Source organism: Rhinolophus hipposideros (assembly GCF_964194185.1).
Source record: "Rhinolophus hipposideros genome assembly, chromosome: 25".
Lineage (NCBI taxonomy): Eukaryota > Metazoa > Chordata > Mammalia > Chiroptera > Rhinolophidae > Rhinolophus > Rhinolophus hipposideros.
This window is the reverse complement of record NC_138071.1, coordinates 16,504,056-17,557,817: the sequence shown is the minus strand read 5'-3', so window position 1 is coordinate 17,557,817 and position 1,053,762 is coordinate 16,504,056. Positions and strand designations below refer to the sequence as shown.

Genomic DNA, 1,053,762 nt, shown 5'->3' with positions numbered 1-1,053,762 from the left:
CACTGGAAGGGACCCTGGCAGGCTGTCCCATTTACCCTTTATCTCCCTCTGAGTATTCTTATGTTTGTTTGTGGTTTAACTCCTGCGTCGTTGACAAAGGAGTTTCCTTGGCACCAGCAATTCTTTCGCCTCATTATGAGGGGCCTGGAAGAGAGGACTCATGCAAGGGTTTGCCTGAGAAGGGCTTTTTAAAAAATGGGATAGCCATATTTCTGCTGAACACCTTCTCTGACAGAACTCTAACTGGACAGCCATGGCCCCCTTAGATTACCACAACTTTAGTGGCATCCATTCTGCCTCACCAAACAGATGCTGGCTGCCCTTGAGGAAAAGCTCGTCTCTTAGAATAATTATCACTACCCTGTGTTATTGACGCTAAGATGTTATAAATTGAAATGTACACCATCATTTTATATTCCACCAAGAAAGAAAAACAATGCTGCCAATTCAACTATGGCATGCCATCAATTTTTAAATGTGCCCTGATTTTAAAGATATTAAAATGTGACTCTTAGAATTGATAAAATACTTTCTTTTTCCCCTTAAAATTTCCACCACTTATTAATTTTCTTCCAAGACCCACCATTGGGGGTTGGAGATTTGAGGCTGGAGACCTGCCAGCTACTGTTCAACCTGATTCATAACAGACCCCCACCCACGCCACCCCCCACTCCCAGGTCTGTGAACCAACATCTCCATCAGTTCCTCCATGACTGAACCTAGCAGCTGAAATAACAAAGAGGTGAGTAAATTTCCTAAGGTCAGCCTCCTGGCAAGTGGCTGAAGCAGGATTTGAACTCAGAAATTCTGACAGCAGTCTCACACAGTTAATCATTATTTTCTAATGTTTCCCTAAATATATTTAGACAGAACCTCTTAAAAAACAATTTTAAGAGTTGGATAAAGATTATGATCTTATATAATCTACATTGAAGGATATTTCAAGAAATGACTGTATCAAACTCAAGACTGTATTTATTGCCTGTAGGGTACTGGTCCACACCTTCATACAGCGCCCCCTTTAGGAGAACTGGGAAAGAAATGTCCCCAAAAGTCTCGATCAAGAAAAGCTGTGCTCCTCCTGGGCCACTATTTGACTTTATCTTAAAGTCACCATGAATCTTGAAACTGTGGAACTGATCATGTTTCCTTCTTTACTGTGACTACTGGGAAGCTTAATTTTGTGACTCACGTCTAAAAATTAGGGCTTGCACTTCATAGATTAAACATGGTCTTTGTTTTTCCCTTTGCCCCAATATCCTTACTTTTTCATGTTTTATCTGATTGAATTGAATGCACCACTGTAAGTGTCCTCGAACCTTTTGGAATGGAGTGGTATTTTATATATATTATATGCAGAGAGTGCCGAAGAAATGTATACACATTTTAAGAAAGGAAAAAAAACTGTATTAAAATTGTAGTACTCAACATATACCGATAACAAAAGATGAATACAAATCATGTGTATACATTTTTTTGGCACCCTGGTATATACCTTTATGAACTTCTGAAACTTTAGTGCTTTCTAGAAATTTAAATGCAGATGTCCCAACTTCCCATTCAATGAATTATGAAAGGCACTCCCCCCGCTTTACAAATCCAAAGAAAACAACAAAAATAACTGGCACTAGAAATAAAATCTAAAGTGAAGTCCAGATGCTAAATCTTGGTATATCCACTGAGCACAGTATCCTGGGGAAAAGAGAAAGAAAATATATCCTGAAAATAGCAGTATATATGTTAAAAAATATTAAAAAGTTCAGTCACCTCTCACCTTTTATCTCTCTTGCCAGGATAGAGAAATCAAACCGATTCCTCCATTATTGTTGAGCTATTTTCTGAAGGGCTCCCATTCCCTCACTTTCCCTCCAGGCTTTTAGATTCCCAATTTGACAAGAGAAAGTAATCATATAAAACAATTGGTAGTAAACATTGAAACTACTGAGAAATAACAGAGCTACTGAATGTAGAGCCAAAACAGCCCCTGAAGATTTATTTGGAAAAAGGGGGTGGGGATGAGATTCTATGAACTGATTCTATAATTCCTAATTAAATTTATAATTTTGGGAACGGGAAAGTTAGGGAGAAATAAAAACATTTAAAATTTCATGATATACATCAGAATAGGGAAAAAATATACCTTCCAAGTCACTATAAATGAAAAGAGCAACATATACAGCAAAACACATAAACCAGTAAGTGAAACGGCTGTGTTTTACGGACTCAAACTCACCACAAAATATAAGACAAAATGACAGAAATAGGACTGAACTCATCAGTATGAAAGAGAAATAAAAATAGTTTTGCTCCACAACTGAAATAGAAGGCAGAGATTTGGATTGAATTCAAGAATATCCAACTATGTTTCTTACAACAGTGAGACCAAAATCAAATTACACAGAACGAATAAGATAAAAAGGATAGAATAAAATATATCAGGCAAACAAAAATAAGCAGAGGTGGCACTGATATTATCACATGAAAGTTCAAAGCAAAAAGGAATCCATGAAACAAAAAGGACCTTTTTATACTGAAACAAAGCAAAATCCACAATTATAATAGTCCTGAGCAGATTAATATAACATCAACATTTATACAGCAGAAAAACCATTTGCTATGTAAAAAGAAAGACACAGAAACACAACCATAGTGAGATACTAAAATACCAATCTCATCTATGACAGAACAAGTTGACAAAAATAAGAGGATATATCTAGGTATATCCTAGTTTAGGAAAATTGAATTAGTAGATGTATCAAATTTTTCTACCATAGACTTTCAATTCCACTGATGAGTTGTTTTTTTTTTAAATTGAACATCTGCCAAGGCATAAAGAACATTAATAAAGCTTATGAAGTATAATTATATAAACCATATTTTCATTTCTTCATTATAATCCATCAAACCTAGAATTTATAAGAAAAAACTCTGAAAACAACTGTCGGGCCAATAAAACGCCCCAACTATGATGATAAACCCCTTAGATTTGCACTGTCCCATATGGTAGCCCCAAGCCACATGTGCTTATTTACTCTAACTAAATTAAAATGGAAAACTCGGTTCCTCAATCACACTAGCCACATTTGAAGCACTCAATAGCCACGTGGAGCTGGTGACCGCTAAGTGGGACAATGCAGATATTTCTATGGATTTCCATCATCTATTGGGCAGAGCTGCTTTTAGGAAATAGAATTTATGATCATACATGGAGACCAAATAGTTAATGTTTAATACACACGGCTCTCACAAAAATAGAGAACACTGACATCCTAGGACAAAAATATAACAAAGACATGAACCCCCAATTCATAAGAAGGAAATACTAACAGAAATCAGCAGGTGAAAAATGTTCAACCTAATCGACAGAAAATATTTTTCCACTATCAAATCAGTGATAACGTATTATAACATGCTTTACGCTAATGAGAGTGTGGTGAGATGGTCACTTATAAACCACTGAAGGCAAATAATAAAAACTTGAGAAAATCATTCTGGATCTCTCCCACTTACCTGTCTAGCAGTGGTTCCCAAGTCTGGCTCCACATGGATTCACTCGGGAAACTTTAAAACAATACAATGCCTGAGCCCCCGGCACCACAGATCCTTACTTAATTGACTGGGCATGGAGCCCGGACTTTGGCATTGTCAAGCGTATGGGGATTCCAACATTCAGACCAGGTGGAGAACCACTATATAACTTCAGGGTCTGGGGTACAATAGAAATCCCATCTGAGTGTGGGACTGGCAGAGCAAGGGCATTGGTTCCCATATAGAGCTCTGCCTGGCAGTCTGTTCACCAGGTTTCCAGTATAACGCTTGGTGGGGACTCATCAAGGAAAGAAAACTGCAGGGACGAAGGCAGAGAGGGGCTCAGACACACCCTGGGCCCCAGAATGGCATAAGGGAGCAGCTGGTTTATCATATGCTTTCATTGAAAAGAACCAGTTACATAAAAAGGAGGGCCGACCTACCTGGAGTGGTCAGAATGACGGGGATACAGCAGCAGTTACCGGCATGGGCCCTGGAGAGCGGGCAAGATCCAAGACTTTCTCATTAATGCAGGAACCAGATGGCTCCTCCTGATGTCGTGGAACCCTGTAACCCCCCCTGGAAGTTGGATGCAATTCCAGGTAAAAAGCAAGAGAGGAGAAACGGAACTGATTGAGATTGCACTGAATTGACTGACAATAAGATTAAGTTTCTTCTACTTTGAGCTTACAATTAAGAGTTTGTGGTCGGAGGTATTCTTTCTCACTACACATGCATTATCTAGCTTAATCATCACATGAATCCTTACAGGTACTCTGGTCAGAATCCCAACTTGATGGATGAGAGTGCTTTGATTCAGAAAGGAATTTACATTTCTAACGCTTTTTCAGATAGAAAGTAATTTACATTTTTGACACCTTTTGCTTTATATACTTTGATGTTACATGACTCAGTTCATAAGGGTTTAAACTCATAGATACAGACAACAGATTGGTAGTTACCAGAGGGGAAGTGTAGGGGGGGTAGGCGAAATGGGTAAAGAGGGTTAAATGTATGGTGACGGATGGAAACTAGACTTTTGGTGGTGAGCACCTATAGTGTATACAGATAACAAATGATAATGTTGTACACCTGAAAATTATATAATGTTATTAACCAATGTTACTACAATTTAAAAAACAATAAAAATAAAATAATTGCCAAATTAGAAAAAATCTATTAGGGTTTGTGACTACTCTTAGTAGTAATGGGATGAACCTGGCTTTATGTAAAAGGGTATTTTACATATCATTCAGTGATTTTTGTCTTGACCTCTTACTTTGCTTCTAATATTGCTACTTTGTTTTTTTATTTGTGTGATGCTACACTTGAGCTTTCTATAAGCATTTCTGTTATGTATCACTACTTTTTCTACAGTCAGCAGATAATACAGGGAGGGAGAGAGGAAGAGAAAGAGGGCTGGAGAGGAAGGAACAGAAACCCAATCACTATGGGAGGTTTTTTTAACATGTCAGTACAAGTTGAAAAAAAAAAACTAAAAAGTAAATAAATGGCTTGACTGATACAATTAATAGAAGTAATACATACCTCAAATTTCTGTAACCCTACAAAGAAAACACCTTCTTTTCTATACTTATTCATGGTAATACTCATTGTAAACCAGGAATTAAATGAAGCTATTTTTTCCATAGTTTATCTGCTAAAAATCTACAGCAAACTTCACACTTAATAGGAAAGTACAAGAAATATTCTTTTTAAAATGAGAAGAGAATAAGGATCCCCACTATTATTGCTTCTATTCAACATTGTATTGGAGGTTCTTTCCAGGGCAGGTTTTGAAAACAACAACAACAAAAATGAAATAAAATAAAAAAAAGAATAATAATAGGAATGGAAAGAAAGTAAAACATTGTCATTTTTGATGATACTATCTGGATGGAAATCCTGAAATAAGCTACTATACATGGTAGATATAGAAATGAATTACATTTTATATGCCAATCCCAGAAAATATAATCTTAAAGAATATTCCATTTACAATAAGCAAAACAAAAGTCACCTAAACATAAATCTCACTAACGATTCACTAAAGATTCAGATGTCCTTTATAGAGAAAATTGTACCACTTTATTAAAGGAATTAAAGAAAATCATTACAAATGGAGCATGTTTATAGATAAGGGAGACCCGTGTCAAAAAGAAGACACACCTCCACAAATTTATGAATTAAATTTTAATTCTAATCAACTACAAGAGATTTGTAAAGTTTGATAAATAAATTCTAAAATTATTTGAAAAAGCAAAATGTGAGAATAGCTAAGATAATTTTAAAGAATATCAAAGTGCATACTTGTCTTACCACATTCGATGTCTGCAGGGTCTGTAGTTTCATCCATAACTTCATTTTTAACATTGGTAATTGTGTCATGTTTTTTTGTTTTGTTTTGTTGTTTTTTTCTTTTTTTTTGGTCAGTTTACCAAAGAGAAGTTGTCAATTTTATTGATCTTTTCAAAGAACTACCTTTCTGTCTTATTGATTTTTTCTCTATTATTTTTCTGTTTTTATTTTTATTGATTTTTGCTCTCATCTTTATTAATTCCTTCTGCTTGTTTTGGGTTTACTTTGTTCTTTTTCTAGGTTCTTGAGTGAGGAGGTTAAGAGCCTTCTCTTCTAATCTATGCATGTAGTACTATAAGTTTCGCTTTCAGCACCGTTTTTGCTGCATCCCACAAATTTTGATATGGTATATTTTCATTTTTGTTCAGTTTGAAATATTTTTTAATTCCCTTGAGACTTATTATAAGTGGATTGTAAATAAAACAGTAACATAGCCCAGAAGCAGAGCCAAGCATTTATGGAAACAATATATAAGAGAAATGGCCTTACAGGTTAGAAAAGGGATGAGACAACTAGGAAAACATTTTACTCCTACCTCACACCATACACAAAAGTCCATTCCAGATATTGTATAGACCTAAATTAGAAAAGCATAACTATTTTTAAAGAAAGCATTGAGAAGAATATCTAGGACACTATATGAATGATTCATAGGACATAAAAAGTACAAACCATAAAGGAAAAGACTGACAATTTGGCCATATTAAAAGCTTTTATTCATTAAAAGATAACATTTTAAAAGGTGAAAATATAAGACACAATCTTGGAAAAGACATCTGCAATACTCATAGTTAACAAAGAATTGATAACTAGAATATACAAATGAATTCTGCAAATTGATTAAAAAAATCTAATTTAAAACGAGGTAAAACATAAATAGGCAAGCCATAAGTGGCCAATAATCTTATAAAAAAATCATTCAACTTTACTAGTAATTAGAGAAATTCAAATTAAACACTACAATGAATTTACATCAATAGTCATTGGATTAGCAATAAAAAAATTGCCAATTCCACTTGTTGGTGAAGATGCGGAAAAATGTTGGTGAGGGCATATTAGAGTAAGCAATGTAGCAATATCGGCACAGTTAAGATTTGTATACCTATAACAGCAATTCAACTCCTACACAAGAATGTTTTTAGCTGTATCCTTCGCAGTAGCAAAAGAAAAAAAAAAGAAACAAATTTAGCATTCATTAACAGGAAAGTGGATAAATTATGGTATAGTATTATAGTAGCACATTATATAGCAGGGATAAATCTAAAACAAAAATAGCACAATCTACATGGATTAATCCCACAATGTAATGTTAAGAAAAAGTTAATTGCTGAATATGTACAGTACAGATCGTCCCCGACTTACCACAGTTTGACTTACAATTTTTCAAACTTACAATGGTGTGAAATTGATATGTATCCCGCAGAAACTATCCAGGCTACGCTATGATGTTCAGTAGGACAGGAGTATTAAAAAATGCATTTTCAACTTACGATGTTTGCAACTTAAAATGGGTTTATCAGGAGGCAACCCCATCCTAGGTTGAGGAGATCTGTATAATCTGAAGTTGAAAATCATGGTGAACGAAAGTATGTATTGTTTAGGGACAGAGCCATAGGCATCCAAGTCTTTATCAAGCTGAGGAAGGTATCCTCTATTCCTAAATTTTTATCATAAATGGATGTTGGACTTCGTCAAATGCTTTTTCTGCATCGATTGATATGATCGATTTTTCTTGTTTGGCATGTTATTATGGTGGATAACATCGGCTGATTTAAACTACTGAACCAACCTTGCATGCTTGGGTTAAACCCCACTTGGCCACGGTGTATAATTCTTCTTATATATTGCTGAATTTTATTTGCTTATATTTTGTTAAGAATGTTTGCTTTTATACTCATGAGTAATAGTACTCTGCAGTTTTCTTTCTTTGGAAAGAAAGTCTGATTTTGGTATCAGGATAATACTGGCCTCATAAAATAATTTGGGAATTATTCCTTCTGCTATTTTCTGGAAGAGACTGCACAGAACTGGTGTGAATTCTTCTGTAAACATTTGATAGAACTCTCCAGTGAAAGCATCTGGGCCTGGAGATTTGATCTTCAGAATTCAATTATGAATTCTTTAATTCAACTTAATTCTTTAATTTCTTTAATATATTGATAGGGTTGTTCAAGTTACCTATCTCATATTGGGTGAGTTGTGGTAGTGTGTGTTTTTGAGGAATTGGTCCATTTCATCTAAGTTGTCAAATTTATGTATGTAGAATTGTTAGTAGTAGTCTTTGATTATCCTTTCGATGTCTGCAGAGTCTGTAGTTTCATCCATTACTTCATTTCTAACATTGGTAATTGTGTTTTTTCTTTTTGTTTTTATCAGTTTACCAAAGAGAAGTTGTCAATTTTATTGATCTTTCCAAAGAACTACCTTTCTGTTTTATTGATTTTTCTGTTTTCATTTTTATTGGATTTTTTCTCTCATTTTTATTAATTCCTTCTGCTTGTTTTGGGTTTATTTTGCTCTTTTTCTAGGTTCTTGAGTGAGGAGGTTAAGTTCCTTCTCTTCTAATGTATGCATTTAGTGCTATAAGTTTCGCTTTCAGTACCGTTTTAGCTGCATCCCACAAATTTTGATATGGTATATTTTCATTTTTGTTCAGTTTGATATATTTTTTAATTCCCTTGAGAGTTCTTCGTAGGCCCACGAATTATTCAGGACTGTGTTGTTTAGTTTCCAGATGTTTTGGGACTTTCCTGTTATCTTTCTGTTATTTAGTTTGATTACATTTTGGTCAGGGAACATACTTTGTATGATTTCAATTCTTTTAAATTTGTTAAGGTTTCTTTCATGACCCAGGACATGGTCTGCCTTGGTAAATGTCCCATGAGCACTTGAGAAAAATGTTTATTGGGCGGTTACTGGATAGAATGCTCTATAAAAGTCAATTAAATCCTATTGGTCGAGGACGTTGTTGAATTCTTCCAAATCCTTGCTGACACTTTGACAGGATGGGAAAGGGGGAAATGATACCTTATTAATGCTAGGTGAGTATGGAAGTTGAGTCCCCACTAGACTTCCACTGAGACCGCGCTGCCCCCCTACAGGGCCTCCACTGGTTACCTCCACAAGGAGATGGGTCAGTGATGAGAATCCTGGATCTCCACAAGACCTTCTCTGATACCTCCCTGGTGGGAAGAGGAAGAGGGGCCTCATTACTACTAGGTGGGCAATGGACGTCCAGGTCTCTACGTGGCCTCAATGCCACACTGAGAACCTTCATCACCATTCATACTGAGTGGTGATGAAAGTCCGGCTCTCCAAAAGAATTTCTCTGACGTTATTCCAGCAAGGAGAGAAGGGGAACATTATTCCAGCCACTAAACAGTGGAAGATTTGCTGACAGGGTTAGGGATAAGGATGAGGCCACAGTTTTATTCATGGTACTTGGCTACAGTCCGTCAGTTACTGTCTGCAAATTCTCTGGCTTGCTTGGCTGCTCCTTTCCTAGTCCTTTAGCTAGAGAGAGCGGGCTTTTTGTTGACGCTTTTGTGGTCTATACCGTTAGCGTTTTGGGGTTGTAGCTTCTTCAGCACCCAGTTCAGGATATTGGAGGCAACCAAGAAACCCAGGAAACTCACCACTGTGCCATCACTCAGGTTCTAAGGTCCCCAGTTGGTCTGCCTTCTTCCTTTTACCTCTCAGTCTTTTTGTGCTTGCTTGATAGATACTTTCTAGGATTTCAGCTGTCCTTAGTGGGAAAAATAGGGAAAAGTGCATCTCCTCCACGTTGCCTGAAATTGTAACTATTATTTTTATATCTTCTAGTGTGTCTAAAATTTTTAAAAATAACTTTTTATAAGATGAGATGATGCTAGTGAAAGTGAAACTTTTTTAAGAGTCTGAGGGCACAGTGACCACTCTCTGCCTCCCCACTTTTCCAGAGAGGATTGCCTCCCTCTTCCTGTTCAGCCTTGTCCCCCTCCCACGAGAAAAGACAAACTTTAACGAACTCCTGTTGAGACTAGGGCTAGGTGGAAGAGAGAGGCCAACAGCACATCATATTCAAAACTGAGTTAGGAGAAAAGGAGTTATTAAACGGGGGGTGGGGGTGTTTGATATTTTTAAAAGGGAAGTTGTTAGAGGGTTTTTATATTTAAAATATTTAATAGTTAGTACAGTAGTGTGTGAAGGCTTCTGTTCCATGAGTCATCTTGCATAGAGGATTCGGAGAAGAGACCATTAACCAATCCATATGGATGTGTTTCCATGTTTTATCAAGCTGGATAGTCTTACTAGCACATGCCAGTTGACGATCAGCCTTACCTGTAACTATTCAATATTTTTCTTCTGCAAACAGCATGTGGTAAAACCAGAAAGATAATAAAAGTTGTTTAAAATATTTCTAACGACAAGCAGTACATAATCAGAGTCAGGAAGGGGTGAAATAAAAAATATCTGCTACTCTTTATCCTTCATATTGCTAAAGCTCGTCAAGAACCATGAAAAATTACATTAATTAATTCCCTTTGAGAGATGCAGTTTATACTATGTGGGTCACAGTCAAATGGAACTCTACAATCTTTTCAAAAGCAGAAGGATAAAATATTTCAATTCCCTAGAGTATACACTAATGCTATATAAATGGACACACTGAAATTTCAAGAGCACGATTCCAGTTGGATATATCCAAAAATCACTAGGCACTTAGCAATGCAGAGATCCAGGCAGATTTTTGTCATCTGATATTTCAGAGCAGGAAGCAGCTGGAAAAATCATTAACAGCTATGGGAAAAACTGAAATTACATGTCTAAAAGCTAAGAATAACCTACATAAAAAAGACACTATTCAGAGAATCACAAAAGAAATTGATTGAGAGAATTAAGGCATATAGAACTTTTTTTTTTTTTTTTTTTTTTTTTTTTTTGCAGGTAGTTGATTGTGTGAGAAACAGCCTGAATCCTTGGCCAGGTCAGACAGAGGCACTGCGCATGATCAGAGCGAGTTTAAGATCAAATCTCAAACACTGTTATACTTGCGGCCCTGAGGGATTGGAGGAAGCGTGGGTTTGACGTTGGAGCCTGGGCTACTGACAAATGACATCTGGTGTCTTCTGTATTGGGGAGACCCTTTTGCAAATAGATGTGACGTTTTACGTGGTGCTACAAAACATTAAGAAAAAAAGATTCAGTACATATAGTTAGCCCCTTGCTACACTAAACTAAGACAATAAACATTGCATGATGTAAGCACCAGAATAATAGTTAGAATTCATTCATAATAAACTTTAAGGAATCAATGATATCCAAACAAAACAAATAGGGGATGAGGTTCAGAATACGTTATATGACTGGTTGGACAAACCTTGGTTTGTATAGACCTATCCAATGACCAGAATGTTGTTACAGCAAGAAGTTCCCATGCTGCTCTTCTATAGTTGTTCATACTTTCTGTAAAAATACCCGTATCTTTCACAATCATACATAAGTACACTTATTGTATACACACGCGTGCATGTGCGTACCCTGAAGAGTCCTTCCTAGAGAAAAGTCATCTAATGCCCTCTAAGGTTGCTCTATTCACTCAGGATGAGGACACCCAGGATGGAGACACTCATGGAGCTAGGTTCCTCAGAGGACTATTTTAAGCAAGAGGAGTTTGGCTAGAGACTGAAGGTAGAAGCATGTCATAGAGGAGGTCATAGAGGAAACTGAATTCTCACTGGGGAGAAAGCAGTGTAGTAGGGATTGGGAAAGTGAAGCAGAGGATTCTAACGGGAATGACAAAAATGGAGTGACCTACATTATAAGTTCAGAAAGAATCCATCTATTGGGCAAACTAAAGCAATCCAAAATGTTAAAGGCAAAAATGGATGCTTTTGGTATATTCAGAAAAAATGGCACACTCCTTGAGAAGATACCATGTACACAGAGGACCAAAAAAGAAAAAAAGAAAGAAAAAGCAAAAAGAAAATAAAAAGCTCCTCCTTGTTTAATTCTTTTTTTTTCACCACTGATATTTTTTTAAACTGGAAAGGGTAACAAAAGCATCTTAAGAGAATAAGGACCCTAATGAAGAAAGAAGAGAGAAGAAGGCTGGGCCTCTTTTCTCAATCAGTTCAAGTTTCCAGACCCCGGTAAGTTACGTTCCAAGGTGCCTCACTAACAGAAATACTTTTAGAAAGTCTGGTCTTTGGGAATTTACTGACAGGGAGAAAAATACTGGAGACAAATGATATTGCCACCTAAAAAATCGCAATAAAGAATTACAAACCTGTACACCCGACTTTAAACCTTAGCAAATTCAAGTTTATTAAAGAAAAGTTTTGTGTATTTAGAAAATACTGTAGTGAGGATTAAGTGTTGGGAAGGATTTGTGAAGAAAGATTATTTCAAATTAATTTACTTTCCCTTTTACTTAGGCAGGGGTCAACAAACTGTAGCCCATAGGCCAAATCTGGTCTGCAGCCTGTTTTAGTAAATTAAGTTTAATGAACCCAGCCCATGCCTATTTATTTGTATATTGTCTATGACTGCTCTCACCCTATCATGGTGAGGTTTGAGTAGTTGCAAGAGTCCATGTGACTAATAAAGCCAAATATGATTTACTGTCTGATCCTTTACAGACAGCTAGCTGATCTCTGAGTTAGAAAATACCACTGGTATGATGTATTCTTGATTTCCATAAGGCACTTATTAAAGTTTGTCATATAAACACACAGAGAGACATGAGTGGGAAATCACATACCAGGTAGATTTTTCCCTGGAATTGAGTCTCCAGAGACTTGCCACAGGACGTTACTCTTGGCCAGATTCTGGGTCCTAGCGTTGACAGTGACCATGACAAAAATGTAAGTGACATACTTGCTAGTTTTATAGAGATCTATAAAGTTGTAAATATGGAAGATGAATCAAGACCCAAAATGATCTAATCAAGCTAGAATGCAGGGTTGAAACCAAAATGATAAAAAGATGAAAATACAAATTACATTTATGTAAAAATAAAAATCAAGCATTCATATATTGTGTGACAGAAACCGGGTTTTGCAGTTCATGTGAAAAAGATATGAGAGTTTAACTGACCCAGAGGCAGCAGTGTGATGTGACTGATCAGAAAAGCACAGAAGGACGTCAGCAAGGTGGCAGACTAGAAAGATCCAGGCCCTTGTTCCCCTCCAGACACATTAAACACACAACTAGAGACTAGCCAAAATAACTTTATAGGAGCTCTGAAAATCAGTCAAAGACCTACAGCAAGCAAGTGAATGCCCAATCAAAAGAAAGCCACATTAAAAACAATAGAAAATATCAACTTGTTTTTACTCATTTTTGCCTCACCTGCCACCCCTGGGGCAGCTTAGAGGAAAGGAGGCCTGGTCTCCAGTTCCCTCCTGTGAACCAGAGTGTAGAGCAATGCTCTCACCTGTCTGGGGGCTGCCTGATTGGTTTCTCTGTGATCTGAGTCCAGATGGCCAAAAGTGGCACAGCTGGGATCTCAAGACTAGGGGAAGCCTCAGGGGAGCAGTGGGCAGGGCTCATGAAAACCACAAGGGGGCGCCAGACTCACAGCCGCCTCTTAGGGAAATGAGGACATTTTTATAAAGCACCTGTGTATACTGAGAAATTGGAAAAAAGCACACACACACAGGCCCTGGGAAAGTGCATGCCCAGAAAAGGACTGACAAGACCCTAAGCCTTCATGCTGGGCTGATCTTAGGCTCAGCACCTGCTCTGCTAAGTAGTCAAGGTCTTCCCCGGCACGGAGCCAGTCTGCAGACTTGGAGAAGGGGCTGCTTTTTCAAATGCCCAACTTTCAACAAAACATCACAAGGCATATAAAGAAACAAAAACGTGGCCCATTCAAAGGAACAACATAAGTCTCCAGAATCCATCCGTGCAGGAACTCTCAGTCTTCTGCTATGTGTATAAAGATGTACACTGATCATATCTAGTAAGAATCTATGTAGCACTTTATTTCTTACTTACACCATACTCATCTCATCTAGTCCTATATTATTATGTTACATTATAATATACAGGTGTTACAGTAATAGATAGAAGGAAATAGAATATTACTATATTACTATAAGGCAGATGTTATTATTCCCAAATCAGACATTAACTGATTTGCCCAACACTGGGCAGCCAGACAATAGTAGGAATGAAACCAGAACCCAGATCTTCTGATTTCCAATCCAGTGTTCCTTCCACTGTACCGCCAAACAGGTAACAAGCCCGACTTGCTCTGGCCAGACTATGTTCGGAAAGCAGTTTTGACTTAGTACCCCACTTAAGGAAGGACACAGGCAGAGGAGAGAAAATGAGATGGGAAAGGTCTGGGTACATATGATGGGCCATGGTGACATGTTTGGTCCGGGACCCCTGGGTTCCCTCAGGCCCTAGAGTGGCACGTCATAGTCTTTAAGGGGTTCCTGGAATACTTCCCACTCCTGTAAGATGACATAAAGTGTCCACATGAGAATTTGGGATTATCCCCTGGACCTTTGGTCTTGGGACTCTAATCTTTATTGCTTGTGTTCTCCCTCGTGAGTAAAATCCTTGAAAATACCTTATCTCAGCCAGCTATTCTGAATATACCTATAGCTGAAGAGGGAGTCCACCTTTGAATGGGTTAGAAGATGGGCTTACTTTAGAAACCTCTTCCTTCTGGAGTTGCCATCCACTTGTCCCTGGCAACCTAACAAGTCTATATTCTCTTTCTGGTTCCCCTGATCACGTGAGGAAGCAGGGGAGCCTCACATCCTTTTTTGGGCGCAGGCAGAACATCCTGCCCCCCTCAGGCTACAAATGGCGGCTCCCTCCTGGCCTCTGTGTCCTAGAGAATTCCCCCCAATTCAGTCATTCCTCTATCAATTACTCACAGAGCCCAACCTTCCATCCCAGCGTTGGGCAACTTTCTCCTTTGCCCACGTTCACCTCTACTCCTCCAGTCTCTTCCCACTGGTCATGGTCTGTACTCACGGTCATTTATGAACATTGCCACTGAGCCCAGAGACAAAAATGCAATGACCATTCTTTCTGTGCCTGAAGATATGCATTCACATGTATGCTGGGCAGCAGGGCGCAAAAAGGGGGCACATTAGGGGGACTGTGGCCGATCCTTCAAACCTAACGCCATCAGGATACTGCCAGACTCCCTGAGCAAGACTGGCCAGCGATCTGAAACCGTCCATGCTTCTTTTCCATATAGGTCATGTGGTCACGGAGGCAGAGCAACAGAGTCCACTCTAAGTAGCTAAGTGATCCTGGGCACATTCCTGACCTTTCTGACCTTTGTTTCTCATCTATAACAATGGGAGACAAATAGCCCACCCTTCCTACGGGGAGAGATTCTGACTTAAAACACTCACTTAGTTTAAAAAATCAGTAACAGAAAAACAATGGGCCATACATATAATTATAACATTACTATTTATAAGAGAACCATATGTAAAATGACTCATACCTGTTAGGACCCGATCCTCCCTACTGTCACTTATTTCTGATCCTTGGGATGAATACATACTGTACTCTTGAGGTTTAAAAGGCAATTCATTTGGCCATGGACAAGGCTGAAACAGTGCAGAATATTTCATGGGAACGTGGGAATCCAGGCTGTGGAAAATGCAAAAATGAATAATATCTGTGAGATGCAGAATTACTAATGGCCATACAACCTATGCCTGTGACTTCAGTGGGTTATGTGAACACGTCTCTGTTGAGCTGAAGTTCTCAATGGTATTTGTAGCAAAACCTATAGAGCCACTGACATATTAAGTACCGTACATATTACCATAAACTTCTCATCCATTACACAAAACACCTGAATATTTACTAAGAGCAAGACATCGTGATAAGTAGGTGCTGGAGTGTAGAACAGGATGAGAAAGGCACAGGTTCTCATTTCTCGGACTCGAGAATCAAGTGCGATTTAGTAGGTTGGTGCAAAAGTAATTGCAGTTTTTGCAATTACTAACCTTTTAAACCACAATTACTTTTGCACCAACCTAATACCATGTTTCCCTGAAAATAAGACCTAGCCTGACAATCAGCTCTAATGTGTCTTTTGGAGCAAAAATTAATATAACACCCAGTCTTATTGTACTATAATATAAGACCGGGTATAATGTAATGTAATATAATATAATATAATATAATATAATATAATATAATATAATATAATATAATATAATATAATATAATATAATATAATATAATATAACATAATACTGGATCTTACATTTTTTGCTCCAAAAGATGCATTAGAGCTGATTGTCTGGGTAGGTCTTATTTTCGGGGAAACATGGTATATACAGCCGTTCCTGCTATTATTTCAAAGAGAAAGAAAATGAAAGCATGTTAGCGGGCCTGATCTGGACCACACATTGGGAATGTGACTTCATCCCCCTTTTAGGATAATATTGGGGTGTGGTCGGGGTGCCTGAAGTTCCAGGGTCTGGGCCAGTATACCCCCTTCTATCAGGTTGCTCTCCTCTGGGATTCACGTGCTTCCCCCTGGTAGCTCATCCTGAGAGCACTGTCAGTAGCTGAGCTTTGGTCACAGCAAGACTGCACATCATTTCCTGTATTCATGAATTAGCTCCTCTCCCCTATTTTGTGAACTGTTTACATCTTTTCCTCATTTACCTTCTGAGGATCTTCATGTTTTCCACATCGATTTGTGTGAACGCTTTATAGATTGAATGTCAACTCTTTTGCTGTATTTTAAATAGCTTACTGTGTCTCTTTTAATTTTGTTTTGGACCTAGAGGAACTTCAAATATTTGTGTCATCAAAATATGTTCATCTTCCATGATTTTTCTCATTTCTCCAAAAACATTTCATTAACACTTTAATCAACCTACAATATAAACGTAGTTAAAACTAAGTCATATTAGACAGGAGCTTAAAATAAAAAGCAACCCCATTTTACTTTCCTGAGAGCCAACCATTTTTAATTATGTCTGTTTTAGATGGGCTGACAATAATCTTCTTATTTCTAAATAATATGCTACTGATGTTTATTGATTTATCAGCTTTAAACATATCTTTGATAGACATGGATTTCTGCTATGACTGGGAAGGATTTAGCGCACTTAATAACACTTCCCATACTTTTCCTCCCCCCAAATAGCTTTATCACTATTTTCAGTTTCTCCATCTGTCAGATCTATATGTCCATGTATCATAGTTAAACATCTCCATTTCTTGTTCCATCAACAACAGATGATACATATTGACTTTCCACCTCTACCTCCTGAACGGTGTCGGTGTCGTTAGAGCTCGACTTTTCACTGTCAGTTTTAATTATATTAAGTTTTGGCCTCAGAGTTATGTCTTTTCATGATTTAGCCAAAGATTGATTAAAAATGCTGAGAATTAATAGATAATTGTTTACTGCAGAGCCTGGGAGTTGGTTGTGATTTTTCTTTCTTCTCTATAGTTCCATGCAATGATTTCTATCTCAGCCAAAAAAAAAAAAAAAAAAAAAAAAAAGGAAAATAAATTTCTAGGGTCAAGTTAACTTGACCTTTACCTTGTTCCCATTCCACATGTAACTTAAGTTCCTATCGGGCATTAGCAAAGGCTGATGGAAACTGAGTCTATTCAAGACGAAGCCTGTCACTTACATGAGGGTGTCTGTGTCTACCAGGGTGCCATTGAGACGGAAGCTAAGATGAAAAGGGCAGAGGTAAGTCTTAATGAGGTATTATCAGGAGTCCTGGGCTGTCTCACTGGAAATACAGTCCAATTAGCTATCTGGGCCTGTCCGTGGCCCAGGAGGAAATGTAGTGGGTGGTACACGCAGGCTGAGGGTGACATGTCCAGTGTGGGCCCTAGTGCAGTGTCAGTGTTCTCTTTGAATGGCAAACAGAGGCTGCATTCGGGTGGCAGTTCATGGCTGGAATCCAGACCGGGCTCTGCAAAGCTCCCATACAGCTGAGCGTGGACACCTGCCTCCCACTGGACCTGAGCTTCCTATCAACTCTAGCAAGGGCTAGATGGCATTGACAGTCCCAGCCAGAGGGAGTCCAGGAGGGGCAATCTCCCTGCACTCGGTGTTCTGCTGAGAAGTTTTGACTATTGTTATCAGCTGACGGACAAGTCGATTTGCTTGCTTGACGGAGGAGATCCCTCTTCCTTACCACCTTGGACTGAGTTCTTGGGTCTGTCTTTTTTTCCTAGATAACAGATTTTGGAAGCTCTCACAGAATGCTACCGCTTTCAGGTAGAATGCCCATGCTCCTAGAAGACCTTGTTTCCCAATCTCTTCCTCCACCACAGAGGGTTACTGAGCTCACCCAGAAAGCACTTCCTAGAGAAGTATAAACTGAGACCAAGGCTGCCAACATCTGGATTTTCCAGTGACTGAACAACTCTTCCCTCTACCCCCTGCAATGGAAAAGTGCCCTCATTAACCCAAGCTTGGAATCTTCTCTCTAAAAATAGAACTAGATTGAGTCTTTCCCCCTAAATACAGTCTTAGATGTATTTAAGTTTTATGGGCTAGATTTCTTATTCCAAACTCTAGATGCATAAAGATATTGTTCTTCCTTCTTTAAGTGAAAAACAGTAATCCAGTAGATTTTCATGGCCAAATCTCTAGTGATATAAATATAGTATGTTGAAGGGAACACAGAAAGAAAATGGCAAGAAACATTTCACTGGGTTTTTGTTAATAGGTATTGTATTAGTTTGCTAGGTTTGCCATAACAAAGTACCAGGAACTGAGTGGTTGCAACTTATTGTCTCACAGCTCTGGAGTCTCAGAATCTGAGATCAGTGTGTCGGCAGGGTTGGTTCCTTCTGAGGGCTGAGAGAGAGACTCTGTTCCAGGCCTTTCCCCAGGCTTCTGGGGGTTTGCTGGCAATATTTGGTGTTCCTGGCCTTCTGGATCACCCCAAACTCTCTCCCTGTGTGTGTGTCTGTATGCAAATATCCCCTTTTTATGTGGACACCAATCTAATTAAATTTGGGGTTCACTCTACTCCAGCATGACCTCCTCTTAAGTAATTACACCTCCAATGATCCTATTTCCAAATAAGGTCACATTCTTAGGGGATTAAGATTCCAATGTTGGAGGGATAGAATTCAACTCGTTAACACATATGTTTTGGTCTCGTATTTGGTCTCTGAATCTCCAACTTAGCTTCCAGAGCCATGAGAAATAATTGCCTGTTAGTGATGCCACTCAGTCTACAGTAATTTGTTAAAGGAGCCTGAACTAAGACAGTCTCCTTCTCACTGTATTCCCATCAAGCGACCTTACTGTACTACAAAGTCAGAGCTTGAAGAAATCCTCAGAGATCCACAGTTCTGACACTGTCACAGAAAGCTAATGAGCTCACCATGATGCTAGAGTCTATACTATCCAGTGAACTGTTCAGACTTGGATGGACCATCTAGAAGGGACACTTATTTTTTATCATCAAATTGCTGAAGGAAACCCAAGGTGTTTCAACAATAAAACTCAGAAATGAAGGAAAGCATTAGTCATTTTTTAAATCGTCACTCTCATTAGGACACATCAGCCTCATCAAATAGCCCTTTGCTCTGGCAGACTTTTAAAATAACTTCTTCAAGTTACACTAATACTTCAAAAATCATAAAGTGCTTACTGCTGAAAATATGGGGAAGAACAAAGAACGTTAAAATTGGCCATAATCCCATCACAAGAAGATAATAACTGATAAAATTTTGGTATATTTCTTTTTAGTGTTTTGTTTTTCTGTACATACACATGAATATTTTTAGACTTATATTATGCTGGACATACATTTGTATCTGACTTTTAACACATTTGATCATAGGCCCTGATTTGAATTTAACTCTATAATTTATCTAAAAAAACTGTAACATATAAAGTGATTTGAGAAACTTCACTGTATCTAAAAAAAAATTTTCCCCATTTTTTGAATATTTCATCAAATTTCCATGGATTTTTTAAATAGTCTTTCAAAATATAAAAATCAGAAATATACAGAGGGTGCCAAAATGCATACACATTTTAGGAAAGGAAAAAACTGTATTAAACTTGTAATACTTAATATATACCTATAACAAAAGATGAATACAAGTCATATGTATAGATTTTTTTGGCACCCCCGGTATATAGCCTGTGTGAACAATTTAGAAGTTGCAGAAAACGATAAAGAAAAGTAACCGATAATTCTAGAGGAATATCCACTGTTAATTATTTAGTGTACTTCCTTCCATCACATGTCTGTCTATTAGGTTGCCATGCATTCAGACACTCCAGAGAGACGACCAAACTCACAGACCCCTTCTGAAGACTTCTTTACTTGCTTCTCTGTCACTGCTCTGGCCACAGATGATTAGATAAAGGACAGGTGCTTGACACAGAGGCAACCAATCTATAGCCCAGCCTCTTACCTATGCAGAGATCTCCGCTTAAGAATGGCACCCTATTAGTAGATGGCAATTGACTCAACCAGCCAGATATTCGCTTGGGAAGTGTGGATTCAAGGCCTGCAGAGAGATGGCCAACTGTGGTAGGCACAGCTGAAGTAGAAACAGACGTAGGAGAATGCCCGCAAAAGCCAAGCAATGACATTAATAGCGGAGGGTCTACTGTGGCCTCTATGGAGTCCTCAACTTATATATATTCAGCTTCTGAACCACACTTCAACAGCTTAAGCACTGGGACCCAGAAATGGCCTTTTATATATTGGACATCAGCTGGTACACACTTCGAAATATAGCATCGTACTAATCGGTTTGCAAATGAAAGACACCAACAATGGCTAATGTAAGTGTTAAAAAGGGAGTTATTGAAAAGCTATTGGTTGGTTAGTTTATAGACTTAATGGAAAACTAGAGAAGCGGGCTTAGACTCTGGACAGGAACCAAGGGAAGCTAGGCAGCAAGAAGACAGCTGAGTCGTGATACAGGAGAGACTGGTAGACATCATTGCTTTCACTGCACAGTGGATTTCTGATTGTTTCACCACTGGTGACTTGAATGATTGCTAACTGCCCCTCAAAATTCAGAGTCCCAGAGAAAAGCTTCAGAATCCCAGAGAGAAGCTTCCAATTGTATGAACCTAGGTTATATGCCTGCGCTCTTCCTAAAGAGCCAGCCTTTACTCCCTTCAAATTCAATGGTGGGAGATGGGGTTCTGCTTCCCAGTTTTAGGATTTGTCTGGAGCCCAAGGATGAGGGCTATGATCTTGACTAACCAGCAGAAAGCAACCAATTCTATCCAAGAAAACTCAACTCACCTCTTTTCAGAATATCTTCCAAAGGGAGTTTTAAAAGAATCTTCACAAAGCTCCAAACTTTTCTGTAGTTCTAAAGCTGTGAAACAATGTACCCCATTGATGATTGGTACTGGTACTGAACCCCTGAAATTAGAAATAACAACAACAACAACAAAAAATCCAAAGAATTTTGAAATAATACCAAGCACACACACATGTAATACCTAAATATTGAACATTACATTCCACATAAATGCTAATACCAATAAAATCTATTTGGAATAATGTACCCACTCATAAACATTCAACTCAGAGCTTGTCTAAGACACTGGCATTATTACATTCTAATTCATAGATTAAGCAAATCTGTATTGTTGTAAGTATTCCTTATCCATTAAACCATTAATATAGAGACATTTATTCCTACTGATTAGTATGTATTCTATTGTAAACTCTACTCCATTTGTTATGTCAGTTCCAGCAATATATTAACTGCTATAAAAATTGAGATAGATATTTTCCATTTTTTAATAATCGGACGCTTTGAACTAATACCAGAATAAAATATTTCTAAAAATTCTAATGTCATACTTCCAACTGAACTTAAGTATGAAATAGTCTTTTTCATCTATACTAGCCTGTTTTCCCAGAGTGACTTGAAAGAATCATTAACTATTTTTAGCAAATGAATAAATCCTAATGCTATTCACCCCAGACTTGCTAAATAGAGTTGCTATGTGCTAAGTAGCCCAGTTGCATATAAATGCATGCAAATTAAAATCATCTATCTGTCCTATAGGACCCAGTTGGAACCCATGTTTAAAACTGCTTAGGTTCTCTGTTTATGGTGTTCTAATAGGCTTTGCTGGTCAGAGGTCACTAAGCCCCAGCTTTAGCTGCTTTGGGGGACACTGCCTATCTCCTGGCCAAGAACCTTCCAGATCCTCCAGGAGAACTTTGTATGTACCACACAGCCTGTCTTTGGCATCCAAAGATAGCCTACCAATGTGGAGACAATTAGCCACACCTTCATTCACATATGGTAGACAAATAGACAAAACATTATTTATATAGGTGAAAGGTTTGCAACAGATAGCTTAAAATTACAGACAATAGAAAAGAACTGTAATTCAAAGCACTTTTAAATGGCTTTTTTATTCTGAATCACTAGGCCCATTTTAGCACAGAGGTCCGTTTATGTTGATGATTTAGGATTCATTTGCTATATTTGGATACTGGAAAATCAATCTAAAGATACTCAGCTATAAATAAATGTGATAAATCGCTACCTTTGAAACAGGAGTGCGTGATGAAGAGGTGTCTTTCCCATTAGGGCCTGGCGGGCTGTGTTATACTGTCTCTCCAAGGAATTTATTTCCTAGGCAAGAAGTAGCACCAGAAAATTATACTGATGTTAAAAAGACGTCAGATGATTAAAAGAGCTATAATCATTCTCTTCTTACTTGAGACTGCCAAATATGTGGAAAGAAAAAGGAAGAATATATAGGCCAAAAAAAACAACTGCTATTTGTTCAGTGGAAACTTTATAAGTAAAATCAAAATACTTTTATGAAGACTGCAATTTAATACATAAATTTTATATGACATCTAAATAATAATGTGGCAATTTTTTATTAACCATTCATGCGTATATATATATTTTTTATCTTTCTAATGAGAGTATCTCTCAAGGGTCCAAATGATTATCGTGTTTTCAGTCTTCCCAGATCTTCCCAGCACACATAACCAACCGATTGAATATATCCAACAGTGTTTACATATGATACTGAAATAGGTCAGACTAGGAGGTCTTTCTTTCTCTGGTATTTCACCAATATCACTCTCACCGTCATGATATCCTTCGTGAGCATTTGATGGAGATACAAAGATTTAAAGACACAGTGTCTGCATTCAAAAGGTTGATAATCTGGTGGTAAAAGGTGATTTAAGAAGAAGGAGAAAAAAGATAGCACATGCTGTTTTATAAATAGTATAACATGTGTTTACACACATTACCTGATGGACTGGGTCCTGTGTAGCAACTGCCCTTGTCCTGGATTTCGTCACTGTGAGCCAACCTAATATCTAAAATTCTTACTTTACAGAAAACATAAACTGGCAAGGGCTTTTTTTTTTATTTATTTTACATAAAAGACTAGTCATTGATAAAGGGGTTTATAATAACATTTACATAAACAGCAAATTATTTACAATACACTAACCTTTGCTTGCAGTAACTTTATCTGAACTAAACCTGACTGTTCTGATTTGAAAGTCATTACCAGGCTCCTCTATAGGTTGATATTCACTTAAAATCACACAGGAAATGACAAACAAGGATGCCAAAGAAAAGGTCCATGCCATAGCTGTGGTGGTTAGCCCACAACTCCAGGCTAGCGTCGTTTCAAGAGTTGGCATGTCCTTTGGGAGACTTTTTTAAGAATCGAGTTTTAAGGATTAAGTTGATGTGATTCTAAAAACATTTTTGCAGTGCAAAAACTCATCTGCAGGAATGGCTCTGCTCTGCAGTGATGGCAGGATTGGCACAGTGAGCTCTCTGGGAAACAACTCGTACCCTGGAGACCAGAAGTCCCTTTGGTCATTCCTTGTCCCCTGCGCATGCACACACACGGTAGCACAAAGCAGCTAAGGGGTAATATATAAACAGTGAATGATGTTTACTATTCTTTATACATCTGCACTAGAATTTGCAGTCAGTTGTGGCTAGCTTGAGAAATTCTAGGTCAAGCTTTTGAAATTGTTCCTTAGAAACCACAACACACGAGAGCTAACACATGCACTCATTGCACACAGGCTCTCAGGCAGATATTTAATTGCTGAGACCATTTTACTGGTTCCCTGACCATTAGGCTTTGTGGTCTGGGTAAGTAGGATGAGGAAACGTATCTGCTGGGTGGGACAAAAAAGGAAGAAAGGTACAAACTCTTTAAATTTCACCATTTAAAAACCATACACTTAAATAACTCCATATATACGTGTACATTGTATCATATTACTATAAAATTACTATATATTGCCCAAATTGGCTGTCCTATTCTCATGTTAATTTGTTATTTTTTCTCGAATCAGTCTATACTTGTATATATGTTGACTGTTGTGATTTCGCATTATACTGTCCTTATGTTTTTTCTTACACCGATGGTTGGTTTCAATTAAGTCATGACTGGGAAGATAAGAGAGATAGTGGAAGCATAGTTTTTAGATCTTCCAGAATTCTCGCATAAAAATAGATATAGCAACTACATAGTAAAATAGAAGACATATCAAAACTTATAAGAAAACTAGGTGACCAGGTATCCCCTCAAGCCCCCCAACACAGGTGATAATAGCCACAAAAGTGCCATGGTATCAGTTTTTAAGCAAGAGGAAGTGAAGGAAAAACAGGGTGACTAAAAGACCCGAGAACAGGAAAACCTCAAAACAGTTCTAAAGCATTCACTGGAAAGCGAAGCAGGGCAATATGAGAACCACAGCTGAAATATGTGAGGGGCTGCCCCTACTCTAATAGTGGGTAGGAATTAGGGGTCCATAGTAAGTTCTGAAGGAGCTGGATCTACTGGGAATTCTTGAAACTGATCCAGTGGGGGTCCCTTCTAAGGCAGGGTCTCTCACTGAAGAAAAGCTGATGGGAGTACAATAAAAATTAATTAGGACAGAGTCAATAGAGACAAAGGAAAGAGAAAATGTAGTCCAAAGTGGGGGAGGGAAAAGAGTCAGGGAATCTCAAAAAGGAAGCTATTTTATATTTTAACACAATTTGAAGGAACCATGCTGCTTTCTATAAGCTTGAGAAAAATAATTTCACATAAAAATGAGAAATTTTCTGGTCAAACTCCATGCAAAGTTATCATGAGAAAAAAGAAAACAAGGAGGAGAATAACACCTCTATATACAATGAAAGCTTGCTCATAGAACAGATAGTCTATAGTCTACTACTTAAAAATAAACTAAGACATTAAGATAATGACCCAAAACATTAAGGAACAAATAAATTACAATTTTACAAACTCAGAAATGAGATGATGGAACTCTGCAAAGACTTAGTAATATAAGGGATAAAAATCACTTTAGAAACAAAAACCAAACTGGAAGGAATACAAGAGTGAATAAATGAAACAAACAATGCCTTAAGATAAACAGAAAGTGAATGGAGGAAACATGTAAAACAAAAAGAAGAAAGAGGTTAGAAAGATTCAAGAGAGAGCATTTTCTCAACCCGTTGATATTTTGCTTCCCAACAATCGTAGTCAGTTTGGTTCAAATAAACTCTTATAAGCTTTAAAAAACAAAACAAAATGAAACAAACAAAAAAGATTCAAGAGAAAATAACAAATATTCAAGGTAGCCCAAGAAAATCCAAAGTACACATCCTTGACAAAGTATACCAAAATAAGGAAATAGGATAGATAATAAAAACTACAGTTGAACTATAGAGTATAACAGTAAAACAGACTATTAAAAACAGATAAGAATTCAGGAAATATTGTTCCCATAGCCCTTTCTGTATCTATTAGAGAATAAGCTTAGATAACAGAACAACTAGAGAGCTATACCTAATAATGAGTATTTAGTATCTACAGATTTTAAAATAAGACAAAGAAAGAGTTAAAAGGAAGGGTATATAATGACTATATGCTCTGACAGTGTAGCTATAATACAACCATAAATAATGATGGAGAACATTTGCCCTCAGTTTTTTAAAAAACTGTTTTCAGTTTTTATACAGGGTGCTGGTAATATTAGTATTGGTATTCAGAGACTTTTCTGTGTGTAATGTGATAAAACAAACAAGAAATTTAACGAGATATTGTAATTCTATCATCGCCTATGACTTTCAGAATCAGGATTCTCAGTGTGGAGGGAAAAATATGTAATAGAGAAGAAGCTGAGTAAAAATCCCGAAGTCTTGTATCTGAATTGGAAATATTAACTTGAACTCATGAAACATTTCGTCTATCCACAGAAAAGGCATAGAAACAATGATCTATCCTGGCAACGTGTTCTTGTGCTACTATTTCCCACTTAAAGAAAGAAGGCTTCTTGGAGAAAAGACTGATTCCAGGTCTGGAAGGAAATGAACCAAAGAGCATAGACTCTCGTCATACCAGATAGCAAGATGGCTATCAGAGGCTACATGGCTCATGTTAAGAGGACATGGGAGCTACCTGAAGAGGCTCTCACTGGTGAAAGGTAGGATGTTTCAATAAGGATAAAAAATGCAATGGGTGAATACCCTTCAATATGATGTGCACAAGATCATAAATGATATTTTAAAATTAATTGGTCACCTTCAGAGAATAATAGGAAACCAATGTATTATCTTGAAGAAAAAAAAAAGCATTCAGACTGCTAATCTTATAGGAATTATACCACTTGGTAACCAGGTGGTAGAGGAGAGAAGCATCTCTTCATAGTATTATTTCAGCTAATAAATATGGTGCTGAACATCATGCACTGAAAAACGCACCCGAGTAGAAGAAAGTACTTTTCGTTTGGAGTCAAAATAGACACTGCTAAGCTGTGAAATCTTGGACAAGCTCCCTGTGCTGACTGCCTCCTAGTATTGAAAGGAAATAATAGGCAGTCGACGTAGGTGTCCAATATTTTATCACCACAGATCCACTTTCTCACTGCCTTTCACACATTTGGGTACTTTATAAAATCGTACTGGCCTTATCTGCTACACCCATACATTTGCTAAATAGGCTTGGAATGAATTGGTCATTCAGCAATTTTTTTCTAAAGAATTGGCATTCAGTAACTTGGCCTGCTTCAGTAACTTGGTCCCCTAAGAAGGTCAGAGGAGCTTGTTGAAGAAACAGATACAATTGAAATTCACACAATCAAGCTTCTTCTAGAAAGCAAAGAATCTTCGCTAAGCCATTAGAACCTTCCTGTGTGCTTTCCAGGGCGCCAGCCATGCAAAAGGGGGTTGGGTTGAAGCTGAAGCAATAGTAACACCTGACAAGTAAAACACAACAACTTAGATTTCTGTAACCAATAGTATATGTGAGTGTCATATAAATAAAAACTCCTCATTGGATAGTGTTTGTTACATACTTTTTTGACAGTAAAAAAAAAAAAGAGCTGTACACTATTTTTTAACTCAAATCTAAAAAGAAAATTGTGTGTAAGAAGTGAGGCTGATTAAAATTATATTTACAGTTCTCCAAGAGTCTTTTAGAGATGTTCAAATTAATGTGCTTTGGGAGTCATTCAGAAAAGTAAATACCTTTTAAGCTATGAAAACAGAAGAAATAAAGCAACAAAGGACTGTATAAGCAAGGGATGAGGAAATAAGTAAAATGAATATTCTATTAAATTATTTAAACCCATATTAATTATGGTCATATTCATAGAAACCATTGCATATTGATAAACTATTGGAGTAACAAGCAAAGAAAAGTGATGTTGCAGGTTTTCTTCAGACTTGAAGAGCAAAAAATAATATTCTTGGACATTTCGTCCTAACAAAGGCAAGTCAGCTGGGTCCTAGAGTAAATCCCTGCTGACTTTAGATACGAGAAACAAAGACTAGCTCTCAGTATACGAGGAGTCAGTAATCCTGAGGGTCTCCAGGCTCCATCAGGCCATTTTCCACTTAAAGGAGGAAGGCAGTAGAAGAGGGGCTACAGATACGCTAACCTTATCCTGCCCATGAGAGGAAACCAGAGGGTGTCACCACCAGACCACACATTCCCTAAGGGCAGTGTCTAGAACAGGGGCTGTAAACAAATACCTGCTGCTCTATACTGAAAAACAAATCCAGATTCCACATACATGGTAGGAATTCAACACATTCAGGATGGGTAGAGACAGATGACTAAGTGAGAGGAAAGGGAGGGGTAGCGGAGGGAATGGAAGAAGGGAAGGGACTATACTATCGCTGTTATATAAAAATCTAACTTATTTTTGAATATTGACATTGTATTTAATAACCCTGCCAAATGCACTTGTTTCCTAAATTTATACCAATCATTCCTTTTTTTTATTGAGATATACTTGACATATAACATTGTGTGTAAGTTTAAGGTGTACAGCTGAGGGCCTGAGCCCTTTCTCCCTTCCCTGCCAGCCATCATCACCATAACAACAACTAACATTTCTTTTATGGTCAATCATTTTATAAAGATGTTCCATATGCATTTGATACAATAACCCTGTAAGGTAGATATTATTAGCTCCATTTCACATCTCAGAGCAGATACGTGATTTTTACAAGATCACCCAGTAGGTGGCAAGACTGTCACATGAACTCACTGTTGGTGCATTTTTCTCTCAGGTCACGGAGTCCTGTACACAGAAGCAAGCTAGACTAGAAATACACACAGACCCAAACACACACGTAAATATACACTTACCCAACTAGTTATGACATGTGCACATGTGACGACCAAGGAATAGAAATGGTTTCCTTAACACACACACAAATCCAACCTCATTATTTTGTAACGACACCTTGACATACACATACTTGCAAACTACGCACACAGAAAGAGTGGGAGGCTAGAATGGACGAATTGGACGGCAAGACCTCATGGACACGGTGAGTTCCGAGGTGGGTGTGAGTGGAGAGGAAGTACGCAGTCTTCAGCATAAGCGGGAAGGGTGCCTCAGAGAAACAGAAGCAAGAAAGCACTGACGATGGGAAATCCTACTGTGTCTGACTGTCAAATGGCTCTCTGGATAGTTTCCAAAGGTAAATATGAACACATTCAATCTACAGAGAAGATACCAAAAACAACATAAAGATTTCCACTTTTTTTTTTTTTTTGGACAATTTAAGATACAGGTTTTTGACAGAGAATGTAATTTCTTCAATCCAATAAAAAGTTCCAAAAACACATGGTAACTTACATTGGGAAAGTAAAATGAAGAAAATATCTTCTCCTAACAGGTGTAATGAGGTGTACATGACATAATTTACCTGAAACCCCTTTCCAGATTATAGATGCTGTATAAAGGTTATTTGTGTTCTCTCACATAACATTGGAATATAAAGCTTCTGTTGTGGTGATCTTACAAGGGCAGGTTGCTCCTTTTGCAGTATTATAACAGCTATGCAAAAAGTAAATAACCCATGAAATATCCTAAAATTTGATACTTAAAATTTCAAAGTAACATTGAATTCATAATCTTTAAAAGAACATGAGGCGCTAAAAATAACTTAGGCAAATTCACCCCATAAATACGACAGCGGCAATTTCGTATTACATTCGCATTCACTTCTGAAGAGTGAATCTGTTGGCTTTTCTATGACACTATTCTGTATGACACTATTCTGTTCCACTCTCTCTCCACCAGCACCAACAGCACAAGGGACCGGAACCTTAAGGCTGCAAGGGGTTAGGACATTACTGCCTTCACCGGTCGGTCACTGCCAACCGCCTCACACGGGACAGAACAAGTGTGCTCATCTCTAGGACGCCCTGGATTATGGGACTGAATGATTTCTCAGGGAGGTGGACCGTAGGAAAAGAGGGGCCCTCGGCGTGTAAAAGTTCAGGAGACTCTTTTTGACAACAGGTGGCCTGTAATACCGGCTCCCCTCACCGCCCACTTACCAGCACCAAGGTGTCCCTTTCTATTCTCACATTGCCTTTTTATCACATTCTTCCCTCTCCAATTTCTCCATACTGTTCAATAATTTTACATTGGAATGTTACAGATGAATTCTTGTTAAGAACATAGGGTGCAGCTTTTTTTTTCTTTTCATTTCTGTTCCTCTGCTCCCACTCCTGGGTACCTGAGTGCCCTTGACCGGAGAAAAACTGTCTTTAATCAGGTCCGGAAGTTTTCTAACAGGTAATACCTAACAGGTAATATTGTGCTGGAGCACAACCTCACTGGGGCATGAGTTGGTGCCGCTGGTCAGGGCACAGACTTATCATTAAGGAATAAAGGTGGCCAAGGAGTTGGGTTCTGGAGTTTACATTCTGGGTATGCCACGCCCTAGAGGAGATTAAAGAGCAGTTTATATCTGAAAGTCTACGCTCCATGAAGCATAAAGCCATACCATCCAAGGACAGGACAAAAAGTACAGAGAGAAAGCAGCAGACTGACCTGGAAAGATCTGGGTATCCCAGGACTAGAGGGACAGACATTGATGGGTTCCTAACGCGGAGGGGGCCCCCCAGGGTATGGCAAGATCTCAGAGGGTCAGTGCTAAGCAAAGGTACCAGTAGTATGGAGGGGATATGGAGAATAACAGAGCCACTGGTCAGAATGAAACTCAGGGTGGTCTGGAGACACTCCCCCTATTTTCCAGGATGGTGTCAATTTCAGGATTCTTGGGCTTAATTAAAAGAATGGGCACCATCCCCCTCCTACGGGCTGATAGTTGATTTTCCACAGATCCTGGTGGATGGGAAAGACTGCAGAATTCATTTATTTTGGTTAAATAAATATGCACGCAAGTCTCATGGTGCAAATTCATACTATTTACAGATATTTAGAGTCCACCCACTGCTCCTTCTAAGAAGCCATATCTGTGCCAAGCGGCCCTGCCTTTGGTTTTGCCACAGATAACTGGACAAGCAGTCTAACATGACCTGTGTGGTATGGCTTGAAAAGTCCAGCTGAGCCAATGAGATTCTCTTGACTCCTGCAATAGGAATTAAAGAGATGTTGCTGGGAATTGTGGGTACAGAGCCCCGAGGTCATGGAGAGTTGGGGCTGGCGTGCATGAGAATGAGTTCAAATTATGTGGGAGGGGAGCTCAGGGAGGGGAAGAGGCCCGCCAGGAGAGAGAGAAGACAACAAAATACATAAGAAAGAGAAGCAGGGATGAAAGGAGCCTGACACCTCTGGGAGGCAGAGAAAGCACCTAAATTTCTAATCCTGGGGCCAGTTTCTGAGCAGTCTGTACTTCATGACCATTCATGATACACTGTGAATCTACTCAGTGTACTTTTCATAATGGAACTACCTCTCACGTAGGCTGACTTGAATGGGTATCTGTTTCTTACACCTCGAACACCTCACTCTTATCAGAGTAGAATGTATGTGCCCGTATATACTGCTGCCCAAGACTGCGTCTAAAGTACCCAGTCGAATTCTTTTGACCCACTGCCTATGGTTCCGACTTTAGAAGATGATGTGATGATTTGCTTAGAACAGGCTGGCGTTAAGGAAACACATCCAAGGAGAAAGTTCTAGTGCTTCTGCGACAATTGCAATCGTTCAGATCTCTTCATAGTCCCAGATCATCACGTAAAAACTACTACAAATGGAAAAGGAGCATGACTTGATTTGAATGCAGTGCCAAGTCTGTATTCAATACTCCTGCACATACTGATGTCTGAGTTCTCAGAGAACTGAGTTTGGACTAAGCTATATGACCGGTTGAAATACTGTCATGTTATAAAACACAAATTCTTTGAATGGACACACTTTGATGACTCAGCATAAGAACACTAAAAATTATACCCCAACAACAAAGCCTGTTTTTCCTGGAAATACATATTTTACAGCATTAATTCCATTGTGCTTTGCTATCTTGATAAACGGAAGAGTTGAGTTTCAGAGTTTTGACGAGGAGCCCGGGGAAAAGGTACTCCAAAAATATCTAAACTGAATATTCTGTTTTTACAACCCATTTCTATTCTCGGAGGTGTTCAAAGAGGTGAAAAAACATGCATTTAGATGACAACAGTCAGAGAACAGTTTTGGTGAAACTTATTAGACTGAAAATATCAAACCACCTTTTCGTCTGATACTATGTAACCCTCAGCTATGCCTTCACCCCATCTATTCCTCCTTACCACTGGTGTTTTCTTAGCTGAAAGTTTGCCCCATAATTTCATAAAGTAGTTTCTGTCTGTAGAATCCAGAAAATCACACGAACTCAAAATACTAAGCTTCTTAGATGACTTTTCAAAATTCAGCTCAGATGCCTTAATATCTGGTAGGGAAAAAAAACAAAAAAACAAAACACCAACATTTAAAATAAAAGGCATAAAACAGGAGAAAGGAACTTTATGAAGTAAGAGAAATGTTTTATATATGGATTTGTCCAAACACAACAAACTGCATATTTAAAGTCTGTGCATTTCAATTTGAAAGATAACTAAAAGTATGTCTTAGAATAAGATAATTATTTTTGATAATAATAAAGCCAGCCCACAGCACCTGGTAGACAAATCCTGGGAGTATACTTAGGGCTCAATCAATATAGGCTTATAAATGGAATTAAAGGAAGTAAAACTTGGTAAAAACAATGGCTTCCCGATACACGTACTTAACTGAGAAGTGACTCTTATAATTATTTACCATTTGACAAAATTCTCCTATAAGGCTAAAAAGAAAATAAAACATGCAATGCTAAGAAGAAACTTTAAAAAAGAATGAAATGGATAATGAGGTCACTGTTTAACAGACTTTATTAATAGATTATGTCTAATGTTTCCTTTAAAACATTAGAATGTCTAGAAACCTAAGGAATGTAATTCCTATTGCTTCTCATCTATAGAGGGCCCAGGTATAAATACCTTTGGATATATAAGAGCATTAAACCTTTCTGTAGTATTGCTTTAAAAATGCTAAAATAAATAATTTCCACATGTATCACCAGCCAATATGGCTGACTGAGCAGATATGGGGAGATATCCTCACCCAAAGAAAAAATAAATACTGGATAATGTATAACAGAAGTTTTTTGGTTTTTTGTTTTTGTTTGTTTTTGTTTTTTAAAATACATAGCAATGTTGAAACCAAGAAAAGAAACACTTCGAGGTGTTGGAAGTGAAGATTATAAGTCAGAAGAGTGGGAATTGATGCCAAAGGTCAGAGTGTATCAGGGCCTGAGGTATCTGGACTGAGAGAGGAGATCAGTCCCTGAGTGCTAATGTACAAGGCCTGGGCTCTTTGATACGGTGAGAAGTTGGAAAGGGAGTGTCTGGAAGTGTCAGCCCCAGACCTAAGGACTTTGCCTGGTCACAGAGTCTCACCCAGACTGACTGTGGAAATACCTGTGGAAAATCAGGCCTCCAAACCTGTGCTGTGTGCTGGTATTGAATCTGAACTTGAACGCCCACCAAACTGGGTGGCAAACCTGAGCTTAAAAAAAACAAGCCGAAAGCTGTTGCAGATAGAGTAAAAGTATTTAACTCTGGTAGGGAAGTCTAAAGCTCCACAAACCCAGCACCTGTCTTGAGAAAGGGGGAGAGACTCAGAAGGCGCAACAAATGGGCAGATACACACCCAAGGAATTCCAGGTGATAGAGCAATCTGAAAAGGAATAGTAAAGTGACTATATTTATCACAATCACAGTGAAAAGAGGAGACATAGAAACATTCTTTATTAAATCTTCATGATGAAAGATTTTTCATGATGAAAGAATTCTTCATGATGAAAGAATTTCTTCATGATGAAAGATTGAAAGCCATTCAGCCCATATTGGTTGAGCACCTACTATGTGCCAGTGCTTTGGATGTTGGGGATATAGCAATAAATAAAAAGTCCTTAGCCTATGGGAATTACACCCTAATGTTGGAGACAGACAAATAACACATCAGATAGTGTCAGGTAGTGATAAGTGCATTGAAGGACCAGGAAGTCAGATAAGCATACAGAGTGGGGGGGTGGCATGATGGTCAAAGGAAGTCCTCTCTAAGGTGGTGACAACTCGTCAGTGATCTAAAGTCATGAAGAAGAAAGGTATTCAAATATCTGGGAGAAAAGCTTATCAGGCAGTGAGAGTGGTTTTGTGTAAGGACCCAGAGCATGCTTAACACAACTGAATTAAAGAATTCATCATGGCTGAAGTAAGGAGAAAAATTAGATGGAGGGGCCAGATCCCGTGCTCAATTTTTTTGTTTTCCAAATACTTGTCCTCTTAATGGGAGTCTAAGAACAGAATATTGTGAAAAAGACCAGATGAGTTTGAAAAAAGTTAAGATAAAATTTAAAGACATAGAAACTATATTCATTTAATTAATTTCCATAAAATGATCATATATATATGACCACATATATATGTGATAATATGACATTGATATGTCACATATATGATAACATTTGACATATACATTACATATATGACATATATCATATATAGATATATATATATATATAAAACAGGGTTGCTTTTACTAGCTTTTTGAGATATAAGCCATTTGTGCCAGATGTAAACAAGCCAAGTTCAATCTAATGAGACAATGCAGCTATAATTCCAATAATTTTTTTTTTCCTTTTAATAACAGTCTGGATGTGGCTTCTCCTGTACGTCCTTAGTTATAGGACTTCTGTTCAGCCAGACTTTAGGCGATTCTCAATGATAGTTGTTCCGTAGTTTAGTTGAAATTTTGATGTGGTCATGACAGGAGGAGGCCAGCACAGCATTTACTTACTCCACCATCTCCACCAGAACTCAACAGTTTAATATCTTAATGGTTTCTCAGCAACAAAACATTGTGAGTAAAGATCACATATTTAGATTACTATTAAACTATATTGTAATGCCACCACTTGGACTCCTATAATAAACAGTTTCATACAGTTCTTAATATAGTTTCTAATGTCTCACTACATCAATGGACAAGAAAGTCTTCTTCTCAATTAAAATAAAAACATAATTACCAATGTTATAATATCCTGCAACAAGTTTCTTAATGTCATCTTATTCAAAGTATCCAAATTAAAGTCAACCTTAAAGCAACATTAAATATATATATAGTATCTATATATAAATATATATATATATATATATATATAAATTACAGTCCATGAAAAGTACCAACTTCTTCAGTATATAGGCCAGTTGGATTTATTTAAACACCTACAATAAAGCATAAATGAATTTAATGATGCATGGCAGATTTTAAAGTTATTCTACGGATTAGTATCATTACCAAATAAAGGAAAATATAAATGAAATACCCGGAACAACCGGTACTGCATCTCAAATTAAATCTAAATAGCTTAGACCTTTTATTTAGACTTACATCACTTTGCAGTCAAGTGAATTAAAATAATATTTGTATAAAACATTTTAAAAGAAAAACACAGAATCCAATCTAAATAATTGATTTAACTGGGAATTTTCTTACTCTTCTGTAAAATCTATAAGAAGAGCATTGAAGACTAAACTGGAATAAAAATCTAAAGCTAAAAAAAAAACAACAAAAAAATAACACCAAAAAAACAAATGCAGTAGAAGCCATGTACCTAGGCATAAAACATTAGTGTGTATATTTAATATCACATCATCTCATCATACAGACTAAACAGGGCCTTTTACTGCATACAAGGAGGAAATAAAAGATGTTGATTATCTCATTTATGGGCACACAGCCATGTCAATAACTAGGAATACAATTAGAATCTGGGGGTCAGATTGTGAATATGGTTGACTCTTGAAAAACATGGGTTTGAACTGCGTGGGTCCACTTATGCATAGATTTTTTTCAATAAATACAGAAAGTGTATTTTCCTTATGATTTTTAAAAACGTTTTTATATTAGTTTCAGGTGTAGAAAACAACATAATGATTAGACATTTATGTACCTCACAAAGTGATAACCCCCCCACCAATCGCACATAGTTATTACAATACCATTGACTATATTCCCTATGTTGTACTTTACATTATGTGACTGTATATATTTAATTGTAGTTGACATTCAATATTATTCTACATCAGCTTCAGTCACGGGGATGTGGAATACGGTATGGAGAATAGAATCAACAATGTTGTATAGATCATGTGGGGTGGCAGATGGGCACTGGGCTCATCGGGGGGTCACTTCATGGATTGTGGAGATTCCTTATGATTTTCTTAACATTCAATTCTCTAGCTTACCGTACTGTAAGAGTACAGTATATAATACATGTAACATACAAAATACATGTTAGTTGACTGTTTATGTGACCAGTAAAGTTTCTAGTCAACAGTAAGTTATTAGCAAAGTTTGTGGGGCATCAAAAGTTATACATAGATTTTCGATTGTGTGGGAGGCTGGTGTCCCTAATTTCCATGTTGTTCAAGGGTCAACTGTATTTTGAAAAGTAAAAATCCTCATTTTAATAACCAATTTTTCTATATTAATGAATATATATACATATATACATACGTATGTATATATATATATATATATATATATATATATATATATATATATAAACAATTAAGTCACTCTCCTGTCCAAAAATGAGACTGAAGACCTTTAAATATAAATTTTTTAACATTTAAATAAAACCTTGCCAAAAAGATGAATCAACACTAGTTTGTTTCTCTTTGAAAACACTTGGAAATGTATGGCTTGGAAATAGGCTTTAATTTCAAGACAAAAGTCCACAGGAGGCAGATGATTTCAATATTGTTCATTTTCTACCCACTCAAATGGGGTTTAAAAAAACGTGTTTATTTAGGTAATAGTGAGGTGATAATAATATTAGGTAATACAAAACCTGTGTACAATTTTTTTACTAACAAGAGTAATTTATACCTATCATGATTAAATATATACACATATATAGAATGTAAATACCTATAAAATCTCTGCAAAAGTCTCAAAACTGAAATATGTAACCATAAAAAGGCCCCAAACAAATTAGGCACAATAATCTACTATACAATTAAAAATATTGATTTATTTTTAATAGAAGAATTACATAATTTGTAGTGGAAAATTAAGGAAAAAGCTCAATTCATTAGGAAGTGTTATCACAAAACTGAAGGTGCCAAAAGAACCTATTTTTTCAGGACAGAATTAAATCTTAAAAGTCTTGTCTATCTGTGCTTAAAAGAAAGGAGTAATAGCAACTAGAAAAATAATCATTTCATATAATGTCCATAATTTTCCACAGCAAAATAAGCTTTTACAGTAGAAAGCTACCATATAAGTTCAAGGAAATATGGTAATAATGTTGATGTTATATATGGTAAAAATGAATATATGTAAGAAACTATTCTAACAGTAAAGTGCTATGGTCTTGAGTGTTAAATCAGAGGAATAATCAGCTATTTAAACAGAGAACAGAGTGTATATCAGGACAAAGGAAAACGTGAATATGTGTTCTTACACAGAAAGAATGAGGTACAAAAACGTTTCTTTCCATTGAACATCAAACTTTGGAATGTCTTCAACAGAGTTGAACTAACAGGTTCAGTATTTGGACACTGTATCCAGAATGTGCTAATTAAAATATATAACAATAGTTCTCTGATTTTCCATTCCTTAAAATGGATGAGTTTTTCATAAAGCGTGAATGAACACTTTGAAGGAGATACCAGATAGGACAACTAAATTTCAAGAGCTGAAACTTGATACATAAGGTGAGGATTTGTATAGAATTTGGGAAAGGGAAAGGAGAAGAAAAGGGTAGCCATGACTGGAAGGAAGAAACAGGATAGAAACCTTCAGAGAGCTCAGATACACGCTACAAGTTTCCTCTCCCTTGAGTAATATGTTTGATAACTAGAGTTGTGATGTGATTTCTACCCAACCCTATTCCCCCACCTTTGGTAAGTATGGTGTTTGCTTGCTAAGGGCTCATTTTTCAAGAACAATTTTTTCAAAGATGTTGTTTCATTGGTCAATTCTTCTAGTGAAGACATTTTTTTTTTTTTTGTCTTTCTTTGCTTTGCTTTTCTATCTTTGTCCTTATAAACTGAGGGTCTTTAGATCTGGTAGCTTGTAGAAGCCAGTCTTTGTCTTCACCCACCACGAAAAGAAAACAATATGCCCACCATCTGGTAGTTTATTCTTGAGTAAGATAGACTGACAGCATTTACCATTTATCCAGTCTGAACACAGAATATAAACGCCTTTGACTGTATCAATAATGAAATAATAGTAGTAAAAATAACAGATAACATTTATTGTGGATGTCCTATGTGCCAGGTGCTATTATAAGTCTTTTCTGTGTATCACACATAAATTTCAATGCTGCCTATGAACACCAGAAAGAATCTCTTGATCTTGTAATATTTTACTGACTTATAATTCCTTTCGAGTATTACTCTAATTCTGTTTAAGCCTTTTACTTCAATCAAGGTTGGCAATATTTTTTAAAGGAATTTTAGAGAAGCGCATCTCATTTGCCAAATATTTCCACCTAGTTTGAACAGTGTTGTCTTATTCCAATTAATGATAAAATTCTATATAAATATATCTTTTTGCTGTTTACATGTTAATACTAACAAACACTCATGTAAGCACGTACAATGGGTCAGACATTGTCCTGGGTGTTTTTCAATATATTAACTTATTTAATCCTCATAATAATCTTGAGATAGCTAATACTATCTCTATTTTGTACATGAGAACTTTGTAACTTGCCCAAGGTCATGCAGCTAGATTGTACTGGAACTGGAATTTCCATGAATTATTTTAAATTTTAGTGTTATTTGAAATCATGAACTTCAAAAGTTATAATCTTTAAAAAAAATCTTCAGCTTTCCTACTCATGGTTATACTCTATTACCTCTAAGATTAAAGAGTTGGTCTTTTAACATCATTTATCTATCATCAACACAAAGAAATAGGCTCTTCTTATCCTCTTCTCAGAATGCCTGGTCAATAAAGAAAAGTGATTTTTAGAGTTACGTCTTTCAAATTAAACTTTTATAGACATACTGTCCCAGACACTATATAAATAGTGCAATTATCTGAAGTGGAATTTGGAGGATCTTTGATAGTAACAGGATGATTTCAGGGTTGTCACGGAGCAAAAGGAAAGGGAGTCAGCTAAGTACTTAGCGGTGAAAACACTATTTATTGATCAAGATTTGTTTTAAAGGAGTTTTTTGCCTTAGATTTACATAAGAACATATTACTACGCATATGGATTTTGGATGTATCTTATTTGGAGCCCTCACACTGACAAAGTGGGTAATTGGCACTACGCTGGACTCTTGCTATTGGCCCAGGAAAGAATTCGGCATAAATCACTTCCACGCATCCCACCTCCCTTGAAGCTAATCAGAGCAGGGAAGAGTCTGGTCAACAAGCCTCTAAGAACAGCACCTCACAGCAAAGCTCAGGGCAGGGTTTTTCACACTGCAGGTTGCAAACTACATTGTGAAGTCCATTTAGTAAGTCACAACCAGCACTTGTAAAAATGCACATCGAGCAGAACAGGAAGTAATCCCTGTATCACCATAAGGGTGTTTTATGATACTTCTGTTTCCTACGTGTGCTTGTGTGTGGGTCCCTATATTGTAAAATGTGTTCCTAGTTATAGATCTTGAACCAGGAAGTTTGAAAAGCCACTGACCTAATGAGTACTAACTGTGTATATTTTTTCTAGTACTGAGCCCTATATTTAATAAAACAGACGGCTGAATTCTTCCTAACCAGCAAGTAGAGTCAGTTTTAGTATTAATAAATGGATGAGAGGTCATGTAAGGAAACTTACATTTCATCCAGTCCCACTAATCACCCAACACGCAGAGACTTTTTGTAAGTTTCCGTCACATGGCATCTAAGTTCCGGAGAAAATCTGTTTGCCCCTCTGTACATGACTTCTAACTCTTAGGAAGTTCTTCAGTATGCCAAATTGAAACAGAACATAAGGTTGCTGCTTTCACACACCAGCTTTTCATGTGTGTGAATTTTATTCTATATAACTTTTCCTGAATAAACACGGGTTTATCGTGGAAGATTTACATAATACTAAAAAACATAAATGAGAAAATAAAAATTACCCCAAATCTAACGACTGGAACTACCAACTAGAACCATAGTGACTATATATACCTCCTTAACTTGCCTTTTCCTTAATATGTTATAAATATCTTCCCCTTCTCCATATTCTTCTATAGCATGAATCTAATGGCAACACAGCATTCTAACATATGGCTGTACCACAATTTTTTTCCATCAGTTATTTTTAGAATCCCATGAGATGGCCTGATTGTTTTCAGATTTTTATTATAAAGATATTAACGGGACATTCTTGTACATAAATTAGTTCCTATGATAATTCTTGGATTAGAACCACTAGGTTAAAGATACGAAAATGTTTAAGGTTTTGACAGATGCTGTAAAACTGTCCCCAGAAAAGCTGTGCCAATTTACTTTTCAGTGATGACACGGCAAGTGCACTTCTACTTAGCCTCACCGAGAACAGGTATTAATTTGTTTTCCATCTTTGCCAGTTTGGTACCCAAAAAGAGTCCATTCTGTTCTAACTCACAGTGAGGTTAATTATTTTTTTGTCATATTTATTGGCCATTTTTATTTCCTCTTTTGTGAATTACCGAATCATGTCCTTTGTCCAATGATCTTTTGAAGCTTAAAAATAATTGATTTAGCACTTTAAATATTTAAAGAAGGCTCTCATGCTCAGGGGATCTATTATCTCTGCTGATTTGAACACAGACTTCCTTTAAAATTTAAAGCTGAAGATTATATTAGCTAATAGGGTGACTAAAGTCCCCATAAAGATCACTTTGCTGAGAAACACAGCAAATGGAAGTGACGAGAACTTTGTCAATGTAGACAGGAAATGGCGACTTTTAAATATTTATATTCTAACAATTAAAAAGCATAAATTTCCCTTACACCAGGAAAATTGGTAATAGCAGTGAAAACCTCTCACCAGAGAGGAGTTGGTGATCCTTTCTACTCCTTTCCCTGGGCCACAAACAAAATGTCCAGTTGCACTGAATATGAGAAACTTATACCACCAAAGAAAAGCATAAACAGAACAAAAGAAATCTTGCATTATCATTGAACCCAGGAAAGGAAGTTAGAGCTTTCTCCAAATCAAATGAAGAGAAATTTGGCTTCTCACTTCCCATTAGTACCCTAGTGAAAACGCAACCCCAAATGCCTTAAGGAGCCTCAGACACAGTTGCCCAAAAAGGAAACCAAGTAAATTTCTAAAGTTCTACACCTAAGTGAGGTACTGGTGCCTCTAAAATGCCCTATACACAGCTCATAAGAAATAGGTCATTATCCTTATTCCTCTCTTGCACAGTCTATCCCCCCTCTCCCCCTCCCCCCCTCCCCCACCATATCAAGTCCAAATCGCTCTCAAATCTGTCCATTCCTGCCACATGCCTTATTTCAGGCCCTTGTCGTCTTGTCTGGACTATTGCAGTAGCTTGCCAGCCATTCTTCTTGCCTCCTGTATTGCCCTCCTTAAATTTATCCTCTACACTATCTCTAAACAGGTGCCTCTAGGATACAAATTTAACCACTCCTTATCTCCCCATTGTTAGAAGATCAAGTTTCCAAGTTCATTAGCTTAGCACAGAAGGCCCATTGCCTTTACATACACCTAGAGCTCCTGACGTGGGTCCTTCGAGTACGCTATGCTTGTCCTTGGGCATATGCCGTTCCCTCTTCTAAGAAAACTTCCCCTCTCTCCCATCAATCTGCTAATAGATTCTGCAACCTGGAAGACTGAGCAGAAGGATGACCCCTTGGATGTGTTTCCTGATCCAATTTTCTCACCCTAGGCTGAATTCAGTGTCCGTTTTTGGTACCCTTGTGGCATTCTGGACAAGTGAATGAATAATTTTCTTGCCTATTTGACACTATACTTAGCCTCCTGTGCTGCAGGGCCTCCAGGTGCCCAAATGGCATGGGGTTGTGTCTTATCCAGCTCCCCAGCTAAAGAGCGAGCTCCTCCAAGTGTCCTCATCATCTCACTACATGTAGCAACTCTCACACGTCTGGCACATGGGAGGAACTCAATCAACGCTTGTTGAATGAACTAACTTCATAAATGTATAAGTTACATTTCAGAATTCACCTTATTCCTTTCATCTTGGACAAACCAGGTAAATCAGAGGGTAATTTCCAGTATCCCATAGGCTTTTCATTTGACAAGAGGATCCTGCATCCTGGATTTTGAAAATATCAATTTCCTCTACTGCCCTTGAATTAACATTTGACATACATTCAATTTTGTGGACACATACCTTTTGTGCAAGACACATTTATACAGGCATTTAGCCATCAGTTATATTTTTTAAACACAGAATGCCAAACATAACATGCATGCCACTGTATACGTCGTATAATAAGCATTCAATAAATTTCTTGTAACTTTTTAAGAGTTGAATCTTGGATTGGTGGTTCTGCTCACAATTATTCTCTTCTCCGGGAATGCAGACTCCACACATTCTAGAACTTGGCCCAGGACATGTGTCTAAATGTGACCCTGTGCCAGCCAGAGTAGACTGGCTTAAGAAGGAGCACGGACTCAAGCTGGGTCAGACTTTCCTTGAACTTTTTTTTTAATCTTACAATTAAGGAACATTTGAGTTAATCCCTTTCTAGTAGTGGGAGCTGCCAGATATTAAATGAGATGTAAAACTTGAGAGCTGTTAGTGACCAAGTTCCCGGCCATGTGCAGAAACTGATATATAGTCATTTGTAGAGGATGAAACCAACACGCAGAAAGAGACAGAGATGAGAAATTGATGGGCATCCAGGAGATGGTAATAGTCCAGGAGATGACAAGCATCCAGGAGATAACAAAAATACTGGAGATGACAAGAGTACAGGTTATGTTCAATAATGGGTCCCATCTCACCACACCTCTGCCTTCGCCATAGTTTGGTCCTATAAGACATTCTACACCCTTATAGAGATTCGCATAAGCCGGCTCATGGTGGACTCCTGCCACTGGCCAGCAAAAGAATCCTGATGGGACAAATAAATAAATGAAAACTAATTCACTTGAATTTTCTCCCCACTGATTTGTTTAACTGATTCAACCAGATGGTTTTGCATAATGAAGCCGTAAGCTAATTTCCATGAGGTTCCTATTCAGAGAGAAGGAAGGTATTCATTTTGAAATACGTTTCAAACAAAAGTAAGTTTCAAGTGATATCGGCCAACGCCTATCTGAAGTGCTGGATCACAGAGTCCTGCGTGAAAAGAACTTGTCCTCTTCCCTTCAGAAATTCCCACCAATCAATTGCGGATTTGGAATCTCTGTGGGAGAGACCAAGACCCAGAAATTACAAAGGCTTCCTTTCTCGGAGTTCTTGTTTCTGGACCCCTTACTAATGCGAGAGGCATGAGAGAGTTCTCTAATGTAGAAGCCGATTTTTCTAATGAACTCAAAAACCATAATGGCAATACGGCAGTGCTTCAGCCAGAGTTGGAACTCACATTGGAGTTTGTATGCGTCAGGACACTAAGGCTCCTCGCTGACGCCAACCCTCGTGACGGCTGTCTGTCGGCAGTGGGGCAGTACTGGCTGCTGTGCCCCTCTACAGGGGCTGCTGTCCCAGGCTGAATGGCAAGAGGCAGAAGTGCAAAGGCTGGCTGCCTTCTCAGAACGCAAAGGCAGGCCCTCCCCTGTGCTGACTTGGGGTTGCAGACGTAAGTGGGTGTGGTGTGTGGACTCACAGTGCCCCGACCCCCGCTTTCCATTCTGTGACAGCACTTCTTCAGAGGCATTGATGCCGTACCTGCCGGTCCTGGGATGGCTTAAACCTTGGTGCTCTGACTGCCTCTTGCTCTCAGCTTTCCTTTCCAGCTACCCTGCTCCTCAGCAGACACCTGATTTTGGGGTGCTGCCGGGCTTTTGTCCTGTGGGGCTGCCCCATGTTTCCGGGGGTGTTTCTCTTTGCTTTGCTGCCTGGACACATTGTCCCCTTGGACAGGGCTCTCTCTGATCTCACTGGTCTCTTTGGCAGGCAGCTGGGTTGGGGCCACCTCATCCTGCTCTGGGAGATCCGAAGCCGTCTGTCTCTTCTGAGACCTTCCCCTTTTAGGAACTCCTTCCTCTCTCCTTGGACGCTCCCTGGGAGCAGAAATCCCCGAGCTGAACTCTGCAGAGGCCTTTTCGTTCTGGAGAGGTCTCCTGCGTGAAACTTGACCTTCTGGAGTTGGCTGGTCACAGCTGAGGGTAGTTTTATTTTCTTGAAATAATCCCCCAGAATTCTCTCTCTTCAATGAGGGTCCATTTTGGGATACTGCTACCTTTTGGACTGGGTCATCTGGGGGGAGCTTGGCATGGGCCTCTTTTCTGGAATAATGTACTCTTCCCCTTTCCTCTTCCTGTATGTGGGAATCTCTAGGCAATGGTTCACTGTGGGCTGGCTCGGGAATTTCTGGGGGATGGACTTTGCTTCTCTGGTTCCTCTGAGGGCTCCGAGGAGGGCTGGGGAGAGCGTGGATGGACACCTTTGGGTGAGTTGGCCTACTCTGGGATTCTGGCTGCAGGGCGGGCTGGTGGCCTCCAGGTGGCACCTTCATCAGGTGAGCCGGTCCTTTAGCTGTCTCTCTCTGGATAGGAAGTTTTTTTTTCCTAGCTCCCATCTGCTGCACTGGCTCTTGGTTTTGGGGTGAGGCCTGCATACCTGGAATCTTCTTGCCGGACGAGCGGCCTACTTTGGGCGCTCGCCTCTCCTTCGCAGGCTTTGAATCATGACTAGCCCCCGTGTTTTGAGGCAGCTGCTGTTCCCCGAAGGGAGTGGGAATGTGAGGGAGCCTAACCCCCTGAACCTCGTCTTCCTGGGGCGGATTGGGGGTGGGCTGTGCTGCGTGCTCCTGGACAGGGGGACTGAGAAGAGGGAGCTTCACGTCCCGGGCTTTCTCTTCCTGGACTTGCTGAGGACTGTGGCCTGCATGGGGGCTCAGACGTTCTGACGGTTTGGAATGCGGAGGGCTGATGAGAGGCAGGGTTTGATCTGAGGCTGTTCCTGAAGGCTCTTCCCTGCTGACTGAGGGGACTCTGGGTGTGGGCCTCCGACTCTGCAGGGGAGCGAGCACCCGAGGCTGGGGCAGCCTTGTGGGAGCCAGCTGGCTTCTGGAAAGCAAAGTCACTGGGTCTTCCCCGTCCTGGGTCTGTTCGGTATTTCTTGGGTCCTGGGGATATGACACTCCTGGGAAAGGAGTGTGGACCCGGACAACTTCTGCTTTTGGGGCTCCCTCCTCTACAGGTTGTTGAGAATCTCCCTGAGATGGCCCAAGCATCTTGACCCCATCCGGTTGGGAAGGCTGTCTTGGGGGATCATGATGGGAATGGTGGAGGGGCAGACTGGCTGACTCAGTTTCCTCGTCCTGGGTTCTCTGGGGGCTGAGGGAGACTGGGCCAGGCCCCTGTGGACGTTCAGATGGGGGAGGACCAGTGGAGGGTACCTTGGCCTCACCCGATTCTTCATCCTGATCTGTCTGAGGGCAGGGGGCTGGAGGTGGGTCAGCGTGAGGAGGTCCCCGGGAAGAGGTGGTGGTAGACAGCCCTACTTCACCCGTTTTTACCTCGGATGTCTGAGCCTCATTTTCAGGGAGATTTGTGGTTACTATTTTCAAAGAAAGATCTGATTGTTGAACGTCCCCATCCTTCTGGTTTGGGGATAAGTCTTGGGCCTGCTGGGGAAGACCAAGTGCCGATGGGCTGGGCTGCGGAGGAGGCTCGGCACTGACGTGAGCCCGGGGAGAAAGCTCTTTTTGATGGGTTGCTCCCTCCCGAGTCAGCTCCTGGTTTGGGGAGGGAGCTACGTTCTGCTTTTCAGGGACCTTTGCCTGAACCTGCATTCCAGAGAGATGCTCTGCTGTCTGGCCATCTGCTTGCAGTTTTGCCAGGCGCCTTGGGGAAGGAACCAGGTGTGCTGGTATCCCCGAGGGAGTCTTCTTGTTAGAGAGAGCTCCTGCTTTGACATAAAAAGAAGTTAGCTAAAAGTATCTTAACGAAGACAACTATGTAACTTTAGAAAGGAGTAACAAAAAATATCTTTCCCTTTTTTGAGGTGTGCAGGGCCTTGAGAAGAATAAAATTACACATAGAGAAGAATGTAACTGTCCCTTCTCTTTGGGGATACTAAGTGCCTAGAATTCTCTAGAATAAAATATCAGAACAGCAGAAACATCTAGAACAGGCAAATTCAGAGAGACAGAAAATAGATGAGAGGTTATCAGGGGCAGGGGAGGAATTATTGCTTAATGCGTACAGAGTATATGTTTGGGGTGATGAAAAATTTTGGAAATTGGTAGTGGTTTATGCTTAGGCAACATTTTGAGTGTAATTAATGCCACTAAGTTGTACACGTATAATGGTTAAAATGGCAAATTTTGTTATTTTTTTCCACAATAAAGAAGTAATTAAAAAAAAAAACGCAGAAAAATGTAAAGACAGTAAAACCCAATGCTGAAGGTTCTTTACATTTTTAAGTCTTCCTGATTTCCTATCATCAGACATACAAGGATTTCCCCTCCCCTCCCCACTTTCACAATTTAACAATTCACGTGAGTTGGCAAATGATACCGTGCTCTTTATTAGAGATAAAGGTACCACTTTATGGACTATTAAATTGATCAATTTTCAAGTTTGACTCATTATCATCACCAATCATTTCCCTCTATCATTAGTCAGAATTCTGAATAACGATTTGCAAATATAATTTTATTTTATGATCTCTACGGCAAGAACTCAGGATAGAAGTTGGATCAGCTTTTTAAAAGCTTTAAGGGAAGCACCGACTATTCCAGAAATAGGTTGTAGAGAGACAAATGGGAGGTGAAGACATCCCTTATACTGAGTTGTAAACATATTGAGTTTTCCCTTATTTTATAGAAACTATAATGTTTATTCAGGCTTTTTTTTTTAGTCTTCATGTTTTAGAAATGACTATTACCTGCATTGCTATAGGGGAAAAAATAAGACAATTCTGTACCTTAATTGATCCACATTTTTAATTAATGACATATCCAAAGATCTCTAGGGTTTACAATCACTCTGCACCTAAAGTTACTATTTTATAAAGGCATTAAATGAGAATTCAGTTCATCTCTCCCCTACGGAAGGGTTATATTTCTGGGTCCAGGCTCGGGGACCTGCTATACTCGGACTCGTAACCTTGGCCTTGCCTTTACCACTTTGTGCCACTCTCATCATTAAAGCTTAGAAATTAAAATTGCGTGCTCAGTTACAAATTAGCAATACAAAACTACTGAAGAAAAAGCCATCTGTTATTACTTCAAATATTTGGGAATAATTTTCAATTTGCATTGATATAGGATCCCTGCTCTTAAGAAAACAGTGCCATTGGTTACTAGATTTCCGCTTGTTCTGAATCCTAACACACAGATGGTCTAATCCAGTTGGGAAAACCTCAGCTCATAATATTATATATAGTTGATTTTTTTTTAAAGAAATAGGAATTAAAGTGATTTCTCTAAAGTAATGATGATTGGTGACACTGAGAATACAAAATTAAGGCTTCCTATATCCAATTCAGTTTTCTAATTGCTCAGACAAAATGGTCTTTCACAGAACCTTAAATATGTTTTATTTTAATTTCTTACCTTTGACAGCTCAATTATATATATATATATATATATATATATATATATATATGTATGCATGTGTGTGTATATACACACACACACATTATATATATATATATATAGATAGATATAGATATATATAGATATATATATATATGAAATAGTCCACTGTACTGAAATGATTGATTGTTGTTTCTGGGATCCCACTTATGCTAAGTAATATAAGTATTTATACAAATATACCTAACCTACAGAAATTGAAATCAGAGTGACCCAGCTCAGAGCTGAGGCAAAGAAGTGAGAGCCAGTAAGACATGTGGTGATCCCATTGGGAGTCATGACATTCATTCTGAGGTGATTATTGAGGGGGGCCTAAATGGGGGGAGGAGGCTCTCCTACAGCGAACCTGTAAACACCTGGCCCACAGTGCTTGGCCCCTACTTCACAGCTCTGAAGCTCAGAGAAGTCACCTGCTTTAGTCTCGGGCCACTAGAGACACTGTAAAAGCTTATTAATAAGGACTTTGTTAATTAGAACTTTTTAATACTCACTTGAAAAATGTCTAGCCTCTGCTAAGTCACTTCATATGCAAGTTTGCCCTTAAACCCTCAACAGAAAAGAAAGTAACTCCCATCCCAGATTAACTGTATAAATAAGACAAAGTGTTTGGCTTCTTAGGAAAAACATTATTTTCTAAAATACTAACACTGTCAGAAAAACAGGGGCTGTTGAGGCCAGTGATTTGATGTATTAAATATAAACCCTCCCACCTACTTTTTTATTAAAGCTGGAATTCTATTAGTCAATAACTGGATGGCCCTGTTTCAGTTATTAAATGATCTGAGATTTTACAAGTTCTATAATTCATACTCTTCATTAAGCCAGACAGGCCTAACCTAATAAGTCCAAATAAATGAAGTTTTATTATACCTTTTAAAATGGGAGTCCATTTTCCTATGCACACATTACCTGCTCTATTAATTTCCCAAATGGCACGTGGACCCAACAGTCAGTGTTCCTGATGGCTGTAGAATAAGGAAAGATGGAGAGATGGAGCCCCGCTGGCTGTGAAGGCAGAACCCTGCTCCAGTGCCACCATTCAGAGGCATCCCCAGAGCTCCTGATTCAGAAACATGCTTTTCTCAGCTACTTAGAACTGGTCAGGCTCAGGGGACAGCTGCGTGTTTATCCAAACCCACAAGTGGCTGATTTAAAAGCCAGAACACCAATTTATTAATTTATAGTGGGAGATGGGCCTGGCTCAGGGACCAGGGCAGGGTGTTCTAACGTAAGAGACAGCCCCCACAGGGATGGGTCCACCCGAGGGACCAAATTAAAGATTAGAAGGTTGCTGGGTTAGCAAAGACGTAAAGCAAAGGGAGCCAGAGTTCCTCAAGAGAAACTTCCATCAAGCTATGGACACCTCATTAGGTAAACTGTGCTACTTGGCAGACACAGCTTCCTCAAGAACGAATGCCTGACGTGGAGAATCAGAGCGGAGCCAGTAAACATACCAACAGGCTCCTAATCTAATGTCCCTGAATTGTAGACGGAGCACAGACCTTTACTCCTCCATTAGTGCCTATTTTCAGACAGGGTGCACTTTTCTTCAGGTACTTTCCAGGCAGTAGGCTGTAGCCTGGCCACTGGTCTCCTATGAGACAGACGTAGAAGGAAAACCTTAGTCATTATCTGTGGGTTATTCCCAGTTTCACACACCCTCCTTCCAGAATTCCAGGGGGCACCTGACCTGGGAAAAGTGAGTGAAATTGCAAAACAGCACAACTAGTGTGAACTCTGGGGAAATCGCAACCCGGCCTGCTTCAGTCTGCTCAGGACGCAACCTGGCAAGCAAAATCCACCTGGTCGGAGTCACGGAGGCTGTAAACTCCATGCGCACACAACGCGGTGGGACATCTGCACAGCAGCAAGAATCCCGAGTTACACTATCACATGTGACATGTGAATGCGGTTCAGCCCATTGAGAGATCTGTTTTTATTTTTATGGTGGTAAAATACATGCCACATAAGATTTACCATCTGAACCATTTTTAAAATGTATGGTTCAGTGGCATTAATTAAGTACATTCAGATTATGGTGCAACCGTCACCACGATTCAGCCATCTACAGAACTCTTTTTATCTTGTAAAAGTGAAACTCTGCCCCCATTAAACAATGACTCCCACATTCCACTCTCCCCCCAGCCCGTTCTACTTTCCGTCTCTATGACGCTGAGTACTCTAGATAACTCATATATATGAATCATACAGTGTTTGTGGTTTTGTAATTGGTTTATGTCACTTAGTATAATGTCCTCAAGTTTTATCCATGTTGTAGCATGAGTCAGAATGTTTCTAAGGTTGAATAATATCCCATTGTATGAATATACCACTTTCGTTTATTCATTCATCTTTCAATGGACACTTGGGTTTCTTCCACCCTTTGGCTTTTGTCAATAATGCTGCTATGAACATAGGTATACAAACATCTGCTCAATCCCCTGCTTTCAATTCTTTGGGGTACCCAGAAGTGGGGTTGCTGGATCAGATGGTAATTCTACTTTTAATTTCTGAGGAGCCACCATATTGTTTTCCAGAACAGCTACACCATTTTACATTCCCAATTTCTCTACATCCTTGCCAACACTTGTCATTTTCTTTTGTTTTGTTTTGGGGTCTTTTTAATAATAGCCATCCTGATGGATGTGAGGTGCATTTGGGGGAGTCTTTTAAATACACTTCAAATTACTCATGTACCGAAATTCTAAGTTACGGCTTTAGGATCCTAGACTTCAAGGAGCCCTCATATATCCTACATCCTTGCTGCTCATGACCCATGAGGCAGGTGGGGGGGCATTACTCCATTTAGCAGGATAGTACACTGAAGCTCTGAACAGCTAAGCAGCTTGCCCAAAGGAGCAGTGGGGCCAGGAGCAGGCCCCTTGCTCTGACCAGCGCTGTTCTGCTATACTCTGCAGTGCAAGCTCTTGAGGACTGGGGTAGTGCAAGGAAAAGGGGGAAGAAATCTCTGGGACTGAAATGATGCCCAATAGAAACCCACCCAGCAGAACACCATCTCAAGGGACCCTCAGGGAGCCAAGCTTCTAGAAGGCTGAGCTCTGACCCATGAGGCTGACCATGCCTGACCTACTGCCAGTCTCCGAGGCACTGCCCGGCATGTCCATCTGAAGGGCAATCCTCTGAGTTCCATCATGGTCCCGAGACAAGCAAAGGTGCAGACAGCTCCAGAGGGCTGACTCAGTGCAGCTCACCTGTGGGGACGATTGCCCCAGAGGAAGGATGGGGAGTAAAGAGTTAGAACCAGCTTTAGCCTGGCTGGTGAGGATCCAAATGACAGCTCACAGATTTGTTTTCCTTTCTGCACACCCACAAAAATTCTGGCACGAAAGGGCTGGGACAGTACCTGCAGGTGGAGTCAAACTCTGCACTGTTTCCTTGGATAATCCCAGGTATTCTCTAACGAGCTGACTCAGCTGCTGGTAGGCAGCATCCAGGTTGTCTGAGGAAAATGACAGAGTGTGCTTTCAAGTAACAGAGTCACATCCAAATCCCGTCAGTTTGCAACTGTTGGTGGCAGTGATTTTTTAAACTATACCTCGTTTTATGGATATTGTGGTAGGCAGAGCTCTAAGATAAGCCCAGCACATGGACAGGACCTGGGGCCAGCCCAGGGGACAGAGGGCCACCCCTGGCAGAGAGCCAACAAGAAAGCAGGGTCCTCCATCTTATGAGCACAATCAACTGCATTCTGCCAACAAAAACAATATACTTGGAAGACGATTTTCCCCAAGTGACTTCACACTTCGAAAAGTAAACTTTGCTGACAGTTACTAACCTGCATTGATTACTGCGTCAAAATATCCTGGAAATGTTTGATTAATGTCAACATAAAGGTCCACTGTGGAGACAGCAAATTCAATCTCTGCACGACTGAATAATCCTTTTCTCCGCAAGTATCCCTCGTATTTTTTCTTGTTCATGGGTACTACCAGGATGTATCGAGGCTCAAAATAGGAATTTTTCAAACTCCTTACACCCTTTCAAGAAAAGATTAACACATGAGAAATGGATACATGATTGAGAAATCATTTTGGAGCTGTCTGACAACATAAGGTATAACAAGTAGTATTACGTTGAAGAATTTATCTGTATAATTAGCTATTATTTTCCTATAAATATCTCAAGGTTGGATTACTTCTCCCTGTTCATCACATACTAAATTATCATTTAGCCTTGGATAAATCATTTAGTATTGAAATATAATAATTCATTCTACTCGGTATTGTCTAATCATTCTAATGAACATGACTGTCTAAAAAAGAAAATTACTAGATACAAATAGGTACACGCGCAGCAGTACTGCACCTTTATTACAGAAAAGTAATTTTGATTTCTTCATCTCCAAGGGATCCTGTAGCATCAGGAGAGGGAGGTCTTACCAGAGAGAAAAGACTCCTCTGTCACCACTTTGTCATTTCCTTGGGACACTTCCTGTTCCTAAATCAGCCTCCTGGTTGGCTGGTTCCCATTACACCTCACAGCCTCCACCCAGAGCAGCAGGTCAAAATCATGACAGCCCGACACCGACACCAGGAGTTCACAGCGGGAGGGAAGCAGTGGCAGGGCAGGAGGGTTGGGTCATGCCTGCAGCTACTCTAGACTCCGTGCGAAACCAAGCTCTCCAAGCACCAGTTTCCTCGTGGGCGAAAACGAGTTATTCCAAATGGTGGACTTGACAGTTCCTTTCAGGGCAATCCTATCATCAACAGTTTAACTCAATGTTCACAACCTTTGTTTTAAAAGTTCCGGGGAAGCAATAGAGGCTCTTTTTAAAACCAATTTCTAAGAGTCAAGACCAAGAGCAGTTTGGAAAAATGCTTTCGCTGGGGACAATCGGGGAATAAAGCCTGATTTATAGACTCAACCTCTTGGAAACGAGTAAGAGGAAGCTCTCAGGGAGGAACAAAGGGAAACAGGGGCCAGCACTGAGGAAGTAGCTGAGTTGGAAACAGGAGGACACAAGGAGAGTTTGTGCACTCGAAGATGCAGAATTTCTGTTTCTTCTTGTCCAAGGAAGACATTTTTGGGAAAAGACCTTTTTTTTTTGCTTCTTTTCCTTAAAGGTGCAAAACCAATCAAATGCAGGAAGATAAGAATTGCAGGATTTCTAGTCAGCAAAGGTAAAGAGCTGGAAGAAACGTGACCAGTTTCACTGACATCAAGGAATATTGACACCACACAAGCCAAAAAGGAATCCCAGTTTTCTGCTGTCAATCACTGAGGAAAAAGTCTTAAGAAAGATTTATTTAGTCCATAGTAAAGGAATACAAGATGGGCCCAGATTTGGTTTTCTTAAGTTTGGGCTAATGAGATCCTTTTTATTATCATTTGTTTTCTGACTACAAAAATATTATACTGTTCAGTGAAGGTAACTTGAAAAAATTAATCAAGTGTCTTTGAAGTTTTGCTTATTTAATAAAGCCTTATATTTTTAAAAAACAAATGAGTGGGACATTCGTGCATTCATTTTGAATCTTCATTTTGGAGAAACTTTTGTATAATCTAATACAGAAGAACACTGGGACTGGGTGATATCAGGACACAGGAAAATCTCCTGAAATCTGCAAGTCTAATTTGCTAAAAGAATGAAAATATTGCAACCAGTGAACAACTGGAGTCAAATGACACCATAGCCCGGACATCGCTCATGAAGAATGAAGGAACAAGGTCAACTGCATGGAGCTGCCATCATCCTGAGGGGCAGAGAACCAGTTCTACAACCTGTAAGAATCAGGCTTTATCTAATTTATCACTTCATATAAACAGAGACCGCGCTTTGCAAAGAAAAAGGATAATATCGTGAGGAATTAGCTTAGCAGATAAATCTTGAATGGTAGTTTTACTCATAATAAATTGTGGTTCCTTGTATTATAATCTAATTCGTGTCATTTAATTTTTCATGTATCTTGCCTCCCACATACTAATTATACATTTAAAATCTCACACTTTTGTATGCATTTCCCTTGCGCCTGGCAGTGTGCTACTGCCCCACCCCAAATACACACACACACACACACACACACACACACACACACACACGTTAAAAATAAGTCGATTGAAAAACACTTACTTCTATTTCCATATGAACACAGCTTGCTAAACCATCTCTTGCGATGCCTTCTATGGTGTCCCTATTTAATCCATAACTGTGATTACCATAATTAAATGTTAGAATGAATTTCCCCTGAAATTTGAGAAGTACAAAGATTTTCATATAATTGCTGCCATAATGAAATTTAATATAAAGAAAATTATTCGATGCTTTACTTTCATATGATTCCATAAAATGTACCAATGGAGGCAATTATGTAAGAACAACAATGGGGCTATGAACATAAAATCAAACTATGATAGAGAAATTGATTCGGCATTCTCAGCTGGCAAAAAAATTCTGCTGATCAAATGTTAGAAGCGAGTGAAGGCACTGAAGCTGTGGTAGAACAGATCATTTTGCTTACTTACTCGCTTCCTGCCCAGCCTGCACCTTAAACCATCATTATTGAGAAAGCAAAATGAATAGTTCGCCCTTTGCCTCAGCCATTTTGGCTTGGCCAGCACGCCAGGTAGGCCCGGAAAGCTTCCATTCTCCAAAGCCTTGTACTCCCTGATAAGCCTGAAGGCCATGAATTACAGGCACATCTAAAGCCTTTGCATTCTGAGATAAGCCATGAAAAACAGAGTCATCCTGTTTTTCCTTATAAACATAGCCTTTTATGGACACTGCCTGCAGAACTATGGGACCCATCGTGATTTGAAGCATAAACACTGCCGTCTGTCTGTGTTCTGGAAGCCCAGTTCTTCCCAAGCTGGACGCCCTTGCAATATGGACGTAAGTAAAAACACGATTCTCAAAATTGTCTGACTTTTTCTTTGACAGTATTATATTGATGAAACCACTAGGTCTAATTTAAATTGGACGGCTGAGAACAGTGGAAAGAATAAGAATGTGGACAACCTTGGCAACTCTTGACTCTTCACATGAATGATTTTGAAATAAATAATGAAGTGAAACTTCTACGGCTGAATCCTATCAAATGGCAACATCCTCAATAAGAACAGTACAAAAGGAGTCCTTTGTGTTACCCTGCCCTCCCTGAACCCTGAGGTCCTGGAGATCTGTGGGGGTGGGGATGAGCCATCAGTCAGGGGGGCAGTGTTGGAAGGCCATTCCATCTCCCAGGGTGGAATGGGTCTCTGGGGTGGGCGGAGGGGGACTGCTGCACATGATGAAGAAAATTCATACTCCACCTCCCTCATAATCAAAAGAAGTTTATATCATGCATTCTAAAAGTTAAAAAGTCAATAATAAGTATCCTTAATATTTCACTCAAAGTCATACACTCTTTGTTCTGTGGAACAAATATTGTAACTCCTTTTCTATTAATAGATAGATAGGTAGATAGGTACCTGAATCTTCTGTCAGGTGTGTATTTTGTCGTGTTTCCTGTGACTCACCCTCTTTTCAAAATGTACACTTGAATCCTTTTTCAGATACATACTATGAGTTTGTTTACTTGTGTGTACAAGCACCTCTCTCTTGGGATCCCAAATACATTTTCTGGAAGGAGGTAGAGTTGGGAGGACTCTTGCACGGTATTCACGTGCATAAAACAGGCCGTGTTAAACCGTTTCTTTGAAGAATTTAGATTAAGTGATTTTCCAGCTTCTGGCCGGTAATACTCCCTTTGTTTTTCCCTGCCTATGGATTTCTTAACAAACAACAATAATTGTATTTCAGAAGCCTCCAGATCTGGGGTCTTATTTCCACAAGCAAGAAAAAGTTCTGTAGGTGACTATGTATGTCCTTCAAAAGGGCTTGTTTGTCTGTGGGCACATTGGGGGGTGATCTGCGTGTTAGGGAGGGGTGCATAACTGGGTCTTGGGTGAACCTGTCCGAGTGGGTAGGTGTGACTGCCCACAGTACCTCTGTGGGGATGGGGTACGCCAGGGTTGTCTGTCAGGGGGTGGGGGCTGTGCATGGAGGGGGAGCAGGACGTCTGGGATGTGTTCTGTGTACAGAAGGCCAAGGGTATGGGCGTGAATGGCAAACCTGAAAACGTGTCACAAGTCTATACTCTCCAGGTTTGTCTCTCTTCATAAAAGAGTCTTGAGCCCACTTTAAAGAAAAGAGAAAGAGATCAGAAGCAAAATTCAAGTGGAAGGAAATGGCATCATCCTGAAGTACTATATGTTAGCAGTACTTCTCAAACACAGGAGGATTTTAGTAGCGGGAATAAAGCTGCAAGACTAAACGTAGTATAGAAGTACAGTCTGTCTGTGATGAGGAATTGAAGCAGACTTGCTTGGTTACAGATATGATAAGGTATGGAACATCAGAGGAGCATATGGGTACTGACAACAGATGCGCCAAACCGAGAAAAAAATGCCTCAGACTCTATTAAGAGAAATGAACTTGAATTTTGGGAACTAGCTGTCTTTCAACCCAAAGAATCCTTAGATAATGCTTCTTACTATAACCAGACAACTCCTCACATTCAGAAGGATGAAGTTCCAGAATACTCTTCATACATTAAACGGAACTATCCAAAAATAACCTTAGGAGAGAAACTTATAAAGAATTTCCAAGATGTGCTTTTGACAAGGTTAGAGGGGAAATGGCCTAGGGATTATAAGACTTTCTCACTGGGGCGTCTCTGTAAATGTAAGAAAACATGCACATTGTGTAAAGTTGGTCATTGAAACTTAAACATGTAGAAACTGTGGAGCCTATGCTTAAATGTTCCATGGTTCTGGGCACTGAGGTTCGTGATTTGGCAGTGGGGAGCAGAGACAGGAGGAAAGAAGGAGAAGGGGAGAGAAGGAGGGGCCATGTAACTAACTATAAACACATCACTAATTGGGTGATCTTTCCAAAGCAGAATAATAGACTAATCCTTAACCCGATCCTTTGGTAGGCGCTTCAGGGGGCAAACAGTGGTGTAGAATTCATTTGGTGATAGAAAAAATGACAATACAGACCACATTAAGGCCCAGGGTGAAGAGAAAAGAAAAAGCTTACAGATTCATTGGTAGTGATGAAGATATGAGATGTGCTTTCAGTTAAACTGAAGGCATGGGTGGCTATGTATTGACATTATTACCATATACTTTTGATCGATGAAACCACCTGGGGTTGTGAGGGTCCCTTTGCAGGTGAAGGCTAAGAGGGAACTAATAAATTCTCTTTAAGAAAATGAACTCCGAGACCAGGGTGCCGTGAATTACTACCGATTAGATGATCAGGGTTTTGGGAAAAATATCTTACGTTGAGCAAGACTGCCCAGGGCTCCTATGAAACAGACTAATGCAGGAGAGCTACCCTCACTTTGTAAAGGCCCAGACCTCAGAGAAATTCGGAATATTCTCCAGTCTAATAGCAAGGGCTTCCAGCTGCATCAGGGAACTGCCTGGACTCCAAGTCTCAGAACTTGTCAAATGGGGATGCTACAGTGGACGGTCAGGGCTGAATATGTAAGTTCAGGACAGGCCAGCTGAATGGGACACACTACGATGAAATGGCTACAGTGGACGGTCAGGGCTATATACGTGAGTCCAGGACAGGCCAGCCGAATGGGACGCATTACAATGAAAAGGCTACAGTGGACGGTCAGGGCTATATACGTGAGTCCAGGACAGGCCAGCCGAATGGGACGCATTACGATGAAAAGGCTACAGTGGACGGTCAGGGCTATATACGTGAGTCCAGGACAGGCCAGCCGAATGGGACGCATTACGATGAAATGGCTACAGTGGACGGTCAGGGCTGTATATGTAAGTCCAGGCCAGGCCAGCTGAACGGGACGCACTACGATGAAATGGTAACTATTAGAAAGCACCACTGATATAGCAAACAGAATGAGCGGCCTCCGGACAGAGCATACCAATCCCTAGAATGTTCATTTTGCAAGGTTCGTGCATCACATTCGTTCCGTGAGAACTGTCTGTCTTGAGTAAAATCTGATTAATACAGCAGCACCTGATAAATGCAGAGCACAAGAATTTTTCACAGTGCTTTTACTTCTACTTTCCTGAAACGTCTACTCATTCCGTCTTATTGAACATTTACAATATTTTCTCCAAGATCAGAAAATAAAGCAGCACGTGAACAGCGATGTATTAAGAGGAGTAAGGAAAAAACAACCTGGTGAGAACACATCTCTCATAACAGACCAAATGTAATTGTTTGCTTTTTTCTTTTTTATCACTATTTCCTAACATTTCTACCAGGGAACATGTACGAGTATTTTGTGTGCAGTAAAAATAAAGGAGAACATGCTTACCATGTTTACCATTTCATTAAACACTTCTTGGGAGATAAAATGATAATCAACTCGATCCCCTTCTCCAAAGTAAGGGGGTCTCGTGGTGTGACAGGCCCTGAAAACATAGAATAGATAACCAGGTCTATATCTAGTAATTTGCAATTCAAAATGGAAATGAGTTCAGTATAAAGTATACTTTAAAAAACTGAAATTGATCCATGAGCCATAAAGTAACATACTTGTGAGACCCGTGAGGCCCCTGTGGTTTTGAGGGGAGACTATATTCAGCCCTTATACTCTAGAGGGATGATAAAATGTTCAGATGATCAACACCAAACTCTTACTCATTGTTATTTATGGTCTTCTGAACCACCTCCTCGGCCATCACATAATCCTTTAGGAAGTATAACAATATTTATTACTCATGTATTTTCCACCCAAGTATGTTCGTGTTCTCTCTGACCTGTGGGCATTTCCTGCATGCTCCTCTCCTCATCCCTCCACCTGGCTAGCCCACGTGTCCCTCAGGACTCAGTTTACGTGTCACCCCCTCCCCGCCAACAACAACAAAAAGCCTTTCTTGACCCCCTATTGCTGGATTCTGCACCTTTTCTTTATATGTCCATCAGCTCAGTGCCTGCTGCCAGTTGCAACCCTGTTCCCCATTCCGGACCCCATCTCTGTGAGCTCTTTCCACTGAGCCAGGGGTCTGGTCATAAAGGGTCTCTAAGCAGGACAGTGTCATTGATGCAGCTAATGCAGCTGACACTCTTTCTAATACACAACACTGTCCTGCTTAGAGACACTTTAGGACCAGACCCCTGCCATCTCCTGAGGGCAGACGTGAGCTCTTTCCGCTGAGCTGTCAGCACCTAGCAGCACTGGGCACGTACCTCCTCCAGGAATCCATGGGTCCAGTGCTGCGTGGGATTCTGAGCTCCACCAGAAAGGCCTTCTGAGCACTGCCCAAAATGACCTCTCTACTCCACACTCCCAATTACTCTCCATCACCAGAACTACCTTCTTGCCTCTATGTATCTGGTTTTCTCCTGTCTTCCCCAGCAGGACCTCTGAATTACAAGGGGAGTACTTTATCGTGTCCATCTTGTTTGCATTGCATTCCAAGTGCATAGTAGGCACTTGCTAAATATTTGTAACGTGAATGAAGACATGAAACATGTGAAGTGGTCAACAGCTGCGATGAGCTCCGTTTCACAGGTGACTATAAAAATGACTTGTCCAAGGCCACAGAGCAGGCCAGTGTTGGTCCCAGAGCTAAACCACGGGGGTCCCGGCTAGCCTGGGACTCTTCACTACACAGCATTCTTAGTCTTCAATGCGAAGGTCTGGGGAGCACACTCATTCTGTGTTTTAAAATAGGAGATGGGAATGGGTACACACTTGACATGCTATTTCATTTATTCCTGAAAAATACACGAGGTAGACGTTATTGTTTTCATTTGCTAGATGATGAACCTGAGGCATAGCAATTAAGTAATGCGACAAAGTGGCAAGGCCATCATGACCCACAGAGGGTAGAGTCGCAACCTCAAAAGTCCCTCCATTGCAAAGACAAATAAAGTTTTCATCATTCATACCACTGTTCAGCTTCCACGATGACCAAGAATTAACTATACTAGTACATTCTGAGGTCTCAATGTCACATTTGAATTGCGTGCTCAGGAAAGAGAGGACACTCTAGAAGACTGTCAAATCGTCATGACATATGTGTTGCTGTTTGAACACACTGGTATTGCTTCCCACACTTTGGCAGGGACCCTCTGCCTACTGGGGTCCTCGGTAGTCATGAATGATCGATCAATGACTCGGCCGTGGACCCTCAGTGTGGCTTTTACTTTGTTGCATTTCCCAACAAAGACACTGAGCGGCAGGAATTGTTTCAGAATTTCTACAGGGAAGACAGAGCAAAGAAGCAATTTGAAGCTTCTAGGCGGAGAGACAAAGAGATGGCTTCACTGATGTGGAGAATGCTGATGACAGAACCTGCTTCCACTGTGGAGTGCTGTCTATGAAGAAGGACCTCAGATGACCTGAGGTTTTTTGAATCTGTCATCCAGTTTTTACATATGCAGAAACACCTGCTGTGAAGTATGCCGCCCCAAGACGAACATCTTAAAAAGGAAATACTTCATAGTGAAGGCAGTGTTTCACTAAATTTACTTAGGAAAAAATACTGCCAAATTTTAGACAAAGAAGTGTGCTTTGGCTACCACCTTCCACAGCCTTCCTCTCCCCTGGAAATGTAATTTCAGCTATAATTTAAATTTCCATGAGTTTATCATAAATCATGGTAAATTAGTTAAATCATGGCTTGTAGTGGGAATCCTACTCCCCATTAGTTTCACCTAACAGACAAAGGAACTGAGTTGGAGATTAACCCCAAGCAACATTGGTCCTAAAAGTCTCAGGGTGAGTTAGGTATTCTAAAGGTGAATTCATTGGCCAGCCGTCAGAAAGGATCCTAACAGGCCAAGCCCACAGAGAGGAGGAGAGGATCAGGAGGGAAAGGAATCCAGAAGGCCAGGCCAAATGATGGACTGTCCAAATATCCAAGGAAATGCAATAGGAAGAAAAAGATAATCTAAGCAGAGCTAGCAGGTGGATGGGGAAGTAGCCATTTTTTCAGTGTGATTCGGAAGCATGCAGATTTAGAATCTCAATTCTACACCAGATTGCCTCAGGAAATAATAAACTTCCTGTTACTGAAAATATTTAGGCAGAGCCTTGGCTGCGAGTGCCTCTAAATTCAAGCAGATTCTAGCACACCATATTGTTAGTAAGCAAACTCTTTCAAGGGTATCCACGAAAGTCCAGGTATTCCCAGGGTATTTGGGAGGCAGATTAAAATGGCCCTCAAGTTCAACGCAAATTATATGTCAATAAACTGCTGGGCACAATTTAAGAAATCATCAACCTAGAAGATTCTAGCACATACTGCGTCTGAGTACCAAATTCCAGGAAGCCACTACTCTGCCTACTTTCCAGTAACTACACACCACTTCCTAAGTCACACCATCTCGTTCCATAACTGGTCTCCTCTTCCCAGCCTTCCTCCCCAAGCCCTCTCCCAAACTGCCCACAGGGTGGTGCACTTTCTAAAACACAGCTGACACTCTAATACACGACACTGCCCTGCTTAGAGACCCTTTATGACCAGAACCCTGGCTATCTTTTCAGTCTCGTCTTCTGCCTTCTCCATTCATGCGTCAAGCTTAGCTTTACTACAGAGTGTACTTTCAGTTAATCACAGTGCCTGTTCTTTCGGTCTGAAATGCACTACCCCAAGTCCCACTCGAGCCCCACCTCCCACTCCTCTTTTACTTCTGTCACAGAGAAGCCTGACTTCCCTCATCCATCAAACTGGTATCTTGTTAGGCAGCATGCAACCTGTCTAAATCCCATACCAGACTGTAAGCTGCCAGGGGGCCAGGACCCATGACTTTTTGCTTTACAGTTTTATCGCTGGCACGTGGCACGTGGATGGCACTCAATAAATACTGACTGAATGACTCCGTGAACCATTCTACTAGTCTGTTGCATTTGTATAAGCAACATATAGGTAGCTGCAGCTCACATCGTCTTATTTAGTTGAAGAGCTGTGGTCTTTTATTTTGCTGTATTACAGTGTTAAAAGAAAAATATATTTAGTAGCCAACATTGTGAAAACTGTTCTGAAAATAGGGAGTGCTATAAAACAGAGATCTAAGGAAGGAGAATCAAGTTTTCTTTCATGACTATTCAGATCATTAAACGGCCTTAAATCTGGACGATGAATACGTATGTGGTATTGTTTTGTGTTTCCCTCACTACTCTAGCACTCTTCCAGGAAGCCACGGATTTATGTCGTTAATATAAAGGTTGGACATAAGAGAGACTTTGAGGGCAGTTAATCCCTATTTCCAGGCCACTAATAATCCAGGTAAAGAAAGACCATCCAACCTACTTGAAAAACCAAGAACAAATAATAAAATCAAACCTAAGACAAGAGCGCAATCACTCAGCCACACCAATATTTGTTATATTACTGAGTTTTGAATATTTATATATCTGGATACGCCACTCAGCATGTGAAAATTTCATTGACTGTCTTGGTCTTGGGTCAGTGTGATTTCAAAAGGAAGACAAAATACCAGGAGAAATGGAAATAAACATGAGGGAAAGAAAAAGATTCAAGCAAATGACAGAGAAAGTGCCTTCGTAAATGTTTCTGTCCCACGATGAGATTGTACTCATCCCCTTTTCCTTTTCATTTAATTAAAAAAAATCAATAAAATTTATGTTGGAGAGAGAATACAATTAAAAGAAAATCTAAACAAGAGCCGTGACCTGCCACCGAGGATGTGCTTGGGTTTTCTTATTCATTTTAATGAGAAAGTTATGGCATATAATAGCAGTAAAAAAATAGCCTTATTTTACTTTCTCAATGGATGAAATTAAGAGCTATCTAATACCCTTTTTTACCCAAGGACATGGTCTTTGATTCATTACTTGATGGAATTCTTCGAGTGATTTACCATTGAACAAGCCCTGATCTCTGCATCACTGCAGATGCTAGTAGACGGTTGGCTGTTGCTCTGAACCTGTGAGGTAGACAGGTATGTGAGTGTTATTTGGTAGTGGGCAGCTCGGAGTGATTTTCAACTTGCCACTAATTCCATCAGTAACAGTAACAGTAGAGAAGCATGAAGAAGACGTCGGGATTTTTGTTCCGCCATCTTGTGCCTCCACACAAATTGCCCATGACACCCCTATTTAAGCTCTGATTTCCCCACTAGATCACAAATTTCATTAAGGCAAAGACCTTGCCAATCTGTTCCCACTGCATCTTCAGGGCCCAACACATAGGAGGCACTCAAAAAAATATTTATTGAAGAATGGAAGGACAAATGAATGAATCCTTCCATCTATCTCTCCAGATGTCCATCAGTGAAGTTTGGGGAAAATCACCTATGCTTTTCATCACAGTAATTTCCCAATTAGGATTGCAGACAATGCTATTAATTCATTCATCTACTCACTCGCTCAGTCATTCACTTAATAAATATTTATCACGCATGTAGAAAGTGCCTGACCATCTGCTCAGCACTGAGAACTGAATGGTGAGCAAAGCTGACATTGTCCCTACCTCCACTTTGGTTTGCTACAAGGTTCCAGGTTTACATATTAGCACAACCGTCAGGATACACCCTTTTGCCCGAGTTTGACCTTCCATTCCCTGTGTTCCACTTATCTTTCAAAACAGGTTCAGTACCACTAGATGAGCATAATGGCATTCTATACGTTTTTATTCGAATATTAAGTTTTAATTTATTTTTGTTACTCCAGGGTGCTTAAAATATATTAATGAATAAATTACTCTGTAGTATTTGTATCCTAGGGTTGTTCAAATGAGGGATGTAATTTTAGATATCTAAATAAATGGACCTGCTTAAAAGAGTATTTACATTGTTTGAACACATGTCGCTTAAGGGAAGAAACTTTCCTGTATTAGCATCAGAAAATCATTTGCATTTATTTTCCTTGCTGTTCTATACATTTTTGCAATCACGTCCCCAGCTCAGTGACAAACTCCACTAATCTAAAAGTAATTTCATTGCCATACAGAAAAAAGTCAAAGAGAAAACCAGTTTAAAAGACCACAGTGATCATTCTGAATCCGCTGCTCAGAAACGTCTTCAAAAACCTGTAAATCCGGCTGAAGGTTTCTTATGGATGGCTCTAGTGTTTTGGGTATTTTAACTGAGTCATTAGGGGATCACGCAGCACGATATTTGCTCCAGAAAACGGAGTGTATTGAATGCTAACCTGCGGGGAAGGAAAGGAAAGACTGTTGCTGCCCCTTCTCTCTCCCTCCCCCTGATATATGCCTCCAAAGAGGAAGACCAGTGTGGAGACAAAAAGGCGGAAGTGCTGTCGGCATGAGTTCCAGGAGAGGCTGTGTGACCAGTGCATGGATTTGCCCATCACCCATCACAGCACTGGCCTTCTTACTGTCACATCACGTGATTAATTAAAAACACATGTATCTCCGAACCTTGAAGAGTGACGTTGGCTGTCACTGAATTAAAGTTAAACATTTGGAGGATTAAAGCGAAAAAAAATGTGGTGTCTATCGCAGCGCAATAAATGGTAAAGAAGCTGACAAGCCTTCTAGGCACATTTTTGAATTTGCTTAAAATTAATAGCTGAAATCAGTCATATCCAACCATCTACAGTCTTACCAGCCAATAAACAGACTTACCCGTATCTGAAGTAAGTGCTAAACTGCCTGCAGAGGCGGTGGGCGAGTTCCCGTTTACCACAAGCTTGAGGACCAGCTAACACCAACATGGGATAAGGGGCATCCAGACTAGGAAGAGTGCTGCAACAGAGGGCAGAGTCAGTGAGAGGCCTGTTTTCATCATGTACGCAGCGTGCTAACCGCATCCAGCATGGAGAGTGTCTGTGCCACTGACACAATTAATCCAGTAGTCCAGCTTTTGCTCCAAAAGATGCATTAGAGCTGATGGTCCAGCTAGGTGTTGTTTTCGGGGAAACACGGTATGTAGACAGTGTACACAAGGCAGGTCTTACTTTCCAGAAGCAGGGGGATTACCACACGACACCAAAAATAATATTCAAAGCACAGATAACATGTAAACTTCAAATATATGGAAATTTAATGTTTTCAAACAGAACCGTATGGTAAGATATAATGAACTCTTGGTTGCTAAAGTACTCCCTCAAGAACTTCAGAATGAAAGAAGTAAGGCTGCCCTCTGAGAGTTTAACGTTAACATGCATGCCTGTTGAATTACAACACCGATATGCAAAGCAAACAGCAGGAAGTAAAATTTACCTGAGTGATTACTATGTGCCAGGCACGGCTCTAGGAGTCTTACACGCGTTGTCTCATTTAGTTATCCCAGGAAACTAATGGAGATGTTGCTATCATTATCCCCATTTAACACACGAAGACTGAAGTACAGAGAGGCTAATTCACTTGCTCAAAGTAACAGCTACTAAATAAGAGCTAATACAGAAAGCTAGGCGTAGCTTTCAGGCCTGAAAGGCTGGACTAAAGAATGAGCTTATTATTAAAATCTCCTGCCACATGTTGAGCAGGAGTGTTGGATTCCACTCATGACACAGATTATAGAATACAATATAATATTTAAAAAGAATACGTGGCTGAGGTGTGGTGCGATAGAGAATCGGGGTGGTGGCAGCATAATTTTTCAGTCTCTCTGAATACCCACAGGAAAACAGAAAAACATAAGAGCAAAGGCCCATGGAAAGCATGTGTAACGAACCAGATGAAAGGGGACTCCACAAAACCACAAGATCTTCGGAGTGCTGGAATTTGTGCAGTAGGAACCGACGGGGTAGCATATGATAGACCTGAGAACAAAGGAATCCCCCAAACAGCCAGTGGTGTCCACTGGAAAGCAGGCAGGCTGAAACTGTACACCTACGAAAACTTGCACGTGAACGGTCACAGCGGCTGTCACTGTAATAGCCAAAAACTGGAATCAGCCCACATGAATGATTAAACTAATTGGGGTGCATTCAAACGAACGACTACTACTCAGCAATATAAAGCAATGAACTAGTGACGCACCCAACAATTTGGATGGATCTCCAGGGAATAAGGCTAACAAACAAACAAACAAAAAAGTGCCAATCCCAAAGGTTATATACTATTCAATTCCATGTATATAATCTTCTTGAAATTAAAAAACTATACAGATAGGGAGCAGATTATTGGTTGTCAGAGGTTAGGGAAGATGAGAAGGAGGGAGCTGACTGTGGCTATAACAAGGAGGCGCAGGGAGCCTTGTGATAAAACTCTTCTGTGTCTTGACTGTGGTGCTGCGTATATGAATCTACACACGTGACAGAACCACATAGAATTAAACGCACACATGAGTACGTGCGAAACTGGTGAGGTCTGATAAGGTTCGAGGATTGCATCAATGCCACTTTCCTGCCTTTGATACTCTGCTATCACTGTACAAGATACTACCATTAGGAGGGGAACTGGGAAAGAGATACAGAATTTCTCTGTATTATTTCTCACAAATGCATGTGAATCTAAAATTATCTCAAAATAATTTCTTAATGAATAAAGAGAAGAAAAATTTGAGAGAAAGTGACAAACATTGAAGACAGGCAAAGGAGATCTTCTTCAGGAAGAAGACAACCAAAGAAAAGACTGTAATTTAAGAAAACTTTCCTGAAATAAAAAAAAATGAAACTACACATTGTGAAAGAGCACACAACAGGCCTGAGAATATTAGCCCAGAATGACTAATATTAAGACACAGTCTAGTAAAATTACTAGACTTTAAAGAAAATGAAAAGAAAAACGTTCAGCTAGAAGAAGAGAATGCATGATTTGCAAGTGTAAGGGAAAGAAAATCAAATGGCCATCAGATTTTTTGACAAGAATGTTTTGCACCAAAAGAAAATGGAGTAACTTCTTTAATACACTCAAGGAAAAAATTATGAGCCATGGACTTTATATTTTATAGCAAAAATGACTGTCAAAAGAAAGGGCAGAGAATATTATCAACAGGCAAGTGTTCAGGGGATACTGATCCAACAGAACTTGCTAAAGAATCTACTAGAGAACAAGCCTCACACAACAACAGTGACTCAAGAGACATCAATATAAGGTCTGGAAGTGAGCAATAAATATGCAGGTATCCATAGAACCAAGGTTAAGTGACAGCTAAGGAGAACATGTGGTATGTGATGGATATATGCTCTGACAATACAAATATAGTGCACTATTTTTAAAATGGGGTGATTGACACTTATATGAAATATGTACAATGGGAAAATTCATAGAGACAGAAAGTAGATTAGAAGTTACCAGGGAGTGGAAGTAGCAGGGAATGGGGAGGTAACGTAGAGTTTCTGTATGGTGTTACGAGAAAGTTTTGGAAGTAGATGGTGGTGATGGTTGCACGACATTGTAAATATAATTAATGCCACTGAACTGCACACTTTAACATGGTTAGAATGGCAAATTTTATGTTATATATATTTTATTACAATAAGAAAATGGGAGTGGTAATGGGAAGAGCATACGCAAAATATGCTTTTGATGTTTTCAGTAAACATATTGATTGTGATATTAATTTTGGCATGCTTATACTGTTGTGTGATGTGGGATTTTTTTAAAAAAGAGTCATTATGGGATATCTTAATTCAATCCTCTGTGTCCTTGATGTGGGAGAAAAGGAGATATGATGTCAGAGAGAGAAGGTTACGTAAAAGCTCAACTGTAGTCTTGAAATTGAATTGTAGGTATAAATATAAATTTAGGAGGTATTTTAGATTGATACAGATAGAAATGTCTAGATATGGATTAGATAGATACAAACAGATTGGCTAGATACAGGTAGATAGGTACAAATATTAATAGATAGGATAGAAGAAAGGAAGGGAGGGAGGGAGAAATGTAGGGAGGGAGGGAGGAAATAAATACATTCCTACTTCTGTCCACTAAAAGGTCTAGAAATAATGGCCAACCCAATAGCAATGATTATCTCCAACACCCACACTGTGATTGGGAAACACCACTTCTCACTAAAACAAAGGGTTTCTTGGAGAAATGGGTGATTTCAGAATTGAGACAGGATTTGTACAAGACGAGCCTGGGGAGCCTTGTCATACTGGAGAGCAAGAAGCTATCAGTGATCACCAGACCAGAGTCAAGTTTCTGCTGTGTCATTTTAATATTGTATCCTCACCCCGATCGTGGCAGGAGAGGGGACCATCATTCCCCCAAAACTGCACATCAAAGTCCCAAGGTTAAGTGTCAGGGTTCCTCTTTTGGGTGTCTGAGAGCGGTGCACTGACCCAGAGTGGGAAGGGCAACGACAGGCCTTGCTCCTGCCGTGGGGAGTCTCTCCCAGTGGGAACCGCTCTATCTGGGGGCATTCGGGCTGCTTGGCCATTGGCTTGTATCTACTCAAAAGCCAGGAATGACCACAAGATACTGTGTTTATCAGACACTGCTGTAAATTTCTTTGATATATATTTTTATATAAATGTACCCTAAAGCACGAAACAACAGGCAAGCTTCATAAACTAGAAAAGAAATACAGTGAGGACATAAATGCCCTTTTTTTAAAAACCAAATATGCTTTTCCAGATGTATGCAAATAAATGATAAATCATTTCACCTAGAGGGCTGCCATAAATATATAAAACTGCCAATGTCTACATTATGATATCACACATAAAAAACTCATGTCCTAGATGGAAAGTAAACCGTTGTACTCTCTGTGGGAAACCGACCATGTGAAACACAGAAGCGAACATGAAGAGGAGAAGCCATTTATAACCAGGACCTCTTACACGTCTTTTTCAAATGCCTTTGGGTATGCATAGAATTGCTGCATTATACTTATAGTAGAAATGGCCATCTGTTGCGACAGATTGTTTAAAACGAGAAGGAGAAGCCGTGGTAAATCTGTCTTTGAACTTAGAGGTGAGAGACTCTTCATGTGTTCAACCAAACTGAGCGACTCCTCCCTGCAGAGCTGATGGCAACTCAATGCAATTACTAGACAGACTCCTTCAGGTCTCCCTCGGGCTGGCTGGGCTTCCTTTGAGGGACTCTCTAATAATCTGCATTGATGGGAGGTGCTCCGGCAGGGGTAGCGAGCGTTCACTCACAGCGAAGGAAACATTTGCAACTGTCTGTGGTTCTGTCCTACCATACATTGATTGGCAACCTTTTTTTTCAGTATCATTTCACTGTCCAATGGCAAGGGCTAGCCACCACCCAGAGAGCCCCTATTCAAGCCTGTGATGATGAGACGCTGCAACTGGGACAACCCAGCCTAGCAAATAAAGACCTGGTCCCCTTCCCTCAGAGGAGGTGAGAAAGGAATGGGTCACAAAACAGTAGGGCTAGGGGAAATGAGGAGGTGGTCCTGTGCCTACCCCCTACATTCTACCCAGCCCATCCCTGGAGAATACCTGTCAAAGATTCTCTGTGGTTGCATGAGGCCGTTGACGACATGGGTCATGTGATCTTGGGCTGCGACCACTTCCGGGGGAGGGTTGTATCTATTCACTGCGGCAACCTTTTCCAGAATTAGAAATGCAAGAAGGAAAGAGATTTCACTTCTAAAAAGATGACAAGGCTTAGATTTTCTTTAACGAAACACTCTAGACATGCAACCAGGTAGAGAAAATCATTTAAAGCATGCTCATGAACCTTTGGTGTTCTGCCTTCCTGCCTGTCCTAAAAACTACGTGATGATAATTATTTTAAAATTGAGTGGGAGTCCATTGGTCCCCTCCTTCTTTATGCTTCCTGGTTTGGGAGGGAAAAAGCAAAACAAAACAAACAAAAAAAACCCCACAAAACCTCTAAAGTCCATGATTACTTCTAATACAGTAAACACTGCAACTTTTAGTATAAGAAGGATCCCACGTAGGTGACACGGCAGCAGTTTCTTCTCTCGTCATCTCACCAAGAACTATTCTGATTACCTCAAATTTTATCCAAACCTCCTCCTCTTTTAACATTACTTTCTCTGTTCAAAGATACAGGCCTTTTCTTTGTAACACACATTATTCTACTTACCTGTCTTTGTCATCTCTCTAAGTACATTAGCCTGGTCTACTACACCTTTACTTAATACACAGTTTTAAATTTTATTCCCTTCGCCAAACATTGAAGGAAGAGAGAAATCTATTAAGTGTCTTTGAGTGTGAGAATAATAACAGACTGGCATCTGTAACTATTTTTAACTAAGATTTCAGAAATACATTTATGAAACAGAATATGCCTCTCTGCATATTTAGACCTGATTCCATTTCAAATTTGCGGCCAGTGTAACAAATCCCTCATTCGTGGAGACGTCAGCTGTCACCAGTCACCAAAGCAAGACAAAGCAGCTAGCTGGCAAAGGTATGGTGGAGGGGAGGCAGGTGCTGCTAGCATTCGGGGTCTGGCTACTCTGGAACTGCGTGTCCAGATGAATCATTACCTTAAAGGACAGAATTACGGATCGAGAAGATCGGTGTACTGATACATTTGAGTAGTACCCTGTGCGTATATGGTAGAATGACATTATAGTGCATTTCATTGTTAAATGAATTTTTCGAGTGTCACAGGAAGAACCACATCCCCTCCAAATATGACAGTTATCTAAATGAGCAGTCTGCTGCAAGGCTGCTGCTGTTTCCCTCTGCCCCTCTTCTCACTGTACCCAGCAGGGCTTCCGCTAAGTTTGTGCTGATGCTCAGCTCTGCAGGGGGTTAACCAGATCCTGGGACAAGGAAACCCTCCCTAAATAATTAACTCACATATTGTAAATTAATGATGTGGATCACTTATTGAGTATATTGGCCCTGCAGCGGGCAGCGTAAGATTTTCAGCTTATTAACTCGTAAACATGTGATGTGATATGATTACATACCTTTTCTTCCACTTTAATCTTCTTCTGATCTAATTCTGTTAATTGCAGTAGCATAAAAATGACGAACAACCAATATTCAGATTTTTCCTATTTAAAATATCAAGAGGATTATTCAATTGCCTTCCTTTCCCCAAATTAATAGGCATGGGCATCCGGCTGCCATGGCATAGGTCTGTCACCTACCACCTAACCGGTCACTCACACCTCCACCCCTCCCCCACTCCCGACAGGTTTCTAGGTTTTCATGTTTACCATCCCCATTATATTAATAACTCAAATGCATACTGTGACTTGTAACTGATCAACTTCTTCAAATGTGGGATCTTGCTAATCTCCCTTTGAGATAAGTAGGACAGGTAAGATGATTTTCCTGTCTAAACAGAAAAACAGCGAAGCCTCAGTGAGGTAAAGTATTTCATCTAATGTTGTATGGCCAGTGACTCCAACCCTACCTTCTGATTCCCTAGTTTCATTACTGCAATCAGTGACACGTGATATATATTTTTACTTTATTATTACTCATCATGACTTTGTATTCTTTTTTTATTAATTTGGATCATTTATTACACATTTGTTTTACTATAACAAAACGGTATTCATTCATGGAATGAATTCCTTGTTACTCCCTACCATGTGCCATGTTAGGATTATCTATCTGCCTTTTAAAAACATAATGAAAGTTTTTTTTTTTTTGTACTAGAAGTTACATCTCTTTGAAAGGAAAGGTATCAGTGGATGATACTTTTTTTTATAGATGAGCATATACATGAAATGTACCTTATTTTGTACTTCGATGTGTAAATGGGAGGGGGATTTTGTGTATATAAATGAGCTAACATGTGAAGGGGTTTGTGCTGGTCACTAATGCACATGCACAAACACTCTTCCTGCATCTGAAACTAGGGGGTGATGGCCACTGTAAGCCCTGCTGCTTTCTTTCCCAGAGATGCTTTTAAGTTGTGTGCCACCATCTCCATACTGAAGATTGGTTTTAGGTGTGAATCTTATTTTTCACTTTTTATTTTATTATTATTTTGCCTGCTGGAATCATTTATCAAGATACACACAAAAAGAAAGGTACTTGGAGATACAAATTCAAGAGACTATAGAAAGGTAAGTGAAGAGTATAGGTAGAAAAGTGGAATGGAAGAAAAGTAGGTAGAAAAGATAAATGGACAAAGAAGGAGGGACAGTGGCCAGGAGAAAGGATCTATCAATGGAAATGAAGAGAGGGCCTGAAAAAGTCATGGTCTTTGAATCCCAGAGGTGAAGAGTCCATGGGAAATAATTATTTTTTTCTATAATCAATTTACAACACCACTGATTTCACAGCTATCCCCAGACAACTTACTTTAGGTATCTAATCTTGGATTTCTTTCCCCTGTTATAAAACAGGAACTGAACTCTGGCCACATCCCCAGCATGGTACCTTCTCTAAGGTAAAAAAGGACACTGCTCCCCAAGCTCAGTAACTGGGATCTTTATTACCCCCTGGATGAGTCACAAATGAGCACATAGAAGATTTCAGCCTTTATGTTCATCAACAATGGTGCATAGGGTGCTACCTCGCTTAACCCTTCTACTTGTTTCCTAAGACATAGAGAATGAAGATAAGCACACTGTATTCACGATCCCGATTTCCTTATCAAAAGTACTTCTTGAAGAAGAGTTCCAAGAAAGCCTTCATCCCTCTCCCTCATATAAATGGTGTTTTACCTGAACTGGAGTTCTCCGCTGATATAAATGATCTCTTACCTGAATTGGATTTCTTAGAAGATTGAGAACTCGAAGGAGATGTAGATTTTCAAGGTAATCTATTTCACCCAGCTCAGAAATCTGTTTAATCAAAGAAACAAAATACTATCAATAAACTGCACAAAGATAATAGAAAGCATGATATTTGAGGAGCTACTTTGGATCCTTTAAATTCAACTTATTTTAAATTTGCTCTGTTGAATATCCAGCTTCTTCATGTGAATTCCACAAAGCTACACAGAACCAGGGGATCATTGCATGTCCCGTTACAAATGTGAACACATACAGGCATGTTTCTTTTTTTCCTTTCTGGCTAGAGATCAGGGAGGTGTTCCTCTGCCATATTTACTTTAAGGCAGATATAAAATGGAATGTCGAATCAGTACAACAAACGCGTGCAGTTGCTATTGGTTCTCCACACCCTCTCCCAACCCTTCCAGCCCTCCAGTTCTCCAATCTCTCTCCCTCGCACTGCTTGCTGGCCTGGTTATTTGTGATTGATGAAACCTAGTTACTGAACGGACACCTGTAGCTCTATCATTTTTTCAATAAGATCATTATTTCAAGGAAAGACAAAAAACAGGAAATTGTATGACATTTCTTGACGTGGGTGTTACATGGGTGTTCACCTTAAAAACGTTGCCAAAGTTTACATTTATGTTTTATACTCTCTTTGTGTAGGTTATGTTTCACAACTTTTGAAAGTAAGGGGGGGGAGAAAGGTCCCTTAATTTGACTAAGGATAGAGCTTAGGTCGCTACGTGCCTGAATTTTCCACTAAACCAAAGACAAACACTTTTATTTACATTTCCTATAATTGGCATAATTATAATTTTATTTCAAACACAGATATTGAACTTTTGCAAACAACTGATAATCACTTTTCATTTCTATTTCTCGCGAAGTCATTTCTGCAGGCACTGTAAAAGCGCTCCAGCAGCCGTCACTGATAATTCCTGACTTATCAAATCACAAAATTCAGCAAAAATGCAAACTATTCCCAAAACTCAATCAGGGCAAGAACATATGCGCCACATTTAAAGGATGCCATTTTCAAAGCTATAATATTAAAGGCAAATTTTGAGATACAATATACAACCTGCACACATTAATCTGGTTATAATAACGTTGTGCTATTAGGCACAGCTTTTTCCATAAGCTGACTAGGCTGCCCATTGGACTGCCATTTTGATCATCTACAAGATAAAAGGATCAATTTTTTTATATTGCATTATTCAGGAAAGTGGGAAAGTGAACTTGGTCCACACTGCTCAGTCAGACCTTTCAGACAACAGGTTGGTTTCCCTCTAGCATATAGTTCTTGGGCTTGAACCTAACGCCAACATTAGGAGATGTTTTCCTGCCGTCAACATGTCTCACCAACAAGTCTTGGCCACGCACACGCACAGACTGTGCTGATGAGAGTGGAAATTTTTTCTAAAGGGCAATCCTATGTCTCAAGTGTGCATAAGCTATGAACTCGCTATCCCACTTCAAGAAGCTTATATTGAAGAGATCATCAGACAGACAAGAATTAGATATGAGCATACTCAGTTTCATGTTTTTAGTAAAAGCTAAAAAATACCCTAAATTCCTAAAAACTCCATCATTATGTGATAAAATGAGTCATGGTACAGTCCCATAATAGGAACACTGTGCACCCAATTTAGAAGATGGTGACATCTATGGTGAATGACAGGGAAAGATCTAGAAACATTGCAAACATGAACTGAATGACCATGAAATCCATAACATTATATTACCACTAATTTGTCAGCTGGGATCACACATCTTTCGAGAGTCAACTGAGATGGATCCAGCTTTCTCCCAGTCCTTGCAAAGGTAGGAAGAGGCTGGTAAGGGGCAGCGGGCAACCAGTGTGGAGTAGCCTGGCTTCCAGTTCCCACCACATCTGCTGAATTAGCAATGTTCGACCGGTAGGTGTGTTCTCCCTCTCCTATACACCTCGCCTCACAGCAGACCCACCCTCATGTCTTCTCTCCTCAAATGCCAAGACCCAAGGCTGTATGTGCCACAGGAGATTATAGAAGGTGTTGGGATAGAGCACCTCAAATGACCTAGAATGAAATAGTGCCAGAAAGGTTATATTCTTAAAGGAACTTCAGCCTTCTGCTGCGAAGAATGTCACACCAGCACAGCTGACCCCAGATTCCAGTCTGCTCCTCTTCTAGAACCTACTCTGCTTCTGCTGGCCACTCCCCACCCTCCGGAAGGTGTCAACTTCAACTTCGTAGAGAGAGCAGTTAAGTTGACTTCTTTTTTGCCATTTTCTTCTAGGCCATGTTCTGCAAGCCTCACCATCCAGACCTAATGGGGCCTGTGGAAGCTTTTCCTTCAGGTAAATAGACAGATTTGTGAAATAATGACACTGAGGCTCAGAAAAGTAAAACAGCATGGTCTAAGTAACTCCCAGACAAACATCTTACTTCTAGAAGAAACGAATGAGGTTACAATACAGTTAACATTTTGGGGATAAGTTTTAAGTGTTAGAAACATCAAACCTAACAAGGACTGTAGCGTATAAAGTGACAAATGGCCCCCAAATCCCCAGCTGATGACAAACATTTGCAAAGGAACTTAAAAAAGAGATGTTCAAATGATCACGTGAAAATACAGTGATGTTTCAACTGCTAACACCAAATAAATGATACTGATGAAAGTGCTACCAATAAAACAACATTCTTGACATTAAATTAATCATTTGAAAAGCAACAGCTATGTTATGTTTCTTTTACAAGATAAATTTTCCATCCCTGATACACTGCATTCTCAGTGGTACTGGAGAAATCTCTGAGGAAATCTTTGGATGGCTCAAAAAATATTTCAAAGTACTGTTGTTTGCTCCCCAACCTGCCCTGTGGGGAGCCAGGGAATTATGTTATTGTTACAAACCTAATTGTTGCCAAAGATCCCCCCTGGGGACACGTGGCCATTTTTTTTAATGGGGTCTCTTTAATATTTGAAAATTATAAACTCCTTTCTTTACTTAATGATATCCCTTTGTTCCTTAAACTTATTCAAATGTAATTTAAAAAGTGTTTTGAAATGGAAGAGAACAACATAGTAGGCGTGAAGTCTTTCTAGACCAGCAAGCGCTATCCAGTGTGGTCATTAACAGCCACGCGTGGCTACTTAGCACTTGGAATGTGGGTAAGGTGAATAGAAATGCACTGTCAGTGTTAAAATACACACCAGGTGTCAGAACCTTAGTACGAAGCAACAGAATATAAAATATCTCATTGATATTTTTTTAAATGTAGATTATACATTGAAATGGTAATATTTTGGATGTACTGGGCTACATAAAATATATCATTAAAGTTAATTTCACCAGTTTCTTTTTACTTTATTGCGGCTACTAGAACATTTATAATTGCCTATGTGGCTCACATTTATAGTTCGCAGTGTATTTTTCTCAGAAAGCTCTCTTCTAGAACGTTACATCATACACTTTTCTGAAGGGGAGGGCCACTGGCATCTCATCTACTGTATTATCCTGCGGGGGTTATGACCATTGACTCTGGAGGCAAATGACTCTGTATTTGAAGCCTGGCTCTGCTATTTGCTTGATAAAGAACTTTGGGCAAGTTGCTTAACATCTTTATGCCCCAGTTTCTCCATCTGTAAAACAGTGATGACAATAGGGTTATAATGAGGATTAGCTGAGATATATGTAAAGTGAGATGTAGTACCATGCCTTGTGCATAAGTATTGAATGAATATCACAATTATTTTATGACTGTAACTGTTAGTGTTACCATTACTGCTTTTCCTGAATCCTGAGTTAGGATTTAATGAGTGTTTTCCACCTTTCCAACACTCCTTTATACATATGAGAATCATGTTAATGGCAATTTCATGAAAAGGACACGAAAACCACATGAAAGAGAGATTATGCTGACTTGGTAAGACAGACAGCGCAGTGAACAAAAGTTGTCCATTAGAATTAGCTTTAGAAGTTGGCAAAACAACTGAACATACAAATCAAATGAAAATGAGGACGAACAGTTTGTCTGTGATTAAATACCCACTTCTTCCCAGACCTCAAGACGGCCTTTCCTTGAATTTGAGAAACCTAACAGATGATGGAAGTTCACTGGAGAGTCATCAGACTCAACTGATAAGCACCATCACAGCTGAACAGAGAAATGTCCCCCAGCATCACATTTCACCTAATTAGGATCAATATCTCCTTTAGAGTCAGCCAAACATTTGATTTTCAAGAAGAAATACGCATTCAACTTCCATATGAAATCTTTTCCAAAAATGTGATAACGTACTCAATATGAAAAAAAAAAATCACAATACAGATCTTATTGCATAAGAAGTCACCTATAGGTACTGACTTAATATGCCGTGATTAGGAGTACAAATGCTTTATTAAAAATAAAGGGTAATTGGGGGTGGTAGATGAGGATAAAGGGGGTCAAACAAATACATGGTGTGAGAAGGAGAACTGGCTTTGGGTGGTGAGCACACAACGTAATATATAGATGATGTGTTACAGAACTGTACACTTGAAGCCTATATAATATTACTAACAATGTCACCTCAATAAATTTAATAAGAAAGGGTAGTTAAGAATGAAAGCCAATTTATATAATTTGTGAAGGAATATATGCACATTAAGCCACATATGGAAATTTGAGTAAATCCAATCCCCAACTCATAGTGATTGGTAACATACACTGTTGTTCCCACGGGGATGTAAGAATTCACTTCTGTGCCTCTTCTCTGCAAGTGGTAGGCATGGGCACGACCAGCCCAAGGTTATTCTCAGGTCTACAATTTCCCTGCACTGACATTTCAAGTATTCCTAATGCTATCTGTCTTCACAAAATTTCATAGAAATATATTTACTTCAGAAAGTCACGTGCCCTTGGTTGCAGTTCAAACTTTTAAAACAGTGTATTTAGAAATCATCAAATTTTTGAAAACTAAGAATTGTAAGTATTTAAAAAAAATAGTCCTTCTTCAACTATTGCTGGAGGAGTATGAGATTTCTAAGCTGGCATTTAATGTGATAGCCCTGGAGAAACCAATAATGGGTCCTAATATGTCCTCTTAATGTAGACATTGAAACCAAGACATATAAAGTATGACATTACCTTATTGTTCTCTAGGTTGATCTCTTCCAAGAAGTCATGATTCTCTAAGCCTTGGAAGCTACTGATCTGATTATGGGACAGATCCACCATCTGCAGAGCTTTGAGGTCAGCCAAACCTGTGATCCTCTCAATCTGGTTATGGCTCTAAAATTGATAACATACACTCAATGTCTCTAGTAGGAAAAAGTAATAACAAGTGTTCATTCTGGACACTGCCCCAAATCTCTTAAAATCAGTAAGCCATTCATGTCTGTCCGGCCCCCATGTCCATCATTTGCCTCCCTAAACACATATACAAACACCCCAGAAAGAAATCCCCATTTTTCAGCTGGAAGACTCAGACTATTTTCACTAATGTTAAAGCAAGATAAACATTCAAATCAGTAGGATAGACAAAAGTTAGGTAGTATAAGCTTTTCATATTCCATAATCTGAAGCCTAAGGACAGCATAACTCCATGTTTATCTTTTGAAATAAAATTTAATGCACTTCTTTCATCAGCATCAAAATGAACCATGTGCATATTGTAATTTCCCACATACACTTTGTTTTCAGAAACATTCTAACTATAATCGCTTTGTATCATGAGGGCTATGGTTGTCTGATACCCACCCCCAATTATTCATGCTCTCGTGCAGTTCCCTCCTCATGCATCGAGCTGGACCTCTAAGTTGCCTTAACACAAAGCATATGGCAGAAGTGTGCCAGTTCTAAGTCTAAGAATTAAGAAGATCTGACAGCTTCTCCTTTTGTGTCTTGGAACCCTGAGCTGCAATATAAGAACTCTAGTTACGCTACTGGAGAGAATTCAGGGGAGGTCACATGGGGAAGAAGAGACCACATGGAAAGACTCCCTAAGACTAAATAGAGAGGAAAAACCCAGCCATTCCAGCATCCCAGCTGAGCCCAGCCCCCACCAATCTGCCAGTTCTAGCCAATAAAATTTCTCCATGCCACTACATTTGGGATGGCTTGTTACCCAACAATAGGGAACCAAATGAAGTTCTTTAATAATTGGCACATAAGCATCTTCTCAGACAATAAGCATAAAACAAAGAAAGTTTCAAGACTCAAATGTCCTCTTTCCCAACCCCTACGTACCCATAACAACAAATTATGGTGATAACAATAATTTGCATTCTCTTGTACATTTTCCAACCTATTTATAGTCCCATGGGTTCCTTAACCTTGAGGTATAAGAATATACCACAGCAAATTGAACTTGTCGTTTAAGTTGTGAATCATAATAAAGAAAATTTTGAGGTTTCATTTAATGCTATGTTATGCCCATCTTTAATCTTTTAAAATTTATAATAAGCACTTGAGCACTAAAAGATTAAATGGTAGTAGTCTCTTCCATCTGAAATATATTTCCTGGTACATTGCATGGCAAGAACTCATTTTCATCCTATTTTTCATACGATTTTACTTCAATAATGAGCAAGACTTGCATTCATTTGTATAATTTACGGCTGTTTAAAAGATATTAATAGAATGTTGGTAATCTATAAAGCTGGGTGATAGTACATGGGGGCTCATTAAAACACTTTCTTTATGTTTGAGAAATTCCATAAGGAGAAGGAAAAAATAGTCACAACCCCATTTACCTAAGTTAAGTTAAATTTCATACTATTCAGAGTGCAGAAAAGTTCTAAAAAGTGTAATAGAAAAGAAAAAAATGACACTGAACTTAACATAATATCCATATTAATTTAACTTATTGAAGTAAGACCTCAATACCCTATTTAAAATGTGCCCACACATCAAATTTATATACAATATACTTCTTCCCAAAGAACTTTGAAGTTGTAGTTGTGAAAGACAGCCTGTAATAATTCTTTCCAGTGTCTCTGATGGCTTTCAAGGTGGTAGGTGCATTAGAGTAGACTGAGGCATAGGAAAGTTAAATGAGATGCCCTATGCTCATAAAAAAAAAAAAGCAGAATGGAGAAATATTCAGAATCACAGACTCTGAGTTGAAAGTCATCTAGTTCAACCCTTTATCCAGTTCTGAGAAACTGACATATCGCCCCTCAAAGCAGGCATCAGTTCCTCCATGAACAGTGTTCTTGCTTGTTTTGTCATCACTGGTAGGGGAGTCATGGTACGGGAGTCATGACAGACTCCCTTTAGAGAGAAGACACTTTCTTAAATAAAGGAAATGAGAAATAGTCTTCAGCTCCCAATTTGGGAGGGCAAAAATGACAAATTGTTCTTATCAAGACAAAATAAATTCTAAAATTTGAAATGCATTGTCCTTACTTGCCAAGGAAGGTGGTTGCCACAATAGTCCATAAGTGAATGACATTTTCCCCTTAATCATAAAAGTTGACAGCAGACAATTAACTATTAGTGTGCACAGTGAATTGTTTTTTTCCCCTCTAAATTGTAAAATGAATTATTTTCAAGACTAAAGCAATTGGTTTTCTGATTCCACAAATTAAAACAAGAAAACCATTAAAAACTATTAAAACAAATGTGTATCACTTTATTATATTTTATTAACATGGAAAAGAAAACCTTTCTAGTCTCAAAAATTTTAAGGACAATGAATGATGGCACATTCTATATTTTGTAGTTCAGCTCACGTGGTGGGGGGAGGGATCAAGAACCTAACATATTTGTAAACAAAAAATACGTCTTTTATGCTTTTTCTAAAAGCTACTTGAGACATGAATCTGTCAACATGGATGATTTATTCAGTTATTGAAACAAACTCTTGGGGTGACAGTGCTGTATTGTTTTTCTTAATAATGAATTCAATTCTCCTTCCCTTAAGCATAGCCCCACACCCCTTTCCACAGGCCGTGCTCCCCTTAAAATTAATAGCGATGGTGATCGAGAAAAACTATGTAAAGGACAAGATTCTAACAAGTTACAAATGGAATTGCCACATAAGCCTCCAAATTATCATTTTAAAATGTGGTTTTATCATTTTCAAATGTGCACTCCAACTTATAAAATTCATTTTCATTTATGCTTTGCTAACATGGCTTTAGTGGGCAGAAAGCAGGAAACCTCAGGGAAATTATGAAACCTTTCCATGCCTCATTTCCACCCCAGTCATGGAAAACAGTCCTTTACCCCCACTGAAGTCACTGTAAGAAATGAAGGATCTTAAAAAAAAAAAAAAAAAAAAAAAAAAAGCACTTCCAGCTCCAAGCTGCGAGGGAAAAAATTAACACATAGTGAACCTTCAGCTATCTGTGGTTAAATAAGGCAGGAATAGCATATTGTATGTGTTAAAATTCTGCAGACAACCCAAGATGTCACTTCAAACAACAGTGCAGTGCTCTCCTCTGGGACAGTTCACACAGGTAAATAATCAGCTACCAGCCTCCTGGCTTGAAATGCTCCCTGTCCAGATCTAAAAAGAACAGCAAAGCCGTGCAACGTTAAGAAGTAGGAGGACAGGAAGAGGAAAGAAGCCTGGGTAATCCACAAACTACATTATCAGCCCTCAAATTGAGGAGCGATGCTGTTATTTCAAAACTACTATGTATTTGGGACTGTTATGATCCTGCTTTTTTGGTAAATTATCTGCATTTCCCTTGAATCACAGTCACACAGCATGTCATACAGTTTAAGAAGAGTGCTCTCCATGGGAAATAATAAACAAGTTTAAACTCTCTGATGGAAACTGTTCCTTTATTCTCAGCACTAATTCTGGTTTGCTAGAATCGGAGACGAGCATATATTAATATGAAAGGACTGCCAAAATGCAGTGCCCAGAGAACATATTATGGTTCATTTGAAAGCAAAGGTGTTAATATCAATAAATAGAATGCTAAATATGTGTAAATGTTATTTCACCAATAAGACGTTATAAAATCTATTTTTAAATAATTGTTAAAGGCCTACCTTTCCAATTGTAAAAAGTCAATTTAAAAAAAATGAATTTGGATAACAAATGAGAACTCTCTCTCTCTCTCTCTCTCTCTTTCACACACACAATATGGAAAGGAACAAACAAAACTGAAGACAATAACATTTCGTTAAGGAATTATCTCTCTATAAAACAGAAGATTCCTAATTATAATTCATACATTTACTAAAATACTAACTAGCACTTCTAAAGAAGAATATTTTTTGTTAGACTTACCAGACAGAGAATTTTGATTGGTAATGTGCCTAAGCTGTGAATCGTTGTGATCTTGTTTTTAGCCAAACTAAGGTGAGTTAGATTGCCGCACAGCTCTAATCCACAGATTTCTTGTATCTCGTTGCCTATATATCATGACTACGTTTAAGGAAAATGCTGTTAGAAACCATTTTGAAGAAAAAAAAATCAGTGTGAAATAGAATAATAGCATAAATAGAGCAGTATTACATGCCCACTAAATCTTGAAACGGTTTTTCATATCGAGGTTAATTTTAGCATCGCTTAAAATTGATTGTTTTAAAGGCATGGTTTTGGAGTGTGGTCAGTTGCATTTGCATTTAGGTGTGACTCATTTAACTGGCAAGAAAAGAAATTTCGGAGAGGATCATAGCTGTCTCCTTGGCAGTGTCCTTTCTCTTGGTTCCTTAAAAGTCTCCATAAGAAACTCACATGCTTCCCACAGGCAGGACCTCTGAATCCAGGGTCACCTTGGAGAGGTAACATGCAGTGAGCTTTACAATCCTCCAATCTGGGGCAACAGCCTGGGAAATGGCATCTGTAGCAAACGGGTGGTCAAGAAAATCCAATACCCTGATAATAGAGAGAAACAGCCCTTTCTTTCTATCTATATTGGCTTCTCTTCTCACTTGAAAAGAAATGAGGCCTAAACTCGCCCTTCATTTCCTCATCCGTTTATTAAGTTTCTATTCATTGCTAAAATTTTAACTTCTTGCTCTTGTGTTCCATCCTTGTATTCACCTAGACCTGCAATCTCAAAGTCACCCATTCTACTCACCTTTTTCTGTCCTCATTCTCTTTGGAAGATTTTCAGGGTCTGATATCATTTCCCACCAAGACTCCGTTTTCCCTTCCAAGTAGCCTAAGACATCATGGTTTTCTCAGCTACTTACAATCTTCAGGAAGTCCAACCAATCAGTCACCAAGACCTGGCATATTTGTTTTAAAACATCTCTTTAATTATTCCCTTCCTTTTCATTTACTCTTCTACCAACTTAGTTCAGCTTCAGCAACCATGGAGACCTTTAACTTCCAGTCCTCAAGTCACTTTCCACACTGCAGTCAGGTTAATATTTCCAAAATATTAATTGGATATCATGCTTCAGTTGAAAAAAAATCTCCTCAGATGAATTCCAAATCCCTCACTCTGGCATTCAAGGCCCTTGACTTGAAGGAAAACCTATTTATTCAATTTCATCCCCATTATAATCCAGTGGGAATTCTCTAATTCTGCCTATCTTCTCGGAACTATCTTCTCAATAGTTCCGGAATGTACCAAGAACTTTCTCACTTGGCAGTGTATCTTTTTTTATACCGCTTTCCTTACTCCTTTCTAATCCCTGCACATTCTTCACAATTTCAAATTCCACTTTCTTTTCTTTTCTTCTGTAACATTCACATTAAAGCAACATCTAAAGTACTTCTTTTTCACAGATAACCTCATTTTCTTATTTCTTTTTCATCACATAAGTACAAATGATAGATTCGAAGAGCATACAACATATATAGTAGACAAAGTATTACTATCTAGAAGACATAAAGTATGACATAAACTAATAGAAAAAAAAAAGACAACCCAATAGAAAATGCAGGAGGAATATGTCCAGTATATTCCCAGGAAATGTCCAGAAGAGCAAATCGAAGTGGCTAATAACCACATGAAAAGACACTCTGCTTCACCTGTAGTCAGAGAATACAGATCAAGACAAGATTCCATTCTTTCCCCACCAGTTTAGCAAACACTGAGAGGTTCTAAAGAACAGATACTTTCACGCTATTGGATAAGTAAATTCATTATGATATAGCCATTTCGGAGGCATTTTGGCAGTATTTATTATAACTGCAAATATATCACAGCAATTCCACTTGTTGGTATCCATTCTAGACAAACCATTTCTTCCTCAAGGCCATTTCTGGTCAATTTTATACCTGCCAGCTTTCTCCGTCCATGAATCATAGAATCAACAATTAAAAAAAAAAAGTAATTAAGGAATCATAAGCATCACCAAAACATATATTTTGCCTCATAATTATTTGTAGTTATTCTAACTGTACTACTTGCTAGTTATGTGACTTCTCTCTGCTCAGATATTTCATTTGTAAAATGAAGATAACACCAGGTAGCCATGAAGACCAAAAGTAAGATCATGAATTTAGAAAATGGGGTAGGAATGCGTTGCATGAGCCATACAGCACTTAACAGTTATAAGGCAGTTATAAGTCATTATCATTAGGACATTACAGGCACATGAGGCCGAGGAATCTCATCCTCTACCACTTGGCCAACAGCACAAAATGGAAAATTGAAGACCAGGAATGATTCTGAAAAGATCTCGGCCACAGAAAGAGGTAAGTAAGGAAACTAGATGCAATGATGAGAAAATATTGCCCAATGAACCAGAAATTTTCAGGTCTTTTTCATTGGTTTGAGATTCAGTGGTTGGGCAGAAGCATAGCTCCGCTGTGGTCCATACACATTTTCAAATCTACTTTCATAAAGCTGCCTGCAAGAATAGCTCTACAAATAGATATTTGTGCTCACAAACATGATACTCCTTTCTGCTTCCACTTTCTTTGGGCTATTTCATCATTCTGTAACTACACCAAAGACCAGATGTTTGCAGGTACCGATGATAACAAAGGATGTGATATGCAGGACATAGGAAATTAAACTCTCACACAGCCCTAGATGAAATAAAATATCCTCTGAGTAGGCAATCTTTGGCAAGAAAAACTTCACATGGCCATCTGTCTCAGTTTAGCAGAGGGAGCAATAGTCTGTAAGTCCTTTTTCAGGAGCACTAGTGTCCTGGTAACTCGGCTCCATATGAAATGAAGATACACTGAATTATGACAGAGTTTAACGAATGCTATGGGTAGCTGAGCCAGGAAGCATTCCCATGGGAAGCAGGCAAGGATCAGAAGACTGGAAAATAGGAGTCCTGAAACTATGGAGACATAATGGAATGAAAAGGAAAGCTTGCTTACTGTGTGCACAGTAATTTTCTAAGACATCAGAGGTGAACCACAGTTTCCTGGTACACCCCGTTAACTAGTACGGCAAGTCCTGTTCTACGGAATTAGTATCGCGAGGGCCAAAAGGAGGAGGGATACAGGTGTGTCACTGCAATCGCAGCCATGGCTTCTGCAGCGTCCATTGTTGTCACTCACACCATCCGGGCTAAGGGCGAGGAACTGAACGATAGATCAAATAGATCTATTAGATCAAATCGATCAAATAGATCAGGTTGTTGAGTAAAGAGTACTTTTTATAGTGGCACAGCTTTCTGCCCCTAATGAGTCCCACAGTCACGTCCTACGTGGGTCACTATGCAGGACTGGTCCCTACAAAGCCCTGAGTTTGCAGCTGGTGTTCAGGAACACCTTTATCTCCCCAATCTCCCGTTTTCTTATTTTAAGAACCTTCACAAAATGTTACCTGCGCTTCCTCCTAACATTATTCTTTCATGTTCTTTCTCAGGTCTTGGTACTTTTGGATAAGAAGAAGTATAATCTGATAAGTCACTAAACTATTACAATGAATTAGTTTACTGGGTTAATCCTCTTAGGTGTATTTTAATTTTAAAAGGCCACTATCAGGAGAAAGAGACTCAAAGAACACCAAATTATCATACTGCATTCCAGCTCTAAAGCTTTTTATTCTGTGAATAAATCTTTCACAGTGGAATTTTAGATCCTATGGAAACTGAGTGAAAGAACCCAGTGGCACATAAGCATAACTTTACAGCTAGGGAAAAGCCCAACAATATATTTTTTACATTTTGGTGATGCTGTCAGCAGTTCACAGCGTTTGACATGAATTATTCACTAGTTCAGTATTCGCTCTAATTCATTTGTCTCCGATCATAAAATATGGTTCGGGTGTGTAGAAAACAGTTACTGAGAAATAGGTAGGAAATCCATCACAATTCTCTTCCTGGAGAGAACCGCAATGATGGCTTTAATCAAAACCAATCTTGAAAGATCTATATCGCCTTTCCAGTGAAAAATGTTCTTCACTATAGGAGTGAAAGTCTGAGAAATGAAGCACACATACACTTTAAATGGCGATGTGATAAAAGTAGTAATTACTCAATGAATTGCAACATGGGAAAAACAATGGGATTCAGAGGACTAGTCTCAGTTCAATCATTTACCAAACAATCTTGGACAAGTCACTGAATGTTGCTCGGTCTCTGGCTCTTCCATAAAATAACAGCAGTAGGATATCTCTAAAGTCCTGCCGGGATTAAAAAAATCTATGAATCACTGTTTTTAATTCCATGATTCGATAATCATAAAATAAATTCCAATGAACAACCTGTCAGTATTTACAGATAAGAATGTATCCTTTCTCAAGATTGAATAAATTTACTTACCCTCAGCTAAATTTATCATCTTGCAATTTAGGATGATTATCAATTAATCATCAGTTATCCACATATGGAAGAACAAAAGAGCATGGTAAAATAAACTATAAAGTGGGTATAGTTAATTCATTCATTCTGGGGTATTAATATAATCTACTACTCACGATGTCAGTACTACTAGCTTGATTAACTAATTTGTTTTTATTTAATTGTTCTGTTTTGTTTTTTTATATTGATAATTACCTTTTATTTCACTTCATTTTAAAGAAAAGTGCACTTTTTTTTCTCAAGTAGAAAAATCACATATACCCACTAAGGAAAGCTTGAACAAATATAAAGAATATAAAAAAGATAACTGTCAAATTTCTGAAGCATTCAAAAAAGGAATCTTCATGCACTGTTGGGGGGAATGTAGATTGGTGCAGCTGCTATGGAAGGCAGTGTGGAGGTTCCTCAAAAAATTAAGAATAGAATTACCATATGACCCAGAAATCCCTCTCCTGGGTACATACCCCAAAAATCTGAAAACATTTATCCGTAAAGATATATGTGCTCTGATGTTCATTGCAGCTTTATTTACGGTGGCCAAGACATGGAAACAACCACTGTCTTTCTATAGATGAATGGATAAAGAAGATGTAGTATATATACACAATGGAATACTTCTCTGCAATAAGAAAAGATGAAATCGTGCCATTTGCGATAACATGGATGGATCTTGAGATTATTATGCTAAGCGAAATCAGTCAGACAGAAGAATTAGAGAACCATATAATTTCACTCATATGTGGGATATAAAACTGAAAGCAACAAAGGAACAAGACAAACAAATAAACAAAAACTCATAGACACAAACAGTTTAGTGGTTACCAGAGGGTAAAGGGGGAACGCAGGCGGTAGAAGAGGGTAAAAGGGGATCAAATACATGATGATGGAAGGAGAACACACAATGTGATATATAGATGACGTATTACAGAATTGTACACCTGAAACCTATATGACTTTACTAACCATTGTCACTCCAATAAATTTAAGAGAAAAAAGGCCAAGTGGAGTGTATCAAATAAGGAAAGCATGGCTTGCAAGGTATAAGAGAGAGGACTGATTAGCTAGAGCTGACGATCTCAAAGTGCGGTCCCAGCAGCATCAGTATTACCTGGGAACTTGTGAAAAATGCCTGGCATCACCCCAGACCTACTCATTCAGAACCTCTGAGGATGGGGGCCAGCAATAGGTGTTTTAACAATTCCTCCAGGGGATTCTGACAGCGCTGAAGTTTGAAGTTTGGTAAATCATTGCTTACAAAGAAATTAATTTCTAATTTTCACACTTTTGAATTTTTTAATGGACACAGATACATCATTTGACCATACATGACCTGCTTTTTATCTACTTTTAAAAATATAATGACGACTCTTGAAACCACCAGCAGCAATCACTTCTATCTGTCTCTGCACACCTCTGCTGTGATATCCTGGTGTCACCTCTCGGAGGTAACCACTATGCAGAATCGTCTCTTTGCTCTTCTCTTTCCACACTGGTTTTATATCTAAATTATATTAAGTGTATTAAGATCTCTCCTTATTGCTGCATGGAAATATATTTCACTCATTTTCACTACTGTGTGATTTGCTGTTGTGTGAGTATACCATAATTTATGCTTTATCGGTGAGAACCCTGTTTCTCTGAAAATAAGACCTAGCTGGACAATCAGCTCTAATGCGTCTTTTGGAGCAAAAATTAATATAAGACCAGGTCTTATTTTACTATAATATAAGACCAGGTCTTATACAATATAATATAATATAACATAACATAACTTAATATAACATAATATAATACCAGGTCTTATTTTACTGTAATATAAGACCAAGTCTTATATAACATAATATAATATAATAATAATATAATATACCGGGTCTTATATTAATTTTTGCTTCAAAAGACGCATTAGAGCTGATGGTCTGGCTAGGTCTTTTTTGGGGGAAACATGGCATTTGGGCTGTTCCCATGTTTTGCTATTACAGACAATGCTACCATGAGTGTTCTTAATTCTTACACAAGCCTCCAGGTATACATATGCTAAACTTTCCATAATAAAAATGAAAATGCTAGGTGATAGGGAATTTGCATGTTCAACTTTCCAAGATTGGATAAAACTATTTGTTAAAGTGGTTGAACGAATTACATATCCATAAGCAAGATAAAAAGAGTTCCCCTTGATTTACACGTTCTTCAATTCTTGGTATTTTGAGATTTCTTAAATTTTGTACACTACTTGCTCACGTTCACGTACAAGTTCTAAAGGGTGTGACACTATGTTCTAAGCTTACCATCACATGCAAATAAAGGTTTGTCTTTTTGTTTTTAAAACGTGTGTCTTCAAGAAAACATACCTTCCATACTCCCCACATCTCAGCCTTATTACAAATGGAGTGTGTGCCAGCTGCTGCCTCCTGGAATGAGGTCCCAGGGGCTGTCAACCCTTTCTCCACTGCCCTGCAAATCCTCAGGTGGAAAGGAAGATACTTACCAAGAAAGAGAAGGCCCTGCTCCCTTACCACCCTGAGAACTTCCGTCTCTGGTGTAAAGAAGAGACTCAAGCTCATTAAACTCACAGGTCCCCAATTAACCCCTTAGGCTCTAGAAGCGGGAGCATGCCTGCTTTAGAGTAGGTGCTCTGCTTGCCTGGGAGCCTGAGTCATCCAATGGATCTATTCCTGAATTTGGATGCAAATGAAGCTTGTTTGTTTGTGTTTGTTTGTTTGTTTTTAATGAAAGCCTATTTTAAATACACTAGAGAACCTTGCTATTTAAAGAGGGCTTAGTATGAATTCTTTTGTAAAATAAGTAATCACTAATTGTCCTCATGGCCACATCTGATTTTCAAATCCTGAGTTTATATAAAAACAGGGTATAAGTTTATTTGAAGAAAGTAGTTTAAAACAGAACTTATTTCATTCTAAAAAGAATTAAAAATAAGGCTATATTTATCAGAATTACTGTCTTCCTTGGCTTTTCAGGTGTAAGATGCTCTTGGTAAACTTTAACTTACAGTCTTATTCCTTGGTAAACACAATATCTTTCCTCGTTTTATGAATATCAATTCTTAATCATTTAAATGAGTCACACATCTCCGGCAAATAGCTTATCTGGTACTATTTCATGTCATCTGGTACACATTTACTAATGGGTCTACTAACCAAGTTTTCCCCTTTACTCAAAGGATACTGTCCAAAATTAGTTTAGTGAGAGCCTTGTATGACGACAAATCACACATTTGAGAAATTTGGTTGCAGGAAAAATCCACCTTCTGGTGAGAAAAAAGAGAACGATATGTCATTCTTTATTTTTCATTCATCATAACCACAATAATTAAATGCACAAGAAGAATGTGTTTCTGGTGTAGAGTTAGAATTCATTATTGAAAACTCACTAAGTCTAAAATATTTACCCATATTTAATCACTTTCTGAGATACTGCCTGTCCACTTTGAGAGACCCTGTGAAGAAGACCCCCTTCCTTGTGGTCAGAGAAGACGAGCCCATAACCTAAACACTCAGTCCCTGCAGCTACCTTCTCCATTTCAGCAGTCGTTTTAAACTTTCTTGATCTTCCTTCAGGATTTACCTCAATTTCACCATTATTTACCACCATTTCTTCCAGATTCTCTACTGTCTGGTAAACTGTATTCTCTTAGTTTATATGCATATCTTGTTTCTCTTTTCTATTTCTGTCTCAATAGATTCTCTGATGTCACGCCCTAAATGCCAGAAAAGTCTTTCTTACTTATCCCTCAGGCCACATCTCTTCAACTTAACACCCTTTCTCAAAATGGACAATTTTGGGAAAGCATTTTCAGCAGCATCTGTTGTTCCTAGTCAAAAACATGAAGCTAAAGAAATTCACCATTAAATAACTTCATTTAATTATCTACCTACTGGCAAAGGACAAACAAAAATAATGTTTAAAAAGAGCAATGAAAATCTCAACTTTTTGAAACACTGCATTGATAATTTGCTGGTTATTTTCTGCAAAACTATCAAGCAATTATATAAAAAGCACTATTCTTATCTTCTTGTACCTTTTAAAGTAGTGATTCCACCCCTCAAAAGTACTAACCTTATTTTATCAATGCATTAAATACTAAATACTTAAAATACTAAAAACTTTAAATACTGAATTCTAAAAAAAAAAACACCACAAAAAATGGAAACAACTGAAGTGCCAAGGGTAGAAAACTGCTTAGATTGATTATAATATAGCAATGACACTATGTACAACGTCAGTAAAATACAAGTGTGTGAACCACATGAAGAAATAGAAATGTGCAAACACAGCTAAGGAAAAAAGAAATCAGAACACAAAACTTAATGCATCTAGAAACTGCAACTATGTAAAATGCATATCATGACTGAAATAAGAAGTCAGTATGGCATGATATAAATGGAGTTTCGTGTTCAGTTTTTTCTTCTATATAATAATGATAGCCTAGAAATAAACTTATAATTATCTGAGCTTACTTATAATTGGCACTTTTTCATCATCACCTTTCATTCACGTGCCATAGAAAGTGCCATTTGGATACCTATCCAACTATACCAGTCAGGACTATGTGCCAATACTATGTCCCCCATTCACCTATTATATTTGTTGATAGACCTTAAAAGGGTTGTGACATTGCTCTGACTCCCCCTGGGAGTTGCACTGGATCCCAGAGTTCGTAGGAAGAACCCATCAAATCAAACAAACCTTCTTCACCTACTAGGAGCAAAAGCATTCTAGGAAATACAAAGAGAGTGGAATTACAAGCTCCAGCTCTTTAGGGAAAATATGTTCTCTCTGGTTTGTGGCACAAGGCTCATAGGTAATAAATAAAAAGGAAGCAGAGCTTCCCAAGAGGGTGAGATACTATACATAAGCCTGATTTCCTGGGAAGATATGGGCTTTTGGTCTCAGACATCAGGTTCAATCCCAGCTGTGTTACCTCCCAGTAAAGATGAGCCACTTAACCTTCCTGTACTTCAGTGTCCTCATCTGTAAAATGGGACCGTTCCAGCTGCCTCACAGCTTTGCTGGGAGGATTACATAAGATAATGCACTGGAAATACCAGGTGGCCTCAATCATTCCCTTCCGAGGTTCCCACAGAGTTCTCCTAGTCCCTCACGGGGGCGGTCTGGCACCAGGTACACCCTTCTCTAAAGTTACTGGCATATTTGCTCTTAATTATCAGACCCTACAGATGGAGTGTCTGCCATAACGTTGGATAGATGTCATGATAGGTTTGTGCAAACTCCAGTATGCACAGCACTAAGAGGGAACCCTAACGTAAACTATGGACTTTGGGTGACAATGACGTCAGTGTGGGTTCATCCGTCGTTAACAAATGGACCTCTCTGGTGGGGATGCTGATCCTGCAGAAGCTGTGCGTGTGCGGGGGCAGGAGAAATATGGGAAACCTTTATGCCTGCCTCTCAACTGTGCTGTGAACCTAAAACTGCTCTTAAAAAAAGGTGGGGTACCTGATATGTTCCTGTTCATTTGTGGCATCCTTTTGAGAGAGCGTGAAGTAAGGGTGTGAAGGGAAGAAATTCCAAGGAAGTTTTTCCCAGGGAAGAGGTCACGCTGTTGCCGTGACTGGTTTCCCTGGAGCTTAGGGCAAAGCAGAATTCGAAAGCAGAGGAGGGAGAATGGAAACAGCTCTGCAAATACAATTCCTGATAAGCTGGAGACCATGCGTCCCTACATCGAGCACACACAGGCACCTTGTACAGCTAACCTGGACAAAAACAATGGCACCCTGGCAACAACTATAATTTCAAAGGGGGGAAAAATACCCACTACTGATAAAAATGGAGAGATGTGAAACAACAGAAGAAAAATTAAGAAGGGGTGCCTCATTGGCAGTATGAGGGATGTCAGATTCTTGACTCTTTGTGCAAACACCGGCAGAATACGTTGGGTCTAAGTTAATTTGGTTTATAAATAAAACAACACCAGCTAACAAAAGGCAATAGCTGATGTCCATTCCTACAAGTACTTTTTAGAATAAATATGTGAGTCCAAGAGAAGAACACTCTGTAGCACTGTTTCCCAAAACTGTCAGCACATTACAGCCACCCTGAGGTTCTTCAAAAAATGCCAAAGCCTGTCATTATCTTGGACCACGAGGGTCTCTGGCAGTGGGCTCTAGGCCTCAGTGGTTTTTAAAATTCCACAGGTGACTGCAGGGTGCAGAAAAGTTTGGGAACCACTACTGCATGACGTCTCTGCTTCAGTGTGGTCCATAGTCCCACAGCCATAGTATCCCCAGGAAGGTTGTTCAAAACCACAGTCCCAGGCCCCAGCCCAGACTGACAGGGTCAGGATGTCATTTCCACAAGAACCCCGGGTGATTTCTGGGCACATTAAAGCATAAGACACGGTGCTGGACAGCTGCTCCACCAACCACAGTGCAAAGTTTTATTCTGCTGAAACGCAAAACGTGGGTGCAGAGAGGCAAGAATGAAGATCTGAGGTCTTGGCTTTCTAACGAAGTAAAGGGTGTGTCATTAAGGCGGGCAAAGTTGGAGCCCCCAGGAAATTTTTACAGATTTTCCCGGGTATAAAATTGTCCTGCTATAATAACAACATACAAATAATAACTAGCATTTAAATGAGGGAGAGAGAACAGATGGAAGTTAGTTCTCAGGTTTGAACACTAGGTTTTAGTAGCTTCCTAAAAAAAGATTATCCGCTAACAGACCATCTCCATTTTCGAAAATGAGACACTTACCACTAGTGAAACCTCCATCTTTATTCTCTCTGAATTTTCTATTTTAGTGCTGTTTTACCTATTGATGTACTTAGCAAACCAGTTAACAGATGTAATTGGCATATCAATCTACCTTGAGATTTTGGGGTGGCTTGAAATGGAAGAATGTAGTCAGTTTATTTTGAGAAGCATTAAGTTCTAGAAGATAAGGCATAGAGCTCACGCAAGACAAATCTGGGGGGGAAAAATAAATACAGAATAAAGTCAGCCAATAAAATAAAAATTAAAGTCATTAAAAACAGCATATGTTACATCGGAACATTTTTTAATTATGCCGGAGGCAAGCACATCTTAATTATACCAGAGGAGTGAAAGGAATAGTGTGTGAAATGCACACACACACACACACACACACACACAGTGTGGCAAAGTCTCCACGAGCCAATAGTTGAACCTTCTCCCCCAGGCCTCCCCAGCTCTCCTCTTTCCAGGAAGGCCAACAGGTCACAGAGGCCTCCTTGCTTTCCCAGCTCACTCTCCCACAAGCTGCTAACAGTCAAATGCTTCCAAACCTGCCAGCCCTGGAGGAAAGGACAAGAAACTAAAGCTTTAGATAATCCTCTCGATAATTAGCCCTTAAATAACTGAATTAGGTCTTTTCAAAAGGACTGAAAATGCCACAATTAGAGAAGTTTCTCTGCTATAAATTTAATTTTCTTTTAGTTGGACTCAATCCTAAGTCTCATTAACTATTAATATTTGAAGCGATTTAAATTACTGCTCTTATTTTACTTTGACTCCGGATTGGTTCAAATGTATGTCTGAGTTTTACATTTTATCCCAAGCAAATATTCTGGCTCTTGCATACAAAGTAAAGAACTACAGTGCTAATATTCACCCCTAATGAAATTACATGTAAAACATAAAAAATGGCGAACTGTTATCTTGTCTCTCCACGTTACTTTACAGCAGAAGCACTTCAGGATGGGAGGATGAGGAAGAAAAAGGCTCAGGAAGAATTGCATGACAAGGACGCACTACCCAGTCATTTGTGGCTCCACCTGAAAATGGTAATAATAACATCTCCCTCTCTTCTCACTCTAGATCCTAGAACCAGCGGTTACTGGTTCTGAAGCCAGAAGATCTCCACCAATTTCTACTTCATTTCCCTGGTCTAAACCACAACCTTCTTTAGCCTGTCTTTTTTAATGAAATTGTTCTCGGAGGGACAATACATGGAAACATCCACCCTTTGGTGGGAGTTCATAAGCCCATCAAGGAAGGCTGCCTGTGAGGGAAAACCCAAGGAGACACGGTCACTGCTTTACAAGTGTCGCCTGTTTGTCCATTCTGAGCTCAGCTCCGAGCCTGTCAGCAGTGCTCTCAACTCTATTAAATACCACTGGCCCCTCTCCCCACCTCCCAAGAACTGATCTTTCTGTGGGCAGGTAAGGGCTATCCCACGGGGTTCTGTCTTGAAACAGAAGCAGCAGTTACCACTTACACGGAGATAAAGAGATGGCAAGTACATTTCATACGTCGTAGATGGCCAGTGCCCTTGAATCACTGACAGAAAAAAGTCCACGGTCTGGGCGGCCGGCCTTCTAACGCTGGCAGACCCGTTCATTCCCTATTTGGTGTAGTGACCGCCATGTCCACCAGATGGCAGGAGCACCTCACGCCTACATCCCTGGTTTTCAGAGTGTGGTCCAAGCCTCATAGCATCAGCTTCGCCCAGGAACTAACTAGAAATGCAAATTCTCAATTCCCACCCCAGATCTGCGAAACAGAAACTCTGAGGGTTGGGGCACAGCCATCTCCTCCCCCCCCACACACACATCCAGGCAATTCTGATACAAAGTGAGATCTGGCCTACATCTGGTCATCAAAAAAGTTTTCACAAACAGAAATATATACTGTACCTTACACACAGTAGGTTCTCAAACACTTGATGAGTTCATAAAATGGGCCATAAAAGATTAAAGAAGACTGATCTGAAGAGGAAAGCTTCATTCGCAACTGTGGACCCAACAAGCGATCAGGATATGAAGCCACATCTGTTTCCTCTTCTAGCATAGCATAATTGAAGCGTCTCACTGCTCTGCAGTTCCTTATCCAGTAAATGAAACCATCCTTGGAGGGGTGGGGTGTGGGGAGAGCTCCTGCCAGTAACACTAAAAACGTCTTTCCAATGATATGATATCTGGGATTTGCTTTAAAATAATCCTGAGGAAGGGAACACGGAGGTGTAGATGAGGCAAGTGAGACCGTGGGCTGATAACTGTTGAACCTGAATGTTCATTACAATAGTCTATTTGTGCACATGTTTGTAATTTTTCATAATAGTTTTATAAAACTAAGAAAAAATATTCTTTCAAAATAATAGCATTTTAAGAATATGCTAGACTATTTCATAGCCACTGAAATGAAAGTAGATTTTAATTACTGCAGTCTTATGGGGGGGAGTTAAAATGAGACAGAGAGGACCATATCAGCAACATTTAATTGTCATAAAAAAGACAGGCTAAAGAAAAGATTATCAGTGAAGAGAGCGGGGTAGAAATAAGGATTTGCTTCCTTCCCTAGAAGTCTAAAGAAGAGAAATTGTGCACTTTAACTTCAAATAAGATCAGAAAATTAGAAACAAGGATCAAGCTTTGATGAAAATGTGACTAATTTCATGTAATGTGAGCTAGATGTCACAACACATAGAGTATACAGAATTATAAATGGCAAAGTTAGAGTTTAAAGACTCAACTATGTAAGGCGGCAGCAAAAGGAGAGGAAAAAATGAATCTGTGAATCCTTGGTTCTCAAATAAGAAGAGAAGTAGCTAGGCAGGATTAAAATGTTGATACAAATGCAAAATAAAGAAAAGAGGCCATTAAAGGAAAATAAATGAAAACGAATTCATCTACACTCATAAACTAATAGAGGGAAAGAAAAGGGAGTCATCAAATATTCAGGAAGTATGAAAGAAGTAATGATCCATCTCTTAACAGGACAAAAGCAACCATTCCATGTGACACTTTTCAATAGCATCAAGTGCCTTTGGGCCATAGCATAATACTGCATGTTTGCTGAGTTTGACTTTTGCTTTAGTCATCAGTTATCGGTGCCTTTTTTCCATTGGAAAGCGGAGGATCGATATGTAAATTGATTCACAATAGCACGCATGTCAAGTTTTGTAGTATTCAACTATATTCCAGTAATACTGCAAAGCTAAAATTTTGAAATGATTCAGTGATCCATCAATTTACAAGAATGACAATTACATACCTTCAATTTTATTTACCGAGAGATCCAGCTTCTGTAGGTGAACATATCCACAGAGAATGCTAACATCAATTAGATCACAACCCTGAGAAGACAAAAGGTACAAGACTTTAATGTTGCTTTAACAGGTTAGTACTTGGCCTTCTCGCAACATCCGGAGATAACAGTTGATAGAAGAAACCCAGAATTTCCTGATTCAAAAGTAGAGTAGAAATGAGAGGACAAAATCTGAAGATTACTACTAGTAGGATCTCAAAACAGACTATATGTCCCATTAAAAAATGCATTCCTTTGAAAAAATAATAATAGCTTAGGAAATTAGTGGTGTTAGCAAGAACAATGCACGTGAAAAGGCAAATTAAAGCATTGTCACAAAGACCTTCAGCACAGTTTTACATTTAAAACAAACAAACAAAAAAAAGCCCCCAAGTAATAGTAATAAAGCCAAAGCCTTTACCTAGTAGATGAAAAGAAAAAGCTAATGCCTGGAATTTAAATGAAATGTTAAAGAGAGTTCACACCCAATCGGGAGAGCATTAATGACACCAGCACCTACATTTTCCCAAGGTTCATTTTCAAATCACTCCCACAATAATCTCATCTGATCAAACAAAGGTGTGAGATCCCCAGGGCTGATTATTCCCAATTTAGAGATGAGAAATATGAGGGACAGAGAGGTATGAACATTGCCTAAAATAACACAGCAAGTTTGTGTTAGAGAAGCAGAACCAAGTATCTTGAATTCTTCTCCAAGATTCTTCCTATGAAATCTTGTTTCTAGTGAACCTCAAGGAGGGTTGGATGGTTTATTCTTGTATATGGCCTAAGAAGGTGGTCCAGTTTCATCTTTTTGCATGTATCTATCCACTTTTCCCAGAATAGACTGTCTTTACCCCACCATAAATTCTTGCCTCCTTTGTCATAGATTAAATGACCAGATAGGCATGGATTTATTTCTGGGCTCTCTATTCTGTTCCATTGATCTATTCGTCTGTTTTTATGCCAGGACCACGCTGCTTTGATTACTATAGCCTTGTAGTTACACTATTTGATATCAGGTAGCATGATATCAGAATTGCCATGGCTATTTGGGGTCTTTTATGGTTCCATATAAATTTTAGCATTGTTTGTTCTAGTTCTGTGAAAAAAGCCAGTAGTATTTTGATAGGAATTGCACTGAATCTATAGATTGCTTTGGGTAGTATGGACATTTTAACTATGTTAATTCTTCCTATTCATGAGCATGGTATATGTTTCCATTGATTTGTTCTTTAATTTCTCTCTTCAAAATGGATTAAAGACTTAAATGTCAGACCTGAAACCATAAAACTCCTAGAAGAAAATATAGCAAGTAAATTCTCAGGTATTACCCTTAGTGATATTTTTACTGATATATCTCCTTGGGCAAGGGAAACAAAAGAAAAAATAAATAAATGGGACTACCTCACACTAAAAAGTTTTTGCACAGCAAAGGAAACCATCAACAAAATGAAAAGACATCCTACAAAATGGGAGAAGGTATTTGCCAATGAATGATACATTGATAAGGAGTTAATATGCAAAATTTATAAAAACTCATGCAACTCAAAACTAAAAACACAAACAATCCAATTTAAAAATGGGCAGAGGACCTAAATAGACATTTCTCCAAAGAGGACATACAGGTGGCCAATAGACATATGAGAAAATGCTCAATGTCACTAATCAGCAGAGAAATAGAAATAAAAATCACATGAGATATCATCTCACACCTGTCATATTAGCCATCATCAATAAATCAACAAACAACAAATGTTGCCAAGGATGTGGACAAAAGGGAAACCTCATGCACTGTTGTGGGATTACAAATTGGTGCAGCCACTATGGAAAACAGTATGGAGTTTCCTCAAAAAAATTAAAAGTAGAACTACCTTATGACCCAGGAATTCCACTTCTGGGTATTTATCCAAAAAAATCCAAAACACTGATTCGAAAAGATATATGCACCCCTAAGTTTACTGCAGTGCTATTTATAATAGCTAAGATATGGTAACAACTGGTATGTCCATCAATAGATGATTGGATAAAGAAATTGGGGTACATATATACAATGAAGTATCACTCTGCCATAAAAAAAAATGAAATTTTACCATTTGCAACAACATGGATGAACCTAGAGGGTATTACGCTAAGTGAAATATAGTTAAGTCAGGCTGAGAAAGACAAATACCGTACGGTCTCACTTATATGTGGAATCTAAAGAACAGAATAAATAAAGGAAGCAGAAATAGACTCATAGATACAGAGAACAAACTGATGGTTGCTAGATGGGAGGAGTGTTGGGGGGTGGGGGAAAGGTGAAGAGATTAGGAAGTACAGATTGAGATTGGTAGTCATAAAATACAGGGATGTGAAATACAGTATGGAAAATATAGTCAACAATATTGTAAAAATTATGTATGCTGTCAGATGGGTACTAGACTTATGGGGAAATCACTTCATAAATTATATAAATGCCTAACCACTAAGCTGTATACCTGAAACTAATATAAAATAACATTGAATGTCAACTATAATTTGAAAAATACACAGTCACAGAATATAAAGTACAGTATAGGGAATATAATCAATGGTATTGTAATAGCTGTGTATGGTGTCAGATGGGTAGTAGACTTATTGGGACTTTGTGAGGTATATAAATGTCTAATCACTATGTTGTTTTGTACACCTGAAGCTAATAATAAAAAATTTATTAATTAAAAAAATAAAAGAGAGGTTGGAACAAAGACTCCTATCAATGGTTTATGTTGTGATGTCAGAATGAGAAAAAGCCAACCAATGAAATGTTATTATAAGCAAGTTCTCAAATATAATAATGATAATAGTGTTTAATGAAGGCCATTGGCACAGTAATAAATACTGAACACCTACTATGTACAAGGCATTGTGCTGGGCATGATGAGAAATACAATAATGAAATAGAGCCATATTGTGCCCTTAAGAAACTTCTGACTTTGGCAGGAGAGAAGATACATACACAAGTAAAAAGAGAAACTAAATAAATAACGTGTAACACAATTAAGATATAACGGGGGGAAAAATCACTAAACCAGGCAACTCTAAGAAAGTGTATCCAGTAAGACAGGTTATGAAGGCGAAGTAATTTAACGTGTAATATCTCAAATGTAAGGAGGTCAGTGGCAAAATAAGTTAACCTTCAGACCATCTAGCTGAAATAAGATTTTAAAAATTGCTTTTTTTTTTTTTTTTTTTTTTGTAGATCAATTTAAGGCATAGCATTACGTACATAAGTAGACTCGATTGAAAGGGTCTTGTGTTGGGATGTGTTGACGGCTGGAATTATCTACCATTCCAACGCCTAATGTAGTGCAATTCACACAGGGTGCTCCCTGTATGTTACTGCCTGACAGGCTGAGTCATCTGTAAAATGTTATAAAGTGAAAATAGTAAAAGATTAGAGCTTTAATATGCTGTCCTCAAAGCACATGCCATAGAACCAGCATGGGAGAAAAGACCTTAACATTTCTTAGATCGTTTACTCGTTCAAATCCAAGACAGAACAGCCTTGCTGTCAATTTTATACACTTGAGTCAAATTATGGTGCTATAGCAAAATTTTTGTGTGCTTTTTTTTCACCTATATATCTGTATTTACGCTGTGGATCTCCAAGGACTATTAAATGCTTTACAATATAAGGAAGCAAAAAGAGTTAAAATTGTTTTTCTAGGACTATAGAGAAACAAAATAGGAAAAAGAAGCTGAGTATTCTGCTCTTACAAGCCTCTCTTATGATAAAATTGGAGCCAAGATTCTGTGCGACACTATGAATAATAATACTTTTTTCCCCATTAATAATAGGTATCTTTTGGAAGGTGAGAGATAGCTCAAAGCTACTTATTTCTTGACAGACTTGCTGGGGGTTGAAGGGAGTCGATATCAAAATCTTTTGTTCTCTTGGATTCAGATATAAATTATTGTCCTGGCAGTGATCAGAGAGAAAATTCTTAAAGAGTTTTTGATTGGATTTACAGAATCAAATTCAACCTTCTGGAAAGAAAGCATTGATTACTATAATATAGATGACTTAAGATGAAAGAAATAGATTGTGAAGGAAATGAAAACAATGAAATTTGAGGAGCTGATTAATGGATTGGCCAGGGCTCTTTGATATCTAACATTTACATAAATTACTCTTATCACGAGTGTCCATCAAATGCAAAACTCTGAGATTTGGGGCCACAAGAGCTATTAATATGAGTACCAGAGAAAACACTAGATATGGTCCTACCCACGGTGACTGGCGTACTCACCGATAAAGTCAGACTGAGGTAGACGTGCTTGGTCCCAGACCCCGAACGCCCCAATTGGTAGAGTGCTTCCGCCACGACCTCCTCTCTCAGGACGCCATCAAATTCCTCCTGCAAAAAATATCAGAAAAGTGGACCAAGAGAGGACTTTCATTACAAAACAAACATCCATCGTGTCATATCCAGCACTTACTTAGTATATTACATATCCAGGAGTTGAGCCCTCCACAATTAACTAGCCCCAAAGAAAATTCTGTGTTGAAAATTCTGTGTTTAATCATAATATGTATGATTAAAGAAAAATATCTATCAAATCAAAGTTTCTATTGCTACCAAATTTTCAGGTGGTCACTTGTATTAAGTATTCACAGTGGAATGCACACAAGGACATAGCAGTAGGCACGTCAGCATTAGTGATGATAGTTAACACTGATGGAGTGTGTTTCCTTTCCAGGCACATGCTACGAGCTCTCAATGGATCAACTCATTTCATCCTCCTGACGACCGTCAGTAGGTGATCTAAGCTCCATTTTACAGATGAAGAAACTAAGGCTTACAGAGATTAACTTGCCTGAAACCACACAGCGAGTATGTGACAGAGCCAGAATACAAATCCGAATCTTTCTAACCCCAGAGCAATTCCAATGCTTGACTGCTTGCCCACACCCCAAAGGTGGCTACACTAAATGGAGGCGATTACTTCTGCAATCTGGTATTCTTGCTGGAGAAAACAGGTCCTCAGTTTGCTTCCTATTGGTTAATTTTGCTGGATTTATATGCCTTCTAACATTTAAAAAGGTAATAACTGTTCCCCTAAGGAGGCAGGCCCTTGGTCTATAGACAATGAGGGACCAGTAGTGGCCCAACATGCTCTTTCTCCAATCATGACAGACAGAAGAGATAGCAGGTGGGTCAGTACTATGTTCATGCTGCTTTTAACTCCGTAACCACCAACACATTTGCAGTTCCATCAGCATGAGGACACAAAATACAGTAACCATCTCAATTACACCAGCATGACTAGTCAGTATTAGCATGTGGACGATGACAGGAAATCCCTTTGCCAGATCTTCTCTGTTAATTCAGGAGCTAATAATGCTGCCCAGGTTGCTGGGAGGTAGGCTTGTGCTGGTGTAGAGACTGTCTTTCTCCCCGGATTTCTACTGGCCCAGGGGAGCAAACACCGCTCACGTGGCGAGGCATTGGGGCTGGGCAGGCTTGGTGTGAACCCCAGGTCTGCCATTTTGGAAATACGACTTTGGGCAGATAAAGTTTTCTCTGAGCCTCACAGTCTTTGTCTATAAATAAGAAATGTTATTCCCTTTTCCTAATGTTTGAGGAGAATGGAAAAAAATAGTGTATATAAAGCTCTTAGCCCAGTGGCTAGAATACAGCAAGTGTTCTCAATAAATGACAGTTGTTACTACTAATTAAAGAAGTCAGAAATTCCACATCTTAATCTTTCATTCATCCACACCAATCAACCTGTCCACAAAATGGGGGAAAGATATTTATTTTTCTAAATAAAGTTCCAATTTCTTATATGAGACCTGGGAAGGAATAGAGCTGGGTTTCCCTCCAAAACCTCCCACTTAAACCTCTGAAGTTAAGCTGAGTCACCCCCTCCATTTCTTGGACATGGGAAGATACTGCCCCCCCTATAGTAGGTGGATGTCTGTTTTTCACCGTCGTCATTGATATGCAGACCAGCCACACTGTCCGCATTTGCCAAGGTCCCCAACACAAGACTCTCCATGCGACCTCCTCACACCTGCTTTGAGGTTCCTGCCATTTGTCAGCAGCTGCCTTTCCCTCCGGGTCTTTGGTTATTTTCGGACCTTTTCAGCCCTGTCTTTATCTTGGGTGAGTTCAGAATCTCCAAGGACGGTCAGTCAACACCCTTACTACTTCAAGCACATGTGCATACACATGTTTCTTTACCTTCTCCACCCTGGACGCCTTAAAATTGATCTCTACGCAGCCTCTGCCACTCACTCCCATGGCCTGGACATGGTCATCAGGCTAAACTGCTGCACCCTAGAAACCTCAGACCCGGGTATTCCATTCCTCTCTGATCCCGCAACGGCCTACGTCCCAACCTTTCCAACACCTACTGAACTTGTTCTCTGACCACAACAGAATCCCCAGTCTGCTCATCCTTCTCTTTTGCAGAGTCTGTCTGTCCCCTCCTGTTTCTACTTCTTTCCCTGCTGGGTAGCCCATGAGCAATTTCAATGTCTCTCTACCCTCAAGCCTCTGACTGCTTGTCCCCTGATTGCAGCCACCACAGACATACCCAAACCTGAATCAAATTCACAGTCAACTACTGTGCTGAGGCAGGGACAGTGCCATGTTCATCGTTCATACGGGATGAAAATCTTTATAGCACGTTAAGCACATGCCAGACAAGACCATAAGCAAGTTCACGAGTGTGAGACATACTACGATAGAGGTGAGTAGGATGCTTTGACTAGAAGTAGGGAACCCCTTTTCCATCAGTTCTAGTGGGGTGCAGGAGGTTATTTAGCAAAGGGGAAGAAAGGTGAGAAAAGAGGGCCAGAAGGGTATTGCAGGCAAAAGAGGAAACGTGCACAAAATCTCAAAGGCAAACTTGAGCATGGTCCATTGGGGGAACTACAGAGTTCAAAACAGCTGGAGCATAAAGTGGGAAGGGAGGAAATTCAGCGTCTGGTTCATGGTAGGCGTTCAAACATGGGTTGAATGAATGAAAGAACCTATTCCTCCCCACAACTGCTGAGCGGGGTGGAAAAGGCCCCCGACACATGCACCCTGGTAGCACTCTAAAGTCGACTTTTAGCTGGGCTTCACCGCTATTAGTCTCTGGCTCCTCGTCAGCTGCCTTTCGCCTCCCACTGAGGCTGGTCAGATGCTCGTGGCTGTCCTCAAGCTGTCCACGGCCTCCACGCCTTCGTCCTCTCTCTCAGCAGATGCCTTTCTCTTCTACTTTTGAGGCAAAGTAGAAACAATCAGACATGAATCCCCTCGACACTGCACACCGAGCCTAACGCTTCTCGCCTGGGTCTCAGAGGTAGCCTTCTTCTCCACACTCAGGTCTCACTCCTTCTGCTTCTTCAGGGACCTTGTTCAGGAGCCATCAGTTCTGCTCCCCTTTGCCTGGGATTTCAACCAGTCACTGTCCACTGTCATTCCCCAACTTGTCGCTTCTCCAGCTCTATAGGTAGGTCCTAAAAGGGCTCTCCTCGGCCCTGCCTGTTCCTTCACCATAACTGTTGTCTCCTTTAATAACCAAGCTCTTCTGGAGTTGCTTCCTGATCCTCTGGTTCCCCTTCCTCACCTCCCATTCACTCTTCAACTCACTGCCTTTGCCACATCACAAAACCACAAGGGCCAACGTCTCCAAAGACCCTCAGGCAAAGCTACTGAGCACTTTTAGGCCTCTTCCCACTTACCATATTGGCAGCAAAACCATTCCCATGTTCTCAAGACTCTTTCTTGCCCTGGCTTCCCTGTCATACAGCTGTCTCCTACTTCATACATTTCTTCTCCTACTTCTCTGACCAGTGCTTTCCAGTTTCCTTCCCCGAGTCCTCCTCATCTGCCCGCCACTTAAATGCCTGGACCCCAGGGTTCAATTTTTGGCCCTCCTCTTCTCTTCTCTGTTTTCTTCCTGGCTGATTGCACAGACTCCAATGCTGATGATTCCCAGGTCTCCTACTCTGAGCCCCTTCCCCTAATTTCCAGAGTCACATGATTCATATAGCCAGCTCCTTAATACACAGCTGCCCCTATCCATTTCCTCTTGTAGTTAGTGGCCTAATATCCCACCCTCCCCAGAAGACCACTCTGTACACCTACCAGTTTTCCCAGACTTCTAATATTCAATTAATAACTGTCCCATGTCAGATATTTTAAATGTTTTCATCTTTAGCCTCCTTTCCATTTCCACTTCCGCTGCCTTAATCGGCTCTTGTCTCTCCCCCTAGATACTGCTAGGGTCTCGCTCATCTCTCTGCCTCTAATTTAATCCCTACTCGGCCACCAGAGCAGTTCCCCACTGTTTAGAAACCCAAGCCCACAGTCCACACAACAGCACAGAGCCCTCCCCTACCTGGCCCTGCTTTTCTGCTCTCACCTATAACTGGAAAAGCTGCCTTCTGTCTGCCCACGTACCACCTCTCCACCTAGACAAGTCTACTTCCCAGAATATCTTCCACGATCCCTGCAATCCAGCTGTCATCTGTACACGGATGGCTGTGTATATATATACTTCACATGCTGAATAGCTATGATTTACTCACATTGAGACCAGGGACCATGTATGTCCTCAATCCCGTTCTCATCATCTTCTAGCATTACTATTGCTATCATGCATTACAGCTACAATTTTTTGAGAGCCGAGTGTGTATCAGATACTATATTAAGAATATTCACATTGTTTCTCATTACATGTGATAGCTGTAACTGTCGAATGTGTAGGCATTATTATTCACATTCAGTTACTGGCAAAGAGCGGTTTTCATGCATCAGACACATATAATGAGCCCAGACACTTCTTTTGCCCTGTATACAGAGGGTGCCAAAAAATGTATACACATTTAAGGAAAGAAAAAAACTATATTAAAATTGTAATACTCCATATATACCAATAACAAAAGATGAACACAAGTCATGTATATACCCCTTCTTTTGGCACCCCCAGTAGTTAGAGTGCTTCCTACATAGCAATTACTCAATGAATGTTCAACAAAGGCTAAAATAATTAAATCATTTAATGGGCTGTAGTTAGCAGATAAAACCATGTAAGTTATTATTTGTATTAGTAACAATATAAATAATTTATTATGCTAAGTATTTTATATATACGATCTTATTTAATTCTCAGAACTCTCCTATGAGATAGGTATTATTATAATTCCCATAGTACAGATGAGACAGAGAGGTGAAGTAACTCGCTCAAAATCTCACAACAAAAGGTTTTCCACGAGGCCAAGGCAGTACAGAACAACTGGTCTGTACTACCTCCCTTAAGTTCATCGGGGCTGCTGAGATCTGAGGCCAATTGTATCATAGCCACTCTGTAATCATTGTGACCATACCATGGCATTATAAATCTTAACTAGGCTAAGACATGGAGAGTAAATCACTGAACAGAAAAGCCCAATGTTTCCTTTGAAACTTTGCAGTTTATTCAGTAGATTGAAACTTATGAGATACTATAAAAAGCTAACATAGAATGTGAGAACACAAAATAAATATTACTATTCAGAATGAAAAAGAACTAATAAATTTTTTCCACATATATCCTAGAAGCCAAAAAGGAATAATAACCAGTTCAAGTCAACACCCCCATGGTTTGTTCCTGGCGTACGCAAGACAGATTAACTATGGCACTAATGAACCCCATAACCGATGAGCATGCATTAATTACAATAATAAAGTGAACTGGTGATTCATTTGTGAATTCCTCTGGGGTAGAAGCTGGTGGAAACCATATAAACATCTTGAACTTGTAAAAACAATGCTACAGGTTTGCAGTCGTCACTGTTAAGGGTGGCAAAGTAAATCAACAAAAGATGAACAAATAAGTCATAATATCCTAAGGTCGACTTTAAGCAAAACTAGTGTGTACCTAGCCCATGTAGAAGGAGGTAAAAGAGGAAAGATGAAACGGGGGTGGGGTGTGGGAGGTGGTGGACAAAATGGGCCCAATGTTGAAAGTGAACAAAAGGACATTACAAAACAAGGGAACCCAAGTGGGGGGAAAGTGTTAAGTGGTTAATGGTAGACTCAGAGTAACAGAAGACATTGCAAGTTAGGGAGGAGAGAATAAGAAGAAATAAGACTACTGGGAATAAGGAAAACATGTGTGACAGAGAATGGGCAAAACAAAGAGAAATGTATTTGGCCTCAAGGAAGAAAGGTGACCAGGAAAAGGAGATGAAAAGAGGGGAAGCCAGAATATCACAGATCTGGGATATTAGAAACATTCTGTTTCTCTGCATCACATCCACTTCTGAAAAGAATCTGAAGCAATCTGTACTATGAAGGAAGGGGAAAGGGGAGAGAAAAACCTAATCTAAAGAAAAACGACTGAAATTAAGAAAAATATTGATTTGAGTTTCCTGGCAGCCAAAGCGGAAAACCCAACAGGTTATTGAAAGGAATCAAATCAATTTATGTTTTTGGAAGAAAACAAGTAATATACTAGAAGCCAAGAGAAGGGAGTGATGTGATGAGAAGTGGAAAGGGACAAGAAGAGAGGTAATTGGCTAAGAAAGGAACAGGATGACACTAAGTGTAAGAAAGAAGTGGAATTGGGTGGTGGTTAGAAGAGGTCCTGTAGAACAGAGGGGATCTGTATTAATATGAAAGGCAAAGCCACCACCCCGGGCAATATAAACGGGATGTCGGGAACATGTTCCACATCCTAAAATACTCCACAGTGTGTGTGTGTGTGTGTGTGTGTGTGTGTGTGTGTGTGTGTGTGTGTTGCTTGTATAATGCATCATATGCCCCCGACAGAAGTACTATATTAAACTTTTAAGTCACTTAATGTTTGAGGAAGCAGTTATCAGATGATTTCGAACAAGTAATTTTTTTTTCCCTAGAGGAAGAAGGATGAAGGGACTGGAGGTGGGGGAGAGTGTTGGAGTACTTCACAATCCCGGGGAAAAGGAGCAGAGGATGCCAGACAAAGAAGAACTCGACCTATTCACACTATTGTCAAGGTTCAGTTCTGACAAAGCCGTAACGCCCAGACAAGTGGATATTTTTTCGTAACAACGCTGTGTAACTTGACCAAGAAACCAAATGTGCTAATGAAAAATAAAGACGACGTGGAAACATTTCAACAAGGGGTGAGGAAGCTAGGTAACAGAAATGGGGAAAAAGGAGGGAGGGCCTGGGAGTGGCCGGGAAGAGGCCCTCCTGGAGGCAGAAGCCCAAGGAATGAATGGGCCGGCTAACCCGCGGCTGGTGTGGGGTGTGCGGGGAGCTGCAGCTGAAGTTGCAGAGGAGCCGGGCCCCAAGACTGCAGAAAGGGGTGAGGGGTGGGGGAGGGAAGGCACACCTCCAAATTCTGCATCTCTGACTCTGAGGACTCCTCGGATTCCGCTTCTTCCTCGCCCTTGCTGTCGTCGTCTGCGTCTGCCTCCTGGTATCTGTGAATGAGCTGCTGGAGCAGGTAGGAGGAGGCTCTGAGGTGAGGACCTTTGGGTCTCTGCCCCATGGGAAAAGAAGACCTGCGCTCTTTTTCTAAGCGCGACATCAACGACTGGGCTCCAATTCGTGAACTGCCCTAGCTTCCCCGGAGAGAGTAAAGCCTCGGCCGCTGGGAATTGCTCCCGGAGGTCGCCATCTTGTTTACCTTGGTTGCCTAGGAGATTGAACCCCTGGGAGAAGGTGCCGCAAGGGATTCTGGGGCCTGTAGTCTCCGCCCCTCCGCCCGTCCTCCCTTTTAGTCAGCGCCTCGGCAGGCAGGCGACTTTCCCTTTTTGTCTGCCTCTTCTGTCCTTTTTATTTCTCCTTCGTCTATTCAATTTCCGGATTTCTTTTTCTTTTGTCTTTCTTGTTTTCATCTTTTTTCTTTGCCTCTATTTTCTTTGTGTCCAACTGTCTGTTTTCTCCCGCACTTGAGGCCTTCTTAGAGATTTTTCATCCCATCCTAAGGTCGCCGTCTGCCCCCCACGTCCTGTTTCATTCAGGAAGGCTCTTTTCCCCCCCGCCCCCGAGTCGTACTTTGGAAGTGTTCGCTGTTTCTCTAGTGCTCTCTGTTGAAAAGCTAATCACGCTGAAATTTTACTCTAGGCAGAGTGCGGTGTTAGGAGAGGAGTGTGTGCATAAATAAAAGCCATGGCCCCTGACCTTATGGCTTAATTGTAGATAAAGAGAAACTACCACACAACGACTGAGAGCCGATTTGCAATGAATTTACATTCCCCCCCCCCCATGATAAGCCATGTCCTTGGGGAGAAAAACTGGCAGTGGTGGAACAATCCAAACAAAGAGGAAAAAATGACTGTCAAATTAACACTGAAAAGCTTCTGAAAAGCTATTAGCATCCCATAAATAATTGTATTCGTCAAGTGACCTGCGTTGGCAATTATTTTTATCTTTTTGCATAGGTTCTCTTTGCAGTTTCATGAAATACTCTTATAAAATTACAAAGCACGATTTTAGGCTAAGGGTGATTTGATGTGGCCCAAATCCCATAGCCTTATGCTCCACTAAGTAGACAGACACGCCATAGAAAAGCAGAATGAACATTATAGTAACTTATTGCCATAGTGATGACAGCAGAGATCCTTGCAGGGAAGTCACCCTCATCCTCCTGCGTTACAGGGCCTTTTCTCCATGCTTCAGTGATAGCAGTTACAAATACAAAATGATCCTGTCAATAGTTGTCAGGGGAGAAGGAGAAAAACTCCTGTGGACACCGTCCATTCTTTCTAAGTGCTTTAGGGACCATTAAAACTGACATAAAGCTTTCAGAATTACCTTTCTTATCTTACTAGACATAAATGTAAAGGCCACAGTGAAAGGATCTGTCTCCCAGACTCATCTTGCTACTTGCTTATGTCTTTTTCCAGTGGGTAGACATTCCTCCAAGGGCTATTTCCCCACCTTCATCCCCATAGGACCTGGCTCCAGCTAACTGACATAGGGAAGAATGGGGCAGAAAATATAAAAATGGAAACCTAGTATGTTTTTTGTTTTTATTTTTTTTCTTCCAAATAACTTAATCAGCATTTCTAGCAAAGCAAGTTTTGCCAATGTCAAAACTTGGAAAAGTGTCTTAAGACAGTCGGTTAGGATCTGTAAAAGGATAATTTTCAAAAAGTTAAATACATGATTCTCATACAAAAACTAGAATGAAACACATGTGATTTAATTCTGCCCCTCAGTTAATTAGGGAACCAGTAAGATGGTAACAGGGTACTCACAGTCCACAAAGAAAGACATTCTGACATCAATTTACTAAGTTAATGAACTTATTGCTCTTCAGGACATTAAACTATACAGTTTCTGGGGTTATATATTTCTAAGTGTTTTGTCTCTTTTCATTGTCACATCTATTCTTTGTCTATCCCCGTTTGACAGAGGAGGTCACTGAGACCCAGAGAAGTTAAATAACTGGCCCAAAGTCAAGTGATGGTGCTAAAATCCAAACCCAGCATGACCAACTCCACAGTCTGCCTTCAACTACTGCTTTTGCAGGTGGAAAATGTGAGTCAAGAAAAACATACACAAGTATTCTCAGAAGACATATATAAATGTATAAATACATATTTAAATACGCATAGAAAAATACATATAGTTAAGCTTCTTAAGTATCAATAAAAGAATTCAGAGAATGACCCTTCATACAGATTCACAGCATATCAGAACTAGAAAGATTTTAAGAGCCCATCTTATCCCAACTCTTTCTTTTACAGAAAAAGAAACTGCTGGCCCTCCAGGGACAATGACCACCCTTCACTCCCTGACTTGTTAGTAGCTGAGCAGGAATCAGCGTCTAGATCTCTCATTGTTCACTCTTCACTCTTGTTAGCTCACCAAAATGCTTCCTAGGTTGAAATTCTATCAATAGAATCCATACTTTGGGATTCTGGGCATCAAACTCAAAGGTAGGTCACTATAAAAGTTATTTTACCAGATAGAGAAGACAGAATTAGGCAAAGGGAGAGGAGATGATGGGAGGGCATATTTTGTCTAAACTCTTTCCATTTAGCACAAAACAGTAATAATCATTTCTATTTATTCATGGCTGTGAACTAGAACTGTGCTCAGTGCTGTATGCATATCTCAGTGAATTCTTTTAACTGCTCTCTGAAATAGGAACTGATGTCCCCATTTTACAAAAAAGAAGAACGACGCACAGAAATGCTAAGCAAGTTGCCATGTCCAAACCAAAATTTGGGTCCAAACCAAAACTCCAACTCAGGTTTCCCTGGATCCAAAGCCCTTAATCTTAACCATTAATACTCTACTTTCTCCAGGAGTATGAATTAGTTTCTCAGAAAATAATTGTGAGGTTGTGAGGCAGGAAGAGCCTGGCTCTAGTGAGATACTTAAAATGAGAGAGAGAGAGAGAGAGAGAGAGAGAGAGAGAGAGAGAGAGAGAGAGAGAGAGAGAGAGAGAAAGAGAAAGAGAGAGAGAACACACATGCACGCTGGGGCCCAGGCAGCAACACCCGCCGGTTTCTGGAGCCAGGGAAGTGGATAGTGGGGTGGGCAAAGGCAGTGGGTCTTCTGTGACAGCTCTGCATTCTTACCCACTTGGGTGACAGGAAGGAGAAAGTGGAAGAGTGTCACCACAGATGTCCTAACTCAGCAATCAGACAAGCAGAGTTCCCTCTTACTCAGTCTTTTGTTCTATTCAGATCTTCAGTTGATTGGATGAGGCCCACCCTTGTTAGGGAGGATGATTGGTTTTAATCAGAGTACTGATTCAAACGTTCATCTCATCCAGTAACATTCATAAATGCACCCAGAATAATGTTTGACCAGTGTCGGGGCATCCCAGGGTCCAGCCAAGTAGACACAAAATAATTAACCATCACAGAAGGTGACACTAATGGGTGGTTTCTAAGCAAGGGGCAGAAAGAAAGTCCTTTGGAATCTGTGAAAAGGAAAAAGAACAAATCTATCTTTTACCGCCTTTGTACCAGCCATCCCCTACAGCCCAGTGGGCCTCCTGGGTGCTCTGCTTGAACCTCATTCTCCATTTCATGCCCGACTGTCTGGGGAGCACTCTTGTCTTCCGTAATGTCTGTGGTGATACAAACCACTAAGAGTATTAAAAGGTCTTTAATGCACATAGAAAAAGTAATAATAAAAACAACAACAATAATAATAATAGAGCCACACACAGGAAAAACTGCAAGTAGACAAGATTTGGAATTCTTTTCCCTTCAAATGAAACAATATATAATTCAGAAGTGGGAAGAGGATGGTAAAGAGAGAAATCGGACCTTGAGTCATGTCACAGGGCCTTTTTGTGAGTCCTGGGCCACTGGGAACACATCTGGATAACAAAATTCTGTAACTGTCAGAAGAACAGGATAGAATCCTGACCTTTGGTCTCTTACTGCCCTTAGGTACCCAGGTGGGCAAATCTGTTTGAATTATTTATCTGCTTTGTAAAGAGTTTTGAAGATACAAACAGCTCTGAATATGCATAGTATTTTCATTATAAATAAAGAGAGGCTTAGGGCATTTTTCAAAGTTCATTAATTATTGAGGTCCCCTCAAGCAGCTCTCACTCTGTCATGTTTTGATTTTTGTTCCTGACCAAATCAAGTGACTCAAGAGTCCATCTTGATTATGAATTCATTCAGAAAGCAACTTATAGCTTTTATAAAATTATTTTGAATAAAAAATCAGGTTGGAGAAATTTGACTTTAACTGCTTAGGTACTGAATTGCCCTTCATACTACAGCTTTCTAAAACAATTGTGGCAAAATATGTATAACATAAAATTTACCACCGTAGCCATTTTTAAGTGTACAGTTTGGTGGCATGAAGTACATTCACACTGTTGTGCAACCATCACCACCCCAGAATTCTTTTCATTGTGCAAAACTGAAACTCTGTACCCATCAAACAATAACTCTGCATTCACCTCCCACCCCAGTCCCCAGCACCCGCCATTCTATCTTCTGCCTCTATGAGCGAGAGCAGTCTAGATACCCCATGGAAGTAGAATCAATCAGTATTTGTTTTTTTGTGACTGGTTTGTGTCACATAGCATAATGGCCGAATGGTTTATCCATGGTGTAGCATGTGTCAGAAAACTTCCTTCCTTTTTAAGGCTGTATGTATAGACGACATTTTGCTTATCCATATATCTTCAGTGGACACTTGGGTTGCTACCGTCTTTTGTCTACTTTGAAGAATGCTGCTGTGAACATGGGTGTACAGAGACTCTGCTTTCGATTCTTCTGAGTGTATACCTAGAAGGGGATTTGCTGGATCCTGTGATAATTCTATTTTTAATGTTTTACAGAACTGTCATACTGTTTTCCATAGCAGCTGCGTCATTTTACATTCCCACCAACAGTGCACAAGGGTTCCAATTATTCCACATCACCACCAATACTTTTTATTTTCTGAGCTCTTTTTGACAGTAGTCATTCTAGTGGGTGTGAGGTTATAGCTCTGGTTTTGGTTTGCATTTTTCTAATGATTAGTGGTGTTGAACATTTTTCATGTGCCTATTGGCCATTTGTGTATGTTCTTTGGAGAAATGTCTATTCCACTCCTTTGCCCATTTCTATCGGGTCACTTGCTTGTGTGTGTGTGTGTGTGTGTGTGTGTGTGTGTGGTTGTTGAGTTGTGAGAGTTCTTTATATATTCTGGATATTAATTTTGATCAGAAATATGATTTGCAAATATTTTCTCCCATAACCATGGGTTGTGTTTTCACTCTGCTGATTGCATGCTTTGATGCACAGAAATATTTCATTTTGATGTAGCCCAATTTATCTGTACTTCTGTTTCCTGTGCTTTTGGGGTCATACCTGAGAAATCAGTGCCAAATCCAATGGCATGTGGCGATTCTCCTGTTTTCTCCTAAGAGTTTTATAGTTTTAGCTCTATGTGTAGGTCTTCGATCCATTTTGAGTTAATTTTTATATCTGATTTAAGGCAAAGACCCAACTTCATTCTTTTGCAGGTGGACATCCAGTTTTCCCAGCATCACTTGTTGAAAAGACACCACTATTTTCTCCAAAGTTTAAAATTCTCAGAAGAAACTAAGACTGTCTCTTTAGGCAGAGAGCGTTAACAAGATGAGACTAATTACAGGCAGATACTCTGAGTACTTCACCAGTATTAACTCAATAATCTGTAAGGTATAGGCACTGGCGGTCTCCATGTCTCCCCTGCGCCATCTGTTCCCTTCCAGTCTCTGTATCCCTGAAGGCGCTGACCCTGCAGACAGTATCACCTGGCTCCCCTGCCTTCTGTCTTTGGATTGCTTTTGGCCAATGGGAGGCAGGAGATAGGAGGGTAGGCAAAGGAATGGTCAGGGTTTCCCTTGCACCTCCTCCATCCCTGTGTCTATGGTTCCTATCTGGCGCCCCCTAACATAGCTTCGGTCCTCATCAGGCTCTGGAACACTGCTTGCTTCCCTTGAGCCTTCAGTTCCTGCTGTGGCCCTGAGTATCTCAGCATCGTGTGCTGGTTTCCTTAACTCTGCGCATCCCTCTGGAAAGAGCCCCTTTATGAAATCCTGCTGGGTCCCTGACTGATAAGAATGGTAAGTGAACATGAAGACACCATTTAAAAGAAGCCAGTACAACTGATTTTCACCCTGATACTTACATTCTATTCGTAAGTTGAAGGTTGGGTGAGAGAGGCCCAGGAGTTGGCGCTCCTTTCTCTCTCTCTCCTCTCTCTCTCCTCTCTCTCTCCTCTCTCTCTCTCTCTCTCTCTCTCTCTCCTCTCTCTCTCTCTCTCTCTCTCTCTGTCTCTCTCTCTCTGAGTGGGGAACGGGTGGGGTAGTATAGGGGAAGGGAAGGGAAACTCTGAAGTTACTTTTTTTAAAGGGTTAGCTTCGAGAGGGAAATCAATGTAAAAGATTGCCATGGGGATATGAAAGACCGTTTGGGGAATATAATCAATAATGTAAAGATTTTGTAGGGTGTCAGATGGGCACATGTCTTATTAGGGAGACCACTTCATGGACGGTGTAGATGTTTGACCACTGCAATGTACACCTGACGCTGAAGCTGCATAATATTGTATGTCAACTACAATTTAATATATAAAGTCACGGGATATGGAGTACAGCATAGGGAATAGAGTCAATGGAATTGTAATGGGTATATACCATGTCAGAGGGGTAATAGATTGGGGGAGGAGGGTTATCACTGTGTGAGGGGTGAAATGTCTAACTATTGCATTGTACTGTACACTTGAAACTAAATAAAATAAAATAAACAGTGTAAAAGATCAATGTTCCTTGTCAAATACTGAAGATGGCTATTCTAAGCAGACCAGTAGTAGGATTTTTCACCACTAGCAGCTTAAAGCTGCCAGACGGGTTTCTCTAGTCTCCCCAAACCTAGTCAAGAAGTGAAGCATTATTTATATACCACTCAGCCATTGAAATATGTTTATAATTTGGGCATTAGAAGTAAGCCCAGGGCTGGAGTACATTAAGCAATAATTCATATCAGAAGTGAATGAGAGAGATAGCACAAATCTAGGATCACACAAGAATTCTATTTCTTTCAGTCTTGCTCGTTTAGTCATCTCTCAAAGGAAATGTATCTCCTCTTGGCTCATTTCAATGCATTTGAACCTAATAGATGGGCAAACACCATCCACACCCATATCTGTCTGGGTGTTATTGAATGTGATTGTGTCTGGAAGGTACTTCTACCATCTAGCTGGACTTAAACCATTCTGTAAACTACACCGAGAATTTTGTACCCTCGGGGCAAAAACTTGGCACAGGTGTAGTCAGAATTACAGCACTTCCTACACCTGCCAGCCACCCACATTGCTGATTCAATCTGCAAGACGATGCTTCTATACTCACAAATGTCCCCGACTACCTCCCAATAGCAGCTCTCAGAATCGCAGGCTTACACCTCAGAAGGAAATAATCAATGCACGACTTGTGGGATATTTTGTAAACCCACCCTATTCCTAGGATGACAGTTGTCACAATTTACAAGATGTTACCTTGGCTAATTCCTAGTCCTTTGCCATCTCAAATATTACCCTTTAAGTTAAAATTTAAAAGAAATAAATGTATATGGATCATAGTTAAAACCATGCCCAATTAACTCATACGTATTCAAACAATGAGTAGGAGGCTGGGAGAGAGGATTTCCAAATTCGATTTATATCTCCCCATCCAACCATTTCCCAAAGTAGTTGCCAAGTCTTCTTAGATAAATCCTAAACAATATTTTATATTTTCATTATGCTTATTTTTAAAAATGAAAGTAAAAAGACAAAGTATTTTTTGCCCTGACAATAAACCTGTACAGGCAGAGAATTAGATGTCAGAATCTTTAGAAGCAGCCACATTATTTAACTGATGAATTAGTAGGAATATGTGGAAGAGAAGGTAGGATTTTAAAGTAAAAACAGAATAACAATTAGGTTTTATTGTCATTAAAATTCCACTTTCAGCTGCTAGTAATTTTCTTTTGACTACAAAAAACATTAGTTTTTCTGAGTAAAGAGGAAAAAGATCTACATTGTTTTACAACAGCACCCACTGAAGAGGCTGTCACTGTAGTAAGAGGTTGTCATTTGAATCGCGTAGACAGTGTGAAAATGAATAAAGGAAAACCTCATTCAAAATGGACTCTGGAAGCCACAAAGGAAGAGTTCTCATGCACATGTCATTCATTACAGCTTACTTTACACACTCCAGAGGAAGAAGCTTCCTTTACACACGCTGGCAGGAAGAAGGAAGATTTTCTCCTTGCCCAGCAACAACCCAGCCAATAAGAAGCCACCAAAACCTTGAACTCTCATTCTCTTCCAATCAACTTTTGTTCAAAACTGCCCCTCCAAACTCCTCCCTTTCTCTATAAAAGCACACTTCTCTCCTTTGTTTTCTGGACTTGCCTATGGTCCGCCATAGTGTGCATGTCTCAAATTGTGATTCCTCTATTATTGCCAAATAAACTCAATGTTCCTGGCCAAATTACTTACCTTTTTGTTTTAAAGGTTGACAATAGGAAGAGAGGAACAGGAGAGGGGAAGATTGGTAAAGAAAGAATGCCCTGGGGTGCATGTGAGAATCTTGAAAGCATGAGCAAACTCACATAGGAAACAGTAACACTGTTTCCAATGGTAGGAAAAATGATGAGGGCGTGTAAGAGGTAATAGCAGAAGCCAGCATCTAGACCCCTGTCTTCATACCGGGCACAGAGCACTGGACACCAAGGTGTTCATTATCGAGTAAACGATCAGGTGCTTTGAATGGGAAGGTTGGGGGTGTCATGCAAGGCCAAAGACAAGTCCACTTAACTCCAAATAATAGTATTGGTTTTAAGCCTTTAGCAAATTTCCATCAAGATCTGGTTAGTATATGGAATTTATTTGAGGAGAACTTGGGTTTGCAGCATGGCTATGCCTTACCACCTTTCCCTTCCCTCCCCCAAACAAATACTCACCTACTATGAATGTCACCCAAACTATCCACCCACCTAATTCCTGATTAGAGTAATAAATATGGAACCTGAATACATTTCATTGTTAAGCAGGTCCTTCCATGAATTGAGAGCAAAAGAGCATATGCATTTAAAATATGTGACAAACTATAGAATATGAGCTATGGGCTATCAAAGTCACAATTCTGGGTTCAACCACTCAAAAACTGAACTATCTAAGGTGAGGAAAAAACCACTGCAAGAGTGATGTGTGTAAATTGAAAATAGGCACAAGGCCACCACTGCTAAACCTCAAGACGTCTTAGAAAAGTAGATATTAATTGAAGTGAGTCTGGTAAACACACAACTCTTGGAGAAAAGCAGCAGATTGAAGAAAGCTGATTCCATAAATTCTAGAAGCTTCTGAGAATGGTGACTCTACTAGAATGGAGGAACAAGAAGTCCATCTCAAGGAGCAACAGTTAAAAACAGAGCTGCCAAGAAAGGAATGACTCAGCAAGAAGATGGCAGCCCCTTTAAAATGAAATGTGGGTCAGAGCCTCAGCCCTCCCTAGCTTTCCTAATGGCTCCTCTGATGGTAGTTCCGTCAACATCATTGTCTATCCCTTAAAAAGGAAAACGAACATTCCATGATCTCATCACAGCACTAAAAGGGGTCACATTTTAGTTAGCAAATGGCAGTCTCTCTTTGTAATTTACATACTAAACAAGAGCTTCTAGATTCCAGGAATGTCTTAAGGGGGACAAGAGAAATAAGAAAAGGTGCCTATGCCAACCCACGGTTTTAGTCGGAGAAACTCAGCTCCAGACAGATGACTCATAAAGATGGGTGGGTTTTGCAATACAGTGCAAGAGATGCTAACGCTGGCGTTATGGACCAAGTGCTGAGGGAAAGCACAAGTCACCCTGGCCAACACATCCCTTTTAGATCCCAGCATTTCTCACTATCATAAGCTAGTGAACAAGCAGAGTCTCAAGTCCTGGGGAGGAGAGAACGGGCATGCCGATGTTTTCCTTTTCCTTGGGGTGCCCTAATTTGCCAGACTGGCTCTAGGTGCCTCTTTCTTCAGTATTTATGAAAAAGACCTCATTCTACCAGTTTCCTCAGTGAACTCTGGGGAACTGTAAATTATTTCACGTTGTTTCCCCTGAAAACAAATCTAGGATGCCACTCCCCTAACAAATTAATAGGCAGTTGGCCCACCCCATACTGCCACCATTTCTAACACAGAGGGAACAAAAGGATTTCCTAATAAGGGTCCCTGGTATATGCCAGGCACTATGCTGGGTTCTTCATGTACATTCTGTTTCTTCCTATTCAGAATAGTAGGAATTATTACCTACCATATGCAGACCAGATAACAGAGTTTAGGTTAGGTGACTTGCCTAAGAGAACATGAACTAGTAGGTGTTGCAGTAAAAAATGTAAAGCCAGGTCTTCTGGTCCCAAAGCCCATGCTCTTTCTAGCACATTCTGTACATCCTACAAAAATCTGAAATAAACTCAAGTACCACTGAAATCTCTTGGAGGAAAAAAGCTGACATTACTTTAGTGTAACAAGTAGAATTAACAACTGGATCACGGGATACCTAGGCTGGTATTTGCCAACCTAACATCTATTATCCCCAATCTCCACTCCGCCTCTCTTTCCTAACAAAACCTCATTCCCCGCCCCGCCTCCACACTAGAAACCCTCCCTTGGAGCAGCCACAGGTGCTGCTGTTTCCTGGAGGTTGGCTCCCATCTGGCTGCAGCCCCAGATTGATTCCACCCAATCCTGTCCCTTGCTGGTGATTGGGTTGGGATGGTCACAAAGAACTAGTCTGGCCAATGCATACCATTGATATGTCAATGCATACCATTGACATATCACTACTGAAGGAGCTTCTGACAATGTTTTCCTAGTTCTTTAAACAAAGGTTCAGAGGCAGAGGTGATTTCTTCTGCGTGAATTGGGGACTCTTCCATATAGGGCTCTTGGAACTGTGTCAGCCTATATCACCAGCTTTCATAGTGGGATGGGGTCAGTGAAAGGGAGCCTGGGATTCCAAACACGGCTGCCTTCTGCCCAGGCCAAGGACCATCTTGGGTCTTTTATTATTTCCCTTGATGATGGGAACTCTTTTGGGTGTTTCCAATGGTTAACCAGTTACTTAAGTCATTTTTCTTTTTTCTTTTTTGCCTTTTGGTAGAATCCGGGGTAGTTAATCACTTCATATTCATTTCTCTCTTGTAATTTAGAGAGTTTTCTCTGTGAAATGCAAAGCAATTTCACAGAAGCCATAGGAAACTTCTCTCCCCAGGATACTTTAGATCCTTTATAAGATCAAACAGGTATCTGTCAAGAAAGAGCACTCATCCCAGTCCAGAGCACTTTAATGTGATAATGTGGTGATGCCCGGTCTCTGATTTCTTCAAGGGTCTGCAGACTGCACCCCCATCGCCTGCCGCACCTCTTCTCCCAGTTTGGTTCTCTCTCCACATCTTCCTCCCTCTTCGCTCTCTCAAATTCAAATGAATTTCTCAACATTCTCTGTGTTCTTTATACTCTTACCCCTTTTACTTTATAACTTTATGCTCAGAGGGCACCCCAGATGTTTATCCTTAAGTCTGACAAATGCTCACGGAGTGCCTGCTATGGGCAAAGCACTGTGATAAGCACAGTGCAGGACGGAAACCTGAGTGACGTCCCTGCCCTCAGTGAGCTTATATTCCAATAAAAGAAATACGTCAGGGTAAAGTGAGGGAAGCAGAAAGTACAAATCAGCACCCCATTTGACCAGCTGAGGCAGGAAGAGAAGGTGGGGCTGAGGGCATGAGGGTGGGGGGCGGGGGTGGCGGGGAACCAGGCATTGGAGGATGAGTCTGCTCCTCCTCCTCGTGCCCCTGGCCCAGGCTGCAGATCAGCTGTGGGACTGACTGCAGACAGAAGAGGCTTCCACAGCCTCTTTTCCACCTCACCCTTTCCTTGACCTCTCTTCTTACCCAGCCTGTTGACCCTTTTTGTGCATTTCTACCTTCTCTCTCAAATAAGGAGCTCTTTTCAACTACTTTTTAAAAAGTATTATTATTATTATTATCATCATTATTGCCATTACCTTCAGTTGCCTTTTTCTCCCATAAGCTGGCTCATTCCCAGGGTCTTCGAAGACGGGGTGTGAGGCAGAGATAGCTCCAAGACGTCAAGTCCCTCCCCTCAGCCTGTGGGGTTTAATAGGAGAGAAGAGGTGAGTGGGAGAGAAGGGGCTGAGACTTGCAGGGGGTGGGCAGCTGGCTTCGCCTCCTTCCCTGCCCGGCTTCCGTGGGTGCTGAGCGCACCTGCGTAGTGCTATGTGGGGTGGGGCAAGGAGAGGGAGATGGGGTCCCTCCAGTGACACATGTGCCTCGATCAGAACGGAGAATCCCATGGCCTGCATCCACGTGACTCATCCACTGCCAAAGATAAGGCAACCCACCAAGTCCCACTGCGTGGAGGGAGGGCCTATGTCCTTATGTCCCTCAGAGCTAAAAGGACCATGAATGTGGAAACTCGAACCTCTTACTGGCAATGCTTCACTAGCTGTTCCTGGTAACACATACGTGGGCAAGGTATTTAGCCTCTTTTATCTTCAGTTTTCTCATCTGAAAATTGTGGGTAATAAACAATTTGCCCAGGCTCGATGATGTAAGAATTAAATGAAATAATGTAAATGTGGCACTTAGTATGGTGTGTAGCACATAGAAAGCACTTCATAAATATTAGTTCTTATTCATCCCACCCCCCAAATCTTTCCGTAAACATTTACTTGAATTCTAGTTTGGTCTAAGCACAAATAATATTTGTAAACTGAGTCCCGTACCAACCCTTAAAATGGAGGAAATACTAGGTAATTTTGAAGAGCTTTCTAGTAAGTTAATTGGCCAATATTTCTGAAGTAAAGAAAGATCATCTATTTGGAAACTGAGGAAGGAACCCTTACCTAGAAAACTGAAAACTGATGTGGGCAAAAAGCTTGGCAAGGACTGAAACCCTGGTTGCCAAGAGGTAGATCTGTGTTTTTTGATAAGATGGCCACATGTGGTTACTGAGCTCTCGAAATGGGGCTAGTGTGAACTGAGATGTGCTGTAAGTATAAACACACCACTGGATTTTGAAGACTTCATACAAAAAAAAAATCCCCCAAAATACTTGAAACACTATTAGTATTAATTATATGTTGAAATGGTAATATTTTCGACATACTGGGTTAAATAAGATAGTTCATTAAGATATTAAATTTTATTAAGATGAATTCCACCTGTTTCTTTTTACCTTCTTTAACGTGGCCACTAGAAATTATTTAATTACTTGGGGCCAATATTATATTTTTATTGGACAATGATGACGTGGTGAGTAGTTTATGTGACAGGCCATCATGTGAAATATTCTCCACTTTTATTTGGCTTAATAAGTTTTGGTGAGGAGATCATATGAGATATTTTCCACTATCACTTGCCTTAATTAATACTTAAGCATAAAGGAGTTAACTATGGTCGGGTATGAGTTAAGCATAGTCTTTTACTTCCCTTCAATGCTGAACTTAACCAAGACTTTTCTTACCCTGCTTTATACAAAGTTCTTTCTCTCATCCTGGGGTTAAATGCATCCAAGGTCTTTTTCCCAGATGCTGCTTCTTTTGTCTCTTTCTCCGGATGCATCAATTAAGAACCCTTTGATGACTGGCGCTTCCTCTGTCAGAGAGCTCCATGCTCTCCAACTAATTAACTCAGCAAAGAAAGCCAAGCTGTTATCACGTGGGATTTGCTTTCTTACTCCCTTGGTGCCTTCACTTCCGGTTTCCTGCTATCACCAGAAGAACAAGGTGGGGAGATCACTGTGGATCTCAGGTTTGACTTCAGTCTTTTATTTTTCCAGCTGTGAAAGACACCTCAACAAATATTATAGCTATTTCATTACTTCATCCTTCCACAGAGAGGAATGCATTTTCAAGGTTCAACCAGTTTTTGCCACTGACCAACCTTTCCTTTGTAAATAGTATTAAACAAACAAACAACCCCAAAACAACAACCCACATTTGAATAGATTAGAACAACTTTTAAATAGATTAACATACTGTTTTTCTTTCCCCATTTCATTTCCTATACATGTCATTTATCAACTGGCTTCAAAATTTCAATTCTCTTGTCTAGGTGAATGATGCCACGTTTTCTTTTAAGTTTGTATTTGCTTCTAAGTTCAACTGCCTGCCAGACGCCTCTACTTGGGAACCCCATAGACACCCCAAAGTCAATGTTTGCAAAGGAACTCCTCAACTCCCCCCACACGGTCCTCCCTTCCTCACAAAATCTGTTAATGTGGCACTGCTGTCCTTGCAGTCACCAGGCTCAAAATGTTGACAACGCTATGTTCAATTCCTCTCTCCCTTCCTCTCCTCTCACAAACATTTGCCAGGCCAGCATATAACTTCCTCACTTGTCTTCTTCCCCTCGTCTCCATTCTGCTGCCATGTAACTATTTCGACCCTTCTTTGCTGCTTTTCAGATGATTGCTGCAGCCAGCTTCTTCCCTAGGCTGCTTCTTGTCTCCTATGTGTCTAAGTAGGTGTGTCCAAGGGCATGTTCCTGTCGAGGCTCTGCTCAAACCACTTCCCAGAAGGTCGGTTCCCCCAAACTGCAGACTGTCAGACACCTCAAATCACTTTCTGCTAAAGTAGATATAAATACATATAAATGCCAAAAACCAACTGAGAAGCAAACTCTGCCAGATAAAAGATTTCCCAGCATTCAAAGCGCTCTACTGCCTGGCCCCAGTCTACCTTCCCACGGCTCCTCGTCAGACTCTTGGTTCCAGTAGAACTGAACTGTTGAGTGCTCCCAATACGCAAGCACATTCTTCTTCTTTTTTTATTTAAAGAGGACACAGCTCACAGTGGTCCATGTGGGGATCGAACCGGCAACCTTGGTGTTATCAGCACCATGCTCTAACCAACTGCAAGCACATTCTTAATTCAATAAGCTGTGTTCTTCCCTTCACCTGAGGCTCTCTTTTCCCACATCTCAACATACAGTCCTACACATTGATATTAGTTTGCTAAGTCAGCCATTACTGGGGTGGTTAACACAACAGAAATTTATTGTCTCAGTTCTGGGGGCTGGTCTGAAATCAAGATGTCGGCAGGGCCATCTTCCCTCGGAAGGTGATAGGGAAGGATGTGTTCCGGGCCCTTCTCCTGGCTTCTAGTTAAATCCCTTGGCTTATGGCAGCAAAGTCCCTGTCTTCAAATGGCATTGTCCTGTGAATGTGCCTCCAAATTTCCCCTTTATATAAGGATACGACTCACATTGGATTAGGGCTCTCCTTACCCCAGTAGGACCTCATCTTAACTATGTACATCTATAATGACCCTATTTCCAAATAAAGTAGCATTCTGCAGTACTGGGGGTTAGGACTCGACATATGATTTTGACGGGACACAATTCAACCCATAACAACATCCTTACAGCCATGCTCAACTGTCACCTCCTTCTGGAAACACCCCTGGCCCACGCTCCATCTCCCTATGCCCAGCCTGATCTAATCTCTATCCGTCCTTGACCGTCTCTGGCGAAGTAACCCCTAAGTAACTTTTCTGTGCTTTGTGACATAAGCACTGACTTTGCCCCTGGTCAGGTATTTGAGTTGGCTCCAGGCTATTTTTTGAAAGGAATATTGACCTTGATACAGGATCTCTAACCCCCATGCCCATCTCTCATCTCCCTCAGAAGATGAAGGAGGAGAAGCACAAATGCTTTGAAGAGGGCTCTCCTTGGCCCTACAAATCTGTCCCTGCCATGAGCGTGCTGGAGTTCTGAAGACAGTTCTGAGGACTCCTTCACCTCCAACTGCTAGAGGCTGTACTTCCAGTTGCTACCACTGAAGAAGTGAGATTGCTCCCAGCCATCCCCACCACACCAGCAGCTCTCCCACCCAGAGCAGTAAATCTGCAATTTATGATGCAGATCTTGATTTCTTTCCACAGCCTGCTCAGCCACACTTTTGCGGTTTTGATCAGGAGATAGCGCCCTGTGTGCAGGAATTGGGTTGGGTCACACCATTTAATAAAGCTATCATGACTAATGCGAGCACTACATACAAAAGGGGACAGGAGCCCCACAGCTGGACTCTTTGCAGCATGAAATCTGGCAGCTTTCACTTGGGTAGGGACCTTGTTGATGTCACGGGGTGAGGGATTAAGTCATAATTATGTAGATCTAAATTTCCTTCCAGCAAACCCACTGGCGGTTCTTCATTACCATCGCAGCAGGCTTTAATTCCAGCCCAACACTCATCACCCTTCAGCTGTCCGACACCCAGCCTGCAGAATATGTTTGGAATTAAAACTCTGGTTGAAAAGAACGTCAGGCGCCGTTTCTCTCCTTTTGTGTCAGACTTGATTTTGTTTCCTAAGTGTGAGTCCCCCTCTCATGGCAATGCTCGGGTGTGTGTTGACGGGTGCCACAGATTTGACCGCACTGCCCAAAGTTCACTAACTGAGAATCTGCAGTTAGTTGGGACCTTGGATATCACTGCAACCCCATGTCAGCTTTCTTCTAGAAACTTTTAGGACCAAAGTGGCCAACCAACAGGACCATAGACTTTGTCTAGGCCCAAATCATACTCAGAATCAGAGCTAACACATCTTTGCGTCTTTTCCAGGCATGCTGAAATAACCAGGAGGAGAGGCTCGGGGATTACAGGGATCAGCTATGGATGTTTCCATTCCATGTCAGTTGCGGAGGCTGATCTCTGGTCAATGTGCAGAGTGCCTCAGGAGTGGCTAGGTGACTCTTTTGGGGTTGCCAGAAGCTTGTCTCAGCAAGGACTGTCCATGAGTCAAAACCACCTCCTCGGTCTTCCACTAGGGTGAACCAAGGAGATTGCCTCCCAATGTAAGAGAGATAAAATAGCCTTGTTTTAGGAGACTGCAAGGCAGCCCCTGTAAGCAACAGATGGAGAGATCTGCTTTTTCTCCATTAAGGAGGGAGCTAGGCTTTCTTATGCTCACCTTAAGGGATCAGCTACCCATACACTTTTTCCCCTTCTCTGTAACGGGGAATATTCTTCATCCTCCCTGATATCAGGTAATGTTTAGGCCCTGATAAAAATCAGAGGGGGGGGTGACAGAGTTGGGAGGAACAATCTGGGCCAGTAGATCTCCAACCAGAATTACCTGTGGGCTTAAAAAATAAGGAACATATTGCCTGGTCCCAACGAGGCTTGCTAAGTCAGCATCCCCAGGGGGTGGGAGTGAAACTTTCTTTTTCTTTTAGCTTCTATCAGGCTTAATTTTAATTGTAGCAAGTGTCCTAATTCTTCTATGTGGTTTCTGGTCCCTGCTTTTTATTCTTAATCTTAGCTTGTTTATGTATATGTGTCATAATTCCAGACTACTTCCAATTCTTTCTGGAAAACAGAAGGTAATGGGAATGGTGGGTGTCAAATTATAAGTAAAATTAAAAACAGAACTCATTCACCAAAACCACCTACCCCCTAGAGAAGAAAACCACATTCATCATCTGTGATAAATGGCCATCTATCTTTGCTTGAACTCTTTCAAGTGACAATTAATTCACTACTTTAAAATGTTACCTATTCCATTGTGGGCTGTCAGTGAGATAAAAAGTTCTTCCTTATATCGAAACAAAATTAGCTTCCTGGTGACACTTCTCTACTGATCTTAATTCTTTCCTTTGATAATTTAAGAGCATTTTTCCTCCCAGCATGTACTAGTTACTACTGCTGCGTAACATATTATCCCAAAACTCAGCTACTAAAACAGCCTGTCCTTTCAGATGGAGTTTCTGAGGGTCAGGAATCCAAGAGCAAATGACTTAGATGGTTCTAGTTCAGGGTCACTCATGAGCTTATTAGTAAGATGTCAGGTATTGTTGGTATAGTCACCTGAAGGCTTTGATTGGACCTGGAAGGTTTGCTTCCAAGATGACCCAATCACAGGGCTGTTGTCAGACAGCCTGAGCTCCTTGTGGGTGGCACTCCCCAGAGGGATGTTTGTCCTCATGACATGGCAGCTGACTTCCCCCTGAGCAAATGATCCAGGAGAGCAAGGAGAAGTCTCAATGTTTTCAGGACCTGGTATGGTCACACAATATCACTTCTGCCATATTCTCCTCAGTAGAATTGAGGTGCTAACGACAGCCCAACTCGAGATGAGGGGAATTAAGCTCTGCCTCTTAAAAAAATAATAATTTCTATCTCTTCATGGATATTCTCTATTTGGTGAGATATTATTCTTCCCTTTAATTCTCTAGACATGGTTTCCCTTAGTTCTTTGAACATATGTGTAATAGCTGATTGAAAGGCTTTATATAGTATAAAGTCCGACATCTGGGCTTCCTCAGGGACAATTTCCAGCGACTGCTGCTTCTTTTCCCGTATGTGGGCCATATTTCCCTGTCTCTTCGTGTGTCTCATAATTTCTTTGTTGAAAATTGGACATTTTTCCTTAAAGATTTTTTTTGTTCATATTTTTAAAGTGTACAATTCAATGGATATTCAGAACTATCCCCACTAGGGAATTCCAGTCCCTCCCATCACCTCAAAAAGAAACTCCACACCCATGAGGTGAAAACTAGACATTGAAAATAATACAATGTGGCAACTCTGAAAATCAGATAACCTCCTCCGGAGAGTTAGTTGTTGTTGCTGTTTAGTAATTTTCTTGGACAAATTCTGCAAAATATGTATTCTCTGTCACATGTGGCCCCTGGAAAATGTAGATGGAGGCACCTACATTTAAGAAACCTACCAGAGTGCCTCCTGATACAAAGATAACCCAAGGGCAGCCTAGCTGTCAGCCTGTGATAAGAAAGTTGAGCTTCTTGGGACCTCTCTGTTCAGCTTTCCCAGTGAGGTCACCCAGTGTGCCTAGTAGCTTTTCACCTTGCCTGGATGGTGCCCTACCAATCATTCGCTCTACCAATATTTGCGCTTTTGGTGTAGTCCATGGTACCCTGAGAGAGATTTCATGCTGTCTGTAACACTAACAAGAGACAGGTCTCCCTGCCATTAGAGACATGAGGAAGTATCCATGGTTTCCATGGGAGTATTTTGGAATTATAACTTAAGTCCATACGTTTGACTTGAAAGTAGCTGCCTTCAGAATGGCCAGTTATATCTGGTGCTCAATGTGATAAGTAATCAGTAGCAACTCCATACCTTTGGCCGAGCCATGTTTCCAACAGTGAGGGGCTGAAATTGGGCTGATCACATCTCTTTCACAGTAGGCAGTCTTCCTAGTTGAGCCAAGTTAGCAGTTCGCTGGAGCCAGACAGCCTTGGTGTGGGTCATACACAGGTCTTAGAGTGATAGTACAGGGATCTTTTTTGTTTGCTATAATAAGCTTGATTGTCTATGGTGAAAGAGGCGGAGAGAATTTCACTTAGCAATACACATACAGTGAGGAATTGGCCTATACAGTGGAGGAATGGAAGAATAACTGGACTGTACATGTTGGGTCTTACCGTTTTGGCAATCCTAAATGAGGGAGCGTGGCAGATTAAAGATGGCTATACATTCTTTGATATTCCTCCTCCTATTGAGAGGTGGATCTATTACTGGGCTATTACTTTTTGACCTTTAGAGTATGGCCAATGTGATGCTATGCTAGTTTTAGGGCTAGCCTTTAAAAGGACTGGCAGCTCCTGCCTTGGTTTCTTGATGCCCTGAGACCACAATTCATATAAGAATTGTGTCTATCATGTAAGAAGTGCAACTTCCTGTTGGAGAGACTATGTGGAGAGGCCGAGATGACATGGGGAGGGAAAGAGGACCAGCCGAGCCCAGCCTTAAAGCCATTCCTGCCAAGGTGTCAGGCATGTGAGTGAAGCCATCTTGGATACTCCAGACTAGCCCAGCTGCAAACTCAGTACCACCGACTGACCCTGGTTGATGCCACATGGCACAGACTTGCCCAGCTAATCTCTGCCCAAATTCCGGATCCACAGAACCATGATATAATAAAACAATTGTTTTAAGCTACTAGGTTGGGTTAGGTTGTTACACAGAGATATCTAACTGGAACAGGGAGTCAGTGCCCTTCTGTGAGTGTGTGCCTTAGACATGGGCAAGGGACCAGAGTTAAACCCTGACGTTTCTGCATCTGGATGTGGCTCTCATTGACCCTCTTAGGGTGCCAGGATTAAGGGGGACTGCCCTGTGTGTCACTGGATGGGGCTCCTAGGTATCTGCTCGATGCGTAAGGCGGCTATACTGAAGTAAGGTTCTCTTGGTGTAGAGCAGATTTTGTGCTTGTGACCAGCAAATAAATATCTAGAAGAGAAATTGCTGAGTCATGGATAGGTACATTTCTAAGCTTTTTGATGCATACTGCCAAATTGCATTCCGGAAAGGTCCTGCCAATTTCTAGCTCTTCCCACAGTCTATGAGAGTGCTTGCTCCCTGCCCCTCAGTATCACTGGCTATTATCGCTGTGGTAGTAACTGTGATCTTATGAGAAATGTCACCATTTGCATGACCTCAGTTCATTCATCTTTGTATCCATCATGGCTGGCACAGTGTCTGGAACAAAGTAGGTATACCACAAATAGTTTTTTGAATGCATAAAGACTTCAAAGGCTACAAAATCTATTCCTTCAGCCAAAGGCCTCTCTTGTCTCTCTTCTCTTGTCTTCGATGTCCCACAAATGTGTTGTCCCCTCAATCTTGCTTCTCCCCCTCATGCACTATGTTCCCTATCTCACTGACTGACATACCACCTGCTCAGTTAACCTAGCTACAAATCTGGGAACCTTCGTTTGCTCCTTTATGGGTTCCTCTTATTCATCCCCTCTCATCCAAACAATGATGGCATTTTGCCAATTCTATTCATTCTTTACCTGATCATTCATTCTAAACATATTTCTTTAGCATTTACCATGTGACAGAAATCATCGTAGGTACAGTCTTCATGCTTTTAAATATCTCCTGAATCTATCCCCTTCTCTCCATCTGTACCACCATTGTCCTAATTCATACCATGATCTTTTTCCTGGGTTATTACTAGTCTCTCTGCCATCCAGCTTCCAATTCACCTGCCATCTGCTCCCCAAGGTGATACTTCTAACATCAAAACCTGATCCTTTTCTCTTGCTTAAAAGCCTTAGTGGTTACCCCAAATTCCCCAAGGTAAAGATCATACTAAAAATTCATTAACACTTTACATAAGCCCGCAAAGGGGGTGAGGCCTTTGGGAGGTGCTTAGGTCATAAGGGTACAGCCCTAATGAATGGGATTAGTGCTCTTTTATAGGAGACCCATAGAGTTCCCTAACCCTCCTACCATGTGAGGACACAGTGAGAAGGTACCACATATGAAGCAGAAAGTGGGTCCTGACTAGACACCAAATCTGCCAGGACCTTGATCTTGGACTTCCCAGGCTCTGGAACTGTGAGAAATAAATTCCTGTTGCTTATCAGCTACCCAGTCTCTGGTATTTGGTTACAGCAGGCAGAATGGACCAAGACAATCAATTCTCAATGGAGGGATACAATGTGGGGCGCATTACACAGATACTCTTACTTCCTTCTGAACTCCTGAGTAGGGTCTGGGACCACGTGTAACTATGTCAGGGTGTGCTAAGGCAGCATAGCATATAACTAACTGCATTTGGACAACATGGACACGAAACTTCAAAAAAAATGGTAACAGTTAATAAAACTGCAAAACAAGAATTTCTGTAACTCCTGTGAAAATACTTAATCATGTTTGCTGTGTCGCAGATGAGTGAATTACAGCTCTTTAGGTGTCAAAAGGCCTAATACCTGTGCTTCATTAGTCTCTTAAAACTGGCTGAGTAAACAGCATTTCAGTGTTATGTTTCCTCATTTGAAAACTGCAGCTTTGGATCTCCTTCAAAACCATGACCATTTACTTCCACTGGGACATCAGAGAAATACAAGGAGCTCTGAGCTGTTGAAGAAGAGGGTAGCCAACCAGAAAACAGATTTTTCTCCCAGTCTTTTTCATGTTTTGGTGAATGGGCCTGGGGTTCCGAGGATGAAAACTCAAATCTGGGGACTGGTATTTACTGGCACTGTGATGGAAAGTTTCTAAAGAAAAAGGAGCTGGACCAGTGAGATGGCTAGACCTCAGTGAGAATTCAGGATTTGAAAGCTTTAATAACAGTTAATTATAATAGAGTTAATTTTTCCTCTTTCTGATTTGGACGCATATATTAATAGAAGCTTTCCTATAAAGAGTTAGATACACTGAACTAAGACCTATGTATCCAGCTCATTACTACTACAGGAGTGACAGGAAGGAGGCAGAGAAAGCAAAGACTGGGGGGCTCCAGGATCACATTCCCATTGCCTCTGTCTCTAGGACCAATGTGCTGACTGAGCACTTGATACTGGCAAAGCACCATCTTTTCTCCCTTAAGCCTCTAAATGCAATTTGGCTCCTGTTCTCATCACTCTGCTCAAATTGTTCTCTTTGATACAATAACTTCACGCTTCTTTAAAACTCCCTGGCCTTATCAGCTCTCCGCATCACGCTGAGCGTCTTTGTTGTATTAGTCAGGCTAGGCAAGGTTCTGCTGCAGTAACAAACAATCCCCAAATTTCAATGGCTTAAAACAACAAGGATTCATTTCATGCTTACATCACACATCCACTGCAGGTCAGCGGGGGCTCTGCTCTGCATCTTCCACCCTCTGGGACACAAGCACACTGAGCGGTCGCTGTCTGGAACGCTGCTGGATGTTGTGGCAGAGGAGGCAGTGAGCTCTGGAGCATTGCACACAGGTAATTACACACTTTGGCTGGAAAGTGACCCACTGCTTCTCATAACTCGTTGGCCATCTAATCACAAGGTCCCACCAAACACAAAGGAGCTAGAAAGCAATCCTACTATATTCATGGAAGGTGGAGAGCAGGAACTATTGAGAATCTGATTAAAACCTCAGACCTTTTCTTTCATAGAAGACACTAACAAACCATCCCTCCAAATGCCGCGTGCATGTAATTCCAGGGGATGCAAAGATTTATGTATCCACTGACCCACAGGAAGGTTTACAAATAACTAAAGAACACCCAGTATGCAGGGTTTCCTCCCTGACTTGTTTTCCCTCTTGACTAGTTGTCATGATTGGACTCTGCTGATCCTCCTCACGCTTCTGAGTTTTCTTTTTTTGCTTGATTTTCTTTGCTTACTTTTTTAAACAGTAGGGTTTGTCTCAATGCACCCCTTCATCTCAAATCCTCCCATCACTGCCCTAGCTCTCCATTGTCTTCCAGACCATAGTCTAGTTCACCTCCTCCATTAAGTTGAATCTGGCTAACCAGTCTACTGTCTTCTTTCTTTTTCTGAATTCCTCGAGTATTTAGTCTGAGCTGCATATGAGCTTCCAGCGCTATGATGGCTCGCAACCCTCCAGAGTTGCTTCATGTGCTGCCCTGTTCTTTCCATGAGACGGTCACGTGTCTGAAGGCTGGGTCTCGCGTTCCACTGCTCTACTGCAGCGTAACCGTATGGCATGAGTCTGAGCTCCCAGAGGCAGGCTCCCTGGGATTGGCTGTCAAGAGACCTGGGTGCTGATCCTGCCTCAGTCCCTAACTGTCCCCACTGCCTTCTCATGGACCTCTTCCCTTGACGCCTTGGAAAAGTGAGATGGTTGGGACTAAAGCTCTGTCTAGCTCTTATGAATCTCCAACAGGTACTCACCTGTTGTGGATGACATTAACTGATGCCATCCCTCTATCCCAAAGAATAATAAAAGGAATATTCGCTTTCTCTCCCCACTACAGGAAGATTACCTGAGATTGCTCCGGAAGCCTCGGCTCTTTTCACTCCCAGCGGTCGGCTTAACAAACTTTCTGTTTCAGGGCAGAAAATGAAGAGGGAAGGGAGGAGACTGAAGAGAGTCACTTGGGAATCTCCCTCCCAGCAGGCTATTATTGTAAAAGGTCTTGACCTTAGGAAGAGACCTGAGCTCTCCCAGGGACCTGGGTCTACCAGTTGCATAAAGAAAAAGAGACTTTGGCTTTGGAAGAAAGGGGAGAACTGTCCAATCTGGAATGTTGGCTCCCCAAAGTTGAGAAGAAACAGATTGTAGATTCCGTGCTGCCTTCTGGGGGGCATAACCTTGGGTGGCGGTGACTTTGGGGGATACCTGTGGAGGCTGGGCACTGTCCCTGGAGGCCCCCTGTGTGAAGCCTGGTGACATCAGCGACGATGTCTGGATCTGGAGCTGCAGTTGAGGACAGCGGGTGTCTTGAGCAGGGGTGACAAAATGATCAGGACACAGTGATGATGAACTTGTCTTCACCCCATTTTCCTGACCTGCTTCATCAGCGGAATGTTTACCCAACTCAAGGGAAGGGAACCCCCGCCCCTCCAGGAAACCACGAAAAATGACTGAAGTTGGACTTTTGCTGACAATGTAAGTAGGAGATCAGAACTAGATTTAAGAAAAAAAAAAGTGGCAGTTTTCTTACCTGAGTATCATAGAGTCATCTGTGAACTTACTGGAATTCCATAATCTGACATTCCGCAGCAGAGGTGGGAAGTGTAGCAGCAAACTCAAACCCAGGCAGAAAGCCACTGTGTCTGCAAAGATCTGGTCCTTAAAGGACACTGAAGCCTTCAGAGTTTAAGGAGATGTGCGTAGTCCACTGGCGGGCAGAGATGCAAACTCACGAACAGCTACAAAGGCAGCAAGCAGGCTTGAGGAACCAGAATTATATTATTATTATTTATTGTGTATATGCGACATTTATCATGTGCCAGGCTCGGTAGGAGCTATTATTATTGTTACCCCATTTTACAGATGAGGAAACTGAGGGATAGGGCATTTAATAATGTGCACGACAGCAAACCACTTGGAAAAGGCTGAGGTGACATTTTGAGCCAAGGAACAACAGATTCTATAACCAGATTGGGGGTGTGAGGTTATCAGTGAATGTCACTTGAAGCTCAAATATAGACAAGTGAAGTCCCCCCTCCCTTTTGCCACAGAGAAGCAGAGGGTTTGGCTCAGAATAAAGAACAGAGGGGTTCTGAGCATGAACTCTGGCATTAGCACCTGTCTGGGGTCAAGTCCTTAATCAAAGCTTTAGTTTTCTCCATAAAGTAGGGATGATAAGATCTCCTAGGATTATAGTGAGGATTAAATGGAATAATGTAGTAAAGCATCGGACATATATTACCGTGTTTCCCCGAAAATAAGATCTAGCTGGACCATCAGCTCTAATGCATCTTTTGGAGCAAAAATTAACATAAGACCCGGTATATATTATATTATATTAGACCCGGTAGTATATTATGTTATGTTATGTTATGTTATATTAATCATATTATATACCTGGTCTTATAGTATATTAAAACAAGATCGGGTCTTATATTAATTTTTGCTCCAAAAGACGTGTTAGAGCTGATGGTCTGGCTAGGTCTTATTTTCGGGGAAACACAGTAAATGCTCAATGAATGGGATCTAAAATAACACAACAGCAATCATAAAATAAAAACAGAAAACAGGTACTAATGTTTTCCTGATCTCTCACAGTAAGTAAATCCTTGAGAAAGAAAACTCGGCCTGGTAGGATGAGGAGATTGCCAATTTTTCTCCTCCTAGATTATCTTTTGCAAAGTCAGCAGGAATCTGAGGCCACATTTCTAAATGTGGAACCTATGGAACCTATAATGGAACCTATACTTACTTGACAGCACCCAGCCTCCTTATTTTTCTTTTCAGTGGTATGAATACACATAAGCTGTGTAAACAATTACAAAATACATGTGCAGCTTTTACGGGTCATTGCATTCTCGGTTTCCAGGGACTTCTGCTCCAGGTATGTGAAGGTCCTAGCAATATTTCTGATTACAGACATCAGTCTTTGGCCCAGGTATGTTAAAGCAACTTCTCAAATCATGCACATTTCATCACATTCACACCTAGCTCTGTTAGCAGAAACTCTTGTCTGGTGTTTGCAGCTTAGTTCCCTTTTAAAGAAATTTCCAGCTCAATTCCCGTGGCTTCTGCATCTCATTACATTCCTGATAATTAGCTATATCTCATTACATCCCAGGCCAGTTGGAACAGGATTAGTTGTTTTCAGGTGTAAACCTGTGGCGTGCCTCTTGCTACACCTCTGCAAAATCCCAGGCAGGCTTTCTGTCTCAGCCAAATTAGAACAACTGCTTCCAGCTGTGTATACTTCATGACAACTTCCATTTCAGGAAAAGACCCCGCTGCATTTCACATCTGGTCACACACTTATTAATTATGCACTTCTAACAACTGAGCGTAATTAGGACAGAGCCAGGACCCTGGCCGAGCCCAGTCATTCTTTAGTTTTCTTGTTCTCGGTACCTCATTACACTCCCTCCAAATTATATTCAATTTATTTTACATCACTGCCACATTAAGACAACTGCTCTCGGGTATGTGTATTTCCACACACACTTTGCTTCTCAAGCAAAACCTTGTAGACCAGGATCTCCTTTGGTCCATATCCTGCTAGAAGGACAGAGAGTTTGCTGGTCTTCTCATGCTTGGCCCCAGTGGCGTGGATATACCTTGGGTTTATCTGAATCCTCTCACCCTCTGTTCTTTACCATGGAATTGTTGTTCCCTAGTCTTGGGGAGGCAGTCAGAACTGTGCCTCAGAGAAAGAATCCATGAAGGCAATGGCCTTGGTCCATTCAGAGCCTGAAAGGAGGGAATCCATTTTCTCCATCAACCAATGAGAAGAGGTGCACTTCCAGACTCTGTGCTAGCCAGGGAAGGAAAAGTGAATAGTGACATACAGTCTGGAGCTTCCAAAAGGGCAACGCTTGGAAGAGAGCAGCAGAGGGTTGGGCTGAAGATTTATTTCAGTCCTCAATCGTATGAGATTTCTTCCTAAATGAAAGGATAGCTTTGGCAGATTGAGGGGAAAATATGGTCTCTTGGGAAGACATTATCAAAGTGGAAGTTGTATGACTCTTCATCAGAGTGAAAGTATAAGCTCCCTGTTACAAGGGACTGTCTCGTTTGCTTGCTATTGCATGAATCCCGTATCACCTGAGCTGTGACAGGCAATTATATCTTTTTGACTGACTGAATGAACGCATTAGCGTTCATGGATATAACTTGACAGTAAGAATTATCAGGGTTGGTTGCCAATTCAAGTTGGCTGTATTTAAGTTTTTCTTCCTAAACTATTTGAGACGTAAATTAATGACTGTCAGGCAGAGAAAACACTCAGGCTAAAATGAGGTCCTGGAGAGGGGTTGGGGTCCCTGGGAATGAGGTGTCTCAACAGAGGGCAGTAATTCCAGGCGGAGGGTCCCCTCAGATTCTGTATAGCTGGCTGTCTCAGGACTTGGGCTGTGGGAGCTCAGACTGGTTCCCATATTCAGTCACATTAAAGACTCAGGAGTGTCATTGTTGTCTAGCATCAGCCCCATACTTCCCAGCACTGGGCACATATCAGGCCTTCAGGGAACATTTGCTGAATAAAGAACACAAGGAAAACAATACACAACATCGAAGCTTCTCAAACATTTTTTTAATTTTCTGCTTTTCTCACCAAGATCACAGTTAGGTTGTACAAACGGGTGTAACACTCTGGGCCCGTAGGGCGTGAGGAATGACTGTGTGCGGTCCAAGTCCTTCTTGTTCTCCTTTCCACACGGTTTCAAGGCGGCGTGTTGTTTTCTTCTTTGACATATCAACCATGAGTAGCAAGAGCAACTGGAGACCTGGGGACAGTGGTGAGGCCCAGTGTTCCAGGAGCAGTGAGCGCTCACACCACCCAAGGGCACTTCAGAAGCGCAGCCGGCGGGTGTGAGAGGCGGCATATCACAGCTGTCCCATCTTCCTTGCATTCAGCTGAGCAGACCTGGGCTACTTTCTAAGGTGAGAAAGACCCAGGGGCTTGTAAGGAGGGTAAACGAGCATCTAAGAATCATTCACACCCGGACAATGTTTCAAGTGAGATGAAACGTTCTCTAACCATTATTTTCTCTTGGAAAGGAGAGAGGTAAAATCAAAAAGGGGATTGGATCACCTTGTATGCTCCCATTTTTGTCATTAATTTGATGGCTCTTGGTTTTGATTATGGCAGAAATAAAAACAAAAAGGCAATATACCCATTTATAACCTGTGTATGAGCTACTGCATACAAAACTCTCCCGGGGATTAACATAAAAGAACTTTTTCCCCCTAGTCCTCAAGAGGTCCTGTCTTGGTTAGGGAAATTTGTTGAAAACTCCAGCCATCTGAGAAGGCTTTGTTTTGATCTTGGCAATAGAGACAGAGAGCAGTGCACATACACTTATTTCATTGAATTGTTCAATGACAAGGTTGAGAGAGAAAAAAACAATCCTACATTTTATGGAGGAGAACCCTATGCAGGGACTTTAGGAAGGGACTGAAATTTAGGTAGCAGTCCGCATTCCAGAGCCTGTTGGGCATTAGTAATTTGTGCATTCATTTTTTTCAGAGTCCAGTTTAACACATCCTCCCCCCGTCCCACCCTAGTCCCTGTGAAATACATGTTAAATCAAAATATTCAGTACTGCAACGTCCCTTTATATGAGAGTTTATATGGGAAGCCAAAACTATAGAGAAAAAAGATCCTTACTCCTTCTCTCCACTAAAGCATCAGAGTGGAGAAAACGAAGTCAGCTCGGAACATACCAAATACCATAGCGAAGAAAGCAGTAAGTATGACTAAGGAAACCAAAGTGCCCATGCCCCACCCCCGAGCCCATGCGCTGCACCCCATTAAACCGTAGTTATTTTCTTATCCTTGGTGGCTTGCTTGATGGCAGCCTGCTCGCAGATGATTTCCTTCAGTCGCTGCAGCCTCATGTTCTGGGTGGTCTGGTCTCCCACCCCCGTCTGACTTCGGTGCAGCAAAGTGAGGGCGTGGATGTACTCCAGCTCCGTGTACTTCACGCCCTGGTCCACCACCAGATTCAGGAGCTCATCGGCCGTGTTGTATAGCATCTCGTAATACTGCCTGAGGGAGTAAGACAGAGCACGCTCACCATCTCCACTGCCAGTGGTGTACGTGGGGTTTGAGTGGTAATGAATACGCCGCTTATACAGCACTGCGCTTACTTATTCCATAAACATTTATTGATCACTAGGCATTGTTTTGGGCCCTACGGATAGAATGGAGAACAAGACAGTCCCGACTGCCGCCCTCTTGGAGCTCGCTGGAGCGCTCCTCAGGAGAGTAACTCGACACAAAGACCCAGGGAGACCTCACATCTTTCAGAGGCTCAGTGCACTCCAGACTTTCTCCTAGTTCTGCATTTACCTCAGGAGAGCCAAAGAAAGAGAAGTAGGGGTATGGAACCAAGAGAAAGGAAAACAATCATCTGGCTGGCACTGCCCACAGTTTTTGTCTCATTCAATCCCTCATTCATTCACTCCTTCACTGGAGGCTCTGTGAAATACATGGTGTTCTACTCCGTTAGGAGGTAGTTCTTAGGGTTATTGGAAGAATTAATTAATCCATACAGAGCACTTAGAACGGTGCCCAACACAATTATATGTGTTCCATAAGCATTAACTATTATTAGTAGCAATATAATATTAATAGTAAAGTACTAATAGCCATAGCAGTATATAATGATGAGCAAGACGTAGCCTCTTTCCTCAAATAGTTGAGAGGCAAGTAGGAAAGGTAATGAAAAGCAGCAAGATAATGACTGCATTTCTGTTGACAAGTTAATTCCCGTGTCGTGTCATTTACCCTCACTGCACCTAGCAGATAAGGAAACTGAAAGGATAGAGGAGTTGGAAGACTTGCCCAGTGTCACAATGACAGTGAGTGACTGTGCCAGGACAGGAACCCAGGTTTCTGACTCTAAGTGTAATACTCCTTTTTCACAGACACAGTCAAGAAGAAGGTTCCAAGTGCCCTGAGTGAGGGATAAATGCTATGAATTTATAGCGGAGGAAGAAGAAATCACGCCACGCTGAGGGGAGGCTGAAGGATGAAGGAAGACTTCACATGGAGTAGGATATAGTCAGGCAGGGCTTCCAGGAAGGAAATTCTAGAATAGGGGAAAAGAGAAGGGCACGAGCAATGGCAGGGAAGTAGTCCGGTTAGTCGGGGAGTGTAGCTAAATAGCGGGAGTGGTGGGAAAGGCAGTTAAAGCCAGAAGGTGGAGAGCTTGACACCAGGCCGGTTAAGTCTCTAAAGAACTTTAGCCTAGTTCAGTCGAGGTTCCCCCGCCCGCCGAGGTTCTGTTGAGAGCAGCGGCACCATTCCAAGTTGTGCTTCTGGAAGATTAACGTGACAGTGGTATGTAGAATGGCCTGGGAGGGCACCAGTTGTAATTCTAGCAAAAGTCATCTGGCTTCAAGGCCATTGGCCTGGATGGTGGAGAGAAGAGCAGGGTCTGTAAGGGAAACGTGCACCAGCGTGACTTTTCAATGCAGAGAGAAGGTGAGGTGGGAGCCACTTGTCAGTCTTAAACCCAATATTATGCCACTACTCTCCCTCACGGAGTCTACTAGATGGACTCTGAGGCCATGACTTGCACGGTGACTACAAATTACCCAGGAGGTAAAGTTCAGCGCAGGGTCTGAGCCAGCAATGCTATCACAGCTGGACAGCCAAAGGACAGAGGAACCTTCCAGAAGACAGAGAAGCCTCCCAGAGAAGGACAGGGGAACCTTCCAGAAAAGGACAGAGGAATCTTCCATAGAAGGACAGAGAAGCCTCCCAGAGATGGACAGAGGAACCTTCCAGAGGACAGAAGAAACTTCCACAGAAGGTCAGAGGAACCTTCCAGAAAAGGACAGAGGAACCTCCCAGAGAAGGACAGAGGAAACTTCCCAAGTTTACTTCTTTCTCTGTTCCTGACAGGAAAGGCAGCTTCACCAGGATTGAGGGGCCTGAACAAGGCAGGGGCCCCGAGGCATCTCTGGGGGTGAAAGGATTTTGCAGAGGATCATTTGTTCAGAAATCTTGTACTGTTGGGCTGTGTTGGGCTCAGGGCATTGGATTTGTTTCTTGTTCATAAGCATCTTGAAAAAAAGAACATCCTAGGGGAGAAGCAAGCCATCCCTGTGGCAAGGAATACATTCTGGGAGCGTCACAGTCAGGCACTTTTTTGAAGCTTCATATTTAGCATAAAATCCATGTGAACTACTACTACTCCGTAACACACCTGTTGCAATTTAAAAAGAACATACTATTTTGTTTTTAAAGCCTCATTCTGTAGGAAGAGGCATCATATTTATCCTGCGGCTTCCTGTGTCCTCCATTTGAGAAATGAGGCCCTACTCATCGAATTGTGTTTCCCTGAGATGCACAGGAGAGCAATTGAGCTGTCCATGTACAGAACTAGCTAAGCATACATTAAAAAATATTGCTCAAGAAGCACACACTTCAAAACTAGATTGACCAACTGGAATGAGGGAGAATTTGGGGTCCACATTTCTGCCACAGCAAGAACGCACCTGGTAGCTGCAGTTCTAGACTGGTGGTTCTCAAACTGTTGAGTGCCTGGGCAGCTAATGAAAAAATGCAGATTCCTGAGGCCCAAGTCCCAGACTCTGTCATTCCCAAAGGATCTGAACCAGCTAGGACTCTGCATCCTCAGCCTGTTGTGTGGGAATAGTTTCGAAACCATTCCCATCTCCTTGAACCAAGGACATAAAAGCATTAGGGAAGGAGATAGAAGCCATAAGCGGGTTGTGATGCTTTTCAATGAGATGAAACCAAAAGAATTGGGTTTCTTGGTATTATGATGCTTATATTCTCATCATTTATCTTAAGAACTAACACGGAACCCATCAGACCACATGAAATTGGATTTCTCTGGAAAAACCTGATGAACTGTTTCCAGAGGTAAATTGCTGGTTTTCTATAGAGACCACTGTTCCATGCTGGGAGCAAACAACAAAACAAAGCTGCCTGGATTTCTAGTCCTGGAACCTCCGGTGTGATAAGTGATAAAGAGCATGACACTTAAGTCCTATTGTTTCAATATCCTCTGTGCAATGAAGACCTTTATAAATCCCAGAATGCCACTCTCAAGTGGACTGAGAGATGAAAAGAGTCTTTAAGCGCCTTGGATAAACAGTGCCCCAGAATTGCAAGGCTGAGTTATTAAACAAAATAGACAGGTAACTGATGGTGCATTTTCTATAGTTAGGGAAAAAAAATTCCCCATAACCATGATGATATATTAGATCATAAAGAAACATAAATATTTAAAGACAGAATGAAATTCATTCATCTTTCAGAATAGTACCCAGTTGCAAAGACTGTACTAAAATCAGCACATCAACGGTTAGACTTGGAGATGGAGAAAGGGTGCTACAAGGTGCCTTAAGGAGAAAATAGGAAAATGCCATGAACTACACACTTAGGTTGAGCTTCCATGATAAACACTGACATGCTGAAATAAAATCATGTAACCTAAGTGGGATAAGCAATTTATCAGCACTTATGGAGGCCCCAGGAAAATGAAAGCTTGATTTTTATCATCAAGCATTAAAATAGCAGCCATGCTTTCCAGGGTACCCCATTATACAGTAGACAGCACTTGACTTAGCTGCCTGGATGGGATCGGTTAACACACAGTTGATTTAGACCTTTTCTAGCTCATGACTTGTGGAGCAAGTCTCTTCATAGCCCATAATTAATAGCCCATAAGGGCCAATTGCCAGACATGGACCAAACATCCTGTTCTGGAAATCAGGGTTCCATATCACCCTGGTGGGTGGAACATTCTGTGAGAGGTGGCGCTCCACTCATTGTTTCTCTCACCCTTTGTTGTCTTTGGGCACACATAAATATTAATAATAATATCTAACTTTTAGGTACATGAACATAATCAGCACTTTGAGGTAGGTACTGCAGTCATCCACGATTTACAGATGAGCAAACTGAGCTTTAGAGAGTCTGAGCGATATGTCTAAGGCCTCAAAATGAAGGTCTTGGAACTCTGGACTCACTCCAAAGCCACCAGAAAACAGAAATATCTGAAAATGTAAAAAGCCATAGTACTAATTTCAAACGATAGTTATACAGCTAATTCACTTTTAGTCACAATTTAGGAAATAGTAGTTTAATAAAATCACATACTGACTCAACTCTCTGTCTTCTACTGTAGTGAAACAAGCCAGTATTGTGGTAATTCAAAATTCACTTATACGCTTTGCCGTTATATTCGAGTACCAGTGGATTTGATCTGGGAATTCAGTGCTCTAAACCAAAAATAAAGAAGGCATGTTGTAAACTCAGCATTCAGGAGTTACAGGAAAGCTGTTTGGCTTTTTCAGTCATTTTGTCACCTCTCTTTATTTCTCCTGGTTTTGTCCCTCTATGGTGGTAATGGACAAGGTGACCGTTCTTTCCAAAAGTTGGCTGTCCTTTTGATTCATTACTTCCTTGAGGAAGGGAGATCATTAAGTAATTTCATTGTAAATACTTTTTCATTTAGTCCTTCCTGAGATAAGGATATAATAGTATTACTATCAATAAGAGAATTAGGCTCTGAAGCTGACTTCTTAAATGTAAGTTTCAAAGGAAGAAAAGTTTACCTGAATATAGCTTAGTATTGATTGTTGCTCCCCAAATTCCTATTAGCCAACAGTTGTAGCATTTTGAACTTAAATAAAAACCCAATAGGAGGTAGTTCACTAACTTGTCAGGAAAATATTCAAATCCTGTTTTCTTGTTCACTCAATGGTACATATGATAATAAGCAGGGAAATGGAAAGAGAAAAGAAACTGAATAATCTATAAACTAGATAATCATCCCATAAATAATTGAGAGGTAGTTACAGTGGAAAGACTTAGAGAAGTAAATAAATACTCAAGAGATCAACTAAATTCAGACTCTGGTTAAGTCTTTGATTCCCCACTTAACCAGCTGTGTGACCTTGGGCAAGTGCTGGCAGCTCTTGGGACCCCTGCTTCCCAGATGAAAAACGAAGAGGTTACAGCAGATGCTGTGTAAGCACTGGCATTTTTGGATTTTTAAAATCTTTAGAGAATGTTCTGCTTGGTCCTTTAATTAAAATCATGGGTTTCCACATCAGAAGCAGCTGATGCTGGTTTCCCCCAAGCCATTACTGTAAGATGTACTAGTGAGTGATCTGAAAACATCACTCAGTGTAAGCTGAACAAGTGTAAACTTAGCTCGGCCATACTTTCCAGACCGAAAATGAAATGGATGGTAATCTTGTGTGTCAGAAGAATAAATTAGTTTATTAAAAAATATAAATAATCGCTCTGATTTATCTTCCCCTTCAAAGAGCTTATAGACACAATTGAAAATTTCTATTTTGAAATAATTGAAGTTACTACCATTCCAGGAATGAGAAAACTAAGGTAGAGAAAAACTAAATAATTTTTAGAGAGTTAGGGGCAGAATTAAATTTCTATTCTATATTGGGATCGTTTTTTAACACTCTTGACAACAGATTGCGCAGGATTTTGTTCCGGGCAGGACACTCCAGGACAGAAGCAGAGTCTTTAGGAAAGACAGTGAAGAAATTCCCTCAGCTGGTGGCAGCAGAAAATCACTCAAGAGGTAAAGAGAGCCAGGGCGTGCTTGGGTTTCTTTGATTGGTCCTGTACCCCCATCTTCTTTATATACCGTGACACACACTCTCACTACTGCCCTTCCACAAGGGCACTGTGCTTAAATGGCAGTTACCTATTGTATGGGTTCTGATCATCCCCAGGCTTCAGCAGTCCTGGGGGATGTCTCTCCTGGGGAGAGGTTAACTGTTAAAGTCATTTGTGTCCATCTTGCTCAGGAACGTAGCCTGATATTTGGATGGCAGCAGCTAGAGCCTTGCTTTATTCCTCTTTTAAAAAAAATACAACCACTGAAAACCAAAAAATTCCTCCGAGACCCATGTCTTCTGAGATGATGACCCTCTCCCAAGCTCAGTTACTGAAAAGGGAAGACAATTTCTTTTTGTTCCCTGAGCGAGAAACTTTGCTCCCCACCTTGGGAACGCATTCGAAATTTATAAAGATCTACGCTTGAAATTTCCTCCTTGACAACGTAAGGATTCATATATCACTCTCTGCTCCATCAGATAATTTTTTAAATTTAAGTGTTCTACAACACGGCTGGAGGAAGATCTGCATTTTAAATTCCGTACAATTAAAGCTGTGTCTCTTTGGTCTGGCGCTGCCTTTGGTCAAACCCCAATTGCATGAATAATTATTCAGTCCATTAAGAAGTCTGCTCAAGTCCGTCTCCCATCTTGAAGGTTTTAATAAATATTGATCAGGCACATTTCTGTTTGCACTTTGTCAAAGCAATTCTGATGGATTCATCTTCTGATGTTATCAAATAATGAAATATGAAAGAGTGAATAGAATTACCCTCTTGTTCTGTGATTTTTTATTTAGGTCCTTCATTTTACTTTCAGAATTGTGTTTGTCTCATACTCCTGTAAATGTTCTTTTGATTATAAAAAGGTAAGACCAGGTTAAGGAGGACTGTGCTGTACTGAATATCACTTTAGAGAGTATTTTCTATTAAAAAAAAACTATCTAATAGCATGGGTTGATAAAAGGACATAGTATTATGTACTCTGGTAGCCCCAAAGCTCCATTTTGTTCACCAATTAGCACAAGGCCCTTTTGTTGGGGATTATCTATTATACTATATATTTCTTAGATTAGCAATCTGGGAAACTGCTGAGATATGCTGAATAAAAATAATTCAGAAGCCCTGTGGCTTTTCCACTTTTAAGTAATAAAATGGAATGATCAACTTTTCAATAAATAATGCAAAGGGTTTCTTCAAAGGATAACCTAGTATTATTATTACTAATGCTTAGGAAGTTCTATTAATAACATTTGCAATGAAAACATAACATAGAAAGCTAGAGTCCTTGCTGCAAGAAGCTTCTTTTAGCGACACTTAATAAAACCCACAAAACCAGTCCAGGCCCAGATCAAAGGTATCTAAGGCACGAGGCAAACGTTTTAATTTAAATAAGACAAATCTGGGGCTTGTCAGCCACCTGCTTGCCCATCCTGCTCCTCTCCCTCAGTACATGGGAAGGGAGAAAAGAGCTGGAGGGCCCTGGACAAGGTACAGAAACTAAGGTTTCGGTCCCAAGTGACGACCAGAGTTAGTGATGGGGTGGAGAAGTGAAGGGTAACAGGGGTTGGGTTTCTGTATTTACAACAAGGGGATTCATCTCTACCCTGTGTAGAGAAGTGTCTGGGGAGCAAGGACAGTGTGGATAGATAGGCATGGACTGCATGGCTTTCATGGGAGAACACGCCCATTTGAGCATTATGCCAACGAGGCCAAGGTAATGGATTGATTCTGGTAGGTGCCAGTTAGTTCTCTTTTTCAGTCATTGACTCTGCCCATAGCTAGCTAGTTGCCAAGTGTGTTAAGCCAAGGATTGAGTGAGGTTGAATGGATAGTTCATTGCAAGCCATTGTCACTGCTTGGGATACTTAAGCGGCAAAGACTGCCATTCAGCCATCAGTTCACTGAGTTTGTCAAACCTTGACTCCTGACGGTTTGATGCTGGTTAGGAACCCTAGTGTACATTTCTATATTGTTACAGGGGATTGCTCTACTTTGCTGAGACAGAAGACCATATCCTTTAGGGCTAATGGGCAAGAAAGGAAAATAGTTTTGGCAGAGAAACCAAAAAATCAGCAGATAATTTGAAAAGTGTGAGCATATTCAAACCAGTAGGTCCCAATGGCAAACACTCAGTATATTTACTGAACCCTTACGGTTACTTATGAAAGAGAAAACACCTAAATAAAGCAAAGCTATGAAATGAGCCCCTGAGATTCAAGGACATGTGACTCAGGATGTCACTTAGAAAAACAATAGACTACATCATCAGAAGCTAATGGAAATATGTACAATATCCAGCAGGGTTTAATTAAAGACCTAAATACCCTGACAAACGTGATGGATAGCTTTGGGTAGCAGTGTGAATTTGGTGGATGAAAAGCCACTGTGGCTGATATTTATTTGGATGTCAGTGAACCATTTTATAGAGTGCCTCTAAAAAATTATTACTAGCAAAAGAGAATGTATCCTGAATGGCCACCCCTGAGAGGGTACAGGCTGAAAAACAAACAAAGGGTAATGAGAAAGGCAAATCAACAGATTCAGAAGAGAACGTATCTGACAAATGCTAAGGACACTGGCTTATCACTGATCTCGCTTAATACCTTAATTAACGGGAAGAACACACAGAGTGGTGGAAAGGACAAATGTTACCAAATGGGCAAGGGCCGTGAACGGCAACAAAGACAGAGAAAAACTGTAAAGCACTCCAGAGAATTTAGAATTATGAGCAGCAAATGACAAAATGAGATTCGTCTTGGGAAAACCCAAGTAAGTGAATGTGTCTGGAAGAAACTCAAACCTCCTCTATTCAACAGCTGGAAGAAAGCTTAGAACAGCACTGGTGAAAAAACAGTCCACTGGGGGGGAGGGTATGGAATCAGAGCATTTTCTTCCTGTAGAAAAAAGTACCAGTTACAGGACAAGGAGGTGATGCTAATCCCTGTCTTTGTTGTACTTCATAGTTCCTGGATTGCTTTATACTATAAGCCAATTGAAAGAAAATCCGAAAGAAAACATCAAATAGGATTAAAGGGACAGTAGGTTGGCAGAAAACAGATTAAAAGAGATTCAGTCCAGTTTTTTCTCAAATGTCAGCTTATCAATAAGTGAGGTTTTCCCTGGCCACCTTATCTAAAATGATACCCACTCAATCCTCATCAAGCTTTGTCCTTTTTCTGAGCTTTACTTTTTTTACCACTCACCTCCATCTAACAATATATGTATTTCCAAAAAATACTTTTAATATACATATTTGAAAAATATATGTATATATAAAGTTAGGGACATAGCATAATGCAGTGGTTAAGATCATGGGCTCAGGAGCCAGGGCCTGGGATCGAATCCCAGTTCTGTATCTTACTATTTGTTTGATCTTGGGCAATTTATTAATCTCTCTGTGCCTTTTTTTTTTTTTTTCACTTGAGAAAAGGATAGTACTATGGGGTTGTTACAAGGATCACATGATGAAGGACAGTGTCTGGGGCAGAGGAAGTGTTGCAGAAGTATATCGATTACAGAAAGAAATGTCTGCCCCTGCCCCTTCCTAGAATACAGGCTCAATGAATGCAGGTCCGTATCATTCCTTGTTACCCCTTGGCCTGAGAACAGGGCATCTAGTGGTGTTGAATAAATCAAAAGGCATGAATCAAAGTGAGAATCAAAAGGCATGAACCTAAGTGACAGAGCACAATGTAAAAAGCAGTCTGATTCTTTGACACTGGAAGGGGCAAAACTATGAATACAATAGTTGCTCCCCATCTACAAAGGCAAAGGGTATTCCGAGGTAACTTGGGGAGGCAGACCCTCTGTGTCTGCGATAACCAGTTGCAAATGGAAAAGGGGAGGGCAGGGAGGGAAGAGGTCTGGTTTCAACTCATGATCTGCAATCCTCAACTTTTCTTTCTTTCTCTGATGGAACTAGACGTGAATCCTCAGAAATTCTGGGCCTATCTGCACTTCAGTTTCTTCATGTACACAATGCGGTAAATAATATTACATCACAAGCTAAGTCTGAGGATTAAATCACATGATAAGGTAGTACACTCGCTAGGTAAAAATGGTCATATACACATATGTGGCGGTTAACTTTCATTGCACTCTGTACTGGCTAGGTATACACGTATTATCTTTTACTTTATCACAACTGTATGAGGTATCGTATCCTCCACATTGAAATGGCTTTTTTATTATTCCTCCCCTCTCCACTCAGAAGAGGGGTTTCTTTTCTTTCTTTCTCTAGCATTAACCCTATGCCTTTGATCCCAGGCCTCCCAATGCATTTAGGGCCCTGTTGAGGTTTTGTTTTGTTTTGTTTTTAACTCTTGTATCGAGTACCTTCCCTTTCCACTGGTTCTTTCATGTCTGCCTTCAAACTGCCTTCAAACATCCTTATATTTCTCATATTTTGAAAACAAAACAAAGCCAAACAACAAACCCCAAACCCTTTGCGATCCTGAGTCCACTCCCTTCTTCACCATTTCTCTTCTCCTTTCATTGTTAAAGTTCTCGGAAAAAAAAAAAATCATTTGTATTCACTGTCTGTCCCTCTAAAGCCTCCATTTTGTCTGAAACTATATTCAAAAAGGTCACGAGTGACATGCTAGTGGACAAACACAATGGCCTTTGATTAGTACTCTTGCCCTGAAGTTTTCCATCCTAAACTCAACTCTCTTTGAGTCAGTTATTGAGCTTTTCCCAGCAACCTCGGTATTTTTGATTTTCTTATTGGCTCCTATCCTCTCTGCCTACCACAGGCATTCCTGCCAGTCACGCATTGGCTCTTTGCTCTTCTCGCTTTGCTTCCCAAAGTCTTATCTGTACATGACATGCCTTTCTCTCTCTCTCTCTCTCTCTCTCTCTCAATCTGGTCTCTCAATAGATCAAAGCCTCATTTTCACTGATTTGCAGACATTTCTGCCAGGTGCCCTTACCAGGTAACCTCCCTGACTTCCAAATTTTGCTTAAGAGAACTATTGTTTGCAAAACCTCAAAATGTCAGTATCACATGTGAGTCTTTGCTCTTTATTTCTTTTACCTGATAATTACCAGGTCTATCACGGAAACATCTTTTATACTCATTTCTTCTCTCCAATCTCATTATCACAGATCTTAGTCCCCTCTCACTGGGTTATTACAATAATCTCCTACTGTAGTTTCTCATGGTCACAAACTCCTCCCAGATGAACCTCCAGTTCCAACTGGATCAGATCACTATTCTGTGTAAAAGAGCAACAACCACTTGTGTGTCCACTCGTGCTAGTAGCACTAGATTCACACTCTTAACAGTGATACCCAAGGCCTTTTAATGACCTGGACTCTAGTCCACATTTTCTCTCACTTTCCCCCTGCTTTGGCCTTCTATTTAAGCCAAAACTTAGCTCCCCAATCATGTCCCTTGAACATACTTAGTACTTTTTGTCTCGGGTTTGTGTAGCCAAAGCCTAACTGACGTTGAAGACCGCTGAAATCCCTTATCCTCTATGAAGCTATCTGAGCAATCTCCTCCTTCTCTTTTACTTACTGCATGGGACACCCCATGTGTCATTTAAAGTAGTGTTTGTTTCTTAAGAAAAAATAATTAAGGTTCTTTTTGACCTGGTAATACCATAAAAAAAGTTATTAGGGTATTTACTTATTACCTCTGTGAACCTGGGAAAGTTACTTAACCCTTGTGGGCCTGTTTTCTGACCCATAAAATAAGGACATTGCTAGTACCTACTCCTAGGGCTGTTAGGAGGATTAAATGAGTTAATATGTGCAAAGTGCTTAGAACAGTGCCTGGCACATAATACATAAGTGTTTGCTAAATAAGCAAACAAAACAAGAGAATAAACGAAAGCAAAAGGTACAAAAAGTAAACACCGCAAATTCTCTCTCCCACTTTTGTCTCCTACCATGTTTCCCCAAAAATAAGATCTAGCTGGACCATCAGCTCTAATGTGTCTTTTGGAGCAAAAATTAATATAACACCTGGTCTTATTTTAATGTAAGACCGGGTATAATATAATATAATATAATATGGGGTATAATATAATATAATATAATAAATACCAGGTATAATATAATATAATATAATACAATATAATATAATATAACATAATATAATACTGGGTATAATATAATATAATGTAATATAACATAATGTAATACTGGGTCTTATATTAATTTTTGCTCCAAAAGACGCATTAGAGCTGATGGTCTGGCTAGGTCTTATTTTCGGGGAAACACGGTAACCTCCCACCCTGTTTCCTTTCCTGGAGACAATCACTGTTACTAGTTTCCAGGGTATCCTTCCAAATACATTTTAGACATATACAAGCACAGCTGTTGGCGTGTGTGTGCACACACACAACACTTAAAGAGAAATGATGCTTACATGCTCTTCTGTGTCTTGCTTTCTCCACTTAACAATATATCTTTGAGATGGTTTCATTTCAGCACATATCGACCTGCCTTGTTCTTAATGGCTGCAGAGAATTCACTGGTATGGATGTACCACGATATATATTTATCAACTTCTCCCAAAACGCAGCCTTCTTGACAACAAAGACTATGGCTTATAACTCTGTAGCTTCCTCAGTGCTTACACAATACCTTTGAAAACTCTTTTTTTTTGTTTTGTTTTGTTTATTTGTTCAACAGATATTTAAGCATCAATTATATACCAGGTAGTATATATATGTGTATATATATATATAGATAGATAGATAGATAGATAGATAGATAGATACTGAGAGTAAATACTGAGAGTAAAACGTAGATACTGAGATACTGAGATACTACTGAGATAGATACTGAGAGTAGATACTGAGAGTAAAACGTAGTCTTTGCTCTCTGGAGATGCAGAGTCTGGTGTGACAGTAGCCATGTAATTATACTAATGTGACAGTGGCTAAATAAAGGTGCAAAGGAGACTGTAGGATCACCAGTAGGAAGGTTTTCTGGAGGAGACAGTAAGGATGAGGGAAACACGAGAGAAAGAAAGTACTGGACAAAGAAAGGAAATGGAATGTGTGAACTGGATGGGAAGTAGGAAGAATACAGTATTGGGGGGGGGTGGTTACAAAGCATTTACTTCTTTCTCACTGGAGTGCAAGGGTATGTGGAGGGGGGACAAGAAGTTAGCAAGATAAACTGGGGCCAGAACACAATGGACCCTGTCTGTCATGCTAAACATGGCAGACTTTCACAGGTAGGTGGAAGAAAGGATGGATGGTGAGACTGACTTAGAGTGATTCATTCTTATTTCACCTAGGTTATCTGACAAAACAATTACCATCTCTTTAGTACCAGGATTTAATGAAGAGACATAGTCTCAGAACAACAGGTGCATGCTTTCTTTTATGAGGAAGTCACAAACTCACAACTTGGTCATTAGTTTTCTAATTTGCCACGGATGAGGCCAGTCTAGCTTCAGGTTACCTCCTGGCATTTGGAAACTAAGGCTGTAAGATGAAAATGAAGACAGAGGATCTTAGAGAGAAGTCAGACATGATGACAAGTGTGTTTTAGAGGCAGGGTGGAGGATGGACAGTCTGAGAAGCAAGTGCACTTTCAGGCTGTCGGATGATCCGGCCTACGCTTGGTTTGCTCGATTCTCCTCTGTCAGGACGTATCGGTCTTTAGGTTTCCTCACGCCTCATGTTCCCAAGCTTGTAGTTGTACACAAGCAACCTCAAGGACAGAGAAGGGTGCCAACATTTCAGCAGGAAAACACGCCCAGGCTCAAACCTCTAGGACCTTCCATTCAGGTCAACACTGGCAACATTTGTTACCACACACACTGCTGGACTGTGATGGGGGAGAGAGGAAAGAGGAGGCAGGTGGTAAGAACAGAAAGCAGAGCAAGGCGGGGGCAGGGGGGACGACTTTTATAATACTATTCCCGGTGTCCTACGCGGTAGGCTTGATAACCTCAGTTTGGCAGATACATAGAGGGTCTGCGAAGAAGGTCACGAGGCTTCATGTGACTGACACTAGATTAAACCCCTGTCCTTGGATTCTCTACGACAGCAATCATGAGCTTCTGGGATCACTGTAACTCGGAGTACCACTTACCTAGTGAGAACTTACACCAGATGCTCAATGTTAGAAATGGGAGTTAAGTCTGGGGAGGGTGTCTGCAAGAAAATGAGATGTCATAGGATAAAATCAACCACAGGAAAATGGAGTCTGCGAGTCAGCAGAAAAGCATCAGGCATTGAGGGCCAGAATAGCATTTTGTTTTTAAAACTGACCCTTCCCATAAGGCTGAGACTGCTCAATAATGCTGCTTTCCTAAGTCTATAAGCAAAGAAAAGGGCCTTTGATGGGGAAAATATATATAGCATTTGCATTCTTGTTTTTAGGAGGAAAAAAAGTATCAGATTTGAAAGACCTCCAGAAAGGGCAACGTTGTGTGAAGAAGGTCTTTGAGCGCTTAATGCTTCTATTTAAATGCTAATGCTAACCTATAGCGCTGGACCACACAAAAATGAAAGTTTTTCAAAGGCCATAGAGTAAATTTAAAAGGAAACTTTAATTTCTGGAAGAAAAGGTATTTTGTTTTTGAAGAGAAGCAAACACATGGCATTTCAAGAGAGGAATACCCTTCTGAGGGTAAAAAACCAGCTGGCCACACAGCAGACATGTGTGAAGGCAGAGAGAGACTTGACAGCACTGAGTGGGCCGGGGCTGTCTCTGTCACCAATGGGAGTTTGCCCTCAAAAGACTCCTCTGTGGAGTTCAACGCTTGCCACAAGCGGTACCTGCTGGAGGGGGATGCTTTCCCCTTCCCTGAACTGTCTCCTGGACCGGCCTGTGCTTTGGAAGCACAGCTGTTGGGAAGGAGAGCTGAAGACCAAGGCCAGGAGGAGGCACGAGGCCTGGGGGTCCTTGGCCCAGAACAGGCGAGGAAGACAGAATGGGGGCGAGAGCCTCCTGAGAGGTTCAGGGCCCCTGGATTTCCCACGGGAACCAACGGCGATGAATGCAGTGGCTGAGGCCCCAAGCCCTGGGGAAAGGTCTGTTTGGAATCAGAATGAAGGCGGGGAGGCTGGGAGACCACGTGTTTCATATGGGTGCCAGGGAAACCAACCTAGAAAAATAAAATTAAACAAACTCAGGAAATATCTGTGGTGGAGTGGTGACTGGGAAGGGGGCATGAGGAGGCTTCTGGGGTCATTCTGATGTTTTATTATGTGGGTGATGGCTACATAGGGGTATTCACTGCGTAAAAAGCAATCAAGCTGCACAGTGAAGATTTGCACAGTTTACTGTATGTAGGCTGAATTTCTATAAAAACATATTACTTTCCTCCTCCTCATCCTCTCCCTCCACCAAAACAAAAGAAAGAAGGAAAGCAGGCAACAGGCCAGGTGACGGGGTGGGTAGCTGGGTATATATATTTAACTCAGTCTCATACCCTAACATAAAGACCAATGCTAATTTTACGAACCTTGAAAACCTCATGCTAACTAAAAGAAGCTCAACACAAAAGACCACATATTGTATGGTTCCGTGTATATGACATATCCAGAAATCCACAGAAACAGAACGTAGATTAGTGAGTGGGGATAGGACATGGGGGTACTGGGGAGGGGCTGCTAAAGGATATACAATTTTTTTTTTTGGGGGGGGAGGGATGATGAAATGTCCTAAAATGAACTCGTGATGCTGGCCTCACCACTCTCACTACACAATTAAAAAACCCAATGAATTGCACACTTTCAAGGGTTAATGTTTATCGTATATAAATTATACCTCAATTATAAAAAATGCTAATTTTATGCACTAGAACCCTGACTTCTTAACTGTACAGAAGACGTTGGTCCACAGCCAATACTCTTTGAAGACTCATCCGCTAATCAGGACATTTGCTACATGTAGTTCAACGTTCTCCTGTGCTATTTGTGGAAAACATTCTGTAAGCTAAAAGATACGGAAACATTTTCACCAGTTCACATTTTCACTAAGAGTCCTTGAAAAGTACTAAAGCCATATTGCAGGTCTCCATACTTTTGTAGGTTCTGTGGCCCATTTTTTGTATTAAATGCCTCTGAACCCCCTCCAATCTCAAGAAAAATTTAGGACAATAATAAATAACCCCATTAGAAAGATCGGTTAGAATTGGGAACAATTCTGTGTGTATGATTACAGAGTAATAGAAATATAATTAAGCCAAAGATTCACTAATTAATGTTTTTATTAAGGGGAACAATGCGTGTTTATTTAACACTTCCTATGCACCGGTGCTTTACACGTGTACCTGATTTCATCCTCACAACCAAGCTCACAAAGGCTAAATATCTAAGGGCGACTGGCTGGTTCACAAGAGCCAGACTGAGTTCTGCCTACATAATAATACACTACCCTGTCCTATCTCCCCAGATCATTCCGGGAAAACTCTGAGTTGAGCCATGAGAAAACAGTTTACACCCAGAATCAAGCTTGGGAAGAAAAAATGTTTACTCATAATCAACAGACCCACTGAGATCGTATTTGTGACAGCTCTGCACAAACTGTAAAGTGCTGTACACATATCTGGCAAGAATACATGAATATTATTTTAGCTTGGGTAACGGATGGGGGAAAAAACTTGGAAGCTGTGGTGCAGACGACTGCTCCAAGTGTGACCCTTGTGCGAACTTCAAGTGCAAGATGAGACTTTTCGCAATGATCTGTTCTTTTACACAGCTGACCTTCAGCTCTGTGTTCATGGTAATGAACGACTCTTCAGGGTAGACTTGAGGCTGACTAGAGAGGAAAGAAGGCCTGTGATCTCAGTGGGTACAGATTTTCAAGAAATGTATTTGTCTTTAACAGGAAAAGTCAAAAGTTAGTCAAAAGGCAGCAAAAAATGGCCTGGAAACCTGAACCAGGATTTCCACAAATACTGCTGAGAAAGTGGAAGGAAAGTGCCTTTCCCTCACACTTGCTACTTTCAGAATTAGTCTCAAAATTTGCAGTGCTTTCAAACATCCCATGAACCTGCTTTACATATGGTTCAGTGGGGCTCCCTCAGCCAGCAGGATGTGGCCCATTAGTTGGGGAAATGCTGCTCTCATGACCTGAGTCTCGGTGGAGAAAACAAAATGAGAGGAAGGTGGCAGAGGGAATTAGCTGAGGTTACCTAACGAGTCAGAAGTAGAGTTCTGATTAAGTCCGCTCTGCCTGGGCCCCCGCTTGCTGATGTAACCACTAGACCATGCTCCATCTGTGACTAGGTCAGTGCTACGAACCAAGGTTACGCTTCAAATGAGCCCTACTCTGTTGGAGCTGTAGACACAACGCAGGGGAGTGCGGACCAAGAAAGAAGCAAGCCAGCCTTCAGTCTGTCCTTCCTACAGTGACACTGTTCTGGCCACTTCCCTGCCCTCTTTCTCTACTCTTTCTTCTCAACACTTAGTCAAAAGTCACAGGATATCAGGGACCTGACCTGCTGCCCACAGTCATCTGAACCAGAACACTCCTCAATAGACCTGTGATAGTCCAAAAGCAAAGAACGCCAATGTCGAAAGTCACTTAGGAGCCAGGACTGGAGGTTCCTGAAGGTCCCACACCAGGTAGCTGGCGGTGGGTGTCCCACCCACTCCCGGCTTCCACTTCTGAGAACCTGCGTTACTGTATGTTCAAAGAGAAACATTTCAAGTGCGGTGGTGAAAGAAACATTGGATTGTGACCCAAATGTTCTTCAAATGTTTTTTCAGGCTGGGGCGTGCAAATGTTTACAAACCATGTGGGCAGGAAAACTGCAGTGTGATGTGTTTCAGAAATAGTTGCTTGAGGGGGGAAAAGAAAATCCCAGCACCACCACGTGCAGTCAGGATGTCATTAAGAAAATGTCTGTGTTCTTTTCTAGTCCATGTGGCAGTGTAGACACCATGTGACATCTCAGATGCACCTGTCCCATTCTTTGTTCTGCCACTAGCTGACTGGCGATCATGGTCATACCACTCAATCCCCCTGAACCTCAGTTTCCATATCTGGAAAAATAAAGGGGTTAGACTAGAAGTGAAAACCATCTCCACCCAGGAGGGAGATGCAGTGGGGGGAGGGGCAGCATTGTTAACATCATTTCCATTTTCCAGGAAAAGAAATACAGGTTGAGAGATCGGGCCTCAGGTCGCACAGCTAATCAACCGTAGAGCTTTAATCCGGTTCTCCTAAGCCCAAAGTCTGTAACTTGTCGATCACACCACACAGGGTCTCGACATTTTTCTGGCCCCCTGGCTTCCCGGGTGCCTCTGGGCTACCCAGTCAGAGAGGGCCCACGTTCATTAGTGGTCCCTTCACTTTCATTTGTTTCTACCAGGCATTATGTCACTCATTCTGCACTGAAAAAAAAAAGTGCTTTTGAGAGGAGCATTGAGCACCCTGGGAATGTGCGGGGTGCAGCTTTATTTGAGTGCATATCCAACCAAAAATAACAGTGGCCTCGTTGTAATAAAAAGCTTTGCTGGGCTTTGTAATGAAGACACAAGGCACTCAGTTGAAATCACAGTCTTTCACGCTAATCTGCTTTCTACTCTATATGGGAGACGCAGATACAAGGGAATTCAAAGTGGCATTTACAAAATGATTTTCTCGAAGGAGGCATACCCCTGGTGGGAGCCTTGGTTTCCCCCAGGACTGCCTCTTGGGTCAGGGTTTCCCACTTTTCTCTTGTCTTACTGTATTTACGGCGGGCACACTGATATACAATGTGTATTCAACACATGACAACTGACAGACTTTCCAATAAAACCATCCCATATTATATGATCTCAATCAGGGTATAAAAATCCTGTCCCATCCACCTCTACACCCACACATACGTGCACACTAGACTGCAAGACAGCAAGCTCAGTGGGAGGAGAGGGAAATGAGGATTTTAAAGCCTTTAAATAAAAATTATATCTGTTGTTGGGCTGCACAAAGATACAGAGTAATTAAAAAGCTCTTCAAAGAATGGAATAAGTCCATTAAATCCAGTTAAATAATTTTTCAGAGACACTGCAAGAAACACTTCTCACTGTTTCATTCTCTCACAATGAACTGAAGGAAGAATATCTCATTTTCCAAATGAAACTTTATGGAGTTTTCAATAAGCCCCCTCAGCACTTATCTAAATCTTTAATTAGTTCTATAATATACTGATGATATCAAGCCTAATTAAATTTATATAGATAAGATGCAATGAAATTCTAACCAAGTGAGCTGGAAAGCATATATTAAATAGTAAATTTAATGGTTCAAGCTGATAACTACAAATTTATATCAAAAAATTAAATTCAATTTACATGTTGTATTCAAATTGATTTTGAGTGTGCAAATTATTGGAAAAATCTCTTGAATAGATCAGTAAAATTGTTAATCCTGCCTGTTTAAATATCAGTTATTAATGTCTGCATTTGCAAATAAGCCACACACATTTGCATTTTTACTGCATATAGTAAAAAATTATGTAAACCTGATGCTGTTTTATTAAGAATGTAAAGTGATTTTTCTTTTGGCTTCATGCAAAAATTAAGGAGGCAAAGAAATGCCTAAAAAAGAGAGTCAGCAATTCAATATATATAGCAAGGTAAAGGTTATATATATACTGCTGACTAAAGTAGTTTACGTTCTTCTTTGGGAACAGCGATTATGATGATAAAATTCTGCCTTGTTTACAATCAACTGGAAAGGAACTGGACACAAACATCTGAGGTGACACTCGCAGGGGATGTGGACGTATACAAATTTGGGGGTGTTCACATCAGTTTGGGAACAGAAGAGAAACACATTGTTAGGCTTATCCGAAGGTAAAGGTACACACCAGGTGATCACATTTCACAGCTCAGCTGAAGAATATGTTTGGGAAGCTATATTAAAAATGTTAAAAAAAATGTTAATTGAGCTCCAGTGACCTCAGAATTAGTTGCGTATTTGTCAAGATCTGTGCAGTGATTACTCTGGACCAGCCATTATCTGCTTTCCCCCAAACGTACCTTTATTACTCTGGGATTCCATTGGTTGGTAATCTGTCTTTGAAATAATCAAACATTTATCAAATATTTATTATATTGTCATGTGCTTACATTATGGGAGATGCAAATAATATGCCGATGACTTCAGAGAACAGAAAAATGAGGGTGAACTGGCGTAGTCAATCATTCCAGAAAAGGGGTGAGGGTGTGATGCATTTTAAAGAGTGAGAAGTTTAATAAGTAAGAAGGAAAGCATGGAGGGTGAACTGTCTGTCACGTGGAAGGAACTCCGAGACCAGTGGGAATAAATAACGAGAGAAGTTAGCTAGTTAAGAAAGGACAGTTATTGGAATTTCTATTCAGGCTTGAAAAGTTTGGAATGGATAGAGTGCTTACAAAAAAGCCACTCTAAGAATTGAGCAAGTAATTCATTTAAACAAAGCAGTATCACAAGGGATGACTGAGGAGAAGAGACAGAAATAAATAAATGTCAGCTAAAGGACTGCTGCTTTATTCCAGACGTGAGATGGAAGTGATGGTGGGAACAGAAAAACAGGAAACAAATCGAGAGTCAACAAGTCTTTGTGTACCACTGGGTACAAGAGGTTGACGGGAGAGATGGATGACACACAGAGGGTGGCAGAAATTTTTGTAATGTAAAATCGAAGGTTAAAGGATGGGGAGTGCATTTGGTGGTTCAGATTTGGCAGGTCTTGAGTCTGTTTTTACAGAGAACCCAAACCAAACTAAATGAATCTATCATTCATATCTGAAAATGTGGGGGTAAGAATTGCTAGGGCCAGATAAGAATGATCAAAGGGAAATCAGGAGCCAAGGATTATTCCGATTTCCCTCCTGAATGGAGATTGTTGTCAAGTTTAGAATGTTGTCAAGGGAACTTGTGGTATGGAAGAAGAAGATGGGCTCTGTTCGAATGTACCCTCCTCAATAAAGTGAAAGCTTGTGCACTCTGAGACTCTATCCCCATGGTGGTTCATTCTGTTGGGGCAGCTAAGCAAAACGATATGAATAGGTGGGGAGTGGTGGTGAATTCTGAATGGACTGCGGTGGAGCGCAATGAAGAGGGAAATAACACTGTCAGGCCTGGCAAGACTTTATCGTTTCAGCATTAGTGTTATGGCCTGGTCCGATCTCCTTTTGTTCAGAATGTCCCAAGAGAGCAAATACAGACAGCCAAAAAGAAGGGATTTCGAAATCTCATAGCACCTTTTGAAAATCTGATAAATTCATCGACTGTCTTTCCAGAAACAATTAACATCCCCATAAACACAGATTTTGCATATAATTTTCAGGAGTTTATGTGTCTCCCTTCCCTCAACCCCTACCCCAGCCCTCAGAAGTTCTGGGTTGTCTCATGACTGGCCTCAGTGATGATTGGGGGACCTTTTCTTGTCACTGGGCAGTGAACTAAAGTGTGTGCTGGTATTTTAGTTTAGAAGCAACAAAACTTATTTTGAACCCTCGGCCACTTAGTGAAGGACAGCGGGGCATGCCTTGCATTGTGGCATAATGACAATGAGGGGTGACCAAGAGCAAATCGCAAAGCAGGCCGAAGGGAAAGCAGAGTGGGAAGATTCTTCGAGACTGTCATGCAGGCTGCTCCCTGGACGGATAAGGAAGCCAGACCAGAGACAAGAAGGGGCTTTCCCTTATTTAGTGGCTGAACTTGAACGAAAACACACATCTCTTCATCTCAAATGCATCCTTCTCTCTTCCCAGTGGCACTGACTCTATTTTCTTTGTAGAAAAGTGCTTTCTGGATAGTGTCTGCCTTCCCCATGGAGAAAAAAAAAATCACTGGGCAAATTACTTCACAAACTACTGAACCTGGGATATCTTCAAGGAAAAATAAGGTTTGCTGGCTTACAATACCACGTGCAAGTGTGTGTGTCTGCGTGCCTGGCTTAAAAAAACAAACAGCTTCCAGCCCAGGGATCTTACAAGAGCCCCTCAGTAATGATGGTATATGCTGACAGTAATATATGCAGGCTAGGTGTGCCTGCTCCACTTGGGACAGGGCCACACTAGTATCTGGACAGGCGAGGGCCTGGGGGCCATGGGGAACAGCGAAGACACATAAGGTAAGAAATACGGAAAGAAGTAAAACAGAGATGAGAAGGCAGAGATAGGGAGAGATGAAAAATCAGAAGGAAGTAACAGAATAAAATTAACGTCTTGCAAGTGATTTCTCAAAAAAGATGAATTTACCCACATAATTCAGCTCAGCACTCTGAGACAATTTAAAAGGCAGGTAACCACCAGTTTTTTCTCTGTACCTCTCAGTCTATTTCTGTTTAGTTTGCTTATCTATTCTGTCCTTTAGATTCCACATATAAGTGAGATCGTATGGTATTGCTACATGGGTGGGGGGTAGGGATGGGGGAGAAGGTGAAGGGATTAGAAAGTGCAAATTAGTCGTCATAATAGAGTCACAGGGTCATGAAATACAGTATGGGGAACATAAACAATAATGTTGTAAAGATATGTATGTAGGCTGCCGGATGGGCACTGGACTTATCAGGGGGATCACTTCACAGACTGTGTAGATGCCTGACCAATACGCTATACATCTGAAGCTGAAAGAGAATAATATTGAATGTCAACTATAATTAAATATATATATATACACACACACACACACACACATACATGTATATAGTGACAGCTATATATGATGTTTGAGGGGTAGTAGATTGGGGGGTTATCACTTTGTGAGGGGTATAAATGTCTATTACATTGCTTTGTACACCTGAAACTAATGAAAAAATAAAAACAAAAACATAAAATAAAAGACAGGTAAGACCCACGAAAGATGCCAATAACTTCTGCATAACAGACTCCATGCAAGGGTTCCGGAAGAGTATCAGTGTAAATATAGCTTCCTAGAGCATCGACACCACTTGGGGAAAATATTTTTATTCTGCAATGTGTAACGTACCCTGGAATTAATAAAAGCTTGAATCTTTTTCTGTGTTCAGTGGATCTCCACGGGAGAGCCAGTCTCAGGCTGCTACACCTTGGGCTGCATGTTAAAATCCGAAACCTGACGTGTCCAAGTTCAGCAATGCCAATCAACCTTGTGCAGATACCTCTCAGGTGACCGGCTTCAGACAGATATGCTAATTCTTATACAATCAATACTGCAACTCTGTAGCCTCATGCTTTTCCGACCTGCCTCAGAAAATGGGGTGCGGGGGAGTTCCTGTCCCACTGTGCAGTCCATATTGCACTGGGTTTTGTTCCCATCCTGACCTTTTAAAGGTAGACGGTGACCAAGTTACCTGTTTTAGTTCCTTGTTATTCGTAGAGCTAGGCATTTTCAGAAGAACTCCCTAGATTCGGAATCAGATGGCAAGTAATAAGATGCTGAGGATTACTATTTTAGAATTGGAATCCTGGAAATTAAAAATGTGCTTTCTCAAGAACCTCTGGGCTATAATTGGGGAATAAGAACTTGTAAAAAGTCACAGGAAGTCTTCAGTTTGTTTTGTTGTGGCATTCTGTTCTACAAGCTGTTTGAACCTAGAGCAACTGCTCTAAGGACATTTAGAGAAGGAACAAGAAAGATGATGAGGGTAAAAGGATCAAATATATGGTGATGGAAGGAGAACTGACTCTGGGTGGTGAACACACAATGTGATACTAGATGATGTAATACAGAATTGTACTCCTGAAACCTATGTAACTTTACTAACCATTGTACCCCCAATAAATTTAATTTTAAAAAAAGAAAGATGATGCCTCCACTCAGAACCCAGAAAGCCCCCTGAGAAGGGGTGGGAATAATTCACTTCTAAATCGTGTTCATGGCAGTGTATATAAAGCCACAGATGGTAAAGCTACAGGAATACTGCTCTGTCTCCTTGCGTTGGTATAGGATGTGGAGAGCAGAAAGTCAAATACCGGGCCCTCATCTAATTGATGCATGTTGTAACTAATTGAGATGATACGTTTGAACTTTTTTGAGCCTCTCTACCAGGGAAAATGTCAGAGAAATTCAATTATTACTGAATTATAATTCTATAATGTGTTTTATCCATCATCTCATGCTTTTTGATTATCTGAGCCTGATTTCTTTTTTATAAAAACATTCAAAGGGATTCAGTGAAGAAATACAGCGACTTGGGTCTCCTTCTGTGAGGAAACCATTCTACTGAAAGCCCTGTCAATGGCGGCTCCCTAGGATCCAACTCAGCGCAACGTGGGGAGCAGCTAGCGGTCTTTGATTGAAAAAACTTGGTCAAAAGCACTGATATCTTCTCCCTTTGGTCTTTATCCTTGCTGCTTTTCATCTTCCCTCCTATGACTATATTCATGTTTCAAATTAGAATTGAATTCCTCAGTCTTGCCCCCTAATTTGACTCACTTTTCAGTAATGTCAAGCAACTATCAAACACACAAAAACCGGGAAACCAAGTGCCAGCTACCGTCTTGTACATTACAATAGGAAAAAAAAGAATGAACAATTGCGGACATCCTTATATTAGTACTAGGTACTTCTACTTGCAGTGTTATTCAATCCTTAAAACCACCTTAACATGTCAACAAATCATCTGTATTTTAGAATTAAGATAACTAATTGGGATTCAAAACCTGGTTTGCATTTTTTATTTCCATTTTATCAAGTTGCAAAACAAGAAAGTTTTGAGAAGAGACAGAATCCTTCTCTTTCTACAGAAGCTATATATGATGAGAAATCATCATATAGAAATCATATAGAAATCATAGAAATCATACAGAAATCATATAGAAATCATATAGAAATATATCGATTATCTAAAGAGAGGAAGGGTCTTTTAGGATCTATGAATAATATAAAGCTGTTTAATCCAAGCAAAAATTCACTTAGCAGTTCTGAGGACCCAGATTTGATACAGAAACTAGAGAAAAAGGAACCTATATTTCTCGATCTCAAGGGAGAATTACCGAATAAGGAAAACTAGATAGTCATTATGGTGTTGTTTTCTGAATTCTGTCTATAATTGAACTGAGCAGAGGGATAACACAGACAACAACCTTTCTGATAGGTCTATTGGTATGAACACTTATCAATTCAGAGAGAAAACACATTAACAGTTGCTCTGCCTAAGCCTTAAATTCATGCTGAGATACAAGTTGCCCTTTCCAGGGACTTTCTTCCACGTCAAGCCAGCTGATGAGTGGCTAAAATAACGCAGCTTTCCATTTCTGTTGCCCTAGTGACTGGTTTAGAGGGGAGTGTGTAATACAATCTGGGCCAACAAGACATAAGAAGAAGCCTGCAGAGGGACTGCTAGAAAATATTTCCTTGCTGACAAAAATAAAGGAAGGCACATGGTCTTCCACTGGATGTTTCAGAGATGCTCGGAAGTGCAGGTCCAGCCTGGGACCCCAGAGGGCACTGTGAAGGATGGAGCCAACACACCTTGAGGGAGAAAGAGCAGCGAGCTAGCAAGAACCTGGGTTCTAAATGACATCTGTGGGCCACTGAATTCATCAGCCTTCAAGACACCCTACCTTGGGCCTTCACATTAATGTCAGATAAAACATTTTTTCAAAAATTAAATGCAGTCAAAAGTGTCCTAATAGATAAACCTCCTGATGTGAAAGGTAAAGATATGGTTCAGCTGTAACACAGCTCTCCTCTTCCTAGTATTATAGTGTGAAAATGCTTTTCTTTGTAATTTAAATAAACTCCCTAAACCACCATTTATACTTCCCTTAATCTCCTGCCTGCCTTGCTTTTCAAGATAAAGCTATTAATGACCCTTTTTAAAACCTTTCTTCCTTCCTCTACTGTCTATGCACCAACTTCTGCTCGGCCACCATCATCCACTTTCTCTCAGCTACACTTTTACTTTTGCCTGTATTGTCCTGCAAACACAGCAGAGTCTTTTATGCTTTGTCTGCATGATGATTCATAAAAAAACAAAGGCATTTACGTCATCGTATGTACTAAGAACTGTCTAGTGCTAGGGCCGGTGTTGTCTAACGATTACATTTCCTTCTCGGTCAATCAGTCATCTCTGGTGCGCTTCTCCAAAAGGATGCTTGTGGAAGTTTGCTTTGGATTTGGACCATGCATTTCTTGTACAGATTTTTGTTTTCCTGAAAATATCTGTTTGACTTTCCTTTTTCTGGCATTATTTTTAACTTCATCATACAATTTTTCTTTTTAAAGCCTTAATAATATCTATATAGACAATAAACCAATAAAGACAGTGCTACTTAAAGATACAACAATGACACCAACATCTGAAACTAGTAATAATGGATGTTGGGCTCTATTATTAATTTCTATTTAGCATTTTTTACTAGAAATATTTTAGGATCTTGGTTCCTTTGCAGTGTGAGATGCCTATAAACTCATTTTACTCTGTTATAAATCATTTTTTTTTGTCTTTTCTCTCCCAGAGACCTTTCCCCAAGTGTGCTATATTCTTTCTCTCCAACTTGGACTGGTTCTTCTCTAAGCCTGCTTTACAGGTGCCCTCTCACTGATTTTCTGACTGGGATCAATGTTTTTTTAGAACTATCTTTTCTATTTTTTTTGTTGTTTGTTTTATTTACTTGCTTTGCCCGAATACATCCTGTTAGTTCCCCAGAAAAAAAAAAGTAAACTTGGTGAATCCTTATACATCTGAAAATGTCCTTATCTTGCCCTCACAATTGGCTGACACACTCTCTGGATATAAAATTCTAGGTTGTAATCATTCTTCCTCAGAGCTGAGAAGACACTGCTTCATTATTTCCTAGCACTTAGTGCTATTAATCACAAGCCTGACGCCAGCTGACTTTCTTTCCACCTCTCTCTACAGCTTTCAGTATCTTTACTTTTGGCACTCTGAAAATTCCTGGGGCTGTGTTTAGGGAAGGCTATTTTTCCACTCACTCCAGTGGGCACCCAACAGACTTTTTGACTATGAAGAGATGTACCCTTTCTCAGTTTTAGAAAAAGTGTTTCTACTAATTCTTCAGTTCTTTCCCTTCTTCTTCATATTCTGATCTCTTTTCCGGGGACTCCAATCAGCTGGATGCTAGGCCTCTAGGTATAGGTAAGACCATGTTTCTAAAAAGGGAACATGGTGAAAGGGAATTCTGCCTGGGAGTGTTATGAGGGTGGTACAGAGATGCTAACGGTAGGTTTCCCAGTAGGGTGAGCAGGTGGGGTACCAACTGTCAGGCTGGGAACCTCCTCCCCCAGTGCCACTATGAGGAGGGTGTTATCTGTGGCTCCAATGTCTAGACCAGAAGCTTTGACGTTCTTTGAGTATTTCCTAAGATGGCTCTTTCAGGACTACATTCTGGATGCCAACATTTTGAAGGGGAGAATAAAATAGTGCTACGTGATACATTTTTACATCTTTGAAATTGTCATTAGTCCCTGTTTTCCATTTCTGTTGACACTCCCAGGTTTTTTCTTTTCTTTTCTTTTGAACTGTTGATTATGAGCCTGGAACTTTTCCCAGACACCCACTACACACTCCAGACTGGTTTTCCGTCCACTGGTTTACCCACTAACTGTATCCCAACTTCTTTCTATTTTCCAGAAATACGTTGCCATCTTTTGTTCATTGGGAAATCCCCTGCTACCCTTTTCTCAGTTATGGATTTAATCCTTTTTGTTTTTCTGGGAAAGTGCAGGAGCGGATTCTGCCATTTTGAACCCTACGTATTATTTAAACCTTACAAGCTTTGTTAAAAACACGGAAGATGATGAGGAACACTTTAAGGCAACTTTTAGTGCCTGGCATTGAAATCAGTGTATGGTCCAGCAGAGCACAGCCCTGCTGATTTTGTGTATCTGAGCAGGCACACAGTGAGAAAGAAGCTGCCAAAGCCGTCTTCTGTGCTTAGACAGAATCGTTTCCAAATTGCTTTCATCTTCAGAAACAATGAAAGACGAGAGATGCCAGGCTCTCAAGTGCTGACTCTTAAAAGTGCAGGATTCCTGGCACCCAGTCTCACTAGGAGGGAGAGCTGCTGCCATAGGTCGCAAGGTAACCATCGAACTCCCTTCACCAGCGAATCCGCCCAGCTCAGGGCTGGGCTGGGCTCAGCTGGTGTCACCTGGGGGTGTGAAGGCGTCAGATGGCTCTGAGCCTGGGGTGGTGAACAGTTCTGCACCGTGATGGGGTATGGAGAGGTGCCAATCAGTCCCACTGGCAGCAGGAAGACCGTGGCAGGGGTAACAGCTTGCGAGTGACGGTGATGACAGCAATAGTGAGAACAGGCTGGCAGCTGCCACAGACACCAGACGAGCAGCCACTGGACAGTGACAGCAGCTATAACCGATGGAGAAAGTGGTGACAGGCTTAGGGTAACACAAATGTAACATTATATCGAAAATTGCTTTCAATGTACAGAATATTGGTTTCTAGGTAATGTGGTTATAAGAAAATAATTTAATGTGTTTAAAGACGCTTATGACAAGGGGCTTCTTTCTAACACTAAGGTCAGAGGACCTTTATAAAGAGCCTTTGTCATCATCTCTGTCTCCCTGATTCTGAATTTCAGCTTCCAAGGGGTTATTATTTCTAAAAATGTTAGTACTTCTTGAAGGGCTATACTCTGTCATCAGGTGGCAATAAAGAGTCATAATTTATTACCCCAGATGATTTGGGCTACTAGGGTGATCAGACAGTTAGTGTTTTAGATCACGACTTTGTAACTAAACTCACTGTCTGCTTATTAACACAATCCGAATTGAGAGATTCAGTAACAAATGAAAACTTAGAAAACAAAACTTAATTGTAAATTAAAAAAAGAAGAATTCCCTTATATTTCTTTAACTCAGTGGATCCATAATGGAGTCTTAGATTCATTTGCACAAAAGTGTCTTTCCCTTCATTTGGTGCATCTATTTTTAACTTTGGAATTGCTATTTCTTCAGTAGCTTACTGCAGCATACCTCCTTTTCTAGAATAAGAAAGTCTTCCTCCAGCTGGGATGGAAGTATCAGATTTTGAACTGGTAATACCTGTCTCTACCCTTGCAACTGTAATTTATTCTTTCTCTAGCTGGAAATTCTTTAGTCCAGTTAGCTCCATAATCAACTCTTAACAATAATTTAAAAAACCACCAGGACTACTGAAAGCATTTCTGTACTTCCAGAGGCAGTATTACAAACTGTGTGCCTGGTTTTCCTGAGCCACAGAAAGTTTTCCCTTTTGGAGAGAAAGTGAAAGAGTAAAGAAGAGAAAGACAGAAAAAGCGAAGGAAGGTGGAGGGAGAGATGGGAGAGAGAGAGAGACTTCCTGCCATACTTTACTACTGCTTTCCATTTTTGTTCTTACCAGGTTTTGTTTAAAAAAAAAAAAAAAGCTGCTGTATTGAGATGTAATTCACATGTGTGCATCTATCACTGCCACCAATTTTAGAACATTCCATCGCCTCACAAAGAAATCCCGTACCTTCAGCTATCACTCTTCTGGCTCCCGTTCCCCACCCAGCCCTAGGTAACCACTCATCTGTCTCTACAGATCTCCTTTTTCTGGACTTTCACATGAATGAAATCCTATAGGACAAGCTCTTTAGTGCCTGGCTTTTTTCACTTAGTGTTGTTTTCAGGGTTCATTCCTATTGTCGCATGCATTAGCACCTCGCTCTTCTATGACCAAATAATAATCCCCTGTATGGACATACCACATTTGCTCACCCATTCATCCAGGGGTGAACAGATGGGCTGTGTCACCTTCTGGCTATTACGATAATGCGACAATAAACATCGGTGTACAAATTTCTGTGTGAACATGTGTTTTCCTTTCTCTTGGGTATGTACCAAGGAGTGAATCTTACGAGGTTTCAGCATCCTTTCTTACCTTAGTCCTCTCCTTCTTCATTCTTATTCCCCTGCATTGCTCACATTGCTGAGCCAACTCTGCTCCTCTGTGTGTAAGCAGGAACTACATCTTCATCTTTGAAGCTCCAGGAGTGGTTAAGTCTCACATATGTTCAATAACTACTTGGTGTATCAATTATAGGAATGAATGACCCCTTGCCAATTTGTCATAACCACCTCCAGCAACTGACTTCTTTAGGAAGTCAGGGAGATGGGAGAGACAGAGAGAGACATCCTGCCAGATGCCTTCATATTGAAATAGTTTAGATTCTATGCTTTGGGGCTCGCACTTGGCTCTGTTCATTAAGGAAATCAAGTGGGAAGAAGCTCTCGATGGTAGATGGTTCCAAAGTTGTGTAAAAACCTGAGAACAGGCTGCTTCAAAAGGACCACCACGGTGCAAAAGTGAGACAGAGACTTAATGGACAATAAACAAGGGAGACATCAAGCAACATAATTTGGATAATGAGAATATGTCATCCCTCAACATAAGAAAGATGACCCATTGGATGGGCATGGCTTAGTGTAGACAAGGTCTGCTTCCTTCATGAAAAGAAGAGAACACCACCAGGGTGGGCAGGCCATTCTCAAGAGCTCTGCTTCCCCCAACTCCCTCCTAACTGCTCAGAAAGACCACGGTGGGATCTAAGGGTCCTCTCACGTCTATTCGCTAGATGTGCCTGTGTAGCTGAGGAAGTTCTTTCAAGGCAGATGGCAGGTGTATCAGTTAGACTAGATGCTTCTCAGAGAGAAAGCAAGAATTTCAAGGTTTTGTGTGAGTGACCCCAAGAGTAAGCCTCGGCTCTCCTCCAAACTGGTCAGAGATATATGGATTCTCCCTGTCTACCTGGCACTTGAAGGATACTTCTCTACGTTATTATCGTGAACTCTGAGGCTCAGAAGAAGAACCCATATACCCTGTGGAGAAATCTTCACTGGAGGCAGAAGTACCAGAGTTAGTTAGCACTTAGCAAGGCAGTGAGGACACTCAACTTCCAAGCCAATTGCAGTGTTCCTCCTCGTACAAGAGTCCAGCCACCCTCCACCTTGCGGCTGACCTAAGAACTCCAGGTTCCTCTACGAATTGCCTTTCTGCTCCATAGTAGCAGGAGACATCTCCCTCTACAACATCTCCCTCTCACCTAATCACAGTTCTTACATCTTGTTTTGACTTAAGAGGTTAGCAGAATTTAGACAGTAATTAATTGTGCTATCATTTCTGCTTTAATTTACTTAAGGAAAAAAACCCCAAATCCATGTGGGCAGAGTAGATATTTATAGCTAAGAGAGAACGTGGCAATGTCAATATCAAAAGCTAATAAAACTCATAATCTTTCTGTATTGACTTAGTAACAGGGACATGGGTGAGCAGAAGTCATATTTATTAGCACACAGTAATTTCTGTTTATAAAGAAGTATGCACCAGCTCTATTATTCTAGTTTTAGAGAAGGCAAACATTATGGGGAGTGAGGCTAACATGACCCCCCTTTAGGGTCGTATCAGTGACTGAGAGGAGGGAGGGTCAAACCACATAGTGATGCCTCTTCTCTCCAGGTGCCTGTCGCTGCCCAGGGTGTCACTGTTTCTGATGAGAATGTGACCCCTCAGAGCTTCTGACATCAGCCTGCAGAGAGAGCCCTGGACCAGGAGTTAGGAAACCCGGGTTCTAGCTTATCTGCATCATTCCTGGCCAGTGGCTCCACTTTCTGAGCCAGTTTCCTGCCTGGTAAAGGAAGGGGGCCAAATGACACCATCTCAAAGTCCTATCGAATGAAGACTGTTTTGGTTTCTGGGAAGACGATACGATCCAAGTAATCTGAGAGCCAATCAGGACTCTTCTTGCCAAAGTCTCAACTCCTTTTCTGCCCTCTACTGCTTTCTCCTTTCACCATTCTCATACTTGCCATATTCAGTCCTCTTTCACTCTTTCAGAGGGATAGAGAGCGGGATGGAGAGAAAGAGGAAGGGAGGGAGAGACAGAAGGAGCTGCGTCCCTTTTCTTTCCTCCTCAGCATGGGAAAGAGGAGCTAAATTAATTCCCATTCTGGAAACCTTTAGCTTCACAGGAGGACTAGAAATACGGAAATGCAGATTACTATTATTTCTGGTAATTTCAACAACTACTATTAATCAAAGTGACAGAGGACAACAAATGAATATATATTTTAAAAAGGCGTTTCTTTCGATAGCAAACACCTTGGAAATTCTATTTTTGTCTGAGCCCATTAAACACATAAAACACCCACTTGTCATACTCAGGGTTAAAAAAAAAATCTTCCTTGGAACTAACTAAATCTGAAAGCATACAGTACAACACACTAAAGTAACAAAGCTCTAGATTTTCTTAAAGGTAACGTTTAAGGAGAACGGCAACCAAACATTATACTTTGTAAACTTCTCTCTTTTTGATAGCTTTTGGTTCTTAAGACGGCCACGTTTCCTCTGTCTATAATACCCTCCTTCCTTCTAATTCTCAACTCTTTCAAAGTACAGCTCAAAAACTGTTTCTTCTACGACATTTTTCTCTGTTTCAATCCACTCTGACTAATGCCCCAACAGCACCTCTATCTAATTCTTTCCATAAAAATGCCTTTCCATAAAATAATTTTTAAATTGTCTCTCTCCAGGCTGTGGTTTATTATGTGGCACGTAATAAATTCAGCACTTTATTGTCTGTGCTACTCACTTATTACTTACATTTTATTAATTCAGCAAACTGCTACTGGGTGTAGTAGTTACCTCTTGGTTTTGTTTATCCAGCATCCATGCCACTTCTTTTGGTAACAGAACCCTTCCTTTTCTCTGGAACATGTTCTGTGAGGTTCAGTTTGGACAGATCAACCCGTCACAATGGGCGTGAACGCGTGACGCGGAAGCTCCAATCAGAATGCTCCCTTCTTCTTGGTCCTAGCAATTGGCTCAGAGATGGGCGGGGCCCATCAGAGACCCTCCACATGACTTGCTATCTCGATTTCAGAAAACACAAGGTCTCTCTTCCCCTAAGATTTCCAGCTACGGGTATAAGTTCGGGGCTATTATTTTACCACATGGAGAGATAGGCTATGTAATAATAAGACCAAGTAAGTACAAACAGAAACAAGAGTTTGACAGAGAGAAAAGACTGCTGATAGGGTTTGAATTCTTAGGCAAAACCAAGTCTAAAACCAATCACCTCTTGACTATCCCAGTGTCATAATTCAATAAACTCGTTTTTTTTTTTTTTTTTTTTTGACTTAAGCTGGTTTGGATTTGGTCTCTGCTCCTTGCAACTGAAAGAAACCTGACAAACACATTCCATATCCACTGTACCAGACACTGAGCATCTAATCTAGGGCCGGAAGTTTAAACACAGTAGTGGCTAGATTCCAAAGATAACCCCTAATGAACCACGCCTTCGATTATTCACGCCTTTGGGCAGTACCCTCGTGCACTCTCGATCTGAGCTAGGCCAGAGACTTGCTTTAACTGACATTAAAGCTTTAATTTGCTTTAATGTGGCCAAAGTGAAATTATGCCAATCCTGGGTCTGGGCCTTAAAAAGGTCTGGCATCTTCTACTTTCATGCTTTTGGGAGCCCTAAGTCAACATGGAAGATTACCCTGATGGAGAAACCACATGGAAAAGCTATGTGGAAGGGGGACCCTCTGAGACTACACGGAAAGAAAGAAAGAGGGACTCAGTCTTCCAACTATCCCCACCAGACATATGAGGCAAACCATCTTGGATGTTCCAACCTCAGCTGCCATCAGGTTACAGCCGCGCAAGAGACCCCAAGTCAGTCGAGCAGAAGAACCAGATAGCTGAGCCCCAGTCAATCTGCTAAATCAAGGGAACTAATATAATGGCTGTTGTTCTTGGTACTAAATTTTAGGATGATTTATTATGTAGCAATAGATAATGGTAACAAATGTACACATCCAATAATTAAGTCTTCCCAGCTATGGGGAGCCAAGCTTCAGGGCATGCAAGTAGCCAATTCTGCTTTCTCTTTAAAAAAATTAAAACTCTTGATAGATAATTAGGTATTCTATGTAATTGACCAAGATACAGAGATAAGATGCAATTTTACATCACAACTTTAATAGTAGTGAGTAATAATGCAAGACCCCAAGCTTTGCTGAGGATTGACAGACTGAAAAGCTAAAATTCACTAGAGTTTACTATGCATGTACCAGTCAAGGTTCTAAGTTGCGGAGAAGAAATTATTGAAAGGATGCTGGGTAACTCCTAGAGGAGCCAGGAAAGACTGGAGAACCCAACTTGGAAAATGAGCTGGAATAAATAAAGCTAGGCAGCAGTTGGGAAAGTGGCCAAAATCACTCCAGAATCACTCTTCAAAGAGAGGTCCCTGAGACACCACAGACGCCACCTCTTGTTCTGCTGCCAGCAGAACTGGCTGTTGACTGTGCCATGGCCACAGCCACTGCTGCTTCCCTCGGTAACCGGAAGTTGCTGCTGCTGCTGCCACTTCATGTGGTTCTCCATCACCCCTGTACTCAGAGTCCCCAGGGTCCTCCACAGGGTTTGAGGTAGGTGCATCTGACTGGCTCAGCCGAGGTTGGGTCCACACAGCATGCGAGCCTGGACTTTGTGCTTTTATAAGGGAAGGTGGGCTCTGCCTCCCTCCAGGATCATATTATGGGGAATTTTCTAAACAGCAGAGATTTAGAAGCTAGGTAGTCAAAAAATGACAAATGTCAATCATATATCACTGCTTTTATCTTTCTTTTAAAATGACTGGGTTTTCTACTGATAGGACAAAAAGACAGCTTTTTGCTGTGCCCTCTTCTGAATATTTTAAATTCATGTCGAAAAAAATGTAATAGCTTCTGAGAAGCCATTTAAGACAATATCATCAGTCCCTACTGATACTTTGGGAACTGAGGTTTGCACTTGGCTGTGGCCTCATGCTCCCTGAGCTGTCTGGTCCAACCATCCTCCCTCATGTAGACATCCTTGAATACTGAAGCCATGCCACGTCTCTCGGAGGCCTTACGTCCCTTCCTGCCTCTGTTGGGCTCAACGATGACCGTGACCATTCCTAGACAGGCCTTAGGTGCTGTGCTGAAATCCTTTCTTATAATGTTTTTGGTCTCTTGTTTATCCCTGCAGGCCTACAAAACAACATCTTTCAATTTCTCCCAGGGAAGATAAAAAAATTGTTAACCCTCCCTTAAGCACTTTCAACAACAAATACCCCGCCATCACCGTTTAATAGAGTCTATAAAATCATGGAGGCTGTGGTATATCTTCTTGAAATACTAATGCATTACATTGTCATGAACTGTATAGCGCAGTAGCGAAAATGCAGACAGACCTGGCTCTGAATCATGGTTCTGTCACTTACTAGTTGTGCAGACCTTGGGTCACTTAATCTTTCAGAGACTCAATTTTCCCATTTGTAAAATGAAAATGCTAATACCTAAGCACGCTAGGTTATTACAAGGATTAAATAAGATAACATGTATAAATCATGGAAGTAGAGTGCATTACACCAAGTAGGCCCGCAACACATAGTAGTTATTAGTAATAATATTACAATAATGAAATAATATATTTATTTTAGGTACTTGTTACTACCTTGTCTTACTTCTGTGTGAAAAACAAAATGCCATGATGGAATTATAGAGAGATAAAACCTTCATAATGTGGCATGAAAAGAAAATGAGGGGTTACAGTTAATCAGATATTCTGGCTTATACTGAGATAGCATATTGAGTCATCAATGTTTAAAAGACAGAATATAATAAAACATACGTAATGCTAACAGTATACTAAATGCAGTGGTATTCTTTGATGACGGACAGAATCCTCTAGTCTCAGGGCCAAGCATCATGAACCCCAATTATCAGTTGCAGTGAGAAAGTACAGAAGTCCCAGTTAGTGTGATTTCCCGTACGGAAGAATTACCAAAAGCAATTTTCAGTGTTCTTCTATTTGGTTCTAAATATAAACAACAATTCATAGAAAGGGATGAATATTGGAAAAGAAAGAAAACAAACATTGTGCTAAGAGAGGGCGAGCTTGATCTAGGGGGTTAAGCAAACCTTTGAAGTTAGGATTTAATCATGGCTCACTGATCAGGATTGGACAAGAAAGATTAGACAGAAGAATTTACTATTAATGCTCATTATTTGAGTTCAAAAGAAATGGGAGCAGGTACAGTTCCTATTTTTGGGGGTGATCCACCCAGCCTTAGTGCCAACAGCAGGGTACCTGTGTGTGATGGCATGCCACGCTGGCCGGTGTACAGTTCTCACTTCTGTCTGCCTGGGTGAGGATCCCTTGTCAGTTGCCAAAAGGAAATTTCTCTCTCATTCTATTGGTGAGCTACCACAGAGGTCGGTATTACCCAAGCAGACCTGCACAGGTCCTACTGGAAGAAAGGAATGCCAGGAAAGTAGCTGGCTGTAGGTTTTACCGGGGGGAAGAAATGGCGTGTGTGTGCGTGTGTGTGCGCTGGAGTGTGTGTTTTAATTTAAAAAAGGGAAAAGAGCTATGAGAGGCTCTTTGGCTTCAGGGCTTATGATTTAAATGTGTGCTATTGGTGAGAAGGGGCCTCAAAATGCCTAAGAGCACTTTCTTTCCTTCTGCACAACAAATGGTAAATATTTAAGGCTCATTAGAGGCGCTGGCAAATAGCTGGTAGCCAATAGCTACAAAATTTAACTAAGGCAATCAGCTCCCTGGCAGACATATGCTTCCCTTGTTCAAATGTTAGTTATGTGTCATTATCATTTCAATACTTTCATCCCTGGAGAACTAGGAAATCAAGAATTGGAAAAAAAAAACAACACAATTTCGGAAAACTGAAAAACACAAATTCTCCCATGCTATATAATTAAAGTTAACAAAAGAAACAGACCCACTGCCACATATGTAGCAGGGAGAGAAGCTGAAACTTCAAATGACTGATTTATCACAGCAAGTAATTACTTTCTGTTTTTCACAAACATTTGAAACCTATTATTACTTTCACAGCGGCACACACGTCAACGGAAGACTGTCACCTAAAAGAGAAATGGGGAACTGGGCTGTAATTAATTTCTGGTCGAATATATCACGAAGCCTTTAATGTTGTCAATAAAATGCTCTAGCAATGGACAATCCCCAACCTCTCCCTCCCTCCTCTGTTCCCAATACCCCCAAATGTTTGATCAGCGTCTTTGTGGAACTAGATGCCTAAAGGAGAATGAGAAACGGTTTGAATGCCGGCTGCAGAGTTGGGGCCATTGATCCACCCCTTCCCCTGACCCGGATATCACGAAAGAAAAGTCACTTGAGAGCTGGCCTCTCCTACCCGCCCCCCCCCCCACGCACTTGTTTTCTTCATCATCTGACTCCATCTCCAACTGAGTAAAACAGGAGGTGTGTAATTCTTGGGAGGAATTCAAACATGCAGATGCCAGGCAATGGAAATCATTACAGCAGCAACCAAAGCCCGTATCGTTAAAGGTTAGAACACAAAGACTAAGAGTGCCTCGAGGAAAAAGTGATCTGAATAAAACCTTTCCATCAATTGGAAAACCACAGCACAGCAATGGAGATGAAGAGCTATAGTAGATGTGACATTTATATTTTTGAGTACTACACGTTTATTTGTTGAATTCGTGTTCAGAGCCTTAAAAGACCTTTACAGGTCATGTAAAAGCAGTAGCCAGCTTTGATCTCTGTCTGTCTGTCTTACTTCCAGCACCTTTGGTGAGAAATGCTACAGCCACGATCTTAACTCTGAAAAGAAACAGGCCTACATTCCTTCCTTCCTCATTCATCCATAGACACACATGCATTTGTTCAGTCAAAAAATACTCAAGTACCCATTATGTACTGCGTATCTCAGAAATCTTGACAGTATCTTTATGGAATTGGATAAACATTAACCTCTTCCTTTTGAAAAGCTCTCCTGTGATAGTCTCTTTTGAAAACTAGGAGTCAAGGCTTTAGACCTCTGAACCCCATCTCTGGCTCTACATCGTGGAACTCTGGGCAGGTCATGTCTGCAGAAGACCCCAGAGCTGATCTTTCAGTCGAACCTTTACTTTGCAGATGAGTAAACCTCAGCCAAGAGAGCTGAAATGACTTACTCAAGTTTATGCAATAACGGGTTGAATTTGTTCATTGGCCACCCACTACATAAATGAAATACCATTTAGTTCACCCCAACATTTCCAAGAACACAACTTGACTCTGCCTCAAAATAGTAATGGTGACTGCCTTGAGGGGTAGTTTTAATGATGATTCAATTTAATCCAGGGAAGTGCTTTCAGGTTATTTTTAGTTTTACAGTAGCAGGAGAAAAAAAGAGAGAGGGGGACTGAAGGAGAGTAAGAGTCTGAGAGAAAAATGGCCTGGATGCTGTGTGGATCTCAGAGAACAGGAGGCTGCCTGCAACCTTCTAAATCAGAATTTTTAGAGATGGAGTCAAAGAATTCCACACAAAACAAATTCCCTAGGAAATTCTCAGGGCCTTTCGCTTTTGAGAACCACCTGATTCATCTGTTTGGTGTTTTAAGAGTACAGGGGGTATGTACCTGGGATTAAGGACGGAGTTCTCCAGTGATGGGAACCACGGGCTGGTTCTCATGTATGGAATGGCTTCAGAGAGTGGAGCTGGGCAGCAAATGCTATTGTTCAAGGACAGATGCTTGGAGGGTGGATAGAAAACCTACAAGCAGCATGGAGAACCCAATGGCTGAGCCAATCCAGCCCCGACACATTTGAGAAGAAGCGATCTGCAGAGCCCACTATAGGGAAACTGCTAATTAAAGTCAATTAAAACTGCCAGAGACCAGAGTTCGATGGAAATCAAGCAGGTAAGACACAAACCAGAAAAAAAATAAAGGAAAAAAAAATGTTTGAGAGCTCAAAGAACCTCGTCGAAAAAGGAAATCACATTTGAATTAAACAAAGCAAAACAGAGACCTGATATTTACGGAATGTCAGGCCTGACGGAGAACATATATAGACTTTGGATTGGACTGAGTCATATTGGAATTCTGACTCTTATTATTGTATAAACTGGGACTTCAGCTGGGGGTTGACCATTGAGCTCACTGTGGTTGTCTGGCCTTCCTTCAGCACTCTGGTCTTACTCTATTTAGACCAGTAAAGGCTGGTAAGCAAAGCAGGAGGTAGAAATGGAGAGAAGGGCTTTCTGCACCAAGAAAAGGGGTGAAGGAGAAGCTGGGGAGAAAGTCTGGCCTTGACATGCTTTGTAAAGCGTTGTGGCTATGCTTTTTATACCTATAAACAATTGCGTCTGCTTCCTACCTTTAAGCGTCAAATTGAAACCTTATATTCTTATTTAGAAAACAAGAAAGGTCAGCTTCCAGCCTCAGGTTTTTCAGTAAGAATTCTAATAGAGTCAGTAAATGATCATTCTAGGGCTTTAGTTACAGAACAAGCTTAACGACTTTTTAGTACAATACAATCCTTTCCTGGCAGAAAATGGCCTCACTGGGTGAATTGATTTAATTTCCTGCCTAGGATGAATATAGAGGTAGTACAGAGTATATAAGTAGTACAATTTGATGAGAGATTTTGGACAAGTCACTTCTGATTTCCGTTCCTTGGGATCTTTACTGGAAATAATAACACCTGTCATCTATGCTGATCTCTGAATCATTCCAATGGCAGTGTATTTGCTACAAAGGAAAGACTGCCATTGTCTGCCAGTAATTCCTAAATTATACATTGACATTATGTATGTACAAGGTATGGTAACATTGATTGAGCACCATCAAAAGAAATCTTACTTAATCAAAACCTCACACATGAGATGTGCTTATGAGAAAGCAAACATCGCTACTAACGTGTATTTTTTGGAGAGTATTATAATTACTTACTGTTTTTGGAGTGCTTTATGGGGGATCTACAGATCAGTAGGCATATTTTTGAGTACCTGCCTACTGTAAGATCCCTAATTAAACAATTAGTTAGAGATCAATTAGTTGTTATTAGAATGCAGGGAACCTACAATAAGCGCAATAAACACAGAAAAAGATCAGTAGAAAGTGGGGAAAAACAGTATGTTCAAAAAAAAAAAAAAAGGAAGTGGGATGTTCAGAAACAAGGTAACAAAGTCAAATGAAGGTTTAATTAGGGAGATATAATGTTTAAATCTACTTATCTGAAGATCTTCAAATTTTTTTCCTAAGAGATCAAGCCATACAAACTTTTGTTTCATTATTACATTTTTTTAAACAGACACTTCCTTTTACCAGGCAGCAAAAGCTATTTAACCCATCATATTTCTCAATTTACTCTGGCCCCTAGGAAAACCAGGGATAACTGCATCACCATTCAGTTCAAGAGCTATAATAAAATTTGGGATGGGGTGGGGTGGGACATCTTCACTAAAAGAATTCGGGTAGCAGACTAATCTCTCCTATAAAATTAATCACATATCCACATGGTTAATCATCTTGATTCAAAAATCTGGACCATTCCAGGAAAAGGCTAGAAAAGGGATAGGTTATCCCAGGATTGAAAAGACAGATTAAGACCAATAGCAGAATAAACCTGGGGAAAAAAAACAAATGGAAGATGATGTGAACACAGTGTGGATATTTTCCCTGACACAACATTGGTCCTCTAGCAAGGCAGTCTAAGAAAATTTTATCTGCTAGGTAAGGGCATTTCATACTTTCAGCCCAGTCACCTCTGAAGGGCAGCACCCATTCTTAGGGGCAGCACACATTCTTGAGATTTAGACCACAGACATTCATTGGTCTGGATGTCCGTGGGTGTGACCAGTAGATGGCAGCGTGTCATTGCTAATCCGTATCTATCAACTATAGCAGGGTCACTGCTAATAGGAAAACCTATAACCTCTTCTGCAGAAAACCAAAGTAATGACCCTGGACCAAGTCTGCAGGAAATAACAGCTCCCTTGGAAGGAAGTCAACAATCTCAGCCATGCCAGAGATCACTCCTGGCCTTAAAGTGCAAGGTCAACGACAAAGGAGGGTCCGAGTGATTATTTAGTTTCTAGGCTGGTTTGGTCATCTCTGTTACCTTGATGAGGGCACTTCAACAGTTTACTTCAAAGAAGAGTTGGAAAAGTTAAAATGTAAAGATGTTTTAATTTACTAGGAAGGAAGACGCCATATCAGTTTATGGGGAAAGTGCCATTTCAGTGCCGGAAGTGCTTTCATGTGCTGTCCTCTTCCGGCTCTTGTACTATGGCAGTTCCTTTCGCATCCTCTTGAGGGGTTCCTCTTCCTTCTCATGCCCTTGACACTGGTGTTCCCCAGGGGACTGCTCTCCAGCTACAGTGTGTATTTTCTCTAAGGGTTCTGAACAACAACTCTATGCTGATGATTTCCGGATTCTGTTTGTTCAGCCCAGGCCTCTCCCTCCAAGCTTCTGTCTCACGTCTCCAGCTGTGTATTAGACTTCTCCACCTGGAAACCTCACGGGCTTCTTACACTCATCATGTCCACTGATGATCTTACCTCCATCAAACCTCCTCCCCCTCCACCTGCAGGCTTATTTCATTTGATGGTATTGGGACCCAGCTGGATATCCACGTCAGGAAGTAGCCGGCCCTCCTTGACTTCTTTTTCTTTACCTTCACTGTTCAATCACTCATTTCAGCTCCTTCATACTTCTCAACTCTGTCTCCTGCATCCCTACCGGCACTGCCCTAGTTCAGGCCCTATGCACCGCCTGCTTAACAATCACTTTCCAATTGGTCTGTAAGGCCTCCAGCTTTATTGCCCTCAAATCCATTTCTACATGGCTGCTGAAGTAGTCTACTTAGAACACAAACCTGACCATTGCACTCTTCTATTTAAAAGCCTTGAGTCACTGACAGGATAAAGTCCAAAGACTTTATCCCCCATGAGTATTTATTGAATGTCTACTATATGCCAGGTACTGTCTAGACCCTGAGGCTATAGAAGTGAATAGACTCTCTGCCTTAGAAAGCTCACATTCTACTTCCCGTAGATAAGAAATTGACAAACTGTTTTCGAAAGCACCTGCACCATTTTATATGAGGGTTCCAGTTTCTCCATATCCTCTCTAACATTTGCCATTTTGATTATAGCTATCCTAGTGGGTACAATGTGGTATCTCACTGTGGTTTTGATTTGCATTTCCCTAATAGTGAATGATGGTCAGCATCTTTTCACATGTGTATTGGCCGTCTATATGTCTTCTTTGGAGAAATGTCTATTCAGATCCAATACCTATTTATTTTTATTAGTTTCAGGTGTACGAAACAATGTACTAGACATTTACACCCCTCGCAAAGTGGTAACTCTCCTCCCCCAATCTACTGCCCCTCTAATATCATATATAGCTGTTACAATTCCACTGAGTCTATTTTTTAATTAATAGATTTTCCCGCAATAGTTGTACGTTTATAGAAAAACTGAGAAGATAGTACAAAGATTTCCCACAAAACTTACACTCAGTTTCTCTATTATTAACATCTTACATTAGTATGGTAAATCTACCAAAACTAATGAACTGATATTAACTGCAGTCCATAGATTATTCACAGTCCTCACTTTTCACCTAGTGTCCTTTTCTCTTCCAGGATCCCATCCAATTACCCCATTACATGTGGTTGTCATGTCTTCTTAGGCTCCTCTTGGCTATGACAGTTTCTCAGACTTTCTTTGCTTTTGATAACCTTGCCAGTTTTCAGGACTACTGGTCAGTATTGCGTAGGCTCTTCCTCTGTCTGATGTTTTTGTTGTGATTAAATGGGGGTTATGGGCTTTGGGGAAAAAGGTAGCAGAGGTACTGTCATTTTCATCCCCTCATGCCAAGGGTACATCTATCAACATGAGCTATATATGTTGATGTTGACCTTGATCACCTGGCTGAAGTACTCTGTCAGATTTCCTACTATCAAGTTACTTTCCCCACATTCCATATGTATTATCTGGAAGGAAGTCACTATGTGCAACTTATACTTAAGAAGTGGAGAGTTAGGATCCTTCTCCTTTAGGGTAGAGTAGTTACATAAATCATCCAGAATTCTTCTGCACCGGAGATTTGTTCCTTCTTTCTTACTTATTAATATAATCAATCAATTATTTCTATCAGTATGGCGTCCTCAATGTTTATTTTATACTTTGGGTTATAATCCAATGCTACTTTATTTATTTATTTTTGCTCAAATTGTCCAACTTTGCCATTGGGAGTTCTATTAATGGATTCCTGTGGCCTGACACATCCCTGGCAATGTGTTATGTGTGTCTGTGTTTAGCACTTCCTGACTTTCCGGTACAGGATGTCCCAGGCTCATCTTGTGTGTTTCCTGCCCCCAGTCCTAGAATTATCCATTTCTCCCAGGAGCTCTGGTTGCTTTTGTTGGAGAATAGTATTGGAAACCAAGATCTGGGCACTAAGTGTGCTTGTTGCTACTGGGGTGCCTTTACCTATTCTTTAATTGGGTTATTTGCCTTGTATTGTTGAGTTGTAAGAGTTCTTTATATATTCTGGATACAAGTCCCTTTATGAGATATATGACACGCAATTTTTTTTTTCCATTCTATTGGTTGTCTTTTCACTTTCTGATTCAACCTCTTATTGAGTTAAACAAATACAGTATATTGTACTTCTCCATATAAACCTGTGTTCAGAGGAAGCATTTCAGGCAAGATTTTTATCTCCTTTGGTCCCCAGGTTCCAGGTGGTTCCTTCTCTACCAGTGTGGCCTTTCTATGTATATTGCCTGATGTATGGATAATATACATAGGAAACAGGGCTTCACTGGTTAAGTGAAAAGACAACCAATAGAATGGAAAAAAAATACATATATAGAACAGCTCCAGAGCTAATCCAGAGTTGCTGGAAGGGGGCTGGGAAAGGGAGGGGTGGGTCACTTAAGAGCAGAGACTGTCCATTATCAAAAATGAAAACACCCAGTTAATATCTTTGTAGAGGGATCACAGCTCTGCTTTATGATGAGAAACACACGATGAGTACCTAAGCTGGGAAGCCTTCTTAGTGACCATCCAATGAGAAAAAAGAAGCCGCCAATTTGATCTTTTATATATCATACTAGAAACACTTTAATTGTTTTCCCTACCAGTTTGTTGAGGAGTGAGAAGCCTATTCTCAAATACATTTAAAGCTTGTTCCTACACTAGGTAAATTGTGTAAGGAAGGTAAAGAAATGAAAACCAAAGTACTTCAGGCCTTTTGTGAGGCCCTCGAGTAGCCGATTGTCTGTCTTGAGCTAATTTAACCTATCAACAGCATTTGACACAGAAGAAGACATCCTCCTGTTAAAATATTTTCTTCACTTTATTTCTGAGACACAACTTCTGGTTATCTTCCTCCTCTACTGATTGCTTTTTTTGAGGTTCCTTGGCTGGTTCTTCTTCAGTATTCCAACATCTGAACAGCGGAGAACCCAGGCTCAATTCTTGGACAGCTTCTCTTTTTTCTCTACTTGTGATCTTGTTGAGCTGTCACCTCTTTGTCTCATAGCCTTAAATCCCATCTATATGCTGATGATTCCCCAGCTCCTGTTTCCAGCCCAGACCTCTTCCCTGGATTTGTACATCCAGCTTTCTCTTCTTTATCTCTATTCACATGTCTAACATGCATCTTAAGCTTAATATTTTCAAGCCCAAACTCTTGACAGCCCCTTCCTATTGGCCCCTTTGCCCCTCCTGCCCCCTAACTCAACCAGCCTTTCAAATGGTCTGGCTCATTTTCCTTTCAATAAATGAAAACCCTACCCTGTGAATTGCTCAGAACAAAAAACTCAAGAGTCAACTGGTTCACTTCCAATCCCTTAGGAAATACTGTCAGCAGAACGTTAAAAATAAATCATAATCTGAGCACTTCCTTCCCATCCACTCCATTGCTACCATCTTGGTTTCAATCACCACTGTCTTTCACCTGGATTATTGCAATCGTTTTCTAACAGCTCCAGCTGCTTTTTCCCTTGCCTGGAACCTCCTCTCCCCAATTGTCTATTTTGACCATAGCAGCCCAAGTGATTCTTTCACAATGGAAGGCAGATTACGGCACTCTTCTGTTCCAAACCCTAATAGCTTCCTAACTCACTCAAAATCAAAGCCAACTTCATTACTATGGTCTTCAAAATCTTAGCTGCTCAGATAAAGCTGTGACTTCATCTCTTACTCTTCCCCTTGTTCATTCACTTCAGCCATCCTGGTCTTTCTGCTGTTCTTCAAATGCCAAGCATACTCCCTCTGGTTTTTTACTCTTAGATTCCTTATATTTCCTATCCTGATATGCTCTTCCCCTAGATTTCCACATGGCTTGTTACTACTCTTCCTTTAGGTGTGTCCTCAAATGTTACCATCTTGTTAGGGAATTATATGAACACTTTAAAATTGCAGATTACCTTCATTATATCCGCACACTTAATTCTCCTTCCTATGCCTATTTTTTTTAACCATAGCATATACCATCATCTGACATATGCCCCACAATAACGCAAATTCCATTACGGCAGGGTCTTCAGAGAATGCACACTCAATTAATATTTGTTGAATGAATGCATGCATGCATGCATAAATGAATGAATAAAAGGGTGAGAAAGCTTTCTCATTTGTTTGAACTTCTCCCCTTACCACTTCCTGTAACCTAACTTTCATTTTATGATCTTTGTCAGATTTAAGAATGAGACATACCTGTCTAGAAAAAACCAAAAGAAGAAAATCAAGGAGAGATGAAGCCCTGGATGAGGAAAGCCAAAAATAGAGGTGACAGGAGAGAGAAAGGAGAAAAGAGAGACAACTCTAATGGGACAGATACAAAATGGAAAATGGGGGTAGAGGGCAGAATTAGGAAGAAAACTTTGGGATATTCTTTCTGAGTAATGGCTTCACTTAAGCTATAAAGATTGCTAGGTCCACCTTGGGGAGCACAGTACCCTTCCAGACTTCTCCTGTTATATGCTGCCTGGACTCTGCCTCAGTGACTCAGTTCTGGAGAAGCCCATGAATCTCAGGGTAAGATACTCTCTGATGAAAGGAACTAAAAACTACATTCATAAAGCTCTTCCACTTTCTAGTCAATCTGCAGTGATTTTCCAGGACAAAGTATCTTTTTGAGTTTGAAAATTAACAGTGGAGTCAAAAGGGTCAAAACCACAGCAGAGATCATTACCATAGGAGATAAGGTCTTTCTAATTTTGGTGATCATACAGGTAGGCTTGATTCTTTGCTCATCTAAGAGTTGTCCTCTGATTAGAGATTAGAGTACCAGGTGTATATAAAAGGAGACAGACAACAATACCACGAGTAGAAGAATCAACATAAACGGAATTGTTCCAGAGCCCTCATTTCTTGATTACAGAAAGGGTGTTCTATTTTTCAGTGGCCAGGAAGACTATGGAAGTGAAAAACTTACAAGAGTCTTGCAACTTGTTGTTAAATAAATTTTCTGACACATGGCAACTAGTGATTAATTACTGTGGTAGAAGATAACATTTCTATAGAGATTTGCTGGAAATACAGATGCTGTCCATGCTTGGTTAGACATTGCGTAAGGAATGTTGGGGCACACAGCTCCAGTCTATTATTTCTGGCTATTTTGGTATTGCTGTTATATTTATTTTACATTGCTTCAAAAGAACTTAGGCTAGAATTGATGGAGCCCATTTTGCAAAACCTGTCCCTACCAAGAACAAGAACAGAAAAAAAATAAGGCTATAACGTGTGTATGTACATATGTATGAGAGCAAAAGAAAATGACAGAGAAAGAAACTATGAAGAGTAGAGATATATTATTCCTTTTTTGTACCACTTCCCGCTCTACAAAGAAAGAAGTGCAAGGGAGATCCTCGGTCTCTTATAAGCCTAGAAGAAAACTGACCCATGTCAGCTGATTAAAACTTGCAGGGCATTAGAGATAAACTAAACTCTGTCATTATCCAAGCCCTTCACCAACACCAAAAGATGTGCTGACTGGATACCAGTCATTCACCCAATACCCACGCTGAGCACTTACTCTGGTCCCGGCACTGAGTCAGACAGCAAGAGTCTCAGAGCTTACAGGATCGTAAGGAGATGTCTTCTGAACCAGGAGCAGAAGAACCGAATCATTCAATTCTACATGCTGATGCTGGCTCGTTTCCTTTTGTAATCCATTGAGAGTAAAGAGTAATAGTAGCACTACCTGTCCCAAGTGGTCACATTTCAGCTGACACACAAATCCAACTGTGAAAGGCATGACTTAGTTGCCATTCAATTATTTCTTGAAGAAACGCTTCATCGGCGCATGGCCCACCGATGCCAACCTCAATACTGCCCAGTCAGCATTTCATTAGTCAAATGCCAGTTGTTGTTTTTTTTAGTATGTGTTCGAGCTCTATACTGCTGCCAAAAACTGAGTTAATTTACTTACTTCAGCTGAATAAAAAACATCATTTAAAAAACGATGATTGAATTTAGGAAATTATATTCCTCGGAGAATTAGGAATGCTTCTCTGTATCCCTCAGGCCTCCATGTTCTTAAGCTCCCCTTGTCAATGTTACCATGAGACTAATTGAATAATGAGATCATTCCCCCTAAGAGAGGCCAAATAAGTGCAACATTCAGTCACACCTGGTTTCTCTAATCTGAGCAAGAGGCTTTCCACCGAATTTAGCCTAAATTAGGGAATTTAAGGAATGAACACACACACATTTTCACACACACACACACACACACACACACACAGAAAAAAATAAGACAGGGAATGTGGACAGAGAAGCAGAAGCACAGGGCAGCAATGGAACAAATGGAGTGACAGATTGGAGAAGAAAGGTTAAACATGAAGATATATGGTTATATGATTCCAAAACAAAGATCCTAGCATATACGTCTTCATAATTGTCAAAATAGTGTACTATTTCATCATTCCCTTAAACATATCAAGAATTGTTTCAAATGTTCTTGAATTTCTCAAGGAATCAAAATAGCAAGCAAAAAGACACAGGAATGCTAAATACTAGGCAGGAACAATTTGGATCGTTAGAAACAACTGACTTCCTAGGCATAAAGGAGTTTGGGGAAAAAACTAGGAGAAACTGTACCAAATATCACAGTCTCTAGATTAAAAGTTTATGAGTAATGTTTATATTCTTCTTTGTATTTTATATTACATATTTTATGCAATAAGCACATATTATTTCTATAATCAGAAAAAAAAGTTACTCAAGTTTAATAGTAAAAAGAACTTAGGCTAGACAATAGGAAAAATTACCTGTCTAGGGGATGTTAAACGTCCAATAGATTTTACAGAATTACCTTCTCTATGACTGAAGAACATCTATTTGTTTCATTTGTTTTCTTTTTAAAATTGAGATATACTTGACATATAATATTAGTTTTAGCGGTAGAACATAATTATTCGGTGTATGTACATATTGCAAAATTATCACCACAATAAATTTCATTAACATCCATCACCTCTGTCTTTTTTTTTTTTTTCAAACTAACTTTAAGAACCAAGAAACCATTTTTAAAAATGACTTTCAAGGCAACGCGATCTTGGATTTGGTCCAAGGAACTGAGCCCAATTTTCCCTCTTACCGAGCAAAGTCCAGGTCTGCCTCCCGCGACATGGTGATGTTGGTCAAATTCTGCTGAAGAACAAAAATGTTCCTACACATCTTCTTGATGCCAGACTCACTGATGCGCCTGAAGTACTGGGCACCATTAATGAGGATGCAGGAGATCAAATGTCCTAGGCCTGAGGGATCAATGGGCAAAAAGAGAAGGCAGATTAGTGCCATCCTGCAGAAACTGACTCATGGGATTGCTCTCTTCTAATCCTCCACTAGTTTAAACGACCAAAGAATACATATGTCTGATGGTTACACCAGCTGATGTCTCAATGATTTCAGAGTATGGATACACTGCCGTAGTACTTACAAATGGGGAGATTTGGGGCTGACAGCAAGACCTGGCATACCCACAGAGCCAGCACTGCCATCGATACCTAAAGTCACTGTGTCAGGGCTTAGAGAATATGCCAGGTTGTTATAAACTATTAAAGTGCATAGGGACTCTTGTTTTTCTGTACAGATATTTTGAGAGCAAAGAAGAACACATGTAAATACAATGATCTATTTGGCCTCCTCTTGCTCCCACAAAACAGACAGGGGTACACTTTTAGTTCAAAAGTTGACTGGGGGAAACCTATGTAAAATAAATCAGTAAGAAATTGGGCTACTAGCACTGACACTAACACAACTCAACATTGAAGCATGTATCTAAACATTAATTGGAGAGAATATAATCAGAAAAAAAATGTGAAAGAAAAGTTAACTGTTGATTTCCCATGAGACACCTATGGACATTTCTGGGGTTTCATAAGTGGTTTGTTCTCACATCCAAAGGACTATCTTAAGATCTATGAAATTCGGCAAAGAGCAGGTCAGTACATCAACAAAGTACGAGGTCCCATTCAGGATATTCTATGTAATTAAGGAGAGGAACGGTGGCTCAGAACCACCTGAGGCTCATGTAGGTTATTGCTTTTAAAAGCCAGATTTTAATTCTAAAGACCAGGAATTAAGTAAGCATCTCTTCCTTCTTTTTCTCTTATCCTTGCAAAGTTGGACTCTAGCAGAGTTTCTCCCTGAACTCTAAAGCTGGTCTGACTAGTCATAAGCACTCTACCATTTTTATTTTCCTCTTCTAAAGCCATGAAGCCCCTCTATGGTGGGACTTTATGGCTCAAATCAAAGCTCAGGGCACCTCTTCAGGTTCAAGAACTCGCTCTGTCATTGAATGAGTTTTCCTTTGATGAGGATGAAGGTAGAAAAGAGGGAGGAAGATGCATTCTCTCTTGTGTCTACGACACTCACCCACTGTTGCTTCAAGACCACAATTGCACTTCTACGTGTTACTATTTGCAAGTGAAACAGAAAGATTTTTACTCAAAGAAAAAGAAACACACACATGGGCTTTACGTTTAATGTCAGATAATTTATTTATGAGAAAAATCACTGTTGGTCAAGTTTTGGTTAATACTCCTGAGTCCCTAAATTCTGGTTCTGCTATTTGCAGTCAGACCTGAGTGCAGGTAATGGGTGTGTATGTGTGCCTTGTTTACAGGGAATAGTAAATAATAATAAATATATCAAATAAATAAATTTATAAAATAAACATGTATAGTAAATTATAATCCTAGCTAATAATAAAACCAATGAAAGTTGGTCTGCTTTATGTTATCACTATACACCAGCCATTCTGAACTATATCTGTGAGGAAGTACTGCTTTCGGCCACACCAAGAAGCTTGAAACTCTGTCACTTCCGACCTCCTGCCTTGGGAAACTCCATATTATACCTTTTTGAGTTTAGAAAATTAGATCACAGAGAAATCACTAGATTTTAAAACAGGAAGGCTCAAACGTATGATTTCCTATTTAAAAACCTATTCTGTGCCAGAGAATTACACCTGTATTTCAAGATGTTGCCTCTCAACAGGAGTACATGTTAAGAAATGTTTGGGCGAAATGAGAGGAAAACCCTGGGAATGGGAACTGCGAATGTTGAGACATAGCACTTGGAGGAGCCACAGTGGAGAGCAAGGAGGAAACTGTGTGTAGTTTAAAGGCAGAATGGCTGCTCAGAGGGGCCCTGCAGCTTCAAGCTACAGAGTGTTACTGCTGCCCCCAGATTCCCAGTGCTGTGACGCTGACGCACCCCTCACCTTTTAACCACTTACACATTTTAGCTCAAGTCTTTTGGGGATATTTCCCTTCAGAACTCATCTCCATCTTTATAACATAATTTACTGAAAAAAAATAAAAATAGGAATTTTATTTGGTCCGACTTTCGTGGAACGTAATTGTTTCATAAAGTAGTCAATGGCCTTGCAGCGGCACTTTCTTTCCTACCTTCAGGTTGCCACAATCCTTTCGACAATGTCCCTTCTTAATTGTTTTAAATAACACTGGCTGAATTCTTTGAGACACCCTGCATACTTTCAGCGCCCAGGTCTACATACAAACAAACCAAAACAAGAAAAGAGGGACTATGACTGGAAATCCTAAAAGGGGTCCGTCCTATGGAAGGAATTCAGCAGGAAAAACTATTAGGCTTGCATTGCATTTTTCAATGTTGAAGGCAAATGCCTTAGATGGCACTGTCTTTCACATCCTCCTTGCCTGCCTTCTCTGAAAGCATTTATGGATGCCGCCTTCCTAATTATCACTGCTAATCTGAGGTTTCCGTTGTTTTCAGACAATAACGCATTCTCGGAGAGAAAACGCCCCCTTGCAGTGATAATTTTAGCCCATGAGGGATCTTTTCGGGTTCTTTCCTCATTGTGTGTTTCTTTTTCTTTTATGAGCTCCTCTTGAGTCAATCCGTGGCCCTCCACACATTTGCCCAACTCCCATGAGTGGTATGTCAGGGAGGCTGCCAGGCTGCCATCTGCCTTATCTTGGATTAAATCTCCTTATCAACCAGGAGCAGATGGCAGCCATATTATGGTCTACCTAGCTGTACACAGGGAGACTAGGTATTGCAGCTTTAATCAGAAAAGAAAGAAAAACCCAACCACCTTTTTCTACAAGTTTTGGACTTCAGTAATAGGGAAAGATCAGGAGAACCTTCACCCTTCCTTCCTCCCAAACTGCCAGGGACGGGCAGGGTCTGACCTTCAAATATGTACTGGAACTTGTGCTGCTGAAGGCTGGCACCCATGGCCTCTTCAATGGCGCTGATGTCTTTGTTGAGCTTGACCACCAGAGGGTCGTAATCCATACTTTCCACATTAGCGACAATGGCGTAGTTCCCTTCCTTTGCAAGAGGGATGAGATAGTGGAAGCAGTGAACCCTGAAAAAGAAAGATGGGGAGAGCAGTTCGTAACACATCTTTATGCTAAAAATAATGATCTTCTGATGACAGAGCATCCAAATACTTAAAGCTGTAGTGGCCCTCTAAGCATTTATGTGCCTCTCCCCCTTTTCACCAGCATGTCATCCAAAGAACAACTGAGGGCTCTTGAACAGTGATCCGTGCTTTTTTAATTCATATGTTGTGGGTAAGAAACACATGAGCTCTAAAATTCTTTTCAGTGACAGGACAGTATGCACACACTGTGAAAGCATTATATTTTTCAACAGATAACTGTTGTAGCGAAAACAAGAGGCAGCGGTCACAGATCCTAAAAGTGTAAGCTTTGTAATGAGCCTACTTGGGTTTCAATTCCCAGTTCCAACGTTTACTAGCTGTGTGATTTCAGGCGAAGTATTTTCTCTCTTTGCCTCAGTTTCTATATCTGTGTAGTGGGAATGATGACAAGCCCTGAGGAGCTGCCATATTTCAAGTGTCCCGCATAGGACCTGGCACAGGGGAGCCCACAACAAGCGCTGGCTGTCATCACTACTGACAGAGTTATCCCTGTTCAGCTATTATTTAAGTCAAACACTCAACATCCATGAATTTGGTAAAAATTGTGCCCTGGGAATGTGAGACACAGTTTGTACTCCTGAAGACTTCACAGCCTAGTGGGGCCGACCGAGGAAAAGTGACCAGAAGAGGGCAGTGTCCCACTGAGAAGCACAGGTATTGGGGTGTCAGGAAAGGTTTCTGACAGGACACGATAGCCGAGTCACCAGGACGTATCTGAGTGAGCTCGAGGAAGGAGAGAACTCCTTCGTTATAAGGGCCTGAGTCAGTTCGATTATGCGCAATTCTTTGGTTCTTTTTCGTAGATATTGGTAACTGTCCAAGAAGTCTGAGGTGGGTATGGACTGGCTACTTCATAACTTTTGTATTAAGTTGAAATAAAAAGCAAGTTACAGTCCAAATAATTCACACACATATGTATTTATTAAAAACACAAAACAAAAACACCATGCCTGATTCAAGCAGGCCATTCTATGAATGCAGTGGAATCCTAACTCTCTAGTGTGTTGGATGCTGTGTCTCTTGCCATCGCAGATTCCCTGGAGGTAGACATGACGACAATTCAGTCAGGATTCTGTTACCCTTAGAGTTGGCATCAGGTAACAGGAAATATTCCTACACACATGGCTACAAAAGCCTTGGGCATTATCCCTAATGATGCAAGTACAGTATTGACTAGCATCTGTTATCTATCTATCTATCTATCTATCTATCTATCTATCTATCTATCTATCTATCTATCTATCTAAAGTCAGGTTTACTGAGAAATCATTTACAAACAGTAAAATCTACCCTATTTAGTGTGCAGTTCTCTGAGTTCTGACACATGCATACAGCTGTGTAAGCACCCCTATAATCAAGTGATACAACAGTATCATCACCCCTAGAATTCCCCTGTGCCCCTTGGAAGTCAGCCTCTATTCATACCGCAAGGCTCTTGCAACCACTATTTTCTGTCCACAGATCTATTTTCTGTCCCTATAGTTTCGTCTCTTCCAGAATGCCACATCAGTGGAACCATATAGCTTGTCGCCTGTGGAGTTTGGCTTCTTTCACTCTGCCTAAAGCATCTGCGAGTTCTCCATGCTATTTATTGTTCATAAATGTGCCACATCCTCACTGTTCACCAGTGGACCTCTGGCTCATTTCTAGTTTGGGCTGATTATGAATAAAGCTGCTTCATGTACAAGTTTTTGTGTAAATGTAAGTTTTCATTTCTCTTGAGTAAATACCCTAGAAATCGATTGGTGGGTCAGATGGGAAGTGTACGTTTAACTTTATAAGAAACTGCCAAGTTCTTTTCCAAAGTAGGTATGGCATTTTGCTTTCCTAGCAGCAACGTTCTAGAGTTCCAGTTGCTTCATATCCTCACCTGGATCTAGTTTTGTCAATTTTTTTAAAAAATTTAAGTTTTATTGAGGTATAATTGACATAAAATTGTAAGATATTTAAGTGTTCATTGTAGTGATTTGATATATTTACACATTGTGAAACAATCCCCCATCTAGTTAACACATCCATCACCTCACATACTTATCCTTTTTTTAGTGAGAACATTTAAATTCTATTCTTTTAACAAATTTCAATTATACAATAGAGTGCTACCAACTATAGTCACCATATTTTACATTAGATCCTCAGAATTTATTATTCAGCTTACAGCTGAAAGTGTGTACCCTTTTACCAACCTCTTCCTATTTCTTCTGTTCTATTCTCCCAGGTACCACTTATTTTTCTGTTGCTATGAGTTTGACTTTTTTTTTTTTTTTAATATTCTACATATCAGTGATAGTGTGACTATTTGTCTTTCTTTGTCTGGCTTATTTCATTTAGCATAATGCCGTCAAGTGTTTGCCAGTTTTTGTGTAAAAAAAAAAAAGTTTAGTCATTCTAATAGCTGTATAATGGTATCTCATTGTGGTTTTTATTTGCACTGTCATAATGACTACTGATATTGGGCATATTTTCATGTGCTTATTTGTCATCCGTATATCTTTGTGTTCACATCATTTGCCTATTTTTTTTATTATGTTATTTGCTTTCTTAATAAGTTTTGAGAGCTCTTTATGTATTCTGGATATAAGTCCTTTATTAGATGCGCATTTTGCAAATATTTTCTCCCAGGCTTTCACTTGTCTTTTCATCTTAGCAGTGTCTTTCAAAGAATGGTTTTAAATTTTGATGAAGATCAATTTATCATTTATTTCTTTTATGGATGGTGCTTGGGTGTTAGATTTAAGAAATTGTTGCCTAACCAAAGTCACAAGGATTTTTTTCGTATGTTTTCTTCTAGAAGTTTTAAAGTTTTAGGTTTTACATTTAGATCTATAATTCATTATGAGCTAAGTTTTTTTTTTTTTTAGGATATGCTATTTCGTTATACTCTGTTCATGCAAGGGAATCTGAATGTCTTGACTACCAGGTCATTTTCATGATGAGTAATCATCTTAACAGCTGCTCATAAACTAATGACTAATTACACCAATAAAAACTCATTCTGCCATTCATGTGCTAACTGGCAAAAATAGATAGTTTTGATCAAGGTACCAGTAACTAACTGCACCAGTCGCAGAGCTCTCTGGGATGTGACCTTTCTGAGATAATAAAAGTCAACCAACCCTGGTGCAGGATTCGTGACATTGATTGGTATTGAGGTTGAAATTTACACCAAGTAGCTCTTGGTTAAAAATAAAATCAAGCCACCGATGCTTAAGTATTTTTATGGTTAATTATAAACATTATAAGTCCAGACAATGGGAAGGCCATGTACGAAGGCATGAGGGTGGAAATGGAGGACGGTTTTAAGGACGAGGAGTTGCTCATTTCAGAACACACAGATCAGATGACAGAGGCGCGGGGTGAGGGGGATGTGGGGGGACGGGCAGGCGCCAGGTTGGAACAGTCTCGGAGGCCCTTCCAGGGCTCTGGACTTCATTTGAGAAGTCTTAGGAAGCTTTAGGAGGATTTTAGGAGGTGAAATGATATCATCCACTATGAGCTCTGGCAAAATCACTGTGGCACAGTATGAAGGGTGAACGATGATGGAGAATGGAAGCAACTGGAAGTAGAGAGACTCCTTAGGAAATTATTAGGAATTGGAGGTGAGAGCTTATGAGATCCTGAAGTGAGTGGCAAAGAGAGATAAACACTGTTTTAAGGTACTGTCTTCCTCTCCCAAAACAATTAGAGACGAAACAGAAATTACAATAGTCACTGCCAAAAGTTCCATTCCAAAACAGTGTTATTTTTCCTTTCCGTTTGAATTCTAGAATGTTGTTGCTGGCCTTCACATGACTTTGGCATTAAGGTTTCCTGGGAATATTGCTGATCACACAGCAGGATGGGTGATTTTGGGAAAGTGCACACTTAGGACCCCAACAGAGACAGGCAGCTTGCTGTTGAATCCACCTGGAGCCTCCTGATGGTGAGAGAACCAGCGGATGAAGGTGACCTTCTTGGCTTCCTGGGCTCAAATGGCAACTTCATCCTCTCCTTCCAAAGCTCAAGTAGGGAAAAATACTCAACAGTATTTTAGGGCCTCATCCTGTCTTTCCTTCATTGGCGTGTCATTTGCCTTAAGCTTCAAACAGTGGAAAGGCCCTGCTTGGTGGTTATATGGAACCTACAGGGACACAGGTATCAGATGCTCTTTGGATGGGACCTTCAACACAGAACTACTGGATATGAGAACACCTTTTGATTGGAACTGTAACACTGTTAAAGAAAAACAGGAGCTATATATATAAAACAGGAGCAAATATATAAAAATATTTGGGGGAATAAGACAAAATTGGGCATTTGAAGTTGTTCTGGACTTCTTGCTAGGTAGGCCTCCCCATTAATGTGTCTCCCATGAATTGTTGTTTTTTTGTCTGTTCTATCTGTACTCTCTTATTACAGTGGCTTCTTGGGTAAAAGTGCCAGCGACAGAGCTTAGCCAGCCACTTCTGCATTGTACCAGCTCCTGGAAGACAGGGTCTAAGATCTACTTCTTTCACAGCAGATGGGAAAAAAACAAACGTTCGCTGATTGTGCTGACAGAGCTGAAGTTGGCCACACAGGACCTTGTACCTCTTACATACACACAGGGAACTACCAAGTGGAAACAAAATCTCTATACCAATTCCTTTTCTTTAATGAGCAACAGGTTTTGTTTGGGGAAACAGTGCTTTCTTTGGGTTTTGTTGCAAACCAGCTAATTCTCAAGAGTCACTGATGTTTTTTTTTGAGTACCCACTATGCGGTAGGACTGTTCCAGGTTCTGGGACCATCACGGTGAACAAGACACACCTGATTCCTGCCTTCTGCGTGCTAACCGTCTCTTCCACACTCGCCCACCGTGGGCACCGAGTACACAGAGCTGTCTCCTGTTTCAGCATTACTATACTACAGTATAATGATCTGCTTGACACGTCTCTTATTCATTTTGTGTCATCAACTATACAAAAAAAAAAGCTTATTACTGTGACAAGGAATGAATAAAGTGTGTGAACATTCACTACCTGAGCCATAAGTGGAGTGGTCTGCCTACTTTTGTATACCATACCTTAAAAGGAACAAAGACAAAAGGGAGCACATTCATAAGAAAGCAACCTGAACGTTGAAATCAAGTTATATGAGGAGGTGAGGACAATTAATTTAGAAAAAAAAAATAAACATGTTTCGTGTACTCAGCAAAAGTCAAGGAAAGATAAACCTGCATCTCTGAAACTCAGATTGTTTTGTTACTCATTCTTAAAATGATCTTTCTCTGTTCTTAAACTAATGTTGAAGGAGACAGAGCCATGGATGTTAACAGCACTGAATGGTTTCTTGTAAAGTTAATAAATAATGACTAAAACTTGTTCCGCATTCTCGAACAGTGCTGCCAAGGTGTACAAAACTTAAAAGGGCAGGATGGGGGTTAAGGATTTAAAAGATTTTACTCTAATGTGTTGAAAATATCTGACTTGGAATTGACTACACTGCAAGCAGATAATTCTGAACGGAGAACACATCATGTGCCCGCACAATCAACAGCAGGAATTCCAGGAGCTGTGACAGTAATTCATTTGATGTCCCCTTGTTTTTCTGTGCAACCCAGGTAACAGAGGCATCAGTATGTTACTAGGTGCTTTTTCTTCTTTTATGTCTATTGCATTTATCTATTCATAGAAAACAGCTGATTTATTTTACTGTCAGCGTGTAAATAGGAAACAAATTTTAAAATTATTGTGAAATAAATAAAAAAATACAGAGGAAAAGCCTTATTTCTGGACAGCTGAATGTAAGAAATGAGATCAGAAAAACATGTTGAATAAAATAGATTCCAAATCTGCAAGCTACTTCTCTTGCTCCACTCACAAGGTGCGCATGAGCAAGAAGTAACTCATTGGGCAAGATAATGAAGAATGACAAAAGCAAGTGGCATAAAAAGGAAGTGACATTAACAATGCATTATCAGTTAGGCTTGGTCTGGGTACACCTGTAAGATACCCAAGTTCTAACTGGAGTCCAAACATATGAACTGAAATCCTAATTACATTTAAAAACTCTAAATCTAGTAAAGACTCCAAAAGAAAATAGTCTATCAACTTTAATAATGTTTCATGGTCTTACAAAATGTTTTACTATACACATTCTCATCCTGAAGTTTCAAAAGTCTGTATCCAACTGTCTATTTGACATGGCTACCTAGAGTCTAATAAGCATTTCTACCTGAATATCTCCTAAACGGAATTCTTGATTTCCACCCCTTTCCCAGTCTCCTCCCTTGGTCTTTTCTCACCTCAGTTAATGGCTCTGGCACCCACATTGTTGCTCTAGTCCCAAAGTTGGAGGTTTTTCTTGAGTCCTGTCTCTCGCTGCTTCCAGCCCCTGCACCCATTCTGATTTATCAATGAATTTTATCAGTTCTACCTTCAGAATATGTCTCAAGTCCAACATTTCTCAAACTCCCATCTCTGTCACTTGGGTGCTCATAATTGGTTACAACTGGTCGCCCTACTTCCATTCATATTTCTCCCTGCAATTACTTTTCCATTTATAGCCAATGTGATCTTTTAAAAAGGTGAATGAATGATGGATGTATGAATATTGCTTCCCCGCTTAAAAGGCCTATTGCTTCTTCATGCACTTGAAGTAACATCCGAACACGTCACGTGGTCTTCAAGACCCTATAAAGTGTCAGGCTCCACGAGCCCACATTGTCTGGGCTGCAGCCTGCTTCTTCACCTATCCTTCCACTTCTTCCACCTCCCCATGTCACCGGGCTACCACCACATTGGACTCCTCTCTGTGTCTCGAAACTGTCAACCCTGACTTTATCTCACACATCATGAGTCTTGAAATTATTTTCCCCTCGGTCTTATCGCCTTGTCACATTTTCTCTGACCACTTTATCTAAAACACAAAAAGAAAACAAACTAATAAAAAAATCCCCCTTTCTAGTCAATTCCAGCCCCTGTCTGAGAGCAGCAGCCCCATGTCGCTATCGAACTCTTGAATCGTGACTAGTTCAAACCTAAATGTGTTGTAAGGGTAAAATATGCAGATATCAAAAGCTTAGTACAAAAAAATACAAAATAATGCAGCACATCTCATTAATAATTTTATGTTAATTACGTGTTGAAATAATATTTCGGATAGACTGGGTTAAAGAAAATGTTATTATAATTTATGTATTGCCTTCTATTTTTTTCAAATGTGACTGTGAGAACATCTAAATTATCTATGTGGTTCATCTGTAGCTTACTTTGTGTTTCTATTGGATACCACTGCTTGATTCCATTATGCTGTTTTATTGTTTTAGTTGTACTTATCTGAAATTATCTTTTTTGTTTATTCATTGGCTCTTCCCCCCTCTTAGAATGTAGTTTCATGAGAGCAGGGATGCTGAGTGTTATTTTCATTGCTATATCCCAATTTTGAGAACATTGCTTGGTACAAAGAGGGCACTCAATAAGTATTTACTGAATGAATGAATGAATGAATGAATGAATGAATGAACAATTGAAGACTTCCTAGTCTTTTCTGCCCATCATTTCCAAATGTGTAAGAATAGATGTTACCAAAGCTAATCAGAATATTCTACACTGTAGGGGAAGCAAGAAGAGTTCAAGAGTATAGCACTTTCAAGACTAGTTTCTTGAATAATTTTAACTTAATCATTTCAACTAGGTTTTAAATTCTTTAAGGAAGGGATCATGTTCCTGAATCTGTATCCTACTTTCTTGATTAGCACAGTATCTTAGTAAAAATATCAATGACAAAGTTACTATAATTGCAACGCTACTGTACTTACTATGTGGCAGGCATTGTACTCATTATTTATTATTTCACTTATAAAATCTCTATAAGTTAGGAACTACTGTTTCTATTTTTAAGATGAGGAAACGGAGGGGTAGTCAAGTTAATTTACTGTCATAAGATCAACCAACTGGCTGGTCTAGATATTCAAATCCAGGTCATTCTGCTACCACAGGCTTTGCAAACTCTGGATCACCTTATTCACAATATAACCTGTGCTCAAAATATTTAAGAGTGGCTGAATAACACTAGAAATAATGTTCAGTGTAAGAAAAAAAGGACACCAATAATAAGAACCCCGCATTATGGGGCTACTCCCCAGAAATGCCCGTATTCAGTGATGCACGACTCACGGTGTATTTCAGTCACTTTGCTGTGTCATACCTGACTTCCAGATGCAGGACCAGCAAGCAGCGGTCAGCCATATCCTGGAAAGATTTGGCAAGTTCGCTCAACGTCTGCATGATCTGCTCTGACACTGGGGGGAGATCCATGTTCACATGGCTCTCTTGAGCAGGAGACGACACTGAAAAAAGGGATGAAGACAAAACACCAATCACTTATGTCACTCGATGCCCACAGATTTTCTTAAATGACATGTTATTTTGTTGCTCATCATGTTGTTTTGACCAATTTGGCTAATGCTAGGGTTGGCAGCATTAGACGTCCTGGACATGATAGCCTATTTCTGTACTTGATTAAACATAGAGGCCCAGCTGATTGTCTTGAATCAATTCACAGAATGATGGAAACAGAATTTCAGAGTTGGAAGTGACCCGAACAGTCATCTGGTCCCACCATGTGGTCTATGCTTGTGTAATTTGCACATCTTTAAGTGGCTGTTCAGTTTCTGGCTGCATATCCACACAAACGTTTGTGAAAGGAAACTCAGTACCTCTGGAGGCAGCCGATTCCATCTCGGAAAGATCTGACCATCCTCCATGAAGCTGTCTTTGTCGTCATGAACTTCTAATCACTGGCCCTGATACTAGTCACTTTGCTGTCCTTCTCATGGGTGTCAGCACTTCAGGTATTAAAGATAACTCTTTGGTCTTACCTTGAAGTCTTCCCTTTTCCAGGCTAAATGTCCCCAGTTTTTCAACTATTCTTCAAATAATCGGACTGAATCATTTTATAATTCTCATAATTCCCCCACAAAGACATTCTAATTATTCTATATCTCCCTTGAAATAGGGGATGCAGAACCAAACATAAATACTGCAGAGTGGTGTGACCTGTCTAGGGAGAATGATCAACTCCTTTTCCAGAGGCCCTACTGCTTGCATAGAAGCCTCAAGTATTCCAGTGGACTGGTTGTGTGCTGTTTTCTACTTTAACTCATATCCAGCTTACAGTCAACTAAAGCCCTTAAAAGGGCCTCTGGCAAATGTGACAAAGCTACCTTCTATAACTCTCCCCAGTAATTGACAAAAGATTTAACAGCATGTGGACACACTGTTTTCAGGAAAATACGGAACAGCAAAAATGTAAACTACATTTGTTGACGCGTACAATTCTGTTGTATATCCAGTTCCCCACAATTTCTCAAGGCTCATGCACAATAATTTGGCAATTTCATCCCAAAAGTTCTTTTAGTTCTCTAGAGTCTCAAAGCCTGGCCTTGAGTCCTGTCTCCCTACTTATTGTGTGACCAAGAGCTAATTACTTAAATTCTGTCTGCCTCAGTTTCTTTTTCTGGAAAATGGAGACCTTAGTACCAACAGCATGGGATTGTTGAGAGCTTTGGATGGGTTAATGTAGATAAAACACCAACAGCACATAAAACTTACTCCATAGTAACACAAATGATAAACACAAGTGATTATTATTCATTAGCATGTGAATTATCCAGGTTAAGAATCTTAAGCTTCATTACAGCAACAACATACTTGAAAGATAACTCCATCCATCTTGAAGTTCAATTTCCATTCATTGTTTTTTTTTGCTTTTCCATCTGGAAATTCTTCTCCCTACCATCCTCTCCCTATCAGAGGCGAGAAGAGCTCCCTGGACTTAAGGCTCATGTGCTATGGTGAGGCACTGCCGACTACATGTCAGGACAGGGGGCCGACCTCTGGTTGCAGCAACATCCAGTTATGCGCTTTCCGGGCTGCATCTATTCCTAGACTCTGGCCAAGTGCAGAGAAGGACCCAGAGAGACAATCGAGACATGCAGATTAATCCTCCCTGGAACCAGACTTTAATAATTAAAATGTCACAGCAAATGTAAAAGTAAGTTTTGTTTGAGGAAACATGTAAGGAGGAAGGGAGTGTCGATTTACAATACTGCTGGCCTTGGTATCATCCAAGATGTTCACTAACTGATCAGCAGGAGGCGGCACATGTGACACTCCACCCCTCTCTGATGTTAACATGATTCCTTAACAGTGCTGTTAGGTGCGGGCCCGGCCTTCATAATGTTTTCATTCGGCAGGCTGGATGACAGCAACTCTAAGGAACACTGTTCAGATATGTCAAAGCATTTGAAGGCTTCTGAGCCCCTGGACCCCTCTGTGGCATGGAGAGCTGTCTATGTATCAGTGAAAAGAGGCAGAAATCATACCCTGAAGAAATCAGACTTGTGGTCTGAGGTTCAAAGCATGACAGTCATCCCCCCTTATCTGTGGGGGATACGTGCCAAGGCCCCCAGGGGATGTCTGAAACCATGGATAGTACTGAGTCCTGTATATACTGTTTTTCCGTGTGCATATATACCTTTCCACTTAAAGGAAGCACTTTATGGCTTGTCTTTGCCATTTGGAACTGCCAGCATCTTGCACTACTCTTGCACTTTGGGGCCATTGTTAAGTAATATAAGGGTGACTTGAACATACAGCGACAGTGGACCTGATTACTGAGATGACGGCTAAGTGATTATATTGGAGAGTAGCATATGCAGTGTGGATACGATGGTATGACGCGATGGTTCACAGCCTGGGCAGGACAGAACAGGGCGGTGTGAGATTTCATCACGTGACTCAAAATCGTGCTTACTTTAGGACTTATGAATTGTTTACTTCTGGAATTTTCTATTGACTATTTTCGGACTGTAGTTGACCGCATGAGTAACTGAAACCGTGACAAGCAAAACCACAGGTAAGGAGAGGACTACGGTACTCATCTCCCACACTCTCGCAAGGGCGTTCTGGACAAATTCCACCAAGACAGTAAAAAAATAAACCTGCCCTTCTTAATAGAAGTACATAATTTCGCCGTGTGTAGCAACTGACCACTGCCAAACTGTGCAATTATGGAAACGTATCCAAGTAGAAGTACGTTAATGGCAAGATAAGCAGCCAAGACAAAACTTGCAATGAGAGAGGGGACAGCACTTTAGAAAAGCAGCATGCTGTATACTTCACTTGACTGTGATCGAGAGCAAAAACATCACATTTTAGTAAAGCAACATGAAAAATGATGGTCAGCATTCTACCGAAAAGCTGGCTTGTGAATTCTTGAGGGCTCACTGAAATTTACAAAGTTTTTTCTTAACAAGAAGGAATTCACAAAGAAATGCTGAGCATGGCAAACAGACAACAGAAAATGATTAACTAGCTCTTTAATGTCAAATGGAAACCTACAAAGAAAGCAGCGCTGACAGAATCTGCTGTTGGATTCCTGATCATTTTATTAGCCTATGCACTTTGAGTTGTTTTTCTAATACTGGGTATGGGTCACATCAGATCATTCATAATATCCCTGTTCCTCTTATGACCATTGCATAAAAGCAGACATCTCTGAAACTCCTAGCTAACTATTTGTGGCAAGATAACCATGGCTTTTTGTACTAAATTGATTGGTCTGTATGAGGAAGCTGAACCTCGGTCTCTGGGGCAGACACTGCTTATTAGATGAACCAACAGATATTTCCAATTCTGCTGTGCTCACTCCACTATGGACTTTGGAAAGCTACAGGTCTGCATTCTCGACCTTGCTTTCATAGTTAGTGGTGGCTATGTGTCACTGTGTGGCCAACGACTCTCTAACTAGATTCTTCTTTGGCAACTTGATCTAATCCTGGGCTAATTCTGCAACTCTTTGGACAGCGACACAAAAGTATGGATTGTTGCCACTAAAATTTCCTGGATTTTAATCTCAAAAAAGCCTTCTGTATCACTTCCGTATCAACCCTTCACTAGTGCTTGGCCAGCACCTTCCCCTTTCTCAGCAACTTTCCCAGATTCATGCTGCTCTCCCAGGCCCCTCGTCCTTCCTACTCTCTGCTACTGCTCTCTTGAGGACCTCAGATTCTTATTTAAGATTTCAGAAGAATTGTTAACACTTGTTTTCTCCATAGTCGTGCATCCTATGAACTCTTCCATGTGCCATACTCTGATTTCTGCCTCCAGTTCTTTATTAAATAATTATTGTAATAATCATTGGTGATAGCCGAATTGCCAAATCCACTGGGTACACTTCAGTCCTAATCTCAGGAAGTCTCTCTGCTCCATTCAATATGACTGGCCATTTCCTACTTGAAATTGTATTTTCTTTTCGTTTACATGGCACCATACTCCTCTGGGTGTCCTCTCACCTCTCTGACATTGTTTTCACAGCTTCTTTCACTGAATCCTTTCCTCTTCCTTTAGCCCACCCATAAATGCTGGTGTTCCCAAGGAATTTCTTCCCTCTTGGTCACCCTTACTTGTCATTCTATATGTCCTCTCTGAGTGAGCTCATGTATTTTCATGCCTTGTGCTATTACCTAGGAATTGATGACTCCTAGATAAAACTTCATTTCATCAACTGTTTGTCAGGTATGTTACCTGTGCATTCCAAAGCGTCTCTAACGCAATGTGTTCAAAACTAAACTCATTATCTCTCGCTAGCATCTGCTCTTTGTCCCAAATTCCCTTTCTGTCAGTGGTCTATAACTGTAAGAATCTCAGCTGCCAATATGACACTCATCTTTGAGTCTCTTCTCTCTCGTTCTCCTCGGCAAAAACTAATTTCTGCCAACTTTATTTCCTCAATGTTTTCTTAATATATGTTGTCTTTTCTATACCTACTGTCACTTTCTTGGTTTAGCCCTCATCTCTTCCCTGGATGACTGCAGCAGTCACCTGACAGATGTCTTTGCCTCAGGCTTGCTCCCTACCTTCATTCAATCCTCCATATTTAGCTAATTAAACCTGAGTTAGAGAATCAGAGTTATTTATCTAAGACACAAATTTGACTATGTTAATTTCTTGTAAAAATCACATCCATGTATCCCACCACTTATATGATGAAGTCCAAGTTCCTTAGCAAACCTTTCTATGATTTTTGGTTTCTGGTCAATACTTCAGTTTTTCTCAATCTTTTACCACTTTCTCCTTCTTCTCCAACTTTTCCCTTCCTGAAGACTGGCCCTTTGACCCATCACACTTTTAAAGCAGATTCCCTAAACATATCATGCTGTTTCAGGATTCTATTACAACTTTGATGGCTCTTCTTACTTTTTCTAAACTGTTCATGCTTTCTGGCTCAGAAAATCGTTCCTGTTCTCCAGGCAGGGCCATTGGCTCTTCTGGGCATTTCCCCTCACCCCACAGAACTCTAGTAGAGTAGTTCTCATATTCCATTGACATTATCTGTTTATCAATAGGTCTCCCTACCAGATCATTACTCCCTCGGGGAAGGATTTTGTATGAAATCCTTATATAAAATAATCAATGCTTTTTTTAATTAAACAGAACAAATGATTTGATTGACCAACATAACATGATGAATATAATTCACATAATAACAGGCTGACAGAGATCAGGAAAGAGAGGGAACAACCTGCGACTTACAACTAGAACTTTCTCCTTAGTTTCTGGAGTATATTCTAGGGACAGAGAGGGGGATAGGTGAATAGGCAAGTAGTTCATTATAGCTGGTTTCCTGGGTTTTCCAGGAATCTCACAGAAGTACAGTTTAAAGCAATTCTGATCAATCCCTACAGCCCAATCACCTTCTCTATAAACTGTGTTGCCTTTAGCAGTCACTTTAATTTCATGAGGCCATCTTGCTGTTCCCGAGACTTCGGATGTCTCTTTTCTATTTACCTAAAATCCCTAAAATCCCTGGCATAGCACATGCCCAGCGTCTCTCTAGGAAGCCAGGACACTAAGTGTCATGGAGTAGCAATCAGCGGAGGATATCAGGATGTCTCAAGTGGTTCCGTGTCCTAATATTAACCGGGCTGAAATCTGTTCAGGTCTCAAAATTAGTCAAAATTGGACTCATTCAGACTCAGAAGAGCATCTGTTTTCAAGGATGCAGCTGCCACACTTTCCACAGCAGCTCCCTGTGACTTTAATTGACACAGGCGAGGATGTCCCTTGTGCATCTGCGATATTATGGAAAATTGTTACAGTATGAGCCTAGACGCGTATCAGTTGTCGTGAAAGTGGTCAATTGAAAAGGGTTTTCACTTTGGTTATGACTGCAGGAACAGAAAGGTTCACTCTGTGAACGCAAACTTTTTAGAAAGTGGAAAAAGACAATGAGCAATGATCCCATGAGATTTTCTCACTGGAAAGCATTTTAGAAGATCGCATTTTGGTACAATTGTCATTTCCGATTCCTCTTCCTATGTGTGCAGGGAAGTGACAGACAACGCCATCTCTGCTTGAACCTGGGATAAAACTAATGTCCACTCTTCAGGTTTCCTATTTAGAAAAGTAGGGGTAATAGCCCCTTCTTAACTCCTAGAGCAATGTAGTATTAGGTTTTGTAAATAATTTTGAGATCCTCTGATGTTGTTACCTGCCTGACATTTGAAAAAATAAAGATAGGTATGCTGAGCAGGCCTGTGACATTAAGAACTCACGGGGCTTACAGAGGTAATGGGGCCTGTGACAGTAGATCCTCTGTCTCACCTCTTTCCTCTCCTAAATGCCTGTGGGGTATGTTATTATCAAGCCTAATACTGGGGTAGGATTTAAAAGTGTCTACAACACCACAGTTGCAAGTTAGAACTTAATGCCAGCTAGCTCTAGCCTCGGCCTTCATACTTCTCTTATCCACTATCTGTACCTTTTACTCATGCCCTTGAATTCTCTGCAAACCTGTAAGTTAACAATCCCCTACTTCAGTAGGCATTCTGTAAGTATTTGTTAAATAAATGGTTTACCTATGAAACCTACTGACTTCTGGAACGGACAGGTGATCTTCACATGCTTAAGTATCTACTGTCTTATTAGCATCTAATTTGAATTTTCTTAGGATGCAGATATCCTTTCTTCCTGATCTAAATCATTACTCCAAGCCTGAATTTCATGGTGACTCTTTTTTTTTCTTTCTTTTTTTTTTTTTCTTAACTAAAAGCCTTTATTGCAAACAAAGGCAGAGAGCACAGTTAAAAGTGAAAAGCCAAGTCATGGAAAATGAATATTTTAAAATTCCTTTGGAATTACAAGGCACAGCCCCATGACTAATAGCACAAAAATGATGGCCCATCTTTACAATTTTGCCCGAGTAAACAAACACTATTTGCATTACATTTTGGATAAAGTAGCAACAAGGAACACCATTAGACAGAGCTTGGGCTCTTCTGATGCATGGTGACTCTTTTTGATCACTCCTTTTCTTTTCCAAGACACATTTTAACACCAGCTATTCTTCACCAACAGTCCTAGCTTTCGCCACTATTGTCAAGGCATTTATTTAGTGACGTTTCCTACACTCCAAACAACCTAGAACCTAGTTTTTAAGTTCTTTGGCTATGCTTCTTCATAAGGATGGGCCTTATCTAAGAAACGTGTTTTGCCAAGTCCTCTTTATTTTGCTTCCTATTTCAGAAGCAATGGTTCTTCTGTACCCAATAATAACTTTCTTTTCAGTTCAGATTTCCCTAGAAATTTTGGGTCTGAACTAGCAAAGCCAGTTCATTTTGAAAGCCAAGATGCTGACTCAGATTGTTCTTTGACCTATAGAATTATGATCGCAAAGAATGAGGACATATTGTGCATTATTCAGATTAGATCCTATACACGCACAGATGTGTATAACCAGCTCTGGAAAAACAGCCTACTCCATGAGACATAATACCCAGCCAATGGATCCTAGTATATCTAATAGTCGTATGCAAGAATGTCAAGCCTTTCACTGCTGCCTCTGGAAGCAGCTCTCTTTTGTCCACTCTTACAGGGGAAGAAGGGCAGATGGAAGACATTTTTTAAAAACTGGAGAGAGGAAAGCGGAAAAAATTCATTACCAGGAAGGAAACAAGAAATAAAGATGGGGGAACTAGAAGATAAGGTGAAAGTGTCTTCTATTTGCTTTTCTAGGGTCCATTCACCGAACTGATAAAATATTTATGGTAAAAAAAAAAAAATGCTTCCAGTGGGTACAGGAGGCAAAGACTTACTTTCTCTTCTGTGGTAGTATTTGTAATTTAAATGGTCATGTTTTATATCTTTCCCCCTTATTAATCATAAATTTATGGACCATATAACTTCTTAGCGTTCTTTGGAACATTTCCCTTTCATCCCTCTCTTTTTCTCCTCCAAAATGTCTTTTATTTCCCTGACTATAGATAGTAACTACTGGGGGAAGAAAATATATGCTTGTCCAACTCACTGCCCAGCCTAATGACGTGGGTGGTCAATAACTTTGGTTTGAGAATGTATTACTATGAGGCCCCAAAAGACCAAAGATCAAACTTTTACGAAGAACTTAACTTAAAGAATGCTGCTTAAGAGTAATTTGCATCTCTATGAAACCATACTCTCCTGCTGCTTCCCAGAGAAATACATTCTTTCACTTTTTATTTCCTCCAGAGCACATTTCTTAACAACGCTGCACCTCGTTTTCCTAATTTATACAATGGAGAGAGTTGTGAGGCCCAAATGGGGGGCATGGCCCCTCACAAGGTGCCCCCCTGAGATCCTTAGTAACACCCTGCCTCGTCTATGGCTGTGGCACATTTCATCTGGCACTGTATTTGCCTGAGGCATCCATGGTAGATTGGGGCGAGCCTCAGAAACAAAAGCAATACGTCATTTTTCCTGGCGTCTCTCAGAGCTTATGGCTCTTCCTCACACAGCAATAATGCCTGTTGAGTTTAATCTTGGAGGACAAATCAAAACATTTTATATCCTTTTTTTTCATTGCCTCATCACAATGCCTTTACCCTAACGTCTTCCAAACAGTTCATTAGCCTGCACGTTATTCTATTTCAGGGTCAGAAACTGAAGCTCCTGTGCATGTTTGAAACCGAAGAACAATTCCAGATATTGGTCTATCTAGTGGAAGCAAAGGAGAGTCACACCAGGCTCATCGTAAAGAGCAAAACCAGAATAAGCAGCAAGGTAACAAAGGACAGCTGTTTCCTTAGGCTACCACAGGGGAAGAGGCCAGTCCCGACGGAGCCAGGGGCGTGCACTGCACACGGCACAGCTCCACACAGGGCAAATCCCACCAGTTGTTCGGCAAACAGAACCAGACGCTAACAGGCCTGGGGAAGCCCGACGTTCTCCTACACCTTCAGCTGTGGGCTCCTAATCTGTATACTGCAAACCAGCACAGACGTATGGATTGAACGCCTTGTCAGTGATAGTACAGACCTCGGCCACTTTTATACCTGGGGAACATTAATATTGATTTCTCTTTTATTCCAAATGATCCTCCCTGAGGCTTGGTAAAAACCTAATCGTCTGCTAAAATGGCGTGTCATGTGGCCAAATCAGCTCCTGCTGGAGATGAAAGAGAAATGGGCGGAAGGGAAAGCTAATGAACAGCTCCTGCCGGTCTGTTTGAAGACACTTCAGTGGAGGTATACGGAGGGTGACAAAACAATGCGTCCACATTTTAAGAAAGGAGAAAACGGTATTAAAATTGTAATCCTCAATATATACTGATAACAAAAGATGAATACAAGTCATGTGTAGACATTGTTTTGGCTCCCCCGGTATTAGATTTTCCACGGACTTTGTCTACCTTTTTTTATTTCTGTGAAATCCCACATCAAAGAGCATCTGAAAGTGTTAACAAATACTTAACCAGATATTTTTAGGCAAATAAAGGACACAGATTTAAGTTTTAACAGAATTTCAGAGGCAAAAATATTCCATGGCAAAGAGGTAACATTTATCATCCATGTGTTCGAACAGCTTCCTTCCAGCTCTCACATTTGTACATCTTCCAAAGAGCCACAGGGGATGGCTTATTCACTGTATAAATGAAAGACATTAGGTCCATGGACAAATGTTGGAAAGGAACCAAACAGAACTGCAGCGCATTTTCCAGTACAACACAGCAAATAAGTGCCACAAATACAGACAGAACGAAAGGAGTTAAATTGAAAGTCCTAGATGGGACTCTTCAATTTAACTTTTACTCTTCAATTTAACTTTTCCCAGTTGCCTTTTTCCCTGAGTTTCCTGTTCAGGCAGCTGCATCCTTCATAAATTTGGACCCAAGTTGAGAAATAATCATTACCTCCTTGACTGAGAGCCGGTACAACCTCGCTTTTATCTTTGTGTCCCCAGTATACTGCACAGTTTCTAGAACTAGCAGCTATCAAGCACAGTGAATAAGAAAGCGCCCTTTGGCAACACAGAGACCTGAGCTCAAATTCTGACTTTCTCATACACCATTTGGGTGAATGTATCTGTAACAGACTCCTCACCTATAAAAGGAGGGTCATCAGACCTAACTCTCAGGACTGTCATGATTGAAGAGAAAATATACTACAATTAAGGTGTGACAATTAAGTTCGCGAACTTATTGCAGTGATGCTGCTAAACTTTTTTAATATCAGAGGGGTTATTCATTATGAATTTGTACCAACTGGACAGACAGTTAACCAAATTTACTATTTGGAAATACTGAAGAAGCTGTGTAGAAAAGTTAGACAACCTTTAAAAAAAATAAAAAAATAAATTAAAAAAAAGACAACCTGAACTTTTTGCCAACAATTCATGGCTCTTGCATCATGACAGTGCGCCATGAGGTATGTAACAATTTTTTTTGGATGAATTCATGAACTTAATTGTCATAACTCGTATAAACACTTAGAATAATGTTTGAAACACATGTGCTTAACATACGGCAATTACTGTTAACTACTACTATTATTGTTTATTCCATAAAGATATGAATAAACAACAAAAACCAAGTATCCTTCCCCTCCATCTATAACTTTCAGGAGGCTTTGGAACAATTAGATTAACTCTATACATTTCATGGCAAAACCCTGCTGAGCTACTGTGACTGCAGAGCGAAACTGGAAGAATCGCAGGAGCTCTGGTCCTTCTGATCCTATTGCTCTGTGGAAAACACACAGACCCCTGACTTACCTGGAAGACAGTGGTGACCCTGCCACCTAGCACACAATCACTGAGCCTTGCTATGGAGTTGGTAACGGCTTCCTTGAGGTGTGCAGGAAGTAAGAAGTATAGAAAGAATTAACTTGCTAACACACAGTGCAAGAGCAGCAGGTATAAATCTTGCTAAGAGAATTTCCAGTCAGTGAGAACAAGTGAGTCCACTTGCGCAGTATGTAGTAAAGATAATAGTTAAGCTGTACCTGCCTTTTAATCTCTCTCGTGCAGGCTAAATTGATGAATTGGTGCTATACATATGTTGACTAATGCCTTGGGAAGGTTAATAACACACAGCCATATTTCTGTCTTTATACATTAGTAACACATGGATACTGTTCACACGTCCATCCCAGTCTTGCTATACAATCCCTAGAACAATTAACAGTCCATATAGATGTTTCCTGAATCAACTTTCCTAAAAATCAAAAGATGAATAATCTGTTTTTATGCCAGTGAAGGGTATAATTATTTAATCAGTTGTGCTTTAAAGTCTAAATAATTTTCTTTCCCTAAGTAAAAAATTAGTATTCTCATTAATTATGAACCTGATTTTCCTACCTACAACATTTCTTTTGGATTGACTTTTGATGGTTAGGCTCAGAAAGTGGTTAAATTATGAATCAACCACTTACTAACTGAATTGCCTTGGGCAAGTTGTTAAACCTGTGAATCACAGAAATAATAGTTTTAACCTCAGAAAATCTTTGTGAAGATTCAATGAGATAAAACACACAAAGCATTTAGAACAATGCTGGACCAGAGTAAGTGCTCAGTAAATCTGAGTTCTTGTTGGACCTTTTGGTGAGAACCTTGAAAGATTGAAACTCCTAGACTCATCTTATGTCATCAAAATGCCCTGTAAAAAACTGCAGCACTTAGTTATACACAGGGCTAGTGGACAGAAAGGAAATCATATATTGATTTATATTAAGACATTTACACTGTGGAAACTTATGACATTTTGACATTAAAATAAGGAATCGCAAAAGTTTCAGAACACCACAGAATTCTGGAAATACTCAAACCAGTGAAGACAACAGAAGGAGATTAAGGGTGGCAGATTTAAATTTTATCCTTTCATCCACAAAAGGGGGAGAATGACTTTCTCCAGAGTTGCCAGTTCCATAAGAGACGTTGCGTTTCGGGCCGGCATGAGGAGGTGGTAGTTTGGTGGAAAACTACCACCAAGCAAAGACACTCAGAAGCAATTGGGGAGAGAGAAAGTAGTCCTCACCTTACCATGTTTCCCCGAAAATAAAACCTAACAGGAAAATAAGCCCTAGCATGATTTTTCAGGATGACACTCCCTGAAGATAAGCCCTCATGCATCTTTTGGAACAAAAATTAATATGAGACCTGGTCTTATTTTTGGGGAAACACGGTATTTTGAAGGAGGAAGGACCGAGATCTCTCTTTTCAAGGAAAGGATGACTGCAGAGCTTGATTCTTTAGCAAAGTGAATTTAGGATAGTCAACAAAGCTTTGAAATTGTTTTTAGAGGTCAGGTCTGCCTTACTCAAATAGGGCCTGAAAAGTCATATTTATATTTATATTTTGGATCAGCACTTATTTCATGGTCACAGTTTATTTCCCCCTGTCAAAAGCACTATAAGGAGAGAAGAAGAAATACACATGGGTGTGTGTCCATTTGGTATCGGGAGTAAGGATTATGAATTACACAGCCATGAAATTTTGACCTGAAATGATAGAAATTGTTATTTTCACTTGGAGAGATGGAAATTGTACTATAAATTATTTCAATATGCTCATAAAGACACTGACAAGTCAGGTCTTCTATTAAAGCTAAAACAGCTGAATTGGGCTTATTTTGAAAAGATTTTTTAATTTTTTTTTTTTTTATTTACAACCACAGGAGACTTGTTATTTCATTTGCTTTCTTGGGAACATGTTCCCCGCCATATTACCCTAGATTAAGTTTACTATAGAGTGTGAGATGGGAAAATACCGTCCGTCCTCCTCTGCTGTCAACTCAGCATCATCCCCAGCCCCATTTCCTGCAAGCCAGCAGCTAATTTCCTTGCTCCTTGCTTCCTCCCGACTGTGTTCTAAGCCCTTTTAGCAATATTTTAAAACATCTAATTCCCTGTATTAAATTTCCTGAGTGAGCCTTGGCGAGTTAATATAACCTTCTTCTCATGAGATATTTCTGAGCTGGGGCAACTCGGATTTCAGAGAACGTGGGAGGAAGGGATGGGATCCAGGGTCCCTGAGGATGTGCCCCCCTGACACTTTACCTGCAGGCTCACCTTACATTGCATGTGACTCCTATGCACTCATCCGTGATTACAGGCCTCTCCTTTCATACTTAGATTCTTTTGTGTGAGCTCATCCGAGAGTTCTCTGGATGCCGTAGCGTGTGGGGGTTCAAAGTGCCGGCCGTGGAGGCAGACTGAGCAAGCTCCAGTTCTGGCTCCACCGCTTAATATCTTAATGTGTCCCTGGGGAAGTTACTTTGCCTCTCTGTGCCTCAGTTTCTAGTAGGTAAAAATGGAAATAATTTCGGCATCTATGTCATGGGTTATTGTGAGGATTAAATGAGTGAGTGAGTGGGTGTGTATGTATGTGTGTGGGGGTGTGTGTGTGTGAAGAATATACCCTGACACAGAGCGTTTGATATTACTTTTTGTTGAAATTACTTAGTATTTTGTGGTTCAGATTTTATATCTTAAATTTTCCCCACTTCTCTCCATGAACTATATTCCCTTTGATGAGTTCTAACCAGGGGATCACACCTAGGTTTTCTCCAAATGTCTGAAAATTTAACTTTATGAAACCTAATCATCCAACTATGCCTGGTGTTTACTTTCTTTGCTGTGTCAACTCCAGAACATTCTCCCAAAACGACTATAATTTTTTTACTTCCCCAGTGACTTCTTTCCTTTGATTAGAATTAAGCACTACAGGATATTGGGTCTCCATATTTTTCCCTCTTGAGAAAAGAAATCATCCAAAAGACAAGTCAAGAACTTACTTCTCATCTTATTTTAGCTGAATGAGATTTCCGGAAACGTCAAGCCAATTGAAACGTCTCATCACTATTATCACGATGTCAGTATCACCATTATATTAACAAAGCTCCATCCACAGCCTGTATCTCGCTAAGTGGTCTCTAGTATATACTTTTACATCAATCTCATTTGCTTCTTCCTTTTATGTGTGCTTTAGTCTAACTATGAATGTTGTTTCTAATCGCTCCTCAGAGAAGTGAGTTTCCACACAGCATCTCTCATGTTTCACCCATTAGCAAGGATGGTTGCTAAACAGTTGTGCTTTCCTCCATATGAGATAGAAAACTCAAAATAAGCGCATAGCAATCTCTACAGGGTTTTAATTACCTTGGGTGCAACAAGTGGTCCATTTTGTACTTTGCCATTATTTTAGGTGTATAAAACAAAGATGCTGATAAGTAATTGCAAAGCAGGTAGTAAAGTCAATTCTCAGTGAAACCAAGAAGGGAAGGGAAGAGGCGGGGAGGGGAGGAGAAAAAAAGGCAATGAACTGAAGAAAATATGCCTTGAACTTAATGAAACAATTCTGATATTTCAAGTTTGTTGAAATACGACTGCACTTGTTTATTTAAACATTTTTAAAAAAAAATATTTTTCACTATAGTTGACATAAAATATTATATTAGTTTCAGGTGTACAATATAGTGAGGAGACATTTATATACCTTACAAAATGATCCCCCTGATAAGTTTAGTACCCATCTGGCAACCATACGTAGTTAATACAATATTATTGACTATATTCCCTCTGCTTTACTTTACTTGTTTTTCAGTAGGTAAAGAAACAACTTAATGATAAGGAAGAGAAGTAATAGACTTTCTAATCCAGAAAGTGAAAGCATATCAAAGAATAACCAAAACAGAGTATTAAAAGGAAATAAACACAGCATTTCTCATGAAAGATTGGTAAAATCTGTCATATGAGACAGTGGAAATCATAAAGAGACTAGACAGACTAATTGTCGACAGTGAGCAGTACTGAAGAATTAAAACAGAATACGGGAAGGAAAAAGAGAAGCAGAGTACAATTTCTTTGTAGTTTAATGAAAAATAATGTGTCTCCACGATCAATATCCCAGCTCTGTCACTGGCTAAGCACAGTTCGTACTTTTAGGCTTAAGTTTTTCCATCTGTAAAATGGGAATACAGATGCTAGCTTTCTAATTAGCTCAGAAAGCAGCTGTGGGGATGAGCCGATGGAGGGCTGTGGTGCAAGTTACAAATGTGCAGTGCTAGCGAGTTTCTGCTGGGGTACAACAGGAAGTCAGAGGGAAGGGGAAGAAAACAGAGCATGGACAGGATGACTTCACAGCTTCCTTGGTACCCTGGACTGCTCATTTCAATGAAGAGAGGAGGGATGCTCAAGGAAGCTCAGAAAGCAATACAAACTGACTGCAGGTGAGCTGTGATAAGCAGGCCTGAGTAAGAGTCCCACCAGGCTGGTAACCACTAATGATAAAGGGAGTGCAGCCTGCCACTGTGATGAAGGACCAGCTAAAGACTATTAGTGTTTCATTTGGTGAATGAATGTCCTTCATGGCGTGTACACGAACCAATAATGAACTGTCTCCTTGCAACAGCCTGGGTACTCCTCTGGGCCTCTGCAAGAAGGCGTACGCTACATGGCAATGAGCACTTTCCAGGAGGCAGCAACTCCTGTAAAAGAAGTTTGTTTTCAACTAGTTTCTGCAAACATCCTGCCTTACCAAAATTTGCCTCTTTCTTTTTTCCTTGCTCCCACCCACCCCCACACTCTATCTTATACAAATTAAAGGAAAAAGAGGCAAAACCATCCTTCATAACGTTTTATAGATAGCTAGATATATCTGGTTTAGATGAGAGCCCAGATATCAACGGGGAATATTTTAAAAAAAGAATAAAACAACTCTGAGACCCTATTAGTCTTCTGTGACAATAAAGAGAAATCAATCTCCTACTAGTCACGTCTTGCCCATTAAGCCGAATGATTAGGTTTTCTCTATTTGCCAAGGTCCTCTAAACCTTATCTACCCCAGCGGAATGAGAAAGTCAGGCCTGGGCCTCTAAAGCACATAATCGTATTTCATTTCTCTGGGGTTTATCACCGCTATAGCTCACAGAAGACTGTACAGTGAGGGCTGAGTTTCTCTTTTCAGCCCTTTACCCAGCCTCTCTGTGGCTTCTAGAAGACATTTCTTCAGGAAGACAGGTCTGGGGGAGGCCGTTTGGAAACGAGTTTGTTGGTGGTGGTGGTTTGCTCCGTGGTTGACACTCCTGAACCAGAGAAGTGTACACTGATAAAACAAAACCGAGGGTAAAAGGCTGAGAGAAAAATACAGTTGTTTCTTCAACTTAGCTGGCTTTCTTTGATAATATAAAAAGTTAGTATCCAGGAGACTGTATTGTACTCTGACATAAAGAACTGGATGAGAAGCAAGGAGTTCAATGGCTGGGTCTCTTGCTGATATTTCTAAGAGAGTTTTGGATTTATTTTCTTCCCCGAAGATTTATATACTGCCTATTTTCCTAAGAACTTGAAGTTCTTGCTCATATATTACCTCATATTAGCCTTGCAGATTTTAATTAAAAAGATTTCACAGGGGCATACATACATAATAAAAACAATCTCAGAAAATATGACAAGTCTCCGCTTCTAAATGTTAACATTCTCAACATTCATCCCTTCAAGACCAACTACTCTTTTCTTCTTTTCTCCATAACCTTCAGTATTTCCTAAGCAACTGTGTTAAAAATAAACCTCAAACCTCTGCATTAATTTAGCCATTTATCTGAACTCATCTCTTATGTAGATAATGGCCCCTCTAGGCCATGAGGCCCCAAATGACCACGTATCTTTTGTTCACCATTAAACTCCATGTCCAACTCAGTCTTGGGCACAGAACAGGCTGAATGACTGAAGAAACAGAATGAATGAAGGGACAACATCCGTTCTTGCTCAGTGCCAATTTCACTCTCCTATTCCCCATCATGGGAGTTCTCATATCTCATTTTTTAAACACTTTAATATCACGGATTCTTCTCTAACAATTTAAGTATAAAATCAGTCTTTTCCCCAAATCCTTGATACTGCAGTTACCCCCCCAGTTTGGTGTCACTTTCCTTTCATTCTTTGCCTCACTTGTCAGACATAGTCCTGCACTCTGGAATTTCTTTTGGCCCTGGACTGTCTCTCATCTAAAGACACATCCCCAAGAGGTCAAAATTCCTGCGTTCTACCACGAAACACATTTTGTAGTTTATTGTATCACAATAGTACCGAAGTGAGGCTGATGGTTTTCGTTTTTGCTCAATTAGCATTTATTAAACACTTAGAGCATACTCTAAAATGTGCTCTAAAAAGGCATTCACAGAATTGGTTTCTGTTTTTGTTTTTTTTTAAATTCTGAGCCTTTCAAAGTTCTGAGCCCTTTAAATACGGGAGCCCCATGACAACCTTTCTGATATCTGGTGTAGGGGAGTAAGATGAAGCATGACTGCAGGGACAGGTTCTGGGGGTGGGGGGGTGCGGGGGCAGGGTGGGGAGGGGTACCTGGCAAAGCAGAGGGACCATGGGAAGTAGCCACAGGGTGCAGGACTCCCGCCCCTGGGCCCCTCTTTTTATAACGCCTGCCTTCTTGGTATCTCAAAGCCATCCCTATACGTACCGCATGTGAAAACATATTGGAATCCTCTCCAGATCATAATACATCTGTTCTAAGAGGCTGAATGAGAGATGCCAGGGGAACATTAACTCAGAATTTCCTAACTTGAGTGCAATTAAATTCTCAGCCACAGTGCAGAATTAATGTCGCCCTTTGCATTTTAAATACATATTTTAATTAAATGACACCCATCTGTAGAATATGAGACTGCATTTTTATTGAGGATTTCAAATGATATAATCTGTTCCTATGAAGCGTAAATGGCTTGGTTCATGTTTCCAGAAACCTCAGAAGAATTATATGGATCTGCCATAAGCACGTGTGGGGACAGTCAATTTTGCTTAAATTTAAATCTGTTTAACTTGCATGATAAGTGTTGTTTGTGTGGTAAGATTTAGATTTATATAAAAGTGACAGGAAATAAGAGCACAGCTCTTTAAATGTCTTATATCGTTTCTCTGGAGAGTATATGAGAGGCAATGGCAAGGTCAAGGGTGACCGGTCTCTGCTGTGTCTGGAGCTACGCAGTCTTGGGGATAACCTTTTAAGTCATTTAAACCAATGAGCTGCTTCACCTAAGGGAAAAGGTATGAGCCTCACTGCTAAAATACAGGCGGGACAGCCAGTGGGATTTGCACGATTACTTCTGCAGAAAAGATGTTGGGTAGGTGTCAAGTTTCTCAGGAACCGGAACTACGCTGACAGACGTAGAAGAGCAAATACATCCTCTTCTCTTTACAGCTGTTATTGAGTATCTTTGCTCAATGCAGTTTTTTGACCTGTATTTCCACATGAAGTGTGTCCTTCAAGAGGAAAAAGTCCTAGAGGAGAAAGGAGGTAACGTGGAAGCTGGCCGTGGTCGAGGCACCGCCTAGATGTGTGACCTCGGGAGAGTCAGACGTGTGGCCCTCAGTTTTGTTGCCCAGGAACTGGGAGAGCTAGCTAGCAGCGTGGGGCTGAGATTACGAGTGTGGGCACACGAGTCTGGCTGCACAGATTTAAGTCGTGCCTCCACCACTCTCTTTCACCTTTCTCTGCCTCAACTTCATCCTCTAAGCAATCCTCTAACCGCCACCTCCGTCAAAGGCTACAGTAAGGACGACTCAAGATAACACACTGGAGATGGTAGACCAGAGTGGAGTCAGACCTGCGCCGCGTTAAAAATGCCAGCTATTATGTAGGACAGTTGAAAGGGTCAGGTCTGAGAGTCACAGTGTCCCAGTCTCCAGTGCTGGCTTTGTCAGTGACCACCTGCATGATTTTAGAGAAGTCATCTAATCTTCTGAACTTTATTTTTACCATCTGAAAATGGGGACAATAATGATTTCTGCATTCAATTCCTATTGCTCCTGTGACAAATTGTTAACAAATTACTACAAATGTCGGAGTTCAGAAAAACACAACTGCATTATCTTGTAATTCTACAGATTAGAAATGTAACATAGGTATCATTAGGCTAAAACTGAGGTGTCAGAGGATCTTGGGGTGAACCTGTCTCCTTCCCTTTCCCACTTCTAGAGGCTATCCGTGTTCCTTGGCTTGTGGCCCCTTCCTCCATCTTTAAAGCCACAATGGAGGATTGAGTCTTCCTCACACTCCATCACGGGACCACTCATCTGTCTCCCTCTTCTACTTTGTAATTACATTGGGCCCACCTAAATTACCCAGGCTAATTTCTCTACCTTCAAGTGAGCTGACTGGCAACCTTAATTCACTGCAACTTTAATTCCCCTTTGCTGGACATAGTCACAAATTCCGGGGATTAGGAGGTGGACATCTTTTTTTTTTTTTTTTTTGGTCAACATCTTTAGGAGGCTATATTCTGCCTACCACACTTATCCTCACAGCATTATGACAATCAGAATTAATGTTCTAAAACTCCCAGTATAGTGTCTTTTGCATAATAAATTCTCAATAAATGACAGTGCTCATTACTGGAGCTGACTAGTGGCTAAGGTCCTGTTAATCTTGGAAGTTCTGTGATCTTATAATCATATAGCTAAATGTTTTGCTAACAGCTTTATGTTTGGATTATAAAGTAGATTCCAAGTTCTTATTATATTATCTATACCGATTTCTCTACTAAGAGTGAGAATATTGTAACAGAATAACACATGTCTCTCTGGTTAATCTATTGGTAGCAATTGGAAGCAAGTTAAATCTTTTAGCATGATTATTATACCCCTCTGAGTATGATTTGCCTCAAAAACTGTCTAATAGCTTGTGGAACTATCTTTACAATAGTGAATGGTGAATTTGAAAAGATATCCTATGTTCACTGCAGCATTATTCACAATAGCCAAGACATGTAAGCAACCTAAGTGTCCATCAATAGACAAATGGATAAAGAAGACGTGGTACATATATATAATGGAACATTATTCAACCATAAAAAGAATGAAATCTTGCCATTTGTGACAACATGGATGGACTTAGAGGGTATTACATTAATTGAAAAAAGTCATACAGAGAAGAACACCTTATAGTCACTTATATGTGGAGTCTGAAAAACAAAAAAACAAACTAAACAAAACAGAAATAGACTCATAGATGCAGAGAACAAACTGATGCTTGCCAGAGAGAGGGGGTCAGGAGGATGGGTAAAAATGGTGAATGGGAATATGAAGTACAAACTTCCAGGTATAAAATAAATAAGCCACAGGGATGTAATGTACAGCACAGGGAATACAGTCAATAGTATCAAACTGTGTACGGTGATAAATTAGTAATGATTACTAATTTAACATGGTGTTCACTTTGTGAGGTATATAAATGTTGAATAACTATGTTTTACTCCTGAAACCCATAATACTGTATGTCAAATATAATAAAAAAATTAGCAAATTGTTTAGAATATTACTTATAGGGACATTATATCCCCAAATACTAAACATACTTGAATTATTTTACCAGTTGTTCTCATGCATATTTATTTATGCCTGAATATACACATAATATAAGGGCTTAACATTTTTCATTATACCTAAAAAAAATGAAGTCAAATTGTCAGGGTTCTGTTGTTTCCCATGTAAGTATTGCTGATGAACAGAACCCAGTTCCAATCTAGGTTGTTAGGCATCTTATTGGTTTTAGCTATCTAATGGTCCTTATGACACCAGAAAACATCTTAGTCAATAGACTGTGGCCATGAGCAAGGCAGAATATACCGGGCATGCCAAAAAATGTACATATTTTAAGAAATGTTATCTATGTATTACTTTTCAAAGTTGAATCGAATTACGGTAGCAATGTGTAGTATGACTTTCGCTCAAAAGATGGTGTCAATCAAACGAATGCTAGAGTCATTCATTGTATTACAATTTTAATACAGTTTTTTCCTTTCTTAAAGTGTGTATATATTTTTGTGGCACCCTCTGTAGAAGAAGCCACCTGGGATCTTACTAGACACTAGATAGTAGAGCTTTCATGATCTCACCCAAACTCAAGCAAATAAGTTATTCTCGTAAAATTTGGGTTTGGTGGTCAGTACTAGGAATGAGGGCAGATAATTAGTTTCTCATCATAAATTTTTTCAGGAGAAATGGTGAAGCTTCCAGATTCCAACTGACATTTGGAAGGTCCATTTTTCTCTCATTTCTGGATCTCAGGAAGACTGACCGGAACTTTGTGGACAACAGGCTCTTCCTTGATTGGGTCTAACTAATACTTTCATAAAATAGTACAGATTATTCATTAGAATTGATTAAAAATTCAAAAGTGAGAACCCAATGAGAACTTTTGCTACTGTAATTACTTTTGGTTCACTTTTTACTTTAATCAAAGCTAGATGTACACACAGATTAAAGAATTTAGTTTTTATAAGCTTTTTCACTGGGCAACCACTTTCAACTCTTTTAGTGGATTTCCTTGGTTCTTATCCCTGTATAGTTAAAGAACTTGCCTGATTGGCTACTACTAGACTTTTCAGTTTTAGGTGTTTATTTGCTGTCTTCCCTCCCACTATGAAAGATGAGGATTTAACTCCCCGTGCATACACACACTCTTCCCATTACTTTCTCACTACCGATGTCTTGTAACTTTGGTTAGATCAATATTTCATGTTTATATTATTAACACTAGATAAATGCTACTGACATCTAAAGCCATATAGTATTCCTTATTTTTCCTCTGCACACAGGTTTGTTTTTTTTCTGGTGCTAATAACAGCCTTGCTATTTGTTTGCTTATTATTGTTATTTTTTTAATGTACTTAGGGATCATTCAACTGCAAATACTTGGCCTGATTGAACAATCCCCTGTCAATACCATCTTCCTGAATAAATCTCTCCTGAAAACTTCTGAATCCTCCTCTGAGTCTTTACTTCCTGTGTCTGCTGCAGAGCTGCCATCTTGACATCTGTGTTAGACCCTCCATTTCTTATATATCATGTCTTCCTACTTTTATGTAAACTTCTTCAGTTTGGTAGGTCTGAGGAAGGCTGCATGGAATGTAAGCTTTTTAGAGATCCTGTATGTCTGAAAACATTTTTTATTCTCCCCGCACACTGGATGGACAGTGTGGTTATATAATTCTAGGTTGGAAATATTTTTTCTTAGAATCTAAAAGGTATTTTTCTATTGTCTTCTAGAGGCGAGCGTCACTTTTGAGGAGTCATTGCCTTTCTGCTTCTCAAGTCTTTCTACAAACCCTTATTTATTTATTTGGACAGTTGTAGGATTTTCTGTTTATTCTGAGGGTTCTGCAATTGTGTGATGACTGCTTTGTTGGGAATCTAGGTCTAGTTTCATCCCACTATGCTGGACACTCTGGTTCCATTTTAACTTGAAAATTCATGTTATTTTTGGTTTTGGAAGTTTTCTTTTTCTTTCATGATTCTCTTCCCTTTATTTCTCTCTTCTTTCTCTTTGTGGCTCTTTTAATCAGTTGTTAGACATAGTGGACTGCTCCATAGGGTCCTTTTAATTTTCCCCCCATTTCCTATTTGTCTTTATTTTCTTTCTCTCTTTTCTTTTTAATTTTTTCAACTCTATCTTCTAAGCTTTCTTCTGATATTTTTATTTTCACAACTTATTTTTATTTGCAAGAGTTCTTTTTTGTTCGTAGAATGTTCCTTTTATAAGTATACTGTTCTTGCTTCATGGATGCAGTATCTTCTCTTACATCTTCTTCTAGGGATATTAACTACAGTTCTTTTGCTTGTTTGTTTTTTTAAGTGCTTTTGGAATAATTCTTGTTTCCTCTAAGTAACTCTTTCTGTTTCGTTTGGTCTCTATGTTTCATATTATATGGTCCCCTAAAATGTCCACCATCCTTGGCTGTCTGATTATATGTAAGTGGGGCTGACTGAAATTTCTGTGTCTGTAGAGATGGATTTCATGAACTGTGGTCATGATTGTAAATGATCTGGCTGGTCTGTTTCACTGGGGAACCACAGATGTCCATGTCTGGAGTTTTTTTGTTTTTTTCTCTTGGGCCGATCAGATTCCTCAGAGAAGACTTTCCAGTCTCTTGTCTGAAGTTACATATCTGGCTGCCAGCCAATCAGCAAAAGGAAGCAGGTCTCAACAGTCATCAATGTGAACTATGAATTGACTATCCTAAGTTCAGATGGTAGCCCCACACTCAACTATGACTTATGTCCTGCAGTCCAAGGGATCTTTATTTTACCATTTTTAGAGAACAAACCTCCAATGCTCTGCTGTGACTTTGATAGGAACAATACCACAGCTATGTGAAGCAGGGGAGAAAATCTGATAGTAAATGTCTCACAAACAGACTTTCAACAAGTCTTCCAGTTTTTTAACCCCATTTTCATTCCTCTTTCAGAGGTAGTTATGCCAATTTTTAAAAAAAGTAAGTTGGATAACTTTTTGGTGTTCTCACTACTGGTTCAGAAATTAGCTTTCTTGGATTTTTTTCTCCTGTTTTCTTTGTTCCTTATACCCTTAAAAATCCTTTTTGTTTTGTTTCATGGGGTTAAGGAAGACAGCATAGATAAATGTGTATGTTTATCCATCATGTTTTTTTGTTTACAACTATTTAAGGTTCATACTAAGGGACAAATTGTTTATCCTTGTCAACATTATGGCTACTTACCACATGGTTGGACCTAGATTGCATTGTACTCAAAATGGCATTCTTCCACTTCCCCCAATCTACACACCCACCAATTTACTAAATATCCCTCCAAATTCTATGCCAAATTGCATGCCTGGGTGTCTCAGAGCCATATTCAATGTAAACAGGAGGCAGGCTTCAGGCATCATAATTGATCACTGTTACCTCAGTGATTTGGGAAGAAATTTGCCAGGAACAACATAAAAGATGGAGGTGGCAGCTTTTATTAGTCTTTGACTCTGTGTACACGAACAATTCAGAGCTGAGTCTATGAATTGAGTTCAATACTAATCTGCAGTTACTGGCATAAAATTAAGAAGGGGCTCTAGTCAAAAGATGGAAAGCCTAGAACTATGCCTGTTTAGGGCCCATCTGAACTGTCTGGAGACCATTGCTCTATGGTAAAAAAATAGGGGTTCTAAATCAACAATTTGTTAGTCGATTAGAGTGAATCTGAAATTGCTTTTTGAGAAGGATTTTGAGCCTACTCATAGCCTCTCCTTTAGCCCAACTGCAGCTTTCCTAACTGACTCTCAAAAATGTTTACCGGATCTGAGCCACAGTGTTACCCAAGCGAGAGAAGTTGTTCTTATTTCTACTATAGCATTGGTTGTAGTCCATATCACATGATTTCAGGTGTGATCTCATGGAAAGTAAATGTTAGAGATCAAAACTAGTGGAGCTACTGGGACCTATAGGGGGTGTAGATGGGGAGGAAAGTCTTATTCTGAGACGGCAGCACAGTGACCTGTGTTAGAGTCATTCAAATAGAAATATCTATTTCCCCCACTTAACTAGTATCTTAATGGAGGTCAAGGTTGGTTAGTTTGTCCATTTATTTGACAATTGATACAATCCACATTATTTGAGCCCCTTCTATGCACCATATTAGTTGGTGATATAAAGAAGAAAAAGTCCATACTTTCAAGGTGCTTACAGTCTAGTTGGAAAGGCAGATACAGAAACAGATGAATGACATAATACAGTATGTCAACTGCTACAGATAGCTCTTGGGTATTATGAGAGCTCAGATAAAGGTTACTGAATTCAGTGTGAGGTTCCAAAAACATTCTTGAAGTGGGGATGCTTAAGCTGAATTTTAAAAGATGAACGGGATTAACCAGGTAAAGGGGAATGGGAAAAGGTAGGAGAAAGGGCATTAGACTCAGAGGGGGCAGCCTGAATAAAGGAAAGAGGTGAGAACTGGCATGGCACTGCAGGAGAACCAAGGTCAGTTCAATGCCCATAAAACCAGAGATCTAGATTGTGAAGAACTTTCTGTGTCATGTTAGGGATTTTGGACACTGCCTAGCGGATGATGAGAATCCACTGGAGCAACTTATCTGATCATATCTGCATTTAGGTGGATCCCTTTGGAGCAGTTGTATCCTAGTAGAATAAAGAGAATGGAAGCTGGCCAGTCAGCAGGAGCTACTGAGATAATTCAGGTGAGAAACAATGACGGTATAAATTAGGGCAGTGACAGGAGGGATAAAGGAGATATGATAGAGAAATATGTAGAGAGTAAAATTAGCAGATTCTCATAGCCATGATCAGAAATAGGCATTATTATGATTTACCTAATTTATGGAAAATGAAGACTCAAAGAGATTAAAAAGCCTGTCCCCTATCCCATAACCAAAAACAACAAAGTTTCTGTGGGAGAAATGCTTTCAGAACTTCTAGAAGTCAATTTTAAAAGAAGTTCTGGAACATAACACATTCATTACCTTTTAAGTAAATACTGGAGCCCAAACAGGTAATGAAGGAAAAATTATTTAAGGAAAAGAAAAACAAGTCAAAGTAGAAGGGCAAAAAAACATTTTCAGTAAATAAAATCCACATTTAGCTAGCAATAAAATAGGCATATAATTAAATATATTGCTTTGAATAAGGAAGTTAATGGCCAGAATACTGTGGAAATCCAAAGGCATTCGTACTGTTTAATCCTAGAAGAGTCTTAAGGGAGATAAATGGATGATTTAGGAGGAACTTGCTTATGCTGTGTAAGATCACTGCTACTATCAGTTCTTGAAATGAGAGAGAAAAAGAGGGAATGGTAGTACCTGCAGAAATAAGAAAAAGGGTTGGCTCATTTGTAGACAAAGATTTACCAGTCAATTCAGCAAACAGACGAAGGGCAACAGATTTCAGGCCCTCACTGGAAGCACTCTGCTAGTTTCATTCAATTTGATGAAACGTTTCCTGAGTACCTGCTCGGCCTTAACTGGTTTTATTATTGACACTGAGTTATATTGGCCTTGTTAACGTCTGTACCAATATACAGTACTCCCTGGGCCCCGTGCAACACCCCCAAGTTGGTTGTGATTTCTACCTGGTGCTCTGAATCTGAGCTAATGTGGAGAATGACGAGGGTGGGAGTCTTAGTGCTGGCTTCTGGCAGTGTGGCTGGGTTGTTAAGTGATTCACGTGACTAATTCAGTGTACAAAATACAAAATTAAGCGAACTGCAGTATGGGTAACTGACCACTAATGAATTCAAGCTGACTATCTATTTTCACTATTCTTGTTGCCCAGCCCTTCCAAGTATATTGCTCGGATGCATTTCTCAGCTGCTTAGATGTTTCAGATGGTTCTATTAAAGTTAATAGGAGCTCCATGGTAGTGACGCCTTTTTGTTGTTTCATGATGCGTGCGAAACCTGAAGATGCAATCCTTAGTAAAGGTCTGGCATACACAGGAAATCATAGAATAATCCATTATCTAAATAGTAGACATAAAAAATACCATATCTCCACATAAGTATCTTAACTTCTTAATCTAAAGACTAGAATAGTTTGAAATCCTTAGATGCTTACACAGTAAATCCTGCTTTAGACTAAGTCGCACTTGGCCAACAGGATTTTATTGAAGACTAAAGATTTAGTTCATAAAAATTAAGTATTTGAAAGTTATAGTAGATGTTTTGAATTAATGCATATTTAATTCTTTTGAAATTCCACTATATATGGTGTTAATGAAGTGTCAGTATTCTGTTTATCTTCCCAGGGCTGTTCAGAGCCACTCAGACATTTAACAGCCTATATTTATTCTGCTTTAAAAAATAAAATTATTTATAAGTCATCTCACTGAAAAACAAATCCATATGAACAATTAACTCAATGAGACATGTTATAAGTTAATTCCGAATGGAGAAAAGGAAAGCTTTGACTTTAGGGAAATATACTTGCATTAAAAAACTTAATTCATTTTAAGTCATGAATACAAAGACCCTCTTGAGCATGCCATTGAAGAATACTAAAAAGGGGCATCATTTTAGTTGTGCATTTTAGTCCTTAAATATAGTCCTCATACAGACAAAAAAAAACAAAACAAATGTATTATCAATAGGAAAATACAATGTTTTTATAAGGAAACACACAGAAAACAGGTTCTCTGTTCAGTCCTAACTAATTACAAATAATAAATACATGATATATCTTTCCTGGCATTATGTCCTCACACTTCAACAAGTATGCTGGAATAAATACGGCCACAATTCTTTGCAGTTCTTCTCATCAGGAGGTAATGTCTTTCCTCCACCTCTTAATTCTAGACTGGCCCTATGGCTTGCACTGACTAATAATATGGCTGAAGTAATGCTGGGTGCGTTCCAGAGCCACAGTCTTAGGGACGCCAATATCTGCTTTTGCATTTGGAACTGCTCTGATATTTCTGCATATTAAAGCAGCCCAGGATGAAAGATCCTGGAAAGAGAGAGGCCCAGCTTCCCCAGATGACACAGCCCCCAGCTGAGCTACCCAGCTGAATACAGCTGCCTGAGTGCCTCTGCTAAGGCTCGGACTGCCCACCTCACCCACTGAATGGTCACAAGTATTTGGGGTGGTGTTTTACACAGTAACAGAGAAATGAGGTAGGAAGTATCTGGATACTCCAGCACCTTCTATGGCCATGGCATGCTTCACTCTGCAATGATTAAGATAGATAGAAGAGCTTCCACGAAGGAAGAATAATTTCAAAATGCTTTGATCTGCCAAAGTTAATATAACTTAAATGAGATAAATGTCTTTTGCTATTTTGTAGAAAATGGGAGAGGACGACTGATAGTTATGACTGCTTAAGGATGGATGAGATGAAGGATCCATCTATTGCTATAGTAAAAGTTCCAGAAGCACTCACCATTATGATTACTCAGGCTTACACAAGTAGTTAGGACCTCTCCTGTGTCTCAAATAGGGGGAAATCTACAATAAACACGGATATTTCAAGGATGCTTTTTCAATGCACTTCTGTATTTTCCCCCCTTAGGCTCGGGGATGATTCCCTTCGTTTTCTCCCTATCCTCACTCTAGGAGAACTGTTGTTAGTTTCTGATTTTCTACCAGAAAATCCTATCTGATTTGAATCACTTATGTTCTTTACCAGTCAGGTTACGTATATGAAAAACATCTGGAGGTTGATAAACTCCTAATTATGCCATATTTTCATATAAACTTCACAGTGCTTATCTAAACAAAGAAAGAAAAAGAAAAGAAGAAGAAAAAGAAAGAAAAACACAAGAACACAAAAAGCAATGGCAGTGCTGTCCCTTAACAAGTCCACCTGGAGACAATGCTGTCTAGGGCAGGCATCTCCATAGTCCTTTGATTAAATATCTTAACAGTAAAAATTGTGAGCCCATATCATCAGTATATGCACATTTAGTTATTGATAAATTATACACATCTATTATGGTACTAATATATTATACACATTTAAAAATATAACTAAAAAAATTAATAAAGAATGAGAAGACAGAACAAATAATGTTCTTAAATGTCCTCCTAAACATGATGGTTTCAAACTGATGTTAGTTAATATATCAAAGCACATATACACTTAGGGTAAAGTTCACCTTGATGGCAGTGGATATAAATCCATATTCCAAATAATACTCTTGACAAGTTCTTTTGCCAATTTCCAGTCATAGCTGATTAGATTGTTATATTTGATTAGGTAACATCATAATATGACTGATGAAGAGCTCTACCAGGAACAAGAAAAATACCAGCTCTGCCATTTTCTCATGGCTTGTTTTTGCTTATATCCTCAATCTGTAGTTTTCCTTTTAAGCCATTTATCCATTTTTGAAGGTCAGTTTAGTTAAAAAAAAAAAAAACACAAAAAACCAAACAACTGAAAATGTAATCCATAAATCCACTTCACCAGGCATATACTATGTTCCAGAATGTTGACAATAAAAGAATGGCAGAGGGTGCCAAAGTTCTTTCTTCTTTGTTGTGGAATCCTTGGGGATTCCCTCAGGAGACCTCCCATATAGTACTTGACAAATAGACCAAATGAGGGCTCCCATGCCATCTCTTATATTAAACATCAGTAAAACTTACATTGTTCCTGATGGGTTTAATGTTTAAAAGTGTAGTAAATAAGTGGTCTTCTTTTTTCTTCCCATGCCCCAATGTATTGTTTTTCATACTTTCTGGGAGGCATTAAAGCTCATATTGAAAATAACTGATCTACAGAACAGAACAGTAATCTTGAATCTTAACTATAAATATTAAATACCCTAGGAATGTAAGGAAGACAATACCCAGGGCTTTAAAGAATTTTAAGCCCACAGCTAACATTATACTCAATGATGAAAGGTTGAAAGCTTTCCCTTCAATATCAGAACAAGACCAGTGTGCCGCCTCTCACCCTCCAGTTCTATGTAGTGCTACGGGAAGTCCTAGCCAGAGCGAGCAGGCAAGAAGCAGAAATAAAAGGCACTGAAACTGAAAAGAAGTAAAATTGTGTCTGTTTACAGATGACATGATCTTGTTTATAGAAAACCCTAAAGACTCCACAAAAAAACTGTTAAAACTAATAATTCTGTCAAGTTTCTGGATACAAAATAAACATACAAAAATCAGTTGCATTTCTATACATGAACAAAGAATTATCTGAAAAAGAAAGAAAGAAAACAATCCCATTTACAAAAGCATCAAAGACAATGAAATATTGAGGAATACATTTAACTAAGGAAGGGAAATATCTATAAACTGAAAACTGTAAGACACTGATGAAAGAAACTGAAGAGGACACATAAATGGAAAGATATCCCATTTATGGATCAGAAGAAGATTATTAAAATGACTATACTACCCCAAACCATCTATAGATTCAATGCAATCCCTCTCAAAGTTCTAATGGCTTTTTTCACAGAAATAGAAAAACAATGCTAAAGTTGGTATGAAACTACAATAGACCCTAATAGCCAAAACAATCTTGAGAAAGAACAAAGCTGGAGGCGCCACACTTCCTGATTTCAGATGGTATTGTGGAGCTAGAGTAATCAACACAGCATGGCACCAGCATAAATATAAACCAACGGAACTGAATGGAGAGCCCAGAAATAAACCTATGCACATATGGTCAGAAAATTGACAAAGGAGCCAAGGATACTCTCTGGGGAAAAGACAGTCTCTTCAATAAATGGTGTCAGGAAAACTGGATGTTCATATGCAAAAGAAAGAAACTTGACCCCTACCTTACACCACTGACAAAAATTAACTCACAATGGATTAAAGACTTAAACATAAGACCTGAAACCATAAAACTCCTAGAAGAAAACATAAGAAAAAAACTCGTGGACATTGGTCATAGCACTGATTTTTTTGGATATGACACCAAAAGCATAAACAACAAAAGAGAAAATAAATGAGTGGGACTGCATCAGACTGAAAGGTTTCTGCACGGCAACAGAAACAATCAAAATGAAAAGGCGACCTACAAAATGGGAGAACATATTTGAGAGCCATTTATCCGATGAGGGATTAATAATCCAAAATATATAAGGAAGATATACAATTCAAAGCCAAAAAATAGTCCCAACTAAAAAGGCAAAAAGCCTGAATAGCTATTTTTCCAAAGAAGACATACAAATGGCCAAAAAGTGCATGAACGGTGCTCAACATCACTAATCATCAGGTAAACACTAATAAAAACCACTATGTGATATCATCTTACATCTGTCAGAATAGTTAATATCCAAAGTATGTGAAATAATAAAGCTGGTAAGGATATGGAGAAAAGGGAATCCTTGTACAGTGTTGATGGGAATGCAAATTGGTGCAGCCGCTATGACACACAGTATGGAGGTTTCTCAAAATATTAACAATAGAGCTACCATATGACCCAGAATCCCACTCCTGGATATTTATCTGATGGAAATGAAATCACTATCTTAAAGAGATATTTGCACCCCCATGTTCACTGCAGCATTGTTTACAATAGCCAATATATAGAAACAACCTAAGTGTCCATCTATGGAGGAATAAAGAAAATGTGATGACACACACACACACACACACACACACACACACACACACACACACGGGAATATTATTCAGCCATAAAAAAGAAGGAAGTCCGGCCCTTTGTGATGACATGGATGAACCCTGAGGGCGTTATGCTTTGTGAAATAAGTCAGTAAAAAGAAAGAAAACTATTGTATGACCTCACTTCTATGTAGAATTTTAAAAAGCCAAACTCAGAAACAGGGAACAGTGGCTGCCAGGGACTAGGGGACAGGGCAGGTCTGACATGTGTTGGTCAAGGGGACAAACTTCTACTAACAAGAAGAATAAGTTCTCAGGACCTCATGTACAGCCTGTGACTACAGTTAACAAGATCGTATTGTATACTTGATATCATCATATTGGGTATCTCCAAATTACACAATGTTATATGTCAATTATATCTCCACAAAGCTGGATTTTATTTTCTATTTCACGAGGTGGTAAGGAATAATGATTTATTTGAAGGTAGCAGAGTGTGATGGTCACAAGCACGAGCATTGATGACACTCAGATATGGGTTTACACACTAACTCCACCACTTACAACCAGAAAATGAGCCTCCTAGGTCATGAAGATGAGATGAAATCAGGTAAAGAGCTCGGTGTATAATATTATCGCTATATCTGAGACTAACGCTGAACGTCTCATTAGAAGCCATCATCTATATAAACAATTAGGGACTTCAGAGGTATCAAGTAGAAAAGCATCTGAAGTACAACCGGCTTCAGAACACCAATTTTCATAATTCTACTTCTGGGTACACAGATCCCAAAGAACTCAAAGCAGGGACTCAGACAGATATTTGTGCACTCATGTTCATAGCAGCGTTCTTCACAATAGCCAAAAAGTAGAAATGTCCATTGACAACTGAACGGATAAAGAAAACGTAATATATATCCTTACTATTCAGCCTTAAAAAGAAAGGAAATTGTGACACATGCTACAACGTGGATGAGCTTTGAAGACATCATGCTAAATGAAATAAGCCAGGCACAAAAGGTTTGACTGTGTGATTCCACTTTAGGAGGTACACAGAGTAGTGAAATTCACAGAGACAGAAAGGAGAGTGGTGGTTGCCAGGGGCTGTGGGAAGAGAGTAGTGAGAAGTTAGTGTTTCATCAGTATGGAGTTTCAGTTTGGGAAGATGAAAAAGTTTTGTAGGTGGATTGGTGGTGATGGTGGCACAACAGTGTGAATGTACTTAATGCCACTGAATTGTACGCTCCAACATGGTTAAAGTGGTAAAAACAGAAAAAAGGGAAAGAAAGGAATATTAATTTCCATTCCTAGACAACACTAATAAGTCCTAGCAGAACTCGAACCTCCAGAACTCCCTTGGGTGTTTTATTACCCCAGGGGCAGTAGAGAAGGGTTACCCCTAAGCACAGCACTTGTTATCCCCGTGCAGTAGCCCAGCTGAAGCCTGAGTAAGTCTTAACCAGAGGTACAGACAGAATCCTTTGATGTTAAAAGGCCCGAGCTCCAGAGTGACTTTCTCTTGTCTGTCATTTTTGTTCTATGTTTTACTAAAACCACAATGCAGCAGTTTCTTCATTTGCACATTCCCCTGATACAGTGAAGCACACATTTGAAAAAGTCATTTCATGAGAGCTGGAGGTTTCACTCACTGTGGCCCCACATAAATACAACCTTACCCTTTGCCTAAGTTCAAAGGCCACGTGGATTTGGGAAGGCTGTTAAACATAAGTCTAATTTTAAATGCAATACGCCAAAGCTCCCTCGACAGCGAGACTAAACTATGAAATAGAATGGCTCAGCTATCAACTGGAGGCAGACCTGGGCGTTTTGCATTGAGTACTGCTATGGGCAAATACTGGCAGTAAAAAGAAGAGTCAGGAACAAAATATTCTCAGGATGGCTAAGAATGAGGTAAGGAGCTTTAAAAAGGAGAGGCAAACCAAGGAAAAAACTACCCCTTATCGAGGAATCACTGTTTGCCATACGCTGTGTCAGCTGTTGTGTATATATTGTGTATACAGATACAAATTGACTCGATCTTCCAAGCATCTAATGGGGGATTTATAACGCCGACAACAGCATCTTGGATGTTAAGAGTCTTGTCCAGGGCCAGCCCATGCACACCTACCGATGATGCCAACACAGAAATAAGGAACGGGTGTAACATCAGATGTCAGTCTTGCCTCCACAGTCCATGGGCAGGGTTGGGTCAGGGAGGGAACGTCTGGGACAGTGTGGAAGCAAAGCGCCTCTCCATGTTCGTTTGAGGGGACTGGAAGTGGGGGGAGGGGTTTCTGGCTGCTGGTGGCCCTGTGGTGGCCATCTGTCTGTCAGTGACCTGTGCTCTGCTTCCTGGAGTGAGGCAGATATAGCAGCATATGCAAAACTCTGTTGTGGGGGCGTTTCTCTAGCACACTTCCAAGATTTCTGTGAAAGCCCAAAAACTGTTGGCTTGAGCAAAACCGTTAATTGGGCTTGTGGTACCTTTCAACAAACAATACAACGGTGGCGTTTTCGTCCCACTCCCTCTTTTAGAAGCAGACAGAAGTTCAGAACATCTCTCTCTGGGTAAAGTTTGAGCCAATACTTTTCTTCATAAAGCCAATCCTAAAGGATGGCTTTGAGTGTATTGAATAAACACACTGAATGCTATTTCTGATGGTATTTCTGTTTTGATGCTTATAACAACCCATAAATCTTAAAATTAATATTTTGGTGAGAATTTCTCTCTACACAATTTGTTTCACTATCTAGATATCACTATTTAAAAACTGTACCATAAAAGGTCAAAATCTTGTTATCACAGTTCTTGACATATTCCCCTAAAAATTGTGCAAGAGACTCTTGGAGAAAATGGACAGATCCTCATTAGGCCTAAGGAGAGAGTTCCCAATGAAAAAAGTGGACATGTGGCCATTTTATTCTGATCCTTTGTTCAGGCTGCCTCCCTTAAATCTCGAGAAACTTCTCATTATAAAGAGAAAGGGACTCGGTCTTAATCAGAAAATTGTGCGATACTATACGAGTGCCCAAGATAAAACCTGGAATAAAAGATAACACCTAAAAAGTATGTGTCCTAGATCAGGTCCAAAGCTTGGATAAAGTACATGCATCTTGGAAAAATAATTCATTTGGAAGCACAGGTAGCTGAGTGTTTTTTTTTAAGACTTACAATAGCTGAAAATTCTCAATAACGAGTTATCTTCAGGAAGAGATGTTGTTTGGACTGGCGTTTCTCCCCCAGGTGTCAGATTAATGACTTTATCACTTTCTTTTCAGGAAGTTTCTCATATAAAGACAGTCTCTATACACAGAGATCCAGTTACATAGCTTATCATTACCTTTACTAAGCTTCTACAATATAATAATTCTGATAATACATTCTCTTGTCTTCCAACCACATCAGGCATCATAATACCTCATCTTTGCCATATACTGTGTGTTTTAGGAGAATGAGATTTCAAAGAGACTTCCAATAGACATATATTGGAAAATAAAAAGAACCAAAAAGAAGAGAGGAAATTCCCGACTGCATTTAAAATGCAACGGTCCTCCACTGCACGACCCAAAGCTAGTTAATACAGACATTTCCACTAACTTTAATCTTTAAGTGGTTATTGTTGGGAAAAAAAAAAAAGAAATCAAGTTTGCGTTTCTCAAAAGACAAGAGGGAAGAAAATGACTTGTCATATCTGACTGGGTTGGAAATATAAAATCCAATTCTGAAGAAGCAGAGATAAGGAAAGTGCTATGGAAGAGCCATCAGCTTAGCAAACACTAAATAATGAACCATGCAGAGACTGTCCAGCATGATAAAATACTCTATTAGAGCGACTGTTTTTAAATGAGTGATAATTGTGGCACATCTACAGTGAAATGTTATTGAATTTTTATCTGTAGCAGGAAGCTTTTGACAGACTTACAGAAAAGTCACCTACAAATCGTACCTTCTTTAGATGAATTTGACCAAAGGAGGTTTGCAGCATGTAATGTCTTTCTGACATTACAGGGTTTGCGCTTCCTGGATGAATCTGATCAGATAGCCTTGGCTTCTAAGAAAGACACTTAGGGTTTTCAGGAGTCTTAGAAAAAAGTCCTCATTCTTCTTCCTTTCATGATAATTGGATTAAGTTGTGAGTTAAGAACTCCAGTCCAATCTACCCGGCATGCAACAACCAGCGCTCAAAGATGTCAGTCTACAGGGTTAGCTGCTACGAATGAGCCACACCGTTCCTTGGAGACCTACATCAGATGTGTACCCGCACATCATGTAACAAAGGATAGTTTATTGTACAATTTATAATACGGTCTGCACATTACGGTATTCAATGTAGGATAATAAGGTAAAAGAGGACCTTTCCCTAAATACATGAGTAGTAAATGTGGTCCCCAACTAGATTCTTGGGAGGAGAGGGCACAGCTGTTCCACCTCAGTTTCTAAAAGTGGGTAAAATATCAAGATCCTGCCTCACCCCTTTAAAGTGCACTCAATGCCAGTCATCATAGGGACCTAGCATCTCGTTCACCTTGGGCAGCATTTTGGGAGACAGCTGAGGCACAGCATCCTCTCTGGGGGAGGGGCAGAGGCCCCCTGGTTTGGTGACCTGAGGCACACTAGACACGGGCGATTATGTTGTCTTGCCTGACACGATGGTCTGCATTCTGAGAACGGTCAGGTTTAGTCTAGATTTTGTCACTGCCTCATTTTAACCTTGGGCAAACGGCCAAACTTCTGTGTTTCACGATCATGCTTCATAAAATGGAGAGAATAAAAGGTTGGCTTGTCATCGACGCCTTAAGGCAGAAATAGGGGATTATGAATGAATGATTATGAAGGTCCTTGAAAGTACGAGACGCACTCTAAGTGCTGAGTGTCATTACCATCACCACGGCCTCCTGTGGGACTGTTACACGCACACACATTCATTCACACACGCTGCCCCTTTGTTACACTTTCCCGGGACTGGCAGTCTAGAAAGGGTCTTTATGCAGCATTGATTAATAAGAAAGCTGTCTCAGAAAGCATAACATTGAGTTAACATTGTGAACATTTTTCTAAACTCAATCCCACAGAGTGATAGAGATTTCTTCCATTCAATCTCAGCCAATCCTCTATCCTCTTTCTGTCTTCCCTGTCAAGGATTGGTCTCTCCTACCCACTGAATTTTGTGCCACACCTACACTTTTGTGCCACACTAGTTTCAAGGGTGAAGAAATTAAAAGACATTCTTTTTCTACCAAGGAGTTCATTAAGTCATAGTTTCACTTTGGTTAGTGGGCTTATCTAAAGTTTCAAAGCACCCAACTATCCGAGGGCTTTTCTAGATAAGAGCTTAGATTTAATGGCACATTTAGCGCCTTGAGGTACAATCTTTCACTGCTTTGCACTGTAAGAAGCTTTTCCACTTGGCAGCCACATCAGTTCCCTCAGATTTCTTGTTCAAGTCCTGCTGTCCTAGTAGCCATTCCTCCTCAGGGCTGCTCGGGGTATCAAGTCAGGTAACTCAGCCTGTCCACCATCTCCTCAATCTGGCTCTGCAACGTCAACATGCCGTTCTAGAGCCTTCTTTTGCATTCTAACTACTTCTGCCTCTGCCTTCTCCCAGGGAATGCCATTTCTATTTCTTCCTGTTCCCATTCTGTGGTTTTGTTTGAAGATGTAATCATTCAGCTGAAAGCTCCCAGCCACCACACTTAACCATCCATGATATTACCATATTTTAATAAAATATTTCCCGTACGGATACAAATGTTGGCACTTTCAAAGACAAAGCCACAGAATTCTTTATGGGCAGATACTTGAAACTCGATAATTACACTGAAATGCCCACAGCACTAGCCTCGTGTAGCTTCACAATTGATGAACACGTCCTTGCTGAGGGAGGTGAGGTACTGCTTCCTACTAGTACTCACCACAGGACAATGCATGCTCCAGATGAGCAGTTGACCAACAAAAAGGGAACTAGGTTTGGTTCTGGTGTGCTTTGCAATAATAGCTGGGCTCTCATTTCACAGTTTTGAAGAACAAAGGTTTCCTTTTGAGACTCAACCGTGGTTTCTCAGATGGGCAATTTGTAGACAGAGGTGACTTTCAGATGCTGATCCATTCTTAGGCACATGCCCGCGACCTCAGCTACATTTGGGAACTCTGGTAGAGTGACGGCCATGATTTACCAGAAATGGCTCAGGAGTACAGATGTTAACAGAGTTTTAATAGCAACTATGAGACTTGATATAAAAGAGTAGCTTGAAAGGATGGGAGGAGGGGAAAACCCAGCATGAGGGGAGGAGCGCAATGAGTGAGAGCTCCAGGGATAGAGTCATAGTGGTGAACCCAAGAACCCCATTCTGAGTACCTACTGTGTGTCACACACTGCTAAGGACGCCATGTTCATTATCTCATGCAATAGTTACAGCGACCCGACAAGCATGCATCATTATTTCTACTTAACAGTTAAGAAAAACTATTTGGCTCAGAAAGGCTAAATAATTTCCCTACGGCGATACAATAACTGGACCGATTTGTCCCCACGTGTGCCTGACTTCAAAATCAAATGGAAATATATTTGGACATTATTTTAAAAAGGGCTAAAGGCTCATATAAAAGTAGAAGTAGTATCAATTAGATGAGATCGAAACAAATTCAGAGTTGGACAATGGGTGAGAAAAATAATAAAGAAGATATAATACCAGTGGCAATTTAATGTTCTCGGTAAACAGCATAATCATGAAATTCACCAACGACAGTGACTCTGGAAGTTATCACCAACAGAAGAAGAAGAATGATAAGAGTGAAGCCACAGAATGAGACTCAGCTTAAAAAAAAAAAAAATCACAAATCATACCCCCCCCCCCCAAAAAAAAATGATTGTGTCATGGAAAGCCTAGCCTCGGAAAGATGATTAGAGAAACTAAATAAGTTAGGCTAAGCAAATGTCTGGGGAGGAGCTGTCTGATAACAGTCTACAAATATTTGAAACTTGTAAATACCGAAGCAAGAGAGGAATTACCATGCGTGGAGTTTTAATTAAAAATAATCAGATGAAATTATGACAGGGAAAACTCTCGCTTAATGGACTGACAAAAGCAAAGCTGACATAGGACAATGTCTCATGAGGTCTTGGCTAGAGATATTTTTATTCTCATTTGTGAGAATAAAATGATAAATTAAAGAACAAATTTACAGGGGTGGGGGCTCTAAATCAGTCGTTCTCAACCTTGGCTATTCGTTGAAATTGCCTGAGGAAGTGTTAACAAGCATGGCAAGTGGGGACCTTCCCCAGACAGTGTGACCACAAGCTCATCAGGTGATTCTAAAATAAGCCAAGACTGAGAACCAACCCTTCAGAAGAGTGGTTCTCAACCACTGATTTGATTGGTTTGGGGATATCCAGGCCGCACCTTGGAACAATTACAGGAACATCTCTGAGAGTGAGGCCCAGCATCAGTATTTTTCTTTTTCAGCATGAGTAATATTTTTAAAGCTCCCCACCTGGTTATAGCTCAAGTGCAGCAAAGTTGAGAACTGCTACTCTAAAAGGACATTTTTCAGGAAGCAAGTTTCACTTGCAGGCTTTGAGTCAACATTGCACATTAGAGCCTAATGTAAGTGGGTTAAAATAAGACTATAACTAGTGAAGAAAATTTGTGTGACTCTTAATCGCAGCATGGCTTTGTCTGAAATAAAATGGTTGTGTACATTTATTAAGGACTGTTTAGCACGTGTGACAACTGAGAAGTAGTGGCCCAGGGTAGAATAAACAGTTCCTCCCACACAGAGCCTTACAGACCCATAAGATTGTAATCAATATCAGCTACATAATTGTTGAAGGTGGACGACTACTTTTTTTTTTTAGCAGCTATTCAACTTGTTCAAACATTGGGTGTATTACAGATATATTTGTCATGTGAACAAAAAAAATAGGCACTAAAAAGATAAACAGACAAAAGCAATTTGTGGCAGGAAAGTGGAAAGTCGATCTAGAATTCAGAAGAACTGTCTAGAGAGGACTAGGACAATTGGAGGCAGAAAAGTCCATCCCAGGGCATCATCAGTGATAAATCACAGTGATAGGAGTTATTCTTGATATAATGTGATGAGAACAGCACTTTATCTTTGTGGTTTTCCTTCCTCAAACTCGTAAGTCCAGTCTAGTCATGCAAGAGATCAGACAACCCCATGTTGAAGGGCATTCTGCAAACTATCTGACCAGTATTCTTCCTCACCGTCAAGGTCGTCAAAACAAGGAAAGTCTAGGGAGCTGTCGCAGTCTAGACGACACTAAAGGGACGATAATGACTAAATGTATTATGGTGTCCTAGATGTGATCCTGGAACAGAAAAAAGACATTACATAAAAGCTCAGGAAATCTGAATAGTGAATAATAATGTATCAATATTGGTTCATTAGTTGTAGAGAATGTAAGAGGTTAACAATAGGGAGATACACGGGAGTTCTGTACTATCTTTGTGACTTTAAATCTATCCTAAAATAGAAATTTTATTTAATAAAATCAATCCCAGGAGCCCTATCACAACAGACACCCCAGCATTCCTCAGTGAATTGACACGTGGAATTCTATTAGGAGCTAGAATTGTTGAAAAGTGTGAGGGCCGTGCAGTGACTGGCGAAAGGTCAGGACAGCAGCCAAGTCTGAAAGAAGCAAAATGGCAGCTGCGGTCATTTTATGTCAGTTGACTGGATCTTCAGGCCAGAAGTCTTTCACACCCAGAGATGGCCAGGAGGGGCCAGGAGAGTGTGCTCAACCAAGTATTTTAAGAGAAGATATTTAACATTTAATTCCTGAAGAACAGGACAGAGGAAAGAAGTTTAGATGGAAGCCAAGGGACTTCAATAACAAATAGATAGTACGTTTGCTTAAAGAGCAGAATATATAATCAAGAAAATGTTAGAATCTCTAATCCTGGAGACTTTCTACAGAATCCAAGACAGACAGGACGGCCCCCTGAGGAAGCCTTGCAGGCGAAAATGAGCCCGGGAGGCCCTTTTCTGTTCTCTGTAGTCTGTTTTTAAAAGCAACACATCCTTAAAACAACTGGATAAAATACAAAAGAAAATCATTAGTGTTCCAGTTGCATACACTCTAACAATTTTTATGTAGGTCACCTTTTGCTGAGAACTTTCTTTATCATCACAGTTCATCTCAGAGTCTTTATTTAGGATTCTCACAAACAGAAGACAGTACTACAAAGGACAGAAGTTACTCTGTGCCTTTACTAGAAGGGTGCCACTGCGATCGATGGGGGAAAACACGCATAAACCTAGATCCGGAAGGCCCAAGCCTAAATAGGATCCTGCTGAACCTCATTTCACTGAAAGTGTGTTTGTTAAAACATCTTGAACAGAAAGAAATTCTAGAATTGAGAGTGGGAGACAGAGACTGAGTGATGGCTGAGGAGAAAGAGTCAGAAAACAAGGCATATACAAAGGAAATCAGAGGAACCCATGAGAGAAGGTCAAGTTGGGTCAACCCAAGTCCTCTCTGGGACAGTTTCGGAACCTCTTGGGGAAAATGCTCTTTTTGTATAGGACCAAATATTGCTGAGGCCAAGGGTGTTGGCCTAGGATGTTGCCATATTGAAAGCACTCCCCTCTGACGGAAAACAATGAAGAGGAAATACCCAGAGACAGGGAGAGGGAAGGAAGGAGAAAGAGAGTGTGAGCAGATGTGTACCCATAGCTGCGACACGAGGCTGTCTTGTGAACCTCTGGAGCCAGCCACACCTGAAGTTTTCCGATTTACCAGTTTTATGAATCAATGCATTCCCTTTCCTGCAACTGGCCGTGACTTTCAATGGAAAAAATCTTAAGTAAAGTAAGATTTGAAGGAAGATTGAGCAGGGGGACTACCAGAAGAAATGGAGTGGGAACTGTGGACTGGGGTAGGATGGCAGTCAGGATCTACATGACGTGAGGAGACTCTTAAGTGGAAAGAGGGCAGAGTGATAGTTAGGCAAATACTAAAAGAGATGGGAAAGTTGTCGTTGAAGAAAATGATCAACTGGACAAATGGCCAACCCTACTCTATCACTGAAATGTACACTTCAGTGTGGCATCCGAAGTTTTAGGTGGGTGACAATCTTGCTATAATATGTGAAGAGATGTTCTGCTACGAAAATAATTTTCTGTCTGCCAAATTCCTCTACTCCATTACATGAACAGATTCTGAACGATAACAGTTAACAGGATGTGGAACAAGCAATAAACCTCGTATCATCTTTTCTTGATGACTTCCCATCCTCAGAATCCACTGAGTGCTTGACGAAAGGCTGGTATTTTCTTCGTGCTCCCTGGTCTCGAGACTTGGAAACAGTTTTGTGGAGGTAATCATCTGATTCACTTTTCAAAGGAATAACAAAGAGCTGTCCCCGTTCCCTTTCTAGAGTTACACTGACATGGAGAATCAAAGTAACCCATTATCACAGAATTCCCCGCCATGTTCAAATTATAAACATCAATGGGCATCTCTCCTGGGAATGCAAAGAACAGATGAGCGAGGCCTGTTGTAAGCAGAACAAACCACGTCCGCTTGATGCTTTGTTTTAGCAAAGACAACATGAGTAGTGATTCCAGTTCACTTGGGTTTTGCCCTGATCATCAAAATGCTGACAGTAACTTAAATCACTCACTGGGTGGAATAATCATTGTGAGAGGAACTGAGAGGGTCCAACTTACAAAATGGAACTGAGCACACGAGACAAAGTATTAACGGGCGCGGCAGCAGAGATCTTTGTCAGAGTAACAGGGATGATTACAGACATGAATTAGACGGCAACTGTGCTGTGGCGTCTTGGTGACATGAACACAACAGCTAAATTGTGCAATTACAAAGCTGAGCATAACTCAGAGAGCATCTCTCTCTTTTTGGAAACAGTGGATGCCAGGTTAGCCTGTGTGAATCCCTCAGCGGCTTGCTTTACAGGCTGTGGGCTCTCCGGCCTGTGGAACCCTTTTAGAATAAACAGAAAAGAAATCTGGAATGCTCTGCCACCGGAAATAAGTGCTGCATTATTAAATAGTAGATGCTGATGGCCTGCCAAAGGGAAAGGACACTTTCCAATCATCACTAATAAACCTACTCGGACAGCCCTACGCTTGTGAGAGTCACAGGATGTCAGAAAAGAGGCATCTGGTCCCTTTTCAGAGCTGTTTGTTTTGCAATTAGCTAAGGGGAAATTAGCTCTGACCCTTTTGGGGTTTTTTTTTGGAAAGTGGGGTGGCACTGGGAAATAAAATGGATAATTTAGACGACAGCTTGTGACAGATGGCCCGATCGAACGGGATTATAAAGTCGAGGAACTTTCAAGGATGCCTACTTATGGGACAGTCTGCTCAGATCCAACACGGGGCCCAAACCCTCCTTAACGGGTGGGTACATTTTCTATTCTTACAGATTCAGAGAATGAGAATAAATATGTGTAATTTTATCATCAGATAAAAAGTAGTATTTTTAAATAATAAAAAGTATAAACACAAAATAAATAGTATTTGAAGCTTTCTAAAGCACGGTGTATGATCTCCCTCAAATGCCCCCATCCCCTTTCCATCCCTTCCCCCCACCCCCTCCATTGGCTCTCAGGACAGCTCCACATGCAGCATGAGATCCTAAGTGGTGAACATTCAAGGACTGATTCTGCCTGTGGGGGCTGAATGTCAGAGAGTCACTTACCTCTGTGAATGTCACCATATCTCTTCCATCTCTGCCCTAGAAACCATGGTGAATCAAGTAATTATAACTTTTCAAAGGACAGCGATAGTAACTTACTCTGAAGTTCACGTTCCAAGTAACGGAAACGTTTTCCTTCCAAAAATCTTCGAAAAGTGAAATTCTAACATTAAGGCCAGAGCTGATTTTGTTTCTTTGATGTTCTTGCTGTTATTTTGCTTTATTCTGGCCTGCTTGTGCATATTCTCTCCATTTGTGCATTCCTATCTGCCATCTCCTTTATCCCTTCTTCACATCATTTTTTTGCTTTGCCTCTATTATAACCGTCTAACACATACTCCTGAACTAATGCCTTCAGAAAGTATTTATAGTTATTGAATAAAGTTTACGTGCCCTTCAAGTTTTCAAGTTTTTCCCCTCTGAGTCATTGGTCCTTCACTATTTTTATTTCATATCCTAATACTTGATTTTCTTGAAATCTAGAATTAAGCTATCTCTCAGCAATCTCTTTTTCAGAATTGTTTTTCTCATATTCTCTATTTTCTAGCACCTTAATCACTTCTATTATTCTCTTTTTAAACACTTGTTCATTAACTTCATATCCGTTAAAATGAAAACATCAGCCCTGTGCTCGACTAAGAGCTCTAAGACAGCTTCTACCCTGGAGAAGTTGTGAGTGGGACACGAGATACTGCTTTCTGTTCCTGAGACACAGCGGCTCAGTCTTACGTGACTTTCTGTTTCTAAGGTTTACTATCAAGCTATGTGAACACGGACCATTTCTGGCCTCCCAGGCTCCACACAGGGAAGCCAAGGTCACTTCCTTCTGCAGAATCACAAAGCTAGGGAGGGGGAGCACAGGGGGAACTCTGGCACAGGTCTTCCGACAACCTGAACACGTCCCCACACGGTGACAGGCACAAGGACACTCCCGTTTCAAGAGGAAGTACTCGGTCTAGCTCCTCAGCTGTCCCCACAATAGCTCCCCGACCAGATACTTACTCTGGGCTGTAGAAAGGTTGGAGAAGGCTGACTTTGTTCGACCTGCTAACCATTCCAGGCTTTCATGCATGTTGGCCAAGGCTTTGAGGTCACTGACGTCACGCAGGACGTCTTGCGCGGGGATTAATTTATCACCCAGGTTTCCAATAAGAACTTCGGACTCCTTGCCGAAGGCTGCCCTGAAAAACAAATCGGAAACGCACTTGATATACAGCATGGAAAAGGTAGGGATGGGCAATAGGGTGGGCAATAGTCCTAGACAGACCTTTTCGGACCTGTCTAGGACAGTGGTTATAATCTAGGACATACAGTGGTCCATATAATCTAGGACATATAGATTATAACAGTAGTTATAATCTATAGTCTAGGACAGTGGTTATAATCACTGTAACACAGCATGTTATTTCTGCTCGTTGGATTTTAGGAGAAAACTACCATACACCTGCTTAAAATTACTCCAGTAGGAGGAGAGTTCATGGAAGAAGAAGGAAGTGACCTTGACGCCTGTACCTTCAACAGCAACCAGAAGAGGCCTGACCCATACATTGATGGTCCCTAGGGATAGCTCTGATGCCTGCTCTCTTAGGGGCTTTTCCTCTGCCTCTTCTCCTGCTATGGAAGCAGAGGAACAGCTTAGGGTATTAGATACATACTCTGCTTGAAGGTTGTTGTTAAATGAAACAACCAAATTAATGTGGCATTTGGAAAATGTTTTAAAATGTTCAAAAGCAAAGAGGGCTGGGCATCTTTAAGAAAGCAGACGATAGTTGAGATGGATGACAGGCCTCATTCACTCATTCACTTATTCTAAAAAGGATCTGCGGCAAACAAACAATAAAGCATCAAGGCATTCATTATTTGGAAAGAGAAACCAGTAAAAATCAATGCTGGGATCCTTTTACTGACTGGAAAGAAACACAGTCAGGTGGATTTCACACAGAGCCTGGTGTCTTCATAACGTTTTGGAGGGTTGACAAATCATGTTATGCAGGGTTACAGGAGGATAGAGTCAAAAGGGACCCTAGAGACCACATGGTACAGTCACTGCACAGATGAAAAAATGAAGGCTCAGAAGGTTAATTGTTTTGCCAACAGGACACATGAGTGGCAGAGCTGGGATTCAGGTTGTCTAATCCCCACAGCTCTCTTCCTTTCAAAAAGAGCGAGGGCTGAAATGATAAAAGATGACGGAGGATCTTAGGGAGAAAAGGCCTGTCTTTTCAGGAAAGCTGCACAGCGGTGGGTAAGCAGAGCTGATGCCGGTGGAGGTTGGAACGGGCACCTGGAGAGTTTTTTTTAAGTCCCAAGGCTTTTACAAGTCAAAACACCTCCAGTGAGCAGAAGCAAGGGCTTTATTTAAGTAGAACAAACTGGATTAAGTTTCAAGCAAGCAGTGATTAATAATAGTTGACACAGAGTCACAATGATACTTAATTGACACCAGGCACTTAGTGCCCAGCAGACACTCAGGGTTGAAAGAAACAACTGCTGTGAATCAAATGCTTATTAAAAATGTTTATGCTACCAAGGAATGACTCGTGTTCAACAGGTTACATTTTTAAGGAAAAGTCCTAATCAGCTGAGTGGGTTGGGTAGGTCCTGGCCACAGAGGCAACGCCGTGCAGTGGGTGGGACACAGGACCCTTGGGTGTGCACACGAACCTTCCCTGGGGATCTAATAAAAGGTGCCGGGGTGGTACCTGAAGTCTGCCTTTCAAACTAGTGTCAGGCTGCTTGTCAGGGAAGCATGCTTCCTCTGAGTGGTAAGGCTTAGATGAGAGCACAGGCTTCAGTCAGGTGACCCTGGGTCCAAATCCTGAACCTGCCACTTACTTGCCGTGTGATGTTGCTTACCATCCCTGAGCATTATGACTTAGGGAATAATGGTAATCGCCCCTGACCTCACCTAAGTAATGCAAGAACTAGATGAGATGGCTTTTAAAATCTTTACTGGGAAAATGTCAGTCATCACAAAAGAAGAGAGAAGAGTATAATAAATCCCCTTGTAGCCATTACTCCGGGCCAATTATTAGCAACTCATGGTGAGTCTCACTTTCATTTACCCTTACCCACATCCCACCACCCACCTTAAGAGCATAACACAGTGCATGGAACTTGGTGAAAGCTAGTAAATTGCAGCTATTATTATTCTTAGGTCTGCTGAGATGCTTGCTTAAGTGTCAACCCGAGGTATGCTATGATGAATGAGTGGAAATGGAAAAGAGTGATCAGAAGTAAATAAATCAGATCTCAAGGGCTAGGATTACAGATGGAACCTTGTGACATCACACAATGCCACTGTGTTTCAGAGTCCAGACTTCTCTCAAAATCTTCCAGAGGTAAATTCTTGTGGCAGAAACCATTAGTTGCCTATCCAGCATCCGTGATCACATGCCTTCTTAGTAAAAGGACACTGATATTGTGGGGGTCACCAGACACCCAACCTAAAAACAAATAAAACAGTCTCCCGGCCCCTCTTGCAGATGTGGTCGTCAATGAGATACCAACTGAAATCAGCAGATGGGCTTCCCAGGAAGCTCTTCCAAGCAGTATTATTTGGCAAGGGCCACTTTTGCCCTCCCCCTTACTGGCACACAGCCATGGTGAGTGAAACTGCAGTAGTGCTTTGTCAAACATCAGGTGACCTTGAGTATGGAAATAATGCTGAGAATGATGGAGCCCAAGACAGGAGGGCATGGGTGCAGTGGTGACATCATGCAGCTGACAATACACTTCTGGCTTTCATGTTATAGGAGAGAAGACAAAACCTTGTTTGCTTAAACCACTGATATTCCAAGCTTCTGCTACCAGCAGCTAAATGTAATTTCGAACTGACACAATTACCTAATTAGCATAAGTGATGTCATCCTCAGAAAACCTCTGAATTTAGATATCCCTAAAATCGAGTTACTGAGAAATAGAAGGCAATGTCTCCTCCATGATTTCAGCCCAGCAGACGGTTATAATATCTTCCCCTTGGTTGTCATTCAGTCAAGTTGTAAATATTTAGTTTTCTTAATCTGTCCTTACATACCAACTCTCGCAGACCCCTTAATCACCTTTGATAGATAGAACACAAAAAGTGCCTGTGAGCAACGTGGTTAAAAAGCAACAGGGGAGGCAACCAGCTTTGAAAAACAGGCTTGGAGCCATTTTTGTGCACGTAGGTGTGACCCTGGGTGGAATGTGACAATGGAGACAAATGTATTTCTGTAGATGGTTAATCTGCTTGTGCTGGGATCAGGGGGCCCAGGGCATATCTGTGGTGCGCCTCTAGCAGGAGATGGTACCGCATTTCCCTTTGGCTCACCGAGATTTACTTAACCTCCGAAGGGAGAGCAATAGACTGAGAAAAATACAAACTGCCTCATGTTGAATGCATAGTAGACATCTCATTTGACAGGAATCCATAATCATCCCCTAACAACCTGGAGAGAACACAGAAACCATGACATCAAGAATAAGTGATTGACAGCTAGAACCCTTTCACACACATAAAAGCATTCCTTCGAGGATTTGTGTGTATCAAAGAGCTTGGTGGATGGTTTTTATGTGCTCCAATAACACTGAGGGGATGGCTTTAGCTGCTTGACTGCAGATTTTTTTCTAAACCCTCTAATTTATTAAATAAATTATGGTATATAGATACTGTGGAAAAGCATGCAGTCATCAGAAATTGTATAGTAGAAAATACTTGATGTCATAGAAAAATGTTGGGTATAGTTTATTTTTAGCCGTGATATACAGTTGAGTAAAATAAGCTGTTAAAAAATGGTATGAACTGCATAATATTAAAAAAGAAAATAATTATGTATTTATACGAACTACAAAAATACTGGATATTTACAAGGTCAGACAATTAAGTTTGCGAACTCATCCTAGAAAAAGTGCTGCACACCTCATTGCTGAATATCAGAACTGTCACCTTCCAAGTACTCCCCTTGGGAAGCTACGCACTGACGCCAGCACCTAGTCCACCCTTCACAGCAATTTTGGAACTCTTTTTCTGGAGTGGCCATCAGAGCTGTTGTCTCATCACCCTTGATGTCCTAAATGTCATCAAAATGTCTTCCTTTCAATATTTCCTTTATCTTTGGGTAAAGAAAGAAGTCATTGGGGGCCAGATCAGATGAGTAGGAAGGGTGTTCCAATACAGTTATTTGTTTACTGGCTAAAAACTCCCTCACAGACAGTGCTGTGTGAGCTGGTGCATGGTCGTGATGCAAGAGCCATGAATTGTTGGCGAAAAGTTCAGGTTGTGTAACTTTTTCACGCAGCCTTTTCAGCACTTCCAAATAGTAAACTTGGTTAACTGTCCAGTTGGTACAGATTCATAATGAATAATCCCTCTGATATCAAAAAAGGTTAGCAACATCCTTGTAACAAATTCTCAAAATTATTGTCAGACCTTGTATATATCAAAATGTTAACTGTGTGACTGGACCATGCTTTGTGCCTCATATTTTCTACATTTTCTCCAAAGAACACGTTTACCTTTTCATTAAAAACAACAATTGGAAACCCTACCACAGATAAGAAAACCTTTGAAATGGACGCATCGAGAATCTCAGCATACAAAATGGGAAGATGTGGGCTCTGCAGTCACTAAAACTAAACTGGGAGGTGATGAGTGGTCTGTCTGAGGCTGATTTGGATGGTGGCTCCGGGCTGGCTCCAGATGCGGTCAGTGTCCACTGAAGGCCCCTCCCCCCCGCCAGAATGACCACCACCAGCATCTGGGCCAGCCCTGCCTCCTCTTTCTCCATCTGAATTTCACTTACTCTTCACCTTATCATCAGCAGGCCAACATGCTCACAGAGAAGCCTATGAAACTGAAGGATGTTAAACCCGTCGCGCTTAACTTCACCACACAACTATAAGCTTTAAAGAGCTTGATCGGACGAGACTGCATTGAAGACAATTTCGCCAAGAGTGTAAACTCTGTTTAACTTCATTTTACTGCACAATCGTAATCTTTACAGAGGTCTGTCTGACAAGAATTCATTGAAGATTCAGAATTTTGCCAAAGATGCCTAAAATTGTCTCCATTTAGTCTTTAATTCTGTTATCCACTGAAATTATAGGAAGGAAAAACAAAATCTGCACTTTCAGCAGGCTGAATGTGCTTAGGAGGGGAACATCACGGAGTTTGCCAGGGTTTGATTTGCACGTCTGTGCTGTATTTGATCACACAGCGTACACACACAGACTGACCATGCTCTCTCTCTGCCTGCCCCATCCCCCACATCACCCCACTGCTTCCTAGAGCTGAACCGGACGGAGAGGTGACGGTCCCAGGAGCCTAGGACACACTGCAACAGGGCCAGTCCCCTACCATCCAGAACAGAACAGGAAAAGGGCAAGAACAATACAGGTCGTCCCAGGGGGCGTGAGGTGCTATTTCCCCTACTACTTCCAATGAGCAGCTGGGCGTGATTAGCTGGCCCATTTGGTGCAGGGGACTCAGGGTGAGTGATCACATGCGACTAGAGGAGGAAGACTGAGAAGACCTTCGACCTGAGATGAGTCCCGTGACTGAGGAGCCTGACTTGCCCTTTCTGGGGAGAGGGCAGAATGCCTTTAGGTGATGCACTGTTACCTTATGTTAAACAGAAGTACGGAGTCTTAAAATGCAGGTGTGAATACAGAATAATGAAAGGCCTAGGCCTATTTGCCCTAAAACCTACTCCACACCTTCCCCTTCTCTGGTCTGTGTTTGGGAGATGGCGGGCTGACGTGTAAGCTGTTTTCCAGGCTCCTGACTGAGGCCATGGTTGGGTACTGACGGGCAAAAGGGAGAGGGCACGCTGGGGCTTCCCTACACCCCCCCTGCAGTGATGTCTCCAGCACCAGCAAGGCATGCATGTCCTAGGCTCTAGCTCCCACCACGCCCCAACTCCCCGTGGGCACCTCTGTGCCCCAGGAAATGCCTCCTCCCTTTGGCAGTCGAGGTCGAACGTGGGAGGCAGTGGCTCCCTGCTCTTGCTAATCTATGGGTGATCTTTATGTCCCATTTGACACACATCCTCATTACCCTGTGTCACCAATTCCCTACATTAAATCCCCTCGGAGGCAAACACTGGGAGTGGTTTTTGTTTCCATGTTAGACCCTGACTTACACGAGACCTACCGTCATGAGGACGTCTGAGCATATTCAGTGCTCCTGGGACTTGAGTCAACGTTTTGGCATGGGGATTAATTAGTTCTGCTGTACAGGTAGCCAGACTGAGACATGGCAAGGTGACCTGTAAAGATCACCTAGCCATCATCTGTCAGAGCCTAAACTGATGAAGGTTATTTTAAAAAGGTCGGGTCCTCTTACCTAGATTCCTAGTAATACCAACTCATCCTTATGCGATGTGACAGTGACACTTCCCCTTTATCACTTCCGCCTTTTACAACTGCTCAATCTCCAGCACTTTCCAATCCTAATTTGTTTATGCCAAAAATAACGGGGGCAGTACCATTCTTTTTAATCAGGTCTTCAAAAGCTGTTTCTCTAAAATGATCTTGGCTAAACCCTCATAAAGAGGAAGTAATAAAATAGGCCAGTTATCTTGATTACCATTGTATTTTTGTCTTCCTAGAAACTGCCAAAGCTCATCACCAAATCTATCTCTCATGGTTTTCATGCATGTGCATTTCATCACTCTATCACGTGTAGTTACCTTTTATGTTTAGTAAGTAATTGCTTCTCTTTAGAAACTGGTCTCTGCCTTCAATAACCACGATCGGGCGTTTCTCATTGGCTTTCTTTGCCCACTGTTCTTTGCCCATTCAAAACCGTGCAATGCTCTTGACTGGCTAGATGACACTGAGCATTCCACCTTCTGTGCCGAGGCGGGGAGCGCCCTCAGGGTATTCTCTGCAGTCAAGGTGAGTATGTAAAACATCAGCAACTTCTCTTCTCCCGGGATCGGCTTGAGACTTAAAAACATATTCGTTGTTTTCCCTGGTCCCAGGGAAATTGGGGTTTCTGGGTTCCTACCCACTCAGAGATGACAGCCAGAGAAATTAATTAAGGGGTGTGTGTGGTGGGGGTGGCCACCAGCTCTTTCCCTCGTGCTTTTAATTGAGGTGGCTCTCTAGGACAGGCACAAAACACCAGACTGGTGAATTTATGGTGTTCCGGCACTGAGAGGGATCTTGGTAGTTAGTCTAAACCAGTAGAACTCATGATGGCTATACATTAAAAGCTCAGCTAGGAATGCTTAAACAAAACGCCTGATGCCAAACTCCACCCTCAGAAATTCTGATTTAATTGGTCATGGGTGGGGCTCAGGCATGGACATTTAAAAAAAAGTAACAGTTTGAGATATATAATTCACCCTATAAATATGTGCATTTCAATGGCTTTTAGTATAGTCACAGTTGTGCAATTATACCACAATTATTTCAGAACTTTTTCATCACCTCAAAAAGAAGACTGTGCTCTTATCCCCAATCTCCACCCCGCAGCCTGGGAAACCATCAATTCATTTTCTGTCTCTGTATTTTCCCTGTTCTAGACATTCATACATGATTCCTATTCACATAAATGGGAATCATACAATATGTTGTCTTCTCTGACTGGCCTCAAGGTTTATCCATGTTCAAAAATGTAGCAGTGTTTCACTTCTTTTATTAATAAGTAATATTCCATTGTATGGAGAGACCACATTTTATTTATCTATTCACCCATTGATGGGCATTTGGGTTGTTTCCAAATTTTGGCTATTAGGAATAATGTTGCTGTGAACATTCACATATGAATTTTTATGTGGATATATGATTTCATTTTTCATAGTTATATATACCTATGAGAGGAATTGCTGGGTCATATGGTCACTCTACCTTTAACACTTTGAGAAAATGCCAGATTGTTTTCCAAAATGGCTGCACGATTTTACGTGTTCACCAGTAGTGCTGAGGGTTCCCATTTCTCCACATCCTTGCTAACACTTGTGATTGATTACCTGTCTTCTTTTTCTTTTTCATCATAAGCATTCTAGTGGATGTGAAGTAATATCTCATTTTGGATTCAATTTGCATGTCTTTGATGGCTAATGATATTGAGCATCTTTTCATGTGCTTATTGAGCATTTGTATGTCTTCTTTAGAGACATATATCAATTCTGTTCTTTGTTCATTTTCTAACCAGGCCATTTGTCATTTTATTCTTGAGTCATCAATTCTTTAGGAGATTTTTACTAGGAACCCACCATCACCCAGGCCCTTTTCTAGCTCCTGTAGTGGGTTCATAGCCCATGAGAATGATTTCATAATCTGCTAGTCTGCCATGACCAGAGTTTGAAAAATACTGTGTTAGCGTATTCCTGGCTCTGTGAATGTATTCTTTGATTGGTTCTCCCAAAGATGGCAACCATTTATCAGGCATTTTATAGAGCACTTGAAGTACACAGAGGAAGATGTGCTCATTTGCACGCTATAGTAAAGTTGGGCTCAGATTCAGGTCTGCTCTTAGTTGACTAATCGTGATTACAAGGCACACTGCCTCTCATGAGCTGCAGTACTGTTTCCTTTTGCCTGGGAATTCAAATAGCTCCCCTGCCCCCAAAACATATAAAATTGCTTTCTCTCATAGAATCGGATTTTCCTGAACACCCGACTGTTCAGTAGAGATAATGGCGGGGGGGACATCACAGACCTGTCCAATCTCAGAGGAGAGCCCCTTCCTAACAGCAGGCATGTTCCAACTTTTTAAGACCAGAATGCTTGACTGATGGGCAACTGCCTAGCAATAAAGTAAATCAAAAGCTTTCTATGGGAAAACAATACTTATAGCTCCTTGATATGTTTACAATCTACAAACGATTCAAGTGTTTATGTGGGGCAGAGAGAAGGAAGACACAAAACTCTTAAATTCAACAGGAGAGAATTCTGAAAGTTCAAGAGAAGGATGCGTGACTGAGTGAACAGGAGGGATGGCTGGTGAGAAAGGTGGATTGAGTGGACATCACCTCCTCTGAGGACAGACGCGCTGCTTCAGCTGGGTCACAAATCGTCCCCTAGCAGGTGGTCCGCTGGACCCATGGGCTGGGTTTACCAACGATCAGAAGACTTTCCACTAGTGGCCTGATCCTCTGACCATTTAGTTAGCTGCCTGCCATGCCAGTCTTCATTTGAAATTAATTTTTAAATGTAGGGATGAAGGGGATAGTTATGTTTCAAGTTTGTTCCTTTGTCACAGGATGTGTCACCTATACATGGCTCAGAAAAATATGCAGAGAGAGCTTTTACTAAGAGAAAGGAACCACGGGAGACACAAGAACACTCTTTCCTAAAAGGAAAAAAAAATCACAATGCCCATCGCTGCCAGTTATTCCATTACTTTAGTCATGTTCTTAAGTCATGCAGGCTCCAGCAGGTGAGACGTTAGCAATGGCTACAACAAATTGTTACAAGCGTGGACCCGAGTAAATGGAATTGCTTCACACAATCACAGGTTAGCAAGGCTGGAATTCCTTGCTGTTTCTGAGCCTTCCTGGCAAACGAAAGCAGCTACTTGCCCCCAACTCTCCCATCCTGAACGTGTAATAGAAAGGAAACATGTAGGTAGGCTAATGAAAGTATTTGCAACCAAGCCTGATCATCTTCCAACACTTGAATTGTTGAGAAGTGGCAGCACAAAGATTGACTCTCCACCAAGTGTCTACATTAATGTGAGGGAGCTAAGGGTACTACAGAGTCCTGCATCGTCCCGTCGAAACACTTTTGATTCATTTACCACCCGTCTTCCATTCATAAGGCTTTCTTCCCAATTACACCTAAAGCAGTGACTAACTGAAAGCCATTAATGAGACGGGGATGTAAAGGGGGGAGGGGAGGGAAAGAGAAGGAAGAGGAGAAGGTTTTTACAGAAGAATGTCGGCAAATACATGTTTCAGGCAAAGTTCATCAAAGATGCTAAAACTACTGATTGAAAGGTTGGTAGAAAATAGGAAAATCACACGGTCTCAAGTTATCAGCCCCCAGGGAACTAGTTCATCACACAAGGAAATAAATGCACCTGACCATGGGGAGCTCTGGCTGGGATGACCTCAACCAAACGGCAAGCGTGGCAGTGCCAGCAAGGGCACAGGCAGACTTATGTGACGGGATGCAGCGGGACACACGGAACATCATCTATGCGTGTTCTGACAGAAACGTTCAATCTGGATATAATCACCAAGAAACAGGTAAATTCAGGTGTCGGCTGGGTAACGGGCTTAGCCTCTATCAACGGATTCCATGTCACGAAAAAGAGAGGGAGTGGACGAGACTGGTGTAGATTAGTGAAACTAATCAGAACCAGAGGAACTCAGAACTGCATGTCATGTGACAAGAAATTCTTCAAATTTTCTCTATAATTAGAGTTTTAGGTTTGCTATTTTTCTTCCCCTGCAGCACAACTTTTGTTCTTCTGTCTGTATTACTAGCAGTACATTCTATACATTAAACAGGTAGCTTTTTTCTCTCTAATTTCCAATCGCTAACATAAAACGACAGCTCAGATTTTAGGCAAACAGTTAAGTATTTGCACTTTGCTTTAGACTGAAATGAACCCCCCCACAAATTCATATATTGAGGCCCTAAATCACAAAAGCGATCTTTGGGAGGTAGTTAAGCCATGAAAGGGAGGCCTCATTGTGGGATTTGTACCCTTATAAGAAGAGAGACCTCCCTCTCTCTCTCTCACACTCCCTCTCCCCCTTTCTCCCTCTCTCCATCTCTCTGTCTGTGACATACCAGGACACTGCAAGAAAACAGGCCTTCGCAAGCCAGGAAAACAGCCCTTATCGGGAACTGAATTGGCCGGTGCCTTGATCTGGGACTTCCCATCCTTTAGGATTGAAAAATAAATTTCTTCTTTAAGCCCCCCAGTCTGTGGTATTGTGTTACGGCAGCCTGCGCTATTACACACCCTATATTCTAAGATGACTTCTGCGCTACCCTTCTTATTTAATCCATTACTTGTATATCAAGTAGTACATGACTACAGACATACATACATTCACTCAACAAGCATTTACTGAACAACTATTGTGTGACTCACTCTGCGCCTGGCACTCAACACCAAAATGCTAGACCAATGATCCCAGCTAAACGCTCTCATCATTAACCCTACACCTTGGATATCAGTGTTGAATACTGACTTGATCTAGGAACTTGCTTTCATAAGCCTTTACAGGCACCCTCTGCTTATATGACAATGTTTTTCTAAAAAATAACAATCAGCAAAGAGTTGACTACATTTTCTTATAAAAACAGCTTTAAAATTGAAGGTTGTGATTCTGAGACATCAAATAAATGATGAGAAAAAAAAATGCCGTAAATGTAAACATACTAAAACTAGAATGCTTAGGAGTAGCTAAAAAATACTTATACCCAAAATTCCAGAAAACGGACAGAGTGCACTAGGAGTACTGATCATACACAGGTTGCAACCTAAAGTGTAAATACACAACATAAAAACCCTTTACTAGACATTAAATATGACCTAATATGCCAGTTAGAACAAACAGACACACACTCACTAAAAAAAACAGCCTATAAATTCTAAAATCAAAAGTTATCACTTACAGATAAAGGACAGAGCTGCAGAGGAGGGAGGGGATCCCACTAAAGACACACAGAGAATTAAGGACCAGGTGGAGAAGGAATGCAAGCCTCAGTCTCAGGGTTTTCTCCACACTCTGTACCCCTTTTTGGTACCAAGTAGGGGAGTGCACTGATGGATGGGTGAGTAAAGGCTGTGAAAGAGCCCATGAAAATCGATACGAGGTAACAACAAGCAAAGAGCTCACTGAAACAGCACATTATTTTCAGGCTGATAGCATCTGCTCAAAGTTCCCATAGACACTCCACTTGGGCTAACATTGCACTGAAATGCTGTTAAGCTTATAACATGAACATGTCTTTCTTTAGCCTAGCCACTCAAATAAGCTTGGCACTTAATTTTCTTTTTAGGATATTTTCAAGCAACAGTGGAGACAAACAATAAGGTACAAGGCTTTTTTTCTGTAGGTGCTGGGACTCCCAGAAGGATGCAGTTTTCCTGCCAGGAGCCACTACAAATTATGCCTTTATTCAAATAATAATAGTTTTCCATAAAGCACATTTCTTAAGCTTCAGAACAGATGGTCCATACACAGGATTAAAATAACCAATAATTACTTATCATAAATTGAACATATACTTTGGTTTTTCAACAACCGAGATTGATTACAGATTTAAAAGTCAAAATTTATCCAGCACTGAACTTCCTTGTCTGAGTATTCCAGTTGATTGACCGTTCTGGTTATTTCTCAAATTGTCCTACAATGTCCTTTTGAAGAAACTAGTCAAAGAGCAGAGGCACTAAACAACTGATTTCATGCAAAGGCAATAATCCCAAATTTAGCATCTAAATATCACATCTTCGAGGACGCTCTCTTGGAGCAGAGAGGGAGAAGTAACTGAGGCATGGGTGGGAGTGTGGGGATCTTAGGAGGAGGACAAAAAAGATGGGAACCCCAGGGGTAACATGAGATACTACAGAGAAGAGTAAATACTTTGAATAAACTTGGCAGAAAAGTGAAAATAGTTTAAGCTTTTATTTTTTCAGGAATAAAACCATAGGATGTGTGGACATTGTTTTTTAAGCAAATATAAATTTAAAACCTAAGTAATATTACTCATGGTTAAATCACCTATAATGATGAGCAGTGACCCCCCCCCCCCGGTCCCATCCTCCCCATCCTTAGTCCTGTGACCCAAAAGAAGCACCTGTAACTTTAAAAACAAAGCTATTTCTAATTCTTCCAGTGGTTATAGCCACCTTGCTTTATAATCTGTGGAAATGGCTGCTTGTTGACATATTAATTTTAGACATTTTCTTCCGACCTCTTGGTCAATAGATGGGTGAAAATTAATTAGATTACCATGTCCTCTCCCGTCACCCCCAAATATCCCCCTTGCTCATTCCTAATGTAGTTACATAATGTTTCGTTTTTATATTAATCTCTCTCTCTAAGGTTTACACATCTTTACCTCTAGCAAGAGCTAAAATGCTTATTTGTTTTACTTTCCCCACAAGGGGAGCTCCTAACCAAGGAGGGAAGCAGGGTGAGGTGTCCAGGGGAGAGGGTTTCAGGGAAGAGTTGATGCTGGAGCTGAATGTTGAAAAGCTGAACCGGGCAGGTACAGGAGGAGGTGGGCATGGGACGAGCAGAGGGCATTCCAGGAAGAGGAATGGGCAAGGCGAAGACATTGAGGTAGGGAGGAAAGGGCAGGATGGACGGGGAACCTGGAAAAGTTCAATAGGGAAAGAAAGTCAGGTGAGACGGCAAGGGAACTGAAGCCTGCCTCAAGAGAGCAGCCATCCATAGAGGCGGCTGGGTAAGTAGGACGGCTGCACACTCCTTCCAGCAGTGGTTTGGGGCTTCCGCTTGTCACCCCGTCTCAGGAACACCCCTTCCTGCCCCTGCCCAGGCTAGATGGCAGATGTCCTTTTCTCCACAATGGCACAGATGTCACCATCAGCCTCACTTTCTGAAGGGCTGAGTGGGACTAAATTAGAGGGATTATATTTTTTCTTTTATTAAGATTCCAAATAAGAGAAAGAGGAATGGTATTAAACGTACCTTGAAGTGGAAAAAAAAAAAAATTGCATGACCTGAAGTCAAACAAAAATAAAATGTAGAAAACACTCTAGAGTGACTTTTATATGATACTAACAGATAATTACAATCCTCAACTAATTGTCTAAATAGACCAGCATTTATGTAACGTATAGGAGAGATGTTAAGGTTTTTTGTTTTTTTTTTCACTTCCTGCCAATCATGCTACTAAGAGTCATATTATTTTGATATAATAACAAAGTGCCTAATTCAATCTTCTTGAACATTAATTGATATGTTTGTAGCTGAGTCTCCAGTTAATTACCTGTCTTTTCTGTTTAATTTTGAGATTTAAGTCTGCTTCTCATCCAATCTTGCCTGGCATTGCCCTACTTCTATCCATGACCTTCATCTTGTTTAACTGAGGGAAAAAGAACATTTTAGCAAAGTATTTTCTACCCTTTCTACTTATTTAATACATTCATGTTTTCTGATTCATCTTTCCATTTCTAATTGTATTTTAAAGTCATATTAAGCATGCACAGAGAGTGACATAAATGTCTCCATTCTAATAAACATTTTGTTCAAGCTAAAGTCTTTTTTTCCGGCACTCGATCTTTTACTTGTTCCTTCAAATTTATCTAACGGTCCTTCAACAGTTATGATTATCTGGAACCTTTTAATAGCTGTTGCTTAGGTTGTTTTGAGAAGCCTTTAAATTTCCAGGTGGAATTTTTCTGAAAATGTGTGCTCTATTTTATTCATACTGTGTTTATATCCAAATACATTCCTAGGTCTACTGGGGTTCTGCGTCTCTTAATTGTCTAATCTCCAGTTATATGAAGAAACTGAAGGGGTGTAACCAAAGGGAAAAACAAAATGAAACTGACTAGTTAATGGCAGTGCTGAGAATTAGAACTCAGGCCTGAGCATCCAAAAGAACATGTTACTATGCACGTGACACGTAAGGAGCCGCTGAAGGCATTTCCTTCCAATTAGGGGATTTGGCTCACAATTCCTTACATTTGTCCTTTTCATTTGAAGAGTGGGTGATGCTTTCTCTTTTTCAATTCAGTTGCATTCATTCAACACTTATGGATCTGTGATGCACAAACGATTACGGTTCAAAAGAAAGAAGGTAAAAGTGCAAACCTGCTTTGTGCTTTTATTTAGGTTTTTTTTTTTTTTTCCATCAAGCATTTAATATAGATAGAATTCAGGCCAAACAAAATCTTAGGAATCACTTTGCTTTTTGAAAACAATATTTTGCTGTTCTTTAATCATACTGAGTTGATAATTTCATAACACAACAAAACACAGTCTTAATACACATATGCCTCATTTGATTCTCGAAATAAAAGATTATCTTCTACGTAACTCAAAAACTAAACATAGCTGAAAATGTCCTGTAGTCTCTCTTCCCTATTCAGGACTGTATCACACTCTATCTGAAACCTGCATAATTTATTTTATATCATTTTCATATTGTCATTCCTTTTGTGTTATCTCCTTTGCCTATTCAATAATGATGATTTTCTGTTTTCTTTTCTCCGATTAGACAAACAAAAACTCAAGAGTAAAGATAAGACAATCAGTTTTAAAGCCCCTACATTCCTGGGTTCAATATACTGTCCCCTCCTCGCCCCAATAGCTGGATACTTTGTTATGAACCTGGAATTGAAAACGGAGGGAGATAACTCGCAACAATGTAATACATGAACTGCAATACAATGGATGCCAATGAAAACACACTAAATCTAGAGTAAAAGCACCTATATGATAAGTGTTTGTGACATTAGTATAGTGGTAGGTGGTAGCCTGCTGAGCACACCTAGCTACATCACATCGTGGCTCTGTGTACTGAGGGAACTTAATTTTTCTGCACCTCAGTTTCCTTATCTGTTCAATGGGAAGAACAGTACCTGAAAACGCCTAACGTTGCTGAACAGTGCCAAGCACTGTTGACTGATTGTTGTAACTGTTGCGATAGATGGCACAATCTTTCCAGGATCGTAATTCTTTATCCTTCATCTTTCTGCCTGTTAGAGTTCAAGACTAATTTGTAGGTTTCATACAGTCTTTCACTTGTATCACCTGAAAACTTAGGTTCTGGTCCTGCCAATCACACTATCCTCTTAAGGCTCTAGAAAAATGATTCTTATTCTTTGATATTCTGGAGTCCTGAGTGAAATGGGCTAATAGATTTTTTTTAAGGACAGTCTTTCTAATACACACGGCCTCCCCAACTCCTAGACAACCCCTCCCCATCCTCTTTACTTCTCCCGACTCCTTATCCCTTCTGTTAATTACATCTCTAGAAAGTAGGGCTGCTTTTATCAGTCTCAAAAGAATAAATATATACATATATATGACAGGTGCAAAGACAATGGGCTAGAAAGCCTGCTTTCAGCTTCTTTGGGAACAAAAGGATATTTGCTATTTTTCTTTTCTTCTATTAAAGCCCTGGCTTGACCTATTTCTTTTCCCCTCTATCCAAAGTTAAGCCTGGAAATAATACATTTTATTTTTTAGTTAAAAAACAAGGCTAGGAAAAGGCCTCATTTAGTAATGAAGGGAATATAACCTTTATTCAGTGTAAAGGGCACTGGAGTCTATATTCACCCAGGTGCCAAAGAGCCCTCTAAGCTCTAAAAACTAATTATAGGAGGAGAGTGACTTTTCAGTTTTTGGGGCTCGCACATGCTCAGTGGTCCTCTAATGTGCTAAATCAAGGCTCTCTGTCAACTCTACCACATTGGAATATCAATGAAGAGTACTCTCTCCTACTTTGCTTTCAACCTCTAATCAGGACAGAGAATAGGACAGATTAAGAGGAAAGAATCAATCACATGCAAAACAAAGTAGTCCTATAAGATTTTTTTTCCTTCTGTGAAAACAAATGTAATTTGTTTTCAAACCATGTCTAAACGCACAAACATGGACAAATCTCTCAGGCATAATGTTTGGCAAAATAAACCAGACAATATGATTAAATTTATATCCAAAATATACAAAGAACACTTAAAACGCGAAAATAAGAAAACACACAACCCAATTAAAAAATGGGCAAAAGATCTGAACAGATAGCTCCCCTGACAAATATTTATATATAGATGTCAGATAAGCACATGAAAAGATGCTCAACATCCTATGTCACTAGGGAAATACAAATCAAAACAATGAGGGAGCACCACACACCTATTAGAACGTCCCAAATCCACAACACAGACACCACCAAACGCTGAGGAAGATGTGGAGCCACAGGCACTCTCAGTCACTGTTGGTGGGAATGCAAAATGGTGCAGCCACTTTGGAAGACAGTTTGACGGTTACAAAGCTAAACATACTCTTACCATATGATCTAGCAATTGCCTTCCTTGGTGTTTACCCCCAATGAATTAAAAACGCACATCCATAGAAAAATCTGCACACTCAAGTTTACAGCAGCTTTATTTAGAATCGGCCAAACGTGGAAGCCACCAAGATGTCCTTCAGCAGGTGAATGGACAAATTATGGTGCATCTGTACAATGGAATACTACTATTCAGAAATTAAAAATAAAAAAGATAGAAAGAGCTATCGAGCCACAAAAAGACTGGAGGAACCTTTGTGCATATAGCCAAGCAAAAGAAGCCAGTCTGCAAAGGCTGTATGATTCCAGCTACATGACGTTCTAGAAAAGACAAAGCTATGGATGGAGACAGTCAAAACAAAACAAAACAAAACAAAATCAGTGATTGCCGGGGGTTCAGGGAGAGGAAGGCAGGGATGAATAAGAAAATCACAGAGGATTTTTAGCGTAGTGAAACTATTATTTTGAATGATACTATAATGGTGGATACATTCATTATACATTTGTCAAAATCGGTAGAACGTACCATGAAAAGAATGAACCCTGATATAAAACATAGACTTTAGTTAATAATAATGTATCAGGGTTAGCTTGTCAATTGTAACAAATGTACTACACTAATACAACATGTCAAAAATAGAGGAAATTGGGGGGTAGTGAGGGGATATATGGGAACTCTGTGCTCTTCAACTTGTTTTATAAACCTAAAACTGCTTTCCCCTAAAATAAAGTCTATTCATAATAAAAAAAACTATATGTATATAGTTTTCTTATATAAAATAACCAGTTGACAAGTTTCTCTTTGATAATGTGAGTAATGAAAAACATAAATAGGAAGGCTTTAGGTTAAATTATAGGTGAATTTTTGAGTATCATGATTTGAGAAAGTTTTAAATGGCACTATAGCAAATTTTCATAATAAAATTTTGGTAAAATATGGCACTACAGTATGCATATAATTAGCTTTGTGAGCAGTAAAGACCTATTTATCCACAGTTGTAATCTAGAAAGAGATGAGCCCACAGTTCTATGATAACTTAAAAGTAAGATGTTGGCTAATACTTCTTTTCTGGTCTTTGCTTCTTTAAAGAACTTTTATTTTATTTTCACCATTTATTCACTTATTAGGCAAAAAACAATAAAAATAAACTTAATTTTAATGTGCCAAAGTATTACCTTCATCATTTTTTTTCTACTTTACAAAGCTCTCAAACGACAGAGGTGAAATGTTTCACTGTGGCAAGCCAGCCATGTGAAAATGAGTAGCTTTGTCAAATTAGGCTACATTTTCATCATTAGGTAAATTATGCAAATTGTACACTGGTAAATGTTGAAGGATAAAGTTGAAAAAGAGACTTTACTTTTGTCAAGAAAAGCAGAAAGCATTCAGAAATAATACCACGTATATGAACACACATGAGAAGTACATATGTATTTCCAGAAAGTTCAACTAACGGTTCTGTGAACTGAACAACACCCTAAAAAAAACTGTAACATACTCTGTATGGGTAGCAACTTTTCTTATCATCATATTTCCAAGGCATGGTACATAATGGGGTCAATACAGATTTGCTGAATGAATGAATGAATGAATGAATGAACTATAGTTGATTCATTGTAACACAAAATTAATTATATACTTATATTTGAAGGGAGAACAACCTACAAATTAAAATATATTTTGACTCAATTTAGCAGTGCTCCAAATTTGATTCCTATTAATCCCTTCCTTCTAAAGTTTTTAGCACAGGCATATTTGCATGGGAAATGAGGTGCCGTAGGATGAAAACAAGACTTTACTAAGTTCAGTTCATTGCTGCATGATATCTAGAACTGGACAAAATTTCACACGAGAAAGCATTAGCTAACCAGGTGTTCTTCCCGCCCATGTTTAGCACAACTTAGAAAATAGGCCTTTTACCTTACAAAATCTTCTTCATCTTCTCTCTTTGGCCTCAGCTGTTTCGGTTGAGCCATATTAGTCCAATTTGGTAGAGATTTCAAGAGTCTGCTGATATCATCATCTTTTGCCCAAGATGCACTGATGACAAGTTTTTCTTCCGACTGCACGATGCCCCTAAACACAACCAACAGAGAAGAGAGACACTTGAGCACACTGCTAGATAGCCAGCTAGCTTTTTTCACCTTTACTACATAGAAAAGATACCGCACCCTCTCTCTCTTACTAACATACTCCGTTATCTGAGTTCTGGGCAGTGACACCCATTCATTCTAGATTTCATTCTTAGTTTCTTCATTGTTGGGTAATCGTGAAAGCTAATAATACGAATTCATCTCCCTTTATCATAGTTAATCCCATAGGGTAAGTAAAAGTGGATGGTAGGTTTGGGCGGGGGAGTCTTTCAAGAAAAATGTTGAACAGATAAGGTGGGGCCACCATATACTAACTAAATGCTATTAAATGACAACATAAATGGTACCTGAAGGGTGACAGAAGTGTCACAAAGGATTGTTCTCTGACTTCTTGGTTTAACTACCAATTAGTGCTACTTGAGGGTATCTTCTGAACTGCGGGCACCCCTCTTTTCAAAGCAAATCTACCGTCACAGAGACACCTTCTGACCCTGATGTCAGGCAGACAAGTCTTTGATTATCGCTCTCTCCAGTGGGCTTTGACGAGGGACCTGGAGCTGACAGGCTTCGAATCCTTTAACAGGCCCGGGGGTAGCTATTAACACTGCTCTTACCAGGATGCACCTGGAAATTCATTTTAGATGTTCAATTTCAACTTAATTAAAGAGCTTCTCTCTCCATTCACCATTTCTGTCCCCATAGCTAATGTGAGTGGTCTAAAAGTCTTCATCAGCAGTTCCAGGTGACAGAAGTGACAGTTATTTATGAAGGGAGTGCTAATGAGCTGGCTACTCCTCTGAAGGCGAGAACGCGGCCCCAGGAGGCTCTCCCCTCCTCCTCAGCCAGGGGTTTATTTGGGAATCAGGGTTAGATGGGGGGACATGATGCACTTCTAAATATACAATATATGTCCATGGTGTATATGCATGTCTGGGGGATAAAATCTCCTTTACCCAACAGACAATTCAATGTTTGTATGTAGACAAAAGCAGTTGAAGCTGAAAACCCTGACTCACAATAACAAGACTCAAGGTAACATAGTTCTCTGAAAAATAAGCGAGAATCACAAGAGGACCACAGCTGATTTCCAGAATTCTTCGAACTCACTGCGAGCAAAAGTTTTCTAAGAGTAACTATGGCCAGCAATACAAAAATCAGACTACAGAACTCTCTTCCCTAACCTCTCAAATTACACTGCTACCTTCAATCCCCCCCTTTCCTTGTTATTTTCTTGCATCTTTTAGGACATATGTATGGATGGATCCCACAATCTCACGTTCACACTTTTGTACGTGGGATGATGGATGCAATCTTATAGAATGGTTCCACCTCAAATTTATGATAGGCCATTCCAGATGGACCCTTCATGCTCTCTGGCATTCTTTTTATGTCTCTGAGCAACTTCCTCTTGCATTTCCCTCCATGGTTATTTTTTAGACCTTTGCCCTTTATCTCCTCATTACTTATCACCCACAATTTTTCTATCTGTCAGAGAAAGGAGGGGACCTAATTCCATACTCTCAAATATTCCACTTGCGATCCCCCACAGAAGTATGTTCAAACCTGTTTCATCCTCATTCACTTCCAGTAACCCTTGTACTTAGGCTTCCTCATCCCCAATTATCCCTTTTCCTGTATACCTAGCACAGTCGTCCTCCCTTATCACTCACTGGTTTCACTTCCCATGGTTTCAGTCACCTGCAATCAACCACAGTCCAACAATATTATATAGAAAAATTCCATAAATAAACAATTCATAAGTTTTACACCACGAGCCTTTTGGAGTAGTAGGTTGAAATCTAGTGCCTTCTGGTTCCGTCCCACCTGGGACAAAAATCGCCCCTTTGTTCAGCGTGTCGTCCATTCTGTATACACACCCTGCCCATTAGTCACTTAGTAGCTGTCTTGATTACGTATCAGATCGACTATCGTGGTATCTCAGTATCTGTGTTCAAGTAACTCTTATTTTACTTAATAATGGCCCCAACGCATGAGAGTAGTGATGCCAGTAATTAGAATATGCCAAAGAGCAGCCGTAAAGTGCTTCCTTTAAGTGAAAAGGTTAAAGTTCCAGACTTAGTAAGAATGAAAAAAAAAATTGTATGCTGAGGTTGCTAAGGTCTGCGATAAGAATGAAACTTCTATTTGTGAAACTGTGCAGAAGGTAAAAGGAATTCGGGCCAGTTTTGCTGTTGCACCTCGAACTGCAAAAGTTCTGGCCACAGTGCGTGATGAGAGCTTAGTTAGGATGGAAAAGGCATTAAATGTGTGGTTGGAAGGCAGGAACACAACCGAGTTCTGACTGACGCAGCAGCAGCGTGCTGCTCCAGAAAACACCGAGCCTGTTCGAGGGCTTGAGCACAGGGTGCCCTGAAACAAGTGACACCAGCCGTTTACTGCAAGTCAGGGACAGTTACACAGATTCAGGAATCAGTTTGGACTGAAAACTAGAAAAATTACTGGAGGGTATTGTTATCATTGTTCTATTTTACTATTAGTTACTGTTGTTAATCTCTTACTGTACCTCATTTGTAAATTAAACTTTATCACAGGTACGTATGTATAGGGAAAAAACACAGCATACATAGGGTTCGGTCCTATCTGTGGTTTCAGGCATCACTGGGGGATCTTAAAACTCATTCCCCGTGGCTAGCGGGGAATACTGTATCTCTCAATATATTCCCCAAATCCCTGTTAATGTTTCAAAAGATGAATGGATGGATCTCTTCCTTGATCCAGCATTCCTCTTCAGTAAAGCTTCTCTCTCCTTCACAGACTGTCATCCAATGAGTGGCCTTCACTCTCTGACTTCACTTTTTCATTCATGAACTGTCCACTCAGGATCTAGTTGATGATTTAACCCATCTAATGCTTTTTGAAAAATTTTCAATTAATATATTTTTCATTTCCAGATTTTCTATTCTGCTCTTTTACAAATCCACTGCAAAAAGTTCTGTTCTTGTATGATGGATTCTGCTCCTTCATCTCTTTGAATATTTAAAAGCAGCACTTTTCAAGGGGCTTTATGTGGCTTTATATTTCGTGGTAGTTCTTTGGAGGCTAAATGTCCTACTTGGTGCATTTTCCTTCTTTTCTCATGATGGTGAGTTTTCTCATCTGGTCCGCTCTTTTGTTCTGCAAGCTCTACCCCAGTGGGACTTGTGTCTTGCGCGAATCACACGTTTGCCCTGAGTTTTGGAGATATTACTCTTAGGTAGTTTGCATTATTTGTCTCTTCTGGATCCTATACGCTTCACTAGTTCCAAATAAGTGGGGGTTTTTTTGCTTAAAAGTGTCTCTCCCAACACGAATAGTGCAATTTGAGGTCCTCACACATGTCACATGAGTGGGATTTTGATTTCTTTCAGGGGCCACTTTTTTGACTCCGAGTGGGGTAGCTCAATTCCCAAGCCCAACTTTTCCTGGTTCCATTCATGAATGGAATAGACCCTTACATAACTTCTGCACAGATACAACTCCTCTCAGGTGTTGAAATGTCAGCCCTTATTTAGGTCTTGACCTTTTCTATGGTCTGAATGTTTGGGTCCAACCCTCTCACCCCCCCAAAAAAATTCCCATGTTGGAATCCTAACATCAACAAGAGAGTGTTAGGTGATTAGGTCATGAGAGTGGAACCCTCATAAGTGGAATCAGGGCTCTTATAAAAGAGACCCCACAGAGTTCCTTAGCTCCTTCCATCACGTGAGGCTACACTGTGAAGTCCATGACCTGGAAGAGGGTCTTCACCCAACCCTTTTGGCACCATGACCTTGGACTTCCAGCCTCTAGAGCTGTGAGAAATACTTTTCTGTCGTTTATAAGCCACCCAGTCTGCAGTATTTTGCTACAGCAGCTCAAACAGGCGAAGATGACGACCTCTACATGTGCTCCTGACACCTTGGGGGTGCCACTCAACTTCAACATTAGCTTGTTGCTCTGGCTTTTAGATTCTGTTTCATTTGAGACATCTGGGGAATTCTTTCTTCTTTTGAATTTGGCTGCATATTTAAAATACTTTTTAAGTTACATATTGTTATCATTCCCTCTCCCACTAAACATCTAGTATTCCTTATTCTGGTCAACAGTCCAACCATCCATCCTGCTAATCAGGTGAGAACTCAGCGACATCGTACTGGCCCCCAGTCACCACATCCTGCCATCTCATTTCCTCAATATCTATAAATCTGCCATTTCCTGTCCAGGTTCACAGACATGAACCTATATTTAGAGCCTCATCATTTCTCACTTAGTTTTGGCAGTAACCCTGTAACTCAGTGTCATGCCTGGAGCTTCAAGACCATTAGTCCAACTCATCACTCTAGTCAGAAGAGTCATGTTTCTAAAATTATACAAATATAATCACATATTCTCTTCTGTAGACCTCGTCACCGATTCCTACTTCTAAGACCAAGTCAAACTTAGCAAGGCATGAACATCTACCTTTTCAGCTTCAACTCCAGCAATGCTTTTCTTCCTTTGTCTTGCCTCACTACTGCCAGGCAAAGCCCTGCCTGTGGCGGCTGAACACCTTATCCATTAGGAGTAGTCAAAAGGGTTTTGGATGAGATATACTGTGTCCTGCTTCTGTGTGTTATCTTTGTCTAGAGAGCCTTTTTGTTTGTTTGTTTTCATCTTCCTTGTTTGCCTCTGCTGATCAAGCATTAACTTGGCTTTTCCCTTAGGACAGTTGAGTCCTCCCTTTTGTGCCTCATCACCCTTATACCAGAAGTTTTCAACCTTGACCGCACATTGGGATAATTTGGGAGCTTTTTAAAAATGAAATGCCCAGGCCACACCCAAGACCAAGTAAATCAGAATCTCAGGGGATGAGACCCAGGCATCAGAATGTTCACAAGTTTCCCAGACAATTCGAATGTGAACCCAAGGGGGAGAACCACTTCCTTACACGTAACCTCTATTCTCAGTGGTCCCCTTTACTTCTTTACGAGTTCTCCAGGGACAGAGTTTATTTTCTCATTAGTTTTCATGCCTGTCGTGCTTAGCACAATTCCTGGTGATGGGTAAGTGTGTAAGAACTGAACTGGAGATAAAAAATAAGCCCTCTTCAGTTTCAGGAGTCTAGATAACTCCTTAAACTAAAACCAATTTAGTGCTTTTCTTTTACTTCTTCTCTGTACTAAATAACGTAGGTGAGCTATCAAGCCATTTGGCATTTTGACCAAGTTACAGATCATTTGCCAGGCTCTCACCATACCTCTCTGAATGCAATACAAACCAGAAAAATGAATATAGGTGTGTTCCCTTCTGAAATAAAATCCAACATAGAAAGTCATGACTCACAAAACTAATGAGCCAAGGGATGATTACTGATAACCCTCCCCCTTCTATTCCACTTGTTCCTAGGTGGCCTATTACTGGAAAGTCTCCCTGAAGTCTCAGTTTCTCTGTAAAGAATTTGTTGACTGTGTCAGCCTACAGTAATCTCACCCTTTATACTTATTACCCACAACTTCACAATTCAAACTTTATCCCATACGATGGGTTGGGCAAACTATGGCCTACCGATCAAATCTGCCTCATCAGCTGACTTTATGTCCTGTAAGCTATGAACAGTGTTGAAATTTTCAAATGTTTTTTTTTGGTAATCAAAATAATAATAGTATTTTGTGATATGTGGAAATTACATAAAATTTAAATTTTTGTGTCTATATCTAGAAAGAACTTGGCTGGGTGGTTCAATTCATATTATATCCACACTACAGGTCAAATTCTGATCCTGAGAGTTAGAAGCCCAAACACAACTCAGTTCTCCAGCATCTAAATCTTTGGGTCCATCCGTAGTGGCCCACATCTGCCCTGGGGTTAAGTAAACAGTTTGAGTCTGTAGGTGTGATATGGTATTGCACATTTTGGGGGCCTAGAATTTTTCATTTTAGCTCTGGGTGCAAAGAAAAAAAAAATCACTTAGTGGGATATTATGTTAAAGGTACTCAAACTATTTAACGTATTTTTTGGAAGACTGGTTTACTTCAATAATTCAGTACATTACTGTCTTCGCTAATATTCATAGATCCTGTCTTATTAAAAAATGTAAATCAAATGAACTAACATGCTACCTATATACTTCCCTCCACAATGAATTTTAATTCATATTGGAATGAATATCAATTCCAAATGTAATTCCAAGTATTCTAATTGGAAATATTGGCATTGATTAGGAATATACCATTAGTACAAAGGGAATTTTGCATTCAAGTGCCAAAGTTTCCATCCTGACCAATTGCATTTATTAGTTTATACTTTTGTCACAAACTGTACTGTGTGGACTACAAAAATCCCGGGACATATCCAAATAGCCTCTAAAAAGGCAAGCTAAACCTCCAACAATTATTCCACAAGAGCAGTAGGGTTAATTACAACTACCAGAACCAGAATCTATTAATTAATTCACAGCTCAATGGGCCACAGACAGAACCATCTGTGTAACTATTTGTACCCGTTCCCAGGAGGAAGAGGGAAATAGGTAAACCTCTTGGAACAGGTCACTCAACTGCCATGAGAAGGGCCCACCCTCTAGTCACAGCTGAGTAAATTTCATTCGGAAAACATCTGCTGGTGTTGACTAGCTCTGATGTGCATTGCTTCTTCTCTGGAACAGTTGGGAAGTGCAAGCGCGCCTGGTCCCAGGACACAGCTGGAGGGCTGCGTCTTTCATTAGGTAAACAACCAGGGGCAGGTGGGGCTAATTGGATTCAACTGTTTGGTGACAGTCGGGGTACCGTGTTTATTTTCCCAGACCCAATCTTTCCGACACTTCAAAAACTAGGAGCCAAGATAGACAAACGAACCCTGGACAAGGCTGGTCCGGATGAAGCTGCTGTAGTCGATTTTCAACTGTGAATGGCTGGACGGTGGCAGGCCAAGCTGCAGTGTCACGTCCAGCAACGCAGTGATTATGACAATGGGAGATACAACAAACAAACAAACAAACAAACAAATACTATATTGCTGATTAAAACAAAACAAAATAAACACAAATTCAACACAAAAGATCCCTTAAGATAAGATGGAGCAGAAAAAATAGGAAAAGAGCAGAGGAACATCTGATCACTCTGGAGCTGATTCACAGGCAAACCGGAAGTCGTGCTTGCACGGAGCTTGCGGAGGTTTCCTGGGCATGTGCCCTCAGCTCTTTTGAGGTTCAAAGTTAGTTTGCTGGCAAAGGCATCATGGCAAGCTCAGCTAGGCTCTCCTTCCCGCAGGACCCTGGCCTCTGGCTACACGAGAAACCTGAAGGGCTTCATGAGCTATCACAGCCCGGGGTCTAGTCCCTGCTCTGAGCACAGTAGGGCTACTATTTCCTCAAACGCCACTTTGATCATGGAGGAAGCCATCCTTCTCATCAACACCTGTGCTCATGTTCTTTAGTATGGAAAGTTTTTCAAAACTCTCCTTTTCTGCACATTCTCATCCAACCACATGGCCCACGTTAGTCATTTTGATTTCTCCACCTTCTCTCCAGCCACCATGGTGGACAGGCTAGCGCATGGCTTGCTCATCCTGTTCAGGAAATTCCTCATTCATTCACAGACATACTGAGCGCCAGTAAGCTGTCCGCCCTGTGCCAGACCCAGGTCCTGCCATCAGCAATTGTACGTTTATCCCTATGTCACTCTTTATGCTCTGGCATGAGTTCTCGGTCCTCCAGGAGAAGCGGTGAAAGGTGGGCCCTGAGTGTGGACTTCTCTCACTGAAACATGCTTGGGTCTTAGATCAATCGAGCCTCTCAGACTAGACGATGTTTTCTTTGTATTCTCTTCCACACCCACCCCAGTGCACAAAAGTTGGCAAAATATATGGCTTAGTGAACTGATGCTAACAGAAACTTTGAAGAACTGTGACTTCCAATTTTGAAATGACTGTTTAGGGACACAAGCTGCTGGTTGTATCTCAGGGCAAAGGGAGAGAAGCACTCAGTTTGGAAGTAGCAGACTGGCGGACTGACTGCCTCCTTGCTGATGGGGTACAGTAGAGATTGCACAGCCAAGTTCACCTTCCAGCCCCAAGGGCTGCGACTAATTAAGGAAAAGAGTTCGAGTCCTCATTCCTCTTTTAGGAAACCTCTCTTTATCCGAAGCACGTAACACGCCATCATTACGCAACACAGTCTTTCTCTCCAGAGTGAGGTGCTCGCAGAAAGGTGAGATGTTTGTGACCTTTCCTCAGATCTCCAAACTCCCAGGGTATGCTCAGGTTCTCATGGTAACCACGGCAAACGCACCAACTCTCAGCAGAGGGCATTGTGAACTTATGGATTTGCTCGTTTCTGTAAAAGCTATCCGCTGCCAAAGAATCAGATTGCCATGTTTCCCTGCTCTCTCCCTTCTTCCCCAGTGTTATATCATTTTGGATCATTTGAATTGTATATGGCTTTCTATTTAAGTCAGTCATTTGCTGGCAGCAAAACTAGAACATTTCCTGTTTTTCCTCTCACTGTAATCAGGATTTGGCTGTCCAAATTAGGACTGCCCTAATTACTCCGCAGCAGGTGCCAGTCTGGGGGAGGGCAATAAATGGGAAGGGAGGAAGTGAGGACATTCTGCATCTTCAGACTCCCATGATGAGAAAACACTTTCTCCCTTGGCCTGAAAAACCAGATTAAATAACAGGCACTGGGGAGGGGGGCACCATGGGGTTCTAAATGGTGTGTGTGTGTGTGCGCGTGCTTACGTGTGTGTGTGTGTGTGTGTGTGTGTGTGTGTGAGAGAGAGAGAGAGAGAGAGAGAGAGAGAGAGAGAGAGAGAGAGAGAGAATACATTGTTGTACAACAACCGTATAAATGATTTTCTATTTATTTCCCCTCCAAGCTTCACAGAATTACCTTTGATACCAGCCCTGGTATCATTCATCCTAGGCCTTTAATTCCCCAACTGTGGTAGAGTCACTCCAGATACCACCCTGTATATGGAATGTTCTGGTAGTAGGTACCATTCCAGAGAATTTGGCCAAGAGGGATACCACATGGTATGCTGGTCTCTTGCAGGAAGGAATCAAGATACTCTTGATGACCACGACATACCAAGACCCAAAAGCAATGGCTGCTCCCAGAAGAACTAGTATACCAGAGATACAGTTGCACTGTCGGGGCAAAATGGTGGAATATAAACGACATGGAAACACTCAGTTCCTATAAAGACAGACCACAGTGAACAAAACTATCCGTGTTCCTACCGGTAGCCAGTCACTCTGCTGGGCATCGCATCCCACCCCCACTCAGTAGCCAAAACATTATTTCGGCAATTCACGCTTTCTCTCCTATGTCAATACTTTTCCCTTTCTTCTAGACAACTTTCTTCAAACACAAACACACACTTACTTCTCCTATTTAAAATAACACATAAAACAACAACAACAAACCTGTCACGTGGCCTCAGTTCTCCATCTGCTACCCCCGTTCTCTGTCCCCCTTTGCAGGGACACTTACTATAAAATTTCCGCCTACATTTACAAGTTCCCTACTCCCAGTTTCTTAAGGCCACACCATTCCGGGTTTCAATCCGACTAATTCACAGAAACGACTCTTGTGATGGTCACCAATGACCGTCGCATTGTTCAATTCATCACCCCATCAATGGTCAGTTCTAATGCCCACCGAGTAGCCGCCTTTGGACCAGCTGATCACTCCCCTCTACTCTCCACCCCGTTACTTGGGTCCCAGGACACCACCTTCTCTAAATTTTCCTCCTGTTTCACTGACTGTTGCTTCTCGGTGCCCTGTGCTGGTTTCTCCTCATCTTGCGAACTTCTTCAAGTCCACGGTTCTCTCCTCTGTCATAGTCATACTCACTCGCGTGGAGGTGTCATCTAGTCCGTGGTTTTAAATACCGTTTGTACGTATCATTTCTCTGTTGGTGGCTGCAGACTATGCACCCAGGCCACTCCGCTTTGGGTGCACAGGTCCGACTGCTTACTCTGTATCTCCACACGGATGTCTAATACACATCCAGAATTAAATCCTGACCTACTTGCCCCCAAACCTGCAACGTCCTCCATCTCCATAGCTGACAATTCCATCTTTCCACCAGTCACATAAAAAATTCCCAAGAGTCACGTTTGACACCTTTCTTTCTCTCACACTCCATATCCAATCCGGCAGTGAACTCTGTTGGCCAGCCCTTTCAGAATTCACCCAGTTCTCACCACCTCACTAGCTGCTACCAGCTAGTATGAGCTGTCTTTACTTCTTACCTGCATGACCCCAATAGGCCACCCTTGTCCTCTGACAGTCTTCTCAATTCTTCTATTTTAAAATGTAAGTGAGGCCATGCTGCTCCTAGGCACGAGCCCTGTAACGGCTCCCCATTTCACTCAGAGTAGACTGAACACCCCACAGGGGCCGACCAGGCCCTCCGTGGGTTTGCCTGCTGGCCCTTTCTGGACATCCTGCTAACACTTCCTTGCTCACTGGACTCTAACCCTGTTGGCTGCTGTTCGTAAGAAGTGTCATGCAGAGTCCCAGTGGCCTTTGCCCTCTGCCAGGGTACTCTTTCCAGACCTCCTACTCCCAAAACGCTTTTGAGACTTTTCTCAAATCTCAATTTGACAGGGCCTACTGGGGCACCCTGTTTAAATTTCAACCTCTATCTCCCATATGCCAGAGGCTATTCATCCTACTCTATTTTTTCCCCATAGTACTTACCTTCTAAAATTCCTTATAGTCATGTTTATGTATTATATTTATTGTCTATCTCCTCTCTTCAGTCTCCAACAGAATGTAAACTCTTTGACAGCAGTATTTTGTCTGTTTAGTTCATTGCTATGTCTATAAACTCTTGGATAAGCACTCAATAAACATTTGTTGAGTGAATGAAATCCTAGAAACCAAGTAAATGAATTGTTTTAAGGATAAAGTAATTAACTGTGTCAACGGTTACTGAGATTAAAGAATATTCTGACAGGTTTAATAAATTTAGGCACAGAAATTACTTGGGGCACAGAAATAATTCAAAGCATATAATCACAAAATCACTGCTGATAATCCTAGAGATATCCTGGCAGACGGGCAAAAATGCCTGAGAGCAACCCTGATATTCATAAAAGAAAAGAAGGTAAATTACAGAAATTGGGTGGGTTTGGAATTGGATTTATAAATAAAATTCTAGAACATATTAGTAAAGGTGATTTGTGAACAATTAAGAAATGGTTCTCACAGGTAGCCAGGAAGATCTCACAATGAAGTCACATGACCTCGTCCCTTTCCTCAGTGCGTAATTCACTGACTTGAATGAAGAAATGGTAAGTTTAGCTCAAGGTCAAGAGACTTTGTTCCCAAGTGTAATTTGTAAGCTGTCCAAGATATGAATTCTTAACAAAAGTTTTGGCAGAGCAGGGAGCAGTGGGTCCTAAAAGTGAAGGGAGAGGAGGATTCTTGAACAAGTATCTAGTATTGTCCATCACTGGCTTGTACATGTCCATCTTGGGGAAACATGAGGGAGGGTTTAGCTGCATTAAAAGGATTGGGACTGGGGGGACACCCGCAAGAAATCTAACAGTTTCTTATAGGGCAGATGAAATAATATAGAGGGTACTGTCATGAATGGTGGTAAAAGTAACCTTTGTCACTGTAGTCGCTGTCATGACCAAAATAGCAGCTAATCATTTTGGGGGGAGCTTACTAGTTTGCCAAAAACAGTTCAGAAAGATTGGCATTTTCAAAGCAACTCTATAACAAAAGAAACTATTATTATCCCTTTTTTGTAGATGGAAAAAATTAAAGCACAGAGAGGCTGACTAACCGTTCAAGGTCCTATAAGTAAAAGGTGGAAACATTGGTATTCAGTTTAGGCTTCAGGGCCTGCTCTTGGGTTCACAGAAAAGCACATGAACTGAAGTATTGAGTAAAACATGGATATCAATCTCAGAGGAAGTCTTGAGACAGATGTCCCCCAAATTCTCAATTTAGCCCGGTCCTGTCGAACAGTTTTAAAAATGACATACATAAGGAAATGAAAAGATTGCTTATAAAATCAAGAAGGATGTGGAATTTGGAGGAATAGCTAAGATTTTTGATGACAGAATGAGAATTCCAAAATATCCTAAGAGACGAAAATGATGACCTAAAAGTAACATTCAATTTAATGGGTAAATATTACATCTTGAATTTGAGGTAAAAAAAAGTCTCTACAAATACAGCACAACAATGAGCGGGTTAATTTCAACGATTATTTCTCCTCACAATGGTTCCTTAGTCCCTAGATCCAACCAGGGGCCGTGTCCTATGAATTCCCCTCCTTAATGTCCCTTGATCTGTCCCTACCTGCCATTTCCCCTGCCTCTCCTCTAACTCAGGTACTCACTGCCTCTCTCTTCTACCTCCACACTTTGGCCTGTCCAATCCATCTGACACAGAGCTCAGAAAATCTCCGTAGCTCACGGTTCTGCACCTGGTACATACTCACCGCCAGTGGCTCCCCACTACCTCATTTAGGCCACTTCCTGGAGCTTGGCATTCATCGTCCTCCACCATTTTGGTTCAGCCTTGCTTTCTAAAACATTCACCATCTGCTCTTCCTTTTCCAACTGTTCCCCACCTCCTTGACATCATTTTGATTCCTTCCTTCAGCTCCATGAGCCTCGATTCTGTCTAAATCCTCCCTCATTCTTCACAAGGCCTACGTCACATCCTTCATCAAGCTCTTCTTGTCCTCCTTAGGTCACTTCTTTCCCCTGGAGCAGCTTACCATATTTTCTGCCATAAATTAATGCTGTGGATATACACATGTCCTATTTCTTTGTCCCCTATTTCCCTTTCTATCCTCCACCAAGAGTGCAAGCTCATGAAAGCATATAATCTGTGACTGATTGGCTTCTGTATCCCCACACACTCACAGTGTGGGGCTCTGGTAAATGTTCAATCAATGGGCGACATACGTAATAGGAGGTGCTGTGTCCTAAACTGGGTCCTGCACGAGGGAGGTGATGGTTTTGCTGAAGTACCAAGAGCAGACCTGGGACCCAGCTGGAATACTTTTTAGAACAGGCAGTGCCAGGCTAATGGGCAACAGAGGAAGAAGACTGGCATGGTTTATAGACCCAAGACACATCGGAAACTAGCACTGTCCTGTCTAGGGGAAAAGAAGACTCAATGGACCATGACAGCTATCTTCACATATTTGAAGGGTTTTAATGTATAAAGATTAAACTAATTTGGAATCACTCCAGAAAAAAGCACTGTGTCCAATGGGTAGGGGAATATCATTCCAAAACAAGAAACTGTTCAACAATGACCAGTCTGCTTTGTGGAGGTAGCGAGTTTCCCCTCACTTGACATGTTGAGAGGTAGGATCATAAATGAGGAGGAAAAGACTTCAAGCTATTCCTATGATTTCAAGCTACATGAAATTTCTGTGGCCCAGAAATTCCAGTCTTCGACAGCTACCCGTGAGCAGTGGCTTTTAAAATTTTTATCTGTGTATCCCTTAAAGGAATTTTGAAAAATGATATTCTCCTTCCCATATTTAAAAATTGATATTTAATATTTTTCAGCATGAGCTTAAATGGTAGCAAAAAGATGTATTTTTTGGCATATTATAAATAGTGACACTTTATAATCATTATTTCAAGTGTACCCAATGGAATCTCAGTACTATTATACCTTCAAAATATATATAAATAAGCTCTTCTTTGACAGTTGGATATTTTTCATTTTTCTCTTTGAATTATTATTTTTATTTTAGTTCCTCACTGAATTTTATCCAATACATGCTTGAAAGTATTTTATTGACTGTTCCTTTATAGTTTTCCGCCAAAAAATTGTTTGTACAAATTAAAGTCTAAAATATCTAAGATTTCCTGTTACCTTGATTATAACATAATTATTGATGATATGCATGATTTAAGCCTAAATATAATTTTTTTATGAATCATTTTTGAACAAAAAAAAGTAAAATATTATTGGGAGAGCATCTCTCAGTGAGGTGGTTGGGTTTCTTTCCTTTAATTGGCTGATATAACTGTGGATAAACATTACTTAGTCTGGAATGAAGGAGGCTAAGCATTCATCTAAGTCAATGCCAGCTTCATCTTTCCTAACCTCTACTTCCTGCGTCACTTATAATAACTCCGTATCATCCACTATACAATATCTAAATTTTCAAGTCTTATTTTTGAAGACCTTTTGTTATGTGGTCTTATTTTTCCTATCAAATGTTACCTACTACTACCTTCTGCTAGGAACTCTGTTCCATTCAAGCTTTCTCCTCATTTTCTCCATCTGAATATCAGACAAGTATGTTTATACTTTCTCCCCATCCCTGTGATGCCTTATTTATTCTTGGTACCTCCCTCAATCTCATTCGTCTTTCTAAGGTGCAACACGTATCTGTCTGTGAAATCTTTCTGGACTGCAATCACTGTTTCTCTCTCACATGTTATTTCCTCTGCTCTTATATTCTGTATTGTACAAGTAGTACCTGATTATGAAATCTCTACTTAATTACATGCCACATAAAATTTAGTATTTTATTATACATTCTTTTCTCTCCTAATTGTTTCAGGTCTTGTCAACCAGACCATAATTTGTTCCTATTATTAGCTTTTTATGAGAAGTGCTATGATCTTTTCCATAAGCTCAAAGAGATTTTTGAACCCACAGAAAAGAAATCAGAGGGAAAACTAAAGGTTTTCAAGTTCAGAACAATGGTTTTTCTTTTCCACTGATCCTGGAAACAGTATGTCTTTTTATAACAGCAGGAAGGCTATAGATCAAACATCAGGAGGAACACATTTATAAGAAGTAAAAATAAATCATATTATAGATTATTAACAGTTACGAAGAGTTTGAAATTGCTTTCCTTTAAAGATCTTTTAGAATCACATGATGGACTAAACAAGATCTGCAATTTCCTCAAGGAAGATAGATCTTATGATTCTAGGCTTTCATGAAAATCAAGGCTGACACTTCGTCTAATCCACCCAACGGCCATCCTACATGGCACTGTCCCATCGTCCCTTTCATTCCCTCAGTGGTTATGACTATAGAAGCACCTAGGAAACTATTTCTGTGGCACATGTTCTCATCCAGTCCTTTGACGAAGTCAAGGGTGCTCCTCTATAGTGGTGGAAAGTTGGGTTATGGAGGCAATATCACCAATCAGAACAATCGTCAGGTGCGAAAGTCACTTTGCTTAGCTCCCAACAGAAGCTCTACCTGTAGGCCGCCGTGCAGGTGTCCTTATACTCCTGGAGCTTCACACACACCATGTTGAGGAACTGATCTGAGTACGCGCTCAGGTCATGCATCAGATTCAGGAGGTCCTGCACTGTCTTCTCCACAATGATGGTGCTCTGGGAAGGGACACAGAGAGAGGACACAGAAACTCATGAGTTCTTTTCACTCATGTAACGTGCAGGACAAGGATGGACAACTGAAAGGAGGCAATCATTTAAGACATTTGAGCTTTCCTGGGAGGATGTAACATTTGAAAAGACTGATTAAAACTGACAACAAAGTAAGTATCTTATATAGTGCTGGCCTCCCAAAGACCTGAGAAAATGTTTGCTGTGGAAGGACAGAGGACAGGGATTTTCAAATTGATTCATGGAATTCTTAGCATCCACAAGATATCGCTGTGGCTTTTCAGAAGGAGAATACACATTCAATTGGGGCCTGCTGAATCATAACCTCCAGGGCTCTATTTTGAGGCAAGGGACTTATCACAGGCAGCACCAAGAAGAAAGCCTCCCAAGATTTGTTTTAAAAGTTTCAAAACCATCCATCTATTAAGAATATCAACTAACATTTGCATTGCGCCTTATAGCTTATAGAATGTTTTCACATACACAGCATATGTTTTCTCACTTGAGACTCACAGAATAACCAAGAACATTTATTGGGCTCTTATAAGTGCAAAGAATAGTGCTAGGCAGTCTACATGCATTATCTTATTTAATCCTCTCAACCCTCCTCGCCCCAAGACGAATCCCGCAATCACCCCCAGTTTAAAGATGAAACAGGCTTAGAAAAAGGAAGTGAACAAAGCCAGGGCTCCAGGCTTTGCTCTTTTAATTCCACCATTCTGCCTCTAGGCTAAACCTGAGTTCTGTCTGAAGCCCAATTTCTTTTTCATGAGATCACAGTACCATGTTTCCCCCAAAATAAGACCTAGCTGGACCATCAGCTCTAATGCGTCTTTTGGAGCGAAAATTAATATAATACCCAGTTTTATTTTACTGTAATATAAGACCGGGTCTTTAATATAATGTAATAAATATAATATAATATAATATAATATAATATAATATAATATAATAAATATAATATAATACATAATATGTAATAGCGGGTCTTATGTTAATTTTTGCTCCAAAAGACACATTAGAGCTGATGGTCTGGTTAGACCTTATTTTCGGGGAAACCCGGTATTTCCTATTGCTGTTGCCACTGTAGAAGCAATGCCCAAACAGACTCAGACATACTTTAGAAATGAATTAGAGCATCTCCAAGGGAAAAAAAATAGGCCCATCTTACAACGAGAGGGCAAGAGTACGTACCATGCAGCAAATTGGTGTTGTATCTGAAAAGAGGCATATTCAGGGAACGCTTAATCTTTAAGAAAAGACTGAGTTGTTTAAACCATTCGTTCATGCCTCTTTCAAAAGGGGCAGAAATACCCTGGAGTAAATATTAATCACATGCTCAGCAGCTTGGAATCCAATGGTCAATAAATGGTTTGGTGAGTACGTATTTATTTACATAGAATTACCTAAGCTATGGTAGACTTAGCCATAAAAGCAAATATTGAAAAAATAATTTTTTCCAGTCTGACAGTGACCCATGAAAGAATCAGAGGCATTTTATTATGTTTAAATGAGGACTACGGGATACAGGGTTTTGGTTCATTTGTTTTCTCCTGAAAAAAAAAAAAGGACAAAAATGTACAGCTTTTCTCAATACAATGGAGGATCAGCTTGAGTTAGAGTTTACTTGTGTATGGTCATTCAAGATTATTTGCTTGTAAAGGTTTCTTATCATCTTTCTCTCTCTTTGGTTCTCCCTATTGCCCCAAAATAAAATAATCAGAAGGTAAAAAAGGAAGGAAGAGTTATATTCTGTGAGGCAAACCAAATTACAGTCTCTACAGAATCCCCACAAGTTCAGCTTCCTTTTCTGTATTGATTTTAAGATTAAAACACTGCAGCTTCACCTTGACCCATAATCCCTTTTCTCTGTAGTTGTGTTTGAGTGACAGGAATTGATTCTGCTTAGCTACATGTCCCCATGCTGCTAAGAAGAATCGAAAATCCTCATTCTGATTTGGAACACAGGATATCCTACAACATGCGGATAGCAATTAATAAAGGAGAGAGGAGTTCAGCTATTCTAAGAAAGCCAGCTTAAAATCTAAAACGCTGCAAGGAAGATGGGCATGGGGAGATTGCTCAAACTGAGAGACGGGCCGGTTCTATTCCCAACTGTGCTATTGATAATCAACTCTGGGGCAGGTCTGCGTAACTTCTTCCTTCCTAATGACTCAATTTAGTTTTCTAATAACCAAGGATCATTTGATGGCTCCTCTAATCTACTGGCCCTTATCACTCAGATATCCAATCGGTGCACGGGTGCTTTCAAACTTAGGAAATAAAGGACTGTGAAAGTGTTCTAGGTTATCCCAGGGGTGTGCCTGGTCTTCCTAATTAGATTATCGACCTCTCCAAAGCAAGGCTCGCTCTCTTCCTTTTGTCCATCTCCCGTCCTTCTCCTTTCCCACTTGTTTATAGTTTCTCAGGATCTTCAGGATAATAGTACTAATAAAAGACACAGTACTAATACCATTCATACACACACATAAACCTCTCTGAGTGTCATATACACGGACGTGAGGGATGCTGAGACCAGACATCTTTGCACTTTGGGTGGGTTCGGTTTGGTGTGTTTATCCACAGTGCTTTCCGCTGACTAGAACTATGCTGATGGCTCTGGGAGAGGAAGGGGAGACTGTACACACAGAGTAATACTCCCTGGAGAGAAAGGTTTGGGGGTAAACAGAAAGTACCTGCGGGGAACAATTAGAAGGCAGGTTTAATTTGAATGGTTGTGCTCAACAAAAGAGCCTATTGTACTGCTATATGATTACCTACAATTTTCCAGCTATTTGGTTGGTTTACCTTGTCATGGTAGCACTCTGGCTAACCAATAACTACATTCTCTTTAAGGAAAATGACCCTGCAGTTTGCCACATGATGGGTATTTTTACAGAGGAAAAAAGTTCCCATTTTTCAGGAATTTATAACAATTTCCAAATCAGTGGCTCTGACAGAAAAATACTGAAAATATCCAATTTCTAACAAAGTCAATTCTGTTTTTATTTATATGATGTCTCTGGCATCACAAATGACTCATTGATTCATTATTAATTTTGAGATTTGCCGATGTTGACTATAATGACGTCTAATAAGTAAAACCCTGATTTGATTCATTATAATTTCTATTAAACATATCACAAATGATTGATATTTGTTCAGAAACAATGCAATTCTCATTTCTTGCAGCTTATTACCAGGTAATAAAGTCTGGGCATGACATGAAAAATGAGAAAAGGAAAAAGAAAATCCCAGAATAGAAGAGCTGATGCAATTAAAAAACCATTGCTATGAAAAATAAACAACTAAAGTTTCTTACAGGGATATACCAGCAATCTAAAATACAAAGAGAGTGCATGAGGACCAGCTCTTAGGTTCTGCACTTTTAAAAAGTTTAATGAACGAATGAATGAATGAATGAAGATGATTGGACCTTTGAGGCCTTGTCCATTGTTTGCCAAAATGGGGCTCTGCAGCATGATACTGATAATATTATAGAAAATTGGCTCTAAGCTCAAATAATTTGACAAATGCTGAGTTCAAGAAAACTGAAGATGTTTCTTCACTGGAAGACTTTGGAAACTTTTAATATGCTAATATCATTGGGAATCTTAAAGAGAAGAACGTGGTACTCAATCTTCCCCTAACAATTTAAGCAAAGAAAACATTTTTCATAGCATATCTTTTCACATTTACTGGAACAGTGTTTCCAGCACATGGTTTGGGAACAACTCCCCCCAGTTCTCTGGTCATACTGATGAGGACACTAGGTCCAAAGGACATACTTGGGGACACATGAGGAGCCCTGATAGAAATAGTGTGTGAATCCAGGTCTCTTTCTTCTCAGCCCATGCTTTCCCATGTCCAGCCTTTGAAGCTCTGGCTCCTCCTACCTCTCCAGCCCTCTCTCTCTCCAGCTGCACTGAGCATGCCCCCCACCCCCTGCTGCGATCACACTAAATTACTAATCATTCCTTGATTGCACCAAGCTATACTTCCCACCTCTGTGCCTTCCAGATTCCCAACTTCTGTACCTGGGATGCCTAGCTCTTGTCTCTCATCCTTGAAGAGTCACCTCAAGGATTATCTGCTTCGATATAAATGCCCCCCTTCTGTGCTATCAGAACACCCTGCCATAATTTTAGCTCAAGTCCCAAAAGGGGTTTGGCGACCTCTGTTCACTTGACCGTTTCTTCCATGAGACTGTAAATTCCTTCAGATCGGTGGCCATACCTTTATATCTCTACTACTAAACTAGTAAGGTATCTGGCATATTGCAGGTACTCAATAAATGTTTATTAGATGAATTAATGCAAATACAAAGCACAGTCAGAACAGTGTGAAAACACAGATTTAGAGTATAATGTTAATGTCAAATAGTGGGTTAAAAGCCTGACTTGATAAGGTGGAACAAGACGACAGCTTCTCCATTATTATATTACTGTATCTTAATTTCCAGTTCTAAAGACTGATTTTTTTATTTTACAAAAACATTCCTACTTTCATCTGATTCTATTTTCTATAATGGCAACCTATCTATCTCTCTCTATGTATATGTATATCTATGTCTATATCTACGTGCTAAATTTAAAGTTTTAAGACAAATAAATAAATTCACAATTCAGGAGTGGAAAAAAAAGCCAAAAAATCTTCAGTTTGGACCATGCAGACTCTGTATTGGTGCTGTTTTAGCCCTTGGAGCAGGGAGCAGGGATTATTCAGAGACGCTGCAAAGAACCTGGGGTTCTGAGAAACTGCTTCAGGAAGAATTTCAAACAGAAAATAAATCATTCATTGCTTTAGACACCGCCACCCCCGGGACCCCACCACCACACACACACCAGCAACTGTGAAGGAAGGGGGCTAAATGAATGTTTGATGATGACAATAACGTTTCTGTTTATGAGGACAGACTCAACCACAATTCAGTAAAACTTGCCACACCACATTGTCCTCACAATTACTGCCAGCTCCAAGTTGTCGCTGCCTGTAAACAATAACCGCAGGCTACGGTGGAGATCACCTTTGTAGTGCAGACAGATGTCCTATCATAATGTTGTATACCTGGGAATCATGTAACGGTATACTCGTAGACCAATTGTACCTCCATTAGGAAAAAAGTGGTAACAGCAACAATGACCGTAATGACAGAAGCCAGAAGGAAATCTGCTTCCTGTTTTTTAATCTATATTTTGATTTCGGTGATGTTGAGCATTTCTGAATGTGGTTGCTTTTTTAATGAGCCAGCTGGTGAGAGGCTGTGCGTCCAGGCATCGGTGCCTGAGGAGCTGGCACGTGTGTCCTCCATGTCACCCTCCACCTCACAAGCAGAGTGCCCTTTTAAAAAGGTGTATCTCCCACAGACACGAGGGCATGTGTCCATCAAAAGACATGAACACACTATGCAGAACAATTTTATTTGTAATAGCCCCCAAAATAAAGTAAAAGCGATCCTCGTGTCCAACAACAGTTGCCTGGGCTAATAAATTGCGGTGCAGTCACACAATGGAATACTGCACAGTAATGAAAAAGGACAGGTGACCTGCAACGCATGACAACATGAATGAATCTCAGACCATATGCTGAGTGAAAGCAGTCGGACAGAGAGCAGCACTGCTGTATGGTTATTGTTGTAGTTTAAGAAAAAAAAAAAGGAGAAAAGCAATCTCTATGATAGAAGTCCTGACTGGGGAGGGAGACCCTTCCCGGTGCCGGAAATACCTTGCTTGGCAGCTGTTGCGTGAGTGAAAAATATGTAAAAATTCTCTGCACTTAAGATTTGTGTGCATCACTGCACGTAAGTCTATACATCGAAAGACAAAAATTAATGTTATATCTGATTGTGTCTCTCAGCAACGTACAGCGCTTTGATGCACGAGGCCCTCATACCATGGCTTCTGTGGACTCTCCAGCCCCATCGGCCACCATTTTCCTTTGCCTCTCTGGTCTGGCACGTGGGACTTCCTCAGTATTCCTTCCCATGGCAGGACCTTTACTTGCCTGAGAAGTTCTGTCCCTTGTCTTCCTTTGCTAGAGTATTATCTTTCAGGTCTCAGCAAAAACTCCTTTCTGTCGGAAGACTCTTCCTAAAACCCATTAGGTCCTCTTGCTAGAAACACCTAGAACATCCCCCCCCCACCCCTTTGGTTCTCTTTCTCTGGAGAACCAGAAACATATATCTTTGCTAGGGGCGGTGGAGACGCTGATTGGGAGTGACATGCAATTGGTGGTTGGTTACATGTGTGCATGTTAAATCTCAATTTTGAACAACTTATGTCCAACCACTATACACACAAACAGGCAACCCTTCAGAAACCGGGCTGAGAATACCCCCTGTAAGTGTGTAAGTACTCGATTACAGTGGTTTTCACTGCTCGTGTATTTTCACACCATGAAGACGTGGCAGTATTGTCGGCGATACTACTACAGACCGCCAGAAGTGTTCAGAAGGATCAGAAGTTGTTTGGGAAAAGTGATGGGAACCTAAGTAGTTGATCAAATAGATACATACTTATTAGGTCAGTATTTCCTCTGTGACAAACATCAGGCTAACTGTAGAAGAGGAAAATCCAGCTGGGACAAGATCCCTGCCCTCCAGCAATCTGCGATACTAGTAGCTGACAAACAAATTCACAAATAAGGACAATAAAGTGTCGCAGGTGCTATCCTGGGCACCTGTATACTGTACAGCAGAGGCACCGAGGAGGACAGGTAGGGGGTGGGGGTTAGTGAGAAAGAGGAAGAGAAAGAGGAAGTTATAATTTAACTGAGCTTTGAAAGATAAATAGTGACTTATAGATTGAAAAGATGGAAAAAAAGGACTTCAGGTAGATGAAGCAGCATGAACATTACATAGTGTGGGTGGGATTCAGGGAATTGCAAGTGGTTCTTCAAGGCTGGGGTGAAGAAAGGGAGCATGTGAGTGTGTGTGTGTGTGTGTGTGTGTGTGTGTGTGTGTGTCTGTGTTGAGTATCCCTCTTTTCTCCTTCTCCAACAAGAAAATACAACAATTGAATCCAATCTGACGTCACTAATCACTAGATGTTCCACTTCAAGTATAGGAAGGTAATTTTAAAAGGTTCCACTGTTCAGAAAAGACAAACATACAAGCAACAGGGACATACATACCGAGGCTATCTTTGGCACCCTAAAGAGGTAGGAAGACTATATGAATAGATTTAAACAAAGAAAAAATAAGGTGAAAATTCGGGGCAATCAGAGAAACTATATCCCTGTAGAATGCATGTGTGTGATTATAAAATTTGTCAATTAAAAACTTGGGAAAGGTATGTGAAGTACATTACTACTAATATTTTTTTAAAGTTATGGTTGAATAAAATCTATACCTACCATATCTTATAAGCACAGCTGGTTGTTTATGAAGTTTATTTAGGGGCTTGTGATTTCGTATTCAAAACAAAACATAATAGCAGGAAAAGGGAAAGAAGCATACAACAGTTGTACATAATTAGGCTACGAGATCCCAGGGGGCATCTCTGTTTCCCTAGCTAATATTAGGTAATAAAAGAAGTGTTTGTTGACTTATATATTTCCTATCAATTCCCCTTGATATGTAAGGAAACCCAGAGAGTGAAACTAGATCAATGAAGAGGTAGCGCTAGCACTTGTAAGAAATACACTCAACTTCATCCCACTCCAATACACACACACACACACAAACACACACACACACAAACACATACACACACACATTTTATATATAGTGTTAGGTGGTAGGGGGATATAGAAGTGTAATAACAACATTAGCGGCTACAGCACTTCTTTTGGTCCAATGCTCTGGATATCAAACATGTCTCTTTTCCCAATAATATTGATATTATTGGGATAATATCATTTAGAACAAGAACCAAGTGATATTCCAAGAGAAGGTGCAAGCAAGTGCAGAAGACAGTGCAGGGGAAAAGAAAGAAAGGTAGGGGGTCTGAACTGGGTGCTGGAGGATGGGTGAGGTGTGGACGCACAGAGAGGAGAGGCCAAGTATTTTAGGCAAGAGTAACGGTTGGGGGTCAGGGGTGAGCTGGTATCCTGCAGCAAACAGGAGACCAGTGTGACTGGAGGAGGGGATTCCAGTGGAGGAAGGGAAAGGGAAAGGGGTGACTGGATGGGGGGACCTCGCTAGTGGACTGTCGGAAGGACAGCTGAGGGCCTCCATCTGCAGATGGAGAGAAGCGGGGCAGTGTATTAGGAAGTGGAGCTCGGAATCCTAACTCCAGAGCTGAAAGTGACCCTTGCTATCCACAGTCTAATTCTCCAGTTTTTAAAGAAAGGAAAACAACTAAAGTAAACATTAAGGACTTGTCAAAGACACATAGCTAAGCTTACGATACTCCAAAATCGAGATCCAGCTCCCTTGGGCCAAAGCTGATGATTAGAGCATCAAACAGAATAAATTACTGTAGGTGATTATATCTATTGAAAAATATGAAAAAAAATCAATGCAGACAGCAAGTCAGAAAACAACTCATTTGTCACTGTTTGAGGTGACTATTAAAATAAATTCTTCTTTGAATTTTGATAAAGAGAATTATGCATTTATTTACTCTGTCTTTCAAGTAGAATCTCTATTTCCAGATTACCAAATAGTGAGAGTTCTACTTTCAGGAAGAGCGCCAGCTGAGAAATACAGGGGAAGCAACAGAATTAGAAAGTCACTTTGCAGCCCCTAATAGAACAAGTGATTCAGGTAAAGATTATCGATTGGTACTAAAACAACTAGATGAAATGTGACAAGAAAATGAGCATTTTGGTAGCAGCAAAGTTATACCAGACAGATTACTTTCTGGTTACACGAGGGAAACTGTAACAGAGGGATCAGGTGGTCACGACTCTCGTCCAGGGGTCAGTTTTAGCATCACTAACGTTAGAAGGTATCTTGTACAGGTCTGCAGATGTCACGGAATATGACATATAACATCCTCTACGGTATATTCTTACTGAAAGCATTTACCCACAGCAAGGCACATTATAATCCAATTACTGAAAACCAGTGATAGAAAAATCTTAGAAACCAGCAAGAAACAAAGAGATGATGTTTGAAAGGGAGAATGGACGCAGGCCTTTTGAGTCTCATTTCGATGTTCTCTTTACTGCCCTGGGCTGCACCCCCTCCTGAGGAAAATGGTGTTCGATGAAGGTGGACCCGGGCTGACATATAGGGGTGGATTAGAGCTGTGAGAGTTCACAGCAAGGAGGATGACGGAGGCCCCAACAGTTGCCAGGGTGGCTTGGGCAGTGGTGACAGGAGGAAAAGAGGTGACACAGAAAAAAAGAGCAAAGGGCAAATTAAAAAAAAAAGGAAGAAAGCAAAGTTATGATAAAAGCTAAGGAAGAAGAGTTTCGAGGAAAAGGGCTACGTCGGGGCATCCAACTTTTCAGAAACAAACCACACACCCACAGAATCCTCCAACGAGGGAAGAAGAACTCCAATGGAGGACTTACTTCAGGTAATAACATCCCCAGGAATTTTATTTCCCAGTTGTATGTTTCAAAATATTTTCTTTCTGTTCAAAGAGCCCAATTTTATTCCATGCTCTATAATCCAGTTCTCCACATATTAAAAAAAAAAAAAATCCTTTACTCTTGTCAATGTAATTTTTTTTTAAAGGTAATTTTCTCAAAGAACAAATAAAGGAAGTAGCATAAGAGTTAAAAGGCATGAAAAAGAACAAATGTATTACAGATGAGCTTATAAAACACCGATAGGTATTTGAAGATAACCCAATCCTAGTTGGCTTGATCGGTGAAGGTAAAATACTCAGGTACCCTTGTTTCCTTTCTCTTATATTGGATATACCTGTAAATATAAATACAATTTATAATACAAATTTGAATGTTAAAATAAGTGACCTACCGATCTGTCAATCTCTCCAATATTGACTGAGCACATACTACGTGCCAGGCACGACCACTATGCTACACTCTGGGAATAGCTGTTACGAGAATGAAGTGTGCCATATAGCATAGGTCTAAGTGCTTTATATGCATTAGCTCACTTAACTCCATATAAATTTTATTTTAACCACCTATAAGGCGGGAAACATTATCCCTATTTTACAGTTGTGGAAGTGAAGTAGTAAGAGACCAGAGAGTTGTCCAAGGTCACAGAACGGTAAAGATTTAGTTCCAGCCAGGATTTGAACTCCACAACCTGCATCTTTTGTTGCTTCTAGCAAACACACAGAAACAGTAAGTGATGAGTTAGTCTTCTGAGGCATTCCACGGTGCCAGGTGTAGCACGTCAAGGTGACAGAGAATTGATTACGGAGGAAGGTGACTGTGACCTTCAGATGGCAGATTCAGTGGTGCGGTTGGTGAGACCAGAAGCAGGTTTATAAGAAGCTGTGAAGGGAGTGGTGAGGGCAGAGAGACACTCACTGGAGACATTTGTCAATGAAAGGAAGGTGTGAAGTAACTCAGCAAGCAGAAAAGATATACTCAGGAGAGGAAATGAAGATTGGACCTTCCTGCTGCTCACTAGACTGTTCTTATGACCAGCCTTCGGGAGACACAGGCCACTCCAGTGCCAGCAGCCAAGAGTCTCATCAGTGACAGTTTTCTACCAGCAAGTACTCTTCTAGCTTCACAATTTCCTGATACCCTGGCCTCTTCATGTACCCACAAGTGACACCTGAGACAAAACAATTGGTCATAAGGACACAAGATGGCCATACAGACTCGGGCTAAGGGTTCAAACTTTCCTAAACGACTTTTTCTGAAATGACGTTTTCACATACTTTTCCATGCCCTGCTAACAATAGCAGCATGGCATTTTCTAACACCTTTTTTCTGAGCACTCCGAGTACTTCACAAATACCTCAATCAATATTCCAACAGACTGTGAGAAAGTGGAAGTCATTATCATCCCTATATTTTAGCAAGTCTAACACTTAGCGTGGTTTCAAGGAACAAGAACAACGCGTAGAAGAAGGTTTCCAAAGAACTCCAAGCTGCCACCAAAGATGGTCTTAGGTGCCAGCATCTCCTTCAATTTCTCAAATTCTCAATCCACTCTGACTAGGTTCTTTCACGTTGCCAAGCATCTGTATTCACAGAAACCCTTCTCTTGAAGTAGCAGCGTTACTCAAGCGTTTTATGTGATTACTGTGTCCTTTCAAAGATTACACGTCCTCAGTCACTCAGTGTAATGTCAACAAACAAACAAATCCGGAAATTCACAGAGCAGAACCTTTACACTTCTTCCTTTTTGCCAGCAGAGGAAGGCGTCTTCAACAGGAGGTCCCAGTGGCCCACGCTGGGGCACGATTCATTAGGGAAGAGCTACAATATATAAATCAACATGTCAGAGGAGGAAGTTGGGCCGGACCCAGTGGGAGATGCGTACCACACACACATTTGTTCCACTCTGTGCAGGCTCGCCTGTCTTTGGGGGCTCACACCACATAATAATCAATTATGCTGACAAGTTTCCCTGCAAATTGTTTCAGCCTCAGTTACTCAGGCACCTCAGAGGTGAGATCTGGGGCTCTCGAAGGAAGAGAATGAGCAGGGAGCTTGGCTTCCTGGAAAACAGAACATCTGGATCTGTTTGGGGGCGAGAGAGTGCGAGCAAGCGTGTGCACACAGGAGAAATGGTTCAAGGGCAGAGATACAACTCAGCTATGCCTCACACTGGGAGAGACGATACGATCTGAAAACCAATGAATTTTAAAAAGCAGATCTTGTTCTTGACAAAACTGGTTGTTGTAAACCTAGCATTCCGGCTCATTCTAGGAACAAAGGTAACTACTTCATATGACCTTTGCATGCTGAGAAAAAACAGTAAGCGCCCCTGGGCAAAAATCAAGTGACGAGTGAATAGGAGACCTGGCTCCAAACATGTTTTTAACACTGACTGCCTGTGGGATATGGAACGAATTACTCTCCCTTTCTTCACCCAGAAGGGGTGTGGTACTCTTCGCGAACCATGGTGACATCTCAAGCCCACCAGAGAGTCAACTGGGGCTTTAAGGCCTTGTCCCAAGTTGGGGAGATGAGCCATTCATTTACCTTTCCTAGACTTTTAGTTATAAAAGCACATTATTTGTGAAGAGAGAGGCCTCTATGAGATTTGAAATTACCATCCTGCCATCTGATGAACTAAAGTCAGTGGCATCCTGCCCAAGTTTGTGTGAAAGGAAGTCACAGAACCACCCACATAGTGCCCAGGAAAGCAGTGCTTCTCCTGAGTTCAATAAGAGCTAGTGGTTAAAAATCAGCACATTGAAGCTTCCATATATTTCTTTCTAAGACAATCTCTTTGCACAGGAAACACCCACACTGCTAGGAAGGATACAGCTGACACGTCACAATAATTTCCAGACTTCAGGATTTTACCACCGAGCAAAAAGATAAATGGACCAACATACACCTAACTTTTTATTTTGCCAAGTTATGACGCTTAAAATAAAGCAAAAACAGATCACCTACAATACCACTAACTTTACACAAGTATCATAAAGGTATGAATATGTTAACACCAATAAAATAGGAGGAGAATGAGAAAAAAAAGGACAGTCCTTCCAAGAAAGTAAACTGGAAAGTGCCCACATAAGTGTGTGTGCGTGTGCACACGTATGTACACATACCCTACTACAGTGACCTTACTTCACCCATTTTCTGTGGACCCCATGTTGGGCTGGCCTTTGGGGACAACTGCTCCAGGACAGAGGACATGTTTTGCAGGTCACTATGCCTAATGAGAAACATATGCCAACGAACAATGTTCAACCATTGTGACTGTTTTCAATTTCGGGGTGGGGTGGGGAGGTTTTTGCTTTGAAATGAGATATTGTCATTCCACCAAACAAGGGCTTCTTATTTATCCTGGAGTCTCTTACCAGACTAAGGATGAGAGCAGAGACAGGCTTTTATGTTTTAAAAAGTAGGAGAAATTAGGTACACAAAGATTCAGCTGTCATGATTTTATCCTAGGTGGTAAGTATAAATTTTTTTAAAAATACAAAATGAATACAAAACTCAAAAGCATGCAATGGAATAGTAAAATTGTTCCACAGCCTCAAACTGTGGATGACTTAGGAGGCATTTTAGGAACATGCAGATATGATTTGCAAAGAAAACTCTAATGATTCATAAAATTACCACAGTTCCCATGTAACGGAAAACAATAGAGCCCACCGCCAAATGCAGACAGAGCATTCAAATCATTTTAATGTTTTCTCATTCTTTTCTTTTAAACTCTCTGCTCCTTTTATCACTAAGATTTTTTTTTAAATGAAAAGTAGAATGTCCCTGCTGTCCATTTTCTTCTTTTATTGTTTCCCTTTTGTTCTAAAAATGAGGGTGAAATTAAGTGCTTAGATCACTAGAGATTTCCAGATGGTCAGACAAATGAGTACTGTGGCTCCTGGGTTTGCTTCTTTTCATAGATATGGACATACAGTTCTCACTCGGTCTCCAAGGCTCTTGTTCAACACAAAGTTGATTGAGCCTAAGGACCTCCAGGATGTGTCAATCACATTTCTGTCTAGGATGAGAATCAAAATTGGTTTAATTGCTTAAGTCAAAATGGAAATTTTCTATGCATTTATAAAGTATCCCTTTGCTTTTCTGGTATATATTTTTGAAATAAAATTAAAAAGTTTATATCATATGCATTTTAATCTTTGCAGGTTATTCTGAAATATAATTATCTTTCTTATTATTTATTTGTCACTCTTCCTTATGGCCATCCTCCCTCGGATTTAGTTCATTAACCCTTCCCTAGTTCCATAGAGCTTCTGTTCCGGTGTTAAAATGCCACGCCATTCTTTCTCTTCTTTTATTTTCATGTGTTCCTTTTGCTATTCTCCTTTCTGTCTTAAACTTTCTGCCTCATAATAAGCCTGTAGGTAAGGACTGGATAACAGCGAGAACATTTATTTTATTAAATAAATATCCACATTTTGCATACTATATACATCAGGCATTATGCTAGGTGCGTTAAAATTATTAATTCACTCAATTCCCATAATGACCCCATGAAGTAGACACTAATATTATCTCCACTTGGCAGACGATAAAACCGAGGCAGAAAAAGCTAAGTAACACCCCAAGGTAACACAATTAGTGAAGTGGAACCAGAGGCAAAGCTTGTCAGTTTGGCACCAGAACCCTTTGTTCTTAAAAAGAATAAGGTGGAGGAGGAAGGAGAAGGGAAAAGGAGGCAGAATATATAGAGAGAAAGACGGAAATTAGTGAGTGATTCACTGGGGATGAGAAGGGTGGAGGGAAGGGCAGATTAGAGGTAGCCCTGGATCCACTGTAAAAATCTGAGCTTGGTGGTCATTGGGATGGTGGCAGAAAGAAACGTAAGGCAGGCATGACCATGTTAGAGGAAGAGTCGCCATCTTGAAGATAAATGGTAGTTGATGGGGCTCAAGTGCATTCGTGCCTGGAACGTGGGCAGAAGGAGAAGAGAACAGCATGACTGGAATGTGCTGGTGAATGCTTGACAGCTGGCTCTCCGGGGAGATGAGGGAGGCCCGATTTCTAATGTTTGCTGTGTCCGCTTGGGAATTCTCCCACCATGGCTGATTTCAAGCTACTAACGAGATGTCCCTGAACTTGCAATTGGGATGAGAGGCCCAGTAACGCACCTGGTAATATAGTATTTCTGCCATCGGCTATAATGATGCAAATAACCAAGAGCACAGATAACAGTAAAATTTTGTAAAATAATCAAGAAGTGATGTGTTTGAGTATTTATTACCTTTGTTTTTAATATTATTATTATAAAACTTACTTTTTAACAATCGCTGTGTTTAATAACCAGCTCACAGAATTGCTGAAAATGTAACCACCAGCTGCCGGGAGCCTGTAGGAGCCAGCTCCTGCTCACCATTGAGCCTGACTACCCAAACACATCTATTCTCAAGTAAGTGGGTGGATGCTGCTCTGGAGACTTGACCTTCGCAATGTCCCAAATTTGCCACAAGCAGGCAGTAAATGCAGGAAGAGGGATACAAACTCATATGACAGAGCTTCTGAAGAAGAGAATCCCCACTCCAATCTGATGAATGGAGGAAGAGGGCAAGTGTGTAAAGGCGCGTTTCACCAGGCAAGTTCAGAGCAGCACTGAGTCTGCTCTCTCACATGCCATAGGCCACGAGAGACACTAAATGAACACCATGCAGCTTGCCACCCATCCTCGCGCTCCCTAGGCAAGGTCTCGCATCTCCATTCTGTGCTCTGTGTAGACTCTTTCCGCATGGGCAAACACAGAGATCAAGAAGGAGTAGAGGTGACCCTATGTAATGACAAGCTTTTAGGTGAGCAACAATGATAAACTGTGAACAAAACACAAAATTTAGGACCGCAACAAACACTAGCTGTACATACATCTAGATGTGGCACTGAGGAAATCTACATGGAAAGCTCTGCGACAGAGAGAAGAAAAAATCAAATGTCACAGGGAACTAGCGATCTCTGGAGAAAGCCAGTCTGTTTTACTCCCCAGGGTTTCCCCCAGAGTAAGCGAATCTCTGTTCAGACTGTACACAGCCCATAGAGAGTCCAGTCCAATCATATGTAGTCAGTATTATTTTCGCTAAGTGAATTTCCCTTATATCTGTTCCATGCGGTAACTGTCTTTGAAATTCTTCTCACTTGAATACAAAGGGACGCTTTGTATGTTTGTGAATGAGAACTGTTTTTTTTGTGGCAAACTCTGCCTTTTGTTTTGTTGCTCAAGATTACAGTAATATTTGAAAATGCATAAATTCACAAAGGAATGCACGTTTAAAATTTTTGACTTCCAGCTCTTCACATAACCTGACTGGGTATAGGACAATACAGAATTTCATGGGGGAGGCATTTTTCAAATGCTTGTGGAATTGAAAGATTAGTGCAAGATCCATCTGATTACTCCAAGCTGCAAATGATGGGCTATTTGCTAATTGACACCTGAACATATAATTACAACTGGCAACCCTACATAGCAGAGCACCCGAGGTCAAAACATTAGCCAGCTTCCAGATCCCAAGTGGCCAGCTGTGGATTGGATTGGAAGTTAGTTAACAGAGTTCTCACTTCCGTAACTGCAGAGAGGAAGCAGAGCGGGGAGCCTCAGGTTGCCTGGAGAAAACCAGTGCTGAGACGGAGGCCTTTTCCGTTTTACTGAATACTAAGTCCTGCCTTCCCCAGTCCCCGCTTTACTCACGCAATAAGAATTTCTTGCCATACAATTCTGCTTTAGAGCAGGGATTTGAGTCCACCTCCCTATTGCAGATGATGTGGTGTGGCTTGGATACAGAAAAATAGGGTAACGATGTCTAACGAAGAACCTTCACTAACTTCTTTTCCCAGAACAACATTTAGAGAATATTCTTGGGCATCGACTCCGAGGAAAACACTGTGCTAAGGAGATGTGAACATGGGGGTGAAAAGGGGTGATGACAACTGACCGTTATTAAATACCTCCTGTGTGTAGGGATTATGCTAAGCAGGGCCGCGTGCTTCATCTCATCCTGCTGAAATCCCTCGTTCTACAGAGAAGATAGGGCACTTCAGGAAGGTTGATCTCCTTGTCCAAGATAAGACAGTAAGTGGTGAGGCTGAGAGCTGCCCTCAGACTGGCCCTATTCCAAACGCCATGCCCCTTCCGTTAGACCACACGGCAACTTAAATCCCGAATTCTCAGGCAGTGCCTTGGCATGAAGGAGACTACATTCTAGTTTTTGTCTTCTTGAAAACGATATAAAACTTAGCCAGCCATACGAGGTATGTATGAGTACTTTTCCTCAAGGCCTGAGATGCTCTGGAAGGTTTTACAGACAAGTTAGAACCTGAGTCAGGCCTTCAGGGAAGGGAGATAGAAAAGCTAGACCTTAACCGAATAGAGGGGTAGGAAAGAAGGGTGGGTGGGTGTTCCATATTTCTCCAGTTGCCTGGGGAGAGGCAGGGTAAGGCCTTACCAGTAAAGGTGTAGGGAGCAGGGATGAGAAAGATGTACCGAGGGGAGGATTTACTACCAGGTAAAGAAAGAAGATTGAACATACACATCTATTCTCTCTCCCTCCCCAAACCTCACTGAAAGGATAGAAAAGAGATGATTTTTTTCCCCAAGACATAAACCTACAAAGATAAGGAAAATGGAAGAAGCAAGACAAAAGCAACAAAATTTTGGAAGCTGGAAAGCAGATCAGAGTGGTAATTGCTTCTAAGAGACTCAAGAAAGTGGAATCCTATGTCTGTTGTAGGGAAAGCCCGGAAGCAACCAGGTGTCTACTGTGGCTTCCTGACAGCCCTGGGTACTCATGGATGTGGGGAGATAGGGATCAGTAGCAAGTCTGTTTTAGAAGGAGTCAGATCCTTTCCCTACTGGGTAACTCTCTCTCCTCCACTTTGGTAAAAATCTGAAGGTTTGCTCCCGAAAAGAGTAAAGTACAGGGTCTCTGAACTAGGAGACAGGAAGAATAATTAAGGATGGGAGAGGAAAAAAAGGGGGAATTAAGTGAATTTATACATAGTGGAAGCCCCAGCCATCTTCCATCTTCTTCCCATGGGTTTCAGGGATGCTGACGGTGAGACTGTCACTCTACAAACAGCAGATAAGTGAATCTTCCTCTGTGGAGAATGGTCCTAGAAGGGTGACCTCAAGATACTAACGGAGGTTTCCCAAACAAATGGCTCACATCTTCATGGTTGGGCCCCAGCCCAAGCCAGGCAGTGAGATCAAAAAATAAATAAAATGTAAAGAGCTCTTGCCCTGAATATTTCAAAAACAGAAAGGATCTCTTGGAACCAAACTCCATATAGAATTATTACTAAAGACAGTTTAAAGTGTTTTAATTTACTTATAAAATAATATTCTTTTTTTTTTTTTTTTTACTTTCTGTGTTCTTGGCAATTATTTGATTACCAAATTGATGAAATAACCTCAAATTCATACTGGTTTAAATGAGGAGGCCATTGGCACACATGACCTACAGATCCCTGGGATCCACGGAGTCAGACAGCACACAGTGCAGTGCACGAGTAATAACCTTCCTTTAATTAAGTTAATCAATACACATTTGCTCAGGGTTCTACTGAAAGGACCTGGTCTCTTTTAGTATGCACACCCACCTCTGAGGCTTCGAAAAATTAAGTCTCTGGCAGGTTTAAGTAAGTGATTCGAGTTTTCCATGGTTACCCTACAGGTCAAACCGTGTATCACATTTAAGCGAATGTGGCAGGATAATCTTTTGAGAGGCTAATTTCTGTTCTCACTGACACAGGAAACTTGGGGGTGGGGGTGGACAAGAGATTTTTCTCTTTCTCTGATCCCACTTGTAAAAGAGTAACCAGGTCTTTGATTCCCCACGAAAGGATTAACAGCTTCTCTTTCCTTCTGGGAACTCCCCCAAAGAACATCTACCACCCAGGTCTCTGGGAGAGAAACCTGGGCTGCCTCAGTGCGAAGGCCAGGAGGTGCTGCATGCTTTGGAAGTACTGATGACAGTGACAGAACCAGGATTTAGCAGTCTGGCTTAGAGCCCACGGGTTTGATGGCTCACAGTGGAGCCCTGGAGTCTGGGAATGCCTGGACGAGGAGCTGCTGTTTCCGTAAGTGGCAGGACCTACTGCTACGCAGTGCCCTGGCAGGTAGCAGGATCACTGATGGGGGCGTGTGCAGATGTCTGGGAGCCCAGCAGTATGCCAGAGTCTCGAGGGACCCAGGACAAGGTGCAGTGGTTGAGTTTGGTTGGCACAGGTGGCAGGGCACAGCAGAGCCACACGTTTTCAAATCAATTAAATGGAATTGCAAATGAGCTGCTCAGCAAAGACTAGGGTGGACAGAATCCATCTCATAGACAGAGCCTGCACATTTCTCTCTTCATTAGAGAAAATCATACAACTCTAACACTCTGAAACTCAAAGCTTCTGAGCACACATAGGCTCTCAGATCCAGAGATGAATCAAAGTGAGTTCTACTTTGGAACAAGGAAAGAAGATAAATAACTTGGAATTTCTTGTCAGAGCTGAGATTTAGTGGAAGAAGGGAGTAGCAATGCCTCAGATTAACCAATCCCCATTGCCCAGCCCACGTGACCTCCTGACCAGTTATGGTACAGCTGTCTCACCCACAAGGCTTCTCCAGCTGGCATCACCTCTTGCCGACTTCCTGTATTTCCCACGGCTGCACCGCACTGCACTGCACACCCTTGTTTCATCTGGGCCTTGGGACTCTTCTTCCCTTACCTGAAATGCCCACCTTCCTTTCTCTGCTAGGTACACTCCTACTCAATGTGTAAGAACAAAAGTCGGCCTTCTCTGCGAAGCCTTTCCTGACTTCTTCCAAATTAGTCATCCATTCCTTTGTGCTCTCACAGTGCTTTGAACAAACCATTGCTGCAGAATTACCTTTTTGCTTATCTCGCTCTATTCCTTAGCCCCTGCCCCCAACCACTGCATGGAAAACAGACCTTGAGACACACGAGGCCCTGTATAGGCTGAGGGGACAGTCAGCATCCAGGCACCCACTAAACCAAATACCCGAGGGAAGCAGTGGGTAGTGGGGAGAAGCAGGAGGTAGAAAGGCTGGGACTCACCCCCAACTCGGCCAGCGTCTTGCTCTGTGACCTTAAGAAGGTTGTTGGAAAGATTACACGAGATCACATTTGTGAAAAGTATGCTGCTCAATAGTCCCCTCTTCATGAACTTTAGATAAATGAAGGTAATTTTCCTGAGAAAATTACCTCCTAAATTTTGAGAAATGAATCTAATCTTTATTAAGAAAATATGCAGAGCAAAATAGATGTTTCCAAGTTCACAATGATTGGTCACTAATCAAGTACTGTAATAACTAAGACACAAGTATTTCTACTAGAAAGATGAATAACAATAAACATGAAAATCCAGAGACGGGAAGATCACGTGGCCTAATTGTATGTTCAGAGTATTACCATAATTTAAAAGAACTCTTTGCAAACACTGAATTTATATGTCATTTATGAGTAAATTACATAAGCGGACTCTACAAGGTTTTCATCACAAACATACTGCACTTATGTTTCATCTGTTTGTTTCGATGCACTGTGAATGATTTTCTTAATCTTTAGTTCTACTGATATAAGGTCTCCATTGTTCTTTCAAAGGAAATAAAAACAAGAAATTCAGAAAAAAAAGAAACATCTTATAAATCATCTTAAATCTGATTGGGCAAATGAAATTAGTCAAACGAACTTTGTCCCGTGAAATTTATCTAGGAAACATTTACAAGCCTTATATCTTTCGAGTTATATGCATAATAATCCTTCACTATTCACTTTCACTTTTCAGACAAGAATTTCTCAAGTAAAATCTCAATGCCTAATATTGTTTCAAAATAATATTTAAGAAAACAAAATTCCACTACAACCTTACACTTTATATAATTTCTTACACTCTCATCTCTGATGATTTTTCTAAAATATATTAATCTTTTCTAGCCTTTTCGAGTAGAAGCCATACAGCTTAATGTAACCCCATAATAACTCACTACAAATCAATGACTTGTCATTATTATATCCTTTCTGCTTGGCAATAGAGCCCCAGCCTTATGGGCTTTCATGGCCAGTAGGGCAGTCTGAACCCCACGTAAATGGCTCCCGACCAGCATGTTGTCCTGTGAATTTACAGCACTTGTTACAGAGCCTAGCAGTCATTAAATCTCAAAGCCTTGAAAATAAAAATAACAGCAGACTATTGGTGTTGTCAGTTTCTGTTATGCCTAATTTGCTGCGTCTTAAAATCATGTGAACCAGAAAATCAGACAAACTTTTCTAGAATACATAGGCTTTGATTAAGGGCCAGGAGGTTTCTGTGGATCACCACGTGACTCAGAAGATGCTTTCCATTTTCTTATACTAATCAACTTCAGGTTTTTAATTTCTGAATCAATCAAGCACTCAGACAAAATCAAATGCAAGAGCATCACAATCCTCTCCAACAACAATAAGCCAGGTGTACAAAAAGTAATATGAATACTTAGTTGAGTAAGACAGTATTCACGCTATAGGTAGATTTTGTTTTTCATATCCTCGTGTTAAAAATATAAGGTTCTTGCAAGCAAAGCCTGGTCCTACTCATTTTTGTATATCCCAGAGCACCTAGTGTTGTGCCCTATACCTAGTTAGCAATCAATTACTATTTATATCTTGAAATGACCATAGGAGTAAAAGAGGCTTTGGTATTTCATCAAATGCACCAACTGCTTCCAGTGAGGATGAGAGCTACACATGTAGGTCCACCGCTCTTATCAGGACACAGAATGGGGAAGGGGGACCAGAACAACAATATGTCTAAACTGAGAAACCAGAGAAGGAAGCCAGGGGCTGTCCACCCAGGGCTGAGAAGATGAGGGCTCAGAGAGGACCACTGTCTCCATGGTCCCCAGGCCACTGAGTGTGATCATAGCTTAGGGGACTAGCTGCCCATTCCTTGTGTTTCTATTTTCAGGGCTCCTGCTCTGAGGAATCTGATCATCTGGCCTCAATCCTACAATTCCACTTCTTACCATGTAAGACCACTAGATCCAAACATTCCACATCCAGTGGACTCAACTGACTTACAAAATCCAAAATGTTAGTGACAGGGCACTGATCTCTTGTTCTGGAATTATCTACACTCACCAAACCCCTCTGCTTTACTTAATTTTAGTGCGAATGACTTGAAGGCCAGAAGACGGGCTTTCACAATGTATTGCTTACCATAATGCTACGGGTGGGTATATGGGACGTTATTAAATACTAATATTTGCAGTAAAAGTTTGGGAGCCCATGGAATTACCTAACAGCTCCTGTCAACTTTTGTAAATTAACAAGACTCCCTAAAGCTTTCCTGACCCTGAAGGGCAGTGGAGTAGAGTGGGAAGACATGAAACCAGAATTAGATCTGGATGTTAAATCCTGACCTGTCACTTACTTACTAGATGTGCTGCATTAACTAAGTGATAAGTGTCCTTCTCTGTAGAATGGAAGGAAGACACTGCTTCACACGGTTGTACACAGAGCTATGATAGCAGTCCTTGGACATTTCCAACCTTTCCTTCTTTCTGCTTCAATATCTTGATAGGCAAGGTACCTCCCCCGAAACTAGTGTTTCTCAAAGTGTGGTCCAGGAAGCACCTTCCTGAGAACCACCTTGAGCCACTTGATACAACTCTGGATTCCCAAGCCCCACTTCAGACCCACAGAATCAGAATAGGTGGGGTGGTACCCAGAAATTCCCATCGTTACACAAAATCCACAGGCAATTCTGGAGCGCCCCAATTTGAGAACCCCTGCTTCTGGTCCTCCTGTTGCTTTTCCTCATTTCCGGAAAACCAAGTGCCGACCCTGTCTGAGCACTGGTCTACTCCAAAGGAATCTTCCTTGCACATGCCCCAGTTCCTTCCTTGGCTTGAGAATAGACTAGGACAATTACTTTCAGTGGAGGAGAAGTCGGGGCTATTAGTGAAGGAGCTAGTCATATTTAGGGTTATTTAGGGATGGGTGGAAGGGCATTCCCAGTAGAGAAAAGTGAAGGAATAAGAACATAAAATCAAGAATTCTCTCAGCATGTAAAGGGAACAGGGAGCAGTTAACTTGGGTTGGCATGCCTGAATTCTTTCTAGTTATATACAGAGAAAGAAATATATACATACTGACATCATGTGTGCTATGCCTATAACGCATTTAGGTAAATCATGACATTATATATGTACGTGGATGCTCTTTTAAAAGTTTAAAGTGTTTTGCATAGGGTATCATTATTTCAAGACCTGAAGAATTTAAACTCCACATCTGAAACCTGGGTATAAGAAGGAAAAAGAGAAACAAAACAACATCTATTAAGCACTTATGTGTGTTGACTCTGTACTAGATACTTTGCTATTTGATCTTCAATTTGCCAACGTTTCTCTGAAATATAATTTTCCTTAGTATGAAACCCAAACGGGTAGACATTAAGATATTTGCCCCAAGTCACACAGCAGCTGTATGGAGGGAAAGATCTGCTTTTGATTTGTTCTGCATGGTTCTTTCCTCCCTCTCACAAATGGCCGAACACATCCCTGGAGTCACATCCCTGGAGTCAGAATTAATGTTTTTTGTCGCAAGTGGCACTTTGTAAACATGAGGAATTGCTGGCTCTTTCACTTTCTTCCTCAGAACTTTCAGTTTGATGATCTCTCATGCTCCGTTAGCCTGACTGGAATATGTAGAAACGCTGTAGAAAATGAGGCAGAGAAAGGGAAGGCAAGCTGCCTCACATTACCCGTCTGTGTAATCAGATGTTCGCCGGGCGTAGCATAGTCTGAGGCATTTTCTGGGCTCACACAGCTCACAGCTTAGAATTGGGCTCCTCTCAAGGACATTGAGGCATGGGCCTACAGGCTTGGGAGTTTTTCGAAGGGGAAAACATATCGATCGAGTGCCATAGGGTGCTGCTGGCCTGCAGAGTTCTACCTACAAATCCAGAACTGTACAGGAGGAACCATGTGAAGTTGCCAATATCTGACGTTGTTTGACCCACAGAGGTGGCCATTTCAGAATCTAATAGAAACATTCCGTATGTGGTCTAGGGGATTTTCTAGTCGGCTTCTGCCTCTGTTTTCTAAATTTTAGTACAACTATCTGTTACAAAATTTCCTGCATTTTAAAAAGCTTCAGCATACAAACCTATGGCCACAGTGACTAGTACACACTTAAAAGTGCTCAGAGCAATTTTCAACCAGCATCTTATGTTATCTTCACCATCCTGTACACTGATGGCACACAAAAAATTCCCTTCTTTTTCAACTCTTCAAACTCGGAGATGAACCTCTTGTGCGAGGCCATTTGTTCTGATTAATGATGGCGAGAAAGTGCCTCTCTAGTTCTAGTCTTCAATGTGATTTCCTTCCAGTGCTAATGACTCTAAGTCACTACCCTGTGAATAAACCCATTTGGGGCTCCTAACGCCAGCTGTAAGTAGGAAATTAAAGTAAATGGAAAGCCAGGAGCTGCAGCAGCTCCAGCGTGGGTACCGGGTTCCAAGAGACACTCATCCATTAACAAAACAGCAGCACTTTCAAACCCAGCGGGAACCAGTGGCTCCCCGCTGAGAAACAGAAATTAACTTTGTGAGGAGATAATTCCTCTTTAGACGGTTGTCATATTCAGAAAAGCTCTCTGGGTGAGGTGGTGGGGAGAGAGGAAGGGACTCTCCTGACAACACAGCCACACATGAAACAAAAGCTTATCGGGGAACCAGGTGGCACTGAAGATGGACGCTCTGCCTTGCTCCCTCTGGGACATGTGCTTGAAATGCACCAGGAGCTGTGGTACCATTTACGTCTAATGGCTGTTGGATAAACTAAGACCGCACAAACAGTGGCTATCGATGTAACTCAACTGAACAAAGACAAGTGGAATCACTGCTTTGAAAAACACACTAGTGCCACTCGGTGGGGTTTTGCAAGGTTTTAGGGTAGAAGAGACAAGTACCCGAGGGTGCCAAAGATGACAATACAGAGACCTGCTGGCGTTCAAGGCTGTCACAAAATAAGCCCTCGGAGTTTGCCGTGCACCCGGGGATTGGACCGCGAGCCTCCACAGATGCAACTTGTCCTGCACAACAGACGAAGCATAAGAGGCGCCTTTGACTGGGACACTCTTTTGACTAACCTGAAAATAATTTCGTATTACAGGGTTTGGAAACTGCCGTGAGGTAAAAGTATAGGAAAACTCTGCTGTTGGTGAACTGAACGAAATACCAGCCCATTTTGGAACCAACATTTCCTGAGGACCTGCACAGTGCTAAGCCCCATCCTTCAAGGCGTTTCTACGACTCCGAAAGGCACTCAGAAATAAAATTATGCCCGTTTAGTCTCCGGGGACTAGGAGAGAATCATCCTGGTAGATCAAGCGGAGGTATTATTTTTGAAAAGTGTTGTATTTCTCCATTGTGTTTCTGGCTGTAGATTAGAACCTAACTAGCAAGGAGATGATTCAAGAGACGCTGAGAAGCTTGGAGATGCAGAATGGAAGCAGCTTTGTGGGGTTCATACAGGCTACAGGAACTGGCCATGGCCCCACCCATTCCAACTTGTGCTTATTTGTCTAAGTGCAAGTGACACCTCTGAGGTACCACAGTATAAAACGTATAGTGGGTGATCAAAACCATGCATTTACTCATTCAACACTTTTTCTAAGCACCTACTGCAGGTTCAAGCACCTCCTGCAGCTCCACTGCGAGACAGAATACAGTCCCTCTATGTCCTCAAGGAATTCAGAGACTTGTGGGTGACAGAGATGGGAACAAGCAATAACAAAAGAGGTGATGTCACACTGCAGCGCCAGGATAAGGCATGGGCAACGCAAGTGCCCCAGATGCTTAACTCCTCTGTTTTCTCTCAATTCTAAGTCGCTCCAGCATCGCACATATATTTTCTTATTTACTATCGCACAAGTAACTTAAATCTGCAGAGAACTTACATTCACAATGTACTCTCATATGCATAACTTATTTAATCGCCATACTGATGCTGTAAGGGTCATACTAGTATTATTTCCACTAAGGAGGTGAGGAAACTAAGGAAGGTAGGTTCCCTGTGAAAGGCCACACAGCTGGTGAGTAGAAGGTCTGGGATCCAACGGTCATGTTTTTAAAACTATGCGTATATACGCTCCAGTTTCTTAAAAGCAATATTCATGGAGGGTTTCACTTTACAGAGTGCTTTTACATGTTCCAGATCATTTAATCTTCCAGAATATGCTCTAAGGTACATAACTCACACTATAGGTAAGGGAGTTGAGGTTCAGAGATGTTAAGAAACAGGACCTTTTTATGCAGCTAGTAAGTGGTAAATCCAAAGGCTTACAACCACGTGCCAGACTCTAAATGGAGGTTTTCCCCGCTCACCTACATATGTAATAATTGTTCACCATCATTCTTGAGTGTGAAGGGAAATGGAGGAGCTAACTTAAAGCCTACTTTTCAATGACTAGTGGTTTCAACCCTCTCCCTCAAGAAAAAGGTACACGCTATGCTTTTCAGAATTGTTCATCCTTCTGTATTATGTTCAGAGTACTATTACATCACCACTTGGGCACTTAGCACAGAGAACACAACTTTGGAGATTGGAAGGTTCCAGGCTAAACTATGGATGCCAGGGCCCTAGACTCAAAGTCACGTATCTCCAAGTGCAGCTGTGCTGGTATCTGAGAATCAAGAAAGAGTCAATCCTGCCTGCCCAATAAGTGGAAGATATATGGACAAGGGCGCTCTTATATCTTATTTTAGTATCTTATTAGAAGAAATCTTCAGGGTATCAGATGTAGTGTAGAGAAGCAACTGAAATCTGCAGGTGAAATGAAGTGGGTTTTCTGGTTTAGGTTACTAGACTATTCCAGGAAGGTTGGTGGTGTGGGACAGGGTGCGAGAGGAGACTATAAAGTAGCAGAGGCACCCTACTAAGTGCCTGGGGTCGGTTGTGCATGAGAAACAACTGTCCACTCCCCTTTGCTGATAAAGATAGGTAGCTGAAGTGGCAGTGCCTTAGAAATAGCAAGAGGAGCCGTTTACACCAGCATCATCAGCTAGGAGGCAGCACTGTGTTACCTGCTTCCTGCAAATGAGACCGACATGGAAACATTAAGAGACAGTAAGTAGGGATAACACTGCACAAGTCTCTGGTTGAGGGTCTAGATTGCGAGGCTCCTTTCTTCTTTAATTAATGGCAACCGGCAGGTTCTTTTTAAAAATTATTTTAAAATTGGTTTCTTGGGAGTAAAGGAAAGATAGTGAGACGGGTACACCCCAAAAGAAGAAATGGCTAAGAGGCGCTACTTGAAGGTGGGGAGGCAAGTAAGACGGCTCCGGAAAGTGCCTCCGGATCCCGCTCGCAATTTTGCTGATGGCTGCGCTTGTGTTTTAAAAATAAAATATCTGCTGAGTGAATTAAAGGAATGAATTGTATTCCCGAGGCTCCCATTACCTTTCCCGTTGCCAGGTTTTATCAGCAACGATCAGTAAGACTATCAGATCTGATGTAAACTTCTTCCCCCTTGCACTCTTTTTAGCTTCAGAACATATCAAGCACAGGATTAATTTTTTTTTCTTTTGAATAGTTGAACCCAGGAGAAGAGTGTGCAAGAAAAACACCTGGTAACCTGGAGACTAATAAAACAGGGCACGCATGCGTGAGGGGATGCTGTGCTCAGTCTCGGAACGCACTTCCCTCCACCAGTCTGTCCCCACCGGGGACACAGAGGTCCCCGGTGCCCTGGGTCTATTGCAGCTCTACACCAACTCCTCCTGAGAAACAGGAAGCTGGATGGCCAGTGTCTGGAGAAGTGAGTGTAAAATGACACTGCTGATCTGTCATCGTGAGGCCTCTCCCTGCAGTCAAATGGGATGGACCCTTTTGCATACCCCCTGCCAGAGCAGCACTGCCTGTCATGAGGCAGCTGTTTCCTCTGTGCACCCAGCACACTTCTTGAGGGTTAAACTCTCGGCCTCCATAAGGCAAATGTAAACACCAGGAATGGGTGTGTATCCACCAGGCACCAGGAAACGCTGGAATCTGTTCATGAGCAACGTTGTGCTCACAAACACGTCAGGGAAAGAATGCACCCGGAGGCTGAGCTCTTTCTGAGGTGGAGGGGCAAAGCCTGGGGTTGGAAAGAGGGTGTAACTCGTACATGCAGCTTGGCTGACGCGAACCAAGAGAGCCTCCTGAGATTTAACTTGGCCAGAAGAAGTGGGAAATGTCTCTAGAACATTATCTCGGTGTCCTCAGAGATGAATCCAAACATGAGCACAAGATTGGGGTATAGGGAACACTTGCTGAACTGGACCAAAGTGAAACAGGATGTCTCAGGGGGTGGCAAGACTTGTGAATTGGGCCTCAGGGGTGCCTAAACCGATGCCAAATAACTCAGATGTTAGGGCAAAGAAAGATATGCTTTCCCCGTAAAATACTCGTAGAGGTGAAGATTATCAAAACAATAGGCGAGATCTTGACAACAACAATATTAAGAAGAAAAAAGCCATGGCAGCAGAACCCAGCTAGCTATATGAAGCAGGTGTTCTGGCCGATGACAAAGCGCGCAGTTATCTTAGGCGTCAAACTAAAGGATAACATTGTTCCCAAGAAGCCTCAGACTACCATGATTGCCCAACATAAAGCCAAGTTGTACTTTAAACAGGCATTTTTCTACCTTAGGCTAGAATTGTTTACTGGATTCTGAACGTGGGGAGAAAAAAGGCAGCAAATTGACTAAATCTACCTTCCAGTAACTTGACCCATCTGACCTCCCAAGCCTTTCAGGAGCATTTCAGAGCAAAGATACCTGATTGTCTTTTAATTTATTTGTTTATGGTTTGTATTTTGAACAAATCATTGGTCCCTAGGTCATTGTGAGAGGGCTCAATGATATACACTTGTTTTGTGACAATTCACGTCAGGCAAGGCTTTTAAGTGACAGCAGATGTTGCTATTCCTTTCTCCTAGAAAGAATGCTTTTTATTAAAGAAGCGCCTTCAGAGTTTTGTTTGCTCCCTAATCTCTATCCCAAAGACTAGAGTCAGGAAAATGTTATGCTTATTTTTTTTTTTAATGGGAGAAAATGCATTTTAGAAAGAACTGATTAAATTTCAATCATCTCTTGGGTTATGAGCATTTAGAAAAGGAAATGTTACCTACATTAACATTTATGTACATTTAGATAAATGTTATCTAAGTCAATTCGATATCTAAAATGTTGCCTAATGTTATCTAAACACATTCAAGTGTTATGTTAATTTTCTTTCCTTTACTTACAGGATTAGTAGACTAAGTGATTTTTATGTCTTCAATTATCTTGAGGGCGATCCTTATGTTAAAAATATGGGGTGGATGACCGTTCATAAAATCAAGAATCATGAAAAAGCTATACTGAGAAAAGGTTGCTTAATGGATTTTTTTCCGCCTAGAGGGATATCCATAATAGACTCCAGTCCTTGGAAATGACCCGAACAACAATTTCATTGATAACTGTGAATAAAGGCATACAAGGTTTATTTATTAAATTTAAGAAAAACAGAAAGATACTGAAAATACTGCGATTGCTACACACGACAAAGTCAGGATACGGCATTATCCTGACAAGCAGGACAGCAAAATTATAGAACTCAAGGACAACAGATGTTTTTCACTTAGATTGCAAATTACTGGCTTTATCAGGAGCATAAGGGGGGAATAAAAGGTGGGGGGAAACTGGAGATTTTAATTTGTCAAAACTCAGTAGAAATAAGAAACTTGATCAGATTTTTAGAAAAATAACAGCAACAACCAAAATCTCCAGGCTGGATTAACAGCAGTACAAGGTACTACCAAGTGTAGGACATCATCTCCTCAGTGGAGATCAGATGAACCAGAATTACCCTTCATAAGTTCACGTTACTCTCCCCTTCTCTTACTATACTCCCCAAGGCGGCTTTCCTTTCTACTGACAATTCTACCCACAGAGGCTGACTCCTAGGTTCCTTTGTATCTTTCAAGAGTAGCTCAACAAACAGCCCAACCTGGCTCATGTGAGGACTTTCTGAAAATCTCTCAAACGTTCATAGCCCCAAACAAGCTGCCTCTGGCCTCCACATGCCCTGTATCTCTTGCTAAGCAGCCCCAAGCCTGGCACTCATGGCAGTCGGTTCGCAGCTTAGCCTTTCCCAGGCACCTCGGAGCCCAGTGCGGGTGGTGGCCATCTGCTGATCACTTTACAGCACATACCAAGTGACCCTGGGCAGGACACTGGCAGTGGATGACCTTGGCCTGCAACAGAGCCCCTCCCAAAAGGCCTCAGAACCAACACACATGGAGGCCAGCTTCAGACCATACCAGAGCACCACCCAACCACCACCACAAATGACACACGCACAAAGAAGATGGGACAGGCAGCAGAGCCCTGCTAAAGTGAATCCTGCTCCATGGGGTCAGCCCCTGCACAACAGCTCCTCCACTGTGGTCACGGCCAGTCCTCACAACCAATCAGCCTGAGGGTCAGTCCCTCCCACTGGTGTGCTGACAGTAACAAAGGCTCAACTACAATAAGAGGACACACAACCTACAACAAGGGACACACCTGGAGCACCTGGCTCAGGTGACCGGGGAGACTGTGCCACTGGGCCCCACAGGACACCTACTATATAAGGACACTCTACTAAGACCAAGAAACATAGCAGCTCTACTTAATACAGAGAAACAAACACAGGCAGGCAGCCAAAATGAGGAGAAAAAGAAACATGTCCCAAATGAAAAAACAGAGCAAAGTTCCAGAAAAAGAACCAGACAAAATGGAGACAGGCAATCTACCAGATGCAGAGTTCAAAACAGTGGTTGTAAGGATGCTCAATGATCTCCGTCAGAACTTCAACAAAGAGATAGGACTCATAAAAATTGAGAGAGAAGACATAAAAAAGAGCCAGTCAGAAATAAAGAATGCAATAACTGAAAGAATGAAATATTGCTGTCTACAACAACATAGATGGATCTAGAGTGTATTGTGCTGAGTCAAGTGTCAGACAGAGATGGACAAATGCCATACGATTTCACTTATATGTGGAATCTAAAGAACAAAATTAATGAACAAACAAAACAGAAACAAACTCATAGATAGAGAACATTTTGATCGTTGCCAGATGGGCATGGGGGTAGGGAGAGTGGGTGAAACATGGGAAGGGATTAAGAAGTATAAATTGGTAGCTGCAAAACAGTCATGAAAATATACAGTACAGCATAAGGAAGATGGTCAATAATATTGTAATAACCACATATGTTGTCAGATGTTTACTAGCCTTATGGGGAGATTGCTTCATAAGATACGTAAATGTCTAATCACTATGTTATACACCTGAAATTAATATAATATTGTATGTCAACTGTAATTGAAAAATAAAAAACATATTTAAAAAAGTCTCATGGGCTGAAAAAAAAATATTACAGAACCACAAAATGCTCTGAAAAGACAAAAAACCCCCCCCCCCCAAAAAAACAGTTCAAATGTCACCTCCTTCACTACTGAACTAAAACAAGCCACTTATTTCCTAAATACTTTCTATCCTAATAGATATCACTGCCTTATTGACTTTATAACATTTTTGCCTGTGTGACACCATCTTATTAATTCTTATTTCCTGGCTCATTTGTTTCTTCCGCTAGACAGTAAGCTCCATGAAACCTATGACCTTGTCTGTACTATTATCTGCTATAATGTAACATTCTAGACACATGCCAGTGTCTGGAATAGTGCCCAAAACACAACAGTGGCTCCGGAAGTATTTGTTGAATGAAAAGTGAAACATTTCTGCTCGGCAGACCATAGCAGACTGTGTTTAATTCTAGGTATCTCATTTTGAGAGGGACATTGGACATTATCCAGATGAGAGTACTCAGAATGGTGAGAATTCTAGAAACTTCCTCATATGAGGAAGAGTGGAATAAGCCAGGGATCTTCAATTTAAAGAAGAGAAGTCAACAAGGAAACATGGTAGTTATCTTGCAGAAAAGGAAGCAAACTTCTTTTGCCAATATTCTATTTGGCAAAACAAGACGTAATGGATAATTTACAGAGACACAAATTTTTGGTTCAATTATAAGGAAGAATTTTGCTTTTAAAAAAGAAAAGGAGGCCAGCAATGGAGTAGACTGCCCTCTGGCGTGGTAACTTTCCTGCGAAGGTTGGTATTCAGCAGAGGCTTGATGGCTGTCTGGCAGGGCTAATGTAAATGGATTTTGAGGCAGGGATGGGGGTAGGGAGATCACCTAGATAACCTTGAAAGCCTCTCAATTCTAAACATTATATGATTCTGTAAGCCTGTTCAGACATGAGGGTGACATTTGCCAAAGAGTATCCCTTGGAACGTGAGGTCCCTGTGATACTCCTGTGAAAAGAAGTTCACTGGGAAATAGAATATACTGTATTCCCTCCAGTAGTGTGGTGCTGTAAAAATACCTGTTTGATGTTACACTAATGTTTTCCCATTTTTACCCTGGAACCAGTTCTCACGCAGTTCCCACCAGCATCTCGCAGAACTGGATCCCGTGGAACACGTTTTGGGAAATTTGAGCCTGCACTATGGGAAGAGTATTCTTTTTTCCGTAGGATACCTTAAAGGGCAAAGATATTAGAATTTCTAATTCTGCACAGTACCAAAGCTTTAGGCTGAAAACATAAAAGTTATGGAGCAGCCAGAGAAAATTTCAAAATTTTCTGCAATTTCATAAAGACAAATAATCTACATATCATAGCATTTGGCAGTGTTTTTGTTGGTTTAGAAGAATACAAACAGATCAAAGAAATTGACATTCTATTGAAAAACAGTTCCTAAGCATGTTTATATTATGAGTTGCTTCTTTGAACATTATGCCCATGAATAACTCACATACCCTTAGTTACAAGATACTGAAAACATTAATATTTCACATGCTGAAGTGCTTGTAGATAAACATACATAGCAAGTATATTGTCAAAGCTGACCAAACGCAAGAAAATAAAATGTGGTTTTTCTTTGGCGGCGGGGGTGGGGGTGGAGGGTGGGGGTGGGGAGGGTGGCGGCGGGTGGTGGTGGTGGTGGGGGCTCCTTATCTTTTGTTTCATGTGTATCAATTTGGAGAGAATGCAAAAGATTAGAATGATTCATTCAGTAAACAATTAGTTGAGTACCTACTATGTGCTGGTATTAGAGCTGCATTGCACCTTGCTTTCAGGATGCTCATCTCTCATTAGGGAAAGAGGCAGACAATGAAGCCATTATAATACATTGTGATTAAGAACAGCGATGTGCCTGAGATGGCTCCTGTTGGCTCATAAGAGTGAACTGTTAGGTCTTTAGGACTTTGGTGAAACAGTTGTTAAATACATTATTAAACAGACACAGTGTTACTACCATGTTTCCCCCAAAATAAGACCTAGCCGGACAATCAGCTCTAATGCATCTTTTGGAACAAAAATTAATGTAAGACCCGGTCTTATTTTACAATAATATAAGACCGGGTCTTACATAATATAAAATAAGACCAGGCCTTACATTAATTTTTGCTCCAAAAGAAGCATTAGAGCTAATTGTCCAGCTAGGTCGTATTTTCGGGGAAACAGGGTATTACCCATACTCCTGAGGTTATTTATATCTATTGTATCCATACAGTGAAAATTCTATACAATGGTTTGCTACTGCACAGCTCTTCTCAGCTCCACATTCAGCTCCATGTTGGTCAAGTTACATGGGCTATGGTCGGAGTAGTCACGCCATGGAAACTGGCAAACACTACAAATCAGGGCTTGATTTATTGATCTTCTTTTCACCTCACAACTTTTTTTCCCCCAGAAGCTGGTTGCTAAACATTCAATGTTAGATCATTGGATAAAAAGTACTTTCAGGTCTCTAAGCTTCCAGTTAAAATACATGAGACCTCCATCACGAGGTAAAAGCTACCACACGAGAGTTCTATATTCTGGTGTTCTTGCCTTCTAAAAGTCTCTCCTATACCGAAACACATATTTACGTTTGCCTAAACATATTTTTACTCCACGAACACGCATTAAACATTTATCATGTGCAAGACATTTGGGGGTCAAGAATATGCCATGTATGCCTTTAAGGACAGTGACCAGACGAATTAGAAAGCTTGTGTTATACAAAATATACCATTCCATGTGAGATCCACTTATCTTCCACTGCTGGCCCTTATGAAACGTGTTTATAAGCTAGCTTCATTGGTGTTAAAAATATGGGAATTGCAAAAGTTTCATGTCCCTTGAGTATATAAAATCCTTCTTGGCAAGGTTAAAATTTTCACATGAGAACCCTTAGATGGGAGGGAGACCATCCCTAATACTGATCACCCCATTGACTGCCAGGGTTGGTATAAAAGATATCACAGACCATGTGGGCGTCATCTCCCTTCTCCTATACCATCTTCCTGAAGCTGTCCTAAGGTAAAAGGGGCCATTTCTGATTTTGTGATGTGTTACTAGGGTTTCAAGTTACAATCACGCATATGGCCATTTCCTGGTACAGACTCACTCCAAGTGTGGGGCTCTCTGAGGACCTCTAGGGGTTCTCCCCCGAGTCCCATAAGTTCTAGGACACTCTGATATGCATATCGTTGTGGGAAATCAGAAATGAATCCTAATCCTTTACTCCTCTTGAAAAACTGCCCTTGCTGCTGCTAATAACACTTATAAGGAAAAAAAGCTACATTTACATCGTACTTCACAGTGAGTCCATCTTATTCATCAATATTATCCCATTTACATTCCTAAAGGAGGCACGACAAATGCTATTAGTACAAATTTTATTCGTAAATAAATATACAAATGATGAGACCCACTTAAGACCACATGGTGATAACATGGGTTTTAAACCTCAGGTGAAATCCTAGCTCAAAATCCAGCAATCCTGCCATTATGCCAGGTGTCAGTGGTTGATACAGTGGTCTGTGGGCCAAGTCTTACCTGCCACCTATTTTTGTAAATAAAGTTTAATTAGAACATAGCCAGGTGTATCCACTTATGTACCATCTAGGGCTACTACCAAGGCAGCGCTGAATAGGTGCCAAAGAGACTGTGTGACCTGCAAAGCCCACAGTACTTGCCATCTGGCCCTCTACTGAAAGTTTGCTGACCCCTGCTCTATACCATATGGCCTCAGTTGAGTGGTCCTAAGTTTTCCGTACAAACAGCATGGATTCTTTCAGATCAACACGTAGTGGATTAATCTATGGGTAGAGGTTACTTGGAAGGGACCCTGGGCCCAGAGTGCCACTGTGGGATACATGTCACCTACACGTCAACCCAAACTCATCTAAAGGTGGGTAAAAGGCTGTGCTTACAAGGTACCTGACTGACCTTGGGGTGGCCTCTGATTTCTGTTATTGGCGTTCTGAAGTTTACAAGAAACTGAAGACGTGGAACTGAACACAAAGAACCAAAGACTTCAAAGATGAAACAGAAGTGTACGGTAATGAGGCAAGCAGCTGAGAGGGTTAGAAATGGGTTTTATGAAACCCAAGGCTCAGCTTGCTTCCCGTGTTGTCTTCTTTCAAATCTTTCACTGTATCCCCTATGTCTTTGCTTGACTGAAGACCAACTACGTAGATATAAAATAAGTGTGATGTTTTGCTAATACTTGCTACAAATTAAATTTTTCCCATGTGTGGATGTGTATGTACTGGGGGAGTAGGAGTAGACGGCAGTTATCACAGAATTCATTGCAAAGTCTGTTGGTTTACTGTGGTAAACAAATGCCTGCCTTTCACATTCTTTTAAATCCTGTAAGACTGACAAGTTTAGCTGGTCAACCAGGGACACTTCCTTGCCCCTGAAAAACGAGAGTGCCACATCAGTACTCTGACACCACTGCAGCAAACGCCAGACCAGTGTGACGTGTCTTCATGATGTGATTATAAAATGAGCCTTTAGTCTGTTAACATAAGCAAACCTTCCTTTAACTCCTTGCTTGGTACCATGAAGCTTGGAGCTTTGTTTCAACCGAGCTCCAAACTGGTATCAAGGGAGATGTGATTTGCTGGCTTACAGGGAGATGACAGGTTCGGTGTGCTGGCTGGGACAGGTGGCAGGAGTTACATGTTAAAGCACTGACTCATGGGAAGGCTTCTATCAGGGAGAAAGCCCACCAAAGCCCCGTGAAAGGGAGTTTGACGTAGAGAACAAGTTACTGGAGAGTTTGGAAGAGTCGAACCCCCAGATATCTTCAGTCAGCACAACGGACAGCAGCTCTGATCCTAACCCAGCTAACGGGCTCCGCTCCTCGGCCCACATTGGGTCCTCAATTCATTCTGACTGATGGGCATCTTCCCTGGGGGCCATCTGTCATAACAGTAGCCGGAGTAGGCCTCCATATCGTCTTTCTATATAGGTCACAGTGTATTCGCTCTTTTATATAAAATCACATAAGCAATAAAAACCAAACTTCTCATGATATAGAGGCTACCTACATATACATACAAGTTTCCATTTTAATTTTCAGTTTGGATTTTGAGGCTTGAGTTAATAAAAGACCCTTTTAAATTAAAAAAAAAATCCACATGAGGTAGAACAAAATCTATTACGATCAAAATAGAAAATCCAGTGTGGTTTTAATGTAAACACACATACTTTCAGGGGATAGTTGGAAAAAGGCACACTATGTCTTCCTTTTTAGTGGGGAATGGGCTTCTCAAGGGGATTTTAAGTTTGGTTATAAACACAGTGGAATCTGAGGAAAAGCATAAAGCAATGCTATTATACCTACAAGAAGCACAGCTGAGAAATATGGCCAAGGCCATAAAGGAAAAAAGTCAGCAGAAAGGAATGCACATGTAAAACTAGTAAGAATGGAATGCGTGGTACAGTGAAGATTGAGTGAAATTACATTGGTTACATAAAAATGAAAAAGGGAGTCTATATAGTTTGAAGTGACTGTTGGAATTCATGAGGGTATGGAGATGGGCAACTGCACTTTTCTTGGTAGGATTATGGTGGAGGTGGTGGTAATTTGTACTTATCTGAAGAAGTAGGTATGAACAATGACCTTTATGTAGAATAAGCATAGGCCTAAAAGGAGAGACAGTAAGCTACAGCAGAAAAGGCTTTGTCCATTAGGGACACTAATCTTTATCTCAAAAAAATGCCACCATTTCAGTCAACAAATTAAAATACCTGGGATCATAATAGACCTTGGCTTTCCATCCCCAACTGAATCACTGGCCATGTGATTCTTCTATTGCCTAATCCCCTTCAAACCTATTCTTCCGTTTCCTACAGCCTTATTTCAGGTGTTTACCTTCTTTGTAAAGTCTATTTTATTGTGAAATAAAACATATGTATTGCACAATAACATATATATGAGAAGTTTGTAATATGGATTTATATCTTAATAAATAATGGTAAAACAAGTATTCAATGGAACCATAAACCTGGTAAAGAAACAAAACTTTCCTGTATCCCAACTGCTTTGAGCCCCAATCAAAATCGACTCCCTTCCCAAATGAGGTAACCTTTATAATAATCTCCCTCTCTCTCTCTCTCTCCCTGTTTTATGCTATTCTTCATGATTCTGTCACTTAGCTATGGGCCCCTAAACCATATAGTTTAATTTTGCCTGTTATGACTGAAATCCCATTTTACACATTCTTTTGTGTATTGCTTCTTTCCTTCAACATTATATAATTCATCCAGACTATGTAACATTCATTTTCATTGTTGTATAGAATTCCATTATAGGGATGTGTGACACTGTATCTATTTCTCTTAATGTGCTCTGCTACTTCATGCCTCTATATCTTTATTATTGCTTTTTCTTCTACTTGGAACCTTTTCCCACCTTTCTAGATTTAGCTAAAGCATCACCTCCTTTATCAAATCTGTTCTGAATGACCTTTCACTCTCCTGAGCTCCCAACGTGCCATGTACAAGTATACACCATGGCAGGCATAATACTGATTTGTTAGTGTATCTGCTGCTCTTCACTAAACAACAAACTTGAGAGCAGGACTCAGGTCTTCTTTCTCTCTGTAAGTCCATGTGTTATATTGTGCAGCGACAAGACTATCCTCATGATACATTTTGGATAAATATATGCAAGGAAAGTTAGACAGCTTTCAAATATAACACTGAAAAGTAAGAAATAAAGTAAATGTGGTTTACATCAACAGATGGAAAAGGTGAACCTAACATACTGGCCTAAGGTCTACAGATTTAGGTTTCAACCTTCCCAGAAAGCACTTGTCACTCCAGGATTTGGGTACTAGCATAAGTCTTCCTCGGCTGATATTCTAAAGCTCAGAAATACTCTGACATGATTACCAGCTTTGGTCTTCATTCTTTGCTGACCATCAACTGTTATGCCTATCTCTCTGCTACCAGTAGACAAACGGGCAAATGCTAAACAGGCCTGCCAAGGAAAACACCGTGAAAATGAATTTATTAAGAGCGCACATTTTGCACCAGAGCACAATCTTCAAAGCAATATGCTGCACCGTCATTATCTCATTACAGTAATTTCAACACTTGCTCCTGTTAACTTATTAAAAAAACATTTTAAATCATTTTCTTCATTGCAGGCACAACAAACTATCTCATTACCCAAATATGGATTGGTGCCAAATGATATGGCAAGGGATATGATAAAAGAAATGCACACAGGCAGGAAAGAGTCAGAGTTTGGAAATAGGCAGACACATAACAATATATAACTGCAAACCACGGCTTGCCAAACAAACTGCTTTTTCAAAATGTTGTCACCATCACACCACAATCGCACTGAAACATTATGCCGCTCACCTTATTCTAAAGCCCTCTAGATGGAAAAGATACCTTATTGCTTGGTTTACACTTTTTCTTGTGTACTGCCTTGCAGAGTATGAATTAACCTCTAGCCATTTTATCTATGTGCCTCACAGTATAAAGCAATCCCATGTAAACATCTGGATGAAAATTTTCAAGTTTAAAAAAGATATATATCATTGCAAAGACACTGTCTAAAGCAGGAGTTGACAAATGAAGGCCCAGGAGCCAAATCCAGCTGCTGCATTTTAGGTTTCAGTAAAGTTTTAATGGCACACAGTCATGCTCGTTCATTTGCACATTGTCGGTAGTTGCTTTTATTTCACAATGGCACAATTGTTCAAGCAGTGACCATTTGGCTCCCCCAGCCACATGGCAATATTTACTCTCTGGCCCTTTACAGGAAAGAGCTTGCTGATCCCTGGTCTACAGCCTTTTTGCTTAGGGATGGCTCACAACAAAGCAGCAGAGGGATTATCTGGGTGCTTGTACAAAAATGCAATCTCAGGACGCAACCAGACTGGCTGAATTGGAATGAGCCTTAAAAAAGAACCCCGGGTGACTAACATGAATGTTGAAAATTTGGAAGCACTGGTCTAAAGAACACTGTTCTAAAGATAAATGAAATTACCCAAACAGAGGTGGGCTTATTGCTGGACTCACAATATTTTATTACTAGACGACTGAGGACAGGGCTCCTTGCAAAGATTTTCATAAAGAGGAAAAAGAACGTAGACGGAAAATTATGGAAAGCATTAATAATGTACGTGAAGGGGAGAGGTGTTTATTTGTTTGCTTGCTTTTTTTTTTTTTTTTTTTTTTTTGCATCAATGTATTATACCCCTAGAGAAAATGGGACATGTGCAAACCACTTTACCCCAGAGGGCTAGGATTTTTTTCATGAAAGAACCATTACTGCTGAAAGCAGGTCTAGGCCCCATATCACTCTCCCCAGTGCAAAAACAACAAGTAAATAAAAAACAAATTTGCCAATTTCAACCAAGTCCATTTGGTTGTCATACTTATTTCCTTTTTAAATACTACATTTTCCCTGTGTAACAGAAAAATTGGTTTTCCAATAAGGCAAATGGGTTATGATTTGCTCCCTGAAAAGAAACGTATTATAAAATCCACTCTAAACCTCTATTTTATCACGTGTTATTTGTGTTCCATTTGTAACAGGGATATGCTGTCATTTGGGGTTTACTTTATCCCACACTAGAAGGGTCTGGCAGAGATGAAGGCCATTTCCTCTTAAAGTTACAAAGCCTGATCTATCATTGTGTTTACATTAAATATCTTTACGTTTTCTAAGTTTTTGAGCTGGAAAGCTTCCCTGTATCTAAACTAGACACCTCCAAAGAGAGAAGAAAGATATATACAGCAGAAGAACCAACGGACAGCAAAATCCACTCATGAAAAACACATGTTACAACCAGACTCCTCACTGGAAAAGAGCTTCAGGAGCCAGCAAAAAAGATGTCAGGCAGTAATTTGACAGGAAAAGTTATTGCTGCTTTGATAACAACTTTCAGTTGCTCAGAGATTGTTACCTTCTGCTCCCAAACACTGCGTGCTTTGGACATGCCGGACTTAGCAAGTAGAAAATATATTGAAGAAAAAGGAATCCTTTGTTTAAGAGCATTCAGACGGGACCATCTTTGATTTCGGAGGCGACAAACTGACTTCTGTCATGGAAAATGTATACCTTTTACCACCCCTCACTCTTCCAATTAAATCTGACAAAGAAGGACGGTAGCTGCGACTTTATGGTATCCTTTCGAAGCATCATGGAATATTACAGCTGGAAGAACATTCTGAAAAGGCCCCATATCCTTTGTTTAGAGATGAGAAATCGAGGCCCAGAGAAGTCAAGTACACTGCCCACCGTCACATCACAAGTTGACAGCAGATCACCACAATGTACATTCCCGTGGCACCGTTTTCTCATTTAAGTCTTTGCACTTAACGCTTAACCCAGTGCCTGGTATACAGCAGACAGTCAGACATTGTTCGGCTGAAGGCAGATCCCTGAATTCTGTCCCAAGCTTTTTCCACTGAACCATGCTTGTTCATGTTTAACAATGCATTAATCTCTCTTTTATCTTCCCAAAGAATCAGAAGTCACATTTCAAATGATGCTTTCATACAGGTGTAATTAAGTCTCCAAAAGGTGTTACGGTGAAGAAATTAGAGGCTAGGGCATAACAGACGCTTTACAACCTGCAGGTGCCAAGAGCAGGCAGCCCAGCCCTCTCCACCCCCCTTCCCCACAGTATAACGGCAATTATATTCCAGGGCGAATAATATAATTATCTAAATGAAACCAGGAAGGGGAAAAAAAAGAGACGACAGCATAAAAGGATTAGCTGCTCACTGCCTTGTGGTTGGGGGAGGCAGGAGGATGGATCCCGGCTGACAATTTCATAAAGTTGCCATCAATTATTGAAATCATTGTGACTTTTCAGACAGCATTCTGGACAGCAAAGGGAAAAGACACTCTACATTTTTGAAAACCATAAATTAGAAGAGAGATGCTTGTTATTTGCTTTTGGAGTGAAACGTGCTCTGCCTTTAGAGAAAGATGCAAAAAGAAAAGCAAAGTCGGCCTCAGAGGAGGTGGTTTAAAATGCCACTTTTCTGGAAGTTCAGCGGAACAAAATAGCTTTCTCACAGTACAAGTATTGGTACTATGAGGTTGGTGCAAAAGTCATTGTGGTTTTTGCAATATTTTTAACCTTTTAAACCGCAATTACTTTTGCACCAACCTCATATTAACATCCAATGTAAATAGATTGCTCAGGACATGAAAAAGTGGCAGATTTTAAATAATACTGCAGGTCAAACAGAAGGAGAACTGGGTCAGTAGGAGACAGGTCTGGATTCTACTCGTGGAGCTGCCACTTACTAGGTATGTCACCTTCTGCAAGGCACTCAACTTGCTGAGCTTGACACCAGTGATGGGCCTGGAGTAAAAGTGTAGCTCTAAAATTCTACTGAAGTCTAGTCTTCCTATGACAGCGAATGGCAACACTGGCTGGGGAAAATTCACACTGCAGGTTTAACTATACACAGTCAGTCTTTTATTCAATTGTTATGACTTACAAATATTTGTACCCTGTATATGAATCTGGCTACAATACTCCTTGTCTGCTATATTCTTGTCCTGTATGTAACCCAGCCTTTGCCTACAGGTCCAGGACCTGAAAGAAGGAAGGAAGGTGAGTTTTACAAAGCCTAGAAATGTTGCCATTATTCGAAGTGTTTGCATTCGTTAAGCTAGGTCTAAAGCAATCTATTATGTCTAGCCAGGTGCTAGGTCTGCAATTGGATTAGTATCATGAGATCAGTCTTGTTGGGAGTTTCATGAGCTTATTAACTTGTTTTCCCCTAGATACGGCTATTAATAGCTGAGAAAGAGTAAAATTAGCTTTTAATTCAGTCACTTATGATTATTTCCATAAAACTACTCCACGAAAAAGCAGACGTTATAAATATATAACTAATTACATAAATATTTAACTAATGTATTTGAGACAAATATAGGAATGTTAGCAAGATTTTTTAAAAATATAACTACCTAGGGACTAATTAAAAACATTCCCCAACTAAATTATAACATTATAGATTAGAACTTAAATCTGACTCTTTTTTGGCTTTTGTTTTTCACTTAAAGAGAAATCTTTAATTTGCTCTTATTTCTGTTCTGTACATCAAAAAGTTTCTCATCACTTGCAGCTTACAAATTTCTTGTCATGGCGGGTGTTGGAGAAAGTTCTTTCTGCACTTACAGTTTGGCCCCTCTGCCTAATTAATGCTCCTTTCACCCTATTAATTCCTCTACAAATGAAGAGGATTTGCTAATCGAATCAAACCTCTATTATATTTTGCTAATATGCAGGTCACTATACATTCAAGAAGGATGTATGTGCCAGTTCTTGTGCATTTCAGCTCCCAGGCAGTAAACACACTTACTTTTCATCTTTCTCTCTCTCTCTATTCTACCTTCCTCACCATCAACTGGTGTAGAAGTGAGACTCCAATTGGCTCAGCTGACCTGGCCAGCTAACATTCAAAGGTGTGGAAGGAAACAAGAGGCCTCTTAACGCCGGCCCCCTGGCACCTCTTCCAGGACGCTTATCACAAAAACCCTTCTTGAAAGGCACAAGTTTAGCCTTGACAAGGCAGGATTTCATTTCCCATGTGGCTACTTCCTTTAGGTTTAGCTCCTTGGGGAATTCCTAGGGGAGGAACCCCAAATCCCTAGGGTTCAATACATTTACTTGTTGTTAGCTCTGAATGACTTGGTAAAAGAATTATATTTGCTTTTATGTCTCATTAATTCCAGGTTTCCCGATAGCTATAAGTCACTCTGCCTTTTTTCCCCTGTCTCATGAGGTATAACTATTTTGCACCCTTACAAAGATTTCCTCCCCATTATTTGAGCTGGAAGAAGAAAAATCATTAAGTTCTAAAAGAGTCTGCTGCCAGTGAATTCCTATAAACATCTTTTCTCAGGCAGAAGATTTTTATGCCACCTGACTCATGGTTTTCACTGTAGCTGGAGCAGCATGTCTTCAGCATGTTGGTTTTATTTTTTTAGGGGGTGGAAGGTAGATTTAGAAGGACAGAGTTTGTGTTTCCCCCCCGCCTGGAAAAGATGCTAAGTATTTTTTAAAAGATAGAACCTAAGAGTAAGTTTTAAAATGGAACCTAAGAGTGAGAGTAAATGAAAATATTTTTACTTTTGCCTTTTGCTTAGATTCAACAGTTTACTCATTGTGCTCATATTTTTATTAAATCACTCACCACTGTGGTGTACTTGGTTATTTATAAGTCTGTCCTTACCACCGCTACAACCCCATTTACCCCCATGACTTCCATACACAGCTAAAAACACATTCCAACTGATCTGAAAACTTATGACCATACAGACACATATACATGGGTATTTACAGCAGCTTTATTCACAATCATCCTAAATGGAAGCAATCAAGATGTCCTTTAATATGTGAGTAGATAAGCAAACTGGTAATTCTATGCCACATACTACATACCACATCCACAATCCATACCACAGAACAGTCTCCAATAATGAAAAGAAAAGGGCTGTCAAACCATGGAAAGCCCCGAGTGAATCTTATTCATACTGCTCATTGAAAGAAGCCAGAATGAAAAGCTAAATACTGTATGATTCCAAATATAAAAGGCAAAACTATGGAGATGGAAAACAACATCAGTGATTGACACGTGTGGGGAGAGGGGAGAAGGATTGAATTCACAAAGTACAGGGAATTTGGGGGGTGGTAAAAACCATTTTGTATGTTAATATAATGGTAGATACATCACATTATGCATTTGCTGAAACCCACAGAACATCAAAGCACAAGGAATGAACCTTAATGTATGCAAACTTAACAAAATCATTTAGGAGGTTAAGGGATTCCAGGATGGTGTGCAGAATATGAAAAAACTACCAAACTCTATTAAAAATGTATAAAAACAACCTTCTTGAAAAGAGGAGGAGAAAAAAGTGCTGACCCAAGTAATTTTGGGAATTAACAGTCTGTAAAACTGGAAGGAAAAGAAACTGGACATAAGGACTGTGCACTAGTTGAGACAGTTGTTTCCCACAAGGGTATGAGTTAATCATTCTGATGCTGCTATTCATGGATGCAGGAATTGAATAGGTAAATAAATGAATGGTGGGTGGTGGGATCCAGATTTCTCACTGTTAACAAGAGCGAGGTTACAGATAAGCAAGAAGGAGAGGCTAGAACGGTCTACAGAGTAATGCATTAGAGTAGGAGACATCAGTACGAACTCATTTTTAGCTTAATAAGCAGATACAAGTAGCTACATATATAAATATGTATAGATATGAATATAGACAAGGGTTAGCACACACGTTTCCTCTCTCTGTCAGAGGAGGGGACCTACAAGTAGTGACGCCCAAGTAGCAACAAGCACATGTCTCCAGATCTTGGCTGCCAATCCTATTCTCCAGTAACAGAAACTGGGGCTCCTTGGAAAAATGGCTGATTCTAGGACTGGAGCAGAACATACACAGATGGGGTTTGGAGCATCTTGCAGTGCCAGAAAATAAATGTTGAAAATCACAAAGATGGGGACACAGGCGAGAGATGTGCCAAATGAAAATAGGTCCTAATGGCCAAAGCTGGAATAATTTGAGCAACAAAATAGAGCCGTATTGGATTGTAACTCACTGTGTACAATAAAAATCCTTAAGTCCATGCTGACATAAACAAATGACTGAATAGATATAGAATATAGGGGAGAAGAGACACATCTCTAACGCAGAAGGATTCCAAGTACTTTATGCACATTCTCTGTCATCAGGGAAGCAGGAAGCAACTCCCAGCTCCTTGAGTGTAGGGGAGGTGCATAGTGACTTCCTTCCAAAGAGTAAACTATGGAAAGAGGGAATAAGATAACTTTCTAGTGGAGAAACCTGATAAACACCGCCCCAGCCAGGGGGTCACAGTTGACATTGACAGTGAGTGATAAGTCATGTGACAGCATGTACACTTGATGCGACGTGATGAGAAGGGCACTTTATTTCTGCTGCCTTCTTCCCCCAAATGCATACTCCCAGTCGAGTCATGAGACAAATCCATATAGTAGGACATTCTACAACATATCTAACCCACTGTCATGGTCATTAAAAAAAAGAGGGTGACCAGTTAGCTCTGTTGGTTAGAGCATGGTGCTGGTAACACCAAGAATGCACCAGACTAATCTAAGATGTTAAAAATGGGGAAAACTGGAGTTGGGGGGTATGGGCAGTCTCTGTACTATCTCTGCAACTTTTCTGTAAATCTAAAACTTTTCTGAAGAGAAAAAAAAATTAAAGGAAAGCCCAATATTTAGTGCTACTTTCTCTGGCAAATGATATAGGGTCACTCTTATAGACCCTATCCCTAGCTGTAAGCCAGAGGCTACCCTTGAGCATAATTGTTAGCAATTTCCATTTCATTCATTCATCAAATGAGTGCCTACTATGTGTCAGAGATTTCTTTTGGCTCTAAAGCAAACTCTGAAGGTATGGAAGAAAAGGGGATATTTCTTGGTAGAGAAGTAAGAAATTAACTGACAGTCCAGTCCTCTCTCTGCTCAGGCAGACTGCTCATTCTGGCAAACCCCTGGAAGCCCCGGGCGAACACAGCAAGCAAGGTCACCAGGGCACTTCTGCAAGAACCTGATAGGAAGCCTTGACCTTGGAATGACCAAGGGGGAGAATAAATTAAGAAACGCTTTGTGGAATAAAAAGGAAGAAGCAATTAAGCTCCTGTGGTTGAAATAGGGCAAAGAGTCGTATGTGAGGAGAGGTATAGAATGGCTCTCATTTAAGCACAGTTATCTGAATTTGACTTTGTAGCTATTTGCAAGTGAATACTCTGAGTATTCTGGACTCCAAAGATATGACCATCCATCATGGGAATAGCTGTAACTATGGAGGGAAAAAAAGCAGATAAAAACGAGGAAGAAAAAGAAAGGGAAACTAGAAGCCTAGATGGATTTTCTTTTTCCCTCCTCAAAAGATTCTATTTCCAATATGTACAATCCAAAGAGGACATAATAACATAGATAACCTGGTAATGAGCTAGCTGTGTATTGCATTTTCCCCAAAGTAGGACTTTAATGGACAGGGCTCCTGTGTATCTGAAACAGCAATAAATGAGAAATGTACAGCTTAATCTTTAAACAAATATGACCCTGCTGTAGCCACATGTCTGCTCTTGTGGACAGAGGGGACGAAGAGCCCCATCCAGTCACAGCCTGCGAAGGCTCAGAGAGGAAAAGCTGATGAAGATTTATGAGCACAATACTTACACCAGAAAGTAAGCTTGTCTGGTTTGTTTGAACCATTATGGCAATCGATCAAAAAGACTGGCTTCAAATGCTGAGCTGAGCAAAATGTTGTAACTCCCCAAACCTCAGGCAGCCATGAGGTCACCACACGAAGCTTGGGTCTGGAGGGAAACATTCATAGGAAAGAAACTGTTCCCTTCAGAGCTGGATGCCTGGATCCCTGTCTCAGACGGCCTTTCGGACCCCAGGCTCTCTGCCCTGCGATCTTGTCTGCAAATTGCCAGAGTCCACTATGTCGTATTAGAGCACCCATTGGAGTGCACCCCTTCATGATTCTGTACCTCTCCCACTTCAGTAGCAGACTGCTCTGCTCCAAGTTTAAGAGCTCCAGGAGAGTTCTGTACCCCATTAGCCGTATGCCTCGCTCTCTGTTCATTCCTTCACTCATCTGGGCGAATCTCACTGTGATGTTCGCTCACACTGAGCCCCTTGTTGGGGGTCATCTCTCCTCTTCTTTCTCCGCGTCTACACATCCTACAATGCCCTCCACACATCCTACAATCCTCTTGTCTAAAGCCTCCTGAATCCTCTAGCCCTTGGTGGTTCTCTCCGCAACTCTCCCATGGAGCATCTCATGCAGGGTGTGATTACAGACTGTCCTCTGCTGTCCTCAGAGTCGTAGGTGTAAGGAATTCTGATTTCCTTACTAAACCGGAAGCGCTTGAGAAATAGGAGCCATGCTTTAAAGTTCTTCTGTATCTCCACAGGTCCTGGTCTAGGGATAGCACAAGGCAGGGGTCCAGTAATTATCACTGAGTTTTATTAGAATTTCAACAGTGGAAATTACTCAAGTGGGTCCTGCCACTTTCGTGACAGTAGATGTACCAGCTGTACCAGCCCATCTTAGAGTGCGTGTGCTGAGATCAAGTACACACACATTTTTGAGCAGGACGGGACCCTTGAAAAGCGTGAAGAAAAACAGCTGCTTTATTTGAACAGTTAACCTTAAGGGGCCATTTAACTTTTGAGCTGAGAGAGTCTTGTTTCTCTGTCTTCATTTTCTCACTAGAACATCTCTAAGCCAAAGCTGCAACATCCAGACAGGGCAAACATTACTTGTGATAAGAACCTCAAAAATTCCCCCAGAACAGCAGTTCTCCGTCAACACTCATCTGGCTCCAACCAGTAATCTTGCCAGATCAGCAATTCTGCTGCTTCCAAGAATGATAGCTATCATTTGCTTGGGCTGTCGAGCCAGCCTTTTCTCTCTTCTTGGTATCTTTTGATGGGACCCACTTCCTCTTCTCTAGCATTTAAGGAAAAGAAATAAATCTGAAGATGCCTTTGTTAGCAAGTAAAGTCAAATATATTTCAGGCGAAGGCAACTCTCTAGAGATCCGAGAAAGAGTGTTAGTGTAGCCAGCCAATGCCGGCAGATCTGTCATAAGGTATTACCTTCTCTCCTGCTCATCCAACAAGGAGTGGACCCAGGCAAGATCAATCAACATCTCAAAATACTTACCCCAAATCAGCTCTGTTTCATACAAAAGTCTAGGAGATAACTAAAGTCATTAGTGGGCCTACCTTTACTTAGATAGAAAGTAAATTCTGTTTAAAGCCCAGGGCTTACCCCTATATTGATGTCATCCTGAAAGAGCCTGGTGATCAGACAAGTTTCCTAGTACCGAGCAAAGCTGGTAAACAAGTGTCACCAACTGTAATGACTTCCTCATTCAGCACTCCCTCGTGACTCCCCTATCCATGGGGATAAAGCCTTCCAGCTTACACTTTTTACACTGACCTCATAACCCAGATATAATAAATGAATTCTGGAGAAGTTGCATCTAAATTAAAATCTGTTTCAAACACATCCTGAGAGACGATGGGCTGTGGGAGAAAACATTTGGAAAAAGAACTGACTTCAAAAAACATAAACTTTCAGATCATTAATGGTTCTCATACAAGGTATAAGTCTGGTGGCAGATGATTTTCTACAAACAAAAGAAAAAAAAAGTCTTCATTTCCAGGCCCTCCAGACTTTCCCCGAAAGCCTAGCAGACTAGACTGCTTAGAAGTTACTTAAAAAAAAAAAAAAAAAAAAAATATATATATATATATATATATATATATATATATAATTTGCTTTGCAGAAAGCTACTTACAGAAGTCTAGTTAACTGGCAAGTTCTCTAAGAAAACCAGACAATTAGACAAGATCCTATTTCTTTTTCATCCAGAAATAAGACTATAAAGATATGTGTCAAAATTCAAGTTGATCATATTATGTGCCTATCCTGCCTGTATACAAAAATCTTCTCTCACTGGCTCCCTTCACAGCCTTTTTCACCAACAAGAGGACAAGTTCCCTTGTAGTATTACAGTATCAATAAAGGCACGAGCTGGCCAATTCCCTGTTCCATGACATTATTTAAAGGAAACATCTGAATGGATATTTTTAGAAATTAGATGCTCTTTTAACACAGCAACTAACTTTCCCACTTCATTCTCTTCATGTTCAGATTTTCTAAGAAAGACGTTAAAAACCTGTGAATAACACCATGGTAAAGTGGGTAGAAAATGATTAGGAATTCAATTCTGGGATGGTGGAAGAAGAATCAAAATTACCAAATTTGTTTATGTTATGAAACAGATACAGCAAAGTATGGACTGTAGAATCTGGATGGTGAGTGGGTGTTCACGCCATTTTTTTCAGCCCTTTTGGATGTTTAAAATAGTTTCATAATAAATGCTGAAAAAAAGATATTGCCAGGTATTTACACTGGTTATCTAACCATGTATGAAAAAAAAATGCTACTGGTAAAAATGAGTGAAGCTTTTCATTTAACAGGAAACACAGTTCCTTTCTGTAGGTGTTTTCTTAGCACCACCCCCTTTAATGCGAATGGGTTTCCTGAAAGGCAGGATCATTGGGTGTGTGGACCAACAATAGTTAACAGTTCTGCAACATCTCAATATGTAGAGCTGTTCATAAATCCCTCCTGAGTACAGGATCCCACTGGGCTTTTCACCTTAGTCCGTGAGGTTTTCACCTTAGTCTGTGAGGTAGCCGAACAAGAATCATTCTCATTTTATGGACACGGACAGTGAAGCTGAGGGAAGATGAGGGGCTTGGGCTTTCTCCAAGGTCACTGAGCTGACAAGGAGACCAGATCCCCATTTTATACTCCTTTCCTACCATGCCGTGATGAAATTTACCTGAGTTCCTTTCCTGAATGGCTGTGAAGAATCAACAAAAACTACAAACATTAAAATGTATTAAACCAGTGACAGAATTGATAATACAAAAAAAAAAAAACCCACCACAATTTGATAAGACAATTGGAAGACAAGAGATGAATGTTATAAAGTTCCTAAAGTCGCTATCAGTCAAGAAAAATTGAACGGGCTGAGGCATCTCACAAGCGAACAAGAGAGTGCTGACACCCTCAGTGATGACAGAAACAATCACAGACAAGAATGAAAGCACCTTCCATTTCATCTTCCAGGATAAAGCCTGACGTGGCCACTAGTGATTAGTTATCTGAGGTGCCTACATGTCAGGAAGAGGCCAGACAATAATATTGCTAATGAATAAAATAAAACACTAAGAGTAAGATTCAAAGAGAATCAAAAGTACAGACTGTGGTAAGTTAGTATTTCTTTCGGTCTAGATAGACGCAGAAGAATCAGATTAGACTACCCAAGGCGTCTTGGTTCTCAGACTTCTTTTAGCACAGTGAGACCACCAGCACTGCTTCTCAGAGGTTATAGAGGGGGGAGAAGTCAATTTTCAACTTAATGGTTTTCACGATGATTTCCAGCAGACCTTAAAGGGGACTAATCTAGTTACGTTAATAAAAGCTGAATCTATTCTGTACTACAGGCTGGTACAGCAGTAACTGGCTGTGATGCAAACACCACTCAAATGCAACCTTCTTCACATTAACATAACTTAATGTGATGAAAACAATATGCTATCGCTGCTGGCCTCCCTTCCTCGGGAAACCAACGAGAGGTCACCGGCAGTAGCCTGGCTTAGCAGGAGAGATAACAGGTTTGGGCATCAGTGTAACGATCTCTAGCAAATCACCACACTGTAAGTAGCGTGTCTACCAACCTGCCATACGGCGTAACTACAGCTCCAGCAATCCCTCAGCTTAGCAAAAACTCACTTGGAACCTGGCTGACACCCAGAATTTAGACCACCCTGGACCGAGTGCCAGAACAGCAATACACTGCGTCCCGCCAGAGGGTCTTCAAGGAAAACAAAGCAAACTGAATACACTGCATTCTGTATAACTAGCTTCTAATTATGAGCTGTGGTAGGTTGAACTACAGCCCCTAAATTTTACACAGAACCTCAGAATAAGACCTTATCTAGAAATAGGGTCTTTGCAGATGTAATTAAGGCAAGGATTGTGATGAGATCATCCTGGATTAGGGTGGGCTCTAAATCCCACGAAGTGCCCCTAGAAGAGCCAGAAAAGGACAAATGCAGACCCGTGGGAGAGGGCCCCGTTAAGAAGGAGGCAGAGACCAGAATTATGCTGTCAGAAGCCAAGAAGTGCCAAGACCACCAAAAGGTGGAAGGAGCGAGGGAGGGTCATCTAGAGCGTTCAGAGAGAATGTGGCTCCTGGACTCTAAACTAGGAGAAAAAATCTCTGCTGCTTTAAGCCATCAAGTTTGTGGTAATTGATTATGGCAGCCCCAGGAAATGAACACATGAGTTTTCATGGTCATAAACACTAGGAAAAAGGCAAAGGAGGTGAAACAATATCCTCTCTTGTTGTCACACCAGGGGAGCGGGAGGCAGGAAATAGAAGTTACCAGACAGGTGCTAAAGTACAAAGAACAGGAGTTGATAAAGAGCAAGTTAGTGAGGAGAGGAGTTGCAGGCTGAAATCTAGACAGAGATGGTGGACGAACACACTCAGGCAGTATCAGAAACCTGTCCAGGTGAAGAGTTAAGGAGCAGGCAGGTAATACGTATCAGAGGGATCAATGCTGAAATCGACACGTATGTGACACGGGGAAGGAAGGAGATCCACTTCACAACCATTATTTCATCTAATCATTAGAACGGATTCCTGTGTTCCTGTGATACATATTTTATCATTTTTGTTTTAAGGAGGAGGAAATAGGTTCAGAGAGGTTAGCCATTTGGTCCTGGACACAAAGTTTTCCATTGAAATGGTGGGATTTAAATCCATTGGTATCTGCTTCTAAGGCTTAGGTACCAAACTGGGTTCAAAGCATCAAGAGAGCCCCGTTATAAATCTGACTGAATTAAGGAATGTCTGAACTAATTTTTATGTACTTCCTCTCAGGGCAACGACTGGTTCTGTGGTGTAGAAAGGTCCAGATCAGTGGCACTAAGTCGGGCTGCGTGCTGGGATCACCGGGCATCTTATAAAACGTGGAAGCCCAGTACCCACTCTTGACCAAATGAGCTGAATCTCTGGGATGGGACTGAGCAGTGGTGTTTGCAGAAAGCTCCTGGGTGACCCTAATGGGTGTCATTGAGAACCACTGCTCTCACCCTGCAGGTACCAGTGGGAAGTGCCACCAGCTCAGGAAGAGAGGAGAGGGCAGTGTTTTCGGGCTGACTCTGGAAACACTTAACTTCTCAGAGGTATTCTCACAAATACTGGGGCAGTGAGGACAATGAAAATCTGCTTTAAATGTTTTGAGGTCGCCTAAAATGTTTACTTGCACATCTTATGTGTTTCCCTCCAGTGATGTGGGAATTGCAGTCTAAGCTTTAGGAAAGCCGCCTCTGTCTCACGCGGCCCTACGTGGGCAGAAAATGTAGGCTTGTCCTGTGTTTGCAGAGAACTTTGCAAAATTCAGCAATGTGCTAGACTGGGACACAGCTTCTGCTGCCACTGCAAATACTGTTTTTACAGTTTCTGGGCCTGGGTGAAACAAAGCTGAATAGGTTTTCCTTTTTCTTTAAGTGACTACGGTTCACCACGATCCTAAGAAACCACAGCATGAGACCCCATTTCCTAACCTCCAGCTGGCCAGGGTGGTGCTGCGTAAGGCAATGCTGTTAGAATGCTAGCCTGTGTCAAAATCACCTGGAGGGCGGGTTAGAACAGAGATCTCTGGGCTCTCCCTCAAAGTGGAATAAGGTTCAGGCACTTGCCTCTCTCACAGGTTCGGGAAGTGCTGATGCCGACAGCCCATGGGCCATACTTGATCTTCGGCTGGGACAAGCAGTGCTTCTCAAACTCTAACGTGCATACAACCCACCTGGAGATCTGATGTCCTCCTCCACAGACCACTCTGTAAGGAGCAAGGTACAGCGTATTCCATCAGGGGGTAGGAAGAATAACTTTACTTGTACCTTTGTTCACACAGTTAGGTGCCCATTCAGCAGTTGGACGTAAAAGAAAAATCTTAAGCATTAGCCCTCGTCCTTTCTTTGGATGGAGAGACTAAAGCAGAAATAAATGAGTCCCCCACATCAATCATAAGTAGGGAACCGAGTGGATGTTTCCTTGCATCCAAGGAGCAAACAATCTGTAGACTTCTGCACACATATAAGGCCCGAGAGGGTATCCACTTCCAGTGACTGTTTCTACATCCCATATCTAACGCCAGGAGATGTGACTCAGGAAATGTGAGTCAGATCTCTTAAGAGGTTTGATTTTGAATCAGCACGCATTGCTTTGCAACATGTGGAAGCCATTTTGCAAAAAATAAAAAAAGTGGAACCTCAGATGGTAAGACCATGAGCTCTATTCAATCTTGCTTTCATGCTGATAAGCGTTACAGGCATAACAACTGTGGCATTTTCATTGCAGCTTTGTCAAGAATTTTATCCCCAAGACTACGAAGCTTATACCACGAGGGGAGAACACGCACACACATCCTTGTCCTAAGGAAGCCATCATTCATTCATTCATTTTCATTCACTCATGCATTCGTCCATTTATTAAACATTGTGTACCTCTTCTATGTAGCAGGCACTGTTCTAGGAGCTGGGGAATTAGGAAAGAGCCACTTGCAACAAATAACCGAACTATTCCATCTGCTGGAAAGTACTTTGACGTTGAGGCAAGAGATGGTTGGTTTTATGCTTTTACTTCTCTGGGAGGCGATATAAGAAATAAGGGACCTAGAGCAGAGTGTCCCTAACTATGGTGAGAGACCAGGTTCCCCCCTTACCCTGCCTCATCTGTTGTAGATTGATACTTCCATAAAATACAATGGAAATTATGTACTAGAAAAATTAAAAACCACAAAGATATATAAATCCTTTTTTTTAAAACTCGATTCAACAATGTCGCCCAGCTATAAAAAGTGGGAGGCATCTAAATGCTTATTTTCAAATTCTGTACATCTCTAGCAGATGGTAACAAACATCTTGCAGACAAGCTAACTCCTCAGGCGACGCTTTGAGTTGAACTCATTCAGAGCATGGCCTCCAGGGTCAGATGCCTGGGTCTGAAGCACAGTTCTGATACTTGCTCGCTATGTGACCACAGGCAAGTTATTTCATTTCATTGTTTCTCAGTTTCCTCCCCATCATAAGAACACCACCCCCACAAAGCTGTTGCCAGTACATGTAACCTACAAGTCAAACATAAAATGCTCCATTCTGTGTCTGGCTCACAGTGATGCTATTAAATGTGAGCTGCTGTAATTACCACTGTCTCCTCTTAGGAACGCTAGCCTTACTGTGATTATTAGTTCCGTGACTAGTAGTGCTATGCTGCGGTATCATTTTGGGCGACTTGACAGTTGTTTTACCTATAAATGGCGCTTGTAATCGCTTCCTTTCTATTTACCTCTTTCCAAGTGAAATGACCAATGCGAAAGCACACCATCGCCCATGGAATTAGCCCCGTACGACCGACTGTCTGTACCGCCCAAATGCCGTTACAGAGGTCAGGACAAGGTGTCCCGGGTTCTCTGCATCTGCACATCAGAAACAAATGACAGCAGCACTGACACAGGTGTCCTTCCGTTCTCCCTGGAGAGCCCAGTTGGGCTGATGTTACATGACAGTGGGTGCTGCCTCAGGGGACAGGCACGACCCTTTCTTCTACTCTGTGACCACAAAGCAGCCTGGCAGAGGGAGTGACTTTTAAAGGACATTTTTATACGTCATGTAACTCAACACCTAACCCACCTGCATCTTTCATACAAACAGTTGTTTTGGAAACTCAGCTAAAATTTGTGATGATTATTTCTTACTTTTTCTTCAGAGTGGTCACCTCCCATTAGCCAGGGATAAAACTATCAAGGTGACAAAGAAACACATTTAAGACACACTGAAGCTTGAGCGTGGGAAATTATATTAGAGAATTATTTATAATTCCTACAAAGCAAGAGAAATGCTCAAGATGGAAAAGGAAACTAACCATCATTTCATTTGCTTTTTAGATCTCATAACTCTGAGAATAGTAAACAAGTTTATTGATATGGTCTAATTCATTTGCATTCTCATAAAATGAAAATTTTATGAAGAAAGAGAGGGCAACATGATAACCAAACAAGAAAGCAGGTGTTTGGGCTCTGAAAACAAATTTGGAGATTGACAACTTGAATGGCCTTTGTTTCAAGATTTACTTCCTTACATAGAATTATCATGCCTTGACTAGGTCAAAGAGAGAACAGGTCAAGTTGGAGTTCTTATCTAGCTTCAGAATGGAGTAACTGATTTAAATAACAGGAGAAAAAAAAAACTCACAAAAAACTAAAAAACTAAACAAAAAACCAAACAAAAGAATGTAACCTGTACAAATAGCTGGTGACAAAGCTGGGAGTGATTTGACAGGCACATGGGTAGACTGCCCAGAGACCATCAGCCGACAGTGTGTGGCCCTGCCATGGCCCAAGTCAACTGGTTATGAGTTTTAACGTGTCTTTGCGACTCAAGCTGAAAATCACCATGTTTAACAAGCCAGCATCTTTAGTCCACAGACTCATTCTGTAGAACACTGTTGTCTGTTTTCTTTTAAACTCAGTACACTAAGCATATTAAAGTTGCTCTGTGCAGCATATAACACGACCCCTCAGGGACATAAATACAGAAAGGTTTTCTGATGGAGAGGAAGTTAATGAGATGGTCAGACAAAAGAAAAGGGGAAACAAGTTTTGTCATTCTCTATTTCTCACTTTCCCACTCTGTCTGCAGTATCTAGGACTCTCAAAACATATTCACCTCGCCCATCCATCCATCTACCCATGCATGTACGCATCCATTCAATAAATTATGTATTGAGCACTTTCCTGAGGCCTGGTATTGTACCACGCTTTTGGAACTCACATTCTAGTGGGAACATACAGAAAATAAACAAGGTGGAGAATAAATTAACTAATAATTACAGTTGTTGTGTCAAGAAGGAAAAAAAAAATCAAAGTGTTAAAATAGTGACTACCTGGGGAGATCTATTCGGGATCTTGATAAAAGAGAATTCCATTTCGATGATTCAAATGAAGGAACATTCATGAAGAGATGACCCACAGAGGTGTGGTTGGCACCCAAAGAAGCAACAAAGATGCCGAGGCACCAGAAACTCGTAACAGAAGAAAGCTGTGATCAGGTTCAAGGAGAAGAAACGGTGGTGTCCAAGTCCAGTGAGAGCTGGAGCTATGGAGGAAGTATTGTCACTGGGCGTCACCCAGGGCCAGAAGCATGATCCAAAGTGGAAAGGAAGGAGGCAGAAAACAACCTGAGCTCTTTCTCCTCTTACCCTCCAATCTGCTGTTAGTGCTTCCTATTGGTAGAACCTGGTCATGAGTCACCTGGCAAGTGAACTCTGGTGACACAGTCCAGGGCTGGGCTTCAGTGTTGAGAATGCATTGGGGGATGGGGAGGAAATGGAGAATAACCAGGGAAGGGAGCCTACTTAGGTAGGATTGTCAGGAAAAGTTCCCCTGTAGAGGTGATATTTGAACTGAGACTCAGAGAGGAGTAGGTCAGAGCCATGCAAAGAGCCAGTGGAAGAGCAATCGAGCAGAGGGACGAGTGAGCACATGCCTTTGTCATTGTCCCTTGTCTGTCTCCTATACTCACCCAATACAGATCCCTCACCAGGAATCTAACACAGACTCAGCCAACCCAAATGAATCCATTCCTTGGTGTGACGCTATAACACACGTCCTGGAGAAGTGAATGCCTCTCTTCTATTTTCTCAATATCACAGAAGAATTTGCTAAAGAATGTGCCTAACTAGGACACTTTCCTATGAAGGGTCCAGCATTTCCATTAATTCCAACGTATAAAGAAGAAAAATTCAAGAAAAACATATATAAGGGCAGAGAAGGGCAGGCAACTGAAGCCAACTATAACTCCCTGCCATTTATACAACTTTTCTTTGGAGGTCTCAAGCCTTCTACATTTTGAGATATCTCCAACTTACGCAATTTATGTATAAAATGAAGAAGTCCTTTGTCTCTTAAATGAAGAAACACTATAAAGATTCAATTACAATGTAATAATAGTTAATGAATACCCATACATTTACACTCATGACTAGTTTCTTTTATATTTACCTTGGAGTCACTGGATACAATGGATATACAATATTGGAGTCACTGGATACAATGGATATACAATAAATACCCCGAGCCTATCCATCCACATATCTTCTGAGATGTGTTGTCCAGAAACCATTTCTTTATATAGTCCAAGTAAACTGTTCAATGTTAACAAGATCATACTTTCATTAAATGATCTGATCTTTAAAAGCGAGTTTGCTGGTAGGTTCAAGTTCACTGTCAGTTAGTTAAGTTCTTAACTGTAAGTCTGCTCTGCAATGAGTACAGAGGGTTTCCTGTTGGTGACTGGGGTTCGGCAGAGTACCTCCCTCCCTGTAAGTCCTTCACCCTCCAGGATACATTCACCAATGGACAAAGAATGTCTCTCAAGGACAAATGCCAGGCATATCATGAGGCGTTGCTGGCTCCTTAATGAGAATCACTACCTCCCACATCCCAAGCTAATGACTTTGTTCTTAGAGATCTTAAGGAATTTCCATTATCTCTACATTAGTCCTACATTTCCCTAGTGCCAGTTTATTTCTTCATGTTTTGTCCCTGAAGATATGGAAACGGATGGTAATTCTTTAGTTTTCACCGGTGACTCTTGCCAAGGCAATGAAAACTGTTGGTAAAAACAATAAGTTCAAAGTATATTGGTACCTACCTGCAGGAGGGGCCGCTGCACGCCCAGCACCCTCATGGTGTCTGCGTTAGCAAGGATCTTCAAGGGGTCAGACGTCTTGGTGACGCCTTCAATCTCCTTGTTGATCTCAGCCAGGACTTGGCTGAGAAAGATGTCTTTGATGTACTCCGTGAGAAACTCTCGAAGAGGACACTGTTCGGTTGGGCCAAGTCCCAAGGCATGCTCGATTTCCTGAATAAATCTGGAAGACAGAGTAAAATGGTTGTTAAATGTATCAGAGAAACAGTTACAGAAATATGACAAAGCACACATGGGTATCACTAGGCTTTGGCTACTTCCATGGAGAGATGTGAGGAAATTCCCAGAATTCTTAACAAGAACTCTGTATTATCACTCTATAATATTCATCTATCTATATGTACTGTTGATCTATGTATACTATTCATCTACCTATATTTCTATGTATAGAGATACAGATATTTAAATATAAGCTGTTTTACTAATTGAATAGAAATAGGATGAAATACAAAACATGACTTCTAAACTAGAGGGGAAAAGGGGAAAATGTTTTTATTAATTAAAGAAGGAAATAAGAATAAAAGAAGCAGCACATGATAAACAGAAAACAAATTATGATGCAAATTTAAAATTACAAGCCCAAATACTACATAATTTTCATTGCGAACTTTATATATGCACATAGAAATACGAGAGAGAGAGAGAGAGAGAGAGAGAGAGAGAGAGAGAGAGAGAAAGAGAGAGAGAGAGAAAGAGAGACAGAGAAAGAGAGAGAAGATAAAGAAAATACTTTTAATTCATGACGATAGGTGAGTTGGGACGTTACGAAAGGGAACAGGCTGGGAGGTGGGTGGGAGCAGAGGAGAACTTCACCTTGATTTGTAATGATCTATTTCCTTTTAAAAACACTTAAAGCATATAGGGCGGAAAGTTAATCACTGTCAAAGCTGAGATGACTGTGCAGATGTTGTTTATATTACTCTTTGTACTTTTCTACACTGGCAGTTGCTGCTTTGTATGGCTCTGATAGGCACAAATTTAAGTTACTACAGTTTTGTTTATAACACCGATCCTCCAAAACCAAGGTTTAAATGCCAGTTGCCACAGGCATTAACTGTGAGTAGTGGCATAAAGTACAAACTTTGAGGCTAGCTCTTCAGATCAGAAATCTCTACGTGACTCAATCGCTGTTCGTCATGATCAGTGATCATGTCACTACTTTCCAAGTGTGTGGGTGACTGGTTACTGTACATCTGTTACTCAGTTCACGTACAGACGGCAGAGCATGTAGTTGTGCTGTCCCTTGGTCAGTGATAAACCCATGTGATATTTTACAAAGGATAATTAAAAGAGGGAATTGACCAAAAAAAGATAAAAGTACAGAAAACAAACAAACAAATAATAGTGTGTGTGAAATTTGAATTGAATGTCAGTAAATTTATAGAAATCTCGCTGACCATGGGATTGTGGACACAGACCCCATTTGAGAGGCAGGCGCAGCCAGAGTGAAGGTGAACTTGTTGACCTAAATAAGTAAGGAAAGTGGTTGTGAGAAAAGGGATGAAGGTGGTCCAGAGTAAGTGATACTGGCAGCGAAAAGTTTCACATTATAGAATTCTTGGAGATATTTCATGACAATGAAAAGCAAAGGATAAAATGCTGACAGTTGATCCAAACTTATTACAGAAGGAGGTCTGACATTTCAGCAAGGCGTAGAGAAGATGCTCATTGTGGATTGTCAATAGCAAAAAGAAGGTGGCAAGCATTGTTTACTCTTGATAAGATTTTAGCAATGAAATAAAACACTATTTCTCAATGCTTGTAATGCCACCGTGGACTCAATACATTATTAGTTTTCTTATTTTTCCATGTCTGTACACATTTATAACAGAGAGTTTTTAATGTTTCGATAAAAATTCTTAAAGTCATGGAACAGTTGTGGTTTTCCCCATTGATGAAGACTGCTGTGCAGGTAATTTTTACAGCTCCACAACGCTATGCAAAGCAAGGGCTGTATTATACTTAAATTTTTTCTCAATAAAAATCTAGAAGGAAAATGAAATCAAATGAAATAAAGCAAAAAAAAATGACTAATTGAGAAGACATTACAGATGACAGGGAAATAACTGAAGGAATTAGTAGAAAAATGATCAAAGGATACAAAACATTTACAGTGAAAGAAATACAATGGTCGTTAAACATAAGAAAATAGTCTTAACTTCACTGATAATGAGGAAAAAAAGTAAACTATACGGAAATGCTATTTTTTACATCAATGCATTGGTCAAATTCCAATTGTCTGAAAACACACTCTGTTGGCACAAGTATGGGGAGCGGGCATTCTCCTTTGTTGTTGATGGGAGTGGAAAATGGCACAACCCTTTACAAAGGGCAAGTTGGCACTATCATTCAAACTCACAAATGCATTTCCCTTTGACCCAGAAATCCTACTTCCTGGAAATTTTTTTGACAGTCATTTCTAAACATGATTACATAGATCAGTGCAGCATTATTTTAATGGCAAAAGACTGGAAACCACTGAAAACAAAAACAAAAACAAAACGCATCGGGGTTAGGGATTAAAGAAATCATGGTGCAGCGATTCCCAACCCCTGCCCCCAGCAAACATGGAAGCTTTTGATGCACTAACGTGGAACGATCTCCAGGATATACTGCTAAGTGAGAAAAAAAGCAAGGTGCAAACCAATATGTGTATAGCAGTATTTACTACACCGACTTTTGTGTAAGAATTATATATCTTCATTTGTTTATTTTATTATAAAGGCATCCTGGAAGGACTCACCAAACATTAATAAAAGCAGGGATGGAGGCGAGGTCTGGAAGAGGAGTGAGAGTGAGACTTTTCAGTTATAACTTTTTCGAATCATTTGATTTTTAAAAACCATGAATGTCGCAGCAACTCAAATAAAATTAAATTATAAAATACAAAAATTACCTACACATATCAAAGACTGTACTTCATAAACTGCTTTCTCACTAGAGCACATTTAAAGTTTGGTATATAAATGTCCCTTAAGTTTCGCTGTTTAGCCTAATAAAGAGTTTCCTTTACTTAATTAATAAATAAATCATGGTTAATCTTGCATATGACCAGTTAAACACTCCATTAACCTCTGGTGTGTGTGTGTGTGCGTGTGTGTGTAGGGAAAGAGGGAGTACATACAGAATTATTATAATGAAAAAGTAACCCAATGAATGCAGGAAAAAAAGTGGAACTCGAGAAGCCATGAGAAACAGCGTTGAGGCTTCATAACAGAGGTTATCAATATGGCGAGGGAAATAAAAGCATGACCCAAAACAAAATATAGTAAATCTTTACGAGAGTGAGTGGAAGGAGGCAGGGAAAAACAAAGAAGTACAAGTAGAGAGTTAACCATGGCCACAATTTGAAGATCCCCAAATCCCACATCCTGCCATGTTGACCCCTTCTGATCTCATTGAGAACCCAGGGAAGTCCCTCACCTAGGTGCATCTCGGTCTTCTTGGCTGGCCTCTGAAAGAACACCACTGTTATGAATCTGCTAATGAGTAAAGACAGCAGAGATCTTCCATCATTTTTTTTAATATTATAGGGATCAATCATCAGAATCCCTATTTATTCTTTTCACTGAGATTTAGAGAGTCTTCTGAGCACAAGGACTTCTTACATTTCCAAAAATCTTTAACACTTATTAGAACAAAATTTTTAGTAGTTAATCTGCTCCTAAACAGTGACAGAAGGCTCTGAATTACCCCCACTTCTTTTTTTCCTAGTCTCGCATCTGCCTTTCCTGTCTCTAGAAAAGGAACCAGCCCTGAGCAGCACTGATGGAGGAGTTCCCATCACACACAGCTGAATGATTTCTCCAAACACAAATCATTTATCCCCTAAAGCACACACGGCAGTTTAAAATGACACACCCAGGTTGATGCTGTCATCCCTAACTCGAGGGGGCCCATTTACCCTGTTTCCCAATCTGCTTCAGAGCTGTGGGAGCCCTCGCTGTGCAGAAAGCATGAGACACTTGAGAGAGAATGAAAGAGGAAAATTAGGGCCATCTCAGTTGCCCCCTTTGTAACTTCCAGTCAAAAATGGGAAGCAATTACATTCAGTGGACAAGTCACTTTTTCTTGGGTGGGAAGGAGACAGTATAAACACTTTCCTAGGCATCCAGGAGCAAACCAGACCCCTCGTCATGGCAAGAGAAATAATTTCCAGAAGGTTGAGTGGCCAAGAGCAGCGCTGAGAGGAGGGTTTCCTGAGTGAGAACCTTGAATGTACAGTCTTGGGCAGGTTGGGTAGCCTCTTGTAACCTCATGTTTGCAATCTGTAAAATGCACATGATGATGCATAGGATTGTTCTGATGAGTAAATGAGGAAAGAAAAATGAAGCACTCAGTCCAGAGGTTGATCCATAGTAACTGCTAAGTCAATGGTCGCTGCAGCTATTTGTATAACCAAAAAGCCCCACATGGCCAGCGGCCAAGGGTGAATTGCTCAATGCTATACCCTCAGTATCTAATATTATTTTGTGTCTAGCACATAGTAGGCTCTCAGGAAATATCTGGTGAGGAAAGTGTTGAATAAAATATTTAACAGATCCTTTATCTTCAACCCATAGTTACTGAATCTAGAGCATGTCCTCTCTGACACACACACACACACACACACACACACACACACACACACACACAATGCTCTTTTCCCAAGAATTCAGATTAGAGGTCCAAATAAAAAATAAAATAAAAAACTTAAAGAACGAAAGAAAACGTGGCCCCTATCGTCACTACGGTTGCCTCTTTACAGAAAGAGAATTACCCAGTCCTTGCTCACCTTCCCACATTGTTTTTTACTTTGCACATATGGTTGTTCACACTACTTTACATTCTGCTCCTTTGCAGAGTATGACAGACTCATTCCATCATGCTATAATGAACACAACATTACTAAACCAAATATCAATTAGCAAGTATTAATTCTGCCTCCTGGTTTTATTATAGGTAATCCTACGGTGAACATCTTCATTTTGTTTCTGCTGAAGTACTTCCACAAGTTATTGGGCATAGCGCCTCGTCATTTTCCAGGGGTGTGTCTGTTTTGCATCCCCCCAAATTCCCACAGTATATTAAGCGATCTGGTGAATGGGAGACAGGAGAGGTTCAAGGCTTAAAGGGAAATCATCAAAAAGCCCAGGTTTTCCAAAATGCTCCCCATCAGTCTCTGGAAGAAAGCTAGCACTGAATTTTTCACACTCATAAGAATCTCATTAGGAAGGAAAACACTCCACTTCAAAGTTAAGACGAACACAGATGGAACCCTGTCAGAAGGGTATTATCTCATGAAGTTCTTTCACACCCGGGATTTCTGATCCTTGTAAATGATGAGAAGGCAGACAGAGCCCAGGTCCATCTGTGTGTACAGGAAGAGAATGAGAATCAAAGGAAAGGAGCTACATAACACTAGATGTAGGCGGAGGATCTAATTACAGGCTTTTGAGGAATCTTACTCACCCAGCCTCCTAAACCTAAGGCTGTGAAGAAGGCTGCACCAAAAAAGAAGTAAGTAGGCAAGAGATTTTCATTGCATTTGAATGTCTAAAGCATGGGTCTTATTTCTAAAATTCAATATTGTTATTTGTAAATATTTAACCAAAGATTTTCTTTTCAGAATATCATCGACTAGGGAGCCTCCTAAAATACGGACATATTTTTAAAGTTACTCTACATTTAGTATGTGTCCTGTGGAATGCAAACGTGGGTGTACCCTACCTAAATTTCACTCAGCATTTTCAAAATTTTTATCTTTTTTATTTCTATGCAGAGAAATTGTGAACTAATTAAAATTTCACTCAAGCTTTCCAAGCCCTGGCTTAACCCAGCCTCCTCATTGCAAATTCCATTTCACTGTAAAGCTCCACTTCTTCCATCTTATCTCAGCCAAGAATTATGGCTGCTACCAGCTGGAAATATCCTTGAACACAGAGGGCCTTTAGTGTATTTTAGAAGTTGCAATGATATTTAGTCATTTGAAGAAAAATAGTTGCTCACAGTAAATATGTATTCCTTACATTCATACCTTCATGGTGTTTTTCAGTTCTATGGCCAGTATTATCAGTAATGGAACAAAACGATACCATGTGCCTCCTGATATGATAGAGGAAAACACAGCATCACTTCTCTGATATTCTTGCCAGAAAGGCAGAACTTAAACCCAACCATGGGAAAACGTCATCTTCCCATACCTCCCAAATACAAAACCAAAGGTGCAAATTTTCTGAAAATTCAAATTCAGAACTCTGGCTTTTGGAGCACAAAGAATGCATTCATGCTTGTCTCATGAATGGTTTGGCAGTGTTTATTGCTAATTACATTTTTACTGCATACATTTGTATATAATCAGTAGCATACAACAAACAATATTTTAGTTCTTTACACTGTGATGTTTCCTGACTTCGCTGTATATTATTTTGGTAGTTTATGCTGAATAATGTACACCAAATATTTATCGGAAAGGCTTAGGGGCTTTTCTCCTGATGCCATGTATTGGATTCAGTAGGAATGTGTATTTGTCCCTCTGACATTCTGCGTTCTGCAGGTTTTCTCAGCATTGCATTTCCAGTAATCTTCTAACCTAGTCTTGACTCTCTGCAGAGACGAACCATGCTTGCCCCCACTGAGAAGCTCTGGATCTCATCTACTGCATAATAGCTTTAAAGGCACACTTAAAAATCTGAATCATCTCCTGTCCCTCCTTTTAGTCCAAGGCTTCTATTTGAAAAGTTGCATGATATTCTAAGCCTGCAGAAGCTCTGTGTAAGTAGTCAAGCCTATTCAAAGGTAAGTCCCCACGGCACCCTCCTCACTGTGCAGTACTCTACTGTCACATTTAATACAAGTACTCAGTAATGTCCTACGACATGGATATTTATAAACGTATACATTAAAAACTCAATTGGCAATATACAGTGATACATTATTCGTGAGAGAGACGTGAACGCATTCTTTGTGCTCCAAAAGCCAGAATTCTGAATTTTATGAAATGTGCACCTTCGATTTTGTGTTTTGGTTTTATGGGAAAAGAATGCAAACAGCAGCAGTAACAAACCCCATAGCATGAATGACACGTGCATTACAAAGAGAAAATGAAATGACACTTGCCCTCAACATAAGTAAATCAAAATCATCGTTGGCCACAGAAAGAGAATGAAATACTGAGCGCCAAGTGCAGAACTTTCCCGGAATATACAGGCCCATGTAAAAAGATGCCAAGCAGCGCTAATACCAGAGTTCTGCGTGCAGATGACACTTTCTGCACCTCTCTCTAAGGAACATAGGAAACTTTCCTGAGAGTATACTCAAAGTCCCTACCATGCTTGATTTATATGAAAAAAACGTCAATCTACAATCCATAATGAAATCCATTCCCAGACATGAGCCCATCCTTGCACAAAGAACTGTGCCCAGTTAGCTGTACTCAGGTAAATGGGCCTTTGGAATCAAACCCAAGTGAAGCCACGCCAAAGTCCAGAGACAACTCAGTGTGCAGAGAGAGAAGACGCCCAGCAAGCATGGCTCCTATAAGACATGCTTCTTCCTTAGTTACTCTCAGAAACGACATTTAAGGCACAGAGCAAACTGAAAACAACTTGGGCAAAGAAGGAAAGGAGCCTCGGAGGAATTGATTGGAGATACGTTCGACTTGCTTGGATCAGAGACATAGTCAACGGACTCGAAAAACATCACCTAGAAATGATTTACAGGAGACGCATTCAGAAACAGCAGCAACAGGCATATGTAAGACCATAAATCAGTGGAACAGGAAAACCGAAGACAAATCCATTAAGGTGGATGCCCTTTGGAGCACATTTGCCTCTTAATTCCTGGGCACATCCGGAAAAGGCCCCCCCAACAGTCCGAAACTTTTCAGGCTGAGGGCGACTCCTCTTGTACACATTTTTCTGGGTAAAAATTCAAAAGAAACTCCTCATTGCAGAGCCTGATCACGTCCTCAGTCTAGGAGACAATTTGCTGAGCTAATGAAATAAAAAGGGATTTGGGTGCTCTTATTTGTAATGAGCGAAATTCACACCTAGGACCAGAGAAGGAAAAAGACCTGTGGAAGTTGTTAAGAAAAGGGAGAAAAGAATATGATCTACAAAATTTGAACTCTGCAGGCTTGTAAACAAATTTAACTGTAAAATGTCTCACCATGAGTATATTGCCAAGTGATTTTTGATGACATTTGAGTGTTCCCTCCAGACTGAAAAGCACTTTAGGTAAAAAAAGTAAGCCTGTTTAAAATGACAGCTGTTTAAATTTTTTTAACCATATAACTTGGAAATTGAAGTAATTCAAGCTCTAACCCTTAATACAAGCAATCTCTTTTTTTTTTAAACCAAAAACGCATGTAAAGAAATAGATAAGGGTTATTGATATAAAGCTCAGAGACAAAATGATAATCCTGCTTTTTGGAATTTTGTTTTTATCTTTTCCATTTATCTTATTTATAATATTAGGTTGGTGCAAAAGTAATTGCAGTTTAAAAGGTTGAAAATAATTGCAAAATCCACAATTACTTTTGCACCAACTGAACATTGTAAAATAACCTGTCCTTTATATTTCTTTTTAATAAAAGATAAGGCTATTTGAAAAATTTTCAAGAAAAATTGTGACTTATTACAAAATGTTTATTATATCGCCTGAAACTTATGTGTAATGTATTAAATATACTTCATTTTAAGTGTCCCACATCTGTTTGGCCTTTAGATATTTTCATGCAAGACCCAGAGGAATCTGGCAAATCTTCCACCTGTTGCTATGTCAGTAGAAACTGCACTAATAATTGCTTACATTTATTGGGCTCCTACCATGTCCTGATGGAAAAGCTTTACAAAGATTATTTTATGCAATTCTCACAATAACCCAGTGATGTCTGTGCTATTGTTATCTGCATTTTACATATCATGAAACTGAGTAAGTAAGAAAGTAACAGTGACATTAACAGCTGACAGTTACATTGTGTTTAAAATACGCCAGCACTATTTTAAGGCTGCTTTGCTTCCCTTACTCCTCCCAACACTATGAAGTAAAGTCCTTCTACAGTTGTCATCTGGAAGAAGAAATAATGAAGGCACACAAAGGTGAAGTACTCCCCCAAGGTCATATAGCTACTAAGTGATGGGGCCAAATTTGAACTTGGGTGGTTTGGCTCCAGAGGCCACGCTGGGCTGAAGCATCACTCCACAATGTTTATTCTAACGCCGCTGCCTCCCGGATGTTTGCTCTTCGCGTTAGGACTCTTGAGGGAGGCTGAAAGCAGAGCACAGTCAACAGAGGTCCACGTGGGAAGCCCTAGAGTGTGTGCTGACATCATGGAGCCTTGTGTGGATGGACAGGACCATGACACTGCTAACAAAAAAATGTGAATATAGCAAAAATCAAATTATTTCTCTTGAAATATAATCAATCTTATCTCTAGCTCTGACTTCTTTCCCCAAGCTTCTGACCTGCATTTCTAACCACCTGTTAGAAACTTTCAACTGGATGTCCTCTTGATCATTCAAACTATGTCTAAAACGGGACACATTATGGCTGTCCTCCAGTGTAATTTTAATTCACCCCTTCCCTGTCTCTATTTCTGGACCATCCTCATTTCAGTTACCCAGGCTGACCCTGGATCATCTTTTAATGTCTTTCTCTTATTTTCAGCTTTGCCACTTATGCAAGACTTCCAGACTTAGAGGCATTCTTTTTATGTTATCTTTTATGTTCACGCATCTATTCACTGTTCATTCTTTCATTGAGTTGAGAGTATTTATGGGAAGTCTACCGTACGCCATGTGCTGTGCTGGGGCCAAAACATCCACAGTGAAAGAATCGTGGCTCAGGGACGATCATTCCCACAGCACATGACATGAACGGTGCCCCTCCATCAGCTCCTTGCGGGAGCCTGGGCAGACCTCCCTGTGCGTCCATCCAGCACCACCACTCAGGCTTTTATTAAATGAGATGGTGTAGATGAATGAACAGAACTTAATGTAAGGTAATTTCTTTCCCAGGTCTCCCTAAACAATCTCCTGTTTTTTTTCCATCTTTGATCCCTTCTTCAGTTTATCTAACGCACAGCTATTATATTAATCTCATTAAGACATAGAATATATAACTACGTAGTTTCATGAATGCATCCGGGTTTCATCTTCTCGCCTCCGGGTCTTTATACATGCTGGTCCATTTGCCGAGAACATTCTCCCCATTGTTTACTGTAGACAGTGTTTGATAACTAGTAAGTATCAAGAAATAAGTCCAACATATTGTTACTCTACTCATTAGGAAATTTTGCTTTCTGTGTACTCCCTACATTAAAAAATAAACAAACAAACAAAACTCTATGCCTTTTCTCATATCTCTGTGGTCTACTTTTAGTCCATGTAGGCATTTTCTAAATCGTGGTATGTAAGTTCAAGTAAAGGCTTGAAAAACTGTCATTTTCACTATAACCCTCCTTCAAGGGCCTATTCAAAGCTCACTCACTCATCGTTTTCCCTGATCTCTTTAAACTACTTTATTAACTTGAACTACTTTACTTCATTACACAGCATTAGTCATTTCTCTCACTCTGTGTTTACTCTCTCCTATTAGAATTAAGCTCCTTCAGAGCAGCAGTTGCGTTTTGTGTATTTGTGAATCATACTTGAAGCACTTAACACGGTATCCAACACAATGGACACAGTTAACAGATACTTGACCAAACCATAATATTGTGTTTCTATCACAAACTATTTGGGCTTGTTTTAAAAGGCTAGTGTTTTGTAAAAGTGTTGTAAATGCACAGATTATTTTGAAGCTATGTTTTAGAGAATCAATATGGCAGGCTAAACAAGGTGAATAAAGAATAGAGATAGAGAAAGAACAAAGAGAAGGTTGTGCAGTGAAATGAGGCACGCAATAAAATGTATTAACATGAGGCATTTTTTAGGCGAACGATTAGCAAATCGAAACTTGGTCATTTTCCTGGTAATGTGGAATTTAGTGAATCTGGCCTACGCTGAATACTGCAATGACACGCCAGAGACTGGAAGCATTTCGTGTGTCAAAAACACAAGTGACAGTCTGCTGGGATAAAATTATAGTATGTGTTTGTTGGAAGAGACTGGCTGGCCACTTGATTCTCGTCTTCACTGTTCCTCAACAGAATGCATTTTACTATATTTAATAAGTGAATGCTTTGAAAAACTCAGTTCTGAATGATCTCTGATGAGCCTATTTGGCAGCTAACGTTGTTCCTGAACTTAGATTATGTCTCTTATCCCACTCTTATGTTTATTATCATATAATTAACTGCCAGCCTGAATGCAAAGTGTTGTAAGAAAAAGTGGCTGGAAAATAGTGAGCGATCCCCTAGGCAACAGACATTTCCTGTCCCCTAAACTTTTCTGCGAGTCACAGACATTTCCTGTCCCCTAAACTTTTCTACTTGTATCTCCTTTGTTCACATACTTGATTATTTCAATTAAGCCATGATAATCTTCTTGTATCACCGTTGTTTCTTTTCTCAGCTCCCACAGCCACACATTCCCAGACCAATATGTATAATTATCTTGCAACAATATTCGCAAAGTTATATTCCACAATGGCTCAAAGTTCTCCTCAAATATACCTCCTACAGAGCTGTTTCCTATTTGGAAGCAATTATCGGATTTCTAGAGTCTCACTTTTGGCCAATTTATTGTCATATTATACTCTCAGGGTTTCAACATGACAAAATGGGTTGGAGTAACAGCAACTTCATATTGAAAGTGAATGAAGCTAAACATTTTTAAGCCATCTCATCTGGCATTCTACTATTACTGTCTTTCTTTTCAGAGGCCTCGGAATCATTTCTGTCTTATAGATTCATTAAAAAGGTCCACTTACTATATAGGAATTAAAGACTTCATCATTCCTACCATTCTATGTTATTCATGTTTTCACTTCTTCTGTCAGGCTAAATAAATGTTTAAAAATTCTGCTAAGAGACTCACAGACAGAGAGAACAAAATGATGGTTGCCAGAGGGGAAGAGGGTGGGGAGGGCAAAAAAGAGAGAAGGGAATAAGAGGTACAAACATCCAGTTATAAAATAAATAAGTCATGGGATGTAATGCACAGCATAGTGGAAATAGTCAATAGTATTTTAATAACCTTGTGCACTGAAAAAATATTATGCTAACAAATCTGAAGCACAGAAAAGTATATAATTACATATGTATATGGAATAATACGGGGGAAAAAGCCTCCTGTGTAGCCAATGATTTGTAGGTGGATATCAATCAATCATATAGGCATTAAAGTGATGGGATATACAACATTTCCAAAGAAAAACTAGACCCTATAAAAGAATTTCAATTACAATACGATCAGTTCCTGCAGAACTGACATTCCACTGGATTATGTTGAAGACAAATACCTAAAACACACAGAAGACAACGCAGCGGCCCACCAGTTAGGGTCTGCAATCAGTGAGTTATACACTTGGGCTGATTCTTATTACGAATTGCAGCTGAATATGCAGGAGACATAAAAACTCTGTAGAAGTAGTTAGAACATGGAAAAAAACCTCAATGTAAGCTCTGGTTTCATCTAAGAAATGTCTCCTGTTTTCTTTCTTTTGAAAAGTTTTTCAATTACAGTTGACATTCAATATTATAATAGTTTCAGGTGTACAGTATAGTGGTTAGACATTTACATAACTTAGGAAGTGATCCCCCATTAGTCTAGGACCCACCTGACACCATACATAGTTATTACGATATTACTGATGATATTCCCTATGCTGCACTTTACATCCTCATGTCTGTTTTGTAACTGCCGATTTTACTTCTTAATCCCTTTGAAATGCCTCCTGTTTTCAAAGCAATGAGAAAAAAATGTATGGAATATATGCCTTATCATAGCACAAATATGAAAGTACATTTTAATGGAAAAAAATATTTCAGGAAACTACTTTGTGTCATGTGAAACTTGTAAAAAATTTCTAGCCCATCATAGTGGCAGACGGTTCCCTCTGATAATTTATTTTCAACACGATAGCAGACATAAAATTGTCCATTTTTATCAGGTCGACAATGCAAAATTATGGCCAGAGGTATGGCAGCCGCAGGCACAAGAGTCAGTTTTGCATGTAGTATTTATGTATTCAGATTGCTACTCTGTGCATTCATGTTTAGTAATACCTTTACATGCTTTTACATTATTTCCCACGTGCATATCTTGTTTTGGCAGCTATAGATTAGGTTGGTGCAAAAGTAGTTGCGGTTTTCGCATAATTTTTAACCTGTGAAACTGCAATTACTTTTGCACCAACCTAATAATAAACTCCTTTTGGACAGGAGGTATTCGCTGTATTTCCTCTCTTTTTCAACATAGTCATGTATACAAGATCCCACCAATAATCTGCAACATGACAGTAAACTTCCCAAACACCTAACCAAATAATTCAACTAACCGTTACTGACCAGGGAGCCCTAGCTGCTAGAAATGCCAAGTGCAGTAACTCAAGTGGATGAAGGATAATCTCTCCTATGTGTCACTCATGCTCACACTTATAAAGGACTCGCACACACGTGAACCTCACTCTGCTTTGAGGGCTGTTCTTCCAGCGATAGTCATTTGCATCTTTACCAAGGAAGAAGCTGAAGTTCCGCTAAGGTAAGGGATTTGCTGAAGGTCACACTGCTGTCAGGTTTTAAGATGGTATCTGGGTCTGGCTCCAAATCAGTCCACCCGTCTTTCTTCTACACCATGTACTGAAAATAAAGGCCAAGCCCATAAGCATGGGAATTCAGAAGAAAGTAAAATCGATGGTCACGGATTCAGTAATTCTAGCAAGTTTTCCAATGAGTTCATTTCCAAAGATGGAAAGGTATGCTTTCCACAGCTAAGTTTTAGATTTTTGATAGTTTTAAAAACACTGGCAAAGTCAAACCCATCCAACTTTGTTGGGAAAATGAGTGGGCAAGATGCACGTGTAAGAACAAGTGATATAAACAACAGGAAACTACTGTTGATGTGTTTCTGTCTATGGGACATGATCCCCAAACATGCTATGGCGTGACACCATGCCGTACACAGGTCTGGGAGCCGTGAGAAACCTGGGATTTCGTGAAATTCAAACACAGTGTTAGGCCAAGCACAAAATCTGCATCTTTTGCCTCTCAGTTCAGTGTTCTATTCGTCAATGACAAAAGTCAAAGAGTAATTAGACTATGTGGGTTTCTCTTTAACCTGATTCGCCATTTCTCCTAACAGCACGATTACCCTGCTAATGAGATTAAATTTGGTTTAACTGGAGGATGATTTCACAGCAGAGCCCTCTGGGACGCCCGTTCCCATGGGATCCATGCTTCTGGAGATGTACCCACCTAACATTCATTTGGTTTAATGAAAGCTAGACATACCGTGTTTCCCCGAAAATGAGACCTAGCTGGACAATCAGCTCTAATGCGTCTTTTGTAGCAAAAATCAATATAAGACCCAGTCTTCTTTTATTATAAGACCGGGTATAATATAATAAATATAATGTAATGTAATATAATATAATATAATATAATATAATATAATATAATATAATATAATATAATATAATATAATATAACAATATAATACCAGGTCTTACATTAATTTTTGCTCCAAAAGACACATTAGAGCAGATTGTCTGGCTAGGTCTTACAAACACGGTTAGAACTGGGCCTGCACAGTTGCAAAAAACACAAGGGCTTTTGTTTACATTGACAAGGAGCCCCATTTAGTCAATCTGAATCTTCCTAATACCCAATGAAATATTTATTAATGAGCATCAGCATAACAAGTCTGAAAGTGTTATTTGCATTAATTTAAATCATAAATAATTGAAGGCAGATTTCATTGCATAAGTCACGTTTTTTTTCAGAAAAAAATCCTCAATGGCATGCTGAATAAAGAGAGACCGTTAGGGAAGAGAAATGTATTAGTATTTGAGGGCGGTAGGTGTTTTGCATACCCTTGAACTACATGGATTGTTTCTCAATAATATATAATTCATTACCCTGTTATATTCATCTCAATAGCGGTACAAGAATGACACACTGATAATTTTTTCTTATTTCTGTTGGTCAGGATTATAGGGACTGTAGCTGTGCTATTCATCAGGTTGGAACAAAAATTAGTTCTCAGCAGATCTGGGTATCCACTTATTCACTCAGTGAGCAAACGTTAGGTGTGCTTACTGTACGGCAGAAACCACTAGAAGAATGAAAAATGGGACAAAACAGAACTACTCTTAAAGACAGCTCAAGCTAAAGGGATGTTGAATCTGAAGCACAACGCACACCCTGTTAGTGGTCATGAAATAAATTTAAAGGGTTGCAATCAGCACATAGAGAGATGGTGGTGGAGCAGTGGGGGGTGGGTGGGACTAAATAGGATAGAACATATCAGAGCGCACTGCATATATTAATGATAAATATTGGTTTGTCTTATTTATGTGCATTTATTTATTAGTTGTTTGTTTATTTCCGGTTGTTTAAACACATACATGTAAGAGTATACCGAATCTTGTCTTGGTGTAAAATATAATGTTTACTGTGAAAAAATGGTATGAAAGCAACTGATCCAGAGGGAAGAGAACTTGAGAATTACACCCTAGAAAGGCTAACAGGCTAAAGGTATGGACCACATTGCAGTTTGTTTGCATATGTATTCCCTACATGATTCTAGGTTCTCTGAGGGTAAGATACTGACTGGTTGGCTTTATCACTGCATACCCTTCAGTGCCTAGCATAGGGCGCTGCCAGAAGTTCAGTGCAAACTTCCTACATGAAGCTGTAAGTTAAGCTGACTCTGAAAATGGCCAAGATGTAAACCAGCCAATTTAGGGCTGTGTTTAGCTGAGCATATGTAAAGAAAATATATATTCATTTGCTGTTGGCCAGTGTTAATGATCATTTTATGCTTGTATCTCTCTACCCATGACAATTAAGAGCTAATTTTATTTGTGCAAGCTCTAATTAATTCATAATTTTGAGTCTCTACCTTTAGAAAGTATTCATAAATTACAAACAGTATTGCTGCTAAGACAAATTTTTGACTCTTATTAGTTGGGTATGCTCTGGTACAGGGGGACGCAAGTAGGCCTATTGATTATTCATAAAGAGCAAATATAACATACTCAACCCAGAAGAGAACATAAGCATGAAGGGATGCTAGTAAATTACGTCTCACTCACAGCAAATAAGAGGAAAATCATTTCCAAATGCAGTTCATGTCTCTCATCTCATTGCTCCCCTTGGAAATTAGCACGGTGATAAGTAGCATTGCTAAGAAAGCAATAACGAGTGGGAAAAGAGCCACCTTCATGCTCTCTGATCTCCCTGGCTCCACACACCACAGCTTCATCGCCGGCCCGCACTGTGTGAACGTATCCGGTGGGTGTCTGCCATGCAGGCTGCGGCTCTGCTAGGTGTCAGGTAACATTATATTTTTCATCTTGAAAAAAGATGTGTTTGATCAACCTTTGACCTCAAGGCTGAGTCATTCCATTCTCCATGGTTATTTATGTAGTTGTAACACCGGAAAGGAACAAAAGGATGAGACGATCTTAAAATTTTTCTGTCTTGCTCTTTGACTCAAGAAGTTATGCATATGTGACACTTTGTAGTATTGTTACTAGAGTATAGAAGATACCTGCCTGTTAGGTCGCCACCCTGGGAACCTAATTAGATGTTTACACTGTCACCTAAACCTTGAAAGAAAGCAATGACCAGGGAATGTCCAAGAAATGTTTCCATGAATAAACTTCTCTTTGACTATAGTTCCTAAGACTGTTTGAACTTTTGAAACAAGAGTAAGAAAACCATATCATCAGAAGCCAGAAAATTCAGTGCACTGATATTACTTAATAATATGACTATTACTTAACACTTTTATGAGGAAAATAAAAGGGACGTTATTACAACAAAACAGCAAAACTTTTGTTCTTGGAGTTGTGAACCTTTCCCTTAAAGCATCATAAAGAGAACCAAAGTGATTATTCTAGGTCTTGATAGAGAGAAAGAAGACTCCTTTCCTCTTTGGTCAACTAGTTCTCTAGGAGAGGGTGTTATTATAATAATGCAGGAGGAATCAGAATAATTGGAAACTGGATCACTGAAAGAAATACTTATTTTCAAATGGACAAGCTATACATACACTTACCTATCTAATATAAATATGATTTTAAGAGAATTCAGAAGGGATGGAAACTAAATAATAATGACGTTTCAAATCTGACTTCAGAATTTTGGAGTCACTTTCATATTCATCACCTAATCTAATGCCACCATTTTACAGTGGTACGTTGGCACTGTTATCTGGGGAAGTAATGTGTTTCACTGTCAGTTTAAATTTAGAGAAGGAAGAAAGAATATAGGATGGATGGATGGATAATAAAGTATATTTCAAAAAGCTATAGCTACCTGATTCACCAATTTCTTGATATTTAACCTGCTCCTATGAATGTGCATTATTACCTTTAAATTGCTTTAATGAGATCAAGTAAGGTGAAAAGACAAGAAAATCACCTGCACACCAATCCAATCACTACTCATATGACTGGTCTGTAGTTCTGGCCTATATCCTGTTCTCCCAGATTATTACAACTGTCTCTGCACAGGTCTCTCCCACTCCCTCACTATCTACCCAGTGTTTCACCACCAGATTAATGTACGTGAAAGATTGCGTGCACAGTGATATTCCATTTTTCAAGAACCTTCAATGGCTTCTACTTCCATCACATGAATCCAACATTCCATCTCTGGTTTTCATGGCCCTCCTATGACCTTGCCCCATTCCTTTCTCACATCTCTGCGGGATGCTTATTTACTTATTATTTCACAAGAATCCAAAACCATTCCTGCCCTGGACCTTTCATTCTCGTATGTTTTTCTACTCATTCAGAACACGCCTCATTTCGGTGAAGTTTCAGAACATCAGCATTTAATATAGATGAAGTCAGTGATACATGGGCTGAGAGAGGGCAACGCAAATATGGCATGTGGCCTGCCATTCTACTTGATGAGACTATGTCCCGGGTGAGCAGGACAGGAGACACCAATCCAGGGCCCTTGATCAGACTGAGCTACTGGCTACCTCTGGGGGTGTCAGCACCTCGCTCTTCTGAGTGTGACTATGTAATCTAGTATTTTTTAAATTACTTTTATTGGGGTGACATTGGCTAGTAAAAGGATAGAGGTTTCAAATGCACAATTCTGTATTACATCATCTATAAATCCCATTGTGTGTTCACCACCCAGAGTCAATTCTCCTTCCATCACCATATATTTGACCCACTTCTCCCTCCTTCTACCACTCCCCTCCCCCTTTACCCTCTGGTAACCAGCCATTAAACTGTTGGCTGTGTCTGAGTTTTTGTTTCTTTGTAATCCAGTATTTTACAATATGTATTTTTAATGCACTATAATGCCTGTTATTCACAAGGTGAATAGTTCTTTTGGAGCTTAACCACAGAGGGGAGAAGCTGGAGAAACATGTAGCTGCACTGTGTTTCCCACGCTGAGAGACAGCAGTTCATCTCTGACCTGCTAAGTGATTTCCGTAGGTAATCACGATGCTATCCAATTTTCACCTCAGGTGGAGAAGTAGATTCTCACATCCATATAGGACGGGAGCGGTTTGACATAGCCTATCTAAATTCCGCCTGTCTTTTAAAAGCTCAGCTTCAGGCCTATTGTCTCTCCCTCTCTTCCCCAGCTTTCCTAGTCCAAGGAATGTGATTCTATGTTTATACCTCACCTTTCACTGTCCTCTTTCTTTCTCAGGTAATCATCTCTTCCCAACTCTATTTTCATTTCTCTGAGGAGAGACGGTGCTTTTATTTTTCGGCATGTCCCATGGTTGCTAACGCAATGTGCCACTCCTATTAAGAAGCCGTGGTGTGATCTCCTGGACGGCGTGGTGTGCAGAAGAGAGCACAGGGTTTGGGGTCCGACAGGGCTGGTTGGAATCTCAGCTCCCGGATGTTTAATTACAGGACACCCCCCTCACCCTGCAGCCTCTGATCTACACCTGGGTGAATAATACCTCCCTTGGGGGGTTACTGTAAGGTTGGCAGTGATGTATGTCACCCAGTGTATGTAAGCAAAGTGCCCCAAATAAAGGGACACTCACTATATGGCAGGGACTATGTCTGACAATTACTTCACTGGTTCATTGATTTGTAAATGTGATAGAGTATTTGTGTCATAAAAGTTCTGTCACCACTAAGTCTCTTTAAGTAGGAATTTTTTTGAAACTTTTAATGGCTCTGTAATCACGGAGATCTCTAGAGCCCTCTTGGAACTTACTAACAATATCTTATGTCTATATATTGTTTAGGGTTTATAACATCCTTTTATACATATTATCAATCTTTCCTAACTCGCAAACAAGAAATGATGGGGATCTTTATCAGGCAAAGGAAGCTGGCAGCACCTGGCATCTTGGTGGTAACATTGACAAAATGCTTACAATGGACTCTGGGCCTCTGGAAGTGCTTGTCCTTCTGCCTGGGAGGCTCTTCCTCCAGGTGGACCCAGCTCACTTCCGCCAGGTGTCTGCATAGGCAGAACCCTCTGAAGATGTTCAAGGAAGGCGTGCCATCTACAAGAGCTCCCCCATCACTCTCTATCCCATGTAACTGCCTCTTTTTCTTTGTAGAATTGATCATAATCTGATACACCACATACATTTGCGTGCTTATGTTGCATGGGCCTCACTGGAATGGACGCCCCACAGGGGCAGAGACTTAGGTTGGGTCATGGCTGTCTACTTAGAAAAGTACGTCACACACTGCAGGCGCTCTAGAGATCCTTTTGAATAGCTGTTAACTTGTAGGCTCCTGTCTAGTTCTTTCCATGAACATCAAGGCCTAGAAACTCCAGGAGGTTAGGATTCTCACTGAACCAATTACGGAATGAATGGAAGCCACATCTTTACTACTTCTCCCCCATTAGATCCATCTCTGCTAGTTGTCTGCAGAAGCAAAAGGCTCCAGAGCCCAGTTCTGCTTCCCAACTCTCATGTTTAGCCCATCCCACGTGTCCTCTGTCCTCCAGTGGCGCCAGACAGGAAAGCTGGCATCTGTGAAAGAGAAAAGGTGCTTAGGTCACACGGCTCGAGACCTCGTCACCTTTCTTTAATGCCTCTTTAACACTACTGGTTGATGATCACCTCTAAAAAGAAAAGAATACAAGTCTAATGACATTACTTGGGCAGAACAGCTTACATTTTTCTTTTGAATTATCACCAGTAGCACATTCTTGCATGTTCAAATCCTGCAGCTCTCAATCTGGCCCCCTGTAAAAAGTAACATATGCTCACAATAAATCTTTAAAATGGCTCTATTAATAGAGTGGCTGTGGTGACAGTTTTATAAATGGGCCCCATCTTTATGCAAACTGTGTTTTATTAGATTGCATTATAATGATTTGTAATAAGAATACAGCGATGAATTCTGAGAGAAGGAACTCCGAATGTCCCTAAGCCAGTGAGGGATTTCAAAGCCCATGAATTCTGTGCGGCAGCCGCTGCATTCGGGAACAACAGACATCATCAGATTAGTTTGGCTACAGTTGTATGCTTCTCTGCCTGCTTTTTCCAATCAGATAATAACAATCTAATAACTGGCTTTGTGTCTGTCAATCCAATTATGTCCTATTTGGGATGTGCTGACACTCCATTACATCGGCAGACAGATGGCAGGGTCTTGCATTACCCTCCGACTGAATAATTAGCTTCCTGGGCACATAACTAGGGAAGGAGCCCATTCTGACAGAATGCAGTCAGGTGTCTTCCAAGTAAAACCAAAGACACGGATCACTACAAATAATCGTGTTAGCTTAATGTTATGTCGATGCCATGCCTACAACACGCAAAGCCATCTAGTTTATCCTTCGAGTCAACTTAGGAGCCCCTCTGGGCAACATTGATCAGGAGGGCGGCCCTCTGGCCATATTTCCACGAGAGCCCTTCCACCCCTTAAATCTTATTGGTCTCCATTCCGGAAAATAAAATACAGCCTCTGTCTGGGCTCCAAATGATGTTGTCACCCTGGGAAAGCAAAACTGTTCTTTCACCTGACCTGATCTCATTAAGAAATTAAAGGAGTACGACACTCACTCAAATAAGTTGCCTATGGAGAAAGTGAAATAGAATCTAACCTAAAATTTTTAGGCGACAGGACTAGGTGCCTATGATAAATTAAAATGCAATCATAAGAATTTTAATGAAGTCATCCTATAATTATAAATCTTCATAGGATGCTTATAACACAATTAAGAAAAAGGAATTTAAAAGGAAGCACCACCATATGTCTTCCATATTCCCAACTCTATTTACCATAATGATCAGCGTTTAACAGGTGTTCCATAAATTCTCTGTAAATCAACTTACGGGTGTTTTAAAGAAGTTTTTAATAGTCACGATGATAATTTTTTAGAAGGAAAAACTGCAATACAGTCGGTGAAATTAATGCCTCCAAATATAATAGGAGTTTACTACTAAGAACCTACGTGGTTAACCTACTAAGACCCTTTTCCGCTCCTTTGCCCTCCCGTAGCTTTGTCACAAATGTCTCACCGTCATGGTCAAACTCTAATTAGATTTTTGGCATTTCACACTTTCAGTGGGTTAGAGCAGGAGTAAAACAAGCAAATTAATATGGAGACAACATGATGTCATGGAAAGAATATAGCCTGGGAATGGAAAGATCCAGATACCAGCCTGGCTGCCCTGTTTGTAGCTGTGTAACCCGGGGCCTCAGTTTACTCATTAGCTGCACTTTACAGAGCCTTTGAGTACAGTTCTCACACTCCATGATTCAATATGGGGTGCTGGCCTGCTTTGGCCTTTTTTCAGCATTCCTCATTGCGAAGAGCAATCCCCTCCCGGCCCCAAAAGGGACCTATAATATCACTGCTATCTCACTATGAATATTCATTTCCAAAGGCACAAAGACTAATAAGCTACAGCTGCAGAGAACAGAGGGTCAACATACTAAAACAGCACTAAAAGCGGGGACACATTAGTGTATTGAACCACTACAGCGGACGACGTTATAGCACTTTAATGAGGACTGTACTTTTTTCATGGTTGTGGTTAAAAGGAGAAGCAGGCCCATTAACCATTCTTCTCCTTTTCCTAAGTGTCTTCATTCCTTATTTATTGAGGGAAATAGTTATAGTCAACAGTAGTTCTACGAGAGCTTGCTCGTGTAATATCTGATTTTTTTTTTTTTTTAAGTTCTTTGAGTACACGGTCTCTTCAATCAAACACGTAAGAGATCACTCGCAATGAGTAGCTGCCTTGAAAGCCAGAGATTAGCCTGGGAGACGTTGCCTCAGTGCAGCCTGAGTCCTGCTGCCTAGGAAGAGAAGGCCATCGGTGGCAGTCGCTTGTGACACATGCAGGCTGTTATCAACGGTCTGGACAGCTTCCAAGGAAACTAATAAAATGATGGAAGGAACGCTTGGGCTGGGAGAATCGAAACCTGGAAGAGGTGAAGGTAGTGCCTGTCGAGTGCTGGGACAACGGATGGGACAGCCCCGTCACGAAAGTGCAAACTCGGGGAAAAGGTGATTTCCTTTAGAAATTTTACAAACACTGAAAAATGAAGTGAGGATTCCAAAGCAGAAGTGGTAGGTCCTACCCCCAGGCTGGGAGGAGGCCAGGGAGTGTGGATGCCATTAGTACAGGTGACAAGGGGCGAGGCTGCCAGTGGCTTTCTGAAGCAATTCACCATTTCAAACGGGAGAGAGACACTTAGTCTCCGACTCACCTGGACAGCACAGGTGAAATACCGCCCTAATTACTGAGGGCACCTGAATGTATCCCTGACGAGCTATTTTTCCAACTAGGAGTCAAGAATACTAGAAACCCGCTGAAGGATTCAAAGCTGGTTATAGAGACTAGAAGCAGAAGCAGAAGTAAAAAACAAAACCATTCAGGGGCAAAATCCTGGGCGATATGTATGAGGAGGAAATGGCTTCCCAAGCTCAAGGTTCCTCAAATCTAACTCTTCAATCCATTTCAAGAAAGCCTAAGGAAGAAAAGACCTACGAAATACGAGGGGGACACTTTCATTGTCATTAGGAAGATACCGTAAAGCCAATAGCCCTTTAGGAATTGTTTATTTGGGACTCAGTTCAAAACTGATGTGAGGTACCTCATCAATACAGCCACAATCCACAGAGCACGACCGCCTGTTAGTCTCCTCAAAACACCAGAACTAACGTCATCAATGAAGATCATAAAATGAGGTGAGCAGGCTCCTGCCTCAAGCTCCTCTGAGGATTTTGAGGCTCTACTTTTATTAAACATTGTCATTTGCCAATCAAACACACTGCGCTTGCTTTCCTAGTAACTGAGACATTTTCCCAGGTAAAAAAGAAAAAGGGTGGGGTGGGGTAGGGTGAAGTGGGAGAGATTGCCTCCAAAAAGGCATGTGAATGTCCATCTTCACCTTTCTTTCCTGCACCAGTCCCTCCAGTGCTCCAAAAGCAGAGAGCACTCTGGGAAGACAGCTCTCCATTTGGCTGTCTAGACCAACGAGCCTCCCAATCCATTCAGACCACCTCAGGTTGACTTCTCCTTTGGATGCCTCCTCTTGAAGAACTATAAGTGCATATTATTTTCATATACCTATTTCAGAGCATCAAAATTGTCTCACTTTCTACAGTTCCATTTTCGGATAAAAATGCATGTTCTACAATAACTCCACTTATGTCTTCATCATAGCATAATAATTTAGATTTTTGTTCCTGTGAACAATTTTATTCTACAGCAGGTTTTTTTATTTTTCTTCATTTTCTATATTCTCAAAAAAAAAAAAAAAAGAGAAAATGCCTTAGTTGTAAATAAAATAATCACTTTTTTATGGACCATGTGAAAAGCACCTTTTGGGGCGTTTTAAAGGACGAAACAGTAAGGCTGTTTAATTCTGATCTGAGTAGAAGCAAATGTGAAAGCCCTCAAGAGGACATCAGAAACCATGGAAGGGACAACAAATGGCAGCAGATTCCTAAACCAGGTTCTTCACCTGGGGTCTGTGAGTCGCCTGATGCGGTGTGTAAGACTTCACGGGCCTAAGCATACAAGGATCTCTTTAGGCTCCACAGCTGTCCTCAGATTCTCAAAGGGAGCTATATAATCACCCCAAATTCCCTAAGCCACAAAATTCCTCTGAAAAGAGTCTCATCTGCATGTGGAAAAATAAAAGGTTCAATTCAGTTTCCACTTATCATACATAAGAATAAAAGGAAGCAACAAGAGAGGTAGTTTTATTTAGAGCCACCCATGTTTGATTTCTAAATCTCAGACAACAGTCTGATTTCATAAAGATGAAACATATAAAGAAACCTGGTCTGGTTTAGACAACAGTTTGTGAAGGGAAGGCTGTGGACCAATAGTTCTAGCTTCTAATTCTGACCCTGTCGCCACCCTGCCGCTCAGCTTGGGGCCAGCTAATTAACTTCCCTGGAACCTGGGGCAGAACTCTTGGCGGCAGTTTACATATCCAGAACTTACTTTACTAATTCACTCTCACTGAGAGTTTGTTTTGAAATATTTGTAACTAACTCAATTCTATTTATTAAACAATAAATTATTTCTCCTTCCTAAAAGCAATCCAAGTTTATGTAACTGCCAAAAGAACTTGTCATCAGCTCTTCTACCCATTTGTCCAACCATCCAACCAACACATCTTCAGTTCCCAGCACGCATGAGGTCCCATTCGGGGAGCTAAGGACACGTGACTGAGTTAGGCAGGTCCAGGCCCTGCTTCTTTGGAGCCTACAGGAAGTGCCATACCTGGAGTTGATGTAACTCCAGCCAAAAGATAAATAAAACTTTTCGTAATTTTGCAGCCATATCATGAGCACATCCATATTCACGAATATAGTGAAAATAACTTGTGAAGCTTATCACCAGCTTCCCAGACGTCGTGGAGCTGGGACTCCTGGACAGTTACTGGTTGACTGAGATCAGCTGTCAGACTCCTGCTGGTTCGAAAACATTACCATCTCAGCATTCTAAGTGGAGAAGAGAGGATCTCCAGCTCGATATGGGTCCTTGATATCCAGCCCTTATAAAACTCATACTTCAGTGATGAAAATATTCCCACATCTCCACAATCTACAGAAATGTCTTCTTTTACGGAAGCCTAATTATGTCTACAACTAAAGTAGATATTTATACTGATAATTCAACTGATGTACAGCATCCTCCATGCTTCAGAGAGTTGAGTTTAAATGGCTTTTTTGATTACTAATTATTTTCTAAGTGGGTTTAATGCTTGTGAAGGCTACTGGGACCACATGCCTGAGAGTGAATGTGGTTTATTTGACAGGCAGGTTCCCAGAACCCCAGTCACATGCAGCATGAACACCTACCTGCAAATCTGAGTCTGGAAAGGCCTGTTTTGTGACGCTGAGGAATATCTCAGTCACGATATCGTCCCTTCAGTTACTGGCTACTTGTAAATGTCAAGCAGGAGGATAACCCAGCTTTAGCGATAGGGAATGAATGATATGAAGAATTTGCCTCATGGTTTATTTCAAATGGAATGCATGTGGCCACTCCCAAAAGAAAAATTGCACGAATAGGGCTGACCTGTGACCTCGTAATAAAGGCAAATCACTTCCACATCGTTTCTACCAGTTGTGTAAGTTCTATCGCGCCGGTGTGGTTTCAGGTGTTACTGTAATCACCCCCATCATTGCAGGAAATTGAGTCATGTTTTCCCATCATTTGTTTCGGCCCACTCAGAGCTTAGCAACATGTAAGAGCCCCCAATGGGATGGGCAGAGACTCATTAGTGGCTTATAGCTTTAGGACTACGAAGCAACGTCAGGGAAAGACATCTCTCAGACTTTTCCAGTGAAAATCAATTCATCAAATTCTGTTCCTGTCTGTAAACTACTGCATGCTCTATGGCTCCTGAAAAAGCTGTCTCTCCTCCAGGGTGGGGTAGCTCAGCAGCCTCTGATTCATCGACCATATTGCAGACCGTAAAGTGGGCTGGCTTCTGCTTCTGCTGGGAAGAGCAGGTTGTGTTAGTTACGTGCTCATTATTTACCAGGCTGGAGGCAGCGTCTGATTCCCTCAGGAGCCTCCGAACACTAATAGGGTCAGGTTTGTTCCATAAGAATACATATTTCTCCTAATTATGTGGTCAATGGGCTGAAGATTTCACCATCCAGAAAAAGTGGCAAGGCCCTGACACTTTAAACTCAGTGATCGATACGTTGACTATATCTAAGAAGAAGCATTAGAAACTAAATCAGTACGCTATGGTTGTGATGGTTAAAATGCACAATTGACATGTAAAATCTTTTGCTACTGTCAACAGTGTACTTATTCCCAGAAAATGCACTGGAAAAGAGAAAGTGTTTTCCCAGCACCGTCCACAATCGACACCAAAATAACATTTTTCCTTTGAAATGGATAGACTTTGACTGATCAGTAAACCTACGATTATTATAATAGAAACACAGTCTTATAACCAGACTGAGTAACTGAGGTATGGGGTTTTATTAATTTGACCAAAGATATACCTAGATCAACACTGGGCTTAGAACCCAGGACTTTCAAATCCTCCTCTGGTCTTTTTTCCAATACATTGCATTGTTTTGTTTTATCAGCAAATAGTAATCCTATATTCTCAGTGTGGCAGAAAATAAAATTATATTAGGAAGCTTGCTAGAAATAAACAAATTAAGAGAGGCAAAAGGAAAATATGTGCCATTTTGTGGGGGTGGGGAGAAATGGCATAGAGTTGAGTAAAGGTCAGCAAAATACAAAATGGCACTAAGTGGAAAGCTTCTGCGTAGCCTTGGGACCGAGGCATACGCTTTTCTCAGCCCAGGGTTCCAGAACTTTTCAGATAAAGAATTTCTTTTTTTCTTTTCTTTTCCCTTCTTTCCTTCCTTTCTTCTTCCTCCTTCCCTCCCTTCTTACATACTAGCTTGATTAAGATATAATTCACATAGCACACATCTCACCCATTTAAAGTTTATCATTCAATGGCTTTTTAGTATATTCAACCGAGTTGTGTGGCCATAGCTATACTTACCTTTAGAACATGTTCATAACCCCATAAAGAAGCCCCACAACCACCAGCAGTGACTCTCCATTACTCGCCAACGCCACCCCACCCCCAGCCCGGGGCCACCACTAGTGCTCTGGAATCGTGCGATAGGTCGTTCCTTGTGGTTGGCTGCTGTCACTTAGCAGAACATTTGCAAGGTTCACCCATGTTATAACATGTATCTGTACTTCATCCCTTTTTAGTGCAGAACAGTATTCCATTGCATGGATTTACCACATTTTATTTATTCATTCATCGGGGGATGGATGAACTGTCCTGTGATTTGTGATGTGTTAAAAAGTCTCCTCTGGGCTCTTCATTAGCTTACAGTCCACCGCTATCACTATTTTTATTTTCCACTCATAATCACTAACGGAGTAGTGTTTGTTATCTCAGGGAACAAAAGTAATCCAAGCATGAACTGAAAGTCAGATTAAAGATAACTGAAAGGCCATGGGTTGGTATGAATAATAATCAAATTAGCTGTAAGCCATTAACAAAATACCAAAGAAAGCCACATGCATTTAGGACCGAGGTGGTGTTACCAGGGAAGTGCTGATGGGTAGGTAGATACAATGGCACCACCATAGAAAGGTGACAAAACAGACGGTGCATTTCACAGTGTCTTCTTTGTGGTTCTGAGTAATTATTTCACTAGAAAAAGGCACTGCCACTGCTTAGGCTTCTCACTGCCAGCAACCAGGTCTTACACATCTTTGAACCTCCCCCAAAGCCTAGAATAGCATCTGGTCAATCTAGAGTTAACAAATATTTATTCAATGATCACGTATGCCAGCTTCAGGGTCCCCTGTGAAAACTCCAGAACCTGCCCAACCACTGGGATCTCACAGCAAACTTTCTACGAGACAAGCTCCTTTGGGCCACTAGTGGGTATGAGCACATTGGATTCTTAGACCTGGACTTAAAATGAATACACATCGAAACCCAACTGCTAATCAGTGCCCAGGTATTTGCTGACCATCTACAACGTGGCAGGCACTGCCCTCGACACTGGGGTCCCAACAGACAAGCTGCTGGCTAATGCAGCTTCCACTCTTGTTACGGGAGACAGAGGTGAAGCAGACATGTATCAAGTAGTGACAGATGCCATGAAGTAAAAATAGAGGAGACTGGGGAGTGGGGACTGAAGATGCCAGTTAGACATCTACATGCAGAGGCCAGGTGGGCAGTTGGAGATACAAGCCTCGTTGAGAGGAGAGGTTGGCAGTGCACAGAAAACACCAGTGCGTAGTTGGTATGCAGAGTCATGAGACTAGCAAGTACATCTGACAGAAAAGAGGACAGGTCCAAACACTGAGCCTGAGATGCCCTAATTTGGAGATAGAGAAGACAAAAGGAGTCAGCAAAGGAGCAACAGCAGTGAGGGCAGGGGAGAACCAATGTCGTGCAGGAGACCCTGCTCGCTGCGCCATTTGTCGTGCGGGGCGGCCTGCGGGGTCTCAGCTCCCGCTCCCCACATAAGAACGCAGGACATGGTGAGGCCAAACAGGAACACCCACGGAGCCATAAGTAGGGGAGTCATATCACTATATTCTCACCGGCGGCATCCGCCTCTCTGCAATCCGCTCTTGCTAGCTCCCAATTTTCTCTGCTAGCGTAACCACAGCAGTTATATTAGTGGCCAATGGCTTACGGGTTACAGCTGACGGCCAACTAGCCACAGCTGCTGGCCATCTGATCACAGTTGATGGCCATTTACTACCCGAGCCAGCACCTTTCCATGTGAGGCCGAGAGCCTGGAAACTGCTTTTTGGGGCTTTGTCCCCACAACCAATCAAGAGCCGAATAATTGCCGTGTTTTGAATACACCCGGGTGCCAAAAAAACGTATACACATGACTTGTCTTCACCTTTTGTTATCGGTATGTATTGAGTATTACAATTTTAATATAGTTTTTTCCTTTTTTAAAATGTGTAGACATTTTTGGCTCCCTCTGTATATGAACTTTATTCCCTTCCCTCTCGGAAATTCTCTAAAATATGGTCTATTCTAGAGACTATATTATAATGGTTAAGAACATGAGCATTAGGAAGCAGTACATAGGTCATGCAGCTACTACCTGTGTGACCCTGAACAAGTTATTTAACCTCTATGCGCCTGTCACTTTATGTACAATAAAATCACCTATATGTTGAGGGATTAAATGGCACAGCCCATAAAAAGTGTTCATTATTCCACCTGACAGAAAGTGCTCGATAAATGTTACTTATCATTATTGTTATTCACGAATCCTACCTCTTTTATGTCTAAAGCACTTTCCATCTATATTGCAATCATTTGGGATTTATTTATAACCTTGAAACATAACGATAACAACTTCTGTGTTTATGGCTTATGTTGTCAACTAAAGTGTAAGCTATTTGAATTCAGAAACTGGTTCAACTTCCTTATATTCTCCACGATTCTAGCACAATACTGTGAGCACAGCAGAAACTGCATATATATACATATGGGGAATAATTTTATTATCATATATTTTTGACAGGGCAAAAATAATTATGGGTCTGTGGAGTTTTCTTCTCTCTGCCGGGATGCTTAAAAAGGAAAATTTCATATACAACAAACTCTATGTTCCTTGCAGATAAATAAACCCTAAGTCTTCTATTAATAATAGTCAGGGTGATGAAGTCATCACTGCGTTCTTATCAGGCCTTTTGTTGGATGGGGGAAGAAGTGGCCAACAATTGAACAAAGGTGAGCACAGTGTAAACTGACACAGAGTGCAGACCTTTTATGTGGCCTTAAGCCTGAACGAGTGCTTTCTAGACTTACTCTTTCAAACTTCTCAGGTACTGCATATGCTTTGAAAGCTTTCATTACATTTCTGGAGCGGGTACTGGTCTAGAAAACTCCGTGACGCCTGATTCTTGATGGCCTAAAATGAAGGCTCTGGAACCTTCTCTAACAACATGGATGTTTTTGGGGTGATCTACCCAGTCCCCTGCTCAGAGAAGAATTCATAACCCCCAGAAGGATCGAATCTTTGAAGCTATTTTTTGGCTGCATGGCCCTGTTCTTGCACTAACTGATTTATATAGTGTCATGAGCTATCTGGCCAAAGTGGGAGACTTGGGTCACGGAACGGAGTCACCACAGAGGGGAGACTCAGACTCCTCTTGCTGAGGTCCCCAGAGCTGCCCTGGTTTCTGTCCTCCCATAGCTTGCATTCTTGAGACACTACCGTCCTTCTAAAAAACTTCCTTTTATTGAAATTGGTTCCTTTTACTTACAATTTAAAAACAAAACCAAAAACGCTCCCTGATCTATTTGGTATATTGGAAAAGAGGCTGAGATCTGAGGTAAAAAGACGTTTTCAGTGTTTCTAAAGTAAAATCAAGCATAGAGAACACATGCGCATTCCCTTTCTCCATCTCTTCCTCTGACCTCTTGGTTTGGTGACTGGAAAAATGGCATTCTTAAGGGCTGAAAATGGAAGGCACCATGTAGTTTCAAGAAATTAAATACATGCTTAGGAAAGAAGAAAGGAATATGGGGGTGGTTTTTGTCCACGTCATCCGTTTCGCCCTGTCTTACGACTCAATCCCTATATTTCTCAGTGAACCAAAGATAAAAATTCTAAATTATGACACAATGTGAAAAACCAGACACATATGGGAAGTAAACAAATCTACTGAGAAACTTTCTCAACTCTGTGGAAGTGCCGAAGAAAATAGTTACTGAAAAGGCTAAGACCTGATCAAGCGCTTGTATTACTATATTTAAAAGGGAGCAAGCATCACAACTGATCACTTGAAAAACAAAATTTTTTTTTGCACAGGTATGTGCTGGTTTTACTCATAACACTTCTGACACCCAGTATGTGGATTTTTTCCATACCTATAAACACTTCACCAATTGGATGTCCAACAATTCAATTTTGACACTAGCTGGAGTTAGTGTCAGACCCCACAAGTTAAGGACTCAGTCCCACAAAACGGTCCCCACTTCAAACACTAACGAAAAGCCCCAGGCCTCCGATACTTCTGACTGACCAGCTATAAATCAACTTCCCACAATGTCCTGCTCAGGTTTGATAATTTCCTAGAACAGCTCACAGAACTCAGAGAAATGTTAGCTTACTATTATATTACCAGTTTATTATAAAGGATGTTATTAAGGAACAAATAAACAGCCAGATGAAGAGATACAGGGTCCCAGGCACAGGAGACTTTGTCCCACTGGAGTTGGGGTGGACCACCCTCCTGACAGAATCCTGTTGTTTAGGGGGTTTTTATGGGAAGTTCATTATGTAGCCACGATTTATTCAATGATTGGACTTGGATGACTAACTTGATCTCCAGCCTTTCTCCCAGGAAGCTGGGGAAGGGGTGGCTGAAAGTTCCAAGGACCAGGCCTTGGTCGTTCTGGTGACCAGCCCCCAGCCTGAAGCCATCCATGGGATCCAGTCACCAGTCACCTCATGAGCAAAGAAAAGACACTGGATCACTCCCAAGATTCCAAGGCTTTTAGGAGCTGTGTGTCCAGCACAAAGACCAAATCAGTATTTCTTGTTGTACCACAAAGAATACTTTAATTCTAAAAATTATGTACTTAGCCAAATTCACATGGAATACATAGTTTTAAGGTATCATTCCAATAGTGATGGCACTCTGGGGTTGATCAACAGAGGTTGCTTTTCTAGATCCCCTTTGCTATGAGGCAGTAATACGGGAGATGGCTAACAGGGGTTGGGGGTATGATGACTGGTGATTGGTCATATGGGAACTCAACTTGTGGTCTTCGCCTCACTCAAACTGTCCTCCACTTAACTAGATATGCTAATCTGGGGCTATGTATCTGCTGATCGCTGCCTAGAGTAGCACAGCTGTTCAGAGTAGAAACCAGCAGCCAAGCAGTTAACTGATTTGGCAAAGAAAAACATTTTTGAAAAATGGCTTCTGTTTTTAAAAGTTAGCGTGAATGCAGCTGCGGTTCTTGAACAGCTTGTTCTGAACCACACGGCCTTCCAGCCTCCCAATCCTCCCAACTATGTTCCATGCTCAACTGGCTTTCAACAGCTGTCCCGAAGCAACTCTTGAGCATACTAAGCCTGGGATTCTTTAACACCAAGTAATACTTTTCTCTCTTTAATGGGTAATTGAGCCTTCCGACTTTCACAGCAGATGCGTTAAAGACTTAGTGATGTCATTTAATTACAGACTCTGAAGAAATCTGCAAGCATCATTATAACTGGCCTATGCTGTCAGCTCCCCCCTGGAGCCCCAGCAGAGCCATGTACAAGGACAGACTTCAGACAGGAAGAAAGAGGAGAAATATGACCAGGTCAAGGGCTGTGCCCCATCACCAGAATACTGATGTCCAAGATTCTCCATGTATCACCTAGTTCAATGGAGATAAAACTCAGAAAGGCAAAGAAGGTCCAAATTAGAAGGCAAGTGATCAGGTCACTACAGCTACTGAATAGTTATTAAGGTATATTTTCTCAGAGTGATCAAAAATGTCAAAGGTACATTTTTTTATTTTTATTTTTTTTAGTCCTCTTAATGGTCTCTTGAAGTCTTAACCATTCGAGTTCAATAACTAGTAGGCATCATTACAAGCACTTACCCTTGACCTTTTCTCTGGTAAGAAATGATGAAAATGAAGGGGAAAAAAATTGAGCTTTCTTTGCTTAGTGTTAATCAAATGAGAAATTGCTTTAAGAAAAAAAATGAAATGGCATAATTAAAAATTTTATTGATTTGAATTAACTTAATGATACTATCATTGAAAATGAAAGAATAGTTAAAAATGGATGTTTTAAACTACTAATTACTATTCTTTAAGAACATTAGTGACAAGAAAAAAAAAATCCTGAGATGTCTTAAATTAAATTACAGCAGGCCAGAGGGTGAGAGGAAGAGGCAACGGAAATTAATCAGTTAGCAGTCCTGGGCCAAAACCACAAGAAACTGCCCATATTCCTAAACGTATATTGAAATTTCGAACCAACTTCCAGGCAGCTATTTTAACAATTATCCAGAAAGAAGAGCCAACTGTCAGATGGCACCGCACTCTGCTTACACGTGAACTCTCCAAATAGTTGCCCACAACTAATCCAGAAGCAAGAAGTACTTGTTCGTTCCGGATTATTTAGCTATCCCAGAACTTTCTCAGCTTTACCTTTTCACGCTCCCTCTCCCTTATCTGTAGCCAATGTAAAGTCTTTCGAAAAAACATACATCTTTCTTCCCCAAACTCATCGTATAAGAAAGCCTCATCTACCCCAAGATGGTGGACGAGTCTTCCCCAGCTATCCTCGCTGCTGGTGGTTTACACTGCAGGTCCCAGCACCTGGGCCTTTCTCTGGCTAGAAAGGGTTTATTCAGGGCTCGATAAACCCTTTCTTTCAGAACAACTTTTGGTCTCCAAGGTCTTTTATTGTTTGTTTGTTTATTGTAAGGAGAGGGGTGTGAAGAATGTATCACATTTATAAATTAGCCAAAGAAAGCATATATCAGAACAAATCCAAAATAAATATGTATTTCATCTACTGCATAAAACCTTCTCGTGGCACTCGCCGCCATCAAGTAAGAGTCTGGAAAATGAAATTGCATAAGAGAGTTCAGAAAAGTTTGAAAGCATCACAACTCCAAGTGTGTATTATCTCCTGTTACTAGGAGCATGTATCACTGGTATATCGTAAGCAAAGGAAGAAAGAACTAAACTATCTTTGTTAGTTTCAAAAAAAAATTCCGAACCTTCCTCCCTTATAAATAATTTAGAATTTTTAAAACTACCTATAAGCAATAATCCCATACACCAATTCTCCACACAGTTCACTGAATGTGCACTTTATTACACTACTTAAATGCAAGAGTTCAAGAGCACAAATGGATGAGTAATTGACATGGTGAATGAGATGAACATTCTGGCTTTCTGCCACCAGGAATCATGTAATATTCATTGCTTGTAAAAGCAGTTGTGTCCTAGGGTAACTGCAGGGAGGACGGTGGCCAGGGTCATGGCTGCAGATCATGATGTCAGACATAGCAGTGCTTCATCCATCAGCATTCAAATCCACGGGTATGTGACTCTGACCCACCCTTCCCACAACCAACCACAGACGATCTTTGGTTTCTGGATATCTCCAACTAGAGCTGGTCTGGGAAAAGAGCTTGGCAGCCTATGCAGCCATGAGACTTGAGGATGCTATGAAAATGTGGTTGCTCTAGGTTCCCTACTATTGGGAAGGGTCTAAAACGGTAAAGTTTTCCAGCGATACAATGGCTCACAGCGACAGTAGAGGATATGACTTACAGAAAATTCCTAAAACATCATTATTGAATGCTATGAACTGTATAAATTGCTACATACATTTTATTACTAATCTTCATTATAATCTGATGAGATGAACATCCCATTGACATGTGGGTCTTTCCAGTCTGTCACCCTTCTTTCCAATAGCTGAGCAAGTGACCAGGGCAGAGTCCACCAGTGGGTGGCCCTGCAGCCAGAGGGCAGGTCTGTGGAGACTTCTCCTGTCTTTCTGTGTATGCCACACAAGACCCTCAGGCTTTGACATCAGGTTCCTCTCCTCACATGCACAGAACAATTGTAGTAGATACCTGGGTCCCGGGAACATTTAATCTAAGGACAATAATTCCTGGCATTCATTTAACCAGATTTTACCTACAAAAGAATGTGTCTCAAGGGACCCATTAAAGTGTGATTTGCCCCGGGCTCCACTTCTACCATGGGTCATGCTGCGAAGAAGCCTCCCATGTTGGGATCATTTTTCTGCCCTGATTTGAAACTTATTCGTGGACTGCTTTCAGGCTGCCTGAGCTGTCTCATCTGTTCAAGTAGATTATTGCAAAAGAGACTCCTTGCCTAGTGAGATCTGCATGATGCAGGGAGCATCAGATAATTTCTAATTGAATTTTGCATCACTTTGATTAATGTCAATGCCCTCCAGGCCCCAAGAACGGGTGCACTTGTGCGATTTGAAATAATTCAACAATTTTATAGAACCAAGGAGGGATATTGCTTATGTGCAAGCCTAGAGGCTCCGCTATCTAACTGGTTTGGGTCCTAGAATGATTGCATGCCCTCAGAGGTTACATTTATTTTAGTAAACCAAGATATGTATAAATATAACATTTCCTAATGTAGCATTTTGACAAATAAGTAGCAATTTCTGGATTGATGACTTCCTCTGAGCTAAGGAGGCTGACATGTTCTCCACAAAAGCTGAAAAGATGTTATGAACACAGACAGTTCTGCAACCCTCGTCAACCTTTTGATACTGACCCAGCTTGGTTGTATTCATTCCCCAAAGACAATTAAGCTGAGTCATACGGGCTAGGTTACAAGGGAGATATATATGTATATAATAAAATCTCCATGGGAATCAACCAAGGGAATGATTAAAATTAGGAGAGGTTGATTCTGACACAACAAAAGCTTTTTGTGTTTAAATGGCATGTCTGGAAGGACACAGCATTTGTGTTTTGTTGCTGGTGAAACTAATGATGAGTTAGACAACTGGCCCAAAAGCATAGGAGCTGTGGGTAAGTCAAGAACACAACTGGGAGTGGAGGTTCTGAGCCCCTACCTCTCAGTGACTCCAGTGAGGTAATGCTGAGTCCCACGTGGGAGACTCACAGGTGAGGAAGGCCCCACGCAAGACCAATTCTTGGGAGATGTGTCAAGCTGTCCCACGAGCTTCAGGTGTGGGAGCAGGTGGGCTTCGTTGTCTGGAAAAACCCCAGACACTGACAGAATCAACAGACTTGGAAAGGGGCTCTGCATTCATTGACATTCCAATTCTTGCATTTGGCAGAAAAAGAAACAAACCGATAAGGACGAAGTGATACGCTGAAGGAAACCACTAGTGTCTGGCAGAGCCAGGTTCCAAACGCAGGTCTACGAACCCATAGCCCCTTGTTCTCTTCACATCACCAGTGAGGACAAACCCTCTTCAGACTTCAGAACCTAAACCAGCCTGCAAAAGTTTTCAGCTTCCAACAGTATTCTTCACAGACTATTCTGAAATCTGCATTTAGAGAGTTTTTTTGTTTCTGCTTCTTGATACTTATTTCCCTTACACAGAAAGACACACTCTCTAAGAGATATGCTTTTCTTTTAGAAGCAAAGTGATGGAGGAACACAGGCGGCGTGTTCCCCTCTCTCAGTGTGAACTGCTGCAGCGGCCAGGGTCTCTGCAGTGTTCCCGGGGAGTCATAACAGTTCACACGCCCAGTTCTGTGGCGTCATCATACATGGAGTCACCGCAAAGCAAGGCATGTTCTAATCTGAGCAATCTTCAGAGGATCGAGTCACCACTTAGCATTTCAGGAGGCAAAATTTAACAATTCTTAGTTTTAAAAATACCTCCGTGCCAAGAGGGGTCATGACAGCCATGGAGGGGTCTCCCCTGGATCTCCCTTCCAGAGAAGGTGTGGGGAGCAGAGCGGATGGGCAGCCCAGAGGCCTGCGCCCCGGTCCCCTGTGTGCACGCCGGGCCACACTTTCCCGAGCTGCTCCCAGCCCCGACTGAGGGCAGCAGGCACACCTGACCTGTACCTTGCAGCCCCAGGTGAGATTTCCTGTGACGTGACGTGGCTCCACCCACAACAAAAAGACACTGTTATTGGGAATTATTAACAAGAACGCTGGCCGGCACCTGGGAAATCTGGGCGGGTGGCTAGATCCAAGCAAGTGGGCTGGCGCTATCCATATAAACGGGTAGTTAAAAAAAAAAAAACGCATAGGAAGAAACCTGTTGAACACGGGCTCTTCAAAGCAGTTTTTGAGCTCCCAAATCCAAACCATCTCTAAGGCTGCGACGATCAATAATGCTTCCCTTTTCCATATTTACAAAAACAAAACAAAAACCTCTGACACGGTTACCACTGCCAACTAAAACGCTAAAAGTGTGGCTTCTTTAGATTCTTAAAAGGCAGTTTTAAGAACAGGGAGAAGAAAGTATTTCGAAAATGAAGGATGTTTTGGGAAAGCATGTTGGCCATTACTGGTAAGGCATTTAGGGTACTGCTTGATGACCCAAAATAAAACCGTAGCTAGTTGTGAAAAACCGTTAGTGACCATTCATTTTATGATAATATTGCTTGTCAAATAAAACCCATACCTCTAGCAGCCAGCTCATGCCCTTCCAACCTGCCAGGACTCACTGCCCTGCCCCACAGGAAACCAGCAGGCTGAGTCCCCCCCCTAGACATCACTGACGGACCGGTCCAAAACTACCCCCAGGCCCAAAACTACCCCCAGGCCCAGTGAGTTCTGAGAAGTTTCAAGGAACAGTTTCTGAGACAGTTCTTCCTTCTTTTGTTTTCCCTTACTCTTTGCATTTTTACAGTATCATAAATCCACATTTCTTACCTACCTAGCACTACAGCAAACATAAGAGTTAGTAGTTTTGTAATGCCATTTAAACCCACTCCCCCAAACCTCATCTTTCTCGACAAGGACATTAAATGCATAGTATTTAAACCCCTCACTTAGAGAATGAAGGGCACAAGTAGACCGCATTTGACAGTATCTATAGGCAAAACCTCATGGCCTTCCAAAACAAAATGACCTTTCTAATGCAACTTTGCAACGGAAATGTACGCTCCTAAGGTACTCACTGGTACATGAATTAGACTCACAGAGATGAATCAATAGAATTTGTCTGATTGCTTCCTCACTCCTCCATTAAAGCAAATCTTCTAAGGCAGCAGGAGAGATCATAAGGATGTTTGAGGATTGCTTATATGAAGATACAGACGAGGCCAGACCCCATCATACTTATTATGGAATACAGCCTGACCATGAAATCTTAATTAACACTGTAATAATTTACTTAATATTCTCTGGCGCAGCCCATGTAAGGCTAAATCAGAAGGGAAACACTGTTAGCATTTTAGGAGAACTCAATTAAGAGAGAAAAACCGACATGGCAGAGGCCATATTACAGACTAATAAAGGATTAAATAAACCAATTATTGCTTGGGTATTTCTTTCTTTTTTTTTTTTTGCTTGGGTATTTCTGCTGTGTGATAGAGTGAAGGGGAAAACAGCTCTGAAACTTTGGTCAGACTACAATAACTTTCTGAACGAGTAACGGTGGGCAGACAGTGCAGGTAAATGGTCCACAACCTTCTGACTCTATCCACACCCTAGAAATAGTGAAGAAGTCTTAAATGAAATAAGATCACAGCTCGAGTCCTGTTTAAAGTTAGTAAGGGAATCATGAAAAACATAGTTTTCTTTTTTTTTTTTTATTAATTACCCCCTAAGATTAGAATCAAGACATAGAGTAGGATGAATGGCAACTTGGGTTAAAACTCTTACTCTATGTGTTTTTGGGTTTTTTTACCCAACTTTTTTTTTATTATTTATTGGGGTGACAATTGTTAATGAAATTACATAATTTCAGGTGTACAATTCTGTCTTACATCATCTATAAATCCCATTGTGTGTTCACCACCCAGCGTCAGTTCTCCTTCCATCACCATATATTTATTTATTTGATCCCCCTTACCCTCATCTCCCTCCCCCCACCCCTACTCTATGTGTTTTGAACCTTTCCTTTGTCTTCATCGCAGCAGTCCTAGGAAGGATATCTGCAACACTCATCAATCAAGTATGGTTTTATTACATAAGCCTTTCAGGGCTCCCCCTTTTAAAAATAGGAGATGATAAAGTAAAGAGTGAGTATTCCTAGACATCTAGGCTGCACAGAATATCACCCAGGTAAGGTGTGGTACCAAGACAATCTTCATAATGACTTGTGAGAGTAGAAGATGCTGTGTCTGATATGTGTGAGCTGCATGCCAGACTGTTGTGAGAAATTCACATATGCCAACAACGTTAATCCTTACAACAATCCTATAGGGTAGATACTATTGCTATCATCCCATACACAAGATGAGGAAATTGAGGAACAGAGAGGTTTGGTAACTTCCTCAGGGTCACACAGCTAATAAATGATGGCCTGGATCTGAACTTAGACAGGAGAGTGTTTCAAAGCCTGCATTCTCAGTCGTATACCACTTTCATCTATACTACTCGTTTGCTTCCTACCACAACTCCAAGTCAGGCTATCTCTGATTCCATCAATAATCCTAATACTGCCTTGTTCTTTAGAATGACATTCACTAGGAATGTGAGAACACTTTTCAGCTTTCGAGTAGCAACTTCTTACATGAACCTCTGCAGGAAGTATTTTTACTATACCTTGTGGTCCAAAAGGAAACCCTCAGAGTGTCTGAATCAGACCTAGATATATATATATATATATATAATATATATAATCAGACCTAAATATATAATTCGGTAATAAGGTTCCCCGGTAATTTCTTCTGAAGCTGTATCTATGAAAGCAAAGTTAACTCACAGAAAAAGAAATACATGTATATTCTCAGCAGAGCAAGCAAAGGCCTAGAAGAGAGGACAAAGTATAGTTTTTAATCTCAGTAGAAATTCTGATAAATACTATGTTCAAAGACTTCTCCTTAATAGGGAACAAGAATCATTAAAGAGCCTGGCGAAATCATTTTAAATTTATAATCTTAGCACACTAAAGGTAAAAAAATCAATAACAAAAGAAAATTATGAAATCATGTCTGAAAATATAAGTAATTTTCTTAACCCGCAATTGGTCCTATGTTTAGAACAAAATTAAAGCTCATGTTCTTTATTTGTTTTCCCCTTTAGTTACTTCCCAGAAGGCTAAAGGAGCCTTCTTGTTACAGGACACTTTTGTTTCATATTTTTAATATGGCAGTGAACTACACAAAACTATTCTTAAAAGCAATTAGGATGACATAAGTAAAAGAGGGAATACATTTGTGGCCCGTAATTTTCAATAAAGAAGTACAGAAAATCGTACTTTGTTAAGAACACTCACTTGAAGACCCAAAGCAATAGGTTTCTGAGCTTAATGCAAGTTATTTGGCATCTGAATAGGTCTCCTCTGAGCCAGATGTTAGCTCTTGAAAATCTGATAACTCTTAAAAAATAATATGTTGATGATTTAAGAGGACACAAATCAAATATGAATTGAATTTTTCATAAATTACACATGATTTTAAAAATGACAGAGAAGAGTGAGTGAGTCTTGTCCACATTTAAAATGGAACCCAATTTATCATTCACATTCTGTAGTCCTTCATTCACAAAGAGGCCAATTAGCCTTCTTTGCTTGTCCCTTTTTCCACACGAAGGAACTGGGCCTGGGGCAACATGTGCCAAACGTCTGGAATCGGAGACGGAGACTCGGTGCTCAAGTACCTCCTGAAGGATGACTGAATAAATAAACACAGAAGTGAAACTAATGTAAAAACCATGCCACTGCAGTCAGCTTTGGAAAGGGAGAGGAAGGAGAGGAGCCAGTGAGGAGGATGGCTCCATTTGTCGCTTTATTGAGAAACCACAGAAAGACACTGCTATTTGTATTTCTAGCACCAAAGGGTAGAATCAGAAAACAGACTGTGACAATTAATAAAGAGACCATGAAAACAAACAAACAAGCCTCAATATCCTCAAGCAGCTAACCTATTCCTTAAAATCATGCTTGCAACTTGAAGTTCTCACTTCCGTTAGCTTCCTAGCCCAACTAGGATTAGCTCTCCGCCTTACTTTGCCTTCTTTCTTTCAGAGTGCTTTTCATCCATAGCATACCCATTAATGTCCAAAGAACCTTAAGTCCACTCAGGCTGTAAGCAAAATGAAGACAGATGCAGTTCTTTCAGAGAACTGATGATGTGTCTTTCTTCTAGAACTGAGCCTAATTCTATACTTCCTGGGAATCCTTTTCTTAAGTTTCAAGCATGCCAAATTTCAGTTCTTCTCTGTAGACACTAGAACCTCCCAGGTGGTCTATAGCCATGACTTACCTACACCAGTCCTGCTATCTCCTATGTATTTATGGACTGAGGACACGCAACAGAAGAATGAGCAAGCTTGTGGGATTCTATGATAGCTGCCTCGTGGGAGACATGGACCAGGAAAACGACCTCATAGGTTTCCTTGGATATTTCGATGCCTTCCCTGTTTTACAGTCCTCTCTCGTTCGCACTAAATCCATGGAAAAAAACCTACAGGGAGAAAACATCCCAGATAACCCTAGTGTACCTATACATATATTCTGCCAGATGTACCTGCTACATGTTTGGCAGGTAAAATTAATTTGTCTTCTTGTCTAATTTTATTAAGGATGATAAACTAAAAGACAAGAGTACAAAGTCAGTACTACGTTGTATGCCCAGCTTAAGAAAGCCGCGGGTTTGCAGATCACCGTGTGGGACTGTCAAATTGACTGCTTTATTAAATGGTCTAACAAGTGGCTTGAAGTCGTTTTTCCATGATGCAGGCTAAGAATGACCAACGTACACTCTTCTAGTTCCTATAAAAGCCTAACATATGTAGGCCGCACATTTCATCCATGTTGATCTCCATCCCTTTTCTCCAAAGGACAGGGCTGTTCCAGATTAAAGAAGAGAAGAAACCCTGGCATGTGGCACTACACAGTCAAGAGTTTAGGAGGGAAATGGAATTCCTCACTTCAGAGAAAGAGAAAAAAATGTAAAATATCCACCTTTTTAAAAACATGCCACAATTGTGACTCCATAAAGGGATAAATCATGTTGAAACCCATAAACTTGGAGCCCAGGATGAAGATAGTGCTACATCTTACTGCCATAGACTTGAATTACTGCTGCAGGTAATAACAGACTTACAATCAGATTAACCATATTTTCATCATTATTCAACTAATAACGGGGTGGTTGAGTGGAGGATTAGAATCTTCAGGGGAAAATACTCATAAACTTTGAATTGACATTGTAAGTTATCCATAGCCTCAGTGATTCCTGAAATTGGTCCAGGGAAGAGCTTCATACAGCCCATTTAATGGACCTAAAAACATCTAAGTCACTAAACCCAACAGAAACAGGAACTCAGAACTAGAGTCAATACGTTAAGGACCATATACAATCATTTGCACAAATAGAGTAAGAAGTTAGGCTTGAACTAAGTAGAGTTTTAAAATTGCTTTCTTTTCTAAAAACTCGAGTTAAATGACTTCAAATTTCATGCTTAATATCCACGGCCAATATGCTGCTGATTATCAGCAATAGCTTGAGTTAAACAGAAATGCCATAAGAATAATAGTAATAAGAGTAACTGGAGCTAACATTTATTAAATATTTACTATGTACTGGGCTCTAAGCTAACTTTATATATATATATACCAGGGGTGCCAAAAAATGCATACAAGCAGACACTTTGGTCAATGTTGCTCAAGCAGTAGTTAGCCTTAATCAGAAGTGTCTGGATGCTGATATCAGGTAACCACTTTGAGCACCTCTTGTAATTGCAGAAGTCAAATGTGACTTGTAGTCATGTTTTGTTATTGGCATATATTGAGCATTACAATTTTAATACAGTTTCCCTTTCTTAAAACGTGTATACATTTTTTTCGCACCCTCTGTATATATTATACACACACATATATATATGTATAATTTCATTATCTTTGATTGCCTTCTTTTTTCAACATCTTTATTCAATGCCATTGTACTTCCTGCTGGAACATCTTTAAACCTTTACAAACACTGAGAGTCCACAGCTGGTAAGGAGGCTGCATTCATTTAGAAAGCAAGTGAACCATTATAGCAACACAGACGTATGGAACTGGTTAATCATACGCTTTCCGCTCATGCCTGAGAATAATTTCGAGATATCAGTCTGGCTCTTCAGGGACGATGATGGACTGCATTCCTGTAGCCTGCCCAGCTCTGCCCAAGCTGGTTAGCTCACTGGGCAGACAGTCACCCAACAGTGTCAAAACTAGGGCTTCATTTGCTTTCTGATACCAGTATATTTTGCATGGACGATAATCATTCAATATCACACCCATCACCTTAATCCCAGCTACGTGCTTTGGAAACACGTGTCTTTGATCATGAAGGAACCAGATGTGAGAGGGGCTTCATATAAACATGGCCCTATTAGGATGCAGGGTGTGAGGAGATTGAAAACCACCAACCCAACAAAAGAAAACAAATCTCAAATGTGTTTTCTACTGGTAGTGCACAGCAGACCTGTCTGCACAGAAACCAGCTATCTGCCATATCGTCCATTCAGGTCAGAAGGGCTGTGGGCGGAGTGGGCCACGGTGGGTTGGACCAGGGAGAGGGGTTAGGGGGTAGCGAGTCAGTAGCTCTGTGTATGTATGACCAAATAAAGGCAAGGGACGGAGAGCTAGTACCTTCAAAGATTTGTATTGTCAGCTTACTGCTGACATTTCAACCTCCAAAATGTACAAATTAATTAGAATCCATAAGAAAGTACCCAGAGATTTCAGCAGCTGTAGAAAGTAGCACATCTTTGGGTATGATCTGCCTTAGTAAGCAGCATCTCCCAGGCAGTCATCCAGGGAGCTCAAAAAGCAAAAACAAATAAAACAAACCCGAGAAAAATACACAGATTATCAGGCTCTGCTCCAAATCTATCGTCTTAGGTGTCCTCTCAAGGGGTGGGGATTGACAGGAGGGTAGCAATGGGGCCGGGAGCAAGACTCTGTCATTTGAAGAAACTCTCTAGGGAATTCTTACTCTGTCATGATTGGAAACCACCACTGTGGAGACATCAGTTATGATCACTTGGGTTGAAAAAGACGGAATATCTGCACGTGACTTGAGAGGCCATATCTCTAAAACAGGAAACAAGACACTTAGTGCGTAACCTGTAAAAGAGTGTGGATTTCAACCAGGGAGGTGCTGAGAGCCTTCTTATGCCCCGTAGCGGGTCTTTAAGAGGCCTAGACATCCACTGGGGAAAGAGAATATGGGATCAAAGCAGCCAGAAGGCAACAAACTACAGGTAACTGTGGAGCAGCTTCCCCACTTTCCCCGCTTAGGCTCACTGCAACCCTATGAGGCAGGAGTTACTCCCATGCCCACTTTACAGACGCGGACACTTGAGGTCTGAAAAGTCTAGTGATTTGAGCAAAGTCACCCAGATAACAAGGCGGGAAGTCATGGTCTAAAAAGTAAGGAGAACAGCCTAGAGTCAGGGGAACGGAGTTTCAGCTCACGCTTGCCATGAAATTATTTTAGCACTTGGAGCCTCCAATGTCCTTGTTCGTGAGTAAGGAGATTGGATTAGGTCATTTCTCCGGTCCCTTAAAATTTTAACAATCTATGATTTACGCTGTCACAAGCAGGTTTTCTGCCCCATGGCTTAGTTTCTTTTGTGCTATACTTTATGGCCACCTTCTGATGGTGTTCAGCAAAGGGGAAGCATTAAAAATCTAGGTTAGGTACTACTTCGGGAGTCATCCAAATTTAAGGTTTATATATAGATGAGAATAAATCATTTTAAATAATGCACTGTAAGTTCTGCTTTAGTAAAGATGGAAGGGGGAGCGTGCCCAGTGGCGTGAATTCAACAGTGCGAAAGATTCTTCGTGTTCTAACACATACCCTGCAATGGTAAGTGGCATCTTCCATGAGACCAGGTGTTAAGAGACTTCTGTGTGAGATGTTCTGAAATATTACCACGGCTGCAGTAACAGCTCTGTCTGCAAAATGCATGCCCGGCGTAGCCTGGGACACCAAGCACATACTGAGTAGGAAACGTAAATGTGCAGAATGGCTGTATAATTGTTGAACTCGTGCCTCATATATTCATAGTTAATTTTGGCAACCGATTTCAGTTACGGGAAGAGGGAAGGTGGGGAGGGGGTGACTTCTCCTGTCCTTCAACTTCCCAGAAATGTATTAGAAATGACAGTCTATGATTGCTGCAGACAGTATCTAATTAACTGTCATTATAAAACACATGTCAGAGCCTGGGGCCTATGAGGGATCTGATGTCTAATTTCTCTCCAGAATAATAAGAGTCTCTGTGAAACAAGCTGGTGAATGAATTTTGTTGTCTTATTAATCAACTGATTTCAATCTGCCCCCCTATTTCCCTCTCGTACCTTATTCTTTCCTGCTGCAATCCCCTCCCCAAACTACTTTGGAACTCATATTTTAGACAAGTGATGGATTTAAAACAACTTCCTGTCATCTTCTGCCTAGGCAATCTTAATAAAGAGCTACTGCAGAAATATGATATGGAAATGGAAGCTGTTTGTAAAAACTATTAACTCAATAATGAAACAATTATTCCTAAACAACCATGAAAATTACTTACAAGCCTTATTTTCTCTTATTTTGCCATACCACAGATTGTGATTCTATTTTCATTCCTATTAATTAGAACAAAGAATTTAATCCTTCTCTCCCTCTATTATGCAAAAACAAGCATGGTTATTAGGGAGCTATCTAGTTTCCAATTAATTTTTTTAAGGAATGAGTTGCAGAGACAGAATCATTACCGATGTTTTCTAATGGGGAGGTTAGGATACGAGAAGGCCTGAATCAACACAGAAAGTAAGTAATTTTCCTCAGTCCATTTTTCCGTTCACAAGATTACTCATCAGCTTCCCCAAATGGATCCTGGACAATCTGTAACTAAGCAAGGAACATTAGCAAATGAGGCTGAATGATGCAGAAAAAAAGGCACTCGACAGAAATTGTGTAAGCTCCTGCATATAATACATCCAATAGTAACTCCCACTCACCCCCTTCAGCCCTGTTACAACCCACATCCACAATCATGGAGGATTCTTCTGGAAGGGGAGGACACATCCTGTACCCACTTAATCTGTGGCACAGAGAATGACCAAAGCAGTGTTTCCAAACTGTGCATCATAACCAGGATGGAATGGATTGATATGCATTGCAACAGGACAAAAAGAGAACAGAAAATATCAGCGTGTATTGTATGTAGTAATATATGGAGAACATGCCTATGTCCTGTGGTGATAGCCAAATATTTTGACAAGCCTTGGACTAAGGCAAAGAAGTTGGTCATCAAATATTCATTAAATACATAGATGAGCCCAAAGCGTATTAAACTGGCAAAATGCTTGTTGGCTCCTTAACTGAACGTCTGACTACTCATTAGACATGTCTGCCCTCATCTTTCTTCCACACGGAGTCATCGGATAGTGCGGGAACGATCCTGGTGCCAAAGATCCAAAGAGAATCTGATGACTTCTGGTACAGTCAGTTCCAACTTTCGCTGAAGAATTAGCTGAGACCTAGGAAGTGGGGGTAACTGTTGAAAAAGCTCCAGTATGTGAATTATGGAAATATAAAATATTTTATCTAGCTGAGCAGAGCAGAGAATTCTGTTCTATTTTTAAAATGCTATGATCTTGACTACATAGTAAGAAGCAGTCATTGAACTGTGACATATACAAGAGCCAATAAAATCTAGTAACCTACTTATATATCACACAGTCCTGTACATCTGCCCATGAAATTACTGATTAGTAATTACCACATAAGAAACCGGAATCTGAGTTTTCCTGCGTTAGCAGGAAACCCCCTGTCCACAGTCTTACGTGGCCCAGGCCTTAGCGGGTGCAGCCGGCCCAGAGCTTTGCCAAGGCCAAGGCCGATGGACTTTGTGAATCGTGTTGCTAGTACTTCCTGAGTGATAATCATGTATCAGGCATAATGTACGGTGGAGAGAAAGGGACAGTTAGCTCTCAGGAAAGGCTAATCAGAGGAAAGCTGATATGTAAGCTGGACATTGGGTGGAGGAGGAGAGGACATGAAACGGGAGTTTTCGGAGTGAGGGACACATGGAGGGAGAGCAGGGCAAAGCCAAAGAAGGTGGGGAAGGGTTGGAGGCCAGGTAACAAAGTAATTGGTGAGGTGTTGTAGAAAGATGGCTCTGGGGAGAAAGATTAGAGGCAAGAAGTTTATTTAGAAGTCATTGACTATGAACCTCTTGATTCAGGGTTTATCTCCTCAAAATTACACAATCTACCTCCGTCAGCACTTAATTAATACACTCATGTTACTTCCTGTGCAGACTTTCCCACCAAAGTACCTTACCAAACACCACATTTTAAAAAGTTAAACAAACAAACAAAACACCTCAAGATTTCCCCTCACTTACTTTTATACTACGACAAATTGGATTGGAGAATATTTACTTCTAACATTCACTCTCCCTCTGTGTAACCAAAACACTGTATAAGATATCCATACTAAGACACCTACTTCCCAGGTGAAAGGAAATTTAAATTTGGTGCATGGGTGATATTTCTCATTCCTGATGATCTACTGAAATGTTATCTCCCCCAGGCAGCGTACCCTAATTTCTTGACCAGATGTTTTTCTATTCCTCTCTGAACTACCACAGCGTCTGATTTTAAACTTCTTAATGCCCATGTTGCAGCCTCTCTGACATCTCCTTAGCGTCTGACACTGTCGCCCAAAACCCCTCCGCACACAGAAAGGAGACATGATGCTATTCTTGCTTTCACTGCCTTCTCTTCTCCACTAACTGCTCCTCTTTCATCTCTTTAGCTTCATTTCTTCCATCTATCCTTAAAAACTGGTCACCTACAGTTCATTTTACTTTGTACGCTCACCCTTCTAATTTATGATAGTAGCTTCAAATCATCATACACCCCAATGACTGGTATGATTTTCGGCTTTATAGCAAAAACATACTTGCTGAATGAAGATCTTATTAAATCTGCATGGCTCCAGCTTGCTTTTACTGTTTACAAACAAAACTATTACTAACCTAACAAGCATTATCATAAAAGACCAAATAAGTAATGGTTTACATTAAGGATTATCACATGGAAAGTCTTCTTCAGAAGATCACAGAAGAATTAAAAAAAATGCGGGAGAGGCAGTTGTGTAAGACCACGGACTCTGGAATCAAGACAGGCCTGTGTGTGTACCCCAACCCCAGTTAGCTGTAGGAAGATGGACGACTTGGTAGACTCCTTAAAGCCTTGGAGTTTCTTCACCGATACACTGGGTATCATATTGTAATATAAAAGCATCCACTTGGTAAGTCCATGGTAAAGAGAAACAGGATAACACATGCTACATGCTTCACATGAGTTAAGTGATTCAGAAAGAGTTAGCTAGTATGATTATAAAATAATTATAAGAACATTTATGACATTTTTACTCAAATAGCTCCATGAGTGATCAAGAGGACACATAGAAAGCTATGCATGCAGATTTCACCAGGCTTATTAAAGCACCGATCTACTCTTTCCCATCATAAAATCTGGTCACTTTCTTGACATCTCATCTTGGCACAGGTGGACATATTTAAAATACAGTAGATGAGGTCAGTAAAACAAAGGCACTTGCTATAACTGCTATGGAAAAAGAGTCTATTCTGGAGAAAAAAAAAGGTGGCAGATATAATCGAAGTGTGAGGCTCCCCGTGGTGACTGCTAATAGTCCTTCAAACCTGGAAGCTAATTCTGTACAAAAATCAGCTCCTTTTGGATATTAAACATTCATGGTAAAGGGAATAAGGGAAATGCTCAAAACTGTCTCAGGTTTGCTTTGTTATCTAGGAAACAAGATTGATGTATTGCATATAGAGATTTTTTTTTCTTCATTAGCAAATAACCAAAATTTTCTCTCTTTTTTTCTTAAATAAATGTTTTAACTACTTTCCTTAGTTGTTAATAAAAAGAATGAAAAGAAATCATTTCCCTTCTATGTGCTACATAGCTCAAGGCACAATGTGTGCAGACAGACTTTAAAATTGGAATAAAAACCAGACACAACCCCAGGACAGAAAGATTTGATGGATCAAAACCATGTCTGTTCAGCCTCTGAGAAAAATGGTGCATTAATTGGGAATGAAACTTTCCATTTTAGTAGCCTAACTACTATGTAGGCGGTTGGCAAGTGGAGCACCATCAAATACCAAAAAATTGACTTTCTTGATAACAAAGGCCAAATTTTCATTGTTGAAAACCAAATAAACTGATTTTAACAGAACTATGCACCAGGTTTTAGTTATCTCCTTTATATGCATTCTCACATTTACTTCTCACAGTGTTTTGTGGCCAACACTAAATGGAGCTGTGCAAAGTGCTGTTCAGAAAGGTGAACTAACTGGCCTACACATGACCATACCGCCTGACATGTGGCCAGCCCTGGTTTCTGGCACATCAGATGTCAAAGCCAAGTGCTTTCCATGGTGACAGAAATCACATCGGGTGCCCCTCCCCCACCATAGCTTCATCTGCCTAATTCCTAACTTATTTGGAAAGATTCCATTTAACTGTGATGGCCTCTGATACCACATCCTTTTCTATGTTCCCATAACTTGCTCTTTATACTTTTTCCATAGCCCTTATTTCAATATTTTGAAATTATCCATTTACTGATCTGTCTTCTTCAACAGACTATGGTTCTTTGAGACGAGGGGCGTGCCTTTTTCCTCCTGTAGACTGTTCAGTGCCTGGTATATGGTAGTCAATCAAAAACCGTTTGTTGCACTGAACTGAGTATCTGTCCTAAATGTAGCATCAAATTTTAGGGAATTCATTAGAGTGTTATCATGTGGTTAATAGACATCACTTTCCTGTGAGCCAAATATAAATTTCAGATGATAGCTAGGAATTCCTCTCAAAAAACACTCCAGTATTTCCAGTTTGCCAAGTAAGGTTCACTTTCTAACCCTGGTGATAGTTAAAACTAGATGCTTTATATACGTTATGTCATTTGACTTTCTCTCTAGCTCTATAACGCAGATACCACTGATAGCCCCATTTTATAAGTAAAGACTCTGATGCTCAGAAAATTGGCAGTCTACCGAAGAGGTGGGTTTTAAACCCCGTCTGGAGCCAAAATTGAAGCTCTTGAGAGAAAAAAGAAAGTTTCTTGATGTAAAATAGGGAGAGTAAACAGGAAAAATAAACTGCAAAACCTGTTAAGTTGTATTTTAGAAACAGAATTTACTTTTAAACTGAATGAAGGCAAGAACACATAAGAAGAATCAAGCCTCTGAATAGATACAAGCACTCAGGCAAATGAATGGGGCAGTTACATAAATAAGAATTCCCAGCTCATCAAAAGATAAGTGGGGAATTTTTTTTTTTTTTTTTTTTTTTTTTAAATATGTAGTGTCTGACAAAGAGTGGGAGGAAGGGGAAATCTATAGTGGTAGGAGAATTCTGAAACCAAAAGGGGATGAAAAAGAATGAAATGGAAAAGACCCAACTCCACTGGGAATCTTATTTGAACTCTAACAAAAGATTTGCAAGCTTGGGAAAGCCTATACATATACTAAGAATCGTGAATGATCATAACGAAGTGAACTGGATGATCTGACATTAAACAAAGGCTTCAGAGAATATATTACAAAGTGAACTGACTTGTTGGGTCTTTGACAATCATTGAAGTACTAATCCTTTCCCTTTCTCTTCTGGCGTAGGGACCGGATAAGGAGGTGTGGAAGGGCAGGGAAGATTTTCCTTAAAGGGTAAAAATGTATCCTTCAGGAGATAAATCATGTGTAGCATCAGTGGGTGGTTTGGTAATGCTGACCAACCATTCTACTCTAAAACTTGATGATTCCCAATTATAATTTGACATTGAATTTCAGCCAGTCCAAATTCCATTGAGGTAGATCAATATTTTTCAACTACCATCCTAATGACATGTCACTACTATTATTTTAGGAAGCATATTAAATTGGAATTTAATTTAAATAGAAAGTGAGTTGCTTTCCTTTAAAGAATTACACTGTTTCCTGTGTTAAGCAAATAATAATTAACACAAGTACATACAGTTATAATTAGCAGGGAATTTAATTAAACAAATATGCCAACCTAACCAGATGCATGACAAAGTAATTGTAATATGCCTTGCCAATGTATTCTTTCCCACTTCAGAGTTTTTACATGGTAATTATAAAGCTATCTCTATCTTTTTTTTAATAAGAAAGGAAGTTCTAAATATGAGCCTCCTAAAATCCAAATTCCTGAAGGGGAGCATTGGAGAATGCAACCATTTATTCGTTCAGCACTCCTGGTAAAAGTTCAACTGATTTTGATGCTTTAGCTCCATCTGAACTTTACCAGTTACAACCTCACAAAATTGAAGTGATTTTACATAATCTCCAAGAGTAGGAACTCTATCCTTCAAAAAGAAAGCAAGTCGCCCAGAAATCATGTGCCACTTTGAGTTTCCCTCTCCAGATTCGCAAAAGTGGTCAATTTTAAGCGACTCCTAGCTCGGTTGCTAATGGCAAAATAACTTATCAAGTTATTCAGTAGACTGGAAATTACTAACTTTCTCATTATTTTAAATATTACTCAAAAGTACGTTAAACAGAATCTCTGATACACAAAGTTTCTTTCCTAACAGTCTCACAGGAAATCCCTCTTCTGGGACTGGGAAAATCTTGAACTGAAAGCTTCAAATCAAACAAATTCTAGTGGTGTGTCTGCTTCAGTAAGACATCCTATTCCTGAGACAAATCCTCTCAGCCCACAGCACGCTAGAGCTCTCCTAAGTTCCCAACTTAGAGATGCCCTAATGGGCTATCCACGAGGCTTCTTGCACTGGAAGAGACAACAGGGCTTCCTATTTTCACTGGACTAATGAACTTGTTAGAGCACATCTCCTCTTTTTCAATGGCAGAAGCATCAGAGGAATTATTATTTTACACTTTTCACCTTTTAGAGTCGTTTTTGGAAAAGTATGGCAATCCCTAAGAACACTTCCTTGACTTCTGCTCAATGTTTGAAAACTACATCAAACTTGAGGGCTGCAGAAAGATGAAAAGCGATAGTGAGGAGGTAAAATAAAATGAATGAACATTAGTAAGGTACATCAGCTTTGTGCCTGGCACCTGGCTAACTCATTTACCCATAATTCCTAATTTAATCTTCACAGGTAATTTGTAAGGGAATCAGTATTGCCTTTAACAAAAAACGTGGGCAAAAGACAAGGTTAAGAAATTCTACTGATCCACAGAGTTACATTTCCTTGTGGATTATTTTTTTATTTTTTTTACAAAAATAAAAAGAAGACTAAGAAACTTTCATGTACTTTGGAGAGGTCCCATAGTTGCTAAATCCTGGGACGGTGAGGGCCACTAAAAGCAGAAATGTCCAGTAGAAATCTGTCAAACTGCTTTCAGAGAACTGTTTTCTCCATAGTTCTTTCCCCATGTTTCCATACTTCATAAAAAGATTATGATTTCCCTCTGTTAAAAATGTTTGGTGTTATAATTTCTTTTACTGAATACTCACAAAACTTTACTTTCTGGAAAAGAAACATGAAAGGTAGGCAGTCCTGTATGCAAGTAACAATAGCTGCTAATACTTACTAAGCACTCTTCCAAAATGTGTGTATTAACTCATTTTATCCTCCCAACAACCCCACGAACAACCTCATTTTACAGATGAGCAAATTGGGGCACCAAGCGGTTAAGTAGTCTGTCCAACGTCACACCTTTCGTAAGCTAATGGAACCAGGAGTTCAACCCATTTTTTAAAATCATTTCTAAACTGTGCCCTTCGCCAAGTAATTCACTCAATAGGCCAAACAACATAACTGACCGTTCTTTTCTATGCCAGGTATTGTGCTGAGTGAATGAGAATACAGGAAGGAAAGGCGAGGTATTGAGTCCTCAGGACAGACACGTATTACGACAGTGAACAGACTGTTTTCCAAATTTGCATTTGTTAGAGCCTGGTGACTCACAAAGAAATAAGCATTTTGTATTTGGTGCTCAGTCCTGTTTTAAATAAATGTAGCCACCATTCATAAGAGTTTCTGTGTGGTCCCCAGATTGGCAGCACCAACACCACCTGGAAATGTGTCAGCAATGCAGATGTCTATGGTTCTATGTGGACAGGACGACTAACCTTTGTCTTAGGACACATCTTGAATTTATAAATTGGTGCCCAACAAACAAGACATGATAAAAGCAATACATGTTAATTGCATAACAAAATGAAAATTGCAAAGAATAACCAGTGTCAATGTTTTGGTCTAATTTCTCCTTGTCTTTTTTCTACATTTATGAATAGCATTTTACATAATTAAGATCACACTGTATATACTGTTCTGATTACTACTGTATTCTTATATTCTAGACACTTCTCAGTGTCATTAAAAACACTTGGTAAATATAATTTTAATTACGACATGGATGTGGCATGATGAATGTACCACTTCCCTATTGCTAGATATTTAGTTTGCTGCCAATTTTCTGCTGTTATAAACAAGCTGAGATGAACATAGCTATACAAAAATATTTACGCACATATCAGTGGACTACCTTGGTATAAATATCTGTAAGTAAAAAGCTCTAAGTTTAAATAGCTCCATACTTAGTGGTCACATTAATCAGTAATCCCACTGGCAGAGTATAAGAAGTATGAGAATAACTGTTGGCTTAACACTGGACAAAGGTAAGGAAATTATTTCTTATTTTCACATTCAGTTTTTGGTTTCTAGTAATGTTGAACTTTTTACATATTCACCAGTCTTTTATGACATTTTTGGAACATATATATAATCTCATTTGTTGACTTATTATTTAGATTAAGCCATGTGAACTTGATGCCTTTTAGGTAAAATATAGTTGAAAATCAGCAATTTCATATTTTAAACCTACCATGTTTCCCCGAAAATAAGACCTAGCCAGACAATCTTCTCTAATATGTTTTTTGGAGCAAAAATTAATATAAGATCCAGTATTATATTATATTGTATTATGTTATATTATACCTGGTCTTATAGTAAAATAAGACTGGGTCTTATATTAATTTTTTGCTCCAAAAGACGCATTAAAGCTGATTGTCTAGCTAGGTCTTATTTTCGGGGAAACATGGTAGTAGCTTAACTTTCAGGGTTTGAAGCTGTATCACTTACACAGTGATAGAAATTTTCAGTTTATTTGGGACACAGGACATATGTACATAAAAGAAGAAAAAAGTTCTTGTCACTAGTTTTAGTATCATCTTGGGTCCCATTCACAGCTCTGCCTCCTCCTACAACCAAGTATCCAATGGGTTTATAAGATTTATAACCCCATCTTAACATTTTCCCTTAGTAGACTGTCAGTTTCTAGAGTAAGGAAGAAGTAGGGAGGGAGGTTATAAAATCACTGGAAACCTACCCCCTTTGAATCTCAGAATCTGGTGTCTTTGGAGACAAGGCTCCACTTCTCACAACTCACCACGTAGAATTACCCCACCCCTGTGCTTTCTTTCTCTTGCCCCAAAGATGGAGACACAGAAACGTCTGGTCAGGAGAGAGCGGAACTCCAGGAGGCAGTAAGGAGCATTCATGAATCTGTTTGTGCGCCTTTTTCTCACTTCTGGGCAAGCCACTTCAGTGATATTTCGGGGGAAGATGGAGAAGGAACACTTTACCAGGAAAAGCCAACCTAAATTGTTCACTTGGTCAATCGCTTAAGTATAGAGAAAAATCACTGGACCCCAGTGATTTGTGTTTGCTTTCTAATTAGTATTGTTAGTAAGTTGTACAGGGAGGTGGTTAGAATCCAGAGAATTCACTTCTCCGCTATTATCTCAATCAACAAAGTTGATTTCACGTTGAAAAGTAAATCAAATACCAGGAAAGCAAAATGGTGGCGGATGGGAGAAGGGCAGTGAAATTCTCTTTTTATCTTTTAGGCAATCTGGGGTCTAGCTCTTGCTCTGTCACCTAAACAAGCTATGGGACCTTCACTGAGTCAATAAACAATCTATGTGGCAGTTCACTCTCGTAAACAGAGATAGATTAGAAGGGCTCTAAAGTCTCTTCCCAGCTCTAATTTCTATGATGACGTTGATAATTGGACAATACTACAGGCAGCCTCTTTTCCTTACAACTCTGACAATAGTACATTTTATCAAGGGAGACTCAGCAAGTGGTTCAAAGAAGGCTCTTAAGCTCACTTACACTCTCACATATGCTAGAAAATACAAAGCTTTTTATGTGTTTCATGAATCTGTTTCAGAAGCTTTAGAAGAAATAGTGTTATCCAAGCTAATTAAATGATTTCATCTGTGTAGCTCTATGCAATTGTTGGGATTTTTCCAAAAATGCTCCTTAGGGCATCTTCTGCTTACATTGTTTTGTTCAAAATTACAGAGGTAAACATCAACAGCAAATGCTAATCCTCCTTTAAGACTTCTTAATTAGGGAAGGCTGAAGCCCCAGTAGCTTTCCTGTTAATACTACATTTTTAATTTATCAGTTTGTCTGCTCCCACTGATTGGCTGATACATGCTATTTTTGGTGCAGGACTGTAAATTTGCAGTCTTGTTTTTGAAACCAAAGTGTGATGCTGGGTATCATAGGTCAAATAATGATAGTAGAAAATCCAAGAGATGATACATATCTGTGTATTCTGTTAAAATTTTATTGCATCCACTATTGCTCGCACTAAGGAAACCATTTCCTAAGCCTTGGAGATATTGTTGTTATATAGAACTTTCTGTTGTGTAGAAAAAATGACTTCGACACTGGATTCTGAGATTCAAAGAGGATAGGTTTCCAATGATTGTATAGCCCTCTCCCGGCTCTTCCCTTTTACTCTAAGAACTGACATTCTATTAGGGGAAATAGTAAGATGATGTATTTCTTTCCGTTTCCCATCCCATCACTGACAGTATTTTGAAAAAGTTGCTGTGTCAATTAAGAGTATTACATATGTTTGAATGTAGTCACTGTATTAAAATACTACATTAAAATGCTACTCTCTACACACACACACACACACACACACACACACACACACACACACACAAGACTAAATGGACAATAACGCAGCCTATGAATGTCTTTGTTTCCAAATTTGCTCAATATCATCTGCTGTGTCTCTGACGAGCCTCACAACACAGAACTGGGCATCACAACAGCACAAGTGAAAACACAGGTCACCTCCTGGTGATTTTCCTGTAGGGGATCTGACTTGTCCTTCCATTTTCATCTTTGGTAAGACTGGTGCTGAGCTGGACAGGCAATGATTAATTCTCACCTGCACCCTGCTTCTTCTCAGTTTTTCATTTTTCTATTATCACTTGAGTCTTCCTTTCTCATTGTAGAGGCCGCCTCTAGACCAAACTGGAAAGCAGGCAAACTCTACCACTACTCTCCCACACCAGATTTCTCTGACTGTTCTGCTTCCTAAATTCTGACCTCCCACACCCTTGACATTTGAGGACTGACGTCTCATCCTCCATCGGAATTCCAGTTCAGCATGACCCTTCCCTCGGCTTGCTGTCATGGTGAAAAGGGGTTGATAACTGTGTGATTCTAGGTTCTAAGCATCTGATGACAACTTAATGTGTAGTATTATATACCATGATGACAATGAGAGATGAGTAGCTCAGAAGTCACACTACCAGGGTTGGATCCTGGCTCTGCCACTTACTAGTCATGTAACCATGAAAAAAATATGTCATCCTGGTAAGCCTGTATTTCTTCTGTACAATGAGAAAGCTCATAGGACTGCTGTGTTTAAGTGAGATAATACACATAAAGCCACTAGAGACCTGTACCTGGGACATAGTAAATACCCAGTGAAGCTCAGATATTGTTTATTACATCATTAATAAGTTATCATCATCGTTTCATGTATTTGTCTATCCCAGAACCATTTGAATATTAAAACTGCTCAGAGAAGTAGTATCTTAATCCAATATTCCATGATAAAACGAAGTCTGTGGTCATATGAATATGGGAAGTGCTGTTATAAACAAAACAAAACAGATTCTTTTCTTACTGAGACTTCTTAGAATCTTGATTATCCCAAGGAGCCATGAAATGCCAAGAATGGGATTGGTTGTGGTATTTTCCAGTCTCATTCTTACCAGCTTATGGAGCTCTCTTCCCGCCTAGAACATCTTGACCATCTTGCAAGTTTACAGAATTCTACAGAACATAATTTGGGGGAAAGCGCCGTGACCCAGAAGATTTTAATGGCATCATTTCAGGCACTGACATAAGCTGGAGGGAGGGGATTTGGGGTCTGGGGAGCAACCCCAGAATCCCACAAAATTTCATCATGCTTAAACTGCCTAGCCTATCGTTATGCTGCTAGCCCTTTTCCTATTCTCCCCACCACCAGTAGTGCCTTAATTTTTTAACCGATCATTCCGTAATCACTTGAAACTGCCAAAGCATTTTTAACTCTTCATTTTCCCTTACGAACAACATGACCTTTATAATCTAAAGATCGAAAAGGAGCAATGTTTCCCCAAAGAAAACTACTATATCTCTTACTTCAAAGACTAATAAAGAATCCTTTGGGTATGCAGGCAAGAAAAATTAATGCTACTTTATACACAAACACTTTTCAGTATGTAACTATAACATTATATACCATTAGAATTGTAGACCATGTTTCTGGTCTACTTATTAAAAATTTATACACACATATATAAAACAGAGGTGAGAAAGAAAGAGCCTGTGTTCATTCCATATGCGCTCCCGTCCTCTGTAACATATTTCACTGCAGAAACTCTAGCCTACGTGTGCCTCTTCGTTTGCCCATCTGCCTCTCCTAGACGGTGGGACTTGCTCCTCGGAGACAGAATCCTGGCCTTTCATCTTCACATCCTTAGTGCCTGGCATGGTACCTGGGACATCACAGGCATTCAATAAATACCCATTGCAATCCACCAATAAATTATGTATTGATTTCATTATTTTATACTAGCTTCATGACTTTCTGCCTGGGTCACAGTCAAAAGTGGCACCATTAAAGATGGTTCCTAAGTAGCCCAGCAATTCAGAATTTCCCCGACTGAACAGAAGATCAAAGCAGGCATGAAAGTGATCCTTCTTAACCTCTCTGGATAAGAACGCCGGCTCTGGAGCCAGACAACTTGCGACACCGCTTACTTGCTGTGTCAGGCAGGTTATTTAAATTTTTAAAGACTCAGTCTTCTCATTTGCTTCAAAATGGGAAGAATAGTGCTGTAGTAATCAGGGTTCCCCAGAGAAACAGAACCAACAGAATGAACGTGTGTGTATATATTCTACAGGGATGTTACATTTCAAATCTGAAGGCTGTCAGCGGCAGAATTCATTCTTGATTGGGAGGAGTCTGTCTTTTTGTTCTTTTCAGATTGTCAATTGATTGGAAGAGGTCCACTCACCTCATGGAGGGCAATTCGCTTTATTCAAAGTCCGCCAGTTTAAACATTCATCTTATCCACAAACCCCTTCACAGAAACATCCAGAATAATGTTGGACCACGTAGCTGGGCACCGTGGCCCCGCCAAGGTGACACATACAATGAACCATCACAAGTCCCTGTCTCAGTGGATTGCTGGGAGGATTCAATGAGTGAAGAATAATGAAAGCACAAGAACAGTGTCACACAGATAGTACTGAGGACTTAGGAAGCGGCGCTCGAAAGCAAACTGCCTTGGGGTCACTGCACAGACAAATATTTAGCCAGAATCTAGATTCATGAATAAAGATCCTTGTCTTTATCCAAATCTGCGACACTCCAAGCACGTTAAGATAGAAAGCTTTTTCACAAATTAGGAAAGACATCCCGTTATGGGATTCGTGTTCTTTTTTAATCACAATGTAATCCACGCTGGGAATCCATGACATACAAGCCTCTCTAAGAAGAATCCACCAAGTAGTTTTGACTCTTTCCAAAAATCTCTCAGGAAAAGAGCTGTCTGATGATAATCTGCTCTCCCCTCTCAACGTGGGCATTTCCAAAGCTGAAGTATCCTCATGATACTCCTTTAAACATCTAAATCACAAAGTCAACATAGTCTATGTCTTTATAAATCTATGGAGAAACTATGGACTATTCTTCCTTGTTAAGAGCAAGGCCATGCGGAGAAAAAGAAAGATCAATTCAGTTTCTTTGAGCAGCTTCAGACCTGGATCTTTGAAACAATACTTATTAGCGCTTTGAAATTCTAAGAAAGAGAGAAAGAGTCCATCTTAATAATTAGTTATTATTAATCAATGTTTTATCATATTTGTTAGCATTAAATTGAAAGTAAAATCAAGTCAGATTTTAAAATATTATTATATATATATTTCATAGTACATTACAGTACTTCATATAATCACTCAGTACTGTACAATTATGATGGCTAAACATTTTACCATGGCAAAGAGTTATAGTAGCTTTTAGTAGTAGTATCTTCACTTAGCCTCCCCTCCCTTCCTCTGACCAGTCCTTAAGTGGAGAGATTCCCTAAAGTGTCACCCAGTTCTCTTCTTACTTAAACATTCATCTTATCATCACATTCCACTTATCCACTCCTTCACAGAAATATGCAGAATAATGTTGGGCACAGTGGCCCCGCCAAGGTGACACATACAATGAACCATCACAAGTCCCTGTCTCAGCGGATTATGGGGAGGATTCAATGAGTGAAGAACAATAAATAACTCCCTAGTCCATTTCAACTACTGTCACGACTTCAACTATCACCAAAATACCACAAACTCCATTACAATTACCTCCTACTGCTACCCTTTTGAGGTGCCAAGAGGTATTCCTAACTAACTAATGCACTCCTGGATATTTCTTTAGGACCAAATGTCACAAGTTCAGACCCAAACTTAACATCTTTCCCCTGAAAACTGCTCCTGCTCTCACTGTCTCTATTTCAGAAGAAGGTACTGCCATTTACCCAGCTGCCCAAGGGGTCGGGGTTGTCATCCTGGCCTCTTCCCTCCAATAACCTAAGGCCTGTCGATTCTGCTGACGAGACCCCTTCACCCTAACCTTACTGAAACAATCTTACTTCAAGATCCCATCATGTCTCAACCAAACTATTATCAGAAACTGTTCTCACTGCCTCTGGTTTTCTCCTGGTTCAGAATATTCTCCACACCCCTGACACGTTACTACGGGCATGGAAGACGTGCGGATTACATGAGTTAGTATCTACAGCATGTAGGTTCAGTCCGGCACATTGTAAGACTTGTATCATCCCCTCCTCCCTTTCTTCCACCTTTTGCTTTAAGTTCGAGTCATCCTTTGGCTTAAACTCCTTCACTGCCCCCCATTCATAAAGTCCGAAGTCGCGAGTCCTGCACATGACAGGCCCTCGGGCTCTGGCCCTGGCATGGGCATCACGTGTGTACACACACACCAGTACTCTAGGTTCAAGGAGTAACGTGTCGTTCTGCAAACGTGTGAGAACCTTTCCGATGGTATGCTATTTGCATGCTAAATTCTCAGGCTAGGAGGTGCTCCATTCCTCGTTCACCTGGAGAAATCCTTGTCATCCTTCAAGAAGTGTGCAGTCTGGAAGTCAGCCCTCACCCAAACCGAGTGGCACCCTGATGGTCTCGGACTTCCAGCCTCCAAAACTGGGAGAGACAAACTTCTGTTGTTTATAATCCACCCCATCTGGTACTCTGTCACAGCAGCCTGAATGGACTAAGGTGATGGAATAATGGTCATAGAGCCTTTCTGCCACCCCAGGAAGGGGCATTTAATCCCTTCAGTGTGTCTCTGTCACACTGATGACGCTTTGCTTTATCTACTAGATATTTACATATCTCATAGCCAGAGAATTTATTTGCTGTTCATATGTAATCTATACTCATCCCTGCATGTGTGTTAATATATTGCTTTACTTAAAAACATCTTAGCAAGTATCTACCGTGTGCCATCTTCTTAGGTGTGCCAGGGTGCAACAGTGCACGAGTTCCAGTCGCCTTCCAATTCCTATCAGTGAGATCGCTGTAAAGTAGGCGATTTTAAAGAGAAGTAGGTATAATGAAGACCACAGAAGTGGTCTGAAGAGAGAACAGTTATGTCAGCTTCTTGGTGCTCAGATTCGTAACAGATGACAGTTTCTTGTATATATAAATTTAAGCTGGAAAGATTCAGAACACACAGATAAAGCACATTCTAAACAGATCAAATTCTTTGATCTTTGAAAGAGATGGTCAACACAGTGGAGAAAAACATCAAGAGCAATCAGTGGGATAGGGATAATAAAATGGTGACCGAGGAGTGACCAAGTCACAGAGAAAGGACGCAGGATTCTCCCTAGCAGGGTATCACTGGCAAAACATGGGGCCAGATACAGGCCAGTTATGCTGGATAGTGTTTGTCAGAGCCAAGTGAGAGTTCAACAGTGGAGAGGAATTGGAAAACTGAGACTCTGATGAAAGACTTGCCCAAGTTGCTAAGGGCAGCAATGCATGGCCTATTATCATTCATCTTTCATGAAAACATCCATTAAATTAACACTTATTTGCTGAGCAAAGTCACTCATGACTTCTCTACGTCTCCTTCCCCCCTCCAAATACTTTGATGGCTTCTGTTATAGACTAAATATTTGTGTGCCCCTAAAATTCATGTTAAAACTAATCCCCAATATAATGGTATTTGGAAGTGGGGCCTTTGGGAGGTGCTTAGGTCCTGAGGGTGGAGCCCTCATGAATGGAATCAGTGCCCATATGAAAGAGTCCCCAGAAAGCCCCCTCACCCCTTCCACCAGGTGAGGACACAGGAGAAGACAGCCATCTATGAACAGGAAGTGAGCTCTCACTGGATAGGGCTTTGACCTATCTGCCAAGGCTTTGACCTTGGACTTCCCAGCCTCCAGAACTGTGAGCAATTTTGCTTGTTAAAACCACTCAGTCAGGGCAGCCAGATGGCTCAGTTGGTTAGAGCGCGAGCTCTCGGCAGCAAGGTTGCCAGTTCGATTTTCACTTGAGATGGTGGGCTGCGCGCCCTGCAACTAAAGATTGAAAATGGCGACTGGAGTTGGAGCTGAGCTGCGCCCTCCACAACTAGATTGAAGGACAATGACTTGGAGCTGATGGGCCCTGGAGAGACACACTGTTCTCCAATGTTCCCCAATAAAACAAAGAACAAAAACCACTCAGTCTATGGGAGTTTGTCATAGAGGCCCAAAGGGACTTAGACAGCTTTTGACCACGTCTCTCTGTAACATTCGTATGGCATTCAGTACTCACTCTTTTTGCTTCTAAACAGTGGCCACCCTTGTAACTACCTGTTTCATGTCCACACTCCCCACTAGACTGTAGGGATCAGAAGAGCGGAGACCACGACCCCCTTCACATGCTAATGCCGGCTCAGTGCTCAACAGAGGAACTATTCATCAGCTATTCTGAACCAGCGAATGACAGAAGGCACAAGCCAAAGAATAAACAAATGAAAAAAAATAAACATCCCAGAAAGATGGCTGTCATTAGCCCCATTCTATGATGAAAATATCGCCAGTGTGTAAAGTGAGTTGGCCTGACCAAACTCCGAGACAAAGCCAGCTGTGAAGCCAGCCCTGTTCAGACTCACCACCCATGCTCTGTCCTTGATCACTCAGTTTCCCTTAGATGGCAGTGCGGTAAGAGAAAGGAACTGGAAACAAAGTTTGTAAGCACTGGAGAGACATAAATGAGTCCCTAGGAAAAGGAAGACTTACTGAAGAAGAGACTTCAGATGCTGGTCTTAAAATAAATTAGAAAATCCAAGAGAGATAATAAAGTAGCCATTCCAAGTAAAAGGAGTGAAATGGAAGAGGGCAGTTTCAAGGGTGCTTGAAATGAGTGAAACATTGAATATTAGCTGCAAATATTTCACAGTTATGTCTTAAGACAACATGTAAGACGCAGTATGACAAGAAGAGCTACACATGAAGCTGGTTTTCATGAAAATGAAGAACTAACAAACATGCAAACCAAGAAGCTGTTCTATATGGAGTTACTTGCTCACTTACATCACCCACCTAACTTCTGCTTCCCTGCTGTAATTCAGTCTATGAAAACCAATTAGACTTGAATGAAATGGAAACCAAGCAGTTTCTTGGAAGATGTAACACCCTCTCTTACTTGCTCAATATTCAAATTTGGGTGGAGGCAGAGCAGCAAGGAAATTTCAAACTATTTTGGGCTGTGTGTTTTCTCAGGTCTTTTCCTGGCAAGTCCTTCCCACCCAGATATTTGACTAATTGGAACTCTAGATTTCAAGCCGAAGTCTTGGGCTGTAATTTGGTACATCTGCTTAGAAATGTGACTAGAATCTCGAATTATTTAATTGTAACATTTGGGAATGGTGAACACTCGTGCAATTACAACTAACGGCCAGAAAAAATGCTAATAAACATCACTTTGCTGGGAAAGGAGAAAGATACGATCCAACTTTGTGTAAGCAATAAACGATGCCTTTGTGACTGTGAATTACACTGGCCTTCCATGTATTTTGATGGTTTTCGATATAATAAGAAACTTGAAGGAGTCAGTAAACCAGTGAAACAGGGAAAGGTACTTTCTAGGTGATGGTTTTCCTCAATACTAACACACATGAGTAGGTGGGAAATAATATCTCTCCTATAGCTCAACTTTTGCATTTCAGGAACACTTGCATTCTCCAAAAATTGGTTTTCTGACATTTTCCCATCGAAAAAGTTCAAAACGACTGCTACTCATCTCTCATGTCCCACAGGATCCTATTATAAAACCAGACAGCCCACAGAATGAAGATCCATAGACAGTTCTGCTTTATGCGTATCTTCATTCCAGAGGAAAGCAGTGATCTACCCACGGGGCTCTGAGTCTCCTCCGTCCAGGAAAGAGCGTAGGAAACCAAAAATAGCCTGAGCCTTCCTGAGAAACAGGAGTTCACTGGACACACTGGAAAAAGTGCTTGAGGCCAATGAACTCACACATACTGGGGTCTAAATGTGCTTGAAATAAAAACACATGTCAGACAACCATCGATGACAATAGTCACCATGACAGCCATACAGAATCCAGACTCTTGGGGGACGAAGACAATGGGAGGTAGATGTAGTAGAGAGAAGCCCATGTAACCTGAGTTCCCCAGAAATTCTAATATACAAGTCCCCTCCCTCTGTTGATAACGAGGAAATCACAACATTAGGCCTGTTGCTTTCCTTCACGTCAGATAAATTTCCAGCAATCTCTTTTGGTCTTGGGGGCTTATCTGTTTAGTAGTTCATGGCAGCAAAATCTACCAGCAAGGAAAGGCCAACCAACCCTTAGGAAGGCCAACAAGGAAGGCCGAAGATATGTTACATGAGTGGCTAGGGTTCTTTTTTTGCCCAAACTCAAAGTACTGTGAAAGTAGAAGTAATTTAGTGTGAACAAGGAATTGATCACTGATTTGATGGGAAAATACTAGTTCACACTGCAGCCTGCTCTCAGCGCTTGAACTACAGAATTTCAGACATATTATTATACCTTTGAAGTCTGACCAGATTAGAATGAGTTATGACATAGATTGAACCAAACTCAAAGCAATGACGTCACATTGTTAGTGGTCTTCAGTCTGATTATACATACAGGTTTTTAACATAGGCCACCACCCATCAAGACACAGAGACACGGATAAAATTGTAAAGTAGGCCATCCAGGGGGATCTCTCTCTTTTCTATGACCCTTTTGGACACCATTGAAAAGTCTATCAGCTAGAGCAGGAAATCCTAAAAAACGCTTTCTTTCTAACATGGAACTGGCAATTCTCCTAACTAAAAAAGAAAAGCTTTTAGCATGTTTAAAACAAAGTGGTGGATTTTCCCTGATTGATTAACGGCAGTACTATACCTTTAGGAAGGCCGAGATAATGTTTTTAACACAGCTTTCCCCATTATCATAACAGAACATTTCTATTAACATAATCGGAAAAGTAAGAAGTAAACATATCCATTCAATAAATATTTATCGTAGGGATACTCGCTGCCAGGTACTAGACACACGACATATAACAGGGAAAAATACCAAGACTCCTGTCTCACAAAACTTCCATTCTGGAGGGAGAGATAAATAGTCTTCTAAAAAAAATATTCTCAGGCTCATCGCCTAATCCAAAGTATTAATTCTGGTGGTAGAAAGGTAAGGCCACGTAGAAAGATGTTAGTTTGATAACTGAAGAAGAATTTGGGGGCAATACAGGCTTTGCAATGGTTCAGCTCATACGATACCACCAGTTCCTCAATCTGCAAATAGGATTGGCCCAGCACAAAGGAAAGGTTTAATGGGCATACCCAGAGGGAGAAAAAAAATCTACTGGTCTTCTTTTTCAGTGTGAGAACAGGGAGACAAAGTTAACGAGCCTTTCTAACTCCCTGAGAGACTAAATTTTCAATCAGGATGTACATGCTGTAATTATCTGGTGATGGCTGATAGGCAAGAAAATAATTAATGTTCTCCTTGGTTGCCGGGTTTTCTTGCTGAATCATACAGATTTTAGACACTGCCTCAGAATAGGAACAGTTAGGTTGAATAGGGGAGAGGGAGGAGCAACGGATAGGCTAAATTGGGTTGCATGCTCAGTCTGATTGTAGGAGGCTCAAATCCCCTTATTTCTGAGCAGGGTAATTCAACACATAAAGGGTCCAGAAAGGTACAGCATCCTTTTACTAACATACATTTCCATGGGTGTGCGTATCAAAACTGTTTCACAAATTATGTCATTCGACCTTCACAGCCTGCCAAGTTCTGTGAATATTTCTGTTGTGATTTTAAGTACATGAAGTTACTACGAATCCTCTTTCAGTTCTTATTACAACATGGCAAATTTCTTTCATGTAAGAAAAATAAAATAGTAACAGCAATATCGACAACCACCACCAGCGTCGTAAGAGCAACGTGGCACTGACCGGTTCTTTTTTCCTACTAAGAACACATCTGCCGTTATTCTGGACTATGTGGCTTTCCATTGTAATTGCTTCCCGGTGTGCTGACTGTGAGGAATTCCAATACCATATAAAAATTTAAAAATAATAGCTCTTAATATACAACAATAATAGTATTTCAGAACAACGAGTAATTAGCAATTTGGAGTTAACCTGATTTCAGGGCTCAGAGAAGTGAAGTCTCAGAACTTCACAGCAACAAAATGCTACCGGAAGATTCACTACACACCCAATTTATGCCACTTCTACCACAGACTGAGAGATGTAGACGCTTTTCCAAGTGCTGCTGGAAACAACATACCGTGTTTCCCTGAAAATAAGACCTAGCCGGACAATCAGCTCTAATGCGTCTTTTGGAGCAAAAATTAATATAAGGCCCAGTATCCTATCCTGTCCTGTCCTGTCCTGTCTGTCCTGTCCTATCCTATCCTATCCTATATCATATCATATCATATCATATCACAGACCCGGTCTTATAGTAAATTAAGACCAGGTCTTACATTAATTTTTGCTCCAAAAGACGCAGTAGAGCTGATTGTGCAGCTAGATCTTATTTTGGGGGAAACACAGTATCTTTTGTTTTAACATACCTGAGTCCTAACATTCCCCAGGTGTAGCTGTAATTCTGAAACTCTGACTCTGTCCTAAGCTTTTCTTCTTCTCTCTTTATCGCCTTTGTCTTGGCTTTCTCCAAAGTGCTTCAGTGAGACCCTCTTTAGAAAAGAGAAAACTCTGTCCTGACTTACGAGAGTCAGGGAAGAATTTATTGCTGTCAGTCTGGCAGTTGAATGAGGAATCATGGGAAAGATGGGGTCCATCTCTGTGACTTTGAAATGTTTTAGCGACAGATGAAAAGATTTCTGCATTCTGTCTGAATTCTCTCTGTTCGAACCCATGTGTATCATTACAATCCTATTTTGCTGAAGTTTCCTCTTCAAAAACGAGCACTGAACTATAAAGCTGCTAGAGAGTCTTATGAATCTCAACACTGAATGCCAAGGCCAAATGCTACTGGAAAGCGAAATCTCTGGCACAGAATCAAGTGTCTCCCCTCATTGGCACATCTGCACGGAGCTCAGTCTTAGCCAGAGACCTGCCATGGCTCAGTGGGTCACAAATATACTAGGCAGAGACTCAAGCACTGGGAAAATGAACACTGAGTAAACCGCTGAAGGAATCTGTGACTTCATTAGCCAGGGTACAATTTTTTTGAAATTAAATAGTAGAATAGTTCTTCATCTATAAGAGGACTGTAAGGTAATATACTTAGCCAGCAAAATAACTGAAGCTCTCCACCTAACTTGGAACTGGCAATTATCCTGACTAAAGAAGAAAAGCTTTCAGTATGTTTTAAAAAAAATTAGTGGAAAATTAATCAGCCTAGGATTTTCCCAGATTGATCAAAAAAAAAAAAAACCCACCAAAAATTAAAAATTAAAATAAATAAAGACTGTAAGGTCAAATGACCACTTCAAAAAAAAAATCAAGTACACATAATGTGAGAAATATTTTCTCACTATTTGCTGTCTTACCATGAACCCTAGAGACTTTAGGAAGGCTGAGATAATGTTTTTAAAACAGCTTCCCCGCCCCTCCCCAATCATAATAGTTAGAAAATGTCTTTAACATAATCGGAAAACACAGAAAAGTAAAAAGTAAACGTTCATTTGACAGATATTTATTGTAGAGATACTCTCTGCCAGGCACTTGGAACTGTACACATGATAAAAAACGGGGAAAAAATACCAACGTAAGTCCTTTCTCATAAAACTTCCATTCTAGAGGGAGAGACAATCAAAATCCAAGTAAACAGATCAATAAAACAATTATGTATTGTGATAAGTACCTCAAATGTATTTAAAAAAATAGATGAGCATTAACAGGAGGCAATGTTTCAAAAACAAACCACAATGAATACTTTGGTCTATTTTATTCCAGTCCTTTTAAAAATGCTTTAAGTGCTTGTTTTTATAGCTGTAATCATGTCATTTTATATCCTGTTTCTTTCATTTAAAGTTCTCTCATGAACATTTTCTACATCATTATACACGCCTTATGAACATAAGCTTAATAATAGTTATTATTAAATATGCTAACACTTATAGAGCATTGTGTACAAGGCACTTTCTTTATGTTAGCTCATTTAATCTCCATAACAAGCCTGCAAGACAGGTACTTCCATAATCCTCATTTTCTAGAATAAAAAAAAATTAGGACGTTTAAATAACTTATTGAAGACTGTATAGTTGATTTAAAGCACAGCTAAGTTTCAAACCAGGCATTTGGACTCGGGTCTAATGTCATATCACATAACTAAATAATACTGCTTTAATGGTTCCATAATATTGCATCACTCTTATTTGGAACTTGGTGCACAAACTTTTTATAGGATACAAATGCAAACAACAAAGACAAAACATATGGAGTGACAATGGAAGCAACAAATACGGGGGTGGGGTGGGGGAGCAGAGAAGTAGGAAAAAAGATTCCCTCGAAATGTCTAAATAAAAAAGGTTGAGAGAGAAGAGGAAAAATGAGCTTCCAAAAATTTATCCCCTTGGCAAATTTCTTAACACATCTACTCCAGATGATTATGTACCTAGAATCACTTTTTTTTTTTTAAAGTACAGGAACAAATAACTAGTATGTACTATTTTCACCATGAAAGCATCAACTAGAACCTTTCAGATTTTTGGGATCATGGGCAATAGACAGCCAAGGATTCAGCCATCAGTTGTGTCCAGGTTTAGCTGCATTTGCAATTCCTTGGCCTCGGCTAATCTAACGGGTGCACAGACTCTTCGGAGGGATTTGATACAAAATGATAGCCCCAAGTCATCACATAGCAGGGAGTCACATGGGCAAGCCAACCAGGGAGGGATAACATAAGACCACTTGTAATATTAAGAATAATTAACAATCATTCTCGGCAAAGGTTTAGTTCTATCTGCGCCTTTGTGTCTTACTTGTTGGTACCTTGGGGTGTATACGTTTTATTCAGTACTCTCCCATTCTCACACCCTGGCATCACTGTCAGCAATTAGATTTGCGTTCGTTCAGTTTTAAAGACCATGATTCACTCGTTTCATCTTCCCCTAGAGGGTCTTTTTAAATTAAGCCTCAAGTAGGAATTATAATGTTATAAAAGAGTTAAGATCTTGTGCTTTGAAATCAAACTGTCCTAGATTGAAATCTTAGCTCTATCACTCACTTCTGATTTACAAACTTTGGTTACGGAAGGGGTGGGGGGTCTTGGGGGGTGACAGAAAATTTACTACATTATTCCTTGTACCTCAGGAATCTTCTCTAATGCTTTGTACATAGCAGGCGCTCAATAAATATCTTCATATAATAATTCCCCCATATCTAAAATTTCTCTGTATATTTAACAAGATCTAATTCTATTCTATTTTTTTTCTTCTAGGAAACATGTACCTGGCAGATGTTCAACAGCTATGTATCGGCAATGAATGAAACGATGTTGGTACATAATTTGGTTGTAAAGTTTACAAAGTGCCTTGAGCTGACAGCAATAGTGCAAATGAAGACTGTAAATGGTTATAAAACATGAAATACCTCTCTCACTAACCTATCTTTTCTCCTTAGATTTATGTTTCCCAAACTAGGGATTCCTCTGTTTTTGTTTTTGTTTTTTTGTGTGTTTTTTTCATTCCCCTAACAGGCAGACACACCAACCTAATATGCAGCAATCAAAAACTGGGTGGTTTGCATTTATTTAGGACTTCCAGCATCAGAGCACAAAAACGTCAAAGCTGAAAGTAGCTCAACTCCAAAGCTCAGGCTCATTCACCTAATGTGGAGAGTTTGTTCATTAAATCCCAGTAAATGGACAGTGATCCCTGCCAGTTACGGGCACAAAGAACAAGGGCCACAGTATGGTCCACATCAGCGGCAAGGAGGGTTTGCTGCTTCATGGCCTTGTAAAGGACAGCATCTAATTCCCAAAAAGATCCTGTTTCTGAGAGAAATTCATCCACTGTCTTCCTCTGGAGCTTTGATACATGCCATGTCACAGTGCCCTTGAGTGGAAAAAGCGATGACATGAAACAGGTACCAACAATGGCACAGCTGCTAACGGGTACATTGAAATCAACATCCATTCTTCCCACACCATGATGCAAAGCCCCTTTTACTGCTCTAAAACAAATACAGTTTAATTTTATTTCCTGCTAGGCTTTGTATAATTTTGACATGTCCTCAGTCAAACACGACCCAGTCCTCCAATCAGGCCCCATTTTTCTGGAGATGGGAAAACAAGAGGAAGTCAAAGCAATTATGGAAAACTCATAAGCAGCAGCTTTAGCCTAATTACCTTGACTTTCCTTTTTAATTTTTCGATAGAGTGTCGCTTGTTAATATACAAGTATTGACTGAGCTAGTAGAGCCTGGTGCTAGTAGGATAAGAACAGATGCCGGTGGGAAGCAGACTCAATACTCGGCTCTTCCTTTTTGGAAGCACACAAGTACATCACAGACTTTGGTTTGAGACCCTCTTAGCATCTATCACCAGCAGCCCCTACACAGCAAGAAGCTTTGTGAAATGCCTTTGCTGCAGGCTGTGCCTCTGCCAGCAGGGGGAGCTGGGAAGAAGCAAAACCACCCTTTTCTCTGTTTCTCTTTTGATGTTAAAACCATGTTGCTCCTAAAACAGCACATAATCTATTAGAACTCTCTCCATAGGGATGAGCAACCCAGGAATGAAGTAAACATCTTTCTGAGCTGCATGTGTTGTCTTTTAAATGCTGTGTATGTGCAGTTTCAACTTGGAAATAACTGAGCAATATTGGGTGAGCAGCCCTGAATATTAATGTATCACTGACGAACGCTTTTAATAGTTCCCGAGTCCTTTGTCAGGGAGAAATCTGAAGTTTCCTTGCTCAACATGACACTAATTTTAAAAATAATGATTTCTAAAGCACTTTAAACTTTTCAATTTCTCATGTACCTAAATTTTCTAAACATTACTATATTGCAGGTTGAGTCTTAAATTGCTATCAAGGTGGACCACACTATAAGCAAAGAAAATTCAGTAACATTGTGTGAAAATCAGTTTTCCAGGAGCCAAGAAAATCCTGATAAACCAGGCTGTCATGCTGCATTCTGTTTTATCTTTTAAATCAACTCTAAGATAAAATAAATAAAGCAGGAGCAGTTAGCAATGCTAAGAGTAATCAGAAATATCTAAAAGGGGGAGTGTTCTCAAAGAATAAATCCTGGTCACAAGTTCTACTACATATTCCAGAAAGAAAGAAGCAATCTTAAGGACTGGCAATAGTCATAAAAAACCAAGTTAGGGGTGCAAAACCCAAGAAACATGGGAGTGAGAGGAGAAAGAAGCCGATGGATACAAGGGGAGCAACAAATGATGAAATCAGACGAAGGGAGAGGGTTCAAGACTGGTAGAGGGCAGAAATGGTGCACTGATCAGTAGAAGCCGTGGTACAAGTTGCAGAAATAGTTTAGTCCCTAAAAAGTGTGTTATAAGGGCAACAACGGTATATCAACTACAAAATGACAAGTCTACAGACTTTGGGGGGCAGTTAGTGAAACGGCAAAAGGGTTTCGATTACAATAACTTCATCAGTCCCCGAAGGCTAGTCACAGACAGAAATATACCATCAGTCCAGTTCATCAAATGGCGAGTAACTCACTAGAAGGCACCAGAACAGTCACAGCACATCTGTACAATGGTACTTAACATCAGATAAGATCCCAGGTATCCGGCCATCATGCATGTTCCAAACGTGCTTTAGTACAATATTGGTTCAGATACCTTATATAATACTTAAGACTCAGAACTGAAAGCTGAAAAACATCCTTAGGCTTTTTCATTAATGGACTCCGAAGAGTAGTACTGCAATTTGCATATGGCTGGATTAGACCACACAAGACAACGTGTCAGCTGTTCAGGAAATACGTTCCGAGTGTCTGCTATATTCCGGACGGTGGAATACATGGACAAAGGCAGGTGTGACTTGGTCTTTCTCTCTGCAGAGGCCACTGTCTAGCGGAGAGAAACATTCAAATAATTATGATACAAGATGAGAACAATAATTAAGATAGGAACAAGATGTCAAGCCAGCCAAAGAAAGAAAGGACGAAGCATCATTAAAAAAACAACAAAGAAGGTTATATTTAAGGTAGTTTTTTAAAAACATATTTGGAATGGCCGTCGGGACAGCAGCAGGACTGGAGCAGGGAGCAAAGAGAGGCCCTGGTGCCCTCAGGCCAACCAAGGCCTCAGGTGGGGACGGACAGACCAGTGCTGACAAGGGTAGACTTATGTTTAGAAAGACAGGGTAGGAGGAGAGATAGAGACACCTGCTGGGAGGCTAGTATGGGAGACAAAGGGAAAGGTACACCCCAAAAAAGGAAAAAGTAGCGTCCTTGTCCAGAAGTTGTCGTATGGCTCTTATTCACACCCTAGACATGGCAGCACGGAAAGACCGCTGGATTCGTTGTCATGTGACTTGGAATGATGTCCTTGCGCCACCATTTACTATGTATGCGACTGTTTCAGCCAGGATTATTTCAGCTGTAAGTCATAGAAAATTGACTGAAAGTGGTACACAGTGGAAGTCTCACTGCAAGAAACAGAAACCATCTAGTTAATGTAACAGAAGAGGATTTAATGTGACAAATTTGGTGCTTACAGTATCATGGGAGTTGCTGCTGGAGCTGGGTCAAAGCTGAGCGTCCAGGAATTATTCTAAAAGAACACGTAAGAACGGACGCACCAGAGGCACCCCTGCATCTGCGGCTGTGAGGGAAGGGAGGGCTTAGGGGGCTGCCGTGCGCCTAGTGAGTGCCCTTTAACACTGTTGAGAAACGCTGACATCTCCATACTTGCTCCAGAAAACAGCCACGCCACACAATGGAGTCTTCATCTGTTTCCCCTTCCAAATGTCACAGGAATGCATCTCACAGGAGGAACCTAATTCATCCCCTAAATTCTGCTGCATGGGAGACTAGTCACAAAGGCACGCTAGGAGGAGCCTGAATGTTTTCTGAGTGTAAACCACCAGATTCACAATAACGATTAAATAATAACGGTAGTTATTAGCATTCGTGACAAGAATTCCAAAGGCTGGGCAGTTTCAGGATTAGTTAATTTGGTGGCTGTACAGTACTCATAAAGGACTCGGGGTCTTTCCATTATTTTCTTTTCTCGTCAGAGCCTTGTCCCGTTTGGGTTGCGAAGTAGCTGTCACAGTTCTAGGTAACACATGTACGTTTGACCCTGCTGACAGAAACCAATGGGCCTATTTCTTTGTGGTATATTTTAATCAGAGAAAATCTTTCCCCAAATCTCCCCATAGACTTCCTCTCAGATTTGCTGCTCAGAACTGTATACTTTCTCCGTGGCCCCAACCGTCATTGGCAAAAGAAACAGCATTAGCATGACTGGCCTAGACAAATCATGATGCACCACCCTGAATGGCAGGAAAAGGGACCTTTCCCTGAGCACATGCCTTGTGAGAGCCCTAGACCAGAGCAAAATTAGCCTTTGGCAGCTGGGAAGAAGGGGGGCGGGCTATGTCCCCAGGTTAAGCAAGTTGCTTATCTCCCACTCTCAGGGTCTTACTTTGCTCAATTCTAACACGGGGACGCTACTACCTGCCTATCATCTAACAGAGCATCACTCCTACCTATGATCTTAGGTCACTTATGCCTATGATCTAACAGGGCCATCATTCTGGGAAGATTCACATACATAAAACCTCTGCAGACAATGTGAGGTATCCTCAGTATTACTATATGGGGAGGAAGGGTAACAAAGGAGACTTTTATTCTCAGAAACACCACCCTCTCTCAATAGTGCTAATTGAAAGGGCAAATCATTGCCTTGAGGAAAAGCAATTTGCTGAGATGTGTGTTTCTGAAGCGTTTTATATTGTCATTACAGAGAAGAGGGCTAGATTCCATCAAGAAAGACAAACAATAAACCATAAAACTGCCCAACAGTGTTGGCGTGTTTCCAGAGAACGTTTTGGACGTTTTTAAGAGACTCTCTCGAGGAGTGTCGCTAAAACTCATGAAGCAACTGTTTATGAAGCAGGTTAACCACTTTCCCGGCAGGTAGCAATGGGTCCAGAGCCTGAAGTTTAAAGGGCAGGGCTTATTGCTAATGCACGTGTCACTATCCATGCAGGATCTTACATGTAAAGTGTGTGGATAGCTGAAGATTTCATAGTCCTCGAGTTTTCAAAGGGTGATACGCTTACCTGTTGTATACAACGTACAAGCTAATAGATATCGATTCCTTCTGTTAAGTTCAGACTTCTTTTGTACACTCGGTGGAATTTCATTTCATATACAGTTGACTCTGAATAACATGGGATGAATTTTTTAAATATGTATAGTACTGTAGGTATATTTTCTTTTTCTTATGATTTAATAACATTTTCTTTTCTCTAGTTTCCTTTATTGTTAAGAATACAGTATATAATATACACAGCATACAAAACATGTGTTATTTACTATTTACGCTATTGATAAGGCTTCCAGTCAACAGTAGGGTATTAGTAAAGTTTTTATGGAGTCAAGTTATATGTGAATTTTCAACTGTGTGGGGTGTCAGCACCCTGTAACCCTCACATTGTTCAAGGATCAACTGTAGTTATATGAGGGTAACAAGGATAACTGATTATTAATAGGATCATTAATATACTATCTTTCTGCTTACCAAAGTTAATTCACTTAGTCAACTTATATTACAATATGTTATTATAGAATTGATCTCATGAATTAATGATGAAACTTTTCAGAGGAATTTCCTCTAATATTCTCATTCATTTACTCTGTATTTGACTCCGTTAGAATCTTATACCCTCAAATACAATAAGCCATTCTATAGGAATCTCAGCTCCAGAGTATCATTAGTAATTCAATATACTGGCGATGCTTGGAAATTTGTCATCCAGGTATTATGAGAAGGTTGGAAAAATCTGTGATGTGTAGAATATTACCCTTGTAACAAGATGAGGAAGTCATACAGAAGGCTAATTTGCTGTAATGGTAGCTTTCTAATGTGTTGACTTGGCCAGGCTAAGCTATGTTTGCCTGAATTCCCTTCCGTCTGTTTCTGGTCAGGGTGGGCTACGAGAACACTCTTGCTTGATATTTGAAGGGTGGAAGCAGAAGCTGCTGTGTTTTAGAGAGTCAGGAGGTTGGGGTCTTAACCTTGCTGGTACAACTCCTTGGCGTGGGGCAGCTGTCAGGCCTGCAAATGCTCCATCTTCCCCTCCTACAGCTTCTTCGACTTCTGTGCCAGATATGTTGTTAGCTCAGTGATGAGCCAGCCAACTTCTGTAGGACGCTCATCATCAGGGTTGGAGAGAGCAAGAACTAACAGGAATTCCAGCCCATTCTGGTGGGTTCTAGCTCGCCCTTAATCTCCCCGACTTTCCATCCTTCTCTCCTGCTTCCTGACTGTCTGCCCTGCAGACTTCAAATTATAGCATGAGATAGAAAGAAACTGTTTAACTAGAGCCCACAACTGTATAGAGTCAAGTCGCTGTGACAATTGTTTTTTCTTGTACTGGTATGTGTGTGTTTATACTAGACACATACCTATACGTGCTTCCGCTTTTCTGATTGAATGCCAGTATTTAATGCCATCATTTACTTGCTAGAATGTAATTCCGTGGCATACTGTCCATAAAGATCTTTGGTTTGAAGAGAAGCGACAAAAGGTAGGGTTTTTTTTATTTTTAAGTTCCTACAACCCAGTAATTCACAGATGTAATCCACAGACTCTCAAGAAAAGGAGAGTTAAGACTCAAAGAAGCAAGAAACATTACTACATATTTAAGAGAGATTTCCTCTTGAAAAGGTTCAAAGCTAAGTTTAAGCATTAAAAGCTAAACCACAATTTTGGAAACCTAAATTGTATTCCCAAATTTTGCTTTCAAAACCTCTTATTCTCCAATCATTCTAGAAAACTTTGGCCTTGCTATATATGAAATTTTGATTTTTTAAAACACATGAATTAGAGAAAATGATAAAATGAAAATAGCATAATGTTAAACATATAGATCTCTTTATAAGGGCTAATAGCAGATCCATTGTACAAAAGGGTTAATAACAGGAGTTTTTAAAAGAATGATAATTATTATTATAGCTAGTATTCATATATATGGTTCAGCAATGAAATTTCACTGAAAGTACAAGCCTGTTTTACAAGTTTTAGATATAATATTTCATCTTAACAACCACTTTATAGGGAAAATTCAATGATTATTCCCCTGGTACTGACGAGGAAACTAAGGCAGGAGAGAGAAAAAACTTTCCTAGGATTACCTAATAGGAAAATGGCAGAACAAGACTTTTTGGCAACTCCTGAATTCATACTCGCAGCCTGACTTTACATGCCATGCTACAATTTTTAAAATGTCTATATGTTCAGAAATAGAAATACTTCTTGTAGTACTCAATTATTCATATGGTACCTCTTTCTTATCTCAGAGCCTTTACTTACATTCCTAAATCAAACCATCTTGGTATAACCAGTTTTCTCTGATCAGAATTTAAGCTTCCTGAGGCCAGGTCCAAACTTCTTCACGATACTTCAAGATGCTTCAGAGTAACATAGTCATGGTTTTTATGACTCAGTAGCTTGTGATATCTAAGTGCTAACTGATATGAGCCTCTTGATGGCAAACACCGATCTACTTCCTAGCATCTTCTCAAATGTTCATGTACTCTACATACAGCAGATACTCAATAAAGCCCTATTAATTCTAATAGTCTATTGGCTTTTTAATCTGGCAACATAAAGCTGAACACAGATACAAAAACAGCATCTTTTCCACTGAAAAAAATCTACAAAAATGATACACAGGCCCATTCACCAAATCGCTTCACTCATCAGTAAAGCGGGCCTCTCCTGAAAACTAAAGGTCATTTCGGAACAAATCCAAGAAAGCATTATAAACAATGGGCAGAAGATGTATAAAACTCGTTACTGTTATTCAAAGAAGCAACACAGGTTCAAACTTATAAAGATTACAAAAGGGTTTTGATAACTTAAAAGAACACATTCAGCATGAAAAAGTCAAGGTAGGTTGATGTCATGAGGTTCAATATCGTCCTTTCACAAACTGTCTTTTGTTGCCCTGTTGAAAAAGCATAGCCCTATATATTCTACGGTGGGTATTCTTAAAAAGCAGTAGAGGTTAGGAGTATGAGGTCCCAGACCACCACATGTAATTTGCATTTATATTACACTTTATAGTTTAGATCGCGCTTTGGGATTTCAGGTTTTGTTTCAGTCTCCATTTGGGCCAGTTAGTTTCACTCTCTTCCACAGCTACAAACTGTCAAAACAAACCATCTATTTTATAAATGTGTTCTACATATAAAAAGGAAAACTAGTCTAGAGAATATTTATCTCGGTTATTGGGAAAGAATTCAAACGGAATGGAAGTAACAACATAACTTGGAGTTGCAAGGGAACTTATGGGCATGCTGGCTCATGGTACCCAAGCTCCTTTCTGCAGCATTCCTGGAGCTGTCAGTGATATGTATTTTGCCATCTACAATGCGCTCCCATGTAGAATGTGCGCCCATGTGTAATGCTCACCCTTGTTTTGGGACCAAATTTTCAGGGGAAAAAAATCTTTTGTTTTAACTTTTTTAATTCAAATTTTTATTTGTTTATATTTAGGTACTTGTTTTTTGTACTATAAAGGAATTCTAGCATTTATTTTTTTTAACATATTATGGTACGAGAGATTTTATGTAACAAATAATTATAAAACACAAGGACAGATACAAGGTACAAGGAATTTTATGTACCGGTAAGAAATGTACGATATTTATACATCATAGAAGGCTAAGAACTCTTCGTCGTTGCAAGTTCATTGTTAAGTTCAACAAAACTGATGATTGTACTCTAGGGTGTTATTTTGCATATGATATCGTTATTGATTTCTAGTTATACTTTTAACTCATAAGCATGAATAAAAGAAGTAAAACCATTTATATAGATACGGAATCAGTACTACCTGTGTGTAATGTGCGTCCTTGTTTTTCCCTTACAAATTTGGGGGAAAAAGTATACATTATGCACGGCAAAATATGGTATTTCCTTCAAATTTGAACAAGCATATAGTTGAAATGATTTCTAATAGTTACTACTTTAAAAAAAATATTAAGTCATAGTCTATGAAAGCAATGTTCTCAAAACACCAAAAATGCATGTCCAAAATTATCTGTGCAAACCAGGTCGCGATGACTGGAAGAGCTCAGCATTTGCAGACAAGCAGTGTCTGCTAGTTCATTTCTAGGTAGCTCAAATAGCCAGAAGTTAGCAGTTTGTCATTCCATTATCCACACCTTCAAGTAGAAAGCTCATTCCACTAAAAGAATTCTTCTTGCCCTATAAAATGTTGCACTAAGCTCCATACTGTTCCCCAGCAACGTCACCACGGAGGTAATGATGCTGTACATTTCATTTTTCCAGCCTTCCTGCATCTGCCAGCATTACAAATGAGTCATTAACAGTCTCGGGTAGATTGACATGGTTGTTGGCTACTGCTGAGAAATCTCATTTCTTTCAAGACAGCGGGAGGACAATTTGGGTTTAATAACTGTGGGACAGAGAAAGCTTGCAAAGCTAAAAGCAGCTGAAAGTATACTGGGCCAACTTTCTAGGAGATTTAGTTTGTCACTGAATGCAAAGGTTGAGTGGCATATTTCATCAAAAGGTCCGGGCTGGGAAGACCGACCCCAGCCTACAGAGGACATGGCAGTTGTCGCTAACAAAAAAGTGAAAAACCTCATCTTTAGCTTGTATGATGTGAAGGGAAGAGGGATTTCCTAGACAAAGTCCCAGGATGTCCCAGGGCAACACAACCAGCCACAAGCCAACTTCTCATGTACATAATCTGGTTAAATGATATCCGAGCAACACTGACTTTGAAAGTCGAATAACACGAAACGAATCCACGCAGTCTAGAATTTTATAACAAAACTCTTTCTTCCTAAGAGATTCAGAAAAAAATGAATACGTTTCCTAAAGCAGAACATTTGTATAAGAAAAGGAATGCTTGAAAAAAAGTTTAGAGTTGAGGGAACAGCAAACAGTTCAGCTTAGGTGAAGCACAGAGTCCTGCGGAAGAGTAATGGGGAAGGATTGAAAATGTTGGCAGGGACCTATTGCCAAGTACCTAAAATTTCCTAATAATTGTTTGTATTCCATTATAGTTACTTAGGAGCCATAGAAGGGTTTAAAGGCTAGTGAAAAGATGGGAGCTGTGCCTGAGAATGAACATAACAGCATCTGTAGGACACAGCACAGACCAGCTAGGGGGCTATTGTAATTGCTCATACGCATCTAGAACGAGATTAACGACTATGGAAATATTAAAAGAATAGCAAACTAGGAAGCGATTCCTAGGATGGAATCTACAGGATTTAGATAATAACTGGTAGTGGCAAAAATAAGACAAAATTGAAGACAAATATGTGTACGGCATGGGCTCTTAAAAACAACAACAGAAGCTGAAAACAAAACAAAACAAAAAAATTCCAACAATTTCAACAAGATGATAAGCTCTTTTTGGGGGTATGAGTGCCAACGCTGTATGTAAGTAAAGATGTCTAGAAGGCAGTTTATAATGAGGGTTCTGGGTTTTGGGGGAGAGAGTAGGGTGATATTACCTAAACCTAATGGTAAAGTAAAGAAATCAGACCACTGATCTAGATTATAAAGAAGACCTACCTAGATTAATAATTCGGACAGAAGTAATATTTTACGAATAGGAAGGAGAAAGGAAGCAAAAGAGGACAGAGAAAATGAGCAGTCAGAGAGGAGGGAGACAAATACAGTGCATGTTTCAACTGTGGATATTTACGAACGTGTGGAAGAGGTTTTTACCTATTTTGAAAGAAATAATAAGACAAGGAGGATAAATGCTAGAGAGAATACCTGTTGAACTTAACAATTAGGGGGTTATTACAGTGATTATTAGGACCAATGTTTCTCAACCCTGGCAGCACATCAGAATCTTCTGGAAGATTTAAAAAATTATCAATAAAGAGGCTTATCACTAACCAATTAAATCAGAATTTGTCAGGTTGATACTCAGGCATTTGCAGTTTTTAAAAGCCACCCAGTTGATTCAAATGCAGCCAGGGTTGAAAACCATTATTCTACACAGAATGATGAAGAATATTTAAAAAAAATAAACCAAACAAAAGAACATTACGGTCAGTGGGTGGTAAAGAAAAGGAGTCCAGTTTGCTCTTTGGATAAATGTGCTTTAGAAAAGAGAGCAGTGTTTTGAGAAGATCTCATGCAAGAGAAGGTTTTTGTAGCATAAGGAGAGAATGTGCATATTTGTAGGATTTTTGTTGGATTGGGGTGGGTAGTGGATAATGGAGTACGATTCTGGAAAATTTGGCAGAGGATACACTTAAAAGCATAAAGAGGGAGGTTACCTTGATATGATAGAAAGATATTCTTTCCTCAGAAAAGGAATAAATGAAGAGAAGCAACAGGAAGAAAAAGAAAATTTTGAAGGGACATGCTAAGAGAACCCACTTTAGGTGGTCTCAATAGGTAAATTAACAGGGGACGGTTTGGGGTCTCAAGAAGTGGAAAAGGACTATGACATCTCAAAAGGTAAAGAACCTAAGATCCCACTGAACAAAGGCAGGTAAAATAATCTCCTAATGTAACTTATCCAAGTTCTTATGAGAAAACATGAGGGAGGGGACTGGAGTCCATGGAGAGGACTCAGATAAACTTGTGAGTCGCTGGGTAAAGGTTTATAAACAATATTGCTCAACAATAGAAGTCAGACACCAACTGCTTTATAAAGAAGGAAACAGACTCCTTGGACCAAAGTTTCAACTCGCATCTACATTGAGTCCAAAGAAAGTTAAGGATTTCATCAAAGTTTTGGGTTAGGAATGGTTTTCAAACACCTGACTAACACTAAACCATAAGCCTCAAGAAATACTGACAATGAAGTGAGAGTCACAATTTGTGAAATCCCTAAAATTTCAAGAAGGTGCATGAAATCAATACAGGAAAATTAGAATACCAAGGAATCCCTCGATTTCTGGAAGGAATACAGAAACTAAAAGAAAGCAGAAAAAAATCTACATGCAATGTTTCCAATAAATGAAGTCTAACAAACAATCAAAGATCACCTAAAGTTTCAAACTCATACCCACGTTGAAAACAAAAGTGAAGAATAATCATGAGATAAGTGAACTTCAAAGATTCCATTAACGTTCTGCCAGGTCCTGTTTAAATAAAATAAACAACCGATGTCTGACCCACCATCACCACCTCCCTGCTTACTGTGATAATGACTACACAAGCTAAAAACGTTTAATTTTAAATTCTTTCTAGTATTTGGGATGTTCCCACCTATAATTTGAGTTTTTAAGTGTCCCCAGCTCTTGCCCTGGGCTGCTAACAGAAGCTGTCTCAGTGATACAACAAAGCTCTCTTGTGTATAACAAACAAGCCACCTGTACAAATTTCATCTGCCAAAGGTGCAGCTGTCTACTGCTTGGTAAATGGTTTGTATAAAAATCCATAGGTTGAGTTGAGCAGAAATGAAATAAAGTCTGAGCTGTGACAGAATGTCAGTTATGGAGTTGGGAAAACAGCCCTTTTAAAAAGTTGTTAACTTCGGCACTTTTTTTATTCTACCGTGTGTCCCCGAAAATAAGACCTAGCTGAACAATCAGCTCTAATACATCTTTTGGAGCAAAAATTAATATGACCCGGTCTCATTTTACTATAATATAAGACCGGGTCTTATTTAACATAAGACCCGGTATGATATGATATGATATGCTATAATATGATATGATATGATATAATATAAGACGAGGTCTTATATTAATTTTTGCTCCAAAAGACACATTAGAGCTGATTGTCCGGCTAGGTCTTATTTTCGGGGAAACACTGTAAGAATTTTCTTTAACTATCATATTCTTCTGTCACAAGTCACATTTTGAAAAACCACCAAAATTACTTTGTGAAAAAATTATTCTGCTAGGCAATTATTTTCTTGGGGTTTCACTAAAGGTAAGTTAAAATTTGCATTTTAAATTACATCGATGTAACGTGTTTGGAAGAGAGGGCAAATAATCAGCAATACACCCTTCTTATCTAAGTAACAACAGGCTATGTCTGTGCTATTTCCATAGTATCATGAGGAAAAATAAATGAAGGAGAGAGTCTGAAGAGATCACGACAAGATACCTGCAGAGATATGGTGTGTTCCAAACAGTGAAAAGGAAGTCATTATAGACCTAGAAAAATTAAAGTTTGGGGACAATAATAATAAAAGAATGACAGACTTGTAAACATAATGACCAACCTCAATGTAGGAAGTTTAGACTTGGCAGGGAAAGGCAGTAAGAGGCAAACATTCAGGCACATGGCATAATAACATTTAAACTGACAGTTGAAATGTGAGTTCTGATTTATGCACTATTTTGACAAAATTAATTCCTTGGTTTCTTACAACATTGTTGTGAGGTAGGTAAAGCAAGCTTTTACCACACCCATTCTAGAGCACAGGCAACCGAGTTTCAGAGAAGTTAAGTAACTTGCCCAGAAGCAACTCTTAGAGTGAGTGCTGGAGCCAGGATTCAAGCGGAGGTCCTGTAATGCCAAATTCCACGCGAGTCCACTGTACCAGTGACTGTTTCTTGGGCGGGACAAATTACTATTCGATTTATCTCTTTATCCTCTTTCCTTCCTTTTTTGCAAATTAAATAGTCCTAGACAGTACTATAATTTTTTTCATGGTATCCCAGCAATAAACAGAGTCTTCAGTTAGCACCTATTATTTTATAGAGTCCGAGGATAAAAGACACTCTTTTATTCATGTCGCACATAAAAGAAATCAAAAGCAATACAAAGTGGAATGGGGGTTATTGTTGATGGGTAGATTTCAGTTTGGGAAGAGAGGAAAGTTGTGCAGATGGATGGTGGTGATGGTTGTACTGTTAACAGTGTGAATGCAGTTAAGGCCACTGGACGGGACACTCAAAAATGGTTAAAGGGGTAAACTTGATGTTATGTATATTTTATCACAATAATAAAGCAATGAAACAGTTTTTAAAATCACATTAAAGCTTTGATTGAAATACGGTTGTACTAATAAAGATAAATGACTAAAGGGTGAGAGCTACTGCTGTTGATTATCTCTGTGAAATATGCTGCTCTTCTATTTAAATGTGGCCCATATTTTAAGTAAAAACAACAAAAAAATAAGTCTCATTTTCCATTTGAACAACTAGATTCACTTTGTAATGATTATCAAGTGAGTCTTGTAAAGTCAAATGAAATCTAAGGGAGAAAAATACAATATTTAATCTTACTAAAGGCTGGTGTCTTTCACAGCATTCCCCATGAAAGGACGAAAGCTCTCAATCAATACTAGTGTATATCTGTTCATGTGAGCTCATCCATACAAAGCAAGGGGGGGGGAGCAATAAAGTACATAATTCTAAATTGCACAATATTCAATACTGGTAATTTTCGAAACTTCTTCCAAAATATTTTGGAGTGTAAGCTCCAGAGCATAGCAACATGCCTTTTTCTTTGCTATAGACTCAGAATTTAGCAAGTAACAGAAGGAAGAAAGAAGGGAAGAGAGGGGAAGGGAGGCTAATGGCTCTATGAACACATCCAGACAGGCATCAGAAAAGTTAGGATCTGCTAAATCTGAAACAGTTACTAGTTCACCAAGTAGACTTGACGATATCAAAAGGCTGTTTGTTTTTTCTAGAACTGTGGTCAGTAGATACGGCAGCATCATTCATAACATTTTATCAATCTGTCATCTGTTTGAAAGAAATAACGGGAATTCAGAACATTTCACTAAATGGTCATCAACAGGCAATTAATCCTAAAACTTTGTACTCAGGGATTGCTAACTTCTACGATTTCCCATGGAAGGTCCTTGTCCAGGTAGAGAATCTAATTCCAAACCCATTGACCAAAACTGCCATTGTTGTCACCAGTAATTATTACCCTATTTCCAATCATCATCTCATTTGTACTAGGTAGGTCAAACAGACCTACCTTTACCTGCCTTTGGGACTTACAGGGTATTTTGTTTGTTTATTTTTCTTTTTTAACTCTTCCTTGCTTTGTTAGAAAGAGTAGCAATATTAGAATAACAGAAAATCAAAGCCCCACTCTTGGTCAAAAGCCTCCATCATTTATTCCCCTCACGTAAATCTAAGAAAAACAATCACGATTGTGATTCAACGATTATTCATCTGAATGCTAGAACATTTAAGTTCTAGAGGTCAATTATTTTATATCTTGCTCTGGGAGGTTTCCAGATTAAGATTTAATTAATTTGATTCCTTTGACCAAGAAAGTAAGTTATTTTAGACCTACAAAAGGAAGTTTTCTTAGTCTTCTGCAGTAAAGGGAGACTCGATCTCCTGAATTCATGGGAGCATTTTGGAGAATCATTACAGTCGACTGTGATTACTTCAATTTTTATCAAAAATATAAGTATGGAGCTTAGAAAAAGAAGTCCTATTAAATCAAATATTAAACAGAAATCTATAGCTAACAAAATATAAAATAACATCAGGAAAGCTTGAGAAAAATCTCACTGTGCCGCACAGACCCAAGAAAATATCATGTAGGTAATCACTCCCTTCTATAATAGTCATACCAGAAAATACCATCGCAGCAGGAAGCACAGTGAGTCCTTTTCATTATTCCCTAATGTACAGTGCTCTTTCTAGCTTAATAAATATTTACCTGACAGTTGCTTCCTTCCCCCATTCCCTCAAATAACAGTTTGTAGGATTTGCACAATAGGCCAACACGAGTCCAAATCCATTGATCAGCAATGAATAAACAAATAGCAGTGCTTTAACAATTGCATAATACAGTAGTGTAATTACTGTCTTCTCAGAAATACGAGATTTTTTTAATGCCATAAGTATATATTCACTCAATAGAGAATAACCAAGACAGCTGTCAATCATTCCCACATTTCTTCTTACAGCATGCCCCAAGTTTGTGGATTGCAATTAAGTTGTTTTGTATTTGCTGTAACTTTTCTTAAAATTAATTCTATGGAAGACTAAAGGGAGAAAATTCATCAATAACTAACAGTATCTGAGAACTACAGGGTTTATGGAATAGAATTATGTTCCTGTCATCCAAAAATTTGAAGGATTGTTTTGTGAAAGAGGGATTAGACTATTTCCCTAAAAACCCAAACGCTAGAACTGGAATGGACAGGTAAGGCTGCAAGAGACTGAGTGTTTTGCACTAAAAGAGAAATTCACCTGTAATTAAATCAAGGCATAAGAGTTAATGCTTAATCCTTTCAACATAAATAATTTAAGAGGAAGTATGCACAAGAGAAAGTGAAAAACACCGGAACAGATAAAAAAACAACAGCAATCTCTTAGACTTTTTCTCGTACACTTGTTTGTTAAATTATTCACATTAAAAAAAAGTAGCTTTAATCTGCTAACAGCCTTTCTAACAGGCAAGTTCATTAAATGATGAGATGAATTTCCTCAAAAGATGGAGAACGATCTAAATATTGCAATGGACAAAATTCAAGATAGAGGGATAATATAAAAACAATTATGTGTTTGAAGGTGGTTAAATTAGAAGATCCTAAAGGTTCTTAGTAAAAATGACCTTTATATAGAAGGCATTCTTCTTACTGTTATTAGCTAACTAATAAGTGGGTTACGAGTCTAAAGGAGATCGCAGAATAGAAAAAGTTTGCATCGTGTTATAGGGAACATAGTACAGGTTACAAAAAGCTAGGAGGCAATGAAGTAAGGAAGGCTTACACTTACTCTCAAGACAAATTACCAGCAAATACAACCATTTTCCAAGGGAAGGACAGAAAATCCAGTTTAAATCTGACAAGGGAAGGTACTCTTTGGTTGATTCAATGTAGTCGAAAAGGCTGGAAACATTCAGTAACTCTCAATGTTATCTACAGTTCTGAAATAAAAAGCTATCTTCAGCAAACCCTACGTGACACCATCAACGGAAAGTCTCAATAAAAATTTCCCCAGTACAAACTCACAGAAGCGATCCTTTCAAGACAGCTCCCTGGCAAATAGTTATTTTCAGGATAAAGCGACTATGCTTTCTTGTGGCTGAACGTTCACAAAGCCACTAGGCAGAGGTGTAGTTAGTTCCCTACACTGCTTTCCCTTTCTCTACCTTATACACTACCATAAATTTTTAACGTAACATTTTTAAGGTCTAATGAAAAAATTGTAAGTATTGACTTTACTTCCTTCCCACTCAGTGATACTCTGTTGATTAACCAGAAAAGCGGCATTTGGGGGCAAAGGAAGAAACAGATATTCATGTGCTGGTATCAAGTTAATAAACTGTCAAGGGGCGATGGTTTAAAAGACCTTCAACAAGGATTGATTGTCCAATGAAGAGAGAGAAATTCACCTATAATTAACTTAAGCCATAAAAGTTAATGCTTAATCTTTTCAATGTAAATAATTTAAGAGGAAGTATGTGCAAGAGAAAGCGAAGAACACTGGAACAGATAAAAACAACAGCAATCTCTTTATGACTTTTCCTTGTACAAGCTTGTCTGTTAAATTACTTACATTAAAAAAACTAGCTTTAATCTGACACACATAAATGCAGAGTTTTAATGTACCTATCTCATTTAATTCTCATGAAACCTTATTTGTCTTAATTTACAGGTGAAGAAACGGCGCATCTAAGCATTTTAACATAGATGGCGACATCACAGCCTGTAGCGGCAGAGCTCCCATTTAAAAACAAGTCTGTTTTATACCTACCACTCTCCGTGTTCGTGACACTCCCGTTGATTGCTCTTGCTTACAGGGAATCTAAAACATCATGTGGGAATTAAAACAAACAACTGGAATCAAATGTAGAGTGGGAGAGATGGTAGCAGAGCCATGACAAATGTTTAGAATGGATGAGAAGAGAGAGATGAAGGAAGTGTTAAGGGGAACAGGGCATCTGAACTCTTAGCAAACTCTGATTGCTAAGATTTCAATAGGCAAAGGGGGCCATCAAACAGAAAATGTGAATAGCATGAGTAAATAAAGAAACGCAAAACTGCAGGCCTTATTGGAGACCTCTGGAGAGGCGCTGAGGTTAGGCCCATGGCCATGTTAAAATGCCCATTCCTGGTCATGGACTTGGGCTTGATTTTGTAGGCGAGGGGCAGCCAGAAAGGCCTCTGAACAGGGGGTCTGTATCAGCACATGAACCAGTAGAGAGAGCGTGTGCCCAGGGATCCACTGACTCCCCAGACACGCACGTGCCTGCTACGGTCCAGGGGTGTCTGGTCAGCACTGAGGAATCCCTCTCCGACACACTTCACCTGGTTGCTAGGACCTCACTTTCGGGGTTGCTCGGACCCTTCCTCACAGTCTCCTTTGCTGTGCTCTCACCTGTTGTACCTCCACACACTGGAGCATGTCAGGCACCCGTCCTCAGAACTGTGCCCTTCTTTATCAAACTCTCCCTCTAGGAGATCTCATGCACACCCATGGGTTTAGCACCATGATTTTTAGATGACTATCAATCATTCCTCCGCTTCAAACTTAACGAGGCCAAAGTCAACTGGCTGTCCTCCCAAATCTGTTCCTTTCCAAGTCTCCTCCATCGTAGTCACTGGCGACTCCATTTTCCCAAATGCCGAAGACAAACACCTTCCAGGGATCTGCGGGAGTCTTCTCACTCACCCTCCACATGCAGACACGAATACACCTGTCAGCTCTACCTGTGAAGTACAGCCTGGTCCAAATCACTGTCACCTTTCATGTACAGCGGGGGTTGGCAAACTACAGCCCAGGGGCCAATGTGACACACCAAGAGATACAGTGTTGTCAACACACAACTATTCTAGTTCATTTACTTATTATGGTTTCTGCTTTCATGCGACAATGGCACACTTGAGTAGTTGTAACGGAAACCATGTGTCCTGTAAAGCCTAAAATACTTACTACCTGGGACTGTCCAAACAACTATTTGCTGAGCCCTGGGCCGTATGATTACAATGGCTTCTGAAGTCTTCTCCCTCCGTCTGTCCCTCTGACTCCCTACACACCATTCTCCACAAAGCAAGCGGTGAAAATGTAAAACTGGGCTGTCCAATGTGCTGGCCACGAGCCACATGCTGCTCCTCAAATTGAAATCTTATGACAGAAAAAATTCAGTTCCTTAGGTGCATTAGCCTCAGTTCAAGTTCTCAGGAGCACAGTGATTGGTGGCTTATCGGACACTGTAGATTTTAGAACATTCCCATCACCACGTAAAGTTCTGTTGTTCAGTGCAGCTTTGAAATCGAAGATTACTCCCCTCCACTTCTCTACACCCTCTAGGAACTTCCTTTTTTATTCAGTGGCACAGTCTTAATCACTCCGCGCTCCCCATGCCCCCACTTCTCTGACCTCGTCTCCTTTCACTTCTCCTCACTCACTCTGCTCTGATCATGCGGGGCTTCTCACCGTGCCCTCCAAATGCCAAGCACGCCCTCGTCTCAAGGCTCGTTGCTCTGGCTGTTCCCTGCACTGAACATCTGTCTTCAAATATCTGCATGAATCCTTCCCTCACTTCCCTCGGCCGCTGCTCAATGTCACCTTCGGAGAGACCCGTTCCCTAAGCAGCCCGTTGGTCCACTTTATCTGGCTTCATGGCACTCGTCACCAGCTGACCTGTTAAATCAGGATTGTATGATTCACCAATAAAATAATAGATAAGTCCTTATGAATCTCTGTGTTTTCCCACTCGCGTGGAAACTGCAAAAAGCAGGAGTGTGGGCTGTTTCCTTCTCTGATGTAGCCGCAGACCGCAGAACAATGTCAGGGATACCTGACTCAAGAAATATTTGCTGAATGAATGAGTGGGCGAGTGAAGGAACGAGTGGGAAGACCCTCCAGAAGAGCCTCCAGAAGAATTAAGATGTAAGAAGCACTGCTTTGAAATCTTCCTGACGTGATTCACAATTTCGCCTTCTACATCCCCCAAAGCTTAGTTGTTTTCCCTTTCAGTTGACTTTGGAGAAACTGATAAAGTCAGGGAAAGCTGCTCAACAACAGTTGGGTCCTCTCTGCCTCAAGCTATTCAACAACAAAGGCTGTAAGACTGTGGAAATGCCAGCTGGGGAGAACCAGACCGGCCTCAGCAGCCCCAGGCCTCAGAAAAACATGTACCAGCCCAGGGGCGAAACTTGTCCTCGCCAGACCTGCCAGCCTGGAGTTCATCACAAACTGGATATGGGCTTTTGGACTCTCCCACAGTTTAGATTGGCGTGAGGAGGATTTACACGTGAGGCATATTCAGGGCTTCACCTCTCATTGTGAATAAGTCATTAGGGTACAAAATTAAACTTCGTTATGAGCTCAAGGTATTCTTCCTCATCGAGTCAAGAGGCATTGTCCCCTCTCTGCCGAGAAGGAGACACTATTCCTCTTGTTTTAAACAGTGTCCTGTTTTTCCGAGGATTTAGTGAAGAAACACACAATTGTGAGGGCGAATGCCGCTGCTAAGGTTTGGCAGAAACTGCCACAGGCCTGTCAGTGCCACCAGCTGCAGCACGGCCAACTTTGATATGGACCAGCTGGCCTCTCCTCCCCTTTTTACTGCTGTTCAAGACACTTTTTTGTTTTTGCCTAGAACCCCAAACCAGCTGCTTTGACGAGCAACAGATGAGTAGCACCAATACATTCACGCATCTGACAGCTTTCATCTGGCAAATTTGTAACATATGAATTCCAAAGCAGGTAAATAATTTAAGACTTCTAATGTACATGGAGAAGTAACATTTCACTTATAAATAATACTCATAAAGAGAGGACGTTTTATTCTCTGAGGCATTCGAATAAAAGCAAATCTACGAGATGATCAGTGACCTAGGAAAAGGTTAAGAGCAGCTTAAATAATAAATGCAGAAGTAGAATCGAGACTGACATGAATTTATTTTTCCTGCTACTGCATCCATATGGCAATAATCCAATCTGAGAAGCTGAATTTATGTGGTAAGGGTATAATTCAAAGCCTGCTTGTTTAAAGATGCAAAAATTTAGGGTAGTTTGGAGTAATATTACATGTCACTTTGCATTTTGAATGGCAGGGAAATTTTACATAGATTTTCACATAAGACACCTAAATGAGCACTCTAGTAAAAATTAATGGGTTATGTTTCCTTTCCCAGTGACCTTTAAAGTGCCTAAAATTCAAGCAGAAGTAGCTAACAGTTATCACTTCTGCTTACTGCACCAGCTGTATTATACCAAAGGCCTAAAGCTTCTGTGATATTGCCAAATTGGCTATTCATGGCGACATATAATTGCCCAAAGCAGAGTTTAACAATAGCCAGCTTCCTTTTTCCTTGTGAAAAGGATATGTTTCGTCTTAAACATCCCTCAGTCTACAGAATCCTAATTGTTTCTATAGGAGAAAGAATAACTATTTTGCTCCACTTAAAGAGCCTCTGATTTCCCCCTTGAACCCTAGGTAAATGCAAAAGCAACAGGAATTTAATGAGCTCAGGTAAAGCAGCTGAGTATGTGTAGCCAGAGCAACTGGTTTTCTCTGGTTTTACATCTTAAACTCTCAAAATCAAAGTGCATTATCAAGAGATTTCCAACATTTCATTGCAGTGAAAGAATGGTCTTAAGGCTTCCAAATCCCAAATGGGATAAGTGGTAAGGCCTGTTTAGCAAGAAATCTTAAAGTTACATTTTATATCTCGAGTCTACATTTTATACCATTTTATATTTCTACGTGCCAGAAGTTATAGACAGTTGCCAAAAATTGACATGTTCAAATTCAACTTTGTCAGGAACTGTGAAAGGTCTGAGTTTTTAACCCATTTGCAAGCTAACAAGTAAGCCTGCCATAGTTTCATGGATGCTGGCAGAAGAAAAAAGCCCCCTGGGCGAGAGACAAAGGGCATTTTATTACTCTCAGCAATAATGTAAGCCAGATGATTATTATTTCCTCGTGGCCCCGTTCCCACAGAGTCACATGAGTGATGAGGGTCAGGTGACGCATGACACACAGTGGTCTGAGAATAGGATAGGCACCCCAATCCTTTGCAACCGGCTGCAAGCAAACCTGCCTCATCTCCGTGCTCTGGAGAGAGACTTTCTCTTTATGATACTGGGCAGTAAATAAACCTGCCCTTTACTTCAGAGGAGAGACAATATCCTTTCAAGGCTGTTTATGTACGGCCATCCTTGAGAAGATGGTCCACAAAAAAAGGGTGCTGTGCTTCTGTTCATAAGATGTAAAAAAACCACACCCACAGAAAATTGTTTCCCAACAAACATGTTCTTACCACGTACACCTGCCCACTGGTTACATGTAAAAGTGACAGCTGATTCACTAGAAGGTCATGAAAACAAGCCCGTACTTCTGGTTGACTATAAAGGTTCAAAAGCTGAACCCATCTTACAAGCATCATATTATACCTGCATTTTTCTTTCTCTAAATCTTACAATGGCCTATGTCTAATGTGATAAAATATGGCCTCTGACATAGTAACAGTATTAGAAATAAGGATGAGACCTCTTGACTTCCAAACATATCATTTTTTCTGCCATGCCACAGGGCCTCCATATTAAAAGAGATTATCTTATTAATGGTTCCAATTATCAGTTTTGATTCTTGGTTCTTTCCCTAAGAATATTATATGACCCCCAAATAGGTATCATTCAGCAAGTATGTTTGGTGGTGTTTCAAAGTATTTTTCTTCAAATAAGCTCCTAAGAGTAAAGAAAATAGTAAACTGCAAGGTGATACGTTGCTGATAAATGTGCAAGGTGTGGAAGTTTTTCTTAATCTTCATGAAAAAATGGAAATGAAGCTCTACATTTCCCCCTTTTCACCCCAAACCAATGCAAGTCCATTAATTTAGTGACAAGAAGAATGAATGATCAATTTTAGTGACAAGAAGAATGGATTTCAAGTTCTCCATTTTCCCTTAATTGAATACAGATAGTAAGTAGAAGAGCAAGTCCGTCAAAAGCTAAAGGAATAGAGCAAAATGACAATCTGAACATCAAGCACAACGTGTATTTACTGTAGGAAAACTGATGGGTCCTATTTAATGTTAAGAAGTTCTATTTCAGCCTGAAATAATTTCTTCTTAAAATATCAGATACATTTCTGCACTGAATCACTCTCCATTGTGTTTGTGGTGGCAGTTTAGAATGGCAGTCGAGTTTCCAGTTACCTATCCCCTTGCTGGAATGATCACCCTCTACATTCCCAAGTGACCTGCCTTCTGTCTGGGGAGACACATTAGACAATCCTACATAACCAATCACAATCCAGTGGGGTAAGGACCAGTATTTCTGAACTCCGTTGTGACCCATTCCATTCATTCGTTCGTTCGTTCATTCATTCATCCGTCAGTCTCTGATTACTTTCTATCAAGCCTTATGCTAGGCAGGGTTGGAAAAGAGAACACTGCAAACATTTACAAATCTCTGGTCTTGCTATATCGAAAATAATTTCTTGAAAAGGGGAGCATTATTTGTAAATTTCTGTCAATTCAATTTAATAACAAACCACCAACATCCACGTCAGAGAAATGCCTTTTAGATATGTTGTTTTCTAGTACTGTTATTTGTTACTGTGCCTTATTAACGTAATTTCAATTACTTTCTAACCCTTTGTTTTTACAGTGTGAAGCCTCCAACTGTGCCAACAGTGAAGAACAGCAGCAGATGGACACAGGTCTGGAGGAATGTTACAACTGCGACCACAAGGAAGTGGATGGAGGCTAACGGCAGGCTGAATAGAGGTCAAAGTTCCAACAACTGAAATCCACAGCTTCCTGGACAATAAATTACTTCTAGCCTAAAAGGTCTTCTGGCATTCAGCATCTTTACCGTTTTATACACCTGGAATGTCTACCACCACATTCTCTTTCTGAAAAATTCCTCCACATGTCACGCTTTGACAAGAAAATCTTCAATGGCTCCAAACTGACTGGAGGATGACCCTTTCATCGTACATTAAGGGCTCACCACAAATGCAGTCCTACTCTCCCCAAAATGAGCCCTTTCCCTAATGACATGGGTCCACCCATTATCCCCAGAACAGGCCTGCTCCCACACAAATGCTCTCACTATTCCTTTTTTCTATTAAACACATTAATGGTGGTTTTTTTAAAATTTATTGCAAATTTCTTTTTTTAATACAAACCAAATTGTGATCTCCCTAGATTTCTCTTATGAGCAAACCTTTGATTTACATTTTATAACAACAAGTACAAAACATTACTAAAGAGACGTGTTTATCAAACTGTACTACATGGGATACCATTTTTTGGAGATGTTAATTTTATTTCCGCCAGAGTTAAATTTATTTCTACCAGAGTAAAAGGAGAAGATTCCAAGGTCCAATAATTTTGGAAAATATTACAAACTCAATGCCTTCTTGAAATTTCAGAGTTTATACTGGCATATAAAGTTTATCCAATATTGGGAAAAAAATCCAATATTGCTTAATCCACTATTTCCCAAACTATTTTTTTCTTTGCTGAGGTAAGATTGGTTTATAACAATATGTAAGTGTCAGGTGTGCAACATTATAATCTGTGTAAACGATACCATGCTCACCACCGGAAATCTGGAAATCTAGCGTCCATCCATCACCGCACTACCGACACCGCTCAATGCATATCGCACCCGCCCTCTGCTCCCTTTCCAGTTAACCGTCAACCTGTCATCTGCCCCGAGTACTTTCGTTGATGTTTTGTTGTTGTTTGTTTGTTTTGTTTTCATTTTTTAATATTCCACATCAGAGTGAAATCAGATGGTATTTATCTTTTTCTACCTGACATCTCACTTAGCACAATACCGTGAAGGTCCAGCCGTGTTTGTCAAAAAATGGCAGGATTCCACCTCTTACAGTTGAGCAGCAAGCACTCCAATGTACAGATACATCACATCTTCTTCATCCATTCATGTGTTGATGGGATTGAACTGTTTCCATGCCTGGTCTATTGTGACTAATGCTGCATGAACATATGTGTGCATGTGTCTTTCCACATTTCACTATTCCCTTTCTTGGAGGATCATGTTCTTTCCTTTTCAGCAAATGTTCACTGAACACTTATGATATGCTAAATGTCCATTTTCTTGAATTCCCACTACAATCCTATGAAGAGTAAACATTATCGTAATTTCACCTAACAGAATATTGACATTTAGAGAGGTGAAGAGCCTGGGATCACATAGCCAATAAGTGGACCACCTGGGATTTGAACTGAGATCTCTACTTCCCTGGTCCAAATTCTTAACCACTGTAGTGCAATGAGCAGGATTATCCGATGGTGACCCCCAGAGCTCACTCACTGTTGCCTAGACAACAAACTTGTTGGGATAGGTGAATACTTTCCTCCTAGCAGAAGTGACTGTATCCCTGATCAGTTATTCACAGCACTGGTGGCTTGTTTCCTCCTTCAGAAGAGGAAATTGAAACTTCCCATAGGTCTGACAATATCTAGATCCTAGGCAGCTGATATTCTCAGACAACTTCTGTCAGCAGCTGGGACATCCAACTGAACCGCTTGGTCACAAGTAAGCACACTCAGTCCCCCTGTGACAAGAATGCTTTCTCACTAGTGCCCTATGGTGAGGCAAAGAGCAGAACCCAAATGCACACTGCAGGCTGAGCAGAGCGCAAACCCTAGTGTACCTCTTGATGGGGTGATGGGAGAACTGGGGGGAACTGGGCCCTCTTTTCTCTTGATGATTTAGCCATGTAAGTGTTCCCTTTTCCTAGTAAAACCTATTCCTTAACCCATGATGGGTGAAGCTGTGCCATCAGCCTTGAACCCTGGTACAGGATGAGTGGATACAGAGATGGCATCTACTGGACACAATCACCACCAGATTTTGGCATAAATTTTACCCACTCATCCTTTAAACAAAGCACAACTTTGACATATGTAAATAAAATCACTAGTTTAGATATCTTATCCACAAATATGCATTCAGATTCTAATGAAACTGTAAGCTTCCCAAAGGCAGAGCAGAGACCCTATATATTTAGACCTTTCAACAGGCTCAGAGGCTGACCTGTACCCATCAGGCATGAATACGTATTCGGTGATTGTATGTGTATGTATACAGGTGAGTATACTTTGTTCTTCGGATGGCCACATTCCGTCCCTTCATTCAACATATAGACACACCTAGTATATGTCAGCTGTGTTGGATATGGGGTTTACAAAGAGACTGTTCTGGCACAAGGAGCCCCTGATCTAGCAATAGGATAAATGTATAAATAGTATATTAGAATAAAATTATAGTTACCAGAGGGTAAGGGGAGAGAGGGGTAGAAGAGGGTAAACAGGGTCAAATATATGGTGATGGAAGGAGAAATGACTCTGGGTGGTGAACACACAATGTGATGTACAGACAATGTATTACAGAATTGTATACTTGAAACCTATGTAACTTTACTAACCATTGTCATCCCAATAAATTTAATAATAAAAAGAGAATAAAGTTACAGAGCACCGTGGGGTTGAGGGGGGAGCACATCATGGAGCGATTCGCAGAGGTTCGGGGAGAAGGGAGAAGGGAGGGAGGAGGGAGGGCACACACAGAGACAAGTCACGTCTCAGCAGGTCCTTGATGAATGCACCAGACAAAAAAGCAGCCAACTTCTACAACTGAATGAGAGAAACACACCACCTCTTCAGTTATGAAATGAATGCTAATTTAAAAAAAGATGATTTCTATCATTTGTAAAATTGTAAAGCTCACTTAATGACCAAAAGTTCTTTTACCCATTATTAACCTTGAATTACACACAAAAGGGCAATGTTACTGATTTCATTCTTGGGCAGTAGCCACCTGAGAGGATGAGCGCAGTGAACCTTTCAGATGTCCTAACCGTCCATCTTTGTCTGTTCTTCCTTCCTTCCTCCCTCCCTTTTTTTTCCTGAGAGCTAAACCTGAAGCTGTGGGAAACATCAAATGGACTTACTCGCTAAGAAAACTTTATTCTTTTTTGTAACTTAACAATGAGCGAAAACATAATTTCTTGTTTCTTTGTTTATATCTGAGTCTAAGGAATATCGAGCTGGTGTAAATTACCGCCAATTGTAGAAAGATACATTTAAAGATTTTCTAAAAGAAATGTAAAACAAATAAGCTCTTTAATGACAAAAATCCTCTAAAGAAAGCTCTAATTTTGACAGTATTTTCATTTTTATATTTCATGACAGGAGACCAGATCTATACTACAAATCATTGTAAGTCTTCAAGTCCAATAGTCAAGGGCAGACGTGAGAAGTGGGTACTTAGTCTGTGACCAGCAAGAATCTCACGCACAGATCCGTCTAAAGCGGTCTCACCTCTCATGTTTATGAGCAGGTTGTTCACATAAGAGTCTCTCCCGTACACAGGTATTTCAGCTCTATAACACGCCCTTGCAATTACTTGGTCAATTAGTATTTTCCACATATTGAGAGCCCCTGGAAGGTAGAGGACCATGTCAACTTTTTCATGGTGGAAAGTCCCCGGTACTTTACATTGCTCTGCCCATAATGAGTATTCAATAAACACTTGCTGAATGAATCACTAAATGAAAGAAACGAATCTAGAAAAAGCATCTTTAATGAGAATCATGCTAGAACAAACCTCTCTGTAGGCAGTAGTATAACACAGTCTTTGAGATCTTGCCTATAATATTTTTAAGAAGCAGGAAAAAAGATTCTTGACTAGGATACAGTACACTTTCTACATAACTTACAGCAAAGCTCATTGCTTTAATGATTCTGCATCACCTATAAATGGTTCTTGCTGTTTGAACAGGAATAAAATGGCTATTCGACTAACTTTCTTATAAGAAATATGCTTTCTAGAGTAAGAATAAGAGTTACCATGAGAAATAAACTGCCCAGTCTCATGTGTTTATACTAAAAATTCCCTTTCCTTCCTCCCCAAATTAAATAAAGGCACTGGTACCCTAGCGCGTTCTCTCTCTCTCTCTCTCTCTCTCTCTCTCTCTCTCTCTCTCTCTCTCTCTCTCCTCTCATCTCTCATCTCTCATTTCTATCTCTATCTCTATTTCTCAATGCCCCTAATAGTGAAGAGAAATCAAAGAAGCAACATCAGGTTAAACAACATGCCAAATGCAGAGGAGGTAAGAAGGGTTCATCTGTGAATTCATCACAGGAGAGATGAATTAGGACAGAAAACCCCTAAGAAGCAGCTTAGGAACTAAGAGAAAAATACAAAAGAAGAGCAGAGTTAAGGCCAATAAATTTTAAAAGCCCCTGTATTCACTTAAAATATAGGAACCTTTATGTTTATGACTCTCAATTACTCTAACTTTTAACTTATAATTTTCAACCTGGGATCTCACCTGATGTTGAATTCCCAATATTACCCCTATCTCCCCCTAAATCCTTAGGAAGCATGAAAGATTTGAATGGCTACTTCGGGGTTAGCCATTCGGTAGCCAGCAGATCCATTTTGTAGTCTACATTTTCAACTGGGAGTTTTCAGTAGGGGCAGCAAGAAATGGGAGACCAGTGAGACCCCTGCAGTCCCAAAACAACTGGTTTGGCATTCCAAAGCTTAGAATACTCAGTACAAAGTCACCCATAGTTGCTATTCTCTGCCCTCTAGCTTTCCCCTATTTATACAACCCCAGAAACTGTTGGTCTTTTGTGAAGATCACGATGAGTCTGAGAAAAAAGAAGATAAGGAAGACCAAAATGGAGAAAACATATTCATGGAATCGGTAGGTTTATACAAGAAAACCTGGAGATCAACACATACAACCTATCCCGTTACATCAAAGAGAAAGACTAGGCCCAGAGATGGGATATCTTTCTCAAGATCCTACTGTGACAGCGCAGAGGCCGAAGTCCAGAGTTACGTATTCCTTTGTAACCCAGTATTATTCTTAGCATGACTATGATTGTGTGAATGGGAAAAATGAACTCGGCAGAGTTGAGTTCCAAAGACAAGGGCTTTATTTCCAGCTGAGGCAACTCACTTCACCACTAGATCCTTCGTCGTCACTCTAGTAAAATAGGGATGGTATTCATGAACTTACAGCATCATTTTCCAAAGTCACACCGTGTATGTGAATATATAACACAGACTATTGAATACAAACGTCCAAGGTGATCCATCCAGCAGTATGCGTTCAGCGGCCAGGGAACATGACCGTAAGACGATCTGTTTTTTCATACTAAGTAAGACGATCTGTTTTTTCATACAACAAGAAGTCCCAGGGTAGGAAGGGTTCCAGGAATGGTAAAGCCAAAGCTCTTGCCCAGTCAGTTGTCTGGGATTCTCTTAGCTCCACCATTCTCCACAGTCAGCTTGGCCCCAGGTTATCTTCCCTTCAAAATGAATAAGAGAGAATACCTTTCTTCTAATTGTCCGATAAAAATCTTTCCTTTCAGTCTGATTAGTCCAGAAAATAATCTGGATTTCATCTTCGCTAGCAGAGCTCCCTTACTAGCAACTCAACAAGCGCAGTGTTAGAAATATTCCAGGCCTGGGAGAGGCCAGTACACCCCAGGCTGCAAGTGTCTAAACTCCTTAAAATGAAGGGGGTCTTATCAGTGTCTAGCTGAGTCTCCTTTCCCTATAAACATCCATGAATTGCTTAATACTCTGTCTTTTACAAGACACTCAAAAGTGATTCTGGGTATGTTAGTGGGTCTCAGTTTGTTCCTTCTACAAAAAAAAGCCACGAAACTCTCTTTTTTGAGTTTCACTAAATCCATTTCTCTTTTATTTTAGTCTGAGCATTGCAACCTGGCTCTACAGGTAGCAAATTGAAATGTTTAGTGGCCCATTGCAGACAGATTGAAAGAAGGCATCGGTACCATACAGCCAAGCTCTCGTGAACGACAGTAATAATGTAGGTGAATGACTACGCATTGGTGAAACATCTCCCATTGTGAAAGTAACGTATTATTTTCCTGGTTGTGCACTGAAATGCCTCCATCGCCGACAGACCAAGTCAATAAAAATGATATAGTTTATCGTATATTGCTGCTGTTCCCATGGGCACAATGTGTCATGTTGTACCCCACACCACTTGAACTCCACTTTACCAATACTGTGATTAATTATCCCTCTCCTTCATTTTGTAAAATGTTTCATGTACTGGTGGCGATGGCTTTTACTTGTGTTTCGGGTTCTTTTTTAAATTTACGTGTTAAACTGAAGCCCAACATCGTTTGATTACAAGTCTAACATGACATGGTTATCTAATTTAGGATTACATATACAAAAACAATAAAAAGAAGGTGGCAATCATGTCGAAGCAAAACAAAGGAAAAAGACATTAGTAGCGGCTTCCCTGGAATTCTCTCCTTTGTGTCTCTGGCTGCACAGGATAAACAGCTGAAGTTATGGGGCAGATTGCACGAGGTAGCACTGTGTACCTGCAACGACCAAAGGTACACCCCCACCAGCTTCCGTGTCCAAATCCCCTCACCACTGAGTGTAACCCCACATACAACATGAGCCACAGCAGCTGCGCAGACTCAGGGCTGTCAGCCAGAGGGAAACCCAGGAAGGCACCTGAAAGGTCAGGTGTGCAGAGGAGATGAGCATGTCCCCGAGGTCTTCCCCAACCTGCGATGTGAGCCCACCCTTATCTGTGCTGTTTCTGCTATGCCTCTTCCCAAGCACTATGGACTGAATGCTTATGCCCTCCACCCACAATTCGTATGCTGAAGTCCTGATAAACCCCAATGTGATAGTATTGGGAGGTAATGAGGTCACAAAGGTGGAACCCTAAAGCATGGAATTAGTGCCCTTGAAAGAAGAGTCACAAGAGAGACAACCTGTCTCGGCATGTGAAGGAAGATACAGCAAGAAGGGGGCCACCTGCAAATCACTAGACGCACTGCTGGCACGCTGACCTTGACCTTCCAGCCTCCAGAACGGTGAGATATAAATTTCTGCTGTTTCAGCCTCCCTATCTCTGGCATTTTGTCATGAAGGCTGGAGCAGACGAAGATACTTCCTTTATACTCTGTCTCCATATTGGCTTTAATTGGGCCTGAGAGTCTACAGTAGCAGAAACTTCCCTCTTGCGGTCTCTTTTGAGAAGCAAAGTGCTCAAATAACTGCACCTGCCCTGACTAGGTTCGGTCCCAGCCCCCCACACTAGGAATATTAACAAGAGCTGGCTGGCGAAGGCAGGCTCCCATCTCCACAAGCCCCTGGCAACTGGGAGACAGGCAGGTGTGTCCTCTCCGACCTGAGAAGGGATCAGCAAGCACTGGACACTCCCGTGTCCTCATCCCTATTTTGAATTTTAAAATTGTTGCTTCTGTTCGTACACAAAGCAAAAGAATTTAGGCAGCTCTTTTGGCAGATACTCTTTGTGTCCACATATGTATAGAAAGCTGTCTTTTTTTTTTTCTACCCAGTATTTCTTTTTTATTTTCTGTAGTAAAGAAGTGATGACTATTGCAGAGGCTGTTAAAAGGCCTACGATCCTACTGTTACTTCATTATTCTCCCAAATCCTGTCCCCCGACTGGATATATGCACCAGTAAGCATCTAGCCCTGCCCTGTCCAATTGTTTTGCCTTTGTTTGGGGGGAGGCAGCAAGCTTATGCTCCAGAAACTGAGTATGTCTTCGCCAGAGATTTCTTTAACACAGGTTTGCTGTGGGAGCTTATAATAATTTCATGAGCCAACAGCATACAGGGTAGTATCTCTTAATAAGCCAAATAAAGAAATAACATACTCCAAACAAATGACAGATGAATCACACTATTTTTCTAGGCAAGGGAAGATGAAGGAATAAAGTCCAAATTTAATACGAGGTGGACTTTTTTATAGGAAGAGGCACTTGGGAAAGAGGGACACCAATGCATCTTCTGCATCCAGGTGCAAAAATAAAAGTGCCCTGTTGCTAAGAGCACGTTGCTAGGGAACAAAGAAGCTGGTGCTGGCAGGCAGGCTGACTTTCTTCCCGGGGCTACTATGTTGTTTTTCACTACTGCCCATAAGAGTAGCCCTAACCTTGGCAGAACCTAGTGCCCCAAGGGTCTTCAGAGAGGCTTTAGGTTAACAAAGAGTCGCCTCACCCAAAGTGAATCTCTCAAACAGTCCTCATGAAATCTCAGTATTCATAGTCTAAATGTCTTTTTGCAGAGTTGCTTTTCCACCTGTTCTTAACTGTTAGACCCCAGCGGGGCTTCTCACTGCTAAAGTGCATATCAAGGACAACAGATGTGGAATGATGACACCCTGACACAACTTATTTCATACTTTTATCAAGTTCTTTTTTCTTTCTTTTTTTTGGTCTTTGACATAACAAGTAGATTAAAGCAACTGCACGTAGGTCATAAATAATGGGCTTTGAAATCATATTAAATCTATACAAAATACCAATACAGTAACCACCAGCCACGTGTAGCTATAAAGCACGTCAAATGTGACTAGTCCAAACTGAGATGTGTGTTAAGTGCCAAATACACACTGGGTATGAAAAGAACTATGAAAAGAAAAAAATGTAAAATATCTCATTAATAATTTTTACTTTAATTACAGGTTGAAATGATATTTTAAATGTGTTGGGTAAAATAAAGTCTTAAAATTTATTTCATCTGTTTCTTTATACTTTATTTAATGTGGTACATATGACATTTCTAACTGGAAATAAATTATACATGTGGCTCATTATTTCTTTTGGAGAGTGCTGATCTGTACATTTATTAGACAGCTAAAAAGCAAATCTAATACTGATTTAAGAATCTGTATAGATGTATAAATGTGAATATAAATACAAACGTGTGTGTCTCTATCATCTTTGCAGAATGTTTTTGCAATTGATAAACTAAGTTTGTAAATTCCTATAAAGTAGAAGGGAGGTACCATGCCTGAAACTGTTTAGGTTTTTCATAATAATAATTTAATTATATTGAGGCTAAAGGAACTAATAAAATAAAAAGGTATACACATACATATTTTTTTCACACAGAGACCTACACACACACACACACACACACACACCAGAGTGGTCTTTATCATACATAATAAAAATGACATTAATTCAAACTAGCTGGGAGTGAAGTCCATTCACACACTAGCAGAAAGACCAGGTGAATACTACACTTTTATTTAAAATTAAGTCTGATCATTTCTAAAGTTATAAATGCACTGGCACTTCTAGTTAAATGCTGGCTAGTAGAAGATGTAATACACAAATAAAAATCGGGCACAATCAGCATAGCAAAACCTCCGTGGAAGCAAGCTATTAAGGGTGCCTAAAAATGATTGGATTATTAGCTTTAGATCTTTTTGATCTTGCTTAGTCGTGTTAATATTCCAGCTTCATTAAAATCTTTAAGGTAGTAGCATGCTTCAACTCAGCTCCAGTTCAGATTATCCTACCACAGACTGTGAGTTCTGCAATTCTATTACAGGAGCATAGATGTTTTTGAGGATGTGTAGATCTATCAGATAACGGAAGATTTCTAAAATCTAGGAGTACATTTTAATGATGACTCAGGGAGAAATTCAAGTCAGAGAATGAAGACTTTCTAAGTGTTTTTAATTCTTTGGTGGAATACCATTAACAAATTTAAAGTACTGTTTATTTTCACTGAGTATATCTCTGCATTTTGATTCTCAAATCTTCTGTTTACTTGGTCCTTTCTGTTGATTTCATCAGGTAAGAATGTTATAATTGCTATTTTTAATAAATATATGAAAATTTAAACATCCAAGTAAGTTAATCTTTTCAAAATACTTGCCTGTGGATGTTAGATATTTACCTGAGAGCTGCTGTCCCTATAAAAATATTCTAAATTCTACTTAAGAAATTGCCCTAAAAAATTAAATGGTGACATATTATGGAATGCTAAAGATTTTTTGATCATTTAAAATCATTCAAACCTTAGTCTAATGAATTAAGAAATAAACAAATTAGGTACTATCATTTGATGTTTAAATATACCCCCACACACACGTGTGTCGACACACACACATGGGTCCGTGAATTTTCTCTAAAGTAATTCCAAAGAAAGATTTTTCTAAAAAAATGTTTGAAACAATGGTAGCATTTCTATGTATTTTTTTTAAAAAACTCTTCAATATATATTTTTATGAATAAAGTTCAATTAGATGATCAATCTGAAATATTCACTTAAAAATCAGTCTATGATCATGTTTTCTACATGTCAATGCAAAAATCAATTGCAAACACCTGTTTACTTGACTTTCTTTTATATTCCTAGCTCAGATTCATAGAATTATAGTCGCCTCAGGTATGACCTTCCATTTCCTCGGAAGTAAATGGAGAGCTGTCCAAGGTCACAGAGCGAGACCCAGGTCGAGTCCAGTGTCCTGAGTCACTTTCCTTCCACACTAATTCACAGCTAGTGCTCCCCTTTCCCTTTCAAACTGAGATAGGCCCAAGTAGTCTCATTCCCAAATTCAAAATACTTATTTTGTGTGGATGTTATTTTCCAGGCTATATTTAACCAAATTAAGTGACTACTTCCCCTGGGGGAACTACAAAAAGTCAACTGTCCCTCTACCATTCCCAGTGCCACATAGTACCCCTGCACTGATTATCCTGGGCACTAATGGGCTCTTGCTCCTTTCAACCAGTGCTGTAGATGCTGTCCCCAAACCACAATCTCTATTACCTGAGTTTTCCTTCTCAAATTATACTGTAATTACTCTAACTGCCCTCTTGTAACTAAACTTTAATTCTTATTAAGCTTAGGATTTGAATTTTATCAACTTAAATTTTCTTACAACAGATGCTATTAAGTTAATATTTAATATCAGAGAAGGGCTCTTTTTCCCCCCTTTATTAACTCACATAAATTGCAACAGAGTAGTCCCTGCAATCATTCTTTGGACCACAATGGATACCTAAGTACTCGTATAACAAACAATTGCCAAGCCAACATTCCTCAGGCAATAAAACACAAAATCAGTAAAATAAGTGAATGTGGACTGTCTATTGTTATTTGTTATAATATAATCTGACATATACATCTTGACCAGGACCTATTAGCAAATCAATGACTACAGGCTCAAAATCATAAATTCAAAGGTTGAGTATTTGACCATGTGTCTCCCCAGATATCCCGCTTACTAATGAATAAATGGAAACATTACCCTGCAAATTTGGAATCTGTCAAAACTCATAGAGTAAATCAGAGACAAATCCAGGAAAAAAGATCACAACCAATAGATTTCCATTTATATTCACATACAAAGTCAAGATGACTGTGATATAAATAAAGAACATGAATTAACATCACCCAGAATTCATTTAGTGCAGTTTCTCTAAACCACATCTTTCGAAAAAAATAGTCTCTCAAGAGAAGATAAGAGTAATTTTAGAGAGGAGGTTCCATTAACATATAAACTTTGGAAAACACTGCATACTGTACCAATCACTTTAGCACATTATAGTTCAGAAAAGTCCTGGACTAAAGAAACACATTAGATTTTATTTAACCAAGGGTCTTTGTTTTTGTTTTTCCCAATTCCATCTTCTCTCTGACTGGCCATGAATCCAGTTACATTTCCTGGAGTACCAGTGTCCTGTGGAACATAGTTTGGCAAATGCTGGTTTAGTGAAAAGTTATAGGATTGAAAGACAAACACAGTGTCAGACTAAATTTAATGAACACTCTGTGTGACTTGCGCAAGCAATTTAGTTAGCCAGGACTTGTTTTCCTAAAAATATGAGTCATAATCTATCCTATAACTGTATAATGCAAAATTCATGGCTTTACTACGTTCTCCATTGCAATGGCAAATAATAAACTTTATTCCTTACACCAAAATCAAACATTTAGTGAATATGCAATATTTCTAGACTCTGCTGGAACTCCTAGAAATGGTCCTTACATGGAAGAGCTCACATTTAGTTAAGAAAACACACACTTGAAAAAAATCACTATAGGGAGCTATTAGCGGAATGAATACTGATTCAGCTGTTTTAGGGTCAGGCAGGGAAAGGTCTACTGAGGAGTGGACCTGAAGGATGAACATCAGTTTGCTCGAGGGGCTGAAGGCGAAGGGCATCCCAAACAGAGTGAAGAGTTTAAGATATGAATCTTTAAACGGTCTAGATGTAAATATATCCCTCTGTACATACATGTCACACTGGATTCTTTAACGTGTGTTCTAATTTCAAACTTGCATGTATTTATATCATATCCTCAGTTTGATTCCAGAAAAGATGAATGCCCACACTAAACAATAACAGAACTTTTAAAAAGCAACCTTAAGTTAGTACTTAACTTTATAAGAAACAATACATACATGGCATGGAACCAGGAAAGCACGTGCCTACATTTATTGACTAATTTATTATCATGGCCCATTTATTTAATTTCAATATTACAGACACCGAACACACACAAATCAATCAACCATCAACCTCTAAACTTTAACATTCTATGCAAAATTTCAATACATGGCCTCAAAAACCACTGAGAGAGAAAAACAGTGGCCAACATACATGGTGTAAGGAAAGAAAGAGGACATTGCATCCTGGTCCAGAGTAACCCACCCACTGAATGCTGGTGGTTCCTGTCAGTAAGTTTAAGAGAGAGAGAGTCTCCAGTGCTAAAAAGGAAAGTTGTACAAGATCCCTGTGATCTTCCTTAAGATTAATAGTCTCAACTCAAAAGTGAAACCACTACATAAAACGATACAGGACAATTTTTAAAAATAGCCTAAGGCTCTTCTTCCCCCCCCCCCCGCCCGCCGCCCCCCATGGAGAAGCACTGATATACAGAGCACGGAGAAAAAATAAAATCAAAGGTCAAAAATATAAAAAACAATCTTTTCTTTCATAGAGCGTTTCACCTTTTTTAGGAAGCATTCAACTAACTTGCATTTTTTCCTCTACACTTGCAATAGAACACATGCGGGTAGCACAACACAGTTTAAAAACAACTAATTTGTTTCACGACACAGCTGGTTATATCGAGGGAAAACGGCATGCACGCCTGAGCTACACAGCTCTGGGTTTTGAACCACACTCTACCATTCACTAGATGTGTGGCCTGGTGTTCGTTTTTATAACCTTCAATGGGCTAGGGGAAAAAATAATAATAATAACATTTACTTCAGAGAAATTTTATAAGAATTAAATGAGATAATCTGTGTTAAAGTGCCTTCCCCTTCCTTAAGTTTCAAACTAAGCCACTTCAACTGCCCATTTTCTTTATTTCCGGTTTGTTTCTATGAAGGGGAACAAAGATAAAGAATAATAGAAACAAAGACAATGACAAAAGATACTGAAAAAGACAAACCAGTCTAAGGAAAAGATCCTATTTTTATCTCTCAAGCCTGAGGGAACATTAAAATTATCGTGAGAGCTTTAAAAAAATGGTTTCCGGGTCCCAGGCCTTCCAGGATTCAAATCCCCTCGGTAATCCTGATGCAACCAATTGTTCTAAACACAGAACAGTTCTGACACCAAGTTGGTGCTCGATAAAACATTTAATAGATGAATATATTGCATATGATTGATGGAACCACTGGGATATCATTTTAAATAATTAAAAAAATAAAAGCTACACTAATAATGTTCCAGCACAGGCACTGAAAAATAAGATTTTTTGCCTTCAGAGTCTAATGAGGAAGGATGACACATAAGCAAATAAATTAAAATTGTGATAAATGCAACAATTGAAACAGTAAAAAGGAAGAGTGAGTGGGATGAATGTGCTGCTCTAAAGTAGCTAATTTAAAAAAATCAATAGATAATGTTACTCCAAAGTCAACAACAAAACCCCCAAAAAATTATATCTAGAAAGAGACCAAAATAAAAGGGAGAATACCAATTTGTTTTACATTTATAATGCCATGCTTTAAATACTGCTTGACCAGTACTATATTTTGTTTTTTAATGACCCGAGAAACAGTACCAGTAACCTCTGAAACGTGGAGAGCACTCGATCCATATTTCTATATTAATCTTCTTATAAGATGGTATTATTTCAAACAATCCCCAATACAACCACATTTCAGTATAACAAATGAATTCGGACAGCCCTTTGGCTTTTACTATAATAAAATTTGATCCATGCAAAATAATTGTTCGGATAAGCATAATTTGGATACCTCTAGAATTGCATTTCAAACTTTTCAAATGCTGACACAACATAACGCACATCACTGATGATGAGGAGAAGAAAAGGTACTATCACTGGCACAGTTATCAACACAGGCTTATTTACGCTGTTGATGGCTCCGTTTTGCCCAGCCATTAGATAACAACAACAACACATCCCTAATGACTGACAGGTTAGCTGGCAAGAGGTGCACATCTTCCTCTTTATCCATTCATCCATTTATGGACACCCAGGCTGCCTCTGTATCTTAGCTACTGTAAAGAACGCTGCCATGAACACATGGATACGCATGTCCCTTGGAAATACTGTTTTGGGTTTCTTTGGATAAAAACCCCCAAAACCCCCCAGTAAGCCCAGAAGTGGGATTACTGGGTCCTTCTTTGTCTCTTGCTATGGACTTTGTTTTAAAGTCTATTTTGTCTGGTATTAAGTCTTGCTGCCTCAGCTTTTTTGTTTGTTTCCATTTTCGCGAGATATCTTTTTCCATCACTTCACTTCCATTCTGTGCGTGAATCTGATGAGAAGTGAGGCTCTTGTAGGCAGTATCTGTAAAGGTCTTGTTTTCTTATCCATTCAGCCACCTATGTATTTTGATTGGATCATTTAATCCACTTACATTTAAAGTAATTGTTGAAAAATATGTAGTTATTGCCATTTTACCATTCAGATTTTTGATGATTTGTTTTTCCCCTTTTCCTTAAAGAAGTCCTTCTAACAGTTCTTGTAATATTCGTTTGGTGTTGATGAACTCCTTTCGGTATTTCTTGTCTGGGAAGGAACTAGAATCCTTGAATTTCTCAAATATTCACAGTGTAACATAAATGTCAGCATGTTCACACAGGAACCAATGAAGCATCTCTTGACAAAGAAAAATGGGCCTGGACCATGGGGCTATGGCTTCTGAAATGTTTAAAATGACAGGCAGGCTAAATTACGTTTGGAGGTTTTATTTTTCTAAGGCAGACAAACTACAGTTTTACTAATACCAAAAGATAATTTACTTGTTTAAGAAAAAATATCCAGGACACGTTATTCTAGTTCCAGAGCTTCCCATACCGTTCGTAACAGAGAATACTAATGACTAATAAAATTGGACACCATTTCTTTTCTTATCAGTCCCAAAGGAGCAACAATCATCACTATACTGTCATTTCTAATGTAAAGTAAAATCACTAATCCACTGGGACTCAGAGTAAAAGCTGGAAGGTAGTGTGTGCTATTTTTGCCACTTTTTTTCATACATATTTTCATTTTGGGGAAGACTTCATTCTATTTAATTAAACATATATACTGATCAAAGGAAAAATGCATGCAGATATTTACATAATACAATGCCTGTTCTATACATGGTGTGCCTACATACAGAATTCTATTTTCAGCTGACTTCACAAAAAGGTCAGCTCTTTCAGAGTTAATCGTGCTATAAAATGTACTGCCGTTTCCCTGGTTTTGGTGAAGATCCCTACAAAATTACACAATGACCTCAGGACATTTCTATTTGCATTATACCTTGTCTAAAATCATGATTCTAACTCTGCTGCTAAATAGTTCCACACCAAACCAACTATTTTAAGAGTGCTGCAAGGCAAATAAAGATATCCTCTTAGGCTACTTTTAAAGGTAAATTTTACATATGTCTGTACACACAGTTTGCTAGATTCATATACTAGTATTTTAAGATTTCATGCAAATGTTTGTTAACCTTTATCCAACAGGTTTTTTTTAAAGTCCTATTTCATGGTAACTGATTAATAGCTATGCTAAAATAATGAACAATTGCTTGAACGTATTTTAAGGCCAGATTGAAGAATGTAACTAGTTTGGAGAAAGGTTAGTACTTGTATTAATAGTCAGATCCTGAGGTATGGGGAAGAAACATGGTAAGAAGCAATAGAGACAGCAGCAAACACCAACTCAGAAGTTTTAAATTCAAAATATATGGAATAAGCATGCTAAAAAAGCCAATCATTAAACTTAGTACCGTGCCAAAGCATAACTATTCTCTTCCTATAGATTTATCAAAACTGTAGTAGCCCAGTTAATACTCAGTTTGTGCTAGCCGATTAACTGGAGCTCATCCTCTGCTCACTGTACATAGCTAGGTGTGTAAATTGGATCAAGAAATTACCACAATCACTGAGGATGCCTGTTCCACTTGTAGTCCCTGATGATGGAGTCAGCCAGAGACGTTGTCTACAGCATGAATCCATCCTACCAAGTTGTACGTAACTGGACGAAGGGTAGACATTTATGCCAATGGCAGCCAATCCAAAGGCTGGCTCAAAGCCAAGATCATATTCTTACTCTCAGCTGAAATTGAAATGAGGTAGTTAACTGAGAAAAAAAGCAGCTAAAGCAACTAGTCATGATGTAGAGAAACACTAGAAATGCCATGGTAAGTTAAAATTTTTAAATTGCGAGAAAATAAAACGACCAGGAGGGAAAAGCAAGCATGGAAGTTAATGAATCATTCACGAGACGAATCTTTGTGGGCCAGCTATCATTCAGACGCTTGTCTCCTTCTGCTCAGCTTTACGTTTCCTACCACTCCTGTGTTTCCCCTACATTTTAAAATTAACTCCCAAGTACATCATATGCATGCCATAACACCTACAATTATCTGAATGAGTCTCTCTTCTTTGCAAGAAAAGATCCAACTAAAAAAATAAGCAAAAGTTTTGCCAATGGATTGGGCAAAACTGAGTTAAATCTCCAAGTAAGCTGTCATCTCCAAAATTCATTCATATCCATTTGAACAAATTACCCTTAAAAAGAAGAATAAAGATGGTAGCAATGGCCTCACAACCACCATTCTTAGCAAATTTATAATCAGTAACTCCTTCATTTCCATCTGTCTTTTCCCATTCTCTCCTTCCCACCCCCACATACATCCCCTCTTTCCCATTCATACTCACTCACAAGAAATGTATTTATTATTGACATATTATGGTGATTGCCAGGTGTTTTGAGAAATGAAAAGTAGTCATCTTCAATGAAATGTAGATTATTTGTTACTATAGATACTCAGAAGATCAGAAGACTTTAAGAACATAAACATTTTTCAGTGGGATACACTAATGATTTAAAAGCTCAAAGTCCATCTTCCTCATTATCAAGCAATATGCACCATTCATAACAACTCCTAGACTTCAGCTATAAGTTTTCATATCTCCTACTTTAGTCCTTCGCCTCCTCCACTCCATCTGTTCCCACCACCAAGGCTCAAAAATCTCCCAAACAAGTAAAACTGATTCATCCCACCTCTTCTTTGACCTTTTTCCTATGTGTTAAACTACACTTAAACTAAAAGGCAAACAAATTCACTTAATCTCTATGCTACAAATCCTTTCAGACTAGGTATGTATTCCCTTCAAGGAAATGTCACAGAGCTTCCTCTTACACCTCTTCATTAAATCTTTACACTCTCGTTCAGAATATTATAAAATATTCAGACATACAAATAAGTATAAACAATCCTGAGTAGCCCTGTAGTGCTACCCAGTTGAAGAAACAGAGTTAAACCTTGAGTATAGTCCTCTCTAGTTATATTCCTTTTCCTTCTCCACTCCCACCCTCAGAAGTAACCATTATACTGACTTTAATGTTTATCACTCAAAACTTTGTCTTTAGATTTTATACATGTATGGATTTCTAAAGAATACACACAGAGATCCATACATATGTATAGTTTCTCATATTTTTAAAACTTTCAGGAAATGCCATCATACCATATTCTTCACCAAACGTTATGTTTGGGAGATTGATTCACGCTGATATGTAGCTCCCATGAATTATTTTTTACTGTTGGATAGTATGGGTAGCTTTTTATCGTTACATGTCACAAAGTATTTACCAGTCCTTCTGCAGATGAACAGGATGCTTCCAGTTTTTCGCTATCTTTACTAATGTAGGCTGCACTTCTTTGTAAGTTATCTTTTCTCTCTGTCAGCTTTTACTGTCTTCTCTCTGTCTGCTTTTGATGCCTTTGACTTTGGTGTTCTGCAGTTTTATTTTGCTGCATTAAGGTATGGGTTTCTTCTATCTCTCCTGCTTAGGATTCATTACGCTTCTGGGATCAAAGGGATCCGTGTTATTTATCAATTCTGAAAATTTTTCAATTTCTATTTCTTTAAAGGTTGCCTCTTTCCTATCCTTTGTATTATCTTCTTTTGGAACTTCTTTTCGAAGGATGTTAGAACATCTAATCACATCTGTTCCAATTACCTCTTGCTATGTAAAAAAAACAAACAAAAAAAACCCTCCAAAACTTAGAAACAACAACATTGTGTGAGTCAAGAATTCTGACAGGGCAGAGCAGAGCTAACTGTGCTTGTTCAATGATATCTGGGACCTCAGCTGGGAACAATACAGTAAGTAGGATTGACCCAAAGAGCTGGGGCTGGACTCTCCATGTGGTTTTCGATTCCTCAAAACATCATAGCCTCAGGGTACTTGGATTTCTTTCATGTCAGATCAGGGCTCCAAGAACAATTATTCCAGCAAATAAGGTAGAAGCTGCATAGTCACTTACGACTAAGCCTTAGAAGGTACATAATATGATTTACGCCACACTCTTGGTTCAAGCGGTTACAATACTGCCCAGGTTCAAAGTCGTAGCCTACATCTCAAGATGGGAGTAGTACCAAAAAAATCTGTGGTCCTTTTAAAAACTGCCACAGCATCCTGCGTGTTTTAACTTCTCTTTCATATTTCCTAAAACTTTTGTCTTTATGCATTCATTGCATTTTAAGTAATTACTTCAGATCTGTCTAGCAGTTCGCTAATTCTCTTGAATGTTCCTAACCTGATGGTTAAACCATGACCAAATTCTTAATGTAAAGATTAAAATTTTCATTCCTAGAAATCTATTTGGTTCTTTTACAAGACTGCCCAGTCTTACTTTTTTGACAGTCTCTTATTCTTTTATCATGATTTTGGATAAAATTGTACTTTTTAAAGGCTTGAAACGTAACCATTTTGTATTCTGCAAGTAGTCATTCCATTTCTAAAGTTACTGGAGACTAATTTACCTGCTCATTTTTCTGCTTCACTCCAGGTCATGGTTACACATTACTCAGGGTTGTAGATTCATGTTTTAGGAAATTTTATCCATGTGAAGAACCGAGGCTTACATGGATGGCTATTCCTCTAGAGAATTGGTTGCTTTGCAAGGACAAATTGTCTTGCCATCTCCCTTTGGTGATGAATGATTTTTTTCTATTCTACCCGTTTACTGAAGGTGTCAATTCCATGCTTCACACGGCGGTTTTCATTCTAAATCCCCTCTTGTACAAGCCCAAGGTCCTGTCCCCAGTAGTGATGCAGCTATTAAAACTGAAACCTCTTTTTGCTGAGCCTGACAAATGCCCCCAAGGCAGCTACAATATCAGTATCAGCTTACTGCTCTGGTTTTTAGTTTTCTCTTTATTTTCATCCCCAGGAGACCTCTTACTCTCTAACTCTCTAAGGTCAGCAATACATTTAAAAGGAACTTTATTACATTATATCTAGCATTTCTAACTCTTTTGTCCTGGGAAATTTTCCAGACTTTTTAGCTTTCAACCTTGCCCAAAATTAAAGTCCCTTCACATTATTTTTATGTAGTCATTTCTAATATTCTTTCTTCCCCACTTTCTTTGACCTACAACCCACAAATTTGTCACATATTCTGTAAAAATCATTTTACTTCATCACACTAAATTATTTCAAAAATTGAGGTAATTTGGTATTTTTTAAATTACCAGTCAAAAATTGAAAATCAAATGAAAATATCGTAATTTTGTATTAAAATCCTTTGTCTTTATAAGCATATCAAGTTTACATACAGTATAGTTTAAAGGTACCTTCTGTACCATTTACAAAGTTAAAAGAGTGCATTGAAACTGAAAGAATAAAGTTTTCTGGCATTTTAAATACATTCTAAATTAACTTATTTTACTGTAATAAATGAGTATGAAGGAGGAACACTTTATCTGTCATTTGCAAAACACTATTTCATAGTTTACATGCAGTTCTGTCAAAGGCAGAAGAATGTGACATCTAGAGACGTCTTTTCTGAGCTATGACCCGTCTTCATACAAGTTTCTCATTTGTGTGCTAAGCAGCCTCCACTAGTTCAAGTTTTTGTTAAAGCAGAGGTGTCTGAACTAATTGGATAAACAAAACATGTTATATTGGCAGAACAATACATCTTTAAAATAGCAAGTGTGACTTTGAAACTTTCTAAATGATTTAGGACAGACTGCTAAACATATAGAAACAAACCTGGAGGCACACTGTAATCACCCGCTCAATAAGCTATGTTTCAATAATAATAATAAAAAATTAAAAAGGGAAATTTTCTGCTTTTAGGTGTTTTATTTTATATCTTATATTTTGGATATTTAGATATATAGGTAAAAAATTCATCAGCTTTTCATATGTTGACGTTAATATATATTACCTGATTTTTTTCATATGAGTGTGTCACAACAGTGAAAAACATTTTAATAAAACTAGCAAAATTACTTTTCTTGGTTCCAGAATACCTAAAAATCTCGTATCAGTGCCCCAAAATTGGGTAAAAGAGAGGGTGCTGTGCAGAGACCATAAAAGCTATACTAAGCGTAGGGCTTTTAAAAAGAGGACTTCACTGAAAATTATTTTTACAAATCCTAACTTCAAATAATACTAAATAAATGATCAGTGAAAGAATAATAATCACAAGGCATTTTATTTGATTCAAAAGCTACAGATATTAGTTATAAAGGCTCAGATGAGCAAATTACAAACCATTCATTCTTCTATTGCCAGCCTCTTGACAGTTTAATATAATAAAATGTATATGTTAGATACTGAGCCCTAAGATATGAACCAAGGCTGCATATGAAATTAGCACACTGTGAGTTAAATTAACAGTCACATGTAGAATAAGCTGCAAACATGATACTGATCAATTATGCCCCAAGCAGAGCAATAAGGGGTGCTATGTGTGAAAGTAAACCAGTTGACCTGTAAGAATGAGAAACAACACTCACAGTGATTTTACTTCTTCTAATCTGTCTGATAACACAAACAAAATGTGTCAGCTGAATGAGCCATGTAATATAAATACCCAGGGAAGGAGATGGGAGGCCCCACAAAGAAAGCCAGGAGTAAAAGAGGAGAGATGACATTCAAAAGAGTCACAATGCTCAGAAAATCAAGGTGGGAAAAGTGGTCTTTCAAAGGCATCCTCATTCTTTCCCACCCTTTCACATAATAACAGAGTCTCTTTTCTGTAGAATAAGAACACCAACGTGTTCAAAGAAAAGCATGTCATGGGGACAAATCCATAGATCCCTTTGCCAAGTGTGAACCAACTCCTTTCCTTTAAAAACATACATTGATGTTTGCGAAAATACTGTGTTTCAGGACCCAGCAGGTGCAACTTTTGAGTCATTCTGACTGATAGCCTCAGGCCCTATGGGGTGGTACAGGGATCTGATCTTAAACATGACTTTACATCTGCTATAGGACTGGTCAGCAATGAACTTATAACATGTGCACGAGAAAGATGGCTTATGAAATTGCTCACAATATGCTTCTCTTCCATTATGCCATACATGGTTAGGTGGGTGCTTCTTGGTAAACATTATGGTCTGCATATGGTGTAAGAATTCTCAGAAATAGGACAAATGAGTAGTTTGTTTTGTAAAAATTTAGGCTTCACCTCTGTGTCTCAATTTTCTCATCTATGAAATAACAGCAGTGCCTACCTCCCATAGGTTATACGTTTTAGTTGTAAGGATAAAATAAATTAATACACGCAAAGTCCTTAAAACACTGCAAGATTTATACCACGCCAGAATTATTAGCTATTCTAACGGCATTATTGTCTTCATCATGCTTAACAGACTTATTTGTTGTTTTGACTTCTATATCATTTATCCAACTTGTAAATCTTTATATTTTTATGAACTTCTATCTCCACCATTTTGATAGAACATTCTTTGTCCCCAATAAATGGAAAAGTATGTTAATGGAGATATTTTTCAATGAACATTGGAATAAAGGAAATGCATAAGCATATCGGCCAGAAGAAAAAAATGTAAATGTATAATAGAATAATTTTTCTAAAAAAGGCAACAAAATAAATTAAGTCCAAATTTCATATGGTAGCAAAATTTGATCAGATTAATCAATTTTCATTCTACAGATTTTCTCTCTTATATACGATTGAATATAGTACACAGCATACCACTTCTTTTGAATAATGTTGTTATATACCTGTATACTTCCTATGTCCTAGATTGTTTTTAAACAGTTTACTTTCAAATAATTGGACACATACAGAAGAGTTGCAGATAGCACTGTTTCGGTCTACGCTCCACCCACTTCCCCTTAGTTCACCATCATACAATTACCCAAACTAAAAAGTTAACATTGGTACAATACCCTTAACTTCGCACAGACTCTGTTCTGAGTTCCCCAGTTTTTCTACTAATGTCCCTTTCTGTTCCAAGGTCTAATCCTGCTGTCACATTAATTTAGTTGTCCCGTCTCAGTCTCCTCTAACCTATGATAGTTAGTTCCTCAGTCTTTGTCTTGCATGATTTCAGAACTTTTGAAGAGTACTTGCCAGTTATTTGGTTTTTGTGATGTGTTCCCAGTATTAGACTGCGGTTATGGATTTGGGGGAAGAATATCACAGAAATGAAGTGCCCTTTCCACCTTATGGCTTTGGGGGATGCATGATATCAACATGTGTTACTCCTGGTGATGGAAACTTGGCTCACATGCAAAGCGATGTCTGTCAGGTCTCTCCACCCCTGGAAAGTTACTCTTTAGTCCCCTTCCAGATACTACAGTTGTTAGAGGGGAGTCATTGTGTCTCATTGAGTCCAGCCCACATCCCAGGGCAGGAGGATCAGGCTTTGCCTCTTACAGGGAGGAGTATCAAAAAATTTGGGGACCACCACGGTAATTCATAAATACTTTTGAAGAGATATTTTGAGACTATACAAATATCCTATTTCTGTAACTCAGGTGTTTTCAAAAGCCATTTATTTCTACATATGCCATCTGCTTTGGCCTTCACAAGGATCCTTTACTTTACGATAAACCTGAAAAAGATGGGCACGGCTTATCTGAGTACAGGGTAAAGCAGATTCCCAAGTTCCTGCTAAAACTGTAAACCTGCACTGCGGTGCTAATTCCGCTGCTCAGCACCAGGACTGGCAGATGTCACTGTCCCAACAGCAAATGGGGCCCAGTCATGGCCACTCCTTCACTCACTTTCCTGCAGACTAAATTGGAGTAATAGAAAATAAGGAAGAGGGCTGGGCTAGGAGACAACAAAGTGCTTGATGCTTGAGCTATGTATGCACAAAATCATCATTCCCCTTCTAAGTCAAGAATATTGTTCACTTAATGTCTACTTGACTCTCTTTTCCTATAAAATAAACTAGACTCTGGAATGCTTAATCAGTTCTTCACAGAACTCTGAAGCCCAGTGGGGGATATAGTTTAGCCTTAAGCCTAAGAGACATTTTTAGATAAACCTATTTTCCAATTGTTGAATCATATGTCAATCTTTGTTAAAAACTTTAGTAAATGTCTTTAGTTAATACCATTTATACCTGCAAGTCCATAACATTTAAATTCTAAAAAGCAAAAACAGCCTACATAGCATATTTTGTATATGTTTAGAGAATATTTAGAAAGCATTTTCACATATATTCTTCATTAAATCCTTTCAACCACATTATGAGAAAAACAGGGGGGGAAAAAGACCTTATTTCCATTTTACAGATGCTACTTTAAGAGCTTAAGTAGTTTACCTAACATCAATCTATCTAGTGACTGGTATAGTTAGGATTTCAAACCTGACTGAACTAGATCATCTACTTTTGGCCTAAATAGATGGGTACTCACTGTTTATTTTCATCTGAATTTGCCCAGGCATACTTCGATGTATCAGATCATTGCTTTTAAATAGAATGCATTCTTGGATACTATATCAGAGCTATTGATATTTTTTAAAATCACATTTTTCTTCAAATCATGAAACATACGCTCATCAGAAAACATGAGAAATACAGAAAAATAAAAAAGTAGAAAGGGAAAACTACTACTCAGGGATAACTATGTTTATGATTTGTTATATTACCTCCTAGTAATATTTTACATAGTTAAGGTCATATTATGTCTATAATCTCATACTCACCTGAAACATTCATACTTATCTTTGCCAATAAAAGCTGTTTGTGGAAATAACTGTAACATGCCACTAACAAAAACAGCAAACAACTGTCTGATGCATACACTCCAGTCACTGTTGGAAATGCCTCCCTTGTATGACCTTATTTAGACTTCACCTCAGGCCTACGAGATGGGTCCTATTACCTCCATTTTACAGAATGGGAAAGTGACTTAATGGCTACCTGTAACAGCGTACTACCTGAAAATACCATAATGTATTTAGCCTCCTCACTATTTCTTGATGTTTAGGTCATTTACAATTTATAAAACTGTAATAAACAGTATTATAAAACTCTAATGTTAAGTTCTGATTCTGCATGTATTATTAACATGAATTTTGTTGGGCTATATCTGTGATTAAGTAAGCGGAGAAGTGAAAAATGGTCGTTATGAGATGTTGCTGAATAAGTGGTACCAAAATAAAAGGTAATAAAAGCAAGGCTGCCTTTATATTTTCAAATACCTTGGACGGCCTATGAGTAGACCAGGGACTGTAAGTGTCATGGCCAGGAACCCAAGAAGCCATATTTTGCCTGCAGAACAGTCATTACAGGCGATGTCACCTTCCCTCCATATGATAACATCTGATGGGATGATTTAGGTAAAGGAAATTGTGACACAGAAAACACAAAATTACTCATTCATGGTCAGTCAATAAACAGACGGCTGGATCAGAAAAGTCACCTAGGTTAACTATTCTAGTCTGGCAGACCACATTGCCTTTCAGTTTTTGAAAATTAAGTGTTCTAACGTCCTTCAGAAATGTTCCTTTAAAGTATAGTGGGAAAACTGAAATCCATATACTCGCAATGAATGGGGAAACTTGCTTTGCTACAGCCAGTTGGGAACTATTTACAGGAATAAGTAGCCATCCTATTTTGTCATAAATATAGACTTTTTCCCCCATTACAGATACAGAGAACATTTCTTTTTAAATTAAAAACAATTTCCCCTTCAAAGCAAGTCTCTATCATTCAAAAAGATATCTGGTGCTGAAATGCCCTTTACCTGCTTTATTTACATGAGAAACACGACAGAAAAAGACTTTATGCTCCCCACAGGCTCATTTCTCTAAGCTACAGCCATTGATTCTTTGTAAGTTTATTTATTCAAAACAACAGCACAAACAATTCTTTTTTCTTGGGTCAGCAGCTTACTGAATTAACATCAATCATCAAAGGAGACAGGGCTGAAAGGAAGATGGAAGCCCATTTTCTCAGGATTGATTTTTTTTTTTTTTTAAGCCAAAACACACAGGCATAAGAAGGAGGCTATTTACCATTGAAAAGGTTCAACTTAAAAGTCACAGCCAGAAACTGGGCACTCAGGAGACTGACCAGGTTCCTTGAAATCTTAAGGAATTTTTTTTTAATCACTTAAAATTTCTTTTTTGATGGCTTCTGAGTTTGATTACATCACTATAGAAAGCCCACCTGAACAGCTAAAAACAAGGGGAGGAGAGGTTCCAAAGGAGGAAAGTAAATCAATGTTGTTGTTTATATAGTGATTTTGTAATGGCTTTCTCTACTCAACTTACTTTGATGTATTTTAAAGTGGGAAAAGTTCATCAAAGACCACTGTGATTACAGGCTTAAATGTATTTGAATGACCACCTTTGGCGCGTTTTAAAGGTGATGAGGTCCGAGGTCCTAGCAAAATTATTCTTTGAAAACCCTGATGTACTTCTTGCTAAGAATTCAGCTCAATTACTTTTCCTTGCAGGGTGGGGGTAGAGAGTTCTTGCCTGAAAATGAAGTCAGAAGGGTCAGTATTCCTAAAACTGCTCTAAGAACTGCAAAAAAGTAATTGGTTTGTATCCATTTTATATCCTGTCGGGTGGTGGGGGGGGGGAAATGTGTTTCCTTCCTATAGCTTTCCTCGAGATTTATGTAAGGTGAAGAACGCATTACACCAAGCATGTATAAACTGTCGGCCTCCTATTTCAGTAGAATGTGCTATATTCTTTATGTTAGATATTTTTATATGCTTGCCATATTGTTAAATTAATTTTAGGAGAAAATGTGGGATTTGCAGTCTAGGGTACAAGTCAAGGAAGAAAAACAGAAAAGTCCCATATGCCTGACTTGGTTGGCAGAGACAACCCTGTGTTATCATTATTTTCTTTCAAATTGAGACAAAAACTTCTTTCAGTTAAGAATTTGATATCAAACTCCTCAATCATCCTCTTGTTTGAGAATGAAGTAGGAAAGGCCATTTGTTCTCCAGATGCAAAACAAAGATTTTTAGCCTATAATACACAGGATTATGCTGGGTAATAAAGGTGGTTGCTTGGAAGGGAGAAAATAAATAAATTTATTGAAGAAAAATCAATAAAAAGTATGAAGGACTTTCACCTAATTTAAATAAAACACGCTTTTTAACAATGAGGTATTAGAATTTGTTAACCATTCTAAACTTTCATTTCTATTTACTCTCATACTTACAGCACCAACAAACTAGCAAACGAACGTTGTACTGCATATATTTACCATCTATGGTGATTTTTGAGGACTCATTTAGCGTCTGCATGCTATAGAATGTTGTACAAGGAGAAACTGTAAAATCTAGGAGAAGAAAAACCCTGCCACAAATAACGACCAGCAATGTCAACTGGCTATAAAGCATTATAGTCAGTATAATGTCTCCAACATTCTGTGAGGAGGAGGTGGGATTCCAGTGAAGCTACACATCCTCCCTATGCCAGCTCTTGAGCATGACGGGGCGTCTTCAGTTGGAGCATACAGAAAGTCTGGCCCAAAGCTGGGCTCCAGGTGGTTCTGTGGTGAAACATCCTCACTGAGAAGAAATCTCAGAGGCCTCAGGGCGCTACCAGCATGGGAGCAAGGATAAGTGACCACCATCAGTGCTAACAGGGAGAAATTAAAGAGGGCATTAGTGGAAAGTAAGTTAAAAAGCATGATTTGGAACAAGGTTGCAAACGGGGGAAAAAACGGCTTCGTAAAATTCTGAAAAAAAATTTTCCTAAGATTTTCAAAATGACACCTTTGCTTTCAGCAAAATTGTTCATCTCCAAAAGAACAATTTGTGGAAGAGAAGTCTCCGACTCACAGGGATAGCGGGTGAAAACATGTTCCGCTTTACCAAAATTGGGGAGTGTTGACAAAAAACAACCTGAGGCCAAAGAATTATTAATAAATGATGGACCTGAACTATTTTCACAAAACAGGAGTCCTGAGATTGGTTCAAACATAGAAAATGTAACCAGAAAAATATAAAACTAAAATATCTACATGAAGGAAGTAACTAAAATCAACCAGGCAAGAAGATAGAGGGTAGGCAGCATTAAGAGCTGATCTGGTGACACATGTGGAAATTTAAAAGGGAGAAAAAACAAAGAAAAGTGAGACTAGGTGTATGATAAAATTTAAGACCTCCAAAAAAATAAGATAATTTCAAAATAAACATAATCTTGAAAAATCAGTTACTTTAATAAAGGAAACAGATGAGGGAAATGGTTGGGAGTAAATTGCATTAAATCATGTCGTGAGCGAACACACAGTGAAATAAGCTGTGAAGAGCATAATTCCATACTTACATTGTGTTTTGCAAACAAAGTGGGAAATGGAGAATGTCTGAACTTTGCGTAAGTTCTTATCCAAATGACTGTTTCAATTAGTTAAGTAAGATTTTCCCACGTCTTAGAAATGGAGTTAGTATGTGAAATAAAGCAGTCAATCTATGGTGCTGTCAAAAGGCCCAGCACGTTTGTTATTCACGGGATTAAGTCTGACCAATGAAGGCTATTCCTATTTATGACACAATGATATTTTTTAGGTAAGATCTTTTAGATTGATCTATCTGTGTGTGTGTTCTGTGCCTCGATCAGCTCCGACTCCCAGCGACCCTATGAAGGAGTGATGTCCACAATGGCCCGTCCCCAATTGCCCCACCCAGCTCCTCTGGACTCATGCCTAGGGTTCTTTTACGAGGTCAGTCCATCTCATCATCTTCCTCTTTTCCGGATGCCTTCTATTTTTGCCAGTATTATCGTCTTTTCCAAGGAACCCTGCCTTTCCATAATGTGCTCAAAGTAGGATTGATCATCTATCAATCTACCTATCTATCATCTATTACCTATCTATTATCTATCTATCTATCTATCTATCTATCTATCTATCTATCTATCTATCTATCAAACAGCTTTACTGACATACAATCTCCATACCATAAAGTTCACCCCCTTTTTTCAGGTTATTCTTAACTTGAACAAATACAGGAGAAAATAGAATCTTATTAAAACAGTCAATAAAGGTAGAGTGGTGCATTTTAAGCCCAGTATACTGTTGAACACATTATAGGACATTAAATAAACATTTTATTTCACTAAGTAATGTAGGCTCTCTAAAATATATCTACCAATGAAAAGAACTTAACCTATACAATATACTTTAGTTAAAAACAAAAAGAAAAACACACACAAAGCATTCTATTCTGATGCTACTTAGCAGAGAGGGAAAGATTTAAGAGTGGCTTTGGAACAGGGAAAAGAAAGGAGCTTTCACTCATCTTACTAATCCTCAAGTTCTTTACACATAGTGAGCATTTAAGAAATATTGACTAAATTAAAGAATGAAGGAAGCTGCAATATAGGAGGAAAGCAAAACCCAAAGTAAAAAAAAAAAAAAAAAGAAAAGAAAAGGCAAACTTTAAAACACAAACTTGTAATTTCAAACTGGAGCTTTGGAATTTTATCCATATGGTTGACAACTTGGATGGCAGTCATTTTTTTTTTTTTTTTTTTAATGCACGCAATGTACTTGACATATGAGAATTCTACTCTATATTCCTTGTGGGGAGATCAGTATGGCCCTGACAAAGATGGAAGTGTCTAAAGATGAAATCATGGAACAAATCAAGCCCAGTAAATCACCTGGATGGGGCACTTTAACTATAGGTCATTATGATCTGGTAGAAGGGTTGTGGAATGGCAGACATGGGGATTTGTCATTTGTCCTAGAAAGAGCAACATATCTTAACTATAACAAAGATGTCAACAATAATCCTTTACTTCTTTTTTTTCTAGAACTTAAAAATGGGAGGCAAGGGAAACACTAAGAATTATAAAACCAGTTAGTGTTATTTCATGCATAGGAAATAGGGAGTTCAAATGAAAAATAATACTCTTTAAGGAAAAGACAGATGTTAGCAGTATAAACAAGAATGACTGTCACAATAAAGGAGGCAAAAAGACCAAGCCTTGCAGATGGATCACTTTGTCCTCATACATTCATTTTCATTCTCTCTCCCTCCCTCTTGTGCCCTTGCTGTATTTTGTATCCCCAAAGAATAATCACATATGACTTTTTGAAAACTTTCTGTAATATACATAAGAACCTCCTACTGCCAATAAAAAGTCTTCATCACAATCTTCACTCATAAAAATTATCAGGAAAAGAGGAAAACAAATAGTTCGATATTTGGAAAACATATTTGGATATCACACAGATATACAATAACCTATTTATATATTTATTTAGTAAAAAATAAAATGAAAGTAAGACTGCCTTTAGAAAAGAAAAGGAGAAGGTGGTAGTTAATAAATGCCTTATGGGAAATTAATGCATCACAGAAAGTACAGTACCCTCCTCTCTGCTTTGTACAGATCAGATCACATTACAAATACTGCATTCAGTCCTGGTTCCTATATATAAGAAGGAGCAATACTCTATTACAGAAGAACCAAAGAAGGGCAATCCAACCATGTAGAAAAAAGAACTGTTAAAGAACTAGGGCTGTTTAGACTGACATCAGGCTAATACGATCCATCTATTGAATGGCTGTCATAAAGGGATTAGATCTGCTCTATGGTACTCTACAAAAGAGGTATGCTCAGCCTTTAATCATTTAAGAATAAAATGTTGGTCATATTCTAAATGTATTGTACTGTGCTAGGTGAGGTGGAAGACACAAAGGTAATTAGACAAGAATTCTGTTCTTATAGAGCATACAGTCTAGAAAAGAAATTAAGACATAAAGTTAGAGTATGAGTGTCATCTAGTATCTGGAACCGTTCCTGGTGTATAATGAACACTCAGTAAGTATTTTTGTGAGCAAATGAACGACTGTAATTCTCAGCCTACTGGTCTGTGACCCCTCTGCTGGACAGTGTCATCAGCTAATCTAGCTGACTCACGTTCACTTCAAAGCTGCAGGCTCACGGAGTAGGCAGCCTTCCCAAACGGAGATGAGCCACAAGGCAAAAATCACTGACCGCCAGAAAAGAGAACCAAATAGTGCTATGTGAATTCAGAAGCTGAAGAGGTTAGAAGTAAAAATTACAAGAAGGCAGATTACATCTCAATCTAATAACTGAAGCTGTGCAACAAAGGAACAAGGATCGAACCCCCAGCTACCCAAACAAAAACCGTGCTTTTTGGAGTCTCTCATCATGAGGTTACTTTATGTGTTCCCCACTCCGACCCCGTTATCTGGAGATACAGTCTGGGGATATTCATCTCGGCAGGGCCAGGAGGAATACAGTCTGCTCTAAATCGAACAGTCTCCAAAGTAGAATGATTTGTCCACACTAGAAGCAGACAACCAGTAAATCAGGCTTCAAAATCTTTCAGAATAAAGTCAACCCTTCTCTGAAAAAGAACCACAGCCGTATACACAGACTATAGTGTTTTTCCATAATGCACTGATCGGTTTGTAAGAATCACCTGGTATTTTCTAAGTCATTTAACATACCCTTAAACAGAACTATGAACACAAAAGGTCTTCATAGATTGATATACTATTACATACGTGCATATATTATTCTAGTTGACACTAAATTAATTTTACCTACATTGGGTTGCAGAGAGATCAATATAAACTCTCCTGAACATCATACGACAAACAAAATTATGACTTAGTGAATGCCTTTGAATGCAATGAGAAAATGCTTTGATACTTATTTTTTAAAAAGGTAAGTTTGCAGCTGATGCCTCCTTTTGCTGATACCTCTGCTGATCATTTGATCGCCAAAGCACTTACCTGTGACCCTGTTACCATAAATGTAAACCTGTACATTGTGGTACCTAACTTCATTCAGCACTCTTCTATAGAGGATGGTGAAAATTTGATTTTTTTTTTTAACAGTACAGAAGCCTTTTATTTTTTTACACCTATCATGCCATGAATTCATAGGAAATGGGTTCCAGAAGCTCAAGCTCTTTTCCATCAGTTCTCACAGAGTGTGCTTCTCTGGGTAGAGCAGGTTGGCACTTCAGTTGAGCCCAGGTACCTTTCTTTCTCTTTGGCTTCCTTCTTTTTTGGGTCATTTTCTTACTCATGTTTCAGGAAGCTATCCTGGCCCTTAGAGAACTTAATATACTCAATACATGAACTAACTGTCTTGGAAAGAAAAGTGCCCTGAACTGGTTTGTTTACAACAATCAATGCCAACTGCATGCTGGGTAACACTGTAGACTCTTCCACTTTTGCCACGGGAACATGTGGGGGACATGCCTTTTTGAACAGTGCCCATTCCCTTGATGTCTACAATATCACTGTTCTTTAGATTCACATGTATGTGGCCATAAAAACAACTCCAGGTTTTCTAAAAGGCCTAGAGAACATATAGCGGGTGCCTCTCCTCGTTCCCTTTATGTTGGTCATTTTGGCAAATTACTGGAAAATGGTGGTTCCAGCAGAAAGCAAGGGAAAGTTTTCAGTGATTTAATTTCAAGGAAAAGCCCTAGCAATGTCTCGTGAGGTAAATACACAAGGCCTGGGAGAATCAAAATGGAGGCACACTCAAACTGGTACACGATGCCTTAAGCTATTGAACTTACCATTTAAAGGAGAATTATCAAGCTGGCAACCTATGAACCAAGAGAGCTGACATATTTGAGATGAGACAACTGTAGTTAATTTAAAAAAAAATAAAAAAAAAATAGGTGGGCCGGCCCGGTGGCTCTGGCAGTTAGAACTCTGTGCCTAACTCCGAAGGCTGCCGGTTCGATTCCCACATGGGCCAGTGGGCTCTCGACCACAAGGTTGCCAGTTCAACTCCTGGAGTCCCTCGGGGGATGGTGGGCAGTGCCCCCTGCAACTAAGATTGAACACGGCACCTTGAGCTGAGCTGCCGCTGAGCTCCCAGATGGCTTAGTTGGTTGGAGCGTGTCCTCTCAACCACAAGGTTGCCGGTTCGACTCCCACAAGGGATGGTGGGCTGCGCCCCCTGCAACTAGCAACGGCAACTGGACCTGGAGCTGAGCTGCGTCCTCCACAACTAAGACTGAAAGGACAACAACTTGAAGCTGAACGGCACCCTCCACAACTAAGATTGACAGGACAACAACTTGACTTGGAAAAAAGTCCTGGAAGTACACACTGTTTCCCAATAAAGTCCTATCCCCATTCCCCAATAAAAAAAAAAGATGACAATTGAATATATGAGGATTTCACATAAAAGTCAAAGACATATAACATTTTTGTTTATTAATTTGTTTGATTTTCAAATTTAGATGATGTAGCACCACTGGGGTTATATACTAAATGACAACAATTAGCTGCACCTGAGTAGAGTAGCCCTCCCCCTTATCCAAGGGGGATCTCTTCCAAGACCCCCAAGCGATGCTTGACACCACAGATACCAAACCCATGTATATATACTGTGTTTTTCCCTATATATACATATGACAAAGTTTAGTTTATAAATTAGGTACAGTAAGAGATTAAGAACAATAACCAGTAATAACACAAAACAATTATAACAATACGCTATAATAAGTTATGTAAATGTGCCAGTAAGTAAAATAAGGGTTGCTTGAACACAAGTACTGGGTTACTGCAACAGTCAATCTGAAAACCAAGACGGCCACTGAGTGACTAACAGACAGGGAGCGTGTCCAGCATGGAGACGCTGGACAAGGGATGAGTCATGTCCTGGGCAGGATGGCATGAGATTTCATCATGCACCTCAGAATGGCGTGCACATTTCAAACTTATAAATTGTTGATGGACTTGTTTATTTCTGTAATTTCCATTTAATGTTTTCAGATCACAGTTGACCACAGATAACAGAAACTGTGAAGAGTAGACTGCTGCATAGGTTGGCCTCCTAAGATGAAACAAAGGTCCTACAATTTGCCTAAGTCACTCATTGAGGTTATCAATCAAGCTCCATAGGCATGTAAATTTGCGACCCTTTTACTTCAAGGAACACATGTCTAATGAAAGGAAACAAAGCAAAGATATGACAAAAATAACCCGAATGACCTCAGAATATAATCAGACACAATTATACACAGGACACTCATGAGTCAACTCTTTCCGGACTTCCGCCATGAAATAGAATGGCTCTATGGACGCATGACCACACTGAATTTCTGGCTTGTAGATAGCTCATCTACGGATAACTGTCGTTTAGGGTCATCCTGAAAACCTCCCAACTGATAATGAATTGATAATAAAGAAATTGTAAAACAAGGTCCCTCTACCTCCAGCCCACCCCGCCAAAAAAACATTTCAAGGGTTTTTCCATGGAAGAAGAAGATGTAAAACACTAACCTAACATTTATTTAGCACAAGAAATTGGGTGTCATATACTTTTAAGAACACTTTCGTACTTGAATTGCTCATTTGGAGTTAATATAATCTTCTAAAATGGTGCTAATAGGACTGAGTCTTCTCCCTCTCCCAGTCTCATTACATTGAGATGCCAGCCCTAAGTGTAATGCTAAGCACTGTAATTCCGCCTTTATTAGATTCAGGTATATAAATGGCATCCCAGCGAGCGTGGTAAATTTTGATCATTATTTCTCCACTCAAGTTGTGTTCATCTTCCTGCTGAGAGGATGATCAGTGAGTTTTACCACAAGCCCAAGGGACCCATTATTTATTATATTACATTTTATGGTGTGGAGCAAATAAATGACATTAAAGGGCTAAACTCATTCACAAAGATGAACTGTATTCATAAAGTGAAGAAATTCTTTAAATCAAGCCTATGCTGCTAATAGGCTCTTGATGAAAATGCAGAAACATTCACTGTAATATGGCAGCAATAAAGGGAAGCAACTGGGTTAACACAGAGAAACACTTGAAGGCAAACATTCTAGACAAGGCACATAAATGTAATATAACCGAAATCACGAGGTTAAACACACAAACCCCACTTAGTAATCTGTCAGTTGCAAGTAACTGGATTGTAAAAATTCACACCTTAAAATAATATAATTATCATAATAGGAGAACTCAAAATAAACTAAGTATATGAATGTGAGAAGAAGTCAGTAACCCCGACCCTTCTTAAGATGTGCCTTAATGACTATGCATTTTGTCTTCATTGGCTTGTCTTAATATTAAAAGCCCGACTGGCAGGGAATGTGTGTGCATTTGTTTATATAATACCCTCTCCTTTCCAGCTCTGATTTCTAGGGTTTCACACAATTGCTTCTGGTATAGCTTTAGACTATAACAAGTATTCTAGCCACCAATTAGTTAAGATTTTCGTTCCCTAGCCCCCCCCGTGACTTGAAATCATTTCAGGCAAGCTACAAGTCTGCATTTTTCCCTTGGCAGATTTAAACTCTGTAGAGCTTGAGAGTGACACCCACTCCTTGCCTCTCTTGGACTTCACTGCAGAAAGTCACTGGGGGCCTCAGGATCAGGGGCCCAAACTACCCTCGCATCTGTTTCTCCTTACACAGGGCTGCACAATACTACCCACGCGGCTGTGTTGTCACGAGAGGAATAATAATGAATTTTCTGCGTCAATTTTCACATTCCCTGAGTATTGTAAGATGGTGCACTGCAGATATAGGAGAACAAGGAAAATCAGTATTAACAACAACGTATCACAGTAATGATTTAAAATCACACTTAGAGGATTACCATAGAAACTATCACCAGCATATAAAAGGGGCGATGTGGCCGATATGGAAGAAAAGCCAAGGTGCACAGAGTGAAGTCACAGGTCTGGAGGCAGGGGCAGAATTCCAAATGGAGGTTTCCGAGGCTCCAACACCACGTAGCAACAAGGCTTCCTTACCCCACGTAACAGTCCGAGTCAGGGCATACAAAGAAACGATGAATGGGACTTCCAAAATAGAGGAATAAATGGCGAAAAGAACAGGGAAAAACATACACAAGAGAAAAGGCAGGGATCCTTCTGTTGTGACACAATTACACGTCACTGTAAATGTCTATCTTTTACAAATGTAAGAAGATAGAAGGTAATGGAACAGACCCTGTGTGTTAAACAGAGTCAGGCCTTTTTACTAAACATGGTCCTTCATTCACTGCGGAGTTTGAATGTTGTTTATTTGGTTCCTAAACTCCTATTTGCCATACAAAATTTTCCAGGATTTGTCACTAAACCACAAATTCTACCTCATCAGAAAAGCAGTGGGAGTTTCCCTTCAACCCCCTGCCCCGTATGCACTCAGGCGCCCCGTATATACACTCAGGCACCCCGCGTGCACTCAGGCACCCCAGCTCAGCCATGGAGTCAGCAGTTGTTCTTTCCACACCTCTTGTTAACTTCTTTGCCCACCTGAGCCAGGGCTTCGCAGACGCTGTGCTGTGGGACCCAGCCCTGCCAGGCAGCCTCATCCACACACTCCAGCTGGGGCACCGCACAAGCCCCCTTTCCTTATCCACTGCCACAAACATCCCCTTGATGCTCCTTCCACTACTGCAGACTCTGCAACTACCAGAGACCACTCACTTTTGCGCCTCACTTCTTCCCCCAGTCAGGGCGTCCCTGAGTAAGACAGGAGCTGTTTTCACGCACTGGTAGTGCCAATGGGAGAGGGGAAGATGAATGTCCTCTTGCTAAAAGAAAGGGGGTTCACCCAATATGCATTACTACCTCGGAAGACAGAGGAGGGTACAAGAGCGAGACAAGAAGTGGAGAACAACTGCGTTGTCCCTAACAGGGAGGGTCCCACACTTCCCCTCTCAGATACAGATCCCCGTCACCATGTCACCTGCCCATGCATCACCGCAGAACTGCCATCTGACCCAAGCCGTGGGACCTGGAGACTCTGCCCCTCACCACCCACCTCTCTCAAGAAAGAACCCTCTGCCCTGGGCCTTGGGACGAAGAATTCGGGCGTGCTGAGGGCCATGTCCTTATTCTCTACAATCAGAAGACCGAGCTGGATGGACTCTAAAGTCTCTCTCATTTCCCAACACATAAGGGCTTCTGTCCCCACACCTAGGTTTCTGTAGAAAGTGAGGTGCTCCTAGAATGTCAAGCCAACCTCTATATCCATTCCCAGGATACGTGTTTATATTTCAGTTATATTTGAGAAAGCTACATTAAGACACTAGAGAAATATTATGGATAAAACTGTTTTGCAGAGGCTTGTACCAAGTAAGACTATTTCTATGAGAAAATGTATTCTGAGTTCCAAACAACTAGCAGATGAACAGATACGTGAATTATAATCTCTTCACAAGTATGAAACTCTAGTATTATGATGCTACCAGATACCACTATAGAAAAGCTTCAGAAAACAGGCAATTTGGCAAATGCCCATGAACATGACCTCACGATGCCCACAGACTATATTACACACTGGATGTACACTAGACCAAATTCAAGTCACTCTTTAAAGCTGGTTTTTCCCCCAAATTGAGTAGTAGCTTATGAAAGAGAAACTGCTCACCCTTATGCTCAGTCTATATAAGGTATTTTTATGCGAGACACTGAGTAACTCTGAAAAGATTAGCAATCATCTAGTCTAGCCCCATATTCAACTCTTCAGGATAATAGAACTAGTTAGAAGCAGAGCCTGAAATAACCCCGTGTCTCCCAACTCTTCCATTATACTTCACTGTGTCTCACATGATTCCTGATCAGAAGTTTTCAACTTCAAAACTCTGAACTCCAACAATCAGCGCATTGGGTAGGAACTCCTACATAAATAGGCTTCACAGTCAAGGCAGGCTAAAAATAGCTTTTACCGTCAAATGCCTTTTGCTCTTTTCTCCCGAAATATCTGAATCCACCAGCCGTTCTTTTTTTTTACTTTGTAGTTTTCTCATCCGCTGCCTTACGAATATCCCATCATAATGTTTAGGGTGTTTTTACCCAAACAGTCATGTTGTGTTTGAGGCACTGGTGAGCCTTTTTCTTCCCTGCCCCACAAATGAACACAGTGACTCACTGCTAAAATCTGATGTGCTACAGATTGGTTACGGCGTAGGTTCTATTCTCGATGGTATTTTATGTCAAAAGAAGTGTGATAAATATAGGCAGGGGAATAAAACCCATTAAATGTACGCATGGAAAATAAGCTGTAAGAAGGCCTTGCTTTTCTCTTAAATGTGTTCTCTTTTGACTTACATGCATGTCTGGGAAAGCTGGATTGTCTGACAAGTGGATGATGGAAAATGGCTGTGTTATCGGCTCTTTAAAGTGCATTCTGAAGAATGGTAAATCCAAAATATATCTATCCCTTGTTTGATGTGTTTACTGTTCACGTAAGCTTAGAAAATGTTGCTTCGGCTACTTGTCTCTGGAAATTCACCATGAACCTTGTATATTGAAGACTGAAAAGTTCTGCAGTGAAGAAAGTTGTTTGTTTTAAACTCAAGCAAACAAAGAGTATTATCAAACTTTTATGGTACTCAAAAGGATCTACCAGAATAGAGTTTCTTGGGAACAAGAAATGTTTCTTAATTCACCTTTTTGGCCATGGCTCCTGTCACGGTGTCTGATATATGACCGTGTTCACAGTTTTGAAAAAAACCAAGTGACTGAACCTGAAAAGCCTGGAACCGGGAAATGTGGCCAAGGTTCGTAGGTCTTACATAGCTAAAGTGAAAAGTAAAATGCAAGAAGAAAATGCAAATGTCAAAGTCAAAGGTACAGCAAAGCAATAGTTTCCCCTGAGGACAAAAGTTCTGTTCTACAAATGCTTTCCTCAAGCAGTGAGTGGGACGCTTGAAACAATACACTGCACAGGCCTTAGGAAGGTATTATTCTCCACGCGGGCTCCATAAACATTAGCTGATGTTTCCCAGCAGCGTCCAGAACCAATTTATCTATCCACTTACTTCTCAATGCCTCAATTTCCCTGTCTATAAAATAAACAAATATTTACTGTAAAATAAAACAGCAATCCCTACTCACTGAGGAGTGAGGAGGCTTCATTCACATTTCAGAAGCATTTGGAAAGAGGCAGATGATGGATGGAGTGTGGATCATCATCGGAATCACAACGGCAATTATGGCAAACAGGTGAGAAAGGCAGCCTGCGTGCTCTCCTGGCACCCGTGTTTCCTCTTTATAAAAACCACACACTTCTCAGTTTCTTAGGGTGTAGAAAGAAAGATGAGAACTGTGAAGGCAATGAAAGTCAACAGGCTAAGTTCTAATGATTTGCATGAATAAAGATCTCTTTAATAATCCACACAAATATTGTGTATTTGTAGAATATACAAACTAAATGATTTCCTAGAAAGAGCCAGGACATAATAGACTAATTAAGAGAATAAAAGGCTCAGGTCGGGACTATGCACCAAGAGTTGAAGGAGAAAAAAAATCATTGATTAGGATCTGGACTGTATAGCACGGACTCCTCATCCATCAGTTTGTAAATACTTGGGACCAGGGACTGTGGCATTCACTCCTACATCCCTAGTGACTGGCAGAGTGTCTGGAACATATTAGGCACTGAGGAAAGGTGGAATAACTTAATGGATAAATGCCCATGCCTCAGTGTTTTATCAAGCAATAATCAAAACCTAACCAGATATGTAAGGGATGACAGTAATGATTCAGTTTTCTGCAAAATGCTTTCAAGGAAAATTGAAAACGTTTCCATCTGTATTAGCGTAAACCTTAAAGGAAGGAAGGGTAAACCGTAAGGGTATACTCTACAAAATGTCCCCCAGCTTAATATATGACATGGCTATCAATCTGCATACCAGTCAACCCAATCCATTCTGGAGAAAAATCATTGCTTCCAACATAATATACTAAAACAAATTTATAAATGTTAATAAAATTTTTAAAAGGTCAGGTCACTACTTCCTGCAACATATGTCAGGGGGAAACCTAATACATCTCAGTATCAGGTCACTGGCAGGACAGCTATGACATTAAAGAATGGAGAAAATGGAATTCTTTCTCTTTTAAAATTAGTTAACCAGCACATCTATCTGTTTCCCCCTTGGCTGCCTGGTATGAAGCAAGCACTGTAACGGGAAATTTATCGAAAAATACCATTAAATCAATATGGCAGGGAACTCTGCTTTATACAGGACTATAAAAGTCATGCATGTGGGAACTCTGAAACAAACTGGCACTAAAAATAAGAACAAAATGTTTTTTAAAAGTAAATAGATTCCTAGAATTTACAAATGTAGTGGATCAGGAAGCAAAACCAGGGGCTTAAAATTTGCCTTGTAATCCTTTCTTCTTAGGCTAAAATTAGAGATTGCCCTCTTAACAACAAAGCTTGAAAATGACAAACAAAAGTGAAGGTTCTGGCTGGATTATCAGAAATTACTTTGGAATATGGTAATAAAACTGGATTCTTCGAAAAAAGTCATATGGGGTTTTAGGAACAAATGGAGATGCTATTTTGTTTTTGTAGATCATCCATGGAGAGTCAGAGGACAGAGAGAACGTGTATTGTCAAATAATTCTACTATGCAATAAAATGTGTTCTGAATATCTGAGAAGCAAACACTGAAAACACGGTATGTGTACGTCATACTAACATTCTGAATAGACTTTTTAAAAAATGGTGATATGGATCATCATTTTATATTTATGTTTATATATAATATATATTATATAAATATACATAATAAATGTACTATTTAAATTTAAATATATGTATATATGTGTATACACACACACACACACACACACAGAGATAAATCTATGGTTTCTAAGAGTTAAAAATGAAATATTTTATATATAGAGCACTTCATCCTAAAACATCAGACTATACATTCTTTTCTAGTGTACATGGAACATTCTCAAGGATAGACCATATATTGGGACACAAAATCAGCCTCAGCAAATTTAAGAAGATTGAAATCACACCAAGCATATTCTCTGATCACAAAGCTTTGAAATTGGATATCAACTGCAAAAAGAAAGCAGGAAAAAACACAAATACATGGAGATTAAACAACATACTTTTAAAGAACGACTGGGTCAAAGAAGAAATTAGAGGAGAGCTCAAAAGATACATAGAAACAAATGACAATGAAAATACATCCTACCAAAATTTTTGGGATGCCGCGAAAGCAGTTTTAAGAGGGAAATTTATATCATTACAGGCCTATCTCAAGAAACAAGAAAAATCCCAAATAAATAACCTCATGTTACACCTTAAAAAACTAGAAAAAGAAGAACAAGCGAAACCCAAGGTCAGCAGAAGAAAGGAAATAACAAAAATCAGAGCAGAACTAAATGAAATAGAGAACAAAAAGACAATAGAAAAAATTAATGTGACAAAAAGCTGGTTCTTTGAAAAGATTAACAAAATCGACAAACCCTTGGCTAGACTCACCAAGATAAAAAGAGAGAAGACACTAATTAACAAAATCAGAAATGAAAAAGGGGAAGTTACCACGGACACCACAGAAATACAAAGGATTATCCAAGAATACTATGAAGGACTATATGCCACCAAATTTAATAACTTAGAAGAAATGGACAAGTTCTTAGAAACATATAGCCTTCCAAGGCTGAATCATGAAGATCTGGAAAATCTTAACAGGCCGATCACCAGTAAGGAAATTGAATCAGTCATCAAAAACCTTCCCAAAATCAAAAGTCCTGGACCAGATGGCTTCACCAGTGAATTCTACCAAACCTTCAAAGAGGATCTTATACCAATCCTGCTCAAACTCTTCCAAAAAATTGAAGAAGAGTCAGTACTCCCTAACTCATTTTATGAGGCCAACATTACCCTGATACCAAAACCTGGTAAGGACAACACAAAAAAAAGAAAACTACAGACCTATATCTCTGATGAATACAGATGCTAAAATCCTAAACAAAATTCTAGCAAATCGAATACAACAATGCATTAAAAAGATTATTCATCACGACCAAGTGGGGTTCATCCCCGGGGCACAAGGATGGTTCAACATTCGCAAATCCATCAATGTGATACATCACATAAACAAAATAAAGGACAAAAATCATATGATTCTATCAATTGATGCAGAAAAAGCATTTGATAAGATACAACATCCATTTATTATTAAAACACTTACTAAAATTGGTATAGAAGGAAAATACCTCAACATAATAAAGGCCATATACGACAAGCCCTCAGCTAACCTCATAATTAATGGTGAAAAGCTGAAGCCCTTTGCTCTACGTTCAGGAACACGACAAGGTTGTCCCCTATCACCTCTGCTTTTCAACATAGTGTTGGAAGTCCTCGCCAGAGCTATCAGGCAAGAGAAAGAAATAAAAGGCATCCAAATTGGGAATGAAGAAGTTAAATTGTCACTCTTTGCAGATGACATGATGCTATATATAGAAAACCCTAAAGACTCCACCAAAAAGCTATTAGAAACAATCAATGAATATAGTAAAGTTGCTGGCTACAAAATCAACGTACAAAAGTCCATTGCTTTCCTATATACCAACAATGAAATCTCAGAAAAAGAGATAGAAAAAACAATTCCTTTTGCAATTGCAGCAAAAAGAATAAAATACCTAGGAATAAACTTAACCAAGGATGTGAAGGATTTATATGTTGAAAACTATAAGACATTTTTGAAAGAAATTGAAGAAGACACAAAGAAATGGAAAGACATTCCGTGCTCATGGATTGGAAGAATCAACATAGTTAAAACGGCCATATTACCCAAAGCCATATACAGATTTAATGCAATCCCCATTAAAATCCCAATGGCATTTTTTAAAGAAATAGAACAAAAAATCATCAGATTTGTTTGGAACCACAAAAGACCCCGAATAGCCAAAGCAATATTAAAAAAAAAGAACAATACTGGAGGTATCACACTCCCTGATTTTTCCTTGTACTACAGGGCTACAATAATCAAAACAGCTTGGTATTGGCGTAAAACAGACACATAGACCAATGGAATAGAATTGAGAACCCAGAAATAAAACCACATAAATATGGACAGATAATTTTTGACAAAGAAGCTAAAAACATACAATGGACGAAAGACAGCCTCTTCAATAAATGGTGCTGGCAGAATTGGATAGCTACATGCAAAAGAATGAAACTGGACTGCTATCTGTCACCATGTACCAAAATTAATTCAAAATGGATCAAAGACTTAAGCATAAGACCTGACACAATAAACTGCATTGAAGAAAACATAGGTACTAAACTTATGGACCTTGGGTTCAAAGAGCATTTTATGAATTTGACTCCAAAGGCAATGGAAGTAAAAACTAAAATAAACAAATGGGATTATATGAAACTGAAAAGCTTCTGCACAGCAAAAGAAACTATTGACAAAATAATGAGGCAACCAACTGAATGGGAGAAGATTTTCGCAAACAGTTCCTCTGATAAGGGGCTAATATCCAAAATATACAAGGAACTCATGAAACTCAACAACAAAAAAACAAACAACCCAATTGAAAAATGGACAGAGGACCTGAAGAGACATTTCTCCAAAGAGGAAATACAAATGGCAAATAGACATATGAAAAAATGCTCAACATCGCTAATCATCAGAGAAATGCAAATGAAAACCACAATGAGATATCACCTCACCCCAGTCAGAATGGCTTTCATCAACAAAACAAATAGTAACAAGTGTTGGAGAGGCTGTGGAGAAAAAGGAACTCTCATACACTTTTGGTGGGAATGCAGACTGGTGCAGCCGCTATGGAAGGCAGTGTGGAGGTTCCTCAAGAAATTACGAATAGAATTACCATATGACCCAGCAATCGCTCTCCTGGGTATCTACCCCAAAAATATAAAAGCATCTCTCTATAGAGACACGTGTACGCCAATGTTCATTGCAGCTTTGTTTACGGTGGCCAAGACATGGAAACAACCAAAATGTCCTTCGATAGATGAATGGATAAAGAAGTTGTGGTACATGTACACAATGGAATACTATTCGGCGTTAAGGAAAGATGATATAGGAACATTTGTGACAACATGGATGGATCTCGAGAGAATAATGCTAAGTGAAACAAGTCAGACAGAAAAAGCAGAGAACCCTGTAATTTCACTGATATGTGGTATATAAACCAAAAAGAACAAGACAAACAAATGAGAAACAAAAACTCATAGACACAGACAATAATTTAGTGGTTACCAGAGGGTAAGGGGGTGGGGGGTGGGTGATGAGGGTAAAGGGGATCAAATATATGGTGATGGAAAGAGAACTGACTCTGGGTGGTGATCACACAATGGGATTTATAGACGATGGAATACAGAATTGTACACCTGAAATCTATGTAAATTTACTAACAATTGTCACCCCAATAAAATTAATAAAAAAAAAAAAAAAAAAAAAAAAAAAGAAATATTTTTATTTATTTACCCCAATTACCTAAATTTATAATATATACTACAAAGACTGCTTTTGGAAGTCTTAGAATAATTTAGTTCTACAATTGAAAGGAGTCTTAGAGATTGGCTATTCTAATATCCAGGCTGGTATCAACTTAAATGGTTATAGTAGTTTATAAAGTATATTTATACATACATGTTTGAGCCTCATAAGAATCATGTGCAACAGAAAAAGTTAATTGGTTTACTCAAGACCACTCAACCAAGCATGAGAAAACCAAATGGGGAGGAGAACACATAAGTAAACAAGCTCCTCACTTAAATTAAGACAGAAATGAACAGAAAATAAAATCAATTTGGATCACTGTGATTGAGGGGTGAGCGTCTATATAAGTAAAAAGTAAGTTTAACAATTTGCATGACAATGCATACGCCAGAGAAAATTAAACACGCTATACTAGTTTGCCAGTGGCCTAAAGGGCATTGTTTCTATTTAATGGAGCAGATTCCTCCATTACTGTACAATGGCACAGGTACCTTTTGCTGTCAAGATGTGCTTTCAAAAAGGAAAAAGAAAAAACACAGATACCGTGAAAATCTCCTTAAACTTGAACTGCAGTTGTTTCTTTGCAACTTTGGATGTGGTTTTGTTTGTTTGTTTGTTTGTTTGTTTGCTTTTTTTCATTCCCATTACCAAAAAGAAGGGAAAATCCCCATGTCGCATGGCAGCGGAGCCTACAGAGACCCATTTTGTCACAGGCGATTAGTGGTGATCGTTACGCAGCTTAATGCAGTTGCCTGTTTCCTTTCATGAACTTTGCACAGATTTATCTTCAGCTAATGCAGCAGAGGCTAAGGGAAACCCCCAAGTCTCTGGATTTGTTTGCCTTTGTGCGATAGCACTTTGAAATCATTCTGAGCCAAAGGGACACGGTGGTAATATGTGCTTCTCCTGTCCCCCTGGCGGTCATAGGATGTGTTTCTTCACCGGGATGAAGATCTGGGCACTTTTGTTCAGAGGTGGAAAATTGTTATGCTGGGACTTTAACTCAGAAAGCAGGAGGAAAATACAATTGCACACACCGACTCCAGAACTCTGTTTTAGGCTCTGAAACTTCATTCATTCAACAAACATGAATTCAGGGCCTCCAATAAACCAGGAACCATTCTAAGTGATCGGGAAACAACAGTGAACAAAACACAAAAATCCTTGCCCTCGTGTAATTTATATTCTTAGTGGAAAGAGACAATCAAGTAAGGAAGATAAAAGATGATGTAGATAGCCATCCGGTCCATACAGGTAACAAACAGCGCATTTCACAACTTTAACTGGTGACAAAGCAGCAGAAATGTCAAGTCAGCGGAAAAACTAACACACGTAAGGCTGGAGTTCACTGGAGAAGTCTGGGCTGGAGACATCAATTTGGGAGTCTACAGCCTGAGATGGTCCTTCAAGTCCAAAGATTGGATGAGATCACTTGGAAGGGAGGGTAGATTTTACAAAAGAGAAGGCGGCCAAGAAGTAAGTGGTGGGTGCTATAGACTGAAGGTCAGGTAGGTGAGCGGGAAAGTCATGAGGAGCCAGTGAGCGGGGAGGAAACCTACAAGAGCCTGTAGTGAAGACAGACTGGTGAGGAGGAGGGAGTGACATCACATACTACAGATGGGTTTAGAGACATGTCAAAGCAGCTGGTCACTTGGTGGTGACTTGGCGCTGACCAGCAGCAAGAGTGTAGATCGGGAGAGAATGCACAGAAAAGAAAAACTGGGGGTTATGTGTGTTCCATGCCATCCGTTTCTCTGTTTCAATGTCTTCATCGCAAAAAATGAATAATAAAGAAAAAAAGGAAGACATTAACAGCTTTATCCCTTACGCACATTTATGAAAACTAAGGCAGACTATGATACGTTTTGAGGTCTTGGTGAAAAGCACAGGAAATCTCACTGTCAAGAGTCCACTAATATAAGTCAAGTCACCTTTTCCCCCTTAGTTGTATGTAGGTATTTATTCATATTGGATGAGAGAAGGACTAGGACAAATAAATGGAGTGTCACATAGGCTCTCATTTGCTAAAAAAAAGTTCAGAACTAATATTCTACCTTAAATAACGGTCTTCAACTCACCTTAAATTATATACAAGGATAATCACTGAGCAAACGAATCCAAAGGGTACAAAAGTGAATGGCATATTGAGATGTGATTAAATGTCCCACCCAAAGCTGCTCTACTCAAAGTTCCCAAAGACACATGCTCTCTAGATCAAATAATTTCTCTCTCTCCTTGATTTCTCTGCACGTTGTAATAAGAGCTCTCTCCTTCTCTGAACATTCTTGTGTGGTTTCCATAACTGGCTTTCTTTCTCTGTTCTTGGCTGTCTTATCACTTTGCTCATCCTCTTAAGATGGCATGTCCTAAGATGAAATGGACCCTAGTTTTCAACTATATTCAAAGCTTAAAAATCTACTCTATGCAGAATAACACAGGGAGGATGAATTATCTGTTTGAATGTCACTCCAACAATTATCAGTTTTGAGGCAAGTTGCAAAAATCTTTTCGTTGCCAGTTTCCTCATCTGTAAAATGTGGTATTAATATTACCTGCTGCATAGAGTTTTCATGAAGGTTAAATGAGCTAATCCATGTGAGGCTCAACACTGAGAAATGGCACATATTAAACAGGCAAAAAATGTTGGCTATTATTGTGACTCCCAGACATAAATTCCTACCCTCCAGCCTCTCTTTATTTCAAGTCTAATTTCTATTGCCTACGGAATTAGTCATTTGACATCTTCAAACTCTTTGTAAACCAAAGACAAAATACTTTAGAGATATTATTGATTAAAGATCTGCTGTATGAGTATCAATTAGTAAGTCAATTTTAGCAAATTATTCAGTAAATATCAGCATAGGAGAGTGATAAATAAAATGGCATTTCAGTAATGGGAACCTAATTTGAAATACTAAGAGAGTTTAGAGGTGTTTCACTTTCTCTTTACGCTCCTGCAGTGCTCTTCTTTACCTCACCAGCCTATATCTGGTCAAGCTGCATTCTTATAGTTTTCATTAATAAAAAAGTATATCTATGTAATCAACCCCCCTCCCACCTTAGAAAAGAATCACTGGTGTAGAAAATGTCACATGGAACTTCATAACCCTATGTTTCTATTATTAATATCATTTAAATAACAAATCGTGTCCATTTCAAATATTTTATCCTGTTATCTAAGAACTCTTTTGGAGGTAGTACGAACAGAGAACACTTCACACCCATACCTGTCCCATTCTCATCTGTAAGAGAACCATAAAGTATGTTTTCCTGCAGGACATGCAGCTCGCTGCTTATTTTTAACTGGATACTCTATTTGTTGTCAAAACTTAAAGTGACCAATTATCTACTTAGAAATACAGATTCCCACTGCCATCAAAATTCTTTTATTTCATAAATGGACAGCCCTAAACCATAAGTAGTTAATAAAATATATCCACAGAGCCAGCAAAATGTGTATTCTACTATTTCTGTGCTTGCTTTCCATTTCTTTGCTGCTAACAACTTCTTTCTTTTGCCCAGAAGAGAGGGCAAAGTAGCACTACAGCTCAGGATTTGGAGGTAGCTACTACAATGCATAGAATTTCTCCTGTATTGCTCCATGAACGAACACAGTAAGATGTGTATGTGGCTCAAGGTGATTGGTGTTTCTTTCCCTCCAAGAGCAGCTAGTAAAGTGGTGATTCCCAGCGTCTCACTTTCCAGCTACACAGCCGCCCGGCTAGAATGGAGCATTGGAGACGCAGGAGCACACGCACTGTAAAGGGCGCTGGTCTCCATCACGCCTCTCTGGGACCACGCTGAACCCCTCTGCTGTTCCAGCTATCTCAAGTGCTCCCCCCAGTCCCTGAAGATACCCTGGCTGGCTTGAGTGGTACACTGGCAAGCAAACAAAACTTTAAGTCCGACAAAGCTGAATGCAAATCCCAAATTCACCCCGTGGTCCTCTGTTCTGTGACCTTGAGCACATCACTGTACCTCTTTCTCAGATTCTGGAATTTTAAAATCAAATGATTATTAGGAGAATGAAGATAAAACATGAAAAGTAGCTGGTACACAGCAGGGGCTGAATAAAAGGAACAAATGGCAGTTGCCTCCAGCCAGGGTGTGTGTGGACTTCTGAGGGGGCAGCAGATCTGGCACATCCACAAAATTCTGCACTCAACTTGGATGAGGTATTTATTGTGCATTCCCTCCCCCCCCCCAATAAAACTGGCATCGGGTCTTTCCACAAAGCAATCAGAGGAAGAAAAGTTAACAATCGAGGGGGGGGGAGGGTAGAAAGGAAAACCCTAAATTTCACTCAAAGGTTTAATATTCTTCAGACTGGATGCTTTTAAAATTTGCAGAGCTCCACTAGGCCCACTGGATGGGGAATATACCTTTTCCATGGCTTATAAAGATCCACAGAAAGCAAAAACAACAGGGATGAAAGTGTTATATGCCTGATATCAAGAGGGCTTTCACAGAATGTGGCAGAAACAACCTTAGAGGGAGACGCACTTCACTGCCATTCTTTCTCCCCTTCTGTTTATTCTTTGTAAAATCACTGCAGCCATCCCATGCCGACAGCTGCCTCTCTCTGCCTCAACATGTCCCTTCACCCTAGCTCACAGACAGTGGTGTGCTCCTACTCTTCTATGCTTGGAAAATAGTCTGTAAAGAAATGACAGGGAACAAATTAGTCATTCTGCAGTCTATTGATTAAGCCACACTAAATCAGGGTCACACTGGGTGTGCGTTGGGGGAAGGGAAGCAATCAATTCAAGGCTGCCAAAAAAAAAAAAATTAATGAAAACACACAGAAGTTTCAGCCCTTTTTTACCTTGTTATTAACATTCAGGCTGTGAGTCCTGAACATATCGCCCAAGGGCAATAACAAACCCTAGGACTGGGAGAAAGGAAAAGCACTTATTAACTACAAAACATGGAAGGCTGGTGGCAGACAGGGGTTAGCTTCTGCTTCGTCAGTCTTAGAGAAATGGATGCTAGTAAAAGAACATTTATCCAGAGAAGAAGACAGATCGGTCATACCTTACTTGTTTCTGGAAAAATCCATTGTAAGTGGAGGCTGCTAAATAAGTAAATTGCTACTTTGACATCTAAATAAAGCAAGGAGGGGCAAGTCATAGAGTGAGAGTCAGACCTGACTAAATTAGTTCCAGTAACTGAAACTCATTATTTTTGGAAATAGTTTCTGCTAAAGACAGAAACATTTTTTGACAGGTACCAGGTCTTAGCGAAGACATTCTTAGTTTTAGAAAGACTTCCCTGCCCCTCAAAGGCTGTGTTGGATCACGCTACTGTGTCTCCCATTCTTGGTGGCATATAACTGCTTTCTTCAGGACTGTGTGTCTCACACACTGGCCTGTGAGCATCATATTTTATTACGGTTGGCTTGCACTGGGCCCAGAACATGTGTTGGGCTCCCTGTGGCAATATAAAGCGCCCAGAAGGAAAGATCATGACATGATTGCTTCTGGAAGCCCAGAGAACTCAGACCATGAAAGATGTGCCAAGGAAACACACATCTCTCGGTTCCCGGTTTTTCCATGCAGCCTCAGTAACCCAACACTGATTCCATACCCAATTCAAGGTAGAATCCATAGTGACTTTTCAAATAATGGTGCAACTTTCGTTAGGTGAGAAGAAATTCAAAACACACACTCTCACAAAATAATGTGCTCAGGAAACTGAAGATCATTTCTGTTTATAACTACAATTTATAGTAAAAGTATAATGATCCTCTTTAGTGAAAATATATTTTCAAATTTGGAACTTCATTGAAACTCGCATGCGTCTGTCGAGGGAGTTGGGATGGCTCACTAACATAGAACTTCCAATGATGTTTAAGATCCATGCTAAAAAAAAAGCTCTCAAGTAAAATTTTGATATTCAAAATTTCCCTTTTGTATTCTCAGCAACAAAACTCTAAGAATTTCTTGAGAGCTATGAGGAAATAGCTATGAGGAGACTACAGGGCAGTCTCTTTTGCGGGGACTGGGGCTTGGGGGGGGGGGGTGAATGTTATTTATGACCAAAAAGAAAATGAGATCAGAGACTCTTGCTGGACTTCATTCACTATCATTAACTTAATACGCAGCCAGCAGTGATCGGCAACTATCACTATGCATTTGGCATGACTTTTGTTTTTGTGCTTTAATCACGCCTCTCAGTTCCTAGAAGAAAGGCCATTTTACCTTACTAGACTAAGAACAAAATAAAAATGATAACAACAATAACAATAATAATCATAATCATAATCATAATGACTGTCACTTTGGATGATCTCTCTGGCTGTCTCCTTATCTTCAAGCACATATTAAATTAGATAAATGATGCTTTTTGGTTGTTTTTTCCTACGTGTCATTTCTTATTTGAAATGCTTTTCTGAATTCATCTCATTTCAAGTCCCCATATCACGTACTCTTCTCCATCCCAATGACTTAATTCCTAAATCTTGATATCAAAAGTAAGAAAATAGGCAAATGTTATATAAAACTTTAAAATAAATTACATCATTTACTACATCATTTCACAATATTCTAGTTGGTGTTAACTTATGGAGATACAGCATATGTAATCAGGCCTGGGTCAATTAGTTCAAATAACTGTAATTCTTATTTTTGGAAATATTTTCTGCTATAGATGAAAATATTTTTAAATAGGTAGCTGTCTATCTTCTTATCTGTAAGGGTTCGCTACCGTTCTCACAAAAAATTTGCTTAATGTAAAGTTATCGTAATGCGTATTTTCATCTGTATTCTGCTGCCATTTCATGTGCACCATTATTTTAATTAATGGGCAATTCATAATTTTACTAGAGCTTTTTCTGTGTTCAAGGAAGCTACTATTACCTTCTTAGTATTTTTAGAATTAAAAAATAATTATCACTATCCTAGTTACATACTTTGGATACTTTACAAGACGAAATTCATTTTCTATTTCTTCCAATCTCCAATTTTGCTAATAGCTTTGCATAGGCAGAAAAGAAAAATCGTATATTCTGTGTGTTATTATGAAAGTCCCCAAAATGATAAAGCTTAAAATTCAGCTCTTAATAATTTAAGTGTAAGCAACCTTTCCCTCAGTCATTTCATAGTACAAATACTTTGGTGGAACAACATATCCTGTTACTTTACTATGAATGAGCAACAAAAAAGGAAAGAAGGAATTGCTAGACCTGGTACTGAGATAAGAGGAAAGGGGCAGATATTCCACCACCCATCCCCCTTCAATTTGCTCCATCCATAACCCACAGCCCCAGAATGCTAAGGACATCTAAAAAAGGTAATCTACTTAACTATCCATTTTCAGTTTCTACCGTGTGATTCCCTGAAAATAAGCCCTAACCAGAAAATAGCCCTAGCATGATTTTTCAGGATGACCTCCCCTGAACATAAGCCCTAATACGTCTTTTGGAGCAAAAATTAATATAAGACCTGGTCTTATTTTCGGTGAAGCATGGTATGACAACAGCCTCTACAAGTACCATTTATTGAGGCCTTACTGTGTTTCAAGTGTAATTCTAAGTTGGTACACTGGCTCATCTTCTAACCATCCCAGAAAGCTAATGGAATTATCCTATTTTACAGATGAAGAAACTGAAACTTATGGAAGTTCAGTGACTAAAAGGGGAATGGAACTTGATTGGTTTGACTCTAAAACGTTCTGCCTTCAGGGTTAAATCAGGGCCCTCACAGCTCTCAGAATCCTAATGAATTTAAGGCCCTCCTTTAAATTCCTTCTAAGGCACATGTTTTCATGCAGGACTGATTTTTATAAACCCCTATTCACACATGTACAGAACCAGTGCTGGAATGACAGAACTCACCCAGAGCACTACTTGATTTCTCAGTAAGGCAAAACTCCCATGTATTAGAAACGTTACTATATGAGTCTCAAAGGGGAAAAATATATGATGTCTGTGAGGAAACTCTTTTCTTCCCATGACTGCCTCTATCTTTCCCAACTAGGTTTCTTATTTATACGAGACTTTCTTCCCTCTTACTCACCCTGGCCTAACAGATGTGAATTCCTCCAACCCCACTTCTCTGCTGTCCTGGGCACCATCATGCCTTCACTCTCACACCAGGCACAGCCACGGAGACAGAACATGTTGTTCTCATGTATTTCTATTTTGTTCATCCAGACTTCGCCGTAAGTTCAGTAGCTGGAAGTTGTTTGGAGACGACAACAGAAAAAGATTCACAAAGCTGGGCTTCCTCTTTCTTATCTGTCCAAACGAAAGAAAATGGAGCTATACAAGAAAATTCAACTCTAAAGGGACAGCTATTTGCTGAGCTTTGGAGCGTTTACAAGGAATGAGGGGATGTTTGCAGAGCTGAAGACCCAGAGAAAGAAAATATTAGGGAAGGTATTTACCCTGTTAACCTGCCAGAGAGAAGTGGAAGTTCTAAAAGGTAAATACAGAGGATGTCAAAAAAAATGTGTACACATTTTAAGAAAGGAAAAAACAGTATTCAAATTGTAATACTCAATATATACCAATAACAAAAGATGAACACAAGTCACATTTGACGTCTGCAATGACAAGAGGTGCTCAAAGTGGTTCCCATCAGCGTCCAGACACTTCTGATTATGGCGAACATTGTTTGGTAGACTTCTGTGATGAGCGTGTAAAGTGTTCCAAGACCATCGCAGAAGCAGCAGGACTCATTGCTGTACGAGGCCTCCCAGATCTTCCCTGTGGGTGCACATCACACACAATACCCTGCATCTCAAACTTATCACGGATGCGTGCAATTGTTAGGCATGTTGGAGGTTCTGTTGCATACTCACGCCTCCATTGTTGTTGTACTTCCACGGCGTTCTCGAATTTCAAATACCACTTCGAAAGGGTCTTGCGCTCCTCGTACGATAATCTTGCTTCTGCCATTTTCTTTGACTGTCTTTCCTGTCGCATTCATTTGATGAACGCCATCTTTTGAGTGAACGTCCTACTACACGTTGCTACTGTAATTCAATTCAACTTTGAAAAGTAATACATAAACAACATCTCTTAAAATGTGCATACTTTGGCACCCAGTATATAGTTGTTTGTGCACGAATGCAAAATAGTACAAAAATGGTAGAGCAGTTGGTATACCCTCTGAAAAATACCTTTGGAGACAATTTTACAAATAAACTTTGCACTTTCTTGGAACAGTGTGCATTTTCAGTGGGGATGGGCAAACACGTGGTAACATACAGAGGGCTCTCTTGACCTTTAGGGAAAAAAGCTTCTAAAAGCTGAGTTATTACTAGAAGTTTTGGATTCCACGTAAGAGAGAATCTGAAATATAATCTTCGTTCAAATATAAAACATTTTGGATAATATTAATAATGTTCTCCTTCCTCTCTGAAGTTTCATTAGAAGACACCATTTGGCCCATCAAAATCTACAGGAAATTACTATACACAACTGCTTCATTAAGCATGCTAATATATAACTTCAGGTTTCAAAACCCTTCAAGGACACAATCTCACTTATTTACTAGCATTGTTCTCTTCCTGAAATTGACTCCAATTAGAAAATTTGGAATAGTAAGAACCGCCATTATTATAGTTTTAAATTCTTAAAAAAATTTTTGTCCCCGAGATTTGCACTCTCTTGTTTTTCTTCTTTTCAACCAAGAAAAATCAGGGTTAATACTTAAGACCAAACAGGGTCTATGTTAACATACTGCTCAGCATGTGAGTTTTTAGGATATTGCCACGAAAGCATTAAGGCTATTTTTATTTTTATACCTATAAGTGAAAATTAATATTATAAATGAGAGTTTGGAGAATGGAGAAACTACCAAAATCCCATAAAACAGTAAAAACAGCCTATTGCTCTGGGGCTGCACCATGACTTCCTCTCCCCGCACCGTTCCTCCTCCTCTCTGGACACATGTCTCTCTCCTTCTTCTTTACCTGGTTTCCCTTGGCCACTCTCCACCTTTGCTCCAATCCCTTTGCTAAGTGTCTTAAATAGAACTGAGATGCTTGTTTGTTTTTAAACAATTGTTGTTTGTAATAAATAAAGCACTATCATCTCTATATTATGGTAAAGCCACATTAAATAGCTGATATTTCTCTAAGAACAAAAAAGAGAGAGAGAGCAAGAGCAGGAAAACTGCACTTTACCAGTATGTAGCCTTTAAGTGATTCTGGAATAATCAAAAGAAAAAAACTTACTACCATCTCCCACTTATCATCATCAAAAATATACTATACGTCTAGGCTTTTGTGAAACGAATCACAATTCATATTGTTTTCACATACAGATTTCAAACAATACATCCTCATATCCTAAGTACTTAGACTGGTAACTTGTCATCTACACTGAGAATATTAACGGCTGGTGTCCTAGGAACAGTGACAACTGTAAGCCATCAACATCGTAGCCCAATTACCTTAAAAAGGAAACCAACTAGCTTTTCTGTTTATCTGTAACATAACACCGAGGATCAAGCTAGCAAACTACCTGCTTACTAGGGTTTCAGAGTTACAAAGTGATGTCCATGTGGGAGATTTTGATACCAGACAGGAGTCCTCAGAGTAATATCTAAAAGCATCCTATTCAATGAACAAGCAATCTGTATTATGGTTTCATGCGACAGGGCTCATTTATACTGTGAGTGATCACAAAACCTATTTCTATGAGCGTCAAAAATCCTTTTCTTATGATAATGCAATCGTTTTTCAGACTAATGAATCAGGAGATTTTTCTAAACATGTTCAATTCAAACCAAATACAGAATTTGTAGTGCTAAAAAACGATAGGTGTTGATTTTCTCTGCGTTTTGTTTTTTGATTTTTAATTTGTGGAAGATCTATCCATCTTTTCCTCTATATTTATTCAAGTTTGAATGAAAAGTTCCTGCTTCAGTTCAGAGTTTCGTCTCCTTGGCTCTGATGTCTTCCTTGGCTGGTCCCTAATGAGACTGAGTCTCTTATTATACACACTGTCAACATTGACATCAAATGCGTGAGTGAGGAGAAAGTTGCTTTTTACTGCAGAACTCTGAGGCCCTCTTTGGGGAGGAAGATGGAGAAATATGCGTATGACTTATTTCAGTTTTTCTTCTTTCTCACATGGGAGTACTTAGGACATATTCAAAGAGCCTTTCGTGGTCATTATAATTAAATCAGTAAAGAAACTCCCTCCCTCCCTTTTTTTTCTTTCTTTGGGGATACATGAGAAATGTCCACTCCAGAAGTAAAATCGGCCGATCTTGATACTGAGAAAGCTTTATGAACAGCTGTTTTCTGTTGTAGGATAACATAACCTCGAACACAAGAATACGTCTCCCAGCTTTTTTCTCTCTTTGAATTTCTTCCACTAGATTATTTTTACAGATTAGAGTTAACCCTCCAAAACCGTGAACTTCCAGGATAGGTTATGGATTGTATCTTTTGATCAGAATACTCCTCCTGATTGGGGCTTCGACACTGTATGAGACATCGGCCGGAATTATTAGGATAGAATGCTAATATACGATTCACTTCCCTGTTCCAAGGCTTGATTACTGTAGTAAGGGACCTTGCAATGGCCATTCCATTAGTTCTAAGTGGGACCAGTTAGGATCTGTAATTGACACCTGTATCATACACAGACACAAACATGGACCGTGTACACTTTTAGCTCTTTCTACAAGAAAACACCAATTTGAAGATTAAAAATAAGACTAAGTAGTCTTAGAGGGCAGGATTTTCATTCTAGAAAGGAAATAGGCAAAGTCAAGTTGCTGCCAGTGGGAGGAACAACAGAGTTTAAAGCTCCATTTCACCAATTAAATTCTGGCTGCATTTCACTATCAAGCCTTTTTTTCTCCCTTCACAGTGCCAGAAATAGATTCCAGAGCCAATGTTCTCAAGTGAAAACATACAGTATTTAGACAAGCAGTAATTCGCTAGTAATGTTTCCATATAATCATTTCACACACGATTGCTAATCATGCCATGTGAGAGAAATCTCTAAACTAGGGAACATATACAAGGCCATAAAATTAAATTATTAAACTGATAAAAAGAACACAAATGGCCAAACAAAAGAACGTGCTCTAGGATGGTTCAGAGTATTAATACACAGCCTGTTCTGGATAGTTTTGAATATTTACAGAAGGGTAGAAATCTGAACTGCAACCGAATCTTAGGAATATATACATTCTCTTATTCCTGAAATGCTGAGCTAAAATTATTTTTCCCCAAAGTAGTAATATAATATTCAGTAGTTTCCCATTCAGTCACTTATCATCATAACCTCTAAGGACTAAGCTCTTAAAAAAATGATTTATTGAGGTCGATGCCAATCGTTTTCCTACTAAATCACACTCCCCCTCTTTTCTTTCTTTATACCCTCTAAAGCCACTAATGGGGACCAACAAAGATTCCTAGTGAATTCTCTTGCTAAGAAGAAAGGTATAGCATTCAAACCAACGCCATCATTTTTCCCCTCTTACTCCAATGGAAACACACGGAAGGTGGTGATGGAAAGCATTACCGAGGTTTACAGAGAGGAAAGCCAAAAGAAACACTCTGAACAGGCGAGTCACTCCCTCCCTCCTTCAGGAAGACAAATGAGCATGGAAGAAGTCAACGTTATAAATAATCTTTAGTGGTAAAAAAGTAGTCACGTTTCCCACATGGCAGGATCTGGCAGAGTACGTTACGGAGCCAGCTCATGAAATGCGTAGCTATCAAATTAATTCCAGTTGGCTGGGATATGAACCCTGTCACATATATTGAAAACTTGATGAAACATAACTAAATGTAATGATAAAGAGCAATGAGAGTGCTGCTGGAAAAGTAATCATGAAGCTTCAGACTTGTTTAATGATTTTGTCAATATGTGGGGAAGAGGAATTCCACGGAACCAGAAGAAACCCCAGGGGGATTCTGCAAACATTAGGAAGAAATTACACACAGAGTTTGTAGTACTGGCACTTTAAAAAAGGTGAGGGGGTACTATTTTAGAATAAGAAGCTCAAGAAAATGATAAACACTACATTTTAAAGCTTAACATGATGTTTCAGTTATGGCTGGTAACAGGCTTAGCATAGCACAAAAGCAGTCTATTCAAGATTCGCGGCAATCCTCCACAGAGAAAAATCATCATTCCTCTTGATGCTTAAGGCACTAGACAGAGAAGCACAGGTACAGTAAGAGAAAATGGACAAGCTAAAGTTAATCCATGTACTGCTTTCCTTTCATAAATTGTTTCTGGCATTATTTCCTACAACTTCAGTTTTTCAACTAGTTCTCAAACAAAAGATTCAGTGGGGGACTCACATTGTCTTCAGAAAAGCATGAAGACTAAATGAATAAGTAAATGAATTTTAAAAATTAATGAAGTGGCTAAATTAAACTGCTAACCATTTACTCAAGCTTTGCCGACTAAATATAGAGATGTGTCCATTCTCTCTGACAGAAGAGCAATGCTGGCTTAGCAAGACGGCCCCAGCAAAGGGTCTGGGTAAGTCAGAAGTGTTTTCCTCCCCTTGTATGGCCCGCACTACATCGCCCTGCTTTAACATAAGGAACAGGGAATGTATCACACATGGGGAGCTATCTGTGTTTAAAGCCAATTCAGAATAGCATCATGAAGACTACAATATTTGAGAACACTATACTCTCCTGTATATACTCCAAATTACAAGGGTTCAAGATGGATGCTCAGTACTGTTTCTAGATATAAGTAGGAAACCATACTAATGTTCCAGGAATTCAACGTTTGCATGGCATCAAACTTTTGGTGGCAAATTGGACGTGAGCGGTGCAAGCACAATCACGAAGACTGCATCACTTCTGTGAGTCCTGGCGTCAGTGGTAGGTTTCCCGGAGTTTGCTGGGACAGTGAGGACACACAGCTCTGACGCATTAAGGACCACGCCTGCTGTCATCATGTGGTAACTCAAGTAATTCAATCGTGTTGGTTTGGAAGAGACTTGGAATTAACTTAGGGACATTCAAATACTACCAAGGTTCTCAGGATATGCTAATATATTTATAGAGGGGCTTCCTGGTTGCATTAAAAATGCATCCATCTTCCCCTTTTTGTCTGTGCAGAGGGCGTGCTACAGGATTTGCCATAACCAGATGCAATCTTCTCCTGCAGGCTGGGGTTGCTAATTACATTTTGAAGAGCAACTGGTTTCTTTCTCTGTGCTTACCATCCACCAAGTAAAATAATGTGCAGCACACAGAAGTATATTTCATCCAACTCCCAGGTAAATACATACGTGGACGAATCCCAAGAGTGGGTTTGGTAGAGAGTATAAAAGACTGGGAAGAGACCAAAAGAAAAAAAATAAACAGAAATGTTAGAAATATAAAGTAGGAAAAGCTCACTCTTTTCAGTGTGTGCGGTGTAACTAATATTTGGAAGAAAAACTACTCCCTAAGTAGTGCAGTTCACATGAATTGCTAGAAAGACTTCATTCAAAAATGTCAGCAGAGGCTTCCTTCCTGTCTCCAATCCAAACTGCAATAAAACTTCCTGCACAAGCACTGAAGCTTATGACAAAATTTCTCTAACATTTGGTTTTTCTTCTAGCGACGAGAAAATATGGGGAAATACAATTTTTGACAGCCTTTGTGATGTTCAATAAGGGAGAACTGTTTGCAAACTTCAAACCTGAGTGGCTTGTTGTAGCACCTTTTCTGACAGGAGGCATTAAACAGAAGTCTCACATAGGAGTTTCCTCTGGTGTGTGGGGTTAGGGAGGAGCAAGGAAGAGAGGGGAGGGGAGGGGAGGGGAGAAAGAGCATCATGTGCTGTCATGGGAAATTAACAGGCTACCTTCAGAAGTTTTACAAACACAGGCTAGCAAGCAGATTGCAAAAATGAGACCTAGAATATACATCTAGACGATCACTTCCATCCTACATTTATCATTCCAACATTCCTAGAATTCAGAACGTATCAAAACTATTATTTACTCTCTCATATAAAACCCAAAATGCAAGACTATCATTTTTTAACAAACACAGGCAGCCTGCTAGCTAACATCAGCACTAAAGAGAGCAAAATAATTGACTCTCACTCTCATCCTCATCTCTACAATGACCTAAATAAGAATCACTTCTTAAACAGCTGTACCACAAAACGCATTTGGAAATTCATCGTTGTAATTCATTTGGGTATCAAATTTAACCCTCAAGAAGGAAACCTGGGTGCAGATGTATTTTAGGGGGTAATGGCCGAAAGGCACACAGGGGCACAAAACCTGAACCATGAACTGCGCAGTCACCCACCAACCCGCTGCCTGCCCTCATTCTTGTTCTGACCGTGAGAACGAGAAGATACTGCCTCCATGAAAAGCTCACCTTATTAACTCACTCACTGAGCATTTACTGAGAACCTAGTATATTCTGGACATCATCCAAGTTCCAGGCATGCAAAGCCGATCCAAACACGGTGCCTAGCATGTTCTCTAGGAGGGATAAAAACATGAGGACACGTACTTAGAGGATAATTATGACAGGTAGACACGGGCATAGAGGAAAGGGGAGGAAGGAGTAAAAGAGGTGTCAGAGGTATCCCAGAAGAGGTTATGGAGGGATGACTCGGAAATTCAGCTGGTGGAGAAGGAAACACCATCAGGTAGAGAGCAAGACATACAAAGGAAGAGAGGCATGCCCGAGCATTAAGGTCCATGGAACTTAAACCTGCATATTTAGGAAGGCTACAGAGACTACAGCAAGGAGACAAAATGACAAAGATTATCAATTGCGTTTTAGAACAGAACCTGCTTCCTGAACCTTGGAAGCGAGTTCCCATTTGGAGATGACATTTGAAAAGTAAAAGCTACAAACTGCTGAATGAGTGAGACAATGGTAGCGTGAGCAGAAAACAGTTCAAGAGAAGCTCTGTGGAGACTGTGTGTTGAGTGAGTAGGTGGAGAGAAGAGACCCGTAACAAGCCTGGCAGTGAATGGTCCCAAGTGGAGTAAGAGGCCAGAGATGGCGGTGACAGAGAAGCCAAGAAGGAAAAGGGTGAAACATGAGAACATAATCAGCCATGTAAAAGGTTGACAAAACCGGGTGAGACAGGACTGAAAAGCACCCTTGAGATGGCAATGATTTGGTGACTAGGTTGGGTTGAGTGTATTTATAGGTCCCAGCAAAGTTAAAGAATTTTCCCTTAAAATTCAGTTCTAGTACAGTCCACATTCAATTGAATGTAGGAGTTGCGTCTTTAAAAATCCGTATGTCAATCAAAAGTATGTAAAGGGGAAAATGGAATGAATTAAGGCGTATAAAGCAGAGGAACTTTCAACTGTCAGAGAAGGATGTTGGTTCCTTTTTATTCTTCAGTGACATCCTCCTTTCAATTTTCTTGAAAGCTTCAAAATAGCAAAGAACTGTCGATTCATTCATATGTCTTTCTGAGCATGGATGAACCTCTACCAAAGGGGCTCGGGCGTTTCTAATTTCATTTTCAAGAATGGACTTAGTGGCCTCTTTTCACACAACTTGCTTTTCTATTCTTATTTCCAACTTACGCCTAAATAAATAAATAAGATACGCAAACAAGACAGTGGCTCTGCTAATCTAGCAGCCTGAGCACACTGGGCAGAGGAAGAGACGTGCCTGTGGCTGGCCTGGCGAGGCTGCTGACTGGGGTTCCGGGAGCCTCCGGGAGAGGCTGCAGGCGTCTGGAACTCGGAAAACAAAGTAGCTACGACAAATGTGGCTGTACAGAATATATGCTAGTCTAAAAGCCAGCATGAAGACAACGAACACATGTAATTAACAGTAGGCTCAAGATAGTATAAGGAAGTTAAAGTCATGGCTTGTGACATGCAAAAACTAAAATGCAAGATTCCAAAAACCTACTAAAAGAATATTTAATATCCATCAAGTTTATTTTGTGCTTTTACAACCGGCCCACCCACTTACCTAGGATTCAACTGCTCATTTACTTAAAACATTTTTACTGACTGTCTAGTATGGACCAGAACCACGTGATTTACAGTCAACACCTTCTCACTATTATGTTAGAGCCTCCCAATCTGGCCCATGCTCACTGGCCCTGTGATATTCGTATGTCTAATGGACTTGCTTACTCCCTCATGTCACACTTCTCCTCTCCCTCTTGACTGAAGTTTGCTGTTTCCAAACACTAGCCTACTTACTGATGTTTGCCTAAAAATACTGATTCAAAGTTGCCAACTATCTTTCTCTGAAAAGGACGGTTCTTAATTTTGAGGTAATATTTTCACTTTCATTGGTGTTGAAATTTCTTCTCTTTCATAAAATTGGCAACCTATGTTAGTTGCTGATGAGTTTTTCACTGATTGATTCATAAATCCCAAAGTCTGGGAAACACAGAGTCAACTAAATTCGGCTTCGCTTGCTTTTATGTCCAAGGCTGTAGGGCACAGTCTCTATTCGTCCTCCAGATAATCTGGCTTCTGGACACCCTGGCTCATCACCAACCCCTCCAAGAGCTCTTACTTGCCTTGAGACGTTCCTTGGCCCCACAAGATAGGAAATCAAATGATTTCTTAAAAAGTTGTTTGGAAGTTTAAATCACAAGCAGTTTTAGGATCATGAGGTCCTAAAAAGTTTTCATTTATTCCAAAATGACGATTGAGTATTGTGTGTTTGTAACTGCCAATTTCGAGGTATCTGATATGATGACTAACATACAGGAACCTACTACTGAGCCATCCCCAATAATGTGGATGACTCACACAGACATAACGTGTACAGACACCAAAGAGGACATATTGTAGGAATCCATTTATATGAAGTTCAAGCACAGGCAAAACTAATCTACCTATCACGACAGAAATCGGAATAATGGTTACCTCCTAGGAAAGGGTATTGACTATCAATAAGAGGAAGTCCTCTGGGGCACCGAAGATGACCTATCTACGTGAATGTGCCATATCTTGATCTGGGTCAGTGTATATACATATACAAAAAAAATCAAACAAATATATTGACATATGTGTAAGGATTCGTACATGTTAGTGTGCATATATTTCAAAGAAAATGAAAAGAAACAGATTAGCTTTTAAAATATTTATAGATTCAGAATTCACAGAATCCAACTAAGAAAGACACTTCCACATTCTTTCACTAAAAAGTGGTACCCTAGAAACTTTCTGGCATTATACTTTGTTCTGCTTACTATGTATCAAGTACTTTCTCATCTACTTACAATATGGTAGCTACAGAAAGAGGCTTTCAAGAATGCTCTTTGAATTTGACGAGTAATCGTCAAATAATTTTGATTCTTCCAGGAGTACTGAAAACTGTGGCGAGGACCTTAGAAACTCCAATGTCTATTTCGATTGCCAAAGGAAAAGGCAGACCCAGCATTTCCAAGTTCAAAAGCAATGCTCTTATCAAAAAAAAATAAAATTAAGGTAATTGAAACTAAGTCTTCTGTGGTACTTCCACGTCCATTCTTTATAACGGGCTGCTCTTGTTTCTCTAACTTGACTCAAAGAACTTTTCCTTTCTCACTTATTAAGTAATGGCCTCAAGAAAATTCCGTTGCTTACTCTGAAGTTTCTTTTTGTTTTTAACTACAAAAGGAAAATAAAAATGGTTTCTTGACAGAGAAATGGTAAATATTTCACTTGCAATATGACATGTTAAAAAAAATAGGCAATATTAATGACTAAATGTTCAAATGCCAATTACTGAGAGTAAACAAGTTGTAAAGGACCAAAGAAGAGCCCTTGGTATCACATAGAAACACTTGAAACAAAGTATGCAAAGCAGAAATGAGAGAACAAATGAAAAGGAGTGTGAGTGTGTTTTCTGAGGGGCATGGGGAATGGTAAAATAATTTCCCAAATCATACAGAGAAACAATGTTGAGCCAACACCTGAAGGAATATAAGTTATTAAAGGGAGAGACCATGTTTTTCCTCTAGGTGTTCCTGTGATATTTTTGATACCAAATTACATTATGAATTTAGGTTTTAAAATCAGATGTAAATTGGCCTGCGGCTAGACATAAACATATTTCATTGAATGCTGAATAAGTATATTTTGGTGATCATAGTCCAGGACAAATACATGTACAGAATACATAAAAAGCAGCACACAAATCATGTAAACATTTTGCAATGAAAAATAAATCTTCTCTACTGTCTTTTATATGTAAGCTTCCAGTAATGTGAATTAATAATGATAAAATTTAATTGATAATACGAAAACCTGCATCTAAAATGTCAGCTTAAATTGAGGTCAAAATCACAGCAGCAGTCATGATGATTTTAGGTCTATTTGGAAATAGACTTTTCCTCCCCTCTTAGCTTTTACAGCAGAAGAAAGCCAGCTTCCTCTGTGTCCTAAATCTCACTGAAAGGGTTACCTTATACTCACCATATTCCAGTTACAGGCACAGGAAAAGAAAAAAAAAAAAAAGAAGAATACAAAAACAGGAGCAGAAAAGGAAAAAGAGGATAGCAGGGGGAGGTGGAGTTCCTTTAACACTGCTCCAGATACAGTCCATGACACGACTTCCCTCTTATCCTTGGGCTGGAAAGAATGTCAAGGTGGAAGTCAGCTCTAACTCCTCGACCCCGGATGGTCACCATCAGCATTAAACTGAAGTATAAAAAAGTAAACTGAGTGAGTAACGGAAGAAACCTATCTATCCAGAACTGTGAATCTGCACCATATCTTAGAAAGACTTACAGCCATAGATTGAAAGAATGAAGACCTGACAATTCAGCATCTAGGTAACTGCATCTTGAATTCAACTTCTGATTAAGCATCTCCAGGAAGGATACTTTCTTCCAAGGAAAGCTTTCCTATTCGGGGGTTGCTTTATTCCTTTAAAAGTTCTCATTATGTGGAGTTGAATCTCTAACATCCAACAAACTATTTCTAATCCATATTTATGGAATAACAAGAAAACAAAACTGCTTTATCTCTTTATGTATTTGAAAATAGATATCAAATCTTCTGTTTTCCACTAACATTTTTGGTTCTTCCTGCTGTTTCTCATAAGAAAGGGCCTGTAGGTTTCTGCTAACTAGACTGGCATGTCTAACCTCTTTTGCTACTGCAGTTGAGATGTGCATTGTTATGTGGGTTGGAGTCTTGACTGGCTCTCCATTTCACTGGGTAAAATTTGCCGGTTAGTTGCAATCAGTGTTCAGCCATATATCACACATCATATTTGGAAAATACAAAAGTAAAAGCCTAGAAAAAAAAGTGTGTTTTTTTTTTCTAGGAGATTTTCCCTAACTTTTTAATCTCCAAAAAATTAGTCAGTTTCAAGATTAAAAGCATTTAACATGTGTAATATAAATTCAAAAGCAGTTACTCAAATGTGGGGTTTGAAATCTAAAATATACCATCACTCAAGTGCTTCACAGGCCTTCATAGGTCAGAGAGCCTGAAAACTGCATTATTTTTCATAATTCTAAGGACAGGGGAAAAAACGTTGTGCTTCATAAAAATGCAACAGGGTAGTCACATTTCTTCCCATGCATGAATAATGTATGATCTACAGTGTTATTTTCTAGACTATCTAATCACCAGCATCTTTCAAAATGTCTATATAAGATTTAGCTCATTAAGAACATATATCGGTATAAAAATATAACATACCTGTGAACACTCAAAATAATATTCCTCCAAATACCAATGCACACATCAAACTGACAAGGTGGGACAACTTTTGTCCATTTCTCATAGATAAAGATATTGGGAAAAGAAATAAAGAATAATTATTTCAGCTTGTGACAGCCATGCTTACTCTAAATAATCAATCTCTCCCTCTTTCAAACTAAATCTCTCTCTCTCTCTCTCTCTCTCTCTCTCTCTCTCTCTCTCTCTCTCTCACACACACACACACACACACACACACACACACACACACTCACGAAATAATCCAGGGGCTACATTTAAAATAAAAGTGAAAATCTAATAGAAACAGAATAAGAGGCTAAATAAGAAAGCTTCTGAAGCAAGGTTTCTTCTATCAGAAAGGATTTTTATCATCTTAGAAGGGTATTCCACTATTCATGAAAGAATGATAAAAGTACTTTATGCAACCATAAGCTTTTAATGGAGTAATAAGAGAAAGAAAAGGTGAAAAGAGCAGGTATCTAAAGTTCTAATAAATAGTCTCATATTTTTGTTTTACCTGTCAAAAGTCATAGTTTAGGATCCATGGCATTAAAAAATGTAAATTTCTAAATTCACCTTTATATTTCTCTATTTTATCCTATGACATACTTTCTAATTATGACAGAGGTAAAAAAGATGTAAAAAAATCTACTATACCATTTCTTAGGTATGAAAGAGTGATCTATTTTAACATCATTACTAAAGAAAAATAATTTTCCTTTCTATTTTTATTAATATCTGATGAAAAAAGTTAACTTCAAAATAACAATTATTTGCTAACCACTCCCATATAAATTGCCGATTAATTCTTTACACAAATATTTACTGTGTACCATATAGAAAATACACAGGAACCACTACCTTCCCTTCACTGTGGAATCAATGTTAAGGAAGAAAAGAAAGATCACTGAAGGGCAGCAATCCAGGATGTTACAGGCATGCAGATTTGGAGTTCTGAAGACCTAAAATGGTCTTACCAATTAATTTATTCATTTATAAGCAAGAGCTAGTGCCAGAAAAAGTTGCAAAGACCCTTTGCGCTAGATCTGGTTTAGACTAATATATATAATCCATATGTAATTAAGTGGTTATCCCAGAAGTCTTTTCTATAAAATAAAAAATTTAGACTTGTTGACAAAGCTTATTACACAACAACAAAACAACAGGTCTTCTGAAAGCAACCCAGGAAACCATACTACTTCTTTAAAAAAAAAAAAAAACAATAATCTCTTGTTCAGCCACAATTATTCTTTAAAACTCTCAGATGTCTCCCGGGATCTCTCCTTAATAACATCTGGATAGGTTAATGGAACAACATTCGCTTAGTGTCCTTTGGATGTTACTGTGTACGTGGGCTATAGCAAAGATTTATTTTCCATTTTAGGGCACACAATAGTTATGAAAGACGGGATTTTTCAATATTCTAATTACAGTAGTGCTAAAAACAGAGCTTCCTGAGTGTCCCAAATCTAGTATGACAAAGTCTTAGGAAACATCTTTTCCTGACAGCCATTGTAGGAGGCTCTCTCTAAGCCTTGAGAGCTGCTGGAAGCTTCACATATAGTCCCCAAAGTCTCTTGCAAATCTAAATATAATGTCCTCCTTGTTGTTTAAACAAAAAGTAGAATGGTTTGCCTTGACGAGCCTGTCTGTGTACAAGCTCCCTACTCATAGGCGCCAGTATGAACTCTAGAACCACAGCCCCACCCCCGCCTTTCAAGTTAGTCTGCTTGCTGCTCGCTGACCCTATTCATTTTCTGCCTTTACCGTTCCCATTTCCTCTGCCCAGGTATTTCTCCCCCAGAAATTCACATGGCTTCCTCTGGCACTTCACTTTCAAGTGTAATGGAATGTTCTCAGAAAGGCCTTCCCAGTTCACTCTACCTAAAAATAGCACCGCCCATCACCAGCACCACCGCCGACGCCAGCCATCGAATTCCTCAACTTCTCTGTTGCTCTTCATAAAATACTTCATAAACCCCAATACTATTTCCCATGTGTATTAATTGACTTTTTATTGTCTGGCTTTTCCACCAGAACAAATTCCACGCGAACAGACTTGTTAGTCGCTAGATGGAAAGAGCTGGCACAAAGTAAGGGCTCAATAAATTTGGTAAAATGCATGAGGGAATGGATTTTTATTGTGCTTAATTAGAACTGTGAATTTCTTTGATCTGCCAGCATTGTCAACATGTGAAATTGTAAGTACAATAATGAATAAAAACAAAACTATAAAATAAAAAACATTAATCCCTGAGGTAGTTTACATTGGACTATCAGTTTTAGAAACATCACCTACTATGTTATTGGCATACTCAGTGTTGGAGCCCTTCACTCCTCCAGCTTTGGTGTCAGCCACTTCCTGACCCCCTAATGTTGAGCACTTGTAACAAACAGAGGCATTTCAAAGCTATTCTACCACCGACCCACGAGTAACTTTGAAACAGCACCCCGTATGCTACTAACTGGCAGTTTCTACATCTGACGAGATTAACTGTTAGAAGATATACTTCTCTATCATTAGAGATGAATATGATGATGATATGGTTACAATTGCTTGTTTTGCTTATAGCTATGTGCCTTGAAAGGCAGGTACACAGAGGCACCCCTAGAGGGGCTGTCAATCACCAAAGCCCAAGTTGCCAAGAAAATTTCATCTCCCTACTGACCTAAATGCCAGCCTACTCCTCACTGACCAATAAATATTTCATTTTTTGTTCTCCCCAGTAGCCTAATTGCTGTCTGATTTTAATGAAGTGTGGTTGATAATAAATAGTGAAGAATGCTCACAGCCTGGGTATTCAATATTCAAGTTGTGTTCAACAGTATAAGCATCAGTGACACTTTTTCAACATGAAATGGCATCATCATCCACTATGTCTCCAGCCTCCTACCTCTGCCAAGTGACCCCAAGACTGCAAACATCTGTTCTTCAATTGGCTCCGAGGAAACACACTTCATATATGCAAAGTGCTCATTACCCTAAAGAGCCAAATGCCTTTTCAGAAGTAGTTGAAGCAAATAAGCAAAAGAAACAACACATGGCCGGTTGGACTTTTAAATTCTAAAAGGCCAAGCCTTTGGGGTCCCTAAATATTACAAAGTATTGCCAAGTCAAAGAATTACAAAACTTGAAAAGTAAAATGCAAAAGTCATATTAACCAAGTCTTTTATTTCACAGATATGGAAACTAAAACTCACAGGGATTTGGCCAACATCAAACATTAAAATGTGGTCACTTCCCCCCACACACACACACCCACTTTCAGTGGTCTGTCCTCTCTGTCATGCTATATGAGTACACAAAACGCCTTTCCCTTGAAACAATGGCTCCAGACAATGGCTGCTGAAAGAATGATTCAGTAAATCATTTACTAAATTCATTTCCCAAATGTGTTCTAACTGCAAAATGTAATGTACATTCTCCACAGTGGGTACTTAGAGCTAAATGAGGTCATAAGGGTGAGACCCTAATCCAACAGGGCTCAGATCCTTAGAAGCAGAAATGGCCAAGTAAGGACACAGTGAGAAGGCTTCCTTGGATTCATGTGTTCTTATTCCTGACCTTCCCTAACTCTAACGACGTGGAAGTTTTGTTTTTCAAGCAATGATGGGCTGCATGAAACCCCACCACCTATCAACGATGATTCCACCTTTGAAACCAGAAGCCAACAGTTGTGAGATGGTGAGAGCAGTAGAAATAAATATATGACATTGTTTCATTAGTAACACTGCTCATCAATTGCCTTACTGGCCCAGAATGCATAGATAGATAGATGATAGAAAGATATAGATAGATAGATAGATAGATAGATAGATAGATAGATAGATAGATAGATAGATAGACAGACAGAGGATTCGAGTATTTTCTGAATACTTTAGTTAGATGTTGCAAAAATTTAGATTCTTAAAGGAATAATTGTTGTTATCAACCATTTTCTGCAATATGAAGGAACTGTACTAACAAATCTAAGGCACAATATAGTCTCTGTTTTTAGTATTTTAGAGAATAAAGAAAACTGAATTTTAAACAAGGGAAAAATAAATTCTCCAAACTCCACAAAATAATTTCAAATTTCCTGAAAGGGCTAGATTACATATTAATTGTAATTAAAAAGTGTTACACTATGTCAGACTATGGTTAATACCTCAATAAAATGTACTTCATTGGTCAAGGTTTTTTATATTTAGATCATGATTTACAATTACCATGATGTAATAATTCAAAAATAATACTTTCTACAAAATAATCTAAATTCACGCCTGATTTAGGCTAAAGAAGAGAACTATGTCATTCAAATTTCAACATTCACATTTCTCCCTTCTGTTCCCCAAATGCAAGGCCTATAAAACAAATTCCATTTATCAGGTGAACCCATCTGTTCCTCCTGCATGTTTTCAGAAAAAACAGAAAAACAGTCAACATGTCGGTGGGGCGGTAAACAAGCATTAGACCTATCATTTTCAGGGGCTATATTTTGGTGAAAGTATTTTAGAATATACTCAGGCATGGCTAAAAACCTATTACAATGTGTTTGTTCATTTAGTTCCACAGTCTGAAAACTTAATCAGATGACCTCTTATCATCCAAAGCTTACATTAGGGTTTAATTGCACACAATACATGTTTAGGCTAAGAGAGAAACAAGGATAATACTATATTTCCTCTTTCTAAAACTGCATTTTCTAAGATAAAATTTCCTGATTTCTTAGCCGAAAAAGAGAAAATACTAAGGGAAAACATTAAGTACACAAATCAAGGGGCCAAGGTAGTGAACAAACTGGAAGTCAGTATATTTGCTTCCAATACTCTGTGTGATTTCCTCGCGATGAGACGGCAGTCAGTAGTTGCGAGAAGAGTAAAAAATAAGTTTGCAGGGTTACTAGATCTGAGGACCTTGTAAAATAAATTTATGGGAAGACAGTATAAAGACTGCTGAGAACAGCATAATGGTTATCTGCTGGGTGGTGTTCTTCGCAGGTGGTTCAGAGTTTCCAATAGGGAAAACCTTTATGCTACAAAGAAAGCACTGCAAGTTGAATAAAAATTATGAAAAGAACATTCTTAATAAATGAAGTGTGTGAAAGCCCATAGTCACAGTTTCTGGAAGACACACACTGCAAGGGTTGCTAGACATACAAGGGTGCAAGGGTTGCTAGACATACAAGAGTAGCAAAGGAAAGTGAAGGCCCTGCACACTTAAAAGTGTTTCTTCATGAAAAGTATTTTGAAAGTTCATTAAGAGAGTTGAAGAAAACAATGGCATAAAGTGTGAATAGTGTTGGCTTGTAATAAAAGCCCGCTTGTGCTAAGTAACTCCTGAACTCCTTTTTTGAATACAATGTGAGTTACAAAGAAAGAATAATTATTACAAGCCATCAGAAAAGGAGTTTGGAAAATCGGAATAGGAAAAGAATACGATTCGCTCCATACAAGTAGACACACATTTGGAGGGGAAGACCTAGGTAACAGGATATGTGATCACACAATAATGTCAAACTGGTTCCAAGAGAGGCTGTACTGGTTTATATACTATATATACTCTTATATACTAGAACAGCCCTTTGATCATCATCTCTTCAATAATTGGTGTTTTACAGCTTCCTAATTTTTGCCATCCAGGCAGCAACCCAGTGAGTGCCTTCAGGCAAGGATCTGATCTTATTTTTGTGTTTCCCCAGGCCCTGGCATAGAATCAGAGTTCAATAAATAATCCGTGAGTAAAACTGAAGGAACCTAGATTTGAACCTACATAACTTCTTCTGGTTTTCATTTTCAATTTGAAATCCTGTGCTTTTTCCTATCTTTCCATTCTTTTCCATTGTCTCCTGCTGTGATATTATCTTTAAATAATAAAATGTGAAATCACATTCACTTTGAACTAGCATGGTAGAAAGGCAAGGAGCAAAGGATAAAAAAATAGATCTATACATATTTAAATAATCCCATAAAAATGAGAGTAACTGAACAAGAGTCCACATCTAACTTAGCGAAGGGGAAAGGCACACCGCAAGTAGTCAAAAAACATTTCATTTATTGAGTAGAAATAAATAGATTATTATAGGAGAAATGAGAAAAATTTTAATTGCTAATAGTAGAAATGAAATATACTAGGATGATAACACACATTGATTTTTCTCATTACCAAAACTAACCTTCCAAACTTTAGAAGAAATAATAAATCCAATAATCAGCAAATGCTGAAATGTAAAATTAAAATTAAAAAGAAATACTAAAAGATCTTATTCATTTGAAGTTCCATAAGCCCATTATGAGTTTTCAGCTAAAACTCTATAATGGGTTTGAGAAGATAGGTTACAATTTGAGCCAAAGGTTAATTTAAAGTCTGTAATGATCACCTGCTTAGAAAGGAATTAATTTACCTTGCACACCATATTTTTGTGACTTCCATTAAGATTTACACCGAAAATGAATGAATGATAAACTATTTAAGTAGTACAAGAAAACTTTCTCCAATTCTAATCAATAATAAATTAAAATTCTGAATGAAAGGAGAGACCAAACAAGTGAGTAAAACTAGTAGGATTATCATCAAGCTTTACCGTAAATAACTCTCTAGGAAAGTAGCGTAAATATAATACTAAACAATAATTGTCAAGAATTGTTTAATATATTATATTCTACCAGTATTTATCAGAAGTGTATTTTAGTAAGTGTGACATAGTATATATATATATATTTTTTTTCCATTCAATTAAGTTCACATTAAAAAGATAAAAAAAGTTTATGGGAAAAAAATTCTTGAAAAGTGGTTATTGACAACACTGCCAAAAAATATCCAAAGGGCTGTTTCTTCTATACTTAGAACAGATGTAAGCTTAAGGATTCCTTTTATCTTGGCCAGAACATAACTTAGTATAAACTATGGAGTTAAGTCTAGGTTAGAAGATGTCTATAATGATTTAGGTATTTTCCCATTTTCCTAACAATTAACAACACTAACCGAGTAGAAATCAATTGTAATTGGAGAAGAGAGGGAGTGCTAAACTAATTACCAAAGTCAGTTGATATATATGAGTATTGTTATTTAATTTAGAAATTCTATATGTGGCAATTAACCTATTTCATACATATATAAAATCAACTAAATTTAGAGGAGTAGTCTTAATTCTCTTATTCCACGATTCTTAAATTACATAAATTTACTTGCTACAAACATTTGCTAAAACAGATATTTTTAAGGTTAATAACATTTTTTTTAAAAAGCTCTTATTTTTTATTGTGTGACAGTGACTATTGCTGTTATTTAATTTATATATTTGTGTTTTTGCACTTAAACCTAATTGAGTAAAGTATTCCAATACAATTTTAAAAACTGGTTAAGAGATTACAATTGAATTAGTTCTAATGATATCAATTTAGTAACTCTTGGCTAATGAGATAGCAGAATAATTCCAGTAATAAACTGCGTCTGTTTGGGAAAAGTACAGACAGTATTATCTCTGACCAATTCAGTAGCATCTGTTTAACTGTTAATCCAAAAGCCTCAGATAATATGAGTTATCTGAGAAAGTTAATGTGAGGATATGAAGCGTATGACTTTTAATGAACCTAAGGGTTTCAGGTCCATTATATGAAAATGCAGCAAAAATATATACTGGTTCATTCCTGAAGAAAATATGCAATTAATATTATACTGGGTATCTGTGTCCAAAAAGCACCCTTTTTTACTGTGGTCAAAAACACATAATTGTCCACCCTTTCCATCTTACAGCTCAGTAGTGTTAATTATATGCACATGGTTGTATAACAGATCTCTAGAACTTTTCATCTTGCAAAACTGAAATTTTAGATCCATTAAACAAATCCCCTTCCCTCCACCCCAAAAAGTACCTTTTTAAAGGTATTTAGGGCTTAGAAGTTTTTTAAATGGAAGTATCACAGATTTTTATTTTCTTACAATCACAGCATCACAATAAACTGAGCATTAAACTGATGTCATTCTAGTCACCGCCAAGTTACCCTTCAAAAAATAAAACCATATATTTGATTGATGTGTCTTCCAGTTTTTGAAAATCATATTTGTTCAGAGTCCTGACGATTCTCAAAAGTTACCTGAGTTATTAGTGCAAATTTGTGAAACAGATCATGGGTCTACAATTTTTTTCCTGTCAAGGGCCAGACAATAAGTATTTTAGGCTTTGTGCACCATATGAGTTCTGTTGCAAACACGTATTCAACTCTGAAATTGCAGCACAAAAGCGGCTATGGCAATACATAAACGGATGAGCATGACTTTGTGTCAACAAAATTTATTTACAAAAACAGGGAACAGGCTAGCTTTCTCCCACAGGTCATAGTTTGCCAACCCCTGACATACGTAAGGAGGGGAAAGGAAGGACATGGAGAGGGACGGGAAGATGGAGTAGGAAAGAAAATCTGAAGTATTCATGGAGTATTACTCCTGAGAAAAAGGATCTTAGTGCAGTTGACATTATTTGCTCTATTGACTAACTTGGATAGCGAGGCCCTAGAAAATGGAATGAGTTGTTTTTGTGACTTCTCCCAATGCGGACTGACCTATTAGCATGTAGTACATGAGCACAAATAATGAAAATATTGATCTTCAGTAAGTACATAGGATTTGACTTACCTTAGTAATGGATGGAATATGATGGTAATATTTCTGGCTCCAGGTTTGCAGACAAATTTGGTTCCTCCACCTTCGATTAAGTTGTCATCAGGACCCCCTTTCAGAAAAAAGAAAAAATAGAGACATTTAGTTTATTAGAACTATTACGAAGGAATAAACGGAGCACATCTGAATAAATGTTATACTGGCATAAGTAGGACCACCTTTGAACACAATTGCCGTCAATACCCACAGAACTATCTGGAATGACTTGGGCTGGTCTTCCTCATGCAGTAAACTATGAACTAGCATTCTGACTCTGGAGGAAGGAGATGGAAGTACAACAAGAATAGACAGTATATTTACAGAAAGAGTGCAAGAGTATCTCAGTTAAGGTTCTGTTTCTGATCGCTCATCACCAGTGTCTATCTCGGACTGTATGGTGTGTGTGACTTTCAGGGGAAGGAAGAAGTGTCATTCAAAGTTGTCCAGGGCAGTAATGGTTGGAGTAAACACTCAGAGAAACCTAACCGATCATATTCCATCAAATCTAAGACCCCACTAAATGTAAGCTACACTACTGTTTTACGTAACACTAAGGAAAAAAATCCTGCTAATCAAACTGTACAATGCTTCTTTGTTACTGAGAATCTTGGTTTTCTCTTACTAAAAAGCTCCTTTTAAAATAAATAGATGTTTACCATGTATCTTGCATACCCATTTAATAAGGACATATAAGAAAAGTTGGTTAACATATTCTTAAAACCACATAATATTCAGAGTCCAGCTCTTCTGAGTGATTCAGAAGTTGTCACTATCCATGTTTCTAAGGAGTGTCAGTCAGCAAGTGAGTTTCTCAAAGAAGTGTATCCAGCATTTTATTCAAGTAGCTGATACGCATTCTTCAAAGTGTATGCTATCCAAAGGTTTAATGAAAACAGGTTCCTAAACCAACCAAGACTCATACTCTTTCCTCAAATGGTCCTTAAGAGGTTCATTAACTGAAATATTGAAGGCTCACGGTAAGAGGTCTAACTACTCAGCTCCCACAAACCGAGGCAGAAACAACTTATCATGGCTGTCTTTCGGTCGACAGCTATTAAGATGCCATTGATGTGAGACACATCCTAATTTCAGAGTTCAGGATGTGAAACATATGTATCTTAGGATGTTGGGAGAAATGCCTCCTCTACCCCCACTCCTCATGTTTCCTTCCACTAACGTGAAGTTCAATTCATGTAATCCCTGACCTCTCTCCATCTTTTACCCACTGCAGTGAGAGTGAAGTATCTCCTGTGGTAAAACTGAGAAGAAAAAGCTGGGTATGCAGGCTTCAGAAAGCCCTTATTCCACTTTAGAAACCAGAATGCCTGCAGATAATAAGTGTTGTCTTGCTAAGCTTAGCAATAAAGGTCCTGCCTTGTCAGACAAGGTCATAGTGGTCCAACACCTTCTGTGAGTGGTGAGTAAATTTGTTTAATTTGGATGTTCATTTAACAAACTCACTTGGCTCTCAAACTAGTCTAAACATCATTCAATCTAGCTTATGTCAATATAAAAGTGGTATTTCACCTTCCATTTACCTTTACTTGTGTTATTTCTTAACAGTTTCAGAATCCTGACAGGAAAGATACATGCCATACAAGGGACTTCCTCAAAGCCTTAACAAGCTACACTTAGAATATTTCATTTATTTTTTTCTAAATTAAACATTTTCTTTCTAATTATAGCTCTTTGCATGATACCAAACACAACTAAATCTCACCTGATTTATTATCTATCTTACTGGTCTCTGAGGCATCTTGGAAATTGATTGATAAAAACATGTGAAGCTTCAGAAATCCATAGCCCAGATCAAGACTTCCCAGAGGCATCAGAGTCTAGACAAATCCCATTTGGATTAGTTGTTTCCACTAACAAATCAGAACATGGTTCGTCTGAAGAAAATCAGAAAATATAATGGCATGTACAGCTCTTAATTAAAAATCATGAGCTGTTTTTACTCATTAGAAAAAAAAACTCTTTTTATGGTACGATATTTGCATCAGAGATGTTAGTGTCCTGCCAAGTCAGAGGTTTTGCTGATTTAAAAAGGCAGCGTCAAGACTGCCACAAATACTGCTCCTTTAAAAAAAATCCTCCTCGAGAGGTCGTATGGTATGGATACAGACAGAAAGAAAAGCCAGAATAAATGTCTTCTTTATCAACACTTCTCTTTCTAAGATCACAAAATCGAGACACAATTAAATCACCAAGGAAACGTGTGTTTGTGTGTGTGTGTGTGTGTGTGTGTGTGTGTGTGTGTGTAGAAGAAACCAGTTACATTCAGTACTCCAGGAACAACATAGTAACTTACCATGAAATATATAAATCTTAATTGACTCGATATGAGTATACCGTTTAAGAACCACGTGATCTCCAAAGATTTCTAAAACTTCTGATGGTCTGTGATTTTAGGTACTTGGTAATTAGATACAGACCTGATAAACCTAGCTCCAATTATTTGTTCTAAACCCCTGTTAGCTTTAGACAGACGATTACTGATTTGCATAATGGGTTTAAATTAAATAAAAAGTAAAGCTTGGGTAGAAATATGAAAAAAAGAGACACGCCTCACCCACCCACCCACCCTACCCCAGCCCCCAACCAAATTCCCACGTACAGGAACCTTGTGGACTCTTCCAGTACCGCCACCAAATACCATGTGCCCTGCATTGGGTGTGGTTTCCTCTTCACAGACCACAAGTTCAAACCTAGCTTACTCAATGACCAATCATGAGCACCAACCCAGTGAACCTATTCTTGAAAACAGCTGTCAGAACCAAAAGTAAGGGTGGTGGTTAAAGACTGCAGGTCTCTGGGTCTCTGTCCTCTGAGATTTCTTCCAGCACTTCAGTATTCTGGGTGAGAAACCAAACTCGCCGCTCCTCACATGCCTCGGTAATCAACTACCCAGGAAGCGGCTGTCATAAGCAGTCCTAGGAAATAGGCTGTTCAATCCTGAGAAGAGCACAGAATGGGCCAGGGCGACGCCCTGCCTGCCACTCATCATGCTTCCAGTCTAATCTCGGCTGTCACAGGCCAGGGGACAGGCACCAGAGAAAATGCCAGATGATGATGAATGGTTGGAAAGAAAAGGAAACTGACAGTAGTATTACAAGGAGAATATGTATCATGCAGAAGGGAGGGGAAGAAATGCCCCAGTACTGTTTCCTGTTTCTAATAAGGAGGACATAGTGTGACAGGCTCTCTCAGATGACCAGCAAGAGGCACCAAGGCCACCCAGGGACGACGGAGATGACAGCATCTGTTAGTGCTGCTTTTAGAATCTATTTACTTCTACATAATTAGCTTCTACACTTATTTATTCCTTGGTTCTCCCGACTAGAATTTGATGTAGTTGGTAATGAATCTAGTCATTTTAATAGAACAGAAATAGAAAACCAAGGCCTCAGGGAAAAAAAAAATGGAAAAAAGGTTCTCCCTGAGAGGACAAGTGGTTCAGTGAGAAGGATCAAAAAGATCTGTGCCAGGCCCCAGATCTGCTACTTAACATTGTAAGTGTGATAATAATTATTTAAATTCTCTGAGCCTCAGCTTTCCCATTTACAAAAAAACAGACTGAAATAAACTCAAAGACTTGTGTTGATGTTTAAGATGATGTACTCTAGGGCATTCAGCACCATCACTGACATTCAGTACGTTTAAAATATAAAGGGTCGTCTACTTTTCCCTTGAGGATTACCAGGCAGTTAAGGATCTAACTGATCACACGCACACTCACACACTCACACGCATCGCTGGAACATAAATTTAAAAACAAAAAGTCACAATTAAAGACAAAAGTCATTCTTTCTAACTTAGGCAACTTTGCACACGTCTGTATCATCAATGAGACCAATTAAAACAGGTCTGTCTTCTTTTGGAGGCACTATTGTTGCAATGAAACATTTAGAAAGCTGCTGAGAACACTTACAGCATGACAGAATAAAATTTGTCTTTCTCTACTCTTAATTTTTCAATTAAAAATAATATTAAATGTATCAATGTTAAAATTATGAATGTTTTGTGCCAAGTACTGAGATGAAGATAGTATAGAATTCGATGGTCGCGTTTGTTGAGCCACAGAAGCAATATGCCTCATCTGACATTTTTAATGAGTTCTGGACTGAAAGATGGCCTTCCCACACAGAAAAGAACCACAGTGAAGGTGAATTTCTTACAGCAAATTTTGCTTCATAAATACTTTCCAAAGATTATGAGAATGCATTCGGTACAATCAATACGGACTTTCTGATTGTATCAATAAACAGGGTCTTTAATTGATTCTAAGAGCCAGCAGAATGGTCTGAGAGTTCCCTGAATTCACAGCTCTCACCTTGCCAGAGGTTTTCTTTTAGAGTCAGTTCTTTAGCTAGTGCCTCTTCTTAAAGCACAAATTACAATCATGACTGAATGTTGTTGCTGGGGCTACCACCACCACCAACCAAACTTGTAACGAGGGACTATATATGAGCTTAGGGCTTGGGACTAAATTAAGAAGAAAACAAAGGTAAAACAACTATAATCATTATCTTTACCCTCAAGTAACTTCCAGTTACAGCCAAATCAAGCCAACCAGTCCTGGTGATTATATCCTATTGCTTACGGGTAAGCTTGCTTATTGGATCTGGCAAAAAAATCCAGGCAACAAGACCCTTTCGAGAAAGGACCATCTTTGGTCCTCAACTCTAACCAACAACAATATGATTTTTTCATGGATATATCCCTGTACTTAGAATCATTTGGGGCACGTAACAAATACTCAGCGAATATGTGTTCAATGAATATATGAATAAACAAATGAATAAACAATAAAATGACAATGTCTTTTTCAGACCTAGTGAATTCTAAGTACAAACCACCTAGGAACAAATAGCACTTGTGTCTTACATAAAGTATGCTCAGTAAGAAATCCATATTTCAAGAAAGTCCTAAAAAACTATACTGATTAAGATATTTGTAAGAAAAACAATCTCACAAATAGAAATGAATTAGTTATGCCCGCCACTAGAAAAGTAAATGCCTTGCCTATATTTCATTGCTGAATTATATTTTATTCTTGGGTAGCTTTAATGTTGTACTGTAGATAATTAAGACAGTTGTCAAGTATTATGCAAGATATGTAGAAAGAAGGTCAAAAGGGGGAAGGGGACTCATGTTTATTACACATAATTTACTAGGAAACTGGCACTGTGCTGCACCCTTTACATAAAATGTCTCACTTCATCCTAATAATACCCCAGTAATATCATCACCGAACACAGAGATGAAGAAATAGAAGCTCATTGGGAGTGGGGGGTGCAAAGTGTCTTGGTCAAGGTCACACACGTCGTAGGTTCAATAGTCAAACAAGTATTTTTCAACTCTACATGATACAATATGCTTAATATCCTGTTAGGTTCCCAAGAAATTCACAGGTTGAATAAAATGACACAGATGATGGGTGATACAGGAAAATTCGAAAACAGGGAGCAGTAAACCCTGATTTTATGGTGGTTTTGATACATGAAACACATTTTTGCATGGAATTAACACACTATAGCAGTGGGTTATCCAAGTCAAATCACAAAAAGCCTCTCTGATCAAAAATGTAAGTGAAGCTTCAGAAAAACAATAGTCTATTGATACAATTGCCATGTGGACAATGATTCTAGGGGAAACATTGAAGGGCTCACCTGAGGCCAGAAAAACCACTTTCCTCTCTAATAATACAGTCCCCCAGCAAGACCTGGAACCAACTCTATGGTGCCCCGTCTCTCCTGATCTGCGGCCAGTGGGTGCAATGACCCCTCTCCCCTCAAACTACTGGTGAGGGCTCCTTGAAGGTAGGAAGACAAGAAAGGGTTAGGAATGCAGGCAGCGCACTCTGCAGAGTGCCCCTGTATTCATCCCCAAAGCACAAATAGAAGCATTTTTCCTATTTCTCCTTTTAAGTAAAAAATTCCAACAGCCCTCCCTTGCTGCGGCTTTTCTTGTTCACAAGTCATTTCCACACGTCTAACCCTGTGAGGTCCATACAATGTCTCACAATCTCCTTACAACACAGAAGATGCATTGAGTCCCACAGAGGTCATCGAAGAGTTTTTAATTTTAGCAACAAAAAGGGAAGATGTGGTTAGTCAGGAATATCTAGCTCAGAGATTCTCACATGGGTAAGCTGGAGTCCCCTACCTTACTGGTTCCTTTCACTTAGCGTAATGTTTATAAAGTTCATCAATGTTGCAGAATACATCAGTCCTCCATTTCTTTTTATGGATGAATATTTCAGAGTATGCATATACCACATTTAGTTTATCTATTTACCGTCTGATGAGCATTTGTGTCTTTCCGCTTTGGAGCCATCATGAACAATGCTACTATAAACATCCACAGGTAAGTTTGGGGTGGACATATACTTCCCATTCTCTAATACATATCTAGAATTTGAATTGTGTCATATGGTAACTCTATGTTTAACATTTTGAGGAACTGCCAGATTGTTTTCCAAAGAGGCTGCACTGTAATGTTTACTGCTGTTGTTGCTGTTTTAAATAACTAATAGTTTAAAAGGAAATCAGTGTGTGTGGGGGCTGATGGCAGCACACAGAGGAAATATGAGTATTTTGTTCTCCAGAAGAATCCTTTCCCACTAGCCCCAGTTCTCCCATCTGCTTCCTACAGGGGTGGCTCTTTCTGTTTCAAAGGATGGTGGAGGAAGCTCATCATCTATGATTAAAACAGACAATAAGGTTTCTCTCTTCACTCAAGTTTCAGATTGCTGTTTGCTTAGTAGTTCCTGTTAAAATAAAGCAAGACTGATATGAAGGATGAGAGAATGCAGCAACGTCCTCTAATCAGATCAGCCCTTCTCAGTGTTGACCTAACATGTATGTTTGACTCGTCGGGAGTCTTCCTATGATTGCTTGCCAGCTGAGTGGTAGATTTATGATGTGGATAAGCATCAACCTGAAAACAGACAGAGCCCATCCATCTTGTTTTGCCTGTGAAATGGTCTATGGTGGTGCCCAGGCCACTGGAAAGGATTAGTGCCTACATATATTAGTTCATGCAGAAGAAATTGTATTGTTAAATGCTGTCACGGTCTTCACACTCAGAGATGTACTCAAATCTACTACCCTGTTTTCCTGAAAATAAGACCTAGCCAGACCATCAGCTTTAATGCGTCTTTTGGAGCAAAAATTAATATAAGACTTATATTATGTAGGTCTTATATAGGTCCAGGTCTTATTATTATAGTAAAATTAATATAAGACCTAGTCTTATATTACATTATATTATATAAGACCGGGTCTTGTATACATTATATACAATATTACATTATATCTTATAAGTCCTGGTCTTATTTTACTGTTTTACTTATTTTACTTATTTTACTGGTCTTATTTTATATAATGTAATATAAGATCGCGTCTTATAGTAAAATAAGACCAGGACTTATATTAATTTTTGTTCCAAAAGACACATTAGAGCTGATGTTCCGGCTAGGTATTATTTTCAGGGAAATACGGTAAGTACTCTCAAAGTTGGAAGGAAGGTATTTGAAGGGATTGCTATGACAGATGCAAAGTAGAATAATAGCCCCCAAATGACTGAGAAGCAGGAGAGATAAAGGGGTCTTTCCATACAAACTTAAGGGTCCAAATGTAAGTTGCAGAACCTGGTAACAACAGTTAGCTTACTGACAGCAATCATCAGTGCTGGCATCTAAAGAGAAACAGCATTATTTTGTGGCTCACTGGAAGCGTCTGCATTGTTGCGGCACAGACTGCTTTACATAACTTGACCAGCAAACGCACAGTCACTGTGCAGGTTTAACCAGCAACAGTCAACTTCCCAGGAACCTGAGGCAACAACGCTTGCAATATTCTCACAGAATTAAAATTGGTCTTCCAAGACAGCTAACCATGAGCCATGGCATGATCAATGCTCAAAATTACAGCTAGCAGAGACATTTATTTTTCTGTTTTTATATAGAATGTAATTCAAGGATTGCGCATATCCTGTGTGCAGTAAATAATTGATACAAATAATCACTGTTTTATAATCTAATCAGACTGTCCATCCCTTGTAGCTCTCCAATGGCCAACCCATTTTTTTTCTTCCCCCAGTGGAGGACTACAACAAAAAAGGAAATGAAACTCTCTCATTCATCTACAATTGAAATAATGACAACCGTAAAAAAAGATGCATCTTCTATATTTGTCTCGACATCTGTCTTTCATTAAATGCAGTGAGTTCAATGTCAGCCATGCACAAAAGCAGAAAGTAGTGCATTTTTCTAATAATGTTGCTCCACATTTATCTGACACACTTACATCTTGTACATATTCTCAAAATTTTTCCATTTTATTAGTCATAATTGGTATAAAGCACATACCCTAAGTATTAACAATTTACATTATACTGGACCCCAAAATTCCACTTCTAGGAATTTCCTCCCATCTGCAATAAAAAATATTATCTGTACATTTAAGATTTGGCAACAAGGACGCTCATCAGAGAACAGTATATTAAGATTAAAAAAAAAGTTAAAATGCTAAGCAATAGGGAATTGATTACATACACAAACATATATAATGGAGACAAACATGCATTCATACACACAAACACAAATATATTACTGGAATATGATACAGCCATTAAAAATATATAAATACCGCAATAAGGTAAAAAAAAAAGATGCAAAAGGCAGAGCCATTATGGTGAAAGATTATTAATTAAAATAACATTGAGAAAAAAGCCTGTATTATATGTCTCATAATTGCAGTACTGGAAGTCTTTGCTGATCTAATTTTTTTCTTTCTTTTTTGTTTTGTTTCTTGTCCCCTTTGCTGGAACCTTTTTGTTCCTGGAAACTTTCCTCCCGTATGTGTTACATATCATGTGTGTATATGTGCACAACAGTGTTTTACCGGCTCACATTCCTTAAAATTTACCTGTAGCAATTCTTTGAGGACTGGTTTGGAGGTCAGTTCCACTAGAAAACATTAGCAATAACTTCTGCTAGTCCGCATAGAACTACCAACCTAGAACCCATTTTAAACTAAATTCTCACTTTGAAATTTTTTCACACCACCCAGAGGATATATATTTTTCCAACAAATCTGGTTATAAAATCTTCAGAGACTTGTCCTCCCTTCAACCTGTGCCAAGGCGACCACTATTTTTTAATGCCTTATTGGAGGTGGGGAGATTATGGGGAAGGTGATATTTCCAGATGATCCATATACTCTGTGTGGAGTTTGGGGTTACTTTTACTTAGTGCCCCAGGTTGGATAGGTTCTGGGCTTTGTTCCTTCTCCTGTGCCTTCCAAGTTCATCTGGGTTTATTTAGCAAATACCTTCAGAGTGAAAACTGGCTTTGGTAGTTTTTTCTCTAGTATCTCTCTACAGTCCTGTTTTTATCTCCCCCACCCCCCGATAATCCTAACTTTCTTATCAATTTATCAAAGCAATTTTTAAGTGTTTTATCCAACATTCTAAATTTTTTCATGGGAGGATCAACGAAGGTATCAATCATACCGCCAGAAAAAGAAGTTTCCACACAATCTACCTTTTACAGAACAGTCTATAAATAACTCCCCCTCTGAATTCAATCACTCCAGTGCAAGTCTCTTTGGATTCTACTCAGATATCCCTGTTACTGTTTGTTTTCAATCAATTCGCACAGTAAACCTAGTTCAGATAGTCACTACAAATAACACAAGGAAAATAATAGAGCCGAATATAGTTCTTGCCTTAAATGATACCAGTTAATTTGAAATAGTGAAATATAGTATTATGTAAAAAAATACAATTTAATATGGTAGATTATTAAATCAGATATTAGGAGAATAAAGTCCTCTGACTTTGATATCAAGTAATTACATGGCATTAAGTTGTTTGGCGACACTGAGACATCTATTTTTTACCAATAAAATAAAGGCAATGAGCCAGATAATGTATTCTTGAGAAACTCTTCCATCTATGTATTTTTATTTCCTTGATTATATATTTCCTTTACAATATATTCTACCTATTGGTTTTATTTACATTTTCTAATATGGTATAACATGATATAGTTGAAATTTATGCCAAATATTATAATCATTGAGATTTTATATGCAATAATTCTAATGGGATTTTAAATGAGAATGAACGGTATTTTTGCTTTGGGATATTAGTTATGCTTCTGGAAAAAATACCTGGTATCGTTCTGGGCTGACATTACTGCACCATCTAATTAGGATTATCTTACGCTCTCTTTCTTTTATGGGAAGAATCTTAGATTCTGCCCTGATTATCACAAAATGGGCCAAATTCATGGCATGTCTATGCAACCTTAATCTAAAATGTTTCTCAATTATTCACTCCTAAACAAGTATCAGAACTTTTTAAAAAATCACTATAATCAATGTTTTCGAAAAAGCAATTTTAGAAAAAAAATTTAATAAAAAGGATAATGTACGTAATAGAATTTAATCTATAATCAGCAACTCAGCCTCTCTGTGCATAGGAGTGAGCTGAATATGATATAAATATCACTAAAAGACATAGTCACAACCTCAAGAAGTTCATGTTAGAACTGGCATATAAAAAAGAAGAAACCAAAAGTTAGAGACAAAACTATTATAAAATGCAGCAAAAGAATTAAAAAAAAATAGCATTGTACCAAGGTAGAACTATTGCTCTTCAATTTGGAAATCAACTTCACATGAAGTGTAATAAAATCCAAGGAAGACCTGTGAAGTTATAGTTGTTTGGCAGGGAAAATATGCTATTGTTCGCCTACAAAGTAGCCTGATATTAATAATACAGGAAAGCAGACTGGCAAAGATAACATAGAATACAGAATTCCTAATATGGATATTCAATAAATACCCCACTTGGCTGATCAAAAACAGTGACTCAATCACAGTAACAAAGAGCTACTTATCAACATTTCCTAAATACAGCATATAAAATTATTGCTAAAACCTCTTCCTGGAAAAAGATTTTTCTTTTGTTATCTCTCTCTTTAAAGATCAGTGAATTTGCTTTTTAAATGTGTTTTTGAAAAGTCTAAAATATAGACAAGGCTTTTATTAAAATAAATGCACATAAGAATGGCTTGTCAATTTAGCTCAGAAGGGAGCAGAGATGGGCAAAGGTTACTAACAAAAGGTTCTGAAAATACCAGACAAAGCAACTTAGGCCTGGAAATTGATGGTCCGTGGACACAGCCTCAGTGTAAACATTTTTTATCTCAACAGTCAAGCACCACTCCAGCAACTAAGGACAGACTTGAACACAAAGAGGGAAGGCCGATTAAATTCAACAAGTTTTTATTATATACAACCATGTACAGGTACCACTACTGTACAATTTCCTGGCAGCAGTAAGGACATCAGCCTTTGGTCGCTCATGTCTAAAACCTGGGAGTCCTTCTCTCTCTCCTGTTTTGCTCCTGCCTCTCATGCAACCCATTAGCAAATCTGGTCGGTTCAGCCTTCCAAACATCAGGAATTCCCGTACTTCTTTCGCACCACCCCCACTGCTACTACTTTCCATCAGTGTCCTAACTGGTCTCCATAACTGGTCTCCCTGCTTGCATTGTCACCCCTTTTCAGGGGATTCTCCACATACAAGCCAGAGTGAACATGTTAACATGCAAGGCTACGGCAGTTACTCATCTCTCTAGAACACTCCAAACGCGACCTGTCTCATCTCGAATAAAAGCCTAGCTCCTTACAGCGACCTAGAAGACTCTCTATTATCTGCCCTTGTAATGTTCTGGGTTCATCTCCTACGACTTCCTGTGTCACACAGGCCTTCTTCCTCTTTTGTGAGCATACCACACACACGACTGTCTCGGGCCTCTGTTGGTCCTGTTCCATCGGCCAACCGTCTCCTTCCAGCTCTGTATGGCTTTGCTCCCTTACCCTCTGCACGTCTTCACTCAACTACCCCATTCTCAGTTAAGTCCTCCCCTGGCATAGAAAATGGGGGTAATGTAAAATATAAAGAAATTCATTTAAATATTAAATTTTGTCAGTAGAAAGCATGTATTTCTATATACCAGCAACAATAAATCTCTAAAAACGAAGTGCCAGAAAGCTGGCCATGATGACATAATTCTGAGGACGATATTACACAGGGAATGCCTGCTAATATGACGCATTTGCATGAGCACACAACTAAAGCATACACAGAAAAAATTACAACCATGCACATGTAGATGTTTGAGCCAGTTTTTCCCTCCCAACACTCTACCCTGAGTGTTTTCCTATGTCATTAAGTATTTTTCAAGAACCTGAGTGTTAAAGATTGCCTGGCATTGTTGGCGTACACCAGTCACCGTTCACCAGCTGTTATTAAAAAGGCTGCTGCATACCAGGTACAACACTAGTGCAGGGATGAGACATAGTCCTTGCCCCCTGGAGGGGACCACCCTGTAATGAGACAGACATCAAGCTACCACACAAATAAACATGTAGTACTTATAAATTGTCTTCTGCATTCAGACATCGGAACACAGTGGCAGTAGAGACCATGACACCTCTATAATATTTTACAACCTCTATAATACCTGTTAGGTGCTAATTTCCTTCAAGGCCAGAGAAAATCTGTTTGAGGGAGTGACAGTTACACAGAACCTGCAGAATGAGCAGTAGCTGGTCTATAAGAGTAGAGGAAGGAGTGGGTCTGTAAAGAGTAAAGGAAGGACTACGCATATTCTAAGCAGAGAGAGGGGCATGTGGAAGACCCAGGGCAATAAAGAGCTCGGCACATCCGGGCACTGAGAAAAGTTCAGTGTTGGAGGGCTAGTGAGGAAGGAGGGTAAAACGGGGAAGTAGGCAGAGCCAGCTCGCCCAGGGTCTGGCGGGGTATGCTAAGAAAAGTAGATTTTGTTATCATAAGTAGAATGGGAAACTATTAAAGATTTTGGGCAGGACAGTGCATGATTTAATGCAAATCTAAGATCATGTTCTAAAAACCTCGGTATAATCTGTAACACAGCCCTCTCCGTAACTTTCATCCTGACATAAAGTCTGGCTTCAAAATGCCTCTCCTGCCGTCCCCAAAGCGAAGTCTCTGGACTGCCTCCTTCAGTTCTCTCTGCCGGGCAGCACACAGGGTCTGCAGCTTCTGGGGCCGCCATCAACCAAGCCAACTGCGACAAAACCTCTGGCCACCAGGCCCAAAGCCCCCTGAACCCCTCCCTCCTAGTCCGCTGGCCAATCTCCATGGATAGTAACTATCTAACCATCCCCACCCGTGCTCCCCTCATAATGCTCTGAATTTCCTTGATCCTGATCCAGGTCCTACATTTCTCCATCTCCAAAAGCCCTCACGAGCACCCCTTGGTTTCCTCCTGTGAGTGCCATGTCTCCAGAGGCTCCTCAGGTGCCCGTCACCTCCCCTCTCACAGGCAGGGCAATCGGTCATCTACACGGGGTGCTCCACCCAGCAGCGTCCCGACCACTGCACCTCCAGCACTTGGATAACAGCAGTATTCTTTTTTTTATTCTGGTGCATAGTCAGGCACACAGGGCGAAAATGACATGACGTCTGGGGATTGCTTCAAAATACATCAGCAAAGAATAAAAAAAGGAAACAGGAGATGAAGCCAATGAAATGAAATCTTGATAACTATTGAATGCAGATTCTTAGTACACAGAAGGATATAGATATAGACACACACCGTATCCTCCACTTTTGTGTTTGACATTCTTCCAAAAAAATAAATAAAGCTGCCAGAAATACATCAGTTATACTTAACACAGACAACCCTTTATTAATTTTCCTGGATCCACCAGAATCTCTAGTTAAAAACCCTCCTAAATATTATTTCAACATGTCTGAATACTACATATATATTTATCATTAGTAACAATTGAAGGATAATAATAAAATGTAAGGATTCTGGTTCAAACTGTAGATGGTACTCTCCAATTCAAAAGTACTTATATAAAGCCACAAGGCCTTCCCAGGGTTCTCTTTTGACTTTGCACAGATATTTATCACCGTATTTATACTACTACTTTTTCTTCTATTAAAGGACTATCCCTTAAGGTAAACACCTGCCTTTAGTTATTTTACGTATTGTGCTGAGTACACACCTGGCAAATAACCATGATTTCGACAAAGGAGAGGGCTTGATGGCATGACCCTCAATGTGTAAATGTGTTCTGTCAGCAGTGTTAGATTTCACAAGAGTTGCATTGGGGTGGCATTCAAATGTATCTAACTACAGGAATAGCCTGATCTAACATATGCTTACAGTACTCTTCCCTTACCCCACCCCACTCCAAAATCATGAGGCAGGTTAAAAGCAAAACATCACAGTTGGGAACAGGTCGGTTCCAAGTTCATTATAACTGGAGAAAATCTCTACATTCTGGGCCCAGAGCAAATGACCACTGTGCCAAACTAATCTCATGTATCTCATAATTTAATATTTTATCTCATCCTTACTTTCAGTGCATATTGAAACAGTGCAATGGGGTGCCCTGTCTCCGGGAACTGTGACCAACTCGAAGGCAGGGTCTTTTTATCTTCCATGTTGGTATAATGCCTAAAAGTTCTAATACGGTGTTCACTAGTTGGCGAACACAATAAACATAAAACCTCTCTGAGAAGTCAGAAAGGAATCAAGACAAAGTCAAACGAGCTAACCAAATGGACCTGGATATCTTTGAGAAATATATTCACGGACTCATACTCTCCTGTTTTTTCTAAGGGAAAATGAATTTCCATCCCTGTTTTCCATCTACCCAACCAAAAAATCGTCCGAAACTCAGATTAAATTGTTCTATGTTAAACCATAGATTAAAACAAACTCTCAGGAAACTTCGGCCATGAAACTTTGAACCACTACAAGTTGAAGCACATCCTACTAAAAATGCCTTATTTGAAAGAAAAGTTTTCTTACTCCACTTAAAACTTAAAAAGTCAATAAAGGATGACTTAAAATTACTTAATGATATCAATTTTTGCTTGCTATTTTCGCCTACATCTTTACTTGGCAAAATTAAATTCAAACTTCAGAGTCATGCTTGTCTGCTTTTCTAAAATCTGTTTTTATACTTAGGTTGGATGTACTTGTACGCAGTGGCCCGTTTTCTGTCACTCTGTGAACAAGGGATGACCTTGTTTGCAGAGGTTGCAAACACCAAGCAGGTCCACAGCACTTATGTAAATATGTCCATTAAAACAATTTGCATTTCTACTGTTGATGCTTCTTATAAGAAGTCTATAAAGGGATTACTCTCTTCTGATCTTCCTAGAGCACAATAGAGGAGGAAATATTCGAATGATCATAGAATCCTTGCAGTAACACAATTTCACTCTCATCTCTTTCATGTACAACTCCACGGAGACTTGAAGACCCCCCCTTGACGCACTATAATTATTTATTTACTGAATTTCTGAGCTTGATGCCAGGAAATGGATTTAAAGATTTAAAGATTGATGCTTAGTTGGGTACATTGTCCTTCTGACACTGCCTAATCTATTTTTACTCCTGATACTATCTTGTCTAAGATCCAATACCATATGCATTGAAATAAGTTGTTCTTCAATGTTTCAAAACCTGATTTATTAGTTGTTCACATTCCATCTGCCTCAGAGAACTGCAATGTGCCTTTCCTTTCACTGGCTGCACAAAAGGTTGAGGCTCAATTTTCCTTCCCTTTATCATTTGATCAGCATATCTGACACATGTGGGATGTTCTCCTTTCAACTATATAAACCACTTAAAATTCATGCATCTTTTAAATAACAGGTCAGTATAGCAGGAGCTTGACTAATGCATTTGCCATCTTCCACATTTACTAATGTTTCAAAAAAACCAAAAACAACAAAAAACTGGTCTCAAAAAATGGTCCTTGCTATCGTAAACTACCCTGAAGCCAGGCTATCACACTGATGCTTGCCTAACCTCGGGGAACCAATCATTTTGTGATTAACAAATACATATTGTGTGATCTCCAGCTTGGAACAAGATGGAACAATCCTAGGGTCTGTAAATAACTACAACAGGAATAATAACAGATGAAATAATCTAAGGGCATGGGAGAAGAGAAAGAAAACGGTCTGAAGGAGGCAAAGAAGACACCTGTCACGTCTCTGTATGGAAAAGAAAAGAACCACCATTTAAAACAGGAGCAATGAAGTAGGCTCTGTAGGGTGAGACCGGTTTTAGTTCTAATTGCTCTAGGAAGGAGGTTAAAGGAACATTCAAAATAGGTGTTGGGGATATAAGGGATTTGCAAAGGGAGATGGGTAAATTAAGACATTGGACAGAGAAGGGAAATGGAAATGTACAGAGTGGTATTGGGGATAAGGGGGCTGGCGATGGTGGCTAACCGGGGAACCCTGGGCTCTTTGTAGTAACTGGCATGAATGAGATAAAGGGCATGATGAGATGGACCAACCTGTAGAGATGAGCCTGGAAGTGTTGTGGGCGGATGAAGGACCATGGGAATTGCCAGAAATATGCACACCTCTGGGGCCCTGGAGTTCACTCTTTCAATCCTGGTATAGTGTGGAAGCTACCCTCTTAAAATGAACAATGAACTTAGTCAATGAACAATTCTCAGTCCTCATTCTTCTTATTGGATCTAGAAAGATCAATTGACACAATTAACCCCTCGTTTCTTGAAACAAATTCTTTACTTAGCTTCTAGGTCCCTATAATCTCTTGACTCTCCTCCTTACTCACTAACCCGTCCTTCTCCATTCTCTTGCTGATTTCTCAACTTCCTGATCTTTTATCATTCAAGTGGCCCAGGGGTCAATCCTTGAAACATTTCTCTGTTCTAGAAACAGGCCATTGAGTATTTCATTTAATCTGGTGGCTTTAAATATCATCTATATGTTAATGACACCTCAACTCCTACCTCCAGTCCAGACCTCTCCCCTGAATTCCTGACTTATATTTACAACAGTTATTCAATATCTCCACGGGGATTCTTATAGGCATGACTCTAGTCCAATTATGTCCAAAACCAAACTCTGACCCACCCCCCCCCATCCTCTGCTTGCTCTTCCAATAATATTCCTTACCTCAGTAAAACGGAATAAAATGCTGATTCATGCTACAACATGGATGAACCTTAAAAACATTATGCAACTGACAGAAACCAGACATAAAAGACCACATGTTGTATAGTTTCATTTATACTAAATGTCCAGAATAGGCAAATCCACAGAGAGAGTGAATATAGATTATGGTTGCCAAGGGTTGGGGGAACGGGTGATGGAGAGTGCCGGCTAACAGATGGGGGTTTCTTTTGGGGGATGATAAGAATGCTCAGGAATTAGGGGTGACGGTTGCACAGTTCTGTGAACATAGTAAAAATCACTGCGTTGCATGCTGCAAAATGGTGACTTCTATGGCATGTGAATTTTATCTCAGAAAAAACATTTAAAATAAAATAGAAATAATGAAAGATTGCAGAACTTTGTTTTGTTTGCACTTGTTATCCCAAGTACTTATAACAACATCTGATAATAGTGGGTACTCAGAAAATACTTGCTCGATGATTGATGGATTAATTTCTAAAGTTTATATATATATATATATATATATACATACATACATACATATATATGAAATAGTATCAGATAAATAGATACACACATAGGTATATATCTACATACATACTGCTGTTCCCTCTTCCTCGTACAATAATACTTAATGATGTGTGAAAGAAGAACAGAAGTACGTAAGACCCAAAGTCCACTGTTCTACTTTGAAATCAGTACAAAGTTCGTTTAAATAAGAAAAAAGAATTTGTCAATTCTTTAAGTTCAGGACCTTCTCAAGTTAGGATAATTTTAATTATTTCGGATGTTTGCATAACACTGAATTTGAGTTTTAAGGTTATTTACTGTAGATTACAAACGGTAAATTCTAAATCGATTCACAGATACTAGTATTACAAAACTTTTTGTGTATGGCACAGTGAGAGAAACCAAAAAACCTAAGCAATGGTGACTTACCCTCAAGAAATTTATAACCTACATGGGTAGAAAAATAAATACCAAGTCCTGAAATTTCCGAAGATAAAAGATCAGTATGTAAAAGAACAAAATTATGTGGGACTTTAATTTGGTAGCAACCGAAAAAAAAGAAATCCCACTTCCCATATTCTGAATTTTTAAAATCTGGCATTTTATTTTTCTATGTGGAAAAGAACATATTCACTGGGGTAGTGGTAGATATTCAATAAATGCTTTTATTTATGTGACCGTAACTCCATACTGTATCTTAAAAGCATAGGTAACTGTCCCCCTCAACATGCATACACGCTTATTTTTCCTACACACATAAGAAAGGAGCTCATTTTCCATTTCCCAACAGCAGGCACAGATCATTCCTAATGGCACAGGCTTCCCAAGGGTGCTGCCACCGCCGAGGGTGCTCCTGCCAGGGCACAGAACACACTTGTCAAGAAGACCCAGCCGAAGCCAAAATATTGGATTGCCTAGATTTCACCCGGCCATATCGGATTCCGCAACCTGTTCATCCATAATCTCTTTTAGATGGGCTTCTCTCCCTTCTCATCATGGCCTCGTTGTTTTGTCTGAAATTCAATCACAGATGAATTAGACTTGAGGAAACATTCCCATTCTAAGCTCTGTGTTCACATCAGAAACCCTAGACCCTGTGTTAATTTTGTTACAGCTTTTTGTTCTCACATTTCAATACAAAAATCACTTCCCCCGGAGAAAGCCACTGATATTGGCAAGAAAGCACAAGGGGCTGCCACACAACTCAATCGTCAATAACAACCGGGGAAACTCAACCCTCAGCAGACATTAGTAATCACGGGAAAACAGCCAGAATTTTAATCACAATTCTTTCAAAAACAGCCAGGGATTTCGAAATACTGTTATTCTAGGATATGACCCTAATACAGTGCTTAATCAAAGCCATTGCCAGTACAAGAATAACCTGCAGACTTTGATGAAAACCAATTTCATAAAAGTCAGTGTGTCAGCATCATGCCCGACCCAATACAGCAAAACTCTAAAAAAAAAAAAAAATGCACATATATCCACATTCTATAGATAACATTTGTTTATGAAACCCTACAGCAGTTCTATATTTGGAAAAGTGTGTGTATACAAAGACACGTGCTCGTGCACACACACACACTGCCATTTAGGCACAGGGTCACACAATTAAGGTTACATAATCAATAAAAGCACCAAAAGATGTGAATCCATATAACTGGTGACCAGCTGGGAGGGCAGGTGCAGGATGTGGGCTAGATTGTCCCCCTCCCCCACCCCCACCATGTCCCAGAGATGGTCTGGGGTTTTTTTTTTCAAAATTGAAATTGGGATGGAATGTTTTTAGGTGTTTTTTTTTTTTTTTTTTTTTTTGGTGCCAAGCCTTTTCTGGCAAAAGACACAAGTCCCAGATGTTCTGGAAGCAATGAAGCTTGACTTAACTCTGCCACCAGCTCTATGGAGGCTACGTCCTGGCCAAATGGCCAAGGCTGTGATCACACCTTACGACACAACAGCTGCTGTTCTCCATCGCCACAGAAGAGGCAAGGAAAGCAGAAAACTGCTAACTCATCTTGTCTGCTATACTCCCACTTCTAGGGTTCTTCTCTTTCCCCAACTAGGCGACAACTGGGGAAAGCGACAGGGGGTACAGGGGCATGGAGAAGGAGAGAGGTTGTGTTGACATGTTTGCTTTACTTATGACGATGATCTTCGCTATGGAATGTGAATATAATGGTGGGAGAGACACACAATTCAGTCATGAAGCGCTTCTTAGAATTAGAGGGAATGACTTAACTCTTAATGTAAAAAGTATATATACATATACATATGTATGTATATGTATATATAATGTATAAATTATATATATGTAAAAAGTATGTGTGTGTGTATATATGCATATATATTCATGTGTACACATCTACATACACACATATACATACATATGGACATACACAGATCTCCACACATTTCTACAGGCTGCTTTATATCAGCAGATATTTCCACCAGATCTTTCCACTAATAAAAGGGGAGAAATTCCTCTGAGTAAAAACAACGTGACTTTCAATGAGTATTCCAGGCCAGTAACACCAATAAACATCGAAATTCAGCATTTCAATGAACTAAAAAACCAGTACGAGATTTTTTTTTTAACCCATGAAATACCACCCCCATCACAAAGAGGTCTATGGAAAAAAAAAAAGGAATATACCAAATAAACTATTGCTTAATTTTAAAAAGCAGCACACAAAGAAGGGAGAGGCAGGACAAAGGAGTCTAGCTACATCCATCTCACTTCCATGCCCTGTTACCAAAACAATCCTGAGAGGATTATTCCCAGGATAGGTGAGTCACAGCAAACCTGCTTTCAAATATACATGGACAACATTTAACTATGTATTTTCTCGGCACAATTTGTATGTAGTTGATGCTGCCATAGACGTTAAGAAAAAGACTATTTCACAAACATCTGTTCCTATCTGACCCGAGGTGTTAAATGTTAAGAAAGTAAGCTAACAATGCTTTACAAGCTAGAAACCTGCACTGGTTAGAGACACAGATGCAGTTCCTTCCCACAAGGGGCTGTGGAGGAACAAAGAGATAAGATGGCAAGTTGTAAAGCTTCTTTTCTTCTGAATCATCAGACTTCTTTTTGTTTTGGGCTTTTGTTTCCTGAATTATGAATTCTTGGAACATCAGAGAGACCCATATGTAAATGTAAAGGCTGAAATATTGTCTAAATGATTTTCTAATTATCTGCCTTTTGGGAAAATGTACAATATTGATTCTCTCCATTAGTGCAAATAATGGAGGGTACTCTGCACCTAAATGACTGAGCCAAGTGGGAAACCCCAGCACCCTCGTATCCCTGAAGAAGAAAAGCAGGTATACATAAATAATAATAACTTACAATACCACAGAGACTAAATGTCCTTTTACTTTTGCAGTCAGTCTCATCTGAGCCTCACAGTACTATAATTGAAACAATTGATGAAACAATTGAGAAAATCAAGATACCAAAAGATAAAACACCCTGCCTAAGATCCCTACAGATGGCTAGTGGTTTAGAACAAGCAAAAATGCTAGGCAAGGAATATTCAAACATCTCAAAAGTCAAAGATAATCTGTCTAGTTTCTAATACCTGCTCTATAATTAACTTCTGGTATGATATTTAGGGAAATAATGTCAAGCTGGACATGAGTCCATCCTTTGTAAAATAAGAATCATACCACTTTCCCCCCCCAAACTATCTCATCACAGATACCAACATAAACGTAATAATAAATAACAGGTAGGCTTTCAGATATAAAACATTTAACACAATTTCAACATTTCACCTGCATCAAACTAGTTTCCCTTTAAAGGTTTCTGGTGACACTGAGATTCTAAAATTCCTCTCTCAATTCAGACTATGCTAGTTTTGCTTCCGTGACATCCAGAATGGTCATATGACCCTCTTTGGTTTGAGGACAGTCTCAATTACTACGCTCCAATTCTACTTGTTGGAAGAATATTAGTCATTTTTACCTAATGTACAGCTAGGGATCACAAAAATGTTGTTGATAAAAGCATTTTTAAGAATTATTAAATTCTACTACATCTTTATGTAACCACATAAAATGTGGATTCTGATAGAAAGTTAGAATGCATTTATTCTTGTTTTAATATTTAATCAGAATAAAACACAAAACAGGTTTATTTCTGTTTGCTTAATAAATTATTTTGTGTATTGTTTTTAAGATGTTGCATATTTTACTATGTTTGCTCAAATATGCTTGCTCATTTATTAGAGAGACAAACACACTTATGAAAATTTTGGAAAAGTAAGGTAGAGAGGTTGTGACAACTGGATGTAATAAGGAAAAGACCATCCTTGAAAGCCAATCCTTTGATGTGTGGAAAACAGAACTGAAGAGTCCAAAATCAGAAGGGATTTCTATAATTCAAGAGCTTCATCCATAAAGAGCTCCTATGATTATTTACTATACGATCTGACAACTGGACTTCATCAGTTATTCTTCTCGATCCAAACTCTCAAAGACAACTGATTCCTATTTAATAATTACATACACATTAGTAATTCAGGGAGCAAGATGGCCTATGGCTTAAGGATTTCTAGCTGGATTATCTCAGGCTCTGAAGGTTATGCCTGCTGGGTAAGGATTACCAGAGTTCTTTTCAGAGAGTGAACTGGAGATACCAAGACTAATGAAGAAATGTCAAGAGATCACAAGCAGAACAATAAAGCAGTATCTCCCATCCTGCCTTGACAAATATCTCCTTGCCTGGAGCTATTCATCCTCCTGTTTCACTTGTAAAAACAAAACACCACCACAATATTTATCTGCAGTACAGAAGTAATGACCGCTCAGTCCTTTTTCTGGCCTGTATGTCACAACAAATGAAGACTAAGAAGAATTACTGGACCAGAATAAAAGACTTTCCTAATTTTTTAAAGATGTAAGCCCTTTGATTGATATTTATTTAGTTGTTAGATACATCTTTCAAAGCCTTTGCAGATAATCCCAGGTGTGAATTGCCCTCCATGCAATACATTGGCCAAAAGGCAATGCTTTCCAAAGGCCCTTTAGGCTGCAAAAATCTCAAATCCAGATCTTGATAGACTTTTGTGTGGCCAAAGAATAATCCCAGCAGGTGAACTTCAGAGTTCTGAGTGCGAAGAACACAAGAACTGGTGAGTCCCAACAGACTCAAATTACAGCCTAAGGATGAACCACACATCACAGACACATGTCTTCCTGTCTGAGTCCACCTTGTGGCCACAGCACAGGGCAAATGAAAGCCAATGAACCAAGTCTCCAACCTGCATTCATTCAATCCCCCCCAAACCAAGGGTCACCTTTTATAATCCAATGAGCTGCATGTTCTGCCCAGGGGTGTGCACCTGGGAACTCACTTCTGCAGGCTGTTAAATAAGCTTCTTAACCAATTCACATCAGTAACTTAGTTCCAGAAGGTGTATTTTTTAAAATAAATATATATACAGGGTTAAAAATGAAGGAATGGAGGCAATGTGGATAGGAAATATGATGACGATACTTTTTAAATTATTAATTAAAAAGGAATTACATCAAAATAGCTGAAAAGGAAGCATAAAGTATGAGGTCTTCATTTCCTTTATATTGGGACGTCTCATTTTTATATAAAACAAATAGAGGATAATGGTAAAAACGCAGTCTTTGGTACTATCTTACTTAATGCCTAATAATTATTCTCCCAAACCCAAAACCGTAAACAAGCAAACCGGAAATGTGGAAACAAATATAATTTTGTTTGTTTTAGAATGCTATTTAGTATTTTTAAAGGGTGGAGTGGGGAAGGCCAGGTGGGAAAGAAGAGAGAAAAGGACATCATTCATTTTGTGCATGTGGTATTTAATTTCTTTTTTGGATTGAAGTTTTTTGGATGGATCTGGGCCTCATGAATCTAAATGCTGCCACATGGCCCAGTTCCTAATGGTTGGGCTATTACACTACAGTTGGATTTATTTTAACAATTAAATGGCTTGTCCAAAACAGAAGGCATTCCTGCCTTCCAGTGGATAAAATACACCAATCCCTCAGGGGATGAATATAGGGCAAACAAGTCTGTCTAACAATGGTAAAAAAAAAAAAAAAAAAAAAAAAAAAAAAAGTCAGGAAACAGAAAATGTCAAATCCCCAAGGGAAAAGCAAACTCAAACTTTGGTTAGAGCTTGGACACCACTGTTTTTGCGTGATGAAATTATAGTCTGCAGGCTCCCCTCAGGGAAAACAACTGCTGAACTAATCAAAGTGTAGAGTTGGGTGGATTTTCTTTTTCCAAAGTTGAAAACATAAGCAATGGCAACAACACAGCTTTCGTGTCACTGTTGGCAGAAAACTGAACTCCTCTCAGGATAACTTTTCTTTGGAAAAAAACTGAACCAGAAATGAGAGTTGCGCATTCTGAGTTCCTCTTTCTGATTCCAATTTCCTGCCTGAAATGCTGGATGCTAACGGAAATTCGGAAATTCGGAGGATAAATTTAACTGTTAATTACATATTCAAGCCATCCTTTGATTGTGCTGCTGGGTTCAAACAATGACACTAAAACTTGGGCATTTTACTTGATTTTTATTCGGCCTGACATGCAAACACCTTGTAAAAAACAAATGATTGAAATAAAGTTAGTCTAGTTCAGTTTTAGTCTGAGCCCTGGGGTTTCACTTAGTTCTGCGTTCAGAGGTCTCCTCAGAGGTCCAATTTCCATTATGAAACTTAAAGGCACTGAACAATCAATAACGCCCAACAGAGGCAACTAGTCTGTTCTCCTGATTTTGATTTTGCTATCACAAGTGTCTGGCCTAATCAAAATGAGATGAAATAAGTATTAACTATTTCACTTGCACGGGATTCCACCAACCTCCTCTTAGGTACTATGAAGGCCTTGCCTTGTCCATATTTCCAGTCACAGTTTGCTATTGTTTCCCCTCTTTGTGAGGATGATATATCTCCTTTGCAAGAAAAGGGGAAGAGGAACACAAAGAGCTAACACAAACTGCTCTTCAGCTTAAGAAGCCCATAACGGAGCTGAGGATAGAGCTACTAAACGTGCCCTTCTCCACAGACAACAGCGCGTCACAGACTAACTACTGAGAGTGTGCCAGGTGTTCAAGGATTTCGGAAAAGAAAGCTTCTCGGAGAGGCCGACCCCAGCCACCCATCTGAAATTTCAACCTTCCTTCTTGGCATTTCCTGTCGCCCTTTCCTGCTTTAATTTTTCTCCTGAGCACTCATCATTATTAAAACATTATATATTGATTATCTTGTCATAACACATCTCCTCTTCTAGAACACGAGTTCCATGATGGCAGGGATTTTTGTCCATTTCGTTCACTGCAGCATGCCCACGGCCCACAGTACTGCTGAAGCAACTCGTTGGTGAGTGAATGAATGAATGAATGAATGAGAGGACCAGAGGGACAAAGATCAGAGATATTAACTACCGTGCTTCATGTTTTGCTTTTTCATTAATTTAATCCACACAATGACCTCATTTAAGAAAAGGAACATAAAATTCAGAATAGTAGGTTGTTTCAAGTTACACAGATAATAGCTACATAAGGATTTGCACAAAGGTCTTTATGCTCGTAGAGCACCACACTGTCTCATTTTCAAAGAGGAAATGGGACTTGCATTGTTGAGTTGGACCTTTGTATGAGTGAGGAGTGAAGAAGGTAAAAGAACCAGCATAAGGGCAGACATAAAAATTCAGGAGGATCAAATATCGCAGAAGGGCAAAATCCTAAAACTTATGCTGAGATTTCTGTTCAAAAAGGTAAATTAGAGCTATACTCTGCAGTGCCTTGCATCCCAGAACCTGTATTTCACAAATGAACACTTTCAAACTTTATTTTTCTTAAGCAGAACATTTCTTTGTCATCTGAAAGCTTATATCGAATTCTGATATCTTACGTACATAAAAGTCTGAGAGAGAATTCTGGAGAGAAGAAGACAGATTAAGAGAAAATTGCAATAGATTAAAAACAAAGGACTGAAAAACAATGACGCAAGTGGGGAGAAAAAGGAAATGCCAGATTTGAAGAGTATTGGGGAAAAAAAGCAAAAAACCTTGGTGACAGATGAGGCAAAGATAACTCAGAGAAGACTCATATTCCGACTACACTGAGAATGTTACTCTAGGGGTTTTGAGGAGAGATGGAAACTGTGGCTGGTTGGTTTCCTCTACCCCCATGTACCACTGACACGTTGCGGCCCCCAAAGGTGTTCTCCAAGTCTTTGCTCTTCTTACTTTCTCCCTGAATAACCAAGTACACAATCAACTACCACCTGAACACTAATGAAACCCAACTATAGGTGTGGCTCTGACCTCTCTCTCAAATGTCAGGTTTTACCTAAATATCTCATATATTTGAAATTCAACATCTGAACTCCTCTTCTTTACATCCTACACGTCTTCCCCCAAAGCTGGCCCCTCCACCGCCCAATTTCCCAGGCCAGTATTCATCTCCCACTGCTTCCTGTCCTTTACACCTCTCCTTCCCCCACCCAATCAGTCAGAGGGAATGAAGAAGGATTTTCCATTCTACTTTATACCTTTCTGCATTGCTTGAATCTCTACAATACGTACATGTAACTCCCATAACCTAAAAGTCATAGATTCAACAGAAAGGAACAAGTGTTAACAAGGTGAAGAAAATGGAACCTGTGTGCACTATTGGTGGGAACGTAAAATGGAAAAAGGTAGAACGATTCCTCAAAAAATTAAAAACAGAATTACCACATGATCTAGTAATTCCACTTTGAGGTATATATCCAAAAATATTGAAAGCTGGGTCTTGAAGAGATATTTTACACCCATGTTCACTGTAGCATTTACAATACCCATATATTATTATTCATATAGCCCAAAGCAAGAAGAGACTCAAATATCCATCGGACAGATGAATAAACAAAAGATGGTACATGCAATGGAATATTATTCAGCCTTAAAAAGGGAGAGAGTTCTGACACACGCTACAACATGAATGAACCTTGAGGACATTATGCTAAGTGAAATATGCCAGCCACAAAAAGACAAACACAGTATGATTCCACTAACATGAGGTACCTAGAGCGGTCAAATTCATAGAGACAGAAGGAAGAATGGTAGTTGCCGGGGGCTGGGGTAGGGGGTAACGCAGTATTATTGTTTAACAGGTACAGAGTTTAAGTTGCGGAAGAAACAAAATTTCTGGAGATGGATGCTAGTAAATACAAGTGTCCTGCACACTTAAAATTGGTTAAGATGGTAAATTTTATGTTATGTGTATTTTACCACAATTAAAAATCTAAAAATTAAAGTTGATGAAGCAACTAAAGAAATCCCACATAATAAAGAGAAATAGTAGTGCTTAAAAAAATTAAAAAGGAACACTTAAGCACCAAAAGATATTCATACTATGCCCATACCTTACTCTACTCAAGAATAGTTTTTATATCAAAAGAACTGATGCACTGTAAGGACAAACAAGTTATTTACTTATGTCAAGAGCTACATTTTCATTACAGAGGCAAAAAGCCAATACTTTGTATTTTATGCTAAAATAGCCCTTCACTGTTAACTTTAAATGAAACTGTTTATGGAGGGCTAGAGACCTAAAACTCAAATATCACTATACCATTAATATTTTAATCGAACCATGAATATTCATAGCCGTTTACTTCTTTAAAGAGCAAGATAACTAAATTATTCTACTATGCAGATTTCAGTCCTGACAGGACGTCTTACCTTCATCTACATTAGAAAACCCAATGCATTTTGGGCCCATTCATTATTTAGGTAATTCTAGAGTTTTCCAGGTTAACAAGAGCTCCTGAACATCAGCGGCATTTTCTCAGACGGAGATACAGTAATTGCGGTGGTCCAAAGTCGTTTTGCCCTAGCCATCTGAAAGAATTGTATTTTATGTTTTCATGATTCTGAACTAATTTCAACACCATCCCAACACCCGTTCTTCATGACAAGACCAAGAGAATTAGGAAAATGTCATGTTATTAGAGATCTGTTTCTTTTTTCTTTCAATGCCCTGGGAAACTCTGGCTCTAGGATTGCAAAAACAGCTAAGCCAACTATTTTACAAAACTAATAGTGCATTACTTCCATTTTCAATTATAAATAAATTTATGCAAATTGACTGATAGTCCCTGAAAGTGAAGCAACTCATTTTGATGCAATAGTACAAATAACCTACTAATTCAAGAAGCGATCCAGAACACATCACCGGATCTGGGTTGTATATATTTTAAATTGTGTTATTGTTTCAAGTTAGTGATGGTCATAACTATAATGGCTAAAAATTGTAGGAGAAATTCTTATTCTCACTGATTTTGAGGTACAAAAATACATACTAAGTCCAAAACCCATGTGACTAAAGAACACAAAGCTGGATTTTTAGTGGCCCCATAAACAATCAGCAATATTGCCACTGCACTCAAGGTTCTGCAGCATCCAGGAAAGTAAAAAGATTCCTTTCTATAAACTATGGATGGCCAGGTAAATCATAAAGATCCCACTCAGCATTTAATGAGAGGTCAAAGTGATTTCAAAGGGAGAAATATGGCCAAAAGGGGCACCCAGAACCATGGACTTCCTTTTCTTTTAATCCCACGTGACAATCCCATTATCAAAGACAAAGACTGCAATTTCAACAAATTTAGATGATAATGTAAGAATAATTTCAAATGTCTACCGAGTTGGAAAAAATTTACATCTACCTATTGGGGCTATGAAAGGAGCACCTACACTATTCTGAAAATCTGTCATGTCCACCCTGCAGATTTGTCTCCGATTATGAACAATTACTTGCATGATGTGATCATGCTGGGGGTTATACTATGCGATCATATCCTTCCAACGAAGCCAGATGGATCCATCTTGGTTTCTCTTTTTATGGTTAACATTTTTGGGGGGAGTCAGAAAAATTGCACATGCAAAACAAAACTACCAGTTTCATTCAGTCGGTCCACAAATATGTATTGAGCATTTTTTACACATAAGGCCTGTGGAAAACAACTTTGAGCTCTGTAATTGTACTATTAAAACATGGATGAAAACTGACGATAACTGCCAGACTGAAAACTGCATCCTCTTCACTTCTACAGGCAACTCATTCAGACTGAGAATGTGACAGGAGGCAGCATGATCCGGAGCAAGAACACTGAGCAGGAAGGAACAAGTCACTTAAGTTTTGGGGACCTCAGTTATCTCTCCAGTAAAACACACTAGACACTGTCCAAGAGATCTTCGAACTTTATAACAATCATTGGAATGTAAAGGTAGGAATAGTTATCTTAGAGGAGTTATTACAAGGAAGAGAATGGAAGTGCTCATGATGGGGAGCCAGGAACTTAACAGGTGTCATCTTATAGTTCCTCAAATTTTCTTAAAGAAAAATATTATTAAAGGGGGGGAAAGAAGACAAATATAAGTGTATTAGTTCACCATATGTTTGTTGGCTCCCTCAAGTCAATGAATTCATTAAACAGAGTATATTTAAAGGTAAGTGCAGGTAACATATTTTACTTTTCTAATCTATGATTCAAATTTTAACAAAGGTATGTCCCAGCTCCATCATTTGTATAATTTATTCTTTGTGATTATGTCTATCTTTAAATTATGTTGTAAAAGAGACTGCCAACCTCCTGTGCCTACAAATGAGCATCTTTCTTCCATTTATTAAGAAATGAGGGGCGGCCCGTTAGCTCAGTTGGTTAGAGCGCAGTGCTCTTAACAACAAGGTTGCCAGTTCGATCCCCACTGTGAGCAGCGCCCTCCACAACTAGAAGGAAACAACTACTTGACTTAGAGCTGATGGGTCCCGGAAAAACACACCTAAAAAATAAATAAAAGTTTTTTTTAAAAAAATGATTAAAATGGTAAATTTAAAAAAAAAAGAAAGAAAGAAAAATATAGATTCAATCCTGAGCATATTATACTTTTCTCTCATGCACTCACATACAGGAGTGAAGAGCAGGACTAGAAAGTAAAAAATAAATTAAGTTAATCTTAGCATCTTTTTTCTAAGTAGAGACGTCCATAAGCATTGTGACAAGAATTAGGTGTCATAACAAGGTTGTTGTTGTACAATGCAGGTACTTACACAAATACTGAATTCATAATTATCACCACTATGGATATTTCAAAGGTCATCCTCTCACCTGTCATCACTGAAGTTAAATGGATGAATTAATTTTTGCCAAATCTCAAGGGTTTCAATGCAGATTTGCTGGGTTAGGAAGGGCTGTATGGGTGCAAAGGCCTTCAGGTTGGATCTCGCACGGTACACCGTGGTCCAATATTCTGTCTCCATATTGGTAACCAGTCTTCACTGAGATAGTTTCACAAGGCCTATTTCTCACCTCTGATTGTTTATTTTTCTAGTGGGATTGTGGGAGATCACCTCTAGCTTTACCTGGATGGTGATTGTTCTGCGCCCCCTTTAAGAAAAGATCTTTCTAGATCTGAGATTATTGGGACCCCCACTTTTGCTCACTTTGATTTTCTTGGCTGTTACTAAAATTGGCCAATGTCAGAGAATGTCTTAAATAATTCAAACTCAAGTAACAGATGCCCTTATAAATGGGTTAAATGGGTTTTTTAAAAAGGCATAGCAATACACTACACAATGATAATTTGACTGTGACGGAGACAATTAAAATGAAAGAGACAAGCCAACCAATCACGTTTCTTAAGGTGTGATCTGCCAATTATCTCAACCAACACAGATCCTAATATTATCACTCTAGACCATATGTGTCATTCTCAGGCAAAAAATACATCTTTTAACAAGTCTGTAAGAACTGCTGGCACCCATTCATACCATCCTGCACTAACATCTTGAGAATTGTCTTTATTCCAAAAAATATATATGAGGGGGGCGTAGAAGAGGTAGAAGGGAACCTAGCCATAAACGTGATTTCGTTACAGGTGCAAAAAAGATACAAAGAGCTAAGCAATTCTTTGTAAATTTGCTAATAGATAACGAGATGCTGGCGGAGCTCAGCACTCACAAACGGAAGGAGGATATGGAGGTCCAGACACTTCCAACATACCCAGGGCCCATCTGTCAGCTACATAGTCAGCGAACAGAACGAGTCATTACCAAAGTCCTTTTCAGATATCATCTGTCAACCACATCTAGTCCTCCTGCCAAAAGAAATCAGAACTGCGGAATGCAAAAACAGACTGGCCGTATGGGACCAAGGAGAGGTTCATTTAAGACGAACCTGGAGGCGAATGAAGGAAAGGGAAATTAGAGGACTCATAACCACGCACCGGAATCTGTTTGAATTGGACCCCACAAGGCATCAAGGAAGCACAGAAGGAGAGAGGCACCAAGAGAATGCAAACCTAGTTTGCTCCACTGCACGTAATACAACTTTAAATCCAAGAACGTGTCTGTTCAACCCCAGAACTGGTTCTCTCCGGAGGATGAACAGACTGGACTGACCTTTCTCCATAGCCATCCCATTCCCATACCCTCCCACCAAAGCAGTAGCATTTTTACATCAAGGAAACTGCTTCAATTCATCCAATATGTATTAAACGTTGTCAGCATCTAAAGTGGTATTGTTCGTGTTACGGAACCAGAATTATTTTTAAGCTGGGGGGAGCTCTTTTAGACTTAGTGCTCTACTACAAACCAACACCTGCCCTGTCCACTTACCGTCCAGGTATAAGGAATGTGCACTAGGAATGCAGTACACAGAATGGGTCGTAATGAGAAGAGACAATATTAGGTGTATCTGGTAATGGGTGTGAGGTGAACACTTAGAAGCCATGAGGTAAATCTAAATGAAGGAGGAAATAATAAATTTGGTGACAGTTTGGATCTAGGAGATAAAAGAAATGTGGTACCTTCAAAAATACATGTAATAAGTACATACTGGCTTCCTATGGGAAAAAAATCACTTTATGATTTTTTCAGTTGGGAACTGAGCACATCCTTTCTTTGCAAAAAACGTGTGTGATAATAAGTATAATTATTTGATTGCTGGTGAGCACTTCACCGATAGGTAATAGAAAAGGCACACTGAACAATCGGGTCATCTGTTGCATGAGTAATATCATTTTTATTATAATATTCTTTCCGAAAACTTTTTCCTAACAGATTTATCATCACTGAAGATAAAGAATAATATTTTAACTCTTAAAAGGTCCCAAATCTTCACCAAGCATCACCTGTGCAGGTAACATCTTCTCAGATGCATGTAAAGTTCTAATGAGAAAAAGATGAAGAGCAGAAAGGAGAGCAGGCAGCAGGAGACACAGGTAGTAAGTAGTACAGTATTAACGAGAGTGAGGACGTTGACATTTCAGAGAAGCAATGGACACAGGACCACGAGCTTCGTGTGTCACACCTGTGAAGAGCAGACACTTGAAGATAAAGGCAGTTACGACAGGTGGCAGGTGAGAATCCCTTTCAGACAAATTGACTGGTCCACAGACAGAAACAGCCCAGACCTGAATTATCCTTTAGAAAGAAATGCCCACCTTAGTAAGGAAATCAGGGCAATCAACAAATATTTTTATTCAGTGTCTATTAAGTGAGAGGAACAACAGCATTATCAAAAAAATGCCTGTTCTCAAGAAGCTTACTTTCTAGTTAAAAAGCTTATAATCTAGATTCAGTTTTATTCTCTCCCAAAATATATCTAAAAAAGCATATATGTGTGTGTGTGTCTTGGTATATGTATATATAAGTAATATATATGTAGCTAGATTTTACATCTGTATAAATTGTATATAACTATTATAATTAGAGCCGTAAGTTCTCTCTCTCCCCTCTTGCCCTCTGATCCCCTATCCCACTCCCCCTCCTCCCTTCGCTGCATTCAAAAGCCAGGGCTATTTCTTCACATACTATCACCAAAACTATTAATAAGAGGAGAAGCTTATCACAAACCTTACCTAATAACCAATGGTAATAACCAGTAATTCAAGAACACAAAATGTTATAATATATGTATATATATATACACACTAAATAGAAGCTGAAAAAATTGTAACATGTAATAAAAGGTATTTTAAATTTGTACAAGGTTGCAGACTACCTCCTCACAGAAGTAAAGTCTCCAGAATCTTTACTTCGTACTGAGTACAGGAACATAGGAATCCAAAGCCCAGATGGGCTCTGAGCCCATGCGGTTGTGCAGGATGAGCAGCACGAGCTTCCTGGGTCCCTGACCGCCTTCTGAGAGCTCCTCTGGTGGCTCCTCACGTGGATGGGCCCAAGCAGAGGACCAAGGTGAGGACGTGCCAGAGGAATCTGGGGAGACCAGAGCACTACCCCATCTGTACTACCTGTCACCGAAACTGGCCCTTCCTCCAGTCTTCTAAGTAGCACCATGCTTCCCTGGACTGCTACCCCAAGATACCTAGGTTCCTATTTGTCTCTGTCAATAATTAGTGAATTCACCTCTCCATATCGAAGTTTTGTCATTCGGTACAAACGGGGTTCCTTTTAGGTCTAACAATCTCTGTAAAGTTGTAAGTATCACAGGCATCATAGACTAGTATTAGCTTTTTTAAATTATTATTATTCATCAGAAGAAACGCCAAAGTCAACATATTAACTATAGTCAAGAGTCAACTGTTCATGTATTATCACAACTATAAATGACCACACTCTTTTGTCTTAGAATTGGTATAGTTTCAAATTACATATATAATAAGTACTTTATCATGTGGTCACATCCTTAAATATTATCTTAGAACCTGGCTAGGGTTTCCTGGTAAGTGGAAAATTAAAAATTCAAAAATAATAGACTGTTTCCCCCCAAAATATTCCCCATTTTTATAATGGAGAAGTGTATTAAATTGGACATTTTCTCATAGTTATGAGTAGAAGCCTGAATCATAAACCTTTTTAGGTCACTATAGGTCATATTCAGATATCACTATTCTTGGATTATGAATCAGCAATTAAAATCATGCTATTTCAATGGATGACATTTAGAGATGCCCCCAAAACTTCCGGAGAATCCCAACAGCTCTTCAAACCAGTAAACTGTCTTTCTTTACAGTGTATTTTATTTTACTGAAATGTTTTTTGTTATGCCAGGAGGAATTCCTTTGAACTGTTTTTGTATGCACTTCTTTTATTTTTGTCATAACCTTCCAAATGCTAGAAATCTTTGACATACACACAGAGAAACTATCAATTATTTTTGTTTATGTTGTTCAAAGTTAAACAATTATCCAAGCAGCCTGATTGTTTATTATTCTTGATATTTTGCTATTTTTATATTGAGTAAGCTTTTACAAGTTTTTAACTAAGCTTATTGATTTTTCAGTTCCAGTCTTCTTTTCCAGGCAGCTTCATGTTTCAGCCTATTCAATAATTCACTGCTATGATTCAGATTGACCGTTTGCATTGCTGCAAATTTGGAGGAGAAATTTAGACAGCATCCTAAACAAGACGTTAGGCTATAATGAATGATGTGAAAACAAAAGAAAATAGACTGGAATGTGGTGTTAACGTACCTCTAAGCACAAACAAATACAACTATTCAAATAATTGTCTGGTTTCTTCAATACCTACAGATACTTAAACTCTTCATTCATATACACTACTACCATTCCATTAGATTCTCTCCATCTTCTCGTTTATTTTCACCCAAAGACTCATTAGCAAAGAAAATCTCTGTATCTACGTTCTCAGTGAATCCGAATTTTTCATTCACTTTCCTTCTAAAGATATTTATTTTTATTAGTATCTTCCACACTCACTGTCTCCCTTCTGTTGGATGACATTTTGTCTATAGGGACCATCAAAGGGGATTGTCTGTGAATGCTCTGAGTCACACTTACTTGTCTCTCCTCTAGTGAACCATTACGTGACCTAGAGCCACAAAAGTCATCGTTTAATAATCACTTTTTCACATTGTTCTTAATGGTTTGTGTATTTCAGTTAGATCTTCCTCCAGCCTGTAAGTGACGTAAAGGCAGAGTTCTGAACCAATTCTAAAGTCCACTGTCTAGGAGGGAAAGTCTGCCTGCTGCTCAAAGAAGGTAATGATTGGGAAGCATGTAGACACCAAAGCTTACATCAGCGTCTCCAATCAATTTCAAATTAATAAATCAGTTTTAAAACAGTTACCATAGTCTTAGTTCTTTTAAATGCCTCTTTAAAAGTGGGCTGACGCGGGGCAATTTTACTTTGGTTATTAACAAGCACACAACCCCTGAAGCAGTGGATCATGGCGATTTCAGTGGCTTCCTAAATCTTGTTCAAACCTCTACGTCGTCAGCCACTTCACTTTCCGCCACGTGAAGGACACACATCAAACAGGTGCTGAGCAGCGGGTCGGAGTCCTGGTTTCACCAAGTCCTAGACCTGTGACCTTGAATGTATACCGTCTGTGTCCTTCCGCTTCACACATGATGTGCATCACTGTTCTCAAAGGGTGACACGAGTACCATCTGCATCAGAGGGGGCACTGATTTAAAGACGTAGATTCTTGGGCCCAGATACCAGACCTGCTGAATCAGATTCTCTGAGACCGTAGATCATGAATCCATATTTCCACCAAGTCTCACTTGGGGTATACTGAAAATTGAGAAGCACTGTGGCAAGAGGGCAGCATCTGTTGAATAAAACAAGTCAGAAAACCTAACTGCTAATGACATTTCTCGCTCCAAATTTGCCTTGTGCAATCAGAAAAAAAAATGTCTTCAGGTTTTACTCGCCTACACTATAAATTAATGTGACTGAATTTGATGGTCACACTAACTGATAATGCTGGAAGACCTCAGATTCCCAATCCTCAGTCTAAAGAGAGCTGGCAACCCTTATTCCCCAGAGTATTAAAAGTCTGCAGAAGTCCTAAGTGTATGAGGCCATCCACCTGCATACGGCGCCATCTATAATACATTACACATTGACACTAGTAACGTCACTTTCCTACAACATGTTTGAACTGTTGAATGTTTCAGTTAATCCACGGAGGCCTTTTGTGACAGCTCACGATTCAATTTCAGCAGCACTGCCATCTTGGTACATCAGCCGGTAGGCAAGTGTTTGATATTTTATTGCATTTTGTCATTATCTTATAAAAATTAGTGGTGCACAGAAAAACAAAAGTGTGTGCACTAGTAATAGGCACACATCTTAACTATACTCCAGTTAAGACACAGATGTAAAACATCAAGTGTGCAAAAGAACAGAATCTCTAGCAGTTGATACCACGTATTTGCTGGGAGAAGCCTGGAAAGGTAATGATTCCATTATTTAAATAAAAAAAAAATTAATCTTCATGCATGAAATGCAGAAGATTGCATCAAAAAAGTAAAAAATTGTTAGATATTTTATACCTATTTTGGCTCTCTGGGAACAGGATTTAATATCCTACCATAATTATCTATGTGTGTACCTGTGTATGTGCACATACATACATATATATTTGAAATATAAGCAGGGGAATATACTATCTATCTACACTGACTTTTTAAAAGTATTTTTTTAAAGGTAGCATAGTATATCAAAAGGTTAAAAAGGGAAAAAAATCAAGTGAGTATTCTCACATCAATACTTTTAAAGAATGCACAAACCTGTGTAAAAACCTTTCCATTTTTCTTGACATTCTATATGGTTCTGTATGTATGTCCAGGTTTGTTATTTAAAATAGTTTAAACCTTTAGTCAGATGTTACATCCATAGAAACATAACCTTCAAATATAACAAGATTATCAAGGTATAAGTAAAAAATCTTTTAAATACAGTTTACTGAAAGCATTTACCGATGGCAGTCATCATTCATTTAACAAATACTTACTAAGCACCTGTTATGTGAAAGATGTTGTTCTAGACACTAAGGATAAAACCGAAAAGAAAAAAATGCCTGGTCCCTGCCCTTATAGAGCTAATATTCTAGTGGGTAGTAGGCCAAGTAAGTTTAAATATGTATCTTTAATCAATGCATATTGATTGCGCATAGGACTCAATGATGTTTCTTGGTCAAAATAACCCAACTTGATTCAAAGGATTTATTAACAATGGCTGAAGAATTTACCCACTAACTTGAAAATTTGCATTTTGTTAGTCCTAATCCTATTTTAGCCAATATGTAAGTGCTTACCGCATGCTAGGCCATGCTGTATGCGTACTCCCATATATCATGTTCACAGTCACCCTTTGAGACAGGTACCATTATTATTTCCACTACACAGATGAGAAAACAGAGGCTGGGATGGGTTAAATAACTGTCTACCTCAATAGCTCATGAAGTGATCACTCTCTTATACTTCCTCTGTGTGATTCTAACTTCTGGTTTTTGACTTGCAGAGAGACTACAGATAAAGTACAGACGAGTTTAAAGTTTGGCCCTTAGTCCTCTCAGTCCAAACCCAAAATAGAATTCCTGGCATTAAAAAGCTATAAATCTGAAATTCATGAAGATGTGGCTAAATTAAAACCATGCCAAAAAAAATGGAATCTATTATCTTCACTTCATTTAGGTCAATGCATTAACATACCTTTGTAACGACACTGAACTCATATTCTTTAACTTTTAAAAATTACACCACATATCTATAAACCCCAGTAAACTGTCACTATTTAGACACTAACATTATTGCATAGCTTCTCTGACATCTTTTGAACTTCACACCTTGTGCTACAGTTATTTGAAAACAATTGTCACAGTTCTCAGCTCCATCAGCGGCAGGTATTGAGAGGTTCTCAAAGTGTGGAACTGAACCAGGAGCAGAATCACCTGGGAGTGGACATCTGACATGCAAATTCCCGAGCCCCACCAGACTACAGTTGCCAGACATAACAAAACGAAAACCAAACATACCCAACAACAAGTCCCCCAGTCAAATGGAAATTTCAGATGAACAATGAATTTCTCTTTTAGTGTAAGCATGTTCCAAATATCGCAAGGGCCACACTTTAAAAATCCCTTGCTGCTCATCTGAAATTCGAACTTAACAGGGCAAACTCTGTTGCATGTGACAACTCTACACCAGAATCAAAACCCAGTCAAAAACTCTGAAGGCGGACCCACCAATCACTTTACCATGGCCCCGTGTTGTTCCCATGCAGGCTTCAAGTTAGAGAACCACTGGCTTGGACCCAGCTCCTCCCTGAGCCATTTCTGACCACGTCTGCATCTAAGAGAAACCCTGTGAGTGGGTGGTATCTATCATAGCTACATATTTACTGAACACTCAACTCATATGTCCCTTCATGGATTTTCTCGTTTAATGCCCATAAATAATCCCAGGAGGTATTGTTATCATTTCACAGATGAGAAAAACTAAGAATAGAAGAAATGCTTGGGAGAGCCCACCAGTTTATGGTGTTCCCTATGGACTCCAGCCATGCACTTGCAATCGCTGCCCCTGGGCTCCTAAGCAGCTATGGCCTCCAATTCATTGTGCTACGGTTCTGAACGGGAAAAGCCTTTCCCTAGGCCATAACCTGGGGTTCTACTTCAAACTACAATGGTGCAGTTGTACACGCCAACAATACTGCTCACCAAATGGGAGGTTTCTATTGCAATTGCTCACTCATCAGATTGGAATCCTATGTTATCTATAGCTGGCTGGGTGAAGTTCGAGGTCAGGGAACTTCTTAAACATTACCGTTCAGACTGCTGGACCTGGCTTTAGCAACCCGAGCTCACAAGCCTCACTCAACTTGAGTCCCAGAACAACCTGCAGCTAAGCCTTAGGTTGGGACATATATCACCTTATTGAGAATAGAATTCGTATCTGTTTGCTCTTGGTCCTCACACTACATGTCAAAAGACTTACATATTATAAACCTTGAAAAATTATTAAAAGAGTGAAAATCTTAGACTGTCTCCTATGGGTTAGTGACCAAAATTCAGTATTATAAGTGATCCTAAACTTCGAAATTACTAACTAGAAGTTGGTTTCATAAGGTACAGTTAAAAGTATGACACAAAGTGACTGAAACATCTTTATTATATCTAATTTAATTTTTTATTTAAAGTAAGTAGAGGAAAAAGGGCAAAAGGGCGGGAATTTGATTTTGACCTGCAACTGAGCAGACAAAATAAAAGAATCCCCATGAAGGAAGTACTCTTTCCATAAAGCTCAATTTGTCATACCCATTCCAAGAAAAATAAAACATATTCTTTGTGCCTTCATTTTTTTTCTCTAGAGTAACTCCAATTCTACAGAATCACGCCCAAGAGAGTAACTTACCAAGAAAATTCAGATGGACAAAGTGGCTGATGTCAAAAGACAGTTATCTCAACTTGTAATTAATTCAATTCCTGGCATTTTTGCAGAAATAAATGTCTATCGTCACCCAATTTTACATTGGTGAAAGCAAGTATATTTACACCAGTAGGTTTGAAGGCCGTATTTTGCTAGGTCTTCACCTAGTCTAGGATGTATCCATTTTTTTTCCAACTAACTTATACCACATAGTTTTATCAAATCTATTTCTGTGAAAACAGACAGAAAAGAAGAGCCATGTATCAGACACTTCCTACTCAAACCACATATAACTAGGCCACAGCTGGTGCCCATTCAATTCAACTGTTAAGGTGCTTGGAGGAAACGGCTTTAACACATAAGCACACTTGTTGTTAGATTCTTAAAAATAACTAGGGCAACTAATTTTTCTACACAAGCAAACCCATCTTACCCAGTAGGAAAGAAGAAATAAAGTGACATGTAACGATGGAGGAACAATGAAAGGATAAAACTGGAAACCTCAGAGCCATCAACAGCTGCAGGGCAATTAAATTCCATACTTACAGATGTTCATGAGAGAGCTAATTTGCCCAATTTGGATTCACTTTTTAAAAACACACACTTCTTGAGATTTAAAAAAAAAAGGAAAAAAAAAGCTCATTTCATTCTGGATACTTTAAGAATTAAAACGCATATAGTTCTCTTTCCTTCCAACACTTCAGTCTCTTGCTATTTCAAACAACGTTATGAGTGGCCATTAAAAATGACCACTAATGCCAGTGTGACAACCCACCAGTACAAATCAAACAGATGAAATAACAGAATGCGCAACCTCCCGAATGCTGACCACAAATAGTCCTTCCTTGACCTGAAATAGCCCTTTTATATTAAAAAAAAAAAAGTGGCACTGAAATGACTACAATGATTTCATTCTTTTTCAAGACTTCATGAGTCACCACTGTCCACCCCAGCAGACCAGTCCATTCCTAACCAGTCTATTATTAAAATTAATTAGGGAAGTATTCAGTGTGGCCACAGGGGGGCTAGGAGTAGGAAAATGTGATGACTCAGGGACTGAAAAATCAAAAGCTCTTCTTCAGAGGTCTGAGGATTACTAAGGACACATTAAGCTCTTTCATTCTAGATTTCGTGAGGAACGAGGTCCCAGTATGATACATGAACCCCATAATCCATTAGTTGTATCAGAAACTCCAATGACTCAATGCCCTCAATTCTTCTTTCAATTTGTTGCCGTACTAGGAAATGAGAAGATTTCAGCTATGCTTATCTGAAACTAATTGCAATTTTCCAGCTCTTCGCACACTTGTGAAAACAACCATGATTAAAATAAAGCTAATGTTTTTCCTAGGTAAGAAAGAATTTTATTTGTCAAGGGGTGTTGCATAACTGCTGAAGCAATCAGACCTGGTAGAAAGGGCAAGCCTGGCAGTGCCAGAGGAATGGGCTGTAGAGAACCGTGTGAACCAGAAGCACCAGGCTGCCATGTTGGAAGCAGAGGAACCTGGGAATGCAGAACCCAGTATCCAGAGAAGCACCAAGAGCGTCTAATCCAGATGCCAGGCGTGGCCCAGGGAAACCTCTGCTGCCTTCTTATCATCACCGCAGAAACCAACCTCTGGGGATGGGCTGCCTGAGCAGGAGGGCAGTGTTGGCTAAGAGAGCAAAAGCACCCTTCACTGAGGTTCAACTATTTCTTCACAGTAAAAACGTATGAACAAACACAAATACAGTCACCACTCCAACTACTGAGGACTGCCCAGGGCAATCTGGCCTGAATTAGTCGAAGAGTGGCATTTAAAACTGATGGAAACAAAGTATAAATGATGTCTAGGGTTTCTAGGACTCTGTGTCCCGCCGTGTACAGGTGGCAGGCAAGAAGGGATAACGTCTTCTTAGAAATCATTGAAGAAAAGAAAATGAAGACTTAATTAAAGAATAGGAAAACACTGGTTAAAGAAGATATGGAGGAATTTAATCATCTAGGTTACAAAACTGGGTTTGTACAATTTAGGATATTTTCAAGGGTGATTTTCACCTTATTTGCAAAGACAGATGGTGTTGACTGGCTATCCAAAGCCAATCCAACCCCACTTCCCAAGACAAAAATTAAAATGCCAAATTCCTGCTTTTGCCAACTCATCTGCATAGAGACCTGGCCATGTGACCAGACAGAAGCCAAGATAACCTGAAAAGGCTCCCATTTCTTTGACAAGGGACAGATACATCCTGTCCCTTACCCTCTTGTCTCAAACATGAATATGACTGTCATTCCACCAGCCACCTTGTGACCAGAAGAACTGTATAGAATGAGCTCTGATTCCACTGAGTCATTCAACCAATTGCCTGTCTTCAGACTTCTTTTACGTAAACAATAACAAGCTCCTGATGCAATCAGCTTTTGTGTTACTTACAAGTGTACGCATTCCTAACTGATACAAGTCCCACTTGGTTATATCCCCAAAATTGAATCCCCGGGGTAGATGAGCCCCATCAGATGCCTCGATGTAAACAGTTACCCCTGAGTGGTAGAACGATAGAAAGTCTTTGTTTTCTTCTTTTACTCAATCGTGTTGTCTAAATTATTATTCCATGAAGATTTATTTGCTTAAACAGAAATTAGAAATGAAGTTTCATATGACACTAATATAACAATATAAGATAGTTTAACATAAAAGAAAGATGGAAAAAAATAGAGAAGCATACCATCATTCTGGAAAGTAAGTTTCAAAATAAGTCAATTCTCTGCCTATGAATCTATAAATTCAGTATATACCCATAAAAAAAATGATAGGATGTGTAATGAAACTTGACATGCTGGTTCTAAATTTCATCTGGAAGAATGAATACCAGCCAATAATATTTTTTTTTTTTTAAGAAAAAAAAACCAAAAATCCACAAGGTACTTGTCCTACAGTTTTCTAAGGATAACAGCGCACAGCACTGAAATGGAACAGGCATGGATAAATAGTTCAATTATAATTTCTAGAGAGCACAGAACAAGATCCATGTACAACGGTACAGCGGACAGCTACGGAAGTCAAACCCGTCACTGCAAGCTTTAGCCATACGGTTCTGGCCAGAGCTGGCTACGTGCTTACATGACTTCATTTCCAGAACACAGTGAAGGGCAGCTGACCCAAACTGCGATTTCTGGACTGGGAATCAAAATGCAAAGAGCAGGAACCACTGATAAAAAGACAGTCTCACATGAGAAAGAAGAAGAAACCCAACACGTAGAAATAAGAGATGAGAAACAGAGCGACAGGAAAAGAGGAAAAAGAAAAATCTGATGGCATTGAAACCCTGGCCACAGTTGTTTTCCCAAGGCTCAGTCACATATTTCCTCTTCGGGGTTCTGAGGGACAGCCCACTCTCCTCAGGAATGACCCCTTTGTGCTTCAAGTCACTAAACTGGCTCCTTTTCACCCGAGATCTTAAAACCCTAATGATACATGTGGGGATTAGAATATATTTCAGATCACTGGAGGAAGACAGAATTGGTCACTAAAAGGTAGTGGGACACTGATTTTACATCTGAAAAAAAAATTAAAGTTCTATTTCACACTTCCACAAAAATGTGGATTGAAGATCTGGACTTTCTTAAGGAAACACTGAACTACAGAATTATAAAAGTCTAGAAAAACAGGTTTATTTTTTTTAAATATTGAGGTAGGAACATTTTGTTTTAAACAAGATTAAAAACCAAGAAGCTGTAAAGAAAAAACAACAACACAGAATTAACACAAAATTGTAAACTTCTGCATAATGATGGATTCTTAAACAAGGTTTAAAAAATGAGCAACAAACTGGGAGAAAATTTTGCAACACTGAACAAGAAAGAATATCCACAACATACAGAAATCAGTGAGAGGTACAGAAAAATGGTCAAGGAATAAGAAGAGGCCACTTGGAAAGAAAAAAAATAGAAATAGATACACACATCAAATGCAAACCAAGACTTGGGGTACCTGGTCTAACTGCTTAAAATCAGAAATCTGATAAACATTTTACATAATTACTGTTTATTATCATATGTATTTTCCTCTTATGCTTTTTAGTCTTAAAACAGTAATGAGGGCAAAAGTGGCTAGTCATATGGCTCCCCTGGGGGTACCAGAGCTTGGCACAGAATTGCTCATGCCTCTCACAACTCTCTCAGAGGCAGTCATCACTAGGATTCCCCTCCCAAGCAACTGAAAGCTTATTAGATGATTTGAAGAAGTATTAACAGTGTTAATCTCCGATATCTTAAATGATCAGGATTCCATTAAATCAAATTTGTATCTCCTAATCTTTTTAGTGAGCGTAAGTGTAGCCTATGGGGATTATCAGAAAAACAGAATATACATTAATTCCTTTCAAATTGGGGGGGAAAGGGAATAGGAAAGAGACTTAAAGAATATGTATGACATTTGTTTATAATTTCCAAGATTATCCTTCTAATTTAAAAGGGGAGGGAGGATTAGCTTAAACATACTTTTCCCATTAAATTACTCAATGTTTACTCACCCCCAAAAGTGCCTCAGGTACTTCATGAACTTAAAAGAAAGTGTATTATTCACACTTTAATTGAAGAAATTGATTATTATGAAGTTATACCCAGAAAATGAATATAAAATAACACATGTAGTGACTCTTAACTACAAGTTATAACTGAATTCTTAGAAGCCACTATTCTAATGCTCTTATTAGATTTCCCTTTACACATATCCTGGGATTTACATTTATAACAGATTCCAGAGCAAAAAACAAAAAACAAAACGTTATTACAAAAAAAAGAAAGAAAGAAAGAAAGAAAGAAAGAAAGAACCAAAATGCCAGCTAACATTTCCCTTCAGGAGGCATTTCACTGTGGGTGTTTTAACGGGCATATTTCTGCTTTGATCAAGGAATAAAAAGCGGATGAGTTAACAAACATATTCTATGGTCAGAAACAACTCGTGAGGGGAAAACACTTAGCATACTAATTCCCTGTGCCGACCCTCTTTTAAGTACAATGGACAATTGGATTGGGGCAGTTACTATCAGGAGCATTTTCTTTACCATTCAGAGCTCCATAAAAATCACGTATGTTTTATGCACCACACACCTGTACTGTAATATACTGACAGGTTCTAAGAGTATGAATCTAATAACTCCATTCAAAATAAAAGTCTAATTATTTTAAAGCTCATGAAACATGGAAAGCTTCAATTGTACAATTAAATCACTAACATTGGGCTCGTGAAATCCCTAGGTCATTTACAGAATGCAAACGGCATGTGTCAGTTTACTGGGAGAGTATCAACATGCAACCTAAGATTTGGGGGTTTGCTTTACTTGGGCAGGAGAAGAGGAGGTCAGGCGGTATTGAAAAGAGTGTGACGACGGTCTAAGAAAGTCAGGTTGAGTAAAAACTTTATTGTTTGTGGTGAAGGGATGGGCGTCCATCTCCTTGGTCACATACTGCAGTTCACGGCTCTGTTCTGAACAGCTCAGTGACCAACCCTGAGTAAAAGGCACGTAGAGACTTCAAATGCAGCCCACCCTATACCTATCTAACAACTGGACTCTTTCTCTGACTTACTTCAGTCACACTCATTCACTCACTCATTCACTCACTGTGGAAACAGAAAGAAGCAGAAAGGGTCGAAGAAAGCCCTAGGCTTTCAAGGGTATCAAGGTTTCCTCGCTGGCTTGGCTCCTTTGCTTCTCACTCCTACATCACTGTGGACCACCCCCCAACCCCAAGTCCTCAGTCCTCTACTCCTGAATCCGCCCTCTCTCTCAGCATGTCATTCATCATTTCCACCAACACCCACAAAGAAATAGCCCGGTCATGCCGTATTCCCCGTGCCCAGCCCGTAATTCTTCCTGCGGTGGTTAATTCCTGTCATAACACTCCCTTTGTAAATCTCCAACACCCACGTGGAAATGTTTATCTTGCACACTGAAACTTGTGTTGATTATAGGACTTTTTTTTTTAACACTTTATGTATTTATTTTGACACCCAATATTATTTTATGTTAATTTCAGGTGTACAGCATAGTGGTTAGACATTTGTATAATTTAAGAAGTGATGTCCCTGACTGGTCTAGTACCCACCTGGCACTATACATAGTTATTACCACATTATGCACTATATTTCTTATGCTTTACATCCCATGACTATTTTGTAATTGCCGATTTGTACTTCTTAATCCCTTCACCTCATGGAACTTCTTATTTCTTTGAAAACCTGACATCGTATATTCTGTTACATGTAAAGTTGGAACTTGACTTCTTCTTTTGGACAGTGTGGGACTCATGAATGTGGCAGTGACGTGGGGATTGAAGATGGAGGTTGAACAATGAGAAACAGGACAATAAAACAAGGGTACTCTTAGCAAAATGGGATGGGAAAAGTGAGGCAAGAAATCTCCTTTCAAAATAATAAGAATTAACTGTACATGTGTATGGAAATTCCATTTAGGATCAGAATCAGCGACAGGAAACAGCCAGAAGGGACTATTTGTACTGAAATACAAGCCATTAACTTGAGCCAAGCTAACAGCAAATGACTGCAGTGGCAACTGCTGGCTGCCGATAATTAGTTTAGAGCCTATTTTTACATAAATATTTTATCATGCAGCATAAAACTCGTTATGGAGAAGAATTAGAGAGCCAGGACGTCTGGAGGCTCTGGAGAGGTGATCTGTCAGGTCCCAATAAAGAGCCTTCTAGGAGAAAGCAGGTTTAGTTGTTCAGCAAGACTGGATTTCACTAAAGGCACAGCAATCCATTAAGAATGTATCTCATGACAAGTTAAAGAGTACAGGTACCAAGCTACACTGCAACAAACTATGGCCGACAATTGACAGGAAAAAGGAAGTTAATGGAAAATCACAGCAAGTGATTACCATTTTCTCAGTGATGTGCACATCCCATTTCTATCAGAAACAACCTACTATGTCTGACCAATTCTGTCCCAGTAGCAAAGTTACTTACGTGCTTACACATAAAAGGTGAAAAATTCAAAATGCTGAATATTAAAAATTGCATTTTGCACACAACCCAGGAATGTGCCAAATTGTTATTTTTACTTCAAAAATAGTTACATACTGAGTGTATGTAATAATTGCACAATCATGGATAAGAGTCTCATGTGCATTATCCCATTTAATCATGAGAGTTACCCTATGAGGTAGGCACCACTATGGTGTAGATGACAAAATAGCAAAGAGATGCTAAAGTACGCATGTCTAAAATCATGCAGCTGAAGTAGCAAAGCCAAAACGTAAACTTGGGTGGTCTGATTTTTAAAGCCGGTGCTCTTTCTCCAGATGTATGGTTCAAGTGACCCTAGGGCTTCTGAATATAATCCTAGACTTCTTAGAGAAAAAAAGTTAATATTTTTGAATTTCATTAAAAGAAAATAAAAACAGGGGCATATAGGTATTACTCAAGAAAACTATCATTTTTAAGAAAAAATGTAGCTAAAAAAATAATAGTTATAGGTTATCTTTGAGGATGAGCTCTGAAATGTCCTACCGGAGAAAATAGTTAACACATAGCTAAAATATTACCATCTTCTTAACCACTACATACTCAGTGACCAGCAAAGAAAAAAGGCATTTTAATTATTGCTAGTTTTTTCAATCTACTTAGATACCTTACTCTATCTATACACAAAATTGCCAAATCCAGCATAGTCCCTTAGGCTGAAGGGGACTCAATAAATATTTGCTCATTGTTACTTAGATAAATAACTTGCTGAGGCCATTCTGCGTTACAGAAATTAATCCATACCCCAAGGGCATTACAGGCTAGGTTCAATTTTTCCAATAACTTCTAATCCAACGCTTTCCCAAATAGGTTCCATCCAGAGCAGTCTTGGAGGTTTCTATATACTTCATGACATACTGCTATACTTGAGGGGAACTAGAAGATAAGGAATCTTGTAATTTGTACTCCAGATTTTGATTCCACAACCATTTACTGCATGTAAGTTGTGAGGATCAGGATTATAAAAAAATTAGTAAGACATGATTCCTGCCCATAAGGATCTCACAGTCCATGTGAAGAGACAAATATATAAGTGAAAAATTAGAATACAATGTGATGATGGTTAATGTGTAAGGAGTTAATAGAAAATAAAATAAAATGGGGCTGGCCCGGTGGCTCAGGCGGTTAGAGCTCCATGCTCCTAACTCCGAAGGCTGCAGGTTCAATTCCCACATGGGCCAGTGGGCTCTCAACCACGAGGTTGCTGGTTTAACTCCTTGAGTCCTGCAAGGGATGGTGGGCTCCATCCCCTGCAACTAAGATTGAACACGGCACCTTGAGCTGAGATGCCGCTGAGCTCCCGGATGGCTCAGTTGGTTGGAGCGCATCCTCTCAACCACAAGGTTGCGGTTCGACTCCTGCAAGGGATGGTGGGTTGTGCCCCCTGCAACTAGAAAACAGAAACTGGATCTGGAGCTGAGCTGCGCCCTCCAACACTAAGACTGAAAGGACAACAATTTGAAGCTGAACGGCACCCCCCACAACTAAGATTGAAAGGACAACAACTTGACTTGGAAAAAAAAAAGGCCTGGAAGTACACACTGTTCCCCAATAAAGAATAAAGTCCTGTTCCCCTTCCCCAATAAAAATCTTTAAAAAAAGAAAAGAAAAGGAAAGAAAATAAAAGACACTGAATTCTGTCTGAGAGGTCAGGTGCGGCTTTATTGATGAAAAGTGGCATGCAGACGCTGGTCCATAGCACGACAGGTAGGCTCAGGAAAACAGCAGTTTCAAGTACAGTAATGAAGAGGAAATGACAACGGCCACAAAACCTAACACCTGAAATGAACCCTGTTGTTAGAATTCTGATTCGTGGTAATTTTGTTGGAGGACAAATACTCAATTTGGTTATGTTCAGAAGCAGAGAAGAGGCAAAATGGCGTAGAGACTGCGCTGGCGCTGGATGCAGTTCGGTGGGCAGACGCAATGAATTTCTCTACCCGAGATCAATTTATTTGGAAATGGACAAAAATTTTAAGTTTTATTTTTGGTGTAGAGAGCTTAGGAACTTTCAAGTTAAACATATGTTCAAGATACTTGTTACTCAACCCTCATTACCAATAAAGACTTCTGGAGACTAGTATTCAATTATTGAAAGCTAAAACTTAAAATTTGATCAACCTATGGCAATACAGCTTAGGAGGGTTTTATGGCTTTCACCAATAGGCCTGGGCTGCATTTCCACAGACAATGCAAGCTAACATGGTATAAAGTATGACTTAAGAAAAGCTGATAACCAGAAATCTCAATGTATATGACAGATAAACTGAAGCTTTTCAATATACAAACTGAATTTTCACTTTTACGAAAACTCACCTTGGCATTCCTTTAAATGGCATATTTCCTAAGGAATTTACATTGTAAGATATATTTCAGATTTTTATTTATGCATATTATATAAAATAAGAATATTTATAGATCTTCATAAAGTCTACTTACGAGGTAAAGGAAAATTGAAACCTTACAGAATTGACATGGGCCGGGGCAGGAGGCACTGGTGACATGTTACATGAAAGATGAAAGCCTACAACTATTTTTAATTTTCCAACAACAAAATAAAACCTGCATCTCTTCTCACAGTATTGGTAACTGGAGAAAATGAAATCGGGTCATACTGCCCGCCCCTGGCTGCCATCCTCTATTCCTGGCTCCTTTTATCTAGGCCATTTTTATAAAAGACAAGTTGGGTTTAGTAAAGTGGGGAAAATAAAGGTAGAAAATCATATCTGAGCTGGAACTTGACAGATCAGATTTATTCAGGAGAGACAAAGTGAGGTTCGAAAGGAGGATGGATTCTGAGCAGTAGAAGTAAGAAGACACGCAAAGGAACCCAAGTGCACGGAGCATGAGCAGCTGGCTCGGGAAACCGAGTGGGAGGAAGTGGTGTGAGGATAGAACAGCCGGGAAGAACACACAAGTGACACAGCACAGACATCTGGGAAAGGAAACCAACACCTTCCAAGTACGAGTTCAGGATTTCAACACACCCTGTAAAAGCCAGAGATGGGGCGTTATGTCAGTGGAAAACAGACATAATCCATGGTTCAGGCAGCAAAAGGCCCGAAATAATGGGGGCAGCAGGAATGAAAAACTACGCACATGACAGACACATTGTGTTATAGCCTTTACATGGATGTCATACCTTAGAAAACATTTCATACCATTGTCTCATTTGATCCTCACAATAATCCTGTAAAGCAAGCAGATATGGAATACTGTCCCTGATTTATCAACATGGAATCAGTGGCTGAGCTACTGGAAGCTGCCCAGTGTCCCCTCCTCCCTCGGAAATGGCCCAGGTAGCGCTAGAGCTCAGGCAAGTTAACTCAGTGACCCTTCGAGTATACAAAAGGCAGGCGGATCACACATGACGAAGGGTAAATTGTGCCCCTTCCCTTGTTTGTTATCTCATCAAGTACACTGTATTCAAAGGTTTAATAAAAATGTTTTGAAGATGAGGGTACACATAATACATTAACGGTAAGATGTGCCTTGACTATAGAAACATTTAAAAGTGAAGAAAATAGGATTTTTTTTATCATTGAGAAAAGACGGTGTTTAGTACTTTGTACCACTGCACCAGGTGCTACGGATATGGTGTCGGGTACATTCATGCCGACTGACTGGGCTGTGTTGATGAGACACGTGTGATCCGTTCTCTCACCAGTTGGGGGGACAACCCCTCCTCCCCACCCCCATTCCACGTTACCATCAGGTCTCAGCAGAGGAACCTGTAGTAACTGCCCGATGTGCCACACGTCCTTGAAGGTGGCTAGGGTTGAAAGGACGTCGTGCCTCATGTATCTGGCTTTCAAAATAACTTCCAGTATCAATTATTATGGCTCAATTTCCCTAACATCTGGGTATCAATAAAACATATCCAGTTAAAAGTCTCAAATGTTTGCTAGACTGTATACCAGAAGTACCTTTTTGTTTCCACATGACAACAGTCACACAAAGATATCGTCAGTGATTTCTGCCCTGTCTGTTAAAACAGCTGCTTTGAAGAGAAGCTAAAACATTTAAGATGCAATGTAAAACAATGCTAGCTGACACATAAACCAATAACTCTGTCTGGAGCTTAGAGAAGCATTTTTATGAGGTCTGAAAACCACGGTTCAATGGAGCCATGTTGTTTCTTTTTCATTTCTGAAATCAAATGTTCTTAATGACATAAAACAGCTGCAATATCACGCAGTCGGAATGCAACCAGTTTTATTACTTTTTATATTCAATCAAAATGTCAAATGCCATTCACAGCACCATTATTCCTGAACCATGAAAACATATTTAAATTCATTAATATTATTACTTTTAAAGATGTCCAAAATGATCTAACTCTATCTTCTCATGAAGGCTCAATAAAACAAAATTAATTTCCCTCTCCACTCTGCAAGTCAGAAATGGATACACTGCTCCCCGCTGTTAATGAGGGGACAAAAACACTGCTGCTTATTGTACTAATGCACTCGTGTAATGACTTATTCTTTTCTTGGTAATTACTATAACAGTAACTCATCCCAAACTTCAGCATTTTAACACTGCCATATTATTTCCATTTTCATCTTTTAGTATGCTTACCTCCTGGACAAATTTAAATGAATGAAAATCAGCTAGATTACAGGTGGTAAAAACCCCAAAAGAAACACCATATGGAGAGCCATATGCTTGGGCACGATATCAACATGTGACAGAATCCTGGAATGTAACTTCAGAACAACTGACATCCCCTCTGAATCAGCCCTCTGTACTGGTGGTCTAGAACATTCGCATTGTAAACCTTGTGCTAATATATTCAATGCCTAACTCCAGAATACAGTAAGTCAAAATGCACAGCCCTTACTCTCCTGCTTCCAAAAAAAAGTAAACAGAGTACTCTCAAAACAACTGAAATCACAAAAACATTATCTAGACCAGAAAAACCACAAGATGAAACTTGCCATTCTGAAGGAAACCCCAGGAGGAAAAAGTGAAATGGTACCACAGTGAAGTGTATGGCAGGGGTGCAACTGAAAGGCAAGCAAAAGCCAGGCATTTCTCACATAGCAAGGGTCCTTTATAACAAGTAACATAGGAACAGACTGCTGAGTTAGAAACCAGGTTTCGCATCACACTACTCATTGTGAAATGATCAGGGAACCCACTCTCTGCTAGGGTACTGTATCCATCCTGCTTCAAGCAGACAAACAGAACCAACAGGAGATACATGTTAGGAGCGTATACGGAACTGCGGGCTGGCCAGGCACGTCCGAGTCCTCGGGCAGGCTGTCAGCCAGGGCATACTCTCGCTGGCTCGCGGGCCCCAGCTGCAGCTGTTGTCCAGACAGAATTTCTTCTTCAGGGAAGCGGCAGCCCGGCCTGGAAGTCCTTTTGCTGATTGCATCAGCTCCGCCCAGATTATCCGGGATAATCTCTCACACTTACAGTGGGCTGATTATGGACTTCAATCATAACAACAAAAAACAGTCCTCACAACACCCAGAGCAGCATTTTACTGACTAACTAGGGACTGGAGCCCAGCCAAGTTGACATATTAAAGAGACCATCACAGGTAATAATTGGACGATGGCACATGCCTTCCTTTGTGGTGTTCGAGACCAGAGGACAGTTTTCGTACAGTTGTACCCCAGCTAAGCTTGAGCGCTTAAGCATTCTTTTCAATTCATAAAAATGGGTGATAAAGCACAAAAAGCCTTTCCTTAATGATAATACTGGTGGTAATAAAAAACCATAAGGCCATTACTCTTGAGGAAACACTAGATGTCATTAAATGCTGGATTTGCTCAGAGATATAGGTTTTACAGTCTCAAACTTGGAGCTATATAGTTCTTTAAAAAAACTGTCATTATTTAAAATCATGCAGGAGAAAGGACTGGTATCATAAATGATGACCATAAATATTTAATAAAACAGGCCTACACAGGGCCTAGTATTTAATACAATGGAACATTCTGCTGTAGAAAAGGCTAAGGCTAAAGATTCTTATTTAGGGCGCATCTCTTGTGTGTCCGGCGTTCTCCTTGATGCTGGGGTCACAGTGGTACACAGGGCCTGCCCTCAGAGGGCTTATTTTGTAAACATAAGTGGTGTATTACATAACATCTCTTCCCTACCAGCAAAGGGTTGTTTAATACCTAATGAACGTGATAGTTTCGTAACAAAAACCATGGCTTCTATTCAAATACAAAAAGTCTTAAAACATATGTCATGAAAGTTTTGATTCATAAGAAAAAGTCAGTTGAGAAACAAATTTCATTAGTGTCTTACCACTTATGGCTAATGGAAATTAAAATGCATACAAATTTCAAAATTAAAACTGTCAAGGAACAGAAATGACAAAGAGAAACGTGAATTTTGACAAACAGTGCTGCCTATCAGAGTTTCAAAGTCACGTGAGTAGGCAGAAAGGGTTACTAGACAATTATGTAAATGAAAATATAGGGATTAAAACTGTGTTCCAGACTTCAACAAAGCATCTGCCAAGATGTCTTATGCTGCCCTTGGTTAAAATATCTGTATAAATATAAGCAGAACGATTATATACTTAGGTATGTAAAAGCACAGCACCAAGAGCAACTCATAAGTGAATAAATGTCAATTTAGAGAATTTCTCAAGAGTCAAACAAGGAGTCTGCCCCCTTTGCTCTTATTTTTGGTCAGCAATTTTTTCCAATGACATGGAAGAAAAATACAAAATGCATATCAAATGTATGCATGTCATGAGACTGGGAAGGCAACAAAAACAGAATTAGGAACCCCAAAGACTATGATAGTCTAAAGCTGTGCACCGAAGCGAAAATGAAGAAAATGTGAAAGAATAACACCAAATTCTACAACAGAGCAGAAAAGTCAGCCATGTAAGAATGGAATGGTATCTAGAAAAGGCAACTTATAGGGACAGAAAAGTTGCAGAAGCCCGGGGTGCGGGCAGGGTAGGAAAAGCAATCGACTGTAACGGGTACCAGGAAACGTGTAGGAATGAGGGAAATGTTCTATCAATTGTGGTGATGGTTACATGACTGCATATGTTTGTCAAAACTCATCAAATTGTCCACTAAAACACGAGTCAATTTTACTGTACGTAAAGTACATCTCAATAAACTTGATCTTTAAAAGAATAAAATAGACAAATGTAGCTTTAACATAGAACCAATGAAAGACCCTTAAAAGTCAATATGAATCAACACAGTAACTAGCTATAAAATGTATCTCGAGTAATATTAGATTACAAAAAAATAACAGATGTACAGTATCTACAACTAGAGAATTAAATCATTCAACTCTCCTCCAGACAGGTCAGATCATACCTGGGAAAGAGTATCCATTTTTTAAGAGGAATTTGAACCACCTGAAACAGTCCAGAGTATCAGTGAGAAGGTCAAGGGCACTGGAAACCTGGAAATCCACACTGGGAGCTGAGGGTTTTCATGTGGAAAAGAGGAGACTCAGTGGAACACGCTAGCCACTCCCATGGATCATGAGGGCTGCCATGTGGGATTGAGATCAGACAGCCCCTGAGGACCGATGGGGTCAAACTAGGGCAGTAGATATAAACTGGAAACTACCTGAAGAAGAAATTCAAGTATTGGGAGGACAGTCAAACTAGATGGTTTTTAAGACCCATTTAGTATTGGAAGTAGTTTAAGTGAGTGAAGAAAAGCATTTGAACTGGGGAACCTGTAGCAAATGTGGGAAGGAAGGTAAGAAAATTATTTGGCTGTAAAATCTAAAGGATTTTGTGACCATAAGAATGTGAAGAAGAGAAAGGGAAGTTAAACCAAGTTATGAGATTTAATGGGAAAAGGGAAAGAAAGTAATAAGTATTAAATATCTGCTTGGTATCAAGTGCTGCCCCAGGTGTTTTTTTACACATTTAATCCTCAGAATAAAGCCCTGAAGTAGGTATTAAGACAAGTCCATCTTCAGAAAAGAGAAAACAGGCTCATGGAGGTTCAACATCTTGTTCAATGTGTAAAAACTGGAGGAGCTAGGATTCGTATTTGGATTTGACGTAAAAACCCACACTTGTCCAATGAACACCAATGTGACTCCCAGAAGTGGGATTTAGTTACCCGGAAAATTAACTTTTGAGAGACACTTCATTTCTTAATGATAGTAACAAATGAGGCATTACTTTATTTCTTTTTCTCCATAAAACAAGTCTTGAACCTGAAGTGTAGGAGGGGGAATTTCTCATATATGAGTATTTGTCAGAGAAATAACTACCACACAGGCCCCCCCCCAAAAAAAATGCTTAAGGAACCTTTATAATCTGTCACAAATTTTCAAACATCAAGTATATACAAAATCCCTGGACTTTTAAAATCCCAAAGTAAAATGGAATTTAAAAACAAAAGAATCAGAGCAAAAGGTGAAGAGTTATCTTCCTATTCATTCAAAGCTTATCTCGCTATTATTTCACATATGAGATACAAAGGTCTGAAGCATGCTGACCAGTAGGAAGAAGCAAGGAAATCTACCAATGGAAGATAACAAGGCTTTTACAGCAGCCAATCAACCCAGCACTTCAATATCTTGTTGCTTTAGAAACAGAGCATGAAAGGTTCCTACTTTAATTCCCTTGATTTGGTTACAATTCACATGTGACAAAATACCATCTAACAAACTTATTAGCATGGTGTCGGCAATGAAGAAGACAGGGAAGGAAAAGAAAAAAAACGAGTGTTGAGGTTCTGAAATTTCAGTTAAAATACAGAAGAAAAAGGCATTAGATACTGTGAGGTGACCTAATTTAATTTGTTATAGGCGTTGATAAAAATGGGTTCTAAAATCCTTGATCCTGACTGACAAAAAGCAATTTCAAACCAAAGACAAGAGATTCACATGGAGAAGTCAGGTAAATCAGTGTCCTACTGGGGAAACAAATGAATGGCGAAGTTACTGCAAAAGTCACTTTACCAGCAGGAATTGTACTAAATTTCAATTTAACCTGATCTTTAAATGATTAGGGAACTAGAAGGAAGACAGATAAAACAATGAAGACATTAGTCCTAGACACGCTGTGATTATCAAGATTTAAAATTTTATTTTAGATCTGGGGGAAAAAAAAAAAGAACCAAAGCACCAATACCTAGTACAAATTTCTTAAACATGTATTTTTTTTTTTCAGTTTACTTTGGTATGATTTTTAAGTTGGGTTATGAGCCCTGATGATGAGGAAGCTTTTATTCTCTTCAGAAAAGACATGCTGAGTTCTTAACACTTTCATTTCCCCAAAGAACCATTATTTGATGCACAAGCCAGGCAAAAAAAATAGATGTAGATAACAACAATCAAAGTGTAGCCCCTAGCCCTAACTATTTAACTTTGTTTGGAAAGATATAACTCAAAAATTTCTAAGTAATGCTATTTCTTGAAGAAATAAGATAAACCTAATTTCATTTACAGGCTAACTAAAGACTGAGGGTCCATTTATCATTTTTAGAATGCCAGCCAGCAGATAAGATTAGTTTCTGTCACTCTCAGTACTGTCAAGATGACTCAATATGATTGCAAAGTCGATTTTTATGGCCATATTTGAACAAATAATAAATGTTCCTATAGTGGCTCCAGTTTGAGGCTCTCCAAGCATTTGACTGATACAGAGGATAAGTGACAAGCACACTTCTAGTAGTCAGGTCATTTTATAATCTCATACTACTCTTTTCTAAAGAAGATCTAGAAGAAGCCATCAGAATTATTAAAGCCCGGATAAGAGCAGTATAGAAATAAAGATGAAAGGAATTGGGATTACTGTGCCTGAAGAAAAGACAGCATAAGGATAACCTGATAATAGTTATTAAATATATGAAAGCTTGTTTTATGAAAGATAGGTGAAGCTGTTCAAGTGAGCAACTCAAGCGAAAATGGGAAGGAATCAGGTGAAATGAAGAAAGAAACTTGCCCACAGTATAACCATTTAGATAGTGAAAGTATAAAAATGCTCCTCTGAAACTCAACACTGGTGAATATTAACTGTATAACAGTTTAGGTGGAGTCAATAGAATTAATTAAATTATATCTGATACTCAAGGTTATCCTCTGAGATTCCAAAGAAATCATGAATTAAATGAAAATAATAAACAGAAACACAAAAATCTGCCTTGGGGGAAAAAAATCTTAGGCTAGAGAGATTATGTCAGGATACTCAATTCACATTCAAAATGAACTTCTGAAGAGTTATTTTAAAAAAAAATCTCCAATTTACTTCTTAAATCATTACCAAAGGGAACTAAACATCGAAAACATAAATTGCAAAGCCAACCAAGAGTTCAAGGACAAATCTATTAGGTTGGTGCAAAAGTAACTGTGGTTTAAAAAGTTAAAAATAACTGCAAAAACTACAATTACTTTTGCACCAACCTAATAAAAAGCTCAAGTGTCCCAAAACACTAACTATTTAAAAATAAACAAGAAACTACTTTGATAACTGTGGTCATCATATGGCTATCTATGGCTATTAGTTGGCATACTTCTGGGTAAAAACACACTTAATGTTATTAATATGTCTAATCTCTACATTTTAATTCTGAATTCATCGACAAGTTTGAAAAGAATAATTCAACTTTTTCTCAATACATAGAAAAAAACTGATACTGACAATCAAGCACAGAATTTAATGCCCTTGATTCAATCAGTTTCAAACCACTTCAAGTCATTTTGTGGATACCTTTAAATGGGTATTCCCTGGCTATCCTCAAGAAGACCAGAGATACGTGTTGGCGAGGATGTGGACAAACAGGGAACTCTTGGACGCTTGGTGGGAATCTAAATTGGTGCAGCCACTATGGAAAACAGTATGGAGGGGCCAAAAAAATTGAAAATAGAGCTACCACATGATCCAGCAATCCCTCTTCTGAGTGTATATCCAAAAGAAATGAAAACAGGATCTCAGAGAGATAACTGCACTCCCATGTTCACTGGAGCATTCCTCACAATAGCCAAGATATGGAAACAACCTAAGTGTCCATCAATAGATGAATGGAGAACAAAGTTGTGATACACACACACAGAGAAATATTATTCAGTCACAGGAAAGAAGAAACAACATGGATGGACCTTGAGAAAGGCCACTCTGCTAAGTGAGACAAGTCACACAGAAAAAGACACATACTGATGGTAGCATTTATATGTGGAACTTAAAAGGCTGAACTTGTGAAAACCAGAGTAGACTGGTGGCTACCGGGGCTGGGGGGTGGGGGAATTGGGGAGATGTTGTTTAAGGGAACAAATTTGCAACTAGTAGATAAGTCCTGGAGAGCACAGAGATTAGTCAACACTGCGTTATGGATGTCACAGCTGCTATGAGACTAGACCTTACCGTTCCCACAACAAAAAAGAAATAATACGCGTGTGACATAATAGAGGTTCTAGCTAGTGCTACGGAGGTAATCACATTGCAACATATCAATACTATATCAAATCAACACGTTGTACATCTTGAACTTACCCAATATTATAGGTCAATTATACCTCAGTAAAAAATAAATGAATGTGCATTCTCCAAGCAATATACTATTTCAAAATGATTTTTAAAAATGGGTTTACAAAACGCACTTATCCAGTGTACTAAAAAAAAAAAGAAGTGGGTAAAGGGAGTCAAACATATGGTGATGGAAGGAGGTGAACACATAATGCAATATATAGAGGATGTATTATAGAAATGTACACTTGAAACCTAGGTAGTTTTGTTGACCATTGTGACCCCAATAAATTGTAATGAAATATTAAATAAGTAAGTAAATAAATAAATAAGACAGAAAGATATGAGAATTCAGGATCTTGCAGTCTCCCAGGAATCAAAAGTGCATGACCAGCATGAAAGAGACTTGAGCCTTTGCTGTCCTCACTGGTAAACCCACGCTTACATGGTGCAAAGATGGCGCCTCGGCAAAACTTCTTTCCCCAATAATTACTCCCAAAACTGCCTAGATTTTTTGTTTGTTAAATTTATCATATGACTGAAACAGCGCCAAGTAAAAGCCCGAGTACACAGCAAAGAATTTTTCTTTACTATACAAACACAACCTGCGTGGATGATTCCCACCTAAACGGAAGTATTTATGGGGCACAATGTATCACTGCTCCCCAGTGTTTATGGCCAACAGCCTTCCAGGCATCAGAGAGCTGCTCCCCACTAGTGCTCAAGTAGGTAACAGTGATGGACGTCCAGGCACAGGAAATTAACTTGCGTGCCATTTGGACATTTTCTCATTGATGGCATACCTTAACTTACACTTCTGGTGTAGTGCATACCTCCTCACATTGTTTGACAAAAGGGGGAGAATCATTTCCAATGAGGAAAAAAGTAAATAAAGACTAGGATTAGCTTAATTAAACCTCTTATTTCATATAAACATAAATATTCAAAATATGGGCCATGATTTTCCTTATTGGTACCTATTTTAATGTGAAAACTTTCATGTTCCTAGAATTAAAAACATATTGTTAGTAATATCAGGAAAAGAGAAATAGCTAGCGAGCAGTGCTTTGACTCATTATGTAAAAACACCCCACACATCAAGGGATCCCAAATTTCAAAATAAAATTTTTTTGAAAAGTGTTTTTGACTCTGCTGTACACCTGAAACTAATATTGAATGTCAATGGACATTGAAAAATAATAGAAAATTTTAAAAATGTTGAAGAAAAGTTTGTCAATGAGAAGTAAACAGAATAAATAAATGTACCTCTGCAACAAAGTCTGTGTCTACTTTATAATGGGAAGCTATTAGCTTTCAAGTGAAACTGGCAAAGTCCATCAGGACAATATATTGTTCTATAACATGCAAATTAATAACTGCTGGCAGGAATCTCTAATACGAGACCCAAGCTTTTGAATAAGGAGAAATTGCAATTTACCAGAAACACACACACACACACACACACACACACACACACACACACACACACACTCACATATATAAAATGAGCTATGCATTAGCAAATGAAAGTACAAATTTGGAAATTATGTTTGTAAATTTGAAAGTAAATAAAAAGGCAGTTTAGCAATTTAGCAATTTTTATAAAAATGAAGCCATGCATGGAAAACTTATTAATGTCTTTTTAATAGTTTTCAAAGGTAATAAGCACTATGATGGGGTAATCAGTTGGAGTTACACTGGTTTTTAATGTTTTCTTTTCCTGGGCAGCCAGTACCATATGTTTCTAGGAAATTTCCATTAGTGGATCACTGACAAATGGGACAGAAACAGTGTTCTGGGCTGGAGTTTGAAGAAGAAAAGAAATCCAATGGCAACATTTAGGTGGTATGTGGTTTACCACAGATTACATAATGACAAAAAGTGGCCATCAGGAATAAAATTACAGCTGCTAAGCAACTGCATTAGTGAGGCAGGTGCTACATAAATGATAACAAGTAATGGCAATAGTAATAACAAAAAATGCCCTATGTGTTTCTAATGCCTTCCTTCTGAAGTACTCAAAACCACCGAGAGGAAAGAGCTAAGTGCTCCTCCCAGGTTTTTGGAGGTTACTGGCGGTGATTTATTTTACATATCTAAATTATAGAATCGCTTATCAAAGAATCACAAAGCAAAAAGGAGTTCTGAGAGAGTCTCTACAGTGAACCCGTTACTTCTAAAGCAGAGGCACCCCTCCTTGGAATTTTTCTGGGAGACATTCGACAAATTCTCAGGTCCCGGGATTCATAAACTTCATAAAACAATAAACTTCTTCCAGAAGGAGGGCGAAAAATTCAGGTTATATACATGACGGAATCTGGGAAAGATTTCATGCTTAAAAAACATCTGATAATTTCCTTTCCTTATACTTGGAAATGGTTATGTCACACAAGAAAGGAAAAATTCCAAATTATTAAAGCATCACAATCTACACCAGATAGTATGGTTGCTTTTACAGAGATCTTACATCCGAGACAAATGGCTTTTCCAGTCCTTGAGTAACAGGTACTGAGATAGTGTGAGCAAGAGAGACAATGCAACTGAGATCTAGAACTCTATTACATCAGTCTTGCCAAAGAAAGCTGGGGCCTAAGTTCACAATTTGAGTTTCTTTAAAGTTTAGACATTGGCAGATGCGCAAAATGGAAAAGCACAGCCCAGGAGGTAAGGTTAAGGACTAAATGAGACATGGGAGAGATGGCTGTTGGAGTCAGATACCAGCTAATGACAATAAAATAACTCTTTTAATCTCAGTGCTTTAAATGAGACAGAATAAAAATTGATGGGATCCCCATTTCCATGCAGGGGTAGGACACTCTGCCACTGCCTTCTGTTCCCTCTTTGTAATTTTAAGATAATGAAGTGTATGTGTGAATATAAAATGGTTCTTTCTAGAAGTAATGGAGTAAAGCATATTCTTAAGCATACCATAGGTACAAAGTATATGGGTAAAAAACAAAGACAATTAAGTAAACATTTCCAGAATAGAAGTTGGCTGATCAGTATCAGTTTATATTAAAAATGTACAGGGTTAAACACACTAAAAAAAAAAAATAGCATACACACAGTGATTTCACCAAGACAAGTGTGGTGTTGTAACCCTTTCCTCATATATATATTATGTATCCATCCCTTAAAGAGCATGTACACATTTTTAACATATATTATAAATTCAATCATAGAAGAAAAGAAAGAAGGACTAAGGGTAAAAGATTTTAAGAAAGGGAAGTAGAGCTTTGTTAAGCTATGGATGAGGGGAAAACTGTTTAACAGCAAATAAAGGAAAACTCAATTTGAAAAGATATATGCACCCCTATGTTCACTGCAGCACTATTTACAATAGCCAAGCTATGGACACCACCTAAGGGTCCACTGATAAACGCACATAAATGATGTGGTACATATATACAATGGAATATTAGTCAGCCATAAAAAAAGGAATAAAAGCTTGCTATTTGCGACAACATGTATGGACCTAGAGAGTATTATGCTAAGTGAAATACGTCAGAAGGAGAAAGACAAATACCATGTGATTTCTCTTACATGTGGAATCTAAAAAATAAAAGAACAAACAAAACAAACACTTATAGACACAGAGAACAAACTGATGGTTGCCAGATGAGAGGGAACTCAAAAGGGATGGATGAAAAAGGTGAAAGGGATTAAGAAGCACAAATTGTTAGTCATAAAAATAGTCATGGGGATGAAAAGTACACCACAGGGAATATAGTCAATAATATTGTAATAACTATGCATGGTGTGTCACATGGGAACTTAAAAAGGTGATCACTTTGTAAGGTATATAAATGTCTAATCACTATGTTGTACACCTGAAACTAATACTGGATGTCAACACTAACTATAAAATAAATTATTTTTTTTAAAAAAAGAAAAACAACTATACTCCAGCTGTGCATTTTGATAGAAATGAGGGTTCTCTCATGAAGAATGATTCATGCTTTCTGAAAATGCAGCAACAGGAGATTGCAGAAATTCACAATCCGTAGTAAGTGAAAGCAAGCACTAAATAAGAAATATCTAATATCAAATCTAATCACTAAATAAGGAAATATTCAGCTCTTATACCATAGTACAAAAGGTAGTGAGTTTGGATTCCAAAGATCTCGGTTTGAGTCTTAGTTCTGCTGCTTATTATTTATAGTTACCCAACCTCTGAACCCAGTTGCCTCATCTATTAAAATAAAAATACTCTTATGGCCTCACATATCTGTCAGTCACAATAACATAATCAAAAAAAGCAGGGTAAGTTCTTGTAGTTGTTGCTATTGAAGAAAGCAAGCGTATATTTATAAAACAAAAGGAACCCAAAGTATGGGCTGTGGCGATCAATGCGCAGAACTTTTTATAATTACATTTTCAAGACAGTTCATGATTACACTTGCGTGCTGATATATCTCACATGTGAACTATATTTCCACAGATGCTTTGATACAGATAAACTGAACAGTGCTAAACCACCATTATTCTGGTTGAAAACAATATTAAGATCAACATGTTGGACTACTTTCAGAGGAATGTGGAGGAAAGATCCAACATGGAATTCTGCTGCATTTCCCTGCTAAGCATGCAGCCAATGGTCATGGCGGCTGACTCAAGCTGAAACAAAGAATCTGACTAGTAGAGACACTTTTCTGTTGGCAAGAAAATGAATTAAAAAAGAGTACCAGTGGTATGAGGTGCTTTAGACACACTTATCCCATCGTTCTTGCCACTTTCTGAAGCAGTTCTGGAAGTCCTCTTTCGTGAGTGTCTTTAGTTGCGCTGTCGTGGCTGCCTCGATGTCCTGAATCATTTTGACTTTGGGGAAGAGCCAGAAGTCGCATGATGCCAGATCCGTGAACAAGGTGGATGAGGACACACCGTAATGTTTCTATTTGACAGAAATTGCTGTACCAGAAGCGATGTGTGATATGGAGCGTTGTTATGATGGAGGACGAAGTAAAGACACTCACAAAAGAGGACTTCCAAAAACTGCTTCGGAAAGTGGCCAGAATGATGGCATACGTGTGTTTGAAGCGAGGGGGAGTGTTTTGAGGGGGATTAATGGCAATGTGTCTTTTACTGTAATAACTTTTTATTAATTTAAACATTCACCATATCTTTTGATGACACCTCGTATTTTGCCTATTTCCATGGATAGTGCAGACTTCAAAGATAAAGTACAGTGCAAGAAGTAAACAGCTAGCCACATAAGTGGGGTAAAAGAAATGAATCTGACTTTGACACTTTAGCTAAGGCCGCAACACATGTGACAGAAACCAATAAGACACTGCTAGTTGTCCTTGAACATTAATCCTCTTCTTCTTCCCAGCACATGAGCTATTGCCACAGACCACATTTCTGAGTCTCCCTTATAGCTAAGTACCGTCACGTAACTAAGTTCAGGCAGTGAAAAATGCAAGAGGAAGTCACTGTGGGCAGCTTACTGTCCTACGTCACCCTGCCTACTTCCTGTTGACTAATATGTAGATATGACAGCAAGAGTTCACGTACCCACCTTAGACAAGGAGGCCTTGGGAATGGAGCACAGACATGACAAAACATTGCGGGGAAAAAGAGCCTCAGTGCTGTGGATGTCGTGATGAAAGCCACCATACCAGGACTTGATGGCCACACGTGTGTGTGAAAGAGAAATACAACTCTATCTTGTTTACTCCGCTGCTGTGTTGTCTCTGTTATCCACAACCCCTCCTACGGCTACCGCCAGGACACATGCTTGGCAGGAAGTCTGTGAACTTGATAAGGAGACTTAAATGGATTGACAGAAAGAAAGAAACAAGCTCAGATAAAAGAGGCAACACAGGAGATGACAGAGATGATCTGGGAGAAGTAGTATGATGAAGACTGCATCCAGGCATATTTTGCTGGAATGAGAAGGCTGGTCAGGAACAATGCCGATGGCCCTACCCGTCTAACACTAATGACCAGAGAAGCATGGGCAAAATGCTCTTCAAAGTGAAGTAAGGGTGACCTCATAAGAATCACTAAGACTTTAGGGTTACAAACAAAAAGAGAAAGACAAAGCAAGGGGGAAGTGGGAGGGAAGGACGGAGGGAAATTTAGAAAGTATGGGAAACACTACTGCATATAAAGGAAAATTATAATCTATCGAGCACTTACTCTGAGTAGGGAACAGGGTAGCCATTCCTCCTCCGTTGCCCAATTTAATCCTCGCAGTAACCTGACTAATCCCTATTATGACGGATCAGGATAACATGGTCAGAAAAAGTTTAGTAACTCAAAAAGCAAGTACATGGAGGCGCAAGATTTCAAATTCAGGTCTTTGTCTCAAAAGCCCACACTCTTGCCATGCCATGATGCTGCGGCCTCAAAGTTCTATTGCTGGATAAGAGTTACTAGACTCAGAATACAAGCAATGTAACCAAAACATCCAGTCTCGCATAAAAGACAAGACAAACAAATGTGATAGCACTCCATCAGCCTGAGCCATCAGAAAAGAGAGATAACGTGATAGTTAACAGAAATCTCGGGAGAGAATGAGTATGTTCATTTAGGTTATAATGGCAACAAAATGTACGTTGGAAATATCCAAACCCGCACCCTCCAGTCTTAGAAGAAAATGACGACATGTTTGGAAGATGAATACATATGATTCCAGGGCTAGTGTTTCTTAAAGAAGATAAAAATCTGTAAGATGAGGACAATTTTTAATCAGAGAAGAGAATCTCTATTACCTTAAAACATGCATTAAGTTGGTTTCCATAAAACTGTACCAGAGTCCTAACCCCACGCTGCCCTTAGTTTGAATGCAAATTCTATAGTCCTCTCCGAGAATGCTGGTGTAAACTCTGCTGTCCTGATTGCTTTGTAGAATGTTTTCAATGTTAACCTTTGTCCCAAGTGAAGTTAAGATTCACACTGGCGGCGGTCATTCAGATAAGATTATAGGTGTCCAGGTAGCAGGCATTTAAAAAAAAAAATGAAGCCCTTCTCATAATTATCTAGCATCAATCTTAAGCCCTAAAGAAGGCAGCTGCTGAGGTTAAAAAACAAGGTTCCCAACCCTACAGTCCGAAGGACTTGCATTCGAGGTCCACCTTTTACGTACAGAGAGTGTGACTTTGGACAAGTCACGTGCCCACCCCGAACTTTATCAGTAGAGTCAGATGCTTCTTATCTCTCGAAATAAAAACACCATGCCAAAAGCCAAGTACACAAACACTTCAGGGTTTAGAGTGGACACTCAGTGTACAGCATCTGAGTTTTACTGCTGGACAAAAGATCTTTTAAAAATAATAAAATATAGCTGTTTCATGTGCTCAAACAGACAGATTACATAATGAGTGACCCTACCCCATCTCCAAATAATGACTCCTGCGTCCTTTCAGTATTCTGCCTTATAAATAAGCACCAGAATCCAAATGAGTGTCACCACATCTACACAAGTGCCCCTGAGAAGCAAGCAACTAAAAGCCCTTTGGAAAAGGTCAGCTCTGAACATAAAATCTATCCCATCTCCCCATCGTTTTCAGTTCATGTCCCCAAAGACAGCGAGCGTATTTCCCACCAAGTGTTTCTCCAGCTAGATACAAGTGACTCAGGGAGACCCAAGGTAAACACCAGAGCAGCCGTCCTCAGAGTCATTTATTTCCATCCTTTGTCCGCTTCGGCCTGACTGACTTTGAACATGGATGTCACGCGACGTCTGTGTTACACGCGTACATGAGTGTGTACACATGTTAACGTGATTCAGAACTACGAGGTTCAACTGCACAGAAAACATATCCCAGCCCCTGATTAGGGCCTGCGTTAAACCATCAGACCCCATCACAAGCCTCGCTGATGAGTAGCTATTTGGACACACACAGAGCTGTGATTTCCATCCACTTTACTAATCAGCAAGTTCAGATTTGCTGCTAATGTGACAGTGATGAACAGGAATGATGCTAATGTGACAGTGATGAACAGCAATGACAGCTCAGGGTTGATTAAAATTAGCTGAGGTTGTTCAACCCAGGACAAAATGGAAGGGCTTTGAAAACAACTGCAGCCAAACGCGCATCTCTGGAGCAGAAAGGAAACAGCAAAAATGTGTGTTTACTGATTATACACAAACTGGAGCAAATACACACAGTGACACCGTTTAAAATGTAGGCAGTCATTATTCAAATCCTACACTAAATCAAAAATGGCAATAAAAACATGAATAACATAGAACCAAAGTGCTGAGCAAAACAACGTGTCAAAAGGTAGAGGATATGGTTTCACTGTGAAAACATAGGGCATACTAGAAACACAAATCCAGTGCTTACAAGAGGTGAAGTAAAATGCTCTGATCTACGCAAATTTGGGAAAAGCATTCTCAGATGCCATGCAGACTTCTCCCATTGTCATTCTCAGAGACTTGGAGTCTTAGCCACAAGCTTTCAGGACAATTTCTTCACCTTGTTTACCTGGTAGCATGTCATCACTACCTAACCCCATGCCACCGAAGCCAAACCAGTATATTAACACACGGGGAAACAGAACAATCACTGATTGTTCTGGGTTTGCAAGAGTCAAGATGTACTCCTTGCAAAACGCAAGAAGCTAGTAATAGATGTCTATTTTCCAACATACATCTTTTGAATCCACCCACCAATGTTTCCAGCAGCACAGCACAGTGTCTAAAAAGTAAAACAAAACCAGAAAATTTACAGAGAAAGCCAGTCAACTGTGGCACTACCATAGCTTTTTATGGCAAGAAGCTGACCAGGAACAATCCACACTGTACAGGCAGGCTACCCTCAGAGCCAGAGTACAATAGACAGAGACGTTTTGTTTTGTGTTTTTTTTAAAGTAAAAGTCCAGTAATACTTCTGCCACTGTTACATTCTAAATAAGGCGACCAGATTCTCGCGTTAACAGAGTGAATCTAACTCTGAAAGACAGATCTACTCAAAGAAAACCTTCACGAAAGAGTCATTCTAAGAGGGTTGGCACCCACAAGCTACAAGGTCCTGACACAGGCCCTCATCCTAATCCTCGAGACCAAGAAGCATTTCAACACAAACATCACACACGTAAGGTTCTACAAAGAATGCACAAGGCAAAAATATCAGTCTCAGAATCTAGCAAATTTTAACTCAGGTTTCACAGAATATCAATATTGCTGTCCACTGAAATGTTCCACTGGTATAAACAATGAACAGAAACCATGAAGCGGTCTTTTAAGCATCCAAAAATCTATATACATAAATCAGACACATTTTACAAGCATTTCTGCAAAGAGGTAACAAAGGAGATCAAAGAACAAGATACACTGCTCAGAGCTTCTGTAATCAGACACTGAAAGTCAATCAACACAGGCAAATCTTCATTACTGTAGTCCCCACAGCAATCACTGGAAGGGCTCTTTCTGGGTCAGACTCCATCCATCTAATTTTCACCCTGAAATCTCCAAGAACGGACTATATTCAGAGGGACTCTCTCGTTTTAACCTCTATAGTAACACCCTCTACAGTAACACTACTCCCTTTTCAGTAGTCTTTCCTCATGCATAATACAATTGTCTAAATTATCCTTTATTAGTATTCCTTCTCAAAAGTAAATTTTCTGAAATTATCTGAATTACTTTATTGCTTCTAAACAAGTCAGTTACAGACACCTCCAAACAAATTTATACTGGAATAAATAATTCTTTTTTTTTTTTTCCCTTCTGCTAAGGTTCAACATCAAACTTGGTTTCCACACGTAAGAATAGATGTGGCCAATTTATGACTTAGCCACATCCAAATCCCACTCGCTTCTGGAAGAAAAGGGAGAAAGCAGGGTTTCTCCTAGCTCAGTGTTTTCTTTCAGCATTGCCACTTTGTTTTCTGGTATTAACTTACTACAGCAGCACCATGGATGAACAGCAGTCAGGAAAAGAAATTACCTACTAAAGTCAGCACCACCTCTTGTCAGTGTGGTTCCTCTGCTCCTCTCTGTTTAAAGTGGGAGAAGAGACTGCAATTGATACTCATTTCTTAAGAGGGTTTTCACTGAAGCGATTTATCCTAAATCTTGTTAATTCTGAGCCCACCCCTCTTTTTATGTTTCTAAAATACTGAATTATGATGGAGCATATACTAACGAATACAGTTAAAGAATCAGGCTAATTAGAGAAAGAAAAAGTTCAGAGAATTTTTGGAAGGAACTGGGCTCCCCAAAATTAGAAATGATAAATAGTGGGGGTACTTTTAGGTCTCCCAGGCCTCTATTTCCCCAAACTAACTTCTAAAAACTATTCAATAAGAAGTTTTTTTTTTAATTAAAAACTATCTCATTATTAAAAGTCAGGTTCACTGAAAAAAAGCAGTACAACGGAATTCTCAACTGTAACTCCTAGAAGGATTTATACCCCTAAAGACTTCTATATTCTTTACATACGAGGATTTTTTTTCATGTCTTTTTTCTTACTGAGGTTGAGAGACCTGTTCTCAAGCCTTCCTGGGTCTCCAAGAAGTCAGTGGTGTTCCCCAGACCGACGATAGCCAAATCTTTCTTGGTTTTATGACAACGTTCCACTGTCTCCCCTCCAGCTTTCACCTTCTTGTCAAAATTTAACAAAAGAATATAAATTCAGCTAATGAATCTGTAGCGAGAAGCCAAGTAGACTGTACTATACATCTAAAATGCTCCACATGAAATGGTTTATTATATTAAACTAATTAAAGAAACGTGAATACTGTCCAGCACGGTTAAAGGCCCACAAAAGGCAGAATCTATGGTTCGGGAGGGAGAGCAGGAAAGACCATATAAGTACATCTTTGACAGTCAACAAAATAGAGATACCTTTGCATGTAAAGATCATATCAGCTATATTTTAAAGGACATGAATAATAATGGGGGACCATGTTATTAATTTTAATTAAAGTCTTTTCCTCACTAGAAATTTTACTTTGTCCTTTTCCTACAGTTTCCCTCTGCTACAGATACTATGTATATTAAGAGGTATTTGTATGTATATGTATACTAAGAGGTGTCTATTTCTCCCCACTAACGTTAATGGTAAGAGTCTCTGCTAGGTCCTGCCTCCCGGAATCTTGCCATAACGTCGGGAATGTCTCAGATCTTACAGAGCTTTAACTAGAAGAAAAGACTGGGGTAAGCCCAAGGTTTATCGATTCATATGCCAAGCAACACTGTTGCTTCCTCACAGAGGCCTTGGTATGGGAAGTGAATCAGATTCACCTCCTTCAGCTCCTTTTTCCTTTGACAAAGCTGTATGTGTGCAGAACCTGAAGCCTTTCCCCTTCAGGGCTTTAAACGTGTTTTTTTGTTTTGTTTTGTTTTCTTTTTCGTTTTTGTTTTTTTAATGCTTAAAACACCCAGCTCCTTCCATTTATACCCAACTAGAGTGACTTAGACATCACACAACCAACTTCCTTGGACCTTGGATTAATGGAAAGTATACCAAGTAAATTTACCTGCGTTTTAACTTCTCTTTGGGACATCAGTGTTTAAGGAGGGATAAGCGTACCTTCATTTCCTTAACATTTCCATTTGGCTGATGAAAAAAGAAAATGGCCAGGTGTTCCAATAATTCACCGCTTCTCTAGGCTGTAAGATCATACCACCCACATGTTTTCAATTGCCTGAGATCTGGAATCTGGATGCAGCTCTTCCTGGAATGTATTTCTGCAGGGTAGTGACCTTGGGCATCTTATTGAACTATTCTGGATCTCATTTTCCACATGTATTGCTACACTTCCTACAGGATTAACTGAAATAACGCATGTACGTGGCTGGCACATGGTAAACTCCCAATATACGTTAATGGAGAGGTTGGAATGCTTCTCCAATTACAAAGGAAGCTCCAAATTGCTGTTCGTGACCATCCCTGCCTAGGTCATTGGCAAGACTGAGTAATTCTCCAAATAAAAAAATGATGACAGGTATGCACTGGAAGCTCCGGACAAAAGAGGTATTTTTAACAGGATTTCTCTAGCTGTCTTTCATTTTGTTTGGAATAATCATGCCTCCTAAACAATGATGCCACATGGAAAATGAATGTGGACATTTGAATCTATGTATATCTGTATATATAACTGACCAAAGGCTGCATAAGGAGTAGGGCACGAGTACGGAGTAAGGCACCTATTTGAATCCATCCTCCACAATTTACTAATTGAGTTATTTGACCTTGCTAATGCTCAGGGCTCCATCCACAAAATGGGATGATTTTACACCTCGGAGATTTACTGCCACGATCAAATGAAGTAACACTGAGTGTAGCGCACTTGGCAGAGAACAAGGACTCAGAGGTAAGCTCCTACCCCTGACGAGCAGAGTGAATTTAAACTGCAACCCCCTCCCCAGCAAATCTGCTTTTTATTGCCAAAGTGAGCAGAGATGTCTGAATGGCAGGGATTTATTTGTAGAAATCTATTCTTAATATTCCAGTTCCATAAACAAGTGATAGGTACTCATTACGCTGGAGTTTGTTTTTTGAAATAAAAGGCACACCATACACCATAAACATCATAAAAAGCCAAAGAAGAGAGAGACGAGAATAAGAAGGGAACAGCTGGTGGAAACCGTGCACATCATTCAAAGAGGCAATGGGGCCAACAGAGTTTTTCAATAAAAGCAAAGAGAACACTAGGTGGTAAGAAAATGGATACTTTAGATCTGGGGAAGCAAAACATATTCACTACTCTTCTGGATACCAGGGGAGGCTTGGATAACATCTCCTGTCTTAATGAGCTCTATTCCATTCCCAGCTGTTCAGAACAATGACAGAGTTCACTGAGGCAGAGAACCCATCTACAAAAACTCCGTTGTCCCTAGAGCCAGAGGTGCAGGGCAAAGCTACCTCATACATCTGTTGGTGTTTGGATGGAAAAACGAGCAGCGATTAAAACAAGCACCTTGCACATCCAGCATCTTTCTTCCATCAAAAGTATGCGTACTTTTTAATCCCTTCCTTTGTTCAGACAAATATGTTGGCTCTGAGCACTTTCTTAAAAAAATTAGCTTTCAGAGTAGTTTTAGGTTTACAGAAAATTAAGTATTTTAGAGAGTACCAATATATATCTAGATAGATAGATAGATAGATAGATAGGTAGATAGATAGATAGATAGATATTGCTCTCCATCTGAGCACTTTTAAGGGTCTTGGCTCATTTAAAGTCTTCGATGGTCACCTGGAATTTGAATAAGACAATTGAAAAAAAATGACCGAAGAAGAGAATTTGAGGCCCCGTTCCCTATTTAGATTTGCAGAAGCCAAGAGATGGTGACAAGAATCTGAACACAATATAATGAATAGTCACTCGGGAAAACAATGGACAGCTGCACATTCACACAGTACACAACAGGGCATCCCCAGGGCTAAACTCAAAATCATGGTCACGGATAAAACATTTACATGTATAGCAGTTCCCGCTTGATCCACGGGAGACGCACTCCAAGACCCCAGCGGACGCCAGAAACTGCAGACAGTACTGAACCCTACATACAGCAGGTGTTTTATCCTACCCATACATACCTACGATAAGTGTAAACTACTCTGCACTCTGGGGTCGTGATCAGGTAACATAAGGGTTCCTTGAACACAAGTACTCAGTACCACCACAGGCCATCTGATAACCGACACTGACTAAGGCGTGGGGAGCGTCTGGTGTGTGGATAGGCTAGACAAACGGACGATTCACATCCCCACATCCCGGGTGGAACAGAGTGGGGGACAGTGCAAGATTTCCTCACGCTACTCAGAATGGCTCACATTTTAAAACTTACGAATTGTTTACTTCTGGAATTTTCCAGTCAATACTTTCAGACCTCAGCTGACCTCGGATAACAAACCACGGAAAGCAAAACCACAGACTAGGAAACAATCAAGTTCATAATGTAGTGGCAGAGGTTCTCCAAGTGTGGTATCTAACCAGTTAGAAACGCAAATTCTTAGGTCCCACCCAGTAACAAACCTGCAATCTGGGGGGGGGTACACAGCAGTCTGTGTTTTAACAAGCCTCCAGGTGATTCTGAGGCACATGAAGTTTGAAAAGGACTGGTATATTCAAGGATGTCTGAAAGTGAAAATGAATAGTAAGTATGTCCCCTTCCCCCCTTACCTGCTAAAAACAAAAAAGAATTTTGATTATTTTTAGAACAATGTTGCATTTCATTTGGGGAATTTGATGACTGCTTTGTAGGGCTTCCCGCAGTGGCCTAATGAATAGAAAACTTTCAATGACTGCCATCTTTCTTAATTGGGCGCAATTCACATTTTTCATGCATCACAAAATGAATGAAACCTTTTGTTTTACCTATGTACAATTTTTCCCTTCTATACAATTTGAAGTTTGTTCTAACTAGGGTTTTCAACTAAATTTTTTTCTTAATTTTACAGTGGCTTTCAAGTCTTTCCAAACTGCACTCCATCATCCTGCCTAAATCTTCTCATTCCTTGACCTATAGCTCAGGCTCGCACCACAGTTAAGACTCTAGGTTCAGATAAATCATGTAAAGGTCTCTATTTATAAGCATGGGCCGTTAGTTAATCAATGTAAGAAGCCCAACTATTGCATGACTTAAATATGTTATATTTATTTCAAATCACCTACAGCTTGATTCAAGAAAAATCCAATGAATCGGGGTGATGTGATGGTTAGTGTCCCTGTAACTTTCTTTCATTTTCTATTGTCATCTAAATCTATTTCCTATTAAGTCTCTACAGTAAAATTAGTTATATTCTTACTGCTGATTCTCTCTAATGTGCCTGGAGACATGAAATGCCTTTGTGAATCGATTTGCTAAACTAGATAGCCATGATACATCTGTTTGCTGCAGGAAGCTATACTCTGGTAAACTTCTCTCTTGAGAAATAAAATGTAGAATCAATGGAGAAACTTACAGAATCTTAAGTCATGTTTTTTTTGTTGTGTTTTTTCAAAATCCTCTGCAAATCAATTTGGTCTTTCTTCTTAGTCCAGTGAAGAACTGGTTTATTTCAAATTACTGATCCTGTATTACAAACAAATTTCTAACCTGGACATCCACTTGGATAAAAGAGGAGTGGTCAGCATGTATTAACGGGATTAATTTATTTGAGCAAATTGGAAAGCAAAAGAGTGGGTATTGCTGTCAAACTGATTTATGCTTTGACCCACACCATCCCAAAGAAATAAGGATTTCTCAACAGCTTATGTAACAATATTGTATTGGTCTCTCAAGTAAAGAAAGAGCTAACTATTGGGGAAAGGAAAATAATGCACCAAACATATGTCTCTTCTGGCAGAAGGAGCTCAAGACACTGAATCCTTGGCAACATTACAGGACGTATCTGTTAATGTTTAAGGCAGTCAGCCCCTCAGGAACAAAAAACAAGTAACAGTCTCTCACTCTGGAATACCGGTTCCGGAAAAATATTGATTACGCAAGCAGGAAACCCTTTAGAAAAGGGCTTCTTAATCTGGGCTCCATGGATGCAATTCAAGGAGTACATGGCCTGGATAGGGAAAAAATACATATTTAACTAACTGCTAACTAAAATTTCGTATTTCCTTCCATTTTGATAATAGGCAACAACTACAATTGTATGAACATACCTACAGTAATTTGGTCACCAATAGAAAGCAACGATATTTTCGTATCATATTACAGTTGTTGAAAGCATCTCAAAATTACACTTCTGTTCGCAACTGCTTTTAAAATGTATTATGAGACCTGCCACTAACTCTTGTTAATTATAACTGTATTTCAACATAGTTGGTTCCTTTTGTGCTACTATGTACTTTTTATTGTATTTAACAACATTATTCCGAGAATTTGAAAGGATTCATGATTCAAAAAAGGTCAGGAATCCTACTTTACCAAGAAGGAAGTAGCATAAGAGGAAATGCTCCCAAGTAGTCCCGGAAACTCGAGCATAAACCCTATCTGCCATGAGGAAGAATTGTCACAGAAAAACACATGCATATTCTCTTTGGAAATCCGCAAACATGCTGGGATGCGACACCAGCTTATTCTCACTTGGAAACTACAAAAAGACCTTAAAAAGGGTGAGATTGCTTATTTGGCCTCAATAGGAATAATTTCCTGCAATGGGTTTAACCTTGGCAGTATCAGCCTAACTGCAGTGGCTGTTCTGGAACAAGAAAAGGCAGCTGGGTGACAACTCAGCAAACACATCAGCAGGGCGCACGTTTCTTCAGCCCAAACTACTATCAAAGGTATCGCTGAAGGGACACGATGGGGCACGACAAGAACTGTGGCTCTTACAGGATGAAAGTCGTAACTAGCAAATATCCATGGGGGACAATTCAAATGGCTAAATGTCACACTTACAACAAAATGGAATAGGTCAAAAGCTCTTCATTTGTATAGAAAGGATTTCAAACGCCCCAACAGCAGAATAACTTTGTGAAGTTCTAGACAGGAGATTAAAACAATCGCAAACCGATACCTTTATAATTATCAGATATGATTCAACAATTCGATCTCTGCACACAAGGGATATTCATGAAACAGAGGTTTGTAAGTCGGATCATTTCAATGTGCCAAGATAAAGCACATTACAATGATCTCAACATTACATGGATCCACCCAAACTATTCTGTAAGGAGCTATCACCCATTAAAATATTTAAATCCTTACTGAACTTCATATGCAGCATCTGCCTTAATAGAGGTTTGACCTAGCTGACTAATCATCTACCATTTATGCCCCGAGATTCTAAACTTCAAACTTTCCTTTCTGGCATGATCTTTTCTTCTACACTATCCCAGAAGTAGGCAGTCTCAAGCAATCAGGAGATAAGAAGGTAAAGCATATTGTGGTTACTAGCTAGAATTTTAACTGAGGTAAATAATTATCACTACAATGCAGCTTTAGATATATTTCTTCACGGCATCAGGCACAGGCAAGCACAAAGTGGGGACTGAAACACTGGTATGCAACTTGAATAGGTTCAGAAATGAAATGTGGCAATGCCCTTCCAATGAGATAGTTCCTGAAAAGAGTTCAAAACAAACCAGCTGCCGTGGCTTTACTATGGCCACAGCAGAGATCCCCAGGCAGACAGGCTATTTTATTCCAGTCACCCATAAAATGAAACTACTTAAAATCATGTGTATGCAAGGATCTTACAAAGAGGTAGTTCTGAGACAGATTCTGTGCACTTAAAATACTCTGCAGCTGAAAAGAAACATCTTTTCACTCTTTGAACACAGAATTTTCTGTTTTCTACACTATTCTGTGCTATCTGCCATCCCAATTCCTTAAAGTCTGCCCACATAATTATGATTCAGTTGAAAACAAAGACAGTGCCACTATAATTGTGCCCAAGGAGCCCAAAATATTAAACTTTCATTTTCGCATATGGCTTTCATCACTCCTCCAATGTGGTATATATGATAATATATCATTTGTTATTCAGAAGAGGAAGACTTCCATACAAAATGAATGACTTCAATTGCCTTATAAATAAAACATGGATAAATGTCTTGGTAAAATAAATTAAAGAAGCATTTGTATTTGATCACTCCATTATATTACTGTCTTTATCTACAAGCAGAAAAAGGTGTTTCCTGAAATTCATTATGTGTAAAGTCCATAATGGAGAAAAATCACTGCAAAGTTATGGCTGAAGCCCAAACAAATCACACACGTTATGCAGCTCCGAGACTCAAAATACATTAACAGCACAAAACTCAGAAAAGATAATGGTGGCCCACACTTGTAGTTTAGGGGTGTGTGTGTTTGTTTTGGAAGAGCTTTTGCTAGCTTGACTCTTTTGAAAATTAAACTGTAACATATTACTGAAGGTTGGTATTAGACTCCACTTTCACTTCTTAAAATTTACTAAAATAGCTGAAGAGGACAAATATTAGTCTTGATGAAATGCCTTTGCTAATTTTGATTTACTGAATAGGAGTCATGAGATAAACTATTTGAATCCATTTTTAAAGAAAGCTAAATACACACCATTATTAGCATACCATTAAACTAACAAATACACATGAAATAGAACTGGAAAAAATCACAAATAATAAACAACGGTATATTTTGCTCTGGGGGTGTAATTCTAAGTTATCTCTCATTCTTCCCATTATTGTTGAAATGCATTGGGGACAAGACAGACATCAAAAACTATAGGTGTAAATATAGAACACTTATTGTTCAAGATAAACCATTTTTAAATAGAAATAACACAACTATTTTCAGTGAAAAAAAAACATGAAAGAGAAAGCTTTTTTTCTTACATGCTACGGCAGAGTGAGGTGCAAACACAAAATCTTAATTATAACCATCATTTAAGATTAGGTAAAATAAAAATCATCCAAGTTCTAAGGAATTTAAATTTTCAGCTAGCATTTCCCATAGCATAAACAGCTCTAGAAGAATAATATTAAAGTAATGACAGTAAGTGTATTTGATGCAATAAAAGTTAAGCCCGTTTCATACAAATGTCACTGCCAATTTATAAACACTGTCATTTCCACTTGCCAATATTAAATTGGCTCAGTTTACCATCCAGATCATGTAATGTGCACATCATAGCCCTGAAGGATCAACATTCCACATAACATCCTTTTATATACTTATACACCAACACCAACACTAATCATTTGCATTTGAAGCTTATTTCCCATCAAACTGGGACTATCTGAAACACATACTTGATTTTCACGGCTAAGTGGGGAAAGGCATAAATGAAACTCAAAAATCTTACTCTTTTGCTGAGCTTGTTGTGGGGAGGGAAAGATAGGAAGGGGAAACCGAAAGAAAATGGTAAGGAAGCAGAAAGGAGAGAGGTGAAATAAGACAGGAAGAGTGAAGGTAGAACTTCAGGAACTGAAAGGGAAAAGAATTATCTCCCATAATTAATTCACACAAACTAATAATTTGTGGTATTTGCATTTATAATGCGACTCTAACAGCGAGTCAGTTGTTTACTATAATATATATTTCACCTTTTAAAATATTCTGCACCAAAAAATCATGATTGATGCTACATTTGCACAATAATTTAACTGAACGCTTTTCTCCCCTTTACTCAAATTGGCTTCATCAATTGACATGCATTTCACACCCCAGTAAAAAAGGCCCCAAATCCAATTTATTCATATTCAGACATTACTGAGTTCCATCTATAAGCTAGATTTTGTGCTTGTCCCTGAAAATACCAAAAAGAGTAAGGCACCCACAGCAAGTGAGACAGATACAAAAATATTTATTAAAACCAATGTGGTAAGAACATTATGAGAAATGCACAGGCCTTATGGTTCATCCAAAGTCTTTCTGTCTATTAAGTCTTTCTGTCGCATTTGTCGCAACATTAATTTTAAACATTTCGGCTTTTAGTTTTATATTTTGAAGTTCTTACATTTTTATGTAAGAACTTTCCTTCAGGAAACTATCTACAATTCTCATTTGGAAGCTAATTAGGTTGCAGTCAAAGTCTGTCAAACTTTTTGTTTATTTTCTGGGAAGAAGTATGTGTGGACTCCTCTCTGGCTTGGCTTTTTTCCCTTCTGATTTTTTTTTTTTTAACTTTTCTCATGGTATGAAAGGTAACGCATATTGGTTTTTGTGTAGTTGCATGGTTGAGGTTTATAAATTTTCATTTATAACAAGTATTTATTATACAATCATAGCATTTAAATTAATACCTAGTACTGTCTTAAAATTAGATAAAATATTTACTTACCTATAATTTCTCTATTGTTAAGCATTTAGGTAGCTGCCACTATTTCATTGCCACAGGGAATATAGTTTTCTTACTGTGGTAAAACATACATAACAAAATTTGCCACTTTAACCATGTTTAAGTATCCAGATCGATGGCATTAAGTACCTTTACACTGTTGTGTCACCATTACCACCATCCATCTCCGGAGTTTTGGCAGATGGTGGGACACCTATAATTCCGTGACGTTTTCCTTTAGTCTCTCTTGTCCAATGTCAATCTCTTTATGGTTATAGTATATCACACATCCCATGGTTCATGAGAAGAATATGTAACTAGATCTATGCATTTAGGGTAGAAAGAACAGATTTAAGTGCATGTATGTGTAAATGGCAGTGAGTGACTGACCCATGTCATAAGTGGACAGGCTCACACATTAGGAGAACAGCGGGTAAACAAGACAATGGCCTGAAGCAAATACATCTTAAATGAATGTTTTCTACTGTGAATGGTTCAAAGTTTATAAAAGACGAGCAGGTAGTTTGGTAGTAATTATAGAGTTTCCTTCCATATCACCTTTCCTCTTTTAGTTATATACTTAAAGCAAAATGAAACAGATGTCCATACATAATCAGGTACATGAATGTTCACAGCAGCCAAAAAGTGGAGACAAAACAATGTCCATCCACTGATGAACCATAAATAAAGTGCCCCGACATGGAATATTACTCAGCACTTAAGGGCAATGAGGAATTGATACATGCTATAATGTGGATGAACCGTGAAAACACGATCAGTCAAAAATACCACATATTGCATGATTCCATTTATATGAAACATCCAGAAAAGGCATATCTATGGAGAAATAAAGTAGATTAGTGGCTGCTTGGGACGAGGGGAGGCCAGGGGACATGGGGATATTAACAGGTGCAGGACTACTGTGGGGGATGACAAAAATGTTCTAAAATTGACTGTAGTGATGGTTGTACAACTCTATGAATATCCTAAGAACTACTTAGGATTGTATCTCAATAAAGCTGTATTTGTAAAAAGGAAAAGGAAAAAAGAGATGCAAAAACAAAGTTTCCCCAAACCTTCTGGTGTTCATACGGTTGATGAGGCTGTCACAGAAGCCACATTACGGAGCATAATTCCAATAGTGACGCATCAAAGTCCTTCCAATATTTCGAAAGCACTGCCATTGGGCCAAGATTCAATTGACAGATGTATTGATGACGTCAATTAACATCAAAGGCCAATTTTCTATTCAGATGATGAAACCAGTTACGGACAATAAGGCTCTTCAGTGGCATGTCTGCACTATCCCGATTGTATTATCCTAATGCGTATAAAGTATACGAGGACGTGCTGTAAAGAAACTGGCTGTATCTATTTCTGCTACTGTGAAAAACTGGTTTGATGAAGAACAAGCAACATTGGAAAATTCAGTATCCTGTGCCAGAGTGACCTCCATGGTCATTATATGTAAATAAAGATTTACAGCCCACCTAAAGAAAGTATGTTCTGAGGTTCTTGCGATACACCGTATTGTGCATCAATATTAACTGGTTGCAAAAAATATTAATCTAATTCTTTCTCCTTGCCATATAATAATTAATATCAACAAGTGTATAAAAGTCGTATCACACAAAATGAGCAGCTCGTAATCAAAGTAAACTATCTTACAGAGAGATGTGTATAAGAGAGACAACATGCTCTAAAAAATGTATTCTTTTGACATTAATAAGAACTAGAATTTAATACCTGGTTGATCAATCTGAACCTCTCATTAATAATAAACCAGTAGTGGCAACAAAAATGTTCAGAATATCCTTAGTCCAATGCATCAGAGAAAAATGTCCTAATAGGCAGAGAATATAATGAACATAAAATATTGCATCGAAAATATCCCACTCCTTCCTGCAGGACCCAGATTTTCTCACTGGAGTGCCTAGCTCCTAGCACCCCAAAGTCTAAGCCCTCAGTTTCCCTGTTATCTAATTAACTAATAAAATTTTAACCTATTCATTGTTACAGATTTTTTGTATTTCCCTTAGTCACCTTTTTCAGAACTTCGGTGCTCTTTGTTGTCTTCATGGACACTCTTCTAAACCTAGACCAGGCAGCTTCTCATCAGTTATTTAGATACTAAAGGGGTTACCTGGTGCTCGCTCCCTAGAAGCACCTCTTTGTCAAATTTTCTAAAACATTCCTTCCAGAAATTTATCGGAAATGACCTGGAAGAATTTCTACTTGTAAATACATGAGTGTTCCTATGAGTTGAACATTAGAACTAAATTAATCAAATTAGATTACATAATGGTAACAAAATATCAATATCATAAATACATGTAAATCTCCTAGAACAATATCTGGATATAATAATCAATAAAGGTTACCTATCATACTACATAAATTAACAAGTATGAAACGGGGCCTTAAGCCAGTCACAAATGTGCTAGAAAAATACCACTTAGTGGAACAACCAATTTTGTTCTCTGCCCAATTACAGTCCTGCAATTTGGAGAACGGAAACAACTCACACATACCCAGCAATTTCATGAATCCAGATAACAATCAAGAATTGAAAGTAAACAAAAAAGGTCTCTTAGGGGACAAGACAGATGGGACACATTTTGTAAACCTTACTACTCACCTCAGGTCTATTTACTTTTATAATACTTTACACAGAGAAATGCTTTCTTATATCCAATTTCTATGTCTAAAGGAAAGAATGAAAACAAAAATTACTAAAGAAAGTAAGCTAAGAGCAGAAGAAACTGCCTGACAATAAGAAAAGAAAGACATAAAAAAAAATGAAAATTAAATTGAAAAGCAGACCCAAGAACACAAAGAGTCAGGACTCCAAATGATTTGAAACAAGGACAGAAAGACTTAAAGCTTAGGATAGTATATTGTTCGAAGTTCATAACGATGGCTCCACGTTATCAATAAAAAGTTATGTTAGGTTTGAAATATTCTGTTCAAGAAGATGGGAAATACATGAACTATCTTAGAAACCTTCTGCTAGATAGTGGATAAAACTTTTAAAGATAAAAATAACATCAAGCATAGGGTCAAAAGTTTCATATACTTAACCTTCAATTCTCACTGCCTCCCTAATTAAAACATGTATTTGCTCACTGCAGTTTAGAACTATGAAATGGTTCTTACCTGCCAAACCATATGAACAACCAAAACATCACAACTTGTATATTACCAGGAATATCCTAACACGGTCACAACAGCTTCTGCTGTGATCGGTACCAGCCGGTCATAATGAACAACATCTCTTGACAATCCTAATTAGTCATTTGCAGCCTTATAAGTCCCATTATCACCCACAGGCATCACTGAAAATCACTGTAATTTTGTGATGTGTTTTTAGCATATACTTTTAAAAGAATCCTATTGCTTGTATGGCTCCAGTGTTTAGACTTCGCCATAAATGATCTCTTACAGTATTTCGTTTAATCCTCACAGTAACTGTAGGAGGAAGAGCATATCATCACCTTTTAGAGACAAGGAGATCACATCGTTTAGAGATGAGCAGTTATGCAACTTACCTGAGACTGCCAGACTGTTACGTGGGGAAGCTAAGGTTCAAAGCCATTCAAAATAGGCAAAAAAGAGTACATGACCCAAATGCCCATCAAATGATGAACGGATAAACAACATGTGGTAAGGCCATATAATGGAATGCTGTTCATCAATAAAAAGTAATGAACGGCTGACATATGCTACAATATGAATGAACTTCAGAAAATGATGCTAACTGAAAGAAGCCAGATTCACGACACATAATGGTAGGATTCTACTTAAATGAAACGTACCAAAAGGCAAACCTGTAGAGACAGAAAGTAGATTAGTGACTGTCTGAGATTGGGACAGGAATGCTTTGGGAATGGGCCCTAAGAGATCTTATCGCGGTGACAAGGTATGTTCTAAAACTGAATTGTGGTGATGTCTGCACAACTCAATTTTAGTAAATTCACCAAAAATCAATGAACTGTACCCTTACTAAAATGGGTAAATGTTGTCATTTTAATTATGCCTCAATCAATTTGTTAAAATTAAAACAGATGTATCGGATCCCCAAAACATGCTATTTCATGGGGAGGAAAGGAAAGAGAAAAAAAGAAAAGGTTTCAGATGACAGGGATCCAGTCATACATGTGAAATAATTTATAATGAATTTGCAGTGTCGTAGTGGAAATGCCTCAGAAGTTTTAGACATACCCTTCTTTAAAAAGAGAGGAAATGCCGCCTTTAATATTAATAGCAAGGTTTGCTTGCAAATAACAGAAAATACACACAAGTTGCTCAAAGAAGAAAGAGGTTTATTTCTCGCTCTAACCTGAAGGTACACAGTCCGGGCGGGAATGTTGACTCACTGTTCATCAGGGACCAAGTCCTTCCTTCTCTACCGACATTAGCGCTTAGCTTCTAATATCAATATGGCCCCAGTCCAGTATGGCTACTGAAACCTCCGCCACCACATCCAAACCCGGGCAGACAGAAAGAGGAAGGATTAGAAACAGGTGTCTCCCAGCTGAGTCAGCTCCTCTTAAGGACTCTTCTCAGAAGCCCTCTCCAACTACCCTCTTTATATTTCATTGGCCACACCCACTAGCAAAGGACACTGGGAAATGTATTTTTTAGGTAAGTACATTACCATCTAGAATACAATCAGAAGAGGGAAAAATGGGAGGGAGAAGCAGGCGGGTAAGTGAATACTGACTAAGCAACAAACAGGTTCTGCTCAATTCCCTTTAAAATTGCTCAGGACCAAAAATAATCAAAAGAAAATCTGGAATAAAAACTCAAGACTGATGTACAATTAAACACCTCGCATGATGATAGCACCTTTTGTGTAGTATTTTGTATGGTTTCAACAATGTAGTGGTATTCCTTATCAGCATCCAACGTGACTATTCATTTTCAATACAAAATTGGAGTCGGAAATCGCTATTGGAATAACAGAGTTTGAAAGCTGGTCCTTCGTCCTTTTCCTAAACATTCTCCCACCTCCAGTTCTGTAATTCATGCATGAAACCCAAATGAAGATTTGTACAGACACCCAATTATAGATCCTAGTAATTGTTAATTTGTTAATAGCTACAGGTTTATGTCATTTGATGGGAATATCTCTGCAAATTGCTGTAGGCCCAGGGGAAAAGGTGTAAGGTTGATGATCTCTTAATGCACACACATAATTCTATTAGGTTTGATCTCCTCCAGAGGAAATAAGATCACTCCTAAGTGCTGAACTGTTAAAGATCAACAAAAGGCATCAGGGCTAATCTATCCTGATCCCCATCACCTTTCTTCATTGTACTACTAGGTTTGGAGCAGTGGTTCTCAAAGTGTGTTCCCTGGACCAGCAGCATCAGCAGCACTTAAGAACATTCTCAGCCCCCAAACCCAGACCCACTAAATCTGAAACTCAGGAAATGGGGGCCAGCAGTCTGTGTTTTACAAACCCTCCAGGTATTCTGATGAGTCTAAGGTTGGAAAAAAGGGTCTTAGGACATATTCCATATTGTACTTCTTTCACTGAAAAGACAATTGTTCAAAGACAAATGGGGTAAGAAATGTCATTATACATTCAATTTGGTACCTTTGCGGCCATGGAGAGGAATTATAATGCCCTCGTTTATTACTAACTCATTACTAACTGCTGCTGATGTTGAAAGAAAAGTCAACTGATCTAGAATTCTTCCAGCAGTGCTCAGTGAAGGTAATCAACCAGGTGCCAACTCTCCATGGAGTTCTTCAGGAATAGAACAAAGGAATGTTCTCATGCCTTCCATAGGAAACACTACATGTTCAGCCATTACTGTGAGGCAAGATAGCTGTGCTATTCGCACAGCAAGTGTACTTTATCTTGAGAGCATATTTCGACAGACTGAGATTCTGATTTCTGGTTCTGCTGTGGTACGACCTACGCAAGTTATTGAACATCTGTGCTTCCTTCTAAAAAATACTGATGACACCCAATCATAATCTATCCAGAGGAAATTCTGTGATCATAGTCTATTAAACAGACTAATTTTAAGAGGAAAAACTGGAGTCAAGTTGCCCCTTAGAAAATAAAGATTTGAAACATTAATTAAAAAACAATAAAATCTTCATATTTTAAATTGGTAGGAAAATTTTTTAGACTACTCAGAAAGCTAGACAGTTATTCAGACTAATTGAGCATATTAATTATTCCTTAATTTTTATTAAGTTAAGAATCAAAGTTTGTAGGAACTTTGAGACATAAAGAGAGATTACCCAAGGAAAACTGCAATATCTACTTAAGAATCTTTTTTTTAAAGCTACCTATCCATCTGAAAGAAATCATACAATAAAAAATATTCCTAGATTAGTGGCTTTAAAATTATTTTTTTTAAAATAATCTTATTTTCCCCAAAATCTTACTTGAGTGTTGGATTAGGGCAAAGAGTATAACATATTTATATCTAGAACAGATAAAGAGTATCAAGGACTCATTAAAGAGAAGAAAACACCCAACAAAACATAGAAACACCCAACAAAAACATAGAAAAGGGGTCAAGGCTCAAATAGTTTTAGACTTTTAACAAAAATTCGGTGAAAAAACTACAAATGCTGAGTAAATGTAGAACAGATGCTAAACCTCATTAATAACAAGGTTTATACTCCGGCCAACTTAAAAAAAAACTGATAATATCAAATAATGTCAAGAACAAAAATGAACACTGTCATAGACTTTTGGAGGGACGGTAAACTGGTAACATTTTTTGGAAAGTAATTTGGTAGTCTGTTCAAATTCACATATTGAATTCAAAGTTTGAATAGGCTTATCGGTTTACCCAAGAATTCCTCTTCTAGACATCTATTTTTAAAGGAGTATTCACCAATGTTCACAAAAGTGTTCACTGCAATATTTCTGAAATAGCAAAATTTGGAAAATGTGAACATGTGAAATCATGTAATACATAAATGCAGAAAACAGGAGTACAAGTATGCACATGAAATTCCTTACAATGTATATAGTCTGGGCAGAGGAACAGCAGTGAGAGGATGAAAGATTTTATCTAAGTTTTAAAAAATTACACCAGTCAACCATGAACAACAAGTTCATGCATAAAATTCAAAAACCACAGAGGTACACAGAGGAACACTTGGAAGGAAAAAAGAAAAATCTTATATTGAATCCCAACATACACAACAAAGAAACAAAAAATCCTTCAGCCTCCCTGGCTGAAGCTTTCAGGGGAGCACTGGGAATCTTGAGTGGCCAGTTTCTTAGACACTTTAAGCTTCTAAGTGTTCTCGGGAACAAAAACAATTTTAAAACCACTGGATTACATTAACTCAGAATATGCTTCTGAGTCCCACAGGAGAATATACTGTTTTTGAGGGGTTTCACATCACTGAGGGCCATCCAAATTGCAGTCATACACACTAGAGCATTTAGACTACTAGACCACGACCATGGAATTAAATCAATCATACATCAATATAGAGAAATGTTATCTTCCTAACCCATTTAGATATTCTAAGACATCTCCCGTCATCCAATCACCAAATATAGCACAACTACCAAACAAGTCAACTGCTATGGAAAAAGAGAATTTTTGAAAACATTTCTTCAGTGTGTCTCCCATTTGAAAGGAACTTCTAGTTGAGGAAGACCATTTTGAAGTATTTATACATTCACTGAACATACGAACAAGGGAATGTTCACGTGTCCTGCAAGCAATACTGCTGATGGGCAATGACTGCACAGTAAATAAGCAGGAGACTGCAGCAGCAGTTAATGGCAATTAAGTTGAACACAACCACAAAATCACAGCAATTAAGGCGCCCAGAGAGGAATGTGGGAAGTCATCCAGGCTACTAATCATTTCCAACATTTTTTACATAATTTAAGGGCACCTAGCTATAGAACATCAAGCTTTTGTTATTACACTATCAAGCAATTAGAAATAAATCTGGGAACACTAATGTGCAATAGTACTCAATTCTTAGAAGAATCAGTGTGAGCTTGGGGTCCGCTCAAGAATTCGGGAGGTCTTGCAATTACCCGGGCCTCAAAGAAGGTTCATGTAAGAGATGGAGAGAAATTCTTGGTGTCGTATTAGAAAAATTTTCAGGGCTATGGTTAATTTCATGTCATCAGAACAAGCATTTCCATTCAAGACAAGAGGCCAGTAGTTAGACTAAGATTGTTTTTCATTATTATCACAATGGTTGCTAAAGACATACAATTCTAACTCAAGAACTTGTAGTCAACTTAGAGACTATTAAACTATTAAAATAAACCTGTAATTTTGGATATACTGGGCAGAAAACTGACAGAAGGACACTAGAAGCAAAAACAAACATTTAATTATGTTTATTAGGAAGTATTAAGACCTCATCTAGGAGAGTTTTCTAAAAAGCTGATGATGTAAGAGTGTTACACTTATAAACCCTGGTTGTCCACTTGTCTGTCCTCTCCCCGCCTTACCGCACTCAAGTCTCATGAGGAGTAAAGTCTTCTTCAACTAAGTCTTATTCTTGAGCTTCTCTTTCCACTTATCCCACGATAGAAGTTCAACAACTCCAGGGTTTCCATCTATCACATAGATGATTCACATATTTCAATCTCTGACTTGAATCTCTCCCGATCCATTGCTTTGAACCCCAAGGTTTCAACTTTCATTTCACTAACCACCATGCACATAAAAAATCTCATTTCATAAATTAGATTTATCAGGATCCTAAGAAAATAGGCTTCTGTGTTTCTACACTATTTCTGCTAGAATAGGATATCCTTAACAAGTCAAGTATTTTCATGGGGAATGGGATTGAAGAATAGAGAGTTTCAGACACTCAAGAACGATGTAATTTTCCCAGGAGAAATTTCAATAATAATAAAATATTTATCTATATCCTTAAAAAATATCTGTACCTTACAGATAGATATCTGTGATCATATAAACATACATGAGTCAACTACTATTAAAAACCGATTATATTATGCTTAAGTAAAGCCATCTTTTCCAACCATCACCAGCAAAGATTTTTAAATAGCTTCTCCCAAGTCCATCATTCACCACCATGTAAACTGAACACATAGCAAACCAAACAAAACAGAAATGTTGTCAGTAAAATAGCTGACACCTTCTCCTCACCACTGGGAATTCCAGAATGTAATAAGGTTATTACTAATTGCAAGCCTCTTAAAGCAAATCAAGTTATTTAGTTAACTGGTTGATTGAACTATACCAAACTATAGTTTTTAAAAACCTAACATTAGAAAATGGGGGGGTGGGGGAATCTAGAATACCCTTGGTTTTCCCACTCCACTCACCAATAATCCTTGCTTTCTTTAAAATGATTCATATTTAATTACTGTGCCTCTCTTAATTTTTCCCAATTTTTATAAATTCAGTTACTTCTAACTACTTTTGATACTTAAGTAAACATTTGAATATAGGTATATATGTATTTAGTTCACACTTATTACAGAAGGATATCATTTTCTATGCATTCATTGAAATTATTTTATTGTTTTCTTCAACCAATTATAAGGCTTTCAAAGTTGGGAACTGATTTGTATATGTACTTGTGAATGTGTGTGTTTACACACATATACATGTGTAATAATAGCATTTTGCAAACCTAATGAAACCTAGGCACTCTCTTCCTGCTTTCCCCATAAATCTCCTGAAGGCCACCCATGCACCCCTCCCCGCAATGTATGCACATATAGGTTATGAATCCCTAATTGATCTGTTTAGGCCCCCTAAGTGATGGACCTGATAATATACAAACATTTTCCAACCAAAAAAAATATCTATAAGCATAACACTATCAATTGTTTCAGCAAATATTTATTGGGCACCAAAAAAATCATATAATCGTTAACATGCAAAAACATAAAGATCAGCATTGAGGCTGACAGCTACAAATCTGACAAGATCGACTCTCCAGCCTCAGCTTGTCAGTTTTTCTTCCTTTTTTCCCCGAAATTAAACGGTAGCAATTTTCATTCAGCCAGTGATAGATACTCTACCCCAACAAAGGAAGGAGGCTTAAGAAGAACTGACAAATAAAACTGAGAAGCCATAGCGGATGGGAAGAATGATAGACTAGATCAATGAATCATGTTCCTAAATCAGAGATGCTCTGGGGAGAAAAACGCAACAACAAAAGTCACTGCTTATACAGAGGCTGTATGGTCTCTTCCTGTCATGGTTAGTACAGTCCAGAAACTGCTTGGGAAGCTATTTTTAAAAATAACCCCCAAGATTCTAACAAAAGCCCCTAGCCTTTACGCAAATACAGAAAATCAAGGTTGGGAGAAGAGGAGAAAAGTCAGATTTACGCAGGCCTATTAACCAATCTTTACCCAATGCCTAGGAAAGGTTCTTCACCAGTGTTCCATCTTAGTACTAAATGCCAACAGGTTCCCTGATGTCAGTAAGCAGACAGTCCATCAGTAGTACATATTGACAGCCTCAGATATGCAGAGCACCAAGTGCAAAAAATAGGGCAGTGAAGAGAACGTTATGTGATTCACACATACTGACAAGGTCCCTTAGGAATCTTAGAACGTAATGGATGAAGAAAAGAAAAATAAGAGCTTTACCCTGGCAGTGTGGGCTAGCACAAAAGATAAATTGCTCCTCTTTTTCTCAACTGAAACTTGATGTCTAAATTAAGAGAAGAAAAGGTAAAAACTATTTTCAAGAAATGAATTTTCATTACGTTGCAACTCCTTGCAGAGAACCAATTATGCCGATGACAGAATACATTTTGTTTTGGGGTTGCCTTACTTCTTATCTCAGGCACCTAAGCTTGACAAAAGTCACATATCATTAAGTGGTAATCTATGCCCTGAGAGGTAACTCACTACCTAAACTATGGCTCAAGTGATTTAAAATAATTAAAAACACCAACAAAAATAGACTCCAAAAATAGCAAACCACCATTTAGAAAAAAAGGTTCTTTTTCTAATGAAAGAAATTGTGGCTTCTTGCCAAACCATATAAACACTTTAAATATTTGTTCAGCCACTGAATATCTAAAAGAAATTTACTGGAAAAGACTGAATAAGTAATAAGGCAGGAACAAAAAATATTGCTGTGCTCCTAAAACATATTCCAAGCAAACATTTACAAGATACTTTGCATAGCAAATAGGCCACTACAGAATCAGGCATTTCAGGTTCTTGCATTTTCAGATTTTTTGTTCTTCTTCTTCTCTGAATTTTCCATTGACTACACAGCAATCTCAGAATTAAAATCAAAAGACATTTTTTTTTTTTTACATATAATTTCACACCCCCCACTCTCACTTTGCTCTCAAGTGTCTGACCCTGGTTTGATAATCTCATTTCCTGAGAATCAAAAAGCTGGAAATTTAAGCTTCCTAGAGTGTTAATTGCGGCCCTGCTCCATTGCTAATCAAAAAATTGGATGTTTTGCATGAAAATGCTTCTCTAATTAATTCTCAGTCATAAATCGCCCTGGTTTTAATAACCCCTCCTTGATTGGATAGCCTTTGAAGAGACAGTGCAGCTAATCCGCCAAACTAGAAAAAACACACGCAGAGGAAATAATAAGGGGGCTTACCAGGTAGGAACTAGATGATTACATGAATACTGTCAAACCAAAAAAGTGAGTCTCCTTTCCAGGACTTTCCTGCCTCACCCTGCACCCCAGTAAAATAAACCATGAAACCAGGAATCATGAACAAAGGTAACTGTCAAAGAGACCATGTGTCGGAAGTCGAATCTTTTCACTGTCGTTCCACAAAACAGCTATTCCTATCATTTATTTTTTTAAAAAGAGGTTTCCCCTGACATTTTTTCCCCTAGAAACTGGAGATCCAGAAATGTCCCCTTGTCATACTGTCTATTTTAATAAGGCAGGGGTTTGTGTTTCCCCCTTCCCTCTTCTTCTGACTGACAATATATTATCATACATATCTCTAAGAGGTGCTGAACTGAATTTTCATTACCCAGAATGTCAAGATTCATTTTTGTCATCAGAGAACACAGCTGGTCTACACCAGCAGCCCTTTGATTAATTCAAATGGAACAAGTCACCTATACATAACTTCATTTTTCCTAGACTAGGTCTTGTATTCTCCAAGTTTTAATTTACATCGTGTCAGTTTAAGATACCATTTGCTGCCATAGTGGCACTCAGAGAAAAACGGAAAGTCTTAATCAGCAGTATTTTGCATTAGTCTTGTGATTATTAGTAAGGCAACAATTGATAATTATTAGCCTTAGAGCAGGACTTATTTAGAACTCACTCTCTGCTGTTTGATAATATTAAACTAAAAGAAGATGCTGAAACTATACAATGAATATTTTGAGAGAGCACTGTTTTTAACATATAAATGAATACATATGTGGCTTTCCAGTTGACTTGTAAAATAGTTACATCTATTTTCTCCATACTGAAAAACTGCATGGAGGTAGATATAGAAAAAGTTATTCAAAAAGAAACGACACAGAATAGCATACGCTCATCTCATGATCCGGCAATTCCACTCCTACTAGGTATATGCCCAAGAGAAATAAGTGCCGATGTCTAAAATTGTTCATAGCAGACTTATAGAGCCCCAAAGTGGGTATAATAAATATCTATTAACAGGAGAATGAATAAATCACCCTCTCATCATACAATGGAATATTATAGAGCAATAAAAATAAACTGACACATAAAAGAACACGATTCATAAAAGAATGAATCTCACAGATTGTATGTTGAACAAAAGAAGCAAGACACACAAGACACTGTAGAATTCTATTTACAGAGATTTAAAGAATAGGGAGAACTATATGATGGCATTAGAAATCAAAATAGTGTTACCTCGAGGGGCTCGGGCTGATGGGGAAGTGGCATGAGAAAACGTTCCAGGTGGTGGTGACACAGGTTTATACAAAAGCAGAAATTTAGATGTACATTTAAAATACATGCATTTTACACACTTTATTGTAGGTATGTTTTACTGCAATATGAAGTGAAATAAAATGGTAACAATAATAATCATAAAATAAAGTAGAAAAAAAGAACAGAAAGGATTCAGTTCCCAGGGAACTCAAAGCTCATGTGTTAGAGACACAATTTCTGTTTATATAATGTATATTATCACTTCTCAAAGTATTTGCGGCAAACTGTAAATGCCAAAGTGTAAAATGAAATAATTATAGCTAAACACTAGACAAACACCATCTAAGACGGAGCTAATTATTCCCCTTGGGCATTACACTGTAATAATTTAGATTATTTGTGTAGTAAAATTCAGAGTGAGTGACACTGAAGATCAAAATAATTTTGAAGAGAAATGCCCACTTTCATTATTGTCATGAATATTTATGTCTGGAGTGGGATGAGCAGGTGTAAGCACTGGCCTTTTGGTTAGAGATACTGAATGCCACCCACACCATCACAGAGGAGACCACCTAACACTATGAGGCTGGAATGACCACGAGGTAAACATGTTTTCTGAACACTCTAACGAAAGAACTTCTGTTAAAGAAGAAAACAGAGGGCAAAAAGAACTTCTGAAGACCGTTCTAGGAGAGTCTATTGGAATCTATTTGTCCTCCACAGTAGCATACTTATTCATTCACTCATTAAAAAAAAATTATTGAGTGTCTCCGAAGTGTGAAGAATGATGCCATGTGCTGTGGGGTCACAGATAAATGAACAGTAGTTAACTGTTAAATTTCTTCGGTATTTAATGTGTATCGGGCACAGTTCTAAATATTTTACCGGGCTACCTCGTTTCCTCCTCACCGTGGCCCTGTGAAGTGGGTGTGTTAAATATTCACAGTTTACAGAAAATAAAACTGATACACAAAGGAGTTAATTTGCCCAAAGTCACCCAGGTAGCAAGCCTGACAGCAGAGACCACACTCTAAACCTCTAACAGTCCTCAGACTCAGATTTCTAGGAACAGGTAGAGAACAAAGAGCTGAGACTTAAGAATCTAGAGCTTTGGATTGAGTGAGTCATAGAAATCATTTAACTTCTCTTTAAAATAGAGAAAACTGGTTAAGTGACTTGCACAAAATCAAAAACAAGTTATTAAGAGAGATAGATGGTAGCTTGATTTTAATAGTAAATTCAGAGTACATCTAGGACTAAAAATTAAAGAATTCATATTCTTCAGAGACTAAAATGGGCACTAAAATTAATCAATCAACCAAAGCCTAGAAAGGAAAAAGTAGTATTTGCAATTTTAAACTAGCAGGAGGAGAAAGGAGGGAAGAAAACCAGAACTCCACCACTGAGGAAGGGGAATGGTGACAGGTAATCAGAAACTGCTGAGTGCCTTAAACAGGAGGGTGCCAGCGGGGAGAGGGTTTGGGGGGGTGAAAAAGGTAAAGGAATTAATAAGCACAAATTGGTAGCTACCAAATAGTCACGGGGGTGTAAACAAAGTACAGCACAGAGAATAGTCAGTAATGTTGCAACAACTGTGTATGTGCCAGGTGGGTACTAGACTAATCGGGGTAAATCACTGCACAAATTATATTAATGTCTAACCACTATGCTGTACACCTGAAACTAATATAAAATAATATTGACTGTCAACTGCAACTGAAAAAAATAAAAGTAAAAATGTAATACTCTTAAAAAAAACTGCTGAATGCCTAAAACAGGAGCCTGTTGATAATAGTTTAGATGAGATACAGAGATCTAAACAAAGCTAAGAGAGAAACAAACATAAAAATATACATTTTCAAAAGCTAACTTCACCCCTTATCTAACACTCCGTAAAAAAACTACTCCTCTTCTTCTACTTCCTGTCTTAACAGATAAGATCATTATCTACACCAGTCGCCAGATTGGAAAATGTGGGAATCAGCCAAAATGCCTATCTTTGCTGAGACTCCACGCAGAATGAGTCACCATGTCCAACTGAATCTACCAATTAGCTTTTGGATCTATTCCCACCTCTCCATCTTCACTGCTGTCAACCTTCTGAAAAGCTGGCAGAATCTTCTCTAATCTCCCACCTGAAATAACATCACAACTTGCCTCCTTGCCTGCAATTTCACTCTACTCAATGTATCCTCCACGCAGAAAGAGTGCTTTTCCAAAACTGCACATTGGATTACGTCACCCTGCACGCAGTAAACCCTTAGGGAACTCCCTGTCACCCACAAGACAAAAAGCAAGCCTTCTTGCTGCTATACGGGGCCCCCTGAGGTCTGCCCACCTGTCTCCCACGTCCAGGTGCCCTCATCCCCATGCACTCTAGGCTTCAACCTCCACAAAACACCTACAGCTCAATGGAGCTCTCACACATTGGGGTGTGTTCTTTTACATCTTCTCCCCACGTGGTTTCAGTAAGTGCCCTTCCCCTCGTCGGTCTGGCTAACTCATCTTTCCAATATCAGTATACATGTCCCTCCTGTCTAACACCTTCTGTAATTCCCGCTGGGAATGCCAAGTGCTTTCTCTTCCATGCTCCCCAAAGTACTTTTCACTGTATCTGATGGCATGTCTTGACTTCCACGGCACCTAGAACTCTCCCATGTGCCGACATCCCAGGAGCGGGGCCTAAAGACACTGACTGCATATTGTCCTCTCCAGTATGTCAATTGTTACTTATACAACAACCCTAAGAAGGCCAGGTAAGTGTTGCGAACTTCGTGATACAGGGAAGTAATCTGGGACTCAGAAAGGTAGTGACTTCCCTAGTAAAAGCAGAATGAGTAATAGGTAGTCCTTCCACTAAACTAAGATGTTTCCAAAGGTATTCAAAACACAAACAGCTGCACTGATATTCCACATAGCAACATCTCACTACCCAGCCGAACAAGGATATGTAAATTAGTTAACTGGTGCTGAAATCAGACATTAATGTGCAAACAAATAGGGACTTATTTGAGCTAAGTGGGCACGAATATGCAAATGAACTGGCTGCAATTCAGTAGCTGTCATCACAATTCTAGGAATGAACACCCTATATTATGACTATTACAATATTCATGCAGCATTCACACATACTATCATATATTATTATAATATGGGCTTTCTGAGCGTAAAATTATGGTGAAACCAGAAGTAACTTGGTGTAATTTTGGTGTGGACGGGAACATACAATTTGGAAGTCAGATGTGAGCCCACAGAATTCTGCAACCTTCATCCACAACCAAGCTGCTGTTTGCGGTCCAGGCTGAACAAGGTACTTTGGAATTAATTAGGTTGGTCCTTCCTGTTCCAGCCCCTGCTGAAACCTCCAGCAGATACACCATAGTGATGGCATTTAAAAGTTATTTTTCCTATAGGATTTTAAATAATAAAGTGGTCTCGCTAATCCACTCAGAAAATCCAGGATGTGATTCCATTTAGCTTTTGCTCAAGTGTAACAGTGACTTATTTTCCCGTCATCACCACGACACCACTGGTTTCTCTCTCTTATTGTTAATGATCATTAATAGCCAAAGCCACTGACAGCAGCTTTTGAGTCCTTTCTATTATCTCTGGTTCCTAAAAGCAACAAATTATAACCAGTGAAGGTCTGTATACATCAGCTGACTTCCCTAATTAATAGAAAAAGTTATATCCAATTCGTGCTACGAAAAGACAAAAGCTCCTCTCACACTTTCATACATTTATTCCTGCCATGCCCACTGCCTGAAATGCCCACCCCTTCTTTATCTAAAAAGCTTCTCCTCATCCTTTATAAGCAGCTTGAAACTTAAATACTATGAAAGCCTCCCCGCCTTTCCTTGCTCCTTGCCTACACACCTCAGTCACGTGTATATACAACTCCATCGTAATGCCCATCACAGTGCTGGGATCATTTGTTTGCATGTTGAATTAATTAGGATGTCAGTAGGGCTGCAAGGAACAGAGAACCAAAACACTAGTGACTTAAGACAGAGTTTATTCCTCTCTCAGAGATGACTGGGGGCGGGATGGTGTCTGGTGACCAGAGGTGTGACACTCCATCGTACTAGAAACCCAGGCTTTTCCTATCTCACTGCTACTGTCCCGATGGTTCTGTCTCACCCGCATGGTCTAAAACGGCATTACCACATTTCATTCATATCACGTGTATGAACATCTTCACACACACCCTGGGCTGCCAGAAAATAAAGCCTGTTCGCTCCCCTTAAAGGTAAGACCGGAAGTCATGCACATCAAATTCACTCCCATTCTATTGGTGAGAATTAGATTACATGTCCTTGGCTGGCTGCAAGGAAAGCTTGGAAATGTTTCTATTTTGGGTGGCCACGTGTCTGGCGAAAAATCAGGTGTTCCACTAATGTAGAGGAAAGGGAAAACAGACGTCAGGGGCAAGTGGCAGTCTCTGTGACACATTCACGGTCCTTTCTGTTCTTTGATCCTTCAAAGGCAAACCTTGGCTTTGTTAATTATTGTATCCCAAAGGCCCAGGGAAGTGTCAGGACAGACAAACATGGTAAATCTGTAGAGATTTCATAAACAGAAAGTCCTAGGAAACATAGGAAACAAAAGTCTAATAATAGCTGCTGGCTTCACTTAATGCTAGGTTCTCACATCCCAGACGAAGGATGAGAGAGGAATGAGCAGGTAAAGGGGGGAGGGAGCCCTCCTGACCCAAAGCTGTCTTCTCATAAACTCCTTAAGGTACAGTGATAGTTCAGTAATAACCTGGACGTGGAGTTTCAATGGAATGGTGCAGGCCAAACAACGATTCCAGCTGTCACAGAAAACTCCAAATTTGGCTTCGACTTCTAATGAAAGTACTACTCTACCTATATGGTTTTATCTCTGGAGACTTAAAATTAAAAAAAAATAATTGTTATATTTGTACTTTTTATAAAATGTATAATATATATAAGTGTATATGACATTTGTACAGGTTTTAAAAATAAAACAGAAAACAGTATTCCCATAACTTAGCTTAAGAAACAAAACAGTGCCATTACGCTTGAAGCCCCATGTGCTCCTTTCTGATTATGATTCCACCTCTTCCATCCTCTCCAGCAGCCATCTCTTTCCTGAGTCTTATATCTCTGCTTCACATAAGGATACATGACTAAAGAAGATACTAGTCAGTTCTCACTGTTTCTGGCCTTCGTACAGATGCAGTTAGGCCATCCACATTCTTATGTAATTGCTTTTGAGATTCAACCAAGTTAATGTACAGCATAGTTCATTTATTTTCATTGCTACGTATCAGGTTGGTGCAAAAGTAATTGCAGTTTAAAAGGTTAAAAATAATTGCAAAAACCGCAATTACTTTTTCACCAACCTAATAGTATTCCACTATATGGCTATACCACAATTTATAAACCCGTTCTCCTTTGGTCCATGGTATTTGAGTTATTTTCAGGTTTTTGTGATTCAAACAATGTTGCTTGGAACATACTTGTCACTAGGGTTTGCTTTCACATTTGAGTTCTCAACCCAGCAAAAATTTATTTTCCTAAGTGACACGAGGTTCAAATCCAATGTCTTTTTTTTGTTTGTTTATGAGGAACCAATGGTTTCACCACCGATTATTTATTGACTATTCTCTCCTATGCCTATAAATCTGTAATGTCACCTCTCTCCCATATCAAATTTTCCTTTATATGGGAGTCTGCTTCTGAAAGTCTTTAGTTTTCTCACAGTGTCTTGGGTGCCCCACGGAAAAGAGGAAAGGGGGAGATGTAGTGGGGAGTGGAGGGACTAAGCAGGCAGGTCTCAGAGCCCCCAGCTCCATTTGGTCAAATCACCTCCACTTGAATTTATTTTCTTACTGAACTGTGAAATAAGACTTAAATAGAAGATAGGTTCTATGACTGAAAAATGAGTTTGAAAAGCACTAGATTATGAGTTCTAAAGCACTTTCTACCATTAAAACCTACTGTTTTACTCTCTAGACTCATTATTACATGCATGTTTACATCAATTTCTTCTGATAATGAGATCACTTCAGATAATCTCTATTGGTACTGCTGAAAGGGCCCAGCCTTCATTTTGAAAATGTGAAATTGCCTTATAAATCATGTCTTATTGAGACAATGATAAACTTATGTAGCATTCTCATCAGTTTCTAATAATAATTTTCCTCACTATATACTATATATCTTTGTGGTCTTCTTTATTTTCTAAAAAAGCTCAAGTCAGAATTGGTTACATCATATACACTACTAGAGTTACCGAAAATACAATTTCTCATGGGGCTAAAGAAATTCTTTTAAAAAATGACCAAAGCTCTTATTTTTACATTAAAAAACTGTGAACCCAATAATTAAAAATATGAGAGAAGCTGGGCCGGGCCGGTGGCTCAGGCAGTTAGAGCAATATGTTCCTAACTCCAAAGGCTGCCGGTTTGATTCCCACATGGGCCAGTGGGCTCTCAACCACAAGGTTGCTGGTTCAATTTCCCGACTCCCGCAAGGGATGGTGGGCTGTGCCCCCTGCAACTAGCACCAGCAACTGGACCTGGAGCTGAGCTGCGCCCTCCACAACTAAGACTGAAAGGACAACAACTTGACTTGGAAAAGAAGTCCTGGAAGTACACACTGTTCCCCAATAAAGTCCTGTTCCTCTTAAAAAAAAAAATATATGAGAGAAGCTAACTTTTAGAATATTCTGTTACATCACGTTAAAAGCTTTTACTGACATTTTGTCGTACTTTGTTCTTTTTTTCAAAAAAAAACACCTACTAATGGAAGTATAAAGAAAAATGCATATGTATCACTTTTAAAACTCAAATATGTATCTCATTTAACAGCATCCCCACTTTTCCCTTATCTGCACAGATGAATGAATGAATAGAATAAAAGTTTTTTTAAAATAAGATATGTCATCAACTAGTTCTGTTTGATAGCCAAGGATTATTTCTCAAGAGTGAGGTTCTTATTGGGCTTTACTAAGGCTTTCTGATGAATATCCTGCACTCTCCAGATCCATTTTCTCATGACTTCCAGTCTCTTCCATATGGTACAGCTGCCATGGGTAGAGAGGATGATGTATGAACTGGAATTATTCAAAAAATAATTTCACGTAAACTAAGTCCACAAAGAACATCTTTAAAAAAAATAAATATCTACATTGCATAGGTTAAGAGGTGATACACTCAATAACAGTCTTGGCATAAGAATACTTTTATTTCCTAAAAGATTCGAAATAATGCATTGGTCTGTTCATGACCTGAGGAAAGTATATTTATTACTTACTACTTCTCAAGTACAGATAAAGAAATTAGCATTTATAAAAACTGTATTATAATTTCATTATAGGACAAACCTTACATACATACAAGTAAATTAAAAAGCAAGAATATAAATATACAAAAGAAAGGAGAATCAATTTTTATACCCTATTTTAGAACCTAAAACAGAAGAGATAACTATGAAATATTAAGGTTATTTTCAAATAATTACATGCAAATTTAAGAAGAAAAAAAGTACATATTTTCATATGTCCTCTGTATTGTTATTAACAAAGTCATTAAGGAAAAATTTCAAATCAAATTTCAGGATATAAAGCTTTATAAGTGCTTCTCATATTTAAGGCTGTGGAACAAATACATGGTACGAGTATAAAATTGCTATACCTCATTTCAGCCAAAATGTCCCTGAAAATGTGTGCACAAGTGAAATCTTGTTTTAAATGCTCCATTACAGTACAGCTTGCTAATTCCGAAACTCTTATTATATATCCTTTTGTAAAAGGATAATCAACTCATAGTTACCTATTTCAAATATTGCCTTACCTTAAGGCAAGGCACCTCCAAACAATTATTAACATACAATGTCATTAAGTATTCACAACCCCAGTCACCAACAACCCATTAGAGAAAAAAACAGAAAATTCAGGTCAGGTCAGTAGAAAAGCCCCGTTTTCTCTGATGCTAGTACTTCCATATTTACTACATAAAGCAAATCCTCTTAGAGAAGTCAATTCTCAAGTGGTTGGAGCTTTACTGAATATTTTAATGTCAGGGCTACAGAAATGCCACTCATTAAACTAGTGGGTATAAAAATGGCACTCTAAAGGTAATATTATTGAGTACAAACAGAAGTATTAAGTAGCCTCAAGACAGAAAAGAAACTGTAATCAAAACTGAGAACATAAAAAAAACCCAAAAACAAAAGCTGAGTATACATTTTGACTTGGATCAATGACAAATTATGTTTTCTACCCATTCAGGAGTTTCATTATCTTTAAAAATGAGCAACATCTCAGGGCTCCTACTCTGTTTATCAAAGCTCCCACTAGGGGTTCTCAAATAAGTAGGCTCGTACCTACAAAAAAAGGAGAGATTGAAGATAGAGGCCTCCTGCACCATATATTTTTTAAAAATTTCTACGCACTATACCAATTATTTAGTTTCAAAATATGTCAAGGCAGAAAATAGAACTGCACCATATATTTTTAAAGTGCCTAATTCAAGCCAAGCATTGTCTTGGGCACCAGCATGCACTAATGAGTAAATAAGGCTTGCATCCTGGGTATTTTGAGGAAAACGTAGAAATTTTAACAGGTTAACAAGAAATATACATATTAAGAAAAACATATGATAAGGAAAATAGAAAAACCTATGGTGATGAAAGAATGATAGGATGGGGCAGGGGGTGTGATGCTGGAAGAGGTCAGGGGACAACACTTGGGCAAGAGAATACCTAGACCCGGAAGTCATGTGTACCCGGGCACGAGGTTGGTTTTGGCTGAGATCTGCTGGGGAGAATTTATAGAGTGAAAGATCCCAGGATCAAACCCTGAGACACTTCAACGAGTGCTTGAGAAGACGCAGAGAGAACATGAGGAAGAGGAAAGAACAAGAGCTGCTGAAAGATCAAGTGAGATGAACACAGAAAAACACACACTGACCAGGCCAGGACGGAGGTCCCTGGATACCGTGGGGCGAGCCACCTCAGTGCAACACTGAGATGGGTGGGGAGGAGAAAACGAGAGACAAAGAAGTGGACGCAGTCCTAATTCCACAATGATAAAGTTTTAAAAGCACCATTTTAATTTAAATCAATTACAGCTGCTCTAATTTTTCCAGAGTTTTAATATCTAATTTTATAGTCGCAGTACGCTCCCTAAAGTGGTCGGAACTGATAACAGCTCTGTTTTTCAAATGAGAAAACTGAGGCACAGTGGGACTAAATAACCTAAGAGCTTATTCTGGTCATGAGCAGCAGTATTTTGACTTTTTTTTTTTAACCCTCATGAGATAATGTGTGCATCAGTTCTCATTCTCCTGAAGAATCACACATTAAACCTGAAAGCTATACACTCAAGCGAAATGTCCATTAAAACTAATATCTTTCTAACCTACAACACGCTGTCTCAGCAATACAATGAGGCAGCAGAGACACTGAAAACAACAGGAAGTCTCTGATTAATGGAGACACATACACAAGTTAAGTTTCCACCTGTTATCTCGCACCCTTTGAAAGAGCATTCCCACCTCCTCAGCCCAATTGCCAACAGCAGACTATATAATGAACCATCTGTACCATAACAGTTAGAGCCAACTGAGATGGGTTGATGATACCAAAGAAATCTCATTTCATTTTTCATTCTTTTTTCCCCTTGTGTGTTGTTAGGTTGAGTAACATTTTTAATTGCATGATAAATTGAAAATGTTGGCAGGAACTTAACTTTTTGTAAAACTGGAGTTTTTTTTTAATGTTACTTTGATGGTCTTTTCTGGTGAATTTCTTTACTGCTTTCTCTGCAACAGAAGGAAAAGCTGACCCTATGAACCACACCACTGGGAAGCAAAGTCTGCAGCTAAATGGCGTTAAGAGATCTTGTGCCAGTCTCTTATGATGTGACTCGACTATCCGATTATAACTTTTCAAGGATAAGCTGAAATGCAGATCTCACTGCAGTCCTTGGACCAATCAGATTAACAGAATAACTGAAAAAGGATGATCGTTTTCAGTGGAATACGGGTGTGATTTTTCCCCTTTATTCCCCGCTGAAATATTAAAAGCATTCATCAGAGAAACTTTCGCTCCTGAATGAAACACCATCAGACTTTTACAAAAACTCGTCAGCTGATCTAGTCTGTCACCAAGCATATGATGTGTCAGCTCAACTCAACTAAATTATTTTTTAGTCATTGTTATGAGAATGATGTTTGCTAACTACTTTCTCCCCTTGTAACCAGAGATAAATCTTCCCATGTTGTTGGACACCAGTAAATACAATTGCTTTAAAGTTCCATATTTCAATTAACTTTTTGAAGGACAGGAAAGTTCCTAGTTAGATTATAGTGATTCTTCAATTAACCATCTCACAGAATGAAATTCCTCTGTAACTCAGTTGGATTTGAAAATGTTTTTCAATTACACACAGCAGTGTTGTTCTAGGACAGACTCAAAGGCAACATTTTTATTTATAAAGCTACGTATAACTCCAGAGAACAAAACTGTATGCATTGCCTCTACTCCTTCAATTTAAAAACCCACGTTAACCGCTGAAGCTGATAATGGCTGCTTCTCCTTTGGATCCCTTCCTACCCCTCAGTGGTAAGCTCTCTTTCCCACTTTAGACCTCAGCTGCCCTCGCTCACTCTGTCACTGAGTCAGTAGGTATTTACTGAACATTTACTATACCGGGCACTGTGCTAAGCACAGGTACACAAACTATATTTCCCTCACGGAGCCTACAGTTTTATAGCAAACTCAAACGAGTGAGCAGAAATGCACAATATAGTGTGGAAAGTGCTTAGAAAGGAAACACTACAGATGTAAGCACACAGTGGGGGGGCACAATGATGACAGATGATTGATAGATAGATAGATAGATAGATAGATAGATAGATAGATAGATAGATAGATGATAGATAGATAGACAGAGAGACAGACATATAGACAGACAGACAGAATGAATGACACTGTCTGTATAGTAGGTTGGGGAGAGGAGGGACAAATAGGGAGGGCCCATCAGAATAAGTAACAAACACATTTAAGTTGGAAAGCTGACTAGGATTTAGCCAGACCAAGAGACAAACAGAATGTATATGAAAACTTTGAAGAGTCAGTAGCAGTAATAACAATTTTAGAGAAGAAAGGCATTTACTATATGTCAGCCATATAGTAAATTTACATGTCAGACACTTTTCTAAATAGTATTCATAGCTGAACTCACCTAACTTTCACAAAAACCTCATGGAATAGGTACCGTTATTTTTATCCCCATTTAGAGATAAGAAAACAGAGGCACAGAGGTTATGAAGCTAGTAAATAGGGAGTTAGATTTTAAACATAGGAAGTTGGGGCCGAGAGCCCCCTACTGTTCGCTGTACAGTCTCTCCAGAGATCACAGACAGCCAGGGGTGGGTGCCACTGAAAATTCATTCCACATGGCGAGAGCAGAGTGCTTACTATCTTACTGTTCTTACTATGTAACAAAGAAAACAAAAAAAAAAAAGAGAAAGAATCTAGTATCTGTCCTTTATCCTTGTGGACTAATCAGGCTGGGATCTGAGTGAGTGACAGGCTGCACCGCTGACATGGTACGTGGTCTTCCGTCGATTATGTGCTCTACCTTTTCATCTCTAAGTGTCCAATGAAGGGCTTCATGGGGTACAGAATGGTGACAGTAGGGAAGGCTGTGTGTGTTGGCGGGAGGAAGTATACAGGAACTCTCTGTAGTTTCCACTCAGTTTTGCTGTGAACTGAAAACTATTCTAAAACATTAAGTTTATTCATTAATAAAAACCAAAATGATCAGGATTCAAGCTAAAAAAATAAAAAAGCCTTTTTTGTCCCCATTAAAAGAATTTAAAATACTAGAAGCCAGGTAGAGAGAAAAATGAAGGTAAATTTAAACTATTCCTTAAGCCAACTCTGAAATTGAAATTAAGACACTGTGAGTTTGAAAGATATCTCTAGCCCTATGTAATCTGTTATGCCCCTTAAGTGGCAGTTCAAGTACGATCGATCCTACAAGAATGTGTTGTTCTGTTACTGTCCTCTCCTTAGCAGCAGTCTGCCCCATACTCCAGGGAGGTAGCTGCTTGCGAGAGCCTGCCCCTTCACTCCTTGTTTAACCACAGAGTGGATCATGCCTCACTTGCTCCAATTCTCTCTGCACTCCTGTATTTCCAGACTCCAAGATGCACACATCACGTTTTCCAGGACATACAGCAACACTTTAATATTAATGAAATGTTGGTAGGCTAATTTCCTCTCCCTTATGTCCTCAAACATTTCTAGGCTTTTAGTTCTGATAACTATATGTACAAGCTGTGGAATCAGTGCTGTGATAAAACAATGAGAGAGCATAGCGGGAACTTTAGAAAAATCTTAGGTATTTAGATGAATAATGAAGGTGAACACAGGAATGACTAGGCAATAGTCTAAATCCAGAAAGGCTGGCCGGTTACCTCAGAATATTTTGATGCAGAACTAGGACGAGTCTTAAAAACTAAATACATAATTGGATAGGCTAGTCACATCAAAATATTCCAAGTGTCTACAATGCAAAAAACACTGAAGATGTTCTTATCTACCGCTCATAAAAGCCTGCTGGTCTGAAATAATCAAATAATCACTCCTTGTCTCGACTCCTCTAGCAATGGTTCCTCCTTGGCTGTCAGCATTAACTTTGTGCTATTGTTATTGACATTCATGCCTTACTCTCATAACTGGACCTTAAATTATTATGTGATTCCTCGTACTCAACGTCCATCCCTTCCGAGGTCTCGGGTGCCTTGCACTTAGCAAACCCTAACCAGTCTTTCTCGATTACATTTACCCAATGACGTCCACTTGTCACAGAAGGAAATGCTATTGGTCTCATTTTGGATTTAATTAAATTTACTTATAATCTATTTCCTGAAGTATTTTTTCTGCAGATCACAACTCTTTTGTAACCACATATGGGTATCAAATAACCTGTGTTATCAGAGCTATGTTGATTAGAACATACTATTTAGGGGGAGCCTTCCTCCCTTTCAATAATGACAGAGGCCTCATTTGCCTTTTTCCGAATCTCAGCTACTCTTGACGTATTCCAGAAACTATTGAAAACAATCATTACAAGTAACAGTGGCAGCCACAGAAGACTGGCATTCCCCCGGGGCGACTGGACTCATACCTGCCACCTTTAAGCAAGAAGAGACAGAGCACATCTCTTTGCTCTGAGTTCCCACTTGAATGGTGGTGGGTCTATAAATCCTGTGGCCACCGTAACAGTTTCAGCTGCTTGCCAGCAGATGATGGGAAATGATACAGCGACAGATTATCAAGCCTCTACATCTTGGCTATCTTAAAAGAATCCTGTGAATGCAGACTTGAAATTCACACGTTATACAAACACTTCAAGTCTTCCTCCAGAAAACGAATTTTTCCAGGGAAATTTCATCACCCACCTTGAAGTTCTCCACTCCGACTGTAGAGCTCCCTTCTCTGCTCTCGCAGATAAGCACTCATACTGATGGCATGGGAAGACGATTCGAACCTGCAATGAAACGGGGGATAAACAAACGCTTAGGTGGTAACCACATGTTGCACAAGGATTCCCCTCTAGTCTGTGTGAAGCTCCCTGAGGTGCCACGGCCAGGACTTTCTGCCTCGTCCACCGCAGGGCCAGGGCAGGCTGCCAGAGACCTTGACTTATCAATGAGATTCACCAGAAACGCTCCTCCCTAGCCGTATTTGGATCCTTTGCCCACTTTCCATTTCAATGGGGACAACACTCTTCCGTCGAACTTCCTTTTGGGTCCAGGTCCTTTGCCAGGATCCCTAAGCACACATCAACAAAGTATCTGATACAGTCATTCCCGTTTTTCTGCTAAACAACTGAAGGGCTATCATGACTGCCAGCGGTCACCACGGAAACCCTGGCTCCTCAGAGCAGACAACTTGCCTTTCTAACTCCTCCAGTTCAAGGACGAGTACAAAGGACGTGGTAGAAATGCTGCTGATGAACTGCACCAAAGAAGCAAGGCATTTATGGTCTCTCCTTAAAAGTCCTCAAAAACAGTACAGTTTCTGAAAGGCTGCCAGGGTTCTGACCTGCCACCTGCCACGTAAGATGTTCTCGAATATACTAAGCTACAGTTCACACCTACCCGGCACTCTGTCAGAGGTCAAAAACATGAGGGGAGCCTCAGGATATAGAACACATCTCTAAAAACTGAAAGGAAACAAAAACAGAAGACAAAACAAAACAAAAAATCTCATTCTTAAGAGAGACTTGTAGGTAAGGAAAAAAACAGTTAAAATTATGACTGTACCAAACAGTAACTCCTTTGATGGGCTAAGAAATTCCATTTCAAACCTGAGATCTTCAAAGTTAGAGAAACATGACGACAGGAGAAATCCTTCTAAGAGTTAGTGCCACTCGGGTAAACAGTGACATGAGGAAGGAGCAACAGTGACGATGGAATCGGTTTCTGGCCACAAGGAAGGCGCACCATCCTGTCCTTGCTATGCCCTCTTCATCCATTCTTTGGCAAGGAAGACGAGTACTGAGATGAATGTCTGTCTGAGGGAAACACCAGGGCTCCTTGCTCCCCTAGTCTGCACCCTGTGGAGAACTAACAGGACACTAACAGCCAGAAGGGTGGCAGAGTGTGCAGTCCTTAAGTACCACCTGCCACTCAAGTACAGAAAAGAAGCCACTGACCTCCAAAAAGCATGCTGACAACTATGGATCGGAAATGAAAAGGGAAAGAAATAAACTCTCGAGCAAAGAACAGAGGGGCACACTTTATACAATAAGAGAGAACTTAAACACACTTAATTAACCTTGGCGAGGGGCAATTAAAGAGTCACCAAGTCCTCCACGGATGTAATGACAGCAGATTACAGCTCGCCAAAATCTTAATCCTTTAGGACCTGATGTAGTTTTGCAACTCAGGAATCCTTTTTATGTTTGGAACAAGTCACAGAAGGAGGGAATTTTACAGTAAGGGGCTGGAGCGATGATTCAGTCCCACCTCCTTATTTTCTAGGCAAAGGCACTGAGGCCCCCAAGACAGGAGACCTGCTCTGGCTCACAGGGCCCGCTAGCGATAAAACCAAGACTAAAAGAGGCAGATCTGTAATGATGGCCTAATTCTGTGTGGGTGATGAGTTTTTACTAGGACACATTAATAAATGTGCAACAGTTGTTCAAGTTCACTTATTCAGTTCCCACAATTGGTATGTTTTCCAATTTCCAAATTGGTATGTTTTCCAATGCCACAATTTCAGGATTGGCTAAATATTTGAAAAGGTATCTGGGATCTGAGGTTGAAAGTTAGGGGTGATGATTGAGAGCATGAAATCTAAAAACCCTGAAACCTTATTTCTAAAATACATGGAAAGAGGAAGGAAGAGGAGAGAAGGGGAGGGGAGGGGAGGGGGAGCGGGGAGGGGAGGGGAGGGGAGGGGCTAATAGGCAGTATCTGAGGCAGTCTTAGTGCCTCTTTCAACCATCTTTTCCTCCCACGAGCTTTCTTGCTTGCTGGCATAGACAATCCCATGGTCTGCTTCCTCTTGCCAGTGACTGCTTTAGGAATGAGCATGAAACCCAACCCTGGCTTTCCAGAGGAAAATTTGCTGAGGGGCTTTGTCACTGGCAAGATTAATAAATGGTAAGGAATAAATAGTTGTTAGCAAAAAAGGATCTGAAATGGTATAGCCACTCGGAACACAGTTTGGCAGTGTTTTACGAAGTTGAACACAATCTTACCATATGACCCAGGCATAATGCTCTTAGGTATTTATACAAATGAGTTGAAAACTTATATCTACACAAAAACCTGCGTATGAATGTTGATAGCAGCTTTATGGAAGTAACCAAGATGACTTTCACTAGTTGAATGCAAAACAAACCGCAGTATATCCACACAATGGAATACTATTCAGTGATACAGAGACATGAGCCATCAAGCCATAAAAAGACATGAAGGAACCTTTAGTGCATTTTGCTGAGTGAAGGAAGCCAGTCTGAAAAGGTACGTACTGTATGACTCCAACTATAAGACACTCTGGAAAAGGCAAACTAAAGAGGTAATAAAAAGATCAGCCATTGTCGGGGGTTCAGGGGGCCGAGAAAACGAGGAGGGATGAACAAGCGGAAAACGGGATGTTTAGGGCAGTGAAACTATTTTGTATGAGACTGAAATGGTGGGTAGATGACATCATACATTTCTCAAAACCCACAAACCTGTACAAGAAAGTGTGAGCTCTAATGTAATAATGAACTTCAGCTAATAATGATGTATGACTATTAGTTCATCATCTGTAACAAATGCACCACACTCATGGGAGATGTTAATACCAGAATAAGCTGTGGGAGCAGGGAACATAAGGAACTCTCTGTACTACCTGCTCAACTTTTCTAAAAACCTAAAACTACTATAAAAAAATAAACTCTACCAATTAAAACAAAGAAGGATTTGCAGGAAGAATCGCAGCCTATTTCCCTGGAGTCACCATTTTTATCAGGGTGGAAACGAAGGCAGAGAAATGGAAAGGGCTGGATGCTGGCCGATGCTGCCCGACGACTCCTCGACAGGCACCGTGATTGTGGGAGACGATAACTTCCCCGTGCTTTAATCTACCTGTGGTTCACCTGTGAACCTACAGAGTAAAGCATTTTTACTGATCCTGCATCTAACTTCTGAATAAAACCGTAAAAATGAAAAAAGAAAGGAATACATTCACTGAACAGAATGCATTTTATTCCACTGTGGGTTTCCTCTAGACCACAGATAAATGAACTGTGCAAACTTTCCTTACTGATTAAAAGGACTCTATGAATCCATAATAATAGCAATAAAAAAAATCTCAAAAGTGAATCAATAAAAGATACTGGAGCCCCAAACTATTCAAAATACTATGATGATATTCTGTAGTTACTTTACATGCTTAGATTTATATATACAACTTTTTAAATATCTATTAACTCCTCAAAAGAACACAGGTCTACTAAGATTTCAATCCCGCTTCTAACACTTGCTAACTATGTGAACCTACATAAGTTCTCTCTTGTGCCTCAATTTTTTCCTTTTTTTTACATGTGAAAAAGGATTAAAAATAGAACCAAGACCTATAAGGTAGTAATGAGCAAATAAGATGATCCATGAAAATGGCTTAATGCGTCAACTAGCACTCAGTAAGGACTACCCAGTACTCCAGCGGCTGCAATGTGCTGCAACCTGAATTCAATTATGTTTAATTGAGATTATTTCGAGGAATTTATCTACCACAGTGCCTGCTACATAGTAAGTACTCAATCAATAGTAGCTACTACTGTTATTATTACTAATGTTAATGATAATATTACCCATTAGCTGTTACCAAGTAAGGTATCCTTAGGATACATGGCCTGGGAAGGTGGGGGGTGGGGAGGAAGTTAGCTAAGGCAGTAATTAGAAAAAAGAACTTCCAGTAAATCAAATAAAAGCAATGCAATTTAGCTAGAGAGATCTGCATAACTTTATTAAAGGTTGTTTCTTGGCACTTGGGGTTTTTCAAAGGCTGAAATATTACATTTCCTTTCATTTCATATAAATTCCCCAGAAACAACTGGAGAGTTTCATTTCCCTTCATTATATATAAAACTCCCCAGAAACAAATCCCTGCAGTTTTTTTTAAAAAAGTTCTAGATAGTCCAATAACCATGTTCCACTGTAGTCACTTCCGCTTACAGAAAACAGAAGGACACAAAATTGACTTCCCATAAATTATTTCCAATCAACTTTAATAGGGTGAAGTAATGGCCATCGATTAAGTTAGAGTCACCCCACTTGGATCTAACATTTCTTGACACCTGCAATCTTACCAACAGAGGAGACACTTACTTGAAAAGAGAATTTTTGGGCCTCTGAGGCTTCTTCTTGGCAAAAAAGGCTGCAAACTCTCGTCCAGTGCTGGCATAACTCAGTTGAGCAGATGGTTCAGAGGCCGTACGAGTATTTTTCATATCCAAGTACTCGGTCAACAGCATCTGTACAATCAGATAGACAGTTTAATACACACCTTTGTGACGTACTATTAGGGAAAGCGATTTGAAACCATAAAAACCTACTTCTAACACCGCATCCTTGACATCCGGAAGTACGTTCACCTAACTATGCATATTTCTAGTGGTAGGTCTGAGGGAAGCGGCATCACAGCCAGACAGTCATCTATTGCCTGCTTATTCCTCCAAGTAGGAACAGCGTGTGGTGGGCTTGTGAGCACGGGAGGAAGGCAACGTGTTTATTAGGGGTCTAAATGTGGCAGCGCTGGGCTGAGTTAATATTCTCCTTCAGCCCTGATTTAATCCCCATTATTTCCGATCACGGCAGCAGCAGCAATGCTGGAGCACTTGCTGGGGGCTTACTATATTGCAGGCAAGGGGCTAATCCACTTAGGCGCACTACCTCATTGAAAGCACCGAGTTTTACCCTGCAAATCCTCGGATTACAGGTGAAGGAGGGAGGCTCGGGAGCAGGCTCCAAGGTCGGAGGGACCCTGGTGGGTGACTCTGGAGAGCAGGCCCTTCCACTTCACCCTGACAGCACAGAGGACAGGCACGCTAACAGACCGGCTCGGGGCTACCACAGGCCATGGTAGGAAAGACGTCCTGACCTACAAATGATTTCTAGGACCACTGCTCAAGAGCTTCAAAGCACCAAAAGAAGCAGCTTTTTTGATAACCACTGCCAGTGGGTCCTACTTATAAAATCAACCCACTTTACAGCCTTGGGGGTGGGGGGTGGGCTAGAATCAAGGGCTCTACTGTTTCTATGGCCTGTGTTCTAACAAGTCCCCACTATTGTGAAAGAAAATAGCAGATCTGGAATAGAAATTCCATGGTTCCTAAGAATATCTAACCTGTGACTAAAGTCTAACAACTTATTTCCACAGTTCCTCACCACGTTTAAATTTTTAAGATACCCAAGTGGTATAGTACATAGAGGCAAGCGATTCTACCCATGACTGAAGAAAAAGCTTTTCCAAGACACAAGGTCCCATGTAACTATTCATTCCCGTTTGCATTTGAATATTCTTTCATTCATTCGATGCCAAGTTTGAGGATATTAAACATTATCATCAAAAAACATTTTAAAGTACCCTACGAACATGTTGCTCCCATGTAAGTTTTAAAGATATTATTTCTCTAACAGGAGCACATACACACCACTGAATATTTATCTAACATCAGACATTTTGAAAACCCAATCTTCCTCAATCCTGAAATCTATAGTCAGAGTTACTATCTACATTTTAGGGATGAAGAAACTGAGAATCAGTGGTATAAAGAAACCGGCCTACATGCATGAGTGGGGAAAAGGGTCAACAGGACATCTCTGTATATTCGCCTCGATTTTGCTAGGAACCTTAAACTGCTCTAAAAAAATAGTCTTAAAAATAAAAGGAAGAACGAAAAAAAAAAAGAAACAAGCATAAGGTCTTATAATTAGAGCATAATAGGCCAAGGTTTAGTTAAGTGAGCCTGTGCTCTTCGCCATGACAGTGTCACCAAGAGCATAAAAACTGCCAATGAGAATGACTATGAGTGGCAGTAAGTGGACTTTAGTTATGTCATTTTCGGTACAATAAAGATTTCGCTGGGAAAGTATAAAACATGGTCAATTTTTTTTGCTTTTTTTTCCTTTTTTTTTTTTTACGTATTGATGAGGCTACTGGAATATTATTCAACATGCTGATGAAATAACATAATCACAAATATTCCTCTGTTAATACATCACCCAAACTGCCCAATAGTCAAGGAAAACATCACATTGAGTCTCTACTTCAATAACTCAACTGAGTGACTCAAATTGTAGACTTGACGCTGATGCTAATGACTATGTGAAATCTGTGATCAAAAGATGTCTAGTAAACCAGAACAGAACATCAAAATGACGTTAAGCAGAAAGATGTCTACAAATACACTGGTTTCACTGGTTTTAACACCAATACGACAGAAACATAGTTCTACCAAAGCAGGAAGATACACTAAACCAAGTAATTCTTTGGAGGTACTTACTTATCCTAGAACTCAATGACTGGCGTTGTAAAATAAAATATTTACTGACCAAGGTCTCAATAACCAGCATTCTCAAAACCCTGGTATTTTAAGAACACGCATCAACCGAGTCCCCTCAGTTATAACCTCTCAGCGTTCTTAGTCTACTCCTCTCCACTGGCTTCTCCCTTTCTATCTGCAAACGTGCTATTTCTACCTTCTCCACAAAAATCTTGCTTGGTCCTCATGCGCTACCTACAATCTTATTTCCCTTTTGTCTTTAGGTTCCAAACTTCCAAAAGAAGCCTTCACATATATTATGTCCTCCACCATGATGTGATTTATTCCTGATTTCTCTCTCAAGCTCCAGTCCCACATCTGTGACTGAATGCTTGACACGGTCACATATTTCAACGACAAAATCAATCCTAAACTCAGAAACCTAAATCCTCTTCCCAGAAAATTGGTAATTCCTTCTTTTTCTTTTCTTTCTTTGCTGTTGTTAGTAGTTTCTTATTCTCACTGCTCTTCAGGTTTAAAAAGATGGTTCAGAACCGTCTTTTGATACAATCCTTTATCCCTTGTATCCATAAAAGAATTAGTCCCCGAGTCCATTAATTCTTTCTCAACTCTATTAGTTTGTCCCTTCCTGTCCATTCTGAAAGCCACCAATTTAGTTCAATTCATGCAGTTTTTCTTATTTAATTTTCTGACTCTCATCTCTTATTCTTCGAGTTCTTCTCATACCCCATCAACAGAGTGATCTTCCTAAAGCACTGTTGCTGCTATTATACCACTACTCATCTGTAATGCACAACCATCTGATCTCAATATGTAGTTCCAATTACATTTGGTTCTCCACACAATGAACCCAACACTCAGTCACAATCAACCACTTAACTGTTCCCTCAATATGTCTGGGCCTTCTCACTTCTGGAATGCCTAACCTACATTACCCTCTCTCCCAAATAAATTCTAACAAACCCTTCCAAAAACAGTTCCACTCTTTTCAATGATTCCTTCCCAGGCTACTCCAGGCCAGTGGTCCCCTTTTCTGAACTCCTAAAGTACTTGGTTTTACACATCATTCAGTAAGTACTCATCAAAAACTGCCTGGTACTATTAGTTATGATTTAATATTAATTAAGTTGGCCACCCCAACTTAAATGCTATATCCTCAAAGCATTATATTTCTTCAATCCCACCACAGAGCCACACAACACACCAGAAGATCAAAAAAGTAGGGATTCAATGAATTTTTAAAACTGTATCATAAGAAGCCATGATGTATGTTATTTTATGCAAATTAGATAGTCTCCAAAATAGAATGAGCGCTATAAATGAGTCCCCAGTACAAAAATCTATAACAGAAGTAAAATAAACATGGGATAAGTGTGTGATTTTCGCCATAGCCTTTGCAGTGTTTATTCCACTGATTGATGCATCTGCTTCTTTTTCCTAATACCACTCACCACCAGCCGGAAAATACTACTTTAAAAAAGGTAACATTTTATCTTGACACCCAAATTGGTAAAAGTGCATTTTTACATATCTTAAGGAACAAATAAGCTCCTATTTCTAAGGTACTTGAGATTTGATTGAATTAGGCTAAATCTACTACAAAGTCTTGACACAAACATCAGACATCTGGTATTAAAATATAACCAAGTACTTTCTTCGTGATTCTACATCATTGTGGATGATGTACTGTGTCTTCCAAATTATACGTGAATATCCTAAGCACTCATCTATGATTGCCTGGGGAAAATCACTCAAGATTGGAATTCTGGGGCAAAGGGCATTCCAGATAATATCAAATACATCCTCTGCCCACAGAAAACGTGCAGAAGATAATCCTGTGTTCTTGCTGATTCTAAATGCCTTCATATCTCAGACACTCATTTCTTTTCTCTCTTTAAGTCCCCCAAATTGCTATGTCTTATTCATCAAGAGCTCATAGAATAAAAGTCAAAGTTTCTGGGTGTTTTTAAGTTTAAGTTAAAAGGCATTCATGTGTAAAACCAAAGACAAGAAATATGAAAATATGGTTGGAGAGCACCTGAAAATCTATATATCAGTGAGATCATGATTCACTATATTTTTTGACATAGCTGGTATGTCAGATGGTTCTGCAGTTGAAGCACAGAAATAAACTGCTTTAAAAAAACATCCAAATTAGTGTGGTCGGGCATTTCTTCTGCTATAATATTTAATTAGCAATCACTAAGACGCTCGTCCAAAAATCGCATGATGTATAAAGCAGGGCCAAGATTTTGAGATGTATAACATAACATTGGTAACATCACTCCCAATAAATTCCTCCTTTTTCCACTTAATCCTCTTTAACACGTTGCCTGTGGCTGCTTGTGGTCATACAAAGTTTTCTAAATATAAATATGGGAATTATTGGATTAAAATTAATACACCACCTGTCTTTAGCCTCTGTTCATCCAGGTAGAGCTATTCACTGAAACACCCAGATCCTTCTAGGTATGGAATGTGGTAGATCTCTTCCAGTAACTTCCCAGCTTACAAAATCCTCTCCTCGTCGAAGAACTGTTTCCCAACCACACAGTGGACTCTGACAGCCATACTTTACCCTGGGATCTCACCCTCGTGGCCAGACCCTATCCTACCAGATGGAGAGCCAGCCCTCAATTAGCCAATCAGATTCACTGTCTGAGGGACATGTTAGTGGGATACAGTCTCTGCTTGCCAGTAACTGAGGAGATAGAAATTCCCTGGGGCAACCAAGTGGATGGAAAATCAAAGAAAGCCAAACTGCACAGAGAAAATAAAGAATGAACTAGATGACCAGAGAAACACAAACAAGACACCTACGGGAGAGAGATTTAAAGGTTGCAACCCGTTTTCTATAGCTTTACATGTCTCAAATCCAGTTGCTGATAAGGTCTTACATTTCCTACCTTTGCTTCCATAATATATCCTTATAGCCTTTAATACATTTTCCTTATGATAGCTTGAATGGGCTTTTGTCTCTTCAATAAGATACCTATGGATAAATGAACATACACTAATACACATCTAGTGACATTTATATCACAAATACTGTCTTTGCAGGACACTGGTATTTCATGATAGCAGTAGTGGAACCCAGTTCTCCTGAGCACTAACTTCAAATGTTCAATCATGTGCAGCAAAGCTATACCGTATTTGTCCCCAGTGATGAATCTGAAAATGAACTGCTTTTGTTAGGAGTAATAATAAAGTGAAAAAAATCACCTTCAGCTCCCAATATGAACTAAGACTCAATGTCTCCTGGGCAATACCTTAAATGTGCCTGCATTTAATACTTAATTTTCAATAATTTATTCTTTTAAAATGCAGATGCCCCGGTATTGAAGTCAAATACATAATGATGAGGTAATAACAGGTTTTGAACAGGTAAATAAAATGTTGATAAACATACTTTAAGTAAATTATCTGCCAGCATATAAAATAGATTAGAAAGCAGTGGGGTTTGGGGCAAAATAAATGATTAAGGGAACATTGTAAAGGGAGAGGGATGAGAAGGGAAAACCTACCAAGGCAGTTCATGGGGGAAAAAAGAGATTTTAAAGCAGTGTTACTGAGATTGTACATTAAGGCATACATTAGAGTGTCAATGCAGAGAAAAAAAATAAAACTTAACCACTGATTCTGTGAAGGAAAGAAGAGGAGAAATTAAACTGGGTAAAAGACTGCCTATTTGAAAGACTAAAAATGTGTGGTTCCAAGAACAATAATTTGGCATGTAGGTAGAACGAATTTGATCAGGATAGTAAATTTAATTTGGAATATGCTCCCTTGTGAAGCATATGAATATTCCTATTCATGTACACCCTCAAACACGTAATTGTGAAAGGGGAAATAATGTTGATGAGATTCCCATGATTTATACATTAATTAACTTTCATTAGGACTGTTAAGTGTATGTCTGTATGGTCTCTGAGGAATACTGTGAAGGACATATATCTTTGAATATTTGTAATTTGATTTTATCCCCCCATTTTTATTTATTTATTTTTTTAAGGAAGGCGCAGCTCACAGTGGACCACGCAGGGATCAAACCAGCAACCTTGGTGTTATTAGCATCACGCTCTAACCAACTGAGCTAACAGGCCACCCCATCCCAAAATATTTTTAACACAGCTTTGTTGAGGTGTAATTTACATACCACAAAATGCACCCACTGCGATAAAAGTTGTTGAACTGTATATACATTTAGATGTTACAAATCAGAGTCCATATGCCCCAAGAAGATGCCAACCCCATGCATGAGGATGTAGAGGTAGGAGTTAACAGCCTTGACGTTTTATCTTCTCCTGGAGGTGTTGGCTCTGTCTTCCCCTGTCTCAAGTTCTTTTTGCCAATGGTCTCTTATGTCACTTAACCTTTTGTCTTATGCCTCTCACTTCACAATAAGTATCAAACGTGTAACAAAAGTTGCTGGGTAGGCCAGCCCTCTCTCATCCTTCTTACTATCTAGAGGTCAATATCCCACCAGTGGGCTATCAGACAACCAGTGAACACACCTGCAAAAGGTAGTGTTTTCTTCTGTTTTTCACATCTTTCCCATACTCATTTTAGATCAACACCAGACATTAAAATTCCTATCTCATATAAGCAAGAGGGGAACAGACACATATGTGAAAATTATAACAAATGCTTCAGATTGATCTAATTCATACGGTATTTTACCATTACATGTATCCGCGTATGTATCTACATACATATGTTCATCTTTACACACAGGCACACACACGTAGACACTGCAAGAATAAACATGAATGAGCAGACTGTGTGATCAAGTCATGGTCCCATCATCCATCTTAACTACGATATCTCACTTTCACTGAAACCCACACAGCAGTTTGTGTGTCTCAAGGATTTTATCTCATAGTCATTTGCCTTCTCTCCTGCCTCTCAGTTCAGGCCACGCCTTTTCTCTGCATCTCTGTTAACATCTAGCACAGTGTCTCAAACAAAGTAGGGACCCCCTAGTAGGTTACCTAAATTGAAAGTAAGATGCTTGAAAGGGCAGCTCCTTATTGATGTTTTACACTCACACAGGAGCTTCTCGGAGTAGAACTACAACACCCATGGTGAAACTTGAAGCTGGTGGAGGCACATTAATCGACTCACATCACAGGAATACCATTTATTAAATTTCTGCTCCAATGAGATAAGTGCTACCCTAATGACCTGAAAGAGTTAATGCATCTTGGAAGAGACCCAAATTGCTCTCTGGAGACAGTTTATTCAATTAAATGGCTACGACTCAGAATTTGCAATTAGCAGTTCAGTTACTAAAGAATCCTTCATATAAGTTATCTGTAATCTGTGAACATTGACACACCTATAAAAAAACAATGTTTGCTTACAGTTGATTCAAAATGGAATCTGTAGGAATAACAAGTGCAGATGCAGCTCCAAATAACGTTTACTTTGTCCCTACTGAGTGCCAGGTACAGTGTTAAGTACATTCCCATTAGGATTTGAGCGGAACGTTGTAAAGACTGGGAGAAAACATGGTTGGGAGGCACTGAGGGAGGATACAAAGCACAAGGATCTAGAGACAAATAAAGTGGCTCCTTTCTTTAGGGAGTTTGCAAAAAGGCTCTCACCTGAATTTGTGGAAGGCTCTTCAGAATCTGGTTTCAGGCTATCTAATCACATCTTACTCTCTTAATCGTGTATGAATCGTGTGTATGGTCAATGTAGTAAGACACTCACTCACTGTTACGAACCCATGCATATTATCCCCATCTAGAATAATCTTCCCACATGCCCACGTCCTAGCCTTCCTGAAAGAACCAGTTCAGCTCCTACCATATACACAAAACCTTCTCTGACCAATCTATGTAAAATCATCCTTTAAATTCCTACAGGACCCACGATGATTACCTGGATTTGGTAATTAACCATATACTGCTGGACATTTAACTTTTCTTCCATTTCTCTCTTAAACTCCCAACATGACGTGACAAGAAGGCACTCTGTCCAACGCAAATTCATCTCATACTGAAATACCTTAACTAAAATCCTTTATTATTAAAGAAGCAACTTGATATCTCTCATTTGTAGACTTTGTCAACTTTTATATCTACAAGAAATATTTCTATCTATAACACAGGAAAATTATTCTATCCAAAGGTGATGAAATATATATAGATGAAATATGTATATTGATGAAATATATATATGTGTGTATAGACATAGATAGATGACAGATAGCTAGATATAAATATAGCCCTTGAGTAAAATGCTAAATTGATGAAAAATATCTGTTGACAGCTTGATTAAACAAAAAGTAATACTATTTTACCAGTTTTGTTACAAAAAAAATTCCAAATCTATAATACGTCTGTGATTATTATACGCTATTTCTACTGAAACGGTATATGTTAATTCAAAACATGGAATTAAACTATTTCATTCATTTATTACACTTGAGGTTAGCCTACAATTTAAAAGGTTAACCAATTAATTGCAGTGCTGGTTTAAGTACGTTTATAGTAAATATTAGAAACTCCAGGGTCCAAAAATGGAGAACTACTTTACTGATATTTCTGGCATTAAAATTAATTCCTTCAGATGGGTTTTCCTACTTAACTTTACTTTCCCCCAAATATTTCTTTCTTTTATTTTGATCTTTTATTTAAAAGCGATATATGCTCATAAAAATTTCAAACAACACAGAAAGATGTAAAGATCAAGTGTTCTTTAACAGTCCTGTTATATGGAATAGATGTGACTGATTTGCCTTTGTTGACGTCTCATGTCATTATTTTCTCTTGTCATTCCCCTAATAAGCACAGTATCTGCTCAAAGCACCTAATCAATGCATCACATACATCTCAGAGAGCCCAGTCTATTGGCAAGTGGAAGAAACCTGACAGGTTGGCAGCATATGGTCCAATAGGACCCTTCTGGCTTTCAACGATTCACCCCCCATTTTCCATACATTACTCCACCATTTGGTAATTTCTGACAACGACCACCGACCTGCTCTAATACATTCAACTCCTCCCTTCTGCCCCCACGACCCAAGGACAATGTCAGAGCTGAAATGCCTATGAGTTTAGAAAGAAGTTTGCATACCTGAATCATTTATCTCTTCAAAATCTACATATTTTAATCGTAACTCTCAAAACGACCACCACACCCAGCAGAGAGATGCAATAAAAGGCAGTGTCAGAAGGGTAGTAGATTGGCGGAGGGGGCCGTCATTTTGTGAGAGGTATGTCTAACTAGTACATTGTTTTGCACACCTGAAACTAATAAAAAAAATAAAATGCAATGGGACAGGATGGTTAGTTAACCTGACTCCTTGCTAAGTCAGAGTGAATATTTGTCAACATGACTTCAGAATATGAGAGGGGGGAAACTGGGCCAAACTCTCCCAGTTATGAAAATTGCCACAGCTCCACCTACTTATACTCAGCCACCTTCTCCCCCTCAGTAACAAGCTCAGACCACAAAGCAAGTCACAGAAAAGGAGAAGACAGCATGCTATTTAAATACCAACCATGTTAATTCGGAAGCAGTACAGCACGATTCTTGTATCTCTTGTCCTCTGCTAATTGCTAAGGACATCCTGCTATGGAGAAGACAGCAACAGTCGCTAGGCCCTAGACTTCTTTAAATGCCAGCTCTGAATAACAAACTCCAAAAAGGTCTTAATTGCGTTTACCAGGAGCTCATGAACTTTAAAAGTTGTTAATCAGAGTTCCATGTAAATGGAATGACGATTAAAGGTTAAGTACAGGTTTCTAAAAATTTCAGAAGTTGACAATATATTGCCCTTCACAGGGGGGAAAAAACCTCTACCAGCCTTGACAGGAACTAAATATCTTAATTAAAAATGCAGAAGTACCATGCTTATTTTCCCAAGAAGTTCTATTTTCAAATGTCAGAGTTAATCATGCACTTGACGAAAAATGTGCAATAGTCCCTCTACCAGGGAGGGAATGCCTTAGTAGTCTGTTCCAAGACATCTGCAGGTCTCCAAAAATGTCTTTGGTGTCCCCTCAGACCTGATCTCTGCCTATGCTGCTCGAAAACCTGAGAAGCACAGTGAAATTCCTTCTACAGCGAGATCTTAATTGCTCTCCATCTGAGGAGTAATCTAAAGCCACATGTCTTCAATCAAGTCTGCTTCATGTTTATGTGGCTCAGGAGAAACACGAGGTGCTTCCTCCATAAATTTGCTGCACCTGTGTCCCTGGAGTGACATGTTGACAAATGAACATGACATCTCCTGGAACTCCAATAAGAATTTATGATTCTTTGAAAGAATATATTTGATCAATTACAGTGTCACCACAGTTGAAAAGCAAAAGCATGTCTTCGGAGTGCACTTCACAAAATTTGCGAGTGCTTGTATTCTGCAATAGGATAAATGACAGATCCCAAACCCCAGAGTCAGGTCCTCAGTCTGGCTTTAATCCTCAATCTGAGATGCTCCAGCTTAAAAGGAGCTGGGTACAACAACCGCTGAGTACAATAATGACTAAGATGAAAAGCTGTGTAGTGCTCTAGACAAAATAACTGCAGAACTCAAAATCAGAAAATATTTGGAGTGTACTATCTAGCCAGTAAAAATAATTATTCTTTAAGCTAAGTACACACTTATGGAAAAAAAAAATTCCTTCTGCAATCCTACTGTTCTTTCTGCTTTTGACTCTGATTACACTTTTAATTCTTTTTTTTATTCCTTCTAAAAGTCTAAGAAAAGCTCAGTGTTTGTTCGATACAAAGTCCATACCTACAGCATACTTTGAAAGAAATGTGCGAGTTCCTAGTGTTACTACCACAGCTTGGCTACTACTATTGTTAGAATTATTTCTAGCAATTATATTACTCTATTGGGATTTGATTTTGCTACAGAACAAACCAAAGCTTGTGAGTTTGAAAGAAATCTGTAAGTGAAAATGTAATATAGTATGATGGTTAGCCAACTTAAGGTGAAAAAAAGAGCAAGCAGAGAAGAATTTTTAAATGGTTCTTTTTTGGAAATACTTCTTAAATTTATGAGGTACTTTTAGCAGCATCTGCGACTACCTCTCCAGGAGTTGCATAGTGGGACATACCACCTTGAAACAAGAAGGGGCTCCCTCTTCCTGAGGATAAAGTTTCAGAGCTTTACATTTGGTTCAATCCACCAAGTGTCAATCAGGCTTTTAATAAGCAATCTGATGGAGAAAATGGCCCCAATTGGAATGGTGAGCTCTAAGCTGCAGGAAGACAGGTGGGCTGACCTCTCACACTTGCTTCTTCCTAGAGTCCCTTTGTGACCAGAGGCAGTATGGAGGACGGCAGCTGATCAGGAGTTCTGTGATTAGTCTGAGAGACAGAATTTCTCAGGACAAAGTGTCTCACTCTCCAAAGCAGCTCTCGCTGAGTCTCACTGTGTGAGTGTGCAATAAGTCCCATCTGAGTGAAGGGCTTTATGCACACGAAATCCCTGAGCCTGGTCTCATTAGCACCCTGTTCTCCTAAAGTAGCTTTACCCGACAAGATCAGGACAGCACTTCAATAAAGACAGAACACCAAATGCCCAGGAACCAGTCTTGAAAAACCTCTTACCCACCATTATCACCAGAAATCCACCAGAGGCCACTAACCAGACAAACAAGTGTGTCTCAAAATCTCCAGTGTGTCTCAAAATCATTCCAACATCTGTGCCTTTATTCAGAGTCCTACTAAATTGAAAGAACTCACCTCATTTCCGTCTGCTACATCAAATCCAGCCACCTTTCACGGCCCAGCACAACTTTTCACTGGTGTTTCTACTCATTCAATAAGCACGACTGAGTGCCAGGCACAGCCCTGGGCGCTGCACGTACACAGGTGTGGGAGGCAGTGTGTGCCCTCCCCATACAGGAGATGCTGATTAGAGTGGAATATCTAGTCGTCCGTTAGGGCCCAATCTCCCAGGGCTGCTCCATCTGAAGGTGCTCTGCTTCCTGAGCGTGTTCAAGTGCATGAGCCCATGAATGGACATTAGGGTGAGGTGCTCCAGGAAAGCAGCCACGTTTATCAGTCCTCATTCTGACCTGCCTTCCCTCACTGAAGATACAGTAATTAGTGCCTGTTTTGTTGACCTTGGTACAACTGTTCTTTCTTCTGGGCCCATGAAGCCATTAGCTAAGCATTTTCTAGCCACACTGATCCTTCCAGAATGTGGTGACCCGTGTAAATACAGCAATTCCAGGATTCGGTTACAATAACTTGCAAGCCGAAATCAGAATCGTTAATGGCAATGTATAGGCTGGGATACAGTTGCTTTCATTTCCCTTCCATTCACTTGCAACTGGAATACATGTGTTTACCTTTAATAGCTTCCAGAGATACAGGCAGACTACACCTAGACTGAATACAGAATGGAGCATGGCGACAAAAGACATTGTGGTTTAGCTGAATTTGGAAGGAATCCGACTGCCCAAGTAATCAATGTTTTATAATTTATATTCTCAGAGAGTCAGCTATTATAATCAATAATCCTCACATTAATAAATGATATAGTTAACTACTATAAACTTATGACTTGGGACATGACAGAGAAGGAAACAGCTTGCACTGCTAAGTTTCATGGAATTGTTTCTTTCGCTGCTTGAAACATCGCTAGAACCACAGATAGAGCATTCAATTTTTAAATCAAAACAGCAGTAAATTGCAACCCATAAATCTATAGAATGCCAATTGTATATATTATACATGCAGTTTTAAAGTTGCACTGAGCACTTTTCCATCTGGAGAATCACTAGCTCACCTTTGTCCGTGTATATAAATCACATCACTTGAATTGTCACATTCATCAACTCTGAAACAGCTTTCAAAGAAACCTAGACAGACCTCTCCATCATAAAAAAAAGGTCCTACAAGTAACAACTTTAGAAAATAAAGACTTTTTTTTTTTCTCTTGTGTCAGTCATGATACTTTAAAAACTAGGAATCTAGATGGTGGAATTCCTGAGCTTTGTCACATATGAGTTGAAAGTTGCCAAGATAATAATTCTATTAAATAATAATCACCTATTGCCACCTTGGAAATATGCTCTATTCTTAACAGAAGGTGGTTTGTAACCTTTAGCCTAACAATGAACCAAAGAAATCCTCTTGTGAAATGAAGGCAGTGTTGGAGAAATAATTAAAAATATAATACAAAACATAAAAAAGAGTTGTTTCAGTATGGAAGAAATTTCCTTTTAGAAACGAATTAAAGAAAACACCTCCTAATCTATTTGGAAACTGAATATTCAGAATGTTTTCGGTCCAGTTATATGTGAATAGGGGTGAAAATGTAATAATCACCTGTCTCCAGTTTTGAGATTGACATTCAAAAGCAGCCTGAACCACACAATTTAGAACTTAATCACATATTGTCTTGAAATGTCAGTGCTGTTAAAAATATTAGTTTTACCTCAGCTACGAGGCACCTAAGAACAAGCACCACCTAATACATTTTCTTTATCTCCTGCATTACACAGAGGTTACTCAATCCCATGACATGAATGAAGCACTTTTTATGTAGAAAGAAATCACCCTGCTTTCAAAAGAAACTTGTGTTTTTAACACATAACATACTACTCTTAACTGTGTAAGTTATGTATTATAAAGAAAACTTTCTAAAGCAATAAATACCATTTGCTAAACAGCTATTTAACAAAGAGATGATACCTTTAGTATAGAGAATATTATTTTTAATATGTGTTTAAAAGGTTACTAAGTTATATGTTCATGATTACCTTCCTTGGAATGTCTTGTTACAATAGGCACAACAGAAAAAAAAAATAAATAAAGGAGATTCTCTGGATGCTTTATAAATAAGTAGTCCAAAAGTTAATCACTAATTTCAGAGAACTGGCTTTTTAATTCAGTGAAAATATAATGTTTAAATTTTTTAAAACATCTCAATTTTTAAAGGATTAAAAATCTGTATGCTATTCTCTAAGGACAAAGGTAAGAGAAAAGGTGCAGATTTCTTTTGACGACACGCTGATAGCAATAGAAAGCAAATGCAATGTCCAATAGCGAGCACACATCAGTATTCCGTGCTACCAATTATCACCGAAAATGTTTACTATAGAACTTTCTACTACATTCCATGTAGAAACTGGCCAACCGAAGTTATTAAAATCATTGAGCCTTACTGTAGGAAGGAGAAACATATTTCTGCTTTCATATATAATGACTTCTATCACCGTGCTGTATTATTTATAATTCACAGTGATCTTTATATTCTCACAGTTTACTACAGATTTTTTTCTTAGTGATTTATGTTAGGCTCTTTTAAAGCCTCGTTCATATTTATGGCTTATTCTCCTCCCAGAAAAGGTAACAATCCATTCCATGTATACGTGTCATGATAAATTTACAGATTGACAGAGGGTGGACACACACGGACCTTACACAATGAAAAGGAGATGGATGAATAACTGGTGATGCCATTATAAGTTACTTTTCATATGGAAAAAGGACAAAATGGACTGTGGAACTGAACAACTAACCTCACAGGACAGATTTTAAACAGACATATTTCAAATGCCCACGGACTGCTCATTTGCTCAGAGTAAATACAAAGGTTAGCAGTTCACATACGTAACGTTCTGTTGGCTGTTCTGTCATTACAAGTATTACTAAGAACATGTTTCTCCCGTGGATATTTGTTAAACTGTCAGTGGCTGTCAACAATCCATAATGGTGGAGGGTCAAAACAACCTCCTTAAAAATAACTTTCAAGAGGGAAAAAAAAAAACACCCTATTATCTGGAATCGATGAGCATTAGCTATTGGGGACACATGCGATGGGCAGAGAGCTGGTGGGCTATGAAGACGGCAGTGGCTGTGGAGCGTGTCAAGCTGACTGCGGACCCTCCTCCACATCTGTGCTGTGGCCCTGTTCTTCCCCTGTGGGCGCCAGCTTTCTCCTCAGACACGCTTACTGCTTCTCATCACTACACACGACACTTCCCTGTATTTCTTAGATTCTGAGGTACACATTTTCTCATAGTTTAACGTATCTAAGATAATGATAAAACACTTTAAAACAGTTATCAATAGTTGTTTTATAATAGATGTACACATTTAAGGTACTTTTTCAATTTTTCCTCTAATGATATACTTCTTAGTATCTTATATCAAGGAAATGAGATATTTACTAATACTGCTACTGTAGGGACCATTTCTAATCTAAGCTTTTTATTCCTCTTTCTTCTGTTTTTCTTTTCTTTCGTTTGGTTTGTTCATTTGTTTTGGTCTTTGTTTCTCATGCACTTCATGGGAAAAGCTGGGTTGTTCAACCAATCACAGTACATCGGGCTAAATTATCAGACCATCGCCTCTTCTCAGTGGTAGGAGGAAAGATTTAAAAGCAACACAACAACGTGAATATAGTTAACACTACTGAACTGTACACTTAAGATCCTATAGTTCATATGGGGTGTTGTTTGTGTGTTTGTCCGCCCCCCCCCCACCACAATTAACAACAAAGGAAAAGGTAATTGCAAGGCACCAGGTCTCTGCAATCATCCTGGTGACAGCCACGACTTCTCAACTCAAAATCATTGACCTCTTTCCAGTACATCAATTAGCTATGGGCTGGAAGGTCTACCTTATCTACACACTCAACTAGCATCATGCTGAACACCTTACTGAAGAAACATCAGAACTGGGGGGTCCATTTCATTCTGTCCCTAGCATGGCAGTTTATTGACGGGTAGCCACCATCTCAAAACCATGTAACCCTGTGACTCAAGATTTTTGAATAAAATATGTCTGGGGATGAGGGAGAATAAAATACACAAATCGGAAAACGGGTGAAACTGTTTAAATATTATACCACATGAATGAAAGAAAAATTCATTTGGTCTAGAAAGAAAACGTAATATTAATAAGTAAAATGTTAGTAAATTAGCTGAATTAATATTTATATAAATGTGTGTTAAACATATACATTTAAAGCTAAAGTAAGTAAGATTAAAAGAGGATCTTGCGCTAAGTTACATGTCAATAGGAAATCTGGAGTAGAAATGAGAAACAGACATCAGATTTCCAAGTTAAAATATTAAGATGGTATTTGACTAGTAGCACCCCACACAGTCTCTTCCCACATCCCCACTAAAATACCTACGAGTACAAAAAAAGAGCTCAAAAAATAGGGCTAAAACTCTGTGCCCACACTGCCAGAACCTTAAAAGGAAAAAGCATTCCACTAAATAGTAGATTAATGGGACAGGGTTAAAATCTACTCCTTTTTCGTTTAAGCTTAATAGTTCAACTGCTGTACCAATGGAAGGAAAGTGAGTCTGCTCTCTTGGAAGTAGGGACAAAAAGCCTTTCCCACCCTCCCACTGTCTACACTCTCCAAACCAAATTGCACAACCATTCACTATTACATAGATGGTAGCCTGAGAAGCTGCCAGCCCTTTTCCTTACCACCTCACACAAGAACCTCTTTGTCTACATCCATTAGAAAGAACATCTCAAATGCAATAGCAAGTAGGAGAGGATGGGGAATAGGGCTCTGATAAACAGAATCTTCTTATGTAAAATATGGTACTCAGAAAAGGACAAAAATAATCATGAAAGATGCATTTATGTTTAGTTTAATATGTCATCTATTCTCTGCGCATCAGGGAGACAGGTAGAAATGGAAGTTGAAGATTCCATCTCAAGGAAATAGGTTTGCATTATATGAAAACTAGGAACTTTGCTGGTAGATTTACACATGAAATTGATTTCTAGCAGTAAAACTCAGAAAATGATTTCATTAGCACTCAAATGTTTAAATAATAGGCTAAGAGGCAGTCTTCATATTCCAACGATTGGCAAACATTTGGTCTAGGTGAACTTCCTCTCATTTGAGAATGAGTAAATAGGGAAAAGAAAATGTAACCTAGAGATACAGTTCAAGAAACTAGAAACAAGAAAATTTCAATAAATCCTGGCAACTTCTGTACCATGTAAGAAGAACGCATGGCCTCCTGCAACAGTAAAAGAACTCTTCAAAGAGAAAACAGGTTAAAAGGAAAAGATGCAGACGATTAAAAGTGGACAAAGATAAGAATAATTGCAAGGAAGATAATAATGCTGTAACAGAAGAGAAAGCTGCCATAAAAGCAATACGTTAATAATTTATATCCCATAAAGTAAAATCAGAGGTATGAAAAACAAATCTGAAACATACTCCCAAACATAGATGGGAAAAAACAACAAAGATTGAAAAGGTTGAGAACAGATGATATGAAGATTTGACAACAAGGATTCAATCCAATTAATTATAAACAACTTAAAAAGATATGTGTACATACACACACAAACATACACCCTGAAGTATGTTTTCTTGCTTTGGGGGAAAACATCATGAGTAAAACAAAAGAGGTTACCACATTGGGGAGAAAAGGGGTTATAATGAAATGACCCTTATCTAGTTAGATCCAATTTGTGATGCAAATAAAAATAGGCCAAATAAATAAATTACAAAAAAATGAGCATAGTTTTATATTTTCTGTTAACACTATATTGATAGAAGACTATGGAAAATTGTCCACAGATATTTAAGGAAAAAGAGCGGTTCCAAAAAAATAAATTCCTCACATTTTGAAATGCTCAGAAAACATAACTTGAGAGGGTTAGGAAAACAAAGAACCAGTGTTCTTGGGGGTTGTATTGGTTTCTTAGGGCTATGGTATCGGATTACCACATACAAGGTAGCTTCCAACAACAGAAAATACTCTCATAGTTCTGGAGGTCAGAGGGCTGAAATCAGGCTGCTCGAGGTAGGACCGTGCTCTCTGGAGGCTCCAGAAGAGGCTCTTTCCTTGCTTCTTCCTACCGTGGTTCCTGGAAAATAAGCCCTAACCAGAAATAAGGCCTAGCATGATTTTTCAGGATGACGTCCCCTGAACATAAGCCCTCATGCATCTTCTGGAGCAAAACTTAATACAAGACCTGGTCTCATTTTTGGGGACACATGGTAGTTTCTGGTGGTTGCCTGTAGACGGAGTCTCTGCCTCCGCTGTCACAGGACTGTCTCTTTTCTCTGTATGCAAATTTCTTCCTTCTTATAAGGACACAGTTATTAGATTAGGGTCCTAATATAGTAGTCCCTCATCTTAACTCGATTCCATATTCACACACCCTATTTCCAAATAAGGTCGCCATCACAGGTACCGGATGGTATAACTTCAACAGATCTTTGGGGGTACACAATACTACCCACAAATGGGGGTGGGTGGGAGTTTTCAGACATGCTCGAGGCCACCAAGGATGAGTAGAAATTATTATAGAATCGGAAGCATACGGAAGTCATGACACGAAAGGATTGGTGGGTTTTCCCAGCCCCAATGTTAGTAACCCAACGAGACAGAATGTAGAGGGGGAAAATGAAGCTCAAGGGTAAAGTGTGGCCAGAGAACATTTCCCAGACTTGTGTCTTTCCTGCTCTGCCCTTCACCCACAGCCATTTATTTCAACCCACAATTTAAATATTTTATGTAGACACTTAAGACAACTGCAGTGTTACCCTTTCTACCTCTTACTAATAGTGGCTCAACCATTTTAAACACAGTTAGGACAGTATTCCAGGAGAACTACTAAATAAAAAGTGTATTGCTCTCTCTGCAAGGGAACAGTTCCATAGAGCAATGTAAGAATCATTTTTTCTTGCCTACAAGCTTAAGAATTTTTTACATCTTTGACACTCACAGTAATGACCTGATCATCAGGTGTTTTTTAATTAACTCTTCTCTCATCTAGGTTCTATGACTGTGCTTATATCAAGTATGCTTAAAAACATTTAGGCTATGAACTCAACTATGCTTTTAAAAAGCAAAAGCAAAAAAATGTAAGCGCAAGTTAAAAATTATCCCTAGGATGTAGGATTCTAGATGATTTTTAAATTTTATACTTTGTAAGTTTTCTCTGTTATCTAAACACGTCTATAATGAACACCTAAGTACATTTATAAGCAGAATAAAATGCCTTACTGAAATAAGGGACTAGAATTTTGCGTTCCTAATATGACCATTTTATGATTTTTAATGTAGCAAATATTTGGAGAAGGAAACCCACTAAAATATGAACAACAGTCATTTCTAGGTGCTGGGAACACAAAAATGTTAACTTTCTTTCTTCTAGTTTTCTTTATTTCCCAAATTTTCTGTTATGAGCATGGCTTATTCTTATAATAGGAAATAATACTATAAGAGAAAAGGGGTAGGGAATTTCCTGGCGGACTGTACAGGAAGAAAAGAGAATGGATTAACCTTCCTTTCTCATCTCTAAAATCTGTATACTCTAGTTGGGGAAAAAAGCAAGCAGAAGTGTCAGATTGCCTAAAACAATGTGTAACAGAAAAGGATCAACACTGATGTTTTCATGCCTCCATGTGCTTTAGAAAATGACCTATCTTCTAGAACATAACAGTGCAGAGCGAAATTACATCTGAATATAAAAATGATGAAATGCTTAGTTGACTTGGCCAGAATCACTTAATAATGGAAACATAAGCTGCCAAAGCCAACTAAAAACGATTTTTCAACTTTAGTTCTTAACTCGTGGTTAAAAATCCACCATTAAACCTGCCCAAATGTCCCTGTGTCTTTACAGGGCTAAATAAACATATGGAAACGTAACTGCAGCTGAAGGAGGGCAGATGGCAAATAAAGGGTGAGAAACATGTTTAGAAAGTTCTACTGTCAATTAAGGCTGAGTTCTGGGCTCATTCCCACTGCCAGAACATGACGTTTACCACTTTTGGTATTTTATTACCCTGCATCTTCAAAATAGTCCACATCTAGAATATCATCATTTCTTCCCTGAAAACAGAAGGGTGGTCCTTCATCTGGATTCAAAGATCTAGTCTGTGGCTCTAAATTATTTGTGAAGATGGATCAGTTTTGCCACTTTTGTAAAACACAAAAAGACTAAAATGGTAAAAAGAAGATGAACAAAAGCTAAGCTCCGATTTTATTTTATTATTCAATTCAATAGACATAAAATCACTTTGTCCAATCACTACACGTTTCTAAATGCTTGAGCTCAATTTCTGTACTGATCTCATGGAGGACAGGTAACAGGGAGTGCCTTCCTGGTGCTGGGCAAGGGCCACGCTTTGAGTAGCGCCAATCTAGTCAAGCGGGCATGTGCTCACTAGCTATCGGTGGGCAGACCAGGGAGGACACCATCGTCATTGTACACACACACACCTGCACTGAAAGCTGGCTGTAACCATTCAAAACACCATCAGATCACCAGAGAGAATTTTACCGCACCAAGAATGGAGCAAAAAATACAAAAGCATCTCTTCTAATCCTAAACTGGACAAAGTCCCCCTTTTAAATGAGAAAACGGTTTTATTGACATGTTTTAGTTGTAAGTGTATTGAGCTGAGGGAAAACGGGCTGATCCAGCTTTCCTGGTCTCATGTCCACGCAGAGAGAAGGCCGATGACAGAGAAAGAAGGTGTGAGGCATTCAGACTCACAACCAGACAGGAAAAACAGTCACAATGAGTGTAAAGGCTCTGAGACTTTACTGGAAAAGTAAGAGAGGTCTTCCTTACTAATATTATTAGAAAGTGTCCTGGTTAGCTCAGTAATCTCTCAGAGTTAACGAGACAAACCTCTGGTATCAACACAGCTCCTGATAATGCAGTTTGGTACAGAGCAGTGGCTCACAGCTACCACTGTACATTAGAATCACAGGGAGAATATGCATGTGTGTGTAAGGGGGGGAAGGCAGGAAGCAGGGGGACCAATACACAGGCCTCTGGAGCATGGCCTGGGCACAGTGGGTTTTGTTTTGGGTTTTGGGGAGACTTTTTGTTTTTGTTTCTCAACTCCCTAAGATGATTATAATGTGTAGCTAAGGGTGAGAACCACTAGGGTAGTAAAAAGAGCCCTAGCACAGAAACTAAACCCTTGGTTTCTAGGACTGGCCCTAACAATTTTCAGTTGTGTTGCCCTGTACTTGTAGGACTTACTTCATATTGCAAAGCCTCATTCTACATAGTTATAAGGCAAAGCATCCACCACCTTCCCACCTCACAGGGCTTTGGGAACTTCAGATGTGTGTTAACTGCAAAGCACTTTAGACGTATTCCAGCAATCCTTTTTGAATACAGTATTTACTAAGAGAGATTTCAGGACTCTTATTAAATCGGAAGCTCAGACACCTATGACTGCATATGCACACTTCAGTAGATTCCATAATGAGTTTAGAAAATTTTCAGTTTGTCAAGATGTAAGTGGAAAACTTTGAGAAATGCTGTCTTTTAGAATCAAGTACATGGTAGAAGGAACTTAGCAATCATATGTATGATCCAGAAATACGAAAAAATATACATACACGTACAATATCATATTCATGCCCATGAAGTTCTGCCTAACTAAAAAAAAAAATCTGTTCTACTTAAAATCATAAGAATTTTATATGCAGACAGTCCCTAGGCAAATAGACATGATTAAAAAGAACCACTAAGAGCATGAGTTTGAGATATCTCAACCAGTCGTGAGACTTTAAAATAAAAACTATCTACTAAGACCACTGGATCTATCTTTCATCCCAGACCTCTTTCCTGAGTACCCAGAGGCATTCGCCCAACTGTCATCTCAATATTTCATCTCATAGGCACCACCCATTTAATAGGGCCAAATACAGGCCCACATTCTTCTCTCCCTTTTCCAAATCTTACTGTGGCTGTCTCTTTCTCATCATTTGGAACCCAACTCAAATGGCATCTCTTTAAAGAGAGCTTCCTGACCAACCTGGTCTGAAGAAGACACCTTCACAACCAATCTTACCCTGCAGTGTTGTGCCCTCGTTCTATCTTTTTGCAGAAGAACTCATTAAGAAGGAAATTATCTTATGTGTGGATGTGTGAATGCACGTATGTGTGTTTATTATCTCCATCTCCCCAGTAGGATATGAGGTCCATGCAGGAAGGGACTCTGTGCTGTTCATTGCTATGTAACATATTATCTGGTTCAAATTAGTCCTCACTAAATATTACCTCCAACTAACTGTGTGTGTGTCCACACAGAGGCATATGGAAGGGGGGGAGATTCAAGAAGTCTAACAGAAAAAGAACAAACTACCCACACAGGATTAGGCTCTTTTAAAGATATCCTCCTTTTCACATCTGAGACCCCATGTAGCCTATATAAAGATACTCTGATGCACAAAATTCCTCCAGGCTCTACTTGCTATTCTCTGCTTCGGTCTCCCTTCTTTGATCTCCCTGGTCCACTATGGGAGCTCTTGTCCAGAATCTCCCTTGCCCCTTTGGGCTAAAAACTCCTTTGGTCAGGCAGCTTGACTCTGTAATCTGGTTTTTCCTGAAGACAACATTCATGTTGACCCCATGGCCAGCCGGTTAGTGAGGGAGCTACACCCCAGTCCGATACAGAACTGGTTCTCATGAAACCTTTTGACCAGGATATCAGTATACCCAGGAAGTGACCACAATTCCCTGATCCACATAGTTCCAGGGTCTGCCATTTGTTCCTGGTTCTGGCTCAATGGCCGAAATAAGGGCAACACTCTACCGGAAGTTTTCTTCACCTGGGCCCCATACTCTCTTGCTATAGGTGCTGCTTGTATGAATTCAGCTTTCTGTGCCCAGGAGACAACACCTCACTTCACCACCACATTCCACTTTGAAGGGGCACATTCTAGCCGACTTTTCTGGAAATACAACTTTGAGAGATAAGGATGAAGCCCCAGGGTCCTTCAGTACTATGCTTGGTTCTGGCCCCTCATCACAGCCAGGAAGATGGGGGAACCTTTCCTAATTGCCTGTGACAGCACCGACTGACACCCCCAGAGAGGGAGGCCAACAGGCGTGCAACTGGATCTGCAAGCAGCAGAGACCACACTCGCCCAGAGTATCTGCGGGTTCTCACCTGGTGCTTTAGAACAGGTCATAATGGGGTTTCTGGTATTACAGTTTGCACCACCAGACTCAGGGGCATCTGTGACACACTTCACAGATCAAGGCTTACCCACAGGTCTGACTGCTGACTCCATCCATGGCTACCCAGAGGCTCTCTGGTAAAAAATCCAGAGATGAGCCCACATTCTGACCTGTACATGAGGTGTACTACTCTCCATCTTGCCCCCTGTCCTCTCCTGCGAGGATTTCCTGGAAACCCATCTTCTGCTTCGAGCACTGCTTACATTTCCCACCCCAGGTCTAGCCTCCACATTATTCCATGCCTGAGCTCCTGGGAAGATGCACCACCTATGGGAGAATCTCTTCCATACAGAGGCCATGGTGCCATCCCTACGGGGAAACGGGATTGTCTTAAAACTTGTGCCATGCCTCTTTCCACAGCAACTCTAGTTTCTTGCTCCACCACTTTCACAAACGCCCATTCCCACAGACTGCACTTAGTATGACAGATTACATTATTACTGCGCTCCTCCACTTTGATCAATGGTGCCCACCCTTATCTTTCACTGGTCAACCTTATCAACCTTACTACAAGCTTCCCATTGAACTGCTATCATCTCAAACTCAAATGCGTTTATAACCAATTCATCTTCTCTTTATTGCAAATAGTAACTCCTCTGCTTTAGTTACATAAAACTCATTACTTGGTCAGCTTTGATTTACTTCTCTCCTCAACACCCAGCCAATCTTCAAGTCCCTCAAATGCCTTCTCATAGTCAAAACCCATTTACTCCCACCTCCTCCATATTTCGCTTCATTAATTATCCCTTCACTCCTCCCAGTCATAAATGAACTCCTCATTCCCTACAAGGTTCTTTCCTTTACCTTATAAATAGGCTCATATACCATACCTCTCAAGCTCCTTGAGTCCCTTCCCCATCTCCACTAGACTGAAAAATCCTTCCTGTTTCCATAGCACTTCATCACTGTTCTGTCATAAAGCACATCATGTTATCACAATTTAAGTGTCTGACGGCCTACTAGTAAGGGCTTTTGGAAGCAGCGATTCCAGCTTTTTCAACCGTAAATCTCCAAAGTATAATACATTTCAATAAATGTTTGCTAAGTGAGTAAATTCTCCCTATACATCTTCTCTCTTTTCTCGGAACTATCCCTTTCTATTCTCACTGTCCTTATTCTGTCCCTCCTTATCTCATGCAGGCTTTCAAAGGGGTATTTTGAGTTGGCCTTGAGTCTAATCCCCTTCAATTCATCATGAAAACTACATCCAGAACACCCTTTCTAAAACAATCATGTCATAATATCAAGTCCCAGGTTATAAAACACACACACACAAAAAAACCAAACTAACACCACCAACAAAAACCTCCAACGGTTCTCCATGGCTCATGGCAAGCCTTGTCAGAAGGTTGATCTGGTAGATCTAAAAGACCGTGTGGTGAGAATGTCATTTCCCAGCTTTCCAAGATGGTGCACCAGAAAACTCTGCCAGCAGCGCCGTCCTCTCCTCCACGCTGCATAAGGCCTCCGACCTCAGGACTATCCATTACATGTATATTGTATTTGTATATATGCACACCATACATAAACACACATACAACAGACATGAAGGCTTAGCAATTTTAGTCAGAAGTAGCCCCACTGTACCACGCACAAGCCCTATCCATAAGAAAATTATTGGAGCCTTACAGACAATGATAAGTGCCTCTTCAAGATGGTAGAAATGCTTGCTTCATAAAATTGAAAATCTTTAGCTGGGATTTCTAGATCCTCCAATGACTCAGCTCAAACCCACCTGCACAGGATTTTCTCTCACACGTCTCCCATGGTACCTTCTGCACTAGTCTATTAAATACAGTCCCTCCTCTCACACGCTCCTCGCACTTTTCTATCTCTACCTTTTCTTGCTACTGCTTCTCCAGTCTCGCTGGCTTACTTGTCTGGAATACCACTCCCATCTTGAAGCATTTCCCAAAAACTCAGTGATCTCTCCTTTCCTTTAACTCCCCTGGTATTTAAGAGTTCATAGTATTTATTTCACATTTACTACTAGCTGTTAAAGTTACAACTTTTGAAATGGAACATTTCTTCTGAAACCTCCCGATAGTACTAAAGTACCTCCAGTCAAATCATGAACATTGATGACCAAATGTAGCATGAGAAGTTAATTCTAAGGCTAAAAGTGCTTGAAAGGAAGAGGGGACTGAATGGGCAGCTAGGGGTAGAGATAATAGTGAGAATAACAGAGTGAGTGCCTTCATAACAGTACAGAGTTGATTCCAGTACCTTTTTCTGTATCCCGCAATATATCATCCAGGAATAGTGAGACTCGGTAAAAACATGAAGAGAAATAAGATAGTCCTCATCGTTTGCAGGAACTACAACAACTTTTTGAAAAGTTTAAAAGGTAGTTGATGTTACTTATGTAAGACCTTGAGTTGGGAATAAAGTGTGTATTGTCTGTGTGGGGAGGGAGAGGGTTGTAAGTCATTATTCAATTGGATTGCTAACCTTGTTTTTAAAAAATGCTTTGAAATGAACACATTTCATTAAAAGGAAAAAAAAAATACAGAGGTTGTAATACACGAGAAGCACTGCGCTAACCTCAGTTTGGCTTCTTTGAGCTGTCTGAACAGAGTGATAGATGGAAGAGTTACCCACTGAGTTATAGTCGCCTGGCTCACTTCATGGTTAGAAATCTCTACACGCCCCACACTTCAGTCGTGAGGCAGACTCAGGGGAAACATGGGAAGGGTCATCTGGGCTGAGAGAGAGTCTTTCACTCCACCTTTGCTTTTTTTGTGTTACAGACTTTAGGTCTCTCAATAAATTCTCACCCTTCCATTAGTGCCAAACCAATGACATGTCTTTTTTGGTCCTAGATAACTATGTGTCAGTAGTTAGAAGGTAGCTTTGTGTAGTATCATTATCCTCATAAATACAAACACACACACAGAAACACATAGGCCGCTCATTTATATGACGCACGTTATTTCACATTTTAAGTTCGCTGAAATTGGGAGGGGTCTTCTAAATGATGACATATTAGAACTGATGAAGTATGGTGTAGTTCCTACAACCTTGAATGTAAGAGCTTGAAGGCAGAGAGCATGACTGGGAATCAAACACTGACTGAAAGGAACATTAGTGATCTAATCCAACCCCCCTCCTTTCATAAGTGAAACGCACGCACGCACAAATGCACACACGCAGTCAAGGAAAAACAAACCTAGACTCCAAAACTCCTGATTCCCAGTCATTGCTCTTCTGTTCTATAAGCCCATCAGCAAATGTACTGCTGAAATGACTCACTGCTGCATGTAAAAAACAGGAAATCAAAGAAGTTTTTGAGATGAGGCAGACATGAAAGAAAAAATTCAATCTACTGTACGCATGGCAAGATCAGAGACGAAGTCCATTTCGTTCATTAAGATATTCTGAATGCCCACACAGTGCCTTGCAATTGTCAGCATTTCATAAATTCATTTAGAAATGAACATTGTGAACTGACACATCTGCTGTTGCATTTGAGGTAAAGGTTGGTAGCAAAAAACCTGGTTCACAGGTGGTAGCAGTAGCACAAAGCAGTGTGGCCCATGGACCATCTCATCCAAACCTCTCTCATGCCTGTTACAAATGAAGATATCTAGCTATGTCCTTCACAAGCCAAACGAATTAGATTTTCTGGGCTTGGCACCCAGCAATTTGGACTCTGAACAAGAATTCCATGGTGGTTCTCAAGGCCATTAAAGTTTGAGAACTGTGTATGAGAAACTAATGGCCTGCCCTGGAGACAATGGAAAGAAATGATCAATCACAGAAAAAATAAGAATAAATCTAAAGAACACAGGATATGAGAGGGAGAAGAGACAGAACTTGGGCGATGGCAAAAAAGAAAAACAAGCAAAGTTGGTTATGAACTAATGAAGGACCATTTACATATAAATGTGCAAACATTACAGAACCATGAACTCTGAGAAGCCCTGGGATGAAGGATGAACTCCATCACTGTACAATAGGCCAGGAGTACCATCTGAGACATCATTAAGATAATTAAATAATTAACACACATAAGATTAAAATTTCTCGTGGGGGCAATGATAACGAACAACACACCTAATGTAGTTTCTCAAATGACTCTTCAAATATCTAAAAAAAACAGAGCTGAAATGAATATGGAGAAAAGTTGAAAGTACCTTGTTATATAGTCACCTAAAACTTACAGAAGAGTCAGAAGTAGCAAATTAATTCATGCTATTCAAATAAGGCAGACATGACAAGATGAGCTTTTAACATTATCTAGGTGGGGGAAAGACTGGGAAAAGAAAAATGCTGCTAAAAATGGAGTGGGGTATGGAATTAACGGAGACTAAACTAACTCAGAAACTGAACTAACTCTTTTTAACTTGTCTTTGACAAGAAAAACGAAGAAGACGTTATTTGTATAATTAGAGAGAATGAAGACTTTGCAAAAATAGCGACTGACAAAAAGCAGATATGGAACACTTGACAAAACTGAACTCATCTCAATGTGTAGCCTGGATGATGGGAAGCTAAGTCTCTTAAGGAAATTCACTCATACACTTCAGGAGTCATTTACAATCATTATGGAAATATCACAGAAAAATGGGGAAACAGAAGATTTGAAGGGGAGAGAAAAAAATGCGATAACGAAATGTCCTATCAATCTTAAAATGATTGCAAAGAGAAATCATGAAAACATTGGGGTAAAACCAGTGACATTTTCTCCCATCTAGATTGCAACCAGAGACATTTTTCTTCACTATCCAACCAAACAGCAAGTGATCATCAGATGGTTGGAAAGGTATAAAGACAATGAAATAGAAAGTGAATGCTACCAAACTTTTCCATTGTTTCTGAGCAGAAAATTGTGCCACAAAGAAGGTGATAGTCCATTTTTTGTGTGTGTGACAGGAAAAGGCAAAATACTTGAACATCTAGTGGATAATAAAACCATAAACCATAATCAGAATAAAAACCTACAAAACTCTAACAACAGCAGTATAGAAGATGTGAGAAACTGCAAAATAAAAGTAAAATAAAGTTCAAAATATGCTATAAATATGACCAAATATTTTCAGTACATTCTTTAAAAATAATTCCTCTAATATATGGTTTTGGAGAACATGTTAAGTTTAAAGAGAGAGCAAAAAAAAACAGAAATCCTAAAAAACTACTTTTACTATGGTCATAATATAGTTTAATGAATCATGGAAGTTCCTTACATACACACACATACCGACACAACCCCCATCCACAGGCAAGCACCTAAATACATTTTTATTAAATTACCCTCAATTTATAGATATGGCTGACAGGCAAATTTACATGAAGGCATATGCTTTTTTTCAGAAAGTCAACACCAAGCTAATGGAAAAAGATCTCAAATAATTATAAACATAAGCAAAAAGACTACTCCATTTCCCACAAGCTAAATTAATGGGGGGACTTCATTTCTGGATATCTTTTTGTGTCTAGCATAGTGCATTCCATGTAGTACACATTAAGAACTACACACTGATTAAACTGAAAGCCACTTAAGTCACATATAGGAAAGGTATGATATTTACAAAGGCTGGTTTTGTCACAGTTCCATCAATGGCCCTTGATCAGATCCCTAAAACTGACCTCTGTGGCCTTAGTAAAGAGGATTATGCCAGTAGACTATCCTGTAAAACATAAATGCTACAATAGGGCGGGCGGTACCCTGTGTTCTCTCAGGAAAAAGGAGATAAAGAAGAGGAAAAGGAAATGAGTATTGGTCCTGAGTGTCCGGGAAGGGTGTTTCATCACTTATGAGTCTTCATGCCAAATGCAGAACAAAGGAGCAAGCAGACTCCCAAGTAATGTCATTTACATGAGTAATGATAGCTCTGGTCTAAAGAGGCCACTTAGAGTCAAATTCAAGATCCTTTCACTCAGAGGCCAAAGCTCATGGTGGACAGATGGGCAAGCATGGACATACCAGCTGAGACAGTGAAAAGGAAGTACGAGGAAGGCCCAGGCAATTCTAGGTGTGAACCAGTTCCTATTCACTCAGATTGTCTGAATGTGAAGAAGAAAAAATCTTTCAAAAATGGAAGAGCACCAATCCCTTTAAACAACTGGTCAATTTCATCTCCTTAAACAAAAAATAGTATACACACACACACACACACACACACACACACACACACAAGTGTTTAAGATAATTTAACCACACTTTAAGACCCTTAGGCATAAAGCACAGGAACAAATTAAGAGACTGTTTCCATATCTTGTCTATTGTGAATAATGCTACAACCTACGTGTCCATCAATGAATGAACAGATAAATTGATGTGGTACACACACACACACACACACACACACACACAGAAGAAGATTATTCAGTTATGAAAAAGAACATATTGCTATTTACAATACAGATGGACCTTGAGGGCATTATGCTAAGTGAAATGAGACAGACAGACAAGGAATAATTCTACATGGCATCACTTACATGTGGAATCAAAAGAAAAACTAAGCCAAACTCACAGAAACAAAGAGTCGGAAAGGGGCTGCCAGGGGCTGGGAGTTGGAGAAAATAGGGAGAGGTTGGTAAAAGGGTACAGACTTTCAGCTGTAAGATGAATAAGGTCTAAGGATCTAATGTAAAACATGGCAACTATAGCTGGCATTACTAAGAAAAAAATTTTTAAAGAACAAATTAGGAGGAAAAAAAAAATCTAACCAAGGATTTGACTCAAAAGAAAGAAAAAAATCCAGCTGCTTCCATGTCAAAAGAAGCAAGTTTATTCAATCACTTGCTCTTTCAACACAATCCAGACAGAACAACGAGCAATGGCACTTTGTACCTAATCCAGATGCTTCTGAAAATTAACAAATAACTCAATAATGGAAGGTTTTCCCCAGAAAAGGATGTCCACGGAACAAGTGAAGATCAAGTGCCCGAAATACAGACTGATCGGATTAGGAGAGAATGCTGCAATACACGTGTTTTAGGTGACATTTGATTGCCATTGTCAGCACAATAATAACCTAATTTACTTAGCAACGTGGACCACTGAGAACTTGAATGAACAGGCAGGAGAGAGGAAAGGAGCATCTACATAGCTGAAATGTACTTATGCCACAAAATCCACAGTGAAGAACCCAAGAGCTTGATACCAGAGGGTCCTTCTCTGTTTCCGTCTTCTAACCACCTTGGTAGGTGACCTTTGACACATCACGACACATCCAACAAAGGGTAAGTAGTGCTGCAGAGTTCGAATGAAGCACCAGTTAACCAGCTTCAAAATAATGGCCCTTTGAGCATCAAGAAAGACTAAATGTGCTCAGTATTTTGAGACAAAAAGGCATGGAGCTCAGAGCATGGCATCCCAAAATATGCCCCTCTGGCATACTGACTGCTTTGAGTTAAAGACACTTGAAAACTAGCAAATACAAGAACACTCTGAAAAAAAAAAAAAGAACACTCTGGGCTTCTTTCTTTTTCTTAAAAGCAGATAAAATTCTTATATGAAAGAAGAACTCTCTATACCAGAAGAGTAAGTAGCATTCTTATCATCAAGGACAAGAAACTGAGACCAGGTGAATTCTACAGCCATACTCGCAGACCTTGTTAAAATAATTCTTATCTTCCATTAGCCTCCTCCCAGTTTCATCACCTTTCCACACTGCCTTGTTCAACCTAACATAAAAAAGCACGTAGGCGGTGCCATGTCTTTGAGTCTTCATTTCCATATGAGGGTTCCCGAGTCATGGAAAACTTTAATTAAATAAATGTGTGTGCTTTTCTTCTATTACGCTGGCTCTGTCAGTTTAATATTCAGATCAAGTCAAGGGCCCTACGAAGTGAAGGAAAACATTTTCCCTCCCTATAGACCCAATTTGAAAATGTATTGCACAAAATTTTCCATTTAAAAAAGTTAAAATACAACCTTTGGTGTTTAAGGGGGTGAGATTTTGTTTTCTGAAAAATTAAGCCACACTGAAAATCAGATTCCTAGACAGTGCTAAATAAATTGGGCATTACCAACATTCTTTTTAAAGAAAATATACAATATGTAGGAGTTTACTTACAATAAAGCAATCAGTCTCCATTAAAGCAAAGATAACCATTTTTTAAAAAAAACAGTAAGGATAAAGCTTTAATTATGAAAACCAAAGAGCATTATGGGTTTCTTAACATGACAGCAGGTCTGTGAGGTCTGGGAAAAGGCACCAGTCCTGGCCCACAAGCCTTAAACTATGGTTAAACAAACTCAAAGTATCTTTGAAGCAAACTCAATGGTGCACTGGGTTTCCCACTTTTGTTGCACTGAATCAAAAGTTAATAAACATTGCAGACAGTTCCTCTGAGTTCTTTAATCCACACCCCACCAAACTCTAGGAAGTAGAGCCCCAACAGCAGCCCCCAACATCACTTCACAGTCTAGAGAGTTTGCAAAATAACATGGTGGGGGAGCTTTGAAGTCTCTAGTAATAGAAAGAGAAATGCATCATGAATGCCAGAGGGGGGAGCTCAGAGCAAAGGGAAAGATGTGTCTACAATGGGCAAGAAAGGGAAATTCTGAAAACCTTCTGAGCTTTTACACAATACCATTTTTTCTCTTTCTTCAGTGTTCTCTTTTGAAGGATGGGTTCCAATGCCTTTTGAAATAAACAATCTTTTCCCCCCATTTTTTTCTAGATAGAGGGAAAAGAAATAAAAGTACTAATGAGGGTAACCCCTTTAAACACTGGGCAGGTGTCTGGAATCTGCGCTTTGGGGAAGTCTCATTTACACAGCCACCCCTCGGTAATCAGTTTTGTTTGCAAAACCTACCTACCCAGTAGGATTGGCACCTAATGATGCTGGGGGCACAGGGAAGAAATTAGCCCAAGACAATCATTATTTTCAAAAGGTGTTTGGCCTCCTCCAGATTCCTTGAAGTTTACTTCTAAAGACAAAATGGAACTTTCACAGACTCTCTCCATAATTACAGAGACTATCTTTGTGTATTTGCCGCCCTTTGCACCACTGAGGAAATCTAAGGACTTTACCCCACAAGAGCCACTGGCCACTATCTTCACTTAGAAACAACTTCCAAGGACAGACAGGTTTGCAGAGTTAGCCAGAGCTAAGCGGCACCCTCCTTCAGCCGTACCTGAATTGTTCGCCTTCTTTTTAACTGAGCTTTCAATCTTGAACAGTTTTGTCAGTGATCAGACACAAAATTGGCATTAAAAATAGGTGCAATCAAACAATGAGCTTATGGTTCTACAGGGGAAGTTAAGGCTCCCAAATCGGTGCCCAAAGGAAATCTTTCAAAGAAACCAGCTTCCCTTTGCATCTGTCAGCTGCTGTCGCAAGAAGACCGAGTAACAAACCACTTTTTCAAAACTCAGTAACACACAATAATAAGACTTTCTCTCCTGCTCTCACATACGCTGATTGTCTGGGATTCAGCAAAAACCAAGTCCTAATGCACAACACATGTGAAGCCTTCGCTAGTGGCCTATCCACTGACATTCCATTGGCCACAATAAGTCACATGTCCGAGCCCACTATCAATGCGAGGAAGAGGGAATGATCGCTTGCCGAACAATAATCCAATCTACTGCATCCTGGGATGCAGGCTGCTAGAGCTTGTTCTGTTTACCCTCACCTGGTATTCCACTGTTAGCGGAACACAAAGGTGGCATGACCACACCATCTGGGTAAAAGAATATTTTTATAAGCATGCCAGTGAGAGGGCCATTAGAAAATAAAATTAAATAGGGGGGAGAAAAACGTTATAACTGGGAATATATTGTATTTCTGGGTATAAATGGCCACGAACAGGAGCTTTACTAGCACCTCAGTAACCTGTTGACTAATACATTTTCTACCTTATATCAGATTCAACAATCTTGTATATGTAGCATTAGCTCTGCATAGAAATAGTCTGGTAGGTAGCAAAATTACAAGGGAAAGAGAAGGGAGAAAAGCTTATGCAGAGGTTCCAAACTTGGATGATGTAAGCAGTAATGGTGATGCTGGCAGAAACTGAAAGAGTGGAAAGCACTTGACAAACAAATGTAAAGCAGCTAGTAACAAATCTTTATCATAAAGGACATTGTAAGGTCATTTTAAAAGGCTATGATTATCCAAATACATTTAAGAGTTAATGTGTTAACCACATAACCAGATGAATCCTACTGGAAACAAGATGTGGGATAGAGATGGACTGCTGTGTGCATGCATGTGTGTGTGCGTGTGTGCGTGCGTGTACACGCACATATACATATAATAAAACCTTATGAGGTGGTCTAAAGAACCCCAGTTTCAGATTTCACTAACAACTACTGAATGCCTACTATGTGTCCCGTACAGTATCTCACCAAATATAAAAGCTACATTGCAAGGAATTATTATTATCCACATTTTACAAATGAGTAAAATGAGCCTTGGTGAAATTCTGTAGTTTAAACAAGATTACACAACCAGTTAGTCACAGAGCCAGAATTGGAACACAAATCGAAATAAAAGCCTGCTTTTTCTCCCTATCAGCCCATGCTAAATCCCTAAAAATCCCTAAAAATGCCCTTATCTCTTACATTAACAAAAAGGAGGATGCTTTACTATTTTCCCACTTTTAACTCTCAACAGTACATGGATGGAGTGGACTAGAAACACAATTATTATCTTCACAGCCTATGATCCTCGCTAGCCTATGTCCCACAGATTATGACCTGAATCCACATAACTGTTAAACCTCTTTCTTTAATACCAGGTAAAAACTCAGCTGGTGAAAAGTTACAAAAAGTGAAAAATCTCAATACCTTCAAGTAATATCTTACTATTCTGCTTCCTGGAATGAGTTTTAACTAAAGTAACTGAACCAACTATGTCCCATAAAGCCATATAAAATGAAGGCTTTGTCAAAAGAGAAGTGAAATATATGTCCTTTGCATTCAAAGGCTCTAGATTTCTACCTATGGTCTATAGCTTTTGCACAGCAATTCTCAGCTTCATTATGGATCCAGTCTACAAACCTATCCTTTACGGCATACGACTCCACTTAACATGCAAACGTGGCTCTAAAAACATTGCTCAGATGCAAGGTAATCTATGCTTACTTACACTATGCTACATTTAATTTAAACATATATTACTCTGGAAGAGCAGAGTAGGGAGGAAAGACTGATCAAATGGATTCCATCCACAAGGGTGATTAGGAAAGAAAAAAAAATACTAGTAAATAGAGAGCACACTTGCATTAACATGTCTTACTTTCAGATAATTAGTTGTGAAATTTTTTAAGGTAAGTGACTCACAAGGGAGAGTACAAATTTATTGTCTTCCACAAGCTAATAATCTTGGCAGCTATGAAAGTTATCTATTTATTGATGGGCAAGTGTAATTTATCTTCCCTAGGTAAAATGCAGTTACTTAAATGTTTTTCTCCTTTTATGAATGCTGGCCTCAGCAGTAAACATGCAAATGATTTCACAAGAACAAAAACACTCATTAAATGTCAATAAACCCCAAAGCAAAGCTATAAACCTGTCAGAAAATGCTGTACCAGGTCAGCAATGAACCACCAAGTTCAGGAAGCAGGGTGATTTCAAGATGATTGTGATGTTGAGAGCTTGGCAAGGACGGAGCCATTAGAATCCCTCCAGCTCTAAAATTCTATGACCTACCGTATCAGAGCTTCGGGTAATAACTCATTCCAGTAGACATGATGTCCAAAGGTGCAGGAAACTAAAGGTAAACTTCAATTTAATGATATATCAGTTATATTTTAAATAATATGCTCCATACGGTGGAAGATAAAATGGTATGGCCAATTTGGAAAAACGTTTGGCAATTTGGAAAAAAAATCCTCTTTGAGGATCTCCTCAAAAAGTTAAAGAGTTACCCATATGACCCAAAAATTCCATTCCTAAATATATTGAAATTGTAACTGTATCTTCACGCAAAAACTTGTACATGAATATTCATAGGAACACTATGCACAACAGCCAAAAAGTAGAAACAACCCAGATGTCCATCAACTACTGAGTGGGTAAGAGATGGGTCATCGAATGTCCATTCAATGGAACATTAGGCAATAAAAAGGAATGAAGTACTGATACATGCCGTAACACGGATGAACCTTGAAAACATTATGCTGAGATGTTTTCTCAACACACAAAAGATCATGTATTACACTATTCTGTTTATATGAAATGTCCAAAGTAGGTAAATCCATAGACACAAAAAAGAGACTGGTGGTTGCCAAAGGCGGTAAAAGGAAAGGGACTGACCACTAATCGGGAGACGCTGCCAATGACCAGGTTCTTTATTGGAGTAACGAACATGTTCTAGAATTAAGATAGTGGTAATGGATAACAATGTTGTGAATGTACAAAAAACCCCACTGAATTGTACACCTTAAAATGATGAATTTTGTGGTATGTGAGTTAAACCTCAATTTTTTTAATCTTTATAAAATTATGAAAAAACATCTTGGTCCAAATATGTGACACAACCATTTAGCTGCTCAAAACGTAGAAAATGTGATATTGAAATAGAAAGCAGATGATTTGCTATTGAAATGTTTAAAATATTCAGATTATGATTTTTTTTAAAGGAGGACACTGCTCACAGTGGCCCACGCGGGGATCAAACCGGCAACCTTGGTGTTACTAGCTCCATGCTATAACCAACGGAGCCAACCAGCTACCCCTCAGATTATGATTTCAAAATAAATGGGACATTTTGCTCATTGTTTTAGGTCCAAGGCAAACATCCTTCAAGTTGATTAAAAGAGAATATGAAAAGGCATGTTTCTATCAAGTTTTTCTCTAATATTCGGAGGCTTCATTGTTCTAGTACCCTTGTACCTATTAAATCAATATATTCCCTGTTTCTCCTTCATCATTGTTCTTCTAACCCATATTTAATTACCTCAATCCCTATTCTCAAGTCATATCTCTCTTGGTTAATAATTTTCTTGCTGCTTTGGTCTTTCCAGTGCATCAGTATTTCTACCATCCCCTTTAATCAGCTTTTGACTCATATCAAATTAGGATTTTCAGATACACATTTGCATAATATTCACAAGGTATTTCTGATTAGTGAAAGAAAGGAAGACATAAAACACAAAAAAATTAAGAAAATTCGCTCTAAGAGATTGAACCAAAATTCACTTTAAGTGTAACCCAGTTCAGAACCACATATACACAATAAACACCAATAAATGCTTGTGGAATAAACAGCAAGTAGAATAACAAGAAAACACACCAATGTGGAATGTAGCTGAAGGAACCTAGAAATTATATTAAACAAATCTGCAAGCCACCATTACTAAATCAGTTTCCTGATTTAGAAATTCTCCAACAGCCAATTTCTGAACAGGAAGTTTGTGCATACCTAGCCAAACCCACAGGAGCTGCAGGGATTTTGAAAAGAACCATACAAGGACCTGCATAATGAGTTTAATAAAATGTGAGCACAGTGATTACCATTCGTTCTGAGATGGCTTCTTCCTGATTACTCTCAGAGATGTGCTCCTGTTTGTGGCACATGCTTCTGGCTGCTGGAGTAACAACTGGCATTTAGATGTCAGTGAAGAACAGACCAAGTCAAGGATGGAGGAAATCTTAATAATTCTCAGATGGAGAAGTCCAAGAGTGAAAGAACTCCTGAAAGCTTACTTTCGTTGGCTCTGACCAGAAACCTATCTGTGGTTGAGATACTGATACTCTGCTACACAAGACTTCAGAAAGGATAGCTGCTCCTCACCTCCGACCAACTGAATAAAATTGGAAAATTTTAAACCAGGACATTCTCTATGCTGAGGTTTAATAATCCGTAGACATACAAATCACTGTCAAGTGTGATCCAGCAATTCTGAGAGCTGCATTTTAAGCTTCCATTAGGCTGGAGCACTTTTACCGTGATCCCATCAGTCATAAGTTGAGAAGTTAAATACCCTATTTCTCAAACTCTTGAAAGCATCACAGGCTGAAAGCAAATAATTTGCAAACACAAAGTAGTTACTTACGTCTCTCACCCTTTTCTATAATAAGGAAATTGATTCTCTCCTCAAAATCTACAATTGACTTTTCTCCTTTTAATCAGGATTATTAAAAGGTAGTATCAATTTTCTACCTGGGGACTTCAACCTGAAAAAATGAACAGTGGAACAGTGGATCCCAGGGGGATGGGGGATATGCGTGTGTGTGTGTGTGCGCGCGCGCGCGAGTACTACCCTCACCCACACTCCAGAAACACAGTAAGAAAATATTCAGCTATCAACTTCCAGATTCTAATCTCTACCATGGCAATCAATGGAGAAGATTGGCAAAGAGAGTCCCCAAAGGCAAGATGTTAATTTACAGAGTTCAGTGGTTCAACAACCTTCCTATGCCACCCCCAGTTCTCCTGCACTCCAACGCACATGTAACCACTAAATGGCAAAATGAGATTGGAGAGTAACTGAGACAAACTAATCCCATATACAAAATGCTGTTCTCCTTTGTGATTCGGTGTTAAAATTCCCACTGTACCAAAATTTAAAGCCAAAGTCCATTTCCACTCTACTTCCTGTTTTGGGAACTACAGATAATTAATCACAGTGTTTGGCATGCCACGAGGCAACAGCTTTAAAAGTATGTCAAAAATGTCAGGGTTACTGATGAAAACACACAGAAGTGAGCAACATGCCAGAGACTTCGCACATAGAGCAAAGGAACAAAAAAGTAACCAGGTGGAGGTGTGTGTCACCCAGTCCAGAGAAGCATTCAGCGGAGAAGCCCAGTGTGGAAAGCTGGATAGAAACACAGTTACATCTGATCCCAACCAAAATGTTTCCTAGCTTACGAGGTGTGTGATACACAATCCACGTTAATGACCCACAAGAATTGATTACCCTGAAAGAATGAAAGCACTCATCTAATCACCTCTGAGGCACCTCAAGGCACACACACACACACACACACACACACACACACACACACACACACACACACACACACGAGCCTGGAGAGTCCCAGCAGGAAGCGGAGGTTTCTTCAGAGTGTGTAGCGCCATCTTTTCCAAATGAGCCCAGTCCCTCATTAACGGAAAGGGCAGAGCCCCACACCCTGGATCACACTTTCAATATAAACTGCTCAGTTCCCTGTGTTGTCTTAAGAGAGGAAACGTCTGAAGTTCACCAAGAAGCTGACATCAAAAGATGTTCATGACAAAGAGTGCTAATATTCCATGAGAAGAACCTCTGTGTCACTGTGATACTTATGATGGCAGCCACTTGTTTAAGGCAGAAAAAGACCGCACACAATTATCAGTTCTTTCTGCACCACGTACACATAAATACTGTCTTTAGAATTACCCTTGGCAAGGCAATGATAGCAAAACGAAGTACCAGTTTTTACAATTTCCCTAAAGTATTCCTAAAAGAAAGGCACAAGGAACTATTTTCCCTTTTCCACAGGAAAATTAGCAGAAAATTGAGCCATGTAAATAAACTTACCATAAACACCCAAACAGATACTATTACTATCCCACACTTCATGAACAATAGTTATTTGCATGTAATTAATTTGCTTATTTCTGTTGCCTCAACGTGACATGTTTATCAGTTTGGTTTCTAAACAATAAGTGTTTAATTCTTCCTTTTATAAGAAAATATTTATCTTGCTCTTTCGTTCACAGATCCAAAGCCATCTGCAGGCATAACACAGAGAGCTGCTTAGGGCATGACATCACTAACTTTAAAGTGAACACAGAATTAGCGGGGTTGGGTTCAGCAGCGCCTCTAGTATCCTGGCAGGCAGGCATGCTGACCAGTGATACACTTCGTGCCAAAAACAATGTTATCAGAGACAGAGAAAACATCTCAGGAAGGGGAATGGGGGGGTGTCACCACTAAAGCCAACTTCTAATCCTGTCCTCCCTTGAAAGGGCAGCTCCTTACCAATGTCCCCCGTCTCTGGCAGCTTTCATGGCTGCTCAGCTCACTGTCTTCATATCCCTCCCTCCACAGCCCCATAACTGTGATCCATGGGGCACGTTCCTTCCCCCAGGGGCACCTGGACAGTGTCCCGCCTCTCCCCTGAGCTCTGACCCTGGGAAAACGGCATTGGCTTACTCCACTGGAATTGCAGCCACCACTGACTTAGAGTGCAGCTGGGAGAACTCCCCTAACCATGTCTGTCCACTGGTCAACCTCGTCACTGGAAGCTTTGCCCCAGAGAATTTTGGTAGCCCTCTGCCAAGGCGTGGGCTAAAGATTACAAATGTCCCACTTATAGTACCCTCTCTCTTATTCTTCCTTTTTCTTGTTTGAAAGTTAACTTCTCTATGACAGATATAAGAAATAAGAAACAAAATGGTCACATTTTTTATGGATTATTGACTCACCATGCACATCGTGCTAAACCTCACGTCAAATACAAAGTAATCTGAGAGCCTAAAAATGATGATACTTATAAATATTTCTGGCGTATTTTTGTAAGAGGAATACTTGTAGAGGCTACTTGTGCAGGGTTATATGCACAAATGACAAATCGCCATTCATTCATTCAATAATTACTGAGCGCCTGCTATGGATACATAATGACAGCAAGGTAATGAGCTTAAAATCTAGCAGGGAAGAAAGGGACAAATGTGTACACATGCACATATGAGTACAAGCACATATGCACACATACAAACACACACAACTAGCAAATGAGCAACGTGATGTGAAGGTAAGATACAGACGGCTGACAGAACTACCTACGACTTATCTAAGTCAAGAAGAAAAGGTGAGACAGACTATCTGTATTAGTTTTACCTGTGATTTTACCCTTCGGTATTATGACGTCTCTGGAACAATTTTAGAATTAATCTCTAGGAGAATTCTCACTTCAAAGAAAATTATTTAGCTCATCCTTGGGTTACTTCATTTAATTGTATTACTTTTCCTAATGATATTTTAAAAGAAGACTAATTTTAGTTCCTCTCCTTCTTTTAAAAATATAAGTGTTTCCCACATAATTTCTTCAATAAGATAAAGCTTTGCATACTTCTTAAAATTCTTTCTAACTACAGATTTTTTCCCTCCTGTTAAGAATGAGATTCCAAGCTTTTTAAAATTGCTCCATAAATTCCCAAGGGATTTTCCACCAATGCCCATTTAAATCAGCTCTAAGTTGAATGTCATTCTGAACTGGGTCATTTTGAAGAGCTGCATGAGCCAGTAAAATATATAACCTATATAACCTCCCTGTTAAGAAAATGTAGGTCCAAAATCAGCCCTGCACAGTTTGCCCATAATTTCACTGGCTTCCAATTTAAGCACCCTTTTTATTATGTAATGCAAGCTACATAAGTACCCTTTTCTTACATAATTGCAAGCTATGCGGAACACAGAACTCTTATATTAAGTTCCCTTTTAAGTATATAATACACGCTTTATAAATACCCTTTTTATATGTAATGTAAGGTATCGGAAACACAGAACCTCTAAAAATAACCTTAAACATGGAAATATTCAAGTAACCCACAGGTAAGGTTAAAGTCATCTCAGGACAGCCAATAACTTCACTAAGTGAGTTTGTTTAAAAAAATCACAGGTCTGAGCTGTTTTGTCTTGTTTTCAGTTGTGCCTCCATCATCGTAAGTCTCGCCACTTACTTTAATAAAGAAAGGCATACGTGGCCAGACAGCCGGCCTGCTTGCAATGCTCAGAGGTACAAGTGAAAACGATAGGTCCAAAAGCAACAGTCAAGATATTAGCATAAGTGAGGGACAAAAGGGCTGGTTCTCTGCACACAATAAAAAGAATAAAGAACATTTTAAATGGTCTTAGGTAAGGCTATGGGGCGAAAGATAAAAATCACTTCATAGGAGTCTCATTGCACATAGTATTTATTTCCTTCTTCAGACTAATATTCCATGGTCATATACATGTCCATCTCCGTCAGTAAATTAAAAGGTGCTTACGGGCAAGGATCGTATTTCTTCATCTCACATCTCTAAAGTACCCTGAAAAAATATACTCAATGGCTGTTCAATAAATGAAGGAATATAACTGGCCTTAAAAACAAATTATATAGACATGGGGGAAGAAAACGGAATAGGGGATTAAAAATAGTTAGAGAATTCAAAAAAAAAAATAAGTACCATACTTATTGGACTTCACTTCATCTTTCTAGTTGAAAATAACAGAAAACTCAAAATAGCTTAAACAAAAAAGAGGGGAATTGATTACACAAATTTAAACGCATAGTATATAACTCAAAGGCCAAAAATGTAGCCAGAACCAGGAATAGCAAGTTGAAAATGAAAATTAGGATCCCTAGGGGTGAGTGAGGCTTCTCTCTCCATGACTCGGATTCTCTATGCGGGTCTAACTTCCCTCTACCCTCCGCAACAAGCTTTCTCTGTTCTTCATTCCAAACAGCAGACAGTTGCACCAACGCTGCTTTGGTCTCTCCGTCCTTACATGAGATCAGCAAGGCCCGAACCGACACCTTTTGGTCCCCAATTCAAATTCCGAAGGGGAGAATGTGTGTGGCTGTTTGTGTCAGGGACCCATCCCTGCTTTAATGGTCAGAAAGACACAGTGAACATACAACCATGACTTTTAGGGACTTGCTTTTATGAAAAGAAGGCAGCACTGTGAATTGGGCACTACAACATCGTCGCATGCTTCACAGCTTCCTGAGAACATCCACATTCTTTCATTCATTCAAGTCATACAACAGCCTCTAAAACTGAAACGCGAGGACTCATACAAAAGAAAAGTGAGGCTAAGGATATTTCAGGGATCCCAAGATTGTTCAGCTATCAGGGCAGGGGGAAAAAAATCCAGGCCAGTTTTTCCCACCAACCCCCATGACCAAAATGGAATAGTGAAAGGGAAAAGAACAACTTTTTTTCCAAAAAGTCAAAGTTAGGAACTCAGACTCTCACAGAAAGCAGCATCCAACAGCACCACAAAAGTAAAAAACACACTTAACTGGAGGCGACGTGGGGTGTGGGGTATGGGCAGTGGAACAAGAAACAACACCTTCTCTAATGTGACTAAGCCTTTAGCCTCAATTCATCTCATATCTAACAATACGCTCAATAATCCCAACGGCAGTTATGGCTAGTGAGTATACATAATGATTCAAGGAGGGACAAGGGAAATGTGGAGTCCCGGGAGTGATGGCTACAGGAGCAAGACCTCAGGTGGGTCATGCATATTTAGAAAAGTTTTCACCAGAGGTTCTCTTGTGGTCCCCTGGAGATTGTGCCCCCACCCTTACCCCAAGAGAATCAATGTACTAACCCATTTTTTTCCTCCAGCACTTCACCAAACTCTGTACATTTTACACATTCTTGTTAGTCATTTCTACACATGAGTTCCCATGAATACTGTGACTTCATTTAAAGAGTACCGTAGTTCCCCCTTATCCGCGGTTTCACTTTCCATGGTTTCCATTACCCGCAGTCAACTGCAGACCAAAACTATGAAATGGAAAATTCCAAAAATCAACAAGTCATAAGTTTTAACTTGTGTACCACTCTGAGTATAGCGAGGAAATCTTGCACGTGGACATGCATCATCCCTTTGTCCAGCGTCTCCACACTGTACATGCTCCCCACCTGTTAGTCACTTAGTAGCTGTCTCGGTTATCAGATAGATGGTCATGGTGTCTCTTGTGTTCAAGCGACGATTATTTTACTTAATAACAGCTCCAAAGTGCAAGAGTAGCAACGATGGCAATTAGGATATACCGAAGAGAAGCTGTAAAGTCATTCCTTTACGTGAGAAGGAGAGTGCAGTACAATAAAATATTTTGGGAGAAACCACATTTACATAACTTTCATTACACTATATTGTTATAATTACTCTATTTGGTTACTGTTGTTACTTTCTCACTGTGCCTAATTTAGAAATTTAATTTTTATCATTGGTATGTGCACATGAGAAAACACATAGTATAAACAGGTGTCCGTACTACCCATGGTTCCGGGAATCCATTAGGGGCCTCAGAATGTACCCCCCACAAATAAGGGGAGGCTACTATATCTTGGCCATACAACATGAAAGGAAGAGACTGATTATTCAGTGTTCTCTAGGAACCGAAACCCAACCTTAGCAAGCAAAAAAGAGCTAACTGGCCACCATACGATCCAAGCTACTTTTCCATTCCTTTCACATTCAGATGAAGCAAGAGAAACTATTGGAATTGATACTAAATTTCTGGGCACTAATGTACCACATCAAAAAAACAAAAGTGTTGAGTTTGGAATCCCACAAGAGCACACCCTACAGCCTATCTATATTAAGCGCTGAGCCAAGAAAAAAACGAATACATGTGTTTTGATTAATTAGTTATCCCTTGTCCTGGACATATGATATGTTTGATAACACTCTCTTCACGGGATGAGTGAAACTGATAAAACTTCTGTTCTTTCTACTACTAAGAGGAGATGAAAAGAGGGAGTAAAGTTAGGAAACAAGAATAATTTAAGAATTGAGTTTTAGTAAAAATAAAAAAATAAAATAACATTTAGTTATTAACAGAATGGCCTTTGCTCAAAATACTGATTGCTGCCACTGAAAAGAAAATCACACAAAAACTGGATGTGTATAAAAAATGTCCAGGTTTCACATGCACAATCGACAAACTGAAAATTCCTTATTTCAAAGAAGTTAATTATACTAGTTATTATATACTAGTATAATTAGTTAACTAATTATACTAGTTATAATAAAGAAGTTAATTATACTAGTTATTTTAAAAATGAAAATCTTAAAAGAGGGTAAAAATACAGAGCCCAGAGGTATTGATGAGCCAGACTGGCTGAGGACCGCCGCATGATGTGGGTGATATGACTGATGACAGCGTGTGGTTAATACTGAGAGTAAGAGGCAGAAGAGAAGGTGGTGATGGGACGGCATCAATATTCCACGTATGTCTGAGATCGATGGCTCCTGTCTGGCCACCGCTGACACCCAACCTAGCTTGGGCTCACAGTCACTACATTTTCTCTGCTCTTTTCTTCTCATCAGAAGACCTTTTAATGCCTTGCATGTTAAAAAGGTTTTTAGTTGACATGCGGTCAGATCGTCCAACCTTCACATCCCAGCTTCTCTTGGAATCCTTCCCCTGACAGGAAACTTCCTATCCATCAAAATAGTGTATTCCAATGTTAGATAGCTCAAATTAGTGGTAAATGTTTTAAACTGAGCAGGAAATCTGTCTTCGACTATTGAGCCTGAGTTCTGTCCTCTAATAAAACAGAATTTAAAAAATTACTTATCCATACGGGAACTATTCAGACATTTAAAGAGAAATTACCATGTCACCGCCAAATCTTTCATGTGCAGCCCCGTGAATCCCTTCCCTTCCATTATGCTTTTCTTCAATCCAAGCCTCCAAAGCATAAAGATCACATTCACATAGGATCTTTCATACTACCTAAATTTAAACAGACTCTCAATGTTGCTAGACCTTGCATTTAGTAATCTGCCTTTTATTTCTTCGCTCATACAAAGATGGTCCAAATGTTCCTCGGTGTCTTTAATACCCCACATTGCTGTCTCCATCACCACAGGACCACACAGAGGGCAGCGACCATGTATTGTGCAATCCCTCCTCTACTCCAACACCGGTGTATTCTCCCTCCTTCCATCCCTCCTTCTTTAAAAATTTAACCTTGTCAACCTTTCTGCCTCTTCTAGAACTGTTTTCCTCAACTTTCTCCTCTCAAGGGTCTGGTAGGGGAGGAGGGAGGATGGAATACTAACATTCATTAACCGAGAGCTGGTGTTTGTGAACTGTATACACAATGTTTCATTTAATTGGTCCATCTTTTTGATGGCTTTCCCATAAGGACTCTCCACGCAAATAAAGTTGTTCCTTTTAAAATTAAGATATATTATTTATGCCTCTCCTATATGCAAAGCACTGTGGTTGGCAGCGGTACACAGATTTAAAAAATAAGCTATTGTTCCTTCATTCAAAGGATCTTAAGAGCTAGAAAGTAAAACAGCCGCCTATGCAAATAATACAATGCTTTTAACAAGGATAGGAAGGAGAGAAGACAGATATGAATAAAGATACACTCTCAAGTTTCTACATCAGAAGAGTGTTGCTGTGGTGCCACTTAGAAATTCCAAACTGTTCACAAGGATGATGGTCAAGTCCTTTACCAAGTTTCATGTGCAAGGCTAAACAATAAATAAAGTTCTTTGCTCCATCTTTCTTTGTCAGCTATTGCCCTATTTCTCTCCAGTTCACTGACAACCTTTTTAATGTGTTTTACTCTGTGCTTCTCACACACCATATATTGCTTACCCCCCAACAACTTGAATTTGAACTTCGCTTCTAAAATCAAACCTCTATCCTTGAAGGGCACTAATGAACTGATTACCAAAAAAAGTGTTTTGGTTTGTGTTTTTTTTTTTTTTTTAATTTAACAAGATCACATTCTCTCCCTCTCTGCAACATCTGGCATTGTAGACAACCCTTACTTAGTATCTAATAAAATGATTCTTCAACTTAGTACATTTTTGACCAAACTTTACTTCCTAGTTCTCATATCTCATCAAAATGGAAGCATGCACCAAAGCATTTCTGGGACGTCTATTCTTTTTTCATTCTTTCCTTAGAAAAATTTCCTACTCTTACCATATCAACTATCATTTTTGAGTAGTTGCCTTTATAGACAGATATAGATCTAGAATACAGGGAGTTTACTTAAGCACAGGTACACATACAAAAACAGAATATACTATAAAAAGACAACTATGTATCTACCACCATTATTTAACAAATGCTAACATTTTGTTTTACATGAGTCATGCCTTTCTTTTTTCCTTTTTGAAGAAGTAAAATGATACAAATACACTCCCATCACCCCCATTTTAGACTTTGATTATACAAATATATATGAAGAAACAACACATAGTAACATTCTGTTCATTTTAAAAATGTGGAGTTGGTAAACACATGAAAATATGACCAACATCATGAGCCATCCAGGAAATGTAAATCAAAACCATAATGAGATGCTGCTTTACACCCTCTAGAATGCTAATAATAGAAAAGATGGACAGAAACATGTGTCAGGAAGGATAGAGAGCAAGTGAAACCATCATCCATTACTGATGGGAATGTAAAAGGATACAGCCACTTTGGAAAACAGTTTGGTAGCTCTGACTTAGAGGTAAGTTACCATATAATGCAGCAATTCCACTCCTAAGTCTATACCCAAAAGAAAACATATGTTCATACCATCCAAGTGTCCGTGGATGAAAGGATGAATAAAACGTGTTATATCCATACAATGGAATATTGGCAATAAAAAGAAATGAAGGACTGATACTCCACCATGGATGAACTTTAAAACATGATCCACCTAAAAGAAGCCAATCACAGAGGACCACATATTGTATGATTTAATTTACATGAAATGTCCAGAATAGGCCAATCTACTGAAACAGAAAATATATTAGTGGTTGCCAAGGGCTGGAGAGGATGGGAGACTTGGGGTGGGGTGGGGGGGTGTGGCTAAGTGTTTCTTTTAGGGACAATGAAATGTTCTAAAATTGTGGTGATAGATGCAAAATTCTGTGAATAAACCAAAAGCCACTGAATTATACACTTTGAATAGGTGAATTGTACGATATGTGAATTATATCTCAATAAGGCTGGTTTTATATATACAGATGTAGCACACACATATAATAATTATATATTACATATTACGTATTACATATGTATTATATATTACACACATATATATTATTCTTTTACAGCTTATTCATTTAGTACTATGTTTCTGAAATTTATCGATATGGACACATGTATAACTACATGTATAAGTTCATGTATCTGCTCCAGTGTGTGGGGAGAAAATTACACTACATTTATCAATTTCTCTATTTTTTTTCTATGTGAAGTAGTGCTGCAATGAACATCCTTGTACATGCCCCCCTGTTTCATACGTGTGATAATTTTCTAGGTTAATGCCTAAAGGAAAATGGCTGAGTTGCAGATACGCACATCTTCAACTGTACCAGGTATGAGAATTTCCAGATTGCTCGCTAGAATATTAGTATAATTTATTCCAATCAGTTATTATACCAGAGTTCCTGCTTCTTCTCAACCTTGCCAACACCAAGTGGTTGTTGCCAATCAATTTAGGTTCTGCCAATCAATACGTTTAAAATGAAATCTCACCAGGTTCTTAGTTTTCATTTCCCTATTTAATGGGGTGAGCATCTTTCATAATTGGACACACAAGCTTCTTCCTCTGTCAATTGTCTGCTCATGTTCTTTGCCCATTTTCAACTGAGTAGTTTGTCTTTTTCTTATTGATTTGTGTGACTTCGGCAAACTCTGGACACCTGTAGTTGATCACTGAGAGGAGTTGCAAATATGTATTCCCAGTCTATGGTCTGTCTTTTCATTTGTTTTTAATGCCTTTTGTTATCTTGAAGATTTTATGTTAATATATTCCAAATGTCAATCATTTGTTTTAGGGCTTGTGATTTTTATGTCTTACGGAATTATTCCCTATCACAATGTCATGAAACTATGTATTGTGTCTTCTCCTATGAAAGTTTTAGACTTTTGCTTTTCACACTTAGAACTATCACTAGAATTTATTATTCTGTATGGTGGGAGGTGGATATTTCATTTTAATTTTTTCCATATAGAAAGCCAACAACTCTAGGTCCAGCCTCATACCCACTAATCGTAACTGATACATTATTTTCCAATCTATATTACCCATTTTATAATCACAAATGTGATAATAATTGATTCAGACAAAAATCAAAACTGGGTGCAAGAACTAAATGGTGAAATATTACTGAGAACGATGATTCACGAATGATCTCTAAGAATTACTCTATAGATAATTAATCATACAGGAGATGTGTTGCCTTAAAATGGAGTTGGAGGAAATATTTCAACAAGTGATCACACTCAGCATCACCAGTAACAGAACCAAGTAATAGTACTTCCAGAAGTGACACAATGGAAAGTACACAGTACTACCTATGTAGTATTCTTGCCCAAATTTGTCAAACTGAATCCAATCAGGAGGAATGAATTAGACAAATCCAAATGTGGGGCATTCTTATTTGACAACTGGCCTGGACTCTTCAAAAATATCATTAAATACAAAACAGGTGAAAGGACTATTCTACTTTAAAGAAAACTAAATAGGCAGCACAAACAAAAATGTAATGTACAATCCATGTGTGGACCCTAGATTATTCTTAAAAGCCCAGTTGTAAAACATGGTTTTGGATAATTGGAGAAATTTTCATATGGACTGCATATAAAATGACATTGTATCAATATTAAATTATGTTTGATAATAGTACTGAAGCTATTATTGTAAGAAGATACAGGCTAAAATATTTAGAAGTGTCTTGATGTGTGCAATATCACACATGTTAAAAATACACATATATATACATACACATTACTACAGTTTTGTGTGTGTGTGTGAAAAAACTGTATAGAACATAATAAACACAGAACGTAATAAAAACTTGGTAGTGATGATAAAGAAAACATTATTTAATACATATTAATATGTTATAATTTTGCTGAAAATTGCTTTAATAAAGATACTTATCTTAATTATAAAAATATAACAGTATGTTTTTCTAATTTTTGGAATCTAACCCCCTTTTTTGTATTAGTTCTTTATTTTGTATAACACGGATTCGCATAACACAACATTTTTTAGGAACCTAACAACCGTGTTATACTGGGGTTACCTGTATTCCATCAATATTTTCCAAAGTTTGAAATGTTTCCCCCAAAAAAGCTAATGGTAAAAGTTATACTGCCTCTCCTGACTTCTGTTTTGAACTACTAATACCTTTCAAATATTTCATCTTAATGTCCCTTGTCATTTTTATATCAACCTGTCTAAAATATATTTCCCCAATATAACCTCCCTTTCAGACTTTCCTATTTCTAATAAGTTGATTTAGCATATTTTCTCGGTTATTTAGACCCAAAATCATGTAGTCAACTTATAGGATACTATTAGGTTAATAATTAATAAAAATTATAATAATCTATTCAGACGGTTTACTGGTTTTTACAATTATGATTCAAAAATTATTTTACCTAAATAGACCAGTGAATGGGGCAAGAAAGTGTAAGTCTGTGAGGAAATAAATTTGTAAATCTGTAAGGGACACGGTAAGCTGAAGATATTTAAAGAAAACTGATCCAAAGACATTCCTCATCAGAGAGAGTGAATACAGACTCGTTCCAACTTCAGACCTCCTAGAACAAGAAGCCATCAACTGACAAGACATCTTGGAGCCACAGGGCACAGCTGATAAGGCCTCAGGGACTTCTATTAACCCAAGGTTCTGGGTTGCAAGTGATTGATATGCAAAGCAGACCTCCAAACCTGCCCAAGGAAGTGCGGATACAGCAGAGCACCTGGGCATGCCCCCAGCTCTGTGCACCACTCCCGATTCCATGAGCTTCTCAGGGCTCTAACCCAGTTACCCTGCCTTTCCAGGAATCGGACCACAGCTTGCACGACACAGGCGCTTTCATCCATCTATTTTCAATCGGCATTGACTGAGTGCCCACAATGTGCCGTAAATACCACGCTGTGGGCCAAGAAATAAAAAATTAATACAATCACAATCTGGGCCCCGGAGCCAAGAAGAGCAGAGTGAAAACGGAGAAGTCAACACAATGTGACCACAGTGTGCTAACCCCGAGAAACGGACCAGGAAGTGACTAATTCTCCTTAAGGAACAGGTTATATCAAGACTGCAAAGAAGTTCACCAGGTAGAGCAGAGAGAAAAAACACACCAGCAAGAGAAGAAAGCACATACACAGGCAAAGAGGCATGAAGAGCACGAAATGCTCTGGGCTGCTGCACGCACGTGAGAACATCAAGGGTAGGAGCTGAGAGGGAAATATCACTATAGAGGGAAACTTCCTGACTGATCCACGAAGAAGTCCGTGAAAGGCAAAGCTGAAAGGTTTTAAGCAAACAGACAGCTGCATGTGCAGAAGAAGGTGTGAGGGTGTGTCTGTGCACCTGTGTGTGTCGGGAGTGATGAGACTCTGATTCATAAATCTCTTCAAAGGAAGAACTTACTAAGTACCAACTACGTACCTGACATTATCTCATTTAACCCTTTCAACAGCCTTGTATCTCTATTCATTCCCTCACTTTGCGGACCAGAAATCTAAGGTTTAAAAAGGCTAAGGAATTTCCCAAGGCCACACAGCTGGTAGGAGGCAATGGTCCATTTGTCTTCTCCTAGTTCATTAGTACCTATTACTCCGTGCTTCATTCACTCTCTCATAATGATCACTCCAGGCTCTCCTCTGTGTGATCCATATGGATGTCAGATCAAACATCAAATACGTGGCTTTCAGCATGTTACTTCTGCACTCAAATCACCTCAATGATCCCTTCTTCGCTATAGGAAAACCCAAATTCTGTAATTTCGTCTCTTTCCTCCAAACTCCCAAACTGGAGTCACCAGGAAACAGACTCTGAGACGGGGTTTAGCAGGAGAATGTTTATTAAGGAGTACCCTTGGGATCAATACCCACAGCTTCCTTTCCAAGAAGTAAGAGAAGCAGGATGGAGAGGGAGATGTCGGGCAACAATAAAGGCCCAAGAGTGGTAGGAACTGATACCACAGGGAGCTCAAAAGGCCCTGGAGAGTTGTCCAGTTTGGCTGAGCTGGCCTGGCCTTTCTCCTCCCTCACTGACTGGTCTGTGGGAGCCAATCCAACGAGAGGTGTCTCACGCGACATGCCTGTGCAGCTCTGCCAGTCTCTGAGGGGGCTGAGAACTAGACTGGGCACCGACATCTCCGGTCTGATCGACAATGCAAATACGAACGGAGCCCCGTTCAAAACTCTTCAAAGACTACACTGCCCTTCCAACAAAGTCCACACTCATTAAGCATGGCCCACCAGTCCCTATAGGGAAACTGAGGTTTACAAAACTTAAGTCACTTGCTCAATACCCCAGAGCCAGCCCAAGTGGCAGAGCTGAAAGTCAAGCCACAATCTGACACTTAAACTCACTGTAATTTCTATGACGTCACCAATAAAATGCCAACATAAGGGTATGGAAGGGGATTTAAGCTAGGGATGACTCAAGAAAGACCGTCGACAGCAACATTTTCTTAAGGGCAGTTTTACCATCTGTCTAGGTCCCAACAAAACATGACTATTAAATAAAGCGAATTGAGAATGCTCCCTGATAACTCCTTTGGATTTAAGAACTGAGCAAAATGACAAGGGATTTGGTTTGGAAACAAACAAATTACCAGTTTCAGCATAACCTCCATTGGAGCTTGTAAATCAAAAGGAAATTCAAAGAGCTGTGCAAAAGGAAAATCACTGAACTCAAGAGAAGGAATCATTCTGAAATGGGCCTTCAGTAGATGGAGCTGTCCCCTCCGAATTGGTGCTGAACCAGGGAGCAGGGAAATCTGAAGAGCTGAAAATACAGTTATTGGGACAAAGGTTCTGAACATTTGCACTGATTAAAATGCCGATCACCCTTCTCCTAAGAACACTGGCCTTGACCTTGGTATATCAGCCACATTCCAACCCTAAGTAATGGTGTTATTATTATACAAGAAATGAGTACCACTGTACCTTCAGCACCCTAAGAAACAGACAACTTACACACTACTTGACCATCAAACCAGTGTTTTGAGAAAGACATTGGAATGACTGTAAACCATTTTGAATTTTATTTTCATGGGGAAAAAAGAAACCTCAAGGTTTCTCTCGCCCCTTAAATTGTAATATGATTGAGGAGTTTATGTATGGTAAAATGTTCTTTATGATTGCTACTTTTTTCCTCGTGCTTCCTGCTGTCATATGAATTAGGCTTATGACCAGGCTCTGTTTTTAATTAACTCAGATATTTAATTCTATATGTTGGCTTGGGATTAACATACAATTGTAAGGTTGCAGAATTGGGTCACCCTTACACAGATGCTAAAGACCTTTACACCTAAATGTGGAAAAAGAATTAGACATGACCCCAAATAAAGATAAAAATATTAATATATCCATATATATTCAAATAATAGTTCGAATGCCCCACCACAACATGTCACTTTTCCTCAGTTAATGCCAGCCCACCAAATGTTGGCCAAAGAAAACTGAATTCTGAAGGACTCAGCAGGTGCAAATCAGAACTTATGCACATTCTAGAACCTTTTTCTAGGCTTAAAGTTAGACTGCCCACTGCAGAGCAGGACGAACTTTGTTTGGCCCAGCAGTCAAGAAACAACCCCTGAAAAGCCACACAAACAAACTCAATGAAACTACAAACAAGCTCAATGAAAGGTGATTATTACTTAATGATTCACTTTAAGATTTAGGGTTCTACTTCTTCCTTTCAAAGGCCATACTTAAAAGTACATTGCATTATTAAAGAGGCACAAAAAACTTGCAGCTCAAAATTGAGGGAAAAAAATGCTTTGTGATGATAATTTATTCTATGACTTTTAAAAAGCAGAAGACAGACAACAGGTAAGAACATACATTCAAGTATTTCAGTATAAACAACACTGCAAGAATTCTAAATAAACTATCACATTCCACTTGACATTGGGACACAGCTTTCCCTAAGCCAGCATACTTTTGTGACCTCGAAGATAAGTCTTTCATAATCTGATCATAATTTTCACCTAGAAATGCTTTTACTGGGGTATTTGATGTTGGGATATTTGTTCAAATGACTTTCTTGAGAATGTCAATATGTATTTAGATGGAATATAAAGACCAATAAATTGTTCCACTTTTGCTGATGCTGAGTCCTGAAAACATTAAATCTACAGATACACATCTCTGATGATCTAGTTAGAATTCTGCAAGTGTAAGAATATGCCTAATGAACTGGCAGAGGTCAGGAAAAGAACAGGAAATGGGAAATATTTTCATAATGCATAAACAATAAGAATATTTGTTAATCATAAGAATTCGCGAATTTATTTCTTTATTTATTACAAACTATTGAAGATAACACTAGCACAGGTAAAGTTGTTCAATAAGGATCTCTCATCTACAGATGGCAGGAAGATGCTTCAATTTCCTTATATTTGGTTAATACTTTTAATAAACTATTTAAGTCCCTTTCTTTTGTATCCAAAAATGACTACAGTTCAGTGTGATTCTTCGAAAAACCAGCTCAGAAGCATAAAACTAGGGTTTTACTAGTCACCAAATACCCTCAGTTAGATACCCCTAATATATGTACATATATTCCATGTATATGGAAAAGTATTTAGAAACACACATATATGTGTGTGTTTATATATATACGTGTATATATGTATATATATATATATACATATACATATATGTATATATATGTGTGTGTGTTTCTAAATCCTTTTCCATTAAAAAAAATGACTCTACAGATGAGGTCTAACTACTCTTTACAAAAGTGAATGAGTCTACACTAATCACACATTCTTTTGCCAAGTTCCTTTTGATACAAAAAGATGGCTAACCTTGCTTTACTTATTTATAAATTAAATAATTTATAATCTAGGATGTCAAACTCAAGAGCAGTGTCCTCTCGAATGCAATGCCAGTCCTAAACTCTAGTAAAATGAGAGCCGCTGAGCTAGCACAATTTAAATGGCCTAGACCTACTGATGCTAATCCAGGTTTCAAACAATAAATTTTACTACCATCTTTTGAGACCTCAGATGTACTTATCCAAACAGAATTCAAGAGAAGACAGTAGGCAGACGTCCAGGCCTACACAGTATGAATGCATGCACAGCCTCATGCGAAGAAGAAAGTCACATACATACAGACACACATTCCTCTAGCTTAAGGTTCTTTGAGTAACCCTATGCAAAACTCAAATTTCCCTATGATAATGCTTTTTTCCCTCTAATAGAATGCTTTCTTCTCTCCTTCCACTGATACATTGTAAGTCCTGACAAGAAGACTCAGAGCTGCCTTGAAACTCATGCCCAACACATTATTATGCTTCCTACAGGCTGTGTGGTGCTCCTGCACATAAGACCGTTTCAAAACTACACTCACTGTGTATTGGCTCAGCAGGATAGGCTGTCTGGATGTAGGGGTGGGGGAAATGAAAAGGTAATAAGCAGGCAAGCCAGGGTGAAATATAATTTCATTTTTCAGCCCGGAAAAGAGACTCCCTGCAAATCTACATGCTCAGTCTCTATGTCCTTATTTGTAAAACAAGGATAATAATTCTGAGTATTCTCTTAAGAACATCATACAGATAGGCTCATTAACAATAATAAAGAACCAGGAAAATGCAAAATTCTTTTAAAATGCTAACTGATAACAGGTTTCCCTGCAGGTAAGGTCTAGTAATTTATTTCTAGTTCTTTCCTTCAACTCCCCTCCATTAGCTCTGTAAGGCTAACTAACCCAGAGAGCTATGAAGAGCGAAGTATTTCCAATACTTATCAAGCGGGCCAAAAGTAACATTCTTCAGAAATCAGATCCCTGGGGTAATTAAAATATATGGAAAAGAAAAAAGGAATTAATTGAATGCACACAGCCTGCCAAATGTCTAAATAAGACTAGCTGTTAATATCTTCCACAGTAAGGAAAGTTAAACAAGAGTCCGGATAAGGACAAAAGCAAGTCACACCCACTGCTCTGAGTTAGTGATCTCTAAAGGAATTAATGGAAATCTTCAGGGAAACAAAAGCAAATCAACTCCTCTGGTCAATTCTTGAAACATTTTGAGCACAAACAAAAAAATTTAGCCTCCAGCACACTCAGCACCTTATAGCTGGTGATACTCCACATGGTTGCTTTGAAAAGATGGGGTAAACGGGGGGGAGGAGGGGGAATACTGTGCTTAGCTGCAGCATTGCAGGAAGACATTACACACTCATCTCTTCTCTCATGTGTGCGGTTGGCAGCTTCTGTAATGGGAATAAATTAAGTGAGAAAGCAAACCTAATGCAGCTAAAATTCTACTACTTTTAGACCATCAAAATGGTAACTTTGTAGTAAAAAAAGAAAACCTCAATAAAACAAAACTGCACTAACGCTTGATCATTCTATTATTGTATTTTAGCTATACATGTACAAATTTGCTAGTTTATTGTACAATCCCCGATGAGCAATGCAGAGATAGAGCCTATGAATAAGAACAACGATGATTTATCTATATACTAACCCACTGGAAGGTTTATCTGATTTTGATTACACTTCCCTTTTTATGCAGTCACTCAAGATAGCTCCGGCAAGAGAAAATTGTTTACACAAGACGGTCCTAAAACAGGCTACCTAGGTAATTCAGAAAGGTCATTTGGTCTTATAAATACAGTGTTGAATATTAAAATATGCAAACGTAAATGAAAAGAATCATTGACACCTGTTCGACCTTTTTCTCCTAGTCCCAGAATCCATGGCTAGTCTCATTATTCTATGAAAATATATAGAATTCACAAATGCTGGACTCAAAAAAAAAAAAATGGAGAAGGAATATAACGTTCCCATACAACGTGCAGACTCTGGCGTCACACTGATTTAGGTTCAAATCTAAGCTTTGACATTTGGCAGCCATGTTGTAAAACGTGACAGAGCACTGAAATGTAGGTGAAAGGCGATCATCACGGAGCTTAGAACAAAAAAACCCTAACCAGTAGTTTTGAATAAACTCACTCACTAGGATTCTTGCTGAGACTGGACTCAGCCAGGACAGACACATAAGCCCAAGGTCAAGGCCTAGTTGGGAAATGAGCTCAGAGGAACCTAAGGAAAGTTTGGTCAAGAAGAGTTTTTGTCAAATCCAAGACGAAACAAGCCTTGGAATGAGGACAAGAGCAGCTGTCCTTGATTTCAAGCAACAGTATTTTTTCAGTAAATACGAGGTTGTTGTGCCAGATTCTTAAGGTGGCCTTCAAGGCCTGGTGTTCACACCCCTGCGTGACCCGCTCCCCTTGAGTGTCGCATGCTTGTTTCCAGCCAAGCAGAATATGGCAAAGGTAACAGGATGTACACGATGAGGTGTACATTCATCTTGCCAGGAGACTTTCTCTTCCTTTCTAGATGGATGAAGCAAGTCATCCTATTGGAGGAAGTCCACATGGGGGGGAAAACAAACTGGCCACCTGTAGATGCTGAGGATGGCCTCTACGTGACAGCGAGCAAGAAACCGAAGCCCTGAGCCGCAGAGCTGCAAGGAAATAATTTCTGCCAACAACCTGAGCTTGAAAGTGGATCCCTCCTTAGTCGACCCTCTGATGAGAACCCAGGACTGGCTCACATCCTGACTGGACCCTTAGGATACCCCAGTTAAGCCACACCTGAACTCTTTACCCACAGAAACTGGGGAACAATAAATGTGTGTTGTTTTCTATGCAAAAATAAAATTAAAAAAGAGTAGCTGTCCTTCTAAAAGAACATGAAGGTCTCTGCACACACTCTGGGACATGCACGCTGATAGCAATGGATTGTTCCCTCTCACGTTCTGTCCAAGTTAATTATAAAAATACCACTTTATGTTCACATAGTTATTACACTTAATAAACCATGGTTATATTCACTTCCACCGATTGATATTATCAATAGAAATGATTGTTGCCTAAATGAAGACTTCCTGTACACGCAGATATAAAAATAATTTAAAGTTTTAGAAGTATTAGAACTGAATTTTATTTATAGGCTAGAATTCTAATAACATATTTATTTCTCTAAGTTCCTTCTAGTTATAAGAACTTCACCCTTTATAGTCTATCAATATTGCAAAGGAATTACAAAAGGCAAAGAGAAAGAATCAAAAGAAATTTCAATAAACATACCTTCCTTTTACAGCTCAGTAAAAATACAATCTCAGAAAACATTACGGGTAAAACCACATTTTTAATGTTTTAAAGCAACAGAGACCCAACAAGTAAAATAGGTTGTATGAGTCCACAATGCTCAAAAATTGCTAAGCATTGGAACACATACCATAAATATTTTAAGTATTTGTAAAACCATGCTCTTCAAAACTTGGTAGGGTTCTGGGAGATATTCCACAATGGAGGCAGTACAGAATGGTGCAAGAAAATAGCATGGGATGTGGAATAAGCACCTATCCTGGGTTCAAGTGTTCTTTCTCCCCTGGGTACCAAGTGACTGTATAAATTACTCTCAGCCTCAGTTTCTTCATCTGTGACACAGGTATAAAAGAAGACAAGGCACATGAAAGAGTTTTGCAAGTAGTAAAGCATTATACAAGTATTAACCGTACCAGGAACACCAAAGCAGACTCCTACTTGAGATGTTTTTATAAATTATGGACATATTCTATCTTTAAGATCATAAATCCCTTGCTTGCAACTCCAGCATCTAACAGTGTCTTACCCACAGTAGGCACTCAAATATTTGCCAACTGAGGCACATGGATGATAGGTGGATGGGATAGATGAACAAATAGTTGTAATTTCTTTTCCATTTGCTAGCTCTCAATTATAATCCGATTATCCTGTCAGGGTGGTGCATGTGCCCCAAATGGCAAACAAAAATCAAATTCATGAAACAGACTATTATAGTATCAATATTAGTTGGTAATACCTACATTATTTTACCATGCTCTGAAGAAAGGAACCAGAAAGAGGAGAAAGAGTTTTATTTTTCACAATTTCCACAACCGCTCAACTCAATTATTTATTATTGGTCCTATGACTATTATTCCAGATCTGTTCTCTCCTCCTTCATATTTAATATGGATCACTGCCTACATAGTAACATTAAATTACAAATTTTGTTTTATTGACATTTGCTCCACAAATATCATTAAAACTTTACTACCAAATCAATGTTGTATGATTTTAATGCAAAGGTTCTATAGCCTCAAAAATCATTGTAAATTCTATCTTGGACAAAATAAAGATATAATACCGAACTTTTAACTTTCTTTTTCATTCAGTCACTTATTCAATAAAAATTTCTGTGTGCCGGGTACAAACAATACAGCTGTCTTTTTAACAAATGATGCTGAGAAAACTGGATCTATATGCAAAAGAATAAAACTGGACCCTTACCTAATACCATATGCAACTAATACCTACAAATCGATTAAAGACCTAAATGTATGATGAAAAAGTATAAAATTCTTATAAGAAAACATAGAGCAAATGTTTCACGACACTGGATTTCTCAATAATTTCCTGGGTACGACACCAATGGCACAGGCAGCAAAAGTACAGTCAAAGAGGATCTCATTAAAATTTAAGTATTACGTGCATCAAGAGAGTAAAATGTAATCCACAGAATGGGATAAAATATTTGTTAATCATATAGCTGATAAGGGATTAGTATCCAGAACATGTACAGAACTCCTAAAACTTAGTAACAAAAAAACAAACAAACAAACTGATTCAAGTATGGGCAAAGGACTTGAACAGACATTTCTGCAAAGAAGATACACAAATAGCCAATAGGCTCATGAAGATACTCAATATCATTAATCACCAAGGAAATGCAAATCAAAACCACAATGAGATACCAACTCACACTCATTACAATGGCTACTGTTAAAAATGAAAATAAGTATTGGCAAGGATATGGAAAAATGGAACCCTTGCGCGCTGCTGGTGGGAATTTAAAATGCTATAGCCATTTATATGCAAAAAAAAATAAAACCAATTACCACATTATCCAGCAATTCCACTTTTGGGTATTTGTACATTCGTGTTCAAAGAGGCACTTTTCACAATAGATAACACATGGAAGCAATCCAAGTGTCCATCGATGGATGAATGGATAAGCAAAATGTGGTCTACACGTACAATGGAATATTACAAATCCTTTAAAAATAAGAAAATGCTGACACACGCTACAACATGGATGAACCAAGTGTACTGCGCTAAGTGAAATAAACCAATCATCAAAAGACAAACACTGTACGATTTCACTTCTATTAGGAACTTAGAGCATTCAAAATCATAGAAAAAAAATGTTTGTTGCTAGAGGGTGTGAAGGGGGGAAATGAGGAGTTATTGTTCAATAGATACAGAGTTTCAGTATTAGAAGACGAAAAGTGTATTAAAATGGGTGATGGTGATGGTTGCACATTATGAATGTATTTAATACTACTGAACTATACACTTGAAATGGTTAAAATTGTAAATTTTAAGTGTATTTTACCACAATAAAAAAAATTGGGGGAAAAAACGAATACAGCTGTGCCCAGGACCCAGTCACAGGCCTGAGACTGCCCTGCTGAGCCAAGAAGGGCGGGACAGGTTGGGACAGATTGGAACTGATACCCCAGGAAGGTACATCAGGCTTAGGGAGGCCACAGCAGTGGTGCTCAGTCCTTCCCTGGAGCTTCAGGAACTGCCTCCCAGAAAGCCTGACATCAAAGTTGAGAAGGGAAAGATAAATGAGTGGTAGCCAGGGAAGGAAGGGTGAGAAATGGTATCTTACCCAGAGGGTACAGTAAATGGGAAAGTGTGGAGCCAAGAAAAAGGACTCCATCTAGGAAGCAACGTGAGCTGTAAAGCCACACTCAAGGAAGGCCTGTGTGCCATGTCCACGGTCAAGGAAGGCTTGTATGTCACGTCACGTGGTTCCAGCTGACCCTTCAGAGTTTGGATGTTAAAGAAGGGCTGGTCATTCAGAAACAGGATCCCAGCTGTAAGGAGGAGTCAATCAGAATAGGGTTAGAAGGTCAGTTAACAAGCTCTTTACAGAGACCTGGAGGGGCGGGGAGACAATGGTACATTGAACCAAAAGATGCAGCCTTGCAGAGTGAGAAATTAGAGGGTTTTAGGGATGTTACGAGATGAAATTGTTAGACTTAAGTGATTGATGTGGGACATTTTTGACGTGGAGCACCTGGCACTGTGATGTTCAGGAGCCTCTAAGGTGGAGAACACAGCCAGCTTGGCACCCAGCACTGAGTTCAGCAAAGACGCAGGACTCAATAAATAATGTTGGCATCACTGTAATGACCAATCACTGTAACAGGTCAAATTCATTTCTGCAACACTGACAGCCCACAAAGAGGGTTAGTACTTGAGTTCCTGGTCAAATGTGATGGGCTGCAAGCAGCCTTTCCACAAACGCAGTGGGACCACAGGCATTCGGAGAAAAAGATACTGAAGAAGCAAGAGTAGAGACCACAGCCCTTCAAAGATACCAAATGCTCCCCAATTTCTCAAGATGAGAAATCCTAAAGATGATGTGTGTGTGTGTGTGTGTGTGTGTGTGTGTTTCTTCTATGAATAAAGATTTCTCCCCTTGTTCAAAGAAATATTCATTAGTGTCTTGCTATTCAAACTGTCGTCCAAGCAGCACTGGAATCACCTGACTGCTTGTAAGAAATGCAAATTACCTGTTCCCACCCGAGAACTACTAAACAAAAGTCTGCATTTTAAGATCAACTGGCGATTCATATGCATGTGAAAACTGGAGTAGCACTGAATTAGGGGACTTGTCCACTAGTCACCTTTCTAAAGCTAAAGTGAAACTGCCAGCATTCCTACCCACATACTCCCACATACCCATTTGAAGGAGTAACCCAACAGCCCTCAAATTATGCAATTTACAAAGCAGTACACGCTGGTACTTAACAGTGATTAGCAGGAATCAAAAGGGAACTTCAGGATTGCCCGTACTCAATAGGCCAGATACTTAAGCAAAACCATCAGAATTATGATTTGTTCTTGGTTTAACTACTTTCCAGAGAAAAAAATTCATTGGCACTACACATTTATTTAGTAGAGAAGCAGATAACTTACATACTTACTGTACATCCCATGTTTCTACATAGTTTCTCAAAGGGCTTTGCAAAGCCCTTAATTATATACTAGTCTGGAACAACTATTTCATTAGCTAATTTGCTGCCCACCCACTTTTGTCAGGTGAAAATGTGTTACCACACGGTTCTTAGCGGAGACACAGTTAATGTGTTTTGGATGATGATTTGCTTAAAAGGAGTAATTAATAGTCTACTTCAAAAATAAACACTACACCGATTTAAAATAATGCATTCAGGAACAGATTAAGAGGTTGAGGAAACTAAACTTATCTCAAAATTTTGACAAAAACACAAAAGAGACACGGAAAAATCACTGTAACTATATTTAATATCTTTAGTTATTTAAAAACTCTTCAGTGAAAAAGATTCAGACTGATGATGTATCCTCTAATTAGTAAAGAACATAAAACACTGTCCATATTAAGAATAAATTTTAGTACAAGTGAAATCACTGAGAGATTAAAACAATTGATTTAATAGGAAAAAGAAAGACACTTCCTTAAATTTGGATCAAATTTAAAAAGCCACTAAATGAGGTTCCATCTCTTCAGACTACCCTCCCAAAAAAAGGGCTCTCCGGCATCAACATATAGAAATGGTGATGGTAACTAAGATTCTTAGGCACCCCAAGAGAGATACTAAAAATGATACGACTCTGCCAGTTTGTTTTAAAAAAAAAAAAGGCCTTGAAAGACATTTTTATAATTTTCACTGCTTCCTGCATAACTGGTTAAGGGTTTCAGAACCTGACTGCAACTAACCTATGGCTACAAACAGCTTCTCAGACCATCACTCAGAGGGCTCACACCTTCCCGTTTTCTCTGTTCCCTTTCATTCTATGTATGTTTTACTCCCTGCATCTGCTCTTCCTTCCTTCCTTTTTATTTCTCTATGACACAGTTAAATCCCCAGAATACCCACTAATCTTCGCATCTATATAGCCCACCTATCTTTGTATTCATCTTCTCATTATCCAGTTGACTAACCCACCAGGTAACACAAAACAGCGGAACAAGACCTCTCAGAGGGGTGGTAGGAGGGAAGGAGGGCCGCAGAAAAACCTTCCATAGTAGTTGTTATGGCCAATGAGTCCCAAAGCTGAGAGAAAGTGGTCAAAAGTAATGCCTCAAAAGAGAGCTGGCTTTTATTCCTAAAATGATAAAATGAGAAAGAAACTATAAACTAGATTCAGTGATCTGACAGTAACATGCTGCTATAAAAAAATTAGAAAAAAATAAAAGAAAAAAAAGAAAATTTCCTAAGAAAAATAACTGGAGAAGAGAGCATTATAAAAGCACAATCTTCAGTCATCAGGGCAACTCCCAAGCTGGTTACACACAGCTATCAGGAAATACTTACTAGATTGCTGCACACAAATTAACCAATACAAAGTGAGCAGAGGGCCAGAATATAGAAATGTAGTTACAGTAGGTCACTTTAAGTATCTACCACCCAAATACTCACTATATTATTGTAAACTCTTACATTAGATTGCATGTAAAATAATCAAGAAAATCTCTAGTCTCTACTCTCTAAATCCAGGATCTTAAAGTAAGTGGATTTACAAATTTTAGGACCACGCCTAATCCAAGGTCTCACCATTTATGTCTGATCAAACACAACAGTCTTCTAACTGCTTTTCCTGCCTCCGTGTCCCCATTTTCCTCCACACTGCTCAGATGTCTTCAGAGCCACGAACCTCTGCACTCATAGCCCCAAGTGTCTTGAGTATAAACTCAAAATGCACAAAAAAGCACGGAGTATTACCATGTTTCCCCGAAAATAAGACCGAGTCTTACATTAAGTTTTGCTCCGAAAGACACATGAGGGCTTATGTTCAGGGGACATCATCCTGAAAAATCATGCTAGGGCTTATTTGCCGGTTAGGTCTTATTTTCGGGGAGACATGGTATGTCTAACAGAGACATGGTATTCAATAAGTGTCAGTTTACTATGAATCCTCGGCTGTCATTCAAGCTCCTCAAAAATCTGGCCCTTACTTACCTCTTAAATTTAAATAGTATCTATGCCTGTTCAGGAACCATCTACTCCAGTGTCCTGTCACCAGAACATGCCATGTGTAAGATATCTCTATTTACATTGCTTAGAATATATGCCACTCTAACCTGCCTCCTTTTTTCTTCTCTTAACTCAATCCTATTCTTCTGACCAAGCTCTGCATCCCCAGAAACCCCCGCTCTAACCCCAACCCACCTCCATGGGAAGCATTTCTAAAACGGCCCAGCTTCACTCCTGTGACGTCCAACACTGTATTTTGTCTACGCCACTCATGAAGGGTGCATCTCTTTCTGTGACAATTAGATGCTACTTGAAACCAGTGGGATAAAATGTCTGGAACGTACAAAAATGAGTTTCATAAATGAAGCACCATCTCAGCATGAAAACTCATTATGCTCCATAATTCGAACTATACTGATCTTTGTATCTCTAGTCTGTAAGCCTGGATCTTGCATTCAGATGAACTCAACAAATAAGTGATACGAGAGCTTCGGAGACCCTGGTGAGTGTGCTACTTATTGACCTGGGTGTTGATTACATGGGTATGTTTAGTTTGTGAAAATATGGGGAAAATACACATTTATGATATATACACATTTTCATGTGTATAAACAAAACAAAATACACAGGTGAAAGTGGAGAGGTAAAAGAGGATAGGAAGAGAAACACCTAAGATATACAATCTGAAAAAGGGAAATAAATTAATTCTCAAATATTGGCCTGGCAGCCACGTCAGTTGTTACAGGCATCTATTTGTCCTCAAGGGTATTTAAGAATGTTTCCTGTTAGTGGTTTAAAAGCTATTAATCACTTTAACCCTTTTAACAAAGTGTAGTTTGGCTGAAACAAAAAACAGTAACTAAAAACTAAAAATGTCACCATTTCAGAGGATAATTCCAACATAATTTATAGAAATGCCAGGAAGACCAGCTACTTAACATAAGTAAAGCACTTTGGAAATGTAAATGATATATAAATTCTAAATGCTGATGATAATAATGGTTGAGTTGTTAATATTGCAACCTTTATAAATGTAATTTAAAAATAATAAGCACCTAAATACTACTTTCCATTCTCTAATCAGTTTAGAGATACTAATTAAGTCACAGGTCATCCTCGGAAATATATGCAAATAATTCCATTTAGAGAAAATGGAAGTCAACTCAGGAGTTTGGCTCACGTTGAATGGAACTAAAGGTAATCCAGTTCTCTTTGGTCCATAGACCTTTAGCTGAGAAGGTGGAACATACTGAAATTAACAAACAGAGGAGGACAATATAAACTCAACTTTGATATTCCGCTTTTAGCTCCTTCTGTAAACCTTGCTTAAAGAAGGAAAGGATTACTGGGGACTGTCTGGAACGGGAATGTTATAAAAATGAAGATCTGGCCCCACCATGCACTAGCCTACACCAGAAGTCCAACACATTGAACAGAACAAAGGCAGAGAGTGTGAAACAAAGGGTTGACATGCAAGTGCACGAAATGACTAAGGTCCTGGATCACGAGGAACAGTGTAAAACCAGGAGGACATAACTAAACAAGGAAAACGCTGCTACAACCCCCTTCCCTAACACACCCCTAGCTTTACCTTTATGCTAGAATCCACTACTGAAAATGGCACCCGAGTGTAAGTACGAGGAGACTGCTTGTGCCACGTAAAATAAATCTGTACCTGGGAGGACTGTGGCTCACCATGGCCCCTTATGATATTCAGACCCCTCTAGTAGGAGATTCCCAAGATGTTACTTGTGGGAGTTCTGGCCTTGACGGCCTGCCTCGTGTTCGCTACGTTATTGTTTTCAGATTACAACAAGCGTGTTAAGCCTAATACATGAGTTAAGATACCATAATAAAGGGAAGCAGACAAAACCATAATGGTTTACATACATTTTGAAAACAATGGAGACACATGTCATAGGGGTTAAGTGTCTAACCGCAATTAGACAAAGCTGACTTTGAACACCAGCCTCACCACTTAATAGCGGGGGCAAGTTATTTAACCTCTTTAAATATCACTTTTATCACCCCTAAGTAAGAGTAGTAATGGCATTATCAATGTGGGGATTAAATGGGATGTGTGGAAAGTATAATACTATTCATAGCGGCATGTGGTAAGTTCTCAGTAAATGTTAGCTGTAATTTTTAAATTATTCATGGAGACAGTAAATTTAGAGAAACAAAGAGAATGGTGTATCTGCAGCAGAGGAATGACAAATACAGAGGCTTAGAGGTAACAGGATGAATTACGAATACTGAAAGATAAACGAATTAATACACAGAAGACAGGCTGGAAAGAAGAGGAAAAGATAGCAAGATAAGGAAGCATCAAAATAGTAATTCTTTATGAAATTACTGAGCACTTGCTATGGAATGATACAGCATTAGTTGACAGACAAAAAACAAGGAAGTTATCCTCAGTACACAAAAGCTAATAATTCCACTGAAGAGACCACAACTTTAGGTGACAGGGAATGGGTGAAAACAAAAGACACTAAAGCCAGAGGATATGTACAGGCCTCGAGAGGACGTCTAGATCAGCTGTTTGTAGTAGACCCAGGCTGGTGCAAAGGCTGCTTTGAACCAAGACTTGAGATGGATAAAATCATGATTGCTCTGACAAACGGCAAAGTTGCAAGTCAAAGAAATACTTTGGGTTTGCAAATGGCCTCCTAAAGAAAATGCAGGTAAAAGTGAACGTCAGCATTTTGGTTTGGATTTCTTTGCTCTTTGAAACAGGGTCATAGCAAAACTTCAGTCTTACAACACTAACATGCATAGAAGCAAACTATAGCTCTTCTGCTTGAAAGGAGATGGGGACCTTGAAAAAGCCACCCCACTATGCTAATCTTTCCAGGGAGAAGTGAGAGCCTTGCTTTAAAAGGGGTAGCGCGCCTTACAGGGATGTGACAGTCACCTGAAGATCAGGACTCCCAAAGGGAGCCTGTTCGCTAAGATGTTAGGCTGAGAGAGAGAGAGAGACAGAGAGAGAGAGAGAGAGAGAGAGAGAGAGAGAGAGAGAGAGAGAGAGAAAATAAAGGCAGGGCTGGGGCTAGAACTGGGTTCTAGGTTTAGTCTGGTTTGCCCTCGGAACCCAACCTGCCATGTAACAATCCTCTCCGGTACCTTCTTAACGATGACATACTTAGATGTAAAAAGTCACAAGAACAGTCACTGAAAGTCATTCTTTTTAAAATCTTCCTATTGAATAGTGAAGAAATGAACATTGAACTCAGACAAGGGTTCAAAGCCTGGCTCGACCACATACCTATCGTGAGTTGGACACAGAGTCCACAGGTGAACATGGGAATAATATACCACGAAGCTGTCTGCATGTTGTGAGGGACCTGAGGGTTGGCCCAGGTCCGACTCATTAGCACAAGGGAGTGTGAGCTGATTTCCTGAAGGAACACCAGCATTTCCTTCTTATAGTCTGGAGTCTAATTCGTGGTTCCGAACATCAGATGATGGGTTCAACACAGACGGCAAAGCCCCATCCTCCTGGAATTTCTCAACCAGCAAGTCTGGGATGGAGCCCTAGGATTTGTGCTTTTAACTAGTTCCCAAGTGATGTCATTGACATTTTGAACCACTAGGCTGTCTAAAGTCATTCCCATGCCAGGCCACCCCGAGAAAGTTGTATCATAAGACAAAGGAGTGAACCTCTTCCAGAAAGTCAGAAAAGGCTAACATGAAAAAATATACATATACAATTGTTTGCCATGAACATATGCAATAAAGAAAAAAGAAACAACAACAAAAAAAATCTGCTTCGTTGGGAGCCAAATAATCCCTAAAGAGACAGTTTTGGTTGCCCCCACCACAACCACCACCCACCTCCTGGCACCCTATTGCATAAAATGTTAGCACAGGTTTATTCTTTACAAATCCCAAGTGATTCATGTCAGAGCAAATCCCTACAGAAATGCAGGCAAAAATGAACAGATGGCTCTTTCCTTTTTAAATACTGTGCGTGTGTTATATATATTTTTTTACTTGAGCAGTAAAACTCACTGCCTCCAGAGTCACCGAGAGGCTACATACAAATAAACTTGGTGGATTCAGCACCACCACAGCTCGGGGCTCCTGTTCGTTTGCTCCTTTAATTTTGTGAACTGCTCAGGGCCCTGTGCCACCCCAGCTGGCCATGGATGAAGGAAGACAGAGTAGAGAGAAAATCAAGAGCACAACAGATAGAAAAGATGAGGGTTTTCCCAGGCTTTTCTGGCTGCCACCGGGATTGATTGATTGATGGATTAATTGATTTTTAAGAAAAGGATATGGTTCTTTACTGCACACACTTTCCCATCTCTCTAGCCTGCTGATTAACGATCCCTACAGAACAACAGCTCTTCACACATACTGGGTTGGTGTTTCTATGAACGAAGAGGAAAATTACAAGTATTTTATATTAAAAATGCAAACTTTCTTGAAAGTGAGCACTTCAAACGTCCCTATTTCATTTTAAGAATTTCACCTTTACCCTTCCACAAGTAAATAGATTTTTCATCATCTCCAACTGCTACTGAGTAAAAAAAAAAAAAAAAAAAAAAAGGCAAAAGTACTGCTTTTTGACCAGCAACAATAACATAAACACTTGGTGACCGCACAAAATTATACTAATTACCAGAGACTAGCTGGGTATCGTTGAATTGAGGCTCTCAAGAGTAATTTACTACCAAAGACTGACAAAATTACAGCAACTTTAATTTTGTACACTTGTAGTTCCTTTTCTCCATCTTTTTCCCCCCCTTGTAACTTTGCTGGTCTTTTTAAAGGGACACTTCCAGGCACTTTGGGTAGGATTTTTATGCTAGATTTGTGACATTCCCTTGAAGCTTGAAATTAAAATTTCTTTCTCCCACCAATTTAGTCCCTTTCCATTTGGCAAACATCTTTCTTGATTCTTGCATCTCTAACGGAGCTGCAAATTAATATGACTCTTTTGTTTAATTCTTTGATTATGCAGGAGAATCATCGATGGTGTCGCCATGGTTCTCTCTATAGAGTAGGCCGGGACTTGCAAGAAAAGCCTCACGTTTCTAGAGCACCTCATCTCCCAGTGGACCATAGCACACCACACAAACTGTACTCAGAGGAAACACCTCCCCTCCATTGACTCGTAGCTGCCCCTCAGGTGAAACGTGTGCTCTGATGAAATAGAATTTCCTCAAAAGAATTACATAATAGAAGCTCTGATGATTCTGAAGAAAGGTTTAACACTTTAAAGAGAGAATTACACACGAATGGTGTCGCTGAAAGAAGTGGATTGAATTTACAGCAAGTGCAGTTCACTTATGTCAAGATATGAAGGAAAACTTTTTTAATAAGGAGAAAATCAAAATGAAAAAAAAAAAATCAAAACGTAAAAATTTCTCTTTTTTTCCCAAAAGAACCAAGGACAATTTTGGACATTCTAACTTAACCTGCTATCAACTTTTTCACCCTTCTTCCAAACCTATTGTCACACCCACAATGAAAAAGATGACAATGAGTGAGCGTTGGTTATCCAGTAACACTATATACTGTAACGTTCTCAATTTCAGTAGTTTCTCTTGCCAGCATTATTTCATGTCCCTAATCTGGAACTCTGAGTTAATCTACCTGGGCATCAGAAACCCAGAGATGATTTAACTGCCCTCCTGTATAAGAGAAAGCAGGATGGACAGGTCTCCTGGGAACTAGCAAACTTTCACAAGGTTAGGATTCCTCCGCTTCATGATTTTTAAATCTACACAGTTCATCACATTTACAGGGCATTTAAAATTCAACTTAAATAAACCAATCAACAGATATGTTTTGGATATCTACTACTCATTCATTCAAAGAGTATTTATTAGGTACATACTACACATAAGAAGCTGTGCCAAATTATGGTGGTAGGAGGAAACTCAATTAACAAATAGTTCTTTCTCTCAATTAAACACTGAAAGTGTGAAAGCACTGTGAGAAATTTAAGAACAAGTAAGAAATGGTCCTCCAGAGGACTTTTATCTGATTGAAAAGGAAAGATGTAGATTCTGCAGAGGAAGAAAAATGAAACTATGAGATATGTCAAATGAGTAATAAAAGCGAAAAGTGCAATGAGTTCCTGAAAGGAAATGATCAATGAATGCTTCATAGATGTGATAAGATAGAGCAGATTGCAGCATGTCAGAGTAAATATTCAAGGATGGGGCAAAGACTGTGCAAGACGTGCAGTATACATAAAAGTGCAGGTGTAAAAAAGAACAGTCCAATTTAGAGGATAGGGGCGGACTAACTTAATTAGAACACAGCATTTCTATAGGAAATGAGTATGAGCACGGAGACATAGGCTTTGTCTAAATTGTGGAGATATTGGAATGCCAAGCAAAGAAAACAATCTTACTCAACAAACTTGTTCATTACAGGGAAACACAGGCCATTTGTAATGACCCTAAGTTTTACTTTGGATTTTCAAATTATTTCTTTGATGATACAAAGACAGGCCCACACATCATCCCCAGACTGCAAGGAGTCCAGCTTCCATTCAGGAGCCCCTTCCCATCCAGGAACCCGAAATTGTCGCATATCTACAGGATACAGGAAGGTCTAGGATCACCTAGCCTGCTGAACATCCTTTTTCCTTAAAGTAAAATTCTGGGAGGAGGGGAGAAGAACTGGCATTATTCCCTGCAACTCTTCTATTCCCAAAGCATCCCAGGGAGGCTGGCTTGCAGTCTTGTTGGGTTATTATGTGTCTTTGAAGACCCTGACCCCCATACGCACCAGTCCACTCTTATCAAGTCTGCCCGCCTTCAGTAAAGCGACCTACTGACCCTACTGGTGCTGCATGCCAAACAGAGGGGAGTAATTTTACAAAATCCGGGGGGATGGTGCAGGGTCAACTTCAGGTCAGTGAAGCTCCCCTTTAGCCTATGTCAATCAGCGGAGCATCTAAAACGGGTATACAAAAACAAGAGATTGGATTTCTTTCTGATCACAGCAGGTGAACAGATCATCAGCAAGGGACCAGAAACAGAGAAGAAATGAAAACGCCTACAGGGATAGCCAGTCTATTTCCCTACTGATACACACTCAATTCTGTCAGGATCAAATGCCCAGTGAAATCCAATTCCATTCTCCTAGGGGACTATCCTATGGCCCAGTAGTTCTCACTGTAGAAACAGTCCCTGACATTCAGTTTACGTTCAGCACTTACTGTCTTTACGCTGTGCTCACCTACACCACTGTGGAAAGTAAACAGTTCCTTTATTTCATATTTGGATTGTTAAAAATGAGTAGAAAGTCTCACCACCATTGTTCCCAATGTGTTAGCATTTGAGCTTCCAATCAGAAGCATCTGACCTTCACTATCAACTGTGTATTCCCTTTCCCAGTATAGCGGGCACTGATCCCTCGACAACCACACTGCGGACAATAAACAAGTACTTGCTAAATTTTTCTTTGGAGCCCCTTTCTGATCATCTGTTATCTGTGAAAATGCATGAGTAACCTCTCAAAAACTGTTCTGTATGAAATCGATGCCAACGCCTGAGGAGTCCTAACTCTGAGGGAGGAACATGACAGAGACAATCTTTCTTGAGTATCGTCCCCTTTGAAAAGGTTCACATCTCTTTGCTTCCTTGCCCATTCCTAAACATGCCAGCTTTTCCAAAAAGCACTGCAACTTGCCTCCTCTGAGGTCCTTCATCACTACAGATGCCCCACTCGGGACTCCCACCCAACCGCCTGTCATCCCAAAGCACAGGCGTCCAGAACTGGGGAGACAGGGACGATGGGCCCCAGATCCGTGATGAGATGCCGTTCTGCGCATCACAGCCAAAAATAGCACTGGCCTTTTCCACTGCCATATCACGTTGCTGACACATATCTCGTGTGCTGTCATTTATCACCCCCGTGAGACTGGCTGTGGTGTGCTGAGATTTCGTCATCTGTTGTGTGCAGTTCACTTGGCGGCAGCCCTTGTCTTCCCTAGACGGATTCCTATTGAAAGCGGCAAATTCTGTTATCATTGTTCACTTTATAGTTTCAAAATCCTTCAAAACCTGTCAATAATCAAAAAACCGTTCATGCCACTCATTAGTGCAACGCAATGCTTTGGCAACACCAACAAATACTTCTGGGAAGACGAGAACGACTTAAGAAATCTGCACCTTTGAAAGCTGTAAGATTTCTTATATGAGCTGATTAAGGATAAACACAATTTAAATGATTTTTGAAGACAATTCCAGTGGGAAGAAGTACCCATCACCTTTTTTCAACACATGCTTGTTATTATAGGCATAGACTTGGCAGGAAACATTTATTTTGTCCATCTTTCTACAACTAGGCAGAAGTATACAGAAAGCATATGTGTGTAGGTATGACACTGCGAAATGATTTAAGATCCCTGAATAACACATTTTCTTAAGATCCTTCAAGTTAGGAAGAACTTCTCTATGACTACGTACAACTTTTGTGGCTTCCCGTTAAACACATTCCCTGGAGTTCGGATGGACATAAGAATGAACATACAGGAGAGGATATCAAAAAACGTTGCTGCCCACCCTCACTAAGCCCTTCTCAGCCATGGCTTGGGTCCTGCTGCTGAACACAGGGATTAAGAGGGAAATAATATCAAGTCATCTCAATTCCAGGGTCTTGTCCCTATGGCTGACCCAACATACGTTTTGTCCTGCTTGCTCTGCGTCTTCTCTTTCTTCTAGGCTCCCTTCCAGACCTGTTCACACAGCCTTTTATTTCCTCTCCAAGCTATCTGTCCCTATCCCTCAAGGAATAGCCAGCTTGGGAAAGCTATGGCCCCTGACCTGAAGAGAATTTCGGTCCTGCTCAAAAATTTGCTATCATGTCACCCACTCAGGATGAAGAAATCCGAAAGCAAAGAACGTCAAAATGTGGCATCACTACAAGAAACACCAATCTCTAGGGACGGTATGATAAGCTCCTGGTAGCAAGTACAGAGAGCTGACTGAGCTGATGGGCTACTTCAGGAAGACAGTCCTCGCTTCACTTCTACACTCATGAGCTGAGCTGGTCCACTGGTACAGCTTCAGAGATCATCCCCACTCAGATGACCCCTACATTTCTACCTGCTCCCCTAAGCTCTCTCCTAGTTTCCCATGCTTAATCTCTACCTGCCTATAACACAACTCAAAAAGATATTCTGCCTATACTTCAAATGCAACAGGGACAAAACACCATCTTCCTGATCCTAATGCCCAACCACCAAGGCACACAGCTTCACCCTGACCATGACTCTCCATTTCTCAGAGTAAAGGTTAAAAGATTTCAAAAACTCACTCTTCTTTCCAAATCCCTGTCCTCCTTTTCACTGTCCTACCCTAGCCTAGCCTTTCCCTCTTGAATTGAACTTGCATTACTGTTATCTCTCCATCCATTTGCTTCCCCACCAATTCATTTTGCACATTGCTGCCAGATAAATAATCCTAAAAATATTTTCACCATTTTATTCCTCTGTCAAAAAGCATAATATTGACCATCATCTATGAAGTAATCATGTCCCCCAAAATCAACTTAAATGTGATTAATCATCCAGACTCAAGACACAGGACAATAATAAATATTTGTTGGTGTAAAAGTAATTGCAGTTTTACAATTATTTTTAAAATTTTAAACCGCAATTACTTTTGTACCAACCTATAGCAAATGTCACCATGGAGAAACCATCAACAAAATCCAGAATGTGGGAAGTTCTATAAGACAAATTATTTTGTTTCTTTAATAAATAAATTTCAAGGGGTGAAAAACAAAATAAAGAGATGAAGGGGAACATACAGATTAGAAGAGTCTTAAGAAACTTGCCAAACTGCAATATTTAAACTTTATTTGGATCCTATTCGAACAAACTGTAAAAAATATATAATTACAACATCTGACACAATTTGAAATGTGAACACTGGATATTTGATAATAAGAAAACTGTTTTCAGGTACAATTATGTTTTTTTAAAGTGTCCTTATCTTTTAGAGATTCATACTGGAATACAGATGAAATAATAAAATCTCTAGGATTTTGTTCAAAAATAAAGGAAAGGGAAACAAGTATAGGTAGGAATGAAACAACATGACCATAAAGTGATAACTCCTGAAACTGGTGAAGTTGGATGATGAGTACGTGTGGTTCACTATACATGTCTACATATTTCTGAACATGTTTGGAATTTTCTATACTAAAAACAAATATATACAACAGCCCACTGCCAAAAGGGGCAAGTCCAAACTGCTCAATAGCTTATTCAAAGATTTCCCTGTCATCTAAAATTATTCAATCTTATTTTTTGGTAACACTATCTAAGAAAGCAAACCAACCAACGAAAAAACGTCCATTCTTTCCAATTTTCTATAATCCTATTTATATTGTGTATTCATCCTTAACTATGTTAAATGTACAAGTTCCACTTTGTCCATGAACTCTACTTTAACCCATCCTGCCCTCCTTTCTATGGTCTTCTCTAGAAAAGACTAAACATTTTTCCACGGAACCCTACACTGCTCTACAGTGTTCCTGATTTATGTTCTTGTCTTAACTCCCTCAAGGTTAAAATAATTTCATGAATTCCTTTTGCATGAAAATGTTTAAAAAAGAAACATTTTTTCCTCATCAGGTAAAAAAAAATATATAAACTAATATAAATTTAGAAAATTCATACAGTAAACAGGAGTGGGGGAAGAAGCAAAATAAGAAAACCCTCTCTCTTACTAGCAGAATAATTATAAACGTTCTCATATAACTGTTTCCAGTCCAAAAAAAAATCTTGGATGATAAAATGCATTTGTCAACATTCTCAACTACTCAAGTCAAAAACAGGAATTACCTATGTTTGCTCTCGTTGGGCTACTGCCCTAAATAAAGTTGACCAAAATCTGTAAATGGAGATCCGTGATAGCACAGTCATTTAGTTTTTCTTTTCCCTCTAAAAGTGTGTGCATATTAAAGCATTTCCCATCTTTATGGAGTTTCAACGTGCTATAATTATTTGTTGTATGTCGCAGAAACACTCTCCTAAACATGCAATAATGATCTGTTTTCCAAATTAAACTAAATTCACTTTTTGTAAATTTCTCACAGTCCTTAAGACCGTCTTTAATACTCTTGGTTTTAATATGACCAGAACTATAATACTCACTAATCCTAGCTCTTAACCGGATTGTGCATTAGAATCAGTTGGACTCCTATGGAAGGAGGCTCTCCAGATGCGGGGTCCACAGGGAATTCTGACTGTACACCCGTTTTAAGACAGTAGAGAAGACAAAACTAAGATAGGCCATGATTAGTATAACAGAATCCAGAAGATTTCATTAACCATATTACATGTATGTTTGAAACACAGGAAATCACGGGATTCGTTAGGTCACAGTGCACTGTCTCCAACTTCTGCATCGGTGCTTGTCACCTCTTAACCATGGGAAATGGGTCCTGCACAGCACAGAGAGCTTCACAGAAAGCTCTTCTTTGAGTATCACTTTCATTAGCAGAACTCATTCAAATCATGGAGATCTTACAGGCTAAGATAAAAAGAAATACTATAACAGCAGCTTCTACATCACCTTTCACATCAAAAGGTTTAAGGTCAAGGGCATAAAGTATTAATATCCTACTGTTTAGCTTCCACTCCACTTTTAAGCTAAGCTTTGCATACTCACTCATATTATGAAACACATCAGTAACGCCCCTCGTTTCTATATTCCTACCTTTACTCCAGAACAAGAATACAAGCAGTGCAAACTAACAGTTACTAGAATGCAGTCTTCGCTGGAGTGACAAATCAGCACAGGTGCACATCCTCAAAGGAACAGCAATCACCAGAGCTTCTTTGTGCTGCCTGCTGACAACCATTTCATAAAGGCGATATCTACAAGAGAAAACGAAACTACTCTAAAAAGTGAAAGGAGGGGAGAAGGGAGGGACAAAAGGAACAAAGGGGATGGAGAGAGGCAGTAGGGAGAGGCAGGCCCAATGACCACTAATAGCTGTGACTACCAAAATATTCCGAACACTCAGATGACCTAATCTGAAGCCACTGCAATAATACGAATGAAACCATCTTAATTTTCTTAAGCTATAGGGAAATGCAAAAGCTTAAACCAATTTCAGTGCATTTCCCACTAGAAGCCAGCTACCATGTAAGAAGTTCAACTAGCCTGAGACCACCATGCCACAAGGTCCTATGAAGAGAGAAACCACGTCGAGAAACCTTCTTGGACCTTCGAACCCAGCCCAATCTTTAGGTGAAGCAGCCAAGTGAATGATCTCAGTCATCGCCGCGTGAAGAAGTACCACCCAGCTGAGCCCCGACTGAATTCCTGACTCACAAAACTGTGAGCAAATAAAATGGCTGCTGTCTGAAGCCACGAAGTTTCTGAGTAATTTGGTATGTAGCAACAGACAATCAAGCCAAAAGAACTATCACTGTATTAGAAAATGTATGCATACTCAAAAATTACTTTTTAGGATAGGCTAAGCAAAAGAAATTTTTAAAAAAAGGATGATCACTCGATGAAAATATAATTATTCTCGGGTAGGCAAGAGCAATGTAAGAGAAGTAATGACGGTTGTGTTAATTTCACTCCAATCCTGGAATGATCCACTCCACCTCACACTATTTCACCTATCATCACTAATCACCACCACTTCTTACGGCCTCTTGGTTCTTAGCAACCCTCTTGCTTTGGCCCAGCTGCCCCAAACCTCACAGCCTGCATAAGCACACTGAAACCATCAGTAGCAGCATGAGTCTGAGGGGTACATGGCTCTTAAGAGCCCATCCTCTCACGTCTCATCCAAAACCAGACAAACAGACAAGTTCTGGAGTTGGTGGGTTCAAAGGAAGAGCTGTCATTTCTACCCTTGGGTGGGTCCTCTAGACCGAGATCTAATCAGGCCCAAGAAGACCCTTCATGAGTAGCCAGGAATTTAAAGAGAACAGGCTTTTCACCAAATCCACTTATGCTGGAGTACCAGCCGCCAAGCTACCATTTTCTAAGTTTGGCCCAGTGTACGAAGATGTCCGTGACATTCACCTCAGGCTTCCCTGGGCTTAGACACCAACCATGCTCACCTGTACACCTGCCACATCTGCACTGGGAGCCCGAGGGATCTCCTTGGTGGCCCCTCAGGTTTTGCTTTCAGCATCAGCAGCGAACATAAACCACCCCGGAGTTGAGTCCAATTTAGAGGAAGAGCTCTACTTTAACCCTCAAATGTTCACTTAATTCTGTTCATTGGGCCACACACTCTCTGCTGACAAAGCATAACACAAATTCTCGGAGCAGGCACCTTTCTGGAGACTCAGGGGCCCGGCTGACAACATACCTGATTTTAATATGCCACGCAAACAAGAGGCTACCAAAAAGTTTTAAAGGCCGAGAAAGGAAGAAAGCTATTTCTGCAAGAATAATTCCACAAGTCATCTGGCCTGAAATACTGAAAAAAGGCAAAAAAAAGAAAAAAAAACTAGTTTTACTTAAAGGTATGGAATTCTCAGCTGGTCAAAATATCAAATGAAACAAAACCTAAGAATAACTGTTTTAAACAGGGATTTGAAACAGAAATTGCATCGGTCTCCTCGAAAAACCTTTCCAAGTCATGGATCAGTACCAATAAGATTTGTGGATTTCTTACCTGACAGCAAGCTTCAAGTTCCCTCTGTATGAGGTTAATTTTATCACTATTTATAAACATTTATGTGGGAGTTAACAAAAGCAAAATGATTTTACATTCTGTCTCTGCAAATTTCCAGAAAGAGAGATCAAGGTACTAAACAGTGAAGTGACTTGTTCCGGGGCTCGCTGTGGGTGGTAAACACTGTAAGTGGAATCCCTGCCTCCGTCTCCAGAACACCGCTTAGCACACCAAGGGGTTAGTCACACAGTTAAGCCTACAATGGCAAAATGGGCAGTCTTGTTTGAAAAGATAGGGGAAAAAAAGTGAGATATTTTTTTCCTGAATCATAAAACCTGAAAGATGGGTTTGTTCAAAGCGATCCTCTTATTTCCTGCTATGCAGAATCCCGCCATAAATGGAACATTATGCGTTTCTCGTGTACTTCACATCTTATATACTTGAAAATGTGCAGCCAATAGTATGACAGGCATGTCACCAAGTAGGTGACATTTTGGGAAGTGCTGCTGCTGCTCAGAGGGGCAAAAACATGTATTTCTATTATCGCAGCTTCAAAAAGAGTGTGAAACTGAAAAAGGAAGGCAGCGGTGTGTGGTCACAGGGCTGACGCCAGGAGAAAACTCTGACACCCTGTTACTGTGATAGCTACAGCCTTGTCTCCTCGCTAAGCTGTCTCCAGAGACAAACATGCCGAGACAAATGAGCCTTCCAACTACACGATGCATTCTGCGTGCCAGGGAAAGCCCAGGCTCCCGTGGAGGACCGCTGCTGAAGTCTTTACAAGATCAAAAATTATTTTATTTTCCAAGATTCAGTAAACAAACAAACAAAAAAAATTTCAATTATTCAGCAAGAAACCTTTTCCATTCAAAGAAACACTGGAATTTGAACTCCGAACACATGTAACTCCATTCATCACATGATCCCATCACCTTCGTGTACCCAGTACAGGTTCAACAGTAGGTTTCTATTGGTCTCTTCAATGACTTTGTCCTCCAGCTAGGATTTTAACCTAAGAGCATTCTACCAACAAGTGTAGGAAAACTACACTGGCTCTAAACATGAAACTCTACATGGGCACTGAAAGCAAAACTCTTCTTGTCTAACCCCTCCACGTTGGAGAACATTCTGTGTTCCCACTCTTGCCAGATTGCTAACACTGAATTTAGTGGGAAAACATATGAAACACGCAGGCTTCCCCTCACGTCACCAGTGAGCGCTCTATCTTTTGTTCATCTTTGGTCCCTAATATCTAGCACATAGTCAGCCCCAATAATTTAACACTCAACTATCATTAAAACAGCTGTTACATTGCAAACCAGGCTAACATGTTGACGACATGGTTTTACAGATAAAAGACTCCTAAAAAGTTTACAAATCCTGACCTCTCTTCTTTGTTTCCTTTACCATGTCCCATGAAAGTCTCTTTTGTTTATTTCACTATTAGACAATACATCAAATAATATAATCCAGATTCTCCATTAGCCTAGAAAATAGTTTCCCTTCCTTAGTCTCCATCCTCTCCAGTTATTCCTTTTCACTGCTACCATGTGAATTCTTCATTTTCATTACACCCCAGTCAAAATACTCAAAGGTCCAATATTACCAAAAAGAAAGCTCCTCAAACTTCACCATGCATACAAATCACCTGATGGGCTTGTCATAACACAGATTGTATGGCCCCACCCCTAGAGTTTCTGATTGGCTAAGGCTGAGGTAGGGATAAAAGTTTGCATGTTTAACATGTTCCCAGGTAACACTGATGCTGCTGGTCTAGGAAACATATTTTGAGAAACACTGGCCCAAACACTGGTTCGCAATTATAGGATCATAAACCAACATATTGGAATCATCTTAGGGGCTTAAAAAAACCCCAAAGAATCCAGTCCTCGCCGAAGAGATTCTCATTTAGGAGATCTACAATGGGGCTAGGAATCAATCCCTAGATAAATCTAATATATATCCAGCTTCAGAAAAAATTAGCCTAAAGATAAATCACAAACAAACCTCTTAGATGACACTAGGTCTTCCACAACCTACACCTCGATCTCCCTAGCCAAACTGATCTCCTAGTCCACAAAATACACTCGTAGTTACAGCTAACCCATGATTCTTCTTAAGTTCCCCCTGAATATCCTCGAACACTCGTTCCTTTTGTTGCCGCTTACAGCAGCATCATCGCCTTGGTCATCCCACCACCTAGCTGCAGTGCCATCCCCACTCCGCTGTCTCTGTGAATCCTCCCAGGATGGGCTCATCATCAACCTTCAAAACCTTTCTTGGTCCATTCCACAGGTCTCAGATACATGACTCTTGGTGCCAACTGCCATTCTTGCATTCATTTGTGTGTCTGTGCCACTGCATATCCAGTTTATTGATGGGTATATAGCCTAATATTACTCAGTAATCTGTAGCCTGAAAGAATTTTGAGGGAACTGGAAAATACAGGAACCAAAAAAACAATTCAAAAGTTGTATAACAATTTTTACTGTACAATTACCATTTAAAATATTTAGATGAATCTCTTATTCAAAAAAGTTTTATTCTCAAATCTGTGCATTACTAATAACGAAGAGTAGAAAATATAGTTAAGAAACAATCAACCATATAACTCAAGTCATGACTAAGGTCATTCTAAAATATATATAAGGGGGAAAAAAGATGGGGCAGAAAAGTAGATCGGTAAGAGAGGGAGAAAAATGGAAGAAGAGAAAGGAGGAAGGCAAAGAACACCACCATACCTTGACCTCAAACCAATTAAACACAATATGTGAAATGTAATGTTATTTCTTTGGTAGACCTCACACCTTGCACTATTAGATAAGTTTTAGTGTTATGTTCTTTGTCTGTCAAATAGCTTATGCCAATGGTGTACATATTCATTAACATGAAATAACAATAGTATTGCCAAGTGTAGTATTTGGGGACTATAAGTCACAGAGGTGTAACACAAGTGATAGCTCTTTGGTGTCTTAAACACATCCTGGGGGTGAAGGGAGTGGGAAATGGAAAACATGACTGCTAACGGATATAGAGTTTCTTTTTAGGATAATGAAAATGTTCTAAAATCCTATCATGATAATGGTTGCACAACTCCATAAATACTAAAAACCATTGAAGTCTATACTTTAAACAAGTGAATCTTAGGGTATGAAATTATATCTCAATTAAGCTGCTTAAATAAACAAACAAATATCTCATTCCATAATATGAAGTTGGATCCTCAAATCACCCTTTGAAAACCACTGATAAAGTAACAATCTGTTAACAATAACTGAATCTAAATAAAGAGGTACACAGATGCCCATTGTACTGTTCTTATTGTTACAACCTTTGTAAAAGTTTGCAATTTAAAAATTAAAAAGTAATAAATAACATAAAATGTATCTCATAGCAGGATGGTTTGGTCTTATTTTTCATTGTTTTAAAACCAATCTGACAAACTCTGCCCTTTAATTGAAATGTTTCATTCATTTACATTTACTATAATTATTTATGCAGCTGGTCAAAGTCTAACATCTTGCTACTTGTTTTCCAGTCAACCTATTTTTCTTATTCTTTGTCTTTCCTTTTTTATTCTTTTTTTCTTCCTCTCCTGCTTTCTTTTGGATTAATCATTTATCCACTACTCAATTTTATCCCCTTTACAAACTTTTGTAAAATACATCTACTTTACAACTTTAATGTTTGCTCTGGCGTACGCATCCTGAACTTACCACAGTTTACCTTAACGATCATACCCCTTCACAAACAGGCATACCTCGTTTTATTGCACTTTACTCTGTTGAGCTTCACAGGTGTTACGTTTTTTTAAAAAATTGAAGGCAAGATTCTCCAATAGCAAGAAGATTAGGCCTCGCTTTACTTACTGCAATACTCACTTCACTGTGGTGGTCTGGAACTGAACCTGCAATAGCTCTGAGGTATGCCTGTATAATGCAAGACACTTCGAACAGTGCAGTTTCATTGACCTTTCTCCCGTCTTTTGTGCAATTACTGTCACACATTTTACTTCTAAATATACTATAAAACCCACAAATATTATTATTATTATTTGCTTTAAACAGAAATTAAACAATGAGAAATGTATTATATTGTTAGTCTTTACTTCTGGCCCTCTAAATTTTCCTAGAGATGGGTACTATCTGGTATAACATTCCTTTCACTTGAAAAAACTACAACATTTCTTGAAGTCCAGGCCTAGAGGTGACAAATTCTTTCAGCTTTAGTCCATCTCAAAATGCCTGTATTTTACCTTCATTTGAAAGGCTATTCTCAGTGGATATAAAATTCCAGACTGACATTTTTTGTATTTTCCAGCACTTTCAAAGTGCCAGCCATCGATTTCTGGCTTGTTTTGCTTCTCATGAGAAGTTAGTGAAAATTTTCTTCACTAGGAATGTGTCTTTTTTCATCTGGCTATCTTTAAGATTTGTTTTCAGCTACCTGATGATGAAGTGTCTAGGTTTTTCTTTACGTTAAGCTTGTTTCAGATTTGTTGAGCTACCTGGATCTGCGGATTTATGTTCCCCAACAAATTCAGAAATTTTGGGTCATTGTTTCTTCCATAATTTTTTGCCCCAATCTCTCTCTCCCCTCTTCTGCTGTACCTACAACTACACAAATGTTAGGCTTCATGATATTGTCCCATAGGAAATTACGGCTTTGTTCATTTTTCTTTTGTCTATTTTCCCCTGGGCGTCAGCATAGATAATTTCAACTGATTTATCTTCAAGTTCTCTGATTCTTTCTTCTACAGTAGGTAATTTGCTGCTAAATCTGTCTGGTGAACTTTTCATTTCAGATTTTATCAACTTTTTGAAAGCTCTGTTATGAGTCACATAACTGCCTTTTCACAAGTATAACAGGTGTATGCTGGACATTATGGATGCTTTGTTATTGGGACTCTGGATTATACTGTCTTACCTTACAGTGAGTTTCGTTCTGGCAGGGATTTAATATACAGGTACATGGGGCTGATACCACAGAGACTTGGTTTGGGGCTTTGTTATGTGAGATCTAGAGCAACCCTTACTCTGCAACTAGGACGTCCTAATTTCTAAGGCATAACCTCTCTGAGGTCGTATCATAAACATAGGATGTTCAACAAGTTCTGCCCACACTGAGTGGTCTGAAATCCAGTATTTCCAAACATTTGGCAACTTCTGGAACCTCCGTTCAGCTCCCAGCCCCTCAGTAGCTCTTTTCTAATAGGCCCCGTGGCGTGCACATCAGCTTCGTGTTGAACAAAGGCTCAAGGGCACTCTTGCCAGATTTCTGGGGCTTCTTCTCAGTGCAGTCCTTCTTCTCCAGTATCCTAACCCACAGATTCCAGCTGCCTCCACATCTCTGACTTCGGATCTCTGCTTAGAGAGTCTGCTGCTCTATGTTTAGGCTTCATTATGCCACAGTGTGGAAAGCAGTCCCAAGGAAGCAGCTGGAACGACTGTGGAGCTCGCCTCGCATGTCCTCTGCTCTCAGCTGACTGTGCTGATAGCCGGAGCCATCCAGTTTTAGGGCTGCTTATAGCAAGAGGTACTTCATCATGGCCTGCAGATGAGGTCCCTAATTCTAACTATTTTTGAAATAGCTTTAAAATCTATTATACACGTATTTCATCCTTAGCATGAACATATACCATGAAAGGCACGTATTATTTCTATATGACAGATTAGCAAACCAAGATATAAAGTGTTAAATGTTAAATAACCAGCTTTGAAACAATAAAGATATTTTATTCAATACACAATACCTGCTATGGACTTATAGCAATTGACATAGTGGCAAAAAGAACTTCAGGGAATATACTTGCAATCCATATTCTTTCTATTGAACCATCAATAAAGCACACAGACTGTAGCCCCCCAAAAAATGTCTACAGAATGAATAACCAAGAATCAATCATTCAGTCCACCAGGAACGTGTCTATACTCTTAAAAACTAACTACAACTTCCATTCATGATTTATTTATTCCTGCAAGACTCCTATTTGCCATGCAAGTAATTTCATTCCTACAGTTACATTTTTTTCAATTCCCTACATATACTTTTTTTTTCATATTAGTAGGTACTATTTAACCAAGACATTTCTATTTAGCTATGTCAAATTTATTTCAGCTGTCTCTGAACTGTATTTCTAATTTTCATCTGGCCAAGTCAAATTTATTTTCCTGGCACATGGAGAGAAAATATAATAACATTTCTAAATACCATCTCTGCAGCATCATACCAAACAGTGATATCATCCCTCTGATCTTAAACAAATCAATCAAAATGATACATTCATACTTATAGATTTACTCTCATCTCAAAATAAGCTCTTGACCAGTCACTTACTCCAAAGTATGCAAGAGTTGACTGTAGGAAAATGGTCAAAAAATTAAGCGACATACAAGTATACTTTTATGAAACAGTGTTTAAGAACATTTTAATATTGGTTACCTTAAAATATGCCTACTTCCAGTGAAGTAAAGTATCTTATAACCAAAAGCCAGACACTGTACATTCCTGATTGCTATATATTGAAAAGCTCCTTCTAATTTTAAAGCCTGGCAAAACAAGTTTGTTAAAAGGTCTTTTGAAGGTGATAGAAGTCCATGAGATCAACAGCCTTGCCTTTAAATAGAAATATTCCATTTTCACTCTGCTTATTAGATGAGGGGAATATTCTAGGTGGCTGCTTTTTCTGGTGTTGTTCTAACCTGTTACGCTGAATCAAGATGGCATCCTTTGGAGAAAGGACCTTACCCGGAGGACATCTTGGATCTTCACCCACACATCGGCCATGTCGTACAATTTGACATCTTCCTGCTGAGTCGGTGGAGTCAAGGTAGTATCCTGTAGGTGCCCCAGGACCAGAGAGTGTGTGGTGGCTACAGCATTGAACTTGTCAAAGAGCAACTCCAGCAGTTCTAGAAGTAACCTAGCCGAAAGGAAAGAAAACCAAAAAAAAACAAAACAAAACAAGTAAGTAACACACAAACACGTACACACAAAGATGATTTCCACTGGCCTGCCAGAAAACCACCCAACTAAAGGGAAGTAGCACACGACAGTGTAAACAGCACAACAATCGATTTCAACAGGTTTGATTGCAAACAGTCGTAGGATCAGAGCAACTTTGGAAAACTTATCTATGCCTCACTTTCCTCTGCTATAAAATAGAAAGGATGGAAGAATTTTAAAATCAACTGTCAAGTCTCTAAACCAGCAGTGTGCAGCTCAGTAACCATGTGTGTCCTTCTTAACATATTTTAATGATTACAATACCACTATCCTGTATTCATATAGACAGTTTCTCCAAGGAATTCAGGCAATTTTTCAGACAACTGTTCAGATGTTACACAGAACATGCTATTCCCTGGCCATGCATTGGGCACTTTGGTAAGGATCCTAATCCTTTTAGTTGTGGGCAGCTGGGCTCACTACCGTTCAAATGCATGGCCCAGGTTGCCTGAAAAAAAAAAATACACCCCTGCCAAGCAATCTGATGTTCACGACAGGGAACAGCTTAGTCATCCGCATGATCTCATTTTTCATAGTGAGAGATGCTGGCCACATATTATTACATCAATCTGATAGACTCAAGGACACAAAATGAGGCTGCAAGGCAGCTGGGCCTAGAAGCAACGCTGATTTCCACGTCAGTGCAGTTAGCCACCCTCGGGTGAGAACCGCTCGCCTTAGTTCTAGAAAGCAGGTGTATATTCAGAGACAGCTCGGAGCTTTATGTCATGGAAGCAAAGGAACTCCTCTACCACTGAGCCTCCCAGGCTCAGAATCTTGTGTTCCTTCTCTGAACGTCTATAGCATTTCATCCCGCGTTTAAGGAACTGAACCCCAGGCGGCTACATATGTGATTCAATCAATGGGAGTCCCATCCATTTATAGACAGACTCTTTTCCCTCCCTTCCCCAGTATTAGTTTTCCAGTGTAGACACTGCTTATTCATCTCTACACTGAAGAGCACTTAGAACAGCGACCAGTAAATTTTGCTGAATGGATTTAATGTGTATACCGTGAACAGGTAGAGAACATTCTGGAATGTGACCTTTATTGCATATTGTGTGGCTCTCAGCTCATAGTTCCTAAATAGACTGATAAACCAACCTGGAAAGTAGAAAAGGAAAGCAAAAGAGCTTCTCAGCAGTGTCAGTTAACAAGATCTCCTTACCATAAATAAGAGGTTATGACTACAATCTCATCTAAACATATAGCATATTATCTATTGCTCTGGCTTTTTTACTGCCCAATTATTAAAATTAATGTGCCAGTGTGACAGCCAATAACTATCTTATGATAAAACCCTAATATCTATTTGACAGTTTCATTTACATGAGACAGAATCAATAAAAATTTATGTAGTACTCCCAGTCCAGAATATACATAATCCAGAATTTACACATTGGATTTGTAACTAAGAGCTATCCTACCTCTTGAATGATGATTTTCTTTTTCATCTTTTTAAGGGGAATTCATATTCATATATACCTAAAACAATTCTTTTTCATCTATGTTATTGGAGAACTACTCAAACATCAGCAGAGAGAATGATAAAGTACAGGGAAGGTGTGTCTAACAACATAACAGCCAAAACAGTTAACTCAGGGCAAGGAAATAATTTGTATAATATAGCATCACAGAGTAAACACCTGATAAAGTGAAGGTCTTACTTTTCACATAAAGATTTATGCTGAGTGTGGAAGCCTGTGGTTCCCAAATATCAATCCACAGACCATAATGTCTTTTTCAGTGGTACGTAGCAAAATAAAAATAGGACCATATATTGACGTTTCACAAAGGTAAATTTATTTAATTTGATATTTTTTTGTACACTCTTGACAGGAAAATCTGTTACTTCCTCTCATGATGGCAGTTACATCGCCAAATGTACCTACTTAACAGAATTAACACTTAATAACCTTATGTTCTACTCTAACATTTTGTGAAACCACATTGGTCCATGACATTCAGAAACCTGAGTCCCACTGCAGCCCAGCTTCCCAATGGCATGAAGTTCAAGGCGCAGGCCTGCACACCAGCAATGGAGCAGAAAACCTGGAAGAGAAGTGGCTCCTCTGAAAGGAGGAGTGACATCTGGTTGCTTCTGAGCCACCAAGCTCAGGACTACACACCGTGCCTGCCACTTGAGGACAAGAGAGATTCAGCCATCGGGGCAGTGAGAACCAGCAGGGAACTGAGGTGTAAGATGAGAGCCAGGGTATCTGTGAACGTCACAGAAACAGCAATCCCCTGATAAAATGCTGACCGAGCACCAGCTTCTGTCACCAAGGCCAACACAGGCCTGCTGTAGTGTGACCATCAGAGCCACAGGAAAGACTGCATGGGGAAGAGAGGGGACAAGAGACAGGCCGGAAGTGCTGAGATCCTATCTTCAGCTCTGCCGACTGTGAAACACCCACCCATTTCCAAGAGAGGGACCTCCTTTAGTGCTATCGTCACACAATCAGGACACTATTCATAAACTTGCATTTTTGACATCAAAATGTAAAACTTCTGTCCTGCAAATGATACCATCAAGACAGTGAAAACACAACACACAAAATGAGAGAAAATATTTGGAATTCACAAATCTGATCAAGGATCTGTATTTAGAATATCTAAAGAATTCTTACAACTCGAAATAAAAAGACAAATAACTGAATTTAAAAATGGACAAAGGACTTGAATGTACATTTCGCCAAAGAAAGCATATGAATGACCAATAAGCAAATAAAAAGATGTTCGACATTAGCCATCAGATATATACAAACCAAAACCATAAATTAGCACTCCAACCCACCAGGATGGCTATAATCAGAAAGACACACAATCAAAAGCGTTGGTGAAGATGTAGAGAAATTGAAACTCTCATACATTACTAGTTGGGGTGTAAAATGGTGCAGCTGCTTGGAAAACAGTTTGGCAGTTCCTCAAACCATTAAACACGGAATCACTATCTGGACCCAGCAAGTCCATTCTCAGATCTACACCCAAGAGAAATGAAAACATACATGTGCACGAAAACTTGCATACAAATGCTCACAGCAACATTGTTCGTCATAGTAAAATAGTCAAATTGCAAAAGTGGAAACAATCCAAATGTCCATCAATAAATGGGCAAACAAAATGTGGTGTATTTATACAACAGAATATTATTTGACTATAAAAGGGACTGAAGTTCTGACACACGCTACAACATGGAGGAACCTTGAAAACATTATGCTAAGTGAAAAGTCACAGAAAACTATATATTGTATTATATATAATCTAATTACATGAAATATACAGAATATGAAAATTTATAAACTGAAAATACATTAGTGGTTACTTAGGATGGTGGGAATTGACTGATATTGCATATGTGGGACTTGTTCCGGGTGAGGGGATAAAAATGTTCTGGAACTAGATAGTGGTAATAATTATACAATTCTATGACTAAACTAAAAACCACTGAATTGTATGCTTTCAATGGGTGAACTATAGAGCATGTGAATTATATGTCACTATATCTGGTTTTTAAAAAACCATCAGCTGTGGCTCCAAGTGAGGACAGGGAGGGCCAACAGCTGACCTACAGTGCAGAAAAAATTTATGGGGCACTGAAAAAAGCAATCTGCTGTCTCAAAAAGTAAGGTATTATGAAAGCCAATTCCTTCGATTCCTCCTACCAAGAGGACATTAGCTTTTCTCTTTTGGTTCAATTGTTTGTTTGTTTTTCCTTCTAACGTAAGAAACTTGCAAGGAAAGCAAGATTCACATTCTTTCTGGGCATTGATCATTCCTAACCCTTTAATTATGAAAACAATCTTTCAACTTCTTCAAGTGTTCGCATCTGTAAAATCAAAGTATTAATTAATACCTGTTCTAGGATCCTCACAGAACTGCTAGAAGGATCAAATGAGAAAATGAACAGAACGAGTCGAGGTCACAGCACAACGTTGAAAAGAGAGGAGACTCAGACTCCCATTTGTATGGGTTTCCGGCGTGAGCAACTCTGAAGAAGATGGCTACCTTTCCCAAGAGACAGAGGAAATTAAAGGTAGACATTTTGAAGGAGTGATGTCGGGTTTAGATCTGAATTTGATATATTTAAGGCGTCATGTACTTTGATTACTTGCATAGCAAGTCTGGAACTCAGGGGAGTGATGGATACCGGAAATTTAAAAAGTGAGAAATATTTAAGAGAAGGAGATCACTCAGGGATAACATGCAGAGTATGAAAAAAGGAAAGCAAGTGAGGTCCAGAGCCAGCATTGCCTGAAAGAGCAGCACAGAAAAAAATGGATAGGAAGTAAGTAGGGGGGAAGAAAGAAGCCAGGAAGGAAACTTTTAGAAGACAAAGGAGAGGAGAGGACCAACAGAGTCCAAGGCCAAACAGAAGACAGGTAAGGTCCAGAGAGCAATCTACAACTCACAGCTTCCAGTGACCTTGGCAAGAAGGTTTCCGAGGAGCTCTGGAAGCTAAACTCAGCAGAGGGATGGGGAGTGAATGGCTAATAAGGAAAGAGAAACCAAAGTCAATTGCACACTTGGCAAGCAACATACGCACTCCTTAAAAATGAAAAGGAGAAGGTAAGACGACTCTCCCCTAATGCATAGAAGAGATTAGGAACCACTCACATAAACAGCACATAAATCTGCACTACTCTGGCCCAATTCAAAGCTACCAGAAGTAAACTGAAATATGTTCATACACTCTCCAACTGCCCACACAACGCTAGATTGAGAAAACAAGGGTTTGCCTTTAGCTGCAGACGTACTCAGGATAACCTAAACACACAAAGCCCCACTAAAATCATTCCCCACTCCACTCCCACCACCAAATATTAAAGAAATAAAACATTACATTTAGCTCAGTTACTTAAATCTTGTAAGGCTCAAGATTTTCTCCACTGATCTAAAAGATAACAGAGCAGGAAAAATCATTAAATTAGTACACGACTCCTTAAACTGAATTGAATAAGAGAAAGCCTCATATAATAAGCCTAAGAAACTTACAGAATTTCAATTAATTGCAATCACTACCCTTCAGAAGAAAATAACACATTCATATTCTCTCTCTCTCTCTCTCTCTCTCTCTCTCTCTCTCTCTCTTTCACACACACACACACACACACACACACACACACACACACACAGGTTAGTTCAAGAGTCACAAAATAGTATACGATGTTATGCAATACAACATCACAGTTGGTGAAAGGAAATATTGATCCTGAGATGGCAACTGGTATGCATGTCAGTCTGAAGGACTGTCATTAGAAACCTAGATTTGACACCAGCTCTCTGCTAAACAGGGAGACTTTCAATATGCCACGGGGCTGTTCCAGATCTCTGGTTCCACAAACACAAATTTCCTCAAATACAATTTCCTAATCACAAATTGACTGTGAGAATTAAGTGCAAAACTGTATGGGAAAGTATAATAAAAAAAAAGCAAACGCAAAGTGACAGTAAATTGTTATTTAAGTGCCTTTAGCAGTTACCATCTAGAGGAAATTAAAACAGGGAGAGACGAGATACTCCAGATATCCCCACACCTGTCCATCCCTCGGCGTGGTTAGGAAAGTTCCGCTTGTATTTCATAACACACACCAGTATCATTCCAATAAAACCCCTCTTTAATTAAATTAGTTGTTATTGGGTTTCTGTTGCATAAAAGAGGCCTAATTCACAAAATAAGAGCCAATTCCTTCATTCCTCTGTGATTCTGTAATCCCTCCAAACAGAAACAGACGATCACAGTGGACAGTGAAAAGTGACAAAAGAGTGACATGCACGGCCTCTTGGGCCAGAAAGTGAGGACAGAGTTCCTGTTTATGCTTCTCTGAAATCACATCTTTACCCTAACATATGGCCCAATGTCCAGAATGGAAAAAGCAATCAGTCAAATCTGCTCGTGCCCAAGTTCATGAGCAAAGTAGGGCGGCAGCATTAAGAGAAGTCTAGGATTAGGGACCAACCTGGGGCATCCTGCATGCAGCTGGCAGCGAAAGCTGTCAAAATGGAAGGGAGTCCTCAAACAGTAAGGCTGAAGTGAGATGACGCCAGGCCAGGCCCTGTGTCATGCTTTACTTGTATCATCTCATCTCACCCTCAGGACAACTCTCTGAGGAGGGTGCAGTACGTCCTCACTTAATGTCACTGAGAGGTTCTGCAACATTAAGCGAAATGACATAGAACGGAACCAGTGTTACCACAGGCTAATGGATATAAACTAGAGTGAAGCTCCTAAGGCATCTCATCAACGTTATAACAAAACTTCAAATAAAACATTATTGGTGGACCTGCTGTACCACTTATATCCTCATTTTGTAGACAAGGAGGCTGATTAAAACAGCCCTCCAACTAGTCTCCTTTCCTCCACTCCTTGCCTCTCCCTCTTTAGACTGTCAACTGGTCGAGGGTGAGAACTGTATCTGATTTATCACTGTATTCTAGTATTTGTCATAATATCCAGAAGACGATAGGCAATAAATGAGTATTTGTTGAATAAAACAAATGAGCTCAGGAGAGGGCAGATGTAGAGACCTGATTACAGGCAATAAATGGTGAGGAAATATATTGGTAGGTTATAATACTGGCTTTAGAAGACCACAATAAAAAAAATTGTACATAAAACCATCCTCTCAAAAAGATAATCTTATCAACCTACTCATGAGAATCAAAAGTATAGTTACAAGCTGAAAGATACATGCAATCAGAGGTAACTTTAACAATACTGTAAAAAAGTCTGTTTTATGTAAAATAAATAAATAAATAATAAAGTGTCAAGATGAAGAAATATTTGTTCTTTAAATATACATCCAATTTACCTGGCAAATTTTTAAAACAGCCTTCTTATAGCTGTAAGTAAAATGTCACTTATGCAGCCAGAACATCTAACTTCCTACCTGCACCTATCCTTTGTGTGTCTCAACTTCAAGTGCCACCATGAAAAAAGGCAGAGGAGTAAGAAAAGGAAAATGTTAAGGAAAAGTCACAGTTATACAAGGCAAGAAATGTGTATGGCATAAAGCTACCTCCTCGAGCAGTGAAAAACGTTTAATTTTTAAGGTGAGATACAACCACTGGAATCTAAATTTAACACCCAGAAAACCGTGAATTAGTCATTTGGCTGGAAAACCCAGGTCTGCAGCCAAGAAGCTGTCTTACCTGGTCAGGAGGCAAAGGCACACACACAAGGTAGGAAATCTATTCTGTTCTCCTCCTTATCTGCTGAGACTTGAATATCAGGGTTCTGCATTTCCCACTGACACACAAAGACAATAACCTCAGAATATTTATTTCCCTGCTACTGCTATGCTCTAGAAGATAAGAAAATACTGCACTCTGAGCTTAGGTTTAATATGAAAAATTAAAAGAAACTGATCATCAATCATTTCACATCAAAATGGTCGTAGTTTTACATGCCTTTATCTCACACACACATTTTCCTAATAAGCTTGGCTGAGCTAGTATTTTTCATTTCAAATAGGACACAGATCCCATAATCTTCAAGGTTATCTAATACCTACTTTTAAGGGGAAGAGATAAGTTTCACCACTTATTAATAACAATATTCATGTAAAAAGAAGTTACTATTTGAAGAGTGCTGACTAATTCTCCATCTGTACTATGAAAAGAACACGAAAAAAACTATTAGCAGTATAGAGGGAAACACAGTAAAAATAAGAGCTCTGAGTTGGGTGCTGGCTGTAATCATTTCCTTCCGGCGTCAGTTGCCCACTTATCAAGTCAGCCTCTCACGTTCAGTTTCTGAATTCTAGAGAGGTGACTTTGTGTAAATGTCTCCTTCTAACAAGCTGCAAGTGAGTGAACACAATTACAAAATAAACCCAGGCCAGCCCTCTTCTTTTAATTAAAGTATCAGTGTCATTCTTCCATTAAGCCTTTCCCAGGATAATCTCTTCAATAAAAGGTGTGGGGAAAACTGGACAGCCACATGCAAAAGAATAAACCTGAATGACTATCTTACACCATGCACAAAAAGCAACTCAAAATGGATAAAATACTTGAATGTAAGACCTGAAACCAAAAATCTCTTAGAAGAAAACACAGGGGTAAACTCCTTGACATCAGTTTGGGCAATAATTTTTTGGATTTTAACAAAAGCAAAGAGAAAAAGTGGGACTGCATCAAATTAAACAGCTTTTGCACAGCAAAAGAAACCATCAACAAAATGAAAAGTAATGTAAGAACATATTTGCAAATCATATATCTGATAAGGGGTTGATAATCCAAAATGTAAAAAGAACTCACAAAACTCAAAGACAAACAGCAGCAATGACGACAAAAAAAAATCCACAATCTGATTTTAAAATGGGCAGAACTGCATTGACATTTCTCCAAAGAAGACATACAAATTGGCCAAAAGGTACATGAAAAGGTGCTCAACATGAATCAACAGAGAGATGCAAATCAAACCGCAAGATGTCACCACACATGTTAGAATGTCTATTATCAAAAAGACAAGAGATCGGTGTTGGTGAGGATATGGAGAAATGGGTCCCTTGTGCACTGTTGGTGGAACTGTGAACTGGTACAGCCACTGTGGAAAACAGTATGGAGGTTCCTCAAAGAAGTAAGAACAGAACTATGAAATGAGTTGGCAGTCCCACTTCTGGATGGATATCCAAAGGAAATGAAAACAAGATCTCAAAGAGATACCTGCACTCCCATGTTCATTGCAGCATTACTCACCGCAGCCAAGGTAAGGAAACAACCTAAGTGTCCATCAGCAGATGACTGGGTAGGAACATGGGACATATACTACATACAATGCATTATTACTCAGCCATCTGAAAGAACGATATCCTACGGCTTACACCAACATGGATGGGCCTCGAGGGCATTATGCTATGCGAAATAAGTCAGAGAAAAACAAATACCACATGACATGGTTTACATGTGTAATCTAAAAAAAAAAAACTAAAAAAGAAACAAAGAAATAGAGACTAGAGTGGTGGTTGCCAGGCACTGGGGGAGTGGAGGGAATGGGGAGATGGTGGTCAAAGAAGACAAACTTCCAACTCCATGATGAGTAAGTTCTGGGGATCTAACGTACAGCGCGGTGATTACAGTCGATAATGCTGTATTATAGACCTGAAAGTTGCTAAGACAGCAGATTGAAAGTCCTCACCACAAAACAGAAATGCAATATGCAATGCTATGCAGGTGTTAGCTAATGCTATGGTGGCATGTGCAATATAGAAGTATATCAAATTAACATGTTAAACTTACACAATATTCTATGTCAACTATATCTCACTAAAGCTAGGGTGGGAAAGAGCCTTTCCCCATTCCAAAAGTAATATTTCATCATAGTAGAACGAGAGAAAATGTATCCATAAATTCACTTCCCAGAGACAACAAAAGTCAAGATTTTAGGTGTATATTCTTAGTACTCAGTTGTGTATTGGTCTTAACACAACAATATACATAATCTCGAGGGGAATCGTTTCCGTGTCTAAATCATCAGTTGAGCTAATTAAGAGCCATTTACTTTGTGGCTGCTGATCAGACTTTTTAACATGTTCACCTACCACTGAGAGGTCTGCCATTGATCGCAATGGGGGATGTAGGTGGAAGAATGAAATACGTCAGAGCAAATCTGCCCTGAGGAAAAACAAACTCAGGCCCAGGAAAGGAGTCTGGAACATCATCTTTCGATGAGCCAGAAAGCAAACTTACGTGGTGGAAAGAGACTACTTCTACTCTTCATGCCACCACCACCGAGCTTTGTGAACTGTCAAATTATTTCAGCTTTCACATTTCCCTGGGTAAATCTGGGATTACTAATAATGCCCCTACCTGTGATGAAGGCAATAGAGAGGCTCAGTCAGGTGAGACACCAGATGGCAGACTGCTTTACAAAGCATAAATGCTACAAAACTGCAAACTCTGAGGTGCCTGTGATGTTATAAAGTGTTTGCAAACTTTAACATGCATAAGAATCATCTAAAATATACACTCCTGTGGGCCCCAGCACCCAGAGGTTCCAATGTAATCACCCTCCACTATAGGGGTAATTGGCATTTCTAACTCTCAAGTGACACAGATACTGCTGATCCTTAGACCCTACAGTGAATAGCGCGGAGATTTCAAAAAAAAAAAAAAGTCCTCTTATTAAAAATTATACATTATCTTCTTTGCATCTTTGGCTTATTTATTTATTCGTTAAACTTCTTGGGCGTTTAATATGTGCCCCACTCTTCAATAGGCTACAAACACAAAGTTAACACCCCTCCTAGGAACTCGTGGTCCAGTCTGGTCAGAGACCATGATAATGGGATGGGCCAGGAGCTGGAGGAGCCCAGAACGTACGGAATGAGGCCTGAGACACACAGAGGTGCTTTAATCATATCTGATACCACTCCTAAGCTTCACCAGGGGAAGATTTTCCTCTGAAACACATGTGTGTTTGTGTATTTCTGCATTGAAAACGATGCAGTGTTAGGTTGAAGACGAGCGGCTACCCGTGTGTATTATGACACAACAAGTGCCCAGAAAGGCAAGACCTAAGGCTATTCCCACTGTCTGCAGGAGAGGAGTGGCCCTCAGGCAGCATGAACACTGGCGACTAAATGTCATCGATAATAACCCATGAAACAGATTGGATCTATTATTCCCTTAACTGACCCAATCTCTAATTTGAAGCTGCTGTCATATGCAAAACGAGAAACCAAGAGCAGGCTCGTTTTGGACTCTGACCAATATAAAACAAAGATTTGAGAAACATAATACTGAGTACTGTGTTTCCCAGAAAGTAAGACCTAACCGGAAAATAAGCCCTAGCATGATTTTTCAGGAGGACATTCCCTGAACATAAGCCCTAATGTGCCTTTTGGAGCAAAAATTAATATAAGACCCAGTCTTATTTTTGGGGAAACATGGTAAGATCGCTGGCCCATTCAGCCAAGCACACTTCCTCTAGAGACTACAGCCCAAGGACAATATCCAATCAGAAAGACAGCTATCCAACCTCATGTTTACGAAAGGGCTGTAAACATCACTGACATTACTAGTTCACCTTATATGTTAGGAAACTGTCATCAACTAATTTACGTAAGTCTTACTAGAAAATGCATAGGTTTGGGACCAGTACTACTTTCCATGGTAATGAACTGTATGTTTTAGTTAACAATCGGTGTTAATAAGTCCCATATGCAAAGAATTAATTTCTTTCATTTGTTCTAAAAATAGTTTAGTAAAGCTACAGGGGATATAGTCTAGTTGAGGAATAGTGGAATTTCTTCTATATGTCCCCAGTTCACCTTATTCATACCCTTCAGTATTTAATAGCTGGGTGTAGTTAAAGCAAGTTCTCACTGATACGTGTAATCAAAAGGAGAGATTTCATTAAATGGAATCATAATCACTGGAGTCAAATTTATGCTTCCCGCCTGCTTTGATTCAAATTAACAAGTCATCCAAATCACACCACGGCCCTTCCTGATTCCAGCATGTCCAGGTGTGCCAGGCAGGGCTGGGGAACGGCTCCAGGAGGCCACAAGGACACATGCTTGACCTTGCTTCAGAGCTGCTCTAAATGACTGTTCTCTAAAATAAAATGACCAGTGCCACAAAATCCTACATTTCAGATACTTAAAAGAAGAGATGAAAGGAAATGTTATTTATCTGAGAAAGAAACACATGGCCTGACTCTAGCCACAGCTCCAAAGAAATCATGAGAAGTAGTTCACTTGTTTCTCTTTTCATAAATACTCTACTTGTCTTAGGTTGGTGCAAATGTAATTGCAGCTTTTGCTTTTATATTTAACCTTTTAAACTGCGATTATTTTTGCATCATTCTAATGCAGCAAAACGAAGCTTGGCACCTGTGTCTATGGCTTTCTCCTAGATAAAACCACTTGGTAACACTCCCCTATTACAAGGTCTGGATTGCCCTCCTTCTAAGGTCTGGATTCGGAATTTTTAAAATATATTTTTTTCAACACGTAGGGCAATAATTCAATGTATTCCTACAAATCTACAACCTTCATAGACTGAGAAACCAGAGGACAATAATAAGGAAATGAGGCAAATACCAACCTGGAAAAACACAATGACTATAAAGTGCATGATTCAGTGTTAGAATTACTCAGCACTCATTCAGCTAACACTGACAATCAACTACATGACAGACACTTAAGGAGGCAGAACCAAAAGGGGTACACAGTCCATTACGATCCAGTATAATAAGTGGTATCTATTTAAATGTAGTGTAGCCACTCCTGCAGACTCCACATGTATCAAAATATAAATATTAAGAATGTCCTAGAAGAAAGTTTGGGAAATTTTATTTATAATCTATGACTGGGGAAACCCGAAGCTATAAAAAAAAAAAAAAAAACTGATAAATATAGACTTATAAAAATAAAAAGTAATGTCTGATGATCAGACATCATAAAGTCAAAAGGAAAACTGGAGGGGGGGGGTGCGTGTGAATTGCAATATAAATACCTAAGAACTAATTTTCTTAATATATAAAACGTTTCTGCAAATCAATAAAAAAAAACATACTGGAAAAATGAACAGTTCACTGAAAAAGAAAATAATCATTATGTAAACATTGTAGTATAGAAATTTCCAAACGTTAACAAAGGAAAGAGAATGGGATAAAGAACCACCCTGTGTAGCTGTCACAGCTTCAGCATCCTTTATGGCTGATTGTGTTTCATTTATACCCCACCCACTCTCAATCCAGATTTTGAAGTAATATATATCCAGATATAATCCAAGAATCAAAACAACACGTTATTTTTTACACAAATGAAAAGAAGTTTAACTTCACTTATGTTTTAAAAACATGCACATCCAAACCACCTTAGAAATGCCCTTTTCTCACCTACCTTTTCTCACCTATCAGATTGTCAAAGACGTTTGACAACACAGTCTGTTGACAAAGGGATATAAGCACTCTCCAACATTACTGATGACATAAAAACTTGGTATTATTGCACACTTGGCAATATTATCACAATCTAATCAACCACAGAGGTCAGCAAAAACTCGGTCAATGGCATGTCCAGACTCTGGTTGCTTTCCTTCTCACATCTTCTTACATGTTGGTATCAAGCTAACCACCCAATCAGAAAAACAACTGGTAAATGATATCAAATGTATGGAGCATGATAACTACAACTAATACAACAACAATAAAAGCTGTCTTACCTGATTATTAAAAAAAAAGAAAAAAACAACAAAAAACCCATAAGACTCCCCTCCCCCTCATGCCCACCTACCCAGACCAGCTCAGATCCCCAGGTCCCCATGGTTATATGCTCTCATGCCACACTTTGCTTTTCCTCTACAGTACTTAACACAGTTTGTAATAATATACTTATCCCAGGGTTCTCCGATGAATGCCTTTCTTCCTCTCTAGATTTAAACACCATAAGGACAGCGTCCATGTCTTATTTGTTTGACCCATTTTCTGGTCTATGGCAGATACTCAATATACAAGGAATTCATTCTTTCATTCAACAAATACTTATTATGGGTCAGGTGGGCACTGTGCTGGATTCTGGACATATGGTGCTAAACAAGGCAAATGAGTTCTCTCTTCTCTTAAAAATTCCATTCTAGGAGCAGTCAGAAAATAACCAGACACACACATACCATGTTTCCCCGAAAATAAGTTCTAGCCGGACCATCAGCTCTAATGCGTCTTTTGGAGCAAAAATTAATATAAGACCGGGTCTTATATTAAAATCAGACCCGGTCTTATATTAAAATCAGACCGGGTCTTATATCCAAGCACAACTACGTTTAGCACTGAAGTATATTTCTTCCCTGTGTTTTCCGTGAACCTTTCTTTAATATGACAGGAAGCACTGAACATGCAATTCTCTGCTTTTTTATCGACATTTAATCTTTTTTCATTCATAATTGAGATCCAGGAACATAGCAAAACAGTCTCCTCCCAAAAGGGAAAAGGTCTGCCTGGCACCATGGCTTCACTCATTCAAACCTTTCTGCTCTCTTCAAGACCAACAGTTTTACCAAAGTGGAACAGGCCTCTGGCACCTCCCTCTCCAGTGAATTTTCCATCTTAACATTTCAACAGGACCATTTTCAAACAGATGGAGTAGCTGCCTCACAAATGCCAATCATTCCTTTCCCACATTCTTTTCTTTTTCAGATTCTTGACAAGATATCACACTTTTGAGGAGATACTATTTCTTCCATCTTTTCTTCATTCTTTTCTTATGTGTTAAATATTAGAGAACTTCTTCCAGCTTCTTTGAAACAAAAATATGGAAATGCTCATGGGCTAGATTTGGGCAAAGAATCAATAATTAGGCAGCAGGAGTTGAAGAACCTGGTTATGAGCTACACAGGCTGGGGATCACATTATCCATCTGAAACTGAAGACCCTGCCTGCCTTCCTGGGGAAATTATGGGTAGCAGGTGGTTCTGGAAGATTAACAAAGCACATGTTATCCTAATGTTTATCAAGTTGGCAACAAAAGTAATTGAATAAGTTCCTTTTAATAGTAAGCAGAGGTTTATTGACACTAGATAAATTATGAATGAACAGAAAACAAAATATTTCTCCTATAAATAGACAACAGATAGTTTGGGAAATTTTAGTTTACATAGCTTAGTGGAGGTGGGTCAAAAATAAAATAATAAGTGAGTCACCAAAGTGATTTTTCAAAACTGGCTGTGAAAGTATTCTTGCTCTGTAGGAAGTGAAAGCAAGAGAGAATTCACTCATCTAGTTCCTTCTACTTTTCTAGCAAAATAGCACACAACATTAATTCTCTTTACATAAAGACAAATGAAAACAGGCCAGCAATGCATCACAACCAGAATACATTTAATAGGATGATGTTGAACAATGAAACATTTAGAAAAAGTTACAGTGCGGGTAGCTTGCCTCAAATAGCATTTATATGCTAATGATTTGGAATAGGTTATTTCACTGGGGGGTGAGGAAGAGAATATGCATATTGGGTAAGGAGGAATCTGGGTTCTTTTTACCTATGCTCCAACATTATTTAAGTAAAACAGAGCCTTATACCTTTAGCATAAGATACCTTGAGATAATGGTAAAATAATAACAATGCAACGCATTGTGACTTTACTTCTCCCTAGAATAAGTGCCACTAACACCTCCCAATAAAGTTCAATGAACACAAAGTACCATGCAAGCTTCAAGGGATAATCTGACAGTATCCTTTCTCAAATCCTAAACCTCTAGAAGCAACAATGCAAATCACTTCCGAATAATGTCTCCAAGGTAATTAATTCTTGAGAAGTTTTAAAAAAGCTTCTTGATGGCATAGAGCCACCACAGACTAACTCAAAATGATCACTCCTTTGGAATCCCAGCCCAGGCAAGAATTTAATCTTTGATCTGCAAAAAGGGGTTTGCCCCAAATATTTGCTTTCTCTGTACTATTTTATCTCAAAGAATTTTGGCGCAACATTTCAGTTTTGTACATTTTATAAAATGAGATCATGGTATAGACACAAAATCAAGACAGCTTGTTCACTTGAGAGTGTCCAACATACCCTGCCTACAAGCGCCTTTAAAACACTGACAAAATGAGACAGAGAGGAGAAAACTCCCCTGCTGACTCATTCCTCATACAGAAACAGTTATTATTTCCGGGGGCAATATGCTGAATTTCCACATCCACTGTTGTAATTCCCACTTGTGAATTCTGGAAGGCGCTTAGGGAACAGAAGAGGAAGAGGTCAAAAGCCTTTGAAAGAAACATTGCTTTTAAGGCTACTGTAATGAGATCTGCAGAAAAGTTATCGATCCGTGCCCTTTCGTTTTATTTCCAATATATACTATAGTCATGTTATTTCCCTATGAAAGTTCAGTGTATTCATCTAGGGACTTGCAGCAGCAGGGTAAACAACAAACCAGAATTTTGGAGTATTCATTAGGAAGGAGGCAAAAGGTCTTAGGAAATCACGGAACCAAGCAAAGAAAGAAGAAAAGTTCAATTTAAAACCATTCCCCAGCTTCTCTGGATCACAATGTGAGTGATCAAAGCAGATGGATGTTGAGGAAAGAATCAAGTAAAAATAAACGTGTGTATTTATACACACACACACACACACACACACACATGCATGTAACAGGAAGTACTTAGTGGCACCACTCTACTAGACTCTGACCCCATAACCTTGACTAACACAAGCAACCCTATAAAACAGGTATTATTTTCCTCAGATTACAGAGCTGGCATTGAAAGTCAAGTCTGCTTGACTCCAAAACCCATGCTCGTCAAACAATGTGTTTTGCAATATTCTGTGGCAGGAGAGGGGAGAGGGATGGTTTCTTCAACAATCGCACTTTTGAATTTTACAAGGAATTAATTTTTGAAAAGTTTCAAAATATAATTAAAATCAAAAACGTAAATAGAATATATTAATTTTTCCAAAAATTATAAAGTCAGTTCAGGGAAGTCTATACCAAGGAACTATTATTATTTCTCCTTAAATTTATCTACTTCCAAAAGTCATTTTAAAGTCCTCAGTACAAACAGTAGAATTTCCTTAACAACGTGTCAACATGCTGTTATGATCCCTTCTACACACTGTCTAGCACCTCCCAGGAAATCTCATTATTTGAGAAAACATGCTCTACTTTGCCCTCTGTTCTTGGTTCTGTAGTTTCCCTTGGCCTCTGCCCCACCTACCTTGCCAAATTCCTGCCCTGTCCACGTCTGGTGTGTGTGGAGGGTTGGAAGGGCAGGGGCAGGGTGGGGTAGAAGCAGAGAAGGAGGAGGAGGGAAGAGAGACATAAATAGAGTGAACTTTGGATTTTCTAGGAAAGCCCCAATTTCAAATATGGTGTCCCACAGTCAGATGACATTCATCTATTATGCCCTAACTCTAGTCTGGCAGACACGTCCTACCAATATCTGATAGTCAAGACAGAGTTTGGATCAGAGTACAATTCCAGGTTCCCCCCTATGAAACAAGAATTATGAAATCCAAATCCCATTCATTTTTTAAGTAAACACAGAGATTCCTCAGACTGATTTGCCTATTGACAAATATCACCACACATTAAAGTAGAAAACATGGGAGAGAGGAAAGACCATGGACTTGCATTCAACTCCAAGACCAGACACTTGTTCTGTGACCTTGAGTTCATTATTTAATCTCTGGGGCCCTAGTTTCCCTGACTGTAAAATGTGGATACTAATAAGCGGCTCATAAAGTTGTAGTGAGACTTAAATGAGATAATATATAAAAATTGCTGCTTAGTACTTAGTAAAATATACAATCATTGCTTCATACTTTCCTCTGAGTATGGACAAAAATGCTTTGAAGCTTCTCAACCACATTAAAAACAGCTAAATTATGCCCATTCAAGCTGTTTTCACCAACCTGAGTATGTACTGGATACAGCATCCCAAGTTCAAGAAATAACATCAGCAGAAGATAATGACTTAACCCCCCACCCTAGAAAAGGTATAATAAATAGTTATCAAAACACACGCACTGCACCCCCATCTACCTTGGCTGATTCTCCGCAGTGAGGTTCTCTCCCCTTTGATAGCTGCTGTCTACCACCTGGGTTGTAGACCTCTTCACAATCTGTTTCAGCTCCTGCTCCAAGCGTTCTTTGATCGCCTTAACTGTCTCTGGGATCTTCTTCAGTTTGGCCAGCCCCTTGATGAGAATGCCCATGAAAAGGGTGCTGTTCTCCTCCGGATCCAATTCCATATCCTCCTTGATGTCCTGCAGGTTAATCTCCCTCGCTATGAAAATAAACAGATCCCATTACAAAATTCCATTCAAACACAGAATGAGTCTAGTCAATGGGATCACTGCTGTGATTCCTCCCTTAAAAGAATCAACAGAAGATTTTTCCATTACATTTTTAATTAACTCTTACTGACATGGTAGATATCTAAGAATCACTAAATAACAGTGCATTCTTCAAGTCATACGCATCATGAAGTAATAAGAGACGGAAACTGTTACAAACAAGTAAGCAGGTCTCCCAGGGCAGCTTCTCTAGACTACCCCTTCTACACTGACTCAGTCAGTTCGTGCCGTTTATAAGCATTCACAGTTTATAAAATGCTGTAATCGGTGCTGCAGAATTCTAAAGAGCCAGACCCGTCTCAAATTCCTATTAGTTGGAAGAAATAAGTAGCTTGATATAAAGACATTACAAATACATGCAGTAAAGGTAAATATGTTACAATTATAACAAATGATAAAAGAGATGAAGAAAAATTTTTAAAAACCAGTACAGTATATACAAGTGAGACAAAACTTTGAGGAAAAGAGTCATAAAGAGTATTTCATAAATGAAAAAAAAAACACACCTGTTTTCCTTAAACCTATGTCTACCATAAAATCATTATCTATTGAAGACTGGTCTTGCTAATCCATGGAAGTTTTCAGAGAACTATTTGTATATGTCAGAAGTCTCCGTCCATCTTGAGTCTACAGCTTTCATTCAAACCATCTGGTTTGGATGGAAGAAACAGGTGACCACAGTGTTGTTCACCCCTGTGGGAAGCGGGGCAGTGGGTGGAACTGGCCTCTGACACTTCCCGTCCCACTGAGATCCAGAGGCCTTTCCCTCTAACTGGTGCACATATATGCAAACCTTCTCATATGATTTTCAGAGATTCAACAACTCCCAAAAGAACCACGGCTGAAAAACCTCTGGCCTAAAAATAACTTTCGCATTTTACAAATGGCTGGATTCAGACAGACAAAGCAAAAATGAGTAGAGCCTAAATATGGATCCTAAGAGTTCAAGTTTTCCCCAACCTCCCCTCTTCCACTCCTCAAAACAACCGGAAGGGTTTTAAAATATATGATATCCAGAAAGAATGTATGCATTCTTCTTCAGCAGATTCAAGCTCGACTCTCCTACAAGCCCCACTCTAAGTTGTTTGTCACCACTGAATGCACGGAAATCTATTTATTTAGGGAAGAACTAAAATATCCCAGGATAGGAAGTTCTTGTAACCGCTGCCTAAATTTGCTAAAACCTCTACTTCAGGTGGCATGTAAGCTATTCTCATTCTCCTCAATCCCTAGTTTTGTTCCCAGCTCATTAAAAGCACTTAAATATGAATCAAAGGTATTTAAATGGCATACATGATATAATTATTTACACAAGTGTGTTTCAAAGTAAATAAATCCTCTCCATGTTTAGCGATGATGCTGTTGTCTTAAGATTCGCTAGATCCCTGAAACCCATGAGGACAGAGAGAAGCACATAAAAAAATAACCAAATTCATATGGTCTCCTTCACAACATAGAAGGCATTTGATGATACAACATTCAATTTTTTTAATACTAGTAAACAGTGTAGAACCAAGAAACCTTGTGCCACTAAATATCACATGACAATTCTGAAGGCAAATCAAAAAAAGTAGCGATGTTTCCAAATGTGACATTTCAAGAACAGACATTTTAGTTGTCGGTTTTGCTTTATACATAAGGCACTAGACACCTATGGCCACAAAATTACTCCATCCTGAAAGACCAACCCCAACAGGAAGAAAAGTACTCAGCAGCCGAGGAGCCATCTCAATTCAGCACACTAGAGGGGCAAATGAAGCAAAGTGGTAAGCACAACGTCAGGCAGGAAAAAGCCAGAAATTAGCTGGGACAAATGATCTTCACAAAGGAGCACATGACTCACAAACAGGACCCAGGTGGCAAAAGGCCACCCGAAAACCGCAGCCACCTGACCCAAGAGTGATTGTTGATGAGATAAATGTAGCTGAAATCAATAAGCCCCTAGATTACAGGGCATATAGCTACTTATATGCACACTAATATGACAGATAGCCTATTAAAAAATAACAAATAAGCAAGATATGAATAATAAAATGCCACAGCCCCAAATGGCACATTTGTTTAGACCCTTATCTTTGTTTGTCTGCTGAAATCTCCTAGAGCATAAACACTGAACAGATCCAATATTATTAATTTATATTATCTATTTCACTTACATCAGCTGAAAAGTAAAAGGTAATTTAAAAGGATAATATAATCAACCATGAAGACTACTCTAAGAATCACAAAACCCTGTGAGGTCAGACGGCATTATTGGTGCTTTATGGAAAAAGCCTGTATAAAAACAAATTTAGCTGAAATTCAGTTAAGGCCTCACACCACAATTAGAACAAAATGTATATAGGGTAATAGCCTTTTTTTTTTTTTTTTGGTAGAGTAGCTATCTAAAGTATGAATTTGTACTGACATTTTGGTCAAAAGCACAAGAATTATTTTTTAAGTGATAACTTTCTTATTTTATGCTTGACAATATTGTCAATATTTTCAGGCAGTTTCCCTTCTGGGGAGGCAGTATTGTGGATATGGAATTCTCCTGATACTTTAGTTGTTTATTAGGGTTGGTAATTATTTTGAAGTATCCTATATATAGTTAATTCTGTCCAGTAGTGGCAGACAGTTCGGTTATATAGGAAGAATGTTTTTGAATACATGTAAATTAAGATATGTAGGTCAAAATCATATATGTGAACTTTACATAATTTGGGTGCCATGCATAATGTAAGGAATGATATCTACCAGGAATTTTCTGTAAAAATACCACCATTATTTCTTCTACTTTAATTAACATGTATAAATACCAGGGGTGCCAAAAAAAAATGTATACAAGTGGACACTGTGGTCAGCGTTGCTCAAGCAGTAGTTCGCCGTCATCAGAAGTGTCTGGACGCTGATGGGAACCACTTTGAGCACCTCTTGTCATTGCAGAATCAATCGTGACTTGTATTCATCTTTTGTTATCGGTATAGATTGAGTATTACAATTTTAATACAGTTTTTCCCTCTCTTAAAATGTGTATACATTTTTTGGCACCCTCTGTATATAAAATACAAATTAAGAAATTAAAAAGAGTCTGACGCAAAATTGAGAGTAACATCTCTTTAGAGAAGAAATGCAAACAATGAATGGAGCCAGAGTGTGTGTCCAATGAGCTCTGCAGGGAAAAGCAGGCAAAGGCAGGTGGGGTTTGGCCCATGTAGGGACACAGTAATGCTCCGCTGGCCAGGTGAGCTGACAACATCTTTCACGCAGGGCTGCAAGCACAGGACCAAATCAAACTCTAGACCTAGACTGGTAGGCTGCTGGGCCTACTAAATCCTTATCCTTCATACATGTCCCAGTGGAGGTACTTGGTCAACTGCATTATCTTAACTACCTTTCGGTTCTCCAATAAAAAATTGCTTCAAACATGTTTTATTCTAATTAATGCACCCACTGGTGCAGATTGAGAGAGCCAGGTCTGATGCACTGATGGCCTCTGGAGTATAGAATCTTGATTAGGGTCTTTCAAATGTTAACTAACTACCCCTGGAGTGTGGATTCCTGATTAAGGTACTTCGAAAATGTTAACTAAGCACCCCTAGGGTGCAGATTAAATTACTTTAAAGAAAACTACAGACAATATAACATCCCACTCCAGAAAGGAGGCTACAACTATTGCCAATTGCTACTTGGGGCCATCATTTACAGGAGCTAGGAGTTTTTACAGCCTCAGCACAGGGATGGTTTCAATTTTGAGGTGGAAATGTACCCCAATTCTGAGGTGGAGATTGCAGTGAGTTTTGAAAGCACAATGAATGTGCATGGGTCCTTCCCTAAGTAAAAGTGGGCTAAGGGAAAATGATGATTGGTTTGCCTCGGGGGAAGGTAGAGTGAAAGATTCTATTAGAATAAAAACAAACAAAACTAACATCTATTGAATTAGTTTCCCTTGGGACAATGCCTAAGGTGCATTATCTCATTCACAGCAAGGAAGATATACCTTGGAAGGTCAAAGAGTAGCAGCCAATGGAGAGAAGTTACTAGGAATATAACAGGGATACAGGATAAGAAGAGACAAGGAAAGGGTGAAAAATTGATAGTCTATATCAATATTCACTAAAATGTATTAGGTTACAGTCCTTTGTTAGTATATGGTTTTGTAAGTTCAGTTGCTCATGGATACAGCATGATGTAGTAGAAAAACAAAAGTACCATCACATATTTTAGGTTTGATTATCATCTCTACGAGTTACTACTAGTTGTGTGTCAAGTCACTAACTCTTGCTGGACCTCAATCTCTTCATCTGTAAAGTGGAGATAGCATTATCTACAGAATTATGTACACTAAATGAGATGCAACATCAAAACACAAAAATAAATCCCCCAAAAGTCAAAATAGGTAATTTGAAAAACTTCTAGCTTTAGGACTTTTGGGTTACTGAAGACAATGGTGGCTCCTTAGGCCCCCATCTCTCAATATTTCTTCCAAAACCAACACAGAACAAGAATAAACAAAACTCATAAAATCCATGACTTTAGGATAACTCAAAGACAAAAACTGCCCCAAATTCAAAACAACTGTAAGAAAAACTAAGAAGTGAAAAAACCACCTATTCCCAGAAAGTCATCTCCCATGCTCCTGCCCCACTCCTGCTTAGCCACAAGACTTTGTTGCGGGCAAAGGTGACTGTGGAAAACTGTGATAAAGAGACAAGAAGGGAGTTAGTGATGAAGCTGAGATTGATCTGAAACAATCACTTGAAAGACAAAGAAAAAAAAGAAAGACAAAGTATGTTTCAAAATACTAAAAAAGTAACCGAGCAGATCAGAGCATGAACTATAGGGAAGGAACTTAAAAGCAAACACAACTTAAAGGAGCGGTGTTTGAGACACACTTTCTGCAGTAGAAATAAGAAAACAAGAGAGAAATACTCTTTGGCTATTGGATGGTGAAGGTAGAAAGAAGCATAAAGGGAAAATTCAGGATCCTACAAGACAAGACTCAAAAATCCCAAAAACAAATCTACGAAAGTATCTGGATTTTGCTATACTGACAGAAGAGGGAGCCAATGAGCTACAATTTTGATAAAACACCTCAATCGCATAAAAATGAACAGAAAAAAAAATGAACAGATTCATATAGAAGTATAAAAAAAAAAAATCAGGAAATCCAACACACACCAATATCACACAACAGAAGAAAATTCCCTGTAATAAAACAGACATGAAGCACAAAAAAACTAGGTGGAATTAATATACTCAAATAGGAATTTGTAGATATAAAAAAGCTACCCTGAGTCAAAAATCCAAAAATTAAGAATATACATGGAGCAATAAAGGAAGGTGTAAGAAGACTAACTAAACTCAGGAAATATATGAAAGAAAAAGACAAAATTATCTCATACATGAAGACTAAATTATAAAACACCTAAGGAAGAATAAACTCAAATGAATAATTTATAAAGAGTACTGAGGAAATGCACAGAACCAAAAAAGAGAATAAAAGGGGATATAAAGAAAGAAATAAAACCAAAGAGAAAGTAGTAGAAATGGAAGACAGCCAAAGAAAAAAGTAACATATTAGAAGAAAAACAAACCATAGAACAGAATATTTAAATTATACACCAAAAATACTTGCCAAAAACAAAACAAAAAGAATCTTGACTCTACAAAACAAAAGAGCCCATAGGGTACCTGGGGAAATTTAAACCAAAAAAATCAACTCCAAGACCTATCCTACTAAAATTATTCAATTTCTAAGTTGAAAAGTCCTCAAAGATCAAATAACTTACAAGAGCAAAAACAAATTAGATTGGCATAAAAATTTTCATAACAAAGACACAAAGGAAGACAACAATAACATAGCATTTTATAACAAAATGCAATAAGTGTAAGTGTAAACCAAGGAATTTATACCCAATCAAGCTGTCCTTTAAGTGCCAAAGATATACGTAAAAAGTATTTTTCAGTGGATGTAATTCTGCATTCATGAGCCCTTCTTGAGTAATCTTTTAGATAATGAGCTTCATCCAACCAAGAAACAACGGAGAAAATTTCAACAAAAGATGGATGATAAGCATTTAAAACATTTAAATGTAGATTTAAGACAAAAACTAAAGTTGGATTAAAGACAGCTATACAAAAGTAGTGTGTTGTGACAAAGTAAAAATAATGCAAGTAAAAATTGGCAGAAGAGAGAGAAAGAGGAAAATAGAGTGTATAGTTTGTTATCTAGGCAACAGATGGGAATGAAAAGATACCAAAAAAAAATAGAAATCTGAGAGTAAAAGGTTAAAGAAAAAAGGGGCTACGAGCATTTTTTCAAAGGTTTTTAAATACATTAAAAGACAACAACTGGGGATAAACACTCTTCCTAAATAAAAGATTTTATAAAGGGCAAAGAATATCTCACAAAGATAGCTAACATAATACACATGTTTATAAAATACTATGTTAGAGTTGAGATAAATATAGCAGTCATATCAATATATGTAACAGGGTTCAACTCACCTATTAAAATGATTTTCAATTTGACTCACAAAGCAAAGCCCACCTATGTTATACATATATCTAAAACAAACTAACTTAGAAAAGCTAGACATATAGAATAAACGATTGTATGCCAATCAAAAAATATGAACCATGATGAAGGGCATTTTTTAATACCAAAAGCCACAATTCGAAATAAAGCTCTAACACTTATGACTATTTACATATCAAATAAAACAGCAACCACCTTTTTGAAACAAAACTACAGGTGATGCAGAGATAGAGAAAAAAAAAACCCTAATAACAGAAAACTTTAATACATCACAAAAAAATAAGAAGCAGAAGACCTAAACAACATAATTAAATAAGGTAGATCTTATGGCTATATACATATCAAACTCTACACCAAATAATAGAGAATGAACCTTTTTCTAAAGTACCATGGGACATTCATATAAATTCATCATATATTAAGTCACAAAGAAAATGTCGGTAAGTTCCATAAAGCAGAAATATTACACACACTCTCCGAATTCAATGCAATAAAACTAGAAAGTACTAAGAAAAACAAAAAAAAAAACACAAAAGACCCTTTCATCTTTAAATTTAAAATCTTCCTATTAAAAACAATTGGATTCTCATCCAAATACAGACTGAAGACAATTTTTTTGAAAGGATAATGAAAGCACTACCTATTAATGCCTATGGGATACATGTAAAGTGTTGATGAGAGAAAAATTCCCATCATTGAACACTTTTATCAGTCAAAATGAAAGAATTAAACATGATTTCAATTTCTAGCTCAGAAAAAAAAGGCACAAAGAAGGAAATAATAAAGACAACAGCAGATAACGAAGTAGAGAACAGAAAAACAATAAACCTACCTAATCAATAAATCAAAATCCTGGTCATTTTTTGAAGAAAAAAAAACTAACACAATAGACAAATCACTAGCTACTTTGATCAAAAAGGGACATAGCACAAATAAATAAATAAATGAGAAAAAGGAAACAAATTTTCAAAACCATAAGAAAATACATTATAGATCTCTATATATAAAATTGAAAAACTAAATGAAATGCGCAATTTCCTAGGAAAATACAGATTATTAAAATTGATCCCGCTAGAGAGAGTACACTTAAAGAGAACAATTTTCAGAGAGGTAGAGAAAATTATTAAGAAATAAAAAGTTTTAAAAAAAATACCAGATCCAAATGGTTTTTCACAGGACAATTACAAAACCTTCAAACATCACATAGTTCCAATGTTCTATAAATATTTCCAGAGAACTGAATATTAAGAAAAACTTCCTAATTCCTTTTATGAAACAAATTACCATGTTGGAACCAAAATCTGATAAGATTTAGATTATAGGCCAATATAGCTTATGAACATCTATGCAAAAATCCTCAACAAAATGAATATTAGCAAACATAATTCAACACCACAGTGAGAAATTAATACACCACGATCAAAAGCAATAGGAATGAAAAATTGCTTCAACATTAGGAAATCCGTTAACACAATATATTAATAGATTTAAAGATAAAATAGAAAAAATGATAAGACAAAGATGATTTACAAAAGATATATAAAAATGAACTTTAAGAAAAATTCTTCAAACTGACTCAAAATCAGGAAAAAGCAAATTAAACAATTTTCATTTCAGAGGTAATATCATATTCACCTATCAAACTGGCAGAAATGAACAAGAATGACAACACATTCTTTGGCAAGGCTATGGGGAATACAAGCACTCACATACAGTGTTGGTAGGCATATAAACTGATACAAGTCTTCTGCAGGAGAATTTGGCAATGCCGGAAGAAACACATATGGGCTTATCTTTGGACTGAGTTATCCCTCTTCGAGATATTTACCCTAATGATACACCTCCAACAATATAAAAATGCATACGCATAAGATTATTCTATATATTAGAGGGTGGTTGAATCATGGTAAATTGACACGATAAAGTACTATGCAAGTGTAAAACGAAATCTAAATTTCTATGAACTAATATGGATTGATTTCCAAGATACATAAAGTGAAAAGAGCAAACTATAAGAGAGTATCTCTAGTTTTCTACCCTTCATGAAATAAAGATGTAAACATATCTACCCACTCCTTGGTGTCAAAGAAACACAGAAAGGATAAATTAGAAACTAATGAGACTAATTAACTATATGGGATGGGTGGAAAACAGAACAGAAAAATGATTATCATCTACTTAACTTTTTTACATGTTGATGGGGAAAAGAAATGGCCTACTAAAACCTGGGCAAATAAAACATAACTCACAAACAAACAAAAAACCCAAATGACCCATATACAGGGCAAGATTATCAACACCACTAGAAACCAGAGAAATGCAGGCTAAAATAACTTAAACTAAAAAAATAAATAAATAAAAACACAAAAGCTATCATATTTGATGTTTAAAAATTTAGTCAAACAAAAAAAACAAATTAAAGTCAAACAAAGCCAATTTTAAGGGCAAAGAGCAGAAAGTTAAAAGCTCACGCACAACTCAGAGAAATCTACATTGACAAAATCACTTTCAAAAACCATGTGGCAAGAGAAGTTTAAAATGCACAACATTCCTATACACACACACACCCCTAAGGGTAGGGCTGCCCCACCTTTTGAGCATCATGGCACATATGGGAAATAATAGTGGTGGCTGCATGTGGCTAAAGAGGACTTGCCTAAGGGAGCGTAAGTGCCCCAAGACCCAACTGGCTACCCCACAGGCGGCAGCATTCTAAATCTCAAACATACCTACAGGGCATTCCCAAGAGATCAGGGGTTGGCAACTCCTCCTACAGAAATATGTGCAAGAATACTCACTGCTGTGGTTCCTAATAATGAAAAACTAGAAACAACTTATACCTTACTATAGGGGAATGGATAGTGATCTATTTTATAATAAAACACTACACAGTAGTTAAAATTTTAAAACTACAGCAATACTGTCACATAAGAAAATCCAAAAAATACGATGTTGAGTGAAAAACCCAAGTAGGAGAATGATACATGTTGTATTATTCAATTCTAATTATATAATTAAAAATAAGTAACTTAAGTTACGTAATTTTTTTAAGTCTTAAAATATTCAAAAAACAAGTTTTTATATATAAACACATAACATGTAGTGTTTATATGTAAATATACGCACATACAAGTATATAGAAACTATATGGTTTCAATATTTACAAATGCACTACATAGTACACATACATACAGTGAAAGTATGAAGACATACAGGAAAAAGATAAAGAATAATTTCCAAATAGTAGTTGCCTCTTGGGTAAAAGAGAGAGGAAAGGAATTGAAGAAAAATTTACACAATCACAGGGGGCTTTGATTGTACCTGTAAAGTTTTATTTTATTTTTTTAAAAGAGAATCTGAAGTGAATATGGAAGAACACTAAGATTTATGAATCTGGTGGGAAGTACATGGTGGTGGTTGGTTATATTGATCTCTGATATACGAATAATGTAATATTCATATTTTATAATACATAATTATAGTAAATATAATTGAAATATCTGAAAATTAAGCTCTAGCCTTGCTTCACTTTTACATTGAGAAAGATTTGAACTATTAATTTTATTTTGCCTGCCTTGTATATATTCCTCACCTGAACTTATGGTCAATCATAGAAATCAACAAATAGAGTCCGTAAGAACAAGTGCAAGGTACAACTTAAAATGCCAGGGGAGACCCTGGCCTGAAGTAGGACAGAAGTAACTCAAAAGATGTCATAACTTTTTCGAGAATCAGCCCTTCAGTTTTCTAGACATATGAGTTCCAAGAAGAGAAGCTTCATCTCCTTTTCGGATGGGATTCCTAGCTCCCGCCCCAAGTGGAAAGAATTTTTAAAATATGGGACCCAAAATGCTTAAGATAAATATTAAGTCTCAGAAGGAGACTATGAAATGAAATGCACAGCAAGAAAACAGCAGCAGAAAAAAAATCATTTAATTTGTGCTCTCTTTAGGTTTTATTGCTTAACCTATGCTGGTACCAAAAAGAAAAGAAATAAGAAGTCCAGTTTCATTATAGTTACGTTCACAGCACTCCCAGCAGGAGCGTGAATGAAATGAATAAAGAAGCCACAAATGAAATGCCTGGGAACCCTGGGAGTAATTGCTCAGTCAAAAGGTTCCAAAGGCAGTACGCCAAATGAAAGGACATACTGAGAATCCAAAAGCTTAAACCAACATTTTCCTACAATTATTGGCTTTTCTCCACTCTTCTCCCATCCTTCTACTCAAGTTATAGTTGAATTAGTACATCCAAATTATACATTAGTTTCCCCATACATTACAAAATACTGTGACTGATGAAAATAAATAGAGAAGAGGCCTACAAAATATGCCCCTTACATATGTAAAGTGTGAACAGCATGAGGCCAGCCTCCAACAATTGCCATCTTGGTTGAACCTGAACCAATCACTCAACCTGCCTGGATTCGATTTCCATATTTGTAAAATGAGTTTTCAAAATACCTGATTAACCAGAGAGTATAAGCAGTTTTTCATATAATCACTAGCATAGGTGTCCTCTTATGCAGACTACTTGGTTATATTTTTGCCTATTTTTCTACTACCTTGTTTTCTTTATTTTTAGAGTTTCTTTATATATTCTGGATACTTAATCTGTCAGACAAATGCCAATCTTCCCATGTAGATGGACTCTTCTGTGGATTGCCATTATTTGCGCAGTTATTTATTACGGCATTTCTTTTCTTCATTATTATGTAGGAAAGCTAAGTGGATGCTAAGCATTTTTCTCTCAATGGGCTGCCTATTTCTGTGTCTTGATTTTGCATTTTATAATTGTTTTATTCTTTAATTAGATGATGCATGCACATATAATTCTACACAAATTTTATGATGACCTAAATATTTGATAGTACACTTAACTATGAGATATAAATACAATAATCATAATAATGACCATAGTGCCTGCCCTAACCACCTCACAGGATGGCTGCATCAGTTGAATGATGTAACGTATCTCGCAAACTATTAATACATAAATTATGATAGAAAAAAAAAATCTCTCACAGAAAGTCACTCACAACTCTACCTCTAAGACATTTAAAAATGACTCATTCACAAGCAATCAAAATGCTCATTTAATTAATAATAATCTTAAAGTTTTCAGGAATCATCTCCACACTTAATTTATGGCACTCCAATGGGAGAGCTGTTCTACCCAGGGACTCCCTATTGGAGCTCTCTCCATAAAAACATCAGTTCTAATGGATTATATCCTCAATCCCACTATTTCACTAGATAAGAGGGGAACTCTAAGAGCCCATGTTCAACTCCCTGCTGAGAATGACTACCGTGTTTCCCCGAAAATAAGACCTAACCGGAAAACAAGACCTAGCATGATTTTTCAGGATGACGTCCCCTGAACATAAGTGTTAATGTATCTTTTGGAGCAAAAATTAATATAAGACCCGGTCTTATTTTCGGGGAAACAACAGTATTATTTTATAGGCTGACTTGCAGAGGTCACAAATAGACTCTTAGGACTTACTGTTCATTCTGAAAAATAAGACAAAATTTCTGCCCATTGTTATAGTATCTTTCATCAGCTCCACACTTTTATGTGTACAGGTTAACATTCTATGCAGTTCTCTCCATAATTTATATCTTCCTCATTTATACAATCCCCCTTAATAATGGGACCCACATTAATACAGTCCTAAAGGCCAGAACTGCAGTGACTGAAAAAGACTTCACACATACTTTTGAGAAAGTCAAATTTTGACACTTTGGCCTCTAGAGATAACTTAAGGCAGAAAACAGGCAGTGCAGAGTGTGATAAGTAGAACTGTGGTCCCCGAAAGACCTCCATGTCCTAACTGCCAGGATCTTCCCTTACACGGCGAAGGAAACTGCAAAAGTGATCTAGGTTCAGGACCTTTAGACAGGGAGAGTATCTTGAATTATCCAGATGGGGATTGATCACATGAGTCCTTAAAAAGGAATAAGAAGGCAGAAGAGTGGGTTAAAAAGATGTGATGGTGAGGAGGAGGTGACCCAGTGTCACTGCTTTTGAATATAGGAAGTCAAGGAAAGTCGCAGCTCCAGGAGCATGAAAAGGCAAGGAAACAGTTCTCCCACAGAGCCTCCCTGCCCACACCTTCATTTCAGCCCAGTGATACTCATATTAGGCTTCTACCCTAACAAAACTATAGAATGACAAATTTATATCGTGCCAATTTGTTGTGGCAGCAACAGAAAACTAATGCACAGAGTATGCCGAGTTTATCTGCAGGAAAAGAAACTGAGCGCCCTCTGGACCCAGCTCCTGATTTAAAACCACAGCTCTGCTATTGGTCAGCTGTGCCAACATAAACCACTTATTAACCCTCCCTAAGCCTCAGTGTTCTCATCTGTAAAATGGGGCTAATGATACAGTAATGCTGTCAATAGGTTCTGCGATCTTAAGTAAAACACCACATACCAAAACCAATTTTACCACAGGCTACTTGATATAAACAAGAGTTAAGATCCCATGGCACCTCGTCTACGTCATAACCAAATGACATTATTCAAAGACCTGCTGTAATACCTGTCTCCAAAGATTGTTGAAGGACTAAATGAGTTAACTCATAAAGCACTTAAAATACCGTTTCACAGATAGAAGGCACTATGAGTCTATTACTGACTTAAATCAATAATAATTTAACTGCCTTGTTTTTCACAGGAAAAATCACGAGATCAACCGTCTTCAAAACAGTGAAGGAATGAGCCCTTCTAAAAAAACGGTTTGTACACATATCTACAATGAGTCTACATGATGGTCCCAGCTCCACTAAGCCGCCGTGCAATTCTTCAACAGTCATTCCTGGTAATGAAGGAACCAATTGCCAAAGTCAGGGTCAAAAGGAACTCCACTAAGTGATAAATGCTAACAACAGGGCCTGACAGAAAACGTGCCCATCAAAAAGTTAAGCGCTGTCTCGTTAAAAATAATAGATGTTACAAAATGAGTTCCTACTGAAATTTTCCATAATTGGCCTTTACTCAGCTTATTTGGTATTTATATAGCACTTTTCATTTGCAAAACATCTGCTCTATCATTTCTTCATAAACAATTAAAATTTTATTTCACCTGGCTACTGACCAGGCAACATTTAGATAAACTGACATAACCCGGCTAAGCAATGATGATTCACACTATAAAAACACAAAGATATAATAATTGGTAATTTCCACGAAAGGTAGAGGTAAAATACAAATTAAATGTATAGATATCATTTTCTGTTTCATAATGCCTAACTGCAACAGCTCAAAGCAGTGTCAAAACTCAAAGAATAGCAATACCACATTAGAAAGAGGGAGAAAACAAAACCTTTTAACTCCAGGAAGAGGCTTGAGTACAAACCTTTGTAAAGTACCATAATAGAAATCAATGTTTGGGGTTTAAAAAAAAAAAAATCAGTAACAAAGCCGACTAACAGAAAATTTATTATAAAATAATTCCCACAGTAAAATCAATAAACGTCAAGATTCCAAGCCTAAATAACCCTAAAATTTAATTAAATGATATTTAAGAGGTAATTAATATGCCCCAGCAACAAGAATATATTGTTAGGCTCTCAAAAACAAATGAAAAAAACCTTCCAATTGGTTACACAAAACATAATGATTGAATCCAAATTATTTTTCTACCTTTTCCTTATGTCAAGCGCTACAGGGCTATAGAACTAGTACGAACTCGAATAACTCACTGTTATCTGAGAAGCCAATGACAACTGACCTTACTGTTTCTTTCAAAGGCACTGAGGACTTGGGCAATCCAGGGCAGCACCTGCAGGACATCCCACAAGACACCTCGTCCCCTTCTCCCCAACCCACAGCTGCCAGAGCAGAGAAGCTATAGACAGAGTCCCAGAGGCTGAGCCCCGCGCTGAGCTGAACTCTCTGATGGGCAGGTCGGAGCCATAGCAGAGCTCCCTTACGTCTCTGCCTCCAAATTCAAAGGACACCCTCCTTCCCCCAACTTTCAATAGAGGCCAAAACGGCTCTCCTTTATCGTATTCAACAGAATACTAGGCAGTTCCAGAAGGACCAGGACTTGTGTGAGGACACATCCTCCACGTGCCTGTGTGTGTGCATGCAGGCCACTGGGAGATGCAGAAGTCAGGACACAGGACAGGAGTCACACACCCGAAAGCCCTCCAGGGCCACACAGGGAATGCACCACACGCGGCAGCTGGGTAAAAGCGAACAGGAGCCATTCAGCTTATAGCCAAAAGGAAAACACACACCACATCAACAAGCATTCAAAGTCAACTGCAGAAAAACAAACAGTGCCAGTCAAATAAAACACATCTACAGCTGGATTCGGCAGGCAGGCCAGCTTCAGCTGCCAGTTTTTCCACGCTGACACATGCAACCGGCCCAACCAGTCATCTTACATCCTATTTCCCCTGAGGGTGCCAAAGGGCTCATCACAGGTCCCAAGGCACCAACCTGCGAACCTGCGCCCCTGGACCCGCAGGCCTCCCTGGGTCTTTGCCCAGGAACTGCGGCATACTAAAACGCCGTTTACTGGCTGAGGAATTCAATACTTACCACTTGAGCTTCCAGGAGTAGAATACTGAGAGGTATCGAGAAATTTTCGAGGAGTGGAAAGGTTTGTAACATCAATCAAAGGACCAGGAGATGCATCTTTCACAAGGGAGCTGGAGAGAGAAGAGTATTTGTTCCTTACCACTTTCTCCAAAACCAAATGAAGTCCCGCTACATGCACATCCCTTATCACTTTCTTTTTGTCATACACCCTCTTTACATTGTGACTTCAAATACCCCCCAAGTACCTTTCCAGTAAAGTGGTGACTGTCACAGACAAGGTGTGTAACAATGTATTCTGAGGGTTCCAAATACTTAAATTTTTATTGTCTTTTCATTTCCATGCAAGGTTTAAAAATCATGATGTAAGTATGTTCTCGGGATAACCACCTTATAACCAGATTACGCCACATAATTTCAATACCCTCCTTTGTTACTGTATGAAAATTAATTTATCGGCCAAAAAAGGATCAAATGACAGCATATCATGATAACCAAATGAAGGTTTAACAGTAGGTACGCCTAGTTTAACCTGTGTTGTTCAAGCTGGAGTTTTCCTACTGATTCTGGGAGTTCACAACATTTAGTTTTCTTTAAAAGAGGTTCATAAATTTCATCAAGTTTAGAGTCACTACAATAAAAGATGACTGAAGGAATCTCAAACAGGCTAATTCATATTTGATGATCCATTTCATCTTTTCCAAAAGGGCCTAGCTCGTCCTCTTAATGATTAACTTTAGAGTCTCCCAAATAAACACATTAATTTTAAATGATACAAAGGCTACCAAAACACAATTAAACTTTCGATGTAATTCCTATTTATCGGCACCTGTTAGGTGAAAGAATGTAGGCACGCCAAAGCAAATAACACCTGTGCCCTATCCTCCAGAATCTGAATCATCGAATCACATTGCATCTACAACAGGAAAGCTTCTCTAAGTCAAGTCCAAAGGGGAGAGAGGTCAAAGCCATAGTTCCCACCACCTCTTCCCAATCCCGATACACATCATCTGTCACAGTAGCTACTCATGGAAGTGATTCGCAAAGTGGGGCAGGGGCGAGACCTTACCTGCAGGAAAGCTTCCTCAAAAAGGCACGGAAGGCTGTGTGCAATTCTAAACACCCATCCCTCTCCCATCGTGATATATCTCCATCTCCCTCCTACAGGACTTTTTGGAACCAAAGTGTGAGCTATGTGGGTATTTTTAAGCGAATGAAAATAAATAAATAAATAAACATGTTCTTTCAAAGAAGACTTCGGAAAAGAAACTTTATGCTAAAGGGCACAATTATCATTTAAGTTCTTTTTTTAAATCAAGTCCTGGTAATGCATGACCCATTGTCCTAGGCCACAAGGATAACTGTGACAGTTGTTAACTTCTCTCTTTTCACTTAACACAGGGAAGAGTGGAACCACTACTCACACAAGTCTCGAGCGCCTGTTACGTGCTTGGCACTGTGCCAGAGCTGAGGATCCAAGTATGCCTAAGAGATGTGCTGAGCCCAACTTAGCATATTTCCAATCGTCACCATCACCTGCAGGCTTACATGAACCCTTGAGTGAAGTATGAGGTATAAAAGTAACAGAAACCACGTTTAACAAGGAATGAACTGACCTAGGTCCAGTAACTCTTTTCCTCCCATATAAAACTATACCTTCCTACTTGCCTCAACTCTCTTAAGAAAACCCAGCAGCTTTCACATGCACTGGCTCATCACAATAGTTTTTCTACATATAGTTTTTTTCAGATCAACACACAGGTGCATTGGATCACACATTAATCTTTTACATAATGACTACTACAGTCTTCTCAGTTTTCTTCTCTATGGTCTCATTCTCTTTTACCTGCACTTGACTCGCAATTGGACAACCAGCTCTACACATTCCCGAGCCCCTGGACACATGTGTGCGCACAAGGAGCAGAGGAGAATCATTCATGTTTATGCTGCTGCGACCAAGTATTAACGAAAAGTTCAATTTCAAGTGATAGGAAAAATATATAATACATTTTACAAATATTTCCATAACAAAAGTAGAGGAGTTACTTTAAAAGCATTGGTAAATGAAGGTAGCGATTAGCAGGAAAATGCAGGTATGTAGCTGGAATACTGCCTGCCAAGCCTATAAATGAAACAGTACAGTTAGCACCTATGTGTGTCCGCGGTGAGATGTATATGTGAGTATAACACACACTTCTAGCTACCACAGGTGTGCCCATGATTTACTTTACATTAAAACCTGTAATTATTTCTCTTTTTTAATCTAAAAATACATTTCAGTTAAATATAGGGTGATAAATGGCTTGCCACTGTAACTTTGAAAAACATAAGCTGCTGACTTTATTATTATCAGAGCCAGAAGGGCCTCCCGATTCCATCAATAAACTTTTAGAAAGCCAATTTACTGCAAAACTATTTTCATAGATTCGTCTCTCTAAAATTTTCCCTTGGGCTTCAATTTTCTACTTTGTGAACACTAACCCAAAGGCCAGTCATTCTGGAAATGACTTTGAGTTTTTCTCTTGTTCTTTTATGGAAGGATTTAATCTCCAGAGTTCAAGAGAAAGGGGGCACACCCACTCATTCAGTTAGCACAGACATGAAGCTTGACAGAAAGGCAGGTGCTATTATATGATAGAATATCACATTTAACTACTCTGTACCTCAGTTTCCACTTCAGAAAAGAGAAAAAAAAAAGGCTGTTTTCACCATGCATCAGAGATAAAGTTCAGAAAGTATTAATTAATTAGTACCTTCAAAGGGCTTTGAATCTCTCAGGGAAGCATTTTTGAAAAGTGAACAGTCAAATCAAAATTAGATTATTCTTTTCAAGTTTCTAATTAATATGAATGATTTGAACTGCTTTATTTTGAAAGAAATACTGATAGGAGTTATTTTTCCTTTTAAATACATGATTCCAAATTTTTACTTTAAATCCGTTCAGAATCATTCATAGCTGAGGGGACAACAGCAGATGGACATAACATCCTCCCTAGTATAAGACCAACAGCCACACCTACTCACTGTATATTGTGATTGAATGGGGTTTGCTACTAAATAACCACATGGTAGTGGACAGGAACCCTATGAAGCAAAGGACACTACACCCCAAACAACGGCACCATATATATTACTGCCACAACCCCAAAGGCCTTCCATCCATTAACCATCTATCCAGCTAGTAAGGAGCTACTTCCAAATGTGTTTGATTTCAGCATTTCCAGCCAGGAAAAGATTGAGTACTTTTAAAAAGAAGAGTTAAAAGTAGTAAACGCTTCTTAAACATTTGCTTTTTAATTAGAATTTATTTTTGTTCCTTCACTCAGTAATAAATATGTCCAACCACAACCAAAATTTACAGAGGCAGCTCATTTGGCTGACTTTATTGTCAAACTAAAACCTGACAGAGTTGAACTTTTAGTTGTAAATCTAGTAACTAATATATTCACTCCTCTAACCCCAACAGCTGGCACAGTACCTGTCAAAGAGCAAGTGCTCGTAAAAGTTTGTTAAATCAAACTGAGCTGAGAAATATCTGTCAAACATAATACGCCCTTAGTACGAAACTTTAACTGAATAATGAAACAGGAATGGCTGGCATAGTAATTTTCTATAGTTCTAAGATCTGCTGGAACATACAGAAAGAATAATGAATGATTCAGAGGGTATAAAAGTCACAATCATGGTCTCAAATGATAGACCCAGACTGAAGACATACAACACAAAATAAAGTGAAGCTAAAATCTAAGCAAAGAGGGAAAAAGAGAGAAAGAATTGAAAGCTAACAAAAAGAAAACGACATATGTTAAAAGAAAAAAATTTGAAAGACAAGTTAGGCAGCTAACTGTACAATGAAGTCAAGGGCACCTTTACACACCCAGAGCCCAATATGGACACCAAAATCCACAGGTCTAAAATTTCCTCCCCCAGGAACTAAGGTCCAAGAAAGCAAGGTCCATCACGTATTAACCCAGGATGCATGCAATAAGTAAAAGGATTTACTATTTTTAAAATAACTTTTTATTGATTGTATCTGCTTATAAAATGTATTAAGGGTTCCTGTTTGAAAATACCAAGAGAATAATCTATTAATGTAATTTTGGTGTAATGCCTTCCAAAACATTTAACAGAAAGGAGTCTCTATCTGTCCATCCATCCCTGCCCCTCCCCCCACCACACACACACACACAAATGTACACGTGTTCTTCTTTCACATTCTTTGGATCATCCTGTATAGAATTTTAAATCCTAGCATTTCCCTTCAACAGTAAACATTTTGCCATTTCATGAAAAATCATCTTCAAAACCATCATCAGTAATTGTACTGTTATTCCAGTAATAATACACGGTCATGATGAATACATTCATAGGACAGAGGGTTCGAAGTAAGTCCTTCTTTCCTATTCCCCATCCCCCATTTCCATTTCCCAGAAGTAATTCCTCTTATCAGTGTTTCAGCATTAACCTTTCAGGAATTTTTATACACATATATTTTTATCTATGTAGAAAGGATACATAGTTATTTCAATTCTTTTCAGCTTCTAGTTCAAACATACTTGTTCTTCTTTATATGTCCATGCCTTCATGTGACTTTTGTTTTTTCCTGCAGTAGAAACTTGCTCTTGGGTGTCTGTGTATTTATTTTGTATACCAACAATGGGGACAATCTGTATTTGGAGATACTCTCCATTGTCTGGGTCAAAGCAAAAAAAGTAAGAGAAACCTACTCCCTGCTATAAAAGCTGAAGGAGGTCGGGCCTGTTTCAGGCTCAACCAACGGGATGATTCCACCCAGGACTTTGAATCTTGAGAAGATAAAGGAAAGATTAAGGGACGTTTAGAGATCCTGTACCCTAAGAGTCAAATATCCAGCACTCGTAGGCATGATGCCAGCCAAGCAGCAACCCATCCAGACAGACCCTTCCTGGGACGTGTCTGTGATGTGTGCCCAATGGCTTCTTCATCTCCCTTGGTTCCTTCTGGGCTTTCAAGCCTCAATATATAGACTTCCTTCCCTTCGATTCTGTGACCTACCTGGTAACTTTCCACTAAACCCCTTTCCTTGTTTCAGTTACCAGGACTGACTCCTGATTTTTGCAATCAAGAACACTGGCTAATACACCGGCCTTGGTAGAAGAGAATATGTTTTAATTGCTCTGTCTTCTCTGGTGACTTTTCAATACAGAAATCTTTAAACACACATATCTAGGTTAATATACACAAAATTAAATGAATTAAACATAATTTCTCTAATTATTAAAATCCAAAATAAAACAACTTCTGACTCATCTTTAAGTAAGGATTCAGCATTCCTTTCTATCTCCTGCCTATCCAAATTTCCCAGTCTCTATGACCTTAATGTGGGGATATAAATCCCGTTCATTATTATAGTCTTTGACCAGAGGCCTGCTTTTTCAAAGAATACTTTTCAGCTAATATTTTTGATCTTGTAAAAATAGATTTGTCAGTTATTTATATGTAAATTTACATATTTAATGGTGTGTAGTCCTCACAGTAGTTATCAACTAGCTACAACTTTATTGCTCTCAAGTTGCAGAATTTGGTTTATATCTCAGAGTTCGTTCATCTTTGAGTATTCTTCTCACAAAAAACACACTAGTGATTTATTCTTTGTAGCTAATTTATATCTGAGAAAGTCTCTCTGCTGCCTGTGCATATCAGTGTCCACTTGGCTGGGTATAGAAATCTCTGGGCCTAACTCTTCCCCATTCAATATTTAATACACTTTGCTCTGCTATCTTCTGACATTCCGTGTTCCGCAAATCCTGGTGAGACTGATTTTTGCTCCTTTCTGTGTATCAGGACTAGGTCTAACTATATAAAACAGAAGACCCAAATAGCAGTGACCTGAGGAAAATACAGGTTTTCCTTCCCGTCGTATAAAAGACGTAACCTATTCAGGGCTGTAATGGAGGCTCCATGTCATTAAAAAGATTAAGACATGGCTTCCATCCTGAAGGTCCCCAGGTGTCCGAGATGGATTGATGGCACCAATCTATGTCCTACACAGGAAGTAAAGGAAGGCAAGTGAAGGATAAAAGAGTGGTGTACCAACTTAGTTGGCATCTTTAAAGATTTTCCAATGAGACTCGATTCAGCAGCTTGCAGGCAGAAATCTCTCTAATGGCATGTAGCTATATAGGAGGATGGAAAATTTAGCTTGGAACTGGGTATATGGCCACCAGGAGCAGAATAAGGTTGTCATTGAAAATGAAGAAGCGAAAAAGATGTTAAATGGACAAATACTACCTCTGCCATAGCAGATAAATTTTCTTCCTGGTGCTTACAGAATTTGTTTTTGAAAAGCATAAAAGTTTTCCGATCATATCTAAGAGTAACTTTTCTCATTAACTGAATTCAATTGATTTGCAAACCAAGGTCTGTTTTTGTTTCTATTTGGGTAGGTTTCCTTTTTACACTATAATTATAGCTTCTGTTTCTCACTGTATTCATTTGCTAGGGCTGCCATAATAAAACACCACAGTCTGCATGGCTTAAACAACAGAAATTTATTTTCTCACAGTTCTGAGGCTGGAAATCCAAGATCCAGATGTTGGCAAGGCTGGTTTCCTCTGGCTTATAGATGGCCATCTTATCACTGTGTCTTCACGTGGTCTTCGCTCTGTGCACGTCTGTGTCCAAATTTCCTCTTCTTATATTGACACCAGTCGTACTGAATTAAGGCCCCTCCTAATGACCTCATTTGAACTTATTTACCTCTTGAAAGATCCTATCTCCAAATGTAGCCAGTCTGTGGCACTGGGAGTTTGGACTACAATATAAGATTTTTAGGGGGGCACAATTCAGCCCATTACACTATCATTTTAGTGTTATTTTGTAGCACACCTAAAATCATTGGATTGCTCTCTTTTCTCTGTCTTTCATATCTATTATCTTTCTTTCATCATCCTGTCTTGTTTCTCTTCATGAGGAGCAAAGTGTTCCCTCCACATCACTGATTCAATTCTTCTCACTAATGCTTTACACAGAGACTTAATTTCCCTACTTTATTTTGGTTTTCCTTATATTTTGCTCATGTTCTATTTAGTTCTCTCTGTATCTGTCTCAATTCCATTCTGATTGTTTCCCGTTAAGGTTTCATAGAAGCTACATACTGATTGCATAAAACCACAAAATCCCAGTAAGGTTCAACAACAACAAGCACATATATTGGCAAAACAAGAACCCCAAAATCAAAGAGCAGGAAATACGCTTCTCCCACTAAAGTGGAGGGCGGAGGAAAGATAATTTCGAATGATAATCTAATCTACTACACCATCTTGCATCTTTTGAGAAACCTATATTTAAGCCTCCTAAATTTTTCCTGTTTTGCTTTATAAAATTTTTCTCAAATAAATGCTCTTCTCTCAAACCCCAAGTTAATGCTCATTTTCCCTTATGCAATAGAGTATTTTCACAGGACCCAGAATGGTAGTGTTTTTGTTTGTTTGGTTGGTTGGTTTTTTTAATCCTTTCATGGGAAGAAATCTATTCAGACCTGTTATTTCTGACCTACCACCAGACACTGTAGAAGGAATTTCCTCAGCATTGTGCCCACCTACCACTTTATTCTCCGTTAAAGTACTGACAGTGATTCTATTAAGATCCACTGTTGCAGTTAAGTCTCAGGTACATAACCTGTAGCTCAATTTGTGTGTCTGGCAGGAGTTTCTCTAATGCCCATCTGCAGAAAAGAGATAGAAACTCCTCTTTCTCTGTCAGGGCCTCTGACGAAACTGAAGCATCACCCACAAAGGTAGCAATTTTAGTTTGAACAGGATAGGGCTTGAAGGACTTTACTCCAGCATGTACTGCTCCCATTGTTCTTGTTGCCCATAGCTGGATGAAAAAGTATGAAGATGTGTATTTCGGTACATAGTGCTAAACTGCCCCCTGAAAAGATCATGCGTTATTTTAAAGGAGCTCTCTGATACGTACCAATAACACCAATGTTCTACTATCTTAACTGCCCGAAAATCTGGTCTTATTTCCTACCAGGTCTATGCTAACCTAATGAATTTCTGGAGTCCACCCAGCCCCTTAAATAGAGGGCTATGCTACAATCAGCCCAGGGATAAAAGGAAAGTGTTCTCGCTGACCCTCTCCTGAACTATGCCAGGAAGAAGATCGTCTAAAGATGAACAGAGCCCTAAGCAACAAAGAATCTTATAACTGCAATTCAGACCCACGTATGTCTTAATCAGGTTGACTTCACTACCAATTTAAGGATTTTTTTCTCCTCCTTCTGAGATATACCAAAAGGTCTCTGATCCAGTGTATGAAAGGCCCACAGTAAATGCTTCCAAGTAGCTTCACATAAGCAGACCATAATAAATGTGCAATAAATGTGGAATGAACAAACGTTGAATGTCAGCCTCTCAGAACATGCTCTATAACACGCAGTATTTGCTGCTATAAAAACCATCTTATAATTTCAAAGGCAGTATGTTAAAAAGAGAAGTAAAATAACCTACAACAATATTCTGGGAAACAAGTAACAGCCCTTAAAATTCTACAATGCCGCCACCCACTGTAGCAAAGGGCCTCTTTCACCAACCTCATTCTCCCTTTTTCCTTGTTACGCTGCACAATGCGGCTCGTCGATTTGATGTACAAGTGCCGATGCAATTCGTCTATGAGAACCAAGTGGAGGTTCATCTTCTTGCTGTGAAGCTCCAGCCTAAGGTCACTCAGTCCTTCCACCTGGAGCAAGGGGCCCTCCAAAGACTCAACTGCTGACACCTACGATGGGGGAAAAATACAATTAGGTACAACTAAATCATCTAGCAATATTATAAGGATGAAACTTTTTTAAAAGACACAGTCAAAAGAGAGTGTAGGAAAATGTCACAAGCATACATGACACTTTGTAGAGTACAGCAGTCCCCCTTACCCAAGGTTTTGTATACGGCAGTTTCAGTTACCTGCAGGCAACCAAAGATATTAAATGAAAAAATCTCACAAATTAACAATTCAAAAGTCAACCAAAGATATTAAATGAAAAAAAATCTCACAAATTAACAATTCAAAAGTTTTAAACTGTATGTTGTTCTCAGTAGTGTGATGAAATCTCACACTGTCCAGCTCCATCCCACCCAGGACGTGAATCATCCCTTGTCCAATGTCTCCATGCTGTATATCCGTCCTGCCTATTAGTCACTTTGTAGCCGTCTCTGTTATCAGATCCCCTGTCATTGTATCCCAGTGCTTGTGTTCAAGTGACATTGTTTTACTTAATGTCTCCAAAGTGCAAGAGTAGTGATGTTGGCAATTTGGATAACAGAAGCTGTCAAGTGCTTTCTTTAAGTGGAAAGGTAAAAGTTCTCGACCTAAATAGGGAAAAAAATCATATGGTGAGATTGCTAAAATCTACGGTAACAACAAATCTTCTATCCATGAAATTGCCTAATTTATAAATTAAACTTTATAACAGGCATGTATCTATAGGCAGAAACATAACACATATAGGGTTTGGTACTATCTGCAGTTTTAGGCATCCATTGGGGATCTTGAAACACATGCCCTGCGAATAAGGGGGGACTCTTGCATAATGTGGATAGGCCTACTTCTGCCTTTGAAGGGTTTAACATCTAAGATAATGCTGAAGAAGACAATCTTAATAAAGACACACATGAGGCAGCTAAAGTACCAAAACAAAGCCTTACATACAAATTTATTCCCACACACCTTGCCTCTCAATGGACACAAGTAAAATGACCTCCCCAATTAAACGATTGTATCATACATATTCTCACAAGAACTCTATGTACTAATGGTTTAAATCAGCTTTCAGAGTTAGTCGTTTAAGACTAAAGCTAAATAAAAGCACACTACACGTTAATAATTACTTCTCATGATGATCAGAAATCAGAGCTTGGTTAGCGTCAGTCTACGTGTGTGTCTACATACAGTCAGTCTCTGTCTCACTCTTTCTTATATACACACACAGAGGTCAATAGAATTTTTACATGAATGCTACAAGTGGACAAAAACAGTCATCACCTACCCTTAGCCTAATCCAGCTGGACAGAAGAAATGGGAATTGAACAGTGACTAGAAAATAAATAATGGAGAAGGAGATACTCCTGGCATAAAGTGCAATTTGGGAGATTTTAAGACAAAATAGATTGGATGAATAAAAATGGTGTAGGAATGCCCCCAACGAATGGAGAAAATGAAGGACTCGAGGAACCTGGAGCAACTCATTTTAAAACCAAAGTGATAACCGTAAAGGAAAAAAAACAAGCATTTATGCTATGACCCCATTTATGCATGTATACAGAGGGTGCCAAAAAAACGTATACACATTTTAAGAAAGAAAAAAACTATTAAAATCACACTGATGGTAACCACTTTGAGCACCTCTTATAATTGCAGAAGTCAAATGTGACTTGTATTCATCTTTTGTTATCAGTATATATTGAGTATTACAATTTTAATAGTTTTTTTCCTTTCTTAAAATATGTATACATTTTTTGTCACCCTCTGTATAAAATTATGTCTTTAAGTATAAAGATCTTGTATACTTAAAAAACAAAAAACTTAAAGTGAAGAGTCTATTCCAGATACTATTCCTTGGGAGAAAAGGGGGGATGGGTAGAGAAACATCAGGACTGCCAAAATCACAACAAAAGAGAAGAGATGACGGCAAGTTGAGCACAGAGGGAAAAGAACATCACCAAGCTCCCTTAAAGGATTAATGTGCTATGACTATTACCTGCTTAGGTTGTACTTCTAAATATTTCTAATATGTACACATAGAGGCAATAACTAATAATTCTTCAATGTAATTATGTATATAAACATGCTCCTAAAAAATAAAGCATTTATACCAAACCAACAGACAATGAAAGCCGTGAAACATACTGGTAATAAGTGTTGATCACAGATCAGTATAAACATACACAGTCACTGAGGAGCTAGTGGACAGTGAACATGAAAAGCTTGGCAGCTGCCAAATGCAACCCGCCCTGAGATGGGGAGGAAAATGCAATGGCTTCCTCACAAACACATCACTTGTTCTGTGACGGGCTATAATCAAATGTCAGGAGCAAATAAGTTTCCTTAAGTTAACCAAGAAAGAATCGAGGATTGAGAGAGTGACAAGCGCTGGGCCCGCTCTGCCCTCTGAAGCCTGCCAGTTCATTTTCACGCTGCCCCTGCTCCAAGCGCCCCTGGGCCTTGTGCAAGCTGCCAGCTATTCCAAATGGAAAGGCAGCCTCACGAAATGACCAAAGTGTCCCCAAGGAGGAACAACAACAACAAATTCATTTACACTTATGCTCTAAAATGGATTTTAACTTGGGTCGCTAGCAGAGAAAAGAGGATGCATTAACCTTTAGTGACATCGAGATCTAGAAAATGAAAAATAATTTGGTAAACCACTGGCCCATCATGTAGCCCTATCCCTTAAGGTAATTAAATCCAGCTGAGATGTTTAAGCTGAAAAACCACCCACGGCACAGCCACACTTGGTTTGTTTGTAGGAATTTGCATGAATATTTTTAACCCAAGCAGCTCATGTTCCAAAAACAAAATTATATGGCAATGTCAAGTTTCAAAGCCACTTAATTATATATATATATATATATATATATATATATATGTGTGTGTGTTTTTTTAATATAGGTAAAGCAATTAGCATGGTACCTGGCAGAGACTGAGTGCTCACTGAAATTGTTTTTAAGAGAACCTATTTATTCTGTGGATAAAGAAGTCTCAGAAGGCGGTTTCAACATTTTCAATAAAGTGTTATTTCCTTCATAGACCCATTATAAGCATGTAGATGACAAACTTTCAGAGTATGTTCTTGTGACCCAAAATACAAGTACAATTAACACTCATACATAAACACACACACACACACACACAGACACACACACACACAAAATCAAGAGTAGCTTAGAATTTCAAAGATTTGAAAACCTGACCACAAAGACAACAGAGACTAGAGAATAGTCTCTTACTTCTATACGAAAATATAGTGCTTTATCTTCTGACCTTCACTTATTAAAAGGATTTACAAAGCTGTAATTATAGAAGCTAGACAAGGTTACTGTCTTTCCCTAATCTAACTTTACTAAGTGGTACTCAAACCAATTTGAAGAAACTAGTTGTCAATACAACCTTTGATCTCTAGAACATCAATTGAGAAACCTGGCATTTATCTTTGCTGGGTTTAAGCAGCCTGTACCGTAAAGTTTACACATAATGAAAAACTTGGTGAGGCCGCGGTCAACCCAGCCACCATCACTGATGGTCAATTCTGTTGTACTGAGGGGTCTGGTTTCCAGGCACTCACTAACAGTTAAGGCTTCACTAGTAGAGAAATCCATCTACATTTAGAAATGAGCATAACTAGTAATAAAAATACAACTAAAGAGACTTTTTTAATGTATGAGAAATGGTTGTTTTATAAATTATTTCACTGTCTTCTAAACTTAATGACTACAGAGCACTTAACACACAGAGGAAACATCAACTTCTGTTCAAGCAATGCAGTTAGATCCAAGTACACAGCAACAAAATGGTCTCACAGGTGAGTGGCCATGAGACATTATCAAAACTGGGTTCATAGATGTGACACACAACACTGAATAATGTCACAAATACGTATTAAGATTATAGGGCAACCCAATCAGGAAGCACCGAAATATACCAAGCAACTACTAACAGAACTAAAGGGAGAAATTGACCAAAACACAATTATACTAGGGGACTTAAATACATCATTGACAGCTATGGATAGATCATCCAAACAGAAGATAAATAAAGAAATCGCAGCCCTAAATGACACATTAGATGAATTGGACATAATTGACATATATAGAGCAATTCATCCTACAACATCAGACTATACATTCTTTTCTAGTGTACATGGAACATTCTCAAGGATAGACCATATATTGGGACACAAAATCAGCCTCAGCAAATTTAAGAAGATTGAAATCATACCAAGCATATTCTCTGATCACAAAGCTTTGAAATTGGATATCAACTGCAAAAAGAAAGCAGGAAAAAACACAAATACATGGAGATTAAACAACATACTTTTAAAGAACGACTGGGTCAAAGAAGAAATTAGAGGAGAGCTCAAAAGATACATAGAAACAAATGACAATGAAAATACATCCTACCAAAATTTTTGGGATGCCGCGAAAGCAGTTTTAAGAGGGAAATTTATATCATTACAGGCCTATCTCAAGAAACAAGAAAAATCCCAAATAAATAATCTCATGTTACACCTTAAAAAACTAGAAAAAGAAGAACAAGCGAAACCCAAGGTCAGCAGAAGAAAGGAAATAACAAAAATCAGAGCAGAACTAAATGAACTAGAGAACAAAAAGACAATAGAAAAAATTAATGTGACAAAAAGCTGGTTCTTTGAAAAGATTAACAAAATCGACAAACCCTTGGCTAGACTCACTAAGATAAAAAGAGAGAAGACACTAATTAACAAAATCAGAAATGAAAAAGGGGAAGTTATCACGGACACCACAGAAATACAAAGGATTATCCAAGAATACTATGAAGGACTATATGCCACCAAATTTAATAACTTAGAAGAAATGGACAAGTTCTTAGAAACATATAGCCTTCCAAGGCTGAATCATGAAGAACTGGAAAATCTTAACAGGCCGATCACCAGTAAGGAAATTGAATCAGTCATCAAAAACCTTCCCAAAATCAAAAGTCCTGGACCAGATGGCTTCACCAGTGAATTCTACCAAACCTTCAAAGAGGATCTAATACCAATCCTGCTCAAACTCTTCCAAAAAATTGAAGAAGAGTCAGTACTCCCTAACTCATTTTATGAGGCCAACATTACCCTGATACCAAAACCTGGTAAGGACAACACAAAAAAAGAAAACTACAGACCTATATCTCTGATGAATACAGATGCTAAAATCCTAAACAAAATTCTAGCAAATCGAATACAACAATGCATTAAAAAGATTATTCATCACGACCAAGTGGGGTTCATCCCCGGGGCACAAGGATGGTTCAACATTCGCAAATCCATCAATGTGATACATCACATAAACAAAATAAAGGACAAAAATCATATGATTCTATCAATTGATGCAGAAAAAGCATTTGATAAGATACAACATCCATTTATGATTAAAACACTTACTAAAATTGGTATAGAAGGAAAATACCTCAACATAATAAAGGCCATATACGACAAGCCCTCAGCTAATCTCATAATTAATGGTGAAAAGCTGAAGCCCTTTGCTCTACGTTCAGGAACACGACAAGGTTGTCCCCTATCACCTCTGCTTTTCAACATAGTGTTGGAAGTCCTCGCCAGAGCTATCAGGCAAGAGAAAGAAATAAAAGGCATCCAAATTGGGAATGAAGAAGTTAAATTGTCACTCTTTGCAGATGACATGATGCTATATATAGAAAACCCTAAAGACTCCACCAAAAAGCTATTAGAAACAATCAATGAATACAGTAAAGTTGCTGGCTACAAAATCAACGTACAAAAGTCCATTGCTTTCCTATATACCAACAATGAAATCTCAGAAAAAGAGATAGAAAAAACAATTCCTTTTGCAATTGCAGCAAAAAGAATAAAATACCTAGGAATAAACTTAACCAAGGATGTGAAGGATTTATATGCTGAAAACTATAAGACATTTTTGAAAGAAATTGAAGAAGACACAAAGAAATGGAAAGACATTCCGTGCTCATGGATTGGAAGAATCAACATAGTTAAAATGGCCATATTACCCAAAGCCATATACAGATTTAATGCAATCCCCATTAAAATCCCAATGGCATTTTTTAAAGAAATAGAACAAAAAATCATCAGATTTGTTTGGAACCACAAAAGACCCCGAATAGCCAAAGCAATATTAAAAAAAAAGAACAATACTGGAGGTATCACACTCCCTGATTTTTCCTTGTACTACAGGGCTACAATAATCAAAACAGCTTGGTATTGGCAGAAAAACAGACACATAGACCAATGGAATAGAATTGAGAACCCAGAAATAAAACCACATAAATATGGACAGATAATTTTTGACAAAGAAGCTAAAAACATACAATAGAGGAAAGACAGCCTCTTCAATAAATGGTGCTGGCAGAATTGGATAGCTACGTGCAAAAGAATGAAACTGGACTGCTATCTGTCACCATGTACCAAAATTAATTCAAAATGGATCAAAGACTTAAGCATAAGACCTGACACAATAAACTGCATTGAAGAAAACATAGGTACTAAACTTATGGACCTTGGGTTCAAAGAGCATTTTATGAATTTGACTCCAAAGGCAATGGAAGTAAAAACTAAAATAAACAAATGGGATTATATGAAACTGAAAAGCTTCTGCACAGCAAAAGAAACTATTGACAAAATAATGAGGCAACCAACTGACTGGGAGAAGATTTTCGCAAACAGTTCCTCTGATAAGGGGCTAATATCCAAAATATACAAGGAACTCATGAAACTCAACAACAAAAAAACTAACAACCCAATTGAAAAATGGACAGAAGACCTAAAGAGACATTTCTCCAAAGAGGATATACAAATGGCAAATAGACATATGAAAAAATGCTCAACATCGCTAATCATCAGAGAAATGCAAATGAAAACCACAATGAGATATCACCTCACCCCAGTCAGAATGGCTTTCATCAACAAAACAAATAGTAACAAGTGTTGGAGAGGCTGTGGAGAAAAAGGAACTCTCATACACTGTTGGTGGGAATGCAGACTGGTGCAGCCGCTATGGAAGGCAGTGTGGAGGTTCCTCAAGAAATTACGAATAGAATTACCATATGACCCAGCAATCGCTCTCCTGGGTATCTACCCCAAAAATATAAAAGCATTTCTCTATAGAGACATGTGTACGCCAATGTTCATTGCAGCTTTGTTTACGGTGGCCAAGACATGGAAACAACCAAAATGTCCTTCGATAGATGAATGGATAAAGAAGTTGTGGTACATATACACAATGGAATACTATTCGGCGTTAAGGAAAGATGATATAGGAGCATTTGTGACAACATGGATGGATCTCGAGAAAATAATGCTAAGTGAAATAAGTCAGACAGAAAAAGCAGAGAACCCTATGATTTCACTGATATGTGGTATATAAACCAAAAAGAACAAGACAAACAAATGAGAAACAAAAACTCATAGACACAGACAATAATTTAGTGGTTACCAGAGGGTAAGGGGGTGGGGGGAGGGTGATGAGGGTAAGGGGGATCAAATATATGGTGATGGAAGGAGAACTGACTCTGGGTGGTGAACACACAATGGGATTTATAGACGATGTAATACAGAATTGTACACCTGAAATCTATGTAAATTTACTAACAATTGTCACCCCAATAAAATTAAAAAAAAAAAAAAAAAAAAAAAAAAGATTATAGGGCAAGACGTAGCAGATGAAAGATCAAATAGACAATATACAGTTAACAGTTCATTGGTAAATGCTCTCTATACATCAACTCACAAACAAAATATCATTCATTCTTGCCCCAAATGATCTCTTCTTTCACCTCCTCGAGTTCTCAGATACACCACACTATTTCTTGTGGCAGATTACTACATAACAAGCCAACTAAACGTATATGGAATCTTTGTGACACATATTTTCAAAAATAATTTTTTGGGGGAAAAAGATACTAATAGGGAATTTTTTCACCAAACACCAATTACTATCTAACAGAATATTGATATTCCACTCAACACAGTTGGAAACTGCTCATGTAGACAACAGAAATCTGTTTTGTTGTTGAAAACAACTATTTCATTTAGGATTATGAAAATAAGCATACATTTACAAAACATACTAACACATAATATTGAACAGGACAGCATGTTTTGCTATTAGAAACCTACCCATTAAGAAAACAAATTCCAAAAAATATTGCCACAGTTCAAAAAATATGTCAAAGGTACTGTTAAAATGTATACAATCAAGAATCGTCTGGTATTTCAAAAATTTCTACCTCGAGGTGAGACATAAGTCTACAAGAAAATAAAACTTTGTAATTAGGAATGATAGTACCCATAAATTTTCTTCCCCAAATTTCTATTTCTCAATTTCATTTTAGTTTAAATTAGGAAATTATTATTTCATAGTTAAGTGTTTGTCTTCTGCCAATCTTACTTAAACTGATTAGGTAAAAATATCTAGTTTGGGGCTTTAATATAAATAAATGCAAATGTTCTGGAGAAACACCAAAGTTGGCCATTCTCAACAACTGCTTCATTGAAGAAAATGCTAGGAAGGAAACTACTGGTCTTTTTCATTTTTTAGTTGGGGGAGGTGAGATACACAAAGGTAAATGACATTAACAACTGTTTCTAAATAGAAGATACAAGCCAAAAACAGAAGACTCTTAAGTATAAACAACAACAACAACAAAAAACCAACCTGATAAATTAGCCATCTGCTAGCAAATGAAAATGCTTATTTTGGCAACAATATTCCCTAAGAAAGAAAATGTTTGCCGTTGTGAACTCCAAAACAAACATTTCCTTCAGGACTCTGATAATTCCACAATGTTTTACCACTTCTCAATAGATCAGTTTGTCTCCTTTAAGGAACCATTTTTCTAGTAAGAGGACATAAACATCCTGAAAATGTTGCCTAGGCCCAACTTACAGAAGCAATTAAAAGATATGAAATTAGACTGTTCCAGAGAATTGATACCGTCTCCTTACACACACACACACACACACACACACACACACACACGTGTATATATACACACGTATATGTGCGTATATATGACACACATATATACGCACATATATATGACATCATATATATCACTATATGCATACATATACATGTGTGTGAATACACACACACATACATAAACACACACACACACACACAGATGGTGCCAAAAAAATGTATACACATTTTAAGAAAGGAAAAAACTGTGTTAAAACTGTACCATCCAATATAAACCGATAACAAAAGATCAACACAAGTTATGTGCACACATTTTTTTGGTACCCCAGGTATATATGATACAAGGAAAACAAACTTTTAAAATCTTTGTCCACAAACAACAAAGAAACAATCCTGGGAACCCAGAAGAGGAAGACCTTTTAGGCTCCAGCAGGCTCAGCTCCGCCAATGATTGAAGGCCTCAGGGCTATTGACAGTTGGGTATTTAAGACAGACTTCCCAAGAAAGCCACAGCAGCAGACAAGGCCAAGTGCCTGGAGCAAGAACTCTTCCCCCCCCCCCCCCAATCCTCAGCCAGTAGCTAATCAACAGTGATCAAATCAAGCAATCAAAAATGGCCCTTCTTAAAATCAGCATGCTAACATAATATTGATCCGACCCTTTCGGGGACCCCTTCTCCCTCAGGAAACCCAATACCTATAATGCAGACTCAGCACGCTCTCACCATGAAGAACAGGATGCCGTCTACCTCCATTCTCCCTTCATTACTGCCAGGGTTATTGCGTGTTTTTATTTAATAAACCTTCATCAGCTCAAATGAAGGGTTGTTATTAGTTGAGCTAACAGCCAAATGATAATGCTCGGGAGAGATATCAGTGCTTGTTGGTGCATTAACAAAGAGAGGAGAAGGGTTGAGGTCAAGCATGTGTCAATGTAAATGAGGCGATATTAGGTACTAAGGGCTTAATGCAATAGACTGCCTGGGAGATAATGGAATTTTCAGGATAAAGCAAATGAGATGAAGTTATTGATAAGTGAGTGAAGGGAAGAGGGCTATAAGATAAAGCCCTGTCAAAGAAAAGGCCTTTTACTTGTGAATTTCATCTTCAAAGTGTATCTCCAAATCTATCTTAGAAAACAAAACTCAAAAGAGATCAAATGTGACTTCTAGCTTCCTGAGAGATATCCTATTCCTGCTGTGAAACCCAGACTCATTCTAAAAGCGTAATGTGTTATTAAGTTATTCTTAAGCTTTCTTTGGAGCTCCCCCCTTATTTTTGTTTTCATTTTGTTTCCTTTTTTTCTTAACCATCAGGACACATTCTACCACAAATAATTCCCATATTCTATTAAAGCAAAAATCTTTTTTTCCTCTTGTAAAGCAGAGAGGGGAAGCCAGATCTTCTAAGATATTCCATCAGCCCAAGCCCCACAGAATGACAGTATCTGAGAAATAACAGAATTTTCTATTGTGAGAGAACTTTAAAGGTTGTCATGACTGGAGTCCTGCCCCAACTTTACAGGTAAAAAAAAACAGAAAAGGAAGGCCCAGAAGTGCACTTTTTCTCCTTAATCTTTATTTTTTCTTCCAAATTATCAAAGTAATATATGCTCAGTCTGGAAAACTTGAAAATACAAAGGAAAAAGATGATCCATATTCTCAATCAGCAGATAAAACATTTTAAACTTCTTCAAATCATTTGCCACACAAAATTTTTACAAAAATACTGTTATTTTTAAATATGATTTTTTTCATTTGGCAATATGTTGGGCACATCTGCCATCACTAAATACATGATTTTTAGTATTTTTATACCATGTTTCCCCAAAAAGAAGACCTAGCTGGACCAGCAGCTCTAATGTGTCTTTTGGAGAAAAATTAATATAAGACCCAGTCTTATTTTACTATAAGACCAGGTATAGTATAATATAATGTAATATAATATAATATAATATAATATAATATAATATAATATAATATAATATAATATAATATAATACAATACAATACTGGGTTTTATTTTACTATAAGACTGGGTATAATATAATATGCTTTTTGCTCCAAAAGACACATTAGAGCTGATTATCCGGCTAGGTCTTATTTTCGGGGAAACACGGTACTAGTCTATGATATTATTCCACAAATGACCGAAACCAATTACCTATACTTAAGTAATTGCTAATTATTTTTACTTCCTTAAATCTTACTATGATAGTTATCTTGTATACATATTTTTGAACACATAACAATTAAAAGTCTTAATTCTTTCTTTAATACAACATTCGAGAAGCAGAATTCCAAGTCCAAAGTTATGAATATGTTTAGGGCTTCTGATGCATAACATCAAACTAAGAACCATTTTTTGTTCTAAATGGACTTAAAATAGACCTGTACACAATTACTTTCCTGATTAAATTAAACTAGACCCAACACCTTATGAGAAAGAGAAGACTCAAAATTGCTTATGGAAAAAGCTCCCTTCAATTCTCAATGCCCATCAGTGCTCCATAAAGAGCTTCAAAAACCTAGGTTTCTACTCCAAAATACAAGAAACCACTAGGAAAGATACTCTCATTTAACAAGTATCCCAAAGTCACTTACATTTGTCATCTTGTTATTCTGGGACAAGAAAAAGTTACAGAACAACTCTCCTCTTAAAGAGTTGGCAAAGGACGTGTCTGAGAATCACTTCAGACTCACACTTAAATCAAGACAATTCTCCCACACTGCAAGAGCCCCAAATCCATCAGAAACGCTCAGCACTTATACACAGCTCTTTAGTAACATGAGCTATTAAAATCCCACAAAAGAATGTAAGAGGGATATGGCTTTTTTTCTTTCTTTTTTTTTCTTTTCTTTTTTTTTTTGTAAGAACTAGGCAACCACAAGTAATTAGTACTGGGATGAATCTCATAGAAAACCTACTTCTTTTACAAGCTCCTCCTATCTGGTCAAACCAAGCAACAGCTCAGGCCATCATCAAGTTGACAGAGGGGCCTCCCATGAACAACACGCATTGTCATCCGGGGCAATTCACACATATCTAGAATCCTCATCTGGCCACAGACTGAGCAGTCAATACCCTGCTCAAGCAAGTCCATTGTGAGGCTGAAGCCAGAATATGACACAGGGTGTCAGCAAAAGACATGAATATTATTACTGACTTAGATCATTCCTCCTACAGACTAAAGAGTGTGTGTGTGAGCGCACGCACAAGAGCGCACACACACACACAGTGATAATCTGATTAAAGTAACATGTATGTATCAGTGATGGAAGCACTAGGAGAGAAATGCTACTCCATGCAAAACAGGCCCAGACGACTGCCTTTTCTTTTCACCTAGCACGCGCTCCGTGATATGACCAAGACAATGCTACCCACACCGTGTCAAATTTGTATATCACCTGATAGTTTGACAAAGCACTTTACCTGTACAAAATCTCATTTTTATTCTCACAACCATTCCATAACATGCACAGGGTAAGAATTTGTATATCCACTCTGAAGGAGAGGACACTCAAAAACAGGAAGGGAATGAGATTTATTTGTCTAAGCTCACAGAACAGGTGGATTGTTCGATTAGGGCTGGAATTAAGACCGTCTGGCTTTTAAATGCCTCTTGTTTGCACTATACCTAGCCACCACCTGTCAATAAATACATTTTTGCTCCAATTTCAATCCACAAAATCCAGGCAAGAAATCAAATAAGAACCCACAGTAAAAACACAGGAATCAGCACCAAGATGACAGACAGCTCTGAAGAGTCCCAAGTCAGCCCCAATCTGAGAGCATTTACTTTATACGTTACACGGCATTCAGAGTGACCAAACAACCATGCTGTGAAATCAGAATAAAAGTCCAACACTCATCAGCTCTATCCAGAAACTGCAATAGAGGAAGGCAACAAAGCACCATTTGTACCTGCAATGACATGTACACGCATGTGAGCACAATGGGATGTCTCTCCTCTGCAAATACTTGGTTACCAACAACTGAGAGCTGGTGTGGAAGGCAAGGGCAATTAGTTTTGCTTTACTGCATAGCACGGGCTGTACCCTACATCAATGGCTCCAAATCTGTCTATGCATTGGAATCACCTGGAGAATGTCAACCATTGCTGAAGCTGGTGACCCACCCCCAGGAATTTCAATGTAATCAGTCTAGGGTGTGACCTGGGCTTTAGAATTCCTGAAGCATTCCCTAGTGTGCAGAGTCTGAGAATCACTGTCCCACAGCCAAGGGAGCCAACTGAGAATTGCTGAACCCTATGAAGTTTAGTGCAACAAAACAGAATTTCTACTTGGTTTGAAATAAAAGGAGCCACTGAGGAGCAGATCAAGGTGCAAACGCAAAGCAAACGCAAAGGGAAAGAAAGCTCATACCATAACCTGCTGCCCATCAAACAATGTGGCTTTTCGAAACCCAGGCCTCCAAAACCAAATCTAAATAAAAAGGGCATCGAGCAGCAAGAAACATAGTTGCTACAAAGCCCTGTGTTTTTACTCTGTAGGAGAAAAATAAAGCTGACTACTAAGACTACTCAATTTTGGACACAAAAACAAAGATTACTTGGCTCATAACTTTATTTTCAGCTTTTCTTAAATCTTTTTTGAAAAGAAGATGTAGGTGTTTGAGGGGACAAAGAGGTCCCCAGTTGCAGGGAGAGGCAGCTACAGCTGACCACCCATCTAAGTAGCAAACCATACTATCCCACCCCAGGCCTCCTGGGCCCCTTTGTTTTATCACCAAATGAGAGACAGTGTTTATCTGTTCATCTTCTGTCTCCACTGCCGGTGTGTGAGCTCCTTCAAGGTTAAGACCACCTTCACAGACACATATACACCAACAACACAAGTGATCACAATGGCGTCATCACAGTCACTTATCTATCAAAACATGTGCCCGATGCTTTCCTGATCAAGTATTAGCACAGAATACGGTATCGGGCTCTCCACGCAATGTTCTACACTAGGAACAGATGGGCGTTAATGGCGGCTATTTCATTATTGATCGCTGATACATTTTTTATCATGTTGTAGAGAAATCAATATGGAATACTGAAACATTGTTGCAGAGTCACTGAACCACTTTCAGGATAAGCACAGTAAGTTCACCAGAATGTTCCAGTTCCTAAGAGTCATAGCGTTTTCACTTCCATCCCATTTCCAGAGTCAGAATGAGAAAAAAATAGTGAGATCTCAGAAACTTCCAAGCCAGATGAAAGGGATATGTGTTTTGGCCCCTTTTTGTCTTACTTGTACATTAATCATTTGATAGTGCATGTATGAGCACCCCTTCCCTAGCCACAGTCTGAGATAAAAATTGTCTGTTTCCTAACGACACACTTTTCCTGGCACCAAGAGACACAACCTCATCGGTCCATTATCTAAGCACTCACAGAATAGTTTAACATCAAGTGCTCTAACACTGAAACCAACAGTTTTGATGAGCATCCTCCAACAGTGAACTGGCTTAGATCTAATTGCCACATTCAGCAGAATAATACATTTAATTAGGAGTAATTTTACAACAAACTGATCTTGGACAGTTTACCAACAAATCACACTGCTTCCAGTTAGACAGCCAGTGGGTACCCTACGAACATGTACTTGATGGAGGGTGAAGAGATCACTGATCACTGAATCTGAAATTTGACCATGCCAAATACCCAAAACAGCCGTCTAGAACTTTGAGGTCTCAGTCGTCCATTAGTGTGTGTGTTAGAGCAGACGAGGCTTCGGAGAAAAATCCTATCCCTGCCTGCAGTAATTCTTTTGAATACAATGTAAAATAGTCTTGCATTCTGTCTGTCCAAGGAATCAAAAATGTTTAATTGGTGAGCTACGTCAACTCATATCAGCTCAAAACAAGTCCACCTCAGAACATTTTTTGAGATTATAACATGGGAGCCAGAACCACATCGTTTCTTACAGTATCAGTAAAAGTAATCAATTCATTATAAATAACACTTCTAAGCACTTAGTATGCATACTGTGACCACTTCACACGTATAGCTTAATTATCACTTAATCCCTTCCACCACCTTTGGGAGTATACATTATTTCAACTCCAACTGTCAGCAACGTCAAATTAAATAATTAGTCCCAAGTCATCAAGCTAGTCAAGTCAAAGCTGGACGTAAGCACAGGTCCATCTGACCCACAGTAAGACGCATGCGAACATTCACAACCTTGATTATTTGAAAATACTACACACATCCTTTTTTTTTTAATCATAGGGACTTAGAAAACTACGCAACGAAATGGCTGCCTTCCTCTCTTTATCCCAGATGCGGCCACGTTCTCAGTGTAAGTGATTTCTCCACACCGTTCTCTCAGCGAAGCACTCTGGGATCCTCTGGGAAGAGGCAGCTACATAAATATAAGTTATTATTATGATTGTCACAATAATCTTTATCTGACTATACAGCAGCTATGGATTCGTTTTTAAAAGGCGTATATAAAAAAAGAGACAATATGATTAAGAGACATTCAAAATCTCTCCAATCTCAGGAAGACTTAGAAACGAAAAAATTATTTTAGTCACAAGCCTTGCGACTGTCAGCTAAAGTGCCTCAAAACTCCTCGCACTGGCTTGGTTCCCACTGATTGAATGCAATTATGAATTGACTTCTATGGGTTGATAAATCAGAACTTGTGTAAGTGGTTTTCAAAGCTCATCTGTGCAATTTTAGTTTGATGCAGACTTCCACACAAATTTTCCTTAAAAAAAAAAGTTCATAAAAATGTTAACTATCATGAAATACCTTCCTGGTGAGCTCATGCCACTGGGAAGAAGCTGCTATTCTTATATTAATAATTCTTCCCAGAATTAATCAGTCATTGTACATTAGAACCAGCAGCTGGAGTGTTTTGAGTGATAATGAAACCTGTAACAAGGCATCTTCAGCCGTCTTTTCAAGACAATAAGGGAATTAAAATTTCAATTTAAATGCAGAGGTTTGAAACACGCTTCACTGGCAAAATTACTTCAATTAATGTGAGTGGAATACAAAGGACAGACTGCAGAAATGCGATGCAGCAACCAGAAATTATGTCATTAATGTGCGTGCATCAACCCAGCACAATGACTGCAAAGGTCTCATTTAAACCGTACCTATCACGAAGCTACAGGCTACAATATAAATCAAGTCTCTGATTCCAACGTGAGGGATACAGGCTCCTTGTTGGATCACGCCGAGCTTTTTGTAAGTTAACCGCAGCTGTTTACCTTGAAGAAGGAAACAAAAGGCCATGCCTATTTGTAGACATTCTCTGTCATGACAATTTAATTATTTTATGCAATAATCAGGTTATTATATCAAAAGGAGAAATAACTATCCCATCGAGGAGCCAAGGCTAATGCTATCAGACCAGGCTAATGGTGAAGCAGGAATTGCAGGAGCTGACAAGAGCCATGGGTCACCACTGATTTATTTACTCTGGATTTATTAACCTGAGTAGGGATTAAATTACTGGGCATCTGCCTGAAAATAAAAATGCAAAATCTTCTGTTAAATGAATCCAAGGAAATCAGAGGGTTTTGAAAGACTGGATTATTTTGTCTTCACTTTCCTCTGATGTCTTTCAGCAAAGGTTTCCATTTGGACCCTGCAGATGCCTTAAGCAGATTTTACTTCTAAAAGCACATAATCTTGGGGAAAGGAAATGTGATTATTTTTTCATATGAAGTCCAATGAAAGAGCAATTACAGACGGTACTATTCACTCTTATAGACAAAAGGCCAAACTGAAGACTATTTCCAACCTTTTAAGCACACCTTACATGCTACTTCCATTAACTCTTCCTTTTATATTAGGATATGCCAACTCCCCAAATCATGCAAAGCAACTACCTCATCTGGAAAAATGGGGATGATATCAGAAACCTATTTCTCACAAGGTTGTTGAGAGAATTAAATGTGTTAATAAAGGTACCATACTTAAAATGGTACCAGCACCCAGCGATGCTCAATCCATATTATTATGATTACTATTTTTGTTGTTCATTTAAATATGGCAAAAAGGAAAGATTAGAAACTAGAGAACCTTGCCATTAAAAACAAAAACAAAGAAAAAGAAAAAAAAGGAGGAGAAAAATTCAAACCAGAGCTCCTAGAGAGAAATCGCCTTTTCTGTTTAGTGGTATGAAAATCTCTCACACAGTTACCCCCGTGGCTATGATCTGTGAACTGTGGCTACATGAGCTATCCTATGCTAAGTACAGGACAGACAAAAATCAGGAAGATACAGCCCCTGCCCTCAAAGACCTACCACACAAACTAAAGCAATGTTACAATAAAATACACACAGCTTATGGAAACCAAAAAAGGCATCTATTCACATTTAGTACACAAATACGCACAATTTTTTTTAAAGTACCTAATTACCTGGGACATTCAGAGACTTGATGAAATTTGAACCAAGTCTTAAACAATAAATCGTAATTTTCCAGGTGGACAAGATTGGGATTAGTTTCAGGGAAATATGTGATCAATTAAAAAAGAAAAATCTATTGCATCCCAATACATCAGCAATAAATAACTAGATATTATAATTAATAAACCCATTATTTTTAAAAAACAAAAAATATGATACTCAGAAATAAAACAAAATATATGTAATAGAGTATGTCTAAGAAATGCATTACTAAGCATTATGGTAAAGCACATAAACGAAGACTTCAATAAATGAGAGACATACCCTGTTCACTGCAAGACTTGATATTACAAAAATGAAATTCTCTTAAATGTAATCAAAATCCCATCACATTTTTTGTGGAACTTAACAAGCTGATACTAAAATTCATATGGAAGAGTAAAGGGCCAAGAATCGCACAGACAATTCTGAATAGCAAGGTGAGGGAATGTCTTCACCTGCTATCAAGACATATTATAATATTATAGTAATTAGAACAGCATGGCTTTGGTGCAGATACAGATGAGATGAACTGAACAACATAAAGAGCTCAGAAACAGACCCAGGCACATATGAAAAGTTGGTATGTGACCAAGAGGGCATTCAATCAGTAGGAAGTGGATTCAGTAAATGGTCTGAGTCAAGTGGCTACTTATAGAAAAGACAAAATTAGATCCCCAGTTCATACTATATAAGAAAATAGATTCTAAATGGATTAAAGATGACAACATATATTCTCATGACACTGGAATAGAAAAAAATTTTTCTTAAAATAAAAATCACAAAACAAAGGAAAAGGGAGACATTTTATTGTGTTAAATTTTAAAATTTCTTTGTAACAAAAGACTTCATAAACCAAGTAAAAAGATATATCACCAACTGAGAGAACACACTTATAATCCATCTAACAGACACAGGATTAGTATACAGAATATATAAAGAACTACAAGTAGAAAAAAGGAACTGCTGAAAAGTGTATCTCATATACTCATCCTTTTCTGAAAGTGACTGGTCTTCCTTCCTACCCCACTCCCTAGGCTCCCCACACCCCCCAACCACAGAGTTTTAGTTAGAACTGACAATCACAGTACCCAAGCTAGATCTAAGCCTGTATTTCTGAGTTAGAAAAAATGACTATTTTCCTCTGCAAAGCTGAAGAAATGAAGGCTACAGGCTGCACCGCTTTTTCTCCTGCCCACGTGTGGAAGAAACATCCACAGGAGAACAATGAAGAAAACAGGCAAAAGAATATACCGGTGGCATTCCATATATACGCCTGTCCTTTTAGCAGATTGGTTACATGGGTAAAGCAATTTTACCTAAGCTAGCTATGGTTAGACTTCTGTAACTTGCAACCAATAATTTAAAGAACTATTTAATGAGATCCTTAAGAAAATGGGTCAAAACAAGGACAGTATTCCTTAGCAATTAGCTCTTAAGTAAACAAATTAGCCCTTAAGTACTAATACCATAAAACAAAAATCCTAAAAGGAACATAAGGAACACAGAAGTAAATTCTAACAACCCATTTTTAACATATGGCACTTATTTAAAAGCAGGCCCATTACAAAAAATCGTGATTCAGATGTCTATATGCTAACTATATGTAAGCTTATCTACTCTGATCACTGAATCTTGATAACTGAGCACATATATGCATTCCTAAGGCACAAACCAAGAGTAAAGCTGAAAGGTGACTGCTTTTTTTCTGTAGCTACCCTATGGTCATTATTAAGGAAGATCTCACTAAGAACAAGATATTGAAAGTAGCCAATTCCCAAGAGGAGATGTTATTAACCTCCTCCTGCTGTGGAAACTGACTCCTCACTCTCATCACATGGCCAGGTTTTGATATATGATAGAATATCATGGCACGTCTCTAGGTTACCAAACTTCCTTACAAGCTTCTTAGGAAGGACTTACAGCAAAATTCTTCTTGAAAGTCGAAATGCATTAGAACCACTAGGAGGATTTAACCTGTTTCTCCCAATTCCTCTCAGTGTTTTGTTTCCAGTATTACAGCCAATCTAATTTGGTAAAATACAGATAAAGGACTTTGACCTATCATGGAGAAGAAAGTCCCAATACAGCCCATCTGCTACTGAGAGCTTCTGTCGTCTTCAGACAACTCTGAGTGCGATGGAAGTGGGGTGTTCAAGTGAAGTGGGGAGGGAGCGAGAGCAGCCCTCTCGGAGGGCCCTGGGAAAGTTAGGGCAATAAGAGAGCGAGATGTGTATATTTTATTCATCTTCTTGATGCTCAGCCACATGCACCAGCAGTTGCAACCTTCTCTGAATTTTCATTTCTAATTCAAAAAGCAGTAAAATGGACTAAGATAGATTCGACAGGCTAGGCTGGGCCGTACTCTTACTTGCCCAAGTTACTTCCAGAATTATTCTCCCCAAGTTATTTTCTTTCTTGTCAACGTCAAAGAAAAAAAATATATGGTCCCGATGTAAAACTACTTTCAAAGAATTTGCAGAATATCAAGTTTATACATGTCCTAAAGTTCTCGTGCACGCAGCTTTCATTCTTTAAAACGGGATTTCTTAACTGTCTTCCTCTGAAGCTAAAACACCTCTCATGACTATTCCAACATGATGAAATACTGATTTCTTATCATTATATTTCCTGCCATTGCCCCGAAGGCAGACAACACATAAATAATAAACGTCAGCCGTTTTAAACACTGGAATTAGGAAGAGAACCAGCCAGGCTTCACCTGCAAGGGCTCATGAACCCCAAGAGGGCAGTCTGTAACGTGCAATGTGAATCACGGAATTCAGAGAGAACATAAGGAATGCTTCGCTATCTCAGCAGAAACGGCCGTGAGCGCAGGCATGTCTCTTACCAGCATGTCGGTGGCACTGAGGTAGTGCTTGTTGGACATGCACTGCTCCAGCTTTTGGGGCACCTGCTTGATATTCTCAATTTCATCCAGTAGGTTCAGGACATGCTTATGTTCAATTCCTTCAATCCACAATTTCCGAAGCTCATCCCGTTTGCAATGCAACAGCATCTTGCAGGAAAGCAGGTTCTCTTTGACCTACAACAAAACAGATTGGGTCTTGGGTGAGTCCCAAGTGTTGCGGGCCTACACCCATAATCTGGTTAGTGTTCTTCATCGGGACTACCGTAAGTAACAGGTCCTCGTTCCTCCTCCCGTTTATTCCTCTGGCTTGGACTGCTTTGAAAATTCTAATCCTGGTTCTGACACTGACTCACTCGGATACATCTCCACGTCTCTGTGTCTATATTTTCTCTCCTGTGAAATGAGAAAACTACACTAACATACCCTTGAGTGAGACTAGAAAAAATTACTTTGGATATAAAGCACTCTGAAAACAGGAAGTACCACACTGATGTTAATATATCTAAAAGGGGAATGACTGATATGAGAGTCCACGCTATTGTTTCTTCCCCATTCCTAGTCAGCTGATAGGTCACTTGGTCCATCCTTCCAGATCAAGAACTTCAGATGAACTTCACAACGAGGGAACTGGGCATTCATCTCAACTGACTAAAAGGAACCTAAGGTTAATTTCCAGAAAAGAGTCCACACATTCAGAGAGAATCTCAAAATAAAAGGATTAGAACACACCAAAGATTTTTTCTCATGTATTCTGATTTTTAGACATTAAATAAGACAATCACAAGCATTCTCATACATCTACACAGTTTAGTGACAAGCACAGTCACAACTTAACAAAACGGTGGGTTGGGGGAGCAGGAAGGGGCGGCACAACGTACATGATGAGGATATCTTCGTTTCTCACCCTAATTTAATTTTGACAACATGGAAAAATAAAGAGATCAAAAGAAAATAAACTGTGAAAAATGACCTTTTACAATTCACAGACTACTGTCATACACTTTTGACATTCCTCACTGTATTTTTATTTGAATTAAAATTTATTATTTGTTTAAAGTCTTATTTTGGGGGCTTTGGGGGGGTTATGCATAAATACATCTCCAGCATACCATCTGATGAGCTTTAGCAAATCCATTCACCTGTATGTTCCAAATTATCAATGTATAGGTTATTTCCATCACCCTAGAACGTCTATAACATTTCTGATAACTGAAAATCTGTCATCTCCTACAAGATTTGGTGTGGTGGTACACATACTGACGCTATATTTCTGGTGATTATGAAGCTAAATTTCAACATTTTTCCAACATGGAAAATATAAAGACAGAACGCTAAGATTAGAAAGTTTCTTGGGAAAGCATCTCATCTATTCCTACAACTTTAGGGTAATACTTTTATGATATTTTGCAATGTAAAAAGAGTCCTGATGGGGCTTAAAGGAATGATTATCAGTTGCAGGGGGGAGGACGTCAGAGACTCCTTTGAAAATCTGTTGAAGATGCTCCCAATTATTTGTACTCCTTCCTGAAATCCCAACAAAGTGATAGCAAAAGAATGTTTTTTAAGCACAAAACACCAAGAGAGAGAATATCAAATAAAAGATGGCAACAAAACTTTGGAAGGTGGCACAATGACAGTGGGCACTAAATGAGCAGAAAAATCTTAGTCTGGAGTGGGGTTTGCTAACACTGAAAAGGAGGTGTGAAGAATACTAAGGGATTAAAACTTTATATAAGGAGTATTTTGACAGGTAATTCCCTCCCCCTAATAATGGCTAAATAGGAGGTTTATGATCTGAAGAAACTGAATCAGAAAGGATCTGGACCAGGAAAGGCCAGATACAGCTGAGGGGAGGGTACGAGGCACTAGGTAAAAACAGGAGGGTGAATTCCAAGTGTGCTTATGGAACAGGAAGATTCTCAGTCCCCTCGAGGCCACCACTCTCCTTCCAGGGTTGGCTCCAATAACACTCAGCTTGACTTTTAATTCCAACACAGGAAACTTATGGCTTTCCCCTGGCAAAAGTGACCATGTGAAAAGACCTACAGATAGTGACATCTGAGGTTTCACCAAGGTAACTGCTGGGTCCCTGTGCCAGCATCACTAGACAAGACCCATAACTTGCTCTGAGCTTCCCATCAGTTTTGTAGTACCTCCCTCTTACATACAAATAGTGGGCCAAGGATCACAGACAGTCAAGGAAAGCCTGTAACATGGACAAATAGGAGTCAAAACAAACAGAAAGAAAAAACTACTGGAGGGGAGAGGGGGACCAAACAATGCAGGAAACAGTTTTAAAATAAAAACTATAATTAATATCCTTAGACAAAAATAAGATAGTCCAAAGAAACAAGAACAGGATGCTTCAAAAAAAAAACTCAATGACAAACAACTCTTCAAAATTAAAAATATGATTTTTAAAAAATCCAATAAAAAGGCTGGAAGATACCATTCAATGAATATCTAAAGAATAAAACATAAAAAAAATAAGATACAGGTAACAAGAAGATAAAAGAAAATGAGGGGATGGATACAAGAGATTCAATGCTTGCCAAAAAGGAGTTCCAGGGGAAGAAAAAGGAAAAATATGAAGTGGAGAAAATACCAATAAAATAATAAAAGAAAATTACCCAGAACAAAAGACATAGTTTTCACAAATACTCATAGACACAGACATAGTTTAGTGGTTATCAGAGGGTAAGGGGGAAGGGGGGTTGTAGAAGAGAGCAAATATATGGCGATGGAAGGAGAACCGACTCTGGGTGATGAACACACAATGTAGATGATGTAATACAGAATTGTACACCTGAAACCTATGTAACTTTATTAACAATTGTAACCTCAATAAATTTTAATTTTTTAAAAAAAGACATTACTTTTCAGATTGAAAAGGCACATCAAGTGTTCAGACAATGGAGTTAAAAAAAGACCCAAGCCAGAGCACATTATCCTGAAATATAAGAACACAAGAGATAAAGAGACAATTGCATAAAAGCTTTTTCTTTTTTTTTGGGGGGGGGGGCGTGTAGGGGGCAGAGAATAGGAACAAGACAAAGATTGTGAATCAGAATGTGTACCAGACATGCAGGCTCTCAAAACATAACCTTATATGCACCATATTTCAGCAAGCTACTGCAGAGTCTGCTCCATCAATACAAGAGAAAAACAGAAGAAACCAAGATCCAGGAAAGGGGGCCTGGGTGCTCCAATGAAAAAAGGCAACAGGAGTATTCAATCACTATCTCCAAGGAAACAACAAAAATCACACAAACAAAAACAGGATGCCGGGTGGCTGAGCTGTAAATACTTATGTAGTTATAATCAAGTAAGCATTCTCAACCTAACCTTGAAGAAGGGTGAAGCTATGGAGAGAGGGTGAAAAGAGAAAATAGGGTAGAGTGGGAGAAAGAGGGGGAAAGTGACTGATTCCTCACCTTCCACAGCTGGAAGTTCATATGCAGTGTCAAAAATAGAAAACTCAAGAAAAATTGTATAAACATATTACTTAGAAATATAGACATAAAAATATTAGAAAATAAAAACTGAAAGAGTACAAGTCAGTGCCTCTGAAGTGTTGGAATTGGGGCTGGGAAACAATGAGGTAGCGGGGTGCTGGTTTTTATCAGCATTTGTAGTTTTGTTTGATGTTTTGAAAACATTTCTCCAGGCCATTCCCAGATCCTCTTGGAGGTTTTTTTGATCTCTGGGTTAAGAAGACTACGTATTCAATCCATTACATTTTAAATCTTAGTTAAAAATCTTAGAATTTGATTTCTGACATTCTACTCGGTCCTTACAAATCTACTTGGTCCTTGTAAGTCTTAGCTTTTTCCTCTGTGTGTAATGGTTACTATAGAAACAGTTAAAAACAAATTTTATGTCATATAACACCCAACAAGGCTCGATCATGAGAGTAGGGGATAAACTTACAGAGTATAGGTAAAGCTGTCTGATTGGAAAGAAGTCCATGGCCTTTCACACTAAGATATACAAAATGTAACCAGCTCACTTCCCAGCTTTGCTTAGTACATTAAGGGAAAACAAAAAGGAAGGGTAGCATTGGGGAGGGAGGAGATGGTATCAGGCTCTGTGGAAAATGAGCATTGCTAAGTTAGTTAACTAAAGCTGCAGACATAAGAAGCTATAAGAACTTTTCATACTAAACTTCCCTGAGGCTTCGGTTTTTCTTATTAGAAAGTCACAGTCATGAAGAAATGTTATTTTAAGAGTTGGGATATGGGGGGCGGAGAGAGATATGAGTCAGCAATAACAGGGAAGAAATACCCAAATCTCCACAACATTATGCTGAGCAAAAAAAGCCAGATGCAAGGAGCACACACTGTAAGACTTCTAGAACAGGCAAAAATAATCTATAGTGATAATTACTTCGCACAGGATGGGGAGGTAGGAATTAAAAGCAAAGATGCAGGAGGGAAACCTCGGGGGGGAAGGTAACCCATTAGAGGGCACACACATTTGCCAAAACTCATTGAACTTATCTAAAAATACTACATTGTATTGTGTGTAAGTTATAGCTCAATGAATATGATTCTTGAAACAGAGAGGGGGAGAAACAGGACTATATCCGTCAATGAACAGTGACATCTAAATTGAGAGAGGTACCAAATTACACATTTATTTCTCAAATGCTCGTTCTACTGCTATAAATGTAGTGACAGCATCTTTATTTCATTCTATTTATCAAGAGATTTAAAATTGAAAAATTATGTTACTCTCTGCTTCTTCCTTAAATAAATCCAGGACTACCCAAGCTGTTCAAGTCATGACATCAAAACCCAAGTATAGAAATCCTTCCTCAAACACAAGTTCCTTTGGCTTCCTGAGAATTCCAGTAACTTCACAACTACTCCTGATCACGTGCCCAGCAACGGCAAGAATTTCAGTTTTAATACATAAGAACTGCAAGTTACTTTAATTAGAGACTATAAGAAAGAGAGAAAATAAGGAAAACAGGGCACAAGATGTTATTGTGAATAGACAGGTGAGATGGTATAGATTTTTGCAGTGCTGCCCTGGGAAAGATAAAGAGAGGAGGAAAACTAACCGAGGCCTCTGAATAATACTGTGGTAGCATTTGGGAGAGGAGGAACAGGGACATGTAGGAGAGGCTGACGGATACAGGTGGGCGGGGGGGGGGGCGGGCGCGGGCAGTGGAAAGCTGTAACTTTTAAGTCATAAAATCAGACAAGCACTGAATGTGGCTCAAGAATAAAGGGGGGAAATGCCTTGGAGTGTGCGTGTTACGTACAGGCAGTACAAATATGCAAGCACTTCACTGAAACTAAACTAGAAATCTCCTGAAAAGCTCTCCATGTATAAGGGATGGTAAATGAAAATTAATATAACAAATTATTCTTAATTTTAAAAGTACAACATATCATATTTTCTGTTTTTTATAGTCAAATCTACATATCAGTGTTTTCATGGGTGTTTTCTTGATGTAAATGTCCTCCCATTTTTTCCATTATCTTGTAAAGCACCTAGAAAGAATGAACTTCAGAAACACTGTTCACAATTGTTTAAAAGCCCTTTATAACTAAAGATCATTTTTCAATTACCCTCGAACTTACTTCCCACGCTTTTGTTCCCTTAGTTTTTCAGCTACCATTTTAAGGTGCTAAATTCTCAGAGAGCTTCCACTCAACCCTTTCCAAGGACAATAATACTTGGCTTTTGAGTTGCAGAGTCTGGACATACTACACAAACACAGACACAGTTAAACTTAATGGAAAGATGGCCTCATAGTTCTTGTGATTGCATTAAAGCACTGCAAACTACAGCCTAGAATTTAATTCTGAAATCTCATTATTGCCCACAGCTTAGCGTGTCCATTTCTAGGCTTTTCCCCTCTTTCTCCTACAAGGAGCTAGGGTGTTCCATCTTGTATGTGGGCTGTAAATAACTTCCTACCAAAACCATCTTGGTCCACTGTTGACTTTTTAAATATTCATTAAGGTTATTCTTCAGTCTAATTCTACCATTCAAGGTATACTGTCATACAGAAGCCACAAAATTATTGTAGTTGAATGTTAATTAATGAATGTTGCATTACTCAATGATTAAGTCCTAACAACTTCACTTGGACAATCATGCAGTTATTTCTAATTACAGGCAAGAAAAATGAGTTGAGCTTGATGTACCACCAATAGGGCAGCCAAAATTGGGGTGAAATGGAAAGTGTTTGTGTATACATCACAGCAGAGACAGGTATCTGTGTTTTCCCTTCAGCCCACCTGCTCCTGGGATAAGCATTAGATGGACTACTCAGTGTCTTTAAAGTAATCTGATGTCACCTCATCCACCTACTACACCACGAAGGAAGCGCTCAAATTCAACTACCAACAAGCATCACCTAGACAGCCCGAGTCCCCAACTTGTATCTCCGCATCTTCAGCTGTTTCCGTGCTGCTGCTGTATTTGTCATTGTATGAGAGACACTGGCAGAACCTACAGACTCTGAAGGTTTCTAATGCAATAACATCTCATTTTGACCAATTTTACAATGTATTCACCAGTAATGGGATCACCCAAGTATTTTCCTTATTATCCATATTACTTGACCTGATTAATCACACATGGTATTTTATTTGCCCTTTTTAATTTTTTTAATCTAAAAAAAATTCCAAATGGACTTGACTGATGTGAAAAACTTTGGACCATCTGGGAAGAGAGTTAAATTTGTCGACTCTGATTATCCCAGGACATAGATTCTAACAATGCAACATAAATTTATACATGAAACTAATAGCAAAATGGGAAATGAAAACAGTTCTGAGTTCTCAAGCTTTTAAAGGTAACAAAGCGGGGCGGCCGGATGGCTCTGTTGGTTCGAGTGCGAGCTCTGAATAGCAGGGTTACTGGTTCGATTCCCACATGGGCCAGTGAGCTGTGCCCTCCACAACTAGATTGAAGGACAATGACTTAGAGCTGATGAGCCCTGGAGAAACACACTGTTCCCCGATATTCCCCAATAAAAAAAAAATTTTTAAATAAAGGTAATAAAGCATGAATATGAACATTTTCATCTCCCTTGGTTCCTACTAAAATCTGTTCTCAGCACAGAAGCTAGAGTGGCCTTTTTCATCATATCATGTCATCCCCATGCTCAAAACCACACAATGGTTTCACATCAAACTCAGACTTAAAACCAAAGTCCTCATGAGGATCGAGACCCTGTATGACAGGCCCACTCGGCCACACCACACCCACCCGCTCAGCTCTCAGCTCATCTCTCTCCGGCCACTCTCCCCACTTTGCTCTAGCCCCACTGGCCTCCTTGCTGCTTCCCCCAAATTCCAATCATGTTCCTGCTTCAGGATTCTTTTCTATCTGCTATTGATACCTGCTGATTCTTTCTTCCTGAGGTGCTCTCCCGACGCCCTCACCAACTTAAGGTGATGGCTCAAACATAACCTCAGTGAAGCCTTCTCTGACCAATCTATTGAAAACGGCAACTCCCTGTTCTCCCTTTTTGTTTTGAGGGGTTTGGGGGCGGGGGCACCTCACTTCTTACCATTTGTTATACCGTATTTTACTTGTTTATTAATGTATAGTCTGTCTCCCCTGACTGGAATGTACACTTCCTGAGGACAGGAACTTTTTATGTTTTATTCACTTCTATACATCAGAGCCCATGCTTAGCGCAAGAAACACTTCATATACAGAGACTAATCAACGTTGTTCAGTATCATCCATTTTTCTGTCTCCTGCCATTAGCACGCAAGCTCCCTCAGGCCAAGGACTGGTGTTTTCCACTCTTACAGCCCCAGCATCTGAATCAGAAGCAGGCATGCAGGTGGCACTCAACAAATTCCAGGGGTGCCAAAAACATGTATACACATTTTATAAGATGTTAACTCTTTGGTCAATGCTGCTTAAGCAGTAGTTTCCCGTAATCAGAAGTGTCTGGACATTGACGGCAACCACGCTGAGCAGGCCTTGTCATTGCAGACGTCAAACATGACTTATATTCATCTTTTGTTATCGGTATATATTGAGTATTAAAATTTTAATACAGCTTTCCTTTCTTAAAATGTGTATACATTTCTTTGGCACCCTCTGTATTTATTGAACTTTTGGCAGACAGCAAAGAGAAAATTTCCACTCAGATCTATACATTCTCATCTTGCCTGGCTCTGAAATAATGTAGTCCAGTGATTACTGAATCATCGCAATTTTCACTTTAAAAATACACATAGCTCTACTTTGTATATAACCCAAAGTACAATTAAAAACCAAAATGACAGGGAAAGATTGGTGAGGAAGCATCAGTGTTTCCTTTGTGATAAGAACTGGATGAAAATGAATTTCACTTTCATTTTCCCCCAACATTTTCCTTCTCCCATTTATCAATTATTAAAGGCTTTTTTTTTTTTTGGTTGTTTTTAAGAGCTGTAGCCCTTTCTTTCTCTTCCCAGGTTTGAAACTAATTCATAACACAGAATTATGCGACTTTTACAACTGATATAAACACCAACTTTTCTGTTTTTGGTTTTCTTTTGCTCCAAACTCCGCCATACTTAAAAATCAGGATGATGAAAAGACCGTGGCTACTAACACAAATGCAAAATAATCAAAATGAGACTCTTTTCTAATACCAGCAAATGCTCTTTGGGCAAAGAGACTATTGACTCAGAGGGATGGAGTCCAGGCCGAAACCACTGCCGTGCTTCCCTGGAGATTAGGACAGAGTCCTTTCAACCAAGCAAACTAATCAGAAAACACCAATACCAAAAAGCCCCTCACCCTTCCTGTGATTACCCGAGGCAAAGCCAGAAGGTCAGCAGCTTTGTACATTCATGTTCTGACCCCTCTTGGGCTTAGAATATTGGGTCAAAATGGACCACAGTTTCCTTTAAATCTAGAGCAACCGATCTATAGCTTCACGTAGTTTCACAGATAAAGCCACGGGATGAACTCAGCACTGTACAGGCTAAGAAATACAGTATTCCTTTCAAAAATGCTCAGTTAATTTTAAAATGTAAAGAGGACAGCGTGTTGCTTCAAAAAAGGTTAAGAGCTTACTGATTGCTGGAACTGTACTCTTAGAGGCTGAAACACATATATCAACAGCATCCTTAACAGAGTAATTTATGTATCTGCTTACAAAATCATGATATAAGGTCTAGAAGACAGAAAACATATAAGAATGCCGTAAGCTCAGCTATTACTGGGCAGGAAGAGTCCAGGGAATAATCTCCGAACCAAGTCAACACCGCAGGGCAGTGCAATTCAAATGGTCTGTGCAGCACCCCAGAAGAGTGTGAGGGGCAGCGCCAGTGCTGACAAGAGGACCAAGCATGAGGCTCCAGACCACTCACCCAACATCAACAAGAAGAGAGCACCACCTCCCTTAATGTTTGGTGTATTGGGGTTCTGCAAAAGACCTCATTTTAAAAAGGGAAGGGATGGGGAACGTCACTGCTTTAAAAATGTCTGAAAACCAGAAGCAAGGGTTTTAGAATCGGGAGACCCAAGTTCAAATTCTAAATCTGTTGAATGAGGAAAAGAGGCAAGGAATCAGTGCTCAACAAGTGGTAGAAATTATTATTTATCCAAGAGTAGTACTAAAGGGTATTAAAGGAGTGACTCTCAGAATACCTGACCAAGAACCACATAACTATGATGTGACAACGTACAACGTTTATTTGTCCCTTGACCAAATATAAAAATACCCCTTGTGAACCTACTTTATCCTTTAGGCACTAAAGACATGGTACCCAGGAATCAAGAGTTTTTCATGCACCTACCACAAAAGGAAGGAGGCAGGAGAAGAAGTAGAAGGAGGAAAAAAGGAAGGAAGCAAGGAAGGAAGGAAGGAAGGAAGGAAGGAAGGAAGGAAGGAAGGAAGGAAGGAAGGAAGGAACAAAGGAAGGAAGGAACGAAGGAAGGAAGGAAGGAAGGAAGATGAGGGGAGAAAGAAAAACAGCTGCAAATTATGAAAAAAATAACAAAATAAAAATTAATACATACTTATCACTACTAAAAATGATATTCAAGACTTCTGGTATTCATAAATATTATATGTTTGAATAATCTGTAAATTAGATTTTCTTCACAAAAGTTATGTACAATCACTGCAGAGACATCACAACCAACTTCGCATTAGGTGGCATACTCAAAGGCAAAAGTTCAAAAAAATTTTCAGCCACTACAGCTACAGCCACACACACACACACACATACACAAAATGTGCATTATGAGCACATTACTGTGTTTCCCCGAAGACAAGACCAGGTCTTATATTAATTTTTGCTCCAAAAGATGCATGAGGGCTTATGTTCAGGGGATGTCATCCTGAAAAGTCATGCTAGGGCTTATTTTCTGGTTAGGTATTATTTTCGGGGAAACACAGTAAATAGACTGGATTCACTGTGACGGGAGCCTGTAACAGTAAAAGGCCCTTCAGTCCGAAAACAGTTGTGGCCTGTTTTCGTGGAGTTGTGGCCATTGCCTGGGTCAGTTCACGCTGCAGTGAGAAGTAATGGCAGGAGCCAAGGGCAGACACAGGAGAGGGAAAAGCCAGGCCGGGACGCCCTCTGCGACTCTCTGCAGGCAGCCTTTCCAGCATATGCATGCCCACCTGCATCAGTCCTGAAAGCATCCTTAGGGACCACTGGTTAAGGCCCTTAACGACGACCCAGGCACCTAGCTCCACGTGCTGCCATCCCCAGGCAGAGGAAAGGAGGCTCACCTGCTTGATTTTATTGCGGGAGTTGGTGATGCGCTCGGTGATGCTCTGATATGTGCGAATGGCTGTCGTCAGCTCCGTGTAGTGCTGCACGATCAGCTCATCCAGGTCCCGGTCACATTTCTCATAGGCTTCTTCAAGGCGACCCTTCTCATTTTCTCTGTCTTCAACATCATCACTGGTGGACAGAGTCCTGATAAAAGACAGAATACATCAAGCTGAGCCAAACAAAAGCAAAAAGGGAAAAAAGAGATGAGTTAGTGAACATGCGAGCACATTCATCCCACTCACTAGGCAGTTGAAACAAGTTACTAACAGAAAATAGGAAACCACCTTCATAGTCAATCTCAACAGAGCATCTAAATGGATTTGCTGGGTGCCTATCCAAGGAGCTTTTTCCCTTCCCTTTCTCCTTGGCATACCCATCTTAATCAGGTAGCAAGCAGCATGAACTCTGCAAGAGCCTGGGCAGGTGTGGGTTTGTTTGAATGAATCCTAATAATTCCTGCTAATTCCATTCCCCTTACTAGTAACAAGTCTGGCCAATGAGCCCTAAGGACTCCGAGGAATAGTCTGCTTGCAAGATGATGAACAGGAAGCAGGTCCCTTTACTCAACACTCAATATTGTTACAAAGCTGAGATACTCAAATACTTCAGCCATCTTACAACCATGAAGGAAAAGCCGAGAGAAATGCCAAGTTGCCCTTATGATGTCATTGGACCACCAAAGCAGCCAAATCCTACAGTACCTCAGGACATCCTGTTAGCGGAGAGAAATATCCATTGTTTAAGTCACTTGCAGTTGGTCTACTTTTAATTATAGCTGAAAGTGTACTAACGGACAAAATTACTCATATACACTGAGGAGCCACCATTGAAATAGCTCATTTAAATAACCTCAGTTTGGTACAGAGCCCCCAGCAGCCTGGAAGTAAGGTCATATTAACTCTAAAATCTGTTACAACAGCAATAATAAGCTATACTACTAGACGGTCTCTGCCATTTATTATTCTTCCAACAGCACTAACAAGATTGATATGAATCAACAATAACCTGGGAATGAGATAGATACGCTTATTAAAAATCTTTCAATAACTTAGTTTGATACATGGGCCATAGATCTTTGTTTCCTCTATTATTTTTCTTGGATAATTTTTTTTTAATTTAGTGTTATAATCAGTAACAAAGAAACCTTTTTCTCTTATCTGTTGGCTGCAGTAATTTAGACTTTCATTAAATTCCCTCAGATTTGTCAGCTTATACATTCAGCATAGTTTATTTCACTTACCTTTTTTTAATTTAGGGAGGGGGGTATTTTAGGCTCTCAATGATGGATGTAATCAATTATAAGTCCATCATTAGAACCGCTTTCAGAGATGGTCTATCAGCAAATCAATCACATATCCACTCCTAGATATTTGCATGCAAAATACTGTACAACAGACTTCTCCCAACTGTCATTTAGGGCAAACGATCTTAATTCATGAGCCACATAATAAATAACACTTCTTTTTCAATTTAGAGGGAGATTCAGCAGGCCAGCCTTTAACTTCAATCTAACTTCCGAAAAGAAGTTTGAAAATGTGTTACAAATGCCAAGAGATGAGATGGGGTTGGGGGGTAATGAAGAAAATAGTGAAGCCTCTAAGGAACATGGGGTACACTCAGGAAAGCAGCACACTGGGAACCCCAAGACATGGAGGAAGAAGGCCTTTCTCATGCCAGGTCCACTGGTGATCCTACACCAGACGACCTCCAAGGTTCCTCTCACCTCCCAGGTTACCTGAGGCACAAGTGTTTGAGTATTTGACTAATAAAGTAAAGCAGAGTGGGGAACTTAGAGGGGAATTTGGTTTCAAAGATAGAGCCACCAATATGACTTACAATATTTGCGTACAGAGTAGCGAAGCATGTCTTCCTGTTGTTTGTATGATACATAACTTTGCTCTTTAAACCTGAAGCCTTCCGGGCTGTTCATCTAAAAAAGCACGGTCGGAAAATGCCTTCCATTTATCAACGGTCCCAAAGGGAAGAGTTCCTGGATATTTAACTCTATTATTTCCCCTTGTAACAGCAAACAGCCACAGAACTTTCAAAGCTACACTGGATCAGTTGGCCATCCTTATAATATTTTGCATAATTTCCTCTCCACCACCATTTGTGGAAGGAAACATGCCAGACGTTTCACATTGTTTACATTAAGTAGAATGACCATTAAGGAAAATGTCAGGCCCCGAGAAGACACCTTGGGCAACAGCTGTCACTGTAACATTACTGGAGCATTAGGAAATAGGAAGGGGTACTAAAATGAAGATTGAAGAGTAAATTGAGTCTATAGGGGGTTTAAGCGATTTTCATTTTTAGAGAAAATATTTATATAAGGAAAGCAGCTTGTGCCAGGTTTGCTGCACATTTGAAATTCATCTTCTTGACGCAAACTGGGCTGAATGACATTTTGCCTTTAGTGAAAAATACATTAGAGAACTCTGAGAGTGCGAACCATTAAAGTTTTTTCTTTTTTTCTTTTTTTTAATTAGAGGAAAGGAAGGTAGCAAGGATAAGAAACAGTAATACCCACTAATATTTAGAGAGGCTTACTAGCTGCCAGGAACCAGCTGTGCTGAGTACTTGATAGAATGTATGTTTAATCCTCATAGCAGCCCTTTGGAGTACGTCCTATTATTATCCTCCCTCTCCCATTTTACAGAGAAAGCAGCTGAGATTGGAAGAGGTTAACCTGCTCTACCTCGCACAATGAGAAGAAGTACAGGGATAGTACAGGGATTCAAAACCCAGGTCGCTCTGTTTTCAGATTATGCTCCTAACTGCTCCAGAGTTATGGGCTCTGGACTCAAACTGCCTGGGTTACACCCTGGCCCCACCATTTACTGCCCATATGACCTTGGTAACGGTACCTCATCTTGCTCATCTATAAAATGGAGATAGTCCGTATACCTTCCTTACAGGGTTATTGGTGAGAATTAAATGACATCAAACAAGGCCTACCGTATCATTGGCAGTCAATAAACGTCCGTTGTTGTTGCTAGCTACCATGGTCATAGTAGCAGTAACCCTGGTAGTAGAAGGAAAAGCAGTAAAAGCAGTAGCTTTTTTCTACAGTGTAATGGAAAGGACGCCCTTTGGAGACAAGTTCGGATTTCGTCACCCCCAGACAGTAAGTAGATCATTCAGCACTGGACATGAGATCTGACCTCTCTCTCCCATCACACCTCCTCAATATCAAGAACTGTGAAGAGCTAGAGATGTTTGTCCTACCTACAATGCCAATAAGTTAGCCTGCCACTTTTATGGATGCTGGCAGAAAACACACAACTCCCGGGTCAGAGGATAAGGACCTCATTCTTCATCGCACAGCAAGTAGCCTGAACACCAGCGTATCTGTTCAGGCTCCCTTTCCGCCAAGTCCTTTGGGGGTTAAGCAGATGGGCTCACATGGACTTACCAGAGAGGAAACCTGAGCTTGGAAAACCGAATCTTTTATACTAGACAGTAAACATGCCAGCCCTTTACTCTGAAGGGAGAGATTATCCTTATCCTCAAGACTGTTTACTAAACAAACATCCTTTACAAGAAAGTCTAAAACAAAGGGCACTCAGTTCAAAAGAACTCCCAAAACATAACACTCCCAAGAACTGTCTGTCTCCTAACAATAACGAAACGAAACGTAATTCATCAGGTTCTTCCAAGGATTGCATGGTGTCACGTAAATATATTCATTTCCAACCTGTTTTCTTTTCTGCAAAATGAGATCAGAAATACAATGTCTCAGACAATAAATTTTTGCAAAAGGAATGAATGATAGACTGTAACAGTAGACTAAGCCCAGGGACAAAGTTCCCAAGCAATCTACCAATACCCAGCAAATTTCAGTGTGGGATAATTTTGTTTTCAGCCACTCACTTGGTCTGAACTGATAGCAGGGTAGAAAAGAACACCTGTCACCTAGCTCACCCCACCCGCCATCTGAGCCTCTGTGCAATGGAGGGTTCACTAGCTCACAAGCAAGTCATTGCAATTTTGAACAGCTCTACTTATCACAAAGCCTTTCATTAAAATAAAATCGAATCGGCCTCTTTACAATGAATACCTATTGATCTGAGTTCCAACTTCTTCAGTAACAATAAATCTATTCCTTCTTCCATAAAATTTCTCTTTCAATGGTAAAGGTCTCTCAACATGTCTTTCTTTCTCGGGTTACATACCTCCAATTTCTTCCACTGTTTCTTCCTCAACATGAAAGCCCACCATCCTTGGGCTTTCCCCCGAGGTCCCCCCAAAAACAGCTAACACTCACCTAGTACTTCCTTTGAGCCTGACATTAATGTAAGTGGTTTACACATAACAATTCATGTATCCCTGACAACATGACCCCTCATTTGACCAATGAAGAGATTGAGTTGGTTTTTTTCTAGGCAAAGAGCTTTTAAGTAGCAGAGTCAGGCCTAAATCCTGGGTAGTCTGGTTCTTTAAAGTTTCCCTCTCTAGCCTTTCCAAATGTGGTACTCAGAACTGAACACAGCGCACTTCTGTGAAGTGACCAGTCCAAGCAGGAAGAGGTTTCATAGCCCATAATATGGACACTCTCCTAAAGCTACTTTGCCTTTTCTTATTGAGTCCAAAAATGATCCAAGATCGCTTTAATGGTTAAGTGCTAACAAGCCGGCTCTCACTCATCTTCTACTCAGGAAACTTGAAAACTAAGTGCAGAAATTTACATGCACCCGTGTCCTACATTTTGGGAAGGGAAGGTGAAAGCAAAGCAGAGAATATAAACTGAGTGTCTATTATATGCCAGACAATGACAATGTAGTGGTTATTTTGTGGACATAATCTAAGGCCATCCTCAAATAGCCTGGTGAGATAGTACCACCACCCTTTCTACAGATTAGGAAAGAGAGGAACAGAGGCACACAGCTAATATCAAAATTGAAATTAAAACCAAGGACACTTGACTCCAAACAAAGCCCTTTCCACGATACATGGTATGAAATCCTGCTTTTCCTGCCATCTGCTCCCGAGCTGCAGGACTGCACCTTAATAAAGCCACAGCTCGTATGTAAAGAGAACAGTAAAGAGGGCACTGAGCAGCTTTTTTAGTAGCAAGGTCTTGAAACTGGACAAGAAGATTTAAAAAGCATGAGCAGAGGACAAACAGCTTCAAGTTGCCACCCCACAATGCATTCAAGACACTGACCCCTTCTTTAGATTTTTTTCCCCCATTCCTATCTCAAAACCATTAGGGTTTACAAACTACTACCAGGCTCATGGAGGAATAGAACAGCGTCAACTAGATTCCAGTGAAGTTAGACACAAAGATATTTCTGGATCACTAAGAATTTTTTTTTTACTAAGACAGCTCTGGCATTATGCATGATGAATTGCATCTCGAACCATGACTAATTAGCTCCCAGGAAGGAATTTATTTACCTCGTGAGCTAAAAGAACCATGGAGTAGATGGATTGTTCACAGCACCTAGTAGGAACATGAATGTTATATGGTTCTAGTGAATTCCGTCATTAGCTCTAAGCAAGCCATAAACAAGCATGACAAACCCAGGGTAAATAACTGCAGGGCGAAAATTGCATTTGTCAGTGTCCTTTCTTTACATCAGCTACTGTCGTTCAGTGTAGCCGGTCAAGTGTTTTGAAAGAAAAATAACTAGTCGCTATCACTGGCTCCTATGGAGCAATTTTGCTTCCACTTTGGACGTAATAGAGTGATGGAGCGCTGGCAGGAGAAAGTACACAAAAGTCGACATTACTCTTTAAAAAGATAAAAGGAAGATCAAATAAAAGAAAAAGCACACCTATGAAAATAAGGTTAGTCGCCCAGAGGTAGCCCATCCTTCAGGAGGAACAGTAACCTTCGGTCAAAGACAGACAGAGAGGATACAAAAGGAAAGAAGACTACTGTGGAGTACCATCATGAGAAGCACACCAGAAATGTTTCTTACTTCTCTCATCAAATATGTCAGACATGAGGTTTTTGTGACTTCCGAGCTCTTTGACCTTGCACGAGTCACTTAACTTCTCTGGGCCTGGTTCTGGCCATCAAACAGACAAGATGAGAACACCTGCCCCACCAGGTGGTGGTAAGGGTTGAAGAGTATGAATGTTCTTTGTAAACCAAAGTGCACACAATATACATCATTAGGAACAAAACAAATCATCTGTGAATCACGACACTGTTAGCCCCAATTCCCTAAAGCCTCCCCATTCCAAAGCTCCTGAGGACACTTATTTATGAAGCGCGATGAGGCCTCTTCTCTGCATTCTTACAGTGCCGGGTACATTAAGTGCTTAGGAAAAGCTAAATAATGAGCAACAGCAAGTTGCAGGATCTGAAGAAGTCAAGGAAGGCAGTTCCCTGACATAAGAAACAACTGCAACTAAATTATCTCTCGAAAAGAAGGCCTGTTCAAAAATCTCTAGAAAAGGACAGCAGAGCAGCCCGATTTAGTTCACATATTCATTCAGCAGATAATCACTAAGCACCTACTACTTTGCAGGCACAGTTCTAAGTGGCCAGAGATATGCCTGTGAACGGAACCAATCCCTCCCTCATGAAGCCTGCATTCTTGTAGGGAAGCAGGCAATAAGAGAAATAGAGAAACACAGCACGTGGCGGTCCGGACGCAGCAGCCATGGAAAACGGAAGGCAGTGTAGGAGGAAGGGGACCATGTCACAGAAGGAAACTGGGGAGGGCCTCCAGATGAAGATGGCATTTGAATGGAGCTTTCTGGGTAGTGAGGGCGGGGGAGGTGGAACTACTATGTAGAAAAGCTGGTTCCAGAGAGAACAAGTGGACAGGCACTGAAACAGGACATGTTTGGCCTATTCAGGGAACAAGGAATGGCAAAGATGGACAACGTGGCTTTAGGGAAGTGAGAAAGGGTGACAGATAGGTGATAAGGTCAGGGAAGGAAGCTGGGAACCAGATCAGATAGTTTTCTGGGCTTTTACTCTGAAAGGTGCTTTGAAGCCAGTTGGGGGTTAGCACCCAGGCAAAGAACAACAGCTTTCAACCAGGATTTAATAGTGAATACTAATATTGAATAACAATATTTACTTTCAAGTTGCACTTTAATTCTACCCTACTTCTTTCCAAAAAAAAAATCTGAGCTGGTTTGTACAAGAACGTAGCTAATACAAATGAGAAGTAGAACTTGTTAAAGAGACGCAGGACAAAACAACATTATATAAATGTAAAACACAAGTATGCTGGTCATATGGGCAAACATAGCAGTTTACACGAAATGAGCCCCCAATCTAACTCTGAGGTTCCTAGTAGCCAGTGCAAAAAGGGAAACACAGCCAGTTATATAATTTTCATTATCAAAAAGATAGATTCTACTTCCTCTGAGAAAACAAATTTTAAACAAGTTCCAAATTCTAAAATAAATCTTTCACTTAAAACAGTAAGGAAGACATTATACAATATAGTAAACGGTGTCCTAAACAGCCTTCTAAAAACCAAGTAATTTACATGGCCATTTCTTCCAAGTCCTTCAAGAATGTAACATTAAAATGCAACTCAGCCCTACAGATTTTGAAAAACTATGAATATAGTCCAAGTAAGAACCTTTCCAATGATCCATTTTAATCGAAGGATAGAAATTAGGGAATGTATAAGACTAAATGGATCAAATAATGTTTTATGAATTTCGACCTCTTAGCAAGCCTTTTACTAGTTCAAGCTGACCAGACAGTAGTAGTTTTGAAGAGAGTCTAGAATTAAGTATTTGGTATTAAAGATTTAGTTAAATATTATAAGCCAGAAAAGCAGCAGTAAGGTTGACAACCAATTGTGAAAATTTTCAAGCCTGGCCAGGGCTCTTGCCTGAGTCTCAAAATTACCTATAGGTAATGACAGACTATCACTCTGGAAACAGTTTAGGGTACTTTAACAAAGAAGTAAGAGTCCCCAGAGTGTACCTGCTAAGGACTGAATTGTGACACCCATCTCCCCCAATGCATATGTTGAAGCCCTAACTCCCAATGTGACCATATTTGGAGGTAGTCTGTAAAGGAAGTAATAAAGATCAAGCGAGTTCTTAAGGAATGGATGTCCTTAGAAGAAGAAGAAGAAACACTAGGGAGCCCTCTATGTACTCAGAGAAGACAGGCCATGTGAGGACACTATGAGAAGGTGGCCATTTACAAGCCAGAAGGACAGCCCATACCAGAACCAATTCTGATAGCACCTCGACCTCAGACTTCCAGCCTCCAGACAGTGAGAAAATCACTTTCCGTTGTTTAAGCCGCCCAGCCTGTGGCATGTTGTTATGGCAGCCTGAGCAGACTACTACACCCCCCTACAAGACACAGGCAGTAGTATTTTGGTTGGGTAATTCTCAAGGCAGATGATATCGGTCATGCCTCCCTTAGCCACAGCAACACAGATTCTTGGCTAATCCACAAGAAGAATTAGCTGCCTGACGCAGCCTCAGATAACTGAACCAATTAACTTGCTATAAGGAATATTGAACATAATACACCTGAATTTTGGAGACACCTGCAGAATAATTAGCATTAAGACCTGCTTTCTGAAAACAGATAATAGGCTTAATTGTCTACGAAGGGCATTCCTTGATGGCATCCAGTGACCTCTCCGCCAGGAATAATAAAGATTAACAAAACAATTAATGGAAATCCCTTCAAGCAACTCAGGAAAACTAATTACAGGTAAAGCTCCACATATCCAAACATCACTGATCAGGAAGTTACAGGTCTGTAGAGGACACTCTCCAATAAGAATCAAAGCTCCTCACTCATCCCCATTCTGGAAAGTACGAAAAATGGGCCTCGGAGCAAACAACCTGATGTCACAGAGCCCCTGCACTTTTTACTCATCAAGCACCTGAACCCCTCAATCAGTGCTCCTTTCTCTCTCGTTAGGACAATTCTATGAATTTTTATAAACTGCAAAATGAAAGAGCACGGGATGAGGAATCACCTTTATTTCAGTTACAAAATATTCTAACGTAGTATAATAAGGCAAAAACTGAGTCTTTTTAAACTCTCAACGAATACTCAAGGGTTAACTAGTTCCAGAACCTCACCCCAAGTAGGACAAAAATTAACTATTAGCTAATCGATCTTTCTAGAATATAAGGGTCCTTACTATTATTGATCCAAACACAAGGAAAGGAGGCTAAATCTGACAGGACTCCACATTACCCTATTTTCTCTCCCAAACTGCTTTGCTTTTAACCAGAAGATTATTAGGTTACACTATTAGATCTAGTTAGCCCTTATTCCAAAGTGCGAGCATTAGATTTTCTTTTCCTTTAAAATATGAAAGAACCAACCTAAGAAATGCCTGACAACAACAAACACCTATTATGGCAGCAGGGGAACTAAAGACAGTTCTAAGTAGGAGGAAAGGGAAAGTCCAACCTGAAGAGGAGGAAAAGAGATGGCTAAGAATAGGAACACTAACCAAACAAGTTGGGAAGCAGGTCTTCAAGCCTATTACAACTTGCCCCTGATGAGTAGTCTGTAAATGCTTCCAAAAAATTATAAAAATAACAAACCCTCATCATAATTCTGAGTTTGTGTTAAAAATCACACATTAATGTCGGAGATGTAATCGCCAACATTATATAATCAAACAAGATACGGCTTCACTCAAAGCATAACCAAATCTACATTACACTTTTAAATCAGATTGTATTATATTCAATTATACACTGCAATTGCTTGTTTCTTAATTATGTCTTATTAGAGCCCACAAAATACAAGATAATCCCATCCCAACTGACAGCAATTCGCGATGACAAGTCCGTCTGAAAAAGTTTTCTGATGCATAAAAACAACATCCGTTAATTCAGTACAAAGAGATTCATTTCATACCAAGTGACAGTAAGCAATTTCTGCTTTAAAGTCAATTGCAAATTCACTGTTGTCTTGCTTCAGACAGCTCTTAGGGCCAATTACTACACCAAATGCATGCAGTTTTTCAATATTGCAATAAACTCGGTTATACAAAACACTTCTGGGGACCAAAAGCTATAAATCCTGGAACCAACAGAGAAGGCCACTACCTCAAGTAAAATCACCCCCCACTAAAGCATAAAACTGAGTGCAGGGTTGACGATGTCCAGTTAAAATCTATCCCTGCCCTTACTGAACCAAGCTCTACCTCTTTTCCCTCTTCCATTTGAAGCCCCACACCCTTCTCAAGGCTTTGTCCACAGCGATCTTATTTTTCATCTCCAGTGGAATGTTTTTGTTACTTTAACACATTGTGGCATTTGGTCATTTTAAAGGTCTATGCTATTTCCTAATGTGGACTTTCTAGTGAGTTCCTGAGAAATGATGTTTTGTAAGATATTAATAGGTGTTAGAGGGCAATACAGTGTTTCCCCGGGAATAAAACCTAACCGGAAAATAAGCCCTGGCATGATTTTTCAGGATGGCGTCCCCTGAACATAAGCCCTAATGCGTCTTTTTGGAGCAAAACTTAATATAAAACTCGGTCTTATTTTTGGGAAAATACGGTAGGTTATTTGGGAAATTCCGGATTACACAAATTGAAGGTTTCTTAAGCGCAGACATCCAGGAGACATTAGTATGTTAACGTGCAAGGTACACCTGGGAGGGAAGGTGTCACAGTAGGAGCTACGTAGGTGGACAGGACAGGCAGAATATATTAGTTAGCGCTTCTGTGATTTATTCAACTACAGAAGCTTACCACTCCCAACCCCTCTCGTCTCCCCAGCATGTACACATATGTAAACACACATATGCATGTACACTTTAAGGAAAACTTTCTATCACATACAAAAATTAAGAGACTTTGTCGACAAAACCCAGCTTCACCAACTAAACATTCCAATCTTGTTTCATTCACCTCACTAACTCAAACCCTCTTCCCCAGTTATTTAGAAGCAAATCCTAGACATGTCATTTTTAGTGGTATACATTTCAGGGTGTAACTCTTAGGAATAATCTTTTTTAAAAAAACGAAGCCATAATACCATTATCTCAGCTTTAAAAAAAAAAGTTAAGATGCTAACTGGTTTCTTTAATGTGCGTTCCAGTCACCTGGTAATCACTGGCAGATTCTGTTCAGGCGGGTCAAGTGGTGACTGAGCTTCTGTATTTCTAACAAGCTCTCAAGTGATATTTTGAGCATAAAATAATGTCTCCCATAATAAGCAGCACAAGGATGGTCACCAAGTCATAAATGGAAAAACACCTTTTGAATTATATGTCACTTTTTTTGCAATGGCTTTATAAAACCTGTTATAAAAGTCTGAAAAGGTTTTCCTAACGACCTTAAAATATTTAATTTTCTTACCATGTCACATGGTACACAACAATGCTCCCTTATAACTTCCGGTTAAATGGGGAGGTTCCATTTTTTTCAAGGCAAAATTCCCAAAAAATAAAGGACTGGCTACTGAAAAGACCAAAGTCATAACTCACTTCATGGCTTGAAAGCAGTTAAAAGAGTAAAAAAGTGGCAAAGTAGAAGACAATAAGGAGCAGAGCTCACCACGGGAAACTGAAAAATGCAAGCACAGACTGAAAACCGCCAAACGCAAGCAAAAACAAAACCACCACCAACATAAAGAGTCAAAATATTATGGCACCCAAAGAAAACCCATTTACCAGCTCCACGAGACCTCAGGCGAACAATTAACAATACTATCTCAGGCACTAAATAAACAGAATAAAAACATCATATTCTTAAAAATAAATACATAAGCAGGTGCATAATAGTTCCAAAGCATTTCTAAGAGTTCTAAAGGAAAAGTTCCTGGGAGAGTACTGTATGAACTAAAGGTATGTAACTGTTTAATTAAATATACTGCAAAATCAAAGACGAGCAGTGCCGAGATATCTAGTTCACTTCCATGCTGTAACTTCCTGTAGCACATTTGATGACCTTATTCTTTGTCTCTGCGCATATACAACCACCTGAAACAACTAATAAAAAAACAAAGGCTTCGAAACCTTGGCCATTACGGCAGTTGGAATTTTCAGGGCAGAGTGATGGAGAGGAGAGAGAGAGCTGCCCAGCGCGCTCTGGAGATCTGTAGAGGACCTTCCTTGAGTCTTCAGCTACTATCCTCAGCGAATGCACGCACGGAAGAAATTACTCAAGGCCAAGAAAAGAACCACCTGAAAGGTTTGATGGAACAATTGCCTGAAATCACACACAGCCTGAGTAACAACTCTCTAAAGAGCATTGGGAGGAGTACTCAAAAGCATTTTGCCATAGTGGTGACAAAATTGGCCCTAGACAACATATTGTTCTGCTCCCAATTGGCAAAATTTAAACAAGACCTGAAAGGACCACAGTATTTCCAAGTAACTCAACCAGATCCCAGAATAAAGCTCAGAAATATTTACAGGAAAGCAAAGATATCCAGTATCAGTTCCCAACAAGGTAAAATTCACAGTATCTAGCACCCAGAAAGTACAAAGCATGGAAAGGAAGGGAGGAAAAGCCATCAATCAACTGAAGCTAACCCAAAAATAACACAGATGATACAATTAGTAAACAACAACATTAAAACATTCATAATACCTGTATTCTGTATGTTCAAGAAGCTACAGGAAAGAATAAACTTGTAAGTGGAGACAGTAAAGATAGTAAAAAAAAAAAAAAAATCCAAATCAAACTTCTAGAGATCAATACTACAATTCATAAAATTACATTACATGAAATGATAGGAATTGTAGAAAAGATTAGTGAACTTGAACACACAGCAGTAGAAACTATCCTAAAGAAAACACCAAGGAAAAAAAAGACTAGGGAGAAAAAAATGAACCTCAATTCATTTATTCAGTGAGTTATGGGAGAACTTGAAGTGGCCTAGAGATAAATCCGACACACAATACATAAGAGTTACACAATGAACTCTATTAAAAAACAAAAACGAAAACTGAAATCAAAGAAAAATTAAATGGAGAGATACAACCTTTTCATGGATCAAAAGACTCAGTATTGTTAAGATGTCAATTCTCCCATATTAATCTGTGCATTCAATGCAATCCTGACCAAAATCCCAGCAGGTTTTACCGGAGAAATTGACTAGCTAGTTCTATAATTGCTATGGAAATGCAAAGGGCTGCAATAGCCAAAATGACTTTGAAAAAGTAGGCTACAGTTGGAGAGCTTACGCTATGTGTCTCCAAGACTTTTAAAAGCGGTCATCAACCCTGTGTGGTACTGTCATCGAGATACGCAGATGAATGGAACAGACTAAGAGTCAAGAAACAGACCCACATTTCTGACAAAGGTGTAAAAGAAATTCAGTGAAGAAAGAATAGTCTTTAGTGGACGGGACTGGAATAACACGATACTCACACACTCACACACACATACATGAAAACGGAACAGGAAAAAAATAGAGTGCAAGTGTTCTCTATCTTGATGTGAAGAGTGGCTATACAGGTAAAAATTCATCAAGCCACATGCTTAACACTCGTATGTATGCCCTTTACTGTGGGTATGTAAATATGAAAAAGGGAGACAAATAAAATTAGTACATACAGATCCCACATTTGTTTAAAAAATTATTTCTATCTATCCATCCAACATTTCATACACACACACAGAAAGGAAAAGAGAAAGAATAATTTTTACTAACAAGAAATATACATACCTCATTCTTTGTTTTGTTTTATTGACATATAAATGACATATATAATATTGCCTTCTCTATGCCAAATGTGCTAGGCACTTTTATATACTCTGATTTAATTTCCCCAGAAACCATGGCAGATCACACACTATCATCCCATTTTACAAATGAGAAACTAAGATACAGTGGTTTTCAGTACTGATCCTAAGTTACCTGGCTAACGGATAATACAGTAAGTTTCCACCAACTATACCACACCTTCCACCGCAGACTGTGACCACACCTACCTATAAGTAATGGCTTGAAAAAACATGACCTTATCACCCAATATTAAAACTGTATTTCTGGAAGCTTTCAAGAAATTCCAATGTTAAAAATTACACGTGAGGTTAGAAACTATGACATGGGTTCCCAAGATATTAATATTGCATGCTTAGCCAGAAAAAAAATGGGATTTTTTTTTTCCCCTTATGTCCACATATGCTGTCAGATGTCCCAGGACTTCCAGGAAGTTTATAAAGTGTTTAGTCTCCAGCTATTCTAGTATTTTCAAACAATACTGCATCCCTGTGCCAAGACTCGCCAGGGAACAAAGAGCCGGAATCTCTAAAAACCCTTACAAGACAGGCTCACATGGAGAGAGGTGCTGATGATGGCGACAGCCTGCCCACCTCACACAACTTCCAGGACTCGGCTCAGAACAGTGTCCACATCCCTTTCCTGCCACAAACCATATCATGGACCTCAAAGCTCTTTGTTCAAAGCTATGATCGAAGCCTGGACCCAAAGTTGACTTTGAATTAAATATGGGGCTGACCAAAACACTCTCTGAGGAGCAAGAGAATTTAACAATAAAGCATTTTCTAAGTTTTTGAAATTCCGTCTTCTGTGAAGATCTGAAAGTTGAAACGTGAGCCTTGACATCTGTAACCAGAGGTTGTCTACAAAAGCTCTGCTCTGAGGTTTCGATAAGGTCTCCTCAAGTCGCAGCCAAGTTTGTCTTCCCAATTAAACCTGCCATTAAAGGCCAACTTATGGAGTTGACATTTAATTGGAAAGCAAATCACCTAACAGGAAGTGGTAGACACATTTCCCAATTAAAAATCACACAAGAACTCACAAAAATAAAATAGCATCTCCCAAATGCCATCTTGCTTGTTTCCTGTTTAGAAAGGTTGCCTGCTCCAACTTCACACAAAACACAGGTTGGAGGCTGGGGTTGAGGGAAGTGCAGGGGGTGATCAATAGAAAAGAGAATGTGAGTGTGTGCACATAAAACTGTCCACATTGTACATCAGCAAGTAATCAAGACTATCCACCCAGTTAGTTCCATCTTAAAGGGCCAGTGGCAAGACTTGCAACCCAAGACTGCATTTAGCCGCAGCCTCCAACAGACTCACTCCCAAGCACCATCTGTCTCATCAGAGCCCCGCCTCACAACCTGAGGACCTCTTCTGCAAAGCCATGGGAACAACTGACTGTCCTGAAGTAATTTTAGTTAGTACTTTTTAAATGGCTAAGAATTTCATTTATGAGTCTCAAGGTACTTAAAAAAAAACCCATCCTCCCAAATGTACTACTTCCATTACAGTTACACTACACTTCATCTTTATAAATTATTTTGACTTTTAAATACTTTATAGTGATGGACTCTCACACTAGCAAAATAGAGTCATTATTGAACTCTTTGTACCATGGCCAGAAATTGTGATGAGATTTGGATATCCCATGTCTACCCCTGCTCTGTCCTTAAATCAAACCCTTCTCCATATGTACTTTTTTATCCACTGTTAAAAGATGACTGTAACAGTAAACGTTCTTCCTACTACTAGGAATAGCATTGAAAAACACATTAAAACTGTTCTGTTAACACATAGTGAATGTAGTCTATAAATTATATTGTTTCCACATCTGAACAAGAGAATTGAGAATTTGTAACATTCACTATTCAAGAAAGAAAAACAATTGTTCAGTGACATTAAAAAAAGATGAATAAAGCTAAACTAAGCAAACTTTTCAAAGGACAGTGGACTCCATCATGAACAAGTAACTTTTTGTGACAAAATGATAGGTCCAAGAAAGCACGAAAGAGAGCTGGCACATTCAGTTCTATGTGCCCTGAAGATATGTCTTCAGCAATGCTCAGATTTTATCAACGTGAGTCTAAAATGGGTTTTCCTTTTTGAGGCTTGTTGCCAAAGCAACCAGGAAAGCTACAGTCTCTGAGAGAATTTGAATAGAGGTTAAGGATAAGAAGAGGTAATCAAAGTTTCATAGGAGGAATTAAGAATCATGAATACAATGTTGCAAGAAGGGTAACAAAGAGAATACAAATTGAACAGATAGACAAAGCAGCAACTTCAGAGTGACAGAATAAATTTTACTAACTAGAAATACACATATCCCATTCTTTTTGTTATTTTCGATATATGTAACATTGTATTCACATAAGGTGTATAGCATAATGGTTTATGTGTATGTTACAAAATGATTACCACAGTATGTTTAGCTAACATCCATTACCTCACAGTTACAAAATTTTTTATGGAATGAAAACTTTTAAGATCCACTCTCCTAGCAACTACATTCCTCATTCCATTCCCAGACGTACTCTCCCTCGGACTCCCACCCCGACACCAAAGTAACACTACCATCCTCTCATTCACTGCCACTGTTTTTGAAATTTACACCACTGGGTATATTCAAAAGCACATAAGGGAGGAAATAACAAGGAGAGAGGCTTAGCAACACCCTGAGTCCAACTCCAAAATTCCTGTCATTGAAAGAAATGTTGAAATATAAACATCAACACTCTTGACACTAACAACACCCAGTCTTAAAAAGATCGTATGTGACCATGAACCCCAATTCTTATTAAACTTGCCCAGAATGCTAATTATGGACACTCCATTATACCATGCTGGTAACATTCATAACAAAAGAAAAGTGTTGTTCTAATGGTCAAAGAAAAGGAAGAAATATGAAAATAATTAATATAAAACAGAAGTCAGAGTAAAAAATGCCTAGGTCTAAATCATGGTGACAATGTGAAAGTAATATACGTAGGTGTTAAGAGATGGATGAATAAACACCAAATCACACTCCGCACCATCTAGCAGTGGGAGATGCCCCCTGAAAAACACAGAGGCAACCAAAAGCAATGTATGTTTCCGAATCAGCATCCGTAAAAAAAGCTTTCATTCGGTTTGTATGCATTTTTAAATATAGGACATTTAGGGTAAATTAAACTGTACTTAAGAAAACTGATTTATAGCATAAAATAAATGGGCAAAGCCTACAGAATCATAAGTACACAGGTAAGGTGATACATTTGTATATAGCTGCTACCTTCCCTAATCCCCCACTCCATTTCCACTGGAAGTAATCACACCTCCTCCTGGATTCCCATCATATTTCATCTGTCTCTTCTAGCCTTATGTTGTAGTTTTTAGTTACATATTTTATCCCTCAAGTATAGCTACTGTAACATGATGTTTTAAGTATAGTCTACTATAACATCATGTCTGATTCGTTTTTGCAAAACTGGCCTCCACTCATTCATTCAACAAATATTTCCTAAATACGTATTAAGTGCCAAGCACCATACTAGAAACAGGCAGCCAATAGGTACTGTTTAAATGAATGTTGACTGCAAAGCAAAAAAATAAATAAATAAATAAACAAGTTCAGAAAGAATCCAAATAAGGTCATGTGTTATATTAACACAAAGGATGAAGATGGGAAGCTACAAATATTGTATCATGAACCACCTATACTGTGTATTGTCACAGCAAGAACGTGGGTCGACCATTGACCAGCGCTTCCTCTGAATGGCCTACTGAGTTATATTAAGTATTTCCATACAGAGAATTATCATCTTAATCCTGTAAAAAAAAAATTGGTAATAATGATGTAATATGCCATAATCTTAAACTAGAGGTCCCTAAATAACACCCATGAAAGGGATCTTTATCATTTATCAGTCCCTGAGGAGTAGGTTATTGTAAATGTTCAATCTGTTCATTTAGTCAAGGGCTTATTAACCAGATAGTACTGGGCCTGAATTTTAAAAAGATCAGGACGCTCTAGGAGCCCCCCAAGAACTCAACCAAAAGTTTAGCTTAGGTGTGTGTGTGGGGGGGGGGGAAGAAATGGTGGGTAGAACGTGTTGTTTTATTAAAAAAAAAAAAAAAAAAAATACCTGAGTTGAAATTCAAACGTCAACAACAGAAAGACGTGTCATATATTTTATTCAGGTTGTTTTTAGTCCCTCCCTCTGTCATCCTTCATAGTGTTTGAAAGGGTCCTCCCACCCTTAAATTTTCCCTAAAAAAAAAAAGATCCAAAAAGACCCGCCCTCTCCCCCTAAACACCCTGCGGAAACGCTGTGCCTGGAGGATAACGTGCCACTCGCGATCCTCCAGGGGGCGGGGACGGGAGAGCAGGACGTGCCGTCTCAGGCCCAGCCCCGTCCCCGGCTCGAGGCTGCGGCCTCCGCGGGTGCTTGGCGGCATCCAAAGGGTGACACCACCACCTGCGGCGCGTGGCGGCGCCTCGGGACTGCGGCCTGCCCCCCAGCAGCCCGGGACACGCGGCCCCGTCCTCGGGGACGGCTGCAGCAGGCGGCCACGGCGCCGACCGACGCGCTGGGAACACAGGACACGCCGGGCTTCTCCGCCGGGCCCCGGGGCCGGGGGGCGTCCAGGGCCAGACGCCGACGGGCAAGCTCTGGCTCTTAAGAAAAAGAGAGACTGGGGCGAGACTCCTCCCTTTAGCCCCATCCCAGAGCAAAAGGGGGCTGTGGGGGCCCTGGGGCGGAGCTGGGGGGAGGCAAGGAGGGAAGGCAGCGGTCGGCAGGGAGGAACCCAGCTAACCCTGCTCCCTGCCGAAGCGGAGGTCGAGTCGCTGCCCGCTGCGCCCTGTCCCAGGACCCGGCCTCCTGCCTCCCTCACCTGATCACAGAGATGAGCAGCCCCGAGGGGTCTTTGCTTTTGCTGACTGTGCTCCTGTATTTCCCACCAGCTGCTTCTGCCGCCATCTTGGTACGGGGCGGAACCGAGGCGCTGGAAGAAACCAGAGCCGCCGCAGTAATTGACCGCGCGGAGAGCCCACCAATGGGAGAAGAGCGATTCACGGAGCTGAGCAATCGCTGGCGTGAGGAGGCGGGGCTGAGGCTGCACGATTCAAGATCGGGCGCGCGCGCTGAGCGTTCTGGGAATCGTAGTTTTCCCTCCGCGGTGCCTGAACGCTTCAACCGGTGGCCGCTTCGTGTAGTCCGCTGATGCCTGTCTTATTTATATTCATTCTGATCTTGGGTATTTTGCAGTTTCCTTGTTTTTAGAATTATATCAGGTTTTTTTTAATTAAATTTATTTGACGATGCCAAAATGTGTATGTGAGGTGCGTATTTAAGTGGGCGGGGTGGCGAGTGGTGGGGGCGGTCTATGCTTAATGTCTCTGCAAGGATTTTACTTTCCACACGGTGGTTAAAAAAAAAAAAAAAAATCCAATAAAATGTGAAAATGAGTAGAAACAGAAATACTTTTCTTTAATATGCTCTAAAACTAAATGTTTTACATTTGTTTTATATGAGTTCATTTTCCAGTGTCGCTTTATTTCCAGAGAATCCTAAAAAGCTACTCAGGAACACGCAAATGGATCTTGATAAAGAAAAGACCAAGAAAAAACAAAAACCGAAACTAACCAGGTTGCAAATGCCGTGACTTTCCAAGCTAAACAAAATACGGATAGTAATAATGTACATGTGTGCTTTATTCATATTTTTCCTGATACGTTTTCATGTTTCTTGCATTTGACTATAGGCTTAGTCATTCATTCAGAGATTAAATGAACAAATAAAGATTAGACTACGTATAGAAAGTGGGCACATGGAGAAACAAAAGGAAAAGTAAATACTGAGGAGTGAAAGAGGTGATCTGCTTAGTAGCAGTAAAGGTTAAAGAACTTCAGAGATGAATAGAAAGCAAATTCAGAGGTCACTGCATTATAAAGCAGCAAGCACAGAACATACCAAATATTATTAAACAATACTGAGCTGGAAGTTCACATTGATTTTAAAAATCAGAAATTTGTTTCTTGTTTAAAAGTGTTCATTGCCTTTGGCCCAATAATTCCAGTTCTAGGAACTTTATTCCTAAAGCAATAGAGATATTGAAATTTTTGAAACATGAAAGGATTAAATAAATTTTAGAACATCCATATGAGGATATAACATATAGCCACTGGAAATCATAATTTTAATGACCTTTAATGAAAAGATTTTCATGCTATAAATGCAGAAAGCAGGATATAAAATTAAATAATTCACATATAGAGAGAGGTAATTGGGCCCGCTGGCTAAGAATACGAGCAGTAGGGGGGGAAAATTATCATCTCAGTTGATGCAGAAAAAGCTTTTGACAAAATCTAACACCCTTTTCATGATGAAACACACAGAAAACTAGTAATAGAAGGGAACTTCTTTAATATGATAAAGGATATTCGTTTTAAACCACAGCTAACATCATACTCAATGGTGAAAAACTGAAAATTTCCAGCTATGATCAGGCACACAACAAGGAAATTCTAGTTAGAGCAATTAGGTAAGGAAAGAATAAAAGGCATCTAAATTGAAAGGGAAGAAGTAAAACTTCTTTTGTTTTGCCGACAACATGATTTTATATATGGAAATCCTAAAGAATTTTTTAAAGAAATGATTAGAGCTAATAAATGAATTCAGCAAGGTTGCAAGATACAACGTCAACACAAAAATTCATATGAAACTGCAAGGAGCCCCACGTAACCAAAACAATCTTGAAAAATAACAAATTTGGAGGATTCAGACTTCCTGATTTCAAAGCTTACTAAAAACCTACAGTAATCAAAAATGTGGTATTTGCATAAACACATTGATAATGTGGAATATAATTGAGAGTCCAGAAATAAATCCATACACCTATGATCAACTGATTTTCTATAAGGGTGTCAATATGACTCAATGTATAAAGGACAGTTTTCTCAACAAATGATGCTGGGAAAACTGTGCATCCACGTGCAAAAGAATGAAATTAAACACTATCTTAATCCATTCGTGCTGCTATAACAAAATACCACAGGCTGGGTAGCTTATAAACAGAGATTTATTTGTCACAGATCTGGAGGCTGGGAAGTTTAAGATCAAGGTGCCAGCATACTTGTGTTCCAGTGAAAACACATTCTCTGGTTCAAAGCCAGTGCTTCTCACTGTGTCTTTATATGGTGGACGGGGCTTGGGGTCTCTGTGAGGTCTCCTTATAGGAACACTAATCCCTAATCACCTCCCAAAGTGCCCACCTCCTAATATCATCATCACCTGGGGGTTAGGATTCAACATACGAATTTTTTTTGGCGGGGCGGGAACTCATTGAGACATACAAAATTGAACGTAAAGTGGATCAAAGACCTAAATGATAGAGATAAAATTCTTGAAACATTAGGCATAAATCCTTACAATCCTCCATTTAACAATGGGTTCTTATATATGACGCCAAAAGCATGAGCAACTGAAGGAAAAACAGATGAATTGGACATCATCAAAGTTTAAAACTTTGTGCATCAAAGGACACTATCAAGAAAGTGGAAAAACAACCCACAGAATGTAAGAAAACATGCAAATCATATATGCGGTAAGAATCTTTATCCAGCACATGGAAAGAATTCTTACAACTCAATAGTAATAGACAAAAACTCCAATTAAAAACTGGGCGATGGACTTGAATAGGTGTTTTTCCAAAGGAGATAACACAAATGGCCCACACACACCTGAAAAGATGCTCACCATCACTCATTAGGGAAATGCAAATCAAAACCACAGCGAGATACCATTCCATATGCACTAGTATGCCTATAACATTTTAAAATGGAAAATAAATATTAGCAAGGATATGGAGTAATTGGAACTTTGTACATTGCTGATGGAAATGTGAAATGGTGCTGCCAATGTGGAAACCAGTTTGGTGGTTCCTCAAAAAGGTAAACATAAAATTACCATATGACCCAGCAATTCCACTTATAGGTATATATCCAAAATAATTGAAAACAAGTGCTCAAAATAAACGTATCCACAAATGTTCACTGTTCACAATAGCCAAAGGTGAAAGCAACGTGAATACCCATCAATGGATGAATGTGGTATAATATGGGGTATACGATAAAGGTATAGATAAAATATGATATATCCATACAATGTTATTCAGTCATAAAAGGGAATAAAATACTGATGCATGTTACAGCATCGATGAACCTTGAAAACATTATAGTAAGTGAAAGAAGCCAGACACAAAAGGCAACACAGTGCATGATTCCATTTATACAAAATATCCAGAATAGGCAAATTCATACAGACAGAAAACCGATTAGTCAGTCCCAGGGTTTGCAGGAGGTGGAAATGGAAAATGACTGCTTTATAGACACAGGGTTTCCTTTTGGGATGATGAGAATGTTCTGGAACTTCATAGTAGTGATGTTTGTACAATTTTGTGAATGTATTAAAGGTCACTGAATAATACGCTGTCAATGATTAAAATAGAAAATTTTATGTGATATGTATTTCACCGCAATAAAAAAAATGCAGGTTGTACAGTAGGATTGCCTAGATTCAATCCTAGCTCTCTACTTCACAGCGAGGTTACTTTAGGCAAGTTACTCAACCTTCTGGTGCCTCAGTTTCCTTATCTGTAAAGCAGGTGATAATAGTACTTCCCTTAGAAAGTTATTGTGAGACTGCAAGGAATATGCATGATCAGCACTTAGTAAACATCTGCTATTATTACTAACGTACGGTACAAATTTTGTTTAAAATATACCTTTGTGGGTACTATGAAGTCATTTTAAGGAGCAAAAAAGATGGGTAATTTTTCATTTTTTCTTTACACTTTTCTCTGTTTTCCAAATTTTCTTTGAGTGGTGCTTTTATAAACAAATAAACAAAAGAACGTTTTTAAACAGAAAATGTTGGATAAGCATCAGAAAGGGCTTATCCAGTTTTGGATGGGCTACTTTTATCACAAACGGGAAGTGCAATTATGTGATGTTTAAATCAACACACCCCAACTAAACCTTAACTTAATAAACTGTTTTTGCTTCTCTGTTCTACTTCCTTCACTTTCCACCTCAGGAAACCTTACCCACTGCAGTTTTCATCTTCAGGCGACAGACATACCCTGTCACATTGCTGCTATTCTAGGTGTTCTTCTAAACGTACTCCAAACTTGCACTAAACTGTGAACAACGAAAAGAAAATACTAAGGGAAGGCTTAGTGGGTCTGTCCATTTGTGATCTTCAGCTGTCAACCGCAGACTCCCAAATTCCCCAGGCTACTTGGAACCTTGAAACCATCTAAAGTTTATGAAGATGTAAGGGATTGACTATAGACTCCTCTGTGGGGGCGGGTCTGACATGCTATACAGGGAAATAAAAGGAAATGACTGTAAACCACAGCACCTACCCAACACCCACAGCACAAGAGCATAAATGCTACAGATGTTTTAATGGGAGACAAGCAAGGAAGGCTAGGATGACTGTAGCAGTCTTCATGGAACAGGTGGGTTATAATGGAGCTAAACCAAAAAAACGGGGGTGCAGGGTGGTAGAGACTTGAACACCTAAAGAAGAAGAGAAGGGCCAGATAGACATGTTAAAGTACAACGTGAAAACATGCTTTCTATGTCAAGGCAATAATTTGACTAGAATAAAGGATTTATGGAGAGGACACAGGGTCATAGGTGGAGACACGGAGATCTACTCAGAAAGGACCTTGAACCTCACGGCCAGGCATTGGATATATTGGTGCAGTCAAAGTGAGAAGCAGTACATGTCCAGGTCTTGTTTTATGTGGTCTATTATAGTGTAAATCAGGGCAGACTGCTTCTTATTATTACATTTGAAAATACCCAGAGGCTCTTAAAGCCACCAGAGCATCCAATGAAATGAAAATGTTTTGACCTCTTCGGATGCGAGGCTCTATATAAATCCAAACTATTGATATTCTTATTATTGTGGATAAATGAAATGTGTGAGTCAGGCTAGCTCAACAGCAGAATTGTTTCCCTAAGATTCATAAAAAACATGCCAGGCCTGGTGTCCACAGGACACCCAGCCCAGACCCAGGGAAATTTCAGAAGAGTGTCTCATAATATCAGCCAGGTGTGCAGAACTCCGGAAAAGAAGCCATTTCGTGCCCCCATTCACGTTTTCTTGTCACACGAATCAACTCGCCTAAGATATAAAATATGTGCTCTGGGCATGGCTGAGTAAATCAAGGCACAGCATATAGATCATAAACTGAAGGAAACAATCAACAATGCTTTCATCATGGAAAAAAACAACTGTTATTTATTCAGGATCTGAATTTTATATCAGCTATTTCAATTACTTCCGTTTCAATAAATCTTACACAAATATAAGCTTAGTTTAAGATACGCACACATTGTATTCTATTTAGAAGGAAATTTATAAGAGGATCACAAAAGGGTGTAATTCTCACTGGTTGATTTTGTTTTCCATATTCTGGGTACCTGGTTCAGCCCATGTTACCTGATTGGGAAGTTGTGCTTTAATGTTCATGTTGCATTTGAGTTCCTGAACGTTTCAGGAGGTTGGCCAAGAATAATATTTTCATATACCTGTTTGCAATTTGTATGCCTTCTTGGGAGAAGTGTCTGTTCATGGCCTCTGCACATTTTTTTATTGGATTGCTTGTTATTTTGTTGTTGAGTTGTATGAGTTCTTTACATATTTTGGATATTAGCCCCTTTATCGGAGGTGTTGTTTGCAAATATCTTCTTCCATTTGGTTGGGTGCCTCTTCGCTTTAACGGTTTCTGTTGTGGTGCAGAAAGCTTTTTAATTTGATATAGTCCCATTCATTTATTTTTGCTTTTAGTTCCCTTGCCTTTCACATCAAAATCATAAAATCCTTTCTAAACCCAAGGTCCATATGTGTAGTACCTATGTTTCCCTCTATGTAATTTATTATTTTGGGCCTTATATTTAGGTCTTTGATTCATTTTGAGTTAATTTTGGTGTATGATGACATCATTTTGGTGTATGCTGACATCATTTTGGTGTATGATGACAGGTAGCAGTTTAGTTTCACGCTTTTGCATGTGGCTTTCCAATTTTCCCAGCACCATTAATTGAAAGCAACTTCTTTTCATTGTATATTTTTGTCTCCTTTGTCAAAAATTATTTGCCCTGTATATATGGGTTGATTTCTGGGTCTTCATTTCTGTTCCATTGGTCTGTGAGTCTGTTTTTCTGCCAGTATCATGCTGTTTTGATTACTGTCGCTTTATAGTATAATTTGAAGTCAGGGAGTGTGATACACCAGCCTTGTTTTTTCTCAGGATTGCTTTGCCTATTTGGGGTCTTCTGTGATTTCATACAATATGATGATTTTTTGTTCTATTTCTTTAAAAAAAATACCATTGGGATTTTGATGAGAATTGCATTAAATCTATATATTGCTTTGGGGAATATGGTCATTTTAACTAGCTATTAGCAAAATGCAAATCAAAACCACAGTGAGATACCAACTCACACCTCTTAGAATGGCTATTATCAACAAGACAAGTAATAACAAGTGTTGGAGAGTCTGTGATGAAAGAGGAACCCTCATACACTGCTGGTGGGAATGTAAACTGGTGCAGTCAGTATGAAAAACAGTATGGAAATTCCTCAAAAAATTAAGAATAGAATTACCACTCAGACCAGCAATTTCTCTTCTGTGTATCTACCAAAAAAAAAAATCTGAAAACATTTATTTGTAAAGATATACATACCTCTATGTTCATTGCAGCATTATTCACAGTGGCCAAGACATAGAAACAACTGAATAGGTGATTGGATAAAGAAGAGGTGGTACATATATACAATGGAATATTACTCAGCCACAAAAGATGAAATAGTGCCATTTGCAACAGCAGGGATGAATCTTGAGATTATCATGCTAGGTGAAATACGTCAGACAGAAAAAGTCAAGAACCATATAATTACACTCATATGTGGGATATAAAACTGAAAACAACAAACAAACAAGCAAAAACTCATAGATACAGACAATAGTTTAGTGGTTACCAGAGGGTAGGGAGAGAGGTAGAAGAGGATAAAGGGGGTCAAATAGTCTATGATGATGGAAGGAGATTTGACTTTGGGTAGTGAACACACAGTGCAATATGTGAATGACGTATTATAGAATTGTAGACTTGAAACCTACATAATTGTATTAATGTCACTCAATACATTTAATAAAATATAATAAAAATAATAAAGGATAATTTTGTTGAAAGGGGAGTGTCCTTTGCTTCTGTAGGACACAAGCCTCTGACTGCTGGTAGCTAAGGCAGCAACTGTCCCCAAATTATTTTCCAGTTTCCACCATTCAACAAACATCAAATACATAAAATGTAACATGTATAATCAAATATTTTCTGGGCATCCCCACCCAGATATACAACCAGCGCCTCTCACTGAACTCACTTTTCCTTTCCACTTCTATCCCAATTGACTCCTTCCCCTGTATTTCCTGTTTCAATAAATGGCTCAAAGATCTATTCAGTGAAAAGACAACTTACAGAATGAGAGAATATATTTGCAAATCATATATCTGATAAAAGTCTCATATCCACACAATACAAAGAACTCTTACAACTCAGCAACATAAAGACAACCCAATTTTTTAAACAAGCAAAGGATCCGAATAGACATTTCTTCAGAGAAGATATACAAATGGCCACCTGGCACATGAAAAGATTCTCAACATTATTAGTCATTAGGGAAATACAAATTAAAACCACAATGAGATACCACTTCACACCCACTAGGATCTCTATAAATTTTTGGAAAATAACAAGTGTTGGCAAGTATGTGGAGAAATGAACCTCTAGTACATTACCTGTGTGAATATAAAACAATACAACGGCTGTGGAAAACAGTTTGATAGTTCCTCAAAAAGTTAAACATATAATTATCATATGACCCAGCAATTCTACTCATAGGTATATATATGCAAAAGAACTGAAAACAGGCATTCAAATAAAAACTTGTACCTAAATGTGCCCAGCAGGACTATTCACAATATCCAAAAGGTATTTATATGGAAACAACCCTAATGTCCATGAATGGATAGATGAATAAATAAAACGTGGTATATCTATATAACAGAATATTATTCAGCTATCAGAAGTGAAATACCAACAGATTCTACAACATGGATAGATCTCAGAAACATTATGCTAAGTGAGAGAAGCCAGACACAAAGAGTCACATATTGTATGATTCCTCTTATAGGAAACATCCAAAATAGGTAAATCCAAAGAGAAAGCAGGTTAATGGTTGTCAGGGCCAGGAGGAAGCAAATGTGGGGAGTGACTGCTTTATGGGCTCAGGGTGTCCTTTTGAGGTGATAAAAATGTTCTAGATCTAGATAGCTTTCACACCATTGTGAATATATTAAATGCCACTGAAGTGTACACTATAAAATAATTAATCTTGTGTTATAAATTTTACCTTAAAAAAGAAAATATCGAGAGAGAGAGAGAGAGAGAGAGAGAGAGAGAGAGAGAGAGAGAGAGAGAGAAAGAGAGAGAACAGTATGATCCCTTTAAGTCATCGTTCAGTTGGACACCACGTTCTATAAGTTTGACCTGCATGATGTTTCTTAGATCTGTTCTCTTCCCTCATTCCCACAACCATAGCCTGATCATTACTTCTTCTCTCAACTCACCATAGCAGCCCACTTGTTACCCCTTCCTCTTAGACCACCTTCATTCCAATCCACCCACCACACTTGTTGAAATCTGTCGGTTCAGATGTGTTATACGTAGTGTTTGCGGCCTCTGCTGACGTGAAGCTGTTCGGTGAGGTCTCCTTATCAGCTAATGACTTAGAGATCAAACTGTGCGATGCTTTGTGCATTCTGGATTTAAAAATATTTCTTTTACTACGCATTATATCAAATCTACTACTGCAGGGGTGGAAATGAAGGCTTTAGGTGGTTTTTACAAGTTGTAATGTATATCAAATAAATCTCTCCCATAAACCACCTCCCCCCAAAAAGGGGAAGATATCTGATCCATTTAGTTTTGCTGTAAAAACCTCCAAGGATTCACATTGCCCATAACATTGTTTTTCAACTGTTTACTAGAGAACCAGCTCCACACTCTCTTTCCAGCTTCTTATTTATTACTCCCCATTGTATGCCCTCTCTAGCCATGTCCCACATATGCCAGATATTCTTAAATTTCCCTTTCTTCCTATATACTTTTGCTCAGCCTAAAATGGCTCTGGGCCTTAGATTCTGTATCTGTTAAAAAATGGTTACTTATCTTCAGGTTTGTTGAGAGACTCAGAGATAATAAAATATTGTAGGACAGTCAAAATATGTTTATTTTGAATAATTTTTTTTAATTTACCAGGTTAAAATTCAGCTTACCCTTTAAAACCAAAGGCCAGTAGCTCACTTAAGCACTCATGCACCAGAGATACACACACCAGAATCCCTTACTTCTTGGTTAGCAGCAATTATGACGAGATCTTACGACTGTTACAGAGGGAGTTTGTTCCCTTTGAGTCTTCTTCATTTGTAAACACAGTTGTATCCATTTTCATACCCCTCCCCCCAACCCCTGTGCCTTCCAGGGAGCAGGATCTCAGTAAGTATTTGTTGAATTGACACATTCTCTATACTACTTTAATATATATAAGGGGGCTAAGACTGAATCTTCCACAGACACTTGATTTTTAAGGAAAATTACACCAAAGAGGATGGTCAACATCACCACAGTCATCAAACTAATACTAAATGATTTGAACATGCGTTTCCTTTAACAATTTTTTAAAAGATTTCACTGTTTAATGGAATTACTTCCAACTTTATTCAAGTTCGTCTTTTGGGAACAATAACGAAAAACAGAAAACATTTTTGATGGATTCATAGATTGTAACTTCATCTTAATATATAAAATCATGAGGCATATTAAAACAGAATCAGCAACATAATTTCATATCTGAAATTCTTCATACTGTCTGGAGTAAAATCCTCTAATACGTTGTTCACATATACAAGTAAAATTGTAGATAATACAAAAATCCCTGTCTTTGATCTGTAAAAATGCTTGTAGATGTTTATTGTGGAATAAAACAAATATCCAAAATACAAAAGCTTTTGACTTTCTATTTAAATACTGATTTGATGCTTATTTTTGTCCTTAATTGGCTCATCATTGATTTAAAAAGCAAAACAAAACAAACTTGCGACAGTAAAATAGTGAGGTTGTCCATTCTAAGATTTCACGTGTTAATGTCTCAAGAAGGGGCGGCTGGTTAGCTCCGTTGGTTAGAGTGCAGTGCTCTTAACAACAAGGTTGCTGGTTCAATCCCCACATGGGCCACTGTGAGCTGCGCCCTCCACAACTAGATTGAAACAGCTACTTGACTTGGAGCTGATGGGTCCCGGAAAAACACACTTAAAACAAATAAAAGTTTAAAAAGAAAAGAAAATGTCTCAAGAAGTTCAATCATCCTGAAATCACACCTTCCATTGCAATGGCCACTAGCTACAGCAGCATGACCACAATTTCCCTTCAACTCTTCTAAGAGGGTCTTCAACCATCTAAAGAGATAATTATATTTGTTATGACAGTGCCTTTTGTCATCCAGAGATTGGAAGGCATCACAGGGGAACTTGATTCACAGTGAGATCAAGTATTCTTTATTGATCGAACATCTATTGAACGAAGAGACTTTCAGGTTGAATTGGTTCAGCTGATAGGTGAAAAACAGCCATCTGTAATTTGATTAGCTCTCCAAAACTAACTTGCCTCTATTAGTCCTGCTTCAAAAAAAACCCTTGTGAAAAGAGCCATTGTCTGTGTGTAGACAGTGATAACACATTAAGATTTATTTACATTTTACATACCAGGGTGCCAAAAATATGTATACACGTGACTTCATCTTTTATTATCGGTATATATTGAGTATTACCATTTTAAAACAGTTTTTTCCTTTCTTAAAATGTGTATACATTTTTTTGGCACCCTCTGTATATATTTTTCCCAACAGATGTATGAGTACATGTGCACCAGGAGATAAGTAAAAGATATTCATAGCAGCATTATTCATAGTATCTCGTAACTGGGCATTACAAGAATGTGTTCAACAATAGTGGACTACATAAACAATGTCACAGTCATGCAACAGAATACCCTAGGGCAATGTAAAAGAGGCCAATTTCAGCCACACACAACAACATGAATGAATCGCAAATATATAATGTGGAGTGAGCAAACACAGACACACAAAAATGTATACTGTATAATTTCGTCTATATCAAGTTCAAAAACAGGCAAAATAAACTCTACTGGTACAAGTCAAGGTAATGATTATGTTCTGGGTAAGAGAGAGGGTAGCAGTCGGTAAGGAGGGGTCTGCTAATGTCAGCTTTCTTGATTAGGTAATGGTTACATAGATATTGACTTTGTTTTACGTCTTATTTATATTTTATGTTTTACATTCTATTTTACTAACTTTTTTGAAGGTGACAACAATGTATTGTTGAATATATTGTTCACTTTTATGATTGTAACTGTATGTACTGAATATATGTATATATAAATGTGCCAAAAAATGTATACACATTTTAAGAGAGGGAAAAACTGTATTAAAATTGTAATAATATATACCGCTAACAAAAGATGAATACAAGTCACGTTTGACTTCTGCCATTACAAGAGGTGCTCAAAGTGGTTACCTTCAGCGTCCAGACACTTCTGATGACGGCAAACTACTGCTTGAGCAACGCTGACCAAAGTGTCCACTTGTATACATTTCTTTGGCACCCCCGGTATATGTGTGTGTGTGTGTGTGTGTGTGTGTGTGTGTGTATTCTGAATATATTATGCTTACCTATGTATTGTATATCTTTGTAAGAATACAAGAAGTTGATAATATGATAATCTTGGTTGCCTCAAGAAGGACCTGCATGGCTGGAGGATAGGGGTATATTTTTAAAAATTTGAACCATTACCCTAAGCTTTACCCATTGTCCTGGCAGACTTTAATGGTTTCAATATTCCGGCTTTTGCTTATTGAGTTTTACTTTTGTCACAAATATCTTGCACTGCACAGTTCTCACATTGGCGTTCTGCTAAGGCAATGACAGCCTATTAGCAACTATTAGCATCTATTTGAGAAATTCTATGGCATTTCACTCTTTTCACTTCCGATCATTCTTTCTTCAGCATTCTCTATACACGTTCCATTTCAGTCTCCAAAAAATCCCTTGTAATATTTCACTGGCAATTCTGATACAGTTTTTCAGACTTCCTACACACCATTCATTCACTGTTTCACTAAAGCTTAAAAAAATTAATTAAATGATTGCTCAAAATCTCATCAGATTCTTTGATTATGTAAATAATTGCTCAGGAGCACCACTTTTATAAACACTTGTATGTACTAAGTAAATGCAAAATAGACAACATTTATTTAACTTGACAGGTTTGTGAAATTTCCACACTTAATTTCAAAAATATTAAGTAAACAAATGCTCAGCTATGCACACAATTCTTAGGAAACAGTCACTGCCACCTGTTACCTGTTAGGTGCCAACATTTGGGAATAAATATGGCTTTCACTTGAGCACTGAAATGTTGGGTTCTTTGGCTGGAGAGATCATGCAGAAAATGTGCTCTCCGTTGGGGAACCATAAACAAGATGTTTATGTATGATAAATTATTAATAGTATGAGTGTCGTGAAGAGCAAAATGCCGAGAATTATGGGAATGAGTAACAGGGTGACTTAACACCTTAACACCTTAAATAGTAAAAGCTGTTGAATCCTAAACCTATTGAGTGTCTTGACAAAATATCAGAAGCTCTAAAATAATTTTATTAAACAATAATCTCAGTTAACAGATGGGAAAACGAAAATAGAAGCGGAGTAATCTGGAATGTGTCTGTTCAAGATGTTCATTCTTTTAATCCAGGGGTGATATTTAATAAATTGAGAATGGCAGGACGCAGGTGCTGTCCAATTAAGAATATACGTCTCAGCCTTGGTCCTGGAGATCCTCTGTGGTGCCAGCAATTCAGGTTAGGTGCTGCAGTGTGGCTCTGAGAGGTGTGGGGAAGGGAGCTCATTTTGGGGGGCTTCAGGCAATAGCTATTTACCAAAAGTACAGGGGTCCCCGCCCCCCTCCACACACAGACCTTTATTCGCTTTCCATGGTTCCACTTAACCTGCGATCAACCTGGGTCCGAAAATTTTAAATGGAAAATTTGGGAAATAACGCCTAAGTTTTAAGTTGCACACCACCGTTCTGAGATGCGATGAAATCTCGCACTATTTCACCTGGGACATGACTCATCCCTTTTTCCTGCTTCTCCATCCTGGACACGCCCCACTCCCATTGGTCACTCGGTAGCTGGCTGGGTCTTCAGATGGACTGTTGAAGTATCACGGTGCTCGTGTTCAGGTAACCCTTATTTTACTTCATAACGGCTTCAAAACGAAGGAGTGGTGGTGCTGGAGATTCAGATTTGCCAAAGAGAAGCCCGTAAAGTGCTTCCTTTAAATACACAGGTGAAAGTTCTTGGCTTAATGAGGAAAGAAAAAAGACATGTTGAGGTTGCTAAGATCTGTGGTAGGAAGGACTCCTCTATCCATGAAATTGTAAAGAAGGAACAAGACATTCGTGCTGGTTTTGTTGTCACACCTCAACCTACAGAAGTTACGGCCACAGTGCACGTTAAGTGCTTCGTTAAGATGGAAAAGACCATAGACACAGACAATAGTTTAGTGGTTACCAGAGGGTAAGGAGGGTGGGGGGAGGGAGATGAGGGTAAGGGGGATCAAATATATGGTGATGGAAGAACTGTCTCTGGGTGGTGAACACACAATGGGATTTATAGATGATGTAATACAGAATTGTGCACCTGAAATCTATATAATTTCACTAACAATTGTCACCCCAATAAATTTAAAAAAAAAGATGGTAAAGATCACCAAACTATTGTCTGTGTCTATGAGTTTTTGTTTGCCAGCCCAATAAACTTTAATTAAAAAAAAGATGGCAAAGACGTTAAATGTGTGCATGGAAGACATGAACATAAAATGTGTTCTGATTGATGGCAATGTGTTGCACCAGAAAGCACTGAGCCTGTACGAAGACTTCAGCAAGGGACACCCTGAAACGAGTGACACCAAGCCATTTACTGCAATTCGGGACGGTTACACAGATTCCTGAACAGGTGTGGCGTTTTATCATCATCCTCAGAAGAAGAAGAAGGGTGAGTACAGCATAATAAGATATTTTGAGAGAGAAAAAAGAATGACCACATTCACATAACGTTTATTACGTTATATTGTTATAATTGTTTGATTTCATGATTGTTATTGTTAGTCTCCGTTTTTTTAAGAGTTAGTTTATAAGTTAAACTTTATCCTAGGTATGTAGATCTAGGAAAAAAACAGAATATGTAGGATTTGGTACTATCTATAGTTTCAGGCATTACTGGGGGTCTTGGAACAGATAAGTTGGGAGTACTATAAATATCGTTTCAACATTAACACCCTTGCAACTATACTGGTGCATATTAGGAGAATATCAACGCTGTTCTAATCCTAATAACAATTCTAATATTCCCAATAACAGGTGCTTGATATATATATTAGCCCATTGTCTGGGTGTTCTGAACATATTATCTCTAGTCCCTCTACAATCTTTCTAGGTAGAAACAATTATTCCAGATTCTACCAAGCAGAACTGTGGAACAGAAACAGTAAATAAATGACTGCGAGCTTCCACATTCATTCAAAGTGACTTTTTGGATGTAAGAACAAAATGCAATCCATGAACCTTAATGGGATCCTAGGTTTTTAAAAAGCAATAACAACAGCTATAAAAGACATTTCCAGGCAATTCTGGAATTTTAAATATGGACTGTATGTTGTTCTTTTTCCTTTGTCATGAGAATATTGTAGCTACATAGGAAACCGCCCTTATTTTTAGGAAACAGTTGAAATATTTATGAGTGAAAAATCGTGGTCTCTGCAGGATATTTTCAAATGGTTTAGAAAAAAAAGATATGTATAAACAAATGTGGCCAAATGGCAATTGGTAAACCTAGGTATACAGGTTTTCATTGTTCTAGTCTTTCAACTTGCCTGTAGGTATGAGCATTTAAAAAAATAATATGTTGAGGGGAAAAATATATAAAGCATATGTGGAAAAATCGTATTTATTGGGTATTTAATACATGAAAGTAACGTCCACCTTGTAGAACCACTCCAGCAATTTAGAAAATAACACAAGCATGGTGCATGATTATAATTTGATGTTACTACATAGTTTTAGAAATTAAGTGTTTTAACAATAGCACCATCCATCAACGCAGAGGGAGGATGAAGACGTTTAATGGTGTTACCCAGAAAGTGCCATTGTGTAGCTCAAACCAAGAACTTTTATCACAGCTGCCAGGCAGGAAGTAACACTTCCCACCAAAGGGGGATGAAACAACCCTGCAATCACTACATGACAGAGAACAAGGATTGCACCAAAGCAAAAAGAGAGACCAAAGAGATTGAGGACGCAGTGCAGTCTGAGCAGAAGCAGAGAGGCTGCAGCACCATACCACCATTTTTGTTCACAAGTTGAGTGGGCAACTACAAGTCATTTGTAGAATACAGGACAGATGGGCAAATCTTCCATGGAAAATATGTAATGAAGGTTCAGTTCTTAGAGGGGAGGCTTTGACAGGCAAATGTATTGGTATTTGCAGCAAGAACAACGTGGAACACATAAGAGAGAGCACAAATTAGACCTGAATCATTCTCCTCTACCTACTGCTTAAGGCTTTTTATCAGAGCCCTAGAAGATATACTTTATAGAGTATGTTTCGTATAAGTGCCTAGAGAAAAATAAGCTATTCTCCTGACAGAGAGGGCATTCAGTCTTTCTTCATAAATCTTTGCTGCCATTTTCATAAAGTTCTGAGATAAGAAATATTTCTAAGTATTGTTATATTTAGATACCTGGACCCATTCAACCCCATATCATTCAGTCCATATTCCCCTATCTGAGCAGGTAAACAAAAGCTAAGCAGCCCCCTTTGCAGAATCCAATTTCAACGACCTTATTCCTCTCTGGTGTGTGATGTTACATTCACGTGAGGGATACCAAGAGTAGAGGTTTGAAACGATGGAAAGCTTAGAATGGAACTTGGAGAAACTGAATTGAGAGTGAGAGAGGGGGGAAAAAAACATTAGTAGGAAACCCAGAAAGATAATACGAGGCTAAGTAGGAAGGAAGGATTTGCTGACTATACAGATTATAAGCCACACAAAAATGAGTGACTGTGGAAGTAAACACACACACACATACACACACACACACACACACAGTTTTCACACCAAAAAATCTGTAGGTCGTGAAAATTCTGTTCTCCCTACAAAACCTGAATTGTTCTTCCTACAATAGAAAGTGCTCCCTCGCTGACCTTTCCTTCCCAGTCATCCACTCGGCCTTCTATCTCCTTGCCTATCACCAAAATGAGAAAACATAAGCCTCAGCCTGCAGCAAATTCCAAAAGGCCTTTGGCATAACACATTGGTTTTGCGTCAAGTTTATTGCTGAATTTCACTTGCTTCTCCTGATCTGGCTTATTGCTGATTTTAATCTTGTTTGTTTTAGGCTTCTGAGCTCCACTGCAAAAATACCTAATATACTCTTGGTAGCTAGAGACTGTATAAATAACATGCATCATATTCCCAGTATAATCACACTATATCATCCACATTATGCGGCACCCACAGGTGGCCTACATTTTTAATTATTCACTCCCAACTCTAAATTAATACAATGAATTTAGAAACTCCACCTCTCATCAGAGCAAGTAATTGAATCCTTCATTATGATAATAAACCATTTTTCGGTGTAAGTGCTCATTTCCAGAGGGCTTTGCTTTGCACTATGCAATAAGTCTACAGATAGTAGTTCTGCAAGGGTGCTGGGTACTGTGTATTCAGATAATAGTACTTTGTTATTTTGTCATAGGTCGTAAAACACTTTTACTTTAACAAACCGTCCCAGGATTCTGTGGCAAAAGGTGTCAAGGGAGCTTCATTTTCTGGGGGGTGGAAAAGCAATTCTTGTGATGAGGGTGTTTTTTCTGGTACACGGAAGGCACCTTTCTCGTGGGAGATTTTATGGCCTGCTTTTAGGTAGAAAGCGGAAGTGAGAAAGCTCTGCCTGTATCTGCTGTTTCTCAAGGGCCTTCGGCTCAAAATCATCAATGTGCCAAAGCGTTGTGTTGGCAGGTGGCATGTCCTGAGTTCCTTCAGCAGGGTGGGTAGGCAGCCAACACCATGATGAGATTAGAGGGCTGAAAAAAGGGACTCACAGGACAGATTCATGTCCCCAGCAAACCACCAGGGTGAAAAATCACGCATCAGTCCTACACTTCGCATCAGAAATCCCTCTGAAAATAAAAATAATGATGAAGGGGGGAAAGATGATCAGTATCTGATCAGTTCTCTCAAAACCCTCCAAGGATTCCCAAATGCCTAACAACAAATTCGCCCCCTAACTTCCAAAGCCCTGTCCTTTATGGCTCCAGACTGCTTTACCCACCTGAACTTTTAATTACGTCCCACATTTACCTAGCTCTGGGCCTTTGTCCATCAAGCTGTGAGTCTATTCCAACTAGAAATAATTCTTCTCAAGGCATCTTTTCTAAGGGGGCGAGTTCTCTTTCCTCAGTCTGGGCATAGGAACTCTTGACAGCAAATACCATTAAAGCCCATTGAGTTTCTCTCTCTTTGGCAACACGTAAAGGGTTTTCATACCAAAAGGAGTAACTGCCCACCCAAGAGTGGCAGATTTATATACAGTAACTAGCAGTTGATCTTCAGCATAAACCCAGCATAAAATTGATATACAGTGTCATTCTCTTGCACTTCAAATCCCTTCACGCTAAAGGGGAACCAATGCTGTGTACTCAGCACAAAAGGAAGAATTTGTTCCCTTGGGGAGGGAGCTTCTGGGGGAGGTGCCAAGGTTACTATTAAAAGCCACAAAACAAACATGGAACTTATTTCTGAACTTTGTCCTTTGCACCGTGCAACCATTGTTGTTAAAGTACACAAAGGGACTAGCAAATAATTGGTAGAACAATTGGCAGATGAGCTTGTCTCCCACAGAAAACTGTGCAGATTCTAGATGTAAAGACAACTCTTTCACAGAAGAAGGGACCTTCTGCAATGCCAGTTATGTTCTATTTCTGGATCTGGGTGATAGCTACCTAGTTATATTTCAACTGAAAAGCTCATTAAAGTATTAAGGAAAGCAGAGTGTGTTTGGTACTACTTGAAATTTTAAAGGAAGTTTAGTTCACTATGTAAATGGACTAAATATTAATCAGTCAGCTGCAAAGTTATTGTTCAAAATTTGTAATTCTATGAAATAGAATGATAAGACGTATAAACTGAAAAACTTAAGGGAACTATCATTCAGCCAAAAAGAGGAAGGAAGTACTGATATATGCTACAATGTAGATGAACCTCCAAAATATGCTGAAAAGGTCGCAGATTGTCTGATTGCATTTATATGAAATATCCAAAATAGATAAATCCATAGAGACAAAAGGCAGATTAGTGGTTACCAAGGTTTGGGGGAGGGGAAAATGGGCAGAAACTTGCGTACTGAATACGGGGTTTCACTTTGAAGTGATGGAAGTATTTCGGAACGAGATAGAGATAGTGTTTGCACAACATAATGAATGTACCAAGTGACACTGAAGTGTTCACTTTAAAATGACTTATTTGACGTGAATTTCACCTCAATAAAAAGCTTAAGAAATATCAGATTTAGATTTTAATACAGTAAAATTTAACACATTGCAATAGCAATTTAAAAACCTCTAAATGGCCTTTTCTGGGCTCCAAAACAACCTTCAAGGGCAATCATCAAGGGCAATCATCCTTTCTTTTGGCTTTGAAATTGGGAGCTATTGATGGGGTCAGGTTCATGTTTGGGTGTAGGGATAAGGGAATCCCTCTACACTCTTTGTAGGCCATGGTTTACTGTCTCTCCAAGTCCAACTTCATAGGTTTTCCAAACAAAATGGGGACTTGGACACTGCAAATAAAAATGTTATCAATGGAATCCGAAGAATTGTTCCATCTTTGCCCCGCTGTTTGGTAAGCCTGAATTCAATCTGCTTGAGATTGCCTTTCAAATTAACTCACCCTCTGGAAAGAGATTCTATAAACTTTTGGTGATATATCTTACACCCAAAGAGTAGGATTTGTAGGGAAAATCCCGGCCTTGATATTAAGCCTTTGTAGGGATGTGCTCATGTCGGCCATGTTAGGTGGACACATGAAGTTCACTTTGTGATTTAACTGGAGCTGTTTGCTAGTACGGCCAAGGAAATAAACTTGGTGGTAATGGAAGGGACTGAGCATATCTACCGTTTAGGGAGAAAGAACAAATTCCAAGATATATCTCCTGGAAATCTTTCCCCAATATGGGGAAGGCCCCGTCTGCAGTATGGGAGCATGAACTTAATTTATGAACTTGGAGGAACCACGGACAGAAACTGAGAATTATTTGCAACTAATATACGTGTCCTAATACAAGAAAATGACTCTTCTGTCTTAGGCCAACAGGTGACAGTGATAATGTCCTCAGCACCAGTCAGACTGTATTCAGTGGCAGAAAGTGGATCTGAAATTTAATTAGAATTGCCAGATTTAATAACCAAAAATACAGGGCATCCAATTAAGTTTGAATTGCTTATAAGGAACATTTAAAAAATATAAATATATACCATATATTGCCTGGAATATAGTATTTAGACTAAAAAGAAATATTTGTTGTTTCATCTGAAATCTAAATTTAACTGGATATTTTGTATTTTATCTGGCAATCCTACGTCAGGGGTGTGTGCATGTGTGTGTATTTAGGAGAGAGTATAACTGAGGCTCAGAGAAGACTTGTTTACAGTCTCACATGGTGAAACAAGGTCTCTGTTATTTTTGCCTTAAGATGCTATGAAAAGGTGAAATAGTCATCTGAAAAATGTGGAGTTTCCTTGACTCCTGTCTCTTTCCTGATCCTCCTATACTGCCTGTCTTTTCTTCTTTACAGCCAAGCACATGTCTAATTAACCTCTTCTGTCCTTTAGTCTCCACCGAATCTGTCTCCTGCCCCTGTGGCTTAAGTGTGTTTAGGAGTCTTCTCAAAACAAGTAGAAAGTAAATGAGGACTGTCCACTTAACCTCATTCTGGACCAGGTCGGGGAAGGCAAGGAGAGAAAACATGAAGCCAAAGAGAAGAAAAAAAAAATCATCTTTTGCTTTCCCTAGTTGCCACATTTCACAGAATACAGGACTGGCAGTGTCTGTGTATATTTACCTTAGAAACAAACTTTACGTAAATTAGGTAAGCCACTTGACCTCAGGTTGTTCAACTGTACATAAAAATAATCTCAACCTAGGATTGCACGTAGGCTCCAGTGAGAAAAGGATGTGAAGGCACTTTAGAAAATGTTAAGGGCGCTGATTAAGGAGTTGTGTTATTCTGTGTTTTCCCCTCTTGGAATACCGCATTGAAGACACACTTCAATCTCGGTAAAAAAAAATTTTAAAAATTGTCAACGTATTCTGTTCACCTTCACCCTAATCCCAACAACTAGTCCAAGGTGTTACAAACAGTGATAAGAGAACTTAACTAAATCAGCTTCAGGACCATCACCAGTACCTTCCAATTTCCCCAGGTTAAGCCCCTCCATCAGAGAGTAGGTGATAGTTGGGGGAAAAACAGTCTCTTTTTAAAGCCGCATTGGAGTCTCTAGGAAATGACAGTGCTTCAGATGCATGAAAGGAAATGTTCTGGAGCTAAACACCAGGAAACATCTATCAAAACACAAAAGAAGTGACAAATTACTTATAACGTGCAGAAAAATATGCATTTGTATGATCATTTTTAAAGACTTTTTTTTTTGGAAAATAACACATTTATAGACGTTCTGCAGGAGGATGGGTGACTGCTTTATTCTCCTATTAAATCTCCCTGAAAAGGAAACTTGAGGGATTCAAAGGTATTTGCAAATCACACTTAGAGCTTCTCGCTTTATCTTACTGGCTTTTTTTTTTTCTTTTCTCTTTTTTTTTGACTTTTGCTTTTAACAAAGCACCGCAGTTCTGATGGTTACATCTATCACCCATGCTGGGTCTCTGCTGGGATGTATTTTGTTCTGTTGAGATTTTAAAACATCCTTCTTGTAGTCTCTTCTTTCCAGCTCCACAGAGATAGCTAAGGTTTTCTAGCTGTTTGTGTTCTTCTATTCCTTGTGCACAATCCAGTTTTATCAATCCAAGTGACCACAACGCTCTACCTCTGACAAAAGGGGGTGTACCTCTCAGAAGCCCTTGTCCAAGGCCCTAACTGGCCATTTAACACCATTTGTCAGGGCTAGTTGCCAGCAAAAAATTAGGCCCTAGGTCTCTAAAGGGGAAATGGGGGGAGACACATGATCTTCTAGGGAGTGGGTACCATGATCCATTGGTGTCTCAGGAAAAATAATGACACATTACTTTTTCACTTAAAAAATGAAAGGAGTTACACTTTAATATTTAATATATGGATTGAGACTGTAGCCCTCACTTGCTGCCTTCCGTCACTTGTCACCAGTGGTGTGCCAAATATCCCAGGAAGAGTGGGGACTCCACGATGAGTTGAGATCAACAATGATCCCCATTCTCATTACCTCTTTTTCATAGAATGGTGAACTATGGCAACGTCCATGTAGACAGTTACATGGTCTTGCAGATTATATTTCGTTCTAATGAAGACGGAGCTTTAAAACACTCCTGCAGAGAAACCATGAATTCAACAGAGTTTTATAACTCAAGCACGATGTTGGCAGAGCTGACGCTTTGTCTTCTCCCAGCACAACCTGTCCTTCAGGTGAAAACAGTGAGGATCGAATAGGGCTGATCCATTTCCTCTGCTTAAAAGGTCCCCATTGAAAATCAATATTTTACATCACAAACCAATGAAACAAAATCTATCTTAAAATATTGTTTGTTTTTCCCTTAAATAACTTTAGAGCCATATTAGTACAGCAGCATGTGTACATGGTATAAAACTAACTAGTGATATTTTACAAAGGCTCATTCCTGACAGGTGTACACCACCAAAAATGTTTGGCAACCTATGGATGAAAGTCAGTAGTCTGCTGGAACTGGCTCATCTAGGCTCCTGAGAGCTGATCGTGAAATTTTCAGGAATTTTTCTAGCTATATGTTAAACACAACTATTATTAACACTTTAATTATACAAACATAATTATATAAATTATGTTAAAAACCAAGGTAGTTAATATTCAGACCTTGTCATTTCTTAATTATTTTACTACTATTATTTCACTATTATCTATGCTCTTCACGTTATTTATATCTATTTTATGTGTATGGTGGTACTTAGGTATCTATTATTGTATAACAAGTTGCTCCAAAATTGAGCAGCTTAAAATAACAAACATTTATTAACTCAACAAGGTTGCAAATCAGGACTCTGAGAGCAGCACAGCTGAGTAGTTCTGGCTCAGGGTTGCTCACGACGCTGTAGTCAAGATGTCAGTCGGGATTGCAGCCATCTCAAGGTCTGACGGGGCTGGAGGGTTCTCTTCCAAGAATGTGAACTCACATGGCTGTTGGCTGGAGGCCTCAGTTCCTTACTACATGAGCTTCTCCACCCGGCTGCTCACAGCATGGCAGCTAGCCCTGCAATGAGTGATGAAAGAGAGAGAAAGAGACAAACGACAGTGCCTTTTATAGGCTCACCTTGAGAGTAACATACCATCATTTCTGCTATATTTTATTGGCTCCACAAACCAACTCTGGAACAATGTGGGCGGGGAATAAACATTAGGTGTGCACGTGATGATGGGGGGGGCTATCTTAAAAGCTGGCTGGCGCAGGTAGAAATACCATGTAACGATGTGCGACTGTAAATCCCTTCCCAACTCCATATTTAGTGACATCGCATTAATTGCTTGAAAATGAGCCAACGTAGAAATATTTGTACCCCCCCAAAACAGCAAGTGCTACTAAAGCAAGAGGTTTTGGTTATTGTTTCTTTGTGTGTCATTTTGTTTGTTTGCTTTTCCTGGAGAGCCAGTTTTTAAACAGATACCAACAGATCCCAGGTTAAAGTACACCACCACACATGCTAAATTTAGCAAGGTAATGGTGGGGGGTGGGGTCCCCAAAGGTAGAAACGTGTGTTAGGAAGAATTAACTGGAATTTAGTTGGAACTGGATGACCCAAGTCAGAAGAAGCAAACCAAGACTGGCGTGCTAGGTGGTGGGATGAAGGGAGCAGCTGATCCTTCAGTGATTCTGAAGGAAGACAGCCTGTGGATTGATCCATGGTCATTATCATTGACTAGGATGGGAAAGACCAGACAGACCCTTGCCAGGTATGACATGCTGTGGACCCAAGGCTTCTACTCCGTGGGGGACTGACAGATTATATCTGAATTTTGATCTTCAGCTCCTATCAGTGCCCTAATCTGAGACTGAGACAGGAGTGCTCTAAGATTGGAAAAGTAAGAATTTGAAGCAATGGTGAAAGAAACAAGGAGAGAAGCATGTTAGAGGAACAAAAGACAATGGGAATTGTCTTCTGGATAATAAAAGACTCTTGCACAGAAGAGTGAGCAAGATAATGACAATAATGACCAGAATTGAATCTGTCCTACGAGATGAGATTTGTTTCAATTTCTATTCACTCCTGGATAATGAATGTAGGCTTGTTTCATCTTCAGTATAACCATTCAAAATTCAATTTAATAAGTGCTATTTAAGGTCTGCTAAATACCGTAGACTGGGCTGAGCTCCTGGGGATGAAGGTTAGGTTGGGAGGTAAGAGAACTCTATTAGAGAACTCTATTAAACAGTCTCTACTCTGAATGACGTTACTGACTTTTGGATCTAGTTTACAACATTTTAAGGACATCCAGTTTTTTTCTGATAACAAGTAAGATAAGGATATTGGAACTTCAAAGGGGAGTGTGTGTGCATGTGTGTGTGTTTAACTGTGGTAAAATATACATAACATAAAATTTATGACTGTAACCATTATAAGTGTACAATTAAGTGGCATTAAGTGTATTCACAATGTTGTATAACCAGCTATCACCACTATCCATTTTCAGAACTTTTTCATCATCTCAAACAGAAACTTGTACTCTCTTGACAGTAATGCCCCAAGCAGTTTTGGAGCTTTTTGTATTTTAGATTGATTTTTTTCTTTGCCTTAATACCTTCAAAGTCAGGACATTAGGTATTAAATATGAAAGCATCAAATCAGTCACTAGTGTTAGTGGGCCCTCCGTGGACTGAGATGTTTTAAACTCAAATAAACCAAGGTTTTCATCTATATGATATAACCGCTGATGAATTAAAACTGAAAATGTAAAGATCAATGAAAGAATGGGTTCATCAATTTAATTATAGAATTGGGGAACAAATGAAAGCGACCAGCCCCGCAACAAAGACCAATTAGTTCAAATGTACACTGAACGAAGGAACTAGGTGGGCTGAAGTAAGAATCATAGTTGTATCTTTTAGAACTTGGCCTTTAAAATGTATATACCACCCAGTTGCTCTACTCTGATTTACAGATCAGTCACCAGATAAACAGAAGTTTATTAACATGTATTAACGTACATGAGAGATATCCAGGGAACAATGAGGAACTCTCTGAGATGGCTTAGAATTTAGGCTTAAATAGCATCTTAAAAGGGTGAGTGGAGAGTGAATGATTTGGGGGAAAGATAAGTGGATTCTTAGAGGACATGTGGGAGCTATGATCGTTTGAGACAAAGTGTGTCTGGGTGTTCTAGCCTCCTCTCTTGTGATGAGAGTCAGTCTCTCCTCATTGATGAAACTGCTGGGCAGGGGATTTAGGACAACCGAGTTCCTTTTGGAGGCTGTATCCTTAGGCAGATAAGGGGCGTTCAGAGAATGCCTCTCCTTTCATTTGCTGTTTTTCAAGTGCCTCCAGCTCAAAATAATCAATATACCAAAGTGGCGTATTTTGGGGTGGCATGTCCTGAACTCATACAGTTGTATTTTGGAGCAACATATTCTGCTATTCTCTGGTATTTACATCCTAACTACCAACAGTCATTGTTTGAGAGCTGTTCCAGGGGTGGATAAAAAAATAGCATACAACTGCATTTGAATTCACGTAAGAAGATGGGAGAGTCAGACCAAAAGGCTGCAGGGACGTGAACACATGATGAGCACTTAGAATTGTATCTTGAAATCAAGACTTTTTATCCAATCATTTATTTTTGAATCATTGCAAAGCATTTTCAGCCTAACATGAAAGTATTTTTGTCGTGGGAATGTTATCGGGCATATGTTTTCAGCTAAGATGATGCTGGCTGCTATGTGAAGAATAAATCATAGGAGAGTAATAGTAAAAACGGGAAAAAAAGAATTAGAAGCTATTTTAAATCAGTTACTGGGGCAAGAGATGATGGGGTCTGAGGCTAAGGTGATGGCAGCAGAGACTGAGGGAAGTGGTGTGATTCAGGATATATTTCGAAGGTGGCATCAACGGTATTGTAAAGAAAGAGTGAGAGAAAGAAAAGTCAGTGGTGATCTTTGGCTTTTGCCTTGAACATGTGGGCGACTGGCAGTGCTGTTGCTAATTCTGGAAAGGCTGGGAGGCACACATTTGGGCGTAGAAATCCGGAATTTGGTTTTGAACCTGTCATGCTTGCGATGCCAGTTAGACATACAAGTGAAACTATTAAATCGGCAGTTGGAGCTACCAGTCTAGATTGTAAAGAAGTCTGGTTTGAGATAAACTTTAGGCTTTATTAGCATCAGTTTAGGTGTCAAGTACAGAAATGACAACTAAAGCCAGGAGGTCAAACTGCCAGTTTTAACACAGTTGCCAGGTACCCCTGTGCCAGGTGTCTTCCATTTGCTCTTCTCTTTCTACCCTGTTTTCTGTTTCAAGAGAATTGATATGTATGTATGGAACCACCAATCGGGTCTTTTGACCGCTGGCTCCTGTTTGAATTCCCACCCATGAGGGACCTTCCGTCTACCCCCAGAAGTTGAAAGGGAAGAAGGATGATGAGGTTCTTTGGTTGCCTCCTCACAGGTTCATCTCAACCAAAGGTCACTGCTACTCTCTCACGATGGCTTCTTCCACTTAACTCGCCTCTTCATCCCAGTTGTATCTGCCTCTCTTCCGCTGAAGGCTGAGGGCTTGGATGACTAACAACATTCCGACAGCCTCTGGCTCCGTACTATCTATCCCCTTTGGTTTCCTACCTCCAGCCCATACCTTTGTAAACAGTCCATTTACTGAACATCCTCAAATTATGCCAAGTTTAGTACGCCTGTGTTTCCTCTTGGGATGCTGAATAATACGTCCCCTTTGTCATCTTAAAAATCACACCCACCAAAAACAATCATAACAATGAACAGAAGCTCAAACTCCATCTCATCAGGTATAACCCTAAGTCATACTTTATGAAGATGGAAAAGTAAGTGAGGAATGATAAATGATATGGCAAAGCTCAGGGAGGTCAAGAATTAGAAGCACCAGGTTCTTTGGAAAGCAGGGATGAGGCAGAGGGATAAAAACAGGCAGGATGGTTAAAAGGGCGTATAGCAACATGTATGTCCCCACTTCTACTTCAAATCCAGGATAGTTACTCTCCCCACTCCTGCAAGAGATAAGAGGTTTATTTTCTGGAGAAATTAAATCAGAGAGGGTTTCAGCTGCAGCAGGAAGGCAGAGGTTCCAAGAGGAATATCTCCAGGAAATAAAAATTGGAAAGGATCAATTTCCTGACAAGTTTGACAATAGAGAAAATTCCTTGCAGTGGCATTTTACATTTCTCTGTGATTGCATGAGAAATCTTAACTATATGTTCAACGAATAGTCAGCAAATGAAAAACAAATGAGTATTTTTAAACTCTAGGTAAAACAAAAATTTTCACAGGAAAATAAATGTAAAGATGGCACACCAGTTGCCTCAGCAGTGAGCAATATTTATATATTCAGTATACTGAAAACATATTTAACATGTTACAATGTTGCGAAGAAGGGAAGTATCTATTAACTTAAAATGCACATACCTTATGGCCCAGAAATTCCACTTAAAATAATTCTGTATATTTGCACATATTCTAGGATGTTTATGATAATGTCGTTTGAAACAGCAAATGGTTGAAAACAATCTAAAGGATAACAATAAAGCCAATGGTATTGTTGCAAACAATGAAATGCTATTCAGTCATCAGAAAGGATGAGGCAGAACTATATGAACTGACATTGAACACATCTCCAAGACATATCAAGTAAAAAAAAAAAGCAAGAGTCAGTGTATTGTGCAAACTTTATATAAATGTGTGTGTGTTTATACATGTCTGGAATATCTCTAGAAGGAGACACAAGGCACCAGTAACATTGGTTTCTCTAAGGAAGGGAACCAAGTAGTCAGGGGATGGTGTGGGAAAGAGAAGGGTTGGGGTGGGGTAAGAGAGTGGTGTCTTTTTATTATAAAAGACTCTGGCACTGTTTGACTTGTTTAAAAGTATGTGTATATACAGTTTATTCCCCCAGATCAATACCTGAGGCTCTTTAGCCGTCATTCGTGTATATGCACAGAATGACACAAAATTTGAGTCACCCAATGCCCACATTCCCTGCTGACATCTGCTTTCAGTTCTCACACTGTAAACAAGTATCCTTTTCCCAGGCCATTTAGCACCATGTGTTTTTGCATTTTTGTCCTTCGTGTTGGTTATTTCACTGTGCAAAATGGCCCCCAAGCTTCGTGCAGATGTGTTACTGTTTCTAGAGGATAAATTGACATAGAAGTGGAATTTCTGGGTCCAAAAAAATGAAAATTAAAAATTTTGAAAGATAAATCCAAATCGTGTTTCTAAAATTTATCTTCCCAGCCTCAGTGGTTAGAAACACGATTACCTTCTCAACATTGTAGATGATCAGTCTTTGAAATTTTTACTAATATGATGGGGAAATAATGCTGTCTCATTTTTTAAAACTTTCAAAATTGGATTCATATGGAAAACTGCACATAAGTGCACCATTGAGTGAATTTTAGAAAACCGAATGCAAACATGTGATTCAGCACACAGCTCAAGCAACCTGAATGGAAGCCCTTCCCGTCACTACCCGTATCTAAGGAATTATTTTTAAGAGCATAGATTCGTTTTGCCAGTGTTGGTTCTTTATATAAATGCAATATAGACCATTTTGTGTCTGGCATTTTAAACTTGACATAATGCTTGTAAGAGTCTTTCACAACAATGCAGGGAGTTGTGGACCATTCATTCTCATTACTCTTTCCCTTACTGTCATTTAAATTTGTATTTTGTTACTTTTAGGTATAATAGTATTTCATTTACAGACAGAAAATAGGCATCTTTAATTAAATGTCCCCATTTAGAAACATAGCACGTCTTATTTTATTATTTTATTTTTCTTCTTATACATAGTCCACATTTCTTATTAGATTGCCTTCTAAGTAATTCATAACTTTCATTGTTATTATGAAAGAAGTCTCTTTTATTTCTCTGACATGTTATTATTAGATTTTAAGAACAAGTAGGAAATATGATTTTTACATGCTGATTTCAAACCTGGTCAAATTTCTGAACTTTCTTTATCAGCTCTCATCATTTTAAGTAATTATCTTGAGTTTTCTAGTTAACAGTAATTTGTAAATGAACAAATAAGAACATTTTTATTACTTCCCCTAATATTTGTGACTTATTTCTTTGTCTTCTGGCTCAAAGCTCCAGTACAATGTTGAATAACTGAGCTGATATATAGACACCCTCCCTCATCCTGATTTCACTGGGAATGTTTCTAAAATTTCACTCAAAGTCCCACGGCTTTCTCTGAATTTATGGCACATATGATTTATCAAGTTAAAGGTGTTTTCTTCCTTTCCTATTTTAGTATGAGGTTTTTAATATTAATCAGAAATAAGAATTGAATTTGAGCATTTAGATTGTTAAAGCATTTATCAATGTTAATTTCTGTATTTGTTAACATACAAAATTACATGAAAAGATTTTCTAACACTGAAATATCCTTATAGTCATGTAGTCATGGGAATAAATGATACTTGGCTATGGTGAGTATTTGTGTGTGTGTGTGTGTATCTTGATTTTATAATAGATTATTTAGGATATTTATTTATATTTATAGCCATATGGTTTTGTTGTTGTTTCTGTTGTTTTTGTTCTATTCACGACTTTATAGCAACTGAGATGCTTTCCATATTTTTCTATTCTGGGAATAATTTATACAAGAATTATTTGTCTCTTGAAAGTTTGATAGAACTTGTGTATAAATTGTCTGGGCCTGAGCCTTTTAAAGGATAGATCTTGACTACTTATTCAATTGCTTTTATAATTATTGAGTTATTCAGTTTTCTACCTTTTATTTATCCTTAAGTCAATATAGAAATGCACATTTTTCTCCAAAATCATCCATTTCTTTTATATTTTCAAACATAATGGTATAAAATTTACGTAATTTCTTATAAGTTAAAAAACAACTGTTAGACCTTTAGTTTGTTTGCTTTCTTTTTTCTAAGGTTTACTTTTTATCTTTATAAGAATTGACAAAATTTGTTGATTTTACTATTCTTTTAAAATAATTTACTTTTGTTTATATTGATAAAGCCTACTATATTTATATTCTATTTCATCAATTTCTGTTTTTATTTTTGTAATACTTCCCCTTCACTTTGTACTCTTTAAATATTCTTGTGATGAATTATTAGTTCATTTTATAAAGTTAATTTTTAATCTTATTTTTCAATAAATATATTTAAGTCTATAAATTTTCCTTGGCAACAACCCATAGGTTTTTATGTGGGGGGCAATTGTGGCCATTCATGTCTCAATAATTTGTAATTTCTGCATTGATTTCCTTTTGAAGACAAGAATTATTAGAAGTGTGTTTTAAATATACAAGTTATAGTTTAAGGGCTCTTGGATTTCTTTTTTAACCCCAGGGAAGACGTAACAATGCAAATATACTTAACACTATTGACTGTTTACTTAAAAATAGATACGATAATAAACTTTCTGTAATGTATATTTCACCACAATTGAAAAAAACCAATTTTAATGCACAAAGAAAGAAAAAAGATAAATTGACTTCTGGGTGGGCTTAATGTAACCACAAGGGTCTTTAAAAATGGAAGAGGGAGGGCAGAAGAACGAGAGAGATGGCAACGTTCAAAGCAGTTGGCCTGTCCTTGATGACTTTGAAGATGGAGAAAGGGGCTGTGAGCCAAGAAATGCAGCACCTGTAGAGATTAAAAAAGGCAACGAAACAGATTTTCCCCAAGAGCCTCTAGAAAGGAATGCAGCCCTGCCAATACCTTGGCTTTGGCCAGACCTATGGAATTCAGCCCTTCACACCTGAAAGGTAATAGAATTGAATTGTTTTCACATAGATACAGTTTTTAAAAATCCAATTTTAAGAGAGGCTATAATTATGCTAATTCTAATACACTTTTATTAGCAATAGTTAATGAAGCCCAGAAGTTCGTATGACATATAGCATTAGCCCCTCTCTCTACCTGACACAAAAGCAATCGAGGCATGGTGATATACATAGCCTCTCATACATGTATAAGCCATCAGGAAATTCTTCCTATGAGATACACAGAGCCTCTCGTCCACTTGCTATCCTTCTGTACAACTGCAGTACCTACAGCACCATCCGAGGTTTTCAATGAGAAAATGGAAGCAGAGTGCAGTTAAGCTCCGAGACCCCAGGACCTCTGTGGTGGGTGAGGGGTTAGAACCTCCTAGGTCAGGGCTATTTCCATCATCCTAAATGAGCTCTGTCCAGAACCCACTCACACAGCCAGGATTGAAACACAAAGCCCCTGGAACCTAGTCCCAGCGAGGCTCAAGAATAACAGCTTGGGAAGTATTAACCTGAAACACCATTAAAACTTTCATCTGCAGTGATTGGAATGGAAGTGAGAGAGTAAGCTCAGCAGAGAGAGAGAGAGAGAGAGGCCACAGCATACCAGCCTCTTTGCCCTCTCCAGGGCTTAAGGGAATTCCGTTCCTGGAAATGTATACAGAGCCTTTGCCACTGTGTCCCAGATGTGTTCCACCTGCTTATCCTTTGAACTTTAGATTGCATTAGAAGAGCTAACATTTGCTCATTGGGAAGGAGGCAGAACCTCTTCTCTCCCCCATCTCCCTGGCCATTTGAGAAAGGTCTGAGAATGCGAATGATTCCTTTCATAAACGGAGACAGCCTCATCTTGCCAACAATATTTTCATCAATCTTTCATTTTACTCTTTTTAAAAACAGAAGTAAAGTGATTTTCAGGTTTGATACAAGTCCTCTGACTTATGATTCCCCAAGTTCATAGTTTAGTGCAGGGCTTTCTGGCCTATAAGGTGGGGAAACTGAAGGCAGGGATTGGGAGAGTGATGAAGTCAAAGTTACTCAAGGTTGGAAAAAGGAGAATTTGAAAACCCATGATGACATAATGAGTTCATGAGAAACTCAACCAAAAGGTTTCCTATTCAACCCTCTTCCCCTCAATAATTCCTCAGCATCTTAGAATAAGACCTGTTAGGCTTTCCTTCTGTCTTTCTATAGCTCTCCTTCTATAAGGCAGAAAATAAGCATGAACATGGACTATACATGTTTAAAGCAGAAGCAATACTTTCGGTCTTATCCTGCCCCAACCTCAAATTATCCAAATAATTTCTGCAGTCCTTGAGTCCTATAAAAATAAACAAACAAACAAACAAAAAACTGAGAATCTCCTTTCATGTCACTCTAAATGTGAGTTTTAAGGGTTAAAATATTTGAACACACAATAATTTTTATTAGGACTTTTACAGTATAATCTTTACAAACTACTTTCTTATGTAATCTTCCTCAGAAAGCAGTTTACATAAGAAGGCAGTGTATCAAAGTTGTGAATTGTTAAGAAGTTACTAAGAAAAATCATTTATGCGCAAAACAAAATATTGATTCAATGATTATAACTTGAAATGAGCTCTCACATAAAAGAAAAGTAAAAAGCAAAGATGTAGAATTACTCAAGTGAAGGGAGATGTAGAAATAGAATTAATTACTAAGAGGTTTTCTTTCTGAAGGGCTGAAATGCCTTATTTGGTTGTAATCTCCTCCTTTTCCTGTTCCATGGAAAGAATCGATGAAAAGACCTGAAACTTATAAGGAACTACTTCAACAGGAGCTGTAAGAAAGTGGAGTCATTGAAATAATTCTTCAAGCTAACGCAATAGCCAATAATAGTTGAAGGAAGCTATGAAAACAACTTTTTACCCGAAGGCAGAACAACCGTGAACGTGAACCCTATGACATATCATATGACTTTAAAATAAAGGTTAAAGAGAATTTGAAAGACACTTTAAAATTAAGTCTTGGGAAAAATAAACGATGCTATGAATGATCATGTTTAGAATTTATTGAACTGAGTTTTGCCACACACCAGGATTTTTTTCAACTGTGAGCCATGGATTAATATACCTGAAGCAAAAGGCACCAGAGGTAGAATGCCAGTGTTCACAAATATCCAGGTCTTTTCTGTTCTACCTGAACATACTATGAGACTACCTTCCCCTTTCCAACTTGCACTTATGTGTGACCTCTTGATAGAGGGCAGCCTTGGACTTATTATGACACGGCCCTGATAGTCTGTAAAAACTCTTATGTACTATATACATCACGTTCTGAATCTTCCTTCATTTCTTGGCTGGAGGGTTTTTCCAAAGAGGACTGCACATCCTTAAAAGAAACCAGAGACATGAAATGTAAGGAATCTTTGTCCCTGAATCTCTACGTGGAAAGTGGTCAATCCATTTAAATTGGGATGTAAGCAAGAAAGGAACCATCTTTGCAGGTTATGTGTTATGGTAGATAGGCTACCTCGATTAATACACTGCTTATTAAAATGACATATCCTTTGTTCCAGTCCAAGATACATTGGATCAGAAACTCTGAGAACAGGATTCAGGAATCTGGACTTCTTAACAAGTTCTCCAAGTGATTCTATACACACTGACGTTTGAGAAGTACTGGTTTAGACATTTCTTTAGAAGTTATCCATATCTCTCCACATGAAACCTTTCTTAAATGTGTTGATTTTGTTCAAAGGAGTTTTAAATCTGTTAGTATAAAACAATGCATTTGAAACAATATTAATCTTGTTTGCAGTACCACATTCATACTTTAAATCATGTAGGTCAGAGTCTACAATATTTATTAAGCACCCACTATGTGCCATGATCTATGCTAGATACCAGAGATACATGATCAACAAAATAATCACATTCCCTGTTCCTACGGAGCCTCTTATGGATATGGATAAATATAATATGTTGTGATGAGTGGAAATACCTGGCTCTCTGAGAGGAAATATGAAAAACATTGATTAAGGAAGACATCTCAACTTAAACATGAGGGATGAATAGGAATTAGCCTGATGGAAGGGAAGAAGAAAGAAGGAGTATAAAACAATGTTACAAGTAGGCAAACAGCATGCACAGATCAGAAGGTGAGAGAGAGCAGTGCAACATAATGTTAAGAATGGGCATGATGAGAGGTGGGGCTAGAGAACTAAGTGGGGGTCAGGTCAGTGAGGGTGGTGTCAGTCAACTTAAGGAACTTAGAAATTATCTTGAGGGGGATGAGGTGGCATTGAAGGGGTTTCAAGCAAATGTACTTTATCAGATTTGCTTATAAAAATTACTCCAGCTATATTGTAGAGAATGGACTGGGTGGGCCAAGACTGGAGGATACCAGTTAAAAGACTAGTTTGTATGGGTTGGAGGTAATGTGTATGCGGGTCATAAGTTAACTAATTAATTTGTTTGTTCAACTAACTTTTATTGAGCTGCATTCAAGGAGTTTGGGATACCAAGGCAGACATGATTTCAATCCTCCTGAATTTTAAAGCTTAGAGAGAGAGAGATTGAGAGAGAGAGGGAGAGGGAGAGAGAGAGAGAGAGAGAGAGAGAGAGAGAGAGAGAGAGAGAGAGAGAGAAAATGAAAAGGTGATAGTGGTCCAGAACGGCCACAGTAAGTGTGGAGAGAAGTACTACACTGGTAATTGATGACATGTAGAAGTGGAGGAAGAACTCCATGATGATGCGCTGGTTTCAGGCATGAATAATTGGCCACGCTACTCATTCAGATAAAGAAGACAGGAATAAGACTAAGTTGAAAGAGAGAATATGTTCAATTTTGGATTTACACTACCTGATTTCAAGACTTAGTATAAAGATACAGTAATGAAAACACTGTGGTATTGGCATAGAGATAGAGCAATACATCAATGGAGCAAATTAGAGAGTCCAGAAATAGATGCGTACATATATGGCCAAGGTTTTCAACAAAGGCACAAAAGCAATTCAGTGGAGTTAAGATAGTCTTTCCAACAAATGATTCTGTGACAGCTGGACAACTGCTTGCAAAAAAAACCCCAAACAAACCACTTCGATCCATATCTTCTACCATATAAAAAAATTAACTCAGTGTGGATTTTATATCTAACTATAAAACCTAAAACTGTAAAGCTTCTAGAAGAAAATATCTGCAAACTTAGACAAAGCTCACTTAGATACGATACCAAAAACCCCAAGTTATAAAAGAAAAACAAAACGGATACATTGGATTTCATCAAAATTAAAAACTTTGAAAGAAAGAACTTCATCCAATTAAGATATCATTAAGATAATGAAAAGACAATCTACAGACGGGGGAAAATATTTGAAAAACATATCTGGTAAAAAAGAAAAAAAAAACTTAGATCCAGAATATCTAAGGAATTCTCAAAACTCAATAATAAATGAAATAATTATATTAAAAATGGACAAAAGATTTGAGAAGTCACTTCATCAAAGAAAATACATAGATGACAAATAATCACATGAAAAAATGCTCAACATCATTAGTCATTAGACAATTGCAAATTAAAAGTATAATAAGATGCCACTTCACACACATTAGAATGACTAAATTAAAAGACTGATCATACCAAGCGTTAAAGAGAATGTGGAATAACTGGTACTCTCATTAACTACATACCCTATTGGTGGGGATGGAAAATGGTACAACCAATTTGGAAAACAGTTTGGCAGTTCCTTAAAATGTTAAACAATACCTTTCAGATGATCCATCCATTGACTTTTAGGTATTTACTGAAGGAAAATGAAAACATATGTCTCTCCAAAGACTTGTATAGATATGTATTTTGCAGATTTATTTTGTAATAGCCCCAAACTGGAAACAAAACAAATGTTCATCCACAGATGAATGATTTGAAAAACAATGGGAATACTACTCAGCAACACAAAGGAATTAACTATTGATAAAATAATAACATAGACGAATCTCAAAATCATTATAACTGAGGAAAATCATGAAAATAGACCATATGCTATGTGATTTTATTGATTAAAAATTGTAGAAAATCCAAATAAATCTATAGTGACAAAGTAGATGGGTAGTTGCCTGGGGGTAATGGGGAATGGTGGCATGACGGGGTTGGAGGGAGGGATTACCAAGTAATACAAAGAAACTTTTGGGGAAGATGAACGTATTTATTATCTTGATTGTGATGATGGTTTCATGGGTGTATACATATGTAAAAGTTTTTCAAATTTTACACTTTAAATACGTGTAGTTTCTTGTATATCAATTATACCTCAATAATACTGTTAAAATACTTTAAAAAATAAAACTCCATTAGTGGGCTTCATCCAGTTATTTAAAGGCCTGAATAGAATAAAAGGCTGAGGAAGAGAGAAGTCTCTCTCTCTCTCTGCCTGACTGTCTTTGGGCTGGGACATCAGTCTTCTCCTGCCTTTAGACTGAAACTCAGACTGGAACTTACCCCATCGGCTCTGTTGGTCTTTAACTTGGGACTACAGGTCTTGAGACTTATCAGCCTCCATAATTGTTTAAATATGGAATATATAAAGTTCTATATAATCATATAGAATTCTATATAAATATATAATTCTACATAATATAAAGTTTATATAATATAAATTCTATATAAATATATAATTATGTACAATGTAATATATAATGTATAGAGACTTTACAATACAAAGTCTATATATATATATAACATAAAGTCTACATAAAGCCTATGTATATATAGATTGTAGAATACATTTATAAATATTCTGTTTCTAATACAGAAACAGAGAATGTGGATAGTTGGATCAGTCAAGAAATGCTACCTGGCCAGGTGGTTGAATTGGACAGACAATAAGACAAGAGAGTTGACAAAAGACAAAGCACTGAACACATAGAGAACAGACGTGCTGGGTATGAGAAAAGAGAGGGGTCACAGAGGGTGTCTATGTGTAAACTAACAGGTAAAGGAAGAAAAATGGGTGAATGAAAGGAGTTGTCAGGATGAGAACTTTAAGAGAAAGCTTTCAGAAACAGACGTTCTAGATGATGACAAAATCTTGGAAGCAAATGGCTGAGAAAGAGTGGAGGTGATGTGTATTGGTGATGTTTCTTGGCAGTGAATAAAGGAACTGATTGACCAGTGTGCTGCAGCATCTATGTATTCTTAGAGAGAGACACTTTAAGAATCCAGACATGTTACTTACTAACTGACGTCAGCATCTCCAATTTGCAGGTTTTGCTATTGTAAGTGATACAGTACCTCTGGGGAAATTATACTGCTAAACACATAAAATGATCATGAAAAATATCATACTTGAAATATTTTGATCAGCAAGTTGTGTATGACTGTTCTAGATGGTACAGCCTTTTTTCTGTTGTTCTTTTATGTTATTTTTAGCCTTGCAAGTTATGGGACTTCAAAAAAAATCTAATTAGAAAACTTCCTTTCCTGCGATTGATCTTTCCTAATCCTTCACCTGGCAACTCAGCTTTAGCACAGTAACTTGAGTTAGTTATGATTGGATGGGCTTTGTGAAATGAGGGCATTGAAATCGATAAGTGAGAGTTTCTGGCCATTTTTTTCATTGTTGACCTCTTTGTAAATTTGATGAAAAAATATGACTCTTTATTTTCCAGGAAAATGAACATAACCACACAATTCCGCATTCAATTTGAAGGTAGTTTTCAGAGTGTCACTTAATATAACCTGAATTGTATTATCATGGCTATCTTTTCCATTCTATAATAGTATGACTAGTTACACTTACAAAATCAGTTGGCGTATTTTAAGCCTATTGCAATCTTTTCTCCTAAACTTGTCTCTCAGATCCCTTTCTGTAATTGGTGAGGTCTAGAAGAGCATATAAATTCCTCTCTGTGTGGTCTGATATTTCTCTCCTACTGTCAGAGCACCTAAGAGTCGTATGCTGTTCACCCCAACAGATTTTATTTAAAAAGGATCAGTCTCTTTGACTGAAACAGCTGAGCCTGACATCCTGTTTGTTGACTGGCAACAGCCCAACCCCACATCTGAAGTGGCGGAAGGGACATCAGAGACACTTCCCATTAGCTGATTCATTCTGACCTGGGAATTACTAACCAGAGAGAAGAGTCTGGCACAGAAAGCAGTGCAGGGAACTAATGGGGTGATGACAGAGTCTCTGCTGAACACCTTGGTACTTGTGCTGCCAAGACCGCTCAGAAATGACAAGCCTAGACAGAGGCCATGGGGCGAAATGAGAAAACAAGACAAAAAATACATCAAAAGTATCACCCAACAAGCAAGCAAGCAACAAACATACACCTTGAAAAAAAATCATGTCTGGAGATAGCCCTAATTTTCTATTTTTCTTAAATTAATATCATCAACAAGATGGTGTCTCTCTCTTTGTGTTAAAAGGTCACTGATAGCTTGTCCAAACACCAGTAGGAGATCTAACTGCCCAGTATCCAGAGGAAGAGCAAATTCTAATCTATTTTAGAAAATAAGTGGGTTTCATGGGTCAGATTATTTCTTCCCACTCTTCCTAGACCGAAAAGTTACCTTTGCTCTGTTTCTTTCCATCTATGCCTTCTCCTTTTTTATGGCAGTTTTTTTCTCTTTCCACCTATAACTATATCAAATTCCTAGAATGGTGACATAAATTTCTTTTACAGTTTATTTACTTATTATTTTGCTTTTCTCTGTTGTCCGAAGGATTTTAAATGATTTACAATAAAGACTAAAATAATAGAGAATCCCTAAAAGAATGCAATAGAATAAGAGCCAAGCAATGAGTGGATTATGGTTGTGTCATAAAAAATTAGGCTCAACAAAAGTACTAAAATTGATTCCAAACCATAGTTCTGAGCTCCCTAGAAGCCAAAGTAAAAATCTAATCACTGAGGTAGTCTTTATTACCTAGTAAATTAAATATACTAACATGAAGGGTTTTTTTCCTGTTATTAAATTCTAAAATGTATTTATCTGTCATGGAGATATTCAATTAACATGGTATATTTAAATATCTTCAATTTTGTCTGAGATATAGAAACATTTTTATATGAAAAGTTCTCAAATACATCTTTGAAAAATGCCAAGAGGAGAATTTAGGTCATGGATGTGTTAAGGTTTTTTCACAGGTAGCTTAAAGAAATCTGTCATAGTAGTGTTGTTTGCTCGTGTCTGACTTGGTATGAAGAGAGAATTTAGGATTGTGGAGAATTTCATCTAGACAAATAAATTGTTAGGGATGCTTCATGGAAAATTCTTTCTTTTCTTTTTTTAAACCAAAGTTTATTGGGGTGACAATTGTTAGTAACTCTTCTTAGAAAATTCTTTTCAATTATCAGTTGTCTCAGGTGGGTAATCCATAGACAATGAATCGCAGGTAATTTGAGACCTAAAGCATAGATCTTCCACACCGTTGATAGAAGAAGATTCAGGTGCTTTAGCTCTCTGGTGAGCTGATGGCAATACCAAAGTTTTATTTTAGTATACCTGCTGCCGAAGCGAGCACAATACCAAAGTTTTATTATGAAAAAGAAGGAGCTTGATTAATATTCTTACCTAGATGGAAGGTCATTTCATCTTTACCCTGGGTAGGTTTCAGGTGCACATGCAAACAGTGCTGAAAATTTTCTTCGGAAACAGCTTTGCATAAGTAAAATACATCTGATAACTAAATTCAATAACAAAGTTGTGCAGTCTGGAAACTGGCACACATCCGCCCATGGCAACGATTTTGAATTTGGCACAATTCGTTTTTTGGCTTTTCTTTTTGATAGCAGTTCGTTGATGGCATTATTTACTTTAAGATGATTGTTAAAGAAAGTAAGGCTATGCAATCATCAAAGAAAAGAATGATCTTCCTGTTTACTATGGGACTAGAGAATGCATCCAGCTCATCTAAAAGTTGTACCAATACATTTGGTGTGAGTTCCAAGGAATGGGAAAAGAGTTATATAGTTGCTACTAATAAGGCACAGAAATCTCCATTTCTCCTCCTCACGACTCATTTAAAGGTACTGTTGAAGTTAGAGTAGGATCAGATTTACATTATTCATTTCAGTAAGGACTAAAGGGTACATGGTACAAGCTATGAGAAGCAAAAGATTCATAATGTCAGCATGGTTGTTAAAACAAGAGGAAATTTGCATTACAGCTTTTCATATTATACCAGATTTTTTTTCCTTTAGATTCAAAGTCTACTCAAGTACCTTGTGCTGTGATTTAGCCTTTAAGAACAAAGAATTTCATTGCTCTGTATCTACTTATTTCCTATCTTGTAAATCGATAACTAGTCAGGTAGAATCGAGGTGCTAAGAAAAACATGGCAATAAAGGACACCTCTTTGAGTTTTAGGATTTGAAAACAAATCCAACCAGTGTTGACACTGTGTCATGAACAGAGGAATATAATCAATAGAATTATCTGGACCTGAGGTCCAAATAAACAACAATAAAGACAACAACAGCAAAATGTCTAGGTCTTAAAATAGACTGTAATCATACTATAATAAAAATATATGGTGTTGGTTGGAGTAGGGGGTACTGAATGTATCAGGGTGCTCACTTCATAAGTTATAACCACTATGGTACACCTGAAACTAATATAATATTGAATGTCAACTGTAATTGAAAAATTTTTTTTAAAGTTTTCCAGTTAGACTTTGAGTCAAAATTGGTTACAAGAGGCAAAGAGGGTTATTATATAATAATAAAAGGATAAATTCATTCAGAGGCTATAACAATTGTAAATATATGTGCATCCAACATCAGAGCACCTAAGCATATTAAGCCAATACCAACATATCTGAAAGGAGTAATAGACAACAACACAATGATAGTAGGGGACTTCAATACCCTGCACTCCACAATGGATAGATCATCAAGACAGAAATTCTATTGAACTACACCTTCAACCAAAAGGACATTCCACCCAAAAGGAGCAGAATACACATTTTTCTCAAGAGCACACAGAACATTCTTCGGGATGGATTGTATATTAAGTCATAAAATAAGGCTTAGCAAATGTAAGATTAAAACTGTATCAAGTACCTTTTCTGACCACAATGGTTTGAAACTAGAAATCAGTATCAGGAAGAAAACTGGACAATTCACAAATGTGTGGAAATGAAACAACACACCCCTGAACAACCAATAGGTCAAAGAAGAAATCAAAAGGGAAATTAAAAATGATCTTGAAACAAATTAAAATGAAAACACAACATATCAAAATTCATGGGATGTAGCAAAAGCAGTTCTCAGAGGGAAGTTTGTAGCAATAAACGTCTACATGAAGAAAAAAGAAGTATTTCAGGTAAACAACCTAATGGTAACCTGAAGGAACTAGAAAAAGAACAAACTATCTCAAAAAAAAGATCAATAAAACCCAAAGCTGTTATTTTTATAAAGATAAACTAAATTGCAACCTGTTGCCTAGACTTACCAAGACAAAAAAAATGGTTCAGCATCAACAAGTCAATAAATATACACCACATTAATAGAATGAAAGATAAAAATCATTTAATCATCTCAATAGATGCAGAAAAAGCGTTTGACGAAACTCAACATCCTTTCATGATAAAAACTCTCATATAATAACTCTCAATATAATAAAGGTCATATGTGACAACCCCACAGTTGACATCATACTCAACAGTGAAAGGTTGAAATCTTTCCTTCTAAGATTAGGAATAAGACAGGGGTACCCATTCTCACTACTCATATTCAACGTAATACTGAAAATCCTAGCCAGAACAATAAGTCAAGAAAAAGAAGTAAAAGACATCCAAATCAGAACAGAAGTAAAATGGTCGGTCTTTGCAGATGATGTGATCTTATTTATAGAAAAAGATCTAAAGATACCACTAAGAAACTATTAGAAGTAATAAGTGAATTTAGTAAAATTACAGGATACAAAATCAACATACAAAAATGAGTTGCACTTCTGTATACTAACAATGAACAATCTGAAAAAGAAATAAAACAATCCGATTTACAAAAAGCATCAATAATAATAAAATTCTTCGAAACAAATTTAACCAAGGAGGTGAAAAATCTATATGCTGAAAGCTATGAGACATTGATAAAAGAAAGTGAGGTAGACACAAGTCAATGGAAAGATATCCTGTGTTCATGGATTGGAAGAATTAATATTGTTAAAATATCCACACTACCCAAAGCTATCTATAGAGTCAATGCAATCCCTATCAAAATTCCAATGGCATTTTTCACAGAAATAGAAAAAAATCCTAGAAATAGGGAAAAAATGCAAGTCATCTATCTCATAAGGGGTTAACACCCAAAATATATGAGGAACTCATATAACTCAATAGCAAAAACCAAAACAGTTCGATTAAAAAATAGGCGAAGGACTCAAGTAAACAGTTTTTGAAACAAGACATTCAAATGAGCAAAAAGTACATGAAACGATGTTCAACATCACAAAACTCACTAGGGAAATTCAAACTGAAGCAAAAATGAACTCGCACCTCACACCTGTTATAATGGCTTTTATGAAAAAGACAAAAGCAAGGGGTGTCTCTGAAATCATGGACAGGCTGTGGAGAAAAGGGAACCCTTGTGCATGATTGGTAGGAATGGAAATTGATACAACCACTATGGAAAACAGTATGGGGGTTTCTCAAAAAAGTGAAAATAAAGCTACCATATCATTCAGCAATCTCACTTCTGGGTATCTATCCGCTAGAAATGAAATCACTGTCTTGAAGAGATATCTGCATCCCCAGGTTCACTACAGCATTATTCAGACTAGCCAGAACATGGGAACAACATAAGTGGCCATCACTGGATGAATTGATAAAGAAAATGTGGGTTTGCATACCCAATGGAATATTAGTCAGCCATAGAATAGAAGGAAATCCTGCCTTTCGCGACAACATCGGTGGAGCTCAAGGGCATTGTGCTAATTGAAATAAGTGAGACAGAGAAAGACAAATACTGTATGTGCTCACTTATATGTGGAATCTAAAAATACTGCACTCAAAAAAAATAGTAGAATGGTGATTACCAGGGTCTGCAGGGGGTTGGGGTTGGGTAGAGGAAATGGGGAGAGGTTGGTCAAAGGATACAAACTTCCAGATATCAGATAAGTTCTGGGGATCTGATGTACAGCATGATGATTATAATTAGCAATACTATATTATACACTTGAAAATAGTTAAGAGTAGATGTTAAATGTTATGACTACAAAAAAATGGCAATTAAGTGAGGGGTGGAGGTACTACCTAACTTTATTTATTTATTTTTTTATTAAATTTATTGGGGTGACAATTGTTAGTAAATTTACATAGATTTCAGGTGTACAATTCTGTATTACATCATCTATAAGTCCCATTGTGTGTTCACCACCCAGAGTCAGTTTACCTAACTTTATTATGGTGATCATTTCATAATATATATGTGTACATGGGTATCAAATCATAACATTGTACACCTTAAACTTACATATGTTACATGTCAATAATATCTCAATGAAGCCGGGGAAAGAAGTCTGTCTTGACTTGAGAACTGATTGAGTGTCTATTATATGTGTATTCCTTTAAATAAATCAACATTCCCTGAAGTGTGTTTCCCAGAATATGAATTCCATACTAGTTCCATAGCAGCTCCATGTTCAGCCAAAAGAAAGAGTTTTCCTTCATCAGATAAATTGGGGCTCTGCACACTGTGTCTTGTTTCCTGGTGAGTTACATGTATATTAGCATAATCAGAGGAACATAGTTTGTTCAACCCAGAGTTGCCCAAACTTCTTTCACCAGGTCATTCTTTTTCATGTGACACTTATCAATTGCCCACTAAACACACTTTGCTAAACACAGCTGTAGATGAATCATCTTTTTCCTGTATCGCTGCAAATTTAAGATAACGTTGGCCATGCTGTAAGTGGAGCATTGTATAATAATAGTTCTATGCTTATGTTACAAATGCAGAATCCACTGGGCAGAGGTCTTAATCTTCATGGGTTTTCCATACTTTACTCAAGGCAAACTTCGGACAAAGTAAGATAAGTGCCTATTCTTTGGATTTTTTCTTATTAGCACAATTGGTCCCAGGAGTGTCTTGGTTCTTTCTTGGTATATACAGGTTTTTACTTCTGTATCTACGGAGGAAACCAATCTGCTTATGGAGATCTGGATATTGTAGACAGCTACCATCCCAAAGGTGCCTGGAGTCAAAATTATAAACATTTACCGTAGAAAGCGTAGATTCTTTCGGTTTAATATGGCTATGAAAGTTTTATATGTGTGACATTTTCCTGCAATTTTATGATTCTTTGCTTATTTGCTTCAAGTGGCTGTTTAATGGAGAAAAAGCAAGATGGGAATGGGAATTATCATTTGTCACCATCTCGAATGTTGGATCCTTTGCGTAGATTGTCCATTTATTATTTGCAGCAATCATATAAGGTGGATCTTATTATTCGCCTTTTCAGATTTGAAAATTAAGCTCAGTGACATTAGTAAACACTCTTCATAAGTGGAAAATTGGAATTTGAATCTAGGTCTCTTAGACTCCCAAACTCATGTTTTTCTGCTATTTCATGGAATATAGAATATAGGACACTGGGAGAGGGTGTTGAAGACAGGTTGGTCACTTACCAAATGTGTGGCCTTAGTTCAGTGCCATCCAATAAAAACAATGCTGGCTACATATGTAATTTAAAATTTTCTACTAGTCACATTTTAAAACATTAAATGAAACAGGTGAAATTAACTTAAATAATTATGTTTTATTGATTTACTCTGCTATATTCAAAATATTATCATTTCAACGTGTAATCAATATTTTTAAAATTACTGAGATATTTTACATTCTTCTTGTTTGTACTAAGTCTTCAAAATCTGGTGTGGATTTTACCCATTTGGCATATTTCCTTTTGGACTAGACACATTTCACATGCTCAGTAGCCACCTGTGACTACTGGCTGCCATATTGGACAGGGCAGCCTTAGCTGAGATAATTTCCTCTTTGGTAAAACAGAAATGATATTACCCTGCCTCTCAAGGTTGTCTTAAGCATGACGTGAATAAGGTATCTTAACATGTTCTTTAAAAATATATAATGAGTGTGGTGGAGTGAATAGTGGGGATCCCCCAAAGATGTCCGGGTCCTAATCCTGGGAACCTGTGAGTATATTATCTTACATGACAAAGGGACCTTTGAAGATGTGGTTAAGGAGCTTGAGAAGGGAGGATTATCTGGTATTATCTTGGGGCTGATGTAGTCACCAGTGTCCATTGGAAGAGCTCTGGAGGCAGGAGATCAGAGCGAGAGTAAGAGATGTGATGACAGAAGCAAGATGTGGGAGTGACATGAGGAAGGGGTCATGAGCTAAGCAGCAGCGGCGACGTCTAGAAACTGGACAAAGACAAGTAAATACTTTTCCCCTCAGAGCCTCCAGGAGAAGCCATTCCTGTCAACGCCTTGGCTTTGGCCCAGTGTGACTAATTTTGAACTTCTGACCTTCAGAACTATAAGTTAATAGATTGGTAGTGTTCTAGGCAACCAAGTCTGAGGTCATTTGTTACAGTAGCATGACAAAATGGATGCAGTGGACAATGGAAATGCAGTGTGTCATTGTTATCATGTGTTGATATGACGGACCATTTTAGGGTTGGCAATAATTGGAGCTTAACTGTGTGGGGGTGGGCGCTGGTGCTGGATTAGGTGTGGGTCTTGGCTATTACCAGACAGAGGGGTAATTCCCCAGTGCCATCCTCCATCTATATGCATGCAGAAATACAGACAGTAGAGTCACTTGGGGAAAATATGTTAGACCCTAGCCCCTTCCCTCTGAGTATGAAAGACATAAAGGTATATGTGACATGCCTGAGGCCAGACGGCAGAGCAACACATTTGGGTCCCCGAGAGAAGACAAAGACACACAGAAGAGGAGGAAGTCTGGGCTGGTGGGCTAGACGTAGCATGGGCAGTCTGGCTGTCAGCCAAAAGGGCTGGTTTAGGGCAGAGTATGGGGACTACACTTCTCCTCACCCAGCCTTCCCAGCACTCTGACACCACCATAGTGAAAATGGAGTTATGCTCAAGAAGCTGTTCCCTCTGAGATACAGGGAGTTGTGTGACTGGCTGCCCCGCCTGGCATTCCATTTGGTTTGATGGCAGGGGCAGAGAGGGAGATTCCAGATCAGTGAGACACTCAGCAGGTCCCATTGCTGTCGAGGGGCTGGCTGGCCTCAAGGGCACACGTCTTCTCATTCTCCTGGCTGCCAGCAACTGGCAGGCACTGAGTGGGGCCTCTTGAGAGAAACTGTGGGGTTCTTGAGTAGGTCTGGCAAGTGGGGCTCAGCAGTCTGGTGATCTGAAGTCTTAAACAAAACGTAATCATCATAAGCTTGAGGGTTTGGAACACTTTGGGTTAGTTTAGGGAGATTTTCCATCCTAGATTTCCACGCAGAACTAAGGAGCTCATGTGCTTACAAGGTAGAGATTGTATGGTGTCCCTTGGCAGCGGAGCTTACAGTGACAAACTTCTTGTCTTGTCAAGGAAGATTCACTTGGGCAGACCACCTGCATATTTAAGAGAGCGGCCCCCTGCAGAGTGAGGAAGGTTGGCAAGCTTGCTCACAGGCAGTACCTCTTAGTATAAGGGTTTGTCTCTAAGAAAGGACAGAGAAGTTGACAGAGAAGCAAGACAGCCCAAAAAAGGTAAACACAAGGGAAGGGTGTGGGGAGGACCTCAAGGCCTCTAGTGTGTGCCGGTCAGCTGGCTCTCTGGAAGGGCTTTCACCACATTCCCGACAGCTTCTCCTCAGGGGTTAAGACTTTAGTGTCCGTTGTTAATTCAAAGCATCGGGGTGGACCTCAAGAATGAAACCCTGGGTTTTCTGCCCATAGGCACATGGGAAAGTTTTGCTGTAGGGCCCAATAATAATGGAGAAAGCAAAATAACTGAACACATTTATTCCCTGAGTGTGTGGAGCAAACAGTTATACAATCAAAATAAGTAATGCTCTACATCCTGAAGCATTCAGAATTCAGTGAGACAGGCAGTGTCCCCATTTCACTCCAGCTCAGACATTCCACAGCCTTGTTGTCTCAAATCTCAACCAGGGTAGTCTTAGGAGGGGCTGGGAAGGATTCACATGCCCTTTTGCTACCATCTTCTGCAAAGAAGACTCCAGATAAGCATCACTGGATTTATTTGACATTTGCCCAATTCCTACATAAATAGCTGTAAATAACCAGTACCTGAATCTCTAGCTGCTGAGAAGTAAAGATTGAATTGGTTCAGACTGATAAGGTGGTACATTCTGGCTGATTTTGTTTTGACACAAGATGAGATACCCTTCTAGGAGCCGGGAGCATGTAAATATGTGTAAAGATGGCACTGAAAGCCTGTTTGGACTTCACAGAGGTGTGAGGGGGCAAACATTTCCTCGGTGCACAACTGTAGAACATTTTATTTAACACCTCCTGTCTCTGGATGAAATACTGTCATCCTGTTCGGTCTAAAGTCTTTCTCGGTTCTTTTTTAACATTCAGTTTTATTCAGAGAAAAATGATACGTGGTAATATTAAGAGGGAGCCATCCCTGGAAGAGGTCCGGATGGAAATATTAACTGCTCCAGGCTGCTGGTACTCTCATTAAGGAGACAGAGTATATGCAGATGAAGACAGAGACACTTCAAGATGGAGGGAACGCTTACAGCAGTTTGGTAAAGAGACTGGAAAAATTTTTCCTGAGATATTTTTCCATGGTACTGACCTGTAGGCATGGTGGGCTTATAAATCCCTCTTTGCAGCAGCACCCAGTTCAGTCTAGGACTCCCAGTACAATCAAGGAAACTCTGAATACACTCGTGTGTGTGAAAAGAAGTGAAAGACGTAGAAGTAACAGGAAGAAGAAGGACAAGGAGGATAAGGGAATTGGTGGTAGAGGAGGCTGACAGGAGAGTGGCTTTTCTATCTACTTCCTCTAAAATGTTTTCCAAGTTCTCTGATTCTCAGCGAACAATTCAAAGCAGGCCCGGAGCTCAGTAGTCAAGCTGGGGTGGGGCTGGAGCTCTGCCACCCTGCTCCCAGCCACCTGGCTCAGGTGGGCACTCCACACCCGCAGGAGAGGGACATGGCTTGCAGCAAAGACAGCGGGAGTCCAGAGTGTGGGCAAGCTCCCAGCACCCTGAGGTGCCCTGGTGTCCCAAGATTAACAGGAAAGTTTCTGGGCTCATCCTGTGGCCCGGTGGTGGAGGCGCAGGCCTCATCAGGGCCACACATAACTCAGGTGGTCAAGTCCTAGTTTCAGGGATGAAGCCAAAGGCATCTCTTAGCAGTGGAACCATCAGAAGAGACATAAGGCACCAAGAGTAGGTCATGTCGAGAATATGGGCCCCTTTGTCCTGGTGCTAGTGACAACTATCGGATACGGAAATAATTCTTTGTTCAGATGTGACATGGTGCAGCCAAGCCCAGACCCTTTGGATTTGGCTTCCTTAAAACTCTAGATCCTGTCTCAGTAAGAGCTGGATGCTGTATTTGGTTAGTTGATGGGCTGAGACCCATCAATTTCAATATCCATAGATTATGGCAAAGTCATTTAGAAGCTCCTCTGACTGATGGAGTCATTTAGGAGCTCCTCTGACTGAGGGCTGTTCTTTTCCTTTTCCATCATCACAGCATGTCGACTATGCGCTTGCCATAATTAACTAAGTTAATAGCAAACTTCAATGATGTATATCAGCCCTCAAACTCACTAAGATCTTAGGAGGAAAAAGAGACTAATTTTTTTTTCTTTCTTACTTAACACAATCCCCAGGGGAAATCAGAAGCTAAAGAATTTTCCAGTGATGAAATTAAAAACTATTCCCTCCGTGGATTAAGTCAAATAATAGAGAACAATAGTGGCTGTAACTTAACTGTAAGGGACTTTTTAATGTCATTTCAGAGTTGATAATGCTGGCACACAATAGGCCAATAAATATCGAAAGAAAATGGTGGGGTGGGGGAGAGAGAGACTGAGAGAATGAGGGATGGATAGAGAGGGGGTGGGAGAAAAGGGGCGTGGAAAAGAAGGATTGCTGACTCAAGTTTAGCTCTAATTTGTGAGAGTGCCCCAAAAAATGTATACACGTTTTAAGAAAGGAAAAAACTATATCAAAATTATAATACCTGATATATACCGATAATAAAAGATGAATGCAAGTCATGTGTGTATATATATATATATATATGTTTTTGGCACCCCGGTATATATAAATAGGTATGTTGGGAAAATATTTACTTAATTCCCAAAAGTTTTGACAAGTCAATAGTTATACTGACAGGTAAATAACAATCAAGGGGATCCTATAAATATCTGTTTTACAGTGGGAGGAGTTTCCCAATGTTGCTTGCAGTTATGCTACTGAGCGCCATCTGGAATTAGAATGAGTAACACTTATCTGTGTGAGGTACAGATAAAACAAACCTACAAGGAAAAGTGTTCTCTTGAAACTTTTGGATGAACATGAGAAAACAATGCTGTCCCATATTCTCAACCTCTCAAAAAATATATATAATATACATGTATATATATATATATATATATATATATATATATCATTTTTAATTAAAAGATTCAGTTGTGTAAATCAATGCTCACTTAAGACCCTTTATGGTGATTAAATTAAAGCTGTCTATTAACACTTGAGAAACCTATCTTTATAATTTGGGAGCTGAACATTAGCATAATGTTGACAGGTGATTTGTCCTCGTCCGTATTACTTTAGTTTGGGGCTTGGGGTTAGAATTATATACACCTTCATCACTCTGCCAGAAATTCTCAGTGAAGGATGTGACCTTAATCCATAGATATTCATCAAAACCCAATTAAATACCAAATGATTAATGATGACAGTCTCAAGTTCCTCTTCTGAACTCACTTGAGGAAGGGAAGACTGAAAAATATATAAATGTGGAAATAGGACCAAAGGAAGGGGCAGGTGGGAAGAAGGAAATAATGAGAAAGGCTTTGAGAGACAAGCAAAAGTAAAAGAAATCCCACGAAAAGTCATTGATTCATTGGGTCGGAGGCACTCATATCAGGAGATGGCTGGCATGGCACCAAGGGAAACGTGTCACCATCCCCCAAAAGGCAAAGCTCTTGCATCTAAAGCATGAAGTCTTATGCCATTGCCCTTACTCTCTCAGGTGTTCTCCTGCAAACACATCTTCCACACAATACATACTCTGCCCTCCAGAGTGTAGGGACCTGACTGTTCACAGTGGGCAGCGAGTGACCACCAGGGCTCATTCAGACAACCTGCTTCCACACACCAATAAGGTACCCACAGGGGCTCCAGTTTTCTGTCCCAGCTCTACCTTTCGCTAGACACTTCTGGGGTATATCTACTTAGACACATTCTCCTTCTTTTATTCTGTGTTAGCCAGTTTCTTTATCTCTCTTCCTCAGTTTTTAACAGTTGATAGTCTATTCGTTGTGGATTATAATTTGAGTAGACAGAAACAAATCAAGATCGTTGTTGTTGCAAGTGACAGAGCTCTAACTCAAACAGACTGTAGCACAAAAAGGAACGTGTGGGTTTTCATGATGGAAAAATCCAGAGCTTCAGGGTTGGCTGGGTCCAGGGGCTTGAACCATGTCAAATCCTTAGAACTCAGTTTTCTTTTGTTCTCTCATTTGTAGTAACATTATTGTGAAGATGTTCCTTATAAGGGAACTCCCTGCCACTTCAAGCATCTATCATCCTTCTATTAATAGCTGGGAATATCCTCAAGAGCTCCTCTTTCCCTATAATTCCAGCAAAAGTAACTGGATTGAATCGCATTGTCTGCCTTGGATTGCATGTATATCATTGAACTAATCAATGTAGTCAGCAAAATGGAATAGCTGCCTGGCCAGGCATGGGCCACATGCCAGTTTCTTTACCCGGGGCTGGGACCAATTCTACAGAACTACACAGTCTGGGAGAGATGTCACTAGAAGGGCACATGCAGTCAATATCCACTACATATCCCTTTTCCTCTTTTTCTCTGCATTCCTCGAAACTTAAGAATGTCCTTCCCTTTGCTTTTCAGGAACCACTTCTCTTACCTCCAGCTCCAACTGGCAAAAGAATTTCTCAGTTATCGATCGACCCAAATGGCGTGTTTCTCATCCCCTGTGCTCCTTTCTCTTCCTCCGAGCTTTCAGACTAAGTGAAAACAGTCCCCTCAGCAGTTGCTGCCTGCTTTCAAGGCTCTTGCAGATGACTTGCCTCTGCTCAGGGAATTTTCTCTTTTCTGATTACTTCTGCTTTCCTTCAAATCATATCACATCAGTGTCTGCACCAGTTTTCTGCCTGCTCCCGTGCTCCCTTTGCCTCATTCTATCTGCTTTGAGCTTCCAGGCCAAAAGAGCGTGTAGCCTGCCCAACAGTGCTAACGTTAACATATAGTCACACAATCATGTGTTAAACTACTGACCAAAAAGAGATCAGTTTTATTTCAATCCACAGGAATTTGGGGACGTTGGGTAATTAACTATAATGAATGATGGTAGGAATTGCAAAAATCATTGCACATTGCCACATGTGTGGAATTATTTTTCTTTGAGTTCCAGGAGTTAGTAATTGGGTGGTACGGTAAGTATCCTGGGAAGTTACAAGGCATATCCTGAATTTATAGGCTGGGCTTTCTTTCCCTCACAAAATACATAATGCTAAGGTTGCAAATTCAGATGTCTACAGAAGCCTGGCATGTTGACATAAACGAAAACAGAACTGGATTTCAGACAGTAGAGAGTAATGGGAAGACTCTGGTGAACCATGCGTGACCCTTTTGATGCTGGTGTCGTGGTTAAGGACACAGATTCTGGCACCCAACAGCCCATGTTCAAATCCTGATTCCACCATTTCTTACCTCCACGATCACGGCCTAAATACCCGGCCTGTCTGTGCCTCGGTTTCCTATCTGTAAAATGGGCATATCACCAGTGTCTACTTTGTTGGATTGTTGTGAGTACTAAGTAAGTTAATATAGGTAAATCACTTAGAAGGGTTTCTGGCACATAATAAGCATCGTATAAGTGTTGGCAGTTATTATTTTCAAATCCAATCTGTTGTTTCCATAGAGGAATATGTCCTATCTTGTGAGATCATCTAATATTTCAAGACAAACTAGAAATGCAGTTTTTCATGTTAAGTTCCAAGGTTATATTTGTTTTCATTGAACCAATTTCATTTCATTAATTTTCAATTTAATTGGAAATATATTTTAAAACACCAAGAAGGCACTATTGATTAGAAATGCATTTCAGGAGCAATATACTGAAAATCCAGCTTACAGCGGCTTAAACGGATACGGCTTTATTTTATTTTTTTCACATAAAAGGATGTCTGATGTAACCACTTTAGAAAACTGAACTTCAACATTCACACAACTTCACATTTCACCATTCTGTGAGACAGAATGCAATTGACTGGGCTGGGCTGGATGTGCGCCCCTGTGTCACTTGGCAGTGGGAGGAGGGGGCCAGAGTCATGGGATGTGGACGTGATCACGTGAGAGGGTAATCATGTGAGTGAGCTGTAAGCAGTCAACCCAGGAGGTTTGTACAATGCTCAGTTTCTCCTTTTCTGAAATGGAGATGATAATACTTAATACAGTGTACCTGTGGAGCTGAAACAAAATAATGCCTGTAAAGTTTTTAGTAATTGCCTAGCAGGCAACACGTGAAAGACAGAAGCAATAGTAGCATCAGCCACAGTTCTCTCAGAGCAGGGAAAGGGGTGTTTGTGGGCAAGCACCATTATTCTCTGTCAAGTGTCAAATACACCTAGATTTCCTATTACAAAGGAAACCTTCTGTAGTAGATGTGTAAGTCTTGACTTTATCCAAAGCAATCTTTGAGCCTATTTCTATTTTCATCCTATATTGCCTGCAGGGGCACCATGTTTCATTTCTTGGCTACCTGTTTTGTTGAGTAGTAATTTGTTGTATTTGTCCTGAAACCATCCCCTTTCAAACGCCTGAGACAGCTTCTTGTTTCTACCTCGGCAGCCCTTGAGACTCTCACCACAAGAACTTGTTCCCATTCCGGAGTGGAAGCGAATGGGAACGTTTGGACAGTCACCGGCTTTCTTCTTATATCCCAAATCATGCGTTTTCTTTGCATATCGTCACAGGCAAGCTTATCGCCTCCTTAGCTTTATTGAAGTGTCAGAGCAGAATCACTTCTTTACAGCATTCATATAAGCTGTTGCCTGTAAGGACAAAACTGAGATACCGAATGGCTGCTTAGTGGCTGGCGTCACCCTCTAGAGGCCTTGTTCCTGTCACTTGTCACCCAGCACAGGTGATCCAAATGCATGCCTCAGTAAAATGACAAATTACCTTACTTGCCTTTAGGGTTACTCTGATCACAAACCAAAATGCGTGGATGCCAGTCTACTGATTCAGCACTGAGCGAACACACATATTTGTGCTTTACCCTCTTTCTTCCTTTTATGATGAGAAGTGCAATGAGGACTATCTGAAAAGAAATTTTTCTCTATATGAAATTATGGAGACCTGACTGATGCTTGTCCCAGGGCTCCGCCAACTGCACTAATCTCATTAACGCAAACACTGAGAAGTGCTACTGTGAGGTGGTCCATAGGTGACAACTGTGCGTCTTCCCTCGATGTGGTCACCTCCCAATTATCTGCACAAATGCAGGGGTGCGGTGGTGTGGACAATTCCAAACAGCACACAATCCTAATGCCATTTCTGCTTGGCTTGAGAAGACATTATGCAAATTCGGGGCAGCAAATTTACCTTCTTTATTACATTTTGCTCGGATTCATATTAAAAACTTGTTTGCACTCTCCGTGAGTGTGTGTGTGTGTGTAGGTGTGTGCTGGGGGAGGGAGGTGGTAGGAACAGCATTTCTGGAATTCAAGAGAATCATAAAACCTTAGCACTCCAAGGAGCCTGACCCATCATCCTGCAACTTATTCCTTCATTTTTTTTAGAGGAGATACCCCAGAGAGGGGATGTCACTTCTGTGAGATCGCCAAGTAAACTGGTGGCAGAGCAGGGACCAGCCGTAACTCTCTGACTCACACGTACTCTTCTTAAATCAGAAGCGCAGCTGAGCGTGCCAGTCTTTGGGTTTCCAAACCCAAACACGTAAACAATCTTGTTAGTCCCTCCAAAGGATGAAGCCGTCTATATTCTCACTTGTGGAGACACACGGCTTCCTCCCGAGGCTGGGTCAGGAGGCCCCGCCTCCACGTGGACTGGACAACACCTGTTCCCCCAAGGCAGCCAGTTGCCCTGACGGGCTCTGAGTCTGCCAGCCACATGTGGTCGGGATTTGAGTTGCTTGGCAGCAGCCAAGAGCTCTCCCACTCAGAGCCTCCTGAGTTCTGTGTGGGTTGGGAGTAGGGAATTGCTGGGAGGCCACAAACCCTGGAATTAGTGACTGTACCTCGGGGACTGTGGCAAGGGAAGGTACATGTAAGCATTGTGCTTTGAATCAGGGCTCCAGCAGCATATGCCAACCTGATGGGTAACCTGGGGGCTTGGCTGCCAGTGAGTTAAGTTGACCTTGAAATAACAGCTGAAGAGCAAACACGAAGCAGACAGGCAGGCCTTCCCCTCTGGCTAACCTCCCCAAGAAGTACATCGATGAGGTCTGAGATCAGCCAGCTAGCAAACAGCAGCTCAGGTGCCGCTGGGGAGCTGGGGAGCTGGAGGGGCCAGGAATGAGCCATGCCGTGCTGCCACGCGCGGCATGAGCTTCCAATCTGACTGGTGGCTGTGCCGAGGGTCATTCTCAGCGAATGGCTCTTGTGGCTTGGAGGTGGCTGGCAGTCGTGCCTTGAGCTTTCCTGTGTGGGCAGGTGTTCTCAGTGTGTTGGGTCCTCCTGCAGCAATTCAGCAGAAGGTGCTGGAGTGTCTGGAGGGGCTCAGAGGCTGGCATGGCACTGGAGGCTGGCTTCAAACAGGATGGGGACCCAAAGATGGAGACGGTGCTCTGGGCAGGGACCCAGGCAGGGTTTGCTTTGAGCTTCCAGTCTGGCAAATCAGATCTATCAACACCTGTCCTGCACACTCTCATTTCCTGCCAAGAATGAAGACAAATATTTACCTTTGGATGCTGAATCATGTCTAACGCTACTTAATGGGTGAAAGGCCTTCCTTTTAATCAGAGATGCATATTATTCACGTTTCATTAATTCTTTCTGGGCCAAAGCCTTTTTTCTCTGCTCGTAGCAACATCTGCTTAGAACTACTACGATTATCAATAACAGCCATGTTACAATATAATAGGTTACAATTATACCTAATAGTATAACTTGAGCTTCTGAAATGTTAACATGAATGGAACAGTTTGTAGAAGTTCTCATTTAATTCTCACACCAGCCGTTTACCATAGATAAGATCATTTTATGATCTCCAGGGCTTCCGAGGGGTAAACTGACTTACTCAAAGACACAGTAGACTAGAAACTTGAGCCCGGGTCTTATCATTCTTTTCCGGGTTCTATTGCTGTCCCTCCAATGCCTGGGAAGAAAGATGAAATGGCTTATGACAGGGCAAAGTGAAAGCTATGAGTGCAACCTCAATGCTTGGAGGAACGCTCCTGGCACAGTGGACAGAGCTGTGCTTCCTTGGATGCACTGCTCTAGGTTACACCTGCCATTTGAATCGAGCATTTTCTATGACCAGCTCCTACAGGACACAGAATAGGTATTTGCCTACATAGGGTAACCTGAGGCTCATTAGAAAGAAGTGGAAATGGCACATTCTTAGGCTTTATCCAGACCGACTGAATCGGAAACTTTGGGGGTAGACATAGCAATCTGGGTTTTAGTAAGTCCTTCAGGTAATTCCTTTGCACACTAAAGTTCGAGACCCACTGGCTTAGACCAGGGATCAGCAAACATTTTTTTTCTGTTATGGCCCAGATAATAAATATTTTAGGCTTTGGAGGCCACACAGTCTCTGTCAAGATTATTCAACTCTGCTATTGTGATGAAAGTAGCCAGAGAGAATATATAAATGAATGGATGAGACTGTGTTCTAATAAAACTTTATTTAGACTAATCAGGCCTCCCTTTTGTTAATGGTATTGATGCACACCAGTGTGAGTAGACCTATAGAATAAATTCCTGTGTTACTTACCGAGTTTTCCAAGTGTAATGCACTATTTTATGGGACTTTAAGAAGTCTTACTTAATTTTATTTTCTGGTGACGCAACTCTAGTCTAAGAGACTGGCTTCCCGGTATTAGGAAGATATTTCCCACTGTCTCCTAATTTGCAATAATGCTGTTGAGAAAACCTGTGCTATTCTGATCTCTGATCGTTTGTAGATGACTTTTAAAAATAATCTCTAAAAGGCTGAGGCTCCTTATTCCTGATGCATTGAAATTTTACAATGATTTCCTTTGGTGTCTTTTCCATTCTTTATATCGACATGTTGGGGCTCTTTCAATCTGGAGACGCATGTCCTAAAATTTTCTTGTATTATTTCTTTGATAATTCTCTCCCCTTGACTTTCTTTGTTCTCGCTTTCTGGTATATCCATTAATTAAATGTTGGATCTCTTGGTTTCAACCTTTAATTTTCTTATTGTTTCTTCTGTGATTTATTTCCATGTCATTTTGTTGTAGTCTCTGAGAGATTTTTAAAAAACTCTTTTATTCCTTTATTGATAAAACACATAACATTTTTTGTGTAATATTTTTAATTTTTAAGAACCCCTTATCTCTGATTATTTTTTTTATATTAGGTCGGTGCAAAAGTAATTACAGTTTTTGCAATTTTTAACCTTTTATACCGCAATTACTTTTGCACCAACCTAATAGTGCCCATTCTTTTCCTACAGATGTATTATTTTCATGATTTCTAAGAATATCAGTTATATTTGTTTTTTTGAAAATAACTGTTTTGCCGCTTACCTTTTCTCTGTCTCTTCTTAGTTCCTTTTTTCCACTGTGTGTGTGTGTGTGTGTGTGTGTGTGTGTGTATTAGTGTCTTTCATATTGGAGGATTTCTTCAAATGTCAAGAGATCCTTGGTTGTCAGTTTATATTTTAAAAGGAGCTATTAGAGAGCTGAGTTCACTGGCTTCATTGTAAGGTAGTAGAGAAGCAAGCTGCCTGCTTTTCATTGGTGGAATTCACAACTATCTGTATCTCGAGGTATTTGCTCTGGGATGTTCAGTGGTTCTGGGGAAGAATTCTATATTTTACTTTGTTTGGGTAGAGGGTAGTGGGGAAAGAAGGAAGCCATGGCAATACGTCTGGTTCCTGGTATTCTGGTAGCTGAGCATGGGGTAGGAGGGTAGGGTTCTGGGTGGTTCTGTTAATTTTATGCATAATTTTTTCTTTTCAGCCTACTGCTGTTCCCTGCCTACTACTGGGCTGTGGGCCTGGGTTTGGATCTACTCTGCTTTTGATTTCTTCTTGGTACAAAGTATGTCAGAATGGGGTGAGGCTCTGAGGGGTTCTCTTTACTCCTTACATAGACTTTTAATCAATCTCCCCATTTTCAGTTCCTTCCCTTACTCCTGCTTTCTGTGGTATTTAATGTCTTAGAAATCCTATCGTTAACTAACTACATAGGTTTCCTCCACTCTGTTATCTAATTTTAATTCTTTCATTTATTTTCATATAGTGGAAGGTTATAAATAGTTCTTAATTTCATGGATTATGGAATTTGTGTTTTGTTTCTTGTTATCCTTGTTGGAGTTGGGTGATTCCTGAGAAGAAAAGGGGGAACCTCTGATAGCACATTTTCATTTTGTTAAATACTCTCAAATGGCCCTCCATAAAGTTGCACCAATTTATACATAACACTATAAAAGCGTCCATTCCCCATATCCTCCACACCATCTTCACATATTAACTTTTTGAACTCAGTCAATCTTCGTGAAAAATGGAGCTTTTTAAAACTCTATCTTTTGTAAAGGGCACAATTTTAACTGTATCTTTTGTAAAGGGCACGGAAACCTCATTCATTCTAAATGTACTCGTTCAGGACAGACGTGTCCTTGCATACCGATGTTTGTAGATCATTTATTACCAACCCCTCTTTGGAAAATATCTCGAAGCGCTCACTTTTCTGGTCGCAGAGTGTCAACGGACATTGACATTGTCAGTGTCAGGAGAGTTTCATTTGTATTTGAGAAATTGCCCACACATGGGCTTGTTTGTATGTAATAAAGGACCCAGGGAAGTGGACCCTTAAGACCTCTGTCTTGTGCCATTATCCTCTAGTTTGTCCTCTTAGATATTCCTCCAGGGAGGCAACTAGAGGTGATGGAAAGGGGTTGGGAGACTCATCCTGCATTATGCTTTCTTCTCAGGCTCCTGACTTTTCAGCTCTTGGTTTTATACAGTATGTGTCCTCTAAGCTGTTCAAGGTGGTATATAATCTCTTCGACAGTGAACATTGCATAAACGGCACAGTAGCCCAGCTGTTAGGCACCGCGCTAAAGAGAAACATTTGGCACAGAAACGAATCCAAATCTCTGGACTGTCGTCACTGAGGGTTGCGGAAGGAGATGTTTAGAAGAGAAAGATCTGATTATCTATCCTCATGTTTGAGAAAGGAGAGGGGATTGGATTTTCCAGTTACTGGCCAATTCTCCCCCATCGAGGGTTCTCTGTGGAAATACAGAGATAAAATACCAGTGACCACAGATGGAAGGACTCTAGGGGAGATTAGGCCGCATTTTAGCAACCTGAGTACACCAAACTGTGAAAGAACTTGGCTCATATGTGGAAGACCTTGCTTTCTCCCTCTTTATTGACGTAACCCTGACCCCTAATTCCCAGTCCCATCCCCAGCTCATGTCGGTGGCTACGTTGCGGAAGTAATCTCAGTCCAGAGGTTAAGGAAGTGGATCAAGATGGGCTCCTACTTAGTGTGGCAGATTAGCTATACAAAAACTTTTTTTTCTTTTAAGTCTTAATGACTACATTTTGTCTTCTAAGGGTTACTTTCAAAGATTTAAATTGGTCTTTAATGTGCTGAAAAATTAAAAAAATAAATGAACGATGAGACGAGGTTCACTTAAAGATGATTTATGTTTCTAAATCTACTTCACTGTATTTCATCCCCCTCATAAAAAGGCAAATGGAAATAAACCTCTTTCTTCCTTGACATTAGATAAGGAAACACGACGTACGCTGCCAGACTTTTCTACATGGAATATAGACAGGGATATCTGCCTTATAGTTCAGTGACATTTCAAAGCATGATTTTTAGTGTTCCTAGTCAATGCCTGTGGGTCTCCAATGCCATACCTTATTTTTTCGTTATTTAAGAGACACCTAGTAGTTTCGTCAATAAAGTTTGCTTGTTGTTACTTGACAAGGGAACAATATGCTGACAGACAAAGCCCACAATATCTTCCATCAATCAAGCACGTTGGGAACTCAGAAATGGCAATGAAACCCACAGCATTCAGTAACCCGTGGTGCTGGGAATTAATCAGAAATCTGGTATTGTTGAAAATAAATGAGTTCTTAATAAATTAGATTTGAGAATTACTTACAAGCTGTGGATTAGCGGTCTGTGCAGAGGAAGCTTCTGATTCATTGGGAAAGCCACAGGGGGTAACTGTGCTAAAGTAGACAGTAAAATATGCTCACCCCCTGGGGAGAAGGGAGCAGGTCTCCCAAGTCTGTGCCAACTTCTCACTTGCTCATTCCTCCATTGGCCAGGCCCAATCTTTGCTTGAGTCCCTGACTTCTCTTTTTCAATTTTTCCTTACTTATCTTCTTACTCTCACCATCTGCTTCACACCTTAGACTTCAATTACCTGAAGTGTTAGAGTAAATTATTTATAACATGATGACACTCAGTTTCATAATTAAATTGATCAATAGAGTTTGGGAGACATTCAATTAATGATACACAAATAGGCAGCAAGACTGGTTTCACCAGACCCTGACAATTAATTCCATCTAATTCAAGACAATACACCAGTTAGTTATGGAGTGCCTACTATGTGTGGGATGCTATGCTACGTATTAGGACTACAAAATTGCCACAGTTTTCTCAAGGAACTTAGAATTGTGTGGGGAAGTTGGATCTGAATACAAAGCAAGGTGTCCTAAGTGCTTAGATGAAATTGCAAATTGCTGTAAAATGACGGAGGAGGGGCAGGGAATTCCAGCTTGAGGTGTTTGAGATGGTGTCACAGAGAAGGGGGGCATTTATACTGTCCCCTAGAGAACTAATATAATTAGAGTAGATGAGGGAAGGGTTAATGGCAGTGCAAGAAAATGAAACAATATAAACTGACACTATCATGGAGTCTTGAAAGTGCAGGACATGGGGTGGGGGTGTGGGGGGTGGGAGATGAGAGTAAGGGGGATCAAATATACGGTGATGGAAGGAGAACTGACTCTGGGTGGTGAACACACAATGGGATTTATAGATGATGTAATACAGAATTATACACCTGAAATCTATGTAACTTTACTAACAATTGTCACCCCAATAAATTAAAAAAAAGTGCAGGACACATATGGTGAACAATAATGTATGTATACTTGACATTTGTTAAAAGAGTAAATCTTAAGTGTTTTCACCATATACACAAAAAAAGAAAAGGAAAAGAAAGAAAAACAAGGATATGTTAATTAGCTTGATTGTAGCAATTATTTCACGGTTTATGTGTGTATCAAAACATCAAGTCATCAACCTTAAATATACACCATTTTTATTTGTCAATTATACTTCAATAAAGATGGGGGAAGTATGAGACGTGTTTGAAAACTGTCACTCACTCATTCATTCATCCGCCAAATATTGAATGTCTGCTCTAGCTTAGCTACTGTAGACTGTGGCTGAAGTGTAAAGCTGAGGCAGGAATATAATAGGAGATGAGGCAAAGGAAAAGGTTAGCACTGGAGTTTGAAGGACCAAGAGTCCATTTCAAATGTTTCATTTTATTTTGTTTAATATTGTTTTCGTAAATGGTGTTATACTGAGCCTATTTTTCTGTTACTTGAGTTTTTTCACTCAGTATGTTTTGGAGATACTTTCGTGTCCATACCTGTAAGACTATCTCATTCTTTGTAGAGACGGGCTGCAGTTTATCTTACGCATTTTCTTTAATGACAAGAAATCATCCCAAAGGCCAGTGCTATGTTACAGAATTTTTTAAAGGAAGATATATTAGAACCAAAAGTAATATCCATCAACCAGTCAATCTGTCCAGCAGTCAATATCTACAGAGGACTCTATCGGAACAAAAAGATAGTGCACTCAAACTAGGTAATTAAACTGATAACGTTAACAAAGCTTCATAAGTGTACTATTTACAAAAGGGTAATGAGGATTTAGGGGCACTAACAAAGGATGATGCTACACCCCCCAGGCTAGCATCGGGGGTTATCAGCAACTCTATGCCAGACTGGGAAGGAGGAGGAGTGGTGACCAGCACCTAAAGCAAGTCGCTACACAGAGAGGTGACCAGGCAAAGAGAGGGAGTGGGGGGGCCTTGGGGAATAGACATCTCAACCTTACTCTTCTCCTGACTGTTATCTTTTACCTGGGTCTCCCATTGGCCAAGCCATTTGGTAGCCAGAGGCCAAGGTGATGCAATCTACAGGGGTCAGCCTCCTGGGTCACAAAGCAGGATGGAGAGGAATAGAGAATCTGGAAGTGCGCTAAAAAAATCGCTAGTATGAGGACCAATTAAGAGTGATCAAAATGATTATATTTAAAAAATATATTAAAAGATGGGAAGTTTTCATTGAGAGTTTCAGGCTATATACTTGTTGAGGAAGAAATGAAATATTTTTGAGGGTGGAAAACAGAACTTCTAGGACATTCTACAATATACCTGATCAGTATTCCACAAAAAACAGGATTTCTAAATCGACGCGTATTATCTTTATTTTTAAGTTTTCTCCTGAGTTCCAGATTCAGATTTCATTTGACTGCTGGGCATATCATTTCTATGTCAAACTTGCTATGTCTCATTGATGCCTCTCCAGACCTGTTCCTAATAACCCCAGCCCTCCTCAACTCCTTCTCCTCCCCCTGCCTCTACTTCTCTACTTCTCAACTACTCTCTGCTCCCCTCCCTCTATTTCTCTCACCTTAGTATATGAGCCATCACTTAAAGTTTCTTCCTCAACTAGATTGTTAGATCATTGAATTCCAGACAAAGAAGTTGCTCCTTTTTTACCCCCCATAATGCCCTGTGTAGAGCCTGTCTACTTCCATCTTGGGAAGAAATAGAAACTTTCTCTCCTGAAGCAGATATGTCATGGGACTCACCATAGATTGCATCACTTTAGTTAGCCCCAGATCATTTCATTCGTGTAGCCATTTCCTCACTATATTGAAAGTTATTCAAGGGCAGGGACCATGTTTATTTGTGTTGACAAGTCTCCTGGTGGCCCATTTTCCGAGGAAAGAACTTAACACCCAGTAGGAGACCAGTGGCTGCAGTTGACATTTTTGCTCTCAGTCTTTAATTGTGTCTTGAGTAAACCATGTCTCAGCTTGGGCACCATCTAAGCCTCCTACACAAACTTCAGGATAAGACATAAGTTTGGAAGTGTTATATTAAAGGTGGACTCCTGTTGTGTCTAGGTTCCCAGCTGGGAAAATTACTTTCCGTTCAGCCAGTATTTAACTGCTTTGTCAGCTGACATGAATATGCAAAGGAAAAAAAGACCACCAACCGATCCTGTGACTTGGTGATTAGGCATTAATAGACAATCAAAGTTTGGACAGACCTAGTCTTCAAATGCTGCAGGTATCAAGAAAAGGAACTAAATCATTCTGATTTCATTGAAACGGCTGTTCAAGAAGTCTGAAAAAAATACATGATTATAACTATCCCTTTGTGGGTCTTTTCCACATTCATTTGAAAGAGGGATGGCAGCTCATCATGAAACACAACTTCCTTACAAGCCATAGGGCTTAATGACGAATTAAGAAAACTGCCACCTTGTAGCTAAAATAATAGAAAGAAAAATTGAATTATTCTTTCCATATTAAATGCATGTATTCCTGAGTGTTTTTGGTCAAAATGACTTTGCTGACCACACGGAGTGAAATACACTTTGTTTTCACATGGGTGCATTAAGCAAAGCTGTGGGCTCCACTATACTATTTAGAAGGCAACCGAAAAACATCAGAATGAAAAAGCACTCTCACCGTATGGTTGTATCAGCCCTAAATTGTATCACAGCTGCTTCCGACACCATTAGATGGAACACTGGGCAATTTATAGAAGTCATTTTTAACAATTTGATTGTTGGTATATATCTGCTGAATTGATTGGTTGTGGAGACAGATCTTTAGTTGTATAATAGCAATAACATCCTTTGCAGATTACCGCTCAATTTATTCCTGACGCTAACATTAGCAACCAGCATCTATCAATTTACATTGGAAAAATACGTTCCTATTTCTTAATTATCTGCTTAATTGTAGGGAAACTAGAGTCCCGTGATGCCCTGATTTGCCAGCACTGGGGAGCCTGCCAGAGTCACTGAGAGTCTTGCTGTTTGGCTTCCAGAGGGCTCTGTGCAGCCTTGTGATATTAACAACCTTTACCCCTGTGTATAAGCAGGCGTCTGTGCCCTGAATCAGTCAGCCACACAGCCTGCTCTTCTGTACCCCAACTGGAGTCTCCACAAGCTGGCAAATGGCTTCTCCATTGACCTACTTTCCTGCTGATCTAATCTTGCCCGCTTTAGTCATCAGGAATCCTGGTGATAACACCCTCCATATGCTCTCCCTTGGGTGTCATGAACCTCCCTGCAGAGTGATTGGCGGGAGGGCGGGACTGCCCAAATTTTGTGGCAGCTCCCTGGAATAAACTATAGGCCTCATTGCTGACCAGTGGCTTCAGACTGACAGGAGTGGAAGTTAGGCACGTTCTGCCAGTTTCCTCTTCATCCCAGCTGCCGCCAGCACTAAATATAAACGTAAATCTCATAATATAATAGATGGGCATTAGAAAGCAATTAATGTGAGTCATATCATTCATATTTGCCCTCTTTTTGTTGTGAGATTTCCTTTATTTATTATTTTCATTACGGTTGAAAGATACTATATATACACACACACACACATATATATATATATATATATATATATATATATATATATATATATATAACATAATTTACCACTTTAACCATTTTTGAGTTTACAGTTCGGTAGCATTAAGTACACTCACATTGTTCTGTAACCCTCACTACCACCCAGCTCCAGAACTTTCCTTCTGTGCACACTGAAACTCTGTCCCCATTAAACAATAATTCTCCATTTTTCCCTGCCCCCACCTCTGACAACCACCAACCTACTTTTTGTTTGTGAATTTGACTGCTCTAGGTACCCTGTATAAGTGGAATCATGCAATATCTATCCTTTTGTGTCTAGCTTCCTTTATTTAGCATACTAAAGTTTCATCCATGTTGTAGCATATATCAGAATTTCGTTCCACTTTAAGGCCGAATAATATTTCATTGTGTGGCTAGGTCATCTTTTATTTATCCACTCATCCGTCAGTGAACATTTGGATTATTCCCACCTTTCAGCTATTGTGGGTTTTTGCAGCGGTATGCTTTCATTTCTTTCTCTTTCTCTTTTGTGGATCTACTAGAGGCTTTCTCTTTGTGGTTACCATGAGGTTGACATAAAAGATCTTACAGTTATAACATTCTATTTTTGGCTACTGTGAATAATGCTACCATGAAGTTGAGTGTACAAATATCTGTTCAAGTCCCTGCTTTCAATTATTTGGGTCTTTGCCCACTCTTCAGAAGTACTGCTTATCTCCTTCACCACGTGACCTCATCCCAACTTCCATCTCCCTGTGATTCACTGCTAATACCTTTCATTGTTCCTACCTGGATTTCACTTCTTCTCATTACCTGCCTTCGCTGCCTCCCCTCTTCAGCTTACAGGTTCTGATTTATCTCCCGAGCTTCCTTTCCGCTATCAGCCTGTTAGGAAGGTTGCAGAAGCTCAGAGCGAGGCTCCTAGAGGAGGGATACTCCTATCTTTTCCCACTGATGCCCATTAGCTTATGTGGATCCTATTCCCATGCTTTCCACAGCTATTATGAAAGAAGCAATCCCTGATTTCTATCCGGCAACCCACATGAATGCACAAAGATCATCCCTGACTTTGAGACTCTGGCAGAAGATAAAGGGTGAAGCGCACGCCCCATAGTCAGAGACCAAAATCCAGAACCATGATAATGGCCTCAGTAGCTTTGACCTCCATCAGCACCGTGACAGGAGGAGACAATCTTTGTCCCAAGCGTGGTCAAGTGCAAGAAAGCCCTCTCTCCAGTGAGGAGAATAGTTTGGTTGGGCCAACAGCCCTTCCAGGGATTAGAATCACACCGTTTCTAAAGCACTTTGATTTTTAATTGTTCTTTTTATCACAATCATCATTATTTTAGGTCCCTACCATTTGTTGCATGCTTACCATATACAAAACACATGATAAGAAATTTACTGAATTTTTTTCTCTCTTATATTTTTAACTATACAGAGGGTGCCAAAAATTATATACATTTTAAGGAAGAAAAAACTGTATTAAAATTGTTAATACTCAATATATGCTGATAACAAAAGAAGAATACAAGTCATGTGCATACATTTTTTGGGCAGCCCCGGTATTATATGTAATATTCATAGGAGGAGACTATTCTTTAGAGCCAGACTGCCAAGTTCAAACCCCAGCTTCACCACTTACTAATGGCTTGAAGCTCTCTATCCCTCAGTTTCCTCATGCAGGATAGTATAATAATAGTACATACATTAAGAGATGTGATAATTGAATGAGAGAACCCATAGCATCATACGTAGCACATACTGCTTAACTGGGGTTAACTCTTCATAAAGATCAAGAAAATGAGAGAGAGCAGATTAAGAAACTTGCCCACAGCCACACGTGCTAGGACTGTAGACTCTTAGGTGTATGCTCATAAGATTTCTCAGTTATAGATGCCTTCTCTGTTGTTCATGGAGGAGGAAATAGAACAAGCTATATTTCAACCTTTTGTATAAATTATAAGTATGTACCCACCTCAGATATATTTTGTGTTAACTAGCCTACCTCTGCTTCAAGAGTAGATAACAGAGTGAAATAAAATTTCTGCCTCTAATTTTTACTGACCTAAGGCAATTGGATATCTAAAAGGCTGATCATATCTTCCACGTACAAACCCACATAAAGCGTGGAGATTCCTTATCTCACCCTCTGCTAAATATCTATTCTCAACATTCCCAGTCACCAGAAAGCAGACTATTAATCCTTCCTCCTATCTCACCACCCTCATCACTCTCTACAAATTGGTACATGAGAGATAGTGAATGTAGATGGCAGTTCACAGAGCCAGAAGTGATCTCTACAGGTATTTCTTGTGGAGAAAGCTGCCCGTTCCCCAAGGGGAAGGACCAAATGAATCCTGCTCAAGTGCATTTCAAAGTCATTACAGTAAAACTCTTTTAAAATATGGACCATATCAAAATTGCCTTTCATAGACTTACTTTCTTGGGCTTTACTCAAACCGAAAGCAGTTTCACTTTTATTCCCCTTGTATCAAACCTGACGCTGTGTTTGATAACAATTGGTTATTTATAATCAGACATGGCCCATCTGACCATATGAAGTTAATGGGGCAAGTTTCTGAATGTAGATAGTTTTACAGTGAAGCATCATTCTGTCTCAATTGTAGATAAGTCTCTGGATGTGGGTGTGAGCTCATCTTGGCAAGATAACACCATATAATTTGGAAATAATGGAATACGTGTGAACTTCTCTTCTTGGGAGGTGGTTAAGAAAAGGCTGGTGGGGCACATGTTTAGATTTTATGGAAAATTTTCTCACAGAAAACAAGGTGTTAAACTAGAAGATGAAGTGTAACATTTCTTTCAATGGCTGCACTTTCTGATTTTACAGGACAGAGTAAATGTATGTGTTGGGGAAAGGATTATGTCTAGGTCAGGGGGTAGCAAACATTTTCTGTAAAGGGTCAGATAGTAAATATTTTAGGTTTGCTGACCACATGGTCTCTGTCACAACTACTCAGCTCTGCCATCGTAGTACTAGGCGAGCAGCCACAGACAGTACATAAATGAATGGCCATGGCTGTGTTCCAGTAAAATTCTGTTTATAAAAAAAGGTTATGGGATGACTTGGTCTGTGGGCTATGCTTGGTCAGTCCATGAATTAGGTTCTATGCTGGAAAGTTTATATATACAGAGGGTACCAAAAAAATGTATACATATTTTAAGGAAGGAAAACTATTAAAAGTATAATACTCAATATATACCGATAACAAAAAATGAATACAAGTCACATTTGACTTCTGCAATTACAAGAGGTGCTCAAAGTGGTTACCATCAGCGTCCAGACACTTTTAATTATGGCAAACTATTGCTTGAGCAACATTGATCAAAGTGTTCACTTGTATATATATTTTTGGCACCCCCAGTATATATATATACAATCTCTTAATGGCTCAGACCAGTGAACATCAAGATTTAGTCTAATTATGCTAACCTAGTTAAATTATATGAACACGGTGAAGAGACATTTTTCTCATGCACTCAATAAGGAACAATAAATAAGGCTGGTCCTAGGCTTTTCTGAAAGAGCATTCAATGCTAGAAGAAAGGAAAGAAGGAACATCGTCAGAATTCTCAGGGAAACATTCCATTATAGAAGGAGCCTTCAAGTAAATAACTGAAAGAATACAGACCCATGAGCATTTATGGAAATACTATGGATAACAGAATTCTACTTTGAGATAAAAGCAGGAACTCAGAAATTGACATTCCATGATAAAAGGCCTGGTAGTGAGCATTTAATATATTTGACTCCGGGGCCAAATATGGAATGAAAACCAGATTCCAAGCAACTACGGGAATTACATGCAGAAATCAAAGTGAAAGCTACAAATGTGGACAATATAAAAACAACAATACAGCTAACACAGATGTTAGGAGGAGTTGTGAGAATGCTGATATCTAAAATAGAAATATGTAATGACTCTAACCTAATATTTTTCATATTCTCTTTTTAGCTTTGGAGGAATCTTTTAAAAAATTGTTTCTATCTTAGTGAAATATTTATTTGAAATTCAACAATTCTTCTGTTTCACATCCACTAAAATAAAATAAAAATGTTTAATTCTTTTAATTTAAAATAGCATTTATAAAAAATGAAAAAAATAAAATAAAACAGCATCTATAGTGTGAGCTCAGTTTTAAAAAATGCATTTCTGTCTATTTTTGTAGTTCCACATTTGCACTTTAAAAACATACTGTGGATTACAAAGAGTTTTTGGTTGTGTTATCCTAAAGAAAGACGAGAATTTCAAGATGGAGAGATTTGAGCTATTTCTAAATTTCTATTTTTTTTACGTTTCCATGTTAATTAGATTATATCACAAGCAAGTAAATTTTTTCACAAAATGGTGGAGGACTTTTCATAAAGAAAAGAAAAAAGAATCAAACATGTTAGCAGTAGTTAACTTTTTGTGATGATACAAAAGATTGATGATTTCTTTTTGTTTATATATTAAAACAATTTTTGAAAAACCAACCTGGATTTGTAAAAACAGAATATATTGCCATACAAGCCATAGAAAGAGCATTTTCAAGAAGGGGAGAATGGTCAATTCTAAGAAGAAGGGACGGGAAAGAGGAAGGAGAAGGAGAAGAAATATTAGCAACAGGAAAGTCATGGTTGACCTTAACGAAAACAATTTCAAGAAAATGGTGGAAGCAGAAGGCAGAAATGAGTGAGTATAAAGGGAACGGGAAGTAAAGAAGTGGAGATTCTGAGTTTAGGTGACTCTTTCTAAAATCAGTCATTATTTCTCAAAAACACGTTTTGGGATAGATGCTATTTCCTCTGTTCTAATAGAGAAATTGAGGTTTTGCTTCTTCACCAAGGTCATATGGCTGGTAATGACTGAACCCAAGTCTATCTGACTCCCAAGCATATAATTTCACTATAGTATGATCTGTGTAAAGCTTTATGGAGGATACAATTACAGTAAAGAGAAAACAGAAGTGACAGGGATGCCTTTTGAAGTGCATGCGCAGCCCACAGTTCCCACTGCTGACAACTTTCTACAGTCACGGGGATGGATGATGACATAGCTCTGTGTGCACTGTGTGGCCCTGCCACCCTGTCCATACTGAATGGCATAGGTGGACAATCAGTGGGCAATAGTGATTGAACCAGAGTGGACCAAACACAAGCCTAAGTCCTCTGGGAATCTTTATTGCAGCTACAAGATACGAGTACTTTTTTTCAGACAGGCACTAGAACTAAGGAAAATTAAAATAGGCCAACGTAGCCATATTTGTCCAGATGCACATGGAGATGGCTGAGAAAACTGATCTCTTAATCAGTTTAGACTGAATTAAGATAAAGATAAAAAATAGACTGAAAAAGATAAAGATGGAGATAGAGATAATGAGGGAGAGAGAGACAGACAGACAGACGGGGAGACGAGACAGAGAGACAGAGACAGAAACAGAGGGAAAGTGAAGGTGAGAGCTTATGTCACTCCAGAGAGAGAAAGGGACCAAGTGAGGTGGAAGTGGAGCTGCTTTGACTCAGATGATTTTGCATTTCTGGTTCTGGCAAGATTTAGCTGCACTTTTTTGGTTGTGTTAGTTTCTGTTACTGCCAATCAAATAATCTTCACAGAGGCAGGAAGGTAAGAATTTAGTCACCTCAGGGAAGACTAATGGGTGTATGAAAGTTAAAGGATTACCTGACATCACCACAGCATGGGGCCTGCTACTTATCAACAAGTCTTTGGACAGATAGATGTCTTATCCATTGGAAGGTACCAATTGTACTTAAAAAAACACAAAACAAAACAAAAAACAAAGCAAAACAAAACTGTCTCCCGAGAAATATAGCGTTGACTCCTCTTCCCAGATGCTTTCCTCTTTCTCTGACTGAGCCAAGAGAACCTCAGAGCCTGGAATTTTTTTTAAAGAGTATAATAGGAAGCATCTATAATCTAAAGGCAGTTTGGGAGCTCTGGAAGCCCTCCTGAAATTGCAATGAACTCTCTTTTCTTAAGAGGAATCTGTAAGGATTTCCAGACTGCTGTGAAACTGGCAGCTTGAGCTCTACTCCAATGCTTCTCAGTTTTCAAGGGCTGTATGTTTCCAAGTCCCCTTACTGCTCCTTGAGTTGGGTTTGGAGACCACAAAGTTTCCCATGACTACCAGTCTCACCCCTTCAGGCAGCAACTGGAGGAGGAGGAGATTATTGAATTCTGTTGTCAAATCTTTATTCATAGTTGGCTTTGGAGACTCAATGTCATTCATTCATTCACCATTTGTCATCGGAGTTCTCCTGAAAAGTCTCCTGTATTTAATCAATTCACTAGAAAAAGGATGATAACAAGATCTTAAGTTTAAACTCCAAGAGGGTCCCTTAGCATTATTCTGATTTCAGGTGACACTGGTAATCCAATCACCTGTGTCATAAGTCACTTCTTCCATCAACATCCATTGCACCCACTAATTCCTCAGTATTAATATGTGAAGATGTCCTCACAGGGCATATCCTGTCCCACAGTAGATTGGAGGCACCATCCTCTTACCCAAAGTTGGGAATATTTTCATTTGTCAGGTGTTCTCTCAGCAGGACATCCCCCAAGCCCCCGGTTGTGGAGTTTTCCAGCGGAGAACTGATAACTGAAGATAGAGAATGAACTTTGGCTCTCGGATCGGGTGTGACACAGTTGCTCTCCCTTGATGCATTGTATGCCCTCAGCCAGCACTTTTGGCGCATTAGATCACATCCTCTGACTAACGAGCATCTAGGGTCCAAGCCAATGCGTGCAACTTGGCTGATGTAGGTTTAAATGCTACAATGCATTACAAAGTGCTACATGTCACCTCCAGTTGTGTTCCCCTCCATCATGGCTTAGGCTGATGGGATCCACATAACAGGAAGTGGCAAGCTGGGTGGATGCGTAATGCAAAGATATATGGCCTGCCTGCCAAGCAGTGTGTTCTCAGTGGGAGCCGCACATCACAACAGAAAGCCCTGCTTTCAGCTGATCTCACATCTGTCGGTGGACCAGGGCAAGCCAGCTCACTTAGGTAATGGGCTCTCTCAACACCTTAGAAACCGCTGCTCACTTCTCAGTTTCGTTTACCCAATTCTATCAGCAGCTGCTTTCAAAAAACAAAGCCTATCAGCTTCAACTTAAAGCCACCTCAGGGAAGAGATGAGCCTGGAATTGCATGTCTGAGGTTCGAGATCGGACGTGCCTGAGATCTTGGCATTTGCCTCAGCTTTCGAAGGCTTTTGTCAGGACAGCTTCCCATATAGCCCCTGATGCGTTGGCCAGATTTGCATTTCACTCTGAATACGATCAAGTCATGAACACAAAGTTGTCTACACAAAACTCCTATCAGGGTAGCAGTTGCCTTTTTGTAAATTAGAAAAAGACACTACTTTTCTACCAGGTGACTACCGGACTGCCCATTGTGACAATGACCTTTTGCTATCCAGAACAATCCTCAGTTCTTGGTCACTTGAAAGGATCTCCAGCCAGTCGCTTCCCAGAACACTTCCTCGGGCGTTCTAGCCTTGTTTCTGGCCCACTGGCAGTGACTGTCTCCATGCAGGGCCCACTTCAGAGAAAACTTATATGGAAAGTGAAGGGGGCATTTAACATTCCAAGCTATTCCAGAACCCCTGCTTCCTAAGGGCAAGACCACAGCACACCAATACGTGTCCGCAACAGTGAAGAGAAAATAGGCTTCATTGAATACACGATACTCAGTCATGATTAATAATGAGGTACTGGTGTTTGTAAATAATTGGCTTTCTCAAGTATGACGTCTGTAAAGAAAAATTGAAAAGTACAAAGTAGGAAAGGTATAAAATGGAAAATTAAAATCTCTCATAATCCTGCCACTCAGAAATAATCACTATTAACGTTTTAGTGTATTTTCTTCCAATTGTTGTTATAGACATGCACATGTGTTAAAAATACTCTTGAGATTATTTATATACATAACATATTATTATATATATCATGTTATATAACATATAACATGCTATGTATAATGATTATGCTTTATTTAACATTGTGTATAATAATTACATATATATATAGTATACATATATATAACTTTATGCCCCCTTTTTCCACTTAACGTAACATTATTAACACTTCCCCATGATTTACTTCGGGTAAATTACCAGCACAGGAATTATTAGGTCAGAGAGGCATTTGTAAATCATGCAATCCATATGATCAAATGATAAGGATATTGTCTGGCTTGGAAATCTTAACAACCTTGCATGCCAGTGAAAAACGGTCCATTACCTTATCCTGTGGAGGACTCCAGTTCATTACAGGAACTACCCCACAGTGGCTGGAGGCTGTGAGTGCGGCTTCCATTTCATTCGCTGGGTCACTTATACAATAAATACCTCCACTCCCCACATCTCAGTGCCCACTTCCATAAGGTGAACTTAAAAATGAGTACCTTCAGGACTCCTAAAATCTGGAGAGGATCACAAGACACCCAGGATGGGTCCCCAGACTTCCTCCCGCTTTTCACCATTCTTGGCTTTCCCCGGAAGCAGGTCTTTCCATATGCTCAGGTGGGGAGGAGAAGTGAGAAGGGATGAGAGGGAGAAGGTTAAAGAAGCCTCGCGCTCTGTTCCATTTCCTAAGTCCTCCCTAATCCCCACAGACTTTGTGGGAGAAGTTGGAGTAAAACTAACTTGTCCTTTAAACCTGTCCAATTCAGTAGCCATTAGCTCCATGTGGCTATTTAAATTTAAATGAATTAAAATGGACTACAATAAAAAATTCAGTTCCTCAGTCTCACCACCCACATTTCAAGTACTCAATAGCACATGTGTCTCTATAGAACATTTCGATGCTTCCAGAAAGTTCTATGCATGTAGCTGCTCTAAAGTATATTTATATGAAGGAGAGTAAATGCACATCCCTGAGGTTCTGGAGCCTCTGCCAGACTGTATGAGGGGAGACATTTCTTGGAAGACTCTCCTGTTCTTTTAAAAGCTCACGTAAATTTTTCATTCTGTGATACAACGCACACACGTTTACTAGAATGTAAAAATATGATTTTAAATACCGAAAAAGGAATAAAATTGAAAACCCACAAAGGCATTAGATTTATCCTGCAGGTTTTCATAAATAGCAGTTGGAGAAACACAGCTTTGGGGGCACTGAGGGTCGTGCTCTACTCTGCCCATCACCCGTGGTGAGCCTCCCTGCTGTGCCAGAGAGAAGGGGCCATTCTAACCAAGTATTTCCTAACTAGACCTGAAGACAATTCACATGCAGACCTCTTGGACAACTTCCATGCATACCCAGTGAGATACTGGGAAGCACAGGGGACAGTTAGGGTCATTTCAAAATAAGTGTGTTTTGTTTTTTTTCCACTATGCTCTGACAACCTGGCTGACTGAGTGTATGCAGGTAGAATTTGTGGGCAAGATAACAGAGACCCTGTCTGATCACTGAGGTCCTAGCACTCTGTCCTAGGATGACATGTTCAGAGATATCACTTCAAGCCCAGTGCTGTGGTTTGGTTGTCCTGGGCCAGGCGTTTTCACAGTCACTCGGAGAGGTTATCAGACATGTACGTTCTCTCATAAAAAGAACCTCGAGTCATGGTATTGCATGGGGCCCTTTAGTAGTGGGCAATGGAAATGCAAGGCAAGTAATCATTAATTCCTATACTCTTAAGCAACCTCCAAAGGATATAATCCACACCTAAGCCGTAAGTGGCTTCAGTTATAATCTACAGACTGACCCCAGTTCCAACGCATGAGATCAGGTCCTTTGTTATTGATTCAGTCTATGTTTTTGCCAAAGTAGTGCTTTCATCTAGCAAGGGCTGCTTAATGATTTCCAACAAAGATGTCCAGAATAATATGAAGAAAAATGAAAGATTGTGTAGAACATGGAGTGGGCCTGTGTTAGAATACGTGACCTCTGTTGTTCTAATGGCTTTAAGGGAATGAGATCAAATATCTGTGTACCCTCCTGTTATGCAATCTAAAATGTTCAAATGTGTGCTTCAGTTCAAATTTCTTTCTGAAGTTGAGGTTTATTTCTTCTTTGTGCTCAGGAGAGACAGAAATGGTGAATTTCTAGCCTTGCAAAAAAATTCAAAACTTCTCATGGTTTTGAAAGTTTTCATTAATGTTGTATGCAGATTTATAGCTTAGAGGAAATCATTTCTTTTCCCCTCTCACCTTCCCCATAGATGCTATTTTCCAACTCGAATCACTCTTGTTTGTTTCTGAAAATTCTCCAATATATCCACGCCCACTCTAGGGTAAATATACTCCATGCCCACTCTAGGGTAAATATGCTGGACAAAATAAGGTCCTAACCAATGCTACTGAGTTGGATTCAACCAAAACTACACCAAAGCTATCCAATTTCAACTGGCCCATTGGTTTTTCTCTAACCTGGGGCCTAGCACCTGTTTTTCTGTTATTTTCACCCCGATCCCACCCCTCCACTAAGATTCTCTCAACAAACTGCTGCAAATATATCATATACAGGAATTTTTATTGCAAATATTTGTTTCAATTAATTAGCAATGACCTTAGGATGTAGCCTGACTGCATTTTTCTATTGTAAGCATGTGGTAGCTCTAGCCCCAGGGTGATGTACAGCCCAGCAACAATCCTTAACGATCCTCTTAATTACACAGTTGGGGTAACCATTCTGTCTAAAAAATCTGCTTCATAATTACAAAATCACCAGCCCAGCCAGCCGTGTTGACCCATCAATCGCTTGCATTCCACTGTGTCCTTAAAATGTGTGCTGTTTTCTCTCTGCAAATGACAGGGAAGCTTTGGAAACTGGTGAGCGTGGAATGCAGCTGCCCCTGTAATAAATGACTCTCTGCCCAGGGCTGCTCCATCGCTGGGCTTTCTTCCTTTACCTCCTGCCATCTTTTCCTCCACAATACCCTCAAAAAAACATAAGGGAATTCATCCTCTCTTTCGAAAACATCCACCAAACGCTAGTTGCAGTAATTGAGCATAAGCCTGAAAAAGACATTATGGCCCCTCAGGTTGACTGGCATGATTCCTTGCATACATAAGCTGTTGTTGAAATTGCCACTTAACTTGTTCCCATTTACATACCAGTTTTGTGTCAGCAGCTCCAAAATGAATGTGTGTCCCTTTGTTATTGTGTGTATTGCATTGAATCGTGATGATCTCTGGACCTTGTTGATCTCCTTGGATGCACTGGGAGTTTTGGGGTCCCAGCACCTGGCAAAGCAACTGGTCCCTAGTACAGGCTCAGTGCATCTTTGTGGTCAGATGTTGGCAAATGAAAAGGCTGGCAAGTTCTTAACTTCTCTCTTGTGTCATATCTTTTCACTTTGAAGGCTCCTGCTGGTGAACTTGTCCAGACTGCAGTGTACATGAGAAAATCTTGGGACCATGTGACATATGTGTATCTTGAGTGTCTGGTGAATGAAGCTCCTTTTTCATATGGCAGAACCATGGTTTGGCTGTGTGATGTGACTTCCCAGTCTCCTGGGTGTCCTCTACAGGCTTGTCCTTGTTTCAGGGAATCATTGCTGCCTCTTCTACTACAAGAGTATTGCTTCTCTGGGTTCTGTTTGGGAACTGGTCACCCTTAGAGACACGGAAATGGATTCTAAGGACTTATGCCTCAGTCACTATGTTTTCTTGTGGAAACCCTGCTTTCTGGAGCAGTGGAGATAGGCTAAAAGCTTGTCTTCAGGTTGTAAGTGACATGATTTGAATTAAGAGGGAGGGCTTCCAGTGACAATAGTCCTCATTCATTGCTGGTGGGAATGCAAAGATGATACAGCCACTTTGGAAGACAGGCAGTTTCTTGCAAAGCTAAATATAGTCTTTCTATACAATCCACACTTTGAGCCTCTGGGTATTTACCCAATTGATTTGAAAAGATATGTTCACACAAAAACCTGTACATAAATGTTTACAGCAGCTTTATTCATAATTGTCAAAAACTGGAAGAAATCAAAATGCCCTTCAATAGGTGAATGGACAAACAAACCATGATGTATCTCTACTATGGAACGTTATTCAGTAATAGGAAGAAATGAGCTATCAAGCAACCAAAATATGTGAAGAAACGTTTAAGCTCCCGAGTGAAAGAAGACAGTCTAAAAGACCATATATTGTATGATTTCAATCATATGACATTCTGGAAAAGGCAAAACTATACAGCCAGTAAAAATAATCAGTGGTTTGTTTCCAGGGGCTCTTGGGGGAGAAGGGGAAGGGAGGAACAGGTAAAACAGAGGGAATTTTTAAGGCAGTAAAATGATTCTGCAAAATACTGCAATAGGTACATGAAGTTCTGCATTTGTGAAAACCCGTAGAACTTGGCTGCACAAAGAGTGAATCTTCATGTGTATAATTAAAAAAAAATCATTTAGGGGATTGAAAGGTCCCAGGAAAAAAATTCGGACTGTGATAAGAGAATCTAAATGCATAAAACAGTCTCACTGAAGGGGGCAGGGGTGCTGACCAAAGTAACTCTGGAAATTAGTGCAGTCTATAAGACTAAAGACGAAAGACACAACACATAAGCACTGCATTCTAGTGGGTAAAGTTGTTCTGCACAGGGGTATAGGTGAACTGCTCCGATGCTGCTATATGTGTATACTGGAAGTGAACAATTAAGTAAATGAGTGGCAAAAGGTGGAAGCCAGGTTTCTCTCGTGGGAGTGGAAATGTACAGGTCAGCAAAGGAAAGAACCCAGAATGGTGCACGTGATAATGAATTTAACTTGAGGCATCTGTATCGGTTTATGTTCAGCTAAATACAGATTTTCTCATACAGAAATATGTGTGTGTGTATGTATTAAATATATATTTAATATGTATATATTATATATATAAATATGTATATACATACATATATATACATATATATGTATATACATATATATATAATTCCTCTCTTTTTGGCTGTTGGCTGAGAAGGCCTAAATGAACAGTGTCCTAGTAGCAACAAGTATAATTAGCACCCAGATTTTGTTTTCTAACATCATTCTCCAGTAAAAGGAGCCAGGGTTCCTTGAAGAAATGACAGATTCTAGGAATAGGGCAACTGTGACATAACAAGAAATATCTAATATCTCTCCCTGGTTCCTGGCGTAAAACTCCTAAAACCCTTGGAATTTCCTGAGTGATGGGATGAGAGGGACATCTTTTTTTTTTTTTTTAAGATTTTATTGGGGAAGGGGAACAGGACTTTATTGGGGAACAGTGTGTACTTCCAGGTCTTTTTCCAAGTCAAGTTGTTGTCCTTTCAGTCTTAGTTGTGGAGGGCGCAGCTCAGCTCCAGGTCCAGTTGCCGTTGCTGGTTGCAGGGGGCACAGCCCACCATCCCTTGCGGGAGTCGAACTGGCCACCTTGTGGTTGAGAGGATGCGCTCCAACCAGCTGAGCCATCCGGGAGCTCAGTGGCAGCTCAGCTCAAGGTGCCGTGTTCAATCTTAGTTGCAGGGGGGCGGAGCCCACATCCCTTGAGGGAGTCGAGGAATTGAACTGGCAACCTTGTGGTTGAGAGCCCACTGGCCCATGTGGGAATCGAACCGGCAGCCTTCGAGTTAGGAGCATGGAGCTCCAACTGCCTGAGACACCGGACTGGCTCGGCTGAGAGGGACATCTTTTGTTATTCATTATAAACCCCTTTCAGGCATGCTTTAGTTTATGCTAAGGCAGTGACTGTTGGGTATGGAGGCTGGTTGCTGGAGGAACCAACCATGTGATGAGAGAGTTGGAACTCCCAGTCCTACCCAACTACCTTCAGAGAGGGAAGAGGGAGCTAAAGATTTAGTTAATCCCCAATGGCCAATGATTTGGTCAATCATGTCTGTATAATAGAACCTTCATAAAAACCCCAAACCACAGAGTTTGGAGACCTTCCTGGTTGGTGAATATGTCAAGAAGCTGGGAGGGTGCCATCATATCTGGCGAGGGTACAGAAGCTCCACATCCCTTGTTCTCTGCATCTCTTCTATTTGGATGTTCCTAAGATGTATCTTTGATAGTCAGCTGGTAATAGTAAGTAGTTGTTCTCTGAGTTTTGTGAGCCATTATAGAAAATTGTCAAACCTGAGGAGAGAGTCATGGAACTTCCAATATGTAGCCAAGTAGACAGAAGTGTGGAAGACCTAGGGACCCACTGCGTGTGATTCGTATCTCAAGTCGGGGGCAGTCTTGTAAGACTGAGCCCTTACCCTGCAGGATCTTTGCTAACTCCAGGTAGTACAAGCATTGCTTAAAATGAGGGAAAACCCCACTATTTGGCATGAGAAATGTGTGGGTTCAGGAAATGGTTTTTCTTTTAGCAAGAAATACACAAGATAAGCCTGGAGCTTCTTGCAGTGCAAGGAAGTAGGAAAATGCACATTGAAAAACAAAACACATTGATGGGAAAGTGTCAGAGAAGCACAGGAGCCAACTGAAATAGCTCCCGGTGGCCAAAGCTGGGACAATTTAAGCCACAGAATAGATAAAGTAGTGTGAAGTAGGATTATAACCCAAAGTAGAAAATAAATATCCCTGAGTCCATCCTGATAAAATGATGATTGAACAAAATAATAAATGGGGAGAAAAGAGAAATTTTTCATGCAGAGGAACTCTAAATAATTTATGTAGATACTGCACCTTCAAGGGAGGAGAACATATTCTCTGTTTCTTCGGGATCACACAGTGATAGCCTTCCAAGCTGTACAGTATAGGAAGGAGGGAAAACAAGTTTATAGTGTAGAAAGCTTACAGGCACTGCCTCCGCCAGTGATCCAGGTCAATATCCATAGTGATAAATCATGTTGATAGTACCTACTCCTGATATGCTGTGATAAAAATGGTGCTTTGCCTCTGTGGCTTTCTTCCCCAGAACCTCTAACCCCAGTCTTAAAATGAGAAACACATGGAACAATTCCAGTGAAAAGACATCCTACAAAATATCTGACGAGTACGCTTCAAAAATGTCCAGGACATCAAAAACAGAAAATCTGAGAAACTGCCCCCGCTCAAATAAGCCTTGAGAATCGTGATGACTGAATGTAATGTGGTACTCATGTGCTGGATGGGATTTTGGAATGGAAAAAAAAAACATTAGAGAAAAACTAAGGAAATCCGAAAAACGGTGGACTTCAGTTGATAGGAATATATCCATATTGGTTGATGAATCATAAGAGAGGCACCCTACGTACGTAAGATGTTATCAATAATAGTAGGGGAAGCTGGGTCCAAGAGTGTATGGGAACTCTGTATTATCTTTTCGATGTTTCTGTAACTTCAAAACTGTTCTAAAATTATAGTCGATCTTAAAAGAGGGGCCTGGCTCTATGGCCGTCAGGGCCAGCATCTTAGGCCCCTTCTCTCATGCCTCCACATTCTGGGCACCTTACCGCCCCTCTGCTTGGCAGGGCGATTCTGGCTATACTGTTGGTCTCTGAGCAGTCACTCACCCGCCTTTCTCTGTGCCTCTAGAAGTTACGACCACCGTGAATTGCACCAACTCGGCTCCCTCGCCTTCCTACTTCTGTTAGGTTCTGTAAATGGAAGGCCCTGATGAGAGATCAGAGAGTGGAAGGAGAGAGATTACAGGGTACTTCTTCCCCTGGTGGCCCTCCTGCTCAGCTGTGGGCAGGTGGTGACTGGTGTTCAATCGAAGGCCATGCCCTGTCTGGTTGGGCTTCTCGACTTCTCTGTCTCATAGTTTCCCTAACTCCTCCCTCCTCTTGCTGCTTCAGACCTAGGCTGGTAACTTGCTCTTGCGATCCAGACATTTTACCATCACGTACCGGTTTCTTGGAACCCATCCCACACCCTCGTAAGTAGCCCCTTCATTAAACTCACTCCAGTTTTCCCACTGAACTGGTCCAGCTGTATCCTGCCCTGATGTTACTGAAGCTCTCAAACCTTTAGGGCCCTAATTATTACCGACACTCCCTTCTGGGCCTGATCCGCCCCCTGGCACCTTGTACCCCCACCAGCCTGTAACCCGCAATGCTTCTCTAAGAAAACAAGATGCAATTTGTCTCTTATTGGCGCTCCTGAAACTCAGCTATCTGCACCATTGTCTACAGACCAGGATGAAGTGGAGGACGAGAGATGTACTGAATCTCTCAACATAAACTGATGGGAAATAGCACCTTTCCTACTGACCTGTGTCTCCATTTGAAAAATGGGGGGTAGTGCCACACACCTACCTTATTTTTCTCTGTAAGAATTGCTAGTGATAACAAAAATAAAGGCGCTGGTAATCCTGAAGAAACATGTAACAACCTCATTTTTATAGTCTTTTCTCCTCATTGTGAAAGTCACATAACTTCTGGTGTTAAATTTGTTCACAATAAGCGTGCATTCACGTATTACCACTGTAATTAAAAGACTATAAAAAGGAAAAAAAAGAAAACTAATATATGCTTGTCAAAAATTTGAAAAATAGCTTACACATTTAAAGGAGGAGCTAAAAATGACCCATAATGCTGGGACGACAAAGCAGCATGTTGAGAGAACGTGTGAATTCTCCGTTCAAACACTGGCTCCATCACTCTTAGCTGTAACCTTGCACGAGTCACTTAGCTCCTCTGGGCCTCATTTGCCACCGCTATAAAAAAAGGGACACTAAAACCTCCCTAGCAGTACCATGGTGGTAATTAGAGATCATCTCAGTATGGCCTTTAGCATAATGCCTCACGCAGACTGTATATGAATAGAGACAGCCCTGGGTTTGAATCTCTGCCTTGCCCGTGGTGTGTTGTTTGACCTTAGGCACGCTTGCTAATCTCACTAAGTCTGTAAAACAGGGGGATAAACATGATCACTATTTCCTAAGGTTCTACAGGGCAATTAATGACAAAAGAGCTTCTGAATATAGCGACTAGCCCACGCCAGGCAGATTATGTCTTCATCATCGTCAACAATCGTCATCCTAGGAAAGGAAGTCAATCCCTAAGTGACCCACCAGGTCGTAAGAGTATTCTCACCCCGATGGTCCCAGACAAATAAAACCTGGGAAAGATCAACTGCAGCAATAGCCTTAAATTGAAGGGAAAAAAAGTAATTTGGAGTGAGTAGAGGGAAGAGGGAGATGGGGGTGGGAGCTAAAAAGGAGGGTGAGAGAGGTGGATGTTAGGAGAAGCTGTCTTTTCTAATTTGTCTCAGCAACAGGGGAAGGTGTGCCAGCTTTTTATTTGTTTGATTTACGTTTGGTTTGCTTGCTGAAGAAACCCCTCCATTGTTTTCTGTGAGCCAGGCTCTGTGCTAAGCACTTCACAAATATTAAATGTGGTACAAACATGCAAACTTACAAGTATAATTGTCTGATTCTATGTAAGCCTGGGAGTCTGAGGCCTTTTCTAAAGCAGCAGGTATATCTCTTTTCTCTCACTCTCACTCTCTTTTGTGGGCGTGAGTAAGGTAGCATTTATGTGCTCAACTACGCACCACTCATTCATTCATTCTTTCAGGAAGATTTACAGAGCACCTGTTAAGTCATCAAGAAACAGCTCGCACTGACCTTGTGGAGCTTGTATTCCAGTGGAATGAGACAGATAACAAAAAAATTAGGTATAAATCATTATTCTAGGAAACCCAGCATTTCAGTATGAAGATAGTCTTTCTGAAAGAAGCTTTCGATAGATGAGTGGGTGGTAAAGACCTGAGGACCTGGTTTGGGGAATAAGGTTATGTGGTGACATGTCAATGCAAGGAAGACTTAAGTGGGGTGACCATATGTCTGGCCTGGTGCCCACATGACATCTTTGCCAATGTCAGCTCAGGGTCACCATCTGAAAGCTGTAGGACCTTTGGCATCTTCAGGGAAACGGTCTCTTCCCAACCTCACCACATTTCTCCGAAAGCTCTTGGATGTGGCGTGTGCCCACACCATCTCCAAGAATCAGAGTGGTGCTGAACCCCAAGGCTATGTGAGTTCAGAACTTCCTATCTCTTTATCTCCTGTGGGGACTCTTTCAACAAGCCAGAGGGGAACTGGAGATGATAAATTCCCTAAGGAAAATCGTATCAAAGTTCCATTTGTTAAATCAGCCTCCTGATCTTATCGACGGTGGGCACTTGTTCTAGCAACAGAACCAAGGGGTGATAAATCCTTTCGGCTGAGTCCGCAGTTGGTGATCCTAACTGAGGACGAAATCAATGGGGAAGTCATCTAAGGGATGTGCTTGGGGCTTGTAGAATACTGGGCTGGTGATAGTGCTCCATCAGATTGTAACCGTTATTTCCCCCCACCCCCCATGGTGTGTGTCATTTCAATAACAAAGCTTTCGACATGGTTGGTTGGAATTTTCCTCTTCTGGGGAGAGCAACCGAAACACCTGTTACCTATGATCCTGTTTGCAATACAGAAATTCACTCGCTTAGTGTGCCAAAAGGCTTCCTGGAAATTCTTAGAAACAAGACTTGAAAAGGAGGTTTTGCGCTGCTGACAATAAACGCAAACCCACGTGATGTCAGTGCTTCTCAGAGAGCTTCTCATGCAGAGGAAAGCATCCCGACAGTCTGGGGCATGTTAAATTGGGGGAGCAACTGCCTTTTGGGAGACTCCATGGACAGATGGGACACGAGGCAAAGGAAGTAAATGTTTTTTTTAGGAAGCAGTGTAGGGACCAGCATTTGCCCCATTTACTTAGTCACCCAGTAAGTGCTGAGCACGTTGTATGCCAGGAACTGTGCAAAACACAGAGCAGAGGCTCCCTGAACAAGCCATTCCCTGTCTCGAGGAGCTTCTGATCAAGGGCAGGGTCAGCCAGATCTGCACCTGGTTGTTTTTGTACAGCCTGAGGGTTAAGAACAGTCTTTAGATTTTTTTTCAATGGTTGAAGAAACAATATGTGGTGACCTGTGAAAATGACATGAAATGCCAATTTCAGTGTCCATAGTAAAGTTTGTGTTGGAATACAGCCCTGTTCACACATTTATACGTTGCTTTCTCACTACGATAGGGGACAGAGACCTTACACTGGAAAGCCTTCAATATTTATTATCTGGCCCTGTAGAGAAAACATTTGCTGACCACGACTGAGGGGACACAAGCAAGTAAGAGGAAGCTCCCTCTCAATGTGACAGGTGACAGATGGTACAAATGCAGCAATAGCTTCTTGACCTGAAGGACTCCAGGACGGCGAAGACACTGACTCAGTGGCTAGCAGACGTGATTGCTGTTACAAAGAGAGCTGACTTAGCAAGGAGGGAGTGTTTAAAAAAAGGGGACGTGGGGCTGGCTGGTGGGGATTAATCATAGGAGCGAGAAAGCAGCATCCTAGAGAGGGACGCAGGGGGAGTGGGTTATGGAAGGGGACTGATGAGGTATGGGTGTCTGTGACAGCAGAACCTGAGACCAGGACTCCAGTATAGGAAGCTGATTTGGGAGTTGATCTCAGGAAACAGGACTGAGGGCATGGAGAGAGTGAAACAAGGAAGGGATAAAAGGCAGTAAAGGGTATGTTGATGACGGGTGAGTGCTGTGGGCAGTTGAGGCTCCATCCTTCTGGCAGTCCTCGAGGAACTGAATGGAACAAGCCTCCAAACTGCCCTTCCCACCATGGGACAGGGAAGCTGTGTCCTTTACTCTCTGATCTTTATTGGTAAAGCAAGCATCACCTCCTCTGCACTGCAAGATTGCACCTGCAGGGCGCTTCTGAGCGCCTCCTGAAGCTTGAGAGAAAGCCCTGACCCGGCGAGGTGAAGACCCCATCTTCCATATGCGTGGAATTGTCCCCCACCGCTGTGCCAAAGGCAAGTGATCAGGGAGACGTGGCAGCACATACCATGAGTATTTGCTGCACAGAGGTCCGCAGAGCTGAGGAGTAGAATGAAGCTCTGGCCCCAGGCTATGGTAATACCTTGTTGGACGGATAGCTGCTGCTGCTGGCTACTCAGATCCCCTGGCTAGCCTTGCAGCCCCTGGGGAGCATGTGCCTCAGGGGCTAGAAAACATGAGTTCTGGGAGCTGAAAGGCCTTGATTTCCTGTAATAGTCAGGGTTCTCTAGAGAAATAGAACCTATAGAAGACATCTATCTATCATCCATCCATCCGTCCATCCATCCATCCATCCATCCATCCATCCATCCATCCATCCATCTATCTACCTATGAGAGAGGAAGATATTTATTATAAGGAATTGGTTCATCTAATGATGGAGGCTGAGAAGCCCCACAATCTGCCGTCTGTTAGCTGAAGACCCAAGAAAGGCAGTGGTGTAATTCAGTCCGAGTCTGAAGGCCTGAGGCCCTGGGGACAGGTGATACAGAGTCCAGTCTGGGTCTGAGGGCTTGAGAACCGGGAGTACCAAGTGCCAGAGAAGATCGATGTCCCCAATTTTTCCTTCCTCTGCCCGTTTCTTCTATCCTGGCTTTCTGTGGATGGGATGATACCACCGCGTTTGGGAGGGCAAACTGCATTATTGAGTACATCGATTCAAATCCTAACTTCATCTGGAAATCGCCTCGCAAACAGACCCAGACATATGTTTAGCCAAGTATCTGGGCACCTGTAATCCTGTCAAGTTGCCATATAAAATTAACCATCATGGTCACTGACTGACTTTGGCCAGCTATTTGTCCTTTAAGATTAGAGAAAACTGCCCTTTCTAACTCAGACGTTTGTGATGATGGTTAAATATGTGTGTTCAAGCCTCACAGGAGAACAGAGTGCCATGGAAATATACCATTATTATGTCCATCAGAGGCCCCCTCGCATTTGTTCTATAACATAGAAGACTTTCCAGAGAGTGTTAGTCGCTTGTCAGCAGCTTGCCTCGATCCTGGTCTGTGTACATCAGTACTTCTCAGCAGGGGAAAGTGGGTTTGCTTGACTCCCCAGATTGTATCTTGCTACCAATTCAATATATTGGCGTTTCCCTATTGCGTGGTTGACCAGTCTAGCTTCCAAGCAAGGAACTGCAAACGTCCATGCAAATCGTAGGAAGGTTGCTGTTGCTGACAAAAGCAGATCAACCCTTGACCAGGATTTTTCTTTGAAATTACAAACTAAGAATAATCATAATAAGGCAGCTGTGGCACGTTCCTGAACCCCAGCCCACTCTGTTTCCTGAAAAAAGGACGATGTTTGGGTGGCAGATGGTAAACCTCTTCCCGTTCTAGGTGTCTTGCTTTCCTGTGACCATTGAAAAAGGCACGCTTCATATTTCCAAGCAGTCGATCTTTGATTGTTGTTTGCCACTCATGCAATATCTGGGGAGGGAAAAAAATCCTGTTGCTTTTAAATATATGCAAATTATCTCACCCTTACAGAAGACAGGTTTCATCAAAGGGAGAAATAAACAGGGAAAGGGAGAGGGAGGCGAGGAGGGTGGGAGAGACAGAGAGGGCAGTGAGCCATTTCAGGATGCCATCCATACCCTAGGCTGTCAAAGGAGAGGCAGGCGCAGAGAGAAATAATAGCAATGGGGGATCATCAACATCTGGAATTCTCCGCTCATCACTTCTTGGTTCAGTCTAGGTGAACATGTTATGAAAAGACGTATTCTGCTTAAATCCATTCATTTTCACAACAGCTGAGAAAGGCACCCGGGAAAACCAATTCCATTTTACAGATATGAGAAATGAGTACTTAGTATTCTACAACAGTGCAGCTGGAGAGGGAATCCAGAAACGTCCATTCCTGGGGCCAGCTTTGGCTTGAAACAGTCTGGTTTTCTTGGGCCTCTTTCTACCTTTCCTTTGCCAGTTCATCGCTCGGCCTCTAATGCCATTTCCTTCTCCAAGGTAATTATGAGCAGTACTTCTGAGATTCTGCCATTTGGAGGAAGAAATTTTTTTTAAAAAATTGAAACTCTCATGTGCTGGAATCAATCCTTTAAGGTTCCTTCTTGTTTTAAACACCGACAGGCAGAAATGTGCACTATTCTTCAAGAGAAGCACAGCTCAATGGCAAGAGTTCTTTTCTATCGTGATGGTTATTATTGCTCTGGCTTTTCCTTAACCGAAGTCTTATCCTGCAGTGACAATGCTGAAACATGACTCAGAACAGCCTGGAGGAAGAACACAGGAAACTGTGCAGGAAAAAGGGAACATCAACATGCAAGGGGGATGGGGGGAGAGTAAGGCTCAAACTCATAGCCTGTCGTGGGGGTGACAGGTGCTGTTTTACGTTTTTGTTTTATGTTTCTTTCTTGCGTCTCTCTTTTTCCTTTCGATGATGGACATTTCAAACATACACAAAGATGGAGAGCACGCTCTAATCAACCTCCCATGTACTTCTCCAGCACCAATGATTATTTGCCAACCACGTGAAACTTGTTTTTGGTGCCTCAGTTTCTCCCATACATACTAAGAAACGAACAATGTCTGTTCCCCTCCTTGCTAACAGGCTGGTGACGCTAATGAGAACCATGCCATTCTCCCACTCCCATAACACCTTCCATGAAAGCCTTGAAACACATCATTTCATCATTTCCAGTACAAGAGGTTTCTGAAAACACCGGTAGTTTCCAATCAGGCATCCGCACCCCCTAAATTGTCCACAAATTGAGGGCGTAGCTGGATCACACTTCCTTTCTCCCCCCAACTCCCATCATATTATGCGATATGAAACAATTCGAGATTAAAGTGACAAATTAACTGTTAACTGCTGAATATTTAATGTCAAGAAAAAAGCCGTTTTAAAACCCATGAAGATTCAGGCAATAAATCTAAATAGTGTATGTAGCGGGGAAATGTTATAGTAACTTAGATTTTTTTCAGCACCTTAATATTGTCTTATATCAGATGTTTGCCAATTGGAAAACACAGAGCACATTCACTGCATAAATTTATGAGCCTGTTCCAGTAACCCCATCCATTTTCTCTGTATTGTTTTCTCTTGGCATTTTTAGCGACTTCAGTTTGTCACTGCGCAAGGATAAATGAGTTTTAAATTTTCACTCCCAGCTTTGGCCCTTGTTTAGTGGAGTGCACTCATGGCCAGCTCACTTTTCTTCCATCACCCTTGAAACATCAGGTAGATTTTTTAAAAATGTAAGTGGTAGGATTTAAGGCAGAACCAGAGAGGAGCTAAAATGCCAGGATGAGAATCTCTCACTTCCCATCTCTGCCAAACATTCCCTCTCAGGATGCAGGTTGCTACTTTTAATGTATTCTGCGAAGGTTGCTCTGAGGGTAATAAAACTCGCCACGAAGCAATCCTTCAGAGATGCAGAGGGAGCTGAAGTAATAATGAGGTGAAAATGACTATGAGTTATAGAATATTCCTTGGGTTAAAGAAGCAGTGGATGAACGTGAATCGTATGAGTTTCTGAATCTTTCCCGTTGTCTTTACGTCCTGGAATGCTTAATCCCCTGCTTCTTTGCCTATCCGCAGGGATGTCATATAATACAGCTATACAGGTTGTACACGGCACAACTCCAGGGCCTCCATCCACATGGGTCACTCTGTGATCACCTGTCCACCTGCTAGAACTCCGTCTCTGGGGAGCCTTTCCGATGCCCTCGGCCTAGGGCTCTCTCTGTTTAGTGGACAAAGATGCTACGAGACGTATCTCTGACCCCAATCTCATGAAAGGACCCTGCCCCAAAGAATAAGGGTTCTCACTAGGGAAACCTGAAGGCCTAAGGTAAGCTGCCAAAAGTGAACCAAGAAAGGGGCGTTAACCCCACAAGAAAAACTCAGTTTATTCAGTGATGTTGAGCCACCCACATAAAACCTCAGCAAAGGTTCCTGGGCCACCAGGACTCGGCCATTGCCTCAGGGAAACTAAAATAGCTGTTCAGATGCAACTAGTTCTTTCCTCTGAAGGAAGATCAGCTGCTGGTTTGGCCTGAGGCTACTGCTGAGTGTCTCAGGATACTACGGCCAGAATTCCCTACCTGAGGCCAGATGCTGAGGCCACAGCCAGTCCTGTGCATTTGTCCCAGCCTCCAGTTCCATCTTGAGGAGCCATCAAGAACTGGGGTTAGTTGAGCTACAACTAAATCCCACCTTGCTTCAAACAAGAGCCTGGAACCTTTCTGTGAATATCATTCAGGCCGCCAGCCCAGCTCCTGCTGCAAACCATGACCTGAGCAGCAGGCCACATTCTCAAAGCTGGGCTGGGACACTTTCGCATTGCTGCTTCTGGCCCACGGGCAGGCCCATTAGGCAGCCCAGGGCAAGGCAACTATACTAATGCCTTGATACTTGTCACGTGGTACCTGTTTCCTACATAGTACTCCACTATCTCAGCCAGGAGGACGCAGGCCAGGTGGCATTGGTCTTCCTCTTCCCCGGGGCCAGCACAGTGATAAAAACACAGTGGGTACTCAACAGCATGTATTAATAGTGCCATGCATGTAAATTGAGCAGTTTTAAATTTCCTAAAGTAATAAAAGGAGCATAGCTCTAGTATCATCTATTTTTTACTACCTGGTGTTTATATGCCTCTGGTTAGTAACCCAAACCTGTTCCCACAGTGAATGTGGCAGGACTATGCAATTATGGGCCTGTAACTTTCTCTTCCTTTAGAAAAAGCTATGTAATTACCAGGGCTCTAACTTTCTCTCCTTTTGTAAATTCTTTCTAAATATTATCTTGTAGCTAACCTGTCACTGTCAGCAGCCTCCCAGAGTTGGCTTCTCTTGCCATGTAGTTGATTATTTTGTGGAAAGTTCTTATAAATATTTAAGGAGAACTAGGGCAGGAAATACTTGAAGGTCAGAATGAGAAAAAGAGAGGGAACATTTATTGTGGGACTTTCTGATGCCAGGATATAGATGACTTCATTTAATCCTCACAACCCCATTTTACAGATGAGAAAAACTAAGTCCCAGAGAGGTAAGTAACTACCTAAGATAGGGCAGACCTTTAAATGTAGGACTTGATTCAAATCCAATTGTATCTGACTCCAGGGCCCATGCTCCTTTCATGATTTGGGCTTCAGAAGACATGGGTCAATAAGATAACTCAACAGTGAAACTACCGAAGGTCGAGGAAGTAGGTGGGAAAATGATATCCTATACACATGCATTGTTTGGTGATAAAGGAAGACCAAGGGAGAGAATATTCCTGTAATAGCTAGCCTTACGAGAGGGGCAAGGTTCACATCTGTCCCGTGTAGCACTGTTTCGCCACTGCTTAGCACAGTGCCTCGTCTCGTTTGTGCTTAATTTGTTGAATAAATTTCTAGTCTCTGACATGAGGCTTTTTTTCCTTTCCTTTTTTTTTTTTTTTTTTTTTTTTTTTTTTGCAATTAGAGCTCAGCAAGAATAATCAAATGCACCTTTATTGGTTTTAGCTACTATGCTTGCAGATTGTTTAATGAATATGTAATCAGTGGTGCCTCATCGCTTACCCTAAATCTTTCCTAGAAGGCAATTGAGCGAAGCGGTTTTCAACTGTTTGGTTAGGATAATCAGGGACCATCCAATATGAGAGTCACTAGCTGCATGTGGCTATTTAATTTAAAATTAATTAAAATGAAATAAAGTTTAAAATTCCATTCCTGGGTTGCACTCACAACATTTCAAGTCTCAGTAGCCACACGTGGTTAATGGCTACCACGTCGGACAGTACTGACAGAGAACATTCCCATCACCCCAGAAAATTCGGTTGGACAGCACAGCTTTTACAGCATAGCCTTTGGTGTCAGACAGACTGGGGCCAAATCCTCATTACACTATTCTATTGTCGTATAACCACAGACAAGTCATTCACTGTCATCTGTAAAATTGAAATAACCATAGTACCTGTCTTAGCCTCGGTTCCCAGATATCCGAGTCTAAGACAGAGGTCTAGGTACAAATAGTTGATTGAAGAGTGTCACAGCAGAGGACAGAAGTGAAGGATGGGGTGCGTGAAATAGGATAGAAGGGAGAGTCCATGGGTGGATGTCTGTTTGAGTGGGCTTTCTCTACAAGAAGCTGCCTATTTGATTCTGGGACACTCCCTGAAAACCTGTATGAAGTGCAACTCGGATTCAGTTGTCTGGGCGTTGAGACTGATGGGAAACATTTATTTATCCACTGGTTCCTACCCCTTTGCCTCTCTTGTGGGGGTGATTCAGATATTCATCTCTGAACAGTCTAAGCTTTGCTCGTTTTGCCCTGCTGGGCAGTGATCACTGCAGTTCCATTCACCCCTCTTCAAGGGATGCCCCCATTGAACCTCCTGGGTCCCAGATGCCCTCCGCCCACCTGGAGACGTATAACAGGAGCTTCTTGCAGGAACCAGGGTTGGTTACCCGTGCTGGTGTAGTAGTTCCTTTGAAGTCTCTTTGAAGCATGGATCTCAAATTGATCAGGTGGTAGCGTCAGCTTCAAGTTCAGTGACTGTCCCCGGGCACAACCCCTCCCCACTCCATGCGTTCTCGCTGTTATGTTAGGGAGACAGCAGCACATATCTTCTTTTGGCTCATTGTATAGGTTTGAATTTTCTATGGTAAATGTTTACAATTATTTTCATTCCATTTTTGTAATTATTAGTAAATAGTTACTCCAGTAGTGTTTGCAACCTGCGTCTTTGTAGAATTTATCTCCACAAGCTGGCTTACTTACAAGGGCATCCAGGACTTGCCATCCCATTCTCGCCAGATCCTACTTGGGTCATGCATGTGCTGGTGGACTGTCAAGACCATCAAGTCCCTGTCCCTTCCTGGGGCAGAAGACAGGGACGTTTAACACAGCCCTCGGGCAAGACTCTGAATGCGCTTTTGTTCCTCTCATGACAATCAAACTGTTCTGATCCTCCCCACACTGATCTGGATGGGGAGGGGGGCGTTTGCCAGATCAAGAGTCACAAGCCAAGAGCTGGAGGCTGTGCTGAGCTGCTTAAGGAAGGATAGGACAGCTGGCCTGGCAAGTGCTCACGGAGGCTGCTGCCTGCTTACGGTTCATGAGCGTCATCCACCGGGGCCTACCTGGGATTTTTTGGTTTTGGTTTGTTCTGCTTTCGTGTTGTGTTTTTCAGCATTCACTAGGTGAATTAAATGGAAACATTAAGGGAATCACGGCTCCAGCATCTTTCAAGCCTCTCGGATGTTAGCACTGATCTCTACGATTCCTCTGAGATGCACGATTGCTTTGCTGTCTAGACCAGAAAGGTGGGGGAGGGGAGCAGGGACAAGCGTTGCCATGCTGTCCTTTCTATCACAGTGGCTTTCATTCTAGAAGTCAGAAAACTAATGCGAGGATTCTCCCACCTTCAGAGTATATCCATCCCAATGACATCCTCAGGGACTTTCTCACAGCAGCCCATGCTAAGTGTGAGCACAGAAGGTCCAGGGCGGGAAACATGGGACAAAGGGCAGATATCAGCAGGTGCGTCTGTATGAAGCTGACTGGAATCTGGACAGGACTGGTCACTGTGGCACTGGCTACATTAACAGCTAAGTGAGGCGCAGAGGATTTTAAATGCTGTATAGGGAGTGGCCTATAGAGTCAAATTCATGTCCAAGGATCATTGGGAGGATTAAATGAGAAAACCATGTTACTGCATGGCACATTACATACTCAAGCTACTCTGTCATTGATATTATTAGTATTATTATTATTTCCCTGAGAAAGAGACCTTTCATATAGGAAAAGAGCAAGGTGTGGAAAGCTTCGATTATTATACCACGACCTCCCATTGTCTCTGAGATCTTCTTAAAGAATTCATTTGCATGCTTGGCCCCCATAAGGCATGCATTAAAACTGTTGCCATTTTACCTCTTCCATCAGAATCTTCACTGATAAAACACATTTTTTTTCAGCTATCTTCCTTCCCATTATTAATTAATTTTTCACTCAATAGCTATGATGGATACTACGCATTCCTTAAATTTTCTTTTCAGAGTCCTGGTGCAATTTCATTAGGGCACCTGGATTCTGAGCTATCCTTATTCTGAATTTTGCTGACTTTATATATCATGGTTCCCCTAAAATAAGACCTACCCAGACAATCAGCTCTAATGCATCTTTTGGGGCAAAAATTAGTATAAGACCCAGTCTTATTTTACTATACGACCAGGCTTTATATAATAATATAATATAATATAATATAATATAATGTAATATAATATCGGGTGAAATAGACTTTAAGTGAAAAAAAAAGAAATTGTTACTGGTCACATATTAATGATTACTTTGTAATGATTTAACTATAATTACCAAAAGGATACAGTAAATTTAAATTAATATACACTTAACATCATCTCAAAATATATAAAGCAAAAATGGACAAAACTAAAAAGAAACATTGATAATTCCACAATCTTAGCAAGAGATTTTAACCACCTCTCTCAAAAAATTCATAGAAAAAAGGAGACAAAAATCAGTAAGACCATGGAAGACTAGAACAACTAACAATTTAACTAACAAACTTTGCCTCAAAGCACCAATAGCATAGTAGCTAACATCTTTCACATGATGATGATTTTTAAGGACCCATGGAACATTTTTTAAAAACTGACTATGTGCTATGACCAAAAAAAAAAAAACCACAAAAACCCAAAAAACAAAAAACGCCACACATTTCAGAGTATTGAAATCATATAGAACAGTGTTGCAAGTTGGATTCACTAGAAGCGTATCCCACCTAAAGGGCAAGGGACCTGGGGAACTTATATACCAACTCCTGTTAGTCATTGTTTGAAGGCTGCTATCTGGATTCAGGCGTGAGGAGGCATTAATACCAGCACTTCTGGTCTGGGTTCTGAGAGCCAGAGAAAGTGCACAGACAAAGAAAGGCAGGAAGAGGGCAGTGGAAGATTTGATTAGGGCCCACTGAAGTGATGAGGGCAAGGGGATAGGGCAGAGCACCAACCATGTGCCACAGTGTAGAAGAAGGGTGAGGTGGGGAGTGTGGATGGTCCTTTCAAAACATCCCCACTCTTGGCCTCTACTCCCCTTAGTACATTTCCTTCTCTTATATTGCCTGGGGTAGGTGATAGACCAAAGCTGGCCAAAATGTTTTCCACCACCCCTCTTTGCCTGTCTTATCAATAGTCTACCACTGCAGCTTAAAATATAAGGGTAGTTTGCACTTATAATCATGAGTTAGGGAGCCTGAGCCAAAATTCTGAGACAGGAAGAGTCCCATTTTTACATCCTATTACAAACCCTTATAATTCTTGGCCCTTCCCTGTTTTCTCTTTTGGCAACTTGGGCAAATCCCTATTCTTTGAAACCCAGAAACCAATGAAAACAAACGGGGTCAATTATAGGACTGAGAGGGGAGAGTGGTTTAAATATCTTTGAAAAATACAGGAGCATTAGTGCTATTTGAGACATATGGTGCCAGTCTTTTGTTATTTCTCAAAGGGTGGAACAGATTTTAGTGAGACATGAAATCTTCTAAGTGCTGGAATTGATTGTAGTCTCTCTTCTGTAATACATCCATCTGTGCAGCAGCTCTCTTGCCCCCGGAAGCTCAACTCCTACTCATAGTCCTCCCACCTACCCAAGTAAGTAGTTCAGAGAAACTTTCTATCTCAAGTCCAAAAGCAAAAAGTCAGAGATCGTTTTCACAATCTGTTTAAACCTCAACAGACCAGAACGACTCCATCCTCCAGAACTGCTGGGCAAAAGCAGTGCTGCCACCTCCAACTGAGAATTCACACAACTTGCATCCAAAGGTCTCTCAGTCCTAAGCTCTTGGGGCTCGGCAGTTGAGTCTTTCCTTGCAGTGCCTCTCAGATACATTCCTCCATCCCCAATTCCTGTGTTCTTTGATAAGGACTCCATATGGCCTATCTGAACTATAGTCTTCTAGAAGATTTTCTTGCCCTTCACTACTGTCACACCACCACTATCTACCCTGTGTTATCTGTTGCCAGGATAAGCCACTTAAAATACCAGTTTCATCATTTCATTCTCTTGTTCAGTATCTACTCTGGCTCTAAGTATTTTCTTTTTTAACCAAGGCCCCCGGCTGGATTTCAAAAGTCCAGTCCTTTTTTATCTGTCTAAACTATCCTGTTCTCAATTCCTAATCTGTGCTCTCCCTTATCCGGTCTGGTGCCCACACATGATCCTCTTTCTTGCTCTCACATTGCATGTGACCTTACTATGTCTTTCCTACCCTCTGTTAACATATCCAAATATTACTACATGATATTGTATGTGTAGAAGAATCTAATACTTCACCTGACTTCATCAAGCCTCACATGATGGTCCCCTCCCATAAACCTCACCAATTATAACTTGGGGTTCCCCACTCGTTCAAAACCCTCCACCTCAGAGAAACGAGGCAGAAAGGGAAACTTCAAACGTTAATCAACTGGGTCTTCTAAACCAACCAATCCAAGAGCCTCCACCTCTGCTACTCTTTCATTCCGTTTTAATTTTCTGCATAGCATTGCTCGTAATCTGTAATTCCCTTATTCACGTGTGTATAGATTGCCTATCCCTCCTCAGAGGTTGTGAGCTCCCCTAAAAGAGTGCTTTGTCTCTCTTGTTCACCACTTTATCTCCCAGCGCCTGTGCCTGGCACATAGTAGGTGCTCAGGAAATAGTAGTTGAATGAATCTATTTCGTGGAGCCTTCTCTTATCAAGTTAGTTAGTATTGATTTCTCACTTTCCTCACTGCTAACTCAGTCCTTCAGATTTCACCCTTGGTTATATCTAGTGTGGCAGCTTACTGAAGTTGTCTGAATTTATTTTCACCATAAATCTCTTATTTGCCCACCTAGATATACTTCTTGTTGGTAAGAATTTAAGCTTGGTGATTGGATCACTGGTTTTTGAATAAGACAGAATCAGATTTGAATTCCATTCATTAGTTGAGTATGTCACTCAACCTTTCTGAATTGGAACAAGGGAAAGAGGATACTTTCTTTGGAGGATTTGTGGAAGGATTCAGTGAGAAATAGAATGTAAAGCGCCTGAGAGAGTGCTTTGGACATAGTGAGTACTCATTAAATGTTAGAGATCAAGGCTAATATCATCTACACCCTCGTATTCCTAATTACTACGTACAGATGTGGAAGTTGGACAGAGAAGGAGGCTGATAGAAAAAAAATTAATTATTCATTTGAAATATGGTGTTGAAGGAGAGCTCTACAGATACCCTGGACCACCAGAAAGATGAGCAAGTGGGTCCTGGACCAAATTAAGCCTGAAATATCGCTGGAAGCAAAAATGACAAAACTGAAGCTGTCTTACTTTGGGTATGTCTTGAGAAGCAGAACTCTTTGGAAAAGACACCAGTGCTGGAAAAAATAGAAGTCAGTACGAAAAGAGGAAGACCAAATAGGAGATGGATTGACTCCATAAAAGAAGCCATAGGCATGAGTCCACAGGAGCTGAGCAGGGCTGCTGAGGATGAGACATGGTGGATGTCACTCATTCATAGCATTGCCGGGAGTCGGAGAAGACTCAAAGGCATGCAACACACACACACACACACATACACACACACACACACTTTTAATATGAAAAAATACGTGCAGAAAATATAATGCATATCTCATATACATTATAATGTATATATTATAAAAATATAGAGTATATTTTTTAAAGAAAATAATGTAACAACCATGTGCCCACCACTAAAAATTAACAACTATTAGCATTTCATCATTTTTGCAGATATTTTAAAATAAAAGGTGTAATATGTAATAGATTAGCCTAGATAAGTCCTTGGTGCTAAATGTTATTATGACTATAATTATGATTATTTCAAGGCAGAAATGCTCTTTGAGGATAATTCTCATGTCATGTATTTATTCTATTCCTGCCTCCTTCCAATCCAGACCGTCTAGAACAAATGCTGACATAGTTGCCCTAGGAGAACTTGTTGAATTAAGTTGAGATGATAGTTTCTTCACACTGTAGAAATCTGATTTAAAGAGGATAAGAGGTTTCCTGATTATCAGTGCCAGGAAACATCTTCAGTGTTTCTGGATCATGTATAACAGATTTTATTAAGTTTATCAACCCTGTGACAAAGCTGGAGATAAATTCTCTCCCTGAAAGATCTCCGAGAAGTGACAATTTTAACCGGAGCTAAATGGGGGGTGGGACTCACATCCACTCCACCCGAAAAGCCTTTAAAAGCAGCATCCAGCCAGCTAATAAGAGTTAGAAAGGCTTCCAACAGGGAAGAGATGATTAAGACGCTGGTCCATTCCAGGCTGGCTCCTTTTGTGAACCAAATCAGAGGTAGCAGGATTCTGAGTGTTGGGCGTTGCCACGCTGGGCTGCAGCACCCAACAAAACCAGCACAAGAGCAGGAATCAGAAGACCCATCAAGGGCCGAGGTGTAGCCGTAGCCAACTTGCTCCATAGCTTACTCCCTTGATCTCTTTGACCTCAGGCTCCTCCCCTTCCTAATGAACTGGTCAGACAGTTGAGCTCTTGGGTCCCTGTCAATTCTAAATACTGTGATATTCTGAGTCCAGTGTGTTTCCGAACGAAATCTGCCTCCTTCATAGGTTCAAGTTGTATTGGTATCTATTTCCGTGTAACAAGATGCCCCCAAACTTAGTAGCTTAAAAAAGCAAGCATTTATTTTTCTCAATGTCTGTGCATCAGGAATCCCAGCAGGCCTTTGCTGGGTGCCCCGCTCAGGGTCTCTCACGAGGCTACAGGCAAAGTGTCTGCAGGGGCTGCGGTTAGCTCAAGGCTGGACAGAGGGAGGACCTGTGTCGGGCTCATTCAGATGCTGTTGGCGGGTCTCAGGTCCTCACTGGCTGGTGGCGGAGACATCAATTCCTTGCCACCTATAGGCCAAGTATCTGTAGAGCTGTTTGAAACATGGCAGCTGATTGTCCTCAGAGGGGCAGGAGAGGGAGAAGGGCAGAGAGAGAGGGAGGAGGAGGAGAAGGAGGAGGAAAGAGGAAGTACCTGAGATGGAAACCACAGTCGTTTTCCTAAAATAATCTCAGCACTGACATCCTTTCATTTCTGCCCTCTTCTCATTAGAAGTGAGTGAACAACTCCAGTTCATACTCAGTCTGAGGGGATTAACAAAAGCATGAAAACCAAGGGGTAGGGATATTGGGCCATATCAGAGGATGCCTATCATAAACGTGGAAATGGAAACAAGGTTGAGTGGAGACACAGGCCCAGGAAGAATTTGCCTGGTGGGGCTGGTGATGAGGAGACAAGTAGGATGGGGCAACCAACTCACCCCAGTTTGCTTGAGACTTTCTAGTTTTTTGCCCTGAAAGTCCCACATCCCAGAAAACCCCTCAGTCCCTGACACATGGGGATGCTTGTCACCCTATGGGTGTTCTTATGATTGCTAGTTCTCCTTTCTGGGGTGTTCTGTCACTACAGAGGAGCTGCTATCCCAGTAGTTCTATGCAGACAGAACCAATATTACCCATCGCACAAGGTCTGCACTGAAATGGGCCATGCGTGACTTGCTATAATGAGAAACGTGTTCCTCATTTGGCAGCTTGTGCCTTCCCTGGGAAGACCTTGCTGCATGGTATACAGTTTATTGTGTCACACAGGGCATTGTTCCTAATGCCACTTTGGCTGGCACCAGAGCAGGTGGATATTGGCATGCCATCCTACAGCAAGGGCAGCATGCCATCATGACAGATGGATTCGTGTGCTGGCATGTTGTGGAATCAACAGGTCCATCAAGTATGAAAGTGACGGGCTAGAAAGTGACTTCAGGAAGTCAGAACTCAGCCCGAATCCCAGGAGACTGAGGGATATGTTAAGGCAGCACTGTTGGAGCTAAATTTTTTGACATGAGTTTTCTGAAAATGAAATGAAGTAGACCAATTTGCTTTGAAAGGCTTTGCAAAAGAATTCGGCAGCCAAGAAACTTCTTCCCACCCTTGTTTTGTGATCTCTTAGTGGCAACAAATACCACCAACAACATCCCCTTCCCACCACCACCACAGTGAATCAGAGCCAAACAGAGCAGGAAAAGGAAGAAAAACAAGATGTATAAACCAACTGGACTTCCAAATCCCCCCTCAACTCTGCCTATTTATTCATGCCTGCATGCCTAAATTGGATGTCAATTCAATAGAAAAATCCTTTTGGTGAGATCTCCTTTAAGAAACACTTTGGCTAAAAATACTAAAAGATATAGCATACATTATTACATTTTTTTAAATCTGAGAGTCATCCGCATTCTACTAGAATGTAATTCAATTTACCATTGTGATTATGACTCCCTGCATTTTTCTTAGAAACCTTTGGAAATCCAGTCTTAGGAAAGAGAAATAATACCAGGAATAGAAAAGGGAAGATTTTTAGTTTCAACGCAGTGTTTTTCTTAGTAATAAGAAAAGCAGGAACAAAGGGTTGATAAGGCAAGCACTGCACTAGACTGACATGTTAATAGTTCCAGAGCCTCTGCTGTCTGGAGGTTGTATCTGGACACAGATAGAAACCACTAGAAGTTGTAAGACCAGGAGGGAATTTCACAGAATCCCAGCCAGATAATGCAGATTCACGGGATCTATTGATTATTCTCTCTAATGCATTCTCATCTATAACCCCACCTTGCAAGATGAGGTAGGAAAGGTGTTCTGAACTCCACTTTATCTATGAAGAAAGGAGTGAAGAGACTTTCTCCACTATCTGAACTCCCAGATGGTATCTTATCCCTGGACCCAGAAGCCCTGATAGGACATGGGCCTAACCAGAGCTGAGCCACATAATATTCATTGCCCAAGTACCCCATATCTCAGCACTTAACTCCCATGAAACAACCCCCTTTACATAACGCGACAAAGGAAAAAAATGTCATTTTCAATCCCCCTGTCTTGTAAGAAAGACAGATGCCAAGGAAGTTCTTTGTGAGGATGCAAATCAAGGAAGCCAGAGAAACTCTAAATTGTTCCATGGAAAAATGGAGCTGGGAAGAGGGTGATACTGAACTCCAGAAAGCTGGGAGCTGGCTCAGTGGCGGGAAGGAGAGGCCAATTATTAAAAATTAGAGGGCATCTTTATAACGTTTTGCTGACTGAACTGTAGCATAGCTCTCCCCTCTGATCACAAAATCTGTCAAAATTTATGCCACTTGCCAGTGCTTTTGGAGTTTGAGTTATTTTAGAGGCTTTTGTTTGCTTGTTATGCTATTTCAGGGTGAGGTAGGGAGGATGTAGTGAAGTGCTGAGGTGACCCCAAGGGGGAAGCACTGAGAGTGAGAGCTGAGGCTGCCCACGCAGAGGAAATCAACCTTGGTCACCCTGGCCTGATATAAGGCAGCTCAGGGGCTGGAGACGTTAGCCGCAGACAGACATGGTACTGCAGTCACAGAGTCTCAGGAATAAGGACACTCATTTATTGATCTCAAAGAGTCATTTAGGGTGAAGAAGGCCCTTGGACAGTCTAGCTCAGGAGTAGGAATACACAGTATGGCATTACGAAAGTTTGTCATCGGGACGTCATCCCCAGATTGACCCTAGATGGCAGAGCCGCTGAACAACATATCAAGAATGGAGAAGAGCATATCAACAGCCCCTCCAGTCCAGGCTAATTTTTCCTATTTCTCTATTCTTTTGCCTAACGATATGCTAGTTGCATAAAGGAAAATGATGAAACCCTACCCTATCTATTCAATAATTTGTTTGGCCACCTCTGGCCCGGGTTCTACTGACCTAACACTTTCATCACCAAAGTTTAAAAACACCAGACAGTATTCACCCATACTTTAAAATCAAGGGAGTCAAACACATTAGCACCAGAAGCTCAAAATCAGAGTCTTCACAAATCTCTTACTGAGATCGGTTGTATAACCTGTTGTAGTTTCTGGCAATTAATCCGTTTTCAATTTCTTGTAGGATTCAGAGGCACCTATGGTTTTCATAGGCTGGTTGCACACACCATTTATCCTGAACAGACAATCAGTACTCTACCAGTCCTTTATCACAGCTAAACTAGAGCTGAAGGGGCGATGCCCGGAAAAGAGAATGTGCTCTCAGCACCGGGGAGTCATATCCCTGGCCCTCCCCCCATGGCCTGGTGCTGCTCTGAGTAGCAGGGGAAAAAAATGGGCTCCCAAACCCCAGTGAAACATCTGTGTCTACTGCAGCAAAACCCGGTCCTCATTCGCTCTGCTTTTTGGCTCATTGCAGGAATCTCATTATGAACTCATTTCATCTCTCCAGGGAGCGTGCTGATGGAAGACACTGTTAAAATTGTATTTCAGTGTCTTGAACCTATTTAAAGCAGACCACGGGGAGGTTATTATCATTTCTGTCGTTAAAAGTGGAAACAAGGCTAACAATAATAATATTTTTATTGAGTACTCAAACCATAAATATTTATTGGATAAGTATTAACCATTGGAATTTCAAAGCAGCTTGGTACCTCACCCCTGTCTCCAAAAATCTGCAGCATGGTTGGAAGACAAGATGCACTTTAAAATATTTTGAGTTGAATTGGGCTGTATAGTGGAGAGATTCAGCCCAGAGATACGGAAGACCAGAATTCGAGCCTAGACCTCACCATTTAGTCACCGTGTGACATGGAGCAACCCCTAAGGGCCTCGGTGTCCTTACTGATAGAGTGATAGGTTTACCCTACTTTTTTATATTCACCAAATATTTATTGAGCGTGTCTGTATCAGGCATCATACAGGGGTTATAGAAATAAATCCACATTTTAGTGGAGCAGCAAATATGCAATAGATAATTAGAGTATTCCATGCAAGGTAATGTAACAGAGATTCTTTCAATCTTTCATGTATTTACTTAGCACCTGCTATGCGCTCTGTCCCCTTTTGTGCTAGGGACACAGTGAACAAAATGGACAAACATTCCCTACCTTCGTGAAGCTTACGTTCTAGCAGGGAGGGGGCAGACAATAAATAAAAACAAGTGAAAAGAAAGAGATACACTGCTTGTCAGAAGGTGGTAAGTATGAGGAAGAGAAAATAAAATAAAAGCAGGGCCGATGGCATCAGGAGTGAGGAGAGAATGGGGGAAGGAGAGCTGAGAAGGTGATTTTTGAGCCAAGATTTGAAGGAAATGAGGGAGCTAACCTACAAAGAGCTGGGGAAAGAGTATTTTAGTTAAGAGGGTCCAGCCAATGCCAGGACCTGCGACAGTGAGACCTGCGGTATGCAAGGGGTAGGAAGGTGGGTATTATGGTTGGGTCAGCTGAGCAAGGGATGGATGGGAAGGTGAGGGCAGAGAGGAGTGGGTAGGCGGGGCAAATGGTGTCAGTTCCTGTGGCATCCTGGAAGGACAGATAAGGCTGTTGACTCTGCAAAAAAGGAAGTTTCTGGAGGGTTCAGAGTAGAGGAGGATACTCTCTAACTTCTGGAGTGAATGGCAGCAGTACCTAACATCTCTACAACCCCAAGCAGCTTGAACCGTAGCCTAAGGGCACTGGAGTATTGAAAGCATAGGAGTGACATTTCACTATTTACATGTTAGAGGGTGACGTCTGGCAGCTGTGTAGAGAGTAGGCTGCAGCATGAAGCCTGGAGGGATAAAAAGAAGACTGGGTTTTTTTTACCTCAGCTTTATTGAAATATAGTCGACACATAACATTGTGTAAGTTTAAGGTGTACAGCATGTGGATATTATACACAGAAAAATGATTACCACTTTAGTTTAGTTAACACCTCCATCATGTCACATAATTACCATTCTCTTTGTGGTAAGACCATTTAAGATTTACTCTCTTAGCAACTTTCAAGTATATAATATACTAGTATTATTAACTATAATCACCAAGCTGAACATGAGATCCCCAGAATTTATTCATCTCATAGCTGGAAGTTGGTATCCTTTGACCAACATGTCCTCAATTCCCCGCTCCCCACTCGGGCTCTGGTAACCACCACTCTACTCTCTGTTTAAAAGAAGCTTCCTCTAATACTCCAGGAGAGAAGCAAGACAGGCTGGGATTAAGATGGGATTAGAGATGAAGAGGGAAAGCCAAATTAAAATATTTTAAGGTAACAGAATCAAAAATACCTTATGACCAGTTGTATTCAGAGAGAAATGGAGAGGATGGTTTCAGACTTGGGCAACTGGATAGATGGTGGTATCGGTCTCTGAGAGAAAACATGCGCAGTTCAGGCTTCAGTAGGTGGGGTAAGACTAGTTCAGTTTCAGACCTGTTGAATGAGAGGCCACTGCAATGGAGTGTTCAGTGGGAAGTCGTGATAGACATTACCAGGGCTTGTCAATACCTGCCTCTGCTCTCCTTCCAGGCTTCTGGAAGCCTGCCCATCTCAGCCCTTTTGCCGTGGGGCGGGGCCGTGTGATTTGCTCTGAATGATGAGTTGTGAATGTAAGTGATGTGTGCCATGTCTGGGCTGAAGCACGTCAGCTTTTGTGCAGACCCTGAAGTGTTCTCTTCCCTTGCCCATGGAAACTAAGGAAGGGTACATGTTCCCAATTGCGCCACCACAGATGCTGAGCCTCTTTCAGCTTACGTCCCAGGGATGGGCTGAATTGTGTCCTTCCCTTCCCTCCCCTGCTCCAGATTCATATGTTGAAGCCCTAACCCTCAATACCTCAGAATGTGACTATATTTGGTGAAAGAAAGAAAGACCTTTCTCGGGAAGATAATGGAGCACATACTCCATAAGAACAAGATGATAACCCCCAATGGGGAAAATATGGAATCAAAGAAAAAGCAGGACTAACACAAGGGGGCAGTAAAAGGAATTTCTAGGGCGAAATATAAAACGATTGGAGCAGAAAGACAGAGGTCCTCTGAAGGTAATCTCCAGAGAGAAAATGAAACGGGTATGTTTGAGCGTATGAGAATATGATGGATGGATATGTGACAGTAATGTTGGAACATTTGGAAAATACTCATGAGAGGTTTGTAGAAAACTAGGCAGATGGGCTGCACAAAAATCAATTTATGTCATGGTCAACTGCTAAGTTCAATAATAAACAATATTTGCATATTCATTCAAGACTTCTTCATTGGACACCTACTACGTGCCAGCTACGGTGCTTAGAGCAGTGAATAAAACAAAGTTCTTGCTTTTTTTAGAAAAATATCACAAATAGGTTTTATTTGTCACCATGAAGAGCCTGAATTTTAAACAGTTTCTTGGACTGAGGGCTCTTACCCATCAGCTCTTCACATCAACATGAGCTTCCTTCATGGTCGGCCATTTTTTGACCATGGGACACATTTTGTCACAGGTAAAATCCATGCCATGGACATTAGTCGGGCAGTTTTGTTCTGTGGACATCCTCAGTAATTAGCTTGAATTTTGTAAATGCAACTTCATCATTCTGCAGATCAGCTAGGCTCACTTCAAAAACACCACCCTTGAGACCATCGGATGTGATTTTGGTTCCTTGAGTTCTCGTGACTAGTGTTCTGCCAATATTTCTTATATTGAACACAGATGATACTTTCACATCATACCAATCTTTCTTAGAAAAATGGGTCAACCACTTTCTTCTGGGCTCCCTTTGTGCTGCCTTTCCTAAGGCACTTTGTTCTTGCTGACCACCGTGGTGCTGCCAAAAGGCAAGAGCTTGCTTTTATGGACCTGATTCTACTGTGTGGAGGTGAGATGGACTGACAAAATATTTTTTATCCCACTACATGTTATTTCTGAAACTTGGATGTGTCCTATAACTGATGGTATGTCATGCTTAATTGGCGACATTTTTTCTTCTTCTCTGCAGTATATAAAATAATAGCGTGTTTTACAATTGATGACATCTTAAACTTGATGAAATATGGGTATAGGTCATAATAGTCACAATAATATAAAAAAATGACTATTGGTTAAACAAAAATTTTTGATATACTATGATGGTACGTTGGGGAAAAATGAGAGCAGAGGTGGCATAAATGAGCTAAGGTCTCCTCTATCTTTCTGGGAAGTCAATAAATAATGTTTAAAATGGGAATAACAGGACATGCGTGTTATTTAAAACATTGAGGTAAATACTAAAGGTATTAGAAGAATCGAGAATGATGGTCTCTCTCACGGGGATAGTGAAGGGTTGGACACAGAGTACTGTCTACCAGTAAAAAGCCTTTTTATACCTTTTTGCTTTTAACCATAGAATATACTTTTTGATTAAAATATAAGCTAATATATATTTTTAAATTACTGTTAGCCTTAGGTTGTGTTCCCTAAACGCACAGGCTGAGACAGGGATTCAGGTATCTGAGACTTACTGAGCTGTCCTGGAAAACTCTGTAAAGAGGCAAGAGCAGGAGGATAAGGAAGGGAAAAGAGCTGAGAAAGGAAAGCCTCAGTGAGAGTCTCGCCTGGGCTGATCATGGAATGGGAAAGCTCTGGGTCATAGATTGTTCTGCACAGTTGTCCCAGCTCGAGGCTGAGCCCTGGGTGGGATGTGACTTCCTAGGTATCTCAGGGTGAAGGTAGTTTGTCAACCGAGGGCATAGGTATAAGTCATTAGCATGGCACTTACAGCAGGTGGGGCATGGATGCACTAGCTAGAAAGGGGCTCTGGGTGGGGCATCATGCCATACATCTCTAGGATACATGGAAAATCTACAGTAGTTGGGGCTCTTTGGATGGCAAGTAACAAAAAGCCACCCCCAACTAACTTAAAGGAAAACAAGGGAGAGAAAGGGTTTTATTGATTCACTGAAAAATCAGACTTAGCTGCATCCAGGGCTCAAATAATGCACTAGGGTTCATTCTCTCTCTCTCTCTCTCTCTCTCTCTCTCTCTCTCTCTCTCTCTCTCTCTCTCTCTCTCTCTCTCTCCTCTTTTGTTGTGATGATAATGATGACATCTCCCAGCCCAAGAACCCCTTCTTACTGGTTTGGCAATCCCAGTGGAAAAAGAAAGTCTCTTGAATCTCTGGCAGAAAAATACCAGGGACAGCTGCTGCAGTTCTTGCTGATCTCTGGATCAGATCTGCTTCTTTATCTTCAGAGCAGTGACCAGAGAAACCACTGCCTTGTGCAAAGAGAAGACACACCTCCATATTGTTGTCATTGGCCATGTGGACTCTGGCAAGTCTACCACTACTGGGCATCTCATCGACAAGTGTGGGGGCATCAACAAGAGAACCATTGAGAAGTTTGAGGAGGAGGTAGCAGAGATGGGCAAGGCCTCCATCAAGCATGCCCGGGTGCTGGACAAACCGAAGGCAGAGACAGAAAGAGAGCGTGGCCTCACCATCGACATCTCCCTCTGGAAGTTTGAGACCAGAAAATACTAGTCACTGTCATCAATGCCCCAGGCCACCAAGACTTCATCAAGAACATGATCACAGCATGTCCCAGGCTGACTGTGCAGTGCTCATCGTGGGCAGGGTATGGGCGAGTTCAAGGTGGGCATCTCCAAGAACTGGCAGATCCGCGCGCACTCACTAATGGCCTCCATGCTGGGCGTGAAGCAGCTCATCGTGGACATGAACAAGACGGAGTCCACTGAGCCTGCCTATGGTACCACATGCTTCTAGGAGGTCATCAAGGAAGGGAGCACCTACATCAAGAAGATCAGCTACAACTGGCCATCATAGCCTTCGTGCCCATCTCTGGCTGGCACAGTGACAATATGCTGGAGCCTAGCACCAACGTGGCCTGGTTCAAGGGCTGAAAGGTGGATAGGAAGGAGGGAAACACCACTGGAGTGACTCTGCTGGAAGCTCTGGACTCCATTGTCCCGCCCACTGGCTTGGTCTACAAGGCTCTGAGGCTGCCTCTGGAAGATGCGTACAAGATTGGAAGCATTGCCGCTGTGCCCATGGGCCCTGAAACCTGAATGGTGGTCACCTTGGCTCCCCCACCCCAACCTCGCCATAGAGGACACCTCTGTGGGGTGTATCATGAGGCCCTGCCTGGTGACAACGTGGACTTCATTGTGAAGAATGTATCTGTAAAGGACATTCATCATGGAAATGTGGCGGAAGACAGCAAGAATGACCCTCCCTCCCACAGAAGCTGGCAGTTTCATCACCAGATGATCGTCTTCTTAAACCACCCTGGGCAGATCCGTGCTGGCTGTGGATGCTGGAGGGCCATGCTGCCCACATCTGCTGCAGGTTTGCTGCACTGAGGGCAAAGATTGACAGGTGCTCGGGCAAGAAGCTGAGGACCACCCCAAGGCCCCGAAGACTGGTGACGCGGCCATGATACACATGGTCCCTAGCAAGGCCGTGTGTGCGGAGACCTTCTCTGGGTGCCCACCTCTAGGCTATTTGGCCATGCGGGACATGAAATGGACAGTGGTCATTGGAGTCATCAAGGCTGTAGATAAGAAGTCACCCACCTCAGGCAAAGCCACCAAGTCAGCAGCAATGGCCAGCAAGAAGTGAAGCCTGTCCCCTCCCCCGTGATTTCCACGGCAAACTCTGTTGTAAACATTTCTTTAAAATTACATGAAATTTTTAATTAAAAAAATAAAGTACCAGGGAGTTTGCTGATTGATCCTTTGGGCCATACACCTCTCCATGAACCAACCACTCCAGGCCTGGGGTGGGGAGATAGAAAGGGACAAAATACTCAGATTGTGGTGAGAGGAAGGGGCAACTCTATTCCAACCACATGGAAAAGGTTTCCCATACAAAATGGGAATTCTATTACCAGAAAGATAATAGGATATTAGGTGGGCAAAAAAAACCAACAGCCAACTGTGACCATCCATTTTCTTAATTTTTCTCATTCACCTCATGGCCGGACATTAATTATCAGAAGGGAGGAGATTTCATCCCTTTATTCACTCTACCATGTTTCCCCAAAAATAAGACCTAGCCAGACAATCAGTTCTAATGCTTCTTTTGGAGCAAAAATTAATATAAGGCCCTGTCTTACATAAGATAATATTACATAATATTATACATAATATAATATACATAATATAATATAATACATAATAGAATATTATACATAATATTATATTACATAATACATAATATAACATGTATTACATAATATAATAATACATTATAATATAATATAATATTACATAATATAATATTACATAATACATTATATTATATTATATTATACATAATATAATTACATAATATAATATTACATAATAATGTAATAATATATTATTACATAATATAATATTACATAATGTAATATTATTATATTATATTATACTATACTATACTATACTATACTATACTATATTATATTATATTATATTATATTATTATATAGACCTGGTCTTATATTATAGTAAAATAAGACCAGGTCTTACATTAGTTTTTGCTCCAAAAGATGCATTAGAGCTGATTGCCTGGCTAGATCTTATTTTCGGGGAAATATGATAGTTCAGGCGTGATGCTTTCTTTCCTAACCTTAGCTGCCATCTTTAAAAAGCCCAAGGATCCAATGTGAAGTCATATTTGTGACTCCACTGAGTTCATCTCAATTCTGCTTCATGTGGAGGAAATCTCTGGAAAGCAGACGGCTTGTGGAAGAAGGTCAAAGTGGAAGTAAAAAGATTTTTGACCCAGAGTTAAGACCATAAATTCTGTAGCTCTGAGACCTTGAACCAGGATGTTATGACCTTTCCAGTCAAGCCGTGTGCTCTGCCAACCGGGTTATTCACAGGAGTTTAGAGGACCATGCGGGCCTGACGGGTCAACTGTCCTATCACGATGCCTTTAGCAATTACAGTTTAGCTAATCAGGCCTCTACCTTCCCCCTCCCCCAGCATCAAAACTGTGCTATCATGAAACACAGGATGACATTTCAGAAATAGATAAATAATTCACTTCTTCCACAATGGATTTTATTTTTTCTGTTAACCTGAATATTTCTCAGGTTATAATATTTCTCTTAACCTGAATATTATACCTTGCATCAAAATTAGATTCTGATTTGAACATCAACCGGCCTAAAATCTTGCACCTCCAAACAAACCTACCTCAATCTCAAGTCTGGACCTTGTGGGATCAGGAAAAAGAAAAAAATGAGTCTTAATAGAGTCATTATGTACACTGGGGAAACAGTCAATATTGAAAAACAAAATGGCAGGGAAATGTCAAATGCTACATGGTGACAGTTTCTAGCCTAAGGAGGTAGGAGGCCACCGAGGGGATTTTAAATGTTGGAGCAGCAGTGAGGGCTTTACACCACCAGCATCAGAATCACCTGGGATATTTTGTAAAAACTGTAGATTTTTGTGAATCACAATTTCTGATGACAGGGCCAGGAATTTACACATTTAAGAAGTGTCCAGGTGATTCTGGTGCATATTAATGCTCAGTAGTGCCACTCCAAACAGACAGCCACTAGCGGTGGAACTCTATCTTTGGCACCTAACAGTACCTGACACTTACACTTTAAGGCTGCTTTGGAGAGCTAAACCTTTGTAAGGACAGGTAAAGAAGTTAGCAAACAAGTGCAATGTCATTCTTCGTAATACAATCACTTTGTAGAAAGAGGGCGAGAAATGCTTAGCATGAGATTAATATTTTGAAAGAGTATGTACTATTTGATCAGAAAACCCCTACCTCGGGTTTCAAAGGATAAAAGAAATGAAAGGATTGAGGGGACTTGCAAACGTCTTTCTTTTAAAAGTATATTTAAAGCATCATTTGAGGATTCCAACTTTCTGCTGGCCAGCATCACAAGAGTTTGTATGTAACCATGTAAAAGCTATTACAGAATGGCTCCATCCCAGAGTAGTGCCATTCAAAGAGACATTCACAATGAAAATGCTACCTGTTCACGAGGGTCGCCCCACTGAGTTCCTGGGGAGGTGAGCTCCCAGCTGTCAGGCCACTGGCCAGTGCCAGAGGGAGAGAAACATGAGAGGACAACTTCCTTCCCTTACTTCCAACGTAAGCTACTACTCGCAGTTCAAGAGGAAAGTGTATTTTGTTTGTATTTCCTGGGGACTTATAACTTCTAACTCAGCCTCAGCGTGCTTTCTCAGTCTGAATTCTCTTTGGATAAATTCAAGCAAGCACAAAAAGAAAGTTTCTGGTCAACTTTTCATTTCGGATTCTGTTGCTTCTGCCCTACTTTGGGAATTTGGTTTCTACAGACGGTACAATTTTCACTCTCAGTAGCAATGAGTTGAATTACATATGGAGTGGGCAAGGCACATCTGAGGTAAAAGACAACACTTTCATGCTTACCAGAGTCCCTTTACCTACTGTGCTCAGTTCATTTTATGAAGGAGAAAACATTCTGGCATACGGGGGAGCTCAGTGCATGTTAACGAGAATAAATAAACAAGAAGTAAAGACGCTTGTCTTTATTCAGCAAATCAACTTTAGGATTATGATGCAGGACACTCAGTGCCACATTTTGGCCACGAGGTTTACCCTGTCCACTTTAAAGTGACCAGCTTCTGTTGTTACTGGGTTCGGACCACAAGTTCAAGCTCCACCCTTTTCCAAGGTCACCAGTTACTCCTAACCCCAGTCAGCTGTCTCCCAAAATCAAGCCTGTGGCTGTCCGAGAAGCCTAGAGAGTACTCATCAGTCGCTCTGTGGAAAATTATCCCCATTTTTGGATAAACAATACCTACCAATGATGGTATGGTTTAATACATTTTGTTCTAGAAACAGAAACCTTCATCCTCACCTTCAAGTAAAACAAATACTATTTGGAGACCACTTCGTGGATGGTGCCTGACCACTGCAGTGTACACCTGAGGCTGAAGCTGAATAGTAATGAATGTCAACGATAATTACACACATAGTCGCAGGATGTGGAGTACAGCATAAGGAATAGAGTCAGTGGAAATGTAACAGCTGGGTGTGATGACAGAGGGATAGTAGATTGGGGGAGGGGATTGACACAGTGTGAGGGGTGTAAATGTCTAACTATTACATTGTTTTGTACACCTGAAACTAAAAAAAAAAAGAAAAGAAAAAAGACAAAAATACCATTTGGAGATCACACTTTCTTAGAAATCTTAGGGGGCTGCCTGGTGCTGCTGAGATGTGATACTCATCAGTAATCACAGGACCCCATGGGCCACAAGTGTCCCCGCTCCCCGTCCCTGAATGGGACAGGGGAGGAAGCCCTAGTGAACTTCCCATCACTTTCCCTTTCTCCAACATCCAGAGATGGGCCAGGGGCATGGTAGGACATATCCTTTCACCTCTTCACCTCTAAGTCAAAGAGCAAGTCTTTTACTGATTACTGGTTGGTTGGTTGGTTGGTTGGTGTTAGACTTTTAAAACTTATAAAGTATTCTTTTCAAGTAATAGTAAAGTATGTACAGGAAATTTATCACCTTATATCCCATTCTTCTCCTCACAAATAGCCCTCATATCAGTCATTTTATGCCTATCAGTGCTTTTCACAAGCTCCTGGGGTTGGGGAAGGCACTGGTACTCTCCAATTCTTTTTATACTGCTTTTAACACAGATGAACAATATTTGAAAATTTGTTTACAAAAACTAATAACTCTAAGTGCATATTTCAGAGAACTTTTTAGAGAGATTGCTGGGTCGTTGGTGACCAAAAGCTTAATATATAACACAGGAAAATATTTATATCATTATCCAAAAATAATCGTTTTCAAAAAATTAGGTGGATCTTTTGTAGAATTCTTCTATAAACCATGATAGTGTTTTGAGTATTCCTGGTAAAGAGGAACAAGTGCATGGAAAGATATTGTACTGTTATTAACATATTATTAGTTGGGAAAAGAGATGGCAAGAGAACATGTTTAGTTTAATCCTATTTTTTTAAGAAAAATATTTTTTATATATGTCTCTAAGATACTCGTATTCAGCACACTGTGACTTTTCACTTTGTTCTTCACATTTTTTTGAACTGTCTAAACATTTTACAGTGACGATGTATTGCTTTTTCATTGTGTGGTGGGAGAAGGATGAAAGTGTAGGGTGCTCCCAGGTGCCTGAAATCCTTGGACAACCCAAAGTTCAGTGGGGACCCGCACAATGTAAGCAGGATTGCTCTGAATTCCCAAGTCCATCGTCTCAGGTGCTTCTGGGCCTCCTGCTGCTATTTCCTCAAGGCTTACGCTGACCGCTGCCTCCTACTCTGGTGTCCCCATGATGGCTCTGTCTGCCCCACATGAGCTCTGACACAAGGCTCAATATCTTCACTATTTTCCACAGCATCTACGTTCACACCAGGTGTGTAGTAGCTGTGGAGGCACTTTTCTGAAGCTGTGAAATTCGCGGGGAAGAGTCATACGGTAGGACATGTGACTTTCTCTTTCTCCACCCAGGCCCCAACCTGTCTCTCTCTCTCCCCTTTCACTTTCTACTCCCCTCTCCATGTGGGAGCAAAACTATCTCCTTGTCTTACAAGAAGTGTGTTCTCAGCCTTCTTGGAAATCTTGACATCAGCCAGTGGTCATGCCTATGAAACGTGCGTACGTCAAGTGATGGAATTTTTCCAACAAAAGTGGTTAACTCCCTGGAAATAAATTTGCTACTTGCAGTTAAGAGAATATATTTTTTATTCATTTTACATGTTGAGAGGCCTCCAAATCCTACTTTAGAATTGAAAGATTAGATAATAATGTCAAACTCCTGCCCTTCCTAGAACTTTTGGTTTGCTCAGAATTCTTAGTGTAATACCAACTGGTTTACCCATATTTACCCCAAATCACCCTCTAGTAATATTCTAGTGGTTATGGAAGGGGGATCTACTACAGACAATCTGGGATTGGATAGGGGGAATCTCTGGGAACCTGGTAAGAGAATGTCCCCATGATCTGGGAAGCTGACCCATCTGCAAAGCCCATTCCAGAGGTATCACCACTTCACAAGAAACACTCAAGGGCATGGAGGCCAGGTTCTGGTTCAGGCAATAATTGTCATGAGGGCTTCTGAGCAAGCCAGGCTTGCCAGGGTCTGCAGTGGTCGGGCACCAGGACTGCTATCCTACACAAGGTGGGTGTATTGGATAACAGGGCTGGATTGTGTAGAGGCTAGTTTCTGCCCAGAGCAGGGATGGGTCAGAACAAAGCAGGGAAGCTCAATTCTTAGGCACCAGGCATAGTCAGCGCCAAACTCCTGTCCTGTGCGAGACTGAGTTAGGAGGCAGGGTAAGTGGTTAGGAGTAAGGAGGATGGAAGGGTGCACGGCCCAGCGCGGGGAGGCATTGTCACAAGAGGCATCCTTTGGGACCCAAGGCTTGGGATTGTCCTGGAGGAGACTGCCTCAATGAGCGAGGAGTTCAGTAGCCTTTCTAGGCTCCCAGGTTCTGGATCTTGAAGAATAATTGGTTCAGTTACTGTGGCTGTTGCAACAATACTACACCGTCTAACTCTATGGCTTGAAACAACACAATATTCATTTTGCTCACAGATCTGTGATTCGGGCAGGGCTCATCTGTGGTAGCTCATTGCCACGCCACTCAGCATAAGCTGGGATCATGTAAAGTCTCACTCACTCACATGTCTGCCGGTGACGCTAGCTGGAGGCGGGGTCCTGTACTGGAACTGTCACCTGGAACACATGGCCTCTCCATGGGACCTAGGCTTCCTCCCAGCGAGGTGGCTGGGTTTCATGGGTTGGCTTCTTGAGAAAGAGAGAGCCAAGCAGAAGCCATGTTGCTTTTGATGGCCAAGACTCAGAAGTCATATTGTGTCTCTTTGGCTGCCTTCTATTCAGTGAGGTCACAAAGTCCCCAACCAGGCTCCAGGGATGAGGAAATAGATCCCATTTCTTCATCAAGAGTGACAAAGCTCTGGGGGGAAAAAAGCACATGACATGAACGATCAGAAACATTGCTGTGGCCCTTTTTAGAAAATTCAGTCTGCCATAGTCATAATGTAAAATCAGGGCTTTCCCCGTCAGGGGAGCTGTGGTATTGGAGCCCACTTCCACTTGGGGGGGGGGCAGTAACTGGGGCTGGCAGAGGGTGAGAACTGGTGTCAGGCTCCATCCTAGTTCTGAAAGGCAGGAGAAGGCAAAGGAGAAGAAATGAAGCAAAGGGGTGGATGTTGATAAGATTTCTTCCTTCTGCTGTTCAGAGCTACATTAACCGTTTACTATTCTGATAGGAGGAGGCTGGCATTTCTTACAGGGATCTTGTCTGTAATGGAGTCCCTCTCTCAGAACACACAGGGAGCAGTCATGAAGACGCTACCAATGCGAGATTGATAAGACTCATCACAGCTCGAGATTAACTATACATTCCTAATGTGTTTAGGTAAGTTGCATCTCTACCTCACCACAGACAAAGAGGCAAACACAATGATCCATGAAAGAAAGAAACAGAGATGTTGCCGGAGTGAAATGAGCCTTTATATGTCACCTGCTTCACCTTGTGTTTTTGTCGCTGCTCCTCCAGACTTCCAGCTTGCTGCCTGAGGTTTACTGATGGTTTCTTTCAGGGATCATTAAAAGTGATGTGTGGGCTGGCAGGGTTTGCATTTGCCATGCTGAGGATTCAGTTTACAGCATGTAACTTGGGAAGTGGGGATCTGGAGGGCTGCTTCCCTATCAAGGAAATGTTTTCTGGCCGGAAGTCAGAGGGCTTCAACAATCCACGATGCAGGGAGTGAGCTGGAAGAAACAGTCCTGGGGAACTCTGGGTCAGGGTGGCATGAGGGCACAGGAGCTGCTGCCTCTCTGTCTTCTTGTCAGACTACCCATGAAGGGGGCCTTGGAGAGTCAGGGCTGTGAGTAGCCCTGGAGAACAGAACTAATGCAGCGTGTAGGAGAGTTCTGCCTCAGATGACCAGGCTGCGCTAGAAACCTTTTGCATGGTTTCCTTTTTGAATAAGCTTGCTTCCCACGGTCCCTCCTCACCCCCTCTTTCTTCTTAGGAGGCGTTTCTATTTACAAATGAAGAGCAGCTTTGGACTTTGCAGACGCAGGTGCTAAATAAGCCATTGTGCATGAAAATAAGCACATCAAGCATCCATGCTGGCTGTCAGTCACAACACCGGCCTTCCTTGGGCCAGCTCTTCATCCTGGATGGACTCATTCAGCCTGCCCACCCTCAGAGAGAAGGCCCTTCCATGGAACCCCTAAGGGCAGAGCCAGAATGTCCACCTGTCCATTTATTTTCTCTCTTTCCCCTCATCCCACAATTTTAAGCAGCAGAAAGGCTTTGCACAGCATCTGATTAATCTGTGGATTGGCACTGGTCTTTATATTTGTATGTGTAAGACTTTATGCTCATTAACAGGAATATATCCCATTGTACTGTGTGGTACACTCTCTGGTTAGGGTCTCCAAGAAACAATCCAGGCACAAAACTGTCAAGCAGATCCAATCCATACCGGTGTGACGGTCAGTTTTCCGTGTCTGCTTGGCTAGGCTATAGTGGTATCCAGTTATTTAGTCACACACGAATCAAAGTATTCCCCATGCTGTGGAGGTATTTTGTAGATGTGGCTAACATCTACAATCAGTTGACTTTAAGTAAAGGAAATTATCCTACATAATGTAGGTGAGCCTTGCCCAATCAGTTGCAGGCCTTAATTGTAAAACTGAGGTTTTCCTGAAGAATTATTTCTGCCTCGAGATGAGTGTGCATCAGTTTCTGCCCCAGAGTTTCAGCTTGCCAACCTGACCCACAGGTCTCACACTTGCCCGTCTCCACATAAGGCAATTTTTTGAAATCTATCTATCTATCTATCTATCTATCTATCTATCTATCTATCTATTCTATCTGTCCTCTTACTATTTCCGTTTCTCTGGAGAACACTGACTGATACAACTGGCATTTACTGAAAGACAGTAAGATGGAGCCAGTTCATCGTCTACAGAAACATTCACTGAATTTCGCTGTGTCCCTTGTCATTCCATTCTCCAGGCCTTGATACCTTCACGCTCTGCAGCTAATCCCTGGCACCCTGTCCTAAGTCACCCCCACTGACCCTGAGGGCTATCCTCCTCTCTTCCCTTCTCCTCCCTCTCCCTTTTCTGCTGGTCTCTCTTGGAGTCAACCCAGACCCTTCTGGCACAGATCCACCCATCCTCGTGCCTCTGCCCGCCATGGGTAGCCCTACTTGCCCAGGGCTGGGGATGGAGAAAAAGGAAAAGGAGGACCGCTGAGTGGACAAGATAACCATGTATATTATTGGGCAAGAGTGAAGGAAAGAGGACATGTATACTCATATCTTAGTCATTTTTTAAGCTTTTCCAATACTTTTTTGTTTTTTAAAGATTTTTATGAAAATATAGCTAACATACAATATTATATTGGTTTCAGGTGTACACCATAGTTATTCAACATGTATATACCTAAGAACTCGTCACTATGGTAAGTCCTGTAACCATTTGACAGCGTACCATGCTATCACAATATTATTGACTATATTCCCCATGCTGTACATTACATCCCCATGACTTATTTGTTTTATGCCTGGAAATTTGAACCTCTTATTCTCCTTCCTCTTTCCCCACCTTTTCTAAAATTTTTCAATTACAATTGACATTCAATATTATTTTATAGTCTTAGTTTCAGGTGTACAGCAGAGTGGTTAGACATTTATATAATTTACGAAGTGATCCCCCTGACTAGTCTAGTACTCACCTGGCACTATACATAGTTATGACCATATTATTGACTATATTCCTTATGCTTTACCTTACATCCCATGAGTATTTTGTAATTACCAATTTGTACTTCTTAATCCCTTCACCTTTTTCCCCTCTGCCTCCCAACCTCCCTCCTATCTGGCAACCATCCACTTATTCCCTGTATCTGTGAGTTTGTTTCTCTTTTGTTTGTTCATTTATTTTGTTTTTAAGAATCTACACATAAGTAAGATCATATGGTATTTGCGTCTCTCTATCTGACTTATTTCAGTTAGCGTGATACCTTCCAGAGCCACCCATGTTGTCACAAATGGGAAGATTTCATTCGTTTTATGGCCTAGTAATAGTCCCTTGCATGTATGTACCACATCTTCTTTATCTAATCGTCTTTGTCTTCTATATCTTGGCTATTGTAAATAATGCTGCAATGAACATAGGGGTGCAGATATCTTTTTGAATTAGTGTTTTTTCAAACTAGTTTAAATAATTAAAAACTTCTCCTGAAATTCCTAACAATCTGCAAGGCTTTTTTTAGATTACCCTTACAAGGTAGATTAGGTACTTACCATATTATTCTTTTGTAAAGACGAGAAGCTAAGAATTAGCAAAAGTAAAAGTTGTATCCAAAGTCCCACCTTAGGCCTCAGAAATCACAAAGTGGAGGCTAGAACCTGAGATTTTTTGCCTCCACTGCATTATGCCAGCTTTTTATAAAAGAGAATGTACTTGGTTCACATTAATTAATCATTTAACAAACATACGCCAAAGACTAGGGACTCCAGATGGGCTGAATAGAAAGTTGAATAAGACACAATCCCCACCTTCAGGGTACAAGGAAGGAGAGTGGGTGCTGTTACAGAGGTGAACCCCTCTGATTTGTCACCACCAGCAGGAGAGAGGCAACCTGGGGAGGGGTCTTCCTTAAGTGTGATCTCCTGTCTACCATTCCCATCTCCCTCATGGGACATGGTTGGCACAGCTTGCCCCCAATCTACTGGCTGTAGGTGTCAGGAATCCCACATATTCACTCGTAGCTCTCCGTGAGACGTCTGGAAACAGTGGCCAGAGGTTATCACGTTCCTACAGAAGCACACACAGGCTGCTACTGTGGTCAGGAGAATTGCTCTGTGGGTCCCAAGGAATGAGGAACCAGCCTTCAAAGGAAACAAGTCTCATTGAAGAGTAACCTCAGGGTAGAGGGCAAAAGAAGACTCCGAGTCTCCTTCAAACATCATGGACTCTGCCCACCCAGAACTATGGCTATTACTGCTTCTCCTCCTATTAGTCTTATAATAATTAAAAAGATAATTGAAAGCAGAGATGATTTTCAAGAGAAACAGGAGGAGGAGGGGATAAAAGGAAGGATTATATAAGAAGATAAAATAGTCGAAAGCAAGAATTTAGAAAGACTCAAATTAGATAACAGCAATTATAAAAAATTGAGAACAAGTTTGAAAGATTGCAATTAACAATAGATACAAAATGATTTAAAGGAAAAATCATAACAGTATAACACAAAATTACAATTAACATTATAAAGTAAAATTATAATTACTTACACTTTTTAAAGATTTATAATTGAAAAGTAGAGATAAATAGTATTAAGTTAAAACTGCAATTAATTAAAATATTTTAGAAATGATTAGTATACCAATAGAAAAAAGGAACAAAGAACATGAATTCACATATAAAAAAATCCACATAATATGTCTGTGCAAAAATATTCACCCTCACTAGTAGCAAAACAAATGCCAATTAAAACTGTGAGCTATTGATTTTTACTTATCAAGTTGGTAATGGTTTGAAAAATAGCAATATTCAGTATAGTTAAGGATACAGGAAACAACCATCTCACGTTCTACAGGTAGAACTGTTAATTTTTTCAAATACAGGGGTTGGCAAGATACATGAGAACTTTGAAAGTATACATATATTTTTCCTTAATTTTTTTATTGTGGTAAAATACACATAACATGAACTTTACCATCACAACCATTTTTAGGTGTACAGGTCAGTTGTCTAAGTACATTCATATCACTGTGCAACCATCACCACCACCCACCTCCAGAACTCTTTTCATCTTGCAACACTAAAGCTTTGTACCCATTAAACAACAACTACCCATTATGCCCACCCCCAGCCCCTCGTAACCACCATTCTATTTGCTGTCTCTATGAGGTTAACTGCTCTAGGTTCCTCATATAAGTGGAATCATACAGTGTTTGTCTTTTAATAAACACTCTTTTTGCCCAGTAATTTCATTGCTAGGACTTTATCTTAGGGAGACAATTAAAAATATGCACAATGAATTACCTATGAGAATCTTCATCAAAGCATTGTTAATAATGTTTTTAAAATTAGGGGAAAAACCCTAAATGCTCAATGGTAGGCAATTTGATACGTTAATTAAGATTATTATACAAAGGAATGCTATACAATCATCAAGAATATTGTTGTAAAAGAAAATGACATGGAAAAGAGAATCACGATATTTTAAGCAAAATCCCTAGATTACTAAAAAACAGTATATACTCGGGCCGCCCCAGTGGCTCAGGCGGTTAGAGTTCCATGCTCCTAACTTCGATGGCTGCCGGTTCGAGTCCCACATGGGCCAGTGGGCTCTCAGCCACAGGTTGCCGTTTCAACTCCTCGAGTCCCGCAAGGGATGGTGGGCTCTACCCCCTGCAACTAAGATTGAACACAGCACCTTGAGCTGAGCTGCCGCTGAGCTCCCGGATGGCTCAGTTGGTTGGAGCACGTCCTCTCAACCACAAGGTTGCAGGTTCGAGTCCCTCAAGGGATGGTGGGCTGTGCCCCCTGCAACTAGCAATGGCAACTGGACCTGGAGCTGAGCTGCGCCCTCCACAACTAAGGTTGAAAGAACAACGACTTGACTTGGAAAAAAATCCTGGAAGTACACACTGTTCCCCAATAAAGTCCTGTTCCCCTTCCCCAATTAAAAAAAAAAAATCTTAAAAAAAATCCAGTGTATACTATATGATACCATTAATTTTGGGGGGAAAAATGTGTGTGTATTCTTAACATGTTAGCAGTAAGTATTTATAGGTAGTGGGTATTTATGGGTGATTTCAGTTTTCAATCCTTTTTTAAATCTACATTTACTACAATGAACACATGTTATATTTGGTAGGCAAAATTTACTCAAGAAAGATCAAAGAAAATAAGATGGTTTAAATAATTTTAAATTAAGAATTTAAAAATAGAATCAATCTAAGTAATTTAAACACCTAAAACATATAGAAACAAAGTACAGTATAAAAGGCTTGGAAATATAATGACTAAGATATTTTAAATCAAGCAGAATAAATGAACAGTACCAGAATAACATAAAATCACCACTTATTGAGCCCCAGTGAATGCCAGCTGCACCTGTGCCAGGTGCTTTCACTGCATTAACTAAAACAGAGTAATAGGTAAAAAAAAGTTTCCTTTGTTTAAATGACGCAATGGATAATAAGAGGGAAAACGCAGAAACATCCAAGGAGGGCAAGTTTCGGTTCTTATAGCAGCCTCTGGACTGGACATTCATTCCTCCTTGAGAAACTCCTTCCTCACAGCTAAGTCTCTTTCTGCTGGTCACCAGACATCGAGAAGCAATAAATTCAATTGATTCCTCAGGCTCCAACCTACTCTAGTTGGTTTCTGTCTCTGGTCAGAGCCCTAAGAGTATACCCTGGCCCCAATCAGTTTCCACTTCCTACTTTGGTAAGTGAAAGGACAGAGCAGCCCTGTGCAGTGGCCACTCTGGGAGACCCTAAAGCTTGGGGAAATGTATGTGACTTGGTGCACAGAAGATGAAGTGCCCGATCAGTTTTGTAGCAACTTACAGAAAACAAGACTCAGATTTGTTGACTCATATAACTTAAAAGTCCAGGGAGACCTCTGGCTTCAGGTAAGGCTTGATTCAATGCTAAGAAATATGACCAGGTCTCCGTTTGTTTTCTCTCTCTCCAGTTCTTGGTTCTGTTCTCTCTGTGTTAGCTCCATTTTTAGGCAGGTTTCTCTGGGTATCCAAAAGGGACCCCGAGGCTACATTCTCCATCCCACGCAATGGGAGTCTACTCCAGTAGCTTCTCAGAAGAAGACATTTTTCTCTCCTGGAAGCAGCAGGAGACCTGCTGATAAGCTTCTGCCCCTCACTGGGGTTGAGTGTGGGGGCAATCTCATTCAAACCTGATGGCTGAGAAAGAAGAAGAGTGAGTTTGGGAATAGAGACTTCAAATACTAATGGAGGAAGGGGAGAGAAGTAAATATTGGAGAAGAACTCGCAACTGTTCATCCTGGCAATTCTTCAATTTTAGGAAGCTGGGGATACTTGTCTTTGAGCTGGGGTGACAAAAAAAAAAGGTGGCATTTGAGCTGGGGCTTCAAGGAAGTTCATGATCTGAAGGACAGCAGAAAAGTGTTTCCAATGGAGGTCATAGCAGGCTAAATGGTTCAGTTATGAAACGTACAGGACTACTGAGGAATGGGGAAACGTTTAGTGAGATGGCAGTAACAGGTGCACGGACAGAGAAATCGACTGAGATTGGCTCCTACCTGACTACATAAGAGACAAGAAACGAAGTACAATATGTACGTTTCATTTAGATGCAGTACACCAACCCATGGGGACTTGCCTTTAAATCCTATGCAACAACCAACTGGTTAGCAGCCAGCTTGAGGAAAAAATAGATAGAAAAGCTCCGATTTGTCGTGTTTGCCTTCTATTGTGGTAAAACGATTCCCACCACGGTCCATTTCAAGCTAGTCAGCTGATACCACAGGATGTAGAGTTGAGATGTCCCTGAATGCGGGACTGCTCTAAGAGTCAGTGGGAGCTTGTTCCAGCACATCACTGTTTGAAATTCCTCCATTTGGGACTGCCTCGGACATATGTGTCCCACGGCTTCCTCTTTTTTCCATCTTTTGATTATCTCCGTTTCATAGGTGAATGACTACAATAGGTTCCGACGATTCTTGGTGATTATAAAGTATTCTGGACCCCCGCTTCCCTGTGAAGGATTCACTCATCCCCTAAGAGCTATCAAAATCTTTCTTTTTAAATTTATTTCTAATGAAGTGTTACTTATGTCTTACATACAGTCAAGTGCACACACATCGTAAGGATCCATCTCAGTGAAGTTCTTACAAATATATACACCCACGTAATAACCACACTATAAAACATTTCCCGCATACCAGAAGACTCCATTGTGGCCCCTCCCGGTCAACCGCACTCATAATACCTATCACCACTAATCTCTTCTGTCTATGCTTGAACCATGTAAATGGTCTCTTGCAGTGTGTATTCTTCTGCGTCTGGCTTCTTTCGCTCAAGGTCATGTCTATGATAGTCAGCCACATTGCTGAGTGTAGTTTATTTTTTTCTTTGTAGTATAACATTCCCTTGTGTAGATATACTACCGTGTATTTGTCCCTTCTAAAGGAGGTAGACATTTGGGGCTCTTGTGAATAAAACTCCAGTGGATATTCCTGTGTGCGTCTTGGGGCAGACATAAGCCATCATTTCTGTTGTGTATGTTCACAGGAGTGGAATTGCTGGGTCATTAGCTAGTACACGATTAGCAAATAATTTGACAATAAATTGATGAAGCCTGTAATACTCCCATGGTGAAGAGACATTGATTCATGCCAGGCCTGAGGCACCTCTGCCCTGGAGGCCTGTGCGGCCACCTCATAGCTGGGCACAGTCTCTCTCCATCTCTGCTTAGTAGTCATGTTTCCAGCAGCTACTGCAATATCTCATACTGGGCATCGGAGCCCTGGCATGCAGGGCCTGTCAGGGCAGTTTCTCATGAGAAAGCAGCAGGGGTGGTGGCCAAGTGCTAGACTGAACGGCTGGAGATCTGCCATCTCCCCAGGCTCTGATGAAATGAAGCTGAGTGGCCTTGGGCAACTCCCTCAGCCTCTCAGGATGTCAGCTCCTTCACCTGTGAAATAATGAGGACGATTAGATGGTTGTCACGGTCACTTTCACTCAAGAGCCCTGTGCTTCCTAATAAAAGAATGACATTGTCTAGACTCTTGTTCCAGGCCGAGGGTTAGGATACACTGTTCTTTGGAATATGTGAATAAAACAGAGTTTTGTTGGAGTTGAAATGCCCACCAAGTGCCCTCCTTGGGTGCCTCTCTGAGCTGAGTCAAAGTGAAACCGAGCAGGGCAACACATTCGGGTGAGGACCAGTTGTGTAGAATGTGTACTTAGGGACATTTCTACACTATTAGCATCAGTAAACAGGCATTTCTCTGCCTGTCCAACACTGCAGCAGAAGCGCTCATATAACCTTGATGCATTTCAAGTGTTTGTTATTTGGAAGAAAAGAGGCTAACAGCCTGCCTTTCAGAAATCGCTCAAGATCTATGACAGGTGGATATTGTTAAAGGGTTAGGAAAATGTCTCTGTGCTCTCAAATAAAAATGGTTTGAAAATTCATTAAGGCCAGAGGAGCCATTCAGGAAAGATGACAGATGGAATGTTTGTGCCTATGTTTAAGGATCGGAGATGAGAAATGAGCCTCTTCTGACTTGGGCTCTTGTTGCTAGAGGTGATCATTCCAAATCCACGGAATGAGGGAAATCAGAAGTTCTTGGGAGCCTTGAGGAGCTTGAGGATGGAAAGACAGGAGCTAGGCTGGGCTGACCTCTCGCTTTCTGGGCAGACCACTCCTCACTCACTGGCAACCCTCCTTTCTGGCCCTGATACCAACACTCAGTATTTCAGCCACACTATTCTGACGAGTGTCGGAGAGGGAGAAAAGAAATGAGGTGTCAGGAAAAAACAGCACCATAAAAATGCAAAAAATATAACACAAGAGTCCAGGAAATGGCAGAGAATGGTGTTTTTAGAAACCTGCTATAAATTTGTTGGGCCTCTAGAGTAATCTTTATGTCAGAGGTACCAGGAAATCTCGGTGCACTGCCAAGTTATAAGCTACATGTAAAATTTATTTTAGCTATATGGAGTTAAGTGATGTCTGTGAAGCAGAATGGTCACCGGAGCCATTCTGCGAGCTATCCTGTGACACGAAGTGGCACAGCACGTAAAATTTATTGTGAACAAGAAATGAGCATAGCAAAGGGTACAATTAAGCAAAAGTCAGAGATAGATGGAGAAGTTCCTGAAACATGGGAGAACTCTGACTCGTGATTTTACTAGATGCATGGACAGTGCCTGGTCAGTTTTACCTGATCAGTGACGGAATGCTCGAGGGAGACCACGTGATTTGTGTGCCATTAACTGGATACTTTCGAAGACGCAGAGGGACATTGTTATACGGTATTTGTGAATGATATGTAATCATTGTTGACGGGTTGCATGCCATTTTGGGGTTTTTAATCCCAAAACCCCAAGTGAGGTTCAAAATTCTTCTATGCAAAATATGTCAAATAAGCACATTCGCACATGTATACACATGCACACACTCTCTTTCTCTCTCTCTCTCTCTCTCTCTCTCTCTCTCTCTCTCTCTCTCTCTCACACACACACACACACACACACACACACAACTACTGTTTTAGAGCTTCATTGTTTTTAGATGATTCTTAATTGCCAGAGAAAGCTTTCAGGCTGATGTCCTGTTATGGCTCATCGAATAAGTCTTAGTCCATATTTCCAGAATGTCTTCATATTGATTGTCTGCACCACATAAGAAGCATTTTTCAGTGATATTTAATTGGTTTTCTATAATGATGGCAACTATATGTACTAGATTTTCTAGGGTGATCCTGATTTCAAGGACTGATATAATTGTCTCTCTAAGTACATAAATAATAGTCAGAGCGTGGGCTCCAATTTTCATCTCACATAACATGATCATTACATCTATATTTTATTTCAGCCCAGGTCATAGAATCTGAGCACACTACTGTGCCGTTGAAATGCTACTGAGAAGAGATGAGGAGAGGGGCAGCGATGAGCAGCACATCGGTTAGCTTTTCTGGCTGGAGACAAAGACCAGCTCTCTCCTCCCGGATTCCTCATTAGGCCAGGTCATGTTCTTTCTGTTTTCACCCCTCCTTCTTACCTATCTCTTGCTACACTCTTAATTAGTATATCAGGGACAGTCAAGGGGTGTGTGAAGAAGAGGGGTCACCAGCATTTTGCCTTCTGCAACTTTTTGTTTAAAGTTATAGGATTGAAAAAATCAGAATGTATAGTGAAAACCTTCTTCCTACTTTGAGACTTCTGGAATTGTTTGTTTGAGTGCTTTGAAAGTCTACATGGATTGTTTTCAGGGGAGGAGAGCCTTAGAGATTATTGGAATTTTGACAGCAGAAGCATTTGGTTGTCTGTTTGCAGCATTAATTCGAATGGTTTAACATGGTGGGAAAGGAAGACGTGGCTCAGGGTGAAGGAGTTGGAAGGTTAAGATTGCTTGGTAGCCAAGCTGAGATTTATGAAGCATCAACTACTGCTTGGTTCTCTGCTTTGCATCAAAGTAAACTGTTGACATCATTCTTTTTACTTAGAGTGCTGGTTTCTTCTCTGGAGACTGGAGAAAATATTATGTTGTAGATATTTGGGCAGGTCACATGTGATTAGGAAGATTCTTTGTGAGGTTATGTGTGCCCCAGAACCTGGGAAAGATGGAACAGCTGGACCTCAGGGAGACTCGTCACCTTGATAGAGTCGGCCAGGACAAAAACTACAGCTGGAAGATCTTTCTGAATTCTAGGCAATTTGAGGAGCTTCTGGGGTTGTGGGTCTTCACTCCAGAGCTCTGTTACTTGTAGGACTATGCTAATTCTTGAAGGTCTATGTTATTTTAGTCTCCCTTTTTTTTTGGCTTATTTTTCAGTACTTCGAAGCTTCTCACATTTTCCTTTGTTTCTTTTTACTTAAAAATATTTCCCCCCCCACACACACAAAAGAAACCTTGTACCAACTAGAAGTCACTCCCCATCTCACCCTTTCCTTGTCCTTGGCAAACCTAATCTATTGTACTTTCGTTTTCAGTAGATTTGCCCAGTCTAGACATTGCATTTAAATTGAATCGTACAATATGTGGCTTTTTGTGCCTGGCTTCTTTCTCTTGGCATAACGTTCTCGAGGCTCATCTATATTGTAGCATAAGTCAGTACTTTATTCCTTTTTATTGCAGAATAATATTCCATTTTCTGGATACGCTACATTTTGTTTATCCAGAAATCAGTTAAGGGACATTTGAGTTTTTTTTATACTATTATAAATGAAATTGTTTTCTTAATTTAATTTTGGTGTGTTAATTGCTAGTGTATAGAAATACAATTGTCTTGTATGTTGATCCTGTATCCTGCAACGTTGGTAAACTTTATTTATAAAAGCTTTTTAGTATATTTCTTGGGATTTTTCTATTTATAACATCATATCATTCTGTGAATAGAGATAGTTTTACTTCTTTCCCAGTGGATGTCTTGTATTCTGCTTACAAGTTCTGCTTCCAACTATCTTTAGTATGCTACAATGCGTCAGTATCATAGCTACTCTCTTTGCCATCTTTTTGTATCTTCTGAATTTTCAAGTTTAAATAGAAATAGAGAAAAGGGAAAAAAGACATAGAGAGTCTGATTAGCTCAAGTGTTAGTTATTATTTTTGTTTGGGCAAAACTTTGCATTCTAGTTCATAGGTCTCTGGCTAATAAATGGTTCCTTTGGGTTAGAGAATCACTAATGAGCTGAGGTCAGAGGGGAAGGGAGACCACAGGTGCTGGGTATTGCAAGACATCTTCTTTAGAAGGGGATGTAGGAATGGCCTGGCTTTGAAATTGATATAGATAGAACAATATTGTTATAGTAGGCATTTTTCCAAGAATAAGATGTATCCTTTTTTTAAATTTCGGAAGGTTTCTTTGTAGGCTGTAATGTTGTTGGTTGAAATGGATTATGAATTGTAAAGTATTTTTATTGAGGCATAATTGACATATCACATGTTAAAGGTATACAACATAATGATTGCATATCTATAGGTATTGAGAAATGATCACCACAATAAATCTAGCGAACATTTGTCCGTATACATAGTTTCAAACATTTTTTTTCTTCTGATGCGGACTTTCAAGATTCACTACAGTTAAAAATAGTGTATTGTATATCTCTTTTTAGATTATCTGATAAGAGCTCTTACATGTTTCTGTATCATAAAAAGTGAAGGTCCCACACCACTCTTTTATGGTTAGCCTTCATCATATTTATTCGGTTGAACGAACTCTTAATATTCTAAGGAGATAAATATATTCAAGATAACTAGTGGTTCCTTCATTTCTGTACTCTCTCTAAGAAACTCTTTGTAATTGGTTATTTTGCAATAACAAAGAAACTCTTTGCAATTGACAAGAATTGATTGAGCAACTGTGTTATGTGGTTGTAATATGTGCTGTAATATTGGGGTAATAAGAGAAGACGATATGTTTCTGAAGGGGGGGGTTCCAAAGAAGCAAAAAACGTAATTCCAGGGATTTTTAGTTCCCTGTAGAAGAAAGGTTAAAACATATTGCACAACTTGAGAACATATACAAAATAACATGTAGTCACAAAACTGCAGTACAATTTGGATATACATATGTCGAAAAGAACAAAATGACATGTAATAAATTCAATACTCTGCTACTGACGAGGGATACAGAGATGAAAGAGACTTAGTTTCTGTCCTAAAGATCCTGACAGTAATGACTTAAGACATAACAGTAATTCAAAAATGTTACTGCATTTTTGTGGATAGCTTTGCAATAAGAGGATGCCATGCTGTATTGTGGCTAGCTGCTTTTTAACGTTGAAAAGTACTGAAAATAGTAGCGTCATTAACCTAATTTATAAAGAGAATTATACACCTCTATAAGACTAAAGACATATGGCTAAACTTACATGTCACAGAAGAGTTAGCAAAATTTTTTTAAAAAACTGTGGTTGTAGATAACTTGAAAATTTACTGGTCTTATAGAGGTGAAATAGAAACTTTCCAAAATAGATTTTCTCAACTTTGTCTGATGTAGTTTTAATTCCTCCACTAATTTATGCCATCTTTGTCAATCATTTAACTTTTCTCTGCCTCATTGGTATTAAGGCCTAACTAGCTTATGTAACTGAAATGAAAGGAGACACAAAAAAGTGCTCTGTATGCTTGTAAATAATTTATTTTCTGTTTTCTTACATGCTGTCATGCAGGGTGTCAAGCGGGGTCTCAGCTCCCGCTCCTCACATAAGAACGCAGGACATGGTGAGGCCAAAAAGGAACACCCACGGAGCCATAGATGGGGGAGTCACACCACTATATTCTTGCTGGAGGCTGGGCTGGAGACACAGGAGGCAGGAGCCACACTGTTCGCAACCCTCACTGCTCCGCTTGCAGGCTCAGCCCCCATCTTCTTGCTAGCTCCCAATTTTCTCTGCTAGCGTAGCCACAGCCGTTATATTAGTGGCCAATGGCTCACTGGTTACAGCTGACGGCCAACCAGCTGATGGCCATCCAATCACAGTTGATGGCCATTTACTACCCGAGCCAGCACCTTTCTATGTGAGGCCCAGAGCCTAGAAACTGCACTCCTGGCTCTGTCCCCACACGTGCTAATTTGAAAACTGTAATATTTAAAAGTTTACTTCACAAAAAGAAATTAAACAGTTCATAGTTCATGATGAACCTATAGGCCAAATACAGTGGGTTTTTTTGGGGTGGGGCTAAGACTAAAATAAAGACATGCAAAATTTTGCTTGAGGGATTTATTTACAGGAATCTAGCAATGTCTGCCCTAGGACAGTGCATCTCATTAAAGTGTCTGCGTGTGTGTGTGTGTGTGTGTGTGTGTGTGTGTGTGTGTAGAGAGAGAGAAAGAGAATTTTTTAACTCACTAGCCTAAATTTCTAGAATACTATCTTCAATGTATGTTTCATTAAATGAATGAACTTGCTGGAAAGTTGTCCCCTTAGAAGCCTTTCGGGTAGTCAGGACCACAACTCCCAGAATGCCATGCTCCTCTTGTGCCCTCGGATTAAGACGAGAATGTCCCATCACCCTTGGCGCCAGATGGAGACTACAATTCCCACTATGCCTTGGGGGCCCCCGGAAACCTTGTCAAATACCACCTGTTGTCATAGTATCCGGGTCCGGGGCAACCAATCCGGGCTCCCCTAAGGAGTAGAGGCGGGCCCTTTGTATCTCCCACCAACCGAAGGCATCTTATTGTGGAGCGTGACCGGAGGAGGAGGGAGCTCAGGACCGGCGCCTTCTCCTTGCTTCTTGGGGTCGTGGCCTTGCACCCGCTGTGCGAGGCAAAAGTCTGGGCACGTCCACGCGCGTGTGTGTGCGCGTGGGGCCTGAGGTGCTCGTGGGTCCACGCTAGGTCTCTGCGGGGGCAGAAGAAGCCATGGGCGGGACCGCCAGCACCCGCCGGGTCACCTTCGAGGCGGATGAGAATGAGAACATCACCGTGGTGAAGGGCATCCGGGTGAGTGACAGTGGGCGGGTGGAGGGTCAGCACTCACACTCTGGACCCCAAACCTACGACCTTCCCGGCATCCACACAGCCTGGTTACCCCCACCCGGACCCCCAAGTATGGTCCGAGGCGAAGCCGAGTTCTCTGCAAAGAAGCTTGAAATTTCAAGACTTGGGACATTTCATTGAGCGATTTCCTGGTTGTGTGCCGAGTGCTGAGCGCAGCTGGGCGAGTGGGGGTCGCCAGGGTGATTGGACTCTGCAAACGCTCGCAGTCTGGTCTTGACTGTATCGCTCACTAGTTGGGGAGCTTTCTTGGAAACCCCTGCCTCACTGTGCCCATCTGTGAAATGGGACTGGCTTCAGGACCCAGACCCTGCTTTTGCGCTGCGCTCACCACCTCTGGTGTGGTGAGTTGGGATTTTAATTAACACTTTGTCTGCTCTCTGTCAGTTACTATTCCTCCACTCCTACCACCTGTTTCCCCCAACACGCGCACCCACGCACCCACCCACCCACCACCCCACCTGTTAGATTTTTCTGGCCTGCCTCAGGTGACTTCTGGCTTCTCTGCCCTTCGCGTTTACTGGACAGCGTGGTGTCTCTCGCAGGCATCTCCTCTGTGGCCTGCCGCGCCTAAGTGTTGGAGTCGGCCCAGTGGCTTTATGACTAGTGTCTGCCAGCCTGATACGGCTTGAGATAGGATTGCATGTTTTTTTCAGACATCTAGAAGTAATGCAGTCAGTTTCACCTGAGACATTGTGGAAGAATTTTCAGTGTCCCCTGCCGGTGCGTGACACATAAACTGAAACCTTGATTTTCCCCAGGGTGTCAGTATCCCAGCGCCAAACTTCATTAACACGCTCTTCGCTGCACCTGAATTTGGAACCTCACATTTTTGGAAGTATGCCTGAATCTAGTAAAGAACGCACTTTGACTTCCAAAAGTCTTATACTACTTTATAGTTTTCTTTCTCTGTTACTACCCAACCAGCATTAAGTAAATTTGTACGTGTACATTATTTTTAGCATTTGTTACTAGGAAATAAAACTTAACTATTTAAAGTGTTTAAAAAAGCTTTTTACTCTGAAACTGTTACCTTGACAAGAATGTATTAAAGTTTTCTTTATAGAAACTCAGACTGTTGAACTCAATTTTTGGTCTTTGAGCAGCATTTCTTTATATCATATTAATGGGAGTACCACATTTTGTAATAAAATGTCTGAGAGTGCATTCTTTGTTGTGGTTGTGCTTTAGTTGGTACTCTTTGGAGTAAAATAAAAATCATTGTAAACTCTTTGAGTTTTATGTAGAGACGTGTTTAATCTTGCGTTTAGGCTTGGTTCCAAACCAGAGGGTGAAAAAGAAATAAAAGTGAGAAAAACCAAAACGAATTTTGAGTGAGAAGACATTGGCTAGAAAAGTGGATAAATTCATGTTGTCATATTCTAGTAATATGACAGACACAGTCTGACAGCAGACAAAATTAAAAGAGAAGTTAGCCGCTGCACAGAGATTCATATCAAATATTAGATAAGGTTAAATAGGATAGGTATGATAATAGGGACAGGTAGTATATTAAAATGGAAAGGTTTGCTAAAACACGTTTTCTTAAAAAAGTTGTTTTTTTTTTTTTTTTTTTTTTTTTTTTTACAAAAGAAGCTATGTCCTTTGGCCACTCATCTTAATGGAAGTATTCTTTATTTTTTTCTCTCTTATGGTATACATGTGATCTATACCATATTTCAGTTCCAGCGTGCAGCGTGCTCATTTTGACCTCTGTGCTCTTTTTTTTCTTTTTTTTTAGTATATACCCTTCACCTGGAATGCCCTTGCACTGTTCCCTGTTGCTTCCAGTCCTTCCTTTTCAAGGATGATTTGCAATCTCTCTGAGCTTCGGCTTTCTCATCTACAAAATGATGGGGCTTGAGTACATCATTCAGATCTCGAATCTTTTCCAGTTGTGAAATTCTGTGAGTCTAGTGGCACTGTAAGTTTCCTGTAGTCATACTCAGCTCATTGCAGTGTCCTTTAAAAATGGCATGCCATTGAATTGTTGAGTACTCAGGGGTCATTGAGATTTCTCTGAGGTCCGTGGTCAAAAGAGCATCAACTTAGCCTTAAATAGACGTGTTTAAATCTCAGCTTAGGCATTTACCAGCCTGAGGCCATACAAGTCACTGATCATCTGTCCTTATCCTTAAAGGGGAATACCATCACTTCTCTTGATTGTGGTCAGAAGAGGAGGTAAGGTATTTAAAACACGTGCCACACTGTAGATTTTTAGTAAGAGGCAGCTGTTATTTTAGGGTTCCTTCCACATCCAATCTAAGATTCTTAGGAAGTTCCGTGTAGTGTAGTGAAAAGAACAAGTGCTTCAGAACCAGGCAGACCCGGTTTGGTCCTAGCTCTGCTCTCACCCTGGACAAGGCACTTTTGGTCGTGTTTCCCTGTTCAGTATATCTGGATAATGCAGTCTACTTGTGTATGCAGCACTACTTGAAAGAATTTGACACGTGTGTCAGCATCTAACATAGTGTCTAGTGCTTTGAGAGCGTTTGTATTTATATGAGTAGCAGCTGTTAATTAGAGCTATTCAAGGGAGTGGATAAGTAAACTTACATTAACTTAATAGATAAAAATAAAAGCGTTTTGTGCTCCCACTGTCATACCTAAAGCGGTGTGGACTGGGAAATGGGAGTCCTGAGTTCTGCACCTGATTACCTGTGTGATTTTTGTCTAGGTGTTTTTAGATGTTTTTCAGCTAATCTGTATATTTTACTTAGCTTGGAACAGTCATCTTGTTCCCTTGGAGGCACGGGGAAGGATAAGAAACACTCTCAGTATCAGAAGTGAGCTCTCTGTTTTTAGCTCAATTGATTGAAATGTGCTGCTGAGGCCCAAACATCAGTGTTGAATTGCAGTAGGGAAGTTCAACTTGACTGAAGAAAACTTTCCAAATTTTACTCCTTGTCTAATATGTCATCATTCGTAACAAATGAGCGTGTACCAATGATTCAACAAACTTAACTCACGGCTGGAAAACTAATTCTGTGTTCCACTGATAAGGACAACAATTTCATCTTCATTTATCTTAATATGCAAAGAGTAACAGTAAGCAACATAAGACTCAGTAACTGGGCTGCATTTTTAAATCATGTTTTTCCAGATTTTTCTTGCTTTGGTCCTCAGTAACTAGCAATTAAAGGACCTACTTCCAATTTTAAGTTTAAGGTTTTATTCTCACCTACTCGGTGTCATTTTCATGGTATTTGTAAGGTCTTGTGTTTTCTCCTCTATCCTTAGCAATTGATAGCTTTCCCCCACTTTCATTACATAACCTGTATATTTACACCCAATTCCAACTTTGAATCTGAACTTATGGGTTGGATGAAAGGCTGCCTTCTTGCTTTGCCCTCTTCTCCAATTTCTTGTGATAGAAAGACCAAGCATTTTCATTATTCATATTATGTGTGCTTAATAGGATTTTTCTGAGCACCTGCTGTGCCTGCTTGGAAGGTATGCCTTCCACTCAGTCTTACAAGTTTATCTGAAACGTCAAAGCTGTGAGTGAACTCTTCCAGAGCAAATGTCAACTTCAATGAGTATCATTTTCAAAGTAATATTTATCATGCTTTCCAGGCATAAGCGCTTCTCTGCACTGTCCTTGAAGTTGCAAGCTGAAATTCACAGGAGCCAGTTAAGGTACTATGCATACTTACATGGAATACAGCTAGTGCTTTGAGAAGCCCTGGCAGTCGAGAGCCCCTAAATGATGGGATTATTTAGTGTGGGATGTTGAGGGTCCTGAGAGAATACATGAATAGAATGCAGTCATTCGTTGGGAGGGTTGAGGAATGCTGTCCAGGTAATGTAGTTAACTGGTAGATGATTGCCCCTTTCCACCTTAGAGTCCATGAATCCTTGGTTGTGGCACCATGTTCAGCTTTCTGGGTTTTATAGACAGTAGAAGTTCATGTTTTTCATGAATAACAAATGCAAAGAAATGCAACTGACAAACTACAAAATAAGCCAAAAATTACACTATGTATGTATGTATGTGTGTGTGTGTGTGTGTGTATGCATATATATGTTAATATATATATGGCAGTCTCCTTTCCCCCATGCCCATAAGGAAGTATTTGGGAATAATTTCTTCCAAATAATAATGACAGTTTTTGGAGCCTATGTCTTAAAATGGTAGTTGAAAAGAAAACCAATACAGTGGTACCTCGGTTTTCCAACGTCTCCGTTGACGAACATTTTGGTTTATGAATGCCGTAAACCCGGAAGTAAACGCTTCGGTTTTCAAGCGCTACTCAGAAGTTGAACACGTCACGCGGCTTCCGCTGAGTGCAAGATCCTGAGGCCTAGCTGTCGGCTGTTTTTGAACATTTCAGAACTCATGGATTAACGTTGGAAAACTGAGGTACCACTGTACTCTCATAGATAATGACCTATGCTACATGGAAGGAAGACCAAGTGTGACAAATGGGTCTGAGTCCTTTAATCAATTGGGTAAGACACATCTGGAAGAAGAAGAGGCAAAAGTGTGATGGAGGTGAGGGTCTGAATTGTTTCTGTCTCCTGTGGCTCTAACTCTATGTCTTATTATAGAAAAGGGCAACTTAAAAAGAGTTCTCCTCTTCCTGTTACTCTGTTCCTTGAAGTAGAAATCCGTTATTTTTTGCCATCTCAGCCAGTCTTCTGTTTCGGAGAAAATGCTGGATTCTGGGTTAGTGGGTGATGTGTTTGTGCTAACTTTAGATAAGACCGGCCAAGGAGGGTGGGAAGAGCTGAGTGGCGGGGCGAGAGATGACACACATCTTTTCCTCTTCTCTGGAGCACATGCTGCTGTGATGAGTTGTACAAACCAAAAATTGGCAAGCCCTGCTGACTTACGTTTGGAGGAGAGGCAGAGAATAGGGTGGATAATCCAAGTCAGTGGCTTGCACTCTGCTCTGCTGGCAGGCCCGCTTCTCTCGGTTTTCCCTTATATTTGAGCCAAGTGCCTCTTCTGTTAGTTCCCTTGCTGTGAATCTCCAAGCTATGGGACTGCCCAGAACAATGCAGTCAGCAGACGGTTTTGCACACAATTGAATTACCCAGAGACTCCTGAATCCATGGACCTCAGGGCATAATTCTAGCATTAATGTGTGTGGGGGATTATTTCACCAGTCTTTGTTACAAATAATTTCTGTAAATTACACTTAGTAATTGCCTTGATGGAGAGTCCAGAGATGCCTGGAAACCAGGTATAGTAGCTAAAGCTCTTTAGATAGGAAAAAACTTTTCATGAGAAGCACTCTGGTTAAGGAAAGATGTTTCCTAAAGAAGTTGCTTCTTATATGGAAGTTTCTTAGCCAGCCCTTGCAGAAACTTATGTTGTACTTTTGACCCCCTTTTTGCATCATTTTGAGTCAAGTTCTTCTACAGCTGCAGATTGTGTATATAACCCCTGGCCAGCGTCTCTAAACCTTGTCAGCTGCTTCACAAGAGAGAACCACAGTTTACAGAGGAGATCCCGGTGAGTGTTCAGGCTTGAACTTAGTCTAACAGCTCTCCGTCCTGCAGCTCGAGGGTCAGCTCAGCGGGTATTACCTTGAGGTACAAAGGACAGCACTGCTGATATGTTGCAGCGACAGCCGTGAGTGGCCTGGGGATGGTGCTTACAGTAAGCAGTCGCCATGTAGGCTGCCATGGGCGCTCCTTTGGGAGGGCTGAGAATGCACTTACAAATGACCGCAAGAACTACAACAGCAATAAAAGGTTGGCTCTCAGAAGGCAACCCGACAGTATGTTCATCAGCTCAAACAACGAACTGTGCTCCTTTGGAGGACGTGCTTATACATTTGCTGAGATACAACCAAAGACCGCATGGGGAAGTGAGTTGATGTTAGAATTTGACATGGAGTAGCAAGTTTCGAGGCCTCAGATAAGCCACAAAAAGATACAAAGTTGACAAGAAACAATTCGTGATTAGATCGAAAGGGACGTGGCACTTTCACTACCCGAAGAGCACCGATAGGGACCCAGAGCACTTTGTGTACTCATCCCGGGACTTAGGCCACCGTGCCTGGCAGTGGCTGCACCGTGTGGGCAAGGAGCTGAGGACAAACTCGGGCAGAGCTGATGACAGTGAAGCAAGATGAAGGATCGGTTGAAGTCCCAATGGCCGGAGCTCAATTAGTAATAACTCTACCACATATTTGTGTAGCAGGTTACAGTTTGTGAGGCATCTGTACCCCTTCCCATAACTCCACAACTAAGTGGTATTTTCAGTTTTCAGGGAAGGGAAGTGAGGACCATGGAGCTGAGTTCTCTAAGGTTAAGAGCTACCGTGTTTCCCCGAAAATAAGATCTAACCGGAAAATAAGCCCTAGCATGACTTTTCAGGAGGATATCCCCTGAACATAAGCCCTAATGCGTCTTTGGAGCAAAACTTAGTATAAGACCCTGTCTTATTTTTGAGGAAACACGGTAGTAGGCAAATAGGGCTTTTTCCTCTACTCTGGGCCAGCTTTTTGCTTTACTCTTAAGGGATAACACTTGTGAGGCTGCTTTGCGGATTGGAAGGACTTTCTGTATTCATTTGGAAAGCAGCAATAGATAATGGCAAGGCATGAATTTTGGTGAGTGGTATTTGGAAGTAAGGATGGCCTATCTCCAGTATAGGTGAGGGTTTATAGCTAATACTTGATTTTTAGCAAACGCATTCACTTCTGATTAGGTAAAAGAAATATATGTAGTGTAGTTAGATTTCTTTTGACTTTGACTTGAAATATAGAAATATAAATTAAAATATTTGTCAAATTAGATTTATATATATTAGGTTTAAACATAAATTAGATATGTAACAGTGTATATAATAGTATAGAATACATAGCGTATGATACTATATGATGTAATATAAAATATATAGCATAGTATACTATATTGATATATATATATATAATGTACGTTTTGTATTGAATGAACTTTATATATATTATATATCAATTACAATAGGTTTAAAATTCTAAAACTTAAGGCTCATATGCTTTTCTTCAGAGAAAGGGATAATATTTTATCAAGTGGGAATTGAAGGAATGTACTGTTTAGTAGAGGAAGCACTGGACCAGAGATTGGGGGTCACACTTGTCCTGATGGTAGCGGGAACTGGATATCGGCATCTCGTTTTCTCCCTTGTAAATTGAGAGGACTGGAATCAAAGGGTTCTTCCTAAAATGTAGCTCAGCTTTGCAGATAGTTTCTGCAACAATCTCAGTGGCTGTCAGTTGTTAGAAAAGACGCACTGTGCCCTGGCATTTTCAAACAGGATGTCCTTGGGCACTCTCTAACCTCCACTTCTCTTCTAAGAAAGGAATCAGGGATGTTTCCTCCAAAGGTCACAACTTCTGAGTTGCTGTCTCTCCCTTTACTGCGTCACCTCCATGCTGGTTTGGGTTTTGCCATGTAAGTAACTCTTCATCCTGAGATGTACAGCCTGTTTTGTTCTCTGATGTACCCGAAGGGTCTCAGTTAGTGCTTGGCCTAGTAAACGTTTTTTGAATGAATGGCTCACTAATACATAGGAACTCACAATTTTGTGGAAAGGCGGAAAAGCAAACGCTTGTTCTACCACTGGAGTACCATATTGGAGATTTACGCAAGGTACGATGGGGCAGAATTGGAATGGAATGGGGAACTGGTTTGGTGAGAGAAGGCTTTAGGGTGTTCGAACTGGATTTTGAAAGGTGATTCCCTCCCATGGTGTCAGGGGAGAAGGCAGTGTAGACAAAGAGATGGCAAGTAGCAGGTATAGCTGGAGAACGGGGTACAAAGTGTTACGGGCACAGCTATGGAAGTTGGGGTCGGAGAGTGAGGCCGTAACCAGATGATGAGGAAGTCTTGTATGCCAGGCAAAAGAATTGGGACGTTCCTGTCAAGAGAAGGTACCTATTGAAGGATCTGAAGCAGATAGTCCGTTCCATAACCAGATTTGCATTTTAGAATTATTGATGGAGCCATGAATTCCGGTGGGGAAAACACGATGGGAGAAGAGGTGGAGGAAATAAGTCGTGGCGAAGAGAATAAGGGAGAGAGAAGAGTCGAGGGCTGTCGTACGTTTTGATTTAGGGAACTGGATGGATATGGTGTCCTTAATGAGATCAGGCAAGAGGAAGGAGAGTCTAGCAAACGTGAATTCAGTCTTGGACATGTTTGGTGCAAGGTGCTTGGAGGTGTCCACTGGGCAGTCCAATGTACAGGCTTGGCGTTTGGGACATAGGTCTTGAGTTGGAGATAATGAATTTAGAATTCATTAATTTTTCAACAGCAGTTGAAAATCACAGGAATAGAGAGTACTGACAAGAGCACTAGAGTGAGAAGGAAATAAGGCAAAGAAGAATGTGGGGCCCTCTAGCATTTCAGGGTGGGCTGGGGTGGGGGTGTCTGCAAAAGCGATACGATATGGCCCGAGTCCTAGGATGGCCAGGACTGTGGGAGGTCAGAAAAGCCAAGGGAAGGGTTTCTGGGATAGGAGAGTGAGCAAAGATGTTAGGTGCTAAAGGGAATCCATGTAAATTAGGTGCTTTGTTACTATATACTTATTTATATTCATTTAAACATAAAAGTTCGTTTGTTTGGTCTGTGGTGACTTTTATCATAACACTTTCACTGCTGCATAGGGTTACAAGCCAGATAGTGGTGAGTGAAGGAAGAGGAGATTCAAGAAGGTCCTTGAGGATTCGGGAGGGAGTCACCCAGTTACTTGACCCGGACACCTGGGAGTTCTGCTTCCCTCCGACATCTAGTCAGACACTTAGTTGGCATGAAAGGGGGTGCCTGAATGTGACCTTGAGACTCAGACTTTCTGGGTTTGAATCCTGGCTTCATTCCTGATGAACCGTAAAATCCAGGACAAGTAATTTAATCTGTCTGTGCTTCTGTTTCCTCACGTCTACAATGATGATAATAAAAGTATGTATCTTACAGGATTGTTAAGGGTTAAATGAGTAAAGTGCTTAGTTTAGTGTAGTGCCTGGCACGTAATAAGCAGGTAATAATCAGTGAACGTTAGCTATGTTGAATCCTAAATACCTTCTGAGTGTGTGCTCCCTGGATTACCGTAATCGTTTCTTTTGAAACAACTTTGTGGCGGTATAATTTACGTATTACAAAATTCACCTGTTTTCTGTATACAGCACTTTCTCAGAAATGCACTGAGTTGTACAACCATCACCACAATCCAGTTGTAGAACATTTCCTTCACCCCAATAGGTTTACTCACGCCCATTTACCATTAATCCCAACTCCCACCCCAGCCTTAGGCAACCACTTATCTACTTTCTGTCTAGACAGACTTGCCTTTTCTGGGCAGTTTATATAAATGAAATTATACAATATGAGGCCTTTTGTGTCTGGCTTCCTTCACTTTAATTGTGTTTTAGGTTTATGTATGTTGTATTATATACAGAGCTTCATTTCTTTTATTGCTGTATTCCATGGTACGGATATGTACTGTTTTGTTTAGCCATTCACCAGTAGATGGACATTTGTTTGTTTCCACTCTTGCTTTTATGAATAATGCTGCCATGAACATTTCTGTGCATGGCTTTGTGTGGACATATGCTTAATGGCTTCTTAATTGTTCCTTGAGCCTCCTTCAGGGGTCCTGCTTATGTTTTTGTACCCCCCTCCAATCTGTTCTATACTCTGGAGCTAGAGTGATCTTTCTTAAAGTAAGTCTGGTTGTGTCATTACCCTGCTGAAAATCCTTCAACAGTGCCCATTTGCCCCCAGGATCAAGTTCAAACTCCTTAACTGGAAGGGCTTACTAAGATATTCAAACTCTAAAATCTTACTTCTCTCTCCACCTTCTCCTTCACTAAGCCCCCCCTCCAGCTTCCTGCTTTAGCCATTCTTTTGTTCATTCATATCACTTCATTCCTTTATTTATCCGTTCATTCAGTTAACCAGGCTTATTGAGGCTCTGGGACAGTCACATCCCTGCGTTTCTGGAGCTTGCTTTCTAGTGTGAAAGACAGACAGTAAACAAAGCATCAGGCAGTGGTAAGTGCCGAAAAGGATGATGTGATAGAACTGGGGGGGGGAGTGCATGGGGGGAGTTGCTGATGACTCTCATCTCCAGGCCTGAGTTACCCTCAGAGCCCCCACCCTATTGCCAGTTCCTTATTTATCTCCACTTGGTGGCTAATGGTCACAAGCCCTGTTTCTCATTATACCTTCTTGTCTTTCCTTCTTGGAGTACTGTTATCCTACTGCTCTTCCTAACTCCTGTTCATCCTTTGCAGCCCCACTCCCGAAGCCCAGCTAGATGCCCTGATCTTCCATCACAGGCTGACTGATTTGAGTGGCACCCTTCACATTATATTTAAATTATATTTAGATGATTGTCTGTTTCTTCTCCACGTTCGGCAACTTGATGACTATTGAATACCTAAAGTCCAGCCTCGTTCCTGGCACATAGTTGGTGCATAATAAAATCTGTTGAAAGACCCATTGTTTATGGTTTGTCTTGAAGGGGAGGGAGGGAGGGACACCATTTCCCTTGGGACTGGAGGGAAGGAAAGAGCTAAGGCCTGTTGCGTGCTTGAATTAATTTGTAGGATTAGGGGAGGAAAGTCGCAGGAGTTCTGATGGTTTACATTTTCTCAGAGATTACAATTTAGCAAATAGTGTAAAATGAAGTTATTTATAATGAGCAATAACAGTGCATTAGAAGATATAAAGAAGTGGTGCTGTAGGGTGCATCTTGAAATCTTAAAACTGTTCTTACTTGCATTTAGTTTTATAGCTTACGTGTAGCCTAATTTCTTTAGGCCGTTCGTTAGACATATTGATATGGATAATCAAATTACTTGGATGCTATTGTACTTTTTCCTTTTTGGTTCTTGTATAATTGATTTTATTTTGATGTTGCTTTTTCAGCTTTCGGAAAATGTGATCGATCGTATGAAGGAAACCTCTCCATCGAAGTCTCAGCGGTATTCTGGTGCTTACGGTGCCTCAGGTATTACAGAATTTTAATTTCAGATTTTTAGTAGAAAAGTTGCAAGTGGTAAAAACATTCACTCGATAGTCAGGTTCTTCTGCCCATCTGTCTTTTGTTATTTGGATGTTCTGCTTCTCATAGGGAATGTTAGATATCCGGATCAGGGTTTCTTTTCAAATGTTTTGTACTAAAATTGGAATGCATCTGCTTTCAAACAGTCTTTGGGACTTTTTTTTTCTCATCTAGCTCCTGAATCCTTGCTGCCAATCCTTTCTTTGGCTTCTGGGCCATGCTCGTGGTTTTCCTCACTTACATCCCTAGTCTAGTCTTCTTTGCTGATTTCCACTTAGCAATCGTCTAATTGTGTGCCTTCTGAATCATTGTGTAGATGCCCGTGACTCCCAAAATTATGTCTCTAGCCCTGACCTCTCCCCGAAACTCAACTTAGACGACTGCCTACTTGAAAGTCTCCACTTGGAGAGCTTCAGCCTGATACAGCCTAAACAAACCTTGTTCTTCTCCAGAGTTGCTTCTGCTCTCCACCTTTCCCGGTAAATGGCAGAGGGATTCAAGCCCCAGACCTGGGATTCATCCTTGTTTCCTCTATTCTGTATTCCTTCCGTTAGGTCGTTAGCCAGTCTTGTCAGACATGTCTCTAAAACATGTCTGAATATGTGCTTTTGGGTCCGTCTGCAGCTCCAGTACAGATAACCAGCATCTCTTTACCTTGTCTTCTGCAAGGCTGCCTAACTGGCTGCCTACTTTCACTCTTGTGTCCTTATACTTTGCCATGCACATAGGGGCCTCCGCAAATCTTTATAAAATAATACGTTAGTTCATGTCACATCCCATGGATGGCTCTCCATGGTACAGGGAATATAATTCAAACCCTTCCCTTAGCCTCTGAGTTACCATGACTGGTCCTTTCTACTTTTCCAACATCTTTTGACATATGGATATGTTTAAAATTGGAATTGGACCTAAAATATGATTTGTTCTAGGTAGATTTCTGTTTACCATCCTAAGGAGACAGGGTGATGATGATGAAATAATGACGACATAGTGATAAATAATATTTAAATAGTGTTTATTATATACCAGGTACTCTCCTAAATCCTTCCTATGTCTTATCTCATTTAATCCTTACGACCTTATGAGGAAAGTACTGTTACTAACCCATTTCACATCGAAGGAAACTGAGACTTCAAGTGATTATATATCTTGCCCACAGTCACACACACGACTGGAAAGCAGTGGAGAAGAAAGTTGAATTCAAGTTTTTGACTCCAGAGGAAATACTGTTCACAACTGTGTTTTATTATAGTTCGAATGACACCTTGTTTTGTTTGCAGAAAGGACGTGACAGAAACCAATTGGAGGAAAAGAGCTGTCTTGTAGTGATATTCTGCTTGAGTTCAGGAAAAAATCTTCTATCTCTAAGTGCTTGTTGGCTCTTCTGGCCTTTCCCCATGTTGCCTTGCATTCAGGAGTGAGTCGAAGGAGAGGAAGTGTTTCCCTTCTTTGGTTGGCTTCTTAAACTAATACTTTGAGAGAGTGGGTGTGGGTGGGGAGGCTTTCTCCAAATACTCAGACATGGCCCGCAGAGCACGGCACTGGCATTGTGCTGTGAGAAGCTCTGGCTACTCTGAGGCATCCATCCCTTCCTTTTCTAGGTTTGAGATAGCTGACGAACTCTGCCATGTCAAACTCTGTCCCTGACCAGCCTGAACACTCTTTGAATGTCACCTTGTGTTTGGGTGGTCAGGCTCGAGCTACACTTTTTCCATGGTAGCCGTTGGTCACATGTGGCCTGAAGGTTTAAATGAAAATGAATTCAGATGAAATAAAATTTAAAAAGTTCAGCTCCTCAGTTGCACCAGCCACATTTCCGTGCTTTGTCACGTGTGGCTGGTGGCTGCCATATTGGACAGTGCAGATGTAGGGTGTTTTCATCATCACAGACAACTCTGTTGCCCAGCTCTAATCTAGGCTGTATCAGTGCTTGGCAGTGTGAGCTTCACCAGATGATTTTAATGATGTGCTGCTGAGGTTGTGGAGGGAGCTAGCTGGCTTTGTGTGTTTGTAAATCTTGTTTCTCGCCTTTTCCACATCTCTGCTCCCACAGGATTGTGGGTAAATGGAAACATCAGGGAATGTTTCCCCGAGCTATACTATCATCCCCTCGTTCTTTAGCGCAGCTTCCTAACCTGTGAGGTATTAATCCCTTAGACTCAGAGTAGCTGGGGAACCCCTGTGTACCCTCACGGGCCGTACAAATTCTGTGTGCACCGGGATGAGACGAAGGCTCAACCAAGCCAGTGGCGTAGGTTCTTTTAATGAGTGTTTCCCTTACCCATTCCAACCTAACGCAAGAAAAGAACAAAGCTTTGCCATGCTGTTTGGAAATGATCTTGCCTTCAGGTTAAGAATGCAATTAGACTATGATTGTGCAAATTAACAAAGATTTATTCTTTGTTATTCTTTGTGCATAATATATTTACAAAAGTAGAAGGCCTCAAAGTTTATGTTCTGTTATGCATTTGTCTCGTCTGGGGTTTTGTTAGTACTCAGGAATAGATTTCTTAAGATGTATAATTTAGATGTGTTATGACATAATTTCTCAAGTCTACAAAAATACATTGATAGAAGTGTGACCAGCCTCTTCTATATTTTTCAGTGTCAAGTGCATTATATATTAAATGTGAGTTGACTTTTTAATGTTTATTAAGATACTTTCTTCCTCACAGGACTAATTCATATCAACCCTAGGCTGTTCATTCAAATGTGTGAATACAGGGCAGCTTATTTGGACTGAGCACCCTAGGATTTTTGTATATAGGACCTAAGTTTTGTCATATACATAGTTTTGAGAATATAATTTATTCTATAAGAAAGTGAGTTCCTCAAAAGACTTTACTGAAACTGTTTTTTATTTGCCAAACCTTGAACCAGATCAGTGACTCGTTGCAATAAGTATTTGCATGTAAAGCTGTTCAGGCAAAATAATATATGATGTGACACACAGCAGATTGTAATGCCACTTTAATAAATGAATGTGCTTTAAAGAAATTAACTATGTCCTGGCTGCCTCAAATTCTTTGTGTGTCATGTGTTATTTCAACTATATTGGTTTGCTTTTACAGCAGGGTTTTTTTTTTTTTTTGGCTGACGTAAGAGGATACCTTTGCACATATAGTTATTATAAACTGAACCTTTTCACTAACATCTTGCACCTTTTGATTTTAAAAAGTCAATGTTGGATATTGCTTTTTCGTTTCCACCCTGATCCTTTCGTTTTCCTAGCGTATAGTGAGGTCAGGCTGAGGAAACTGTCGCCAAATCTATATAACAACCCAGGCAGGAGGTGATATTAGGAGGCTAGTTGTTAGTTTTTTAAGCCACTAGCAACCAGATGAAAATGATGCATATGGAAAAATAGACAGATGAGCTTACTTTTTTTTATTACCCTCACTGTGCAAGTTTCTCTGTATGTTTCTTGTCATTGTGAAAAATAAGGAAGATGTACCAGTTCGTGTTAAGTATATCACTGAGATCACTAAGTATTTGGGGTCCTTAACAAATTGCAGGAAACCAATTGGAGCAGGAAATGGCACAGCCTGAACGAAACAGCCAATTTAGGGAAACGGATTCTGCTGTAAGTTCTATGTATTCCCCCCGCCCCCCCAGAATCAGGCCTTTTTAGTTATTTTTAAGCACCTCTTTAGGGTTCATTGAGACATAACTCCATAGGAGGAGTTCACAGTAAACAAGCTGTGCTCGTTCCTTTGACTCATATTACAAGGACTGAAGGGAGTTTAGTATTAGGTTCCAGCTTTTAATATATGAAACATTGTGGGTGCCACTATCTAAGCTCTGTACTCTTTTGTGTGTGCTGGAACAGATAATTTTCCTGACAGTTCCCAAAAGGAAGAAATGGATACACTGTCGATTTAAATAAAATTCTCGAGTCAGTATAGTCTGTTCTTCAAAAGAAATCCATTGAACAGGCTTCATTTAATGGATGGTGGCACTCATACTGTTTGTTCCGTTGGTCAACAAGTATCATTAGCGGTGATCTTTGACTTCAAGAAACTGTTTGGTCAGAGAGTAGTTAACATTATAGTGTAGGAAATAAGAACAGGTTTAGTACCCCTTACTGGCTCACTATGTTTTGGAGTAGGTGAACGAATATGTACGTGAGATAGAATATATAAGAGGCGTGTATTCCTAGGTCCTCAGGAATTGCAAGAAAGATGGTCAGGGGAAGTGACTTGAGCCAAACCTTGAGGATAAGAGATGGGACGGAGTGTTGGGGTTGAAGACGTTGCTGGTAGAGTCAGTACACAGACCAGATTAATTCAGACGAAGGGTTCATGTCGGGGTCTCCTGGGTGGGAAGGTTCTTTGGGGATGTTAAAGCGTTACCCTGTCGGGCCTGCGGCTACTGAGCAGCTCTGTTTAATTTCAGGATGCAAGTTTAGAAATCTGCATGAGTTGCTTCTTTTTCAAATAAACTCAGATATTAATATAAACATTTTTATGGCTGAAAATGTGGTGCTGATTTTCTCATTGATGTTTTTATATTTAACATATAAATCTCAATGCTGAGAATGTTTTCCACCATAGTCCTACATAAAACCATTGTCATTTTGATGAAAAAAACTACAAACGGCTCAATATGAGTTTTTATTTTATTTGTCTTTGATGTGCCCTATAGATAGATAGATAGATTGAGAGAGAGAGAGAGAGAGAGAGAGAGAGAGAGAGAGAGAGGTGTTGCCCTCAGCTGCTTGAGGCAACGTAGGGTACAACTGATGATTTCTGAGCAGGGAGGGTGAAATGATGCAAGTGAATTTTTGGGATGAGTTGGAAATCAGAATTCGGAGATAGGGAAGACAGCCGCTGCATGATGGAGGCAGAAGTGGCAGAGGCAGGGAATGATCTGGGTGGATTCGGTGACTAAGGCTGCATGGCTTGTTGGTGGCAGTCCTTGACTTCAGTCCTTTTCCCCCCTCGTCTAGGTCACTTTCCTCTGTTCCACTTGATTCATCACCCTTTGTGTTCTATTTACTTTTGAGAAACCAGCACAAATTTAAACTCACTTTATTTTGAAATTGAGAAGAGAACATAGAAAACTGAAAAATGGAACAACAAATCATTGACAATATAATTTGTATTCCATGGTATTTGGGGGTGGTGAAAGGGGAGTCACGCAGAAAAGGAAAAGCGGCAGCTGTAGAAGAAAGGAATTATGGAGAGAGAAGCTTAGTCGGTTCTGAAATGTTCGCGAGTCACACCTTTCAGTAGTTGTCTGTGACTGGGGGAACTTCTGCCCTTTGATTTCTTAAGGAACTCATTGATCACTGGCCTCAGATGCTTATTAAATCTTCAGAGGCTCCTGCACTGTGACGGCTATAACACGATTCACTTTGCATTAGTGCTTCCAAGCGATGTGAAAACCAAGTGGGTCAGCCTTCCCTGCCGGTTCCTAAATTTCTAGAGAGGAGCAGCGATTTTCTTAGGTGCGTTGTACACTGAGATGAGAAGTACGATACCCTGCAGTCATCCAGTACCCAGGAACTGGAAGGAAGTAACTTCAGTGATCACGGGGGAATAGAGAAAGAAGGGATGTGAAGGAAACTCTCCATTTTTTGCTGCAGTCGATTTTGGGTACTAAAGTGCATTGTGGGATAGCAGATTGTGTTTTCTCCTAGAACGACTGTTGGTATTGGGCGTAACTATCAAGTAAATCATGGCTATCACCAATAATATAAGCCCCAAAGAGAAAATAACTATGAAGTATACATTTTATAATCATGCTTCCTTCCGAGTTTATAAAATATAATCTCAGATCTTGGTTATACAAGCCACGCTAATGGATTAGACAGGATAGGACCTACAAAACCTAAAAACACTCGTTTTGATTTAAAATTGAGATGCCAGTTGTAGAATAATACTTTTGCCTTTCTTGGAATTAGATAGATTTTGAGGGCAATATCTGTCTGGGTGGCCCGGATCTCCTAAAATAGATTGCCCAAGAGAGTTTCAAATGTACATTTTTGTACTGCAAGAAGGACGTATTCAGGATCAATCCACTGACCCGTCCAGCTGTCAACCAAATAGTAGGTTGTTGTTGTTGTTGATGATGTTTTCCCTTGTAAACAAACATTTTAAAAAAGTAAGGTCTGACTCAGCATTTCACTTCTTCCCTCTTTACCCTTTTCTGTCTCCCTGGTTTATTCAGAGCTCTTCGTACAGTGCTCTGTATTCGGCCAAATCTGTGCTACCAGGGACGAGAAGGGCTTTTTAGTCCCCCTTTGAAACCTGTTCTGCCCCCAGGGCTACTTGACACTTTGTTGACAGCTGTCATACTGCTTGAGTATCTCTTGGAAAGCCTTGGAAACCCATAGGGATCTTTACGGGAAGGTCCCTCCGACTTTTGCACAGAATTGCTAGGCATGCTTAAAACAGTACTCTGGTGCTGCGTGCCTGGTTCCCCTGACTGCGTGCGTAATTGAAATACAGGTTTTAATTAGCCAGCGTCGAATGATAGGCGCACGAAATTACCCGACAGGGTAGTAATGATAACTGTCTCCTCACTTTAAGGCACAAGGTGGTTAGAACATCTCCGAGCTTGTATGCTGGGGCCGAAGAGGGCTGCTGAAAGCTCCTGTGTGTTGATTTTGTTGGTGGGACTTATTTACTTTGTCCAGTAAGGGAGTGTGGCTGCTCTGTTCCCCACTTCATACCCCCGTGCTCTTTTCTGAGTTCATTGTATATTTTGCTGGTCCACCCCCAGTGCCGCTGTAGTCAAGAGAGGAACCCCCACGGGCCTTGCTCTGTAATTTGATGCATAACGGCAAGGCTCTGCATTTTCATTTTTATGGTTCCAAGTGTTATCATTTCTCCCATCCCCCGTGTCCGGAGAGGTCTCCATCTTCTCCCTTCTGCCTTCTTCTCACGGTCTCCATCTTCGGGTCCCTGCATTCCGTTTTGCATTCCCCAGTCTAGTCTCACTGCTGCCCTCATAACCTTTCCATGGCGTGAAACCCATCATGTCATTCGTCTGTTTAAAACTTGAGAGGTTCCCTCTTCCTCTTGGGGGGATGTGAATTTCTCTCACGGAGCCAGCATGGCCTTCCACAGTCTATCTCCGCCATCATCTCCAGATCTGCCTGTCTCATGTTGGACTCTGGGTCACACTGAAGTTCTTGAGTGCCCTTGAACTTGTCCTGTTTGGGTCTTGATTATGTTGTTCTCTTCTGTCCCAACACTGTGTTCCCCACTGTCCACCCAACTCTACCCCCACCTCCCCTCCTGTCTTTTTTATCTGGCTAATTCTTCCTTCATTGTTCTCACCACTGCCTAGAAATCACTTACCCCAGGAAGCTTTTCCTGACGCCTTGTGTGGGTTACGGGCCCCTCCCGCGGGGGCCCTGTATGTACTTTTCCTATCATTTGTTACCTAGGGCTGTAATTGCTCGTTTTCTCAGAGACCGCAGCTTTTATTTCCTCACTGTGCTCTCAGGACCACCTGGTGTGGTACTTCTCTCTGCACCTTCCCTTGCCTGGGTGTTGAGCGCTCTTTGCTGAGGTGACACGCCATGGTAGGTCTGGCTTTGCTATAGGTACACATTGACCTGTTGAGGTCAGACGATGAGGCAGAGAGGGATAAAAGAAAGTCTCAGCGGATTGAGGTGATTTATCTTCCTTCAAGAGCCGTGTCGCCATCATTTCATGAGGACAGTCACCTTTTGAAGACCCTCCTTTTGTATCCCTAAGTCTACAGTGGTGATCCTTGTAGCACATGCGTCATTATATTGTAATGACACATTTATTTGTCTGTCTTTCCTGCTAGATGATGAGCCTTGGAGGGCAGGGCATGTTTGTCACTGATTTCGGGACCCTCGATCACAGTGACTTATTTCACAATGCTTGGCGCTCAGTACATGTTGACGAAATGCAAAAGCTAAAGCAAATCAGGTCTTGAAGCCTGGCATGTATAAGTGCACGTGTCAGCTAGAGACAAGGAGGAAGGGGGACCGTTGTCTTCAGTTTGTGCCACTGGGCATGGGTGTGGGGTGTACTGTGCCCATACAGTGCTTTGCCAGTTTCAGGTCTTAACCGTAGCAAACCCACTGAAGCCCTGTTGGAAGAGGCTTCGTCTTGAGCACTAGCTTGTAAAAATCGCAAGTTTGTGAGGTGGGGCCCTGATTTGCAAACATTGCTGTGGAGATTTTGGGTCCCGTTCCTACTTTATTAATTTCGTTTAGAAAAGAAATAATCTGCGTAGTCTTGCCAAACTCTGGCGAGTGCTGAGCCGTTTGGGATTTTTGCCTCTAGGATCCTCCACTCAGTTCTTGCTCCTCCTCCCTTTCCTTTCGCCATGGAGGCAAAGTTAATTCAACATCAGTCGCTTTGCCCTGGCATTTGAGGATAGGAGAGTTGGGTTAGGTTAGCGGGTCTGGGCCTAGGCCTAGGCCTGTGACTTGGAAAAGCAGCTCCTTAGATCTGGCTGCCTCCCCTGGGAGGACCCCCGACTGTGCTGCCCTTAACACTGTGGGACCCTTCAGCTGCTTGCTCTTCTCCAGTTCTTCTCCCACGGGGCGGTTCTGCTGGATCTCGATTTCTGACTCAACCGTTGCACTTCTTTCTTCCTGAAAGGGTGGTCTCTCTGCTCTCACTCACTTCCCCAAGCCCCTGGGGCCAGCTCTTTGATGCCTCGGGTTTCAGTGTCTGGAAGGACACTCAGGGACTTTGAGGCTTGGTTTGGCTTCTGGTTCAGGATTCAGGGAAGTCCCACTGCCTGAGTCCCCTCTGGCCACTGTAGGGAGGGCGAGGTGACCGGGGCGCTGGCTCCTCTGTGTGTTCAGACTCTACATACATAGCTAAGCATTAACTAGCAGTGATACAGAAAAGCCTGTAAGAACATGGCTCAGCTCACCTGGGCATTTGCCCAGGGCATCCCCTCCGTGCCACGTACTGCAGTAAAGACAATGCACTTGTCACATTGGTGTTGGCAATTGGTACCGCAATTCTTCTGATATAATTAGTCTTGCTGTTGACATAGCGGTCATGGCTTTAGCAAAATAAGATAAAATATTGATTGCTCTATGTCATTTTTGAGGGTGCACCCACAGATTGCTATGAAAATCAATGACTACAATTAGGATAGATTTGGTTTAAATAAAAATATTAAAGCACTGTTGAAGAACGACAGTTTCCCCCAAAACATTCGTATTGTTTTCTTAATGCAGCCAGCTAGGTTATGGATTCTGAATATTGTCCTTATACTTATTTAAACAAATTATTTTAACAAAATGGGATTCTAACACAATACTCCCAACAGCCCTCAGCTTATTTCCCTTCTTAAAACTTGTGCTTTTAGCAAGAAGAGCTGGCTTTACCTCTGCGTACTACATGCCTACTTGCAGACATGATAAGGCTGAGCAACTGGTTTTTCCCTCTGGGAGGGAAAATGAGGCAGGCTGAGCGGCTTTTGTTTAATTTTATGGGACAATCCAGATACCCATTGGACACAATGTTTTTCTTTAATTTTTCCAAATAACATGTTGACTTCTCTGGGAGTCTCACAAGACTGAGCCCATAAACTGCTTTTTTGACATCTTTATAAAATTTTCTAAAAAGGTTGTTTTAATATTCTTTCTCAGAAGCGTTTTAGGGTGTTTATTGTAAGGTTATGAGAAGTTATAATCCTCTTTTCATGACTGTTCTTTGACCTTTGACATATTTTACTTTTTTAAATAAAAATTTTTAAAGAAAAACATGAACTGCATAATTAAAAAATAATCATTTTCAAGCCTGGTAAACATTTAAGTGATAAATTGCTCCTTCTAATTCCTTTTTCCCCCTGTCCCATTAAACATTATGCCTCTACTGACATAAGCCATTATTTCACAACCCACGTTGATCTTTTTGCAAAAATGACAAAGTAAACTTTTAAAAACAATGATTTTTTTTTAATTGCTTATTTTTATTGCTCATTATTACTTATAGGATTTTGAACTGAAACTCTTTAAGGCCATGTGATTGAGAACTACCATCTTCCCTCCATGCAAGAAAAATTCTTTTCATTGAGCTGACAGAAAGCCTTCCCCTTACTCAAGCCAGCAGCCTTATTCTGATGTATTTCAGGAGGCGTAGCTTATACCAGGCTAAGCAGAACCAGGATGGGGGCTGCAAAGGCCAACCGACATCACCACCTCTGCTTTACCAGCAGTGATGTACTGAGATTACCTGCTTTCAGAAACAGGGTTCCCGAGGAAATGAACCCGTTTCTTCAGATACGTAGGCAATGGAAAAGCTGCAGTCGAATTACCTTTGCATAAAAGTGCGTACACATGCGTGTGCATACAGTGGTGTGTTTCGTGTTGAAAAAGCTTTTGTCACGTAATAGTTGTGTGTGATCTCGTGTACATTATCTCAGTTTCCTCCAGGATAAAATGGGGAGACTAATTTCACATGGTTGCCAAGGAGACTGCATGAAACATAGCCGGTGATCAATAAAAGCCCCTTTTTCTTTTTCTTGAACACACTGCTCAGGCCTGTGATTTCATTGCCACCTTTCACACACTTCAGGTTGGTTCTGCTAACCTTTCTGTCCACCCTCTTTGCCTTTCACTCGGTTTTCTGTGTCCGTATTCCCACAAACACTTATTTCATCCTGGCTGTGTGCCAGGCACTGTACTAAGTGCTGTGGTTTCACAGACGAACAGAGCCATGCAGTAGGAGCTGTAATGGAGATACACATGGAGCATAAAGAATTAAGGGCTCGCTCTGCCTGGGGAGGTCAGGGTTGACTTTCTGAGACAGGTGGTGATAGCTGAGCTGAATATTGAAGGCTGAACGGTCGTTTACCAATCAGACATGATGGGATTGAAGATGGGGGGTGATGAGAAGGAGGGAGGGCATTCGTGGGTAAAAAACTGGTGAATGCAGGGCTTAGCCTCATAAAGGGCTCAGTGATTTCTGGGAATTACACCTAATTGTATATATTTGGAATGCAGGTACTAAGTGGGAGATGAGAGTATAAGGAGAAACTATGGATGGAATACCAAAGCTAAGGAGTGTGGATTTGCTTCTGTAGGAAATAACTCCATCCCCGTGTTTTTTATGCTTGATTTTATGCTTGGAAACCTCAGAGCTGCCGATATTAGAACTTTTCTGGATTCTGTTTACCTTGCTTTCCTCTAAACTCACATGGTAGTTTGTCTGTATTTTTCACTTGGCAGTCACCACTTTTCTACATCGAAGATTAGTTACTTATCTATAGCTATCTTATGTTAGCATCTTTCTTCTTCAGTAAGCTCCTGGAGGGCAGAATTCACACCTGAAAGCCACTCCCAACCCCACCCCAACCCCTTCCCACTGTGACGCACATGGCATCTGTTTCACCCATACAAGGTGCTCAAGAAACACTTGACAATGAAATGAACGAATGGAAGGACCCGTGAGTGTCTCCAGCTTCTTCAGAATACTTTTGCTTTCCAAAATAAAAGTCACAAACGACCACATAGTGTATGATCCCATTTTTGTGAAATGCCCAGTAGAAGCCAATCTATAGAGACAGAAAGTGGATTAGTGGTTGCCTGGGGTGAGGGGATGTGGGAGTGCTGGCGACAGGGGTGGGAAGTGAGTGTTGATGGTTGCACAGCTCGGTAAGTTTCCTGAAAACTGTTGACCTGTACACTTTTATGCGGGTGAATTTTATGGTACATACATTTTATTGCAATCAAGCTGTTAAAATACTTGTGAAATCTTGTCAGGTTTTTGAATAGTATCTTTAAATGCATATTTATTTTTTCTTGTTCCCACGATATGCACTTAGGGCCTTGCATTATATATGAATTGTGCTATTTGGAAATGTGGATTTGGTGCTCCGCAGAAGGTAGTTGAAGTAGAGCTTTGGGAACTCAGTGTCCCTTTCAGAGACTCTGGGGATGGTGTCCCAGGGCACTTCCGATGAGCCTCTGCAGAGGGACCTCATTCTCTGTCAAAGCAGCACACATGTGACTCTGTCTGGTATCAGTACAGTGACACCGCTGGATATATTTGAAAAGTATACTTTTCGTTTGCAAGTTTTTGAAGAAGTTGGTCTGCAGGGAATAATTCATTGCTGTGTCTTAATGAGACGAAATACAGCGTTCGCAGAAATAGAAGGAACGGTGCTATTGTTCTATCACCTTCTGAATAACAGGTAGATACAGTTTGTTTTTTAGTCTGTTGATCTTCTGTTTCTCATTAACAGGTACTTTCTTTTTCAAGCTTAGTTTATACCAAAGTATTTATGAAGCCTTCTATATTAATAAAACATGTGCCCTTAGATAAATTGTTTGATGTGGTTTTCTTTTTTCTCACACATTGTAGAAACTAGTAGTTTCTGTGTTGAGGAAACAGCAGGGAACAACTTTCTGGTGTGCTCATTCATGCACAATTTAGCCCTCTTGAAAAATGAACAAAGATCACAGCTAAAAGGTATTCATCGTACATTCCATCCACAAGAAATCTTGAATGAAATCATCATTAAATAACTTAAGTAAAACAGCTATTTCCTAACACTATATCACCAAATGTAATCATTGAGGACATTTACCATTATTATGTGTGCATTTTTATTTTTCAGATGATTGCCAACTATCTTAAAACACGGGATGCTTGAGAGGACTGTTTTGGGGAGGCTGATGTGATCTACTTGTCCCTGATTTAACTTGAGTAACAGCAGCGGGGGGTTCTTCACATGTCTGATTGTTACTAGGGTTTTTTCGGAGACTGTAATAGCAAACGCACTGCATTTAATGTCACTTATCTTGCATCTAGGGACTGTTAGTTACCCAGTGCTTCAGCCTGGAGCTGAATCTGTAGGTCTTTCCACGTATGAATGGGAGGGCTTACTAGACCAGAGAGAGCCAGGGGCCTCAGGATTTGGGGGGAGAATTTCCCAGTTGTCCCAATCGGCCACCTACCCTCCTGTGTATGACCCAAGAGGTTGCTGAGACACTTATAAAACATATTAAATAAATGCCCAGCACTGTGGTTTGGTGGAAGCAGCGTGGAGGTTCTGACGTCACTGAACCTGGGTCTTCAGCTCTTCCCCTTCCTTACTGTGTGTGTGACCTGGGCAACAGACAGTTGGGACTTCTCTGAACCTCTAATTTGTGATGCCCAAGTGTGACAGAGGCTACATGCTAAAGTCACTGCTCTTTCTTGGGCCATCCCCATTATTGGACAAAGGGACTCAGAATGCATTTTCCCAAAGAAAGAATGGATGCTGCTGAAAATAACATTCTTACAGTAATTTTTCAGGCTTATAATGGGTTGTTGAATTCATTTGGAGACCCAAATACCATTTCACTTTTTATTGATGAATTTACAATGAGCTTTGCCATCGCTAAGGTGTTGGCACCTTCCCATAGCTTGTGGTCAAGGTTGGCTCCTCTGTACAAGGTTTCTTTACAAGAGGGCTTGGAATACCTCACTTTGGATTCCAACATTTGGGTTCAGATACTGTCTCTACATAGTTCTGGTTGAAACAAACCAACAAAAGCCAATATTGTATACTCGCAAATGTGTATATGTGTGTGTTCACCACCTATGAAAATGACATGTCAACCACAGATACGTTAGTAGGGACATTTTAACAGTTTAATTAATGGTCGCTGAAGGTTCCTTGTAGTACAAGCTAATGTCAGAGGCAGCCTTTCTCCTGTTGGCTCGTTGTACCCAAGGCTGGCACCTTGGCAATGAAGTGAAGGTGTGGTAATAATCTACTTTCACAATAGTTCGTATAATTTTGGTTGTCTTATTTATCCATTTGTTCTCAGTGTGGTCGCGGTGGCTTTTTGTTTTTCTTTCTCGCCATTAAATTTGACGTAGGAGGGAGAATGTAGCCCACGTATGTGGAACTAATGTTGTGCTGTGTCAGAGCCTGTCCAAAGCTGTTATTGCAGCTAGAGAGAGGCCTTGTGGGGCAGTGGGGGGAGCTTGTGCACTGGGACCTGTCAGTCCTGCATCACCGCGGGCCAATCCCAGCAGTTTTCTCATCTCTGCAATCACTACTGATTATCTCGGGTAACCTAATCCCTAGGATCTTGTTTAATGAATAGAGACTACTTAAATTTAAATTGGACTGCTGATCAAAATGAGAAGATCTGACTACTGTCTCAACTTCCTGTCTAGCCATTTTCCCCCCAGATACGTTTCTTTATTTTTCTGGGCCTTAGTGTTCTTATCTGTCAAATGGTACAGTGGACTCTTAGCTCCAAGATTGACAGATGGATAGAGAAGACCATTTCGATTCATCTTTGAATACCAACACCATTACCTGGGCAAAACGTTTTCTGAATAAAGGATTGAGTTTGCATCTGTGTATATTTACCAGTCGAGTCATAGTTATATGTAATTACAAAGTAATTAAGAACTTAAAAATTTTTTTTATGTCTGTGGACATTTGTCAATGGAAATCATGTCTTTTTTGAAGTTGTTCCCAAGCAATCTGATATATACCTTTATCTCTAAATATTCATTCATATATATATGTATGCGTGTGTATGCCTAGATCTAATGTATAAAATTTTTAAATTAGAAATGATCAAGGTGCAAGAATGTGCTCTTTTGAAGATCTCTTTAAAATTATTTATGTTTTATAACTTCACCAACAACAACAACAAAAATGCTGTTGGCAGCTTCTAGGTTTAAAAAATAAAACCACTGTAGAAAATTAGGGGACAATGGTCACTAAAAGGGTACTGTCAAGGTTGGGGGATCTAAATTGAACCTACCAGCTGTGTTTTGGTTTGTAGGGGTACATGTGTCATGCTGTCTCCTCCTATGGTTTGCCTGCCCTGTTAGGAACCAGGAGCATCTTATAATGGAGAGAGAGAGATCGCTTTCTGAAACGCAGCCTCTAGAAGTGGCCATGGGAATGTTACAGAGCCCTGGTGGCCTGGCCTGCAAGAGCCTTGTCAGTGACTGGAGAAGTTTAGAGCTGGCAGGTGTAATATGATAGGCTTTCCGCTGGGTTGTGATCTGTGGCCGAAGGATTTCTTCAAGAACATAGCACAGCCTTCTTCTGCACTTGAAATGCTGTGTTTTATTGAGTCTCAGAAGCCATTCATGATAAGGTACACCGTTATTTTAAGTTCCACTAAGAAATCGTCTTGACAATTAAGCTGATACTAAAATGCTCTTAATGCATTAGAATGGCCATTTTATATTTATTGGAAGAACATAGATTGAAAAGGAAAGTTGAAGTGATGTGCATGGGTTATGATATTTTTGAAACTTAATCATAAGCACGGGTCTGAATCACTTTCTGCGAGTTGTCCGTGTCTGTGGGTTTCCGCACATTCTTACCCTCTATGTCATTGTGAAAGCCATGGACGTGGCCCTTCTCAAGACTGCTTTCCTCTTCACTCTGGAGTTTTCTTCCAAGCTGCTGACCCCCATTCTGCACGTGTCGCTGTGACTGCTTTCTTGATCTTTCATAGACAGTGTCATGGAGTGTGTTATAACTGCCACGTGGCCCGCAGCACCAGAACTGTTAGTTAAAATGTGACTAAATGTGCGTCTTAGAATCAATGGACTGTGGTCACAGTGCCCAGCTGTGAAAAGGGACGTGGACCAAGCAGTCACTGTCCAGAGGTTCCTTCACAGGGTAGATGTGGCATATGGGGTAATTTTCCTTACTCTAAGTTGTTAGCACCATAGTTAAAGATACTGTTTCACATTCACACACTGTTATCCTCTAATCATTTTAATGGACAATTCCCTTTTCCCTTTCCTGGAAAAATCTTAATGGAGAGTGTAACCTGAACAGATACCCCTGCTCTCTCTGTCCTGTTGAAACATCTTTCAAATATCAAACTTGCTTTGCCCTTCAAACGTGTATAGTTATGTGTAAATTAGAAGGGACACAAAGATAGATGACTGGATCCCTTCTTGCTCTCGAGGTATTGATGATTAAATGAGAAATGGGAACAACCAAAACTAACGAGTACAGCACCGTCTTTGAGGGTCTCATTATGGGCAATAAAGCATTTACTATGTTTCATATACTTAAATACATATAAGTAAGCCTGTCCGTTTTTTTGTTGTTGTTGTTGTTGTTATTGTTAACATGAAAGACTATCATAATAGAGCAAGTAAATAGTACTGAACAATTAAGTGGGATCAAATTGTTGGGCATATATTAATTACATTCTGGGTAAGATCTGAGTCAGGTTTTGTTCTTTTATTTTTTCCCTTAAAAGACTTATGTGGACAATTGGCAAAATAGAGTAGGGTCTGCAGATTATAGTATTGTATGGCTGTTATTTCTCAGTTTTGATCAGTGTACTGTAATTACTTGACAGATTGTCCTTGTGTTTTGGAAATTGCATGGGAGTATTTAGGGGCAAAGGGCCTCATATCTGCTACTTAACTGCTGCGTGTTTCGTAAGAATATTATATATGTATGTGTTCAGAGAGAGAGAATGATCAGGTATAGCTGGTGAAATGTTAATTGGGAAATCTGGGTGAAAGATACATGTGGATTTTTTTGTAGTAGTCTTGCAACTTATTTGTAAGTTGAAAATTATTTAAAATAAAAAATATGGCATTAAAGTCTTGTTAAAATATCGTGTATATTAAATATGTACCAAAATATCAGGTGCCAAATCCTTTCAATCAACAGTTGTTTTATGTGTCTTTAGGGCAGATATGTGCATATTTCTAAAAAATATTCCACTCTTGGCAGAAACTTGCAGAATGTCCTCACTCTGGTTCTTTGCTTTTGGACACTCTGAAGTGCTCCCTCACTTTGTGAATTTATATATATTTTGTTTCTATATTATTGCTGTTCTCCAGATACTCCATCATTGTTGTCTCAGAGGTTTTCAACAGAGGACAGTTTCCTGCACTTACCCTTTAATAGTGAATTCCCAGGGATCAAAGAGCAGGAATAGGTTTTTTGATGATGTAATTCAAAAAGGAGGTCTTCTCTTGTTACTTTCTAAACTATCCCTTATGATCCCTGCTCCCCTCCAGCCTCTTTACCCTTTGCCTTACTTGTCACCTTTCCCTTCTCTTCTCCATTAGGCCAGATTCATCTTTAGAGTCAGTAAAATGCCGCCTCTTCCCAGAAGCCTTCCTTGGCCATCCCTATGGAACTCTGATCACTTCTGAAATCAGCACCTACCACACTCAGTCTTACGTAGTTATTTTATTGTTTTGTGGTGTTCTCAGTGATGGATTAAAATTATTGTTGCTTTGTTGTCATTTAAGTTGTGTGTACATGTTATTTTCCCAGCCCACTGTCAGAATACTGGCAAGTACAAATTGCTTTCTTTTCCCCCCCTGAATTTATCCCCACACTTCATGGCTGCTGTTTCCATAATCGTTTCTAATTCTACCCCAGTGGGTATCTCTTACTGGATTCAAACCTAAAGCTACTGTGTTTGACTTTTTAGATTTTTGGCCGTATCTTTCCTCTCCTATTTAACCTCCAGTCTCTGAGGATTAAAGTTGGGTTTTGGTTTGTTTTGTTTTTTTTGTTTGTTTGTTTGTTTGCTTTCATTAGTGGAGATAGTATTTTCATCATTTAGCCAATTCATTTACTATTTTAATTTCCGATATCACAAACTGGATTTTTACCCCTACCTCTAATTAGATTGTTAAAAAGTGTAAAAAAATGCTTGAACAATAAAGCAGTTCAACATAAATGAGGATAAACCAAATTTGCATCTTAACTGTAAAACTGTTAATGTTTCTCTTGATTCAACTCAGGTGAGGTAACTTTCTTGAGTGACAAAAATTTTTAGGTGATCATAAAAGAATGAGCTGTGGCTCTTTGAGTTTGGTTCATATCTTGATTGTCATTTTTGTGTTTCTGGATTATCTTTTTAAAAATTAGCTGAGGACAAGATGTTTTATAGAGTTAGGATTATAAAACTACTGGATCCAAAAAGGTGAAATGACCCCTTTTACCTTTGTTTTTACTCTGAAACCTTTTCTTGGTTAAATCCTTCAGAGAAGTCATAGTGACTTATCTAGTTTACTAACTCTGTCATGTTCACCATCATCTGACATCATCTAAAATTTGATTCATGGTGTTTTATAAAAACATTTTCACCTCCCAACAATCCTCCAAAGTATTACAAATGAGGAAACTGAGGCTCTGAGAGGTTCAATGACTTACTGTAGGTCACAGGTAACAACACCTGGGTTTAGCTTGTGTCTTCACTGCACACCTGTACACTCTGCTGGATTAGAGGTTTGTAACCTTTTTTGTGCCATGTTTGACATTCCGGTAAAACCTATGGATCCTTTCTCAGAATAACGTTTTTAAATACATAAAATACCTCATTGCAAAGGAACCCAGTTATATAATGATATTTTCCAAATACTAAAAATAAATTTGTACTACAGGAATACACTTAAATTAAAAGATCTGGTGTTGGGTATATCACGTTTTGAGATGGCTTAAACTATTGTAATGTGTTATGAAAATACCTGATTTCTGTCGGTGATAAAAATCATAGCTACTGAAGCTATTACTGTTGATTTTATTTCATCATCATCCTTGAAGGAAATGCTTAGTTTCATTTAGAAGGTAATGAAAATAACGATGTGTTTTTTTTGTTTTCGTTTTTTCTTTTTTTTTCTATTCCAAGTTTACACAACCTTTGAATTCTCAGGTTAAGAACTCCTGTGTTAGACTATGTTGTTTCTCATGCCAGTATACATTTATGTCACTCGCTGGTCTTGACACATAGTAGGCACTTAATAAAGGTTGAATAAACAAACTGCAAAACCCAAAATATATGCCAACAATAGATGGCCAGATAAAAAAAGGAAGAATAACCAAGTGATCAAGGCAGATTCTTGAGGGTAAAAATTAAAATTTACTTGAGTGTAAACTGCTTAGGACCTATAATTGCCCATTATTTGTGTTTCTTAGGATTCTTGCCTGCCTCACTCTTAAAGGTAAAAAGATTTTATTGGGGTTTGGTATTTTGTTCTTTAGAACACATTAGCTTTCTGTATTTCAGCTCCTTTGGGGCAGTTTGTTTTAACGAGGGCCACTGACTGTCATGGAGTTTTGTCCTGTTCTCCGTCAGTGATGTTGGGACACAGAGCACAGGCAGGACCTGAGATGGAATGTTACAGGACAGTGAAATGAACGGCTGTCCTGCGCGTTCCGGAAGCCTGCAAAGGTTTGTTCTGCTGCTTTTCACCTGGTACTCTGAATCTCTTCATCATTTGTCAGATTCGACAGCTGAAGTGTATTGTACTTGTTTCCATCGTTACCTGAAATCTAGTTCCACTAGTTCTTTAGTTAAAGAGGAGGTAACCACGTAGACACATTTTATTTCTTCCCTGTTGACGGTTTCTTAACTGTAGAGGCCCCTCTGTTCGACTCAGCGGTAGCTCCAGAGATATTAAGCCACCTGGATGGTGTTGACAGAAAAAGGTTTAGGTAGCTAGAAAAGACCCCTTAGTGCGTCTACCTTGGAGTGGGCTGGCAGCCCCCAGTATCAAGAAGTATGTGGCTTTGCTTTACCCAGGCCAGCTTCATGGGTCAGAGCCGTCAAACTCGAGAGGCAGCCCTCTTTAGCCTGCCCCCCACCCAGGGAGGGAGCTGGTGCAGAATTGTAGTATGTACTTCATTCATCTCCTGGGCTTCTCTCTCCCAGGTCAGCCCTTGAAAACACCTGTTGGATGTCTCTTCTGCAGTATACATTCTCTCCCGCTACTCTTTCCAACCTCTAATTTGTTATTTTTCTAATCATGACCCACTTTTTGTACTTCATGCAAGTAATTTGAAAAGCTTTGGGCCTGAATTGCTACAACAAGCTTTTGCTTACAGTAAGGCTGCAGGATACTGTTAACTCTTAATAATCAGAGGACACACCATTTTTAAATTGGCTTATAAGTTGAATAGTACGTTTTTTTTCCTAGTATCTCTTTTATGTCTTTTTCTTTTTTTTTGGTGTTAAAAAAAAAGTCCCCCTCCACCCATTAACTTTTATTTTGCTGCAGCCCCGTTAGGAAACTTCTAAACCCTGAAAACATAAGCATTTACCCAATTAGAGGGAAAATTTGAAAGACTCCATGTCTGCTTCTGTTGGTAGTTTGTGCCATTCTAAAGCAATATTTCCCAATTGGAGACTTGAATGACAACGTTCTGGAGAGCACATTGCTGTTTAAAGCTCTAATGGAGGGTATTTTAGTTTCTATTAACAAATCAACCAATAAAACGGTTATTTAAATATTTCCTCTGTGTGTCAAATGAGTTTTGTGATTGTTGGTGGGGAGCAGGCAAACTGGCTTTGGTGCCTCAGTTGCTTTATCCCACTGTTGGTTTGTCACACGTACTCCTTCCTGCCATATGAGTAGCCATTTATATAGTTGAATGTTTTTATTTCATAGTCATGTAGGATTTAATTTATGCCCATAAAGCGTTATTGGTTAAAGCCTGGAAACATAGGAGATGCTGATAATGAAAAGCAGGTTAATGAACATCATAAAAATGATGATAGTTCTGAAAATTTGTGTTAGGATGCTTTTCACTAGATTCACTAATAATAAGCTGTATTCATTTTGCTAAAAATTCTCACATAGCACATTTAGGTGTGTATAATATTTTAATACTTAATGTTAAAAAGAAAAATATGGTGATTATTCAGTTTTGCTTTTGTTCGGAATAAAAACTGTCCTCCCCAAATGCATTGGCATTTACAAATAACACCCTGAAATCTCTCTCTTATCTTGTCATTTAGAAATAAAACACAAAAGGTCTAAAATGAAAACTGCTCAATTTACTTTAACCACTTTAAGCAACTTAATTTACTTAACTGCAAACAATTCTGAATATTAGGTCATAAAAGTGTTTTTTTTTGGTCTATTTTTGATACTACATTTTAAAATACTATTGGTCCCCAAACCAAACATGATACAATGTTATGTTTGAAATTTTTTTGCGTAATTGAAGACTGGAACAAGTTGAATTTTATCTTGATATACTATAAATGCTCTACAAAGGTTATTATAATGACCCTTTGTCCTGATCTTGACATTAGTACTCTAAAATCAGGTGTGTTAAACTTAAAATCACTTTAACATACGAATTACAGATTCTTTGAAAAATTGCCAAAGGGTTTCTTAAGATTGTATTATTGTGAGAGGATTTGCACCTGCAAAAGCATTGCGAAATGCAGACAGTCGTGTGTGGGAATGTGTGGCAGGGTGAAGGGCTTTGGGAAAGGAACTGAACCCTCTTCCCAGTTTCTGCAACAGGGAGTGATTGTACGGAAATGTGTACACGTTGGCAGAGACCAGAGCCAGATTTGAATGACTTCAGCTGTATGTTGACCCTGCGTGGTCCCCTATGTTACCGTAGAATTGACTAATGATGAGTATCTCCTAATATGGATGTCAAGATTCCCACTTGTTCTTGGGGCAAGGATGGTTTGACACAGGTTGCCATGGTTGACTGGAAGCAGCAAGTCATGTAAGACCCCCTCAGAGGGATTCTCGATTCTCTTCACACTAAGCCTTTGGAAGTCTGTCCTGCGTGGCAGGGAGGTTTAAAGTAACAGTAATTCAACTGTTAAGAGAAGTGCAAGATGGTTTGAGAGAATCTTTGGGAAATGCAGAAATATTACTACAGGGTGAGTAAGAGAAGCATTTTTAAGATTATAAAAGTACAAGTATTGCTCATTAAAAAATAATAGATGTGTTTCAACCAAGCCTGTTACGTGAATATGTTCAAGTGCATTATAGTTCTCCATTTATATCTTTTATAAAATTGGACATGCTATTTTGAAAAAATAGTGCCCTTGGATGTAATTTACATTTCTTAAGAAGGCAGCAAATCTGTGAATACATGTTTCAAATAATTATTTTTGTACAGGATTTTAACACTAATGCTAAAAATATTACCAGCAGCTCTAATGTATTAATATTCTACCTGACTTATGCCCAAGCCGACTGTTTTGGACCTAAACTAATGTTTATATTTTGTATTTGAAAGTTGAAGTTCTCTTAGGGATTGTGAGCATATCAAAGGGAGTTTTGAAGTATGCAATTGTTTGTTTTGGGCCTGAAGTTTAAGAGCAGAACGCAGAACAGTGCAAGTGGGGTTCCTGGAAGGAGCACCTGGTTAGGATGATGACATTCTGGTGTTGTGTTTATGATTAGAGGGTGTGGAGAATGAACTTGTTACTTAATCCTTTTTTTTTTTTTCAGATTCTGCCCAGTGAATTTGCAATAAAAGAAAGTCTTTAAAAAAAAGTCGGGTAGGGGGATTTAGGAGGATTTGTTTTATATCCTCGTTGTTATGTAGAATGCTGCATGAGCTGAGAAGGAAAACAATTTAAGACCATCGCTTTAAGTACTCAGATTCCCAGTAATCTTTGGGATTGCTGAAACATTTTCTCATAAAGGTTTAGGTTGCCAGAAAGGTGGTGGAAAGTTAGTCAATTTTTAGTCTGTAGGTAGGATGATTAGGCTAGACTACTATTAAACAGGAAGTAGATGGTAGGATGGAGCCTTGAAGAATTGTCAGGGTAGAAAGTGTACTTTAGTCATTTTGATGAGTAATCTATAAATTGCTGGTTATTTAAAATTTGAAGACTACTTGTATAGGGTTTGGGGTAAAGTAGGATTTGGGGAGCTAAAATTGTATTCTGATGAAGTGTTGGTATATGTCAAAAGGTGGTATAATTCTCACATGTTCTATTCATGGTTATTTTATTGCATCCATTTTACAGGTGAGAAAGCTGAATTGCAGGAAAGCTAATGACCAATGATACACATATAATAAATAGCAAGGAGGGTTTTTGATCTAGGCGATCTGATTCTAGAGCTGACATTCTTAGCTGCTTTGCTGTGATGTCATAGTTTCAGAATTATGTTAATTGAAAGGAACATTGGAGGTGATCTAATTTATACCACAAGTTCAAGACCAGACAGTTTCACTAGTGAAACATTCCAAGATTGAATACCTATCCTTCTCAAACTCTTCCAAACAATTGAAGAAGAGGCAATACTTCCTAACTCATTTTATGAGACCAGCATTATCCTGATACCAAAACCTGGCAAGGACAACACAGAAAAAAGAAAATTACAGACCACTATCTCTGATGAATATAGATGCAAAAATTCTAAACCAAATATTAGCAAACTGAATAGAACAATACATTAAAAAGATAATAAATCATGGTCAAGTTAGGTTCATTCCAGGAGTGCAAGGGTGGTTCAACATACACAAATTGATCAATGTGTTATATCGCATAAAATAAAGAATAAAAATCATATGATCATATCGATAGATGCAGAAAAAGCATTTGACAAGATACAACATTCACTTTATGATTAAAACACTGAATAAAATGGGTATCGAAGAAAAGTACCTCAACATTATAAAGGCCATATATGACAAACCTTCAGCTAATACCCTAATCAGTGGTGGAAAACAGAAAGCTTTTCCTCTAAGATCAGGAACAAGACAAGATCAGAATAACAGCACTGTTATTCAACAAAGCAAGTCCTAGTCAGAGCAATCAGGCAAGAGAAGAAAATAAAAGGCATCCAAATTGGGAATGAAGAAGTAAAATTGTCACTTTTTGCAGATGACATGATTCTTTATATAGAAAACCCTAAAGAGTGCACCACAAATTGAAACATTAATCAATACAGTAAAGTTGCAGGATGCAAAAATCAATGTACAAAAATCTGTTGTGTTCCTACATACTCATACTAATAATTCAGAAATTTCAGAAAAAGAAGTGAAAAAATCAATTCCATTTGCAATTGCAACAACAACAACAAAATACCTAGGAGTAACACTTGAAAGATGTACAGAATTTATATGCTGAAAGCTACAAGGCATTGTTGAAAGAAATTGAAGAAGACACAAAGAAGTGAAAGGTTTTCCGTGTTCATGGATTGGAAGAATCAACAGAATTAAAATGGCCATAAAATGGCCATTGCTTTAGTTACCTAAAGCATTAAACAGATGTAATGTGGTCCCCCTCAAAATCCAAATGGCATTTTTCAAAGAAATAGAATAAAATATCGTCAAATTTGTGTGAGACACAGATGGGACCCCCTAATAGCCAAAGCCATCTTGAGAAAAAGAGAACAAAGCTGGAGGTGTCACATTCCCTTGACTTCAAATTATACTAAAAAGCTGCAATTATCAAAACAGTATAGTATTAGCAGAAAAACAGACATACAGACCAATGGAACAGAATTGAGAGCCCAGAAATAAATCCACCTGTATAATGGGCAACTAATTTTCGACAGAGTAGCCAAAAACATACAATGGAGAAAAGAAAGCCTCTTCAATAAATGGTGTTGGGAATATTGGAAAGCCATATGCAAAAAAATGAAACTAGACTGCCATTTGACACCATACACAAAAATTAACTCAAAATGGATGAAAGGCCTAAATATAAGACTTGAAATAATAAAATACACAGAAGAAAACATAGGTATTAAACTTATGGACTCTGTCTCAGAGCGGATTTTAGGAATTTGATCCCAAAGGCAAGGGAAGTAAAAGTGAAAATAAAAGAATGGGACCATGTCAAACAAAAAACAACAACAAAAGAATCAACAAAACAAAAGGGCAACCAACCAAATGGGAAAAGATAATTGCAAACGATACCTCCAATAAGGGACTAATATCCAAAATATAAAAAGAACTCACACCTCAACAATAACAAAACAATCCAATTAAAAAATGGGCAGGGGACCAAAACATAACACTTTTCCCAAGAAGACATAAAAGTGGCTAACAGATACATGAAAAAATGCCCAACTTCACTAGCTATAAGGGAAATGCAAATCAAAACCACAAGGAGATACTCATCACAGACCTGTTAGAATTGCTGTTATCAATAAGCAAGTAATAACAAGTGTTGGTGAGGTTGTGGAGAAAAAGGAACCCTTATCCACTGCTGGTGGGAATGCAGACTGGTGCAGCCGCTATGGAAGGCAGTGTGGAGGTTGCTCAAAAAATTAAGAATAGAATTACCGTATGACCCAGCAATCCCTCTCCTGGGTATCTACCCCAAAAACTTGAAAACATATTTGTAAAGATTCGTGTTCATTGCAGCATTATTCACGGTAGCCAAGACATGGAAACAACCTCAGTGTTCTTTGATGGATGACTGGATAAAGATGTGGTACGTATATACAATGGAATATTACTCAGCAATAAGAAAAAGTGAAATAGGACTTTTGCAACAACGTGGACGGACCTTGAGAGTATCGTGCTAAGTGCAATAAGTCAGACAGTAAATGGCAAGAACATATGTTTTCATTCATATGTGTGATATAAAATACAAAGCAACAAATGAACAAACAAAACAAACTCACAGGCGCAGACAACAGTATGGTGGTTATCCAAGGGGGAAGGGCATGGGGGGAGGTAGAAGAGGGTCAAGGGTGTCAAATATTGGTGATGGAAGGAGACTAGACCTTGGGTTGTAAGTGCACAATGCAATATACAGATGATGTATAGATTTGTACATGTGAAACTTATGTAATGTTATTAACCAATGTCACCCCAATAAATTTAATTAGAAAAAGACTTCCCTTTCTTGTGTCTGACTTACTGTTTGGATTTTAGTTACTACTGATTTATCAGCACAGATGAAAAATTGAGAAGATTTGATATTTTCAGATCCACGTTGCAAAAATAGTACCTGAGGATTCCTTTGCTACTGTAAGGAATGAATTTAGTTTGATTTTCTTTTAAACCTAAATGAATAGGATGAGGATTAAACTCAAGCTAAAGCTATAGTGTCTGTTATAGTGTCCTGTCATTTGTTATTGCTACCCTGAAAGCTTTGTGAGAAGTGATGGTTTTGATTGATATTTGTTATGAGATACACTTCCCACAAATAGGTATTTAAAGCATTTTCATCTTAGCCAGTGATTGCAGTGTGTGCATGTACTAAGCGACTTAAAAATAAAAAAAAAGAAAATTTAGTATGTTGAATAATAGCTTTCACTAGAGATGCTTCAGGCCATGAAACCCCAGTGAGAAGTTGTCAGAAACCATTTTAAGGAAGCAAGGCTAAATTTTGATAGGTATTTCCTCTAAGTATAAATCTAATCAGCAAGCAAACCACATTAAATGTTTTATTTTGCTAGTGGCAGCAAAGAATGTAATGGTAGATACAATATAGTTCAAATTTATTGTTGAAGTTATATTTTCTTTTAGGCTCTGCCTGTGCGGAATATCATAAATAGGTCTCTATGTCTCTTTCATAGCCAAAATGGACAATTTTATAGAGTGATTTGCTAGAACATGGCAAAATATAGTGACTCTTTGTAAAAGTGAATGCTACATGCAGGAAATGTATCTCCGTGGAGCTTTACTATCATTATGTTTGCGGGATATTTGTTGTATGATGTAAAAAATCCTATCAGTGGTTATCTTTCATTCCTTTTATCTAATTCAGCTTAATCTCAGCTCATTGCTTAAGTCAATGACTAAGAATTTTTCATCAGCTGTCCTCGCTAACATATTATTCATCATACTGGGACCATTGGTGTTATCAATTAAACAGTTTAAATGGAAGACAAAAAAAATTAAATGCTACTTGAAAAACTGAAGTGAAAGGAGAATGGTTTAGCTCCCTAAGATGTCCCCCATTTCCTACCTATATTTAATATGGCCATTCAATATCCTTTTTCTGACACTTTGAATTTCATAATTCAAAAGAACAGAAGAACTCTTCAGTTAACACCCCTTGTTGTGTGGTATATTTCTAGATGGCATAATAAGAAAACATGCTATAAATTCTGCTCCCCCAGACATAATTATACTAGTTTGTGACTGTGCTTTCTTTGAGTAACTTGACTTTTTAGAATACATAGTCTTTTCTAGTGGGTTGTCCGCAGAATGGGAAAAAGGAAAAAGACAAAAACCCATTTTGTTTTCTTGAATGTTGTGATGCTTACTTTTATGCATTTTAATCCCTGCTGACTCTATTTTGGTATAAGTGTGGTTTGAACTTCTCTGTTAGCTAAACTGATATAATTTGTTCGTTTGATGCTCATGATTGAATTGATAAAGGTATTTTCTTTTTAAAAACTGGAATTTATTGCCCATTCATGGATTGTTTTAACTTTACTTTTTAAATGACTATGGAAGTAAAAATGTTTTTTTTTGGTAAAAAATACTATTAAGTATAAAGAGAAAAATATGATCCACCCCCCCCAAATTCTAAGATAATCATTATTATCATTTGTGTACATCATTGTAGACTGTATATGTGTATGTATGTTTTTGTGATGGTTTCTTTATACTTTTTAAAGTACTGGACCACTATAAAATAGAGGGAAGACCAAACAGTATTTCAGTTTAGTATCTTGTCCTTTTCACTTAATTATTAGCATCTTTTCATGGATTATCATTCTTTAAAGCATGTTTCTTAATATAAAAATAAAATTATATTTTACTATTCGATCATCTCCCTGTTTTGGGATAGTTTGCGTCCAGTTTTTCTTTCATGTATTAAATGTATGTTGCTCTATCTCACTGTCTCAATCTTTCTCTTTGCCACCAGACTTCATGTTTCTAGGAGGAAGATTTAACAGCCATTTAAACTGGTCATGAAAATGAACATTTAGGCAATACTTGATCAACATTAATTTTATTTCACCCTTTAGTCTCCTCCTCATCATTCATCATAACCTGTGACATTATCAGTATTCAAAGACAGTGAAAGAGATTCAGATTAATTCTTTTTACTGTCAGATCAAATTCGATTACGATAGACATGCGACCTTGGAGATAGAAGCTAAAATACTTAAGGAATTGGACCTCGACAGGAGGCCCTATCTTAAATCCTCATGAAAGATGCACCATGAATTCTTTCATATAATTTTTTCTGTATTTTGAAAAAATTGTCAATCCTAGCATGTTGACATTCTGAAGAACACATGGCTTAAAATAGTCTTGCAAAATATAATATTGGCCGAATAAAATGTTATACAATATCAGTCAGGATTTTTAAAATAAAATGCTGGTTGTTTCTTCAGGTCAGTAGCGTTTCATTGTTTTTGTAATGATGCTCATCTTTGGCCTTAATATACCTCCTTCGTTCACTTCGTTTCATCTTTAAGAAAGACCTCATTGGTAATTTACAGATAAGAATTTAAGTCACAAACGGTAGAGTCAGGAAGAGAACATTGGTTTCTTTAAATGCGATTCTGTAATTACAGTTGCTTCGCTTCTCATTGAGCTCTGTTTATCTGTCCCTGTAAGAGAAATGAAATATGACGTGCTTCTGTATTTCATAATCCTGTGGTCAATACACATGCATATATACACACAATGCTAGTGACTATAAAATTAAAATCATGTGTTACATACCATTCTTTTTATTTCATGGCCATTCTCATTTCATAGCCATGTTTTGGAGGCTTATCAGTTTAAATCGGAACATTTTATACAATTTTTAAAAGATTTTATTTCATATCCATTAGTGTCTTAATTTCTTACTGTTAAATTCTCCATAAACTATATAACTGAGGCAAAATGTGTTAAAACCCTAAAGTGTTAAAACAGGCAGTAAAATCTTATTAATTTACATTCACTTAATTTACCATTTGTCATGACATTGGAGAAGATTTATGGTCATTTATACTAACAGGGTGGGGCATGAGGAATGGGGGGTGGGGTAGAAGTCAGGGTGGGCTTGATAAGAAAATTCCCTGAGAGGAAATCTTAGCATACTTAGCAATTTATTTTATAAAATCATCATGTATGTTAGGAATTACTATTTACAAAGAATAAGTTGGTATTCTAATTATTAGTTTCATTAAAACAGTTTCTAGGGACATCTACCTGGTAACACTGTTTTAAAGACTGGATCAGTTGCTGAAGGTACTTTAAAATGACGTGAATGCATTTATTTTAAAGTATCGTATGTATTTAGATTGTACTCATTCTTGCTGCCTTCCTACCATTTATTCTAGATAGTTTCATATTATGTGCTATAGTGAAAGCTAATTTATTGTTGATGTTGATAGAGAAATTATTTCTTACTAAATCTTCATTCCTTAATTTCAAAAAGGAATCTCTGTGAATTATTATAAGTTAATGTAGAGTGAGTAACTTTAAATCCTTTTCTCATTTTCCTTGAATAGAAAAATGATATGGCCTTATCGAACTGTTTGCTCAGTGTTAATTCAAATATTGTCATCTATAAAAAATACAGTTTTAATTGGCCAGGAGCTAGTTGATGTAGATAGTTTTGATGGGAAGTGTGTCAGCTTGAGATAAATCTATGTTTGGGAAACTGTTCTCTTTAAGCCATTAACCTGAAAATGTCTGAATGCTTAAAAATGAAAACATTTCCATAATTTTTGGGCAAATGCGTGTCACTTGTATCTGTGTGCATTCTGTGATATCCTGTCAGATAGCTGGAGTCTGTAGGCTGCCATTTGTACCCACCTTTTCCATTTCCGTTGGATTCCTGATAGAACCCTCATCCTTGTAGGACACATCTGGAGGTGTCAGGAGAGAAAAAAAAATAGACTCTTCACTGATTAGCAGAAAGTGGCTTTGGATCCATGGATCACCCACGGAAAATCAAGGTGATCAGTATGAGTGGGAATGGGCACATGTAATTTTTGGTGTGTATGGAGACAGGGGAAGCTAGAAATACTTGGCCACCTTGAGGCATAGATCAAGTTGGGGAAGGCATATTGCTGTCATCTACAAATTTCCATGTGTTTGAAAAATCCATATTACTATTAGTGAATTGCTTGTGACAATCCCCAATAAATGGTCGTACAAACCATAAAGTACTGTGTTTCCCCGAAAATAAGACCTAGCCGGACCATCAGCTCTAATGCATCTTTTGGAGCAAAAATTAATATGAGGCCTGGTATTATATTATATTACATTACATTACATTATATAAGACCCAATCTTACATTATATTAAAATAAGACCGGATCTTATATTAATTGTTGCTCCAAAAGGTGCCTTAGAGCAGATGGTCCTGCTAGGTCTTATTTTCCAGGAAACACAGTAGCTAGGTTTCCCACGTTTTATCTTGTATCATGGTGCTATTTTAGCCCAGTCTAAAACAGTGGTGCTTAGTTCCAGGCAGTACTACTTCCAGGGGGACATTTTAGAAATTTGTGGGGGAGCTACTGGTGCTCAGTGGTATGGGCAGGGACCTAGATGCCTTGCAGTGCCTGGGATAGTGCCACCACTTGAAGAATTGTCCTGTGCTCTCAATTTCTGAATGTCCCATCAGAAATCCATGCACTCGAAAACCTGGTTACCCAGCCTAGAACTTCAGTGTTTTATATGTATATATATATGCAGATAGTACATTTTGCATGGTTTAAAGATAGACTGAGGACTGAGTTTTCCAGGAATGGATTGCAATAGCTATGTGGTTTGCCACGTAAGCTCAGGATTCAGACTATTTTATTACGTCTTCTAGTGTGGTTAGGTTTGAGCATTTATGTAGCGAAAAGCCATAATTTCACTATAAATTAGTTTTTTTATGTCTTTTAAAAATATTACACATTAGGTATTACAATTTTTTCGTGTCAGATTATCATGTATTTTCAGGATAGTCAAGGAAGTATTACAAAATATTAGCTAAGAAAAGGCAGCTTTGGATCTAATAAGGGTAAAACCACTGGTCTAAATGGAAGCATGGTTTTCATTGATATCTTGTTTGGTCCCACATATTCCAAAGGATTACCATTCTGAAACCTCACACAGTACATGGTATAAGTTACAAAAATGATAACTCTACCGAAAGGCAAGAAAGCGTTCCATCCCCTTTTTCTATGTAACATTGGTCTTAAGGAAATATGTGGATCATTAGGAATATAATGACAATAAATGTTTTCACTGTTGTCTTCTCTTCAGCCTAACTTTACTGCGGATAATTTACTTTATTCTTAGAAAAAAGTTAAGTGGATTCTTGCATTTTAATTAAAACAGTAGAAGGCCTTTGGTCTTGAAATCCTGGTGTAGTCTTGTGTTTTAAAAGAGGTGAAATCAGCTATGATCAGCTAATTCACAGAGCTTCCACAATGCTTCACAGAGAATTATTTTCATTTTATTAGAGATTATGACTATTATGACTACATTGAAATGGTATTTTCTGAACAATAAGTGGAGATTTGTTACTTTAGGTGAAGTAAAATATCAGGGCTCTAGATATAATCTGACTTCAAAAAAAGAGCTGATCTAATTATTGCAATGTGAATTAAATAAAAAGCAAGGCTCAGGATATTGTGCTATAGCTTAATGAAAAATATACTAGTATGCGTTATGCTGTCTTACAGTTTTAATATATTTGAAACACCATAAATAAAATATGAATTAAGCATGGGTATCAAATCGGAATTACTTTATTTAAAAGTTCTAGGGAAAGGCTGTTCTGCGATGGTTGGCTCGTGTGTTAAACAGATCCCTTTTTGGCATACAGGGCTGATCCTTAATAGGCTATCTGTGAAGCCAAAGCATTCTAGAACTCTGACTACATGTGATCCTCACATTGTTTCCATTGTAGTACTGGGCCAGTATCTAGAAATAGTGTTCTTTTTGTCTAGTTTGCTTTCTTATCCAAAGGGCTACAGATTGGCTCAAAATTTTATTTTCATTCCAAAGAAGGAAAGTCTTGAGATTGGACTTGGTTGACATTTCCCAGAGCTGTAGAAAGTTAGGTGGATTAGAAGACAGATTTTTATTTTCAGACTTTGGACTCTTTTGCTTTACATGGGTTTTGATTACATCTGAGGATAAATTTAGTCTCCCTTAGAAAATAGTGCTGGTTAGAGTTTAAAGAACGAAACATCTTAGTTGAATTTAGAAATTTTATTAGTGATGAATGGATTTTTGGAAAAAATGCAGTGTTTTTTTTTGTTTTTGTTTTTTGTGTGCTGAAAAGCACTCATTAGTTCATAACAATAGGAAGAGGGAAGATTGATTTATGAATCTTAAGTATTGGAGTGGTATTTGACTTTCTGTTTACTAAAGCAAGTTATTTAGGTAAGGAGATTAGTCTTGGTTAAAACCTTTTGGCTCGTGAAAGTGGGCTTTGCGCTGTTTCATTGTTATAAAAAATGTGCTATGAACCTTGCATCAGGGTGGTAATTTGGAAAGTGGAATAGAATATAATACATAAATATTAATTGGCCTGTTATTGTACATTAAACAACCAGATATTTTTGAGTAATGTATACATTATAGTATCTAAATTGGTTTTTAAAAATTAAATTTACTGAGGTAACACTGATTAATGACATACATTTCAGGTGTACAACATCATAATTCAATATCTGTATGGTCTTTTGTGCGCTGCCCACCAAAAGTCTAGTTTCTTCTCTAAATTACTTTTGAGACGCAACAACTAGCATTCATTCGTCTCTTATAATTTAGTTATAGATTATTGATTGTGGCTGCCCTTCCAACACGCCCATATGTCCACTGTTTGTGAAAATCATCTTTTATTTATAATTTTTCTACCTCGTTCCTTCTTAATTTCATTTCTAAACTTGTTGAAGCGAGGCCTGTAATTGCTGCCTTCCGTGGTTCTCCTCCCACTGATGCCCACACGATCTGATTTCCATGTGCTCCATGGGACCACAGGTAATTTTAAGCCATGCCTCCAGTTTTTCCTCTTGTGCCCAGACATTAATTCACTGAACCTAGACTTGGCCTTGGAGTCCACTTACACACAACACCCCAGGCAGCTACTGCCAGTTGATCAGAATAGCCCAGGAGATAAAATCTATTTACCATTTCTGCGCATGGTATCTTGGTTCATTTCTTCCTTTCCATTCCATTTCTTTGTCCCCAGTGATGTTGTTCTTTGACTCCCTTCCATCATCTGATGCATTTTTAAGGCCTGTTCCTTAGCCTTCTACTTTTTTCTTTACACATCTTTTTCCAGGAGAATTCACTGAGCTCAGATCTGTAATAGTCTTTCCCAAATCAGCATTTCCAGCCAAGTCTCAAATCAAATCTGAATTTCAGGTTCCAATATCTAACCGCCTACAATTCCATGTGGTGATTCTACCCTTACGTTCAGTTGAGGATGTCTGAAACTGAACTCATTATCTTTCTTCCCCAAATAGCCTCTCCTTCTTTACCTAATTGGCCATCATGGGTATTAATTTTCTAGCACGTGCGTACCCCTTTCACTTCTTTCTCTTCTCTCATCTCTCCGTCACAGACGATCTGTTTCCCCCATGAAAGCACTTGTATCTTTGACTCCACCTTTATGGACAGTTTCCTAGGTCAGGTGTTCATCACCTTATGCCAGTGTCTCAGATTTCAGCCAGCCTTAGGTTCACTTGGAGAGCTTGTTAACACGCCTTGCTGGGCCCCACCCCCAGGGTGTTTGATTTACAGATCCGGGGAGGAGCAGAAATATTTGCATCTCCAGCAAGTTCCAGGTGGGGCTGCTGTTTCAGAGCGGAGAGTAGGGTAGAGTAAGGGAGAGAAACGGGTAGGAGGTTACTCTTTGAAAACCACTCTTTGCCTTATACTTGTCCCATTCTGTTTATCTGCAGACCTTTGCCAGATTGAATTGCATGCAACAGCCTATTTCATTGCATTATTCCTGAATGTTAACAACTGTCCATGATGCCCTATTTTTTAAAAAACATTTCTTATCCAAACTCCTGCCTCGTTTCCAAGGTTCCTCACTATCGAGCTTAATTTACACCTCTATTTTTTTCTCACAAACAAGGTTTGTTTGGTTTCCTTTCCATCCGTCTAATGTAGGCCCTTGCTCATGTCTCACGTCCTCCATGAAGCCCTCCACGACTACAGCTGACCTTGCTAACATTAAATCCCAATAGTAATTTTACTGATTAGCCTTCGATTTCCGTAATGTTAGGGACCATACTGTCTTCGTCTTATAAAGCCTCGCGTAGGATTAAGTCAACGTGCATTTACTACCGAATGAGTTGATTGATGTCCCTCGTTTGACTATTCCCAGACGTCTCTTGATGTTTGAGAAAATTACTTAAAAAACCAACAAAAATAACTTTATATGATTGACCAGAGAACAGAAAACTGAGGTTAAACATTGAAACTGAAACCTTGCAGCCTGTAAGTAAGCTTATAATGAATAAGCCACTCTTCTTTCCTTGATGAACCATATACTTTCTGTCCTGGTGACTCCAGTTTCCTTAAAGGGGGTTCCCAGAGCAGAAACCTGGTGGTCGTGGCAGTGGTGTGAGAGTTTCGGGGAAGGGGACTTGGCTTGAACTTCTTCAGTAGCAGTTACATTTTACTTTGATTGTAGGAACTTTACTGTGTATATGTTATGTTTCTTCTAAGTCTTCCTTAAGCTTCTCCAAAGGTTGGTGATTTATTTTACCTAATGACTGATGTTTGACTCCACTAATCAAACAACATGTTTTCATTGAACATCTGCTGTGTGCCTAGTAAAGTCTATACAGTATTGCTCCCCCCGCCCCGTCCGACTTCACCCCTCCACCCCCCTCCCCTTTAATTTTTGCTTTGTCTGTAAAGACTAGAGGCTGTTTTTGGTAGTTTGAGTGTCTGGTAGACAGTTTCTCCGAATGGACAAAGCGTCGCTTCAAGGAAAACACCTAACACTATATGTTGCCCATCATAGACGATGTTTTTTTTTCACCTTCCTTTTAACAGCCTTTTAGGGGAAGGAGGCTCAAGCATGAATTCAGTCCCATCCATCATCTCCCATTTAACAAAGCTGTGTAAGGGGCCGGGGCTGTTAGAGATATTCTATTTTGAGCCCTCATTTTACAGATGGCCTAAAGTAATGACATGTGTTTGAGTAAAATCACAAACCCGAATATGATGGAGCCAGGACTAGATAGGAATGGAACCCCTTTATTTCCAGCCTTGTCCCCTTTGCATTGGGTGAGTCTTTCTGAAGCACCCTTTGAATACAGCCGTACTCTATTGGAATGATACCGAAGCAGGTCTCGGTGGTTTGGGGTTAGAGATTTAATGCCGCTTAATTTATAGCTTTATCCCCAGTGAACGCAATACATCCATTTGTGAAACAAACAAAAAAATTAAGCTATGCATCAAAAAGCAATATCCAGAGGTAATTATTATTTTTTAATTTAAATTATAGATCTTATTTTCCCAGAGGCTTTGGGAGGTCTTGCAGCTATTATTCAGGATATTAAGACATGAAATTCTAGATGTGCATGATTCTCCGGTTTAAAGAATTGTCTGCTTAGAAACGTGGCAACTGTAGAATAGGAATGATAAGGCTTGTCTGTTGCTGTATGGCTTCTGCAGCCCAGTATTGATGTTTGTTTTCACACAGAATGGAACGTGGCTCTGGTTTCCCTGAATGCTCATTGTGCAGCACACAATAAAATGGACGCTCTTTGCCTATTATGCCATTCAAATTAGAAATTTATGAAGGTGTATAAATCTTGTTTGAGCAATAATACCACAAAGTAAACCATGAGCTGGGTGCTGTTAGTGTTTAGCTTGCCAGTCTCTTTGTAACACTGTGCCTTCTGATTGAGTATTTATGTTGAGGAATGTGCAGTGAAGGATTTTCATTCTGACATCACCATTAAGTTGAACGTATTAGGAGCCTTAGTCACCCTGCCAGGTAGGTAGTCGGATGGCATTTTTTTTGGAAGACAATCTTGAGATCCATTATCCTTAGGTGATAGTGAATGTAATTGTCAGCCCAACATCACACTTATACTGTGTGTGTGTGTGTGTGTGTGTGTGTGTGTGTGTGTATGTGTGTGTGTGTATGTGTGTGTATGTGCGCGCCCGCGAGCGTGCATGTGATCCAGATGGTGCCACAAATGGATAATGGCAAACTGTTACGTGTTTCCTTCTAACCCCTGAGATTTATTCTCGTCATCTTTCGGCTCTTCTCCTCATCACGCCCTATGCCTTTTCTAAGATAGGAAGCCAGACGAGATTTATCCTGCAAGCTAGACTGAGTCATTTACTTGTAGGATTCCGTGTGTTGTATTTCATTGATTGCATGGGTGCTTCCATTATTATTTCTTAAACAATCAGTGCTCTTTTTAGATTAATGCATTTATTGAAATTATAACATTCATGGCTATTTCTGTGGAGCTGAACATTTAATTTGGCCATATCTTGAGGCATAAGCCTCAGCTCAGCTATCTCAATGTTGGCAAAGTCCGTGTTTATCTGAAATCTGCCGCTTGTGTTAGGCAATTACATTGATTTTCTTCTTAGAGTAGATCTTTGTAGTTCTCTTCAGCGTTTTTAAACTAGCATCTGAAAATATAGGCTTTATGAAATTGGACATGATATGTATCAGCCAGTGGGAAAACCAGAAAGAGAAATAGAGTAAAGCAAAAATCTGAAAAGATCTGACAGTTTTCTAAGAGGCCAGCCTTAATTTTTATTAAGTAATTTAGAGAGATTGTTTAAGAAATACTGAAATTGGGAAGGGAATTACAGTGTAAGGATTATACAAAGAAAATGAAGGAAAGGGGAAGTCATAGGTGGAAAAGTTATAAAGGAAATTGTTTTGTCCTTTGAGTTCCAGGGAATCTATGCATGTCTCAAATCGTAGTTGCATTTTCAGTTTTTTGTTTTTTCCTAGATGATGAGGCATTCGTAACGTCATTCCATCTTTCAGAGTCATTTCTGTTCACCATTCAAAGAACTCTCCTAAATATGTGACAGCGTCTTCCCACTCCCGCATTCCCTCTCTCCCTCTGTTTTAACCAGCTTCTGGAAACAGAATTTGGGCATAAGTCATAGAGCAAAGAAGACAGGTGAGGTGTAGTGAGCTTATGCTGCCCTTTCTCTGAGAATTAAGTTCAGGGTATTTGCGGTTGCTAAGAATACTCAGAACCAAGTATAAGGTTAGGAGTTTTCTTCTTTGATCCTGAACCCACATTAGAAATACAGATTCTCAGAATTTCTTAGGAACTTAAATCTTAGAAATTTTGAATATGTCTAAGAGGAGTAAATGATTGCTAGGTACTCAGCAAAGAAGATATTTAGGGCTAACCAAGACATTTGTTTAGCATGTAGTTTACTAAAAACAAAGAAACAAATACACTTTTGCTAAGAATCATGAGCTGCTTTCAACCACACAAAATTTATTGTTTTCAATAATAGTTTCAAATAAAGGGTTTAGGGCAGATTTGCTGTAACCAAGCAATTGCAGTTCTTAACTTTTTCTCACGTGGTTTATGGTCAGTGTCCTATCATCTGTATCTCATAGACAAAATGCCAGTGTTTGTGTTCATGAAGATACATTGGCTGTTGAGAAAGAAATGAAAATGGTTTCCGAGAAGATTTTAAAAAGTAGAGTACGTGGATGTGAAGAAAACATTCTTTGTGTTAATACATCATTTTAAAAGGAGAGTGTGCATGTATGTAAAAGCTATGGAACTATACTTCCTGCACTTGAAATTGTTCTGCAGATTTCCATGGCAAATCTGATGTATATGGCGTGACCATTTATTTTGACTTTTTCTTATTTTACAGACTTTGCCCGTCCCTAAAGATCTGCTTGGAAACTCACTGTGCTAATAGGCAAAGTTGGCCTTTTCTGTGCTTCTCTTAACGTAGCCCATCCAGAAACACTGACCTTTTAGTTTAATAACAGTTTTATTTGAGAAAATGTTCAGCTCCTGAGAGCTGAAAAGAGTGTTTGGAGAAAGGCCATTTTAAATAGTGGTCTCCCTATGGTATATCTTTTTCCCACACACAGTCTGTACCAGACCTATCAGAAGAAATGCATTGTTGTATTCTGTATTTTATTGATTTAAAAACAAGTAACATGAAACTTAGAGTTGCTCAAAACCCATTACCACCCTGGTTTCTTTTCCTGCCTGGGCTTTGATTTGCTATTTTAGATGTTAAACCCTTTATGCTAGGTCATGTTTTATCTTTTTGTTATTTTAGAGCCTCGTTTATAGCTGGAATAATTACTTTTTCAGCTGTGACCTTGGAAGTGAGACCCAAAAGGTGTGTGTGTGTGTGTGTGTGTGTGTGTGTGTGTGTGTGTGTGTGTTGCTTAGGGCATTAGAAAGACAGCTGTGCTTTTGTGCCTTTACTGACCCCAAGTGATGTCCCCTGCTGGTCCCTGGGGTGTGTCTTCTTTAATGGCCCGGGGAGTGTCCCATCCTTTTCCTTGCTGCCTGCTTTCCTCCTCTACCCCTCTCTCTCTCCTGACACCACCAGTTGTCTCCATCTATTTCTCACCTTACCCCACGACAGGTGGCAGGGCTGATGATCATAGGGAGAAGAGTAGGGAGAAAGAAGACAAACCTTGAAGCTCCATTTCCTTCACTGTAGTTCTCCTGCATGGCTTGCTTTCCAGCCATCCAGCTGGTACCCTTTGGTCATGGAGTCTTTACCGCTGTTCCAGCTTGATTACATCATTAAAAAAAGGCTCACTGCTGATTTGGGCTTTTTCCCTGGTAGGAAGTCCTTATGAAAGAGGCATAACGTGCACTGTGAGGATAGCTGCTCCCGTAGGAAACCGATCTCACAGCTTCCTATGTAGACCTGGTACCCCGACACTTTTCAGGAGACTAGTTGTAATGGACTGAATGAAATTCAGTTGAATTGTGGTTGAGAATGTGACTGGATTTTGCCTGAGAAAATGTTTGGGGTGGCAATTTGCAACAATGCAAGGCCAGTGGCGTGATTATACATGTACTGTTTGACTGTGTGTTGATCCTAACTGGTATGTTGAACTTCGGAGTAGAGTTTGATGAGGTAGTACTAAGGGTGAAATAGTTGTTTTAGGAGATGAAAATGTGAAAATCATTACCCTGTGCAGTGCATAGTCTAGAACTTCATAGCCAGCCGACACCCACCCATTCGACCCACCGGTCCTGCTTTTGGATAAGGAAATCAAAACACAGGTAGGTTAACTGACTTATCCAAAGTCGAGCTACTAGAAAAATAAGGAGTAGTACTGACACTTTGCTAATTTCTCTGCTGTTTATGTATGGTTAAAAAACCTTTAGATTGAAAAATCTGAAGATTGTCCTGAATGCAAACAGAATCTCTGTTCTAGTTTTTTCTCGAGTTTGTGTGACCTCTTCAAAGCAGAGATGTGTGTCTTTCTTATACTGTATACTGGGAAGCAGGAGAGAAGCCCAACAGTAGCGTGTAGTGTACAGCTCGAAGGGAGTCTAGGGAACATCCGTTTGAGAACAACCTTGTGAGAAAACTGTTGCCCAATTTGTAACCTCCCCAAGACCCGCCGGATTGTGGGTGGCCGTGCTGGGGTTAGATCTCAGCTATTGAGATGCATTGAACATACCATCAGATTCACTAATAAAAGTGTACAGTTCAGTGGTTTTTAGTAGATTTACAGAGTTGTGCAATCATCTCACAATCTGATTTTAGAACATTTTTAATATCCCCGAAAGAAATCCTTTACCCATGAGATGTCACTCTCCATTCTCGCCTTCCTCCCACCCCTGGTGACCCATCTAATCTGCTTTCTGAGTCTATGCACTTGCTTGTCTAGACATGATAATGGAAGCGTACAATATATGACCTTTTGTTTCTGGCTGCTTTCGCTTAGCATCATGTTTTCAAGTTTCATCCATGTGGTAGCCTCTAGCAGGACTTGATAATTTTTTTATGGCTGAATAATATCACACTGGATGGATATACTACATTTTGTTTATCCATTTATCAGCTGATGGGTGTTTAGGTTTTCTTCTCTTCAGGGATATTATGAATAATACCACCATAAACATCCATGTACCAGTTTTTGTGTAGACATATGTTTTCAGTTTTGTTGAATATATACAGTACCTAAGAGTGGAACTGGTAGGGCACATGGCAACTTTGTTGAGCTGCCTAACTTTTCTATAGAGACTGCATCATGTTACGTTCCCACCAGAAATGTGTGAAGGCTCCAGTTGCCCCGCATTCTCACCTACACTTGTTTGTCTTTTTAGTATATTGGGTTTGAGTTGGTATACTGTGGTTTTGAATTGCATTTTTCTAAGACCAATGCTGATGAGCAATGTTTCATGTGCTTATTGGCCATTTGTGTGTCTTCTTTAGAGAAATGCCAATTCATATCCTTTGCCCATTTTAAATTGAGTTGTCCTTTTATTTTTCTGTTGTAAGAGTTCTTTCTGTTTTCTAGATACAAGCTACTTGTCAGCTGTATGATTTGCCAGCATTTCCTCTCATTCTGTGGATTGTCTTTTCACCTTCTAGATGATGTCCTTTGATGTTGTTGTTTTCTCACAGTCCGAAAGGAAGCAAACCCATCCTTGCAACCTTTTCATGTATTTTCTGTGTTATTGCCCAGTGTCAGCAAAATTTAAAAAAGGTGCTTGCATATCCTATGGTAATTCATTGTAATTCATGTACTTTTTCGTGTGGGCTCTGTGGCAAGATGCTATAACGTTCAGACCATCAAATAGAGTATTGGTACAGAGCAGAGAAAGTTATACCATGTAGCTTATCTCTCGTAGGCTCAACCATTTGAAGTAACAGGTCCTGTGTGTATTCCTAGACTCTCCTAAGTGTTTCTGGTGCTTTCTTTGTCATAATTTTGGGTTGTGGGTTTCTAGTGAAGAGGAAATAAGTTTCCACGTATTTTTTAATGGAAGGCTCTGAAGGAGTTTGTAAAATTGGTCTATGTTGTTTACGACTGTAGCTGTAAGAATCTTTACAAAACACGTACAAAATCTAATTGGCAAGACCAGATGTTTCAAATCAAGTCACCAGGTATTTAGAGAATTCTAGCCGAGTTCTCAGCACTGTTCCGAACCTCTCTCCAGTTGCTGGCACCTGAATTTGAATGACATGTATTCCAAAAATATATATTTTAAAATTTTCATAAATGCCTTTTTTTTGGTAAATCATGGAAAAATGAATGTAAATACAAATAATTTTCTTTGTGTAATGAATGGTTTTTTAAAATGTTTAATTCTCAAAGTGAAAATTTTGGTGTCATTTTCCTCTCTCAGGTCCCTTCCTTACATCTTCTCCTCCCTTTATTGCGATTGTCAGACCGTAATGATAGGACATCATTTTAAAGAATTTGTACTTAATGGCTCAGTCCCCACTGGGCAGTAAGAAGCTCCTTGAGTTTATTATAAATTTTGGCAGGTGTGGAAATTTCTAGGTCACTAGGGAACTCTTGATTAAATTACTCCTGAAATGTATTAATTGGTCTTTTCCACAGTGCTTAGGTAGTTCCAGGGAGACGCTGACCAGCTGGCAGAACTTTGCCCACTCAGGTCTAGTCTCAGCTTTGTTTTCTTGAGTATTTTCTTGCTTTTGTTTTTAAGAAGTCACTTATTTTATCCCCTGGTGCTCTTTGTTGATTCTAGTGTCTGATGAAGAATTGAAAAGAAGAGTAGCTGAGGAGCTGGCCCTGGAACAAGCCAAGAAAGAATTTGAAAACCAGAAACGGTGAGTTTTGTGGTATGTGAGAGATTTATGTGGGATTATTATACTTATAAGATGTTTTTAGAGTATAATAAGACTCATTATTTGTGTCTGGCTGAACTTCAGAATGTGCTGAGTTTATGAACTTGGCCATTTGCAGGTTTGGATTATGCTTGTTAAAGCTCTACGATAACCCTCTTCCCAAACTTGTTTATATATGACCGTTGTTCTTATTGTGTGGTTCTTTGTTGCATGCATACTGAGCCCCGTTTTCTCCATCTGTGAGAAGTAGTTCTTGAGGCTTCTCCAGGAATTTCACAGGCTAGTTTCTTTCAATGAATATATTCATGATTGAATATTATATTGTCTGCTATGGGTATTAAATGTCATATACTATTCATAGTGCCCACATTAATAAATAGCACTAATTAGTAGTATACTCACTTAAAAGAAATTGAGGATATAACAGAAATCTGTAAGGCTGAAAAATCAAAATCCTTCATAATTCCATTCTATGGAGATAACCAATCTTAAACATTTTATTCCTCAAGATTTATATATGTATATATATAATATATACGTGTATATATTATATATATACATATATATGCTTCTATATTATTGTTGTCATTATTGTAATACTACTACTACTATTACTACTACTACTACTAATAATAATAAGTTAAAAGGATGTTCATTGAAGTGTTTTTGTAATAGTAGAAAACCGGAAGCAAGTCAAATATCCATCATAGGGGACTGGATGAATGAATTATGCCTACAATGGAATACTAGACAGTCAAATAGATTCTTACGTGCTGATTTAAAAAGACATGTTGAAAAGCTATAAACTGAAAAAAAGCAATGTTCAAAACAGCATAATTTTTTGGTAAAAGTATTACTTTTTAAAGACTTAAAGCGTATAGTTATTCATAAAAATACTTGAATATTTTTTAATCCAAGATTAGTGTCAAGTGCTTTCCATCTGTGCTACTTCTGAAATTTGCACATAGCACAGAGCATTATTATTATGTGGTCATGCAAATGTGTTTCTGCTGGGAGCAGTAAGCACATGTCTACCACCAGGAGATGTGTTCTTTTTTGTTTTGTTTTGTTTTGGATTGCTTAGCTATTTTGCTTAAGTTAATGTAAAGACTTTTTGAATTGGATTCTAGTCTTCACTGCCCAGAGGACCATCAACATATAATTTAACCTCGTTGGGCCTTAAATATTTCATCTCTAAAGTGAGGGGTTTGAAACATGTTCTCTCCTATGTATTTCGTTTTCTTTGACACAGTGCTAACCCTGCTTGTTTTCTCAAAACATGGAACAGGATGTGAGTTATAGAGGAAGACCACCACTTTCTCAGGAAATAAAGAAGGCTCACTGCTTAGGGTTTTAAAAAATCAAGATACAATCGGTAGTGCTAAGAGGGTCTGTGTATATTTCTATAGTTTCCAACACAGCACTTTATAAATGGGGTTAGTCTGATGGAGTATACATAATTAGATGGTGAAGTTTAAATATTCAAAAAATTCAGATCATTTTCATTAAGAAGCAAAGAAAATCAATATGCTAGTAGAATGTTTTTGTCTTTGAAATTTTATTATTTTTAATTGAATTTTATTTTAATAAGGATTTTTTGGGGTTAGACTCTTATATTTACTTTGCTGTTTATATTTCACATAGGATTTTTTTGTCTTCGTTTCTACCCATGTGGTATAGGCTTCTTATTACAGTAACTTTCACTGCGATGCTTTTTATTTTTTATTTATTTATTTTTGTTCCTCCCTTATTATTCAACTCCCATTTGCTCTGCCTTGGTCCCTAGAGGTAAAGGGCAGATGAGAATAATAAAAAGTGCCAATTTTATAAAGCCAATTTCATATTTCAAGTGGACGGGGGTTGGCAGCCTAACGGTAACCAGGACAAATGACTATTGATAAAGAATTTATTTTCTGTCACTTTTAAGGGGAGCAGAGGGTGGTGCAGCCTTTTTATTATTTTTTCTTTTAAAAAATGTTTTGTTTGAAGCCTTCTTTATGAAAACTTCCAGCTGTCAAATCTTAGCACAAAATATGTGTTCATCTGTGTGATAGTTCTTAGAAGAATCAATTTTTTTTCTACCAGAGAAGAAACTTGAGAAAAGGCATTAAGAAAACTGTATATACAGTCTTTTTAAAGGAACTTTTTGGTGTCACAAAGCATTTATACATTATTGTATCTGTTACGTTAATTGAACCAAGTCTCGTAAGCAGTTTCAGAAAATGGTTCCTTGTGCCATCGTTTCAACAATTATTGTGTCATCTATACCCCCACTCACTCTACCTATGTGATGAGTGGTTAGAAGAAACAGTAATATTTGTAACAGGCTGGTGAACTTTGCGGCAAGGAAATACTCTGAAATGTCTTCTGTCAGTCTAGCTCAGATAAAGACCTTGTTTTGATTAACTTTTTTGTTGTTGAAAGACTGAAAATTAACTCTAGTTAACTCAGCAAGCAAGGAAATTTTTAGAAGCATATTGGATAGCTCAAAAGAGAATCAAAAGGAAAACTAAAGAACCACTAGTTAGGGAAGAACCAGGTACTACTAAAACTGTACACAGCGGGGAGGAAGCAATCCCCCAAAAGAAAATCAGGATGAAGATTCCATAACAAAGGGGAAAGGATGGTGAGTGGCTGAATTTCATGGAATTGAAGATGCCATTGATTTTTAAAAAGGACTGTATTTGATGTACCACTAAGGAAAAAAGACATTGCTGCAAATTATAACACAGTTTTTTATCTCCTAGAATTTTCTTATTACTATTGACTTTGAATTTTTAAAAACATACCACTTATGTATTCATAGAAAGGAAAATGTAAGCAAACTAAAAAGGGTAAGGCGGTGTTCTCAACTGGGTGAGATTTTGGTCCCCAGGGGTCATGTGACAGTGTCCGGAGACATTTTTGGCTGTCCCACTTGTCCCATGTCATTGGCATCTAGTGGGCAGGGGACAGGGATGCTGTTAAACATCCTGTAATGTACAGGACAGCTCCCACCTCTGCCACCTGCTGTGAACAACGAACTTGCTGGCTAATGATGTCACTGTCATGATAGGGAGAAACCAAAGGGTGATGGTGTTCTTAAAACCTTTTCATACTGGGTCTGTTTCTTCTGAATCACTTTTTTGGCTCAGGGTCATGATGTCCTTGTTTTTCCTTACGACATCATACTCCATGCCGTCAAAACCCTGGCGACACAGCATTCCTTAAATGATTGCTCCACTGTTGTTCCTGGGATTTTTCCAGGCTGCTGACAACCAGTTTTGCAAAATTTGATGCTTAGGCTCAAGCTATGACAACCTATGCAGGACTGCTGCCTGGCAGACAGCACTTGTAAGATGCTTTCGGGCATGCGAAAATGTGGGAAAATAGGATCCTAGGAGTGTATTTCATCAGAACGGTCCATCTACACTCTAGACCATAACATCGGTGGGATTTAAAATGACTTATTGAGTGTCTTGCCTCACCCCCCATCTAATGCAAAAGCCCTTGTACAGCATGTCTCACTGGTAGTGCCACACACATTTGGATCCCATTCAGAAATCATTTAAACTGAAGATACTAAATTAGGCCATTTAAAATTTACCTGAACTCCTTTAAATCTCCATTCCTAAATCTAATATGCAGACATGGCATACTTAAAAGGCTTTAGAGGCGAACATTTCTACCGGGCCACAGTGATAATGCAGATTATTGGAAGCGTTATGACTTGTATGGGTTATAGTCTCAATTCTATAAAACATTTATACATGAAATCTCAGTTTATCTTCGATCCAGTTCTGTTTTATGAGCCTCTTGAGTAGTTTGCTTAGTTAACAAAATCATGCTCCCCCAAATTACTGACATAATGTTAGTACATGCACTAAACTGTAGGGTCTAATTTGGAATCCTAGTTGTGCTTATTACAACATCTAATGGATAGAATTGTTGTTTGGTGTCCCTGGAGTCAAGAGGAAATTAAATGTCCGTGTCCTCAGTCTGATTTTGCTGTCATACTCTCTCGTGTGTTTTGGATTATAGCTGACCGTATTGTGTTGTAACTAGAAAAGGCCAATATAGCAAGGACATAATAGGGCACGGTTTGAGTATAGACTTTGAAAATGTGATTTACTTCTCTCCTGCACCCTACCTCCAAAAGTCAGTCTCTGACAGCAAGAAAAATGTGACTGTTTCTGACCTCTGACTTTCGGCATTTGAATTTCACCTCTTTACCTATAAAGGCCAGTGAAAGTTTCAGTTTTAATCACATTGCTTTTTTTTTTTTTTTCAAGAAACCAGGAAGAAGGGGAATAGCTACTTGATGTTATAACTAACTATACAGCTCAACCAAGATTACTTGCTTCCTGTTTTCAGATGGACATCTGATGATATTTCCCCCATTCTATATTACTTGGAAAATAACATTAGATTTGTGAGACTTAGAATAATTAGTTCAATTTAGTAAGTGGTTTAATAAATTAGTCATAAATGTTATCAGCTACCCGGGTAAGTTAGAACAGTCCATTTATTTTTCAATTTATAGCATCAAATAAGGGCTTAAGACTTTTGGTACGTTCTAGTTTTCACGTTTATAGAGATAGTACCTTCTGTTTAAATTCATTATATAAAATAATTCATTTCAATTTTATTATTAGATATTTTTTGCCTTTGGAGGAAAAAGCTGAAAAAGGAGGAAAGTGTGGGTTAACATCACATTGAAAATACAGTATGAAAGACATCGTCTACCTCTCTTGGTTCTGCTCACACTGTAAACTCCAAATATTCAATTGAGTGATTTACTAGGATTGAGAAATCTTGAGTCTTTTGGCATTCTCTATATACATATATTAATATATTCTACATTATTTTAAAAAAGGGAAAAACTATGCCTTTTAAAATCAGACGTTAACCACTGACTATAGAAACTTGTCTTATAAATCTTTGTTTTAAATCATTGTAGTGTTTTCCAGTCATAGACACAAATTGCACAGTTGTGATAAAACTCCCTTCAACCTGAACCTGCATGTAACCTCTAAGTATATACAACTCAAAAGAAAACCAAAAAACTCTTCGGGGAACAAGTACTGTTGATAACTGATATTTATCATTGGCTAATTATAAAAGTATAGTTTTGAAATGACCTTCACATAAGCAGTTAACAATCAGTATTTTCCCATGGCACTTACAACTGTCACAAGCAAATGAGTCTCATTTCAAATTTACAAATATTTGCAACAAAGATGGTTGCAGGAATTTGAATGATTAAGTCTTCAGTGACACACACCTGATGTCTAGAAAGCAACCTGCTGTGAAATGAGTGTACTTCCCAGTACCCGGCTCTAATAGGATAGCGGAGAGTTTGTTGGCATTCTCTGCAAAATACTCCTTTATATGCTTTGACATTTAAGGGATCCTTCTGTAGTATAAAATCCCTAATATATTAGATGAATTTTCTTTTTTACTCTATTGTAGCTGTGTTCTTTTTAAAATGCATATGGTGTTGCTGTTGTTTTGCACCTATACTTTTTTTTTCTGTTCTGCTTAAAAGTAGATAATGACATAACCAGTTCTGCATGTAATAGGAAGAGCCCATTCCAGCCATCCGCTCACTGTTTCTCACTGGAAGATGACTGGAAGTGCCGAGTATGTACTAGGTATTGGAATCCTATACCATCTGCTGCTTTCATCTTTTTCTTCATGTGGCGCTTTTCTATTTTTAAGAGAGACAACAGCTTTCTCTAACCAACAAATATAGAAGGCTGAATTATCCAATCTGTGTTGTATTCACATCTCTTTACTTCTTTTTCCAAATCCAATTTTCTTTCCTTTTGCTGTTCTGCTGTTGCAGAATGCTACCCCAAATTCTGTTTGAGAAGCCGTTTTTACATGGCAGGAATATTAAACCTGGACTCGAATTAATTAAGCGTGCCACAGAAATCGGTAACTATTTTTTTACTGGTTGTAATAGCAGCAGTGATATTCAACCACTTCTCGTTCAAATGTTGCTTTTGACAGTAATTACAGTTTTTTTCTCTTCATGTAGCATAGTGTTTGATGTAATTTGTGCCAGAGTTGGTTTCTGCATTGGAAGTTTCTAGGAATTGGTTTTTGAATGTTCTAGAGTTGTAATATTCTTTATGGAAGTTTCTCCATCATCCAGAGCCATCTGGAGTGGGTGGGGAGGAGAGGGAGTGGTAATGTAGTTTACAAATTATTTATGATTTCTTACATAAAGTATTGCGTATTGTCAGTGTTATCACTGTTTTGGAAACACAGGTGACTGAAACCGATATACCTCTGTGAAGTTTTTCAGTCAGCAGCAGAACCTGTGACTTCTCTTGGCCTCACAGCCCTGCAGTGTCTGCTGCAGAGGTGATAGAACCACAGTGTCTCACCCTGGCCTGCTAACATCTATTAAGGAAACCCGACATGAAACTTCACTATAAAGCTGATTCAAGTGCCATCTGGTTTTGGCTGGGACTAGGGGTTTACAGCTCTGTCACCACCACCCCCTTCCTTTCCCTTCCCTTCCTGGAGATCAGGAAATCATCCTTACAGGCCCTAATCAGGGTATGATATGAGGCCTTGTCAGGGTAATTTTCTCTCCAAATTGGACGCTTAGTGTGTGAGGAGTATATTTTTTGTGTGTGCCAGCAGCATTTGTTGGATAACTCAGTTCTGTTTCCGTTTTAGAAGGTGAGTGGGCAGTGGCCGGATGTCCATTTCCCTGAGTCCAGAAGTTCCTAGTTACAGAGAGTGGTCTACGTAGGCTGGGCCTCACCCTGGCTGAGCCCTCAGTCCTCGGCCTTCTGGAAACCATCTGCTCATCCTGCTGGTCATGAGCGCTGTGTTAGGAAGAGTGTAGAAGATTGAGAGATTCTTCTATGGCAGTTCACTCTGGAGACGGTGGAGAAATATGCAGAGAGGGTCCCCTTTTCCTCTCCTGACCTTAACACAATATTGCCAGTGAGCCTCAAGGTGAAAAGGAGAGTGGAAAACGTAGCTGTAAATCAGATGTAAATTTTATCTCAGCATTGTAATACTTCTGGTATTGCATTGGCACATTTTTCATATTTAGGTCATAATCCCTCCTCCTTCCTTTCCTGGTTGGAGAAAACTTAAAAAGAAAGTAGCTCATCTTAAGTTTTTGTTGTTTTTTTCACTGAGAGACGAATCAATTTATAGATAACATACACATAAAATATTCACATTGGGGCCACCTATTATGTGTTATAAAAACCTTTTCAGCATATAGGACCCATATACCAAACTAAAATGAAAAAACAAAAATTTTAAAAGGTGGTGTTATTTACTGTGTGTTCAGTGCTGTTCTGAACACTGTTTTAACTCATATCATCCTCACAACACCTCACTTTATAAATGCAGAAACTGAGAGGTACCGAACCTTGCCAAGGTCAGATCTAGTAAGTGGTGGGTTTGCGATTTGAACCCAAGTCTCAGTGGAGTTCGTGTACGTCCCCATCCCACAGTGCTGCCTTTCTCTGTGTACTTTCTTTAAAGTTTTTCATTTCCAGTTGTGGGAAGAACTAGTAGGCATTTACTTGGATTTTCACCTCTAAACCATTAGTAAATAAAAGGTCTCTGGAAAATGACCACTGTTGTCTGCTACTCGTCGTTAGATCTGGGCAGTTGCTCTGGATGATATTTTTAAAACGTCCTTTATCTTAGGACCAAAGTCTTCTGAGAATTTGTGTTTCAAGTGAATATGTTGTTATTTAACTTTGGCTAAAACTTAGGATCCATCGCTTGCTTGTGTGCACATTTGCAGTGATGGTGACAATTTGCATTCCTCGTTAGCCTATGATTGGGACATTTTTTCTTAATCGGTGGGGGTGGAGGGCAGGGTATGTGGAAGCAGGCGGTGCCCTGCGTCAGGAATTTTAGGCATGAGTGTCTGCTTCTGTCGGTGAGACGCGGGTGTACTCAGCAGCGTTCTGTTGAGTTTAGGGGAGCAGCGTGGGTTCTTCCACCATGTGGGAAGAAATAAAGAGACGCAACACTACATTAATAGATGATCATGGAGTGGACATCCTTTTGCATTTTCCCTTCTATATTCTTCCGTAGGTTTTTGTTTTTTCGGAGACTTGGACTCATCCTGTTATTGTATTGGTTATGTTGCTTGCTGTATTTGGTTGGTAGCATTTGTTATTATTTATTTGCCTTTTGTGTGATAGTCAAAGTATTTTGGTAAGTCATCATCTTTCGTCTACACCCTGATGTGTTTTTAAATCAGTTTAAAACTTTTGATGCTGAGACAATGTGCCTTTGGAACTAGAATATGGAATTCCTCCTGAACAATGTTCAACTCTAGCACATTGGCAATGTGTTAGTTACGTACGGTCTACAGTGTCTTCCTTACACATGGCACTATGTATCTTCTCCAGGCTTGAGCCACGTCACTTGGAAATTTTCTCAAGTTACCCCATTAGAATGATTCTAGTGTGATTTTGGCATCAGGTATACAGTGTAAAATTAGAGGTTAACCATGCAAGTGTCTCAATTAGTGATTTAAACTCAAGTTCCTTCACAACTTCTTAGAACCTAGCTCTTAAGTTCCTTATTTCCTGGTGCCATTTTGTGAATGATGATTTAAGCAAAATTCCTTAAAAATCCATAAATTATAATTTTGCTTTCCTGATAGGTTGGTGGGTTAAAACCAAACCAAACCAAAACAAAACCAAAAAAAGTCAAATGAAACCGTTAATTTAATATGGTAAATGTCTATTAATTTAAAAACCATTACCCAGCGAGTTTCTGCAATGTTTATTATTGCTACAGAACCCCATAGGTTTGACTTAGAAAGGCCATTCCTCAAACTACTGAAAACATGGATATTGTTGATTTCTTAAAAAAAAAAAAAAAAAAAAAATTTTTTTTTTTACAAAAGAAATTACGTCTGTTGAATAAATTCAGAGACGATAGAATCATAAACAGTCATTTTTCCCCTCTCCTTTCTTACCTTGCTCTTTCCCCTATGCAATCATTCACACATTCATACTCTAGGGGAAATGTGTTCTTAACAGTGTTTTGTATAAAGTTTGTTTGTTAGACAGGATTGAAATAATAATGCTGTATAACTTGCTTTTTCTTTTTTTTTTTTTACCCAATCATACAGAGGTGTCAAAAAATTTACATTTTAAGAGATGTCATCTATGCTTAAACAGTAGTCGCTGTAGTCCGAGTGTCTGGATGCTGATGGTAACCACTTTGAGCACCTCTTGTAATTGCAGAAGTTAAATATGACTTGTATTCATCTTCTGTTATTGGTATATATTGACTATTACAATTAATGCAGTTTTTTTCCTTCCTTAAAATGTGTCTCCTTCAGGGGGCCACTCATGTCCCCCAGCTTCTACTCTTCACAAAGCAGTGTTCATGAATGTGGAATCATGGCATTTCTTTGCTTCAAGTCCTCCAAGGGCTTTTTCATTAGCTTTAGAGTAAAGTCCAAACACTTCTTTGGACCTTGCTTCTCTTTATATATTTATACATGCATGCATCTTCTCTGACCCTCACTGACCGTTGAGGCGACGTCAGTAGCCAAACCTGTCTATGCCTATCGCTCTTTGCTCAGAATACCTGTATTCTGTATTTTACATGGCTGATGCCCTCTTACTCTTCAGAATTCTTTTCCACGCTGCCGGCATCCTTTATCTAAATATTCTTTCTTTCCTCTCACTCTAGTTGTCCATTGTCTGCTTTGTTTCTTCACAGCACTTTACCTGTTTATTGACTGTCTCCTCCCCTGAAAAAGCATAAAGGTCCACGAGGCAACACTCACTGTGTGTCTTCTAGTAAGTGTCAACAAAGAGGCATTGCTAAATTACAGTAATATTTTATGGTTATAGTTACATAGATGAAAACGGGATAGAATTAGTCCAAAAGGAAAAAGAGGCGGGAGAATGATAGGACACAAGGATCTACAGTTTACTAGGCGCTGGTGCATTTGTACGCGCCAGCCCTGTCCGCCCCAGGAACCTTCTGACCAGACCCGCCTTAGCCTACATGTGTGGCAGCCTGTGAGATGGTGCCTCTGCCGTGTCCCCAGGATCTAAGGCGGGTCACCCTCCTTCCCCACCCCCCCCACCAGACTGGGGAGCAATGGCTGTGGCCCCTCTGTTCCCCATGGGTTTATTTTACAATCAGAAAGCCACTCAGAGAAGCTAAGTACGTTGCCCAAGACCTGCTGGGCAGCATTAGAGTTCGAACCCGGTTCTCTTTTACTCGAAGCCTCTTTCCAAGCACTTCAAGTTTTACTTGGTCCTTAGGAGACAGCTGTCCTCCCTTGTTGCAGGCTTTATTGACGTTTCTTTTTGTCATATCCCCGTGTTTAATTTCAGAGGCAGCCATTTCTTTCAGGTTTCAGGTGACGTAGGCAAAAATGATCTACTTTTCCATCCTGTCTTGAGACCGTGCTTCATTAGTCAGCGTTGTCTAAAAGCGAAAACCTTTATGGAAGTTTTTGGAAATAGCGTCCAGGCTTTGGGCTATTTATATTGGCAACCAAAACCATACCCCAAATTTGTAAGCACGTGTACAATGTATACTGTTGTGCATTCATATTTACGTGAGACTGACCCTGAGTGTGTTTTATCTGAGTTGCTAAGCCTTGAATGCTGGGACCAGGTCAGGAAGTCTGTGGCTCTGGCTATGTACTTCGGATTTGTCCCCATGAACCCTGCCGAAGGCATCCCAATCTTCCTTGAAGCATTTGGTGCTTTTTGTTCCAGAGGAGCCTGGACTCACATGGATTAGTATCTTGGAAATTTGCATTCTTTACCTGGTTTGGTGAGAGACTTTTTGGTTAAAACCTGAGAGGTCATCTCTTCCCTTATTCTGCCTTCCTCGGCCTTGGCTTCTAGGAATCAGTGCCCACTTATGCCCCCAGGGTGGCCCGTGATGGCAAATTGTTCTGAGTTTCAACGTTCCTGTACATTTTGTGAGTTGCATGTTTTTGTGTGCTTCCTGCTTTCTTGCCTCTATCTTCCCACTACCTTTTAAATAATTTTTTTTTCTGTTTGATTTTTTTTGTTTTGTTGTTTTTTCATTTCCCAGCAGCTTGTCATAGGAATGACACACACTCAGCAAACTCAGCTTTAGACAGCTTTTTGCAGACAAGAACAACAAATTCACCAGTCAGGGAACAAAGTGAGAGAAAAATGAAGAACAATATTAGAAAAGAACCCTTTGGGAAGCTGCACAAAAAAATGTTATATTAAAATCAATACCAGGGCTTGACCTTTTGTGGTACTGTATATTTTAAAGCTTTCTATTGATTCTCTTTTAATAACATGTTTATTCTAGTTTACTGACATAAGCCTAGGGAGAATGCAAAAAGAAAAGATCAAATTCTTTATTATGGTGGTCATTTAAATTTGTCTTGGGCATTTTTTATGACCGACTAGTGTTATCTTTATGTATTTAACATACTCTATCATTCCTAGACACCATAAGGCTGAGAGGTGTTATGAAAGTGGCCAAGTGATTTTTTTTAATTCACTTTTATTGAAAATGTGCTTGGCCTTGCTGTGACATACACATGTGTCCCCCTCCTCCACCAAATTAGAATTACTTGCTTTTCTCCATGCATGGAGAAGACAGAAAAGTCTCATTTTGATTGATGTGTTGTTTTTTTTTTGTCTCAGTCCTGGAAACCATCAGTAGTAGTCTCATCTGCCGAGTCTGGGAACACTTGGTGACAGTTCTCTGTATGCAGAAAATCAGCTGTCTTTTATTGTATAGGAGCAGCAAAATGTCAACGACTAGGAAATCTCACCTGACCCTTTTGATCACTTAGTCTCATCATTTCAAAGACAGAGATATTCATTGCTTTTCTCAGGAGGGGCCATTCACACTACACTTAGGAAGGCTGTTCTGTTAAGGGTGTCGTCCACTTTTGGATTTATTACCTACCCTCTGTGCTCATCTCCTCCAGTCCTTCCCATTAGGGACAAAAACAGGATTAATTTTCTTACCTCATTCGGATGGTTCCCCCCCACTGCCCCCACCCCCGAACACACTGATCTTACGAGGTTTCCAGAATAGGAGGAAGGACTTGAAACATACACCTGGAAAGGGTAGCCTGTAAATGGTAAATTAAATGAGATGCAGCCTGTAGAACATCAAGTTAATAGGCTTGGGGAGACATAGGATGCTTGGATCTAATTCACAGTTTTAATATAATAGTCCTGTTGTTTATGGGACATCTGATATCACATGTTGAGAAGCCAGACAGCAATTCCAGGAAGGCTGAAATGAATTAGAGGACATTTTGAAAGGGCAAATAAATTAATCAAGAGGCTAAATGAATCAGAAGATTGGGAGACATGTATTGTAACATTGCGGGAGAAGGCTCAGCAGGGTTGTAGGCGGGGTCCCTGGGGAGGTCCAGAGAGGTGCTAGGTATGTACCTTTGGGCCTTTACATGCTGTGAGCCTAATGTGCCCACGTTCAGTGGCCCCTGAGGCGCTCGAGAAGGGATATGGCTCCTATCCCCACCGCTTCTCGAGTCCATCTCTGCTTGTTTCTCTTCCCTGGTGCCATAGCCAGTTCTTATCGGAGGCCTGCTCTGCTTTTCTGTGTTCTGTCATCGTCTCACCCATCACATCTTCCTAGTACCTAAGACGACCTGTGGATTCAAGCAAAACTGACAGGGCAGCACGTGACAGTAATAAGAAGTGTTTTTTTCTCATTACAAAAATGATGTACGCTGTATGGGAAATTAGAGAAATGCCATTAAACAAAATGAAGAAAATGAAACTTGTCATAATCCCACTATTCACACAGAACCACTGTAAATATTTTGGTTCACAGGCATACGTACATAGGGGAAAATAACAGAAGGGGTGTCATATTGTCCCTGTGATTTCTCTGAGACTCTTTATTTTTGTTCTTAAGATAAATCATAGACATGTTTTGTCATTAGATAATTTCATGATAGTTCTCTACTAGACATTTAATCTTCCCAACAAATGGTTCAAAATGTTTCACTATTATGAACACACTACTTTGAATATCTTTGTTATTAAATTTACAGATATGCAGTATTATTTCCTTAGGGTAAATGTCTATAAGTGGAATTACTAGGTCAAAGGATATACAAAATATTATTATTGTCCAATTTACCTTCGAGAAATCATGCTAGTTAACTCATTACCAATATGAATCTCTGCTTTTGTCTCACTGTCGCAAATTTTAGGAACATAGTAATAAAACCAGTGTTGTTTTGCATTATGCCTTGTGACCATGCCTTATATCTGTTTCTTTGGCTAGCATTTTCATTCATTTGAGATGGGTGGTTCTTACTGTGATGGGATCGTCTTTTTGTTGGTCTTGTTACTGAGCATCATGAGAGGTTAGGCACCTAGTAAAATACTTGCCAGGTCATTTTGGGTTATTGTTAATATAGTTTTGAAACAACTGCTGCATTTAAAGTATAACTCAGTTTTAATGATGTTCTCTTGTTTGCTGTCTGTAAGATTAAAAAGCTATCACTGAGATCTGTATACAGTTGATAAGATACAATAGACTCACAATAGTGAGAATGGAGAAGACGCAGCTGGCGGACTCCATTTGCCCAGGAGTGAACTCAGTGATAGTTTCTAAAATGGCCACAACAGATCTGGCCTAAACGTGATTTAGTTAACTGGTCAGCACCGTGCTGTATCTATGAGTGTTTGTGTCGTGACATCAAGTGTCAATAGAAGAAGTAAACCAGTTCTGAGGTGTTTCCAGCTTTATAAATAATGCCCTGGGCCCCGTATGCACTAAATGTTGAATGTTGAATCTGACCATTCCCTCATCTTTTGAAGGGCAATGTGGTCTTTGCGTTTCGTTTGCTACAAAAAGAAAGAAAAGGAAAATCGAGTAAATCGGAAGATTCAAGTGAAAAATCTGTGACTGAACTCTAGGCTTAAAAAGAATTTGCATAGCTTCCACTTTTGTTCATTCTGTGTTTCTTGATTCTCTACAATGACCTGATTTTAAATTTGTAATTAGTCTGTGTCTATGAGTTTTTGTTTGTCATTTCTTTGTCTTGTTCTTTTGTTGTTTTTGGTTTATATACCACGTATCAGTGAAATCATAGGGTTCTCTGCTTTTTCTGTCAGACTTATTTCGCTTAGCATTATACTCTCAATATCCATCCATGTTGTCACGAATGGTCCTATATCATCTTATAAGCTTTTATTATAATGCTATTTTTAATAATAATATAAACAGTAATAGTTATTACCACAACTCCTTCTCCTGTAATTACTAATCTCGTGAATAAGCTCCCTTATTACAGATTAACAGTGGAGGTTTACTGCAAACGTTAAACCAACAGAGCCCAGACAGACTTGCTTCAGTTTGATGTATCATGGAGGTTAGGCTGCATAGAGGCACTGAGCAAAACAAAAAGTGTCTGATTTGAAACTTGTCTTCATTGCCAAGTATTGTACTATTTAAACAGTTTCTTTTGCGCCTTCCCCACCTAAGGTCTAGAAACTCCCTTTACACTGCCTTTTCACTCCTACGCTCTTTCTTCGGCTGTTTAAGTATCCCAGTATCGTTATTTGTTTTCATTCTCTTGGACATAGGTCATAAGTTATGTTCTGCCAAGAGGTAAGTTAACCTGACCTCAGTGCCGGATACTGGTTTAATCTGAGTTTCATCTTTAATTGTGAGTTAGCTAGGGCTGCCATCACAACATACCCCAGACTGGGTGGCTGAAACGTTTATATTCTCATGGTTCTGGAGCCTGGAAGTCCATACACAGTGTCCACAGGTTGAGTTTCTGCTGAGGCCTGTCTGCTTGGCTGGCTGATGGATGCCTTACCATGTGTCTTCAACGTGGACTTTTTTCTATGTTTGTGGGCACATCCCTGGGGTGTCTTACTCTTCTCATATGGACACCAGTCTTACGGGAGTAGGGCCCCACCTTTATGACTGTATTTAATCCTAATTACCTCTTTTAAAGACCCTATCTCCAAATTGGGTGTCATTCTAAGGTACTAGGGGTTAGGGTTTTAATATGTGAATTGTGGGAGGGACACATAGACTAGTGGTAGATAAATGTAAAAATTGATGGGGATGGTTTTATTTTCTAGTTCTTCCTTAGCAGGACATTCATGCTTATGTTAAATCCTTAAGGTATCTTTCAGGTCAAAAATACTACGTATTGCTTTTCTAATGGAACTTATTTTCGTCAGGACTCTCCAGTGATTGTGCCTTGAAGTTTCAAAAGGGTTACGGTATTAGGATGTAATTGATTTATACAAATGATGTTATATGTCCCTATTTATCTTTTTTTTTTTTTTTTTTTTTAATCTAAGCAGGTATGTTTGTGGTAGTAAAACAGGTGGGCCAAAGAGTAGCCAGTCAGGTAGCAAATTATTATGGACAAGAACTTGAGTTGAAGCATTGAAACTTTGTAAGTATAAAACAGAAGAGTACATAAATTTGAACTTGACAAACTAGCTGTAAATTGTATTGCATTATCATGGTAAGGACGGAAGTAAAATTGGTCTTCATAGGCACATAGTGCCTTTTCACTGTCATATATGAAGGACAGTGGCAAAATTACCATTTTCTCAATTTTTAAACTTTTGAGTTATGTGAGATATTGAACCACTTTTATGTATCTCACACAGAGAAAAATAAAAGCTCAATTTTGCTTTTAAAAAATAGTGCTTTATTTTGTTTTCTAATTTGGACTGACCCAAACCCAGAGAGGAGGTTAATTGACCATTTGAAGCCCTCTCCCCCCCTTTTTTTTAAACAAACAGGTCTCCAGCTATTTTAAGATATGTATTTGCCTGTACTCTTTATGGCCTGTAAATATGGATCGCAGGGAATTTTTAAGAATTGGAAGTCATGGGAATTTCAAGTTCTATGAGATCTTCCGCAAATCATGTTGCATATTGTCTTTGAAACATTGATCTTACCTGAGAATCTGCTTTCTGACGTTCACCATCATTAATTTTAACATACAGATATATCCTTAATACTTTTAGGATTAACTTTTTCAAAATATCTGAAATGACCTCAGTGGTTTCTTTTCTTCTTCTTCTCCTGCCTCCTCCCTCCTCTTTCCTCCTTCCTCTTTCCTCCTGTGTAAAACAGAAGAGTATATAAATTTAATTATATATAAATTATATATAGTCTCCCCCTTTTCCAACCCCCTTCCTTCTCCCCCCTCTCCTTCTTCTTCTTTCCCCATTTCTGTACTCCCAGACATATATACCTAATGCAACTCCTAGAAATTCAAATACGTGTTTTATTTTTCACGTGTATTTTCAATGACTTAGCCATTTTATTTCACTCTGGAAGCCTTAATGAAACTTATAATAATGTCACTCATTTTCATTTTTATTCTTGCTCAATCTCTATTTAAGTGAATGGTTAATATTCAACATTTACTGCCAATATGGGTATATTGTATATGATTTCGGAAGGTGTCATTATTATGTGATATTGAATGAAAGAGCAATTTTTATAAGGGTTCTATAGATACCTGAAAAGAAAACATTTCTAAAGTGTCCCTATTTAACTCCTGTATGAGTTAATTCCATTAAAGCAAGCTGAAATGAATGAGAAATTAAAGCAGTATTGTGGCCTCTAAGTCTTCTTATATGAGGTGTCGCTTTTTCTTTTTCTTTTCTGAAGTGCTTACCTTCATCCAGATTATCGCTATATAAAGAATGCTCTGTGTGAACTGTTATGTACTACAAATAAAATTAGTTTAGTAGTAGGAAAGCCTAATTATCTTGGATTTCTACCATTATAATAATTGCAAATCCATCTAAATTTTGAGGGGGAAAAACGGGTCAAAAGTTCTGTCTTTTTGGAGTTAGAGATCTGATTTGAATGCTAATGTTGCCTCCTACCCTGTTGGCCCGAAAATAAGACCTTGCTGGACAATCAGCTCTAATGCATCTTTTGGAGCAAAAATTAATATAAGGCCCGGTATTATTATATTATATTATATTATGTTATGTTATGTTATGTTATGTTATTATTATACTATACTATACTATATATATCATATATCGTTATATTTCCTATATATTTACTTTATATAGTAAAATAAGACCAGGTCTTATATTAATTTTTGCTCCGAAAGACGCAGTAGCTCTTATTGTCCGGCTAGGTCTTATTTTCGGGGAAACATGGGAGTAATCTGTGATATTAATAGGTGACTTAACCGCCTATACCTCAGTTTTCTCAGTTATGAATTTGGGTTAATAAGAATACCTCCGTGATAAGCCTGTTTTTACATGATGGTAAAATAAGATAACATATATAAAGTGCCTGGCACACATTAAACTTTCAACACAAAATACTTGTTCTTACAGAGAACTCTGTTCTGTCTTTGAACTGAGGAGCAGAAAGTGTGTGATGGTTAAGAATGTGATCTAGGGAGTAGACGGATTGGGTTTCAATTCCAACTTTATGGGCTACCAGTTTGGGGGCCACAAAGTGAATTATTTACCTTCTTCAGGGGTCAGTTTCCTCATCTGTAAGATGGAGGACTAGAATAACACCCCCCTTGGGTTATCTTCAGGCTATTTTAAGAATTAAATGGGGCATTTCATGTAAAGTGCTTAGCACAACACAGTGATTCCCAAAATGATAGTAAATGCTCCATAAATGTGATTATCTATCTTATCCATCCATAGTTTTAGAGAATTTATTATTCTCTAGTTGTACAGTACAAAAAACCTATGTCTAAGGTTTCCTATACCTGCCCCTTCTTGTTTCTTCTTGCCTTTATCATTTGTAAGGAGTGTAGGATATCTGTGTTGCAGGAAAAACAACTGAAATTGATGAACATTTTCTTCTTTTGCATGAGCGATTGTCTTTTTCCCAGGGTGTGCCCACGTCTAGTTTCCAAAGTGCTAAGTAGAAGAAATGAGGGCATTTGTTTTCTTACCAGATTACCAAGTGATTAAAAATAAAAAATAAAAAAGTTAACTTGGCTTTTAGTTGGAAAAATATTCCTTTTATAACGTAAGTTCTAAAATTGACAGTGGTGCTAAATGGTTGATTCTTACGTGTTTGGTGCCTTTTCTTTTTTCGTTTGCTTAGAAAATTGTTTTCAAGGTCTGGGGAGACCGTCTGGTAATTCCAGGGGTCTCTCCTACTGGAAGATTGAGTATTACATGGGAGGGAAGGGGAGATCCAGTTAACTGTTTGGTCTTTGGGATTAGACCTTCTGAAAGTAGACCCAGGTGATCAGCAGTAGCCAAATCTGCTAATGTAGTTAGTTACTCTGCACACAAATCCTTAAATTAAGAATTCTTATTTATTCAATGTACCCAGAAGGTAAAACGGAAGCAAGGATTGAGGGCATCGAATTCATCAAACTAAATGTAGCCTTGCAAGCAGAAGTTAAATCATTGTTCGGTGAGGCAGATGGCATCCAAAGCCAAGCCTGGGTAAAGATTTTAGAAAGCAACAGTGAGACAGTAGCATGCCGTGAGCTGAGAACTAATGACAGAGAAGTTTTCATGAGCACCTCTTTATTGCTTTGAACTTGAGGAAGAAAACTGCCTAACCTTTGCCTTACACGTGCCTTTAAAACTTTCTGTGGTCCTGTGTTTTCCTATGGTCACTTGAACTGTGGTGGGTTCGAATTGAAATCTGCTCTTACGTGTAAAATACATACCAGATGTTAGACTCAGAATGCAAAAAAGAATATATAGTACGTCTTAATTTATTTTATTGATTACATGTGGCAATGATTATATTTTGGATGTGTTTGGCTCTAAGTAAAATACGTTGTTAAAATTAATTTGACCTGGTTTTTTTCACTTTTTTCGTATGGCTTTTAGAAAATTTAAAATGACATCTGTAGTTTGCATTATATTTCTGTTAATCAGTGTTGCTCTAACATATTTCATTGAAATGCAATATATTTGCATCAAAGTGGCAACATCACAAGAGTGAAAAAAGCTAAGTGCAGTACCCGGTCGCACTCCCCGGTGGTAAACCTATCATTAGCAATTTCTTATGTATTCTTCCTGTCATTTTTCTAAGCTTCCTCTTCTGCCCTTATGTACATAGTAAATTAGAGAGTAGTCATAAAAGCTACTGTAATTTAATATAGACTTTTGGATTTGGTGGGTAAAATGTACCAAGTGGATATCTGTCTTTTTGTCTCAGTTATGCACATGTGAGAAAAGTCTAATTACCGAATCCGTGCTCCCTTAAAGAGATGCCATCATTACCTGTAGGAGCGTCAGGGCCAGTGCTTAGGAAGAATTAATTAATTTTCAGTGAATTTGTAGCATCAGTTCTTTTAAATGGTTTAACAGAAAAAAATGACTCTCAGTGACTCTGGTGGTAATTAAGATCTTACAGAACGAAGACTATTACCTATCATTGCCACACTTTTTAAGTTTTCTACAGTATACATTTTAACACAGTCTGGTTTCTTTTGTCTTTTTCATTGTTAATATAATTGCAGATCTGGTAAAAATGCAATTGAGTGAACTTAATTAATAGCACCATATAAATGTCATGCTGTAAAGGAAGGAGTGATACTATGGTTAATAGTAGAATCACTGGTTCTTTTTAAACAAGACTTGGTACGCTATTCTAAGCACACAATAAATGTTCAATAAATACTTTAATTAATGGTTAAAATATGTTACATCAAATTGGGGAACAGAGCATTGAGTATCACTGACGATGTCCTTTTTTCAAATTAAGAAGGTGCTTTATAAACTATCAAAATGTGACATTAATGGGTGTTTTGATATGAGACAGAAAATATTTCAGCCACGTATTTGTGATCATTCCCCTATTATTTTTGTGCTTATTTTTCTCTTTTATTATAGAAACCATCATTGCCTGCTCTGTTTATTAATAACAAGCACAACAATAATACAAGTAGTGTTGTGTGCAGGGTCTTCCTAGAGCTTTGGTGGTGTCGGGGAAATGTTACATAGATTTTTCTTTGTTTACTCACATGGGTCTAATGCTTTCTGTTTGACTTAGCGCCTAGCACCATAAATTTGATTTGACAACAATCATTTGGCATAGGGTGTTGTTATGCCCATCTTCCTATGAGAAAACCAACAGCTCATAGAGGTTATATTGGTAAATTCCATATGCGGCAGAGTAGAGTGTTAACCGGAGATGTTCTAACTCTAGGTTATGTTTTAGTGATTATTGACATGGCCATTGAGAATGATACACACAAATGAATATTGAAGGTTGAGCCTTATTTTCATCCTTTGAGTAGTGGTTTATTTGAAAACAACAGTAATATTACCCTTCCAGTCCTTTCTTTACAGCTCTGTGGTTGTGGATATGACTTAACTGATTTCAGTGAATCCTGCTCTTGCTCTTTTTTTAAGACATGGGATTGTTTGCAAACAAAGCATGTCCAGTGATATCTGCAGGTTACCATTCCTTGGATTAGATTGACACATGGAACCAACCTCCCTGTGTTACCCTTTAGATTAGATATTCTTCTTTATAGAAGATATGGAGATAGTCCTTTTTGATCTGAACTTGCTGCTTTATTAAAGTTTCACATATTTCTAACAAGAAGAATAATCAAATCGACATGTCGATGCAATGGCGGATTTGATTCCTAAATGTGTTTGGATGTGGACTACCCGATGTTGTTTTTACACTAATTCTTTTTTTCTCTACCTTTTGGCACAGATGTGTGAGTTCCTAGTAATTTAAAAATTCTGATGAATGACACTTGATAAATTGTGTGATGTTGGGAATACTGATCAGCACTAGAAATTCAGTTGGCGATGTACCAATTTCACACCTGAGACCCCAGCTCAGAGTTTAGGTTAAAGGTTTTCTTGGAGTCCATAGTCTTTTTCTCAGGTCCCCTGATAAAATGCACTGATTCCAAACCACATTTCTTTTGTGCGTCAAATCCAGGCAGCACTCTGAATCATTAAATATTAAACCTTATATTCAAGAACATTATGCACTCATTAATACTGCATTATGGCCTAAACTGCATTGTTCAAAACATTTTAGGATGTTATGCAAGTCTGTCAAAATACATTCACAGATTTAGTCATGTTGAACGAAGCAAAAAAAATGACAAACTGTTTGCACCACAAATGTGTTGTAGTTGAATTTTTGTACAATGTAAGCCTTTTGAGTTGGGATATTTGGAAATCACTGTAAAGATAAAAGAATTGCACTGAAAGCCAGATGCAATGATTATTCATCATCCACGTGACATCTGCTATATATCTTAATGAAATTTATAGTTGTCCCGGAAATTTGTCTTCCTTGACAGTGTTTATTTATCTTTAAAATTATTTTAACTAGGAGTTGAATATGAATCCAATTCTAGCTGCTTATAAAAATGGCCAGTATCTGATTCAGGGACCATTTTTCAGATTCCATGGCAGCTATCATCTCTGCAAAATCGAAGCTAGACAGGCTGCCTGTGAACTGTGGAGTAACTGGGAAACTTTGGATATTTAGCAGTGTAAGCGAGGGGTCGAATTCAAGCCGTGGTCTCTGTGACGAAATTTGTTCTCGATTGCCGTGGACGCATGTGGTTTCTTCCTGCTTTTCACAACCCTGTTAGTTACAGTGAGAAGTCACAAAGTTCTTCCCATGAAGGAAAATGATAGAAACATTTTTGTTTCTAAAATTGTTCCTTAAAAAAACAAAAAAATCATTTTTCTGGTTCAATAAGGAAAATTCAAATAGCAAAAGGTATGAAAATGCACAATTGCTGAGGAGATACGTTGGGTTTTCTTCCGTGGTAGTCACACAGCTTTTGAGCTTTATCTGAATGAAATAGGATTGTATTGATTATATCATATGTTTGTGAGTGTTGAATTTCATGGGTTACAGTTTAATGAGGGCGATCATTAAGAGTGTAGGTTGACTTGAAAACCTCCTTGATTCCTTAGATTTTTTTTTTTTTGAATGGAAGATTAATACATTTTCCTCTGATAATGTAGCTCAGAAACTATGTAAGTAGCCGCTGGGTTCATCTTGAATACCTACAGCTGTTATTTCAAAAATGAAAGAAATGGGTCTCGTGAAGTAAATAATGAAAGGTGGCATAGATGGTGAATTCCTGCTGGCTGAGAATTTAAATTATTCATTTTGTTAGTATAGCTAACATGGTCCGTGCTGCCTGGGATTGGAGCATTATGTCAGTGGCTAATATTGCATAATTAAAATGCCCCAGTTCCGCAGCCCTCTCGTACCGTGGACATTTGGAAACGGTTGTTAATTAACATCGTGGAGATAGAGTTTTATTTGTATAAATAGATGGGGCTTACCTCAGAGTTTTGGAGTTGTTGCGTTATTAAGGGTTGGTGTCACTTGTAGACAGCACGTCCAAGATGTTTTTAACTAGTTCACCTTGTAGCTCCTTTTCCTTTGCACTGATTACCAACGTCACCGCGTTTTCCTTCTCGCAGGTTGCCCCTTGGTGAATAGTCCATTTTAAAAGCCTGGTAAGCACACTGCCTCCTCATTCTAACATTGCAGTTCCTTTTCCTTTGCACTTAGAATTCTGCAGCTGAGGAGAGAAGGGGTTGGGAAGCATCGCCACCTCGCTAACTGCTATGTTTGGGGAACTGCATGGGCATTTGCACTTTTGCAAAGCACCTGAAACGTTCATTTATTACCTTCTCAGCCTTAGCAGTTCTGAAGGGCAAAAGACCTAACACAAATTGTTTTAAATTTTTGGATCATGTTCCATGGTGTTTTGTAGCCATGGTCAGTGAGGCGGTAATCTTGAGTTCATGCTTCTTCACCTGATGTCCTATGCAGATTGTACCTTTGGAATGGTGCTAGAGCAGTATTTCTGAACCTGAGGAGTCTGTGAGTGAAAAAAGAAAGAGTGGAAGAAAGCACATTGCCCATTACCTTGTTGCCATGAGATCTCAGGACCTGTGTTTGCTTTTGCAGATGCATTAGGGCTGAGCGAAGGGCAAATTGTGAGTGCATGCATGAATGGACCAAAGAAGGACGGAAGGGCTTTTTGAAGGGATGGTGGAAAGACTAGGCATGTATGTTAGTATTTGAATTTGAGCACACATTGCTCTTGATGGACTTGAGCGAAGCGATCAAGGTCATGTAGTATAGTGACCAGCATAGGGCTTTGGAGTTCAAAATCTAGAACACAAATTCCACCACATATTTTCCTATGTAAGTTTGAGCAACTTTATGTACCTTCTCTCAGCTTTGGTTTCTTTAGGATGCACGTGAATAACAACTACTCTGTGGGATTTTTGTTAAAATACCTGGCACAAGGAGAACTCCATAAATGGTAGCTATTAAAATATTAGTTGATTATTATGCATATTTTTCCATTTAAATGGCATAAGTTGCATGTGAAAATCTTCAATGCTAAAAATAACAAGTTAAATGGGACAGAGAGTGAAAGGACCACATGGATGGAAATGCCTTTTGTTAGAATGAATCGGAATTTATAGTAGGGCCTAGATGTTACTCTCTGTCTCCTGGGGAGGGGGACATCCTTGTTCTCACACTGTGGTCTCCATATGAAATTCGCAAAAAGTACTTTTTAATGTGTTTTCATTTCAGGGGATGCCATTTGTTTGTTTTATTTTTGTCATGGATGTCAATTCGTAAGGGTAATTCTTATTTCTTAAAGTATGTCTATGATTTCACTTCTGAGTCAGAGGTAGAAAATACCAAGTAAGGAAAAGAATACGAGTTACCCTAACATGACAGTGGGGAAAAGTCATACAGATTTCCACCGTTGATGCTTCTTTGATTCACGTTTCTGGCATCTCATTTTATGTTTAAGATGAAAATGAAAACAAATGAAATCCAGTATACTGCTTAGGGTGGCCTTCCAATCAAGGAGCTTTCGCTAGAATTTTTCTTTTTTTTTTAGTGTGATTTCATAGAAATAAAACATCTGCCAAGGAATGAATTTTTAGCTGATGACGAGTGTCAGAGGGGCATGGAAATGGATTGCCATTATCTAGGAAGTAGGCACAGTGGGCACTATTTCCGCTGTGCTTCCTGTGCAGACCAAGGTGACTTAACAGCAGATGAGCTTGGTCTGAGGGAGAAGACCCCTTCGATTCTGGGATGTTTCTTCTGAACTCATAGAGGAGTTGAAGTAAAAACTTAGGGCCCTCTTTACTCAAAAGTGAGAGCAATGGGGATTCTTTGCCAAGGCCTGCGTTTAACTAGCTAATAATAATTGTGGTTGTGCTGAGTGATGGAACAATTGATTCTTAAGAGTCCATTTACCCTTTTCTCGAAGTGAGATTCACAGTTTTTTTTGAGAATCAAATTGGTTCTGCGGTCCAGTCCTGGGCAGGGGGTTGTGCCTGTTTCACATACACTTCATTCCACCCTTCAGCTTCCCGTGGAGGATGTCACAGTTCTCTCGGAGAGGCTGTCCTTTCTGGCAGTCGGCTGTGCATTTCTCCAGCATTATAGAGGACGTGCCTGCCGTGGAGTTTGTTCTTGAGATTACTCCTGGGCAGTATTTAACCAGAGCAGTGCTCTGCAAAACAGGCAGTCTGTCTCTTCCTTCATTCTCCAAGACCCATTCTTCAATGACGCTTGATCATTATCAGCGGCTTGCAGAACTGGACCGTGGTGACCTGTCCCATGTAAAATGGCTCTTACTTGGTTGTGTTTTGGTGTGAATAGTTCTCACCTGTGGATAAATCTAGGAGGACTTCATACTGCTTGTAGTCAGGGGGGCTGTGTTATACCTCAAGGGCTCTTTCTTTCTTTCTTTCTCTCTCTCTCTCTCTCTCTCTCTCTCTCTCTTTTCCTTCCTTCCTTCCTTCCTTCCTTCCTTCCTTCCTTCCTTCCTTCCTTCCTTCCTTCCTTCCTTCCTTCCTTTCTTTTTCTTTATTTTTTAAGGAAAGTGCAGCTTATAGTGAACAGACAATATAGGGAAGTTATTTCCAGAAGAATTAATGTACAGTGCCCCAGGTTGTCCTATTCAGCACTTTTTATCAACTCTGCCCTAAAACGCTTTGAAAGTAACCCTTTCATGTTAAGAAAAATCTACAGAAATTTGGAAAGTGGAGAGGATTCGAGGAAGCTGGAGGCTGAAAGCATCTCTACTGTCTTATTTCTAGTTCAGTCTAATTCCCAGCTGCTTTTTCCTAGAAGAGCATCTGATGGATGAGTGTGAGGCATTGGGTTAGTTGTGGCGTCACACAAGGTTCACCCGAGTTGGCCCCAGTCTTCCTGAGAGAACCTTTTAGTTTCCATGTCCCTGTCAACTGGTCTGGGTGGGTAGGGTGTGGGAACTGAGAGAATTTCCTTCTGGTGTCCTTGACAGGGGGCTCAAAACTTCTCAGCTGGTGCTATACCACTGGGCCATAAGGGCCAAGACTGTTTCATCTCCCACCCGTCAGCCGGTACCCCCACAAACATAGCCCAGCAGCTGGGCCTGAGCCTGGTGAGTCGGCAGATGAAAAGAAGCAGCGGCCAGGGAGAAAGACAGATGACAGGAGCCCTCAGAAAAGGTGCTTCTAGCAAGAACTGTTGGAATATTTCAGCGGTGCTTTTGATGTCTGTCTCTTTGCAGCTATTGCCATTTGATTGTAAGGCACATCGATTTTAAGTTGCATCTTGATTTCATAGATATCGAACGATGGGGGGAAATAACCCTATGCACGTTATAGTTGATGAAATAGACTGAATTCTAGGTGGAGATAAAAGGAAGAGATAGATAGGAGCGGTGATAATGAAATGATGTAAAACGTTTTAGAGAACTGAAGAAAGACTGGCGTCTGCGAATGGAAAGGCCTGTTGATGAGAAAAGATGCCCACTGAGTCAGAGACTGCTGAAGTTTCTGAACTCGAAGGTTCAAGACAAATTCAAAAGCTTCCTGACAGAAAGAACGACTAATATATGAAGGAAATGGGATCAGTCTGGGTTTAGGCTTTTGTTCTTCCACTGGAAGCTAGGAAGTGGAATGACTTCTAGGGATTCCTGAGATAAAGAACCGAAACCCCCAAATTCTGTGTTCAGCTCTCATTTACCTGTCAGTGTGAAAAAGAGACTTACAGATATGCATGGATTTAGAGAATTTATTAATGTTATCAGCTAGCAGCCAGAATCCATTAAGGAGACAAAACTCATTAGTTATTTTTACAGAGAGAACTTAATATCAGAATTGTTAATGAGGAATTTAAGAGCTGAAAAGGCAAAAAAAAAACAGAACAAAAAACAGCTCCTCCCCCAATACACAAACTCTAAGGCAATGCCGTTCAATAAAAATATAATGTGAGCCATTGATATAATTAAACATTTTCTAGTAATCAACTTTTTATTTTTTTCAAAAAAAGTAATAGCTGAAAACAATTTTAAGATACGTTGTTTTCCACACTACATTAAAAAAATTATCATTTGAACGTGTAGTCAATATGAGTTTTATTGACGAGATACGTTACATTCTTATTTCCGTACCAAGTATTAAAAGTCCAATGTGTCTTTTATTCTGACAGCACATCTCATTTTGGACAAGCCGTATTTTATGGGCTCCAAAGCTACATGCCTCTGACATCGTCTGTACTGGACAGGCCTGACCGAAGGTAGCCTAGAGGTAGCGCTGGCAGGAAGCCGTAGTTGCTGAAGCTTGGAGTGGGGGTTCTGTGGAACTGCAGCTCAGCCTGGGCGGGTGCCTCCTGGATGGTGGTGCTCCAGTCTCTGAGCTTGGAGGAGAGGCCAGTAGGTCTGGGACTCAGATTTTTGAGGAGGCTACCAGTAGGTAGGCCTGGTGTCTCCAGAGTGTGAGGTGCAGTGAGGTTGATTTTGCATGTGTGGGAATGCTGCACACTGGATTAAACTGCTGCTGATGTGAAGCTGTGGGGCCTGAGTGATGCTGACAGGGGTGGGCAGCAAAAGGAAAGTTGCTTTTTCTTTCTGCAGCCTTGCCGTCTCCCTCTGGCTCCCTCTGTTGGCAGAGCCTCATAGGGACCCAGCTGCAAAGCACAAATGTGATTTTGATACTCGCTGCTCCCACACCACAAAGCAGAGGTGCGACACTGAGAATCATAGCTAACTGCCTGACAAAGTGGTCCATAATAGGAACAGATGTAAAGGAGAATTCTAACCAAATAACAAATTAATTACAACAGAGATCTCAGTATAGGGGGTGGTAGAGAGGAGTGGAAGCACCTCATGTTTTAACCGTAATAAAGGTTAAAAGTTGTGCCCATGAATGACAGACAGACTGGGAATAGCTACTGAAGGTGCTAATAATAGGATTCTTGAAATTGAAGAGCAATCCTTGAAAAGAAAACCAACAAATTGTATGAATTTGAAAGCACTGAACTCATAGCTATGAGTTGGGTTGGGGGAGAAAGTTAAAATATTCAAATGATTTCATCTTACTGAGTTTGCAGAAGGTAGTGGTTGAGAAAACAGTAGGAACTGTGTTTTTAAACAATAGTAGGGAAAAGTGTTTGTGAATATTCAGGAAGTGCATGACCACTAACTGCATGGAAAAATACCATAGATCTTTTGGAGAGAGAGAGAGAGAGAGAGAGAGAGAGAGAGAGAGAGAGAGAGAGAGAGAGAGAGAGAGAATGAGAATGTCTAAGAACTTGATAGCACTTGGAAAACAAGGAAAGGGGAAAAAGGCGATAACCAGGTAAAATTAATAGTAAGCAAATATAAAATGGGAGAAATAAAATTAAGTGTGTCAGTTGTTATACTGTTAATAATTGGGACTGGCCACAGCTACCATTTAAAGGTCAAGGCTGCCAGATTATGTTAAAACACACAGATCACACGTGCCAAGAGCTATGTATATTTATCTGATATAAACTTAAAACAGAGTAATTTGTTTTGACCTTAATAAAGGTTAAAAATTATTGGATTGGCAAAGCTATACCAAACAAAAAGAAATACGAGAAAAGGTACGATTGAAGGTTATAAGAACTAAACAGAATAAAGCAACACAATTATGGACTGATAACAAGCACAGTTTATTAAGACAACAGTCATTAACCTTTGCGCATCAATCAAATTAACAGTTCAGTATATGAATGAAAAACGATTAGAAATTCAAAGACTCCTTGATTAAAACAAGCAAAAAAACCCATAAACTGTACAAAGGACTTTGTGTAATCATTCTTTCCTTAAAAATGTTTACCCAGCGCTTGATGGAGGAATCCGCTAAGTTCAACCTTAAAGCATCTACCATAGAAAGCGATGGGGTGAGTTAGTTGGTGTGTATCTTTAACTCTAACAGATGGAGGTGAGAGGTTGCAGTTTGGTTCCAGCTTGAAAGCCCTTTGAAATAGAAAAGAAGTATTGATTTCTTTTCCTTTCTAAGCCTCAGAATGGAGAATGGTAATGTCTTCCCCATCTCTCTGGGCAAAAGTTTCCCAAGACTTACCAATGTACCGAGGACATAATTTCAACATAGGAGTCCTGGCAAAAATGTGTCCTTTATGAAAAAGAAACTAATTGGGAAACACTGTAAAAGGCGTCATGTATGGTTTGTATACGTAAGGATACTCAGATGCTGTCATTTCTTCGTAACTCAGAATCCTTTCCACGGGTGTCTCGCATGTCGCTCAACCATGAATGTGTCCTCATTTTCTGTCTTCAGGAGGAATCCCTGTCATACTGCCATCTGTCCCTGGCTCAGGCTGCCCACCTGGGGTGGGGCCAGTGCTTGCCAGAGTTGATGGCTTATCCAGCTGGACCCAAGAAAGGGATTTGCCCCAGAGATACATGCATTTGACTTCTAGCTGCCTCTATATTGTCTTCCTCCAGGGTCTTTAAAGAAGCAGCTGGAACACTCATCCAATGAGTGTTAGCAAGGCTGAGGGGTGTAGATACTTTCCTAACAAGTCTTTTAATAATAACAGGTCATGTATGGGCATTTCCTTCCACCACTTCTGCAAGACAGTTTATTTTCAAGCCCTGCTGATATGGCACCATTTAATGGTGTGTGTCTCTACGTCCCCACTGCCACCATTGTTCAGTTGTAGTTTGAATATGACGACCATTAATGAAGACTTTAAGATCATTTTGGTGTGAGATACCTCTAGTTCAAGCCAGATGAATCGTTGTCCGAATAGAGGGAAAACTGGCTGCCTGCGGCTGTTGTGTAACCCCCTGCCCCCGCGAGTTTAACTGTGAGTTCTTGGGGAAGAAGGGGGTATCTGGGCCAGGGCTACGGTGATATTCAAATCAGAATTCTTTTCACACATAAATGTGTTTTTTGGTGCCGTAGGGGAATGTATTTGATAAGAAAACCATCCCAGAAAATCCAGGACAGGTAGAACTTGTTCCCAAGTGGGAAGTGAAATAGGGACTTTAGGGACAAAGTACTGTGCAGAGTGTAAATGGGAGGTGATCATCTAGAAGGGGGAGATGAGAACTGTCTCAGATTATGGCTCTGGGTAACCCCAGTAACAGCTGTAGGCTTCCAGTTTTCTTTCCTGCAGCAGGAAAGCTCTGCAGGAAATCTCCAGTTAAGGACATTTCAGTGTGAATGAAAACAAAATCACCTTTTTTAAAAAATGATTTATATACCTTTTTTGTTTGTTTGTTTTACAGGACTTTATTGGGGGAACAGTGTGTACTTCTAGGACTTTTTTCCAAGTCAAGTTGTTGTCCTTTCAGTCTTAGTTGTGGAGGGTGCCGTTCAGCTTCAAGTTGTTATCCTTTCAGTCTTAGTTGTGGAGGGCGCAGCTCAGCTCCCCGTTCAGTTGCCTTTGCTAGTTGCAGAGGGCACAGCCCACCATCCCTTGTGGCAGTCAAGGAATCGAACTGGCAACCTGGGGGCTGAGAGCCCACTGGCCCATGTGGGAATCAAACCGGCAGCCTTCGGAGTTAGGAGCATGGAGCTCTAACCACCTGTTCTTGTAGAAAGGAAGGAAACGGTGATTGTTAAATTCTGAATGACATTTTAAATGATATTTACGGAGAAGCATAGATGACCAAAATATCTTCTTGGTTCCATTCAGAACCAGGTCATAATGCTGGTTAAATAATACTGATTTACTCTATGGTTTGCTAGATTGTGGTTATTCAACCTTCCATACAGTGTTATTTATTGCTAAGTTACTGTTATGTAAAGAGTACCTGTGTTCCATAGTATTAAACTATGCTCGTACTCTGTGTTCATGCTTTCAAAAATATTCATTATCTGGCAAGAGCCAGTCACTATTTAGTGTCTGGGCTACAGTGGTGCATAAGACAAAGTTCTTACTCCCCATGGCTCACATTCTAATGATATCTAACTATCCATCTGTCATCTGTCTATCTATAGTTTATACACACACACACACACATGCGTGTGAGAGAGAGAGAGAGAGAGAGAGAGAGAGAGAGAGATAGAGAGAGAGAGAGAGTTAGTTAGTTAGTTAGTTAGTTAGTTAGTTAGTTTGTGTGTGTTTTCTGTGAGACTGCAGGCTCCAAAGTTAGGCTGTCTGGCTACACTTGTCACTGGCTTCGTGACCTTGGGCAAATTACTTATAACTTTTGTAAGCCTTAGTTTCACATAACTTCTTTGGGCCTCAGCTTCCTTATTTGAAATACAGTAATAGATACAGTAAGGTTGTTGTGAAAATTAAATGAGTTATATACCTGTCAAGTGCTGAGAACTGTACCTGACACAAAATAAGTATTAATAAATGCTAGATCTTTATCTGTTACACATATAGATATACATATAGATATACATAGATGTTACATATAGATACATAATAGATATGATATACGAATGTAATATGGCTATATGAATGTATATCTTTATGTATTTATGAATCTCAATGCATGTGTATGCCTTCCATGATTTGAAATAATTTGATCTGAGAAATATTAAGCTTGCTATGTACTCTTATTTTTGTAAGGTCTTATTAATAGAAAGCTGTATATTCTGTCATTATTTTTAATAGTCTTATAATTAGTTTGTTGAATTACTAGCTCAGCTTTTCTGTTTAAAAAAGGAACAGTAAACAGTATTTTGAATGCTAGTTCAGCATGTCTGACAAAGTATGATGCATTAAAATAAAATTCGTCATTAGCATTAAAAGTGACCTCTGAGGTTGTAGTCGTTCATTTTTCTCTTCCAGTATTTGAAACAGTCTTTCTGAGTCAAGTTCTTTGCAATACTTTGCAGATATTGTCTGTGTATAACGGTCATAGTTCAATTTTTGATAAATCATTTTGTCATATCATTTTATCGCTAACAATCTCAGCTTCCCATTTATTCTCGCCCATTATCTGAGGTTCTTATCAGCTTTCTCTCAGTAATATAATGGCCTTATATATTAAATTATAAAGTAATTTTCTAAGCTAGAATTGTATAGAATTACTTACGTGTCAACCTACATGAAGATAAATCTGAGTATTTGTGAGTGGGCAAATGAGTAGTATACAAATTCAGAGCAACATTTAGGGCCATTGAAAGTTAAATGACTTTGGGAAAGGGTTGGTAATAATTTTGACTCTGGCATACTCTGAGTGGGTATAATGAGAACAAATAAAAAATAAGCTTCTTTTAAAATAATTATGAATAATACTTATTCGTGGCTAATAACTCCTGGCATGACCACAAAAGTGAGTGGTGTAATGGAAACTAATTCCTATAGGAGGTTTACTCTTTAGGAGGTTTAAGAAACAAGGCTTTGGAAATCAGATCCGATCATTCATGTTTCCTGTGTCTTTTTCAGTTTTCTCATGTAAAGTAAGGGAGCTCGTGGGGCCTCCTCCATGAAAGATAACGAAGTTGAAAATATACGTGTAAAACATGCCTAGCTGAAGTAATCTTTAAAATGCCCTTCTCACTTTCTGAAACCCTTTAGGTTCTTTGAAATAAAATAATATTGGCTAGTTTTTATGTAGAAACTGAAGTACATAAAACTAGATTTTGTATGCCAGAATATCTGAGAGATGAGTGTACGAGTAGTTTATTATTATTATTTTTTCTATTTAAAAGAACATGTTATAATAATATTTGTTATAGGAGATTTGCCTGGTTTTTAGAAATTGATGTTGCTGGTATCATAAATCTCTCACCTGATTGAGAATATTCTGAGTAAAAGAGCTAAGCTGCAGGGGCTTGTGGTATAAGGGAAAAGCTGACTGGTATTTGTTTCATTAAGCTTAGGCAAGCTATCCAATTACTTAATGCAAATAAGAAAAGTTTACACTAAACTCCTACTTCTTAGCTTCAAACTCGAGAGAATTTAAATGAGGAGAGATATGTATTTAAAAGAAGGAAGTTTAAATGAAACTTAAATCACGGGCTTAACGTCGAATAATATTAGATCAGAAGATCTGAAATAATAAGTGGGAAATGCCAATAAATAAAGAGAATGTATTCTCCAAGCTGCGTGGTATGTTTAATTTTATTTTGAGGTAATTCTTAAATCTTTGGAAACCCAAGTTCATGGTGAAAGACTTAGTTTATCTCAGGCCTTCTTTTCACCAAACAGGGCCTTCTTTCACTGTCAGTGGTGCTCCTCTCTTCTCTCCCTCGTGAAGTGTTTATAGAACAACCTGGCTTCTGATTTATACTCGTCTCTCCAGCCCTGGATGGATAGCTATCAGTGAGGCCCAGAAAGCAGGGTCATCTCATCCGGCTCTGAGTAAGAGAAAAGTTGATTGATCCTACGGATATCTACCTTCCATAGATGGCCATTGACTAGAATAGCTTGATGGCATAATAAAACCAAGAGCACTGGAAGGAAGCTTTGAAAAGAATTGGGAGCTTTTGAGAATGTAAGCAGATGTTCTTTGCAGAGTGGTTGGAGTTGTTAAATGATATAAATGACTCCGTCACAGAGGAAACGGATTAGAGGAAAATACTGCTGTAAATGAATTTTCTGGCGGGGAGAGTTGGGGAAATGGGGAATAATATCATTTAGAAATTTCTAATCTTGCTTTTACTTCTAATGTAAAAAGGAAACCTCCGTTAGTTACACCAGTTATCTAAAACTCGACCCTCCAAAATAATTTGAAAGAAAGTCAAATTGGGTTCCAAAATTTTCTAAACATTTTTTTTCTAAAATTGCAAAGGTAATTTTGAGCTCCTGCGGACCCTTTCAAATCTTGCACTAAGTTTTGATAATTGTATGTGTTGTGTGTGTGTGTGTTTTAGGAGAGCTCCCTCAGTGACCTTAGATCTGCCATCCTTTGGTATCTGAAACAGAACTTGAAAGAAAATTCTTTTTTCAGCGATTCTGGACTCAACACGTTAAGACACTTTCTTCTTCCCCATGTTGCTCAGTTAGTATCTGTTAGATTTCAGTTCAAGTATCAGCTTCCCGCCTTATAGCATCCTCACTTTTTACAAATGATGTATTTATCAGAGTTTGAGCTTTGGGAGGGTCGGGACCATGTCTGTTTTGCTCGTCATTTTATTCTCAGTAATCAGAATCGTGTCTGTCACCCAGTAATTATATATTGAATGAATCTGTTGTTTCTTGCTTAGCTTACAGTTTTTATCAAGTAGTAGGAAACTCTGAGAATGAGACAAGAAATATAAGCGCCCAATGAATGAAAAGTATAAAATTTGGAGAACATACTCCTTTGTTTCATTCATTCCCCACCACATTCCTTTCTCAAGAGTTTTTAGGCAGTGGGGAATAATCTATTTAAAGTATGATGTTTGTCAAACTTGTAACTGCAAGAGACCTTAAGATTATGTAATTAACCTTTCAAATTTTAAAGCTGGGAAAACTCAGGTTTATTAGATTGCGTAGCTAAGTTGCTAGTACTAGGTCATGAGAATTTGTTTTGGGTCCTATAGCCAGACTGCTAAAGATAGCAGGTCTGTGTATAAAGATAAATGAAAGTAACTGTAATAATTTATTCAGAAAGGAAGATAATTTTCTTTTCAAGCCAATTTGTGCTATTGCCAATCTCTCTACAGCTAAGAATCAGGGACAGTTAGGCACTGATATTCCAGAGGCCGTGATATTGTAGAATATAGAACTTCTTTCTATAATGCAAGTATTATAACATCCTTCTGTTTTAAGTGATTTAGGGTAGCCTGGGATTAAGTCACACTTGTGACACTTATAACATGGTGGCTCGGTGCTTGTAAGGTTCAACTTATCTCTAATTGTTTCTAATTGTTCCCAGTCTTCTCTTTTCCTGTTTTCTGCAGCTAGCTTTTCTTTTCTTTTCTTTTTTTTTTCTTTCTTTTTTTTTTTTTTTTTTGTGTGTGTGTATGTGTGTGTGTATATGTGTCTGGTTGGAAATATGCCATTCATCCCTCCATGCATTCAGACATTTCACCAAGTATTTGTCGAGCGCTTCCTGTGTGGCAGGTGCTGTTAAAAGCATTGGGAATATAGCCGAGAACAAGAACAGAGCAAGTCCTTGCTCTCACAGAGTTTACAGGCAAGTGGGAAAGAAATAAGGGAGCGTGTGAAAGGATAGGGGCGCTTGGTCATTATTGTCAGCTTTTAATTTCAGAAGCCTTGAAAATAGTAAAAATAAAGCAGGACTTCTTATTGGTGAAAAACTGGGGGGAAAGATGGAGAAGACAAAGCTGTGTATGTGTTCACAGGGTATTTAGTGAATTTGGAGATTTTCTTCTTTTTAGAACATCACTGCCTTTTCTGTATTCCTTCCTGACCCACAGTGGGTACTATTATTATTACCACTACTTACCTAACGTGTTGAGTGCATAGTTTTACAGGCGTTGTGCTAAGTGCTCCATGTATGCAGAACCTTGTAAGGTAGTTATTATGTCAATCTATTTTACTCAGGAGAATTACAGAATGCAGGGAGGTTAATCGAAGTACTTATTCAGCTAGTAAGGGGTAGAGCCTTGATTTGGCCCCCGGACTCAAACTCCAAAGTTTGTGCAGCTGCACCAAATCTTGCAAGCTGAAGAACCTTCATTTTTTTATTATAACATTGCAGATTTTTGTGCTGATGTCTTTGCTTCTTTTTCACTAACTTGCCAGAACTTCATGATATTTCTTAAGATTGAGCCACTTTGAACTCCCTTTGTAATTAAAATGGATTCCACAGGCAAATAAACTCAGAAAAAAACATGTGGTTATTAAAATATGTGGCAGAGATGAGAAAACCTAGTTGTATAGAATTCACTTTATGCTCATGAACTCATAACGTCATTTTTATGATAGTTTTATACATGTGTGTGTGGATCGCCTTGTGACTTGGCGTACTTGTACGGTAGGTGATCCGTACATGATAATTTTTAATATTTTAGTTTCCACCTCACTTGTAAAATAGATAATATCTTTTCCTTGCAGGGGATGTGCTGTAAAAACGATTTAACTGCCCTTTGATAATCTGATTCAATAACCTCAGCAGTTATCACTATCATATTCTTATGTGGACCACCTCATTTTTGATGGCACTCTCCTTTTATATTGCGCCAGGATTTATTTGGGTTAAAGACTATTTTGGTATTTGAAGGCCGTGGCTCTCAGACTTTGCTATACATCAGAATCACCTGGAAGGCTTATTAAAAGACAGTTTGCTGCCCCGCCCCAAGTTTCTGATCCAACAGGTGTGGGGTAGTGTCTGACGATGTGCATTTCTAACAAGTTCTCGGAGGAGCTGCTGCTGCTGGTTAATGGACCATCCTTCCAGAACTGCCGTTCCAGGGGAGTGGATAGGACCTCTAATGAGTGCTATTCTGTTACAATCGTACATGTCCAGTGAGTTCGTGTTCTGAATTATCATGTTGCTGAATTTGTTGTGAAATTCATTGGGATGTAACATAGAGAAATTTGGTTTGTATAAGCCTAATAGTGTTTATTGCTTGAGGAAAAATTTCCTAGTAGTTACTTTTGCATGACAGAATTTCAAAGGGCAGGTTTTCATTTGTTTCTATTCATCACCTTCATTCACAACACAAAAACACACAGGTTTAACTTTTAAGGGGACAGCGTTATAACTTTGGGATATAGTTTACAAGGTGATTTTTCTCTGTTATAATTATTTTCTGAGAAGGACAGGGTTTCAGGATGATGGAGCAATTTAAAAATCGTTAACAAAAAATTTTTACTTTTTTTTTTTTCTCTTTTCAAGAATCTTTTTGAAATTAAAATTTGATAGAGTAGTATGGAGTTCCATTTGGTGCTCATCATTCCCACTTATAAAGCAGATTTCACTCAGAAGTTCACTTATACCAACATAACAATTTTACCTTTTCAAAGCATCACTTATGCCTTTGGGGATATGATGGTATGAAGGCGTTTTCTCTCTCGAAGAAAAGGCAATCAGAAAATCTTTGTCCATGAGATTAGGCTGAAATGTACTCTCCTTCAGTGATTACTGAATACCTTTACATGGCAGGCACGATGGTGAAGATCGGTGCCAAAGCAATTTATCTTTTTCCTGCACAATGAGGGGTTTTAGTGGATTGTAACTTAATACGATCTAATTGTGTGATGAGGTTACTGATCAACCTAATGCAATCGGACGCTTCATTAATAGAATTAGCATTGTGTGCAGGCCTTGGGAGGTGCCGTTCTGCTGTGTAATTTTGCCAAACCATGTCTGCAGTGTTACATTTAGTTCAGAGCTAAGGGACAACTTGGAGTCGTTCCAGATGTGAGCAGCCCGGCTGTTGAAATGTCTGGCCGATTTTGCACAGGAGGATTGCTGGGAAATGGGAGTAATTCCCTGGGAGGGAAGATATCTTCATTGTGATTTGAGTTTTCTGCTGTAATATAAGATCCATGAGGACAGGACCATGTCCTTCTCGTTCAGCACGAGTTAGTGTTTCTCTTACTTGCAGGTGAGGTGCCTCAATGCCTCAATTGAGGTGTCATCCGTGCCGCACACAGGACTTGTGGTGTATTCAGTAAACACTTGATTTGAGTCAATTGTGAGGGGAAGCGATGGTTACCTTCAAATATTTATCTTGTAGATGGTTTGTTAATTAGATTTATTATTTATATCTCCAGAGGACAGACAGTGGTACAGGGGATAAAATTTTTCGATGGGCAGATTCAGTTTTACTTAAGAAGACCTTTGTAAAATGAGTTTAGCAGTTAAATCGACAAACATCACGTATTTGAACTCTGTTCTTTTAAATGCTGGGGTCAAGGCTGCGTGGGGATTTACTAGAAAATACACCTGCTTTTGTTAAACTATAGTCCAAGGTGATTTCGGCTGTGTCTCTTTTTATTTAAGTGTTTCATTAAAAAAAATGTCAACTAATAACATCTTGTTTTCTAAGGTAGACCTTTCTTGTCTTTTCAGATTAAAACAAGGGAAAGAAGTGGACCGAGACAGGGCTTTAGCCAATGAGCAGCTGACCAGAGCTATTCTCCGCGAGAGGATATCCAGTGAGGAAGAGCGCTCCAAGGCAAAGCTGCTGGTGAGTGTCACGGATTTGGGATAACTGTCTTCACAGGGAAATCGCTGGCGTTTGGGAAGAGCTAAGCACGCCTGCCAACTTTTAGGGTTGGCAAAATTCATGTTCTCTTGGCTTAGATTTTCTTGATTTTTGCCTTTTACAAGTAATTGACGATTTGCTGAGATGAACTATGAAGGACATTTTAATGTAGGTAACTTCAGAATTATTGAAATAAAGGTCAACAGAGAGATACAGGTACATACATCTTACCTGAAGGGATGGAGTGTGTGTCTCCCTGTGTCCCTTTTCACTTCATTGTATTTGAAACGTCTGGGGCGAGCAACCTAGCCTGTTTCTGTCCTGCTGGTCACAACCAGATGTAGGTCTGTGAAGGCTCCAACAAAGGTGAGTACGGTTTGATCAGTCACGTTCTGGGCTTTTGAAAGGGGAAAACAGAACAAGGGCTTTGGGAACCATAATTTTTAAAGAAAGAAATTATTATTATTACTATTATTTTATTTTGAAGAAAACATTACACGAATGTGTCTAAACCCAATGAATAGAAAGCATAAACTTGAAAAGACACCCATAAAGCTGTCATTCTCACACAATCACAGTTTACACTGGGGTGTGTTTCCTTGTAGACAATTTTTATTCCTAGGTATGTTTCATATTTAAGAATTCGGGTAATGCTGTGTATAGTGTTTAGTATCCAGAACATTTTCTTATGTCACCAAATGTTCTTCTGAAATACAGTTTTTAGCTGACTAGTATTTATAGCTGAATAATATTTGTCTTCTGAGTGTACCATAATTTATAAACCATTTCCCATTGCTAGATAAAAGTGGAACTGCTTTGGATGAAGCCTGGGGTACTGACTGCTCAGCTCTCATTTCAGCCTCCCTAGAAATCCACGTGTAACTTTTTAGAACCTCATATTTGGAAACTCACTGGGGAGGTAAAATGTGATTATATATTGGAGAACTATAAACGCAAGACTGGCGGGGGGGAGGCGTTGTCCTTACTTCAGCGGGCAATTGGGTATTGTTAAACATTTGAAGGAACGGGTCCGTTTCTGCTCTCTTCTGTTCTTTCCTTTGGTCCTTTCTTTGAGAGGCTAACCTATGACTAGCCACTAATAGAGAAAATTAAAGGAAGTTAATGTGTAATGAATTCACTTCTTCAGTGACTCATTCAGGATCCAGGCTGAATGGTAGACGGTGAAGCCAGAGTAGAGGTCATGGATTAAGAAAGAAGTGTCAAGGGACCAGCTGGTAGCCATCTTGGAGGACACACATGTTGAGTGGAACTGAGAGGCCAAGAGATGGGGAAGGAAAGTCCTGAAAGGGGGATAATTCCAGAATTAAAGACGTTAATTGTTGAGTAATTCAATCATTCATGATATCTGCTGTACTCCTAAGCTTGGGGTTTTTGTTTTGTTTTATTTTTTATTTTTCAGGGCAGGTTGTTGAAGAGTCATTTCCACTAATGTTATAGCCTCCCAATTTTGAGGCCGGGGTGGCATTGGAAGGGTTAAACGTGCTTATGTTTAAGGAAGATGGGGGAGCAAGCTTCTTAGTTTCTAGTGGGTGGAAGAATCCTTGGTTGGCATTTTTCTTTGTGCCCCAGCTTTTACCTCTTAGCGTTGAAGCACTATTTTTCTCTACATCTTTGTGCCTTAATTTGGACATATTGTCTTATTCTTTTAGTTGAAGGAGACAAGCAAGCTTGGGATTAAAAAAAAAAAAACAACCAAACCTCATTAAACATATACACATGCGGATGATAAAGCATGAAAAGGAGAGTTTTCACCAAAAATGTGAAAATATAAGAATTTCTTATATAAGAGTAACTGAAATATTATGTAATGTAGTTTGGTTGGAAGAGCTGCCTTGAATCCATTTTTCTTGAGCCCGTTTGTACCTTACAAATCTTGTCTATTGCCTGTGTGTGTGTGTGTGTGTGTGTGTGTGTGTGTTGTATGCATGTTAAGCCTAAGAAATTGGCATTGTATATTCTGTTTTGTTAGGTCTCTTCTTTATTGATTCTGGGGTTGTAGGATACTCGTATAAATAGCAAATTACCATACTTTCAACTCCTGAATTTCAGCGTCTATCATAATATCAGCCAAATAAAACCCTCACAGCACTGAGGGAATAAAAGTAGAATTTATACAATAGGCTTTTGGCTGATTCCGAGGGTCCCACCCTGGCTTGAGTGTTCTCAGATGTTTTTGTGATGATTGATAATCACAGCCACATGGCTGCCAGTAGCAGCTTAGGTGCCTGATGACGCCCAACTTCTTTACCAGGTGTCGTCCTGTATTGTTATTAGTCATTACTATGGAAGACATGCATACTCATTGGGCAAAGATAAGAAAATACATTCAAAAGATATTCAGATCATTTAAGTTACTACTATCCACAGATAATTACTATTCACTTTCTGGTGTATTATTTTTATATTCCCTTCACATTCCACTAAGTCTGCATAAAACATTGACATGAGTATGGGTATATATCTAGCCCAAATATAGAGGATAATATACATAGTTCCATATAACTCTTACAATAACCTTCACCTTTAAAAATTTTAGGTTATACAGTAAAGGTCTTTCCATACCAGTAAATCAGTACTTGTATGATCACTTTTAATGGTTGAATGTGTTTCACTCGATTTCCCTCTAATTACTAAAATAATACAGAGATAGTGTAGAAAACTTGGAAAATACAAAAACTACTTAGGACCCATTCAGATGGGTACTGTCACCAAGACAGATTGTAACACGATTGGCAAGGACATGGTGAGAGTGGACGTGGTGCAGCCACTACGGAAAACAATCGGGCAGTTCCGCAAAACACTAAAAATAGAATTACCATATGGTTCCGCAATCCCACTTGTGGATATCTATCCGAAAGAACTGAAAGCAGGGTCTCGAGATATTTATATGGCCATGTTGATGGCAGCCTTATACACAGTAGCCGAACAGTAGAAGCAACCCAAGTGTACAGTAGATGAATGCGTAAACAAAAACGGGGTCTGTACAGACAATGGAATGTTATTCAGCCTTAAAAAGGAAGAAAATCCTGACACATCATGCATCATAGATGAACCTTGAGGACATTATGCTAATTGAAATAAAGCAGTCACCAGAAAAGATAGATACTGTATGACTCCGCTTATATGAGGTATTTAGAGTAGTCAGATTTATAGAGATGGAAAGTGGAAGGGTGGTGGCCAAGGGCCGGGGGGAGGGAGCAACGGAGAGCTTTCTGATAGTTGTGCAGGGTCAGTTTTGCAGGACGACAACAAATCCGGAGATTGGCTGCACGACAGTGAGTGTACTTTATGCTCCTGAACTGTACAGTTCTAAATGGTTACGATGGTAAATTCTATGTTATGTGTATTTCACCGCAGTTGAAATTTAGAAAAAAATTACTAAAGAAGTAAGCAGTATCACACATATAATTAGGGTTTAGGGGATATAACGTTCTTTCTGCCTTTTCCCCACTATGGATACCTACCGTCCAGGTTTCCAAATTCTGTACCCCGCCACCTTGTAAAACGTGTGGTGTGGAACGTGACTTCAAAACTACTGTTGTCCCTTAGTCACTTGATCCCCGGCTTGGAAAGCAGCCATCCTCAGAACCCATGATTCATGGGAGAGTTACCCCAAAAACATTAGCATTGTTCCACTGTGAAATCTGGGCCCCCATTGCTGCTGTCATTCTTACCCCTGATATTCGGGATGGTGGCCAAACATTGATTTCTTCCTATTTATTCAGAAACCAGATGTTGCAGCCTAAAGGAAAGTAAAGGTTGGGTTTCACACATTTGAAGGAATTGGAAAGCTGTCTTTCAGGAGAACTAGGGAAAAAAATACGAAAAAAAGCAACAACAAAACTGACGATGCTGGTGCCGTGAGATAAAACGAACCCTTCCCTCCCTCGCTTACCTTCCTCCACCCACTGACGGTTGGCATTTAGATGGCTGTCCCCCAAGATGTGAGTCCAGGCTTTTCTTCCCCAGCTGTCGTAGCAGCTAGCTTTCTGGGAGCTCTTTGAAGGGCAAAGTCATGCTGGCCCTGTTGTTGAAGTTTTCAACTAGGATCTGACCAAAACTTTCCCCTTTGGAAGAATTGCTTTGGCGGGAGAAGCTGTAAGTCCTGTTCTAGACTCAAGAAGAGCTTACCAGCCCCTCATTCCACCTCGCAGTCCTGGGTACCAATATGTTAATCAGCTGATTTTACCCAGAGGTTTTGGAGAGGAAGTTCACTGATAATTTTACCCACACGTAATGTTAAATAAAATTCACATTAAAGCAATGCTTCTTAGGAGCAGGAAAGCACCTCTGGGAAGAATGAAAACTAAGTAGAAGGGCAGCACCAAGAAACCTGTAAAGTTAATGTGATTTGACGTTTTGTGCACCTTTGACGATCTGGTACACATAAATCCAACATTTGCTGTGTCAGAATTTTTTTTTTTCAAATAAATTAAAGAGCAGGAAGTAGTGTTTTTTTGACTTGACAATTACATTTGATTTCTTTTTAAAATGTCAATTAAAATTGGATGGACTTTTTTTCCCCCCTCTCAATAGGCTGTTTCAACATTAGCCATTTCTTGTTATCACCACAGAATTATGTAGTGGTTTTTTTTTTTTAAACCTAAACTTGAAAAGAAGCCCCACTGTATTTGTCTTAGGAACTATTTACTTAAATGTTCTGGAATTTACAAACCTAAATGTGAAAGAATTTCCTTCACTCTTTGGACAGATATTTTTTGAGTACTTACCGTATAAAAAACACTGTGCTGGATACTAAAGGTCTATAAATGAAAAAGACAAAATCCTGCCCTAAGGAATTCACGGTGTATGTGACAGACAGATATATTTAAAATGATGTGAAAGTGCTAAGTCCATTATAGAGCCACAGTACTCAAATTTTTGTGAGAATTCTCACTTTTGTGAAAGCAGGGACTTTTCTCTGAACACACTGCTCCATCTTCATTCATTTGTTCAATACACACTGGAGCTTCTGATCTGTGCCAGTGCCTAGCAAAGAGCAAACAGTCAATAAATACTTGTTGACTGAAGAAGTGAAGAATTGAATCGATGCTAGCCCTGGAAATGGGAGGAGAGGAAATGGGGAAGAATAGAAAAGATTTGCTACGGAGGTCATGCCCGAGCTGGGTTCTCAAGTATGTAGAGAAAATAACTGAATCCGTGGTAGAAGGGTGGCCGGTCCCAGCCTCTGACATGGCAAGGCACAAGCACTTGGAAACATGGGACAATGGGACACTAACTCCATGGAGTGGCCGAGTGGGAAGTACAGTGCAAGGAGTGTTGAGGGATGGGGCAGAGGAAGTTGGCATGGCTAAGATCATGAGTCCCAAAGAACCCCGGGCTATATTCATCCAGGGGTTTAAAACGGAGAAAGGAAGTGGTTAGATGGGCATTTTGGTAGCTCACTCTAGTGAAGTGTCAAGGATAGAATAGAGGAAGAAATGGAAGGAAACAGGGAGATCATTAGTCAGATCATTAGGTGTTTTGGTCCCTTTCCAAGGGACACAAATTTATTAAACACCTACTGTGTACTAGATGCTGTTAGTTGTTGGGGATATGAGTTAGATCTGGTTGCTTTTCCTCACCTCACAGTCTCCAGCCAAGTGTAGTTTGTGGGAGAAGGTCATTCTTACAGTGTTTTTTTTTTCTTCTTATAATTTTTGAATTTGTAAAACGGTCGTGTGCTTAGAAAAAAATAACACTAAAAAATAGGGTAGGTGAATGCATAAATCTAGTTTTTGCAGATTTAAGCGACTTTCAGCAAGATGTCACTCTTCATCCCCAGTTTCCTTTTTGTTTGAAATGCACCAGCGAAGCCATCAAGAAGAATTGATTAATTTTGTGGTGTGTCCTTTTCAGTTCTGCGTTTTGTTTGTGCTTCAAACTGTGACAGTTGAAATTTCATGGTAAAAAAGAGAAAAAGGTTTTGCATTTGGGATATGGAGGAAAGCTACTAAAGCAAAGAACGTAGATAATACCGCTGCTGCCTAACGTGTAAGTGAGGTCCTCTCCAAGGGCAAAGGAGACAGTTGGGGTTGTAGTTTTGAAATGATCAGCATGGTTCGTGCTCAAAAGTTCTGTGTAAAAGAACAGTGAGTGATTACATGGGATGTTAGTATCGTTAAAATCAACAAGGTGAATGAAGTGGCATTGCAGCAGCAGTTATTTTGGCTTCTTTTATCGGGCACTTAGAGATACTTTTAAAATCTTGCTGTCTTTTGGGTGCAATGTAGTACTTTGACTTTAACTTCTATTAACACGATCCCTCTGGTTATGTATGCCACTTGCTGGCTTTCTTGCTATAGACACCAAGCCCCAAATGTTTTGACATGCATGGAGTATTAATATGCTTTTAATGTCAAAAATGAAGTTGACGATTCTGAGTTTTGCTTTTGAAGACGATTTAAATATAGAATTCCTACTTTATGTTTGAGGGATCTAAGCCATTTACGTATAAGATAGTTTGCTCGATGTCGCTTGGTGAGAATGGGACCTGGGATCCATCTGCAAGTCCTTTGCTTTCTCTTTGCTCAGTTACTATCGTATCAGGAAAGGTAAAGAAAGGGCAGCATCCCTTCAGATAAGTGGGAGCAGCGCCTCCCTGCATTTCTGTGCCTTCTGTGTTTGGATTCAGCAGGCCGTTCTAGTGCCCAGCACAAAGCATCCGTACGCCATCTTCTCCCTTGATGTTCTTCGTTCTTATTATCGTGTGCGGTCATTATTTCCTGTGTGTATTATCGCAGCTGGAACGCACACAGCCCTTGGAAGAGGTTGTTCATCAAAGATGGTTAGTCATGCATTGCCAAGTCAGCTTCAGGTAGGTTTGTTTGCCGCTACCGTAGAAAAGAAAGAGCCCAGAGAAAGGCTAGGATAGTTACTACACATTTCAGTATTCCTTGTACACTGAAAACTGAACCAGGTGAGTGTGTTTCTCAGTGTACATTGTCATACCCCGCCCTCAACCAGCTCTGCAGAATTACCTAGGATCATCACTTCACCAGAGAGCCTTACGGAAGCCTGATATCCTGGGGAGCAGATACTGAGGGTCCAGCAGGAGAGAAGGATAGAATGGGTGAGAATTCTTGGGGCAGTGAAGATTGAATCTCACTCCAATTGGCAGGTCTGCCCAGTGGACCCCACGTCCAGGTAACTGCAATTTGCTCGTGCTGGTTTTTTTCCTAAGGGACTCTCTCAGACTGTACAACTTTGTTGACAAAGTGATTAGAGAAGAAAAGAGCACGGTTGGGTAGAACGCTGTTGGTGTTGTTGCCAACAACTAGTAGTATTTAAAGTCAGCTATGAGGAGCTTCTCTGCGTAGGATGTGCCGTCATATTTTCATTCTAAATGTACTTTAAAAAATGCGTCAAATTGCTTGCCAACTGTTCAGCTCAGGGCAACTCTTGTAGAGTGATGTCCTGTGTGGAAGCCCCAGCATAAATAGCATATTGACGTCCCATCACTTGGGCCATTATGGGTGTCAAGGTGAGGGACGGGGAGCACTGACTAAAAATCCATAGGTAACTAAGGTGGAAAAAGCTGGTTCTAATTCCATCTCTTTACAATGACCCGGCGTTTATTGTTAACCTGTTTGCTCCACTGCCTGGTACGAAATGAACCGTCATTAGAGCCTTCAGATTTTATTGAACTGACATCATCATCTCATTTCCTGCTGAAGAGGCTGAGAAATATGGCCCTTCCGTGTTTGCTTTAACCTGTAACAAATTAAAAAGTTTACCATAAGCACAATGAAGTCCGTCAATCCTTATTAACCCAAAGAGTTTTGCACTTGTCTGTTTTGAATGAGACGGTACGGCCAGTCGGTTCCGTTGTGTGCAATCAGCATCAGTCTTTCCATTTTGTCTTCAGTGGCAGGTCTCAGGCTATCCGTTTTGAAACAGCCTTGGAGACTCGCTCTCAACCTATTGTGCGTGGACATGTGGGTTAGTGAGCTCCGTGGTAAATTGAACAGCAGTAATGTTGACTACGAGACATAGTATTGTGCCGTGAGATCGACTTCATTTTTGTTTATTGGACGTTCAATTCCTCACAGCGTTGAGCATGCTGGAACAGCTCTGTATTTGTTTATTTTATGCATCTCCCTTTTTATTGCTTAGGTAGGATTCCTAAATGGAACTGTGTTATGTTCTTTCTGTGTTTCTTGATATTTTGTGCCCTGCTTTTGGGGGGGGGGGGCAGGGTTTATGGGCCTGTACCATGGGTTGGTTCATTGACTGTAAAGAAGTTCATCATTTTGTTCCAGTGTGACCCTTTCCTCTCTTTCCTTTGCTAACTGTATTTTAAGGATGACTTCTCCTGAAAAATACCGAGGGGCAGAATTAGCAAATGAAGTAAGGCCTCCATTCTCTAGAGAGCAGGAATCTGTTTACAAACCTGCAGTATTTATTACATACCTCATTTAGCACATTCATCATTTTAATAGAAAAATGAGTCATTTTAGATGATTCTGAAATAATTCGAGGTAAGCTACATAGCCGCAAGCAGAATATGATTTACTCCGACAGCACCAAGCTTTTTTCAAAATACTATAATGGAATGATCAGCACCAATAATTTATGATTACTTGTGGTAAACTTATTAGATATCTTCATTGTCATAGTAATTTGTTGATTAGATTAAAAATTTAGAGGAGTTTTCGAGCTTTCTCCCCATTCTTGTATCTTTTGTGACACATGGTTACAAAATTCTATACTTAGCTGTATGTCTAAATATCTTCTCTGCCTGTTTAAAACACTGACTGTAAATATAATTCTAGATTTATGTTTAATATTGTCTTGATAGAAAGAACACCAATCAGCGTCACAGGGCTAGTTTTACTGGAGATTATAAACCTGCTTTTAGAAATTTTCTGCTTAGACATTAAACATTAATCCTTTCAGTTTCCTTAGCCTGTCTGATTCTCAGGAATACAGCTAGCTGACCGCTTGGAACCATAGCTGCAAACCCAAAAGGAAATACGAAATGTTTCCAGGTGGTACCATAATGCTCATGAGCTTTATTAATAACCAGCATCACAACAAAAACAACTGATATTTATTTTTAGTACTTTTCATTTAACCCAGAGCTTTCACATCCATTACCTGATGTTACTAAATGTTTGATATGAACAGGGCATCTGTCATTCCTGTTTCAGATGATGAAACATATGTCCATGTTAACATAACCATGGTTGAGCGAAGCCGTGTTATAGAAGTGCCGTGATATACGGGGCTTCCCTGTACAGTTGTCAAAATGAAGAAATTTAGCACTGAGGCAACATTTTAATTTTTAATCCAGACTTCAATTATGTTCTTTATAGCTATTTTTCGTCCTAGAACTGGATGTGTTTAGTTGTCATGTCTTACAACATCTTAAACAAGATTTGCAAACAATAGGATTCAGATGAATACTGTGTTAACTTCAATTTATGAATTCTTGCTGTCATTGCTAGAATTTTAGAAAGACAAAAGTAGAATGGACAAGAAAAGAGAGATGAAATTTCAGGCATATAGATCAATATTCTGTATTGTGGGTGAGGAAGCAATTGTTTTGAATATTTTCTTTTCATGAACCCAGACTATAAAATAACTTAAATGCTTTCATCAGCATCTGTGTAGATCCTATGTCTTGGAAATGTAGCAGACATCCTCGTTATATCATTAAAAACTGTTTGTAAACTGTTTTCTATTTTATTACAGAGTTTTTGAACAATAATATTTCTGAAATAGCCTTTTCTATGTTACCCCACCCCCCCTCCTTGTCCTGCTCCATGTAATTTTAGGCAAATTGCTGTTTTTCTGTATGCCCTTTGTTTCTATCTGTTTAAAATGAGGACAAGGCCGTTAATGTACTTTTCTTTCAAGTCTGTTACCTTGATGAATAAATATATAAATACAGGAGTTCTTAGAGAATGCAAAGTTCTATTACTTATAAATTGACTTTTCATAAAGTAATTTTGTTTTATGAATAGGTTACCAAGTCCACAAGACGCATCTATTTTAATTTTCTTTAGTTATTAAAAAAAAGTCCACTTAAAAAAAGAAAAATAGTTAAAGCTGAAAGCCTCATTTTCTTGGTTAAATTGAATTTGTGTTGTTTAAAACTTATTCTGATTAGTAGAAGTGGTTTAGTCATAGGCACAGGTACAAATGTGGTCACTGTATTGAAAGGATCAGAATGAGAAGGGTCTTTTGAACGTAAGAGGATAGGATCTTTCTGCTAATATATATTTGTTGGCCTAGAATGAAAACTCAGGCCTTTGTTAGCAAAATAAACTTCAACGAACAGCATTTAAAATGCATATGCAATCAAATTAAGTGACACAGAAATTGGTCTTCTTTATACCTTTACATGATGACTATTAAATGCCCTTTATTTCGGTATTCTCTTGGATTAAACCCTTTTGCTATCTCCAAGTCCAAATAGAGATTCATCTCTTTAAGTGCTTTCTTTATTTTTCACTCATTTCCCATGTATTACTTCAACTCGTTAAAAATCATTTGTTAGTTTTTAAAGTTTGACTGTTTGTGTCGCTCCCTCGCCCATTTGTGCCATGATCTTTCTTTCTTAGTTACCATTCCCGTCGTGTTAAACTTGCAACACAGCGACTGTCCCATCTTTAGAATGTTCCTCTCATTCCCTGTATGCATGGGTGGCAGAATGTATCGTGTGTTCAAACTTTGTTTTGTTTGTTTGTTTGTTTGTTTTAACTCCCTGAGGAACTCAATATATTATAAAGAAATGGGTTGAGTTTCAATCCCGAAGGTATCAAAAAGAACAAGTTCTAAATAACATCCTCCTTTAGAATACAGTATCTTTCAGCCACGTAGCTCCATCTTGTAGATCACCCGTTTCCAAGCTGTATCTGTGGCTATACATATGCTCTGCATGTATGTTGTAATGTGGCTTCCCCCTCCCTCTTTTCCCTCTGAATATTTGTGTGTGTGTGTGTGTGTGAGCCTTAGGACCATACATACCGGGCCTGTTAAATGACACGACGACAGCAGACTGTTGAAGTCGTTAAGTTCTGTCCTTGTAAATGACATGATTCAAATGCATGCAGTGGATAAAAATACGTTCACCCTGACAGAAATCTTTTACTTGAAATGAAAAAGCCTCCTGTCAATTCCGATAGCAACAAAAGTGGCCGCTGCGAGGGAAAGTGACTTGCCAGGACTGCAAGTTTCTCGAGCGCTAGTCTGCGGATACATTTGTTCCTTGCTTCTCAGCTTTGAGTTGGTTATAATCTTGTCTTGGCATGCTCTGTTTCCAGAATACATCAGTTTTCATGTTTCTTTGGCTTTTTCTCAAGATTTATGAAAGGGGGTGGTTAGCTTTTTGTCTGGCGAATAGCAAAGCCTGTTTGAGTTCCCCAATCAATACTTGTAAAATAAGTAGAAATTGATCCATGCCAGCTGTAAATCCATCTGTGCATTTCTATTAATGTCTGTCATCCTACAGAAGCTACACAAAGGACATTTCTGTTCCCCTGTCACTGAAGATAGGGCACAAGCAAGTAACAGGCAACTGTGTATTAAGGGAATGGTCTTACGGTGTATACAGTTTGATACAAGGCTTTGGGAGCTATTTCTCCAAATTCGTTGTATTATGTACATTGCAGGAGGTTGAAAAAGTTTCTGGAATATGAGCATAACCTAGTTTGGGGGCTTAGAGCTCATCCGGCAGGCTGATGGAGTAATGATGTGATTTAATGCCACTGACAGGTGGTGCCTCCCCAAGAATATACTCTTCAGTGATTTGGGGGGTGATTCACCTCACCCTTGTGTTAGTTGGGCCGGAAATTCTTATTTCCTTCTCTCTGACAAGATAGAATTAAGGGGGAAAAGTGCTGGATGTTTGATTTGGCAAGGCCAGCGTTGATATACACATCTGTTGCCTGGGTGAAAAGAATGCTCAATGGTATTTGGGGAAGAGCAGCGCACTTTCTCCTCTCCCAGTTGATGCGATAAGGTATTGGTGTGTCAGATTGCCACCTCATCACTGTGCAGATTTTGTAAGGCCTGAAGGTTCTAACTGGACAGGGCACTTGCATTTGGGGAGGTCTCTTTTGTGCTGGTGGACTGCAGTAAGACGTCTCCTTTCCAGAAACTTAGAAAGAAGGGAGAAATAGTTGTCTCCCGCTAAAGTTCACACATACTCTTGAGTGACTCCAGAGTAAGACTTACCTGTCACTGATGGAATATATTAACACGCCTAAAGAAAGAATGTGTCAGTCTTTCTCAGTCTTTAAAATAAAGTTTTAAAAAGATTATTTATATCATGGGACATGTTTATAGTATGACGTGTAGTAGACTAAAAATCAACCTGCTGCCTCATATCTGTATATCTGAACAGGCAGAAAGCTTGGTATAGGTTGTAAAATTTTTTTTCTTGCATTTTTAAAACACTTTTCTATGTTTTCCTGGTTCTTTGCATTGAGTAAGTATTAGTTTATTATATATAGTAAAAAATAGACACCTATAGCCATTATTGTTTTTAAAAGTTTTATATATGTTCCATATATACAGAGTGCCAAAAAAATGTATACACATTTTAAGAAAGGAAAAACGATTAAAATTGTAATACTCAATATATAGAGATAACAAAAGATGAGTAAAAGTCACGTTTGACTTTTGCGATTACAAGAGGTGCTCAAAGTGGTTACCATCAGCGTCCAGACACTGCTGATTACGGCGAACTACTGCTTGAGCAACATTGACCAAAGTGTCCACTTGTATACCTATTTTTATATATGAGTTCTAACAATTAAGTTCGCAAACTTCTTGCACCACTGCTGTTAACCTTCTTTTGATATCAGAGGGATTATTCGTTATGAATCTGTACCAACTGGACAGACACTTAACCAAGGTTACTGTTTGGAAGTGCTGGAAACGCTGCATGAAAAAGTTAGACGACCTGAACTTTTCGCCAACAATTCATGGCTCTTGCTTTGTGACAATGCACCAGCTCACACAGCACTGTAGTGAGGGAAGTTTTTAGCCAGTAAATAAATAACTGTATTGGAACAGTCTCTCTATCCACCTGATCTGGCCCCCTATGACTTCTTTCTTTACCCGAAAATAAAGGGAATGTTGAAAGGAAGACACTTTGATGACATTCATGACATCAAGAGTAATACAATGACAGTTCTGATGGCCATTCCAGAAAAAGAGTTCCGTAATTGCTTTGAAGGGTGGACTAGGCGCTGGCATCAGTGCATAGCTTCCCAAGGGGAGTACTTTGAAGGTGACGTACTTATGATACTCAGCAATGAGGTGTGAAGCTCTTTCTCTTGGATGAGTTCGCGGACTTAATTGTCTGACCTCGTATATAAAGCAAAGATTGAAAAGGACAAGCAGTGCTGTCCTTGGCCCTGGCCTAACGACTGTCTGGTCCTGGTGGCTGCCTGCCTCTGCCTCTGTGGAGAGGCTTAGAGCAGACTGTCAGAGCCTCATGCCAACCGGCCCGCATGCTTTCAGGTCATAAAGCTTATCCAATAACCCTCCAATTTCCACAGATAGAGCACGTCTTGGCTGGAGTTTCCAAATGCCTGTTCTTCTTGGCAGATGCAATTGTTATTTTAAAGTGATAATTTAGCCTTTTCGTTGATTCATCTCTCTCAACTTCCGAGACTATCGACAAAGGAGGCTTCTAAATGTGCAATACTAATTTCACCAAAGTAATTAGTCCCTTACTGGAGGCCTTTTAACAAGTGGCCTAATGCGCTTCCCAGTAACCACCCCTGTGCTGTGCTCTTCAAAACCTCACTGAAGAAAGGAGATTGAGAAGGGTGTGCCGTGGGGGCCGTCTCCTGTGATGTGAGAGCCCCCAGTGAGAGTATGAGGCCCACTTCACACTCTTCCCCAGAGCCTGCTGTTGGGGCTCCGGCTCCTTCCTCTCCCCGATCTTGGTGGCCGGGGTCACCCGTGATGTAGAAAGGAGACAGTCTCCTTGCATAATCACTGTACTTCCTGTTAGAACTTGAAGGGACTGTAGAAATCACCTTACCTAACCTCCCCCTTCTATTTGTGAAGACAGAGGCCCCGGGCCCTTGGGATAAAGTGACAGAGTGAGGATTGGCACCTAAATCTCTAGCTTCCCAGTATGGGATGTTTTTCATCTTCTTTAATGGTGATTTCCAGATAGGCTCCAAGGATTGCCGGCCAGGGAACAAGAGGCCAGGGCTCATTCTACAGGTTTGGGCTGGCATGGGATTAGAAGCCCTTCTTAGGATGAGGCCCCTTTCTGTGTAAGCTGGACACATGGAGGGCATTTGGGATAGAGAACTCTTCAACAGAGCGAAGGGATGTATGCTTATCTCTGTGGAAGGCGCCTTTTCTGTCTCCTTTATGTGGTACAGTTTTCTCAGTGGCCTTTCGTATCATTCCATAAGAGACTGAGGAGACTTAAGAAGCTGGGCAAAGATTAGTGTTACAACTTCCTAGACAGTGAAACTTAATGTATGCCTTAATCTCTCTTAAATCATGGCAGGGAAAGGCCCATGCTATTAGTTATCTTCAAGGCCACTCTTATGACAACTGAGATAGTGGGTAAATGTCCCTGGCTTCTCTCTAGTCTTACCTTGAAACGAAGAGGCAGAAATATGGTCATCGAATAACGATCATCACTTGACCTTATTGCATGATTATGATGACACTTGATTATCCTAGTGTGGAATTGTAATAAAGCTCTTACAATTTAAAACATAACTTGGCTATCATAACCAGTCTCCGTTAATTTAGCAAGAGTGAACTTTTTATTCTTGCTTTTTCCTCATGTATATACCTGTGTATGTGTTTATGTAAGTGTGAGTGTATTCCATTTGCATTTCTAGTCATTCAAGAATTATTTAGTTGAGAGCTTATTCTAATATTATGCCCTGTGGTCTATATGCTGGGTATACAACAAAGCAAAAACAAAAAATGCCTGCCCTGTTCGAGTTTATATTTTAGTAGGAGGAATTGGTATGTATCACGCTTAAAGCTGATGCCTGAAATAGTTATAGATTAGGGAGAACGAAGAGTTAACCCTAACGGAACAAAAATAGTTAACTCCTTTTTAATGCTCTAATCTCTTTACTCATAATCTTTTCTTTGGTGGGGGCGGGGATGCTGCTTTATACTTGTAAAGGTCTTTATTGGGTCAGATGGCAATGTTTTTTGGTTTTTTTTAAAGATTTTATTGGGAAAGGGGAACAGGACTTTATTGGGGAACAGTGTGTACTTCCAGGACTTTTTTCCAAGTCAAGTTGTTGTCCTTTCAATCTTAGTTGTGGAGGGTGCAGCTCAACTCCAGGTCCAGTTGATGTTGCTAGTTGCAGGGGGCACAGCCCACCATCCCTTGCGGGAGTCGAACCGGCAACTTTGTGGTTGAGAGGACATGCTCCAACCAACTGAGCCATCTGGGAGCTCAGCGGCAGCTCAGCTCAAGGTGCCGTGTTCAATCTTACTTGCAGGGGCTCTGCCCACCATCCTTTGCGGGACTCGAGGAGGTTGAGAGCCCACTGGCCCATGTGGGAACCGAACCGGTAGCCTTTGGAGTTAGGAGCATGGAGCTCTAACCACCTGAGCCACCGGGTCGGGATAGCAATGTTTTTGAAAGCATTCTGTAAAAGTGCATGACACTATACAAATATATGGGCTTAATATTAGGTAAATCTGTATTAGGTTCTCCAGAGAAACAGAACCAGTAAGGTTCTATGTGGAGAGAGGGATGGATGGGTGGATGGAGTTTTAAGGACTTGTCTTATGCGATTGTGGGGTCTGGCAAGAGAGAAACCTCAGGGCAAGATGGCTGACTGGAGACCCAGAGAAGAGTTGATGTGGCGTCTGGAGGCAGAAATCCTTCCTTGGGGGACCTCAGTCTTCTCTTTAAGGACTGCAGCCGTCTTTGTGGCTTTTCTGGGCAGGACTTTGTGGAGCATTGGGAGCTGGACACTGAGCACCTGGACCTGCAGCCATGGGCTCCTTGTCTCTGAGCGTGGTGGAATCCTTGTTTTGTTGAAATGCCAAAGGTGGCACAGGTGAGGGCTAAAGTGGTGCCATTGGCCTTGTTATTTGCTCTCTGTCTCTCTCACTCACTTCTCAATAATATGTCTCTGGATGGTTGCCTAACAGTAACCTCTGACCCCGTCTCTGCAGAGATGTGGGTTCTACCAGCTCTGTCCATCTCCTAAACGTTCTAAACTGCAGGGCGCCAAAAGGTGTTAGTATCATGGCCATGATCTTCATCTTGAAACTGCAGAGCTGTGTAATAAGACATAGGTGACATAAGGTTGTATGCCCCAGTTCAGTCAGTTGAATAGCAACACATAATTTTTAACCTGTGGGTTTTGTGTGTCTTCTCTGTGCCAGGTGTGAGGTCAGGAGCTGGAAGCTTTGAGTAGCCATGCTATAGATTACCATTTACAGAATAAGGTGGTTAGGCTGATAAGTGCTTCAGACATGCCCTGCTTCTTTTACCCTCGTCATGCTGGTTCCTCTGCCTGGAATATTCTCCTCTGCTTTCCCACCCACCTCTCAGCTTCCTCGTTTAAATTTTACCTTTTATTTCAAAGAACAGCATAAATATCTCCTTTGTAAAGCTTCCTGATTTCTTTATTCAGAAATGATGGCAACCTTTCCATATGCCTAAAACCCTTTGTTCGTAACCCTTTGATGACGAGGGTGACACTATAATTTATACAAACAGGGAAAGTAAAAGGAAACACTCTTAGTTAATTACATCAGGACACTACACATAAACGGGGAGTTCCAGGGAAACCAGGATATATGGTCACCCCAGTTATGACCCTTACTCCCTGTTTGAGTAGAGTATGGTCTGGCTAAGTGTGTGTTCATCCCCTTTTAGAATGTAAATTCCATTGTAGGGGTTGGAGGGGCAGAAAAGAACGCTGTCGTTTGTGCTTTCATTTCCACACAGGCATTTACACTTAGTGGGAGCTAAATAATGCTCATTGAAAGGACTTTATGCTGTCCACAGGACGTCTCAGAAGTTGAGCAGGCCTGCTGGAACTGTCTCCAGAATCACTGTCAGAAGAAAATCAGTATGAATGGGTACAGGTGGAGCCAAGGAGACGCAGCCATGGAGGCGATTCCTTTGGGCTATCCAGTAGTAGTGCAGATCTTCAAGTAATGGCAGTTTGGGCCCATCTGGGCTGCTGGTCAACCACACGGCAGGTCTCGTCTGTTAGGTGGAGTAGGACCGTGGATGATGCTCCTGGGAGCATCTGTAGAAGTGGACATAGGAACCTAGCTGGGGGTGAGGGGCGCAGCCTTCCTTGAGGCAGACATCATGACAGGGCCCTGTTCCCACAGGCTATGGTTGGCTAGTATCTTCAGAGTCTTCCTTCACCTTTAACACCTCCTGGCAATATGTTAAACTCAAAGCACTTGATAAGGTTGTAATCACTTAATAGGCTGTGTGACAAAATTGAGTAGAGGACTCTATAAGGTTCTTTTATAGACTAGGTGTCATGGGCAGATTTTCTTGATGAAGAGTCTAGATGACATTAGTTCATGGGCTTTTACATTTTATTGAAGCACTTGCCATTTAAATAGGCCTTTTTCACTGGCCAGAGTAGGCAGCTGTCAGTTTAATGAAGCAAAGTATTGAATGGACTGTTGAGCTTATTATCACACGGTTCTGAAATAAGTAAATAATAGATACATTGACTTCTACCTTATAGATGGCTCTTTAGAACAACACATCAAAGGTCTTTCTAAAGGTGCAATATTTTACTGCCACCTCCCATGTTATTATTCTTTAGTGCCTAGGGGCCAACTCCCATTGAAAAGGTCACTTAGAATCTTTTTGTGGGTAATGAACATTTGGTTTTTACTACAATCTGTAATCTGGACTTCAGTGGCAAATTGTTATTAGAAACATTTGAGACTAGGATGCTCAGCAAAATCTATATGGCACGAGTTTATTGTATTTTGTATGATCTTGAACGTCCCATGTATCTGTTTAGGACTTTCCTTTCTGTAGTTAAAAATCTCTTAGGCCTGATACCACCTTCTTCCTGGACAGGATTGTTTATTGTTTAATTCTTCACTACACTTCCTATTCTTCACTTGGTCTTGTCAAATCTGTAGTTGACTTTTAACGAATTGAATTTTACACCAAGCTCTTTTTCTTTGTCAACTGTGGGTGCAGATGAAGGAAGGTCTGAGATTCTAGGCTAGAGAGTCCCAACCCTGGTTGGTCACCAGAAGCCGAACCCCCATCGACTCAGACTTACTGGAGCTGGGCATGTATATTTGAAAATACACTATTCTAGTGCTCAGCTCTCATTATGAACAACTGATGGAAGGTAGCGTCCTTCTCTTACTGGTGTGCAGCAGCCCTGTGGTTGGAATGGCTCTGCTGACAACCTAGCCAGGCTGTCGGTGTGCATAGCCTTGGAGCCCATACACATTTTCAAGCTTCCTTTATGTCACGTGACATAACATCTGTACTCACCATGCTATGAACGATCATATTCTTCATATTTGTTGTTAGGTTTAAAAAAAAAACTATATTCCCACTCTTCTTTCCTGTTGTCCCTTGCCCTCTTAATGCCACTTCATTCTTATTTGGTCTTTGAGAAAAGAGCACTGGCTTTAGAGACGGAAGACCTGATTTCCGGGCTTTTCAACTCATGAGCTTGAGAGATTCAGCCAGTCACCTCACATTGATCTAAGCTTCTCTTCCCTCTCATCCAAAACGAACATGGTATTTCCTGTATAGCTTCCTTGGTGTAGGACCTAGTGAGCTAATGTGTATGCATGCACTTTGTAAAGCTGCAGTGCTGTATTTCTTGATACTCACGGTGGCTGGGTCAGTGTTTCTTCTCGCAATAGATAATCAACAAGTATCTTAACAGGTTGCAGACAGAAGATTCTTGGAGTAATGATGTGTTTCCAACCCCTTTCCAAATTCTTCTCTTCTTCCCTCTGTGTCCCCCGAGGGGGCTAGGAATCCTACCCCTGGATTCATTCCTAGGAGACAGGACTTGTTTTGCTTGTAGTCAGTGTCTGGTGTTGGAGACCCACCAGTCTGTAGAAACACATGGAACTTTTCTCCTTGGTCCTTTCAACGGGTTAATTCCATTTGCATTGTTGAAACTATTTCACCAGCTTTGATTTTCCTAATTATCATGCAGATAAACAGTGGCGATCATGACATGAGAAAAGTGAGTGGCTTATGATTTTTGCCTCAGAAAGAGAAAGTCTTGCTGGTTTTCTTCCCCCTTGAGCAACGCAGCAGTAATAAATGAGCAAGTCCAGAGTACTTTATGATGGATAGTTAATGGCGCTCTGCCTCCGCCAACAGCCCTGTTTTCCACAGCATCTGTCACAATTCAGAGTCATTAGCATACCTTTAATGGTTTCTTTTCAAAATAATTTCAACCAGGGCATTTAGAATGCATCAAGGAAAAATATTGAGTCGTAGAGATGAGGAATTTTAAATGTAGACAAATGGTTTTCATTCTCTCAGATGTAATTTTGATAAAATCAAGAAACCACATAGCAACATACTGTAGAGTACAACAGAATTGACAGCATTTAATGGTACTCTCTGGGAATTATTTTTTTCAGGCATTCTAAAATAGTTACTTAAAAAAACTTATTTTCTGATAAAAATTTTAATTTAAACAATTGTCGGGTTTCTTAGTACCCTTCACTTCACTGGTGATTGGCATTGACCACTGGCTGTCTTTCACACTCTGTTTTAGGATCAGTCATGGAGTCAATGTTATTCTCCGATAAGATGAAAAATGTTTTGTTGGGTATATGTCATTTTTACATAATACTGGTAAATATTAGGTTTATTGTTTATGTAGTTGTGAGGGGGAAATCTTCAGAGAAATAAATGAAGCCATCTTTTTCCTAAAATGTAAAGGGCAGCTGACAGGAAATCTTTGTTAGATTTTTGAAATCTGAATGTATTTACAATGACATATTTAAAAAAGAAACAAAATGGTTTCCCTTATTTTTTAAACACGAAAGCCAGTTTATACTTCAGTGTATGTACATGGCAACTTGAATAATAGTTCTTTATATTTGTAAAGGATCTTCTTTTTAAGAATCTGTTCGTATTTATTTTTTTCATACTTAATGTCTGCAACAGTGCTGTGAAGTCGGTGGGGCACATATTACCCCATTTCCCAAAACAAGATGGAGAACTTCCAAGAGGAAAGCCCGTATGATCAAGTTTACACAGCTGACAATTGAAGGGATCAGGGCTTCTGATGAGTGTCTTGTAATCCCTTTTATGAAATGTTGTTTTAGCTATTCTGTGCTCCTCTAGAATGAATTTTATAGCCTCAGCAATATTAAAATTTCCATACAACACTAACATCTTTTTGGAGAGACTGTGTATCCTTTTCCTGGTGTTTGGGAATCAAATATTTTGATTTTCAAAGGTCTTCAGACCTATTTGATCAACTCGAGGATCTGGGAATTTTTTTTTTTTTTTGAAATATTGACACTATATGAAATAACTTATTCATTCTAGATTTTTTAAATTGGACTATGTAAAATTTTGTATCAGTTGATTGAATTGGGGAAAGATTTTCCATTTCTGGAGGGCACCTCGGACATTTTTGCATGCTGTAACAATTGTTATACTACATAGACGAGTAAATAAAGGCTGGTTCAAAGATGGAACTCACAACTTTAAACTTTATGTTGGTATGTGTTTACAGTTAGTCCTTACCCATAGGGCGTAAGAAAGCAAATTTTCATATCCTGTTGCAGAGTAGGGGGGAAGAGGGAAGTAGGGATAGATCCTGTCTTGTTTAGGATGAGCCCTGGAAGGTGTACATATCACTTCCCCTCACACTGTGTTGGTCAGAACTTAGTTACATATCTACACCCAGCATCAAAGGAAGCTAGGAAATGTCTTTATTTTTTTTTTTTCTGCATTGGATGATAATGAGCCCTGCTAAACATCACAAGCCTTATTAAAGATAAAGGTGAGGTGAATATTCTGAGGAGTTATTAGTCTGCCAAAATTACATGGTCTTCAAAACTGATATTTGAGCTTTCTGGTGTAAAGCCAGTTTGAGATGTATTTAGATATTTAACACTTCTTGACAACTCCTTTGCGATTATAAATCACATTGACTTTTTGATTACATATATTCATTTGAAAACACTAAATACTATTATTATTTTCCTAGATATTGTGGTGATAAAAAGTTGTCAGTAAAATCTAAAATCTTTAAATAAATTTTGAAAAGGGGTGATGGACCAAATGGAATTCTAATTACTTGATTTCAACACATTTCTTTCAGTTGAGTCTTTGAAAAGTAAAAAGCAACATTATCCTTGAGAAGTTCTCTCTCAGCATCTAAGCAGCCGTTTTTAATTACAGAAAATGTCTTGAAAATCTGTTTTGCCATTTTAAAGTTTTCGCTTAAGAAAGTCAATTGTCCATTGTGTAATGGAAGGAAAAAAAATCAAACTAAAAAAGCCATTTCTATATTATGTTGAGTAGATACATACATCATTTGAACATTAGCGGCTGCTTTCCAATAGAAAATTTGTCTCCTTGAATTGGGGTATCATTGTTGGTCACATAAACACAAAAAAGTCTCTACTATCAACCCATTCATACCTGCGGAAGTATGACTGTAATTTAATGAGAATTGTATAAATACAAACCAAAATCACACATTAATCGTTCTTCTTTCTTAAGATGTTTCCTTGGGAAGGTATAGTATTTATTCTATTAGAAGTGCCCTTTCTCAAAGTCCCACTAACCTCTGTCTTTCTTCCTAGCTCTCTTCCTCTTTCCTCCCCTCTTCCCTCCCTCCCTCTCTCCCTCTTTTTCTTCCTTCCTGGAATTGCCTTAAAAAGCACATTGCTTTGAATATCCTCCAAGGCAATAAATCTTCATCAGCTGAGAATAGATTTGATTTTTGGAAACAGCCAGAAGTATTTGGAATCAAGGCTGTTGGGTGATGAAACTGTAATAACATTTTCAATTAAACACAAGGAGTGACTATAAAGTAATGAGACCAATTTTCTCGAGGTTTTGGAAGACTAAGAAGGAAGTTCCAAAATAGGAACTCTCAGTCTGTGGTGTAGGTTTGTTAAAAAACTAGTCTCCTTATTTGATAATCACATTACAAATTTTGTGTATTATTTATTTATTCACTTATTTTTGTATTTGCTCCTACCTCTTTTTCCCAATGGCTGTATCTTGTGACAGCCTGTGCGGTCATTTTCACACTTTTATTTTATGACACTAGTTCTTTCAGGGTTTTTCTGATAGCTGTATATCATATTAGAAATACAGTAATTAAACTGACACACAAGAATAAATTAAACTTTACTCAATGTTTAATTATATAAATTGGCTACCTGATAGGGGTTTTTTTGGATTTTAACCTTTGAAAATTGGCAACAAGGCTTTTATGCTTATCTTAAGCATAATCATCATGTAGATGTATATTATCAAATGCAATGATATTATATCATCAAATAAGTGGTATGTGTAGTGCACTAGCAACTTCTATTGTTTGAAAAGTAACTTTCAAAAATAAATTGAGGTGTTCAGCGATTACAGTAAGCATTTGAGTCTTTATCTTAAGTTAAATGTAAAACTTAATGATATTTATTTCAACTTAAAAAAAAAATCCATGGTTCTCATTTCTGTATTTCTTTTGAACTTGAGTGGTATCTCATACTTTGTTTAAAGCTATAATTTAGAAACATTTTGTTTTGCATTCTTACTGGCCATCAGAGATTTTGTTTTTCCCCCCACTAAACTTCTTGTATAAAGTTTTAAAAGAAAGTGAAGATGTGATTACATTTTCTTTGGTAGGAAGGTAGGAAGATAAGAAGAAGGAAGGAAAATAAATTAATACAAAAGCCCAATAGGTATGCTTTTAGATGCTGAGATATTGTTCCTTTTATTAATGGTTATTTGGGTTACTTGGTTTATTTCATTTAAATTTTGATAATTAAAATGACACCTTCAACAATATAATAAATTTAAAGCATTAATTAGCCACACATATAATAAAGTTATTTTATTAGGACATTCTTTAGTCTGCTTGCTTTTAAAAAATCGTATTTGTTTTGCATAAAAAGCAACAATCTTCTAGTATTTTGATAGAAGGTCTGTCTTGTACATAAATACTCATTAGTTCATGTCTTGAGAATGAGTAAAAGTTTATGCTTATTTTGCAAAAACGATGCTGATTCATGTACTTTTTGTGGGGACAGCAGAAAACTGATGAAACTTGGTGGCTTGGCAAAAATTTTAGAGTGTTATAAAAGTTACTTTGGGTTTGAACATTAATAAACAATTAAATATAAAATTTAGATTTTTTTTCTCATTAAAGACATCTAAATGCATTATAATTTGTATTCATTCATTCATTCATTCATTCATTCGATAAAATGTATATGTATGAGGCTATAAGCTCAGTAATAGAGTTTGCCAAAATGAGAGTTATACAAATGATGGCTTACTCTTCAGATTATGTTGTCTTCATGTTGCTCTTGTATGTATGTACTCTCTTTTGGTCTTGCTCTTCTTCTTATATATCACTCTTAAAGAAGTTTAGGGTCATTCAATCACATATAAATTATTTCAACTTTTAGTAGAGAATAGGAATTCAGTTTGGTGCTTAGCAAATCCTGTTGATAAATGTATGTGTTCGTGTGTGTAGAGGGAGACAGATGGGTATGCATGTATAAATACACACACAGTATTAAAGATTTTAATCTCTCTCTTTTTTAAGAAATTTAATCTCTTGTGTTATATTCTTTTACCACAAAAGTAGACTTCTGAAATATAATGCTTGATTTTAAAATCACTATTTCTGATTATTTTTTGCATATTTATATATTACAGAGGGTGCCAATAAATGTACACACATTTTAAGAAAGGAAAAAACTGCATTAAAATTGTAATACTCACTCTATACCAACAACAAACGATGAATACAAGTCATATTTGACTTCTGCAATTACAGGAGGTGCTCAGAGTGGTTACCATTCAGCGTAATTTTAATACGGTTCTTTCCTTTCTTAAAATGTGTGTATATTTTTTTGGCACCCTCTGTATTTATTATAATGGATCCATTTATTTTTAGGCAGAGCTGTGTTAAGATGGGCCTTTCTAAAAGTTGGTTTGAAAAAAAGAAAACCCAGACCCATCATGATTCTTAATGGTGATTTAAAAGAACCCTTCCCATTAAGGCTAGGAACAGAGTGGAATGTCCATTATTTATATTGTTCTGGAGGTAATAACCAGTAGTACTATTAGTTAAGAGAAAAAAACGGAAGGGAAAACATGGAAAGGAGGAAGTAAAATTTCCAGGATTTACAGACTGTATATCTGGAAAACCAAGAAAATCAGCTGACAAGTTTTTATAAGCTAAGAGAATTCAGTTACAGTAACTTCCTGTAAAGTCAATCAACTTTTTTATGTATCGATATGGGATGAGAACAAAGAAAGCTTGAAGTAGGCTTCCATTTTGGAAAAATAATTACGTAACATATAGATAGTTATATTAAAATAAAACAAAACCAAATGTTTAGTGTAGAAAACATTTGTACCAGTAGTATTGAAAAATTAAAACATCCATAATCCTACCATTCCTGAGGTCTACTGTTAATATTTTATGTATGATTCCTGTTTTTTACCATTGTGTATGTACATATGCACTTTGGGAGTGTGTAGGAAAGGTAGAAGAGGTGCAAATTGGGGCTTATGTTGTACTATTATTTTAAAGCCTTTAATGCAACAATATATGGTGAAAATTTTTTTTACCATATTATTACTACTTCTCTATGGAAATCTTTTTATGGATGTGTAGTTTAGATATTTGACAAATTCCCTATTTTTAATGTTTATTTTTTTTCTGTTGTTTCCCCTCCCCCCCCAATATTATCAACAAAGCTAGGAAGAAAAATATCTCTTGGTTAAATCAACCTTTGCTGATATCCATGATGTACTTTCTGTTTTTCGATAAATGTCTAGAAGCAAATTTGTTGAGTGAAAGCGTATATTTTAATGTTTTTGTACACACAAACACACACACACAGACACACACACACACACACTCTACCTTCTTCATTTTCCAGTATTGTTTTAAAATACTTTTATAAGTTTTATTATTTAGGTAGTCAAATCTACCAGTTTTTTTTTTTAGAGTAATTATATGGTTAGAAAAGTTTGTGTGTAAGATTTATTTGAAAAGTTTTATTTCTACTTTTATGTTTTCAATTTTTTAACGATGGAAATTTTATTCGATCTTGTATTTATTTTGGCATATGTTACCACACTAGGTTTTCTAGACAGTTTTGCCAGTATCAGTGGTTTTCAAATAAATAATTTATCCATTCCCCTTAGAAGTATATTGGTTATTTTATACCAAATTCTAATGTAAATTTAAGACTGTTCGTGATCTTTGAACTGTGTTCACTTGGTATATTTACTAATTCTTGAACAAATACCATGCTATTTAAATTATTGTAGATTTACACTTCAAAAAAAATTATGCTTGACAATTTCAAAAGTATGACTATTTTCAAAATTTCTTTACTAATATGATTGATCTATTCTTCAAAATGAACATTAGTCTTAATGAAAAGTTAAGTGTTTTAATACTCAAGTCCCTTAGTCGTTCTTTGTGTATTGAAATACCTGTATACAATATTTGGAATGTGTGTGTTGCCACAAGTTTTTGTGCTTTTAATATTGCTTTAGATACCAGGTAGCTTATTCTTTAAGGAATCTATTTGTGCGTGTACCTTGTCCTTTCTCTTTTCTTTGCTCATTGTTTGCTTAAATCTCTTCTCTCAATTTACCACTAAACCCTTTATTACTCTTGCATGGTTGGATGTTTTATCACCCTGCAGCCAATCAGTTGCCTTTGTGGTAGACAGCACATGTAATGTGGGTTTTGCTACTAATAAATTACATTAGTTTGTTGGTTGAAGTTCGTCTGTGAACTTCGTTTAGCTAACTCTTACTGCTTTTATTATGAACAAAGAGTATTACTGGTTTGCTTTCTCAGAGGACATTTGTGGCACGTCCTTTTCTCTCTTCCTGTTTTATGGATGTTGTCATACAGCATTTCATGTTGGTAATACCACTCTAGATCCCATCATAACCGTTTTTAGCTCTGTATTTCCTATAGATACCTTCTTTTAATATTAGAAACACACAGGAGAAACTGTTGGAAAATTATTCTGATGTATAAAGCCACAGGATTCAAGGATGTGAAATTATACTGGGTTTTTTCAGTATCTTCAGAGAATTGCAGTTATTAACACTGTGAGTAATTTTCTTTCCTAACTTGCAGTTGTTAGAGAACAATTTAGAAAATTGATGCTTCTGTCAAAAAGCTGGATGAGCAGGATACAGGCTCAGTCGGCATATGACAACATTACGAACTCCACAACTTTTACTAACTGAAATAAGGAATCTATTTTATACTCCATTAAACAGTTACACATCATCAATAATTTATTTCCACCCTGGTTCTCGTCTGTATCAAGGATGATAAACTAGTCACTGTATGGATGTTTTTAATGAATGTAATAGTATTCCCTTCTTCTCCTGCCTTGCGTTACTCTCCACCTTCTCTCTGCCTCATTGGGAAGAAGTGTATAGCTCCTAAATGCTCCCAGTCAACAAACAGGCCTACGATTGTTACAGGGATCCAGAGAGAACATTTCAGGAAGTCAGACGACAGAAGGTGATTTGCTCCCTAGCTCTCCTGCTCATTATTATGTTGGTCTTGACTCACTCTTTCTGCATGTATTTCCTCATTTTTCAAATGAGCATAGGTGCTTCAGAGGGCTGTTTTGAGAATTCAAAGAGATATGTGAAAGTGCTTTGTAAACTATGATTACTATACTCATATCAAATTTCTATCGTTAACACCATCCTAGAGTTATTTTTGACAATGTTAACGATTGGCAGAGCTACACAAAAAAATTCACAGTTGGCCATGGGAAGCTAAGAGCTCTTCTTGGCGATCTCCCACCTTGTCCTGTTTTTTTTTTTCTTCTTTTTTTTTTTTTAATGTACATCTCATGCCCCCCTGACTAGATTCCTGCCCTGTCTGATCACCCATCTATCCCAGTGGTTTGGCAGAAGTGCAGTTGGAAAAGCAGGGGCGATGATGATGATGGCATTAAAAAGAACAGTATGAAGCTTCCAATTTTTGGTGTCTCCAGCAACATAGAAATCCCAGCGTCACCAGGAAGTGGGTAACTGATTGGTAAAGGTGGAAGGTTTGAGAATTACAGGTTGTTAAGGAGGATAGATAGATAGGAAATAAGGAGGTTGTGGTTGAAGAGATGGAATCTCAAGTTACAAATCTGTATAGAAGAGCAGTCCTGCAGCCTAGGAGTAGCTGTGTGGGTGAATGGCTGGTGGTAATAAGGGGGTGATTTGAAGAAGAAAAGGAAAGCCATCGTCGTGAGCTGGAGTGTGGTTATGCTGAGCAGCAGGGATGGTCTCAGTGGACCATGGCTGAGAATGGCCTTGGGAGTGGAGCAGAAATGTGCATGCCTCGGAGGTGCCTGCAGCCTGACTTGCCTGAAGCTGTAAGAAATCTAGGGCCTTATTTAAAGGACTAGTCTTCAAGGATGACTATGACTCTAAGACCTATTGTCATAAGTAGTGACCTTAGCTACTGCTTATGTTGGTTAGCCTCACAAATCTGAGAATTCAAAGAACTGCTGCCCACCGTAATAACCTTTTTGGTACGTTTGAACACACAGATTGTAATGTCTTAGCTGATCGCGGAAGAATGGATCGAAATAGGTGTGCCTGATGTGGGTGACCTTTAAAGCATTTTGAAAGGACACTGGGCATGGAAGTGAGGAAGTGACTTCTTTGATTATACTGGAACTTGGACCTTAGATGTGGAGTTGGGAGTTAAGATTTGCCCTACTGTCTTCTGCTATTGTGTTCCCTGAAAATAAGACCTAGCAGGACCATCAGCTCTAATGTGTCTTTTGGAGCAAAAATTCATATAAGACCCGGTCTTATTTTACTGTAAGACCGGGTCTTATATTATGTAATATAATATAAAACCCGGTATTATAGTATAGTATAGTATAGCATACTATACTATACTTTGTTATATTATATTTGTTATATTAATTTTTGCTCCAAAAGACACATTAGAGCTGATGGTCTTGCTAGGTCTTATTTTTGGGGAAACAACGGTGTAAGTAGAAACTGACAGGGTGAATGCCACCACACTGTACTCATTCCATTTTTGAGTATCAATAAGAGTAATGAAACCATGCACTTTTCTCCTTATGCCCCCATTGCTAGCCTTATTGGCAGCTATTGAATACATTTTCTACCAAGTTTGGTTATTCCCTCAACGCCCCAGCAGTCCATGGAAGATGCAATAACCTCTTAGACTGACGTGAATAATGGAGTCTACGACTATTAAAAGCTGTCTCAGTAATCATGGGTGAAATGACTGCTAACAGCCCGACATTGAAGGAAGAGACAAAATATAAGAAGTGGAAACTGTATTCAAGTACTTCAGTGATGAATAATCCCAATGATGATCTTGATTCGTCTATAAAACAAAAAACGCAGAAGCACTCCACTCCTTGCTATCCAATTGCCTGTAAGGATACAGGGATACTACTCTGAGGATTTTTCTTTACAGATGGCCACCAATTTAATCAGGGATTTAAGATACATGGAAGGATGAGCCTCTGTTATATAGAAAATGCACCTAAATGGAGCATTTTATTTCCTAGGGACACCAGATAAGTGAATCTCCCCAAAATCTTGAACCATCTAACTAACACATGTGTACATCTGGTTTCTATGTGCCAATAGATGTTAAATGGTTTGAAACCTGTAAATAGCTGAAATTGTGCTGCAAAACCACTGTCCGTATTTGCTTCCTGTAGTATTTCAGTGTTAAGTGCTAAAATTTAATCTGAATGTCTTTATTTGTAACCCATTCAATTTAAGAGGCGTGTGTCCTTGTTTGTGTACTTTCTCATTAGCACTAATATTGCTAATGGGAGTGACAAATGTAGTATGTTTTTGCCTCCTTTCACTCACACCTTTTCAATAGCTAGCTCCTCAGAGGAGGTAATTTCCTGTGATACATTTATGGAGCTGTGTGTTTAACAGTTTTCCTCAAAAGAGAATATATCCATAGGGAATGTTTATGACTCGATGGGCTCTGGGGAAAAGAGTTTGAATTAATCAATTTGAACCATACAAAAAAATTACGGTGACAATTAATATAAATGTGGATACCACATACTCATTTTTCCTGCACGTCTTTCAGGTTTCATTTTTTTGTTTGTTTGCTTTTGGTTTTGTGTTTGTTTTTTTCTCTCTAATTTATTATGAGATTTTAAGGTTTTTTTTCCCCCTGGACTTTTAGCTTTAATGCTTGCATATACCCTTTTCGCTCCTCCTCTCTAAACCTTCCTGTTTGTTCAAAGGACTCCTTAACGTTTAGCGAGTAACCATACAGTTCTTAGTATTTAAAGCCCTATAAACCCATCTTCCTTTTGTGACTACTCATCCTTAAGGGCTGGTATGTTTGGTTATGGTATTCTCTCTACCACCATAGCAAATACTGTTTGCTTTGTGAGAGATCCAGAATGGGAGCTGCCCAGGGACTGCCTCCTACCACCTGGCTTCCCGGAGCTCTGCGTGGTACACACTTGCTCACACTGACACCCTCCACACCCAGTGGGAAGAGTGGTTTCATGCTACTCAGCTTCCCTCGGCAACCCATCCCAACCCAACCCAATCCAACACCCACACAGCTCTTAGGGACACTCCTGCTCTCTTCTCCCCAAGGCTCAGAAGTCTAAACTTTCTGTCTGGAGAGGGGACTCACTGTAGGTACATGTGTGAGAGGACAGTGGAGGAGCCCTGTCACTCTGGACTGTGGCCTATGGGAACAGCTTTATGGCACTCCTCTTTCCAGTCGACACGCACATTTCCTTAGAGACAGTGTTCTAACGAGTGGTTAACTTATTTAGGACTACTGCATTTTTATCATAATACAGTTGAACTATATTACGGATTAGGTAAGAGCTTGCCTAAACTGGTTGGGAACTTAATCAGGACATTGATTTCCCAAAGAATGGCCCATTTCTACATTGTATACAGTCTACATCTATTGTTTCTTGATGAGTTACTCAAATTGCGTACGTTAGAATCAAGAAACAGGAGAGTAAATCCTTCCTCTTATTAGCTTTATATCCTTGGGCAAGTCACTTAACCTCCATGAGTCTCAGTATTTCCATCTGTTAAATGGAGAATAGCCACAATAGCTACTTCATAGAATGCTCGGAACATTACATGAGATAATGTACATGCAGATAATGCCTCGTAAGTTGTTAGGAAGGGATGTAAACAAAAGATACAATTGTTGAATATTTAATAATTAGAAAGCTAGAAAATAGCTGTAGTTAGCAGGTCTCTATTATATTATAAATTTTCTTACGTCGCTGAAGGTATTTGCAGGGAGTTTTTTATTCCTGCCATTTTATAACAGCACATGTGTTGTTTTGAAGTAATACAGACATTTTTAATGAATTAATTTTCTTAATGGCAGAATGTTTGTAAGTAAAACACCATACAGTCATAAGGACTTCAGAAAGGCAATGGCCTTTGACAAACGAGAGATCAGTCACTCTCTGTATGTAGCATGGCGTGGAAATACCAGCCACTATATTCAATCTTAATCAGTAACAAAGTTCACTAATGACAAGAGCTGGCTTATATATTGGGTAAATTGCTATTTGTAAATTTTGGATTATATTAACGAACACAGCTAATGGCAACCTCAGAATAAGCATAAAGTTTGCTAAAAGCTTCCATCAGGAGCTTGAAGCAGGCACTGCCGCCTAATATTTCAGCCAGTGTGGAAAGCCAGGTAATGACATTAAGAATACATTTATAATGCAGGCCAATTTCTTCTAAAATGCATGTAAGTATTATTACTTTACCAAGAGTCTGTGAAATATGATTTATTGAATGTATTTCAGCCCCCATAATATTAAGATATAATTGAGATGCGAAGTAAAAAAAAAAAGAAAAAGAAAAACTGTATGCAGTTAGTATGGTACATGAATCATAGACTAAATTGCTAGTAATTTCTAAGGCACTTAAAGGAATTGTGAAATTTATATAAATGCATTTTTATGTTTGGAAAAGGTTAGAAGAACAATAGTCCGGTAATTTTAGTATTTCAGTCCTAAAAATAGGACTTTTTGTTATGAAACCCAAGATAGCCATATACATGAGCAGATCTTTCTATGTCCAGTTCTCATTAAATAATTGTGGTGAATTTTCCCTTTAAACCTCTCATATTTAGCAAAGTAGCTGAACAGCATATAATTTCCATAAAGGCCCAAATCTGGTTTTTATAAATGATACAACTGGATGAATGACAACAACATAAATGTTGCCAACATGTTTCGAAGGGAATCAGTTAAATGGTACTTGGAATTTGGACGATTATTGCTTTTGAAAAGACTGAAAATCACAGGTCTTAGCTTTATAGTTTAATTACTCGCTTAACAATTGCTAGTGATTCACTAAATCACAAGGCTTCCAAACAAATAACATCAGTGACTGTTGCCATGCCTGAGCAACTCCAATTTTCCTGACGATGGCCCCCGAACTGCGTGTAGCCTAATATAGACCGTTAGTTTAACAGCAAAGCAATAGGACTTTTCAAGCACGTCATTTATGTGACTCCCACCCATTGAGCACTTTACCAGTGGTGACACTTGTGTCAAGAAGAACTTTAGCATGTTTCATGGAGACCAGTTGGAAAAGCAAGTACGGCAATTATCCACATCCCTATTTGATATTAGATTTAATAAATAACAAGTGCGGTCCAGCTTTCCAGGGCTTCTAATTCATAATGGGTTCTTCAGCACACAGCATGTGGTCTCACAGTCTGAATAAGACTGGGCCACCGAGCAACTTTAAGGGTAAGGTCCCTTCCTAGTTTTATGGGCCAGAGTCAGAAGTACAGACTGGTGGTTTTTAAAAGATGAGCATGTTGTAGAAAGAGCTTCCGGGGTCTTGGTGGTGGGAAGACTGAGTCCGTGTCTTTGTTGGCCTGTGCTCTTCATCCTCGCTCTGTCTTAACTTTGTGGCATTTCCATGAACATACTGCTCTTCTATCGGGCCCCTTTTGCTATGGCAAGCTCTTTATTTCCAGTGGATTCTTCCAGAATTAGACGAGTCCCTCAGTTTTTATGTAGGTGGTAGATGCAATCGTTTGCTCACCTGAGAAGGATTCTATCACCTGTTCTTCAGTATATTTGACTGTTGAAATCATGGAAAAGCAACACATCAGACCTACATTAAAGCAGTGATCATAACACCTAGTATTTATTGAGTGTCAGCGCAGTGCCAAGGGCACAACATACATTTTATTAAATTGTTACAGCATGAGGATACAACGAGAGGGATGACTGAGGCTCAGAGAAGTTGAACAGTTTACCCAGGGCCACTGTGCAGTCCCTTTGGCTGCAGACCCACGTTCCGGGCCACTGTACCCCACCAAATGCACACTGTCAGCTTAATTGTGAGTTTTCCTGATTCAGGTGAGCCACTCTGAAATATACTCCTCCTTGGGGTAGACAGACATTTAGACCTTGTTCTTAATTGTGACCCACGGTAATACATATTTTCCATCATGACCCAGTGCACACACATATGTTCATGAACACACAGGAAATACTACTTCTTGTGATTTATTCTATTCTCTTTTCATTTTAAAGTTGCTGGTTGTGACCCCTTAAAATGATTTCTCAGCCGACTAATAGGTAGCAACCCACAGTTTGCAAATCATCACGAGTCCGCGCTGGCTTTGGAGGGCTCATGCTGGTCAGTGAGGTGTCTGTGTTCCCCTCGTTTTCCTCTTGCTGCCTCCAGGACTTGTTAGTTTCATTTTGTTAGTCTTCTAATTTCATGAGACTTTGAATAGTTTGGCCAGGGGTCCTTTGTGAGAGATTGAATTCTGGAGATGGATTCATCCTTTTCCGGAGGCTCAGTGTTTCTCCTTTGCTATTTCATCCTGGTCCTTTGGGGTCCCGTGGAGTTTAGATTTCAGGGTTAGAGACACAACTTGACTTTCCAGAGGCTGTCTCCCTTTCCTTCTGAAATGCTTCCCGTTTCAGATAAGTTCACTATGGCAGTTGAAGGAAACTGAAGTAGAAAAATATTTTCTTTCCAGTTACGCCTCTTCCATTTTGTCTCATGTGGTGCTGGACAGAGTACACCAAATGTGTTTTAAGGAGAATTAAAACAGAGATGCCTCTTGCCTTTATCTATCATCTTCTATCCTTTGTGGGGCAGATCTACCTAAATATTGGCCAGAAGGCTAGACTCGGATTCTTTTTCCCATTAGTCTTTGCCTAGAATGAACTGGTAACACAGGACTAGAGTAACCCAGTACCGTCTGGCCATGAGGTGCCCATAGCGTTTCATCCATTCCCTCCTTGAGCCAGCAATTCTGAGAGCCTACTGTGTGCCAGAAGGTTCTAGGGTTGCAGTGTGGAGCGTGACACACAAGTCTCTGCTCTCTTGGATTGTATATTCTAGTGGGGAAGACAGACAATAAATAAGGAAATAGACGTATAAATATGTATGTATTTTCCAAATGCAGTCAGGATTTGAGAAACAGTGATGTAGAGTGAGATGATAAGACAGTTGTGTGGGCTGCATCTGGGCCCCACACCCGGGGCCGCTAGTTTCTCTAGGACCCACACGTCCTCCAAAGAAATCAGAAAGTGTAAGCCCAGGACCACCATAGGATTTTCATTTGGGAGAGGCCTGTAACTCAAGGGTAGCATGTTGACAGGGTCAGGACCCATGGGGTTCGTGGGGCAGTGGCCGTGGCCTCACTTGAAGCTTGTTAGAAGTGCAGACTGGCCCCAGGACCTACTGAAGCAGACTCTGCATTTTAACCAGACCGCCAGGTGAGTCCTTATGCAAATTAAAGTTTGAGAAATACTGCTGGAATAGTGGTTTTCTACTTGGCTACTGTAGAGAAATAGAGGTGGACACCATAAGTCACTCCCAGCAAAATGGCATTCGGCCAAACCTTTTAGCATCTGCCAGGGTGGGAATCGTCAGATGCCCTTGCTTCACTCACTTCCGCTACTGCCAGTAACACTGTGCAAAGCAACCTGTTCTGCCCTTTTGACACCTTCCCCCGACCTGGAAGGGACCACCTGGAATTCGTCCTTTCCCAGAGCCCCACTGGTGTATATCCCCAGCACCAGGCCTATTCTGTGTCCTTCCACCAGACGTGACAGCCTTTGCCTGTGGTGTCCTAGCCATGCCTGTGTATGGAACCTTTGAATTACTACTTGTGATCCCTGGCTCAGCTGTGGTGTATGTTGACCTCCAGTATCCTTCCAGGAAGGGACCTGCAGATCCAGGTGTGGGCACCATAAAGAAAAAAAAAAAGGAAATCTTGATTCTTAGATTCTTAGACATCACTCCAAACCGATGAAATCAGCATCTCTGCAGGGTGGGACCTAGGCCGCAGCATTTTTCAGAGCTTCCAGGTGATTCCAAAGGGCAGCCAAGGTTGACAAACTCCTCTTTGGAGGAAAAAAATATCCTTTATGTTTTTAGGGCGCTAGAACATTTTAGAAGCTATTTATGATAAAGTCTGACTGCTGTTGTTTTAAATGTCCATCATTGAAATACACCCTTCTCGTGCAAATGCATATGTGTGTATAGCAAACTGAGTGTAGCATTAGAATTGCTTGGTCCCATTCTTAGAAAACTGGCGGGACTGATGGCAGCAGAGCAGAGAGCTACTAGAGGTAGGTTTGAGTCCACACAATGAGATTGACGTCTGATCCCGTGGAAAATGTGTTGCAACCAATGTGACTCCGTTGAAAAATAAAGTTTGATCATCGCATTTTTACATTTGAAAAATAACAGTTCCTTTTAAAGTTTAGGACGTTTTTGCCTGTCATGTCATCTAACGCAGGACAGAATCTGCTTGACATTTGTGAAACTGATCGAGTCCTATGTTTCCATCTGATTCGGAAAGTGACACCTATGGTCTAAAACATCCATACACTGGAAGATTTTCATGTCAGCCTTACCTTTAGCGTTTGCAGATGACACAGAGCGGAAAGGATCAGCTGGGAGTCCCTCAAAGCCAGATGATTAAATGGAATTAAGTGAAGGTATTCTGAGGCAGGAAACAGTGGTTAGATAAAGGGACTCAGGGGAAGGTTTTGAGGTCCTTAGATTTTTATGAAGTTTGATAAGCTAGGGCTATACGCCACGGTTTGGAAGAGAGACTCAGGTGGAAAAATTGAAAGGAGGTCCCTAAAATTTTGTAGGATGTAAAAAAGAGAAACGTTAGCAGAAAAGGTTTGCGTGCTAATAATGAACCTGATTTGAAATACGGTCCTTCCAGCTCTTTGATATGTGTCTATCGGTGGTCTGGCTTTGACGTTCAGACCCTGTGAACTGGCATAATGTGTGAATCCCAACTCAAAGGAAACAGTTGGAGACGGCAGGTTCAGTGGCCGTGTACGACAGCGATTGGCTCCCAAGTTGTATAGGCCAATAAGCAGTTCCTTCCCGGGTAGAGACCAGGGGACGCGCCTGGCTTTTGCTTTGTCTTAGTGTCTGCATGTCTTCGACACGTGAACAATAAAACGTACTGTTTGATTCCAGATTGTCTTGCTTCTTTTCTCTGTCCCTCCTGCAATCTTTCTTTTTTATGTCACGTCATATGATGTGCTTTTCACCTCTCTTTTCTGACCCTGGGTTCCAGTGTTCATCGTCCGCTCTCACCTAGAATGCGCTCTAATTGGCAAAGCTGTAACCTGGTAGCAGCAGTTCGCTGTTTCAGTTTCCTAATTGGTGTCAGGGGCTTCTGCTGGCGCCCAGCCATGTTGGATTGATTGATAGATCTGCTGCTGTGATGGGCACACTTCCGTCTGACCAACAAGTTTATTACTTTTGAACCCCAAAATTAAAATGTTAAATATATCCTATAGTGTTCATAGTGGGTCTTAAAAGAACATCAGCTACTTATCATTAAGGAGCACTTTGGATGTTACCTGAAGGTCCCATGGGTTTGCAACTGAAAATTTTGTTCTATTTTGTAACTCACAGCTGGCTGTTTTCTTGCTTTCATAATGCAGTGTAAAGCTGCATTATATTTTCACACCGCCTGCTGCACAGTGGGTTTCTTCTTTTCAAAAGTAATGCAGATGTGTGTGTGTGTGTGTGTGTGTGTGTGTTGGAGAGTGGGTTTAGGGGGTCGTGTTGAAGATATTCTTCTTACAGAACTTGAAATTTCCAAGCTCATTTACATTGGTCAGAAATCATAAGAAAAAAATGATACAAGTTCATTTTCAAAAGCGATTTCATGTAATTTGACATTTATGTGGACCGTATAACTGAGCATTTAGGCATATGACTGTAACATAATGACTGTTTACCCAAATTAATGCCTAAATTTACAGAAGCCTACAAAATACTGCATTTTAAAATCTGGTTTTAATACTTTGATTATCATTATACTTTGATTACATTCCAGTATATTAAAACAGTGCAGTGATTTTAAAGAGATCAAATATTACCGGTCGAATAAACCTCTTTGATGCTTTCGACTCATCTAATTTCTGCAGCCAGTACTTAATCATTTATTTCCTTTGTAGAAGCATTTCCTTTGTAGAAAGATAAGTTGGAGTCAATCTTTATCAAAAAACATTATGTGAAATATTCTAATACTAATTCTGTCTTATATTTGTTTGCATTACACTGGTTTTGCAAAGAACTTCATAGGTATGATCTCACGTGGTCCTTTGAATATTCTAAAGTTAAGAATCGTTTTACATTTTATTGATGAGCAAAATGGCAATCAAAAGTTAAGTACTGATGGAAATCACTACTACCATGTTTCCCCGAAAATAAGACCTAGCCAGACCATCAGCAGTAATGTGTCTTTTGGAGAAAAAATTAGTACGATCCAGTCTATATTATATTATATTATATTATATTATATTATATTATATTATATTATATTATATTATATTAATTATATAAGACCCAGCATTATATTGTATTGTATTTCATTGTATTATATTATTACATTACATTACATTATATTATACCTGGTCTTATTTTAATATATTAATTTTTGCTCCAAAAGACGCATTAGAGCTGATGGTCCGGCTAGGTCTTATTTTCGGGAAAACATGGTAGGTGACTGAGTCCAAGTCTCTGTATGTGTTGAGTATTATATTAGTGTTTTGGGGGTAACAAAGATGACTCAGGCTCTCTTGGTCTCGAATTCTAGTTTTCAACATTGACACATACAGAGATAGAAACAAAGGGCTGAAGGAGTAACTCAGGCTCTGGAGATGGGGTTGGGCTGACGGAATCTGCCACAATATCTTAGAAGAGTGAGTATCTGAGCTGGAACTTTAAAAAAGGAGGAATGGAGGGCTGTGAAGGAGGTTTGGCATCCAAACTGAGAGAACAGCTGGAACATAAAGGCGTAGAGATGGGAGAATGTGGGGTCTATTTCAGGATGTTGACTAAGTGAATGTAGTTAGAACTTAGAGTGCTGGGTTAGGGCTAATAATGGTTGACAGGCTTGGAAAGCAGAGAGCAACAGCCAAACTGCTACTGTTGTGGCCATGGTGAGGCTGGATTAAAGGATGGGAGAGAGAAAAAGAGTGAAATCTGGTAGGAATGTGGTGCTGCCTGCCCAATGAGAGGGAGTGGATTAGGGACCGTTTGGGGTGGCCGGTTAGCTCAGTTGGTTAGAGCGCGGTGCTGGTAGCACTAAGGTTCCCGGTTAGATCCCCGCGTAGGCCACTGTGAGCTGAGCCCTCCTTAAAAACAAAATAAAAAATTAAGGACTGTTTATTGGAGTCAAAGGGAGAGACTATACGTGGCAGACATTGCTGAGTAGGATTAAGGTTAGAAGTGGGAGGTCAGAAAGAAGTGAGCTGGTCCTCGCCGTAAAGATTACTGCAGCTTTGAAGACTGATGGGAATCACATTTCAGTTTAAGATTTCAGTTAAATAAACTGGTTTATTACTCAACCAGCAAATGAGGGACTCTAAGAGTATATAACGAATTAGGGACCCAGATAGCTGGGTGAGACTTCCTGTTGCCTTTTCAGTTTCTCACAGAGCAAACCTGAAGTTCTGTTATAATCATCATGGAGAAAGAACCCTCCATGTTAGTGGTAGTCAGAAACAGAAACAGAGATGTTCTGACTCTCATTCATGAAGCTGAGGAAGGCTCTGTCTTAGCCCTCAAATGTCCACCAGATACCACGAGAAGAAAGCCTTCTTGTGCCTGTCCCTGCCTGTTCTGTGTTCTGCTTATTGCTGTGTCACGGGGTCTCCCATGGACCTGGCCATGGCCCGTGCCAAGGAGTAAAAGGTTACTGCACTGTGACACTCAGTGACTAGCAGGCTGGTGGCAGCTTTAGGTTGGGTGAATGACAAGTTATGTTTCAGATTGCTATCTTTGAAGTCCCTCCAAGACATCCATGTGGTTCTGTTTATTCAATAAATTTGAAACATAGGTCCGGAACTGGGGAGCGCAGCCAAGGCTGGAGAGAGTTCTGGGATTCATTCTCTAAGAGAGAAAGATTTAGGGATGGGTGAGTTCCCCAAGGAGTAGAATGTGGAGAGAAGACGAAAGAGGGCCAAGGCAGAATTCTGGCAAATGCCACCTTTAAGTGGCAGGTGGAGGAAGTGTGACCTATGAGACTACGTAGGAGCCGGGAGAGAGTGAGGAGAGTCAGGCAGCCACCTGAAGAGAGTTTCAGGAAGCGGGCAGGTCTGTCAGAGGGGACGTTTCCCCAGAAGATCAGTGGGCTGAGCACCGATTTGAGCCCTTTGAGTCAGGCAATTATTGGTCAGCAGCTTCCTTACACAATGTGTATAATCAGAAAGAGCACTGGAATGAGACCCCAGATTTCAGATGGTTAAAGAAGGGGGAATAAGCAAACAGCTGAGGCCCCCAATATTCTCTCAAGATTTTAATCTTTGAAAGAAAGGTGATAAAGAGATGTACCTTGAAGAAGAAGCAGCGTTTTTTTGTTGTTGTTTTGTTTTGTTTTTAAGGTTTTCTTTAAAGAGATTAATGTGTTCCAGAGTTGAGGGGAAGAAGCCAGTGGCAAGAGAAGGACCAAAATTGCAAGAAAGAGGTAGTAATAATATATTGATGAAGGAAAATTGCAGTGAATTTTTGGAGGGAATATGTTTACTTGTAGAAATGAGTGTGTTTGGGAAAGGAAAGGGAACCCCTCCTCTTCAAAGTGAGAGAAGGAGGTAAGGAAGGATGATCTGAGGACATTTAAGTGGAAGGGAGGGAAATGATAGAATTGGCTGAGATTCCGCATTCTTCTGTGTAAATGCTGAGTCCATTTATTCTTTAGAGCAGGGGACTGAGGCAAACACGGTAAGGTCATTTTAGGACAGACGTGATGGAGTTCGCATCATTGTGTCCCAAGCAGGTGTGTCTTCATTGCTGATCAGATGTTGACACCTCTTACCTGACGGAACTGCCCCCTACTTGGCACATGTGACCAACGTCCGCTTTCACACAGGTCTCCTGGACTTCTGTTAGTTTGTACCGTCCATGCCTGATTTCATTCTCTTCATATTACAGGTCTTCCTTCTTGCCTGGCTGCCCTTCTCCCTGAGCAGGATTCCTTCCTAGCCAGGCCGCCAACGTAAGACCCCAGCCTCGTCCTTGGCTGGAACTAGATAGGTCTCTTCTGGAAGCTGAGTGGGTTCTGTGCTGCTAAGAGAGAAAGAGGCTGAGGATGTCTTATGGGCCCTTTTCTCAACTGCATCGGTCGATATATTTGTTATATGAATACGTGGAAATACTAGAGATCCCTCTCGATGTGGGTATCCTTCACTTTAGAGGTATATGAAGATACTTCTTGGGAAGGAAGGGACTTCTGAAAACATTAGAATGAAGTCTTAAAGATGCCTGACAGATTTGTTTTCTATCAGATTCAGGTTTTTTTCTTGCTGAAACATGCTTTTGAGCCGTATATAACGGCTGAGTTCTTCCAGTGCTTCTGTAATCTATGCTGACTTTCTAATAGTAGACGTGGACCTGCAGTTCCAAGAATATCCTTAAATTAAGGATTGTCCATGTTAAACAGTTAAATAGATATGTGAGCGATAGCTCTATTTTAGCAGTGTCTTTTCCTTTTCTTTTTTCTTTTTTTTTTTTGGTAAAATAACACTTGTTTTAGAAATGGAAGCTGTTTTAAACCAATTGCTTCCAGGCCTCTTGGCAAGATTCAGTGTTGTGACGTTTGTTTGTTTTGTGTTTGATCAAATGACCAGCTTTTCCTACATGTACAGATTTATGTGGATTGTTTCCTATCTGCCTACCTGGATAAGGAGCAGAGCTGTTTGATGGCGGGTGAGGAGTTAGAAATGAATGGAGACGTTCCAGGGACATGGTGTGTGTATTCAACGGAAAGGAGGTTCCCCATTTCTCTTCATTGTGGGTAATAAAGGCAGCCAAGGAAGGGGCCAGGAGTATCAGCAGTTTGCAGGAAATTTATGATTTTTCGCGAAACTACTATTTATACTACATTTTCGGGAATAAGCTAACATCTGTTTCATAGGCTTGGTTGTAATGGGCTCTTAACTGTATGTGGTTCTCATCTAGGGGTCATGGGTTTATATGTAATCTGTGTGAAGATATGTCAATAAACTGCTCCCTAATCACACCTTGGATCTAATCATTGAATCCACATCCTAGAATCTGTAGAGCTGCTCATAAAAAGACAAAGCAGTAGAGATTATGGGTGAGCACGATGGGCACTGATATTTTATTAAAACAAAAGCACCTGTGTGTCAAAGGTACAGTTTGCAAAATGCATCCCAGACATTATCTCCTTTGCTTGTCACGGATTCCTGTGAATACTTCCTGTCCAATCTCTGTTCTCTCCATACGCAGCCTCTTCCGCACCCATGGCTTCAACCTTTGGCTGTAAACCAGCAACCCCCGGAATCTGTCTTCTTAGGGTATATTTTCAACATGTAACATTTACCCAGTCTTGTCTTCCTATCAACCCACTTGTCAGACACTGGTGGCCTCCTTCTTAGTGGGGCCACCATCCATGGAGGTCAGAAGTCCAGCTGACCTCCTTGCCATCTCTCTTCCCTTTTCCATTCTCAACTCCCCCTTTTAATTCCTTATAACTCTGAGTCTAAACCTCCTACCACAGACTGTGTCACGGCTTTCGTGACATCTAGCCTGCATTGCTTCAGGCATATCCCAGCTAGTCTGCTTGCTGCCTCTGTTTCGCATTGCCTCAGGAGAGGTTTACTGCAGCTGAGACCGATGTGTTACTCCTGGGCAAGAAATCGTGCAGTGGCTCGCTGCGGTCTTAGCCTCTGAATATCTGTCTCCATCTTTGCCACCCAACTCTGTCTTGAGCCCCATCTTTTGGTCACACTCTTGTTAACGTTCTCCATCCACTTAGAGGTCTGTTACCCCTCCTGTCTGTTCCTGCTCCACTCCCGCGAGGGCATGGTGAGCTCTCAGAAGACCAAGACTATGTGGTATTCCCGTTTCTCCAGCGTAAGTATGCACTGGATGTTTGCAAAACTTACACAGTCTGAGTCTGCACAAATGGTAAACAACAGACTGTCTTCTTCAGGGTTACAGGACTAGAATCAGCTACTACTGACTGGTTCTTCTGCTCTAGAATGTCTATCCTGCTTTTGTATACACCGATCCATGAAAAAATGAGTTGTGATGGAACTGGCCAAATCTTTGGTCTTGGCTGAGTTACCGTCTTTGGTTTTAAAAAAAAGAACATTGATGTTGAAATGGTTCATTAATGTGTCGAGGTGCTAGTAGGTTGTACCAATGGTGAAAAATAATCAGCCACCGATCTTTTCAGAAATACCTATAAACAACACAAACTCAGTAAAAATTTCACATGACTATCCTGAGGGTGTAGCTAGAGCTGCATGTCCCTGTGAATAATGCATTTAATTAAGTTCAGTTTTAATGTTTAAAAGTAGCAAGTAGATACATTTATTACTCCCAATATTTATATCTTACCAAGTAGTAAATTGTCGCTGGAAAGCAGTAATGAAATTCACTCATTTTGCAATGAGTTCCAGAATCACAGTACGTAGTGCAGGGTTACTCCACATGCACCATGGTTTGGACGTGCACCTTCGCAGTGTAAGCAGGTTCTTTTAAAATTAGTCTTACTTAAAGGAGACATGCCCCCCCCCATTTTTTTAAAACCTCTCCCCTTTCTAATGGGGACCAAAATGATTTTTTTCCTCACATTTTTTCTTTCTACCCTGCTCCTCTCATTCCTTCATTATTGGTATTTTTATCTCACAAGGATTGTTTTGTGTTTTGAGAATTTATTTTTCTCCCTGAAACTTCCCCAACCCTTTCCTATCTGGACGGAAAAATTCAAACAAAGAAGAGCCCTTCTTTCATCCATTATACATGATTTTTCATTTGAGTATGTCATCTTGCTTTTCTGTTACAATGCAGATCAAAGGGGTCCAGGTCCACGATGAGTGTTCAGCAGTTCTTTTCAGCTCTGGACCTTAAAGAAATAGGATTGAGTTTAATTTGTTGCAGCCTTAGATCTTTCTCAAGGCATGTGGCACTCAGATGGCTGGATATTACTGCTTGCTGTGTGTGTGTGTGTGCGTGTGTGTGTGCGTGTGTGTGTGTGTGTGTGTGTGAGTGTGAGTGTGTGAAGAAAGTGAGAGAGCTGGAAATTTGGTATTCCATATGCTTTGCAGTGCTTATCCCAAAGATACACATATCAAAGGAATGTATTTGTGTTGAAATATTACTTGTTTCTGTTTAAATTAAGTTGGGAGTCCTTTGAAGATCCCCCCTTTAAAAAATATCCACTCCACAGTTTGGACGTTGGTGTCATATGAATTTTGAATATTCCACATTTTCCTTGGCTTTTTTACTTTTTTTGACGAGGTTTAAAAAGAATTTCAATTCCTTGTTATGTCCAGAATCAGTATGTACCTTTCATATGCTGAACTCTCAGTTATTTGTTGTCTTAGTTTGGAATATTGGTGGGGTGACATGAGGAGCGATTAATCATTACATATACTGAAAACCAGAAACAATGAATTGCACTAAAACAACTGTGAGACATCGACAGCTATAAATTAAAACTGGTTGGGCTATTGTACTTCATTCTGTGATTTATGTGTTTTTATCATAAGGTGACCGTGAGACCCCTGTCGGGTAATGTTAGATCCAGACTTACTGCCTGTCTGATCATTCTCAGTCTTCAAAATTTCTGTATTTCGCTGAAACCAGGCCTCTTCCCCCAGTCTCATTATTGTCACCTAATCTCACCCGCGTCACTGATCTTACTCTCATTGAAGTGCCAAAGTTTCTTTTGCCGCCATGCCATCCCTTGGTTCTCCCGTTATGGTCAATGTTCCATTTTCCTTCCGGTTTTATGGAAAATTGACTCCAAGATTATAAGCCAGATGTTATTTTTATGGTTCTGATGAATTGCGTACGTTATCAGTGTCTGCAAAGGACTGCATTATTCTTCAGAAGTCTAATACCCATTTACTTCGTAGAACTAATAAATATTTAAACAATTCATCTAAGTATTTTTGGGCTTAATTATTCCTGCTCCTTCCTTAAATCAAATTGAACTTCCCATTATTCATAATTTCGTGCTGAAATGAAAAAACATGACTTTCCAAGCCATAACGGACATTTTTTTGGATCAAAGTTCAAATACTATGTCCGTAGTCCCTGCTAGTAAGTTTGTTGTTATTTTTTGTTTGTTTTGGGATTTGTTTGTTTGTTTGTCTTTTTAATATTGAGAGGAAGAGAAGTAGGGCCATACAGTGTTGAGGCCTCTTTTAATGAGTAGGCGGAACTTGAGTGACACTGCAGTGGGGTTTTGGCAGTTCCCTGAAGCTCTGTGGCATTGCCTTTGTTTGTGCATTGGAGGAGGTGTCTCAAGTACCTATGATTAAGGAGCAGAGGTGTTCAGTGGTCGTATTAGTAGTTTTGCTTGGGAGAAGTCACATTTACTGCCTGTGAACAGATTTTCGAGTTGGGAGAAATTTGGCCAACCCGTTTCTTCCTTCCATTGGGCCCAGCGCGTGTGCCATGCCCTCCCTGTGTCTCTGCTTTCACGCACAGGTCAGGCCTTTACCAGCTCAGGCAACGTCAGTGCCCACCTACCTGTACACACCCCCACCCCCCCAGCCATTCCCGTCTTTTCCACTGTCCTGTCTTTTGCCTACCAAGTCAACGGGTTTTTTCCTTTCCTCTCTACATTCTCTTTGTGAGCCGAGCCTAGCTCAGTTACACCGACCAAGCAGAGGCCTGCATGAGATGGCATTGATTTTCTCTTTCTGTATAGGCTTCTCTAGCTGTGGGTCCTCGGCAGTCATTTATTCTTGCCCAATCTTTGTTTCCTCCTCTGAGCAGAGAGTGACTTGAAAGGAAGGATTTCTCAAATCCTTTGGAACTATAACATTCTCTGGCTGTGACAGTTGTATGTTCTGTAGGGAAATCAGACCTCTCACTAACCCATGGTCACCTACCTCGGGGACTTGATGATAGGAAGTCCCCTCTAGGCTTTGCAGCTGCCTTAGAACCATTTTAAGACCACTTAGGAATATGTTCAGAATTATAAACAATTGCCTTCAAATTTAGGCTTTGGGAGATGGCTCATGTAAGCCTTTTTTATGCTTTTTTCTGTGGACATCATATTTTTCTGTTTTGTGTTTAGTGAAGGACTCAGGCTCATCGTAATTTCAGTTTACCTACAAATTAAGATTTTTGACACCTCCTTCAGGAAAGAATTGAGTTTATTTACTCTTTACTTCTAGAATGAGCCTACTGTGCAGAGATTTGTAGATTATTAATTTTTATTACTTTGGAAAAGAAGTGTTGCAGGGGTAAGTACTGGAATTTGTCCTAGTGCTTGGAATTTACTTGTTTTTATTACATTTCTTAAATGAAATTTCGGAGCCTGGAGGAAAGTGGTGGTATATTTCAGGAATATGTAATTGGTTCAAATTTTTTGCTGGAGAAGAATTTTATGAAATTAGAATATTATGAGTACAGTTTAGCTTTCTGCTTGTGAATATACAGACCCTCAAATCTTTCGAAAATTGGAGTCGTAATTTACTCCAATATAATACTATTAAAGCTAAAATATCATTCAAGTTACATATATGACTATTTCCCTTCTCTTGTTCTACATTTAATGACTTTCCATGGTTTTTGCTTCTACGTGGTGTTTATTTATCATGAGAATCTGGGAGTAATAGCTGGGACACAGCCTCTATCCAAAGGACCCCAGAGGTGGATATGACTTGTACTTGCCATTTTTGCCCAAACAGTGCCTGTTACTGTACTTCTTACCCAGCCAGTAAGTGTGGGTAAGTGAACAGAAATATTTAGAATTACCTTTCTTACGAGCATTCAGCAAAGTTGCTGAGCTGTATGGTTGGAAAAGCTGTTTTCGTGATAAACTACAGGACCAGATATTTTTAAACGGTAATCGGTGAGTAGCCTTTTTTTTTTTTAACCTGAGAACATTTAAAAAAAAAATCGATGCTTAAAATGATATCACAATTAAGTGAACAATTACTATATTCTTATTTTGCACATCGCAAGCCTATGATTCTAACTGAAGTGCCAGCCACGTGAACTGGTGTTTGATGGGCCACATATTGGGCAGCCACATGGAGCACAAAGCAACTTGCCTCTGCACCCTCCAAGAGCATTCTGTCAGGATCCCGGAACTCCGTAATTGTGTTTGCTTCTCTTTTTCAGGACACCATCAATTGAGTAAACAAATAAAACCCAAGTTAGGAAACAATATCCTCTCTCTGACTCATATTTTTTATATCTAACAAGAATAATGCATTGAGAGAACATGTTGTCTTCACTGTGGGTGTTTGGGTCATTCAGAAAACCTAGTACTGTATTTAAATCATCGGTTTCTCTGGTTTATTTGTTTTTTGGGGGGCGGGGGACTTGCATGTCAGATAATCATCTTTGCATAGCTATTCATTTTCTTTCTCCAAAGTGTTGGGAGGACATTATAGAAAATAACTATAGAAAACCTAGGTTTTTAGGTCTTTCGGTTCAAGCACCACGTTTTGTGTTAGAGGAGGGTGTGGCAAACTTTTTCTGTAGAGAGCCAGATGGGAAATATCTTAGGCTTTGCAGGCCGTACAGTTTCTCTTACAACTACATAACTCTGTCACTGTAGCATGAAAGCAGCCGCGGACAGTACATACATGAATGGATGGAGCTGTGTTCCAATAAAACTTGATTTCCAAAATAGATGGTGGCCAAGATTTGGCCCTTGGATGGCATAGAACACAATTTGTCAAAGCTGCAACAAGACGTCTTTGCTCATCCGGTTGTGTACACATAGGCCACGCAGAGTGTAGTGTGCACACAATGCCCTCATTTGCTGCCCAGAGATGTGTGTGCCCAACAGTAATATGCCTTGAGTTGAATATTCTTAGATTTGTCCCTGACTGTGCCTCCTGCAAGCTAGAATTACTGCACCCTGATCTAGAAAACAACTCGAAAGTTTACCTTGTAGCTTCCTGGGACAGGAATAGGTCACTTATCTTAGGATATGGTTTGGCCAGGGAGGGGTAAACGATTTATGTGGAATCGTCCGAGAACAAATTCAAATACACAGGGTGCCAAACATATACACTTTTTAAGAAAGAAAAAGACTACTCAAATTGTAATACTCAATATATACCAATAACAAAAGACGAACACAAGTCACGTTTGGCTTCTGCAATGACAAGAGGTGCTCAAAGTGGTTCCCATCAGCATCCGGACACTTCTGATGACGGCGAACTACTGCTTGAGCAACGCTGACCCAAGTGTCCACTTGTACGCATTTCTTTGGCACCGGTATATGTGATTAGAGTGACACCAAAGGTGGTGGTGGTGGTGATGGTGATTCAGACGTGGCCTAACGCTTCCTGAGCTCTGCAGAATCCACTTAGTAAGTTACAACTCCCGTTCCCTCCTGAATGCCCGGTGATGTCTGGCTGACGTGTGCTCATCACTAGTAGACTTTCTGACATCCCTGTCCATTTCTTACTTAATCAGGTTAAGTCAGATGCTTATGAAGCGTCAGTTGTGTGTGTTTGCAAACCGGTTTATGTGAGTTGTGTTTGTCATTGCATAAATTAATTAAAAATCATGTCCTCTGTTGCTGTTTCTATGAAGAATAACGTGATAGCTTTGAAAAGGCTCACAAAGGTGATTTACTGAAAACTTGCTATTCAATTAGGTATGGGTATGGGTAAGAGAACTGTGGGAAGGGATCTAGAAGGATCTTGTACTCTGATTGCTCTGTGAGGGTCTTTTGGTGGTCATTCACCTTTAAGGAAAGCAGTTGAAATGTATAGATAATCCATTATGAAGATTACAGGGAACTCAGCAGAGTCCTACTTCAAGAAAAGGGCCGATTCTTGTATCAGACAATTGGCAGTCTTTGTATCTAGATATTTTATTGTAACTTGATGTATAAAGTATATATCTTTTGTTTTTCACATTGTATCTTAAAGGTGTCACTTACCGGCCCTGGTGTATCTAAGCGCTCCCCACATGTGCCACACACTATGCCTGAGCTTTACATAAACTCTCTTCTTTAATCCCCACAGCAGTCATTTGAAGAGGGTCCTATTGTCTTTCCTTTGGTAATAGGGAATCTAACACTTAGCTGGCCATTATCATTTTCCCAAGGTCCTAAAGCTAGTGAATGCTTGCCTCCCCAACTACACCCCCCCTCCCCACCCCGTCAGCAGCCAACTCAAGAGTTTTGAATGTAATAGATCTTTTAGAACGTAGTAGTTGGTAAGATCTTGTTATGAATCGCTAAGCCAGTCTTTATTATGATCAAAATGGAGGTTGTCAAAAAGTGAATTCACTTTAGTTAGTGCAGGGCATCCAGAAACAGCTTGCCTTAAATTGTTCTTATGTGGTGACTGCATTCTGCTGCTCTTCTCTTTTGTTTGGTCACATACCTACTTGGAACAAGGGCATTGTTTTTACCTCTTTAAAATGCGTTTCGGTATATTGTTCTAAAAAGGGAAGGTGGTTATTATTAGCTCCATTTTTTTTTTTCGATGAAGAAACTAAGTTTCATGGGATTTAAATGAACCGAAAGGTGTGGAGAGTTGGAATCACTTATAGAAAAGATCCACATTGCAGTGGAAACGTTGAATAAAGAAATATTTTGTTGTATCATACAGATATTTGGTTAAAAGAGGAAAAGATGGAGGGGAATTACCTCCTAGTATGTGTAGCAGTACAATATGGGGGATTACAATTGGCTCTATTCTAGCAACATCTGAGTGTGGAATTAATTTTTTTTTTTTTTTTTTAAGGATTCAATTTCAGGAGGAGGGATTTAGTTAAAAGATGGGAACTAGATCTGGTCGAGGAAAGTCTGTTGGTTAATCTTTTCTGGGGGATTGTATAGAACAGTTTACATTCTGGCCAGATCCCTAATAATAAACTAGCCAAACAAGTGCAGAGTTCTACAGTTACACGTGTTTTATTCTTTTTTTAAACAACAGTGAAATCATAAACTTGGGTGCAGCCTGTAACATTTGAATACACTCAAAATAAATTACATACTTAGATTTTATTGTAAATAATTTACTACCATGTTGTTTTCCTTCTAGGAAAATAAAGAATGATGATATGGAGCAATGTATTTAGGTAGAAAGAGGCTTCTCAATAGTTTCACTTATAGCAGTTTGTATCCTTTCCTACTGAGTGATGTAGTTATTATTCTTAATTCTTCGGAAGAATAGTTTAATGAAGACCCAGACAACAATAAACCGGTTAGGATGAATAGTGGAAGAAGATATAATGGATTTAAAAGGGAGACGTCTGTGAAATTCAGGAATAGTAATTATTGCTTAACTAGATCATAGGGAAATAATTAGAAAAATAATCCGTAAACAAGACCCACTTAGAAATCTACTTTCTGGAGGCGGCTCAGGAACTCACTGGACTGTCAGCCACTCAAATATATCGTTAGTCCCGCAGTGTGAGATTCCAGAATGACAGTGCGAATTTTGACTTACCAGAGAAAACATTTTGCTTTTTGGGAAGATAAATTAGTTTTGTATGTATCGCCACCAAGCACCATAATTTTATATTATTATTTTTATACTATGTCCGTAGTACGCTTTGTCCCCCATGTTTACAAAATTAAAAAAGTAGAGAAGCAATCAAAAGATTGACAAGGCAGCAACATGAGTAAAGATTAAGAGAACCAAGAATGTTTTTTTTCCTAAATCAGGAATGGGCATTTTTTTTTCTCTAAGATGCTACTAAATCTCTGGTGGGGGGAAAAAGAGATTTGACCACAAGTAAGGCAGTGGCGGTGGGACTAATGCTTAGGGATTTTGAGAGTCCAAAATATGACATACTCAACTTGACCTCTTTTTTGGTACTTCATAACAAAACAAAACAAAAACCCTCCAAATGCATCATAGACATTTTAGCTCACCAAGGACAAGAATAAATGTGAAGAAGTAAAAATGAGAAAGAAGAAATGATCAAAGAGAAAAAAAGAGAGACAAGAGAAGAAGGCAATTTGTGATAAGTGGAAAAATAGATGAGGGAGGAAGAGGATATGGGAAAGACTCCAAAAGGAATCACCAGAGGAAAGAGTATGTTGCTGCCCTCAGTGTGCCCGTTCCAGAACGTTCCCAGGCTTCCTGGCCTCGCGTCTGCCCCGGGGGGGGGGGGGGGGGGGCGGCTGGATCTGTTCAAAGATCTGTCAGAATCGCTCTTTTCCTGGCCCCATGGTAGACACTTGATCACATCACCACTCTTCCTACCTGAAGCCCATTCTTCATCTCAGCTTTTATTTGATGGCACGCTCTCCCAAGGGTTGTCCCCCAAATCCTGTAAGATATATGACTTTAGGGGGTCTTTTGTTGAATTTGTCTTTCTCTTCTCTGTTTTATCTTCATCAGTGAAGCTTTCCTCCTTGTTTTTGCTAAATTGATATATTTAAATAACCTGATTACATATAATTTTAGGGTACCTGTACCATACACCCCAAAACGGCCACGCACGCTCGCGCACGCTCACACCCACACTTGTCAAGTAGGGTGCACTGGGGTTGGCATAGCTGCACCCCTTTCTCTTTCGGGCTTAGTGGTTTTGAGAACATTGGAAGGCTATTGTCTGGAAAAGGAAAATGTTTTTACGTTTTATTGAACTTGAGGACACAACAAATAAACCAGATCATACTTTTTAAGTTTAATCATTGTTTTTCCCCTTCTGTGGGAAAATATTTTTCCTGTTGATTACTCACGTAACAGCACTAATTTCCGGAGCACCTTCATGAACACACCTGTTTTATGGCGAGGCCTAAGTGATTGAGGTTGTAATACCATCTCTGGAAACTTGAGCCATTAATAGACATCCCTGCCCAAGTAAACTGACACACGTACTCCTTCCTTTGGTTGGCTGCTCTGTCCTACCTTAATCAGAAGTTAGAGCGCTGTTTGCTCTTTATAGCCCTGATTGTCAACCAAATAACCATTGAAATACATTGTTCACAAGCACCCACTTGGCCTGGATGGTCTCACCATCTCACTCTGTAGTATGTAGCTTTTCAGCAGGTCACAGTGATGTCCCATTGTTCTCAGGGATCTTTCAGGCTCTCTTTGAAGACTGTCTCCCCTCCCCTGTGCTACTGGCCATTTGTCCTTAGCCTGTTGGGGTGCCCCTCTGCAGATTCTGCTGTCATTCATTCTGAGCATGTGTTCAGCCTGGGCATGACACGGCCTGGAGCCAGCACTCAGAGCAAGGGCTTATGCTTCTGACCTACTTCTTGGAGCGTCTTCGCCATTGACTGAAAAGGGTAATATCTTCCCTGGAAGAGAGTCTAGAGTGTTAACGTTTGGACCATGCCTTCGAAACCAAAGTCCTTAGATGTTAAAGGATGCTTTTAACATCAGAAAGCTAGTGAAATCACAAGTTAAGAGAAGACACGTTACCTTGAGTCATGTTTTAAAGGTGGCATGCTACACAGCGTCTCGGTGAAATATCAAAATAAATCTTAGCATTAAGATAGTTAAAAATTTCTATCTAAGCCACCATGATTTTTTTTAAGGTTGGAGATTTTATATAGTTACTTGTTTAGGATAAAAGACTTAAAATTTCTGTGTTAGACTGTAGCGTATGTGAGCTTTTCGATGGAAGGACATTGTTGCTTGTGTTGAGGTGGACAAAGGGGAAACCCCCAGTTGTATACTTCCTTATGGCAGCATAATTCACTTAAACACCAGATTTTCAACCATAGACTAACACTGGTAGTTAAAGAAAATAATTCCTATGGTGGCTATAGTCAATGATCCTTTATTGCATATTTGAAAATTGTTAAGAGAGTAGGTCATAAAAGTTCTCATCACAAGAAAAAAAATTGTAACTATGTATGGTGATGGAAGTCAACTAGATTTATAGTGGTGATCATTTTACAGTATATACAGATATTGAATCATGATGTTGTCTGCCTGAAACTAATAAAATGGTGTATATCAGTTATGCCTCAATTATTAATAAAAAAAATCCTAATACCTCATGATATATCCGGAATGACCTCCTCTTTCATGAAGCGTATTTTGCTCTTTAGGTAACTTTATTTTAGAACAGGGTGTTTCACACCTTAAATGTATCAGTGGCCTGTCTCCAGATGACATGGTTTCAGTGGTTATTTCTCTTTGGGGGATTTTCCATGGCATGGCCAGTCGTGCGCATCTTGTCAGTTCTTCCACCTCTTCCGTCTTTTAGGGCATGGTTTGTTCATTTGGTTTTGCAGTTCATTGTCCTCTTGCTAGAATTTATACGTTAACTTTAGATGGTATTTAGAAAGTGCTGGTGGGAACAGAACCGCCATTCAGCATAGGGAGGTCCCTATTACCACACACCTGGATCCTTTCGATAGCTCCCGTAATGGTTTCCCACTGGTGTTCTCCCCGCTTTCTAATCCATCCTCTACACCAAGATGAATCTTCCTAAAATCCTGTTTTTATTTCACTCCAAAATCTGTAGAGGCCCCCGCTGGCCTACAGGGTGAAGTCCAGACCGCTTAGCCAGATACCTCTTCCCACAGCCTGGTTCCCAGTTATTTTCTGGCCCTCTCGCTATAATTCCCTCTCCAGCTCATATACCTACAGAGGCATACTGTCTGCTCTCCTCTGTACCTTGTGTGTTGTCTCCTTTCTTTGACTCCTGGCCTTTGACCCTGTCTCTGCTCATCCAAATCCTGCGCATCCAGCTTTCAAGTTCCAACAATTCTTTCTTTTCCTTGCAGCATTCACTGTCCTTATCATAGATTCTCTTTGATTATGGTTGGTTGTTTATACATCCTGTTCACCGCCCTCCACCCCAATTTGTACGTTCCTGAAAAGTGTAGCATGTGTAAGCAAGGAAAGGATCACTGCTAATTTTATGGCTCTGTGTGTAACCGGAGCTTTAAGATTGTGGTTTATGGTCATCGAATGAGATGCAATTGTCTAGTTATTTACTGTAGTCTCTCACGTGTTAGTGTCAGAGGATCTTCATAAAATAGGTTTCGTTGAGTGTTTGTTGAATACATAGATATGTTAAGTTTATTTTGTTCTTCAGATGGGTAAATTCTTTTTAGCATTTAATTTAACATGTTACCATGTATCTAGGGTTTGGTTTGTTTTTTCTGGGCAAGAAGAAACACATTCAGAACGCCCTCGAGTCATTTCTGGACTGTCGTGAATTGTGTGGTTTGCTTATTAGATCGTGACTGTGTGCTTAGAGCTGGAAAAGTTGGTGGCCAGGTCGTTCTACCAACCACAGTGGAAAAGTTCTCCAAAGTGTTGCAGGAACTGCTTGGAGACTCGATCGGTTAACAGTTTTATGTGGCATTTCATCTCTTGAGGATACAGGTGACAGAAAGCTCCAGTATGACAAAAGATAGCTTCTTGCTGAGACCAACTAAGCATTCTTTTTACAAATATTCAGCCAGTTGTCAACTCTCCCTTGATCACACCATCGTTACTGCTTGTATGCATCTGACACCGGACAAAAAGAATAAACGAAAAAGACAGAAGACTTGGGTGGGATTTCCTTCTGCACTTAAAGCAGGCTTGTCACTCTGCAGGGACACAAGTGTCTGGTTCTAATAATCTCGTATGTCACTTGCAGTTTACTATTAGGAAAATATAAACCTGCTTCTTGGACCTTTTTAATTTTTGAAAAGATTGTGAAATGTCATTTATGCCCTTCTTTCAGGAACGTTGTAAGGGGGGGGTGTTAACTCGCTATATGTCATTACACTGCTTAGGTTTCAGTTTCAGATTAATAGCAGGGGGTAGCCATTTTTCAAAGCAAACAGGCTGTCTTTTTAGTTCGTTTAGAAAAAAAGCACTAATTCTTGACGGTACCCTGAAATATTCTGCACAAGGTGACGAATGGCCAGGGTCCCCAAAAATTCAACATTTAAAAAAGCAGACTAGCTGGGTCATAGTGTACATTTTTAAAGGACCAACGCCAGTACTTTGAGCCAAAATGTTCCTTTTACCGTACTAATTGAGTTACACACCTTGGTATTATATTAACCCGTAACACATATATCTGTGACTTTCAGGGAATATATTTTCATGCAGCTCTTTTGATTTGTGGTCTCTAATATCTTCGCCCACTTCTGCAATGCTCATCTCAGATACTCAGTGCCTCTGGAAAGGAACTGCATCTTAGGAACTCTAGATGATCAGCAGTGTAAATGCTTGTGTTTTTTTTTTTAACATGTGCGTATTTGAGGGGGGCAGTTTGGGGGTGTTATATTTGGAATAATAAGAATTTTTATTGTATTTGGGGATTTTCTTTTTCTTATTCACAGGCAGGTTTTTCAGAATATCTGCGCTATTGTTTGGTATGCCAACTCTAAAATGTGAGTCAAGGTAACCTGTGTTCTGTTCTTCACTCATGACTTAACTAGCTTTTTGATCTTAGGAGAATAGAGCTATTCCAGGATTAGTTCTTTAACAGCTGAGAGTCTTGGCGTCTAAGGTGTCTTCCTGCTTCAAACGTAGATGTTTCTTTCTTCTCTTGTCTGAGTAGTTTTGATACTGATCACTATGGCATCCAATGGCAGTCATAGTTGGTCATTACATACATCCTTTTAGATGCAGTATGTCTGTCCTTGGTTTAAGATTCTTGAGGGTGGTGGTCACTTTTCTGTGGACCAGAATACACTTACTCAGCTCCTCAGTCTGAATAGTTGCTAGGAGCTTTGTAGCATCTGATCAAATGATGGATAAATGGAAATCATACTCACAGGAGGATGATTTTTAAGCCAGAAAGATAATATATACTTAAAATGATCGTCGTAACCGTAAAGCACGCAGGATATCATGTCAAACAGTTAATAATAATACTCTGACTTCCCAGCAGGCAAAACCAAAGCAAAATCATGAGGTTGCTTTTTGTTCCTGGGTCCAAACATAGAGAAGGATCTGCCTGGTGAGCTCCAGTGGGAAAAGTAAAAAAATTCTGTATTCAGGAGACATCTCTTCCCACTGTGGATTTTAGACAAATTTCTTTGCAACTGTTTTTTCAACTGTTTAAAAAAAAAAAAAAGGTGGGTGTTAAACTGTACTATTTAACTTCACCTTGCTGTGTAGTGAGGCTTTCTGATATGATTATGTAGTTTTAGATCTTTAAACATGATAAAGGATGTTAAAAACTGTAAGCTGACAGTTTGATTACATCCATTTCTGAATTCCTTGGCCGCGAACCTCTGGTGAAAGGCATTTCCCAGTGCGTCAAGGGATTCTACCTAGAATTTGAAATTCCAGAGTTCTTTGCTTCATGAGCCCAAGCTAGCCAGGTCCACAGAGTGAGTTGGAAAGAGGTCTGATTCAGCATGGCCCCTCCAAAGGGCAAATAGTGGCGTCTTGGCATTCTTCCTCAATCATCCTGACACAGGAAGTGAGGTGGCTTATTTGCACCCTACCTTGTGTGTTCTGTTGCTTTCAATCCTATGCTTCATGGTTTGGGTGCATTCTTTTCTTTCTGTTCCTCCTTTCTGAGGCTTCCTACCTTTCTTGCTTTGTCCAGACTTCTGTTCATCACTAATTAGCCCCACAGACTCATCGCTTAACTTCTTTTCCTTGGTCAGGTAAGCCGGAAGCTTTATCCAGAGGCTAGAGATTTTTAAAATCCCCTCCCCTTCAGGTTTGCAGGGGGAATGGGATGTTGTGAAGGCCGGGTACTTCTTCATGTCTTCCTTACCAGTGGACATTGCTGAGGATTTTCTTTTTTAATATTTTTTGTTTTTCTAATATTGTACTTTTCTGCACTCAGTTTTTCTTAGAATGCAGTGGAGTCACAGCTTACTTAAGGCTTTAGTTTCAAAATCACCATGTGAGTTTTGTTTGTCACTTATACCTCAATAAAGCTGAAAAAAAGGAAAGAAATGGATATGTGAGCAAGATTTCTTTTGTTTTGGTTTAATCTTAAGAGTTCAGCACTGCTAGTTTTTCTTCCATTATTGGGTTAGAAGGTTTCTTTAGTTGAGCACTAGATGAAATGTTGGGTTTCATTTCAGGATTTGTGAATGAAAACTATATATCTTGAACCAGTAGAATTCCATTCCCTGGGAAGAGATGTTCCTTCTATAAGGGCATGTGGGAAATGAGACAGAGTGAGGCGCCCCAGGCTCCTGCAGGGAGGAGGTGAAAACCTATGCGCGGTTTACATTTCTCTCTCCCCACTTCAGCTGCAGTGGTTGGACTCGCATAAGCGAGATGTGCATATGCTGCGTTCCCACCATCCTCTCCTCTTTAAAGCACCATCCGCGAGATGAAGACGCCGAGCGACTTTCTGACTTAGCCATTTGTAGGCAGGAAATGAGAGCCAGTGTGATTTGGTTAGCGACGGTGAGTTGACTTGTTTTAGGAAGTGGCCCATCTCGGCCTCCATCTTACCTGTTTGAATCTGCCAGCTGAATCTGCCAGGAAACAGTCCAGTGGATGTTGCCAAGTGACATAGAGCGAGGAAAGCCCTATGGCATCTAGTCGTTGCAAACCCACCACTGGTGCCAAGTCAGGCAGAGAGGGAACCTCGGGCTGCTGTGCAGTGTCTGCCCCTGGCAACCAGGTGTCACCTACACGGCGTTGTTTCCAAACGTTGTTTAATGTGTGCTTGTAGCATCCTTATTATTTGGCAGCAGAACATGCACATTTATTGAATTTCCTCTGGCCCAGCTATAGAGTTGATTAAAAATGAATGAGTAATAGAAGAAATGTTGTGGTCCATGGAAGGCATAAAGTGTGAATGTGAGTGGGGTCTTAGATCTATCATTTCGCCCATCGCCTTAAATATTTACAAAGAAGAAAACAGACCCCAAAAGGTTAAGTAACTTGGCCAATTCCATGAGTTAGCAGCCAAACGGGAATCCAGGCTTTAGTTGGCTGATGACTGTTCTGTTGCTTTTTCTGTTCCACAGAATTTCTGAGTCAAGTTGTATTCCACAGGCCCGGTAGGATTCCCCCAGCCTGGTCTACATACGGGAGGCAATTCTAAAGGGAACTGAATGAGACAGCTAGAACCTCATTCTTGGTTTGCTGGTTTACTTTCTGTTTGAAGTGGAAGCTGAAGTTGAAGACCTGCGTAAGGTTTACTGTCACCATCATTTGTTTGGTGTTAATTAGCAAATCAGATTATGTGGGACAGGAACGTGCCATGAAGGGTGCAGTTAGCTGACAGCCTCAAGATGCAGCAACTTTGGGATCCAACACTGTTTTCTCCTACGCCTGCTCTCTGCAGGCTGCTGACAGGAGTTCTAGAGCTGGGCCACTTTGCCTGACCCAGGATTGCTCTCATGGGCAGTCTTTGCTCCGGGGCTCCCCATCGGCCCAGCCAAGGTTTTCTCAGAGCTGCACGGTTTTCCTCTTCCTTCTTTGTCTCCCATCACGGGTGTCAGACCTACAGCATAATCCAAGGCTCTCTCGCTTTCTCCTTCTATCCTTATCCTTCGCCTGATAGATCTCTCCTACTTCTGACTTTGTCTCAGCATCTGCATGCCAGAGGACCTGAACTGACATGGTACGTAGCTGGTTTTGGAGACATTTCTAGAATATTCTGCATTAACCATTACAGGACATCTTGAAGAGTGTTAAAATTAAGTACAAATGTTTGGTTAGTTATTTTTACATTGTCTTTTCTTAAAGTCAAGACAGCATGATAAGAAATAAGGCCCGGGAGGAGTGGGAAGTGCTCTGCTGTCAAGGGTGAGGATCCCAGAACTAACTCTCTCTCCCTGACCTTAAGGAATTCCCTTAGTCCACACAAAGAGCTTGGAGCCTCGCTTATTTCCTGTAAAATGAACTGGATGGTCTCTGGACGTTTCTTTTCTTGCTCTGAATGTGAACTAGATCTCAAAAGAAGAGGTTGACTCTGGCCCATTGGTCCCAATAATATGACCATTAACTCTAAATGTAAATTGGACAAATACAAGTTAATACAAAGAAAAGGAATCCAGACGTTGTGCAGTAATTGCCTGCATGTTGTTCATTTTATTTGTCAGATCAGTGACATCAAACACCTTGGCACGGAGAGGAGAGTTTAACTCGCATCTCTGGGAAAGTGCTTCGGTGATTTTTAATCTCCATCGTAAAACAGATGAGTTTTAAGTGCCTGGAAGTGGAAGCGTTATTCTTCCCAATATGGAATAAGAAGATAGTGACATTTTAGTGTAATGGCATCTTAAGTTACATAATTCCAAATGCGTAGTGCTCCCTTCCACTCTGTACCATGTCAGCTTTGGTCTACAGTTGAGACCACTCTACTTTTGTATGAAAGGACACCAGTCCATGCGGCAGCCGAATTTGATACCAAGAGCCCTTCCTGCCCTGAGTCCATGTAAGCATGCCTCTTTTTACCTCTTTCAATTAAAATTGCTATCCTTCAAGTTTCTAAGCCTACTAATGATCTATGACATAGAGGCCTTATATTTTATATACTCGGTCTTCTAGAACTTTGTTTTCTTTGTTAATTACTGAATTTGTTCCACGTGGTCTTTTCTTCTAGACTCGATAAATTTTTACATTCACTTGTGTCTTTCACAGACACGCAGTGGCTAAAGCTGGTCTCATTGGAGAAGATAAAGCTGCTTGTTCAAGGACTCTGGAACCCTAACAGTTCATT

The 1,053,762-nt window shown here is 39.5% G+C and overlaps 4 protein-coding genes across 12 annotated transcripts in view; 1 reads left to right on the top strand and 3 right to left on the bottom strand.

The window, feature by feature from the left end:
- Nucleotides 1–6,636: 6,636 nt before the first annotated feature.
- Nucleotides 6,637–107,199, bottom strand: LOC308492735 (leucine-rich repeat and guanylate kinase domain-containing protein-like). Of its 6 annotated transcripts, XM_081038050.1 has the most exons (20): nucleotides 106,877–107,199; nucleotides 99,829–99,936; nucleotides 95,522–95,603; nucleotides 92,376–92,476; nucleotides 88,719–88,800; nucleotides 81,100–81,224; nucleotides 76,998–77,141; nucleotides 71,869–71,949; nucleotides 70,114–70,200; nucleotides 68,663–68,769; nucleotides 63,927–64,046; nucleotides 57,683–57,779; nucleotides 53,473–53,586; nucleotides 51,178–51,379; nucleotides 50,746–50,841; nucleotides 31,886–32,025; nucleotides 22,391–22,479; nucleotides 21,123–21,245; nucleotides 15,347–15,495; nucleotides 6,637–11,043 (listed from the first exon to the last, which is right to left on the bottom strand). In XM_081038050.1, exons 1-20 carry the CDS (start codon nucleotides 107,072–107,074, stop codon nucleotides 10,901–10,903), a joined length of 2,388 nt encoding a protein of 795 aa, XP_080894176.1. In that variant the 5' UTR covers nucleotides 107,075–107,199; the 3' UTR covers nucleotides 6,637–10,900. The 6 variants fall into 6 exon arrangements, with proteins under 6 accessions (XP_080894176.1, XP_080894177.1, XP_080894178.1 ...); XM_081038051.1 differs by lacking the exon at nucleotides 50,746–50,841 and having other exon boundaries at nucleotides 106,877–107,184; XM_081038052.1 differs by lacking the exon at nucleotides 53,473–53,586 and having other exon boundaries at nucleotides 106,877–107,184.
- LOC308492736 (uncharacterized protein) lies at nucleotides 41,192–48,959 on the bottom strand. The gene is made up of 3 exons (XM_081038056.1): nucleotides 48,884–48,959; nucleotides 48,291–48,346; nucleotides 41,192–45,685 (listed from the first exon to the last, which is right to left on the bottom strand). The coding sequence occupies exon 3, from the start codon at nucleotides 45,570–45,572 to the stop codon at nucleotides 43,521–43,523; it is 2,052 nt and encodes a 683-aa protein (XP_080894182.1). The 5' UTR covers nucleotides 45,573–45,685; nucleotides 48,291–48,346; nucleotides 48,884–48,959; the 3' UTR covers nucleotides 41,192–43,520.
- A 27,262-nt stretch (nucleotides 107,200–134,461) lies between the features above and the next one.
- EXOC4 (exocyst complex component 4) lies at nucleotides 134,462–778,761 on the bottom strand. The gene is made up of 18 exons (XM_081038731.1): nucleotides 778,434–778,761; nucleotides 759,861–760,050; nucleotides 749,126–749,320; nucleotides 728,745–728,929; nucleotides 720,170–720,279; nucleotides 704,781–705,024; nucleotides 687,032–687,206; nucleotides 603,821–603,966; nucleotides 599,396–599,484; nucleotides 496,258–496,354; nucleotides 330,553–330,772; nucleotides 273,140–273,276; nucleotides 257,798–257,953; nucleotides 238,945–239,123; nucleotides 195,318–195,459; nucleotides 186,892–187,070; nucleotides 183,810–183,969; nucleotides 134,462–135,936 (listed from the first exon to the last, which is right to left on the bottom strand). The coding sequence occupies exons 1-18, from the start codon at nucleotides 778,517–778,519 to the stop codon at nucleotides 135,699–135,701; spliced, it is 2,928 nt and encodes a 975-aa protein (XP_080894857.1). The 5' UTR covers nucleotides 778,520–778,761; the 3' UTR covers nucleotides 134,462–135,698.
- Nucleotides 778,762–905,488: 126,727 nt separating this feature from the next.
- Nucleotides 905,489–1,053,762, top strand: part of CHCHD3 (coiled-coil-helix-coiled-coil-helix domain containing 3) — a 250,356-nt gene continuing 102,082 nt past the window's right edge. For 2 of the 4 annotated variants that reach the window (XM_081038018.1, XM_081038016.1), the window contains exons 1-4: nucleotides 905,489–905,759; nucleotides 916,680–916,761; nucleotides 958,086–958,167; nucleotides 995,348–995,465. In XM_081038018.1, the coding sequence (XP_080894144.1) occupies nucleotides 905,679–905,759; nucleotides 916,680–916,761; nucleotides 958,086–958,167; nucleotides 995,348–995,465 (363 nt within the window). In that variant the 5' untranslated portion in view covers nucleotides 905,489–905,678. The remainder of the gene's footprint in view (nucleotides 905,760–916,679; nucleotides 916,762–958,085; nucleotides 958,168–995,347; nucleotides 995,466–1,053,762) is intronic. The other 2 variants (XM_081038017.1, XM_081038015.1) reach the window with 1 other exon arrangement.

Bases quoted from the DNA above. Each gene is read 5' to 3' on its own strand.
- LOC308492736 (XM_081038056.1), bottom strand. From the start codon at position 45,572: ATGCAGGTTCAGGCAAAGGTCCCTGAAAAGCAGAACGTAGCTCCCTCC.
- EXOC4 (XM_081038731.1), bottom strand. From the start codon at position 778,519: ATGGCGGCAGAAGCAGCTGGTGGGAAATACAGGAGCACAGTCAGCAAA. The intron at 760,051-778,433 runs GTGAGGGAGGCA...GTCTTTTATCAG, and splicing joins CTGCTCATCTCTGTGATCAG to GACTCTGTCCACCAGTGATG. The intron at 195,460-238,944 runs GTAAGTATCTGG...CCCTTTTTTCAG, and splicing joins CAACCTTTCTACAGCCCAGA to TGTCGTCTCCTGCTCAAGAG.
- LOC308492735 (XM_081038050.1), bottom strand. From the start codon at position 107,074: ATGTCGCGCTTAGAAAAAGAGCGCAGGTCTTCTTTTCCCATGGGGCAG. The intron at 71,950-76,997 runs GTAATGTCATAC...TTGATTAAACAG, and splicing joins TCAACCTAGAGAACAATAAG to ATTTCTGAGCTGGGTGAAAT. The intron at 50,842-51,177 runs GTTAGTAACTGT...CATTTTCCTCAG, and splicing joins TGACGCAGTAATCAATGCAG to ACAACCTGGATGCTGCCTAC.